This window comes from Cladophialophora psammophila, assembly GCF_000585535.1.
Source record: "Cladophialophora psammophila CBS 110553 chromosome Unknown aczJe-supercont1.4, whole genome shotgun sequence".
Taxonomy (NCBI): domain Eukaryota; kingdom Fungi; phylum Ascomycota; class Eurotiomycetes; order Chaetothyriales; family Herpotrichiellaceae; genus Cladophialophora; species Cladophialophora psammophila.
This window is the reverse complement of record NW_006912925.1, coordinates 193,352-1,069,976: the sequence shown is the minus strand read 5'-3', so window position 1 is coordinate 1,069,976 and position 876,625 is coordinate 193,352. Positions and strand designations below refer to the sequence as shown.

Genomic DNA, 876,625 nt, shown 5'->3' with positions numbered 1-876,625 from the left:
CTGATGCAGAGGCCAGCAGTGAGCCGTCGGACGAGAAGGCCACCGCGCTCACTGAATGAGTGTGTCCTTCCAGCTTCTGCACCTCTTGACCTGTGCTTACGTCCCACAGCCTGACGGTCCGATCGGCTGATGCAGAGGCCAGCAGTGAGCCGTCGGGCGAGAAGGCCACCGCGCTCACAAAATCGGTGTGTCCCTCTAGCTTCCGCACCTCTTGACCTGTGCTCGCGTCCCACAGCCTGACGGTCCGATCGGCTGATGCAGAGGTCAGCAGTGAGCCGTCGGACGAGAAGGCCACCGCGCTCACTGAATGAGTGTGTCCTTCCAGTTTCTGCACCTCTTGACCTGTGCTCACGTCCCACAGCCTGACGGTCCGATCGGCTGATGCAGAGGCCAGCAGTGAGCCGTCGGGCGAGAAGGCCACCGCGCTCACAAAATCAGTGTGTCCCTCTAGCTTCCGCACCTCTTGACCCGTGCTCGCGTCCCACAGCCTGACGGTCTGATCGACTGACGCAGAGGCCAGCAGCGAGCCGTCGGGCGAGAAGGCCACCGCGGTCACCCACTCAGTGTGTCCCTCTAGCTTCTGTAGCTCCGCACTCCACATTACTGGAGTTATCGGACACCTCCGTATCCATATTGGGATCTGTCCACAAATGTTCCTCACAAGACTAGTCTGTGGTGCGAAAATCATCGCAGATGAATGAATCTGAAGGGGAGCAAGGTCGGTGATATATCGGTTCGCAAGGATAACGCGTCGCGCGTCTTCAAGAAACGCTGATAACTGAATTGACTCGTACACCTATTATCTCACTTTAGGGCTAGCCTCTCTTAATTTCCAAGGAGAGGCCACTTACCGACATAAGTGATTGCAAGACGCCCACATGTCCAATGACTTCGGCGATCCTACCTATTAGACTTAGAGCTTCAAGCCAGTGTAGGAAGTGCTTCTGCAAGAACACATGCACTTCATCATCGTCATGAATCGAAATCTTACTATGTTGAACATGATATACCCAGTACCGACATGCATACTGAAAAGCGGGTGGAAGGCGTTCATCGATTATAGTTCGGTTAACCTCTCGTCGTGGCTGACCTGGATATTTAAGCCCACATAAGTTCTCTTGCAGACCGTCAGACCTTGATAGTAATTCTAGACATTTCGTCACCAGCATTCGATGCGTGGCCGGGCCGTCTACTCTGAAAGGTTCATCTTGAAGTTTGTCGCTTAAAAGGAACTCGCGAAAGGACAGATGAAGAGTCCGAATCGGTGTTTCGAGATCATCAGGGATTCGCAGGACAGAATATAATGGGTTTAGGCGGAGCTTCAATGTACCTGGAGATATGTTCAGAAGGGCTGCAAGGGACTTCCTAGAAAGCGGCTCAGCAAGGGTGACAATAGATCCAACAACCATCCGGAACTCTTGATACAGCTTTTCCTTGTCATTTGATTTGGCGAATGTTGCCGATACTTGCGTAAGCACTGGTCGATACGTCTGTTCCATCTGCTCTAAGTGACCCGTCCCAGGAAATTTTAAGATTGTCTCAAGTTGTTCCTTAGGATCATAATTTCTGTCACTCACAAAACGATACACAGTGGCGGCAACGATAAACAGTGGGACAGCTAAGTTAACCAAAGCTTCAAGAACCTTGTCACCTGGCCAGTCACGATCGAGTGGCGTCTCCGAAGGCGGGTCAGCATTGTATTCATTCCGAAATTTCGAAAAGGCGTCTTTCAGAAAGGTTGAGATGTCATGTTGAATTGTCGTTCGGGGGACCGCATCATAGAGAACGATATCCTGATGGACATCCAGAGACATATCTTGATAGGCGTCGACAGACATGCCCTTGAATCCTAGTCGAATGGGCAGCTCCGGTCGGCTCGTTAAAAAGAGCCTTAGACGAATAGTCGAAATCCGACGTATCCGAGACCATAATTCAAGGATGGTTTTAATATCAACCTCTTTCTCACACTCGTCTAGAGCATCAACCACTAAGACCAGAATAGGACAATTATTGGGAGTGACGTTCGCTTTGTATATTGGCTGATACAGCAACTTGTCGAATTGTTCACCCAACGCCTTGTCGAAAATGAGCGGATCAGAGGTAATCACGTCGGCGATAAGATCACCCAGTCCGGGTATCTTTAACACGAGTTGACGGACAACAGTGGAAAAGAATCGTGAAGCGGAACCCCGGTCGCCTTCGCCTCGTTTGAAGAAAAAGCTCGCCCCGAGGTCGACCACTCTAAGATGACCTTGACTATCCAGCCACTCTGCGATGGTCCGAGATATGGTCGACTTGCCCGTGCCCGCCACACCATTGAGCCAGAAGATGCTCTTACTGTCTGGTTGTTGAGCCCAATCCTGGATTTGATGTAGTAGATCGACCCGAGTTGCAGGATGACAGGTAACGTGATCGTCACCATAAGAATTGAACATGGCTCCTTTAGCATATGGCAGCTTGTCCAAGTCGAGCTTAATCTCCAGTCGATTTAGCGATTCCTGAATCTGGCGGAAATATTTGAGCTTCTGGAGTACGGTCCCTAGATCTTCCTGAAGTTTTTCAGTAAGCTCTCGGTCTTGAGCACTCAAGCTGCGGTCAAAATTGCTCGCCTCGATTTCGACCCTCATTCCGAGCTCGTTACACTTGCTTTCAAAGTTCCGGACGTCACTGTCTTCCCAAAACGCTTGAAGTACGCGTTTGAATGTGGAAATCTGATATATCTGGATGGCTTGAGCCAGAAACTGGAGAATGCATGCATATAATTCTGTCGCGGCAGTCTCAAAGTTCGTTCGTGTCAATGTTGTTGGCAGCCTGTGCAAGAACTCCATATACGCCTTCAGTCGGTTCGTCATGTACAGAGCGGCTTCGCACCCAACGAGGAGCGAAGTCATTTGGTTCTCGTCAGAGACGGCGGCCTGTTGAATCAGTACAAGGTATAGTAGCCTCGACTAGACGGCTCTTACCTCGAGCAGTAAGCGAATACCAGCCCACGGCAAGCCAGCATGTATGGGGTCTGCATTGACGGCGACATCGCCCACGGCTTTGACTCGGTTTAGCCAGCGTATCACCTTGTCAGCCTCCTCTTTCAAAGTGACTTTCCGCCCAGCAAATGTAAAGATCCATCTCTTCTCGTTGCAGTATCGTTGTTTCTCCTCAACCGCAGCCAAAGATTGCCGAAGCGCAAAGTCAATGTCGTTGGAAGTCAGAGCGACATATTTTCGAAGGGTTGATCGTTCGGTATCCGAAAGTCGCTTGAGGGCATTGTCCAAGATGTTGTTGCTGGAGGAGGGATGAGTAATTGCCAGCTGCGATGATGAGGAAACAACGCTGGCGTTTGGTGTGTTAGCGGCAAGCAGTTTAGCAGATGGGGGCCTTGACGATGCCAAAGTCTGTGTCGATGGTAAACTTGGTGGCTGTACTACTGATGATGTCAACGCCTGGCTTGAGACCGATGCTGGGGTGGGTGACGAGTTGCGGCTTCTAGGCCCGAAGCGTTGCCGTAGTCGGTCCCGTACGCTAAGCTTTGCGGGCGGAATAAGGGATCCGCTCATACTTGACGATCTTTAACGGGTGTAGTTAATCTAATTCGCTAGAGGGAGTTGTCCTTTCAAGACTCGAATCGATCACAATATCAGCAGTGATAAAAGAAGAAACCGTGGAAGGGGAATTGTTCCGGGTGTAGCCTCGAGGCGCTCGTGTGAGCTGAACAGCCGCCCGATGCCCAAAGGCTGAGTGGCGCGTGTTGCCCCGACCCCTGCGGCACTGCTGCCCCCCGCTGCAGCAAGGTCGCTGGCTTCAGCTACTGTAGGCAAAGCAACGGACTTCAGAATGATTATTGGCGAGAGAGGTACAGCATATATTTTCAGTGAGGGCTACAATATGTTGTCAGGGCCTGAGCAGCCTCCAGTCTTCGTTAAGGTAGCTCGTAGATTGGTTGCGGTGATTGCAGCCAAGCAAAAATTAGGCTTTGTGGAAGGACGACTGCAGGAAGGCACGAATTATTGCCGCGCTAAATAATCTCTCATACTATCCTCTTTAAGTCAAGCGTGTTCGTAACGTACCGTTTGTCAAGAAAGAGGGGCAGAAATACCTTCTATCGATTGGTGACATAGATAAACCACGCTTGTCTCTATCTAGCCTAGGCCAGGCAGCAGCGGGACCAAAAGTGGTCCCTTAATTATTTGGAGTGTGTGTCCGCGCGAAGGAGCAATTGAAAACGCCTGTACAATATGACAAAGATAGATAAAAGATGAATCGAGTACCCAATCCTAAGAGAACCGTGTCATCACGCGGAAATTGTCCAACAGAAATTCCACGCCATCTCTCATCCATCTCAAGAGTTTGTCAAGGGTATCTCCATGTCTTCTCTAACGCGTCCAAGCACGAACGACTAAAGTTGTGCGGGAAAGACCCGAGTTCCTTGTCCTCGATTTGAGAACCACTTAAAGTAGAGCTTACTTCCTGGTGTTAGACCTCATATACATGCAGGCTCCTACAATTAGCCACTCAGAAGATCTTCCAGTCCGCCCTGTGGCTCTGAGTTCGATATCAGTGATTCATCTCCGCACCAAAGCGTTGACAAGGACTCTCTCAAAATTCACGAAGAGACCACGGTATAGTCGGGATTCAGAAGAGTTGTAGCAGCATTCAAGGTCAAACACGCCTGTCTCTGAGTCCAACATTGTGTTGGGCGTATCACCGTTTCAGTGAGAGTTCCCTTATCTGTTCGCTTTGCTGTTTCAGCAATTGCACGAGTTCCTTTTGCTGTTGGTCAGAGTCTTTCCTCTGTTGTTCCAATTGCGCCATTAGCATTGCTCTTTGCTGCTCTGAATCTTGCTTCCGTTGTTCCAATTGTGCCGTTGAGTCTTTCCTCTGTTGTTCCAATTGTGCCGTTAGCATTGCTCTCTGCTGCTCTGACTCGTGCCTTTGTCGTTCTAACTGTGCTATTGAGTCTGCCCTCTGTTGTTCCAACTGCCTTTGCAAATTTTGAATCATGGTCCGTAACTCTACTTGCAACCCACCAACTTTACGTGGCTTTCTGAAGCTTTCGTCCTGGGACTCAGGCGCACTGGCATCGTCTTGCGAACTTAGTACACTGAGGTCGTCAAAACTTGCTGGTTCGAGCGTCTGTGCAATCGGGTCTGGCAACTCATCAATTACAGTTTTGAGTCTTTTGAGCAGAGCCGGGGCGAAAAGTTGACAGACATTGAGTGTAAATTGGTAACATGTCCATTTTTCTCTACCTTTCCCGTCTCTGAAATTGAGCTCTTTGATTGTATTGCGCCAGTAAACCGTGTCGTTACCATCGATCTCGGGATAATGAACGTAGATACGGGCACTGTTATCGTCATGAGAAACCGAAAAACCTAGAGCCCTCCTATGCACGTCTGACGAACGATTCGCTTTCCGATAAAGGTCCACAATACCCCGGAGCGCAATGGTCATGCTGTGAGTATTAGGGCGATCGGCTAAATCGAGTCCTTGCTTGCCACACTTGACTTCGCTGGTCAGGAAGGGGAAATAGATATCTTCACGTGCTGTGTAAAGGGATTGCTCCGTGGGCTCGATATTAAGTTTCCTCCTTTGTGTCTCTGTGAAGTTGGACCACTTGAATCCGTACGTGTGGTCGGGCTGCGGACGTGGTCCATAGAAAGGGATCGCTTTAATCCAGAGGTCATTGTGGCCTTCGATGAGACCTTCAAATTCTTCTCGGCCACTAATATAGAGGTTCTCGGCCGATGGTACAATGAGAGGATGTAGGTCGAGATAGACTCGGGCCTCGGATCGGCCTCGTAAGAGTGAATGAAATTTTTCGAATCGCGCATCATCGAATAATGAGTTGTCAGGTACTGGTTGACTTAGAACGAGAAGTTTCTCCAAAAGTGTCTTATCTTCATCAACAAGCCCGGCCTTCGATGGCCGCATGAAACTCCCTTTCGTCTCCAACACCACCGGATAGTTCACGTCTCGGTATGCGGAATACTTTTTGTCTCTTGAAACTGTGCTCTCTGTACTGTCTCCTGATTGTGATAACCTCCGACTGAGAGTATCGGACGACCGCGATCTTTTCGGTGGTGGTAAACTCATGTCGTCCGCCTCGAAGGGCTCGTTATGTGGCAGATGCGATAGCCACTTCTCGACAGAGGAAAAGGTCTCGGTGGGTTCTGAGCGTGATCTCTTCGCTGGTTGGACGTTTGTTTGGGGGGGATCGAGGGATCTCGCTTTTCGCTTTAAAGAATTAACCTGAGACGACTCGATATGATCCTGAATTACCATAATTAGTATCCTATACAGGTGCGCGCCAACTCTGATACTTACACCGAAAGTCTTAGTTAGCGAAGGCGATGGAAGTTGAATGTGCAATTTAACATGGTGGGCTTGCTGTGCTGAATCTCCGGAAACGCGGCGAGCCTTGTGTGGACGTTCAGAATCGTCACTATACGTGTTCTGTCGTTTGTCTAGGAAGAGTCAGTCAACTGGACAGAAGTCATTGCTGGCGGGCTTACTGTTAAGCCTGGCTCGTTCGTGATCCTGCACGTTCGAAGCCGAAAACTCTGAGAAGCGCATTTACCACGAGAGAGCTAGCTCTCAGGATGAAAGTTGAGAAAGATGCCACAGCGTGTTGAATAATGGTGACAGTGGTAAGTGCGGAGAGGGGCTCGAAGGGAGCTAGGAATTCTAGGCAACCAATGTCACATGCTAGCTAGCCTGGTTCTAATCCCTTACCTAAATCCTTTGATTTTCTATCGGCATACTTTCTGTTTCCGATCTACTTACTAACCTTACCACGTCAATCGCACTCAAGACTTTCATCTTTCCTAGCCCTTTACCGCCAGTCTCGTACCCACCCTCCGAGGGTTAAATACAGTCTCCAAAACTACGCGTACAGTGATGAGCATGAGACATTCAATATGAAATTCGTTGATGCCGCCGAGTGCTGGCACTGGAACGAGGCGACGAACGAAGGTGCTTTCTTGCACACAACCGTCATTGCGACTGGTCAAGACCAGAAATTGTACTTCGCCGAAGTCCACGATCGGCAAACAAATGTCGATTCCGAAAAGGTACAACAGTGGTTCGAGATCCCACTCGAACACATATACCCATCCCTTCCGGCCGATCTGAGCGTGTTCCAAGGAGAACTCAACGAATCGATTTACCAGAAACAGCCACGCTTTTCTGCGTACGATTGCTCTCCTCATTTGGCGGAGTCACTTTTAAGAGAGGCTACAATATATGAGCGCCTACAGCAACACAAGTCTCCTTCCATTGCAAGGTGCCACGGGTGCATAGTGTCGGGCGGCCGTATCGTGGGCATTGCTCTCTCCAAGTACGACCAGACTCTGCATGAACGAATGAGGGAAAGCTTCGAGCACGCTCAGGCTGTCAGATGGCTTGACCAAATACGCCAAGCTCTCGAAGTCCTTCATTCCAAAGGACTCGCTCACAATGACCTGAATCCGTGGAACGTCATGATCAGCGACGAGGACGCTGTTATCATCGATTTCGATTCTTGTTGTCCGTTGGGAGAGGAATTACTCAAATGTGGCACACCTGATTGGGCTGACGAAAGTGCAATTATATCTGCTACAGCAAACGACGAGTACAGTCTGCGGAAAATCGCGGCCGTCCTTGGTATTCTGGAGTAAGACATTCTTCCAAGCCCCCAGACCACACCCTAACTATTTCCTTAGCGCCGAGGCACATAGCTGCTCGAGTACCGACAGTCTTGACTACCACAGTCCGCAGTTTTGACGCGATACGTTGATCCATCGGCCCTCCTCTTGGTGATCCAAGTGCACATGTTGACCGGGTCCTTCCCACCGACCGCAGGACCATCGTTGCGATCGAAAATGACTTCGTGGTTGTCTTCTGTATTGCACATGCTGGATATTGATCAGTACGCATTAAGAATAGGTGCTGTTCTGACCTGCGTTGTTCAATTCTGCCAAATAGAAGTGATAGAAGTGCGAACAGGAGTTTTGATAGCGGACAAAGTAGTACAGCAAATGCTCTTGATCAATGAGGGCGTTATGTGTGGGATAATTGAACGGTTGTTCCGCTTTAGATAGTTTGAGGGTATTTGTACTGCTAGTATACTGGGGATTATGAAAGAACCCACATACCACAGGTTGACCATTGTGGCCAGGTGCAAGGCTGCACCAATTGCAACGAGTGCGTGCAAGAGCCTGAGAGTTGACGAAGGAGGTGGCGACCATGCTGGTCGCACGATGACCTGCGTCCTGACCGGTGAGGCATTACAGGGTTTCAAGTCGTGTTCTAACACCAGCCACCCGTTTACCATTTACACTTCCCCCCTCTCCATTATTAGATCTTTCAGCAGAATGATTGTTTTGGTGGTTGATAGGAACCACCCTCAAGCTTCGCAACGGGGAATGGGGTAGGACTGACCATACATGCAGATGGACAGGGGTGGTCGTCATTGTGGCCATGGCCAATCCTTGTAAACGCATGTGGAAGCGCCACGCCATCTTCCGGACGCCATGCAACCAACCTCGGTCGCCCATTCCCACCCAAATTGCACAAAAAAGGCCCCAATCCCCCCCGAAACGCCCGAGGAATGTCAATTCTTCATTCATAAAATCCTCGCCCACACTTCTCTTCGCAAGCCCACATTCCAATATGATTCCACGAAGAGGGAAATCTTCGAAGAAGAAAACCAAAAAGCGTGATCCAAGAGGGAGACTAGCTCTTTGCCAAACGAGGCTTGATAAGCATGCAGACGCTGTTCGGATCCTAGGTCGATTTGAACCACGGGCAGCGAAACTCGTCGAAGGGGCCCGCAAGCTCCTCCAGGCTGAATCCATGCCAAATCGAGATTCGGAAGTGTATGCCAGAATCCTCGAGGATATCCGACGTCAGACAACACCGGCAATCATGATGCTTTTTGCTGGAACCATTGGGCAGCAACTTGCAAGCCATTTGCCATCTCCCGAACGAACAAGCTTGGTACAATTTGTCACGTCACGCCGTTCCAAGTGGTCTTGCCAGGTCCTGGAGTCGCTTGCTGAAGCATACGAGTTCACTCAATTAAATATCCTCCCATTGGACCATCCACGTATGACAACGACTGAAACCATTGATGAGGTTATGAAGACTTCCGGGAGCACTGCAGTCAGACAAGAACGTAAGAGATAAATCAGTCTTTGACATGGGGCTGAGATAACCAGGAGCAGAAACTTCGGCTCAGCAAGGAGATATTGAAAATCAATCCCACTGGCAAATTCCGGTTCCAGGTACGTTCTCTCAGTATCGCCATCATTCCACCTAACTTGCTTGAAGACACTATGGTCGGTGACGCATATGGCTTATCAATCGAAGAAGCTCGAGGCATCATTATGTCAGATCAAATCCGTGGTAATGTTTGGTTGACGGAAACCTACAATGCACAATCATTCTCGTTCATCACAATCCCAATATCCCAAGAGCTAAGCGATCAGCTTACGTTCCAGCGACCGCGGATATTGTGAACATTCTCAACTCTGGACGATGAACCCAAGTAATAGAGATCCAGCGACCGAATAGTACCATCCATCATTCCATGGTATCAAAATGAGGTTGCCGGCCAATTCTGTTCCAACACCATCAAGATATCTCCTGTTCGACGCCTCAAATATTCGTATCGCTCCTTTGCTCTTCCCACGTAAATCGACTGCAATCATCAGGGTATTTGGAGGGGCGATTTGTCCGCTCCCGCTGGCGGTCGACCACTGGATCCGGCAGTTACTAGACCGAGTCTGCTTGTACGTGGTTAGTCAAAGTTAGACGTAATGTTGGAAAGTTATTGAACCTGAACTTTGCACTCTTCCTCAATTTCCTCATCACTTGAACTATGACTCTTGATTTTGTCAACTTTGGAAGCCATCAACGGAGTAGATTGGACGTTCGAAGAGAGGACAAATGGCGTCGATCTGGCTGACTAGTGAGGAAGTAACAATCGATCTGAGGCTTTCAATTCAGAAACCATATGGTAGGAGAGGGAAGTAGCGATGTTGCGCGAGAAAAAGGGTAGAAAACAACGATGCGCTGCGCCCTGGAGGGGCAGATCATTCACATCTGAATTTGGGCAGCCTCCACGTGACCAGTGAGCTGGCACGGAAACACATCAGCCAGCAGACATTATTGAGACTGTGCCCTAGGTGGAGCGCAAGCCTTTGGACCAGCAGAGGAATTGATAAAAATCACTCTCCTCTGGGCTCTAGACATGAATATGTTTTGCAGCAGAGAAATACAATGAATCTATGGCCTCGATGATTTCAAACCTCCAAATCACGAGCTCTAGGGCTGCGGCCACCATCCTGAGCACTATTGCTTGTGAAGTACAGCCTAGAAGTACAGCCTAGAATCTGTCATTGTTACGACGCGAAATAGAATGGAAGGATCTTGCTGTACTGATACCTATTGGTCTGCTCAAGCGTATTGATGATGCGTGAGCCAGTGAGGGTGGGACAAATGCGGACCAGCAAGCCGTTCCATATCCGGTTTTTCCTCGGCTCGCTCTGTCGGTCTGATCTGGCTGCATTTGGGACACTTGGGGCCCTTTTGGGGCATCTTGGGGCAATTGTGAGGTTATTTGGTTGCGTTTGGTTGCACCTGGGGGGATAGACCATACCAACTGCGAAACATTTTGTGGAAGGCAGATTTGCGAATACAATTTCTCTGCTGTACTTTTGCTTCGGAGTCCTGAATGGACGGTCCACTTGACTTGCATAGTGGATTTTGCTTCTGCATTTCGACTGCAATCATCGCCAGATCGTTGAGAAAGGGGATGCTGGCCAGAGTACGACTACGTGCCAAACGAGCTTGTCAGATGGCAGGAGTAGAAAAGGACTGATGGGTGCTAAAAGGGCCATAGTTCCTTTCAGATGCAAGATCACTGATGCCTTTCTCGACTCCCTCCCAGCTCCACGATTAGCAAAGTCCCCCTGGTGTACTTGTCTTCAGTGTCGAGCAGCTCTTCCAGGTTAGCTTCCCCAATTGTCGCCATTATGTCGGAGCACCAGACAACCCTTCAAAGCAACTCTCCTCAAAACTCCAACTCGAAGACAGACTCTACTCCAGCCGAGACCAATACCAAACCCCATAATTCCATCGGTCAAGTCATGGTCAGAAACAGCCCCAATGCGAGTGTCAGTCGCTCAGACTCTTCCAACGAAGGCATAAAGCCGAACCTTGACAAAGGTTATCTTGCCAGACCAGTGATTTGCAGCCTCGACTGACATGTTCTTAGAACGAACGGAATTCCTTTGGAGCCATGGTATCTAGAGGTTCTTTTGTAAATTGTTTCGACATGGTTGTCCGGTCTTTGGTGCTTGATCTGCGCTGCTCTCGGCTTGCACAGATCGATTCAACTGTTGAAATCTCGATCCAGTAGTTTAAGGCAAAGGAGGGAAGTTGCAAGAACAGGACATTAGCGACGAATGCTAAAACACAAATATTCTCATAATTGCCTGTGGACTGCTAGTCGACAAGGCTGGGTACTATACTTTGTTATTGAAGAGCAATAATCGCGAAATGATGCACTCGGCATACCTTCTCTGACTGTGTTTTTGCATCAGGTGATCGCTAAGCAGATTGTATTGAGTGACCCAAACTCTGATTAGTACCGCTTAGCAGGGATCAACGCCATTCAGCACAGGTGCTGGAAGTTCTAGTTTTATGGGCTTTGCCGTCACGCTCCCAAAACCACCACAAGGGGCTCGGAAGTGCATAATGTAACTGGGAATGTTCGGTACGCTCGTTTGCAAAGTCAAAAAAGAGAAAAGTAGGATGAACATCCGCTTTAATGACTCTCCTCCTCCTGTTGCTCCTCATAAGCTGTCCTGATTATGATCCTTCAAGTTGAAGGTACTTTCGAATCGTCAGTCTTACCAGTAGCCTTTCTATCATCTTCCTTCAGCGAGTATCCATGGACTTCTAGGTCTCGATTTTAAGACCTAGGAGCCTCCTGCATGTTTTAACGGTTGGAAGCTACAAACCGTCAATCTAATATTTGGGATTGAAAGGGACTGGTAAGGACTGACGTGGAATACACTCTTTGCCCCGCTGTCGACAGCGGGTGCAGGGAGTCCCCCGGTCACACTTGGACTTCTGCTGTGCACAAGAAAGACATGATCTTCGATATCTTCCCCGACCTTTGCGCATTGGGGCTTCTCCTGGCCTGTTACACCGAAGCTGATGAACTGAGCAGACATCCCTACTTCTCAATTAGAGTTTTCGGTTTCAAATTGATCTTTCCTCTCACATTCGCTTAAAGGTTCTTGGACAAGACCTGCAAAGAAAAGGCTTTTCGTCAGAATCTGCGTAGTGTTAGTCAAGTAAATCCTTAAATTCAGGGAAAGTCCAACAGACGAGTCTGGAGATGGCGTAGCATGCCTTGCTTTTTGCTGTAAGTTTTTGAACACAAAGGGCAATGGAACCTTTCCTGCCCGGGAGAAGCTGGTTTGGACTGAGGCGCCATAGCCGACTTGTCGACAGTTGGGTGATTCAAGAATCCGACAGAGTTCTGAGTCAGTTGACATTCTCCCACACGGTCGTCGACGAGGACTTCGTCATCTGGCTGGTCTGTCAGAATGTTGGGGTTGAATATCTCAAGGTCTTCGATGATTGTAGTCGGAATATAAAAGGTCTCATCGAGAGAGAGAAGATATGGATCAATGCTCCCATACCATAAACTCTTTAGACCGAAGTCCATTTCGATAAGTCTTCTTTGTGTTCCGTAGCTTCGATGAACGCTATAAAGTCTTACAAGACCATAAGAACTAATATATAATGGCAGTAAATCAGAAAAGGGGGTTTCTTTGGGACGCAAAAAGCTGATCACAGGGTCCACTGCATGACCACCATGCTCAGGGGACCGCGGGAGACAGTTCACGCATCAGCTGATCCACCTTGATCGCAGGGAGTAACAAAGTAGCCCGCGCCACAGAGAGATTGGGAGGCGGCAGGACAGCGTTGTCACACCAACCTTACTAAGACTGAACTTCTGGGCTTGTGAGAAGCAAGTGAATGGGGGTCCAGTCGAGATCCACTCTCCGTTGTCGTGTACTTCGCAATCAGTATTCCACGTTTCGTTTGTTGATGATAAGAAAGGCAATGATCTTCAGGTCCCAAATCTCAGCAAAGAGATATTAACGGCGCAATTAGCAATGACCGATGCAACGATTCGGTTCCCACATGATGTTCAAGCCAGCTGGCTCTCCTGGTCTTTAGAAAAGAAGCTAGCCTGGAACGAGGGCGGCTTCCATATAATACATTGACTAGATTGGCCCTGAGAGTAACTCGGCTTTCATGTCGTTACAAGTCTTCACCGGTTGGACGAGGAATTATAAGATGCCACGCAGCCGTCCATAAAGCGAGAAACCGGGCAGACTGCCCAATTTGCTCGACTTCGTTGTGGCAGATCCTGCCAATGAGCGATCTCCGTGAATACTATAAAGAAAGCCCAAGAGAACAATTTCTAGGATGTTTTTGAAGACCCGCGACAAGTTGATGATTCTTTTTGGGGATTCCATGTTGCTGCCAAGCCCAGCCCCGCGGTCACATGACCTTAATGGCCAGTGGATGGCGCAGCCATGTCGGCATGGGCTTTTCCAACACTCAAACACCTCAGCAATGGCGGGAACAGCACCGGTCAAAAACGACGCCAAATTCTCCGATGCTCTCGAAGACATACGTGAATTTGCCCGTCGAACATCTTTCGAGAATTTCGGTGCAGAAACGCCTGGGCAAGAGCTCCCTGGGGTCAAGATATGCAGTGATAAGCTAGGCCTTCAGCCACTTGCCGATGCGTTCAAACAGAACTTGTCCACTCCATTTCGGCGGGTACGTAGGCCCTCTACATACTGGAGGCAGACTCCAGAAAGCCACTAGGCAGATAGCCCCTGACTCATTCACAGGATGATGAAGAGGGCGAACTTCGGTTTTTGTTACTCGAGTTTGCCCCACCCACCAGTTTACCTCTCCATAACCGTTACGCCGCCGTCTTCCCATTATTTCGCGTCACGCCCATCAATGGCATTTTGGTGGAAACGAACTCACACATCCTCGCCAAAGACTTCTGTTCTATTGGCCCCACCCTGATTGCCAGCAACGAACGTTTCGTTTGCGCTATTTTCATTTGGGAGAAGAAGCCTTGACGAGTTGAGATCATACGCAAGCATGTCTCCATCTGGCGGCTGATAGGTTACAGTCGATATGGCCTGATTCCATAAATTGTTGGATTGGACATGATATGCCACGGTGGTAGCATAGACCGAGGACTGTAAGTAATTGACAACAGCGTTACGCAGGTCTTTCTGACATGCTGCGTATTGTCGCAGACCCTTGTCGTTGAGGATGGTGACCACGGTGTCATGGACCGAACCTGACTTTGGGACATTCTGCTCCCAGCTGAACTTCATTAGTTTCACATCGATAGGATCCTGTGTGAGAAGACTGAACCTACAATTCATTACGCATTTTCAATCCCATTGTCGCGACCGTGCCTTCGCCGAAATCATTTTCCCACACAGCATAACGTGAGCCCCTTTTCAGAACGAGCTCTATCCGTCCTACCAGATCGTTCATACTCACTCGAGGAAGGAATGGCGCTAAAACTCCAGCGATCTCCCCCGCTGACAATCTGAAAGACTTTTGCAGTTGATCCAAGGCTACATAATGACAACGACGCACAATAGTCATCTGGGCATTTGTGTCACCCAATAGCAAACACTGCCAGACTGTTTGGACCACTGGATGAAAGGTTAATGGACGTGGAGAAAAATGGAACGACACGAAATGCTGTGGTTGCATCAACCAAAGCGTTCGATTTGGGTGGTCCGGTTTCAGAAGATCGAGGGACTCATCATCCAGTTCGAATTCGGTTGCAGACAGCCTGTGTGATCTCCTTTGCCGCTTTGGTTGGAGGGTGAAATCGAGCTCCTTCTTGAGAACCTTGTTTTGCTCAATGAGATCGAAAAGATAAGCTAATTGCCAATTCAATTGTTCCGCCGTCAGAGCCATCGCCTTTGTTGTTCTGGTAAGAAAGAAACGCAGGATAAAGGTGAAGATTGTTAGCTGAAAGGGAATTGAGACCTCTCAATCGAATGAATGCTGATCAGTCCCTAAAAACACGGGTCACGCACTAATGACGCTAAAAGAATGCGCATTCTTTTAGCGCCGTCTACCCATGCAGCCACCGACCTTGCTTCCACAAAAATGACCTGTCTAGCCCCGGCCCGTTATGGGTTTTAGCCCGTCGTTAAAGCAGACGTCAGGGCGACAAATCGGTCCCCTACCCTCCTTGCCATCACACCTTTTCTCTAATGTGGTGATCCCTCAACGGTTTGAGCAAGATCTGGATGCATCGACAATGCTGGAGCTTTCATAAAGGGAAAGGGCCACTGACTCACGTCCCATAATGAATAGGATGATAAGGCGACTACACCATATTGAGATCTCTGGCTGGGTTGTTGCGACGGCGACAACCCTAGACTGTCACGGGCAGGCAACCTGCACAAGGATTGCCACTCCCAGCCCTTGGTCTCGGCTCTCCAATCAAACGAAAAGACATGAACCGCATCAGGTTGCGTGGCTTGCCCCCGTTTACGGGAATATTGTTCGGACGCGCCTTCTTATTTGTGTCTCTTGGTCGACTTGGTCGACGTGTGCTCCCAAACTCTATCGGTATTTGGGCTGACCCTATACCTGTGGCGGCTCACACCATCGGCACCCACCTGCATCGTGATCGAGGGATCGGGGAGCATGCGCCAATGTCACCGCAAGGACTGAATCCCGCATAAAAGAGGCGACTTTCCAGTCCAGTTGCCTTGCATCAACCTCTATTCCGTACACCGCTATTCTATCGTGGTTAGTCGTTGCCTTGCATCATCCAAAATGAACCACCTCGAGATTTTGAAAGTTGTCATCATTGGAGAAGAGCAGACTTCTTGGGCATTACATTACCGGGTAAGATGTCATGGCTTCGTTGGGGCAACCGCTCACGCCCTGGCAGTTTACAACCATACGTAACGAAGGGGGAGCCGTCTTCACTCCGCGAGACACGACTCTCCGAACCATTCAAGTTCTGGCGGAAGGCGATAACCCGGAGGAGGTTGTGCTCGAGCTCTTCCAGAGAGGAGATATTGACAACCCCGAGCTGTTGCGGCTGTGTTGCCTGCATGGTGAAGCATTTGTGATCACTTTTAGTATGAATTCGAGACTCTCTTTCGATTCTATCAAGAAATTCATGAACGCGGTTGTGGAGGCTAAGGGTAGGCCTTGTCCTATCGCCCTGGTTGGGATGCAGAAGAAGGGACTATTGGAAGTGACAGCAGATGAAGCCACCAACCGAGCTGCAGAACTTGGGTTGCGTCATTTTCATGTCCAAAGCCAAAACCAAGTCATGGGCCCATTTGCCTACCTTGCTTGGCGTCACATTCAGGCGAGGGGGGAGCGAACTAGGCTGTCCAAGACTATAGCCTGGTATTGCCAGAGCCTGTGGGATCGCGTCGATTTCCGGGTCTGGATCTCATCGTGCTTCAGGAGGCGGCAGTTCCGTGTGGAACGCCTTGAGGATACGAATGCAAGTGAGGCCACCGTCTATGAGTTAGGTAGGCAACCTTTCACCGATTCAAAGCATCACCGGCGAAACTCTTCCACATCGGACGCCTGGACATTAGTCACAACAGACAAGCAGACTCATCGGCACTATCATCTGCTCGAAAACTCAGAAGATCGAGCTGTCCTTCAACATTTTCGTCGACAAATCCCGTGGTCTGTCCTCTGCCCTCCAGACCAGTGCTCTTCTGAAGAGTTTTTACAGCTTGCTCAAACCTGGCCTCCTGACCACCCAAACAAGAAGGGCTCACCAGCTTTATGGGACACGGTCCGCCACATTTTCAAAGACGAACTCCAGCGTATGATTAGCAACTTTCCTGCACACCAGTCTCAGTGTGACAAGTGCCGAGAGAAAGTATGTCCGGACTTGTATCGTCTTATGTACATGCTCTTGCAAGACCAGATCGGATCAACAATACGTGTTCAGCTCGATGACCATGATCTCATTTCTCCGAAAGGTACGACGAATTCTACTTTTCAGCTTACGAAAGTTCAGCCGCAGGAATCATCCATTCTACTCGGTTTCGAAACTCAAACAAATGAAAGAAGCTTAGTAATTGAATGGGACGATGTTTGGAGGTTAAATACGTTTGGGATATACATGGCTTTCCCCGTTGAAATTGCCGATTTTCTCCCTCTGTGGTTCGGAAATCCTCTTTGAGAATGAGACGGACACATCCAGTTCCCCTCGGAAGAAATTTCCACCAGGCTCACGAGAGCAGAATTTGATAGGCCTCACGCTACCTTTGGTGCGGCACTGATTCTCCCCGTCACTCTTCATTCCATTATTTTTCTTGTCTCGACCGACCAGCCAGGAATCTACACACCAATGATGGCCACCATTTTGGCACCGCCCCCCACCTTCATCCCCTTGAAGTTCTCGCCACCGTTCTGTAGGCTTACCCATCACCCATCTTCTCTCCCTAAACTGGCCCGATGGTCTCCCCTCATTCTAGCTATCGTAGACATGATTTTTAAACCTACTCCCGGTCGTAGGGTCGAAGAGGGCGTTGAAGTGGTGGAGATAGCCCCTGCCGTTTCGAGGTTGGTTCACGGAAGAGCGGTATCTTCTCGTCGTAGCCTTGCCGTCAAATGCGCGTACAGTTTGGCTAGATACTGGTAGAGGACGAGGAGTAAGAGAAAAACTCCGCCGAGTATCCCAATAATAGGTCCGATAGAGAGGACCAGAAGCTTGAATATGAATTCGAGGCCTAAGAGGAACATTGCGAGAATATGTTTGAATCGAGGAGAGAGCTCCGCTGAAGGATGAATTCCCGTTTTAAATACCTTTGTCAGGTGTTGAAACGGATTCAACAATCTTGGAATTCTTTGCTGCTCTCCCACTTATGTTGCTGTCACCTTATGTGACTAAATGAGTAATCCCGAGGATGCTCTCTGCTTTGTGAGAGGTCAATTTATGGGTTTTCTCTTCTTGGTTGAGCTTTTGCTTCTCGTCGGGTGACAAGCTGCATCGAACAGCTTTCAAAGTGTCTTTTGTGATATTTTGTTCATGCTCTAGACCTGTGAGTACATGTATCTCTTCCATAGATAAGTCATATTGTATAGGGGCCGCGTCCTCCAACACAGTTTCTAGATCCAAGGCATGACATTGGAGGCGTTTTGCCAGTTTATAAAGGAGTGTCGGCGTAGCAAGAGAGTTTGAGGGTTCGCAGGCACAGAGACTTGGTGTGGCAATATTTGCGAGCTCGACGTTGGTTGTCCAAATCCTAGTCAAACTCTGCTCCATGGTATACTCTAAGATCACTTCGAAGGGTCCGTACTGCTGGCGCACTTCTCGGTTCTTCTTATCATTAGAAATAATTTGACAAGCATCCTGACTGGCAGATGTAGAAGCTGCTACAAGTAGCATGAGGATCCCTGAGGGTGTACCTAAATTGTTGGACTCCTCTCGTACAGATTCATTAACCGTTTGGCATTCCTCAACCGGTTTGTTAGTATGTTCCAAGTCGACACCTGAGCTACCATTGAGTACGTACCACCATGATTGATTGAAGCTGAGAGGGCTGCTCAGCGGCCGGTTGACTAATGGTATCCCGATCTGGGGCGGGATGCTTACAATCTCAATCGCGACACACCTCTACCATAAATACTTAATTAATGACAAAAGCAGCCTTGTTTTATGGTATTCCGCATGGAATCCTAATGTATCGCAGTCATCCCTACCCGACCAGGGTATTTACCTTGGAGGGCTGCTGTTATGTTGCCCAATGCAGGGGTCTGCATTCAGTTGACTCTGCAGGCCTGTCGCATGGGTATAACGCCACCGGAGGCAGACATTCTCTTGTACATTAGGCTGCATGTCTAACAACCCTGGTTCTGTAAACCGTTGAGACTTCACCAGCTTGGCTACTATGCAATAACCTGAACGGTCTGCGCCTCACCACACCGGTTTCACGCATCGTCCACTATTGAGGTTGTCAGCCTGATGTTCATACGTACGACACAAGAGACGCAACGCTCGTAAGATACCTAGATTTTCGAACCCTCGAAGTCTCAAACCACCAAAATCTATAGCCCTTTGAACTGTTGACTACATCAATCATGTCTTCGTCGTTTGGTGACAGAATTCAGGCTGTGGATCCGCGTCAAATTTTCAATTACGGGACCGCGAACGCACAGTACGTAAGAACGGAGTACAGAGTGGTAGCGACGCCCTATTCATCCAGTATCACAAATGCGGAAAATGTTGTGGCGATGCCAAAAGGGAGGGGAGAGGATTGCGGACAGATGAATTTCCAGGATGAATCAGACGAGGGCTTAGGAGAGTATCAAGGGCTGTTTAGACTTGTCTTCGATAATATTCGGTTAAGTAGGCTCGGTAAGGCTAGCGGAAATCTTGTTGAAGGATCACGTAAGCTGGTCAATTCCGTGGAAGCTCTGGGTAAGTCCGATTCCGCCAAGAAGAGGAATAGAGAGTTGATGTGAATGTTATTCAGGTCTACACCTTGACGACGAGAAGATGTACGCAGGCCGTCTACAATTTTGGAAAACTTTCAATACGTGCTGGCAAGCGCTTGGACAAAAACAGAAAGACGTGACTTTGGAGGCTTTTAGAACCGGAAGGAAGCCTGCAGATATGCTTTCGGTGGAGAGAATCAAAGTGTTGATGGATGATCTGGTGGGTATGTGTGATCAACTGCAGCCGTATGGCTTGGTCGACTTCGAGATGGGCATTTGGGAAGAACAAATTATCGACATTTTCATCGAGGGCCTTGATCTACTTTGCCCAAGGGCAGTAGAGACCCAACGAAAAGCCCATGTGTAGGCCAGTCAAAAGGGCGCTGTCAGCGCAAGTTCCGAAAAGTTTCAACGTTAGGAGCAGGCTGATCGACATTGGTATAGGTGAGAGCTTCTGGTACAGCGGCTTCTGGACAAAACACCCAAACGTAAAGGGTGCTGTATACGACCAACTGAGAGTCGCATTAAATCTTTACCCACAGCCCTGGATAATCCTGGTGGCTGCTCCTGACGGAGAATAACTCCTGCCGGGTGGACGTGATTGACAGGTTAACTGCCCTTCCTAAGACGTGCGTGTTCGTTGTTTCGATTGCTTGCCCCGAACAACCTTAATCACATTTTGCCTGCGTGTACCGCTATTCACGGCCACGTACGGCTGGCTCTCCTTGGTGAAGGGTTGGAGGGCTGGCATTATATCATTTCTGAGTCTGAGAGGTGCGTTTTGGATTGTCTTCCGCAAGCTGGAAGTCTGTTTTGGGCACTAAGTTTAGAGAGTCGGTATGGGCTTCCTTGAAGGGGTACGCTCATGGTTCTAACATACTTTTCAGCTTATCTCGCTGAGACAAGATTCGCTTGCAATACGTCAGTCCCACGCACATTAGAAGGGCTTTTCATAACTGAAATTGGTTTGGTGATGTGTGTGACTTTCTTGACTTTAAAGAATAGGACCGAGATAGCAGCAAGGCTCGCTATTCTGCCATCGCGGATAGGCTGAGGGAAATCGATGTCTTGATTGGGTGCGAACAAACCGGTGTCAGGGACATAGCATGGCAATCCATCATTAGAATTGCTCTAACGGCGAAAGTAATCCACTGTTTGAGGACGTAAAATTTAGGGATAAATAACAGTAAAATCGGAGCTAAGGTGAGGTAAGATGAGAACGAGGATAGTAAAGAGCCTGTTGCTTGGAGGATAGAATCTTGCGATACCTCTCTGCGATAATTTCTAGGGTCGTCAGAGACACGCATGTATTTAAGCCTCTCTTGTGTACGTCTCGACGCTTCAACCGAAAACCTTTCCTCCGATGAAGGTTTTCAAACAGCTTTCTGAACCAATCGACTTCGTGACCTAGATGGGATTGAGATCCACTGAACGGACATCCACGTCAAGGAAGAGATCTTCAACCACTTGACGAGAGGGATAGGCATGGTTCTGAGATGCGGAGGCAGCAGCACAAGTCCTTTGCCTCTTCCGAGACCGACCAGGGTTCTGGTCCGCTGGGAAGTGCTTCAGTTGGAGTTTCAGCTGCTTTCCTGATCTCAGAGTAGACAGGCGTTCCTGTTGTGCTAGGTCTCGTGAGACCTTTTTGTCGTACTCGCGGAAGCGATGATCGAGATCCGAATCAGACGCTCCGCCTTCCGGAGGATGCATCCAGCACAGAACAAGGTATTGAGGCCGTTTCGTGTGTAGACGCTTACCCACAACCCTCACCACCGAGGGGTGTACTGGGCACCGCGTTTTCTCGAGCACTGACGGTGTTTCAGGGATTTCGAACGAATCTGCATTGCCTGTAGAAATATGTGGCGCCGGGTCGAATGTTGGTCCTCCCGTAGCAATGTCCTCGGTTCTTAGAGGGCTTGCGGAATGTGCCACGCGACAGGCTTTGTCGGCTGCATCGCTGTGCGCGTCGAGGAGTACTGGATGCTGCATTATCGCTCTTTCAACATCGCTGTCGCTCTCTGAACCACTCTCCGTCCCGACAGCTAGCCTAGTAGCGTCCGAGGATCTACCTGATATTTGCAAGGGTCTATCTCGAAACGCTGACCAACACGGTATGTTTTTGAACGGCGTCCTCCTCGGTGTTCGAGTTACTGGAGAAGTCGTACCTACGATGCGTGTTGTAGAAGGCTCTGATGGCTGTGTAGGCGACGGAGGAGGTTGTGGCGGAGTGATCGCAGAAGATAGGGCTGGGGCCACTAACATTGGAGCAGTGATTATCTCTAGGGCTGGAGATGGGGGTGATGAGAGGCTCGAGTCCTGCAAGAGTTAGATCTCTGGAAATTTTGGAGTTCCTGAGAGCGCCTACCACGTCGTCCTCTACTGTCAGATCGATGATGTCAGGATTTCGTTTCCACTTCCATTCCAAGAGGTCACGAAGCGAAGGAAGGTCATCGTCTTCATCAGTCAGATCATCATCGCTGTGATTCTGATGAAATTCAATGTCTGGTCGGGAAATAAGCTGGGTGTCTCTCAAAAAGAGGGCAAGGTAAGCATAACATCAGTAGTAGTCGCACTGGAAGTCTCATAAATCTCGAGCGCTTCAACCTCGAAAGAACTGGAACCAGATCCGACGGTCGGTGGGATTGAATCGTCGCCGTACATGGCTTCCGACATAATTCTTGGGTCAAAATCCTTGAAGATAAATCCTGAGTGAAACCGATACCTCACACTGTAGGCAAAGCACTCACACGCGATGGCTCTAGCAAGGAAACGAAGACTGGGGCTTCAATGTCGCTGAGATGCAGAGGGAGAAGAGGCAGATTTCGATTGGGAAGGAGCCGGGAGACTCGATCCTTAAATAGCCCTTGACGACCGTCCTGAGAGCCGCGCACACCGGTATCGACTCCATTCTCAGCTGTGCGCTGCAGTGCGCCCAGGACCGCCGAATTCGGCACCAGTCACTTGTTCACCCTGTTCTCCCCTTGTTCGATACACTTGTGCGGTCGGAAGGGCCATCACCCCCGGAACTAGCTGAGTCGACACGCGATCGGGTGGCTGTACGTTGGCAGGTGCCTGAATCCAACAGCAGGTTTCACAAACGCTTCCTCTCTTTTCTCTCACCCGCCCATCCGCCCGCCCCCGATCAACACGAAGTCTCCCTTCTCCGTGCAGTGTATGCAGATATGTCCGTTGCCCTGCTTTTCAATATTTACATCGTCTTAACCATCTGTCAGTCCAACCTAGATGTGTTTTCACAATTCCGCTAGACGGCGCATCGAGACCGTGACCGCGAGTCTAGGATCCTCGCTGTGTGAAGAGAAAGTCGCTACCATCGCTCGATGCCCATTGTACACGTACTCCACCACTTTCCACGAATTTGGCACCCTGGTGAAAGAAAGCCGTCCCCTTTCCCCACTTGCGGTACTTCGTTGACCACTGAGCCTGGTCAGTCTCAGCTGACCTGTCGCGCAAACCCAAAACGACGTGATCGCCGATGGTGAGGCAGAATTTCAGCTTGGCGGCGATTTCGCAGCCAATGCCACCAGAGACGCTGGGTCGCTCGTCGGTGTTCGGGCGCCGCATGTACCGTCGTCGCGTGGTCAATGGTTGTGCGTCTCAGCCAGCCCACCGTTTTGTCCGCATGCAGCTACCTGCTGAGGTATTTCTGCCATTGGATTGCATCGAAGATCAGGCGCCCTCTCGACCCATGGTAGGGTGTATTGGAAGCACAGCTATGCGACGTCGAAACTGTCCTCGATGTTGAGTCCGCCGGCGAGGGTGAACATCGCATTTAGCCGTGGCTCGAAACTAGCTATATAGACGCAGCTATGACAGTCATGAGCACAGAGGCCAGGACATCAAAAAGGCTGGCGTAGACCGATCGGAGGAGAGCGAGCAGAGGCGGCAGTAGGGATTCGTGGGAAGGCGTCAGTCGGACTTGTGTAGGTTGGAGTCATTCTCTCTAAAGAGTGATGACCACATGAGGGCCAATTTTTGTGTTGGACGATCAGGGGAGGCTGAGAGTCGGAGGGCGACGGCGCTGGGATATCTTGGGAACGTGGACTCAAGGTGAAAGCAGCGAGGAGGAATTCTCCCTATTTATCGACGGCACGAGCGTGAGGGAACTCGGCAGAATTGGCCGCTTGGGCGTAAGTGGCAGGCGGTCGGCCGCCCAGTCAGCAGCTCCTTGCCTCTCCAGGCAACGCCGGCCAGTCGAAGCCAACCCAGAAGTGTGCGTCCACCGACGCTGCTTTTGAGGACATCCGCAGTTCTATTGGATGGGCCCTGCGCCATCACGTGTAACATAACGATGGGTCCAAAAAGCCAATCACGGCCGTTTGCAAGGAGGTCCACCGGGGTGAGCAGGGACGAAGTCGCACCAAGGACGCCAAGGCGCCAGGGCTTTTCGCCCCCACGATGGGTGAGTCACAGGTGAGGCCTCCCCCGGCTCGCGCGAGCCGGGGTGAGCACAGGGCGGCATCACCCTCGTCCCAAAGGGGGGTGAGCTGGCCGTGGATTTACCTCATCTTGGCAAGGATTTTTGTGCCAAGCTCACTGCGGGCCACCGAGACGTGGTGGGGGGTGTGCGGGAAGTCAATCATTCAAGCCTGCGGCCATCCGCTGCATCTCTCATTATTCCGAGAAAGCATAGCTGACATCTTTGTCAATGTCTCTTATAGACATTTCTGACTGTTACTAGCCACACTTGCACCCCTTCGTAATAGGGAAGCCGATTGCCAGTCATCCTCGAGACACCTGAACACTGCAAGAGTCAACCCCAAGGAAATCAAAGCTCCTATCCGTGCACGCTGGCGAGCCCCTGGGAAAGATTCTCAGTGCATACCACAAAAACTGGAAGACCTAGAGAGAAATATACTGAAAAGATACCTGGAGAGCACGACACTTGGGAGGAGCGACATTTGGAACTCTTCAAAACACGTGGTAAAGGGGTAGAGTTGAAGGATTGATATTGTCCATTACTCAAGAAGTCCGGCTTTTTGTCAACAAGCAATACAATCAGGCCTGCTCTACTAGGGCGAAATGTTGAGTTGGGTAATATCAACAAGAAGCTGGGGTCTCCAAATTCTGTGGACCCGAGGGACGTTAAGACATGACTTCCAAGAGTGGCGGAGGTGATCAAAAGAACGACATCAATTACGGTAGGTGGGCAACGCATTTTCACTGCACTCTTGCCACTCAAAACGATTCTTCTGGTAAAGACTGGCAACAATGACATCTGATTTGCATTGAGAATCCAACTGCGTGGAAGCTCAGAAAAGGGTGACACGGAGTGACGAAAATCGATAATCTTGGAGCTTACAGCATACACGACTGGGTATTATTACTACTCAACGAGGGTGTTGACATACAGGACTATAAGTACCCCTTGGCTGCATTTCTGCACCTCTGCACCTGGTAAGCGAACCGGCTGGTATTTTGGGCCAAACCTTGCGAGAATGAGCGTTGATGCTCTGCATGTTCGTCTAAACTTTGGCGGGCTCTATGTTGTCCAAGTAGACAAGGGGACTTGAGAGCCATATTGCAACGAGCAATAACCGGATATCGGAAGATTCTTGATCCATATCACCGAGAATGTGAGAAATCTGAAAAGGTTATTATAAGGTGATCTATCTACCCTCAGATGCAAGATATCCCTTGTAATCGAACACTCACCCAACCAAGATCTTTTTTAGCTAAAGAAGCCCCAAAAATTCCGGGGAAGGGACGCTTTCTTCGAGAATCCGCAGGATACTGCGGCGCTTCCCATGGGTGATCAAACTTTGGTGTCTCCTGTCCAATGGTACGGGCAGGAGTCTAAGGATTCAAAGAAAAATCAGCACGTCGTTCACCAGGTCGGTGCCAACGATATTCCTCTCGCAAAGCATCCTGAGACCTCTACTTTCCGTCCGGGCAATATTCCTCCTCAATCTAGAAAGTCGCTGTAAGGCGCTGCTCGCTCGCTGCGCATATCACCACCTGTTGAGTCTTGATCCGTGGAAGACGCCCACCCTCTGGCTTCTGTGGGTTCGGATTGACTAGTGACTTCTCCTCTGGAGCCACTCTTCACCTTAGAGAATGTAGCCACAAGCGATGTCACTGAAGATACGATTAAAGAAGCTGCCGCTTCGTTCTCTCGTGCATATGGCGTTTGGGGACTGCATGCACTCAAAAAGATGGGATCTTTCGCGAAGCTCGGACTGTATCTCGATGTCCTCTCGTGCTGAGGTCAATAAATATCGTAATCGTCGCAACAGGCTGTCGGGTCCGCATGAGTGTCAACCGTCTGCGACAAGAATATTTAACAGACCATGCTGAGAAGTACTTCATTAGAGCTATGGTCGGTAGCAGCCTCATCGGTCATGTTTTCGCCACATGCTGGAACTTCGACGGTCGTCAGGTCTGTTGGATTACGCAGCGTCGCCGGCTGGCTACCAGGGTGAGCGCTCTCCTCCGGTTCCTATATACTATAACAATCTCAACCTTAACCCGCCTAGCTTCTACTTAAGCTCTGAGAGGGTAAGGAGGACTGTGCATTTGGTATTATTCTAAGCTCACCACCCGCCGCCATCCTTGCGGCTCAGGTTAGCCACATTACAAGGAAGAATTTTGCGGACACGCGCCACAGGGAGTCGTTTGCTGTGCCGACACAAGTTTCTGGCTCGACCACATGGAACCGGCTGAAGCCCTTGGCAGCAGTCAAAGCACGAGGACTTGGATGACCTTTTGGGGATCTCCCCGATGGTTGTGAGTTCCTCCTCTTGGTCAAGGCAGCATAGAGGGACTTGCAGAATACTTATGGAGGGGGCCGCCTCGTGGAACAGACAATCCCAGCGGTGGAGAGTAGCCTCAATCTTCTTTTCCCAATGTCATCGTCAGAACTTGAATCGCCGATCTGCCTCTTGTCATGATGTGCACCAGCAGGGTCGAGGTTGTTCCGCTCTTCGACAACGACTACCACAATTTTGAAGGGCTGCTTCCAACTGCCAATCTTTGACGAACTGCGGGCGGGTGATGGGCTTGTCGCTGTCCCCCGCCCCGCCCCGCTGAAAGCAGCCCCAGCGGTGCCACGAGGCTGGTGAGGCAACCGGGGGAAGACCCAATTTGGCCCTATAATTCATTCATGCTGCGTACAGTACAGCGCAAGGCACGCACTTGATAAGAGAGTTATCCGCCGCCAAGTTCAGCAGCTACACAGGCTACTGTCAAACTAAGCGCCTCTGCGTTCATCTTGGAGCGTCTTTACTGATAGCCGGCGCCAAAGTCTGCCAAAAGACATCTTCAAATGAGAGGGTCAGAGGCTAAAAGGTGGTGGCCACTCGGTGCTGGGACAAAAGCGGGACCAAAGATCAAAGCAGCTTGGCGCGTCTACACGCGTTGACAACCCCCCTATTAATTTACTAGCGACACAGTCAAATAAATAGCTCTCAGGAAACTGACTATCCTCTTCAATGACTAGGCTATTATGGATCATAAAGTATATACTCACTGGACTACTCCGCAGCGACAGAGAATACAAACTAGATCTTAAGATGCTAGACTCGGATTACTCACTAGTCCAGGAGGCCACCGAGTCACTCAACGGAGCCTTTTTACGAACATAAACGTACCTATTGTAACTGGCTTTCGAATATCACATAGCGACGACTCTCGACGACTCAAAAACAGTACGACTCGGTCTGAAACACGTGGGCGCAAGAAACAATTAACTGAACGAGATATTCGAATCGCTGAACTCGTTCTATGGCAGAATTACTTCGATGGTCGCGAATTACTTACCCTGGCAAGATCTAGCGCTTGAGGCTGGCCTAGATATCTCTCGTAGAACGCTGCAACGATATCTAAACCAGAAAAAGAAGCCTCGGAAAGAGGACGAAAAGCGTGTTCACGCCTAGGCTGTAATCGGTTTTAACTATAAAAGTTAATTATATTGTAACAGACCACTTCAGGGTTCGGCGTGCACGTGCAATAACGCACAGAGGCCTGTCCAGCAGATCGGGAATCGAGAACGCGTTTCTGGTTGATGCTGACAAGACAACACCACCACCAACACCACCCAGAGGGGCAGCGGCTAGGGCTACGAACACCTAGCACAGCGGCAGCATCGAGGAACAGGACAGAACTGATAAAACACTCAGGAATTAGGTAGACGGCGCCAAAAACCATGGAATTCGTGATACTCTGCTCAAATTGTAAAGAATGGCACTCTGCTAGCACTGTAAACTGTTCCGCACCCCCCCTTTCTGCCAGCCCATTTAGGTCTGACATGTGACTAGACAACTTTTCCTCCCTGCCACCGCTCTACCAGCCCAGCACAGCCCATCACAGCACAGCCACTTTGCCCTGTTACAATACAAGACCTCCGAGCTGGTCAACGGCAGTCTCGAATCGTTGATGGAAATAAACTTCCGCGCTGGGTTCCGGGAACGGAGCCGCAGAGGATAAATCGACCGCGAAGACGTCCAGGCCTGAGTAAGGTTGTTTCAAAGAGGGCAGATAGGTGCTATGGAAGGCAAAGGAATCATGGTCCAGCTCAATAGCTTGCTCACCATGCCTATTTCGCGGCGACCAACATCCTGGTCGCGAAGAAGCCACTGACCAGATTGCAACTGGCCGATGTTCTCTTAATTTGGTTCTAGTGCTCGTGACTCGGGATCAGAATGACGGGCAATCAGGGGAATCGGGAAGAGCGAATCTGGAAGAAGAGGGAAGAGGGAAGAGGGAAGAGGGAAGAGGGAAGAAACAATCCTCGAATGTTTGTCGTGTTTGGAAAAAGATCAGAAGCTCGGTATGTAGTTGATGTCTGGGGGCCTCTGGGGGCCTTCAATTCTTGGTTGGTAGGTTCAAGCAGCCGACAGAATCTCAAAAAGGCTAAAGGGGTTTTCGCCTTTGGTGGCGCGTGGGCCAATCCACTCTTCCCGACTAAAGCTCGCAGGAGATTTTATGCAGCCACGTTTGAAAGCGGCCCTGAATAACCTGTGATTTGGCCAATGCAGGGTCATCAGACCGCTGCGGCTAACGTGTCACCGCATCAGGCATTCCTGGACATCCGTTCACGGTTGGTGGAGGGCTGAACTTTTAGGACGCTAGCTACGGCGAATGTTACACAGCATATGCGGTCTCACATGTTGCAAATGAAGAGCAACATCTATCAGAGCCTCAAATACCAGTACTGTGTCCGGCTCCAAATATGAGTCAAGCGTCAGGATATGTCCATGTGTCTTCTGCGTATAAATTCTGCTAAGATCCCCGCGCTAGTTGGAAGTCACCCACGTTTGTCCCATCCTTCAATACATGTTCCCCATTCCCCCAGTCCTCACTCTCTTTCTTCTTGAGTCTCGTGTGACGCCATGCCAAAGACCACCAGATCACATTCTTCCAAATATGGCCATGGAAAGCATGCTCCACCTCCCCACAGTACTATATCAAATCGTCCCAAGGCTGGCATTCGACGGGAAGCTCCATCATTCTGGCGGTTAAAATACTCCGGTGCTGACTGTCACTAGTGACGATCCACCATCCTATATTAGTGTCAAAAGGGATACCAAAGCTGAGGTGAAGTCAATGTACGAGGTGTTGAACCAAACGAGAGAAATCGATAAGAATGACAAATATACACTCGCTGTGGTCAGTACAGAGGAGTTCGCTTCCCTCCTCGAAAGCAAGTTCGACAAACCATGGTGGAAGAAGCTCATGACAGGTAATATCTCGATATTCTGCCCTTTACAGTAACAACAGTCACTTAAAATCCCTGAAGGAGTGCAACGCCGAGAGGGGTGTCCGGTTACCATCACGACAGCCAAGCGCTTGCAGAAAGCAATTGACCTCGTTGAGAGTTACCTTAAGGCATTTGAGAAAGCGGAAATTTTTATGCTTGTCCATGCAAGCGTGCGCCGCATGTCCTTTCACGTGGCCGGCGACGATGTCGACACGCTCACCATCATGCGTTGGCATGGGGCGTCAGCTTCACGCGAGAATCTCATAATTGACGGCGCATCGACATTCGCGGCCACTAGACTGGATGACTGGCAAGTCAATGACGACAGAAACCTCTACATCGGCAAACATGGAATTAGCATCTGCGTCGACACGACCAAGTCCTCTGTATGGGCAGATGCCGCATCCCGGCCGTGGGGAGAGCTTCCTTCACACAGGCTCGAGGAGTTGAGGAGCGCCTTGCACGAGACGGACGGGTTGTCTTCCGAGACCGACTGGTGGGATAAATGGAAGGGCCCTGCGGCAGCCGTACTTGGCGTCATAGCTGGGACAACTAAAATGGCTGCTGGCCTAAAGGCTGCAGCTGGCGGATTCTACGTCAAGTACGCCGGCACTTTCGCGCTCACCACTCATACGCTCGAAGTCGGTGCTGCTAATGCGAAGATCACGGCAATCGCAACAGCGGCCGGCCCGGCCCTTCTGCTTGGCGCAAGTGTTGCCGCTGCAGTCTACTTCATTCCCTGGAAGAGGTTCTTCAACTGGCTCGGAGGGATTCTCCCCCGGATCTTTGAAGCCTGTCAACAAATCTGGGAATGGTTTGCCAGCTGGTTCGCTCGCTTCACGGAATGGGTGCGGGACACGTTTCAGGAGTCGTCACGATGCCGACCGAGGCAAGCCACATTCTCGGCATAAGGGCAAGGGGACGCGGGTAAAGTTGAGATCAAAATCTACCGGTCGTGCTCTAGAAGCATCGTGACACCGCGAGACTCATGACACGAATTCCCTAGGACAGGAATCTGATAGGCCTTCCTCTGCCCAAGTGCGACTCTAAGGCGCACCTTAGCCTGATCCGAGCATTTTCCAACATACATTTCGAGTTTCTGAGAGAAGGGTTTGGAGAGAGCGTTTCGTAATCTGCGAGAGATCCTCGCTAAATCGAGGGTTTTACGACATTTCGCATAGTGTTTCTCAGTTTTCTCAGTAGAGCATTCCACAGGAGAGCCAGCCCACCGCAAAGCCTAGGCGAGAATCACGTGCCAGGCATCCAGCTTGGTGTCTTCGCCAATCCGAACTCTCTCTTACCTCCCCCTTCCCGTTCACAACAGCGACCAACTTCAGGAACAGATGGCCACTGCACAAATTGGGACCATCAGGGCAAGGTCGATGTAAAGGCTGAGTAGGCAGGTGAGTAGAAGGTGAGAGGAGGGTGGGAGGTGGATGAGTCATGAGGTGATGGTTTTAAAAGTGGCACCGTCGGGGTGATCCCAAAGTGAGCTCCCTGCGCAGATTTTACTCATCTTGGCGCTTGGAGCCACTAGGCTTACTTTGGACAGCGGAGTGGACTCTTCACCGCCAACTTGACCGCCGCGTCTTCTCGCAATGAATCAAACTACGATCTCAAATACGGCCTCGAACAAGTCTGAAGACGGCCAAAGCAGCTGGCAATAGCCGGGTCCAACCATGTCGAGCCACGTTGTGAAGATTCTGACTTCCTTGGTCTGGGTGATCGTGATCTCGATCCTCACTAATATTCTCAAGCAACTGTTCTTCCGGAATTCTCACGCACCACCAGTGGTATGGCATTGGTTCCCCTTGATTGGCAGCACGGTGGATTATGGGCAAGACCCATACAGGTTCTTCTTCAAATGCCGAGAAAAGGTACGCTACTCGTGGGACCTGGTGTTGAGTCTTGTTCTACGCCAGTGACCCGCCGCCCCCACTAATCGGTGTCTAGTATGGCGACTTCTTCACCTTCGGGCTGCTTGGGATGAAAGTCACAGTATTTCTGGGGGCTAAAGGCAACAACTTCATCTTGAATGGGAAGCTGAAGGACCTCAACGCTGAAGTAAGCATGCAACAGACCCCCAATCAGAGCTATGGCAAGCTCACCAGACCTCTAGGAAGTATATGGTCCTTTAACCGTGCCGGTCTTCGGTCGAGGCGTGGTTTACGACGTGGACAATGCAAGGTTCATGGACCAAAAAAGGGTATGGCCAATGACTCCCTGCTTCCCTTCAAGAAACTCAGTCCGGCATGCCCTCGTCGCTAACACTCTTGATTCTGCAGTTATTAAAAGAGGGCTTTACAAGTCAGAACTTGCGCGCATACGTTCCCCAATTTGTCAAAGAAACCGAGCTGTACATCGATACCAATGCTGCCTTCCGAGGTGAGGGCGGGGTGTGCGACATATCTACCGTGCTCTCTGAGATTTCATTGTACGCAGCGGCTGGTTCACTCCAAGGAAAAGAGGTCAGGGATTCTTTCGACTCTTCGTTTGCCACTTACTACCGCCATCTCGACGACGGCTTTGCCCCCGTCAACTTCATGTTCCCGTGGCTGCCCATACCTGTGAATCGGCGACGAGATCGGGCGCAGAAGATGATGGCCAACCTGTACATGGCCATTATCAAGAAGCGACGCTCGACCGGGAATCAAGATGGCAGCCATGACATGCTTTGGGCCCTCATGGACGGCCGCTACAAAGACGGGACTCGACTCTCAGACGAGGAGATAGCTAACCTCATGATTGCCCTCCTCATGGGGGGACAGCACAATACTGCAGCCTCTGGAACTTGGATCATGCTTCATCTAGCTCACCGCCCACAGCTTATTCAAGAGTTGTACCAAGAGCAGCTCAATGTCCTCGGTGGCCAAGCACCAACACACGACACGTTGCAGGACCTCACACTGCATAACAACGTCATCAAGGAAACGCTCCGTCTCCACAGCCCGATACATTCCATAATGCGCAAGGTCAAGCAGCCGATGCAGATCCCCGAGACAGACGTCGTCGTCCCCGCAGGCCACATCTTGCTCGCCGCTCCCGGAGTCCCTTCTCGATGTGAGGAGTTCTTTCCGGACCCGATGGCCTGGAAGCCGCATCGGTGGGACAAGCCCGACGAGGCTCCGGAGCAACAACCGCAACAACAGGGCGAGAAGAGCGAGGACAATGACACAATAGATTATGGGTACGGAGCTGTCTCCTCAAAGGCAGTGAACAGCCCTTATCTGCCCTTCGGCGCCGGCCGACATAGGTGCGTTGGCGAAACTTTTGCTTATGCACAACTGGGAGCTATACTTGCCACGATGGTGAGGCTTTTGCAGTGGGAGCAAGTCGACCCCACTGCGCCTGTGCCAGCAACGGACTATTCTGTAAGTACTCTGCCCATCATTGAGCCTTCGAACCGCCCTAGATGCGGGTTTTTCTCCCCTGATATTCAACGTTTCAAAGCATCAAAATGCTGATTGGTTATGGTCGGGCAGTCCATGTTCTCACGGCCAATGCATCCAGCTACAATCAAGTGGCGGCGTCGGCATTAACGTGTCCCGCCACCTACTAACATGCCATCTTGTCACACTTGAACTGAGCCCCATCCATGCTTGCAGAGCGATCCTACAGAGATGCAGGTTGCGGCATATCTGGCGTTGCTTCGTAACTGATCCTCCCCGCGGGCAGAAAGAACAAGGCCACCAATGCCCCCCCTCTGACTTCGGGATAATGGTGCGTCCCAGGTCCTGGACTCGTCCAGCCTGCACCCTGCCACCCCTGCATGCCCATCAACTCTGCCGTCTCATCCACCAAGATCACGCAGTTGATCTCCCCGTACGGATGCTGATGGTACTGTCCCCGATACACCTCCTTTGAATCCATATACACCGTGGTGATCGAGATGTAGTTGCTCTCTGGCGTGGGCGGGGCGATGCGGCCGCGACGGTACTTGGGCCCGTCGAGTTCGTCGCGCGCCACCCAGCCTTCCTTGAGGCCCAGGCGCATGTAGTGCGCGAAGGACTCGTAGAAGGGCGTTCCCGGGCCGTATTCGCTGTTCAGCCGCGCTTCGAGGTCTTTGCCTGGGGTTCTGGCATGGGGCAAGCAGAGACATGTTAGTAAAAATTTTCGGTGGGAGGTTACAATTGACAGGTGAAAGACGTCCCGCCATGGGGGTTTGGGGGACGGGAAGACGATGAAAGGTGTTTGTCCGGGGGGGAGGCTCTGCATACAAGTTCTTGACCTCTCTGAAGAACTCGTGGCACTTTGACACGAATTCCTTCGCGGTAGGATATGCCTCGAGATCGAGGACCGGGGCATCTGCCATTTTATTTGTACTGTTCCGCGGGTCTGGGCTTTGAAGAGAGAAAGAAAGACAACACGGCTGTTTCGATCAAGCAATCACTTCCCTCCTCTCTGTCTCCCTTGCTTCCTTTTTTAATGCCGCTCGTTCGTTCGCTCCCTGCTTATCCGAGCGAGACGCTTGAAATGCTATCCTCGAGGACGAAGAGGATCGTCGAACGACTGTTAAATAGTCGATAGACCTGATTGTGCAGCCGCCACGCCGATACGTCTTGGCGACCAGTTTTTGTTTCCCGTAATCCTTCCTTCTTCCTGAGGCCCTGTCCTCTAAGCCAGATGGTTGATGATCAATAACTTGGTGATGTGCTGGGCTGTGCTGTATTACCAATTAATGCCTGAGCCTTTGACTTCAGTCCTCTCGCCCCTCAGCGCGGATCGTTAGTCAGTCAGTCAGTCAGACAGTGAACGAACGAACGAAGCGCTTCGTACGTACGTAGTCCGCGAACCAATTCACTTGGTACCCACGTAGGCAGCCCGACGACCCTCGTGTGGAGTTAGCGGCTATTATCTTCGCGAGCGGCTAATGTAAATGTGTAAGCCCAGGTGTTTACTCCAGGAAGTCCCGTAGTGGAGAGGAGGAGAGAAAGAGGAGAAGCGTTCGGGAGGACATGCTCCTCCACGTGCCGCATTGGTGCGTGATAAGCCGAGTTGGATTGCCGATCCGCCATATATGGACAATGAATCTGTGCTACAGGACGTACTCGTACTTACACCATCTACGACATACTAAATTCTACATACTGCGTCTGAGGCTGAGGAGTTAACTTATCAAAGCCTCCTTCACGCCTTACACCGCAGCAGCGGCAGTGATGCGGAGTGCATGTGGAGACAGATGAGGCCTGAATACATTCGCATCTACCGAGTACCTACCGCAGGTATTGAACGCCACGCCTGCCCCCCCCGCCTTTGGCCTAGTGGTATGTACTCCCTCTCGTTCGCATTTCTTTGGCAGGGCGTGGAACTACATAGAAAGAGGGAGTCATCTACGAGCATGTAGAATAAGGTGTGCAAATGACAAACACCCTCGCAGTCCGGGCCGCCTTTTGTCGTGGCAATCTGCCGGCTATGCGCCCCATTAGGCGATCACGGTAAAAAGGGGGAATTATTGCACGAGAGGATATAGACAGGATTGATTCGGTTACTCAATTGCTGATGAATCAGACTTGGACCTGGACCTGGACCAGTTCATTTTCTCCTCTCTTGGGAATGCCACGTATGACCACTGCTCACTCATTTGCCGAACCACTAGCAGAGAACCCGAGCAAAAGCATCCCAAGCATCGTCCTGCGCCGACAATCACTGCCGTGAGTTTTGGAAGTGAGCACAAGCGCGCAGGTTGTTCAAAACCTAGATTTACCACCTGAGACCTTTGATTCCAGAACATGTGGGTGATATGCTCGGTTTGGAGGTCGAACATTGAACTTGATCGACAAACATCACGAAAACACGCTTTGGGCCACTGAGTGCTTCCGGACCAAGCAACCTTCGGTCGTAATGGAGAGCTTCGATCTGGTCGTTGTGGGAGCAGGTGAGTTGATTCGCATCATCAGGTCTGCAGAGGAATGCCACGCTCATCCAAACTATATTCGCAGGATGGCATGGCCTCGCAATGGCAAAGACATATTCCGAGGTCTGTCCAGACTCCAGCATGCTCATCATAGACTCCGCCAAATCCATCGGCGGAACATGGGCCAAAGAACGTTTGTACCCTGGCCTCAAGACAAATAATATAATCGGCTCCTACGAATTTGGCGACTTCCCAATGACACCCGAGAAGTTTGGTGTTAAGCCAGGACAACATATCCCTGGTGCCGTCGTGCATGAATACCTGTGTCAATTTGCGGAGAAATTCGGCCTAGTGTCGCGGATGAGGCTTCAGACGAAAGTTGACACTGCAGAACTCCTGGAAACTGGCGAATGGCTGCTCCAGGTGCGTGGAGAAGACACTGAAAATGATGGACCATCGTCCATGAGGGCTATGCGGCTTGTTGTGGCTACTGGGTTGACGTCCGAGCCATACGTGCCCGACTATGCTGGCAGGGAAAAGTTCACAGGGAACTTCTTCCATTCACGCCAGCTAAGAGATCGTGCACAAGATATCCGGACATCAGAAGAGGTCGTGGTAGTCGGAGCTAACAAGTCGGCATGGGATGTCTGTTATTCCGTGGCAACCTCGGGAGCGCACGTCAGTATGGTCATCAGACCAGAAGGCGGCGGTCCAAGCTGGGTTTGGCCTGTCATATTCTCTCCTTTCAAGCTATCCATTCAAAGAATGGCGACCACCAGATTCTTCACCCTCTTTGAGCCCTGTATCTGGGCCGAGGGCAGCGGCTTCAACTGGGCTCGGAGATTGTTGCACTGTACGTGGCTTGGTCGACAACTGGTAAGGCTGTTCTGGAAGATACTTTCAAATCCTGTGCTCTCGGCGAATGGGTACCACACACACCCGGAGCTGGGAAAACTAAAGCCTTGGGCATCGATGTTCTGGATGGGCAATTCCTTAGGCGTCCACAATTATGAAAGGAACTGGTTCGAATTCGTGAAGCAGGGAAGGATAACTGTCCACGTCGCCGACATAACGTCTCTAGCCGGTAACAAGGTACAACTCTCAAACGGCGAAGTTCTCCTTGCTGACACTTTCGTCTGTTGTACCGGCTGGAGAGTGGTTCCGCCGATCAAGTTCATGCCACCAAATACGGCGGCGCAATTGGGGCTCCCGGGCCAAGACACGGCCGGGATCAAGTATCTTGTCAAAAAAGCAGATGAGGAAATTTATAGAACCGTCCCGGAACTTCGATCAGGGCCCCTGAGGGTTCTGCCAGAGGCATCAGCCCCCGTCAGTGTTTCCGGCAAGACTTTGGCCCACAGACCGTACCGGCTGTACCGTTTCATGGTACCACCAGCAAAGGCATTTCTCGACCAACGTAACATAGCCTTCATCGGCGCTCATCTTGCTCTCAACGCCATCACGGTGGCACAAGCTCAGGCATTGTGGATAACAGCATTCTTCCAGCACGAGATCCCGAAGCTGAAACCTTCATCAATCCCGTATCAAGATATTGAGTATCAAACGATCCTGCAAAGCGAGTACTGTCGACTGAGACATCCTCCTGCTGGCGGAGGCGCAGGAGAAAGATGTCCGGATCTTGTCTTCGACGGGCTACTGTACACTGACTTGCTGCTGCAAGATATCGAGATAGAGAACTTTCGGAAGCGTGGTGTTTGGCAGGAGTTTTTTGATCGGTATTTGCCTAAAGATTATGCTGGAATGACAAGGTTGTTGATTGATCGGATGACGCATAACCAGCGATACACCGTACCTAAGTCAAGATGAGCCTGCTCTCGAAGGACTCCCACACGGTGCTCTGAAAACTCAGTATTCTCCGGCTCTTCTCCAACCCTGCGGTCCGTCACGCACATATTGAGATGCTGAGATGCACGGAACCGGCAAACAGGAGCTCATACGCGCATCTTGACATCGGGATATGATCATCTGCGTCGGCCTCGCCGTAAGTCGGCGCCATCAACGCACATCCAAGTTGTGCTCGAACAACGGGAGAATGATTTCTCCCATCTGTGATTCGGGGAGCATTCATTCCGCTGATGTCCGCTGATGTGCGCAAGTGGGAAGGAGCGGCACTTTGGAGGGCTTGAAGGGAGGAAGGGGAAGGTGGAGTAGAGAGGAATTGGCCCATGGCAAGGAGTGCCTTGATGCAAAGATGTAACACATGAGCAGACGTCCCACGGTCCTTGACTCAGGCAGACCCCAAATGAAGTGGTTGTCGTCAGCCTTATTTCGCTGCAATGCCAGCAGCCTCGGAGCCGCCTAATAACCCCGTGTAAGAGGCTGGGGTAAAGATCTGCCGCGTACGAGTTTGAACCACTCGGATAGAGTTTCGGCCCCTGTAAATGCTTGAGTACTACCGAGTACCTTTGTTTAGTTTTCTTCTGAGACCATATCTCTGGTTAGACATTCGGGCTCTACTAACGTCAGCCTGAAGCCCGATACTCGCCCCAGAGGCGGATTTAGGAGATACAATGAGCACTGGGACTGTTCATCTGTGACTAACTGTTGCCAGCATGGACACGATCATGGAATTAACACTTCAGCCATCGCAGAGTAAAGATGCGAAATTGTATATAAAGTCGTGTGCGTCTAAGCATTGAAGGCTGACAATTCGGCAAATAGCATTGAAAGATAAAAAGCAGGAGAAGAGAACAATGTTTGAGTCAAGCTGCCTTTGCGGTGCCAACCGATTGCGTTGGGAAGCTGAGCCCTTTTTGAGAGTATGTCTGCCACGCTTTTCCAGTTAGTTTAGGTATTGACCCTCGTTCAGATGCGTTGCTGGTGTGTCGATTGCAAGAAGTTCTCGGGGTCAACGAATACCAACAACATCCTGGTACCCCTCCAGGGGATGAGAGTGGTAAAGGGGAACCTTAAGACGTTCACTTTGGATGTCGATACTGGGAACCAGATGACCAGCTTCTTTTGCGACAACTGTGGGTCGACCTTGTACCGCAAGAGCAGCGGAGTCAGTGATGGCGTGGCCGTGATGATTGGTGGTGTGGATGGAGATGAGGTTCTACACGCCAGCAAACCTCAGGTGGAGATTTATACGAGTAATCGTCCGAAATGGGTCGCTCCCATTGAAGGGGCTGACCAGGAGGAAGGGATATGGCATCCAAGACCTGACCAGTTGCTTAAGCGTGGTTGAATTGTGAGCGGCGGGATCTGGGGTTGGTGAGAGCGAAACTGGAGAGACCTCATCTGTGAAAGTGATCAGGAGAGTGTTTAGCAATACATCTGATCCAAGTAGCTTGACCTGGCTGATAGAGCAGAAGGAGGAAAATTGAGAGGAGTTGCAGGCTGGGAGACCAAACACATGCATAGCTTTCCTCACATGGTACCCGGCACGTGACCAACGTTCTTTTGTGATGATCCTGTGACCACGAAATGCAGGAAGCACCTCCTCATTTCCATTTTCCAAAATCCTCTTGTTCTTTCCTCTAGGCTTCCAAACTTGATCTTTATCTATCTTTCACGATGCCCTCTGCCCGGACATGAAGATCTGCCGTTGCACACTGATGAGAAACTGGACGCAGGCATTTGCCATCTCGATGAAGCTTCCAGTGAGCTGTAGCACCCGGCTGTGTGATTCTAACCTTCAAAAGTCAAGATCATTCGATTGTCATCGCCCTTGCTTGCCTGCTTTTTCCTCGGTGAGCCTCCGAGCCACTTCCGACAGTCCATTGGTCACCGCAACCGCTGAATGTGCGTTCTTCAATCACCCTATTCCCGGCTGCTCCTTGCCTGCGCAAGCCGCGGAATTCCTGTGCGCAGGACCTCAAACTTTTACCGGAGCAGAGCGAAACTGTTACGTCGACTTTACGCTATGTGAGCGAAAATTGAGCAAGAGGAGAGACGACATATAGCAAGGTGCCAGTCAGGAGTTTTGATCGAGTAAAAATGGACATGCTATCGAGTAATGGACATTCCTTTGAAGAGCTGGCCGAGGCCGGCGAGCCGGATGTGGCTTAGAACATGCGCAAGGACCCTTATCACAAGCCACCACAAGGGCTTCCGAGTCCCGAATTCCGGCGCATGCAGTCCATCTCTTCATGGGGCAAAGCGCCCTTCCGCAAAGCTCCTGGTTCAGGCACATGTCTCCATTTCCCAACGATAACAGGGCGTACGTCAGCGACTCAGCGCCATCGATGCCCACCATCCCACCAAAATTCAACCTTCAAGTTCCCGCCAGACATCTCCTCTTATCGCTACTCGATATGATCGAGTAACAGATACCGCCCACGCCTCCAGCGTCGGCGCTGATGCCGAATTTTACCAATGGCAAGTCCCAGAACATCCCGGATTCTAGATGTTGGTCGGACTCCTCCGCATGTATCGCTTCACCTCTCCCTCTGTGATATCTTTGGGGATTCACAGCAGGACCTGTCTCCCGACAGTGACTGCGAGTGACCCGAGCTGAAGCGAAGAATGCCCGCGAGGGGCCGTTTGAAGGTGGTATGTCTCTGTTCTGTCTCTGTCCTTTGTTCTATCCACTTTAAATCTCGCCCAAATTCCGTGCTCAAAAAAGGTACCGAGTACTGAGGCGACGGTTGACTTGCGCCTTGCTTATCAACTCGTTCGATAAGAAGTCTGCTTCCCGGTTCACATGCTCAGCATCTCCAATCCACGCCAGCGTGTGCACACAAGCCCTGTGTTGTTGATATCGATCCATTGCAAGCGGTCGGTTCTCTGCCACCTACCTTAACAATGACTAGCTGGACCAGAGCCATCCATCCCTATCCGACACCTCCACGATCTCCCCCGAATGGCTTGTTGGAAGCCGCAGGCGAGTCTCCGATAACCGTCATCGCTTCGTCTCGAGCGGTCCGGTCTGGAAGACTTTCCGCGGCCACAATCGTCATATCCAATGCCACAGGCAAAATCACTGCGACCTTTGATTCGATCGTCCCTGCGTCCGATTTCCCTCCCAATACTCCATATACAGACTACTCACCGCATATACTCCTGCCAGGCTTGGTGGACGCCCATGTCCACCTCAACGAGCCAGGCCGAACAGAATGGGAGGGATTCTACACGGGGACGCAGGCCGCCGCGTTTGGCGGAGTTACGACAGTGGTGGACATGCCATTGAACGCTGTACCGCCCACGACCACAGTGGCAGGGCTGCAGGAAAAGATCAAAGCAGCACAAGGCCAATGCTGGGTTGACGTTGGCTTCTACGGAGGCATCGTCCCTGGCAATGAGCGAGAACTGAAGGCTCTAGTCAGAGAAGGAGTAAGGGGGTTCAAGGGATTCCTCATCGACAGCGGCGTCGAGGAGTTTCCTGCAGTCTCATCCACCGACATTCAAAAGGTCTTCGCTGAATTAGCAGATGAGCCTACGACTGTCATGTTCCATGCAGAGATGATACCGCCCATTGCAGACTCTGTCGGAGACGACGTCCAGATCTCACTTCCTCCTTTGCAGCCCCACGGGCCGCTGAATGCTTACAACACCTTCCTTGAGTCGAGACCGCCCTCCTTTGAGACCTACGCCATCGAAGAGATTCTCTCCTTGGCCCACCTTGCGCCGAACTTACCACTGCATATTGTCCACTTGTCAGCGATGGAAGGAATTCCGCTGTTGAGGAAGGCACGTGCGCAAGGTATCAATATCACAGCCGAAACATGTCCGCATTATTTGTCCCTGGCAGCCGAACAGGTTGTATTGGGTGACACTCGACACAAATGCTGCCCACCGATTCGGACTCAGTCGAATCAAGATAATCTCTGGGAAGAGTTGAAGCAGCATGCGCTTGAAGGCGTGATCAAGACGGTGGTCTCGGATCATTCTCCTTGTACACCTGATCTCAAGATCCTCCCTTCCCACATCCCGGGCCATATCTCTCAACCAAAAGATAGCGTCAGGTCATTACAATTAGAGACCGACCGAGGCGACTTTTTCTCCGCATGGGGAGGGATTTCATCTGTGGGGTTAGGGCTACCCATCCTGTGGACAGAAATGTCTCGCCGCGGCTTGATTGGGCCGGACAGCGCCATCACCGACGTGGTGACTTGGTGCTGCACCAATACTGCTTCACAAGTCGGTCTGGAAAAGCAGAAAGGTGATCTTGCCGCCGGATTTGATGCCGACATCTGTATATTTGACGATACAAAGGAGTGGATTGTTGAGCCTAGCACGATGCTGTTCCGGAACAAATGCTCCCCGTATCAAGGGAAAACCATGATCGGGCAGGTCAAAGAGACGTGGTTAAGGGGGAGACGGGTGTTCGTGAGGGATGGGTCTAACAACGGGTTTGTCGGCAAGGAATGCGAGGGGAAGTTGTTGCTGGAGCCAAGGATGAAAGAGTTGAAGAAGGTGAAGAGTTGGTTCCGCAGGTGGATTTATGATTTCGACGGATGAGCCCTCAAGACGGTCTTCAGAGAGATCCGGACATGATGAAGCTAGACATTCTTCAATCCAACACCATTTCAAGTTTTGACCTTCTCTTGGTCTCTCTGCCATTTCTCTCTTACACGCCTCCTCATCCCGCCATTGATTCCCCTTCCCCATATCTCTTCTTTCTCCATGATCGCATTCACATCGACAGAGACAGGTGTTCCCTTTGCATCCAAAGCTATTCCTCCTGGTGCTTTGCCAGTATACTCTCCCAGCACAATTTTTCTCTCGTGCTTCTTTCTCTCCTTGGCCCTACTCATCTTGACTTTCCGCAAATACGCAGCGTATACACCGACTTCAGCAACTCCCACCACAATCCCGGTGGCTAGTGAGCCGAGTACTCGTAGCCCGTCGTTGGCCCACCACCGCGTCAAGTAAAATATTGCTGCTGCGCAGAGGATTATGCTGAGAAAAATGTTGAGGACAAGTGAAGGGGAAATATCGTCGTCTTCATCATCTTCGCCGAGCTGGATGGAGCTCGAGAGAGAATTGGGCAAGAGAGAAGCGTATTCCCGCTGTTCTTGTTCCCTACGCAGCTTTTCCATGAGAGCGACGTATTCTAGTGACGGCTGAGGTTTTGGCGGTGGCGGCGGGATATAGATGCGGGTTCCCCAGAGGAGGCTGTTGAGGGTCATGGTTTTGGTGAGGCGGGACATTGCGATCAGGGTTGAATGCTCAATTGGTTGGCCGCATGTTGTGGGTAGGTCTGCGGCGGCCAGGGACGAGCGATCATCGGAAGAAAGGGAGGAGATGGCCGAGAGGATGCGAGGTGTCGTTGTAAGGAGGACCATGCTGTCGTGTCTCTTGGGTTACCCTCGTGTATCATACGAGGAACAGGCGGGTCTCAGAGTTCTATGCGGAGTGATGATGGAACTGTCATGAACAAGGCAGCCCTAAATAGTCTGTTAGCTAGCGAGGTCCCCCGCTGGCCCCAGGCGCGCCAGCGCGTAGCTAGTGCTCAAGTTAACCTGTTCCGTGGGGGAAATTCTCTCACTCGCGAGTCGCTATTCACCTTCCAATCCTCCACTCCACAGCTGTTCGGCGATCCGATGTGGCAGCCCGTCAACTTCAAGTCCTCATTTAACGCGCATCTCAATCTTCCCTCACCCGGCGTGGCATCTGTCGGCCGTGAATATTCTCAGAATATGAAGCACTCATTCACATGGTGCTATTATTATGGGTCAGAGTCAAAGTCATGAGTCCGGGTCTTCCTCACTTCACACCCCAGCAGAACCTGATGACCGTAAGTGAAATCCTGTTGACTTATACCGTTGTCGCATTTCAGGCAGAGCGATTGATCGCGCATTCAGAAGAATTTGACATCTCACAAATCCCCGACGACCGAGACGAAACTTCCGGCCCCAAATCCGATGCTGAGCCTGATCGCGATCAGGCGCCTGCTCCCGATGAATCCGCAGACATGCGACAACGTTCTGGTCGCAGATACGCGAGCCAACCCGCGGTGGTGAAACAGAAGACAAATGCGCCACGTAGAGAATCCAAGAAACGCAATCGCAGACGGCGGCGGTCCTCGAACTACACCAGCAATGACGCAGCCAGTGAAGTCTCCAAACGAAAATCTCCTCCTTTCAACCAATATACAAACACAAGCTCAAACTATCGACCGTTGAAAGATACAGAACCAGAGACCTATCACATATATGCGACGTCGGATACGAGTGATGCAGAAGGCGCAGAAGGCCCTGTGCGGAATGGTGGGATTAGTCCATTTTCTGCAGTAGATGGAGCAAGTCGGAAGAACACTGCTCCAGTGTCTGGCGTGGGCGTCGAGAGGCTGCAGGACGACAATCTAGTTCTTGAGCAGGCTGAAGCTCCCCACGAAGACCCCGCACCTGAAATACCTGTCGCAACAGAGACGAAGTCGACAAATGGAGGGACTTGCAGTCCGGTAGCTTCACAGCTACGACAGCCCGAGAACAACGACGAAGACCGGTTTCTATGCCCTTTCGCGGACGTTCACAAATGCAAATTAACTTTTGCGACGAGAAAGTCAGCCATGAGACATTCGAACGTTCACACAACGAGCTTTGTTTGTGTCGTCTGCAAGAAACAGATGAGCCGCAACGATACGTTAGTCAAGCATATGAAGCTGCACAGTGCATTGCAGATCGCGTCCGCGGAAGCTTCCTCAACCCCCATTGAAGACGCACAGCCTGAGGAGCCCGAACAACTCCAACCTCCGCAGCCGAACGTTGGGGCGCACGCCGAGGGCAAGGCAGGAGCGCCGCCAGGAGAGCCCCCGGAAGAATACTCAATAGAAATTACGACTCCAGGAGAGGAGTCGGAGCCTCAGGAGCACGGTCACCACACCGAAGTCGAAACTCGGTCAGAGGGACAGGAAGGGCCGAAGGCCGAGATGAGCGAAGCTACGCCTGATGTCGACTTAGCCGAAGAAGTTTCCGACCAACAGTCAATTTCCCCGTCTAGCCTCTTCGACGAAGCAGCAGGTATCATTGTGAAGGAGACCCCAATGCCCAACGCGGACCTCAAACGCAAACGGAGCTCTGAAGACAGCACTGGACCCCCACGGCCTAGATTGGAAAGAGCTCGAAAACGCAGAAAGGGGTCGCCCAGCTCTCCGCCTACATCTGACCCGCCTGATGAAATGACAATGCCAGATTCTACGAATATGTTAATCCCAACGGACGTACTTCACAGTCGGCAGATGACACACAAGATTGTACCACGACTCCAGAAAAGGCAGGCTAGTATGGACGGCTGGGCCCAGAAATATATACCAGGTTCGGGCCTCAGGCACCCGACTCTGAATCCGGAAGCACCGCCGGCCTCGCGTCCCGCCGCGCAACAGATTGAAGTGGTCATTTCACGATCCAGTCAAGCTGGTCCTTCTAGCATCAAGCCGAAGAAGAAGAAGAAGAAGATCGCGCTGGCACACAGAGTAATGGGTACCGATCATGAAGGATCTGAAGCGAATGCCTTTGAAGGGCTCGGCCAAAAGAAACGTAGAAAAGCTACTTACGCAACACCAAAGGGCAAAAAGCGAGCAGAGGCCGGTGTAGACTACTCGACTCCAACAAAAGATCCGACTAACGGCGAAGTTGATTTATTTGACGCCGTTGGCGACATTGAACCCGTCGACATCGCAACGTCTATTGCCAAAAGGACATTCCCTGCTCGAAGAGGACAAAAACGAGGCGACGGTCAAGAAGACGATGACTCCGATTTCGATGCGGGTCAAAACACCGAGTCCGAGGACGAAGTGACCGGAGCAGAACCAGCTAACAAAGCCACCAAGGTCACTAAAGCTCTGAAGATCAAGGGATCTGGCAATGGAGATTCGTTCGAGTGCGGCAGGTGTCACCGAAGATTTGCAAATCGGGGTTCACTCAACAATCACTTGAGGAAACCTTCCGCGCATGTGGGTCTGCTCAGGTGCCAGAGGTGTTCTGAGGAATTCTGGGCGAGTACTGCGCTGGCCGAACATGAGAAGGACACGGGCCACGGGAAGGGCAACGGCTCACAAGGACGCATTGGCCCCTTCAGTCAAACCGAGGTCGACAAACTGAACAGGTGGAGAGATCAATTTTGCGAGAAACACAATATCAGCCGGGTCCAGTTCAACGATATGATGACTGACACTATGGTACGAGAAAAAGGAAGCAGTTGGATCTGGCCCTTCATCGGGCGAACAGCGTTTCTCAAAGAGTATGTCGATGTACTCCCAAATCGAAACAAAAGGTCGCTGCTTCGCTATCGTGAGCGAAACTTTCAAAATGTGGAGGGGTCGAAGAATTGGACGGCCGAAGATGACAAGGAACTGATTCGATTACACAAAGAACTGGGACCGAAGTGGGCTGAGATCGCAAGGAGGCTAACAAGGACAGTGGATGCAGTCAGTCAAAGGTGGGGGCATAAATTACGGTACGGTGAAGTCGACACTGGTGAATGGTCGAGAGCAGAGGATGACAGGTTTCGCAAGATTTTGGAGGAGCTACAGCACGATTCGGAGGAGAACAAGCTGCAGGATTACCGCATTCCGTGGAATAAGGTCAGTGAGAAAATGGGCACACGGTCTGCGCAACAGTGCTCAAATCATTACCGCGCTCGACATGCAAAAAAGGCACGAGGGACGTGGATTAAAATGGATAACCTGGAGCGGACCTCTGCTTCGAGTAAGGTTTTGCCGCCTTCGAAGATGGAGTTGAGGTTAAGCGGACAGAAATTGAGAACAGGATATTCGAAGAAAGGCCTGTCGGAGGAGTATGTTCTCGACGAGGACGAGGGTAGTGATGAAGGCCGAGACAGGGGCCAGAGAGATCGCAACGCTACCGAGAACGACAAGTCAGCTGAGGATATTCCAGACGAGGATCATGATGATGGCAAGGGTGAAGGCCAGAGAGATCGCAAAGCCACCGAGAACGACAAGTCGGCAGAGCATAGTCCAAACGAGGACACTGGCACCGATCACGAATCTGACTCTGAAGCAGATGTCGAGGTTGAGAGTCAATCGCGCTCGTCCGCCCAAGGTGCATACGAGGCCGACAGCGTTGCTCACACACGGATTCCAGACATCGCAAAAACGCCTGGTAAAACTCTACGTTCGAGCCAATTGTTCGAGCAGACCCAGGCCAACACTTCAGCACTAAAGCCCTCGCAAACAAGCAGTAGGAAGGCAAGACTCCAGGAAAGCCAAGAACGACCGTCGCCGAACATTCCCATCCAGCAACGGCGACTGGAGTCGAAGTCTCCTTTGCAGGAGATTCCGGTGCTGGAGAATGGTGAACTGAGTCTCGAGGAGGTTGAGGAGGAGGATGAAGAGAACGAGAGCAAGAGCGGAGTGAGCGACGCCGAAGAATCCAAAGACTCGGATGCGGCTCAGCAGACAGATGAGGAGCAAGAGACTACCCTCGAGGACGCTACTGATGAAGGCGAAGATGGGCCGGCAGGGCAGCTTGTCGACGATGAGGCGACAGAAACCGAATATAATGATGATGACGATGATCATGGAACTGTAGATACGGGTGAGGATCTGGATGAGGACGACGAAGGAGACACTGATGATAACGCTGACGAAGGAGCACTCGGGGAAGATGGAGAAGATGAAGATGAAGATGAAGTCGTATCCGGTGGGAACACATCAAGTTTCATGGACAGTATCAACGAGTCTGCGAAACGGTCGCGGATACGCAGCAGTCAGAGGCGACTAGTTACTGGTCCAAGGCATCGGGATCCCAAGGAGCGAAAACTGGACGACTTGGACCAGGACGGTAGCGACGAGGAATGAGGGCGAAAGGATAGACCAATGAAGTGATATTGCAGAGCAAGTTGGCCTCGATGCCTTCCCTGTGCGCAGCCTACTCGTTCATTTGAGTGCCCTGAAGCAGAATTTAAATTCGACACAAGCCCCCCCGGGTTAGATTCAGCAGCGAATCCCCATCCGTAGACCGGAAGCCATGTTCAGGTATTTCACGGATTGTCGGGTGGAAATTCAGCACCTGCAAGCAAACCGGAATCGTAGGCACAGAAAGATTACCGTAATTAGAGAAGAAGACGAGGGCGGAGGCAGAAGCAGAAGCGCAAGCGAAAGGAAAGGGAGTGATTGCAGCAGCAGGCGCCCTCGCTCTCGCCTCTCCCATGTCGCCTCTGGTATAGTTAGCTGATACTACTCGGCACCACCACCACCGCCGCCGCCGCTGGCGCCGGTGCCGGTGCATTGTGCTTGCTCCAACTGCAATGTCAAGCGGTACTTCCTCCGGCGCTGGCGCCTCGCGCCGAACGGCCTGAGGAGGATCGCGGTGCCTGCCGCCATGGTGAACCGCGTCTCTTTGTTCACAGGTTGGTGCAAGACCGTCTGCCAGACACAGCGTAGCAAGGCGGAATTCGTGGCTCGCTCGTCGGCGGATGCTGAAGACGTGAGTGTCCGTCCCGGTTGTGGTGCCGCCTTTCGTCCCAATGGCGTAGTACTCTGTTGTCCCGTTCCCGGTCTTGTCCTTGTCTGGCGGGAACGCGGTCCAGGTGACGAAGTCGAGATCTTTCTTGACGTCGTCGAGGTGGTGCTGGATCGCTCGTGCCGCTGCAATCGCCATATCGATGTCTAACCCTGAGAGAGGGTTGCCGCCCCTTGGAAGCTGCTCCTGCTGTTGTTGCGCCGTGTACAATGAGCTTGGATCCCTCAACGTGAGCAGCTTCATGAGGACCGTCGAGCCGGCGTCTTTCACCGGTATGTGGAAAACCTTGCAGAGGCGCGACAGGATCGGCTCCGTCACCAACGGCAGGATCGCGTCGCGGCAGATCCGGAGCAGTAAGGCCGGAACGATTGCGATATGACGCGGGATGTCGGTTGCAGACGGGCTAGACATGTCCGTCGCAAACTTCGCGGCCTCCTCGATGCGCTCTGCAAGAGGAGCGGTTTCCTTCACGTGACCGACATGGTAGCAGCTGAAGCTGACCGTCGACTTTGAGACTTCTGGCTGGCCGTAAAAGGTGGCGTGCAAATCGAGCTGGTTCTCGATGTACGGCAGCAGTGGGCCGTCTAACACAAGACGGTTTGCGTGCCCCGGAAGGCTTGGGGGGATCGCGCACAGCCAAGAGAACCTGCCTTCGACCGTCAGGGCCACCAGGATGTTTTGCAGCGCTTCGTGTTCTGTGTGAGTAATTTGGTACTGTACGGATTTCAGCCGAAGCACTCCACACAGCGCGTAGTATTTGTCGCAAGGCAACGTGGCATCAAGAGAGGTGGCCAGTTGGAGGACGTTGGATGGACAGAGAGTGTAGTTGAAATAATACGCCCTCAGGCGAAAGATCCGTCGACACCAGCTCGCCAGCTCCCCCAACCACTCTTTGTCCGAGTGCGCGCGGAAGAGGAGGGAGGCGATGGTGCCCAGATCTGACAGCTTGATCTCGCCGCCACCACCATCGTTGAGAATGTACTCCTTGCTGAGGAGGATTTCCTGGAAAATCCACGCTCGTTTTCGCCACGCACCGGCGAAGATTGACCGAAGACTTGACAAACAGCTCTCCTCCAGCTCTTCGGTCATCGTGACTGAGGCACAGCTTTGGGTTAGGATGCAGGAGTGGTTGTCGTCGTCAATGTCGCAGCCAAGGAGCGACTCGGCCTTCTGCAGAGGAGCAATGTCGACGCCTCTGAGTAGGAGGACCGTACACCTTGCTTCGGAGTATATCTCGTTCATTCGTGGCACCCAGTAGCTCTTGTCAGCCGCTGAGTCCTGGTCGATGCACTTGCAATCAAGCCAGCAACGTGTAGCATGGCCACTGCAGATCTTCATGAACGTGCTTGCGCCTGGGCCAACGACCGTCAGAAGTCTTTGGCGCAACTCAGGCCAATGGCGAAGATGGTGACCGGCGTCCGGGTCATCGGTCCAATCGCTCCAGACGTATGAAATTGCCACATGCTGTGCTCTTCCAACCTTGTGATGAAAGAGTTCGGTTTGAGGGTCGATCAGGGAAAACCCGGATCGCTTTGAGGCGATGATGCTCCGGGGCAATGTGGTCGTCATACCCGCAAGTCAATGATGATGTCAGTCGGCGATGAGGCATCCTCTAACAGATGGATATAGCCAGCTTCTGACCACGTCTCAATAGGCTTCACGGTGTTGTAAACCCGCTGCGAGGCTGGCGTCCCTGTACGAGCTTCGAGACGTTTTCTCTTGCCATTCTCTGACCGATTCCGACTGTGTGTAATAGTATTTCTTGCCAGGAGGGAAAAGCCATATGCACGAGCAGAAAATGCGTTCAGAGGTTGGTTGCTGACAGAAAATATACAGTTCAAAAGCTCGAAAGCAGTATCTCATAGACGCCCCGCCTTGCAATCTTCTGGCTAGGTGGGCCATCCAGCCTTGCTGAGTAACCGAGGAGATAGCTAATCAACGATAGTCTGCTCATGTGGGCCCCAGGCTAGCTCAGCCTTGCGAGGCAGTCGGATGATTCCCGGCCAAGTCAAAAGTCAACCCATCTCCCTATTTGTACTTGTAGGTTCAACATGGCCCTCCGCATGATTCCGCCTACGTCTGGTAATATGGACTCGAACCACGTTGAGTTTGCCATACTCGGAGTCCCTCGGTCCCTCGCTGTATGGGGAAGAAAGAGGTGGAAAGCCCTTGTTGATATATTATATCACACCACTACGTCAAACCTGCCCGGGCCCAGTTTTCCGACTTGCAGAGTATATATATATATATATAAATCACCTGAGGAGAATCATTCGTGAAGTACTTATAGACACAGAAGGGGATTATTAAAGCCCGCTGAAATCCTAGCGAGAACTAACTTCACCTCTGCTCCCCTCAACATCTCATATCAACTCACTTCTCCATCAACCTGGCTCGTCAAACAAACGACTCCATCCTAGGTCGCCTCTGCCATTCCCTCCCTTTCACGCGTCTTGATCGCAGTCTCGACATGTCTAGCACATCCACACTGGCCCAAGTCATGCGGCGTGCCGCAAAGGCACTACCACCAATCAACTCGACCAGTTTCGGCGAATCTTTCGACTGGCTAGGCCAATCGAAGGTGGTCCTCCTGGGCGACGGTAGCCATGGCACATCAGAATTCTATGCTGCTCGCGCAGAAATCACTAAGCGACTCATCAAGGAGCATGGATTCAAGTGTGTGGCGCTCGAGGCGGATTGGCCTGACGCAGAGGCAATTGATGCTTACGTGCGACGGTGGCCAGGCCAGCATCCTGATCCGGTGCAGGCAGCCAGGGATAAGGAAGCCCCTTTTCAACGGTTCCCAACGTGGATGTGGAGAAATCGCGAAATGCAGGATTTGGTTCATTGGATGAGGGACTATAACGAAGGTTTACCTGCGAAAGACAAGGCTGGCGTGTATGGATTGGATTTATACTCGATGGGATCGAGCATGAGTGCTGTCATTCGGTACCTACAGAACATCGATCCGGAAATGGCTAAAGAGGCCAAAGAACGATATGCTGGACTGCAACGTTGGGTAAACAGGGAACACCAATACGGACGCAAGATGCTCCAGAGCAAATACATGGAGAACTTGAAGTCTTGTGAGGAAGATGTCATCAAAATGCTCCTGGGATTGCTGCGCAAAAGGTTGGATTACTCGGCCAAAACCAACGACGGCGAAAGGTTCCACAGTGCGGAGCAGAATGCTGCGTTGGTCGTGGATGCAGAGGAGTACTATCGCAAGATGTACTACAGCGATGTGGTCAGCTGGAATCTGAGGGATATGCATATGTTCGACTCGTTGAAGCGCTTGCTTGAGTTCCGGAAATCCAAGGCCGTAGTATGGGCTCACAATAGCCATCTCGGAGACGCGCGATTTACCGACATGGGTACGCAGCGGGAAGAACTCAATCTTGGCCAACTCTGCCGCGAAAATCTGTCCGACGTGGTCCTCGTGGGCTGTGGGACACATGACGGCACAGTAGCTGCCGCACACGAGTGGGATGGTGATATGCAAGTTATGAAGGTCAACCCGTCGCGGGACGACAGCTGGGAGTATGTGGCCCACAGCACCAACATACCGAGATTTCTGCTTGATATGCGCAAAGAACACTGCGACGAAGATACTCGCAGAGCCCTCTCTGCTAATCGGCTTGAACGATTCATCGGTGTGATCTACCGACCAAAGACTGAGTTATGGAGCCATTACAGCGGGTCCAGGTTGTCCAAGCAGTTTGACGCATACGTTTTTTTCGATAGGACGCAGGCGGTCGGGGCCTTGGAAACAACACAGCCTGAGACACCCTTGTTGGAGGCGGAAACTTATCCGTTTGGTTTGTGATTGTTGATAACAAGGGCAAAAAAAGGCCGTGCGAGGTGTCTTTCCCGCGGAATTTGATGTTTTTATTTGTGAAGGATGGGCTCGTGGTTTGAATAGGCAATAGGCACAGTCATAGTTTCCGACGTGATCAAGGCAGATGAGTAATTTTGACGGATTTTCCCAAACCTGGGCCGACTGTACTCCGTGGCCTTAGAAGGCTTAAACACTAAATTGGTGTGGACGTGAAAGTCGTAGCTTTCGTATGGTCAACCCCATTTAGAAGTCAGCGTGGTCCGAATCACCCTGTCCTGCCCCAAACTGAATCAGGGTGCTCGCGATCCTGTAACCGACTGAGTGGCTCAATCAGACCAAGCAACCCTGGATGTAGTCTCCTCCAGTCAATGGCCAACATTCTCTTTGCGCGGGCCTCAAGAACGGGTACCATGGCCTTTCTCATGGCCTCACTGGCAGGATTGACGCCGTTCTGTAAGGCATGTTTCGCATAGTTGATGAAAGTTGGAGAGGCGCATCTGACACAATACTCGTAGATGTCGTCGGCAGAGAGTGTATTGAATCCGCCTTCACGCATGATAAGGACTGTGTCAGCAAGGATTGAACGATAGTGGTCTCGGCACCGACGGTCAAAAAACCGAGCTGCCGGCTCTGTCCAAGCATAGGGGATCCAGGGGATGAGCTTGCATAGAGGTTCATCGACAACAACATAGTGCCATCTCAACAACCGCCTTCTGGAAAGAGTATGCAATTCCTTGCCCTGCTCGGTAATAGTCAAGTGGGAGTTGTCGGTCACCTTCTCCAACTTGTCGTTTCGATTGTGAGCAAAGCATTCGTAGCGATGGCACAAAGCCTTGAGTTGTCTACTTCGGTCTGACGGCCGTTCGCAGGTAGAAGGAACCCTTGCGGCAATTATAGGAGTCCAGGAACGAAATAGCCAGAAAACCAAGGCAAAGCCTGGCAGACGAGCAAAATCCGATCCGTGGCGGAGTAGGAGCTGGAACTCACGACGCGAGATTTGCGGAATCGAAATGGATTTGCCCTGAACAGTGAGGCTGGAACCGCCGTAGATAGCAGCCAAAGCTGATGAGGCACCCGCTGGAGCGAGGCGCTTACGCAGCATAGTGCATTCCTCGACGTTTTCCCAAATCTGAGCTATGCCTTGTTTATAGAAATGTTTCAGGGCGGCCGCTCTCCGCCATCGATATCTGAGCCGCTGGAGCAAGGTGATGCGGCCATTCTTTTTGGGCTGAGGAGGGGGGACGAATGGCAGAGGAGGTGGTCGGAGGGACGACAAGTCGTGAGGAGCGCCAGATCCATTCGAGGTGAGAGACTTGATTCGGAGGACGTCGGGATAGATAGGCGTGTCAGTAAAGAAGGCAGGATACAGCTGTTCGAGCCAGGATTTGGGCGTAGAGTGACCCCGCGGTTGCCGCGTAGTAGAAATGGACGAAGTAGTGGAAGAGCTGAAGAAGCTGGAGGTTGAGACCGAAAGTGAGCGGCAGAAGACTCTGCGGAGGGATCGAGCACCGGTCGCGCTGTGGTTGAGAGAAGACAGGAGGCTCATTGACATGCAGAGGACGCTCTGCTAGGAGATTGTCGTGGGTGAAAGGGAGTAGGTATGGAGCAGGGGAGGTTGGATGAGGTTGTGTCCAGGTACGAGTACTCAGTACCCATTGCAATGTGAGGTGGATGTGAGGTGGATGGAGGTGGAGACACGACACAACACACGCGCAGCGCAGTTTCCCCATATTATTACCGACCTCGCCGAGTACTCGGTACAAGAACGCACACGCTGGCCTCCTTCACCACCGCCTTGTAGCCGAGTCATTCACCCAGTTGCTTCTTGCTCCTTGCCTTCCACCGCATGAAACTCTCTTGAGCTGGCTTGCCCACCACCGCTCCTATAGCCTTGAGCCATCTTATGTCTCTCAAGATGCACCACTGAGCAAGGCACTCTCATATTGACACTCCTTTCCACACAGCCTCGTCAGAATGCGGGCATCCAATGTACCTTGGAGATGGCTTCTTCTCCCTCTTTTGTCTTTGGATTCGCTCATGCTCCCTACACAAGCCTCTCCTTCCGTCAATGTCGCCCTACAGACCTCCTTCTCCGCCGGCCCTTACCTCGTCGAGTTGCTGTATATCCATCCTCCCTACCCCTCTTTCGCCAGAGGTGCTAACTTACAATCAGAGAAACGGCCGCCCTTGAGAACTCCTCCTCCTACTTTCCTCTTCTCGATCGCATTGCCGATGGTGCCTTTGCGGATTTGCAAACCGAACAAGAGCTGTATACTAGATTTCTCGACATCTTACAAAATGATGGCCACCTGTCCAGTCCCGAGTCTCTTTCCTCCTTCAAATTCGCCCTCGCCCTTCACGCTGCGGCCCCGAGGGTTGAAGCTCATTTCCAGTACTACAACACTTCCGTCCAACCGCATCTGATGGCCGCGCAAGATGCCGCCTGCCCAGTCTGGGTTTATTTGGACGGCCAGCAATTCTGCTCCCCTGCTCTGGACCGTGCTCAGCAGGCAGTCTCCATTCCAGACAATGCTGATGATCTCCCATTTGATCGGGTCCTCGGTGCCTCCTCTGATGGACCTCCATCCATCCTTTATGCAGACATCACGCATCCCTTGTTCGGTCAGTTCCACAGTGTCGTCAGTCAGACCGCTCGCCAGGGGAAATCCACCTACAGAGTCCGTTACAGACCTTCAGGGTTAGTCTCAAGCAGGCCCATCCACGTTGCAGGCTATGGTGTGGAGCTCGTTCTCAAGCGAACCGACTACATCGTTATTGACGACCGTGATGCCCAAAAGTTGGAAGATACCACGCCGGACCAACTGTCGCTGGACAACGTCCAGGATGGTGAACTCAACGATCTGAAGCCCCTGACCACCTCAGAAGTCGCCAATCTTGGCGTCAATGCTGCCAGCTTCATCGTCTCAAGCTCAAGCCCTCTAGATACTCTCATGCAAGTCACATCGGATTTTCCCAGGTATTCGTCGCTCCTCGCGGCGGCAAATGCCAGCAGAGAGTTCATTCTAGAACACAGAGCAAATCGAGAGCGGTTTCTACCCTCAGGATACAACGTCCTTTGGATCAACGGCGTCCAAATCGAGCCACGCCAGATCAATGCCTATTCGCTCCTCGACCATCTGCGAAGAGAAAGGCGCATTATCGCTGAGCTCAAGGATCTAGGACTGACATCGTCAGAAGCCATCAGCCTCCTTTCCAGTGAGATAATCGCCGAAGCACAAGCCCACGAAACACCTCAGCGGTTCGATTGGCGCGACGATCCTGAGACCGACAAGGTCTTGATGTGGCTGAACGATCTAGAGCAAGATAAGCGTTACGCCGGATGGCCGTCGTCCTTGCGGTCTCTGTTTCAAAGGACATATCCTGGACAGCTCCCCCAAGTAGCCCGTGATATTCATAACCTCGTCGTGCCAATAGACATGAGCAACATCAAGGATATTGAACTGGCTGCCACATCGTTACAGAGTCTGGTCAGGCGACAGGTTCCCATCAGAGTTGCTCTTATCCCCACCGGGGAAGGAGAGACCGCGGACGCTTATTCAAAGGTGGCGTATCATATTTTTGATACATATGGTTTGGCCGCTCTGATGAACTTCTTTGCCGATGTTGTAGCATCCAAAAAGTTGGAGGTAAGCCCGGAGAAAAGCTTCAATGCCGCAATAAAGGGTCGGGCCACCAGACAAGGAAACGAGCCACTATCGTTTCAAGATGTTCTAACCGCTGAAAGCCTGGATCTACGACTGCGGTCTCGAGACGAATACATCAAGCGCTTAGCGCTGGCAGGGCCAAATCCTCCTTTCCTTGTGAACGGGGTGGTCCTACCAAGGGCGGATAATTGGCTTGAGCTTTTGAGTGCGCGGTTGTACTCGGATCTCCAGTTGGTACAGCAAGCAGTATTTCAAGAAGCAATCTTGGAAGATACCTGGGTTCCCGAGTTCTTCCTCGTCCAGGCCGTCAAGCGGCGCAATGAGATGGTCTTCCCTGATGACCCCAAAGATGCCAAGATCGTCGATGTGGGCCACCTAGCCAGTGAGTTCGCTGATGGCTTTGCTCGCGTTCCTCGTGTGCCTGGGGCAGAGGCGACGTTGTTGAGCGACCGTGCTCATCTTCTTGTCGTCGTTAATCTTGAATCCGACCCCGGCCGGTCCTTGCTTTCGGAAGCGCTGTTGTTTCATCAGCGGAATCCTGAAGTAGAGCTCCTGATCGTTCACAATCCTGGTTCTGAATCGCAGACCTCCACATTTGCCCGCGGTCTATACGTGCTATTGCAAGAGGACGGGCGTGACTTAACTGTTGCACGGCTGGAGCAATTGCTCAGAGGCGATCTGAGTCCTTCAGCGGATGATTTGGCCGATCCATCAGCCGAGTTCTGGGGTTCTCAGGCAGATTTAGTCCGGACGTTATCGTTTTCGGAGGGTCAAAATGGACTATGGCTCAATGGTCGTCTCCTGGGTCCCCTCGAACAGCCTTTCACCTGTGTCGACTTTGAGTCCTTGCTGGAATTCGAACGGAGAGACAGGATAGCACCAGTTACAACTGCCATCACCGGACTTGCGCTGGAAGACCGATTCGCTGGTGCCCTCGATCTCGCAAAGGTTACCTCCCTTGTTGCTCGATCTTTGAAGTCTGACCTCCCGGAAGGTTTGAGGGAATCGGCACCCTTGATCAGGATGGAGCGATTCAGAATCTGGAACGGCACTCATACATGCATCAAGATGTCGAACTCGGATGACATCACTATTCAGATCGTGGCCGCAGTTGACCCGGCCTCTGAGCTTGTACAGCAGTGGGTGCCGATTTTGAAGAGTTTGTCGCAGCTTAGCGGAGTGAGCGTGCAGATCTTCTTAAACCCGAAAGACAGATTGACGGAGCTACCTGTCAAACGATTTTTCAGGCAAGTCATCAGTGCAGAGCCCAGTTTCGACACATATGGTTCGCTAGTGGTTCCAAATGCATCATTTAGCGGCATTCCCAAGGATACACTCTTCAATCTTGGAATGATCGTCCCTCCGTCATGGTTGGTGGCACCTAAGCAATCCATTCATGATTTAGACAACATCAGGCTTAACAACCTAGCCGAGGGTGAGAATATCGACGCCATCTACGAGCTTGAGCACATTCTCATCGAAGGTCATGCAAGGGACGTGACTAACGGTCCAGCACCTCGTGGTGTGCAGCTCCTGCTGGGTACTGAGGAAGAGCCACATTATACGGATACCATTATCATGGCCAATCTGGGATACTTTCAATTCAAAGCCAACCCTGGATACTGGCAAATATCATTAAAGCCGGGAAGGTCTTCAAAGATCTTCAACATTGACAGCGTTGGGCCCCATGGCTACTCTGCTCAACCGGGCGATGAGACAACATCGATCGCTTTGCTGTCATTTCAAGGGCTGACTTTATTCCCTCGACTCTCTCGAAAGCCTGGTATGGAGGATGAAGATGTACTACAATCCTCCGGCTTTGGAGGGGCCATGGACTACCTTAGCAAGGGAGCGTCTTTCGCATCTTCGGCGCTTTCCTCGTTGGGCTTCAAGAAAACCTCAACAAACGCCGACATTAATATCTTCTCAGTTGCTTCGGGTCACCTTTACGAAAGGATGTTGAATATCATGATGGTATCGGTAATGAAACACACCAAACATAGCGTGAAGTTCTGGTTCATTGAACAATTCCTATCACCATCATTTAAGAGCACCTTGCCTGTCCTTGCGAGGAACTACGGCTTTGACTATGAGATGGTCACATATAAATGGCCTCATTGGCTCCGAGGACAAAAAGAGAAACAGCGGGAAATTTGGGGCTACAAGATCTTGTTCTTGGACGTGCTTTTCCCGCTGGATTTGGACAAAGTCATCTTCGTGGATGCCGACCAAATCGTCCGCACCGACATGATGGAGTTAAACAAGGTGGACCTGAAAGGAGCTCCCTACGGGTTCACACCCATGTGCGACTCCCGCACAGATATGGAGGGCTTCCGCTTTTGGAAACAAGGATACTGGGAGACCTATCTTCGGGGTAAACCCTACCACATATCCGCTCTCTATGTCGTCGACCTCAAGAGATTCCGGCAACTTGCTGCAGGCGATCGTCTCAGACAACAGTACCAAGCGCTCTCCGCCGACCCTGCCAGTCTCTCAAATCTTGACCAGGATCTGCCAAATCACATGCAACACACTCTGCCCATCCACAGTCTACCTCAGGAATGGTTGTGGTGTGAGACATGGTGCGACGATGCAAGTCTTGCCAGGGCCAAGACGATTGATTTGTGTAATAATCCGCTCACCAAGGAGCCAAAGTTGGACAGGGCGAGGAGGCAGGTTCCCGAATGGACTCTTTACGATGAGGAGATTGCTGGAGTCATTCAGGCGGCGAAGGAGAAGCAGGAATCCATGGTCATACACGATGAGGATCTGGACAAGGCTGGCGGTGACGAGAGCCAGAAGAGGATTAGAGATGAGTTATGATGTTGTATCTATCTTGCTTCGAAATGGGGAAAAAAAGTTGTGGATACTAGACTTATAGAACTGTACAATACAATGAAAAGACATGGAAAGGCTATTTGTGAATCAATTTAATTGTAAAGAGATGATAAAGACTTGTCAGAACAGGCCGTCTCACATACAGCGAGGGTCTGCTGCTGGATTATGGGAACCCCTCACCCACGAGAATTCTCTCAAGGCAGCGAGTTCTAGTCCTAACAGAGAGCGAAACAGATCGTCGAAGCAAAGCGGGAGAAATCCCGTTGAGGTCCAAGTCGATTCGTCTTCTCTACACACTGTGCATGTATTTGAATGTGCATGTATTTCATATGCTGTGTGCTATATATATACCAGCTTCACTTTCACTTTCACTTTCACTGTCCTTTTTTTTTTTTTTTTGTTGACGGCCGTCTTTATCTTTGTCCCCGTCCCTTTCACCGGCCTCGGGATCCAAGTTCAAGTCCATTATGGGGATGCCGATGCCGATGCCGAAGAGGGAGGGGTCCTTCGGATGGGATGGGGGACGGGGTTGATGAATTTAATCATCCATGCCCACGCTCGCTCACCCGCCCTTTCTCGCGCCCTCCCTAAAAGTCGGCTGCGAGAACGGGAAGGTTACTTACTCCCTGATCCGCGCTGCGACTCGGTTGGTCATGTACTTCCCAATATTACCGATGAACAGGCACGCAATGATGGCGCAGCCGCCGAACGAAATGCTCGTCAGCCACACGTACTTGAGCGACTCGGCATATGCCCACCGGGACCCGATGGTGCCGGCCTCGATGATTTTGGCAGTGACGCCGGGGACGCTCGTGAGGTTGGTGGGCGCGGTCAAGTACGTCTCGACAAACTCGGTGGCAGATGAAAGTGGGAGCCCCGCAGCGACGGCGTATTGGCCGATATACTTGGGGAGGTTGGGCGTGAGTTTGTTGATGAATACATTATAGTAGATGGCGTATCCGATGCTCCCGCCCACGGCGCGGATTGTGAGCGAGAGCGCGACGCAAGTGGCGATCGATGTGTCTGGTGTGACTGTGATGGCAACGGTGGCTGCCGGGACAAGAACAGAGCCGACGCCGAAGCCGGTAACTGTTCCTAGCCCGATTGCGAGGCCCTCGCGATCGGGAGTGATGGCCGTCAAGGAACCCCCGAATGCCGCTAAATCGCTAATGTTATTTGAGGTAACGGCCGTACAAATAGATAGATGAAGTGGGGAGAATAAGAACAGCGTCATGTGATAAGGACGGAGAGCGTGGACAAACGACAGGTAACGAATTGGGGACCAGTCCACATACTCATCAGAATACACCCTCCTAGAAGGATCTCTCGGTTATGTCCTTTGAACCAAGACAACGCGGCGTTGGCAATCACGGCGCCGAACGTGGTGGATAACCCGGGAGCGAGACCTCGGAGACCAACATGGACCGGATCAGGATCAAAGACCGTGCTGTACACCAAAGGGAAGAAATTAAGCATGGCATAGAAATTCATGCCTGCAATAGAATAGCCATTATGTCAGTAAAACTAGTGTTTCCCTTTGGATCGTGAAATTGACCCAAGCCCAAGAGAAGTTTTCCTCGCAGGGTAGGATGAGGAAGGGTCAGACAGGAGGGGACTTTCCGTACCTGCGATAAATGCGATTCCATACGCCATACCCACGATTCTTTGTCCCGAAAACATCTCGTGAGGCACCATAGGGTCCTTGCAGAACTTCCATTCCCAAACCACGAAAGCGGCAATGAGGGCGATGCCAATGATCAGTTGGGCAATGACAAAAGCGCTCTTCCAGGGGTGGGAGTAGCCTCCGGCTTGGAGGGCGACCAATCTATGCCCTTCGGTTAGATATGAAAGGGTGGCAGTAGCAGACACAAAGGGAACTTACACAAGAGTCAACCCCATGATGGATAAGACTCCGCCAATGTAGTCGATCCTCTTCAGGATAGCTCTGGCTGCCATGCCCTTTGCTCTTGTCTGAGACTCTGGGAAGTACACGATGAGTAATATTATCCACCAGAAAGCATTCCAGATCCTTTATATGTCAGTACCGTGTCTCTCCGATGTTGCAAGAAGAGTAGAGACTTACAAGCAGATCCACATGCCCCATCGCCAGGTATGGTAAGTCGATAGGAGCTGCGCGTACATCAAATAAGGAGTGAATGGTAGCACAAAGAGTGTAACTAGGGCAAGATATGTTCCTCGCTGGTTAACAGGTACTAGCTCAGAAGTCCTATAAACATCTTTTGTTAGTAGAGCAGGCTCGATTGATGGTTACGATGTCCAGCCTTACCCAGCCAAAGCAGTCAATTCTCCAATTGCGGCGCCAGCGCCAGCAAATGACATGCCGACAATCCCTTGCCCAAATCTATGGGCAGTGCCCAGGATGACACACCCCATCATCAACGAGACCCCGCCACCGAGGGTTATGTTTCGCCGGCCTAGGAGATCTTGTAGATAGCCGCAGAAGGGGGCAACGGCAGAGAGAGCAAGGGCGTAGGACACCGACAACCAGGCGGATGCTTCTGCACCACCGATATCTGCTGCAATGAATGAAAGGGAGCCGCCCACGAAGTAAAGGGGGATCTGGGAGCCGACGTAGAGCCCGCTGAGAGCAACCGTGGCGACGAATGTTTTCAGTGTCCACACGGTCTTGGTTTGATACTCCGGTGTTGTTTCGCTGCTGGGTTCAGAGGAACTTCCGCTTGCTGCGATCAACTCCTCCTTGGTCTGCTTCTTCTCAGCATCAGTGTGAGCATGCTCACGATGCTCCATCATCTCCTTATCATGGCGGAGTTCAGCATCGTGCTGCTTCTCGTGCTCGAGTTTGTCAGTGTTCTCTGGTGGTACAACGCTCATGGTGGCTTTCTCGCTGAGTGCTCAAATTCTCCAAGGGCTGGATTCTCGGGATGGAAGAAGTAAGAGGTGCTGCGAAGAGAGGAGCTGCCTGTGAAAAACCTATCTGCATCAAATACCCAGCTGTTGAGGTACCACGGCTCCCCGCTTCCTGGGTCGAGGCCTTGCATTCAACCCTTTTGAGGATACCGGATACCTCGGTCACCACTGTGGGCCGACCAAGGGTGGAATCTGGGGTTGGAACACTGGGGTTAGTTTAGTCACAACATGGGGGAAGCAGGGTTGATCTGTAGGTCTTTCGATGAGGTGTAATCAGCTTTTCCTCGTTATTGGTAGTTTGGAATTCCTCATGGCCAGCATGTGCCAAACGAGTCAGTGATCCTGAGTAGTACCTGCGAATCGATCTCTGGGGAGCCCTGCAGGCGGCGAAATGGCGTCTCGAGTTAGCCTAGACTAACCTTATATAGACCACGGTACGCTGTGCGCAGTCTGAAGTCAATAGCTCCAGCATCTTGAGGGCGTGAATGACCCACCTAGTATGCAAATGTCGTATCACTTACGAAAAAGAGAAAGGGAACGAGGCGGGAGGCATCCGTCATTTCCCCAGGCTGGGGCCCTATTCGCCCCGCTTCCTGAAGAAACATGGGACCCCAGTTGCCTTCCCCCCGCAAACTCCCATCTCCTATCTCTCGAAAGACATTGGGGTGGGACGCTAGTTAGTGAGCGTTGATCATACCATGTTGAGAAAGGAATGTGTAATATAGCGCCTTTATGTTGAGTAGATAGATGGTCCATTCCTCGGTTAACTCTTTTGGGTGTGAGCCATCAAGCAGTGTTGTCAGCCGCAGTAATTCTGTCTCGGCTTACCCAACGAGCTGTTTTGCACACTTTAGAGAGGGAAAGCACCCGACAGCAAGGGATGGTAAAGGTAATGTTGGCAGGTACCTCGTAGTAGTACCAAATCTCTTCTCGTGAGCAGAATTGTTTGGGGGGTTACCTTCGCTCAAAGCTTTCACATCAATGCTGAGTGAGCTCGGCGAACGGCCTAGGTGGCCGAGGTCTGTAACGAAATCTGGTCTCAACGGAAAGTACTCGTCGACCAATAGAGGGGCATGGTGCAGCCACATAGATATTTGGCCGAATAGATGAACAAGAGCGTTGACACGTCAGTTGACAGTGAGTTTCCCAGGAAAGGTTTGGGAACACGGAATTCATTCCCTTTAGCAGTTGGCATGGTTAGTCCGAGCGCATCTCCTCCTGTCTCTTGTTGCCGCGGATCAAATGCCTTTCTGACACCTCGGTCGAGCCGAGGATATACGGCGTACTCTTCGTGGAAGTCGCTATGAATCAAACTGCACTCCGCGCAGGCCTCGGAAAGTCCAGCTTCACCGTATAAATGTTTGGGAGTGTCTTGGTGCAAGAAAGGGGTGAGAACCCTTGGCTGCTAGTTCTCGGCCTTTCATCAATCAGGACGAACAGGCAGCCTTGTGAAGAATGGATTGTTGTTCATCCGACGCCAAGCTACTTTGGTCGCGCTTTCCCGATCCGGAATCCTATGCTAGGCATTGGTGATGCTTTGCAGATGCAGTGACCGGCGGTGATGTACCTCGAGAACTCCGTCCACAAGGCTCAGTGAGTCCATGAGGCTACTAGAATCCAGGCAGCACCATTCCCTATTTCGTGGGTGGTTCAATGAAGAATCCTTCCCGCACTCTAAGATGGCGCTCACTCGAAGAAACGTGCTCGGTCCAGAAGTGAAGCGACGGAGACCGTTTGCGTGAAACTTGACGGCACAACAACAATCCGTGAGGAAGGCCACGGCCATGAGAACTCGGCTGCACAGTTTCCTGCGCAACTTGCACTATAAAGGCGAGGATTGCCCTCCTTGAATGTTGTGCGACCGGTCGGGAGCAGAACAATCATACTTTGCGTTTCCAAGCCACAAAATGGCGGCATCTTTTGATCTGTCCAAGCCTAACCGCACCATCCACGCCGGAGTGATTCTCATGAATGCGTAAGTGTCAAACTTGGATGCATTGTCCGGTTAGAGCTGAGACCAGGCAACAGAGAAACGGAGATTCTTGATGTGGCTCCAATTGACCTGTTGCATGCAGTGTCGAAGAAGTTCATGCGGACTCTGGAGCAATTTGTTCCAAAGGAGATGGCGGCCCAAGCCCTTGATATTGAATTCCATTGGGTCAATGAGACAGGCAACACTGCCAGATTGACAGGTGGTGTCTCGCTTCAGCCCACCGTGAGTTTGGGCCTCATTCGTCTTGACTCTTCTGAATCATTTCCCTCATCTTTCGACAGGACAAGTTTTCGACGTGCCCGCTCCTTGATATAGTACTCATGGGAGCCCATTTGGAAGGGTATACTCCAAACGAGGCGGAGCTCGACTTCGTACGCAAGAGTTATGAGAACTGTTCAGCGTTCATCACCATCTGCGCAGGATTCCAAACTGCATTCCAGGCCGGGTTGTTCAAGAACAAAACTGTGACGGCGCCGCGATTCATGTTGGAGCAGCTCCGAACAACCGGTTCTGAGACGAACTGGGTCGAAAAGCGGTGGCATCGAGATGGCAAGTTGTGGACGAGTGGCGCTTTGCTTAACGGACTAGAACTCATGCGTGCTTTTGGTACAGAATATTGGGGTGGTGAGGGCACGCTGATGCAATTCGCTCTCGACAGTGGACACTATCCGCAAAGAGACGTCCAATATGAAGACGCTACGTCGAAGCTTTGAACCTGGGTGACTGTTGTGCTGTTTGCATGTGAGGCACTTAGTTCTCCCGGATGCTGGATAGCTCACGCAACTCAAGGTCGTGTACCCAGTAGCTCAAGCAATCAAGATAGCTTCGGAGAAATCCATCTATATGATCCACCGTATTCCTGTACGGCAGAGTATTCAGTCTGCAAGCACGGTGGATATTCAACCAGGAACTCCGTCAGGCTCCGTCTGAGCCGATAACTGTGCATTGACACCTTTCAATCCTCTCCACAGAATGATAGCCTTAGCTCCGTCGCTTACGCAGCGGCATGTTGTTGCTGAAATCTCCGCCCTGGTCAAACCTCTCTACACAGTTCCCCGTCCCTGTACCATCGGGTCTACCTATAAGAGTGCGTGGACGAAACTATGTCTAAAGATCTAGAAGGCAAGTAGTGCTGCTCGGTTCTGACGAGCTGCTTTCGGGAAGCCGGTCAGCCATGGGAAACAACCCGGGTGAAGAAGACGTCTCGGAATGTCTCCTCAGCCAGCACAAGGCGGCAGTGTCGCTGGTATCCGACCGAATCGCCAGCTTCCATGCTCGCCAAATCCCCTTTCGAGTCTTCCATGGCAACACGAACTCAACTCGCCTTAGCGACCGCACACGGGACGCTACTGTCGACATCTCTGCTCTCAGCAATGTCATCGCCGTCTCGCCTTCGAAGCGGACATGTCTGGTGGAGCCTAATGTCCCTATGGATCGTCTTGTCGCCGCCACTCTGCAACACGGGCTGGTACCTCCTGTCGTCCCAGAGTTCCCGGGCATCACAGTTGGAGGTGGCTTTGCTGGGACAGCAGGCGAGAGTAGCAGCTTCAAGTACGGCTTCTTTGACAAGAGCGTGACTTGGTTCGAGGTGGTTCTCGCGGACGGAACAATCGTGAATGCCTCAGAGACTGAGAGGGCAGATTTGTTTCACGGCATGGCGGGAACATTCGGCACGTTAGGAGTCATTACCCTCTTCAAGATGCGCTTGATTCCCGCAAAGGAGTTTGTCGAACTGTCATATATCCGGGTTCGAGGCATTGAACACGCGCAAAAAGTGATCAGGGAGGTCAAAGGACAGGGACAGGCGCACTTCTTGGATGGGATAATGTTCGCTGTTGATAAGGGCGTGATATTGGCAGGCAGATTCGCTGAACGAGACGAGAAGAACAAGAACCTACCCCTCGTGACATTTACCAAGCCTTGGGACCAGTGGTTCTATCTCCACGCCGAAGAAAGAATGAACGGTTCTGATATTACGACTCCGACACTTCCATCTGCGTCACCATTGTCTCCTCCGCGCGACTTAATCCCCTTGACCGACTACCTCTTCCGGTACGACCGCGGCGCCTTCTGGACGGGCCGTTTCGCATATACATACTTCTGCGTTCCCTTTACGCGACCGATCCGTTGGTTGACAGACTATTTCATGCACACGCGCATAATGTACCACGCGCTACACCGCTCCGGCCTATATCAGCGCTTCATAATCCAAGACATGGCCCTACCGAATATAAACATTGCAGAGTTCTCTCGCTGGTTGGACAAAGAATTGCCGCACATTTATCCGCGATGGCTGTGTCCCTTAAAAGACGGCGAGAGCGTGAGCATGAATCCGCATCTCCGCAATCCGGCTCTCTCGACTGTGGAATCAAGTTCAGTCTCGACATCAACGACGGCCTCGGACCCCACTGCCAAGGGCAGTGATGATGATAATGATGATGATTTCGACAACGCGCTTCTGAATATCGGCGTTTGGGGCGAAACGCCGCCCAACACCCTACACGTCACCATCAACCGCCTCATCGAAGCCAAATTGAAATCCCTGGGTGGGATGAAATGGCTGTACGCCCAAGCATTCTACACGGAAGATGAATTCTGGTCCATCTACGACAAGAAATGGTACGACGGCTTGAGAAAGAAATATCAGGCCGACGGATATATACCCAGCGTGTACGAAAAGATCAGAACAAAGGATATCTTTGAGGTTGACGGCGATGGGCGAGTGGTCCGGGATGCGCGCTTGCCCGTTGAAACGGGCGTGTGGAGCATTTGGCCTATCGCGGGGCTTTACGGTGTCTTGAGCGCGTTGAAGGGTGGCGACTATCTGCGCAAGCGGTGAGAAAGGGATGTGGAAATGCGATCATATAGACAATATATGGAGTACTGGTCCGAAATAAGTACCGACGGAATGCAAACTCGGAGAGGTAGATCGATCGGCCATATAGTTCCGAGACTGGTCCCCATAGTTCATAGATATTGTGTTCAATTGACTTGCACTAAGTTTCATTCGATCTACATGAAACGTGAACCTAACAATTGCCATTGTCACTTTTCTTTTCCGCCCTCCGCCAAAGATACCACGATTGAATCGCGTTGGAAGGGGCGGTGAGGTACTGAATCCGCGAGTGCCAACCCTTCCATGCTATGTAACGAGCGTGAGCGGTCAGTGGGGGGGCGTAAGTGCAAGATTGCTTAAGAGTACAGGCCACGCACGAGATCTGGGCTCCGAATCGAGTTCCAGCAACAATCAAGCCTCTTCTGAGCGGAAATGAGAGGCGGAAAAATTAAATAAACCCTCTTTAAAATAAGATTGCATATAACAGGCTGTCCTTGCTTTCCTCTCGGGGCAGAAACAGGACCAAGCGATAATTGTGCAGCAGGATCTCCTGGGCTTTCACGGGTATAAATGCCTACATGGGCGAGGGATGGGACGGCTGTATTGCTGACTGAATTGGTAGCTGGCTCAGAGGTTTGGCGTTTCCTTCTGGGGAGGTAGATCACGGGTATCTGTGCATCGTCCCTGTCGCGGACATTTCGAACGGACCAGATGCCAGAGCAGGGGGAGGCTGCTGCTGCTGCGGCTGCACCTCGTTCTCTGGCGGGGGACTCATGCGCGACTGGCGCTGCAGGAAGGCTTCAATGCCACTTGCCGCCGGCGGTCCGGCCACGGAGTTCGGGCTGCTTGCTCGCATGGACGTGTTCTCTGTGACGATGCCGCTCCCTGCTTGGGGATACTGCGTGTCGTGCACTTGATACGGGCCAGGTGCCGGGACTGGTTGCATCGCAGCACCGAAAATATCGTTGGATGATGTCGGTGGCCACTGAGGGGACGGTTGAGGTTGGCCAGGGCTCGCCATCATGTTCTGCGGCATCTGCTGAGGCGGCGGATAGCCCTGTGGGTAAGGGTACATACCGCCGTTCGGGATTGCGTTGCCGAAAGCATCTGTTGAGGGCGCCGTGGCCACCGACATATGTTTTTGTGTGGGAGACATGTAGCCGTAGTTGTTGGGTGGTATATACGCCGGTGGGTTGTTCATCGGCCCCATGGCGGGAGTAGAGGGGGCTGGTTGACTATCGCCTTCTCCTTTCGACCTAGACCTGCGACCACAGAAGAATAGCAGCGCAGCAGCTCCGACGACGACGGCTGCTCCTCCTGATATTAAGTAAGTACGAGCACCCACGGATCGCGAGAGCTTGAGATTGATTGACTCACCAACTGCGATTCCTGCGATAGCTCCTGTGGACAAGGTTGAATGGCCTGATCCACTTGCTGCGGGGGTCTCGGTGGCTGAGGAAGTCGTTGATGTCGGCGTCGGAGTCACGGTCGAAGTAGTAGATGTCGTTGTGTAAGCCATAGTAGTCGTAGAGGTAGGTGCAGAAGGATCCTCATCGGGCCAACCCTGTCCAGGTAACAGCATATCGGTGGAGTCTGCGGCATATTGTTTTTGGGTTTGTAAAGACTGGCTAGCATTGGGATTGATCACTCCGACCATCTGGTAGTTGATACATGAGCCTTGGGCACCGCAATAATAGAAAATAGGATTGGTGTCGTTGATGAGGAGAGTCCATTTGGGCGGGTCGCTGAGAATGGCGTCGACGGGGTAGAAGCCAGAGAAGAATCCCACTTTATCCGTGCCTTTTCAATCGAATCGTAGTTAGCTCACCGGCCGATTGAATTTGCAAGCTCATGAGAGCAAAGAGCAGCAGCATCTGGCGGTTTTGATGGCGTATTCCCTACCTGTCAACTCGTAAGGTACGCACGGATACAGGTATTCCGCACGGATCACCGAGTGATTTAAAGGATAAAAATCGAATTCTTAACCGTAACATTAGCAATCATATACACACCGTGAAATCAGCTTGCTCAAGGACATACCAACATAGTTCCCAGGCGAAACTTGAACCACATCTGGGACGAAAGTATTCCCACCGTTCCCGACAGCCACCGTTACCGTGATTGGTTGCGAACTTGTGCTGGTGGGAGAGGTACCTTCAGAACTGGTGAAATCTGTAACAGTAGTGGTTGTGTCCTGGGCCAATATCGCAGACAGCAGAGCTGAGAGGGCGAGGAATGGGAGCCTCATGATTGTTAAACAGGTTGAGAGAGAGACAGAGAGAGAGACGAAAAAAACCAGTGAAGTTGCGATAGGAACTCGAGGAGCACAAGGTGTGTACAAAAGTCAAATCAAACACTACCGGGTTTCTGACTCTTGCGAGGTTGAGAGGCACCTACCAAGCAAGGCAATGCACCTTGGGTGCCAACCCAGGGCAGCATAGTGGGCGCTGCAACAGCGAAGAGACGCCATGTCTTCGTATCGATGAAAACAAAGCGATCGTGTGGTCAATGCCAATGCGGCTGCGGTCAAAAGCCAAGGGTTGCTGGTGCCATCCTCAGGGTTTCCGTTTCGACGGGAGCAGTTAGCGAGAGGCGATAGGCACGGCTTGTTCTCGTATTGTGATCTCAACTTCCACCGGTTGGTCTTACCGTGACTCAGGCCTGAGAGCTGGAGCAGACTGGAATAGCCTGGAGCCCCGAGTGTATAGAGAGAAAACACGATTCGGCAAGCAACAAGTGAGTAACCTTGATGAGGGTGTTGTCGAATTGGACCTGACAAAAGCCTCACTGGCCCTTGCATGGGTGTCACTGGGAGCGGTAGGGCTGGACAAACACGGAGACAAAACCTTGATACATACCTTGCAAAAAAGAGGCCGCCTTATGACACAGCCATATGTGTCCAATCGCCTGGAGCGAGAATGGGGCCGAACGAGAAACATCGCTAAGCGAACAGAAGCCAGCATGACCAGCAAAGCCGCCAAAAGTGCAGAAGAAGAATCCAAGAGATCTGGGCAAAAAGGCTAGGTGAAACGCCGTGCATGAAACGATTCGATAGTCTGGTACCTGTAGATCTGTGGAAGGTGTCTTTCTTCTGAAGCCAAGGAGAGCTGAAAAGGAGACTTGAAAGTTAAATGGCAAAGGCTGGGAAACCATCCCGCTTTGACTCTGACCAGGCCAGGCGGCAATCCGAAGCAGGACCCGAAGAAATTTCTCCCTTAAATTGCTTCGACATCAGCCGCCAAGGCCACTTCTAAAGGGGCCAAAAATACCTGGACGGCGATTGTCCTGCCTTACCAATGGCACCGAGCCTCCTGTCCGAGACTGTACGAGTCCCAAGTCTCAAAGCTGACGTTTTGCCATATATATACATGCGCACTTTGATCCCGAATTGGGAGGGTGCCTCGGGTATGAAATCCCAGAAGCACATCTCGACCCTTGGTATGGAGAGCGAAAAGTGTGTTTGAGATCATCCTGCCCAAGATATGATGAACAAGCACTCAGTGTCCACCGCTGGGATGCGAACTGCACCGACAAGGATTGCCACTTCTCTTGGGCGACTTTTTTCGCTCTGCATCAATGGCATTTCACGGATCTTTACTGAAACGGCCATCCTCCAATGGTGATCCTGAACAGCGCCTGGTCCGCCTCGATCTCTGCTTTGCGGGCAATCAACTCCTCGACATCCCAATTGGACCACAGAAATCTTCCCGACTTGAGGAAGTCAGCTTCCGAACTCGCAAGCCAAACCATGAAATTCGCGGGGAGTTCTGGTTCGTCCAATAAGTCGCCAGCTGGAAGCTGGTCAAGATTTCCCATGACTTTCTCGGTCATTTTGGTTGGGATGACACCGGGATGGACCGTAAATACTCGGAGTCTTGGGTTCTCGTCCGCCAGACACTCATCGAGCTTCGCCATGGCTAATTTTGAAGCAAGATACGAAGAGGTTTTGGGAAAGTGCGAGGCCCTCAAATGGCAAGCTGCAGCATTCGTGCCGATGTACGTCGCATTCGGACGGCACTTGGGTAAAAAGTGCTTTGCAAAGTGAGCGGCGAACTTGACATTGATCTCGAATGCTTTCCACCAGTCGTCTTCATCTGCTCCCGCGAGGGTAGTCAAGTCCGGCAAGTACCTATCAGAAAATTGTCAAATGCGGTTCATGTCAAAGCTGTTACCACAATGCTACTGTACCCTGCACAATTTGCGAAGACATCCCAAGCCCCCAACTCGACTCTGATGTGGTGTGCAGCAGTACCAACGCTCTCTGTTCTGGAGATGTCCGCAACGAATACCAGCACTGTTGCATCAGGAAATGCTTGATTAACTGTTGCCTTTGTTTTCTGGAGAGTGTCTTCGGTTCTTCCGACTAAGGCGATTCTCTGGGCTCCTGCTTTTGCAAACGCGAAGGCGACAGCAGTGCCAATGCTTCCTTCGCCTGCGCCCGTCACTATCACAGTCTTGTCCTTTGCTGACAACTCAGGCCTTGAAGGGTCAATGGCCGGGTATGTATTCTTGCGATATATCTTGGTGAAGCAAGGATATGCCATGTTTTGAAGCGACCGGCGAGCTCGAGAATTATAAATGACCAAGCCCAAATACTGGAAATACTTCTCTTGTATATGTTGTTATGAAGCTAGAGGGTGAGCTAGCGAAGCCTTCCAACCTCGCAGAAGAATCAAGACGGCCACTCTGCCTGGGTCAAGCGTCTACTCGAAGCTCAATGCGTACCTCAGTGGTACCAAAACTGGCCACTTTGAAGATGGTATTCCCTCGTGCCCCTGATTGGATGAGTAGGCGAAAGTCGTGCTTCATTACCTGTCAATCTCACAGCCAGATGTTGATAATGGCAGACTTGACGGTGCTTGTACGAGTGCGAGAGCTTGTGAGTGGTGGCGTCCTATTGAGGACGGAGGGGAGGGAGCAAGGAGCAGCAAGGAGCAGCAACGAGGGATAGTGAGGAGTTCAGTCAGAAAGACTCCGCAGTAATACTCCACCGTACTAGTAACTCATACAACCACCCCGCATCGGTCTCGCGGTTATCGCCGGTTAGTGACTACTCCTGCAAATTCACCACCAATGCAACACATCACCTCATTTCTTGAAAAAGTCTCCTGCAATTCGTGTACATGTCCTCAACCGAAGTCTAGGGTTTCCCAAGTTTTAGTCATCTCACTGTATAGCCATGGCCTCAGTCAACGGTGACAGGCTCCACGCCCAAGGCACGCACCAGTCCTCGCTGGAACTCATCGGCCAAACGCCCCTCGTCCGTCTGAACAAGATCCCCCAGTCTCTCGGTGTCGAAGCCACCGTGTACGGCAAATGCGAATTCTTCAATGCTGGAGGCAGTGTCAAAGACAGGATAGCGCTGCGCATGATTGAAGAGGCTGAGAAGTCAGGAAGAATAAAGCCTGGTGACACTCTGATCGAGCCTACCAGCGGCAATACGTAAGAACAACGGTACAGGGCAAACGTGGAGAATGAGATTTAGCTGATATAGAAACCGTCGGATTTTAGTGGCATCGGCCTCGCCCTCGTCGCTGCTCTGAAAGGCTACAGAACCATCATTACCCTCCCCGAGAAGATGTCCGCAGAGAAAGTCGCCGTGCTGAAGGCACTCAACGCAACTATAATCCGCACACCCACACAAGCCGCCTTCGACAGCCCCGAGTCACACATTGGAGTTGCTAAGCGCTTGGAGAAGGAGATCCCCAATGCCCATATATTGGATCAATATGGAAACCCTGATAACCCGCTCGCACATGAACTAGGAACTGCAGAGGAGATATGGCAGCAAACACAAGGCAAAGTGACATGTGTCATTGCCGGCGCCGGCACCGGTGGCACAATCACAGGCCTTGCCCGTGGTCTACACAAACACAACAAATCAATCAAAATCATCGCGGCAGATCCTCAGGGATCGATCCTCGCCCTCCCTTCATCCCTCAACGAGGAATTCGCAAATCAACCTTACAAAGTTGAGGGCATCGGGTATGACTTCGTACCGGATGTGCTTGACCAAAGTGTCGTGGACAAATGGTACAAGACAGACGACGTAGAGTCATTCCACTACGCCCGTCGCCTCATTTCGGAAGAGGGGTTGTTGGTCGGAGGAAGTTCCGGCTCCGCTATTGCCGCGACGATCAAGGCTGCGAGAGACCTCAAGCTCGGAACAGACGACGTGATCGTGGCAATCCTCCCGGACAGCATCCGCTCATACCTGAGTAAATTCGTCGACGACGACTGGCTCGCCGCGAACAACCTTCTGCCTCCAACACCACCCCCTGAACCCTCCTCACCACAACTCTCGAGAACCCAGAGCATTAAACAAGACGACCCATTCCGCGGTGCTCGCGTGCGCCATCTGCGATTAAAACCCGTTCAGACGGTCGCATCGGACAGTCCCTGTTCTAGTGCCATCGAAGTTATGCGCGACAAGGGCTTCGACCAACTCCCCGTATTGGCACCCAAGGGTTCAAAGAAATTAGTCGGCCTCGTCACACTGGGCAATTTACTGTCACGGATCAGTCACGGGCGGGCCACGGGACAGAGCCCGGTGAGCGATGTCATGTTCGATTTCACCAAGATCAGCGAGGTCACCATTGACCACACGGATTTGACAGAGTTGATGACCACGTCGGTGGACGAGGACTCGGAGCCGCAGAAGCCCTCAAGTGACATGAGTGCAAAGCCCAAGAGCAAGAGTAAAAGAAGACACTTTGTGGAGATCACGATGGACACCTCTCTCAACGCATTGAACAAATTCTTCGAGTGGCAGAGTGCAGCTATCGTCACGGAGCGCGAACCAAGTGACAAGAGCGGCACCTTGAAGCCGGTGGCAGTGGTCACCAAAGTAGATCTGCTTACTTGGATGTTGAGCGAACACAAACCGTAACGCTTGCAGGGAATAGAGGGGAAAGTGTACACCGGGCATTTGGAACATATTCAACAGCGTCATTGCTCAAAACATCAGGGTGGATTGTATTACGAGGGTGCAATCTTTGGGGGGAATTCAACAACAGAAGCACACCCCATGGCGGCAAGCGAATTGCATAAGCCGGAGTTGAAGTACTAGAGCAGATCCCAGAAATTATTGAGGAGCGATTAAGATCCATGCATTTAAACAATAAATCTGCATCCGCGAGGACAAGTTACATCTGGCGACATTAGTTCACTTACCTCTCCGACTGTCATGCAGTGCCTTCTACGTGAATCATCATTGGGACTGGGACAGTCCCGCTCAGCGGTACCAATAACATGAACAAGGGGTTATACATCGGATGTGGGAACGAGACAAGGGAAACGAGCCACGACATCGTAACTCAGGACGAGTCAAGAAGCGTGTGCAGGGGAATGAGCGCGTACAATGCCGACAACGTTGTGGTGCTGAACGCGGAACAACGGGTTCGTAGGAGATGGATCGTGCGTTTGAGGCGGAGGGTCAGGGCGCGGGGATTGAGCTGGGAATGCGACGTGGCGAAATTGCGAGAAGGGAAATTACGACGGCGGTGGCGGGGACGAGGAAACGCGAGACCGAGTACGCGGCGCATCGGCGCGGACGGGGGAATAAGGCTGACGACTAGGGCTGCTGTAACGGTTCGAATGGGAATAGGAAAAGTGAGGACGGCGGCACATGCTGTCTAGATAGGTATCGTCCGATTGTCCGTATCGACGTCCGATCGAATACTGCGTACGCTACCGAAGATAACGGTTGACGACCGAGAAGCCGGCTGTTGTACAGGATTGAGCCTGCACCGTTCGCTCGAAGTCGATCTAATCCCATGTCAAGTCAATTTTAACCACCGCTCGCTGCTATGCCTGAGACTCTCAGGTCATGCAAGGACTGCAAATAAATCATCACAGCAACAATGTCAAGGATGAAAAGTCTGAAGGAAACCTAGCACATTCTTGCCCTTTGCAAACACAGCAACTTGCAGTCGTGCCCGGTTGCAGGAAACCTGCTTGCTTGCTCGTTCTTTTGCAGCAACAGCACGCTGGGATTGCAGATCATGCTGTTCCTCATTCCGCGGTATCGAGCTCGTCGTGAGCGGGGGGAGGCGAGTCCAGGGCTGATACGGGTGTCAGCATTTCAAATCCGGACTGCATGGGCATCGATTTCCATCATACCTTTCCGATCGTCACCGTTCGCGGCGGTATCGCGGTCATCGTCGCGGCGGTCTCGATCGTCCTTCATGTCCCGGTCTCGGTCTCGATCACGATCACGGTCGGCAGGGCTGCGGGAGCGGCGACGGTCATCGTATTCTCGGTCTCGATCTCTTTCTCGATCGCGGTCACGATCACGGCGATCGTCTTTGCGGGGAGAATAGTCGCGTCGCCGAGGAGAAGGAGAACGAGCTGATCGGCGTGGAGGAGACCGTTCGCGACGGCCGCGACCAGCTTCGTATCGCCAGGTAGCAGATGGGGGTGTACGAGCCCACTGTTAATATGGTAGTCAGAAAACATGTTCTGGCGACGTGTTGAGCTTCAATGGGGGAACTTTTCACTCCGTACCTCGATCTTCAGGACATCATCACGGCCAATTCGCTTGTTATGCATCTCGTGGTAGGCATCGTCAGCATCGCGGCGGCTCTCGTATTCGACAAAAGCAAAGCTGGTCAGGCGTCAGTCTCTGCGGACAGCAATAGAGGTGGGTGATGCATGACTTACAGACGGCTTGATGCAGTTCTGGGAGCAGGAATGTCGCACCTGACCAGACGACCATAGTGCTCGAACTCATAGGCAAGGTCACGGGCACGGGTGCCATGACCAAAGCCTGTGACATAGAGGGTAGTACCAGATCGAGACATGATTAAGAATGGAATGGCAAGGCGTAAGGGGCCAGGTGGCAAGCGGATATGTCGTGGTCGCTGTCGTTTTGCGCCGGTCACCAAGTGCCTGACTCTAACCACGAATGACTGGTAATACAATCTCTGGTTGGTAGAGCGAATGCAAAAGATGAGTGACAAGGCAGAGCGAGGATTGAATGGATTGAATGGATGGAAACTGGAGGAAAGAAGGAAGAAAACGCCTGGCGAGAGGGAGCAACAGGCAAGCAGCCTTTTGCCTCATTTTTAGACTCGACGGCGCTAAGCCAGAAACAGAGCACAGGCTTGGCACAGCCCAGCAGTTCCCGCCCAGCGGGCCAGTCAATGCCACGGCTAAGTCATCGGAAAAGGCCCCAGAGGCCGCAGTGACAAGCCGCAGTCATCAGTGTGAGACGGCACTTTGGGAAAGGGTCACGCTCGCCTGCGACAAGTCCAGGGAGAGCGAGAACAGACTGTCACGGCCACTACGAGCTATCAATTTGGTGACTCTACCTAAACCTGCCACATGCCCTATTACCACACGCTTCTGCTTCTATTCCTTCATTTCACCTCTTCGCATTCTTGAATCCAGCTTGGTCGACAAACTGCTCCTACCTTGACATCTCCACTCGATCAATTTCCCTTTCCAATTGCGCGATACTCTTGCCCGACTTGTCCCGTATCCGGTTCTCCCATATCGCCCTTCTATTGACCCTATCAGCCCAGGTGGATGTTACAGCAGGCCTGCTTCGTCTGAAGCACCGTCCTTGAATTTCACGCGGAATCTGTCTGTAGCTGGTGGGAAAAGACGCTGGACCTACATACGATGTTCTCTCACACACACCGGTCACCGTGAAGAATTTTCCATGGACGCCACAGCCGCCTTCAACACCAGAATTCTACTTGCTGTGACGCCTGCACACCTGCGACTGTCTCCGCCGGCACCATTTCCCTCACCACCTTCGCCAAGCTCGTGTCAGAGTCATGCGTCTGGGAGAGAAGGACCCTGTTACTGTCAACGGTAACATAGGCCAGAGCTCGACCTCCATACGAGACTTGACAAATTTGCCGCAGGTCAGTGATATTGCAGCAGAAGATCGACTGGGCCCACATCCTAACCCGTATAGAACCCTACCACCATGGCAGCATCCGATTTCCTCCTCCCCGTGCGAGAGTTTCTGTCAACACCTTTCACGGCCGCTTTCTGCGCCGGTGGTGTGGCAGGCGCTGTCTCCCGCACCGTGGTCTCCCCTTTAGAACGTTTAAAGATTCTGTACCAAATACAAAGCGCCGGTCGCAATGAATACAAAATGTCCATTGTCAAAGCTCTGAAGAAGATGTACACCGACGAGGGTTGGAGAGGATTCATGAGAGGAAATGGCACAAATTGCGTACGCATAATACCGTACTCTGCCGTTCAGTTCGGAAGCTACAATGTCTACAAACGCTTCGCCGAACCTTCACCTGGCGCCGAACTCGACCCCATTCGTCGACTCGTCTGCGGTGGCCTTGCTGGTATCACCTCTGTCACCTTCACCTATCCTCTGGACATTGTCCGTACGCGCTTGTCCATCCAGTCAGCTTCTTTTGCCGCGCTTGGAAAACACGAAGGGAAGCTGCCGGGGATGTGGCAGACCATGATTATCATGTACAAAAATGAGGGCGGTATCCTGGGTCTTTACAGGGGCATCATCCCAACAGTGGCTGGCGTTGCCCCCTATGTTGGCCTCAACTTCATGGTATATGAATCAGCCAGAAAATACTTCACGGAACCGGGCGAGAAGAATCCTGTCTGGTATCGAAAGCTTGCCGCTGGCGCCATCTCGGGGGCGGTGGCCCAAACTTGCACTTATCCATTTGATGTTCTCCGGCGGCGCTTTCAAATCAATGCAATGAATGGCATGGGATACCAATACAAGTCGATATGGGATGCGGTCAGAACCATTATCGCACAGGAAGGATTTCTTGGACTTTACAAGGGAATCATGCCTAATCTGCTCAAGGTCGCCCCGAGCATGGCTAGCAGCTGGCTCAGCTTTGAGATCACACGGGATTTCTTAGTTGGCCTCGCTCCGGATAAAGAGAATGGAGACCCCATCTGAGACCGGCAAAGCCGGCACAAAATTCAATTTGGCTCTTTCATCTCACGCGATTCACCAAGGAACCGTTGAAGATCCTTCTACCACACAGACGGAAAGATCGAAATCAATTGAAGCCCCGGAGAAGGCATTGCCTGCGCAGAGGGAAGGAATGGATATTGTGATCAAATGTCTCCATCCTTTACAGAAGAGCTGCGCCGCTTTGCAAGGGCTGCTGTATATTCCACATACAGGGGGGCTCGGCGAAATTTCATGGAGTCAAAGGTCAGAGGAAAAATGGGTTAGAGAGACCTGGAGTGAGGCATTTTCTGGAGTATCAAGACAAGTCTACGACGGACTTGAAGTTTGAGTATTATTTTCCAGAGTAGATCAAGCTGAATATTGAATTGATCGCCCGCGTATTGGTGCCACGAGTGCTTCTAGAGACCCCATCCCTCAAAATTCTCTTCTAATGCTACACCTCCATCACGATGATATTCTCGCGACGGAATATCTCTGTCAAAGGAGCCGTTGATACTGGATCGACAGAAATCAACCTCACGGCGAGCGATAGCTACCATGTCTAGAACGTTGACAATGGCGTTCGTCTGTCTGGTTGTTGTGGTTGAGCCACGTGACTGGCACTAGGTTTTCCAAGCCACATACAGTTTAGCTTTCAGAAATCTTGGCACGCCGCACAGCGTTCGTACCCGCTAGTTTCTCACGTCGACCAAATTTCCAGATTGAACTTCAGAGGACGTCGTCGACCCTTTCTCACTCAACAACATCCACCACAGCCAGCGATCATGGGTATGTAAACTGCCGACTTTGGGTCCTTGCGATGTCCTATAATTGACGCATGTTTGCAGGTATCGACCTCGATCGCCATCACGTCAAGGCGAGCCACCGAAAGGCGCCCAAGAGCGACAATGTCTACCTCAAGCTCTTGGTGAAGCTCTACCGCTTCCTTGCCCGTACGTTCAAAAACACTGTCTGTGAGGTGGATTTAAGAGGAAAGAAAATTGACAAATGACTCTCAGGCCGAACCGATTCAAACTTCAACAAGGTCGTGCTCAAGCGCCTGTTCATGTCCCGCATCAACCGCCCTCCCATGTCCATCTCGCGCATCGCCAGCAAAGTCTCAACCGAGACGGCGCAAAAGGCGTACAAGGACAAGACCATCGCCGTCATTGGCACCGTCACGGACGACAACCGCCTGCTCACCGTGCCTGAACTCCACATCGCCGCACTGCGGTTCACCGCCACTGCCCGCGCCAGGATTGAGAAGGCTGGCGGTGAGTGTCTGACGCTCGACCAGCTCGCCATGAGACACCCGACGGGAAGCAACGTGGTGCTCTTGCGGGGACCCAAGAATGCCAGAGAGGCCGTCAAGCATTTCGGCTTTGGCCCGCACAAACACAAGAAGCCTTATGTCGAGAGCAAGGGGAGGAAATTCGAGAAGGCTCGAGGAAGGAGACGGTCCAAGGGTTTCAAGGTGTAAACGCGACCTCCGTGTTACTCTTCTACTGCTGGTGGTGGTGGTGGTGGTGGTTCACTAGGTGAGGTTTCATGAGCTGGTGGGAGAGGGAAGTTGCAAGCAGCGGGATGCCTCGAGCTCTTGAGCGCACCAAGATGGGGTCCAATCGAGATTTGTGAATCTCTATCTCTCTATGGGAACGGAGAGCGGCAAACGACAATCTCGAGAAGTGAGCTGCTCGAGAGGCTGCCTTGTCTCGATCCGTTCGTCGAAGCGTCCGCTTGAAACGAACAAATGAAAAAATTTTCAGATAACACAACGGTTTCATGCGAGGCGCCTCGGGACTTTCTGCGAGAAGAGAGAAGGGGGCGGGACGCAAAAGACGACCAAAATCAATCCAATGCAATTGATTCAAACAAACTCTTTTCGAGGACAAGGAGGAAGTCGGCTTCAATTCGAATCGGTCCCCTTGTGCCTTTTGTCTTTTTTGTTCTCAGTCCAACTTTTTGGAGTTCATGTTCGTCGTGAAAACTCCGGTGATGCAAAGAGGAACTACTCAATACTGCCCACTTACCACCGCAGAAGTAGCAACGACAACGTCACCACCACCGCCATTCCTTTTTCCCTTCCATCCAACCCCAACCCGCCACCTAGTCCCGTCCGTCAACGCCATCGTGGTCATATCTGCATCTTCTGATGCAGAAACCTCCTCTTCCCTTCCCCTTCGCCGTACTCTCCGGCGCTCTGACCGCGTCCCCTGATCTTGTACTTGTAGATGGCCAACCCTTCCAATCCCACAGGGCCCCTCGAGTGGATCTTGTTCGTGCTGATGCCGACCTCGGTGCCGAAGCCGTACCTCATCCCATCCGCGAACCGGGTCGAGGCGTTCCAATACACGCCGGCCGAGTCGACGGCGGACATGAACTGTTCGGCAGAGGCGGAGGAGCGCGTGACGATGGCGTCGGTGTGGTGCGACGAATTGGTGTTGATGTGCGCGATGGCGCGTAGGAGGGCAGGCTGGTCCGCTTCTTCTTCTTCTTCTTCTTCTTCTTCTCCTTCGCTGGCAGTTGAGGCAGAAGAGTGGCCGTTTGGTAGTAATGTGTCGCCGCTGGTGGTGGCGTTCGAGAGTGGTGGTGTTCCTGGGACCGTTTTGACAGCCATAACCAGGTCTAAGAACTCGGTTGTAAAGTCCTCCTCGGTCGCGTCTTGTAGTAAGGCTGCGTTCGCGGGACTCAGCACTGCCGTCAACGCCGTCTTGCTCGGTTCGTCACACCGTAGACTCACGCCCTTCTTTTGCAGCTCTTCAACCACGCTCGGCAGCACCGTCTTCAGCACGGCCTCGTGCACGAGAAGCGTCTCTGCTGCATTGCACGCGGCAGGGTAATCGCATTTAGAGTCCACAACCACCTTGACCGCCACGTCTTTCTCCGCGTCCTTGTGCAAATACACCGAGCACAGGCCGTCGGCATGTCCCAAGACCGGAATCTTTGTGTGGCTCTTGACGTACCTCACCAGTTCATTCCCGCCTCTCGGGATCACGAGGTCGATATACCGATCAAGGTCCAGTAATTCATCGATGACATCCCTCGTCTTGACCAACTGTATGGCCCCGACAGGGACACGGGTTCTGGCCAGGGCCTCCCCGATGACCTTGGCGATGGCCTCAAAGCTCTCGGAACTTTCCTTGCCGCCTTTCAAAATGGCCGCGTTGCCGGACTTGATGGCCAGGGCTGAGATGTTGGCGATGACCTCGGGGCGGGCCTCGAAGATGATAAGCAAGACGCCGATGGGACAAGACACCCTCTCCAGTTCCAGGCCCTGATCTAACCTCGTGCGCAGATCGACTCTGCCGATCGGGTCGGGCAAGTCCCGCACGTCCAGGATCCCCGTCAACATGTCCTCATACTTGCCCTTTCTGCCCAGGTCGAGACGCTTCAGTACCGACTGGCTTAGCTCGCCCTGTGACGAGGCCCGCTGTGCGCGCGCCATGTCGAGCGCGTTGGCCGCGAGAATGTCAGGCTTGTGCTGCACGAGGGCTGCATGGATTGCCGTCAGTGCGTCGTTACGCGCTGCGAGGGGCAGGATGGTGAGGGTGTGCGAGGCAAGTGAGGCGGATTGCGCACACGAGACGGGGCTCGAGTTTGTGAGGGACATGGTGGTGGCTGTCGACTTCTTCTCTGCTTTCGCGAATCCCTTGGTCTGCCCTGTCCCTCTGGGCGAAATCTTCAACGTCGAGTCACTTCGCCAACACGTCACCTTGGTTCATCCAACAATCAAGCGTGAAGTCGGGAGAGGAGTGAGGGTCGGGAATGGAGGGTGTGTATTGTGCGCATATGTCGTTGTAAAGGCGGCGCTGCTTTTGCTGGTTGGCGCGCCCTTCAAACAGTCAAGAATCAGGAGTCATCGGCTCCGGGTCCATGTACGGAGTCAAAGGTTACCGTCTCGCCGTCCAACTAATTAGCATCTTTTTTGCCACTTTCTTTGCCGCTTGAAACCCCTTGATACTGCGAGACTGGTTATACTAGACGGTGGCAGGGTCCACGTAGCACCCAATGATGATGTCTTGTTTGACTTGCAATATATGGAAGATCTAGCATCTAGGGCATGGGGTTCATTTGATTCTGCCTAGTAGATGTGCTACAGGCTCAATCCGATCTATAAACATATTTACATCCCACTTGGTGTTCTCTTGGAAAGCCCACGAGACTGGGCTTCGAGGAATATTATTCTCCCGCTGTTGATCCAGGGGCTCTGAAATCAGTGGCACTTCTTCTGAGAAACGGACATTCTATTCCTGTGCTTCCGGATTCAATATATCTGCCTTTCGTCTATTGGGATTTTCATGTCTCATCAGCTCATCATGCCTTTTATTGCTACAATGCTCTCAACAACGACCGACAACAACAACAAGCACAACAATAATCGACTGCAAAGGGTGGTCCTTCTGCATCGCGATAAAGATATTGTCCAAGGATAATTTCGTTTCCCGCATAGGTCCACTTACTTCTTGACCAGCAAGCTCGTTCCGCCCATTTCCTCGGGCTGATCGATTCCCATCGCGGCGAGAATTGTTGGTGCGACATCTCCGAGAACGCCGTCCTGTTTCTTCAAGCTCCATCCTTCAGGTGCATTGGCCATGACAAAAGGAACCTTGTTCGTTGTGTGAGACGTCTTGGGCTTGCCCTCCTCGTTCAACATTTCCTCGGCGTTGCCATGATCGGCGGTCACGAAGAGAATATAGCCTTCCTTCTTGCACGTCTCGTACACGGTTCCGATGGCAGCATCTGTGGCGGCCACTCCCTTGATCGCCGCCTCGTAGACCCCCGTGTGCCCAACCATGTCCGGGGGTGCGAAATTGTTCATCAAGAAATCGTACTTTCGATCTGCTATCCTTTCGCTGAGCTTGTCAGCCACCTTCTGAGCGCTCATAGGAGGGTCGAGATCGTATGTTGCCACTTTGGGACTGGGTATCAATTCTCGATCTTCGCCCGCGAATTGTTTCTCAACCCCTCCGTTGAAGAAAAACGTCACGTGGGCATACTTCTCCGTCTCGGCGACGTGACATTGTTTCAGACCTTTCTTGCCCAGCCACTCGGCTAGCACATTGCCCATGTGCTGAGGCGGGAAAGCGACCGGGAAGGTATAGTCGGTTTTGTACTGCGTCATGGTGGTAATTTCAATCCCTTTGGGATAGGGGAAATCGGGCTTAGGAGATCGATCGTAATCACCCAAAAGCTGCGTGACTTCTCTGACCCGATCAGATCGATAGTTGAAGAAGAATAGGGTGTCATTGTCCTTGATCCTCCTCTCGTCGCCACCAACGATAATGGGCTTGAGGAACTCGTCATTCTCGCCCTTTTCATACCGAGCCTTGATCGTGGCAACGGGATCGGATGATTCTTCTCCTTCGCCGAGCACAATGCCCTTCATGCCAATCTCGACGCGGTCCCATCTCTTGTCCCGATCCATGATGTAGTATCGGCCTACTACCGTAGCCAGCTCACCGATGCCAAGTTCGTTGAGCTTGTCGAGCAACTGTTGCATGTAACCAGCGGCACTCTTGGGATCAGTGTCTCGGCCGTCGCCGAAAAAGTGAATGAAAACTTTGGGCACCTTCATTTCTTTGGCGACTTGAAGGAGCGCGAACAAATGGTTGATGTGACTGTGGACGCCTCCATCACTGATCAGGCCAAGGAGATGAAGTCTGCCATTGCCGTCAACCGCTCGCTGGAAGCACTTCCTGATATTGGGAATCTTGTTCATCTCCTGCTTTTTGATCGTCTGATCAATCCTCACAACATCTTGCCACACCACTCTGCCTGCACCAATATTGAGATGGCCGACTTCAGAGTTTCCCATCAAGCCTTCAGGAAGACCAACGGCGAGGGAGGAGGCCTCGAGCTCGGTGTAGCCTTGGGCGGTTTTGGAGCCTTCTCTGGCAAACCCGTCCATGACAGGAGTTTCGGCGGCAGCAATGGCATCGCCTTGTGGAGGAGAGCTTTCGGACGGGATACCCCATCCATCGATGACAACTTAGAACGGCATTAGCAGATTGATCCCACCGCAATAGGAGCTCCGACGTCTTCTTACTCAAAACAGCTTTGTGCTCAACCTTCGTCATGGTGGCAGAGGCTCGAGAAGCTCGTCAACTGGATCTCTGGATATGGGAATGCGAACTCGGTGGGAGAAGAAGATGCAAAGGGCGACCAACGGTGCGTCAAGGTATCCGAACTGCTGCTAATACATTTGACACGGAGTACTGAGGGGAAAATAGGTATGAGGATAAATTTTGTTGACCTGAGAAATGAATGAATTGGAGGGGCTGATTGGGCCATGACGGCAGCTTTGTCGCAGCCAAGCAGCAGCAAGTAGTCAATTGGCGGGGCAGAAGAAAAGCCTGGGCGAAAAAGGGGCACGGAAGTCGGTTGGGGGGGGCGGGAGGGAGGGGCACGAGGGACGGGAGTTAAGTATCATCGGAGAGTGCCTTGGGTTGCTTAGGCGTCGGTAAGCCACCCGAGCCCCTGGGACTTTCCCAATTTCCCAACCGCAGCACCTAGCCTATCTACCCAGTAACCACCTGGGGTCTTAGGTGGCGTTGTTGTTTAGGGGATCGACAAGATCTGCCCATTTGACACCACAACCATCAACTGCAATTACGTCGTTGCCTTCCGCTTCATTCGTTCTCCGTCCTTTTTCGCTTGATCTCTTAGAGGCTCACAGTACCGACGATCGAAACTTTCGTCCCCCATCATCTCAATGTTGTTCCTTTACGCACCACTTCCTTTCTGTTTGACGAGCGTGACGGGCCAGAGTTGGATCTTTGGACCTGCCCTCGACTCTACCCGGCATCGAAGTGCTGTGCGCGTGGTGACCGCAGCAGCTCTTCCGACGACCTCTCGTGGTGAGAATCGTGCGTTGTGAGTATGGTGCGTCTCAATTGTTGTCTCGACGGTGAGTAGAGATGATCTAAGGGAAGGCGAAGTGGGAGCGAAAGAAAAAAGAGCTTAACAGGTCTTTGGCATCACCAGCATTGCCTTTCCCCCCATCGCCTCTGGGTCTTTGATGGATGGCAGCGGCCACCGCAGTAGGGATCGGCTCAGGGCGAGCAGACGAAGCCACAGCCTTCCCTGTTCCATCATTCGCGGACGGCGCCGGAAACATCTTGCGGAACACGCCCAATTGGCCTAGATTCTGCAGATGGTGGACCTTAGCTGCTCCATTTTCCGTCATCATGAGAGGGCTCAAGGGACATGTTGCTCCAAACAGGAGGGAACAATAGCCCTGTCTGCCCTGTTCACTTGAAAGCCATTTTGATCGTCCTTTCGCAAGACGCTAAAGGTTGACCCATCTCGCAATTTTCAAATCCCTACATCTCGAATTCAAAGTCTCGGCAACGTCCACATGATCGCTGTCGGCCCGGCTTGATGCGAGGATCTACCATTAACAATTTACTTCCTTCGCCTCCTATGTTGCTCCATTTACAGGTTAGCCGGCCAAGGCCTTCTCTGTGCTTATAATTCTTGGGCCGTGGTCGGCTCGCGCTCTCTGGAACACAAAAACCTGGGTCATCATGTCGAGTCCCAGGAGGGATCACGCTGGTCCGTCGCAGGGCCAGCGTCGGCGGGGAACTTCTCCTCCCAAGCCACGCTCTTCAAAGAAGAGCATCCCCCCGAAAGTGCGCACTTCACACGCTTGCGACCGTTGTCGCATGATGCGGACAAAGTGTTCCGGAGGCGAACGATGTTCCAAATGCGTCAAAGACAACGCAACCTGTGTTTACGGTGATCGCAAACGGGAGCGCAACAAAAAGTATGAGTGGTGTGGCCATCCCCCAATATATGTCGCTGACTTTGAGCAGAGATCTGGCCGAGAGCCTAGACCGCGTCAGCCTGTTGGAAGAAGAGAATACCAAGTTAGTCGGCGTCCTCCGCTCAGTCACGGAGTGGCCAGGCTTCCGACCAGAGGAACACGGCAATGTCATGGAGGTCTTGTCAAAGGTAGTCATTGGTGTATCTCACACACCCCCGAATTCTTTTAACTCCTAACAAACTTGTCAGTACTCGGAACAAGGTGATGAGGAAGAAGAGGAAGGGGAAGAGCCTGGACACGAGCCAAGCAGCCAGTCGCGGAGCCGGACCGCCCCTTCTAGCTCGCAACTTCCATCGTCTTCGTCGAGCCGACATCGGTTACATAGAAGTGAAGTTTCCGGTGAAGCCAAGGCCGGGTCGAGCGTAGGTTCTCCCCGCAAACAAGGGGAGTTGAACCATATTGTGTCCCTGGATCTCGGAGGCGGCGCCTCTGGCTTCATTGGGAAGATGTCAGAGGTCTCTTGGATTCAGCGTGCGTTTGAGACAGTTCGAGGACAGCAGGCCGCAAAGCCTACTACGTTGCACGCGGCAGAAATGGATGAGCATCCCGCAACAACTACAGACTTTGTCTATTTCATGGATGACACCAATGTGTTGGCCATAGATGAGGATTACGTGGATCCATCTCACTGGCCTCCTGAAAAGTCTGTGGTGATCTTGTCCGAAGCATTCTTTCATTCGATGCAGGGCGCATTCCATTTTGTCCTACGCGAAGAATTTCTGCAACGAGCATTCTCCTTTTCGGGCAAAGGATCGACTCCGTCGTCGTGGACACAACGACGCTGGTTGTCGTTGGCGAACCTCGTGTGGGCTATTGGGTCGAAGTGGCTACAGATAACTGAAATGGCCGACCAGGATAACCACGGAGAACACTTGCTCTACTATGCAAGGGCGCGGGCCCTGGGTCTCGACCACAGGGTCATGTTCGATCATCCTGATATTGAGCGCGTCCAAGGCATTGGCCTTTTGGCTTTCTACCTTTTTGTCAATGGATCCATCACGCGGTACGTTCCTGTGATCTTGTTAGGCTCAAGTATCCTAATCACTCGAACAGAGCCTGGAATACGCTAGGCCATGCTACCCGTCATGCCACGGCACTCGGTCTGCACTTGAGAATAACCGATCCGCGCGTGAGCGAAGCGGACAAGGCACGGCGAGCTCGCACATGGTATTCACTCTACAGCCTCGAGATCTTGATTGCCGAAATTACGGGGCGGCCTAAATCCATATTTTTGTCGGATGTGACCATACCTATAGACCATTTCTGGTCGGTTCCGCGAGAAGTCCAAGAATTCTCCGGACAAGTCGACAATCTCCAGTCGCCGGCTGGCTCGAGGAAGATTTGGCTCGAATACTTGAATGCTTGCCGCAATGCATCCCAGATGACCGGCGGGGTGGTCCCTTGGAAAAGTTTTGCATCGGTAGGACGCAGCATCCCCACTTCGTACTTGCCTCAACGACTATATCTCTGTCGCCTAAGTGACAAGATTGCATCGCAGATGTACAGCGGGACGTCTGAAGATTCGTGGTATGAGGTCCAACGGAAGATGGGCAATTTACAGACGGAGTTGAGAGCCTGGGCCGAGAATCTTCCTCAGGAGTTGGCTCTCCAGGGCCAGGATCCTACGGACACGGATCCTCGAATCAAGATCGAACTAGCCATGTACTACCAGAGCGTGGAGATGATCCTCAACCGCCCATGCCTCTGCGAGGTGATTATTGAGGACGAGTCGATCCATTCGAAAGAATTCAACCGAAGTTCGGCACGCGCCTGCGTGCATGCAGCCATGTCCATGTTGTCTCTGATGCCGGACTATCCCACTGCGCATGAGGCATACCAGCTGCTTCCGTGGTGGACGCTCCTCCATTTTGTGACGCAAGCAGCATCTGTGTTGCTGCTGGAGCTTGCTCTCGGCGCACCCCATTTCAGGGACGAGATACCACAGGTAGTGACATACTTGCGCAAGGCAATGGCATATCTCTGGTGCATGAGCAACAATTCACTGTCGTGTTACCGAGCGTGGAGGATATTCAGGCAACTGCTGACCGAGGTCATGGAGCGGCATGACGATTTGGACATGACCGACGTCCCTTCTGAGGCGCCGCCGCCTGCTACGTGGAATGAAGAGCTCGAAAAGCTGACCGTGAAGTCATTCGCGAATCCAAAGCACGGCTTTGCAGAACCCATGCAGCAATAAGGGAGGGAAAAAAGAGGGCGGGCACGAATTGATCCTAGCCACAACCTCAAGATTGCTCGATGATGTTGATCATGGCCAAACATATACTCCGCACACACAACGGACAATAGCTTTCTACATGATGATTCCTGAACAAGCATGCACGGGGAAACTTGCATTGTGGATTAAACAACAAAGGGGGGGTTAGGGCATACATACCTAGTATACGCATTCGAGCCGGTTGAGTCCGATTCATGCTTCTATCGGTACTGTCATCGCTTGTCTAGATCCCTTTGAGTTGTTTGTTTGTTGGGCTGAAGTTTGTCTTTCTCGTCAAGATTGGCACTGGTCGGAGGCATCTCCTCCCCTCCAGTGGATGGATATTGCGCCACGCCCCATATGTAGATCGTGTTGGTGGTTAGCATCAGAAGTCTTGAACCTCGGGGACATGTTTCTCCCTCTCGGTGATAAATGGGGTCTCTCTGGTAGATTTAATGGGCTCAGCATGTGGCGAGAGGGTGAATGCGACGTGGACTTGGAGTCGGAAGACCTAGGAGCCCTTTGTGGTCGCAGCCTTGGCCTACCAAGACGATGTCGTTCCTGGCACCTGCCAAAGGCTCCTGGGAACTGTTAATTTCCCAGCCCAAACGTCCACCGGTAGTTGTCAAGATCACTAAACGATGGCTTGCTGGCAGGCACCCGTCGGCGAATCTTACGGGAGGATGCCTGCTGGGGAAGAGAAGCACTGTGAGGACTTTTCATACGCGCCTCAATCCATACTCTCGACACCGAAGCACTACTACACAATTTTTACACACAGCCCCCTGTCCTCTCCTCTGTTCTCGTTGCAATCTTCGGGCTGCGAATTTCCACAATTTCTTCTTACACCGAGAGAACATATATCAAATTCCAACTTGCGTTCCATAAGGGGTGACGAATCCGATTCTCTATGCCCTCGCACATTCACTATCAGCCATGAAGCGCCCACACACCGAAGCGTCCCGAGGGAGCGTGCACCAGCCCTTCTTGTCTGAAACGCAGGCACTCGCGTTTCCAGCGCGCCAAAAGCTGCTAGATGACCCCTCAATCCTCGACGAGGTTCATAACACAGCCCAGCAAAGCCCGCTCTGCCCGCAGTGTACGACAGTCGATTTCGAGAAACTCTTTGCCATACCGAGTAGGCGACTTGGTCATGGCGGCCTCGCGGTAACGCATCATGTAAAAGACATCGACTGGGGATGCTCTCTTTGCACTCTTGATTCGCTCTCTCAATCCCTCCGAACTTACTCGGTAGGGAAGACGGCGACCCGGACATCCTCCAAGACGGATACCATCTCAGGGCTTATGCTAGGCTGAAGATCCTGAAAGCTTAACGCAAGGCGAGCAGAGTTAGTTCAAAGCCAAGCGTCGTGCTTGCCGTCGTTCCTGGGAAGCCAAAAAGGGGGCTTAATGGAGACCGGTCGAACAAAGCCATCAGCATGGGGTTGATATGCCCGTTTCAACCGCTTAACCTCAACAGCAACAATGATTACGAGTATTGTGGCAGAAAGGTTCATCGCAATGAAATCAGCTTTGTGCTCGTCCGCTGTTGGATTCAGGAATGCCAATGTGCTCAACGCCCCTCACATCCACGGTGTAATTTTAAGTGGAGAAAGTCCTCATGGGCGAGATCCGGCTAGATGACTATGTAGCTAGTTTAACTAGGGAGCTCGGGTTAGATCCTTCTCGAGGGTGGCTTCCATCCACATTGAGATATCGCCGACAGAGAAGGATTGCCAACTCCAACGCCGAATCGTATCACCCATTATGGACAGCGTCGTCGCCGCTCTACACATCCACAAGGCCCCTCAGGCTCAGCTCCGCCAGCCTTGGCTCTTCAGGCTAATCAGACTGCTACTGTAGAAATTATAGTCCAGGCGCTAGGAAAGTGAGATGTACTGCAAAAGCGGCCTTTCGGCGCGGGTAGACCTACTGGGCACTCCACAACACGCAGTATTACTCCGTCCCCCCGCATTATTGAGATATCGCCTCGGTTCCCTGGACGTCGGTTCTTCCACAGGTACGTAGATCGGCCAGGATATAAAGGAATGCTGACCCCAATACGAGCCACATCTGTATCCTGACATCACCTACGATCTTTCTCGTTGTACTCTCCCCATATCTAAACATGCCGTACCTCGCCCGTAACGGTGTCCGATTGTACTATGAAGTCCACGGGAGCGGGCCTCCTCTTCTGCTGACCCACGGCTACTCATCCACTTCTGCCATGTGGGCCGGTCAAATCGCCGCTCTCTCAAAGAGCTTCAGGCTTATTCTCTGGGACATGCGCGGGCATGGGTCATCTGACTATCCTCCCGACCAATCCATGTACAGCGAAGCCCACACGGTCGAAGACATGGCGGCAATTCTCGACCAAGTCTGCGGTCGCGGCAGTATTGCCATTGTCGGTGGTCTCTCATTGGGCGGATATATGTCGCTGGCATTCTATCGCGTCTACCCCGAGAGAGTGCGTGCGCTGCTCATCATCGACACGGGCCCAGGTTTCAAGAAGGACGCTGCCCGTGAAGAGTGGAACAGGACAGCCCATGCGACGGGGAAGAAATTCGAAAGCGAAGGACTCGGCGTTTTGCAGGGTATGAGTGCCGAGAGAGCCACTGTGAGCCACCGCGACGCGAAAGGGCTGGCGCTTGCCGCGCGCGGTATGCTTGCACAAAGGGATTCGAAAGTCATTGATTCGTTGCCAAATGTCAAGGTGCCTAGTCTGGTGGTCGTGGGCGCCGATGATACTCCCTTTTTGGCGGCGAGTGAGTACATGGCCAAGAAGATACATGGGGCGAGAAAAGTTGTCGTACCCAATGCTGGCCATGCTGTCAATATCGATCAACCCGAGAAGTTCTTGGAGGCTGTAATGCCTTTCCTAGAGGAGGTCAAACACAATAAGAAGCCGAGGGCGTCGCTCTGAGGCAGAGAGAGAACTGGAACGGAGACGACCTGACATGATAGCGGCATTCCCAGCGCGAGCTTGAATGAAACGCCAAATGAACTCTAGCTGCTTTTGTACAGTCTTGTTTTCGTTCGTGCTTTTGGGTTTGTTGTTTGGTTGGGTTTTGTTTTTGGGTTTGCGTTGTTTTGTTTTGGTGTTCCAATTCTGCCGCGCCCTTGTAACTTTTGCACTCTCCGCCCACCTACACACAACAGATTGTAATCCAGTATTCCGAAAATAAATCGCGAAAAAAAGAAGAGAGCGCAAAAAAGGGGGCTTACCTTGTGCGACTTACCTTTCGAACTAAAGACTTACCTGGATACATTATCCTATCCCGCCGCCGCTTCCTAACCAGATCTCGACCAGGTGTCCCTGGACGGTCCTGTCTGGCAGAGGAGGCATTGGAATATTGGGTCTGGTCCCCCTGACGCAGTGTTCCCAAGCGAGGATAGGCGATTGAGCAGCCCTACGTTACAGGGGGGACCGTTTTCAAACACCGCTCGATGGCCCGAGATCGGGCTGTCAATCTTGAAGACATTTCCTGGTTAATGAAATATATCCCCTAGAAATGAGTGGATATCTGGGTATGGTAGATGTCGCCGCTTGGCGGTATTGAAAGGGCGTACGCTGCTAGTGTATCATACACAACGGCGAGCGGAGTTTTCGCAGAATTTTCACAGGGGTTTCATTCTCTTCTCTTCTCGGCTGATTGTTTCCTTGCTCATCCTGCAAATCACAGCCAAGGGTAGTTGGTCTGTCGTCTCAAAATGAATCCAATGCCTTGGCCGAGTAGGGGGTCTTCAGCAAGGGAGTTGCGCACTACCAAGGCCAGGCCAAATCTCAGATGGTGAGTGTTCATCATGACAAGCAATGGCAAATTCGTCCAGGCTGGCAGGTCTCTCGCATCTATTGGCGAATAACGGGTTCCAAGGCGGCGACTTTCTCACCTCGCAAAGGTAGAGTATCGAAGCCCAAGTCTTGTGTCCAAAGGTGTCTGCGGATGGCGGGTCGTCTAGGACAAGTCGCCTACCGCGTTGAATTGCACCAACTCTCAGCTGTTCTCGCTGTTCACCTCTGCGATGAATTATATCCTCCTATCATTATGCGACATGGAGATCAACAGCATCCGACCTCAAGTCAGACTCTTCCTCCGAGAGCGATGCAACCCAGGACACCCTTATGAAGACAACTCTTTCTTGACCGCTTATACAAGCTAGTCCGGCTTGAAGCCCATCGACTCGAAGGTTGATCCATATAATAAAGTGGCGCCAAAGCCATGCATCGGCTTGATGGAGTGATTTGACTACGGGCTCTGCGGCTTTCGCATACAGCGAAGCAAGGCTCTTAATGTGATTCCGGCACTCAGGCTGATGACGGGGACACAGGCTGCGCAGGAAGCGGGTGGAAGGGTCTCTTCTCTTGGGTCGAAATCTCTAGTACCAAAGGGCATTCTCTGCAGTAGATGTATTTCCAGTACATAGAAGAAGGGCTTTCCCCCTTTCGACTCTTCCTTGCCCCTTCATACAAGTTCGTGTGGTGCATGTGATGAGAATTCAAGGCAAGTTAGCCGATACCAAACCACCTCCACCACCTCCAGCGCCTCTTTGCCTTCCTGCCTTGCAACGCATCTTGCCATGAACTGCTTTGACCATAAACTACTCCCTGTATTGAATGCTGGCGTTTCCTTCCTGACTCGTTTCACCTCTTTCTCTTTGCTCTCTTCGGCGGAGCGGGTTCTCAAGATCCGTTCGCTTTTGGCTGTCAGTCATCACAGCCTCAGATGCGCCTGCAAGCACATCGATTCTTCTTTGGCCTCATCCTGCGGTCTCAATGACAGCGATCATCTCCGACCCTGCGAGCGTTTCGACATTGTCAGCCTAGCTTTTGCACACACGCATACTTCAATCTCACCATGAAGACCACCTATTCGCTGATTGGCCTCAGACGGTGGTCATGCAAAAGCAAGGAACTACCTCTTGGACCTACAATCAAGGCTATTCACGTCTACGACTTTGACAACACTCTCTTCAACAGTCCCTTACCTAACCCCCAGATATGGGCGCAACCTACGGTCAGCCTACTTCAGACATACGAGACTCTCGCATATGGAGGATGGTGGCATGACAGCAGCATCCTTGCAGCCACAGGAGACGGGCTTGAGACCGAAGAACCCCGCGCATGGGAGGGTCACTGGAACGAAACTGTGGTCGAACTTGTCGATCTGAGCAGCCAAACCAAGGATGTCCTCACGGTTTTGCTCACCGGGAGAGGAGAGACGTATTTCGCGGATCTGGTCAACAGGATTTGCAACTCGAGGAAACTCGACTTCGACATGGTCGTGCTAAAACCGGAAGTGGGCCCGTCCAGCCAGCAATTCGAGAGCACTATGGCTTTTAAGCAGGAATTCCTCAAAGAGTTGGTCTTTACGTATAAGAATGCGGACGAGATCCGGGTCTACGAGGATCGCGCCAGACACGTCAAAGGGTTTAGGGATTACTTTGAGCGTTTGAACAAATCATTCCTGTCGCACCCAGTCGACCAGCCGCCCCCACCTCGGAAGCCCATCACTGCTGAAGTGATCCACGTCTGTGAGTTGAAGTCTACACTTAACCCAGAGGCCGAAGTCGAGGTCGTCCAGCGATGTGTCGCTCGCCATAATGAGGCAATCTCTAATGGGAGCCCAACTCTGACCAAGACTGTCCGCAAGCACCTGAAGATCGACCAGCAGTTTTGCTACTTTGGCTACATGATCAACCAAACCGACTCTGCTCGCCTCTTGACACTGTTCAATATCTCACCTGGTATGATTGATTCTGGTGAAGTTCGTCTTTTTGCCTCGAGTATCCTCATTACGCCTTATTATCCTCGGAACGACATTCTCAAGAAGGTTGGCGGACGCGGGAAAAAAGTCACTTGGCAGGTTACCGGCATCGCCAAGTTTGAAGACCGTATTTGGGCTGCTCGTGTTGCACCGGTATCAGATACACAAATATACACGCAAGATCCCACACCCCTTGTTGTCCTTGCCGTCCGAAAGGGGTCCAGGCAGATCGACGCGGCGAGAATACCTTCCTGGCAATCCGTCCCTCCGGACAGGGCATTCATGTTCGAAACCACAGTAGCTGACAAGGTCATGTTGAAAATCGAAGACGATCACCCCCGAAGTCAACGATGGCCAGGAGGAAACCGGAGGGGTCATTTTGGCAATGATGCTGAGACTGGACATAAGCGCAAATATGCACCAGACGAACAGAACTCGCGGAACAGAGATTCGTATGCGCGGGTCGCGGCTGGAAGCGACAGAGATGATGGTGGTTACCGAGGAGGGAGGTTTGCACAACGTAACCAGCAAAGTAAGGCTAACTTCAACAATCGCAACAATCCAAACCTACCCGGAGGGAGAGGTAACAATCCAGGCGCAAATGTTGGCACCAGACAGCGTGGTGGCGGCCAAGGTGCGGGTGGGCAAAACAGAGGGCGAAACAGCGGTCCTGCTGGTGGAGGTGGCGGTCGAGGAGCACCGGCATATAAGAGCCTCGACGACTATCCACCAGGAAACTTTGATGGGGCCAACGATCCGAAGACTGGGTCGGGCGAAATGGTCATGAACTATTAGTGCTGGTATTTCCAGGCGATTGTTATTTGTTGCAGGATGCGGCACAAGGGCGGAGTCACTGTCCAGTTTTATGATACGAACCAGGGGCGTTGGCACATTCATCGGTCACGGGGCTTCACCGCACAGCTCGGCGTTGGACTGGAACGTGGTGCACATGGCATCGGTATTGCTCGTATGATGCTCGAGACGGGAATAGGTTTCGGTCGGCCTTATACAACCATCCTGGCCGAAGAAAACTGGTTGCTGGGATAGCATTGCCGCTTTCAAAAGCAACATAGTGTTGTCGAGCGCAGACGGACACGTCAGGGCTACCCTTTTGAATGTAATATCACATCATGCCAGTTTGCTCAAAGGGGACATATATGATTAGAATAGCCAGGAAGAAGAGATGATCTTTTTTGATGCATCTCCCTGGCTTTTGACTTTCCTAGTCGACTAGTCAGTGGGCGAGTAGATATGCATCTCAAGAAATCCTAGTAGATGGGGCCGTCCATCCCCCTCCTTGCTCGCTCTGGCCATAATAGCTCTGTCGCGAAGGTGAAGACGCCTTCTATTTTTTTTTCCTGTTCGTTGGCGCAGTGCACCGTCCACTTTTAGCCATTGTTCAAAAGGACGCTGTGTCTGGACGTTGTGTCTTGGGTTTCTCGGTCTCGTGTCTTGTGTCCTATAGCGGAGGCTGTTTGTGTTCTGACTCTTCCCATGTCCGTGCAGGGCAGTGTAGTCGGTAGGTAGCGAGGTAGATAGGGTCCTTTTCAAAAGCCATCACCCTCATGCCACTCCCTGCCGCACTCCTTCGCCCGGGTCTGTGGATCGAACCCCCTCTTGAGGGCCTGCTCCCTCGCCTCGTCCAAGTCCCTGCCCAACCGGCCGCTCTGATCTTTGAGCTTCTTGAATTTCTTGCTGCCGCCCTTGTCGCCGCCGCGCCACAGGCCCTGCAGTTTCCCGTCCAGGACCTCCTTCGCTCTGAACGAGTCCAGCCACTTACGCAGCCCTTGCTCGCCGCCCTCAAAGCAGATCCCGTATCCGTCGCAGTAGCATCTGTGTTGCGACGGGCACAATTCAAAAACGCCCGCGAATATGTAGTGCCATGCATACTCCAGGATGCGGCCCGAGATTTTGTCGTCGAGCGCCGTCCTCAGCAGCCAGTCGCGGAAGTGCACGTAATCTCTCCGTGGGCGTTGGCGGATGCGCTCGCCCGAGACGGCGAACTGTGCGCAGCACGGTTGCGAGATGGCGCGCGGGATGGCAACGTCGCTCCCAAACAGGTCGTGGAAGAGCGACGAGCTGAGGGCCGGTTCTTCGGGCTTGCGCTGTAGATCGTACCTCCACTTTGGCCGGTCGACGTGCAGCCAGTCTGGGCAGCCCGGGTCCAGGTGGCAGCGCGTGTTGAAGTAGCCCTGCCGCATGACGTGGGCGTCCGAGAGGAGTTTGATGGTGATGGCGGTATCGGCGTCCAGCACGATGTTGTTGTGCCAGCTTTTCTTGGGCGGGTGGAAAAACAGGACAATATCTGGCAGAGAATCATAGTGGTCGATGATGTAGGTCAGATAGGCCATCGCCTCGTTACCTTTGTTGGCTGGCAGACCAGAGTAGTCGGGCGAGTCGACCGTGTATATCTTCCTAGGCAGCTCGGGGAGGTCCTTGTCAAGCCAAGACGCATCTTCAGTCGACAGGCGCGCCATGACAAGGACACGGGTGTAGTTCCCTCCAGCTGGTTTGGCAGTGCCGGAGGAGAAGAGAGATGGGTTATATGATGGTCCATCTTGGCCGTCGACGTATGATTGCTCCGACGAGAAGTTGCCCAAGTTTTTCAGGAGGAGTGTAAAGATAAATGCCGCGAGCACCAGAGACAGTATAGATGATCGGCGAAAGAGGGACATGGTAGAGAAAAATCGAGGGAAATATGAGAAGAGAGATCACCGTCTTCTTTTGCCCTTCATGGTGCTCCACAGGGTGGCAATTCTCCAGACTGGGGTGGGTGGTTTAGAAGGGAAGAATCTTTTTTTCTTCTTCTTTCTAGGACTCCCAAATCAACCAATTCAATATATAATAGCCAAGGTCTTTGGGTCCTTCCCATTTGCGGCTAACTCGAGTGCCAGAAAGACAGGGACAGGGGATGAGAAACGACCAACCGAAGATAAGGTATTAAGGACGAACGGGGAAAGACGTGACATTCTCAATGAGAGTCACGTAGTGGAAGGGATGGTTGTGCCCAAGAATGTATGTTGCGTTTGTTGTCCTCAGCTGTGGAGATGACAAGGAATTCTTGGAACCTTGCCGCGTCTTGACCCCGTCATCAATGCCTTTTGCGGCTTGTGGAAGACAAGCTGGTGGACGAATCCAATTTCTCTTGTGGTTGTGGACGAGGTGAAATCTTGGGGGGGGAGAATGAAATTGCGCCTATCAGGCTGCAGGCACGAGGCTCCGCTAATTCCCCAGCAAGGAGCCAGTTGACATGCCCTCAGTCGAAACAGATCTTTGACCCATTTGCTCTATCATTTGTATATGTATCTGCTGGCCCTCGCACCTTGTGCCATGATCGTACACGTTTGCCCCCAAAATATAGTACCGAGTACTCAGTGCATACCACCATGATGAGAGGAGTTGCGCCGCCGCTAATGCACTGTGTCCAAGATCTTTTCTCCGCCCTCAGCCGTCCTTGCAATGCCGCGTGTTCATACAGTCCAACGTCTTCCTGTAATCCTCCTTCTCGTTGAGTAGTCCCATACCATCGTCAATCGCATCGTCCATCCTTCCACCCATCTTTCCACCTCTGCTTCCAGAGACTGCAGTCGAACTCGGGCTTGCCCAGCTTCACATTCACCGCGTTGTGAGCTTGACACATCCACATACCCAGGTCATCTTGGCCTTTGACCTTGGGTTCGTTCCCGGGCTTTTTCATCCAGTCTCGAAAATCTTCCGCGCAGACCCAGCAAGGATAGAGCATAGAGAAAGTGGAAATGAATTGCTTCATGACCGATTGAGTCTCGGGAGGCGCAGCTTCCGGATATGTAGCGGCAATGCTGTGCAGTAGTGTCCACGTACAGCGCCCGAGCTCCTCGACGTCAGGTGGGCATTCGGTTCGCGGAGGAGGGACTGGAGCCGCAGCTTTTGTTTTTTTGCCGCTCTGCTTCATCATTGCCATCCACGCGGCAGAGGAGGTACAGGTTCGACATCTGTCCCGCAGTCAGTGACAGGGCCGAGCCTCCGGAAAGGAGCAACTCACGGTTTCCCATCCTTGTCCAAGACAACTCCCGGCGCATATTTCTGTGGCTTGTCTTCATGCTCTGCGTCCTTGGAGCCCGATGCTTTACTGACAGGAAACGGGAAAGACATCTGTTCTCTAAGTCTAGCGCACCACACGCCTTCCTCGGATCACCGCAATCGACCCTCACACGCTCTGGCAGGTACACAATGGAATTTGCAACATGATTGCAAATCAGAAATGGAAGCCTCGACTGGCGAGGCGGCAAACACCGATATATCCGATGCGGGCTCGCCTGACCTTCTGCTTACGCCTTACCAAGCAAGGCTAGGAAGGAGACTTGATCAGTACATACCATCACGTGTCTGCGTTGTTTATGCGGGGAAGCCTCGAAGCGATCACAAAACCAAATCCAATGGTCGACGTGGCTGATGCGACCAGTGCGTTTTCCATTGATCCAACCAACCCCTGCGCGCAATTGATCGATCATCTTACTGCCGTTCTTCGCTCTCCAATTGATATACTTCATTTGCATCGGTCAACACAATATGTCCGTGTCCGACTCGGAGCTTTCAGAGGCCTCTAGGACACCCGCGCCGCCGGACCATGAACTCGAGAGAAGTCTGCGACGCGAAGTGGTCAAGGCGCAGAGAGACGGGATAGACTTCTCGACCAACTACATTCGTGAAGCTTCCGAAGCAAAATTGGGGTTGACAAAGGGTTTCTACAAGAATCACCACGAATGGGCAGAGCGAAGTAAAGCCATCATAGCCGAGCAGTCGGTATGTTTGGACGCTTTTGAGTTTTGTGCATCACATTTAGTTAACACTGCTGTTAGGACATCCAGTCACACACACAGAGCTCTCCCGTACAGCCTAAGCCTAGACAGTTGAAGAAGACTCCTGCGAAGCGCAAGTCCTCGGAGAAAGAGTCCGCTCCAAAGAAGAGACAAAAGGCTGTCGCAAAAAGCGACGATGACGCTTCCGTCGACCTGTCTTCACCCTTGAGCGACCTAGACTCGGAAGCACTGCAAGAGAAGCCGAAAACGAGACAACCGAAGGCCCTCCCAAAGCCTCGCCTGACCAAGTCAAAGCCCGCGCATGCCAAAAGAGCAAAGGTCGCAGTGTCTAATGAAGAAGACGAGGACGAGAAGCAGGCGAACGGTGCTGTCGCAGAAGAGTCCTCAAATGAAGGAGAAACCGCAGCCACTGACAACGCTGACGGCGGTTCTGAGAGCGAGATGTCGATCCTCTTAGACGAAGCACCTCAGCAGAAGAAGAACAGGAAGGGGAAAAACTCGGTGGGACAAAGGCCCAAGAAGCCTAGTAGATCCTCCACAAAACCCGGGGCAGGCGCTGATGTCGACCCCGAGCAGGCCGAAATCAAGCGTCTCCAAGGCTGGCTGCTAAAATGCGGTGTCCGCAAGTTGTGGGGTAAAGAGTTAAAACCCTATGAAACGACCAAGGCCAAAATCAAGCATTTGAAAGAAATGTTAGCCGACGTCGGCATGACTGGCCGCTACTCCCTGGAAAAAGCGAATCAGATCAAGGAGGCCAGAGAGTTGGCGGCTGACATTGAGGCTGTCCAAGAAGGAGCAGTCCGGTGGGGTGCTGTCGAGGATGAGGACGGAGCGCGAGGTGAGAAAGAGACAGAAAGTGGTGCGCGGCCCGCGGCAAGGAGGTTGGTGAGAGGGGCGAAGAATTATGACTTTTTGAGCAGCGATGGTGAAGAGACAGATTGAAGACGGAATTCGCACTGCGACACCACGTCATTCAGATGTTGGCTTCAGGCCCGGGCCCTTTCAGTCGAGATTCTTCCTTGATGGATGGCGACACGACAGGCTGTTGCTTTTATTTGATAGCCTTGTTGCCGCTCATGCGTTGTGCTACGAGGCTGAAGACAGCCACGGACGAAATGAACAAGACCAAGTTGTAAAACTAGATCAGGCAGGTTAGAATGAGTGTTCAAGGTTTGTTCATACCGTTGGGATATCAATGAAGCTTACGGCATTGCGGGAGTACTCGTTCTCTTCTGCCTCGGTTCGCGCCTCGACAAAGAGGCGGCGGAGATTTGGCAGAGCCATGTTGATCACCTGGATTAAGGTCTGTGAGGTCCGCTGACTGACGGCGTATATTTGAGTGAATCGGGTCGGTGTCAAGGGGAGACGAAAAGAGAAGAAAGTCGATCTGTCAGTCTTTCGCAGTGCCGGTATTTCTTGGCAGCGACCCGCCAGAGCCTTGTGGTACCTCGTCACAGCCTCGCCAGAACATCGCCGCCTCTCAAAACCATTTCCAAACTCCTTTCTGAAAAGTGCTAGTAATCAGTCCTGCCATTTTTTCCACCCCGGTTGACCGGCTTGAACCAACTTTGGAAGGTTTTCTTCATTCAGAGAATGGCCTCACTTATTGGCTTTGTGTCACTATTCAGACTGAACCTTGGAAAGGGATTTGTGGATGCGAATCATCTTCAGGCCTCCTGTCCCAGCACCACAAAGTTCTTACAAAACATTGGGGTCCTGATCATCTATTGCAAAGTCAGCGGCAACACTTTTTCGTTGTGGGGTACATGTAATCACAGCACCACTTGTGGAAGCTACTTTCAGGCTTCTACCGATCAGCAGAATCGTCGTTTGCTGGTCTTCTACCAATGTCACACCATCCTAATTTCGAGTTCCTTGCGAGGAGGAAGTGGAAGCCTCTCCGGGACTCGATCATCAGCACGTTTCGACACCGCCCTTCGGGACAACCGTAGCGCTTCCTTCACCCATGCTTTGAAATCCTATCCGAAGGTAAGGCGGCTTGAATGCATCAATTCTAGGCCTTGGAGTTGGTCGCCTCAACACTGCTCATACATTAACGTCGTATAAGGCGTCAACGACGCTGATGGCTTGCTTGTTGTCTACTTGCTGACTTTCAGGCCCGTTGTCTCGCCAAGATAGAACGCTTACTTCATTCTCACCACATGTATATAAACAGTCGAAGCTCCTATCATTCCGTACTTCTCTGGGGAGTAACGTTGCTCGGCCTCAACAAACTTTTGTAACCATGGATGGCCATCCACTTGCTCCTATTCCACCCCTTACGCTCCAAGATGGTGTCAATCGCGATGATATCAACGCTGGGGACATTGTTGCCGACTGGCTCGCTGCACTGGAGAAGCGACCTAAGAATGGTCGGTCTACCGACCTCTCAGACCTCTTCATTGACGATTCCTGGTGGCGCGATTTTACTGGCCTTTCATGGGACATAGTGACAAAACACGGCCTCGAGGATGTTGCAGAGTATCTCACCACCTCGACCACGGGATTTGGACAGCTGACCGCCATCAAGGCCGGTGGGCTGCAAGCGAGCTTTGTAGATATGAATGGATTCATTTGGATCCATGGTGGGTTTACTTTCCAGACAGCCGATGGCTCGGGCACCGGTCTTGTCCGATTGATTAATGTGGGCACGTCTCGGTGGAAAGCTTGGATAGTCTTCACTCAACTTGAAAGACTCAACAGCCAAGATGAGCTTGACAAGCAAAGATTACGACAATCCTACACGCAGACAAGGGTCGCCAATGGTGTCAACGGGGAAAAGGATGACTTGCAGGTCTTGGTCATCGGTGCAGGTATGTTGGCTTAAGTTCTCTGGACCTCCACAAGCTGATACATTTCTAGGCCAATCGGGTCTCATGCTCGGTGCACATCTCAAGAACATGGGGGTCAAAGCATTGCTCGTTGACAAGCTCCCTCGACTCGGTGATTTCTGGCACTCCAGGTACGAAACAGTTAGAACACATACACCAATATATACCGACCATTATCCCTTTCTCAAATTCCCAACCAACTGGCCACGATGGCTTGAACAGGACAAGATCGCTGGCTGGATGGAACATTACGGCCAAGTAATGGAGCTCGACTATATGCTCAGCACGACCGTGAATAAGATCGACTATGACGAGCAGAACCGTCGATACACCGTCGAGGTGGAAAATGAAGGCGGCAAGCATGTCTTCCATCCTCGACACCTTGTTCTAGCGACTGGCGTGTTCAGCGGCCACCCTACCGCACCTGAAATCCCAGGCAAAGACTCATTCAAAGGAGAGACATATCACTCGATGTATCACAAAGCCGCACGCCTCACACCTGATCTCGCTAACAAGCGCGTCGCTATCATCGGCTCTGGCACCAGTGCCCACGACATCGCTCAGGATTTTGTCAATTCGGGCGCAAAAGAAGTCTCGATCGTCCAGCGTCACGGAATCTTCTCTGTTTCGGCCAAGGCAATTGAGGACGCCTACTTCTCCCTCTGGCGGACACCCGGCATATCTACCGAGGAGGCAGATGTCATTGCCAACTCATTCCCCACCGCAGTGGCTCGGACATTTAACATCGGCCAAACGCACATGATGGAGCAGCACGACAAGGAACTGATTGAGGGCATGGAGAGGGCCGGTATGAAGTTGAAACGGGCAAAGGAAGTGGGGTATGGCTTCATCGACCACCTCTTGGTTAAGACCGGTCACTTTTACATTGACCAGGGAGCCAGCCAGATGATTGTGGACGGGAGAATCAAGATCCACTCTTGCGAGGAGGGTGTCAAGGAATTTGTTCCGGAGGGTTTCGTCCTGGGAGACGGGAAGAAGGTGCAGGCCGACGTGGTCGTTCTGGCGACCGGGTATCAGCGAAATGTCGTCACTGTCGAGGAGCTCATGGGCAAGAAGGTCGCCGAGAAGGTTGGTGACCTGGGCTACCTCGACGACGAGCAGGAGCGGATCGGGGTAAGTGACTTGCTTTTGCTGCCTTCACCTCCCCCAAGATTTCTCCCGTCCTGTCTTTTACCTATTCGCCAGCCGCGTTTGTTTCGAGCGATTGCTAACCATTGCGTGACACACAGTGGTGGCGACCAACAGGCTTCCCGGGCTTCTGGTACATGACTGGCAGCTTCGTCTGGGCGCGACAATTTTCGCCGGTGCTGGCCTTGCAGATCAGCGCCATTGAACAGGGCCTGAATCCGGGATACTGGGAGCTACGAGAACGGAACAACAAGGGGCTAGGCACGATCGCGCGGAGAGGGTAGGGCGAAAGTTCGCCATGTTGGGCCATTTAAATCCCTTCAAGTTGGTCATCTTCTTGACTTCGCCAGCGTTGCTACGCTCTTGTCTCCCGTTCCGTCTCGTGGTCACACATCGCCGTCAACAATTCATTGTCTGTTGCATCTTCCAACTGAGCCTTGTCACTCTTTGTGCCCTAGTGCCTTTTGTGCTTTTGTTGCTCTGGCATTCAACAACGAACATGTTGTCTGTGTCACTTGACTGTCGTCTTCTTGTCCCCTATTGTGTCGCTTTCACCCATAGTCAAGAGGACAAAGGCCCGTTTGTGTCGGCGCCATTATAGATTGGCTTCTCGGGCTCCCTGTCGGAGTCTCTCGCAAATGATCAATCATCGTTTGAAATTTCATTTGAGAGACAAATACATAATACGATCACACACGGACTATACATGCCGATGCGAAGCAAAGCAAAGATCAACAAATCAAACATCAGACCAAGACCTATCTATCATTTTACTATTCACCATGAAATTCCTCGCCACCACCACCGCCGCCTCCGCAGGAGTGGCCGTCTTCCTGTCCCTCTCCCTCTCCGCGTCTCTAGCCTCAGCAGCAGCTATCGGCGACCCATCCGGCCTATCAGCAATCGCCAACACATTCTCTCTCGGCGCGCGTGGCCTGAAGAAGATGGACGGCAAGTGCACTTCCAGCGGCGGGTGCAAGGTGCCGGGGGGGCTGCACTCGGCGTACCCCTGCTGGAACTCGATCTGTAACGTCACGACCCACAATGCTGGCGCCGTGGGACCCGACAAAGGCAAGAACTGCACCATCGCACCCGGCATGGGCGGCGCGTGGGTCGCAAAGTGTCCGACCAACCTGCTCCCGTATGAGTGGGAGTGGCCGTGGGTGCCGCCCAGGAAGGATGACGGTAAGGGCAAGGGTGATTCTGGGAAGGACTGAGATGGTTGTAAAGGCCAAGTCACGAGCTATTAGGTAGCGAGTTTGGTTTGGGAGATACGGGCACATGCAGAGATGCAGGCTATGCTAGGTGAGGAGGTTCCTGGGAGTTTGGTTCGCACAGAGTATGTAGACAATTCATTAGGCAGACCCAGGTAGGCATGTATGTGGAATGGATGAGAGTGAACTGATCCAGACAATAGACAACCAAAAGAAAGAAAGAAAAAAAACATAAAAATATAAAAACGCAGCTTCGTGTCCAAACGTTAAACACGTTTTCGTAGCCTGCCAGAGGCCATGGTCGCAAAGAACCTTTGTGCTTCACAGATCTATCTACTTCTGGAAAGGCGCAAGACCCTCGACCTTATCTTGGTCCACGTTCCCCACGGTCCCCGTGAAGCCGTTCGCCTTGACGTGGGCGAGATCGTCTTGGTGCGCACCAGCCGAGGAGTGGCGGGAAGATTCTTTCCCGACGACGACGGCCAGGATCCGCGCGATGTCAAGTTTCTCGAGGCCGCCTGCCGGATTCTGGGATGACCGCCAAGCGACGTGGTCGTCGGGCCTGATGAGCACGGCGTCGCGCCCCTCCCAGACCTGTTTCGCGTGAGGCTCGTCGGGCAGGGAGACGGGTCTGAGCGGGACGCCCTGCCTCTTGGCCTCGGGCTCGAAGGCCCTGATGTATCGTGCATCGGGTGTGAAGTCGATCAGGGAGAATTCCCTGCCTTGTCCGAACAGGTCGAATATGCTGGTCTTGCCGTCCTTCAGGAAGACATGGGGCGCCCGCGCACCGGGCCACGTCGAGGGGATGTAGTGCTCCGGGTTCCATTCCGGCTCGGTCGGGCTTTCCTCGTCCGGGACAACGACAGGGGACCCGTTGTACCGGTAGCCCATCTCGATGCCGTGGTCCTTGTTCTCTCCATCGTGCAGGGTGATGTATTCGGCAATCTGTCTGCGCAGGCCGTCGCCTTCGGCCGTCGTCGCGGTGACGGCGTTGCCCGTCTTGTCCACCAATTCCTTGTAGAAGGAGTGCTGTTGCCAGTGCACGCCCGACCGCTCAATGTTCCTGGCCGCCACGGGCCTTCGCTCAACTTCGTAGGATTGCAAGAGCAACGGGCCGCCGTAGCCAGACAGCACGGCCGCGAGCTTCCAGCCTATGTCGAAGCTGTCTCCGACGGCGGTGTTCATGCCGTAGCCGCCGGTCGGAATGTTCTGGTGCGCGGCGTCGCCCGACAGAAAGATGCGGCCGTGCGGAGAGATGTACTTCTCGGCAATGCAAATGTTGGGCCGCCATGTGCTCGTGACGAGGACCTCGTCGATCTTGATGGGCCACGGCTCGGACGAGCCTCCGAGGACACGGTACACGGTTTCCTCAGGGTCGAGCGTCGACACGTCAAAGTCGAGAGGGAGGGGAGTATGTGCTGTCCACGTGTCGACTTCGTCCTGCGAGATGATGACATGTCCGGTGGTGAAAAAAATGTGCCAGAACTGGCCTTGTCGCTGAATCCGACTCAGGTCGCGCGACTTGAAATGAACCAGGTGAAGTTTGGCAGGGCTGGGAGGTGACTGGTTGTGAGCTCAACGAAGCATGAGAAACAGACGAGGTTGATAATACAGAACACTCACACTGGACCTCCTATCAGGTCTACTCCAATGGCTTTTCGTACCCGGCTCCCTGCACCATCGCAGCCAACAACATACTGGGCTCTGACTCTGTGAGTTTCTCCTGCGGTGTCGGTAAAGTCGCACTCGACGCCCGTGTCCGACTCGGACAGCGTCTCGAACTTCCAGCCAAAATGGGACTCGATGAGAGGCTGTTCCTGGATACGTGGTTTCAGCCAGGCCTCGAAGATTGCCTGCGAGCACCGCTGGTATGGTTCTCGAGGCATCGAACCGTCATTGTGCTCTTTGATGTGAGCACGCCACCAGTCTGGCGAAGGAAGGTCCTAGGCCAGAAGGTTAGTCCTTTCATGTAGAAGAAGGGGAGTTTCTCATTCGTTCGGGACGGTGGGACTATTACCCATTTCGCAATGCGTTCACCTCCATCCGAGAGGCCCGAACTGAAATGGACGTCGAACGAGTATTGCTGCGGTACACCTGGATCACCGCTTTGTATAAGCAATCAATCACCCAACTTTTCGCCAACACTCTGTGACGAACCGACTTCTCGGAGACCCTGGTCGATCTTCAGTCGCTTGAACAGCTCCATGCTCCGACAGTTTGTGATGTCCATTTTAGGCCATTTTGTCGTGTCGAGATTGCGCTCGGCGAGCAAGCACTTGGTGCCATTCTCGGCCAGCTGCAGCGCCGCGATCAAGCCTGCAGGTCCAGCTCCCACAACGAGAACCGGTGTTTCGTGCTGGACGACCTGGGGCAAGCAGGGGGTCAGAGATGGGGAAGATACAGGTATGAACTCCTATGATGAACGCACCATTTTCAAGAGACTTGGGGGGGTTTTTTTTTTTGGTTTCCTGGAGGGCCGATGCAATCGAGAAGTAGAGGGAGTAAGTCTGTCGATTATAGATCTCACCGGCAGCATGGCGCCATTTTCAAAAGTAAGTTTAAATATTCGGAGATCTTCCTCCTCTGGCTAGACTGTAAGACTGTGGTCTGTGGTCTGGGGAAGCTGTGGAGGCTAGGGACCTGGAGAGTTTACCCGCCATCGCCCCGTGGAGGCCCTCGGGGCCCTGAGAATCGTTTCGCACAATGGGATGACGATGGATCTGGTGACAGGACTTTGGATTTGTCGATGATGATAAAAGATGACAGCATCCCGCTGCCGAGGCCCCTATGTACCTGGTTCCCCTAGAGGAGTGATAGAATCATCCCAGATAGAGTCGGCGTAGATGTTTGCACCGTCTATGGCCGTTGCTGGGGACCACAAAGTTTCCTGTGGCCGACGGCCGATTGGACCGGCTGAGGAAGGTATCTAGGACATTTTGGTCCAGGCAATCCAGGCCAGGCCATGGAATAGTCAGCTGAAGGCACGCAGAGCGAAACAGGGTCATCATTTCGCACCAGAGGTGTGCACAGATGTCATTTACACGCCACGCCGGCGTTCCAGAGAGGTTACTATTTCCAGAAGAACATTTGAATGCGAGACGAGTAACTGCTAGGCGTACCCAGTACAAATATTTGTGCTATTGGCCAGCCACAGCTTTTGGCCCCGATTTGATCCTTCGCACTACTAAGCTGCCACAGGCACGTTGTACTGAGCTGGTTTCGCTTCTAGCGGGTCGGGAGGCACAGGCATCTCCTTGCCGGCGTCTTCGATTTTGCCCGACAGAAACGCAAGAGGAATATTTGGACCCCAGATGTGTAGTGTATCTGGCGCAGCTGCCTCCCTTCCAAAAGGCGTGTCTTCGTTCACCAGATCCCCATCAGAGTAGTGTTCCACAATGTTTCCAGAGCCGTCGAACCTATCAAGCAATGGTCAGCCACATCGTTGGAATTGCAAGCCAAAAAGAAAAAAAAGCCCGAGGGTTCCATACCAGTAATCGAAGATCTGGCTTCCAAGAACATGTCGCCCAATGCCCCAGCAATTCGTCCAGCCTTTGGATCGGAGCCAATCGTGGCCGAGGGTCTGCGTGTCGAAATCGTTGATTTCATAACTTGAATGGTGAATGAACACAGGGCGGTCCTCGGGACCAGCTGCGACAAAGAAACTCTGTGCACCTGTTAGTGTATAATAACGCAAAGCGAACCGGATTGACCCACATGGTGATCAGTATATTCCGGTCCAAGATCTATGTGGCAAAAACACGTCTCATCTTTGCCAGTCACGGGGTTGAAAACGGCGTCGGTTGGCTTCAAATTCATGAGGTTGGTGTAGAAAGAGAGCGAGCTCTCAAATTTGCTCCCAGGGACGATAAATCCATAGTGTCCTAGCTTGTGTACGGGTGATGCGCCCGGCTTGAATCGACGGAATGTCCCTTTTCTGGGTTTTTGGTGAGCAGTGTTTGCGATCGGTGCGGTTTTTTCCAGAGGAGGCGCAGGGCCGTCGCTATCTCTCAGTTTTTGCCCGAAGACAAAGCCGACCGTGTAGCCGTTAGGATCCCCGAGTGTGACAACCTTTCCACCTCCGGGTGCATCACTGTCTTTGATGGAGGAGCCACCTGGATGGGCAGCGGCCGCTTCCAGATCCTCGAGGCTGTCGACGACCCAGTAGCCCCCGATGAAATGTCTCTTGTTGTCTGGGGATTTTTCGGCGACGTAGACGAATGGTTGTTTCCCGTATCCGCGAAGGTATACCCGGTCTGGTGTTCGGTGCTGCTCCACAAGTCCAAAATCAAGAAGGAAAGAGAGTGCTCTTTCCAGATCTGGGTGCTGATATACCACGTGCGCCAGTCGGACAACACGAATTTGCTTGAGTGCCATCCTGTCTTCTTTCAAGCGCGCAATTGGATCTCTGTGTTGTTACGTGCTATGGGAACAAAGATGTTTTGCACAGGTACAACCTGTACTTCTCAAAGAGCTCCCCAATGCGCAATATATCAGAACTTGCTCAATGACCCCATATCGTCCCGCACCCCCGCCAGTACGGTCAATGACAAATGCATGGCAACAGATTTGCCCCGTAGGCTCTGGCTGCGGTCTTGAGTTATCCGAGACGTGGGTCGAGAATGGACACGGTCATGGACGGTCTCTAGCAAGCACCGATGACCGGCCACGTGACAATGGCCTCGATGGAGTTCATGACCGGTGCGACGTGGCTTCTGGTCATCGACATAATACTAGGAAGGTAAAGTGCGAAGCATCTGGCATGAAGACATTCCGGCCTTCCAGATGGGAGAATTTATCGGCCAGAGAACTTGGGGGCGCTGTCATCGTTTAGAATTACTGAGCCGGGCATGAAATCCATGTCTCGATAGCCACCGAAGAAGTCAGAGAATCCGAATTCGATCTCATTGCCTCCCTCATAAAAATTATGTTGGAGCGAAGGGTAGCTTATAGGATCAAACATGGGAGCTTGGTAGCTGGCTATGTTCGCTTGATCCGTCATGGGTAGCGATGTTGAATACTCTTCTTGCGAGAGTGGCTGCTGTTGCTGCACCTCTACCGGACCAGGATATGAAATATTGTCGCTGATCGTTGAGTTTTTCCTATCTCGCCGGTTGAGGTCGGGAGGAGTATTGCCGCTGAGGCGTGGCATTCGAAAAAACACTGCATATCTTTTGGCTAGCTGCCTTTCCTCGGGTTTGAGCGTGCCTCCTCTTTCGAGGATCTTTGCTAGTTCTATAGAATGGTTAGGCGGAGAGAAGGGGTCAACAAGTGCTCTGTCTTACCTGATACAACGGAACCCAACTTCCATCTCTCGCTGAAGTGTGCCAGAACCAGCTTTCCCAGGTCGTGACTAGAAGCGATTAGAGGCTGGGTTCTCAAAATATCGCCGTCCACATAGTAGGGTGGGAGCATCATGCATGTAAAGAATGGGTGTGCGACTGCAATGTATCTAGAATCCCAAAGACTGATGATTCGTGACAAATCGATGGCGCGTTGCCGGAGGGGTGATGGAGCGCTGGCGCCCACACTCGACACACTCCGGTCGTCATTGTCTGCAGTGGCAATTCCAGAAACCATGAATGATGCGGCCATCAACATGAGATGGGTCCCAATGACCCAATTGCATCGGGCAAAGGTCACGGGAGTGAATGTCAACGTCTCGGCGTCGAGTCGAAGCGAAGCAGGTAATGCTAGTTTGAAGCAGCATATCTCGTTCTCCAACGTCAATTTCTCGTCAGAGGATACATCTTGTTTCTGTTGCAATCGGTCGTGAACCGTGGCCATGAAATGATTGGCAACAAGGAACCATGCCCTCTCGTCTTGGTTGCTACATCCCTGCAAGGACCTCCAGGACTGGCCAGGCAGCATGTTGAGCTGTGCAGAGGACACTTCTATTTCGGCAAACCAAGCTTCGTCCGAAACCGGTAAAGCAACAGCCATCCTTTTTCGATCAATGGAATATGGGTTGCGGGAGACCGTGGATGCAAAAGTATCGAGCTCCCACACAGCCCACCAGGCTCTTCTATATTCCTCCCTTTCAACCGAGTCCATGGGCGTGAGAGGGCTCCAGTCTTCATCGTCAATCTCGGAGAGCCCCAAGTCATAAGCCAGCCTGACGCACACACCAATGAGGATCCAGCCTTGGTGGGTCGGGCCTGACGTGTAAAAGTAGTAGGCCAAAAGGATACAGCCTTGTAGATAAGTCAAGGACGGAGTCCGTATGGAACGGGCTTGGGCATAGCATTCCCGGGCTCGTTGAGCGAAATCGTGTCCTCGCCTGTTTGGGGGAATCCCAGCAAAGACTGGATGGTTGGAAAACCTCGCGGACATGGCAAAGATGCTGTAGAATAAGAGCGATTCGTCGACCGAGAATGCCTTCATGATATCGCCATCGGCCAAAAGTGAACTTTGGTAGTGGGCTAGAAACCGCGGTCGATGGAGGATGGGGACCCATGCCTGGACTTTATCAAAGAAGACCGAGACCAGATCTATGGCGACCGAGCAAGAGATCTCTGCACCGGAGCTCGAAGTCAGTGTCGGAGTCGAGAGGTTGGTGGTGGCTTCGGTTGAAATTGGTGGAGGCGATTGCTCCAAGTCTTGGGCGTCAGCTTCCGGGCCTTCTTCCTCGATATCCTCTGCGTCGGATAGCGCGCCATTCTGGGTGTGCTGCTCGGCGGCGGTGTCCTGGTTTTCGGTAGGGCGGTTCTCTGTCTCCTTGATCTCGGCGAGGAGACCTTTTAGAGAATCTCGAAGCAGGGTCTGGGGGATACCACGCCGGCCCTCTTGCTCGTCGGAACCATCTCCGGCCCGCGAAGCTGCATCGAGCACCTGGACCAACTTTGACAGGCTGTCACTGATCTTTCGCGACTGGGTTTTGAGTTGGGGTTTGCGAGTGGGCTTCTTCCTTTTGGACGGGAAGGTGCAAGAATTGCCGGTACGTAGGCAGAGCCCGCACACGGGACGACGCATATCACATTTTGTCTTTTTGCGGTTGCACTCCTGGCACGCTCGGCGCGGTTCCAGCTGCGGAACGGAGGCTTCAGTCTCGGCCATGCTGGTGGGGACTCAGAGGAGCTACGTAGCTCGGTGATTGAAGTGCACAATCATTGAAGCCGACGCGCGGGGATTGGACATGTCAGTGCCATGAGGTTGAAATTGGAAGAATGAGATGTCTGCTAGCCCGCGAATCTTACTTGGGGGCCCAGCGGGCGAGTCTCCGGCGCTAGACCAGAAAATACAACCCGTTGTAAGAAGACGTGAGAGTGGGTGGCGAGGCGGGCAGGGCGGGGAAGCTGGAAGCTGAAACTGAGGCGACGAGGCTGACTAATTCTGGCCTCGCTAGGTAAAATCTTATATATCCTGTACTGGGCTTGACTGGGTAATGGACCAAGTGTCCCACCGTGCGCTGTGCGCTGTGCGCTGCGCGCTGCATCCTGCTCTACCTCTTGGTGATCAAGGCTTAATAGTAGTATCGCTTGCCATCTTGAGCAATATCACATCACATCACAACAGAGGGACGTTGGTCCGTCAGCTACTCTCCCTCCGCACTTACCGAGACGCCTGAGTAATCATGTGCAGTCTGACCAAAATATGCCGCCTCAAGTTGAGGTAGCAAGGCGAAAGAGTCTTGTCAGACAGTGGCCCTTTTCTCTTCCGACCAGCCCATCACTTTGAGACTCACTGTCGCATAGAAGGATTGAGGCAAGGTTAATAGACGTAGAGTGCTACTTGTACCACCAACGCCCAGAGAGCTAGAAAGTAGATGCAAAGGAGAAAGAAAGTCTGCGGGTCGATCAAGCAGGAAAGGCGTCCTTAGACTGGTCGCACCGACTTCTGCTGTCTCCCGTTGAAGTCCGGTAGCTGATGTTGCAGCCACGGAAAGAAATGAACCATGCGCTGGTCTTGGGATATCAGCAAACATAAACGATTGCACGACATTCAGTCGATGCAATGCCCACCCTTCCGGATTGTCCCACTTGGGTATGCCATCGCCTCACGCTCGCTCAGTGGCATCGTCTAGTGGGGCCTAAAAGGCGTCCAACTGTCCTACCCTTCATCGGGCAGCCTTGCAGATATCAAACGCACATTTCGGGCCTCTTACATATGAAGTCATCAACTGGGGGGGATGATCTACCTGTGTCGAGACATCCACGCACGACAGAACGAGGAGAAGCAGATCATGCCACCACACAAAGAGGCTTGTTCTGTGCAGACCTGAGAGAACCAACCACATCTCTCAAGTCCGTGGCACTGGCTTCCTCTGCGTGAGCGTGAGCGTGAGCGTGAGCCTTGTCACGAGTGGGGAAATCAGCATTGCACACTAATATATGATCCAAGATACCCCGGTCCGAGGTAGTACTGACCTGAATGACCTCGGGAAGCGGCCCTTGAGAACTGACACTCGAGACGCGAGTGTCGATAAAGGCAGCATAGTCAAACGTGAGATTCCGACATGGACACGCTAGAAAATTGTCAAGCGACAAAGTCGACGGCGGCTCTTGGGGGTTCTGACCATTTGCTTTGGTGCCGAAGCATATCTTGGGATGGTGCGCGATGTCGGAGGCCTAAACCGCACCGAGCTACAGCTGCTGCCGTGGGACATGTTTTCCTGCCGTAGCTTGTACGAGGTAAGGAGCCACTTGCATCCACGCGAAGGGGCGTCTAGGCCCCATGTAGGAGCCTAGTCGCCCGAGCCACCGGGCTGGTGGGCTGGAAAACCCAACACATGGGCCCTCCCCGACTGCCCTCCCCCAGGTTTCTGTGCGAGCCCACCAGCCTAACCGCGAAAGAATAAACACTCCCTGCTGCTCCAGCCCAAGCACCACCACAGAAGTTCTCGCATGACCAATAACATGGGCTCATCTCAGGATCGGAGGCTGCAAAGACCTGCCCGGGAAGCTTCGTTCTCGTCTTCCCCCACCCAGCGAAGCCACCGAAGCCACCAAAGCCACCAAAGCCACCAAAGCCACCAACGCTGCCAGGAAAACCCCCACTAGCTAGTACCTCCTTTGTCGACTTTTTCTTTTCCTTTGTCTTCGTATCTCGCAGCCGCCACGCATGGAAAATCGCCTGGGAACTAGTGGTCCGTGACTGGAAGGACTAACAGATTGGCCCTTGATGTCCTCTCTCCTTCCTGAATTAGGTCCGAGCGGCCACGTTCCTTCTCAATCCTCCTTTGTTAGCCACGGAAACTACCAATCATGGCCAAGTGCGCAGCCCTGCTGACCACGATCATGGGCGAGAACAAACCGCGGATTCATAACATGGTCCCCAAGACCAAGAGAAAGGCGAGGCAGACCATCGGACGGGCTAGGTTTCCAACCAACTGAGCCGGTCTTTCTAAAGCCGGGTAATGATCGCCTACGCCCCGGGACAACTGACACACCCACGGGGTACGGAAAATGGTTGCCGCTGAATGAGAACGGGGATTTTTGGTTCATTTGTGCTGCCAGCCAAAGGTTGATGTCAATCTGTACGTACGGCCTGAGTGAACACTTCCTGATCCTGGACAGCTGCCAGAGGGTTCGGGGCTAGTGGGCTGAGAACCAATTAATCCGAGGTCAGCAAGTGTTCTTACACAAAGAACAAGGGTGACTCAGGCCCTCGGCTCTCGCGTAACCTAGACCAGGGGCCTTGGGATGCGTGTCAAGTTTTCTTTGTGTCGCAAACTCTTTTTCTGCTGCTCACTGACTAGGCCCTGCCGCGGTGATCCCAGCTGCATGGCACATGGCGCTTCGGGATTCGGTTCAGCTCTCCGTATAGCCAACTCTGTGATAAGCCCCGTTGAGCCCCCTACTGGTCTGGATGCTGATTAGTCCGAAGTGCCAAAAGTGAAGTCAAAAGATATGGCGCAGCTGACCCACCAACCGTGGCACTCGTGGGTCGCCTTCCCTCTTCAGGTCAACGAAAGGGAAGGAGCAAAAATGGTGTTATATGTCGCGGCAGCTGGTTACCCTCGGCGTGTTTAGTCCTCGACTCTTTCCTCCCCAGAAGGGCGACCTCTACAGTGACCCGGAGACAAACATGATCTACGCTCGTTTACAGGTTGGAAAGCCTACAACAGGCAAGGCTGCGCCTCCTCATCCCGACATCATCGTCGACGGCGCATGCAGCAGAGGCCCTTTTCGAATCAACGGCAGACTCAGTGTTCTCGAAGACTCCATCAAGCGTCATGCATTCGACACGGTGCAATTGTGTCTTAGAGGTAGTGTCGAGATGACAAGATTGTTCTGTGCCTGAAGTCTTACCTAATGCCAGGCGTTATTACATCTTCCGTGGGCTATAGGAATGCCCTCGAGGACATCATTACCTTGACCGATGTCAAGGCGGTATCAGATTTCAGACAATGCACCTGCATCGGCCAGGAGGACACGCGAAAAGGCCGCCATCTGGACTACTATTTCGAATTGCCCACCACAATATCCACCGCCGATAGCAGATTTCGTCCTCTTCCGTTGACGGGCGCATTCACGGGCACCACCACCATTGTGCAAAGCACGGCGCTGAGCGACCACCGTGTCGCCCACGGAGAGTGCGAGGTGTCTTACTGGATCGAGGCCATATTTCGTCTTTCTGGCATGCAAGTCGGTTTCTTGAACCAGCATATCCAAATCTCGTCTCTGTATCCATCCTTGCGAGCGTCGCTGAGGAAAGGGACACCTTTGACCATACGTGCGAAACCTGACATTCTCGCTCGATGTCGGTTTCAGAAATGCCCTGACCTTTCGCTTACCTTGCCCGAAGGGGATATGACAATACAACATGACCCAAAGACCGGCAAGCGGCACATCAGTCTGCCTCTGGCCGTCGCCATGGGGGCCTCTGAAAGCTTTCCCATGGATGCCCGTCAATCGCTGAAATGCTCTGTCGAGGCCAAGTGGGAAGTGAACACGCGCTTCTCAGTCACCCCGGGTCACCCATCTATCGAAAGACTGAGGGCGGGCGAAGCAGTCTATATAACGACCACCGCGTCGACGCACAAAACCACCATTCTATTTCGGCCGCTCCCGCAATACGATGACCAACGAGCCCAGAATGTCAGGACGAACGCCGTTGATCCCTATCTTGCAACATCTCAACTGGACATGCCGGTGCCGGATGCCGTCTCTCAGCCATCGTTGAACTGGAAATACCTGTCAAGAACGTACAGGCTAGACCTCTCTCTGACGTTCCACGGCGGCCAAGGAGCGCCCAAGTACTCCCTGCACACCGGCATTCCACTCTCGATCGCGGCTTACGGGTCGAAGGCGGACGACGCAGCGAAGAATCAGGTCGTCGTGGACGTCTCCGAGGTTGCTTCGGACCGGGAGTCCGACGGGGAGGATGACCTGAGCGATTTGCTCGTCCCTCTGGGTATGAGTGCGATGCAGCGGCCGCAAGGCCAGCGCGCTTCAACGAGGACGCCGCCACCAGCGTACTTTCGATGATTTGAAGCGTCACACTCGGCCGCGCTGTTGCCTTGTACTGTGTGCTCCAAAGTGGGACACTTCCAATACTTGAACAAGGCATTCAGATGTGACGCGCTGAAGCCATGCCCTCTACCTCAACACATGAGCCCTCGTCATTTCGGGCAGATAGTCAATTGGCCCGGCGATATTCTCGGACCGTCTTCGGAGCAACTCGCACCTTAACTTACGCACAGTTATCTCAACATCTCAACCGTTCCTCTCCACGGCGTGTTATCAGTGGAATGAAAAGAGATATCCATCGACAGGGATGCTCGGGATGAGTTGTCGCAAGGCTGCATTTCAGCCTCCCATCCAGCTCCCGGCTTTGTTGAGTTGCTCATGCGCCCACAAACTTTCAGGCAAAACCTTTTCCCACTTGAAGAGATTTGGCCCATCTGCTTGGCGGCGAGTCACGGGTAATGATCAGTCAACTTGCTCGACGGCGCTTCAAACAACTCGCAGGGCAAAATCTGACCCGACTTTGCATCCCACCCGCTGGGATACAAAGAGCCTTGCGATAAGCATCTGAAGGAACACTTCAGTCCTGACACTAGGACTTGGCCGCTGACCACCGGAGCTAGTGGTGATGGTAGGCATCGGCCGGGGGATGTCTATCGTCAATTCAGCCGCCGCTTGCGGCGCTACTTCCAGCACCTCGCGGCTATGTACCTATGTGCCATAAAGAAGAGAAGGGATTCTCCGTCCAGACACGCGAAACGGGATTGCACAGTAATCGAGACCCCACCCCCACCACATTCACCCTCCTTACGTGTGCCAGCCGTGGGGGTCGGGGGATGGGCGATCCTCTCTTTTTACCACCCCGTGCGAACATACCGTCTGCATCCCAGTGGCGTGATCTGCCGTATGCAGTAAACACGTGCGCACTCGCTGGTCAGCCGCTGGACTGGACAGGCGATTTCGCGGAAGGAGAATGAGAACGAGAAGCAGGAGGAGCAGAATTCGTCAACGTCTGGTCAGATCAACCGACAGACAGACAAACAGAAGATGGATGGACAGCGAGGAGGGACAGTGCAACGAGGACCTACCTCTATATCAACCCATGTGACCCGTGACGGGCACTTTTCGATGGTGGAAGAAAGATTGGTGGAATGAGGGGGAGTGAACCCGGGAGAAAGCGTCAAGCCGTCACATTAGATTCCTTGTTGATAGATCTTATGCGTCCACGAGGAAATAACTGGCCAGCTATATAGTGATAGTATAGAGACACTATAGAACGAGACGACTATCCTAAACTCTACCGACGCTGGAATGTGTATACTCTTCTCTCGGTACCTCTATAATATTAAGCGAGCTGATAAGTTGGCTAGCTAGGCGGTGACGGGGAAATCATTTTCGTGTTCTCTCTCTCTCTCTCTCTCTCTCTCTCTGGATGTAAGTGGAGGGCGTTGGCTGATAGTGACATGGCTCGTTCCGTCTCTTCGTGTCTCATCCCATTCCATTTTCGCTGGCCGGTTTGTCCTCGTGTACATCGGCATGTCCATACACGTATATATATATATATATGCCTCGGTATGTCTGCATGTGCGTCTGTCTGCCGGCGCACTCATTCATGTGTCTCTTGTTCCCTCTCGCATCCTCTTCTGTCAAGCTCCCTCTGAGAATAAAAATAACAATACCAATAACAAGCCTTTGGGAAGGAGGCAGACAGGAGAATTTCGACGGTTCCACCCGCCCACTCGCCCACTCACTCTCTCATCCCCCGGCAAAAAAAAAAAAAAAAAAAAAAAAAATTAATAATGAAGAAAATAGAATAAAACGTGGTATAAGCATGCATGCATGCAAACATGCCTTAATGAGGAGAGGAGCAACCAAAGTCCCTACCCTAACAAATGCTCCGTACCAATGTAAATGCTGTGGACACAGCCGAGGCGGGCTGGGATACCCAGTATGCTGTGTTGGTTCGATGACGGGAGGGAGGAGAAAGAAAATCCCCGCTCGCTTGTCGTGCGCCCGGAAACACGGAGCGAGGCATGTACCTCGACATTACGGATGGCATGCACAACGCTCAACCAAGAAACCCCACTTCACTCCCTTGATCACCGATCGAGCGCTTGTTCCTGGCACTGCAACAAACGGGTGTTAGTCTCCGTAGGACAACTTGAATCCAGATAGAGGCGGGGGAAAAGGGACCATAAGGGGAAAAAAAAAAGAACAAAGCTGCAAGTTCTTACATACCATCTGCCAATATGCCCCCCGTCTGCTCAATAACTCCTTGTGCGTGCCTCTTTCCAGGATCCTCGATCCCCGGCCCGCCTCGCTCTCGCCAAACACAAAGATGGTGTCGGCTTTTTGAATGGTCGCCAGTCGATGCGCCACTGCGATCACAGTCATGCTCCTCTGGCCCACCAGGCGCTCGATGGCGCCCTGCACGAGCTTTTCGGATTGTGAATCCAGACTCGAGGTGGCTTCGTCGAGGAGCAACAGGGACGGGTTGCGGAGCAGGGCGCGGGCGAGACACAAGCGCTGCTTCTGACCGCCACTGAGAGAAGTCTGTGTGTTGATCCCCAGTGGAGTGCCGTACCCGTCCGGCAGGGAGGAGATGAAGTCGTGGATTTCGGCGTCTTTGCAGGCTTGCACCATGTCTTCTTCCGCGACATCTCCGTCATCGAGGCCCAGGATCAAGTTCTCGCGAATGGTGCCGTCAAAGAGTTTAGGTTCCTGAGCGACAAGCGACAGGGCACGGCGATAGGACGACATTTCGATGTCTTTCAGGTTTTGGTCGTTGAAGGTGATGATTCCCGAAACAGGGTCGTAGAATCGCTCCAGCAGCGAGATCACCGTGGTCTTGCCGCATCCCGAAGGACCGACAAAGGCCACGAACTGGCCGCTTTCGACCGATAGGTTGAGGTTGCGGTAGATGGGGGTGCCTCGCGTGGGATATTTGAAGACGACGTCCTTGAACTCGATCCTGGCGCCTGCCTTCTTTTCAGTTGGTGGCAGCGGTGCACCCACGCCATTCAACTTTGCGTCTTCATCACCGATGGAGCGCGAACTCAGAATGCGATTGGCTGCCGCGGTGGCTTGAGCAATGTTTGGGGAGACACTCAAGAATTGGCCAGCCCCTTGCGAGCCTTGCACGATTGCGCTGAAGATGAGAAAGAATTGGATAATGTTGTATTCGCGGGTTGCCAGAAGCTGTCCCCCGTACCTAGAAGAACCTTTTGTCAGCTAACGCCGCTTGATCAGGGCCACTTTGCCAAAAAAAAACAAAAAACAAAAAAAAAAACAAAAAACAAAAAAAAAACAAAAAACAAAAAAAAAACAAAAAACAAAAAAAAAACAAAAAACAAAAAAAAAACAAGAGCTCACCAGAACGTCAATGCCATGGCACAGAGTTCGACACTGTCCGAGAGAGCAAATACAAGACAGCCATGTGTCGCTCGTCTGGTTGCATCCCGAATCTGCTCTTGCAAGAGATCCGAGTATTTTTGGAGGATAGAGTCTTCCATGGTCAACGACGTGACGGTTCGAAAGGCACCGACGGCTTCCGTTGCAAATTGCGAGCTGTGGGCGAAAACCTTCGAATTCCACTCTTCGAACTGGACCTCGTATTTGATGCGGACAAAGGCGGCAACAATGACGACCGGCATGGCGGAGAAGAAGGTCACCAAGGTCAACTTCCAGCCGAAGTAGAAGGATATGATAATGCATCCGGTCATGTTGAAGAAAGAGATCAAGGGGAAGGCGCCGTTCAAGCCGAGCAGTTCGCTGAGGAGTTTGAAGTCGGTGGCCAAACGGGCCATCAATGAACCAGAGGAGTTGCCTTCAGTGTCGAAGTATGAGACGGGATTTCGAAGGAGATTCTGAAAGTGTTCGCGCCGATACACGGACGACACGAGCTGTGCTTTCATTAGAACCCGATCGGTAATGCTCTGCTGCAAGTTGGTCCCTCTGACTTACCACGGAGAGGTGATTGGAGAAGAATCCGAGGAGAAAGTATGACACTGCCATACCCAAAGCGAGTATGAAGAACATCAGGGACCAAAAGTCCCCTCTTTCCTTCAGCTTTTGACCGGTAAAGGTGAAAACTTCCATCAGCTGAGCAAAGATCCAACTTTGAAGCGAGAAGGCCGCTGTTTACTCCACCGTTAGCTTACCAGTCATTCGTACGGAATGTCTTGGACTCACAGCCTGCTCCCATGGCTGCAATAATGACCAAAACGTAAAATATCCAATAACTTTGCTGTTCATAAAGAATCCGGCCAACGGACATGAAGAATCCGCGATCCTTGTATTTCGTGGTATTCTCGTCGTGTTGCTCTGCGGAGACGGCCGTGTCCCCCCTCTCGAGATGTTTCAGATCAGATGCCTCGATGTTCTCGTTAGTTGGAGGAGCTGTCTCGGCTTCAAGCTGCTGTGCGTGTACGAGGCCCGCGTAAATCCCGTCGGGGATCGAGAGCAGGGTATCATGGTCGCCTTCTTCCATCTTTCGTCCGTCACGCATAACAATAATACTGTCGGCCTTGCGAATTGTGGAAAGCCGGTGGGCAATCACAATAGTCGTCCGATTTTTGGACACCTGGTCCAGGGCTTTCTGTACAATCCTTTCTCCTCGAACGTCGATCGAACTGGTTGCTTCATCCAGGATCAGAATGGAAGGCTCTCGAATGATGCTGCGGGCGATCGCAAGCCGCTGCCGTTGGCCGCCACTCAGTTTTATCCCGCTCTCTCCAACTCTTGTTTTATATCCCTAACCGCGTCAGTCATCACCAATGCCATGGACAATGTTGCTCACGTCTGGAAGTTGTCGGATAAACTCATCGGCAAAGGCTTCTTGGCAGGCCTTCTCGACTCTTTGCTGCTTTGTCGCATCATCAGCCTTTTCCCACACGGTCCCGTTCAGTCCGAATGCGACATTCTTGAAGATGGTATCGTTGAACAAGAATGGTTCTTGTTGAACAAGGCCTATTTGCGACCTCCACCACTTCAGACTGGTGTCCCTGATGTCATGGCCACCAATTGACACCATGCCCTGGTTTTGGGGTGATCGCTGCTTGTCACTGTCAGGTTGCTCTGTGGTAGATGTGGCCTCATGCTTGTCGACATCATCCCTACCCAGCTCATACCAACGCTCCAGCAACGCTACAATAGTGCTCTTGCCCGATCCTGAAGGGCCTACCAGAGCAGTCGTTTGACCTTTCCTAAATCGAGCATTGAACCCTTTCAAGACCTGAACGTCGGGGCGACTGGGGTAGGTAAAGTCCACATTATCGAATTCAATATCATCATGCGACGACACGTCGGGTTCGGAGGCACCTTCGTACGAGACTCTTGGAGCATCGATCATTGAAAAGAACTCAGTCGAAGCGCTGATGGCTTTCGTTATGGCAATGATTGGGGTGGTAAGGACTCCCAAAATAGCCATGACGATTATGACCGAGAAGAAAACCCTGTTAATAGGTTCAGTGATATTGTGTCCAGCCGTGGAGGGGTGACTTACGTGACGACTGTACCGATGCTAGCAATATGCCCTTCCCGATATTGCTTGAGTCCGAACCAAAAAGACAGTGCAAAGCTCGAGTACATGGCAAAAAACCCGGGCGCCACTTGGACACCGTATAGAATGGACATGGCGAGTCCTTGCCTTTGCGACTCTTCGACGGCTGTAAAGTACTTCTTTGTCAGGCTCTTCTCAGCTCCCAGGGAGAAGACGGCGCGGATCGAACTGAAGATTTCCCCTGCTATTGAAGCAGCTTTGGCGTTGGACTTCTCGACCTGGGCCATCCTTTTAATTAAGAAAGGCGTAGTTATGCTGTATACGATGACGACGAAAAGCATAGAGGAGCTTGATACAAGGGTGAGAAGCGCCGAGTAGCGAAAAGCAATGATGTAGGCGGTGATGATCAAGGTGACGGCCATGAACAACGAATGGAGCTTGTCCGAAATGCTGATCTGGATGATGTTGGACGAAGCCGTGATAGTGTTGGCGACAGTGCCGGCGGATACTTCGTCGAGCTTCTTGATGGGCTGAGCGAAGAGTGACTGGAGGTAGCTGAGTCGCAACCTGGCAGAAATTCGTAGTCCAGTTACGCGAAAACAGAACTATCACGGTCAGGAACGTCCCTCAACGACAGGATACAGGGGTCGTCCTGTCGAAGAGCTCACCGTTGAGATGTAGGTCAGGATAAACCTGCCGATGAACAAATAGACCAGGTATAGCCTGCCAAAGTCAGCCCATGTGTCGCCTGAGACAACCGACCCCCAGCGCGTACGAATTCTGGCTGACAGCTGATTTGAATCTGCTTTCGGTCACGGTGGAATTTGGCAGGAAGTAGCCATTGAAATCTTTAACAAGGTTCCCAAAAACGATGTTCATAAGCGGAAGTGCCTTGCCGTCTATCAGTATCGAGAGCTGAACTCACTCAGGACAAACCCACCGTGCCAGATCCAATAGCGCACAGAGTACTGACTAGAAGGGCGAATCCGTCTCTCCTCGAACGAAAGGACAGTATGCGCTATGCAGCGTCAGCAGACTGCAAAAAAAAAGAACTGGATAAACGCACCCAGTAGTTCGAGAGAGGAGGCGTGGCTGTCTTCTTGGGCTTCTCCTTTTCCTTTTCTTTTTCTTTGACAGTGACGGCCATTTCTTCGACAGCTTCGGGGCTGGGCAATTTGGCGTCGGCGACAGACGCCCGCTCCTCGGCGGCGCTCATTGCGAAGTTTGACTATATTGGAAAGAGGCGCTTCTCCTCAGGCTCTGGCGAGGGGGATTCTTTAATGGTTTGCAGTTCGATATAGTACCCTGGAGATTGGAAGAAATAGTACTCGATGTCCTCATAGCTCAACAATCAAGGTTTCTCAAGGAGCCATGGCAGATTACTCGCCGCATCAGACAGAACCATGGATGCGACGAATGTGATCCATGTGTGGGAGAATGAATCTAGCTGGTTGACCCAATTGGAAAGTCGTGGTTCGCGGCTGCCTGGAAAGTTAGTCCAGCAAAATGGCCGACCTTGACCCTCCAGTCCAGCTTATGGTTATGGGTCCTTAGGAACATCCATGACAGAAAGAAGAGGAGACGTTGAGACATGGTGGAACGGCAGAATTCACGGCTGCCTAGAAAGTTGAAAGCGCGAAAGGAAAATGTATGCATATTCGGCAGAGTTCCCCATCGCGACTGGTCAGGAGAAGCTTGAATACGATCACGGATACGAAGGGAAATTTCACATCTCGGTTAAATGGGCGGCGTGCTTTAGAACACGGAGACGGGGGTTGGACAGGGTTGCCGGGAGCAGCCTTGCAGTCTGCCTGACGTGTTCAGGGGCCCCGTCTACTCGGATAGGCGGGGCAGCTCAACTTGGTGACTCTCTGTAAACGAACATAACTAGTTCTCTTCTGCAGTCAAATCAGAAAATGTATTAGAACGAGCATGCCCTATCAAGGTCCAAGGGATGGATTGCATTCAGCCCGAACCCTCACAGAAAAACCCCCCAAACGAAAAATAGTCCGATTCCCAACAAGAATGCCCCCAAAAAGGCCAACATACACCTTCTTTTCCTCCCCTCCCATAACGAACGTTTGGTTATCAGTCTTGAGCGGCTCCTCTCAGAACCCCATCACCATGATTCGGTCCAGTTGCCAGTCCCCTGGTCGAATTTCAGGACAACATCTGGAACACTTCCGTCATCGATCAGAGAATCCCGGGCATGACGGCGGGAATACTCCATCCCTGCAGGTAAAGATCGCTTTTTATATTGTGCCTGCGAAGAGAATTCCGTCGCAGAATTACCCCGGAGGAGGCCGGCGGCGAAGATGTTGTTGTTGTTTCCATCCTTGAGGGTCCCTGGGCTCGCCCCATTGGCAATCCCGGCATACGAAGGATATAATTGACATTGGGTACTTGCTGTAGGCGCGAACTGCCAGAGCTGGCAGTCCTGGCCGCCGGACGCAAGGAAGGCACTGTGATAGGACTGACAGACTCTTGCACAGTCGTCCGCCGTGGCCGGGGCTGAGGTGAAGCCAAAGATTGGGGTGCCGACAGAATAGGCTGGGATCAGCTGGGTTCCTGACTGCGAGTTCTGGAATGAGGAACCGCAAGACACATACCAGATGTTGTCTCGATTGTTGTTGATCGTCGCCGGCCCTGTACCAGTCAAGCCATTGTAATACACGCCGATGAAGGCCAACTGATAATTGTTGTTGTTGCAGAGACCTAGATCGGCGCCCGGAGCAAGAAGATAGGTTGCGTCGACCACATTTGGAACCGGCTGGCCAGTGAGGAGCCGTGCAGTCCGGACACCGCTACCCACAATCTTAGCTGGGGATTGCCCGCCAGCCAAACCAGACACGCCGCCAGTGTTGACCCTACTGTAGAGATAACATGTTCTGATCTGCGAAGCCCAGTAGGCAACAAGACAAGTGGCCGTTCCAGCTGCGGTACAGGCGCTGATACAGCTCTCGAGAGAGTAATACTGGCCGCTCGCCGTGGTAACCGTCCCACCGGTGGATCCAGAGCTCATCCAGCATTCAATCTCGTAGACCGAATTTGGAGAGTCGGCTATCGCCACCTTTTGATAATTGTAAGCCCCTGTGGCCACGGGTAGTGGCTGACTAGCTACTCCAGGGCTGACGTTGGCCCCTGAGCACAAGGTTCCCGTGACTCCGGCCGCCACTGAAGCAACTGTCACTGATGAGGCCAAGACTGAATAGTTGGGAGCTGCCGGAGGGGAATATACGCTGCTGGTGCTGATAGTGGACAGAGTGGCGGAAGATGCAACTGCGACAGTCGAAGGTGTCGCCGGAGAGGTTGTCAATGCAGTAGTGGTCGTTGAGACTGTTGTGGCCTGGACAGTAGTGGTTGTTGTCGCTGGAGAAGCTGTAGAAGAGGCCGTGGATGTCGCTGATGAGGAACCTACAGAAAAAGCAGTCAGTGAACTTGAGGTGCTGGTGGAAACTGACAATGCACTAGAGACAGTGGTAGTTATAAAAGGAGTGGTAGTACTAATTTGTCCCGTTGAGCTCGTCGTAGAGGCGCTTGACACCGTCGAACTTGAGGCGGTCGAACCGGCGACGCTGCTGACTGTTGAACTTGTTGTGGCAACTGATGTGGTGACTGATGTGGTGACGGTGGTAGCGGTCGAGCCTGTCGAGCTTGTAACAGCAACGGTCGAAGAGAGAGTTGTAAACGCCGCTAGGCTTGTCGTGGAGGCACTAGAGACCGTCGTGCTTGTCGGCGCGGCCGAGGTAGTAGATACCGTTGGCCCCGTCGAGCCTGTTGTAGAAGAACTCGAGGCAGTGCTAGTGGTCACTACAGTGGATGTCCCTGCGGCAGAGGTGGAAGTCGTGGAGCTGGAACCGGGCGAAGGCGTGGCCACTGTGCTCGAGATTGTGGAAGTACTAGGGCCTGTCGAGCTCGTGCTAGGAGGAACCGCTGAGCTCGTAGTCGAACTCGCTACGAAAGAGCTTGTCGATGAGCTATTAATGGTGGTAGTCGGCCCCGAGCTAGCACTCGAGGTTGTGGTGCCAGCCAAACTCGAACTAGTCGGCGAGCCCGTACTGACTGAACTTGTTACTGACGAGCCTGAGGTACCTGTGGAGCTCGCGCTGGCAGAGCTTGATGTCTGACCTCCTGAACTTGCGCTTGATGGGGAGGCGGAGGAAATCGTTGCCGTACTCAGCCCTGTTAACGTTGTCGAAGTCAGCCCTGTGGAACTCGTCGTGGCCGCACTGGGAGAGATCGTTGAACTCGATGTTGGGAGTGAAGAAGGGGACATCGACGTGGTAACTTGGGTGACAGCAGCGGTTGATGTGGTTCCCAGAGAGGCTGCGGTCGTCGCAGAAGATGAGGAAGCTGGATCAGAAGACGAAGTTAGTCACATTGCGGAAGAGGGATTAAGCGAGAAGCAAATCTTCAAGGTACAGTCCTCTCGTGATGTTTACACCTGTGTGATCTGTGGTTGCGGTGAAGTCATTACTTTTGTACCGACTTTGGCAAATACCTGCGAAGTTTTGGTGCCAAACGGATCACGACATATAGATGGTCGACAAGGCAGTGCTTTCCGTAGGCCTCTACAAGAGGATTTGGTATTGAGGGGCCTTGATAGTGCCTCACAGAGCTCTGGCAATCATCACTCCAGACAAGCTGCTGGCACGAATAGAACTCGATGGAGAAAGGGAAAACAAACGTGGGCTGAGAATGATGTGACATACCCAACGATGAGGTGGCTGTAGAGCTGAAAGACGATGGGGCCAAAGTCGACGAGCTCGATTCCGAAGCAGCAGTACTGTGTGAAGTTGAGGCGAGGCTGGTCGAGATTGGCGGTGCTGATGATGTGGCTGTGCTAGCACTAGTTGAAATCGTCACGATCGAGGTGGCAGCAGAACTTGATGTTGTAGCACCTGAAGGACTGCTCAGTATCGTAGAACCAGCGGAGTTTGTGCTCGAAGTTGAAGTCGAAGAAATTGTAGTCGAAGGTATTGCTACCGAGGATGTAGTGACTGAACTGGCAAGATCTGACGAGGTGCCGCTCAAGATAGGGGAGGTCGAAGAGAAGGCCATGCTTGATGCGGTGGCGGCGCCTGTCGAGAGTGCTGTCGTACCACCAGGCACGCTGCTCGAAGTACCCAGGGCTGAGGGGGGACCAGAAGAAAACACAAAAGAACTAGAAGCACTCGTGGAAGAGGCATTGAAAGACGTACCGGAATTTAGAGCAGAGCTAGCACTAGTTGTGCCGCCAATAGCACTGGATGTGGAGACGCTGCTAGGACTAGAAGGGGCTGTAATGGAAGTTTGAGTGGTTGCTTGTCCCGTTGTCGGCACAGCGGTGGTCACCAGGGGACTTGTGGTCGTAGAGCTCGGGCCTAGGGTAGTCGTGGGCGCAGCACTAGTCGTCGTGGGTGAGGAGGTAGCGACTACTGTTGTCGCTGCGCTTGTTGACGATGAAATGCCAGCTGCCAACGCTGAGGACGACGTAGTCGCTGCTATAGAGCTGCTGCCTGGGGACAAGGATGTTGTGCTTGGACTGGGGACAAAAGTGGATGAAGAAGGAGAGGAAGACACTATACCTGCTGAAGTCGTCGAGCCCGGATTGCTCGTATTCTGGGGTGCGCTCGAGGAAGGCGATGCTGATCTGCTCGGGCTTGTACTTTGAATGCCTGGGGACGTAGTGCTTGATCCACTCGCAGGTCCACTGGTAGCCCCAGTTGAGGAAACTGCCGAGGAAAAGGTGGTACCAGCCGGTGTCGTTGAAGCCGCAGCAGACGTGCTGCTGGATTGCGGAAGAACAGCACTCGTGGAGCTTGACTGGGTGGTGACAATACTCGACGAGCTTGACTGTGCAGGGGTTATACTTGTCGAGCTTGATTGTACGGGCGCCACGCTTATCGAGCTTGATTGTGCAGGCCCTGCACTTGTCGAGCTTGACTGTGGAGGGACCACATTTGAAGAGCTTGTCGCTGTCGTCGCAGACGACACAGGCCCAGTAGAGATGGGCGTGGTAGTTACCAGTGGCGCACTCGAAGTCGGGACTACGGTCGGCTGGGTAGTCTGTGGCGTGGAGCTGGTGACGGCTAGTGTTGAGCTCAAGGAAGGAGACGGCGTTGGTGACGATTCCGTCGAGCTTTGATCGCTTGAGGATGCCGGTTCAGCAGTTGTCGTGGTCGACGTAGGACTCTCCGTGGTAGCTGTTGTAGTCACCTCGGAGGTCGTGGTCGCCACATCCGCCGAGGTTGAAGTGCTAGAAGAAATACTTGTTGATGAGATAGTTGCGTCAGGATCCCTATACGGCACCGGGCAAGCGGCGGCCACAATGCCACCCAAAGTGACGTTATAGCAATCAGGCCGCGGGGGACTCGGGAAACCAGCCCAAACTTTGTTATCACCGCAGCGGTAGAAGGTAGCAGCACCTTGATCGGTTGAATCCCAATGTAGTATGCCATCAACAAACGAGAACACCGTGGTGACGTTGTTGGAATCGGGATCAGGGGTCATCAAGGCGTAAGAGTCGGTAGTATTCCGGCCGACCACATCGGTACCATCTGTTAATTGCCCGTGTTGTAGATAATATCTGACGGCAACGTCACATGCACCGCTAGAGCCCCCATCGTTCCCCGAAAGCAGTTCGGATGCCTGGCTTCCCGCAGCCTGTCTCTTCACCTTGGCTCCGCCTACACCACCAAGCGCAACACCAACGATGACGGCGGACGATGCTGGGAGGTCTGTTACAGTTCCAGACGGCAGACCCTCGCCCAGAACAAGCGGTGGCTGCGTAATTGGCACCAAGATTGTGTTCCCTTGCGCGTCGACCGACGTAGAAGTTAGGACCGGTGGTGGAGTTGGTGTTGTAACGGGAGGAGGAATAGGAGTGAATACTGTTGTGGATGTTGTTGAGATGCCCGAAGAAGTCGTGCTTGACGCCGACGTGGGAGTTAAGGAGACGGACGTCGAGGGCGATGAAGCAGAAGTCGCACTTGTAGTGACCGAACTAACACTCGCGCTGCTAGATGGGGCGCTAGATGGGCTCGTAGACGTAGTTGAAGGGACAACACTCGTGACAGTAGAGATGATGGTCGTGGTGATGTATGTGTTTGTAATGTACGTTGTTGGAGCATTTTGAATTGTAACCGTGTCACCGTTGCCAAAGAGGTTCACAATCTGTGAAGCTGACTGGAAAACAGAACTGTAGTATGCTGCTTGTACAACAACAACGCTGGTGACGGATGGCACTGGACAAGGACCGCTGGGTCCGTAGGTGACCGTGGCCAAAGCCTGCGCGTTCGCTGCTGCAAATTGCAGAGCCAGCGAGGGTAAAAGGAGCGACGACGATGGCCACATGGCGGGCCACCCTATTGCTTTCGTTTTATTTTTCCGTACTCTGAACACACAGGACTGAAAACAGGATTGATAAGAATCGGAGGACTGCAGAACTCCAAACCAAACGAGCGACTGTCAATCACGAAAAGGTGAAAGAAGAAGAGCAGCGGTGGTTGGTTTTTGAGGGATCACACCCTAGGAGACGCGAGATCACAACAACACAACCAGAATGCTGCATTCCAACGAGACTCCCCATCGACCACGCTGCACGGACCTCTGTTTGTGGGAAGCGAGCAATCAAGGCATTTCCATGTGGAATGAGCGAGCTCACCCTTGAGAATACGCTGAGATGAGCTTCTCTGGCGCTTTGTTCAGCGAGTGGAGGTGCCGCCACTGGGCCATTCTGGACTGGATGGAATGGCGGGAATTGCTACAAGTCGCGTATTCCCAAGCAGATTCCGATGTCCTCACGGAAACGCCGCGATATTGGCCCAAGAAAAGGCTAGTGCGTGCTCGTCATTTCAGCCCATTCGAGATAAAAAAACTTCAGCACTGATCAACGAACAGGAACGATGAACGGAAGCTGGGACGGGGGACTCGCGAGGGCCATCAAGGAGAAGATATTGGGGGTACTTATCCTGGCAAGACCTCCGCGATATACGGCGCTGTTCTGTTTGGCTGTCTCCAGTTGACATGCTATTTACATGACCATGGGCAGATAGACGGGGCCCAGTCCCATCTTCAGCCCATCTGCAGAGAGGGCATTGTGAAAAGCATGTCTGGACTAATCGAGCAGGGTATGAGTAAGGAGAGAACCCCGGGGGGGGGGGAGCAGTTGCGTCTAGCTCATTGGTACCCAGTATTCCGCTTGATCGAATTAGAGTTGGTGTGCTATACCCTTTTTGGTTTCCTTGGCCATTGACGTCATCTCCTCTTCAATTCCGGATTCTGAGCTTCTCAAGCTTGATGCGATATGCATGCGCGACAATGGCTCGAGGCCCTCCCATCGACGCCCATTAGCGGGCCTCAATTCGAGGCACCTTTCCTTGATTTTCACCTCCTGCTCCTTCTGCGAACTGCCAGATTCAGCAGGAGTCTGTCACTCCTTTCTCGTCGAACAATCCTACGCTCCTAGAGGCACGTCCCTCGTTTCGTTCCTCCTCCGCTGTCTGCGATCGCGTGCTTCTGTTCTGTTGCGGTTATTCTTTTGGGAGGTGCAGGTGGCCAGGGCCTAAGTCGTGCGAACCGAATATTTTCACTGTACTGGGTACAAAACCCACTGTCCGTACAGGCTTCTATAACTGAATTGTTGGCATTGCTAATAACGAAATCCAGCTATCACGGTTAGTGCTGGCCCCGTAGCCATGGCTCTGTGCATCATCCTAGCAACTTCTGTCCTCCTCCTTCAAGCGAGTGCGGTGCCGACCCAAGTTTCTCTGGAAGAACAAGCGTTGATTACACCTGCGCCTTCTCGCACACTTGCAGTATATGGATCATACGCAGGAGCAAGGCGAAACATCATTAGTGATCTGGAGTCGGAGCTAAATTCATACGTGAACTCAGTGTTCAGCGAGCTGGGGACGGCTATTCCCTCATACGTTTCGAATGGACTGCTACCAAATCTACAGAATCTACCCACGGGCAGTGCTGTTATGAGCACAGTGGGAGTGAGGAGCTCGGATCTGGCTGCCACTCCTACGCAGGTATTGAACATCCCGGGTTATGGCAATTGGACTTCCTCTGGTTGGAACCTGCGAATACATGGGAATGTGTTTAAACAACCAAACATTTCCAATGATACGGTGGACCGCCTCGCCAACTTTTTCCTCATCGGCACGAGCGTGGAGGATCTTCCTCCTTCACAGCAGGCCCAGGCCCGCAACCTCACAAGAGAGATCTATGTGGTTCAGCAAGGAAATCAAACGGTCACAATGGACATTCTACCTGGTCCCGAATTTGGTACCAACGGGCAGCCAGGAGGAGGCGGTGGCGTAACCCCAGCCGGCGGAGAGCAGGTCGTAACACTCCCCAACCCAACCACTCCGGAGGGCGACTTTGACGTTTTCGTTCCAATAGACAACAGCTCGTTTGCACTGACTCCGGGGACTGGCGAAATTCCCCCACAAAGATTAAATGTTTACGCACAGGGAACTGATACGGGGAATGCGACATCGTACCTTGTCTCTGACCAAGGCTTAACCATCATCTCCGATATTGATGACATATTGCGCGTCACGAAGATCTACGAGCCCAAGCAAGGATTGCTTAATTCTTTCGCCCGTCCGTTCACCCCGTGGATGAACATGCCAGACATTTATCGGAACTGGTCCGTGAGCCTACCCAACATGCATTTTCATTACCTCACAACCACCCCGGAGCAAGTCACTCGCAATTACATGCAATTCATCTACGACACCTATCCAGGTCCGTAATCTTCTTCCGCGTCCGTTGTTTGTTGTCTGACATGTCAATCTAGGTGGTAGCTTTGATACCCGACCGCTCAACTTCAGCGATGTCTCCGCCACCCTATCCATCAGGAAATATCTCCTCGACAGGATCTTCCAGACCTTCCCAAATCGCAAATTTATCCTAGTTGCTGATACAAGCAACTCTGACGTCATGCGTGATTACCCTGAAATGGCCACTCAATACCCAGGTCAAGTCCAATGCATTTTTCTGCGTAACACGTCCGCCACAGACCCAGGAGATAAATTTCCTTACAACACGGAGGGTTTCAAAAACCTCAGCCAGCAGAGTTATATGTTCTTCAGGGTGCCTGATGACTTGAGGGGGCTTGATATTGTGAATGGACAGTGTCTGAATGCGACGATTCCGCAGAATCTGACGTTTGGGTATCAAGGGTTGCCGTTTGGGCTGTCTACAGGTGATGGACAGAGCGGAGCTAGCCGTCTGCTGGGTGGCGGTACTTTGCTCGAGAGGGTTGGTTCGGTGCTGTTGCTTGTACTCTGTGTGGTTTCTGTTCATGTCCTATGATGCTGATGAGGTGCCGGTTTTGTTGATATGGCATTTTACGATGGAAAGCAACGCTTTTACCTTATGAAAGATCAAATGAGAGGCGCAAGGCTATCTTGACAGCCTGAAAAGCATTTGTAACAGAGGATGCCTGTTTCTTTCTCTCCCCAGCCTACTGTAGCAATTCCACAGCGTCTTGCGATGCGACGTGCGTCGCACAAAGTGGGCCTCATCCTGGTCCAGAATCACCCTGTAAGATTCCCCAGGATAGAATGCATCTTCTACTGAAATTGCGCCCTCGGCTACGGGCTGATGTCGAATCTATGCTCAATCATCCTCCCTGGCTGGGCGCTCTCGTTGCTCTTGTCTCCCAACATTGTCGTCACGCTCTGGGACTCCTGTCGACGCCCATCCTTTGGCTTTTGCGGCTATATACTGGGACTCGAGCTACATGCTTTCACGGTACAAGGATTTGAACCTGCTATATATCGGGGGCGTGGCCGGGCGATCAAAAGATCTGGAGGGGATCATGGAGCTAGAGCTGTCCAATGTAAGTCCAAGAATGGAATCGCTGTCTTGGACGGAGTGGTAATGCGAGATTTATGTCTGACCAGCAGGACTCTTATCGACAATAGCGCGGCAGATACCTCCTTTGAGAAGTGGATGGCAATTGCGTAAGACACAGCTACTTGGACGGACGTCAGCTGTAGCTGGAAAGGTTTGGATTGACCTCGGCATTCTGTAGCACCAAGTTGCAATGTAAATTGATCAAATATGTAGACTGCAGCTGGGCGCTGTACCTTCTAATCCTTCGACACGGGCCAGTTTTCGACTCTCTCTCCCCGCTGCCTAAGGCTGTGTCGGGGTCGACAATGGACTAGTGACTGTTTGGCCTGCGTTTGCAATGAAGAAGAACCTTTAGAAAGACCGATTTGAGCCAAAATGAATGTTCTGTCCCGTTCTTCTTGCTTGAGCTGTTGTACCACTAATGTTGGGATAAACGCAGTGATTTCAGAAAGATGTTATTTATTGCTCTTCTCCAGAGGTCTTCGCCATCCATCACTCCATGGATATAGTAAGTCATGAATGCAGTAAAACCCAGGCGGAAGCTCATGAAGGTCGCAAGACATACACCTGATCGCCCACATCAACCCAGGGGTTGACAAGGCCCATATGCCCCGACTTCGTGACTACAAAATGTTTCCCATCTGTGACAAGAGAGGCATACAGCCCGAGAGTGACCTACTTAGGAGCCGTTCTGGGCATGGCGGTGTGGTAACCAGGTTTACTGACTCTCCTGGTGGATACACTTCGTAGAGTTCGTGAATCTTAGAACCATCTAACTGGCGGTTCCCTATGAGAGCTTTCCGTAGCTCACTTGCAAGGGTTTCCTTGAGACAACGTAATTTGTCAAATCTTTTAACTAGTGAAAGCGGCTTCGGCCATCCAAGATTTCGGTTGTGCCTGGGACTATTCGGTGTATGAACATTCGAGACCTCTTGGACCATTTTCTTCAATGGCATCGACAATAAATCCTCTATTGACCAGTAATCGATTGTGACTAAAGAATCTATAGTCTTCTCCTTCCATCATCGAACCGGATTCACCAGCGTAATACCAGATAAGCCCATTAATCGTTCGATCGGGTACGTCGTCGCTCTAATTTGCAAAATCTAGTACCTAAACAGATGTCCTGTACGGGTCATTGTGAAGATCTATTCCCCGAGGTCTAAGTAATGAGAGAATGGGGAAACTCCTCTCACGTCGTATTGACCATATAGTTGCTTGATGATATATCTCTCGGCAGCTAAGCTCGTAATTAACTTTTAGCTCTTTTGTCCCCAGTCTAAGAGTGCTTGAAAAGACCTAGTAATCCGTAGATACGATCCCTTAGATCTGAAGTCCTCAGCGACCTGCATTGAAAAGTAAGTTTGGTCAGCGATAACCTCTAATTGTTTAATCTCGTAGATTAAAAGCCAATCTGCGCCATCCTCATGTCGGTAAAGAACTCAATATTTTCATAGAAAAGCTTTTGCTTTCTCTGGGAAGATTTGATGTGTGTAACGAATACTCTTGGATGCGTGTCATATCCAAGAAAAAAAGTCCCATAAATGTTTAAACGGACCACATTGAACCTGTATGGATTGCGCAAGACCTCCTATAAGACCCAAAGACGTGTGAACCATGGTAGCGCAAAAAGCTTTCCTAGTGAGCTTGAGATCTCCCCATGTGTAAGATGCTGCATGGTAGGAGAGACTGCTGTAGATGTCTGTGGAGCAGGTCCCACATACTAGGCTATCATTGTCTCTGCCCGGGAAAACAGGTAGAAGACGAATTGACTCACTTTTGATTAGGCAATAGAGAAACATATGGGTCTTGTTGATATGGTGTAGGGTTGATCTGGACTTAGAACTAGCAATTCTGTTCCCTTGGTCGGCTCGCGAGGTCAGTTATTGTTGTCCTGGACTAATATTTAATACCACTAGCACGGGATCACTGAATGAGCCACTGGGCTGTGTGCAGGCGCAGCCCAAGGTCTAGCAAGACCGCGCCTAACAGGTCTGGCGGACAGATGGCAATGCATGTTGAACATGGAAAGGCTGACGACTGCTTTCAGTCCGGTTTATCCTCCAAAGGTAATTGCTTTGTGTCATCCAGAAAGCACATCAAAAGTCTGGCGTAGCATGCGGTGAGCGGTCAGACTCTCGAAATCTGGGAGTAGCCGACCGGGATTTGGGCCACGCAAACGGTAAGTCCCAGGGGCGACCTCAGAGCGGCATCGCCTCCGCCGAATCCGGGTCGAGTACAGAGCCATTTTGCTCATCTTGGCGTTGTATTTGGTTACTCAGCCTTGTGTTGACTTCCTTAGATTTCATCCCTCTAAATATTTGATTCTCTTCGACACGGCTATTTCATAAGAGCGAGAGATCATGAATTGACTACTGTTCTCCGTCATTGCTGTCTTAGCGACCATCGTAACGAGAAAACGCGCTCGCCAAAGCCTGACGCTCATGTTAGGGATGGGACATTATTCCACGTCGCCCTTGTCGTCTCTCGCCCAGCAACTGACTGACCCATTGGCATCCATGAGAGGGCTATCATCAAGCCCCAGAAACAGTGAGCCGGTCTCTAGTTTCAAGTCGCGACCTCCAGAATGCCAGCTAGCCATCCTCTTCACAATCAGGTCTCCTCCGCCCTTCAAACACGCCATGGTATCCCCGTAAACCCGCAGTGGCTGAATACATTCCTCACGTCGCGCGGGCCCAATCCGCCACCGCTTCCAGCCCTTATATCCACGGCCCACTTCCGTATTCTCGCAAGCGACATCACGACGACCGTCGCTCCCACAAACGCTGCAGAAGCTTTCCCCGAAGGAGTTATCGACGTGAATGTCAAAGAACGACGACTCCAAGGCACAGTGATCGCCCAAGTCCTGGACGTTCTAGACGTGGGCAGCAGCAAGTGGAGCCAAGTCGAAGCTATTGAGCGGGTCGAACGGGGCGAGGAGGTGCGCGGACGAGAAGTCATCCGGACCGTGGACAGCACGGGTAACGACAACGAGGACGATGCGGGCGTCAATGGCACTGGTGCACCACCGAGAGGTGCAAGTACAAACGCCACCTTTACGAATTCTTTGTTCGCGAACACGAAACTCAGCGCTGGCCCGCACAAACTCCTTCTCCAAGACGCCCATGGCACGAAAGTGCCGGCCTTCGAGCTGGTGAAGATTGCAAAGATTGGGCTCTCCACTTCTGCATCTGCCACCCTTCCAGCTTCGGCTCGAAACGCCCATGAAGACCCGGGCATGTTCATCGGATGCAAATTGCTTCTGAGGCCCGACACCGTCGTGAGGAGAGGAATGGTCATGTTGACGCCGGATAATTGTGTTGTGCTGGGTGGGAAAGTCGAGGCTTGGGATAAGAAATGGAAGGAGGAGAGAAAGCAGAGGCTGACCGCATTAGTGAGGGAGGAGAATGCTACCGCGGCCGGCTAGAGAAAGTGCGAGCGAGAGAGGAGAAAGTCAAAAGGAAAAGCACTCGAGATGGATCTCACAAAAGGCATTCACGTTGTCTAGGCCAACTGGGCAAGGGCCATACCCTTTAAGACACCGGCATATCAAGTTCGAGCATATCCTCACGAAGCCGCAGCAGCAATCTCCAACCTCCACGGCGCAAGCATCTTCGCCTTAAGAAAATCCTCCGCCCTGCCCGTCCCTTCGTATGCTCTTGCCAAATCCTCCGTGGTCAGATTCCCACCGGGCGGAATCTGTCTTTCAGCATTGAGCACCGCCATCTCCGCAGCATAAGAGCCATCTGCCTCATTGCCGACAGCTTGTGCGAGTTCAAGCCAGCCTTGCGGTTGTCCTGGCGCAAGCATGATCCCATTAAGAGCATCTGCAACCACTGCGCCTTGGTCCACTTGATCGGCGGTCGGTTTTTGAGGCCGACACCCAACAATGCCAGCTAGGACTTTACTGACGCGGATCTTGTCTAGTACTCCGATCTCGTCTCCGCGCCTCAATACTTTCAGATCTTCCTCCACAGCTTCTAGCACGTCCTCATCGTTGTCTAATAGTCCAGTGACGGCGAGCAAAGCGACAGCTTGAACATGTCCTGGGTGGTTCTCAATCACATCAAATAGCTGGGATCTCGCCGCTTCCTTCTCCTCCGCACCACCCTTCGCCCACAGGACCTGGGCCAACATGCAGACAACGTCTGGTTCTCGATCAGATTCCTGCAGCGCCACTTCAAACATTTTAATCGAGTTCTCAATCTGCTTCAGATGACTGTGTGCAAGACCCGCCGTGATATGTGCTGAAAGTCGCCATTTTTGGCGAGCTTCAGCATATTCCGGGCCAAAGTCACCAGGTTCACCGGACAGATCGAGTGCAGTCTCGGCGTTTGAAACTGCTTCTTCATATTCACCGCACCCAAGCTGTGCCCGGGCTAGATCCGCTTTTGCCTGCGCGAACCTGACCAGGGATTCGTTCAATTCAGACTTCTCATACTCGGCTTCTGCGGCATCGCAGACTTCCTGCAGGGCATCGACGCTCGTAGAATAGTCACCCGCTCGCTCCGCAAAGAGAGCCATTAGATGAGTCGCGATCATATCACTCGGCTCTTGGGCATGATATTGTCGCATAGCAAAGAGTGGCTTCAACAAAGCAGTGACTTCCTCGGACCGGGAAGGATCCTTGAGCAGATGGTCAAACGCCGAAAGTGCATAGTGGCATTTTGCAGGAAGGACATAGGAGTCTGCAATCTCGAAAGCATGCATGAACAGACCTCTCGCCTCATTAAGACTTCCAGACAACATCGCCAGCAATCCCTGACCGATCCACGCCTCGGCATATTCTGGATCCTCCGATTGCGCCCGCGTGAAAGCTTCATTGGCAAGCTGATGGTCATTGTTCATCAGGTATAGCACCCCAAGATTCGTCCACGTCCAGGCACTGTTCTCGTTCAAATGCAGACTTCTCACAAACGAATGCTGCGAGACCTTCGGGCTAAGCGTCATAGTCACCACGCCCAGTGCGTTCCAGAAGTCGGAGTTGCTGGCTTCCAGCTCGATGGCTCGTTTGAAGCATGCCATTGATGCTTTGAGCAACCTGCGGGGTTTCTTGTCTTTCAATCTGAGGGATGCGCCGGCCGACACATAAGCTTGGTGTTCTGCCCAGCCGAGATTGTACCACGAAACAGCTTGGGCGAGTTGATCGGACGAGGCAGCGTGGATGGCGCGTTTTTGAGCCAGAATTGCAGCCATGAGATACTTGTCAGCTTTGTCCGAAGGTGTTGTTGGGCCATCATCGCCGGCGGCTGTGAGGAATTCAAGGCTGACTCTGTCGATTTCCCCGAGAGTGTTGAATTCGTCTTGAAGGGATATTTGCAGCAAGTCGGATATCGTCCGAACGTCTGCTGAGGCTGTGTACAATTTGACATGACCAAGGACAGAGCAAGCATCGCCAACAGATTTCCACAAATTGAACACGTCTGTCTCTTGCTCTGCGATCTGGCTTGCCAACTCAATCACAGAGGTAGCCAGTTTTGTTGCCTCGCCAAACATACCCAGCGCAACCTTTGCCCAAGCATTCTCAGATATCGTCTGGAGCAAGGCGATAAGCACTCCAAACTCCCTCGGTTTCAGAAGAAGGATATCCCTGTATGCAGCAATGGCCTCATCAAATAGCCCCATCTCTCGTTGAACATTGGCAAGCATGTACTTTGCGAACCAGGTCTCTGCGGGCGACAGACCATGGTTGATACTCTCAGCTTTGGCAAACGCCCGCGTAGCAGCAACATGCCGCCCTGCGTTGTGATAGCTCTCACCAAGTCCCACCCAAGAGTGGTAATCATCTGGTGTAATCCTCAGTGCATGCTGGAAAGAAACAATCGCCTGCGGATAGTGGTGTTTGTTCATTTGCACCACGCCCAATGCCGTGAATGGCCAACTGTGAGCTTTCTTCTTTGAACCTGGAGCCGGCCTGGCTTTTCCTGAGGTGGCAACACGTTGAGCGACCAGTTCCACAAGATCCCATTCTGCGTTATCGGCAAAGGTCTTTGCAAGTCGGTGGGCGGCTTCGAGTTCCGAGGTGGAGAGCTCAAATGCCTTTTGCAAGGCGACGCGGGCTCGGGATTTGCTTTTGCCGTAGTCTTGGAAGTAGATGCCCAAGAGAGTATATGCGGGTGCGTAATTGGGGTCGGCCTTGATGGAGGCGATGAGAAATTGATAGGGCCCAGACTTGTCCTTCCGTGAAGCTGTGGAAGTGTCGATGTGCCAGTAACAGTAGGCGATTCGGTAGAGCGTGACTGATTTCATGGTCAAGTCCTGTTGCCTTTCCAATTCAATAGCTGATAACGCCTGCTGGAGCCCTTCTAGTCCTTCATGAAGTTGTCCACTGTGAGCCCGGCACCAGGCAAGCTCGATCTTGATCCTGGTATTATCTGAATCGCGTTCAGCTGCTTGGTGGAAGAACTTGACTGCCTCCGCATAATCTTCGTCGTCCTCGTATATCAATCCGGCACCTAGCAAAGCAGCAGTGAGCTTGGGCTTCCGTCGCAGAATGTCTTCAAACAATGCTTTGGCTTCGGGATGATGTCGGGGTGACTGAAATGTGATCAAAGCATTTGCGAGGATGAGATTGACACCGTCGAGACTGTTTTGGAGGTCTATAGCATAACGTCGTTGGGCATCTAAGTGGAGTTTCTGAGCCTTTCGTGCAATATCCACAGTGCTCTCCCACTCTTTTAAGCGGAGGTAGACATATGCCATGATTCGATGGCCAAGCAGAGACTCTGGACAACGTTCAAGGCCTTCATTCATTAGGATGAGCTGGTCTGCTTCGCTCAGCCTCTGGGGCGTCTCTTCCCCCTCCTTCTCTTCAACTGGTAGCTGCGGAAATGGCGAGGCGTCACTGTCGAGAAAGCCACGGAGGACCTTGCTCAAGCCGTCATCTTGAAAATAGCCGATATAATCGCGAAAGATGTTAACGTCCCATTCTTGCAGGTCCTCGGCATCAACCAACTCGAGGGCGACCTTCCAAGCTAAGAGAAAAGGGTGTTTGATGATGACCATGCCGTTTGCCATATTCAAAACCTTGTCCCGCTGGTCTGGCTTGGATCCCTGCGGCAAGACGAGTAAATTATCGAACATACGCTGGAACAATTTCTGCTCGAGGTCATGACGAGTATCATCGTCCCTTGTCCAGTCAATGAGAGCGGCGTACTTTTCCTCGATCTGGAATTTGCTTATCGCCTCGAATTTAACTTGTCGAGTCACCTGGTCAATCTTTGCCCCGAGACGTGTTCTTCTTTCTCCGATCTGCGTGTTGATCCACTCCTTCTCTTCGGCTTCTGCCGACTCCAGAATGCGCTGGTAAGCCAAATTCGGTTGTAGAACACGGCCTTCAAGGGTCGGGTAGAGGCTTGAGGTCGGTAGAATTAGCTCGAGAGCCCGTCGGTACTGTGATCGGCTGCCATGCTTCTTTGCAAACAGCTCGTATTTGTCGACAACATTCTGGCATTGTGCTTTGTCGTCTTTCTGAGCATATATCTCTGCCAACCTGAAGACCGTATCATGATATTGGTCCAATTTGGCCTTCCCTTGCTTCTCGTACAGATTCACTAACCCCTTGTAAGCTTGGATATCATCGGGCTTGACGGCGGCAGCTTTGTGCAAGGCATTTTCCGCAGCCTCTATATCTCCAAGCTTCTCTCTTGCGAATCCGAGGAAGAGGAAGGCGGTGTGGTTCTTGTCATCTTGTTTCAGCAAATCTTCGGCTTGCTCAGCGGCTTTAGCGAACTGACTGGCGTCCAAAGAAGCTTTGACCGCCTTCAAAGCAGCCTTAGACGAAGCCATTGGCAATCATTTAGCGAACCAAGCCTCTTCCCCACGACGGATGAGGAGGAAACAAGTCGTCTCGCCGCAGTTGAGTGCTGGGGGAAGGCTCTGTCCCGGCCAAGGGACCTTGCGCTTGCTCCCTCACCCCAGACTAGATTTCTCTAACACAGCGTTGTCCCTTTCCAATAACATCAACATCACTCCCATATCGCTGAATCAGCCCGAGAGGAGAGCCTTCTTGAAATGATTATCCACAAATGTGATCGAAGAGAAAGGTGAAATCATGGTGATTGTCACGTGTTGAGAGTGACGTCTTTTGAACTGTGCTCCGCCGAAGTCAGCTACGGAGAAGCATTGTCTCAAATATCCTCCGTATTTTGTCCCATCTGGCCCCGTTCCGCCCGTTGACTCTCCCTGCTCTCTTTAAACCAGAGGTCGAATTTCTTGTTAAGTCCAAGTCCCAGGCGTATTTGTCAGAATGTGGCCGCTGCCCAAGCTGCAATCTTTTTTTGAGGCACAAATGATCCTGTTAGGATGGTGCATGAGTGCCGAGTCCACTAAGTGGTCGATGCGAATGACCCTTTCGAGACCACTCAAGGCTTCATAGACTGGGAAAGTCGTCGACCGATGGCCTCTCTGCCCTGTTTTATGGCTTAAATAAGAGTTCTGATACAGCCCGAATTCCTCTCTTCTCGAGCCTCGTCCTTGCATTGTCTACCTGGCCATGAATCAACGGGGACACGTGCACCGGCCGGAACGTTGTCGGTCGATCACCATGAAGATCATTTATTGCCTCTATTCTACTATCTCCAACCGTGTTAATTATCATTTGATATCCAGATGGTAACGAACGACGAGGTACCACCTCGAGATCAGGGGCATCAGCTGGTAGGTAGGAACGACGAGGCAAGTTAGAATCGAGCAATCGGTTCAAAGAATGGGTCTTTGTTTGCTGTTTTCCTCAGTTCACAATTTCAACAGCGTGCCGCAATCAGGCATGGTTGGACTTCTACCTGAGCAGGTTTTCGGAAACATTTGAGATACCTAACCTTTAGGTTAGTAGTCACAATATGAGGTCGGAGAGTTTTCCCATATCTATCCGATCGCTCCTTCGGGAAGTACCTGAAGTCGTCGAGTTGGAGGACATTTAGATTCAGGAGGTATATAAAGATGCCACCGGCTTCTCCCTACACTTAGATGTTCGCGATTCCCCTGGCCATTTTAAGTATCCAGATTCCCGAGCAGTCGCCGAAGTACACACTTCTTTTCCCTCCGTTCTCCCTGCTAAAAGTACAACATGGATCCCGGGCAGTTCGACAAGATGTTTTCTCAAGCTGACTCTATCATGGGCCTATTCGCAGACATGCTCCTTCAGCATGCCAGCTTTCCCCCTTCGGACAAAACCCAACTCATTGTCCTTGACCAGGCGTGCGGAAGCGGTGTCGTCTCCTCCCACATCATGTCGAAGCTCTCCCAAGAAGCGAAGCCCAGCCTTGACCTCACATGCGCCGACATCTCCGATGCAATGATATCAAATGTAGCCAGGCGCATCAATGCCTCGGGCTGGACAAACGTGACCGCGGTAAAAGCCGATGCTATGGTCCGCTATGCCGCTCCTTTAATTATGTTTGTCCAGCACTGACAGAGAGATTGGCAGGACACAAAATTTCCCACATCCAAATTTACGCATATCTTCTTCAACTTCGGCCCACAAATCCTATCCAATCCCCTCGCCGGCATTAAGGAGTGCCACCGCATCCTCCGGCCGGGTGGGACCCTGTGCTTGAGTACCTGGCAAGAAGTCCCATGGTTCAGAGACTACCGTGCAGGAATTGCGAGGGAGCCCTCATTGCCGCCGTTCCCTTCGGATGAGCAACTTCGACACGCATTTACCGATACACCAGAACGGTGGGATAACGTTGAAGACGTCAGGGCACATCTCGAAGAATGTGGATTCCAGGATGTTAAACTTCAAGTCGTGGAGAACACCACGAAGATGGAGGTTGCAGAAGTCGAAGCCATGCTGACGTTCTCGCTGGACATGATGATCGAGAAGTTCTGGAAGAAGGAGGGCTTGGAACAGGTGAAGGGGCCAGCACGGAGGGCGGTCTTGGATTATGTCAAAGAGAAGTATGCGTCCGGCCCGGTTGTGTGGAAGTGGATCGGCATCATTGCCAGCGGACGGAAAGGCTGATGGCCCTCACCTGATATTCCCCAGGACAGTGACTGTATATGTGATGATCAAAGGTGGGAGAGCCTGTGGGTTGAACAACGAAACTTGATATCATTGGAGCGAGACATGGAAGAATCGATGCGGCAACACCTCCTACCATCAGCCATGGGTGCAGCAAGAAGAATAGTCGAGTCCCAAATGAAGGATACTGAGTGACCCTGAAGGAGCTTTGTCTAGTCTGGCACACCCGGACTTTCCTGAGGGGTAAATCGAGTGGGATTTCGAGTTCATTAGTCATTACTCAGTCGCTTCTGTTGCCACTCTCGTTTACCGTGGGGGGAGTGATCAACCGACTGTTCACCTGTCAGTTCCCATTGCACGATGATAGGGTGGCTTGGTCTCCATCGTTGTAGCGTCTTCGGCGTGGTCAGTTCATGTGACAGCTCATCCGTTGCTAGCTGACAGGTATCTGCTAGCAGGCGTTTAGCTCGTTGACAACCGGATCCAACATAGAGTGACGCTGACGAGATTTATCTAGCATACTACCCGAACGCTTCCCAATCGCTTCTCGAAGCCGTTCGAGCGCGTGGGCTTTTCCCTCGCCATCGGCTTTGCCTACAAGCTGGTTTCCATGGGAGCTGAGAAGACCGAGAATGCTTGCCAGTCGAAACATCTGAAAGGTAGACGTAGCATCTTGTAGCTTCCCAGTACCAGCCAAACATCGAGTCGACAGCCTCTGAGAGCTCGGCGCTACTTAACTTGTCGATGCAATCCTTAGTGTTGAATATCTCAGGGCCCTCGGGCCTATCACATTTGCTTGAAGACTGGGGGCCAAGCTGAATGCATTGCTACCTAACATGAGAGCACTGCAGTTTTGGTGTATCCGAGCCTTCAGGGGAAGGGATGGGAAGGAGGAAGGGAGGGAATTGCTCATCTACTCATCTACGAATCGCCGTACCAAGAGTCTGCAAAGACCCCTTGGCGCTGGCGCAGCACTGCGACATGACCTCCCTTCAGGCTGCCAGATTCAGTTTACCAATTGACATATTAGTTGCCTATAAGTCCCAATTCAGCTTTGGCGGACGGCGTTCTTCAAAAGCTCTATATATCTAGCGACATACTCCTCATCCCCCAAAACTGCCCTCACTACGCGGCTACTTACCGCCAATACCAACAGCAGCTTCAGCCTGATCTACTTCCACAGTAACGACATTCCCAGGTATGGGATTCTTTCGCACATCCGGGATGGGGGTGATCAGGAGGTCACATTCCAAGATATGACGAATGCCCGAGGAACCGGCAGAACCGATACCGAGATACCTAGATTTACAGAGGATGCTGCCCGGACACTGACATCACCAAGTTTTGGTGACGCTGGACTCTGTCAGTCACATTCAGCGAAGTTGCCATTATACGAAGGTGCTACCCAAGGGCCAAGTTGCTGTCTGGAGAGATTCCCATTCAAGCGACTCTGGTTCGCTCCTCTTCATGGAGGCGGATGTTTGATGAAGAGCTGCTACAGCAGTTTCATCTTAACCGTTCTGTGCCAGTGATGAATCTCAGCTTAACCCTTGCAATGTCTTGATATTGGATAGGAAAATCTCTTGCTCGACATGATTCCGCATGTTGGCAGCACAGCCGGCACAAGCGTGCCATTATGAGGAGGGCATCATTGTTATAAACACCAAGGATTGTCTATACAAAGAGCAATTAATTGCTCCGTGTCTAGGTACTGTTACAGTGCGGTTGATGCTATGTCAGACAAATTGTACTGTGGGCCCATGGTGAATCCTCCAAGATCCTCCTATACATATTTCGTAGAGGCTTTGACTAAGCTCCGCTCGTGCCTCTCGTTCCTTCAGGGTAGCGACTTTCACGACTGGTATATCTTTACATCATAGACCACGAAGGCGCCGATTCTTGTCTTGCTTGTATTGCCAGTGCTTGCAGAGCAAGGGTTTGCGCCTGCATCAAAAAGAAGTCTCGCCACCTTCGGTAAGTCTCCTTATGCTGAGTGCGTCAGCGCACTCCAGCCGTTTGTGTCCGTTGCTTCAATCTCAATCTCCCCGGTCTCGAGCAAGAAGCGCAGTACCTCTGCATCCTTCTCCTTATTTTGAGACTTGAATTGAGCGTGGAGCACAGTCTCGCCAGTCTTGGTATCGATGAGAAGAATATGCTCACATGTCAGAGAGAGGAAAATGGTACCGTGACCCTATGGTGAATTCTCCGAGATCCTCTTACTCTTCTCTCACCGTAGCGAGCGGCAACTAAGGCAGGGGTACCGTGTCGGTGCCGTGGGGGTGAGTACAGGGCGGCATCACTTGTGACCCAATACGGGGCACGGCGCGAACAACCTCTATTGACCTTTGGCATGCATGACCATCGGCGGATCGTCCTTTATTCCCAATGGAGATGTTCGCTCGGTATGCTACTTGAGAGCCAATTTGGAGTCCAAGGCCACTACTACCTCATCCATCTCAGTCGACTATGAGGCACAACCAAGTCTCTGGAACTCTGTATTGAGTCTCCCGCCTCCGTCGCTGACGCCGTAAACAACCCTCCGTTCAGAACAAATTGACTCTGCCCAGCATCAGTGCTTGCCGCATGCTCCCGCATCACCCTCCCAGCATCACCCTCGCCCTCCAATGACGACCCGTGGACTCTCAATCGACGGGGTTAGATTTCGAGATGCCGCAGGACGCGAGGTGACTTTTCGCGGCATCAACGTCTCTGGAGACTGCAAACTGCCCCGTCACCCGAGTCAACCCTCGCACGAACTTAAAGACTTCTTCGACGCCAAAAATGTCTCCTTCGTGGGACGCCCTTTCACGGAAGAGGAGGCACATATACACTTTGCAAGGATAAAAAGATGGGGCTACAATCTTATTCGGTATATCTTCACGTGGGAAGCCCTGGAGCATGCTGGGCCAGGCCAATACGACGAGGAGTTTGTAGAGCACACCATCAAGCTCCTGCGGATAGCAAAGTCTTATGGTCTCTATGTCTTCATGGATCCTCATCAGGACGTCTGGTCAAGGTTTACCGGCGGCTCCGGCGCACCCCTGTGGACCCTCCATGCCTGTGGGCTGGATCCAGAGACCTTCGTAGCGAACCAAGCTGCTGTTGTTCACAATACCTGGCCGGACCCTGCACAATTCCCCAAGATGCTGTGGCCCACCAACTACACCCGCATGGCTACTGAGACTACATTTACCCTGTTCTATGCTGGTCGGGACTTTGCTCCAAACGCTATCATAGATGGCAAGAACATCCAGGACTACTTGACGGACCATTTCATTTCAGCTTGTGCACATCTGGCTCAGAGAATACACGACGCTGGCGGCCTGGAGGATGATTGTATCATTGGCTGGGAGACGATGAACGAGCCGCATCGAGGATTGATCGGCTGGGAAGACCTGGACGCGCTTCCGGATGAGCTGAAAATGAGGAAAGGAACAATGCCAACTCCATGGCAATCCATTCTCACGGGATCAGGGCGGGCTACAGAAGTCGACGTCTACGAGTTCAGCACTTTCGGGTCATACAAGAGTGGCCGAGAACTAGTGGATCCGGAAGGGGTGTCGGCCTGGCTTTCGCAAGATTTCGATGATACGCAGTATGGCTGGAAGCGAGATCCTGGCTGGAGGCTCGGCGAGTGTCTATGGGCTCAAAACGGCGTCTGGGATCCAAGCCAAGACCAACTTTTGAAGCCGGATTATTTCGCTACGATACCCAAGTCAGGCGAGAGGTTGGACTACCTCAAATACACCAACATATATTACATGCAACATTTCCGAAAGTATAGAGACGCTATCCGCTCGATCCACAAGAATTGCCTGATTCTGGTGCAATCGGCCGTTCTCGAAATACCCCCAAGCATTAAAGGGACCGTCGACGACGATGAGAGATTGGTCTTTTCCACTCATTACTACGATGGGATCACGCTACTCCAGAAACACTGGAACAAATACTACAATGTGGACGTCTTTGGTATACTGCGTCACAAATACTCCAACCCCGTGTTCGCTGTTCGGCTCGGCGAGACCGCTATTCGGAAATGTTTGCGGGACCAGTTAAGGGCGATACGTGAGGAAGGGGTGAATTTTCTAGGAGACCATCCCACGCTTTTCACAGAAATTGGCATTCCTTTCGACATGGATGACAAATACGCCTATAAGACCGGTGACTATTCCAGCCAGATCTCAGCCTTAGATGCCAATCATTTCGCCTTGGAAGGGTCGGGTGCACAGGGCTATACTCTGTGGACCTACGTCGGTCAGGTAAGTAATACTCTAGCCCAGCACGTTCGACTGCTAATGTCGCCAGAACAACCACGAATGGGGCGACTTGTGGAACGGCGAAGATCTCTCTATCGTCTCAGTCGACGATCCGCTCCTTCCCAGCATCTCTACATTATCTGCGCTCCCCTCGGCCAACCCCTCCATAACCTCCCTTGGCCAGCAATCAACCTCCCATTCAAGCGCGACACTGTCTGACTCGACCACAATAAACCCGTCAAACCTCAAAGACGCACTTAAAACCCCGCAGATCAATCAAACGCTTCAAGCTACTCCGAGAACTACGGAGGGGACACCCGGCTTCCGTGCTGCCGAAGCCTGGGTCCGACCTTCCCCAATCGCAACTGTCGGCGACGTTGTGAGTTACGGCTTCGACCTGAAGACCGTCACATTCACATTCTCCTTGACTTCTGACAACCCGACAAAGGAATCCGTTCCCACGGAGATTTTCTTACCCGAGTTTCACTTCCCGCCTGGTAAGACGCAGGTGGAGGTCAGCGGCGGGCGATGGAGAATCGACGTTCTGGATGTGGATGGCGAAGGCATGCAGGTCATGAAATGGTGGCACGGGGCCGGGGAGCAGAGCATGACCGTCAAGGGAATGAAGAGGAAGGCCGGGGCGTTGAACGAGGAGGATGATTCTGAAGCTGGGTATCTGGATACAATGAGGGAGAACTGCTCGGTCATGTGAAATTTTTTTTGGGTCCTGGAAAGGCGGTTTTGTTTGGTCTTCAGGGAACATGGTTTCTGTGTTTGGGCGCTTTTTGAAGAAGGCACTAGATATTCTTGTCTTGTCGGGATAAACTGCATGTAGCTGGGCCGCTGGGATACAAGTTGCTGAACTGTCCATTTTCCATTTTTCCATATCTGGAGCTTGGAAAGGAAAATGTTATCATGAATGAATCGGTACACAACCCCTGACGCAACTAGGCCCAAGTGATGACATTCCTAGGACCACCACATAGTACCGCGGTTCTAATAATAGTACCTAGGTATAACTTCGCTTCTCCACACGCATCCTGACCCATTAAGGGGCTTTTTTTTTTCATGTTGTATCACCCTGGTGTTCACTAGACACATCGTCATTACCACTACCGTCATCAGCGTCATTACCATCGACGTCGTCCTCATCCTCCCCCTGCTCCTCCTCATCCCCCTCAGACTTCCCGTTCTTCTCTCCCTCCACAGCCCCAGCCTCCTCCCTCAGCTTCCCGCCTTTCCTCTTGGGAATGACCCTCAAAAAGGCCTTGCCCCAATCCTCTTCCTCGAGATACCGCAGTAGGATCTCGACGACGTGGTTCGTCGCCAGGACCTTGCGGGACGTCATCTCCAGATACTCACCGATGGGCAATTTCGCCGTCTTGACCCCACGCGACGTGGCCGTCTTGTAGCAGATACCCTTGTGGCGGTTCTTGTCGACCAGGCCGCCGACGATGTAAGTCGAATACGGGGAGAGGGTGTCGAGGGTGTCAGGAGAGTCGGAGGTCAGGTAGATTATTTCGCCTTGAGATAAAGTGGGGTCTGATGGCGAAGAAGAACGGTGAGCTTCCGGTTGAGCGGACTCCGGGTTCTTTGGCGCTGAGGTATCCTGGGCCATGAGAGGGTCACCTGTGTCGGGTTTCCCGACCCCTTCGGCTCGGGGAGCTTCTGCATCTTTCAGATCTTCGCATGCTTCGCCCCTAGCAGGTCCCAGCCCACCAGCGCCAGCAGTCGTACCATGAGCGTACTTCTCAAAGCACGCGACCAACTTCCCACCATGAGGCCGTTTCATGAACTCCTCAGCCTTCTTCGCCGCCGCAACAAAATCCCCGTCCTCAAACGTCACATTCCTCCAATTCAGGTAATGCTTACTGAGCACCGTATCGAATCTCTCCTTCAGTAACCCGCCCCAGGAGCTAATCACAAGATTTGTCTGGTAACGGGAGCGGGAGTTGTCAGAATAAGACCGCGTAAGTTGTGAACCTAGGGATATGCGCTCTTTTTCCATCATGAGGTCGTCGAAGCCGCAGTCTATAATGATGGTCATGGGGACCTGGACCGGACGGCGGAATTTGATCTTGGAGGGCAGGTGTGGTGTATCCGTCTTTGTCCTTTGCACGTCTCCGTTTTCTCCTTCGACAAGGGAGGGTTGTTGTAGTAGTAGCTGGAGACGGTGCTGTTCCTCCTCTTCTCGAGCTGCCCGTTTCCTCGCCTTTCTCTCCTGTGTCTTCTGTTTTCGTTTTGCCTTGCGGTAATCTCGAGCTGCCTCCCACTCTTCTCGCTTGCGCAATTTCTTCAGCTGGTTCTTGGAAAGCGGCTTTGAACCGTCGTCGTCTTGCTGCTGATGTTGCAGTGGCACCTTGTGGAGAAGGTGGTGTTCGGTATCTGGGTCCAACTCCACGCCGTCCGACTCATCTTGGAGGTCTTCTTCTTCTCGTGTCACTGAATGATCTTCATTATTAGCAGCACACCCCTCTAGCTTACTGTTTTGCAACGAGAGAGCATCGACGCTGCCAGTGACCATGCCATGTAATTTTGACAACAAAGGTGTACCTGCATCTTCAGGCGAGCCCATGTCATCGTTCGAGTTGAGCTTCCGAAGCTTTGCAGGACGCTCCTCTGCCTCCATCGCAGGTGCCATTCGCGCTGACGGTCTTGGATTTGCTGGCAAGTGAACGTAGAGCTTTCGAAGTTTTTCTCGCAGCACTTGTGGTCGCTGCGAGATTGTGTACGTGCTGCTTTAAGCTGCATGTCCAAATTAGGCAACCCCGAACTTCGATCGCTCGACCTCTCAATTGACCTCATCTCCGACTCCAAAGCTTCCCTCACACAACCCATTTACCACTACCCGCGCTGTCTATGTAGGTCCAACACCGACAACAAGACCAGTCAAGCCTCGGAGGACCTCTAGACAGATGCCTCAAGATCTCCCGCCAACAGGCGGCTACGAAGCCGTCCAATACAGAGTACGTCTCACAAAGCTTCCTCCCACATCTTTCTTCCTCTTGTTCCTCCCTGCGCATAACCCTCCATTATTTTTCGTTTTCGGGAGCAGCAGCACTAACATTTCCCGCAGCGTAACATCCCCACGCGCGGCCTCAAACCCTTCTGGTACCTCGTCGGCGTCGGCCTGGTGATGGCCTACGGCTGGCGTCAAGTGTTCGTCGGCCAGCGCGAGAAACACGAAATGGCCCGAGAGAAGATGTGGAGCCGGATACACCTGACGCCATTACTGCAGGCGGAGGAGGACAGGGATCAAGTGAGGAGGTATTATGCCGATTTGGCCAGGGAGAAAGAATTGCTGGGCAGTCAGAGCGGGGCTTATAACAGTGATCGGTACGCCTTTCTTTTTCCCTTTTTCTGCATTGTTATTGTTCTCGTCTTGGACTCGGCTGGACTGGATCGGATTGGATGATGTAGAAAGAGGCGGAAAAGGGGGGACACAAGGACTCTAAAGCGACGACGAGGAAGACAACAAGAACGCTTGCTAATAGACCTGACCTGATTCACACAGATTCGTGAGACCGACGTTCACAGCTACACCCAGCAGAACAGTGGAATAGAGAGGACCACGTCGGAGCGTTGTTACTAGCGGAACTCCTTCCTCGACCTGAAATATCCTCCAACGCTGCCTGGCTACTCTTCCCCGGCGCTCGTAAGTCCCCTGGACGGGCGCAATCACTCCCAAAAATGGGAGAGCCTACAACGCCACAATAGCAAGGACCCTCGGGAGGGTTCAGGGTTGGGATGTAGAAAGATCTTCAGCGACCTCGACATGTACATAAACAAAAACTCACGATACAGAAAACAGCATTGGAACAGGAAACCATCATTCCATTACGGATGGTCATCTAGCAAGAAGAGGGCCGACTTCTCACGGCCCCAAGTCATGTTTGAGCTTCACGTGGCCCCTATCCAATCTTCGTTTGAATATCCCAACAAATCTGCTTGCTCTATTTTCCACTGTCGTAGCTTGCCTCTTGCTCCTAGCCAGCGAACATATCGGCCACTCCGGCCAAATCAGCTCCGTCGTCCCCAGCACCGGACCTAATTCTCGACTGCCCCGCTTCTTCAACATCCTGCATGCTCAACATCTCTCTTTGCTTGTACTTCTCCAGTATCTTCGAGTGCTGCTGCCTCGTGTCGATTTTGCCGAGTTCACTGACTCGGACACCTCTCACGCCTTCGAGTAGTGCTAATATGATGGCTCGGAGCCTCTTTGACCGGTTGCCCATCGAAGCTTCCTTGAGAAGCAGTGTGGAAGCATGGGCAACCTTTGCCTCCGTCATACCTGGTAAGCTGAGGATCACGTCTCGGGGAGTCGAGGTCAACGGCGGGCGCTCGTGGGCGGGCACAGTCTCTGTCGCGGGGATGTGGTTCGGTAAACCGTACGAAAGCCAGATTGTGGCTATCAGTTGGGAATAGTATACTTGCTGGTCGGCAAAGTAGCCATCGTTCAAGCATGTAATCGCCGTCTTGAGCATCTCCGTCGAGATGTACTCGCGCACAGCGGCAGCTTCCTGGCCACTAATAAAGCGGTCGGATGCAAACTCTGGAACAAGGCGGTGGGCAGTCATAAGCATCTGGTAGGACGATTTCGTATCCTTGAATGCCAGCGAATGGGTGATGAGGACAAGCAGCTTCTCGAGGATGAGCACATTTGAAAGCAAAAATTCCCGCATCGTTTGTTGAGTGCTGTCCGTCAAGTATTTGCCATTGACAATCGACTTTTTGGTGCTCAGTTCCTGCTCGCGCCTTGGTTGTAACCAGTGCGCAACCAGATTGATCGCTCTATAAGTAGTTTGCCTCAGCACCGAGTCGTCTCTCATTTCGTCGCCGAGATTCTCCTCGTCATGCTTGTTCTGTTTTCGCTGGTTCATCTTCTCCCATTCGCTTGAGAGTTTGCTGTCCATCTGCACGAGGACTGACAGTATGATCGGGGTCAAGAAATGCAGCCGACTCTCCGGTGGACATTCGTCGATCAGCTTCGGCAACATCTGAAGCATGACAGAGAAATGGTGCAGACTCAGGGGAGCTGTAGTATCAATAGCAGCTTGTGCGATCAACTCAGGGAGTTGCTGCAAGCTGTAGAAAGTCGGGCCCAGCCTGCCCAGTGTATGGAGGATGCTGTAGCACTGTTCAAGGTGTCCCCGTATTTTGCCGCGCACTGATGAGGCAAATCCCTCGAGCGTTGACCTGGAGGCTTTGACCCTGCTGTGAAAGTCGCCCATTGAACCTGCCGATATCCCTGACTGCCAGTATCGGTCTCGGAGAACTCGTCGGATGACGCCCTCCAACTCAGGGGGAACATTGGGCCATGATGATGGATCGTGCAACTGATGGTTATAGCTCGTAAGCCGGAGGACGTACTCCAGCATCGTCGGGACCATAGGTGACCACATGTCGCAAATCATTTTCTGGAGCTGAGAACCCTGCTCGAGTCTCTCGGTCGATATGCTCAGAAAAATCCGTGTTGCTCGGAGGGGCAATTTCGCATAAGCGGACGACATTTCGTCCTGGATTTGCAGCCCACGATTGTCGTAGGGTACTGCAGACCAATCCTCAATCTTTCCCGCATCCAAGGATGCCAGGTAGGGTCCGATCTGATCGAATGCTTGAAAATGAGCAAATGACTCAAGGCTGCCCAGAGCCGTTTGAAAGCGTTGATCCGCCCAGGCTGCAGCAATCGGTCGAAGAAATTCTTCGAGCCTAGCCTGACGTTGGGCGTAGCCGACTCCTGTTGCGTGTTGGACGACAGAGAAGAGCGTAGATTTCAAATCAACCTGCAGCCGCTCACTGGCACCGATTTGATCTATCAGATCTGCGAATTTCACCTGCAGCTGGTCGTAGAAGGTGACAAAATAGTCGGCATGTTGCAGCGACAAGCGTCTCAACTCGCTGGTTGCATAGCTGTGAAGGTCCTCGACAGCATCCGCATAAGCAGAGCCTTGTTGCCCAATTATGATGAACGATGACAATATGTGCTCCAGAACTCTAAAGGCGAAGCCGGTGTCCTTCTTTAAGGCTCGATTGGAAACTTCGACTACCGTCTTGATCTGGCGTTGTCTGATTTGCGGGTCTTTAAATTGTCTGGCGCTCATCATTTGCCACGTCCAAGTTTTTATTTCTTCCCGAATTCTTCGTCCGAGCTGTTCTTCTTCCGGACTTGAACTTTCTCGATGCGCCACCTGCCATCGATCGAACCCTTTGAAAGCTGCATCAACCAAGGCAAAGTAGCCATCGGCGCGTAGTAAATGCATTGAGACACGTTCGTACCTCGTGGGATCGAATTGCTGTTCAGCTGCTTCGATCTCATTCAAGAGAGAATCGACTCGGCCCATGACCGCAAAAATCGCCTCTTCCAGTTGTGCGAAACAGATCCATTCAATGACAGCCGAGCAGAGTCTGCGATAGTTCATGTAGAAACCCTGCCGCTCCGGAAAGAGTTCGATCTCTTCATTCACAAAAATCACGACGGGTTCCTGGGCGTCCTCGGGAATCTGATCGTATTGCATGAGTCGTTGTGACGCCACCTCCAGGAGCGGCCCGATACATTGGGAGACGGCAGAAGATGTCCGCCAGCTCGGCACCTCCAGCATCTTGACCCAAGAGTGAACGACTGGGATAGAGACGATCAGGCTTTCATGTTCTGCAACCATGGTCAACAACCGCAAAAAGGGAAAAAAGTCGAGAGTGCCGAAGTCTGGAGGTTTATATTGGCACATGTGATCCGCGAAGAGGGACATCAACTCAGAGAGCTTCTTCGAAATGGCATACTTGCTGCTGTCCATTTCATTCACCGAAACAACAGACCAGCTGTATAGTTGCCTTAGTGTCGCGATGCTGTCCGGCTGAATTATAGGATGCACGAGGGCTTGCACTTCGAGCTCTTCTAATCGCACTCTTCCGTACAACGACAGAAGACTGTCGATGGCAGCCATGATGAGGTCCGGGTCCGCGCGGGTGAGGAACCCACAAGTCACTGCCAAAGCCATCGAGTGTACAATAGCTGGTGTCATTACCCAAGTGAAGACCGAGCGTATAGTCGCAAGAGCCTTAAGGACGACTTCCTTGAGTTGTCCTTCTATGTTAGGGCTTTGGATTGCTCTCTCCAGGAATGTCCTGATTCTAGTGAGCCAACCCTCCTCTCCGTAACGCATGTAGTGGGTGATGTCGCCGATCTTGATGCCTCCTGCAAAGTTGGAGCTCGATGTGAAGATCTCGACAAGCGCCGAATTCAGGTCTCGCCCTCGTAAGATGGCAATGCTATCGTCGCGAACAAAGATGTCTTCGGACAAATTTTCCAGTATGGTGAGGACGAAGTCCTTGCGGACAAGGTCCAGGTCCCACAAGTGCACCAGTCGCCTGTCCAAGTCGAACATATCTAGGGCCCAGAACCGCTTTGCCAATTCGATCCATAGCTCGGCGATTTTGTTGCGAATGAAGACAAGATCTGTGTCCTGAATCGAATGGGCAAGCTCATGAACACATTTCTCAAGCTGATGAGTTTGCTCTTTGGAGAGATGGTGATGCTCATGACGGATAACATGGCTCAGCAGGGAAAGGCCGAAATGTCGTACCAGAACCGGTTGCCCTCTGTCTTCTGCGAGGGCGCAACCGTACTGAAGCGCTTCCCGGCTCAACTTTAGATTTTCCAGGTACGCTGAAGCTTGGGTCCTGACCTCGTTCTTGGTGGCGGGGTTGTGAATGACCTGTAGGGCCTCCAGGATATGGGCGGTATCGTAAGTCTGGTCATGTGCTCCATTTGGGGTGCCGTTTGCCGTAGCTGTGTCTGTCATCTCCAGGTTTGTCGATCTAGATGGTGACAGATTGTGACGTGAGTGGCATGTCGGCCTCTGATGGACTGGGCTCAGGAGTGTCGAGGACGAGATTATAGAGGGTTGCGTAGTGTTGATTTGGTGTTGTTCTTGATGATAAGTGGCAACGGCCTTAGGAATCGTGAGTGTAAGATTTGTTTGTCGGTCTGATGGTTTGGCTGCTTCACAGTCAAGATTTGTCACCCCGGACACCGCCCGTTCTTGTCGCTTTGTCTAGGAGAGCATCGGGTCTCCAAGCCTAAAAACTAAAACGGTAGAGAGCCACAGGGTTGCTGGGTAGCGCTTTCAGGCGATATAGACGAAGGATGGTAGAAGAGCGGAATTGTTTGAGGAAGAGCAGAGGCATGCGACACCCGCCACGACGCCAGCGAGTGAAGTGACGATTTGCTGAGGAAACAAACTGAACAAACGAAACAAACTCCTGCCAACCAAACGGCCATTCTACCTCACTAGCCCAAAAGGGGAAGTTTAACCGGACTGCTATTCATCCCTTGAGCACCGAGTACGAGTATCACCCACCTTGGTAGGTCCTTTTTATATTACTCTTACCAATTGATTGATATACACATGCCGACGGTCAACTGTCAAATCGAGGTGAGAGACCTGTCATTTTTTGTCTACCCCGGGACTTTCTCTCTACTGCTGCACACCCCCACCTCCCATGCCTCTGCCCATCTTCCGGGCCCTCCCCTCACGTCTATTGTGACTTGCTCCTCCCCTTCCTCTGCCTTGCTCCTTTCGCCTCCTGGCGGCCTGGGTCGCTGCGTCGCCGCTGGGGCCTGCCGTACTTCCAACGCCACCGCGGCCACGTCCCCATACGCGACTCCCCCGTATCTGTGCCTGCTCCATCCGTCGCCCGCCACTGCCCGCCTCTCCTTCACTATCCTCAGGGGTGTTGTCTCCCCGCCATCGGGTCGAAGTAAGCGCGGCTTGGCTCCCTCTGAAGCTCTGTGTACCCGAGTACTTCTTTTCTAGGCGATCCTGCAGTTTCGGATCCTTCTTCAGCATGATGGCCCATCCTTCAAGTTGTTCATCACTCATTTCCGTCTCCCGTTTGAGATCCTGTCGAACCTTCAATGCCCGGGTCTTACTGTCGCGTGCGAACAGCTCCTGGCTGTCTTTCCATGCTCGGAACAATCTCTCTTCGTGAGGATTCTGATCAGGGCCTCTTTCCGGTTGCGGCCTAGTGTCAGCGTCTAGAGTGGAATCCACAGTTCCACCCACGTCGGCAATATCGTAAGTGTCGTCCCGCTCATCGTCGTCTGAATCAAACGCCGCCAATGCCGACATGATTGCCGCTTTCCGTTGTGCATGCTCGTGTTCCGTTTCGGTGTGGTCGATCCTCACGTCCTTCCGTCCTCTGTGCAGGCGACCTGCAGATATCCGAAGCTTGTCCAGGCCATCTCCGTCAAATATGTTCTTCCTCTCTGGAAGTAGAGGTGGTGTCGAATGTGGCGCAAGATCATGTGCTGGTACAGCAATGTCAAGCGCAGGTCCTTCAAAAGCGCCTCGATCTCGGAGGTCAGACGGGAGAGAATCAGGCTCTAGGAGTGCAGCAACCACAGCCTCAGTGTCATCGTGAAAATGGTCTAGCAGCTTGAGGATATACTGGTTTGATAGATCCGGAAAGAGCTCATGCACTTGTGATATCTGCGAGGCCTTGTGAACGTGCATCTCTTCATTCACGTTAGCCTTGCCTTTGCCTTTCGCAGATTTCCGTCTTTTTGGGCTGACCGGAGGGTGTAAATGCCTAGTGTTTTGTCGATAGGTGCTGAGTGACTCCAGCAATCCTTGACCTCGCTGACTGGAGGTCACAGAGGAGTCTGATGCGAGGTGTCTTAAAAACGACGTACTGCAAACCAGGCTCGAGGACAACGTCGGCTCATTGGGTTTTGCCTTCATTAGCCGATCGGCCTCGGACTTCATGAAGTAGAGGTGATCTAACAAGAGCGATCCGTGGGAACACCCATCGGACATAAGGCTGCGCAGGGAATAGAACATGTGCTCGGTCAGTAGTCTTTGGAACAAGCCGGCGTCAGGCGACGTCTGCAACCGACCGTAGGTCTCCATCAGCGTCTCGAGGTAGTCCGAGCCCGTCATAAGAATGAGGCCTGCGTCCGGGGAGACTTTGACAAATGCATTCATTTCGCGAAGTCTCGTCAGAAGCGCCCCTGAGCCGGGCTGTATCGAGAGATCTGCTGAGACGGCTTTTTTCCAGTCCTCCACCGCGTGCGTCAATTGGGATTGATCCCTCTTCCAAAGCGTCTTCAGCGTCGCTCTCCAGTCCGGCACGGCTGCATAGTGCAGACTTGCCTGACACAGGAGGTCAACGAGTTTCGCCGCGTCGTAGTCAAAAGGCGTATGCGTAACCAGCAGAAGCCGTCTCAGAAGCAAATACGCCCGCTTCACCAAGATTCTCTCTTTTTGCGAGCTCGACGACGGTGCCGCCGCCGTGCCACCTGCTCGAGTCCAACTGAAGAACGACGCGAGAAAAGGCACACCACTGGCGTCCTGGGCGAAGCTGAACCTGGAGAAGTCCTTGTCCTGTAGCCGCAGGCGGAATTCCAAACTGAACAGCCATGAGTCAAGACATGCTTCCCACTCGGCAGGCGGCAGGCTGACCTGCAGGTTTGGTTCTGGGTAAAGAGCCAATGGAGGGAGGCCGTCTGGCATGCCTGGGACTTGCTCCATTCCAAGCGGACGGTATGTTTAAAATCTGTCTCGGAAATAGGGGAAGCCCCTCACCGGTTCAAGGATTGAGATCTGGGCAGAAAACTGTAGTTTTTCGAACGAGGTCAAACAAGTCAACACTTGATCGTCTTGGTGACTAATAAACTTTTGGAGAGTGTTCCACAACAGGCTTAGTTCTGCGGATCAAGCCGCCGCCAAGATGTCCAACGCACTTTGACCGCAGATGGCATCGCTATTGAAAACATCACAGGACAGTTGAGACTCTTCCCTCGTCTCTTTTCCTCCTCCAGCCTTTCATCACTTTACCGAACCTAGTCGTTCAGGTCTTGACTGGCGCCGACGCTCTTTCCAACCTCTCTAACATCCATCTCACTCCAAAAACACCCACATCACATCCTGCACACAAACGCCACACCTCAAAAATGTCTTTCCAAAAGCCCGAGAAGGATTTCGGCGAAGGCCCAGTGCGTTTCCCATCTCCGCTCCCTCTCTCCCGCCGGCGCCCATGTCTCGAAACCGGGCGGTTATGACTGACTGACTGGTTTGCGTGTGCAGAAAATCCACAAGATCCGCATCACCCTCACCTCGCGCAAAGTGCAGTCTCTGGAGAAAGTGTGCTCGGAGCTGCTCGACCGCGCCAAGACCAAGAACTTGCGCGTCAAGGGCCCCGTCCGCCTGCCCACCAAGACGCTGAAGGTCACCACGCGCAAGACGCCCTGTGGTGAAGGCTCAAAGACCTGGGACATGTACGAGATGAGGATCCACAAGAGGTTGATCGATCTGAATGCCCCGACCGAGGTCGTCAAGCAGATCATCATCAATATTGAGGCCGGCGTCGAGGTAGAGGTTACGATTGCGGCATAGAAAGTGAGAGGAAACGAGACGAGATCCCACGTACGACTGTCGCAGTTCGGCGGAGGAGAGGGTCGGAGACAGGAGACAAGTCAAAAAGGTGCTGATGATTGTGGGCGAGCGAAACGTCGAGAAAGATGTATTGGTCCTGTTCCAATCGTCCCAACGCTAGAGAGGACCAGCATTCATGAGACGAAATTTATGTCAAGGAATCAATGAACAAGAAATTTCGAAGAGGACGCGCGTGTTTTGCGCCGTTGACCCTCTCGTAAGCGTACATGTCCCAATCGACAAAATAGTTATTTCCCAGTGACTGACGCTTTGCCCATTTCTCCATCCATGCCAAACTGTCTGTTTTCGGAACAATGCAATTCGAAATTTCCAGAGCCCTCCAAAGTCGATTGCAGATGCCGATCAAAAGTCGTAAATCCCCCATTCCCTCAAGGGCGGCACCAACGGAATCTTCCCATCCCGAAACTTCCCTTCTTCGAATAGATACCTATAGCGCCCCATAACTTCATCTGTATACTCCTCTTTTGTTCCCTCACAATCCTCAATCTTATCCTCCTTGTTCAACGCCACTACATCCGGCGTGGCTCCCGCATCAGGAAACCAGATTTTTTCCATCCCTTGGCCATCAGGGCGTCGATAGCAGGGTGTGGAGTTGATGTACTCAACGCGTTGGCCGCGGTAGAAGGTGAGGCGACCGGAGACATCCTTTTGAGTGGGTTGGAGAGGGAGGGTCTGTGTGTAGTGCAGGGCGTGGGGAGGTCGGTTGGTGAGCGGATGTGGAATTTTCGAGGTATTTATGATGGGCTTCGCTACTGACGGACCTTGGGACGGGACAGCAGGTGGAGGTATGGTGGAGGGTGCGAAGGGGTTTGCCCGAGATTCTGGACGTGAAGGTGCAGGAGTGGTCGTTTCCATGTTCTCATCTTTGGTCTGGGCTTCGGCAGGTTTAGGAGCAAATGGATTCACTGAGGTAGTTTGGCCGAATCCAGATATCGAACCGGGCCCCAGACTAGTCTGTCCGAATGCGGGAGCAGTGGTCTGGCCAAATCCGGCTGAAGGAGATGCAGCTTGTCCGAATGGTGAGGTAGTAGATGTAGAAGCTTGGCCAAAGCCGGATACAGTCTGCGGTGACTGTCCGAATGTCGATGATGCTTGACCGAATGCGGGTTTGCCGAACGCTGAAGGCTGGCCGAAGGCAGACGCGGGCTGTGATGGTTGCCCAAACGCTGAAGAAGGCTGGCTTGGCTGACCGAATGTCGAAGAAGGCTGAGTGGCCTGTCCAAAAGTCGAGGGGGACTGGCTTGGTTGTCCGAAGGTGGACGTAGGCTGCGAAGGCTGTCCGAATGTTGAGCCGGGCTGAGAGGGTTGGCCAAATGGAGAGGAAGCCTGACCGAAGCCACTTGAGGCCGAGGCTGGCGCAAAAGGATTCTTCTGAGGAGTCGACCCAAAGCCCGATGAACCAAATGCCGGCTGACCAAATGCGGAGGATGGCTGAGACGGTTGGCCGAATGCAGAAGTTGTTGGCGGAGGTTGGCCAAACGTCGATGTTGGCTGGGAGGGTTGTCCGAAGGTAGACGTCGGTTGCGAGGCTTGGCCAAAAGCTGGCTGTCCGAACCCAGGGCTACCAAATGCCGGTTTTGCAAATGGGCTTGATGACGACCCAAACCCACCACCAGTTGAAGGCTGTCCGAACGGACTACTTGTTGAGCCTCCGCTGCCAAAGCCGCTCTGCCCAAACGCTGGTTTTCCGAAAGGAGAAGACCCGAAGGCAGAGGGTTGGGTAGGCTGTCCAAACGACGATGCAGCGGGTTTCGCGAACGGACTTGATGCTGAGCCCTGGCCAAAGCCGCCGCTGGTTCCTCCGCCAAATGGACTCGAACTACTAGACTGCGACTCAATTTCTTTGATAAACTGATCTCGGGATTTCGTTCCATCCATTTGCGTAAAGTCGTCTCTGTTGGGGCGCTTCTTCTCCGCCTCCAGCACAAATTTCTCGACATCACGCGCATTGCTGAGAATCTGGTTGATGCCTTGTTCTGCCTTGTTCCACAGTGCGATGGCTTCTTGGTCGGCTTCAGTTTCCTTGCCTTTGCTCGCAAGGTCATAGAACCTCACACGCACTTCTTCGGAGCTGAATTCATTCTCAACCAACAGCGAGGCCGGAGGGTTTTTCCCTGGCCCGTATGCGGAGAGAATCCATTTTGGTCGACCTTTCCCGGCTCCAAGATCGTGTGGGATATCGTCCGGGTTGAACTGCCAGGCATCCCTCCGGGCTAAGTGGTCAATGGTGTCAGTTGACTCTGCGGCTTACTGAGGCGGAAAATGGACGGAGGATATGTGCGTCTTACGGCTGCCACCGCTTCCACCAGCAAATCGATTGCCTGAGAGAGCGCCAAATCTGTTCTGACTTGCAAAACCACCTCCCCCGGGGTGCTCGTTCCGGCAACTGGCTGAGAAAATTTTGTCAGTCACATCTGGGAAGCGAGGAGGGCGGACAAGGATGTGGTTTAGAATGACGCTGTCGGAGAGAACGTACAACCAAATTTGCAGTTTCCCTGCAGGAAGTATTTGCAGATGACCATGGCGACAGGCTTTTAGCCCTCCGGGGGAGGCTCGGAGAGACTGGGTAGATAGTACAGATAAACTGCAGGATCTCGGCAATCGAGTGATCTTAGTCAATCATTTCATACTATGGTGCCGATCTCCCAGGCGTGATCAAAACTTGAAGCAATGATGACTTCTGGCTAAGTTTCTGGCAGAGTAGCGTCTCAAGCCGAGTGAAAGTTCTGTCAACACGGATTGATGGGCCTCTTGGAACGGAGTAGCTGTCCAGTGTATTGCGAAATAGGCTCACTCCATCGGCGAGATATTATGGTGCAGAAGAGGGGATAAATTGGTTGGTGGATATGACTAAAGGACTTCGCGTTGGTGAAGGGAAACCGGTCGTTGCATCTCCTTGAAGGTGATGCGCCCAGACGCGTCCGAAAAGAGCTTAGCGCAGCGCGAGTTGGTCGAATAGACACTTTTTGCAGTTTCAGCCTCAGCCTTGCATCAACTTGCAGTGTACGAGGTAGAACCAGGAGGGTTCAACCATTTGTCCACTGTGATTTTCTAGGGCTCACTCCGTCACAGACTAAATCACGGTCACGATGAGCACAAACAGACAATCCGAGCCAAAGAAGGTGCCCTCAGTCTGCCGGTTAGCAGCACAAAGGATCATTGCAGTTCTAAGTTTCTATTCATTCTACTTTCATCTCGCGTGCGATTTCTGTTGTCCAGCCACATGTGAGGAGAGACTATCTGCTCAGCTGAGAATCTTCTGTGGTCCCAGAAATTGGTGATATTCTGTTGACCAAGCAGGAAACGGCGTCATGGCCCAGTCTTAGGAATCAGCCTTAGCCACAAGTCTGTTGTCGGATTCCAGGATGGAAAATGATAACAGGTCTGGCCGGAGGACAGTGAGGTTCTGGGATATCCACACAGCCAGAAGGACCCGAGCACGGATATTAACGATCCAAATTCCTCGAAATGATGCAAGAGCTCACAACAAGCGATGGGAAAGATGCCCAAGTTTGAGCTTTTGCGCCTTCCTACTCAAGGAGACGATGCGTAGTAAGTGACCTTCGGTAGCCCTTGGCCCGGCGGCGAGCACGGCTCCAGCGTTGATTACTTAGGTGTGCACAGACTTTTTAAACGCTCGGGCAAGGACGATAAAGGATGCATCCCCGATCCTATCTCCAGGAACGTGCGTTCACCTATGCCTATCGAGATTGTACTGATTGACCCCTTCAGGCTAGAACAGGGATAGTAAGTCTTCGCTTGTCTTCTTGCCACCGACATTGTCAAGTTGCTGTTTAGGAGGCGGTGGCTGCGAAAGGTCCATCGAGGCAAAGCCATTCAAGATGTCACTGTCAGACATGCCCCCAAAAGCAGATGTAGACGACGGAACAGTCGAAGACCCTCCGTTGCCGAACACTCCAAGTAGATCGTCCATGTTGTTGGGAGCAGCAGGTTGCCCGACCGTCGGTGAAGCCACTCTTTGTGGAGTTCCTGCAAGCCCCTCCAGCCCAGAGAGACCGTCCGAGGGTTTCTCAGACGCCGACGCAGGTGCCGCACCATCGAAATCGATGTCGAGTAAGTTTTCGATGTTATTTTGTGCTTCAGGAGCCTTGCCTTGAACAGCGGCAGCCGCTGCGGCTGCGGCCAACGGGTTTTCGCGTGCATTCTGCATTTGTTCCTCGATTGCAGCTTGTTGTACCGCATCGGCTCCAAAGCGACCTTGGCCGACAAACTGCTCTGGCGGCTTGTGATATACCGAAGCTAGCGTCGAAAGCTCGCCAAGCAACCTTTCGAGGAGTGCAGGTGGCAGTGATTGAATCGTGGTGGTTATGGGTGGCTTTTCAGAAAGGATGATGTTCTTAGGGGCGTTTTGGTCGCTGGTGTTGGAGAGAAGTCGCCAGTACACATATGCTCGGTCGCGAATGTCAGGGTTGTCGCTTTCGGCCGTTGCAGCATTGAGAACCTTCTGGACCAGACCTTGGGCAGCTTGCGGTCGCTTCAAGAACAACTTAACCACGGCGGTGAGGATCTGAAGCTGGGTCTAGTTCATCGTCAGAAATCTGTATAGTGAGGGGATCTGGTTGAAGACCCACCTGTGTAAACTCTTCGGCGAAGCCATCCACAAACCCACCGAGTATGTCGCCGGCGTTGCTGATTTTTTCTGCATACTCGCCCACGATCCAAATCAGGGACCCCCGCGCATTTGGTTCATCCAGCTCATCGATACATTTGCATAACGTAGGGATGATGCCTTCATAGCCTGGGTATTTCCGGAAAATATCCTTGATCACGACAATCACCTCTTGTACCACGTAGTTGACCTTTGTGTTAATCAGGTCCAGTAGCGCATTTACGCAACGTTCGCTGGCACTTTCAATCTTGATAGCAACTTGCCCAATGGCCTTGACTGCTCGTCGCACAAAATCCATGTCCACTTCCAAGGCATATTCTTTGAGTTCGGCCAGCAATTGATCAACATTCGCCTCGCTTGCTATCCGCACCATTATTTCAAGCTTCTGGAACTTGACATAAGGCGGATCATTGTATTTGCAGAAGAAGACTCGTATTTCCTTGCTAAGGATATCGGGTTGCTTCTGCAGGAGAAGGTCAATGTTCCGAAGGGCAACATACTGTACTTCCGGCGCCGAAGACACCAGTGTGACCAGCGGAGGTGCCATCTTCTTCAAGTACGACTTTTGCGTTTCTGACGGAAGGTATTTCATATGCAGGAAAACAGCCTTGACCGCAGCGACAACCACGCTCGAGTTAACATGCTGAAATTGGGGTGCCACTCTTTCGCAGATGTGTTCTGCTTCTTTGACATCCTGCGCCTTGTACTCTGCCAGTGTACTCAGGATGGTGACACGACCCCACTCCGTACATTCATTCAGGGCCATGAGGAGCTTCTTCAACGTGTTGGGTGAGATCTGGAGGGCGTTCGTCTCGGGTGCTGATTCGTTTATTTCTGCGAGGGCTTGGACGGAGTTTGCCACCACCATTGGGTTCGGATCACCAATCATCTCCTGGAGCGTTTCCAGGAAGCCGTTTTCAAGACACATGGAAGGGTTGAGATCGAACAGTTTTGCGACGCAGATTGCAGCAGTCTTTCGAACATAGGGCGATTCATCTCGGAGTGTCTTTCGCAGAGGTTCTTCCATATAGTCAATCATTTTGTCAACTCTTATGCACCCCATTGTTCGGATTGCAAGGGCGCGGATGAGGGGATTGGGGTCTTCGGAATCTTGCACAAAGGTGTTGACGGCGAGAATGCAGAGGTCAGGGTGAGATTTTGCGTAGTTCCTACAGCCATCATTAGCATCACAAAGGATTCGGTCGAGTCCCAGCATACTGACATGAGGTACAAGTACACCAGTTTCTTCTGGTCGAGGTCAGAGGTCGCAATGTTTTTGAGGACATCGGGGAAGAGTGCAGAAACGTCTTTGCCCAGGGTCATGGCCATGATGGTCTTCTGAATGGCTTCCTTCCTATAAACAAGACGTGAGACTCTTGTACGGACCACAGCAATTCAACTCGGCTCACCGTTCGTAGGCATATTGGGATCTGAGGATTACTCGGTCAGCTCATCCATTTCGAACGGGATGTCAGAGCACATACACAAGGCCAGCTCGCAATTCAAACGTCTCCCCCTTTTTGGGAGGCGCAAAGGCATTCCTCACCCTGTTCATCGCCATCTTGCCGGGCTCGAATAGGACAAGGGATCCGCGGCGAACTATTGTGAAGGGCCTATGGAGGTCGAGGGGCTACCTTGCCATCTCAGAGGGCTGCTCGATCCATGAATCTGTAAAAGTGGGGGTCTTTAAGGCAGGCCTACAGGTGGTCCAGTGACAAAATATCGACACCTGACACAGTCAACGTCAAGTCAAGTTGTGCGAAGCCAGAATAGACAGCGTCAACAGATGACCTGGCGCATTCACGGAGTCCAGGTCAACCTGTACCGCCGACTGGGGTGCCAAGGCGAAGGTAGCTCAATCCCTTTTGGGATGACGGTGATGCCGCCCTATGCTGGGCCACCACCACCCCCCCCCCCCCAAAAACATCTGACGCCTATTCATACGTAGCCTACCCCTATCTACTCCGTACACGCCCTGTGGGCTACGTTTCTCCTGCTCGCCACGTTCCGCAGAGACGTTGCAGCTAGTTATAGAAAATGCACAGAAGCGGCTCGGCGGGTGATTTCTCGTTCGCATGGAGTTTAAGGGTTCGGTGTTCCATTTTCGCAAGAGCTGTTATCAAGTACTTGTCAACCCCGTTCCTGGCAGATGTATGTGTGTCGAAGACAAGTAAACCTGCTTGCGTCTTACCCAAGGTAGGGAAGACATTGGAGTTGGCGATATGACGTCGTTCATCACCGAGACTCCGATATGAGAGGATTCATTGATGTGCGCTCCGGTGAATAGATTCATATTTCCCGACTTAGCCCTGTATCAGGTTGAGTTCGTGACCGCCTGGGAGAAAGAGGGTCTTGGCAAATCAAGGGCTGCTAAACGTCCCACCTTGAACGCCATGTCACTTAGCCGGGCCATGTGGTCTATGTTTGTTCCAGAAATCCCATGCTCCCTCCCAGACAACCTTTCAACCATGGATCGTCGACTGTCATTCAGCTCGATGGTAAAATAAGCATTGTATACCAAGGAATTGCGCATTCATGTCGGCACGTCCGCATCAACCATGTCTGGCCAGGGGGTTCCGTTTATGTCGCCTGCTGGAAGCAACGGAAGCTGTGGACAAAAGTCCTCGAGAGATGTGGCAAATGCTGCATCGAAATCGGCGCCATTGGCGGCAAATTGATCATTCTCCGCACTGAGGACCGCTTGTGCGATACCGAGGCTGCCAGGTGGTGTGGTATTTGCATTTACAGGTCCGGGAGTGGGTGTCAGTTGACGGGTCCGAGCTGGCCTTCTGGTGCGTCTTTGTCGGACCTTGTGGGCAACACTGAATAAACGAAGTCCACTCTCGATGAGATATCCCAACTCCCAGCATTGCTCTGGGGTCAGGTGCGGTAACCTTCCCTCGCCCTCCAACATTTGCCATTGATCACTTGCCCAAGTTCGCAAATGCGGAAACACAGCTGATGGGAAAGTGACAGTTCCTTGGTGGACGCCACATGGTGGAGATTGCCCAGGATATGTTCTCACATGTATGAGTAGCCACCACGTGGCCCACGGGTTCTGTAGGTCTCCACGGTCCCTTGTCTCATACGCTTCAGCCATCTTCTTCAGATCCTCATACCCAATGTAAGTTCGTGTAGCTCGGTGGAGACCCGGCGTACAAATTGAGGGATTATCAAATCTGTAGACATAGTGATCTTGAGATGTCTGCTGATCTCTGAATTTTAAGCCACACCGGGAACAACCTGAGTGATCTCGCTTTAGATGTCTCCTGTAGGAAGCTCATTAGCACCACCCTTCAGGGACAGATGACCACAAACCAAAGATCGTTGAACAATAAGCCCGCCTTTGCGCAACCAGCAGCATTGCCTGCTGCGCCCGAAGGTACTCTGTCGAAAGGACAATCCCACCGAAGCTGTGCCTCTGAACCGCTTTTGACTCGTTTGGACGGCCCTCCTCCATCATCCCCGCCCTCGTCATTTTCATCCTTTTCAGGGTCGCCACCGTCACCAAGAGGCGTCTTACGTTCATCGCTGCCCGGCGAGCTCTTAGAGGGAATTGACAAATCCGCCGTCGTCCCATTTGAAGGCGCGCCGCCGCTGCTTTCACTGCTACTAGGACATTGCCGGAACACAAGCTCAATACGCAACAAACTGAAAGGGTCATCTGATGCAATTTTCTCAAGCGCATTCAGTGCGAAACGAGCATGGTCATATCCGAAACAAGCAGCAACTTCTTCTATGGTGTTCAGCTCGTTGACGCAGCCACCGTTGTCGATATCTTCAGGACCGACACCACCAGACAATTCCGCTCGATGTGCATATTCCCTCGTGGGCGTGGCATTATGGTGTGTCTCGAGACTTTGCCGCTTGGTAAGGCCTCTTGGTTTCGCAAGATCGTTGAGAAGTTGTCGTCTTCGAGCACTAGCAGCCAAATCAGCGGCCCCTTGATCACTTTGCGGCCTCAAGGGAGCAGGAGATCCGATTCGGATGAACTCGTTCCAAGGAGGAGAGTGCTGATGACTTAAGGGGAAAATAGGATTGCGGGCCTGGGTAATTGGAAGCTCTACGCTTGTAATTTTTTCGCGACCCTGAAGGTCCTTCGGAGTCAATTTAATCTCCCCATTTGCTGCCTCGTAGCGATGAGCAGCTTCCTGCGGAATGGAAGTTGGGGTGGCAGGATAGGCCGTGTCCTGCTTCCGGTCGCCATCGTCTGCTCGTGGCCAGTAACTCGTGCCTTGTTTCATGAATTGCCGACAAGAGCCAACGTCAACATCGAGAGCGTTTGCAAGAAATTGGAACAGTTCATCCGAAAGTTTACCTTGTTCATTTAAACCCCGGTGGACGATGTGCTGCTTCCAGCCAGCAATTGTGGCCGATGGTGTACTTTCCTGGACTTCCCTGTCATGGCCTCGTGGGAATATTTGCCGAGCGGTAGCGGGCAGCTCACTGGAGGTGTTCTCATCGATTCCGAGACAAAGAGCCAAAAACCGAAGCTTGTAGGCCTCGGATGAGGGTCTTCCTCAATCACCTTACGGACAACAGAGAATCTTGGTAGTAACTTGGGCTCCTATGATACGTCAGAAAACTGGTATGAGGAAACAGGGAGACTTTCGAGGCCCACAGAAGACTCTCGAGGACCAGGAGACTTCTCTGGATGACAAGATTGTGTCGAAGATGACGCAGTGGTTGACAAGGCCAAAGACGGCATTGAAGAGGGGGACGAGAATCCTGATGTTCCAGAACCAGAGGATAAAGAGACAAAACGGGTGGCGCCGTATGGCTCCGGGACCATGCGTTTTGCCGATTGACCTTGATGATGCTCTGGGAGCTCTTGTCGATGGCATGGAATATTCTGCAGCAATGCCCAAGGATCATGCCGACGAAAGTCCGAATGGCTGCATATCACATAGTTGCCATGTTCTTTTATAGGATAGTACCTCCTGCCACCCTTGGGTGACGGGAAATTTGGATAAACATCGGGAGCGGAGCGACCAGCTTCAGTTATTCCGATCTTGGATCCGATAGGTATCGATTGCGACTGCGAAAGGATGTCCTTCTCCAGTTCTCTTCCCGAGACCGCCGTCACTGGCAATGTTGGGAGCTGGTGTTTTGGGACATCTTGTGGGAGTCCTTCATGCAACCTCTCTTCGAGAGCCTCCCCTGGTAAGAACGGCGGCATCAAATTGCCATTGCCATTTCTATCCGTCATGCTGCGAGGCGTGTAGTCAGAAATTTGCACGGGAGACCCGCAGGAGCCTGGGAATGGGCCTTTTCTTGGGACCGCCGTATACAAGTGAGGATTTGGATGGAGATTGACTGGAGGCATGGTGAAAATCCCACGATCCCGTGCACGTAAACTTGTGGAAAAGTCCGAAAGAGTGCGGAAAGTTCAGAACAAAGTCGGATTGAACGCATGGGTTGGCCAAGTCACTCGTGTGGCAGGACATTAATTATTGAATAGGATCAAAATATAAGTGAACAACAAGGATGGCCGTGACAAAGCTTGACGGCCGACTACGCCGAGAGCAATGACGACGAGAAGGCAATTCAGAGAGGGAGCTCGCCATGTCTTCTTGACCCGATTCTGACGCAGCTACGCCAGGAGGGCGCAGAGGTGGTGTGCAGGTGCGCATCACGGCCTGCCTACCTCTCCCCGTATTTGGGACGCTGCGCAATTGCGTGAGGCTAGGATTGCGAGGAAAGACCAGCCCTCTCTAGACCCATGCATGATGTCTGGTGAGTTGGTGCCCAAAATATCAGGTTGGGCAAGTCAGCCTAGTGAGTAGTGCCCAGGTTAGCTCGGCCCCTGGCAGAGCTCTTCTGAAAACTGCAATTTGAAGCAAGCGGCCCTCGACCATGCTGTGCAGCAAAACTCTCGACCTTCCCAGCGTTGGCAGATAGGGTGTAAGGATAATGTTGGGGGATGGTGTAGGACGTGGATTCGGGTTTCCACAAATTAGTCAACGACAGTGGTCTGTAACAGACATACCAATGACTCGTGCTCGGTATGCTCGCCAATCGCGACGGTTCGTGGCACCGAGTCCGGGGATGATTCCCTGGCAAAACCTTGCCTACCCAGCACCGTAGATGGATTCAATGGGCGGGTCCAGGCACCCAGGTACCTACCCAGTACAAGTACCCCACATACCTAGTACCGGGGTAGCGAGCTGGATTCAAAAACAAGTGGCACGGTCCGTCACGGAATATGTACCCGGTACCTCAGGAGTGCTCAATACCGTCAAAGCGGCCGCTATATCGAAGGTAGGTAGTAATTGACAGTATCGGATGAATGACAGACGACCACTATTCCTGAAGATAACCAACATACCTTCCGATCTAACAGTGAATCAACTCTACTTTGTCAGGCCCTGCCACTTATTTTTGAAGTTCGGCTCGCTAGGTACCGAGTACTATGTATACCTGTCCATGCCAAGCGTCGAGTGTGTCTCTCCAACTGTTGCGGGACAGATGGTCGCACTGCCTCACGCCAGCGCAGCTGCGTGTCAACCTTCCCACCTCTGCCTGTCCTAATCACAAATGCTCTCCACCGAGTCAGAGCGGGTCATTATATGGGGCCTTCCACAGGCACCGAACCCACCTCGACGATTAAATGGCGCCTCCTTATCCATCGTACCGGGGCCTTCTACCTATACGAGGTATCTCTCCTTGCCACTGATCGTGGCCCCGATGTCGTGGAGAGACTTTTCCGGGGGTACCGGCGCGCCGAGTCTTTGCTGGCGATGTTCGTCCCATTCTTGATACCCACGTTATATATGGCTAAACTGGCTCCGGTAAGTTCTGCTGATTCTTAAGCCTTGTCGACTCTGCTTATACACCTATCCCCTCCAGGTGACTATTGAAACCCTCGCCAGCTTCCCCTGTCTGGTCAATGTCGACACCCAACCCTACTCACACCCGTTAACCACAGCACTCCCGCACCCAACCTATCTTCCAGCAACGCCGCTCTTCTTGCCTTCCTATGCCCGCTTTGCTGTCATCCCCGAGCCTCCTGACAACACCATCTCCCGCGACGCCATCCTGGTAAAAGTACGGCTCAGCAAGCTTGCCCTCCTAGTTTTCCTAACTCTTACTTTCGCCGCATCGGTCATTATCGGTGTCGTCGCCGGGGTCGTGCGACACAGTCTAGATTTAGGGTTCGGGGTTTTCGGTGCCATCGTTACTGTGGTGGGGCTTGTTGAGGGCTATGCAACGTGGAGATTGAGCTGACCTCCGGGACCAGAGAGCCAAGAGAGGAAATAGGAATAGGTAGAGGAGGACTCCTGGATATGATGCTCTTTGGTAGATGGATCAATATGGCTCGGGAATGTGCTCGCGAGTGAGGAGTCATATGCCAGACAAGTTTGACTAGAGCAGTTGAGTTGACATATCTCTATCTCGTTTCTGAATCTGCATTGCTCCCATTCCTGTTTGCCTGAAGTCTTATTTAGGAGAATCAGTCAAGATCTATTCTCGTTCAGTCATTATCAAAGTCTAACACTTGATATACTAGATAGTACGTTCGAAGATGTATTGTGACCCTGAAATACGCGTGACAAGCTGTACCAGCTCTCTTCTGCAAAGCGCGACGCAGAACTCTTATGTATCCGAGGCCTCGCGTCGTATATGGCTCCTCACCCGAAATGGCAGCGCATACTATACATAATACCATTTTCAAACATTCTGGCCCCCGTCGTATCCTCCTCTCTCATGGAAGTCTTCTGCTCAATGTTTTTCTACTTCTCAAACAGGTGCTGTTGGAACTCTTTTCAGGACGACTGGTATCAGAGAGACCTCTTATTATGCCGACCCCCGCCACCATTCTACTGTGACTGGGGATGGGAAAATACGTCTGAGATTTCCCTGGCTCCTCGAGTCCCCCGTTAGATGGCCTGGAAAAAAAAAGTTTCCCACTCTCTGAGAATTTACTCGCCCCCTTGCACAGTCTGTCCGACTATGTCTGTGCCACGCTGCCAGACGAGTCAGGAAGCGCCACCGGTCTCTCGGTAGGGATCGCCCTGCTTTCTAACTCGACCGGCGAATCGGTGTTTAGTGACGGCTTGGTATCCTTCTCTTTCACTGATCCATCAGTCAACAGAGCCTGGGTGTAAGGAGGAACTCGGACTTGTCGCTTTCGTCTTCCAATGAGAAACCCCAAAGCTCCAAATATGATGCTGGCGGCCAGCCCACCAACTATTGCACCGACTATTGCACCAGTGTGGCTTGAATGTTGCTCGGTGTTAGGCGGTGCAGCAGAGCTACCAGTTGATGGGGGAACTAGGCATGAGCATCGAGGTCATAGAGCTCAAACACTCGTCATGGTGGCCGAGGCAGAGGCTGCTGTGGACGGAGGCGTTGCAGAGCTTACCAGTGTCGTGGTGCTGTCTTGTGCCGGATCGCTGTTTGTGCCCACAAGGACCGCGAGGCCCAGCCATGAGGTAGGTGCGGAGCTAGGTAAAGGTTAGCAGTTATCTATTTTATCCGTGCTATTGGCTTATCGACCTTTATGCATAGACCCGTGGGTATCACTGAGATCAATGGGCGATGCCACCAACAGAGCACAATTCCTGGGGTAAGAATCAAGGTCTCGCAATCAGAAGGGTCATAGAGACGGCAAGGACGTACCATGGGCATCCTCGCCGGCGCTGCACATTGCGTACAAGCGCAAAACAGGTAATGTGGATGTAGAGGCTACAACAGGGGGGTGGCAAATAACTCCTTCGAACACATATGCATGGTCACTCTCTGCTGTCGCCACCTCTGTAGCGGACGTGGAATAAAAATGGTTGAAGAGCTGATCATTGTGCAAGCGATAGAAGGGTAGCGGGTCGGGCACCGGGGTCGTGAAGCAATATCCCATGATCTGTTCTAACACCCACCCGCTGTTGCCAGCGACCAGCGCGTCACTCTCTGATGAATTTGTGGCATAGAAATAGCGCCCATAGCCTGCAAGTTGAATGGATAAACGGAGCTGGGGGACAGTGTGGTTCTGGTAAGTTGGAAGTATATAACGCGTTGAATTGATGGCACTAAGGGAGTAGTTTCCGAAATCTCTCACAGCCAGACTCGCCTCTGTCGTGCTGGTGGTCATGAACCAGTCAAACTAAACCGAGACAAGGGAGGCAATGCAAAAGAAAAGCATTTCCAGCATTTCCAGCATCTCGGAGGCATCTCATAGTCGAGGAGCAATGAGATGTTCGCCAATGAAAAAGTGTTTCCGGGATGTTGATGTTCGAGATTGCGAGATTCTACAGGGAAGAAGCTCGTCTGCTTATCTGGAAGACTGCTTTACCTGCAAGGTGCACAATAACTCGGCGGAGCTGGGTTGGTGATTACCACACGGGCCTCGAACTCGTGGTGGTCGGATAGACGGAGAGCAGTAGGGTGGGTTGGAACCGGCATTTCAGCCTTATATACATAACATGTGGAAGTACCAAGGGAGAGTAGCTTCATTTGAAACTAGCATGCTTGCCTAGAGGGGTGCGGCTAAACCTTCGCCTCTGGGCTGGGTAGGGCGAACACGAGGATGAAACCAATGATCGAGGCGACATTGGTGAGGAGCAAAGGTATTAGCACCGGATTTATGGGACAGATTCTACATAATGGCTATTCAAACGCTGTCCAAGGCGCGGCGACAACTCGTTGCGGGTAAAAAGGAAATGAATCGAAGGTTGCCTTGTGAGTGACCGAGAGGGCGATGCAGCATATGGAGGACGATTTGGCCTCGAAAGATCCCTACTATTAAAAGCCATGCAGCCATCTCAATGTAGTTAACTTGATCGATTAAGCTTTAGGCGTACGCCAGGCAGACGTATCCGTAGTGCGGCATCGCTTCAGATGTACCATGTATATGTAGATATATAGGTAGCTTCTATATGCAGCTCAGTAGCATGTTAGACATAGAGCATCCTTCCCCCCTCCTTCTCTACCTCCTTGACACTGTGAAAAGCCTCATCTCCCCCCCAGTTCGCCCTCATAAAAGTTCAATTATCTCCCCCAGCATGTCCCTCACAACGCACGCCGTCAAGATAATCCCGTTCTTCACAACTCCGCACCTCTCCTCGCTTCTCGCCTTCTACAGAATCTACCTTCCAGACTTCACAATCTCAGCGCACCCAGCCGACTCTCCGGAGCCGACGTTCGCGTCCATCGCTGCAGGCCCGGGCGCCGCGGCAAACATCTATATCCTCCAGGACACGGCCCAACAACGCGCCCGGGGAAGCTGCATGCTCATGCTCGACTCGCTGGGCATTCTGGGGGAGTTTCACGCACGCCTTGGAGCAGCGGCCGCTCAGGGAGGCCTGCTGCGGCGGGGTGACGCGGTCGAGGACTGGATCGGAATGCCCAGTGCTGCGCCCGCCACCGACGGGCCACAGATCGCTGTTTTGGGACCGCTCGAGGACAAGCCCTGGGGATATCGCCAGTTCGACCTCGTGGATTTGCACGGCAATATGATTGTATTCTTTGCCTTCTTGGACGAGTGAGAGAGCGATCGGATACTAGTAGTAGGTAGAAGCGGGAGGTTTGTGCTTGGGGGTGAATCGAGAAAGTCAGACGGCGGGGATGGAAAGCTTCAATTCCATATTAGAATTTTATCCTTTGAAACCACCCCCGGGGCTTAATGTCAGCTTGCGAGAGATTCGATCGATTGCAGGTGTGGGCCTGTAGTAGAGAGCAAGTGGTAGGGAAATGGGAGGGAGATTGAATGCAAGATTGGCCAACGTTTAGGAATCAAGGAGTATACAACAGTGAATTAATTCAACCAGAACCGATTTCAATTGCTTTGCCCGCTTTCGTAGTATGGTCTCACCCTCAGTCAAAGCGGTGGCTGTTTAGTCTTCCACTGCTTGATCTGGCCCGAACGTCCTGTCTTAGTTGGCTCCCTCTGCAAATTCTTAGATGATGCCAAACTAATCCAATTTGAATCATCGAGGACAGTGCAAGGAATCATCTCTTCTTCAGGGTACAGATCACACCCTCCTGCTGCACGAACCAGTGGTTGCAGATGTGCCACTCCTTTTCCGGGTACGTCAATTCGACGTGATACTGCCTGAGCAGCTCAGGTATGACTTTGTGGATCTCGATCCACGAGATGTTACGACCGATACACTTGCGGCTCCCTGCCCCGAAATTCAGCTCCCAGATGCTGTCCATTTCCTTCAGCTGAGTCTCAGACGCAGTCAGCCACCGGTCTGGGTTGAATTCCTCCGGTTCCGGACCGAAGACGGCTGAGCGGTTGGTCACCCAAGGATTGATACCCACTATTGTTCCCGCAGGAATGTGGTAGCCCTGGACAGTGAGGCCCTCGGCTGGGACATGCCGCTCCATAAGCAGGCCGACCGAAGGGTGAAGACGCATGGATTCCTTGACAACAGCACCTAGATAAGGAAGGACAGTGGTGGCTTCCTTGAAGGTGATGGGTTGACTGAGCTTCCCCTGTTTGTCCACGTTGTCTATTTCGTTAACCAGACGGTCCATACATTCCGGATGGCGGCAGAGGAAATAGACGATGGCGCGAAGCGCGATGGCTGTCGTGTCTGAGCCGGCGAAGACATTGGTCGACAAGTGGACGACAATGTCGCGGGTGTTCATCTTGAGGGGATCTGAGGATTTGACATACGCCCAGCGGCTGAGCATGTCACGGCCTTCGACGTCGGCATTGATCAGCTCGCCGTCTCGTTTGATGCTTGCCCGCCCATTGATCGCCTTGAGGGTGAAGACGAGCACCTGGTTCCAGGTCTCCATGGCGGGCATGAGTCGGGTAAACAGTGGATTTCCCAGGAGAGCATGGTGCAGTTCGGGAACTTGACCACAGAGTGCTGCATACGCGAGCATGCCTTCGATTGCTTTCATCATTCCCTGGATCGACAATCAGCAGAGCTCCAAGATCACTTTTGATGACACTTACGTCGACATCTTTTCCCTGGTCGAGAAACCCAAGTTTGCTTGCGAAAGTGACCTCGCCAACGACATCAAAGGCAAAGTATTGCAGCCAGGCACCGAGATCCACGGGTTCTCTCTTGGAAGCAAATTCATTGAGGCGATCCATGAACAGGGTGACACAGGAATCAATCGCTGCCTCTGACTGTAACAGGTTCGGCATGCTGTAGGCGGCTCCGATTTTGCGCTTCTCAATACGATGGTACTCTGGGTCACGGGTCGAGAAGAGATTCATCTCAGGCCTTTTCTTCCATGAAATACATTGTATCGGATAAAAGGCGGTTTTTGTGAAGTTCTCCTTGATTCCATAGATGACTGGTATCAACGAAGGGTCGGAGATGGAGACATGGTTAGGTCCAATGCGGACCACGGGGCCGTACTTCTTGTGTAGATTGATGGCGGTGACGTGAGCGTGCCCTTTGTAGACATCGTACAGCCTCCAAAATTTGGTGTAGGCGGCGAGTGGGGGTCCGGGAATGTTTCTGAGCCCAGCCCTGAGCCTGTTGTAGGCCAGCGAGATCACCAACAGACCCAGGACACAGATGAGCGGGTAGGTAACAACGACATGCTTGGTGGAAGAAATGAGATCTGCGAGAGTAAGAGTAGCCATGTTGCGCAGGCGGAGTGTTCGCTCCTAGGGAAAGAGGGACAGAAATGAAGACGCTGGTCCCAATTTTTGCTCATAAGGCTCCATCCTTTTTGTATGGTATCTCGCTTTCTTACTCTCGAGACGCCCCGGATAATGCACGGCTGACAACACGCAACAGGACCGAGAACTCCATGTGTAAAGGTTGTCCGTCCATCAAATCCCAACGTGGTGATTGGCCATTGATGGAAGCTATCCTCCAAGGTTTGCAGCTTCGTGCTGGAACTTGATCAGAGGCAGCCCCTCATTGAACCAGCGATCACTAGGCCCTGGGGCAGGCGAGACCAGGAGAGCCCCTGCTTGGATGAACTATTATTGCGGGTCTGAAAAGGTGTAAACAGTAGACTCGTAGGGTTGAGGTCTCTTGAGGCAAGCACAGAGGGAAATGACCTCCGACGAATGTGGTAGAGACACCAGGGGGGCCAAGCCAGCGCCTCCCGCTTGCCCGAGCCACCAGCAGCCATTGTGCGAAAGGCACGCTCCACTTCGCGTGTCACGATACGCCTCTTGGCACTTAGTTGTCCTCCAGAATGGAATCGAAAGGCCCACTGCCCCGGATCCGAGGCATGGGGTCGCAATAACCGGTCGTCGGAAGGAATATGCCCATGCGGAGAAACAGTTGTGGTGCTAGCTGCTAGATGTCTTTGAGAACCAGCCCAGTCCCTCACTTACATACTAGTAACATCGAGGTTGTGGGATGACGGGTTGAGTCCCAGCTTCAGCATACCTTGACGTTAAGGCCTGGCAAAAAGGATACTACCAACGGCCACAGTATAGGACGATGTGTGGTCTCTCGTCCTGACGTCAATCTATTACCCTCAGACAGTGTGTGCTACTCTTTTCGACTCTCGTAGATGGAAGAATTTGCAGCATCTCTAGCCAGCTTTACGTCCATCTCCCTTATCACGAACCTCTCGTAGTTTTCAATCCCCTGGAAAGGGCCTTTAGCTGTGGACACTCCATATTTGGTCGTCACAACACAATGACGGCAGAAATCAAGCACTGGGAAGGCAGTGGTATCGGGGATATGCCTAGATCTCTCGGTGAAGGTTCCCCCACCCAGCGCCGTAAAGCACAATATCAAAATGAGTCCGCTCAACACCACGTAAACTATGAGAGACGCGAGTCCCACGTCGATCTGGTTTCTGGTCACTGCGAAGAATATTGGGCTGTTGCGTTCGAGACCCTCCGGGAGAATGACGTTGTCGTAGTTAGTGAACAGAATGTTGCTGGGTAGCTCAGGGGCAGCTTGTCGCTCAATGTAGCCAGTTTGACAATAGGAGATGGGGATTGCCAGCAATGCCTGAAGGGCATTGACTCCTCTTGTTTGCAGAGCCGGGTTGTCCTGAGAGAGCTCGGTGATGGAATTTAGCATCGAACCGATCATTGCTGGAAACATGAACTTGCCAGCCCCCAACCCTAGGATTTCCAGAGTGGTGGATGTGGTAAGGTCTGTGGTGTTTCCGAGGCCTAGGAAGTTGTCCCACGCTTGTAACAGATCGGCCGACTTGAGTGGCGCGACCGCTTCTGACATTTTGGTGAACTTATGGGAGATAATTGTGCCATTAAGTCTCGAATATGCGATCATAGCATGGCGGAAAGTAGAGGATAGGCTCGTGGTCCAAGTTGGTGTTGAATTCCATGCAGACTCCTTTCCACAGCTCGCCGAGGTGATGTCGGAATAGCTGCAGCTTGAGATTCCTGAAGAGGTCAGCCAGGGCACACACATCACCTCGCAACGACAATGGTGCTGGCGAGGCCTTGAGGATTGTAGCGTCACTTACTGGCCTGGATTTGATTCGTGGCAACGTTCTTTGCACAAAATCTGAAGGCGCCAAGGGTAGAGGTCAGAGCCTCGGTGTAATATGTTCGGCACTCTGTGCCGTTGTCAAACGTCCAGCTACTAGTATGATCTCCCTCGGTGAAGCGGAGAACATAGCCTTGATGATCTTCAACGAGCCAGGCATCGGCTTGCGGATGTGCATCTGTCGTGACCTGCGCAGCGATTTCCTCCTGCCCTGCAGCCAGGTAAACAGCTCTCTCGCACGTCTGTCCACCGCGCACGTCAGCTCCGAAAGCACATGATCTTCTGCGACTGGCATCTGGCGTGATGTCAACTGCACGACTCGGATCATCCAGAAACTGGCTGAAAGTGGCTCCCAGCAGTATGTCTGTGAACGGGGACAATGTAACTGCGACGCTGGTGTTCAGAGATCCCAACCCGAATCCAAGCGGTGCGACTGTCTGGCCCACCTTGTCGAATCTGAGCACTGTTCCCACCTGACCTGCAGAGAGAGTCAGCAATATTCGACACCCAATCGCCAACCCGGACAGAGATTACTACTAGTAGATTGGCATGTTCGGTAGTCGCCGTAGCAGAAGTGTGGGGACACTCACTCATAATCACGACTCCCAACACCGGCAATAATACCAGAGCAAGGAGTCTGAGGCCTCCCCAGAGCCTTGTCCTAGCCCGGGACTTCGCCCCAACAGTAAGCTGCATCAATCCCAGAATACCGGTTCCCTCCTGAAGGCACAAGAACTCGGTAAATGGTATTCCGCCTGTGCGGACAGTCAAGAGCCACTGCACTAGCTCGAATGCAGAGGCTACTGTAATCGCGAGCAGGAAACCCGTTGCTTCAGACAAGGCCCGGAGAACAAAGATCGCATTGCCCGGGGATGAGTTGATAAAGTCGCTCTTCCACAGATCTGGTCTTATGGCGTACAGTGCTGTCAGTGCTAGTAGGATGACAGCGAGACATGCCGGAACCAATGCAACTGGAATTTGCTTCTTCTTCCTCGCTTTTGTTGTAACGTTACTATTACTAGACAAGGGTGCAGTTCCCGTATTGCGATTTCCTGAACTTGACGCAGGCTCTGTCACTATGTGTCCATGACCCTCCTTCAAGGAGCATTCTGAGATGGTGAGACCGATGATTCTGTCGATGTCCGGATGTTCAACTTTGTTGGATTGTGCCTGACCTGCTGGCGGGGACCCTGGCGTAAGTTGGGCATGGGGCTCGTTCAGGAAAGAAAGATCTCGACCTGAGTGATGAGATCTGGGGTGCTCAGATGCTGCCATGTCTCTGATGCTGCAGTGCTGTAGAGAGCCCAGTCAGAGACATTGGGAATCCACGGTGGGAAATTGTTAGAGGACTTCATGGTCATGGGCGCAGTTTGTCAGGCTGGCCTACATATGTACGAGAATCAGGAGCACAACTCAAACCGGAGGAGATGACTGGCTGCAGAAACACGAGCTTTAGAATTGCCATCAGACCTTATTGATTGATGGTGAAACCTTGTTTGCCCGTGTTCGCTAAACCGTGTCAAAACATGTACCCCTTTAAGGCTGAATGCTTGGCGATAGGGCTGTTCTCGACCGTTCTCGACACGAAATGGCCCAGCCACTCTGAGATAGTTGCACAAACATCTGAAAGTTAATCAAAAGTTCCAGGTCGCATCTCTTGTTTATTTGCTGATTGTTATACGAGCCCGAACTGCACTTGCCCCCTGGATGGCGGCTGCCTACTAATAGCTCGCTCAGCCTTCGTCAAGCACGAGCGATGGTGAATCAACACTCTCTACATCCTCTGCGCAGTTGTTGCTACTACTTACTGCGATCTCGCACCTTAGATACATGAGATTGCTTCTTCTCAGCCTGCCCACAGATATGTGCAAAACCTTGGGACTGCTGCTGATTCTATTTGGGTTCCTCGGTTCAACAGTTGCAATTACCCAGGCTCCCAAGCTTCCTTCCCTCCTCAACCGTCAAGCAGGGGATCTGGCGTCTTGCGAGCTGGTCAACAGCATTGCAGCAGCATGCTCTGCCAGCACAAGTGGCCTTTTTAACCAAGGGTTCAGCGTTGCTGCCTCCTGCCTCTGCTATTCGGGGTCCGTATATCAGCCCTCAATTTATGATGGAGCAATCGGAACATGCCTCTCCTACCTTTCGACAGCCTCACCACCGCTCTATACCTCGCTTGCAGGGAGCGGACAGACAGGGAGTCCCTGCGCATCGGTCGGGGATGTTCGAACCAACACAGTGATTGACTACAATCTCATCTCTTGCTCGTCTTGGTATAGCATGGAAGCCTCTTGCTCCGGCGACAATATAAACTCCTCGCCTCCGCCGTTCTCGGTCCAAGCAAGTTGCCTGTGTTATACGAGTTCGGCCTTTGCACCTACGGTCTTTGACGGCTACTGGGACGGCTGTCTAGAGTACTATAAGACTGCTTCATCGGCATACTTCTACGAAACACTTTCTACGTCAGGGGAGAATCTGAACACACCTTGCGCGAGGGTCGGGGATGTCAGGGCTGCGTCGACAGTGGACAGTTCAAGTTCTGCCACACCAGGCCAAACTGTCTCGACCACAGGTAGCAGTACAAGTAGCAGTGGGCCTATTGAAACGGCGGCTAGCGAGAGCGCAGCGTGTTCTTTGCGTCTACCTAATGCTCGGTGCTTCTTTTTGACAATTTTGTTGTCATTAGCGTTTTCTCCCAGAATTCTCTAATTGCTCTCAAGCTACGATCAGATAATGGGTTCAGGACTACACAGGCTCGAACTGGGGCTGATTAGAGTTGGGTTTGCTTCCGATCGACTGGCTTAGAGATTAGGTTTAGTACAAACATTCTGAATCGATTACTATTGGCTCAATAGTACAGTAATGTATCAGTAAGGAACAAAGTAGGCTGTCCTCGCGCCGTGGTTGGAGAAGCATCTGCCGCTGACTGTTGAATAGTACTAGTAGAATTAATCATTTTATAAACTATTGTACACAACTTGAAGTACTTCGAGCGAGCCCCTTGCAGCTCGCCTTCGTTAATGCCAGGGCAATTATCTCGGAGCTGGTCTCTGAGAATACCTGAGAATGTCTCCGAGACTTCTACAAAGCATGGGATTCTCATCGATTTAAGATCCTATATAGATTGAGAATTCGAGGCAGATGAGAATAATTAACAATTCTAGCTTCAGACAGTACCGTAGTATGTATTAGCCCTCCCGGAATACTATTTAAGAAAGTAATGCGTACAGCGCTAGAGAGATGCAGCTAGGCTAATTTCGTCGAATTTCGTGACACGCTATAATCGGTCTTTTAGGGCGCAGCTTGTTTCAATGCGTCATAAGATAAAGCCTTCCTTCTCCTCGAATGATTCAGTACAGCTAACTCACTCTCATCCTGCGCCCAGCCCGGCAGGAGATTAATCTACAACGAAGCCATCTCCGAGCTTGGCGCTGATGACTCTTAGCTCACTTTATCGTAAACTAACTGTGTCCTAAGCCAGCCCACTACTGCTCGGTGCCAGTCTACTACTAGTACAGCTCACTCAGTCTTAGAGCGGTTGCAGCCTGGTTTTAAACCCAATTCGACTCGACTTCAATTCAGATTCTAATTAAGATTGGTTAAGATCAGTCTAGGATCAATTTAAAATCGGTGTCAGATGGAGCTGAAATCGCTGATCAGGCTAACTCGATTCGACTCGATTTACTACTAAAATACAGTCCTTCCCTCCCGTATAGGTGCTCAATTCTATCTCTAGATAGTCTCGATATAATATAAGAATTAAGACGTCTTAGAGGCATTCTTTATGTAGGTTTTAAATGGTCCAAATATTCTCTAGAGAGAGCTATAGGGTTACCGAAGTAAGCCGGGCCCGGTTTTGGCTAGGTTAGGGTGCGAGCAGGTTACTAAGATATTTCAGAGAGTTCATGGGTACCATATGCTAAGGGATCAATTTATATTCGATTATAGAATAAATCGCAAGATCCAACTGGGCTTTAATTTATTCAGGCCTAATGGGCGATCGATAGACAATCAATCACTATCGGCCGCGTTGTGAAATTAACTCAGAGAGAAATAGAGACTGTTACTACTACTTATAGTACTACTAGTAATATAAACATATAAATCAATTCGACTTAGTTCGGACCGATCTCAAATCGGGGTAAATCAGTCTAGCTCACCAATAAACCCCTTAAATCGAGTCCAGCCCAGGCTAGAATCAGGCTAGAACCAGGCTGGAACCCGGCTGGAACCGGTTTAACACTAGGTGGGCGGGCAATATAGTACTCTATCCCGTCCTTAACTGTTCTATACCACATAAATACAATCTTGAATCTGGTCCTTTAGTCTATCTCTACTCGATACATAGACAGCGAAGACGGAAATTGAGTATCTATACCATGCCCACCTCAACCTGGCCGTCTAAATAAGCTCGCAGTGGAAAAGCTCTACCCACTACTAGGATACAAGTAAGCTGCAATGTCGTGATTGCGACTATATCCGCATTTGTCAGCATTTCGATGATGGGAATGTTCATACACTGCTGATATCCAAGCTATGTTCGCATCAATAAAGACTTGCATGTAGAATAATTCTTAGCATTTCACACCGACACTAAAAATTTCCGAGAACATGGGTGACCACGAAAACCTCGCTGTCCACAGCAGCAAGGACGATGCACCTCGCCAACTCCATCTTACAGCATTTATGCGCCCTGTCTCCCTCCACACTGGTGCATGGCGATACCCTGGCGCGTACCCGGACGCCAACTTCAACCTCTCACACCTTAAATCCTTTATTAAGAAACTGGAAGATGCCAAATTCGACGCGTTCTTCATGGCCGATCATCTTGCCGTTCTGAACATGCCAATTAAGGCACTGAAGCGAAGCCATACGGTCACTTCGTTCGAGCCGTTCACTCTTCTCTCCGCTCTCTCACAGGTCACAGACAAGATCGGTCTGGCGGCGACGGCATCAACAACCTACGACGAGCCGTACCACATTGCACGTCGCTTCGCCTCTCTCGATCACATTAGCAACGGTCGTGCAGCATGGAATATTGTCACAACCGGTAACCCAGAATCAGCAAAGAATTTCGGCCGTGACGAGCACATGGATCACTCGGATCGTTACAAGCGTGCACGAGAATTCTACGATGTGGTTACAGGTTTGTGGGACAGCTTTGCAGATGATGCATTCGCTCGCGACGTTGAGTCCGGCACGTATGTCGATCCAGACAAGATCCACGTCTTGAACCACGTAGGGGACGAGCTGAAGGTCAGAGGACCACTGAACATCGCGCGACCCGTTCAAGGTTGGCCGGTCATTGTGCAAGCCGGTCAGTCCGAGCCTGGAAAGCAGCTTGCCGCAGAAACAGCCGAAGCCGTGTTCTGTTCACCGAAAGACATCGAATCCGCGAAAGCATTATACACTGACATTAAAGGGCGTGCTGTTGCTGCTGGCCGCAATCGCAATCATATCAAGATCTTGCCTGCTGCTTTCATTGTTGTAGGTGACAGTATCCAAGATGCACAAGAGAAGCGACTCAAGCTCGACAGCTTAGTTCACTACGACAGCGGTATTGCTTCATTGTCAATCGCACTCGGCACAGATGCATCCAAGTTCGATCCGGACGGGCCACTACCCGCTGACATTCCTGAGACCAACGCGAGCAAGACCAGTCGTGCAGGGGTTTTGAAAGTCGCTGCGGAGGAAGGCTTGACAGTCCGACAGCTTGCACAGCGACAAGGAGGGTATTCTGGACTTGCATTTGTGGGGACGCCTGAGAGCATTGCGATGGCATGCAGCAGTGGTTGGATGAAGAGGCTTGTGATGGCTTTACCATTGCACTGCCGTTCTTGCCGCAAGGTCTGGACGATGTGACTCAACGGTTGGTGCCAGAATTGCAGCGGCGTGGGATCTTTCGGAAAGATTATGAGGGGACAACGCTTCGGGAGCATCTTGGTCTTCCACGGCCAAAGAACCGTTTCTTCAAGTGAGAATGGCGTGCTGGTGGGGAAGTATGGCACGATCATAATCAGTGCTCGAAGAGGCACATGCTGCCGAGGTCTGCATCTCGCCGCATTTGAGGGGCTGTGATTGATGGAAGAGTAGCGGCTAGCAATGAAGCATGAATTAATTTGTTGAACCAATCTGAGGCCCTCAGTTGACTGACCGATTAAGAGAGAAGAGAGGTTCTGTGACCGAAGAGGCTTGCTTGAATACTACTAGCCCAGCAAGTGCCAAGGTACCGCTGTGCTAAGAGTCCATGTCTGGCTTAATCAGGCTAGTCCAATAAAACAGTTCCCTCTAAAGCAGGCTCTAATATGAAAGATACAACTTGCGAATAAATAGGCGTAGCTACCTGTTGCAAACCTCACAGTTTCCGTATTACTAAACTACTGTACTGGTATCTATGCGAGCTCTGAATCTCACCAGAAGAAAGACCTGATAGTGTGTGGAGAGAAGGGGTTTCAAACGAGAGAAGTCACGGCTGACTGTAAAGAAAAAAAATGCATGCAGCCTAGGTAATTCGATTGAATTACTAAATGCTTCTTACATAGAGCATTCTTCATGTGAATTTCTCATCCAGTCCCAACCGCAGGGTTCCTTGTCCCAGGAATCCTCCAATATGCCTTAGGCATACCCCAGGGTCCAGAAAGTCTCGATGTTGGTGCCAGAGTCCTCGTCGACATACGGCGGCGGCTGGCTCAGCGTGAATTTGTCGCCGTGGATTTCAGCAATCTGCCCCGTTAAAGTAGGGTCAGACAGCAATTGCTGGACTCCCCTTGTGAGAGTCGACATGGGCGTGAGGATCATGGCCTTGAAGAGATCCTTGCTCGGAGCGATATTCGTCTCTGTAATTTGCGTCCTTTGTCAGAATGTCTCCTCGTCTAGATAGTATCTATACGTATCGATTTTTTCTGGACGGGTGATAAAAGATAGTAGCACGCACCCAAAACAGCGGGAGCGAGGGCGTTGATCTGAATGGCTTCCTTTTCGAGCGAGCGCGCCAGTGCCCGGACCAGCCCGATCACCCCGGACTTTGACGCCGCGTAAATGGGTGCTACAGGGAACGGATACAGGCCGGCGTTGGATGCGGTGCAGATGATGCTTCCTCTCAGAGGGTGCTGGGCATTCGGCGCACTGTTTTTCTTGATATAGTGGATCGCCAACTTTACGGCTAGTTATGAGACTAAGGTTAGCCAAAAGCCACCCACCGCTCACGACGAGAAGACACGGGAGGGAAGAAGGAGAGATTTGAATTGTTGGGAGGGAGGGGAGGAAGGAGGTCTCATTTCTTTACTGTATATCGTCCCTATCAGGTTGACGTTTAACGTCCGCAACCCAGGCTTGGACGGGCTCTCTTCATCCATGATCAACTTCTCTTCGCGGGAAATCCCAGCGTTGGCCATTACCACGTCGATCCGGCCGTGGTCTTTGTAGATCTGCCCAAAGGTGCGGGCCAGCTCGTCCCAATTCGAGACGTCAGCGTGCTTGAAGGACAAGGTGCAACCAACCTCGCGATACTCGGCCGATAAAGCCTGCACGATCGCCTCGCCTTGCAGATCAACATCCACAACACAAACTGTTGCTCCTTGCGAGGCAAATGATCGTGTGATGCCGAGTCCGATTCCAGAGGCGCCTCCTAAACACAGCGGGCACGTTCAGTAAGTGAAGGTACGCGTGCGCGTGTGAAGAATTGAGAGGCTCATTTCCCGCCTTTGACGCAAATGATAGCAACATGCAGCTCCAATCATGGCTGAGGTTGAAGATTGGGTACAATTACTTACCCGTCACGATCACGACCGGAGCCATTGTTCTGAGCGAATCGACCTGCTGTCGAGTCTGGACTGACCCCTTTGACTAATGGATGGGATCTCTCTTTTCCTCCTGTGAGACTGCACACAATGCTATTGCCCTGGCGCGAAGGGTATGTGACTACTAGTATACTTAATCGACGTGCTAGACGTACTGCCACTGTCAGTGCAGGAAACGGGCTCCTAAAAGCCTGATGTCTTCGTTGGAGGGGAAAGAGTGACTGAGCGACCCTGCCGGAAAATCCCCCATGTTGTGTCTGCCGTCCAACTAGACAAAATCCTCAGAGCGAAGGTGATTGCATGCTGTGCCGCATTTCTTTGTTCTGCGGTTTCTCTGCCTATCCAGCCCAGATTGCGGCAGCCTGGAAGTCTGCAAATGTCAAAAGTCCCCTTCCGTCGTCCCCCCCACACCCCAATCCGCCCCCTCCCCCGCTCCCGCTCCTTCCCGCCTCCACCATCTGCCCGCACTCGCTCCACTCGGTCCTCCGGAGATGCTATCATTACGGCGCCGTTGGGACTCTCGGGCGAGAGATGTCGCCACCAGCGTGTTGGATCGCTGAATGGATAGGATGCAGGCGATTTGCACTGGACAGCAGAGACGGTGCCTTTCTGAGAACGCGCCTTAACACCTTTGCCGCAATGCAATACCAGCCTAAGGCAAGAGAACCTCCTATCACCCGACTGAAACAGACATCGAAAACTAAAACCTAGACTTACGACACACGGGTGTCGCATCAAAACCCAACAATGCATTAGACGGCGAAGCCTTCCTTGCACAGTGTCTCGTTTGGCGTTACAAAAAAGACATTGTTTCTTGCGTATGTATACCATGTAGTACTACCGAATTCCGGCTTGACTACAGAGTAGAGGAAAAGCGCAGCTAGCCAAAGAGCCAACTAGAGAGCTGCAGGGAGGTAAAAAGCCCCACCATTCAGCTGGACAGCCTCACTGTAAAATCAATCATTCTGGTACGAGATGCGTGATCGTGTCTCGGACGCCTTTCTCCTTGCCCCCTGTCTTACTACTAGTATACCTAGTTACAAAGGCACTTTCCAAGCATCCGCATCGTAAGACTTGGGCCAAATTCCGTTCTTGCCCGGAGCCAAAATGCCCTTGGGATCCAGGGCATTCTTGATGGCTTCGTTCAACTTCATTTGTGCATTGTTGTTGAAGTTGTAGGTCCCGGCGATCTGGTCCATCAGGGCCAGATGGGTCCGGTACTCACCCCAGCCGCGCTTCGCGGCGTCGTCGATGAGGGTACGGATTAATTCGTGGGCGTTGCGGCGCTGCTTGGGGTCCTTCCGGTCAAAGACGATACAGACGATATGGTGGATCTCGCGCATTCCGATGACAAAGTCGCCGATGAAGTCGAAGCCGAACTGCTCGCACCGTGCTCGGCTGACCTTGTACTGAGCCATGGCATCGTCGCCTGTGACTTTGGCAATCGGGCTAAAGAATAAGTGCGCTCCGTTTGGAAGCCAGTCCACCCACTTTAGCTCGTCCATGCTCGGGATGCCCTGCATTGTGTCATGCCGGATCTGCAGAACCTTGCTTTCGGGCACGTCCTCGGGGAAGCAGAATTTAGCTCCAGGAATGACAGAGAACGAGGCCTTCACTATCTGCCACAGCGCATCTCGAATTGGAGCAGGTCCATATAGAGCACCATAGAAGTTCCACCGACCCAGATTGAGCTTCTTGGCGATGGCGTCCATTTCGGCGTCCGTGAGTGGCTTATCGGAGTCACTGTACGCCTTTCGATCTCCCTGAATAACCAAATCCGTTAGTCTTGATTCATCTCTTGACAACAGAGAGTGGAACTGGGACGCTTTACGTACCACAACTGCCGCGTCAAGTAGGATATGCCGAATAGTAGGTACATTTTGCAATACCATGGCTGTCCGCAGTGGTCGGATAATTTCAACCGCTTGATGAAGATCCTCGTCGCGTGGGATGGTGATAAGGTACGATTGATACCCACCCGGGTTAGGCATCAGCCACATGCCCATCTTAACCACAATCCCTATGTTACGGAAGCTCTTAGTGATGGTGGACGTTATTGACAGGAGGGCAGGGGGGCAAGTCTAAGGATTTACCTAGCGACGACTGCGTAAAGATGCCGTCGTTGTACGGTCCAAACCCGTAGTTGAAAAGCTGCCAACACTTGTTCGCCGGTTGTTGGTCGACGGGTAGGCTAGCATCCGCTCCGGGCTCAGGTAGAGCACCCATGCCCGTGCGAAGTAGATTGCCATCCGGGAGGACGACTTCAAGACCGCAATGCATCATCCAGTGATCACCGTAGGGCTGGATCCCAGACCAGGATATGTTAGACATTCACGATCTAGACGATTCGGGGAAGGAGGCAAAGTCAAATGTACCGTATATCCAACGCCCCTTTCAATCGTGTTCCCCAACACTGATCCACCTCCTAGGTCAGGGACGTCGACCCAAAGCTTGTCTCGGAGGTTGTTCTGGACCAAATGATTGTGTAAGTCGGCGAAGGTGACGCCCGGTTCGACTAGGGCATAGGCGCCATCCACATTGACCTCGAGAACTTTGTTCATGTTCTTGCCCATGTCCAGCCCGACGCTCCCAGGCACCCGAGGCGCGGCGCCACCGTAGCCGACATTCCTCCCAATCGAGAACGGCCACAAGGGGACCTCGAACTCGTTGGCAAGCCGTACGATGGCCTGGACGTCCTGGACGTTTCGCGGCGCCACAACGGCTGAGCTGACAAAGTAGTCTTCATCGGCGATGTAGAACATGTCGTGCACCTTGCTGGGGTCGAGATAGCTGTCCTTGCCTAGTTGTTGGGCGTCCTTGATCACATTCACGTCATGTTCGCCAACGATGTCTGTGACCCTCACAATGAAATCCTTGAACGTATGTGAGCTGATACCCGGAGGCAGTACCAGGGGGTCGTCAGCGTTCTTTGATGCCTGCGCATTCGGTCTTCGGCGTGTGTCTGACATGGCGTCGCCACTCACAGAGTGCTTCGTCAGTGATATGCTGTCTAAGGTCTTGACTGCTTTGCGTGTCTTGAAAGTGCGGCAATGTGAAGACTGGTGAGGCTGATCGAGGCTGGCGGAAAATGGAAGATTGCCCTGCTTTTAAGTGAAAGTGAAAGTGAGAAAATATACCACCTCCTCAAGCTCCTAGTAGCTGTCGCACATTGTCCCTTACCCGGTATCTGGAGCTAGCAGCATGGCCTGACATATGTTCCTACCCCCTCGGATGTTACCCCAGCGGAGCAAATGAAGGCGGGAGTTTAGTTGTGGGGGAGGGAGGACTTGCATTTGGTCGACTCGAGCCTGTTTCCACGCTTCTTAACCGAGGCTGGGGAGTTGGTGACACTGCCAACGGAACACTTGGAATGTGAAAGGTCTCTAGAACCCTGGGACTATTCTTTCAGCCTCGCGTGATTGAACACAGTAATGCAGAAATGTGCAGGCACAGGATCCCCTAACCGAGTACAAATGCAATAGCGTTGAAGATTAGATGAAGATTCCACGCTCAGTCTGTTGGCTCAGATGGTGTAATCTCGCATGTGTAACAACATATCGTGGCGTACATTATTCACTCATTCTTAGCGGTTGAAAGCTGGTGATCAAGTCGTTCACCTGATCCATGCTGGTCTCATCAAACTTGGACAGGATCAACGGGACTCCCGTCCCACGAGAGTCTTTACATTCCAAAGGGCTATCCTCAGCCTCGTCCGTTCTTCGAAAGGATTCCACTTTTTCCAGCATGACACGCGCCAGCAACCAATACTCCGAAGCGTTCCTGTAAAACCCAATCCTTTTCCATGGACTGTCAGGTTCCGTCATACATTGAGGGGCCCACAGGTCGTGGGTGCCGTAGCAATCCACGAAGCCAGGCTCGAAACGTAGATTCCACACGATCCTCCAGTTGATTATAGCATTCCTCAACGTCTCGAACTGTGCGTCCGAACCAAAAACTGGGTCAATGTTGAAAAGAAAACTATGAAAGGACGACACAATGGTCCAAAGATTGAGAACACCGCATTGAGAAAGGTACGCTTTGGTGCCTGCGTCGAGGGTCTTCTGTCGCAAACTCCGGACGGCCGCATGGAAGGGAATACTAGCCTTCTTATATAACGGATGCGAAATCCATTTCTGGATTTTGTTGAAGCAGTCGACCGCTGTAGGGGCTTGGAAACAAGGTTCGGGACAAGCCAAATCATTTGTGGCTTCTCGGAGGACCATCCTTGGAGGAAAGTTGTTGAAGATGGTAAAGGCCGTGTCGAGTAGGAAGACATACATGATCGATCGAATCACCTCCTCTTTCACCACGAAGTGCTTCCAGGAGAAAGTGTGCGGATCCAGGCGGTCCAGTCGCGCATGGTTGGCGTAACGCATCAAATCGCGGGCAACCGAGATTACCACGCTGTATCTCTGCCTCCGGATCCTCCCTTTGGCGGCATCCCCGCCCTCCCAGTTCTGATAGAGGCACACTGCGTACGCAGCTTGGAGGGCGCGAAGCCTCGCTTCTAGCTGGTCCGGTAAACAGGGAATGCAGCTCCCTTCGTCGACGTTGTAGGTTCTCTCGTCGTAGAAGACGAGCTTTTCCACGACATCGAACCACAGCTTGGCGCGGGAATGATCATTAGCATATGGAGACAGGGATGCACCAATCAAGGCCATTGCAGCGAGTAATTGATGAGGTGCGGTCGTGGCGTCAAAACTGGGTTTGTGGATTGTTGGGCAGTTCGGATACCAGAGCGTCCAGAAATACTCGTGGAAGCGGTGGAGATTTGCCGGACGGAAAAAGTCCACGCATTCCCGCTCCAAGAATGGTGACCAATCGTCCGCGCCTGTCCTGTTGATGGATTCCATGCCCTGGCCGCTGAGTGACATCTTTTTGATCGCAGTGAAGATCTGGTGTGACTTAATGGCCAAGTGACGGTATCTTGATTCGCAGTCTGTGCTAGATCGCATCAGAGAGTGAGAATCCCTGGTAGAATTGGATCGCAATCCCTCAAAGGACGCATTTTGGACTGTGGGAGGCTCTATCCATTGAGAAGCCGCAAACGATTCGAGGGGAAGTTGGACTGGCCTGCCAGGGTTGGCGGCGGAGACAGTGTCTGCTGGTTGATCCCAACCTCCATGTGGGAAGATTTGCTGCCTCCCTTGCGGCAGATACCGGCTGTTGAATGACAATGAACCAGCATACTCAGCCACTTCGCTCAAGCCATCCGAGTCTTTCTCTGACAAGGACGGCTCTGGCAGAATCTCTCTCAATGCTTCCGTGTCGATTGCAAACGCCCCGCCCATGCCTTCGTCATTTCTCGTAAACCGGACAAGGAAGCTGAAGGACTCCCGAGGGTCGCGTTCTCGTTCAACAAAATCGGTTCCTAGAGCATGAGTGGAGAAGTCATTGTCTGGGGATAACCCGTCCGTGACCGCCCACGACGACTCCATGTCGTCGGATGTCAGATCGAGGGATCCGGGAGGCAGGTAAGTGTGCGTTCTGAAGTCGTCTGGAAGAGATTGTGGCTCTGTTCGATCCCCAGGCCAGGCGGCTTGGAGTGCCGACGTATAGGGAAAAGGAAGCGAAGTGGACAACGTGCTGCAGTCTCTTTCATGTCCTGCTTCAAGTGCATGTTCAAGGTCAATTTCGGGCGTATCATCCTGGAGCCAGGTGTAGGAACAGGTTTCTTTCTTCTCCGCGCAGTTGCTGCAGGGTCTCATCGAATCACACGCTCGCTTCAACCTCGCACAGCGGTCGCAGGCGGTCCGCTTAGCCCTCACCTTTGCGGGAGCACTCCTCGGGTCGTTGCCGTCCCCAGGGTGCGCATGACACATGATTGAATGTCGCCGCAGAACGTCCTTGCGCTTAAACGCTTTACTGCAAGTGCCGCACACGAACGGACGCCAGGGAGCGTGGTTTGCGAGGTGTCGTTGTAAATGATCCAGTCGACTGTACGTCTTCCGACATATCGGACAATAGACTCGGGCACTGGGCGACATGTTGCGTGACGACAGTGCTGAGAAAGGGAGAAGGAGGGACAGCGGGAGGAGCCCATGTTTACCTAACGAGTGTGAAATTTTGCTGAGTAGGTTTCGGTGCCGGTGCGTCTGGGCCCAATTGGCATGGGGAAGCTTCGTTCCTGATCATCCCTCTAATTAACTAGCGGTTGACCCCGTGCCCCGCATCCAGCACCCCCTCTGGAGAGGACAGAAGGGGTTAGTCTTTGTCTCTTGTGGCGAGACTTCCGCTGGCCAGGATAATTGTGGGGCCTGGCTAATTTCTGTGGGGGGATTGTTCGGATCTGGTCCTCAAAGACGCTGCATTACAGTCTTGCCGACGGGAGAAGTTAGAACGCCAGCAAATGGACCGACCGATCGATAGTCCCCATATGTCACTTAAGATCCGGATAGACGACTTAAAACCGTACCTGGAGTGTACTGGAAAGAAAGGTTCGAGAGAACAAGATGGTGTGACGCGGTTACCGCGGAAGCTGGGTCGCTAATTAGAGGAGTATGTACGACTCGGATTGTTGAAGTTCTCTGGCACCGATCTTGCTGATGACTAGAGTACGTTGTCCTCCACCTCTACCCCAGCGCTCTGTTCTCCCCGGCCTCTCCTACAAGTGGCAACGGAGGAAAGTCGATCTGATCATAATTGAGGTAGTCCACGTTAACCTGTTTGGTCTTCTCCTTGACCGTCCAGCCGTTGCCGATCCATCCACATGCATTCTCATTCTCATAGTCGTACAGAAAATCTTCCCACCGAGGATGCGCCAGGGCTTGCATAGCATGCAGAGACGAGCCTATTATTGATATAGTTAGTAAACTTGATGAAGGCGAGATTAGAGATGGATATGAAAGCCACACACCTGGCCAGAGTGCGCTCACTCTCCCATCCGAGGTCCCACCCTTGTACCAGCTGCGGCAGTCGAGACTGAACACCGTCGTCTGGAAGTACAAGTCGCAATACTGGACAAACCCTTCGACAGCACTCGACCGAGGGCTCATGCTCTTGATGTTGTCCCGCTGCATCTTTTGGAGACACAAAACGATATAGTCGATGACTTTCTCGATCAGCAACAAGAGATTGCCTGTCCCCAGCGCCGAGTTCGGACCTAGAGAAATGAAGTAGTTGGGAAAATCATCCGTCGCGAGCGAGAGATACGTCGACGGTACTCCCCTCCATTTCTCGGACAGGCTGAGCCCATTTTTCCCGAGAATAGGGAACCGAGGGCTGAACGTGGTGTCAAACCCAGTGGCGCATATGATGGCATCCACAGGGTGATGTTGGCCGTCGGCGGTGACAATCCCATCCTCCACCACCTGCTTAATTCCCGTAGTGATGACATCGACCTTGGGACTCGCGAGTGCCTCCAAATAACCTGGACCCGGTGTCAACCTGCGACACACGGGAGGAAACGAGGGCAAGAGGGTTTCAAGAAGCTCTGGCTTGCCGGCAAGTCGTCTCTTCATGTTTTCTGTGAACAACTCCACGGCTCCTAGTTGTTCGGGGGATCCTTTGATCGTCACTGAGTGGACAGACTGAAGTTCAAGTTCAATGTCTATTGCCACGGTCAATTTAATATTCAGCAGGTTGGGAACCGGCATACCTTTACGGAACCGTTCGTAAAAGGCGGGATCGTCCTTGAATCGAGCAATGTCCTCCTGGGTGAAGGAGACTGTTTGCCGTATGGTTAGACTTGTTCTCGGGAATCCAGTCGCGCTGTGCGCTTCACGTACAGTTGTCCAGCCCTTTGCCCATCTGATCGACCTTTTCTCGGGCGAATGTTGGGGCCAGCCACGTCCTCCCGCGAACGTAGTGGTCGATATGTACAGATTTCTCGAGCATAGCCGGAACGATCTGAATGCCGCTGGAGCCATTGCCAATGACTGCGAGTCTCTTCCCCTAACCACATGTGGTATTTGAATTTGATTCCGACAAATTGGCCGGGCGTGATTTTCGAACTTACTGTCCAATCAAATTCCTCGTCCCAATCCGCACTGTGGAGCAACTTGCCGCCAAAATCATGCAGCCCAGGGATATCAGGCCACTTCCAGTAATTGAGCGCGCCAGTGCCGGAGATCAGAACATCGCAAGAATCTTCGACGACGGTGTGATCGACGAGGTTTCGGATCTACAACGTATATCAGCACCCCTTTCCATGTCTCTGGACCAGCCAGCTGATACCGATACTCGCCATTTGCCAGTTCGGTCATCCCAAGTCGCTCCATTGACCTCGTGTCTCAGCTTGATGTACTTCCCACAGTCGTATTTTGCCACCACCTTTTTCCAATAGCGATGGATCTCCTGAGAACTGGCATAGAACTGAGACCATTCATGATTCGGTTCGAATGTGGCCTGGTACGTATGGGCGGGGATGTCGCAAGCACAGCCCGGGTAGCGGTTCTCAAACCATGTCCCCCCAACATCGGCGTTCTTCTCGTAGACCTGCAATGAAAGATTGGCGATCTTCTGTGGCAGGCGGATGGATGCCAGAATGCCCGAGATGCCCGCTCCAATGACAATGACACGCAGCGGTCGATACTCGTCGATGCATCGCTCATCGAGCCAATGCTTCGGTGCCTCTCCCATGTTGATGGACAGCTAAGTCGCGGAGAATAAGGCAATTTTTGGGTGAAGGGTCTCGAGGACGGGAGTGTATATAAGTCCATCTTGCTGGCAGATGATTGCTATGAGACAACTGCCGTAGACCTTCGACGAGTCTGGTATCGGAAAGAGGATCCATGTTTCCGTGGCAGCCCCCCATCATATTCGGTGGCATGACAGCCTCTTTGGGTGTGGAGGAGGCCCTGGGGCTCCACGAAGCTCGCGTGGCTAAGTCTTGGCTCCGGCAAAGGGCCAGAGAAAAGATGTTGGTCTCGGGAAAACCCCACATTGAGAATACCCATTCCGAGCTGCCGTCACTATCTGGATCCATCCTGCCCATCCCAAGTCCAAGGCCCTCTGGTTGAGAGACTTCCCGCCTGAGCAGATTTCGACTACAACACTACCGCGACGATCGGCCTCGTCTCCTATGAGAATTGGTTGCCACAATATTGGAATAACTCCAAGGTCGGCCCAAGCAGCCCAAATACCAAAAATCGCAAAGTCATCATGATGGCCATGCCAATATACCTGCGGAAAGCCAGTTCTCCTGGGAAATATTCGGCAGATCTCCACTTCGTCGTCGAGTAAAGACTTTGCTGGTATAGCAGTAGTAATAGGATGCGACAGCATCTAAACAGGCCGGCTCTCTACCTTAATCTGACACCAAAACCCGAACGCCTTTGCTTCCCACTTTCGGGAAGGGCAGGAAAAGTTCATGTACCATCGTGACATCTTCTCTTGTGGTCTCATATAGTTGGAAGTGCACTTCGCGGAAGATTTTGGCGAGGCCAAGGAGCATTTCGGCTCGTGCAAGACTGGAAGGGCGCATAGTCAGCTTTGTCTCGTCAAATGGATGCCTTGGGTACATCCGAGGAAAGAACCCACTTTAACCCGATACATTGTCGGGATCCTTTGCTGAAAGCGACGAGATAGTTTTCGAGTCTTTTACGCTCGTCGAGGTCCATCCATCGCTCTGGAATAAAGTTGTACGAATCTGGGAAGATCTTTTCATTGTGATGCATAAAGACGCTCGTCATACCAACGGCAGTCTATTAAAAAAAATGAATTTGAGTCAGTAACGAATGGGCTTGATGATTGCAGAAATCCTACCCCGGCTGGAATAGTCCATTCTTTGTACTGGAGATCGCGGTCGGGGGCAATCCTCTGCAGTCGAGTGCTCACGCCATACGAAAGTCTGGAGACCGGTGGCACCGATGAGTTAGAAACTAACCGTGACGTGTAGATAGGGTCTTTGTACGTACCTAAGTCCCTCAAGCATCACCGACGTCTGCAGATTACATAGTATCGGGCAAATTAGAATAGCTGACCAATTGGGGCAATCAAGAAGGAAGCTCACCAGATAAGGCATCTTGTCCAAGTCTGCCAACGATGCGGTTCGGGCTGGGTCGAGCCGATCCAACTCCTCTCTCATCTTCTTCAGCTTTTCTGGATTCTCAAGCAGATAGTAGGTTGTCCAGCTCAGCATTTTGGCAACGGTTTCCGCTCCGGCACCTACCACGGTTTGGATCTCTTGTGCCAATCGCTCGGCACTCTTTTCTTCTGGAGGTAGATCGCTGGCTAACACGTCGTGGAAGAAGGTAGGATGGTCAAACTTCTGTTTTTCTTGTCCACTCTTCTGAGACTCGATGACCGAGTCGATGAGGACCCCACAACGGTTCTGGAATGCAAACATCAAGCCCATCCCCGGATTGAGTTTTGTCACCAGACCTTGTGGCAAGGTTTTCAGCAAGGACACAAGCCAAGGGAAAGGCTTGAAAAAGGCACTGCTTTTTGCAATCCCGCTCAAGGTTTCGCTCCACTGGGGGACAAAGTTTGGCTCATCTAGATAATGGAAACCAACGCCCATCGTGTAGTCGGAAATAACGTCGGTGGTGAAGCAGGTGTAGGCGTGCTGGACTGTGATGGGGATGCCTGTATTCTTGAACTCATTTAGTCGATAGCAAAGCTTGTCAACCACGGCTTGGATCTCGGGTTCCAGCGCTCGAATCCGTTGCATGGAGAAGTAGGGATTCATATTGGATCGCAAGAGGCGGTGATGGTTGTGGTCCAAGATGGCGATTGATGCCTTGGGGGTACCAAACATGTTCGCAAAATACTTGTATTTGTTGCGGGGGCTGCTTCGCGAGTAGAGGATCTCATAATAGTCGGGATCGTCGATATGGAGTTCCCAAGGGCTGATCCGGACAATAGGCCCTGGAGGCGAAAGCCAAGCATCATCAGCGGTGTATGGTGCTTAGCTACCAGGCAGCGAGAGGGAAGCCATACCATACTGCTTGTGCATCTTACCAATTTCAAATGTGTACCTTCCATGGCAGATTGCATCGTAGTAAAACTCATACCACGCGGTAGCAGCAGCCAGCTTTGGTCCGGGGAACCGAGCCAGCGGTGATAGATAGAGTCGGTAAACCACAAGGCCCAGGATATACGCTCCCCAGACAAAGGCTATTACCAACAGGGGGTGCGTGAAGGATTGGGCCAGCTCCATTGTCACGCCTGGATGTGCGGGAAAGGAAAGCAAGGTTGAGGAGGGTGCAACAGGGTGCAACAGGGTGCAACAGGGTGCAACAGGGTGCAACAGGGTGGGAAGATATTTCGAGTGAGGTTCAAGCTTGTGCGAAATTGATAATGGGATCCAGGTGAATTGAAGACTCGCACGTGGCTCATTCTGATATGCCAGGTCGGTGCTTCGTTAAGCTTGATCAAGCCCCTCCTTGCCATGCATCCTGCTCTCGCCTGGTGTGCGAGGTATCATGCTCGGTGGGTGTGAGGTCTATGTGACCAATGCAACATGGAACTGCAGGCGGCTGAATTGAAGGATTTTAGGCCACAGGCTGGTTGGTCATTGCTGGTTTAACAGCCGGGGGGAGCTGCGTCGGCTGCGTCTTCCCCGTCACTACCAGCGACCTTATACGAGGTACTTGTACCCCGGTACTTACGGTAGGAAGGAATGGTTGCTTGAGTCGGCATCGTGCCGTTCCACTCGCCCACACAACGCCCACACACACCCACACCTACACACCCACACATAATCCGTCTCTGCAGAAGCGCAGAATGCCCCTTCTATCGACCATCATGACGACAGCATCGCCATCTTCGCCAGCATCACCCCCCAACGTCTTATCGGCAGATGAAAATTCGCAAATCGGGATGGTGTAATAAGCGCCTGCGCCCCTTGGCAAATCACCACTGCGAAGCCCACAATCGTTCCTTTCCCACCCGGCACTGCCTACGACACTGAATGAAGCTCAACCGACTGCCTTTACATCAGTCCCACTCCACTGCCATCATCATGTTCACTCTGGTGCAATTCAAGGCGACGACAAGCACCATCGTCACCGTCGTCGCCTAAGGAGGAATCTAAATTCCCCGCGAGCCGCCTTGTCGCCGCTAAACGGAACATGTCGGCCCCAGCCGCCTCCCAACCCTTGCACGATGAGAATCCACAATCGGATCAAACACAAGCAGCACTTGTCGCTGAAGTCAGTCAGAGCCCCGATCTAATCTCACCACATTCACGCTGAAGATCAACTAGCACGATAGCGCCCTTGGCGGCGACGACGACGACGACGATCTTGCAAGCTTGTAGGCCACCAATCCCACCTGTCATCGCTATCACTATTACATCCGAAATTGTTTCGCTAATAGGAATTTTGCCTGTCCCGGCAAGAGGTGGCCAAAGCTCCACGGCTTCGATAACCTCGACTGTCCTGAATTACAAGTAAGATAGATACTTATGGTTTCTCTGTTTCGAGGGTCGAGAAGGTGCTGATTCATCGCTCAGATACGAGGTCAGGGCGTTTGTGGCAAACAAGAGGCGGAGGCCAAACAGAACTGATATTTGCTGCTGCCAGAATGGACGACGATACCACGCGTACAGGGAAGGAGAATATGTTATCGTGAGACCGTGCATGCCTTGTCTCCTAGGACGAATCATCCTAACTTGCCCATCTCACCAAAGCCTAACGATGAAAGAGAACAAGAGCGTCTTGATATCGTATGCCGAACGATTCTAACGCTCGAGTATCCCTACTGATTCACCATCAGCACCATCACATTTTCAGCCTGGTACTTGGGGGAGAGCTATACTGCGCTCCCATCCCGGAGGGAGTGTCGAGCGTCTTGGATCTCGGGACGGGGACCGGTGTATGGGCAATTGACATGGCAGAGTATGGCTACCATACCTAAGACATGGACTCTCAAGATTTAACCTCGCCACCCAGCAAAATGCCCCAAGCAATTGTTATTGGTGTGTTGAAATTTGACGAGCAATGTCGACAGGACAAGGAGAGCTCACTCGCACCCAGGAATCGACCTAAGTCCGATCCAACCCACATGGTAAGACCGCAGATGGGACATGCATTGTCACGTAACATCAGCTAAAAGATCGCGGTTAAGGGTACCCCCAAATTGCCGGTTTGAGGTTGACGACTTCGAACTCGACTGGAGATACACAACTCCGTTCGACTTCATTCACGCTCGAAACATAGAAGGATCGGTCAAGGACCATAGAAGATTGTTTCGGCAGGCATGGGAAAACTTGATCCCCGGCGGCTGGCTGGAGGCGGCCGATGCCACCGTGGGGGTCTTCTGTGACGACGAGACAATCAAACGAGCACCAAATCTGCTCCAATGGCGTGAACATCTGGTGGAGGCGAGTCGTATATTCGGAAAGCCCATGGGCGTTGCACAACACTACAAGGACTGGCTGATGGAGGCGGGATTTGTAAATGTCAAGGAAGTGATCAAAAAGGTTTGTGCTCCCTTTCGAATCTTCGAAGGAGCGCGAGACGAGGGACCAGGGACTAACTGTACTTCACCCACTCTATGCAGGTGCCCTTCTCGCCTTGGCCAGTGGATCCAAAACTGAAGGAGCTAGGAAGCTATCAACAGATCTTGATGCTGGAAGCTCTCGACGCGTATTCGTTTGCCCTGTTCACGAGAGTCTTAGGGTGGAGTACTCCTCAGATCCAGGTATTACTGGCCGGCGTGAGAAAGGAGCTTCTGGATCGGAAATTCCATGGCTATTCCAAGCTGTACTTTGTGTATGGGCAGAAGGCGCCCTGACACAACCTGAAGGATGCTTAGTTCTTGTTGCAGGTTCCGGGAGCTATCTCGGTGTGTCACCATGCAACTCTGATAGGGCTTGGGCTTCTTAGAAAGTCCCACGGAAAAGCGGCATCTTGAGGACCCCGGCCTAATGATCGGCCGAACTGGGGGAAGTCGCACTTTTCCGTCCTTTGAAAAAGAAATCGTCACCATGGTCACTCACTCCTCATGGAAGTCTCAGGTTTGCACCAAGCAGTCAGTCGAATCCCTTCAGTGTGAGGCTCGTCAGAAGACTTGCAGACCTGTCCTGCTGGTCTCGCCCATGTGGGAAGCCCGAAAGTACTCGAATGTTTTCGTCCTCTCTTAATTGACAACTGCTGCATAGGACTCGAATCAACCTCAATATCATGCTATCCCACTAATGCCGCTGACCAAGGTCCAAGTCCCTGCCGTGGCCTGGATGTCCGAACAATCAGGGACTGAGGCCTCTCAGTCAAGAGGAGTACCCGAAACTCAGAGTCAGAATGATCTGACACCACCTCCAGACGGTGGCTACGGCTGGGTGTGTCTGGCTTGTTGTTTTGCAATCAACTGTTTCACCTGGGGTGCTGTAGCAGTAAGTCACAACCCCCCGTCTCGTACATTGCCATACGGTCGTCTTCCTGGGGAGTCCTTCAATCATTCGGCAAAGCTCGTTAACGAGAGACAGTCTTATGGCGTCTTCTTATCGTATTATCTGACTGTGGATGCCTTTCCCGGGTCTCGACCTCTGGACTACGCTTTCATCGGCAGCTTCAACTTCGGCATTGCTATGCTGGCAGCCCCCTTGATCACCAGCTTAGCTCGCTCCTTCGGCATCAGACTGCCCATACTGGCGGGCGCAGTCATGTTTGGAGGAGGCTTTATTGCGGCGTCTTTCGCAACCCGGATCTGGCATCTCTACCTCTCCCAGGGTGCCCTGGTCGGGCTGGGTGTTGGCTTCGTCTACGTGCCAAGCATTGCTGTTCTCTCCCAGTGGTTTGCGAGGAGAAGGAGTCTTGCCAACGGCATCAGCGCGGCAGGTTCGGGGATTGGTGGCTTGATCTTCTCGTTCGCCATCGGGGCCATGATCGAACGACTTGGAATTGGATGGGCACTGAGGATCACTGGGATTACCGCGCTCCTGGCCAATCTCGTTGCTGCGGTCTTCATCCGCGATCGCAACAGCATCATTCGCCCTAAACAACACCCCTTTGACCTCGACCTGGTGTCGCGCCCCGACGTTCTCTTGCTCCTCCTTTGGGCGTTTCTCAGCATGTTGGGGTATATCGCTTTGCTGTACTCGCTGTCAGACTTCTCGCTCTCCATTGGCCTATCCAGAGAACGGGCGACACAGGTGACTGCATTTCTGAACATGGGGACTGCGCTGGGGCGGCCTTTCATCGGCGTCGCAAGTGACCGCTTCGGTCGCTTTGGAGTTGCGACGAGTCTCACTTTCATCTGCGGTCTTTCGTGCTTGGTTATTTGGATTCCCGCCTCTTCATTTGGAGTCACGGTGTTTTTTGGAATCCTGAGTGGTGCAATCCTGGGAGTGTTCTGGATGGTACGCCGCCTTGCCTTTTCCCACCCGCTGAATCCGAACTTGCTCTCGGTGAATTTATTGACCGATTGCCTGTGTGACTAATTGACTGACTGCCTAGACAATCGGCCCCCTCTGCGTCGAGGTTGCAGGGCTAAAACAGCTCCCCTCGCTCCTCTCACTTTCATGGCTATCAACCGTCCTGCCGACTACATGTGTGTCTTCCCCTTTTCCCCCTCCTCTTCCCCCTTCCCATTTCCAGTCCAGACAACGCTCGCACGGACGTAGGCACATGTGTACTAACCCGTGCCCTCCTTCCACCGACCAAAAAGTCTCCGAAGTCATCGCGCTCTATCTTCGCCGCCCAGGGCACCCCCGTCCGTACCTCTTCACTCAGATATTCTGTGGTGTCAGCTACATCTGCGCGAGCTTCTGTCTCTGGGGCGTGCGCACGCTTTGCACGCGGCGGCAGCAGTCTCAGTCAGAGGGCCGCGTTAGACTTGCAGGGATTGAAGCAAATGTGGAGGCGGAAGAGGGGAAAATGGTAAGCATTGGTCCAGTCGAGGCCCCGACAACAACTATTGCAAAATAAGATAAGGCTCGAGAAAAGTTCTGGGGGCGGGAAAAGTTCATGGGTTGGGTTCGAGCACCCGCCTTTTATGTGGTTCCAGCCCGCCTTGCGTACATATCGGTAGACGATGGTAATGTAAATAAATAGGCCTTTCAAGCAAAAATCTGAGAACGTGTCTCAGCCCCTGGTGCTCAGCTCTCAGCTCTCTTCACAATTATATATAATCCACCCTGCCGCGGGCAAGTCAATTAGACTGCCGGAAGGAAAGTCAGTTAACTCCCCTGCGATCTACAATGGCCACAGAAGGTACAATTATCAGACGCCAAAGGAATATCTCATCGATTTTTTCACCCGCACCACATCCAGGGCTACATCGCCGCTGCCGGCCTCGTCCTTCTCCGCAGCTGCTGGTTTCGAGCTCTCTACGAGAGGAGGTGTGCTGTTGTTTGGTGGTCCATGGTTGGCTTTGCTTCCTCCTCCTCCTTCTCCTCCTCCTCCTCTTGGGTGTTGTTCTCTCCTCGTGCGATGGAGTTTCAGAGCTCTCCGCATTTGTCCAGCAAGCCAGGGGATCTGGTCCTGGCGAAGCAACGATGCAAGTATGGGGGGCGGCGGATCCCGCTGCTGCACGCCGGTCAGATCGAGAGGCTCCCCCGCCAGACCCAGCACAAAGGCCATAGGGCCGAGGATGTTGTAGCCGCCCATGCAGAGGTTCTGACGCTTGCGCTCGTCGCCGCTCAGCGGGATGACGTTGTGTTCTCGCGCGTACTCCCTGCCTGGACTGCATGGATTCGAGTAAGGGTCTCTGCTCGGCGACGGCCACGGATACTCGATGTCGGCTGTGTTGGAGAGCTCGTGGATGGAGCCTGGGTCAGTGCGGTTGCCGAGATGGAACGGGACGGCGGCACAGATCTCGTCGACACCGTGCTGGAGCGTCTCCTCGGCGGCCTTTCTCCACGCCTCGGACTTCGACAGCAGCACGTCGTCTTCCCTCGGCGTGTCGCGGACGGTCTGGTCGGCGCACAGCATCATCTTGACGAGGAGCAGCCGGTAGCTGTTGTACGCGTGCCACACGCCCGCGATCTGGACGGTCGGATAGACGTTGCAAAAGTCGCCGTACAGACCTGCCTTTCTGACCGATTCCGGGATCTCACCTGCCGTCAATCGGAAGGGCGAGTAGAACGAGTACTGCGCGCCGGCCCAGATCTGCAGGCGCTGGTCAATGGCAGCTGCTGTCCTCCTGAACGACGCTATTGTGCTGAGATCCTTTGCTGTCAACACTCTCTGGCCCTTTGCAAACGCGATCTGCAATCTCGTTTTGTATTGTTCAAATAGGGCCTGCAGGTTGGCAAGGTCGATGGCGATCTGGTCGAGATCGCTGGCCGGATTGTACGGCATGGGCCCGTCGTCTTCCCACAGGGCCGGGTCGGTGTGGACTGGTTGGCGTGTCCGAATTGCCTCGGACACCATGGTGCTGCGCACCTCTTGCAGGAGGCGCTTGGAAGCCATGTCGCGGAAGCCCTTGCTCTTTCTGTAGCTGACGACAGCATATGCGCCTCTTTGGTGGCTCCCGTCGACTTTGGCCATCTTGCGATGGGCGATCAGGGCCTCCCGGAACTGCAGAGCGATGATGGCGATCAACGTCGTGTCGGCTTGGCATCCTTGGGGAGTTTTGAGCGTGTCCTTCAAGAGATCGATAGCACGTCCGTAGTACCTTCTCGACAAGATCGAATCGGGTGCCCGGCCGCGCCACATCGAGAGCATGGTGGCCGTGAGCGAAGCAGTGGCGACCGATATGAGAGAGTCAGGCTCGGTTGGTTGATAGTACGGGATCAAATGCTCGAACAACCCCCGCGAAGACTGCACGCCCCTGCCGCTCATCATGTAGTTGTGGAAGAAGAAACACAGCGAGACAAAGTTCTCGTCCTCGCCGAGGTTGGGGACCACGGCGTTGGAATATCCATAGTCGTCGGCGGCGGCGGTTCCTGAGACTTCTTTGTCGTTGGCTCCTGCTCCTCCTTGGAACAGCTGTATCACCGTCTCGGTCTCGTCTCTGAACTGGATGCCGGGTGGATCTGGGACGCCAGGACAAGGCACTCGCCTCTTCAAGCAGTTTTGGCAAAACGGTCGGCTCAGGTCGCATTTGATGCGGCGCTTTTTGCAGGTGCCGCATCCGCGCGACGGGCCGGCGTAGACCATTTTGCAAGGGAGTCTCTTGAGTGTTGTTGTCGGTGCTGTCGTTGTGGCTCTAGCAGGTCAAACCCTTCCAGGCTGCCTGCTTTACTCTGCTAGATATGTCCCGTGACTAAGCCGAGAGCATTGGCGAATTCAGACCAGGCTATGGGCTCAGGAGCGGTGGGCTAGGAGGGGTTGTCGCCAAAGACCTATCCTTGGGACTGATTGGGCTTTAGCATGAATGCCGATCTCCTAGTCTGCCCTGTCAAAACCTGGGCGTTAGGGGCCTAGGGGGCCTTGCACTCTATGTACCCAAAGTATCGAGTTCCCATGCCAGAAATCTGCCTTACCAGCCTGGCTTTAGGTGGTCCTCCCTTGGACCTCCCTCTCCGGGTATGGTCAGAGGCTTGGCGGGTCGCCGCTTTCGACGTCCGTTACAAGAACCTCGTCTCTCATTCCTATCCCTCTACCGTTCAACACACTCTCATCTGTGCACAGCGGGAGCAAAGATGAAACTCCTTGTCTTTTCGTGCTGGAAACTACTTTTCACCGTCGATATAAGTGGCTGTCGTGTAATACTCTCACATTTATCGCACCTCGTCTGGACAGAATGCGCTGACCGACTACCTATCATCCAGAAGTTCTACAGAGCCGAGACAGGCATTGCAAGTCTTTGGGCAAGTCTTCGGCCACAATTGATTTTGAGTCGATCACAGCTTCAAGTCTGGCTTCATTTGTTCCCTGAAGTTCTTCCAGACCTCTTCCATTAGCTCGGACTGGGTAAGCAGACCATAGGCCGTTGCGGCCATGCCCTTCGCGCAGTCAAGAGCACGCTCGAAGGCTGGCCTGGACCCTGCTGCCGCTGCAAACGCCGGGGTATGTGGTTGAACCTCTGCGTCATCTGTACCAATGGTAAAGACACAATGCAAACCAGGCACTTCATAACTGACATTACCCATGTCCGTCGAACCTCCCATGACACGGTCACCCGCATCCTCTACATACTCGCGACCAAAGCCACGCATATGTTTTGTGAATTCTCGCGCGATGGCAAGGCTCGGGCACATGTCTTTGTAGTCATTGTCCCTGCCACTCAAGTCAATGTCATGTCTCGCTCGCAAGAAATGATGCACTTACAGTTGCCAAGCACAATCAACCTGACATCCAGTTGCCAGTGCCCCAGCCTCGAAGCAGGCTTTCGCTTTTTCCGAAAGCTGCTTGACCTCGGCGAAAGTTGAGCCCCGCAGAAAATACTCGAGGCTGGCCGAGTCGGGGATGATATTGGGCTCTGCTCCTCCTTGTCGAATGACACCATGCACACGGACGGTGGGAGCGAGCTGCTGCCGTAGCAACGAGATGTTGACGTACGATGCGACGACGGCGTCGAGCGCATTCTTCCCATTCCAGGGAATGACTCCAGCATGAGCATTCTGACCTTTAAACGTGACCTGGACTTGTCGACGCGCAAGCGACTTGCTGGCAGCGACACCATCTATATTCAATGGCATACAGCCCATAGGGTGGGCCATCAAGCAAGCATCGACCCCTTCATATGCACCTGCTCGGATGAGACGCACTTTCCCGCCACCACCCTCTTCGGCTGGTGTTCCCAGCAGCCGAACTCGTCCATCTCGGCCACTATCCCGGAGTGCCTCAGCTGTCGCAATGAATGCTGCGATAGAACTGGTGGCGATCAGGTTATGTCCGCAGGCATGTCCGATGCCCGGAAGAGCATCGTCTTCCGCGTTGAACACAACTAGGCGCCCTCCATACCCTGTTTCCGCCTCGAAGGAAGGTTCGAGGCCATAAGTGTGTCGCTTGACATGGTACCCGAACCTTTCTAACAAATCGCAGATATTGTCATGCGCGTGGAACTCGCGATAGTTCAACTCTGGATCATCATGAATCTGGACTTGAGGTCGTCAGCAGCAGGCTACTTTGGTGAACCCGAAAGGGAGCGATAAACCTTCTTGCAGATGTCAGCCAGGTGCTCTTCATTTTTGCTGATGTATTCTGAGATGTTCTTGTGCAGGCCCTGTGTCGAGAAGGGCTCGGCGCTGGATGGAGCATTCATGTTCGGAAATGTCTTTCCCAACGCCGAAGATTGGCTTCACTGTTGATCGCTTTCGTGATGGAATGGCCGGCCTTCGCTCATCTTTCACTGGTATCGACGTCCCCCTTTATATCGGCATAAACTCAGCCTGACAGGTGGGAAGCAATGGAGAGCTCCTGGCCGTTCTGCCTAATGCACTCGGCAGGAAATGTCGTGGTTATCTCCAATGGGGACATGCTTGCATCCCACCGGCCCCCGGCCTCGGCAATTCAACCATTCATGAAGTGATAAATGACAATCGTCATTCTCCGCCTAAGCGATATATAGCCGAGTCAGCCACTCAGCTTGCTTCCCTTCATCATTGTCTTCCATCCCAGATTGACCGCTCTCCAGAATTGCCGCTGAATGATAGCAATGACGGGCAGCACTGGATCGGCTAAATGTGGTTCTCGATCGAGAACTGGTACGTATGTCCCTTTGTGATCAAGAATCTTTCCGTTGAAACGCCAACTCGTGGCAGGATGCACAACGTGCCGCACCCGAAAGGTGAAATGCGACGAGATAGCGCCCATCTGCGGACGATGCTCCAAGACTCGCCTGAGATGCGATTGGAACCAACCCGTGAGACGAGCTCGCAGTGGGATCTCGACTGCCAATGTCTCATCAGTCAGGTTGCTTGCACCCGCCGGGGCTACTCATGCGAGTCCAGGTTCGACAGAAAGTGTGGTTAGCGATCGTGCCCGGCCGAGCTTTACATCTTCATCGCCCAGACTGACCCTGGACGTACCATCGCCTGTGAACTTTGTCCCCTCGGCACTACCAACAGCACATATTCCCCTTTCCAACTCCTTACAGCTCACTCTGCAGGATCAGCAATCCTTCATGTACGTCCGGGACTCTGTCATGGTCCTCCGAATTGGCAAGCCATTCCAATGGAGCAGCCTGTCTTACATCTACTTGAATATTGCAAGCAAGTACGCAGGTGTGATGAGAATCTTTATTGCTGGGGCTTCCATGGAGCTACGATCGAAAACCCTCCTCGACCGGCACGATGGGACATTGTCCTCTGACCAATACGAGCGGGCCCGCCGGTTGGAACACTCCGCGAGAAGCCACTATCACCTCGCTCTGAAAGATCTGTCCGCTTTGGTGGATCACATATCCTTCTCGGGGGGTAGCGATGACGACGTCAATGCCCTCTTTGCCATGTGGTTCCTGATCCTCCATTTTGGACTGTATGACTCGCAAAGCATTGGAGCTTCTCACGTACATCTGGAAGGAATTCGATCTTTTCTCCAGCCGTATTTGAAGTCGTGCAGGGAGCAGGACAAGACGACCCTACCCCTAGCGTCTCAGCAATTGTTGTACTACATATCGTAAGTCTGGTAGCCCTCTTCGAGAGGCCGTCCTAACGACCAACCCAAGGTACATGGACATTTATCTCGCATTTAGCAGTATGGCGGGTGGGAGACTGTGGATGGATTTGCTTTCAGAAGACGCGGACTCCCCAGTCTCTTATGATGGGCTTTTCTACAGCGCCAGATCCTGTCTTCCCAAGTTGTGGGGCACCCAGTATCCAATCTCCGAATTACTCGACGACCTGGAGAATTACCGACCTCTTCACTTCTTGCACTTGTGCCAGAAGCCAAAACTCAGCATCCTGAATCTGGCTACCTCTTCAGACATGGGCCGCAGTGACAGGGCCGGCCGGCAACAGCTGTGGAAGGAGCTGACCAAGCTGGGAGACGTACGTGCTGGAGCCACTGGGCAGGTTCTCTACATTACTAACCTCTGGCGATAGGAGTTTGCTGATGTCCTCGCATTGGCCGATAAGGTCGTCGACACCGGCACGAGGAGACTCATATGGACTGTCTACCACGCAAGCCTAGAGTTCTATGCTCTGCAAGTGTTGTACTCCTCCCTGGATCCTGATGATGAGTCTCCACCCTGGCTGGACCGGGTAGTAGCAACTGTCACCAGTATTGGATACAAGGCCGTGAAAGAAGATCCCCGGCAACTGTATCGTCTGGTCTGGCCACTCGCTATTGCGATGATACGGACCAGAGACTTAGTTCATCGCGACTGGCTCAAAGACCAGCTCTTGAGAGCACAAATCCTCCTCCCTAGCTTTGGCCTCCCTGGGTCGGACTGGGACGGTAAAGGCTTGCTCGGCCAGCTTCTTCTCGAAGCAAATCGCACATGCCATACGGTAGCCACGACGGCCGATCAACGGCTACTGAAAGGTTAACAATATGAGGGTAGAAGACATTTTGTCTGTGGCCGCTGTTACTACAGGGTTCTTTGCGCGATCGTATTCCGGAATCACATCTGTCTTCTACCGTCTCTAAGCCGGCCACCTTTTGACTTCTGCTGACTGTGTGATATCCATGGTCTTATCTATGCGAGTGTGAGGATGGTGGTCGTCGTAAGCGAGTTTGGGCTTCTGCCCTGGGTCAAACACTGCTCGGGTACTCTCAGGGATGCACATCGATTCGGCGACGCAGTGCTCCCACTCCGCCTCGTGTGGCGGATAAAGGCCTCTAATTCCTCTAATTTGTAAAAAGCCAGCTAAAGATAAAGAGAGTGTGGAGATGAGTTCCAGTGGTTGCCGATCTGGCCAACCACGGCGCTCGCTGGTTTGCCGACCTGCAGAGCCTTGCCGACATATCAGAGCTTCGAGATCAGCGGGCATATGCCAGTCGAATCGTCCGGACGGTGCAGACATATTTGCCGTCGACATGAGTCGCCAGAAACGACTCTCGAACTCCAGATTGAGGAGAAGACAAGCAAAAGATAACCAGCTCCATCGGGAAATCCTAACCAGCGTCTGAATATAGAAGAAGCCCGTAAGTATAAGTAAAGATCTCAACTTCTCGACATTCGGCTCCGTGGACTCGCTCAGCAACTCCTGCTCCAAGTGCTTCCTAAGTGCATTGCGAAAACTATTCATCGTCTGTTCGCAACTAGAGCACCCATCGCTTAGAGACAGGCTACTTCCTCTTTGTTCTTCTCGATTGAGGGCGGATAATCCCAACACGGCGATGGAAAAAGACAACAACGTCAGTTCTTCTGACGTCAAGCTAGACTACAGAATACGCCTTGGAGAGACACTGGAGGTTCAGGATGGAGACAGCTTGGCCATATCACCATCGGAGTCCAGGGAGGTCTTGAGAAAGATCGATTTCTGGTCAGTGGTCATGAAAAACAAATGCCCTCGGGCTCTCACATGAAGTCCACCCGGCTGACCATACTCGGATATTAGCGTGATTCCATTGATGGGATTCTGCTACCTACTGCAATACATGGACAAATTGGCCCTTAGTTCGGCGACTCTGTTGGGGCTGCTGCGGGATTTGGTGAGAGAGAGGCACTGCCGCCAATTGCGCTCCCATTGAGCAGACCCGTGCATCATATTCCTTCTTGTTCTCAGAGGTTTTGCACGCGCTGACACAGCTCCTTCTATTGCCAGGACCTCCACGGCTCCCAATACTCCTGGTGCTCGGCCATTTTCTATTTCGGCTACCTCACGTGGAGCTGGCCCAGCTCCTACCTCATTGTCCGGTTTCCCACGGGGAAATACATCGCCATGACTGTGTATGAGAAATGTTTTCTGATTCCGAATTGCTGTCTACCTGCCCCATCCGCACCCGGCTCCCAATTATCCGCCTTCTGACCCCCTACATGCAAGTCCCAAGCGAAAGGCAACCGCTGATGCAAATAAATCCACAGGTGTTTATGGGGCGGCGTTCTCATGTGCCACGGTGCAGTTCACGACTTTGGGGGACTCATGGCGGCACGTTTCTTCCTGGGTGTGGGTGAGGCAGCCGTCGCCCCCGGATTTGCCTTGATCACAGGCATGTTTTACACGCGCAAAGAACAACCTCTGCGGTAAGCACCGTCAACTCTGCACTTTCCTCCTGGTCTCTGGAGCTGCGATTCCATTCCATTTGGTCGCTAGTAAAGATTTCTCCCCGTCTAAAGGACTGACGAGATTTTGACACACAGACAAGGTGCTTGGTTTGCAGGAAATTCGCTCGCAAACATTTTTGGTGGCCTGGTCGCATACGGCATCGGTCAGATCCAGACGTCATCCCTTGCGGACTGGCGTCTACTCTTCCTCATCCTCGGTGGTATTACTTCGGCTTACGCTTTCGTTCTATACCTGTTCCTCCCGGATTCGCCAGATAAAGCCGTGTTCCTAGACGAAAAGCAGCAGCAAATTGCTCTGAGGCGCACGATCGAGACCAAGACCGGTCTCCTGGACAACGATAACTTCGTTCCGAACCAGGTTATCGACGCCCTGACCGACCCGCCGCTGTGGCTCTTGGTTCTCTATACTGTCTCGGTCAATCTGGCCAACGGTGGATTAACCAGCGTAAGTCCCATCCTGCCTTGTTCTCCTGTCTTCCATCGTCCTTTCCGCCCCTTTGATGCGCCTTGACCCTATCCAGTGCCACTCACCTCTGGAATTGTGCGCATCCGTCGCGGCCTCTTGACGGAGAATGCTGACGACTGTTTAGTTTGGAGCACTTGTCATCAAAGGATTCGGCTTTTCAGACCTTAAAGCCCTTCTCATTCAGATGCCTATCGGGGTGTCGCAGCTCATTTTTCTCCTCTTGACTTCGAGCTTCGCCACTCTCCTTCCGTCGGCCCGGCTGGTGCTCATGATAATTAACACTCTCACCTCCATGGTAGGCATGACCATGGTATACGAATGCAAAGGTCGCGCGGCGCGTATGGCCGGGTTGTGTCTGGCAAGCGTCTTCGCGGCCAATGTTCCCCTTTCTTTGAGTTTGATCAGTTCCAACGTCGGCGGTTTCACCAAGCGGTCCGTTACGAGCGCAACCTTGTTTGTCGCCTACTGCGTGGGCAACATCGCGGGCCCACAATTCTTCCAGTCCAGCCAGGCTCCTAGATATCCAGTAAGTCCACCCCTTCTCCAGACATACATTTCGTCCCACAACACTCGGGTCATTGAGATATTTGTCTTCCGATTTAGACCGGCCTCAGGGCATCGCTTTCGGGGTTAGCCTTTGGCACCTGGTTTCTTGCTTGTCTTCGTGTGTATTACCTCTGCGAGAACGCACGAAGGAACAAGCGTTACGGACAAAGCCAGAGACTGAGCGTGCATGAGGCACTGCGAGAAGATCTGTCGGGTAAGACGGACCAGCAACTGCCTGATTTCCGATATGTGATTTGATAGCGGGTGGAAAGGGCAGTGGTGATCGTCTCGAACAAGATGGCTTCCTGTTAAGGCAGATGGTGGGGGAGGAGCCTCTTAGTTGCCGTGGTGGAGGATTATAATGTACAGCTTGTGTGTGGAGAGTTCGCCGTAAAAGTACTGTACAGTGTAGACGCCAGGGAGGCAGAAAGATACTTTCATCCCCCACCCAGGGACCTTCACTCCCAACATCCCTGTTGGTAGTCCACAATGCCGATCCCGGTGTAGGATAAACCTCGACGGCTTCGAAAACTATTATTATCGTCTAGAAAGCTACTTTCCCTTCTTGCCTTTTGCTCGAGCGGTCGCCCCCGTCGTTTCTTTTCCTGCAATCTTTTGCAGCAATGAAGCGCACAGGCTGGCACAGGTTTATTCTGCTGCGAGCTGTTGGGACTTCGGCCTTGGGCTTGCGCGGACAACCGATCAGCGCAAGATATGGGGCCGGTGTAACAGCTGGGGGGCGTCAGCGTCCGTACACCAAACCTCCAGTCATATTCGGGACGCAAGCTTTCCGCCAGTTCAGCACAACACCGCAGAAGCCATATACCGATGATGAAGATGCTGGCACGTACAGTGAAGCGGACTACGAACACGCGGTCATCTCAACGTTTGATCTCTTCTCTATCGGCATTGGCCCCTCGTCTTCTCATACCGTCGGACCCATGCGTGCTGGCAACATCTTCGTAGCGGATCTCGTGGAAGCCAATCTACTGCACCGGGTCAACAAAATCCGCGTTTCCATCTACGGTAGTCTGGCCCTGACCGGTGAAGGACATATGACCCCGTCGGCCCTCCTTCTCGGCCTGGAGAGTGCTGACGTTGAGACGGTCGACACTTCATACGTGCCGAAGCGGTTTGTTGAGATTAAGTCAAGCAAGAAGCTCATTCTGGGCCATGGGCTTCCGGGCCACAAGGGCAAAGAGGTTGCCTTTGATTATGAACGGGACTTCATTTGGGAATGGGGAAGGAAGTTGCCCCTACACAGCAATGGTATGCGTCTTATGGTATTCGATGCCGAGGGCGACATGTTGGCGACCAACGATTTCTTTAGTGTTGGTGGCGGCTTTGTCGTCAACGGAGCCCTTTCCAACAATGCGGCTTCCAACCCAGAGGACCCGGACCCGCCAAATAGCTCTTCAGAAGAATCCCACGATCTGGTGGCTCAAGATTCAGGACATCATCCGGCTGATCTAACCGAAAACATGTTTTACAAGGAGATCCGCCGAGCAGATGCCGCTGGAGATCGGAAAACCGGGCCCGAGATCAAACTCCTTGACGGTTCCGGTGTGCCTGAGATTGGTTTGGAGTCGGCTCAAAGCGCTCTGTCTCCCACGTCGGCTGGTCCCACAGACATTCAGACCGAATGCGACCGCACTACTACCTCTCATCAGCCTCGCTACCCTTTCCGCGATGCTGCCAGCTTGTTACATCTGTGTCACAAGCACAACCTGACTATTGCGCAACTGGTGTTTGAGAACGAAAAGAGCCACGGGTATTCTGAGGAAGAAATATATCGGAAACTCCTCCGGATCTGGCGAGTCATGGACGAAAGCATCCTCGAAGGTGTCCAGGCTCCGCTCGACTCAACCCTTCCAGGCTCGCTGAAGCTGCATCGACGAGCCCCTGCATTGTACAAGCGGCTCACGAGAGGTCTCTATCCTTCACACACTCAAGGAACTCAAGATGTCGAACGCGCGGGATCTCCTTCTTCAAAGACGACCAATGTACCCTTACTCCACCCGACAGCCACAGTGGTGACTTCGGCACACAATCGCATCGGCCTGCGACGCGCTCCCCGTGTCCATGGTGCCCTCGATCATCCCATCCCACCGCCTCCCTCGCGCCGCACCACTTTCCCCGCCATGGATTACCTGACCGTTTACGCCATTGCTGTCAACGAGACCAACGCGGCCGGGGGACGAATCGTCACGGCTCCTACAAACGGCGCTGCTGGCATCATCCCTGCCGTGCTCAAATACACAATTGAATTCATCAGCGACGATCCAGAACGCGACGTGCCGACCTTCTTGCTCACAGCCGCGGCCATTGGCATGCTTTACAAGCGGGGCGCGACCATCTCCGCGGCCGAGGGCGGGTGCATGGCAGAAGTAGGGGTCGCCTGTTCAATGGCCGCAGGCGCCTTTGCGGCGTGCATGGGTGCCAGTCCAGAGGCTATCGAACAGGCTGCTGAGATTGGTATCGAGCACAACCTGGGCCTCACGTGTGACCCCATTGGTGGTCTTGTCCAGGCGCCTTGTATAGAACGAAATGCTCTGGGTGCCATCAAGGCCATTTCGAGCGCCAACCTTGCTCTCAGCAGTGAAACCGGCACACAGAAGGTGAGACTAGATGATGCCATCCGGGCCATGCGCCTGACTGCCAGGGGGATGCGGAACGAGTTCAAGGAGACGAGTCTGAGTGGATTGGCCACGAGCGTGCCGCTTCATATCCCAGTCAGCGTCCCTGACTGTTGAGTGGATCCAAAGCTCAAGCTTTCGGGCATTGCTTTGCCGTACTTGTCAACATGTGCACTGTGGTCAAAGCGATAGAAAGAGGTCATTGCTAGGTATGCAATCTCAGATGCGCAAAACTCCTTGCCCCTGCCTGTGGCCTGGCCATAGCCGCCTCAAGACGAGGCGGTATCTCAGGTGGTCTCTGGTCTTGAACCATTGTCCGGACAGGAGTCCACAAAGTCTAGGGTAGCGGCGTCACGAGTAGTAGAATGACATAGACGAGGAAACGTGCGCCATGCCTGGCTTGACGGGCTGCACGATGCCAAAGGACCGCCTTACCACACATGGCCTTGTGCGCCGTCGTAGAGCTCATATCGGCTGAAGCTTCTCTAGCTGGCAGCCGACGTGTGGCCCTGAATCAAAAACAATCGCCGGAAGTTGGCTGAAGATGGGGGCCGTCTGACAGGGACTTTTGCCAACCAGATTTGCCAGTGTAATTGCTGCTTCATATTGTGGCCGATGACCATCGCCGTATCCAACCAAGTATTCTGCGTGGCGGGCATGACCTTCCGAGAAATGCTGTTGATTCGAATGTTTCCTAGTTCCTCCCGCCACAACTTCCGTATGAGCAACTAAATAGAGGATTCTTTCCTGCTGCTACTCGATCCAAGACTGGATCTCGACATGTTCTGGGCTGGGTGGGTGGACACCGTCATGGTAGGTAGCTCCCTTCACACCATCTCGCTGTCACAAGGGAAAAGCCGATCATGCATTATTTGCCGCGAGAAGAAGAAAAAAAGAAATACACCAGAAAAATAATACCCGCGCCAGCCACATGGTGCCGCGCGGGAACAACACAGCGATGTGATTATGCCATCAGGGAAGGGGCTTGTCGTCTGCGGTCCCGAGGAGTGAGAGACCCAGACCCGCACAGGACCCGGGCGAGTCGTCGATCGTCTATAATCTGTTGGGCCTGTCAATCGCGTGAGACGTGAAGGAATTGAATCAACACCATGGCCTGTAGTAATACAACCTTGCCAAGGCCTTATCAAGCCTCGTCGTCATTGCGAAGTTTTGGCAACCCGCTTTTCTGACCTGTTGCCCTTGAATCACCGTCGCATGTTACCCCCTCTGCTCTGGGTACATAGCCTCCTTGTCGACCAAGGGGCTGAATGCCATTTTCAGTTCAATGAAGGAAGTGTCATGAATCAACTGGAATGTGATCTTTCGATTCGAAACTAGAGAAACCGTATGATGGATATGTGTATCAGACGTTAGGGTCAAAGCCAGCAGAACGAGCATCTTCGTAAATGGTAAATCCTAACCCTCTTCGCACGCCATGGCAGTCTCACAACAACCCGCTCTCCATATTACCGAGATCTCTCCCGTGAGAGGCAGTCTGGAGGTGTCTGTGGCTCGCCCTCGTTCTTAAGATCTTTCCGTGGTGTGGGAAAATGCAGCTGGAGTGAGCGGTGCCAAACGCAGGGACGACCGGCCTTGTCACTCGTCGACTCGTGCAACCACCCCCTTCGACCCCCTCCTCAAGCTCTGGCAGGCTTCGGTGGTCCGGACGATTGGCTCCCAGGCCACAGCATCCCCAAACCTGTCCACAGTTAAGCCCGCACGCCCGGGATGTTTGAATCCGGCCTCAAGCTGTTTCTCGTAACTGACGAGCCTCAACCTCTCACTCTCCGCTGGCGTCAGCTTCAAGTATGTCTCCACCCCGATGGCATGGATCGCAAGGCAAAGCCACACCGACATGCCGAACGTCAAGTGGAACGAGGCTGTGACGAACTCGGGACCGAAGCCGTGGACATTGGCTTTGATGATTACAGGTTCACTCGAGTTCGGCGCCGTACACGCGGGATATAAATATGGTGTGGGGTTTCCCGCTCCGGCAGGCGCGCCGTACAGGGTGTATTGCTTCCAGATGTCCTCGCAGGTCTGCACGCCGTACCAGTGGCCCTGTTGGTGTTGGGCGATGAAAGTGTTGGCGGCCATCTGCACCAGACGCACCGAGATGACGCTGCCCGCGTACACCCAGGTGCGGATCATCCACGCGCGGTGTTGGTCGATCTGCAGGCGTTTGATATTGATGTATGCCAGCACCACAGAGACTGTGGTCATCGTTCCCAGGAGGCCAAGGCCGGCTTGAGTGGCCGGTGACCCTCCCCCCGCGATGGGAATGACCATAAAGGCGCCCGCATTACCGGTCAACAACAAAAGAATGATGGCGTAGCCGTTCACTCGGTGGAACAGCAGGAATCTGTGCCTGATCACAGGCACGAACTGGAAGCAGACCAAGAACCCTGCAGGGAGAATGCAGGCGAGGTGCATGATGATTCCGACTCGTTTGGATCCTGATTGATAGTGGATTGCATCTCCGGGGATGGTTTTCTGTATATCATTTGACGTTAGTCTCAAATTAGGAGTTCGCGTAAAGGGCTCTTTTTGAACAGGCACCAGGCCAGGATACCTTCAAGAAGATACCGTCAACGTTCAAGTATTGGAACCGTGCGAGGACAAATCCAATGAGGGCCCCGACGAGGATGGCGAAGAGGACAAAGTTGTACCCCCTTTTGAAGCCAAATGGGTGGTAGATCCGCCGTCCGAACGTGAGGCAGAGGTGGCCAGCTTTGAGCCTGGGGCTGTGCCCTGAGGACTTATGAATATGATTAGACACTGGCATTTTGAATGCTGATGCTGGTTCACAATCTGTGATGGCCGAGGGTAGAAGGGCGGGAGTATATAGTGCGCCAGGGCGAATGATTGCTTCGAGTAAAGTCTCGAACCTGTGAAGTTATGTGTGGACAGGCCGTCGAAACATTCTCTGCTTGGGCATGGCCTTCGCTTTTATAGACGAACAGTTAATACTCAGAAGGTGTTCACTCTGCGTGTTTCGCAAACCCGTCTGAAAACAGAGTGACTCGGTACATGCTGATGCGCAGTCGCGCGTATTCGCGAAGAGCTTTTTGCCCTGCCTAGCACGTGGTCCTAGCAGGATTACATGGCACCTAGACGGGCAGCCTGACGCACTTTCTTCTTAGGAGCATGCAGCATCCGACAAACGAGGGTCGAGAACTGGACATAGCCTGGAGGGCTGCGCATATAGTTCAAAATCTTGACAGCAAAACGGCAAGGCAGCAGAGAGGGCTGGCGTAGGACCATCGACACTAGGCCGTTTCCACTCGAGTTTGCGAAGCGAGTTTCTGCCCAAAAAACACCTAAACTGCTTTCGCTCGACCTTGCGAAACTATGCTCGATCTGGAAGTATCTAAACCGTTGGACAATGAAGCTGTTGTACAGGGAGGTCCTTGAAATCTCGCAGTTGTAGGGTATCACGTTGCAAGTAAATGACCCTATGTCATACGTACATATCCAGAATCCCCCATCTGGCCAACTCTCGTATATAAAAAAAAAGTGGGTGGGTTCGGTCCCACAGAGGAAGTAGATCGTATAGCAAAGTACAAAAGGCCAGACCCATTGTCGCCGTAGCACATAAAAGCTGTTATCATCATACCTGATCCTGCGCTCTTCGCTCCAGCCATGCTCGGCCCCTCGTCATGTGATATGTTGGCGCAGAGACGATGGAAACAGATACCGTTGAACCGCTGCCCTTCAATGCTGAATATTGTTCAAAGGAGGGGTGTGGCGCAGAGGCATCATGGTGAGCCATCGGTCTCATGGTCTCCTCAGCCGGGGGAACGACATGCTTGTCTGCGTCTTGAAAGGAAGACTGTGTTCTGGGATTGTGCATAAAATGGCTATCTTCTGTCCCAGCTGAATTCCAGCCATTCGCAGACGAAAGGGCCCCGACTGTGCTCTGTGATGAAGAAAAAGATGCCATGGTCGGTAAGGGCTTTCGGCGAGGGACTTTATATGGCAGGTGATTTACGGTGGGGCTTGGATGTGCGAGAGGGCTCGACGGGCTAGATATCGTATGGGTTACTCTCGTTGACATCAACTTCAATCTCGAGGCATCAATCTCTTGTCGTTGCGTAACAGGACACTCATCGGTAGATACCGCGGGTTGATCGTCACTGAAAACCTCCGTTGATGTTGAGGATGTTTCACGGTATTCGCCACTGTTGATTATAGACTGGTGCTCCTCCTCGCCTTTCGCGCTTTGCTCCCGGTAGATACAATTCTGTGTTGTCGCGAGGGCAGTTTCGGTGTTGTGTCGCCAGATCTCAGCAGCCTCGACTTCCAAACTTAGTCGACAGTCCAAGCTCTTGTGTAAGTCGGTCAGTGCTTTTCCCGTGGCTGCTTCGCAGTCAAGCGCTCGACCAACCCGTTGTAGATAATCTGTGTGTGACGCATATCCATTGTTGATTGTCCCCAAACTGTTTATCTTGCGCAACTGAACTGTACCTGTCTCCATCGTACGAGGATGCTCAGAGGGCCGAACTTGGAGACGCGGTTCAGCTGCTTGTTTGGATCCGCTATGGACATCCCGCTGATTGTCATTGTCACGACAACCTGACGGTCCACCAAGAGAGTGGGGGCTATGATCTGTCGCAGGACGTCTTCTTCGGTTCAGGAATTCGCTGAGCTCGAAAGATAATTCTGGACTCGGTGATTTACGTTGTTCGCACGTATATAGGGTCTCCATGGCATCATTCAGAGGCCGACTGACAAGTGATAACTGCTGCGAATGATCTGTCGTCCCAGATGAGGCTTTGGTCGACCATTTCAATCGTTGCAGAAGGGATGAATCAGGATTCCATTTTGGGCGAACACCGACACTTTCAAGGGCTGGCTCTGGCAACTTGATGGCAGCAGCGGTGCCGTCTTTTGTGTCCTGGATTGCATTGTCAATGCGATCCTCTTGACAAGCACCCAAGTCGGCAGAGAACAGCTTTTGCAGTCTGGGGTGGAGGGAAACTCGATCATTCGCCTGAAGCACCGCATCAAGATGCACATTAGAGCGTTCAACTGATATACAAACACCAGACTGTGCGACAGATGACCCTATCAGAGACATGTGCGTCGTATCCAAGTTACCGAGATCGGACAGATGAATCACTTCCAGCCTCTCGGCAGATGACACTGCTTCATTTCCGGGTGACCGGGTCAGGGAATCTGCGCAATGCAGGTGTGGCCTGACAACAAATGGTCTTTGATTTGATACTCGTTTCAAATGCACGAACCTTCAGCCACACACCAAATGGTTGCAGTCCGGGAAATTGAGAGAGCCTTGGAGAAGTGCAAAATGGGGAGGAGAATACTCGCACGAGCACTCGCAGGTGAAGCTGTCAGGTCTAGGCCAGCGCTTGGGCTGCGCTGTCATCGCCAATAGTTAAGCGCCCTGTGGACGCTAACCTGGTCGCCTACCTCTTCATGTTACATCGGCAGAATAGCGGGCGTGTCGGAACCATGGGTTTCACGGCTGTGATCATCACGGTCAAGCCTTGCCAGGGTATGTATGTTTGAAAGGGTGGTGGGCCAGCAGTCGACGATCACCTATAGACAGCCAGGTCAATGTCGAAACCGCACCGGCGTCCATCACCGAATTGCGAACTACGGCGCTGGTTCGCTGAACCCCCACGGAGCACCCCGGCACTCGAATGCTTCCCAGCGTGACGAGGCTCACTTGCACTGTCGCTATCTAGGGCGCGGGCGCACTAGCCCATATCCCTAGGATGTTCGCATGTTACCTGCAAGTAGGTACTCCTGCAGTAGTGGAACAAGTAGTCCCGGATTTTCGCGCCGGGGCGGAATGGACGTGCCGTGGAGCGAGGAGAAAGATAGGGCGAACGTTCATCTGACCACAGCCCGACCTCTTCTGTGCAAGCCACATGCAAGCCCCTGCACCACAAGAAATTGCTCTAGAAGACTTCCCCCCTCCCCCCCCCAAAAACCGCGATGGTTAAAACTTGTCATGCCAGCCTAATCGAGGCTCAATCAGGTGTATCGGGGACGCAAGTTGGTGTACTTCCTCGTCCGTCATTTTGTAGAGCCCTGGGAGTACGGCAACCTGTCCTGGTCTATTCTTGGTCGCTCCTCCCCTGTTTCCAGCTTCCCATTGCCACTGGAATGAAGCAGGCTGTGAAAACAACATGATCCCCAAGTCACTGGCTCGTTGCATTATGCCAACAATGCTTTGGAAACGGGCATTCTCCGCCGAGCGAGCCCAGGGCTCGAAAGCGATGCACAACTTTGTCGCAGCAGCAGTGATTCTTCGATCACGCTCTACTCGATAGGCCTCGTCACGCTCTGGCTCTCGCCTTATATAGGCGGATATGACTCGCCAGTGGGCAAATGCTTGTGCAAATCCTATTAATTCCTAGTCAGCCACACCGACTCATCCAAAGACATGATTTCTCTTACCTTGCTTTTCCGGTGCAGTCGACGAAGGTTCCAAAGCTATCATACTTCCGGGTAAAAACGAGTCGCCTGAACCTTTCTCGAAGTCAATCCGCGACAGGATCAGATTGGCAATGCAATGTTTGATCAAACAGGTAGGTCTGCGAGATGTCCTGATGAGATTCGAGACAGAGTCAGGCAGATGACTAGAGTCCAAATTTCGCATCTCCGACTCAGCTGCTCGGCTGATAGACACATTGGTTGCGTCCTGGTAGAAGTTCTCGACGTGCATCTCAATTTGATCTAGGGTGCGACTGGCCATACTGCGGACAGCTTGGTCAGATTCGGACTGTGGAAGGTGCCTTTCCCATGCTCGTGTCTCTGCCACGACCACATCTTCATTGCTGCCGACTGGATCAGAACCCCCTTTTTCAGACCTGCGAGAGGTCCCAAGGTTTCTTCTGTTACGCCTTCGATACATGAGAAACGCGGCCACGCCGACAAGTAGGGCACCTCCGATCCCGCATCCCACTGCTGCTCCTGCCAGATCAGCAGTACTGTAGCCCTTGCTGACGATGGGCGACTTGGTTTGTGTAGGCTGAGCAGACACGGGACTGGTGGCAGAGGATGAAGAGCCTAGAGATGTTGCAAACGAAGCTGGGGAGGTCGACAACGATAGAGAGCTTAAAGATGGGGTTGGCGATGCTGAGGGTTGCTGCGATATAGATTTAGTCGGCCCTGTCAAAGACGCATTCGGAGGAGTGCCAGTAAACGCTGCGCTGACTGTGGCTGGGCTGCCAGGGTTGGGATAAATCGTGAAGTCGCCATTTCCAGTAATGATTCTTGACTCCAGAGGGGCTGCGATTGAGAAGATGGCGGTAAAAGTGACGGTTCCTGGCGGTGAGCTTCCGTAATATGCACTCAATGCGGTCCAAGTGACAAGACTTGTCGTGGTTGGAAGAGAGATTGACCCTGAGACAGTCGCTCCGGCAACGAGTGCCACGTTTGCAGGTACAGACACAGGAGCAGTAAAGGTGATAGCTGCCATGGTCTCTAGAAGAGTCGAGCAACGACTCTAGAAACAATGATTCTCGCACACCAGTATCCAGTGAGTGAAATCGAATAGAAGTAGAGGCCTCAGAAGGGATTGAAAAGGAAGGAAAGCTTCTGTAGTTGCTGATAGGCAGTTACAGCAGATACTCGTGCCTCCCTGGGACGAAACATGGTCGCTGGCCTCCACTAGTAATTGGAGTGGATGGTCCTGGCAAGGCGTATGCACAAGTAGGGCCAAATCTGCCTTGTCGACAAACTAAGGCGAGACTAAGGGAGGAGATGAGCAGAGACCCATGGGCTGAAACAGAACAGGGATCCGTGCAAGGGATTAGGGCGCATAAGGTCTGCCGGCGAGGGTTGGGCCCGTTGATAGTTCCTCGAGCAAACATGGGACGTAGATAAAATTTCTGGCCGCACAGGCGATGTTGATTTTCTTCGTTTATGACCTTCATTGCAACAAGCTCGTCGACGTCTCCAGGCTCGTGCTCCTTCGGAAATGGTGTCCACACCAGATGTCATTGTTGGAATCGATTTTGGAATGACCAGTACAGGGGTCGCCTATTCTGCCGGCCCTGAATGGATGAGGCCAGAGACAATTCAGAATTGGCCTGGAAACCTCAGAGGAGGGATAGCAGACAAGGTCGACTCTAAAATCGCCTATGATCCAAATGGTGATATCGTATCCTGGGGATTCATGGTTGACTCCTGTCGCGTCGGGGACAACGTTCGAGTGGAAGAGCTATTCAAGCTGTATCTGGATCCCGATTTCAAGGATCCATACGAAGGAGCGCCTTCCGTCCAGGAAGCTCAGAGGTGGTTCACAGACTACCTGTCGCGTCTCCATCAAGCGGTAGAGCGCCATCTGCGAGACACCATTCCGCGATATGATTCAAAACGTGTCGAGTTCCGGTTTAGCGTTCCCACAACTTGGAAAAATCCGGCCATGATCGCCGAGACAAAGCAGCTCATTCACAAAGCAGGATTCGGTCGACGCAGTGCGAGAGAAACAGTCGAGGTCAGTTTGACAGAGGCAGAAGCTGCTGCCGTGTATGCATCAAAGCAGCAATATTCTTCTGGGGACGTGTTTCTCGTGTGTGATGCCGGTGGAGGCACATCAGATGTCAACATTTTGAAAGTATTGGCTTCAGGGATAGGAGAGACGGAGCTCGAGCCTCTATCGTGGGTGGAAGGTCGAGCCATCGGGTCAACATTAATCGATTACCGAATGGAAAAGCTGATCATTGAGCGTTTGGAGCCGATTCGGGAGCACCTAGTATTGAAACCGGAGACGGCGGCGTATAGAATGCTAAGGGAAAACTCGAGGTTCGAAAGCTTCAAATGCAATCTCGGTGACGAGGCAATGGATTTGCCGTCATTGAGACTGCCGATACCGGGTTTGCCATACGGCACAAACTTTGAATTTGTCGGTGTTGAGGACTCCCAGATGATAATCATGAAGGAAGAAGTCCAGGCAATTTTCGACGACCAGGTGGAGAAACTTACCAACTTGATCGACGAACAGCTGACGCATCTGCAAACGACGAAGCCTACGGAGCAAGTCGCCTATATGGTGTTGTCTGGTGGGCTTGGAAGTTCGCCGTACCTCCAGAAGAGACTCACAGCTCGATACCAAGGCGGAACGACTCAGTTCCCAAACGCAAAGGATCTGCAAATTCTCCGAGTTCCCAAGCCTCAACTGGCGGTCTGCCACGGACTAGTTCTTGACCGGGTTCAGCAGATCAAAGCAAATCGATCCGTTTACAAGGAAAGATACTGTCGAAACTCATACGGGGTCGTAGTGAGGCGAGAATACGACCCCAAGTGCCACCTTGGGCAACCCGTTATCATCGACCCCAGAGACAACAAAATATGGGTTGAAAAGCAGATAGACTGGTTCGTTGTAAAGGTAGGTCCGGATGAAACTTCCACTAAGATTAAGCGTGGAGGCTTAAGGGTTGAGCAGGGCCAGAAAGTTTCTGTACAAAATGGCGTCAAGCAGCGGTACTCGATGAAAATCCAGCCAGGAAGCGAACGCTTGCCCTGGCAGTCTCAAATTGTCATGTCGAGTCTACCGCCAGATCAACTTCCCAGTAGTTTGAACGACCCTGGAGCACAGCCTGTATGCAAAGTCGAATCTCAGCTGCCTCAAGACATGAAACGGAAGAACCGACACTGGTACAATGTCGGTCCCGAGTACCTTCGTGCGGAATTCGAGATGCAAGTGCTCATTGGGCCGGCTGATCTTAAATTCCAAACTCTGAGTCGAGACGGGGTTATGAGTAGGGATCATGAGAGCATTGACGTGGAATGGGTCTCATCCACCAAGGAGGCGAGTCAACCGTTCATCGCGGAGTTGGAAGGATGCGACAGCCCTCACGTAGCGCGGAAGGGTCAGCGATGGAGTCAGCTTAAACTTGTCAATCGGTGATGGTTTCGAGTCTCGGATGGGATACCTGTGTCTTTGTTAGATATTACCGTGGGTAAAGTCGACCTATCTGCCAACGAAGTCTGATGGACCTTGTGCTTTGAGACCTTTCCGTTTCATGGCCGGAATATCGTGCGGCGAGAAATACACTTCAACCCGCGGGCCGGAGCACGAGGGCAGGCCTCTCCAGGAAAATTTAATGCTAGTCTCCGAGACCACAAAACAGAAGTTACACCAAAGCCAAACCAAGCTTAAACTCAAGGTTTATAAGTGGTTGCACGGAAATCTTTGGCCATGAGTTTTCGTAGATGCGCGCTGAGGTAGGTGAGGAATATCTCAATGAGTATTACCTCGTTTGGTATATTGGTATCACTGGCAGTGACATCCTTGTCGACGGTGGAGCAATCGCCGGACAGCGATGGGGTGCAACATCAGCCCAGAGTGTGACTGATGCTGGCCTCACCGTGTAAATGCCCTCATCTCCAGCATTGGCCCATCGGAGACACCATGTCGTGGGCTACCTGCCGGCGGTGGCGAAGCAAAGGGAGCACAGGCGGAGATGTAAGCCAAGAGTGCTGGTGTATATAGTGCCTTTGTATCCATTCACAATACTAATATTTCCAACTACTAATTCATCTCTTTTGTCGGATACTGCGCAAAGCCCAAGTTCGTGTTATTCGATCCCGCAGGAGACCAAAGGAGAACTTCCACCAACGCTGCAATCACACTGCCAGCCTTTGGAGGTAATGTATTAAATATCTTCCGATTCCGAAGGATAGTTGACCAAACCAATCACTCACTTCGAGTTTGGGCAAAGTGCTCCATTGAGTTATGTGCATCCGCATCATCCTGTGCTCCGCGACTTGATCGGGGCTTAGGCTTCAGCTCTGAATATGCCGCCAGTACATAGTAGCCACGATAATACTTGTCTAACAGGTAAACATCGATCATCCTCCTCCTGCTTGTGCAAGGCATAGCACCATCACAGCGAATGTTCCTATACACAACCTTCCCTACTGGAGCTGACCCGACAAAGCCGCGGAGAGATATTCGCCCACCGGCAGTCCTTAGAAGGAACCCCGTTTCATTGGCCGCGTCATGGTCCCAGGGTTTGTGAGAGAACAATCCAATGTCGTCGAGATTAACAGGGTTGATCTTCTCTCCGCTATTGGCCAAGCCTTGATCATGTCCTCGAGGTATGCCACTCGGGCTGGCGGCTGGAGCTAGCGGGTGTCAATGTTGGTAAGCTAAGCTACATTCATAGGGGAAAAGGGAGGTGGCTTTTGGGAGAGTTAGCCGCTTGTACGTTCTTAGGCATCTCCCCACTTGGCTTGAGCATCCCACTGGCCAGAGAGCCTCGCCACTCATGCCGATATTCTGCGGCAGAATACATTTCGATTCAAAATATGCCCCCCGTACACTGATACTCATAAGCAGAGACAACCCTTCGTTGCAAAGGCCATAGTTGTCATACTCCCCTCTACGACACATCCGAGCTTTTGCTACCCTAACGATTCCTCGGTGTACAGATGGCTGTTTTACAAACTACTCAGCTCGAACGACTAGACGGCAAGGACCCGTCTACAACGTTCGACAAAGTTGTTGAGATCATCCGAAGGGATGGCGGTGTGATAATCAACGGGCTTCTCGAAAAAGAACACGCTGGACGTATTAGTGCAGAACTGAAGCCCGTCTATGAAGCCGACATCCCCGACACCTCTGGGTTTTTCCCGACCACCACTCGACGTGCAACTGGACTGCTAGGGGTGTCCCCCGGGTGTGTCGAACTCGCCACCAACAAACTCTGGATTGATGTTTGCAACGCGGTCCTCACAAGCACTTGTCAACCCTGGTATGGAGAGAAACGGGCAACATGGACTTCGAAGCCGATTCTGGCCGGTACCTTTGGGTTTCAGATCCACCCGGGTTCTCGCCAGCAGGACCTGCACCGTGACGATAGGTATGTATCTCAGACTTTCGCGACCTAAAGCTTTGGTCATACTTTTAGAACCTATACTTATTTACTCTCGGACATATATAAAGTGACTATCATCTCCCGCCCGGAGTAGACTCTTGTATGATGGGATGTCTTGTCGCCACGACCAGATCGACAAAGGAGAATGGCGCGACGATGATCATCCCTCGCTCGCATCTTTGGAGTCTCGATCGTGCGCCGAAGAATATGGAAGCTATACCGGCTGAACTTGATGTGGGCGATGCTTTAATCTTCTCCGGCAATGTGTACCACGGAGGTGGAGCCAACAAGACGAAGTATGCGCACGCCAACAAACCCTTCTTTTTTTTCTCTTCGCTTCTTGCAGTTCCTCGAAACTGATTTGGTGATTCTAGGGATGAAATCCGCGAGGTTGTAGGACTGTTCATGTGCAAGGGGTTCTTACGCCCAGAAGAGAATCACACCTTGGCTGTGCCGCCTGAGCAAGCTAAGAAGCTCTCCCCTCAGGTACAGCGCCTGCTCGGCTATGGGATCAGTCAACCGGCGGTTGGATTCTACAAGTATAAGGACCCAATGCAGATCTTGTTCGGGGTAGAGGACGACGAGACAGTACATCTTTGAGCAGCCGAAATGTAGAGCATCTGAGCAGCTAGTTATAGTACAAGAAACTCAAAATAGTCTTTGGTCCATTTCCGTGCAAAGCTGATCCAATTCCGCTGGCCTTTTTGCGCCCAAAACGCTCTGAGGAAGCAGAGCATCCTTGGCCGGTCGATGGAACAATATAACTGGATGACACGGTTCATGCGATGTTCGACCCAGTGTTGACTTGATACATCATCTATGCTTTCCACTCCCACGACAAATAATGGCCAAGGCTGGTCTTGAGCAAAGGAATCGGGGTTCTGAAAGGCGAGGAGCGCGTCAAGGAGACGACCACGCATGCTGCGGAGGCTATTAGGATCGAATTCGAAGTGAACGAGCGCTCGGTAGCTATATATCTTGGTTGAGTAGAAGTAGGCGTCAATGAGATGCTTCATGTCCTCCGCATGGGAAGTGGGATGAATAACCAACTGTGATCTCAACGCATCGACTGCCGATTTGTGAGCTTGCGTGAGGTTCAGTTGTACTTCTTCGAAAACCCTTCTGAGGTGGAGCTGGTACCCAGGATCATTGACAGTCTCGCAATATTGTCGCTCAATGCGCGTTATCTCTCTGAGAATTGATAGGAATGGCGTGAATACAGACACCGGTCGATGCATTCTTCCTAAGCTCCACTTCCCGTCCAACTCGGAATCATAAATGATGAACGTCGGCTGGGAGTTGAACCTCGTCAGAAGCGGCCAAGTGCTGGCGGTGAAGAGCTCTTCCGTCAGAAAAAAAGCCGTGGCATCATTAAAGGTCGCCAGCTGAACAATTGCTTCCATCCTCAGCGCGCCGTCTAAGTGCATCAGCCACGCACCTGATGTTGGCCAATGTACCTCAAGGTAGGACAGCAATAGAATGCTCGCGATAACGGCCTTCGCACGCAGTTGGTGACTCTCCCTAGAGGGGTCGGAAGAGAGCCGGAGAGCCATGAGATCTTTGGAAAGCAACGCAAAAGCGTGTTCACGATGTGAGGACATGGCTACCAGGTACTCGTCCCTGATCGTTGTCTGGTCATAGAAACGCGATCCTAGATTGCTCGCTGCAACACCAAGGATAACAGACAATAGAGACGGAGAATGTGATGCAAGTGGAACAACCAAGCAGCACCAGGGATTAGACCCATCATCATACCAGGCTAGTTGATGAGACACAACCTTGGTAAAATGATCTAGAAGTGCCCGGTCTCGAGTCGAATAGGTTTCAGATTGGAAAAGGGAGATTGGGTGGCAAGGCTGCGGCCCAAATCCCCGGGCCAGGTTATCTGGCGCAACACCAGTACCGCACTCGGATGGATCGCAGGCAAGTTGTGTGTGCTCTTTGGCTCCAGCCTCATGAGAGACGAATTCGCGACGGTTCGGTCCTTTGCTGACACTGCCACAAATCCACTTGAGAGATCTGCCGTACCCAGGACAGAGGAACCCGCGAGAGCTGCACTTATGGCAACGCGGGCGAGTCTCATCACACCGAATGCGACGACGATTACATTTCTTACACCCTAATCAAGAGGAGCGTCAGATCAAAAGATTGCCCAATCAATATGCTGATCACAACTTGCCAGAACTGCGTCTCATATTGAATTTGGGTTCCATTTTTTGAGACTGGAGGAAAGCAGAAATGATGAAATAGAACGCAGGATGTCTTCGTGTGTGACAATTAGAAGGTGACATCGACATTCACGATAAAGTGTGCGGGGTTTAATGGTCTTTCGAAAATGATAGAGAAGACAGAAGCATGGTGGAGTGGAAGCCGGTTCCTCTTACCTACAAAAGTATCTGCAACATCTAGCCTCCGAATCGCCGACGGAATTCTCCGCGAGCCCTCTACTATGTAATCAGAAGAGCCCAACTGGTGGCCGATACGAATTCTCTGCGGGGACATTAGAAGACCTGTTGCATGAAGAATTCTGCAGTGCCAAGCAAAACATCGGGTAACCTACCATTTAGGGCCAGGCTTTGAACCAGCGAGCAGGCAGCGAACCAGCTCGCCTTTGTGACTTCGGCGCCGAGGAGTCTGACAGCCGCCAGATCCTCGTGAAAGAAACCATGTCCTCCATTGAGTCACACACCTTCTATACTCCTCACTCTCCCACCCCGGCAGTACTACTAGGAGATCCATGTACCCCGTACTCCGCCCTCATATCTATGCTCCCACTATCTGGCCCCGTGAAATGCGGAGCGCCCCGCTGTGGCCGTCAAGGTAGCGTGAAATTCGAGCCATCGACATGATGATGACGATGATGATGAGGTCTTCATCATGGTAGTAGGCTGTTGGAGAGGGCAGCCTGGCAGGATGTCCTCGCATCGGTGACAGCCCGACTAAAAAGGGCAAACAACCGCCCGCCGTTCTCAGCGATTTTCAATCCACTCCCAACTACCAGATCCGTTGAACAACATGAAGGACTTCGTGCGAGCCACCACTGGCGTTGAAGTCGTGACTGAGCTTGCCGATCAAGTCAAGGGCAAGACATGTGAACTCTCCTTCCTCGACTGACCTCAGACCCATCCTTACTGACAATGGGGCAGTTGTCATTACCGGTGCAAGCGACAAAGGTCTCGGTGCAGAGACTGCCATCGCTCTGGCTCAAGCCAATCCCGCACATTTGATTCTCACGGCTCGCGCCCAAGCTCGAGTCGATCCCGTCATCACTCGAATCAAAGATGTCAACTCCTCCATCAATGCCACCTTCGTACCCATTGAGCTGGATGACTTCGACTCTGTTCGATCCGCCGCTGACACTATTAACAACTCAGTCGATAAGATTGATTGCTTGATCAACAATGCTGGGATCATGGCTGTCGACGAGTACAAGACAAACAAGAGCGGTATCGAACTGCAATTCGCGACAAACCACCTGGGCCACTTCCTACTTACTAGACTCTTGATGGCCAAGATTCTTGCGGCTGCTCCTGGTGCACGCATCGTCAATCTGACTAGTCTCTGCTACAAGATTGGTCCCGTCCGTTTTGACGACTACAACTTTACTGACGGCAAGGAGTATGACCCCTGGTCGGGGTATGGTCAAGCAAAGACATCGAATATCTTGTTCTCCCGTGCTCTTGCCGACAAGCTCCGGTCTCGCCAGATTCAAAGCTACGCCGTTCATCCTGGCGCGATTTTGACCACGAACTTGGGAAGGTACATTACAGAAGTCGAAAAGTCTCTGGCAAGCATCGACCCTATCGCCGTCAAGAACACCGGCCGCCATTTCATCATGGCCGAGGACGTTCCCAAACCCATCGAGCAGGGTATCACTACCACACTTATAGCGGCCTTGGACCCTAGAGTCGAAGGGAATAGTGGAGCCTACCTGGCCGACACGAAAGTTGAGCCAACGTACGAGTACGCCGAGGACAGGGGCAATATGGAAAGATTGTGGACATTGAGTGAGGAGCTTGTTGGTGAAAAGTTTGATATCTAGTTGGCGCAAGACAGGATAAGGAAAGTGCTTGGAAAGAATGGAAACACCGCGTGGACGAGGCCTGGTCTATATGCATTGAATATCTATCTTCGAAGTGCAACCCCCACAAAACACATCTTACTGAAACATTTTCTTGATTCCTGAATCAATCTTTTTATCCTTGGAGAGAGGATAAACTGTGAACACCGCAATGGTGAAATCCCAACTAGTGCGCTAAGCGAGGATGTCAATGTCGCAACGTAGATGCCGCGCCTACAATGCGCCTATGTGCGGCTCGAGGATGAGACTGCTGATTTTCCCACAATGAACGAAAGATGTCCTGACACTCCGGGGAGTATTGCATTTTCCATTCAGTATTGATGCAGGTAACTAGTAGCGCTGACAGTCTGGGCCGCTCTTCTCCTCGATCTTAGTCATTGGACGTTCTTCGGGATATTCGCGCGTCCAACCCTGTCTCAACCACAAAGAAAGTGATATGATGTGTTTCCCGTTTAGAGTGTAGATCAAGAGGGAATCATTGCTTCCCATCAACCCCCCCTCCCCCCAACTCTCATCAAGCGTCATCCTTTGCCCTCACTGCTGAACTTTGAAAACTTCCCACCCTCGGAACCCTTGATTAGGCATTTCTCCACACACTAATTAGCTTAGCTTCCCACCGGGACTTTCCGCTTCTGCACTGGTCAGCAATGATTAACCGAGTACGGCAGCAGTATGCGGGGCGCGGAAATTCAAGCCTACCGTAGAACTTTTGAGTACCAAAAGCAAGGAGCTCGGATGGAGATCCTTATATCGACTGACTTCGACCAAGTCATCCAAGGACCTAAGGCTCGCCCAGGCTAACAGAACACGACAGGTTCACAAGCGACAGGATGGTGCGGATCGCGCTGGCTGGTGGCACCGGCAGTAAGTCCACTGGATCCCATAACGCACTTTGCGTTGATACTGATTCGAAGCCAGATGTTGGACGAGAAGTTTTGGATGGGCTAGTGGCGAAGGGATCGCATGAGATCATTGTATTCAGTCGCTCCGTAAGCTGCTCGGATTCTTATTTCGGCGCAAGAAATTCTTTCTGACCCGCCGTTGCATCCTCTAGGATGCTTCCAAGCTCACCCTGCCAGGCGTTGAAACGGCTCAAGTCGACTATAATGACCAAGCGGGCCTCATCAAACATCTACAAGGCGTGGATACGGTGCTCTCTTTCATCGTGAGCCACCTCGACCCAGATGGCACGGCCCAAAAGAATCTCGTGGATGCCAGTATAGCGGCGGGTGTGAGAAGGTTTGCACCCAGTGAATGGGCGCTGTAAGTTTTCGTGTAGTCGTTTTGCTCAAGACACCAAACTTTACTGATCCTGGTCATTGGGCACAGAGGGAGCAACAGCGGCAACCCACTTTATAAAAGTAAAGATCTGGTACACGAATATCTCCAACAGATCAATAAGGACAAGAAAGTATGAAGAATCCTCACCACTAACAAAAATGTGATACTCAAGACAGTTCCTTTAGGTACTAGAATACTGCCTCTTCCAGCCAGGTCTGTTCTTGAATTACTTGGGCTTTCCCCACGCCTCCACCAAGCACGTTCAACTGTTCTGTACTCCGTGGGACTTGGAACATCGGCGCGCGATCATCCCAGCCGACGCCGACTTTCCACTTACTCTCACGACTGTTCAAGACATGGTCAACGTGGTCGTTGCGGCCATCGACTATAAAGGCGTGTGGCCGGAAATAGGTGGAATTAGCGGCAACACGTTCATGAACTCGGAATTCTTGATGCTGGCAGAATCGGTGCGCGGTACGGTAGATGATCCCCTTTGCGCGCCTGCCGCTAATCCCAGCCTTCTTCCGGCCGCAGGCTCCATGAAAGTCGAGGCAGTCCCCAAGGCCCAGCTCAAAGACGCCAGCTTCAATACCTCGTGGCTGCCCCCAGCCGATCATCCCGCCATCGCCCCGGAAATGAGAGTGGCCTTTGCGAAACAGATAGTGGCCGGCGTCTTGCAGGCAGCTTTGAAGGGAGGGTTTGGCGTCAGCGATGAATGGAATCAACTGCTTCCAGGTTTGCGCATGACGAAAGCGGACGATTTCCTGTTGGAGATCTGGTCGGGAAAGCCATGAGATGACAACCACATGAAACATTTCGGGGAAAATCTGGCTTCCCCGAGCCGTGTGAACAGTTGCTAGCCGAACATCAATAGAAGACTCCCAACATGAATGCTAGACAAATTGGCAAACAGGATAGATGTCGCGTGGAATTGGTCAATTCTTTTGTCCGTGGCCCTTAAGTCATTCCATCGTATGGTCATGCTGTCGACCCGCGCCGGTAGACATCGTGATCAACCCCTAATTCAATTTCGAGCAACGAGGATCTTGGGTTCCTTGGGCCCCTAATTCAGGCGCCCTGGTGGCGACTAACCATTAGCTATTTATTTCCCCCGAGATGAAGATGTAAATGATATCTGCAAAGCGTCTCGATATACCGCTTGTTCCTAGACCCCGAAGAGCCGATTCGATGATACATAGAGTGTTTTCCTTCACTTCGGCAGGCGATGCCACCAGGATCTTTTGGAAGCTTGACATAGTTTTGTGCCACAGATTGGAAGCCGGGCTGTAGGAGCCGCTTTCAGTGCGTAACAGACGCAATTCAGGAAGCTGTGTCAAATATTCCATGATCTCGTCGGGGGTTGAATTAACCGGCATTTCAGTTGCGATTATCGTGGAGGGAAGGTAGAGGATGTAGCAATACCAGCAAAGAGCGGCGGAAAACAGTATCCTTGCCGTATGGATGGCGGTAGAGGATCCCAGATTCGTCGAGACGACCAGGTTCTGGAGATACAGGGCGTGAAAAAGAGACCGTTTCGAGCTCAAGGTCGAGATCCATGACCGAACGTATTCGCAGACATCCGGGACGATGCTGTTGCGGCCTTCTCTCCCAACGGCCACTTCGAGAGTGTTTAGATCGACTGTCAAAGATATGAATGTGTAGTGCCACAGTATCCTTAAGGAGGTAGGAAGTTCAGATGGGGTCCCGGATTCTTCGCTTGCTTGAGAGAAAATTCCGGCAGAAGCATACCACTGGACGAGGTCGGCGCCCAGCTTCCTGTTTAGGCCCGATGACAGAAGATCCAAACGTCGAAATTCGCAGATGGAGGCTCCTATGCCAGAAAGGATCGCGTAGGCATTGAGCATGTCTGGCTGGTGACGATGATCGATTTGCAGAGGTCTTTCCGAATCAGAAACTGGTTCCCTGTGCTCTGATGGAAGGTTGTTCCGCCCATCGTTTCGCTTTTGCATTGCCCTGTATTTAGCCGCCCATGCCGCCGCTGTTGGAGCAGCAAATAGTTCCGCCGAGGAAGCGGTGGGCAGGGGCCGGGTGTTGTGGCGAAAATTGGGCTCTTGGTGAAATAAAGCGGCCAATTCGGCGTCTTGAATGTACAGGATAAGTGCGAATCTGAGGATAGAACATGTCAGATCCAATCATGCCCGCGACGAGTCCAATAATTATTACCTTTTCATCTCCTCATCACTCGCCCAAGCTCTCCATGCTCTATCAAGATCTCCTGGGGATAGATCATCAGCAAGGTCAAGAGGAGGCGTGTCATCGAAGAGTTTCAAATGCCGGGCGCTCTAGATCGGAAACGAATCAGCCGCTGTTCTGTGTTCGCCGGTCTGTACTTACGGCGATCATGCCTCCATGAAATGAATTCCCGATCATCCTATGGGCAGGCTCTCCCGATAAAAGAGCAAACGTCTGCCCAATTGCCGCCACCTTGAGGTTACTGCGCGCCTGTTCTAACTGCCTAGATACAATTCTTTCCCAAGGGAGTGTCATGCCCGATTTGTTCACACGTTCGAAAAGCATGCAACCCACTTTGGCAGCGTTGCCCGATTCCATTGTCAAAGTCCCGGCCGAGCATATTGAGAGGACTAATAAGGTGTTGTTTGGAGTTGCTCGGAATGTCGGACCATGGACGAGAGGCAGCATCACATTTATGCGTGTAAAAAAGAGACGGATGCAGACATTCTGCTGACTTATGAGACAGTGTGACCTGATTGACTGTGGGACATCACTTACCAAGAGGTCAATCGATGGCAGAGGCTCGTTGCGGACAGGAGGCAGCAGTGTAGTTGCCATGTCCGCACGATAGGCCTCATCGATGTCGCCCCTAAGATCGGTCACCTGCTTGGATGATGTTGCATTCGCACTCGTCCCAAGATCAATGTCATTTTTTGCTACCGGAACATACCACACATCTCGCAGGTCCCTTATATGTGGGGAAGCATCGCCCTCCCTTGCAAGTTGACCGTCCAGCGGCCCTGATTGGAGGCCTTTAAAGTCGAACAGCTCGAAAAACTCATTCTCCAAAAGCCAGTCCGAAGTATCCAGAGAGTAGTCTGCATCACCTAAACCGCTCGCGCTAGTCAGTGGACTGCAACTGCTATTTTGGTGAGCTTCAGAGAAGACCCCCAGTTCCGGATTCTGTCCCGTAGTGCCTAGAGTTGTTGTAGCCTCCGAGCAGATCGAGCTAGCAAGAGATCTGAAATCAACATTAGTGTTTCCCGCGTCAGTCCCGGAGATGGCTTGGTTCGAGCGTTCCTGGGAGGGCCGAACAGAGGAGGACGCTGGGCCGTCGGTATCAGTACTCAGATTGAAGGTCGTGGTGGAAAAGGCTCGGTGGATGTGGAGTGAGGTTGTGGTGTCTACTAAGTCCACCCCTTCTGAGACATTAGGTACACTTGCTGAGCTTGGGCCATTTGGATATGAAGGGCGTTGGCAAGAACCCTGGACACCTTGATCATTTACAAACGCATGTCGCCATCTTCGTGGGTCCGATTCTCTCTCGTGGATTTTGACGTGGCGTAGCAGAGTGTCTCTGTGTCAGGTCAGCCATCTCCACGACGACCATGCTTTAAAAATCATTCACGATTGTTTACCGGCGAGGGTAGTGATGCCCGCATATATTACAACGAAATGGCTTTTCCTTTGTGTGGGATCGGAGGTGGCGATTGTAGTGGTCGTTTTTTGCAAACTCCTTGAAGCAATAAGGGCATGTTCGTCGCTTTGCCAGGCTATGGGGTGAAGTCTGTCGTTGCATTCTCACACGTTTTGAAGAAGGAGAAAGTCCCGATGGCCTTCTGAGCTGCAGTGATACTCAAAAGAGGCGCGGCGCGAGACCCAGGTCGCATTGTGTTCCGTCGCAAAGCGCTCAGTTCTATAGAAGGCAGTTTTGAGGTCAAAAGAAGCACTTCGAGCCGCGGCAGATCGAGTTTGATTCTCGGCCTTTGTCGGTCAACCTTACGAAGCCGGCTTCAGGTAAGGTTTTCGTCTGACCCGCATTTCGCGGGCCCCTCGTATGGTGCTCACATCCGTGCACGCACTGACTTTGCACCCATGTGGATAACCTTCAGACATGTTTGAAAGTTGATTGTAACATGGCCGGCGGTGAGACGGAAGGCTGAAAGGACTTGATATGTCGTTCATTTTCTCCCGGGCTTGCCTGCCCGCACAGAAGTCCGGAGATGCGAGTCTATCGATCTCGGTTGACGCTCCTTACCCACCTTGGTTTGAAAACGACTGCAGAGTCGATAGCGTCGAGACTAGTCATCGACATAAAGAGGAAGGGGAACTTGTCAGCACGAGACTGCTCCTTTCTGTCCAAGCATGCCTTACATAAATCCTTCCTCATCGAGAGCTGCTTACTCAGCGAGACTCACCATTGCACAGAACAGAGTACCAGGTACAGTAGGATAAGGCTAAGCCTTTAAGTGAAGCCGATTCCAAATGAAGTTAGTTACCTCCGCATCTCGCCCGCATTCTCAGGCGGGGCCTGGGGAAGTCGCGAGACAGAGACGGGGGAAAACTATCGAGACCAGCATGGCCTTGGAGATTTAATGATAAATATTCGCGGACATCAGCCTGCTGTTCGTGCGAGGGTAAGATATCAGCTGGCTTGGTGACCGCCAATTCAAAATATCACTTGTTCTCCATCACCTTAAAACCCATCTCGCAGTATTGCTCAGATGTCAACCCTCAAAGAATACGTCCAAGCTGAGGGCAACCACATTGAGACCGCGTCCGTCGACCACGATCAAGCTCGCCACGAGCTCGCCACGCCAATAAAACCGCAAAATCAAAACATCGCGCTCCAGAGGGCTGCGTTTGAAGGTCGTAAGATCGATGTGCGCACGGCGCTCGGCGCCATCGTGAGTATACTTGGCCATTTTTGGGGCAAACTCTGACACATGATCCTTGGAATTAGGCTCTTGCCTTTACCTACGAGGCATGCATTTTGTCTTTTGCGCTTCCATCGGCCATTCTCCTCACAATCAATGCGGACATTGGGCCTTCGGCTCAGATCGTATGGGGGGCCACAGCCTGGTCACTGGCGGCGGCGGTCCTGCAAACCATCGCCGGTCGGTGCAGTGATATATTCGGGCGAAGGAAATTTATATTGGCTGGCAACGTGTTTGGCTTGGTTGGTGGGTCTCATGTAAAATCCAGCTTTATTCCGTTGTTCCTGCTAAGATTTCCCAGGTTGTATTGTTGCCTGTCGGTTAGTCCTTCGTCTTGCCCTCCGTCGTGTTCAGTGGAGAGCTAATTGTCGAGTCTAGAGCACAAGCAGTCTCAGCTATCATTGCTGGATTTACTCTGACGGTGCGCTGGTGCGAACCACCTTCCGCACTGCCACAACTGACACCTGGTAGGGTGTTGCTGCTGGAGCTCAGCTTCTCGCATTCGCTTGCGCAGGCGAGATCGTTCCCAAAAAGTGGAGAGGGCAGACCCTGGCGGCCATGAACTGCGCAGCACTCCCTGGATCCTGCTTCGGCTCGGTGATAGGTATGTGATGCATGGCCGAGTCCTTTCCATCCGCATAAAGCGACCAAGCAAGCTAGGGAGAATTGACACTGAATCGCTCGCAGCGTACGCCCTCGTGGCCCACATGAACTGGCGTTGGGCCTTTTACGTGGGCATTATGGCCAATTCCATTGCATTAATTCTTTCTGCGGTCTTCTATTGGCCCCCGGGCTTTCTTGGTCTCCACCCAGAGGGCAAGACTCGATGGCAGCAATTCAAAGAAATCGATTTTGTGGGCCTCTTTCTTTTTGGCGGTGGCTTGACCGTCTTTCTGCTTGGGGTCTCTTGGGGGAATAACCCTTATTCCTGGAAGAGTGCACAGGTCTTGACTCCTCTGGTACTGGGAGGTACGCGAGATCCAGCCATAAAAGAAGGGTGAATGACCGCTAATATGACGTCTTTAGCCATCTGTTGCCTTGTGGCCTTGCCACTGTGGGAGGCTTACGGTCCCAACACAGTCGCAAAGCTATTCCCACCCCAGATCTTCAAGAATATTAGGGGATTCTGCATGCCTTTGTTTATTTCTTTTGCCTCGGGCATGCTGGTAGGTGTGCTTTGACTCCTGCGAGCTCCCTAGATCTGACAGCGTCCACTTACACAGTTGATCGGTCTTCCAGTTTTTTGGCCACAGGGTGAGTCTGAGGTGCAGCGCTATCTGTTAGCAACGTAGCACTAACGCTGTTTAAAGAGGTTCAACAGTTGTTCACGACCGTTCCCCAAACGGTGGGATGGTATAGTCTGGCATGGGGCTGTCCGAGCACTGGTAAGTTATGCCTAACCTGTCAAAACTTTGTGGCAACTGAGAAACCATCACGTAGTCGGTTCCGCTCTAGGAGGATATTCGTGGAGTAGATTCAAACACACGAGGTTTCAGTTCACTGCCATGACCGCACTGATGGCGGCTTTCATGGCAACTGTCTCATCGGTAACCCCGTACACACCTGCGCGAGCGGTCGTTCTGTTCGCGTTTTCCGCCGCTTTCGTGGGTGCGACATGCCTGGTCGGGATTCTGGAATTACAATTTGGAGCCGCAGACGGTGACATCGGTATAGCAACAGGGTAATCAGCGGCTTGTTACGCGTGTATTAATGACTCAAGCTAATCATGACACAGCTTGATGGGCACTTCCCGAGCCACGGGCGGGGCAATAGCCATTGCCCTATTTGGCTCAATCATTCGAAACAAAACGGCCGCCAATCTGGCTCCGGAATTGGCGGCTGCCGTAATTGCTGCAGGACTACCCAAATCTCAAGTTGAGGCATTCATCGGTAGGCATCTGAGCTGCAATCTAGACCGTTGGGAGCAGGAGTAATTAACTTGAGCCTCAGCCGCTTTCATCTCCGGCTCCCCCACTGCCTTAGAATCGATCGAAGGCGTCACTCCAGGTGTTCTCGCGGCCGCAGCAACAGCGGCCAAATATGTCTTCGCGGACGCATACAAGCTTCTCTATCTAGTCACATTGTCATTTGGAGGTGAGTCTTCTGATGCCGTGGCGACCTCACTGTTTGCGACAAAACTGGCAGAGACTAATCGATCTCAGTGCCGGCAATTGTTGCTGCGGCGCTTTCCCGAAGCTGTGATGACAAATTGACGAGGTAAGTTTTTCTCGAGAGCAGCGAGATGATACCATCCAGACCAACAATTTTGTCACAGTCAAGTTCCGGTTAGACTCGACGCTCCTCATCTTCTCGGCCAAGGCAAAGGCGAAGCTCTGGTACTGCACAAACTAGAAGAGAAGCCAGAAGCCTAGGGAAAGTGTATACCCAACAAGCGTCGTTCCGCGTGAGAGGAGAGCTCTGACACCCACACTCAGCAGGCACCGGTGGCAGGGCAACCGAATAGCTTTCTTCTAATGGTTTTGATACATCAGCAGCAGAGTCTAGTGTAATCTCTACAGACGGATCGGATCACAGTTGAGACTTACACAGTCACATGGGTTCATCCGTGGATTCCCCCCTTTATATACAGTCTCTTGAGTGTGCCTATCTTGCAAGGTCTGTTGAGGCACGACAACTTTGAGTACATGTATGTAACCACGCAACAAGGAGACATTTTGTTCAAGACTAGGCGTCTCAGTAGATTAGATACCACTCTCATTTATCGCGTGACCACGCATGATTCATGAAGTTGTATCCCTATCCCAGTTTTGAGTGGCTACTGTTTCCCCTGAGAGACGTTGCACCAAGGTACAGTGTGCTTTGACCTTGATGCTTCGGAAGATGATGTCAAGTCGGCAGTAAAGCGCGTTGAATCAGATTCAGGCTAACTGTGAACTTGACTTGTCAACCTCATCCTTCCTCACTCTACGCTGACCGACGTAGATTTCTTCCACTATAGATACTTTCGAGTCGTCTCGACAAGATGCTTAGCCATGCCTTCGGGATGTGAGACGTAGGGAAAATGGTTTCCCGGAAGAGTCTTGATGGGGATGCCCGCTTTAGTTGCGGTAACGACATTGTTGAAGAACTGCCAAGTTGGAGTACCCGCGCCCACGGTCCAGTCTATCGGTCTCTTGTGTAAGTCCTCGTCACTGATGGGTGCGGACTGAGTCAGCTTGGTGATGTAGCCATGCGCCCAGCGAGGATAGTTTTTGCGAAGCCTCTCGTGCACCTCGTCACCAAGCGCATCCCATGCCGCTTCGTTCCCGGAGGCGGCCTTGGAGTGAAGGGCCATAGTTGCCGCGATGGAGTCGGCGTCTTGAGACTGAAGATCGGCGATATGGTTCATGAGCCACGTCGGCGCTTCATGTGGTAATCCATTGCGAACCCGTTGCGGATAGTCAGCACATAGCGCCAGAACAGCCAACGCGCCCGAGCTGCAGCCCCAAAAGGAGGCATATTGAATGTCTAACTGGTCCATCAGACCGATCACCATGGTGGCCAGCTTTTGGGCTGTAACATCCTGGTACGTTTCAGGCGGCGCATTAAATGATCTTGACATTCCAGGCATGTCGAACGTCGTCACAGTGAAACCTTCAGCAGCTATGAGAGACATTGGTTTGTCCATCATCTGACATTCGCCTAGTCCATCTGGGATCAAGACAACATGAGGACCTGATCCCTCCTGTTCGTAGTACCATGTGATTCCATCCTTGGTGGTGACTGTCGACCTTCTGCGCGTAGAGACCATGGTGCCGGTATGTGTATGCATGTGTCAAAAGTGGTCATGAGCAGCATGTTTGACTCGTGCTGGTTTTGGGATTTGCATTTCTAATGGACCGTGATTCACGACAGGAGTAGAAGAGTCCAGCTCATAAAGTGTCTAGTGGAGAAACCGAAAGCGGGAAGGGGGGAAGGCGGGAAGGCGGGAGGTGGGAAGGGTGGGGAGGCGGGGAGATGGGCTGCCAGATCCTGGATGGACCCCAGTTCTCTGACTCAGTATTGGGAACCTCAGGAGAGGCGAGACCTTGATAGCCATTGGACCAATCTGGGGCCCATGAATTGATTGACTGATTGAGAAGGAAGAGAAGTTCTATCTGTGCTTGATCTGTGACAGAAAACGCTGCTGCAGTGCCAAGAGTCCAGATCTTGCCTATTCGGCTAGTTCAACAATAATGGCTATGAAACCAGTGAAAAGAGTGACTGCAAACATAAGGCGAGGTATACAAGGTGAAGTTCTTCAGACAACAACAACTTCAATAGCCAGGGTAGGTAGCCTCGTGGACGACACCGATCCTTGTTTATCACTACTTGCAAGGGGCTGCCACGAATTTAAAACGCCGCCAATAGGACCACGACGGGTTGTTGTTATTCAAATGTTAGAAGCTGTGGCACCACGAGCAGCCTCACGCCGGTCACAGGAAATAAGCCTCTCGGCGTTCTTCTTGTAAGCCATTTCCCTCTCGTCCATAGTTGTGAAGACACCAGGCAGGAACCGTTCCATATTCTCCGCCAGTATTTTGACGTGCTCTGCTGAAGTAAAAGGATAGTCGCTTCCGTAGAGCACCTGTTTCTTGTCAATGAAGGAAAGAAGATTAGGTAGTTGATCGGGCCAAACGGTCCCAGCCATGTCGAAGTAGAAATTTGACTTCAATTTCTCCTTGACAAAGGCCGGAGTGATCGCGCTATCCACCGATATCTTCATCGCACGCGCGGAGACCGAGAATCTTTCTATCAAGGGTGGTAGACAACCCCCGGCGTGAGGAATGATATAGGTGATATTCGGATAGCGAGTAACCGTCCCCGAGTAGAATAAGTTTATCACGGCTCTGGCAGTGTCGAAGAAGAACTCAAAGATAGGGCTTGGGAAATGTGAAAGCGGCATGGCCTTCCGACTTTCTACTGCACCGTCGGCCGTATATTCTCGAACACAGCTAGTCGTCGGGTGCACAAAGACGATAGCGTGTCGACGATCGAGCTCGGCCCACACCGGTTCGAAGTCGCGGTGACCTAGATAGAATCCGTGACTATTGGTCATTACCGCAACCCCGTCCGCTTGCAACTCGTCAAAGGCGTACGTGAGTTCGTGAAGGCTGCCATTCACGTCGGGTAGCGGAAGCGATGCCCAGAACCCAAATCGTTTGGGGAAGCGTCTCTTCGCATCGGCACCCTCTTTATTGCACTCTCGACACAATCTCCGTGCAAGCTCGTTGTCGTTTGGCACGAGGTGAACTCCTGGCGATGAGATGGATAGATATGACTTGGTGATGTTCAGCTGGTTAGCCAACCGTAGATGAGCCTCAATGTCCCATGCCTGTAATGTTAAATCAGGAACGATCCAAACGACAATGAGAGGGAATTAAAGAGCCTACCGGGAAGAAGGGGATTCCGTCAAAGCCACCATGGCTATTTGCCTCACACTCTTGACGATAGACTGACGGTATGTAATGGCAGTGAACGTCTATTTTTTCGGGTATTCCAGTCATTGCCTATGGAGACGAGATGAGAACTGTCGCCTTGGAAATAGGGCTGTGAAAACCGCGATTTGAGGAATCTGTCAATACGATTCTGCAGGCTGTAGATGTTAGAAACCACCTGACATCGCTTGGATGTCTGGCTCGTTTCTTCAAGCCTGGTTGTGTCTTATGGAGAACTATCCGTATGGAAAATCACCTCGATTGACGTTGACAGGCGGAGCTCATGGTACTTATAGAAGCCATCTACCCTTCAACTGACGGGGAAAAGAGACTAAGGAAGCCGCCTTGTCATTCATGCACTACCATGGTACAGATATGAGTCCGATGTTGCCCAGGTATTCTACGCACCTTGAATATAGTCCGCAATCATGTGCGGGCCCATGCGGGCGGCGGCGGGGCATCACGAAAGAAAACTGACCCCTTTTAACCTATTTCATCGAACCGCGGGTGTCTCAATCGCGCCGTCTCCAGCTCGACGGGGGGATATGCCGCCTATACTCGCCTTGGTTACCGTGGATTCCCGAATCGCGAGCATGAGGTCGCCGACGGCGGCCCATCGCGTGTAGACATCTCGTCCCGCCTGATGTCGGACGGGCGAGGCGTGAACGGTGGGCTGCCATCCCACCATACGTTCTCCAAGGTTCGCTCTTGCGGTCAGGGCGGACACTGGACTTCTAATACTACCTAGATTTGCACAGGATATCATGGCCGATAGATGTGCCATGTTTTCCAAATGTTTAGTGACATCAGGCAATTTTCAAAGGTATTTAAGGGTCATCAACAACAATTCCGGACTCGAAATTCTAAACGCTGCACACTTTAACTTGGCCTGAACATATTTGCAATTCGAACGCCATGTCTGACGCGCTGGACGCTGAGAACCTGGTACCAGCGGTAATGTCTCTGAAGTAGTGATTGTTAGTGCAGGCATCTCGGGTATCAATCCCGCCTACCGCCTCTGAACCGAGCTTCCTGGTACAAGGTATACCATTTCCGAGGCTCGCAAAGGGATCGGAGGTATATAAGACTTTTTCAAATATCCGGGGCTGCGTTCCGACTTAGACTTGTTTACCTTTGGATTCTCGTGGCGACCGTGGTCAAGGGGCCATCCTATTGCCAACGCAAAATCGATTCTGGATTATCTGGGAACATCGGTAGCTGCTAAGGAGATCCATGGCGATATTCAGTTCAACAGTCGCGTTCAGAGCGCGAATTGGTCGACCAAATCGCAGACGTGAGAGCTAACGGTGATCTCGCATACTCGAGTTGAACGAGTGGGCACGAAATTCCTCGTTCTCGGGACCGGGTATTATGATTACGAGCAAGCTTTATCACCAGTAGTTCCAAGCCTAAATGCCTTTACTGGCCGTGTTGTCCACCCCCAGTTTTGGCCTGAAGACTTCGACTATACCGCCAAAAAAGGTGGTTTGCATCGAGAGTGGCGCCACCGCGACCACTCTACTACTAGTGCTAGCGTAGAAGGCTACCATCGCCACCATGCGGAAGCACAGTCCGTCACAAATTATGTCGATACCCAACCCAACCTCTTCTTCTTGGTTGTGTTGGCAGATACCAAGGCCTCTAGCGTATTCTCTCGATCGGCTTTGGTTTATGATCGTCCCTATGATCTTCTATATATTCTGTCGTATGTTTCCCACGACTTCGAGTAACTTGATCCGCAGGGGTGCCACTAAATAACTTACCGTTTTCATCTTTGCTGACCTATGTACTACATGTAGCGCCTGGCCGTATTAGGCCATAGGGAAAGAAACCCTCTGAAAGCAGCGGGACTGACAGCCAAATTCGGTGGGAAATGTATCTGCAACCTGTACTCGATCATGACATCAAGCTCGCCGAGGCCTGGCAAAACTGCTCGGCGATTCGGGGTCGGGGGTTTCACCAGGTTGACCAGGCAAGACCAGGTTATCTAGACTCCCTTGGGGTTAGTTTGATGTTTACCCCCGACTCAAGATTTCCGAGTGTAGTATCATCGGGTGGCGGCCGAAATATGAGGGGACGTCCAGGAGGTCAGGCATCGGATTGTTCCCGACACGATTCTACCAGCAGCCATGATTCCAACAACCTGCATTGATAAGACGACGATATGGATATTATATTTTGCAGGGCTGGCATGGCGGATGAGGCGCTGAGTTACACCGCAGCTGTACTTCACCGGGTTGACTGTGCCAATAAGTTGTCAAAGCTGCTCCCTCTCTTGGTGACCGGATATCATAACGCCAATCAATCTTTCCATTGAGGATCAACGGCTGCCCCTGTCTACCTTTCACAGAATGAGCTCATCGTTTGCTCGAAATATACCGAGCCTCAACGTCGTTGACCTCCGTGCAGATTATGCCGCCCGGAGGCTCTCACCGGTCGACGTCGTTCGGCAGGTGTACGAAAAAATATCCTCCTACCATGATCACGATCCGGCCGTCTGGATCTACCTGATTCCCCAATCGGAAGCACTGAACCGCGCGGAGGAACTGGTGGACAAGTATTATCGCTCCGATCTGCCTCTTCCGCCGCTGTTCGGGGTTCCGTTCTCAGTGAAAGATTCGATCGACATCAGTAGCCTCCCGACGACGCTAGCCTGTCAGACGTTCACATATATTGCCACGCAGACGGCACCAGTGATCTCAAGAATCCTCGCAGCTGGGGGAATCATCGTAGGCAAAACCAACCTCGACCAGTTTGCGACGGGTCTAGCAGGCGTACGCTCCCCTTACGGCGCCCCTCGCTGCATCTTTGATGCAGATTACATCTCGGGCGGAAGCTCGTCGGGATCTGCTGTGAGCGTCGCTGCGTCATTGGTCTCCTTTACGGTCTGCACGGACACGGGGGGCAGTACAAGGGTCCCCGCGGCTCTCAATGGAGTCGTAGGTCTGAAACCCACGCTAGGGACCATCAGCACCGAAGGCTTGTTTCCAGCGTGCAAGAATATCGATTGCGTCTGTGTGATGGCCAGAACGGTGGGCGATGTCGAGGAGGTCTGGCAGGTGATAAGGGCATTTGATGAGCGAGACGTATTCGCCCGCCGAGAGCTGCCCACTTGGGGTCCTTGGAAGGATCCAGTGCGGTTTGCCATTCCACCAGATGATCTCCTGCGCAACCTATCACCGGCCTATGCCAGACTGTTCCAAAACTTATGCACAGCTCTAAGGGATCACAGAAAATGGTGCACGGAGGCAGAAGGATTCGATTATATGCCCTTCGCCTTGGCGAATCAGATGTTGTATGACTCGTCGATCGTCTCCCAGCGCCTTCTTGCCTTCGACCCGTACATCAAGGCACATGGACTCGGCTCCTTGCATCCGGCCATCCAGGCGACATTCCAGCAAGCCATGGATAACCGCTTCAGCGCGGAGCGCGCGTACGAGGACATTTTCACCCTCGCGCGGCACAAACGGCAGGCCGAGATCCAGTTCCGGGAGCACGTCGACGTTCTCATTGTCCCAAGCACCGTGGACCACTTCACGGTCACCCAGCTGGAGGAAGAGCCCATGGTGCGGAACAAGGCGATGGGGAGGTTCACCAACTTCGTCAATCTGCTGGACCTGGCCGCCGTCAGCGTGCCGGTGGGTTGGTGGGAGAACGCAAATGGGAACAAACTGCCCTTCGGCGTGACGGTGATCGGACAAGCGGGGAAAGACAAGGAGCTCATGTCCTTTGGGGAAAGACTCATGGCCATAATGTCCCAAGAGTAAGCTAGTGTTCGTCTCGAAGTACAGTCAACTCCGGTACACAGTGAACAAGGAGGTTGGGAATGTTCCATTCCAGTCTGTGGGAAACATTGAGGGAAGGGGATTTGAGAGTCCCATAGATACGGATAGGATTATGGATGTTGAAAGAGGTGAAATGTAACGATGTTGTATTCGTATCTGCTCTGGCTCGCGGCTCTGAATCCAACATACATCGAAAATCTATAGACATGGATATCGACATAGACTCTCCATCCTTCTCACAAAGTGGTCAGCATACGCCGCGCAGGTACCTAAAGGGAGGTCTGGCTGCCTCTATTCTTAACGCAGGGTTGAGTGCTTTGTGTACGGCGCATGTCTCCTCCGCTCAGACCACGCTGCCCACGAAATGAGCATTGACCTGGCTCTCGAATCCCTTCTTTTCACTCTCGCCGTTCTTGCCCTCATTCTCGCTTCGGCCATCATCACCACCGCCGCCAGCGGGCAACATGCCCGTGGTGATCTCGGGATCAAGGCCGTCAATCAAGTAGAGCTTTCCCAGATCTTCATCATTTGTCTTGACAGGGACCGGCGCAGCGGTCGTCAGGGCCACGTACAGGAGGCCCGAGAAGGTGACCACGAGGACGTAGTTCCAGGAATACAGGTTCAGGATGCCTTTATTGGTGATCTTGACCCCCATGGTCTGGAGCATGCCGGGAAGCAAGGGGCTCAGGGCCACGAACCACGCCACAAAGGCCCGCCAGTTGAACCCGTAGTCATACCAGTAGATTCCGTGCGGCTTGAAAAGATGGGAGATGTTGATGCCGTAGCCACGACGGATCCAGAAGTAGTCGGTCATCATAACTCCCGTCGTCGCCCCCAGGAAGAGTGTGTACGCGCCCATGAACGCTAGGAACGTGGTGGCTTTGGCTTGAATCTGCCAGGGACAGATCGCAAATCCGATCACCGCACAGATAAACTGCCCTCGACGGATATTGATATATTTTGGGAATAGGCCCGTTAGATCGTTGGCAAAAGGGATGGAGTTTCCGGTAACGTTGGTCATTATGTTGAAGAAGACGAACATGATTCCGGCAAAGAATTTGCCTCCGCGCGCCTCGAAGTTGTTGATAGTAACGAGTGGGTTCCACTGAACTTCGCCGTAGACCACAGATGAAGCCACGGCCATCGTGCATCCTAGGAGCTCAGTCAACGTGACGAAGACCGGGAGGGCGAAGAGTTGAGTCAAGTAAGCCGCCTTGTCGCTCTTCGAGTGTCGAGATATATCCATGATATTGACGGCAAAAGTGGCGTTGCCAGAGATGGCGGCATTCACGCAGATGCCAAAGAGATACCCGACGGACATGCCATTAGTCGGGATACTGGGTTTCGTCCAGACCTTGGGCCATCCCCCTGCAGCAGTGATCGACCAGGTAAATAACGCGGTCCAGTATAGTGGCACCATAATGCTCTTCACCACGAACAAAAAGCGTAGTGTTCTGATCGGTAGGTAAAGAAACGGTAGCGATATGAGCCAAAAGATGACAAAGCAGAGGAGTTCCTGGGCGGTGATGTTGGCAGATGCTGGAAAGGCATTGACTTTCCAGTGGCGGAAGGAGGGCCAGATAGCTGTAATACACGCCTGAACCGCTTGACCAGCGAGACTCGTTTGGATCCCGTAGTATATCAGGCAAGGGACTGCTCGAACAATCATAGCCCACTTAGATCCCCATAGTCCAAATGAAGCCCGAACAACACCAGGGAAATTCGTCCCCAGTTTACTTCCTAGATATCCAGAGGCCGCGCACGGGATGGAGACGATGATATTGCCCAAGAGACAGGCGACGACACATAATCCTGGATTGAGGCCGAGAGAGAAGGCGGAGCTGGACACCTGTAGTTGGGCAGCATTGAATCCTTCGGCGATCCAGAAGAGACCCATCTGGTACCATTGATATGTGCGGTCTTTTCGCTTGATTGGATCCATGTCTTCGTTGGTATACGCAATAGCATCTGCATCGTTGGCGCCAAAGGAACCAGGCTTCGGTTTCAGCACCACATAATCTTGCCAGAAGTGCTTCAAGGCCATTGTGCCGGAGGTGAGAGTAGGTGGCGGCAACAGTTATCGAATTGATCAGGGGACTTTCAATGGATTTGAAGTTCAGAATGGATCAGTTCCGGGCCGGTCGCCTGGGTGCTCTTTTATATTCATGAGGCGGCCGTGAGAGACGGGCAGTATACAATGGACTCCCTCTCGTAACATAGAGAAGTCTATCGGAACAACTCCGACAATGAGGAGATCGGGAGTGTTGAGCGGGAGCACGCTGTCTGGACGCCATATTTGCAAATTCGTATTGGTATTGGTAGGTAGCTGCTATGTTGATAAGAGAAGTCTTCCTTCAACAGGGCGGATAAGATGATTTCTAGAGTTTAGGGATGTTTGCCAGGCCAGCTGTGAGAGATAAGAAACCCGCAAATCAGAAACCACGAAGAGGCAGACCAATCGCGAAATTCTTGGTCCCTACGCCGAGCTAGGGCGGGATATTAGCTAGGTCCGATGCCAGCCACATCGTAGGAAGAACCCTGTCGGAGCATCTCCGAAAAATGTGAAGAAGGTTTGAACACGACCATTGCTCCTGTCTGGGTCAGGTATGCTGAGAAGTTGACTGGAGATTGTCGGTCTGTGAATGCAGTCTTCGGGCACTGGAGTCTAATCGGGTAACCCCAGGGCCAGGTAAATAGAAACAGCATTGTCGAAGCCTCTAATTCTGGCTTGGAGGGCGCGTCCACCGCCTATATCCGCCTTGAAACTCGCATCTGGCAAGCCCCAATGTCAGCAGTATTGGAACAGCACCCCCCATCCCTGAATCGAGCTCGTGTCTACTCCTGCAATTCGACCCATGTCCCACAAGACTGTCGCAATGGTGTCCAGCACAGTGATACCGGTTTTGGCCTCCCACCTGTCTACCAACTGGGCCGCCTTGAGCCCGGTGCAAAACACACTGACAACTCCGGCTCCTCTCTGTGCCAACGTCCAGAAACCGTCATCAAGCGTTTTCTCAGAGACGTGGGCAAACCCTCGGTTGTCGGATTGGCCCAGGTGATGCTCTACCGAGCAGTCCACGCCAAACCCGCGATAATTCTCTATGATGGCTGATTGCACGTCGTCGGTATATGGTGTCAGCAGCCCCATTTCTCTAACTCCCAGTCGCTTGATGAGGCGGTTGAGCCCGAGGACTGATGTTGTGGCGGGAATGCCAGTCGCGGCCGTAATCTCCTCGCATAGTTTCTCATCCGCGTCGAAGCCGAGCCATCCTGACGAGGTCCCGCTCCAGCCGATCACGTCGACTTTGGCATCCGCAAGCAGGCGGGCGGCCTCGATGATGGCGCTATTGTCGAATTGTGCCAGGGCATCTGGATCCAGGGCAATTTTGAGCACTCGAAAGCGCGAGAAATGAACCGATACATTGCTCAGTTGAGAGACGATTTGTTGTGTAAGAGGTTCTAACACCGTGTTAGAGGAGGGGACAAGAATGCCGAAGCTGATGCGTCTGGGGCTCTGCTTGATCATGGCCACTTGTTAGACGGCGGCAATATTGCTGGGAGTCCAAGGGAGTGTCAGATAGTCTGCACAGCCAAAGCGCACGAGGTTGAGGTGGTAAGAACTTCAACCGATGTGCTGGCCGTGGATCCCTTTTTGTTTTGGATTTGTTAAATCAGAGGAGCCATTGGGACGTAACAGTTCAAGCGATTTGTAACGTAAATCGAGCCAGGATTTTCTGCTTCGGAGTAAGTGAAATCCTCCTTTGTTAAAGGGAGTGAGCAAAGTAGGCTGGCGGGTCGGGAATGGCCGTCGGCCTTGAGCGTGCCAGAAGAAGCTCCATTCCTGGATCATGAACATCTAGCAGAGGGAGGACGCACACAAAACGCCTCAACGAATCAACTGCAAGACTGCGCAATATACTCTGTATCACAACTCCAGGATGCGTGGCGATTCGATCAAGACCGATGGGGTGGTGGATCTCGAGCCCCTGTTACCGCATGCTCTTCTTTTTGGTCGGATCGGGCCCGATCCGACAGTATTTATCACAAGCGAATGGATCCGGAGCTGAAGGATTCGGCTAGGAGGGTGTCCGCTTTGTGGCTCTATCCTGCCCCTCATTTCAGCATTGCGGCGGCGGAAACTGTTCGAAACCGCTCAATTCGCGATTGTAGCCGAGGACCATGCTCCAGACAGAACCAGTATCAGATCAGAAGCCCATACCAGTGCCTCCATTGAACCATCCCAGGCCCTCTTCCGTCAAGAACTCCTCAATTTCTCTAAAGTTCACAGGGTCACACTCGAAATCACTGTCCTGGGTCTGAACGAACTCGGTCATCATCTGCCAGACGTCCAAGCTATCTTTTGTCCAGTTGTCACTACTAGGTCGCTCCATGTCGTCATATGCAGTGGCCGGATGTGGCATCTCAGGTCCCGGGACGGTGTCGCTGGCTGCAGCCGATGCACGAAGCGGTGCCTGGAGACCAACAGATGGCGGTCGTTGTTGGCTGTTCACTTGTGAGCGCCTTGGGCTGAGGACATACTCTGCCGTCTTGCCCGCAATCAGCTCAAATGCATCGCGGTATTTCTTCGCACCTGCGCCCCATTGCTCGGTAATCAAATACAGCACAGTAGAGCAAGCACCCAGGTCAGCCGCCATTTCGGCATCGTAGAGACTTGGGTGGGACCACGCACAGTAGATCATCGAGAACCCAGCCACAAAGACGGAATGTAGATCAAGAAGTGTGAAGGGCACAGATCGTACGCGGTGAAGTCGCCTGTTGAGCTGACAGACTTCGCCTGACGACTTGGCAAAGGAAGAAAACGGGAATGCTTGATTGGGCAATTGGATTTCGGTGAGAATTGTCTGAAGGAGCATTCGGCGAGCTCGGTGATAGTTGAGCAGCAACGCGAGCCGCTGTGCTTCCGGCAAAGCAGGCCGAGACACAGGCGTTTGAACAGGAGTTCTGAGGGTAGACAACATCAAGTCCGTCGACGCATCCCCTCCGGTGGAGTGACCAAATATGGCAGTTTTCCAGTCCTCAAGTTCCTGGAATCGCTTCGCAATCTTTCGCTCGACCTGTGTTCCACGACTGGTCTTCGCGAGACGGGCGAGTGTAAGACGGCTTTTCGCGTTGAGCTGATCTAGCAGAACATTATGAACGTGGAATAAGATGTCGGTTCCTGCTACTGTGGAAGGCACCCCTGGCCCGCTGTGTTGATTCGATACCTGGTGCTCACGGCTTGTCTCTGCTAGCTCTATGATGTCCTCAAAACGGTCGTCTTCAATCTCGTGGGGTAATGGGATGTCGATTTCATCATCGGCAATGGCCAACGGCCTTCCCAGAACTAGGACAATCCTCCGCTCCAGGTGGTAGATGCTCCAGAACAACCTCCTCTTAAATTCGTCAGAGTGGGCCGTGTTCTCATCCTTTTGCAGTTGCCGGTGAAGTCCTAGTTCGACACATTGCCTGATCATCAGACCGCACAAATGCCAAACACTAGATCCTGCAGAAAGAGTTAGAAGATGGATTTGCAAAAGCATTTCACGACGCTCGAGTTCGGAGTCCCACGTGAGAGTGGAGGAAATGAATGCATCCAAACAAACCAGCACAACGAGCTGGACTGGCGAAACCACGACGCACCTGACGGAGAACGCAACGCATAGATGGCCACTAGAAGAATGAGCTGGATATTCTGAACACTTGGCACGTTAAGTTGATCTTGTAATTTTGCCATGGCTGAATGATAAAAGCTTTCTGGCTCCGATTCAGCGATGTGTTCTGACCCCACCAGTTTCAGACAGCGAGAACCAATCGCATACACCAGCTGCAACACAACATGATCATGGCGTCCTTCACTAGTTGTGGAATCGTCCACTTCCTGCCGATTGTGGTGAGCTTTCCATAGTTGATGTTTAGAAAGAAACGGGAAATTAGGGTGAATATAAGATAGATAGGCGGTCACGAAAGACGCTGCCTTCTCCAACGGCGGTGAAGATGCTGCGGCGGTCGAGCCTCTCTGGCTGCTGCCCGAGAATGGACTTTCGACCGTCTCTGAAGGTAAACTCAAGCAGGAAATAGGTCGTGCTTTTTCGTAGACGGCCGTCTCGATCATCAGAGCCAAAGACACCCCAGATGATACTCCAAAGTATTGAGGTTCGGCAGCTGCGTGGAGGGACAATAGCCCAACACTACTCGCCAGGTTTGGAGTGCCCGTGGGGGAAGTTATCCGCCCCTCTGAGCTTGCAGCTGCCTCATTGCCATCGCCGCCGGAGAAGTGCCCCTCCGATCGGGACTGCCGCGAGGGGTCCAGCTGTGCTTCCAGCCATGCAACTCTTGTTTCCAGTGCCTTGACATAGGATGACGGGTACTCGTTCTCGGGAAAGACACAGTTGAGCTTGGCCCTCGCGCAATTGGAACAGGCCGGTAGTTTGTTGTCGCACTAGGACTACTTCAATCTGGCTGTCGCAGTAATATTCTTAGATGGATCAAGGAGAAGCCGTACCTTTTGACGTCTCGTTTTACACCTCAGACATGCGACCACAGCTCGAGGGCGCTTCTTTGGCCTCTGAAAGCACGGGTCGGAGGATGCATCTGCTGGCATTGAGATATTGTCGAGTCCAGCCATGTTGGATTCGAGGGCTCCGCGAGCTGAATGGTCTGACGGTAGTGTTCTGAGGGAACGTGCCTCCGCATGTCAAGGCCTTCAGCTCAGCGTCTTAACTGCCTTCGATCTATCGTTCATCAGTAGAAGGGAGCATGTCTTCTTCATGAAATTGTCCAAAGGGGGATCCGGCAGCCTTATCGCCTGCCAAGCTGCGTCTTATCTACCACCTCGTGATAACATTACTTCGTAATATCGGGTAGCGGTTATTACAGAGTGACCTCGACTAGCCCTTTTTATGCTAGAAATCTGAAAACGGGCTGCCCAAGATTGCCTTAATATATGGGTTGCATGGCTTGCAGCGTTTCATCCTTTGATTCCCGAGCGAGTTCAAGGCGCAGAAGGTCATGGAATTTGTGTGAAGCCATGAACATGCGGTGGCGTTGGGTATCAGCGAAGCACTGCTTCGGCGTGTGTTGGAGCAGATTGCCTGTGGAACCTGTCGTTGATGTGCAGTCCACACTCTTCAGCGTCGAACATGCTATATATGTGTTCATGAAATGAGCCATTTCTGGCTCTCGATCTGCGTCGCTACTGCCGCCGTCTCAAGCTGTCTTGCTGTAGGAGAGTCGAACCTGCTCAGCGTCGCCGCTACCCTGTACGTTACCTTCAACACGTCACCATCAGCACTGGCATCATCTACGAGAAACGCTTCTATCAGCGACTTTCGATTTTGAAGTTCCCAGTCTTTGAGTATCATCTTGATTGGCGAGTGCTCCTCATCAGGTGGGTCATCCGGTACCAAGAGAGTTTCTAGGACGATCTGCGCTTTAGAACCTGGAGCGATGATACCTGCGTTTCCTTCTGGGAGCAACAGATCCACAATGTACGCCTGATCGGTTTCTGCGAGGCGAATAGGGAAGGACGCGGCGACGAGATGGCCCGGCCCGTCCTCGTCCTCGTCGTCTTCAGGTATCTCCATGAAACCAAGTTGGCGTTTTCCGATCCAGGGGACGATACGGCCACCTCGAGGAAATTCTATTGCCAAACCTGGCAGTATAGCTCTGATGCCTTGCTGAGTGACGTGTGCTCTCTGCTCTGAGAGCTCAATGCGCTCGCCCACAAACGTCACGGGCATCCAGCGATAGCCCGGTTGTTGCAGGCGCGGGCGACTACCGAAGAGGATGCCCGTGCTGACATGCTCCATCTTGAGGAACATCAGGCGAATCCGTTCCTCATCTTTGAGGTTGTAGAAAGTTGTCAGATCCATCCCAAGGAGGGTTGCGAGGCATAGGCCCTCATCAGCAATGATACTGGTCTGACGATATGGCAAGACCTTCTCTAAAGAGCTCCATTTCGTTCTGACGTTGTTGAACTGAGCTGCCGGAAGCTGCAAGATGCTGAAGAATCCAAGCACAGCAACCAAGGTCCCAAAGTAAGTCGAGTCCATTGTCAGACCTTCCATTTCGACATCTGAGATCTTTTGATCAAGCGCATCTGCATCGAGTGCCAGCCACATGCCACTTTGCACACCAGGCGGTTGTTGCATCGGAGCATTCCGGTCTTTTAACACGGGCCCAAGATGCATGTCGAGTATGAGTTTTAGCATTGCCATTCCCACACTTTCTGCGCGGAAGTCTCGATCATACCGCACCTGTGCTAGATTGGCAAACCGCTCGAGACGGTAATGCTTCGCCAGCCAAGGTAGGCTGGCAAGTCCATCTTTAAATTGGAAGCCTAACTCTTTAGCGAAAGCCGCTTCTTGAATCGTCCACAGCCGTTCATTCCAGGGGCTGATCTCTATTCGTGTGAGACACTCCCTCGCTGGTGTGTCAAGGCTGATTTGCATTAGAGTAGAATCAAATACCAGAACTCTGTCTGCCTCGCGATATATTCGTTCCATGTCTCGAAGGGCCAACATTTTGACGGGACTGTCATTGAATGGCACGCAGATTGTATCTACCCAAAAAGGTACTTGCCCATCGACGTCAAGGTCGGTAAATAGCTTGATGACAGCATCTTGGAACTTTTGCAGTTGGCAACTTGGCAGAGCGTTTCCTCCAGCATTTCCCGTGCCGTCTGCCCAGACGTGCGATATTGCGACATATCTCTTCGGTGCGCCTGTCTCTAGTTCATGGCTTCGGACCAATTTCCAAGAAGCTCTGCCGTCAGTCCTGGAATGCTCACGCAACAGTAGCGGTGCGTAACCATCTCTGATCCACCTGGCATACTCTGATCCATCGCCGAGATCAAAGGAAACCATGTCACAGTTGCAATCATCACGACAATGTTTCGTCGTGTATGTGCTTTTGTCTATCTGGTTTGCAATGCACCCAAAAAAGCAACAACTGGCATGTCGCTGCGTCGGACCCTTAGAGATGGAGCTCAGGTACACGGGCCTAATGATGGAACCCTCATCTTTAAACTTCCTGAGCCAGACCGGGCACCACCCTGCCAGGTCCATTCTCCGCACGATCGTCACAGGGATGTTCCATTTGAGGTTGAGTTGTCTTTTGTACTTGCGTTCAACAGCGTCGCTAAGAAGCTCCCCAGCGACCCCAATCGACAGTACCAGAGCATGCCCGGGGGACTCAAGTGAATTCGCACCGGAGTACGGTTCATCTGTAAAGAATGTTTGATTTTCTGGCGCATCTTGCAGCCACTCAGTCCACCCTGCACGGTGGTCGTGTCGATGATCATGCTGAGAGTGTACGTGCCTCGGCTGATAATTTTGGGTTTGCACTCGTCGGGGTCGATTCCACTCCCGGCCGGTAAGGAGGTTATAAAACACATTCACTCGCTTCAGGATCACCGACATAGCCAAGAATCGTTCGAGGTTCTCTTGATCAGCATCGATCTGGTCGAGGTTTGGGTGGATGTGGTTCCACAGAAGTATGTTGTAGGGCAGGAGTGCCGAAAAGATTCTGAGCTGTTCAGTCCCGGCATCCCTTTCAGCTTCGGTGACGAATTCGGTGCTTAAGCCGCGCAGGCCGCCAATGTGCATGATTTCAGTAATCATGCCTAGATATGCCCATCTCTGAATAAATGCTGCGGCTTCGAGCCACGTCTTGCCGTGGAAGTTACCTTCGACGATGTGTTGGATATTGAAACCTTCATAGTGAGGATAGAATAGCCATGATTCCAGGCCGCCCGCTGTGTATGTACTGGATGGTGGGCTGAAATAGGGTACAGAGAAGCGCGGGTGAGCTGGGTTGGTGATGGGTGGGATGAAGTCCATGTTCGTGGCCGTTTGACAAGCTGCTGCAAAGGAGGATGTGGAGGGCACAAGGAGGTGAAAGAAAGCGCAAACGTGGTTGTTGTACTTCGGAATACCTAGGTATATACAACATCGCCAGGTTTCGGAGCCTGGGTCTCTGCACCCAGGCTGTGTGACTGTGGTGTGCCTGGTGCCTGATCTCAGCTCGCGAGATGAGGCTGAATGAGGCTCTGAGGCTCAGCGTCACACGTGAGTGTGAGGCGTTCTTGCGTCGCCAAGCTTCGAGCCACGTGATGCAGCGGAGCTGTTGGAGGTTGACTGCATTGAAGCTCCTCGCAGACTGCGACCGTCACCTCCATCTACCTTATATAGTATCGACACTCGATCTGCCTGTGAAGGCTTCTCTCGGGTGCTGCATTGCAAGATGCACACCTGCCAACCCACCACCCTCGCGGTGCGCGCAGCTCGATCCTCATTCAAACCCAAATCCTTCCAACGAGGATACCTCCAAGACATTGCTATCACACGAACGGGCAAACCGATCATAAAACACCCGGGAGGAAGATCATCATTAGGAGGTTATACAGTTACCGTCTTCGGTGCGAATGGATTTCTCGGGAGATACATCGTCCAGCGACTTGCGAAAAGAGGATGCCAAGTTGTGGTCCCTTACAGAGATGATATGGCAAAGAGACATTTGAAACCCACTGGCGACTTGGGCAGAGTTTCCTTTATGGAGTTCGACCTGAGAAATACGCAGTCGATTGAAGAGAGTGTGCGACATTCGGACATTGTGTTCAACCTGATTGGCAAGAACTACCCGACAAAGAACTTCAGTCTGTGGGACGTCAACGTCGAGGGCGTGGAGAGAATAGCCGAAGCTGTTGCTAAATATGATGTTGACCGGTTCATTCACCTCTCGTCGTACAATGCGGACATCGACTCTCCGTCGGAGTTCTTCAGGTCAAAGGTCAGAACATCCAGAATTATAAAGAGGTAGACGGTCATTGACACCCCTCACAGGCCATGGGAGAACAAGTTGCAAGACAACTCTTCCCCGAGACCACCATCGTCCGTCCAGCACCCTGCTTCGGCTTCGAAGACACTCTTCTACATCGCCTGGCCGGCGTGACCAATCTGATCACCGTGAATAACATGCAGGAACGCTTCAACCCGGTTCATGTAAGTCCGCCTTTGTGCTCGCATCCATCCCCAACACTTCTAACCTACGATGCCAGGCCATTGATATCGGGATGGCCCTTGAAAAGATCGGCTACGATGATACCACTGCTGGCGAAACCTTCGAACTATACGGGCCCACGAACTACAGCATGCGCGAAATCGCCGAACTGGTCGACAGGGAAATCCTCAAAGAGCGCCGCCACATTGACGTCCCCAAAGCCCTCCTCAAACCAATCCTTTACTATCTCAACAAAGTTATTTGGTGGCCGATCATGACAGCGGATCAATTGGAACAAGAGTCACTGGATCAGACGGTCGAGAAGGGGGCAAAGACGTTCAAAGACCTGGGCATTGAACCAGCAGAGTTGAAGGATTTGACCTACTTGTATCTGCAAGAATATCGGAGCAGTAGCTACTATGATTTGCCGCCAGCAACGGCAAGGGAGAAGAAGGAAGCAAAGAAGTATTTGCATGTTATTGACGATCAGTAGGTGAGTGGGGGGAGGGAGAGGAGATGGTGTGGAGCAGGTATCGGGGCAGTGCAGAGTGATTTGAATCAAGGCTTATGGTCGAGAGTGGTTGAAATGCATGCTGAAGACCGCTGAGCCTTCTCGACACCCTCCGAGAGATTGTACATACATGGCTAGAGAACGAGGATTTAACCAGCAGAGGGGATTCACCGAGAGCATAGTCTCCTTCCTTTTATATTCCTGCATTGTCGCCTCAACTCTACGTTGGGTATATCATCGTCCCCGACACTACGATGGGATAGGTATAGCTCGGATAGGTAGCTAGTATTGTACTTACACTTGCAAAGGGAGGATATATCTCATCCTACACACCTTCCGAGGCCAACCAATTCGCATGACCGAACTTGGCCAGCAAAAATACCCGCGCTGAACCGCGAAAAGACTAGGAAGCAGTTCGTATAGAAAGAACGAGGGATGGATGTTACAGAAGAGGGCAAAGATAAAATAGAAATCCCCGCCCCCAAAAAGCGAAGTCCACCACCGCATATTAGGGGAATTTAACCAAAAAAAAAACACAAGCGTCAGCGACAGGGTTCGAACCTGTGCCTCCGAAGAGATGTGATATCAGTTCTTGAATGTGAAAACTGAAAACTTTCGCGGTGGGAAAACACCGATCAAGTTCACTGTTGACGGTTCAAGTCACACGCCTTAACCACTCGGCCACACTGACGGCGGATGTGCAAAATGCCCTGGAATGCTCTGAATTTTGGGGAGCAATTTTCAGGGTTGTCTCTGAGTGTTCAATATACAAAGCTTAGAGAAAAATGGGCGGGGCTTGGAGGTGGTTTGGGGATGGAGCCATAATGGAGGGGGACCAACAGGCGGGGCGGACGGTCTCATGCTTAAGCGGTGGAGTCTGAGTTTTCTTTCGAGAGAATGGTAGCAGAGGTTGAAATTGATGCCAGATGCAAACAACGGCTGCTGACTCTCGCCGAGTCAAGTGCAATATCTACAAAGGGACTCTATCCTTGCCTCACTGGTGAACCAGCAGCACTGATCGGCACCAACCACGACGGCGGCCTGGGATCCTCGAACAGCGCCGCGTCGCCGTACCTCTTGGCCCGTGGCACAACGTTTCCAGATAGTACCCCCTAACGTGGACAAAGACAGCTGCCAACGTACGAACATCGAAGGTCTCAAAGGCGTAGGTAAGACTCAGGTGCCTCGAGGGGCGGCTTTTATTTGCCCCCAACATCGAAAATATTCCACCTTCCGGTGGATGTCACCAGTTTTGAGAGTGCATACCGGCGGGGCACATGCTAAACCGCTTGTCAAGAACGCGATTAAACAAGACAGCTGTGGGAATGAACCGGTCAATTGTGGCAGCGCTGACGATGTGGGAGGTGCTATTTAGCACCATGCAACCATGCGAGTGTCTTCCAACCAATCCAACGGGCTTGATTTTGCTCACCACACGAAACCATGAATCCGTTGTGGAGCTAACTCCTCCCCGGGGGACATCGTCACGGCACAGGAATGGGAGTACTGGAATAATATGAAGGTATGCTCGTAATGACGACATCCAGAATTAAAATCCGTCGATATCGCTGTTCAAAGTCAGATTCAAAAGTGCGGCGCAGTCGGTGTGATCATATAATAACCTGACTAGCACTCAGATATTGCAATGCAGTATTGGAATCTGCTGTGGAGATCAGAAATATCGGATATGTCTACACTTCATCGAACAACTCATAGAAAGAGGACTCGTTCGAGATGGGGACAAACGTCCAAGACCTGGGTGAAAGAAGACGGCGAGGCGAGAAATGTCGACGGACCGGCAAATTTGCACAACCATTACCGTGGGGGGATGAGCCTTGCGCCTTGATTTTTCACAACAGGATACTTTTAACCGAAGGATTTGGGTCGAGGTGGCGCTGCAAACGGCGGATTTCCAGGACTCGTTGGCTAATCGGGAAGAGCTTCGAACGTCACAGCGTTGCACCCGTCTTTGCTTGAGGCTGGGGGTGGAAATCTACCACTCTCTCGCCAGGGAAGCTGGCTTTCCTCAGATGAATTTTGCCAGGGGCGTCAAGATCATTGCCACGCTTCTTGAACTCTTCCTTCCAGACCTCCTTCTATGCACCGACCGAAGCCTTTACAGCGGCTTGCAGCATCCACTTCACCCCCATGGAGAACTTCAAAAATGTCTTCGCCCTACTCCTGTCCCCGAACCGGCTCCGTTACAATCGACTCACATCTCAGCTACCCTGTACGCCAGGAAGACCTCTCGGAGGAAGATGAGAGAAAGATGGGATTAATTTGTGAATTCTGCAATGCTAGCTGATCTCAATATGTACACCTCCCCGAGATCAACTGACGACTTCAAGTAACCTTGGCCTTGGCCTCTCGAAGGCTAGTCCCTCCCGTCACCTTCCTCGTGCCTTCCTCCTCCTCGTGACCGCATGAGACGCTGATTCCTATCAGTAAATCGTGCGACGAGCCGTGATAACCATCAGAAAGGTTATTTCCTAGCTTTATACAGTGTAGCTAGATCGAGCACTTCACCAGACTTGCTTGCGACGAACTCATGCGTCATGTGCGTGGAGTTGTGGAACGTGAGTTTACTCCATCCATAGGTCTTATTGAGCGTGTCGAGCCCGAACCGAGAGTAATCCATCAAGGGGTATTGGAGGTTGTCGAGTCCATCATAGTGTCCCGCGGCACCATTGGTAATGTACCAGGGTGCCTTGGGATTGTTCAGACCGGCGGGGTCCATGATACCATTTGCCAGCGGGTTCTGTCTCTCATAAACATGTGCATGGCCTGAGAGAACTAGGTCGACACCGTATTTGATATAGAGGGGCTCGAAGACATCTTTACACGTCCAGCAGATGGTGCCGCTGTCGTTGGCGTTACTCAGATACCAAGGACGGTGGCCGGCAACGATAACCCAGGGGGTCGCAGTGCGATTGACACTGGCAAGGTCCGCCTCGAGCCATTTGGTTTGTGCGTCTATCGTGGTGTTGAAGGGCCCACTGTCTTCGCCCTCGACCCCGCCAGGCTCATCAGGAGCAACAAAGCCGTGGCCAAGGTCAGTCTCGGTATCGACTTGGACGAAGTGGGTCATGCCGTGGTCGAAGGAGTACCAGAAATTGCCTGTGCCGCCAGATTCTGCGCTCGGCATCCGAAAGTGGTTGCGATAGCCCGTAAAGTTTGTCTGGCCAGGGATACAAATGCTCACATCATACGTTATGTTGTGGTACTTGTCGGTATAACCGCCATTATCGCAGTTAGCTTCGTGATTTCCGGGGCCAACCATGTAGGGCTTATAGGCAGTAATCGGGGTAAACTCGTCGTAAAAGTCGTTGAGGATCGACTCGTAAACATGAAATCCTTGGGCGATGGTGGTGTTGGGTAAGAAACCCTGAATTTCCTCTTTTAACCAGTAGTCCGCATAGGCAATGTCACCAGCTAAGGGCATTTCTTTAGTGGTCACACCTGGTTACAGATGGGGAAGACTTACGATGCCAGACAAAATCATAGCCGCCCTTGAATTTCTCCAGAGACTGGATCGTGTTGATTTCGCCCGGGGAGAGGGTGTTATTTTCGGAGACACCCTTTCCAGCATAAGTTGTCAACCCCTGGCTTCCCATGGTGCCCAAGTCAACGACAACTGCGACAGAGAATTCTGCTGGATTTCCAGCCGGTCGACCAGTGATGAAAGTATATGGACAGTGCGAATTCATATGGAGCAGGTGCTCTGGGAGGTAGTAGTAGAGCGTGTCTGGTTTGAGACCCGTGATTTTCACGTGGTTGTTGTACGTTAAAGAGGTCGGGTAAGTGACGGAAACGTTGGACGAGGCGGTCATATTCAAATGGTTTGGGAGCAGACCATAATGAACAGTCGGACGGGCCAATTTCTCGAACGTGTTCCAGCTGACGTACATGCCAGTGTCGCCCGCATAAGCTAGACGAAGCTGCGAGTTGATAGTATTGTTGGTGGCAGCATGGGCCAGCTGAACCACGCCAGCAGCCAGCAGGCCGGCGTACACGAAGCACAGCATCTTCTCCTTTGTCCTTCTCTCGATGGTCCGGTAGTGGGTAAAGAAAGAAAAAGGATGAGAACCACCGAACCACCGAACCACCGGGTCAAAGCTGGCACTCTATAAACAAGATGCTGCCGACCACCTGTCTTTTCTTTTTGTCCTCTGTCATTTTGCTTTTTGCCTAACGTGGCTGCATGCTTGATGAGACCGTGAAAATACTGCCAATAAGGGACTATGCCAGTGCACGTGTTCCGAAAATGCGAGCATAGCAAGGCAGATGAATGTTGATCACCGACAAATCTTGAGGCAAGCGGGGCGACTTGTCATTGAGCTCGGTCATCTTGCGAAGATTTTGCGGAATATTAGTCCAGCTCCAGCAGTGACCAGTGCGCAGGCCATTTTCATCTGGACGGTGGTCTATCTCTGACCATGGCCAGCGAATCTTCAAATCTCTGGCGTCGCAAATGTGCTCCTTTCCCCAGCTCGATACTCGGCAGGACCACTCCCAGTCAGGTGCGGGATCACGCACCTCGAAGCTGGTTCTCACGTGCGGCAAGACCAAGTCTAAGGAGGGTGCGACGCGAAGCCCGCAGGGCACATTGGCCGTGAAGGGGAGAATGGCCGACGCTTAGCTAGGGGACGCGAGGGACCCTGTTTCCAGAACAACGGCTTGACGCTAAGGCAGCGACTTGTGTTGACGGATGCGAGGCACAAAAGGAAGAGGGAGAGAGACAGAGGCTGGTTATTGTCGATATGTCTGGTGGCAGGGGGAGGGGGGGGGTTATGTGGGGGAGGATGGTATTGTGACCACCCGTTGGTACCTATGAATGACTTGTCTTTACAGGTACGGTAATGACCGTCATGGCGGCCAAAAGGGCTCCTAACATTTGCTTCTACAAGACGTCAAGTCCTCACAGGGGCACTTCACACACTTCCTTCCACAGCCATCGCGCCTTAGCCACTCATGTCGGCCAAGAACAGCACCACTTCTATTGCTTCCAAGTACAAGCAAGAACGGATTCGTGACAATCAGCGCCGCAGCCGTGCTCGACGCCAGGAATATCTTGCATCTCTTGAGAGACGGGTTCACGAGTCCTATATTGCCTGTCGTGACGCGGACCTTCAGCGCATTGCTTTTGCCGATCTTAAAGCTGAAAATGCTCGTTTGCGAGACCTATTGAAATCTGTCGGCATCGATCCAGGCCGCAAGCAAATTGACAGTCGAAAAGACGCGCCCCGGAACGCGACTGGTATTGCGCCTGCTTCGTTTCGACAAATAATGCCCAAATTATCGGCACCCAAGACACCAGGTCCCCTGCCTCCCAGACAACAGGAACGCAGAAGTGGGACGTGTTGTTCAACATGCTCGTATTCGTCACGCTGCCCCCCGCAGCCTGCTGCGTCCACTGAAAATATTGGAGTCTTGTATGATCAATGCCTCGACCAGCTCATGACCCTTCCGACAACACCCGCGGCGACACCCGCAATGACAATATCCTCAATGACCAATGCCTCCCCGAACACCACTCTGGATGACGAAACGGCAAACGAGGGTCAAGACAGTGCCTTCATTCGTGATACAATTCATATACCCTCGAACGAGTCTCTACCACATGACGAAGATCGCGTTCAGCGCTCAGTAATCAAAGGGATCGAACATCTCGATACGCCAACCAGTACGAACGACAACACTATCTCGACAGACCTGGATCAAAATGGAAGTCAGGAGGCGGAACAGTTGTACATACAAGTGATGGAGACCAGTTTGAAGGTGTTAGGAGCCGAGCATGTCTCGACGCTCACTATCATGGCCCACCTGGCGTCGACATACAGGAGTCAAAGGCGGTGGAAAGAAGCGGAAGAGCTGGACGCGAGACTATTGGAGGCCAGAATGAGGGTGCTCGGTGCGGAGGGTCTCTGAACAATCTAGAGACTAAATTTGGGAGCCGACGCTGGCAGGACTTGGCTGGGTCAGACTTGGATGAAGCCATTCCAGTGTCACGATGGAGCTACAAGGACGTAGGACAACAAATCTCGGACTTGCAGTACGATGATTAAAATGTACATATATATCATCAATTTGTGATCGCAGACCTAGCCGCTCAACCTTAAGAAACCGCGAAAGCCATTGCATACACGACGTTGAACGTCCAGGTCCGCCAGAAGGGTGCTTGGCTCCTTCACCAAGGCTGCGACCAAGCAAAATCAGGTCTTGGGTAAAGGATCCTGTTCAATCGGACCATGTCTGCGCTTGAGTTGAGAATGCCTCTGGTTGTACCAGCGGGGTTGGGTTGGTATTGGAACTCGGGTCAGACTCGGTCTTTGTTTGGCACGGTTGGGCATGCTACATAGCTGCAAAGACTCATCACGAGTCTGCAGAAGCAGTACTGGTAGACAAAGGTCGGTGTGGGCGAAGATTACTCGTAGTTAACTGAGCTGCCAAAAGATACCTAGGTACTCGGTATGGATCATTACCGTACCACCACGTCAATACTTTCCTCCGCCGCTTAGGACCGCCGCTCCTCCCAAGGCTGAGCTCCCCTGGCTCCTCTTTCGCTGCTAGCGGGATCTTGGCACGGGGATCAAGCGTCTGCCAAGAAAATGCTTACGCGGCAACCTTTGGTAATTGCGACGGTGTAATGGGTTCGGCTTTAATATTTGCTTGCTGGCGTGGCCAAAATGGGCAAGGGATCGGTTCGTCAGAAGCCCTACCGGAAATCTGCCAACATGATTGGAGTCTCCTCACGTGGCCAAATGCCACCGCCTCCGTCGCCATGATACCCCAGTACCGTTTCAGTGATCAGACTCGTGGCCGGTTTTCACCTGGCAAGACCTGGGTAGCTGCGATAAATTAGACCTCGGGGACTCCCAAAGCTTATTTAAATAAGCTCTTCCCATAGGGGAAGGAGGAAGACAAGTTGAGGATTCTTGTTTAACCATGACCGAGGGGTGGGAGGTAACCCGTGGAATCCCTGTTCTTTGCGAGAAGGCCGCTCTGGAACAGACATGCATTGGCGAAGGAGGTTTTCGATTTGCCTCGTTTTCATTCTGATATGCGTTATCCTGTTGCTGTACCTCTATCGCGGTTTACTCCTGAGCTCGGGGGATATTTTAATCAGAGCATTGCAAATCCGTAAGGCTTGCTTTTCTACCCCATGTTAACCCGCCGCACCTATGCGCCTTGGCATGTCAGTCCTAACCTCGCTGTCTGTTTCGTACAGCAATGAATGAACCTGCTACAAAGACACCGCTATTGCATGTCTCAGACATGGGCAATCAGTCGTCGCCGCGAAACGATTCGGCAATTATAGCCCTTGTTCGGACCGAAGAACTAGATGGGATCATATATTCCATGCGTCAGATGGAGCGAAACTTCAACGCCAAATTTGGATATCCATGGATTTTCTTCAATGACAAACCCTTCACTGAAGAGTTTAAGCGGCGGACCAGGTTGGAAACGCGAGCGTCATGTCTTTACGGTAACAGTCCCCGCTTGATATCCAGGCTGTGTGAGTCGTGGCAAAGGATTCTCATAAACGTACCTGCAGAACAGATCCCTTCAGAGCATTGGGATGTACCCAGCTCTGTTGACCCGCACCAATTGACAAAGCACATGGCCGACATGAAATCCCGTGGCGTTAAGCACGCGTCAGACTTGAGCTATCATCAAATGTGTCGGTGGTACTCAGGCTTCTTCTACAAGCATCCTGCCCTTAGTCACCTTCGATATTACTGGCGGGTCGAACCCTGGATCAAGTAAGAAGCTCAATCTTTTATTTTGCTATCTTCTTCTTTTCCCCTCCCCTCTCCCCCCCCCCCGGCCTACCCCCCTCTCCCGGCCCCCAAAGAAGAGTGTTCTGAGTTGTGTTACTGGTCCCGGATTGACTGATCCAACTATTTTCATAGGCTCTTTTGCCCCATTGAGTACGACGTCTTCCAGTACTTATCAGACAATGACAAAGTATACGGATTCACCATTAATATCTATGACGATCCTCTTACTCTCCCCTCGCTATGGCCGGAAACACTCGCCTTCCTCGTGGAGAATTCCCATCACCTTGGCCAGAATAACGCCTGGAAATGGCTGACAGACAATACGCACAGGCCTGATGTCAACCTTCGGGCAAACGGCTTCAGCACATGCCACTTTTGGAGTAATTTCGAGATCGCCGACCTCAACTTCTGGAGAGGTGATGCTTACGATTCTTACTTTCAACATCTGGACCGCTCTAACGGGTTCTTTTACGAGCGCTGGGGAGACGCGCCGGTGCACAGCATAGGTGTGGGGTTATTCGAAAACATCTCTAGAATCCACTGGTATGTTACTATGGCCCCCGAATTAATGGCCCTCTTTAGCCCCACGGAGGTTCTTGGCTGATAATTTCCCCTTAGGTTTCGAGATATTGGCTACCAACATACCGTCTACGCCAACTGCCCCGATTCAGACCGGTGTAACGGCTGTGAACCAAACAAATTTGCCCCCATTGCTTTCTGGCTTAATCAAGAGGACTGCCGTGTCAACTGGCTGGACCAGGTGTGCCAAGGCAGTGCCATGGAACATGGTTATCTGTGCCCGAAACGAAATAGAAATCATTGACGAGATTGCCCTCTATATTAGAAGGGTCTTGCGTCTCAATTTATGGCTTCGCCGAACAGATCCAGACAAACACAATTACATTCCCCTCCCCTCCCCTCACCCCCCCCTCTTTCCATGCCCCCAAAATTGACAGTTGAGGCAGTAAATTCTGCCTGGACGTGCACGAATCGGACGCCGGCCGGACTCCCGGCGGGTCCTGTCATGTTTTCGGTCGTTTTAACTTCAAAATGCACGGCCAAGTGGCAGGGCCAGTCGTGATCCCACTTGCACCAGGCGTCATTCATACGATCTTTGAAGTTGGAGGCGTTTTCGTAGCATCGCCGTCGCTGGTGTGGGCTAAGCGGACCTGTAGGATGAAACCGAGAATCGAACTTCCGGAGCTGGACGGGAGAAGCAGAGTCCTCACATCAATCGATATGACGAATGGAGGCAGAAATGAGAGAGCCTCTCATTATAATAAGCTCACGCATTACGGTTAATTATGGTCAAAACTTAGATAGATGGTACGACCCAGTGCTAGTCTTTCCCCAAAACGTGCTGTAGTAGATCAAAGCACGCTTTGCGAGAGTCAAATCAAGGTTAAGATCTGAAACTTCTAGAAAGATCTATACAAAATCTAAACCAAACCACGGGGGGAGGAAATCACAGTGTCCGCTGGTGGCTTGGAGGCTTTGACACATGACAATCCCGGGTCAAAGTATGGTCCTGCGCCACAAGTGTCTCGATACCGTCTGCGCCCATTTGTCTCGGTTCAAACAGCTGCTTGTTGATGATCCCTCTTCTTTTCTCTCTCCATCCTCCACCGCATGCCATACCTCGACTGTGCCCAGGCCAGCGATGAAAACACGGCCGTGATTCCCGCCAATATCGCAAAGGAAATCTTGGGTCCAACGAGAGACAACAGTGGCTCAGTCACTCCAACGCCCACAGCACCAACAGAACACCGCATCAGATTATTCATGGCCGTTGCACTGGCCGATTTGCCGGGAAAGAGATCAATCACAAGGGCTGAATTGATATTAAAAACGGATGTCGCCGTGGCGGAGACTTTTGGGATCACTTCGTTAGTGACGGACGTCGGAAACGGTCAAGCAAGGCAGGAAGTCGACCCACTGATGAACTGTAGCAGAAATGGCAGATCAATGTCCGTACCGAGACTGAACCCGAATGCGGCGAGAGTCCCAATAAATAGCATGACTACCCACCAAAGATTGCGGAGCCGGGCACGCTCGACTGGAAAGTCGGAAAAGTCTCTTGGGTTGATCTTAGTCGAAGGAGGAAGCTTGCGCCGTTTGCGGTACTCCTTTTCTGTCTTCTTGTAGTCGTGGTCTAGGAGAACTCCTGTTGCAATGCTGCCCACGACGCAGCCAAGTCCTGCCTCCGATTAGCTTGTGCCCGTGCGTCGCGTCCCGCTGGTGTCTTGTAACGAACCACTGGGTACAAAGGCCAAACCCAGCTGCACGTTACTTAGGTTGTAATGTTCTTTGAAAAGTTTGGTGGTACTGGCAGTCATCATGCTCCAGACTGCGTAGACGATGCTCCCAAAAAAGAGCGTGACAAAGACGTCCTTAGCCAACAAGCTCTTCAGAGGTTGAAATACGGCGGCCCAGGAAAAGGCTGCTCGGCCGCCGAGATCCGCTTCCGTTCGGCCTGTTGGCTCATCCACAAGAAGAGGAAGCACTGGTCGATACAGAAAACCTCTTAATCTGACGCTTCCATCTCCGGCAATGGACCGTAGCGTCTCCGGAAGGATCAAGATGATGATCGTAACAACAACCGCTCCGAGGATAAGGAGAAAGTAGAATATGGCACGGAAGCCCAGAAATTGAGTGAGTGTACCTCCAACCACAGGGCCGACGGATTGACCGAGCATACGCACTATACGTAGTTTCATCAGCCTAACGGCCAGGGGAATAAAGGAAAAAGAATCACAGACTTCCACTGAAGACCCCAACGAAGCCACCACGTTCAGCAGGTTCTGCAAGATCACTGATGATACCAGAGCCTGTGACGCATGGCTATTAGTGGCTGTGGGCGCATAGAGTGATTGACCTGACCTATTGCAATTGTGGCCGAGCTCCCGAATGCCTGCAAGCCACGGAATACCATAAGAGCGGAGAAGTTGGGCGTCAACCCAAGCCCAAGATTCGCAATCAAATATGATGTCAATGTGTATATCAGAGTCTGTCTCCGGCCTCTTGAATCCGCAAGCGCCCCCCAAAAAGAGGGTGCCAGCCCCTGTACAACCATGTATACAGTAATGCTTAAGAGGACAGCGCCGACAGTGACATGAAGATCCTAACTCTCTGATTAGAATGGCTCTGGCAGATTGTTTTGAACAGCACATCATACCTTTGCAATCTGATCGACTGCTGGGAGATAGATATTGGACGATAGAGGAGAGAAAAAAGCGGCCATGGATATGAGGTAGACAATGACTCTCTTCTGTCTTTTCTCTAGAACGTGGTACGGTGCAGCCGGCAGGGGTTTTGTGATGGACGGTTCCGAAGACGACTTGCTCGACCCCGTAGGCTCGGAGGATTGGCTCTGATATTCTTCCGTGTTGGCCTTCAATCCCAGACTCTGCCGCTCGCCTTGCAGTAGGCGGTGCGAACGTGCTCGACCATCGGGTTGAGGTGGCACCGGCTCCCGTTTCAAGGCCTCTTTTCCCCCAGGATCTTGGTATTTGGGACCGTATTGCTGAGCAAGTTCCATAGTCATGGCCAACACAAGTCGAAGGAAGAGAAGTAGGGTTGAGCTTTGGAGGAAAACGTAGAAACTGAAGAGATCTGCGGAATTTATACAGAATCAACTTCCGGTCCTTGGCTCTTCTAGGAAAACTCATGGTGCAACAAGGCACGCCGGCAGAGGAGACGAATGTTGGAGAGACATTGAAGCATGTGAAATCCCAGCACTGAAGCCAATAGAGATCAAAAGTATCTGCATGTAACATAGATGTGTTGTCCAGTTTGGCGGACTCCAAAGCATTGGATATTGTACCTCTCCGTGAGCTCTCATGCATGCATGCCGCGCAATCGAGGACGGAAAATAATGTAGGAATAACGCCTGTCAAACACGACTGACTGACTAGTGTGTATCATATTTGTTAAAACCGGACAGGTGGTCGAGAACGGGTAGAAATATCAGACCGTAGAGACGCCAGCCTTGGTCACCGCAAAGGCAATATTCTTGGCTCGACAGTGGACGCCTTGTCAACCAAGCAATGCTTACGCGGCAAGCTTCAGCACATAGCTTCGCTGCCTTATCTGTACCTGAAACTAATTCCAAACGCTTTGGGCGATGAGTGTCCTGTCGATCCGCGACTAATGATCCTTTCTGGACGACTGGGGAACCTCTGGAATAACCGAAAAGGTGTTATTGTTGCTTCCATGGCTTAGTTCAGGCGAGGCGGGGTCTTGGGACGCAACGTCTTCAGAGACTGGGGGGCGTAGGAGAGCATAATAGGCCTAGAGCCCGAAATATTTCCTTCAGACGGGGTCGCTGGCATGAGTTGGCTCTTAGAACAGTCTCACTTCACGGTAAGAGTGAGCGTAGCTGCATACCTGAGCAGTTTCCCCAAGACAGCCCGATGTGTCGATTTGCTCCTAAATCTTCAGAAGGCCATATCAACATGTTACATACTTTCGGTCTCATGTTCTCAGTTCACGTTCTCTGGTTCTGATCGGAGTCTTGTCTCGTATAAGGCCTACTTCTGGTATACGATCACCATGCTTCATGATGTTGGCCTCCGAGTTCGGTAAGGATGCCGGCTAGAAATAATTTTCGTGTGTCAGAGTATATATACTCCCTTCATTCGTATACAAAGACATCGATTCGACCAATCTCTGATGCAGCAAAAGAACCCACTGGTAGAGGGGCCTCATGGTGACGAGAAACTGCAACAAAAGCCCGAGGAATTTTGCCGGCCTTAATTTGTTTTGGATGGTTGGATGCTGCGAGGTGCCAGAATAGGTTCTCCTGAACCACCAGTGTACACCCGGTCTGGAGCTTCTGTTCCTAGATACCGTAATTCGAAGTCGGAATTTACACCATTCTCTTCGTCCCGGGGGCGGTCATTTTCTACCACACCAAAGTCCTTGAGCTTCTCCCTAGGACGCCAGGCGAGTGGACCGTATCCTTGCCGGGCGGGCAGGTGGTATAGCCGAAAGCTTGCCCATCCAATAACTGTCCCTATGATGGCTCCACCAATGATGTCGAATCCCGCATGGTGGAAGTCTGCGTATCTGCTAGAACAGATGAACAGTGCCGCGATGATAGGTGCAAGTGTTGCTCCAGTCAGCCATAGAGGTGGCGCTGCTTGTTTGTCCTTCGCCGAAGCGAGTGCGTTCCAGCTGCTAGTTTCTCGCGGAGTTCTCTTCGAAGTAAGTTCAAGGTAAGGGATTCCTAACGATAAGCGGGCATAGAGCCACAGGCTGAGGTAGACCATACCGGCCGAGGAGAAGGAGGAATGTCCAGAAGGAAAAGCGGCGAAGCTATCGTCAAGGAGCCGTTTATCAGATTGCTGGCAAATGGCAGAGCTAACGAGTGACTCGGCTTCCGAGTTCAGCGAGTTTCCAAATCCGCCGACGATATATTGAGATATGTTTGATAAGTCGGGAGCACACCGTGCGAGGAGATTCGGTCGAGGCTTTCCAACCATGTCCTTCAATCCCGCAGTCACGAAAAGCGTTGCGGCGAGGGCAGTGCAGAGGCCCAGCCAGCCGACATGTGCTTCCCAGACTACCCTGCGCCATGCATCTTTTCTTGTGCGGTCGTGGTTGCGGTTGAAAGCTAGTCCCCCAAAATTCAAGACAGCAATGATGCACGCGGGTGCAAGTAAGGCGACGACCACGACGACCGGTATCGACACAATATCTGGCTTGTTGGGGTAGGCAATGGCGGCGTCAGTAAGCGAAAATGGTCTATGGTAGCCGCTTATATAATTCAGGACGCCTCCGGCAGCTGCAAAGACACTGTTGCGATGGCCACGGTGATTAGACAACTAGAGCTTCCGTAGGTTTGGCGAGGGCGGAAGAAGGGAGACTTACACCACAACGGCCCAGTCAAAGAGATAAGAAAAAATGAGTCGAATAGCGAAGGATGCTGCCATTGTTGAAAGAGAACCAAGGGTAGATTGACGGCCAAACCAGTCCACACTATCTGCCTGACAAGCCTGCTGTTATGATTCTGGGAGGCTCGTTCACTTGATTCGCAATGCCGTCGCAGCGTTGTGTGAAGGGTTCTTGGCAGGGGAGATTTCGAAGTTTGGTGTGTGCGTGTGTGAGAGAGACAGAGAGAGCGCGCGAGAGAGGGAGAGCTCTTGCCACTTCTCAGGGAGGGACGATTAAGTGTAAGATCAGAATATTTAAGACGAGCAGAGGGAGAGGGAGGGCGAGAGGGACGGACCATGTTGTCGGGGCCGGTCCAACAGGCGAGCCAGGCCAACGTCACTCGTCCGGAAATTGTTTATGCCCCTTGATGAGAGCCATTGACGCTCATCTGGAAGCGGATTGATGGTGCACATCATGCCCGGTTGGGTCATTGGGGGGCAGAGGACTTGAAGACGATTTAGAGGGTGGGCTCGTCATGATGCAACGACAAACATGCAGCCCGCCTCGCCATTGGGTGGTCGCGTGACCCATTCCGCCGTGGTGATGGTAGTCGTGGTATGGTGGCTTGCAAGCCGCGTGTCTGGTCTTGGCCGGCGAGCTTGTGTCGAAGCCAATGCTCTGTCGATGCCAAACGCCAAATGAGACGTCAAAGGGAGATGCTTCCCTGTCTTGTCCTGTCCTCACTCGTTTGAGTTGGCGTCAGATGCACTATTACGATAGGGTCTCTGAATGCCGCACAGACGCAGACGTAGCATTCAACCCACCAGAGGAATGCATTTCCTCCTGACCACTGATTAGGCTCCAACTAAAGCCAGTCCTTGCGGACCGTAACATATTCCTCCCGACTTCGTCACGTTCAAAAGCATTCTTCAGACGTGTGGAAGCTCGTTGGCCCCACGACGCAGAGCATAAGCCGCTGTGACCAATCTCATCCCTCGACTCCCCTTCCCAACCAACAGCAGCAACATATTCTGTCCGTCCTGATCGATCCGTGCCGCAGATTCAAGATACCCGTGGACCGGATAGACTAAATATCTTGGTCAACCTCCACTAGGGAGCTGGAGACAGCTAAAGAGACAGCGTTTGCTCAGGAGTGCCCGGTCGCGGCAACCATTTGGTTCCTCATCATCGTTGTTCATGTGGATGATGGAATGCCTTTAGTATTCATGAAGGGACCGTGCACAGTTGCTCACAGACTAATCAAATATGATAGATATATTGTAAGTGGCTACGGGAGAGGGCAAAGATGATCAATAGAGAAAGGGTCTGTGCAATCTGTACAAACAAGCATCCCCATTCCTGGTGGATTCGGAGGGATTCCGAAGAGTAAAGGTGGTAGGCATCGCCCGCTTCCCTGGCTTGTCCATTACGCTCTTTGACAAAAGATTCTCATTTTGTTACATACCATACAAACCATGTCAGATGCCCACTTAAGGTCCACTGTAGGTACTTCGTTCTGGAACGCCAAGTCTCTAGCGCATACTCTAACGAAATGCGGCATCCCGAAAGCCGATTGAGGTGAAAGTGCCAAGCTCAGTCGGCCGAAGCTTCTTCGGGCGAGAAAGCCATAAACCCGAACCGACGACTATGTAACCTAGGTTTCGATGAAGAGGTCTGGTGGTCATGGTAACGTGGGGGTATGGTATTGAGTAAATATACAGAATGACTGTACTGACTGTAAAATGGAAAAAAAAAAATGAAAATCATCAAGGGGCCTAGAGGTTTCACGCCGGGATCCAAAAAGGCAAGTAAGGAAGGCCTCCGCTAGCTTCCACAAGTACAAGAGTGGCGAGGGGGATTACACCCAGTCAAAGCTCTTTTCTTTTCTCCGAGAGGAAGAGTTGCTCTTCCTGGAGACGTGTAATAGTAGTCCGTATTTTTCCAGAGAGAGGACTATATTTTTGAATCTCTGCTGTCGATACCTTGATCATGACGAGGCCCCCCAAGGCCGAGAACGCTTGGGGAAAGCAACTTATATCCCAGGCTGCGCTGGAAATTAAGTGGAGAGGTGCGTCTTTGGCAGGGAAGAGTGAAGAGATTGGCGGTTAGGGTAGCGAGCTCAAAGTATCATGACTTCACTTTAACTCGGGTGCCCGGATGCTCCCGTGGCACATTTTGCCCGATAATAGAGGGAACGACTTCACCCTCCGGCGCATCCTTTATATATAGGCTTGGTTGTCTCTTGACGCTTAGAAGCCGTCACCTCGTAGTTTAATTAGCCGTTTGTTGTGATGTGAGGTCTGCCGATATCAAGACTACGAGTGCTGTTCATGGGAGAAAAGGCGAGAAGGCACTGTCACTCACATGGATCGACTTCTCTGGAAAATCAGACTTTCCCACATAAACTGGGTGAAGCGGATTGACGCCAAACACCGAGGCCGAACTTTGTATATCTGACCTTGGCGCCGAACTCAGTGGTCCATGCCCATTTCGAAATATACCACTTGGACGGAAGGGAACAGGGATTGATGCCAGTTTTGGCTAACTGGGAAGCCTTCAGTTCCTGCACATGTTCCCTTCGAAGGTGCCCTAGTGGTGGTCAGCATTCAATTTAGTAGACGGTCTAGCCAGGAATCAAGTACATCCGACTGAGTACAGGGTGACTGGATTAGGAAAGAAACCAGAAGGTCAAGAAGCACTGTCGCCATTGGCGAGTAGTGGAGCACTCACCCCGCGTATCCCCTCAAGATAAAAGTGCTCAAATGTACTCAAATGCTGGACGATCAAATCCCCCCTCCAGTACTTGCGATGGTGCATTAGTCGTGTCTGAAGGGGACTAGAGTGGAAAGTCAGTCTGGAATAGGTTAGCGTCATTGGTACTGAGGGAAGACCGCTAAAACCGCCAACCGCCTCCAAAAGCGGCGGGAAATTTTCGTGGGGATTGTCACGAGGACTGCAACCGGCGAGGTAGAGCGGTCATCCAGCGGTCGAGGCCCGCGATACCTAGCCCGTGAAAAAGGATGAAGCAGAGAGAAAACACGAAGTAGCTTTTAAAAGAACGGCGTGAGGGGTTGTCGAGTTTGGATTCTGCACTGATCTGGCCTCTATCAGTTCACGTCAATTCATGGATTTCTTTCTTGCAACTGTGGTGGACATGAATGATTCAATCGCCAGGGCAAAACATCTCCCATTTCCCTCTCCATCCAAGCACAACCTTTGGGGATCGCTGTTACTTTCTCGCATGGTTCCTCCGTCTCAGAGAATCCAGGGCCTAAAATCACATTCAGCCTAGACACGCTCATCAGCCTCGGCTCTGTTTGATATCCGCCTTTATCGACTGGTTGTCAGCCCTTTTCTACACATTGTTTCGCACAGCCCGAAAAGTTTGATTCTGCGCCGCGGCGCCCTCCGCACTTGCAAGCGCTGAGTAGACCCGAAATCCGAACTCGTCGTGCTCATCGCATGATCTCATTCCAAATCAACGCCTTCAATTCCTCCTTACTGAGCTGGTCCTTATTTCTATCGAAATCGAAGAACTCTTCTGGAATAGGCTCGGCGGTTGGCTCATCGTCAGGGTCGTGATATGGTTCGAGATACGGATGCTTGAGGGCGTCTTCAACAGTAATGCGCTTGACCGGATTAAACGCTAGCAGCTTCTCCAGCAGGTCCAGTGCCAGATCAGAAGTCTTGGGAAAGAGCGCTTTTAAGGGAATCTTCTTCTTGAAGGGCAAGGAACGAATGTATTCGCGTGCACGTCGGGACTTGATGCCATAATAGTCCTCCATTGTTGGGGTGCCGAGGACATCCAAGATGAGGGTGAGCTGATGGTGATCTAGAAGATTGTCAGCTCGGTCCACAGTCACAAAGGTCGCGATACGCACAGTCTTTGCCAGGGAACAGGGGCTTGCCACTCAACATCTCTGCAAGAATACACCCAACGCTCCATACGTCAATGGCCTTCGTGTATTCCTTGAAGGTGAGCATGATTTCTGGAGCACGGTACCATCTTGTTGCAACATATTCGGTCATGAACCCTGAATTGTCGTCGGTCGAAGCTGCAGATCTAGCCAAGCCGAAGTCGCAGACTTTGAGATCGCAGTTGGCATTGAGTAACAGATTTGATGGCTTCAGGTCTCGATGTAGAACGTTCGCAGAGTGCATGGCCTTGAGAGCGCGGAGAGTCTGATAGATGAAATACTGGCAGTGATCGTCGGAGAGATCTTGGGTTCTAATCACGCGGTGCATGTCTGTTTCCATGAGTTCCTGGAAAAGAAGTGTCAATACTTTGTCTTCTGCTCTTTTTCGTTCCCAAACGAACCTGAATGAGATAGACCTCAGAGAAAGACTCGTAATTTCGTGGCTTCTGGATGTCAAGAATGGAGATGATGTTCTCGTGGTTGAAGTATCGTAGCAGCTTCATTTCTCGTAGCGTGCGCAGGCAGAACATGGAATGATCAAAAGGCGTGATCTTCTTGATTGCCACTTTCTGACCAGATGGCTTGTGCAGGGCAGAGCTTTGAAAAATCAGTTGGCGCACCTTACATTGAGCATGAGAAACTTACCAGACGACGCCATAAGCACCCTCCCCAATGACATCCTGAATGTCGTACTGGTCAGAGACATTGAATGAAATTTTTCTGGAGCCTCCTGACGGCGCAGTTTGTTGCTGTGGTTGTCCCATGTTGCTGGCAAGTCGCAGTGTGTGATCCTCTTGGATCTACAGGTGAGCGATCGGGCACGAATCCCTGCCTTTCAAATCCTATGCGATATCCAAACTAATACAATCACTGTGCTTCGACCGCGGGCAGCTCTCGCCTTGCTGATTTAGTTCAAGGTAATGAGGGTGAGGGTGAGGTTGCGGCCTTTAAGATCGGAAATGAGAGCGAGGGAAAATTCGCTTGCGCTTGGACCCTGGTCGAAGTTGCTTTCCGCCAGTCTGCGCTGTTTCAGAGTGGAAGATGGGGCGTCTGGATGCGAGTCCCGTACTTGAGGCGACGCAGTTGATAGTGCTCGAGATGGTACCCGTCGTCGCTGGCAAGGAGCGATACCCCAGCAGTGTAGTTTGATTGCGCAGCTGGGCAAGTAGAGAGTTGTGGAGGGTGCTGAACGCTGTAGGGTGTCAAATTCCACATTCCTTTTGGCATGCGACAACAAACAAGGCGGAGACAACGTACCAAATTGGTTTCCTGGCTGAGCTTGTCGCGCTGCGAGGTTCAAGTTTTATCTACAGTCTTCAGGGCGGTAAAGGCCTGGTGGGTTTTTGGAGGGTGCGAAGAGGGTGCAATGGCGGGGTTGTGCAGATGAGGCGGTTGCAGGTGACCACCTTGCAGTCGGACAGGGCAAGAAAAAAAGTCTCAACAATGAGCGAAACGAGGAATCAAAGAAGAACGAGACAAAAAGTCTGCAACGAGATGGCGCCGCAAGGTGATCAGAAGGTGAAGGTGCGTATCACGTATCACACACGGTAGGAGAGTGAAGCACCTGGCATTCACACTCAAGGACCGAATCCCCATTCACGCCGCGACCGAATTGAAGGACGTCTCGATGAATAGGCGCCCGCATTGGCTCACTAGGCTGGGCTAGGCTTGGACCTGACCCGGCTAAGCAGAATATAGCGGCCTCGAGAGTCCCAATGGCGGCCTCACTAGCCCCCGGCGGCCGGCTTAACCCCTTCCATCCATGGCCTCAGACGGGGTCGCCCATCCTGTGACAGCCTTTGCAGGCCTCTAACCCACCCATTTGCCTTGTTTGAGCGTGTCGGATCATCGTTTCATCCTATCCCTGTTGCCGCAGGCCATGAGCTGCCCCAAAGCTAGAAATAGCCCATGTCTGGAGCCTCGTCGTCACCCTGATCGCTGACTACCCCATAGGCCACAGCGGAGCGAGCCTTCCTATCTAGCCCAAGTTTATTGTGTACATGCTTTGCCACAAGGACGGAGTATCGAGTGCGTCGTTCAACCTGACCTTGCATACCTTCCATGCACAGATAGCATCCCCCTTTTCTGCTTGATCTCGTGGGCGCTGAACCTCCTGTTGCTGTGGCCACCCAAAGACCCAGCTAGCATCCAAGCGTGGTATTTATTGCATGACCTGCATTAAAAAGGAGTCAACAATCCGCACCCAGCATAGCTGAATGTTCAATCAAGACTGTACCTTTTCGCGCATCATCCCCATCCATTGCTGTAAGCTCACTCCTTGGTCTGCTCGGTCCTCCACGAGCATCGTTTGTGCCCAAAGCCTCAATCCGGGTTCGCCATCCTCTTTCACCACATAGAGATGTGGCACCACGATACTGCCCACCCCTTTGGACTTGTGGTCGCGGCTCTTGGAGACGACTGCTCTCACACGCTCGCTGAAATCATTGTCCAGCTCAGGTAGTCGTTGCTTGCCCACTTTGAGTTGACTCTTGTCAGACAGACCGAAGACGTCGATTATCAGCTGCGGAACAGCATCACGTCCGACCCAAAGGAACTGGGTCTGACCGTCATCAATCAGATACAGTCCATACGGCACGATCCTTTCCGATGATAGATTGATTGGCGGCGGGAGAATGATCTCGCCAGTCTTCTCATCGACTGTCCCTGCATCATCTGGCATGTCGTGAAGGGAAAACATTTTGGGATAGATGTACTGTATCAGCAACGGGAGCGGCAGGGTCGATAGCAAGCACAGAGCGGCTGACCGCATGTCGCTGGGTATTTGTGACGATCTCCTGAGACCTAGGTTCTTGATCAAGGCAAGGAAAAGCACGGGCAGGCCTCGAAGGTTAGCAGGGAATTGAAGCCCACCTCCACCCATACTGCCTCCTGCAAGCTCTTTCTTGTACGTGGCCAGAAGCTCGACCAATTTATTTTGGATCATGTCTCGGGCACTGTCAAGCCCACTGTTAAGGACGCGTTCGACGGCTTTATGGCTGAAATACTCTGTGATAGCTTGCTGGTCGGCCGAGGCGTAGACATCGGCCAATTGCTGGGTCGTGGGTAGCGCGAGGGTCATGACTCGAATTCGTCGTTCGCCGTTGCATGTAGTGTGAAGGACAGCAGTCTGCATACACACTACAGGCTTCGTGATAGTCTCGTCAATCGCCACCTCCACAACGTAGCTCTGATCTCGTGGGAATGCTGGGAACGCACAGAGATCCGAGCTGCGGTTGAAGAAATTGCCATAGAAGGTGCTCATTCGCAATCCGGTCGTGGCTCGAACACGGAGAACGGCCTCCAAACCAATCTCTGCCGACAAGTAGTCAGAGAACTCTTTGGCAAACTTCATGGCGTCTTCTTCTCTCGCGGCATTCCAACCAGGATAAAAGTAAGTCTGTCCACCAGTGTATCTGGGCAAATTGCTCAGAGAAGCCACGTCCTGATACTGTGAGGAGAAGAGGAACATGTCCACCGAGATTTGCTGCTTCGAACATTCAACGGCAAAGCTCTTGTAGAAGCTGTTCCCAGTCTGCAACAGGCTGCTTTCCTTCGATGTGCCGAGTAACTTCTTGTCCTCACGCATTTCCAGTTTGCCATGGCCGATATTAGGAATCGAAGCAGTGACGACCGTCATTTTCCCACCAACTGGTCCAATAAGCTTATGCCCTGCACGAAGGGCAGATCCCATGGCAGATGCGCCGTTCTGGGTATTCTGGAACATCTCTTGAAGTTTATCCAAGAAATTTTCAATGTTTTCGCGGCATTCGGTCAATGTCACGAGTAAATCAGCAGGCGTGGGTAAGAACGCCTCTTCGAGGTCGCTAACCACCAGCATGCTTGTTTGGGCGTTCTCGGTCCCATCACGAGGGATATTGAAGAAGTGTAAACTGGAATCAACCGCAATGAAGCCCAGCCGCGTACGTCGATCTGCATTTGGTATCCGATCCAAGCTCTCTCGGATACATCTTGCCGTCGTCGCAAGGAGCCCACTCGACACCGCCGCATAACTTACGTCGAGCAAGAACAGATACACAAGCGGTTGTGGAGGCCGGACCATATATTCCTGTGGCGCAATGAACTCTACCACTGCGTGATTCAGATCTGGTCTCTGCCATCTGTCGAGACTTTTCTGGGCAGCTGCATCCCAGTCAAAGGCTTGCGGCACATCGTTGGTCAGGTTGCACATGTTACATCTCCATCGATGCCCGTGGTCCAGGAAGGTGACAAAGGGATTGATGTATGACCGACATCTTCTGCAACGGGATATCACCTGGTCCGGCACTACAGGCACAGGATCTTCAACGTCGTGTAGAGAAGTGTACGGTTGGATGACGAGGGCGAATGGAAGTTTTGACTTTTTGAGAAGGGAATGAGTAGTGGGAACAGCGTTCAACGTCGACCGGACGTATTTTGGTGGGCAATTGGCGAAAGGTGAGGGCGTAACACTTGTCTATCAAGATATTTAGCTTCTGACACGGAGAGGGGGAGGGCACATTCGTACATTGGGAGGGAGAATCACTGGTGGGGGTGGAAAGTCCAGCTCTGCGACATTGAATGGCTGATTTGAGAGGTCCGTTGGGTACAGCTGGTTCAAGACCGGAGCACGTTGCGCCTGTTGGGGCGCAGCGGCCACAGGCGGCTTTTGCGAGATGTCCATCTCACCAAACTGTTGAGTCATTCCTGCCACACCACCCGGCGTAGGGTAGGGTGGAGTGGGAGGTTGATAACCCCCTAGCGCAGCAGCTGGCTCCTGACCAGGGTACAGAGGTGTTGCATTCTGTTGCACGGCCGCAGGGTTCTGCTGATAACCTCCCTGCGGATAGCCTGCTGCATCTTGTTGGACGGAATATCCAGAGTATGCGCCGCCAGCTTGTTGTTGTCCTCCCAGGGCAGCATTCGCTCCAGCACCAAACTCATAGGCTTGTCCTGCATAAGCCCGCTTCTTCCGACCACCGTGAGCCAGACCTGGCGCAGGTCCTGTCTGCACTCCTGGCGGAGAGTTGGTTTCGTAGTTTTCATAATTTTGGCCGGCAGGTGGTTGCGCTGGCTGCTGACCGTAACCCTCCTGCACCGGCACGCCTTGCTGCGGATATTGCTGAGGATATTGTTGCGACATGTCGAATCACAGGCCCCGAGTCTCGTGCACGCAATTCTTGGACCAGACTTGAAGACAGCGACAAAGGAGCGAAGGTCCGACTGTGGAGTGGAGGGGACGAGGAGTGCGGAGGGAGGGCACTGAGAGGGAGATTTGCCGACAATGTGCGAGGCTCTTTATTGTCTTGATCGGTGCAGGATGACGTCCATACCGATCTAAAAATGAGCAAAATGTACACACAGCTTGGTCAGAGGGGAAAACAAGGAATGTTTCTAGTTGCGAGGAGTCTGGCGAGGTGGTGCTGGCTGAGCAGACAGCAGACAACTTGTCCTCAGACGTGATGGAAATCTGTTCCCCTGCGGCACTCGGCGCAGTTGCAAGATTGGCCAATCGGCGACAAGTTACAACTTGGTCCCAATGCCCCCTTCAAGGCGCCAGCTAAGCTCGCTCAACTCGCTCTCCTGCACTTTTTCGCGTCCACACGCTATCCTCAAGTCGTTCATGGGGCCATGATAGAAGCAGAGGTCGAGTGAAGGCATTATATCGATATTCTCTCAGGCAAATGAAATACCGAGAGAGTTGCTATCTGCCCAAATGTTCCTGGACACCTTACCATGCGCGCTAAATGACAACCAGACCCCTCGAAAGAACGCTTTTCGTCTTCAAGATGGTTGCAGCTGCTTAAGATGCTTATTGAATCATCCCTTTTCAGACACTCCGTGCCCCCCAATCGTAAGTTACTTTGCCTTCGTGGGCCGGTAGCAGGGTTGCAGGCGCTGTGGTCAACCCAGCCAAGATGAATATGGTGGCAATGATGGCCTCCATGAGAACGCCCATTATGCCATGAACAAGAACGGCAGTCCAATTGAGGCTCCAAGTGCTGAACCATTTGGGCTCGTTGGCAAAGACGCACAGAATGGAGAAGATCATGCGGACCGTCATAAAGGGCAGAGACAAGGCGACGGCAAACAGGAGGCGACGTTCACCTGGCAAGATGTGACTGATCTTCAGGAAACAATGTCCAGTGATGAGGATATTGGCAACGAACACGACCAAGAACAGACAGACAGCCGCCTTGAGTTCGCTGAAGCCGGTCGAGACATCAGTGGTGTTGTCCCCGAAAAGGCTCGTGCTGCCGATTATACTGAGGATGATACCAACAAGACTCGGGAGGTGAAGGAGCTGGAAGACCTGGTGAGGTAGACCGTGTGGTGCCATGCCGTCCTCGACGCGATCCAAGAGAGCCAGTGCGGTGGAAAGGACTGCGGACAAGCCGAAGCTGTTCATGACGTCGTAAGTGATGGTCAAGCCACTTGTTGGATGCTTGACAGCGACAAGAGAGGTAACAGCGCCGATAAGCCGAAACAGACAGATCATGAGGAGAAACCTCCATCCCAGTCGTTTGCGATAGCCGTGCTTATGCACGAGATAACCCGATGCTATCAGAGCAGGGACAAAGAAGAGGAGCTCGATGATATCCAAAATCTCGAACGCTGAGAGGCCCATTTTGCGATATGTTGTTCTAAAGAACGAGTCGAGCCGGCGGTATCCTTTATGCAATGGTTGAGCGAGTGCTGATCAAGTGGCCGTAAAGAAGAAAGGTATCCTTGTGAGAGCTGACGTCTCTCGTGGCCGGTGGGTTGGTGCTGAAGGCCCTGAAGGCCTGAAGCAGCATTGCTATATACCACTGACCTGGATCTGAGGCTGTAAAATAATATTCTCAAGCCACGAGAGGAAAGGCAGGTGTGGTTGGCCAAATCCGAGAGCAGAATGTGACTTCTTGGGCTCAGTGCCTCAGTGCGGCTGTGAATCAAATGCGTGCCCTCGCAGTATTGAACAGAAAAGGTTAGCTCGCGAGCGAATAAGCCAATCGCATTCGTCGCTGTCGTGTACAACTACTGCACATATGCCTCACTAGCCCAACAAGTCAGGTGCTCGCGAGCCTTCCAAAAACCTTGTCCTCGTCTTCCCTTTATAGAAACTCACCAACCTTATGGTATCAAGCTTTCCCACCTCGTGCGTGCAACCTCCCGAAGCTTACCTTGAAATTATCCTAAATACCCACACTGAGATGGAATGCCGCGTCTACTTGGCATCTCTCACCAGCGACCTGTCCATCAAACCTCCAATGTACTCATCCCTAACCAGCTGAAAACAGCCAGCTTCGGGGTGACTGTCTTGTTGAAAAGGTGGGTCAGATGATGTTAAAATATTGAAAGAAGGACTAGATTGAGGGTAAGGGATTTAGATCAATGGCCTGTGTTCGCTCTCGCGATAGTGCAACGGCTGCGAGATCCTAAGCCTGGATAAAGTGCTTGTACCCGTTGGCAGCGGCTTCCTCACAACGTCGCCGAAACTCCAAATTGCTGCCATAGTACCGTATGATTCTCCTTTGCTGCTTCCCGGCTCTATTCGAGTTGACTCCAGTCATCCACGAATCGATCTTGACAGACAGCAGGCCTTCGGTTAACCCGAACACATGCTCCGTCCACTCTTCTTCGCCTTCCTTGTCCGCGTTGATATAGGTGATATTGTTGTCTAGCATATATTGCATGAACCGAGAGACCCACTGTACTGCGTACTCGATAGAGTGCGGAATATTCCCAAGGGCTTGGTGAGGTCCCATGATGTTGAACATATTGGGAAATCCTCGCACCGTCAGCCCCAGGTATGTCCGGGGCCCCTTCTCCCATTTATCCTTCAGAGTCGCCCCGTCCTCACCACGGTAGTCAATCTCCTCATAAGAACCCGTGAGCGCATCAAATCCGGTGGCGTAGATGATCATGTCGAGCTCAATCTCCTCTGAAGTGGTTTTGATTCCGTGTTCCGTGATCTTCGTAATTGGCGTTTCGCGAAGATCTACCAATTTAACGTTCTCTCGATTAAAGAGCTCGTAATACCTGTTTTCGAGGGGCACTCGTCGAAGGCCGAATCCATGGTCCTTGGGGATCAGTTTCTCTGCAACCACAGGATCATGGACTCTTTGCCTGACTTTGTAGGCCATCCACTTGCTGAACTCGTCGTTTGCCTCCTGGTTCATGTAAAGGTCTTTGAAATTGCCCACCCACTTTGCCAGCCCTCTTGTCTGGTAGAGCTCTTCCCAGAATGCCTGCCGCTCCTCCTGGGGGACATCGAATGTATTCCGTGGATCAGGCTGAAACATAAAGCCCATGGGACTCTTTTTACATTTGTTATAAATTTCAGGATAGCTCGCACGGAGTATTTTCATCTCTTCCGGGGTTATGTCATTGTTTCTCATAGGAGCAGTCCAGTTTGCGGTTCGCTGGAAGACATGTAGAGACTTGGCCGTCTTCCCCACCTCTTGAATGGTCTGTATTCCCGTAGCGCCTGTACCGATCACGCCAACTCTCTTGTTCTCAAAGCTCACCGGTTCATGGGGCCAGCGCGACGTGTGGTATGCTAGGCCTTTGTAGTCGTGGACACCAGGGATGTTAGGTAATGTTGGCGTAGTCAATGGACCCAGGGCGTTGATGAGGAATCGTGACGTGTATGTGTGTCCACGCTGGTCGGTTAATAACCACGAATGGGAATCCTCCCTATACTGTGCAGACTTGACTTCTGCGTGAAATTCGACCTGTGGTCGAAGATCAAATTTGTCGGCGATGTAATTGATGTACCTCAAGGTGTCTGGTTGGGCAGAGAAATGTTCTTTCCAATTCCACTCGTCGAGAAGCTCCTTGGAGAAGGTGAATGCATATGTATAGCTCTCAGAATCAAAGCGTGCGCCAGGGTAGCGATTCCAGTACCACACACCGCCAACGTTGGATCCTCTTTCAATAACGCGGGCACGAAGACCCAGTCTCCTCATGCTTATAAGGCTATAGAGACCTGACAGACCCGCTCCGATGATAAGAACGTCGTAGTCAAGGTTCATAGACATGAGCGAGGAAGCCAGGTCGGTTGGGTCGCCCATATTGGATAGGAAGCTCGAGACCACTGCCAACCTTCCGTTGTCAAGCCCTCGGTAAAAAAGCAGGCAAGGTGTTGTGGAAATATAATGCGATTGTTTAGTCAGATAAACAGCCTATTCAAGAATGTTATAAGCTCGATTCTGATAGAGACCGTCCCAGGGGCGAAGTATATAACAGGGGCTTCATTGGAGAAGACCTCGGCCGTTAAAAGTCGTCACCTATGTGCAGTGCGGAGAATACATACCTATTTCGCTTCCACAGCGTTTCGGGGCGGTAGATATACGGTAGGATTTATTCTACGGTAGAAATACCGCGGAATAATAACCACGGAAGATATCCGGCTCGCCGCCCTAAAAAGTAACACTGGCTCCTGGGTAAATACAGAGTACTCGTAGTTGTGTAGGACGAGTCGTTAGAGTCATCGCTTTCACGGAGCTCATTGTGGCAGACCACAAGCAATGGTGGGCGCCCGTGAGACATAATTGCGAAAGGCGCAAGGCTGAAAGCGGCTGTTCGAAAGCCTTTTAGCGTGATACATGCCATGTATACTACGTGGATGTTGTGTAGATATCCGCATGTATGGGCGCGTTGATCGTGAATCAGCCTTGGGCTTTCACTTCCTCCTGCCACCTTTCGCACTAAAGATAGATTGTCAGCCCAGGAGAATTGTGGGTACATACCAAGTACATACCTAGCAAGCCCCAAAACAACGCTCTTGGCCCGTTATTCGATGTGATGAAACCCTTCCTCCTTGCACAGTGACATCCTGTATCTCCTTGTGATCTCCAACTCAAGTAGTGGCAGACGGTGGCGTGGCCCAGCTCTCTGTACCTCGTACATCCTGGCAGTTCACCACTCTATTGTAACCTCGTGTGGGCGACTCGTTCCCCTCATAATAAACTGATGGTCCTACATACCCTCTCAGGTCCCAGGCTACAGGGCTTCTAGCCGCGACAATTCAGCGAAAGGCACGAGAATCATATAAACTTGGATCTCCCAGACGAATACTTATATCGAGAAAGAACAGGCGATTAATAGAGGAGCGCCGCGCAACCAACAACTTCAAACAGCAGCCTGGGTGGCAGCCTTGACCCAAACTTAACAAGAGCCATTCCCGGCATGTCGTGGAAACCGAACACAGTTACTCTGGGCACTGCCACAGGAATAGCATCTTCAGCCATCTTCTAGGGCGCCAATCTCAGCATATCATTTTTGACCGTCCCGGCGCTTCTGCTGCCTTCCCCGTCAGCCTTGCCAGCACCGGCAAATTCTGAAAATACAGCTTCTCCAACATCCGTATCTTCCCAGAGACCAGCGACAAAATCTCCACATCTCGCCCGGCAATGGCAGTACGCTTACAACATAGGAAAGAAGCCAGGCCCATTCTTCGCTCTGCTGGCTAGTGGAAATTGGCTGTACACAGTCAATCACCTGCCAGCAGAAGCCAAACTCCGGCACAGACTGCTCTTGGCTGCAACTGGGCTCTCGACAGCTGTTATACCCTTCACATTTGGAGTGATGAAGCGGACAAATGACGAGTTGCATCGACGAGCAAATGCGGCAACAAGAGATGAAGAGGAGGGCTTTAAAGTAGAAGCTCCGAGGGGGACAGTGGAGAGTTGTGAGACCCACCATCTTATTCAGTGGTGGGCATAGCTCAGTTTTATGTGAGTAGCAGAGACGGGTGAAATGCTGCCTTTATTGACGATACACCTCCCAAGGGAGCTTTGCTTCACGTTGGGGCTATTGCTTGTGCCGCGACGGCTTTGACTTTGTAAAGGCCAAATAGTAATACTGGAAGAAGTCCTCCTCACCATGCAAATCTATCAAATCTCGTAATAAAAATTGATTGCAGCAACTGAGAGGTGTGTGGTACTTGGTGCAAGAATATTGCTTGCAAGGCCCCCTTGGACTTTGCCTCTCAGTCGATCCAACTTTGGAACTTGTGTTTCGTGCTGGGGCTGTTTGGACTTAATTATGCTACCTCGTGCTGATATTCAGAATCCCGAACGGGCTTGGAAAGAATGTCCGTGGTGACCAAAAATGAAGCAAGACTGCCTAGCACATAATAACTGTATGGAATAAGGCGTACCCCATAGTTTGTTGGATGATTGTGTTGGATGAACTTGCTCGGCTGCATCGGCTTGATAAACATGCCAAGACAAATATGTAACTCTTGGCAAGTTTTTCGCCCACAACTTTTCCACGGCCAAATGCAGGTATGAACTTCGAGATTTTGACGAAGTTACCGAACGACAATCTCTCCGCCAGTACACATCAATCCCCGTTCACAAACCCACGATCGTGATTGCTGAGACGAAATTGTCTCGGTATTTGCAATCATGGGCGGCGTTACCGTTCGAGATGTCGATGTGAGTGCGATCTGAAATCCTCGCCGGGAAGGATGTCCAATTAGCCGTTGTGGAAAAAAAGGAGGCACCTCATATATGGAGCTGGGGCTTTGGGACACATATTTCAGGACGGGAAGCTTGGACTGACAGTGTGGATCATGCAGGCACAAAAATTCATCGAGGCATATGCAGCATTTCTGAAGCGACAAGGAAAACTCCGAGTGCCAGGTACGAGTTGACTATTGCTGTTTACCAGTCCTGAATTGGTCGCGTGGAAAAGCGGCGTTTCGCTCTAGGGCACTCCGTGATAATGATACTGATATTGTACTTATTGCAGGTTGGGTTGATACGGTCAAGACCTCACACTCAAACGAACTCCCTCCTCAATCCGCCGACTGGTTCTACGTGAGAGCCGCCTCAGTTGCACGACATGTCTACCTACGAAAGTCCGTTGGTGTTGGCCGTCTCCGAAAAGTCCACGGCAGCACCAAGAATCGGGGTTCCAGACCCTCACACCACGTCAACGCATCTGGCGCAGTTGATCGCAAAGTCATGCAGGCTCTCGAGGAACTAGGCATCTTGGAGAAGGTTGACGATGAAGAAGAGGGCGGAAGCGGAAAGGGCGGACGAAGAATAACTCAGGCTGGTGCACGAGATTTGGACCGTATTGCGCAGACTGCTGTGGAGGGTGAGGAGGAGGAGGAGGACTAAAAGTTTGACGACAGCGTTGGGAACGCACTAGCAGACTCACAAGCCGCACTTTTCTTGCGAAGATGGCAGTCTCCTCATTGAGAGGTAGTCTTACAACCAGACCAATGCCGGTGTCGGGGAGCTGACAAATCAGTGATCAGACTGACTGGTTGCCGACCTGGCCTGCCCAGTTGTTAAATTTCTACGGCATGGGTCAGGACGGATCATATGGGCTCAATGAATTCCTTTCAAAGTTGAGTCGACTTTCTTCAGGTCCGCTGTTCATCGTTGCTTGTATCCGCACGAGGATCTGATGGGACTGAACGCCACATGTGCAGGGTCCTGGTGTAGTTGCACGCCCCGGGGCTGGTGACTGTACCACTTACATCACGGCACGTCGTCCCAATCCTCGCCTATTACCTTATTACGAAGTGTGGCTAGGATGCTCTGGAAGTACCGTCGGTATGACAGAGGCTGAAAACACTGGATCGGACAATAGTTGTTCCGCAAAGCAACGTGGTTGAGTCAGCCTTGCAGGCAGACTGGCACAGCCCTGGCTTGGCAGGGCCAAAATCCGCCTTCTAGAACCTAAGATTGAAAGCTTCCTTCTACCCAATCTACCGTCATTCCCCAAACACGCCTCCCGACTCGCCGTTTTGCTCAGCCCAAAGCTCGCCATCCAAATGTGAGACCAATCATCTCGTAATCCTGAAACAGATGCAGCAGCAATATAGCCTTCTAAAAAGATGCCGTTATACCTACCTCATCACCTTTGAAGTTTAGGACAGGGTGCACAGCCTTTCAAGGCGTAGGAAGGCATAACGCTTCTCTCTCATGATGATTGGCAAGTTTGTTCCCAGCAATGCACATGACAACATCTGAGAACGGCGCAGCTCCACTTGTACTGTGTTACACTCCGCCCACGGGCTTTGTATAGTTTCTCGCTACGACATGGTTAGGCAGTACGCCTTTCATGGGAATGCCACCAATGCCTCCACCGAATGCCGTTCTCCGGCCACCAGGCACACTTGCGACTCATCTCAAGCCGTGTCAATCATAAGGAAGATTCACCTTGAGTACTAACTCATGTGTTTTTAAGCCACCGTTTGACCATCCTCGATGCCCCGTTGTGCGTTTGTCTCCCAAACCTCGTATGGCACTCGCCCCGAACTAGCAAGCCTCCGACTCATTTTCCATGTCGCGGCCTAGGATGGGCTATGCAGCTCCCAACTGACAGTATTCAATGCCTTCAGTGTTCTTAACTTGTTCGATTTTCTTGTTGACCTGCTTCATCATCTATCTATACGCTCCAATGTTACAGAAGACCGCTGAAGCCTCCGGCAATAAGGAGCACACCCAAAAAGACATTTGGGAGGCTTTCAAGGATGTCAAATCTAATCCGCAGCCTACTAGTGCCTGGACAAGACAGAAGATACCATCTGAACTGCAAAGCGTTGAAGACGACTCGAACTTGCCAGAAAAGCTCAAACAAATCCTTGTCTGGTCACTATCTCTCCGTTCGCCTCCCTCACAAAGCAACGCTCGGCCTAACATTCAGCCCCCGGAGGAACCTACTGTTCAAGACTCACCAGAAGCGCATGAGGATAGCGAATTTCATCAGACAAATGCAGAGTCGGCTCGTCGGTCTGTTGCCTCTGAACAGTTTGACAATGATGACACATCCGAATCGCGGAGCACTCAATCCGAGCGCCGTCTCGAAAAAGGTCGATTAAGGCCACGGTACATTGGTGGTAGCGTCCTTGGGTCTACGATCAGCCTTATCACAGCCCTCAAGAACAGGTCGGAGAAGGAATCATCCCAGCCTCATATTAATGCAAAGAAGGCTCCGTCAAAGAAAGCTCCTCAAGTTGAATGTACAAGTTGCTTTGAAGACATCCCCGAGAATGCCACAAGCAAACTTCCTTGCAATCACTCATACTGCAAGCCATGCTTGACGACTCTGATCACAACTGCTCTCCAAACTGAATCTAGCTTCCCGCCCAAGTGCTGCTTGACAGAAATACCGTTGCAGACAGTTTTATTATCGCTCGACTCCAAACAGAGGGAGATATATAAAGAGAAGGCTGCTGAGTATGCAATTGCGCCTCAAGAAAGATGGTACTGCCCAAACACAAAATGCCTGAAATGGATACCACCCTCGAAGCTACAGCGCATCCGCATATTGAACCTGAAATGCCCCCATTGTGCAACCAAGATTTGCAGTGTATGTCGTGGCCTGGCCCACCGAGATTCCGCAGATTGCCCTCAGGACTACGGCCTCGAAGCTACAATTATGCTGGCTGAACTGGAGGGTTGGCGACGTTGCTTCAAATGCCGCACCATGGTTGAGGTAACATTGTATTTCCTCACTCACAGAGACCGGCTAACAGGTATCAGCGAACACAAGGTTGCCGTCATATGACCTGTAAATGTGGTGCGCAGTTCTGCTACTCTTGCGGGGCAAAGTGGCGGAGCTGTTCTTGCACCGAAACGGATGAAGCCAACCGTCAGGCAGAATTGAGACGCCGTAGAGGAGACAGAGCGATTGAAGTGAATGCTGAGGTTGCAGAAATTGATCGAGTAATTGCCCAGGTCGAGGAAATGGAGCGGCGTGAGGCCGAGGAACGTCAAAGAGAAGAGCAAAGACGTGAAGCAGAGCGGCGCAGAGAAGAGGTTGAACTTGCAAGACTCGAGGAGCAGCGCCTGCGTGAGGAGGAAGCTAGGCGATTGGAAGAAGAGCGAATGGCCCAAGAACTACGACGAATCCTCCAACTCTCCGTCGAGGAAACATGTGATGTAATCCAGTCTGCCTGGAATGATCTGCTGCAAACACAGAGAAAGCGCTTGGATGACAGACATTTGCAAGCTGAGCAACAACATGAGCAGGAGCGCGATGAGGCAATGAAACGACAGCAACAAGAGAACGGAGAAAACTTGGCCAAAATGGAATCCAACCTCGGAAAGAGAACTTCCACCATCAAGGAGAGGCACAATACGGATCTGGAAGCCTTTAACACAGAGCAGCAGGACCTGGAAGATGACATGTTCCTAGAAATTCAACTGCACCTCCGTGGCAAGCAGGACAAGGAAGCCCGAGAGCGCCGCCTTCGAGAACGATTCCAGAGACAGCGCGACGAGAAACAACGCGAAATGCTTTCAAAGCATCGATCCGAGTCAGAAGTTCTGCAGGCGAACGCCACAATGGAACTGCAGGGCCTCAAATTGAGCAACGAGAGCAAGTTGGCCAGGCTTGAGCACAGGTACCGAGTGGATTTTGAGATTCTGTTGGCGAACATCGTAGCAGACCGCGCGTGGTTTGGCTTCCTCGCAGAGAAACGGCAAAACATGGTCGACGCGAACCGGCGATTTATGCTTGCAGCTTTAGAAGCTGATCAAGAGCCGGTGGGGTTGACCGAAGAGACGGCCACGACGATCGAACCCTTCTTGACAAGCATGCAGTGTGAAGCACATGGTACTGAATCGGCACCTCACCTCAGCAGCGCAGTCCTTCAGGAACCGGTGCAGGAGCTATGGAGAGAGGTCCTATCTCCATCACCGGCACACAGTGCGTCTCCGGCACGCTCCTTGGTCGAGCTTGCTGCAACGTCCCAGCAGTTGTTAAGCAGTTTGAATGAATCACACATCGCGGCAGAGTCGGACGTCAAGAGTTCACAACCCGGCGCTGTCGCCCACCTCATGTCCAACAGTGCCTTCGCATGGATGACCGGTGGCGCTGAGGACGGTGCGACCTCAAGAATTCATCACGATGTCACTGCGCGCCACTCACCCCCAGCTGGTCGAAGTCAAGGACTCCACCGTCAAACTCGCGCCCACGCTGCGCCATTGAGATTTGCGGCAACATCCAATCCGACTGAGATGATGATGTCGGGAGGACTGCGGCAAACAGGACACTCGGCAGCACCACCCATGGACCGTCTTGAAGTTCCGGTTTTGATTCCCCCACCTCTGCAGACCGGACGACGACAGCTACAGCGATCCACGGAGGGCTTGAGGGGCGCAGAGCGCCACGTGAACGATCCACCTCCGCCGGTGCCCAAAGTGCCCGCCATCTACCTTACGAAGCAGCCAGACACCGAGGCAGAGATCGAACACAACCCATACACGATGCGACAGCCCAGAGGACTGGGTGGCTTAGTGCCGATCGAGGCCAAACGAGACAACAGGCACGGCGGCGCGAGCCACGGCGGGGGACATAAACGTCAATCTTCCTCTTCCTCCTCATGTTCTATCACCAGTTCCAGCTCGCTCTTGACTCCCTCGATAACGACGACCACGACCACGACGACACCGCGGTCCTCTCCGTCTGCGACGCGCACGTCGCGTTCTCAAAGCAGCCGTGAGAACCTCTTCCTGCACAGCTTAATCACGGCGACCACCAACGCGGCCACCGCGGCAGGGCGACCGTCCGAGACCTCGCTGTCGCCGGTCTCGCCCATCTCCCCTGTGGTGCCTGTGGACGTGGCCAAGCAGAAGTCTGGAGGACCGGGGAGCCCACAGATGCGCCCGACGCGGTCAGTGTGGTCGATTCTGGGCTGAGATAACTACAAAGCACTCACCACGGGAGAAAGGACTGGTTGGCTAATTAGTTAGTTGGCTGGTTTTGTTGGTGGGTTCGTTACTAGTTAGTGTACCTCGTATGTGCGGAGTGTTATTATGCAAAAGAGCCGGAAGAGGAAGGCGAGGAAGAGTCCACTGGACCCCATTTAACATGTAGAAAGCATCAATTGAAAACAAAAAAAAAGCGATTTGCTGGCGGCTGTTGACTTGATCGATTTTGCCCCTCGACTTTGTCCGCATTTAGCAAAATAACCCTCAGTCGGCTGGGACGGCCAAGGGACGGCCTTCTCCGTGCTCGTGGTGAGGAGGAGGGGGGGGGGAGCTTGTTGATTGAGATCTAAGATAGATGGGTAGATAGATATATGCACTTGCTTCGCTGAGCATATCCTGTCGCATCGCATCGCATCTGACGAGGTCTGGTGCCCCAAGGAAAAAGGGGCAAAGTGAGGAAACGCCATACAATACTCTCAGTGCCAGGTGCCAACGGAACCATGACGACCGTCGACAGCACACGATTCCTCACAAATGGCGGATATCTTCAGAAGGGGCGGGAAAAGAATCTCCGCCCGGACGATCTGGGGAGGAAGACGTTGAGTTTGGCACCTTCTAGGTACGTCACCGCGGCCACTTCACAATGCCTCCCTGCGCAGGTGTCGGGTCCCTTCTTTGGGCGAACAAAAACCAAAAAAAAAAAAACACTGCAAAGTTGGCACCATCAAAGAGTGCTATTGACGCAGTGCAGATGGTATCGCGACGAGAAAATCTTCCAGCTCGAGAGGCGTGCATTGTTCTCCACGGTATGACTTGTCTTGCTTTTCAAATCCTAGTCTCGCTTAAGCCGGATGACAAGTCTTTTAACGTGGTCGCGAAATTCTGCTGGGACGATGACGTGGCTGACGTCCTTCCTTACCTTAGCTATGGCACGTGGCGAGTTTCATTGCACGGTTTCAGAAAGCAGGAGATTACCTGACACTGGAGGTACGAGCTTTACACCCTCCCAGGCGATATCGTGGTCCCAGCTGAAGTACCTGTGGAGATGTTCGGCTGGAACTTGTTCCTCATCCGCGACAAAGACGGGAACATCAATGCTTTCCACAACATCTGTCGGCACCGAGGACACCCCGTCACTCAGAAGGCCAGTGGATCGAGTACGGTGCTGGCATGTCGGTTTCACGGCTGGTCGTACCTTCCCAACGGAGACCTGCACAAAGCCCGAGAATACAGCCACCTTCCAGACTTTGATCCCAAGCAGCATTCGTTGTTCAAAATTCACACGCATGTGACGGCTCAGGGATTCATATTTGTGAACTTTGATGCAAGGGAGACTCCTGCGGTGAGTTTCGAGGAGCAGTTTGGCGACGACTTCGATCCAGCACCAACGACGAAGACGGGGAGGGAGATTGGTGACGAGTTTGCGTTGTTTCCTAAGGATGGGTGGGAGTATGACCATACGTGGAACAGCTCTGTGGCGGGAACCGAGTTCAATTGGAAAACCTTTGCGGATGGATTCCAGGTTTGCCATTTTGGTGTCGTCCCTTGAACTTCAGTAACATGGCGTCAGGAATGTTACCATTGCCAGACTGGGCATCCCACGACGTTGCCCAAAGACTTTGCGCTGGACCAGTATTACTTGCGTCAGGGGATAGGAGCGTCACGGCACTTCCTGCCTCCCAAAAGAGAAGGGCTGTCGGAAGCGTATATCAGTAAGTTCGTGTTGAGAATTCCTACAACGGGAGAACGGCGATACTGACGTCAAGGTCCGCCTTGTCGGTTTAGCCTGGTTGTACCCCATCGGTGCTGTTATATTCAGTGACAATCTCCTATTCATCGCCCGATATAACGCAGCGGGAGCACTTGAAACATCGTATCAAAGTGAAACGTACCGGAGGTCGAGTATGCAAAAACCCAGCCCGGAATACGACCATTGGATGGAGCATGACATTGGGTATTGGCGATTCGTAGAGATTGAGGACGTTGAGTTGGCCGTCAATGCGCAGAAAGGGTTTAAATCCGGAGTGCTGGGCTTAGGCCGGTTGCACTCGATCGAAGGTATGTGACCAGAGTCTTACCAACCCCGTCGGACAATATATCCAGCAGGCTGACGACGCCCTCCTTCTGGACCACAGAACACGCGGTTAAATGGTATCTCGACAAGGTGAGGGCTGTGTTAGTGGGACACGCCGAGGCGGAGAAAGCGGCAGGTAAAAATATCGATTATTCAGTTCCCCAGGCACAGAGCGAGGCGGCGGAGCAGGATGAACTTTGCAAGTTAGTCGGGCCGGAGTATGAATGGTAGAGGAGCTCGAGCTTCAGTAGAGAGCGGACTCCGCGTCCTGCAAGATAGAGTTGATGTGTGCAAAGGGGCCGAGGGTGATTGGGGGAGTGGCTTGCCTTATCGGAGGCATTGTTTTGGTATGCCCCGACAGCATTGCACATGCATGCATCGAGCCAGTATCGGCGATGTGAGTGGTAGGGATTCAGGTCTACTACCGAGTATTCTGATGGCAATGGCAATGATGCTCGTGTTGATGACGAGGCGGGCGGACATAGTCGTTCGAAGACGAAGTGCAGAATGGTACTGTCGGATGGGAGGAGCCGACAAGGAAGTCTTCACACAGACGGTGCACGAGTATGATTTTGGGGTGGGATTTGAAACAAGGCCGAATCCACTCCTGACTGCAGATCAAACGTGCAAGATGGAGAATTTCTGTGTTGCCACAAGCAGATGGGGATGGATTTTGTGGGATGTCTGCGTCTGTGTAACATGGGGTGGGTGTACGAAGCATCCAAAGGAATTTGTATGAGGAATGGGAGCACGGAGTAGCAGGTAAGTACAGCCAGGGGGGGGGGTAGGGGTAGAGGCGCAGGCTGGTGGGTTGGTGAGCTGGTGGGCTCAGGGGATACTCAGTACCCAGTAAGAGGGTAAGAGAGAGGCAGAGAGGGAGAGGGAGAGACAGACAGTGGTTTTTTCTTTCTGTCAGACCCGCATAAGGGGGTTGCGTGTTGGGATTGGTGGGGAAGTTAATCCACCTGTGACGTCAATTCTTCAACAAGTGAAGTCGGAGTACCTATGAGGTGTCTCTGAATGAAGAGTGAAGAGTGAGAGAGCAAAGAGCCATTCGCTACTAGAAACGGCTTGCGCGTCCAGTCCTCTCAGTTCTTAATTCCAGCGAGAGGTCGTCAAGATGCCGGATGTTGTATCCTGGCTGCATACCGAGTACTGGGTACCTAGAGTCCATCATCACCTCATTCATGCATCATGACTGGCCTGTTGCCGCGCATCATCGAGTCATCGAATCATCATATGGCGCCCTTGATGTGGGTTGTGTTATGCCCACTTGTCTCTGTCTTTTCACACACGGCCGCCGTTGCATGCATATGTGGCCCTGTCGGGCGCCATCCTCTCGGGCGCCATCCTCTCGGGCGCCATCCTCTCGGTGGTTGCACAAGGATCTGCCTCTCATGTCGAACAACTATCTCTAAAAGCTTGACTTCATCGTGGCGCCAACTCTGATGCTGCGAACCAGGCCCTGGCCATCGAATGCAGGGCCCGACCTCATCTCCCCTACCTCCCTTTTCATCGCTGCCTGATCTTTTTTGAAAGGGCAAAAAGGACCGGGGACGAGGACATGGTCAATATGTAGCGATGAGTTTGGATGCGAAGGGCGTCGAGAGGAGCAGACGGATAGGTACTCGGTTCGGTACTCGACTTGTAAAGAGCTGGAGGGTCGAGAACCAGGGCCAGCCTTTGATGGCTTGATTGCTTGATTACGTGCAAATGTTCCACCACCCGCGTCTCGGGCTGCAGCCAATCGTGCATTTGCCCTGGCCACTACTTGCGGCTTGGTTCAGCCGCCATGGCTGGTTTGAGGCGTTGCCGGTGGTTGAAAGGTTGCGTGCTAAGACACATGCGGCTGGGGCAGCAGGGGGGTCCTTGGGGAGTAGCTCGTAGTTTTTTTAGTCTTCTCGCATCTTCAATTGCCATATCCACTTTGCCCCAGAGTGCCCTACTGGCACGCCTACTGGGTACTCAGACAGATGCTAGTACTTGTACTCCGTACCCAGTATTGTCTCTTGTCTTCCTACTGAGTATTCCTACCATCTTTTCTCGCAGTTCCCTCCATTGCGGCCCTTCGTTTTCTTCTCTCTTTGCTTGCCTGCGCTGCACCTAACTGTACTCGGTACGCTGGACTCGGTACTCTGTCCTTTTATCTCGACTCATTCGCTTTGTCGAGTTGGCGGTGCCTACCTGCTACATCCCTCTCTTCCTCTCTGGGCCTATACGGTCGACCTCCAAAAAAAACCCCCCCCCCCTTAACCCGCTCGTTGCTACCCTCGTCCTTTGAACCTTGATGGCAACTTCCCAATCTGCATGACGCCTGTCAATCTTTTGTTCGCTCCACCTACCATTGTCCCCATCTCCTCCGTCTCATCGTCTTCTACCACGACCGCCACGACCGCGACCGCGACCACCACCACCTTTCTCTCCAACTACACGCCTCCTGACCCTCAGTCGCTCATTTAGGCCTGTTTCCATTTTACCATTTCATCGACAACTTCTCTGTCAATTGAAACCGAACTCGTATGACCCGAAGAGTCACCATCACTGGCAGCCGCTCCGAGATGGGCTTGCTCGAAGACTTGCCTGTTGAGCCCGAAACACCTCCCCCAAGTTGGTCCCCCGCCAAACACGACTTCTGGAAGAAGCCGTCAAGATGGCAGATCTGCATGCCCCGGTTACGCATGGTGCTCAAAATCATCGCCACCTTTATCGGCTTCATCCTTCTCATCAAAATCATGAATGCAACGCCTCCACCTCCCCCCCCCGAACCCGCCCCAGAAATCCCAGAAGTCCCCGAAGTGCCTGATACCCCGGACATCATAGACACACCAGACGTTACGGATGTTCCACTGCCTCCACCCACCGAGGATGAGCTGATGGAACTGACGATGGAGAATGCAAAGAAAGAGCAATGGATCTGGAAAGACTTTACAACGTATGTCAACCACCTGCCTTGGCGTGTAATGATGGTCCCTGGCAGCGCCCTAACCGTGTTGATTTGACCAGGCATGACGGTTTGACACGTGGAACGTCACACCTCCGCGCTTGTGAGACCGGCGAAGTCGATTGCAAAAACAGGAGTCCACTCCTCATTCGCTATGATGGCTATCGCGGTTTCCAAGAACCTGTGGAACGCATCGTCTCCTGCGTCGGTCCGCGCGGTGTCCATTTGAATGAGAGCTATGAGGATGCCATCTGGGCCTATCCTGGTCAAGCGAATGGTGAGCGTGCGTGTTTTCGGATGCTTGGACATGTCTGACTTGAATTCTTTAGGTGCCGTTGACCCGACCCTGGGTTCATACAAGGCGTCCGGCTTGGATGGGAGCGTGTCTTTTGACCGTGTTGGTCGCTTCCAAGCCTATGGAATCGATCAATGGGACGCTAATGACGTCGAAGAGATGAAGAAGATGAGCGATGTTGACTGGGACATGGTTGACTGGGGTGAATTGCAGGATGATTGTGCTGTCGCCAACAAGCAGCGCTTTCGACCCTTCAAAGAGCGACCTGCGAGTTCGATCCAGTATTCTAACCTTCGACACAAGCACGACCGGTCCTCATCCAAAGCACTCTCATCCACCCTGGAACCTGGCATGGTCAACAAGGCCAAACGCACGGCGATTCTGATTCGAGTCTGGACCGGCGCAAAGTGGACCGCCGACGCCGTGATGAATATTCGTGCCATGGTTGCGGAGGCTTCCTTGGCCAGCGGAGGGAAGTATCAGGTATTTCTTCTTCTCCATGTCAAGGACGAAAATGTCCCTCTCTTCGTCGGGGAGGATGAGCCGCGGGCAACCATCGAGAAGCATATCCCTCCTGAATTTCGGTCCATGACGGAAGTGTGGAATCACGCTCAGATTCGGGGTCTGTATTCCAACTTGGCCGAACATGCTTTTGTTGGCCGGTCACCCTGGATGATCATCCAATGGTTCGCCCGCAATCATCCCGAGTTCGATTTCTTTTACCAGTGGGAGTTCGACGTGCGGTATACCGGCCACTACCTGGACTTTTTCGAAGCCGTGGAAAATTTTGGACGCAAACAACCGCGAAAAGGCATCTGGGAACGAGCTGGCAGGGTCTACATTCCCTCCGTCCATGGTGATTTTGACTCCGATTTCCGCAATTCAACGAGGGAGGAAGATCCTCACCATATCTGGGGCCCGGTATCCGTGGAAGGCGTCCGACCCCGGGGGCCTAAGCCGCCCAAGGAAGAAGAAGACAATTTTGAATGGGGAGTCGGCGAAGATGCTGACTGGATTGGCTTTCTCCCAAGCTTCAACGTGACTGGTACCGGCTGGTGGTTCCGCAACTATCTCTGGGGTTATGCGCAGGGCACGTCTACTCCGAGAAGGGCCACTCTCATTGCTCAAGGAAGAGTCAGCCGGCGCGTCCTGGAAATCATGAATTATGAAAATGCAGAGAACGGGCATCACATCGACGCAGAGATGTTCCCTCAGACCATGTGTCTCCACCACGGGCTGAAGTCGACCACATTTCCACACCCCATCTTTGCCGATCGATTCTGGCCTCCGGACGTGCTGCAATCGACATTCAATGGCGGGCCGTTCGGCCAGGCTGGAGGCTATTGGAATAGTACCTTCAGCAAATGGAACGAACATGCGTGGTCCAACATGACCTGGTATTACAGCTCTGCTCAGGCCATGCCAATCTTCCAACGCCTTCTCGGGGTCACGGCTCTCGAGAGCGGTGGTCCGGAATGGGAGGATGTTTATGGCAAAACTGTCGTTCGACCAATGCTGCTTCATCCTGTCAAGGGCGCTAAGACCTGGCAATGGACCGAGGATGGATGGCTCCAGACCAAGGCACGAACCTGATCCATTCGGACACCACCGTCGCCGCGCAATCCAACGGATTTCCACCACCACTTTTTGTTTTCGCATCAGCCCTGGCGTTTGGCGTTTGGAGAAACCTGTTCGCGTCAGTCTGACACTGCTCCATCGAACTCGTTGTTAAACCTGATCCGCATCGTTCAGAGGGCGGTCATTGCAGACACCGACCAGAAGACATCCCTTGGAAAGAAAAATCGTACATACCGGCATGACTGTTTATTTCCCATGACGACTAGGGGCGCCATTCCTCCCCCCATGAAAAATGAGACACTGATACATACATGACAGGAAATCCAGAGACAGGACAGCTGGATATGAGCTTTTTTTTTTAATTTTATATCAAGCTATGGAAAGCATGAGCTAAAGCCGAAAAACTCAGTACCCAATAGATAGAGATATGATCGACCATTAGACGGCCGGCATTAATCATAATGTAAATCTTCGCTGGCGAGGGGGCTTTTTTCCTGGATCAATGGTCCGCTTTCTAACTGTAACAAGCCCGTCAGACCCTTGGATGCCAATATTGAACGTGCAAGTAAGCTTTACGGGCAAGTATCTGTGGAATACCGCCGGACGCGAGAAATGCATGGATATGCAACGGCAATCTCGATGCATGAATGGAAATGTGGCTGGCTCACAATCTGACCGGGAGTGTCGTGATGTGTACGAGGAAACCACGAAATCCCGAATTGCGGGCGGGCTGCCACAGTGGTTCCGCATCGCTGCTTATCCAGGCCAGTCCAGTCCAGTCCGACGTCAGTCGGGGACTCGCAAGACCCAAGTTATCCTCGTGTGCAAGCGGTTTTTTTCTCTGTTTCCCCCCAAATCTCGCCTGGTCAACACAGATCAATGAGCGCTCACGCGGATTACATGGCTGTTGAGACCTCATGTCCACAAATCCCTTCCGTAAGAGTAGTTCATTGAAAGGTCCTGGCGGAAGCAGCACTCCCACTCCCACTCCCACTCTCAATCTCACATCGGATCCTCGCGGCACCAGCCCTGGCGCTCTTTCTCTTGATACCAGAGGTATGTGTGTGCCATTAACTTTCAGGCGCTTCTCTGGCCCCTACTGAATCATTCGAGCAGTGCACGGTACAACGCAGAAACATGTAAACTTCGCTTCTCCTCCGGCCATTCCCATCTCGCCGGTCTCATATCCCCCCTCGCCTGAGTCTACGCGACAGGAGTTTCTATCTACGTTCCCCAGCCCGAAATCTCCTTTCCCTGCGCCGACGGACTACAGCCAGGCCCTCGCGAGCGATCCCTTTGCGGCCGAAGCTTCCGACGACGACGACGATAGTGCGATCGAGGAGGCATTGGAGAATGCGAGAGCCAACAATGAGATTACCGCGCCTGGGTCGATCACGACGAAAGCCTCGAGAGAAGATGCAGTGAAAGAGACCCTAGGGCGATTTGCGAGCGCTCCGAGGCGGCCACTTAACAATCAGTCAGCTGCCGGTTCGAAAGACCTCAGCGGGTCCTCGAAATCAACCATGGATGTGGACGCCTTCAAGAGGATGTTGCTGACAGGAGATCGTGGTTCTTCTTCGTCTCGCGATACAGCGGTGCAGAGCTCGCAATCAGGCCCAAATCCTGTAAGTGACAGTGGTTCCAGTGCGGACACGGCATCAATCTCACAGCACTCAATATTTGAGACTGTCCAACCTACGCACGACGAAAGTCCTCGGACTTCAGATGAGCTAGACGGCAGCGAGGTGAATACCTACCGAGCACAACTTGGGACCATCTCAGAAAAAGGGGAGAAGCCCCCTCCGCCCAAGAGCAGGCGCGGAAAACCTCGCAAAGACCCCGGGACCGAGCCAGGTCCCACGGCCAAATTCGACAATTTTATCAACTCGCTGTCGTTGCCCAGCAGCCGAAACGTCAACTCAGAAGTGCCGAGTGCGAGGTCGCCTTCGATTGACGAAAGTCTCACCAGCGACCGATTCACGAGTGTCGGACCTCTCGACGCTCCCAAGAAAGTGCCGCCGGCGCCTCCACTAACTCGCCGGAAAAGCCAGCAAGCACCGAAGAAACCGGTCTTAGCACGAAGCAGTTCCTCTCGATACTCGGTTTTCAGCGAGACGGATGGACCTCCAAGTCCATCCTTTCCTAGCTCTGGATCAAAACCTCCTCCGCCACCCCCAGCGCGGCGGGCCAATAGTACCGGCGACCGTCGCCCTTCACTCGACGTCACCTCCATTCCGGAGAATGCGAACCTGGCAGATACCGAGTTGAGGCCGGGCATACAGTCTACTCCATCCTACTTGAAACGGATGAGTCAGGGACTTGCGCCTCCCGTACCGCCGCCTCGGCGAGGCAGAGGCTCTAGTCGAAGCAGCATGGAGACTACGAGGCCGCCAATGGCGCATCTTGACATGGTGGAAGCTGGAGGGAGTGATATGGGATTTCCCAAGAGTGACCCAAGAGATATTTTGGCGGACCTTGCAGCCTTGCAGCGCGAGGTGGACGCTGCTAGAGCAGGGGCTGGTCAGTGACGAAGAGATGACATTGATTGACGAAGAACAGTATATGTATGATATGGTAATAACCCCAAGAATCATTGGATTGTCCCATACCAGTTGGTCGGTTCTGCCTCGACTCCCGTAATGGAGGCTTTTTATCCTTTCGCAAGGGGCCTAGGGCCGCCAAGGCCGCCAAGGGATATACTGTCACGTGAAAACCGGGGCGCATGACGTAGCCCGGTAGCCAAGCGGAACTTGCCATTCCTGCGACGTGCATGCATACGTTTCTCGTTTCTGGGGAACTTCAGGTCCAACGTCGTTAACCCTAAGGCGTAACTTGCGAATTCCTCCCTAAACTTTGACTCAGGCCCTCGCTTGCACCCTCACTTCAGACTCATCAACATTAATTCTCCTGTGTCTATCACTATAACCAACAAGATCTTCCTCAAGAAGTCCTACAAGCGACACCCTCTGTCGCTCAGCCCCCGCAATCGTACTATTTCACACGCGCCCCCGCTGCTCGTAAAGCCCCTCGACCTCCCCAGGGGTGTCCTTCCAACCCGATCACATCGCCAGCCTATAATGACTGCGTGATATCGTTTCTATCCTCATCTCAACGGCAGCTGTTCCATTCGCTTGCCGTGTTCGCGCGTCGTGGTCTCAAGATTCGACCGCTACGAGCCCCCAAGTCCATCGTCGTCTACCGCAGTTCCATTCTTCCAGTTGAAGGAGAGATCCCTCGCGACCATGCCTAACAGAGGTCCAACCCTGATCAACCGTATGTCGCTGAGCCTTCTGTCATGATACGAACAGTTGGGCAAACACTAATCTGGCGGGCTTACAGTCCCGCCGCCTCCTTCAGATCCTGCCACGCCCAGCGAAATGGGCCCTGGCACCCCCAATTCCACCACCACCTCTCTCTCAACATTGTCCGTCGTCGCTATCAAAGACGGCGCGATCGGCCATGGCGGTAGAGGAGCAGCTGCGTCTGCAAACACTCTTGAGGCCGAACGAGCCGACCGCATCTCCCGCCTTGCCGGCCTAGAGAGAGTTGCGACTTCTCGACCCACCCCTCTGGGACACCTTGCCCCAGGCTCCGGTGCCCTGTACGGTCAAGCCTTCGATAACGCTCCTCAATTTAAGGAGCGAAGTACTGTTGGGAGTGCCAGCGCAACAGGTAGCGTCGGCGGCCGAACCACTTGGGCGAGTGGCAGTGTCGACTACGACGCGGACAAGATGAGCGAGGATCCAGATGACGGAGTCTCGAGCACAGGTGGATTCAGCGACGAGGACAAGGCGAGTCTCGTGGGATTTGGTGAAGGAGCCGGTAGTACAGTCAGTGGCCCTGTTTCCACGCCTTACAATACTCGCGCTTCTATTTCTCGACAAAGCACTAATGTCAACGCACCCTCGACCCCACGAACTGGAACTTTACCGATGTTTGGCTCTGGCCAGAGCACACCCATGAGCGGGATTACCCCTAGTGCTGCTGCAGGAAGCACCGATCCAAAGATGATGGACGGGATGAGTTACGACCAGAATTTCATTGACACGACAATGCAGCCAGCCCCCCCGATCGACGACACCTCCACACGTCCTCAGACAAATCGATTTTCGGGGATGGGAACTGAAATGGCAGAGGAAGTCATGCGAGATCGACTCAGGGATCTGGAGCAGGCGCAACAATCGATGCAGCCAGGGAACGGGCAGACATTAGGCAGATTCCCCTTCGAGAAGGAATAGGCTAATGGCGTCGGCGTTGACTTCCCCTTTGCTGATATAGGGTCAGATCAAGCAAGAGAGCCAGACAAGGGGTTTCCTGGGCAAAATCATTCTTATGGAACATGGAAGGATGAGCTTTGTGAGTGACTGTACGATATCGATAACTTGAGTTTGAAGCGAAAGGTCCTGAGACTTGCCCGATGACGGGTAGTACGCGGCTGGTTTGCTACGCGTTGGGTCTGTTTACCCGCTTTTGGCCGGGATCGCCAGGGACTTGGTAGAAAGAATGACATCCATTACAAAACGTCTGCCAAGGATATTCGAGTCAACTAGGTATGTAATCGGCGGCAGCGCGCTTTGACCAAGCTCCCCCGAAGAAGTTTACCTACGTGGCGAGGTGGACGGCGGAAGCACAGCACGATACCGGCTTTCTGCGGTGACGAACACGGCGCCTATGGAGGGGAGAGACGGCGAATCGTGCAGCTGGCGAGGCTGAAACTCCCTTCAAAGCAGCGGTCTAGCATCAGGGCAAGCTTGAGCCTCGCACTAACACCCTGGCGAGCCAGGCTAGGTCCTGGACTTAAGTAGCCGCAAAGCCATTCTCAGAGGCACCTAAAAGCCACCTAAAAGCCACCTAAAAGGGCAGGCTAACCCGTGCTGGGCTATGACACACCGTTAAACAGAAGTTTTCCAGCACCTGGGCCTGCGCCTGCGCCTAGGCTCTACCACAGTCTACCGCTAGCCTGGCATTCACGAAACTTGGTCCTCTGCTGTTGGACATTTTTTTTTGTCCCTTCTTCCACTCTGCCTCTCCCTCTTTTCCCTCCACCGCCCCTCTCGTCACCCTGTCCAATTTGTTTGTCCCCTCCTGCAATCGCTGATATTAGGTTATCAAGTACGGAAAAGACTCGAATTGTGACAATCTCACCGCCACAGAGGCTGCCGCTATCCGCAAATTTCCTAGTTCGCAGGGCTTTGTTGTTGATAACCTGACACAAGTCTCTCGTTGACCATCGACCGCTTCTTCCTGCCAGACCCACGCTCTCCTACGACAAAGTCTGACTATTTTTGACTGCTCGGAACGCCCAGCCGTGCTCAAGAACCCACGGAACATGGCTCTCACTCAGTTTGCCTGTATGTGTCATCGAGGGCGCAGCCCGCGGCAAAATATGTCCGGGCCTTGTTGCTGACTTCGCATATCACAGTCCGGACTCTGAAGGGGATCGGTGTGATCAACGGTGCACCTAGTTACGAGCCGCTTTCCGGGTTTGAGAGGTTCGTTCTGATGCCTCGCCTGACACCGCTCCATCCGCGTTGCTAACAGTCCGCATGCTAGACCCGAAGGAAATCTGCGATGCTGCTCCTACTCTCCCTGTGGCCGGTACTTTGCATGGGCCTACTCCGAAAAGTATGACCCTGGAACGCTTCCAAAACTCGAGTGAGATACACTGACTCGAGGCAAGGGTCAACATTATCGACGCTGACACAGGTGTCATCATCTCCTCCCTTCCCGCCGAGAACGTTTTCGAACTGGGCTTCTCGCCCAAGGGTACCTACATAATCACGTGGCAACGCCCTTCCAAAGACGACAACGGTGACGCCGTCAAGAATCTCAAGGTGTGGCTGGTCATAGACGAGAAGGCCCTGGCAGAAGGCGTCGACAAGGAACCAGTCGCCAGATTTGTGCAAAAGTCTCAGACTGGGTGGAACTTGCAGTACACCCACGATGAGGCCTTTTGTGCGAGAGTGGTCACCAACGAGGTACAAATCTACGAGAGCCACGATCTGACGACGGTTTGGAATAAAATCCGCGTCGAAGGTGTGACGGACTTTGCGGTGTCGCCGGGGAAGAGCCACACCATTGCCGTCTTCGTGCCAGAGAGAAAGGTAACGCCATAGACCTGCCGCAAGATTACGCTACTGGGATCTAACCGCGGCGATAGGGACAACCAGCTGCTGTCCGAGTTTACAACGTGCCGAATTTCACCGCCCCCGTGTCCCAGAAGAATTTCTTCAAAGGTGACAAGGTGCAGCTGAAGTGGAATGACCATGGCTCTTCTTTGATTGTGCTGGCACAAACCGAAGTCGACAAGACCGGCAAGAGCTACTATGGAGAGACCACACTCTATCTCCTCAGTGCGAACGGAGGCTTTGACTCGCGGATAGATCTAGGTGGGTCACTCGGTCGTTTCTGCCCGATGAATAGGTTGCTAACTCGAATGTCAGACAAGGAGGGCCCCATCCACGACGTCGCATGGTCACCAAAGTCGAACAGCTTTGCCGTGGTCTACGGTTACATGCCGGCCAAGACTGTGATATTCAATGCCAGAGCCCAGCCAGTACACACGTTTCCCCTAGGACCCCGCAATACTGTACTATTCTCCCCCCATGGACGTTTCGTGCTCGTGGCGGGTTTCGGAAATCTTGCTGGGCAGATGGATATCTATGACTTGGAGAAGGACTTCGCCAAGATCTGCACCATCGAGGCGAGTAATGCAAGCGTATGCGAATGGTCACCCGATGGCATTCACATTCTAACGGCAACGACGTCGCCCCGGCTCCGAGTCGACAACGGCGTTCGGATTTGGCATGCTGGTGGTTCTCTAATGTATAACGAGGATATGAACGAGCTTTATCACGTTTGCTGGCGGCCGCAACCGGCGGATGCATATCCTTTGAGTGCTAACCCACTGGCCGATATCCCTTCGGCACATGGCAGTGCGATGGAATATATGGCAGCTCGCAAGACACCCAGTAAACCTGCTGGCGCGTACAGACCCCCAGGGGCTCGTGGACAGGTTACGCCTTTGGCCTTCAAGCGCGAAGACGAAGGCGGTGCGGCCTTTGTTCGCGAGGGCATTTCCTCCTTCTCAAGCAACATCAACGGGTTTGGAAAACCTCGTCAGCGAATTGTTCCAGGTGCTGAACCTGCCGAAGAAAAGACACCACTCCCTCCTGGTGCTGCTCCTGGAGGAGGGGTGAGTTTGACAGGCACCGGGGAAGGAGCGGACGGAGAACCAATGTCCAAAGCGGCCAAGAAGAATGCAAAGAAGAGAGAGGCGAAGAAAGCGGCGGCGGCGGCAGCAGCTCGCGAGCAACAACAAGGAGGTACGGCAGCCAATAATCTCGCGCCAGAGCAACGACAACAAGGCGGAAGGGGGAAAAGTCCGAGTCGCAGCCCGGATGGTCGTGGCCATCAGCGCAGCCGAAGTAGGAATTACGTGCCCGCGCCTGGTCTTGAGCCGCCCACTGGTCCGAAGAAGGAACGAAGCAGGAGCAACAGCCGACGGCAACGTGGTGATACCAACAGTTCGACGTATGATCGCAGTCACGCATTTGCAAATGGCACGCCCAAGGGGCCTGCTCAGGGCACATCCAACGCAAATGCTAATCAGCAGAACAAGACTCCTCGCACCAACGCGCCCACAAATATCAACACGACTATTCCCATGCCAGCACCTCCACCTGTGCCCCAGGCCTCACAAATCCCTCCCGAGCTAGAAGTCACCTCTCCCATGACCCCTGGCGGCAATCCACAGGACAAGAAAATCCGAGGCCTCTTGAAGAAGATTCGAGCGATAGAGGATCTCAAGATGCGCTTTGCAGGTGGTGAAAAGCTGGAGGATACACAGATGAGGAAGATTCAGAGTGAAGAAGGGGTTAGGAAAGAGTTGGCGGCGTTGGGGTATTCTGCGTGAGGCATTGTTTGGGATGATCAGTTGGTCATAATATACTGTCTCATTTTTCAGCATGAGAGGATATCTCACTTGAGGGTTGAACCGGTTGGGCATCAAGGAGAACAGCACATCACTATGCGCAGTGGCTGCGTCTTAGATTGGAGGCGGTGACTTGCCAGAGGTTGTCCTTGAGAAAGCCTCACGCTCGGCAAGGTGTCTGTTATTGGGCAGGCCATGTCCGGTCGGACTGGGCCCTCTCTTTGGGTCGGAGGAGTGTTTCTTGAGTCCTTGACACGGATCTCTCCCCTGCCGTCATCTCGCAAGGCAGCAGTGGCTGTCTGGGCGTCGTGTCGAGCCGAGTTAGCTAGATCCACTTTACGATGGCTACGGGGCGTTTTGTCAAGGGAAGGCTGGACCATGTGTGCGTGTGCGCGTGCGCGTTCTGTTTTGTGTTTTGTGTGTTCTCCCCATTCTTTTGCATAGCGAAGGGGAAATGTCCTGTGGATGAAGAAAGGGGATCACGAGTCGGTGGATGGATGGATCGAGGCAGGCCAAAGGTAGACAGCGAGACAGATAGACATCAAACAGCAACACCGGTGGTCCATGCACAGCGGTGAGTGAAAAAGGCACGACCGCACTGGACGACGATATCATCCATCCATCCATCCATCCATCCATGCATACGTCCAGCCCATCATCAAGCATCCGTCCAAAGGGCCAATTGGCTGTGTGGAAATGGACCACCCAACCCAACCAACCCAAATCGACCGAAACGACGCGAAGCGAAACGCAACTAAACTAAATCAGACAGACTATATATGGAAATCAAAAGTACCAAAAAAAAGCCATACCAAAATAGTACTTAAAACGAATGAAAACATTTCAAAGAGAACAACAGAGTAGGATATTCGTGTGTACGTGTAGTGACGAGACGAGACGTTACCGTGTGTGGTGATGTGATGCGATGCGCAGTGCAGTGCAGTGATATGATATGACATGGTGTAATGCGAGGTGATGAGATGGGATGTAAGCCACCGAGACCAGCCCATTGAGAACCGTAGACTGCAGTTGAACATGCGATTCCCAATGTGACGTTCCGTCCATGTCCCTCCCCCTCGCAAAGGAGAGGCGTAGACCGGGGGGGCCGGGCAGCTCGAGCACCCACCACCCGTTTATCTTGATCCCAGGCGCAAAAAGGCCGGAAGGTAGACGTCAGACAAACGGTGGGGTTTGGAGGGAGTTCTGTGCTTTTTTTTTTGATCTTTCGCGAAGAATACTGAGCCTGGGGGATTGAGTCAAGGTATTGATCTCGCCTTGGGCTCCACCTTGCATCGCGATTGGCAGAGTGGTTGGTTGTGTGTTCATTTAGGACAGGGGAGAGGAGGACAGAAGGAGTGGTGTGGCAGTGCAGCAGCGTATAAGGGGGAACTCAAAGGAAGGAATAGATCAAACAATACGTGAAGGCTGATTTTTGGGTGCGGGGAATACAAGAAGCTGACCGTTACATGTAGAAGATGCCTTCAGGGGAGGTCTTCTTTGCCCATTGTATGTTGTATTTGCCGCGTTCTCAGTACAATGAAAGGCCTGAATAATCATTCGATTGTGTATGATAGAAGGCCGAATTCGAGATTTGGGGTATCGTACAAAGGAATCGTTCAGTTTGCCAACAAAAGAGTCAACTCCAGCCGGGGGACGCAGAGCAGTCATCTAGATGTTTGACCACGATGGCTTGCTTGCATGGGTGCTCACGTGAACAGCCTTCTCTGCGGTACTGCTGGCTCGCCTTCGAGCACTTTTTTCCCATTGGTAATCCTCAATCCCCTGCCTTTCGCTGGTGTCGGGCTCCCCATGTCGATGTCCTCATCTCCATCGTCATCATCAATGCGGAACCCTACACTCTTTGTAAAGAGGTTCATGGGCTTCTTAGTTGCACCTACGCCGCCCATGTCATCAAGAAGGCGGTCCATGCCCTCCACATCCAGATCGCCAGACGCGAGTAGTGTTTGGTCCGACGGGGCAGCTATTGTCTGTGAGGATGGGTCGGCCGCGCTGGAACGTGAAGATAACGGGTTCAGCGAGAGGATGAGGCGGTGAGAGGTTTGGATGAGCAAGTCAGGAGGGGAGAGTGCATTGTCGAAGATGCTGGTGCCAGAGAACATGCTGTTTGAACTTTCTGAGCTAGGAAGGAGGCTGATGGACAATGGTACCTGGCCTCCTAGCCTTGCAGGAGGGAGGCGAATTGGTTTCGACTCACCCTTCCAGAAGGAGAGGATGGAAGGAACGTATATGGTATCATCGGCGTAGCTGATGAGCACGGATTCGTCATGTGCGACACGGTTCGGGAGCCTATCCTCGACGTAGATGGAACCGTAGCATCGTTGGCTGTTCGATTTTAATGCGTTGTTGGTGAGTTTTGAGCCTTGGAATAAGCCCTCGGATCGCACCTTGCGGGTCGACGGAGTCATCGGTGCCAAAGAACCTGATACCGGTTGTGCATCCGCATGAGAAGATTTCTGTTTGGACTCAACGGAAGGTAAGATATGCGACCGGATTGCAAACCGAGTCAAGGAGCCACCTTGAATGCCTGAGATGTTTCCATGCCCACGGAGGAGATTGGCACCAGAGCTGGAAGACGTAGGTCCTACGGCCTCTAGGTCCCAGATCCCCCATTCGCCATCTTCGAGCAAAGTTGCGACGGCACGGCCAGCGATGAGCCATCTCGCATCAAGGACTGCCTTTCGTCTCTGCTGGACAACTTCCATGTTCTCTGGCCTGAAGGACGGGAGCATCGTGATGAGAAATTTCCCTCGATCATTGGTGAGAATCCTTGATGAGCGCGTGCTCGACACAGAATCAGATGTTGCAGTAGATCCTCTACGCTCTCGAGTGCGTGATGGAAAAACTTGGTAGACCTTGACAGTGGAATCTGCGGGAAGGGTAATGAGCAAAGTCGAATGTCGTTCGGCAGGATACGAAGAAGTATTGAATGAGACCCTCGCATTTATCGACGAGGAACGGAGGTAGGTCCTTCTGATTGGGAGAGGATAGTCTGAGTTTGGGGCAAGTTGATTCTTTTGTAGCGGAAGTTGATGCACCAGTAACAGTCCTGCACCAGTACACGAGATTGATGCCACGAGGAGCGACCAATGTACTGACTCGGCCTCTGCAGTCTCCCGCTTAGATTGAGATTGTGAGCGAGTTTGAGGCTTTGCTTGAGTTTGTTCCTCGACGTCCTCTTGTTCCTTCAAAACAACTCCAGTATGAGTGATTGCGATGTCTGAGACGAACTGCTGGTGGGAGTTTGGGCCTTCTATTTTCAATATTTGTACATCCATTCTGGAGATGTCGTGCACTTCTGGAGCGGGAGGATCAAGAGGAGTAGATATGACTCGGATGCTTAGATCGGTGCAAGCGGCAGCAACGATGATGCGATCGTTGTAAATGACAGGCCATGACTCTGGAGGAGCTTGGGCGAGATCCTTTACAATATATGGCACTGCGATCCTGGAGGCTGCGGTTCCTAATGGTATGTCGATGTGCCGTAATACATCTCGGTATGGCGCCGACGGGTCCACTTCCTCCTCATCCTGTTTGAATTCAGCAGGCTTTGTTTCTGTTTCTGTTTCTGTTTCTGCCGGCACTGGCGCGTCCTCGTCCTCGTCGTCAATGTCGATAACCATCGGGCCGGTCTTCGCTATCCCATTTATCTTTGGTGTCGGGAGATCTTTCTTTGGCGGCTCGAATCCCTTGCCAGCGTACCACACAAGACGCAAACCTTGCTCGTGCCCGTAGACCACGACGGTGGAGCCATTCGAAGACTGCCGAGGGTAGACGTGCGATCTGAATGCTTCATGCGGGAGTTCATAGCTGGATGTACAAATTTAGACGATGCCCAGCAACGAAGAAGGTGGACATACCTGAGCTGCCATCGCTCTTTCTGTCTGAGTATTGATCGACGCATCTTTCAAGATTGAATTGTTCCCTGGAAGCAAAGTAGAAGCTCAAAATTATGTGGTTGCATAAACCAGTGGGCGACGAGGTTTAGGGTAGGTGTGAGTTGTGCCACAACTTTTCAATTTCTCCAAATCGCGTCGGGAACGCGTCGCTGTCGCCGCCGTACGTTCGCACTCACTTTGTCTTCACTGCGCCAAAAATGTGACTTCAAGCAGTAATAACATTGAATATACATGGCGCTCCTGCAATAGATATGCTTATTGGATTCAATCCATCACACCTGACCCTCATGTCTGTCGACCTTCCTCCGCCGTTTCATAGCCATGAGTTCAATCCAGTCGCTCGGCCTCCATGAGCCCAGCGCTCTACCCTACCTCGTTGCCGCTTTGATCCTCCCCTCTGATCCTCCCACTTCACTGTATAGATGGTCACTCTCACGGGTGTACGACGAACATGCCTCGATTTTTGTGGAAGAAGAGATTCTCACGACAGAGCACTGTGTGGTGTGGTCCAGGAACGGTGCAATAGAAAGAGCGCTGAACCTCAGTGTCGAGGGGGAGACGATTCTGCATGCTTTTGTCGCTAGGTTTGGTCCTCCTGGAGATTACGAAAAGAACAGCCGACAGCAGCATGAAAACGTCAAGCCATCAGAGCGTGGACTGGTGGTGGTGTTCAAGACTCAAGTTCATATTTTCCTTCTCTCCGGCGACAGCTATGTTTTCCCTCTCTCCTTCGAGGTTGATTCTGCATTTCCTTTACCGTCTGGATTCATTCTACAGCGGAAGCTAGGGGAGATGGAGTCTGGTGGCTACGTTGAGCACGTCCATCACGACCTCAGCACCATCAACGAAACTCTAACTTCTATCGGCGGCAACAGCTCAAGACCGTCGCTCATCTTGCCAGAAAAGCGGCCCTCAGACCTTAGACTGGCGCCCTCCAATGCCAATGGCATGCCCCGGACCTTCTCATTGACTGAGATCATGTCCGAGTTAGGGCTTGTGGTGTGGAGCCCTAATCGGAAAGGTGAAGTCCTTGAACAATGCAGTGCACTTCCTCGCTCTGAGAAGGTGATTTTCATCTCTGCTGGTGACGAATTCGGGTCGGGAAGCGCGAGCGATCGACCTATCTGCATGGCCTTGACCCTCAATGAAAGAAATGCTACATTCACACTCTGGCATGTGAGCGGAGACGTCATGACCGAGCAGCACACACGACAAAGTAAGAAAGAGGCCAACACCAAATCTCGCGCGGCTTTGAGGAAGAGTTCAAACATCTACGGCCGGGACCCTAGCAATCTCAGGGAAAGCCTTTTAGGTTCCCGCCCTCCGCATCCAGAGGGCGGGCCATTCTCGTCCTTGGAAGAACAGAAGTCCTTTCCAGCAAATGACCTTGCCTCTCAACTGGGCCCTGAATTTGGCGATGTCGGGGTGCAAACGCGGTCGGCCCGTAGAGTCAGCTCCATGCTGGCACGAACAGATTTGGCTTCCGCAGCGGATCGAAACACGTTCAACGACCTAGCAATGGGTCACGCAGGCCGACAGAGTCTGAACAGGGCAGGCAGGCGAGGCGAATCAATCGGGAGTTTTAATGATCGGCAGAGCTTTGGTTTTCGACGGAGAAGCTCATTCCCGACAAATACATCTATTTTCAGTACCGGCACCTCGTTCCTAGACATCTCAGCCCGAGGACTGTTAGAAGAATTTGACCCCTTGCGGCAATCTATGCGTCTGGAAGACGATACTTTCGACGGCTCAGAGACCAATCTTCCCAGAGATGTCGGATTCTTCAAAGTCAAAAGTTTTCCGAGACGACAGTCATCTACGGAGCCCGACTCCGCTTTTGACGTGAAGGTTCTACCGCTGAGCACTGGTAGTGCCTTCGTGCAAGACGGTGAGCGAACAAAGGACGTCTACCTTGGCGTAATGGACAAGGGCGCCCAGGAGATGATCATAGTTAGGGTTCTGGTGAAAAAACACATCCACGGCAACGCACGAAAGCCGGCCATCTCCAAATATTCGTTCGAGCTCAAAGTTGCCGAAATTCGCAGATTGGCTGGCATTAAGGATGCATGCACGGTCGTGGACAGATCTATCCAGCGATTAGTCGTCTTAACACAGTCTCGGACGCAAATTACTGGCTTGCAGCTCGAAGCGCCCTGGTCTCCATCCTTCCAAATCGGACTTCCCATACAATACGCAATCTACGATCCGTTTCTGAGCTCCCAGTCATCCAGCCCAAGAAAGGACAAAGACAGAGGAATCAGGAGAGTCATACCGGGAACAGATGTACAAATTCAAGCCCTATTCGATTCAGGAATTCAAGCACAGATTTATGCCATCGACCAAGACAAGCGCCGACATACGTTGGGGATCCGACTTGCTCCTCGAGATCCTCTCGTGCACAAGATTCTCAAAATGTGTGACATGGTGCTTGGGCCGAACCAACAGGAAAGCCTTCTCGTTGCATTTTGGGAGGTCTCGAGGTGGCTGAAAGGCAGGAAACCACCAGTAAACTCTGAATGGACTGCAATGGTGGTAGTGCTCTTCTCCCTGGCAGTGCCTTTCATTAGCAATCAGCATTCACAGTCTACACCCACGCGGCGTCGGACCAAAAATGCTCTTCTTCGCTCCAGCAGTGGAAGTGCCATCGACCTTACGAATTACGAACTCATGCATCATGCAGATAACGAAATGCCCCAGAAATTCGGAGTGCAAGGGCCCGCTTGGAGTTGGATTTTGGAGAAGGCCCTTGAAACGACTATAGTCAAGCCAAAATCAAAACACTCCCGAGCAGCAAGCATGGCATCTTTCCATGAAGTCCCCCCCGATAAAAGAAATGCTTTTTTGATTGCATGTATAGCTCTAGCAACAGAGTATACACAAACTCCGCTAGGAGAAAGTGCTCTTGGACCGGAGGGATACTTGCCGACCTCGATCAACAAGGAACGAGAGCAACGTTGCAATGCTATCCCCAGTATTTTACTCGGTTTGCATCTCCTTTATGAGGAAGACAAACTCAATACAATGTCTAACCCCGGTCGGAGGAGTTCAAGAAGCAGCTTGATGATTGTTCTTGCTCAGCTGGGGCGTTGGCTTGGATGGAAAGACTGGACGTCCTGTAGCAACGCCTACTACGAACACGAATCGGCGGAAGCCACCAATTGTTTATACGACGAGTCGCTCCTTGATGATCTGCGAATTCCAGCACAACCATTTCTGCCGCCGTCAATATACGAACATCTTGAGAAGTGGATAAACGGAATCGCACCTGCTCCGTTTTTGACATTGGCCCGTGTGTCCGGTTTGCCAGAGCTGAGTGACCATGACCATCCATTATGGTGGCAGGCAGCGAACCTGACACCACGAACGTTGGCTCTTCTGTTCTTCATGGATCAAGCAAAGGATCAGCTCAGTCCCCACAGAACAATCGCGGTTCTGCTTCAATCAGGGGTTAGTGAGCGCATTCTGAGCACTCTTCCTGACGGAGTAGCTGCTGCTTTCTATCAAGCAATTGCATCGAACCGCTACAGGGCCGACAAAGTTGGCAACCTTGTAAATCAGCTTATCCTGGGACGAAATGCTGTAGTTCAACAAGGTGATGATTCGTCCCACCATTCATACAAATCACAATTGTTACCGTCGTCACACGAAGCTCTGAAGGACTATCACGCCATCTGCTCATCTGCAGTTGAGGCGGAAACGCTTCAAAGATGGGATGCGTCTTCCGAGGCAGACCGACATGTTATTAGCAAATTGATATTCAACGAAGACCGTCGCTTCGCAGAAGCGTCCAAACTTGTTAATCAGACAAGGCCTCCAGTAATTGAATGCACACCTGAGCCTGGCTGGAGCGATGTCGACTTGTTAGAAGCTCAAAAAGAACTAGCCCAACACGTCACCCGCAGGACGTTATCCGTGGCTGCAGGACGAGGGATGATGCATTTCAACGCTCGTGTCCCCTTGCTGACTGAAAGGGTCCCCATACCTGCTTTCAGTCTGCAATGTATCATGAAACCTCGGGAGGCCAGTGAGGGCGCTCAGCCCATGACTTTCAGCGCCGACAAGGCCACATTTACGGAAGAAAAGGTGTGTTGGGCATTCTTCCACAACGGCGCTTCGATGGGTCTCATGATCTCGAACGATGCTAAAGGAATCGATACCTCATGGATACTGTACAATAAGCCTCCTGAGTTAACGAACCGCCACGCTGGATTTTTGCTTGCTCTGGGTCTGAATGGTCATCTCAAAACACTGGCCAAATGGGTTGCATTCAAGTATCTCACTCCTAAGCACACTATGACATCTGTCGGACTCTTGCTCGGACTCTCAGCCTCTTTTCTGGGAACCATGGACACACTCATAACCCGCTTGCTCTCCGTTCACGTTACTCGTCTACTGCCGTCCGGTGCCGCCGAACTCAATCTGTCCTCATTGACACAAACCACTGGAATTATGGGAATTGGACTCTTGTATTATAATTCTCAACACCGTCGTATGTCGGAAGTTATGCTATCCGAGATCGAAAACGATGATCCAGAAGAAGGTGTTGCATTTGACAACGTCATTCGCGACGAGGGCTACCGACTGGCCGCCGGGTTTTCTCTAGGTCTCATCAATCTCGGACAGGGCAAACGTCTTCATGGTCTTCATGATATGGGCGTTGTCGAACGTCTCCTCACTATCGCCGTAGGCACGAAGAATGTGAATATGGTTCACGTCCTCGACCGCGCGACTGCGGGGGCTGTGATGGCTGTAGCTTTCATTTTTATGAAAACCAACGACGCGGGGATTGCGAAGAAAGTCGACATTCCGGATACATTGCATCAATTTGACTATGTACGACCAGATATTTTCCTACTTCGAACTCTGGCTCGGCATCTGATCATGTGGGACTCGATTCAACCTACGTATGATTTCATCCAAAAGTCGCTTCCTGAGCCCTACAGATCGAGATTTGATTTGAAGACTACGAAATTTCTCAGCACCGAGGACATGCCATTCTTCAACATCGTCGCCGGGATCTGCTTCGCTATTGGGCTGAGGTTCGCAGGCTCTCAACGACACGACGTCCGTGATTTGCTCGTCTCTTACCTGGACCAGTTTCTCCGCTTGAACCGTTTGGCTGCACACAACTACGATTCTCAAGTTACCCTGAACAGTGTGCGCAACTGCCTCGACACCCTTGCCCTAGCTTCAGCCTCCGTTGTGGCCGGTTCGGGTGATTTGCTGGTCATGCGCCGTCTGCGCGCTCTTCATGGACGTACTGATAGAGATACGCCATTCGGAAGCCACCTCGCGGCACACATGGCTCTTGGCGCCTTGTTTCTAGCTGGCGGTACACGGACCTTCGGAACATCAAATCTGGGAATTGCGAGCCTGTGTATAGCTTTCTATCCCATCTTTCCCAACGACGTCCTCGACAATCGCGGTCATCTTCAAGCTTTGCGGCATCTATGGGTTCTTGCTGCCGAGGGGCGGTGTCTCGTCGCAAGGGACGGTGACGCAGGTGGCTCCGTCTCAGGAGGCATGACTGGTCGCATTCGTCTGAAAACCGGTGAGATGCAGACAATCCGCTTGCCTGGCCTGATACCGGAGTTTGACACCATCAAATCCATCGAGGTCAAGGGTGAGGGCTTCTGGGATGGGCATCTCGATTTCGAAGCTGGAGGACAACCGCTCAGAGACAAGATCAAGAGCGAAAATGCGGTGAATGTTGTCCTTCGGCGCCGCACCGCCTACGATGAGCCCCCGAGGAATCTTTTCACGGCGGAATTGCAGGCCAAAGCTTGGGCGATGGGAATCCCTAGCATTGACCCGAACGCTGTTCCTTCGTATACTAGTACTGTTGCCACCAGCTCTACAGCCGGGGCTGGCGTCACAACGAGCTTTGCGAGAACAGCAGCCCGAAATCCATTTGAATGGCTTTTCGAACTCGGGCCTCTCAAGGACTTTGACCACGCAGAACGAGCACTTGTTCTAGGTCCGATACCTTTAGATGGGAAGGAGCTGAGCAGAACCACAGTCGTGGATTCACGGCTCGAGTTTGAGAAGGGCGTTCTCCCTTCAGAAGATCCGGTAGGCCAAAGTGTCGGGGTGGGGAAGGCACAGATGGAGAAAGACAAACTGTGGCAGTTGAGGTTGTTGTTTGCCTGGTTTGATCGATGGGAGAGGGAGGATGCGGAGTTTGAACGAAGAAAACAAACGATCGAGCAACGTGGAGAAGGTGCCAGCAGGGACACCAATGGGGACGAAGATTCAGATAAATGGTTCTCGGATAGTGGAGGAACTTGGCTGAGAAGGGCGGTGATTGAGAAGTTGAGATGGAAGGTATGGAATCTGACCACAGGCGCTACCGATGAGAATGACGACGCCAGGGACGATCACGATCACGTGTCACGTCGATGATATTGAATGAGCGGCGAGGTGGACTCCCATTGCAAGGAGGTATTCATACGTGCTCTGTCCCTCTTTCTGAGACTCGAGGCAAAGGGAAAAGGCGAAGGACATCCTACACAGAGTACAGGAGAAGGTGGCAAGGAGGCTCGCGACATTGCGAGTCACGGTAGAAAAAGGCCAGTAGAAATCGCATATCATTATTTAATTGCGATCCCCTCATTCCCCCGGAGGATCTTTCTCCTGTCTTTTCGTCTATCGGATGGCGTCACCTAGCGCGAAAGAGCGAGCGAGTGTCCAACATATTATCTATGTATATATCTATATAGGTGAGATGTAGACAGCGTTAGTCGATATTACTTGAACTTCTACTCGTCAAAATCGCGCGCGAACACACACACACACAGAGAGAGAGAGAGAGAGATCTCATCCTATCTATGTTAGATATGTGAACATCTCCCTAGACCCAGACCGAGACCCAGCGACGCAGAACGATGCATGTAGTCGTCGCTCGCCCTACAGGAAGGGAAAGCATTTCACCCACCTAGGTAGGGTATGGTTATGGTTCCGTTGGAAGTGAAGTAAAGTGAATTCTAGGCCAGCGAGCAAGCAAGCCAGCCAGCCAGCCAGGTCGGCAGCGGCTCACTGACTCACCACTCACTGTGGCATGAAAGATCGCTGAAAGTAGTATCCAAGACGCCGTGAACCAGGCGAGTTGATTGCACGATTTGAATAGAGTTGCGCCGTCTGTCGCGGTGGCTGCCCGGTCAAGAACATGCATTCTTTGCTGCACTGACTACAGAGGGGTTTGCAGGCTGTTGCATATAGAGTGTTAGCCCAGCGAGGATTTGCGTTCCTCGTGTTAAGCCACCAGGTGAGGCAATCACATATCTCTGTCCAAGTTGCATGCTGCTGGGGTAGTCAGCCATCTCTCGATGATTCATCGTGCATTGCTTGCCGCCCGTGGAGGGGAGCTTCGGCAAAAAAAAACAAAACGCCTCCCTATATCCTTGCTGTCGACGACGGGAGGCCGTCTGTCCAATCGATAGGTCGCGGCGAATAGGAATACCACACTACATGGTGAGATGTTCCTTTCGGAAATGCATTCTCTGAATTACCTGATCCCAATGTTACCGTATCCAGTGGGTTGAAATTGATGTTTGATACGCGACGACGCGCCATTGCCTCTCCAGGATATCATCCCACTAGACTCTAAAACGATCAAGCTATTGTTCCTTGCGCAATTCCCCAAGCCGATCCCCAGGCAGGAGACTTCGTGCGCAACGAGGATGAGCGGAAGGCCATGCAGAAACAGTGGAGTTGGGGCCAATCCCGCCATCTGAGCGACGATGGGAAGAAAGGTGTACTCGTACAGGTCGAAATGGCTCATCTATTCCACCAGAACATGCACAGAGTAGCCGTGACGTCGAGCAATTTTCGAAAACACATGTTGCTCCTCGAACGCCAGGGACACCGCGTCTGAGGCCGACTGACATCATTCTTGGCCGCGAATAGAGAATCTGGCAGAAATATTGGACGGAGGATTTCAGACCCTTACACAGTAGAAGCTCTCCGGCTCCGTTCCCTGCATGTCTCGATCCCAATGTCCGGTAGCATTGTTGTTCAAATTAGGGCAGCTCGATCCCACTTTACCGTGTCTCAGCCGAGCAGAAGAGACCGATCAAGCACCCACAGGTATGTAATCAAGAAGGATCAGAAGTCAAGCTTGATGCGGCTGTAACCGCACAGGTCCCGGATTGCCGAACTCTCAAGTAACGTTAGATCGACGATCGACTTATAATTAGGCTGGGGACCCTGAGTGTACCCTGCTTGTCTGTAGGTTTGTGCCGAGGCACCTCTGGTAGTTCAGCAGCCTCTAGTGATGCCAATGTAAGGTGAGCAAGGGTGAGCCACCAAGACGAGTTCATTTCTTTTCGAGGATGGCATGGTGTGATTTTCCGAAAAACGCAGGGGTTCATTTCGTCGACCCTGTGCCGAGGACATCTCAGCGCTTGTTGGCCATTGTTCGCTCTTGGGGTAGATCTCGAGCTGTTACCAATCAGGCAGCAGTGTTAGGGAAAAATTCCAGATAGAGTTTGCGCGGCAGGATGAGTAAGTAGATTTGAATCCCTTTGATAACTTCGACCAATCTCTGATTAGGATCAGTTGTCCCCGTACATACCTACAAAAGCCACCGCTAAAGGGCTGATCTGTTGGACGTTGACGGCGGCGCCATCTTGGGCCAGAGCTAGCATTTGACAAGAAAACATGAAACGTGCTCGCTGCGTTGTTCCTTCTGTCGGGAGGCAAGTAGGGTCTGACTCGCTTACTTCCTATTGCGGATGTCCACCGTCTGATATCGGATATAACGTTGCGGTCATCAGATTTTCTCCGATTGCTCGTGAAGGCTGGGAGTTGAATGGGCACTGACGTACCGGGCACGACACTTGACTGGTCGAAGGGCAGATTCGCGCTTGGAGGGCATTGTGGGCCGCAGGCCGCTCCCCTTAACCCTTCGTTCTTGTCGATGGGATCGATCTTGGTTGAAAAACATTAATCTCCCAGTCAGACGTCCGATGGGGGACATAACCTCGGGCGAAGTCCGAGTTACTCAGAATGTTGAGAAAACACGCCCAGTTGTTTGTCAGAGAAAGCGACCTCGTTCGAGAATGGAAAGGGTCTCAGGCAAATTGTAACTTTTGGTGACAAAGCAGCTGATAGATTTCACAAGCAGCACTCGCGGGCGGCCGCAGTTTCGTGCTGGAGGAATTCCAGAAGACGTTGGGGAATTGACTGCCAATCAGGAATGAGATAGTTCATTACTTGAAACGGGCGTTTTGATGCCAGAAGAGGAATACTCAGCAGATTCTGATTACGGCCAATGGCTTGTGGGCGGCCAAAAAGCATCAGCGTATTCGGTAGCGGGGTTGAAGATCCCGTGATCATGGAGCCGGGCGTACATTGGCGCAGAAGGGACCTTCGAGGGCCTATTCAAGCTGGCAAAAGGCTCTGATAGGGACTGGTTATGCGGAGAGAGCCCACCACAGGCGCGTACCCTCTGGTGTGCTGCCTGATGAGTCACAAGATGGCGTGCAGATCTCAGATGCAAATGTCTGATTTCTGGCGCTCGTTAAAGGAGCGGGGGAAAACGTCTCAAGTCTCGAACGTCCCTAAGCCTGAAACCTTTCCTTGAAGAGGAAGTCACGAATCCCGAGCAAGGAATCCGCCACGAAACCTGGGTTTGGTGTTGAAGCCCTGGACCTGGATCGGTTGGGGGGGGGGGTCTTGATAGGTGACACGGGCAAGATGTAGCTTCGCAGGTGGAGAATGCTGGCTTGTCCTGTGTGGTCGAAGCGGGAGTACGTCCATAGAACAAATCCGCACCCGAGGAGATTTTGCGAGCCGCTGTGCAACAAACACGAAGGTGTTGACAAAGCTGGCGGCCGGAGAGGGACTAGAATCACCCTCCTGGTGCCGCGAAACCATGACAGAGATTTGGTGAGCATTCTGAGTCAGCGGCAGGCTTGCTCCATCGGCTCGGCCAAGCCAATCAAGCACCCAGCCATTCAAGCTCGAAGAGGGCAAAGCGTGTCTCGGCTGGAAGTTGTTATAGCCAGGCTAGGAACTTTGTTTTGTTTCAGGCAGTGCCATGGGGGCCCAGGGGGGGAAGATCTGCCCTTGTGTGTGATGAGGAATCGAAATGCAGCAGATTGATAGAGGATCATTTGGCACTAGACAACATGATAATACTGTACGGATGGCAGTTGAGAAAGCAGCCGTGACAGCAGATCACACGGATTGATAGCAAAAAGGCTAGCACACAATCTAATGCGAGGACCCTTTCAATGAGGGACGATTTTGGATGTTTGATTACTTTTGCGCTCGTTTCGGCGACCAAGGACGACGCTGCGGCGAGGAGCGAGGAGCGAGGAGCGAGAAACGAGAAGTGAGAGCGGGAGCGAGAAGGGAGAAGAGAACGAAGTGAAAATCGAATGAGAATCGTACGATGTTGACATTTGAAATTGAAATGTCGATACGGAGGTGACCATACCGGATAAACTCTCGGTAAGGCTACCGTAATACCAGCCCTTATACAGCCATGACCATGACCACAACCCCGGCATTTCATTGGCGAACTGGCTTTTATCCCGAACAGGAGTTATGCAGCGAATTATGCCTGAACAAGCTAACCCTCCTTGGGACATACTACCTTGTGCTGCTTGGGTCCAGTTACTGGCCTGAGGAGCTCGGAGTCTTTCTCAGCAACCTGCTCAGCGGAACCTTCCCCCTTTCCCCCTCCCCCCCTCGCCGAGATTAACGAAGAAGGAAGGATTTCTTGAAATGAATTACTCTCACGATTGTACGAGGTGGCGCCCCCCCGGAAATGCTGGGCATAGGGGTCTTGTGCTGGGCATGTCACTGGGGATTCTCCCGTCGCTCTTGGGACGCCAATCCCAGTGAAACATCGTACTCCGTACTCTTGTCCCAATTCTCCAAGAGCACCGCCGCGAACCACGAGGCTTTCCGCGGGGAAAGCATTGGCAGGTTGTTGGCAAGGCGACCCTGGCGATCCTGGCGACCCCGTTGTGCAGCTAGGGATCCCACCTTTGGAAGCCCAAGCGAATACGTGGTCCGAGGGGGAGCTTGAAATATACTTGTAGAAGGGGGCTGTGACCACATTGTATCCCCGAGGCGTCTTGAGCGCCCAGGCTCGACCAATCACATCTCTCCACATGCGCTCGACAAGAACATGCCATGGCTGATTGCTTTGGCTGATGCCTAAGACTGCGGCCTGCCCTGAGTGATGATCTCGCCACCTGCAGCAGCAAGTGCACTGCTGATAGTCCCCGATCGATCTTCTAGAAACCACGGCTCAGGGCAGGTTAGGCCCAGTGTGCTTCAATCCAGCTGCATCTTGCATCCTGTTTGCATGTCCAATAATATGGGTCAAACGTCGGGTCTCGTGCGTTTTTCTCATGGTGTCTGTGTGTCTGTCTCTCTGTCTCTCTTCTCGTCCATTACGTTCGATTGATCGTGCCTGGAGAAAACACAGACTCTGGCGCTTTTCCTCCAGTCGTCACCAGCCACTTGGAAGTGATTTTGACCCTCGAGCTTCGGTGTGAGTTCACACGGCCAAGTGTATACAGGTCCAGAACCGCATCGCCCAACACTAACGGTGGATGGGAGGGCTTCAGGCAAACCAGAAGTCGCCGTGTCTGCTAAGAAGAGGGGAAGTCACAAAATACGGCGCATTTTTGCGACCGCTTCAGCGCTTGTGTGATGGAGGCCGACCAAGGCAGGGTTTCGGATTCGGGTGAAAAGATATCCGACGCCATGTCCATGCGCCTTGCTGGATGTGTACTCGCTTGATTGATTGGATGTTGTGATGGTTTGATCGACACTCACATAAAAGTGTCCCATACAAGCCCTCCAAACCCTCTGCGATGCGCGTGCCTATTCTGTTTCGCAACGGTGAAAAGATGCGAACGTAACAGTTTATTACCCCAAGCGGGCATTTTTGAGGAAAAGGGCTTGTAATGCGATCCGTCCATCAAGACAGCACGGCGAGAACTCGGCTTCCAAGCAGACAACGAGATTGAAGATTGTTCCAAGTCCCCGAACCATCAATCACGGGATCGCAAAGAACATGGTTCAGTCGTACTCCGTACATCAGGGACCACTTCGACCCCGTCGACCATTTCTAACCCTGGCATTCCCTGATCGGGCCACGGATGCCTGTCCGAGTACCTCGTAGTCTCGGCTTTTACTTACGGCCGACGTACCGCAAGTCATCACTATTCGACATATTATTGTCGTCGCCAGCTGAATAAAGCGGCTCCGTGATCTCGCATCTGCCATGATTATTTTCTGGGGGTTTTGAGGCATTTTTTCAATCTAAAATGAAATCCACATTTCGACATGGACTCCTGGAGTGTTGGCACGCGTGATTTTCTCTCCTGGATCCAAGAAGTGGCCAAGTTAGGCCATGCAACCAGCGACGGGGATTATGCGCCTTGTCGTTGGCCCATGGCGTGATTATGCCGTCATAATATGAGATGAATTTGTCAGGGAGAGACTGAAGATTCTATCGCTTATGCTGCCTCGCGCGCAAGTGCTCACCGGGTCAGATTCTCGAATGATAAACCCTTTTTCCGGTCATCTTAGCCACACGTGATCTCAGACCTTCTATGATTAGAAAACTGGTCGAGGAGGGTGGTGTGCAGGAAGCCTTGTCCAGCCTTGCGAGCAGCGCTTAGGCCGCCTGATGTTCCCCCTATGCCTTCCAAGCTTTGTGGACGGTCCTTGCACCCCAAATTTGGCCGCGCTTGAGTATCACTTGGTTCCGCCATTCTGGCACGTTGATCGCATTGATGAAGCGGCTCGCTTCCACGCAGAAACCTGCTCGTGCACCTCTTGCTGGAGTTTGTGCTGTTGCGGCGGCCTTGATATGCTTCCCGGTGTAGAACTGAAAGCAGGGTTCTGTGCTGAAGACGTCCAGGTGCAATTTGGTTGTGGGATGTGATACGCTAATCAGCGGTTTGAGCTGTCTTGGGCGAGTATCCAGAGGGAGATCTGATGTATCCGTGTCGACAACAAAGCAATGGTCAATATCCGGCTCTGTCGCACCCAGGACGAAAGGTTTATTTGCTTCAATGCCCGGGAAATCTTCAATCGCCCCGGTCGGGATCAGCGCGCTGTTCACCACCAGATATTTCGAAGTATGGAGCGTCACCACCGACCCTTCGATGGTGGGTCCATCACTCAGGTTGAAGTAGCTGTTCGGACTGGTGTTAATAGGAGAGCTACCATAAATGGCCGTCCCGGACCAGACTCACCCGTGGTTGGTGATGTTGACGACAGTCTCATCACACTCGTTCCCAGTCAGCTCTACCTCATACTCTGTTTCAAGCACAGTCTTGGTAACTCCACCTTCGTCCTCTGTCCAAGCTATGTACCAAACTCTCAGCTCCACGGTGCCGGGATATCCTTCCTCTCCATCGGGCGACACATATGTGAAGAGAACTGCTTCCTTCCCATTGCGGCTGACGGGTTGCGGACCATTGAACTTCTTCTTACCCCAACCCTTTACGCCTCCATGGATATGGGTAGGCCCTTCGTTTGCTGCTAGCTTGTACAACTTCCCGTTCAGAGTGAACTTGGCGTCCTTGATTCTGTTGGCAACGCGGCCAATGGTCTCACCAAAGAATGGTGAATCGGCATAGGGTTCGGGAGTGGGATACCCAAGCACGATGTTATGACCAGCCACGTTGAACTCCTGGATGATCGCACCTTGCGGGAGGAAAGAGAAGCCGGAGTCTGACGACATGACTGCGACTGACAGCGGCGGCCGACGTGGCACCGGCAGGACAGACTCAGTATTGATCAAGGGAGAGCTATGGTCGTGTTGTCGACAGAGAGTGATGACAAGATAGTTGCATCAGCGTGGATGGGCCTTGGAGTCATGATAGGAATTTTTCAGTACAGTGACCTTCTGTCCAATAAAACAGGCCGGGGGACATACCTGATGCTGGCGCCCATTTACCCGGTTCAGCGTACCATAGGCTGAATTGAGCACGCTCAGCACGCTATGGACCGTTCAAGTGCGGAGGGCTCTCTCTACCACAAGATGGAGAAAAGCTACCTCGACAATCCCAAAGATAAAGCGACATTGAGTTGTGATTGCAGCTACGGAGATGAAGTGCGTGCCACAAGGCTGTTGCGGGGTAGGAGCCGCCGAGGTCGTCATGACGTGTTCTCCTAGGTATGTAATAGGTTGCATCACAATCTATTTTATGACGCCGTTTGCGAGTCTTTTTACTGCTCAACCTGGGGTCTGTGTGCAATGAGATCTGGCATGAAGGGGCCCTCGGAAAGAGCGGTCTGATACGAACAGCTTTCGGCATGTGATGGTTTCGATATTGGAAGAACCAGTGAAGATCATGGTAAAGTAGGGCCGCGCTCCGTGACCGAATCGCAGCCTTGCTTGCATTATTCGTACTCACATGAAGAGATTGCTCTCCGCTCCGTGCATTAGTATATAGAGACGCATGGTGAGATATGCAACGAGGCATGCCAGCCTGCGTTGATCCTGGTCTCGCTTCCCATCACGAGTGCTATGGCCACCCTTTTTCGCCATCGGCAAATGCTCCACAGCTCTGTTCCCGCCCAAAGCAGAAATCTGCCCAGAAAAACATGTCCCGATCGAGATGTGGTATCATCAAAAACTTGCCATGGTACACAACAAAGCCCCCTTGCATGACGTAAAATCGGCTGTGGCTCCCACCCCACTAGCAAGAAGACGTGGCCATCGAGGTCGTCTTCGGTGCCGCCCTGCCCGCCGGATGTCATTTCCGTAAGAACCCCCCTAAATATCCCAAGCGAAGCTGGGAGAACCCCCACAAAAAGCCAAAACCCATTCGCCCGCTTTTGGATGCATTACAGTGCTATGATCGTTAAACAGTCGTGTGCTGGAGAAGGAGCCTCTGAGGGCGGTCATGAAATCATATTGGTATTGAAATACCGCTGAAGATCTTCCTGGCCGGCCCAGTCTTTCATGGTCAGACAGGGGTTGATTGCGGCGGGGACAATATGATCTTGGAACATGGTTGGCGGAAACGAGTTCATGTCGATGGCCGAATCCATGATGGGAGACTCGAATTGGTTGATAAAATCCATGCTGTCATCGAATTCCGAGACGGGCGTGTTCCAGCTGAGATTCGATTGGGCATGTGGATATGAGTGTGATTTGGTCGGGATCGCGCGTGCGTTCTGGGGGAAGGGACTCTGGTTGGGGGGTGTGGGAGGGAACTGGTTGAGGTTGAACGGGTTGGTGAAATTGGGCCGTTGGGCAACGGGCTCGTAGATGGGCGAGGGCGCGCTGCTGTCCGAGTGAGAGTCGTGGGAGGGTTGTCGCTGCATGAAGCCAGCACCGTCGGCAATCAGCTTTTGTTGCAGAACAGAAAGGTCCTCCTCGAAGGCCTCGCTTGTGTGACCATCTTGCTTCAGGGCTCCCAGCCTCTCCAGAATGTCGTGGGTCAAGGGCACGCCGTTCGCCGACTCCTTCAAGGGTGCACCTGTCCAACCTTGCCCGTTTTGAGTTCGCTTGTACAGCTCTTGCAGGCCCGCCACCAGTTGTGCTTGCTGGCTTTCGAGCATCTCTACGTAACTGTAGGAATCCCGCTGTCAGAAGGGCCGCTCTTCCGTCGGTAGAGACCAGGTAGCAGCAATGCGCCAGGAAACTCACCCTTTGGGATAGACCTTGTCATGGGACTTTTTGCGCTCGCCAAAGACACAGATGGCGTTGTCTGCTTTACAGCGACTACAGGGACTAGCACCGTCGCACTGATATTGGGTCAGTATATTGTGGGAAAGACCGGTGAGCCATGGACTGACCTTTGACTTTTTTAGACGGCAGCGATCGCAGGCTTTGCATACCCGCTTGCGAATTCCGCCGTCCATAGGTGATGAAGGTTCCAAGGGAGGGGTCATGATGGTAGCGCCCATTGCTGGTCTAGGTCAAGAGCTTTTAGGGCCGGTGGTATGTCCCAACGACAGATGCTCCGTATAGTATTATAAGAGCGGAAGACGACGCCAGCAAAGGGAGGCCCAACGAGGAGGGAGACCGAGGCACGATAAGGATATTATATGGAAGACAGGACTGTAGTTCCCCAAGAGCGAGGTCGGTCAGCTTATGAAGTCTCGTCGACAATAATATCCGCAGAGGAGTGGGGTTTTCAAGAAAGCACAAGGTGAGAGGGAGGGTAACGAAGCATGAGGCATGAGGCCTTATATCATGGATCACAGCTAGTAGCAGCCATTGCTCAGAGGAGGGCTGGGTTACTAAGAAGACATCAGTTAGCCGGATCCACCATGATGAGCACTGTGGACCGGGGAGTAGCTGTTGGAACCAAAAAAAAAAAAAGGTCAACTCGAGGGAACGAAGGAGAACGGGCAAAAAGTTTGATGCATGTCCACGTCCCATGCCCTTGGTTGCCGTACTCGTACGGAGCAACAACACAAGACAGACAAAGCAGAGAGAGGGCCATGTCGATGGGTGGAGACGAGGCAGGCTAACGACTAGCAAGGGCAACAAGGGGTGTCCAGGGTGGGTGGAGGGTGGAAGATGGTTTGGGTTGGATGATGACATGATGCTGGCGTGGATCGTGACTTGGACACTTGTTGACGCTGCATAGGGATTACGATGACAGCGGCAGTGGGGTTGTTGGCTGTTCGCCGTTCGCCGTTCGGGGCCTTAGTAGCAGCCCAGAGGTCGGCATCCCCTCGACCCTCTAGGCACCGAGCTAGAACCTGGAACCCTGGAGGCCCTTACTCGGTACTGGGTACTGTTTAAAAAAACCAGGTACGACTGGGACCCTGTTCACCCTGTCCCGTGTGAACAACTGGCACACAACACTGCATACCGCTTCACTAACCCATTCAACCCTTCTGCTTCCCGTATCCATTATTCTTTATTCTTTTTGCCTTCATCCAACTTTCTGCCCCCCCCCCCCCTCCCTCTCAGCATAACTTTCTGCTCCTGTTATCCGGTCCTCGGAATGAAAACACCACCAGCGAACAAGACGACAGGAAAAAGAAATGATTGCCCTTCCCGGCACTCGGCAGCCCAAATTCCCCAGCCAGCCAAGTCACAACCCAGGGGCCACGGCCTAACACAGTAACCTTAGGCGCGACAAAAGAGCGAAGAAGCGAGGCCGCCGTTCTGGACACACCACGACTTCCCCTTTAGTCCAAGGATGCGATTATGTGTGCGCGGAACCAATAGCCTCATCTTCTGGGCTGCGCTGAGTCGGCCACACCGCTGCGCACCTTTCATCCAGCTCGTCTCGCAATCGTTGCTTCTTTCTGGAGGGGCACGAACATGGACCAAGTACGTCATTGAGGCCTCACAAAGTACTGGGTGGTACTCGGTATATTCGGTCCTAGACCCCTCTTGCCCCTGATACGGAGAACAGTCCTGCTGCCACTTGGCAAATTGAGCAATCTAGATATATGTGCGAATTTCCTCCGAAATAGTATCACACGGCCGAAAAAGACTTTGGCAAACACCCAAAAAAGACGCAGTTCAGGGAGGGGAAGAAGAGCGCCGCAATAATGCCTCTCCTCTCATGATTAGTTTTGCTAATATACACCGTATGGGCTAGTACTCGCAACGTAACTGTGGTATCGCAGAGTTTTTCCGGTAAGGTAATTGACAATTGCCCGTCACGCCGCTGTCTTTTGATTTAGCTTTGTTTTTGTTTTTTTCCCTTCTCGTCCCAATTCTGCTGTTGTCCTCCTTGTGCCCCCTCGTCCTTCTCATCACTTACTATTATCTTATCTCGCTCCCTCGCCCTTAAGCTTTTGACGGCCCAGAACAAACTGTCTCAGCGATATGCAGCACCTTCAACCAGAGCCAGGATGGTCAAGAACAAGCAATCAAGGGGAGAGGAGGAGGGATCTGCCCGGAGGAACGTTGGACTATTCCTTGGGGTCGTCCTCGGATAATCATTGCTGACCGTGTTTGCAGTGTGCAGCAGGGCGGAATGGTTGTGTGGTTTGGGGTTTGTGCTTTGCTTGAATGATCATGACTAACCCCAGTCCGCTGGTCAAATCATCCATGGCACCACTACCCGTTTTGAGATATTCTTCTTTTCCCGTCTGCTTTAGTACCTAGACCATCAAATGGCCTGCCCCTGGACAACGGTCAATAACAAAGGGACACGAACGAGGCACCCACCGTGCATTCGATTCGACGTCGTCGACCTCGCCCGCCAACCTCCATTTTGGGGAAGAAGCACCATTCTCCTTTCTCACCAGCAAGCACAAAGTCAAGCCACGCTCGTTTATTCTCACCCTGGGATTGCTTTGACCACCATCCTCGTCTCCTGCCTCCCCCGCATACCCGACTAATCTACTGTACTTACTTTGTTTGATAGCTACCCGTCAGATCATGCGCGTCGAAAGGCATCACCACCACGTGGTTTTTAGGCCGGCGCGTATTCTCCCCGTTCGGCTTCGTACCAGTGGTCCAATTCCGCGATTGGAGTTGCTGACTATGCTTGTTCTTCCAGTAGTGTTGCTGGCATCTACTGTGCAGTACTGCCACCTGCGTCATGGCTGGCCCACAGGTACAATGTTGGCCCGCGCCGCTTGCTGCTGCGAAACACTGCTTGCTCCATCTCCATTCTTCCGCAGGAATTCATCTCCCTGCTCTTCAAGCTTTCGCTTTGCGGATATCACCCGGGTTTCCTCTTGCGGCAGGTGTAGGCCCGCAATCTATTGGTCTCTGTGCTGCTTCCCAGCTCCCAGTTGTACTCCTGGCTAGGCTTTCATTCGGTCCCGCACAGTGAACGGAACATCCCAGCTGTGGCTGCCCTGGATGAAGGACCGAGCACCGTCAGCCCCCGCACCACAGTTCCCAGCACCTGAGGTACATATGACGTCGGTGTGGCTCCAGCGTTGGATTCATATCTGATTGAACCTGCAGCGAATACACATGCGGTTGCACCCGATTCTCAAGATCCCAAGATCCCGACCAACATGTAATTTCCACCTTGAAACGTCGGCGGATGTTTTGCACTCCGACCTGAGCAGCAATACCTGTATAGGTTTTGCAAATGAAGTGTGGAGTTCGTCTCCTGTGCTTGAGATAAAACGTTCGTCCGCGGTGTGAGTGCACTGGGTCAGTCGACGCGCTCAATCGGCGATCCATTTCCACTGCATTGCAACGAGCAGCAGTTGGACGGTCAGTCCCTCCACAGAATACCTATAACACAATCCCTTTCAGGACGTGTTCTCAACAGAATTGGCATGGGATGCATCTGGTCGCTGAATTACCAAAGCAAGGTAACCACTGACCTAAGCTGAACTCTGAGCTCCGTGGACTGGATATCGTCCAAGGCATATCGGGAAAATGGGGCGGACTTGTCCCAGCATCAACATGCCATGTCCTCGACTGACGACGATCCTGATACGGCAAAGCCGCCTTGATTGTTAGTTTCGTCACAATTAAGTCGGTTGCACCAGCTACTCCAGTCTGCTGAAGTAATCGGCGTTGGTGATGGCTGTCGGCACTCCATATAGCTAACTTCTTGTAGACCATACCCGGAAGGAGATCATGCAAGTCATGCTTCGAGATCATTGCCGCGTGTCAAGACAGCTCACTCAGCATCGATCGCTCCAGCTACACGCCGGTGATCTGCACAGAATTCGTCGACCAGCAGCGTCTTTGCTCAACCAGAAGACTCTCTATGCTGTCGCTGTGCAACGATCTTCGCTCGGCGTACAAACAATTCTGCTCACTACCCGATAATCCGACATGGCTTGGGCTCAGTCCCAGATTCTCGTCCGACAATCACAGTAGTGAACTGTAACAATTCACCTCCAGATTGCTAGACCCTTCACCTTGGAAATGGCTTCTCGGGTTCCTGGGATCGGAGCTCAAAGTGGTCAATGTACGACAATGAGCCCTGGGCTCTGGTTCGCCACGTAGAGCTCTGGGCTCATGCACCAACATACCACACCTCTACGCCGAGGACTTCAAATCGGCGGCCTTCTTCGCTTAGTGGTTCGTTACCAAACGTAGGGCATGATTCGCTAATGCCGCTGTTCAATTCATCGTCCAACCAGAGGCCATAGTGCCCATCCCCGCCACCAATAGAGAGATAACCAGACTGGCAGTAAATCAGGAAATCATTTATTCCACTGTACGGAAATGCTTTGAACCTTATCCGATCAGGTGTTGAAGCGCCTGAGCGATCAAGAGGTGGCGCTAAAGGTGCGGACAGTTCCTTAGTGTCAGAAGGTTGTGGTAATGAGGTTGTTGATGCCGAGGGTGTTCGCCGCTCGCCTCGAATTGTGGTAAATCGCTGAAGCTTGGTGGTATCAGCACTGGGGGGAGGTGGCAATCCAGCCAAATCCAGCAGATCTTTGGAAGCGGCCTCTGTACCGGGGTGCAGGTTTGTAGACAGGTCCCTTAAGGTGGGCAATATGCTTGCACGCCAGAGGAAACATTCGCCGGTGCCAAAGTAATGAAGAGACGGCTTAGGCGCGTCCGAGAGATACGCACCGAAAACAGATCCATTTGTGGAAGACGCCGATCCATCTCTTACTACCAGGACATAACCTGAGCGCTGAGTGTAGGTTGACACGTGAGCACAGTGTTCATACAAGGTCGCCAATGAGGAGCCATGAGCCTCTAGTGAATATGCCAACGTCCAATGATCAATGAGTTGAAGCCTTGGAGGGAGTAAAAGTCGAATCTCTTCGGCCAGTGGCCGCGTCAAGAGCAATGAGGTCGCGGCTTTCTGGGACAATGAATGCCTCAGTTCAAGAGGAGTGAGGGGTGGAGGTTGGAAGGGAGAAGCAGTTCTTCTTGGAGGAGTGTAAACGCCTGATGATGAGGTCGAAAGGGTAGGGGCGTCGAGAAGCCGGTTGACGGGGTTTTCGGGAGGTTCGGTCATACGACGATAGAGGCTGGACACAACGTGTTTGACCGGATATGCTAAATATGCGGCTGAATTGGGGTGGTAAGGATTGTCGGCCAGAGATGGGCGCGCATTCTTGCGCTGCGAGGAGGAATCTCGCCTCTCTGAGTTTGAAGCGTCTTTTGATGCCATAGGCAAATTAATAGTTTAAGAAGGAGTGAATTTGGAAGATTCAGACGGAGGGTCGTGGTGGTGCTGCAGAGTGTGAAATGTGAATTGTCCTGGAATACGACTCTGCGGAACGGAAGTGCCTGGCGTGACATTGGGGGTCGCAGAGGGCGTTGTTTCAGCCTTGTGCCGCTCTTGTCACTAGTCTCCCATCAGGCTGAGGCTGTGGAGTTTACCTAAGCAGGCCCTGTCGGTTGCCTGGCCGAAACCTTGCCCATGGGTCGTTTGCCTTGATGGGGGGCTCACAGTTGCCTAGGCCAGTTGCGTCATGGCGACAACTCCTCAGTCAAGTCCAGTTTGCCTGCGGAGCTGTTTATCTTGCATCTTTTCTATCCTACCAACAACAATGGATTAAATATTTCAACAACGGTTTGCCTGTCCCTCTTGACGTCTCATAGCCATACTTCAAGATTTTCCCTCACCTTCCTGCCATCATTCCAAACTCATTCGCTTCTGGACCAAAGTCCAGTCGGCTCGTTGCAGCTTAGCTGCCAGACCCCGCCATCATGTTTATGATCAGAAACGGTAAGATACATCCCTACATCCCTGCCTGTTGCCCCCTGATCGCGCCACAAAAACTAACAAATGCCCTTCTGCAGTCAGCAAATATCTTTTCGGAGACGCTTCCAAGGAGGTCATCACAGAAATTCCTCAGGGCCAACTCTACCTCGTCCGTCCTCTCTCCCCTAAAGGTTACTCTGAACTCATCTACAAAGACGCTGTCGCCACCATCAGACGCACGGGGCAAGATCATCAGTACCAGCTCGTTATACAGCGTGCGTATGAGGAGGGCGAGGAAGAACTTGCTGAGGACGACGAGGACGCAGGCGGTGAGGGTCTGGACAAGGACGAGAAGACCTTCCTCCTTGATCAGAGTCTACATTTCAGATCAGAAAGGCGGTCGGGCGGCGAAACGGTCTTAGCTTGGCGCGACCTAAGCGGTGACCCTGGAGATCTTTATGAATTTGTTTGTGACGCTTCAGTCCAGGAAGAAAAGATCCACACTTTTCTTCTAGCTGCGATCGACTGTCAATTCGAAAGAAAATACCGGAGGTCTGCTCAGAAGGCTACAGAGGCTGAACTACAAGAATTCTACTTTGACTCAGACGACGCGATCCCCGCTGCTAGCTCGGTATCTGCGCCTCTCGACCCAAAACCAACATCCAGAGAATCGGCACAGAGAATGGCGAAGGATGTTAGAACACCGAAGACATCAAACCAATCCAAAGCGAGAGACACTGGCGCCACGGAAGCTCCACCAGCGAAATCCGCTCCAAGCTCTGGAGAAGTTCTCACCAAGCAAACCGGAGAGCTCCATCTCTTCGATTTCCCGTCAGGAACTTTCGTCCTCCAAGATCTATCCGTAACTGCTGTTGTGACAGATCTCGGAGGCTGGCAATACTGGCTTCAAATAACGAGTTCTACCGGCAGGGAATGGCTAGGTCAGGCCATTGTGCCCGATATCAATCCAGTCTTCAACTTCGACTATCTGTCTGCAATTTTCAACCACTACACCGACGATGGCTCTGCTTACTCTTGGTTGCTACGATTCAAAGACCAGGCGGTCTTGGAGAACTTTCAAGAGGGCGTCATGCAGGCTTTGTGGGAGCAATTGAACGAGACGAAATGGTCAAAAGTGAAAGATCAGGAACGTGAATACGTCTTGGAAGCCTTCAATGATATGACTATGAATGATGCAAATGAAGAGGAGGGGGCTGAAGAAGATGAGGAAGAAGAAGAGGAAGAGGAAGGAGACCGTCCGCGAAGTGAACGCTATGATGAGGACGAATCTGAGGATGATGTTGAGCTGGACAACCAAGACGGAAACGTCAATTCTCAACTGGCAGTTGGAACTAAACATGATCGATCATTCGTTATTCGCGGCTCCAAGATTGGTGTCTTCAAGCACCTGCCCAACAAACATCTCGAATTCACCACCAATATATCCAAGGTCCAGACTCCCAAGGGCAAGCTCTTCTCACCCACTAAGGTCATGCTGCACCAAGAAGACCAGAACATGGTGCTGCAAGACCCCAACAATCCCCACTCACTCTATCGCATGGACCTCGAATATGGCAAGGTTGTGGATGAGTGGAAGGTCCACGACGACATTGCTGTAAGCAACTTTGCGCCAGAAACAAAGTTCTCTCAGCGGACGTCAGCGCAACCATTCATTGGTCATAGCAAGAATGCCCTCTTCCGCATTGATCCCCGTGTCTCTGGCAACAAGCTGGTAGAAGCACAGCTGAAACAATACCTCTCTAAAAACGACTTTTCCGCGGCTGCAACGACCGAAAAGGGATACATCGCACTGGCATCCAACAAAGGTGATGTCCGACTCTACGACCGTCTCGGTATCAACGCCAAAACCCAGATTCCAGCCCTGGGCGAAGCAATTATCGGTCTCGACGTCAGTGCCGATGGTCGCTGGGTGCTCGGAACCTGCAAAACCTACCTCATCCTGATTGATAGCTTACAAAAGGATGGCAAAAACGAAGGCAAATTAGGCTTTGAGAAACCCTTTGCAAAGGACTCAAAACCTCAGCCCCGCCGCCTCTGCCTGAGCCCGAATCATGCAGCACAGTTCCAACACGAAACAGGCCAAGGCATTTCTTTCACGCGTGCCCACTTCAACACCGGCGTTGACAGCCAAGAAACTAGCATCATCACTTCCACTGGCCCTTTCCTGGTCACCTGGTCCCTAAAGAAGGTTCTCGATGGCAAGAAAGACCCCTATCAGATCAAGCGCTACGCAGCAGAAGTCATGGCGGACAATTTTGAGTTTGGCAGTGACAAGAACGTTATCTTGGCATTGCCTAATGAAGTGGACATGGTGAGTCGGAAGAGCTTCAAGAGGCCTACCAGGGAGAGTATTATGGGCCCAGCAGCGAGGATTTCTGGGGTGGGCATGACGCCGAGGAGATGCGGGAGGCAGAGTCATTTGAGAGACGAAATCGTGAATAGTCCTTACTAGACGACTGCAGAGTAAGGCCGCAACAACTCGAGAGTGACGATGTGTCGTGCAGTGTGCCAGCGATTTTTTAGATGGAATTTTCAGTGGTCCCGGGTTGGACATGGACAGGTCGGGAGGGTGGACTCCTGTACGGATTGCTATGGAAGACCTATTATTCCATTTCGCTTTTATTCTCCCCTGCTTTTTCTTTTTCAGGCCTTCAAGCTACGATCAAGCTACGATCAAGCTACGATCAAGCTACGATCTATATCGGTTGATTACCCCCCCCCCACAAGCAGAAGGCGCGAATTTCAGACAACGGGCAGATGGGCATTGAGGATGACCCATACATAATAAGGGCTTTGGATCGTTCCTTTTCTCTCTATCCACCTAGGTATGTATGTATGTATGCAAGTATGTAGGTAAGGTAGTTGGGCCCTATGTATCTATCGATCTATCCATCACATCGATCGATTCCTATATATCTCTCCACATGTAGCTACGTCGTCTCCCGGCTATCCAAGATAATCGTCACTAGCCAGTCACCTTACATTCATTCACAAGTTGATTTACGATGAAAGATAGAAAGGCGTAGTAAGTACATAGTACGTATGGAGACAGGATAGTCTATTTAGATATTACGTAGATGTCTTTATTCCCCTTGGCCATAGAGATAGATTCTCTGGTCGCGCGAATAATAGACGTAGTTTTGTTTCGTGTCCTCTTCCCCCTCCCTCTCCCCCTTCCCTCCCCCCCCATTCTCTTCCGTCCGTCCCTCTCCGGCGCCGCACTTTATACGTTTTTGTTCTGCTTGGAATCGAGGGTTCAAGCGTGCGGTTGTGCTTAGGTTCTCTCCGGTTTTCACTTCTTCCCTTTCTACGGGGAAAAGGGCTTGCGGGTTCGCGTCTCTCGATGGTGGGGCACAGTCGAGAAGGTAGGTCTGTGGTAACACTTCGACGTGAGGCGCGGTGATGGTGGTGGCATCGGCATCGATGGGGCCTTTTCGTCGGCTGCCATGTTATCGACCAGATTCCCGTCTCCCCATGAACTTCCCATGTTGAGGTTCGTGTTTGACGAGCGAACTTGCTTCGCTATATGTGAGTAGTCGGTCGTCCATTCGTTTCCTTGGGAGTGGCTTCGGTCCTGTGTCCGGGGTTGTTGTGGCAATCGACGCTGCGTGTTGTTGAGTCTGAAGCTGTGACGCACCCAGGCCCTGGAAGGTTATGGCTGGAGCAGCAGACGCTCGTGGAAATGATGGTGGCACCAATCAGACGGGCGACCAGAGTCACTCAACTCACTCAACCCGAGTCGCCTTGCTCGCCTGCTTTCAAATCCTCCTTTGCACTCTGCATGACTTTCGTACATTTGCGTCGCAGCTCTTCGACACCATCGACGCCGTTCCATTTGTCCAGGACTTCCGTAACAGAGCTATACTCCCGCTCAGCGTCTTCCTTTTGTCCCTGATCAATCATTTGTTGCATTCGTACCGGTGCATCTAGAGCCCACCTGACGATCTCCTTTTGTGTCCTCTTCCGCCTTGCTTCCGTCAACTGTGTCGCCCTCTCTCCGCCTCCTCCATCCGGACTGAGCTCCTTCACAACCTTTAACAACCCATCCAACTTGTCTCCCAACCATGCCACTCCGTCAAGCCCAGGAGTTTGCTCACCTTTCTGCCTGCCCAGCACACTTGACCTGACGTCCTGCTCTTTGTCCTTGTGCATCCCTTTCTGCATCTCTGCGATCGTACCCACCGCCTTGATCAGCTTACTGTAATTGTCATAAACCAATGCCTTCCTCTCGCCATCGAGTGTCCTAATTTCGCTGACTAGTGCGCTCTCAGTTTTCAGAATGTCACGTAGACTGGCAGTCTTCAGTAGCTCAGAGACGAAAGTTTCAGTGTCGAAAGTCGGGTCGTCTAGGTGTGCAGTTAGGGACGAGGTCGCGGTCTCCGGGATGGCGGTGGAGGAGGTGACTGTCGTGGAGTCGGAGGCCGTGGATGTTATGCTCGCTGTGCGGCTTATATCTCGGTGCTCATAGACTGCGGTAGAAGGGCCTTTGGATTTGAGATTGTAGTAATCTCGGAGAGCTGCACGGTTGCGTCTTTGCGCGGTCGATGGGGCAGCTGTGAGAGTGGCATTTTGCTGTAGAGCGGGAGAAGAGGAAGCATTGTTCGTGGGAAGATCGACTGAGGGGCGGACCGAAGATGAAGGCGTGCCACCTGGGCTGGGAATTGAAGGAGAGGTTATTCGGTGGACAGGATTCGCTGGGGAGTCACTGCGCACCGGGGCGATAGTGGCCATAATACAGCTCAAGTCTGGAACAAGCACAACTACATGGTGTGGTGGCTTAAGAAAGAGAAATCTACGCGATAATAGAGTGAGTGTTCACCACGGTGGGTTCGATGTTCTCCGGCTAACCTACCCTGTCTACCTTGGAGGAAGGGCTGGTGGGCTCCGGCGCCCCTTGTCCTGCCAGCCTGGCGACCACTTCATGAAGTTGAGGCGCTTGACACTAGCGAAGGGTGTCTGCATCCTGGTTCAAACTGAAGCTGTCGAAGAAGAAAGGTAGTGTGGCAATTGAATATGCACCCCCCTCAGGGACAACACATTTCCGCAATGCTTTTGACGGGCTAGGACGGGACGGAATCAAAAGGACAAGTGTTGTAGAGGTGACAACTGATTGAATGAGGATGCATACTATTTTCGGGCGTTAGATCAGTATGCCGGCCTCTGTGTCCCAATCCCTCTTAGCATAAGACCTATATAGGAGGCGACTAACAGATGGAGATATCTCCGTTCTAAGGTAGAATTGTATGAACTGGATGGGTCTTTATGCGGACTGGTCCAAGAACGACGGAATGCCCGGGTTGATACTTCGGCAGTCCTTAGGACCAAGCAAATTGATTGAAGTAAGGGCCCAGGTGATTCTAGGTATCGATCCTGATTCTTAGACCAAGTAAACCATCGACACGGGCGTATGATCGCTCCGTACGTAGACTAAAAGGGGTAATCAGCCTTGTCTTTCCCCCCTCCATTCTCGCTTGTAATGCCTACCTAGACTCTCGCCTGACTACGAGGTACTTATAGTGTCAAGTCAGACCTGCGACCAACTCCTCCACCGTCTTCATGGGCTTGTCATTGTTCTCGCCAACATCCAGTGGCACGAGAATCCTACTGACCGCGTTGTACCCGGCCACCACGGTGGCCAGCTCCAAGATCTCCCGGTCGTTGAAGTGTGTCTTGAGGTCCTCGAAGGTGGCATCCTGCACCTTGACATCGACCGTGGCTTCGTCCGTGTATCTCAGCACGGCCACCTCTTTCTCATTCAGTGCTGCTGCTGACTTCTCTCCCCCCACCTTCCCTTTCAGTGTGCCGCGGGCGACCTCCAACGCATCCGGCGACAGACCTGCTTTCAGCGCCAGCGCGGCGTGGATGTTCCACTCATAGACGGCGCCGGTGAGGATCGCAACGCGGGAGATGGCAAGCTCGAGAAAGGACTGCGGCACGATGGTCTCGGTTCGTAGCGCACCGACGAAGGCATTGTACCCGTTTGCCACGGGCGGGGAGTGCAGAAGCGTCAGGTCGAGCGGGATGAGAGGGCGCGGTTTCCGCCGCGCAGCGATACGGGCGTATATCTCGGCTACCGACGAGGGCGAGTCGGCAGGCGGGGTTGACGGCGCGTAGGGAAGGCGCATGATGACTAGCTCTAATAGATGTTGCTTGCAGAGTCAGCCAGATAGAGGAAAAGGAGAAAGGTTGAAATCAAGCGCAGAAACGTTGATGTGCTTGCGGGGTTAGAGCGTACATTAAGTAGTTCGTGAATGATTCTCTGTGCGCCCGCACAAGCCGGGATCGGGGATCGTCAGATTGACAGTTACATCTTCGGAATGAAGGATCACAGTTCAGAAACGGGAAAATGCAAAACATTGTCAGATGAGAATGCAGCGTCCCAAGGGGTCATGGGAAGAGTTAAAACGCCCTTTGGGGCACGGAAAGTAAGCTTCAGGGATTGCTAATCAGTCGTGGTGATCATATATGATATTTTCATGTTCAGCATGACTATGAGGCTCCGTCCACAGCGTCGAGGGCGTTCAAAAAACCCGCTCCCTCGTGCCAATCATGCGCATTCAAGAGAAAGACAAACACCAGAACCCCAAGTACAAGTAACCCTCGCGGAAGATGCTTAGAACACGGTATGGACCCAGCCCGCCTTCTGGCCAGGCTTCAGGGGAGGCAGCGTGACGTTGTACTCCAGATCCAGTTCGGCCTTAGGGTCATTGGATGGCTTGAAGTCGAGCAACAGGTCATCCTTGACGGCGCAGACAGAGTCACTGGTCACATAAGGGTCATCCCGGGGATATAGCTGGGTGGTGAGAGATTTGTAGCCGTCGGCGCTGATCATGAGATGGATGTGAGCCGGTCTCATCGGATGGCGGTCCATGAGTTTCAGCAAGACGCCAGCTGGACCATCGGTTGGGAGCGAGTATGCGGTCGGGTGGTAGCAATAGTAGTAGTATTCGCCGTTTTCGTTGGTCCTGAACTTACCGCGCAGGTTGTTGACGGACTGGTTGTCATCCTGGAAATCGTACTTGCCGTTCGCTGAGGCTTGCCAGATGTCCACAATGGCATTGGGAATGGGCTTGCCGGTCTTGTAATCGCTGACCACGCCGTGCATGCGGGTGAGTCTGCCGGTCGGGTATGGGTCTTGAACAATGCTATCACCAAGCTCGCGGAAAGGAGCGTGGGGGCTCCAGAACGGGCCCAGGATTGTGGACGACGTTGGGGTTTCATCACTGTCAAGCATGATTTTGTTGGCTACCTCATCGACCAGTCTAGAATGCAATGGTTAGCTCTCGAGGGTCGACATAGTCAAAGAAGTCTTCACGTACGACTCAATGCCGAGCACATCGCAAATTCGCTGTCCTTCGTTGCGCTTGGAATCGCTGATCTGGCCGATGGCGTTGACAAACTGGACACCTCGCATCCATTCTTCAGGCGAAAGCTCCGTTTCGCGGATGAAGTCGTGGAGATGGCGGATCAAGTTTCCCAGGACAAATCTGGCTCGCTCGGGGGTCTTGGGACCCATGGCCTGGAGGAGGCTGTCGGTGAAGTTGGGATCATATTTGTGAGCTGCCGTTCCATTCGCCGTCCCGTTCATGTTGCCGGTGAAAGGGTGTATATGTGTACGTGGAGAGACTTGAGTGTGTGTCGTATAAGAGAGAAGGAGAGCTCGAAGCACACAGCACCAAGATGAAGACCGCTGGTTACAAGACAAAGGCTGGACAAGGGAGAAGTGAAGTGGACGTAAGCTGAGAGGAGTGAAGTAGGCAAGAAGACTCCTGCTAATTCCAGGGCCATGGCGGCAGCAGTATATATAAGGCAGCGACAGGCGGCTCTTGACGTCGTTCAATTCTCCCCTCGCCTCCGCGATTTTGATCCCGGAGAACCCTTTCGTTCTCGGAATCGAATACTTCCACGCACTGAACCAATTACCAGGGTGCTAAGTCTAAGCAGGACGGCACCCACGGCATGAGGGTCGTTCTCGTGTCGGCAAGTTCGTGCCGCCTCACACTGCGTGCCTGGAAAGTTGCAAAAAGTCGGTAGTTGAAGTGCTGCACGAATCGAGTTCTTCCCGGCAATCAAATTCGGCATCTCCCAATTTCTCGCTTTGCGGGTTGTCCGGGGCTGATTTTGCCACATCAGATCCCCACGTCGATCGACAGGCTTGAAATAGCCATGTGACTTGGCGAGTTGGGTTCTTGAGAATAGGCCACAAAGGTGTTCGGGGTGTCCAAAATGAAACACCATCTGATGATAGGGACATGGACACCGCCGGGCGCGATTTTCACAGTCGAGTTCGACGATGAAGCATGGACCCTGACTTTGGTCAAGAAAACATCCATTCCCGTGGATGAGCCGATATCATGGATGACATTCGATGTGAGTGCAAAGTCCACCAGAGAGATGGCGAGCACAGGCCCCCCTCGAATTTTGCTCTACTGACAACAACACCCCTCGGAGCAGCATGCACGGCAAAACATCTACGGGGCTTCGATGAAGAAATGGTCTTGTCATGCCGTCAAAGCACCAGATAACATCGCGCGTGAGGTTTCGTTTCCGATGAATCATGATCGTAGGTTGGCCAGCTTGCTGCCAGGCTTGATGGTGGGCTGACGACGGGCAGCTCGGGCTCAGAGCGCCGACACCAGGACGAGAGCGATATTTGTGCTGGCAGCCAAGAAGCCGCCCTATTGCGTCTATGGCAATCCATTCTACGAACATGCGGGCTACGGTAACGTCTTCTCCGTCGACGACAAGGGCAAACTCGACAAGAATATCCAAAACTACGAATACTGCGAACAGTCTGCCATCCATGGAATGGTCTTTGACCCGACCGAGACCTATCTGTACTCCGCCGACATGTGGGCCGACAAGATCTGGACGCACAAGAAAGCGAGCGATGGCACCCTCACCCTGGTCGGCAGCGTCGATGCACCCTCGGCAGGCGATCATCCTCGATGGGTGGAGATTCATCCCAGTGGCCACTATCTCTACGTGCTGATGGAAGCCGGGAATCGGCTGGGGGTCTACGTGGTCGACGAGAAGACACACCTCCCCGTCTTCACGCAAAACCTCTTTCCGCTTGTTCCTCCAGGTACGCGCTGGATTCCCGCCGTATCATTCGGGCTAATGAGAAGCAGGTGTTCGGGATCTCAAGAAGATGTACAGATCGGACGTGGTATTTTGTGCGCAGAGTGGGAAGTATCTCTTCGCAACCGCGCGGTCGAACTCATTCAGCGTGACGGGCTATATCAGCGCCTTCAAACTTGGACCGCAGGGCCAGATTGAGAGACAGTTATGTATCAGCCCGACGCCCAATAGCGGAGGTCACTCAAACGCGGTGAGTCCTTGTCCTTGGACGGACGAGTGGTTGGCTTTGACGGATGATCAAGACGGATGGGTGGAAATCTACCGTTGGCACGACGAGTATCTTTCCAGAGTCGCTCATTTGGACATCAAAGAGCCCGGCTTCGGCATGAATGCCATCTGGTACGACTAGCTCGAGGCTTCTCTCTGTAGCATCCTGTACCGCGTACGGCTGTACTGAACGTGTAAACGTGGAAGACTGGTTCACGGTTCTCGCTTCGCGCTCGTGGCGGATAAAAAGTCTTCCGCTCTGGCATCCCACAGCAGCGTTTGATGCCAACGTCTGCCCCGCCGCGGGCATCTTCCGATGCAGTTTGCAGTTGGTTACGTATTACGGAGGACCGTAGGCATCGAAGTTCGGCAAATACTTGGTACACTTCACGCACACTTGCCGTGACCATCTCGAAGATTTTCTCAGATTGTATTGCCTACTTGTAAATGTCCACAGAGGCTCTCTGGAGAAACACTTGAATGTGTCTGTGGTGCCACTTGAATCACGAAAAGGGCCAAGGCAGAGTAAATTACCGCTACATACCCACGGTCTCGCCACGGGCGACGTGGAAGAGACAGTTTCTCACATTGTGTTGGTTCGGTTTCAACTGACAACGGGGCCTTGTGAGTTGCCGTCATGCCCTCCTCAAGCCCCGTTCGCGGGTTGCTGTTCGTGACCATGCAGCCCAAGGAGACATTGTCGCTCGATCTCTTCCATGACTGGTACAACAATGAACATGGACCCAATCGAACCCGCCTGTCGTTCATGCCGAATGGGTTTCGATATCGAGCCACAGACTTGCCAGAGCCCAATGCCGGCACTCGCGCCCATCCCGAGTTCCTGGCCACCTACGATGCCACCGACATGCACCAGTTCACCGAACAGCCATACCAGTATCTGCGAGCACCACCCGGCAAAACGCGGCGAGAAATCGACGTCATGGCCCAGATCTGGGTGGATCGGTTGACGCTGGATTTTGTCGGCGAGCGGGTCAACGACAAGACCTTCGTGAAACTCGAAGCGCCAGAAAATTTCCGGGAGAACGAACAAGGGAATGCCCTGACCACACTCAGATTGCTCCTCGCTCCGGAACAAGTCTCGAGCGTTGGGGACTGGATCCAGACCACTGTCCTCCCAAAGGTGCAAGACATCCCCGGTTGGAGGAGGACGTCGTGGTACCAGACGTCCTATCTTGAACCACGCGAAGACGGACAGGTCGATTTTGTTCTGATCAACGAATTCACGCCGTCCACCGACCCCAAGGCATTACTCCCCACATTCCAAGCGCTACCCGTGGACGTTGCGGACAGCAAGGCACGCACGTATGAACTCTTCTACACCTTTGGAACTGCAGCTCGCCACCTGGCAATCGTGGCACCGTGGACGTCGCCAGACGGAGTCACCAGGACGCTCCCAAACATTTCGCCATATGGCTCAGCGATAGAATCGACAGTCACCACACGTGACGGCGCAGTCCTGCCCTTCCGCCTGGAAGGCAGTTCCGAACCCAACGCCCCGGTCCTGGTGCTGGTCAATTCGGTCCTAACGACCTGGGGCATCTGGGACGCCTTCCTCGTGCACTTTTTTTCTCGCCCACAAAATCAAAGGTACCGCGTCCTCCGGTTCCTAGCCCGTGGGAGGGTCATCCCCAGTGGCACGACCAGCCCCGTGACTGTGGACCTACAGGCGTCCGACATCATCCAGTTGCTGGACGCCCTGCGCGTTCCTCAAGCGGCGGGCCTCGTCGGCGTGTCCATGGGCGGCGTCACCGCGTTAGCAACGGCCCTCCAATACCCGTCGCGGATCAAGGCCTTCGTCGCGTGCGACACGTCCGCGAAATCACCCGCCGGCAACAAAGACACTTGGGGCCAGCGGATCGCCGTGGCCGCGAAAGAGGGCACCACGCTCCGCCTGGCGTCTCTGTTTGGCGACGAGTCCCCGGACGCCAGTCCGCAGGCCGTCGTGGGCGAAGAGCTCGCGGAGATGACGGTGCGGCGGTGGTTCGTGCCCGAATCCTACGACAATCCCGAGCTCGTCCCGGAAATCGCCCGCGTCAAGCGCATGGTCTACACCAACTCGCTACCTGAGTTCCGTCGGGGCGTCGAGACTCTGTTCAACTACGACTACACGGGTCTCCTGGCCGGGTACAAGGGCCGAGGCGCGTTCTTGGTTGGTGCCGGCGACGGCGTGCTGCCAAAGGGCATGGAGAAGCTGTCGAAAGAGCTGGGTTCGGCAGAAGGGAACACGGCTATTTTCAAGCTCGTCGAGGGCGCGGGACATCTACCCATGGTCGAGAAACCGAAGGAGGTGGCTGATTTTGTGGGAGACTTTTTGAACGCTCCGTAACCCACTAACTTAAACTTTAGACCTGACAAAGTTGAATATACGGACCAAAAACATATTCTGGCACATATGCTTTCGCAGATGCAAGTCTTTGGCCACAGTCTACTGTTGATCGGGGATCGACTCGGACATCCCCCGCAACGTGCGTGGATCACGCCGAAGCGCTATCCGATACAATTCTTGAGCAGTTTGACTTGATGTGCAGTTTCGCCAACAGGACGGTTGTGTCAATGGTCTTCGCCCTTTTAGTGCTACTTTTCAAAGTTCACCAGCCGTCAAAACGCCCAAATATCTTGTACAAGATCGCTCTTTTCCAAGATCTTTCGGCGACATACCAGACCCGGTTGGAGTCAATTTTGTGCACTTTCTGGCGGAGAGCGGATGAGGAAGCCGGGCTTGTTTTGGTTTGAGCTGAGCCACTACCTGGCTCCGTATATGGATTAAACAGGTGCCCATATTGCTTGAGAACGAAGGACCTATCTGCCATATACGGTTTTATCCTAGAGGGTGAGCGAAGGCCGCTTTAACCCGAGCTCTAACTGAGCCTTTGGCTGACTATGACTGAGCGCTTCCCGAGCGAAGACGAAATTATCTTCATATTAGGAATAGAGTCTTGAGCGATAAACTAATTAGAGGATTCGTGATCGTCCACAGCACGCGGTAGCATCTTTTCACTAAATACATATAGAATAGGCTATTTACTAGCAGCAGCCACAGCCTCCTTGTCAGCGGCCAATATCTTCTGTATGGCTGGCCTATTCATGCAGCGGTCCCACCAAGCACTCACAGCTTTGCGACTGAGGATGACATCTCCGTACCCGCACGCGAAAAGTCTTTGGATCAGTGGAGTGTAGTAGATATCCGTGAGAGTGAAGGCATTTCCCGCCATATAGTCTTTGTGCTGTAAGAGACGTTCTGCAACATCGAAAAACATCTCGACCGACCGCAGTGCATCTGAAACAACGGCGTCATCGGGAGGCAGCCCCATGAATTTTTTGGCAAATTTCTCAAATGCGATTCTACCTGCAGGCTCTGCGAAGTAGAGCATTTCTGCGGACTGCGCCTGGTCGAACAGCGCTGCAGCCTCGACGTCGGAGTCCGGCGGTAGAAGTGGAAAGGAGTATTTCCTTGCGAGGTATTTGCAGATTGCGCGACTCTCGTAGAGAGTGAACCCTCCGGGGAACGTTATGACGGGTACTTTGCCCCACGGGTGACGTTTCATGTTTTCTTCGGACTGGGTGCAGCGGCGTTAGCGATATACAATTTGCTCACGCAAGGAGAAGCCGCGTCGTCTTCCAGGAGAAACGGTTCACCCACCTTCTGCTCCCTTTTTTGAAGGTTGAGAAGCACGAGTTCGTAATCCGTGAAGCCACCTTCGGCGAGAGTCAGGCGGACACGATCGGTGTTGGTCGAACCGCGAGAGCCATACAGAGTAAAAGCTGGCATTTTCGAGCTGTGCAGTAGTTTCGACACGAATCCAGGGCTGTTGGTGAGGAGCTTCGACATGTGCAAGTACTCATTTCGAGAGAGATCGGGTCAGCCACTCAATATATAAGCCGGTCGAGACAATTGGGCCTCGGAACGCAGCTATGACAATCGCGCCAGTCGCAGGAATGTGGAGCAGTTCATCAAGACCTAGCTGGACGATGGCATCAGTCGCAGGAATACGGAGTGTGCTGGGAGAAGGCTGAAGGATGAAGCCCTTCTGTGAAATAAGCCAGACCACTAGTAATTATGGCCCATCAGAGTAGCCTCCCAGCCCACATAGATTTAGCTAGTTCTAATACACTTTCGTGTCTCATTTCACCCTTCCAGCAGCACGTGCGGTTGGTGGGTTCGCTCTCGCTACCCAATCGAGCTAGCGCTGAAGCCTGCTCCGCAGACCTCGACGACACGCTTGGTGATGAATTAAGTTGCATCATTTGATTCATCTGCTCGGATTTCTTGCTTGCTACGATTCTTCCTCTCGTCTGGAGGGTGTTGAGCGACAAGCGTGAGTGTCCCCCCCGGTCCAACGATGGCCAGAAGCCTTGTCGCTCGCAAACGGAACATCCAATGTAAAACCAAGGTGAAAACTGGTTGTGTAACCTGCAGGTCAGTCCCAAATTCCATCACCGGTCTACACCCCAAGAATGAGAATTTAAACGGGAGGTCAGCTCTCTAGTGACTGTGCTCACTCAACAATAGAAGAAGAAAGGTCAAATGCGACGAGAATAAGCCGTCTTGCCAAAAATGTGTCGACACTGGTCGTACTTGCGATGGCTATGAGTCTCCCTTTAGATTTTTTATCAGTCAGACCATCAACAGCACCCATACTGGCGGCCTCAAGTCAGGGGTTGGCTTACAGGCCATCCGGCCCCCCTTAACTGAGATCCCCCCTCAGGACATCGACCTTCTCAATCGTTACTTCTCAACCAAAACCATGTTCGATGTGAAGCTGGACTGTGATGAAGAAGCCAGGCAGGTCCTCCAAGCCAGCTTGACTGATCCGGCTATACGACACGCAGTCTTGTCTCTCAGAACTCTCCGGGAAGATCGCGAGACGTCCGGAGACGTTCCAGCGTCTGTCGCGCAGCAGACCCCGAGCTATGACTATGGCCTCCGGCAATACTGTATGGCTTTGGGGGGTCTTGCGTCTAACATGTCGTCTCCGAGCTCCAACGGGTTGAAGTCGGCATTACTTTGCTGTCAGGTCTTCATCAGCATTGAGCAAGTGCGGGAGAATTACGCTGCCATGGCCCAGCACATCGTTCGGGGACTCAGGATCATGCACGAGTACCGGGCAAGGCCAAATTTTGTTGCCGCGAATAAATTGGTGCCAGCACACCATGACCAACTACCCTTCCTGGATGTTTTCATCATCAAGCTGTTTGCTGCACCATGCAAGTTCGCGGATCCTCCAGCCACTGCCGATATAGGCGGGACGACGGTGTCTGAATGTTTCATCTCGCCTCGTCAACAGCCTGGTGAATCTCGCACTCTTCGCACGATCGCACCCGACATGCGGACAGAGCTTACGAGGATCGCTGCATCGACGCTTGAATTCCTCGGCAAAGTGTCACAAGTCGAATCGGTGGGAAACGCTCTTCGACTACTATCCGAGAAGGCAGCTTTGCTGGACTCCTTAGAATCGTGGCTTATTGATCTTGAACTCGTTCAGACGCAGATCAGACCTCCTGGCCCCGAGCTTATTTCAGTGTCTTTCATGCGCTTCTTTCACCGGATACTGAAAATCGTTCTCTTGGGGACACTAGACTCCTCACCAGATCTTTATGCCGAGTTTCGGACCGAGAACGAGCGATTGCAGAGCGTAGCGAACAATGTGGGCGAAAGAGTAAAGGCTTATAGAACGTGCAGTGGGACTAGAAGTGGTCGAGGGGAGCGATCTAAAGTGCACTGATGTTCATGGCAAAGTGGCGCAATCTTTGAGAGCCACGCACCTGATTCCTTGTCTCTATTCTCAATCAATGGAATTCGCGAACTACATAGCTAGCAAGTCGAGCAGGGGAAAGCCGGCGGCGCTAACGAACGCTGTTGGACAGAGACTCTGCACACTTCATTCATGTATCACGCTCTTGCACGCTCTCACACCTTCAATTACATCACCTAGCGCATTCCAGGGTGGAAAGAGGAGGAACGAGTCGGTCGGCGTGCGTGCATAAGATTGCATGCGGCTACCATTGAAGTATACAGACCGAACAAACCAATCAGGGACACCCTGTCTCTGAATCGGCCCCCCCCATACCGACCATGGCGGTCAACTTCATAAATGGATGCGCAACCCCGTCGCCCTTTTGTAACGAAGCCTCTTCGTCTCTCCACAAGCTCAAGCAAACGAGGACTCAACGGTACCTTCCATCGTCGAAAGCTATGCATTTCCTCCTCCTCGGCGCGACCGGACGGACCGGCCAGCACGTCGTATCCGAATTACTCTCTCAAGGTCATACAGCGGTAGCCCTCGTACGTACCTCTGGCAGCCTCATCGCCCGTCCTGGCCTCACCGTCGTCATTGGCTCGCCACTATCGAAATCCGACCTGAAAAGCGCCCTCTACGCGGCGCCTTCTCTCACACCTTCTGCAGCGATCATCACATTGAACACAGTCCGCAAGTCCGACAGCCCGTTCGCGCCTCAGGTCTCACCTCCTCGCTTCCTGGCCGACTCGTGCGCCAATGTTTGCGAGGTCCTGGGCCATGCCGCCATTTATCGCATTGTAGTGATGTCGACAGCAGGTGTCGGGGATTCATGGGCTGAACTACCGTGGCTGAGCAAGGCATTCATGGCGTGGACCAACATCAAGTACGCGCTCGAGGATCACGGCCTCGTCGACAAGGAGATTCGGCTGACGAAGATGGATTGGACTCTTGTGAGGGCTTCGAGGCTGCGATTCGACGATCCGATGCAGACGCCGACCGACATGAAGACGGACGTGCAAACGCTGGGCAGCAAGGGTGATGGGATGCGCATGACCGACAGCGTAAGTGTTGCTAGTGTGGCGAGATTCCTGGTCAAGGTTGCGGTCGACGGACTCTTCATCAAAAGCGCAGTGGTTGTGAGGGATTGACGCGGGCCGAGGAAGTCGTGGAATTTGCGGTTCTTGGGGAGTTGCGGCGATGGAAGAAAGCTCCATTTGCTGGCATAGTTGATGAAGGAAGCACAGGTGGGTAGCAAAATTTGAGAGCTTGGAATTCTCCCCGCTACTAGAAAGTGACGAGTGCTAGTGCCAAAGGCTGTCCATATGGAAGCCATCCTCAAACGTTGCTGGCAGGAACGAGGCTGAACGGTTCCAGGCCGAGGACAATGCGCACGGCAATCGACATCTGGCCATCGAGAAAGGCCTCACCTGGTGGAAGTATCCCACTTGTACCTCGCCTTCCGTGGCATTTTGTACTTGTTGCGGTGAAATATGTCGTCTCCCACCGTGCAGAGTTAAAGTACCCTGCTTGTAAGGTGGTGCTTGCAGCTTATGAGGAGAGCTTTCTGTTAAACTAAGGGTTGGGAAGTCACGTGATCCAGCCCAGCCACCCAGTACTGTCTATATAGTCTACCGTAGTCCCCGTACTGAATAACGGAGGACAACCTTTTGATCATTCAACACTTTCCTGTGTCGGATGCAGTAAGCAGATCGTCCAGTTGAACAAGTGGCCGATACTGCAACCCGAGCAGGATTGGCGGATGGAGGGTGAACTCTACAACTACTGAGGAGTCGCCCTCAGATTTTTCAAATGATGGTTATTAACACCCTGTTGGACTTTTTGCTGGCAAAGTTGTATAGCCTCGAAAGAACAACAAAGACCAGCATAACTACGCACTTTGGTCCTTACGGCCGTTACGCGACCGACGCATCCGTCGCTTTTACCCCTTTGCCTTCTCACTCTTCGTTTCCTTCCTTTTTTCCCCTTGCTGGATTGACTTGTGTCCTGGAGTTTAAGGCGGAGCGTCCTGTCATAGTAGCTCGCTATCTGTCTAGCCGCCATTTCAGCGATTTATTTCCTGTTTATATAGACATTTGGCCTGGGTGACGAAAGTAACCCCTGAAGATCCCCCTGAACCGACAGCATGAACGATGGTGTTGATCGTTCTGGCAATGGCTAGTAGAATGGCCATCAAACACGGCTAGTTGGCGATCACGAGGATCGCTGCCACCTTCCGTCTTACCGTAACACGATAGCCGCCGAAGTGAGACCAGGAGACCAGTTCAAGCACATCATGAAGGGGGGTAGATTGGGATCCCCCAGCATCTCAAACAGGTCCCATCGTCTAAAGTTAATAAAAGTTGGTATAGTGATGGAGAAGAAAGAGAGGATGACCCAAAGGCTTAGGAAGACTCCGGGAATGCTCAGTGATCGCTCAGGAAGCAGAAGGTGAGCGGAGGGTGAGCAAAGCGGCGAGCGACTATTACTCAGATTCGGACGAAGGAGGGTACATAGGTTTTTCGCACGAGACTGCCCGAGTACACAATGTCACTGGACTTTGCATACTCTCAGAAAGAGACGTTCACCGTTAGAGTTGGCCCTGACAGGGGCAAAGTTCAACCGCCATGGGACACCCCTGTAAACTCAGCTAGACGTGTTTCATCGAGTCTCGGCCATATCGCTATAGTTCTTGGGCTGCTTTGATCGATCGACATCGGCGGAAAGGGGAAGATGCCACAATCCTACATCTCCATATTCGATTCCTCCTCAAAGGTCTCTAATAGCAAAAATCTCGAAAGAACAAAGAACACAAGATGGTGAGGAAAGGGTAGTCCACGGTCTGTAATGAAATCCGTGCGACACCTCGAAGCGCACAGCGAACACAAAACCTGACGATCGACAAGCCATGGGACAAGGTTGCGACGGGCCAATTTATACTGGATAGGCGTTGCTTGTCCAGGCTTGTCTAACCTACATTTCTGTAACAACGGTTCGAAATGGCAGGTATACTAGTCTTGACTAGTCCTCGTATTCGGGTTTTGCCAATGAGTTGACCTTGTTATTGGTCAACCCCTTGATCACGTCAACGCCCTGCAATATTTGTTAGGTAAGGGACAGTATGAAATACGCTTCATGGGCATTTTGAGTGATATCAATTCTAATGAGTACACCAACATCATCCAGAGGCTCCTAGGCCTTGATGATGGGAGTGTCTTTCCTTGGACTCTGATCCTCGTGCAGCTCTTGCGCGGGATCCTACCTGGGAAATACTGTGTGAGAATGGTGGTTCATATCTCGTCAACATGATCGACCTTAACAATCTAACTGTCGGCTACGTGTCTGGCATCATCGCTGCTGCCATTTTTGTTGGTATGCAGTGTGACGAGCCTCAGTCGCGGATGGCAGACGGCTAATTGCTTGACTCAGTCCAGATATTCGTTCCCACGGCCTTGCCGGTCATTCTTCTTGGGGTCCTCAGGGAAAAGAATTCGGCTGCAACTGCGACGGCAGTTACTTGGTACGTGGAAGCTCTATTTGTCCAAAACGAAGAGTCTCGGTTGATCTCTCTGTTAGGTCTGTTGTCGGTCGGTTCCTGCATTCCTCCTACTGGCCGACGATTCTCTCCGGGGACACTGCAGCGACCTCAAGAGTACCTGTACGTGTCGTGGCCATTGCGACGCTGAAGACTCTCTTCACCATCTTGATCGGTGTTGCTGCCATCGTAACACCACTCGGCCTACACCAAGACATCCTCTCGAGCCAAAGCACAACCCCCTCCACGTTCCATTATGTTGCCGATAAGTCCCAATTTGGTTACGGGACTCCTCCAAGGACCGACCTTCCTTGGAGCCGCATCTGCGGAGCCTTCAGCCCGGTGAATTGTCCAAACTCACCTCAGACTATAACTTATTTCAGTAATGCCACAGGAGAATACTGGTCAGCCGATGACTACGATTCTCATGTACACCAATATGTGATTGATGTGTTCGAAAGCGGCCTTTCAACCATGGACAAATCTGTCGGAAGCATATTTGACATTCAATCAAGATCATACACTTGGTCTCTAATCAACGATAGTCCTAACGCACTAGCACCGGACAACGGATCTTCATACCCTATTACTGCATACCGACAGATTTCGACCATGGTGTTGGAAGACGACTATGTGGCCATTGAAGGCCTAGTGGTGGATATGAAGAATGGTGGAATTGGCTTCAGAAACCATAGTGCACCGCCGATGTCACCATTCGGCAGCACATGGTCTGAAGATCTTCTCTTCGTTGAGCCCGAGTCAATCTGCGTCGATACAAACCTGACCTTGGATTTCACTATCCCCAGTTACGGTTCCTCTACGAATCAAGTCTCAGATCTGGTGCTGACAGATCGAGGGGGCTTTGCCAATCTCATCAAGAAATATCCAGTTTGGGACCGGGGTGATACGCAGAAAAGCCCAGAGCTCTATTTGCGTGCATACAAGGCGGCTTGGATAAACAATGCTTGGTCCATGGCATTCATGAACGTGACGGATTTTGCCAATCAAAGCGAGCCGGGCTCTCATGCCTTTGAATACCTCAACTCACACGTCGGAAAGACATTTCCACTCATGAGCCCCAATTCAACTGGACTCTCGGGAATGTCAAGTTCTCTGGGTCCTGATATCCTCACTACATCAACGCTGTATGGATATTATCTGAATGGTTTGGATCAGGGAACGGGAATCTATGATAACACCAGTTCTCTGTACAACTTTTCCTTGCCATCCGACCTTCCATCAGTCCCACCGCTATATTCAAATCCTTTCGGGATCGATCAGTCAAACTTCTCCAGCGCTGGTAAGTCCAAATCCCTGAGGTTCTTTCTTTTGCTCGCTGAGTAACGGATTGCAGGACTTCTTTGTCAAGGTGCTGGTGGCCAGGATATTGCCAACATCACCAATTTTGCGGCTGCATGTGGACTGCTATATGGAGCGCCACGGCGAAGAGACGGGAGCGAGTCTGTTGTGTTTGAACCTGGCTCGAACTGGACTATCCCGCTTTACTCGTGCATCTCTACCACGAAAGCTTTGATCAAGACTGTTTCCTTTCGTTTCAATGGAAGCGACGACCTCTCAGGATTGAAGGTCACGAACATATCTGACAAGGTATACGTCAACGAGTCTTCCAAGCCTCTGTGGGGGGTTGAGAAGACAGACCAGGTAATCTCGGAAGTTCACATCTTGTGGGGTCTCCTGTCGGGACCCGACCAAGGTAATGTGTCTGTCACCGCGTTGAGAAAAGAATTCCTTTATCTGCCTGGTTATGTTGGTGGAGGGGGCGGAGGTCCGCTGTCCATTGGCTATCAGAACCTGCCTGGTGTCGATTTCCACGCCGATGCTCTTGCGGCCCTCTATAGCATCAGCTCCGCATATTACGGCACCATTATGGACTATTCCGGCAAAACGAATCTGGCCATGTATAGGCTGTGGCAGGATTTGTCTCGCACTCCAGCAACCGCTGCTAAAATATTGAATCTTATTTGGACGGACGTGGCGGCAAATTCGGTCGTTGGGACGAGAAGTTTGCAGCAGCCGCAGCAGCAGCAGGGAAACCTCCAGAAACGCGACGGCAGCTCGGAGCAGGACATCGATGCGAGCTTGTTGGTTCCGGTGACCGTATACCAGCGACGTATCAGGTACCACATGGTGTATGGCATCCCGGCGTTAATGACAGCCTTGGGGACATTTTGCGTCCTCATCGCCGTCCTGGTTGTCTTGTGTCTGGGCCGAGCTGGCACCACAAAGATGCGCAGATATCTTGACCGAACGTCACCAGGGCGCCTCATGACCTCGCAGCCCTACACCAAGTCACCCGAAGCGGAGCCGTCTGGCACAGGCACAGGTAGCTGCCGGTCAACAAAAGAGTGGATTAAAGCTCAAGGCTGGAAACAAATCACTCTTTCCCAGGGCGAAGATGGCTCTATAGTCGTGGAGGATCCGCAGGCCGAGTGTGCACAACAACCCTTGCTGGAAGAAGTCATCACGCAGTATACTGATAAAAGCCCTGTAGTCGAGGCTGTCGAGCCTAAGGACAATAGCTCATAGTATATTTGAGAGTCTAACGAAAGTATATTTTATCGCGGTGTCGGCTTCTTTGCTTCGCTGAAAAACCCCCTGACTTTGACTTGTCTCAATGTCGCCAGAGGCTTGGCGGGTGGCCGCTTTCAACGTCGTCTCCTATCTTAATCCCTCTCTACTTCTCTTCCAACTTATTTTGTTTTTACTTCCTCACCTCTGCGCGCCCTAATATACCTATCGTCCTTTCCTTTAATACCGCCTGTATCTCTCTCCCTAATATACTAGACCCTCTATTCTCGATCCTCGATCTACCTCTAACATCTACCGCGTTATAGGAATCTTCCTCTATCGTATCGAGCTTCCCTCGATTCCCCCTTATGGCTCCGTCAAAGTCTGCCTCGCCTCTTCGCGTGCGCATTGATCACCCTCCCAATCCCCCGACCTTGGCGGCCCCCTCAACACGTTCGAGGAGGACCCTTTTTGGCAAGTTCTAATTGTTCTAAGGCCATTCCTTATCCAACACTTGGCGAGTGTCGGCGACTATTTAACTAGCTGGTATTCCCAAACGCTCGGCAAGGGCAACAAACCCATTCTCATCCTGTTTGATCCGCATGTCCGGAATGTTTTCCTCTCGCAACTCTGGATTTTTTCTTCCAACGGCCTGTCAATATATATTGCATAGAATCCGCACGCTTTGGCACCTTTCAAATCGCTGAGATGCGCGGCCACGAGCCCCACACTCCTCCGGCCTTACGCCCATCTCCTCTGCCGCTCCGAGATATACCTTGGGGTTCGGCTTGAATGATTGGAACATGTCGGAAGTGTAAACATGCTTAAAGGGTATGCTGCTATGCGCGACCAGGGATTCCATCAAGTCGTTATAAGTGTTGCTAAGGGCCACGGTCGAGAATTGCCTATTGAGCAAGTCCAGGCCACGGCAGGTGTCGGGCCAAGGGGGCAGACGGTGCCAGACGAGGCCGAGTTGTTTGAGTTGCGACTCATCCCAGAGCGAACCCTCTTCGATGCGGAGCTCTGAGGTGCTGGCGTCTTTGCGAGGAACGATTAAGCCGAGCTGCGCGAGCAGTTTGTGGAGTGATTCAAAACGATACTTGTCGACGACTCTCCAATCTACGCTGCTGTGTTTTTGCTTTACTGTCGCTAACGAATATCTCCACGTCTTTGTTCCATTCCTGTTCCTGTTAGGGCTTGGATTTGTGGTAATGGTGGTCTAGTTGCCATAACGATCGACTCGAATACATCGACTCTTGCATCGGCTGAGAAACGTGAGCAAGGACGTATGGAAATGAATGTCTGTCTCTCATCTACGACTGGAAGGACAGGACTTTATATGTCGGCACAATCATTCAGCACTGAAGGTTCCTCCAAGTCGTCGCAGCCGCGCACCTCGTTCGGTACAGCTTTCTTCCCATTCCTCCAAATGTGGGCTTTTCAGACACCCTCAAATGGGGCCCCCTTGGTCGAACTCGATGCCGCTCACAATGTACCATTCATTCAACAGTATTGGCCCATCAAGGTCATCGCTCACATTCGCAGCCGGGCACTAGAGGCATTGTTGACAAACGATTGTGCCTGACCGCAGATACTGTGGCTCCTCTAAAACTCTAGGTATGGCTGACGCATGCGGCCCGACATCAGGCAACAGTAGGCAGCAGCAGGCAACTAGGCCCCTTACGGCCCATGCTTGTATAGATGTTTAGGTAGGCTTTGAAATCTAAAACTCCGTAGCATTGTGTTTTCTCTTGTGTGTTGCGAGCCTGAGTGCGGCGGGAAAGGCGATGGAGATTCCGCTCCCATTAGGCTCGGTCAATGCATCGAAATCGACGAGGATTACAGACCCACGCCCGGCTGCGCAACATACACGTCGAGGCTCATACGGCGCGCTTTGGGGGCGTCACGACTCAGTCACAACATGGTACAAGGTCGGGCTTGCGAGACTCCTAAAGCCCATCTCACGCATTGAATGTGCTGGACGTCCTCGAGGTTTGAGAAACGAAATCGAGCGAGGCATGGCTTTTGACCCCGAAAGTCCTATGCGGCACCAGTTGACACACCTCTACTACCCTTCTGATGCTGTAGTGTAGTGGTATCGAAGTACGACAGGACGGCAGTGCTGTTGACATGCGGTCGGTGGCCAGCTTTGCGTCTCGTTTGTGAGAAAAGCCTACGTGTACATGCAGTCTTCACCGGCCCAACTTCCGTCCTCAGTCTATCCCCCTTTGGCCTCGCTTGTCATGGCGTGCGCCTCTACATTTCTTCTATTTCACATTCTCACAAGTCGCTTACAGCGCCAGCGAATGGCTCCCACAGCTGCGATCAGACGCTGACCCTTCAACAGCTTGGACGGATGGGCGTAACGATGAGGCACGGGGTCCTTGCCCGCATAGGCGGACACTCTTGATCGTGATCGTCAGCAAGTAATCCCACGTACCTCCACTCCCGAAAAGAAGGTACATGATCATGTAATACCGCTTGACACGTGACTTCATATCGAGGTTGTATGGCTGCTATCCTGCGCACTTGAGTTTGGCCGCTCATTCTTGGATGATCCCGAAACTTCGCGGAGATTTGCCCTATTCAACTCCCTCGGCGGCAGCAGGAAATGAGATTCTAGGAGCTCATGATGTTCGGCATACATTGCCACATTTTGTTCGTCCATGTGTCTCAAGCCACAAGGCGGGCCGAGCTCAGCAACTTCCGGAAAAGATCTTTTCTCGATGAAAGTATCCAAATCCCGTTGACGAGTGTATTCGACTTCCTGCTTTGCGGTATTCTTTCGCCGCCGCTTTTTCCTGAAGAAGAAAGTGAGCAGTCCATGGGTGGTGAAAGTAAGAAGGATACCTCTTCGTGTTCCTTCTATCACCTGGGTAGGCCACAGCAAGCTCGAGACCGCTTACCACCTTGAGTAAGTCCATCAATAAAAGCTTGGAGATAGATACTTTGGCGGCTCAGTATTGTGGAAACCATCGACAACGACAATGCCTGTAGGTATGGCGACCACCAACAACCGGAGCTTGACTGGCCATCAGATCCGCCGACGACAACAAGAAAGTACCAATTCGCCAGGGTTTGAATTGAATCTTTCAAGTGTGACCAGTTCAAACCCGCTGTCAAGGAATTCAAAGTCGAAGAGGCGGACAAGGGTAGAGATTACCAGCAGTTGTTCAAAATAAGCAATGTTTCTGCCGATGCACGCTCGTGGCCCGGTGCTGAAAGGTAGATGGCACTGAGCCATCTTCTCTCTGTCGCCAGTGGACCAGCGATCGGGGTTGTATTCTGCCGGATTCTCAAAGGCGTCAGGGTTTCGAAGAAGAGTGTACGTTGGTACCTGTACGTTGCAAATGTTAGGAGCTGTCACCGTCGCAAGGTACGGGCGGAAGGGAACCTACGGAGACGGTCACGCCTTCTGATATGAATTCACCGGCCAGAACACGCCCGCCTTGAGGTACAACTCTTGGCAACCCCATGGAACTGGCAGGCCGCAAGCGAAGCGACTCTTCAATGCATGCTCGTAGATAAGGGAGCTTGGCCACAGCTTCATACGACGGGACGACGCCACAGAGGCCCGCAGCATCGAGTTCTTCCCGCAGCTTGGCCAATACTTTGGGGTGTTTGTAGAGGAGATAGATGGTGTTAGTCAGCGCGGCGGTAGTGGTGTCGGTGCCAGCGTTCATCATGACGCCGCATTCTGCCAAAATCTGACCTGGGGAAAGGTTCAGGCCTTCTCCCTTCCCATTTTTGAGCAGCTTTGAGAAGATGTCGCCTTCGGCATCCTTGTTCTGAAGTCTCTTTCTGGTATTGTGGTAGATGATGTTTTCGTAATCGACGCCTGCTTGCTTGTAGGAATGCCACGCAAACAATTTCTTCGAGAGAGGGAGCAAGGTAGCTTCCATTCCAAGAGCTGTGCCGATGATGGTAGCGTTGTGTAGTGTCTTGATGAAAGGGACTTCATAAACCCTGCCAGCAGGAGTCTCTGCTTTGACAACATCATCCCCCCTGTCTAGGCAGCCAAGCGGCTCCCCATAGAGAAGATTTGAAAAGACGTCGATGGTGAAGTAGTTAAGGTAGCGACGCATGTTGATGTCCACACCGCAAGCAGCATGTTTGTCCACCTGCTTCACCAGATTGGTAATGCCCCGAGAAATGACAGGCTCGAGGCCTGCAATGGTCTTTTGCGCGAAGATGTGAGCCAAGGTCTTTCTCTTGAGCTGATGTTCGGACTTCACTCTGGCGTCGGCCATATTCCTATGTTGACCCGCCCCGCCGTCGTAGAAGGCATCTTTCAAGAGATTGGCACCGTGGCCGTAGATTTCGTTCACGGCACAGGGGTCGGAGATGGAAACGTGATTTGGAGCAATCCGAACATGTGTGCCGAGCTTTTCATGTGCCTGGTGAATGGCGAGAAAGTGTCGACAGCGAAGATTGTGAGAGATGCGCCACAAGGACGAGAGAGCGGCATAGGATGGCGCTGGAAATTTCCTGAGACCTTTGAGATCCAGTAGGTAGACTAGTATGGGTTGAATGAAAATAGCCACCGCTACAGTTCCCAAGAGGACTAGGCGATCAAAGTCAGTGGCATTGTCCTAACGATGCTCCACTTGTAGGAAGCCGAGGAAGTACTCACCCTGAACAAGCATGTTGACCTCTGTAATGTCAATCAGGGCAATCAAAGCTTCAGGGCCTAGAAAATATTGATATGCTGGATGGATTCTCCCACATCTGAGTCCTTGGATTCTTCTCACGATATATGTATATGCCCTTACTTTCCCTATTTTCTGCCTTGTTGTATTCCGTAATATGAACGGGTCGCAAACGACGAAAAAGGAATTCCGCACAGCCTTGCCAACAACGAGGCCGGCGGCCCCTTTTTCGTCGGAGCGGTGGTTTCCCAAAACAGTAAGTTTCCGCCTGGATTCATAAAATTCCTACTCGCTTAACAATGTTTGCCGCTGGATGAACGTACGCTTCGCTGCTACATTGGTTAACATTGGTTGACATGGTTCCCCAACCTCCGCGACAGCCCCCCGGGGCAGCTCCAGGCGGAGATGCGCAGGAGCTCTGGAGCATTTGAGGCGAAGTCGATTTGCGGAGTTAGGTCCAAGTTCAAGCGTCCGCTACAATGACCCCTTATTGTAGGGGATGGGCCGACGGACATGGACTATATAACAGCGCTATGGTGTCCCCTTTCTCGACGAATCCATCACATATTGTTTCCTGAACCCCCCAGCCTACTCAATTGCTCCTGCCACAAAACCTCACGGCCTTTCTGCTGCAACATCTCCATCTTCAGGTTTCTAATTTTCGCCATGCCTACAAGCGGTGTCGTCCTTGTTGCACCAGTCGATGTCGATCGTATCGAGGCACCCGTGACGTTCAAGGCCTACTTGATCTGCGCGTTTGCTGCCTTCGGTGGCATCTTCTTTGGTTACGACTCTGGCTATGTCAATGGTGTGATGGGAATGAGATCCTTCATTCACCAGTTTACAGGCATACCGTATCCCGGGCCCGAAGCTTCTGTCCAAGAGATGGGCAATTTTGTCATTCCTGCGTGGAGGCAGTCTCTGATTGTTTCCATATTATCTGCTGGGACGTTTACTGGTGCCGTCGTGGCTGGGGATGTGAGTTTATTTCTCCTTTAAAGGACGTTTCTGTTTTGGTTCTTTTTTGATGAAATCGTTGCCATGCAAACTATTAGCAGCAGAATAGGCTAATAGGTTGGCTAGATTGCGGACTTTGTTGGGCGCCGAAATACCATCATAGCGGGATGTATCATATTTTCCGTTGGCGTTGTCCTTCAAGTGGCTGCTGCCGCTTATGGGCTCCTTGTCGCGGGCCGTCTCATCTCTGGTCTGGGTGTTGGGTTCGTCTCGGCAATCATCATCCTCTACATGTCTGAAATCGCGCCACGGAAGGTCAGAGGAGCCATGGTCAGCGGCTATCAGTTTTGCATCACTGTTGGTATTCTCCTGGCCAGCTGCGTGGTATACGGTACTCAAAATTACACCACTTCTGCATCGTACCGTATCCCAATTGCCATGCAATGGGTATGGGCCCTCATTCTTGGTTAGTACATTTTCACACCAGGAGTCCGGAAATACTGACACTGGCTCATAGGTTTCGGGCTGGCTTTCCTGCCCGAGTCACCTAGGTACTTCGTGAAGCGCGGGAATCTGGAAAAGGCCACAAGGAGCTTGGCAAGACTCCGAGGACAGCCAGAGAGCTCGGAATATATCCAACAAGAACTCGCAGAGATCATCGCAAATCACGAGTACGAGATGAAAACAATCGGAAACACGGACGGATATGTTCAAAGCTGGCTCAACTGCTTCAAAGGCTCGATCCGCAATCCAGGCTCCAATCTCCGCCGTACTCTGCTCGGTACATCGGCTCAAATGATGCAGCAGTGGACTGGTATCAATTTCATCTTTTATTTCGGCACAGTTTTCTTCCAAAGTTTAGGTGTGAATCACCAATTCGCTTCTGCAGAACGACTCAATGACTGATTGGATATAGGCTCAATCAGGAACCCATTCCTCATGTCCCTGATCACCACTCTAGTCAACGTTTGCTCCACACCAATTTCTTTCTGGACAGTTGAGCGGTTTGGACGCCGCCCGCTGTTGATCTGGGGTGCTGCTGGCATGGTCATCTGTCAATTTATCATCGCTATAGTCGGGACTGTTGATGGCGGCAATCAGGCCACCGTCCGAGCCGAGATCGCCTTCATCTGCGTCTATATCTTCTTCTTTGCCTCCACTTGGGGTCCCGGCGCCTGGGTGGTTGTAGGGGAAATGTTCCCACTTCCCATCCGGTCCCGAGGCGTGGCAATGTCAGTGGCGTCCAACTGGTTCTGGAACTGCATCATCGCCGTCATCACACCTTACATGGTCAACCCCGACCAAGGGAATCTGGGCGCCAAGGTGTTCTTCGTCTGGGGTGCGCTCTGCTGCGGCTGCTTTTGGTGGGCATACTTCCTCGTTTACGAGACCAAGGGTACGTTGGACCTTTTCTCTGTGACCCCATCACTATGAACCCTTATCTTGCTGACCGAAAATCCTTGTGTATAACAGGTCTCTCTCTTGAGCAAGTAGACCGCATGCTCGAGGAAACCACGCCTCGGAAATCGTCCAGATGGGTCCCGACCACCACTTTTGCTGCCCAAATGGGTGTCAATGAGAAAGGAGAACTCGCTCAAGAGCTCGTGGAGAATTTTCAACGCAAGGGCTCCATATATTGAGCCCTAGTATCTCAATAATACAAAGTTGACGACGAAGAAGTGCGCACTCATGTCCTGTGTGAGATGTTGCGAGAGGTCCAGTGACGGTTGATAAATGTAGAGCATGGGAATTACAGCTCGCAGGCCCAAGGTTGGGTCCGCCGTATTGTGCTAAAAAGAAGGCGAGTATTTGGTGTATGGTTTGTTAGGTTATAGCTAGAGAAGAGGGTGGCTGATCGTGAGACTTTATAGTGCAACTAGATCATCGAGGCCATGAGGTACATGTCCCATTATGCCGAGCAAGGAGTCCAGAATTTGGTGGTCCCTTCTGTCGATGATGCAGGATGCATTCCGACAATTTCGTCGAGGCTGACAGAAGTCCAGGCATCAGTAATGGCATGGCATGGCAAACCCGAGGTTGCGATGCCCGAGACCGACTATCCCCTTCAGTTCGCAATTAATGCCCGCAAGATGTCCCTAGTTCGCCCCATGGGTCTGTTGGTGAAGGTTTTGGAGTCGAACATTAGGGCTGCGGCAGCAGTGTAGGCTCCAGTAGACTAGCAAGCCAATGTTTTACACGGTTGACTTGAACTTTCTTGGACTGCAAACTGATACTTGATGAGCCCTAGCTATATCATCACTGAGACAAGTCCCAATTTTGTTGCACCAAAAAGGGAACAAAAGCAAAGATATCTGGAATGACAGTCATTTCTGGGTCGTTTCATACTCGTCCTGTATTAACTGCCGCAATTGATGACAATCGGCCAGACCGACTAGACCGCGAACCGCATGAGCTAAAAGCGTTGATATATCTTGGGTCTGATGCAGCCACATCCACTACCAGCGCTGTCTGCACGTTCACGGCGGATGTCGTTTATCTTGAGAGATATTGAGAAGTAGCAGAGTCTTAGGCAGTGCCAACTACAGCGAAGTGATCACTGTAGGTTTGTGGGAAAGGAGAGGTCAAGGTTGCCTTCCAGACATGCGTCGATGACGTCCAAGTCGAATTCTGGATCAAACATCTCAAACGGATCCAGCTCTGGCATTTCGCTGAAGTAGGAGAATCCTGGATCCTGGAAAACGGTTGAATTGGCGTCTAAGACACCATATGTTGGTCTTGATCCTGAGTAGGGATTATTGCCTGCTCCAATAGACTTGTCAGAGAGTGTGACGACGCAATGCTAGACATGGAACAGCCGTGTCTACTAGCATGATGTATTTTGTAGCTCAAGAATTGTATACCATAGCGCTTACCTTGTTTTGCGGTGAAATTCCCATGTCGTTGGCTTTTCCGGAGCTCAGTTCCTGCAACATTCGCATAGACTCTGTCTAGTTCTTTAAGAGTCACATTCCCCATGTCTGCCATGACAGCGGCCGACCAGAATATTTCGCCTAGTGTCTCCAGTATCCGGCAATTCATCTCCAGGGCATTCCGGGCTCGCGAGCGGTACATGGGGATTTTGCTCCGTCGTAGTTCTCGATAATTAACACTCAGGGATAAGGACACCGCATAAGGGACAAACGGGAGCAAAACTAATTGGTCGCGAAACTCGTGTCCAACCATAGCTGTAGCCCGCTCCGCTGACAAGATCTGCCGAGTCCTCGGTGCTGTAGGACCGAAGGCACCATTGTCACCCGGACGGGGACGAAAAGACAATATAGCGACGGCGTGATAAAGAACTTCGATGGTTGCTGAGCGTAGGAATCAGGTCAGAGGGTTTCCCTATCGAGACAACACAGCCCTGAAGCTTTACGTACCTAGCAGGTGTGTAGGAATTTGGGTGGCAGAGCATCTTGTGATAAGATCCTCAAACAGAGCAAAGTCGACTGACGACTCGCTTGGTGTTGCCCTTGGGCGGTATAGTTTGACGACGCCATCAAGCAATTCAATGACATGTAAGAAGAGCCTGAAAGTTGGAGCCTGCTTTGCGAATGACTCTTGAAAACACCGTGCGATGTCCCTCTCATGCATGGCGACCGCACGACCATGAGAAGCAGCATTTAGCCGGTCAAGAGCCCAGACGCAGCAAAACAGAGTTCGGGCATATTCGATATCAGTCTCGCCATCTCGATCGGGAACATGCAGACCGAGCGAATAGACATACTGAACTGCCCGCGCAATCATTAGAGATGAATTTTCGCTACCTTCCGGCCCGTCGACGAAGAGCGACATCAACGCGAGCGCTTGTGTGAGAATGATCTTATCGAGCACGATGCCAATTTCAACTGCCACCCTCATAGCAGCGAGTAGGCGAATCCCGAATTCCTTGAACATTAGCGGAGCACCATCTGCTATGACCAGGTGTCTTCTTGAAGAAAAATCCATCGATGCAGCCAAGCACATACCTTGCCCAAGCAGAATACGGGCTGGGCTGTCGCTGGAGAAGCTTCTATACGTGGCCTCGTCAACGATCGGGAGAATAGGGTGGACTTTTTCGAAATAAAGGGCGCACAATGCGTCGAAGTGTACAGCAGGAGGTAGAATTGATAAACACTCTTCCTCAAGAATGGGCAAGAATATTCTCTGAATACGAGGTGTAAATCCGTGGAGGAGACTCGACGGCGGCGCTTTCAATTTTTCGGGAAGATTTGGCGAATCTCCAAGCTTTGCTGCAAGCCAGACCCCGATATTGCTCCCATTAGGCATCCCTCTCACGTTTTCTGGACTCGTTGCAGCCAGGAAAACTCCCTCGGGATTCATGTCCCCAATGAATCTTGAATCGAGAGGTGGGCCATCGTTCACACTTTCAGCTTCGGTAGGAGGGCCTTGCTCTGCATGATCCGCCGTCAAGTCGTTGATAACTGCATGCTTATCGATTGACGCCGCAGTTCTGGAACCACTGAGTGGCGATTGTCCCCCATCAAGGTGCTGCTGGAATGATTGCTGGGACACACCAAGAACCTCATTCACTGCTCCATAATTCGGACTCAAGGAGAGTTGATCTTGCACGTCTTCTTGCCCGACGTCATGGTTGCACCGTTTTTTCTTCTTCCGGCAAGTAGCACAAGCTCGTGGCAGGTGTTTCCGTTTCCGGCTGAACACATTGGCGTTGGTGGCAACAAACTTGTACATGGTTTGCTTGGCCAGTAATGCATTAAGGGTGGTTAAGTAGAAGAGCTTTGAGAACAGTAGTTAAAACATAGAGCGAGAGGCATCTCGTATGTCACGCCTCCGACTTTGAAAATCAATCTTTGGGAAACCGAGGGTAGGTTGGTAACAGCGATTGAGACCGTTTTGATCGCCAAGTCAAGATCTCGTGACCAGCGAGTCATGTGACAACTAAGCTGGCAAGAAGAAATGGTGCGCCTGGACATTAACACGTAGGCACAAGCACCGGAACAAGAATATAAACGGAGTGAAGAGCAATGCTGCTTCCAAGGGAGTCGTGCTCCTGGTGGTGGGTTCATAAACCAATTTCATGCATGATCGACAACATCGGAGGCACATAGAGAACCCTCTGCAAGTCGGATATGTTGCACTGCTCATTAGGTGATGATAGCACCCAGAATCCAATGACCCTGAGTAGCTGCCGGTTGCTGGGCACCTGAATGCGTGCCTAAACATTTGAGGTCGTTGTTTGATGGTGCCAGCTGATCTTCAAAAGAAAAAGGGGCCGGTGAACGCTGCGGTGTGATACGAAGTAGGAGTGGAACACAAAGCGACGTGAGCACGTGATCTAGATCGTTGACGCGCCTCGTCGATTGCCTGCGGGCGCCGCTCAACTAATAGATTGCCATTTTCAACACGGTGTCTGTCCACTCTTGTCTTCTACAGGTCCTGCACATTCTGGAACCGAATTCGACTCGAGTTCTCATCTTCCCTTCCTCCCGCTTTAGCATCGCCATGTCAAAGAAACACGATCCGGAGGCAATCTCGAATTTCCTTGCAGAACAACGAGATGAAGCACCCACCGAACTTCAACATGTCTTTCTCTCTTTCGAAGATCTCTGGGAACGCAAGCTATGGCATCAACTGACAGACAATCTTTTGGAATACTTCTCGAATCCAGAGAGTACTGCTCAGAGACTACCCATCTACAACACATTCATCATTAGTTTCGCCGACAAGATCAACCAGCTCAAACTCGTCAAATTGGGATTGAGCGCCTCGGCGCAAATCAAGGGTACGTCCCCAGGAGTCGGTACTGAGAACTCAATGCTAAATTACCGTCAGATGACACCGAACGAAGCCAGTTCCTCAAGACTCTCGCCGATCGAGTTGCTAGACCCGATTCCGAAGAAGCGCACGTCTACACCATCACCGAGCTGGCCAGTGTGTATCTGAGGCTAGGAGAGGCAGCAAAGGCGAAGGAACAATTAGAAAAGGCGCAACAGACTTTGGATCAATTTGATTTCGTGGAGAATGTGGTTCACGCTGCCTTCTACCGAGTCAATGCCGACTATTACCAAGCTGAGAGCGACTACACATCCTACTACCGAAACTCGTTACTGTATCTTGCATGCATAGACGAATCAGAGCTAAATGCCGAGCAACGACAGCACAGAGCATACAATCTGGCCATTGCTGCATTGGTGTCGGACCAAATCTATAACTTCGGGGAGTTGCTGCTGCATCCCATTCTGGACGTCCTCAAGCCTCCACACCCTCAGTCATGGCTGCGCGACCTACTGTTTGCCTTCAACCGAGGCGATCTCGCTGCATTCGACCGGATGTCCAATAACCTCAGCAAAGATCCCATCCTCGAGTCGCATCGATTGTTCCTCTGGCAGAAGATCAACTTGGCTGCGTTGACAGAGCTGGTATTCAAGCGGCCTCCACATGACCGTGCAATGACTTTCAAGACCATCAGTCAAGAGACGAATGTCAAGCCCGATGAGATTGAGCACTTGATTATGAAGGCCCTCAGCTTGGGACTTCTGCGAGGAAAGATTGACCAGGTAGCCCAGATTGCGAGGATCAACTGGGTACAGCCCAAAGTACTGGAACGAAGCCAAATCGAGGGCATGAGGCAGCGGCTGAAGGAGTGGGATAATAATGTCAACGATTTGGGCCACTGGATAGAAGGCGTCGGCAAGGATGTTTGGGCGGCATAGTCATCATGATCACAATTGTGTGAGACGGCTAGGGAATGGCGTTTCGAAGCAGCAAAGGAGAGGTAGACGGCCGATGGGAAAGGTTCCCTCGAGAGCGAAAAAGCAAAACATTGTAGGATTAGCCATCGGAGATACAATCCAGTAATGCGCCTTGTTGTCGAATTTCATTCCATGAAAGCAAGACTCGGCTGTGATTTGACTGCCCAGCGCCGCAAGGCTTAAGCGAGGCTGAGCAAGGCTGCCAGCAGCTCCACCGACTGGAGCCCCGAATCCAATGCACGCTAAAATTTTGGACATTGGACATGTTCGAGCATCAAGGAGCTCTTTTGCCATCCGTTCTGCGCCGTACAACCCCAAAAATAATAGCATCGAGGCCGCTGGCTTTCGGTTTCTCCATTGCCATTCCCCCAATGCATCCTCGATCCTCTCTTTGACGCCGGTAAACGCACGAACGCACCCACGCCCGCACGAACGAACGAGCAGACGAACGCAGGAAGGGTCGGTGGTTTCCCAGCCGGCTAGTCATTCAGGGAGTCAGTCATAATGAACCCGTCTTCTGCGACGACGTTCGCGCGTGCCTGTGCCTGCGCCTGCGCCGGTCGGGCAAGACCTACTGCACCGCAGAGCCTGCTGCTCGTCCTGCGGACGCAGTCGACAGCACCGTCACTGGTCGCCAGTCGAGGAACGAATCGCCATCTTTCGTCGCGATGCCGCAAAGTCCCTGTACAGCAGCAGCAGCAGCAGCAACGAACGTTCTCTTCAACATGTCTCCTACACCGAGCACAGCCTATCACTGACCTGCCGCCGCCGGCATCTTCGGAGGGACTCGACGCCTCGATGATCCTGGGCAAATCAAGCGGTGACGGATCAAACATTGCCCCGAGCATACTCTCACGCGCATCGACGGATCCTGACTCGAAAGGATCGTCTTCTACCTCTGTCCCTCAACGCTCATCACAATCACCACCCACTCCACCACCCTCGTTGCAAAATGAGAAAACCACAACCTCGTCATCGTCGTCGTGGGATCCCTCGCTGATCTACCCTTCTTCCTCCTCCTCACACGAAATCGCCGCCCGGGATGCCGCCTTCTTATCTACATCGCCTACGCTGGTGGGGACCGTGTCCAGGGTGGGGACGATGCAAAAGACAGTGCGGGTGACGCGCCAGATCCAGGTGTGGCACGCGCATTTCCAGAAACACTACACGCGCCCGACGCACAGCCTAGTCCACGACCCGCACAACCTGCTCCTGGAGGGGGACGTGATCAGGTTCGGCGCGTTTCCCCCGTCGATGAGGGAAGAGCGCGACCGCCGCGGACAGGTGGTGGTCAAGAGACATCGGCCGCGCGACCGCAACGGGGTGGTCAAGGAACAGGGGGTGCGGTACATTGTGCGCGAGGTCATCAGCCCCTTTGGCGTGCCCCTCGAGCAGAGACAGCCGCGGGCCGTAGGGAGCGACAAGGGCAGATGGCTCGGCACCGAGGGCGAGATGAAGAAGCTGGCATTGAGGCAGAAGGGGAGACGGGATGGCAAAGGCGCCAGCGCCAGCACCACCAGCACCAGCACCAGCAGGACAAGCCGGGCGAAAGCAGGGGCAGTGAAAGGGAGAGGGGGATCGGCAGCGAACCCGGTGCCCGCGTAAGAGAAGGAAAAGAGGGAGAACACCGAGGGTGGCCTCCTAGCATTGTGTGTAGCCACGTAGTTATATAATTCGATAAGACTCGGGGGGAGACCAGGGAGCTATTTCAAAAGAAAATACGAGCGCCATGGTCGTCGACAACAACCCATATAGAGATCTGTATTCGAAAAGTACAAAATGAACCAGAGGTGGTGAAAAAGATGTGCCTTTTGGCTCCATCATAAAATCTGGCGCCCAATCTACAGACGCTATGGTCGACCCTCGGTCGTTTATGGCCTTTGCAAGCATAAATTCTCGTAATCGTGAAATGAGTGCCTATCTATCGTTCCTCGCGCCTTTGCCTGCCTTTCTTTGTTGCTTTGCTCCCTAGACCTGTCTAATAGTAATACTTCGTGACTGTAAGTTATGCAACAGAAAAGCCCAAGTCAAGGGCTCCGCCGCGTGACCTCGTGTGGGTTCGGATTAGATTGGTGGCCGATGTCCCTTTGATTTACAACGTCATCGACTGATTATCTTTCGAAATTCCATCGACATTCCTCGATGCTTGCACGCCATCAATTACAACCTCTGGGCTCGCAGTTGTCACAGGCTGTGACGGAGTTTGTCTCGTTCCTGAATCGCCATCTCTGGCATCAGAAGGCGGCTGCTGAGAAGGTGATTTTATCAGGGAGGCTCGTCGTAACTTCAGCTTCTTCTCGCCTTGTGCGGATATTCTAGTCAACTCGGCCACAAAAGATTGTCCCCAGAACGCACTTGAAACGGTCGTTAGACAAGCCGCCAGAGCAAAGTTTCATGGAGGCGTCAGATGACTCACCTGGTATACTTGAAGACATACTTATGCAGCTTGGCATAGTTAATGGCGCGGTGTTCTGGACTCATAGTCACAGCTTCCTGAATGGCACCTGCCAACTCCTCGGTATTCCAGGGGTTCACCAAGATACTGCCGTTCAAGCTCTGTGCGGCACCGGCAAATTCGGAGAGAATGAGCACCCCTTTTCGTTGTTCCTGCGAGGCTATGTACTCAAAGGAAACCAGATTCATGCCGTCTCGCGTCGAGGAAACGAGACACACGTCTGAGACGGCGTAAAGTGCAATCAACTCATCAAAGTTGACCGATTTGTGCATGAAGTGGATGGGCATGAATTCGATCGTGCCTGGGCTTGTCAGCCAACCAGAGTCTCGAGGAAAGTTGGAAAACGAGGAAGAACTCACCGAATTTGCCGTTGATTCGTCCCACCAATTCATTGACCACCGCACGAAGATTCTGATACTCCTCAACGTCTTGCCTGCTGGGCACGGCGACTTGGACCAAGACAACCTTGCCAATCCATTCCGGGTGATCCGTTAGGAAGACTTCGAGAGCATGAAGCTTCTGAGGAACACCTTTGATGTAGTCAAGACGATCTACGCCGACAATCAACTTGACACCCTTGAACTTCTCCTCCAGCACCGCAATCCGCTTTTGAACCTTCTCCTTCTTCAAGCCTTCGGTGAATTTTTCCGGGTCGATGCCGATCGGGAACGCACCAACCGTGACAATCTTGCCTTCAAACTCGACCCCATTGGGCGTTGTTGTGAGATTTAAGATTCGTGAGCAGCTACTGAGGAAGTGTCGGGCGTAGTCGTAGGTGTGAAAGCCAATCAGATCGCAGTGAAGAACTCCCAACAGGATTTCGTTTCGAACGGGCAGAATCCTGTAGATCTCGCTCGACGGGAAGGGAGTATGTAAGAAGAAGCCGATCTTGACATTGGACTTGGTGGACCCAATCTCTTCGCGGAGCATCTGGGGCAACAGCATCAGGTGATAGTCGTGGACCCAGACCAGATCGCCATCCTCGACTTCACTAGCAATGGCCCGGGCAAAAAGGCGATTGACCTCGGTGTAAGCATTCCAAGCAGACTCGTCGAAGGTGATTTCACCAGGGTGGTAATGAAAGAGGGGCCACATAATGGAATCTAGAGCTGTCAGCTTGAACTGCAAATGGTAACTGGGGATTCTAGAGGCTCGTACTTGAAAAGCCATTGTAGTGTCTATCGGCCAATTCGTCGTCCACGAAAACGGGGATAGCATTGAATTCGTCTTTGAGGCGCTTGACCACATCACCGACCTCTTCTCGAGGGACCTCCAGGCCTGGCCAGCCATACCATTGAAAGGTGGTACTCTTCGCTAGGCCACTGAGACCAGTGACGAGGCCCCCGGACGACATGGAGTAATCATATTTCCCTTCGGGGGAACGCTTGATGGTGATTGGAAGACGGTTCGAGACTAAGAGAAGTCGTGATTCCACCTTGGGAGGGCTGTCGGTGGCGGAAGGCATGTTTGCCGTTGGGATAAATCAAGTGTCTGTTAGAGTCCTAGACGGTGTCCTATCGAGAGCTGACTCAGACCAACCTTGGGGAGATGGTCAGATGGCAAGGGGTGGGCGGAAGGGATGGATACAGAGTCAAAGGAAAGAGGCTGTTGGTGAAGAATAGGTGAAGGCGCGGGGGGGGGGGGGGGCGTTGGTGGCAGCAGCGAACCCACGCGCCTTACAGTGAACCTTGTATTTTTCAAGACTGTAGTCGGTGGTGGGGATGGTGGTGGTGATGGTGGTGGTAGAAAAGAAGCGATGAAGAAGGAAACGATCTGAACTTGACAAGTCGATGGATTGATTTCCTGCGTTTGCTGTCGAGGGGTGAATTCCTGCCCAATGCTTTTCGGGAAGCCAGTCAAAATGCAGTCGCGATGCAGGTGCAGACAGATGAATCGAGGAAGGCGTGATCCGTATCAGCTAGTACGCGGTGATTTGACTGCTCGGTGCGTTTTCTTCAACTTCCACGAGGACGAGACTTGGGGTTTAGTGGAGAGTTGTGTGCAGATGATAATGGTTTCTGGTTTATTCTCTGAGTGGGAGGGTTCAGATGCAAGGTCGTCGAGGGGTGCAGTGCAAAGTTTGAAGTCGTCGAGGAGTTACGGTAGTTGTGCAAGGCGAACAGGGTGACACAAAAGTAACAGTTGCAAGCATGTGAGAGGACACGTTCGGCTTAATTGAGGCCCATCTTCGGCAAAACCAGATGTTGGTAAAGGGTGATGGCGATGGCGATGGCGATGTTTCTGGTGCTTTCCTTGTTCTCAGTTTCCAAGGCCGTTGGATTTCTTGGTGCTGTTAGCTTATAGAAAAAAGAAAAGACCGTTCCGGCTGTGATACTACTACATACAGGCTTGATACGTCAGGCCAGCTTCGGATCAAGGTTCCGTCGGGCAAGTTAGACCCAGCTAGACCCAGCACCAACAAAACACTCGGTGCATAATCGAATCTTCCACTGCCTTGCCTACAACTACTCAATACGGAATGCTTCCCAGCCCCTTGTGCCCGAATAGCTGCCGCCATCACTCTATTGGAATTGGATCGCCCATCAATTCCTGGACTCGGCTATCATAGCTATTGTTTAAAAAAATAAAAAAAACACCTTTGCTACTGGAGAAGCGAAAGAGCTACAAGTGAAAAAAAAAAAACCCATATAGGTACTGAGTACTAGATGCTTTTCTACCCAAACTATCCAGAGGAAAAGAACTTCCTCTTGCACCGTCTCGATTGACGAGTGGATGATACATACCCATTCGTCCCGTCATGTTCGAAATGCCCCATACATCTCATATCTCTCAACACACATGACCATGCTAGTGATAATTGCCGACAGTTTGCCGTGAGGACCTCTTCTCTCTTTTTTTTTCGTTGCGGTCTATGTAAATTGCTTGAGCGGTTGCATTCCCGCCCAATAGCCTCGCCAAATATGATGATTGGTCAAGATGGTGCAGGACATCGCTTTGGAACGCTCATTGCATGCACAGCGCCGTCCTTGTTCATGCTTCCAAATGAAATCCCACAGCCTCTCCCCGCGGCCCTGTTTCCTCTACCCAGTCCTCCTTCCAAAAAAGACCAACCTTTTCGACATAAAAATATATATCTGGGGGGGAAAAAAAAGGAAAGGAAAAAATAGATCAAGGCTAGATTCATGCTAGTGAGTGAGTTCGTCGTCATAACGCCGTGGTCGTTCATCAATCGTCCATCCGGTTCGCGTGAAAAAAAATATCAAGATGCGTCGCATGGTATCGTGGGAGACGTCAAATATCTCGTGAGATCTGCAACGACGGGATTTTCTCATCATAAGCCGTAAATACATCATAGATCTAATTCGCTCGAATCACAAGTTTGGCAAGGAACTTGTTCGACAACGAATCAAAGTCTTTGCGGTCGAACCGTGCGTTAGGTCGACCTCGTAAGTAGTTTTCTGCACCCCGAATCAGTTCTCTGCACGAATAAAAAGCCAAGGGGGCATCCACTCACCATATCTCGTAACATGTTCGCGGACTTCGCTCATGGTGTTGCACACATCCATGTTGGATGCCAGGAGTGCATGGTGCTTGGAGGTGTCCCACTCAAGGAACGACGGGAGCTTTTGAGAGATGGCCTGGAAAAGGCCGACCACGACACCGACGGGAGTAGTTTCCATGTCGTTGCAGAACTTCTCCACGGCCGCGTTGTCCGGTACACGGTAGTGGCAGTCAAACTGCATGCACTCCCACACGGCCAGCAAAACTGATGCGAGGATGAAGATGGTGGGCCAGTTTTTGAGCTTGTCTCCACTGTACACGCTCGAGTACAGACTGGACAATTCTTCCAGAACATCCTTGTGCAATTCACGCCACATGTCGGCCATGGCACACTTGATCTGGAAGTTGATCATGACCGGCGCCATCGTCTTGCCAAAGAATTTGGACGTCTGTTCCTCGATCTTGCCAACAAAAGACTCTTCACTGGGCACACCCTCGACCATGGTAATATGCAGAGTCAGATTGTAGGCTAGCATCAGCTTCAACGCCTTCTTGATGATTTTCGATCCGGTCTTGAAGTAGAAGCGGTACGCCGTCTTGAGCATTTGTGAGAGGAAGGGTGTTCCCTCAAAGTAGTCGTCCACAAACTTCTCAAATGTGCCAGTCCCGTCAATGTGTCGGTCGAGGTAATCACTCAGCATGGTCGTCGAGATGCCTTCCATGCCAGCCGAGAGTTTAGCCGTCGAAACTTCGTAGCCGTCAGGCGCGAATGAGTTGGCCTCGATCCAGTCCATCTTCAGACATGTCTCATCCCTGACGTAGACTTCTCGAGCGGTCACAGGGAGCATATGGCCGTAGCCGTGAGTGATGAACAGCGTCTTTTCCGTGTCGGAGAAACCCTTGATGTTACCCACAGAGAAGCCGAGCGAAATGTGTCTCTCGTAGTCGAACTTCCAATCCTTCAAAAAGTAGCCAATCTCCTTGATGTCGATGCGAGTGCAAGGGACTTGCCACAGGCGGGCGTGTGAGGGTTGGCATCCAGCACAAGGCTCTCCTTTGTCGCACGTCTTCTTCAAGAACTTGCATCTCAAACAGGCCCTCAACTTCCGAATCTCACTGGCTTGTTTTCGTTGCTCAGGACGGAGCGGTCCCTTTCTTCGTCCGACCCTCTTTTCCCCTTCGGCCTTTCCACCGGGTGATGACTTCTTCATGACCTTGTCTGTCGACTTGGCCGCTATCGGACTTTTTCTGGAAGGCTTGCGGCCAGGGGAGCTGCCGGAGCCTTGGGAACCGGGTGATCGTATCGACGGTGCGGATGACTTGGCCGAGGGGATGGGGATGGGACGCACGAGCGCCGACGGGTTGACGCTCATAGACGGAGCTGAACCGTGGTCTATTGACAGGCGGTGAGTATGTCCTGTGTATTCAAAGTCGCTGTCTGACAAAGTGGTCGGGGAGTAGACTGCTTGGGAAGCACCCATGTCGAGATTAGACATGAATGTGCCATGACTTTGCTGCTCAAGATCTGAATATGACGATTCGGACAAAGTCCTATTGTGCACGGTTTGATTGGGATCAACGAAAAATTGTCGTTCATACTCAAAGGAGTTTCGAGGCTCAACCATTGTCCATCCGTGTTCGTCACAAGAGCTGGGTTGCGAGAGGACTTCGAGGTGAGACCCGGTGGGAGAGCTCGTCATGTGCTGATATGGTGAAACGGCAAGCCCGACGTCCGTGGTGGTATAGCTGATCAACTCGCTCTGGAGTTCGGCCCAATTCTGTGGCATGCCTTCAATGCCCGACTCGAGGGGGAGGTAAGAGGCTTCAAGCGACAAGCCGGGTGCTAAAGGAGCCTGCGACACGGGCATCATGGTCATGTGGGAATGATGTAGAGGAATGCCGTGGAACTGGGCATCGTAATGCAAATCGTACTGTTGTTGCTGGTTGGCATAGTCGAGACTGGACTGCTGTGCCTGGGGTTGTTGATGGTGCTGGTGCTGGTGCTGCTGGAACCTCCAAGTATCCATCATGGGATGTTCTGCCATCGTGGTCTGCCGCAGGCCATGACTGTTGGTCTGGATGGGAGAAATGTTCCTCCTGGGATCTGGCCGAGTAGCAGCTACTTGGTCGATTGGTATAGGCCAGGCATGGTCTCGGAAGAAGGAGGCGCCTCTTGAATCGAGATCGTAGGCAAGGTCTTCACTGGTCAGGGCGATGTTGCCCGCCATGTTTGGGAAGATGTGTCAGACGGTCAGCCTCGTGGGATAAGATATGCGGGATCTGGAGGACAAGGCGTCTCGAGGACAGACTGGTTGATTCTCTTTCTCTCTCACGGGCCTTGTGAAGCAAGAGCAGAATGAGCTGTGTCGAGAAAAAGGCAAGGAGGAAGGAAACTGAAGACGAGTTACAGAGTGACCGCTCAAGACGAGGTCGACTTGAGAGGCGGGCGTCAGGTGCGAGGGCGAGAGAGAGCAGGAAGAGGCGGTGAGCAGAGCATGCAGGTTTTTGCGGATCGTCGAATTGGGCGGGGAGCACACGGCAGAAAGTGGGAGGAGACGAGCAGAGTGGCAGCGGGCGATGTGGGTGTTGGTGGGTGTTGGTGGGTGTTGGTGGGTGGTGGCTCGGTGGACTGCGCTTGACTGCGCTTTGTGCGATGCCAGTGGTTCGTAGGATGATGGATCAGTTGGGCCAGTGGTCAGTACCGAGTACTCAGTGGTCAGAACCCAAAGCGAGCCAAAGGTCCGAAAGGTCGCAAAGGCCGCCTGCAGGATGAAAGCCCCAATGCTGAACAGCGACCAAGCGATAAGTATCGTCCGACTTGCCGATGCCGAGTGACTGGCTGATCTGGGTGAGGAGCCAAGATGGATTCGCGGAATCACAGCTCACAGCCCCAATCTTTGTGGCCTAACGGAGTTGGGCGAGAGGATCGGGGGGGGCCAGGGCTGGGTTGGTCTGTGAGCCAACTAGGAGTACTGGGTAGTGTGATGTTGATGGTATCTGGAGTGAGAGAGAGAAAGGTGTCTTGGGTTCTGGCTGTCAGGCAGTCAGTTAGGTTGTCTGTATGAGAGAGGGCGAGTGGGTGGTGAGCGATTGAGTGAGGCAAAGGTGAGGTGATGGAAACACCCGACTCCGTCCCTACTCTTGGGTACGTACGAGGTATTCGGTACGAGGTACCTTTTGTTGAGTTACCCCAAGCCGAGAAAATAGATGGAGGCGAGAACAGTAGCAGTTAGCTGGCTGGTTAGGTGGGTTTCCGGCCGTCCTTGCACCACTGGTTTTCACTTGGCTGTCGCTGATTTGTACAAGGACCAATACTTGGGTACTGGATTAGCTGTAGCGCCGAGGCCCGTCTTTTTCCGTGGATCTCCCAGGAGTAGGTACTCCGTGTTGGAGAGTACTGGGTACTTAGATAGCAGATACTAGGACAGAGAGGAGCAAAAGACAGAATGCAGGAGTCAGGAGGCGGGAAAGAGAAAGACAAAGCGGAGGGCTTCTCTATTTACTGGAAAGAGGTGTGAGGAATTAATTATCACCATTCCTGAACCCATATCCAACATGCTGGGACCTTTGGTGGCTGCGCCCTGTTTGCCATCCATCATCTTGCAACAACTCACTCAACCACTGACAACCGACACGGCACAACAACACGAGAAGGATGCTTGAACGCAATTCCTCAAATGAGATTCTTGATGTCTAGCCCGCGCCTTGTCACCCTTTCTCACACTTTTTTTTTTATTGTAGTATTTGCCGCTCATTTCAATCGCCCGCGCCAGTTTTTCATGTCCTTGATTCCAAACGCAACGCTTTCGTGGCGCTGGCCAACTGTGCGAGATGCCTACTTAGGTCAGGGTCAATCGCCTAGAACGCGCGCAGCTGGTCTCTTGCGCACTGCTGCAAACGGCAAAACCAGTCTTACGGCAACAGCACGAGCACCCGCAGTCGATGGCAGTCCACCATAGAAATGTCGCAATGCCCCAATCAAGCTCACCACTAATGCAAGTAATCGCGGAACGGTGCTGACCACTAGTCCTGCAATGGCAAGTCTTTTCCTCCCAAGCCATCGTCTCTGGCCGTGTGAACCCTTCGCCTGTGAGGGAACGAGATCTGTGCTGCGCCTCGCTGTCCTTGTTGATGAGCTTGTTATTATTCATCTCTGCACCCATGTGTTATTTCACCAGCCAGCCTTGCCGTCGACCTCGCTGCATCTGCAGTTCATGTATCCCCCTGGTACACGGGAACTCCAGAGAACAGCATGTCAAGGGCCGCAAGCTGAACAATGTGAACGAGGGTGTTCCGGTAATTCCCCCCTTCGAAGAGCGGTGTAGACTTCTGAGACCGCCTGCGCCTAGCCACCGGGCCATTGCTGCTCCTGGACGGCAACGCGACTTCCAGCTGGCGATCCCAGACAGCACGAGTTTCCCACAGACATGTCAGTTCCGTTCAAGGGCAATGTTGGTGACAGACCGACGTTTCAGGTCTTGAGACATGGAGGATATCGCTGCCTCAACCCCGCGCGGCACCATCATGGTGACGGTGTACCCACAAAACAGTTTGCGGGAGCATTGTCGGACCATATCTGCGAGACCCAGCCAGTCACCAGCCGTGTCCGCAGCACCCGTGTGCTCTTCCACTGATTGAGCTCCGGGTCATCGGCTCTCAAGGACTGGCCGAGCTGGCATACCCCTGCTGCATTGCTTCACATACTTCCAAAGCGAAAGGAGGATGATTTACAACAGTATGCGCTGTTGTGGCTCCGAATCGATGAACGTTCTTTAACAAGAGATAAAGTAGGTGCCCCAACGTTGGGGCCAGTGGACATATAAATCAAAAATATACCATATATATATATATATATGTACCTACCTAGGTAGGTACTATTTTACACACACACATGTACACATATTGCTCAAATGCGGGCAGGCGCCAAGCACGATCCTCCTCGTAGCCTACTAGGTACTCAGTAGGTAATACTGGGTAGGTACAACTGCTTTTGACTTGGCCTTGACCCTTTGTTAACAATTACCCCGCAATCAAAGCATACGATAATATCTCCATCTCCATCTCTCAATCTCAAGGTGAGATAAAATGACATAAATGAGCCTTTAATGAGGACAAGATCTTCGCCGTATATTAGTATTATCTGTGGTCAACGACGCGTCTCAACTCCAGTTCTGCTGCTCAAGAGCTCAGGCCACTGCGCCGACTGCCGTGACCTGCTCCACATTGCAATAAACGTTCAGGGAATTTGAGAACAATATCAAGATCCAGCGTGACGCCATATCTCTCGCCTGGTATGTGCGCTGAAGGAAACATCTTAACCTCCCACCTCTCCTGAGACAAGTCATTCTACTTTCCACAACTTTGAGCCTGCCTCACACATCAAAATGGCCACCATGGACAATGTCAACTACCGAATACCCGCGTACTTCTGGCAACCACCGCCATTGCTTGATACGTTGGAGACAGAAACATCCACCGTCCAAAAAGAGACTGTCAACGACTGCTTACCACTCCTCAATGGCATCAACGATCCCTGCCGAAGTCCATTCGATTTCAATGAGTTTGGACTGCCTTGCTTAGAAAGAGAGGCGCATATTGGATTCCTACAACAGAGCTTGGATGAATACCCCGCGCCTTTCGTCGGCATCGATGCCAGTCGTCCTTGGATGGTCTACTGGGCGTTGGTGGGTCTTTACATGCTCGGGGAAGACGTCTCCGTATTTCGTGCAAGGTAACAAAACTGCTGCATTTGCTCCCTCACCCTTCTCTAACCTTTCATGCTGTGCCTGTGTGACGATGAGGTGGGGCTGATCATGCTAACAGGGTCGTGAAAACATTTTATTCCATGCAAAACCCCAACGGTGGCATCGGGGGTGGCTTCGGACAAGATGCTCATCAGGCTGGAACATATGCAGCGCTACTGAGTCTTGCCTTGGTCGGTGGCGAAGAGGCTTACTCACTTGTAGATCGCGAAAAGATGTGGCATTGGCTTGGCCGGCTCAAGCAAGCAGATGGAGGCTTTCAGATATGCGAAGGAGGCGAGGAAGACACCCGAGGAGCTCTCTGTGCCCTGATTGCCATTTCTCTCCTCAACCTTCCCCTTTCGCTTCCACCAGATTCTCCAGCTCGGGATGCTGGTATCGAGACTTTCAAGGATGGTCTTGGGGAGTACCTCTCGCGTTGCCAGACCTACGAAGGTGGAGTTGCAGCGTCACCAGGAGGCGAAGCCCACGGGTCCTACGCCTTTTGCGCACTCGCTTGTCTGTGCCTATATGGTCCGCCGCACGAAACAATCCCCAAGTTTTTGGACGTCGACGCCCTGATCTGGTGGCTTTCTTCCCGGCAATATGCTCCAGAAGGTGGGTTTGCCGGCCGGACAAATAAACTGGTGGATGGTTGCTACAGCCATTGGCTGGGAGGTTGTTGGCCTTTGGCGCAAGCGGCGGTGAGCGGCCCTCGAGATTCAGCTGGTGACAAGGCAAGGGACGTGAGCGAGAATTTGTACAGCAGTGAAGGTCTGGCAAGATATATTCTGTGCTGCTGCCAGGCAAAGGGTGGTGGACTTAGGGACAAACCATCAAAGTTAGTCACCCCAGAGTGGCCTCGGGATTTGCTGATTGAACTTCACAGGAGGCCGGACTCGTACCACACTTGCTACAATCTCTCTGGACTAAGTATCGTCGAACATTCCCACTCATACGGAACCTCGGACGGCGACGACTTATTTGGTTCAGCCTTGACCTGGCAATCCTCGAAAGCGGAAATCCCTAGCGAGCGGGATGCTAGTAAAACCTTTGAAACAAGTGCTGGTGTAAGGGAGGTTCATCCAGTCTTTGTCATTCCCCACGAAGCCGCGATGGCCATGCGCGAGTGGTCGTTGGCGCGCCCTCTTGACGTGCAAGGCGCAGAATAACGCAATCCAACAGTGCCGAAGTCAATGCACAGGTACCAAGGGGGAATCCTGGAAGCACACATTCTCTCTGCATTATTGCCTGCCATACCTGTCCCCGATATCCAGTTGTTATTAAACTCTAGTGTGACAGGGGGGCGCCACATGCGGCGAAGCCGTGGAAGCAAGCAACTCAGTCTCAAAACTCGAATCATTCTTTGAATTCTGACCCTCTCCTTCCTCTTCCTACTTCTCCTGCTTCGCAGTTCTCGATTCATTAGTCGACGGAATGTCCAGCATTGGCACTCCAGTCGCGAGACCTTTTGTCAACTATTTGACCATGAACTCATCATCATTGTTGGATGCTTAGCATCATCACTACCACCCAATGCAGGCCCGCCCGCACTGGACAGGCTTTGAGTGGGGGAATAGCTCCGGTTCATGCAGTCAACAAACCAAGTTAGGTCAGCTACGTTTGCTGTTGCAGGACCTGCCTTGCTTGCAGATTCGAGCGAAGCTTCTCCCGACATGTTGGAAACTCTGATGCTGTCTACTCAGGTCCTTTCACATAGGCTCGCCTGGACCGTCCGGACTACCCTTCAGCCGCATCAAAGTCTCTCTGATTGTCCGTCATCGAAACATCTAAGAATTCATCGTCTTATATTCAGGTTGTCGCTCGTTTAAATCAGGGCTTAAAGGCTGGTGCGTCTCCATTGCCCAGATGGTCCGAGAAGACGGTCATGAGACATCATGTCGAGCTCTGATGCGAGTTTGCCCGACAAAAAGTCTGCTCTGCTCTGGCTATCTGGGAACCTGCATTATTACTGACAACGCATTCATGCATAGGAGCTCTGCGAGTTGAGTGCGGTCCATGATCCACTGCAGCACACACTTTCGTCGACTTGCCTAACCATGTTCGCCATCGAGTTGAAACAGGACGCAAGTGTGAATGGCATAAGGGCGAGGTGGTGGCAAGATGCACAGTTTTTGATCAGGTTGATCTAATTGCGCACATCAGAGTTTTGACTTTTCAGCAGAGGAAGATTTTCCGCTCGTGTTGCAACCTTCCCTTGGCGCCTAACCTGCCTATCAAAGATATTGGTACGGAATGTGTATGTACTCGGCTGCTTTGAGCGTTTCGTCAACGATTTTCTGGTGGCTTTTAGTACCCCGGGCAGACGACCCAACCGAAATTAAGGCCCTGCATCGTCAGAGCACCATTCCCCACCTGCCAGCTGTCTCTGCATAACGCTGATTGCGTCAATGGAAGATCTCTAGTGAAGGCCCAGAAGAAAGATCTATTCCTCGGATCCAAGTCGGCTCGCAAAAGCTGTTCTTCTGCAAGCCTCACCGGTCACGCATGTAAGCGGAGAAGCAAGTCAGAGCCGAACGGCCATGACAAGCCACGAGCACCTCTGGTATACGGGCCACTTTTTCATTCGACGGTGTGCGCGGGGAATCGTCAAGGCAGCTTGTCGCCAATCAAGCCCTGTATCTGGATCTGCAGGAGCCCCAGACAAGAGGAATCATGCTAAGAATGGCCCCGACATCAAGGTTCCGTTAACTGGCTGCAAAGCATGCCAACACATCAACACATTACGATGGCAGAAGAGCATGAAAATGTTATCCTCCCTAAGATGGACCAATACCCAGCCGCTCACTCGAGGCCGTTTGGCCACTGTGGAATCTCTTTGCATGCCCCACGCAATGCCGCTGTTTTCGCGCTTGCTTTGCTGTCAGTGCAGGGTTCTCCTGTTATCCAAGCATGAAATATGCGGGAATGCCACCATGGTTCACCTGTAAAAGGCCCAGCAATGTCGATGCCATCAATTTTTGCTGCTACCTGACAACCTTTGCCCTACGAAATCCCGCCGTACCTCAAGCCAGGCGACATCTTTGCGCGAGAGGTGACACTGGTTGATAAGTTCTTGTTCGTTGTCAACCGTCTGACTTGTTTGGTGGTTTTTTCCTTCTTGTTCAACAATTGGCTGCACGGTTTATCGGGCTTCCAAGTACCCAAAGCAACCTCAAATTGAAGCAGACATGCTACACACCGTCTACCTGGCCAGTATGTCTCATTCAACGCCTCGTTCTTCCAGTTTGGTTCCGATACCTGGCTTGCACACTTGTTCCTGGCTTGAGTGCCTCATCATGTTGACCTGTTGAGATTCACTACACGCTCTCTTGGTCGCTCAGGGGTCGGCCAGCCTTGCAGATGTGTCCCAATACACGACCAGTGGAAATTCTCCTGGATTCCTGTTCGATTGTGGACTTCTTGACACTCATCTTTGCTCGACGCTTGCCCATTCTCTTCTGTTCTCAGACACTGACGGCTCTTCCTCAGGTCTATGTCAGCGCCGGCGATGGCCCGAGCCTGCTTACCAAATATCCTATAGTCCCTCTGGGTATCGCTGCGTTGTCAGGGTGAACAACCGCGAATACCAAACTCCTACGCATCATTCTTCGGAGAGTTCGGCCAAAGAGAATGCTGCATTGATTGCCTTCAACATTTGCCGAAACTTCTCTGCCAACGATGGCATGTACCCGACTGGATTTGCCCACGGGGGTGTGATACAGGGCAATCCAGTGCCCGTTGGCTCCGGTCGTCACAGCCGTAGGAGCGGAACGGACACGACTCGAATGGAGTGTCGCTATGGCGACTCTGACAGCGCTGGAAGCCGAAGTGGAGGAAGCAGCCCTGATTGGAGCGAGTCTCGCCTCTCGAGCCCGTTGCGCACGCCTCCATCTCGTCGAGCGGTCTACTCCTCGGACGCCGGCCAATACAGCAGACGAGCCGTGCCACGGTACTAGCCTTCTGCCGACGACCTTGAAAAGTTCACCAGGCCCTGTCTCTCGGATAATGTCCTCAATCAGATCGTTTCAGATGCTGTGTACGAACCTTACGACTCACGAGACCATGACGTTCGGCGGAGGGGCTCAATCGTCCATTATTATTTTTTTTCTCTTTTTTTCCTCTACCTCATGATTCATGATGATGACACGACTATGCATTTTCTGTGACGGTTGGCCGTGGTTAGATAAAGAGTTTAGCAGGCAACTGTGTGGTTCTCTGAGCCTTGTTTTTTTTTTTTTTTTTTTTTTTTTTTGAAGCATAGCGGCTTGAAGAGTCGGGTGGAGTGCTTCTCGAGAACAACATCCCCCCTTGATCCAAATTGTTTAGCCCGGAAGGATGTGTGAATGCTCTTGATGCTAGAATTTAGAATAGCAAATCATTTATCTACTTCTCTCTTCACGAAGGTCCAAAACGTAGGAACTCGACAGGGGTTTCCTGGGGGGTTTTCCTGTTGGGGCTAAGGAGCCCGCTCTTTCGTCTGATCTCGCTAGAGTCGCCGAGGAGTGCTTGCTAGCGAACAGCACAGGGCGGAATGTTGAGGATCGGCGGAAAGGGAAGGAAGACCAGGAGGAGAGCGAGGGGTGAAAGGCGGGAAAGGAGAAAGCGAGCCACCAGCGGCCTCCAAGCGACCAAGTCTGCAAGGGAGCAAGGGAGCAAGCATCAGGTGACTTGTTGCTACCGCCGAGCAGGTCAAACAAGCTTAGCTCAGAACTTGGCGCTTGAAATCTCCAAGTAGTTCACCAGGAGTTGACGAGTTGTTGAGCGAGCTAGGTATTACTAAGTACCGATATCTACTTGGTACCGAGTACTCTGAGCTTTGTTGGTACAGTATGTATACCAAAGCTAGCAGGAGTTGCGGAAGGTATTTCGGGCTAGTAGGCTGCCCGGTGGCTTGGGCAGCCTCCCAGGCGGGTGCCGTGGTGCCTGGTGGGCGATTGCCAATTGGGCCACAACTGTTCCGGCTGTGGCTGACACTTGCGTTCCAAGCTTCAGGAGCCATGACGTCGCCTGCGTTTTTGCCCTGTTGATCATCATGCTGCAATCCTGGGAATCTCGAAGCTGCATTTGTGCTTGTTTCTATCTCGCGAACCAACGGCATCCGTCTTGCGCAATACCACACAACCGGAGCGCACACCAGCAGTCCGTCGATATGGTGGTTTTGCTTCGGTGACCTTTGTAGCCGTTGAGAGAGGCGCCAACAATGCGGGTCGTATTCACCCTTGGGCGACTCGGATCGGTCAAACCATTGACCCATGCCCATCGCGCGCCCAATATTCGACCCTCTGCTTTTTGTCGACCTCAATACCTTACACCCCCGAGACTACCACCCTTGGATCCGGCCGCTTTCGCTTCATATGGCTGCAGAAGCATTTCTCACGAACAGAAGGCAAAAGATCTCAATCAACAGGGGGTCGATGATGCTCTTTCAGAATTTGACAGTGTTCTGGCACACAATGGAGAAAAGCAACAGCGGACACCATGGCATCGTCAAGGAGCGGAAGAGCCTCCTGTGCGACGACAACGCTCTGCAGGGGCCATGACTAAAGGTACATAGTTCTTGGCGGTCGGTCGCAGGAGCTCGCATTAACGAGATTGTAGGGAAGCTGCTCACCACCCCTTCGAGACTGCTCAAACTAGTTCTGCCCTTGACTACGTCCGATCACAATGACGACAGGAAAAATATTGCTCCCCTTGCTCTCCTTGTCCACCCACAACAACCACTATCTTACCTCGAAAGGTTGATCCAAGCCGAATTACCTAGCGTTGAAACTGAAAAGGGAGACAAACGGTTACCGGCGATATCCTTTCGCGCGATGGAGGCTGAAGGCGATGAGATCATGCCCAAGAACCAGACGCTAGAAGAGGAAGAACGGGGTCAACAGAAGAGTGCTCTCGGAGAGGGTGGTGTCCAAAGCTACAGCGGAGCTGGCAGAGAAGGGACGGGCGAAGACTCCGGCGAGTTCGTCAGATGGAGTGCCTCCACCGAGATTGGTGATTTCATCAGGGACGCGGCTAGAGCGAAAGAATTTGAAGTCGAAATTGAAGGCAACCCGAGAACAATCAAAGTTGCCGTGCCGTCTTTCAACGATAGAACTTTCTATCTTCGACAAAGGCTTCGCAGGATCTCGAAGAAGATTGCTGATTTGGCTGCTATCAAGCACGAATGCGATGTGGCCGCCCACAAAAGTGGACAGAGGATCGCCCTCGGCGGATGCGGGGTCTTGATTGGATACTGGTACGTGGTATATCGTTTGACGTTCGAAACGGATCTCGGATGGGATGTAATGGAGCCTGTGACCTATCTCGTCGGAATGGGATCAATTATTGGCGGTTATATGTGGTTTTTATACCATAATCGCGAGGTGTCGTATCGTTCGGCGATGAACCTCACCATCAGTCGTCGGCAGAGCCGTTTGTACGAGCTCAAGGGCTTCGACCCGCAGAAGTGGGAAACTCTGACCGAGGAGGCAAATGCTCTAAGAAGGGAAATCAAGGCGGTGGCTTCTGAGTATGATGTGGAATGGGACGAAAGAAAGGATGAGCACGACGAAGCTGTTGTCAAGGCATTGAGAGAAGAGCGCCAAAACGGGGGCAAGAGCAAGTCGAAGAAGAACAAGGACGATGGAGACGACGAAGATTAAAAACGCCATTAATATATGCCCAACAGCCTGCCATGGAATCAAACAAAGAGTCATACAGAATTACAAGGGTCTTCCCGCCGATCCATCCGTTCAGCGACGCACATATTTGTCTCGGGCAGGATCGAATATTTGCGAATCGTTGGAACTCGAGCTCTGACCTGTATCATCAAAAACGACTCAGCGTCGAGTCCGTCAAGAGAAGGAGGACCGTCCTTACCTCCGCTACTACCTCCTTCACCGGCTCGACGGTTGCGGTTGTTGCGAATATCCCGAGACCGAAAGACGCTGTACAAAAGCCACAAAGTCACCCAATTGGGAGCGTGCTCGCCCGTGGTCGCGCCTTGATCGAAAAGCGTTCGTTGAATGGTGCCAGGTTTTGCTTGTTGCCAGGTGTCAATGATTGCTTGCCGGCGGCGGTCGAGGCGTATGTGGTGCCAAAAGAAAGGAGGCGTTGTAGATGAGTCGTTTCGTTTCTCGTCTATCAGACTCGATCGATCCGAGTTCAGTTTGCTATACACGGCAATTGCCTCATCCTGTCGCCTGATCAGCCGTTGACGCTTTTCTGGCATGGGCTTTTCCCCCGTCCACCTCGAACATACTCTCATAGCCCGATAATACCCTTCGTGGCGAGGATCGGTGGTGCTCAAGCCAAGAGCCCTCATGAAGTCATCCTTGGGAGCTCTCGGTCCTACCGGCTGTCTCTGAGGCATTCTGGCGATGAAGCAAAAGAAGTGATAAAAGAGCCCGAAATATATGTGCAAGATGATGGATGGTACGAGGCCGTGAGTTCAGCAAGCGAGTGTCACAGGATTGACAGCGCGAAGTTGTTTGAGCGCATCATATATATTGCCACTGAGCTCCAAGGTCTAGGCGCCAGAGGAAGGCAAACAGCGGCTTGATCCCCACCTGCCGTTCAATTCAGCAAGACGATAAAAGCCCGGGCTTTTCAGTTGGGCATCTGGCCAAGATGATTTTCAAATTCGGACCCTCCGGCGCGTCAGGAAAAAGTTGATGGATTCGTCCCGCGACGGCTTCATCAAGCCTGAAGTCAAATGTGCTCGTGCATTGCACACAGCAAAGAGGTTAGCCAGTTTGACATGTATGCGTGTTACCGCCTTGAGCAAGGGCTCCTCGTGGTGGGTTATTGTGTGGAACTCTGGCAACGCCAAACCGGACGACGTCCGTCATGCCGCATATTTCCCCATGCGTCGCCTTGTTGCATGGGGTCTGAGTGTTCCAGGCCCGTTGGGAATCCCAATTGTCCCATGTGCATGTACCAAAATTTCAATTCAAAGAGGCGCGGGCAACATGATAGGGCCATCATACCAGGCTTACCGAGACAGGCAATTTGAAACGCCGGCCTGCAGCAAACGCAAAGGCACAAGTCTATACTGTTTCATGCGCTGGCTACGCCCGAGAACATTGGGTACGTGGTATGCTGGTCGCTATACTTCCGGTGTCAGCCAGGGTCCCAAGCGTTGCTCGGAAAGTGACAGTCATTTGCGAATGGTTGGTTCGACCGCTTTCAAGGCCAATATGACAGCTGCCGTGTCACGGACGCTCACCCACAAGACGTCAACAAACCTTGAATCAAGGTTTGCCTTTACGTCTCCCCAGACTGTTTTGGCATTGGGCAGAATAGCGCAGATCCAGGATGCAGATGTTTGCTACCTCGGGGGCTAAATTAAGACATGCATGAGGCAACAAACAAATACGAGACCGATGCTTCTGGGCCCTTCAGAGAGTAGCGATTAAACACATGACGGTTGACGACAGCTCTTCAGCTTGATTGCCTCACTGGCAGTTTTCACGGCTGTCAAAACTGATATCAAGGCCGCCATGGACGCCGTCTGGTCACGTCCTTTCCTATCCGTCTTCTGTTCGAATTATCACCTGGTCCAACCCTGTGTCCCAATCTGGAGCTCGTATGGCTCACAAACCTTCCCTAGAAGTCCTTCCCGCTTCATCTTGCTGGTTTGGCCGTTCGAATGTACTACTTGAAGCTCTGGCTAAGGTGGAAGATTGTTCAAAAAATCGTCCTATCGCCTTGCTCCACCGTGGAAAGAAAGGCAGCCTTCCTGCTGCTGTTGTGCGACCTGTCAATGTTAGTCGGCTGTACGAGGTTTGGGACGTTGTCGTAGCCAGTGAGCCGCCCATTTCTGTTAGCCTGTCCTACCAACGAAAGATTGTATCCCTGGGAGTCAACAACAACGTCACCAGAAGACTCCATGGTCGGTCTGCGGCTGGAAATCTCGCCCGTGGTCAGCAAATGTGTGTCCTGTCGGCTGCCTCTTCGAACTGGTGGAGTCCTTCCTCTGGATTGCTAGATAGGCAGGAGTGTTCTTGCTAGCACGTTCAGAGGCTCATGACATCGATGCCACATTCCAAATGTTCGCAGAAAAATGGATTACTAATTATAGACCTCCTCTACTGCTTGTGTTTGGGCGAATCCATTGAGATACAACGAGAGGGCAAATTCTGGAGTGGACTGACATATCCCAAGCTGTTTGCCAGCGCAGTTGTTGAGGCACTTGCAGAAAGGTCATAACTCACGAGACTTGTCTGAGGAATAGGAGAATTGGCGGAACCGCAAGGCTGCTTGCAGTCTAATAACAATGTTTCCCATGACTCGTACAGAGCAAAGGCATTTTTCGTGCGTGAGCCTCCAAAACTGCTCGCACAAGGCTCACGAGATCGGAAGGGATTCTTGTCCTTTGGGGAATTTGTGTACAGAGTCCAGATGGTTGAATCAGCAAGAGCAGCAACCTTACACCGTTGGCAAGGGAACAAACATCCAGGACATTGACCGTGAGACGGGCTGCTTCGTGTGTGTGAGAGTGTGGTGTACTAGAAACAGACCGGACTCAGCGCGGCAAAACGGAAAGGTAGAGAAATGGTGGGCCGTAGTTACGCTTTTGATGGTCTTGTGCTTTCGAAGAGGAGGAATGAGCAAGGGCTGCGGACTCGGTACATACCAAGAATCAAGGTACGCACGCCCAGATGTCCGCCCAGCATGATTCTAGCTAGCACGACACGGCAATGTTTGCCGATTCTTAGAGAGCCTCGTAAGGCTGCGGCTTTTGTTAGCACATACTTGTACCATACATAGTCCATCCACACCTCTGTCATCCAGGTCTGGGGCCGGCGAGTGCGGGCGGATTGCTTTGATTTCAATTGCAGAAACGGGCTCAGACAAGCTGTTTCGACCTTGCAGCATAGTTGGGTCTAAGAGTCAGCACCGGCAACTGCGGATGACCAGTATGTGGAATCATGTGTCTGCACTGCTGATGCTGAAGCTGTTTTACATTCACACTGTCACTGATGAATTTTGAATCAATTGACGACTGCGCCTCTCCCAGGACTGACTGTCAACCACTTGTCCCTCAGCACAGCCATCTTCTGAAGCTTACGACCTCTTCCCCTCGCCCGATCATCCTCCGTTCACCACCCCTCCTTACTTCATACCCTCTACGTCTCAGAGAGCTCGGCTTGCGGGTTCCGGCTCGGCTCACACGACAAACATGACGAGTCCACTGACCATCCCCACGCTCCTGCTTAAAACGCGGTCTCACCCACATGATGCTTACGAGGAATACTTCGCCGCCTCCTGCAGCAACGGCGGCGGTGGCGATGCTACGGCCTCCACCACCAAGAACACGGATAGTCCTAGTCCCGTCTTCCTGCCCGAGTTCGTGCCCGTGCTAGACCATCGAGCCAACACCCAGAATCTGAGCACACTCGAGGACCTGCTGAAGAGGGGGAGGCTGAGTGCGCAATATGGTGGGATGGTCTTCACTAGTCAGAGGGCGGTCGAGGCGTGGGCCGACGTGGTCAAGAGAGTCGAGCGAGGGGCCGAGCAACAGGGGGGCACGGACGGTGTTGGACAAGGAGGAGTGAGTGCGTACACTCCGGATTTGGACACTGGTATGGTCTGTCCCTCCGGCGCTATTCCCCTATGCACGGGGAAAGGAATTGACTTGTAGGTGTCCCTTGACAGGAGTGACGCAGACGTCCGATCCCACAGCAGACCATGGCGGTGCTGCGAGGGATCTCTTCGACGATGACTTTGCGTTCCCCCTGTACACCGTTGGACCTGCCACCTCGCGGGCATTAAACGCCCTCGTCGCCGAATCTTCGTCCTCAAAGTCTTCGCCCTTCTCTCGCCTGCGGCCTTCCGTGCTGGGCGAATCCACAGGCAACGGTGACAAACTAGCACAATACATCCTCTCGCACTACAACGCCCTGCATTCGCGGAAAATGTATACCTTCTACGACGCGCCGCGACTGCCATTCGCGCCCCTTCTCGGGCCGGCGAGGGGAGAACGGGTCGACAGAGATGACGCGAGACTGCAAAAGAAGCCTTTGCTCTTCCTTGTCGGTGAACAGAGAAGGGATGTCATACCGAAGACTCTGATGGATCACGAAGGTAAGTTGGCGCCGGAGGAGAGGATCCAGGTGGACGAGGTCGAAGTCTACACCACCGTGGTCATGGAATCTTTTCAAGATGACTTTCGAAGGCGGATCAAGTCGTTCAAGGACGACGGGGTCAATGTGGCCGTGGTGGTCGTCTTTAGTCCTCAGGGTTGCGAATCCATGCTTCAATCCCTAGACTATATCGATGAAAGCAAAGCGTTGACCGAACGTGCGAGGACAACAAGGTGGGAGAACTTCAGAAAAAACGATGGCGATGTATCTGCATCAGACGCGCAGACCAGGTACATCATTGTGACCATCGGTCCTACGACGCGCGACCATCTCAGAAACAAGTATAGCTTCGACCCTGACGTGTGTGCTGCCAAACCGAGCCCCGAAGGCGTAGGTCAGGGCCTCGTTCAGTTCTTCAGGGAGAAAGAGTTGAGATAGATAGGAGACAAGATATGGAGTAATTTGTACTCTCCCTCTGTCTTTCTCCTTGCCGAAAAGAAAAGGAAGGGAAGAAAGCCATGAAAACAAAAATAACAGAGTATCGAGAGATCTTGATTAAAAACCCATCCCTCTTGGTAGATATTGTCAACATGCACATGCACACACGCGTTTGGGCTTTTGTTCCTTAAGCTTGCTTGAATTGAACTTGAACTTCACGGCCCTTCTGTCTAGCTCAATAGCGTTGGCCACATACATCTATCCCTCCTTTCGGCGCTATGACGATGACGATAATCATCGTGAGAAACCTCTCTTCCAACACCATATCGTCCAACGTCCAACGTCCCACATTCAGCGTCCAATCCAGCGCTCAAGTCAAGTTCAAAGCGTAGCCTTCTCACTGACCCGCCACCTCCCCTCCTTGGAGCGCACGACCTTGCCGTCGCGCCGCAGCTTCTCGAGCACCATCAGCAGCCCGTTCTCCGCCGGCTGCCATAGGTTCTCTGGGTAGTGCCGGTAGATGACCTTGACCATCTCGATGCTCTCCCACTCCTCGCCCAGCGCGAGCTCGCCTCCACCGACGGTAACGTTGGCAGGGGAAGCGCCTGCGGCTTCGTCGTCGCCGTTGTCGCCGACTCGCGTGATGCTGTCGTGCACGAGCGGCTCCGAGCCGCCTGGCGGCGTCGTGGTGCCGTGCTTGAGTACGTTCAGGGCCTCTTCCTCGCGCATGCGCCGATGCGAGATGTACTCGTCGATCTTGGCCACAGCGTCATCGATCACGGCCCCGTGGCCTGGGAACGCCCTCTTGCTCGTGCTCGTGCTCGTGCTGCCCTTCTGCGCTTGCTGCGCGACGACCGCGTCCGCCACCCGTCTCTTCATCACGTCCAGGCTCTGGAGGTACAGGTGCAGGTCTTCGAACACGGCCGTGCCGTGGCCCAGCACGTTGTCCGCCGTGAACAGCGCGCCCACTTCCGTCGGGTCGGGCGACGACGTGATCTGGAAGACCATGTGGTCCTTGGCGTGGCCGGGGGTGTGGATCGCTTGGATCTCAAACGGCGCTTCCTCTGTTGTTGTCCTGCTCGACGCCGAGTCCTCTGAGGGAGGAACGGAGAAAATCTGCCCGTCTTGGATGTCGTGCACACGCGACGGGTCGATTAAACCGTCCGGGTTCCACGACGGTTGGTTCTTGTAGACCTTCACTTCCCCTCCTCCCTCTTCGGGACTGCTGAGTTCCCGGCAGAGCTTTTCCAGGTCTCTCACCCCGCCTAGGTGGTCGTGGTGCCAGTGCGTCAGCAGGCATGTCGACACGGTAATGGGTCTGCTCTGGGAGGTCAACACGGTGCGTAACGTGTCGATCCACTTCTTCTCGCCCGCCCCCGTGTCGATCAAGATGCGCCGGGACCCTGTGCCGAGGAGATATGTGTTTGTGCCCTGGAGCGTGAACTATTCCCACAAGAAGGTTAGCATAAAGTGTGTAAGGTTTGAGTAGGATATTGAAGCCATCATGTCTTTTCTCTCCGTTGTCTCCCTGTACCCCAGCACCAAATTGCAAAGACGACGCCCGTCTCTCCAGAAGAAGAAGGAGGAATGGTAGATAGAGAGCCCATGACAACAGTAGGGCCCATATTAGACAGACAACGCGAGTGCACACCCACTAACCTTGCTCGGATTCCCGCCCAGGATGCGAACAATGTTCGTGCTGATCTGCTCCCAGTCCGGGAGTTTTGGTAGGTTCTGTGCCATGGCGCGTCTCCGGCCTCGAAAGGTCGAGTTGGTGGTGGTGGTGCTGTGAAAGAGTCTCGGTCCCGTGGAAAGCTGCCGCATATAACAGCCTGACGGGCTGGATGCTTGTAATAGTCCTCAATCTCTCTCTAGATGGTAGCGTGGGTGACTAATCCTTCTTGGGCCGATTTTATATAGAGGCTGAAATGTTGCGAGGTCGGATATGACGAGACAGGTTGAATCGGCGGCTTAAGGTGTGTATGTGCCTTGGCTCGGTGTCAAGGGGATTTGTTTGGTGGAGCAATAATAGCAACGGGTTCTGGGAGGTGTGATAGAAACAATTCGCGTCTTACTTGGTTGTCTGTTGGTGACTCTGTGCATTCACGCCATTTCACACAGCGGATCCCGGCCTTTTCATGCACAGAAGACCCTTCCAAAGAACGCGGTCGCGTATCAAAACCCTTTCGGGGACTGTAGGAACATAATACATAAGAGCCGAGAACGAGGTATCGTCCTTATATATACAAGCTGTGACAGAAGATACAGCGCATATCGCAATCGCCGGCCCGTAATTGTCAATCGGGTATTCCCCCCACATGCCGAGGTTCTCACGGCCTCTCAATGACATCGTCGTGCAGCCTTGTGCTGCTCGGGCTTTCAGACACATAAGCATTATATCCGAGTGCGTGGAAGCTGCTTGGGCTCATGAGAAGAGGATGGAATATAGTGGTGACTTTTGAAAGTTGTTGTGCACTGGTATTCCCGCTACGAAAAATACATAAAAATCATGCTCCCGATCTGCCGCCAGTCCATCTCGACACACGGTTGATATGTGACCTCTACTTCTCACTTTCCGTCCCCGATCTCAATTAACTGAGGGTTTCTTGAGCCGCCTCCGTTGTCCGGCCCCATCCGTCTTCATTCGATTTGCATCCTGTACAATAGTTGCATGTTAACTTGAGACGAACGCGATCCCTTTTCTAACGGCTGCCGTGCATTTTAGCCATGGTGTTCAAGGCACTACCATTCTTGAACCATTCGATTTGACCAGCGTTGAATGTGTGTTGCAACTCGCAGTCCCAGGCCTTGCCATCCTTGGGGTGCACTCTCATAGTCACCGGCTTGCCGGGTGCCAAGTCAGTGATCAACAAGTCGATTTTGTCGTCAGGGTTGATCTTGTCGTAATCTTCGGGGTTAGCGAAGGTCAGGGGCAGCATGCCCTGCTTCTTCAAGTTGGTCTCGTGGATACGAGCAAAGCTTCGGGTGATGATGGCAATACCTCCAAGATGTCTGGGTTCAAGGGCAGCATGCTCACGAGAGGAGCCTTCGCCGTAATTCCAGTCGCCGATCACTACCCACGGAATGCGTTCCTTCTTGTATTGTCGAGCAGTGGCAGGAACCGCATCCCATTCGCCTGTCTTGAAGTTCTTGACCTTATTGGCCTCACCGTTGGCAGCATTGATGGCGCCAATCAGCATATTGTTGGAGATGTTGTCAAGGTGACCGCGATACTTCAACCAGGGACCGGCCATGGAGATGTGATCGGTCGTTGTCTTGCCCTTGGTCTTGATCAGGATAGGAAGGTCGAGGAAATCCTTACCATTCCACGGCTCAAAAGGTTCCAGGATCTGGAGACGGTCGGAAGTAGGAGACACCTTCACATCCATTTGCGCACGCTCCTCAGGCGGGGCTTGATACGTGTCACGGCCCGGGTCGTATCCGTTGCGGGGCAGACCCTCACCAGTAGGTGGCTTGAGCTTGAAGTCGTTGCCATCCTTGTCCTTCAGTGTGTCCGTGAGAGGGTTGAAGTTGAGATTTCCTGCAATGGTCATGGCCACCACCAAGTCTGGGGACGTGACGAATGAGTGGGTAGCAGGGTTTGCGTCGTTCCGGCCGGTGAAGTTTCGGTTGTACGAAGAGATGATCGAGTTGGGCTCGCCCTTCTTGACATCTCGTCGATCCCACTGACCAATGCAAGGACCGCAGGCGTTTGCGAGGATGATGCCCCCAAAGTCCTCAAGAGTCTTCAATTGACCATCTCTCTCGATGGTGGCACGAATTTGTTCGGAACCAGGCGTGACAGTGAACTTCACATCGTCAGCGAACTCTGTCCGGGTAGAAGATCACACCAACACATACCAGAGATTTAGCTTTGATGCCGTGGTCCATAGCATCCTGAGCGATTGATGCAGCCCGGCTCATGTCCTCTACGACCATCTGTTAGCCTTTACTGATCCTGACCAAAACAACCCTAAAAGCCAAACGGTCTTTGGGCGAATGGGAAATCTTACCATACGAGGAGTTTGTGCAGGAGCCGATCAGTCCAACCTTCAACTCCTCAGGCCACTTGTTATCCTTGACTGCTTGTGCGAACTTGGAGATGGGAGTGGCCAAATCTGGCGTGAAGGGGCCGTTGATGTGAGGTTCAAGTTCGGAAAGATTGATCTCAATGAGCTGATCGTACTCGGCACCCTGATCTTCGTGAAGCTCAGCAGCATATGCACGCGCGAAGTCGCCAATGTGCTTGCGCTTGGTGGCAACCAAGTAATCATACATGCGGTCGTTGAAAGGGAATATGGACGTAGTTGCTCCGATCTCGGCACCCATGTTGCACTGTACATGGTTAGCATTCACGTCTAGACGAACGTGGATATTTGGCACTTACTATAGTACCCATGCCGGTGCAGGAGAGGTTATTGGTGCCCGGACCTTCGGAAAAATATTAGCATAATCCCCCATGGTATGATTGCTCCAAAAAAGAAAGGAAAACGCAGTGAGTGATGGGCCAGAACTGAAAAACAGTGGTATGCTAGAAGCCATTCGCCATTGGGTCGGATGGGGCCTTCGTTTGCAATGAGCGTTCCGTCTCCTCATAGGAATAGCGGTGCTCTTGTCGGTTGTCCGTAACTGTCGGCTGTATTCGACACGGCCACGACTTCGACGTTGTCAAGCACTCCGGCTACGTTGGAAGTAGAGTGTATTCGGGTCAAGAACGGTGCCACTTATTTTCGGATTCGGCGCGGCCCGTCCAGGAGAATGTGATGAGGTAGGAGCATCCGAGGACGTATCGAGGTTCAAGAGCATACTCACCATGATATTCAACAATTGCCCTGCAAATATGTTAGAGCCAGTGTCGATATGAGTAGAAGCTTCAGGACAATGGGAACTCACCCCGTGCCACCTTTGACTGTCAAGATGCCCGCGACCTTTAAGATGATATCTATGACGAATCAGTATAATGCAACAACAGTCTGCATAACAGCCAACCCACCCTTCGGAGAAGTCCATCCAGACATTTCACCTGTCAACTTGACACCAATCATCTTGGGTGCCTTCAATTCCCAAGGCAGGTTGGCCATCACGTCGACAGCATCGGCACCACCCACGCCAATCGCAGCCATACCAAGACCACCAGCATTGGGGGTATGGGAGTCGGTTCCGATCATCAAACCACCAGGAAATGCATAATTTTCCAAAATTATTTGGTGTATTACTGTTTTGTGCGAACATCAGTTAGCCTGTATCATTGTTGACCCAACAAAAAGACAGTATTAAGAATAGTTCCAGCATCAACCGAACTGTCTTTCAGAGACGCAAAGCACTTACTGCCCGAGCCAGGACGCCAGAAGCCGATGTTGTATTTCGCACAAGCCGTGGACAAGAAATCGTAGACCTCTTTGTTGATGTCCTTGGCTCTTTCCAAATCCTTGTCCCCACCAACCTGGGCCTCAATCAGATGATCGCAATGGACAGTGGTCGGTGTAGCGACTGAGGGCATGCCAGCGGACATGAATTGCAGGATGGCCATCTGCGCGGTAGCATCTTGACAAGCGACTCGATCAGGTCTGAGTTTGAGGTAGGAAACTCCACGCTCGATATCTTGCCCGTGCGGGTCATCCAAGTGTGAATAGAGAACTTTCTCAGCATAGGTGAGAGGGCGGTTGAGTCTGCTGCGGACAATTGCTAGATTTTCCGACATCTTCCTGCAGGGAGTATCAGTAACGACGTCTTATGGCTATATGAGATTTTCCAAGCCACCACTTTCAGGAGTCGAAACCTCTAAGCTCCAGGTCTGAAAACAGAAGCAATTGGGCCGGATACTCACTTGTAGTTGATGTAATGGCCTTTCTCCCAGTTCGTCATCTCGACCTGTGTTGGGCTGTCAGGAACTCTGAAGAATGCAGATGTGCCAGGTATGACTTATTTTTGCTCAGCGGATCGTCAGAGACAGTGGCATAACCCATTCTGGACATCCGGAAGGGCTGGGGTGGATTGTTAGTGAGCTGGTACTGCTTCCGGAACGAGGTAGATAGATAACTAACAGAACCAACTTTGGCTCCCTAGGTTCAGCACCCATGTCAGCTCGGGGTCGTAGATGAGGGCCAGAAGCAACGCAATGATTAACCCCATGCAGCAACTATGAAGGTTGCGGAAACACCAAGCGAGCAAAGGTATGATGCAAGCCGTTCAGATGACTTACCAGGCGGGAGGCCAGGCGGCCCAAAGGCCTCGAGGACATCATATTGGCGACAAAACTTGATGTCTAGCGGAAGGCGCAGAAAACCCAAGCTCAAGGGAGAGCCGGACAGGATCAAGAGAGAGCGGAGAGGTGAAAAGAAATGAAGAAAGAAGCTGTTGAAGTGTGGAGGGAGAATCGAGATGTGGGTGAATGGAAGGAGTTTGTTGCAAGCTCGCAGGGTGCAGGCTGGAGCACCCACCCAGCACCAATCAGCCTCGGGCAAAGAGACCAAAGCACGATAAGCCTGGAACGACGTCAAGTGCGGAAAAAGAGCAACCACTTCTCCTCCTCATCGACGCAATATTTTCCTGGAAGAGGTTCGTAGAATTCCAACAATCCCTTGGCCCTTGATATATAGCCCATGCTTCCACCAGACCGATCTTGCCGCACAACAACAACTAACCTGAAGCATTCCGCAGCTCCTACCTACTACTCGGTACCTAGGCTAGGAGCTCCACCGCTACCCCATGCCACCCATGTTGCCCATGCTCCCGAGCAAATGCCTCACGCCCTCAATTTTTCTTCTGGCCTGCAGACCGCGGCACTAGCCAATCATGGTGGATGTAATTACGTCGTTGAACCAGATACTCAAAGGTCCTCTATTAGGTCCCAATCTTTTCTTGCCCAGACTGTTTCAAGGTGCCGGGTGTGATTTTGGAGCAGCTGTCCTCTCTCCCAACGCGGTTGACCACCTTTAACAAGAACTCGGGCAGCGCAATATAGCGAGAGTGGAAGAGCAAGGCAGGCAAGTCACGGTTTCCAAGCTGGTGCGGAGAGCCCAGGAGAGGGCAACATAAGGTCCAATGCATTGTCTACTTCTCGATTGGATGGATGAGGCAGCTCGAAAAGAGCCGCTGCATCGACCCAGTCGGCATCCCGCGCTTTTGCTGGCGAGATGCTTGGCACCCACAGTGCTGGGCAAGGACCACCACACCACCAAGCACCGCCAAAAATCATCGGCCCACAAACTCTGCCATTCGCCCTTCCCCCGCCCCCAAAAAAAAGCCTTGCATACCCATGTCTTGATATTTTTCGCCTGTAGACATTCGAGCCGAAAGCCTTGCGGAGATTGCTCCGACAAACATCATGGGCAGTATCAGACGCATCAAGACTAAGCGTCGCACCCGGTCCGTTCAACTGCCCTCAAGACCGTTGTCCTCCTAACATGGCATTACAGCGACCTTGACCAAATCAAAGCCGACCTCAAATCTCCCAGACATCTTGCTCAACACAAGGGTACCAAAGCCGCTGAGGATCTGCCCGGACTAGGTGCTTTCTATTGCACCGAATGCGCCAAATATTTCTCAGACAGCCACAATTTAAACGAGCACAGAAGAGGGAAGAACCATAAGAGACGGTATTTGCGATCCTCCGGCTCCGTGGAGAGACCTGACTTTGGAACTAGTGTTCGAATGCTCAAGGAAGAGGCACACACCCAGAAAGCTGCAGACGCTGCCGTAGGCTTGGGAACAGACAATCGTCGGCCTCGCGTCTCGGAAGATGGTCCCGGCAACGAAGCCATGAAAGATATTGAACGTTGAGCTCTGAGCCGTGTGGATCTATGCAGCATACAACTCTCACAGGTCCTCCCTTGCGGACGGCCTTATTGACGAACTAAAGGCATGCAATCCCGACTCGCTGGGGCGACTCTGCAAAGGCACGATTCGTTGGAAGGAGAAAGCGCCCTGCGCGAGCATTTCGAGTCTCCAAACCTGCCCGTACTCCGTCCGCACCGCCCCATCTAGGTCATGGACCCTCATTGATTGTTCCCTAGGAAGGCCATGATCCTTTCGTATACATACCACTATCCAAGATTAGTAGGACACGGCAATCGAGACACAATAGTGGCCTACCTGGACTGCATTTACGATGAAGGCTCTCAAACTACAGATGCCAACACCGCGATAGAAACCGCCCAATCCGGAGGTTTGCCATATGTCTCGAGCGATGGTCATAGAAGTCTTTGCTTGGTGGGCGGCCACATTGGTCCCGGGAAGAAGCCTTTGGCACTCTGCAGTCGGGGAAGGCTGTGTCTGGAGACGGGTCTTGATAATATCCAGAGGATAGATGGATACCCAAGTGATGACTCCGGCAATGCCCCCGCTGACCAGAACTTCCGTAGCAGTAGGAGAAATGAACGGATCGGCTTGTCTCGAAAGTAGTAATCGCTTGGTTAGCTCGTACGACCAAAAATACCAGCCGTATCCGACGGCGTCTCGAATAGCAGTGATTGTGCCTCCGTAGTAGAGTCCTCGAAGCCCACCCTGCTTCCATATATCCCTAAACACTCCATATGAAGATCCTTGCCCATCGACAATTAGCTGGGCTCTGCATTTGATGAGCTCTGATGGCGCAGAGACGACAAATGTCGCGAACCCTCCGATAGCGCCTGCCACCCAAATTTTGCCAAAGTCCACACCAGCAAGTTTGGTGTAGTCAAATATGCTTGGATCCATCAACTTCAGAGAGCGGTTGAATGTCATGAACAATATTGAGTTCAATGCCCCGTAGCCCAAGACGGGAGCAGCGGCTCCTCTGAACAGTGCTGTAAACCTCCGAAGCCGCGTGCCAGAGTCGACCTGTAGAGTCGATTCTGCAAGAACACCGCTGGTGCTTGCTTGAGCTGCGACCTTCAGGACATCAAGGCGATTGCCCACCAAGATCCCCAACCCGCCAGAGATATAGCTAGCCCAGAAGTCTGCCGACATCTCGAGTCCAGAAGCAAAATCGCAGCCCCCTTCAACCGATTTCGGATGGGTTTCTTTGGGCTAGATCATATTGTGCTGACCAAGGCCTGTAATTGAACCACACTTCGTAGATCGGCTCAATGGTCAGGCATTGTTTAAGGTAAAGTGAGTATTAGAATTTTGACCAGCAGTCTGTCTATATCTTACAATGTGTGTGTGTGTGTGTGTATGTGATGAGTCTTGTGGAGCTGGTACAAACCAAGGATACCTACCTCATCGGGCAAGTGCCAATGGCCCATGAAAGCACGTGAGTACGCGTCACTTCACGACGCGCTTGAGCGTGATTTCCATTTACTGTCACAGTCGCCATCATTGATTTGCATTTCTCACCAGGTCTAATTCAACGCGGCCGAGGTGTTCATTGTTCTGGCGTGTTGTGCCTGCGGAACTATGTATGTATGTGTCGTCCGCAGCATGCTTGTTCTCACCGTGCCTACAGGATACGTACCAAGTCGATCTCAGCCGACCACGACAAGGAAAATATACCACCAACAAAAGCTGGCAGACTCAGTGCCATTTCACCAGCAGCTCTTGATCGTCTTATCAAACCATTCAAATGCCCCGGCTCGGCCAATTCCCGCAAGTCAAATGGCGAGCCCGCCAGAAAGAGAAGAAAAGTCAACTATGCTGAAGTGGACGGCGGGGTTGAAGATACAAGTGGTGGTTTCAAACTGGATGAAGATTCTGCTGTCCTCAAAGATCGATTCCCAGTCTTCAAGGTCAAGGATAAGGAGACGACATTCCGGTCGCGGTTCTCCATTCCCTTGATCAACAAGAATGCTTTCGACCCGTCAAGGCCAGCACCAAGTCTGGGAATGCGCCGAGGAAATGGCTTTGTTAACAAACCTCTACATGATCCTAGTGGAGAATTTGCGATCGTTTTATACGATCCAACCATAGACGAGAAGGCTGAAGAGAAAGCCGAAGACAAGAAAGACGAAGAGAAGCCCAAGCTGGACACACCTCTCATGCACAAAAGCCTGGCCGAAATACTGGGTATCAAGAAACAAGTCGAAGGCGAGAGACCCAAAGTGCCGGTGGTCATCGATCCAAGGCTAGCCAAAGTGCTTCGGCCTCATCAGGTAGAGGGTGTCAAATTCTTGTATAGGTGTACAACAGGGCTGGTGGACGAGAAGGCCAAAGGTTGCATCATGGCCGACGAAATGGGGTTGGGCAAGACTCTACAATGCATCACCCTCATGTGGACATTACTCAAACAATCTCCCGAGGCCGGCAAATCCACGATCCAGAAATGTGTCATTGCATGCCCCGCCAGTTTGGTCAAGAATTGGGCAAATGAGCTTGTCAAATGGCTGGGTGAGGGCGCCATCAACCCCTTCGCCATTGATGGAAAGGCATCTAAAGAAGAGCTCACGATGCAGCTGAAACAATGGGCAATGGCCACGGGCAGAGGTATTGCAAGGCCTGTTCTGATCGTGTCCTATGAATCTCTGAGGCTGAACATTGAGGAGCTCAAAGATATCAAGATCGGGTTGATGCTGTGTGATGAAGGACATCGCTTGAAGAATGCCGAAAGCGAAACATATATGGCATTGACCGGATTGAATGTTGACCGACGGGTCATTCTGTCAGGGACACCCATCCAGAATGATCTCACCGAGTATTACGCCTTGCTGGACTTTGCAAATCCGGGGTACCTAGGAACCAAGGCAGACTTCCGCAAGAAGTTTGAATTGCCAATTCTTCGCGGCCGTGATGCTGCGGGATCAGATGCTGACAAGCAAAAGGGTGAACAAGCCAACGCCGAGCTTGGATCTCTCGTGAAGAAACTCATCATCCGAAGAACGAACGACATCCTGTCCAAATACTTGCCTGTCAAGTATGAGCATGTGGTGTTCTGCAATCTTGCCCCGTTCCAGAAGGATCTTTACAATTACTTCATTCAAAGCCCCGACATCAAGAGTCTGTTGCGGGGCAAGGGTAGCCAGCCACTGAAAGCGATCGGGATCCTAAAGAAGTTATGCAACCATCCCGATCTCTTGGACCTTGAGAAAGATCTGCCCGGAAGTGAGAAGTATTGGCCTGACGACTATGTCCCCAAAGAAGCCCGCGGTCGGGATCGGGATGTCAGATCGTGGCACTCTGGCAAATTTGCCGTTCTCGAACGTATGCTTGCTCGAATCCGTCAAGACACGAACGACAAAATTGTGCTTATCAGCAACTATACTCAGACCTTGGATGTTTTTGAGAAGCTTTGCCGTGCGCGGAGTTACGGATGTCTTCGACTCGACGGCACGATGAACGTCAACAAACGACAGAAACTCGTGGACAAATTCAACGACCCGAACGGCGAAGAATTCGTCTTCTTGTTGAGCAGTAAGGCGGGTGGTTGTGGTATCAACTTAATTGGTGCCAACCGTCTTGTCCTGTTCGATCCCGATTGGAATCCGGCTGCAGACCAGCAGGCTCTTGCCCGAGTGTGGCGTGATGGTCAGAAGAAAGACTGCTTTGTATACAGATTCATGGGAACAGGCACGATCGAAGAAAAGATCTTCCAGCGCCAATCACATAAGCAGGCACTTTCTTCAACCGTGGTGGACTCCGCGGAAGATGTGGAGCGGCATTTTACTCTCGACTCTCTCCGAGAGCTCTTCCAGTTCAAACCGGACACCACCAGCGACACCCATGACACGTTTAAGTGCAAACGGTGCAAACCGGATGGGACGCAACAAACCAAGGCGCCAGCGATGCTTTACGGTGACACGAGCTCTTGGAACCATTTTGTCAACTCTGGGGACACGGGGCCGCTCGGCAAAATCCAGGATCTCCTCCTCCGGCAGGAGGCCTCGGAGAATGCCGTGAGTGCTGTGTTCCAGTATATCAGTCACTAAAGAGTGCTTTACAAGGTCGTTGCTGGCCGCATTAGGATTGCTGAGTGGATTGGTGGAATGTCAGATGTCAGGGTCTGTTAGGCAGCACCATTTGGGGAGATCCCTTTTTTACGATGGGACAGGGGATGTCATGATGATCGATTGGTACACTGGACGAGGGCAGGCGGTTAAGTGTGAGCAAATCAAGTCAGAGACCTAGCCGATAAAGTATACACCGTCCTTGATGCTTGAGGAACAAACGGGCGACCCAGAGACTAGACAGATGAACGTCGATGGCTGTGTGACCGTTGACAGAAGGACAGGCGGCATAATGAATGAACCCTGTGCGAACAAGGATGGCAAACCGACGCAAACCGGTGAGAGTGATTCTGTTAGTTATGTAGTTGAATGTAGATAGCATCGTGGTGTGTGGGCCAATCGAGTCGCTGTGGCGGAAAGAGGGAAGGTGAGTCGTGAGTGGTGACGGTGACGGTGACAGCCCTCATGGTGCTTCGGCCCCTGGACCCTGCACAACGACGCGTTTGTTCATCAACCACAAAGTCCTCACTCCACTCGACCAACATCTCTGAATAGCTATCCAAAGCTGGACAGAGTCTCTCGGTCATCCTTGAGACCCAAATCCTCATCCCAGCGCCCGAAGTTGGCCCTTCAACCACCGACTCTTATTGCCACTGAGGCGTATACCGCCCATTCGATAATGGTCTTGAAAACCTGCGTCACTCCATCGATAGACCGCCATGGATCCCGCAGTCCAACGTCTCCTTACTGACAAACTCTACGACAAAAGAAAGCAGGGGGCACTCGAGTATGACCCCACCCGCTCATCGAGATATTTGTGTCTGTGACTGATTGCCACGAGGCTCGAGCGTTTCATCAGGGAGGCTAGCGCCGCCAAAGAATACGACAAGATCCGGAAGACGATTGATCAACTGTGTCACGACTATGCCTATGCCGTGCACCTTCCGCACGCCCGCAACGGAGGCCTCATTGGTCTAGCAGCTGCTTCCATCGCCTTGGGCTCTGTATGTCTGGTCCGCCAATATGATGCGTGTCGGCCATGGCTGATAACCGGCGCCTCTAGGACGAAGTTGCGCGCTATCTATCCGACATTGTTCCACCTGTTCTTGCGTGCTTTACCGATCAAGATGCCCGCGTACGCTATTATGCCTGCGAGGCCATGTACAACATTGCGAAAGTGGCCAAAGGAGAGATTCTAGTTTTCTTCAACGACATCTTTGATGCATTATGCAAGGCATGACTTGACCTCCGTCCACTCTAGTCCGCTGCTAACCCTGTACCAAACAGCTGGCTGCCGACTCAGAGCTCTCGGTGAAGAACGGTGCTGAGCTCCTCGATCGTCTGATTAAGGATATCGTTTCTGAGTCTGCAGCCTCTTACGTTTCAGTCCTCAATTTCAACGAAGACGGCGAGCAACTCGAGCCCGACAAGGAAAGCGCCGAGCTTCCCACGACCTTCTCCCTCGCAAAGTTCATTCCCCTTCTTGAAGAGCGCATTCATGTCATCAACCCGTTTACTCGCACCTTTTTGGTTTCATGGCTGACGCTCCTGGATACTATTCCGGATTTGGAGCTTGTACACTACTTGCCAGCTTTTCTTGGAGGCCTCTTCAAATTCCTCGGTGATCCAAACCGTGATGTGTATGTCGCAACGCAGGGGCTGCTGGAGCGCTTCCTTAACGAAATCAAGAAAATCGCAAAGATCAAGCGTGGTATCGCTGAAGGTCGTCGACGTCGAGCCGCCAACCGCAGGCATGGGTCTGATGTGGGCAGTGCCACAGCTCGCGGCAGTCAATCAAATGACAATGCCATCGAAGATTCAGAATCGGGAACCGCCCAAGACGAACTCAACGAACTTGGGGAGCGCGACGGTGATTGGATACCTGGACAGGACGTACAGGTGGATTATGCACAAATTCTTGACATCCTGCTAAAGTTTGTCGACGTCTCGTCCAGTAAAGGATCGGCGCCACAGTTACGATTTGAGGGGTTGTCAAAACAAAAGGAAGAAGAGATCGGAATCGTCGCCCTGCGATGGATCGACAGCTTCTTCGAGATCAGCCCGGAAGAAATTCTGCAGTTTGTGCCTCGTCTGTTGTCTCGTGTTTTGCCGGCACTGTCGGCGCAATCGGAGCAAGTCAGAACCACTGCCAGCAAGGTCAACAGGTCGCTGATGGATTATATTGTCACCTTTCAGGATGAGTTGTCGACTGAGGACCAAAGTGCACACGGGTCCAGCACCCTAGCCAGCGTTACGACGCGGGATGGCGAAGGATCCGAAAAAAGACAATCAGCGGGAACGAGCAAGAGTGTGCCTTCTCAGGCAGAGGCTCGAACCGAGACATCTCCAGAGGGCCCCTCTGAGATCGAGCAATCGCCCCCAGCGGTCACTCCTAGGTCTACCGCAGCGCCGTCACCGCAACCTATAGCAGATCTCGACTATGCGGCAGCAGTGAATGCGTTGACGTTACAATTTCTCAACGAGCACGAAGAGACACGCGTCGCGGCGTTGAGCTGGTTGATCATGCTTCATAGAAAGGCGCCCAAGAAAGTCCTTGCCTTCAACGATGGAACCTTCCCGGCGCTGCTCAAGACGCTTTCAGACCCGGCTGAAGCGGTCGTGACACGCGACCTTCAACTCCTTTCCCAGATCTCCAGGAACAGCGAAGACGGATACTTCACATCCTTCATGGTGGCTTTGCTGCAGCTCTTCTCCACAGACCGGAAGCTGCTGGAGATCCGCGGCAACTTGATTATTCGTCAATTGTGCATCAACCTCCAACCTGAACGGATCTATAGGACATTGGCGGACTGCATCGAAAAGGATGAAGACATCGAGTTCGCCAGCATCATGGTCCAGAATCTCAACAACAACCTCATCACAGCACCTGAACTGGCCGAGCTGAGGAAAAGGCTCCGAAACCCGGACAGCAAAGAGGGACAGATGTTCTTTGTGGCACTGTTTCGCGCGTGGTGCCACAATGCCGTGGCTACGTTCTCGCTATGCCTTTTGGCCCAAGCGTACGAACAGGCTTACAATCTCCTACAGATATTCGCGGATTTGGAAATGACGGTCAACATGCTCATCCAAATCGACAAGCTAGTGCAGTTACTAGAAAGCCCAGTCTTCACATGTAAGTTCGACGCATCCCTTTCGCAACCTGTTGTCGGGCGAGGCTCTAACTGACGTGGAAAATTCACCAGATCTGCGGCTCCAACTCCTCGAACCCGACCGCTACCCCTACCTCTATAAATGTCTCTACGGTCTCCTGATGTTGCTCCCCCAATCGTCCGCTTTCGGCGCCCTGAAGAACCGCCTCAACAGTGTCTCCGCCATAGGACTGTTGCATACGCCGCCCTCGATGCCGACTTCAGCTAGACCATCGTACGTTCCATTTCCTCCCCTGTTCTTCGTCCCACGCTTGAACATCGCTCTAACTTGTTTTCGTGACCTCTTAGAGTCGTCTCCGGGATTTCTTCTTCCTCTCTCCCCGCTGCGAGCACTGGCGCCCTAAACAGCACCGTCGCCTCCCGTCTGTCGCGAACGCGTGATGCCACCTCGTCCCTCGGCGCAAACGAGATAAAATGGCCAGAACTTCTTGACAAGTTCAAACAGACCCAAGAACGTGCAAGACGCCGAAACGAGAGGCTTCTCCGGGGAGACCTCGACGCAGAAACACCTGGGTCTGCGATACCGAGCGCAGTTGATGATGTCGGTCGCTCAAGCCGTGCGAGTTTACGAGATGGTGGTATTGGTGGAGCAACAGATGGCGATGCATTCCGAACGGGGCACAAACTGCATAGTGGTAGACCCTTGAGCGGTGTTGGCGCAACCGGGCCCGGGTCAGGGCTGGTCAAGGCGGGCAGTGGGTTGACGGTTACCGTCCCAGGTGGAGGAAGTGCCGCTGGCCCTGGTGCTAGAGCCGCGGGCGCAGGGGAAGAACGAATTGGACCGCATAAGAGAGGTCATAGTCTCGCAGGAGGGTTTGGGAAGTTTGCAAGTGGGATTGCCAGGGCTGGGGGGAATAAGGACAGGGAGAAGAAGAAGTAAGGTCAAGTTGATCACGGTACTGTAGGCGTGAAAGACGTCTCCGCCTTGGAAAATGAGGACATGGGCCGCTTAAAGAGGAGGGAGAGGGGGAGCGCCATGTCATGAGCTGCATAAGAATGCGTGACTGTCGAACGATCTAGTCTTTGGGAAGTGTGTTTTGAAAGCAACCCTCTCCTTGTTGTCTCGGCAATGGAAAAGAGAATGTATGGATGGCCGGCCAGCCAGCCAGCCGGACGGAGTAACGGACTGACTGACGGATGGACTTTGGTATGTGATATTGAATATTTATCGGAGACAAAGTGGATGCGATGCCAGCGGCGTAGGTAAGGCACAGGGGAAGCAGCGTTACATAGCATGGTATAGCATAGCATAGCATAGCACAGCATAGCATAGCATAGCATAGTATTCAGTATCCGAACACGAACACGACGTTACCTAGCAAGTTGACTCACCCCAAGAGAGAGAGTGTGTGTGAGAGAGACTGAGAAGGAGAAGGGGCCGGCGGGCGGTAGTAGTCGCTCGCTCGCTCGCTCAGCCTCGTCCCGGATTTCGATGATTGTGCTTGGAAGTTGTGGGCTCGTACTGGGTATTGGGGCTAGAGCTTGGACTTGGATCGAATGAGGTCGGTGATTGTCGCGTGTTCTATGAGTGGGTGCCGTGGATGGCCGGCGAGCTCGCTGTGGACGTATGTACTGTATGTATGTATGTATGCATGCATGGAGGTATCTCTACGAGTATCTCGTATGTCCCGACGGCATCGGAGGCTTCGAGAGATTGATGGCCATGTTTCTCGGTACGCGCTCGCACGCACGCACGCATCAGATGAACATGGCGGCGGCATCAATGAACATGCCGAGTACCAAGTGTCTACTTGTATGTATCTTTCTTTCTTGGTCTAGTCGTGCTTTGACCGACGAGTATCTCATCTCGCACTGTAGACATATGTTATGTGATGTATGATACCCAGTACCCTGACTCTGGCCGAATGGATGGGCCCGATCCGCCCCCCTTCTGACGGAGACCTCCTCGCACGGTGCTCAATCGCTAACCCTAGCCACCATAACCTAACGTCTAAATCCCAGCCGCTCGTTCTTTCCTTCTCGGATCTTCCCAGTCCAATTCGTGACCCTGCTGCTGCTGCTGCTGCTGCTCATCCGACCCGGACGCTCGAAAACACATACTTCTTGTCAAAAAGATAGACGGGGCATCGACACGGAGAGAGAGAGAGAGAGGGGGAGAAAAAGCCCCTCACAAGACAAACGCCAGTGCTATGCTCAACCCAAGACCAAATCTGGAAAATATTCACATGAAGCAAAAAAGCTGACAGGTTCGCGCATAGGCCAGCTGCAGCGAGCGGCCAGCCCATGTTGCTTGTTGTGTTGTAATCATCTCCGTTGCTCGGGTGGCACCCACATCTGCGACCTCCTCTTGTTACTTGCGGAACTATTGTTGGAATTGCCTGTCGAGTTCGTGGACATGGTCGGACTTCTCGCGTCGGCAGTGCCCGTGTAGAAGTATTCGCCGTCCTGGTATACGGCGCCTGTGGTGAAGGTCGTCCGGTTCTTGCGGCGCGCGTATTTCTGCTCGAGGCGGTAGAGTTCCAGTTCTGTGATGGGAAAAGATCAGTTGAATATTCTATCCGCGATCAATGCGCAACGAGCACAGCTGGCTGCGTAGCGGCCTGCAGGGAAGAGGGCGCTCTTACTTGACTGTAGCTTATCGAAGAGACCCATTTTCTTTGTAGATGGCTTCTTGCAACGTCTGTAAAAGTCGAGGTGTGGTGGTCTTTGTGGGCTTTTCGGAGGCTGAGTGCCTTTGGATAGTAGCGAGCCTTGGTGTAAGCTGATCTACGCCAATGGCCTTTTTTTATATACAGGCAGCGCCCTCTTCCTATTTTCAAAATTTGCCGACCTGGTATGGAGAGGTGTAATCCTCGCGCGCGCGTTCTTTTATAGATCGGAAAGGACAGTCCTCGCTCGTTCAGAGGCTTGCGCCCTTGATATTCGCACCTTGATCGTTCGGATACTTCGGTTCCCAGCGGGGAAAGGTTTCGAGGGTGCAATCGCGGACAGCGGGCCCCAATGATGTCTTATGTACAGTGTTCGCAGCGAGCGCCTGACACGCGTCAGATGAGCCGTTTTCTCGGATTTTCCGGACTTCTTCTCAACGCGAAATCAAACAGGCTGGTGAGCGAGCGGGATATCGTGAGTTCGCCTGAGTTCGCCGGAAGTCTGTGGTATGCAGGGCCTAATGCAAGCTCTTAAATTTCTGAAACGAGCGGAGCGTAGCAAGCATGCAGTAGAATCAAAGGTTATTTTGAGGGCTCCAGAAGGACGGGCTGCAAGCTGAAAGAAATGTGGTTGAAGGAGTGACTGCTGGAGTTGGTCGACGGGGTCTTGAAAGAGAGTGTGTACCGAGTCTGTGTGTAGGATGTCGCTTGCAAGACTGCAATCGTGGTGGGAGCTTCATTTGATTTTATCGAGGACGGAGTACTGTTCTAGGCCGCAATTTGGACGGAGCTGGAAACGGATGGCGAAAGGGAGCCGGCCAGCATTGTGGTATTGGGCATGTGGCCTGCGCAATCTCTCCGGGCTCATGCTTAAAGGCTTTAAGGGCTTTAGTTAAGCGTTAGGGCTGCTTGGCTCGTTAGAGTCGCAATCGGCGGCACCTAGCGGCCCTCTGTTGGAGTCTCCGGCGGGCTTAGCGCCTATTGTTATTGGCGCTCCTATCTAGACGAGCCCAGAATCCATTTCGACGGTTTTGCTAGCCTTGGCCCTTGACATGCATGGAGAAACTTCCATCGAAGGGGTCGAAGACGACTAGCGCAAAAGATGAGCATGAGTTGAATCAGTGCAGAGAGTTGACTGGAGAGATAATTGATTCCTTGATTGGGCGAGTTGCGAGACCGCCGTGAATTTATCGTGAGGTGGTAACTTACTTGTCCTGCCATCGCACCTGTACCCATACCTATCCTCCTCTACCGTTCGTTCCTCGTGGGCTTTCCACAACCGTTTGGCTTCTTTATCCGAGATATCGAACACCGTCGGGAGGGATCGGCACTCGGGGGGCTTCTTGCTAGGCTGCATGCAGCTGTGGGCGCTCTCTACCAAGTGGATCTGATGCCACAATCTCGCGCCACGTGCGAAAAAGAAATTCGTTTCCCCCTTGTCCCCCAGCTGTGTCTATCATCTCGCTTCCCTGGCAACCTGGAAGATAGTGAGGGTCTGCTGAATTCCTCCTCTCGCAATAGTCCATCCCACCTGCGTCTTTTGGGATCATCATGTCTCGCCTGGTGTTCTCGAAGATACTGTCGACGAGGAGCTCTCTTCCAGGGACAGCCGCTCTCCTTTTCTGGCGCCCCCGAACTGTGCGAGACAGAGAATTCTGCGCTCTCTCCACGTGTGAACCCAAGGTGCCACCTCCAGACCCCGCGTCCTGCCGTCCGGTATTGTGGAGGACCGAATACTAACGCGCTCTCCTTTTCAAACCTTATCCAAGACAATGTCATCAAACCAACCGAAATCGATTAGACCAGCTAACTACGGAGTACCTTCAGGGTAGCCACGTTCGGGCACTGTTCCAGTGAAGATCAGGTCTCCTTTTCGTCAGTCTGGCGTTTTTCTTCCAGTGATCGTTCAAGGGTCATGTCTTGTCCGATTGAGACTTCTTGGGCTGCCCAGAGATCAGCATAAAGTCCTTCGCGCGCCAACAGCTGGGCGTGAGTGCCTTGTTCAACAACTTGGCCTTCCTTGAGAACGAAGATGATGTCGCTGTCAAAGATGGTGCGAAGTCGATGCGCAACAAAAACGCTGGTCCGACCCTTCTCCTTCAGAATGCTGTTTATGTTTTGCAACAGCGTCTGTTCTGTATACGTATCAAGCGCCGACGTGGCTTCGTCGAAGAACAAGAGAGGAGGATCTTTCAGAATCAGTCGCGCAACAGCAAGTCGTTGCTTTTCACCGCCAGAAATCATCATGCCCCGTTCGCCAACCATGGTATTCCATCCAGCTGGCAGACGTTCAATGAGGTCGAAGATGTGCGCTCGTTTCGCAGCACCCTTGACGTCATCCAAGGACGCGTCGACGTTGCCATACCGGATGTTGTGCTCGATGGTGTTGTTAAATAGTGGAGTGTCTTGCGGCACGACACCGATGCTTCGTCGTAAGCTATCCAAACTGACATCCCTGATGTTTTGTCCATCAATCAGAATCTTGCCCGAGTCTGCATCATAGAACCGGAATAGCAATCGGAGAATTGTCGATTTCCCACATCCACTGGGTCCGACTATAGCAACCTTTTTCCCCGCTGGTATGGTCATGCTCAAATTTCTGAGAATCAGCCGATCAGCGTGGTAGCCAAACGTAACATTTTCAAACTTAATCTCGCCTCCCCTTGTCAACGCAAGCGGCCTCGGATTCGCAACCTCTTTGACCGTCACGTTGACTTTTTGTAAATTGAACAAGGTCTCCATATCGAGCAGAGACTGTCGAAGTTCTCGATAGACCGAACCCAAGAAGTTCAGCGGCACCGACAATTGAAAAACAAGTTGATTGACCATGACCAAGTCTCCAACCGTCAAGGAGCCACTTGCCACCCCGTTCGCCGCCATATACATCATGGCCGCGAGGGCGCTCGAAAAGATCAAATTCTGACCGGTATTCAAAAAAGCCAACGACGTTGTGACTTTGATAGAAGCATCTTGGTACTTCTTCAAGGCGGCATCGTATCTATTGACTTCGAATTTCTCATTGTTGAAATATTTGACCGCCTCGTAGTTGATCAGCGTGTCAACGGCCACTGTAGCTCCTTGGTTGTCTGCTGCGTTTGCCTGCTTGCGAAATTTGGTCCTCCATGAAGTTGTAGTAATTGTGAATGTAGAGTATGCGACCATTGTGGCTGCCGTAATCGCGGCGAATTGGGCCCCATACTGATATGTCAAGATGCCGCAAACCAAGGAAATCTCCAGCACGGTCGGGAAAATGTGGAATAACATGGACGTTAGCAAAAAACTGATTCCTTTGGTGCCGCGGTCCAAGGCCCTCGTTAATCCACCGGTTTGCCTTGACAGATGAAAATTCAGGTCTAGCCGCAAAAGATGCTGAAAGACGTTGCGTGCCACATTTCGGATAGCCTTCTGAGCGACACTGGCAAAGACAGCATTCCGTAGCTCTTGAAACAACGTTGCGCCAATGCGAGTCGCACCATATGCAACTATCATCGATCCTGCCACTGTCCAGGCGGTGCCCCCGACGGCGAGAAAATCAATGTTCATAGAGTCCACAATGCTTTTGAAATAGAAGGGAACATTAACGTTGAGGATCTTGGCTCCCACCAAAAGGCCCAATGCGGTACCAACCCGTAACTTGGTCCCCCAGTCTCCCTTGGGCCACAGATACTGGACCATTTCCTTCATGATGGCCAGGTCAACTTTTCGTTGCTCCTTGTTGGAGACTACTTTCTCCGAGAGGAGAGTTTCTTTCTTGGCGGACTCTGGTTCAGCCTTGAGAGTTTCATTCTGTTGTATAGACTCTGGCTTGGGGGCCTCCGTGCTGTCCGTCCTGCTTGGAGGTGCTTCCGCAAACTTGGTGGCTTGCACAGCTTTCTTGGAGCCATCCTCGCGCCTCGAGAATGCTGACTGGCTGAATGAGTAAACACGGAGCTGCGGATGAAACCGGTTCCTGTACGAGGGCTTCGTTGCAGGAGGGCCAAAGGCATTGTAGAGCTTGCGCTTCCCGCAGGGGAGAAGAGGTCGTGATAGCATGGTGAGCATCGACTTATCTGCCACACAACAGATATTGAGGCGTTAACTCCGCCCTCCCTCCTCCCCTACTTGGAGCGGTCGCCAGCACCTGTAATCGTATCCAAAAGGGGCCCAAAACCATACATAGATGCAAAAAGCTGAAATCATGCCATGGGCGTGGGATTGAAGAAACAAACGGCCAGCTGATGCTCGAATAAAAGCCTCAAACTCGGGCTGCCCAGACTGCGTTTAGCGTTCATTTGGCCCGCCATATATCTTCGGTGGAACTTTTCCACGGTTGCGTCAGGCTTAATTGCCAGCCTTGCTCCGTCACGGAGCACGTAATACTCTGGGAGAGGCACCTTGGACATAGATATGCAGTACCTCAGAACATCCACGGTCAAACCTGATATCGTCTCCCCACTTCGGGAATCAAATTAGACCTAGTTCCGCAGCACATCAATGAGGCCACTCCGCCAGACATGCCTGCCGTAAGAGCGCCTGCTAACCAACCCGTGTCGAGCAAGCTTGTCCTTCCGGACGTTGTTGTGAAGGCGGACGCGGGGCTTTGCAAAGACCGTCAGCTGCTCTTCACAAACATCGTCTCAGGCCCCGATTTACTGGATGGCCGGTGGGAGACGATTCAATCCGAGCATGTCACTCTGACCCACTGGAAAGCCCATCCGGATAACTATCTGGGTTCTTTCCGGCAATCTGCCAGTGGCTTTTGTGGACTTTGTAATATTCTGGCAAAAGAACTCAACGCCGTTGTTGAAGCTGAATCCATGTCTACCTATGCCATCTTTTTCTAGGGATAGTGCCTCAGAAGTGCGAGTTCAAGGTTGCCATAGGTGCTGCCACCGAATTCGTGGCCCATATCAGCGAATGGAAACATCGACTCAATTCAATTGTTTTCTTCCGGAGAAATGGAAACAAGAACAGTCTGCCCTTCTCCAGCAATCAGCAGGCTGCACGGTACGCTGCACTGCACGTGCTTCCAGATCCAGATCCGGGATCTGGCGCAGCTTTTCAGCGAGCAAAGCAATGGGTCGACGATAGTATGCACAGACACGACAAGTGTGTGGGAGATCCCACTCCTCTTCCGAAACGAGTGGAAGATATTGGAAAGTCAGCCGACGACCTTTCGGGGATCAAGCTGTATGTCACGCAGCGCGAAAAAAATCGCTCCTTATGTGACGATATCCTACAAGTGGGGTGAAGACCACCCATTGAAAACGCGCGATGGCAATTTGGAAGAGAGGCGCAAAGGCATCGCTCTCGAAGCCTTCCTGCAGACGCTGAGGGATGGCGTGGTCATCGCAAAGATCCTCGGTTTCCGCTATATCTGGATTGACTCTCTGTGTATCATTCAGGGAAACAAGCTTGACTGGTTTCAGCAGTCCGAAGAGATGACCGCGATTTACGGAATGTCAACTTTAAACATCTCGGCGAGCAGTTCTGAGTCAAATCGGGCAGGAATACTGAAAACCCGTCCGGAGCAAAACCTTAAGGTCGGAGTTTGGAGCCATTCAAACTCTCATAGCAACTGTGAGACGATTTTCGCTGGTGATGTCAAAGGGACCACCCCCTGGTCTGGGTTACTGTCACACCCGGCGTGTGCAGAAGTTATCCTGATCCAGGGCACTGCGGAGCTTGAATGAAGCACACAGGACACATTGTCACGAATGCCATGATGTGAAATGCCCAACCCTCTCCTCGTCTTTGCCTTGGATGATTCTTCCATCGTCAGATTCTAAGGCCTCCATGAAAAACACTAACTAGTGGACCAAACGGCAAAGCCGTGTGCCCTCCCCCCCCCTTCCTCCTCCTCCTCCGCCACCACTGTCCGCGCGTGATTCCACGCACACGAGCATCCCGGTCGCGAACGAGTCCCGTTGGAGCTTCTCGGCCTGGTCGGGCGGCAGGACGATCGTTGGGTCAGGGACTTTGTGGCAGCGCTAGCTCCGTCTAGGCGAGCGCGTTCTTCACGTGGACCGTGTCGTAGCTGACGTCGTTGAGGTCGTTGAGGTCGTCGAGCACGACGAAGTGCGGAGGCGCCGGCGGTTGTGACAACGGCGTCGGCGGCGTGTCCAGCTCGAACCTGTCGGATCGGATCTCGAAAACTCCCAGCTCGACGATTGAGACCATCCTGTATGGGCCAATTCTTTTTGATCCGGGGCTGGTACAGTGAAAATCGCCAGATGAGAGATCAGCCAAGACAAGCAATCTTTTCGTATCTACAGGAGAAGGAAGATCGGGCAAGAATAAAGGTAGGTATGAAACAAACCCATCCATCAGGCTGAGGCGGGGGAACAAACCGTGCTAGCGCTCTTCTGCCTATTTCGCGAGGCGGAAGGTTGCCTCGAGAGGTGTCGGATCAGAGCACAGTGCTGGAACACTCTCGCGTGAGTTCTCCGGAATGAAAGAGATCCTCTGGGTGGAAAAATGCACTCGTGATGGCGTGAAAACGATACATACAGCGGACAAATCATAGCCGGGGATCAACAAGCACTCACAGTCGTCTATCTGCCCTACTTCCGTTACAGATGCATCAACTTTTTTCTCACATGCCGCGAGGACGCAATAGCCCTGCGACGTCATTACTCCTCCCGGTTCCGCGCCACATCAGCCATGGGCGGGACCTCGACAGCAGCCGTTGACGCTCTCCGCAATATATTCTCATCGTCATCCCGTGGCCGGGGTGAGAAGTAAAACTGGACAACCCCAACTATGGCCACGAGGGCACAACTCCACCAAGCCCCTGCCGAGCCAAGGCTGCTGTAGAATATGCCGACGAGTGGTGGTCCCACTGTTCTAGCAGCCGAGCACGCTGACATGGCCAGCCCGTTCACCTTCCCTAGTACCGACGGCGAGGGCGTCGCGTTCTTCAACAGAATCAAAAAGGTTGGAAAGGAGACGACGCCCGTGAAGCTTTGCAATGCGAGCACAGCGTAAATGCCCGCCCCGGGCTTTGAAAGGAGGGAGACAAATGGCACCAGCGTGTGGATAAAGGGGCTCAGAAGCGTAACGGACAAGACAGCCTTCCAGACACCCAACTTCGCCACGAAAATCGGGAATACAACCGCTTGGAAAAACAACGACATGACGCTGCTGGTGGCGAGGTACGTCCCAACTTCATGCAGGGTCATGCCGAGACCCCCCTTCAGGTCAAGCTGGCGTGGAGGCCTTCTTGGATCGTCGAGGAGGTAAATAGGGAGAACCGAGCCAAAGGCCATTGAGTGATACGACATCACCACGAGAGCAATGGTCCACATAATGACGGGCTTGGTGAAAGCCCTGATCTGCTCCGGCTTTGCGGTCTGCTCGTCGTCTTCGTCTTCAATGACAGCTTCGACTTGTGATCCGACCTTCGCCAGTGCCTTAAGTGAGCCAATAGAAGCCAGAGACGGACGCCGAAGGTCGAAGGTAGGATCAATAGCTACGGGCATGGACTCCGCAACATACGTGAGCCCGCCGGGCCCTGCTGAAAAGGCACTGACCGCCGATTCTCTCCTCTGCCCCGGCCATAGGGGTGTTGTCTCATTGACGATGTCGGCATTGTTGACCGTGCCTAGTGTGCCTGATGATCGTGACACCGGATTCGTCTCTTCGAGGAAGATACAGCCCTGGATGATGGCGATGACAATGATTGCTACCGCAACCAGGTTGGGCAAGAGGTAAGGATACTCGCCGAAGATTCCATCAGGGGAGAAGAGATGTGGATAGAATCGGGCGGGTTGTGCGGTAAAGCCTCCCAGAGCCGAGCCAGCAATGGACCCTAAACTCCACACGAAGGGCTGAACGGCGTATGCTGTCGCTGAAATCCAAACTCAGCTTTAGGGGAAAACTTGTAACGCTTTCGATTTTTCAGCAGACTTACGTTCATGCTCCGGTCTCTTCACCATCTCGGCCACCATAGTCTGCATGACAGCCACGTTCCCATTCAAGAGCCCACCCACGACTCTCGCCAGTAGAGCAACCCAGTAGTTTTTTGCAAACCCAAAAATCAGACTCGACAGCGCCACTCCGCCAAGTCCCAGCAGCACGATGGGTTTTCTCCCATAGCGGTCGGAGATGTGGCCCCAGATCATCGCTGTAGAGGCTTCGGCCATGGCGAACGCAGAGATTAACAGGCCAGCGTAGAATGAGGCGTTTTCTTCGCCTTTGATGTCGACGACCATGACGAAGGTGTAGGCTGTGATTGAGCAGAAGGCAATGGGCTCGGCAAGGCGGCATAATGCTGTTTGTGGTCGTTAGCTCTGGGGTACTGAACACCATATGAGCAGAGGACATGATACTAACCCAAGACAGCGAGTTGCTGGTACGGATATGCATCGTCGTCTCGCTCTGAAGGATTAGTCTGTTGCCGCTGGTATGGCATGTCTCTCTCACTCTCTGCAGAAATGAAACCGATTTGGTCCTGGTGGTGACAACGAAATCCACGAATGCGCACCAATCTTTTCCCCTGCAAAGGAGAGGAAAGGAGAGAAAGGATTAGAATCGAAAAGGAAACAAACCTTCGGGCGGAAAGAAAGTGTCTCCAACTTTCGGTCACGCAGCCCTCTCGCGTCGCAACCAGCGGGTGGCGGTGATCCGCGACCCTCCATTTCAATATGATGGTATGGCGCAAGAGTGAAGTGGAAGTGAGATGCAAGTGAGGGGAGGGGAATCTGCCCCCGAAAGGCGCATCCCACCTGCTAGACCGGTAACCACCTAGGCCGCACTGCTAGGCAGGGCAGATCCCTATTAAGTACTTACGGATCGACCTCCGTTCTGGTAAATCTTGGGCCATTTTGCATCTAATATGTGAGTCAGGGGCGAAGTTGATGCGCAATTATGGAGGGGGATGCAAGGGGGGGAGGACGCACAAGAAGCCTTTTTAGGCTGATCTTCGGTTGAATGCTCACGCGAGGCGAAAACGGGTCAAGATTGTGGACTGGGGGGGTCTGCGGAGTGTCGGAACCGCATACTACTTGTTCACATCGATTGATTGCCTTGGGAGTGGGCACACGGGACACAGAAGGTGGGATATGGAACGAGGCTCCCAGTCGGCAACTGAATCCTTGACCTTCCTGAGTCTGCCTCCAATGAACGCCACTCGTTGAGACAGGGAACCATTGTCTGTGCTCGCCATTCAGCTTCAGCGAATTACACCGCCATCGGAACATACATAGGTAGGCGGGGTGCCATGGATTCGGCCAGTCGATTCACTTCCCGAAGATAAATGCTGATCTTGTGATCCTCATAAATCAGGAAAAAAAGAAAAGGAAAAGGCAAAAGAAGAAAAGTAAATCCGTTAACACTTTCCCGATGCACGCCGCTGGGGTCGTTCTACCTAGAAAAAGGGGTCTTAGTGAGAAGGCATTTGCAGGATAGTAACGAGCGGAACGGTGTCGACTTTGCTCTGGATATGATGGAGTCCTCATGTTGACTATGTACGGCTTGCACAAGACAGCACTAACAAATGTATTAGATCAAAGAAAATGTCGCTGAAAGCTAGCTCGTCTCGCTCAATCAACATCGTCGCCAATCGTCCCCCACCAGACTAATTAGGGTAAATTAAGCCAGGGCCAAAGAGGGTCTTGTTCGCAACGTCGTTGGCATTCATAAACGGTCCGGTCGAATTGACGACCGCCGCAATCGTAAGGCCGTTCATTGAATTCTGACTGAATGGAAAGTTGGCTGAGAAAGTGGTCACACCGTTTTTGGTAGATGCGTTGGTGATCGCTTCAACGATGGGTAGATTTTGTTGGTTGAGGTAGACAAGACCGAGACCTTCGGTCGAATCTCTCTGGATGCTGAAGGTGAGAACCTGGTCGATGGCTTGAATGTTCGTGGTCAAGACGTTCAAAGTTCCGAAGATCGGCACGTCGATGGTATTGTCATTGGGACAGGTGCCAGGCACAATGAAATTCTGCTGAAGCGAAGAGTATGCAAACTCGCGGGTTGATTGGGTCAAGAATGGGAGCTCCGAGGGGACAAGGTCACTGCCTAGTGTGCGATAGATGCCTTGCTGTTCTCCTTCCTGGCCAACCACAGAAACCACGCCGCGGATGACACCCGAGTCGCCGTTTTGGCCGAGGCGGACTGCGACATCTTGAAGGGAACTGATGACGACCGCAGTGAAGTTTGCGGCAATGTCGATGGCGCTTGTGAGGTCGGTCGCGGGAGACTTGAAAATACAAGGCTGAATCTGGGAAACGTTAAAGTGTTGTAGAACACCGCCGGCATTGAGAGCATGCCACTGCTCCTGACCTTGGATGACCGTCAACTTTTCAATGATATCTTGCTTCAATGACAGGTCGTTGATCTCGAAGCCAGGGACGTTGTTTGTGATGTTAAGCAATAATTGGGTGAAGTAATACACTTCGAATGTCTCTTGGATCTGGATAACCTTGAAGCTTCGCAGGTCATCCGCTGCGAAAGAGGGTGGAGGCGGTGCATTCGATACAGAACCATGGGCTTGTACCGTCAATTGCTGGAAAGCTGGAGTGCCTTTTACTATGTTTGGAAATCCATTTGACAGCGGGAACACGACCGGTGCGTTTGGTCCATTTGCGCCGACAGGGAACTGAATGGAGACGGAAGGGGGTGATGCTGGCGCGGAGTGGTTGACCGGAGCGGCTTTGCCTGGCAAGGCAAAGGCCAAATACCCCAAAGCTGGACCCAGGAGTTGTCGAATGTAACGCATATTGATGATGTTGATCGTTTGACGATATCTCAGCCGACTTCCAGTAGCAACCCAGGGTACGAAAGATCTGTAGATGTTTCAAAACGCTTGCAGTGTGCGAGAACCCGCCTTTTATAACATTTCAGTCAGTGGCAAGAGGCGGCAGTACCATCATGGCACACGAAATCGTTAGTATAAGAATAGACTGCAGGAAGGTGTCTCGGGCTTTTGAGCCGCTCGTGCGTGATGTTGAGATGTTGGACCGCCAAGACGATGGGCGGCGTGTGTCGGAGAATAGGCGCTCAGAACTTTATCTAACTTCACTCATATTGCTGAGACTAACAAGTTCTCGTTGTCCACCTACCTGAATGTTTGCGGGTGGCCTGCGCAGATGAATGGAGGCGGGCATTTCTTTCCCTGGGGTGGCGCTCGGTCTAGACAGCCCAATTTACTCCCTCGCAAACGACCCTGAAGTTCACGTCAGGGGTCAGGCATTGATTTTCAGCCTCCTCATAACACAATCGCTCCTTGTAGACCAACCTATAGGTGTTGAGTTCCCAAGGACCTGGAGCACTGATAGGACTGGCCCTGAAAATAGTATGTACTCTAGAGGCGTCAAGGAGGCATTGCTTGGGAAACCATCCGAGGCATCATGCGTAGTCCACCTGCGGCGATGACTGAGCAAGAAATTCCGAACGCCACATGCTTTGGACGCCATATCTCCAGTCTTCAAGCTGTCACTTTATGGGGTATTGGAATCCCAAATCATGTTTCTGTTGCGTCAAGACGCCGAACTTCCCTGTTGCCAAGGCTCAAACATTCGGCGACGCTGCTGAAGGATGGCACAGCCTCGTAGGCCCGGAAGTGCGGATGCAGGAAATTGGCCGCATCTGACTAGATTTTGACTGCTATCAGGGCGATATGTGGAAGGTAGTAAGCATAGAACACGGTCGGCCTTGCTTGGACTTTGAGACTTCTCTTGCGCTAGCGGTCTTGGCAATGAATACGAGGTAACGCAGCTTCAGGCTCACGTGCAAGTTGCCGATGCCATGCCGCTTGTACTCCGTATATCTGCTATGTTTCTCACTTGCACTCGTATTTCTTACTTCATCACGTATAGCACCAACGAGGATCCAAAATTGGTGCAGGGCCGACCCTTCCGTCTTTGACGCCTTTTCGACTTGACAACCAATCCTCTATCCCGGTGGTTTCACGAAAGCTGTTAGCGAAAGGCATAGGCGAAATCCCGAGGACAAGGAGAGCAGATGCATCGCTTGCAAACGCCCGATGCACGCCAACAGACTCCTCAAGACTTTGATTTATTTCACGCAATTCAGTCTTGCCATGTATCAAGTTGTTGCTTGTTCGTCGAGGTGAGCAGATTTCAAGTTTGCTCCTGTTTTTGTGCCCTTTCACTTGGATCGTTCTACGACTCTGTCCACGGTGGAGCTCAAAAATGATGGAAGTGTCTCCTTCATTCCCTTTCCAGCAAGCCCGGCAGCCGTTAGATGAGGTGTTTACTGAAGATTCAATTATCGACACTTAGCTGAAGGACATCCTCTGCTGGAGAAGGCTATAGGTGGCAGAGTACGACTTATCAACCCATGATAGTTCGAATTCTGATCAAGGCGTTCTTATGTTGGCTTGAAAGCCAGGTCGAGACACTCGACTGTGCAACTTGCCACCTCCACGCAGTCAAATACTGACACTGTTTTTGTCTTTCCTACTAGATAGGTCTTCTCGGTTCGTTGCAACATCTGTTGAGCAGTTTGAACTCATCCTGTATATTGCAAGGGAATAGAATTCAGTTGACACCTTGGCTGCTGCATCCCTGCCTTCCTACAAGTAGGTAGTCATACCAAGGTAGCCAGATTAGGCTCCCTACCCCCGGCTTAGCGAGTTGGTGAGGCACGTTCACCGTAGGCTTGGCTTAAAACAACGTTGGACATGCAAACACCCCCTGAAGTGATCGACTCTGTCTGCGCTAATTAGGCATATCTCTAAAGAAGTGCCTGAGATTTCGGTACGGGCGACCCTATTTGCATCTAGGAATGTCATCCCTACAGACAACTCTCTACAGAAGTGGGTGTGTCTGCCATCTTAATGACGGGCTAGGTGTCGAACCTTGAAAAACTAGAACCTGTGTAGATGTGCCTTGGGCGATTACGGAGTTATATTGTGTCAAACTTAATGTTGCACTTCGTACGCAGTTCTTGTAGTGCATTGTATTCTGTCTAACCCGGGCTCGCCCGGGCTCTCAGCCTGGCACCCCCAGAGGGCGCACCGCTTAGCCCAATTCCATCCAGTAGCGGCCAACACCGGGTTCCCACTGCATTATTTGGCCGACCGGAACCAAGTATACGTCCATTCAAACCCCGATAGTCAGATGCAGATCCGACCGTGACAGAGTGCTCAGTCATCATAGATGATAGCCATGGCCCTTGCGATGAATGCCGTTGTTCAAGAAGGGGCCCGGTTTCGCCCTAGACCAGGTCTTCAGAAGATCTTCGACCTCACGTATTATGTGACCAGGCTCAACCTCCTTGCGTTTGTACAAAGGTAGGATTGTTTTTCACAAGCCTTGGCAGCCTCGCAAAGGTTCGAAGCGAATTGTCCATGACATTCAGGTGTTCAAATTGGTGATGCCCGCGCTCAAGTTACTGCCAGTTGAGAAGCAGACTTCAGCCTCCTGATGGGCACAGCTGGGAGAAATTTCGAACTGGGAAACAGGGCTGTCACTGAAGACGAACGCCGGGCAGGCCACATGATAAGCGATTCTTCCCTGACGGAGCTCTTTTTTCTGGATCTAGCTTGTCCAAAGTGTCGATCCAGTTTGGAACATACCGAGAATATGGACGGCGTTGCTAACCTCCTGTCTCTCGGAGGCAGTGAGGAAGGCAATAGATACCTAGAAATATCCATTGAGAAGCGCCTCTCACGCTGGTTCACAACCCCGGTACAAAATTTGTACTCCTAGGGAGAAGTGCGCACAGAGAAGCACAGGAGACTTCTCGTCCCTCAGCGTCGCTCGAGATCACCAGACAGCAAGCATCGCTGCAAACAATACCATTTAAAATCGAAAGATCTCAAATGCTATTCAGAGCCCGAGAGTCGGAGCAACCGAACAATAGTGTTATGCTTTCTACGCGCAGCATGCCATATTGGAGTCCGTCCTCTCGAATCCTGAGAATTCACGTCGACTTCCCCTGTGCTGAGAAGTGATTTCACAACGTCCTCATGTCCATTCCGGGCCGCAGATAAAAGCGGCGTCCTACCGCAATCATCCCCACAGTCGGCGTCAACCTTGTGTGTCTGGAGGAGCAGGTTAACCACGGCGATTCTACCGCACCATGCCGCCCAAAAAAGGGGCGTGCGGTTGTTACTATCCTTGGAATCCGGATCGACTTGGCCCGTGTCCAGCAATAGCTCAGCAATCCGCTCGTTCCCACTTGAGGCAGCATACGACAATGGTGTCCGGCCATAATTACTTTTGGCATCCGCAGCCGCCTTCCCGGTTTCAAGGAGCATTTTGAGGACGACCTCATGGCCGAGCTCGGCAGCAAACGACAACGGTGTCCGACGCTGAGAATTCTCTGAATCAATGTCAAACTTCATCTCCGGCAATCAGAAGTTTAACCACGCCTTCGTGGCCGTACTCGGCGGCCCACGCCAATGCAGTCGCCTTGTACCTATCATCCCTCGAGTTCAAGTCAAGACCGTCCATTTCCAGAAGTAACTCGACCACACATTCAAGCCCACAGAAAGAAGCAATTATGAGTCCATTGAGTCCTTTGGGATAAACCATACGCTCATTCAAACGTTTACTCATCCAATAGCCCTTGACCCAAGATAGCAGAGTGGTTGGATCTTGATGACAAAGTCTGGATGCCATGAAAACCATCGCACGGTTATCATCCATTTGGGCATTGCGGAAATGAGTTACCCAATTTTGGGCAGAATAATCGAGCAAAATATGATTGTTGACACATTCCTTTGAGTCCGCGGCCACGTCGGCAGTGTAGACTGCAACCTCTTTCCAGAGGAGGCGCCACATGCAGACTTCTGCGAGAATTCGGTGAGCCTCTGTCGGCTGGAAGGAAGATTTCCAATGAAGAAACCCTGTCTCGTTGCTGATAATACTATCCGAGTTCCAGGGCATTTTCTGGACTAAGAATTCCTTGGCAGTTTGGTGAAGCAGGTAGATCTTCGAGTCTATAATGGTCACAAAGAGGCCGCAGATCTCTCTAACAGTACTGCGAAATCAGCCCCCTAGTTCGAGGTCGAGGTCACCATATCCCTTGTGATTTTCCCTGATCGCCAGAGCCAGGGCCATCTCTTCCAGAGTCAATGGCCTTACAGCGGCTACGACAATATGCAAAATCCTCTTTGCCTTTGAAGGATTGCGAGTCTTGCATAGAATTTTATCGTAAACAGCCTCGATTGTTGGGGGAAGATTGCGGACAGCTGTGCGTAAAGACTCTTTCGTAATGTCGACGCTATCCTTGATAATTTCAAATATCAGGTGGACCCAGAGATATGTCTGATGCGGAATCCGGTTCAGTTCCTCTTTCAGAGTTTGCTGTTCTTCAGGTAGGAGCTGGAGCCAGGAGCTAAGGTCCTTAATCTTGCTTTCAATAACAACATTGATCTCTCTGGAAATCTTCTCGACCTCGGCCTCACCTTCCCCATTTAAGTGAATGGCAGGTATGAGATTGTTGAAGAAGCTGAACTCGCGTTGAATACGAGTATATGGTCGACTAGTCAGTAGGGATTTCAAGGCAACCTTGCCTGGTCTAGCCCACTCGAGCTTGCGTAAGGCTTCCGCTAATTGACGTTGGCCCCCTACCTTCACACTCATCCAGGGCATCCATGACGCAGACAACCTCACTAGAAGTTTGTTTCGTCGAAATATGAATATCGCCAACATCCTGCTTCACTGTTGCATCGATGAAAATATCCCAGAGGCCACGAAAGGAGCCGATGAGCTGATCACCATCCTCTCCGAACTTGTTGAGAATCTCTTCTGATAGCAGATCAGGTCTTTGGATGAAGATTTGACGCAAGATACAGCAAGGAGCTTTCCAAGGTTCTCTGATCACTGAAGTCGTCTTTGAAGAAAAAATAACAACTAGTTCTCGTATGAGTGCTTGGGAGCACATCATCCACTAGGTATTTTGCCAAAACTGATTTTCCGCATCCTGGGTCTCCAGATACCCAGAGCAAGCACGATGATTTGCTCTCTTTCCAAGTTTGAAATAGTGGATGATGTGTGAACCATTCACATGTTCCTTTCACTCGCCCCGGGTTCCTGTCCTTGCGATCTCTATAGGGAGAAGTATAGAACTTCTGGATCAGTGCCGTTTTCCTCTGTTTTCTGAGCTGATCATTCTCGGCTTGGTCCGACATTTGCTGTCGCCTGTAGATTTGGTTGACCTTGTTATAAGTACTTGCTCCGAGAGCCGCAGCATTGATAATTGCCATGCTATTCAAGGCCTGGCACTTCCGATGGAGGTTTTCAACCGTCTCTCGCGTTCGTTTAGCGAGGAAGGCTCCCTTTAGTCGTTCCCAGTTCACTCGATGAGTTTGACACCGCTTCTTCAAATCCTCAAGCAGAGTTTCTAGCTCGGATCGGCAGGCCGATATGAGAAGAGGAGTGTCCGTTGTGAGAGATGTCTCTCCCGGTGAAAGCAAGGTAGATTGACGGCCCTTGAATGCTTCTACAAACCCTGGATTGTCGACGATATTCTTCTTCGTTTCGGATAGGATAACTTTTAAGAACTTTAAGCTCGGCTATGAAGTTTTTGGTGTCGGCTGGCGCATCATTCCAATCCAATCCAAATTGGACGCCTAGCTGGAGGATCTGGGTCGCGACGCCGATAACGCCCATGATCCCGAATGAGTCCGCCATTGCACCAAATTCCACAGTTTCAACGACTCACTAAAATCATTTCAATGAGGTGGGAGGGATAGAAAGAACACTTCCTCTTGTTCTGAGATCAGGCACGGCGAACTTTACAGCTGATTTATATGATGGGCGAGTGGTTGCCACGTCATTGGTATCGTGCTCTTCCACAGCCAATCAGAAGAAACCCCTTAAAGTTGACTGCAGATGCGTCCATGGTTTCAAAGGAGACAATCGAGTCGGTTTCTGTAGAGTAATAGGTGGTTGATATTTGGAAGAAAATCGGTATTGCTTGTTGGCGCCGAAGACGAGGGATCACAATAATATTACATGGAGGATGATGATCAGGAAAGGCAAGTGGGACGTGGTGGGCCTCAAAGGGAAAAGTGGGACTACGTACTCCGCCGGAGAAAATACGGCAGAATTTTACACTCGGCAGTGAAGCAACACCAACGAAATATATATATATTTTGAAGCAAGTCGAACACTTTGCTCTGGATGCACCACGGATTGAGCCAATTGCTAGGTTCAACCGCCATTCTGTCTTTCTCTTGGTGTTATATATATACATATCCCCTTGGAGCTTAGTGAGCTGCTCTGGGATTGCTCAGTGAGGCTCAATCGATGCTCAGGTTAAACCGGCCTCTGCTCGCTCCCTAGGATCAAGCCGGATTTGGCAAAGGTTTTTCGTTCCCACGAGTATATCTAGGTAATTTTTGATATTAGGCTTTTTGGGGTGTCATCTTTCATGTAATCCGTACTTTTGGCGGAGTCGGGCGGCTGCAATGTCACTCAAGTCATGTATCCTCGACCAACTTACCCAATCTTCCCATTCCCAAATTATGTATGGACGGGTGAAACCCGAGTGCCATGGTTCTCTTTATGCGTATCGCTGCTGTGTTGCAGGCTTGAGCTCCTTTCTCGCCAGTGGCCGTCGAGGCTCGTGCTAGAATTCTGTCCTTACGATACCTCCCGGTGAACTCGGTGTATTTTCCTCGTGTACGCTCTCCGTCGATAATATTGCGCCATCTCAACACTGAGGCAGATTTATCACATGCCATTACCGGCACTCACGAGTAGAGCGTCGGCTCTTGGCTCCTTCTCAGCTTAGGAGGTGTGCGAGTTGCAAACAGGGCCATCTGCGCACTGAAAAATTAAAGTGGGCTTTTCAGGAAGAGAAGGAGCTACAAGACTCGGATGCCAGGAGCAGACTTGCCGTGGGTGCTGCAATTCTACAGACTCTTCGGTGAGTTGGAAACAGCTTAGTGAAGTCGTCTGACTTGTTCTGTAGGGTGCACAACGACATAGGAGAGAGAGATCATGCTGCAATCAAAGATCATGTGTCAGCCACCATGGAGACCACTGTCAACGGAATGCAACAAAAAAAATCGAAAGTCTAGCCGATCCTGCTAGCAATCTGACCGATGAGATGCTGGCAGAAAATAAGCAACAGATACAAGGAATGATGGCCGTCCAATGCTCGATGATTCAAAACCAGAAGCAGACCATCGCGAAAGCGCTGCAGGATACGATTGCATATTCAGCAACCTCCCCGGCAGAACCGAAAAAGCAGCTTCGATATCGTGAGCGCGGAAAGCGATTCTGCAAGGACAAGTCGCAAACCAAACAGAAACTGTCTGCCTCTTCTCATTTTTCGATACCGGGTCTTTTGCTCCAGATGATCTGTCTTCCGAAGTTTGTTGCACATCAACTGCAAACACCTCCATGTCCCATCCCAGAATCGATGTCTCTTGCTGTATGGTAGATGCTAGCCGTGCATTCTGGGCTTTACTATTTACATTGCTCTATGCTAATCCCCAATCACGAAAGCTAGCTAGTCGGTGGTGGATGCAAGTCCAAGCTGACCCAGTCCTTGCATTACTTTGTCCGATGTGTGTTGAATTAGTTCGGCGATGCCTGCTTCATATTCCAAAGCACATCTCACTGTAACCTGACCACAGTATTGCATTTGAGGATGTTCTCGACATCGAAATCCGGGTACCGTGTCTACAGTGCGAGCAGTTTGAGCTCTTTCACGGCTTCCTCGAGTATTACTTTCGACAGAGACCTGGTCTCTGGCGAGTCATGCGCAAGCGATATTGACTGCTTTTAGGCAATGCTCGCGGCCAGGTAATTGAACGCTCGACATCTTCCAAGATGTTCAAACCAAAAGCGCGCGTAACTATGGCTATGTTGTTGGTCTCCTCTCTGAGTCAATGCGCGAAATCCCGTGGAGCGCTCGAGCCATGCAGCAAAGGCCAGGTCCGCTTCTGGTAAGTGGTTAAATTGTTAGTCGTGGGTCCTTTGACTCACCACGCTTGATTTTGCTTGCAGTCAAGAGTATAGTGTCGAAGATTTGACCGCCCACCATCCGAGGCCTCGCTCAATGGAAACAATCGACGATGAGATCGGTCGAACAGAGCAGCTAGATCTACCTCTCCGACATTCCACCCAATCTCACGAAATAGAGATCGCTGCTGCTCTCCTGGAGCAAGCAAGTGACATGACATCGCAGAGCGACACGGGTCAGGCAATTGAGGCACCGATTCAGGAGGCCATTGCCACCAACAATCCCCATAGTAAGAGCGAAGGAAAACGCAACTGATACAGCACATGGATCGAACCCTGCAGCGAAATGGAGGATCGAGTCAGGGCTCGAGCTGGAGTTGAAGCTGTTCAAAAACATGACTATTCGCATTGTTCCCCAAGTTTCTCCTCTTAGACCTTTGTTACCACGAAACAAGGAGGTAGACGATGATCATCTTTCTACAGATACAGGAACCGGCAAACGATGCAAAACTCAATGAGATTCGAGAATGCACAGAAACGACATGCCTTGAATACCTTGAACCCTGCAACTTTGAACTGGTGGAAAGAGCGCGACCTCACATGGCTTTACGGCCCATGGCAGTCGGAATCTCGGGGCCCTGGAGAGGTCAGCAACAGGGGATCTCCAGACGCCTTAAGCTCTTTACCATCAGTTCATAGGAAGCCCATCTGGAAATGGAAGTCCACCTCGGCCGCAATTTTGGGAGGGGTTCAATCACAAATTTCGCTCCTGCAACGCGCAGATGGGCTTCTTAGGGCTCAGTTGGAGACTTCGACCGTCGTGCAGCAAAGAGAATCATCGACCGACCCAACAGCCAACTTTAGCAGCTTCGTGAGATCTGCCACCAGCACACTTCCTGAAGGGCGGAAACGATATTCCTTTGCAAACTCTCAACCACCAACTCCTTGTGAGATCGAGCATGGCCGTTTCAACGACCAAGTTCAGCAAATTGAAAATTCAAGCTGACTTGATCTCGGAGGGGCTCTCCTTCGACAGCGGCCTCAGTTCTGAAAATGGTGACGACAGCGATTCGGATTGTGGACTCCTTATGGGCCCGGTGGCTGGAGCTTCGAGGCGGGCAACAATTGTGCCTTTGCTAAGCATGAGGTTCAGAAACAACGGTGTTGAAGTTCAGTCTCGGAGGGGATTCCTAAGGCCTGATATATCCACTGCAGCAAGGCTGTAACTGGGGCCATGGGGCAATGCAACAAGGAGATACCCAAGGAGCGCAAAGGCGCTCAGGGGAGCCAGACTCTCGTGTCTTTTATTCATGAGTATTGGGTAGTGTTCTACTCATTTTAGTGGAAACATATTCCACCATCCGAAACCCAGGTCTAGCAGGCAGAAAAGTTAGAGTCGTGGCATTCTATTGTTAGAGCTCCAGCCTACCTAACCTGTCAAAAAGTTCCGAATCTGGTCCAGAGAAGAAACTGACATCCAACACTTGCCACGTCTTCAGAGACTGACACTCTCTTGAAAGTACACAGACCCAGCAAGTCCTTTTCATATATCCACCCGGTGGCACCTGCTGGAGCCCACTGACTCTGTTCTCGAGGAGCTGCAGAAACCGGTGAGTTTCGGCACTTTAACATACATAGAAGACCATCTCGGAAGCCCCCTACGACTCGTGAGACACGCGTGATGATTGAACCCCCTCGGGCGAGCCGGGGCTTATGGGTGAGGACTCTGTACCGTGTAAAGGCAAGCATCTCCTCCGTTCCAATCGGATGAGCTGCAAGTAACTCCCGTAGTCTTTGCTCATCTTGGCTTTTCAAGCAGTGTCGAAGCTACTCGAAGCTCAGGCGGGCGCTCATCCATACTGCTAAGGCGCCTCCCATATTGGGCCATCGTACTGGAGCGGCGGATAGGGTCGCCCGAGGTCGTTCCAGATATCTGCCGCGGTATTGTCTCCGACATACGGTGGATAGCACGGGTCCTACTTACACAGTCAGTACTTAAGATGATAGCAGGAAAGATACCACCAGAGTGTTCACACACACTGTCGAAGATCGGCATCTTAGAACCCACTTCCACAAATTCTTGATTCCACTCATCCTCTGGCAGATGTCTCCGTTTACACCACGTGCATCGTGGTCGAGTGTCCGTGGGAACGTAAGCACCACACGGACAGAAGAACTGGCGGATTAGACGTTAGTCCAAGGCAACTTAATCGGTCGAAAACTCGCCGATCTCGGTGTAAAGGCATACCATTATGGGATGCTGGTGGTCAACCATCATTTTCGTTTTGTCCTCGCCATCCTTCCATCGCTGTTCATCCCATTCGTGGGCCGTATTATGGGCATAATGGTCCCGAGTGAAGTACTCTTCTTCCCAGGCGCATTTGTGGCATATCCAGCGTGTGTAGATATCACAGTCACAAAGCTCGTTTAGGAATTCGCCCTGGATTTCCTCAGATTCCGTTTTGGTGTCACAGTCGGGACAGAGACATATTATGTTTTCATTCTGACAAGGGCTGTTGAGATGTGGACGGCGTCTAGGATAGCCTGCTAGTGGAGGCTCGCGCGGATAGTACCGGCATTCCTGATACAACCGGTTTGAGTATGAAGCCACTTTCAGGGTGTTGAGGCTTGATAAGTGAATCGACGCTCTTCAAACTCACCTCGCAGACATTGATGCTACATTTTCGGCATGGCAAAGCGCGTGCACTATCACACTTGGTACCATATAGCTGAATTTCAATAGGCTCGTCTTGCCATATCCTGCGTTTGTTGCCCCAGCAATAGTTCCGATGTTCAAGGCTATATAATCCGAAGAAATCTTGACGCTTAGCGAGGCCGCTGCCGTCGCAGAGACAGTCGCGGCACAGAGCATCAAAAGTAGTCCGCGAGAGTAAAATGTATGAGTAATGGGTTCGGTTGGTACGTGCTAGGTTGAAGAGGTCTATCGTCGACAGGAAAGATGAGAGGTTTTGGAGAACGGGATATCGAGCTATCAGAGCGGTGAGAGGAGCCATGTTGGAGGAGCACCGACTGATAGGAGCACCCCCTGACATCTCGAGTGGTAATTGAGGCGTGTCAATACTGAATAGATATCAACTCCGAAGCATTTCTTGCAAAACCATATCATGCAATTGATAGTGTCTGAATGACTCGAGATTTTGATTTACTTTTGGTTGTTTCCTACACCTTTGCGGCTAAGCCCATCAAGGGGCTAGCTGGTGAGCACAGGGTAGAACCACCTCGGTTCCAAACGGGTGAGCTGCTGCAGTGGCTCTGAAATCGGACCCCGTATTGCGTGGTTCTTACGCCAATCAAACCATGGCTGGCTGAGGGTCTCAGTTGATGATTTGGACAGGGCAAGGAGCGAGATCATACAGGTACTGGTGTTGTAATGTTTACTTGTGTTTACCTAGGTACGTTGGGACAAACGAGGCAGAAGTATTACGAGCTACCGAGTACAGGAACGGGAAAGGCAGTGCCAAGGCGCTAAGGTTTGTCATCAGATAATCCGTACCGGGGAATCTGCCCCAATCAACCCGCTTCTTTGTATATATGTACTAGTACCGAGTACTGGGGCCATGACAGCCACAACAGACCGAGGCTCTCCTGGAACAGCTCGCGGCTAGAGCTATGCTACAATTCCCGATTGGGGAGAGATTCGTCGAGGTTTAAGTGCTGTATGGGAGGATCTTGTTGTGCGCGCATGGCAAGTAGGCAATGAGTTTGAGATATAGGATTGTTTTCTATATTTGCAGTTGTCGTTCAGGTCCCCTCTTCTCATTTTTAACCCGATACTAATTGCTCGACTCCTTATTTTCCACTGCTTGTTGCCGATCTGTCTCTTGTGCAAGGCTTTTGCGCAACCTTTCCTTCCAGTACAGTAGGGCGGAGATGACTGAGAGTAATAATAGGCCAACTGTCCCAAGAACGATACCTGCTATACCTCCTGCGCTTAGTCCACGTGGTTTGCTCACATAGTTGGTGGCCGCAGAATTTTCAGCCGAGACTGAAGCGGAACTCGGTAATGTCACGGTCGTGGTCATTTGCTCCGTGGTTCGTGTCGATGTGTTTGGGCTTGTCGACGTAAATGAAGTTGGTATGCTGGAGGTGGTACTGTTTGTCGAAGTACTAGCTATGATTTGGAACTACGAAGTGCTGTATTGTTCGCCAGATACAGGTTCATAAATGACGAAACAATACATAATGTGGGCATCGAGCTCCGTGGGCGGTGTCCAGAAGGTCTCCTCTCCGCTTCCTACGCCCAACGATTAGTAGAGTTCGCCAGACGAGAGACTGCATACCGTCATCGACAAGATCCCTCCAGGCAACCCCGTTGCCTACATGTTCCAAATACAAATCTATCTAGAAGCAATTTAGCTTTCACACAATGTCGTGGGTTAACTGTCTCACAGGTCCATTGGCGCCCGTCCATGCTATCTTGTAGCTTTTGCCAACCTCTGCTTCAGGAGGGAACGAAGTAAACGCGATTTCGGTTGTGGCGAAGGGTAGTAGCGACAGTGCCGCTACGTATAACTGAACATGTGTCTGTCGTAAGAATCGCATCGCTCCAAGCAGAGGCTCAGCAGCGGAAAGTTTGCAAATGTCAGAGGGGGGCTTAGCCTTGTAAATCGATCAACGCAGGCCTAAAAGCTCCCAATTTTGAGACACAAACTAGAGCCATGCAGGGGTCTATTAAGCGGGCTTTCTCTCGATACTTGTTCGCGTCCTTGCGCCGACCCTTAATGTACCTACAGTACCTGGCACTGCAACGGTGGCTTGCGGTGGCTTGCATTTCTTGGCAGTCCAATCGAGATTACTAGCTAGGTACGAGGTAGTTGGCTGTTCGATGCACATACCCAGTAGGAGGTGAGGAGGTCTCAGAGACTCCTTTCCTAAAGGGGTTTTATGCCTACCATCAATCGATGGTCAAGGGATGGACGGTCTAATATCATCAGTTCAAGTACGAGGTAGAGCCAAGTGGGTTAATATCAATCTGGGCGTTCAATGCTCATGGACACCCATGTTCATCAAGGTGGGTTAAATTTAGCCCGCGACTGGTGAGACGCGGGAGCCGCGGTTGCCGCGGGTGAGCACAGGGCGGCATCACCTATGCCCCAATCTGGAGTAGCCTCGAATATTCATCTTGGCATATTTGTCCAATTTGGAACCCAAGCTTGCAGCTTCTATGTGCATCTTCGAAAACTTGAAAACGATCTTCTGAACGACATAGGCTCCAACAGCCCTATTTCAGGGTCGGATTCCTCGGTCCAAAAATCCACCGCTACCTGGCGCCACAATGCCCCCGATTCCGGCTCAGAGTCTGCGACGTCTGTCCAAGTTCCCTCGGAAATGGGCGTATCCGGCGCATTTGGTCGCTGGACGGAGGGTTGGCGGATACAAGTACATTTCGGTGCAAGCGACGCCAGCAACAGACACCAGCAGAATCAACCTGGCGGGTAGATCATTGACCGCTGCTTCACCCGGTTAGATAAATCTCCTGCTCAGAGGGTGCACCTACTAACTCATTTAGACGCTTCATTCGAAGTCATTGGAAGCCCATACTCGCTGCTTTCGGTCACCCTCTCTCCCTCCCAGGAGCTGTATACTCGTCGCGGAACACTGGTGGCGTTTTCTGGAGATCCCAACGGGACTGTCTCGACCTTGCGAATCCTCAATCCCGTTCGCCGCGCCCTGATCGGTATTCCTTTCCTGTACCAGAAGATCACGTCGACGTCCCCCGCCAATGCTCTTATAGCCACGAGGTCGCCAATGACCACATTCGCTGTTTTGCAGCTGGATGGCACGATGGACTGGAAGCTGGCGCAAAGAAAAGCCCTGTTGGCATGGACTGGCAGCACGCTCTCCGTGAAGCCGAGTATAAGCACGAGATTTTCGCTCGCATACTGGGGGAGTTCTAACGTCACCGGAAGAGGACTCCTGGCGCTCGCAGGTCAAGGCCAGGTTTACTCTGTTGAACTTGCAGAAGGGGAGACGTACATAGTCCATCCTTCCAACATACTCGCTTACAGCTCATCATCACCTTCTCCGGCACCTCTGCCCTTTCGATTCAAGTCATCAAGCGTTCGATTCCAAATACCTCTCCAGCTCGGAAACTTCTTCCCTTCGTCGAAATTCGTCGAGACGTTAAAAACTAGCAACACTTATAAGTTCATGGCCAATATGCTTTACAGAATTCGAACCTGGAGCCGAAGGACTATTTGGGGGGACCGGTTGTTCTTACAGTTTAGCGGCCCGACAACGCTCTTGATTCAGAGCAGAGCTGCGAGGGTAAACGATGTCTTAACCGCCCAAGAGGTGAACGAGATTGCAGATACCCCGGCAGGGACTGTTCAGGAGGCTATTTCCAACGTCCGCTCCACGGGCCCCGAACTGTCCAAGCCCGGTTTTGCCGTGCCTGTCTCGCCAGCTGCCTCGCAGCCGAGATTATCAATGGCAAGCGTCAGCCGTGATGGAAAGGTCACTTTCGATACCGCGCAGAACTTGGATCAGTCCAAAGGATAGACCTAAGTCACTCGAGAACAACATGTACAATACCAAGACACGAAATCGGATATCTGTTTTGCTCAAACCTACCGGTCAGTCCGACCGCCGTGTTTAATGATCTCAGCCAAATCGCTTTTCGAAGCAACCCAATTCATTCTGTGAATTCATTGCCCCTAAAGAATGATTTCGCCCTTCTCGAAATCTTGGACCATCTAAGCGCCGAATTTCCAACTAGCCGGGAAAAGCGGTCTCGAGCGACAAAGCATCGCGGATCCTAGTTAGAGATAGATGGGGTCTGCCATGAAGAACCAAATTCCCAGGCGGCCAGCGGTTGAGTATCTACGCCAACTACGCTGTGTAACATGAAATGTCCATGAGGCCGACTCATTTTCCCAGACCACTCTACTTCCTGATGTTTCTCACAGTCAGCGCGAGCCACCGCGAGGACAAATTTTATCCCTGTAAATTGCGTTCTCTTCTCCTGATGGCATTACGCTCCTCTGCACTGGTCTTCTACGAGACACCAAAACCTTGTTCCAATGGCAATTCTAGCAAAGAGCACCCAATCTGGTAATGACCATCTTGGATAACGACATATCTTTTCTCAAGACCGGGCCTGTCTCAGAATAGTTGACCGTCGAGTGGCTCCATTCAGGTTGTGAAAAGCTATCCTTTCTTCCAACATGGTTTGGTTCCTTGCGATGAAGAGAGCCGTCAATCAATCCGACGGGATTCTCAATATTCAAATTCTCTCCCACCCCCTTTCTTCCTTTCTTTGTTCCTAGGATCCAATGCTTCACCGCTTCCTTGCGTACCACGAGGCCAGAATCTCTGTGGTCATATCTGCGTGGTTGACGTCGAAGTTGTTTTATCTTGCTGGGCGAATTTTCTCACCTTTCCCGCTGTATCCGCCTTCAGCATGCACATGATACTTGCACCCCTGATTGACCGGAGCAAGGGGCTGCGGGCGCTTATCATCGTTATCACCATCAAGAAGACAAAGGGCGTCCCAGACCAGACGTATTAACCGAGAACCCGGTTTTAGAACACAGCGCACCGAACTCTTTGTCGTATTCCTCTGCTCCCTCCCGATTCTCCTGACCCAAAAAGTAATCATATTCATAGGCGAGATCGTGGGTGAATTGATCGATCACCAACTTATAGAGCGGGCTAGATTTACTGACGTTGTCTAGGACCCAAGCAACCTTGGCCGGCCTCACCTGGTCGTCTTGCCAGTGCTCCATCAGATGATCGATAGGTCGGTTTTGCCAGTCCGGCATGCAGAACTTCTCCGCCAAGACCCATGCCTTCATAATGGAAATGGCCTTGTCATCTTCGTCCGAGAAGTCGACCTGATCGGTATAGATGTAGGTGATCAGATGATGGATCATACCGGGGTCGCTGTCATCGGAGAGTTTCACCTCATTTGTGAGTGACTCTTCCGTTCCGGACCCGAGACGTTTGGCACAGAAAGGACATCTGGTAACGAGGAGTTCCTCGTGAACGAGATACGTGTGCTCGCCCGCTGAAATCGTCACAATAGGAGATGCTGTGAAGCTGGCACAGGTCGCCGTTAACCGACAAATGAACTCAAGCGTCGGCGACACTCATTACTATGGTATAGACCTTGATAGAGGGATGTTCTGATCACTTCCCGGACCGGGAGGACTGTCAGGAGCATTTTCCATGTCCGCGGACCACAATGATAGCAAAACGAAACAGGCAGGATTGGATCGCAGAGCAAGGACTAAGTAAGGAAAATGAGATAAAAGCGGACCTGGAAGGCAGGAGTCGATGGGAAGAGAAAGGGGCAAAGCAAAGAAAACGTGTGAGGTGAAGTGAGGTGAGATGGGATGGGACGAGAGTGACGCCCCTTTTGACCTTTGACTTGTATGCATCTCAACTTCAACTAGCCACGCTCTGATCCACTTCACCCCTCGGAGACGGAAGACGGCCGACCTTAGACCACGGTGTGATGGAGATGGCAGAATCCCGAAAGAATCTCGCTTGCAGTCAAAGAAGAAGCCAGCTCATGCGCGTCTTTTCCTATGATGAAGACCCAAAGCCATCGGGTCACACTCACTCACTCACTGCTTCTCCTGCCTCTCCTGCCCACCAGGCTGTCTGGTAATATAACGCAACTTTGCGTTGCATTCTTGCAGCCTGGCAAGCAACAGAACGTAAGGGGTCTCGCTTCATTAGTCCGTTGGTCAGTCGGCCAGGTGCTGTTTGCACAGGCACAGACACAGGCACATGCACTTGTCGTCCGATTCTTTGCCTCGACATCTTTCAGCCAGACATCCATACGGTAGATCAATGCGGCGCTGCCTCTTGCGTTTCAAACTCGCCTTGAGGAAAAGAGGCATATCTGCAACGCATGTAGAGACGAGGAGGATAATTCTATTACTCTCTGTGCTGGGTAGGTCTGTCTGCTGTTTGTTGAATCTGTTTGTCAAACCAATGTCAAGGGAGTCGCCATTGTCCCTACGCAGAACAATCTGTCCGGCATCCAAGAGTGAGCTCGTCTCTTCGTGGTAATACATTCTCAGCAGGCTAGGCAGTCCCCAGAATCCATCATCCACGGAAAGTTGTGCTCTCAATCACAAGATCTCAACCCAGCAAAGCTCTGTTCTACTGTGTCTCTTGTTTTCCCCCCCTTTGGCTTTGACCATCTGATTTCTTGTGTCTCGCTGGTGTCTCGCCTCGGAATATGCGTGCAGTGCTGTCTATGGCATCGTCCCTCCGTGTCCCACACATGCCAGTTCACACCTGCCGGTCTCTGCCCATGGAGAGAGATTTTGGGATGGCGGAGTTGTTCGAGGGTATTCTCTCGCTATCTAACAGGACAGGGAGTCCCTTCGCTATGGACATGGTACTTGCATCCCAGCCGGCTCGCCGGGCTCGGCACCATGCGATCTTCCCTGTTGCAAATCGAGAGAAGCTGGCAGATAAACCTCAAGATGGGAAAGTCATGCATTAAGAGCAACGGTTCAGCCTCTTCGAGCCGGCCCGGCGCTATTTCCAGTTCCCATGCAAACTGGTCGACGGCTAATTTGTAAAGTGCAGTCATGTTGCTGACGTTGTTCAACACCCAAGAGATATCGTGGAATGAGAGACGATAATTCGACCAGTATTCCATGATATTCTTCATAAGTTGATCTTGCCATAATGGGATGCCGAATTTGTCTGCGAAGGCCCAGCATTTCAATGTCCTTATAGAATCGTCGTATTCATAGGGTCGCGTCTCTTCAAGTGGTCGGTAAATCCAAGAGGCAAATTGTTCAAAGACTTCGGGGCAGTCTTCTGGAAAGTACACTTCGTTCGTCTGCGCCTCGATCATGCCAGACACAAACATCTTGGCAAAGAACGTCGAATTTACGACCAATACGTCCTTGTGGATCCGGTAAGTTGCCTTCTCTTGACCGACTGAAATTGTGATGATGGGGGAGGCGGCAAAGCTAAGAATGAGTTAGGGTCTTGAAGGGAAGCCACGGGATTGTGCACTGACTGTGGCAACTTAGCTTCTACCCGATCGGTGACCAATGTGCTGCTTGAAGTCTTCTTCTTCGAGCCAGAGTCTGTGTCTGACTCGTTCGGGTCCATGATGTGGATAGAGGGAGACCACCAGGGTTGAGGGTTGCGCCGAGGCATTCGGTAATGGGTTCAAAAGTGAGGAAGCATGGAGTATTTCACGTGGAAGCAGAGAAGTTGAGAAAAACAAACAACACTCCCAACAGCTCATGAGAATTTGTCGCACGCCAGTTCCATTCTTCACTCACACTGTCGTTCTTGCATCGGGAAGATCACGTGGGGATTCACTACCCAGGCAGACTCTTGTTGGCTCAGTCACACAGTTCAAACCCATTGGGTGTCGCCAATCTCCTAGTATTGTTAGAGAGCGGCGTGTCTGCAGTGTCTTGGACGTGATATATCTGTCATCTGCCAGAAGGAAGAGGCGAAGAGCGAATGGAATGAAATGACTCGAGCAAAGAGCAGCGACATCAACTGTCCGCTGTGGACATCAGAGCCGACAATCGACTGCAGCGAGTCCTTCCCAGGGCGTGGTCTGATGATGCGATCTGGTGGACTTCCAGGTAGAGACGCAGGAGTTGATGTTGATGTTTGGATCGGTGGCCATGATGGCTGAGAAAATTGGCGAGTGACTGGTGGTGGAACATACTGCGGGGTGAATATCTGATCTTGTTGCTGGGGGGAGGATGCTGGGATGGGCGATTGTTGACGAATTTTGATCAGGGCAAAGAGACCGCGGCGTTGAAGAGACGTCGACCGTAGGGAATGAATGATCTGGCAAGTCGGGCTCGTTTGTTGCTACCGATGTTCGTTGTCGTAGCTTCTCAGGGGATCCAGCCTTTGCAGAGGGTTGAGCACGAATGAGTCCGTCATGACTTTGTGAAGCATGTTCTTGTCGTGCAGATGTCCAATCACCCAGGCTATGGACCAAGGGTACAGGATGTGGGACCTCCAATAGTCCGTCGACTCATCGACAAATGGCGTTCTGCAACTTTTCCATGCAGTATTTCTCGGCCGAGATATAGGCCTTCAGACGTGGGAATATTTGATCTTCCTCATCTACTTGAAGTACCTCCAATCGGCAGCCAAGTCAAATCCCTGACAGGGGTATTCTGGGAGGTCAACCACCTTCTGCTGCGCTTCGATCGTACCGTTGTTGGGGCAGACGGCAAAGAATGGGGACTCTCGAGGCAGGAGATCTCGATTGACTCGGTAGCTTGTTTCTTACTCGCCGACAATGATTTCCACAACAGGAGATAGACAAAAACTGTGCGTGAGGATCAGAGTTAGAACCATCCACTCGATGTTGCAAAGGGGTGTTCTACCTTTCAGCCTGGTGATCCATGTCAGAGGCGGAGTCTTCTTGAATTCGATAATTTTCCCGGCCTACCGGTTTCAGGTCCTCATAGCCTGGAGGATGTTGTTCGAGGTAAAGACAAAGCAGTCACGCATGTGCAGGAGCGAATTCGAGTTGCTGCAAAACTTATTTCCACAAGGGTGATTGACGCACGAAATAGGGGGACAAACATGTACAGAGATCCAGATGAATGAGAAAAGCAAATAACAAATAGAATGAACTCAGGTACCTCGTTCGCTTGTGGAATCGTGCCGGGGAAGACGCTGAGTAAGTGACCAGTGCTCCCAGCCTCCAACCAAGCCACCTACCTGCTCTGGCGCCGTTCTGACGTGAACGCTCTGGCAAACTCGTCGGTACGAGGAGAGAAGAGACAGCAGGCCAAATGCACGAAGAATGGGCTGATTCGTCAGGTGGCACCGGACGAGCACCGGGGTTTCCATCAAGTCGATGCTACCTTTCGAAACAGAGCATGTAATTCATGGAAAGTAAACAAAAACAAGCTTGAGATGTTCTGCTGTTTTTGCTGCTCTTTGGCTGGCCCCCTTTTTCAAAGTTGCCCAAGCCCAGCCTCGTCAATTACAGCGTTGTGCCACGGCGCCGCCGAAGGGATCAGAACAGCCGGTGCGATCATATTGTTGCTGAACAGCACCAGGCAGATATTTCGATGTCTCTTGATACCACTTTCACCTTGTTCGAGATCTTATTGGCAGTGATGGACGCGCGTGAAACAAGAACCCCGATTATCGCACTCATTGTTTGCTCTCAAGGTCGTCCAAATTGCAGTTGAAAAGTGCAGCCAAGATTGTTGACCCCGAATAGAACTGGGTAGGGCTTTCCAGCATGGGCAATGACTGCAGGGACAGAGTAGACGGTCACGATTGTGGTTGTAGCGCAGCTCCTGAATCTTCACAATTCAAGATCAGCCAGATGGGCCAGACCCTTGCATATCCTGTCTTCCTGTCATATAGCCTTTTTTGTCAAGGCAGGAGGCTGTTTGTCTATCAGGGCATCCGATATGTTGATTTAGTCCATTTGCCTCATGCCTTGTGTCTTTTGCCGCGCCCTTTTTGAGGTAATGCTGGAGGTTCGACGTCTTTTACGATCGTCAGTCTTCTTCTTTTTTCTGACAGATATCACCTTCTTTGTGAACGTGATAATGACATCCTTCCAGGTCTGATGGCGGAGTGCTATCTCTTTGAAGATTGTTCGTGGCCTAGAACAACCTTGCAGAAATCTCTGTGTAGGTTAGCAAGTCCTTGAGCGCTTTCTCCACGGCAGTCCATGTCATGCTCCGATCTGTACTGACGAGAACGACAATTCACCAAATCGTGAGATAATTGATCCAAATATATTGCTGAAGAGGAATGGTGTCTTGCGTGTTCTCAGCCACCACTGGCAAGAATCGAGGATGTATATATTGATAGCCGCAGAGGGTTCTGAGGTTGTCCAGAAGAGCATGTTGGAGATTTGGGATGCAGTGCTTGTCGGCAAGTATCCAGGCTTGTAAGGCAGACATTGCATCGTCATTATGGTTAAGTTCGAGGATCTCGTGTTTGTAGGTTTATTCTACTACAAATTTAAAGGCTCGACACGGGTCCTCTGGAAGAATGATTTGGTTCTTTCGTTGTTCGATCTGTCGAAAGGCAAGCCCTGAAGAACTCGCTCGCCTCTGTCAAGCGATTCTTGTGAATGAGAAAGACTTGTGCTGGTGATCCGACAATCACCTTGACGACCGGACTTGCATATGCACTGAAAGGTCAGTAGCTTTGCAAGAGTGATCAAAGCAAGGGCTCACCTGTCGACTTCGGAGTCTTCTTCCTGTATCTCATCCTCTTCGCTAGCAGCCGACATCTTCGATCCTTCAAAGACCCGTGGGCATTGATAAGCCTTGGTTTCTCCCGCAATGTGCTGTGCAACAACTTGCTCTTCGCGGGCTCGAAATCGACCGGCGTGTTGGGTGTTGAGTTGTGCTGAACCTGACTGTTGAAGCCATGGTGCCGAAATGAGAGGCAGGCACATCTTTTGGCGACAGAGAAATAGAATAATGTGAAGTAAAAGTAAACTGAAGTGAAAGGGATAAATATATGCAGGTAGGTGATGGCGACGTAAGTCGGTTTCCAACTCAACTGGGTGGGCCATTTCACCTCATATAAAGAGGAAGGTCGGCATAAAACAATCAACATGATGTGGTTCAAAGTCAGCGAGCACCTGAACATTCTGACAAGAGAACATGGTGTGATCCCTGTCTGACATCTCAACGTTGTCCTCTGTTTCCGAAAATGCGCCCATGTTACGCCCTTACACCCTCTTTAATCACTCCCAGTCTTCGATCCAAAAGCTTCTACTGGGTTGGCAGCTCCCACAACGTGCATCTCCTCAGATCGTAAACCTTGTCCTCCTAGATGAAAGGGTTAAATTTTGCACTTAATACAATGAAGGTTCTTCTTCGACAACGACGTCGAAGGACTTTTTGGGACGTACATTATCATCATTTCAAATGTCACCCTGCAAACGCCCTTCCATCCATCCGCTTGAAGTCAAATTTCCCGGAAAAGGCTTCCTGCACATATCCATGTTCGATATACCCACGTCCCGTACGCTGTGGCTCTAGAAAAATTGATTGGATTGGAGCGGTGGAGCCCACAAGACAGGGCCGATGCTTTTGCTCAGGTCGTCTGGCGGGTGGTACCACTGTCCTTGCGCGCCCGCCGAAGGCACAGGACTGAATCCGATCAACTTCTGGTTTCCAGGAATCTGCTGGTAGTTCCGTTTCTGTGATTGATTGTCCAGCTGCTTGAGAGCCAGGCTTTGCGGAATTTTCATGTACTTTGGGATGTCGCTGCCGAATTCTGGGTAGTTGCCAAACATGTCTCTGGCAAAGGTGAAGGATGTCAGGTCGTTGAGGTGACGGCGGAACAAGTCTGATAGTTGATATCTACCAGTCTCTCGGTTATGTACATAACAATCACGGAGATCATATGGCCACACGAAGCGGAAATGTTGCGCCAGTAGCGCCCAGAACTTGTTGGAACAGTATTTGTGATAGTGATAGATGAATCGCTCGCGGATGCCCGGCCTAGCAAAGAAGAGGTCAGACCATCTTGTCCCCTCGAAGAGTATTGCTGGGAAGCCACATACCAAACAAAAAAATCAATAGCGTAGGCATGTTTTTGAGCCAATTGCGACGGCCTACGTGCTGGTCAGCGCTGTTGTTACCACCATCAGACAATGAGAGAGGGCTGTAGTACCTCGCCTTGTACCAAGAAGGCAGCCTCATCATATTCTCCTCCGAAGGGTTGAGGTGGCACTTTATCTGAAGTCAGACACACCTATGGCCATTGATTCGAGTGGCAGCATACCTGGAGTAGTAAATCCATGATGCAAATAACGGCCAGACGATCGACGTCGCGGGAATTGGCCCATACTTTCTGGTCGACATCACGCAAGATGCGCCACGAGGGACCTAAGTTGCTAAGGGTGGGCTCATCCCAGCCCGCGATGACAGCGCGGACGGCAATGTCGTCGTGGATTTCGTCGTCCCTGAGTCGAGAACAGTTGTGAGTCTTCCAATTCTGCAACGTGTCGCTCACAAAATTCCACATCTGTTTGTGAGGGTGGGTGTTGGTGGTGTGGTGAGAGCACGTGCACGAGGACCCACTTTCGGGAAACGAGAGCGGAATGGGCGAAGGCGTGGTGGCTGTGGTGCTGAGAGTGTTACGGTTGTGGGGGCCGGACATTTCATCCAACTCGAGCGGTACCCCCCCTAACCCCATCGGATTGAAGGTTTGCTCATCGAACATGGCATCCGAAAAGTTTAAATTGAGGCTGTCATCGAGGGGGAAGCCGAATTCAGCCTCGCCGTGGACGTTACACACAGGCCCGCGCGGCTGATGGCCAGGTTCGCTGCGGGCATCTACCTGGGGATCGTCCACGACCACCACGGGCGACCTGGGATGGCCGGGCAGCGAAAAGGGCGGAGAGAAGTCGGCGCCTTCTAGCAAGCCTTTGTTAGCCGCCTCAAACAATGCCACAATGTCACCCATTGCAACATACCCTTCTCCGTAGCGTCGTCGTGGCGTGTTGCCTCCGAGTCTTCGTCCAGGTTGATCTGGGCGAGGGAATATATCGTCGCGAGCTTGCGTCTGAGAGAGCGGCATTCGGTGCGGGCGGTCTCGAGCTGCTCCCTCAGCTCTCGGCACACTTCGTTGCCTGACTGGCTTGTTAGATGTGCTACAAGAGACTCCAACTCGGCGATCTTGTTCTTCGTTCGGGCTCGAGCCTGACGTTGACAATGCCGGTCGGCCACCCGTTTCTTGTCGCGTCGTTTGTCGCTGATCTGCTTGGGCTTGCGGCTCGATGGCGGCGGCCCTGTGGCCAACTGGATGGGCAAGAGCACCTCGGAGGCCATGGTCTCCATCATTGATTCAGAGTGTTCAGAAAGTTCTCGTCGACGATGATGCTGTGAAGGTACGGACGACGGGATACTAGATGAAGCTAGGAATTAGCACACGGGGGGAATCCTGGAGAAGTCGGAAGAAGGACAAAGGACGCGGGGGCTGTCAAGGCTTGGCAATTGACTGTTGCCCTCGGCACATGCCGTCACGGCCTAGGGGCCACCGGGGCCACCACCACCACCACCACCACCCTCGCCCTTCTCGCCTTTCCCTCACAAGGCGCCTTGGGGTGCCCTCGGGGTGCCTCAACCTCCTTCAACTGCCAACCATTCCCAAAGCGCCCCTGCAAAACACCCTGGCGAAGCAAGCGAAATTTTTGACGGGGCGAAACATGTCGCTCGACACTTTGGGAATGAGGTGACTAGTTCCTATCAGGGTGGTCAGGTGGTATTAGGCTGTTATGGGAAGGAGTACGACTCGAAGCGACCTACTTGGGGAAGGTACTCCTTGGGGGGCCTTACTTACAAGGGAACGGTTGGGGGTTGTTGGGGCATTGGGGATGCTTTTAGGGAGGGTGGTAATAGGCGTCTAGGCATGCTTATGGGCGGGCTTATAGGTGTCCTTATCGGCATGGCTCTAGGGTACTCGGTGGGGGGGGGGGGAAATCAGGGTACTGACGGGGCTTTCTGACGGGCCTCGTCAACCCAAGTGACAGTCCATTATTCGTCTATTCAACGCCCCCTCGCAGTGACAACGTACCTGGACATCTCTACCTCAGATAATCAATTGTGCTTGTTGCAGCTCCATGCTGTGGTCAATGTGGTCAATGTGGTCAGTGTGGTGTATCCGTGACACAACGATTAGGAATCGTGCCCAGGATCTTCCTCTTCGATGCCTCCTGGTTGCTCCTGGGTGCCTCCAGGCACCTCTGGTTCTCCTACAATTTCTCAATCCGCTCGACATACTCAAACCGTTCTGTTGCAGGCACCCCCCACGCTCTCGCCAATTCATGGTATCTCCTCTTGTACCCGAGATGTTTCGACCTGACCTCAGCCGCAGTCTTCAGCTGATCTCGGCCGACTTGATGCTTGTGGGCAGCGTCTGGCCCGTCGGCGATCCGAGCGAATCTGGCATATGTCCACTGCGAATCCCCATTAGCTCGAGTTGAGACGCTCCTCGCAAAGGGTACCATGAGGGGTTGGGAGTGGGGGAACCACGTATTCTCGATAGGAAGGGGTTCCAGGGGCCTTACAGCTTCTGGGAGGAACGTGTGTTGTGTCAGACCTTGCCCAGCGAACATTTGCATGCACTCATCAACGATCTTGGTCACGCCTAAGGGCACCATGATCTTCGCTTGGGCAATGGCATATCTCCCGGCCACATTGCCCATCAGGTCCATGGTCTCTGCAGCATTCAGAACAACCAGGCGAAGAGCGTCGATCTCCATTCGCATGTCGGCGAGCCGTTCGATGTTGCTGTCGAACTCACCAATCAGTTTGCCCCGGGGCTTCTTTCTCGCATCCGTAGCTCGGATGAGTGCATGCTCATATGCGCGCTCAGCCTGTCCTAGCAGACGCATGCTCCAATACCGTCAGTTCGCAGGATGCGTGCCCTTGAAGACCAACTCACCAATGATGGATTCTCCCTGGACCAAGTCGACCCTGGGCGATTTCAAATGCTCGGCCTTCTCCCAGAATAATGTTTTCCACAGGAATCCTCACATTTTCGTACACATACTCACCATGGCCCTCGGGAGCACAGTCGTAGCCCATGATTGTCATGTATCGAACCGCCTTCAACCCTGGAGTATCCCTGGGCACAATCACGGTCGAGTGCCGCTTCCAAGGATCCGGATTGTCTGGATCAGAGCATCCCATCAGGATGTAGAACTTGATGTCCTCGTTCGCGATCCAATTGCCGTACAACTTCCGGCCGTTGATCACGTACTCGTTTCCTTCACGTCGAATGCGACACGAAATGTTGGTCGCATCGGAAGCCGCAACATCAGGCTCGGTCATTGAGTAGGCTGACAACCAGTCTCCGTCCAGAAGAGGCTGCATCCATTTCTTCTTCTGCTCTTCGGTGCAGTACTTGGCCAGAAGTTCAATGTTACCGGTATCTGGAGCATGGCAGTTGAGGGTCTAGATTCTCCTTCAGTCCATATCTGCACCACTCCAGCGCTTTCTCACCTACCATCGGAGCCCAGTAAACTCGCCCAAGAATTTCACAGCAGCATGAGTACTCCAGGATGGTGAGTCCGGGGCTTTCTTTGAAGTGGTTCGGTAGGAAGAGATTGAACAATCCTTCTGCTTTTGCCTTCTTTCTCAACTCTTTGATGTATGGCGGCATTGCCCACCGGTTCTTCTCCAGTTGAGCCTTGACAATGTGATCTGCCGGAATGCATTCATTTTCGACCCAGTCGTATACTCTCGCAATGATATCGATTGCTTTGGGGCTCAGCTTTGTCCTGTATCCTGGAGGGATCCGGGCCAGAGATGGGTGATCTGGTATGGTGGCCATGGTGTTGATGCCGTCTTGCCGTACCGAGTACGAGTTTTCGTAGTTGTGAGGGTGAGAATCCACATGGAATGAGGCTGTTGTTCGTCGTTTTGAACCAACGCACCAGGCCCACAAATAGCTGGACACCGGTTGCTGCGAGTGCCCAAGAAGGGAAGGCCGAGGTAAACAACCTCGTCAAGTTGCGGAGATGTGGTGGGTGGTCTCCCAGCACGGGCCACCGCAGAATGTCCGCGACTTCGATGCAATCGACGTCGTTTGCTCTGAGGTGGTGTTCTGCACGCATCCTGCAGACAAGCTGTTGTGATCCCACTTGATCCCAGCCATGCTCTGCCATGCTCTGCCATGCTGTGCCATGCTGTGCCATGCTGTGCCATGCTGTCTCGGCTACTGGTTCATCCAAGACGGCAACAGCCCACGCCATGCGGGTCGAGCCAGCTCGCCGGTATGTACCTCTTGATATAGGCCTTCATGCTCGTTTCCAAATGTGTTCGTGCGCTGGAAAACGTGGTGGACGTTGATCCTTGCTTCTTCTTCCCTTCTTTGCGCTGAAGATGCCTTTCCTCTCAAAGATCCCGTCCCTGCCCTTGCAGAAATGCAGCATCCTGGATTTCCTGTTCCCAGCCGATCAACCTGTGTCCGATAAGCCGCTCTGGATCAATGCCGCCGACACGTCGGTCTGGAACTCTCCAAAGAGTGCCTTGGCTTTGGCGAAGCGGTTTGGCCATGGTCTTCAACAGTTAGGCGTTGAAGCAGGAGATCGATGCTTACTCTTCACGCCCAACCATATCATGATTCCGGTGTCATATTTTGGAATTGTCGGCATTGGTGCTGCTTTTTCTGGAGCCAACCCGTCATTCACAGCGAAAGGTAGGTACAGCTTTGGCGAAGCATGGTCCTTGAAGAACTGAACATTGTACTTATGGTTGATGTCCAGAATTGGAATATCAAATTACGGTTTTACAGCCGAAGGTCCTGCTTGTGCATCCAACCTTGATCTCGACGGCAAAGGCTGCCGCCGCCAAAGCAGCTGTGCCGGGTCTGCAACTGTATGTCTTCTCGGACCGTGAGACAGGCACACTTGAAGGTCTTCCAGATTGGCGAGTCATTCTGGGGACACCCGAGCAGGGTGAGCGGTGGCAATGGAAGAAGCTCAGTCCTGATGAGGCAGTGAACACGATTGCCGCCATCAACTTCTCGTCCGGGTACGTGCGCTTGACCCGGTCATGTTTTGTGCGTGAAGCTGACAATCGCTCAGCACCACTGGATTGCCAAAGGGCGTTTGCGTGTCTCATTTCAATGTTGTCTCGAACGTCAAGCAGATCAAATCTCTCTACGACTTCGAACCTTCGGAGAAATGGGCGGGATTCCTGCCTCTCTATCACGCCTATGGACAATGCTATGCCATCCTCATGGCCACCATCAACCATATTCCCATGCTCATTATCAGCAAATTCGAGTTCGTCGAATACCTCCGCATTATCCAGGACCACAAGATCACTCGACTGCAAACCGTTCCCCCGATTCTGATCATGTTGAACAAGAGACCAGAGACAGCCAACTACGACCTGAGCAGCGTCAAGGAGATCCTGTGCGGAGCCGCGCCCGTTTCGAGGGAGCTTGAAGCGAACGTGTCCAAGAAATTCAACGTCCGCATCACACAGGGCTGGGGCATGACTGAGACGACGTGTGCTGTGTCTGGGATTCCCTACTACGAGAAGTCCCGGACTGGCTCCGTGGGAGTCGTCATGCCCAACACTGAGGTGAAGATCATGACAGAAGATGGCAGGGAGGCAAACATAGGCGAGGCTGGAGAACTCTACGTCCGTGGCCCACAGGTCTGTCTGGGATATTGGAGAAATCCACAAGCGACGCGGGACACATTCGACCCTGAGACCGGATGGTTAAAGAGCGGTGATGTGATGGTGATGAGCCATGACGGATGGATGGCGATCGTGGATCGAAAGAAGGTACTGTACCACAACCTCTTCCTGATCTCGTGCACCATCAGCTAACTCAACCGGCGATAGGAATTGATCAAGGTCCAGGCCCTCCAGGTGTCGCCCGCGGAGGTCGAATCGGCCCTGATCGAGCATCCCGACATCGCCGATGCTGGTGTCGTCGGCATTACCTTTGACGACAGCGAATGGCCTAGAGCGTACGTGGCGCTGAAGGAAGAGTCTCGCTGCAAAGTCACCGAGAAGGAGATCCAGGAGTGGCTAAACGCTCGTGTGTCGAAACACAAGCGTCTTGTCGGAGGTGTCGCATTCATCCCCGAGGTGCCTCGCCTGCCCAGCGGCAAGATCCAGAGGAGAGTTATGAAGGAATGGGCGAAGAGGGACGCGGCGACGGTGTTCGGTTCGAGACCGAAGCTCTGATGAGCCATTCCAGAGCTCCCATCCCAAGCACGAGTGCACATAGAGCGTGGTGATGTTTTCTTCCGATCTGGATATTTCACGAGATGCTTAGCTAGCTCAGGGTATTTTATCATGTTGGCCGCGAGCGTCGGCGTCATGCAGTGATGATTTATGCCATACTGCCCAGTTTATAAGGCAAGCCAGAGCTCAACCCACCGTCCACGGCCCATACCTGGCCATTGACATAACTGGCTTCATCGGAGCCCAGGAACAGCGCGACTCTCGCGATTTCATCCGCCACCGCACCGCGCCGGAGTGGACATAGCTGTCCGACTTTATGGAGCGTGCCCCTTTCTCGCGCGGGACCATAAAAGACCGGCTCTGTCATGCCAGAGTGTGTCATTCCTGGTGCGATGGCGTTGCACCGGATATTGCGGCCCGCATATTGATAACAGGCGGTCTGCACGAGGCTAACGACCGCGGCCTTTGCGGCGCTGTAGTCGGTGCTGCCTCCATTTGAGCGAAGACCGGCCGTTGAAGAGGTCGCGATGATGGAGCCGCTGGAGTATGGCTTGTCTTTGCTGGTCACCTGCATTGCCGGGCCAGCATGTTTTATGGCGAGGAAGACACTGTGTCCAGGTTTCGTCATATGTCAGATTGATGGGGCTTGAAGACCTGGAGCGGTTGTTGCTTTTCGCCCCATGGGAGTAGGTTGGTATATGTGCAAAACAAAACCTACCTCGTTAAGTTCGTCCTGATTGTTCGCTCAAACTCGGCGACCTCCATATTCCAGACTTCCTTCCACGTCCCCGAGTTTGCCGCGTTCGCAAAAAACACATCTAACCGTCCATAAGTCTCCAAAGCATGGGCGACAACAGCCTTGACCCCGTCCTCGTCCCCTGCATCGAACTTCCGAGCGTACACGGCCACCTCGGGGTAGAGTTCATTCAGCTCCTCCACGTGGAGATTCAGGTAGTCGTCCATATAGTCACAAATGTAGACTGCGCGGGCACCATTCCTGGCGTACTGGTGAGCCGTTGCCCGGCCCATGCCAAGTGGTGAGTTGCAGCCGGTGATGATGACCACTTTGCCCTGTGCGCGTCTGGCATGGTGATGCCCCTTCTTGTCAGACCCAACTCGTCTTTTCACCAGCAGCTGTATGTACGGGGAGCAACAACTCAGAGAGGTATTGGGGGTCTTCAACTCGGAAAAACTCACTGCCCTACTGAATCTCCAGCCCTTCGGGCAACCCGAGGCATTCCCTTGTATGTCCCGTCATCGATGATGGGAGGCTGCGCAACTTGGCCAGTGAGCTGTTCCAGGCGTCTTTTGGGCGCCGTGACTGTCGACATAGTGGGCACGAGAACTGGAAGACTTACGGTAAACAGGAGGAGCGACAAATCATCCCCAACAACAGCATCAAGCGACCGATGGAACCCCAAGTGTGGCGAGCTGGGATAACCGCTCCCTCGGGTGCGAGGTACCTTGGCGCCTCCTCAGCTTCGTTCGACATTACACGGTCAGGTCTGAGTCATGTACGAGGTACTCGGTACCACGGATTTCGGTCTCCAGGCTTTCCAGCAAGTCCACTTCGGAGGAATCGTGTTTTCTTGGTCCCCGGCGGCCCGAGGGGAGACCAGAGAAATTCAGAGTTCAGAATAGGGGTGGACACGAGGGCACCCCAGATGGCAGATGGGTCTCGCAAATTTCGCATCTGGGCACCCATGTCACGATGCCCGCTCCACAACCAGCCCTAAGCAGGCAAGGTTCTTTGTTCTAACGGTATCAAAGCCTCCAGATTGTCAGGATAAGTCTGCGGAGCACCTACGAAGTCCTCAGAACCTCGTAAAGAGTCCTCTATCTGAGCAAGGACACCCTCCAGCACACTACTAAAATACGGCTATCGCATTAGGAGGGCTGGCAATCCCCCCTGGTGTATTCAGGGGAGCGCTGGTCATGAAGAAGCTCCATCTTTGATGTTTCTCACACTCGGCCGCCAACGCCTCCAAGTCCCACAGCTCCCCCAGCGGCATTCCCCAGAGCGCAAGGGTAAAGTCGTGCAGACCTAAGCAGGAGGACCGGGTGAGTCGGCGGGACAGTGTCAACGCAAGACTAAGCATGGGGAATTGGACTTACACCAAGGCAGTTGCGGTGGCCATGCTTCGAAGCCGATGGCATCACCACCAACGGCAGCAAAGTGAGAATCCCAGATCCACTCGACGACCTCCTGCGACCCGTCCACGCCCACGTATTCCGATCCATTCTTGACTTTGGCCACTCGCTCTTCCGGGCTGTGTGCATTGTACCATTGTATCCAGCCCGAGCGGACGAGCAGGATGTCGCCGGGACGGAAGACGACGTTTTCTTCCCTGGCAATGTCCTTCAACACGTCCAGAGTAATGCGGTGCCGGGTCATGGCGTCATATTTAATGTTGTGGCGAGCTGCGTAGCCAACATAATCAAGGAAGACGCCTCTACCAACGATGCCTCCGCGCTTGCTCCAGTCTGGAGAGGGCGTCAAACACAATGCTGCAAGAGTTTTTTTTTTTTTAAAAAAAAAAAAAAAAACCGGCCTCGAGCATCACTTACGGTCAATCCCGATATGGTCTGTTTTCAAAAGCTCGTCATGGTGTACGCGATTATAGTACAATCCAGTACCACTGTGACCCCAGTGTCCTGGCGAAGAGACATGAGTTGAAAAGACTAGCAATTTGGATTCCTCGGTTGTGTATTACTTAGACCATCCCATTGACTCCCAGACTGAGTGTTGATGCTAATCTCATCGTCGTACGAATACCAAGGAGAGCCTTGGGCCCGCCAGTCGGTGATGTTTATTGTTGGCTTGATGCGGCCAAATCCGGGTTCATGAACGTGGTCAATGGGCCAGCTATTGTATGCATGTCAACGGGGTTATGGTCAGGCTTCAGCCTTATGCCAAGGGTAGAGTACAGAGTTAGGTACAGGTACCCAGTACGTACTTCAGCACGACACTCTTGCCAGTCTGAATCTCTTCTCTCGCCTTGACCACAGTCTCGGGCGTAAGGAGGTTCAACGTGCCTATCTCGTCCCGCACGCCATCCTCGTCAAATAAGCCCCAGGCGCAGCCATGTGGCATGCCCTCTACGGGTGGCAGATCTTTCCACGATGGAAGTTTGACGACAGGCATGACTGGGCAAGACTGGGCTGGGAAACGCGATATGGCCGGGCCGAAAGTCTCACACAGGCTCGCAACTTTTTACACAATCCTTCTCGCCTTCCACGCTCCGCTTATGAGTCCCTGCATGGCCACCAGCTTCTGGGCAGCGAGTCGGGCGTTGGCTCTGTCAAGCAGCGGGGGTGTCAGGAGGGCCCTGACACTGATAACAATCTGCAGCTCGCTCGATTCTCTACGCGCCACTTGTAAGTAGCGGATGATTCTGACTCGCAAAAAGAGAGTAAGACACCTTTAGGCACCTTTTCCCCCACAGGCGCCCGCACCCGCGGATGCATCTAAGGAAGCACCATGCACGCGCCATGCAAGCACCATGTGGGACCGCTAGACCGGGAAGCCCTTCGCCTGGGGAAGCCGCCCGGGTTCATATACAGCTCTAGACCTCGGGCAAACTCTCTCTCAATCTCGAACGACTTTTGTCCAGGACTCCAGTGAACGGGTAGAGCACAGTCCCAGAAGCTGCTCAAAATGCCACACCGCGAGGGCGTCAAGAAGCAAAAGATCAACACATACAATGTGTTGCTGCTGTGTTTTATCGGCCTTGGGTCGCTGACCTACGGCTACACAGCCTCGATCATCGGGACCACCCTGGGTTCGTATCCCTCTCCCGGCTGATGTGACTCCTCACCACCGAGGCTGACACTCTCAATCCAAAACAGGTCAACCATCCTTTATCAAATACTTCGAGCTCGACACCAGAAGCAATGGAACTGACCTGTTAAGTTCCATGAATGGCCTGTTCCAGACTGGCGGCACTATTGGGACCTTGATGCTCCCCTATGTCGCTGATCGATGGGGTCGTAAATGGGCAATCGTCCTGGTAAGTCGAGTTGGTGCTCGTTGGGGTTGACGTTTGTTCAAGCTGACATTTTGGTACAGCCGGCCGTCATTGCTATCATCTCGGGCGCTTTCCTGTGTGGTAGCACCAATGTTGGCGAGTTCTTGCTCTTTCGATTCTTTGCAGGCGCCTCAGCCTTCATGATCCTTGCAGCTGTTCCGGTATGTCCACTGCGCCTTTCTTGATAGCCCATGCTCACCCTTGGCAGATTTGGATGTCAGAAGTCGTGCCGGTCGATTGGAGAGGAGCGCTGGTCGACGTTCATGCCGTCTTTCTTATTCTCGGTTACACCATCCAAGGATGGGTCGGATTCGGCTTCTATTTCTGGAATGGAGGCGAGAATACGTGGCGACCTCCGATAGCTCTTCAATGCGTTTGGCCGCTGCTCCTTCTTTGTGGTATCTACTGGGTTCCCGAATCGGTAGGTTGTCCCGGCCATTTGTGCAAAGGGTCAAGGCTAAGAACACGGGAATATCTAGCCTCGTTGGTTGGTCATGCAGGGCCGCATCGATGAAGCAAAGGAGATTCTCTTCAAGTTGCATTCCGACCCGAACGACCCGGACAACGAGTTTGCAAATGCAGAGTATTACCAGATCCAGAAGCAAATCGCCATCGACAAGACTCTGGGCAACTCGTGGATGCACATGATCAAGAAGCCATCCTACCGAAAACGCTGCCTGCTTGCAATCGGAACGACAGGAATTATCCAGTGCTCTGGCGTGTTAGTTATCAATAGTAAGTCCATCTCGAAAAAATCATTTGGGTCAGACTTGACTGACGTTTGTGCAAGACTACGGACCGACCTTGTATGCCAATCTCGGGTTCAGCCCAATCAAACAGCTGCTCTATCCGGCTGGATGGCTCACCCTGACCCTGGGCATCAACATCATGGCCATGGGCCTGGTCGACCGATTTCCGCGAAATCGATACATGGCATTCGGTGTATTGGGCTGCATGGTCACCCTGATCATCGAAGCGGCATTGGTCGCAGAATTCGTGCCATCCAACAATCAATCCGCCCTCCTGGCGGCTGTGGCCATGTTCTACATCTTCCAGATCTTTTATGGCTTCTGTCTTGACGGTAGGTCTCTTGTCCATGTGGAACATCACACTCGTAGGGAAAGGCTTGGACTAACTGGTATTTTCGCAACTAGGCACCCAATTCAGCTACCTCAACGAGCTGTTCCCCAGCCATATCAGAGCCAAGGGCGTCTGCTTGGGAGTCTCGATGATTTCGCTCATGAATATTATGTGGCTTCAGGCCGCTCCCACTGCTTTCAAGTAAGTTTTATCCCCTGCAGGGTTGCCAATCATTACTCACCCAATGGATAGGACGATTGGGTGGAAGTTCTACCTCTGTTTCATCATCCCTGGCACGATTGGCGGCTTCATCATGCTGTTCTTCTTCCCGGACACCAAGGGCATGCCTCTGGAGGAAATCGCCGCCATTTTCGGCGACGCTGACGAGGTGGCCATCTATCAACGCGAGATTGAGATCGACCACATCACCCACACCGTCATCACCCACGAACATGCCGGCGAAAAGACTACCACCCCCATCGTCACCGAGGATCTCAAGACGGCTTCCGACGCCGTCTAAATCAGCGTGTGGTAGCGAAAGGGCGTGTTGTTTCTCTAATGATACATTACAGAAGTGGTCAAACAAACAACTCTCTCGACGACTATTTTGACTGGCAACGAGACTGCGCAAGGCGTCGGGACTCCGCATGGTCGGTCCTCAAGGTCAAGGTCGTAGCTACATATAGGATGGATGAACATTACAGCTGTTAGGACGTATAATGAATATCGATCTCTGCGCATACATATACCACATACTTACACTTACACACATATGTACATATATGCGTTAGGGTTCTGCGATCCTGGAAAGTCCCCGGCATCCAGCAGCTGCGCTCAATGAAAACAATCTGCAACATCCCCCCTCCCCCCCCGTAACGTCCCTAGATGGCTCGCTTCACATTCTCGCATATCTCCCTAGTGAGGCAGGCCTGCTAAGCTCACATCCGAGGCATTTTCTGTGGGCGGTATCATATAAGTACAGAGGACATGGCTGCCAAGGATCCTAGATGTTCATTCTGTGGTTTGAGATCCATACCGAGTACTACTTATTTATATCTTGAGAAGGCTGGATGAGTCTGTCGATCTTGTTCTTTTCGTTTCTCGGGTCAGTCACGCATGCATGCCTGATTGATTAATTGATAGACTGAGCTTTCTTGTCGCCCATCTTCCTCCCCCCTCCCCGCAAGCGATCGCACGCAACGAGTGAGCAGTCGCTGTCCCCCCGATCGCTCGCGTTCTTCCATCATGACCACATCTGCCACAATGAGACAGCCGATCGACAAAGAGTCTCTGGAACGCTATCTCAATCTGCATGTCCCTGAGATCAAAGTCCCCGTCCAGATACGGCAGGTACGTGGGCCAGGATTTCCATCTTTCCAAAATTCCAACTGTCTGCCCCCCTTTTCTCATATTGCTCGAACGAAGCAAGGACACTCAACTCACACCGTTGTCCAACAAAACGTGAACAGTTTGAGTACGGACAATCGAACCCGACATACCAATTGACCGACAGCAAAGGGCAACACTTCGTGCTCCGCAAGAAACCACCGGGAAAACTGCTCACGACCGCAGCACACCAAGTCGAGCGCGAGTACCGCGTCATCAGTGCCTTGAGTGGCACTGGCATCCCCGTGCCCAAGTCTTACTGCCTCTGCGAGGACAGCAGTGTGGTCGGGACGCCCTTCTACATCATGGAGTTCCTGGACGGGCGGATCTTCGAGGAGGCGTATATCCCTGGGGTATCACCCGAGGAGAGGAGCTTAATGTACGTTTAGTTCCATGGATACTTTACGTTCGTTCCCTCTCCCCTGTGCTTTCACCTCTGTTTGGTCGGCCGTCATACAGCGAAGTGGACATTCGCCACGAGCCGAACTTTTCAAACCCGTCGTGCCGTTCTGATTCTTGAGGGCAAAAAGGTGGAAAGAAGCCGTCAAGACACTGGCGCGACTTCACCGCGTCGACCCGGTTGCGGTCGGGCTCACCAACTTCGGCAAACCGCGCGGGTTCTACACTCGACAGATCCGAACGCTGAAGCGTCTCGACGAGTCGTATTCCAAGGTGATTGACGTCGAGTCTGGGGAGGCTGTGGGCCGAATACCGCACATGGATGAGATGGTGGCCTTCTTCGAAGACGAGAGGCACTGGCCGCAAGATCGCGGCTCCATCACGCACGGCGACTACAAGATCGACAATCTCGTCTACCACAAGACGAAGCCGGAGATTATTGGAATCCTCGAGTGAGTGTTTCCTAACGTACCTGCCGGTCCCGAATGACTACTCCATAATACTTTTCAAGGCCTCTCTCCCCCCATAATCGAAAATTATACCCAGGAATGAAATGAGACAGATAGAGACTGACCAGATCGTCCATCGTGGACACAATCGTTTAGCTGGGAGATCGCAACCGTCGGCCACCCCTTGTCAGACCTGAGCAACATGACCATGCCATGGACGGTGACGCAGAACTTCAAGGAGATAAAAACACACTCGCACCCGGCGTTCGACGTCGGCGCGGGGCCGCCGGGCCTGCCCACCAAGGAACAGTGTCTGGAATGGTACCGCGAGGAGGCAGGCGGCTGGGATCCGACGGGCGAGATCGCGTGGGCCGACGCCTTTGCCATCTTCCGCACGAGCGTCATGATCCAGGGCATCGCTGCCCGCTGGGCCGTGAGGCAGGCCAGCGGCGAGGGTTCGTCGGCTGGGACGTTGGCGCTGGAGAGGTTTCCCTACGCAAGGGCGGCGCTGAAGATGGTCAGGGACTTTAAAAGCGCAGAAGAGAGGGAGAGAAACAACAACAACAGCAGCAGCAGCGGCGGCGGCAGCAAGGCGGCAGCCTCGTCGCGGCTGTAGCTACGAATTTGTATGTACATAGAGAAGGAGAGATGTAGAGAGAGAGAGAGAGAGACCGGGAAAAGGAGAAATAACTCCTATTAGCGTGGTGTCGGGAAGAGAAGACGGATCACCAAGCACTGCCCTATCTAGCAACAACCGCCATCACCGAATATCAAGCTTGAATGAAACGCCATAAAATCTAGAAAAGGCACTGCTCACTGGCACCCGCTCAGATCCCTCTGCCCAAGAGTATGTGACTCGTTCCATCCCTCTCACCGCACATAATATACCACCGCTCAACGTGGTCAACAATCTGTCCTCGATGTGGAAAGACGGCACCCACCTACCCGTGAGCGACATGAGGTCGGTGATCAGGGTCGGCTGCATTTCTTCTCGTCCTCGTGGACGTGGTAGACACAGCCCTTCATCTTGCAAGGTTTTGCTTTCGGACGAAATGCCGGGTCTGCAAAGCGCCACAGCAGCGCCAGCGCCAACTCCTCGTTTTCCATGCACTTCCCCATCTGCGCAGCGTACTTCGGCCCATCAGCGTCTGCTTTGTGTTCCATGTTGTGCTCGTTGTAGCGCGACGGCTTCTTCGATATGTCATAGCAGAAGGCGTCCAAGACCAGTTCGCGCAGCTGGCTTCCCTCCTCCGTGCGCGCCCAAATGTGAGAGACCCATTCGGGAGTGAGGCACCAGTCCTCCATCTGGGATCGAAGCGCGTCGACGAGCGCGTTCTGCAGTTCCGGCATGCAGAATTTGCTGGCCGCGTTGTATGCGGGTATGATTCGGTGCCAGTTGATATCGTCGGGGATCTTCTCGGCGTACAGCCACTTGACAATGATGGCAAAGTCCTCGGGATCATCTTCGGGCAAGATGATGGCCTTTTCTTCCTGTTCTCGCATACCAGAGTGGAGGCACTTGTCGAAGAATGGACATTTCCAGAGGACGCTTTCGTGGATTAGGTGTCGCAACTGCTCCTTGCCAACAGTGACAGTAATGATATCGTCGGAGACAGTAAAGCTGCATGTCCTTGTCAGCAGTCTTATTTTCGAGTCGGCACCACGTCTCTTTGATCTGTGCCTACCTTGTCTTCTTGCTCCTGGCGTCATAGTGGTCCTCACTAGAAAGTCGCTTGAGTGACATGTTGTTTCCCTTGAAAGAGGTGCTGTGTCTGTGGTAGAAGGCAGAGGGTAAGGCAGCGCGGGTCGAGCGACGTGGTAAGGTAAGAGAGACAGTGAAAGCGTCATTCTGAAGTAAATGAAGTGATTTCTTTCACTACCTTCGCTTCTCTTTCCTCTTGTCAACATTTTTGCCAGATGAATTCTGAACCAGATGATGGGAGTGAATTGCTTACTTTGTATGCCAAGCTGATGCTGGAAGAGAGGGTGGCGACGAGGCGCAAGGCGGCTACAGGAATCTTTTGATGATTCAGATAGCTTGGAAGCATCTGATTGTTGGTCTCAAGGACACGTGGACGTCCTGCTCATGTCCATCTTCTCCTTCCTTCTGTTAGTTCTCCCCTTCTTGCTCGATGTTATCACGGCAGCCACGTTCATTCCCTGACTATTTCATGTCGTTGAACAGCTCCCACAAAGCAATGTTGACGAAGCCCGAAAGGTTGATATTGATCCAGCAGCTCCGAGATTATCGGATTCCATTTCCAGCCCTCAGTCAGACAGACATGCCATTTCACAGTCCCTATTTGCATCTCTTTTCCTCTTCATGGACGTGGTATAAGCAGCGAGCGAGCAAAGCTGGGTCGGTAGGAAGTCGGCTAGAGTTTTCTCGCCCATGATCCACAACCTTTCACCGCAGTGCCGTTGCTAATCCTGCGCTTTCCTGAAAAAGCTTCTCCATTGCTGCTGCAAGTGTAGCGATAGTCTGGCTTGTGCCCTGTTCGAATTGATCTGGAAATTTTGTGATCTGAAAATGCAACTGATCCACAAACAGTTTCCGAAGCAGAGATCCTTCTGGCAGCTGGCCCCATGCCCACATTGCATTCCTCGGACTTATAGAGTGTCCCATTCTGTTGAGATCGTCGGCAATCGCATTCTGAAGGCCAGGCATGCAGAACTTGTCTACGAGGATGTATACATTGACGAGGAGACGACCTTTTTTCCAGAGTTCAAGCGACCGGTGTAGATCCATTCAGTGACGACCGCAAAAGCCTTCGGGTCATCGCCAGGGAGGGAAACTGCATTCTCCTGCGATTCTTTCTTGCCGACACCAAGGCATTTGTCGAAAAACGGACATTTGAGATGATGATTTTCTTGTGGATGCGGTATTGGACCTTCTTCTCGCCGACGGTGACTAAGACGATATCTTCGAGGGAGTAGGCGCCCAGGCTGGCACGTCAGCTCTTCAAGACTTTTGACAAATGGAGGCATTTGAAAAGCTCACCTAGAGGGATTTTCTTTGCCATCTCCGATACCGGGATCTTTCTCTGAGGATTCACCAACACCGTCCTTGTATGGGACATTTTCGGTCGAAGATGTGTTGCCCTCTATCTCAGCTTTCGCTGCATCTTCTCCTGATTCTGGCGTTTTCTTGCCGGCTACCATCTTGAGAGTGGCGTATTCTTCGGTTCTTCAACTAAGCACGTGATGAGAATGACCAGAGGATAGATGACTGCTAGCGTTGCTTCCTAAAGATTGATGTTAAGCAAAGCAGGCGCGACGTAGCGAGAACAAGGAAGTGAGGAGGTTGGCACAGGTGAAAAGATGAATCGGACAACATGTGTATTCTCACCAAGATGAGGTCGGTGAGTGAATGGAGGAAGTGAACAGAGGATATGTCTAACTAGCCAGCTGCCTCAAAAGCGAGACACATCGAAGTGAAACTGAAGTGGCTGGCCTCTCTGAAGAATTGAGAAGTATTGTGCGCAACCGGCCCGGCGGGGACGCCGAGTAGAATCTTTGGGTTGGAGAGGGTAGGGAGGCCTCCTTTCATGAATTGCTTAACAGTTCCTGAGATTTGGGTATACCTCCTGGTAAGGCAGCGTGAGAAACTCTGCTCAGATCCAATTTGCCGGAGAGACGCAAGCGATGCTGGCGAGCCCTCTGTCATTGCTGTAAGCATGCCAAGCATCCTTCTTTTCGTATTACAGGACGGTGCTCCGTACTTCAAAAAAACACATACAAAGCCATATACAAACATGGCCCTTTTTTGGTCGTCCGCGAGCTTTTGTAACCCCCTCTCAGCCGTTCACATTCCATGAGAGACTCCAGTATCATGGCGTAAGTTGTGGATCCATTACAGGAAGAACCCTTTAGATCAAATGCTTCGACCTGGACGACAACATTCGTTAGCACTGATCGAAGGCGACGCGCACACTAAATCAAACAAGCACAAACGAAAGATGCGATGAAAGGAATACAAACCTGAAGTAAGCCCTCAAATATACGACCTGCCACGCTCCCAAACCGACTAACATTCCCATAGTCCCAAAGGCAAACCATTTGACCCTTTCATTCGTACTCTCGTTGGTATCCCGCAACTTTTGCTCTCTGATCCTGAGATACTCCAACTCTTGGACGATCTCATCGACCGTCTCCTCTATTCTTCGCAGATCCGCCTCCACAGGTTTCAGCTTTTCGTTGGCTTGGATAGCAGACCAATCCCGGGCGTCAGCCCCGATATCGATGTCGAGTTCGACGTGGCGAGAGGGATTAGGAACAGCCGCTTCAATTAATTGTTAGCATGATAGGGTAGTCCTGCAGCGGCGTTTGGCAGGGGGACTTTGGGCGCTCACATCGTCCAGTCAAAGTATTCTCGAAGCACACGTCGAACGCGGTATCTGCCAAACTCGTGAATGCCATCCTCTTCTCTCCTGCAACATCCTTGGGCCTGCCGTAATCGTTTCCTACGGCGTCCTTAATGTGCATATTAACCATCTGCCCATCGCCCCGACTGCCGCTCACAATCGCCGTGACCACAACTAACGTGTCCTTTGTGACAAAGTTTCGTATACAACGTTCGTTTTTGGCGCTGTGTCCCGGTTGGGCAAGGAGTTCAAATTTCAAGGCAGAGGAGATGAAAGGATATAGGAGGAGAGAGAGGAGGAGTACCGCGAGGCGCTTCATTGCGTTGACTGACAACCACCCAGGCCGTCGATGAAGAACGCAATGAGGTAGAGAAAAGGAAAATAAACGAGAGCCGCGCTGCGGCTCAAGTGCAGAGGAAACAGGGTATTGAAGGGAGGGTAGGAGGAGACGTGTGGGAAGTTTGCTCAAACTGATAGAACTGGCGACTTTGAAATTCAAGTGTTCAGGAGTGGCAGAAACCGTGTACAAAACTTGGGTCACGTGGGCGGTGAGAAGCAGCCCCCTTTTCCGAGCCCCTGGATTTGCAGAGGCACGCGACAACCACGGACTATGGACCTCGTATCTGTCATGGGATGGGACATTCGTATAGTATTAACAATCTCTCAGCGCCCTGGACGTTAATCTACACAGCAGAACAAATTGACCTGGCTGTTTGGCTATCCAGCTCCAGCAGAGAAAAACATCTTTGGCCCATTGTAACATTCCCTTATCCTTTCCTCTACATGGTTTCCAGCTCTGCATCGAATGGCGTCATCTTTTATCACATCCCAGGCACTCAGTGCTCAATCAGATCCCTCTGAATCTTCGTCACATCATCGCTCGCTTTCTTGATCACTTTCTCACACTTCCCCTCCGCTGGAAAAACTTCAGAAATCCTGCCTGATCCTTCTGACCCAAACCCACAAACTTCTGTGGCGGCTTCTCATTCATGCCTAGCGGTGGTCCCGAACTCTTCAGGTACGCAGCTAGATCTGCAGTACCACCGCCATTCAAATTCGTGGTAGCATCTCTCGGTTGAACGCGCATTTTCTGTCTGTTTTTCTCTACATGCGCAGCATGTGTGGTTGTTGTAGGCCTGTATTTGTCCATCTTTGAACCAACTTGTGTGAGGTGAGGAGATTCTGCGCGTGCACCGTTGGTCGGCCTTGTGGTGGTCGTTGCGTCGTTCCCGCTTGCATGCGGGTTATTCTTGGCCGATGAAGCTGAGCCACCAGGTAGAAAATCTTTCAACTTGGAGCTATTCGTTGATTGTCTCACCATGCTTGCAGGATCCGGCTGAGTAGGGTTGGGTATTGCAGCAAGGATTGGCTGCGTCGTCATACCAGGTGGAGGAGCGGTATTTCTTAGGAAATCAACAAGTGATTCCTCGCCAGTTCTTCGCTTCGGCGGATCGTATATCTCTTCCATTTCATCTTCTTCATCGGAATAATCAATCGCGTATGGATCTTTGACTTTCGTTCGAGTCCTCTTTGGCATGCCGTCCGTTTCGGGAATGACGGGCTGTTTCGATATAGCAGTGGCAGAGGGTCCCAACCCATTCGTGAACTTTCCGCCCGCACGATTCGTCGATTCTAGTAAACCAGTGCGCGAATTCATGGATGAAGGCATCGATTTGACCGTCATTGCGCTTTCTTGGGCGCTGCCGTCAGAGTTGCGTCCCTTGGCGTCAAGCTCAGGTGGAGGGGCTAGCGCGTTCAGATCGTCAGAATCCATGGTTGTTCGAAACGGGGCAACGTTCCGATCTATACGATGTTCTCCGGCAGCTCGTGGGGGGCCTTCTCTGATAAAATCAATCAGATCCGAGCTTTCGGCCGTTCGCGGTCCCCTAGCATCTCTGGCCTGGTACTTCAACCGGCTCATAGGCTTCCCAGATGTTGTGCTAGGGCGATTCTCATTGTCCACGCCGAAGACCTTTTCTCTCAGAGACAAATCCGTCCGGCTGGTTTGAGCAGTAGCAGGGCGTGGGCTAAGCAATTTGGGAAGCTGCGTCTCATGTTCTGGGCCGGTAGAACGCGCATAATCAGCGAGATCTCGTGTATTGTTTCGCACCATCCTAGCCTCTCGCGGTTCGCCCAGACGATTCTTCGGCTTGGAGGGTGAGCCGGCAGATTGTTGACCAGGCGTCTGGGGCTGAGACAGCCTGGTAGTAGTTGGAGTAGGAGGGTTCGCTCGGAGACCGTCTTTCGCAGAACGAGACGACTTTGGGCGGACTTCTTCTCCGGGTGGCGCAGTGGTTCTGAAGAAGTCTGCCAATTCCTGAGTCTGGCTTTTGACTTTTACTTTTGCTCCCTATAAAGCATGTCAGCGCCTTGCAAACTAAACGAGAAATATTTGTATACCACAGTGGCAGACGCAGGCGTCAGAGTGTAATGGAGCGTTTCGTCGCTGTCAATCAAAAGATCAAGACTCTTCTTTGCCCTGTCCAAGTCCTCTCGCGGCCTTACTTCCTCATTATCTGACCGCAGCCGAATGTGTTGCCGTCTAACTGTCGTAGAACCTGAGGTGGATGGTCTTCCGTCCTTCGCGCTTCCGCTTCTTGCACGGCCGTTCTGCGTGGCCGAGGCTGAGGTCGCGTATCGTGGGGGTAACTCTTGTGGTTGTTCGGCTGCCTCTTCATGTTCGGATGAATGGTAGGATGACGGCAACTGTTGAGGCAATCGCATCTCAGTTTGCAAATGTTCGGACCTCTGCCGGTCCAACGAGGATCCCCTGTTAGGAATTACCGCTGGCCATGCAGATGTCATGTTGGGTTGTGTGGTAGGTGAATTCGCAACAGGGTCATTAAACCGGGTAGCATTCGGGTCGCTGTGGCCTATACTCGCATCCGGCGTCTGGAAGATCGTCGCATATCCCAAATTCGAATACCTCGAACTGGCGCGGGCGGCGGTTACACTTTCCGCCTGAGCCTCTTCGTAATCATGGTGATTGGATATCGACGGGTCTCCGTCTGGGGCAGCTTCCTGGTCATGCTCATGAACTTCGTTCACAGGGCCAGCAACACTGAATCCAGAGTCCCTGGGATTCGTGTGATCATTTCCGGCCTCACCTCTTCCTTCATCGCTGAAGCTTAAAGCTAGATCTTCCGGGTCACCCAATTCTGCCTGCGCCTCATCAAGGTCAGTTGTTGGCGCTTGCATTGGGATATTCATCCGATCGAGCTCATCGATTGTGCTATTTAACAATCTTTGTTCTCCAGCAGATTCAGGGGAGACTGCTGAAGTCAAATCATAACTCAGTCGTCCTCTTCGGAAAGCTTTGGCTGCTTCTACGTTGAGTGCCCCAGCGATGGTGGCGACAGTGGCGCCAATCGCTGTTGAACGCAAACTAGGTCTGTCTTGCTCCTCATGCTGTCGAACATCATCATTTTCTACTTTCTCCGTGGCGCCTGTTTGCCCCTTAGATCCATGAATGGTAAGAGGGGCGGAAGGTCCTGGCTGTGTCCCCTGCTGTGAACCGGAAAAGGTTTTTGGCGAGGTAGGCACCGATCTTGACCTCCGTCTGCTTGCGGACGGCCTTTCTGAAACATCTTCTGTAGACGCCGAACTTGGGAACTGGCCAGGCATGATTAGCATACTCGTGGGCCTTCGGTCTCCAGGAATAGGGCGTTGCTCCTTGGTCTCGATTTCCTCGAAAGTAGGCGCCAGCCCTGGTACCTCTATCTCATCAACATCACGTTCGGTCATTGGCAGAGGTACATTTGCCGGCGTAACGGATCTGCTTCCTTCTTCCTGGATCGGAGGGATTACTGGAGCGGAGGGGAACTTCCATTCTTGCATGGGAGACTCTGGGCTTATCGGCGACATGATATTGGGTGTCGTAGGACGGGAGGACATGCTGCCACCACTTCGCACACTGCCCTTCCATGACCGCCAGAGTCGGATCAGGGGCCCTTCTTTGCCGATGCCCGACATATCTATCTCTTCCAGGAGCATGCCATCTGGGTCTGGGTGATGCTGGATTGGAATCGCCTCTCGAGCTGGATCTTTGAGGTACATGGCTCGTTTCTTTGCGTGTTGAGCAGCGATACATAGGGCTTGCTCGGCGAGAAACTCAAGGACTGTTGTTAGGAAGATTGCAGAGGGTGGTGAGATTCTTGCAGAGGATCTGTACGCCTCTTTCGCTTGGTTCAAATGGTCCCTCACGTCATCGCCCTCCAGGAAGTCCTCCTCGTCTTCCTCTTCCATGTCTCCCAGTTTAGCATAAACCATACAGCGCAACCTGGTGAGTTTCCAGGCAAGCTCAACATCGAATTCTGCTCTGGGATCAAGGACAGCAGGGTGGGTTTGAATATTCTCCAGCTCGTCTTCTTCCAAATAGTCTTGCAATTCCTCGTCAGCAGCTTTTATTGCTGCACGTCCCAATCTTTGTCTCAATACCAACGGGACTGCAGCTCGGACCGCGCCCAATGCGGTCGACTGCGATTTGGACAAAATGTCGTAGAGTATCTGATCCAGAAAGCCATTGAGCAAGTAGATCGCGCCGTGCGAAATCTTGACTAGACATTCGATCTCTGCGTGTACCAACTTCTCTGCTTCGGGGCCCGAGACATATGAAGGAGGAGCTGTTACGTGAGGGAGCGTGGCTCTTGTAGATTTCGCAGACATGGACAGGACGTCCGTTCCTGACCCCATGCTCCGTAGTTGCGCCATGTTGGTGAAGTGAGGAAGTAGGGAAGGGAGCAGTGAGATAATGGGCGCTGTAGGCAGAGTAAAGGCAGTTGCAATCGAGCAATCAGTAATCCATGCGGCTGCTTGGGTTGATGCGAAACCGAGTTCAAAGTCAAGCTGTCAAGGATCGACTCAACACTCGTTGCAGTTGGTGACTTGACAAAGTCACCGCGGTGAGTTCAATTGAGGCGTCTGCGAGCCCTTTCTTGCGACTGGAAGCGGCGGTCGCAAAAGAGGGACAGAGTGACGATCAGCCGGTTCCGCTCCGCAGTTGAGGGATTGGGGGAAATTTCGAGCGCGAAATAGTCAATTCACCTGCTACCCAAGAGTGAAGGAGAGAGTTGTGCTGTCGCTGGCAGCGGAAGGACGGATTTGACTCTGAGGAACGAAGGAGATCGGGCGCAGTCAAGGTGTCAAGCGGCGACGGTGAGGACGAACTGAGCAGAGCAGAAGCGAGTGACAGTGAGTGATTGCTGGATTGCGTCGAGTGCTGGGCTTTTTCGGGGCTGGTGTTTCAATCGGGACATGGGGTTCCCTTTTTTTTGCTGTTTGACACTCATTGCTGTGGATGCTGCCCATGGGCCATGGCGGACCCAGCGACCCAGTACCGAGTAGTGCCTAGCAGCGAGGACGCGTGCCCAATTGCACATCGGCGGCCCTGGAGTCTGGGCGAGCTTAAGGCCTTACGGGGAAGAGATCGGCGCATGCTACTGGTGGTTGCTAACGGGCTGGGGACAAGCTGCGGCCTAGTGCAGACGTTGGTAGGTGTCCGAGTTTGACTGCTGCTCTTTGACGGCTGGGACGGCTATGCACGACGTGCTTGCTGCCATTGGCCTCCGTCAGCGGGCGGCGGCCTGCACCCCTTGATGTTAACCCGCGCCAGAGCGCCAGTGGACCAGCGCCCGCAGATGCCCATGGATGGGGAATCTAGTTGAACTGTCTCGAACTCTTTACCCGCAGCACTTGCTTACTTACTACTAACAGGTATCTCCGTACTACCCAGTACTTGTTAGGTATGCTCCGGACACAACCTTGTCCTATTTACCATCCACCTCCTACGTACCAGTCGCCCCCTGAAGCATGCATCCAGATTCTTTCAGATGGTATCCAAGCATTCTTCTTACTTGGACATGTTTTTCTGATTTTAACAGTCTATGTACCTTCATCTCCTAGATAGTATTATCCTAGAAAGCAAAGTCCCATCTGCTTCGAGCCCTTTGAACAGATCATACGAAGGACAGAAGTTCGATGTCAATAAAATGCAAGGTGCCCCACCAAAGAGGCGTGGCTTCAGTAGCTTCTGGTAGCCACATGCTACTTACTAACTATGCGTCTTGACCTGAGTGCAAAAAGGTGGAGTCAGAGGTTCGATAACATGAAAAGGAGGATGCATTGCACGTAAGCGAGCAAAGGATTTCTCACAAGCGAAAGTGCGAGTCCCTCTTGCTCGTGAGCGACGCGCTATGCAACGCACCGCCAGCTCTGCCCGGTAGTGCTGGCGGAGCGGGATTGTCGAGAACTGTTTGGCATCCTTCCGTGAGTATGGCTGTTCTGGGTACGGATAAGAGAATGTCGTCAGTTGCGTTATATAACCCTCGCTAGCAGCAGGTGGTGACACTGTATTTTGACATCCCGATGCCTGCTGACGGCTGACAGTTGGCGGAAGTATCCTTGTATCGACAAGCCAGGCTTTGAGAAGATCCGCGGGAGTCTCGGGTAATGCGTCAAGGTTGACAGACCATCACAACAGGATAGAAATGCCAATGGCACACATAGCTTTTACAGCAACAAGGACTTTGCCGGTCACATGAAGCAACGCAAGCGGCCAAGCATCCATCGCTCCTGTCAACTGTCCGGTGAAGCGCAGGGTTCACGGATTCTTGGGCCTCTTGAAGTGGTGTCGGCCTTCGATATGAGCGCCCTCATTTGAGAAGCCCGCCGAGATCTCTTTCCATGTCGGAGACACGTTCCTCCAAGGCCTTTTTCCTAGCCTCTAACTCGCGAATTTCCTCCTCTTCAACCTGGAAATCCTCTTCCAGAAAGCCGAGAGTGTCATTGTGGCCCATAGGGTCTTGCTCTTGATCCTGCTCATCTTCTCTTTCTTCAGAGTTCAATGCCAGATTCCTGCGGTCTAAAAGCGACTGTTGCTTAGAAACTTTCTCCTCGAGCATCGCTATGGAGCCAGCGACTTCTCGGTGACGGTTGCGGAGGACTCGAATCCTGTCTGTTGCTCCTGCGACGGTATATACCTCACAAAGCTTTTCTGCCCCGCGAAGCAGGACTTCAACGTTGACTCCTTCACGAGATCGTGCACTACTGGACTGCCTTATTTCCTGGAGCATCTCTTTGCCCAGCAGCCGTGAGACCGCCGATTGTTTAATGGGATGGGCGGAAGGAAACCCACTCTTGCGACCCTGATGACCGCTTTTAGTGTCGATAGGCACGAAGCCGTTCTGCTGACGATTTCTGCTGAGAGCATTGGGGTCAATTGAAAAGAGGGCACGCTCATGAGGTTCGGTATCGCGAATCAGGGTGGTGATCTCCTGATTGTTGAGCAGAGCATTTGTAAAGATCTTGGGTGGGGGTAGTCTGCGATGTGGTCAGCGATGGACACTGGGTTCCAGGTTAAACACATACTCCAGCTCGGATATAGACTTTGCAGACAGCGAAATCTGCTCCAAATGGTTCGCAAGGAGAGCCATGTTGAAGCGAGATCTGGAAGCACGTGTCCGAATCTTGATCCTCCCACCGGCGCCGTCGCTGGATATGCCGCTACAAACAATTGGTAGCGGCCATGATGCCAACAGCTTTTGGAGAGCTTAAGACGTCCAGGATTTACATTACAGGTTGTCTTGTAATTGTTTCATGGGTTCAACGATGATGTGTTGGTGATTAGTTTGTGGTGTGTGGAGAGAAGCCGAACGCGTCTGTCTGTTGTGCCTGGCGAGCTGCGGCAGCGCAGGGCGAGCCAAAGAAAGAAATCACCATTAGTCACTTCCCATCTCCATCCAAACCTCAACTGCTTCAACCCTGCCCTTCCCTCACCACGAACAGTTTCGAGCGCCCCTGGCTGCTGATCTCAAGAAGAAACTCCATTCTTGACTCTGCATTGCAGTCATATGCCCTAGAAAGTCGATTGCATCAACAGACTTGTGATTGGTGGCGGACAAAGACCTAGAAACTCCGGGCAGGATATGCCAACTGAGTGGCCCGACCTCGTGTTGATATAAATCCTCTTTTTAATACAGAGGAACCTGTCAAAACGAAGGATAAGCCATACGTCTATCCCAGCTTAACCCTGCGCTCTCCAGTAACCTGTTCCCTCTTCCCGAACAACACATCAAGCTCTTGCCGAAGACATGAGCGGCAACAAACACGATCTTAACGGAACCGATCCCACCCGGAATGGCATCAACGGCTCGGACGACGTCGAAATGAAAGATAGTTCAAAGAATTCAAAAAAGATGCCAAAGCAGTCAAAGGAAAAGGATGGTGATGACGAGATGACCGTTGTCGTGCCACCCGCGAAGGGTTCCAGCACCGCGAACCCACCTCATAATGCTACCGACGCAGATCTCACAAATGGGGCAATAGATGACGACGGCGAAAAGGAAGGTGAAGAGGAAGTTGATCCTCAAGAAAAGGCAATCGAGGGTAAGTTGTACATTAGTTCGACTGATGGAGATGCGATATTTACGTCGATCCAGAAATCAAAGCCAACCTTCCGTTACTGGAACGTGCTGTCAGCCAGTTCGATCCTCGATTCAGCTTGAGAGTCCTCCGATCCATACCTTCAATCCGAAAACATCTGTCCCCATATGTTTTAGCCTCTGTTGTTACCGACACATACGCAACCCCGACCGCGACTGCAATGTCCCTACTCAGCGCCGTCAAAGATGATCCATCTTTTCCAACCCAACACGTTGAGGAATGGCACAGCAAGAGGGAGTCTGCGCACCAAAAGAGCTCACACAAAGAGGTTCTCCCCGAAATAGACGTCTACCTGTCGATTTTGGTGCAAGTTCATCTCTACGATAAGAAATCAGTCAACGCAGGCGCCCAGTTTTCAAGCGCCCTGGTTGAACATCTTCGGACGTTGAATCGCCGGACGTTGGATTCACTGTCAGCTCGGGTGTATTTCTACTATGCGCTTTTTTTCGAAGAAATGACGCCCCTGCCGCCCTCGCCTGCAGCTGCGGTGATCTCAATCCGGAAGCCGCTCCTCGATGCTTTACGCACTGCAACATTGAGAAAAGATCAGGACATTCAAGCCGCGGTCACAACTCTGCTTCTGCGGAATTATCTTTCTACATCTCATGTCACCCAGGCAGACCTGTTGATATCCCACACCAAATTCCCTGCCAACGCCGCCAACAACCAGATTGCCAGGTATTTCTACTATCTTGGACGTATTCGAGCAATCCAACTTTCGTACACTGAAGCTCACGAGCACCTAACTGGAGCGGCGCGCAAATCACCGACGTCCTACAAGGCCAGCGGATTCTATCAAGCCTCGACCAAAATGCTCATTGTGGTTGAGCTGTTGATGGGGGACATCCCGGACCGTGCCATCTTCCGCCAGCCGAGTTTAGAGAAAGCATTGCAGCCATATCTTCAGCTTGTTCAAGCCGTCAGCTCGGGAGATGTGATCGGATTTCAGACCTTGGTCCAGCGGTACAACGCCACCTTTAGAAAAGATGACACGTACACGCTTATTTTGAGACTTAGACAGAATGTGATCAGAACCGGCATTCGCATGATGTCTCTTTCATATGCCAGAATCTCTTTGCGTGATATGTGTTTGCGACTGGGCCTAGACAGTGAGGAGTCGGCAGAGTACATTGTGGCAAAGGCAATTCGCGATGGGGTCATTGAAGCCAGCCTGGACCATGAGCGTGGGTACATGAAGAGTAAGGAAGTGGGAGACGTGTACGCCACCAGAGAGCCAGGCGATGCTTTCCATGAGCGTATCCAAGCTTGCTTAGCTTTGCACGATGAAAGCGTCAAGGTATGCTAACTCGAACATTTTCAGTGGGTGCTGGTGCTAACATAACCACAGGCTATGCGTTTCCCCATGAACCAACACCGATTAGAGCTTAAGAATGCTCAAGAGGCTCGTGAGCGCGAACGGGAGCTTGCGAAGGAGATTGTGGACGGAGAAATGGACGAGGATGATGCTCCTGGCGGTGATTTCGACGGGATCTGAGTTAAGGGAAGCATCTTGTGTTACATACAAACGGACCTTTGGGCGAGCAGCAAGCGGGCAACCTTGACAGGACAGGAATCAAGGACAGGATTGATACTCTCGAAAGTTCAATTCAAGTACTTCCGAGCAAAAAAGCCTATGGACCTGGAGTTGTAGGGTCGGCCAGGGTTCGATCGGTCTCAGGGCCTCGCTGATCTCTAGATGGTCGTGTTCTGTGGTGGCGGCTGTTTCTCATAGCTCGGCCACAATGTAATAGTTTCCTGGTATACCTTCATACAGTCGTTTTGATTTTGAAAGAAGATCTGTGTCCCATGAGCGACGTGTGTTTTTCACGTCGCCTTGTTTTTCCGGCCTTGTCAGCCTTGTCAGCCTTGTCAGCCTTGTCAGCCTCGCCCGGAACAATCTGATATTTATTTCTCCGAAAGTGCGTAAAATTTTGAATTGTGATTGGTGGACACAGACACGTCTTCTGAAGTCCAAACTTCGCCCAGTCCCATTGTCTGTACATATTAGATCCAAACACGATGTCAGCTTCCCAAATAGAAGACATCGGCGCAGTGTAAAAGATGTCACAACCTCGCACAGCATCCCAGATGCTAGTCCGAACGAGATCTCCCGCTTCCAGGCCAACTACTCCTCTCCGCCCTTCGTCACGTTCCTCATTCCGTGCTTCTGTCCATCAAAACAATGGGATCTTCACGGGGCCTGGAATGCCGCTCGACTCCCTGGAGCCACAGTTTGCAGAATTGAGCGATTCAATGGCTGACCTGGAGGCGAATTTGATGCACTTGCAACTGATGCATGAAAGTCTCAGTCGGTTTGGAGAGAGTTTTGCGAGCTTTCTGTATGGGTTGAACATGAATGCCTTTGTTGTTGACTTCCCCGAGGTGAGTTGAATGTTTGACACTTCTCTTTGTCGTTGTTGCTCTGTGGCCATTGCTGAGATTTGTTATTGACGGTGACATATCAACCCTAGGCTCCAATCACCGAGTCGATCAAGCGCTGGCAAAAGCGACAGCAGGGAGGTCTGGGAAATCCGGACGAGCAGTCGACAACAATGCAACACAGTCCACCCACTGGTGATAGTCGACTCGGAGATGGTAGTGGAGATGCAACTTTCATGACCACGGCAGATGCAAGTTTCGCAAGCTTGAAGGCAACTCCACGTCGTAAAAGCATGGCCCCGCCGGCGACACCTGGCACTTCGTCGACTATGAAGCAGAGCAATCTATCTACCGGTCGTGGAGGTGCTGCGGCTGGGAGGGGAAATAGAGGCAGTGCTGGAAACCGTGGTTCGAGAGGAAGTGGTCTACCACGGGGTAGAGCGAGGGGAAGCAAATAGGGGACAGCCACTCCACGACATCGTGTCCTTTTATTCTCGCCGTCGAGAGATTCCATTATGACGCCGAGATAATAATGTCTAACGCTCACGCACGAACTTCATGGATGAAATTTGTCCAAGGTTATCATTCTCTCTGCTGTTCTCGTCATGACACACGGCTAGAACAGCAACCATTTCTCTCAGGACTTGTCCTCTTCAGAGGCATGCCGACCATTTCCGCCTGTCCGCAAGACGTCCTCTTCAAGAACACCTTTATCCCCAAGGACAGACCCTTGACAGCGCCACATCAAAAATCACCTGTTTACACGGCCCTAGAAGACGTCGGGCTCCAAAGTCGCATCCACCACACAGCATCCACAGTTTGATCTCCCTCCTCCTCCTCCTCCTCCTCCTCCTCCTCATCATCATCACACTCCTCACACTCCCACCACTCGGCCTGTCTTCTAATTACTGTACTTCAAGAAGATGGTAGGTCTCAAACTAAAGAGCGAGCATGTCGTTGTCCCATCCTTACTAACCACCCTTTTGCTCATTCATTCTCTACAGTAAGTCTGTTAGAGTACGAGTTCGTTATAATGACACGTACAATGACAAATTTGGGAATTTCATTCTCAACATACTTCGTGTCACAGTGTCGGGTTAGACTTTGGGCCGCAAGATCCGCACTCGGGTCACGGGTCTTCTGGAGACGTTGGAGACGGGCAGGACGGACTCTGGAGACTTGGAGGAGGCTCAAAAAGAGGAAGCTGTGCGTAACCCGGCATTGTATGAGGGTTACCGAGAAAAAGCCACTGCGGCATATAACCGGGCACAGTCTATTGTCCGAGGGTGTGCGAGGCTATTCAACTTCATGTCGGCGGTTCAATACACTAATGACTACGGCGATCCCTTGTCGCCACAAAGGCCCGAGCAGTCTTACTCGTGGGCATATAAGCTCATTGAACTGGTCTCGAAGGTTGAAGATGCGATGTGGGATGATGATGAGATCGACGTCACGTTCGAAGACTTCCCCGAGTAGTCTTTTCTTACCCTTGAGGAAGGTAGTCGATCAGTGCACAAAGGTAGTGGAGAGGGAGTTGGCCCCCGATGAAAGACTGGAGGTCGACAGGAGGCTCAGAGCTAGTTAAACAGCGACACTTAACACGGTCTTTTGTATTTTTGGTCGACGTGACATGCAAATTGAACAACCCAAACCGACAGGGAAGACGAAGAATTCCGATGAGATGGGATGGAAGCCATCTCCAGCCACGTCACTGAGTAGATGCTGTGGCAGACGACACCATGGGGAGTTACAAAGGTCTCGAAGGGTGAAAAGGGTCAGAAGGGGTCTAGACCTTGATATGCAAGGCTGCGACACGTGCCAGATGAATCGGCCCACCGTAATTGTAGTGTGGAGCATTAGCTGCGGACAGCGCAAAATTAATCAATTCCAACACGCAAAATGTTGCTTGATTTTCTGCCGCCACCTCAAACCACAATAGCACCAGTCTCTATTGTCCTTGTATTCATGAATGGGAAAATGTTATAATCACTGCTGACAGCCATTGAGGAGTATTCAGGGACAAAGGGCAACCTCGTTGTGGATTGTTTGCCAGTTCAAACATTGCCACTTCTGATTTCTCCTGAACTCGACAAGTCCTGGACAATCCACTTTTATATACACTTTCCTCGTCCACGCGCTGCCAGTTATCCATCTTAACCTTCGAAACGTCTACTCAAGAATCATGGCTCTAGCTCAACGTATGCCCACAGCGGGCTGTGAGCACCTCGACAGTGACGTCGCCGGCAAAATCAGCGCCTTTCGTGACAGCAGCAACAACCACCTTGACCCGGACTTTGCAACATACTCGTGCGTCTCATGCTCTTTCTCAGGCAGCTTCACGATGCTGGACAAGCACTTCTCCAAGTCCCAGCATGGGTTCGCCGTCTCCCACAAGTCTGTCTACTGTGGTCACTGTAACGACCTGGTATACGATCCAGCCTTGTTAGTCAGCAGCGCCAAAAGCAGCGCCATCAGTAGCAGGGTCAACGGGGTGAAACGCAAACTTGCAGAATCCAACGATGGGGAAGACGACTCGTATCTGACAGCAAACACCTCGCAACGACCGTGCGGCAGGACCGGTGTTCGTGGCCTGTTCAACTTGGGGGAGACGTGCTATATGAACGCTGTGCTGCAGATGATGGTGCACAATTCGCTGCTGGCCAGCTATTTCTTGGGAATGGGCCATCCGACGCACACCTGTCCGATCTCCAAAGAGCCCGACAAGAAGGACAAGAACGATTCCGACGACGACGACGATGATGACGGGTCTGCAGTAGGCTCCCAGATCAAGGAGCAGAAGAGTTGCGTCGCCTGTGGCATGACGGAGCTTTTCTCTGATGTTACTATGGTGGATCAGCCTCTTCCTGCTCACGCCGTCAATCTTTTGTTCGCATCATGGAAGAATATTCCGGTACGTTGCTGTCCCTCCTATTTTCCATTACATCCTTTTCCCCCTTTGCTCTTCGGAGAATTTTGATGCTGATTCTACACACAGCAAATGTCTGGCAAAGGCCAGCAAGATGCCCAAGAGTGGTTTATCTGCATCATTGACCGCCTCCATGAGGGAGTCGCTCAATACGTCCCCTCTTCCGAAAACAAATCCCAGGCCGCCAACCAGGCCAACGGGATTGCAACGCTGGACAAACAATGTGTATGTTTTTTCCACAAGGTCTTCTACGGGCGCTACAATAGCCAGATCACTTGTGATACGTGCCACACTGTGTCGAGCAGAGAAGACGAGTTCTCGAGCATTTCACTAGATTTCCAGAAACAGTTGAAGAAAAGGAAGAAGGGGGCGAAGGATGCCGGAGCTGCGAAAGAGGCCGGGGGTGCGAAAGATAAAGAGGCCAGTGGTGCTAGCAACGAGGGGAGCAAAGACGATAAGCAAAATGGCAAGGACGAGAAAGACGCCAGGAAAGGCGACAGCAACAATAGCACCAACACCAACAAGCCGTCGTCCCAAAGGGACAAGGCCGCGGACCTCAAAATCACCATCCCGACCATCCAAGACTGCCTGCGTGCATTCACCGCCCCCGAGCCCCTATCGCCAGAGCAATACAGATGCAACAAATGCAACACGCGGCGGTCGGCCTCAAAGCAGACGCGCATCCGGAAGCTACCCGCCATCCTGTGCGTGCACGTCAAGAGGTTCGGCATGAAGCAGATTGCAAGCGGCGTGTTCGGGCCCGAGAAATACGAAGGCAAGATCGACTTTGGCTTGCACCTTGACATGGCGCCGTACACGACGCGGCCGCCTGCTAGAGATGGTGGAGCCGCAGCCGCCGCGGCTGTAAAGAAAGAGAAGAAGGACGCCGGCGGCGAGGCTGACAAGAAGGAGAAGGAGAAGGAGAGCAGCAAGAATACGTCCGCCTCGGCCTCTACCTCTACTTCCACCAGAGGGGGTGCAAGGAAAGAGAGCGAGTTCATATACGACCTCGACTGCGTGGTGGTGCACCAAGGCGAGCATGCCCAGAACGGCCACTACTTTGCCTTTTGTCGGCAGGACAACAAGTGGTTCCGCTTCGATGACGAGATCGTCAGCGCGACCACCACCGAGGACGTCTTGAGGCAGGAGGCCTACCTCCTGTTCTACAGCTTGCGCAGCCTCGAGAAGGTCTGATTGAGGCGCCGCCCAGCAGCAACGAGGCGTGTGTGTGTGCGCGTGCGCGTGTTTGTGCGTATTTGTGGTTTGTGGTTTGTGGCGTGTGGCGTGCTTGGTTCCGGGCTCACAGACTGGGTTGGGCGTCAGTCGGCTTGGATATGAAACCATGAAGTTAACATAGCAATAAAACAGGGGAGTGTTGTGGTGACCACTTGAATAGAGCCTGTGTAGAATATACATTACAGTTCTGCACCAGCTGTCTCTCTTCATTGAATTTGCGAAACGACAATCGTTGACTTGTCCCTGCCAGTCAGTTAGGGAGTCAATCCGCGTCGAAAGAGCCCGTCAGGGGATGATCGCTATTTCCACGGCCCCTATTTCTCCTTAGCCTCTTTTGGGGACAGATTGTGCATCGAGCCTTGCTGTGGACACACCGCAGCACCACCCTGCCATTGGAAGGGGGAGCTTCGTACATCGCTCGTACTACTTGGACAGTCATTGGAACGATCCCCATATGAGGGGCGTGTTCATGTTTGCTTATTGCCAGCATATTAGGCGAGTACGCCCTTTCGGTGTCAGAGATGCGCCTATACGAGACTCGTGATACGGTCGGGGAGGCTCCCTATGATTCGATAGAATTGCTGCACGGATAAATAGCGGCACTCGTTGCGCTGAAGAGACCATATCTCGATCGTTGTGAGGATATGCTTCTCCACGATAAGGCACCGAGGGACAGACTCCCCTTATCATCATCCAGTATTAATCACGGCATGTTGTGAAGCTGTGAACGGTTGCCTTTGCGACTACAGTTAGGTTCCACGGCATGTTTTGATGCGAATGACTAGAGAAGATCAGCGATCCATGATGTGCATAAAACAATTGTGCAAGGCGGTCAGTCGTAGCGCACAAGCAGGAACCAATGCGGGATCGACATGATGGCGTCCTTGTGACCACTTGCAGGTATAGCCAGGCCACCACACGAGTCAGCGGTGCGATCATGTCCGAGCACGCAGCACCAGCAGGTGGTTTGGACGGAGGGGAAAGGGGCCAGGGTGTCGGGGTGTGAAGAACGGCGTTTCACACATTGATTGACGCTCAGAAAATGTGCTCTAAATGCATTGGATGCACGACAACTGGTTGCCAGCCATGGCCAAGGGATAGTGAGGACGAGCAAGACGAACTAGCGGGTTAGACGGCACTGCAAATCCATACAAGGCTCGGGGCCTCGGGCAGACGAGTCGGCCGAAAAGAAAAGTCGCCATTTCCATTACTTGAAGAGGTGGAGTCTTCCCTCAACCGATCATCGAAGCTTTCTTTGAAGCGCATTGCAGTAGTGAACAAGTGGGTCAAGGTCTTGATTCGATAATGGGGAAGATAGCAGGTCAAACTTTTCCTAGGGTATTTCTTCTGCGACTGGTAAATGCTCGTCCAGGTAGGTAGACTCATTGGTGACCGACTCGGCGAGTTCTAGTCGGTACGTCGAGCTCAGTCCCACAAACGAACAGATTTGATTGAAAACAGAGGATGTTGACAATATCCCGATGCCTCTAAGGAGATAGGCAGACCATTGCCTGGCTTTGGGCGTTTCAGGTTGCTGGATTATCGAACCAAACGACTCCATAGAGCAGATAAATCCCCGGAAGGGAGAGTTATATTTTCTATATCAGGTTAGAGCGGCCGTCTCGATGAGACCGATGACTGGTTAAGGGCAACCATCCAGTTAGGAAGTGGCGTGATAGCAGCGATTGGTTGAGAAGGGTGAAGATGGAGAGGAGAGGAGCGCGGGAGGAAAGGCACGAAAGAATGGGGGCGTCTCATGGAAGTCAGCAGAAAGGGACAGGAACAGGAATGAGAGGCATAAGCGAGAGGAGGGGAGAGAATCCCGATCCGACATTTCCAATCGACGGGGGGGAGGTGTTGGGAAATCCGCGGTCAGCTTTGGTGGGTGTGGGTAGGTCGTGGGTAATGAGAGGAGAGCGGAAAAAGCATTGAACATCATAAGGAAGGCGGAAAGGGCAATGCTAGTACCAAGTACGAGGTAGTGCTGTATAAGTGCAAGCAGACCATGCATGTCAAGGGCAAGGCTGGCTTGCCTGAAATGGCCATGACCAAAGCAGCGGCCGCACAAGGTGGGTTTGGCAAGCAGGGAGGCAGTTCCCTCGTGCCTCGTGCCTCGTATTATTCTCTGGACCAACCCAGGACAATGCTGCGTCTCCAGCCACTGCTTTTCGCACCTGTCAGCTTCCTCGTCTGAGAAGGCCGTCCGTCCACTGAGTCACCGCTCCTCCGCCTGTCACCCATTGCAATCTGTTTGCCGTTTGAGACGAGTATCCAAATCTCACGATCGCGATCTCAGTCCCTCGGTAGACCAGTCATAGACCACATCTCACACCACACTCTCTGACCACTCGCCCGGTTCGCAGTCGGCATCCTCCGTTCCACACCCAAGGTCTCTTCACACCCCACGAATCGAATGAGACCAGTGCCTGACGACGAGACCAGTGTCTCCGTCACCAGATCCTTTGACAAGTACCCAGTACGCAAACTGGGGCCACGGAATGGCTCGGAAGGCGCCTTCATTCACCTCAAAACTCTACCAAGCTACCAAATAAGTGACATCATTTGAAGGAGCACGGACGACCTCGACGACGATGATGCTCGTAAGAGGTTGAAGAGAATGGAGTCTCTGATCAAATATAGACACTGATGAGATCAACGAAAGCGTCATGACAGAATCTCACACGGCAATAGGTTGATCCTGTACCTCGTACTTGCGCACTTGGTACAAGGACCGAGCTTGCGAGTACGACAGGAAAGGATTCTCTCTCCGCCCTGATGGCGGCTCTGGAAACGACTCCGATCCAGTCGCTCTTTTGTCAGCAGGTATCCGTAGGCGCAGACGGCGGAGGCTAAACGGGAAATATGCTTCCTGGTGGGGGTTGCCACCCCAGAACTGAGGCAATTTGAGCTCCTTGGACAATGCTCAGTACTGTGTTGAGTATGGCGTTGCGGAGAGAGAGGGAGAGAGAGAGAGAGAGCACAACAAACAGCCCTATTGTGAGCTTGGACCAGGAGCTCTCTGCTTGGATCTCAGTGGCATGCCCCATAAACGCACTTCTTCGCAGGAGGCTGGGCTCGAGAGTAAGCGAAGTGGTTTCGCGAGCGAGATGATGAGGATGCTCGTGATCTGACGGACCTCTCTGCCTGGCTGCTCGGCAGCTAGGCAGCAACTGCTCTGCCTGAGGATAATAAACAACGAGGCCTGGCTTGGGCCTATTAGCCCTGGTTGGGCGCTTTTGGGCTCTTTTGGGCTCTTTTGGGCTCTTGTGGGCTCTTAATAGCTGCTGTGGCCGTTCCGGGCAGCCGCCAATGGCCACGCCGCTGAGGTCAAGAGCGCCCACTGCCGCCCAGGGCCTTTGGAGCTACTGCACCTGCGGGCCTTGTCAACTCTTGAACGCCTCGTTCGATTTTCCTCCGGCCGGCGATAAGAAAGGGCCAAGAGCAAAAGGTGGGCTGCGAGCTACAATACCCATCACCAGCACCACTCTTTCGCGCATCCGAGAAATCCGGCCACCACTCCCCCAAGATGCGTCCAACTGATGCCAGCAATTGATGCCATGCTCCATGCTGCAGAAGCTTTTGCTCTGCTGACCTATTCGTCCCCGTCCTGGTACGCAAACCTGTGCGCACTGCGCAAGCCCTTTTCCGATGACTCGCTCCAACGTCCCCAAGAAATGCCCTCGTCTCTTTAATAATCTCCCGTGACCGCTGCATGTGGAAGCCTGTGTTTCGATCTCTCTCTATACCGAAGCTCCTGTCGTTTTGTGAACCCTCGCCCTGCCCTTGTGTGTACACTTGATCCCTCTTCGCTCCCCCCTTCAAGACGACCGTCCTCACTGTCCGCTACCTCGCTGTGACACCCTCTTCCGCCTCCGTCGCATTCCGTCCTACCACTCAATTGACCTCTCACCCCGCCCTTCACTTTGTGAACGAACCAAGCTTTGAGCCAGGTGGGCGTCGCTGTAACAGAAGGAGTGTTGAAGAAGACAGCCCGACACAGTGAGCCGAATGGGTCTGTCCAGATGGACCATTGCAGCGGCGCTGCTTCAACTCACCTCACTTACACTGGCTCATGGTCACGATGAGGAGCACCATGACATGGACATGAAGAACCCGGAGGCTCCTCAGAACGATACGGGAGATGCCAATCCGTATGACATGCCCAGCTATGCCGGCCTGGGCCAGCACCAGAACATGATATTGGCGCATGTGGTCCTAATGGTGTTAGCATGGTTTTTCATTCTTCCAGTCGGTGAGTCGGCGACGGCAATGTGCTAGACGGTATAGATCCTAACCGCAGTAGCTTCCATTTTTAGCATCGCTCGATCGAAACTCGCCCTTCCGGTTCAGTTCCTCTTCCTGCTGGTAAACGGTCTGGGACTGTTGTTCGGGATTGTGTACAACATCAACACTCCAGATCTGTACGTGCACAATGCGCACCACAGAATTGGCTGGATCGCAACCTGGATCATGACCGCTCAGGTCATTGCGAGCCTGTTGTTCGCCTACTCTCGGAGAGGCAAGCAAGCCCCAGCTCCGGCCGGTGAGAGGGCGGCGTTCCTCCCAGTGTCGGTTGAGAACATGGCCCAGCATAACGGGCGGCCGCCCTATAATCCTTACCGCTGGTCCGGTGACAGTGGCCAAGGCACCGACACTTCGTCGACTCTGCACAGCCGGGACGTTTCTCCAACGGTTGTGGGCCGACGGGATACCTTTGACGATTTTGAGAAGCCTGAAGCCGTGCCAGAGTCGGAAGATGACGAAGACGTGCAGCTGCCGCAGCAGCCTAGCCAGCAATCCCGCTGGTTGCCCATCAGCTTCATCGACAAATACCTGTCCGCCCGACTCCCCAACCTTGTCTCGGCTCAGATCTTGCGAGTCATCGAGATTGTGTACAATGTGGTTGACAGACTGATTCTGGTCCTCGGTTTCATCGCTTTGGTGACTGGATTCGTCACCTACTGTGGCCTTTTTGTGAGTGTTTCCCTAACTGCGCCTTTTCCCCTGAAGGGCGCAGTTGGCCGTTTGAGAGCCCGACAGCGACTGACCAAGTCTGGATAGAGAGCCAACAACGTCTTCACGGGCCTTGCCCACTTTATCAAGGGAGGAATTTTCTTCTGGTACGGATTGCTCACGCTAGGGCGATGGATGGGTTGCTTCGCCGATCTGGGCTGGGCTTGGAATCTGAAGCCGACCCGCAGCGAAGTCGGCCAATGGAAGGCCAAAATCCCCTCGGCTGAATTCACAGAATCCTTTGTCATTTGGCTGTATGGCGCAACCAATGTCTTCCTGGAGCACCTGGCTGCCTGGGGCGGCCAGTGGACGGCGCAAGATCTGGAGCATGTCTCCATCACTATCATGTTCTTTGGCGGTGGAATGGTGAGTCCCCCGTGTTCCCGACTCCACTGATTTCCCCCCCGGGACGGCCGGCTAAACCATTTCCCCAGTGTGGCATGCTCGTCGAGTCCAGCATCGTGCGACGATGCCTGAATACTGTTGTCGACAACATGCCTGCCCGAACGGAGGTGCATCCCAACGAGGCTCTGGAATTGCGCGAGACGCCCAAGCAATACACCACATCTCTCAACCCTATGCCTGCATTGGTCATCATCCTCCTCGGAGTCATGATGTCCTCGCACCACCAGGACTCGATGGTTTCGACCAAAGTACACTCACAATGGGGCACGCTGCTGGTCGGCTTCGGTGTCGCTCGAATGCTCACATACATAATTATGTTCCTCTCCCCACCTAAGTCAATCTACCCTACCCGTCCCCCCACCGAATTGGTTGCATCCTTCTGCTTGATCAGTGGTGGATTCATCTTCATGGCCAGTGCCCGAGACATCATCCACTACATGGAGACGACAGGTCTGATGGCTATGTTTGTGCTCACCGTCACCTGCGGGTTGACGGCGTTCATCATGGCCTATGAGATTGTGGTGCTATCACTCAAGGGCTGGGCCATGAGGAGGGAAAACAAGGGCGCGGCTCCGAGATTTTGAGGGTCGAATCACGTTCTGTTCGGCGCTTTCTTGGGTTGACTGTGTCAATCGAAGCCGTGCACCGAATTTCGACCCAAACAAAAATATCTCGAAGGAATCGAACAAAGTTCGATCACACACTGCACCGGAACCGCCGATGCATTTACGTTATACAGCTTCTTACGATCCTTAAACCTGCTGGACGGCTCCTCGCATCAAGCACCAGTGGCTTTGCCACGCGGAAGACGATACCCCTGCTATACGATAATTTACGACACCACGGCCCTGATTTTTGGAGGGATACCTAATGAGGAAGACGAAGACGAAGAGGAAAGCAACGCAAGGAGGCAGGAACATCATCATCCTCATTATTATCTGCTTTTTCAAAACGCGACGATACCCCCTTTTTGCAGAGACGCCGCCAACGCCAGTTCACATTCTGCTATCACTACTTTGCAACTGCACTGCAACTGCACTACTGCCATACATAGGCGTCCCGCGCATCCATTCATCATCAAAGTGATACCCCCCAAACCAAACCAAACCAAACTCATAGAATTATTACCACCACAGCTACCTCTCTAGTATATAGCTTAGCTTAGCTGGTTATTGTTCAAAGCGGCAGTGGGGACACCCCTGCCTCGGAAACTAATCAATAAGATATTCGCAACTACAGGTTTTTGAACTGGTGGAATGGAAGAATTCGGCGTCTTTTTCATTTGGTACACTTGGACTGTTTCGTTCGTCCATCCATCAGAGACAACCTTGAACGCCCTTCCAGGGAGCATGACTTACGAAGCAAAGAAACTATACTCATTCCCCAGCAGTTGAGTCATCTGTGCTCGGGAATGACCAAATTCGTGGTCCCTTGTCACTGCCTCTTTTACTACAAGGTTCTCAGTCGAGGTCATCGAGGTTTTTAGCTCGGTTGCGGATTTGCAGGATCGTAGTGCTTTGCAAAGCGCGATTTGCCGCCCCCATTGCGTAGGAGGAGCTTGAGATCCGCCATGTGCACTTGTTGAGGGGTATGTCATGCTCTGCTTGTAGGCTCAAAGGCCGACAATGTGGTGAAATACTTTGAACCGGCTAGACAAAGGGCGCTTTTATCAGTCGGCGACAACCCACTCTTTGCTGGTTCCTATTCTGACGAAAGTTCTTCTCCCAGCTGGTGCACTTACTTTTCTCAACGAAAGTGCGTCGAAAGGGAGGAGCTCGAGAGACAGGGTGAGAGCAGATTGTGGTGGGAGAACACTTGAACTTGTATCGATTTGCAGAGCTGAACATCTTGTCATTTCCTAATGCGGGTCTACATAGCAATTCTTTTTGACGGCGTTGAATTGATTGGCTGCAGGGCGAACACCTGCAATGGAAATCGAGCGCCAGACCCTCAAGTATGAATTTCCGGCTTGAGATTAGTTCGCTGGCGAGGGAGAATCAGGTGTATCGTGCGATTGTAACATGTCAGTATCTCCTACCCGCTTGCCGTTCAGTTCTTTTGTCTCATGCAGCCCCTGACTTAATACCCAGTAGAGCCAACGAACTCGCCAGCACCAAGCACGTCCAGGCCAAGAGGCGTTCTCCGCATGACATCCTTTGTTTATGTTGCGTCCGAGTATTCCCGAATAGGAAATGATGAAAAGGAACAGACAGCCTTGCGCTTGTTGACAGTCCACTCGGGGACTCTCCACTTCTGCTATACTTCATGAGTCGATGCTCCAAGACGTCGCATCTCGATCCATGCCACGGCCTAACATTATAAAGGAAATTCATAAAGGGAAACCCGCACCGGGAAATGGTGACATGGATTAAGCCAACAGACAAGCCACACAGCCATTTTCAGAGGCCTCCTGCTCGAGGGGTATATATCCCTCACTTTCTGAGGCTGCACTTGAGCATGGGATAAATCTGAGGACACCTGAGAATTTCCGAGGCACCCAAGCCGAAACAGCTTTTCTACGGACTTCTGTGAGTGCTGGATGATATGTCCGAGGACACATGGTGACGAGTCTTATGGGACAGACTCAACATGAACAGCAAACCATCAATCAGCCTGTCAAGCGACGCCGACCCTCGATGAACACTTAGCATATATGGGCTCGCAGTTCAAGATGCCCGTGTCTAAGCAAACAAGAGCTTGCTAAACGAAAGACCGGCAAACTCACAATGGAGGCGTTGAAGCCGTGGTCCAACTTAGCACCACACCTCCATATTGGCGCTGATGACATTTGACCATCTGCCTCTGACAAAGTCTCCAGCACAAAGGATTCTCCACATGTACGGATGGGACCTTGGCGTGGTATCAGCAGTGTTGTTGGACTTGACGGGCAATATCACATGAGGGGCTCGTGTTCATCCAAACCATATGGGAATGCTTCTAGCCTGGTCACCGAAAGAACACGGGTTTGAGAGGGCTGAGCAGTAGCAGACGTGGTGATTAAGTGAGGGTGAGGCAGCCAGCTGTAGGTTCAATTTCTGCTTTGAAGCTCAAACATCTTCGGCGTCGTATTGAGTGGGATGGAGATGGCCTACTAGGTATGTAGGGGATAGAGAAATGCGTGGACAGGTCTTCTCCTATTGTACGTGCTGGAGTGCTGGAACCAGAGAAATTGAGACGAAGTATTTGATAAGAGGCCGAGACAAGAGTAAAGGCCTAATGCCCAGTAGCTGCCAGCAGTTGACTAGAGGTCACTAGGCTCTTGTAGTGGCCGCAATGGCCACTAATTTCAGCAGGATCGACCTGCAATTTCTCCGCAGCTGGCGCCCGCTAATCAACCACTTTCACTCTCCAGCAACTCTGGTGACTCCAAAAATCTCCCACACAGATTTGTCGATTGATCCTTTGGCACGAGACACCTCACTTTGCCTAGTCTTACAGTGTATCTCCCAGAGTCATGGCGTACGACAGCAACTGTATCTGTCCTTCTACATGTTGAAGACTTCAAGTTCATACGAACCCCATGCGCTGCACGTCTTCCGTCAAGTCCAGCCTCTGACAAAGCATTGAATTGCCCATCTTCCTCCGCTTCGCGCCAGAATGACCGCACCTCGAGCGATGCCTCGAATAACGACCAACAGTCTCCCTCTCCCAACCCGATTGATCCAGCCATCGCGGATACGATCCTACATTCTACGTCTCCCTCTCTTTACCCGCCTGATCCTCCTCGCCATAGTAGCGTTCTGGCTGCTCGAACTGCAGACCGTGTGGAGTGTGATCAAATGGGGCTCATTGGAACCCAGGGAAATCAACCTCGGTAGCCTGTACAGGCTGAACACCTTTGTCTTGATACACACGGGGTTCTGGCACATGTTGATCAATACCATTTGCCTGATGCCCTTGCTAGAGAGGTTCGAGGCTGAGTTTGGCACGTTGAACAGCATTGCCTTATTTATGGGCCGTAAGTCTCACGTGAATTATGTGAAGGGGATAGAACGCGGATGGCTCGGTTTCGATGAGAAGAGTGGCTACTAATTGATATGACAGCACTGGGACAAATACCTGCAGTATTATATCTATTGTTGGACGGTGTCATCCTCAGAGACAATACGCCAGTCCTTGGGGCGAGGTACGGAAAGCCATACAATGCGGCGAACGAGACAGGCTGACATGGGCGACCAGCATATGGGTATTCCTCCTTCTTGCTGCCGAAGCAATCAAAACCTATCGGACAAATCCATATCTGGAGTACGTCCTTGTCGGGTTCCCTCGTAACACCGGGAAGTGTCCAGTTTTGCCACAAGCTGCTGACCATCTGGCCAACAGGATCGCAGACCAAAAGATCCCGACTTGGATATCGCCACTGGTGATATTGGTTGTTACCTCCATACTGATCCCCAGTGCTTCCTTTCTTGGGCACCTCAGTGGGTGTATAACCGGATATCTATGTGCGTGTTTTTATATCCTTGGACCTTCCCCTTGCTGCCAGAGCGTCAGAGTCTAACTGCTATCGAAATAGGGGGTCTGGGCTATATTCGTTTCCTCGCACCTCCGGAGAAAGTCCTTCGCTGGATCGAAGGCAAACTCAATCTGCTTGGACGATTACCACACTATGTGTCTGTGGATCAAAAGACCTATGGACGCTATGGCGTTCTTCCCACGAGTTCAGCTAGTGGAACGGAAGTTCATATGAGTCCGATAGGACTCGGTTGGATGGGCACTAATAGTGATGGACAAAGGCTTGGGCCATGACCATCTAACAGGTAGTTTTGGACGGGCTCAGCCTCTCGAAAACTGTGTTGGATCAAGCGTGCAGGACCTTGGACGGTTGGATCGATCCTGAATTGGATAAATGGAGGGTCACGTCCATAGACATGTTGCTCGATGTACTAGTAGCCATATTTGCCAATGGTTTAATGAAGACAAGATGTGTACAGAGTATTTCCCTGCCGTCCTGAAAAGTACCCTGTAAGCGTCCTCGGAATTCATTCAGCGGCTAATCTTCGGCATCTTGAGAAGTCGAAAGTGTCCAGATTCCCCTTGAGTAGATTCGTCCTGAGTCTCAATGTGCACGGAGGCCTTGCGGTGAAGCCTTGGATGAGCCGAGCAAGGTCAGAATGGGCCTCATACGTAAGTCTGCCGTCAGGTGTCCAGCAATCCGCAACAAACTAAGAACTGGGTCGCTAGGAAACCTCATCTCCAGTCTCCGCAAGGACGACCCCCGACTACTTCGAATCCCCCCGTATTTGTCGCTGCTCTGTATGCTCGTTGGCATTGCGTGGATTCTGCCCTTACCGTTGCAAGAATACTCTCGGCAAACTTACATCTCAGAAAATGCGCTTCTTCCCGGTCAGGTCCACACTTACTTCGGCGGTAGCGAACAGAATGTTTTTCGCGCATATCGACAAGAGCTGGCTACGGTCCTGGGAGATGCCTCGATATCGGCGGGCAACGAGACGCTGGGAAGAACCGAGCAGAGAACCGGAGAAGATAGGACAAGTGACAAGATCGAAGAACTCTTTCAGAATGCTGGCTTGAGGACCGCAAGGCAACGGTACTCTTACATCTCGTCCGGTCAACTTTACGAAGGCGAGAACGTCTATGCCGTTCTGCACGCCCCTCGCGGAGATGGAACCGAAGCAATCGTGCTTGTTGCACCGCTCAAGAACATCGACCGGGTCCCAAACATCAATGGTGTGCCGCTCCTCATTTCCCTGTCGCGTTATTTCAAGCGCTGGTCACTCTGGTCAAAGGACATTATATTTCTGGTCACCCCGGACAGTACTGCAGGGCCTCAAGCATGGATTGATGCGTACCATTCCACTCATGATCCATACAAGGTGCAAGACCTGTCGTTGAAATCTGGTGCACTTCAGGCCGCTGTTTGCATCGATTACCCCTTTGAACATCGCTTCGAGAACTTTCACATCGCATACGATGGTATCAACGGCGCACTCCCTAATCTCGATCTCTTCAACACCGCCGTGTCTATTGCATCGGGCCAGATGGGTATTAGCACGTCTATCCAATTTCAACACACCTACAGCAAGCACGAGCAATACAGTGCCTACCCTGTGCGCCTTCAAACACTCATCCGTGGAATGTCCTCTCAAGCCCTCGGCCACGCAACCGGTCCCCATTCCACCTTCATGACTTACCATATCGATGCTATCACCTTGACAGCAACGAAAGAAGGCTGGCAGGATGAGATGGCGTTTGGAAGAACCATTGAAAGCATCTGCCGAAGTCTCAATAATCTGCTCGAGAAACTGCATCAGAGCTTCTTCTTCTATCTATTGATGCAGTCAAATCGGTTCGTCAGCATTGGCACTTATCTCCCAGGTGCCATGATCATGGCTGCTGCTTATACGATTATGGCAATCTACCTTTGGGTATTGAGTGGTTACCACGTCGCCGAGAAAGACGAAGGCCCAGCGGTTGGCAAGGTGGAAAATGGGTCAACAGAGAAGACTGGCGTTTCGAGACAGCAAATTCCATTGTCGAAAGGGCCCATGCCAAAGATCGAATTCAAACCAGTCGACAGGCAGCTCGTCCTCCCAATCGCCTTCATAACAGCGCTACACTTAGCGTCTCTCATCCCGCTATACCTCCTTACTTCACTGAGCCTCAAGGCCATGTCCTCGACATTTTTCCTCATAACGATTGCTCTTCTGGTGCTCCCAATAGTTCTGGCATCAGCGCTTGCGGAAATGCCAAACAACACCACGTTACCTGCCCTTTCCGCGCCCACGAACGAGCAATACGTCCTAATCAAGTCGCTCAGCCTTTTATTACTTGGCCTCTTCCTGACAGTCCTAGCGACACTGAATTTCAGTCTCAGCATGTTTCTTGGTATTCTTTGCATACCGTTGGCCTTTGTGGGCAGGACTCGCTCCAGGCCAGGACTGGGATTACTTCAATATCTGATACTTGTCATCATGAGCCCAATGGGCTTAGCAACAGGATTGGGCGCATATGGCGTCTTTGTCTTGGGACGAGATGATGCTCTAGTCGAGTGGCTACAACGGCTTGCTCTAGGTTGGAATATCTGGGGTAGTTGGGGGGTTCCCGTTGGCGTCATGTGTATTTGGCTGCCAGCGTGGGTTGTGGGTGCGACTTTGGTGGCCAGCTCTTGGTTCGCGACAACGGAGACGGCCAAAAGTCCGCAAGACATGAGGAAGAAAGCTTCATCAAAAGGGCTGTCGTGACTCGGCAGGCATCAGAAAAGCAGGTCCAGGCGAAAGGATGCCCAGTTGAAGGAGCCCTGCTCCGAAAGCGACAAAATCTCCGCAATTGCACCTTTCGACATCCACTTCCCCGGCTCATCATGCTCAAGACCTGAAGCTGTCAGGGAATATCAAAAACAGCTGGAGGGCACTCGAAGGCGACTCTTCTTGAGGCCAGTCCCTGTAAGCTACAGTCTCCCCAGCAGAGCAGCTTGGAGCAGGCGGCACCTCGTCTATAAATGTCCCGTCTAACGCTTTCTCAATACCTTGGGCACAGAGTCGAGCGTATGGATCAAGCTGATACAAGGCTGGACGGGTCGACCACCAATCGGTTAAACCGCGCACGACAGCATCCCGAATGTCAGGATTTCCTGACTAATATCGTCTTGCAGTTGGCGATCCTCGAGGCTGATGTGAGGAAATCTCCTCTACGATGCTGCTTCCCATGCTCAAGTTTGGGTTAGCAAGATAATATACCCTTATTGTCGAGTCTAGATACTGTACTTTTAAAAAGACTGGGAATCACCTGTTCTTTACTGTAGGGGGAAGGATATCATTGCAGCATAAGGCTATTTTGAACGCTGTTCATCGTCATTTACTGGTTATTAGACCTGAGCTATCCGAACATCGACAAGTCGACCTTGTCGGCCATTCCAAGGAGGTATTATACTCGTTCTTGGCCGGTTCGCCTCGGTCTCGTTCTTACCCCTACCTCCTCCATTCTCAACAAAGAGCCCTCGTCCCGCGCTGGAATCTGTTTTCCCTCCCAAACTCTCCTCTCTCCACCCGTCAGTCCTTCTCAGGCGCGATGCCGGAGGACAAGTCACAGGCAGACAAGATCGACCACGGACGCTGTCTCTGCGGTGCCGTGACATTCACAGTCGTGGGCGAGCCGATATATAACGTGGTGTGTCATTGCGAGAACTGCAGGTGTGTGTGACCCATTCGAGCACATCTTCCTGCTTGGCTCTTTCGCCATTGTCCTGTCTCTAGCTGGAACGTTGGATTATGTTGCCCGGGATTGGTGCCGAGGCGTTGCTTTCTGTGCTTTCCTTTCGCTGCATCCCAGTTTTTAGAAGAAGGAGTGCGTGTCTTAAGGTTGTTTTCTTCTTTATACGGGTTACTGCAATATATTCGAGCAAAATTCGGCAAGAGGATCAGTGACAGACCTCCAAGGCAAGATACAAAAGGAAAATAAGCGCACCAAAACCCATTGAGGGAATCGAGGCCAATTCCGCCAGAGAACAAGACTGACACTCGGGCACATCTAGACGACAGGGCGGCAGCACATTACACTGCGCAAGCATTTTTCTAAAGAAGGTGAGCTCCTGTTACCCTCCCATCCCGTTTTCCCCTCCCCATTTCTTCATCCTCCTAGTCTTCCCCGAGCACGCTTACATGCCATACATATCCTAACCATATCCTCTCTCCTTGTTTGGGGCTGATAGCAATACACCCTCCACACCGGCTCCGATCGCATAACCACGTACGTGGACCGTGCTACACAGTCGGGCCAGCCATTGTCGCGCGCGTTTTGTAAGATTTGCGGCTCCAAGGTGCACGCTTTGACGCCGCTGAACGAGGCCATCGTCTCCATCCCCGCCGGCGTGCTGGAGCACTCCCCCACAAGCTGGGCGCCGCAGAAGGAGCAGTTCTGCGAGGTAAGGTGTGCGTGGGTGCCGGACTTTGGCGGAGCCGTGACACAGAGGTTCAGCAGGGGTCCGACGCCCGACAAGGTCGAGGGTGTGACGACTCAGTTGTAAGTTGTACAGATGGATGAGGTCACACATGGAGGAAGGGCGTGGTTGGTGGGGGGGGGCAGGGCCAGGTGCGAGTGAGAAGGGATTGAAGCGAGGTTGGAAAAGAATCCACCGTACGTACCTCAGTCACGGGCGGGAACGGGATGGGGCAAGTTCGGGGCGATTGAAGGGACCCAAGGGGGATAGAGGATGTGGAAGAAAGGACGAGGGAAGGATTCATCAGGGCATCAGTTCACGGATAGGCTGGACTTGGACAGATCACTGTATGTGTGTGTGTATGTCCCGAGGCTCGACAAACGGAAATCGTTATTGCATGTTCGTCACATTCATCTGGCTTTTATGATCATTTGGTTTTTTTGTTTTTTTTTTTTTTTTCCCCAATGTGTCTGTTCGCAATCTATTCGCTATCATGCATCAAATTTCCAGCACACCAGTCTCTTATTGAGATATTTGAAGGAACCTCGCAGACTGTCCGAAGGTCACGAGGTTCTCCGTCGGGCCGCTGTGACTGCAGTAGCTGGTGTGAAGGACGCAAAAGTCTGAAACCGCCGCGCCGATGACATTAAGACTCATCTTGATGTCAAGGTCAGCTTTACCCAGTACGACATCGAGCGAGACCAACAAGCCCAGCATAGGTAGTGGGCAAACTTGGCTAGGATCAGAGCTTGCTTCCCCCTTTGGCATCATTCTGCTTCTGAGCTTCCCGGTTCTTCTCGGCCATCTTCAACAGAGCATATAAAGTCTGCATCCTAGGCATCTCATATCCTTTCTCCCGCGCGAGCCGGATTGGGTTGCCCAAGATAACTTCTAGCTCCATCAGCTTGCCGCCTTCCCAGTCGAGCAGCATGCTCGGCTTGCTCCCGCTCGTGTTCTTCCGCGTCGACCGAAGTATTTGTTCGGCGGTGGCGAACCCGGCTGGAAACGGCTTGCCGACCACCTTGGGTGCGGTCGTGAGCACTTCCTCCATCACGCCCTGGAGATGCCTCGATAGCTCCGGGTCGTTGGACATGGCTTCGTTGGTTGATCCACCCGATAGCACCGCGGACGGATTCATCGATGCATTGATGGCGATCTTGTGCCAGCGGACGAGCTGGAGCTTCTCGTGCGTATCGGCGATGGCATCCTTGATGCCTCCCTTCAGGAGCAGGTCGACAAACGTTTGGTTCTGAGCCGTCGGTTTGGCTTTGACTTCGGCGGATGGGCTTGAGTCTGAGAAGTACGGCCCCACGTTTATCCGTGTCCAGCGATTATGTTTGATATGGCCATTAGATGGCTGTGCACAGGAAGCGATCGTCACGGCACTTAGGATCGTTGCTTGGGGGAATCGCTGAGAATACGGTCGCTCAACGCCCAGGCCATTCTGGATCAGTACAACGGCTGTCTTGGGACCAACAAGCCCTTCAAGGAGTTTCGAATCGTCTGAAACGTTGGGCAGTGCTTTGGTGCTGACCACCACGAAGTCCCAATTGACACCACTTTTGCGAGCAGATTCGGGAGAGTTGAATGTCCGAGTCGGTGTCCAATTATAGTCGCCGTATTGAGAAGATGTTATCTGGAAGCCACTGGCTTTGACAGCTGAGTAGTTTGAGCGACAGACGACCGAGACATTGGTGTTGGCATTGCGAGCCACCCGGGAAGCATAAAATGCCCCAATGGCGCCTGCGCCGAAGAATAAGACCTCGAGGGGCATTTCAGCAGAAGAAAGAAAGAGAGCCGAAGAGTTGAAGAAGCCACAGAGACCTCACTGGGATATGCACGAGGTAATATACCGGAGGCTTGAGGTCGAGAAGGCAAGCGAGGAGGATAGCCTTGATGCCGAGGAAGCATGCCGCCTCAATAATTTGCCGGGCAGCTTCAAATGGGCACCAGTCGCGAACACAGCCTTGCACAGCCTCGTCATCAGCCACATATCAAGCCACCCGAAGCCACGTATTTGCGCCACTTCGAGGCTCTCCGCCTTCGTCACGATCACCGTCAGCTTTTACAGGCAGACGGGTTTGGAGACAGCAGCTGAACATTCAGCTTCATATTCACCTCACGCCACGTCCTGAGTCCAGGTCGTGACTTTTCATATACAGTCTTCGGCTTGGAGGGACATGCTAGTCTTTCTTACCTTCCTCTTCATCGTCCTTCTCTATCCAATTCGATCCTTGACCCAGTTCATTCCTCAACTCGACCTTGGCCAGAGTTATCACACTATGGGTGGTGGACACGGCATCCGCTCTGTCGTCTATTACGTGAACTGGGCACCCTATGCACGCAATCACCATCCTCAAGACCTCCCTGCCGAGAATCTCACTCATGTCCTCTATGCCTTTGCCAATGTCAAACCTGACAGCGGCGAGGTCTATTTGACAGACCCTTGGTCTGATACTGACAAGCACTACGAGGGCGATAGTTGGAATGACACGGGGACGAATGTGTATGGGTGCGTGAAGCAATTGTTCCTCCTGAAGAAGAGAAACCGCAACCTCAAAGTACTTTTGAGTATTGGTGGCTGGACTTACTCGGCAAACTTCGCACAGCCGGCCAGCACGTCCAGTGGCAGGAAACACTTTGCAGAGACGGCCGTCAAGCTGCTGGAAGACCTTGGATTCGACGGTATCGACGTCGACTGGGAGTACCCCAAGAACGAACGCGAGGCAGATGACTTTGTCAAGCTGCTTCAGGAAACCCGGCAAGCCCTCGATGCGGCAGCTGCCAAGCGCCACCATGCGAGGTTTTATCTGACCGTGGCTTGTCCTGCTGGATCGTCCAACTTTGACAAGTTGAAGATCGCTGAGATGGACCGACTGCTTGACTTTTGGAACCTGATGGCGTACGACTATGCCGGATCGTGGGATCAGCGAGCGGGACACCAAGCGAATCTATTCCCCTCCCGATCCCATCCTCAGTGTACACCGTTCAGCACGGTAGCTGCCATCGAACATTATACTAGGCAGGGAGTCCATCCTTCAAAGATTGTTCTGGGAATGCCCTTGTATGGTCGCGCCTTCATATCGACTTCTGGACCGGGGCATTCCTTCAATGGTGTGGGTGAAGGCAGCTGGGAGCAAGGTGTATGGGACTACAAAGCTCTTCCAAAGCCCGACAGCACCGAACACCACGATCGTGAGGTTGGGGCCAGCTGGAGTTACTGTCCTTCTTCGAATACCATGATAAGCTATGATACCCCTGACGTGGTAGCTCAAAAGGCAAATTTTGTCCGAGATTACGGCCTAGGCGGTGGCATGTGGTGGGAGAGTTCAGCTGACAAGCCGGTTGGAGAGGGGAGTCTGATAGAGACATTTCTGAGGCAGAGTGGTGGACCGAGTCGACTGGAAGAGGCCAAGAACTGCCTGGAATATCCCGAAAGCAAGTACGACAACTTGCGGAGCAAGTTTGAATGAAGTCAAAAGCATCAGCTACCGTCGTCAGCATGATGATGTTGAAGCGTTGACGAAGAGCGATGGTAGGCACGAGGGCGCAGAGGGCAGCGACAGCTGGGCACGTCACTTTCGCAATGTCGGAGCCATTGTCAAAGGATGGCTTTAATAGTCAATCAGAATCGCTCCATCATGATGCGATCGAGAGGTTCTCGAGCTGCGTCCTGTGGAACCTGGAGGCAAGACTGAAAGCATCCCGCATGTACTGACGATGGATGATGGACCCCGGTCGAGAACAAGGGGAAGCTGTCTGTTAGTGATTGACAAACATGATATTGAAGAACCTACATACTGTACCAGCCACTCCCTGAGAAGATATCTGTACTTGTCATCCAAGTGATGGGGCGTTCCGAGATGTCCTTGGTAGAATCCCGCCCCCTTCCACACTTCGCGCATTCGCCGTGCCAATGATTCTCCACTAGGTGAGGTACGCCACTATGGACTCCATAGTCCGCTGTCAAAACCACAAGACACCTTAATAGTGGCGATAGAAAGACATTGCTCTTACCTAATTCATCCATTGATCCACTAGTTCGTCTACCACCTGATGGCTGCGTTGTTGCAGAGGGCTGTCAGTCAATGCCATGGAGCACTGTAAGTCATCCCCTCTGATGAGCGCTGTTGTCGAGAGTTTCGGCGAACCTTGCCAGGCGAAGTGGATGTCGACCGACATTGATCTGCGAAACTGACATCAAGCGATCGTACTCCGGACAGGCGATCTACATATGTACCGCTTGAGATACAGAGCACTCGTATGTACATACTATGTACATAGCTAGCGAGTCGAGTACTATTGGAATTTTGTCAGGCACTGCCAGATAGTGTGGAGGCCGAGCTGGCGGGTCGACAACGCCATCAATCGAACCCGACTTTTTCCCAGGATGACGGATCCAGACGTGCCGTCTCTTTGCAAGCCACTTTTGTCATGCCAAAAACGTGGTCTCATCTTGACGGTGAAAGGGGGTTTACAAGCCAAAAAGTCCGCCACTGACGACTGTCACTTTTCGTTCGACCAAGGGGCTCAGAACCGTCGGGAAGTTCCCGTTGGGGGAAAAAAAAAAGGATGTCGAGCCCATTCCATCGGGTTGACCTCATTTTGCAATCAATAGGGGACAGAGGGATTTTCACTGTGAGATGATGACGAGAAAACAATTGCTCATGAAATACCTCGTAACAATCGGGCTGTTGCTCTGGCCCCCTCGTGGAGCTTAGAGCGAGCAACATATCTGGACCCAGCGAGCCAGCGGTTGGGATTCTGGGGTCTGGAGGAGGCGAAACGCCCGGGTTTGAGGTGTGCTCCAGAGCAACCTCGAAGCCCATTTGAAACTGGGACTCGAGCACCAAACAAATCTCAAGCCATCTTGACGGGCCCCTGCACATGCTCCACCTTCGCTGGGTCAACCCCTTGTTCGTCGGAGTTGTGAAACCAACAATTAGCGCTGCAAGACACCATACAGATACGAGCTCTCGACTCTCGAGGCCTTGTGCAAAAGGCGTCGGTGGCTGATCTAGACCTGGTGACCGGACAAAGGAGCTGCTGTCGAGAGTTCTTTGGCTAAGAAGATCTCTTTATGGCATGCCATGCCCGGGAGAGCTTGCCATCGAAAGAAATCAAGGGCGAACTCTTTGCCACGAGCTATCTTTCAGTAGTCAGGTACACACGAGGTCCAAGCTTGCGGATACCGAAGCGTCAGTCTTCCTATTGGGTAGTAAGCCTGACGTTGAGCTGCCTCGGCCTTTCTCCTGGCATGCACGAGGTTTTTGACATTTGATGAGCATTTCCGGGAGAGGATATCGAGAGATTAACATGCCGGCCAAACCGAAATGTCCAAATTTGCCAGGCCACCAAGGGCACATTTTTGCGAGAGGACAAAGGAGAGAGAGCGACAAAAGATGTGCAATGGACGAACTGATCGGCAAGGCTCAGCTTCAGGCTATAGATCTGCATCTGATCGTCCATCTACCGGGTACTTTGAATGTACGTCGTACCTCGTATGTAACTTGATGTTGATGTCTCTCTCTGCTACACGAGGGACCTCTCGATGAGCCCAGGAGAGCCATGTCCATTGTATCCCGTAACTTAGCGCTCTTCTTTTGGAAAGCCCCTCAGAATCTGGAAGCAGCCTCGGAAAGTCAAAAGGGAAAAGGATTCTGGGATACGCCATGGCGGTGGTGGCTTTCACGAGCTGACCAGCGACCTTTTCGGGATCTTGGACGGATTAGGCTCGATGGGCGTCGTTGGCGGTTGAGGGCTTCGAAGGGCAGGGACGCCAACCATCATCCGGAGTCAGTTGACTCTCTGATTTACCCCTGAGAGGCAAGGAAGAAGACGAGGTGAAAGCACAGGGAGAGGAGGGATCAGAGCCGAAGCAGCCAAGGCCGGGCAGCCTACTAGCCTAACCACAGCTAGGTAGATAGTTTAGTTAGCGATGCCTAAGCGGGTAGGAGCTAGCAGTTGTGGCAGCTCCCTGCAGCTCCTCTTCCTCCTCCTAAACAGCCCCTCCGCCCTCCTTCAGGCACTCAGCACTGGCATGCTGCCTGTCAAAGCACACCGGAGTCTCCATCACCCACCCAGTACCGACACTGCTGCCTGTCCACACCTGGTCGCCTTTGCTCTCTACTACTAAACAAAAGTTAATTGCCAGATCATAGTCTAAACCACCCCCTCTCTTCTTTTCCTCCTCTTCAGGCATTGAAGCCACCTATAAGGTTAAACTGGCATGCACCCCGGGGCAGGGATTATCAGGGCTCTTCCACTTCCAGGCTTCAACTCCAGTGCCTGAAGAGAACAGAAACCCGCCCTGGTGGCCCTGAGCATCCAATCCCAGAGTCACCCCCCCCTTCTCTCCCTCTCGCTCTTCCCAAGTATCCCGTCTTGCCCGTCGTCTATCCACACCATCCACACCGTCCACACTTCCACACTTCCACCCATCCACCATCCCAAAAAAATAATCCTCCATCAACTCGCCCTGACACCCTGACACCCTTGACACCCTCCTCGACCCTCTCTCCCTCCCTATCATTTCTGGCCATCCAGCTGCCGTCCTCCCACTCCCTTCATTCGTCCGCACGGCTGTTCCTGGTTCCTGACAGACTCCTGTCCAACACCACTCCTTGCCTTACCGTTCGTCGCGGCCACTTCTCTTATCTACATCCCAATCGCCAACCAGCGTCGTCCACGCTTCCCTCAATTCCTCTGCAGTTGCATTCTTCGAGCCGCAATCCTCCATTTACGCCGCCAGTCACATTGCGCCTGCACACCTCAAACTCCACCAGACCTTCTCTTCAACACCCATCTTGAACACCCACCCCCCCGCCAGTTCGTTAACGAGGGCCTCACCTTTCCGCGTTTCACTGTCAAAGGATATCTGTAATCTCTGTCGGGTGGAGCTGTTTGCTTGCGTTTGTTCAAACTCTGCATCTTTGACAGGAGCAGAAGGGAGAAAGAGATTATTTACATTGCTCTCGCGCCGGTCGCATTGGATTTTTCCACCCCCAGTCAAAACTTCAACACAAATAATACTGCAATCTGCCTTTTCCAGTCCTATATTTTCAACCCACCTGCGTCTGCCTCCCGGGAGGAAACGATTGTGCATCACCGATCCCAGATGACCTGCGGCCCGTTCTGAAACACGACCGACGTCACAATATCATACAACCCCCGAGTTGCATACAACATTCATATTCTACTTTGGATTCTGTTGCCCGACACACAAAGAGTAGATGAGCTCTTCACTCCGTTCCGACGTCCCCAGGCGTGTCTCCAGCGCAAAGGACCGCTCAAGGTCGTCGCGTCGATCCAGGCAGGGCGGCGACATGGCGGTCGCAACCATGCTGCAACCAGCTTCACGAGGCTCGACCTCGACCAACTCCTCCTTTGAACCTGTCACCCGCACGAATACCTTCTCAAGCCATGATGGCGCTCGCTCTTTACGACAAAGCAAACGGGTCAGCATGACCGCCCTCTATGCGAGCATGAGCGCAAAGGACAAAGATTTGGAAATCAGCGATGAACTCGCCAAAGCACAGCGCTCGCTAAGAGATTTAAAGGTCAAGATCTCAAATCAATCCAAGAAGAATTTCGTCCTCGAAAAGGATGTCCGCTACCTGGACTCAAGAATTGCTCTGTTGATTCAAAATCGTATGGCCTTGGAAGAGGTAGGTTTGGCACCACAATAGTCTAATCACGAACGTTTTGGCTAATACCACTGCAGCAAAATGAGGTTGCCAGTCACCTTGACGAGGCCGCCGAGCTCCAAGAAGGCTCATTCCCGAACGACGACAAGACCCAGAAATATGGCAACTTATTCTTCATGCTTCAGTCAGAACCCAGGCATATCGCCCATCTATGCCGTCTGGTCACCATGGCCGAAATCGATTCTCTGTTACAGACTGTCATGTTCACAATTTATGGAAATCAATACGAGTCCCGAGAAGAACATCTGCTGCTGACCATGTTTCAATCGGTCTTGACCCATCAGTTCGAGACGACACCTGAATATTCCTCCTTACTGCGTCAGAACACCCCAGTTTCTCGCATGATGACCACCTATACCCGGCGAGGTCCCGGTCAGAGCTTCCTCAAGGAAGTCCTTGCTGAAAAGATAAACTCCTTGACCGAGTTGAGCGACGTGGATCTTGAGATCAACCCCCTAAAAGTCTACGAGGCCATGGTCAAGCAGATCGAGGAGGATACGGGTACTCTCCCGGAGGACCTACCCCGGTCTGTAACTGCCGAATTTGCTGCGGAGAACGCACAAGTGCAGGCCATCATCACACCGCGGCTTAAGATGCTGACTGAGATCGCGGAAGGATTCTTGTCTGCCATCATTGAATGCCTGGAGGATACCCCGTATGGGATCCGCTGGATCTGCAAGCAGATTCGGAACCTGTCCCGACGCAAGTACCCTGACGCCCAGGACCAGGCAATTTGCACCCTGATTGGTGGCTTTTTCTTCTTACGCTTTATCAACCCTGCCATCGTCACCCCAAAATCTTACATGCTGATTGAGAGAGTGCCGGAGGACAAACCCAAAAGGACACTGACCTACATCGCTAAGATGCTGCAGAACCTGGCCAACAAGCCATCCTACGCGAAGGAACCATACATGGCCAAGCTGCAACCATTCATCCAACGGAACAAGGATCGCTGCAACAAGTTCATGTTAGACCTGTGCGAGGTTCAAGATTTCTATGAGAGCCTGGAGATGGACAACTATGTGGCATTGTCCAAGCGCGATCTCGAGCTTCAGATCAGTTTAAACGAAGTTTATGCCACTCATGCATTACTTGAGAAGCATAGCACAGAGCTGGCCAAGGACCCTTCTTCTCACCTGGGAATCCTGCTGCAGGAACTTGGGCCAGCACCACCGCAATTACCTAGGAAAGAGAACAGGGCAATCAACCTGCCTCTCTTCAGCAAATGGGAGGCAACTTTCGACGATCTGACTCACGCCCTCGACATCACTGCGGAAGAGATCCACTTTATGGAGGCAAAGAGCACCTTTGTACAGATCATGCGAAGCTTGCCGCAGAACGCGGTGGTCATGCGACGCCCACTTCGCCTTGACCGGGTTGCCGAAGCGGCGGGGACCCTTAAGAATGACGCCGTCATGGTACGGAAAGGCATCCGGTGCATGGAACTTCTAACGCAACTGTCCGAATGGGGAGTGATAGACCGTGCTGACGACTATGCGGTGCTCCGTGATGAAGTTGAGCAAGAGTTGGCCCACTTGGGCTCGCTGAAGGAGAAGGTGGTGGAGGAGACGAACAAGTTGGAGGATGTTTATAAGACGATTCGCGACCACAACGCATATCTTTTGTCCCAGCTTGACACGTACAAGAATTACTTGCACAATGTGCGAAGCCAGTCTGAGGGCGCGAGAAGAGGCAAAACGGAAAAAGTGCGCGAGCTCGGCCCATACAAATTCACCCACGCACAACTGGAGAAAGATGGCGTGATTACGAGAAGCAATGTTCCTGAGAACCGAAGAGGTAATATCTTCTTCATGTTCCGAAGTCCACTTGCAGGCACTTTCGTCATCAGCCTGCATTACAAAGGTGAGTTTCACAGCCTTTCCCGAGTGGACAGCACTAACATCGTGGCAGGGCGTGCGCGCGGTCTCCTCGAGTTGGATCTGAAACTAGACGATCTTCTCGAGATGCAGAAAGACGGTCAGGACGACCTCGATCTGGAATACGTGCAGTTTGATGTCTCGAAGGTTCTGGCCCTGCTCAACAAACGGTTTGCGAGGAAGAAATAGAACGACGCGACTTTGGGCCAGGGACATTCAGGCCCCATGATGAACTGGAGCACGAAAGCACGAAGAGCGTATTCAGGCAGAAATCTCGGAACACGACGAGGACGAGCAACACGACTGAATTGAACCAAATCACACTCCCAGCGATTGACGAAAAACTAAGCCGGCGAGCTGAGTGGGACATTGCCATATCGATTTGCATTGTGGCCCTTTTCTTTCTACCCTTTTGTTTTACTAGGAAACAAAGCGCACCATCCCATTTTTTGTAACTGTAATATTTTCCATCGGGACCTGTCTCGAGATTGTGGAGGGGCGAGCGAGTGTGGTGATTGTCTGGGTCTGTGTCTGTGTCTGTGTGTCTGTACGACGGAGTGAGCGAGTGTCTGTATTTGTGCTTGCGTTGTAACTGTGTATGGAGGAGTGTAATATATCAAAGGAAGGCCCCGGACCCAGGGCACGCGGGCAGTTTTGAACGAAGCAAAATGAATTATATTGGGAAAAGGGACGGGAAGGAAGTATTACTGAGGACAGCAGGAAATAACCGTTATTGTACTAATAGGACGTGCCCTGTTTTTGCGATTTGATACTACAGAAGATTTCCCTTTTTTTTTTTTTTTGGTCTGTTCTTTCCGCCGAGGATTAGATTTGCTGGTACATATCTACGGAGTATGTCGCTCTCTTGACCTCCTTGTTGTGCTTGTGCTTGTGCTTGTGCTTGTGCTTGTGCCAATGCCACGCCATAACACAATGCGCCTTAAGATCCGCTCCAAGTCATCGAGCCCATCGAGTTCACGCCCACTATAGTAGTCCCTGCATGTGCTTACAACGAATCGAGCATTCCGGCGGGGACTCCTGCTTCCTGTTTGTTCTGGAGTTGCTCCAGGTGTATGGAATGACTCGGTCGCGAATGAAGGTAAGGCTCCGCGCGGCCGGTCACTGATACAAGGGTTGTCCTGTCCTAATTGGAACAGGATACAAAACTGCTGGCAACGGCGAAATCTATAGAAAGCGTCCTGCTCCAATGTTTGCCACAGAATTTTGTGCTCGGGCAACCAATCAATGTTTCCAAGATCTCCCAGTGGCTGGTCTGCTGGGGCGGGCGGCTGCAGTCTTCTCCCGTGAAGCGCTGAAGAAATTGTCGGGGGTCTTCTGTCCACAGAGACCACTGCACGGCAATCACACGGGAAACGCCTAAAGCGCCGAGCTTTTGCAACGCTTGGTCGATCATCGTCCGAGTCTTAAGCGGTCTAAAATAACCGTTCACCAAAACCCCAGCCTCAGAGGCAGGATCTTTGCCAGGCACTAGGCAGAAAACTGTAACGAAATCAAGCCTTGTCCTGGGAGCTCCGTGATGCGTGTTGTCATATGTCCATTTCGACAGGATAATCCCCCAGTTTCTCTCCAAGATTAGTGAGGACACCGACAGGTTGCAAATGATAGTGACCAGGCCAGTCAAGTCGGCCGTGGTGATACCGAAGACGCTCGGGTTTGCTGCAATGATCAGGATGGTATCATTGAACTCACGGAACGATCCGGCCGGGCAATTCAAGCACATCTTCATGTAGTTGATCGTTGCGCGTTGGCATAGTTCTGTTAAGAATAGACGTGAGGATTCTTTAAAATCAATAGACGGCGGGTATCCGACGCATTTGAAGTGCTTGAATGCGTATTCCATCATGTAAGAGGGATGGTATAAATCCACAGAGGGTTCCCAGGAGCTGTGCAGTATTTCCAACAATCCACCGTCCCATGAAGGTAAATATTGTTCCTGTGCTCGAGCCGGATCGGAGCCAGCCGCCACAAGGGTCCGAAAGCATGCGAGCGCAAGCTCTTTGTGTCCTTGCGTCGCAGACCCTATCTTTCTAAATATTTCATCAAACAGATCGTCTAATTCGACAGGAATCGACTCAAGCAGCTCTCGCAGTTGTCGCTTATTTTTGCCTTGATCGATGGTTTTGAGCATCTTTCTGCTGACCAGAACGGCCCACAGGAACACGCCATTGGCTCTCGATATTATTTCGTCTTGGATTGAGAGCAAAAGAGGATCCAAGCGTGCTGGCAGCTCACATTTAACAAAGTGTTTGATGTCCGAGCCGTTATATTGCTCCATGCTCACTTCAACACCATGCGTTGATAACATACTGATCGTGGGATAATGTCGACTGCTCCAGCAGACGCTGAGAGGTGCACATGACTGCCTTGCATTATCAATCGATCTTTCGAATTTGCGGATTATGGCTCGGACCTCATCTTCTTTGCACTCGTCCAAGGCGTCAATTAAGATCTCAATGCCGTGTGATTGCTTCTGGGTGATCATGGAGTGAAATATTGATTCGATTTCTGCTGTCCGCCAAGCGACTTTGCTAGTATCACTGTAAAACTCCTTTTCTAAGAACCTTGGGAGAAACTCGCATTTAAGAATAGGACTCTGGAGCAGTAAGCTGTACATCAAGGCTAAGTACAGCCCGGTTGGCGTCTTTTCGAAAATCGCACCACGAGCGTTGAAGAAGAACTGCAAGAACAGAGTGGAACTAGCGCTGGCCGCTTGCGATCGCCGAGCGCGAAGACCTTTCATCAACGTGCTCTTTCCTGACCCTGGATTACCTTTGATCCACAGGAGGTTGGTGGTTTTTGCGTCCCACGAGCAATAGGCAGCCGTAGAATATATCCATTGACAAGTGTCTCGTAAGGGCTGCTCAATGCTGGCTTCTCTTGCTCCCATTTCGGAGAATGACAATGATCGAAGACATCTTGCGCATGCGTCTTGGTAATTTTGTCTCGATTTGATCTCCAAACTACGTTGGGTTTTTCGTGCCTCTTCTGACCCATCGGCTTGGAGAGAAGCGATCTCCTCAATCTGGTAATTCATGTTGAGTGCCTCCAAGCATTTCTCCACCGCGATCAAACAGCGACCATCATTTCCTAGACCAAAGAGGTCGGAAGCTCGTTTTAGGAGACTCTGAGAACGGGAATGGTCTTCATCGGGGGCAGATGCTTGGGAACTTGTGACAGCAACACCAGCATCGAGGCGGTCAACAGTGATGGCGGTCTGAGGCTCATCAAGCGAAATTGCGTGAGCAGGTAATTTTGATGCTGCTGCCGCTGCTCGGAATATCTCGAATCATGGCCAGAAACCGGTGTTGAATAGACTTGAGAAATGGATCATTTGTTTGTAGGACCTTGAGCAATGACTTATTGGTTGAGATGATAACGCCAAGGGCCTCTGCAGGGATAGAAGCCCAGTCAGCCATCCACCTCCCAGTGTGCGGAGTGCCCATGAAAATGATTCCTTTTGTTGCGGCAAAGACGGCTTTGAGATGTGATTCAGGGTTATTCCTTGAAGCCAAAATCATCTCTTTACAAACGAGACCACCAAGGCTGTGAGCAACAAAAATAAGCGGCCTCCAGAGCGCATCATCAGCTGCCCCATTCGTTGTCAGATCATTCAAAAAATTCGAAGCGTGGTCGGTCAATCTGTTGGATGATGCAACTGTACCTAGTCCGCGGGTGACGTAGGCATCATATCCATAGGTCAGGACGCGTGATCTGCAAAGTCTTGATGGGAGAAGGGCTTGTGACCAAGGCTGAGGCTGTCCTTTGGCGGTCCAGGTCGAGTCACGATTACCGGTCAGGCCATGGACAAAGCAGACGTCGACGGCAGCGTTCGGGAGATCATGAAGAACCTTTATACCGTCCGGAAAAGTATCCGTGCGGCTGGAGCCGGGGATAAGTGATTGTGCGGCTGCAGAAGTGGTAGCGCGGGTGGCGCCAGAAGTCTCTGGGTCAACATCCTGTCTAGACCTATGCCGTAGCTTTGCTGCGAGTTACTTCATCGGACACCGATGGACAGATATTACAGAACAGATTCCAAGAGTGACTGGTATAGAAGGAAAAAGTTACGGAGGCCTGATCTGGAGGTTTGGTGGCTGAGGAAATGGAGGATTGCACGAGGTCAATTCAAGCCAATCAGACATGTTGGCCATTTCGAGACCCAAGACATGTCGCGCTTGCCTGACAGACATTGCCCGTGCCGTGCAGAAGGCAGCAGGGCAGCAGGGCAACAGGGGAGGATTGGACCTGCTCCATGTAAACTTGTACTTGAAAGGAGATGAAGACAAGGAATGTCTCGATGGGAGTCGAGGAGGGACCAAGACATTATATCAAGGTCCGCAAGTGTCACTCATTGACTTCGGATCATCGGTCCCGGTATCGGCATAACAATAATCCGACCGAACACTCCACACCCAGGTTCCGGTCCAATAGGAATCGAACGAGCCGGCTTCCTACCGATATCTCATCCCATGGCAGCATCTCCTGACCCTTAACAATACTGTAAGATTGTTATCTCGACTGCTTCTACATATATCTCTTGTAATCGTCTACGGCTCTCCCTCTTACCAATCCGTCCTTCTACCACTCTTTTGGGTAGATCCCCAATCACCTTGCCAACATGGACATCCTAGAATTGCCTGCTTCCCACACCTCGCTTCTCTAACACGTGTTTTGCCTGTTTTATCCCCCGAAGTTCTTCTTTGCTGGTAGTCTTGGGGCGGACCCATCTCGCCAGTCATGAGGATTGGGAAGAAATCAGCCCAAAGCCCTCAATCAGTATCCCCTAGGATAGCATTGCAGAATGGTGCCCAAGTAGACCAGGCAAGTACCGGACATGAGCATTCGTCACTGCCACCGCTGACACATACTCGTATTACAGCTGGACGGCTTATCCGTAGCTGATGGTTCGGGCATGCTGCCAGTTGACAAGATCTGGCCGCACACAATTGCTGAAGGCGTTCGTGCTATAAAATTGGGGGATCAACCTAGCATTCCCGGCTCAGCAGCAGGATCTAGATCAAGGCCAACAGATGGCATCCTCGAGGTCGTCTCCACACCCGACCGTGGCCTTGCTGTCTTCTCCGCTCGCAAAATCAAAGCCGGGACGCTTGTGCTGGCCGAGCGCCCCCTAATCTCGCTGGACAAGCACGAGGAGAACGATGCCAGCGCGATTGAGCGCGAATTCTCCAAACTCTCTCGCGCCGAACAAAAGGTCTACCTGCGCCTCTTCGATGCACAGAAGTCGCGCATGTCCCAGGTTGTCTCTGTATACTACAGCAACTGCTATAACTGCGAAGGTTTCCGACCCAGCGGCAAAGGCGGCTCCGCGATCGGGGCATTGTCGAGCCGCATCAATCACAGCTGTGTTCCCAACCTGCAATTCTCCTATGACGCGAACAGCAACGAGATGAGGTTTTACGCCATTCGGGATATCTCCAGGGGAAAGGAGATGTGCAGTAACTACGACAAGGTGGTCTTTGAGGTCACGGCGAAGCGGCAGAGAAAGCAGCAAATGTACTATGGTTTCGTGTGTCGCTGCGAGGCGTGTGAGCCGAAGAATGAGTTCTGGGCCAAGAGCGATGAGCGGAGAATGGGCATGTACGACGCCATTCGAGCTGTACAGCGGTGTGAGAAGAATCTGTCTGCGGAGAGCGGGACAGTAATCAGTGAGGAAGAGCAGCAAGCCAGACGGGTTGAACTAGCGGAAGAAGCTTTGAGGTCCTTGGCGAGGCTGGAGGCGCTATTGCTGAAAGAAAGCCTCGTGGGAGCGCCCTTGGCGAACACTTACCGGAGCATGGCGAAGTGGGCCGAGAGAAAAGGCGATAGAGGAGCTGACGAGGCTGTCATATGGAGGATAAAGGAGCTCGAGGTATGCATTACTGCTTTCGGAGAAGATGCTCAGCGGACCAAGGACATTAAGGCCAAGCTGGTCCTACAACAAACTAGCACGCATTTGATGTGACTGAAGGAGGCATCTGGTGCGCTTTAGATCTGTCACACACTAGATACTATAGACCGCATAGAATAGAACAGGAGCAGTCCTGACATGATGATAGACCGAAAATTACACATGATTCCTCGACTCGCCGTCAGGCAGGCAAGCAAGCATGTCTCACCTAAGCCTTCTGCTCTTTCAGTCGATAGAGCGCCTCCTCCAACTCGACGAGCAGGTCCATGCACAACGGGTCACCAGCCGGAATGATCTGATTGAACAGCGTGCCCGCCACACCTCCCTCCCTGTCAACCCACCAGAGCAAGTTCGGCAGGCCGCCCCAGTTGACGGTGCCCCCGCGTCTCCGGCCAGGGACGTCCTCAAGATTGACGGCGCCGGCCAGGCAGTGGCCGCCGGGCACAGACCCTTGCTCCTCCGCCGCCGCTACGGTGGCAGCGGCAGTGGCAGCAGAGGACGGCCTCCACAAGCGGTCTCTGCCGCCTGCTACGATGGAGGCGTGAAATGCTTCGGTGCTCCCCTTGCCAATCTGCGGGCGGAACATCTCGTCCACGCTCTCCTTTTTCAGTAAGGACCCGCCGCCCTGGAGGAGACAGGACAGCAGTTTGATGTAGTCGTTCGCGGTGCCGTAGAGACCAGCGCCGCCGATCGCGTCGCGCGGGGAGATGGGCCAGGGCGACGTGGCGGACTCCGAGTCGAGTGCCTTTGGGGATTCTGCCGAATTGGTGCGTTGGCCTGTCTCGTGCAGTTGCGGCATGGGCTCCGGGTGGAAGTGTTTTGTCGGGTAGAAGGTCGTAGACTTGGCCCCGAGAGGCCCCCAGATGTTTTCTTGCATATACCTGTCGAGATTTTGCTTGGTGAGAGCCTCGACCTGGCAGCAGGCAGAAATAAGTACACGGAAATGATTTCAAGATTCAATCCGGTGTGGCTGAGCTATGGGAGATGGGAAAAACCACAATGCCGAACGTACCACTTGTCCGGCCCAGTCGAGTCCTGGACTGTACATCCATGATTCACCCGGCTGAAAGAGCAGTGGATGTAATGAGCCTTCCTGGAACGTTTGGTGATCAGTTCTAGATCCCTCTGGTCCGAATGAGACGGGCATTCTTACAATCTTCCCACTGAACATGTTGTCTGTACGCCCGGTCGCAGCGGACCACTTCAGAAGCAACGGACTGCCCAAGTCATAGCAAAATCCTGACGTATGGGACATGAGCTGTCTGAAAGCCGTGGATTAGCGATACCTTACCGTCATGGAATTGTCCAGAGATGGGCGAGGGCCAAACCGTAAGGTAATCTTCCCCTTTACGTCCTCCAAGATAGGCTTTCCGCTAGGCTTCATCTTGTCCAAATCCACTCCACCACCTCCTCTGGCAATGGTTTGAGGATCCAGCTCATTCGGTTCGTCGTCACCTTCAAAGCCAACAAGAACTTTCAAATCCTTCAACACCGGCAGGACATCGCGCACATCGTCGTCCAGGCCAATGAGGCCCTTCTCGACTACCTGCATCGCCGCTACCGAAGTCGCAAGCTTGCTCTGGCTGGCGATCCATGTCAGAGTGTCCGGTGTCAACGGATCAGATCTGTCGACAGTCCGACTCCCGAAGGAATTGCGGTAAAGATCATTTCCTTGGAAGTTGTCAATTCCCGTCCACTCGAAGAACGGTAGGGGTTTCTTTGCGAGTTGCAAGGGTATGGATGCTGTCAGGACTGATGTTGACCATACAAGGCTTGCTTACCTGCGCTGTCAACAGCGATGAAGGTCGCGCCATGCACGGAACCTGTTGAAGGATCGGTGTATCTTCGGAGAATCTCGTCAAGGTCAGCCATCGTTGCGGTCTTTGTGATAGACATCTGTTCGCAGACGACGTCAACTTCTAGCAGTGCCAGCAGCTGGGATGCATTATTAATACTTGGTCGCCTTGACAATGTTTTATACTATTCAGGCATCCGGTCGTCGGGACCGGATGCCGAGTTCCCATTGCGCTTGTCTGGTTGTACGATGCCTCTCTCCAACCGTTTTATCTCCACTGGCAAGATCCATTTCTCCATTCCAGGTTGTGGGCTTGGATGTCACCTGCTGACAATACCCACCCACGAGCACAGAACCGAACCTCGGCGCATGGAACCAACCCTACGATTCAGCAAAGACTTGTGTTCGGGACCAAAAAGTCGAACCGAAGAAACGCTAGTCCCGCGGCAGGATCTTGAATTCCATGGCAACCTTGGGTTGAACTGAGCTTGAGAAAAACACTACATAGCTTTACCTCGTACTATACAAAGGATCCTACGCAGCCGACAAGGAATCCGAAAGACAAGCCTGACCAGAGAGTTGTGGCCTTATTTCATTTGCACGGAAATAACGCATTTTTCCTCATCAGCCCCAACATTGGCGTCCTTGCTCACGAAGCAAGGCTGTGGAATAGTGTGGCAATGACCTCAACCCTCTAACAGCGACCTTGAGACTAGCTACATTGTGCCATGGGCCTATAGCTAGCCTATGAATGTGTTCTAGGCCGGGAGCAGTCACAAAGCTGCCGCACCGCTGATGCTACTGTCGGTCTTGGAGTCCTTCATGCAACAATTGTCATGTCCTTGATGAGTCGTCACCTCCTTGCTGTTGTCTCTCAGAGTCCCTTTACCCATAACCTCAGACCGCTAGCCGCGGCACCAATCTCGCAGACTTCGCAGATCCTGCACACCTGTCCTTTAAACTGGCTCTGGTACTTGGCCCCATCGAATGGGCAGGACACGCTCTGCGCTCCAGTATAGATTGGAGTAAAAGAAGCTGCGCAAACGTCGAAATCGGCGAACTGGTCGTACTCGATGTCGGTCTTGTCACTAGACCCAGAACGCTCGGCTTGTTGCTTGATTTTCTTCGCCTACAAAACAAAGTTAGCAAACACGTTGGACAGCTGCTCTCTATAAACTAACCTGTTCAAGCAGTTTGACCGCGCCGCCATTGGCAAGGATTCGATTTGCAAAGGACAGTGCACTCGAATATTGTCTGTTCGAGAAGGCCAACTTCATAGCCGCCATAAGAGCCAACTGCCGATGGGCGACCTCAAGTTTGGGCATGGTGAAGTATGCGGAAAGTTCGAGCTGTCGCTTAAGCTGTGCCTCTGAATCACCACCTGAAGCTGCGAGTTTACGTCTTTCAAGCTCGATATTCATCGCAAGTGTGTATTCCATCGATTTGGTGATAAGTGCTTTGGCTTCTTCGACTTGAGCCTGCGAGCTAACGACATTGACGAGAAGTGATTGCAACAGCGTTCGGAACGTAGCAACACCATTCTCCAGTTTGTTGGTTCTCATAGCCGTGTGCCCTTCCTGAAGGTCAACGTTTGTGAGGGTCTCCAGGTTTCTGGGAATGACGGGCAGGAGTTTTCTGTTGTCCGTCTCATCAGTGGTGCGGCGAACGTAGTTCACAATCGGCGGCAAGCTAGCATTGGCAGGCAGGAATGTTTTGGACGCCTGGTAAATTTCCAGGAACCTGGACTTGAGAGGCTCAAAATGCACTGCGCCAACTTGACGGTTCAGCAGCTGCATGGCACTGTCGAAAGAGCCTGCTGCGACGTGATCCGCAGCTAACGGAGAATTTCGTGACCACATATCTGCTTCTGAGCTGCCCGGACCAGCAGCTTCCGCAGGTGCATCTGGGTTGTCGACATTGACGAAATCAGAATCATTTCCTGTCGTTTCGAGGCCGATGTCGTCACCCATGTCCCAACCTTCGCCAGCATCCGCCTCTTCCTCTGCTGGGAGTCCGCCACCGTCTGCAGCCACCGGCATATCCTCGGTGAGGAGATCAGGGTTTGTTTCGTCTTCAACGGCCACTCCGACTTCTCCGAGGAGAGCTCTCTCGAATGAGGAATGGGATGCTTCCTTGACTGGCCAGTTTGCTTTGTAGGTCGGAATAATGACCTTTGGAGGAGCGAGACCCCCTCCCGAGTCAGGCATTGAGATTTGATCTTCGGTCAACCCGCAAAGTTCGAGTATTGATTGGCATTCTTCTGTCAACCCGTGAGACTTTGCAGTAAGATAAGCCAATGGATATTGATCAATCTCTTTGAACATTTGAATCCGACTTTCCACATCGTTGAGATACAGTGCATTTTGGAATCTCGACACAAAATCTCCCCGATGCTCGGCAATTTTGGCCATTCTAGTGAGTTTCTCCTCGTCACCTGTGCAAAGGTACAAGAATGACAGTTTGTCGAAATTTCGAAGTTTCTGATAGGTCATTTCCACGGTCTGATGGTTGCCATGAATTAACGCTTCGGCGCCTAAGCGTGTCCAAATTTTGGGTCTGTCCAACTCTTTGGCCATTTCTGTGGCAACTTCCAGGTTGCCGCACTCGATGGCGAGTTCAAACCTGGTTTGGGGATCTTGCACAAACTGTAAGGCGATCTCTGGATAGCCTTTCTTTTGCAGGTAAGAGATAATGCTCTGCCCAACCAGGGGTGACGTCCTGATGATCTGAAGCATTTCATCGTAGTTGCGCTTCACAAGCGCCAACTTGAACCGGTATTCCGTGGGGTCAATGCTGAGAACTCGGGGCTTAGCGGATCTGTCGAGGCAGTAGACATTACGGCCTTTGACTTTGACGAGGTAAACCGTCTGGTCGAGCGTCCTAACGATGCCGTTATCACCATTGAGGAGAGTGTATTTGATATGGTTGAGAGTTGAGTAAAGCAAGACACCGGAATCGTCCCAGGCGGCGCTCTTGATTCTGATCGTCTCATGCAGAGTACTGACTTGCTCTAGGGATTTGTTCACGATGGTGACATTGTGCTTACTGAGCAAAGCAGCATACAGACCATCGTTTGACCAAGAGACATATTTGACGCCCGTAACGCTCAGTTCTGCCAGCTGCTTCTTCTGCTGAATATCGTAGAGAACAATATTTGTGGGAGTGATGAGAAGCAGACAGCTAGTGCCACCATATGTGATATCAGTAGTTCCAGCAGGTGCTTTGAAGGACTTGGTCGTCGAATTGCTGAGGTCTTTAATTTCGACTAACTGGGTGGAAGTACTGAAAACGGCAAAGCGATTGCGGGCCACGAAGACTGCCGCGTTGCCTGATCCACGTTTGATATCTGTAGGATCCGTAGCTCCTGTGCCATCTCGTGGAAGTGCAATCAGCTCGTAAGTGCCATTGTCCGTGGGTGATGTGACCAGGATTGATCGTTCTGCAGGGTTGTAAGAGAGTGTGCGAGGAGGGACCCAGTTGCTGCCAAACTTCCTAAGTGACAGGAGTGAAGGGGACTCGACATTTTTGGTGAAGTCATAGGACCGGACGTGCTTGTCCTTTGTGATATAGAATAGTTGGTTCTGGTACACAGAGGATGCAGGGCGCTCTCGTTCGAGTTTGAAGACCATAACTCCGTTATCGTGGCCGGCGGCAAAAAGATTGATCTCAGGATGGGCGGCAATGACCCAAAAACGATCATTCTCCCGCTTAAAGGATTGGACGGAAGTTCTCTTGTTTAAATCCCAGACCCGAATAGTTTTGTCCTCGCCCACGGACAGAATGAGATCTTGATGTGGATGGAACAAGCATGCAGAGACGTTTTGGAAGTGCCCCCGGCAAGTGTCAACCTCCCACGCCTTGGTCTCGCTCATTCTCCACAGTTTAACAAGGCGGTCATCGCCTGCTGAGACGATCAACGGCAAGGTCGGATGGAAAGCCACCCAATTCACGCCTCGATCGTGCCCTTCGAGAACAAACTTGACAACGGCATCGGTGTTACCAAACATATCAGCCTGTTGTTGATTTGCTCGGGCCATCTGATCTTCAAAACTCATCGATGTTGGAGCCGAATGCTTTTTCCGTAGTCCTGAAATATCCCACACTCGAACAGATTGATCAAGGGAGGCGGAAACAATGAGGTCCTCCTTAGGATGGAATTGGGCGCACATGGCGTAGTGGTTGTGGCCCGTCATGGTGCAGACTGTTGTGTGTGTTAGGGAGGGCCAGATCTCGTTTGGAGAAGTACATACTCAGAGACCGATTCTGCCAGTTCCAAATCCTAATCGTCTGGTCGTCCGATGCGGACAAAATCCAAGGCAACTCATGGTGGAAGAAGACTGTTCGAACATAGTCCAGGTGACCATTGAGCGTGAAGAGGCACCTCCTCGTTTGGTAGGACCAGACTTTGATCTTGTAGTCGTCTCCTCCCGAAACGAAGAGTGGTTGTGTCTTGTGAAAGTCGATACCGCGGACAGGTCCATCGTGCTCCTCGAAGCGGTCGATCAATGTTCCCATGCGATAGTCCCATAGTCTGCAGAGAGGTTAGTTTGGATGCCGCAAGAAATGGTGTCAAGGTGCGGTACTGAATGGTACTGCTGTGCAAGCTGACAAGGATCCATGGTCGCTTCGGATGGAAAGCTAAGCCCTTTGCGCGACTGCTTTTGCTCTCAAACTGTACTCAAAGGTTAGAAGACATTGAAAGAGGAGGACAGACGGCCAGGCCATGCCTTTGTGAGCATTGAAGGGGAGGCCATGTTGGCCGTTTTGGAGAAGAGTTCAACTTGCTGAATTTCTCAACGACAGGTTGTAATCATGCTGCACCCCTCCTATGATGCGTCAGTATCAGAACTCCCCGGTGAGAATTGTCGCGGTTGCAGTATTTGGGGCTCAGTTGGAAAGGCATATGTGGCTCTGTATGGGGTTTGGGTGCGGTGCTCAATTCAGTGCCAGACAAATTGTCCGCAGGCTGTCCATGATACGCAAAAAGGAAGGTACGGCGAGGCTGCACAATGTGGGGACTTGGCTAGTTTATCGATTGGGATGGCCAGCCCGTCTTCTTATATCGCTTTCATCCCAAACTTGCCAGAGTGGCTCACTTGTGTTGTAGACTATCACCACTCTGTCCGCGATTATACTCCTTGCTACTCTGATCTTCGGCTGGAACAGATAGGTGGCCTTCTGCTACTATTCTTAAGCCCAGATCGAGTACAGCACTTCCATCTCCCAGACGTTCGCTCACTCAGACCCGTTTCAACCAGCATGTGCTTGTGAGGCATTAGCGACATAGCTGCGATAATGGACCAGGCTCAGTACGACGCGATCAAGGACAATTGGGGGGAGGTTGAGGACAGAGATGGCGTTAGACTCAGTTGGAACGTCATTCCATCGACGCGCATGGTACGAAAGGAAGTCACAGCACAGTTTGAACAAAACTAAAAGCAATTCTTCAGGAAGCAAACAGACTGGTGGTCCCCGTCAGCTGTTTACTCACGCCTCTGAAAGTGAGCCCTCCAAACCCAGAGATATTTCTGGTGCTGACAGTCTGAAAGGAACTCGGCAAACCACCACTCCCCTATGAGCCCGTCACATGCAAAGCGCCTTGCCGGGCGGTCCTCAATCCCTTCGCTAACGTCGATGTGCGGGCTAAACTATGGATCTGCCCCTTCTGTCTCCAACGCAACCCGCTGCCTCGTCACTATGGAGATATCAGTGCCGAGAACATCCCACCAGAGATGCACCCCGCGAACACTACGGTCGAATACAAGCTTGCTCGACCTGCCCCTTCCCCACCAATTTTCGTGTACGTGGTTGATACTGCGATTGAGGAAGATGGCTTGCAAGCCTTAAAAGAAACCTTGGTTATGAGTTTGTCATTACTCCCTGCGAATGCGCTAGTGGGTTTGGTTACGTTCGGAACAAATGTTGCCGTTCATGAAATTGGCTATACCGAGTGCCAGAAGTCGTACGTCTTTAGGGGCAGCAAGGACTATGCAGCAAAGCAGGTTCAAGAGATGCTGGGATTAGCTGCGCCTGGGATGAGACCCAATATACCACCAGTACAAGGCCGGCCGCCTCCGCCGATGGGCCCTGCTGCCCGGTTCCTCCTTCCCGTCCAGCAAGCTGAGTTCCAGATAACCAATGCAATCGAGCAGCTGCAAAAGGACCCTTGGCCTGTCGCGAATGACCGGCGACCACTTCGCTGCACCGGTGTTGCCATGAGTATTGCAGTCGGCTTGCTGGAGACATCTTTCCAGAACGCAGGAGCCAGAATTATGCTATTTGCTGGCGGTCCCGCCACTGAAGGACCCGGCATGGTTGTTGCTCCAGAACTACGTGAGCCGATTCGATCACACCATGATATCGATCGCGACAATGTCAAGTACTTCAAGAAGGCCATCAAATTCTACGACAATCTTGCAAAACGCACTGCCCACAACGGACACATCATCGATCTATATGTTGGTTGTCTCGACCAAGTTGGTTTGCTTGAGATGAAGGGATTGGCGAACTCGACTGGAGGGCATATGGTCTTGACAGACAGTTTCACCTCCTCGCAGTTCAAGCAGTCTTTCGTACGAGTATTTGACAAGGATGAGAGCGACAACCTCCAGATGGGATTCAATGCATCACTCGAGGTCGTTACAACGAAAGAGCTCAAGGTCACCGGTCTCATTGGCCACGCCGTCTCCCAAAATAAGAAGTCTAGCTCTGTCGGCGAGACAGAATGTGGTATTGGAAACACTTGTCTCTGGAAAATGTGCGGCATTGACCCCACATCCAGCTACGGCATTTACTTTGAGGTTGCAAACCAGGGTGGTCCAGCGCCCATGCAGCAAGGCCCACAACGAGGTATGATGCAGTTCTTGACATATTACCAGCATTCTTCCGGACAGTATCACCTACGTGTGACCACCGTTGCTCGCAATTTGAGCGGTCCAACCGGTGACCAAGCACTGGCGCAATCTTTCGACCAGGAAGCTGCTGCCGTGCTCATGGCAAGAATTGCGGTTTTCAAAGCAGAGGTCGACGATGGGCCTGATGTGCTCAGATGGGTCGATCGGATGCTCATCCGGCTCTGCTCGCGCTTCGCAGACTATCGCAAAGACGATCCAACCTCCTTCCGACTTGACAAAAATTTCACCCTCTACCCGCAATTCATGTTCCACCTGCGCAGATCGCAATTCCTTCAGGTGTTCAACAACTCGCCCGACGAGACGGCATTTTATCGACACGTGCTGAACCATGAATACGTGGGGGATTCGCTAATCATGATTCAACCTACCTTGGACTCTTACGGTCTTGACCACGAAGGTGGTCAACCCGTCCTGCTCGACTCCGCCTCCATCCAACCCCAGACCATCCTGCTTCTCGATACTTTCTTCCAGATTTTGATTTTCCATGGCGAAACGATGGCTGAATGGCGTAAAGCTGGCTATCAAGACCAGGAAGGCTACGAGAATTTCCGGGCTGTTCTCGACGCACCAAAGGAAGACGCGCGAGAACTCGTACAGGACCGATTCCCTCTGCCGCGATTTATTATTTGTGATGCTGGAGGCTCGCAGGCCCGTTTCCTCCTATCAAAGTTAAATCCTTCAACTACGCATGCGACTGGAGGTTACGGTGGTGTTTCGCAGTCCGCTCAGACGATTTTCACTGATGATGTGTCATTGCAGACATTCATGGATCATCTGATGAAGTAAGTTGCCCACCCTTGTAACCTTTGACTTACGCTAATCCGATCCAGATTGGCAGTATCTGGCTCCAGCTAGAGCCATACGGTAGAAGCAAGCGTGATGACGGTGCCTATGGGGACTTGGGACTCAATTCTTGTGACGTCGGCTACATATGTTGGACGTATCCCCCGAAGATCCTGTTCAATGGGACGGCCACAATTCGTTTTACAAACAACCAAAAATCAAATTGAACGGCTAGACACCCGTAGAAAATTGGCATGACATAAAATCAGCTGCCAAGAAGAATGTCCCGAGTAGGGAATGCATGTTGGTTTTGCCTCTACTGGTACATAGCTGCATCTGCCCAGGCCCATATCGACCTTTCCGAATTAGGAACAAATTTCACCCACAAGCTGAAATCTTGGCAGCGTCGAAAAAGCTGCTAGTTCTTTAATTTCCAGAATCGCATCCCTGAATTTGTCTCTTCTTCCAGCTCACCATCAACCACCTCAAGAAAGACTGACTACCTTTCGCACTCGCCATGCGTAAGTATCGTCTTCTTGAGCAGCATCAGCTCGGCGGCTAACGCTATGTTTTCACCCTTTCAGCTCCCAAGTTAGATCCCGGTGAGGTGAAGATCATGTATGATACCCCGACAATTTTCCTCATCCCACAAGACCCAATCGGCAAGATACTGACATGGTTACTCTACAGTCACCTCCGCGCCACTGGCGGTGAGGTCGGATCTTCTGCAACTCTAGCCCCTAAGATCGGTCCCCTTGGTCTCTCACCCAAGAAGGTCGGCGAAGATATCGCGAAAGCCACTGGCGACTGGGTGCGTTTATCAACAATCCATATTCACATATTGACAGACTACCTAATATTTTGCGCCTGCAGAAAGGTCTCCGCGTCACCGTCAAGCTGACCATCCAAAACCGACAAGCTGCTGTCAGCGTCGTTCCCTCTGCCTCATCTCTCGTCATTCGAGCCCTGAAAGAGCCCCCTCGAGACCGCAAGAAGGAAAAGAACATTAAACACTCCAAGTCAATCCCTCTTGACGAGGTTTTCGACATTGCCCGAACCATGCGTGATGCAAACAAGTCACTCGCTCGTGAATTGAAGGGTACGGTGTTGGAGATCTTGGGAACTTGCTTCAGTGTGGGTTGTCAGGTAGACGGAAGAAGTCCCAAGGAGATTAGTGATGAGATCAAGGAAGGGTCGATTGAGGGTAAGTTCTAACATTGATTCGGCTTCTTTTTGGTGCCTGTTGCTAACTTGTCCGAAAGTGCCCGATGAATAGATCTAGATGCAGTGCCCGCTGAGGAATCCACAAAGCTCATCCGGCCCCAGCAAGGGGAGCGTGGTGTAGCAGGACCATATCATCCATGAGCAATGTCTCGAAATGTTGTCATGTCCCTCGTCAAAACAATAATGAGGATAACGAGAATGAATTCCCAACCAAGGCATTGGCCATTCCCATTTCTTTTGCTGTCCCAAGCTTCCCTCCACGCCCCCTTTCCACTCCCTCTATTTCACAAGCACAAAGACCTTTGCCAACACTCTGGCCTTTATCCCTTTCCTTTTGGAAAGCTATCACCAGGATAATGTGCCTATTTTGGTGCAAAGAAGATCAAATCTTCACAGAATGACACACTACTCACCACGGCATTCCCGACATCCAAATGGATGCAGTGGTCCATCATCCTTTGTGTCTACAATCCCTAAACCTCACTATGCATATAAGAAGCTGTAGGTCACCGCCTGTTCGAATGGTGCAATGGCATGAAATCGCGTTCTGCTCGACGGTCGCCTGTATTCTACTATGCATGTCTTGTTTCATGATGGAAGGCCTTTGCCTGCCAATTCATCGTTCTTTTGAGGCCATCCCGAGACGGAAGCCGTCGTCCTCAGGCCCTTCAAGTTCCCCCTCGTTGCTTCTCGGCTTGTCCTGTCAAATTGTCCCCCTTGCCTCTATGTCTCACGGGCGGACGGATGAAACATCTCCCCGAAGGCGTTGACACTTGTCATGTCGGCCTTGTCCACAAAATCCAAGTCCCATCTCGCCAGCCTGCCCTGGTTGCATTTCGGGCACATTGGCATCTCTCTCACCCTCCCGTACCAATCACTGTCAAAGCAGACCTGGCAGACGTCCTCCCCGCCACAGTCACACTCTTCCCTGGCCTTCGGCTCAATGGTCGCCTGGCATTCTTCCCTCCGGCATTGTAAGTATTTGGCCCGCAGGCACTTGGTGGTGTAATCCCACATGAATTCTGCGTTCGTTTCCATCAAGAGTTTGAACTTTTTCTCCCTAAACAGACGCATCTCGCTCTTCTGCGCCAGGTACACGGCCCTCATCCTCATCTTTTGCCCCAGAGTCGCTCGGCTTTGGTTTGGGGTGGTGATGTAGAGGTATTCGATTGTCCAGAGGAGCAGATTGCAGCTGAAAAGCTCGCCGGAAGTGGCCAGGACGAATTTCTGGAGAGTAATGGTGGAGAGCGCATCGACGGCATAAAATTCGGCCAGCCAATACATATCAATGTGGAGGAAGAGGCCGTCCGGCCTGTTTTCGGGGGTAAAGGAAGCGGAAGAGGCTCGATCTTCCTCGTCCTCAACAGCGGTGCTGGCTTGCGAACCCGCCGAAGCACTGGTTCCCTCGCCGACGACGGAGTCGACTCTTGACTGCTCGAGGTATCTCCTCCACGCCTGCGGCAAATTTGACTCTTGGTCCGTGTAGGTTTTTATATAGATCGACTGGATCATTCTCAAGACCATCAGCGGATCTTCGACCTCGTTCAAGACCAGGTATCCCATTATGCCCTCTTGAAAGTGTCCTGAGCATACGTTAGCGAAATATCTCGAGCATTCGCTCAGGACGAACCGATGGACCTTGAACGAGTATCCGGGGACGCGAAGCTCGAAATTGACGCCCAAGCCAGCGAGCAGGAGGTTACTTTGAATGTTTGAAGCGAAAAGAGTGAGACCAGAAGACATTGTGGGCGTGTGGGCGGAAGAAGTATGTAGGAAGAAAGGACGGATGGGTGAGGGCACGTGACGCGGCTGAAATACTCAGGGGGTGATATGGCGATCGCCCGACGACAGAATGTGCCGGAACGTGTGCAAAATCGCGACATGTGTTTTGTTTGTCTCGGCGAGAACGAGGCTCTGCAAGGCTGGACCATGGGGGTGCTCGTCAGTGACAAATTCGACAAAGTGCTGTGCTGATATATGGCCTGTTTTTCTTGTCCTCAACCTTAGACATCTAACGGACGAGGCTAGACGATAGGGGTCCTCCTAGGGTTTGTCGGCAAACAGGTCGATCATAAACTCCGTCCACCAAACGCCTTAGGTTTGTGTATTTCTTGTGCACAGCGGTTTCTCAACCTCTCAATGTTTCCCACTCAGGCAACGGCGATTATGGCACGAGAAACAAGTGAGTAAACATCCTCCATCCTCTGGCTGATTTGGGGCACCCATTCCTCGAGCTGCCGGGCAGCCTCGCAAGTCCCGTTACTCCTTCTTATGCATGGCCCCAGGCGGAATGCCTCCACCTTCGACGAATACCAGAAAAAGGTGCTTCCTTGACAAGTCTTTGGGTGAAATCAAAAGCTATTGGTATGTCGAGAGCGCTATTATGGCAGCGGTCTGCTTCTGTCCCAATCCTTGTCCAGGAGCCACGCCATGCCATCCATTGTCGTTTCCTTTACCTCTGGCGAGTGGGCTTCGGGAAACGGCAGCGACGCCCAACCCACATAGCCGTAGCCGTCGAGCACATCGATCTTTGTCTCAGCGACGCCGCCCTCTCTCAGCACCCCTTCATAGATGACCGCGTCGTCACGAAGGATATCCAACTGGCCACCATGCACGTAAACCCGTCGAGGGTGATGTTCTCTTATCTCACGGAGATCCAGGTTGAGGGGGGGGAAACCAAGGTGCGTGGAACTCCATTTTCAGTCGCTTTTCCGAGTTGGCCAGAGACGTGGCGTTGTTGATTGGAGCATTTGCATTCTCCTCACGGAACTGGAACGCAGATGTATTCTTCGCCGGGACAATGTCCCGATGGACGACATGAGGGAGGGACACGAAGATTCCTCGAATGGGAGAGACAAGGCTGCGTAACCCTCGCACCAGCTCCATCTGACCTGCCCGTGCAGGTGAGGCGATGCCAGCAATGACTGCGGAGATGGTTGCGCCAGCACTGCAGCCAGCCAGCACAAAGCCGAGGGAAGCATCCAACTCGACCCCGTCGTCTTTGAGGGGCCCGTTGTTGAGGTCTTGCGGATCAGAGAGCCAGGCTATTACCTCTCATGCACTTTGCATCGGCATCGGAAAAAGGTTCTCCGGCGCCAGCTTGTAGGACGGACAGGCGACGATGGGTCCAAAATACGATGCGAACGCACGGGCCGGGGAAAGTGTGAAGCTTGGCGTGTCAACAGTGAAGCTTCCTCCATGGATGTACACGATGAGGGGACACTTCTCGACAGTCTGGCTGCCTCGATCATTCCAAGACAGGCCAGATGACGATGGTCCGGCTGGCAATCCCATCTGGGATCTGGATGTCGATTGTCGATTCCTTCAAGCCCGGGGGTCAAGAACCGAGAATTTCGAGGGTGGCCTGCTCCAAAGCTTGCATTTCCTTGCGGCGAGCGTCTCTTGCGGCTGGTGAATCTTCATTGGGAATGACCTCGCTGATGTCGAAGGGTGTCGTGGCCATGTTTGGAAGATGAGGAGTCAACTCGCGGTTGATTGTGAAGAATACGGAAGTATCCTGGGGAAAGGACCTGACATTTGTAGAAAAGTTGTGATCCCTAGGAGGCCTCCAGGACCAGGACCTTCACAGCCAAGTTTAACTTGCCGACCTGGCACCATGCCGCAAGCAAATTACAACTACTTGGTACTATTACCGATACATACAGATAATGCCCGATGTGAGAGACTAATACCGTTACAGAAAGCACAGCAGCTTCAAATTACGCACGAACCAATCCCATAATGCGGACCGGATCCACTCGGCCTGGAATCACCCTGCGAACAAAGCCAGGGTATTGAGTACTTCGTACTTCTATAATACTCGGCGATTCGGCTCTTCTTTTGACTCATGAGGAAGCCTTGGAATGTCATGTCGTTTTTGTGAAGGTGTTTTCACCAGGCAAGCATCAAGCACCGTCCGCGGATTTCCAAATACAAGCGATATCGGAAGAGGGAATAGAGAACAGTTCAATCTCCTCGAAAAAACCTCGCATCGGCGCGAGGGGCCAGCACAAGGTCAAAACCGGGTGTCAAAAGCTGCAAAAGTATATGCTTTCCTGCACTGTCTCCTTCCCTGGACTCCACCACGAGCTCTCAATTCTGATCCCAAACCCATAGAATTAGACACAAGAAATCCAATGAGGTCAGGCCCACCTGTTTTCAATGCACCAGCACTGGCCATACAGCGTCTCAATGCTCGTCTGGAATGTTCGATCGAAAGCGTCAAACTCGCTGCCTTTGCCAGCATCCTCTTCATCTACATCGAAGGCATGCAGGGGTACAAAGAGATTCATGCATATTCACCTGCGTGGCGGCCTGACTCTTGCGCGCTGCCTCCAGCACCTGTCCCCCAACATGGGATATCTCGAGTTCACCTTATGGCAGATTCAGGAGCAAGCGGAGCAGATCGAAGCCGTCACAAAGCGAGAAGAAGGATATCCAAAAGGGGGTAGGATCGCTGGAGAACTGGTTGCCCACGTGGTGTTTTCATCCCAGCACGCATTTTTGGCACCGTATGGAGAGCCTGAAGCACCATGTTCCGCAATGCAGCCTGTCTAACATTATTTCTCGAGGCTTAAATGTTGGGAAGACTTGAATGCTCCCCGTGGCGAAGATGGCCGGTCGCCTCTAGCCCAGCCGCTGGACCTACCAGGCTATCCTGAGGCTCCCCACCTCTCGATCAAAGCGGACCAAGCAAATGTCCACAGAGACCGGATCTCTGGTCCCTCCAGGCTTTCCTGCCTGCCTATCTAACTGATATCTTTTCTCTGGGAATATAGCCATCCATGTTTTGTTATTTAGTATTTTTCCGAGCGAGGGGCTGGATAAAAGCAACAAATAATGCCGCAAGAGAGTGATGAGGACGTCGTTTCTCAACAAATATCATTTATTTAGGTCTGCTCCATCCATTGAGTCGACGATCCAATGACGGTGCAGATGCTTTTCCTGGTCTTAAGTTTTCAGTGAATCATAACAAATCCATGGCATTTGTAGCCGGATGGATTGATCTGCTGATTTAGCTATGAAGCGGACATCGACTTAAACCTCCCTGAACGGAACAGTGCGCGGAAATGACATTGACACAGACATAATCGATCCAATCCGCATGGACTATCGTCACGGAGTGACAACTACCAGGTGGTTGACACTTTGGGAAATTCCTGCGACGAGATTCCGAGATCCGTAAAGACAGCATCATCACCTGAGAGAACGTCAGCGACATGCATGAAAGACAGTATATTTCAGTCCCACCTTTCAAGTGCTTGATCCGAATCTCATCTTCGCCCTCCAACTTGTCCATTTCCTCCTCAGGAGCAGCTTTGTTTTCGCGCTCATCCTTGGGCCGCTGCTCAGTGGCTTTGTCGTAATCCTCTCCGATCATCAAAAACTGCGCATGGTCATAATCCAAGAATTTGGGCTCTAATGGCTTCCAACGGAGACCTCGGAATTCATCAATGATGTCTTGCGGGTACTCAGGTCCCGGGGGCACGTTCTGATTGCCAAGAGGCGGTTGCTCAGGGTTCTTGACACTGGTCACGAAACTTCCGCGCTGTTTGAGGCCGAAATCCTTCTGCAGCTCACCAATCTCAGCAGGGATGTTGATGATGTAGGCTAGATGCGATTCGCGTCCTGTAGAAGTGATTGCATAGACTCCCTCCGCAAGTGGAGTGACAGGTGGTGTATGTTTTGTGCCAGCAGTCTTTGTCTCGTATTCTGAGCCAGTCATGAAGGATTCTTTGAGGTTGGCAAAGCTGGTTTTGCACTTCTCGACGAAGGTGACGAATTTGTCCTTGCCACTTTTTGGAAGCACTTTCTTGGGCAGAGCTAGAAGACGACAATTTCCTTCATCGCCAATTGGGCCATCCCCGAGTTTCGCATCAAGGGGAATTGGTCGCATGACCATGTAGGAGCGCGCAACATCGTTGACGTCCTCGGGGTGGTCCACGTTGACCCGAGAGCGGAAGAAAAAGTAGATGACGCCCTTTTCGAGGATAGTGGATGGGACGTCGTCTTCACGCGAACCAGGCTCAACCGCATTGCCATTGGTCTCGGCGGGTTTGACGTCCTCCTTCTTGGACTCTGGGGCTTCAGGTTCAGCGGGTTTGGTCTCATCCTTCTGGGACTCGGCGGGTTCAGTTTCGGCGCCTTTGGCTTCTGCGTCCTTTTCCCTTTCTTTTTCGGTACTTTCCACCTTGTTGGGTATCTTGTCCTCTTTCGCCTCGGGCGCCTCACCATTGACTTTCTCCGTTTGTGTATCTCCAGGCTTTTCTGGCTCTGTCTCGGTCATTTCTTGATCGGCCTTCTCCGGAGCCGGTTGTTCATGAGTTCCACTGGGCATCATGTGTCAGCATAGATCGGACGGGCGGGCTGGAGAGAAAGAAGTACTTCTGTAGCGTCTCGTCCAGCGTCTTCTGTTCCGGCGGCGCATGCTTCTTGCCTCGCTTTGCGCTTGGTGAAGAGCCTGACATCTCATTCTTGCGCTTCCTGCCGGCTGGCGATGACTTTGGGTGTGGAGGGGACGAGGTCTGAGAAGTCTGGGAGCTCTGGCTTTGAGCAGCGATGCGCGCAGAAGAGCGTCTGCCAGTCATCTTCGGAGAGTTATGGGATGTTTAGAGCAATGGATACGTGTGAAGACTGGGAGTGAACAAGGACACTAAGATACTGGCTAAGATGGTGCTTGATGGGGCGAGAGTGGGAAGAATGAGCAGAGATCAAGAAGCCATTGAAGTCGGGTCGGCAGCAGCAAGCATCTTCTTGTCATGGTGCTGGAAGGAGCAGGGGGGAAGTGAAGTGCAGCTAAAGTTAGTGCTCGGCGAGGCCAGAGGCACAATGATGTAAGATCGGAACGAGACCCGTGCGGCGTGGAAGCTTCTATCACCAGCCTGCGGTGCGAACGAACGGTGTGAGACAAGATGGCAGACGGGAGACGGCAGACTGCGCACTGAAGGCTGGTGGGTTGTTGCGTGATGCTCTAAAGTAGTCAGGATTCAGGAACCAGGGTCATGTGCGACCAACCCCCGAACCCCGCCAAATGCCTCAATCCGGCAACTATGGCCCCGCAGTATCCAAACTGCCCTATTGCCAAGTAACAGTACTCCGCATCCACTTGTGTTGGTACTTTCAGATACAGTCTCTCATCCAAGGTCCATGGCATCAAGCTCATCATTGTCAGACCCGGCATTCCTCACTGGCGTCGACGGCGCATTTGCGCCATATGGCGTCCCCGTCGAAGACTCGTCCATGGCTTCCTCGGACCGGTCGGAGCTGTCAGACCAGGCGGCTCTGGACTGCTTCTTCACTCCTTGCTGTCCCGCTGGTGGCTTGCTGGCTCTGTTCTTTCTTTTTTTTGGTGGCGGCTGCTCGGCGTGTCCGTCCACAAGCTCAGATACTTCAATCTCCGTGTGCTTGAGCGAGGCATTTTCCTCCCCGTCATCCATCTCCCTTGACACGCGTTTCCGTCCCCGATCACCATCATCTCGCCGAGTGTGTCGTAAGGAATGAGGATCGCAGAACAACCTCCGCAGTTTGCTGGCCAGTTCATCGTCTGTATCTGGCCATAGCCTCAGGAGTGCCTTGTCATCTTCGAAATCGGATTCAGGTTCCTCATACTGATCGGGCAGAAGAACTTCGATATCCCCATCATAGCCCATGTCATCGGCAGAGATTTCTTCGACTGAATATCCGTCGCTGGACTGTCGCCGAGGCCGTTTCGTCCTATACCTCTGTAACGCCATTGACTCTCCGGATGTTCGGTTATCGGCCATCGAATTTCCTCTCGACCCTCTGATCGAGACAGTATTTTCTGTCATTAGCTTTGCCCGCTGCGGCTCTCCTCATCTCAGAGTTGGTTCAAAAGAAGCTGTACAGCCAATCCGCGGCATCCTCACAGACACAAAAGCAGAAACCCGCTGAATCGGTTTGCCGGTGATATCCTGTCGATGAAGCTAGTTTTGGTCTCGCTGGTCAGGCTTCGTTCAGATGCGGCGGCCGGCGAGGGACTTTCACTTTGCAAGTCCGCACCGGTGACTTGGCCCGAGGTCATCGATATGTACCACCATACCGTCGACACGCCACAAGCATCTGAGACCACTGTTGGGAGCGTAGGAGAATATTCTGACAGGCAGCAAGTGGCTCTCGTGTCACCAGCATCTGGTCTAACTACTTACGTCATTCCATCGGCTTCTATTTGGTGCTACAAACCCACGACGAACTTCCACTCAAGGATGCCACTGCCGCCGCTTTATAGGGAGTCATATGCCCCCAATCAGGGTCCGATCCACCCTCGGATCATCCGAGCCTCCTCAATCAAGACTTGGTCCAAATATCAAATTTAATATTCCACCCATGATGAGGTAGGGTTCCAATCTGCTATAGGGGACCCGCTTACCTGCAAAAGTTTTCAGTCCAGAAATGAGGTGTTGGAAAGCTCGGATCTGCACCAGACATGAATTCTGAGACTACGAGATGACCACGCCGCTTGCGGCTTGCCACTCCAAAGTCTTCTCCCGAGGCTTCAGGTCGAAGTATATGGCTGGCGAACGGACATACTGTCCAAAACCTCTCGACTGAGAGAATCCATTGATGTGGCTCACAAATGCATTGTGCTGGGTAGCCCGAAGGCCATCGTGTCCAGGTTGTCGCAAGTTTTTATTGTATGTGAATATGGAGGAGTTGAGTAGGTACTATGTATGTCCCGAAACCCACTGACATTTGTGATGCATGCCCCAAAAAAATATCGGTTTAAATTTCCTTATTCCGTCTTCCACTGTAACAGCACAGAAAATAGGAAAACAACTCGTTCCCTGGTATATGAAACTCTATAGATGTCCACGTAGCGGTGTTTCGCTTTGATCATCTAGCTGATAATCCGCTACCAGCATATCGCCCACCATTAAACCAACCAGGAACGCTGTTGCTTGACTATGACCACTGCATGACTGCCAGTTCTAAACTTGAAAGGTGATGATTTTGGGGGGCTCAATATGGATATGCACGTACTTGGTCAGCACCTGTAGGACACTGAGGCCACCTATGGGCAGGTTCGACACGCCCAAGACACGGAAGCTAGTATCCACACAAGCCTTGGGGTCACCGGTCTTCCCCATGCTCGCAGTGCTCGACATGTGCCAAGTGCTTGTGGAGTGCTGGCGCCAGAATTCGATAATGTCCTCCTCCGACTCTCTTTAAGGCGCCGATAGAGGTCGTATTGTACCCTTGGCGTAGGCTGGGCTCCGCATGATCCTAGATACCTCACGATACGCCTCAACTGCAACTCTTCGGTCGTATGCACTGGAGAAGGGCTTGGTATCAAATAGAAGAGGGACTCTCGGATCCGATGATTGAAGCTCCACGCGGCCTCGACATTGGGAATCCATCAACAGCATGTAGATTACACTAACTGCTGGTGTGTTTTCGGGGTCGGCGAAGTAGCCAGGCCACGGAGCGTTCAGGGTGATCTCTTAAGACGGAACTGTCGGTCGCAAGAGATGTCGCCTTGTCTCAGAGCGTAAGTCTTTGAACTCGTTGCTGTCGTAAACATTTTTTGATTTGAAAAATCCAATGCCCATGCAGGTTGAAATTCTGGTCAAGGAGCCTGTTCGACTTTCTTCCCACTCACGGCGTGCTGCTTCCTGAGCTTTCTTGTCCCGTAAGTACTGCGGTCGTGTAGTTGCGCCCTCGGTTCGTTGCCAGGCACAACTTATATGGTAATGATCTTGAAGATTCTGCCCAATATATTGGTTATCGACCAGGACTGGAATCCTGTATCGTCGCAATTGATCCGCCGGCCCTACCTCCGAATACAAAAGTATTCTTGAGGCTGGGCTCCCACACAGCAGGAAATCCGATTTTCAAAGGGCCGTGATGGCCGTGGATCTCTGGATTTGGTGCAAGGTACTTGCCAACACCATCGGGAATATCTGGGGTGAAAGGCTGATAGGACTCGAGTCGCTTGTATCTTTGCCGGGCATTTTCCCACTTCCACTCATCGCCACCGACTAGGCGAGCAATTCCATCGTGGTCATCTTTGATGGCGACAGTGTAGCATCCAAAGTTTATCACGCTGCTTCCGCCAGCACCTCTTCCACTGCTGTAGTCAAGTTTGTCGTAAATTCAGGTGTTCTTGTGGTTTAGTCAAGTAATTCCAATTGCCGTCTGGGATCGTATTCTTGTGGTGCCAGCGGTCGGCATCAACACGATTTTGGATGTCTCCATTTGTTCCCCGGGCGTCGACAAGCAACACCGTAGGTCAACACCGTAGGTCGCGCAGCAGATTCGGCCAAACATGCCGCCACCGTCTATAACGAAATCAAATATCTCGCCTGAAGCCATTGGGCGCTGGCTGGTGCAAATGGTTGGAAATACCAAGAATCCATTACAGAGATCTAGACAACGACCACGACATTCAGAATCTCAGAGCAGAAAATTAGTCTTGCCATCAGCCTTGAGTACTATTGGGATATCATACCTTCCGAAAGCCAAAGTGGGTGAACACTGAAGCCAAGTCTGAACCAAGTCAGTCAGGCCGCAGCTCGGGATCTCTCCTGAGAAAAATCTTGTCAGCAAGTCACGACACTACCCTTATACCCAGTACGACTTGATCCATCTCATGGCGCCGACCCACATCCAGCCCTAAGTCTTGTTGAACCGATTCTATGAAAGCTGATTGCTAATTGGCACAATGAGAGTAGGACATGAGAGGTTATTGAGACAAGGAAACAAAGGAGAAGGCCCTATTCAAGGATGGTCTCCACACATTAATGAGGATCGGGCGTCTGCCCTGTGGAGAAAACAGCAGGGCGGCAATTTCCAAAGTGCGCTCATTTCCACCACAGAACGTCAGCAAAGAAGATCGGGGTCTCCCCGAGCTGGAGTGCAGAGCATACCGAGAGATTTTTCAGCTCTTTTGGGAAATGGAGCTGCCCGCAGAGAGTGAGAGCAAGACTCCGTCTGTACGAGGTAAATGAGGTAGAGTCTGTGGGCCCCCATCATTGACCGAGGTAGGTACGTTGAACAAGTTGATTAACCCCTAAGCTTGCCGAGTACGGGACCAGTGTTGTCGATTCTGAGTCGCCTTTCTAAGCTCAAATCAAATGAATTGAAGTACGGTATTATGCTGTCCTTCTGCGTGGTCGACATATTACCTTCAAAGCCAGACTCGGTTGGGAAACCAGCGTTATTGAGGCTAAACTCAGCGAGACACCCAGTACCACACATAACATCAACCCGGCTACGGGCAAGGCAAACGCAGAGGTGCCATTGTCCAGACCCCAGGATGTCGATGATGCCGTGAATGCTGCCCGACGCGCATTCAAGCACTGGGCCAACATTCCCTTTGCGCAGCGACGGGAGGCCGTTCTTGCATTTGCCGGCGCCATCAAGAGCCATCGAGGTGCCTTTGCCAAAGTGTTGACCCAGGAACAAGGAAAAGCAGTAAATACCAGACACCATTTCGCTCATACGAGGACGCAACCTTCAACCACCACAACAGGGACTCGCTCCGGAATCATGAAGTCCATGTTCAGCGTCTATGATGGCTTCCATCACCAATCTGCCCTGCCAGATACTGCTGCCATGTCGGACCGGGGGTTTTTGCTAGGCAATGGCAATGAGCCGCAGCCGTCATTTTTTGAGACCGAGCTACCACCCTTGTTCGACAACGACCTCGCCTTCTTCGGCGCTGAACAACTCTTCTTTGGAAACAGTGACGCCTCTGATTTCTATTTCTGTAGGAGCACAACCGCCCTAGCGGGGATGAACCATTGAATTATACACCAGGTGAAAAATATTCATATTGCAACCCCGAACCGCGCTGATGGCATCCTTTGATGCATACCTGGAAACTATACCTTTTTGCCCTTCAAGCCGCCCAGCTTAAGCCAAAGCAGGGCATAAACGACAAAGCCACCTCCCATCAAAGCGCCGCTAAATCCCTGCATACTCCGGTATCCATCGTTTGAAATCAACTGGCCTCCAATGGGAGATCCGATCAACACCGCCACCGCAACCACGCTGAACAAACACCCCGTCCGCACACCAATCTGGCTGATATGGCTTATCTGCGCCACGCAGCTCGGCAAGATACTGGCCGTTGCCCCAGAGCTGAATCCGAAGATGGCGCAAAAGACGACGGTGGCAGCCGTGCCGGAAGAAGGGACCCAGAGGCAGAGGATTATGAGGAATGAGAGGAGTGACATTGATAGGAACACCGTGAAGCGGCCCAGCCGGTCGGCGAAGAACGGAGGTATTGTACGTCCGAATGTGCTGGCGGCGTTGAGGATCGCGACCAGATATTTGGCGAGAGAGTTCGGGACGCCCCGGGCACGGGCGGCAAGGATGATGAAGGTGAAAGGGAGGAAGAGGCCTGTTGGCAAAGGTTTTCGGTTAACAACCAAGCTTGTTGCAGATAAAATCAATTCCAAAGAAAAATAGAATGGGAAGGCACATACCCAAGAAAGTCAGGAAGCTCCCCAGCGCCAATAATGCAAAATTCCCCTCCATAAACGGTTTGACAAAATCCATGGGCTTGACCGGCCTCGCCATGGGTGGGATGCGACTGACGAGAGTCAGATTGCCCAGGACCATCAGCCCCAGAATCAAAAAGGCGCAGATGCGCATAGTCCAGCCAAATCCCACCTCGGGGATCAATTTTTCAACCATGACAGGGAATATCACACCGCCGATACTCGACCCTGTGGCCGCGATGCCCAATGCAAGGGAGCGGCGGCGGAAAAACCATGTTACAACGCAGGACATGGATGGGTAAAAGATCATCGAGGCCCCCAACGCGGAGCACACGCCTTGGGATAGCAAGAATTGATAGTATTTGTGGGAAATGGAGGCCATCATCAGGCCGAAGACGTGCAAGAATGTGCCGAGGAGAAGGAGGATGCGAGGGCCGTAGTTGTCTGTTACCCACACCGTTAGATCCATATAGACGACAAGCGGAGATGATAATGAGCACGGGACGATGCACGAAGAGACGGAAAGGAGCCGTACCATATACTCTGCCAACCCAGAGGCCACCGACAAACATCATAAACGCCTCGAGAGACGGGATCCATGCTATTTCCTGCGACGAATAGTCTTTGAGTTGGTGCGCTTCATAGTACTCCTGGAAGACACCAATGCCTGTTTGGAGAGTCGCGGTTAGAACGAAGCCATGGCAGCATCCTCGGGCATCGGACTCAGACTCACAATTGATCCAGCCGAAACTGACAAAAATGCCACATGCAGCTCCAAACACGACCGTCCATGCCTTGGGTCCTCCTTCAGGAAACTGCGATGGGTCCATTGGATTGACAGCTTGAGATATAGAGGCGTTGTCACCACCGATTCCGCCAACCTGGTCCTCGCTCCGCACAATCAAGGCATGATTAGAGGTAGAATTGGCCATGGCCTCTGCGGTTTTCTCCAGGTCTTTGTCCATCGTCGGGTCCATCATGCTTGAGCTGCTTGATATCTCTACTGTGGTGTCGTTGGAAGCAATTGCTGTCTCTGGCCTGTGCAATTGACTGGGTGCTTCCGAACTCTTTAGCGAAGGGCTGTAGGCATCCGCGCGAGGATTGGTCATTTAAATGAAACTGCTCGTGATTGGAAGAGAGGAAAGGGAGAAAGATGTTTTGCTTGATATATGGAGGGCAAAGGGTGACTCACAAACAGTCTATGAACTTTTTCTCTTTCCAAAGCCTTACGTAGCAAACGGTCGGGGTGGACCACCGTTGATGAGGTTAGCCTATGTCACAACACAGAGATTGATAATGATGTACAAGAACCGACGAATGAGGCCGGACTGCGTTGAGGCAGTCTGTTGCTTCCTGCTCATGGCCCCTAAAATTGGCACTGCTCGGGGCGAGTTACAGCTCGACAGCCAGGCCGGACATCGTTCTTCGCCCTTCGAACGCAGTTTGAACGAGAACTGGTCGTGCAATCCCTCGTCTTTTGCACCATCTCGAGGCGCGAAAGAGCCCGAAACATCATTGGAAGGTTGACGGACGAAATCGACCGAGTGGGTGCAGCAGCATGTACGAAAGCGCGAACAGCTATCGACTGTACTTGTACTGGAGAGGGGACCATGTCTCGGAGATATGGGAACAGCGAGCGTCCGAGGGGATCGACGAGGCTGAAAAGGGAATGGCGGACACGTTTGACCGGCAAATTGCCTTAAAACACTATCGTACGTGTAGGTACCGCAGCGAGTACGAAGCGCTTAAGCTGTCGCTGCTATACTACTGTCCTACACAGCATATTCTCGGTTGGCGTATGGACTTGAGCTCTGTGGAGCGGACGGTGGGCGAGGTTTGCAAGCCTTGTCAGGCCTTCCATCTCGTGTCCGTGTTGTTGGACAATCTCTACGCACAATGTACCGAATATACGTCTCTGCTCGTTCGCTCTTGTCAAGATAGGCAGTAAGATCTTCGGGGGGAAAACAGGCACAAGTCGCAGAGTTTGACTTCGTTCATCTGAAACTGTCTTCTGCAAACAGCTACCATAATGTCTTGGTTTCCAGGTCGATATACCTCCAGTGCAGAAGTCGGCAAGCAATATCCGCGTCTCGCTACAGATCCGCAGATCACACAGACCATGATATCAACAGGGTCGATCATATGTTTAGGACCTCGCTCTGCCGCTGCGAGCAAGCTGGTCAAACAGTATTGCCTGTCGCAAGTCCCAAAGCCGCCTGCTCGCATCCATCGCCGTCTGTTGAGCACAGGCCAATACGTAAGCAGTCGACATATTGGGCGCCACACCAAGGGTCGAGTGGAAACTCGACGTCGATTGCGAGATTGATCCACGGGAGATTGACCATGGCACCTAACCATCGTTCTCCTCCTCATCGATCAAAAATTCCACAAACGGATCCATCTCAACCAGTTTAAACATCTGGCCCCATCTGGTACGGAAAACTTTTTTCCTGTACAGACTGCTGGTGTTGAGTTTAAAGCTCACCAGCTCGACGCACCAGCCCTTTTCCAAGGCGCGTTCAACCATGCGCAGAAACCCGTCCGAGTACTCAGCCTCGGCAGCATCGCCAGTGGCGAGAACAATGGTGCTAGGTTTCTGTGCGTCGACCAACGACTCGAGGATCTTCAGGTGTAGAATTTCGTCCACGGCCTGTTCGACCCATTTCTCCGGGCCCGAAAAGCTGGGGAGACCTGTGTTCGTTTCAGAACCACTTGTCTCACCTCCGGATCGAGATTGGTATTTCTTCTGACGCGGCGTCAGCTCCTTCGCCTTGTGCACGCGTTCGAGAATGTTGGTTTCGTAGCCGATCGACTTAGCCTGCTGGATTGCGGCGTATTTGTCGGATCCAACGAGGACGCGTTTGGCGCACGGGCGACCACGTTCAAGGATGAGAGAAAAGTTGTGGAATGAGAGAGGGACCCGCTTGAGGCGGGTTTCACGAGACATTCCACGTGCTAATTTCAAGCAGTCGTGGAAGCCGATGGATATGTTCGAAATGTCAACAAAGACATGAATGCCGATGTCAGATGTATTCAGCGGAGTAAAGGCAGGTTCGAGGAGCCCTGAATTCTTCAGATACCTCTTCTCTTCAGGATGCCGGCGGATCAACTCGGTGATCAGCGCTTGTTTTCTAGCTTTGGGCGTCAATCCATCACGAGGAATAATGACGGTGTGCTTCAATGGCGGAGAAAGCGCTGGAGTAGCCCACACAAAGGGGTTAGAGACAGCCAAGTCGCGTTTGGGAGTTCTGATTTCAGCTTTGGGGGGTGATGGAGAGGTTGGAGGTGAACTGTTATCGCGGAGGCCAGGTCGACTGCGACCGAGAATACCGTCAATAACAGCTCTGCGATCCGGGGAGCGGCGTAGCGACTCAAGCTCTTCTCCAGATTCCAGATCAGTGGTGTCGGAAACGGTCTTCTGTTGGGCGACAAGATTTTCTGCCCTTTCCTTGGCTCTGGCTCTTCTTGCAGCACGCTTCTGGTTGCGAATGTACGCGGCCGTGGCCTTGTTATTGGGAAGTTCGACATTGTCTTCTAGATCAGCGCCGTCCACCTCATCGCGCCAGCGCACGCCCTTGTTCAACTGGTTCAGGTCGATCTCGGCAACAGGCTCATCGTTGACCTTGTATTTGACCAGCTCTGCAACTTGCTGCTCATCGGCCGCATGATGACGTCCTAGGAAATCCCACACAAAGGAGAAGTCCCCAAGCGAGCCACCAGAGGTGTCGTTGGCCACTTGATCGTTATTGCTATTGCAGTGAACGATAAGCTCATGGCTCATGGCAGGATCCGGGTTCTTGAGGGCGAGACTATTCAAAAGTTTGATTGCGTCGTTGAGATCCCATAATGGGAGGTCTCCGTCGTCGGGCATGAGCACTTCTGAGAGAGGCGGGCTCTCCAGGTCTTGAGGGAGGGGATGGGTGGTTAGAGAAAGGTAGGTCGGATCGGGAAAGATAGGCGAGGTGCACGGCGTTTCATTTCTCTCAGGACTGTGTGCAGCAGTGGTGTAGATGAGTGGAAGAGGAGGGGGGTAGCTGCGTCAATCGGGGGGAAGAAATAGCGGTTATAGAGAGCGTGGTCATTGTGTGGCTGTGAGCCGATGGTGATTCATTCAGACTCATTCGCACTTGAGCGGCGGGTCATTCGTCTTTTACCTTTGCCATTCAGATCTACGCTAGTCACTTTGGGGCCAGCTCGCTTCACTTTCTATTCTCGCTCACCCCACTCGCTTCACTTTCCGCTTTTTGTCACTCCACTTGTCCCCACGCCCGCTTTTAGCTTCTTCCCACACGTGACTGACGTTCCAATGCAAACTGCATACAAGTACAGTTAATAAGAGGATAACGAACTTACCTAAGTTGTTAGCGCCTCGATGAGATGAAACTGTACAGCTGCAGCCTCTTTTGTGGCAGAGGCCGAGGGCCTGCCTTTGGAGAAATAGGGTTGTTGATGTTGATTCAAGTCTGGTTGGAGCCATTGCCTGCAACATTGACCGAACGGTTAACACCCCAGACATTCAGCTTCAGCCGTGACAAACAATCATCGACCATATAATGTGTCTGCGGCCTCTCTCTTATCTGTCTATGAGAATTGCTTGTGCTTGGCGTCGACCGATCTCAACAGCTCTGATTCGTTTTAAGAATTCGCTGTCGCTTACCTGTGTAAACAAACCTCTGTGTGAGCTAGGCAACCGCTTCTCTTCCAGTTTGCGATTGATTATTGTCATTGAAGAGTGAACAAAGGAGTGACACGATGGGTTCCAGAGTTGTAAGTCTTATATATATCTGTTCGGCTATCCATCCTCTTTCTCGTAGCTGCTTCGATAGTGCTGGCGTTTATCGACGAATTAGTGCAGCCACAATGGCAACACATTACCACTGACGTGATTCAGCCTTTCAAGATCCCACAAGCGGCACATGATGCTTTGTCCTGCCCTGTGTTGCAACGAACTTCTGACATTAGAGGTTCAGGTCCTTGCCACGGTTTCAGACGACGGTCCCCAGTGCTGTAGCGAAGCCACCGACTTCCTCTCCCTCCTCAAAGACCTCTCCCGTGAACAGTTTATGCTGATCTTGGACCGCCTCTCCTATCGGGATCTCGTCTTGCTTGCGTTGCCAGGTAAGAGCATGGCAACCCTCATCCTCAACTGCCCGAGATTCACCGCTGCTGTCACCTCCGAGGAGGCCGACCACGCGGCTCTTGGGCATTACGAGATTGTCACCCGTGTGTTTCCCAGCAGCAAGCAGAACATATGACTCCTTTGGTGTGGCCATTCCACCTGTCCTGTCCATATGCGACGACTGAGGAATTGGGCAAGGAATGTGGGAATGAAAGCGAAGGAGTTGAGCGAGAAGCAGAAGGCGATTGGGCAGGACGAGGAGGAGCATCAGCAGAAGCATGGAAGCAACAGTCTAGAGAACGAGAGCTAATGCGGACGCGGTGCTCGCAGCAGACCAACAGGAGCGCCGCTTTGCTTTGGGTTGCACTGCTTTGCGATCAAGCTGGTTCGCTGGTTGGAGAAGCTGGAAAGAAACCAAACATATGCCAGTTCATGCACATGGTAATGTTGGGGTACGTGGATGCCTCGGATGCTTCCCCATCCGGAGGAGAAATCAAGATACTGTGGTACATATGTAGATCTGCCCCCCTTCTGTGCCCCTCTAAAATGACCCAATTGGAGACATTGCGGTGCTTTGCCGTGGAGTGGCCATGTCTCTGGGTGCGTCACTGCCTTCCAGAGATGCGGTTTCTGTTTATCAAATCCATTGTTTCCCCTCTCCCTCTCGTAAAAATCCTCTGCAGTCTTCCCGCTGGTGCGAAAATCCGAGGCTTGGAGCCCCATTGTGGCGTCAACCTAGCGAGCTCGAGATGCTGCTGCAGTCTCGGAAAATGCCCCTGCCTGGCTGTCTCCGCTTCCATTCCTCCCTGAAAGACGCCAGATATGGTTACTCTTGCCTCATCTTCATCCGCTCTCCGCAGGCGGAGTGAGTTCTGCTTTTTGGGATGCGGGGCGAGCTCGACAGCTGTATGAGCCCCTCAAACCCTATATTTCAAATCCCAGGCATCTGTCTCACCCAGAAGTGAGTTCTGTTTCCCAATCTGTGGGTCATCATCGCTTCTCTTCAACCATGTCTGCTATCCAAGGCCAGCTCGATCGCGGCGCCGTGCCCAATCACGTTTCCAATGTCTGTCCCAAGGGCACCAAGTTTCACATCCTCGAGGTAGGCTGGCTCGAGTGTGATGAAGCATTTGTCGTGCGTGGCGGCAACACCAGTCTGAAGAGCACCGAAAACAAATCCTTTGTCAACAAACGGAGGGAGCTGCCTGTATTCTGCATCCTTATCGAACACCCACATGAAGGTCTCATCTTGTGGGAGACAGGTTGTGGGAAGGATTACCCCGAGATCTGGGGCCCTGTGGTGTCCGATGTGTTTTCTCGCGTGCGCTATGACCCTCAACATGAACTCAAGGTAGCGGTTGAGGCCACAGGAAACAAGCTCGAGGATATCAAGAAGATCATCATCGGTCATCTGCATCTTGACCATGCGGGAGGTTTGGACGAGTTCCTTGACAGAAAGGACGTCGAGATTTGGGTCCACGATAGGGAGCTCAGGGCAGCTTTCTGGTCCGTTGCCACAGGCGCAGACGTGGGCGTCTATCTGGAACATTACCTCAAACTGAGCTTGTATGTTGCTTCCGCTCAAGCCACGAATGTCCATCTTCTGACTCTTTGCAGGAACTGGAAGACTTTCGATGAGCGAACGTTCGATTTCTGCCAGGGCATCACCCTGCATCACCTGCCAGGCCATACTGACGGTGAGAGCCGGCCTGCATGGTTGAAAACAAGGAGGTACTGACTGGTCACAGGATTGATTGGGATGCAGATCAACATGCCGGAGAGTGGCACGTTCTTCTTCATCAGTGACCACTGCCACGTAATTGAAAATGTGAGTATCTTTTCACCCTTCGATTCGCTTGGTACTGATCTATTCCTTCAGTGGCGCGATGGTATCCCACAAGGTTGGCTTGCTAGAGATCATCCGGCGTGGTTCCAGAGCACTCAGCGGTTGAAGCACTTGGAGAGGACGACCAAAGGCCGGGTCGTTCCAGGCCATGACAAAGAAACATATGAGAACTTGATCGCCAATGGCAGGTCATATACCTGAGTCGACCAGTGGCCCGCCTCTGGCAGAGCATGTTGATTCAGGACGGAGCGCGCTAGGTGTCCCCGAAATAAGAGCTGTTGCTGATGCATCCCACCACATGCCATTCAATACAACGCTCCCCTAAATCGTTCGTCCTCTCATACTTTGAAGGTTTCAGTCTATGCACGACGTCCTGCTTTTTAAGCGTTCCTGTGCGTCCGTTGATTGACTGGACCGCAAGCCACAAACGCCTCGCGCGTCTAGAATAGTACGTCTCCCTCGTAGTTGAGGTCATTAGCTGCTCGAAGAGTCCTGATCCGCAATTGTCCACTGGCTATCGGTCAAAGTGGAATTAATCAATTCCGGCGTATCTTCAGACGGCCCACCTCGGTAGTTCTCATCTGAGTCGTCGTTGGCAACAGAAAACCCAACCGATTTGGCGCTCTTATTGTTGGATTTCTTCCCGACGAATACAATATCGCCGTTCCATGGCTGGCACTTATATATGATTTCTCCGCATCGAAGACATGTCCAGCCGCCGCCTTCCTCCGCTTCAATCTTGGTAGCTATGCACACAAAGCAGTAGATACAGCCGCATGGAATGGTTTCGTACGGATTTACAACGTCCGTAGTGGCCGAGCCGATTACGCCTCCTCCAGCGGCTGAATTGGCTCCTAGGATCTCAGCTTCAGACGTCGAGGTTGGGTTCTGGTCCTGATAACAAATGGCGCAAGTCCTTTCTGGTAGGAAAGCCAGCGGTCCGCTTTTTATCTTATCGTTGTCTTCTTCTGATGTTGATTGTGACTTCATGGCGTCCTTTGTTTTCTTCCATACTCTGGCGAGCCATCTCCGCCATCGACTGATGCCGACCAATGGGAGAAGGAATAGGAGAAATTCTGTAAAGGCATGCCAGACCAATTGACGATTCAGATACTCAAACGAGACCTCACGGCTAACTTGATTGGACGGTGACATCAGCCTCAATCTCAGCAGACGGTCTGTGAGAGTTCGGTAGCGGCCATTGACGAGGAACACCAGGAAGGAACAAAACGCGGCGATAGAATGTGTTGTCGAGAGGAAGGAGGTGAACCGCATCAAGCTCTGGACGGTCTCTGAAGGAGCTGTATATCCTCGCTCTTGATCAATCAGCCAATCCTCCCATTTGTCCCATCCATAGCGGCCAAAGACCGTTAACAGACCGTAGAGACTCTTTTGCCATCTGGTTGGTTTCGGAAGGGCCAATCCAGATTTTCTTGCATCGACGTATCGGAGGTTCTGTAGGGCGGCGCCGTAGGAAGCATCGTTGTCCCATATGGATAGTTTGAACAGTATCGCCCTGAGAGCAAGCAGAATTTCTTGCGACCAGTCATCCTGAAGATGTGGCCCGAGGTACTTCAAAGCATCTGCCACTTGTGTCTTCAACAGCCCCAGCAACTCTTCATCGAGGAGTTCCGCATCCACCTGTCCCACTCGAAAGGTTGGGCGTGTGCCCTCGGAATCTAGCAAAGTAATCCAGAATGAAGACAACTTGGGTCGTAGCACCTGAGCGAGTCGCGTCAAAGAGGAGCGGCCACTGCTAGGCTCGGCTTGTTGAGTGAGAGTACGGGCTTCCTGCTGTCGGGCCGTCTGCTGTGCTAGAATGCGTTGCTGAGCAGCGGCAAAGCTGCTGGATGACATGGCGCAGTCATCTGCCAGGTAAAGAGAGGGAAAAGAGGCAGAAGGAGAGTGAGAAGTCTATGTTGGGTTGCAATAATGTGCAGCCGAGGCTGGCTTGTTGGCTTCGGGGAGAGATTAGCCGTCGCCATCCATTGTCGGGTCTGCCCACCAGCCTAGTTAGTGCCCGCGGCCTAGCCTCTTGCCGTTTTAAGCCCTTTTTGATTAGGCCCTTTTCGTTGTTCATCGTGTTGAAGGTACAACGAAAGGCTGGGGCTCCTTTTATGTAAATCTGTTTCATCAGAGCCTTCTCACTCACTCTCAGTCTCATGTTGAAAAGATCGTGTTTGACCCCTCCGAAACCCTCCTCTCACCCAATATTCCATCTTCCCAACAGCATAATGACCATTGTCAATATTTAGGCCTGTGTGCGATAGAAATGCCCTCCTTCACCATTGAGGCGGAGGGGGAAACCAATCCTCTAACCAGGAACGCTGTCATTTCTACTCTCAAAAGTGTCTCACACCCCACAGCTCAGAGCCTAAAGGTAGCTACGCAACAGATTGGAAACTGGGAAAAGTCACCCGGCTACTATGCCCTCCTTCAAGATGTCTACGCCGACTTCTCACTGGACCAAGAGGTCCGTTTCCAAGCCATCATCCAACTCAAGAATGGCATCGACAAACACTGGCGCAAAACCTCTGTAAATCCCATCAGCAAGATTGAGAAGGAACAGATCAGATCCAGATCCATCGAAGCGGGGGTGCGAGAGCCTATATCTGCCCTTGCACTCCAGAATGCCCTGATGCTCGCAAAGATTGTGCGATATGAATTTCCCCATGATTGGCCGGATGTCATCAATGTTGTGATCCAGCACCTTCGAGCAGCCAGTGAGGACCCAAGCGCAACCCTTTACATTTCGAACATTTTAACCATTACCCTGCAAATAATCAAGGAACTGGCGTCGGGACGTCTGCAGCGCACGAAGAAGAGCCTCCAAAATGTGGCATTGGAACTTTTGCAGGTTCTTGGCCGCCTCTATGTTAGTTTGGTGGCCAGATGGCAGTCAGCTGTAGATCAGTCTGACCTTGCCAGCGCAGTCAGCAGTCATTCAGCGTTGAAGACATTGCGGCGTCTTCTCGTTGTTGGCTTCGAGAATCCTCATCGGGAGGAGGCTGTCAAGCAGTTTTGGGATCTCCTGCAGACGCACCAACAGGCCTTTTGGGCAGCTTACAGCCAAGAGGTTCCTGCCGAAGTTCGAAATGTAGTATTGAAGCATCTGCTTCAACTGGCCAAGTTGTATCTCGACATGGCGCGAAATCACCCTGCCTCCTTCGTCCTTCTTGGCTGCATGGACATCTTGAATCACTCTTGGTCGATAATCAGTCAGAGCGGGACCGGCCGGTCAGCCTTGCAGGCCGACTTCGATTGGAAAGTGTATCGCCATGGCGATAGTGCTGAAGAGTCACCAGTGGAGAAGCTTTGCTTGAAAGCTCTCCTCCTTTTCCGTGCTTGCATGAAAATGGTCTTCAATCCCGTCCAAACATTCAAATATGTCACCCCCGAGGACAAGCAAGACAGAAAAGACGCCGTCGACTACGTCAAAAACATAGTTCTTACGCAAGACTTTGTTCTTCGGCTGATGGAACTTTTAGTGACCCAATACTTCGTTCTTCGGCCATCTGACTTGCGCGACTGGGAACAGGAGCCAGACGAGTGGGAACGCCGAGAGGAAGAAATTGCAGATGCATGGGAGTTTTCCATCCGCTCATGTTCGGAAAAGTTGTTCCTAGACCTCGTCATCAACTTCAAAGAGCTACTGGTCCCACGATTACTCCAGGTCTTCTATCAATACGCGACCACTTCCAACACCGATGTGCTTCTGAAAGACAGCCTCTACGCGGCTATCGGCATTGCGGCCGCTTGCTTGGAAGATGTCCTTGATTTCAATACTTTTCTCCGTGAAACATTGGTGCAAGAAGTGCAGATGAACCGACCAAACTACAACCTCCTTCGTCGGCGAACTGCAATTCTACTAGGCCAATGGGTCCCAATCAAACCCGAGGTAGTCGACCGAGTCGCAGTGTATCAGATATTCACACACTTGCTTTCCAACCGGGAGCCCCTCAATGACCATGTCGTTCGCGTGACAGCAGGACGACAGCTACGCCTAGTACTAGAACCTTTTGAATTCAGCTACTCCGATTTCCGCCCCTACGCGACGCCTTTGCTTGAAGGTGTCATGTCTCTTATCACCGAGACAGAACTATCAGAGACAAAAATGGCATTACTTGAGACAGTCAGGGTGGCTGTTACGAGATTGGAAGGCCACATAGAGCCGTACGCGCAGGGCATAATGTCGATGCTCCCGCCATTGTGGACAGAGTCTGGCGAAGAACACTTGATGAAACAAGCAATATTGACCTTGATCACCGCAATCGTCAACAGTCTTGGGCAGAAGAGTCTGGCTTACCATGGTCCCATTCTGCCCTTGATTCATGACTCTGTCCAGCCACAGTCGGAAGCGATCGTGTATCTCCTGGAGGAGGCACTCGAGCTGTGGGTTGCCATTATACAGCAGACCCCAACGGAACGCGCCTCTTCAGACCTGTTGTCCCTGTCTCAATCTCTCCTTCCACTGTTGGATATGGGCAGTGAACTCTTAAGGCAGATCTTTGAACTCACAGAATCTTACACAATATTGTCGCCCACCACGATTCTGTCACCTCAATTTCTGACGCCGCTCTTGACATCGATGAAATCTCTCTTGCCCGCCCTATCGACTAGCCGAGCACGAGATGCGTCATTAGCACCTCATGTACTGGAAAACCTCGTCGCCACAATTTCGATCGAGTCCCAGTCCACTGTGAACCCTCAACAAGCCCTCACACATCTGTTGGAATCAATGATAAGTACCGACTACCTAGCATCTCTGCTGGAGCTCCTCAAGGAAGCATATGAATATCACCAAGATCCTCGTCCGAGTCGCAAGCCACCAGACATAATTGGCCCGGGAGAGACAAGCCTTTTCAGCCTGCTGGCACGAATGGCCCTTCTCTCACCGGACCAATTCACTCAAGCCATCACCGCCACTAACATCACATCCCCCGTGTCGACATCAGCACTAATGTCGTCTTCTCTTCCATCACCAGTCCAGTGGCTTCTGGTAGAATGGTTCCTTCACATCGATACCATAGGCGACATCCTAAGCAAAAAGCTCCAAGTCCTCGCCCTCACAAATTTGCTTACTTGTACTGTTCCACCTCATTTCCCAACAATCATGCTGGAGAATCTTGAGACACTATTCACAATTTGGACCGACATTTGTATGGAACTGGGTCAGGAAGCAGCAGATGAGTCCGAGGGCGACTATTTATGGCATAATCGCCATGGAGATGGTGGAGATGTCCCCGAGTGGCCGGATGCAACGCCAGAGGATGGGCGGAAGAGGGTCATCAGTAACAATGACCCGATCTACACCGTCAACATACGCGAATTCATTGGTTCAAGATTGAGGGAAGCGATAGAGAGGACAGGCGGATTGCAGAGTTTTCAGCAGAAATGGGTGAGTGGAATTGACGAAACGATTGTCAAGAGCTTCGTAAATGTGAATTTGCTGTGACGCGGGGATTGTAATGAGTTATGTGCCCATGGCAGTTGAACATGGTGAGACACGGGGAGGCTTGGTTGATTCTCGTGTCCAGATATTGTTGATGTCATTCTCTCTCGCACGCGAGTGATCGGGGGCCCTCTCGCCAGTCCTCGCCAGCGAGAGACCTATGTTGGTTTTTGACATGAACTTTGACACAGAGCTCTTCAGCCAATTCCTTGCCAGTACGAGCCCACATTTCTACGAGAACTACGAAGGATGGCTGAGATATGTGACTGAAGGTCGACAAGAGAACAGCTTCGGCCGGGAGGATGAGGGGACTAATGAGCACAAAGCACACATCAGGAGGATTTCCATGTGATGCTCGCTTGGGTGAGGGACGGTTGGAATGCTAGCTACATAGCCACCTACAGCCTGCGTAACGATGGCTCAATAAACGTATTCCCACATGGCAAATAGTCGCCCGACCCACAGCAAACCGTGAATGCCAGCGAGGTCCTGTTAGAGCAGCCGCAGCGAAGATTACAGACCCCAGATAGGAAGTGCGAATCCATCTCAAAGGGATCCAAAAAAAAAGGTGAAAGAGCCGCCGGTCCCAAAAACAACCCTGGTCTATGAGTCTATACTAGATTGCACCGACTCCACCCCGGATATCGAACCCTGTCTGGAATCCTTGAAAGTGGGCGCTTTCTTCAAGCCCACATGATAACGCATAAACAATGTGTCGATAAAGTGCTCGTGTTTGATGCCGGGGGGTTTCTCCGCCGCAAACTCCTCTACCGCGTCCTGTGGCCTGTATCCCAGTTTCTCGATCAAATAGCAGCAGATGAAGAAGCCCGTGCGGTTGTAGCCGTAGTGGCAGTGTACGCCAATGGTTTTCCCTTGCACGGTGTGAGGGTCCTCCAGGCGCAGGCGGTCGACCAGGGCGATGAAGTCTGCGACCTCGACGACCGTCGGTGGTACTTTGCTGACGGTAGGGAATTTGTGGTACTGGATGCCGCCGCGCTCGAGCGATTTGGTGTCGTACACGGGAGAGTCGTGGGAGATGTCGATGACAGCGAAGATCTTGTCGCTCCAGTTCTTGACGAACACGGAAGGTGTGTGGATTTCGTCCTGCTCCCTCAGCGTCTTCATGGCCCGAAATATTCCTGATTCTGGAGGGTGGCCTATGGGACCGGATACGGGCATGACTCTTTTCCATTTCTCCAGGTTCTTCACGTCCCATTTGCCCGAGGTGGTAAGTTGTTGTAGTTGCCAGCCGAGGGAGAGTTCAGGCGAGACGTAGCGTGCTAGGAAGTCTTCGATCAAACCAGCCACGGTGCGGTAGGTGGAGTGGTCGTACATTAAAGCGTGGGCCGCCGGAGAAGGGAGGACGGCTGTTTTAACAATCGCCGAGTTTTGGCTGGACATCTCGCTTGTTGAGGGAAGGGTACCGAACTGACGTTCATCTGCTCTTGGTTCGGTTTTGCCAACAGCTGACGTGTCCCCTACCGCTTGTGCCGGGGCAGTGGCGACAGGAGGAAGGGGTTTGCTCCCAGGGTCTCCGTTGATTTCCTCCCCAACCGCGAGCTTTTTTAGGAAGGACACAATTTTTGTAACTTCTGCTGGCTTTGTGACAGCATCTGCCTCACCAGCGATGAGGAACAGAGGTGTACGGATTTTTGCCCACGTGTCTCTTCCCGGTAGACCGCCTATCGCTCTTCCTGAAGGGTCGTAACGCGGCAAGCAGCCCAATGCGGAGCGCTTCCACACTGGTGTCTTGAAGCTTTTGTTAAACGCCAACTGAAGGCGGCGGAGGTCTATTCCGGCAGCCTTTCCAGCCATCCTTTCGACGCTTTTGGAGTTGACTCCCCCTCGTCGGTCCAGAGCTCTTAACATATCGAGCACTGTATCTGGGAGCGATAAGAATCGCCTCGCCGAAGCCGTCTCTGAAGGGGAAGGTGGCGTAGCTCTCGGACAAATACCAACGAACCCTTCTATCCGGATCGGAAATGACGGTGACGTCGCTAATATTGCGGCGATCGAGCAACCCATACTGTGGCAAATGAAAACCACCTTCTTATGCCGATGCAGTTCGCAAATATCTTGAATGGCTCTCTCCCACAGCTCGCAAAATGCTGCAATGGTGTAGGCCTCATAATCCATAGGAGAGAAGGCGGACATGCCATGACCAGGTAGGTCAATACCGAAGCAGGGGGCTATATTGACAAGGCTCCCAAGCAACGGCGCAAATTGAGGTAAAGAGCCACCTAACCCGTGGATGAAAACCAGTAAAGGCAGATCTGCGATAGCTTGGAGCTTTTTGGCATGAGCATGAGGATGGTAAAAGGTTCTTATCGACGGATATTCGGCGTGCTTAGTTTTGTATGACTGGACGCTTGAATGGTTCTTGAGCACGGGATGGTCCTTGTCAGCCGTCGCCGCCTCCTCCTTCGAATCTTGACTCGAGGGCAGATAGGATCTTGCAATATATAGCAACCCAACCCCCAAAATTAAGCTCAGAGCAGTATTAATAGCCAGCATCCACGGCTTCGTAGCCGGCCGACCCCATGACTCTTGGGGTAGCTGGCGGCTCCCCAACAACCGAAAATAATTGAAGCTCATGGTCTGCATTTCATAAGTTCATTCTGGGAGTGCAGATAGGATTATGATTTATGAATGGGCGACCTGGGATGAGAGCGTTATGCGAAATATAAAGGTGAGGAAATAGAGTGTTTCCCTCTGCAAGCACGAGCTCAAGCGGTTGGTGAAGAATGCGATTAGCCGCAGGACGGCAAGGCTAGCAATGCTCGCCGTTTGAAAGACAATTCATGCTTGTTAGACATTTCGACTTTGTCATGCTTCCTGGGCCGGGATGAGATGAAGCTCAAAGCATGTCCTTGGGCTTGAACAAAGAAAACGATTGACGCCTCGATGACGAACGAACCAGTTGATATACCTCATGTCCGGTTGGGGGTGGAATTTTCAGTATTCGGAGAAACTATTTATCCGTGGCAAATGTTCTACGGCGGAGCAAAGCAGCTGCTCTAGCAGGTCGCAGGTGCCGTTTGGTGCGGTCTTCTCGTCCCAGAATTTGATCGCATCATGCGATGATCGATAAACTGTTTAACCATTCGTTTGTTGGATTTCTCCTGCTCGTGCTGGTGCATCGCGAAAGCCTATGCACCAAAGATGGTTGAGATGGACTCGGCAGCTGCTTCCAGTTCGGCCTCTGACAACCAGCGCTCTCTTTAACTTTGCGCCCACGCGCCCAGCTCGATGCAATCTTCAAGCTATCTCTTATGGCTTCTATTCTAGTGTCCCATGGCCGCAACAAGACCACGGCCCCCTTCGCAAGCAGCTAAAAGACGCTGCAAAGGCAATTCGGGCTCTCCCACCAGCTCCGGCTGCCGCTGAGAATCCAGATAGACTCGCCGATTGGGAGTTGACCGTTGGCATTGAAATCCACGCTCAACTCAATGCTTCTCGCAAGCTTTTCTCACGTAAGGTTTCGCCTGATCTCCATTCCTCTCTGTCTAGATACTGATCCTGATGTTTGGGTAGCTGGCATAACTGCGCCGACTACGGTCCCAAACAGTCAAGTGGCTCCCTTCGATATCGCGTTGCCTGGCAGTCTCCCAGTCCTTCAACCGGCTGTTATCCTACCTGCTCTTCGTGCGGCCACCGTTCTAGGTTGTACAATCCAGCAAGTGAGCAACTTTGACCGCAAACATTATTTCTACCATGATCAGTCGGCGGGCTACCAGATTACTCAATATTACCACCCCTTCGCAAAGAACGGCCGCGTGGTGTTAACCGCCGAAGATGGGTTAGACGAGGGTCGCACCGTCACGGTGAACATCAAGCAAGTGCAATTGGAACAGGATACCGCCAGAACTCAAGAGGACGATAGCAATACGGCGTTGATAGACTTCAACCGTTGTGGTCAAGCCTTGGTTGAGATCATATCCTTGCCCAACCTACATTCTCCGCGAGATGCTGCCATCTACGTTAAGAAGATCCAGTCACTTTTATACGCTGTTGACGCCGTCACAACTGGCATGGAACAAGGTGGTCTTCGAGCAGATGTCAATGTCTCTGTCCGTCGCCGGGGTGCCGAGGAGGGGCCATTCGCCTACAGTGGCGTGACGGGTCTCGGCCAGCGTACAGAAATCAAGAATCTCAGCACCTTCAAGGGTATCGAAGATGCAATCAAGGCGGAAAGAGACCGCCAAATCAGGATCCTCGAGTCCGGTGGCCGGGTCCTAGGTGAGACTCGAGGCTGGTCCATGACGAGCCCCAATGAAACAAAGAGACTTCGAGGGAAAGAAGGTGAGGTGGACTACCGATACATGCCTGATGCAGACATCCCTCCACTCTACATCAGTACCGACTTGATTTCTTGGATTAAGAAGACCCTGCCACCCACAGCGAGTGAATTGGTTGAGATCCTGGTCCAGGAGTACTGCCTCAGTTTTACCGACGCGATGGCGTTAGTTTCACTTGACGACGGCGAGCGATTGATATATTTCCAAGAAGTAGTGGATGAGTTGGTGTCCAGCACCCGATTTACTACGACTCCCAAGGATCACGGCAAGACCGTTGGGAATTGGGTGTTGCACGAATTAGGTGCTCTAATTTCCACCGAAGAAAGGCAATGGAGCGACAACCCCGTCTCCCCCAAGTCCATGGCTGAAATTATCTATCGGCTGAAAGACAATCAGATTACGGGGAGTTCTGCCAAACAGATCCTCAAGCTCATCTACAATGGTGACAAAAGAACAATCTCACATATCATCAAACAAGAGGAATTGGGCTTTTCGGAAATGTCGACCGAAACCTACCAAGCAATTGCAAAGGAAATAGTCGAACGATTCCCTCAGCATGTCAAAGACATTGTTGAGAAGGGCAAAGTTGGGAAATTGCAATTCCTCATGGGACAAATGATGAGACACCCACGAAGGGGTGACATGCGTGCCCCTGAGGCCGAAAAAACACTTCGCCAACTGATCTTGGGGAGCCGTGGATGATACTGGAAACGCCATAGAACAATTGATGGTACGTCCGCCCAGGCAAGGGAGATTTCAACCGAGTTCCTGAGAAAGGGAGCAACACAACGTCAGTCAACCTACAATAGGCATCCTTGCATAAATGGAAAATATTTATGCACGCAAACAAAGGGCTCAATGAACGCCCACGGTACGGATAAATGCTCTATGCTCCACACTTGGGCTGACCCAAGTCATCTTCGTTTCTTCCATTCACCAGATGAGAATGGCCGTGGCTTACGGCCCACCTTTAACGAAACACAGCACCTTGTTCGCCTCAAGATACTCCGTACATACACGCGTATGCAGTATGCACACGTCCAGTCGCCTCACAGTAAGCACAAACCGTTGACAGGAGGCCTGACCAAGCCAAATGTTGCTTGGCTTCTTCCGATGAAGCTTGATGACCTTGTCCACCTTTTACTCCGTACCTATCAAAGAGCACCAAAAGCTGGCAACTTGCTGACACAGCAGCTTCTTGCGTTTCGCACCGGGGTGAGCACGAAACAAGAATAGTTAAGGCATGATTCGTGAAGTGCACCGTCTCGAAAAACCAAGTCCACCCTCAGCTGCATTGCACGCGTCCGGGCAGTTTCCTCTGCAGCTACTGCGTTTATCCTGAACGATGTCTTTGTCGATATGGTCGAGTCAGCTTGACTCGAGCACGTCGACATCAGAAAGGTTCGGTCAAACTTCAACGCTTCCCCACATTTCGGTACGGAAGATGGGGTGCAAATGTACGGAGTTCGGAGTACTTGGCCAGGGATCCACTCGAGTTTCTGAGATGGGCTCCATGTTTTCCAAGATGGGCATCGTTACGCCGCTCGCAGGGATACTATCACCTCAGGCCGCCCTCCAACAGATCGATCGCTACACTTGGCTAGGACTCCCATCTCGAAGGAATGGCAAGGATCGGAGGAAGTCGATTCGAAAATGTTTGCTCGGGTTACATGTCCTGCTGCAGGACGCGCGGCAAGATATCCTTAAATACGGCGTCCACCTAGCCCAACGAACTTCATCTCATGCTGTCCTTCATCCTTCTCCTCTTCTGTCTGACATCGCCTGTTTTTCACAATGACGGCAACCTACTTGCCCTTGGTCGTCGCCTCAGCTGGTGTGGCAACACACCTTTTCTTCTTCAAAGTTGGCGAACACTGGTTGTACCCTACCCGCTACATTCAAGCATTCTTTCTTGGGTGCGTTGTCACGATTGTGGCTAGATCGCATTATGGCAATATTCCCGCAAAAGATTCTCTTGCATTTACCGTCAAATATGCATCACTGTATCTAGCTGGCCTTTACACCAGCCTGATCACTTACCGCCTGTTCTTCAATCCGTTGAACAAATTTCCTGGTCCCTACTGGGCGCGGCTGTCAAGATTCGACATGGTCATCCGGTGTGCCGGGAAGAGAAATCTACACCACCACCTGCTCGCCATGCATCAGAAATATGGCAAGTTTGTGCGGCTTGACCCCAACAGCATCTCTGTCACGCATCCTGATGGCGTGGAAGTCACGTCTGGTGTCAAATCCAAATGTACTAAAGGCGACTGGTATGGAGTGGACCTTCCATTCATTTCCATGCACACATGTCGAGATCGGGCGCAGCATGATCGACGTAGAAGGATCTGGAGTCCTGCATTTAGTGACAAGGCACTTCGGGGCTACGAGAATCGCGTGCAGAAGTATAATGATCTGTTGATCAAGAAGTTGGGGGAGTCAAATGGTATTTTGTTCCTTGATACGCACTTTGCATTGAGGGTGCTTTCCGCCCTGATGCAACTAACATCACATCTATAGGGCAACCGATGAATATGGCGAAATGGTTCAATCTATACTCCTTCGATGTAATGGGCGATCTCGCCTTCGGTGACTCATACCAGTGTCTCGAATCCGGGGAGATGCACTGGGCCATCAAGCTGCTCAATGATGGCATGGATATTATCGGCTTCTGGCTGCCAAACTGGTTCTTCCGGCTTCTGCTCTCCATCCCTGGCGCTGCTGCAGATCACTGGCGGTTCATTAATTACTGTTGCGAACAACTTGACAAGCGGATGAAGATTCAAGGGAAGCTCGACAATCAGGACATTTCGCACACGTTGATTGAGCATTTCAACCACTCGGACCCCAAGGCGCAGAAGGCTCAGCTACCCATGTTGCAGGGCGATAGCCGACTCATTATCGTCGCTGGGTCAGACACTACCGCGGCCACCTTGGTGCATTTGTTCTACCATATCGCAACGGAAAAAGGTCTCATCCAGCGACTGAGGGAGGAGCTCGACGAGTTGGTGAAGTCTGACGAGGCCATTGACGCGCAAAAAATTCAGGATGCACCGCTGTTGAACGGATCGATCAATGAAACACTAAGACTGAATCCTCCTGTGCCAAGTGGAGTATTCAGGAAGACGCCCAAGGAAGGAGTGGAAATTGGGGGCGTCTATATCCCGGGAGACACGGTGATCCAGATGCCGCAGTATGCGATGGCGAGAGGTGAGTTTGGGATTTTGTCTTGGTTCTTGCCCTCCTTGGAGGCTTTTGAACTCTGCCCTGGTTTTACTTTGCTTTGCTTCGACATCTGTCCACGTCTAGGCCTCTCAAATTACTCCTTCGTGGATACTAACCAGGTTGATCTTGGAACAGACCCCGATCTCTACCCCTCCCCACTCGAATTCATCCCTGAACGACATTCTTCCCGCCCAGAGCTCATCCTCCACAAAGATGCATTTGCGCCCTTTTCGGCAGGTCCATACAACTGCATCGGCAAGAATCTAGCCTACATGGAGATTCGTCTTTTGACGGCGAATATCATTCGGAAATTCGACGTCAGACTAGCAGAAGGAGAGACTGGGCAGGATCTACTGATGGGGACAAAGGACCATTTCACCCTTGGGCTGGGACCTCTGAGACTGTGCTTCCAACCAAGGAAGTTGTAAAATGGAGCGGCGAGGCACCGAGCCGCAATGGAGCCCACGAGAGTCAGACGGGAACGACAAAGGAGGAAAAAGGTACTGTTACCTACCCGGCCGAAGTGATGTGTCAGTTTAAGCACACGCCGACGGAGGAGGAAGAGTCCGTCAGCAGAGCAATCGATTCGAGGGCTCTAGGGCATGCCTGCAAGGCAACGACAACCATGACCATGCCTACCAGTAACGTTGCATGGACCAATCGTCAGTTTATTTCTTGGGATGCAAATCAACGACTCATTGGCTGATTGCCGTCCATCTTCTTCTGCCTCGCTCGGTGCCGTTGTCGTTGTTGTTGGTCATTGTCGTCGTCCTCCCGAGTAGGTGGTCCTTGTGCCCACCCGAGCTTTGGCGTATATATATAGAAGATGTATCTTTGTGCGGACTTCTCTGTACTCCGCATATGCAGCCGTGCGTCTAGCTTTGAAGACTCTCGACTCACGAGTAGAGTATGCCTTGGCCTCTTGGATGGATCTAAGACTACATGACTACATGACTGACTCAGCACGGATATGCAGTCTTTGGACGAGTTGTAACGCGGCAGGCTCCACCTTGAATGCGGACTTCGTGTCATACGTGCGGAGTTACTCTGTACAGGTACATATGTAGATGTAGATGTAAGCATCGGTGAGAACAATAGCCACATGCACATGCACATGCACAGAGAGAGGTATAGGTGTTGGTATTGGTATCGGTGGAGGCATTTAAGTGAGCTTTTCTTATCCCTTTAGTGATAATAGGTATGTAATCCAAGAAGGCTTTTGGTTTCCCCCTTCTCCATCCCTTCGAAACCCCCTTTTTGCCATTGTTCTGTCGTGTCCAAGAAGGTCATGTAAAGGGTCGTCATCGTACGAGTTGTATCTCAACCCAGAAAGGAACCGAAGGAGACACACAAGAATAAAAAGAGAGCTATAAATATACCGCGTATCACGACACGCGGGAACCCTAGTTCCTCTAGACACGGTTCAAATTCACAGTAGGGTATCGCCCAGCGCACACCGTACAAGACTCACCCCTGCCCTCACGGTTTCGCTTGCCCCGGCCACATCCAGAGAAGGGTTCACCTCGACCAGATCCATGGCCACCAATTGCCCGGTTTCATGGACGCATTCGGCGATGTAATCCCCTTCCCTCAACGTTAAGCCTCCTCTAACAGGCGTTCCGGTGCTGGGGGCCCACATAGGGTCCAAGGCGTCCACATCGAAAGATAGGTGAATGGGAGTGTCCGACCCGATATGCGCGAGGGCCATTTCCACCACTCTTCCAATACCGTGGCGATCGATATCGTGCATGGAGAAAGCCTTGATCCTGTGGTCACGTAGGATTTTCTTTTCACCTCTGTCCACGTCGCGCAGACCGATATACACCAGCTTGGTGGTCGAGAGTTTTTGGTCTTCTTGTAACCAGCCGAAAATATCCTTGTCGTCGGAATGCGCCAGGCCGGTGGCGAACGCAACTGGCATGCCATGGATGTTCCCTGACTCGGACGTCTCGGGCGTGTTGATGTCGGCGTGAGCGTCGACCCAGATGACCGCAATCTCTTTGCGCCCATTGTACCGTTCACGAATGGCCTTGGCTGTGCCCGCGATGGTGCCGATCGCTACAGAGTGATCGCCTCCTAATGTCAAGACCATTCTGCCGTGGCGAGCTTGTTCGTAGACTTGGGTTGCGAGTTTCTCCGTGACAGCGCTGACTGAACGGGGGTTCTTCATTCCTCTGTACGGTTCATCGGAAGAAGGGCGTATTTCGTTGTAATTGCGGACCTCTGTGTCCCCGTGGAGTGTATATCCCAACTCATCCTGGATCTGGTTGAGCAGCCCTGCCCCGACCAACGCCGTGGGAGCGGCATCCACACCTTCTTTGCATTGGCCGCCAGAAAAGCCAACGAGGACCACGCCCAGGTCGGACGGGAAGGGGAGGAACTTTTGACGGATCGTGGAGGGTGAGTCCATGTCCCATTTGCTGTGTGAGGACTTGTGGGAGGATGAGGAGCCGTTTGTATGGCCGTTGGTGTGGTCGTTGGTGGTGGTCGAAGGGGAAGACTTCTCGGGAGCTTTGGGCTGCATTTTGGCAGATTGGTCTTTGGTGGTCAAAGCGTGTGAGGGTGTGAACCGAACAATGGCAAGGAGAGAAACCCCAGAAAACGGGGTCAAGGCACACTGTTTGAGTGGTTCGTCGGGCGAGACCTGGTTTGGTAGCTGCTTCAACGAGGGAAGGGATCGTGTCCGCGCAGCAAAAAGAATCAACTCCGAAGAAATACTTTTTCCGTCTGTATGTACAGCCCTGTCTTTCCGCCTTGCCGTGAGAGAATAAGGGAGCAAAAGAATGTGGGTAGTGAGTAGGGAAAAGGGAGCGAGATGCTGTTTTATGTGGCCCGTGAGAAAGTTTTGTTGGAAGCCACTCACTCACCCATCACTCACCACTCAACCTCGCCTTGCTGCAGCGTCATCATCGTCTCCCATTCCACAACCCTCATCCCTGCTCTTTTGCCCCCGCCCTTTTTCTCTTCCGCTCCGTCTTTCGGAGACTCTGGCTGTTGACTCCCTCCTGCTCCCTCCCGCTCCCTCCCACCGTTTACTTAACCCTTGGATCAAGCACAAGCATGGGCACGAATGAGCATGCCGCCGCCGTGGGGTTGGACATCCGCAACAACGCCGAGGATGCTAAGGATCAGCGGGGTGATATGCTCCGGTGGGTTCGTGTCCCCTAAGTGCAGGATTACGCGCTCGTGTCACACAAGGAAGCGCCCGAGAGAAAGCAGGCTAAGTCGTTAAGTGACAATGCATCCTGCCTTATCATTCCATTTCCCCTAAGTACAGGTCCTCGCGAGGCTGGCATATTCCATTGCTAACAGAAACAACTTCAACCTGACGAAGAAGAGTTTTAGTGCTCAGATGTCCCTGTAAATGCATCACATGGCGAATTTCAGCTCCGCTAGAAGAGCATTTCTATTTGGTAATTGGAATCTTTCAAGGGGCAAAAAATGGGCACATAGACTCGGGCCCCTCGGGCTTCGTTCTATATTGTACCTCCCCACTCGGTCTTCCTGTACATGTTGACCAGCTGACCCTAGGCCCAATGCTGAAGCTCAATATCTTGTGTCATTCATACTCTTTGCGGCAAGATTTCTTCGCACTATCTTTCTTCTGCGGTTTGACATTTCTTTTGTCTTGATGGTTTCCTGTCTAGTTGAAAGCCAGGTCTGGGTAGGTATCTTTCGAGTGTCCACAATCGGGCTTGATATATCTCTGCATGACTTGCATACTGCTGGAGAAGCGGCTGTCCATTTCGCAGTCATGCCTTGCAAACGCGCTCGGAAGGGCTCTCTGAACTCCGCGCTGATTGAGGCGACGGAACCCGCTCGAGGCCCAAGGCGAAGTGCGGACCTGTAATCGGGGGTTGCGCAGTATCCCATGAATTCGGAAATGGCATCAATTCAACGACCAGTAATCTCAGCCCAGGAACTTTTTTAGCGTGTGCTCGAGCTTGGACATAGCCAGCGGCTTCGGGAGGAATGCATCTGTACCTGCTGACATGCAAAGTGCTTGTGCGTCTGGACCGACAACCGCTGTCACCATAATGATGGGCCGCCTGGTTCGAGAGAGTGGCCCCAATAGCTCCTGGTTCTCCATCTCTCGAATCCGCTTTGTTGCCGTTATGCCATCCATACGCGGCATCGACTGATCCATCAGAATGATATCGATGTCCCGGTCATGTGCGACAAGCTTATCAATGGCATCTTGACCGTCATCTGCGATGATAACATCGTACCCGAGCGTGTTCAACATCTTCACCCCCAGCTTTTGATTGATCTTGTTGTCTTCTACCAATAGTACCGTCGAGCCGCTCAGTGTTTTGGTCTCGTGAGGTTGCCCCGAGTTCTCGTTGTCCACCACGTCGACCACAGGGGCGAATCTCACGGATCGATCAATCGATGACCTTCCGGTACGGGCTGCCAAAACTATGTTTTCGACCATGCGATGCCACAGGAATGGTCTTTTAACTGGTATGACGTGTGGCGGAGGGACAGAGCCAAGGGCTTCATCAAGCAATTTCTGCGAGTCATAGGACAAAATGACAAGTTGGTGTCGAAGGCCAAGTACTCGCTCAAGGAGTTTTGGGTGACTTCTCAGAAACATCAAGTCTGTCCAGATATACCCAAAACAGTCGGGTATTTCATCATTCGGATCTGCTCGGGTTAACTCGAAGTCAAATGCCTTCCAAGCTAGTTGGAGTCCTTCCGCAAATCGAGCATTGCAGTCCTGCAGCAAGGCAATCAAACGATTGGGACCTAAGGAGCCTAAGGCATGCGGTGTATCGGTTGAGGGATGGATTGGAATGGTGACGGTGAAGGTGCTGCCGCACTTTTCTGCTCCCACGTTTTCCGCCTGGTGGCATTTGCTTTCCACAGAAATTGTTCCCTCCATTTTCTGCAGTAGCTGCCTAATGATGGCTAGGCCGAGACCAGCCCCTCTCTCGGCGCCTCGGGTTTGGGCCTGTTTAAATGGTTCGAAAAGCTGTGGCAAGAATGACTCAGGTATGCCAAATCCGGAATCTCTAACAGTGATAGCCAAGTCCATGTCCTTGATTTCCACCAGCAGAAGCACATAGCCAGATTGCGTGAACTTGAGAGCATTTGTGAGTAAGTTCATCAAGATCCGTTGTAGGTAAGTCTCATCCAGGAAAAGCGAGGATGGAACGTCGGGCGCCACCACAATCATCAGTTCAGTACCAAAATCCTCGTCCTTGTTCGGCAAAATCGCCAGGATGGACTCACACACTTTGCGGAGATCGAGGCTGGTTGGTCGACAAACAGCTTCTCCCTTTTCTAACCGAGACCAGTCAAGGACGTTAGCCGTGATCATGGAGAGAGATCTCGTCGCTTGCTGTATGGCAAGGAGGAGTAGACGAGCCTCCTCACTCAGTTCCGTTCGCGACAACAAGTCACTGTAGCCTTGCAGCTGATGCAAGGGAGTCCGGATTTCATGACTGGCGCTCGCTATAAACTCGCTCCTTACTGCCGCAGCTGCTTCTGCATTCTCTTTTTGAGCGATTGCGGCCCAGAGTTTCCTCCTAGTATGGACAATTTCAGCCAACTTATTCCGAGCAAGAGTCGCCGAATGCGCGAGAAGACCGTTTGCAAGCAAGCAGGTCAGAATAGCGATGCTAGTGACGGCCACTGCTAGATCCGGAGGATATCCTCGTTCCAACGTTGGCTTGGCCTGAGACCAAAAGGTGGTCGCCCACATTCCAGTAAAATGCATTGCGGCAACCCCTGCTGCGGCTATTACTGAGAAAAGGAGCTGCTGGGACAGGTTGACTTCGATTTGGGGCATCAGTATACAACCCAAGGTGCAGACCAACCAACTGCTCAATGCCGAGAGGAGGACAATGAACGGTTGGAGGGTAACGTGGCCTTTGGGAATTTCCAAGGCCAATATACCAACGTAGTGCATAGTGGTGATTGCCAAGCTCCATATGAAACCCTTGCAAAAGTTCGGCAGTGTTGCTCCATGGTAAAGTAGCTCAGCTGCCCCTAGAAGGGCATTCGTTGTGGTGGTGGTGGTGGTGGTGGTACTCGTAGAGAATTTGAAGCTCATGAAACCAGGAAGACCAAGGCTACTACCGTCGGAGTGGTTTGTCGAAGATGACCGTCGAGATCGCTCCCCTTCCTCCGAGCTCCTTTGGTAGCTTTCAGTGTCGCGAGTAGAATCGTCCTCGAGGGGAGACTCATTTTGGATTAACGGCGGTTGAAGGTGCTGAGGCGACCGAGACGATTCTATGGCGGTACCCCCGGTGAAATGGTCCTCCAAGAGACCAAGCGTCATACTTGCACCGCTGTCACGGGTCGGAGGACTGTGGTCGGCAGGGCCATTGGGATGGTGGGACACTCTGACCTGCTCCTCTTCGACATCCCCTGAGGTCCATGCTCCCAGAAGGGCATCTGAGCTACCATTGACATCCTCCCTTGTTGGTTTCTTCCTTCTTTCTCGCTTGACAGCCTTCAGTTTCTTCTTCTTAACAAGACGTAGATAACGGTCGCGCATCAGGTCTGCGGCCAGCGCCACGAAAGTAAATATGACGGCCAACCCCGCGCTCAGGACCGTTAATGGGACATTCAACCCTATTGGAAACGGCAGTTCACACGCCAGCATGGCAATGAAGTGGAGGCACCAGATGGAACAGAAGCCGAAGGTCAAGCTCCCAAGTATAGTCCAAACCAAGACGCCTGAAAAGTATCGCGACGTCCGCGCTTGACACATCATTTGAGTCGAGGTGAAGGCGCCCAAGAGGGACACAGCAATGGACGCCGCAATCAAGCCTCCATTCCAATGGACCTCGAGGCGGCTCAGGACCGGCTCTTGCTGAAGCTGAGCCATCTTTGTATCTTGCCGTGGATGGGTCAGGGCAGCCGTCACAGAACGGGGATCCTTATCCGAGCACGTCGTATACTTTTCCCTACGCCCAACATAGTGGCCCTGGCTTGCCTGCAACTGCGTATTTCTCTTTCGGGCACTTTCTTGAGTCGCAGGCAGGCCGCTACTTGGGTTTTCGGGGGTCGAGTAATGCTAAGAAAGGGGCAAGAGGACGCGGATCGGTTCGATCCTGGTTCGAGGGCAGCGTTCGGCGAGGGCTCAACTAGCGTTTACAAAGATACAGGACGGAGGCGTGATAAAGATAAATGCCCCCTGCGCCGATTGCAGACCGGGAAGATCGGAGCAGTGGGATAATGCTAGGTGAGATAAGTGACCTAAAGAAGGATTTCAGGGAAAAGGGCGGATGCAGAGTCATGGGAGGCGAGTATCCGGTGCACGTTGTGGACATTTGCCGACTGCGTCGCTGCACATTAAACATGGCCTGATGGAAGTTGGAAGCTTGTTAGTAACCACAGAGGTCGCATTAGGAAATGATGGAGTGGCTTTAGTGGTCAGGAAAGTCGTCCCGGAGAGCCTCCTTAACTAAAACTTACCAGGGTGAAGGAATGGGCATGCCTTGCCCTAGCCCCTGGGCCCTAGAGTGATCAACTGTGGGGTTTTAGCGTGCAGGTTTTCGTTGTGCTTTACTTGGCCTGCCTGCCATCCCAGAATCATGGGCTTGGGGGGGTTTCAGGAGAAAAGAGAGGCACTGAGTACCTCGTACGACTGACAGCATATTTTGTACTGGGTACCTAGGTATTGCTACACGAAAGGAGCTGGATTAGGCTCCCTGCCCTCGGCTTAGAGAGGCTCGGGCAGCTGCTCTGCCACGCTCAAGGTAGGCTTGGAAGCTTAGCCGAAACTAACGCCAGACAAGTAAAGATTTGTCTCAGTGCTCAGACCCGATATCGGGGCTACGCCCTAATTGGCTAGGCTATGAGCTAAAGCGCCGGCCAATCACAAAATTTAAAGAATGTTACGATAAACGAGTCTGAGGCCCGATACGTAAAAATGGCTTAATTTACGTTCGCTACGTAATATTTAAATTACACCCGCCAATTTTATGTATTATAAAGTATTGAAGCAAAGAGATAGTCGTATATATTTTTTTAGTGTTATCTAAAGCTTTCTATCTATCTAATAAGATTCCTTTTTTTTAGATACTATTAAGTAGTCTATTAATATATAAAGAAAATAATCTTAAAACTTTTTAATTCTCTTTAGTATAAGATCTCGAATCTCTTTAAGAAGATTATAAACTACTTATACGATAATTTCTATTGTAGAAGACTAATATAACGTTAATTAAGAAGAAGTACTAAGTATATATAAGTACGTTAGAATAAGAGAGAATTAAGATTACCTTTAATAGATGAGCGCAGCGGCTCCTCCAACCCTATGCGACAGTAGTTCTGACTCAGGAGACTCCGCAAAGTGCGACAAAAATATATCGCCGCAAACACTATTATGGCACCAACTCCGCAAAGCAATGAGCCTGGAGGCGCGCGACATTTCAAACAGCCGCCCATGGCTGCTTCAGGTAGGTGGCTTTTTGGGTTTTATCAAGCATCGGTACGGCCTTGGTGTCAGCGTTGAGTACAAGAGCCGTATTGTTGACCACGAAAGAATGTTTCATTGCTGCTGGCTGCACTATAGTTGACCATCGCGTGATTAATTCAGGAGTGCTGGCGACTCTGGAGACAGTGTCGACCATAAAGCCCGTCGCGACCATGTGCCGCACAGTGTTCAGACGTACGATCTGGGAAGCTCAAGCAATACATAAATGCTGATTCGGGGTCGCACCTGTATAGCATCATCTTTTCTTACCAGCGACAGTAACAGTTTTGAGGACGAACACATTCTTGGAACACCCTCTGACCAACAAGAGCACAATACACCACACGGCAACAACAGCATTGTTACAATCCGAAGTTGTTGATATCAGACTTACGGCAGGCACCAAAACCCCGATTTCCAGCAAGCATGGTTTGGACCAAGTATCTCCTGACTCTGGTCCTGGCCGCCTCAGTCTCGCGGTTGGGAATATCGAGAGCTGTTCACGCAAGCACTCCGTCTTGTGCGGATGAGTTCTGCAGCAATGGCGCATCACACGATCTTCCTTCAGATCTTCTTCCTCGGCTTGACAGGTTCCAAGACCATGATCTCAGTGGCATCACAACTCACTGGTCTCGACGAGAGCACCAGTCGCTCCCAAGAGTTGCGGCTCTTGCTCTCCCCAAAGAGCCCGAGCCGGTAGCGCCCAAGCCAGTTTCGCCAGCGACTGGACCAAGCCACCTGGACGGTCCATCCACAGAACCCGCAAGTAATCCTGCCGCAGGACTTGACCCGACTAAGCCCAAAGTCTCCGAAGAACCAAGCGCGAGCCCGACTTCAGTGCCAAGCCAAACCCCAAGTCCGTCCATTGAACCTGATCCCAACCATAGTGTTCTACAGCCAGTATCTGCTGATGATCCTTTTACTCCTGTGCCGCAGCCCACGACGGTGTCGGATGCCGCTGGATGTGGCCTGAAGCGCTCAGACGGGCCTTGCCCAGGGCCTTCTGACAATATTGGCGATGATGTGCCTGGTCAAGCCCCAGACGCCGTTGCTGCCACACGAGCAGGTCGCCCTGTGGATGATGATGCTGTCGCATATGACTATTTGCTTGAGGTCCAGAGTGAACGCGGCACAGGCTTGGTCAACGACAAGCTGGCAAATTTGCAGAGCAGGATTGCCACTGATGCCCCCGATGATCCGGTACGAACCGACGAGATCAATAACAACTTTGTCTTCGGCTCGACAGTTCCCCTCGTGCCAGTAAAATTAGGCGATGAAGCCCCGCAGCCATTCGAGTTCGATGATGTGTTCAACTTTGCTCTGGACCATGGACAATTTCCACCTTTATTGTCGCAAGCTGGCGTGACGCTAAGTGACACCAGGGGCTTCAGAGAAGCTCTGACATCGAACGGTGCGACACAGCCAACTCTGAAGTGGTCATGGTCAGGAGATCAGAAGGTGGCATTTACAGACTGGAGCTACAAGAAGAAGGACACCAGTGCCATGTCACCGAAAGCACATTACACCGAATTGACGATGGCTCTGTTCAAGGCCAAAGGCGTGGATACTTCAAAGATAGATGCGATCGCCCAAACAAGAATCGCCAACACATCAACTGAGAAGACGATTGACTCGATATTCGAAAGCTTTGGTATGCCGAGGAAGTTCGGAAATCCAAACAACAACGTGGTCGTCCTCCGGCGATCAGACACCGACCCAGCCAAAAAAGAAGCGTTCGATGCCTATTTCAGGACTGCGAATGGGAAAGGGACCGTGAACCTGTTGGCCTTCCATGCCAATGACTGGGGCTCCAGAAGCCCCGACATTCTGTTCTGCAAAGAGCTGGCTTCGGTAGTGCAAGCTATAACTCGGTTGTCACCCTTGCATAGAGGCGCACAGTTCTTGACGTTGGCTAATGTACCGAAACTGGCAGCACGAGCTGGAGGTGAAACGGTAGGGTGGGGGGATCGTTTGCGTAATCTTTTGTCTGTGCTTTATTCGGTTATGAATCCATACTGTCCATATAGTGCGTGAGTGGAACTTCTGTTGGCGTGGGAATACATTAGATCCGAATTGAAATCTCAAAACGCGTGCGCATTTGCTAGAATGAATCATGGCCCTGAAAGTACTCGGCTACGAAGTGCTTTAGAGACTATAGAATTGCTGTACTGTACTGTACTATCTGTCAGGAACGATGGCGAGATGTGAGACTTTTCAAGCTAACTACGTAACTAGGTTGCATTGGTTGCAACTGATCAATTGTGTCTGTCCTCACTCGTTCCGAGCGAGCATCTTCTTATTTATATACAAATTGGGCTGTAACAACAGGACCTCTCCTGAATAGATCTGGGCAGGTCCAGATCTGGCAAGCCTCGCTCTGCAACGTTTCAGGTTGCGATACTGAGATAGCTGCGACACTGTGGACGCAACGAGGCCAGACTAGTGCCTAGCCTAACAGCGAGATCAGCACCGAGGCAGTTGCCACTTGACTGCCTGTCAACACGAGATATCCGAGCGGGTTCGGTGTTGGCAGGTTGACACCAGTTCGAAGTTGCCATACTATAGAGTCAACTAACACCTTCACACCTTCACCCTCAGCTTCGGTAGGTTGAAAGCTTCTAGCAGCTTCTGGATGCTCAGAAATGCATCTCGATTCATGTTGAAATAAGGCCATTGGATCTCGAACGGATCGTGACTGAACTGCTCCGGATAATGCTCCGGCATTGTCAACAACTGCCATGGGAATGGGCGTACTCCTATCTCCAGGAGAAACTCTAGATTACCAGGCCTAAGTCTTTGTAGAGCATTCCACAACGCTCTCTGTGCCATTGTTGGTTGCGGCCCGTCAGTTGAATCCCCTACTTGCTCTAAAATGAGAGGTTCTTTGCGGATAAACTCAGCCATGAGCCCTTCTGCATTTTCTGCCGAAGTGAGTTGAATGAAGAAGCGTGCCGATCCAGGTGAATTCCATTCATAATCGTGCCCAGGAATTCGCCGATATGGTTCTCGATAGCATTCTATTTGGTTGTATGATAGAGTCTGCTCCGTCACCAGTTCCCACGAATATCGATGTTGATTTATAACGACTCCATGATCGAATAAGAAGCGAAAGCAGTCAATATTGCCGCAACGCACGGCAAAGTGCATATATGTTGGTTCGCGGCCACGTACATCGTCGATTCGATCGTCAAAGAGCGGCCCCATCAAGAATTCTTTCAGAAGCGTTACGTCGCCGATTGCACACGAATGCATAATTAGCCAAGTACGTGCTCTCGTAGAAAGAGGGGCGAAATGTCGTGTTAATAAGCGAATGGTCTCTGAGCTACTGCTAGACCGCGGTAGTAAAGTTCGATAATGAGATAAGGCGGTAGTCAGTAAATCGGGGATATTAGGCGTATATTCGAGGAGAGCTTTCAGTACTTCATTACTGCTAGAGAAAATAGCAGCTTGTAGAAGGATATAGTTGCTTTTTGGTGTCTCGAACATTATATTCGGATTCTGTTCCAGTAGACGAGCGACAATGCTCAGTTTCGTAAATCTTATCGCCACTTCCAATAAGTCTTCGAGTTGAGTGTCAATAGAGGGAGTCGCATAGCCTGGCGCCGAAGAAGTCTTAATAGATATAGTCAGTTCGTGCGTATATAGCGCAAATAATTGTAAGTCGCCTAGTACGCATGCACATAAAGCCACCCAAAATATAGCTGGCTGAGCTTGAGAATGCTGAATCCATAAACCGTGTTGGGCGCTAGATAGGAATTGTGTTCCCCATTTAGAAGCCACAGCCGCAGAGAGAATCGCCGTTGGAATATCATTGAATATTGGATTATCGCTGCAGGTCGAGTAAAACTGAGCATTGTTTATATCGAGCTGTCCCGAGGCCTCTACCGCTCGTAGTATCGCTAGAGCTGCTTCCCACTGCGGTAAGGAATGCTGAGTGTAAACAGTATCACCAGGCAATCTTTGCGTAGCAAGTAGACTCTGGAAATTAAAGCGTGCCGCATATAGTTGTCTTCGCCGAGAATCGACATGACGTTGGCAGAATACGTCGTCGCATGGAGGGACGCAATCGAGTGAGTGGCCACCTACTGTGGCTGCAAGTCTCTGTCGTAAGAAGAATGTATAAAGGACAGCTTCATTAAATTGACCTACAAGAGAAGAAGTCGTGTTAGTAGATCCCACGAGTAGATTTCAGTAAACCTTACGATTAACTAGTCTCAGCGATATCTGCCAACCTCTGTATTGTGTTGAATCTATCAGCAAGGCAATGACATCGTGTAGAAAGTGATCTGGGAGTCCGAGGGAACTGGGCATTTTGATATGCTACAAGTGTGAAGATATCGAAGAGTGTCAAGAAGAGGAGGCTTTAAGGAAGAGTGAACGAGGAAGAGAAAAATGTAGATTGTTGTTTCAATAGGCGCCCTTTCTCTCACCTGTCGAGCGACGACTGCAATATGAATAGGGTCAATCGAGGCTGCACAGTTGTCGACCAGGCCAGTCGTGTCGAAGTCGACACGGCCTGGGTGAGTCACGCGCAGTCCTAGCTCCACAGAATTATCGATACTCGATACAAGGAATTCATGCAGCCTCAGCATTGCGCCCTCTTTCACTAACCAAACCCGCTTCTCCCTCGGACCGTGCCTTGTGAGCGCCAAGCTGCTCTATTACTTAGGTGCCATTTAGGTACCAGCGCAGGCAGTCCCCTTATAAGCAGGTCTCCCGGGTACGGGCACTTTGGGTGGCGCGGGGCACTCACCCCTCTGGACTGGGCTGCCGACTCGCCAAACGCCCGCCAATGCCCCTCAATGTCTAGGCGCCCTGCCGAAACATTCTCCAACCAACCACATGGCTTGCTCCTTGCAACACCAAGGTCGACCAAGCATGTCCAGCTGGTGAGATGGACTGACCTCGCCTCATGAATGGACCATGGCGGCTAACTGCTCACTGACCGTCTTCTGCCTTCTTCGTTGCTGATCATGTTCTCTATATAAAGACATCGTCGGCCTCTCAACACGCCGCGGGCAACTGAGACTTCTAACATCTAATGTCCTGACTGACATCCACCATTTAATCGACCTCGTTGGTCACTGTGCAAAAGTTGAGCTTCATCTTGTTCACTATCTAGTTCCGAGTTCTTTGCTCCGTCTTGAGGTTCCCTCAACTGCTTCCAGCAGCCATAGTCATCATGTCCTATTCTCTTCCTAGCCCAGGACAGCCGCAAGGAGGCTATTATCCTCGTTTGAGTCCCTCGCCTATGATCCGGCTTGAGCCGTCACTAACTCGCATCCAGCACCTCCTTCTAATGGCCAACGTACGGCATTGAACAAGATCTCGTCCTTTAGTCTCCGACAAGGCTGATCTCATTTAGCATCATTTCCTCCTCCTCCCCAACAGTCCCCGCCTCCCAGCTTCTTCCCACCACCTCCATCAGGGCCATCTCCTCCGCAGAATCCCTCGTATCCTCCTCCTCCCATATCCCATGCAGTTGGGCAGACCCCTTCCCCCCCTCCCATCCAGCAACCCACCGCCCAACGACCATTCAACTATTCTACTGTCCCTGCCTCGGCGCCTGCCCACAAAACCACCTTCGACCACAGCGCAATTCACAACCGACAACCTTCGTACAATGGCCCTACAACCTCCCTTGACGAAGCCGACGAAAAAGTTGCTTCACCGCGCCTGCAAAAACTTACCCAGGAGATGGCGAACGTGATGAAAGTGCCTCAAGGACCCTCTTTGGTGGGGGTCCCTCAAGGCGGCCAATTCGTCGGTGTCCAAGCCACGACGCAGGACGATGTAGGGACATTCAATGGCGGGTCGTATCGCATCTCTCACCGCGACACGAATTCCATATTGACGATACAGTTGGCGATGGGGTGTCCCATTACAGCCAAACCGGGGGTGATGATCGCAATGAGTCCCTCGGTCATGTTGAAAGGGAATATAAAATTCAGCATGAAGAAATTACTGATTGGTGGAGAGATGGCACATTCGACGTTCACGGGCCCTGGGGAGATTTTGCTCGCGCCCAGCACATTGGGGGATATCTCCATTCTGCGTCTGGCGGGGAACGAGACGTGGAGTGTCGGGCGCGATGCGTTTCTGGCGTGCACGCAGGGAGTGGTGAGAGAATATAAGAGTCAGTCAATCAGCAAGGCCATGTTCTCCGGCGAGGGCCTATTTGTCTACAAGATCTCCGGTATTGGCATATTGTGGATGTCCACCTTTGGAGCGGTGCTGAGGAAAGATGTGAGTGTCCCCATCACAGCCAAGAAGCCCAGGCCACCCTCGCTCAACTCCCTCTGACCTCGTGAAATCTCGTGGTAAAATATTCAATTTCTGACTGGGTGACATATGTGTATATAGCTCGTCGACGGCGAAAAGTACATCATCGACAACGGCCACCTCGTCGCCTGGAACTGCAAGTACGTCCTCGAACGCATCGCCTCCGGGGGCATCATCTCCGGAATCAGCTCGGGCGAAGGCTTGGTATGTAAGTTCACAGGTCCTGGATCGGTCTTCATGCAGACACGAAATACAGCTGCCTTTTCTGCGTTTATGAGCGGGAACGCCCATCGGGAGGTGTGAAAAGGGAAAACCAATGACATTTCTAATACTGGTAGCGATCCTACGTTTACTTTCATGAGCGTTACACCTGTAAATCTCTGTGTGCTCCATATCATCGAGTTCAATTTCCAGTTTAGAGCCTGCCCGTGACTATTTTCACACGGAGTTGTATCTTTTTCACCAACGCCGTGCCCTTTCCCCCCCGACGCGGGTACGTCGGACTGAATCCGGCCCTTTCACGTTTATCCGTTGAGCCTCTTTCTCTTACCCACTTGGGCCGTGAAACCGCTCTTGATTGCCGTCACGGACCGTCTGCTGCCGCAAGACTTGCAGGTAACGAAGTACAGCCGATTCTCACCCTTGCTCAACTCAGTGTTAGGGGATCGGCAGGTCTTGCACGTCACGTATTCGACAATGTATCGTCGCAAGACGTTCTCGATCTGTTTCTGCTGGAATCTGCCCTTGATGACCAGTCTCTTGGACCCGTCGACCGAACCGCTTGTGCCGAGTTCGGCGAACAGGAACTGGGTGACGTGCTCGTCGTTTCGGTTCATCCTTTTGCAGATCTCGGCGATGTTGGCAAAGATCGTCTTCTTGTTGCCTTCCCTTAGACATTGAGGGGGTGGAATCTTGTATGATTTGCTTCCCGAGGACAGAATGTCGGGATTGTGTTCGTTGACAAGATGGAAGAATCGTTTGAGGAGAAGATCGTAGGAGATCGGATTAGTGGCATCATGAGCCCAAATTCCTGTTCCCTGAGTCATATCCCCTGTTTGTTCTTGTGGTGCGCCTTCCTCTCCCTCCTCAGTGGTCGCTTCCGCAAGACCGGCCCGGGCGAGTTTCTCAGCGAAGTCCTCTCCCTCGGCCTTGGGCTTGGTCGTCTTCTTTTTCTTCTTCTTCAAAGCGGAGGCGTCGAAGTCGGCGTCGGCACCAACAGCAGGAGCAGCAGCTTCGCCATCCTCCTTGTCTTCAGTTTTTGATTTGGTCGGTTTCTTCTTTTTCTTGTTTAGGCCGGCGAACATATCCGTCATTTCATCAACGGCTTGGTCATCGGGCGCTGTGGATTCATGAGGTGTCAGTATTAGTTTGCTCTTTGATGATCCCGGAGCGTCCATACGTGATGAATGTTTCTCCGCTGTGACCTTGTCCTCTGAGCTGGACAGAGGCGCTTCTGAGATCTCGCCGTTCTCATCCATGATGGTGCTATCGCCGCTGAATGCGACGGATTTGCGAGGCTTTCGATGAGGAATCGGTTGAGGTTGTTCCTGTAGAAGAGCAGATGATGTGTCAGTCATGTCTGAATTCTTCTTGCTGGTGGGGCAAGGTGCATGCGGTTTCAGAATGGTTTCCCCGACTGGTGAGCCATCTGCGTGCGAGGTGGGGATTTGTGTGGCGTTACGCACAACTTCGGCCATGATTCGTGATGGTTGAATGTGTTGTAGATGAGAAGAGATGCGAATGCCCTGGGTCTCCTTTGTCTGCTCCTTTGTCTGCTCTCTGAATGTGTGCGAGAATGTTCAGGAAGATGTGTGGAATTAAGAAGTGCAAGTCCGGGAATTTTTCCCTTCAAATAATACGAAGGGCGATAATGAGTCAAACTGCTCAAAGATCCCGAGTGACGCATGGCACGTGCCACTTTAATCTGTTGCGGTCTGACAAATCCGCCACGCACATTTGACATGCGAGCCTCGTGGCTCACCTGGTCAGACAACACCCCAGTGACCTGTAGTAGCCTTGTCGACTTTCATTCGTGCATCTAGGTATTACACTTGGACACTACCGACGCAGGCACTCCAGTTCATTGTTTCATCCCGCCCCGGTGTTGGACTGCTGCTATGGTTCTGTCCTAAGCTCCTCTCCCCAGAAGCCTGTCCTTGGCTGAAGGCGATAAAATCTTCCACTGCCAAAGATGTCCGAAACAGATGGCACAGCTGCTTCCTTCATAGAACCTCCCTCCAGCGACGACAACAATGACATCGATTCCCTACCTTCCGAACCGGACTCCGACGAAGTCACTGTGAGCGAAGATGAAGAATATTCAGAGTCAGACGCAGAGAGAGAGTGGAAGGAGAGCTTGCAACAGCTGGAGTTACTGCTGTCTATGGTGATTGTCCCCTACGTCGGGAAATATTTCGGGAGGAAATTCGCCTACTGGGGTATGTGACATATATGCGGGTGGACTGCATTCCCGTGTTGCGCAAGCTTTCTTCTGTCGGGGGGGGGCGCTAATTGAGAAACCACAGGTTGGAAGCAGTTCATGGAATGGAAATATCCGGTCGAGATCGTGGTGACCAGCAAGGCTGCGTTCAAGGGGATTGGTGCTGTAGAGGCTGCGGCTTCTCTGTGAAGGCAAAATAGGACTATATGTCCCTGGAGGAACACCGGAAATGAAGCAGCTGCCAGACGCCGATTTGATGAAGCAGACAATGGACTGGAACTCCGCAGTGGAGTTACAATATTGGATGGTCCAAGTTGCTGCTGCTGCGATGGAGCATGGCAGAAATGCCATGAGGTCCCTGGCGTGGTACAACGTCGGTACATGATCGGAAAAGCGATATTAGTCAAGCTCGAGCTGACACGCACAACGACTTTACTTGGAGAGGGGGACGTCGCCATCGTCAACAGCGACAAAGGGGTTGGACGTATATCGGGAGCTTCGCGGAAGAGAAGGGAATTTTTCAGGCGATTCGCTGACTTCATGGCAAACAATACGGATCCTTGATACCTGTTGTATCGTCGAAGAGTGTCGCGGTTCCTCCACCGAAACATCCTCTGACTTCGTATTAGAAGCGGTCGCCTCCCAAAATGATAATAACTGTTCTCCCTTCACACAGACCTCTTCCCAGAACAGTCCGTTTGATGATTGCTCGTTCGCCTCAGCCTTGCTGCTTTACACGTCCCTCTTCTGCTCCATCTTATTCTCTAGACGAGGAGTCTGTACAAGAAGGTTCCTGGTGCGGGGACTCTTACATTGCCTTCACCAATCCATGACTCCCGGTGTTATTTCAGGTCGTCTCAAGAGCACTGCTCGGTGTGGACGCATCTTCTCTCCATCTACAGCCTGGGAGGCTGGGTCATTCGAAGACTCGGTGGACTGTAATGGGAGTCGATAGGTCCGCTTTAGAACGGCTATTCTCCCATCGGGATCGACCCCTACGAGTAACCCTCGAATAGCGAAGCAGAAGTACCTCCCACTCGTCACAGTCCACATTCCAAGCCACCTTGCAAAAAGCGATTCCATAACAGCGGTGACAGGGCGGGGAAAGCCAGGTAACCAGATCTGATCTGCAGCAAGAATCTCATCTTCATCTGGGCTGAAAAGATGCGTTTCCTCGTTTGGCGGATCGTTCTCTGGTGTGAAAGCTTCGGAGAGTTCGGCAACGCATTGATTGGCAGCTTCTTGCTCATCTTCGGGGACTTCAGTCAAAGTCGCCCGGACGATATTGGGGAGAGCAACTAGGACGAGATAGCCGTGATTCTCACAAGGGAGTCGAAATATCCATTGCCACTCTTTCAGGATGATCTGCACGGCGTCTGTTTCCCACTGTAAGCATATGTTAGTCTGGGTTACTATTGCAGGGTTTCGACCAGAGAACAATGTAATTACGAAGTTGAAGTCCAAAGGCAACCTGAAGGGGGCACTCACGAAAGGCATGAACTCTGGATGGCAATGTCTCTTCTCAAAGTACTCGTCCCCTCGAAAAAATGTACCGTCGACCTCGTGGAAGACTAAATGGAGGGCGACTTCGAGGTTTCCCTGAAATCGTCTGTGAATGATTTGTCGCAAGATTCGCGAAAGGATAAGTGCTGCCACCCGATGCGCTGTTATGGCTTTCTCTGCGACATAAGCGTCCTTCAGTTGTATTGCGAGGTTATCACCACAAAACCAATTCGCAGCAGCAGTCATGTTAAGTGATGGCATGAAGTGCACAATCAACATTAACGGAATGTCATCGCTCTTCCTTGCGGACAGTCTTGGCTAAAGACTATTCCGATATTCTCGATATACAGTCGTCATCTCGGTGTAGTCGCCGGAAATACCACCTATGAGCCGGATGTGCCGGAGAGGAGTAATAAACATCAACCCATCGATCAGGTTTCGAAATCGACGACATACTTGTCTGAGGTATGCAGCGGCGTGGAGAGTGTACGGGCAACCGGCCTGGTACAGATAGATATCGCCCGTGATGAGGTTGGACAGGATCAGATCCACAATCTCATCTGGCAGCCTGGAAAAGACGTCGGTCTCACCACAGAAGCTTGTGTCTCTCCGTCCAACTAATATTTCATCTATATCCTCGGTGATCAAGATACCGAATACCCTTTCCGGCGAAAGTGCCATGTTGAAGAGCCTGTAACAAATGCTTGGATAGTCATTTCCTGTACTCGGTAGCTCCTCAGCATCTCGGGAATGCTGCAGGGACAGCGAGTTGAGCGAGGTCGACGTCGATTTCGTGCAACCGCGACCTTGCTTTGATGTTGGAAGGAAGGTTAGCCGATCACATGACTATCACCGATTGGGCTAAACATCCATGTTCTCCTTGTGATTAGCTGCTCGCCTCTTTGTTCGCCCTCGGCTCCACCATCGGCTCACCTTCTGCTTCTGGAGCAATCCCTGAGCGATCCCTGAGCAGTCCTAACACTAACTTTCGTCGACTTTAGCCGATTGGATCAGTTTGAGATAGATCCCAATCCGGGTCCCTTCTAAAGGACATAGAACGTTTGAAGCGGGAAACTCTTTTGGCTTTCATTCTCGAACTCGAGAGGAGAGATGTGAAAAGAGGAAGGGAGCGTCCTGCCATAGGTATCTGTGACTTATCAAGAGCTAGATAGCCTAACATTGTTTGAGAAGATGCCTTTCATGGTTTGCTTCTCATTTGCTCAACTGATTCGGGGCGGAAATGGGAGCAAACCTCTCTTCCTCGAGCCAATCACTATTCTCCAGGCACCCACCAGTATAACCAACGGACCAATAACGATGTTGATTTTCTAGAACAAAGAATTCAGCGGAACGATCGGGATGCTCGTTAATAAAGAGCGGGTACGAGGTACGCCATGCTTAAATTGGAGGATTGATCACCTGCCGGGCAACACTGTATGAATTCCTCCTCATCTCCCCCCTTCTCACTAGTCCTGTAAGCTCCTGTCCGAAGGATTCTGAGCCATTCGCCTCCAAATGTGATTCTGGGTGATATTCATAGGGCATTCTTCACCGTCAACAGCTGTCAAGTATTGAGAGCATATCTGGAGGATTGGGAGGTCGATACCTGGGAAATGAAGAAACCCGTGCTGGCTGCTGGGGGGGCCTTCAATGCTTCAACATCCACAATTCTGCTTTCCTGTTGGGGCTCTCCTCTTGTGTAGCCATTGAATGAGCTTTTAGTAGTTAATGGTTCAGTTAGCCACAGTCCGGAACATGACAGAGAGTCAGTCTCGTTTCTGATCAATTCTCCATCCGACTATTCCATCGAGGAATAAGATCCACACTGGAGGGTAGCGTGACAGAGCTGCCGGTTTGAAGTCCGACCTAGAAAGTAGTGTCTCTACGAAATCGTAGTTGTGCCGGTCGATGGCTCTGAAGAGGGTATATCCAAAGTATACGTTGACGCCTATGCAGGAGAGAAGGACTTCCACGGCCTTCCACTGACCTTGCTCAACCGCTTTGCAAGAGCCGTTAGTCAATTTTCATCAGGCGTGTTTAAGAAGGACATATCGTGGGGGAGCAGTGGCTTTAGTAGACGATGGAAGACCATGATGAGCCCCGATATGGAGGGGTGCCGAAGAACTGCTCCGTGCCCGATAGAAATGGCGCTTAGTCTTCAGGTCCATTCCGAAGAGACTCTGACACATCGAAAGTTCTTTTGGCATGATATGTCCATCTTCCTGCAGCATACGGGAGCAAAGACAGTAATCGCCATTTGGTTCTCTGGTCTGCTTCATTGGATGATGAGCTCCTCGTTTCTGTCATCAAGTGCCAGATATGACATATTGTGTCGCGTTGTGAACAGTCGCTGACAACTTTGCGTGAAGTATTCTGGCAAGGACGAATGGGCGAGCCGAAGAATTTTGATCTCCTTACCAATTACAACCAGTCCTTGGCACAACTAAACAAGGTATGTTTGCTGAAAGATTCTGTCGAAGTTGAAATTCTTCTCTCCAAACTTGACAGCAAGAGCATGCTGTAATTCATGGATGGTGGTCGGTGTCTGCGCACTGGACAGCCACGTGAGGAATTTTCGACCGCGACGCCGCGAACATCTTCCGGCTGTTGAGTTGAACAAGTCTATCAATCGTCGGGCTCTCTATTTAAGGTAAGCCCCATAGTCCTGCCGACCATTGATGGATCATTCCTAAAATCTGTTCTCTGCATCTACAGTTCGAAATGAGATTCAGGTAATAGTTGTGGTAAATGAAGCCTATTTTCATTATTAGTCGGAATCATTATCATTGTCATGACAGATGTGCGACCCACATGCCGTTCGCTTTCTCCAAAATGCTTCTCATGGTCTTTTCTTTTAACGTGATATCGATGAGCTCACCTATCGCACAGTCATTTAACCTGTGTCTAACTATGCTTCTGATATCATCGCCGCTTGCGCTAACGAAAATGTGACGACTCCAACAAGTTGAGGAATGGGTGATAGTGGACAGAGCCTCTCGACTCGTAATGAGACATCTCGTTCTATGGTCTCTGAGCTCGTCCAAAAGCGCTAGGAAAGAAGCTAAACAGGGCGTCGGGGTCGCACTCATCAAGAGCATGGATAATTACAAACATCGCCCTTCGATTTTGACACAATGCTCGTATGGCTGCGTTTATACTGTCAACATTTGGCGTTCTTCGATGTCGCCAACCCTGAAACAACTCCTCGCATTGTGGAAGCCATTGAGGAAGCTGTTCCACCCCTAATAGTAGCTGCTTTAGGATGCAAGCGATTATCTCGGGAAAGGTCTGTTTGTCGCGCCTTTTGCGTTCGAAGAAAATATAAGCAAGACCGACATCTTTCTCCACGTTCTTGGAGTTCTTCGATGATCAGAGCGCTTAGTAGGAAAATTCCATCAGCAACAACTCATAGAAGCACTAACCATAAATCTTAAAGGTATTGAAAGAGAGGAATAGCAACACAGTGGACATCAGTCCAACTCTGGTCTGACGAACCTGGTCGCTGATGGCATAATAGAGTTCTAGATAGAGTAATCTTCTCCACCGTTGTTGTAGCTAAAGCAAAATACCACCCTCAACATCGGTCAAGGGCTGAAACTCCCTAAATGGCTTACCAAGAACCTTGCCGCGACCATCAAATCTAACTCCCTCGCTCCGAAGCAGTTGAATTTTCTTGGTCGCATATTTCCCATCTTTACCCCAGTCACCATGAAACCCGCCAATACTTCCATCTGCTGCTAAAACGCGGTGGCATGGCACGTCAGGAGCAAAAGGGTTGTTGCGCATCCCGTTTCCCACCGCTCGAGCAGAAGACTTGAGATAGTCGGAGATTGCGGCGTAAGTCGTGTAGCGTCCACGTGGAACAGAAAGAAGTGTGGTATAGAGCTTCTTTCGATATGGAGTCAGTGAAGGATGGGAATGGATACGATCTAGAGTTCGTTTTAGCTCTTCCTTGCCTGCTTGGGTCGCTTTTGCCAATGTTGTCTTGCCCTCCGCAGCAAAGTTCGCAGTGCTGGTCAATTCTGTAGAAGTCTCGGACTGGCGGAATTTGAGCGTTGATTGTTGTTTCCCTGTCTTCCTGCTTTTCACCGTTGTTGACTGAGCAGCAGGACGGTCAACCTCTTCTACGGCCCGTTTTCGACCAGCAATAGTTGACGCTGGTTGATGTCTGTGCGCCACTGTTTTGCTGGGGGTCGTTTTTGCGTACTTTCTTTCGTTCTTGCTTCTGCATCGTAGGCTCGCCTCGTCTAAGCAACAAAGGTCGACTTCTCCAGCTCGAATCTTCTGCCCCAGTGCGATGGCATCCCGCAACTGTTGCTCATTCATGTTCCTAATGGCGGGTTTATGTATTATCGCGTCCCATGGTTGCTGACTGTTGCCTATTACGCTGTCGAGAATGATGCGGGCAAAGCAGTGGTCAAAAGTCACAGGCCATACAGGTTGAGCAGGATCGCCAGATTTGGCCATTTGGGGCAGGATTTCAGAATATAATGTCGTCCATTCTGTCCGCAGAGCTTCAATATCAGACATGACTATTTTTGGGGGACACATAGTGAGGCGCGGAACCGCGCACCGCTACCCACCCGAACGAGATAGAAGTTGATTCCCAGTGATCGAACGATATCGCTAGGGCCTGTTGGAACACAAAGCCTGTGAATATTCGATATAGGTTGGATGTCTCCCAAAGTCGAGGTCCTCATCGCGTATGTGGTGCATGGAAATACGGGGTACCCAAGTAAAGTCTTGGACTTATCCGAACCCCCCACGCTTACTGACGTCACGCGTTCTTCGCGTTCACGCGCGACGCGAGCTAAGTAACGAAAGCCATTCTTTGCCAATGGCATCTTCTCGCGAAAAAACTCAACAAGATATTGACATTGCAACATGCTAGACTCCTAGAACACAACCATCGCGGCGTTGTATAGACCGAAATGGCTTCAGAAACAAGTTCCCCCTCCGCCGCTGGCTCACCCACGAGCGCAACATCAAACATACTGACTCCAACGCGAAAAGTTCGGGCTTTGCTTGCCCAATTCGATGACTCGGATTCTGATACCGCTACTCCTCCTCGGCCTCAGCAAGTCGACAAGAATCCTGTTGCTCAATCCGCCCCCAGGCCGGAGAAGGACAAGCTGGAAAATCCCTCCGATGATTCAGATGATGATGACATCTTAGCACCACGGCGACCCCAGTCTGCGAAGGACATCAACTCTGATCCACCTGCTCCTCCGCAGCACAGTTATGAGCATGTTAACCCTCAACCTAGCTCCCGCGTGGAGTTGAACAAGGAAGACGGAGATTCAGACGATTCAGAGGAGGACAACATCTTCGCAGGACGGCGCACTTCCAACACGAACCCAAAAGGTACGCCTTCACGACGATCACCTTCTCCGCTATTTTTTCCGTCCCCCAAAGAGCAAAAGTCGAAATTTCTTGCCCTCGTCGAGAAGCACAGAAAGCAACGACTCGAAAAGGAAGCAGAAGAAGCCGCCAAGCAAGCGGCCCGTGTTGAAAGCCTGAAATCTCAAGGAGAAGGACAACATAGGATCCGCGGTTCAAGCCCTGCAGATGATACGGACGAGGAGAGTGATTTCTCTGAGGGAGCTGCAGGGAAGAAGCTGTCAAAGCACGCACGTCCCATACGAAAGGCAAGCAAGAAGGCTATTGAAGAAATGAATCGGGAGACCCAAAGGATCAGTCGAAACATGCAACTTGCACATCAAGCCCGGACAAAGAAGAAAATAACCAAGGACAGTCTGTTGGCTCGATTCAATTTTCCGTTCGCAAGTTCGACACTTGAGCGAGAAGCCGACCTCTGTCCTACCAGCAGCTCTAGAGCAGCATCAGACAACGAAGCTGGCAATGCTCGCGAGACGCCTCCTACCAGCCCAATCTCGGAGGAAATCGTCAACGACCAAAAGGAGGTCGCCGTTGAAAGGCCAAACAAGGGCAAAGGAAGGGCGCTTTCTGTGGGACCCATGGGGCAAGAAGTTCAGACCCATTCGGTGACAGCACTCCGGGTCGACGCATCAGACGAGCAGTCACTGAAACCTTCTGTCAAGCCGTTAGACAAATCAGTCCTTTCCAAGATCTCACTAGCTGCGACGACTGGGTCAGAGGATGACGGCTCTGATTCAGATCTCGAAGTGGTCACCTCACACGGCGACATGCGCAAATATGCGGCGTTCGAGCATTTGCCTTCACGAAAAGCTAAAGAGGCTCCGTCATACCTGGCATTGCGTTCGCTTGCAAATCTAATTGGTGAAGATCTCAAGCACTCTATGAACGCAGCCGAAATGGAAGCATCATTACGACGGGCCGCTCGTTCGCAGGCCCGGCAAGAAAGACAACAAAGAATCGAAGAATTAAAGGCCAAAGGAGTCGTTGTGCAGACAGCCGAGGAGCGGGAGCGCGAACAACAGGAGGTGGAAGATCTTTTGGAGCGAGCGCGACAGGAAGCTGTGGAGATCCAGAAACGTGAAAAGGCCCTTGCAAAAAAGGACGGTAGTTACACCAAGGATGAGCTGGATGATGAAGACGAAAGTGACGACGAAGATTTCGCTGAAGATGAGGACGGTGATCTAGATGGGGATTCTGAAGAGGAAGATGGGAGTGATGCCGAGCGCGATGATGGCGATGAAGAGGAGGAAGGGATAGAAGATGTGGAAGGAAATGATGATATGCAGGGCAATCTACTTGACGATCTAGCTGAAGAACAAGATTCCGCCGAATCTTCTTCTTCAGAGGCCGACCCCGATGATGAGAACGAGCATTCCGATGCTGCGGTCAAAGAAGGCGGTTTGCAAACTGACTCCATGCCACGAAAAAGCCGAAGAAATCGAATAGTCAGCGACGACGAAGATGAAGACATATCATCTGCGACGCTACAATCTCCACAGCTTCCTAGGCCTGTAAAGACCCCCCAATCCATGTCTCGTTCAGCGAGAAAGCAGATTCCTGGTCTGCAGATGTCAGACGACCTTCCGATCGGCCTAACCCAGGCCTTTGCCGCTACAATGGCAGATTCGCAAAGTCAGAGTACGGTGAACGCGCAAGAACAAGACAGCCTCACCATGACGGCAGACCTTCCGTCGCCGAACATTGCAATGGTACCAAAACTTTACCGTCTTGATTCGGTCGACATGATCACCGACAGTCAGCCAGCTTCTCAGACGCAACCACTGGATGTCAACCTGTCGTTTTCTGGATCTGAGCCAGTTTCACAGACCCCGGCGAATCATTCGCGTCTTAATAGTGTGGACTTTACTCCTTCACAGGTGCATTTCGAACCAACACAGGACGCGGGATACGAACTGAGTCCTTTCCTGGGGAATCGCTTTGCCACTGACACTCCTCAACAACCAGCACCGCACTCAACTGTGGATACCGTCATACTCCCGAATGATGTGCAAGATAGCCCCATCATGCAAAGAAAGGCTAGGCTTGTGCGCGGGCGTATATCTCTCGATAGGTCGGATGAGGAGTCGACCGAAGCGAATGATCCATCGGCGTTTGACATCATGCAAAGAGCAGCCAAACAAAAGTCTCGTGAAGCATTTGACAAAACAAAGTCACGAGCACGAGAGGCCGTCGATGAAGCGGCAGAAGAATCTGAAGATGAGTATGCTGGCCTCGGTGGAGCAAGCGATGATGAGGTGAACGAGGAAGAAAATGAAGACGACCGCAGAATGATTGATGAAGATACGGAGGTCGGAGTGGGCGATGCAGCCAGACTGGCCAAGCTCTTTGCAGATCGTGAACGTCAGCAAGACGAAGCGGCCGTCTCCAAGCTGCTGAAAGACATCACGACGGGTGCATTACGGCGAAAGCGTGCTAATGACGACCTTGACCTCTCGGACGAAGAAGATGCCGTAATCAGAAGAAGGGAAGCCAAAAGAAGAGAGTTTGCCAAAATGCGCCGAGAACTACTAAAAGATGAAGCTGTCGGCAAGATTGCGGACGACAAGAAGAAGGAAGCATTTCTGCGAAGCATTGAGGACCGGCCAGACAGCGATGACGATGGAGATGACCTCGATCTCTCGGAGACTCCAGTCGAGGGCGATTCTCGGGTAAAGGATAGTCAGAATGCACAGCAGGACGAAGGTATTGATGCTCAGGAAAGAATGAATCAACCCCCATTAACAGGCAGTGCCCGAGCCCTCACAATCACAGCAGGATCAAAGCTGAATCAAGCTGGACGATCAAGTCGTCCCACCCATGTTCTTCACAACAGAAGGCCCGGCACTCTCGCCGAGATTCGAGAATCCGTATCGTTTCTCATCGAGGAGCCAGATTCACAGGCGGGGACTATCGATCTTGGTCTCTCCGATTCGGAAGATGATCCCGAGGCATACGTAGATCTCGACCGACATCTGTATTCGGCTGCAGCGGATGAAAATGCCGAGGAAGGGGACGATCTGGGTGATTTTATTGTCGACGATGATGGGCACGCCAAAGCCGAGGGCACGTTCAAGAAGCCCGCTTTACCTTCCGGCGACAGTCGAGCCCCATTCTCGGAACGACGGACCAAAGAGAGGACAAACGTTGTCAACCGGCTGAGCATGCTCCGTCAAGCATCATCCTCTTCTGGGTCCTCGGGCAGCACCAAGTTGGCGTTCTTGAGCGCAAGCAACTCAATCAGCGGTGCCTTCAACAAGGTGCCCAGTCTGCTTCGCCGCGCAACGACCAACTCAAGCCTGGGGAGCATGGCTGGCCGGGATGAAAATGTATCTGCAACCGGGGTGGTAACGAACAAGACTGAGCGAGGCAATGCCAGCGAAGAAAAGGAGTTTGTAAGGAAAGGCTCTGGTAGTCGAAGAAACGCGGTCAACTACCGACCCACGATCCGCGAGGAGAAGATGAGCCAACGAGCGGGGATTGCAAAGAAGAAGGCGGCCAAGATCAAAAAGAGTGGATTCTTGGGAGGTCTTTTTGGAAGAGATAGTTGGGCCTGAATGATGCCTCGACGAAAAGACTGCGACAATGGCGGCTTCGATCACGTCAATGCCGACGGTGCTTTAATGCGAATGACTAATCGTCTCCTGAGTGTTGCGCTTCTTGGTTCAGCCTCGAAGGCTATCATTACTTTAGAGATCCATCTTTATACATACTCTGTGGTGTCCTGCTTTACTCCTCAATCAGACTACCCATAACATATCAGGGCCACCACTGGTTCTACCCTTCCACGGCAGATGTAACATCAAGCCTTGAACGGCCCAGTGATGTGATGTGTTTGCCTTTCTACCGAGTCCGATGGACGCGGTAGGCAGGCTTCGTAAATACCGTGAAAGCCTGGACAGAATCCGTCAGCTGTGTCCTTCTGTGCCCTCATTCTCTCAAGGCATCGATCGAGACGGCAACCGGCTGTCCGTCCGTTCGTCTGTCTATGCGGCACAACTCTGGATTCCAGCGAGAGGCCGGCCAAGATCTTCCTTCCCCTGACCTGGCCGCCTGGGAGCGACGCCCGGTGCTAGACCTCGTATTGCATGCAGACCCTGAAAAGGAGATGTCTGGACTCGCCGAGCCGCAGCGCTTCAGAGGAGGTAAGAGGCAGGAAGAGAGGATTAAAGTACTAAATTTCCTTGTACGAGTGGGCACGTAGGTGCTCCAGCCCCCAACGCTTGCTTGCTTGCCGACCCCGCGTTTCGGTCTTTGCTCTTTTGCCGACCTCACCGGTTAGCTACTCCTAGCACTTACCCCGTACTCCGCTGTTAAAGGGATAGCCCTTTATATTGGATGGCACGACCTACCTAGACAGCAGCCCAGCGCACACGCGCTCACACAGCCTCGGTAATGACCTCGGTCTACCCACCCCCATCTAGCGAGGCTAACTTAGATAGATAGGGTGACTAAGGTATGTAAAGTAGAGTGCCGAGTAGACAGTAGTTAGTATTCGAAAGACTCGCTCCAATTCAAACTCAGTTCACTGCTCCTCGGGACTTGCTTGGTATATCCATATACTGATACTTACATTCATTGAGACGTGCACATCTTCATTCGAGATAGCCACAACTTGCAAGAATTGCTGGAAAACATAATCACCCGGGATTATCGTTTAAGCTCTCCGAGATAGGACTCAATTGACTGAATTGACGGATCTGAGACTGGTTATCGCTGCCGGTGCCGGTGCCGCTGCCCCTCCCGTTACGCTGCAACAAAGATGCCTCCCAAGATATATTATGCTCCAAGATACTATTCATATCCCAGCGTGGATCTTTTGTCGCTTCTTTTCGGTGAGTGTGGGATCCCTTTTTGGTCGTGGGTTGCGGGTTTTGTTTTGGGTATATAAACCCGGTAAATGCTGATGCGCTGGGAAAATCTAACAAAAGATCCGAATGAATATGCCCTGTCGCAAGAGGATACAAAGGTACATATAGATGCGGCCAACACTGAAAACTATCTCCACAAGTCGCACGCCAGAGTCTTGACCGAGAACTTCGCCCACAGCCTGCGTCACATATACGGTATTGGGTCGTCTGGCCATTCGAAGGACGTCGTGGTGGGCTTCTCCTCTCTGCAGATTTTGCTGCCCGTCGCTTTCTACGGCACCATCGCCGCCGGGGGCATCTTTTCATGTGCAAGCCATGCCTTTACCGCCTCTGAACTTGCCAGACAGATCAAACAGGGCGACGGGAAGCTGCTCATATGCAGCCCCGACCTTGTGAGGGTCGCGATGGATGCCGCGAAAGCTTGCGCCTTGGGCCTCGACCGCGTGCTTGTCCTTGACTCGACCTACCGTGCTTGGAGTCTTAAATCGGTTGACGGCAAGATCGACTGCTGGACGGATAAACGCCTGACCTGGAAAAGAATCACCGATCCACAGGAGTTGGAAGACAGCATCATCAACTTACTCTACTCGTCCGGCACGACCGGCGTTCCGAAAGGTGAGTCAAGCTGGTTGGTTCCCGGGCAGAGCTGATTCTCGCAAAGCTGTGATGCTCTCGCACAAGATGATGGTGTCTCAGATGGTCATCTCTTCACAGGTGGCTCGAGAATGGGCGCTGCCACGAATCCAGTCCGGCGAGCTGACTCCGTCACCACTCCGGACAATCGCTCATCTACCAGCTGCCCATATTGCTGGAGTTGCCGGTTACTTCGTCTCCCCACTGTATGCTGGTGGGGAGTGCTATTGGATGCGTAAATACGAGTGGAAGAAATTCATCGAGTACAACAAACAGCACAAAATCACGGCCTTTTTCACCGTGCCCGCCATCTGGGCTCGGATCGCCAAATCGCCCGATGTCACCGATCATTTTGATTCTTTGGAGGGCGGCCTTGGTGGTGCAGCGCCAATGGATGCGGATCTCTGCAATTCGGCTGGTCAGCGAACAGGGATTCAAATGGGAGGGACATATGGCATGAGTGAGACTACTGGCTCTGTCTGCACACTTCCTCGAGGAACGCCCGATGACACTGGCAGCGTTGGAATAATGCATCCGAACACGACATTCAGACTTGTTGATGACGATGGCAACGACGTCCCTGAGGGTCAACCCGGCGAGCTCTGGGTAAAAGGTCCAATGGTGACCAAGGGCTATTACAGAAACCCGGAAGCTACAACAGCGGCCTTTGTTGACGGTTGGTACTGCACAGGAGACATTCTTCAGCAACGAAGCAATGGACTGTGGTACGTAACCGATAGGAAGAAAGAGTTGATCAAGTACAAGGGCATTCAAGTGGCGCCTGCTGAGATCGAGGGTCTCTTGATCTCTCACCCTTTGATTGAAGATGCGGCTGTGATTGGTGTGCCTGGAGAAGGGACCGAAGTCCCTCGTGCGTACGTTGTGGCCGACAAGAACAAGATCTCAGAGGAAGAGATCAAGGAGTTTGTCAAGAGTAAGACGGCGCCGTACAAGCAGCTGAGAGGTGGCGTGATATATCTCAATCAGATCCCTCGGAACGCGGTCGGCAAGATCTTGCGGAAGGACTTGAGAGACATGGCGAAGGCGGAATTTCGACCTAGACTATAATGGAGTTCTGCCCTTGTAGCGTTCTGCCCCGGCGAGAATGGGTCCCTTGACGGCGTTCTTGGAATTCTCCGAAGCACCTAGCAGAGAAGCACGACACTCGGAAAGAGCAAACGGCTGCAGATCTCGTAGGAGGACCCGTTGCTGGTGGAGATTTGTCTTGCTTCAAGAGAGGAGGAACCAGGCCAAAGTGCGATCAGTCTTTTGCAGAGGAAGTATGTAGACGGCTGAGTCCGAACGACGGTAGCATCACTACCAGTAGAAGACGGGCTGTGAGCACTTGTTCTTGTCGCCAATGGCAGCGACTTCTCAGCTTTCGGATAGCCGCATTCTCCACACCAGCCGCTAACAGACCCGAGATTACGGCCCCTGAAGACAAAGAAAAGCTCAACGTCGTAGACAACGTCCTGTTACCACATCAGCTCACAACCGTGGATGGCATACTCACGTCCTCATGCAGGATATCAGCCCTCGTTATGTCTCCCCTGCAAGACGCATGCAAAGAGGGAGTCCAGTGAGTAGGAGTCTCAAACTTGGTCCCCGGCAATGTTCAGAGCCTTGCCGATCCTCAATGCGCTGCTTCTTTCCAGCCAATACAGACAGCTAGGTAGGTCTCCATTAATGTGCAGATGCGTCCACTGCTAGGCTGTGAGTATATGTCAGTTTGGGCGCATGAACAAAGGGACAATGGGTCGGGCTGTACAACTCTCCTCTCATTCCTCCATCGGCGATGAGGTAGCAAACTGCAGATTTGCCGTTGCTATTGCATGCGCATAATCACCAGAGGGATCAGAAGTGCTTCGAGATAGCATTGTGGTCCGGCAGAGTTGGTTGGTTTGCGTTGTGTTGAGAGCGCAAGACACGTCTCTGCTCCTCTGCGACTCTTTCAACTCGATTCATCTTGGCAGTCACCTCTCTGACTCCCTCTTCCTCCTTCTCTCGACTCAAACACTCAAACCTCCTCACAGTCTTTGACTCTTCTTTCATACCCGACCCCCAGGACCTCGACATCACCCTTCTTCCTCTTCTTCTTCCTCTTCTTCCTCCTCTTCCTCTTCCTCTTCTTCTTCTTCCTCTTCTTCTTTCTCTTCTTCTTCCTCTTCCATCTGCCGCATCATCACCGTCACGACCAAAATGAGCGGCTGGGACTCTGCCGGCGCTGCCAGCGCATGTAAGTAATTCGCTCCTTCCTTCTTCCCATTCTCCTCCCAAACGGTTTACACTATCTTCGACCTCTTGCACACTCGAAGCAAACATGTACAGGTTTCGCAAGAGGATCCTACGTGCAACAAAACCCTGCTACAAGTACCCAGATCTGTGGATGATAGAGGAAATCCCCTCTTCATGTTCGGCTTCCTCACTTGGCGTCTAGTGAGTGTACTGACTGTGGTAGTCGATTCAAACTGGAATGATGATGGTGCCATCACAATGCCTGATGGCTTGGACAACGCCTTCGGAGCGGGCACCCACGGTGATGATATGAATGGTGGTAATGAACGCAAGATGGGTGCTTGTTTCAACTGCGTAAGTGGAATCATCGCATTTTGCTCTCCTCTCACTAATATCTCACAGGGCGAGGAGGGTCATGTAGGTATTCACTCTCCTGTCGCTGAGCTCGCTCACAATGTACCCAGTCCAAGGCCGAGTGCCCTCACCCTCGCAAATTCAAGGGTGAATGCCGCAACTGTGGTCAAGAGGGCCACATGGGTGCTGACTGCCCTACCCGTGTCGTCAAATGCAAGAACTGTCACCAGGAAGGCCACGATGCCCTGAACTGCACCAACCCCAAGTTTGTCGACAATGCGCGGGTTGCTGACAAGTCGGAGAACGAGGCTTGGGACTTGCTCACGCAAGCCAGTAGTGAACGTGATATTGGAGACTTCAAAGAGGCACTTCAAATTCTGTCCAAGGCTGCTCCTCACTACACCTATCCTGAGCTCGAGAAGGAGTTCCGCAAGCGTGACTTCAGCATCTACTTGATTGCCATGGTAAGTTTGCATTCTACAAAACCGTACATAGTCTCCCTGTTGACCCCTCCTGCAGTTGAAGGACCATGGTGACACTTGGACCAATGTCAATCTCCAAGGCGAGACCGGCAAGAAGTACGCTGTGAGCTACTTCACCTCCGACAAACCTCAGCGTCCTACGCTCGTCGACAAATGGCCAGCGTCGACCGAGGAAAACCTTGCTCGTCTTGCTGATGCCGGCGTTCCTCTTGATCGTGGAGTTGACAAGTGCAACAATTGCAATAAGGTTGGTCATATTGCCAAGCGATGCCCTGAGGAAAGAATTGCAAGTGTTCAGCCCACCGTTACCTGCTACTTGTGTGGTGAGGAGGGTCATCGTGTCCGTGACTGTGCCCAGGAGCGTAAGCGTGGTGGTCGCGCCTGCAAGATCTGTGAGTCCGAGGAGCATTTGGCCAAGGTATGTCCTATCACTGCTAACCCCACTACCATACAAGACTGATCCGATTCCACAGGACTGTCCCAACAAGGAGAAGCGAGCTTGTCGTAACTGTGGTGACGAGGACCACATGGCGAGAGATTGTCCCACTCGCGACAAGAGAACTTGCCGCAACTGTGGAGAGGAGGATCATATGGCGAAAGACTGTCCGGCTCGTGAAAAGAGAACTTGCCGTAACTGCGGCGACGAAGATCATGTGGCTCGAGACTGCCCCCAACCACGAAAGATTACCTGCAACATCTGCAGTGAGGAAGGCCACATTGCTCGCGTAAGTCTCTTTCCCCCCCCCCGTTCTCTTACATGTTTGGTCCATCTGAACGTGGTCTTGCAGGAATGTCCCAAGCAAGGTCAAGCTGGTCCCCGTCCACCCCGCGACTGGACTAAGGTTACCTGCAGCATTTGGTAAGTGGCTTTGCTGAGCTTTCAGGTGTCTTTCTTTCTAACGCGAGTCATAGCAATGAGAAAGGTCATGGTCGTTCGCGCTGCCCTCAAGCTCAATCAGCTGAGGTTTTTGGACAGCCTGATCCTGGGAAAGCCCACGGTGCACATGGCGTTGGTGCTGGCTGGGAGACTACCCCGACCACTGGCTCTGCGCCTGCTGACTGGGAAACTCCTCCAACTGGCGAGTCTGCCTGGGGTGGTGCGCAAGCTGTTGCCGGTTCTGGCTGGTAAAGATATCCTGATGGAGACGTGTGGACTGCTCCTGGCTTGGAGTTGCGCCATTTGAGGGACACCAAGGCGTGTGTGAAGCACGACACGGTAACAAGACACGAATGGATTGTCAAGACAGGAGACCGCGAGAGCTGAAACCCGAGAGAGACCAAGTTCCTGTCAACAGCATGACGAAGATGAGGGAACCGCTTCCAATATGAATTGGTACAGAGCCTTGAAAAGATTGAGGCAAGCAATGATTGATCATTAATCTGGCCCAGCCAGTACCTGACAAGACGACATTCCACATTTTCCAAAACACCATGGCTGCAGTAGTTACCAGGTCGTCGGACCTGTCTCACCCTGCCCAGCTGGATGATAGGTAATCCCAGAGTGAGAATACGCGCTCTGTCGAAGGCGCAAGCACTCCATCCATCCGACTAGACAAGAGCAATGCCTTTCAACGGAGACTTTTGCAGACGGTCCAGGCTCTGCATCGTATGAACTTTCGTCCGGTCCTTCGCTTCGGCTGGGGTTGATTGGACCGGACATTGTTTGTCAGCCGGATTAGGAAGGACGGCGAGACGGCCACGGCCTACATCGGTGTGTTGAGGCCGCAACTGACCAGCCACGCAATTCAGGCCCAGACGGGTGATTTGAAATCGACCTTTATGGTTTTGTTCTAACGGCCTGTGATTCTCGCGGGGGGTGGGTGGATGGCTGACTCGAAGTCTTGGGGATCTCGGCCGGCGACAATGCGCACAGACGGGGAAGAGGTTTGGTATATAATGAATGGATCGATGAGTCTCCTCTTGAAACTGTTGGGCGTCCAGCATTCCATAAACCTCTTGCAGCAAAACCACAGCTATCTCGTTGACCAAATCCGCTTGCTCGGAGTCGACACCTTGTCTCGCCCCCCCATTAGGTTCTGAATCAATCGAACAATGACATCCTCCGGGCCCAAGATCATCCTCATCCTCGGCGCCGGCCCGAACATCGGGGCTGCCCTGGCCAAAGCCTTCTCTGCAAAGGGGTACCAAGTCGCCAGCGCTTCTCGCACGCCGCCCAAGAACAACGACGGCGCGGCCCTGCATATCCCTGTCGACCTGACAAAGCCCGACACGGTCCCGGGCGTCTTTGAGAGGGTCAGGAAGGAGCTGGGCGGCGAGGTGGGCGTCGTGGTCTATAATGGTACGTTTCGGACACCTTTGTTTCCGTTGTACTCCTCGGTCTTGCTTGCCGTTGCAAGTGGCGCGAGCTGGGAGTGTCGCTGTCCGGCGGAGGGAGAGCGGCAGGTCGAGAGCTGTATGCGCGACGGGCATCAAAGATTGTTATCAAGCTGGTTCCCGTGGAGCTGGGACAAGGGCGAAGCGATGTAGGCCTCGCAGAAAGGCAGCGGGGTGCCGTGGATTGACCTTGAGAACAAGGAAGCGCTGATGAGTTGCCATGGTCTGAACTTGTCTGCTTGCTTGCCTGTTCGCTCGTCAACTCTCCCGCACAGTGACAGCCTTCCTCTATCAGTCCAAGCTTCTGAGGTCTAGGCTCTTCTCCGGGACTCTCTAGGAACCGTTTACCTCGGGGATGGAAACTGACTCCGTTCTCCCAGCCGCTATGTTCAAGCCAGATCCTGCCGATCCTCTCTCCCTCTTCGCTCCAGAATCCATCCAGACCTACCATGACTCACAATCCGTCAACGCCACTTCCGCCCTGGTCTCCCTTCACGAAGCAGTCAAGTCATTCCGCAACTTGGCCGCCTCGAATGATGCGTCAAAGACATTCATCTTCACGGGCAACATGCTGAACCTCAAGACCTTGAAGGGCATGTTGAATTTCGGGCTAGGCAAGACCAGCACCGCGTATGCCATCAGGTATCTTGTAGAGAACAAGATCTACGCCGCCGAGGGTGTCAGGTAAGTTCTCTCATCAGTCGACTGATCGAGTGTTTGCCTCGCTTGTTGCCTGCCGTCTGTCGCCTGTCAGCACTTACACCTCTATCCCCTTCTTCTTCTTCTTCTTCTTCTTCTTCTTCCTCTTCTCCTTCTCCTCCCTAGGCTCTCTCTCTATCCTCTCTGAGGCAGCCCTCAATAAGCGTAGCCAGACTGACCATTCATACGCCCCCGATAAAAGGTTCTACTACGCCGATGAACGGAATGCAGACGGTTTACCCGTCGGCAACGCGGTCTCCGGCCCTGCCGCGGCAGAGGAGTACTTGAAACTGGCCGAGCAGGAGGAACAAGGGCCGTGGCTGTACACGTTCGTCAAGGGCGAGGGGTACAAGGACTTTGAGACGCACGGTCGCTTGTAAAAATGCCAGATGCTGAGCCAGAGATCTGAGAAGTTCTTGGGGCTGTTGGCAAAGTCGACAGGCGGAAATCGGAGCGTGAGATCCTGATAAAGGGCATGGATGGACGGATGGACGGATAGAAAGAATCAGGGAGGGAAGGATCAGAGGGGGGAAGCAGAAAACGAAGGGAGACGGGGAAAGGGGAAGAAAAGAAACCTGAGAAGAGAAAAAGGGCGAAGGAGGCCGACAGAGGACAAGGGAGAAAGGAGAATAAGAGAAAAGACCAACGGCATATCTACCGACATCTCATCAAGCCCGATAAAAAGGCCATAAAAACAATCGAACCGGCTTCCAACTTCTCTTAACAAGAAGAAGAAGAAGAAGAGGAAGAAGAGGAATAGGAACGAGGCTTCCACAGGAAAGAAAGTATACGTAAGTCCTCGCAAAAGGAAACGCTATACTATCCACAGAAATTTACTACTAGTATTCCAAACGAATACCGGCTCTTCACGTGTCTCTCTATGTGCCCCTCTTTGTATCTATACATCTATATCTAGGCATTCATCTATGTCCTGGCGATCACCCAGCGATTCGTTCGCGAGCTAGCTCTCTATCTCTCTATCGCCCTATCTCCTTCCCTCTCTCTGTTGAAAAGCGCCAGGCCTCCTCTTCACCCATCGTCCATTTCTCGACACTCTTTCACCCCTCTTTCTCTAAAGGGGGCCCTCTGCCTTTGGGTCCTGACTTCAATGGGTAGACGGATACGCTTGCGATGGATCGATTAAATCTTGGAGTTTCTCTCGACCCTACCTACGACTTAGCTAAAGGAACAAGGCCCTAGGCCCCGCAAGACTAGAAAAGGAGGCAAGGACATAGTTAAGTGTATGTGAAGACTAGCTAGTATTGGATCGGGTATCTATCGTTTCTGTCGTCGTGGCTCATCATCATGGTGGTTTGTCATGGTTGAAAAGAAGAAGAAAAGAGAAAAGAGGACAAAAGAAGACAGATAGATATGAACCTTCCATCTGCGCAGATTCCTGGCCACCAGTGAGCAAGAAAACAGACCGACCAGCCAGCCAGCCAAAACAAGTATCATCCATCAGCAGCCAAAAGTCACGAGATTCCATCTTGTTCGAACATTTCCGGAATAGTTACTCTTGCATGGGTTGGAAATGAGACCCGTCAAGAGCCTCGACCCGGTATGGAGCCATCGCCTGGGCTGGAAGGTTGTCATAGACCTGCGCCATTGACGAAGGACCATAAAATGAATCCATGCTCGAGTTTGTTGTGTAGAGAGGGGCCACCATGTTGCTCGTGCTGAAAACCTGGTGCTGGTGTTGCTGATCCGGGTGGTGCGTCGCGTATGCTGGCGGGTCGGGCATCATTCGAGGTGTTGCAAAGTCTGCTTGGAAAGCGAGTCCTTGAAGGGGGCCTTGAGCTGTTGCACTTGTTGGAGAGTGATGGGGCCGCACGTTTCTTCGTGCTATTGGGACTGGATGATTCTGTAAAGCTCTGGCTTTGCTTTTGCGCCTCTGTGCTAGACTCTTGAACCGCTTGGTCCTCTTAGGAAGATAGACTTCCCATATTGGGAAGATATCTTCAGCTTCGTCATCAGACGTTTGCGGAGTCTCTTGTTTGATGTCCTGAGCAATTTGCTCTGCAAAGCTTGGTTGTCCAGAGGGGAAGTATGAGATTTCCTCGGCATGCTCGGGCGGAGTAAGCCCTTCAGACGAGCTGTTGGACCCGTTGCTGTCCTCACTCGCGTGTGTCTCACCTCGCTTAGCCTTGGTATTAGAAATCTGTCTTTTTGCAATCTTTTCCATGTGGAAGCCCCTAAGGTGCTCTGTCAAATGGTCTCGCCTTGTGAATCCTTGACTGCCCTTTCTCTCGCAGTTTCTCTTTGGACAATCAATGTACTTGATGTCGTGTCGAGACTTGTAGTGTCTCGTCACATCGGCTTTGCGGCTGAAGAATTTTCTGGGTCTTCCCTCTTCATCCAAACAATCTCTATGCGGACAGAAAGTCTGCCTGTCGGCGACACAATTGTTAGAATTATTCTTGTCAGAATGACAACACAGGATGACATAGGTGGAAAGGGTGGGGGGTCTGATGAACTCCAATAGCGCAGCAAATTGTCAAGATTTCACGGTATACTTACTTGCTGTTCGACGGATTGGTTTCATCGCCTTCTTGCTTCAGGAAGGGCCCTTGATTGTCCCGAGGCACCGACAACTCTTCCTGGGAATTCAATACAGGCGCCCCTGTATGAGTGTTTTGGTCATCATACGTTGCCCGATACTGACTGCCGGGCTCGACGAAAGAGTAAGGCGACCTCGGCGTCGCCTCCTGACTTGTAACACTGTACTCTGCACTGACTGTGCTTGCTCCGCTACAGCTTCGACCCCTCGCGCAAGCCGAGTGGCCAGTGATGGCATACGCCTCTTCGAGATGATAGCCATGGGTCGGGAGAGAGAGCATGTAACTGGGATGAGGTGCTATCGTTCGGGGAGTGCAGCAAGTGTTGTCGTATGTTGGACCCCCAAGCTGATATGACATGCTAGCCGGCAGGCTGATCGAGAGGCCAGACGAGGCCTCTGAGACGCTCATCGAGAGTGCTTGTTGAGGAAGAAATGCATCCGAACCAAAGTGTTCCCTTAAGAAGTCACGGTGGTCGAAGCTCCCCATGATGGTGCACGAATTTCTCAAGCACAGAGAGAGAAAGAGCCTCCAGAGTTTGAGCAGACGAGAAGTAGGAACACTCGACTTGCAACAGGGACCAGGTGTTTGTTAATGGGACGGATGCAAATAGTCGACCTGAAGTTTCAGCCTTATGCTGGTATTCAGAGCTTAGAATCTCAGATAGCCAGGGAGGGACTCTGTCTCAAGTATACGCGGCCAGCATCCGTTTGGAGACGAGGCAAACTCAAGCTATGCTGTGAAGGGAGGCTGTACCGAATAGTCAACGATGTTGGGACACAAGAAAGAACTGGCAGGGATAGGAACCTGACTCGGTCACCCTTGGACCGATGGGCGATGGCTGCGGGAGTCATCAGGGCTATTAGACCGCTCGGATTGAACCACTCGACAGGAGGACAATGCAGGACTTAGCGCGAAGCGTGCTCCCGGGTTGAAGACAAAACACTCTGGAGTCAATCCACCTGACGCTCTTGTACAAGCCTAGCGGGGAGAAGCGATCAAGTTCGCAGTATGGACGGACTTCCACCCTATGCTTGGAAGACCAATGTGAATATCCCAAGTGGATTTCCTTGCAAAGGAGGCCCAATCAGGTCCGGCTCTCAGAATGTGAGGCTAACCTCCAGGGCTTATCCTTCGAGAAAGCATTCCTTACCTACCCGTGTGCCGAGTGTCGTGAGGATAAGTGCGATTCGCTCGTCAGAAGAGAACTTCCGACCCCTGTCAAGGGCCTGGACCTGCAGTTTGCTGCTATCGTTTGTGAAGCATTCAGCATCATCGGGCATACGGGGACTATGGTAACACTGCCTCGATATTTGAATTTCTTGACGCCGCACTCGTTTTGGAAGGTGACGGCCAGATCGAGGACACTGTGGACATGAGGCAAGGTGGCATAATTAAGCGAGGGAACAAGGAACAGGAAGACCACGACATGGCTGGCCGATGGGCCCAACCGGGTACACTGGAGAACACACCTAGGTACTGCGTACTGCGTACTTCGTGCAGATGTGTCTGGATCGCCCTGTCAAGGCCACAAGCCGCTTCGGGACGTTTCAGAGTTGAGATGTTCAAGATGTTGTGGGCGGCGCGGCAGTGTCCGCTGGAGATCTTCTCTCGAGCCCATGGTTGCCTTTTGCGGACCCAAGCGGCTCTGTACCTTGGTAGGTAGTAGCGAGGGAATGTGGACTAAAGCAGGCAGGGAAAAGAGGCTGAGTACCAAGGCTAGGAAAACAAACATCCTATTGGTGGGGATGTAGACACTAACCCCGAAGTGGACTAGGGGTGGATGCCTTTTCACAGCCTCATTGCATGGACTCGGCTTGACGGCCTTATGTTTGTCTCGATTCATTTGCGGCAAGGCAAACTTGTAACACCGAAAGTGAGGCGGTGGTAGACTAGGCTGCCATCTGCCACATGGACAAACAATCGAAACATGGGTAGCACATATTCCACACCGCGCCTTGAGCGGAGCCTCCCAGTACCGAGCCAGGCAAGGCCACATCCATGTGGCGGGCATGGCATACACAGCATATCTCAGAACAAGGGTTGGAAGTTGCAAAACTGGAGCTTGGTTGACTCTTTGAGAGGTGATCGAAACCCCTCTCCAAAAGAGGGCAAGCTGTATGCATGCAGCGGGCCGACGGCCAGCACGCCGCTGACTGAGCTATCCTACAAATCGTCCTCGAGGAACTTGTAGACAAACTTGAAATCTGCCTTTCGTCGATTCATCCTGCAAGGGGTTAGAATGAGACGTGGTGAGGGCCAAGGATTTGGCATGATGCGTACCATGTACTTTCATAGTCGAAGAATCGATATGTGCCTTGTTCAAACTCCTCGGTGATTTGCTTAGGCTCTTCGTGACGTTGGAACCATGTTTGATACTGCTTGTGGAAGCGCCAACTCTGGTTCTTGAGAGCGCGTGCCGCCAGCCACTGTTGATAGGTATTCTGCCGATAGTAGAATATGTAGAACAGTGTGTCCGTCTCCAGCCTTTGGTTTTCGTACAATGCCGGATCATCAAATATAGGCAGAACATCCTGAGGGTAATGCGCCGGTGTGTTGTACTTGAACGTTGGCCGGTAATGTTGGGGCCGATCGCTATCGGAGGGTTCCGGACATGTCTCCTGAGAAGCCTGCAGCAGTCTCGCTAGTTGTGACGGAGGCTGGGCAGCTCGACTCTTAGTAGTCTCGAATGAGTCTAGTAGATCCTGAAGTCCAGGAGGAAGATGATAGATCGATTCCTCTGCGGCTGAGTCTTCGTGCACATCGCCATTCGTGGTTGGTATCTCGTCTGCAATCATAGGCTCTTGGACAGCCTCGGATTTCTCCATTGCTGGCGTAGGAGGAACGCTGCTGGGAATGCTCGGGGCCCGCGCACTAGTGGAGCTTAAAGTCGGAGACTTTGAGTGATTGGATTGTTCTTGCGATGCTGAGCCATCCATACTTGCAGCGGCAGGTGCTGGCGAGGCAGTTTTCTCCACCGGTTGTGCTGGCAATGAAGCAGGTGATGTCGTTGCCGATGTCTTGACCGGGGCAGGCAATGGATGTGATGTAGGTGCGGTAATTGCTCCAACTGGCGGAGGGAGCGGAGCAATACCCACTCCGCTTTTGTCGCTTGCTGCTGCTGCGGCTGCAGCTGAGGCATACTTCAAGGTCTCTCCTGGAGGTCGATTCGGGATTGGTGCGGGTTTCATTGCCGAGTCCTTGGGTATTGACGGTGGCGGTGGCATCGTGTTCAGAGTTGCCAGTGCTGGCAGAGGAGACTTGAGTTGTGTGGAGGGTCGTCGTGTGGCAGTGTGCGGTTCTGATTTCGTTTTCTTGAGGGCGGTCGACGCATCCATGTCGACGTCTTCCTGAATAGACTGCGCATCTTGAGATGATATTCTGTCTACCTCGTTGTTCAGTCCGAACTGCACCTCTTCGCTGTCCAGATTGCAATCGTCGTAGATACCCTCGTAGGCTTCGGGGTCGAAATCCGGCTCACGGCCTTCCCTCACCACCTCTTCAATGTCGGATTTGATTGATGCCACTAGATCATTCTCGACGTTGCCGTTCTGTAGCGACCGCAGGAGAAGTTGTAGTCGGGATTCATGCCATTTGTATGTCTCGGTCATGGCTTCGATCTCGGCAAGCCGATCAGCCTTGGAGTTATCTTTCTGCTTCTTTTTGAGAGCGGCTTGTAAATTGCCAGCCTCGGGTTCTAATTCCTCGGTCAGAATTCTGTTGATCTCATCCAACTGGTCGGACAGGAAGTCGCAGAGCTCTTCTCTCTCCTTCTCTTTGGGATCCTGCTTGACATTCTGTGATAGCCCTTCTTTGGAGAACGCTTTGGTTTTCATCTCCTTCTCCACTGCTTTGAATATCTCCATGCACTGCGTTGGTGTCAGTCCCCGTCTCGAGAGCATCTGCTGTCCGGAAGCCTCACTTTCTCTATCCGCTTGCGCTGTTCCAGCAGTGCAGACTTGTCCTTGATCTCGTTGCCGGCTGCCCATGTCTTTATCTGGTCGCGGGATCTTTGGAGTTTCTTGATCTCCTTCTTGAGATTGTCCTCCAATTTGTCTTTCTGCGCGGCATTTTGGGACGAGTATATCTTCTCATAGATGCCTTCGAATGCTTGGATACCTTCGTCGACCTTTTTGAAGGTTTTGTCGATTTCTTGCTGTGTTTTCCGTGACGCCATGATTGTGGGACATCAATAGAGGTTGGGAGAAGTGCGGCGAGGATGTGAGGGTCGGGTGGAGGGTCTACTGAGTGCACGGAGGGCGCATGGGCGTGTTTTGTAGTTGGGACTGTCTACGGTAGTGGCAGCCACGCGCTGCGTTGACTGCAGCATCCCAGGCTTGACCAGGCGAGCAGGTTGGACGGAGGTCGCTGGTCACGTGAAGGCTGATTTGAGGCGACGCGGGTCTTGGCATGTCGAATTCAACCGCCGGTTCCCCAGCAATTTGATGCTCTAACTTTTCATCGCCATTTCACACGCTTATTGCCATCAGATTCCTTTTCTTGGCCACCAGACAACACGCCTGGGCCGCAGAGGGGCTTCCTACTGATCTGTATCTGTACTGACAGCCGCCAACACCACGGACTCTCTAGGTCGATGACACTGACCACCCACAAGTCGCGGTGAGATATTCAAGAGTATCTTATTGATGTTTTTGCGCGTTGGTGCTGGCCGTTGGTGAGGTACGAGATCGCGCTTGCTGCGGGAGCCATCCCTCCAAGTCAGCAATATGAAAGCAATACTGCAGCGAGTCCTATCGAGCTCTGTCATGATCAATGGTCAAATTGTCTCGGCGATCGGCCAAGGAGTTCTGGTTCTCGCTGCGATTGGTCCCGATGACACAAAGAAAGATGTCGAAACCATGGCTTCCAAGATTGTCAAGATGAGGCTGTGGCCAGACGAGAATGGCGTGAACTGGAAGAAGAGTGTCCAGGACATCGAGGGAGAGATCTTGTGTGTATCACAATTTACGTTGATGGCCAACACGAGGAAAGGTACCAAGCCGGATTTCCGTGGAGCTGCTAAGCCAGAAGTTGCGAAAGAGCTGTATGACTACTTCGTGACTCGCGTCTGTGACCAGCACGGCTCGGATAGAGTCAAAGATGGTGTCTTCCAAGCCATGATGCAAGTTAGCATTGTCAATGACGGCCCAGTAAGATCTGCTTTCAATACACGCAGTCAACTGGTGAGTGTGCCGGTGCTAAACAATCCAGGTTACCATCGAGATTGATACAAGTCCCCCAAAGAAAGACTCGGCGAGCAGCACCAAAACTAGTACAGGAGCATCGACGCCAGTGCAGGAGGAGACTAGCTGAGGTACTCCAATGAGCTGGACGTCCAATGCGAACTTGTCAGCCACCTCCGCAATTTTGCCAACAACCGTTCACGATTCAGGGGTGGCTTTTGCTGTTCGTCGTGCGCCCCTTTTGCAACACAACCCATCAATCACGTGCCATCGCGCGGAAAAGGAGAAGCCCGCCCGTTTGCGATAAAACACGACACATACTTTGGATGATTCGACAGCAATTGAGAAAGCCATTTTGCGTATCTCATACGTAACTTGAAGCATGTCCAGGCACGCGGGGGAGACCAACGTCCGTTCGTCCAGCATAGCTGCCTTTCCTGGTTTAACCGAGACGCAAGGTTGGAACTATTATTGGGCCTGGAGAACGCTCCTTATCAAGTTCCCACCCAAGCTGTAACGTTATTTCAGCATTTCCATCAAGTCGATGACGGAGGCAGTGGAGGGCATACGCATGCCAACGGACAAGTGCCTATCACTTGCGTGAGGGGTAACTCCTACGCTGATCGGTCATGCCCCGCAAAGCAGTAAACAATTCTTTGATATGAGAACGAGATTCCCAACGGCAACCTGCAAATCCTCTTACAGCCAGACTCAAGCGCAGCTCACAGGCCATCTATTGAAAGAATTCGTCCAAGGCGTTGCCAGTCACCTCACACTCGATTTTTTGTTGCTTGGCATTATGCCTGGCCCAATTAGGACTGCATTGAAAGTTGATCTCGACAAGCCTGCCAAAGACCAACCGTATCTACATGTGAGCACTGAAGCAGTGGGAGAAGGAGCCAGCAACTGACAAGCTCGCTAGAACAGATGGCATCCTGACGGTACGCTGGTGTGAATGTCCGTGTACCCGTTTCTAACTTCCAGCTCTCAGTGCCCTTTTGTGGAACCATCAAGAACGGAGAGACTGTCAAGATCGAATGCTTGGATTGGACTGGTGGACAAATCAAGAACACTGACGATGCTGATGATGTTGTGAATGTCGACCTGACTCAGGTCCATTATCTCTCTGGCCCTTTCGAGATCGAGACCGCCGAGCCTGGAGACGTTCTCCTCGTGGAAATTCAAGACGTGCAGCCCTTCCAGGACCATCCATGGGGTTTCACAGGCGTATTCCACAAGGACAATGGTGGGGGTTTCTTGGATGAGATCTATCCTGAGGCGTAAGGTGTTTCTCAGGCTCCAGCAGGACTACGCTGTCTAACAAGTTACCGTGCAAATAGCGCCAAAGCTATCTGGGACTTCGAAGGCATCTTCTGCTCCTCGCGTCACATCCCGGGTGTCCGTTTTGCGGGTCTCATCCACCCAGGCATTCTAGGCTGCGCGCCATCCCACGAGATCCTCGCAGAGTGGAATAAGCGCGAAGCCGAGCTCATTTCGACGACATCCCTCAAGCGTGTTGTAGCACAACCGCCTGAACCCAGGAGCGTGCATGCCGGCACCGCCGACGAAGAGACGACAGCTCGAGTGGGCAAGGAGGGTGCCAGGACGATTCCAGGACGTCCCGAGCATGGCGGGAATTGTGATATCAAGAATCTTTCACGCGGAAGTAAAGTGTATTTGCCGGTGCATGTCAAGGGTGCAAAATTCTCCGTAGGAGACTTGCACTTCTCCCGTACGTTCCCTCTGGCTCTCCATTCTGTATAGAACGCCGGTATCGCTAACTCTAATTTTCATCATGATCTCAGAGGGCGACGGTGAAATTTCCTTTTGCGGCGCCATTGAAATCGCCGGCATCATCACCATCAAGTTTGATGTGATCAAAGACGGTCAGCGCAAACTCGGCATGGTCGGCGGGAAATCTCCCATCTACATCCCAGGCCCCGTGCAACCACAATTCGGGCCCGGCCGAATGATTTACTTCGAGGGCTTCAGTGTCGACGAACACGGCAAACAACATTACATGGATGCGACTGTCGCATATCGTCAGTCTTGTCTGCGGGTGATTGAGTACCTCAAGAGATACGGGTACAGTGACTATCAGATCTACCTGATGTTGAGTTGTATTCCGATCGAAGGGCACGTGGCGGGGATTGTGGATATTCCCAATGCTTGCACGACCATCGGGCTGCCCATGGACGTTTTCAGCTTTGATATCTCGCCCGGCGCGGAGGCGGTCAAGATGGATCTAGGGAAGTGCGCCATGGCCACCAAGTAAGGGCAGACATCAAGGCAGGAGGGGGCACACACGGAATAACTCATCGGTCAAGAATGAAAGTTATCCTTTGCGAAGGAGCAAGGGAAGTTATTTTGCTCTGGCACCCATTTCTCTTTTTTTTTCAGCTCTAATATGCGGAAGTCATACGTCCAGAATGGTGCCCCAACCCCAGTGAGTATTGAAAACGTTTCAGCTAGGTTAGGTATATTACGAAACGATAACAGAATAAAAAAAAAAGGGACTTTTACTTGATTGCCTCTCTCTTTCCACCCCCTGCTACGCATGCATGTCTGCCGACCTACCTAGCCAAGTATTCTCTGACACCTGGGCAGTTCCGCAATCTGCGAATAGGGAGGTCAGTCAGGCAGTCATACAGGTAGTCAAAAGCGTCTCCCCAGGACTGCCTGCCGCCATACAAGCACTCCGGACGCACGCCAACCGGATCTAAAGTTTGGACAGAGCATGTAGCTCGGGACTGCCCTCGCGACGAGGAGGGGGCCGCCCTACTTACGTGTTGTCTCTTCAAGTATAGCGGTGCTGGCTGTATGGACGAGAACGCCGTGTAGAAGCGGGCACCTCTAAATATCGTAAGAGAGAGAGAGAGAGAACGTTTTCACAAGAGCTGAATACTTAATGGACGCAATCAATCCATATCCTTAGCCCGAGATATCTTCTAATTGAGCGGCTGCCGTCGCGCCTAAGTTCCACGATTCTCGCCTGGCGGCGGCGCTGCGTGTGCGAATACGTTCAACCAGCAGAGACAAGCTCCCAGTATGCAGCAACAACCACATTCTCCAAACCTTGGGATTCGAGGTCGAGAGGCCACCTGGTAGCTCGGCCCTTGATGAGGACCTGCGATCCGGGGCGAAGTTCAGACCAGTCGAAGAAGCTGGAGCTTCTACTTGATTTCTCATGCTGCTGCTCTGGTAGGAGCCACCGTCGAGCTTTCTCATCAGACACCACAACAAAACGTCCACTAGCGTCGTTCTCGACTTCTGCTATCAGGAGAATTTCCTCCGAAAGCGATTCGGCATGGGATTCTTGAGTTGCAATATCCAGGACCCAGCTTCTGACCAGATGCGCACTGCCCCCGAGAATATAGTCCCTCTTGCCTTTGCGGCGCGAGGGCGAGAATATATCCGGTAAAACAGGTCCCCTTCCACCCGATCCATGTGTTTGGTCTTCCGGAACTACTTTAAAAATGGTCCGTGAAACAGGGCTAGGGGGACTAACTCCTTGAGCGATGGGCCTGAAACGGGCAATCTTGCTCGATTCGTTAATCGTCGCTAGCCCTGTACTCCGGCCTAGGTTATCGTCTAGATCGGATTGCGATGAGGGAGAATTGTCGCCAGCTTGGTAACTAACATCCCCAGGGTCGTCATCATCTGGTGAGGAAGAAATAGCAACGGGTTTAATAACGCTAGCTCCAGGGCCAGGGTGGGACACCTTCCGTCGTTTCGTGGCTGGAGCAGACTTCCGAAGTCGATACTGCAGAGGTGATGCTTCACTCTCGACGTGGTCTTGCTCGTGGTCTGCTGCCCGAGCGCCTCGGCTGTATAGCGGCGAGAGAGCGCCGTGATCCACGTCATCATCGAGGTCGATTATATCTCCACGGCTGATGTTAAAGTCATCATTCGACAACAGTGCCGGGTCTGTCCCCTCGTCAAAATTCGCCTGTATATCATCTTTTATCCTTGGAGTTGGTCGTTGAAACCGTGGCGTCGCAGTGAAGGAAGGGGTAGCAAACGGTGGCTGTGTGGAGCGCGAGCTTTGAAATGGGTTCCTGCGCACAGAGGAAAGACCTGTTGATTTTGCAGTAGACGAAGAAGATGGAGGAAGAAATCGTCTAGTTGGCGCAGGTGTCTGGACGTTGTTAATACAGCTGGCCTGACTTACCGGAGCGGGAGCTGTACATTTTCAGGCTCTGGCATGATTCACCAACATCGATTCTGCCCGTTAAATGGATAAACTAAATGGTTGATGGAAGCAGCCTCGGAGCAAAGCATTGAGGTCTTGTGAAAACAACAGTCGCCAATACTCCTCGAAGAGCGCTGGTGGTCACGTGGAGAGTCACGGGGACTACTCTGCGAAGATGTGATGTTCATGAAAGTCGGCCATATGTACACTGTATCCGATGATCTCTCTGTGCTCTCGAATTCCCTTAGCATGGGCTTGGCATGGGTCAACTTATCCACGTGTGTTTCGCTTTCCACTTTACTTCTCCGTAAGTCTCGCTCAAGTATGCATCTAGATCGGTTTCGTAGCGGCCTTTCCTTCTTGACGGATTTGCTGCTTGGGGCACCTGCTTCCTCTTCCCCCAATGCTTCACACCCTCATCATTGAGCCGTTTTCCAGTACCGTGACCGTCGTAGTCCTCACATTGACCGCGGCTGGGGTTGCCCACCAAGTCATTTCTATAGCTCCTTTGAGTGGGCTGAACTTGTGTATTTGCTCGATTACCGCTGACGACACAACTGTTGTTGTTGGTGGCGCCCGGTTCGAAGACAACACTTGCGCCTTGAAAGACACAACGATCCCAGTATGGGTCGGTTCTTGTGATGTGATCCACAGGCCCACCACGCCGTACTGGCCGCAAGAGCTTGGCGGCCGAGGAACATGGCGTACAGTATTTGTGCGCATATCCGAATGTCGGTCGGCTAGGACCAGACAGAGGGTGTAGAACAGAGACACGGCTGAAGAAGCAGGGGCATGTATGCCAATTTATGCGTTTGTAGAGCTTGAGGGATGGTATGGCTAGCGGCTGTGGCTGGGATTGTGTTTGGCGTGTCTCTCTGCGGGAGGACTTGTACGGCCGCTTTGACAGGTAGCAGAAGAAAATCTTTGCGTCCGACGAAGGATTTGAAGGAGCACCTTGAGAGGAAGAATGGCCAGAGGCCGTGACTGAATGGAGAACAAAGGGACAAAGAGGGACCAGAAGATTGCACATGTCCCCAGAGGTAGAATATAAGACAAGGCTGAGATGGCAGAGGGGTAATTTATTATATCTCAAGCAGCTTCATTGAGAGGCACGAGCTGGGGAGAAGACGCTGATATTATCTCACAAGCACCGCTCGAGAGGCTGCGACTTACATGTTTATTTGCCACCGCAGGCAGGCGACAAAGCGCTGAAGGACAAGTGAAGGGCCGAAAGACGGACAAAAGTACTCGAGAGTAGGCCAGTCCTACCATAGCTGATTGGTCCAAGAAGCCAAGCCAAGGCAAACGGATGCCTGACTTTCATCAATAGCATTCATTATTTGACTCATTCGAGGGCCTTGGGTTGCTTGGGTTGCTTTTGAGCCTCAGCCATTGTTGCATGGGCAAGCTATCTTGTGACGGATAGACGGACGTGGCTCTTGTCAGCTGAAAAAGTGGTCTTGGGCATTGATATTGGATGAGATCTGGGCTGATTGAGTCACCGCACCGTTGACCACATTGTGCAAGCCTAAAGGATCAGGCATGGTCAGTCAGCTGGAAGGGACGGAGTTGGAAGAGCTGAGGGACAGGTGGGTTGCTAGATATAGAAGAAGAAGGAAAGAGAAAGGGAAAAGAGCAGTAGAAGTGTCGACGTATGTATGTATTGCAGCATGAAGAAGAGAAGCGTTGAACGTTGAGGCTGGACGGAACACAAGGCGGCCTGTAGGTGCTTCGCTGTGGCTGCAGTGCCTAGGCCTGGACAGCCTGGAGCACCAGGTACTCGTGATGCCCTAGCGAGTACGAGGTACGAAAAGCGTAGCTAAAATGTTCCCGTGGGCATCATCCGGGAGCAGCCGAGACCAACCGACCCTGAATCCTTTTGTCAAGCCAGCCCCCAGAAGGCCCCGGCCGCCCCGGAGGCTTTCGGGGCCAATTCATCTTGCACTTCGCCTTCACCTCCTCCTCACTTCTACCCCAACTTTCCAAGTCTCCTGCAAACCACCTGTGCCTCGTACCGCGGCATGTCTTCTCCTGGCCGTCGCTCCCAATTCCAGCATCACCTCCGCACTGTGTGAGACGAGATTGCATCTTCTCTCATTGACTGTGCAACCAGCCGCCGTCAACGATCGGTTGGTGGCGGCCCTCTTGCATGATGCAGCTCGTATCTGTCGCTAAGCTCGCTAAGATTGCGCACATCTCCCGCCTTCTGCCAATGACCGTCAGTATCAATGGAGCAGGCAAAGCTCCAGGTGCAGCAGGTGTCATCTCGAAAAGACATCTGCTTCCATGGCGCCTCCAGAGAATCTTCCGCTGCCACTGCTCTCCACCTCGTTAGAGCTTATCACCCCACCTGCTCGGCCTCAAGCGATCTCCCCTGGGGGTGTATCCGCTACAGTGTCGATCCCACCAACGACTGCCTCCATGTCTATCCTCAATCTAGAAGCTGTTCAGCGGTCGTCCAATCCTCACTGCCCATGGCATACCCCGGTCCTGAAAGCTACCTTCCAATTCAGCATCTCCCTCCGCCCCAATGCAAGGGCTAGCGACCTAAGGTGGATTCTTGGACGCCCTCGATGCCACCTCAATGCTTGTTTATCTCTCGAGGCTACGTCCAAAGAGGCAGGATAGCACATCAAGCCGATGCTACATGACGTTGTCATACCTCTCTCAATGGGGAAATGGACGCAGAAGGAGCCGCCTTCGCGCCTGCTGCCGTTGTGCCACAACCCAGGTATTTAGATAGGTAGTGGCCGCTGCTGTCTTTGAAAAGAAGGCACAGCCCTCTACCTCGTCGTTCGTTCTCGTGGTCGGTCGCGTGCAGCGTCTTCCAGATTTCCAAGCATGGCCCCTCTCAAACCATCCACCATGCTTACCACAGCATTGTCTCTGTTGAGCTGCTTCCAAGCTTCTCTTGTTGCAGCTGGCCCCGTTACTCGTCGCTCCGACCTTGTCGTCAAGGACTTCCATCCAGCTCCAAAGGCATGGTCAAATCTGGGGCCTGCTCCGGGTGAACATTTAATCAGGTTGACCATCGGCCTCTCTCAAAGTCGCTTCGCTGAGCTCGAACGGCACCTGTATGAAGGTATGAGACGTGATGTTGGAGGCCATCATCACTGGAGCTGACCTGTGTGCAAGTCTCGGACCCATCGCATGCGCGCTACGGCCAGCACCTGTCAGCTGAAGAAGTCCATGACCTTGTGAAACCTTCAGATGAGACTTCCGCAGCCATCCATGAGTGGTTGCAGGAATATGACGTCGACGTTGAGCAACTCACTTACAGCCCAGCCAGGGACTGGATCACTGTGTCCCTGCCCGTCTCGAAGATTGAGGACATGCTGAACACGGCCTACTCGGTCTGGGAACATTCTGACGGATCGACGCTCGTGCGTACCGAAGGATATTCTCTCCCGCACTACGTTCACAAACATATTAGCACCATCCAGCCAACAAACTCGTGGGCCCGACTTGAGGGACACAAGAAACGAACCGAGATCAGGAAGCGCTCTTTAGTCACCAAGCGTGGCTCCCATGTTCTCGAAGCTGCAGACACCTGGTCACCACCCGATTCGATTCCATTGCCCGCAAATTCCACTGTCTATGCCGCATGCAATTTCACCTCTGTGACCCCAGACTGCTTGAGAACCCTCTATGGCACCATTGATTACGAGGTCAAAGCAGCCGGAAAGAACAAGATGGGGCACACAAATTACTTGGAAGAGGCGACCAACCGCTCGGATATTAACATCTTTTTGTCCAAGTATCGACCCGAAGCCGCTGCCTACGCGTACCAGTTCGAGGCCATCTCCATTGCAGGCGGTGTCCTAGACAATGGCACCAATGTTGCGGCAGAGGGCTTGGACAGGGAGGCAGATCTGGACGCTGACTACATGATTGGAATTGGTTATCCAACACCCTTGACTGCATATCACACCGGGGGGCGAAATCCATCGTTCATGCCCGACTTAGTGACTCCCACCAACACCGACGAGCCTTTCCTGGTTTGGGCCAATTACATGGCAGGGCTGCCGGATGACGAGGTGCCCCAAGTCATTTCCACCTCTTATGGAGACGACGAGCAAACTGTCAGTCGGTCTTATGCCCAAGCCGTCTGCAACCAATTCGCACAATTGGGAGCCCGAGGCGTGTCTTTGTTCTTTTCCAGTGGTGATTTTGGTGTCGGAAGTGATGGAGAATGTGTCAGCAACGTGGACAATACAACAGCCATGTTCCTTCCATCTTTTCCAACTGATTGTCCCTACGTCACCACCGTGGGAGCGACAACTGGCTACCCTGAATCTGCTGCTTGGAGGAAGTTGAGTTCTGGAGCCTATTTTACCAGTGGGGCGGGCTTCAGCAACTATTTCGACATGCCCGCCTACCAGGCCGAGACTGTAAACGCATATGTCGATGGTCTCGGAGGGCTCTACGATGGACTTTACAACAAATCAGGTAAGTCCTTAGGTTCTCAAAGATTTGGACCATATTGGTTCGTCTGGCTAATATCATTCCTCCATCTAGGACGCGCCTACCCCGACATTTCCTGCATTGGACAAGTCTTCCCCATTACCTGGAACGGCAGTACACTCAACCTCGTCGGCACATCTGGTTCCTCACCCATCTGCGCGTCTGTGTTCACTCTGTTGAACGACGCATTGATCTCCGAGGGACGCCCTCCCATGGGTTTCCTCAATCCTTGGCTGTACAAGTGGGGTCATACCTTGTTCACGGATGTCACGAACGGCACGTCTGCTGGGTGCAATACGACAGGATTTCCTGCAACCCCTGGGTGGGATGCGGTGACGGGATGGGGAACGCCGTATCTCCCGAAACTGCTCGAGGCTTTTGGCTTGAAGTAAGCGAGCGGTCAATTGGGAGAAGTCTGTACATAGGCACTTACAATAAAAAGAGTTACAGATGTGGTAATGAAGAATGAGCATGCGTCAGCCTCCAGCTACTTGTCGCTGCCCACCCTTCTTTTGGTCTTGGTGGCATCCATGTCCTCGTGTTACATATACCACGATGGAGCCTCAACACGAGCATAAATTTCAGACGAGCTTCAGCATAGCCACTCGCCCCAACTTAAGCCTCGGCGACGATCTCTCGTCGGAGCTGGCCGAAACATTTTCTCCATGGAGACACGCGAACTCATTGCCCATTGCCTCCCATCCCACTGTGGGGTAAGATTTGATAAACAGCGTTGCATTCTCCGCGACCATCAAGAAAAGAAAAGCCGATCGAGACCTTACACGTCGGCGAGAGACGAGAAGGCATGTGTCCCTCACCCAGCAGGAGAAGGACATGATCCTCCCAACGGAGGCCGAATCCTTTTCGCGCTGTGCACCTGGGTTGCCTTCAGTCCTAGCCTCGATTGATATACAACTCCCCACTCAAAGCACTCTCTGGTTTTCCGCCCTCGATTATTTTTGACGACTCTCGCTTCGCATCATGAAGTACAAGCAAGCCATACCCGTCACCGTTTCTCTGCGGGACTTGCAATCCAACTCTGTCCCCTTCAGCGCCCTCCTGAATGCGTTCGGCCCCGACAGCCTGGGCATCCTCGTCGTGACCGACCTCCCCTCCACCTTCCCTTCTCTCCGCCAAAAAGTCCTCACCAATGCCTCGCGACTCGCGCACCTTCCTCCCCAGAAACTCCAGAACCTGACCAAACCCAGCGCCAAGTATCTCGTTGGGTGGAGTCACGGCGTCGAAACCCTGAGACCCGGGGTGGTCGACACCGCGAAAGGGAGTTACTACATCAACTGCGCATTCTACAAGTCCCCGTCACTTCAATCTGCGGATGGTGAAAAGTTCCCGGGCTTTGAGGAGTACACGGCGCCCAATGTCTGGCCCGAGGAGGCGGACGTGCCCGAGTTCAGGAGCGACGCCGAGGAGCTCATCCGTCTGATCATCGACACAGCGGTGTTGGTCGCGAGGGCGTGCGACCGGTTCGCCGAGCACGAGATCGACGGGTACGAGGCCGGATATCTCGAAAAGGTGGTCCAGGGAAGCGAGACCACCAAGGCGAGGCTCTTGCATTATTTCCCCACTGCACAGGAGACGGTGAACGGAAAAAGCGCGAACGTAGATTCAAACGGAAATCTGAACGGAGGGAATAATACGAACGGGCACTATGTCTCTGTCTTGTCAGAGGAGCAGGAAAAGGCGAAGGCGAATGCGAAGGACGAGCCGGAAATCGACGACTCCTGGTGCACCACGCACCTCGACCACGGGTGCCTGACGGGCTTGACATCAGCCATGTTCCTCGACGAATCCTCACCCTCTCCCTCTGCCTCTGCCTCGTCCTCATCAGCATCCGAGTCTGCTCCTCCCGACTCCGAGCACTCGCACTTCCACGAGTACACGGAGCTCCCCTCCTCTTCGGACCCGCAGTCAGGCCTGTACATCCTCTCGCGCTCGGGGCAGATCCACAAGGTCAGCATCCCGCGCGACGCGCTGGCCTTCCAGACCGGCGAGGCGCTCGAGCTCATCACGCGCGGCAGGTTCAAGGCCGTCCCGCACTTTGTCAAGGGCGTGGATCCCAACAACGTAGTCGCCGACAGGACCGACGGGGCGCGCATGAACAGGAATATCGCCAGGAATACTTTGGCCGTGTTCACGCAACCGAATTTGGATGAGCCCGTGGACTTGGAGACGGGTTTGACATTTGGCGAGTTTGCGAGGGGTGTCGTGAAGCGGAATACTGCTGGTTAGGGGCGCGTGGAAACAATGAGAATCAGGCATCAGGGGATAAGGGGGAAAGGGGCATCAAGTTGTGCTAAGATATATGATTCTCTGTAGAGCAAAATCAATACCCACTTTTGGTTCTCGTTGTTAAGTCTGTCTGTTCAGCTTCGGTAATCTGCCTTGCCCGTAGATTAATTTCATACCCGTACCAACTATGTTTGCCTTGGCTCATCTTGTTGGATAATTACCACAACCCATGTTCCCATTCTTGCTCAACAAGTTCAAACTTCCACGCCCGGACCACAAGCACCTCATCCGTGCAGAATCAGTGAAAAAGTCAATACTGGTTGAACTCGCCAAACGCTGGCGACATGGAAGGCCAGTCCAGTCGTCAGAATCCGTCAAAACGCCTTGCTTTAGGATATAACTAAGTTTCCGTGTCTGCCGCAAAATCTATGTATCAAAGCATATTCAGCCGTACTTTTGTTAACCACGCAGAAAAAGCCAAAAGAAAAGCCAGCCGCAACGACATCGAACTCCAGGTTCAACTTGGTATCTCCGGGAATAATAGCGGGGGAAAATGCAAGATTTCTCTGGCAGAAGCGTGGTTTCATCTGGCTGCTTCTGTCTGCGATCTCCGCGCGAACAAAGATAGAGATGCACTGTCACTGGGCACATGGGTGCTGTCGGTTTCTATCCGGTCGAGATGATTGGTTTCGTGGTATGAATCTGCTTGGGACTCAGGCGTAGGAGAGCGTGACATGGTTTCATCCCCCTCGCCCGCTTGCTGAATAGCTCGCAGTGTCTCGGGCTCCAGGTTCCGAATGGCAGTCATGACCAAGTCAATGTCAATCTCATCGTGCCGTTCCAAGGTTTCTTTGAGCCACTGCTCCCATGCCTGGTTGATGGCCGAAGGATCTCCTCTTAGGCGGGATTGCATTGCGTCACGTAGTAGGTCGATGAAGTCCTCTTCTGGTGCTGGTGAAGGAGTGTGCACATCTTTTGCTTTGTGTTCTCCTTTCTCCGGGGTCGCTACCAGTGTCTCGCTGTTCGAAGATGCTTGTTCGACAGAGGCTGGCCGGGAAAGATCTTCGAAGACTGCTCTGGGACCATTTCCGGGCAGTGCCGCAACGACATCATCGGCTGTAGTAGTCCTGACTTCGACACCTGCTTCACGTTCGTATCTTTCCTTGGCCGCCCTTGTTCCTTCCCATTGACATAGATTTAGGATTTCGTCCTCTGTCAATCCCAGTTCGTCGAAGACACGGAAAAGGCGTCTATGCCAGGGGTACCTTGATAGCCGACGGCGGTGAGGGGTGAAACTGTAGTCGAGCCCAGGGTATTGTGCTTCTAGGGTGTCGAGGGCGCCATAGAAGTTCTGTACTTCGACCCGGACTTCACCCACGATATGACGTTGGATATGGGCGTAGAAGGAGACAGGATCGCCTTGCTTCGGTTTGGGGAACGTCCTTTGGTAGATCAACTCTGGAATGGACGGTTTTCTCATGATGCTCTACGGCCTACCCAGATTGGGCCAGTCCACCTGTTCAGCTCAATTTTGCTCAGTCCTATGCAAGAGACCAGACTTGGAACCTCGATATTTGCACCCAGGTCAGGCTGGTTGGAAATGTTTTGGTCTGGTCGCAGGCAACAGAATGGTTTGGTGGGTGGTGAGTAATCGGCTATCGACGTCTATCGGGACCTACGTGGGTGACCTTCAGGATCTTCGGAGCTCTGTTGAATGGCGTGAGCAGGACGGGTCGATTGAGATCGGGAGACTGCGCTGTTTTGTACTTGTAGGGAAAGGCAGGCGGGATTGAGGCAATAGGGTTCGGCGGGAGGTAGTACTGTAGGTAAGGGATGGGAGGTAGCTGCTAGGGAAGTACCGCTGGAGAGCGGGCAGAGTTCGTATTATAATGAGGGGGATTGTTGAGGTTTTGACGCTTCCTGATGGAATTCGAGGGAGTCCGCTAGATTCTTGCTCGGTGGTCTTGTTCCTTTGGGGCCCTGGGGGCGGCAAGGATCTCGGTTTTAGCTTCAGGTACCACCAGTGACCGCTGACCAGACTGCGCAGGCGAACAGGCTTAGCAGGCTCCTTAAACCCCGCCGCTGACAATGCTCACTGAAGAACGGAGTGACCGCCAAATATCTCGGAGTCCAGGCGTCAACTGACACGACCGACTCCCGCTTGGATGTTTCGACTTTCGAAAGTGTCACCGATCCGGCCTACATATATAATCACTCGCCGACAAACGAGCGGTAACCTGTTTGCGGCCACCCCTCTAGTGAAGCGCAGCCAAGGGCAAGAGAAGAAAGAGAATAGGGATTTGAATGCGAATCGACGTTGAATTGGGTCCAGATTTTGCCAGCACTCGGTGCGTTGGCACAAACCGATGCACTGAGACGTCGTTTGGCCTTGATCCTCCCTCCTCCCTCCTGTTTGCTGCTTCCCTTCTCCTTCACCTGAATCAGGTCCGAAGCGACTGGGTCTGCCACATCACCATCGATCCAACCGGGCAGATTTTGGCCTTCCACACCTCGAACCACAGTCACGTCCTCTATCACGACCAAACCCGCTTTTCGCCTTTGGCGGTTTTCCCGTTTGTCAGGTGGCCAGGTCAGCCCGTGCATGACCCTGACGCCTGGGTTCAACATTCGTCAAGTGGACAAATAGGCGGCAAGCTTTTACGCCATTGCCTGTGCGTGGCCACCCTACTGCCAATCCTCTTTTGGCCTGCTTTTCCGATACGACAAGCTACCGGCAGGCCCCTCCCTCGCTCGAAAAGTGCCTGCAGGTCATGACTGCCGTTGGCCAGGATCTCTTCCGGGCAGCCTCTTGACTGGCCACCCTTTGCGAAGTCACCCCACGGATAGGCCCCATCGCCCTGGAACCTCGTCGGAGCCTGTGGGGTAACACCTGGTCAGATCTACAGCCTTGCAGTCGAGGGTATGTGGCGCGAGGGGTGGACTGGTTGGCACTATTCTAGGCGTCATTGGCCAAGATGTCGACGTTCAATGGCCTTGTCAAGGAATTTCCCAGCATCAGAATTGACTACTTCAGACGTCATCCAGGGAGGCCACCGCCTGCTGCGTATTTTCTCAGTCATGTCCACAGCGACCACTTACTCGGGTTAGAGTCGGTCAAGATGCCGTTCGTATATTGCTCGGCCGCAACCAAAGGTATCCTGCTTAATATGGAAAAGTATCCCCATCGCATCAACTTTGCAAAAGGCATCCTTGAAGCACGCAAGCAACACTATCGGCATCTGAAGACTGTCCTTCGAACACTCCCGATGAACACCGCTGTTGAACTCGAGCTCGGTCCAAAATCCACCATTCGAGTGACCTTGCTGGATGCGAACCATTGCCCTGGTGCGGTCATGTTCTTGATCGAAGGCGAGGACAAGGCTATTCTTTACACGGGAGACATCAGAGCTGAATCTTGGTGGGTGAATTCAATTGTGCAGAACCCTGTTTTATTACCATATGCTTGCGGCTTGAGACATCTTGACTGCATCTATCTTGATACCACGTTTGCCACTCGCGATGAACCATACAGCAACTTCCCGAAAAAAGCTGAAGGGTTAAAAGAGCTTCTTGAGAAAGTGAGTCAGTGCTCTCCGGAAACTATATTCTACTTTCGGGCGTGGACTCTAGGCTACGAAAATGTTTGGGTCGCCCTGTCCAATGTTTTGCAATCCCGTGTCCATGTGGACGAATATCAACTGAGGATATATGGCAAGGGGCTCGAGGATACTGGTAACCATGAGAGTGGTGCGCTAACAGGATTCACCATCGGCAACAGTCAGCTTCCAGGTTGTTTCACTCTAGATAACACTGCAAGGATTCATAGCTGCGAACCTGGGTTGAAGTGTCACTCTGAGATCAAACAGATGAAGAACATCAAGTGGATTACTCCAATCATTTCGAGGCTCAAAGATGGAAGCGAGATCAGAGAGCTAGGAGCTGGAGGAGGAGCGAGAGACCTCTATCCGACGTCTGAGTTGAAGCTGGAGGATCGAGCATCCTTTCAACAGCTTTTGGATCTCTTTGCGTCTTCCGGGGACGACATTTCATTGAAGTCAAAGGTGTTCCAGGGCCTTGGTCAATCCGGAATGACACGAGATTGGTCTCTGGCTCTTGAAGAACCTGATGAGCTAAAAGTAGACCAGAATGGTCATATACGACTGGAAGATCTTGTGCCCTTCCTGTCGAGCAGATACAGGGAGACAGACCCTTCGGGTCTACAGCTCACGCACTCCAATCAAGAGTCAAGACCTCAGATGGATACAAACGATACCATACGCTTTCCGTATTCTCGCCATTCCTCATATAATGAGCTTCGTCATTTTGTTGGGCTATTTCGACCAAGGGATATCTGCCCCTGTACTGTCTGCCCGGAAACTTGGTCCGAAGAGCTCAGCATGCAAGCACTTTTCGGAGATCTCTGTGCAGGCCAAAGGTTCTACTTTGATCAAGAGACTCGAGAACTAGTTGAAAAGTTGAAAGAGGAGGAGAGTCTTAGCAGTGCTGCTGGCGGTAAAAGGAAACGAGGAGATGACGATACTCAGCAGACGGAATCCCAGGTTACCAACCATAACGACGGCGTGAGTGTGGCCGAGAACGGGGAGATTCTGCGATGTCCCAAGAAGGCTGCTGAGCTCAGAGATGCCGCGCCAGATCAAGAGGGCTGCAACGACGAACGACGTGAGTTAAGCCCCACCAGTCTTCCCAAACTCGATGCAGCATTCCACCAGCGCGAGGGGAGCGTCGACGGGGATTCTTTGGGAGTGGACGATTCTGACGGCGAGTCCTTGTCCCCTTCGGCGTTTGATGGGCAAGCGGGGGACCAGTTGGTCTTATCTGATGAAGATGTCGAAGAGCAGTCCTCGGGAGTTGCGGGATCTCAGCGAGATGGCCAAGGTGCGCACATATTGGGAAGGCAGCCCCTCGACGCAGAAGATACGCTAAAACGGAGGCAAGAGAGATTGTGGGCGTACAAGGCTGCGATAAAGTGCCTAGTACACAATGACAGCTCGGATTGGGACGCGATGCCCTTGAGGAGCGTCGGCCACATTGGACACGACAGTGAGGAGATTGAGCTGTAACTTGCAAGTTCTATCCCTCGGAGGAATTGGTAAAGCGGTATAAGGAGCACGTAGGAGTATATATGTGTACTCCCTATACTGGGTATGGACTATTTATTTTCAAGCTAGCCCTGTGTTGCCCTGTGTTGCCCTACGCCTGCCCTGGGCTCGGCCTTAACAGACTCGGATGCTGTAAAGACCGAAAGCACGTCAATTGGCTACGCGTGCGAACCACTCCAGCTCGGCGCTCGAAACCCCATTGTTGACGCCATCTCGATTTCCCTCGACGTCTCACAAACCATTGTCTATCTTTCTCTCCCGCTTCTTTTTATCGCCTCATTCACTTCTAAGTCTCCGCGACCATGCTTGCCAGATCAGTCTTGAGGTCCTGTGGGCCTCTTCGCCAGGTACGTGACCTTTTTCATGTCCATTCCCTCGTGGGCAACATCCACAACTTCCTCAATGGACATGGTGCTTCATCTTCAAGCTTACAAATGAACTCACACTTCGTCCCTACACACAGAACTTCCGCACATACGCAACCGAAGCTCAAAAACCGTCCTCCTCGTCGACGCCTTGGATCGTGGGTGCCGCTGCAGTCGGCGCAGGCATCATTGGCTACAACTACCTAGGATCTAGCAGCAAGACTACCAAAACCGACGCTCCCAAGCCCTCCGAGGATGCGAAGAAGACGGACCAGCAGGGCCCCGCGCCTGGGAAGACCTTTACGGGTGGCGAGCAGGGATTCATCGATTTGAAGCTCGCCGAGATCATCCCGTATAACCACAATACCAAAAGGTTCCAGTTTGAGCTTCCGGATAAGGAGCATGTGAGCGGGTTGAACGTTGCTTGTAAGTCGAATGACGTCGAAATGTACACGGTCGATCATGGTCATTGATTGTCTCGAAGCTGCCATCGTCACAAAATTCAAACCAGCCGACCAAGAAAAGCCGGTCATTAGACCATACACGCCCATCAATGATGAAGGTAACAATCCCGTTCCCACCAACTGTCTCCGCTCAACTCACACGCTCCTACAGACGTGAAAGGCTATCTTGAACTGCTGGTTAAGGTCTATCCCAATGGGCCAATGTCCGAACACCTCCACAGCATGAAGCCAGGCGAAACTCTCTCCTTCAAAGGTCCCATCCCGAAGTACCCCTGGGCGCCAAACAAACACGAGCACATCACGCTTATCGCCGGCGGTACGGGTATAACACCAATGTACCAATTGATCCGCACTATCTTCAAGAACCCCGACGACACGACCAAAGTCTCGCTCGTCTTTGGAAACATCAAGGAAGAGGATATCCTGCTCAAGCAGGAGCTGTCGCAGCTGGAGAACGAGTTCCCTCAGCGGTTCCGGTGCTTCTATACCTTGGACAACCCGCCTGAGAGCTGGCCGTACGGCAAAGGGTTCATCACCAAGGAGTTGTTGAAGGAGGTCATTCCAGATCCGAAGAGCGAGAACATCAAGATCTTTGTATGTGGACCTCCGGGTATGTACAAGGCGATCAGTGGTGCGAAAACATCTCCCCAAGACCAGGGCGAGTTGACCGGCATCCTGAAAGAGTTGGGCTACGCCAAGGACCAGGTGTTCAAATTCTAGACTTGGGGGAACGACTAGAGACGAAACGAGGAGAGGAATGGTCGAAGAACTTGACGGCGGGAAAAAGAATAAACAGGCCGCGGGAAAAAGTGTACAACAGTCACCTAAACTCTTGTACATATAGAGGACCACTAAGAAGAGACTTCGCTTAACCAGAGCAGTCAGTCCAACTCTGCACAAACCAATGGAGAAAAAAAAAGCAAAACTCAAGTAGACTGTCAATAAAGAAATTTTTGAGATTATCATGACGAAGTGCAACCCTTATTTACTGTTGCCGTCGTGCCTGCAGAGGTGAGAGTCTTGATTTGGGTATGAATATCCTCCGTAGGACGAGGACTTTCCTGCTTGCCTCCCCAGAGCAACGCTGTCCCGGCGTCTCGTAGGCATAGGTGGGTACTTACCTAGCTACTTGCTTAGGTCCTTGGTTTTAGTTGGTTAGCCAGGTCCACAGGGCCGTCGATAAGTACGGAGTATGGACCTATGCATACCTCGTACATGTAGGGAGAATATATATACTGGGCCCTCTAAGTCCACGCCTCATCTCTCCCCCTTCTCGCCTACTCCTCCCCCTCTAACCGCGGTCTACTAGATCATTGCTGGATCGCTGTGAGGGCGGATGGGTGTAGGTTGGTCGACTTCGCTTTTCTTCTCACGCTCACCCAAGTGGTTCTTTTTCGGGGCGAGGAAGAGGTTTTCCAAACGAACAATTCTGAGGCCTCGGTTTGTTTTGAAATCGTCACTGGTCATTGTGTAGTCCCACGTCTGTGAAGGCAGAAGTTGAATCAGTCACCGACTCATGAAGCGATCGTGTCCTAGTAGGTATTAGCATGAACCTACGGAGTATAGATAAAAAGTGGCAATGATAGTATCAGTGCCATGAAGTGATTGAGTGCTGTTGTCCCAAATGAGCAGGCCCGAAAGCTCAGCCTTGCGCGGGGTCCAAGCTAGTTGCGATCAAGCCTTGTCTGGTAGCCGTTGAATTGAATCCGCCAATGATGCCAATAGCGCAGCGGAGTTTGAGAGGGTGTGTCTCTACCAAAACGCCCAAGTGCTCTCTCGACAGTCGAGTGCGAGCCCCGACATAGAGCAGGCGCGCCAGTTCGTTGAGTAACAGTCCGAGTACTCGAAGAACATATCTGCACGAGTCTGTCAAACAGTCTACTAAGATTGCGGTATCATTGATACATACTAACGAGTTCGTATTATTGAATCGAGTGATACACATGGATCTTATTGAACATGATATAAACCGTTGCTGGTGGAACTGGAAGGAGCTTATCAGGCCTAAGAAATGATGAACACGGGGGGGGAAGAACCCGTGTGACTCTGTGGCTTGATGTTATCTTCATACGAGCCTAAGGTTTTTATTTTGAATGACCATTGAGTTTAAGCTGAAGAGTTTCTTGTTCAGTCAGAACCGTCGCGTGTAGTTGCTTTGATGCAGGCACAATTGGAAACACAGGCTTGCTCTGGAGCAAGGGATTGTTTCATGGAGAAAGGCACTTTGGCGCCTAGGTTAGAGCAGTGTAGGGAAGCCGTTCGAGAACGAAAAGAATTTAGTCGGACTGCGTTTAACGATCTCGAGGTCCAGGCGGCTATGGGCAAAGACTAGGTCAAGGTCTAAGGTCGCCTGGTTTGGCTCCTATCCATTTGTATACCTTGCTCTGGCTATCAGTACGGAGGACAATGGACTTGGTAGCATGCCTGTGATGAGGTGCCCGGAGCAGTGGCACCAGTGCCTCCTCCGCAAACTGTCAACCCGCAGACTGGTCGTGGGAGCGAGGTACTGGAGGGAATGCAAAAGTGCCCTTGCCATTCGGGTGTGATGGAGATTGGAGACAACCACCTGGCAACGCCACGGAGGCCTAGTGAGCCGGAAGTAGAAGGACAAGAGTGCCTGGGGGAGCTGCCGAGGTCGAGCTTCCGGGATGGTGGAAGCCACGACGCAACAGGCATGACCGGGGCTTCGCCAGCGATGATCCGGCTCTGGCGGGTCGTTTGACAGAGTGATGTGCCTGGGACGCCCAAAAGGGACAGCGAACGGCGACCGCTGCCAGGCGCTGATTTGTCGGAGGGGCGCTGATTCTTTGGGGGTTCCAAAGCAACAATCTTCGTGACGGTCAGCATTGCTGTCAACTGAAACTGAGAGAGTCGACTAGGCGCTAACCCGGGGCCTTTCACCCTGAAGCAGGTCAGTCAGACAGGCTCGAAAATTTCCCAGGTAGGCGGCCGCCCAGAAGCGCTTATGCAGCTCCGTGGGGTGCTGATGATCAGAATTGCGAGTCCAAGGCCATGCAGGGTGGTCAGGGTGGTCTGACTGGCAGTTGCTGTGATGCCCTCTTCCAGCGATCCCGGAGCTTGCCAGCTTAAGCTTTGCAGCGGCATTTCAGAGGTACCCATCCATCTTGCTCGGTGGCGTGTTGCCTACCAGTTTCCCTCCACTCTCTGGTGCCAATGCCTGTCATTGTGCTCCCGACAGCAGTGCAGCCGCTCGCTGTGGCCTTTTTGGTTCCATACGGCCGTCTCTTTTTGAGCAACAGGAGAGCCTGGGTTCTGTCTGAGAAGCTGTCCTCGCAGAATCTCTGTCCCGAGCAAACCGGACGGTGAGGCAAGCGAAAAGCATAAGCAACAATTTGCATCTGTCAGACTGGCGCCGAAATGGGCGGATAGAGGGGATGGCAGCGCGCCTGCAGCACAAGGGTTTGGGGAATGGACTGCTTGTAGAGCGTCCCAGACCGATGAGTCGTTTCTGAGAGAAGCTTCGTAACATGCATACCCAGATCACAGACAGGGCAATGGCGCCTCTCTGTTCGGCAGTGAATCGAGGGCTGGGTTCTAAATGCAGCGCACAAGTCCAGCAAGTGAGCCTAGGCTAGGCTGTTTTAGCTTGCAGGAGAAGCAGGGTCAAGCAGGGTCAAGCAGGGTTGGGGGGGGGGGAAACAAGCCCAGGTGTTGCAGCAGGAAAAGCTGCCCTCTGGACCTGGGGGCGAATAACACTGAAGCCTACAAGCTTAAAGCCGGCACAGTGCAGCAGCTTCAACGAGGCAGGTCCCATTAGGAGCCAATTAGACCTTAGGAAGGCACCCTTAGCGGCGCGACAGTGGAGCTCGCAGGACACCGAAACAAGCACTGTACAGAGAGCATCCCGGCATCCTTAGAGGCCGAGCAGAAGGAGAGGGAGGGAGGAGAGGGGGGCTTAAAAAAAAAAAGAGGGGGGGAGCTGCCAGGTGGCCGTGATCAATCCTCCCGCAGCTGCTGTTTTTTTTTTCCCTCTTCCACTTCCTCTGGGTTGATCCAGCGGCAGCCCATGCACCCTCCTCGCCCACTTAAACAGGCCCGCCCCCCAGCTGCCCTCGCCCTACCCCCGTTTTCCTTTCCTTTCTGCATCTCCCAGCTCTCGCACCTCTCGCTTTCTCCCATACACTGGCTTCTGGCTTCACGCTTCAGGCTTCACGTCCCGCCACCCATCCTTTAGTTAAAGCTCAGCCTTGCAACCTCCCATCGCCGTCGCTTATAGGCGCCTGTATTGTCGGTTGCTCATACCCTTAGCAAAGTCTCCAGCTATTTGGGTGCAAGACGCCATGGCAAAAAAGACACACGACCCCGAGTCTGCAACGACCCAGGTCAATATTGCTGATTTTCAGCGAACCCGGGATTCGGTACGTGCGTGGTTTTTTCTGTATATTCGCTTGTTTTGTCTCTCTGCCTCACCACCCACAACACGCGTCCAACCCTCAACCCCGCGACGAGGCTTTGCCCCAACTCGCATTCGACCATAACACCCACCTCGCTGTTGCTCCCCAAGTACACCCACCTCACCGTCGCACACACAATCTCCAAACTTTGTAGCACATCTCCCATGCTTCATGTTTCATTGCCTTTGCCATGCCTTCAAGCTCAGGTCTAGTCAACATCAATGCTGAGCGCATTGAGTTTGGGCATCTGTTGAACCGTGCATCCATCAGATGCGTTGAGGTTCTCACTGAAGATTTGGCGGTCCTCGGCGAGTCGATCCGCGAAGTGCGCAATGATCCCATACCATTTACTCACACATACCCCCAGGTCATTGTTGCTCTTGCAACACTGCAATCCTCGGTTCAAGACCTTTCGCGCGCCTACATTCAACATGCCAACACGGTCCTGACGCCTGGCAAACATGGCCTGAACCCCATTGACGCCAACCTCACCAGCATACTTACCGAATCTGGTCTTTTGAGTGCTCGGCCTGCCGATGCTGCTCCAGCGGCTGCACCCGAACCAGAACTAGATGGGAAGAAGAAGCGCAAGAGGACACCTCATGATCCCAACGCCCCGAAGCGCGCTCTCACCCCGTACTTTCTCTACATGCAAAGTGCTCGCGCCACTATTGCGAAGGAATTGGGCGACTCAGCTAAGCCAAAGGAGGTTGCAGATGAGGGAACCCGCCGGTGGACTGAGATGAGCCCTGCCGAGAAGAGCGTACGTATTCAGCTGATTGTTTCTTGCTGCTGGCATCGACTGACCACCCGCGCAGATATGGGATGACAAATATCAGAAGAACTTGGCCGCATACCGCGTCAAGATGGCAGCCTACAAAGCTGGTCAACCCGTCCCTGACGACGAAACTGCAGCGCGCCTGGTGGAGATGGGCAAAGCTCCTGAGCACATCGCCGGTATGGATGCTGAAGCAGAAACGGAAGAAGAGCCTGTCGAGGAGGAGGAAGAGGAAGAAGAGGAAGAAGTTCCAGCTCCGGAGCCCACCCCTCCCAAGTCTAAGAGACGTAAGACCAAAGATGCCGAACCTACTCCTAGCAAAGCAACCCCCAAGGCCGAGGCCAAGTCTCCAGAGAAGGATAGGAAGTCGAAGAAGAGCCGGAGGGAGGCCGCTGCCCCTGCGTCAACCAAGCCCGAGAAGTCCAAAAAGTCGAAGAAGTAAGCGCACCGAGGAAACAGGGTTCTGCGGGGGTTGTGTGGATATGATCATTCGCTACGGCTTTCGTTTCGGTCTGGGAATTTTGGAATTTAGGGACTCAACTCTCGCTGTCATGAGTTCTGCTGTCATGGAATGTTCATAATGAAAGGCGGTCCCTGGTCGGCGCTGTGCTGAAACAGTTTCGAGCGCTATGCAAAGGGCCGAGTAACTAGTCGATTCAATGCCGTCAAATGCTGAAATATTTTCTGAAGTTGCTCCATCCATGCCTTGCCCTGCCTGCCCCTCCTGATACCTCGTCGCAGCCCTTCTCTGAATGACGCACCAGGCCAAAACAAAGTTCCTGTCTCGGTTCCTTCTCCGCACTGATGCCCCAATGCATGTGGTTAGAAAGCTTGCCACCGTTAAGGCCTGCAAAAGAACCACTCGAAGAGCTCGACGGTATGGACCGGGGTTCACTGCTTATCCAGATGGAACCTGCCTCATGCCACTTCGAGCTCTTCCTTTGCCCCGCATCACCCCTCGACCATGATAGGACGAACGGACATAGATAAATATCATCGCCTTCTCGATGGGACAGTGTCGAATTTCTTCAAAAGCTGAAGTCCTAGCTTGCACCCGCCTCGAGGACGGATCGGTGTCCACGATGCAGCTCGTTCCGAAAGAGGTATGAATGTCAATTTTCCGTGGGCGACCATCGCCTGAGAAAGCCTGGCACTGATTTCGTCTATTCCTGGGACAGCTGGATAAGCTCGTTATATCTCAGCTGGGCTTCCTGGCCCAAAGGAGACTCGCCAGAGGGGTCAAACTGAACCATTCAGAGGCTTGCGTGAGTGACTCGCTGGAAGACAACCTCAGGAATATGGACTGATCTGTGCTGCAGGCTCTGATTGCCAGCAATTTACACGAGGTATCATCAAGAGCTCAAGAACCGTGGTGATATACCCTAATGACCGACTACTCTAGCTGATTCGCGATGGAAACCACACAGTTGCCGACCTGATGTCCATCGGCAAGACCATGCTCGGTCGACGACATGTTCTGCCTTCTGTTGTCTCAACCTTGACCGAGTTGCAAGTCGAGGGTACCTTCAAGACTGGCACATATCTGGTCACTGTCCACCACCCGATCAGTTCCGACGATGGAGACCTTGAAAAGGCGCTTTATGGAAGTTTCCTTCCTGTGCCGTCGAAAGATGCATTCCCACTACCAGAGGCAAGTGAGTATGACAACAAGAAAATGCCCGGTGCCGTCATCCCTGTCAAAGAAGGTAGGATTACGTTGAACGAAGGACGGAAGAGAATTCGATTGAAGATCACTAGCAAGGGTGACAGACCAATACAGGTATTGACTAGCCCCAGCTCTGCTCAGGATATCTCCAAGGCTGACCATCTCACTCCGCAGATCGGGTCTCATTATCATTTTATTGAAACAAATCCACAACTAGAGTTCGACAGAGGCAGAGCCTATGGTTTCCGTCTAGACATTCCAGCGGGTACTTCGGTCCGTTTCGAGCCCGGAGACGCCAAAACAGTCACGCTGGTCGAGATTGCAGGCAACAAAGCGATACATGGCGGAAACAATCTCGCTTCTGGTGCCGTTGATGTATCTCGTGTAGAAGAAATCGTACAGAAGCTTCAACAAGCCGGATTTGCCCACGCACCTGAACCTGCTGGCGACTTGGCCCATATAGACGTGGCCTCCATGACCCGTGCAGACTATGCCGGCATGTTCGGTCCCACAACTGGTGACCTTGTCCGATTGGGAATGACAGATCTCTGGATCAAGGTCGAAAAGGACATGACGGTCTACGGTGACGAATGCAAGTTTGGTGGCGGCAAAACTCTTCGAGAGGGGATGGGGCAAGCATCCGATCGGAAAGATGCCGATGTGCTCGACACGGTCATCACTAACGCCCTCATCGTCGACTGGTCTGGCATATACAAGGCCGATGTTGGAATCAAGGACGGCATCATTGTGGGCATCGGCAAGGCTGGCAACCCGGACGTCATGAACGGTGTCCATCCCAACATGGTTGTGGGCAATGGCACTGATACCATTGCGGGCGAACACAGCATCCTCACTGCAGGAGGTATCGACTCCCATATTCACTTGATCTGTCCTCAACAGGTATATGAATCCGTCGCAGCCGGCATAACCACCTACCTAGGAGGTGGCACCGGCCCCAGTACAGGTACCAACGCGACGACCTGCACGCCCGGAAAATGGCACATGAAACAGATGCTTCAAGCGGTCGACTCACTTCCCATCAACTACGGTATCACGGGTAAAGGAAACGACAGCTCCCCTGTTGCCCTCCGTGAGCAATGCGAAGCCGGTGCTTGCGGTCTCAAATTACATGAAGACTGGGGCACGACTCCCGCCGCGATTGATACCTGTTTATCTGTGTGCGATGAATACGACGTCCAATGTCTCATTCACACCGACACGCTCAACGAGTCTGGCTTCGTGGAATCCTCTGTCGCTGCTTTCAAGGGTCGAACCATTCACACATACCACACCGAGGGTGCCGGCGGCGGACACGCACCCGATATCATCTCCGTTGTTGAACATCCCAATGTTCTCCCTTCGTCGACCAACCCCACAAGACCGTACACGAGGAATACGCTGGACGAGCACCTCGACATGCTGATGGTCTGTCACCACCTCTCCAAGAACATCCCGGAAGATGTCGCCTTCGCCGAATCCCGCATTCGCGCAGAGACCATCGCGGCTGAAGATGTGCTCCACGACCTCGGCGCGATTTCTATGATGTCCTCCGATTCGCAGGCGATGGGCCGCTGCGGCGAAGTGATCCTTCGCACGTGGAACACGGCGAACAAGAATAAACAGCAGCGTGGAACGCTGAAAGAAGACGAGGGCACGGATGCGGACAACTTCCGGGTCAAGAGGTACCTGAGCAAGTATACGATCAATCCGGCGATCGCGCAGGGGATGAGCCACTTATTGGGCAGTGTCGAGGTGGGGAAAGTGGCAGACTTGGTACTCTGGAAGCCGAGCATGTTTGGCACGAAGCCCAGTTTGGTGGTTAAAGGAGGCATGATAAGTTATGCGCAAATGGTAATGTCCCCTCCTTTTCGCCTCACACCCCTATTTTTTGCTGGCCTCAGCCTCGTCCACCAAGCTAACGCCAATTCTCACAAACAGGGCGATCCCAACGCTTCCATCCCCACTGTGCAACCGGTGATCATGCGGCCCATGTTCGCCGCGCACGTGCCTTCTAGGAGCATCACATTCGTGTCACAGCACTCGCTGGCCTCGGGGGTCGTGGCCTCGTACAACCTGTCCAAGCGCGTCGAGGCCGTGAGGGGCTGCCGCACCGTCAGCAAGAAGGACATGAAGTTCAACGACGCCATGCCCAAGATGAAGGTCGACCCCGAGTCGTACAGGGTCGAGGCTGACGGCATGCTCTGCACCGCCGCCCCTGCTGAGGTGGTGCCCTTGGGCCAAACGTACTTTGTTTACTGATTGGTACGTCTGGAGCATAATATTTGTATGTACTACCCTGAACTGTCCGCTTTAAAAGAGAAGGGGGGGCGGGGGGAGAAGAGAAGAGGGCAACGAACGGAGGAAAAGGGCCGAATTAGCTATGGGTATGTAGTTAGGGATGGCTGTGAATGAGTCTCAGCATTGTTGAGCGCCGAGACGCTGGGACGCTCGGGTGCTCGCTTGCTTGCCTGCCTGCGCCAAAGCCATCACGAGAAGAAACCCAGTTCGACCATCTAGTACTCGGTAGCCCGCGTAACAGCCCATTCATTCATTGCTCACGAGTGTCTATTTGCGTAGAGGTCGAGTGAAGCACTGTGCTCGAGCTCCTCAGCCCCCCCCCCCCCCCCCCCTTTCTTTTTCTGTCTCGAAGAAGCCCAACTTAAGCACATATCAACTTTCACCAACATATTAATAATAACTGATATCATAACCGATAACTAACCAACACTTCGTGCGGTGTCCTATGGTTCCCAACTTCGAAGGCCCTTCTCCCCAAGGGAGGGCGGGGCGGGGTTGTTGGCCTGGTAGGGCCTGCGCAGGTTCAATGCCGGACTGAGGGCGCCATATTTTGCGAAGACAAGTACATTTGCATGCACAGTCCGGGCGAGGAGGTATCTCACAAGCGAAATGTGATTGGGACTCATATGAACATGGCTTTGGGGACACGGTCTAGGATCGTCTGTCTTGGATTGACTGCTGATTGGTTTTCAGCTATTCTAGCTATGGGCAAGCTAACCATGTCCAGCTGCGAAGCTATCCAGGTCTCAGTAAAAACAGACCATATATCCAAAGCAAAGAATTACGGCAATCCGTAGACTCTGCAATAGCGCCAGCCCCGCCCCATTTGCGGGCGCGTAACCGCCTTTGCAGGCGGATAGTCAAGTGAAAAGAGATGTTTGCATGCTCATTGTTCGCGAAACAGAATCGTCACCCACCCAAAAACGCCCGCATTCAGCAGGCTAGAGTCTATCCGTTGGTTACCACCCCGTCTTCGTCTCATGATTCGTATGCCATCTTGTCCTCGTCAATCCGAGCAGTCGTTCGTGTTCGTCATGTCATGGTATTTGCGGCCGGTTTAGAGCCATCCGGTCAAGGTCTCAAACCATGGCTGTGAAGTTGCCACGAGCAGTTTGACTCCGTTGGCGCTCAACGGGGCTCATCGGGTCAGCGGTCGGGTATTTTCGCCCTTGCACGCCCGTTACAGTGGCGATCCTTGGAGCCGGTTGCACAGGTCGTCTCTGTCCATTTCCTCGCTCCCAGTCGGAGGAGCGATGTCTATTATCACTTCCACTGCTACTCTCTCGCGTCAGTGGTTCGAAGCTCGCCTGGTCCGGGTAACGAATTGATGGCGCTCGTGGGTCAAACTGCGCCTGTGCATTTTCTGGGATGGGTGTCGCAGGAGTGGAGCTGGGCACCTCATCCCAGAGGGTCTCCCGCCATTGCGGTGGGCGGCCTCCGCCATAAGGCTGTTGAGATGGCGGAGGCGGGGGCTTGATTGCACGAGGTGGGTAGTACTCCGGCCGGGATGGTTGTGAATGTTTGGATCCAGGGCCAGGTGCGCGGTAACCTGCATCTGATGAATGACGGCGTTTGTGTGACGATCTCATGAAGGAGGGCACCCATAAGGAGGAGCGACGACTCTTCCGATCTTCGTCGGATCTACGATGATGCCGACCCATCTGCGAGGTCTCTGAACTTGCTTCGCTGCCTGTGTCTTCGTCCACAGTTGAGGGAGTGCGTGCGGGAGAGCGGTAATGCATGTTGTTGTAACCGGACGATGGCCGTCGTCCGGGCTGCTCGGTCGGGGCAGTCCCCTGTCTCCGATTTGAGGGGCTATTTGATGAGGTCTTATGGTGGCCAGGAGGGGCGGCGGTCGTATGCGACCGCTGGCGCGGTGAAGCTTTTGGCGATGATCTTTGAGCAGAGTGGCTCCGGGTCTTTCTTGCCTCGTGCTGACTTCGCGGATCCCCTCTCTCCCCCGACGGTGAAGGGAAATCTGGCACACTGCTCCGTCTGCAATAGACATCACCCAGAAGATCTTGATCGTCGCGAGAGCTGCTGCGCGAAGGCCTTGTCGGGCGTCCTGTGTGGGCGCCGGAGAAATAGCCTTCTCGTCGATCGTAGGGTTCAAGATGCGGGGATTGATAAGGGGAATTCTTGATGCGCCGCAAATTGTAGTTCTGCTGGTTCAGTTTGCCAGTCACCATCTTGTGCCATCTCTCCATCTCTTCGTCTGGTCTATCTGGGAAAACCTCCTTGGGGATGTATTTTGGGTAGGTGCCGCCATTGGGCATCGGGATGTTCCACAGGTGGACCGCTTTCCGAAGGAAGGCGACGTTTTCCTCGGGACAGAGAAGGAGCTGGATCGTTTGCCAACGAGCAAAGCCAGTAGGCGTCAGGCATGGGATTCGGGGTGTTTCAAAGGGACTTGGAGTCGGCTGCAGAGAGTGAAAGCACCCAAGGGTCTGGTACATGAAGGAGAGGGCGTGATCGGAGGATTTGAGGAACAGCGAGTCATAGTTGCCGCCGACGGTTCTGTAGAAGGTGGCTAGACGTGACGGGGTGAGTTCATTGTCGGGTCCCGGCTCGAGGGTCGCCTGTCCTCCCAATTAGCAGGTTGAATTTGACGAGCCACTGTCTGGGGCTCACCACGACTTTGGCAATCCCCAGGCATAGCTGCTCAAACTGGAGGGTTGCGCTCTTGTCTGGGTTGATGAGATATCTCCAAAACCCAGCAGTGGAACCCGCTGTCTGGTTAGGTTCCATTAGTGTGATGAAGGGTGGTTGATGCTGCGGACCACCACAGCAAGGATCTTCTTGTTTGATATTCCCGGTGAAGACGCTCTCATGGTCAGGCCGCCCACTCACACAATTGTGAGAACAATACTGAGAGCTCGGCGTATAGGTAGGGACGTAGGAGCGGCAAAGAGGACGAGGCTGTGTGGATGGTAGGGTTCGGGGTGCGGTCGCGATGGATCAAATGGCAGAGGTTCGAGTCAATCTGGCTGAAGAAGAGGAGATGGAGTGATTTGAGCGCGGCAGGAGGAGTTGGTGGTCAGTGAAGGGATTCCCAAGAGCTGTGTGAATGGATGTGGATTTGATTCAATAGAGAGAGGATCGTGGGAGAATTCATGCAAGCTCCCGGGTTGTTGGGTTTGTTCACCGCTTGACTTGACTTGTGCCACTGCCACAATGGGGTTTGAATGGTCATCCCCGCGACATTGTCGTAGCCTTCAAGCTTCCGGATTTCTTGGTATGACTGGTCACCAAACAGTTCAACAGATGGATTGTTCCCATCGGCGCCAGCTTGCCAGAACCTGTCTCCGTCTACTGGGTACTGTATTCGCTTCAGTCTCTCCCGCCCACTTCCTCCCACCTCCTCCCACCTCCAAGTCATGTCATCGTGCAGATGATTGATCTGCTGCCTTCCAGGCATTTGGCCCCCTCCCCCCAACGTCCATCTGACTGGTGGGCTTCCCACTTATTCCTTCGTGTTTGGCCCTTTGCTGCCTTCACATTGGATCAACTCTTGACCAATTCTCCCCATTTTGCCTGGGCTCACAGGTATCCCTCCAATTGGTGCCTGATTCCATTCCCATTGCAGTGCCGCTGGTGCTGCGGGCAAGTGCGGGTGCTTAGCCGCGAGGCTTAGGCTCAGACCCTCCAGATCTACCAACGTCCTATGACCCTGTTTTGCCCTGTTGCACTGGACTCTCCCTCGATGCGGCCTTGTGCCCATGAGCACTTGCAATACGAGGGGCTAAAACTACCAGGCAGAGCGCACTTGATGCCCAAGGCACACAGCGCTCCCTTTGGCTAGTCTGCGAGAAATGACACATGCCAGCGCCACTGTGCCGCCGATCTGATCAGAGGGACGTCTCCGTCCTTCATCATTGATCAACACGGAGTTCCAAGATGTCCGCATTTGTGTGTTTGGGCTCCTCTGGTCCCATGCAAGAAATTGAGAGCTCACCAGTCTCGCGAATAGTGGGCCAGCTTGACGCTTCTCTTTATGACTGACGCCTGATTATGAGTCGAAGCGCTTTCATTTGATTAAGCTGCTATGCCTGAGAGGGCGTCATCCCATTGCCTTTCCACTAAGGTAGCACTATTGCGGAAGCGGCACGAGCCCGAAGCTGGTTACTTGCATCGGTGGCACAACCAAAGGAATTGGCCGATTTGAGGAAACAGAGGCACAGCCTTCGACCATGGAACCCTAGCTTCTCGCATAACGACTAGGGACTCACTGTAGTCGGAGGTTGACGATAACTGGAGCTTCAAGGAACAAGACATCCGAATCCATTGAAAATGATCACAAAGAGCCGCTGTGAACATCAGACCTTGGCCAGCTACAAACGCCGTTGAATTTCCAGAGTACATGCATAAATAAATCATCAATCGGCGTGGTTGCAACAGTCTGCACGGTCAAAGGACGAACCCCAGGCTTCCGCTTGAGGCCATAAGCCTGTAGAGGCAACACCCTTCTTTTCACTCTTCAACTTCGAGTGTCAATGAACTGAGCGGGAGCGGAAAATCGACCGCCCTGGACCTACACACTCTGGCCTTATCAGGAGCCACCATATATACAGCCCACGACCAGGTTTTCCGCTTCTCAGTACCCCAGCAGGAAGCAGCCGAGCAAACCCGTCTCGATGACTTGCGTCTCTCATCCGCGCAAATCGCGATGAAGCGGCAATCTCAATACCACTCTGCCCCAACGGCTCAGATCACTCGTCCGGTATGGATACTTTCTCTCGTTTCTATCGCTTCGTCCTGCAGAGCCCTTACTGTGTGAATATTCGTCCTTCGTTAAGAGGTGTTCTCTCTTCGTTCCCTGATCGACAGATGTTGTGGTTATGAGCTTCACCTGCGGCACAGCCGAATAGTCCTCTGTTTGGTCAAGATTCATGAGAACTTCTCTGTTGCTCTCGACCTTTCTTTGACCCAAAGTTAAGCTCGAGCGCTTGCACCATGATCGGCCTACAGAGCTCAGGGAAGAAACAGTGGTTCACTAATTACAGCCCAGGTTTCTATAAGAAGATCCTAAAATTAGCGAAGGGTTTGAAATGCGAGATATGCGTATTTCTTTCCTCTTTCTCGTTGAATCCGGTAGGCCGCAAAGCTGTGAGGTCAGTGATGGCGTATTGACAATTCGTCTCACGGTTCAATCGCCTGAATGTTTCCAGAATATTGGCCAGCCTCGGGGTTAATCCGTCTCCAACAATGACACATAATCAGAGCAAGTGCTGAAGCGGAGGATCTCGAAGGACCCAAATTCTCGATGGTGTTGGAGCATTGGTGGTGAGGATGATGTAGGGCTGACACTGCTGCCGTAACCTAGGACGGTATATGCCCCCGATCCGCCGGAAGACACCACAAGACAACTTAACCACGGAAACTTCATCCAAACCCGATGCTGTGAGTTGTGTTCTAACAAGCAGCCTTTAGGTCCGATGTTTGCAGTCTGGAAGTCTGGAACCCGCCTGATTGTTTTACACGTTGCCGTCCCATCCACCAATGGTGTGCGCCTTATTACTCATCAGGCAACCCGTGAAGTGGACTTCAACATCAAGTCTTATGCTTGTATGTCACTGTTCTGCTAAATACGGCAATGTGTGTTGCGCGTCAGCTATACCCATGAAAATGTTGCTCGGTCTCATACCACGCCTGTCGGATTAAGGGGGATCCGGAAAGACCGTCATCTGTTATCGACTGACGTGCAGAGGTGATGTCGTTGTCTCACAAGTGACGACACTAGAGATCTGGCAGCTCTCAATGCTGACAAACAGCTGCACAAGGCTAGATGGAACGATGGCTTCTATTCGACAGACGACGCATGGAGTTTGTGCGCGACCCCATCTGAGATCTCAACGCCGATGTCAGATGCTACAGTCGACGTCCTCGGAGGGCCCAATACTTTTCAACCGTGGGACCGACCCGTCGTGCTGCGCAGGAGTCGCTTATACGACCATACCGAGTCATGGATCAGGTCAATCGCGCTCCACTGCATAGGCACACGAGGCTATTTCCTTCAGTCAAAGGGCGCATCAGGTAGGCGAGATGTCTTGAACCTTACAGCATTCGTATCCTATGTGCTTTAGGTTCGCTATTGCAGATTTCCACTATACTTGGGTAGTATACGATTAGTTATGTGTGTGCGGTCCAAGCACGCGCCAGGTAGGAGCTCCGACGCAGAGCTTTCCTGAAAGACAGAATGGAAATGGCTATCTGGTTGTCACCCATCCGTCGGACCCATTGCCGGATATAGTGCTCACATCCAGAATGTGGCAATATGTTGGTTTGTTACGGACGAATGACCTTGCTCCGATACAGCTTTGCTGATCCTTGACGCCGAAGGAGAATGTCACGTCTCACTTCTTGTGCCGTGGAACTCCATTTTGAGTCATGCATGGCGAATGCTCTCAAGGTGTCAGCGATTGTCTAGCTTTGCGGCGAACTCGCTGGCATGCAGCGGGTCGCCCATGCGGATATAAAGGTGCGATGATGCCCTCAAAACCGTCAGTGTTTGAGCCGAAAACCGTCAACAGGTACTCCTATCAAGATGGCTAAAGCAACAATCAACCAGAGTCTTACCCTCCTTCTCTTGACTTCAATGGCTGTGGCTGCGCCAGTGATACAGAATAGTACAGCACTTTCTACTTGCACGGCCTCCATGAATGGTGTTCTGCCCAGTCCCATCTCTTCGGATTTTCATTTCAGTGGTCAGATCCGCCGATACTACATCGCCGCTGAGGAAGTCAGTTGGAATTACGTCCCATCCGGCTGGGACAATTGGCTTGGAGTTCCCATACAGGACTCTCCACGAGCAAATTCGACGGGCTACACAGCTCCAGGTTCTCTGGGCCTAACATGGCAAAAAGCACTCTACCGTGGATATACCGACGCTACCTTCACCAAACTTTCGCCTCAGCCTGCATGGCAAGGTATCAATGGCCCGACGCTCAGGGCCGAGGTCGGAGACATGATCGAGATCCTATTCCTAAACCGCCTCTCAAACAACTACGCCACCATGCACTCCATGGGCCTTTCGTACAATAAAGAGAACGATGGAAGTCTGTACGCTGACAGCCCAAGTCCGGGACAAGAAAGCATTTTCTTGCCTGGCGATGCTGTTGCGCCCGGAGAATGCTTCGTCTACAAATGGGTGGTGAATGAGGGATCGGCGCCAACCCAAGGACAAGTCTCTCACATGTGGGCGTATCACTCGTACGTGAGCATGCAAGAGGACCACAACGCAGGTCTGATCGGATCGACCATCGTCTATGCTCCAGGCATGATGAACGACACTATGGCGCGATACCGCGAATTCGTCCTAGTATACATGCAATATGACGAATCGGATTCTTTCATGTCGCAAACGAACCTGGAGCTTCTGACAGGGACCAACATATCAGACTCTGGCACCGATTTATCCTTGCCGGCCCCACAACTCAACCGTGGATACGGAAACTTCTCAATCTGGCATCCACAACAGGTTAACTTGATGTCGTCTGGTCAACTGAGCGCAACGCAGGCCCCGACTTTTTCCACTCTCAATGGATATGTCTACGCGAACAATGCTCCCTTTGAAGTCTGCGTCAACGATCCGACCATCTGGTACGTCTCAGCATTTGGCTCGAATCCCCATGTATTTCACATGCATGGTAATGGGTTCGTGCTCAATGGGAATAATTATGCCGCAATCAGTAAGTCACTCGAGGCGTTTTCCCCACCTCCCCTCGAGTCCTCGTTACGTCCATCATGGCCTCTCTAATTCTAGAATCCAGGCATCAATGACGGCGAGATGAAAACGTTGCATTCCAACATGACCGCCGAAGGCCAGTGGCAATTGATCTGCCACGTGGACAATCATCTGGCGTTTGGCATGGAGGATAACTATATTGTCTACCCGGCCGGCCAATGTCCGTTACCTCCCTTGGCTGGATAATTGTAAGCGTCGATGGAAGGGTGTGTGTTGTGGGAAATAGAGCGCATCTTGGCGAACAGTACGCATCACTCTCGATATAATAAGATATAGGGCATCCTGGATAATAATACGCATCACTCTCAGCAATAAGATAGAGAGCCAGAAAGGTCACCATAGAGTCAGAGCAAAGCTAATGAGGTTCAGGCGAGGCTGAACAAGGCTGCGGATCAACTAAGAGCCGATTCTCGTGATAATACTGGATGGGTTCTTATGCTCCGCTGTTGAAATTGATACTTGGGATCATTGGAGCCGATGGCGCCAAAGCACAAGCACGTCGACCTGGTCGTCCTCACAGCCACCTGCACTGATCGCTCCATTCTTGGTAGGGATATCGAGCATCACCCCAATCCTCTCACCTCACTATCACCTCGCCAAACGCACTGATAGTCCTACAACATGACCAGCTTTCTCAATCTCCCCCCGGAGCTTCGCCAGAATATCTACGACTTCAGTCTGCCCGTACAGCAGCTGAAAGTCCAGGATTTCTATGACCCTGGTTGGCCAGACGCTGAGAAACCGGCCGGCATCCCCAGTCTTTTCTTCGTCAACAAAGCCGTCTCTGAAGAAGCTGCGGCGGCATTCTATTCTCGGGCTGTGCTCAACGTCGCCCCCTTGCGCCCAGCTTCCTATTTATTTGATTCTCTGACCGGCAACGGACCCAAGCTTAACCTAGCCTTTGGGTTGGATGTCAAGTTTTCCTCTTGCCCGCGGCGCCATCTGCAGCGGATAACAACAGCCCGGATTTACAGCGGACAGCATGATGCCATCTCGGCCGAGGCATATGAGGCTCTCCTCCGCTGGCTTGTCGATAACACGGCCGTGCAGATGATTCATTTGTCTCGGCGCCTGATGACGAGATTACGAAGGGCGAGAGCGGATAGCAATGCCACCTTCGATTTGCGTGCAGCTGCCACTAGTCTGTCTTTGTTACGAACGATTTATGTGTACAGTGCTTATAATCGATCGCCCTGGGAGGTGACACGCATGCATGGGCTGGAGCGGGTCTTAGGTGAGACCAGATTGCCTGGAATACAAATCTATGTTCTTGAGAAGGGCGGTGAAAATGATGCACTCCTGGATCCTCGATGGGATGCACGAAGCAGTGATGACAACCAGAGACGAGCCGTGATGCACAACATCTCGGGCTGGTTGGATTCCCTCCTGGCCGGGGACCCTGCCGCTGAACAAAAAGGCCGTGCAGAAGATGAGCCCCGTTTATACCAGGTGTGCTTCGTTTTTCCACACTCCCAGCCAAGCACAGGGTAGAGAGTGTGCTGTCAATCTATTACCTACTTAGAAAGATTGAAGGAACCTCACGATGTGGCCGCGACCTGGGGCCTTGATCATGACCTCGGTGTGCAAGGCTCCGGCAACAGTCTTTCGATCCACCTCCAAATTTTCGTCTTTGCAGACCTGTTCCAAGGCCGGCGCCTGGCCTGGAGGTACAATTTCGTCATTTCCTGCCTCCAAGATCAGCACCCTCAGATTTGGTCGACTCTTTCCGATCTGATGAAGCGCAGTCTTGCTATCCCATGTCGACTGCAGAAATGGCGCCAGATATCGATAAGGGAGAAATTTTTGTGGATAAAGAGCCAAAAGTATGGCCCTCAAATCCACAAACGGGGTCTCCAGGAGGAGCCCTGAAAATCGTTGGAGATTTGCGTTGCCGTGTCTCGATAGATTCGCAAGGCTTACGGTGGCAATCCCTGCACCAATGGACTGCCCCCATACCACAAATCTAGTTCCATCGTGGTTGTAGCGACTTTGAGTCCACTCCAAGGCCGCTTCGGCGTCCAGCTCAATCCCAGACTGGGAAGGACTACCCTTTGATTTCCAGAAACCACGATAAGACAAAGCCACAATGGTGTACCTTCCTCTGTTTTGCTGTTGTGACAAGCTTTTCAAGACGCTTGAAAGGTAAGGAAGCCGAGGTGGTAATGACGAGGCGTTCCTGATACAATTTTAGAGCAGCCGAAAAGTCATGAGGAGCCACTTACCCCTGGAAATACAGAACAACAAGATGGCCATTCACTTCGGACTCGGCAGAGGTTGCAATTGATCCTTCCAAAATCTTTATTGCAGTTCCATCTGCCGCCTTGAGATCATGTTCTACCCATGACACAGGCTTGCACTGCAACGCATAATCGCCGACTTTTTCGGACCTGGAGAACGGCGGGACTGACGGCATATAGATGATTTTGTTCTGGAAGACAATCATCATCAAGCACTTGTACGTCCATAAAGTGACCAGCAATCCCCCGAATACTACAGGCGGCAGGAGAAAAGCCGGTACTGATTCAACACCAAAATAACGTGTCGTGATCAACGGCGAGTGGTGGTTGGGGTTTGGGACGTGCCATCTCTTGAACTGAATGCCGGTATGACGGATCGGAAGTCCTTTCGAAAGGAGGAGCGGCCGCCATGCTCGAGCACATCTCATTGATACGAATGCTTTGTGATTCAGCAATTGCAAGTCAAAATTGTGAACAAGTCCGGACCGTGACGTTTTCACCAAGCTCGACCTGCCAAGGCACTAGACCGAACAGGGGCATATCTCATCCATGATGCTCAGCCTCACCAGCCTTGTGTTGGCTTGTGCTGGGGCCCATATCCAGTCCCCAGCGTGGTTTTGAAGATCAACGCGGCGGCATGATCGATCAGTGGCTGGAATACCCATTGCCTCCATCCTTTGACTCGATGCTTTTCATGAGAACACAACCAGCTGCTGTTTGCCTCGTGGAGTTGCCCCAACTACAGCGAACAGCAACAGTGGCCATCTCTCAACCTCGAGGGCTAATGATGAGTCCCCTTTTCCCTGCTGCGTACTTGTATTCTACTTCGTGGTGGCCTTTCTCACGATGCCGTCCCCCTAAATTCACTTTGCTTCCTTCAATCTACTCCCCTCCTCCCTCCAATCCCCTCAACTCCATTTATCTCTTCGCTCTACTTATATGCTTTCTCTCATCTTCACTTATTCCATCTCTCTTCACTCTATTCATCATCTCTCACCCTCATCGTTGTGTATTTCGTTCGCCCCCGCCATCAATATCCATTGGACCATTCCACTCAATTCATGTTTACCTCCCACCGGTAATACCCCTTCCACCCAATTCATCTTTTGCTCCGACACATATTCGTTCTCCCGCATCTCTAGCAGCGTCTTATATCTCTTTCGAGTTCTGAAGGTTTTGAGTCGCTCTTTTGGTTTAAAGGATTCATCCCGGAGCCCGTCTGACAGGCATATCGGTGCATCCGTCAACCCTCAGCTTTGACAATTCACTCGCCGTTACCAGCTTCAGCTGCAATTTTCAGGAAACTCATCGCATATTCACATTCGCATTTCATTAGCTCATTCCGTTGTTGAACTCATCTCTTTTGCTCATTCTCGATTTAGCATCTCCTCATTCATACCGTTGTGGATGTCTGAGATTTTCATTTGATCGCACTCTTTATTGCCTCAATTGAGCCTAGACCTCGCCATCGCATTCATCTACCCCTCTTATTGTCCAAGATGCGCTTTCCCAGTCGGAGTCCTGACCGTCATCAGCTCCCGGATAAGCTAATAACGGCTGTGCTTGGTGTTGGCTCGGTATCCAATGGACCTCGATCTTATGGTCGTTATGCTCAGCAACGTGTTTCGAGCTGCGGAGAAACCCAGCGTAACTCGGAACAGCGAGGAACAAGAGAAGACAGCCAACCCGTTAGCCGACAGCGCCGGGAGAATCCTTTACGGAGCGAGCAAACCACTAACACTATTCGTGGGGTTCTCACAGGGTTTGCGCTCGAATATCACAATCCGATGCAGTTTCTTGCTGAAGGATTTGCTCGCAGGCGGCGCGAACTTCTTAACGAGGTTACGAGGCAGGAAGTTCTAAGCGACAACAGCAGCCAGCAAGAAGCTGAGTACATTGGCCTGGACCGTATCTATACAAGAGGTGGACGCCGGTTCGAAAGAAGCAAATCTCTGAGGGGATCACCGGGACCTCGCATCAAACAAGAGGAGACTGCAAAGCTCGAAAGAGACATACCACAAGATCCCGACGAAAGCTCGGGACCAAATGCACCAACCGATGAACAACCACACCCAACGATAAAGAGAGAAAGACATGGGTTTCGGCAGCGCAATTCTCCTCCAACATGTCCAAATCCGTCAGCCTCAGATAGGGCAGGTGGACCTCGCCCAATTTGCATTTGTCCCATAGGCTTTGATTGTCCCAACAAGCGTGACGACCAAGTGGATTGCCGCACACTAGTACTCGAGTTCAAAGAATGGCAATGGACCCAGTTACAAACGTGCGCCGAAAAGTAAGTCAATACCAATATTTCCGAGGGATGCACTTTCTATACTAACAGAAAGCTTGGTCAGACTGCCTCCAAATCATCCCGTTGAACAGGAGCCCTTTATCACACTGCAAGAGGTGGTACCGATCGTCAGGCTGTTGGACCAGGTTCATACACGGAAGCGGATGTCAATGGGTATTCGGCACATCTTCGCAAAGATCCAAGAGTGGACCAGGTTGATGTCAAACCACTCCATGACCCAGGAGATTCTCGACGAATCTCGAGTGCTTGACCATTTGAAGAAATTCCTTTCGGACGACAATGCGGCGCTCTGGCGGACGAAAGCTGTCCCAGAGCACATCATTGAAGACCTTACTTACCTGTGTCAAAAATGGGAGTTCGGTGATCTAGGCGTCCTCGCCCGTCGCGGGCTCCGCCTACATGGACTCAATGGCCTGCTGTTTCCAGACCCCGACTGGCCATGGAAGCGCAGTGCCGACTTTTTCGGCCACGGCCATCTCATGAACGGCCAGACCTGGTGCTTCCGCGCTGAAATGATGCACGACGGGGCGCATGCGCCGCCTATCGCGGGAATCTACGGCACAAAGAAAGAAGGGGCGCGAAGCGTTGTCATGGGACTTCATGACGAGGGCAAGGAACATTACTATGCCGACGTCGACAAAGGGAATACTATCTACTACTACGGAACCGCGCTACCTCGATTGCCCGATGATACAGAGCCCACCAACATAAAGGACCTCGTCACGCACCGGGTAGAGAGAATCACGAAGAATTCAAGAGGCCAAGGCCCAACAAACGCGACCATGTCCCTCTTCACGTCGTACAGGACTGGTCGCCCTGTGCGGGTGTTCCGGTCATTTCGACTGGCGAAAATCGTGCCACATCGGCCGATCACGGGATTCAGATACGACGGGCTGTATATCGTCATAGCACCGGAACTGGTCAAAATTGAGCGCCAGATTTACAGATTCAAGATGGAGAGAATGACAACGGGGCAGGGCCCGCTCCGTCACAGCGAAACCCCTCTGCGACCGGAAAATCGGCCCAGCCGAAAACGGAAGCGCGACGGTAGCTAAGAGAAACATGAAGAGAGAGACCCCCAAAAAAACAACAACAAACGAACAGAGAAAGGTACGGCTGATGTGGCTGGCCAAGATTGCGCTCGGACAGGAAATGAGCTGGTGCTGAGCATGAGCGTAGCGAGCAACGGACACGAAAACGACACGCCGCAAAGACGATGCGGGAGAGCACAACACCACCGCACGGCACCGGGACGGCCGCGATCACCAGGGACGCGTCAACCACGAAAGATGCAATGACATGGTAATTCCCCCCAGCTAAACACCCGGTTTCTAGAAATGGCTCGAGACGATCGTCCCGACCGGGCGGGCTGGGGGATATTTGCGACTCAGGAACCAACAAACGGCACAAACACAAAACAAGGCTGGGCTTACAGGCATGCAATTGGCACGTCTTCACACTTTCAACTCTACTTTTCGCGGGGTCATCATACCAGGCACCGACCGGGGCTTTTATCGATTGCAATTCACACCACGACCTATCTGGTGTATGGCCTGATGAAGTCATACGAGTTTTACGAAGTTTTTGCCCATCTTTTCGAATTTACGCACTCGCTCGATGCTTTCTGGGCGGCTGGGGCTAGATCTTTCTCCCCCTCTCTCCTCTCTTGGTGATTCTGATTCGGAGTTCCAACTTGGACTGGACATGAGTCCTGGAACTATTAAAGGGGAAGTTAAAAAAAAAGGGGGGGGGAGGTGGGCATACCTACGAGTAACCACACAGACTACGAGGTTCTGATGGGTGGGAGGTCGCGAGGCTGCGCTGCGAAAAGGGGGCTGGTTGCAACAGTTCCTGAGTACAGTACCCATGGTTCGCCAACGACTCCATTGATGCATGCCCCATCCTTCCCAGACGATGACTGCTGTCAGCGGATCTGGAGGAGGCACGGGCTACGCTCACATGGCAAATGCAAGCTTCTCAGAGGGGTTATTCTCTCCATTTTAGCTATTTATTGTATTGTACAAGATGCGTCTTCTCGGCTGATATCCCCCCGTCTAGCAACCGATTAAACCAACCTGGTTGCCGTCAAATTGTACCCTCCAAGGAGCACTTCACGAGACATGGTGAGGACCTTTACGGCTTCGTCTTATCTGCTCGACTTGCCTGCTCTATCTGCTGCGTGGCTTTGTCCTTCCGCACCTCTTGTGACCGCCCTTAAGTTGCCGAAACTGAGCACATCCCCAATCCTCTCTTTCCCCGTGAAAAGCATGACCAACCTATCAATTCCACACCCCCATCCACCCGTGGGTGGAAGTCCCCATTCCAGTGCATGTAGATAGTCTTCGTCGACTTTCATCACCTCTTCGTCCTCTTCCGCGTCAGCCTGATCAGTCTTCGTGCCGTTATAATTTGAGTTGGGCCTCGCGCTGGGGTTAACATTGGCATACTTCTGTTGTTCCAAGAACTTTCGCCTTTGCTCGAATGGTGAATTTTCCTCCTCGTAACAGTTCACGACCTCCTTCCCTGCAATGAACAACTCTGCACGTGCAGCAACTGGTTGATCATTGGGTGCGGTGGGATGAATGTATGACTTTGCCAAGGGGGACAGGCACTCGGGGATGTTTGTGATCCAGACCGGTTTCTGGGAAGATTGTGGTTCCAGGTAAAGCGAAGAGAGCTTGTCCACGAGCCGGGGAGTGGTGGGATTGCCGGGGAGAGGTAGGTTGTGCGAAAGAAAAATTTCGAGGAGCTGGGAGTGGGCGGAGGATGAGGAGAGATTGGTAAGATTGATTCCCAACGCAGAGTTGAGAGACGGGATGAAGTCAATTTCCTCGTAAGAACCTTGAACAGAATCGAGAAGATATGACGGTGCGTTCGTGTATCGGTCAGGTAGGGCTTTGATGGCCATCGCAATGTCCGTGATGAGCTGCTTCGTCATGTCCATCAGTTGGCGCAGATCGTGCCGAACGGCATAGAACTCGCAAGTCGTGAACTCGGGATTGTGCGTTTTGTCGAGGCCTTCATTCCGAAAAGAAGGTCCAATCTCAAAAATCTTGTCCATGCCACCGACAATGAGCCTTTTCAGCCAGAGTTCGGGTGCAATACGTAGGCTGAGTTTCCGATGAGGAAATTCTGTTGCCTTGGTCTCGAAAGCTTTGGCAGTTGCACCGCCCGCCGCGGTGGATAAGATGGGAGTGCTCACTTCAATAAAGGAGCGTGATTCGAAGAATTGTCGCATTGCTCGGATGAGTGCAGAACGGGCCTTGAACGTCTCTATGATTTGGGGATCTGTCTGCATTTCGACATGTCGAGGTTGGTAGTTGGACTCCACAAATTCGGTTGTTGCAGAACCTCGATGCTCGACAGGGAACCGTTGGAGGCAAGGGGACAGAATAACAGGCAAGGTCGACGCCTGAATGGATAGTTGACCATTCTTGGCCTTGTATGGTCGAAATCCCTTCAATGCTTCGTTCCCACAATCAGCGGGCAATGCTTCATATGATCCGCTTCGAAAGACTTACAAATATAGTCGCCTCTCCTGAGCAGCCGGCAAAAGTGCTTGAAGTCGGCTATGGTTACTCCGGAATCTGCGAATGCCGAGTGAGACAGCATGACCTGTAGCTTCATCTGATCCTCGATGATATCGACGAATGCCAACTTCGAGCCGCTCAGCCGGATGGAAGAGATCCTTCCCGACACTGGTAATTTCGTCAGAACTCTTTGCGTCTTTTTGCCTCCTCAGCTGTTAGTCTTGCCTTCTATCCAGTCCCTAGGAACCGTAAGATCATTTTTGTCGGCATTGTGGTTCACTTGCTCTTCCAGCGACAGGAAGCTTCGCGCTTGAGGAGTATGTTGAAACCGTGGGTAGAGCGGTATAGTGGAACACTGCAGCTCCTGCATCCGCTCCTGGACCTCTTTAGTTGCATGTAGACCTTCAGCTTTGAATGCGCTGTGGGAGCTTAGCCTTGGAGCTCCCACCGCAACGTATGGTCGCGGCGTCCATGGCGGCGTCTGCAAACGAGATTTTCGCCGGCGGAATGCAATTGAGACGGGACTACCAGTAGTAGCTTCAGGGACGCTAAAGGCGCAATGTCAGTGTGTACCTTTCTCTAACAGCGGTATGAAGCATGGACATTTGGAACATTTGGGCCATAGTCAGACAATCGCCGGAGAAGTTTGATCACAGACCAGCAGAAGCTAGCATCACTCGCAGCGGTTCTCTCGTTGTCTCATCATCTGGGTGCGAGAGTGATAGAGGGCAATGATTGAGGCAGACGTACCTTCTTTGCGCCGGCCAACGAGTCGAACGCCATGCTCGCCACGTCGACCTTCCGTACATGAAGCTGCATGAACAGGACTACGACCTGAGGCCTTGAACGAAGAGGACTGGTCGCAGCTGTTGTTTGTTGCGAGAATCCATGGGAAAATTAAATCTTCGCTTAAGCTTCGGGGAAACTTCGCGCCTGCGTCCCTCGTCTCCGAGCTGCGCAACGTTTTGTGCTACATACCAATACATACCTACGTCTCCAGAATAGGCGACATTTATCTACGGCGCGTTTTCTTTAGAACACTCCGCGCGCTCTTTCTCGAAAAGAAGAACTCCTACGGCAAGGCTCACCGTCACCCGCAATGTCCTTCCTCTTTGGCGGTGGTCGACCTCAACCGACCTCCGCAGAAAAGATTGCGGCGGCAGAAAATGAAGTCGAGATGGTCTCGGACATGTTCAATAGGTACGGATGTAGCCTTCTGGCCGATTTGTGTCTCTTTCAACGCTTTTTGAGAGATTCGTAGCCGCCTCACTATGATGGATACTGTGCTGATACCTTCCAGATTAACACAATCCTGCCTCAAGAAATGCATACCGGCCGACTACCGTGAAGCCGATCTCAACAAGGCCGAGAGCGTCTGCCTCGATCGATGTGTGGCGAAATTCTTTGAAGTCAATATGAAAGTGTCAGAAAAGATGCAGGGCGAGGCGGCCATGAGACAAGGGGGTGCTACTGGTGGAGGAGGTATGTTTGGAATGTAAATCGAGGAAGAGATATCAGTTTCTTTCATCATGTCGATGGCCATCATCTGAGCGCATATCAAATGGCCTTGGATCGGCGCCTACATTCGTGTCATTGCATCCACCATGGAAGTGGGCTGTTGGACTGGGATTCCACGGTGGACTTGAAGATTGGAAAACTTGTGTACAGTATTTCGGCCAGATTCGATGTGAGAACTGGCACAGAACAGTCCTGCTTGGTTTGTGTTCGTGCCATGGGTTAAAGAGATGGCACAGTGGAGAAAGAGCATCGAATCTCGATTCTTACAGCCTGAGACCAGACCACTAGAGCTCTATATCCGTTGGTCCAGATCGGCGAGCTTTTACAATGCACAAACGCCTCGCTAATCTGCAGAAAGCATGGCCTTTTCCCTTCAAACTCCCATTATCGTTCCCTCATTTCTTCGTTCCCAAAAGGCTCAGCATCCTGGCAATCCACGACGAACTTGCAGGGGGGCCTTCATTTTCACCATTCAATTCCCTGGCCCGCCCCTCAATAAGCAACACATTTCGTTCAAAGTCATCGACCCCATCCTCCACCTCCTGCAGTCGACTCTGCAGGCTGTCCAGTTCATAATCCAGTTTCGCACCCAGCATTTCCATGCGTCGAAAGCTCTCCGTCAAAGCAGTCTTCTCTTGCGACACAAGATCGGACGAAGTAGCTTGTAGAGTCTGATACTCTTCCAGACGATGATAGTACAGTTCGTTGAGTTCTTCAAGATGTTGATGCGCGACTCGATCCAGGCTCTCCACATGGGCGACTCGGCTTTCTGTGTATGGGACTAGACCTTGTTGAATGCGCTGGATGCGTTTAGCTTTCTTCTGTGCAGAGGCCACTAGGGCGTCTCGTTCAGCCAGTGCATTAGTGAGGTCTCCCTCGATTTTGCCCTTCAAAATGCCCTCCTCCACGATGTCTTTGCCCGTGTCCAGAACTGCGCTTTCCACCACGCTGAAGGAAAGTCGCCGGTTGATTCGGTTCTGGCGGGGACTGTCGATGGTATGGCCGATTAGTTGGACGCTGCTCTGCGTTCGCCGCAGGACCCGGCTGCTGAGGCCTTTATATGGCATCGTAGCAGAGAAATTGCGATAGATATCTGCTTTGAATTCATTCCGTAGGTCGGCCAACTCGGCGTCCACCTTCTTTCTCCTGGGCGAGTCTCCTGGCAAGGCGGGTCGCAGCTGTTCCCGATGGGAAGGTATTCTCTTCTCAGTCGTCGTTTGAGTTCGGCGAAGGGGCTGGCGCCGTTCGCCACGGGGCGAAGCCGGCTCTGTATTGACCAAGCTCATGTCAAACACATGAGGTCCATCTAGTTGAGACATTCCAGTCGCCGCCCTTAGTGTATGATCACGAAGGGTGGACCTGGTCGCGGCGGTTTCGACCCAATCCTGGGTCTCTTCAATGTCTTTCTGATAGCGATGGTTGTAGCTTCTCAGGCCTCCAACGGCTCCTCTCAAACGGTGCCGGCCGGACTTAGAGTCCGATTGATTCGTGTACACCGTATCAGTCCGTTCAAGGGCGTTTATATCTGAGGTGGACTCATGCTGATTGCCGGTCCACAAGAAATTGCCTTGATCGTCTGTGCTGAACACTCTTCCTTTGAGGTCAAGGTCACCAGTCGGCCAGGCGAACGGATCGCCCGACTTGATGGGCTTCCCTTGCCAGAGCCACTTCATCTTAGGACCAGTAACCAGCTGAGCAAAACGTTCAATGTCCATAGTTTCAGCCTCCGAGATGCCCGCCTTATCGCGACCCCCCACTATGCCCATGACCATCTCCCCTCCCTTGCCACTAAGCTCAGCAACGGTGGACTTAACTGCCTTTGGCACTGTCCAACCCTCACCGCTGGCATTTTTGGCTGTGGCCCTGTGGAGACGATCGAGGGTCTCTCGATCGAGTCGTCGAGTCTTCTCCATCTTTTGGCCTTTCTGGAAATGACCAATGGCTCGCTTCATTGACACAGTATCCAAGACGTCCTTTCCAACAGGAGATCCGAAGGCTTTGAGGCGATTGTAAGCTCCAATAAGAAGCCCAAGAAGAGCCGCCACTGTGGTTGGCCCGAGAATACCGTCACTAGGCTCGACATTGTAGAAATAGGTCCCAATATCTGTCCACCAATCGTTGATTGCTCGCTCAGTCACATCGCAAAGCAGGCCGTCAGCGTACGTTGGTTGGAGTTTATCGTACAGGACCAATGCGATCTGGCATGTCCGTACAAGTTCCATGACCGATTGATACAGCGGCACCGTCTCACTTGTCCGATAGAGGTGGTGAAATTTGGCAATGGTGCTCGATTGAGGAGGTTGCAGATTGATGCCAGCTCTCCCCGAACACCCCATTCGTTTGAGGTCCTCGTTGACGATAAAATCATCTCGGTGCTTTCTGACGTCGCCATCCGGAACAGGAATCACGGTAAGGGCTGATGGAAATCCACTCAGGTTGGTGACCATGAGGGCACCCAAAGGAGTGTCCTTCTCCTTCGCATGATATTGAGAGACGGCTTGAAAGTAGACCTGCAATCTTTGAGACCATGTAGTTTCGTCACTGGGCACAGCGAGGACATTCACCAAGATTGAATGTGAAGGGTCGCCCGTGTAGGTGCAAATGATAAATGTAGGATGACTTCTGGAGCAGGCCCATTGCTCTACCACGTACATCTCGTACCCTTCGAGACGCCTCCATCGTTCTATAGCATCGGTTGCAGGATCTTCTTCCAGGTAGCGAAAGGCGACGGGGTCCGCAAATACAAGGCGCTTTCGGTTTTGGCCTGCTCGTCCTTGGGCCCCTCCGCTAGAAGTCGGACTGGAGGTCTCAACGCCATCTGGCTTCTGAGTCTTGTATTCGTCTTTTGGACTAGGTCTATTCGACCTGTCCTTCGGCGAACCGGCAAAGGAATGGGAATGGTGGTAGGGGGTCAAGAAACCGGCTCCCACAAATGACATTGTAGGCTGCAGCTTGCACGGTGCCGTACGAGGTACGCTGTGCTGGTAACACTAGCCAAACATATGGGGCGTTGGATTATCCCAGTTCGCTAAAGAGTTAAGATTGTGCCAAATAATGGTTGAGGCAGGGAATGTATGGCGATGGATCCAGCAGGAGGAAATGTCTTTGGTGCCTCTACCTGGAGAAAGTGTTGGTTGGTGGGCTGCGGATCTTGCCACCCAAAGAGCCACCCGCATTGCCGCCTCGCCGCTTATCAGCCATTTAATACACCTCACGGGAACCTGCCTTGCTCGCCGCCCTCCTTATACGTATTGAAGCTTGTCCGCATGGCACCATCACCTGCACTTCCTCGAACGCCGCATCGCTCGTGACTCTACCTTGCACTTATACGTCCTCCGGTTGCGGTATTCTCCTCCAGTGCCTAGTAGAATTCTGAGATCGAACCGGGGACGATGATACAAGTCAGGCATATGGAATAGCCAAGAGACGCAGACGCCATGGACAACATTCAGAAAGAGCACGAGAAAGTGTGGAATAACAGCAAGCTGACTAGGACGACCGGCCATGTTGACGACATCATAAAAGCCCTTCAGAGGGCGCGGGACGCCATCGCTGAAGATCCCAACTCGAGACAGATTACCCTGGCAAAACTGCAGAATCCAGTCAAGACATCATTCGATGGCATCTTCTCAGGGTTGAAGGACACACATGGACTGCACAATAAATATACAAGAGCGCTAGACAAGGTCTTCAAGGATAAAGTCCCAAGCAGCGAGATCGATGCGCTCTCCTCCCACCCCACGTTAATCAACCGAGCAATCTACTTGCATTTGCTTCGTGAAGGGCTGTTCGATGTAGCGTCGACGCTTCATTCCGAGGCGCTGGAAAGGCAGAAGGGCCAACAGGAGATAGCAGCTCATTTGGGCTTGGATGTGTCCATGGATCATCCCCTGGGACTGGACAAGGACGCGGAAGAGAGCATGCAGGAACAGTTTTCGAACATGTACCACATTCTGAGTAAACTCAAGGACAACCACAACTTACAACCTGCCATCGACTGGGCTAGAAGCAACGCGGCAGCGCTGGAAGCCCGTGGGAGTAATCTAGAGTTTGAACTCTGCAGATTACAGTTTGTCAACCTGTTCCTTGACCGCCGAGATGGAGATCAATACGATTTCGATGCACCGATACGTGCTCTACAATACGCACAAAGGGAATTCCAGTCTTTCCGAGGACGTTATCTAGTCGAGATACAACAACTGATGGGTGCTATACCGTTTTGCTCCAACTTGGAGGAATCACCCTACTGCCTCAGGTTCAACAATTCCACCACTTGGGACGAAGTCGCAACCTCTTTTACACGAGAGTTCTGCTCACTCCTCGAGCTATCGGCAGATTCACCGTTGTACATAGCAGCTACTGCGGGAGCGATCGCCCTACCTATACTTCTCAAATTGCAGACGATTCAGAAACAAAAGCGGACAGAATGGACATCGCAAAACGAACTCCCTGTGGAAACGCCACTACCTCCTTCCTATCAATTTCATTCTATTTTCGTGTGTCCTGTATCGAAGGAACAGACGACCGATCAAAATCCTCCGATGATGCTTCCTTGCTGCCACGTCATTGCGCAAGAATCATTGCAGAAGCTCAGCAAGGGTGCCAAATTCAAATGCCCCTACTGTCCGGTAGAGAGCCATCAAAAAGAGGCAAAGATAGTCATCTTGTGACAGAGCTATGCGTGGTAGCGGCCTGCGAATTTTGATTTATTTCGACGAACCTGATGCTCACTCATACTTACATCTGGGAAGCTGTGGATAGGTCGGCGTTCATCAAAGGGTCGTCGAGGCGCATGACCAAGAAGGGTTCATTTGGGCATTGTGCATAGGTCTAGGTGAGCAAATACTGATGAGCACCACACCTCGGAGATGGGGGCCAGCAATGGCATGCATTACGGAAGGTCCCTCGTCCAGTGTGGTGAGAGAGAGCATGTTCCATTGATATCCTGCGAGCTCATCTTACCGTTGTGTTCGCAACATCTCAACGTGATAGACTAATCAGATCCATCTCTGCTCTGTTTGCTTCACTATGTACAATACCATCACATGTACCTCGTACAGACTTGTATGCTCCACGGGAAGGGATGAGGTCCAGGCTTCTAAGCGACTAATGCAGGGACGCAACAATTGATGAACAAATGACAACTAATACCCAAAGAACCATGTTCAATGCAGAGCCGAAGGGGTTCGGTCTTTTCTCTATTGGGCTACTGCACTGCATGCCGGGGACGACGCTTACCTACTTACACTCGCTACTTGGGTATATCCTTGTGCTTAGGTGTTTCATGTGTTTCTGCCATACTCGACCGATGGACATGGGCCTGTACACCATCTTTATCAACATGTAGCTTGCCCGGTAGAATCCCGTCGTTCACCTCTTTTGAGTCCTTGCTGCCTTCAGACCCGGTTCTTTTTCTTTGATTGCTTGCGGCGATCAGCGAGGCGTCACACAAGAGGGAAAGTGCTTGCTATTATGACTGTTCACCGTTGATCCATCGAATACTGCGGATGTGACTGGTCATACCGGCGCCCGGCACTTGGTGCGCAAGGGGACTAGACTACCACACAGTAACGAGAAGGAGGCACTACAAGCATGAGTTTGCTTCGGCTCGAGACTAGCCCATGGGCCCCCAGGTACATATCCCGGGAACTCAGCCCAGGCATGGGCACTCTGGGAAGACATCAGAAGGGGGGGGGAAGTTAGCGACCATATCGAGTCACATCGAAGGACCCAGCGAGGCCAGTCATACTGCAAGTTCGAAGCCCCGGAAGACCCATCGCGCCCATCCGCGTATAGTGCTTGCATAGGGCGGTCACATGGTTGCGCTCTTCGTTCGTGTAAGTGGATTCCACCTGCGACGCGGCAGACGTGTCAGGCTTCCGACAACTTCATCTAGGCTCGATGCGGCCTGGGACTTTGTTGCAGTGATAAGCTCCCCAGCAGCCTGCCCGTTGAAGGGGGGAGCAACCTGGCCGCCATGTCCAACCCTCAAAACCAGCTTTTCTTCCTGCTGTCAGAATGTCCTTCTCGACTTTCCCTACTCACCCTGACTGATTCCATCAACTTCTAGCAGCTGGGTCCTGGTATCTCTGCCTCTTGCATTCTTTTCATGTCCCAATGCTGTCTTCGATCGTTTTCTTGATATCACTAACATAATATCAATCGCTGCTGCTCCCACCACTGACTCTGCTTTCTACCCGCGGTTTCACCGGATAGCCTGCACAGAGTCTCTGCGCAAGAGCTATTGAACAAGAATGTTCGGCGGCAAGAGAGCTCAACCATCCAACAGCTTCTCCTCTCGATATGGGACAAGCAAAGCTACAAAGCCCCAATCTTCCTTTCGAGAGCAATCCGTCGTCCGGGGCCTTCAGCGCTCCGAGTCAATGAGGTCGCATAGAAGGGAACACAGCACTCATACAAGCCCACCAGTTGGCAGGTAAGTGGCTGACATCCTCCCACATTGAACTTTACTGACTGTCTTCCTGTACCAGTACCCTCACCTCCGCCATCGTCACCATCTGTGTCGGTCCCGAGCAGAGACTCTTTGCCGGTCACGAAGAAGTTCTCTCACGCTCCCCCTTCTTCGAGGCTGCCTGCAAGGGCCAGTTCTTTGAATCCAACGCCCGAAGGATCAATCTGCCTGACGAACAGCCAGAGATCCTGTCTGCTGTTCTCGAATACCTTTACAGGGGAGACTACTATCCTAAGCTGTTGCATAACAAGAAAAAGGACACTTGGGAACTGGAAGACGAAGCCAATGGCTCCAATGTCACAATATACCATCATGCAGCCAAACAGACACTTATGAGGGATACGGTCATCTAGTATGTTATTCCCACCTACCTTCCAATCGCATGCCGATGCTAACAACACTCCCCACAGCTGTTCGGCCGAACTCTACGGGCTTGAAGAGCTCAAACGCCTTGCTCTTCGCAAACAAGGTCTGCGACAAGGAATGCAGATCTCAACCATCCTTGCCTCGGCACGCTATGCCTACAGCCACACTCCTGACTCTGACTCGAAGCTTCGAGCCCAATACCTCACCTTGATCATCCGCAGCCGCAACAACTTCAAGAAGAGCGGCACCATGAAGGTCGAAATGGAGCAAGGTGGTACCTTGTTCTTCGATCTTTTCGTCGCTATGTGTAATCATATGGTATGTCGCACGTGGTGAGCTTCATATCAAAGATTGACATCCGAAATAGGATGATCTCAAAACAGTACGCTCACCCTTCGCATCGCCGTTTTCTCGCTAGAGAACGAACGAGAAAACGATGTGTCCATTGTTTGTGCTCTGCCAGTCCTCTCCACCTAAATTGCCAGCTTCGTGAGCATCTTCGATCCGCCACCAATTGTACCAGCTTGCCGTGGGTTACCAGTGTGTCGGAGTTTATAGGATATTGCTGTCGGCTGGCTGCTATCTGCTATCTGCTACTCTTGTATCACTATTCAACAAAAAACTACACTGACAACCCTGTCCCCCTTTGGAAAGGGATGAGGTCGACGTCATCCCCAAGGGGACATGTACTATCATTTCGGTCTATCTGAAAGAAAGGAATATCAGACAACAAGGGCAAGAGCGGCGGGAAATTGCTCGGTCTTGACTGCTACCAGCTTTGAAACAGCTCAATCACTGTCTCGAACGCAGAGGTCAATGTTTCTTCTAGAGAGAAAACTAACGCAATGGAACTGATTATTTTCACCAACCTGTAGAGACCCTTAATCCTTACTTGGGGGGGACCTGCCTTCTTCGAGTACGTTTGAGCCCCATTCTGCTCGAAGAAAACGCGAATGGAAAGCCTGGACCCTTTCTCCCCTTCTCTCCAGTCGACCGGGCCTCATTGGCCCAATAGATACGGAGTACGGAGTACTGAGTACTAATAATCCGCGCAGCATTCCTTTTCCCGCAGTGGGCACCCGTAGCAAAAAGGGCAACCTGGTTGATAGTACTGTAACTAGCTGTGTCTTTCCGTCCACTGCAGAAGGGAAAAGGGGCCCCGTTGTCTGCGTGCTCCGCCGCCCGTCCCATCCCATCCGATCCATCCATCATCCCTGGTCTCGCTAATACAGGCTGTGGTGCCTAGTTCAAGGCAACGAGCGAGAGGAGAAAGGTGGATTTGAGTTTGGGAGGCTGGACCCTGGAATCTCGTATCACATCACACCAGGACTGTGTAGGTGCAGGACGAGGGTATGGAGGACTTGTGCTCAGTGTGTGTATTGTGTGTTGTAGCGATTGGTGCTCGTAATAAGGGGGCCATTTTTATTCTTTCTTCCCGGGCTTGAGGAAAAGTGGGTCACGCCTCCATACCTACCGCTCCAATACGTGCCCCCGGATGCCCACTTTTGTTCGATCATATCTCTCATCCACACCTTGTTGCCTCACTCACTTAGTTCTGGTGGTTCCGCCTTCCTTCAGTCCCATTATGAGAATTTCTCCCGCTGCGTGGAACGGTAGGCCAGACAACGGGCCATCCTTCCACGTACCAATCAACCTTTCCCTCCTCTTCTCGTTCCAAGAGGTTCCCTCGCTTTCGCTTCCAGCATGATCCGTAGTGGTCTCCCCGGGAAGATGGTGGTGTGGATACCTTTGACAATATTGCTCATCAAGGTTTACAGAGACAGTTCCACAAGCCGTTATTGCTGCAAGCAGCTAGTGCGCTGCCTGGCTGAATTCGATCCCCCTTGCGGAAATGGTGGCTTGATACCTCAGGAACATCGAGAACCAGTCATTCTGTACGCCAAAAGGTCAAAAGGGTGGCCGCGTTGATTTAGAGGCTGCAGGTTAAGAATGTAGCGAGTGTGGCAATTGGACGGTAGTTCCGATTGCATGCTTGCTTCGTTTAGATCGAGGCGGGGCATTTTAGAAGGAAGGCCGTTTGCTATAACTGTAACTTAACCTCGACGCCGTAGTGTATGGTGGTGGCACTTCGGGAGGATTCAACCGTCCCAGTATCGAAACGGCAGGGATGTAGTAGTAATGTGAATTTGCCAGTCGGACATAAACCAGTCTAGTCCGGTACATGAGGGCTTCAAACAGCGAATAAGCGTTGCACTAGCATGTGTACTTCGTGTTCAGACACCTGTACCAGGAAAGGCACCAGCCTTACTGAGTACGACTATGCCTCGGTCGCGAGCAATATAGCCTTTCATCATGTTCTGTGGAAGGGGAACGAATCAGAGACTCCGGGTCAGCATTTTCCTTTCTAGTCGGTGATGGTGTGCGGAACTTTTGAGAGTTGAGTCACATGCATCATGTTGTGCCAGGAATCAGGCCAATCACCAAGGCAGCCGTGGTGTTGGGCAGGCATCTTACACTGAATGTGTCTTTGGTGATAGGTGGATGGAAACGAGAGGGGGTTGGCAAAAGAACATAAAATAGGCAACACGACGCACCTTGTAAATCATGTTGGCCAAGAAACACTCGACCTCGTCCCTTTCGATCAACACATCCGTGTCACCCTTATAACTCACGCGCATTCCAGCCTCAAACTCTTCGATACGGATCCTCGTTCGGCGAATTTTGCCTGTCACTTCTCCAGTCGTTGCATCCTTGGTTTCTTCCCAGCCTGCAGCTAAGAAGACCTTCCGGAACAGGTTGCGCAGGCAGAGGTTGCGGGTGCGCTCAAGAGTGAGATAAATGCGGCGCCTGACTAGTTCTGATTCAGCTGCAGAAAGAGCATCGTCGAAGGCGGCGAGTGAACCGGCGCGAATGGCGATGATTAATGGTGTGAGGATCTTTGACAGGGTTGGATGAGGAGCCAACAGGGCGTTGCTGGGCAGTTGGTGGTGGTTGATGATGTGTGCAGGGACTAGGTAGGTCAGGATCTGCTCTCGATTCTTCAGGGAGTCCTTGTGACAGAGATGCAATGCCTCCGTCAGATTCTGTTCAGCATCAGTGTAGTTTTCCTGCAAGAACTCAATAACTCCGCGGTAGTATTTGAACGTGCATTGGTGAGATTTCGGAAATCGCACTAGATTTGGTATGTCATCTGCTGCGGCTTCTAAAGCACGAATGACATTTTTGGTAAGCGAGACCGAATTGAGTTTGAAATATGTCTTGAAGAGTAAGTTGGTCGTGCTGTAAATGCCCCATCTGCGTGACTCATTCTCCTCGGCTCTGTCGCTCAAGCATATCGTGAACATGCGATTGATGGTCCATGCGGCCTGCTCCAACTTCTCGTTCTTGTTCGTGTCGCCCATGATGTCGTCTGAGAAGCCACTCGCAAAGACATCTCCATTTCCCTCTTTGGCCTTGTTCTCGCTGTCTGCTCTCATCGCTATCATGCGGAGATACTTTCCTGCCACGCTGAGGCAGGGAACAGTCCAGGCCTGGAATCCAAAGTTGGTGTACCCTCTAACCAGGTGATTACACAACTCTCTGTACGAATCAAACGCCTTGGACCAGTCGCCCATGCCAGTGCCTTGCCGGAGCGCAACAAGTTCTTTGACACATTTCCATAGTGCGACAAAGATGTCGACCCAAGCATTAGCTTCGGCTTTGGGCAGTTTTGCAGCATTGCGACCCTGAATGATGTGATAACGCACATCTGCCGAGACCGTCTGATAGTTTGATAGCTGCGCGAATGACTCGAGGCGACGAGAGTCGCGTTCTGTATCGATGGGAGCCAGACAGGATGCAAGGAGCGGACCATGCCCTACCCGCTGGGCTTCATGGAAATCCGCAAAGATGCTCCCCATCAGTGCGACTTGTAGTGAAATTGTCAGGCACACGATGGACAATTTGTAGAAAGGAAGTTTGTTTCGGTTCCTCGACTTACGAAGAAAGTCCGATCGACCAATCACCGAACCAGCTTGGAAGGAGCGCCAAGGAAAACGCAACTCTTGGCACACGAACCTAGATCGAAACTTGAAATCCGAAAGCCTCGCTGCTGCACTTTCTCAGTGATCACAGCATATCGACGACGAGCCACGTTTGAGGTCGATCAAATACAGTCAAGGTATGTAAGAGTCTGTCTATTCAGGTCTAAAGACTAATTAGGCGCAGATGGGTAAGTCTCCGCAATGCAATTCTTTCACCTACGAGCTACATTTTGTCGATTCGAAAAGCGCCCGCGAGGGATTTTCGATTGAGTGTTTTTGCAAAAAGGATTTAGAGAACAATGATGTGGAGGGCTTTGAAGAGGTGCATACATGGAAGCAATGACGAGACTGGTTGAAGTTTCAAAAAAAAAAAAAAAAAAAAAACTGGCGAAAGAGAAGGAAGATCCTCCTCCGTCTTGAGATTTGGACGTCAATGATACCCAAACGCTCATACCAACATTCCCACATTCAAAAGAAAAGCAAACTGACAGATGCAATGTCTCGCCCAGGTCGCCTTCAGGAATACCAGGTCATCGGCCGGTCGCTGCCCACCGATGCGAACCCGACACCTAAACTGTACCGCATGCGCATCTTCGCACCCAACACCGTGGTGGCCAAGTCGCGCTTCTGGTACTTCTTGTCGAAGCTGCGTAAGCTCAAGAAATCCACCGGCGAGGTCGTGTCCCTCAACGTCATCCACGAGAAGCGGCCCTTGAAGGTCAAGAACTTTGGCATCTGGATCCGATACGATTCGCGATCCGGAACCCACAACATGTACAAGGAGTACCGAGAGATGAGCCGCACTGAAGCCGTCGAGGCGCTGTACCAGGACATGGCTGCCAGACATCGTGCCCGATTCAGGAGCATTCATGTACGTCCTTCTCTTCTCCTCTCCACGGTTCCCACGTCTGGTCTTAAATAAAGGCCCAAATTTTCTCGACACCGCCCTACCTTTTTTGTCTGCCGAAAGAAATTACCAGTTTTGCTGACGATGTGAGCCGTTTACAGATCCTCAAAGTCGTCGAAATCGCCAACCCCAGCGACGTCAAGCGACCATACATCAAGCAGCTGATTACACGCAACCTCAAATTCCCGCTCCCGCATCGCAGCAGCCGTCAAAAGAAGCTCTTCACCTCCAAGAGACCTTCGACATTTGCTTAAGAACGACGTTTCCTTGCAAGCCCCCCAAGCGATTGCGAGCGTGACATGGTATTTTTGCGAGACCGAAGGGAGGCGGAAGGTTCACGGTCTAGATTTGCTATCGCATGTGCGTGACACGGAGAAACTTGAGTGGTCAGGTTGGGGAGAGGGGGAGCAAACTGTTCTTGTTCGAGCTATGCATCCGAGGAAGCGATTGGACGGAATGGGATGGGGCCAAACTCGAACGACAACGATGACGACGATGGAGATGGAGACACGGAGCCTGAGCGAGGGGCCTGGGCCTGGTTCATTATTCACTGCATTGCCTGGCTGACCGCGACTGGGGACAAGCCCAAAACAAAGAAAAGAAACGTAAAAGGACATGAATGATCAATCAAATCAATCAATTCAGTCGATTCGGTCGGTCGGTCAGTGTCAGATGAGATATCCCCGTGTCCATATTCATACTCATGCTCGTGGCCATACCCATGCTCAGCCATACGGCTTGCCCCCCGGCGGCGGGAGTGTGTGCAAGCTGTTCTCCTGTGTAGTTGCGCAGACAACGAGAGGCTGCTGCTGCTGCTGCTACTGCTGCTGCTGCTACTCTTTCTCCTATTATGACAACGGGCGGCCTGTTCGTGAGCTCCGCAGTGGCATCTACCTACGGAATTAACACAACAAAACACCAAAATAAGGCTCCCCCAAAGGAAAAGAAAAGAAAAATAAAACCCAAGTAAAGGGAACGTGTCTAGATTGCCAGGCGGACACTAACCAATTACCTAGTACTAAATACCCAACAAGCGAACCAACGGCCTGCGTAGATAACCGACGATCTAACTACTGTACCAGTACGGTATGAATTGCGCAGGTCTAAACTGTGCTCTCTCCGTTCCTATCCTCGTAGCTGACGGCTTGATTCCTTGCTCTGTTCGATATAGCGGTAGTCGGAGATGGGTGATTGGAGGCCTGGGGTCCTGCCCGTGCGCCAGGTCGACAGGATATAGGTTCGGGCCCTCTCCTTCCAGGAGTGGGATTGGAGCCATCTGCCGACCCAACGAACGAGGTGTCTTCTGTCTCCAACGGATGGTGTGCGAATCTTCCACGTCGTGAGTTGGGGAAGGGGGCGGAAAAACTCTCCACAGAACGGATGTTCCTTTGCGCTGCTCGTCGAACTGCCACGGTAGGAGTCGTATCTTCGTTTTTGCGAATTCATGTCTCATCTCGGCTCGAAGAGGCAGAGATTCGATATCGAAAGGAACAGCGGAGAGAAGCCGTTTATCATCCAGAGGTCATGTTATTGTTGTACAATGTACATAGCCAAAGTGTTCGTCGCACTCGAGATTAGAACCACGAGCCGGAAAGTTCCTGCCATGATCATATGTGCAATCCGGCAGCACATCAGCTCAAACCGAACGGCTTACAAGCCGTAACGGTATGCGATATTGGTATCCACCACTCTGTTCTCGTTCTGCTCCTCAGGTGCTCCAAGCGCAGCGAGTGTTCTTGATCGTGCCATATCTTCAAAGTGCGATAATATCGGGTGTTGGAGCAGAAAGACTCGGGTATCCTCCCAACACATGACGGTCGCGGGTTATTGTTCGTTACGGTGAGGTGCTCTGGCCGTGATGATATGAATTTGGTTGTAAAAATGGACATTGGTATCAGCAGCCTGAGCCAGTGCTTCGTTGCAAAGGCGTCTAACGTGATCAGGAGGCCAATTGGAAAACTTGCACAGAGGAGCAAGGCTGATTGCTTCGAGGCCGTAGGCACCTTGTTCGTAGGCACCTCCGCCCTGGGGACCTCCGGCGTTCCCATCTGGACCCATCATCAATTGCCACCATCCTGACATGCGACGCATGTAGTCGTTCTCGTTTTGGCCCCAGTTATTCAACGGAATATGGAATACGACATGTCTAACATCCCGGAAGCCGACGCGGTTCAATGTCTCGTCCACTGTCGGGTCCCAGTGAAGACGGCGACCGGCTGCCTCGTACGTAGCCTTGATGTAGAGTTCCCACCACTCCGTCAGCTTACCCTGCTGTAGCGTGCCATCGTCACATCGGGGCTCAAAGTCGAACTCGACCCATTCGAAGTAACCACCAGGAACGAGGTGGGCCAAAATCTTGTGAAATAGAGACTCCCAGTTCGAAACACTGCCCAGTCCCATCTGAAGGTGGATCAGGTCCCATGACGCCTCCCCCAGAGCCCATGGTCCCTCGTAATCCCACGGGACGGTATAGTCGACCGAGTCACTCGGATTTGGCGGGCCCTGAAATTGTATGTCGACGCCCCTGAACTCAGCCTCCTTGAAGTCCTTCGACATGTCTATTAACCAGATGCCGGTGCCACAACCCAAGTCGAGGACCCGAGGCCGACGTGGTCGCCCGTCCCATCCGTCTGTTTGGATTTTGAGAATTTCATGCGGGACTTCCGTAATTCGTCGGCCCTTGGGTCTGAGGACCTTGAGCATTGTGTGCACAATATCCATCCTTCTCTTTTCTGCTTCATCGTGGGGAAACAAGTATTGTCCACTGGAGGCCACACTTGTGTTAGCCGTTTATACGAGGAAGGAGTCGGGAACACTCACAGTCTGTAAGAGCCATATTCTCGACCATACCGTTGGACCCTTGTCCTCCAAGGAGGAAGTTCGGGAGCCATTGATCCAGTTGTGGAGGAGCGTGGGTGGATTTCGAAGTTTGGAGGGACGAAGAAGTTGGGCGCTTGGGATTGCCCGTCCCCCATTCTTCTTTACTGGAATACACCTCAATGAGTTCGGTCGGAACGGACCAAAAAAGGGTCCCGCACAACTTTTGCGACACAAAGTTCGCGAAACCGACGACGAGGCGTAACGCTCCCTTGGACCCGGGTCTGAAGATGAAGCGGCTAGGTTGAGGGAGAGGGAGGAGTTGCACAACCACTCCCAGAAAACCGGCTGAACTCGATTAGACCGGGCCAGAAAAGACGGATCGTGTCACCCAGCATCAAGGATGTTTTTGGGTTGCTGTCTGTAGCCAATTCGCGTGTGAGATATCCGGCGCACGGAAGAAGTGCCTTGCAACGAAGGGACTGATGGAGAGACAGACAGACAGATGGAGCGAAGAAAGCCTCAGGTAGTCATTTAATCCCGGTACGAGCTTCTAGTTAGACGATCAGCGTAGGCTACCCTCGTAGGGGCCAGATGCGAGGGTGGCGGGCGTGTTGTATTGCCCTGGACTCCTCTCTTGCGCACTAGATTGGCCACTTGTCAGTCGAGATTCGATTTGAAGTTTGACGAAGCTGCGGGTCAGAACTTGTACAGTTCACATTGGAGGGGGTGTGAGAGGGGTGGGTATGGGTATGGGCAAAATCCCACCAGTTCACACGAAGGACGGCCGATTTCGTCAGATGAAGGAGTCGGAGCCCACCACCCAAGCAGCACGAGCACCCACTGGGTAGACATCGGCATTGGGGTGGAGACTGACCAGGACTGACTCGAGCAGCGGGCAGCAGCAGGATGCGCACAACGGACGGGTGGAGTGATGCACGACAGCTCACACAGTCGGGGGGGAATTTTCAGCTGGCGTCTCTTCTCTTTCAGGAAGCCACGGCTGGAGGCTCCGAAACTGGGATGTTCGAGCTAGGGGTGGTGGGTGGTGAGGGCTGTAGAGGACGAGTGAGGAAAAGACTCAAGCAGCCAGACTGCATGTGTGAGAAAGGGGGATTGCAGGAAGCAGCCAGCAATACGGTAGCCAGGCATGGAGTATTACCGAGTAGGTCGCGGGTCGTTGCGCGCACTAAGCAGCCCGACAGCTACAGTAAGTTGTAAGTACGAAGCACGCTGCAATAATAGTGACTGGGGCCAGCAGCCCAAAAGGAGACAAAGAAGAAGGCCGTTACAAGGACTTGGGTATTGCCTAGACAGAGGAGAGGACTCGGTTCCTAGGCAGGCAATAGACAATAGGCATCCCCGCAGTAATTCTTCGCTTTATTATTGTTTGCATGCAGCTGGCAGCTGGGTGTCACCTCAGAATGCCGGTCAAGGCTAATAATACCTAGGTAGGCATTGAACCGGAAGTTGCAAGGTGGGGAACGAGGTACTGGGTAATAACTCTTCGCTAGGGCCTCACTAGGGTTTCCAGATTGCTGGGACCTCATCCTGTGTGTAATAACTGACAGTCGGCGGCGCCGATGGCTGGCAAGACGAGGGGCCTCGGGGGATGCTGTCTTCCAGCGCGAGCCGAAGCGCCGCAACTAACTGCATGCCGTAGGTAGCACCAGTACCCAGTACGAAGGGGGGGGACGAGGGGGTTCCGTGGACATGGTTGACAACCAGTTGGACCACCCATTGAGGGCACCGCAGAGTGGCCCAGGCGTCCAGCACAGGGGGTAGAGGGGGTTGGCTTGAAAAGACCAGGAGTGACTCGCGGCGGCACTAGCCTAAGAGCCTGTGAAAGCCTGTGAAAGCCTGTGAAAAGCCTAGTGAGCCTGGTGCTGCACCTGCGCCATTCTGGGCCTTTGCCTCTCCGTACTCAGTAGGTCTCTCCAAATCTCTCCAAGATCTCTCTCACTATGTACATACCGAGTACCCAGCTCGCCAGTGAATGCGATCGCTGTGGCTGATCTCTTTGGTAAATCGCAAGCCGCCACCTCGCTGCCTCTCCGTGATTCGTCGCCCGTCACCACTAACAACTTCTTCACTGAACTCAAATGTCTTCTACAGGGCCGAGCAATCTTTTTCTTCCATCCTGCACACCGCACACTGCACACCGCCAGTTGTTTTCCCAGCATCCGTGTGAAGGGTCGAGCGGTGCCTTTCACTGCGCTGATCGCCGATTAGCCCGAACTAGGACCCCCGTCCTGCCTTCGACATGCTCCAAATTTATCAACAACTCGCCAGCTGTGCGCCATCCCAGCATGAGGATGTCTACATTTTGGCAATAGCACCCGTTGCGGGCCGTGGGCTTGCCGCCATCAGCTCTGCCGATGAACTCCTCCTTCTCGACAGAAATGACCCGGCCGGATCCAATCCCGTGGGGCTCCAAGGCGTGCCCCGTGGGGTCTCTTCGTTGGCCGTTGAGGACCAGGGTACAGCGGTCATCTGTTCTGGAAACGACGGCACCGTGGCCATTTTTGACATCCGATCCCAATCCAGTGTTGCCCAATTCAAGTTGGGTAAGGCACAGACAAGATCCTTCTTCCAGTGCTACCTAAGCTGACTGACCATCTCTGATGCAAGGCAAACCTGTCATTTCTGTGGCGCCCAGGCTGAATGATGTGGCTATCGGTGGGGAGGCCGTCGTGGCCATCTGGTATGTCCCCATGTGCTTTGTGTCACAATCAGCACGGTCTCCTTGCTGCCCAAACAGATCAACCACTGATCCGGCATGGTAGGGATCGAAGACAAGGGAAACCAAGGTGGCAGAATGCTGAGGTCAACGATGAGATCACGGCGTTGGACTTCCACCCCTTCAGGAATCATCTCCTCCTTAGCGGAGGTGATGACGGTGCAATCTGCGTCTTTGACACTCAAATTCAGGAAGAACAAGACAGTCTGCTTCAAGGTGTCAACCATGGTCCAATTCACAAGGCAGGCTTCTTGGGACCGACAGATCTTTACGCTTTGAGCTCCGACCAGAATCTTGCGCTGCACTCTCTCACCGTTGATGACGGAGATGCTGAAGCAGACCAACCAGCACCCAATCAGTTGGGGGACTTAAGACCAGCCATTCCCTGCGAATACGTGATTGACATTTTACATAGCGGCACGGACCATGTCGTGGCCTGTGGTTCGCACAGGTACGGAGAACCTCCTTCTACGACACGCTGTCTGCTCTCAACCTGACTCTTTCTCCAGTAACTCTCGTGTTGATCTAGTCCGAATGAGCCGAGGAGCCGGGCTCAGTCTCGACCAGCGAATCATCCTCGAAAACGCTCATGGGGGAGAGGTTGTTCGATCGATATTTGCAGATGAGACCGTGGGTCAATTAGCCCCTGTTGGATGCCAACTTGATCGCGCTAACATCCTGCGCAGGATAACACCATCTTTACGGCAGGCGAGGATGGGCGAATTATGGCATTCCGTCCACAGGGAAGCCTGCTACCGACCACCCCTGCCAAAGCAACGAAATCCAAGAAGGCCCCAGGCGCAAGATACAGCCCTTATTGAAGCGGGCCCTGCGTATACCTGAAAATCACGATTCGTGCCTGCCTCGGCTAGAGGGCGGAGCCAAAGACCTAAAATGGGATGCACCTTCCAGCTACGGAGCTTTCGAACATTCCATCTGAGAGCGCTAAAACGTTTGGCTTCACGCTTCCACATCCCATCACGTACCACGTTCCGCTTGACATCCCGTAAAGATGCATCTCCTTGTCATCAGCACTCTTACACTTATCCTAGCTAGCCAATCTCTGAGCGTGAGCTGTCCCTGTGGTTGGCTACTGGACGAGCAGGACGCTGTATATACGCACCGACTTTATGAGAATTTCACCCGGTATCCCGACATTGAGTTACTTCTCAACAACCCAGAGGCTGCCAAGTTCAACCGAGATTGGATGATCTACGATTATTAGCAGCGCGCCGACAATCCAACCATCCGCCTGAACGCCAAATATGACTGGACCAACGTCAAGATCAAGGACAAGCACCTCGTGATGAGGCAGCGCGGCTTTAGCCGGGCAGATCTCAATTCTTACACGACCGTCAGCATTGCTGGTATCCAAAGTCGACGGCTCAACATGCTCCATGGAACCTATCGAACAGTTTTCAAAGTCGAAGGCTCCGACGGTGGCGCCTGTGCGGGATTCTTTTGGTATCATGTGAGCAGCTTTTCACCCTCCTGCCGAACTCGAGACGGGAAGGCTAATTCTACACTATAGGACGACCGATCGGAAATAGACGTAGAAATTGTCACGAAGGGTACTTCGGTGGTGAATAATACGGTCAGCTTCACTTCCCACCCGTCTCGCGCACCAGACGGCTCTCCCATCCCAGGCGCGACGCTCTCGAAGTCCTTGAGCGATCCGAAATTAGCCCCTGACGTTTTCCGCGAATATCGATTTGACAGTCATCCGGACCTCGGGGTCGCGTACTACGTCGATGGCAAGCTCATCCATACCAACACTGATAATGTCCCAGAAAAGGGCGGCAATCTACAACTCAAACTGTGGGCAGACGGGAACAAGTGGTGGAGCGGAACACCCAGCACCAGCGACGTATTTATGATCGTGGAGAGTATTGTGGCTTACTATAACACCTCGATTCTGGAACCTGCTTGGTTGGACAACTGCACGGCTGCTGGAGGTCCAAGCAAAAGCACTATTTGCACTATCTAATAATTCGACTGGCAAGGCCCCAGGGGGCAAAGACGAATGAATATTCCCTTAATTTCCACCCAAGACCCATACCTTTTTGGGCAATTTCTTGTGCATTTATCAACTTTTCCGGTATCCTGGGCTGGGCTCTGCTTCCAACGCCACGAATCCTCGGTTGCTATTCCAAGCACCAAGGTCCACCAAATAGACAGCTACAACCACCTCCCTTCTCACACTCGTATACGGCAGAGAAAGAAAACGGGAAGGAAATGGCACGAAGAAAAAATCAACAGCCCAGATCTCTAAGCGATCTTCTGGCTTAACTTACTAAGTGGACGACACTGCCGATTTCGCCATTCCAACCGCCAATTGCAGGAGCATTATGCTCGGCCCAAAAATGTCTACTTCACATGCGTACACGAGTGCGCATGTTGTAGGTGGAGCCAACTAGCATTAGAACAGTTATCTCTTTAGGTAATAAGCCAGGCTCAGAAATCAGTAGTGAAGTCTGACACGGGATATGTAGCTTGGAATGCGGCTCCTTCTCAAGTCGGCCATCATCATAACAGGCTCTCAGTCTCCTATCACACACAGCACGGCGCTGGCGGATTTCGGGAAACAGCTGACGCAGGATGGCATCTCAGGCACCAAGCATTCTCTTCGTCTTGCCGACCAACCGACCACCTTGGATGTTACATTGAACTGATATGATCGACATGGAGGGTCCGGACCGGGTCAAGTGCCCGCTCAGGCAGCATCTTTCTGGTCAAGCATATATCTGAGCGAAAGCCTCACATTATACAAGATGGCCATGTTGAAGCAGGCGGCCGAATGAGAATGGCTTACCTCGTATCCAACAGTTCAGATGCCCTGTTCGGTCCTGCGTACGAAGGTTCGTTCAGACACTTCGACTTCACAGTCCTCTTCGAAGATACAATTCTCACCGTCCTTCCTGCGACCCTCTTCCTTGTCACCGCCAGTGCGAGGGCAGTATGGTTGACGAGCAAACCGAGAAAGGTCACAACCTCCTTCAGCCGATTGACCAAACTTGTAAGACGCTGTTCCACGATGCTGCGCCCACAGGCAAGCTCACATGTCATAGGTACTCCTGTCTGCATTTGTCACTGTGCAACTGACGGTTCTTCTTACCCGCGCAACCAACTTGGAAGCAGCTACAGAGGCTTCCATCGCTGCTGCCGCTCTTGACTTTGCAGCTGCTTGCGTGCTTTTCGTTCTTTCCTGCTTCGAACATTCACGCTCAGTGACACCCTCCACCATCATTGGACTCTATTTGATCGTTTCATTTCTCTTTGGTGTGGTCCTGCTGCGAACCTTCTATCTGCTCCACGGATATGCTGCCAAAAGCATTGCCAATCTATTGTCCCTGTCCCTGGCGATCAAGCTTGGTGTGCTGGTCACTGAAGCCGTTGAGAAGCGCGGGATACTCCTGGAGCAATATCGCGATCTGCCGCCGGAAGCCACTAGCGGTGTTTACAACAAATCAGTCTTCTGGTGGCTGAATCCTTTATTAAGGCTGGGATTTGGCAAGACATTGGAAGTTGACGATCTCTACAACCTAGACGAAAAGCTAGCATCTGTCAACGTCGCCAGAGGCTTTAGGCGGAAGTGGGCAGATATCAAGGAACATCACCGCTTCAGCCTCCTCTTCGTGTCGGCTTACATTCTGAGATGGCAACTACTAGTCTCAGCTTGTCCTCGCCTTTTCCTCATCGGTGCCAAATTTGCACAACCATTCCTAGTCCAAGAAACGATTCAGTTTGTTGGTAACAACTACGCCCACACAGTGGCCAGTGGGTGGGGACTTGCAGGGGCATGCTTCCTGGTTTACTTTCTCCAAGCTATTTTCACAGCCGCATACCGTCATCTTCTGAATCGATGTGTCACCCAGATACGCGGAGGACTGATTTCTCTGCTCTACCAGAAGACGCTTGAGCTTAGCGTCGCCACTGTCGACCCGTCCGCGTCTTTAACCTTGATGTCGTCTGATGTACAAAGAATCGTTGACCCACTCGGGCTGCTGCATGAGACCTGGGGCAGCATTGTCGAACTTGGCGTCGCCATATATTTGTTGTATCGAAGCCTCGGTGCTGCTTGTTACGCGCCAGCGGTCGTATATGTGATGTCCATGTTAGGCACGTCCTGGGTTGTCCGAGTCATCGGTCGATACCAGAAGCGATGGTTGAACGCAGTCCAGACTCGCGTCTCGTTCACCTCGGTCTTACTGCATTCTATGAGAAATGTTAAACTACTGGGCATGTCTTCGATTATCAAGGACCGCACACAGGGTCTTCGGCTGACAGAGATCAATGAATGCAAAAGGTACCGCATCATCACCAACGTCCAGGTACTCCTTCAAAATGAACACATGGTCTTCGCGCCTTTTGCAACGTTCCTCCTCTACTACATCAGGTCTAGAGAGACGGGAGAAGCGCTCGATCTCGCGACCGCTTTCGGCATATTAACCATATTTAGACTGATTGAATTGCCTATGAACAATTTGTTGTACAGTTGTCCGCAACTGGCGAGCTCCCTTTCATGCTTTGAACGGATTCAGAAATATCTACTATCGAATACCCGAAACGATAATCGGCTCTCGTTGCCCAACGCCTTTGATTCCGGTAGGTACCGGAGGAGCTCTGCTGCGGGTGCAGAGTCAATCGAGATGAGACAATTAGGCGGTGCCAATCGAAGTCCAATGGAGGAGGCTTTGGTTCTGAAGAATTGCTCCTTTGGCTGGAGTGAACAGAGTACGCCAGTTGTGCAGGATGTCGATCTGTCTGTGTATGCTGGTTGGATCGCCATGATCATTGGTCCTGTTGGCTGCGGAAAATCCACTCTGCTCAAGGGTATTCTCGGCGAGACTCCTGTGTCTCGTGGGTTTGTCTATATTCAAAGCCAGTCTGTCGCCTTTGCTGATCAGGAGCCTTGGATTCAAAATGGCGCCGTTAGAGATGCCATTCGCGGCCCGAGCTCAAGAGATATTCCATACGAAGATGACTTCTGGTATCAGGAAGTTGTGGATTGTTGTGGAATGACTGAAGATATCTCATCGTTTGCAAAGGGTGACAAGACTTTGATTGGTTCCAAAGGCATTTCTCTGAGCGGGGGACAAAAACAACGGCTTGCCCTCGCTCGAGCTGTCTACTCGAGGACACCGATCCTTGTGCTCGACGACGTCTTCTCCGGCCTCGACAATGATACGGAAGAGCTGATATTCCAGAAACTTTTCAGTCGCTCTGGACCTCTGAGACGGCAGAAGACGACGGTCATTTTGGTCACTCATGCCGTACACCGGCTTCCCTATGCAGACTTCATTGTTAGCCTGGATGCGAATGGTCGGATTTCTGAGCAAGGTAACTACCTCAATCTGGTGAATCAGAGTGGCTACGTCCACAGCCTTGATGTTCGATTCAGCAAGGAGCACGACTATCCCACTAAGGAAGAAGCCGAGACCTCTGTTGAGATTGAAACAATCTACAAAGCACCTACAGGACCCCAGACAGTTGAAGAAGAGACTGGAAATGTTCAGGATCTCCTGCGGAGGACCGGCGAGTGGGCCACATATAAACACTGGTTCCGATCCTGTGGGTACATCTCAAGCTTACTCTCCGTCGTCTGGGCATTTCTCTTTGTCATCGCCGTCCAGACACCTGGTGTGCTGGTTAAAGCCTTTTCCAGCAACACTCCTTCACAGGCGACCACATTCATTGTCATCTTCGGGATAACATGCATCGTTGCGGCAGTGGCCCTCCTGCTTTACGTGGTTCAGATCCTCCAAGACATGCTACCCAACAGCTCCAGCAACCTCCATCTGAGTCTGCTGGAGGCGGTCCTGAATGCGCCACTGTCCTTCTTCACGCGCACCGATATTGGTAAGATAATCAATATGTTTTCTCAGGATATGGCACTGATCGACACCGACTTGCCATTCTCATACGCGGATTTCGTCTTATCCTTTGTATCTTGTGTCGCAGGACTTGGACTTATGGTTGCCTCTGGCACGGGATATTTCGCTGCCACCATCCCTGTTGTTCTCGCAGCCCTGTACGGGATCCAAAAATACTATCTGCGCACCAGTCGCCAACTGCGTCTTTTAGACCTAGAGGAGAAGGCTCCCCTGTATACGTTGTTTGGAGAGACCGCCGCCGGGCTGGTGAGCGTTCGTGCCTTTGGATGGACAGACAAATTCGGAGCGCGGAATTTGGAGCTCCTGGATCGAAGCCAACGTCCATTCTATCTGATGTACTGTATCCAACAATGGCTCGGAATTGTCCTCGATTTCTTGGTTACAGCTCTTGTGACTATACTGATGGTGATTATTGTGGCGAAGCGGCAGTCCATCGAGCCGGGACTTGTCGGTTTGGCCTTGTTGAGCACCGTCAACCTGAGCAGCAATCTGACAAATCTGGTACGGTGCTGGACGAACATGGAGACCAGCATTGGAGCAATCAGCCGATTGAGGGACTTTGCCAAGAATACTGAATCAGAGCACAAGGCGTGGGAAGCTGAGCCGGTGCCGAACCAATGGCCGGAGAAAGGACAAGTGGGTTTCACGGGCTTTGGCGCCAGTTACTCTACGGACTCTGTGTTAGTTTTGAGGGACATTGACTTGCAGGTGTGGCATGGTGAGAAGTTGGGCATTTGTGGCAGGTCGGGAAGTGGCAAGAGTTCAATGCTGGCCAGTCTCTTCCATCTCCTCGAGTTTCGCAGTGGACAGATTCAGATCGATGGAGTCGACATCTCCCGCGTTTCCCGCGAAACTCTGCGTGCGAAGATCAATGTGATTCCGCAGGAACCTTGGTGGGTGACGACCGCGTCAGTGCGGTTCAACATGGATCCATGGGCGACTGCGAATGCAGAACCCGACGGGCCTGTCGGACGCGGCGAACGCGACGCACTTTTCATATCCTTCCTGACCGAGTGTCAGATCTGGCACGCCATCCGAGAAAGAGGCGGGCTCGACGCAGTAATGACACCCGACTTTTTGAGCCACGGACAACGTCAGCTTTTCTGCTTGGCCCGGGCGATGGTGCGACAGAGTAAAGTCGTGGTACTGGATGAAGTCAGTGCGAATGTTGATGTCAAGACTGACCAGCTCATGCAACGGATCATTCGTGAGCGATTCAAGGACTGCACTGTCATTGCGGTAGCGCATCGACTGAACACGATTGAGGATTCGGATCGGGTCGTGGTCTTGAGCCAGGGGAGGGTGGTGGAGGTTGGAGAGCCGAAAGTGTTGTTGGGGGGCGAAGGGAGTTGGTTCAAGGATCTCTACGAATCATGAGAATGAGATTGATGTGGTTTGATCAAGGAGAAAGAGAGCGTGCTATAGCCAGTACCTCGTATGCCCTCTCGAGCTATGTGTTGATCAACGGCGAGATGGGTAGAGAACGAGGCTCGATGAAACCAAATGCCACGGTCAGACGGTCAGGCTGGACGGTCTTGGCAGTGAAACAAAAGGCCTTTGTACGGTGTATAGACTTGTAGGGCCTGGGCTCAAATCTGACTTTTATTTTCGATGCAGTATTTACTATTTGCTTACCTTTGAGACAGTGGTGCTCTCTCCTTTCTATTTGCTATATATTTATCACAACGGCCGCCACTTCGCCGTGGTTGAATACTCTTCAGCGAGCTGAAGATACGGCGTCCATTCTGTGTCAGACTGTGCCACTTATTTTCCCACTCGGCCACGTGCTACTCCCGATATCGGCGCCGCTCACTTTCTGCTCTGCTGAGCCATTTTGCTAAAGCAGTTCAGCAGGACAAGGAGTATTCACTATTCGGTCGAAAGTGACCTGAAATCATCTCAAGCCGCTACGTGCATAAAAAAGAATCTAAAATGCCTACATTCAACATCGTCGTGTTCGCCGGCGACTATGCAGGCCCTGAGGTATGCTGGTGTCCGAGAGATTGAAGACTTGACGTGACATGGCTGACGGCGAGGATGGCGACAGGTGACCAAGGAGGCTGTAAAGGTCCTCAAGGTGGTCGAGAAGTGCTCAAAAGATGTCAAGTTCAATTTCCAAGACCACCTGCTGGGAGGGGTGAGTGTTGCTTCCGCCATAGTACCCTTGGCCTGTTCTACAGGAAGTCACCCCTTTACCACTGACCTCTGCCTTGCCTCACCAGTGCTCGATTGACGCTCACGGCACCCCTCTGACGGACGACGCCCTCAACGCCGCCAAATCCGCCCATGCCGTCCTTCTCGGCGCAATCGGCGGTCCCAAGTACGGCGTGGGCAAGGTACGTCCTGAGCAAGGGCTCCTCAGACTCCGCAAGGAGATGGGCACGTTTGGCAATCTACGACCCTGTTTCTTCGCCTCTCCCAGCCTCGCCTCCCGCTCGCCGCTCAAGGAAGAGGTCTGCCGGGGCACGGATTTCATGATCGTCCGTGAACTGACGGGTGGCATCTACTTTGGCGAGCGGGTCGAAGGGAACCCGGAAGACGGCGAGAACGAATGGGCCGAGGACCGCGAACCGTACTCGAGACGGGAGATTGAACGCATCACGCGCCTTGCAGCGTACCTCGCGCTGGCAAAGAACCCGCCTTCCAAGGTCTGGAGTCTCGACAAGGCCAACGTGCTCGCCACGTCGCGCCTGTGGCGCCGCGTCTTCACCGAGACGATGGAGAAGGAATTCCCACAGCTGACGTTCGAGCACCAACTGATCGACTCGGCCGCCATGATCATGGTGAAGAACCCGCGCGCCCTGAACGGCGTCATCGTCACCTCAAACCTGTTCGGCGACATCATCTCCGACGAGGCCTCCGTCATCCCCGGTTCTCTCGGCCTGCTCCCCAGCGCCAGTCTCAGCGGCGTGCCCGACGGCAAGGGCCTGTGCAACGGCATCTACGAGCCCATCCACGGCTCCGCGCCAGACATCGCGGGAAAGGGCGTCATTAACCCCGTGGCGGCCATCCTCAGCGTCGCCATGATGTTGCTGTACAGTCTCAACATGGCTAGGGAGAGCGTGCTCGTCGAGCAGGCCGTCAGGGCCGTCATCGACAAGGGCATCGTCACCAGAGACATTGGCGGGGAAAACTCCACCGTCGAAGTCGGCGACGCGGTCGCCAGGGAGTTGGAGAGTCTGTTCAATAGCCAGTGAGAATTGTGGTGAGAGTGTGAGAATGAGAGAGACAGAGAGACGGGGGATGGGTATCTCGCTGACGGGCATGTGCGACGTCAATCTCCTCCATGTCGTAACCTCGAGCACTCGCTTCATGCATGTTCTGCACGGGGAATAGAGAAAGGAAGGCAGTCAGTGATCAGTCACAGGAATAAAAAAAGTTGTTCTTTTTTTTTGTTTTTTTGAAACACAAACTGATAAAAATCCGAATTTAATCTGAGAGTCATTCCATCTCACCAAAGTAGTTACATCATTCCACATAATAGTTTTCCTGTACGGGGGCCCTGGGGCGTCGGGCCCGCTCATCCGTATACACCATTTCATAATAGTAGAGATCCTAAGCTGCTTCAGCCCGTCGACATTCCAACACCATAAGCCCTCTGCAAAGGGGTATCCCAAAGCCAAAAGTACCACCGCGGAACGCCTGTCGCGTCTGTCCATCCATAATGAGAATTCATGGTCATGGGTCCAGTTGTAGAGTCATGTACCTCATCCAAATCATCCGGCAAGTCATGAACCAGTCCCTGTGATATCAAGCCCTGCCATTTGCCCACTCTTGAATCCGTCTCTCTTCTCCCCTTGCCATTTCGCCAGGGAGTCTTGCCGCCTCATCGAGCCCAGCCCGTCGTCGTCTATTTGTCGCTCGTCGTCCTGTTCTTCGTCCTAGGTTTTCACCCTCGGCTGGATCGTGCATGTTGCCTCCTCCTTGGCCGAGCATTTCCAGCATCTGCTGCATCTCCATGGGCATGCCAGGCAACGGATTTTCTCGACCCCTGGCGTAACCATTCAAAAGACCCATGGCGGCTTGCCCTGCGTTTGCATAATTCGCCGCCAAAGCTTCGCGCGCTCGCTGGATGAAGTCCTGGTTCATATGGTGGTTCGCTCCATTCCCCAGTCCAAACATGCGCGGAGCTTGGCCGTCGCCGTCATGGCCCACCCCCATTTGCTGCATGCGTCGAGCTAACTCCTCGTCCCGGTTAACTTGGTCCCGACGCCTGTCCATTTCTTGTTGATACCGCAGAGGATCACCCAAGTGCGCATCAATAGCTTCGTAGTTGAACCAGGGACAGTCACAGGATTTCCACTTCAGACCGCACACCATACAGAACTCGGCGGTGCAGCGGCATGTCATGTGATTGCAGCCTTCCTTCAACTCAACCATGGCGTGACAGCTATAGCACCTTTGCCAGCCCTTCTCCTTGGCTGTTTCAATGAAAGCTTTCGTTTCTGGGTCCTTGGGACATTCGCGTGTAGTGTGCATCTTCTGAGAACACATCGGGCAGACCCTTGTTTTGCATTGTTTGCACCGGCCCACTTTACGCCCATTCTCTATCGTGATATAGTGCGGTTTGATCCAGGCACCACATTTTCGGCCTGGGCAATAGACTCGATTCTTGGTTTTGTATTCTTGAAACTTGCGGTTCCATAGCACCTTGAACTTGTCATCGAACAGTTTCTCGACGTGCTTGAGTGCAATGTGTTGATCGGTACAACAGCGAGGGGGCATGTGCGCAGGATCCTTAACAGACATGGTGAAAACTCGCTTGAGGCATGAATTGCACATGCGATGTTTGCAGGGCAGTAGAGCAGATTGGGCTACTGGGATCTCATCGTCGCCGCACGTGAGACAGGAGACTTTTCTTTGTGGGGCAGGTTTGGGTGGCAGAAGTCCGCTCAACAGACTTGGTCCTTTCTTGGGCGTTCCTGGGCCGTCTGAAGATTTTACAACACCCGCTTCGGTCTTGGGCTTTGCAGTGGTAGCGCTTCTCTTGATTTCGGGCTTTTGTGGTTTCTCGACCAATCCCGACGTCCGACGCAATAGTGGCTGGGACTCGTCTACCGCGCAGAGGGGTCTACGAAATGCGATCAGCCATGTGCGCGATATCAAACGATCAAACTTACTCGTCAAAGACATAGACTTCCTTCCTTCTTGATGGCTCCGTGTATCGTCGCTCCGACGGTCGGCGTGTCGCCTCTATCTTTCTGGGACTTTGTCCTTGGGGGTTTGTTCTCTGGGTGCGAGTTGGTTCCGCTTGCGTTGCGCCTGCGCCTGATACTCGTTCGGACTTGGCATACACGTATTCGTCTTCGCTGTCATCTTGGACTGCGCCTCTTCGATTATCGTCTGAGCGTGTGTTGGAGCGGCGCTCGGGTCGTCGATCATCTCGCACAGAAACTTGCGCTCGTGCAGCCTTGTGTCGCCTCTCCTTCTCTTCATCCCCTTGCGACGTCTTTTGCCGTTTCCAATACTCGTATTTCATGTCCTTTCCTTTTTGTCTTTCCTCGGGAGATTTGGCTAGATATGCGAGTCTAGCGTTTCTAAGGGCATCGATGTCGGCGGGGCTATTAGTGGTAGTGGGCGATTTTGGTGTTGCACTGTCATTCTCGGCCGTCTTGCGGGATTTTGGCATCTCAGTGTCACCATGTTTGTGTCGATGAGTCTTCCTTCTCTTGACCTCGTCCCCAGCCATGGCTGACTCTTTTACTAGGCCAGCTACAGCTTCTTCAGATGACCAGACACCGAGACTTAGTGCGTTTGGGCCGCGATGAAGTGTAAAGAGCCAATCACGGGGTGGCGCAGACAGCATCCACTCTCGTGGAGTGACGAGCAGGTTGGCGAACACGCGGTGCTGTATGCTGACAGGAGCATCATCTTTTGGATTTGCTGGCAGGATGTGTAGCCTTTGCAATGAGGCAGCCAATAGTGGCAAGCCAGCTGGCAGTTGACCTTGGAGGCGGGTTGGGCGGGACACCTTGGATAGCCAAGATGGCCACCGAATCCCCAGTAGCCTAAGCCTCCTCTCGTCTCTAGTCGATTTCGCCGCAGCCTTGGACTAGCAGCTTCTGCAACTATGATTGGCTTCCGCGCATGAATATTTTTCCGGCCCGAAGCCGCACTCCTACCTAGTAGATCGCCGCCGACATTAATAAGAGGTATGTACGTATTGTTTCGACTCTCGATAGAAAATCAGATCATGACGGGAATACTGTAATAGCTAGTTTGCTCTTCGGATGCAGCATCTGCGACCCACTATCGTTCCGAATAGTGGATGGGGATTGCTAGCGGCATTGTTTGCCTCCGAAGCAATGTTATATTTCACGCCCTATCACAACTGCCGAGCGGTAAAATCTAAGAAATATCAACCCAGCAATATGCTAGGAGCATTCAACCTCTCGAGCTACCAGCTGGTGAGATGGCGAACACCATGTCCAAATCATTCATCTATACGAACCCACGGGCGAGCTCATGGACACACACGTACGATACAGACATAAACCTTGCTGAGGCTTTTCACAAGCGCCTTCCAGGGTATAACGAGACTCCCCTGGTGCCTCTGGATGACCTCGCGAAGGAGTTGGGAGTCAAAGCAATCTTTGTCAAAGACGAAAGCAGCCGGCTTGGACTGCCGTCGTTTAAGATCCTGGGAGCTTCATGGGGCACCTTTCGTGCAATCGCCGAGAAGCATGGACTTCCTCTTGACTCGAGCCTTGAAGATATTTCGGATGCTGCAAAGAAATCGAAGACAATACTATTCGCGGCAACAGAAGGAAACCATGGCCGGGCTGTTGCAAGAATGGGCAAGATACTGAAGATTCCGGTTCGGATCTTCATGTCCAAATTTGCCGATCATGAGACCTGTCAAAAGATCGAAAGTGAAGGTGCCAGAGTCACGGCTATCTCTGGCAACTACGATGATGCTGTCTCAATGGCCTTCCAGGAATCCCAGAAGGCGCCAACGGGCCTTCTTATTCAAGACAATGCCTTTGATGGATACGAGCAAATTCCGGCTTGGATCGTTGAAGGCTATTCGACGCTTCTGTTCGAAGTCGAGCAGCAACTCAAAGCACAAACCCAGGAAGCGACCATGATTGTTACTCCTATTGGCGTTGGGTCTCTTGGCCACTCTGTTGCCGCTTATTGCAAGTCTAACGGCAGGCAAATCGGGGTTGTGACAGTGGAGCCCGAAAACGCTGCATGTTTGCACCAAAATCTTAAGGCTGGCAAATGGACTACAATCGAGACGTCGGCAACTATCATGAATGGTATGAATTGTGGGACTGTCTCGCCTATTGCCTGGCCAATTCTTTCGGAAGCGGTCGACATCAGCATCACAATATCAGACTCGGAATGCCATCAATCCGTACAGTACCTGCAGGCCCACGGTGTCAATGCTGGGCCTTGTGGAGCTGCGGCACTTGCTGCAGTGAAGAAGATCGGGTCGACAGATTCTCTGCCCGTAGGCATGCCTAATGACGCTGTCATTGTACTGTTAAGCACCGAGGGTGCCAGAGCCTACGCTCCTCCTTGACATGGCTTCTTAATATCCATTAAGGGTGAGTTGGCTATTTTCAGATGTGATGGACGGTTCTCGGGAATCCGTCGTATGCAGCAAAAGCGTCCTGTTTTAGAGGAAGCCAGTCTCCTGCGTAAAAGACTTCGATACACACAGTCATGTATTCGATTGCATCCGAGCAAGCTGCCCCGATCAGACAATATTATCTCTTATCCCACTGGCTCGTCTGGCGATTTGAATCTGATGAATCAGGTCCCCAACCGTCCAAAGGTCGCCATGCTCCAAACGACGTCATTTAGGGTCTCATTCAATTGAACATGTCAATAGAGTACACTGATCCCACTTGCCCATGGACATTTGCTTACTGGAGTACTTACTTTGAGCGCGTCGTTTTAGCCAAGTCAAACCCTTCTTCATGTTGGCAACGGAATTCGAGGTTTTGAGGGCTGTCGCTTCTTTGGACATGATAATTTTCCCGACTTCCCCGGTTGTTCAGAGTTGTTGCGAAGACCCTTCCATTTGAGATTCGAACTCACTAAATCCACCTGAGATAGGCCATTACAGACAACTGCAACTGCGACGTTGCGCTTTTCCACCACACCTGACGGGTCATCATGCATGAAGCTGCTGCTGACGAAAACTTATGGAAGTTGAGTTCCCGTGAACAGCGAATCCTGGTTGCCTTCCTTAGCAATCTCAAGCCCGGCAATATCGACGTGAGGTCCTTCCTCACTCCCTATCACCGCTGCATGAGGTGATCGATATTTCAACCTTGCTGGCGCGGCAGTTGGTTGTGCGTGAACAGATTATGTCCGTGTGCTGTGACATTAGTTGGACACGGGCACCTGCGCCTTCAGATGCAGGACGGGTTCGGAGAGCCGCCTTCTGCGGAGCTAGTGCTGTTTTCTTTGCCGATCAGCCATCACGATGGCCTTGAGAGCTGTACTCAGCGAGATCCTTAAGGAGAAACAGGGATCAGAACCATTCAGTGGGGCTGATGCCTGAGGTCCACTTAGCCCGCAATATGATGCTCACACATCCCTCTGTTCTCTTCCATTAAGGCCTTCTTTCTGGGTCCATCAAGGAAGCGAAACCAAGGCGGACAGATGTAGCTCTCCTTGACTTGAGGGTGGACAAGGCCCTCTAGGAGGAGATCATATATCCCTAGATGTAGATACCCCGAATGCGGTACCGACCTTGCCGAGTACTAGCTGCCTAGGTATGGTCTCCAAACTCCTCAAGGCGCGACATTCCAAGTCATGAGTATGGACGACGAAATTGGCCTCTGGGTATGTATGAATGGATCCTACGACACTCATTTCCGAGCGGCGAGGATCCCATTTTATCTACCCGCCTGCCTGTCTGTCAACGGCGAGGGCTGATGTTGCGAGGGCTCAATGTGCAAGCTAAATACGGAGAACGGAGCACTGTACGTAGCAAGCAAAGCACCCCTTTATCTCCGCAGCCTCGTCCAAGTTCGAGCCTGGCGTAGTCAGCTGGACGGGTGTAGCTTATTGCAATGAAATAGTTCTCACGTCTTCAAAGTTAGGTAAACTCCTCCTTTGCGCCCTTCCATTTACATACACGATGCGTTTACACCTTGTACCTTAGTATTTATCCATGTAGCCGAAGTGGCCGCTGGATTGTCCGACATACCACGTTGAAGTATTCACTGAAAGAGATTGCCATTGGGTGCCAGTTACTGGTTGGATCTGCAAGAAAATACAGAGAACAAGGCGAAAGGCTGGATTCCGACCCCTTTTTGGTTGTTTATATCGATATTACGTATCTTTTTCCCCCCCGGGAATAGCCGATGCCGCGATTTATGGTATCACATCTCTCAGCCCAGGGGGTAGCTTTGTCGATGCCGCTGAAGTCTGTGTTATCTCGAAGCAAATGCCCAATGTGTGGTCACAACATTGTTAAACTGCCGAGTTCGTGTCTCCAACTCCATTCAGGCAGAACGCTCACACCAAGCACTTTTGTCATGCCGATCGGTCTTGTAAAGACCATCCCGGCTCCACTGTCCAGCAGTGGCAGGAAATACACCAACTCCTGTACGCCTCTCTAATGCATTCATGTCAACCGCTCAAATGGCGCGCTCAAGAAATTTCACTACCATTAAAGACCCAATATAATACTCAGTATGCCCCAGTGGCCTCATCCTCGCTGTCGATCTGGTTTGGGCTGCCTCTGAATCTGGCTCTCTTGATGGCATTCAGATCACCCTTTGAGCCACCTGATCCAGCCAGGGGTCTCGGCCCTGAGGGCTTTCGTGCCTGGCTCTGTGGCGATCTCAATGCTGCCACAGGAGACTAAAACCTGGTAAATATTTCCGATTTTCAAACGTGGAGGCCTGTGAACGTACCTTGTCAAATGCTGGGCTTCCAGCTCTTGCCGCAGCAACATGGTCGACGTAAGTCGGCTGTCTGTTCGAGGGTGTAGGACTCATCATAATCTTGGGCGGACGTTGCGGCACCAATGGTTCGTCATTTGGAATCTTTGGCGGTCGAGGCGGCCCCTGAGAGCTTCCGGATCGAATGCTCCTGTTATCGTGTATTTGGCCAGGCTCTGCAGAGTAGGGCGAGTCAGAAATAGGACTGAGATGTCCTCCATAGGAAATGGTTGCCGCATGGGTAGGGTGCAGCCCCGAGTGGGTCTCCCACTGAGATGAAGTCTGTGAAGTCGGCGAGATTTGTTCGTTGTTGTAGTGTTGTGCTTCCGACTCCAAACGTGACTGGAAGCGACCCGTGGGCCCTTGTCTAGGCTGTGGATGCTGAAGGTTGATGCTGTTCCGGTGAGCTTGATACTTGGGATTGTCAGACAACTGGCTTGGTACTAAAGGAGATGGTGGTCGATTCTCCACGTCCTCGTATTGATCCCGATTGAACGAAGTGTTCGACCTAATACGGTCCTCGCCTTGAGGATCATGCTCGTACTCATATTCTCCGAGGTTGGAACCCGATCGCGAGTGCTCCGAGTAAGGTCTAACTCGTTGTTGACTGGAGCGAAAGTTATCGGCAGAAGATGAAGTAGTCTTGGACCACCGAGAGACCATCTTTGGAATAAAGGAAGATGCAAAAGACTTATGCTTCCTTCCGGATGCGTCACCTGCGGAGAGGTGAGGAGTGTTTTCGTTGCTTAAAGATCCCGCGTTTTGGGCCAGCGTCCGAGGTGGAGTATTCAAGGGAACCGAACCTCCTCTGGCTTGTCGAACTCCGTCGTTCCTTGGTGGCGTGCCCAGTGGCGTGTGGCTGACGACTTGTGCATTCCCGCCTGCAGCGCCGCCGAGATGGTTCCCATAGTCGTCGTACTCTTCATCACCTTCCATGACTGTGCTCACTCGGTTACCAGAATCTCGACGCATGTTGTGGTTGCGATAGTCTGCCTGGCGAGAGGAGTTGTTCGAAAAGTATCCCGAACGATCACCGGTTGATGAGGTCCCTGCCTGACCCTCTGGTTCATATCCTGTGTCTGTAGGAGCACGAGCGTTTTCTGCAGATGTCAAGCTCGTAGATCTAGGCTGATCTCTTGCAATAGCTCTCGGTTGCGAAGCCCTCAATGCCTCAACTTCGTCCAAAAGCCGCATCAGCATTGCCTCAATGTTCTGCAATCCTTGTGAGTTTTGAGCTCCAAGGCCTCTAAGCACACGTTGCAATACATTGCGACGCTTCGATGGCATGTCCTCCTCGGAGGTTGCCGACATTGTCGGGCGAGGAGCAGCGACGGGTTGTGGTCGCGGCCCGCCGATGACCTTTTGCGTTCTTTCATGTTGCCTATCAGCAGTGTCCATGATGAGATCGTCCTGCTCTGCAATGAACTTTTTCATGTCTTCAAAGGAGTTGCGCATCTCTGCAGCGCTGCGAACCAGCGTCACGAGAATTTCCGTATCTCTTGCATTTCGTTGGGCGTCGCGCATTGTAAGATGATCCATGAGAGCCACAATATCCTTTGATTGGATATTATCGCGGCCGCGGCCAGTTGCACTGTCATACATGGGTGACATGCCATGCGAAAGACCACTAACATACTGATCCCGCTGCGCAGTAAAGGGATCCTCTGCAATAGGAGCATTGTCGAGTGGTATGTCCGGTGTGAAGCTGTCGTCTTGAACGCCTCGGCCTTGAGAATAAAGACCTGGCGATGGTACATTTGCTCCAGTTTCATAGCCCTCATCCTTAGCCCCTGGAGGAGTTGATAGAGGCTGGGGTTGTAAATAGAGGTCACGTTTCGGGTCAAAGTCATGATCACGGTTGGTGGACAAGGGTTCAGGGATGAGATCCGCCCCAGCGGAGCCGATGTCGCGACTCACTGGCGGAAGCACCAGGTTAGCTCGAGAGTGTGGAGGTGTTGGATCATAAGGCCAGTGCTCAGTATTGCCCTGTGCGAGGCCGCCAATCGGGCCTCGGATGATAGACGGATTCGTGGTGATGTCTGACTCGGGTGAACGTTCCACTTGACCGCTGGGCACATTACTGGTAGCAAGAGGTGCTGGGTGCGCTGCCTTAGCGGAAGCTTGCTCCAAATGTTCAAGTGAGCGAGCAGGACTCTGGGGTGGCGACGTCATCACAGCCGCTGCTCCTGGAGCGAGCCCGTGTAGGCTCTCGCTATGGTTTGAAAGCTGCCGTTTCAACGGGCTGCCACTGTGCCTCGACATGTAATCCCTCTGGGATAGCAGAGGACTTGCCATCTCATGAGCGCCAAGCGAATCCGTCTGGCTGTGACGGGGTGAATATGTATAGTCGGCGGAGAGGAGAGAAGGTTCGACTAGCGATGCAACAGCGGACTCGACACCTGACGGCTCATCCACGTACTGCGCTGTCGCCCCGATGCCTTTAGCGACAACCTGTTGGCCTGCAGTGACTTTGTCGATATACGGTGAGTCACGATAGCCGTCGTCTTCGTGGTGTTCTCCAAAAGCAACGTGTGGATCCATTTGGCGAGGAGTGCTTTCAAGCGAGCTCACATGTTGAGCCATGACTTCACTCCGGCTCTCCAAACTCATCCCTTGAGGCCGCCTAGAGCGGGCCAGGTCAGTACTGGGCGCTGATGACAAGGAAGAGATGGAGACCTGGTCATCCATTTGAGGATGTTTGCCCGGCGAGTGCAAAGACTCTGAGCTGCGTGCCTGCATCAGGGAGTTGCGATTGGGTTCCGTAGTCGCATAACTGGCAACACTCTGTATCGGACTAAGGCCTCGTCTAATGGGATGCTGCTGATGGAGATTCCTCTCATATTGACGAGCCCTTTCTGGATCTGTTAAAGCCGCAAAACCGTGAGTAGCGAAATCCAGCTCTTCAGGTTCATGTGGTTTGTCAAAAGTATCTTCATCGAACATTTCTTTCTTTGAGGACAAGTCGTGGGTTGACAGATCGTGCTCTGAAAAATTGCCATGGTGGGTACCGAGTCCCCTCTTCAGATCGAGAGCGTTGGCGGTGGGCGTCGTCTGAGATGCTGGCGACGAAAGTTCGAGAGGAGATCCACGTATCACTTCACGCACCTCACGTCGGGTTGGTGTCTCGGCGCGGCCATCATTTGAGGATTTAAGCGAGCTTCGAGTGAGATCGGTACCAATTTCACTGACGAAGGGCATGGGCGGCACTTGATGTTTCTGGAAAGCGTCCTCCTTCTCTGTATAGCTTGCACTGCGGCTGCTATGGCTTTTGCTCCTCCGCCGTCTGCGGTGCTCCGAGTACTCCAGACTCGATGCTGAATCGTGCGATTTCAGAGCGGCAGCGGTCAGGGCTGCACCACCAACGGCCCCAGCGGCGACATCACGGGCACGCCGGCTTTTTGAGTGCCTTCGGGACCTCTTCTCGTCGCCCAAGCTGTCAACAGACTCAGATGGCTCGTAGCTTTGCTCAGATGGTGAATCATAGTCGACCGTCTTGTGACGTCTGTGACGACGAGACGAATCTGAAGGAATTCCACCTTCAGCTTCCCGACTGACTCGACGCTTGGATTTGCTCCCTGATGATCTGCGACGCGCCCTGTCCTCTCGCGATAGGGTACTCGAGGACACATCGGGATTGCTATATTTATCATGCCGGGATCGGTGGGAATGCTTCTGATCTCGGCGCAGTTCATTGAGCTCGGGCAATATAAGCCTTCGGATGGCATCTTCAACGGCGTGAAGTAATTTCGGATTGTTCGTGACTGAGACGTTTGATGTCCCTGAGCGGGCCGATCGTTGGTCCGTGGCCCGCGGGTCTGCAGAGATTTGAGAGCCGCTAACAATACTAGAACCGGTCATGCTTTGCATGGAATCATCGTCGACGTTTTTTGTGACACGAATTCGCGGTTCGGCGGGCGTAGACTCCACTTCTCTGCTGGCGCTGCTCCGACTTCCATTATGGCTACTATGATGACGCTTTCCATTACTCGAAACGCGTGGCTTATTGCTCAACTTTTCGATGACTTTCTGCGTGATCCGCTCGTTGCTCAGATTGCGTTCGGCGGGAATAACAGGTGGTTTTAAAGAGGCCCCTTCAGCAGACATACCTCGGGTGATACTGACACTCTGGCTGGAAGGGGACATGTTGATAGGTGGATTGGGTCCTAGAGAACTCTCTGCTGGCATAGATGAAATGTCGGATTCTGGGATTATGTACCTGGTCTCAGGAAGTGAGCTCAAGACGGACCTGTCGCTGTCTTCGTTTTGTAAGACTTCGATGTCGACAGGGATGGCAGGCCTGAAGTCGTCGCCTGTATCCAAAGAACTGATGCTGCCTTCAATGACGTTCGGCGCAAGAGTCTCGTTTCCTCCAAGTGAAATGCGGTGGCTGAAGGATGGCCGCCTCGCCGTTGGAGACTCGGTGACTAGAATGTGGCGGTCGCCTTTATCTCTGCTCTTCCGAGAGTGAGATGGTGTATAGCGAACTCGTAAGCTGGGCCGTCTCTGCCCAGAATCGGATGCTTTTCCTCCTTCAAATAGCTCGATAAGCAATGAAGTTTGGGATTGTTGACCGGACTTTGCTAGTTTTCCTATGTTGCGCTTCGGGGCAGGGGTAATGGTGATTGGGCTCCCGTCGTCAGGAATGATCTCGGAGGTCTTCTCGCTTCGTCGAGACAGATCGGTCCCAAGGTCCGTACCTTGGCCAGTGTCGTCGGCCGACTCCAGCAAAGAATCTGTAGGCGCAGGCAGAATTGGGCGTCGACTCGAAAAGCCCATCCTGAAACGACCTCACGTATGCCGGGTCATGGAGCACATACGCAGGGGTCGATGCGCATGTGCCCTGAGGGTCTGATGGTTATGTTCTTGCTAATAAATTCGGAGCGATCATGGTTGGTGGAGGTTCGCTGTGAGGTTGATCGATCGGAAGTAAATAGACCAGCGAGGAATTTTGAAACTGTGCCGCAGGTGCCCTTCTCTTGTCAACCGCAAGTTTGATGACGGCGAATGTGATCTTGATCTGAAGGGCAAGCGATTTACCAGGAAGCGAAGGTATGGGCAGGTGATTGTGGTGGTGTTAATGATCGATGGTCGCAGGCGAATAATTGCGAGGCTGGGAGTTTGTGGTTCGGCGACCGCAGGTAACGGTGAGTGGTGGGACAGGACCTCACTGAGACGAGTCAAGTATCAATAACCGTGGATCACAACAAAGCTGGAAATGCCCATGGGTATCATGGCTGTTTGGCAAGACAATAGTCGCTGGAAGAGCAAAGCAAACAACGAGGAAAAGGATGAAGCAAAAGCGGTGGACTTGGGCTGCAGATGTCCGAAGAGGCACCAGAGAGATGCCGCGCAGCCAGCAGGTGCATTGCTACGTACTTGGTTGCAGGTGAGATGGATGGATCGGGGGAGGCGGAGGGCACCAAGGGCCCCCAAGAGCCTAGGGAGCCCAAGAGAGCTCGCCCGTAGGGAGCCTGAGCCCCAGTCAGTTGCCGGACCCTTTTTCACGGGTGTGCCGCTAAAGAAAACAGCGTCCAACAGGCTCATCCTCCACCAGTCAGGGCCAAAAGCACACGCCACCTATGCACTTCGCAGCACTATTGGTTCACCGCCCGAGGCATGGACCTTTCTGACCTCTGAGACTGCACTCCCTTCCGCTTCTCCACCGATATGTGCCTAGCTAAACTGATAAAAATTCCCCGGGAACGAACACCTGGGTCTCATTCACTGGTTCAAGACTGCGTGTTCTCTTCCCACCAGACTATCAAAAAGGAAATCGACAGCCCAAAAAGCCTGCGCCCCCTGCTCTCAGTTATGCACATTATTGCAGCGATTGTCGACCCAAGCCGCCATCTCAGCGCCGAGCTCAGAGCACCGGACAGCGAGAACAGGCCACGGAAGCACCCTTGCACAGATCAACAATGGATCTGTGGGTGTACCCGGTAGGCAGGTGAGTGCCAGGAATATCAGGTTTCTCCTCCGCAGAACGCGCAACTGTTGTAGGCAATAGCCTCCTGTTGCCGGCCTCATTCGCGTTCTCCACTGTCCATTGGCCATTGCTTTGCGCATGCATATCTGCGAGGTCACCTGTTGATGCAGCGACCTCCTGCTGTCTCCTCTACTGAGTGCTTGACCGCCTGAATTTGTCGCCGGAAGTGGAAGCGCAGGTAGGCATACGAAGCACTCTGAAAGAGAAGCAAAAGACATACCTGGTACGAAGTGAGAGGAAAATCCGAGGGAGCGGCTGGCTGGGCAAATGGACAGATGGGCAAATGGATGGGGTCGCAACCCTTCTTGCCCTTCTCACTACTTGGTAAAGGTTACGGGCCTTTGCCGCCGTCGGGTCCACCCACCCGCCACGGCCTGATCCTGGCGATGTTAAATCTTTTGGTTGTACGGGCGACCGCTTGTGACAAGCAGTTTCAGGCTTGCAGCGATTTCCATCCCGCCTCTCCATTCGTCACTCAGCTGTGCGTGGATAGCGACGCCTCTTCAGCTTGCCAACACATCAGCCATCGATCTGCCAATCATATCCTTTGTCTCGCCTAGCATTTACGCTCCTCACCAGCACAAACGACCAAAAATGGGTTGCGCTACGGATAATGGATGTTGTGCTACAATGCCTTCAGCATAGGAATATGGTGAGCTTTGCCACGTGCCCCCAGAACCCTGCTTCTCAATTTCTCGCACAGATATCGCCGCATCTAGGTGCGACAGAAGATGTTGTAGTAACAATGAGGTCGTCACCTACCTACGGTGATATAGTGCCCTGTGAACATTGAGGGTTGTGCTACGTCGCTTGGAACACACCGGAAGTTTTTGACCGCCTTCACGGACAGCTGCTCCTGCATCGCGTATTGGACGACCCCAGACATGCTTGGACCACCGTCTACATCGAGCATACCGAACTGTGCGAGCCTCAAACCTCGTGGTCGTATTGATTCCCACAAGAATCTTCGCCAATTGGATCACCACTGTCTGAATCTATATCTGTGTGCTCTCGGCGAATCCATTTTCTAGGATATCTATCAGTTCATCAAGCCGTCTGATGCTCAGACCCGTATATTCATGCTTTGTTAAGTCTTGGTTTTCGTCTTGCGCCAACAGCACCGTGGCCGCTCCCGCTCTCCAGCCGGCTGCCATGTCGTCAATGCTATCACCGACCATAATCAAGCCCGACCCCAGATACCTCCTGGCCAATTCTAGGGGATCGAATTCACCACCATCGGCCTCAACCGACTCTCGAATTTCACCAATTTCAATCTCCCTATCCAACCCCCAAACCTGAGCAATCATCCACAGCCCATCGGGACTAGGCTTTGGCGACACTCCCTCCGTTTCCCTCGTGATGATCGGCTCAAAGATTTCCTCGGGGAGGTAATTGCTCAACAAATGATGCACAGGGGCAGGGAAGTTCCTCGTGCAGAGTGCCTTTCTCACACCCCGCCGAGAGAGGTAGTCCATGAGTGCCTGCAGGCCAGGTTGCGGGCGCTGTGAGGACATGGCGTGGCGCTCGATGGCCTGGATCTTAGCAACCGCGCGAGCTTGTGGCGATAAGGGTGCCGAGGGGGGAATCATGTCGCTGATGGGAGAGAGTATATCTTCGGATGGGAGCTGAAAGGGGCTCAGTGTCGAGTGAGGTGGCGGCCGTCTTGACACTGAGTCTGGCGCGATGTCGTCACTGCTAGCGCCGTCGGAGTTGTCGGGTTCATTGGACAGCGAGCGGATGTGGTCGAGGATGTCGACCGATCTGGGTATCCCCAACGCCTCACGCATCTCTCGAAACATGTAGTTTTGAGGAAGACTGGTGGAAGAAAGGTAGGGTTAGAGGATTTACGTTCTCCAAAACCACGGATGTGATACATTTAAGTCAAGAAGGCGACATTGTTGATGTCGACAGATAGATTACGCACCACAACGTCCCATCCATGTCGAAGATGATGCCCTGCAATTTAGGAAGATCGTGGCCGGTCTCGGCGTCGGGTTTGAGCGGCGCGAACCGCTTTGGATTTCGCTGCCGAGACCTCGCCGTCGCCGCCTGGACGCGTGCCGCAGACGACGTTGACATTGCTGTTGTCACTCTTGGCCTCGAGATGTGCATTGCGGGAACTTTTGTCGAGAACTGCAGACGACGGCATGCGGAATAATACGCCCTCTGGCCTGGGGATCGGATCGAGGTTGAGATTGACAAGAAGAAGAGATGGTGGCTTGGTGTTTGCCGCCGGTTAGATCGACTGGTGGCAACGGCGACGGGACGGCAAGATGCTGCCTGAGGGCGAAGAAAGTAAAAAGTGCCAACTCTCGGCCACACCAATGTTGAGAGGATATTTGAACTGGGCGTTGCGGTCATGGTATTATCTCATTTAAAACCCCTTGAAGGAAAAGGGGACGCGGCATATGGCATTGTGCGATGATGATGATGTCGCGACGGGAAAATCCGTGCCATGATATTAGCGAGGCAGCCTCGCCTCGCCTCTCACCAAGGTCACATCATCCAGCCCTGGCGGGGAAATATGAATCAATGTCAACGACATCTCCGAGTCGGGCCCGAGTTCACACGCAATTCACCCTAACCACCCCCCTTCTCACCTGCGTACTCACCCCGCAGGTTCATGCCTGGATCTCATCTAATGGTTATAACCCGCGTTTCAGCTTCGTCGAGGAATCCATTTTGAACAGTATCGTTGCTAATTCCATTGCGGTAAAATGCATTGGTGTCTTGTTTGTCTTGTTCGAGAACAAGAGTGACATGTTCATTTAAACGAAGCAACCATAGATCAATTCCCGGAGCTGCCTTTCCGACAAGATCGATGGCATCCGCTGACCATGGGTAGCTGGCTTCATTCCCCCCGGCTGTTCGTAAACCGAGCTTGGGATGCCACGTCTCCGCGTGATGAACGCTCTCTATGCGGACGCCGAGTACAGGGCCCGACGGCTTGATGTAGCCCGAGGCGACCGCCCCCGTAGGGTCCGGGCCCTTTGGCTCACACTTGGCGTCCAGTACCTGTACGAAGCTCGACTAATGCTTCCGGGACGGCCGTTTCGAAATGCTTGTGTCGAAAATTGTTGGCAGACCTGATGCTCCGATCAACTGGTTCAAGAGGCATGCACCATAGGGAATGCGCATCCGGTGGGCCCAAAAGCTATCTTGGATCGGCAGCACTACTTTCATGGTATCAAGTGGAAGATGCCATATTGAAATCTCAACCTACTCAAGTTCTGAAAATGGGATTATCGGGTCGAAATCTTCTGGACTAGTACGCATTCTATGGCTTGAAGCAAAGGCTGACCGAGATTTTGGAAAATCTTCCCAAAGACATACTTTACAGAACCCCCGACTACGACAGTAAGAAACTTTGACGTTGTTCGTCCAACAAGGCTGGCCTTCACTCGTCTTGAAGCTCTGGTCTCATTTTGGGCTTTCCGACTTCACTAAGGATGAGCACGGCCGCACCATGATTCATACCGCCGGTATACCTCAACCTGGTAGACCACGAGGGACGGTCCGGCCTCCACATTGCCGCTGCAAACCGCAACGATTTGGCGTTTCGAGATCTTCTCCAGGCCGGAGCAGACTACAACCTACGCGACAAGCAAGGTCGGCTTCCTGCTTACATCGCAGCCGAACAAGGTCACGGAAATATTTTGTTAAGCTTGTTGGAGTACCTGATTAGCTCCACCGAAGAGGACGTCGAGGGCTGACAGGGTTTGCATTTCTTGGTCATGTGGCATCTAGTGAACTTCGTTGCCAGTGTCTGAAAGTTCTGCGCCTGAAGCTTGATGTGTTTAACAAATAAGGTCGAAATCCCCTACATTACGTGGCTAATTATGGCAATTCTGGAAGGGTGAAAGCCCTTCTTGATGCTGAAGCCGCGCTGAATATTCGAGACGCGGCAGGATTCATCGCTATTCATTATGCTCTAATGGACGGCTCCCCTGTCGAGCGTGCAATCGCTTCTTGATTTCGACCGCGGTCTTCACGCATTAGACAAAGTCGGACGAAATTCTCCACAGCTTGCAGTGGGGAGCGAGAGTTTGGCCCAGGTCAACACTATCCTAACCAAATTCTCGAAGAGCCGAGACCAATTGAAGGTGATGATTCGACACAATGATATCTTTGGGCGCACCGTTCTCCACGGTGTCGCGGGTTGGCGGAACCGCTCAGCACATGTAGAAGGCGGATTTGATGATGAAGACATGGCTTTGGTGGAATTGGAGCTTGACGACGTTTTTATTGGTTCCAAAAACGTCCTCGACTTTGCAAGCATCATTCTTTACCTGTCATTATTTGTTGAACGAGGTGCTGATCCCAACGCTCAGGACAAAGAAGTTCGGACACCGATCCCCGTTGCGATAAAGTGTACCTGCTTTGTTGCTCTCGAAGTCTTCCTGTCAATCCCCGGTGTGGATCTATCCCTCGAGGATGGGAGGGCATGCACAATTTGGGCTCAAGCCGTCAACGATGGGCACCAGGAAGTCGCGGACTGACTCAGATCTTCGAACGCGGAGCACTCGGAGGACTGGCAGTCAAAGATCCGGCCACTTTACAATCCGTGGACGGAGCAAACGGAGGATGAACAGAGCAAAACGGACGATGCAGAGTCTGGGCACCATGAGAAGCGTTTGGTTTGGGTAGCGCGAATATGAGCCCTTCGCGCATATCACATTCTTCGTGCACATCACTCCTCGGTCTTGGGGTAACTCTCCAGCATCGTGAAGCATACCGCCGACAAGGGTGAAATCATATCGATCAGAGGAGACTGGCAAAGTTTTTGAAATATTCTAATTAGCAGACTTTGCACCAAGAAATCACGTTTTTATGGGTCGTTGTGATTCGCCTTTAAACAATCAGAGGCTCTTCTCTTTCCTATGTTTTCTGCACAGACGTCGAAAAGCCGCCCTCTGTCCATACCAGCAACTCAACAACAAACTAAGCAAAGACATGCTGTGCCGTGGGGGTATAAGATGCTAGTAATACAAAGCTCCGACCGATTCGCCAGCTTTTGAAATGCAATTATATATATCGATGCAGACACCAGAGCTCAGGTCTGTGCCACCATTCGTCCCCACATTCAGCGACGTTTTCTTCTCGCCTCTTCTTCATCAAATGCCTCTTGCGCTTCTCTCTCGGCCCGCTCTTGCTCGTCCTCCACGGGTGCCGTAATGAATTCGTGCTGCAGTGCCTCCCTTGCAGTCATTCGTTTCCCAGCATCGAGTTCGAGAAGGCCATACAAGAACGACACTGCCTGAGCCTCTCCCGGCCGGAGATTGTCGTGCTCTTTCTCGCGGCAACTTGCCCAAATGATGATTTTTTCAAAGCTGAAGCCGCGTTCGCCAATGGTCTCGATGTTGGTTTCAAAGAGTTGGCCATGCATTGCCGCGACAGACTGCATCTTCTTTCGGCCAAATATCGAAGCCATTTCAATCATGGCGTCAACATCATCGGCGCTGTTGAAGAATGGAAATCGTCGCGCCAGGAGGGTGAGGAGGATCACCCCGGCTGACCAGACATCAATTTTGGTGGTTTGGGCGGTGCATTTCAATAAAACTTCGGGCGCTCGAAAACCACGGGTTCCTGCTCTGTTTGCCCTTCGAGATGGTCGGCTGTCACTCTTAGGATACCCGGTCGACACCTGCTCGGGCGACGACTGCAGGGCCTGCACTGCATATGAATTGATAAACTTGTCTCTCCTTTTCTCCCTTGATTCTGTACAGAGGCATGGTTGCCAGTCTGTGCCTTGCCGCTCAGCGAGGCCAAAGTCGACCAGAACACCCTGCCTCCTGGAGTGGTCATAGAGGAAATTGGTGGGTTTGATGTCGCGATGTATGATGCCCGCCTTGTGGACGTGGGCCAGGCCATTGAAGAGACAACGGAAGTAATGGCGCATGTCATTGATAAGAAAATCTCGATAGTACAGGCGAAAATCGAGGTGTCTAAAGTATGGGAGCACCGCGACGACTTGATCGAGGTGACGGAAGGCTGTCAATAGTGGACAGATGTATGGTGAGTGGCGTAATTCGTGTAAAAGCTCCAGTTCATTCATGATGCGGTGAGGCGAGGACGTCACATAGATCTTCTTCAATGCGACAAGCATAGGTCTCCTCCGTGATCTGTTGTCCATACGATAGAAACCATTTGTTTTCCGCCGCTTAGTAGGGGGAATGTCCGTAGTGGACTCGCTCGTGGGATCGTCATTCTCCTGGTCCAGCTCGTCCGGCTGAACAAGCTCTTCGGCTTTGTATACGGTAGAGAAGGTGCCTGCCATGTAGAGGTCAGCGAGGAGATAGCAATGTGCTGCAGTTGATATCGATACCTTCACCAATGCGGTTGATAAGTCTGTACTTTTGGGAGATGCCTCTGAAGCTTTCCTCGAGTCTGCGCATGTCATCGACTACGCTCTCGTCGACATCGTCGTCGTCGCTTTCGTCCGAGTCTTCTGAGACAGGATCGTCGAGAGAGTCCTCTTCTTCCAACTCGTGCTGCGCCATGTCCTGTACCTCTCTTTCACCCACACGAGGCTGTTTCTGTGCATCCTCGTGAATGGCAATCGAAGTGTGCCCCATGTTGCCTTGTCCGGGAAGCTCCTTCACTTCCTTCCCTTGAGTCCCTGCTGCGGCCCGCTGTGCCTTCTCTCGATGACGATGACGCGTTGACGCAGACTCAGGTTCGGCTTCCTTCTCAGGCGTATCTCCCAGCCCGGAGTCGCTCAGCAAGACATGATAACGCGACAGCAAGGCCTTTGAGGTCTTTGTTGACTGTAGACTGGTCTGTTTTGGCTGGAGGCTTTGAAGGACACCTCTGGCCGTCTTCGCTAATTTCATGGTGGTGGGTGTTTGTATGTGGGGGCATAACAGGGCATATCCGCCAGCACAGATTAGGAAATTCGTCAATAAATCTAATCACGAACAACAACAGCCGGATGGTCGCCACAGTGGTCGCAGTCAGTCTGTGGTTCTGACCCTGTTGTTGATGAAGGCGGCGAGCTAGCAACTCTTTGATCAGTGAAGGTTGCTGCCACTGTGAATGTCCAACTCCTTTTCTGCCACCACCCGTCAACACAACAAATGCGCCCTCCTGACAACAGAATCTCTACCTCTTGACCATTGACCATAGCGAACATGGATGATCAGGTCGAATTCGATATTAACGAGTCTTTGAAGCTGTACCTCAGCGATGTGACGACCATCACTACTCCTGAGGCGAATCCAGAACTGATCGACGGCGAGAATGACCCAGACAGCCTGACACCCGGGCTGGTGGACAGTGTGTTGGACTCGGTGATAGACTTGATTACGGAAAACCCAGAAGGACTGTTCAGAAGTTCGACATTTGATACTCTACAGTTTCTATTAAAGTGCGCTCGCCACCTCCACTCCCTCCATTACCGACTGTGCTCAATGGCATCGTGCTGAACTACTTCGTGCATCCAGGCATTCATCCGTCCTGTCTACTCAATCTCTGAGTAAGATTCTCAATCTGATCGTTTCCGGACTGTCAACCTCTGCAGATGTTGCAAATCACGACATTGAAAATGACGAACAAGAGACCTTGCCACAGCACAAACGCTTGCTCGAAATGTACGCATTCCTTCTTCAGTGGTCCATCTCCGCCGTCGAAACAAAAGCGCAGGAGAAGTCGAGCACAGGGCCGGCTAGAAGAGGTGGCAAAGGCGCAAAATCAAAGTCGACTGCCAAAGACAATGCTTGGGATTCTTCCAGCCAAATCCAGAATGCAATGGATGTCATGTGTCGAGTGATGAAGCTCAAGCTGAATCGCATCTTCCAGACTACCTCTGATCGGGACACGTTCATCAATCTGTTTACGAGATCCATATACCTGATCATGGAGAGTGAGGCCAGAGTCAAGATTACCGCGGTGCGCATGTTTTGCTTCAAAGTGCTCTGTGTCGCCGTGAAGCATCATGGCCACGCTCTTGGGGCACAGACCTCAATCGTCCAGAATCTCACGTACTTTGAACATTTGTCAGAGCCCATGGCCGAGTTTCTCCACATCCTGTCAGAGCAGTACGACTACCCTCAGCTGTCTGCCGAGATTCTCCGAGAGCTGGCTGCAAAGGAATTCAGTCAGAGTGACACCAAAGGGCCAAAGTCGGTTTCGGCCTTTATAATAAAGCTTTCAGAGCTCCAACCGAGACTCGTGATTAAGGAGATGGGCCTTCTTGCCAAATTTCTTGACAGCGAGGCACACACCTTACGATGTGCAGTGATTGAAGTCTGTGGGAATTTGCTTGTAGATCTAAGCAAACAAGATGAGAAAACCGAAACCACCAAGATACAGATCAATGCTTTCTTCGACACCCTTGAACAGCGATTTCTTGACACAGCCCCATTCTGCAGAGTACGGGCAATGCAAGTTCTCGCCAAGATATGCGACCTGGAGCAGAAGTTTCCTAAGAGGAGACAGAATGCCGCCGAACTTGCCATGCAGAGTCTCCAGGACAAAAGCAGTAATGTTCGACGGAATGCTATCAAGCTTTTGAGGAAGCTGGTTTCTTCACACCCATTTAGCCTCATGCATGGTGGACAACTTTCACACAAAGAGTGGATAGAGAGACTTGAGGCAGTCGAATCACAGTTGGACGCCCTGAAGCCCCCCCCCGACTCACCTGGGCTGGCCCGGACGGCTGCAGGTGAAGAGCGAGTTGACCAAGAACTCCTTGACGATGCAACCCAGGCAGAGGAAGAGCCAAAAGAGCTGACTGAAGAAGAGAAAATTGCTGCGGTGAAGAAGGCGCAAGAAGAGGCAGCAACGTCTGAACTCATAGGCAAACTCCAACTGACCCGCAAATACTATCTCGAGGCTCTCAAATTCATCGAAATCATACATGAGGCCTCTGAAATCGCCGTCCAGCTATTGTCGTCACCCAACAAGACTGAGGTCATCGATGTGATGGACTTCTTTGTCACGATTGACGCGTTCAAGATCGAGACGGCCCGGAAAGGGATCCGTCGAATGCTGCGCTTGATCTGGACGAAAGGAAACAGTGATGAAGGCAAAGGAGTCCAGAACCATCTAATCGACAACTACAAAAGTCTCTTCTTTGATGCCCCTGAGATGTTTAGTACCAATGATGCTGCCAATTTCGTTGCCAGGAATATGATCAGCTTGACATTCGGTGCAACACCTGCAGAGTTGACCTCGCTGGAACAGCTGCTGAGCACTATGTTCAAGGCCGGTCATATTCCCGAGTTAGTGATTACGAAATTGTGGCAGGTATACGGCGTCAACAAGGAAATCTCCAGAGCCCAGAGGAGAGGTGCCATCATCGTCTTGGGAATGATTGCTCTCGCAAGTCCTGAGGTTGTGGTGAAGGAGATTGACACGATGTTGCGAGTCGGTCTCGGACAGCTAGGGCGAAATGACCTCGTGCTCGCCAAGTTCACCTCTGTTGCTCTCCGACGCATGATCCCAACAGCGAAGAAGGTGCAAGAGAAGACTGCTTCTGCGGGTCTCTCGAAGATGTCCAACAACCACGAAGTTCTGCGTATGCTTGCATCCATCCTCCTGACCACCTCGGCAAGCAAGGACTGGTATGGGATGGCAGAACAAGCGATCAGCGCAATCTACGTCCTTTCTGATCATCCAGATGTCCTGTGTTCTGAAGTGCTGAGACAGAAGACTCGGCTTGTCTTTCAACAGACGAAAGACCTGTCGTCGCTATCGAGGACGTCTTCTCCCGAACCCGATGCGATGGACATTGACGGCGAAGAGCTAGTCACAAACCCAGAGACCGAACCACACGAGCTGGAACCTACAGAAACCAAGCAGGAGAAGCCTTCGATTGCGCTCTCACAGCTCTTGTTCACTGTCGGCCACATTGCCATCAAACAAATCGTGCATCTTGAGTTATGTGAACTCGATTTCAAGCGACGGAAACAGGACCAAGAAAAGAACAAGCCAGTGGCCAACCCTTCCCCTGACAAGTCATCAGGTCCCCCGTCGGCTCAACGGAAGAAGACTGCGGCAGAAGAAGTCCTCGTAGAGAAGCAGAAAGAGGAAGAAAAGGATGAGCTTGACTTGATCGGTGGCACGACCGAAGATGACTTCACCGAGGCTATTGCGCATATTCGAGAACGAGAGTTGCTCTACGGTCCACATTCGTTGCTCGCAAATTTCGGCCCTCTGGTAACGGAAATTTGTGCAAACAATACAGCTTACAAAGACCGAAACCTCCAAGCTCAGGCGACATTGTGTCTAGCGAAACTCATGTGCGTGAGCAGTGAGTATTGCGAGAAGAACTTGCCACTCCTGATTACGATTCTAGAGCGGTCCACTGACCCGATTGTCCGGTCAAATGCTGTGATTGCGTTGGGCGACATGGCGGTGTGCTTCAACCATCTCATTGACGAAAACACGGACTTCCTCTACCGCCGGCTTAATGACGCCGACGAAAGTGTGAAACGAACTTGTCTTATGACATTGACCTTCCTCATCTTGGCAGGACAGGTTAAGGTGAAAGGTCAACTGGGAGAAATGGCCAAGTGCCTGGAAGACGGTGATAAGAAGATTGCTGATCTGGCACGCATGTTCTTCACCGAGTTAGCCACCAAGGACAATGCTGTGTACAATCAGTTCGTCGATATGTTCAGTGTGCTCACCCAAGAGGGGCCGTTGGAAGGTGGAGTTATGGAAGAGGAAGCAGTCAAGAGGATTTTGAAGTTCTTGTGTGGATTTATCGAAAAGGTACGCATGCACCGTCACATCTCTTCCGCCTGCAAAATGACAACGCCGCAACGAGACTCTATGCCACTTCCCCTCAAACTAACTGGTGAGCGAAATAGGACAAGCACGCCAAAAATCTGGCCGAAAAACTCGCAGCCCGACTTAATAGGTGTGCTAATAAACGTCAATGGGACGACACAGCATACGCGCTGTCCTTGCTGCAGCATAAGAATGAGGACATTGTGAGGAGGATTCAGGAGGGGTACAGAGTGGTAGAGACGGAGGCGTAACATTCTGTCTTTTGCCATCGAGGAATGTGTCTCGAGAATCTGGGTTGGAGGCGGCGGTGTGTTACTGACACACATGTAGCATGGACAACGAAATGAATTGGACGAGATTATGAAATCAGTGCCGTGTTGTCCTGTGCTTGTTAGACGATGGATGGTTCCCTGGTCTTTCCGTAGAATAGTTCTGGCAAGGGTGCGTGCGGTATAGCTAGCTAGCCTTGCAGTTTGTAACAACAACCACACCAATCTGGATGGATCGATGCATGGATCCCGAAGCAGTTTGGGATGTTTCTCATTGAGGCTTCGTTCGGAGTATGTGGTGCATGCAAGGATATACACGAGTACCAAGGTCAGATCATGGCCAGCAGCGTGTGCTTCCCTAGACTATTTGTGTCTGGTTTGGGTACCTGGTAGCAAGCATGGGACTCACTCTGTCCATCCGTCCATCTGTCTGGCCGTGGTGGACCCTGATCCTCGCACGCATTTCCCCCATCATGCTCGTCCCTTCACCGTCCGCAAACCCTCCATAACTCCGGCCCCCTTTCCGGCAAGGACCAGGACAACAACAACAACAATAATAAAAGGTCCTGGTTTGTACGGGTGCTGGTAACTCCAGCTATTTACCGCATAGAGACAGCACAAAACGCCATACGACAAAACGCCACAGAACACCACTGCCGCTGTCTGCGCTGAATGGGAAAAAGGTCAGGCTCGGTCGCACTTTTCCGGCTTTGATGATGGTGGTGGTGGTGGTGGTGGTGATGGAATAGGTACTCCGTAGTCCATGCTATGTCGGTGCATTTCATTTGGCTTCGCTTTCGTAAGGAGCGAGCGGTGGGACGATTGCTCGTCCTCCCATCTTTGTTCCTTCGATCGGTCGGTCGAGAGATTTGGTTTGAATTTTGAATTCGATCGATTGGTCGAGATACTTGGGTATATAGTTCGGTATGTGGGTGGGCGGGGTGGGTAGCTTGATATTTGGAGATGAAAAAGGTTGCTGGGTCAGATTTAGACACCCATTTGCGCGGTTCTGGCGAGCTGGCTGGCAAGCAAGATGAATCCAACGGACGAGTGCCTCCCCTCCGAGAGCCTCCGGGGGCTCAGAAACTTACCGCCGCAACAAAACATACGCTCCACGAACGACAGAACACACAATTGCTCTCTCTCACTCTCGATCTGTCTCTCACATTTGCCGTTCCAAAACAAGCTGACGCCCCTATGGCGTAATGGCTGGCGAACCCGAGTTCTTGGACTCGGAGTCGCTGCCGGCCTCGTGCGAAAACTGCCCATCAGGTCTGGGCATGTTGGAGCCCGACCTCAACCTGGCGGCCTCGCGCTTGGCCAGCACCTCGTCCCACGCCGCCGGGTCCAGGGCGTGCTGCGACTCCTCGCCCAATGCGGCGGCCGCACCCGTCGCCGTGGCGCTGTGGATCGCCGCGCCGACCGCCCCGCCGCTGGCCGACATGACATGCTCGGCGTCGAGTTCCGGGATGGGCGACTCGACCAGACTGTGCCGGGCCTCGCGCTTGGCGGCGCGGATCTCTTGCTGCGCCGTCAACTCGGCGTGGTGTTTGGCGAACAGCGGGACGTGCTTGTCCAGAAAGTTGGCGGCCGCGGCCAGCGGGTGCGGCGTCGCGATGTGGATGTGGTGGTGGTGATGGCCTTGCGGGTGCCAAGAGGCATCGGCGGGGTTTTGCGACGGCGAGGGCGTCGACGCGATGATGTATGCGGGGCTTGGGTGGACGAAGGCTGACGGCGGGGGGGGCATCGAGATCTTCATGTTGGACTTGGTGGAGGAGCGCGTCGTGGTTGGCGAGAGGGCTTCATCTGAAGTCGGAGAAGACATTTGTGCGTATGTGTGTGTGTGGTGTGATGTTCAGGCGGCCGGTCGATTTTGGCTTCTTTTGGTGTTATATCGTATTAATATAGAACACTCTGCTCGAGTCTTGTGGAAGCGGGATTTTCGGCTTCTCCGCTTTTCTTTGTAAAGGCAGCTTCTCGATCAGAACTCTGTGTTACGCTCAGCCGGGAGATCTAGGGCCGAATCCACTGGAGAGGCACTGTCCGAGGTTCAGCGCGCCTGCTAGTCCGGCGCTGTAGCGGTAATGGATCTGTAATGAGGGCTTTCTGTCTCCCTCTTTCGCGCGTCGAAGGCAAAGCAGTGGATGTGGGTGGTGGAGGGAGAGGAGGCCTGGGGTTCCAAAGGAGAAAAGCACAAGAATAAGGGAGGAAGCGGAAACGCACGTGGCCTTATAAAGGGCAGGGTGGTGTAGAGAGAGTCACTACCGAGAGAGTAGCAGTAGGTAGAAAGGTAGAAAAGTAGAAAGCAGGAAGCAGACAAGACTCGGGCCACGACAAATGCCCTTGGTCCTTACGCAAAACTTAGCAAATCATTCCATCCTCCTGAACATTTCGAGGTCTAGAGTATATACCACACCCTCTTGAGAAGGGGCCGATACCCCGTCGACGGGCATCTTGCCCGTTGTAGCCACTCACGGGCCGTTAGCGAGGGAGGAGGAGCAACAGAGGGGCGACGATGGCCTATAATGGGCCAATGGGTGTCTTGAGCGTTGCTGACGCATCATGCGACGTTATGCATCATCCCAGCATGGCGTCTTGTCGTCCTCTTTGCCCTTTGCCCTTTGCCCCGCCAAGATGGTCCATTGCGGCGCTTGCCCTGTCGGTGAGAGCAGAAAATGGGCAAAAAGGTACAGGGTCAACGGTTGAGGAATGGCATGTGATGTGGTCACCAAGTGCTGGACAGAAGGCGCTCAGGAGATACACTCACTCATGGTCCATGGACGGATGGGGATGCGCATGGGCACCGCATCCAGCCGGGAAAAGGAAAAGGAATGTGTTACTGTCCCGGACAGGCAGTGGACTAAGTTCCACAGCTCGTCTAGTTAGCGGAAAAGAATCTTCCATGCAGGAATGCCCTGCAGGACGCGAGCTGAGGAAAGACGGAGCGATGGGGATTTGGGAAAGGTGCAAAGAGGATCCCACGGTAGAATGGTTTGCCTGGACCAAGAGGTGACAATTGGTATGCCTACTTGTAGAGTGGTGGCCTCCGTACTGCCGGTTGTCTCATTCAGTATCTTCCCCCCCCCTCCACCACTCAACAGAAGAAGATCTACAAGTAGAAGTGCTGTCAAAGCAAAGCATGATGACCAGCTGCATGCATGTTGCCTCCCTCCCCGTCTTGTTTGCCACAGCCTTCCCTCTTCGCTCCCCCTGCCGCTTCTCCCTGACCAGGCTTCAAGCATGTGACATCCAATTCATACGGTACCAAACATCATTCCTAGGGGCTGTCTCTTCCCTCTTCCTATATTATATATCCCCCGTCAACGGTCTGCCTCGCCGCGCGTCCCTGAGGGCCAGGCGTCATGGAGTCATGGACCAAGTTCGGCCCTCTCCGTACTCCTTTGGTGGTGCAGCCTGTCTCCGTTCTGTCCGCTCGGCATCTCAACTCGCTCGTATTCACCAGCTCCTGCTAATTCGGGCCTGTCATCCCGAGATGGTGGTGCTTCCGCCACCACGTGTTGTTGTTGGTTGTCCGAGTATGCAGATGCAGGTTGGGATGCCACCGAGAGGGGCTTTTGCATCGTCTGGTCTCCCTGAAGGAGACCGCTATAACCTGCATCTCCTGGTCCCTCCTTCTCTGCGTTGCGATGACGTCTATTGCGAATCAGGAAGAAGATAAGGACGCCGATTATCACCGCGGCTGCTCCTAAACCAGCTCCCAGCCCTGCTGCAAGGCCCGTGTTGCTCGAGCTTCCGCCCGTAGATGGTGCAGGAGTGTTTGATGTCGCGGATGCTGCCGCTGCCGCTGCCACTCCGTTGGTGGTAGGCGAAGACGTGGGTGTAATAGAACTTGTACTAATACTAGTGGTACTGGAAGTAAGTCCGCCAGATTCGCTTGTGGCGGTGCCATTTGCCACGAGAGGGCTTGTCTGGACAAATGGGGTACTTGTAGATTCTATCCCCGGCCAACTGGTGCTTCCAATGACGGTGACCGTGCTCGGTTGAGCGTCCCCGAGCTTGACGGCATTCTTTCCTGTATCACAACTGCACTCCGAATCTCCCGGACAACAGTACTCCAGGCATCTGTTAGCTCTGTACTGGCCTTTGGTGGAGTAATGATGTGACTTCATGGAAGCTTACCCAATCCTGTGCCGTGTCACATTTGAGTAAGGGTATCGATGAATTGGCATCTGTCAGCACCGCGTCCTCAGCATTCCATGTCACCAGCGAAGACCTTTAGAAACGACGGCAGCCAGTAGAGGGCTCCAGGCACCTACTCTGAGCAAAGCACCATCCGGGGCATAGCTGACTGTCCCACGTCCGATCTGTACATGTCCCCCGGTACCAGAAACTGCTTCCACCTTGCTCAATGTAACATACTCCGTCTGAGAGACATGTCCACCCCGTACCACAACAGGCCGAGTTCTCTTGATCTGGAAAACATGCAGTATCGTCGGGGGCTATTGAGTACGGATCATCTGGGGCCAGCGTGCTGTTTTGCCAATAGCACGTCGCCGAGGCCAGCTGTGGTATGAGAAGCAGGGAAGCGGCGAAGATTAAGGTCGACATGGAGATGAGCACGAAGCTCTCTTCACTTTGACACGCGAGGTGATGTGTCTTGGAGTATAGAAGTCGGCTGTCGCGACGGAAGACGCCCTAAGCGTGCAATTGCTGCGGCGACGCAATCGCCAGACGCAAGTGATGGTCAACAATCAAGAAGACGGTAGTAAACTCAACATTCTGCAGGAAGCAGAGAAGAGACGCTTCGACGACGATGCGAATATGACGAACTGGGTAATTGCGATATTCAGGCACCCTACCGTTCCACCCTTAGTTTGTTTCAACGCGCCTGTGGAGGACTGGTTCCCGAAGTTTGACCCCGTTCGCAATACACAGTTGGAAAAGTGTGTGGATCTGAGCGACTATCTCATAGCCACTGCTGTGGTTCAAAAAGGCTCCCATTGGCCCCCAGGCACAAGGACTAAGAAGCATGAATGCCCATCAACCTTGAATGAAGGTCGATCTCTGGCAGTGAGTGTTCGCTAAGGCGCCCTGTCCAAGATCTTTCCGTCATTAGAGCGGCATGTGAACAGGGATGTGGTGATTTGCGTGGTGGATGCGTCCAGGCGTAATAATGGATCCCTTGATCAGGCTGTGGCTCTCCAGCCTTGTGGCTAAAATGCGAGGCGCTTGTGCCAAGGTGGCTCGCTGGCTTGTTCAGCAAATCTTGTTGTCCACTCTCCCCTTTTCTGATTTCATTGGAAACCACAAAAATGATCTCAAACATCTCAGGCTTCGAAACATCTCTGAATGATCCGAGTGTCTCCTGGTCGAAGATCTACCGCGAAGCCCTCGGATTCCCCAGCAAGCCCTATTTGTTAGTGACCCTCTGGAGGAAGTAAATGCTGCCTTGCACCGACTACACCATGTCCTATGCATTGACCCTGAGAAGCAGGGCCATAAGAGCTACCAGAGAGGGAGGAAGATTGTGGAAATCAACTCACGGGCAGCTTTGAACTGCATGGTCAGTGCCCTACAGATAGCCGAAAGTACGGTCCCTCAACTGAGAGCTGAATGGCATGCTCTAAACTTTCGGTCTGCTCGCACAAACGGTCGAGTTGAAAATGCAATCCGTTGCTCAGTGTGTTGCCACGCCCGATATTGCATCGCTGAAGGGCATCCAAGCTACGTTCTGGAGTCTTGCGACTGAAGAAATAGGCGAAAACAGAATCACCCCGAGAAAACGGCTGTGAGAGGACGGCTAGTCAAGGATTGCTCCTGTGTCGAAGGCTTCAAGGGGTCTTGTCGTGGTTCCATGCTTCGGTTTAGAGGACGATACGGAAACTCCAACATGGCCTGCGGACACTGGCCGTTGGAAAAGCTGATATTAGCACCAAGCCACTCGCCACGGTGAGCATCCATTTCCTATCACTGGATGTCTCCTGGAAGAGGTTTCAAGGTGGTACAATCACCAAGTCAAGCCGTGGGACCGAAAGACATATTTAAGAAGGATGATAACCAGTGGGGCTTGGGTACCAGGGAATGTGAATGTTGCAGATAGGTTCGAGATACATTTCGAGGGAGAGGATCAGGAGCAGCAGCAGCAGCAGCAACTACTACGACAACAAAATGCTGTCTCGGGTCACCATCCGCGAGAATCGTCGAGGAAAGATGAGAGACAGTATCGCACGAACCCGGTACTGAAGACTGTCGCCAAAAACATCGGATAGATTGCAACGGACGCGCCAACGGCCCTGGTGACGGTCCTCTCATCTGGCTGGCAAGCTGTTTGTTGATCCTTTGCCAACGTGCGCTTGGTTTCCATACTGTGACAGGGCTTTGAGTGACGGTTGAACAAAGTCTGAGACGGGCAGGGTGTCTCTGTCCTCAAGGCAAAGGGGGCCCACCTTGGACGGTAATGGCTGTAGTTTCTAGTTGCAGTTCTCGAGGGCTCTGTTGCTGCTTTCTCTTGAAATCTGGCGGCCAACGATGACTATTGCTCACTGTGGACGACCGACTGTGCAAAGGTAAGAACGTGCTCCAGGAGCTCGTCTCTCTGCCCGTTGACCCGATCTGTGGTTCATATAGAATACGAAAGCCCCGATCGCACTGCATGCTGGCCGTCGCCGTCTCGGACTTTGGGTCAGCGCCACTGTGTAGGATTTGGTCTGGCGAGATAGAGTGCACATGGGCTTAGTGCGACGCATATCTCGCTCAAATTTTTTGGTTCAAAACCGCGCCTGTACAAAGAGCAGGAGCAAGATATCCTGCGGGCCGTGGATCCCTCCCCCTTGCTTGCTCTGGAAAGACGTTCAAGGAGTGTGAGAACTCAGGGGCCCATTATCAGAGGCCTGATTTTGCGCGGGATTAACCGAGTTTGAAAAATCTCTCTCTTGTTGCGCTTTTGGAGAAACTTGCGAGGTGTTTGTTTGTTTGAAAGAAAAAGGCCAAACAGTCCTGGATTCAAGAACCCGTCCTCGTTGCCTCTTCCCCTTGTCTCTGCGAAGCGCCAGCCAGACCCATAGCGGCACGCACTGATGATCCGAAACCCCGTGGCGTAATTATGGGGGTGATTTGCTCCAGGGTGTTTGTGTGTTCGTAGGGTGTTGTTGTGATTACCCTAGTTAGGAATAGTATCATGGAGTGCCGTGAGGTCGCCTCGTTTCGAGATGACAGAGATACATGCCTGAGCGAACTCGTATCTCCCTGCCTTTGGCCAGGCGTGGCAGTTCCAGGCCTCCCGCGTCCCGTACCTTGCCAAGTGGAGCGAAGGGGATGATCCCCTGGTCAAAGCAGGAGTACTTATGTTCTCGTACGAGTATGCCCTGGGCAACCCACCTACTCCATACCTGTACCTACAAGTATGCGTTTTACTTTTTTTTTATTCTTTCCAACGTTTCAGATTTGGGGTGCAGCAGTCGAGCAACGACATCGGAGTGGTTGGAGTGGTGTGATCAGTGGTTGATTACGAGGACGCCTTCCGCCGTTAGTCCGCGTTGGCCCAATGCAGGTCGAACGGGAGGATGAGCCCGCTTAAACGAGGTAGGCCACAGGGGGTAGTAGGGAGCGAGCGACAAACAGTACGGAGGAGGAATGGAAAGAAGAAACGAGTTGGCTCGTCTACCTCGTACAGTCGCTGTTGCTGGTGTTGTCACTGGTTGGGATTCAGATTTCGAAGCCTCACTCAGGGCCTTTGGCCCATGGGTGGTCTGTGATCAATAGTTCTGTTTTGGTTTTTGGTCTTTTTGCTTATTCTTCTTGTCTTTTCTTCTGATTGCATGCAGTTTCGTGCGCAGGGGCTGTGCTAGGGCTATCTCAAGGGCGGCTCTACCACCAGTCAAACGACCCTGACATAATCGCCTACTGCGGTCGTTGTGAGAGTGCCAAAGGGCGATGATGACATGGTCCTCGTAGAGAGACATGCATGCATGCATAGGTAATCGAGCTTCTCGAAGAATCATTGTCGCTGGTGGGTGGATTTGGTGTCTCTCATCCCTTCCAAGCCAGGTACATGGTGGCTGAGACGAGGCTCAGCCCCTCAAAATCTCGCGGTGCTCCATCTCTCCATCCCAAATTTAGTAGCAGGCCAGGCACATCCCGTTGGTGGTTGGTCTGCTGCGCTGGCCAGTGCTGTGCTGGGCTCTCTGGCTTGGCCTCCACAAGTCATCCCGGATGCTCGTTCGTTCGCGTCTATCGTCCCCGTTCCTGACCCTAGCTGTCGGCGTTTGATTTCCGATTCACGAAGGTCCAAGGTCCTTTGAACGCGGAGACGCAAATCTCGTTACGAGACCTCTCGTCAATTTTCAACCACGGCAGACGACATTAGAGGGTAGGAGATTGGAGGGAAGACCACACGGCACAAACATACATTTCGGCTTGATAAACTTGTCAAGTAGACCAATTTCGATTGAAGAGTGACTCGCAGAGCATAACTCTGTACAGTGGATACAGTTTGGTCGAAATTTACAAATCTCTCTCGCTTGCTGGAATCTGCCCTGAACGCGCTGTGCTCCTGTGTTTCTTTTTCCTGTTCGCTTCCTGCGACGAGATGCAAAAGTGTGCCCTGTAGGTATGTATGTACGCCGGAGTATGTCATCAGAAACGCAAAAAAAAAAGCCCAGTGTTGTCCGATTCTTTCAAACATGCAAAGTTCATCATGGTCGGGCGCCCTGAACGCCAATCGCCAATTTCCCCCTTCCGCAATGCCGGCCAAAATCCTAGTCCTAGTTCCTCGTAATCCAGATCGACCTCAAATGTGGTATCAAAGGCAAAACAAAAATTCAAATCCTCGTAAAGGTCGTAAAGCATCATGGTCGTGACAGAGAACCAACCAAACAGTTTAGAATGGAAATAGGGAACACACACACACACACCAAAAAAAAACATGTTTTCCCCGTGCTCTAGAAGTGTGACAGTCGACTGCGTCCCTCCACGAGTCGATACAATACCCGATCAGCTTCATTCATGAGGCCGCCCAGGAAGAGCGAGACCTTGTTGAGCCGAATGATTTCGAGAAGACCATGCGTCCGTCCAAACACCTGTGGGTTCAAGCGTAACAAGTCGTCGACTGTTTTGACGTTGGTGTTTTGCAAATATTCTCGCATACTATAGACCGCTTCATGCGAGTCAAGGAGAGCCGGATGCGCCGAAGGCAAGCTGGAGCTTCGTGAAGGATTGGAAGTGGGCTCGCTAGTAGTGGAAGCAGCCCCGGAGCCCTGTCCGCTGTTATCGGCCGTGGTCGATGCAGAAAAGCCATAAGCCCAACAAACTAGCGCAGCCAGGTAGAACGCCCACGGTTCATGGAGCATGTGGGTATCGTAGAATGAAACCGAGAGTTCGGTGTTTGTAGCATCAGAAGTCGAGAACTTTGCCCGACTACGGATCAGTTGAGTGGCGTGCCAGAGCGCCACCCGGCTTTCACGATTCGAGTCGACCCAGACTCTCAGGTTCCGTTTTGCGTCTTGGAATTCAGCTTCGTTCTCAAGCTTCTTCCCGATGATCCAAGACTCGCCGCTTACCACAAGCAGCTGTCGGATCGGTGCGTTCTTTGCCATGTCCCGCGCATGACGATTGAAAAAGAGCCGGGATGCGGATTCGCCAGTCTGGTCCTTTCGCGGGAGGAGTTGATCGAGGGATAGCCCCTGATTGGCAGCCAGGCTCACTTGGATCTGGAAGTAGTCCAGAGTCGAAGAGGACGCTTGATCCTGGCGAGAAGGCTTTGCCTTGCTGAATGAAGGTGATGTTTCAGAGCCGGAGGCCATCTCTACCCACTCCTCGATCGGGCTGGTCTCCCAGAGGTCCTCTGAACAAGGCAGAGAGACATTCAATCGAAGTCCACCGGGGCCTGCTCTTCTTGGTCGTTCGTGATGCACAATGGTGGCCGGTTGTTCGAAGAAGACCACCTGCTGAAGATCCAGAACGGTACATGCTTGCAGAATCCGTCGCCGAGTCTCATGCTCGAGCCAGAACTTGTGGGCTCTCTGAATGTCGTCCGCCGTCCGTTCCTTGGGGAGGGTTCTCAAGACCGCCAAGGGATCCGTTGCAAGAGTTCGTCGCGCCTGATCGAGACTCGCAAACAGTGATCGAAACCTGGCTGACATCTCCACTTCCACCCGCCTCGCACAATACTTGCTCAAAATTTCAAGAAGGAATACGGTTTGCAAGTCTGCTAACCTTGACCGACTCGTGATGTTGTCTCGTCTTCTCAAAAGTTTGGTGGCAATTTCTAACAGGGTCAGGGAGTAGAGTTTTGCGTCTGGTCGGGTGTCGTATTGCGAGCCTATGGCCACCATTGCACTCGCCAAGAGTGGACTTGGTTTTGTTGGCAGGAAGCTAGGCCTGTGAACGAGAGGATAGGACGGGTGGAAGTATTGCCAGTAGAGTTCCAGGCAATCCCACCTTATAGTGTCGGATATACTGGCTGAGGCATTTCTTGACTGAAGTCCAGAGGCATTTGATAGTTCTCGTCGTATGACAGACCATTCGATTCCATCCAGGTCGGAGAGGGGTATTGGTATGGTAGAGTCTGCAGGAGACTGATCAGCTTCAGTATACGCACCAACCCAATAAAAAGGGGTACATACAGGAAGATAAGTCCCATCGTCAAGCATAGTCGAAGGAATAATGCTGGGAGGTCCCGACGAGGGCACCCAAGGACCGGGAATTGTCCCGTTGATCAAGGGAGAGGCCGCGCTGGGATCGAAAGCAGCTACGGAGGAAGAGGAGGAAATACTCTGGCGGTGGGCGTACCGGCCATAATATTCAGAAACAGGAGATTGACTGCTTTCAGGTGTATAAAACATAGAATCGTCCGCAGAGCTGTAGCCGTGGACATAATGCATCGGCTGTCGTGGAAACCCGTTAAATGCTGGTGTTCCCAGACCGTAGCGGTAGTCTTGCTGAGGATGAACAAGAGAACCGATGGAGAGGCCTCCAGAAGATCTTGGAGCACTTCGATCGGCTTGAGGGCTGGTCATGACAGGAGCAGGCATCACAGAAGAAGGTTCTGAAGTGACTGAGACCTGTGCCATCTGGCCCATGTGTGCAGAGGAGGAAGCATCAGCTGCGCTCTCCAGATCACTGTGCAGGAAAAGTTAGGAGCCGGGTCTTTCTCTCTCCTCAATACAGTCAGGGACTTACTGTCTCTCCTGGTGACGTTGAAGAAGATCCATTCGATGGAATGCCTTTCGACATCCAGGACGAGTGCAGGGGAAGAGTGCTTCAGGATTGTGATTGAGTTCATGCCTCCTGTTGACTGTTAGATTGAGGAGGATCTCAAACTGCTGCCGGGAACGAGCGGCCCAGTAGTCGGACTTACCTTCTGTGCTCTGCCCGGGTGAATACCTGAGGATCATAAGTTAGTCCGGTTAGTTCTCTTGGAGGGCCGTTTGGGTCCAATTGCTGGGGCCTGGATTTTGGGGGTCATAACGCCTGATGGGCGAACTCACCTTTCCACACCCGGGAAACTCGCAAGCATGAACACGTTTGCCTTTCTTTGCCTTGCTAATGCGGCCTGTTGGTGTACAAATGGGCACCATGTCGAGAGAAATGGATGATGTCCTCATGGTGGAAGAGCTTTCACGACGAGAAGAGAACCCGTGAGCAGCACCTTCGACCGGTGAGGCAGGCGAGTCGGACACTATAGGTGATCGGCTCAAGGCAATCGTGTCTTGAGAAGGCGACTGAGCAAAAGATATGGGTCGCGGACTTTCTCTCTGTCGGCGACGGCGATCTTTGACTGGTTGGTCTGAAAAGAGTGTAGTCGTGGCCTGCTGTTGGGGAAGGATTGACTCGGAGGAGTTGGCGACGCCAGGTTGTCGAGGAGTTTGGGAGCGCTGTTTTGGGGCCATGATGGAGAAAAAGGATATTGTATAGAAGATATAAGAGTATACGAAGTGACCAAGAGGCCTGCGCCAAATGTTTCACTGTGGAGTCTGAAATGCTTGGAAGCCTCCGCCCCCTTCTGAGCCTCAAGCAAAGATTAAGCTTGTTTGAGGAAATGGAGACGATTGCATGGGTTTCTGGAGGGAGGGTAGGTGTGATGAGGGAAATGACGACTTGATGGTGGAAAGAAGGGGAGAGGCTAGGAGGATTAGAGAGTTTCCAGGACCTATCGGCAGGGCTGAGTTGTGTATGGGAGGCCGGAGGCACGTGGCGGGGCGAGGGCAGGTCGCAGGTGTAGGACAAGATAGGCCGGATGTTATTCTTGTCCCAAGAATGGAGACAAGGCACCTAAGGGAATACTAGAAAATCCAGCAGAAAGTGGTTCCAAAGTGGAAAGCATGGAAATGAATTTGGACGCAGGAGCCAGGGTGAAATTAGCTACCATAACTTTTTCGAGAGGCGGGTGTAAGAGAGGCAAGCGAGGTATAGAGCCTCCTGCTCCAATAGAACGGCCGAGAGCGGAGCGGCTGTGTCCTCTGCATGAGGCTTTTGGGCCAAGCGTGGCCGGTCCCAGTCGAAATATAGAGCGTCTGATCAAGGGACGCTGGAGAAGCGATTGGACAGCGCAACGAAAGCAGGCGGATGACGCTGACTAGTATGGAAGCCTACTCGTACGTGTGGTAAGGGACCGTACTGGTAACCAGGAGGGGAGGGTGTAGTGTCGTTTCTTTGGGGGGTGTGGAGAGGAAAAGGTTCCCATTTCCACGAGGCCGGAGGGCAGTAAGGGCATTCATTTGGGAACTTTTGGAGAGAGGGACCGAGCGTGTGGATGGAGTAACGGTAGGACGGCCGCTAGTAACGAGTCCACCCGCCAGTCATAGCCTCATAAACCCGTCATCCGTGAGGTCTTAGCTCTACTTGGTAGGCGGGTGCAGCAAGTGGTGAGATGGGCCGTCAGATGCTGGTCGATGTTCGCGTGAGAGATGGACAGCAGAATGAGGTGGTACCTGAGGCCAACAAGCGGAGCCGGCTGCTGATTGGGCTTGGGGAAGTCTCCGTCATCCTTGAATAGCACGAGAGACCACACGCTTAGCGGTTTCTATCGCGAGTGCGGCGCAGGCCGATCACACTAAGCCAAATACTAATGTGGTTGCTACTATCTAAAGACCCTGTTATACTACTCTTGGCCTAGCGTGAAACACTGGCCAACCAGATATCGGCCAAGCCACATCCACCAGGATCCACCCCTGAGTGTCTAAGAGTGATCCGCTAGGCCAGCTTAGAATAAGCTTGCTGCTGTTTAGACGAGTCTGCCTTACCTGAGCACTAAAACACCAAACAAGAGAAGCGAAGTCCTCAGTTGACAGTCCTGTTCATCAAGCCGTGCACCCTCCTTCTCCCCATTCATGCTTCCACAAACCACATCCTGTTTAAACACCGAGCGCGAGAAACACGCCGGCAAAGTCTTCTCGTACCTGTATCTTAGGCGATGATCATCTCCATACGTGGCATTTCGAGCTCGGCATATGCTTGGTGGAACTACTTGTTACGACCTTCATAAACCGATCGCATGCCGAATTCTCCGTCTTCCGATCACCTAACCTAGTATTGGTTATGCGGCTCCACCCCGTTGATGCCGTCACTCGGTCACACTAACTGGACGCAGGGGATATCCTGGGGGAGGAGGGTTGAGCGACACCTTCGCGATTCTTGGTAGATGCCATCATACACATTCTGAATGGATGGCCAATTTTGATCAATCTGTCATGGCCAGAGAATAGGTCGCTGTGAGGCGACACAGGCAAGGACGAACCCAGGAGAAAGAACCTCGACAGAGATTTGGTATTGCTTGACAGCTTGCGCCGAGTATGACCAAAGTCGTAACCAGTTCGGGGAATGGGCCTGTTCTGGAACCGGCTCCCGTACGAAGACCACGAGTGATGCGCAAAGCATCTCGCATACCTGGATGAACAAGTGTGCATTCAACAAACAGGATATCCAGGTTCCGGAATGGCATTTCCAGCTGAGAAGATCTACTGCAGGAACGGGGCGCCCCTGATTCTGCTTTCTACAAGCCAACCTTTCTGTGGTCAGCGGCATTCGTCTTTCAGTAAACCCTTGCGAAATTTTTCTCATCCAGGACGCCGAGAAGGTCCGACTTCATGCAGATCACCGGTAGATCGGGTGTGGTCTTTCTCACCCTCTGATCCTTTTCTGTAGCTTACTCGCTTGGTGCGAAGCCGTACAGTAAATGCGGGAAGGATTTGCGCCGCCCGCCGCTCTAAAGAGGTCCTTTCGGGGGCACTCGCCACATTGGAGCGACATAGCCCGGTGTGGCTGGCACCACGAGCCTGGTCATCATCCGATATCTGTGGCTGAACACAGTGGCGCTCTTCAGTCAACAGTTGTTGCTTACCAAAGAGGCACGACAAATCCTTCGATGAAACTCGCTCAGGAATTGAAAGACACCAGATCCTGGTGTGCGGCTGAAGATGGATGGATCAACATGACAACCTGCCTAGCGACCTAGCAACAAAGATGCTCGAGGTTGGTGGATGCTGTCCGGTTGAATTGCGGGACACACTATTTACAAGTACAAAGATTTGCGAGTCTCGCATCATCTCTTTCTCCCGTCTGATCTGCAATTTCCACTTATTCTTTCAGAGGTCCTTTCCTCAATCATCACAGTGACAATCTACTTTCAGCTCTGCCGAGCCCAAGATGGATAATGATCCACTCGCCAACCAGTCCTGGTCTTTGGCGAGATGATGCCTGGCGAAGGCTCCTCGCGCGTCCTCGTAAATCAGTCGCCTAGCGAAAATGGCATCAAAGGGCTCAAGAGTCGTATTCTGCGGGAACTTTTTCCGCCCATTATTACCTCGTAGGTACTGGGTAGAGCTCCTGCATCACGGCGAGCTTGCTTCCTCCATTGTCCATATCCAACGAGCAACACCCCTTTCTTCTGCGTCCAACCGAACATATTTGCTCCCCTCGCCGAGTACCTCGTACCCAGTACAGAAGCTCGTATCAATCCCCGCCCTGCAAATACTGAGTACTCCGTACTACTGACAAATATTTCGTGACTCTCCACAGCCCATCTCAACCTTATTGATCCTCGTAATTCCGGAAACGGCACAGGATGGCGATCTCAGCAATCACGTGCTGGATTTTCCGACGGGAACCCTCCCAATTTTGACGCCAGCGTTTCAGGACAACGCCTCTTTCTCAGCCTTAGCGACAGTTTCAGACAATTGGGCGAGAAAAGCTCTTAGTGCCCGATACCCCCTTCAAAGTTCGAGGGCGCGCCACATCAGTCCACAATGTGTATTCTCCTCCCAAGATCTGCATGGCCCATCTGCCGGAACACGAGAGAGGACGTTCAGAAACACTCCTCGAGGACCTCCGTTTCGCTTCCGCCAATCGATATTTGACACCCCATTACTACAAGGGGAACAGCGGCGGATACCCTGTTGTAACTGCCCATACTGGCTAAATGCAAGCCCCTGACCAGGTACCGCGCAGGTACCTGGCCATGGCCAAGGCCAAGGCGAAGTTGATTGTGACAGTTTCATCGCAGAAAGATGTATTCGCCGTTCTGTTCAAGGCCTAGCTTGGTGCAAAGAAATGTTAGAGCATGGTTCTACGCATTCCAGAAGCTCCCCCCCCCCTTCGAGCAATACAACAACAGCCGGGGTGGTCAGCACCCGTACCGACTCCATACAAGCCAAGGCTTAGATATACCTAGGTACATACTGTATGCAGGAACCGGCGTCTCGCCCACACGGCACGGGAGGAATGAGACGCAGAAAGGAGGTACATGGAAGGCCGGGCGACTCATACTCGCATCCGTCGTATTCGGGTTCGGCTCCTGGGACAAGGGTCTCGCCAGGCCCCTTGCGTGATGCATAACAACCCTCGAAAACAGCGGAAAGTTGCTCAAGGGAATTTCCAGTAAATAGAGGAGACGTGCGGAAGATGACTGCGACCCATCTGAGAGACAGAGCCTGACAAACCAACGCTATCAAATGGTCCAGATTCCTCGGCGCCAATGCAGGATGTAAGTACCGACTATTGGGTAAGAGCAGGTTGACAATCGCCATATCATCTTCCTCCACGCGCTGTCGTCGTTCTCTGTCTCTTTCTGCCCTCCCCATCATTCCTTGCCTTTCCCATTGACGCCACTGACTTTTCAACGCCTTGAGGCGAATACTCTCCCGCCATTACTGCGGTGATCAGCAGCAGAAGACCTTGCTAGTGTTCCCCCCGCCAGACGTCCCCTACAATCAGAGCAGCAAAAGGAGCGCCAGGAGCTCATCTGCATAGCGGGAAGCATGCGGCATGCGCGTCTCCTTCCTGCCTCCTTCATCGAGAAGAATGGCCGAGCCAACACAACATATCACATCACCTCTTGTCGCGGAGACAGCCTCGCGGCCGCGTGTTCCAGGCTGGTAGCCATGGTGGTGACTTTGATCCATGCTCCGTGATTTTGCTATCCGTCTGCGTTTTACCCTTCCCTCCTCTTCTCCTCATGAACCTGGGCTGGGAGGGCTGGAATGGACGCGTAATTAAGGAGTAAGTAGTGAAGAGGGCGTCGGTGGGTAGGTAAGTATTCTACAAACAAAAGCGCAGGCTCTCGCCAAATGATGCTGCTTACAACTTATCCCCGTACAAGAAGATGATCTATCTTTTCATTAAGAATGCTCGCCCAGAGCCCTTAGGGATTTGCGTGAACTTCCCCCCCCCCCCCCCCCCCTCCAAATATCCATAGAGTGCCCCAATCTTGCCCCGGCCATATGTAGTCTCTGGACGGCCTCCCGTCTAATCTTCGCGCATTATTTATCCGTGAGCCTTCCGTGGGAGCATGGGTATGTAGGCTCTTCATGATCCAGCTGTGACTCCCTGACTGCTATGTACACTCTTACGTGTTTCTGTTGATCCAATCGTTGACGATATACTCCCTATCTTCCATCTCTTCTTCCTTTTCAACCTGCTACCCAGATTGACATTGCGACTCCCCACATCCACACTCTATATATCTGCATCAATCCCTGGCTCTGGGACAAAGTCAATCCCATATTCTTTTCTCTCCAGCCCGGACAAGACCTCCTTCCCGTACTGAGTCAACTCCGGCTTCCCACTTGACTCAGTTGGCGCCGTGAAAAACCTCGGCTTGAATTCCACATTCAAGTCTTTCCTCTTTGCTGCCTTATCTCTCTGGGCCTGTTCCAGATCCTGCTTCACCCGTGTGGCGTCCGAGTAGCGCTTTTCATTGATTGCGGTGGTGACCTCAGCCCAGAACGTGCGGGACTCATGCGGGAGTTGTTCGTGATCAGGAGGACACGACTTGGGCACCGGGAAGAGTGGTTGGAGGTCAATGAGAAGCTGTTTCTCTAAGGTAGGCTCAACCTTTGTAGATTCCTTGACCGCCACGCTGTTCGGGATCGTGTAGACGATTTGTTCTTGCCAGCATCCCTCAAGCCTCACGAGAATGTCCTTCTCGGGAACGTCCTTGACGCGCGTGTATTTGTCGTCGGAGGGGTCATACCGGAATATAAGGCCGTGGACCCGGTTCTGCGCTCTACCGAACCAGGATTCTTCCACATATGTAAGGAGGCATTTTAGCCTTGTCTGCGGACAGGTTATGGAACATGTGTCTGCGACCGAGATATACAGGGACCCTCGAAGCAAGCCGCCCAGTGAGGCGGTCGGGTGGGCGAGTTGGTATTCTTCATTCTCCCGCTCGGTGAGGGTGATGAAAATGCCCCGGTTGTGCACACCGGGAACCACGCGAACAGATGTGCCTGTGAATTTGGCAGAGATTTGGTCGTAGCCCCGGGCGTAGATGCCACGAGAAGGGCATTCGTACCAATATGCTGAGACGGGAGGGTGATGTGACGTCTGTTCGGTGAGAAAGGATATTCGGATCGGTTTCTCGTTGGTATTGCCATTGAGTTGCGGCTCTGTGGGGTCGACCGAGGGCTGAGGCGGTGCTTTGGATGGGTTAGATATGGACGGGGCGTCTACACTAACTTCCCAGTGGCACTAGATGGAGAAGTCGTGTTAAATACCTATGTAGGGTATGGGGAGAAAATGAGACGTGTTGAAACATACCCTGAAGAACTCCCCCAGCGTCGAGTTATAAGGCTTGCAAGGCTTGCCCTTCACGTATTTCTGCGCACTCTTTTAGCCGTGACCACCCGGAGACAGCGATGGCCTTTTCACGAACCAGATCTTTGGTGAACCAAAATCGTAATACTTCCAGCATGCGACCGAGAGGCTCATCTGATCTTCCTATACTTCAAGGGTCCTGTCAATACAGTCCTGCAAGATTTAGTGTATCCAGAGCAACGCAGCCTTACCTGACAAATGTCTCCGGTCTATCCAGGTAATGCCAATATTCTGCACATTATCAACGCCTCTGCTCCTGAGTGGCGCTTGCTGCAGCACATACCTAGGTTTGGTATAGGTTCTATTAACTGTGACGGCAATGAAAAGCGAACATTTGCAATATCTGAGACACCGATAAACCTGATTCATCCCAACAAGCGTCAGCACACACATCTTCCAACTTGTAGAGACACCCCTCTCCCCGACCGGAGGCAATATTTTGTTTGTGGCAATGACGTACTTCTTTAATAGGCTCAGGAATGTTCTCAGCTTTGAGCTATCGTCTCGCAGATCATTATCGGCAGGCACAATGCCTCCCGCGGGAGGAGTGGCGGGACTGGGCGTGCCCGGTCTTGTGTTGGGATTAGAGGTTGCAGGCGTAGCAAAAGGTGTATTCGAGGTAGAGGTCATGATATGAGCCTTGGGAATCTTTTTGTTGCAGGCTCCGGGACAGGAACTCGCGTGCGCACTTTGACCGTCGGTGATGCCTTGGGAGGGACTAGAGTTCAAGGAGCGACTGTCTTGTGGTGGAATGGATAAGAATGAGAGGCCAGCTTTTTGGAGGAGGGAGGGCCGGGAGGCTTTGTTTGGGAGAATAATGCCAGCGAGATATCGAAGGGGGTGGATTTTGGGTGGCTGCAAAAAAACCATCCAATCCCAAGCAGGAGATGATGATCGTGGTATGGGAAATCCATGCGGGATGGACGAAGCAGCTCGGTAGAGTCGGTGCCGTTCGTTGGGGCTGGTGGATGACGCGCACCTTTGGACCCTGGACAGTGGACAGTGGACAGTGGACAGTGGACGGAGCAGCTCGAGGGTTCTGGTTGGTACTGTACTTGGTACACAGGCACACCAGCAGTGGGTGGCTCGAGCCTCTGTGGCGGTGCCAAGCTTATCGATACCACATCCCCAGCAGTCCAAAGGGACAGCCTCGCCAGCCTGATCAGGCTCATGGTTGATCCGTCCCGGCTGACAAAAAGCCATCCCCCGTAAGAATTACTGTACCCTGCATACAAGTGGGAAGGTGTTCGATCTGCACACCTAGGTAATCTGCATGTTTCTATTACCTCCTCCTGATGATCCGAGCCGTCCCGTAACGATGGGGATATCTCACACTTTCCACCCTCATTTGCTGGCTGTCAAGACTTTCCCATCCATAAAGGCTTTCAGGGCGATGCAAATGCCCGCTATCAAAGCTGCCCGAAATGCACCACCGGATACACTCCCCGCTCCCAGTGTGAGCAAGTACCATACGGCTCCTATTTTCCGATTACCCTTTCGGTCAAAGTCAGGCTTGAGGAGTCCCATTTTGTTGAACTGTGCCAGCTTGCCGGTCCCCGCAAATGGGGGGTATCTCACGGCCAGCAAACTCTCCATCCAGTTCGGCGTATAGGTGACTGATCTATGGTGCGTAAAGCAGTCGAATGAAGCTTTGCCGCGGTACGCCCCTGTTCCCGAGTCGCCCACACCACCAAAAGGCAAGTTGGGTATGATACCATGGAAGAAGCCATCGTTGATGCTGGCACCACCTGAGCGCGTGCCTGTGAGGATCTTATCAGTCTCGGCCTTAGATCCAAAGGCATATACGCCCAGTGGTGTTTCATGGAGTTCATTGGCAATACTGATAGCTTGATCCAGGTTGTCAACGGGCAAAATGGGGATCAGGGGTCCGAAAGACTCTTCAACCAGCAGCGAGTCCTTAGGGTCGGTGACTTCGATGACAGTCGGCTCGATGAAGAGCTGGTCAGCATCCATAGTTCCGCCAATGACGATTCTACCCGATGTATTGTCCAGCATCTTCTTGATTCGATTGAATGCAGTGAGGTTGACGATCCTGGAGTAGTCGGCACTCTTCTTCGCCCCTTCTGGGAAGAACTCTTTGAGAGCCGCTTTCAGTTCTGCTATCAGAGTCGGGACGACTTCCCTGTCGGCAAGAATGCAGTTTTGGCTGATACAGATCTGGCCTGCATTCATGGTCTTGGACCATAGTAGCCGTCGCGCTACCAAGCGCATGTCTGCCTTCTTGGTCACAATTGCAGGATTCCGTCCACCCAGTTCTAGAGCGACCGGAGTCAGATTCTTCGCTGCTGCCTGGGCGATGATCTTGGCCGTGCGGGCAGAACCGGTAAAGAATATCTTGTCCCACTTCTGCTCCAGCAAGGCTGAAGTTTCAGGGATAGCCCCTTGGACACAAGCATAGCAGTCGGGATCAAGGGCTGTTTCGATGATTTTTTGCATGACAGCGGCGCTGTTGGGTGACTGCTCGGAAGGCTTCAACACAACAGTATTGCCCGCCGCAATGGCTCCAATCATGGGGCCAAAGGACAAATTTACGGGGAAGTTAAAAGCACTAGGAGTATTATCAGTCGCACGTATGATATGCAAGACCCGTCAAGACTTCTTACCCGATCACAAGGACCACACCCAAGGGATCCTTGCGGATTTTAGGGTTGACCAGTCGATTCGAAAGGGCAATGTCGGCCGGTTTTTCATCCTTCATCCATTTCTCCAGGTTCTGAGTCGTGAATACGATATCATTTTGAGTCCAGTTGATCTCTCCAGTATAGGCCTCGAAAGAGCCTTTGCCCAGATCGCGTGATAGTGCCTCTAAGAGCTCTTTCTCGTGGTCGGCGATGGCCCAATAAAGCTTGCGCAGCTGCTTGATCCGGAACTCGGCAGGGCGAGTCTTTTGCGAGAAGAATGTGCTTCGAAGTCGGGAGACGATTGACGGGATCTGCTCGACTGGTGTGGTTGTGAAGGGTGGGATTTGGACGGACGTCATCTTGTTTACTTTGCACGATTGCTGGAAATTCCAAGTTCGTTGTTGTTGTTGTCGTTGTTGTTGAAGAAACCGAGCCAGGCTTCGGATCTTAATGACAAGTCGAGGACTGATGCGACTCAACAAGATAGAAAGGTTTCTGTCTTCGAAGTCAGCGAGGGGAGTAAGATGAGACGTTTTGTACGTCGTATGCAACCACTGAGTTAGAGATGCCTCGGTCCAGCCGCCAGCCGATGTTTACTGGGTTACCTGAGATCCAGGCTGTAGATGGCGAATGTGTGATTTTTGATCTCCCGAATCTTGTTAGTCTTCAAAGCGTATGATGAATAATTGCGCTGGCGATGGTGCCAGTGATGTCTAGTCGCACAGAGGACACTTGAATAGATGTTTTGACGTGACGAGTTCTCGATTACTGTGAGCAGCACATCAGCTGTTTTACCCTCACCCTGAAGCCCCTAGGCGCGAACATGCTTATACTAACCACAACAAGCCTGGCGGCCACACTAGCCTCACGCGCCCTAGGCGCAGCCAAAGTGCATCATCATCATCATCATCATCATCATTGTCAGTCTCGCCCCTCACTGCCCTCAACTAGCTAGCATGGTGGCCAGGCACTCATTCCTCGAAGCCGTGACGCTGCAACTCTCCTTCTCCGCAGTTTCAAACAACCATCGTGTCTCTTCTGCTGCGTTACCGAATCTCTGTGCCTCCATCCTCCTTCACCCCAACTTCATTCGCACTTTGCATTCTTTGTGCAACTGGTTATCCTTCGTTTGATTTGCGGGGCCTCCGCTTTCTCTGTCGTTTTCCCGGACTCAAATGGCGACATGGCAGTGTTCTTCGATCTTGAGGACGATGACTGCTCATCTGGCAGTCGATCGCGCTTTGGCCTGGAACCATCACCCCAGCAAAATCAGCTGAAACATGTTGTCAATGGAGGCTCAGATGCAGTGAGCAGGATTTCCGGCATCAACAATGTACAAATAATGTTGTCGACAACAAACAAACTCGCTGCCGCCTTGACATGCTATCCGTATGCACAAACACAGCGTGTGACCCTCTTCTACGTACTGACCTGATGAATCTCTTAGGATTGCCCTGTCCCTATCCTCCCATCTGGACCTCAATGATCTGCACGCTCTTGCTGCCACTTGTCGAAGTGTCCACGACGGCCTAGCACAATATGCGCATCAACTCAAGTTTCAGTCCTTGCGTTGCAGTCATGATGGGAGACCAGTGCTAGCAGAAGCACTCTTGGCACAAAGAGGCAGGGTACATACTGAAGACTCCTTGGGGAGTGCGGTTCTTTCGCAGGGGCCTGCAATCGCGCAGATGCAGGCAACAGCTGGGGCTATCGGAGGAAGCTGGCCGGCCCAGAACTCGGGAGGTCTGTATGCGTCGATGGGCGTTTCCAGCAAGATCAGCTCTTGTGCTCGAGATTTGGTGGCTCCCTGTCGCCGATGTGGAACGGTAGTGTGTCGTAACTGTGCGGCCAAATCTCCGAGCACTGTGAGACTGAAGGACCGCTTTCGCCGCTTATGCAAGACCTGCCTCGACGCCCCGATCGAAGCGCATCTACAAGCCCTCGGCTCCTCTGAGGATGCCAGCGACGGTCCACCAATTTCCAGTGCGAGTTCGATGCGATCCGAGCGGTCCCTCTCTAGCTCATCCACCCTGGGCTCCACCACAGGCCTGGAGAATCGTGAGTCCGATACTGAATCACACCATTATTTTACTTCCTCGGCCTTTCTTCGAGGTCCATGCACCTGCGAATCTCGAGGAGTGTTTTTGTGTGCCCCTTGCGGCCAGAGTCTGCGGGCCGCTGACACCACCTATAAGAGGGTGTGGACTTGGCGATCTCGGTATTCGACACACATTGGCGACGGACTAGGTACAGGGTTGGGATTGGGAAACCAAGCTCAGAAATGCGGCCGCGGGGAAGATTGCCTGGAAATGAGCGGCAAGGCGATATGCTGGGTGGAGATTGAATGCTCTGAAGGTAAGGCGCACGATGGAACTGATACCGACAGAAATAGCCTCAGCCGGGTAGGTACGCCAGATTCGGCCTATGGCAGTAACAAGCCTGGGTATCTGCAGCAAGAGATCGAGGGCATCGGAGGTGTTGTCAAGAAGAAGGTCAAGAAGCGCGTCAAAGTCGGAGCAGGGGTTTGGGAATGGGAGGATGAGAGGGAGAGTGGCAAATATCTGGAAAGGGAAGCACAAGGGACGGCGCGCAGTTGGTGTGGTTGGTGTGGGCGAGTATGTCCCTCGGAGAAGGACAGGCGTGGGTCTTGCATGGACTTGACAGGAACGGCAGTCTAGGCGTGAGGGAGATATACTCGGCGGAGACATCGAGGAGCTTGACATTGTATTTGTGAGTGGTACATCAGCGAAGATCCCTCGGGTACCAACACATCGCATTTATACACTACGGAGGCAATGTACCAAAGTAGTAAAAAAAAGTATCAATTACACTTAGGTATGTACAAGTACAACGGTCTTGTGTCAGGTGGCAAAGTACCCTCCCCTCTCTGGGGGAATGCCAATGGTACTAGGCTTGTCAATACCCCAGATGCCGGTCTGGGAAGGTACCTACATAGTTCTTTTGATAACATTTCGCCTGAGGTGGTTGGCGGGAATGCTAACTTAGTCGTTGAATGCCCCTGCAGGACACCGGATGCAGCTGCGATGCGGATGGCGAAAGCCGGGGGGGGGGGGGGGGCTGTGGATGAAAGATACAGCAACCGCTGGGGGCGATTGGCTCGCCCCATCCCAGAGAAATGCGGTTACACAAAAGCCTAAGTCAGTAAGCGATGGAGGGGGAGCTCGGCCTGGGGCATATCCATGTAGATATGGGGCTGCTGCCCAGACTGAGAAGTGCAACAAGGCAAGACAAGGCTGAGGCTGATGAAGACGGACAACAAAGCTGGAGGATAAAGGAATACGAGACAATGCATGGATGATGACGGCCCCATCCTTGTTATACGAGGCATTGGCAATCCCGTGTGCAAATGTGCCACCCACGGACTGACATGCCACAGAATTTGGGGGTTTGTGATTTAGTTGATTCAGGCTGGACAAGTGACACGGCAGGGCTTTTGTGGACACGCTGGAGACATTACCCTGGGGCCTGGCACGGACTCCGAAGGCGCCATGAGGCCCCAACGAGGCCCTTAGCATTCCGCCTCTAATGTCTGAAATGTCTCGAACCAGATAACGGCAGCGGCTCGATATCCCAATTCTACTATCGCACCATTATACCCCCACAACCCCCCCCGGTCAAGCTCCACGGCAAGGACGGTCACTAAACAAAGTAGATTAGCAGGCTCGCAGGGCATTGGAGTTTGGAGGCTGGGCCAAAAGCAATTCCTGCATCGATCGTCCGCTCTGAGGGAAATTTTTCAAAGCAACCCTGACTGACTGAAGTCCCACCTGAGACCAATCTCCTGTGTCCCAGTTGTCATCTGGGTTTTCAATCAAGAGGGGGGAAAGAAACAGAACAAAAAAAAGAAGAAGAAGAAGTGGAAGAAAAGAAAGAATCAGTCCAGCCAGCCAGAGAGCAAGCCCGCAAGCCATAAAAATAGTCGATTTCGTTTATTGCATCCACGTTCCACCATCCACCATCCACCACCCACCGCTTGTCCACCTGACCGCGACTGCCCACGCTGGACAACGCGCACTGGCCACGGCTTCCTTTCACTTTCAATTCACTTCAATTTCAAAACGGGCGGGAAACCGACCGACAGCTGAGAGGAGAGAAAGGAAGACAGAGACACATCATCACCGCCCATCAACCACGACCGACCACCTGCAACAAATCCCTCATCCTCACTCTTCTCTTCATCTCTTCGTCTCTCATCCCACACCTCGCACCTCACAATTCAACTCACCCTCCGTCCAGCTGACCTTCTCAACACGTTCCTTATTCTTAGCTACAGTCCTTTGCTGGTCGTGTGCCCTGAAAGACACTGACTCGGGTAGCCCGGATTCAGCGACCTAAATAGCCTGCCCACCTACCTAAGACCATCCTTAACCCCGGGTGCAGCCACCAAACCGCCTACAACCTACCGCCTACAGCCTACCCCAGGCAAGAATTGGAGATTTCAGCGGGTCCGAGCTCTGGAAGTCGACATCATCGCCCCTGTCATCATCGCCCAAAGCCTCCAATCTCTGCCCCTGCCGCCGCCTCCTGGTCTGCAACCTCGTTTTCTGTCCTGGGCAATACCTTGATAATCAACCGAGGGTGAAGACCGACCATCCGGCAGCTTTTTCCACTGCTGTTTTTTTGTAAAGCACACGCACACGCACAAAGAAAAACAAACGCCTTTTGCCCCCTCTTTTTCTTCAACCTCCCAGAACACAAACGACACTTTAAATCTGCTGGTCATGAGCTTGCCGAATGCGACGCACCATCGTCGACGGAGCTCATCTCTCGAGCGTCGGGATCCTTACTCGTCGCCGTCGGTTTACTACGATGAGGAAGCCGTGAGACGTCAACTTCTGGGTTCACGAAACAGAGCTGTCACTTCAGTCTGTGCCCTGGTCCCTCCTTTCCGACCCCTTGCTGACCCGGTCCTGACAGTACATCAAAACCACTCGAGAAAACGCTCTAGAGGCTTTCAAGGGCAACTATCCCGCTCGGAGGACGAGTCATGGTGCGTGCATGCCTGTCCAATGTCGTTCGTGGTCGACAGAGACAGAAAGATGGCTGACACAAGGTCATTTTTAGATGAGCACCATCAACAGCACCAGGAGTTACTGGTGGACGTCAACCGCACCTTGGAGGATCTTTTGGAACGGGAAGACGTGGACAAGAACCAACAAATCACAATAGAGGACAACGGCCCCAAGGTTGGCTCAAGCCTCGCGTTGATGTTGCAGGAGACTAACTACCACGCAGCACATCAATTTGGGCACATTGGCCTCTGCAGGCTACCGATCGGCCGAAGTTCGTGGAAATTACATGATCAGCAATCTCCTACAAGAGTTGACGTTGGCGAAAGATTTGGGCAAGAAGGTGGTCAAGATACACCGGTCGCGTCTGAGTGAAAATCCCGTCGACCGTCTTTCCCGCCGCATTAGGGATGAATTTTGGAACAACCTAACCCGCTGCTTGGACGCTGCCACCATCGAGAAAGCAGGTCGCGATCCCAAAGACTGGACAGCGGATCCTAGGCCTCGCATCTACATTCCCTCGGGATGCCCGGAGCAGTTTGAATACTACACTCAGGTTGCCAAAGACCGCCCCGACATGCGGCTGGATGTGCGCTACCTTCCCGAAGGCCCCATTACTGCAGAATACGTGCGGGGGCTTAACAATGCTCCTGGCATTCTAGCCCTGGCTATGAAGAAAGAAATGGTCAATGGACAAGAGACACTCAAGGGAGAGCCATTCATTGTACCCGGGGGACGTTTCAATGAGCTTTACGGGTGGGACAGCTACATGGAGTCTCTAGGTCTGATTGAGAACGGAAGAGTGGACCTGGGCAAGTCAATGGTCCTGAACTTCGCCTTCTGTATCCAGCATTATGGCAAGATTTTGAACGCCAATCGTTCTTACTACCTGACTCGATCACAACCGCCCTTCCTGACTGATATGGCTCTCAAGGTCTATGACAAGATCAAGCACGAACCTGGCGCCCTTGATTTCTTGCGCCTGGCCATCCGAGCGGCCATCAAGGAATACTACAACGTTTGGATGTCGACACCCCGTTACGATCCGGCCACTGGTTTGTCACGATATCGGCCAGATGGCCTTGGTGTTCCCCCGGAAACCGAGGCGTCTCACTTTGTGCACATTCTGACCCCGTACGCCAAAAAACACGGAATGACATTTTCTGAGTTTGTCGAGGCCTACAACAATGAAAAGGTCCACGAGCCGGAGCTGGATGAATACTTTTTGCATGACCGTGCTGTCCGCGAATCCGGCCACGACACTTCGTACCGTCTGGAGGGCTGTGCGGCGAACTTGGCTACGATCGATCTGAATTCTCTGTTGTACAAATACGAAATCGACATTTCCTGGTGTATCCGGCACTACTTCAAAGATCGACTGAGCATTCCGCGCGAATTTCAGACGGATGCCAACCGAAAAGAAGGGTTCGAAACTTCGGCATCATGGGATCGGCGAGCACGACTGCGTAAGGCCCGCATTGACAAGTATATGTGGAATGAAGCCAAAGGCATGTACTTTGACTACGACACGGTCAACAAGAAGCGCACCAGCTACGAAACTGCGACCACCTTCTGGGCGATGTGGGCGGGATGTGCCTCTCCGAAACAAGCGGCTGGGCTGGTGTTCAACGCGCTGCCCAAGTTTGATTGCTTTGGAGGGCTGGTGTCGGGAACCGAGGAGTCTCGTGGAGAAGTTGGGCTTGATCGACCGAACCGTCAATGGGACTATCCCTTCGGGTGGGCCCCTCAGCAAATGTTGGCATGGGGCGGGCTCATCAAATATGGATACATTGACGAAGCTCAGCGACTGGCGTACAAGTGGCTGTACATGGTTACCAAGGCCTTTGTCGACTTCAACGGTGTGGTGGTGGAAAAATACAACGTGACTCGAGAGCTGGATCCGCACAAGGTCGAGGCCGAGTATGGCAACCAAGGGGCCGACTTCAAGGGTGTTCCCCGAGAAGGGTAAGTCTTTTTTCTGATGTTGATTTGGGCCGCTTTGTCGCTGACGAGATTCAGGTTCGGCTGGGTCAACGCCAGCTACGTGTATGGATTGTCTTTTATTCCGATGCACATGAAGCGCGCTCTGGGCACCCTCACACCATATGAGACGTTTGCTAAGGCAACCGAAATCAAGCTTGGTGCGGTCGAGGATATCATTCAGGAAGGGTCAGACGAATCGAGACAGGACTCGTCGGATGAAGCGGCGGTCAGCTCGAGCCTGGAATCGCTATGAAGAGGCAGTCAGGTCTCGGTCCTGACTTGGCGGATCTGGTTTGTTTTTTTTTTTTTTTTTTGTTTTGAGCACTTGCGGCGAGCCAGCCGGCGGATACGTTTCCAGATGCATGGGCTATTCGATTCGACGGAATAGACTTAGAGGGCATCACGCGAACAAGACGAGCGAGATTGTTTATCGTTAGCGAGCATGAGAGCATCGGGCCTCGAGATGCATTCGGAGGCCGTTCTTGCGTCGTTGTTCTTTTGGCAGGGTTTGTTTTTGTTTTGGGCCGAGACGGGGGGAGGCTGGGGGGGGGGGGGGGGGGGGAGAGAACGGGACTCACCTAGGGAGGAACTGTTTGTATACATAGCTTAGTTTGTTGCAGCTGCGGCAAAAGGAAGGAGCAAGAGCCTGCACTGAGCTGAAGAAGACAAGCAGTGCAAGCGCCTCAAGTATCCAAGACCAAACATCCTGGGGCATACAAGATGCTGGAGGGGCCAATCGGCGTGGTGCGCTTGGGACCTGACGAGGCTTCCCGGGTCTTTTTCTCCGCCAGCAAATGGATGCATTGCCGGGCATTGCGGGCAGCTCCCAAAGTGGAAAGTGGCCGGCAATTCACGTGACAGGAGTTCCAGTTGAGGTCTTGTGCCTCTGTGACATTTTCTGTTGCCGAGGCTCCAGGCAAGCACCACGGCGTCATAACTACATTCATCTCTGGACGTGCAACAACAACCACAGCGACACCTCAACGGGAACATCGAGCAGCACTGACTACAGGTTCAAAGGGATCTTGGTTATCTCCAATCTGGTCACTCTCCCGGCAAATGGCAAACCCCAAACGGCCAGTGGCGGGTGAACGGAATTTCTACGAGTCCAACTAGTCCAACGTCATGCCCACATGCCAATCATCAACTGTGGGGGAATCGTCAGAGTGCCGACCCTGCACCGACACCACCACTCACTATCCTTCTTCGAGCCTTGTATCGACACGCTCTCCGCGCTGTTACTGCTTGCAGCCAATCTCTTTTCGTCCTTGGGCCCGGCCTCAAGCGGCAAAGGCTTAGTCTATGGCGCCTGGACTCCAGGTTTTTTTTTGCCTTCTGAATCATCGGGATCCACGCTTCAATTGCACGATGATGCTCGATGCTCGATGCACCAGTCGAACCACTTCCGAGCCTTGACCCAAGCTTCCCTTTCGCCTGGCGTGTTCTTTTGTACTTAATGCTCCTGCATCGCCCTCTTTTCCTCTCGGTCCTCGACCCTCAAGACCTGGGGTTCCTCTGTATAAGACCTGTCTCTCCCCGCTCTCTGGGCTCTTGTGTCTCTGTACATTGTGCTGACCTGTTGTGAGAGTATCCTTATTGGTACTACTGCTGCTCCTGAAGCTTGCTAGCTCTTTTCTCATCTACACCTATTTATGACGTCTGCCCTCAAAAAGGTTGTTGACACGTTCAAAATGTCGCCTCTCGACCAGGAAGAGCAGCAATACCTGCAGGACGTAGAAGCCGTCAAGAAGTGGTGGACTGACTCTAGATGGCGATATACCAAACGACCCTACACAGCCGAGCAGATTGTGCAGAAGCGAGGCACCATCAAGATCCAATACCCCAGCAATGACCAAGCCAAAAAGCTGTGGAAGATTATTGAGCATCGCTTTGCGGTATGCCATACTTTGTCCATCAACCAGAAACCGTGACTAAACGTGCTTGTACAGACCAAGACCGCCTCCGCCACCTATGGCTGTCTGGAGCCAACCATGCTGACCCAGATGAACAAGTACCTGGACACCGTCTATGTCTCGGGCTGGCAATCCTCATCCACCGCTTCCTCCACCGACGAGCCTTCTCCCGATCTGGCCGATTACCCCATGAACACCGTTCCCAACAAGGTCCAGCACCTGTTCATGGCCCAGCTGTTCCACGACCGCAAGCAACGAGAAGAGCGTCTTACCACACCCAAAGACAAGCGAGGCTCGGTAGCCAACGTGGATTATCTGCGGCCCATCATTGCCGATGCAGACACCGGCCATGGAGGTCTCACGGCCGTCATGAAGCTCACCAAGCTGTTTGTCGAAAAAGGCGCCGCGGGCATACACATCGAGGACCAAGCTCCAGGCACCAAGAAATGCGGCCACATGGCTGGCAAAGTGCTCGTCCCCATCTCCGAGCACATCAATCGTCTCGTGGCCATCCGCGCCCAGGCCGACATTATGGGCGTCGACTTGCTCGCCGTGGCTCGTACCGACTCCGAGGCTGCCACCTTGATCACCACGACAATTGACTACCGTGACCACCCCTTCATCCTGGGATCTACAAACGCCAATCTTCAGCCACTCAACGATCTCATGGTCGCAGCCGAACAAGCCGGCAGGAACGGGGATGAGCTCCAAGCGATCGAAGACAGTTGGATCGCTCAGGCTGGCATCAAGTCGTTTGACGAGGCCGTAATCGACTCCATCAACGCGGGTGTCCACGTGGAAAAGGCAGCTCTCATCGAGAAATACAAGGCCGCCTCCAAGGGCAAATCCAACAGCGAATGCCGCGCCATTGCCAAGGGCTTGACCGGTGTGGATATCTACTGGAACTGGGACTCCCCCCGGACAAGGGAAGGGTTCTATAGGTATCAAGGTGGATGCCAATGCGCGGTGAACAGGGCGATTGCCTATGCGCCGTATGCGGATATGATTTGGATGGAAAGCAAGTTGCCGGATTATGCCCAGGCCAAGGAGTTCGCCGAGGGCGTGCACGCCGTGTGGCCGGAGCAGAAGTAAGTCCAACCTGAATCTCCCTTCCTGGATCTTCTCCCGGCAAGAGTGCAAAGAGACCCATGACTAACTCACTGTCTCTTTTCTAGGCTCGCATACAACCTCTCTCCGTCCTTCAACTGGAAACGCGCCATGTCCTCCTCGGACCAAGAGACATACATCCAGCGCCTTGCCGAACTGGGTTATTGCTGGCAATTCATCACCCTAGCCGGCCTGCACTCGACCGCCCTCATCTCCGACACCTTCGCCAAGGCCTTCGCCAAGCGCGGTATGCGCGCCTACGGCGAGCTCATCCAGGAGCCCGAAATGGAGAACAAGGTCGACGTGGTGACACACCAGAAGTGGAGCGGCGCCAACTACGTCGACAACATGCTCAAGATGGTCACCGGCGGAGTCAGTAGTACTAGTGCCATGGGCAAGGGCGTGACAGAGACGCAGTTCCATTGATTTTGACCTTTTTTTTTTCTCCTTTTGGTTGATTTTCTGCTGGATTGGAACTTCGCAGTCGGGATGTTTGGGTTTCTCTGTCTAGCTATCCTCCCATCTACCTACCTACTACCTATCTCGTCCCGAAGAGGAGAGGGGGACAGGTATTGGATCATGCTGAGAGGGAGCGGGAGATTTGAACAGGGAGGAGGAAGCAATATAAAAGTCTGAAGCAAAAGGCCGAAAATGGGGTATTGGTTTGACGATGATTGACGACCAGGACGGAGAATGAGGAAGGGGGACCATCATAGGGGGAAAAGCCAGAAAGGAGATGATGAGATTCCATTTTGCAGAATCCTTGTAACTCGTATATATATATATATGTATATATGTTATACTCATATGTGTTTCATCCGTCGGCTGTTCGTGTGATGCCATGCTATACCGTCCCAGCTCTTCATACATTTAATGCACCGTGATCGAGTTAATAAAAAAAAAAAGGATAGCTCCTAGTTTCTCGCTAGAGGATTTCGAGATAACTGCGTATTGTGTCGTTGACAGTTGGGCAGTCTCAGTTGGTGGTCGAGGTTGGGTCTTTAATCTGCCTAGACGCTCAGGGTCCAAGGCGTGGTAAATCCACGTCCTCCTCCCGCTTCGTGCCATCACGGACTGAATATGTGGACTCGCTGTTGGAGAAAGTCGGGGAGACGTTGGAAGGGATGGGAGGACTCTTGATCATTATTCCCAAAAACCTTGGGGACCCAGGAGCCCTCGATGGTGGGTCGAGGACAGGTGCGTGATTCGAGTTGGGGCGTGCAGAGTACTTATATAGACATCCATCCATCCAACCACGACTGACTCCCTCTTGCCGCCCGTGAACGTGTGACAATTCAGTCTCCTCGGGATTTGCTTGTTCCATCTGTCTAGACGCCTTCCCGTCGACATTGACGGTTTGCCCCCCCTTCTCGGTGTCATACAAGGCTATGTGACATACGCAATGCCAGCTATCAGAAGGTCCTCGGATTCAACATCCAAGGCGGAATCACCACACTCCGCAGGGAGCTGTCCTCGACGAATCTGTCCTGGCTGTCCAACGGCGGCATCCCAGCCTTTTCGGACCGAGCTGAGCTCGCTTGGGCCTACTTCTAACTCTCCAGAGAGATGGAGAAGGGCTCTTGGCTCAAGCGACGGCTTAGCAAAGCCCCCCTGTTAGAGGTTCCTTCCATATCAACGTCAACACTGCAGTACCGACAAACAGGAAACGAAACGCCGCGGTGCATTTATATGACATTCATTCCGCTCTGTTCCGGCTCGCTATCACCTTGCGCACTTACTTCGGCTGTGTCACCCTTGCCCCATGTCCTTGTACATGGTAAAGGCTAGGCTAGGCTACGTTTGTAACCCCTTCTCCCTTGTAGGGCCCTCACGCCGAAGAGAAAAAAACCCCCCCCCCGTTCATGAGAGAGACTACGGTGTAGAATCAGGAGTCGTCGCCGTTGCCCGTGCCGTGCCCATCCTGGACTTGACGCCCACCCAGTCCGGAAGCCCTCTCAGCAGACTGCCGACCCAGAACTTCTCGGGGACGTAGACACTCCCGCTCCTCCCGCGTAGGACCTGCCTGACCACTCTCGCCGCGACCTCCCACGGCTCCAGGACCGACGCCCGAGACCTGGACAGTTCCCTCTCCCACGACCCGACCAGCGGCGTGCGCGCCCACATGGGGTGCACGATGGATGCTTGGATGCAGTGGCCGCCTTGGTCCTTGTAACGGGTCCCCAGCTCGGCGACGAGGGACTCGTGCATGCCCAGCACGCCGGCCTTTGTGGCGCAGTAGTCGGCGAGGCTCGCGCATCCTGTATAGCTGGCCATCTGTACCTCCAGTGTTAGCCTGTCCGAGCACGCACGGCTCCTGAACTACAAAAACTTTTTTGGAGGTTGGGAGGGCCGGGGGGATTGGGGGAACGCACGCTAGCTATGGACACGATGTGGCCTTTACGCTGCGCCATCATCTTGGGCAAGAGTAGGCGGATCAGCGTAAAGTGGCTAAGGAGGTTGACACGGAAGATCTTCTCGAGCCAGGCGTCGCTGGTGTCGAGGATCGTGTGGGCCTGCGCGATCCCGGCATTGTTGATCAGCACCGTTGGTGTAGCATCGCGACAGATAAGTTCCACGGCCTCGACTATCGAGGATGTCGAGGTCAGGTCGGCTTTATAGTAGGATAAGCGTTGGACTGGAAAAAGACACTGGTTAGTTGTTGGCTAAGGAATTGAATACAGGGGGCGGGGGGTATGATTGATCCTGCTCTCATGTCCTAAGCATAATGGGTTGGCCGCCTTACTGTTCTTCAGATCATCCGGCAACTCCTGAATGTCCAGCACGATGATCTTGGCCTTGGTCTGCTCGGCGAACATCCTGACCATCTCCTTTCCAAATCCCGAACACCCACCCGTGATCAAGATGGTTTCTTTGCCCGCTGTCTGGAAATCCCACGGCACGCCCTGTTTCTGCACGTGCCAGTAGTTCAAGGCCATGCGGCTGAGGATCCGGTTGATGTGCACGAGCAGGCCAAAGGCGAAGAGATATTTCAGCGTCTTTAGCGGTGGCGTGGCTTTGAGATTGACGCTGTTGGGGAGGTTGAATGGCAGTTGGAAGGGTAGTGTCAGGGTCATCGTGCTTGGTGGCCAGGGGAGCGCCTGGAGCACCGATGGGTTGCGTCGGGTGTAGACGAGCAAGGCACCTGTGATGAGAGGGTTGAAGACGGTTTCGGGAATGATTCTCCTGGGTGAGAAGCGGTCGGACAAGGTGGACTGGACTGCCATGATGTTGTCGTTGAAAGATGTATATATATACTCTGTGCCTGTCGACACACACGCTTGATATTGATGTTCTGTCTGGCCTGGTCCTGGTGCTTGGAGCTGCTAGCTCGCTGCCTTGAAAGGTATGTCTTGTGGGCGACACGTCGCTGACGGATATATACTCGGTATATGTCTGTTTTTCGAAATTGAGGACTCCCTAAGGCCCCTCGACGCGTAACCCGAATACTACATGGATGGCATGGGGAATGGACAGAGTACCGAGGCATTGGGTCGTTAAAGACGTGGTGCCACCAGCCGCCAAGGCTAGGTATTTCAGGGGTAAGTTGCTTGTTAACTCCGTCCACGGGTCTTCTTCCCTTTCCTTCCCATCTCACTGCCGCCCATATGGCTGTCTGTTTTATTTGCAGTCTTTCTTTGGGAGCTTGGAGAGTAGCTTGTTTACCGGCCGTAACGCCATCATCCTCTCCGTCGCCACACCCGTCGCCCTCTTTCGCTGCACTCGGCTGATAGATTTTCGACTGATGGCGATCCGCAGGATCCCTCGACGACCAAGTCAGACATGAGAATCGCTAGCCACCCTTTGAGTGAGGCCTGGATTGAAGCCCATGAGGCCGCTTCGCGAGGTTGTATCGGTGCCCATGACATCGAGCAGGGATCTCGCCGTTGCCAAACATCCACAGTCTAGGCACACGAAGACATTTTCGGCGTGTCTATTGAAATCCGCCAACGCGCAGCACTTGAAGATCTCATTTGCTGATATCTTCTTGATTGATCAAGGCCGTGTCGACCGTTACGAGATTGCGGGCTTCATTAGCCTTGTCCTTGACCTGGCCTTGTCAAGAAGATCCCTATTAAGGATGTCGTCGGACAAGAAATCGCCTCTGGTTGACCAAGGTGATCGCCAGGCTGCCGCCACCTCTTCATGCACCCCGCTGGCCGGAATAGTACTGGGCGATACTCTGTGAATGGTGGGTAAGCTGGCATTCCAGCGGTGCTCGACAAGCTCTAGGAAGCTCCCTCAACAGCCCGAGGCTGTCGCCGTGATCCTCCTCGAGGAATCGTGGCGGAAGCCATGCAATACCCTCTTCAACAGTAGTTGCGGAATCGTGCGCTCGTCTCCTGAATGTTTTCATGTCCTTCATATTTCTTTTCCAGCAATCCAGTCTTTTTTGTTAGATCACATCCCACGCGATCCTTTTCCGGGCCTTGCGGATGCGACCGACGAGCAACCAGTGGGCTAGTTGATTAGCGAGGGCTGAAGAGCAGGAAGTCGGCTACTTCTTACTACTCACTACAACTCTGGAAGCAGCTCGACAGAATAGGCCGCGTTTTACGTACAATGCACCTATATCTGTTACCCTTTGGGCAGCGATCCTGCAAGTATGGCGGCCGTCTCTTGCAAGTTCGCCCGAGAGGCCAACGATGCCAGTTCATAGGATGCATTAATGCAAAACTACCCCCCGAGACTAGGATGCATGCGGCCAGAAGCTGCTGCACCTACTAGTCGCCCTTCCTCTCTGGTGGCCGGGACAGCCCAGGTTCCCCGTCAACTACTGCGTACGGAAAAGAAAGCGCCCGTCAGTTGAAGGATTCCTTTCTCTTTTGAGCCAGTCTACTATGTAAGTAAGTACTGCTAACGAAGGAAAGCGTTCAGCCGCACAGAGCAAAGGCGAAGTGCTACCAGCCCCTCCTCCTCCCCCCCCCACGCTCTATCTAAAGTCGAGAATGTCGATAAACGTCAGTACTATGAGCCGTGCGAATTTCCCAGTCAAGGAAATTGAGCCCGAGCCGCACTAGATCTTGCGCGACGGCTTCACTTTGTGCTGCTGCCTTGTCGCTCTGCAACTGTTGTTTGTAGATGCTTCCCATGATACTGCATGCGTCAAAGAAGAAGCCCGCTCTATCCTCCAAATCCTCCAGATGGCTACGCAGAAACCGGCTCCGGTGCCAACAGTTACGCCAGAGAAGACGGCTTTGAAGCCTGACCATCACGGCAAGAAGCCAAATGACCACCAAGGAGCGAACAATACCAACAACATTACCAATTCCAAATCGAAATTCAGATTGCCGCCAAAAGTCAAGGCCTGGGTTATTCTTCTCTCACACCTTGCTGTGTGTACTGCCCTCGCCCTGAGCATTGCCCTTGCTATAAATGGGTATGAAGCTCTCGACGATGATTCTGCCAGCCATGCAACGTACGTTGACGGCAAGTTGATCCTGCGCGTTGCAGATGTCACGACGATAGTCTCGGCTGCTTTGGTCATCGTCAAGCTTCTGGTTGGAGCGTGGTCGACGCTCACGGTATGGGCGTGTGGCCATTTCTTGCTGTCCGCTACTACTTCTGTATCGACGGCTCAAGATCCGAAGATCGCCACCACAACGAAGGCCAAAGAGGTCAGCTGGATGGTGCGATGGAAACTGCCGCCATGGCTTCATCCGCGGCACTTCAACAAGCCGAAGAACCCTCGTCAATGGGTCATCTCTGTCGCACTCCTGATCACTGCCGTCCAAACTTTCATCGCCCCCATCATTACTGGCGCAGTGAACTGGACATCCACCCCAGTACCAACGCCAGACACGAGGGTTTCTGTGGCTGCTGTCGACAGCACGGCTGATTTTGGCGGCTGGAAGTGGTACAACTACCCTTTCGAGCCCTTTGGTCTCGACCGCAAGCCGTACTTGCGCACCGCAGCCGGTTACGCAGGTTTGGTGTGGAGCGATCAGACGACCACGTCGGCAAACGGAACGTCGTTGACTGGCAACGGATGTCGGCATGTCGTACAGAGCCATGACATGGTGGGCCCCAACTCGACCCTCCTCAATGCCACAGTGCCTTGCATCCGAATCCACAGCCTCGAGTGGTACAGGGCTGACTATGAAGTCCCTCGTGCCGAGTGGGTTTATGTCGCGGACTCGAGCAGCCTTAGTATTGTCGATGACCCTCCCTCGTCATACTACCGACCCGGAACGGCGGTGGTCTTTGACGACTTTGTCGGGTGGAACAAGTCACAGGACTGGTACAGCAAGCCGGCGCCGACAATATTCAACAAGGCGCAAACCGTGGGAATGATGGTCAAGCGCGTCGCGAACCAGGATCCGCCTTGTTCTGCGCTCGACCCAACAATCTTTGGGAGCGTGGACCACCTGAGTCGATATCTCCTCAATTGGGGCGACTCGACGAACGGAAACTGCTACTTTATTGGCAGAGTCAACTTCACCGCCGGAGTCACCACCAGCCCGCAAAGCAAGTACGTCTCGAATCGCGTTGTCGAGGACCAAACGCCGCTGGACGAGGTCGTCTTTGAGGAAAACCCATGGGTCCAAGAAGCCGTGTGGCTGCTGCCAGACCTGATGACCATGATTGCTGTCATGAACTCGACCCTCCTGCCCACGTTCGACAACATCGACCACTACGTCGAGCTTCTGATGCGTCAAGCATATCTCGCCGCATGGGACATGTACCACGACTCCTTTGACGAAGACCAGAAAAGCCTGGCCTACACCGCAATCCCCAGCGTGTCGAGACAACTGGCCGAGGTATCCTTTGCCAGGGTTTTTGCGTGGCTCGCGATTTGCGCCCTCATGACCATATTCGGAGCCTTGCTTCTGGTGGCTGTTTTGGGAGGCGACGATCTCACACCCGCGAAGGAGGACCTTCAAGAAGCGAGGGAGGAGTGGCACGACGAAGAAACCGAGGGACTCATTGACGTGGTTTATACCTTGCTGTGTGGTTAGACTTGGTATATTGGTATTGTTGAAGATTAATCAATGCTCTTGCCGCATCGCCATTGCTTCTGCTGGAATGAGATCTTACGGATATAGCTCGCGACTCGAATGCCTGGGGGTGATGGAGTCCTTAAAGCGACGCCAGAACCGACGCGCCGCCTCAACAGGAGAAAAATTTTTCCTGACAAGGATTTTGGAAGAGAACAGTGAATTCCATGGACCTACTAATCGGTCAAGGACCACAGAGAAGCGCATGGCCCGAAACAACGACTATGAATAAGAGGCTGCTCCCGACAAACTAATTGACAGAAATCACCTGGCCCGGGAAGCATCGTCATGATCCAGGGTCACCTTCAATATTCGGGGACCGCGACATTGAAATACACATTCCCTGAAAGACTCCTCGGACGCAGTCAACAACAGTACACCAACGCAAGAATACCTAACAGCATAACCCCTGATCAGACACGACTTGCTCGACACTCTCGAGCGCCGCTTTGAGTTTCGAAAGGACATCTTCGGCCTTCTTCAATATACCTTCCAACCTCGCCGCCACGGTGTAGAGCACTTCATCTGGTGCGGCAAGAAGAGCTTCGGTAAGCCTGCGATGCACATTCAGTGGATGTCTCCAGAGGTACAGGGAGAATTACAAACATACTCCTCCTCCTCCTCCTCGTCGTCAACAAAAGCGCCAATCTGGGCAAGATCCCAGCTAAGTTTGGCGGCATGCTCGAGGTCAATTCCCAGACCTGTGTCCAATGCATCTGTTTGGGTATGAACCACCTCTTCTTCAGTCACCGAGGAAGTATCTTCGGTGGCGTGATCGAACTTATGCTTGCTGCTTCCGGAATGGCAAGTGGAATCCGTCTGTTCACTATTGAGTACAGAGTGCTCTGTGCTGTCATGTTCGACAAAGGTAGTAGCCTTGGTTATGCCTGTCCTTGGTGAAATGACGGTCGGTGCTGTTGGCTCTCCGGAGGTGCTATGTGACAACTTGGGCCTCTTGACAAGTCTTGAAGGCTCCGGCAGCCATGAGGGGCTTTGCTGATATTTCTGATCCTCAGCTGCCGTCTTATGGATGTGAGACTCTGCTTCACTGCTGTCAACAATTTTGATCCCTGGCAAGACAGGCTTGTGTGTTTTCATGATGGCGACTTATGTCGAACTTGGCGTCCCGGCCGGGCACGTATCAAGGACAGAGTGAAGATGGAATAGGGATAGCTTTTTGCAGGGAGAATTGTTGGACCTTTTTTTGCAACGAGATGTATTCTCCGGGGAGTAGTTATACTCCATTGCCAAAGACCAGGCTCGTGTGCAGAGCTGACCGAGTCTGCCCTGGCTTGACATGATTGGACTTGACCATCCTCCATAACAACTTTTGCTCGACTGTCTCTCGACATGGGCAAGACGCATCTTGGGCACGACTCGTCGGCACTCAGCGACAAGGAGAGCCACAGCCTCCCCTCATACCCCAGGCGGTGCATCCGGCGCCCAGTCTTCTCGCATGACGCAGCACATCAGTGGCAAGTCTATTAGACCAGGCGGAACAAGCGTGCAGTACCTTCAGAGAACCCCATGCATCCCCCCATGTCCACTCGCATCTGGTACCTACATACGCAGTCCGGAATCATCAGAACCCTCTAACTGGCCTGAAGCCTTTCTTTTATTACCCTAAATCACTTGGCTAGCCTAAAGCGGAAAGCAGAGGCGTCTGATGGCCTTGGCCCACCTATTTCTGCGCTGGAATTAGCTGAGAGGCAAGGCTGTACATGAAAGTAGGTAGTCAGTACTCTTTCGATGCCTGAAGCCCGCTTTCTACACCTTGATCTCGGCGACACTAGATACGCCCGACAGCGACCTGAAGGCTTATAAGCCCTTGTGATTGGTGTTGGGAGGTCTGGCGGACTGTTGTGCACACGCCATTCACAGGCTCGAGCCTCCGTACAAAACTTCGGACGGCAAACTTGGATTGTCTCATTTGGCAATGCCCACGCTCGATGACTCGTTGTATCAGCTACTGTTCTGGTCCGAATCGTCTCACAGCCCGGATGCGTCCCGCAGCCGTCGGTTCAAGGGTGACCGTGTCAGGTCCCTAGCCCTGCCGATTCTCTATGTATCCCAATATCGTAAACTATCTGGTATAGCCTCCCTTCACTGCATAACTTGAGTTTGCCCGCTAACGGCAGCCGTTGGGTTCCCAAGAACCGTTGTTTCCCGCGAAGAAATCATAGAGCCGACTGAGACCACATCCGATACATATGACTGGCGTTTGGGGCCATATTGAGGACAGGCCCGTTCTTTAAGAATGGTAGCCTGGGGATGGTATGTTCTGCATCTCCGACACCGAGCTGGCTTGCACAGTAATAGAATCCTCTCGGCGTCTGGGAACTGATGGAGACTGTAAGTTTGTGCCGATGGAAAAGCCGAGAACATGTGCAGCCGGATGATTGACAACGGTGACCATACTGATGTCTCGGAGGTGTTGAGAGCTCTGGCTGGGTAGACGTTGAGTTAGCCTTGAAGTCGCCGTCTTGCAGATTGCTATCGATGCCGGACATCCCCTTTACTGTCGAGTTGTTGGATTTCACGTTGACGGCGTGTGCAAAGCTCTGCGCTTGGGCTGCTGGATCAAATCTGTCTGCTGATCATGTCATCCTATATAATGCCGCAAGCGCCAAAACTCCTTGCTGACAGTGCACCCGACTGATAAAGAATTCCAGGCTGGTGACCGTATGATTGCCGCAGCCATTGGCACAGGTCTGGCCAAGCTGGATGCCCGTCGTGCGGCCAGTTTGTTGATAAGAGCTGCTTCCTGGACGAGGTACGAGGCATGTTTCCCAGCAACGACATCCTGGGGTCGAAGACTGATGATCAAGCGGGTGGTATCATACCACCGAATTCAGACAATGAGCTGAAGATCTGGTGCAATATACCCCACAAGAATAGTGTCAACTAGGCTTTAGGTTAATTGATCTCGATGCCCCTAGATAAGCCTGACCATGGGAAGAGGGATATCACGCCGTCCGTGGAAACTGGAGCCAGGCAAGTGGGCGAGAGCATTGTCGGTAAACTGGTTCAAGGCGTAGGGATTGAACAGGAATGGCAAGCCGAGTGTAGACAAGTCAAAGTGAAGAGTTTTTTGACAGCGGAACAGGGAAGCCACAACACTAAACGAGGATTTCGCCATCTGTCTTCATCATCATCGCAAGAACCTTTTCGGCGCCACAGCTGGCTTCCTTCCATGGCTGAAAATCCTTTCCCATCCTCGGTAAACATGTCACTCAGATGCTTGAAGGTAGCCTTGATGAAGACCTGGCCGAGGTCTGGGCCTGGGATCGCGACAATGGCCCATCAGCGCCCACCGTCATGTGGCCAAGGCGAAGTTGAGAGATGCTGCAATGTCAATGCGGCTTTGAAGGCGACACTGCGCCCGGCCAATAACGAGACTTGGACATGTACGTTGGATCGAGGCCCAAGAGTTTTGTCTCTCTTGCAAGCAGCAGAAGCTCATAATCATTCAGCAAAATGTGGTATCTAGTGTCCTAATGAAACGAAAAGACGCCTTCCTGTAGAAGGTCAGCGTGCCAAAAAAACAAGCCATATTACCTGTCGCAAATATCCACACACTCCTTCTCCTCAAGATGTATAACTTCCACCATGATATGCGCCCGCGTAGATCATGTCGCCTCGTGCTGGTATGCTCGTCATCTCATTGTCGCATTTACTCATCTGAACGGCCGCTCGTATGTGCCATCATCATTGCCCACTGCGCTGAGTGGGGGACTGCGGAAATGGCTCAGATCCCCGCTCCCGGTCCTTCGGAGCGCTTGTGTCATCGTTTCAACATTGATCTCACTCCCAGCCGCAAGAGGTGAGCTCTGTCCCGGTAGCGGGCTTCCAGCGCCTCTTGGGGCTCGGTTGGGAGATGTCTCGAATCCTTTGACAGAGGCAGTCACACTTGTAGGTGGTGATGTTCCAAACGCTGCCGAAGAAGTGGGCGATCGAATAGGAGAAGGTGAGCGGGCTGGGACAAGGGACGGGTGCCCCGACAGATGGGTCGAGTCGCGGCGCGTATCTCCAAGCTCCTGTTCACCGTGAACGACATCAGCGAAGGAGATAAAACTCAGGCGCCGCACATCGGTTGAATCCAAGGAGCCGTAATTTGACCCAGTGTCCGCGTCTTGCCGGTGCGTAAAAGCGGGAGGGAAGTCTTCCTGCACCGAAGAAGCCAGAGAATGTTCGGCTCCAAGACCGGAGATTGTCACGGCTGCCGGTTGATGTGTGACATGAGTGACGATTTCCACAGTGTCGGGGTCCAGCTTTTCGTTCGTGATGGCCTCCGCAGATGCGTCCAGAGCGGGCGCAATGTGATTTTCGATTAGGACGTGAGTAGGCAAGTGTGGGGACGTCTCGGGAAGGGCGATTTCTTCCTGGACATTTCGCTCGAAGATCATGGAAGATGCAGGCGAGTGCGGTCTGGGCGACGAGTTACTCACCCCGTACCCGGGGGAGCCCGGCATGCCATAGGGATGAGCCATCGAGCCTCTGTGGGGTGATACTGAGCTCCCGACTGAGTCTGGGGATCTTATGGGTGATGTCGGATTCAATCCAGTAGAAGGGCTCGCAGTAGAGGAAGAGGATTTCGAGGCAGCGGTGGCTTTTCCCTTTGCATGGTGCTTGTCTTCCTCCGGCTTCTTGCCCAACTTCCAAAAGTCTCTCTTCCGCGGCTTTATTGCAGTTTCTTCGAAAGTTGATTCCGAAGTCAGCGCTCCGGTGACTGCACCAGAGGACTCTCTCAGCAACGGAGCGGCCGAGTCCTTTGACTCGGTACTGGGAGCACTGGTTTTGTCATGGACGGATGGCTCTTTCGACGACATGACGGCGGACTGATACGTTGCAGTCAAGTGATGGTGTTATTTGGTATTTCAAGTCGGAATTGACCCAGATCACTAGGCCAAGATAGATGGTAGACCGTCGACAGGTGACTTGGATTTAGAAAAAGCGCTCGAAGCACAACATTTTGTAGACAAGAAATCAGAAAGAGACTCTTAAAATAGATTCCAATGGGAGCTGATTTGGAGTAGCAGTAAACCGCTCGCGCCAGGCCACGCAGTTGCGGCACCGACAGTTGTGGACGAAGATCGGAGAGCAGCGGGCGCCGGAGGGAGGATATACGAGGTGGGAGGCAGACGATGTTGATGGACTGAGCGTCGTTCTCTGGACAACGAGAGGGAGAGTGCAGGGTATTACAACAGAGGGCCTGTGCAACGAAAGTATGTGGGTTGGTGCGGATTGGAGAGGAGGTGAGAGTGAGGATGGCAGTCGATTTGCTTTTGTTGTTGAGAAAGGAAACCTGGGAGGGGACGGCAAGTAGTCACAAGTAGTACATAGCCTGTACACACTAGTTGAGGAATGGAAGTGTTCCTTGGTGAATGTTTCGGAGCACGGGAGGCACCAGAGAGCCACAGTGCGAGACACACCTGTTGACCTAGGAAAGGAAGGGAAGCTCATGATCTGTGTCCATTGTCCAATTGAGCTCGCAAGCCCAGCAGAGCCCAGTGGGAGCCACGGTAGTGTCCATGGTGCCCACCTTAGGGGGGGCACCCACGGGCAATTAGGCCCCCGTTTTTGGCAGCACCTGCAGTTTCAGGGGGGCGCAACATCACCGTCAGTGCATCACCCAGCACCGCCCATGTCTTGTGACAAGTGGAACAACCGATGAGCTAATCCAAACCTGCCAAGCCACCCGACGACTCTCTGCCTGCGCTCCAATGCTACTGGTCAACGCTGGTCAACCTTGATTGCGCGAGCTGCTGATCCTTCAAACCTTCGTTCCGCCCCCCTAAGCACAGCACAATTGAGCATTTCGGCATCTCAACTTTCCCGGTCATCGTCGAGGCCCGGGAGAAGTCCAACTCAATATTCCTACAGTCTCCGGAGTCCCCGTGCGCCATTCGAGATCATGCCTCATCGACGATAGCCTCGACTTGTCAAGCAGTGGGAAAGTTGTTTCTCATTAGAATCATTGACACCAGGCTTCGAGGGGACCAGCTTGAAGAGCGTTAATATCTTTTTGAGCTTGGACATTTGCCGATAGACGGAGCATTTGTCTTTGTCAACATGCAGTCGACGACTCTCTTCCCGGCGCCATCGACCGCATCGTCGCGGTTCTACAAGCTCTGCGCTCAAATTCTCCAACCCTCTTTCCGCCGACATCAATCATCCTACAGACGAACAAGATCCCGACTCAATATTAAGCCAGATCCGGATTTCCTACCTTCCAAGACCGAGCTACACGATCACATCATCTTCAACCCTCCTCCGAGCATGCCCAATGTCTACCACACGCCCAATATCTTCCTTCCTAAGAATGACCGCAGAAAAGTGTTTCCAGACCCCGAAACCCAACACACACTCCTACAATCGGCTCAGCAGCTTCCAGCCATCCCTGGGCAGACGGAAAAAAGATACCACTTGACGGAGAAGGACCTAGCGGAGATGCGGGAATTGAGAAGGACAGACCCTACGCAATGGAGCGTCAGTCGGCTATCGAAGAAGTTTGACTGTTCTCCGGTTTTTACACACTTGGTCGTCGAGGGACTGGCGCCCGAGCAAGGCAAAGAGCAGAAGATGGTGACCGACATAGTCAAATCGAACTGGGGCAAGAAAAGAAGGGAGGCACGTGAGGACAGACAGATCAGAAAGGAACGCTGGTATAGAGATGCCTGAAGCTGTGTACAGATATGAACAAAACGCAGTATTTGCGTGCAGGCGCATTGTCTCTTTCTGCATCAAATTAGAGTACTACCTAGCACCACTGCTAGGGGTGTAATTTTGTACAATTTTCAGACGTGTTTTGCAATGCGGAGATCTCCAAAATCAATACCACCCTCCAAACCGCATCCAGCTCAGTCAAGAGGCAATCAGCCTGCCAACACATGCTCCACACATTCTGCACAGGTCGTACCTCTTCCAAAGGTCCCCATCGACTCTTCAGGACTGTTTCTTCGTCAGGCACTGCATCCCGACCTCATTACCCGCTGCGCACCCTGAGATATCCTTCCAGTACACGAGATTACTACGGCCACATCTCAGACGACAGGATGGCACCGCAGCTGGAGCCCTATTTTAAGAAGTAGGCCACGGGACTCTTCGATTTTGCAGTGTTCTGACAAAGTGTAGGGTGGACGAGCTTGCAGACTCCTTCATTGACCGTATGGACACATTGCAACCTCAATGACTGGCGGGGTATTGATCATCACTCTCTCTAGGACTACGAAAAGCCGTGGCTATCCCCTCCGTCTCAGCAGATGAAGAAAGAAGAAAGGATGTCTTCCGGGTAGGCGACCAAAAGAAGTTGCATTTGCTAGCAAGTGACTGAAAGAATGATAGATGGGTCAATTCCTGGCCTCTGAACTCGAATCCTTAGGGGCAGAGGTGCAACAACGACCGCTAGGAAAACAACCAGGCAAAGAACATCTTGATCTCCCTCCCGTCGTCATCGCTCGCTACGGCAATGACAAGAACAAGCGCACCATTTTGGTCTACGGACACTATGATGTACAACCCGCCCTTGTGGAGGACGGATGGGCCACAAAACCTTTCGAGTTGACCATCGACGACAAGGGACGCATGTACGGTCGTGGCAGCACCGACGACAAAGGCCCTGTGCTGGGCTGGCTGAACGCCATCGAAGCTCACCAGAAGGCCGGCGTCGACTTCCCTGTCAATTTACTCTGCTGTTTCGAGGGCATGGAAGAGTACGGTTCCGAAGGTCTCGACGACTTCATCAACGCCGAAGCCAAGAAGTTCTTCAAGGACGCCGACGCTGTTTGCATCTCTGACAACTACTGGCTCGGAACAGAGAAACCGTGCCTTACCTACGGTTTGCGAGGATGCAATTATTACTCCATCTCCATTTCCGGACCCGGACAGGACCTTCATTCAGGGGTCTTTGGCGGCACTGCCCAGGAGCCCATGACCGACCTGACGCTTCTTCTTAGCAAACTCGTCGATAACGGCGGGAAGATCCTTATCCCTGGCATCAACGAAATGGTCGCTCCGCTCACCGAGGAGGAGAAAGCCCTCTATGGACCTATCGCATTTACCATGGACAACTTGTACGAATCCCTGGGCTCCCAGACCGCCATCTTCTCTGATAAGGAAAACACACTGATGGCCCGCTGGCGATACCCTTCACTCTCGATTCACGGCGTCGAAGGCGCGTTCTCGGCCCCCGGAGCCAAAACGGTCATCCCAGCAAAGGTCATTGGCAAATTCTCCATCCGCACCGTTCCGAACATGGAGTCCTCCAAGGTCAATGAATGCGTCTACAAGTACATCCGCGACGAATTCGCCAAACTCAACTCGAAAAACACCCTCGACGTGTACTGCCAGCACGACGGCAAATGGTGGGTCGCTTCTCCCCAGCATTGGAACTTTGCCGCGGCCGCGAAGGCTGTCAAGGAAGTCTTCGGCGTGGAACCCGACATGACCAGGGAAGGAGGGTCGATTCCCGTGACCATCACATTCGAGCAGGCCACGGGGAAGAACGTCTTGTTGCTGCCGATGGGTAGTTCCACGGACGCGGCGCACAGTATTAATGAAAAGCTGGATCGGAGGAATTACATCGAGGGAACGAAGCTTCTGGGAGCCTACTTGCACTATGTGGCCGAGGAGCCAATGGTAGAGGCAAGGTAAAACAGCGTTATTATTTCAGGTGGATAGAAATTGAAGGTATTGAGAGGCGGAAGTGTAGGGAGCTATTACGTCCCCAGTGGTCGTCGAGCTCTGTTATCGAAGGCCTAAGAAGAACTGAATGGCATGAGAACCTGATGATTGATCCGTATTGATCTCGTGTTAGTCCCGAGCTCTGCGTGACCTGATTATGACACACATTTGAGTCGTGACTCTACAGTACTTAGTACTTGTACTCCGTACTTGTGGACAGGACATTTAAACCACCCTACCGTACCAAACCCAACCTTGCCCAACATAACCCGTGATGTCCATCTGTGACGTGTCCGGAACCCTTATCCGGAAGATTCAGTCATTGCATATTTTTTTTTTTGTTCTTTGTTATACAAGATTCCCCCACGGTAGTAAGGTTTTCGAATCGTGATCCGTAGCAAAATCATACCAGTACATCATCAACAGGCTACCGTCGCCGTACTCGGTTACCGGATAAGCCAATCCCCCGACCTACCGCCTCCACAAGTTGTGCCACCACTTGAGTAGGTTCTGTGATTGTCAAGCCGGGGCGTCCGTCAACGGCACGTATCTGACACCCATGTCTTTTCTCTTGGTGACCTTGCCGTCCTTGTCCTTGTCCACCACCCAGATCCACTGCGCTCCCCAGCCGTCCACGTCTTCCACGGGGATGAACATCCGTCCTGGCTTGTTGAGCTGGTCAATGAGCGTCTGGTGCATTTCAGCCGCGGCGGCACCGACGTGAATGGCGTCGTAGGGACCGCCTTCCGGGTACCCCTTGCGGCCGTCGCCGGTGATGAGCTCGACTTTGCCCGACTCGAGAAGCTGCCGGCCTTCTTGGCTCCGTTGCATGTTTTCCCTCGACATGTCCACCAGTCCCTTTATGTGGTCGATGCCCACAACCTTGCCGTCACCTTTGCCGTCTGACCCACAGACAAGATTCGCCATGACGTGCGTCAGGTATCCACTACCGGACCCTATGTCCAGCACTTTCGCGCCCTTGTTCTCGGGCATGAACGGCAGGAGCGATTCACACGCGGCGGCGTGCATGTGCGGCGCCGAAATGGTGGCAGAGAATCCAATCGGTTGCGGAGAGTCTTCGTACGCGGCATGCGGGGAGTGAGGACAGTAGTGCGCGCGGTCGACCGACTTCATGGCGTCGCGCACTCGAGGCGCCTGGATGACGCCCGCATTGAAGAGGTTCTGTATGAGCTCGGCGTTTGTACGGCCGGAGCAGCGCCACGCCATTCTAGTCATGGCTGTTAGCGAGGAGAGGAACGACGGGACGTGGTAAGTAATGCTAATGCTGGGCAGATCGAAGATTTGCGCGAAGATTGCTAGAGTTAGGACTGCAATGCCCGCACATAGAAGTATGTTGGAAGAAGACAGACGGTGCATACATTTGCAGACAGGTCGACGTGACTGGGAACACGGGAGAAACGGCTTTAATACAGAGGGAGATGGAGGGATGGTGTGGTCACTTGCCTGCAAAGTCAAAGTGTGAGACGACCGAACGGACTGGAAGGCTCGTCGAGAGTGAACAAAAAGTAAGGTGATGGTCATGCACTCCCGAGAATCGTCTGAGCACCAAAACCGTGAATCGTATGACGTTGATTCGCGGGGTGGAGCAGCACGAGGCCATCATTTGACCAGAGCACAAACGAATCCGATCCCGCAGTGCGGGGCAAGGAACGCAGCCTTGCATGCTACAGCCTCGCGCTCCAGGTCAGTGAGAGCATTTCTTTTAGAACGACTTCATAAGGCATTCCCCATTATTCTTCCTTTCTTAATCCAAGAAGGGGCAGGTGACTGAGTTGAACAGCTATGGCCCCCTATTCTCTGACCATACCCTTCGAACCAAGGGAGAAACCCCCTTCTTATACCTTCACGTCCCCTGCTGCTTTCAAAGCCCGCTCTATCTTGCCCGTCAGCTCTGCCGGCTCTTCCAATCCGACGCTCAACCGAACAAGATCCGCCTCCACTCCCCACTGTGCAGTCCAGTCCAGCTCGGTGTAGTGCGCCAAGATCGTGTAAGGACATGCAAGCGTAAAGTTCGTGCCCAAACTTGGGCCTTTTTGAACTTCGAGGGCGTCGAAGAATGCGACCGCTTGCTGGGGATATCGGAATGTCACAGAGAGCAGGCCGCCGTACCCACCGTTCGGCGTACGGCAGGCCTCGTAATTGGCCCGGCTGGGGCTGCATTTCGGATAGTACACCTGCTTGACGAACGGGCAGTTCTGCAATATCGTTGTAATCGCTTCGGCGTTCGTGTTCATCCGTTCACTCCTTGAGATGAAGTCCCGCGAATTGCGTTCCATGAACACTGCATCTTCAGCCCAATAATTGTCCTCGTACTCGCGCGCCATCGTCTGCTTAAGCTCGGCGTACCACTTGCTCTGGGGATTCAGAACCACACTGCCGCCCATGACGTTGCTGTCACCGCTAAAGAGCTTGGTCAGGCTGCTAACCACGACGTCTGCTCGGCTGAGGACATCGATGTTGGTGAAATTGCCGACTGTCTCGTCGACTACAACTGCGAAGTCGTACGTGTCCGCCAACGTGCGGATGCGTTGGAGGTCAGGCGAGTTGAGCAGCGGATTACTCGGGAATTCTGTGAACAGCGCCAGGTATCGCTCGCCGGCCCCGAGACGCCGCTCGAGATCATCTAGACACGCTGAGCTTCCGAGTCCATAGAAGAGGCACCCTGGCCCCCATTTCTCTAGAATTTTGAGAGTGTCAATATAAGGGAAGCCGAAGCAAATACTCTTTCGGAGGGGTTGTCCTTTGGCCTCGGCATTGGCCAAGAGGATTCGGTGCGTGTTGAAGATTGATGACATTCCACAGGGGTAGAGATAGACGTCGTCTTGCGAAAGCCCGATTTGTCTGCTATTGCAATTATTGGGAGATTGGGCCAATGCTTGATCCAGATCTACATCATCTGTGAGACACCCGCTGATTCTGCGACGAATCGCAATCTTCGCCTGCTGGGCCAATTTGACGCTGAGGTTGCGACCAAACCGCTCCTCTACGAATTGAGGATAGTCCTTGTCTCCGCCGTCATTTGTTGTTTCGTTTGCCACAGGTTCGACGGAGGCGGCGCTGTCATGAAACACTCCATTTCGGGAAGTGGGTCGTTGATATCGTCGAGGGCCTTTGGTAAATATATCGTCTGTTTTCGACTTTGATTGTACCGTGTCAGGTTGGAGTATACCATCTTTCAATGCTTTTAAACAGAACTCTCCTCGGCGACTCGATATCCCATCCCCAGTGTGCTGCCAGACTTGCTTCGCGACACCAAAGTAGTCCTTGGGGAAGAAAGCACATGCCAGTCCAGAGAAGGCCGTCTCGTGTCTTCTGTGTTTGTCGACGACCGGCTCCAACTGTAAAATTCGGACGACCCCCGATTCCAACCCCTCGACCCTGTCATAGAAGAACTTCTGGCATCTTTTCGCGGTTGCTGGAGACGGGAAAAGCATGACACTTTCCCCAGATCTGCCGTACAGCCTTAAAATCTCCCTTTGAAGCTCTTGGATCGTCAGATGAATGAAGAACCTTGGGTAGCCAGTCTGCATCTTAGACACCACCCAATCCTGCCCTTCTTCATAGCCCACCGTGGCCGCCCATGAGGGCAGCGAGACACTGACAGCATGAGCGGTATTGGGCACTGGTTGCCCGACTGCTGCAAGCATGGCAGAAGCCTTCGTCACTGAGCTTGTGTGCAAAAGCTTTCTTTTTCTTGCAGACTGTAAGGGAGGAGTCGATTGGGGTTAGGAGTCACCCAGTGGGAGAGATTTTTCTTTCCGACCTCGGAGGTCTTATGATTAGTTTCCTTTTTGGGGGACTTGCGACAACAAGGCCAAGGCAAGCCTTATAGTAGGTCGGCAATCGATTCAATGCAGACAAGTGCGTAGAGAGACCCAGAGGGCTTCTGATTTACGCACATGATAGTATTGCTTCAAATGCTGAAAGGATGTTTCGATTTGTCAAAATGGTTGGAGGCGAAAGAGCTCTAAAAGAAAGCGGCGGCAAATTGGTCCAAAGAGACATTTAGACTCTTGGCAATCAAGGACAAGGAAAAACTGCCCCAAACCTACGTGCGACTTGGTGCGACTCACCCTGACGATGGCTTTTTAATGTCCATTTACCCTCCTCTCTTATCTTTCGCACTCACCCAGCTCATCTTCGCACTTGTCCTTGACCTTGAACTCGAACTCGTCCACCGCGTACGGCGCCAAGAAGAGGATCTGAACTGAGCGGCGTGCTAACCGTTGCCTCTTTACGCCTTTTCGCCTTTGGACCGCTTTCGTCCCCTTTTTGCAACCGTCCATTAACTTCCGCCTCCCTTCTACACGAAGTACTCTTTACAAAAGATCCCTTCCAGCTCTCTCGGGATTCGAGCTTTTCTCCTCCAAAATGCGACCCCCTCGATCAGCGGTCCTACTATCGTCACTATAGCATTAACCAAGCAGACCCCAGTCAATGCACTTGCCACTAAGGGGAGCTAACATAGAACATATCCTACTGAAATGCACAAAGTTGATGATGGAACGATAAGAAATACGAGCGGGCAGCAGACTAATACCCAACCCTAAGAGGGCAGCTCAAACCGCCCAGTAACGGTTAGGGCTGCTAAAATGATGTCGAAGACGGGCCTCCCTAAGTACCTAATAGTTAAGTAGGCTAAGCCTATAAACCTCGAAATTAGTCCTCGATATTCATGCCAAGGATTCTTATGGATTTCCATGATACCACAGCACCGGACTGAGTAGAGTAGATCATACATAGTCGTAGGTGGAAGAGACACCTCCCTGGTTTAAAGGGCCGACAGCGACAACGAGGAGTTCGGTTAGGGTGTAACAGTGCAGCAGAAGAACAGCCTGGATAGATGAATGATGTATCCTATGATTTCTGGTTTATCAACAGCCCCTTGCCCTCACGATCAGACAGTGCTGCAGAGTCCACGGGCTTCAGATCGCGTGCATTCGGGGGAAATACTCCGGGATCGCATTTCCGACACTCTCTTAGCGTAAGATGCTCTGTCATTTGGCTTCTGTTGATCCTTGCTTTCCTCTCTATGAGATCCGGGTTGTTTTAGTTACTAAATGGGGAAGTGATGGCTGTCGAATGCAACAAATGAAATAGGGAGCAGAAGGGTGTGGCGGAGTAGGCTGGGCATACCCTGGTTTACATCGACAAGAATGCCACCATGGACAAGCCTGTAGCCGAGTCATACTTGACTCGGCTGAAACGAAGCTCGCAGTTGCTCTCGGGGGTCTTTTCAGCCATTGTGCCTGAAGGGATACGGTCAAAGACATACCCAAGAAAACCCTTCTTTGGCGAGCGGAGTACCAGGTCTGGGCGCCAGCCAGCAACATAGCCAAGGTTGTGCCAACAATGAAGTACGCAGCGCCCGATGACATCTCAAGTTGCATGCGGCGGCTGATGTTGATCGAAATTTTGGAACGATGGTAGTTGCGCGAGTCTGAAGGGCGCGCCGACGCTAAGCATTTGATATTATGGTTGGTCGTACAAGTAGATAGGGTGAACTCAGATTGGGGAACAAGAAGTTCCTCTCATCGGGTCGCTTTGAAGCATCGAGTGACTTATAGATGTGAGCTTCGTGTCCGATGAGTTCGATGTGCACGAAATCCAGAGCGATATTCCGAATCAGTGACGTGTTAAACTGCGAGCTGCTAAAAATGGAGCACTTCACACAAAGCCCATGAGCGGAATATCGCAGGGCCCATGAGGCCAGAGCCTTAACCAAAAAAAAATTCATTCATGCTGGACCCCAATGCAGAGGCTCATACGGAACGTTGGATACCCAATAGAACCCTCATAGAGCAAGGCAGCCAATGAGAGACAGCCAATGAGATTGATGCATTGGATATGTTTCGGAATATCGCAGCGCTAATTGTCGCTTCAATGCCAAGCTTTTGCGATTGCCCAATGATTCAGACCCTCAGCGACCGACACCCCCCTGTAAATTCGGGCACCAGTCCAAGTTTCGACTCTCTCACACGCACCTCCCATAAACTCACGCGAAGAGAAAGTCGGGCACGAACTTGAGACGCCATGGGATATAAATATTGGTCTACTTCCAGCGCTCTCCATGCTACTTTTCCTTTATACACTATCCCCCCAATCTTATTAGTCCGTAATTGCTGCCTGCCTTTTTCAATATGGATGGCGAGAATGAAAATCAGCTGGAACCCCTACTCCGACAACAAACACCTGAGCATTCTGATCATACCTTGTATACTGCGGGCAGTGCTGCTTCAAATGCGATGCCAGACTCGGGCTGCGACCTTCCCTCAACTTCTGAAGCCATCCTGTGCACCAACGGCTGGAACTTTGATCAATCAGCGGCTGCATTTCAGTACCTGAGCCCCACACAATTCGCCCAGACCAGGATATGGGCAAGTATTCATGCAGACGTATACCATGGTGAGGAAGATTTTTCGAGGCCAGTTGTTCACGATATCGTCGACGAGCTCCCAATCAATACAGCTTTGGTCGGAGCGGCTGCCAACTTTCATCCTCCTCCCCAAGAAGTGACCGAAATACTCAATCACAACGCCTTGTCGGATCCGCGACTTTCCATTTGCATTGATACTCCTCGCGCTCCTCGCATCTCGCAAATCCCCCGAAATCTAGAATCGAGCGATATTTTCCGATTTACGGGAAACCGTGCAGATCCTCTATACCAGCGTCAAAGGAAACGTCGTTGTCTATGTTGTCGGGTCGACAAGGGGAACCGTCCATGCCTGGGATATCCATTGTGCCAGCGATGCAGCATTCTCCCTGGTATACAGGCAACACCTCCTACTTTGACGGATATACCGTATCTTGACTGGAGACTCTGGTTTTTCCTGTGCCGTGACCTGGGCGAAAACATTGCTCCATTCCGGAAGAAGTATCTCAATGCCTCGCCGCTGCCTTTCGGAGCTGTTGCGCCAATTGTACTTGACTTAGTATTCGAGGACAGAATGTCCAGACACTATCTCAGCAGTAACCATCTAGTTGTCTTCCAACCTCGCTTCACGGTGCTATCCTTCGTTGTCGGTTCTGGAACGGATCAGGCTTCACTCCGTGCCCCAGCCATCTGCATGCCCCAACTCGACTTGTTTGTAATAGAATCTATGTGGGGAGAAGCTTACTCTCTTGAGACGTCTCACAAACTTTCTGACGACGAAAATGATCTCTTCTCGACTGCAAGGCTATTCACTGGTTATTTCTGTCTTCTTCACAACCTGGGAAACACCGTAGTCGACAGTGGTTCGGCCCCTGACTTTGGCTCAGCCCAGTTCTTATCCATGGAAATGATCTATACCTTGGCCTTCCGGTTACAGATGCTCTTTTCAGAGTTCGCGACACTTTGCACCAAGATCAGCCAGAAGAGCGCTGGAAAAAAGAACGGCAGAAAGGCGCATGCGGTTGTTGTCCTTTATGCGCTAGAGGTTGTTTATCGCGTCGCAGTGTCGATGAAGACATGCACCTGGGATGTTCCTGCAGACAACCCTTTCCATCCTCTGCTTCGACTATGGACTGGCTTCACAAGACAATCACGCAACATCCTATCGAGGATATTGGCATACGAATGCTACTGCTCCGGGGTTGACAATGAAGGAACCCGGATGACGATACCACCAATTGTCGAATTCGCTCGCTCGGGAAGCTGCAGGAGCCTTCCAAGTCACCTCAGCATTTTCGCGCAAAGACAGTGCCTTATATTCTACATGGACCCGTTCCCATCACTGAATAAAGGTCCCAGTAATCAATACCTGATCAACCTTTTAGCATGTCCCAACAATGACTTTACGCTCAGCGTCATCAATGGGTCTTCTCGGCTTCGCAAACGATTCCCAGAGTACATGGTGGCTCAGGATAACTCGAAAGTCTTCCGTAGTGAGGTTGCTGTGACGTCGAAGGATGACCCTAGGTCCATTCGGTCAACGTCTTCGGTATCCGCGGAGGAAACACTTTCCTCGGAGCGACGGGACGAACCCGAGTTTCTGTTTCATATCTCGGATGGTCCATCCTTGCAGTTTCCTGGAGAGCATGACATGTCATTTTTGCGCAATGATCATCCCCCTTCCGACACGAGCCACATGGACTCGTGCTTGGATTCGTCCAAGGGCGGTGTCAGTCCATTATTTGCTACCCCTGAGTCGTTCAACGATGCTCTCGAAAGACTTCTAGCGTCAAACCAACGACAGAATAATTGGAGACTGCAGCGAAGCCTTGTTGAGACCGACACGACTCCACCCGCTGCGCGTCTGAGAGGTGATTCACAGCTCAAACAGGTTGATATGCCTTTTCGGGGTTTGAAGCGAAAATGGACAGGCCCCAAGTTAGCATTCCGCGACTGAGGTGGTTGTTTGCAGCGACCACGAAGGCTATGACAAAGATCGCATACCCCTATGCTGCTGATCACACGTGTAAGGTGAAATGGAAAGCCATGGATATTATGGTTGGAAGCAAGGCGTGGGCTGCGAGTCCACGCCGAGGCGCTAGGCACTTTCGCTCCCCGTGGCGTGGCCCTCGGCCTACTAGCCTGATCCGGGTTGTCCGGGGTGAGACGCGAGCAGTTTTTATTAATACTCGTCTTGGCAGCCAAAAAAAAGTTTTGGGTGATCGACGACTTGGACATGAACTCCTCATAAATTTCGGTTGTGATCATGATACGAAATCAATCTAGTGAGAACAGGTGAAATTGCGCGGCTGTGATCACTGGCACCCGGTACTCAAAGAGCGATCTCTTGAACATGCTCAGGACACCTTAGAGGCGACAACACCAAACCAGCGGTCGACATGTCTATCGAGAATACGTCGGGGGAACGGCATTCGGCCAAGAGGCGGAAGCTCAGCCATGATTCGCAAGCGGATGGTGTCGACCCTTCCGAAGCCTCTTCCAGTCTCGGTGGCGGTGACAATGTTCCAGACAACCTCCAAAAAAATCGTCTAGCTTCGAGGGGACCTCTCCAGCATAGAGATTCGAAATCCAGTCGGACATCTGCGCTGAAGTCTACTGTGCTACCAACTGGAGGAATTAACAAATCAGCCATTCTCGGGCTCCAAGTTGCTGACCTGAATGCCCAGCTGACACCAAATTATGACAAACTTCGACCCAGATGGATCGCTATCTCGAACGAGCTTGTATCACTCATCAGAGACATTCCGGAAATTTCGCCCGTCAATGCAACGGATGCCGTAAAGTTGCTTCTCAAGCAAGGAATCAAGGTGCCATTTCCGGAACCACGACCATCGAAAGACACAAACTACAAGTTCGGTTTTGTAGCTCCGAAGCAAGTTTTGGTTGGTGGTGCTCTACCATGGGGATTGAGTCTCAAGGATGAGAACGCCATAGAGGTTACAGCTATTATGCCTGATGGTGTCTTACAGGAGAAGGACTATCTCAACAACAGGGCGTGCTACAAGGCTGCATTCTATCTCGCTTGCATTGCTTCAGCAATCAAGAACAGTGAGCAAGGTGATTTCAGTATCTCCTTTACACACAAGCACAATGTCGATCTTTTGCCGGTCATCGACCTCGTGGCCAAGGACGCAAATCTATCAAAGTTCAAGTTCCAGGTTGCTGTGGGATTCCCAAACCAGTCGATACCTCTAGCAAAGACGTCACCTGCAAAGAATTGTCTTAGGCAAGAAACGTTGGCCAGTAAAGAAGAAAGTGACCAGTCAACTCCATTCTACAACAGTGCTATCCGGTACGCAGCATCCTTTCTAGCCTTTGACCACCTAGTCCGCTCAGCACGGAGCCCATCCTTCGATGAAGCATGTCGGATCGGCCAACTCTGGTTACGACAGCGAGGCTTCTCCAGTTCCGTTCGCTTTGGGGGATTCGGCTTCTTGGAGTGGACCTTAGCATGCGCACTGTTGACGCGCGGAGGAGGTCACCGTGGCCACCCATTGTTCTCAAAACAGTACAGCAGCGTCCAATTTTTCAAGGCCATGCTTCAGATCCTTGGCGGGCGCGATCTGCAGGAACCGATGCTTCTCAATAGTGCTAAGTTCGATCTCCCACGCTCGGAGCTGCCAGTTCTTTACGATGGAGAGACGGGTGTCAATATCCTCTACAAGATGTCTCCTTGGTCATATCAATCCCTGCGTCACCACGCTCAAGTGTCGTTGGCTGCAGTCAATTCTCGCAATCAGAATGGTTTTGATGCAACTTTTGTTCTGAATGTCGCGGTACCTTTACTGCAGTACGACGAAATACACTCTGTTAAAATATCTGCTGGCTTGTTGTCGACACCTGCAGATGAACGACAATTTCTGCAGAAAATGCACAGGGTCTTAATGAAAGGATTAGGCGACAGAATAACTTTGATCGACTTCCAAATGCCTAAAGAGTCAGGTTGGCCGGTCAACAAGGACCCATCTCACCGCAAGGAAGATTACGAGTTGCACATTGCATTGGTCACCAATCCAGAGACTGTTGGCCGCCTTGTTGATCGTGGTCCATCCGCAGATGAAAAGGAAGAAGCTACCGAATTTCGGGAGTTCTGGGGCGAAAAGGCAGAGCTGCGCCGCTTCAAAGACGGCAGTATATCTGAAAGTCTAGTGTGGGCAGCAGGCCGCCCGGTTACGTTCCAGATCATTACTCATATTGCAGCCCTGCATTTCAAACTGCCACCGGGCTCAGTCGAAACAAGAGCACGGGATCTAGAGTCCACTGTTCTGGGAGAGGGCAACAGCGCATCAGGGTTTACGCCCAAAGACGCTTTCCGCGTTATCAATTCAACCTTTCAGACCTTGACGTCGAGTTTGCACAATCTCGAAGGTCTTCCGCTACCAATCCGCTCAGTTTCTCCCGCGGATCCAGTCTTACGTTCAAGCTCGACGCTTCATCCATTGCTCCCATCAACTGCATCTCCCATCGATATCACTATCCAGTTTGACTCCTCCACAAGATGGCCAGACTCCCTCCCGGCCATCCAACACACTAAAATCGCATTCCTCCTCAAGCTTTCTGAGCTGCTCAACTCAAATGATCCAAATCTCACTACACGTGTCGGGATTGAGAATACAGAGTCCGCTAGAACGGGCCATCTCAATACCTCGTTCCTTGACATTATCTATCCTTCCCCAGCCCCCGGCATCAGTCCAACCTGCTTCCGTGCCCGCATTTACCATGATCGGGAGGCTCATCTCATCCAGACCGCTTTGGCGGATAAATCTCTGCATGGCACCTCGAGAGACTCCTTTTCGATCGCGCTAGCTACATACAAACGAGACTTCCAGGCAAAACCGATCCACACAACCACGATCCGCAACCTGATCACCCGGTTTCCACCGTTGTCGAGTACAATCCGTCTTTTGAAGAAATGGGTGTCATCCCATCTCCTCCTTCACGAACATATTCCCGAGGAAATTCTCGAACTCGTGGCCGCCCATATCTTCCTCCAGCCTGCACCGTGGAGTGCGCCCGGGTCTGTCACAACCGCATTTCTGCGCTGTCTACATTTCCTCGCAGGATGGGATTGGGCTTATTCGCCGTTAATCATCGATCTGAGTGTCTCGCAAGACTCCTTGACCGCGGCGCAAGCCGTGGAGATCCAAAACCGCTTCGAGGCGTGGAGGAAACTAGATCCACAGATGAATAACGTGGTTTGGTTTGTGGGCACAAATATCGACACGAGTGGGACGGTGTGGACGGTCGATGGGCACCCTCCGCGCGTCGTTGTGGGTCGGTTGAGCGCGTTGGCGCGTGCGGCGCTTGATCTGGTCGAGAGCAACGGTACAGGCATGACAGAAGACCACTGGAGAGGGCTATTTGAGAGTCCGCTGCGCGATTTTGATTTTCTGATCCACTTGAAACCTTCTGTCGCTCGTGGAATCAAGGCCACCAAAGTGAAAGCTATGGCCAAAGTGAACTCTGACGAAACGAACGGGGATGGAGAGTTTAAGAACCTCCAAATAGCCGAGAGCATGGACGTGGACTCGATCGGATACAACCCGGTCGAGCTCTATCTGCGCGATCTTAACCATGCATTCGGGTCGGCGGCGTTGTTCTTCTACGATCAGTACGGTGGACAGGTGATTGCGGGATTGTGGAAGCCCAACGTCCTGGGACGGAAGGAGTGGAGGGTGAGATTGGGGTGGTCGAGTGTGCCCGTCAATTCTGACGGCGATGCAGAAGAAGGGAAGGACATGTGTGTGTTCAACAGGGATGGAGTGCTGGCGGAGATGGCAAGGTTGGGAGAGGGCATCGTCAGGAAGATCAAGGTCAAGGAGTGACAACGTGTTTTGTAGGGTGCGTAATTTGGGTATCATTCATAACGAGAATGGAAAGCCTCAGGTCCATATATTTCTGCAGCCTTGCCGCTTTTCCCCCATTGTGTCGCCACGATCCTCTTGAAAAGCTCGTCAGCAAGGGTCATGGGCCTGCTCCAAATATCTGCTTTCATCTTCTGTTTTGAGAACCACACCCTTGAACTCCTGCATGATACTTCCAAATCACCAGTGCTTTTCCTTGTAAAGAGACCCAAAACTCCCTCATGCTCTATTAAATGTATTTTCTGTCGGGATCTGCGAGGTCTAGAAGCTGCATAGTTTTCTCGTACCTGAGTTGATCACAGTCAGAACGTCTCTCATTTGAATGACCCGTTTCGAGGAGACTCACATCGTAAAGACAATACCACCACTGAGAGTGAGACGACCTAGTCGCGGTAATGCACCAGACCAAAAGGTCAATATGCCTTCATTCTTGTAAATTGTCGCCGCACAGTGAAAAGTGTTCTTGTAAACCTGCCTAGCCTCCAAACTCTGCATTCGCGTTTTGACTGTATCAAGAGGCATTGTCGTGTAAACCGTAACAATGCCAGCGATGCCTCCCAGTGCGAAAGTCGTCAGAGATCCAAGCTTCTCCCCTGGAGCCACATAGCCTTCGGCAAATTGTTTGAGGCTCGTATAGGTACTGAATCGAACCGCGCTGTTGGCGGCTTGTCGCGCTGTTGTCGGGACGAACCCTTGGAAAAAGCCTCTAATCCCTTTCTCTCGAGCGATCACCATGGACCCGTGGATGAAGCCGCGCATTCTTGGTTGCGCCCGCTTCCTGTCGTCTACCAGTTGTGTTTTTATTGACTCTGACGGGGTTACTGCCAGTAGTGATTCGGTGACCCCAGCACCAAACCCCGCGGCAACCGTCCGAGGTCCAGATATCTGACCGTCTTCGTCTGATAACATATGTTTATATGTGTCAAAAGCGAGGAATCGAACGCCTGCCTTGACCGAGTTCCCCACGATCGCCGTTGTGCACCCAGTATACCATTCTTTCGAGGGAAAAGGAGGCCATGGGAGCTTTTTGGAATCTGGTAATCGGCGGTTGAGCTGCGATCTTGTCTTGAGGAGATCGAAAGGATATGTTATAGCAATTTCGACTGCCCCAGCCGTCGAGCCAGCTATTATCGAGCGCAGCGCACTCGGCTGTTGGGCCATAAGTGTTAGATTGTTATTTTCGCCGAGTCGTTGCACGAAGTCTTTCATACCTTGGATTTAGACTTTTCCCCATTGGTGGCCGAAGCTGCTGCCATTCTCCAGAAAGAAGCCGTGGTCACGGCGTCAATTCTGCAAGCTAAAGCTGTGACTGAACACAAAGAGTGAAAATGGGTGCAAGTCTCTGTCGAGGCATGTAGGGCTTTCAAACGCTTTTGCGACATCGGGGAATGATTTCACATCCGGAGTTTAGCCGGCAATGATAACCGCGTGCTCGCCCCCCTCGCCGTAACGCGTCAACGTCAGCCCGCGACCGCGCCTACCATTTTCCACAGGCTGCGACTCCGAAGTTGCCCAGCTTCAACACCCCAAAATCCCTGTGGGTTCTCCCTCCTCGACGAGCCGTTCGATCTCATAAGAAACACCGTAATGGTGCCTCAGAAACGCCTGAGGCTAGCAGGTGGGGACGATGACAGTGAAAGCAGCCTAGAGTCGTCGCCGCCCCGCCGCTCTTCTGTATGGTATTCCCTCAAGGACACGAGGGCTCATGAAGCTAACAAGAGGCTAGAATAAGAGGAGACGAACTACAAGTGACGAGTCGTCCGTCCGTCGTGATATTTCGAGCGATCGCGAGGCCGCCAGTACCCCTCCTTCCGAGATCAGTTCTGATGGTGAGCAGGAAGACGACGAAGAGGCTTTGCTTGCAGCTACCCAAGCCATCGAGGCCAGAAGCAGAGGAGATGGTAATAATGAACCTGCGGAATACGGCATTTTGGAGGCAGTCCAACTCAAGAATTTCATGTGCCACGAGGATATGACTTATGAACTTGGCCCATTGATCAATTTCATCTGCGGCAAAAACGGCAGCGGAAAGAGTGCGATCCTCACTGCCATTGTCTTGTGTCTGGGTGGGAAAGCATCGTCAACGAACCGAGGCGCTCGCCTCCAAGACTTCATCAAAGAAGGAACAGACCACGCCAGCATCATCTGCAGGCTGAAGAATCAGGGTGAAAATGCATACATGCCTGAGGTATACGGGAAGACGATTCAAGTTGAACGCCATATCTCGCGCAATGGCAGTAGTGGCTACAAGCTCAAGTCGGAAAAAGGCCGTGTGGTGTCTACGCGGAAGTCTGACCTTGAAGAAATTTGCGATCATATGATGTTGCAGATCGAAAACCCCATGGCCGTCCTCTCGCAAGATCAGGCGCGCCAATTCATTGCCAGCTCGAGTCCGGTTGAGAAGTATAGATTCTTCATGAAGGGCGTCCAACTCGAACAGCTTGATCAGGATTACCGAATCATCGAAGAGCAACTCGACAATATCAGCGCCAAAATCGCCGCCAGAGCCCCGGATCTCAAGGTTTTAAAGAGCAAGGCGGACAGCGCGGCGAACAAACTTGCACTTTCCGACAGATATGAGGCTATGCGTGACAAATTGCGCGATTATCGCCGACAACTAACATGGGCCCAAGTTGCAATCCAGGAGGGCATTCGAGATGAATATGTCCAAGAGATTCAAGAAGCAAACGACAAGATAGCGGCCACCGAGGCCAAAGCTGAAGAACTCGACGTTGCCTATCAGGAATCCTCTAGAGTTGCGACTACAGCGGCGGAGAGGTATGGTGAAGCAAATACAACTATTCAACGCCTCAAGGATGAAAGAGATGAGCAGCAGGTTCAACAACAAGAAATGAAAAAGAACTATTCGGAAGCAGCAGCTGAGCAACGACAAATCCGTGATGCTTTGGTCAGTGCCGACAGAACAATCACACAGAAGAAAGAGGCCATTGAACAGGAAGTGCAAAGGCTGGCTGAGCTCGATGGAGGAGGTGCTGCTAGCCGCATTAAAGAACTGGAGAAGGCCACAGACGCAGTGAGAAGAGCGGAAGCAGAGTTACAGGATCACCGGGATCAGAGAAAAATCTACCTTGAGGACATTGACAAAATGCAAAAGCTCGAGAACGAAACTGGAGACGTGAAGAAGAACGAGGAACGAAGAGTCACCGACTTGGAGAACAACCTCAAGCGGCTGACGGAGAACCGCAACTCTCAAGATCTTGCTTTCCATCCCAGAATGCAAGAACTCCTACGAGCCTTGCACCAGGAAAGGGGGTTTCAGGAGGCTCCCGTAGGACCCCTAGGAAAGCACGTTAAATTGTTGAAACCAGAATGGTCTTCAATTTTGGAAAAGTCCTTTGGCGGCGCACTTTCAGGATTTATAGTGACCTGCAAGCGGGACGAAAATCTACTGAGCAACCTCATGCGACGCACTCAGTGTAGTTTGCCTATCTTCATCACAAACAATCTGCCACTGAACATCGAGCCACATCTACCCGATCCCCGCTTCGACACTGTCTTGAGTGTCTTGGAGATTGACAACGAGGCGGTCAGGAAACAACTCATCATCTCCAACCAGATTGAGCAGAGCATTCTCATTCCTGACTTGACTGAAGCCTCGAAAGCACTCTACTCGGAGGGTCCGCCCTTGCGCAATGTTAAACGATGCTATTGCTTCAGCCCAGGCAGCAAGGTCAAAGGCGTCGTCTTGTCCTATCGAAACGGTCGCGCAGCTCAAGATCCGGTGCACGAATTTATAGGTACTCCGAGGATGAAAACAGATATTGATGAAGCTATACAACGGCAACAAGAGGTACTGGCTGAGTGCAAGGCCCAACGGCTTCGCGCAGAAAGCGAATTTCGCAGTGCTCAGGACCGGTATGCGAAGGCAAGACAAGCCCTCAAGCGACATGCAAACAGAAACAGAGAACTCGAAATCGCAGTGCAGCGGGCGGAAGACAACGTTGAGCGTTTGAAGGAGGCCATCAAAGATGACAGCGTGGAAAGTGGAAAGCTTGAAGCCTTACGTCAGTCATTAAGTGAGGCTGAGGAGCAAAAGGTCATCCACGAGAGCTCTTTTCAAGACTCTGTCATCGCCCTTGATGAGCAAACAAAGAAGCTTCGGGAGGCAACTCAAAAATGCAAGGAGTTGGATGAGCGCATCAAAGACGCTGAAGCTATGGCTCATAAGGCGCAGTTGGCAGCTCAGAAGGCCGGCAAGAAACGTGCGCATGACTTGCACGAGAAAAATCGGGCCGAGTCTATGATTCAAGACGCCAAAGCAGACCGCGGCTCATTGGAACGGAAGAAGCAGGAAATGGATGAAAAGATTGCAAGTTTCACAGGGCAAGCACGGCAGGTATGTGAACGGGTCAACCTTGATAAAGGGGAAACCTTTGAGAGCTTGAACAAAAAGCACGAGAAGCTCGCTGCAGACTACCGCAAATACCAGACTCAGGTTGGTGATAGGGACCACATTGCCGCTGAGGCGTCAAAGTGGTCCAAGGCGTATAAGGTCGCCGAGAGAGAAATGAGGTCGTTGGAGTCTCTCCAATCACAATTGACAAGGACGCTTGCAGAGCGGAGAAGGCGATGGGTGCTATTTCGGGGTCACATCACTGCTAGAGCAAGGGCTGGCTTTATTCATAAGCTGAGCGAGAGGGGGTTCCGTGGAAGGCTCCATATCGATCACAGGAAGAAGGAGATGGACATTGCCGTCGAGCCTGATATTACGAGACGTGACGGTACCGGGCGAAGCGCAAAGACTCTGTCCGGAGGGGAGAAGTCGTTCTCCCAGATTTGTCTGTTGCTCTCTATCTGGGATGCCATGGGTGTCCCGATTCGATGTCTCGACGAATTTGATGTATTCATGGATGCAGTCAACAGAATGACCAGCGTCAACTTGCTGATCGACGGAGCCAGGCACAGCAGTGGCGGGCAATTCGTTCTCATCAGTCCAGGCACCAAATCTGACATCAAGAGAGCTCCAGATGTCTGCGCCATTGAGTAAGTTGAACGGCGTCGCACCTTGTGCACATCTGCTAACGTATGTAGGGTTGCTCCGCCAGAGAGAGGCCAAACGAGGCTCGTTCTCGCTCCACCATGATTGTCGAATCTTGTTATCGTCCTTGCGAATGAATACAGACGAGTGTCAAGCTTGTTCATCGAACCGCTACGGGACTGGAAGTGATCCCGTCGACTTCCGTGCATAATTGCACTTGTTCGTGTTGATATTGGCACCCAGATGTGGTTAGCGTGTGGGACAGACAAAGAACGTCGTACCGACTTGTGCAGCTATGGACACCATCCAATGTTCACACATGCTCGAATCGGCCGACTGCCATGTGCTTTGAGCCACGACTGCACGTGGGAAGCTGCTTCCATAGGATGCGCTGTAAACAAATGAACACGCAAGGGCCATTATGCGGGTCACATTATTGTTTTGGCTCGCGTCTGAAACCTCGTGGACTCACCTGACTCTGTGTAACCCTCTGCTCTTCACCGAATTTGAGCAACTCGGATTCGTCCGATTCTCGGTCAACAGAGCAAAGTTGTGATTCTGGATAACATGTGCAGGGAGGCGGTTGCCCATCCAAGCTGCACAGACACGAGCCGTGGTGACTCCTGGCAGGGTTGCGATGGAGCATCGTGCGACTGCTGCCTCGATCTTCTGGTTGCAGTTCTCTTTGTCGTGGAAGCCATTGCCCACCGAGTCTCAGCAAGCTGTTTCAGGCGACTATTTATCTGGTGTCGCGCGGCTTTGCAAATTTGTCTGTCTTCCACATGACGATAGATCCTGAGGCAGAACGGCATCACACACACCGGGCTCTCGTTTCAATCCACCAGCAACGCTCAGGATCTAGTCGACAACTGGTTCGGTTGCGAGCATGGACATACATCGCGACAGCAACGATTCGAAGAAGACGGATTTCTCACGGCCACTGCCAGCGTTACGTTACCTTCAGTCCATGAGGGGCCCCAACCTGTCTCGCATGATGACTGTTCTCCCACAACCCAGCAATCTTGAGGCCCTGGATTCCACCAAAAATCCCACAATCAACACTTCAAAGACAAGAAATTGTGGCTGTGTCTTGCCATGTGTAAGAGGAAGGTACGAAGCGAACTGAGCTTTTTGGGGGGACGTGTGGCAATGGCTTACATCGAGCAGCTGTCCTTGCAAAGGGCCGAGGGGCCCAGGAGCTTGTCCATCAAGTTGCACCTGTCTATGTAATTGAAAAATGCGATGATGGTAGAATTTGGAGGATCACCTTGACGGCTAGCAAGGTGTCTGGTGCAGTGAGGCTGAGGCTGAAAGGTGGCATCTGTGGATCCTTTCTGCTGCCTGTCGACAAGCTGGGACAAAAGTGCAGTGTCTGTTAATCTGAGAAGACTGGAGTATTAACGGGGAACCATAGATGGATAGATTTAGTGCCATGACTGATATGATGAATGTGAAATAGGGCGGTAATGGAATGAATGGTCTGTGGAATCAGTGTCGAAAGCAAGTCGAACAAAGCGCGTTGCCTAAAACGGCAAGATTTGGTTTATGCCTTGGTCTTGGCGCTGGCTTGCGATCTGCAGTCGCGGACCAGGCACAAAGAAGTTGCCCTCCCAACTTGACTCTGAACTCGAGCAACTGTACTCACTCACACCTCAACCACTCTACTTGCACAGGGCAAAAGTACTCCCCGACACCGTCTGATCCTCTCAAAGATCCCTCTTCGTCCTCTCGACACAGATTTGAACTCCTTCCTCTGCAAAGAGCGACCAGATCCCAATCCGCCACAATCGTGTCACCCCGCGAACAATCCTACCTCTGCCCTCGGTCTTCTCTCTGTCCTCTCCCAAGCCTTCTCTCCGGGCACCGCTAAATACCTTGTGACTTAAGAGAGATTGTTGTCGATAGACACATCTGCTGCTTAGCAAACCACATCCCATCCCATCCCTCCCTCACTACACAGCCCTCAGACTCCTCCCAAAATGACGGACGCTTTAGCAGCACAGCTCAACAAAGCCTCTTTGACCGATGGCGCAGATGAGGCAAACTGGAAAGACTCGCTCAACCTCCCAGCAAAAGATACCCGACAACAGACTGAAGATGTGACCGCGACAAAAGGCTTGGAATTTGAAGATTTCTACATCAAGCGTGAATTGATGATGGGCATATTCGAAGCGGGATTCGAGAAACCCTCGCCAATCCAAGAAGAAACTATACCCGTGGCTCTCACCGGCCGAGATATCCTGGCCCGAGCAAAGAATGGAACTGGCAAAACCGCAGCCTTCGTTATTCCTACCCTGGAACGAATCAACCCCAAAAATCCAAAAACCCAAGCACTGATCCTTGTACCCACTCGAGAACTCGCTTTACAAACATCTCAGGTCTGCAAGACACTTGGAAAGCACTTAGGCATCAATGTCATGGTCACAACAGGTGGCACTGGACTCAAAGACGATATCATCAGACTAGGGGAGACAGTACATATTATCGTCGGCACCCCTGGCAGGATCCTCGATCTCGCAAGCAAGGGTGTTGCAGATTTGTCCGAATGCCCCATATTTGTTATGGATGAAGCCGACAAGTTGCTCTCCCCGGAATTCACAGTTGTCATTGAGCAGCTCCTTTCCTTCCAACCCAAAGATCGACAAGTCATGCTTTTCAGCGCGACCTTCCCGATGATCGTCAAGGCATTCAAAGACAAACACATGCGAAACCCCTACGAAATCAACCTCATGGACGAGCTGACTTTGCGTGGTATAACCCAATACTATGCTTTTGTCGAGGAGAAGCAGAAGGTCCACTGCCTCAACACATTATTCTCTAAGCTTCAGATCAACCAATCTATCATCTTCTGCAATTCGACAAACCGGGTTGAGCTTCTCGCAAAGAAAATCACAGAACTGGGGTATTCGTGTTTCTACTCTCATGCCAAGATGCTGCAGCAGAATCGCAACAAGGTCTTCCATGACTTCCGTGCCGGTGTCTGTCGGAATTTAGTGTGTTCGGACCTCCTCACCCGTGGTATTGATATACAAGCTGTCAATGTGGTGATCAACTTTGATTTTCCCAAGAATGCGGAAACTTACCTCCACCGTATTGGCCGTTCTGGGCGATTTGGTCACCGTGGTCTGGCTATCAACCTGATCAACTGGGATGACCGTTTCAACCTATACAAGATCGAACAAGAGCTAGGTACGGAGATCCAGCCGATTCCTCCATCCATTGACAAGAGCTTGTATGTATATGACAATCCCGAAACCATTCCTCGCGCAATGCCTCCTCCAGCACAGACTACAAAGATTACTGCGTCCAATGCAACCCCAACGGCAAATACCAATGCCACGAATGCCAATGGTCAATACCAGCAGGCTCGGAGGCCACAAAATCAGTCAAACGGATATGGACAACAATACAATAACCAAGGACGTGGTGGATACCGTGGACGGGGTCGAGGTCAAGGTTCTCGAGGCCGTGGAGGCCATCCTCAGCAGCCGACAGCAGCACCCGTGGGTCAAATCGCTCACTAGTTTGAGATTTGATTTTTGATCTAACGGCGGTTCTTTTCTGTCAATTTTCTGTTTACGGCGTTTTTTCATTTCCATGGTCACGAAGGTCTATGACATGCGACATGCGCAAGCTGGGGAGTTTTCAATAATGGCTGGCTCATGTGGTTTTCCTTGCTATCAGATCTGTACAACAGCGTTGGTACAGTTTCTACTCCTTTCTTGGGATGGGTGTTTTCTGGATCCCTTGCACGGATGGACGGCAGGCTACAAGCTCGTTTCCCGAGCATGCCTCGGTCGGGGATTTATGGCTTATGACATTACATGTCTTGAAAGAGCCACGTTCTGATTGGGGTCGCGGGGACAACTGGCGCAAAAGTTTCGGTGAAGGTCAGTGCAGGTTCTCAGTCGGATGGTAGATCTGCACGGCGTTGCTTGACTATTTGCTTTTCTCTTGTTCAGATCTCGGAAATACCAGCCACACGATGACTCCTCCCATCACAAGCACGATACTCGATACTCACCCTGTTCAACTCTATCCACTTCAACACCAGTCTCATGGAATGACCTGTTCATCAATCATGCCCGGCGCATATCAGCCCTTTGAACATCAGTCTCGGCAAACAGCCGGACCGTTTTCGACCCTCTCACAGACACGATACTTAGATCCAGGGACAACGACGACATACCCAAAAATATCAACGCTCCCATACCCAGTCCCGCTACATTCCTATCTCATATACGCAAACAACACTCTAACCTTAATCCTCCCTCGATGTTTCCTCTCTTCGATAACTTCATGTCACCTAGCGCGGCTCATTGCTAGGACCTGGCATCGATTCTCACAACAAAACACGACAATCGTCTGTCATCGAATCTATTTCAATTCGACAGCGGACAATTCTTTCACATGCTACCCTAGCACCAGAAAAAGAAAAGTACCGCTTGATACATGCAAGCAGACCCAGAAACACTTTCACACAAAAATCAAGAAAAGAAAAAAATAATAGGAGGAAAGCCGATAGCCTGAACATCCTGAATATTCGTGTGATTTGTATGTCTACAGCCTACAAAAATGCCAACGAAACAGAAACAGATCGACGAAAGTTGCGAATGGATTGCACAGTGAATGCATAACCGGGCAAAAAGTCGACCAAAGTCATGAGCCTGCGGTGAGAGAACTGTTGCGATTCTGGTTGCTGGGAGGGTGGAAGTGGCTAGACAAGCTGTCAGGGCAACTCAGCAGAGTCGAGGCGAGGTGAAACTCAAGTATCTGGTCCTTTCAATGCGCACCTCGCTTCATTTAGAATCTGCTCAATGAAAAAGTTGCCCTCTTCCTCTGAAAAAAAAAGAAAAGAAAAGCAAATATGCTTCCAATTTTGAATCCAGGAATTCTTCCTGCCTTTTGTTTGCCTCCTCGATGTTACCCAAATATCCAACTAAATATGTAGCCAGCCGGAGCTATTCAGACGCCAGGCCTCCTGGCCTGCTATGTATGCATGTAATTGGCTGGCTCGCTGGGTGGCATGCACTCTTGAATTAGTCGCTGTTGTTGGTACATGTGCTGTATGTACAGGTATGTGAAGGAGAAACTGAAATCAGGTAGATGGGCTCGATGGGTAGGTAACCCGGTCCAGCACAACACAACACAACACCACACCACGCCACACAACATAGTGTAGACCACCCCTCGGGCTTTGTTAGCTAGATAGTGAGCTGCACACTGTGGCTCTTGCAGAGATCGAAGTCATGCATACAAGCATGCGTGGCCCTACGACCTAAGTATGTATGGGCCATCCTCGGGTTCCATTGTCGATGTCCAAACAAGCCGACGCATGGTTTGGACCCAGTTTGAGACACTGGGGATGATGCTCTCTCTCTCTCTCCTCGTTTCCTCCCCATTCAGCGATCCAGATCTAGCCAACTAGAAAGAAGAGGATCACAAAACGCTGTCCCTGAAATGTGGGGAAAAGGGTCGACTGTGGGCAATGGACCCTTCCTGTCTGATGCTGTCGATCGTGTTTCAGTAGGTCAACAACTTCTGACCGCCGCCAGCACCGCCAGCCTTGTGACTGGGTTTCGTATATGAGCAGAATCGGTCCTTGATGCTCACAACCTCGTAGATCCCTTCGTCGCTGGCTCGAATCATCTTGCTGAATTCATCTGATGTGTCGTGACGCGTCTCAAGAATGCGTGGCTTTCCCTTGCCTTTCTTGAGATTTTCGGTGCGGGTATACCTGGTTCGTGCCGTCGGATGTCAGTTTAATCTTTTCCCTAGCATTACACGGGGCAAATATGAAGGATACTCACGTGAATTCAAAAGGCGGCGTCCCCGTAAATGTAAACAGGATATCCACCTCCCCGCCCTCATGAATATCGCTAACCACTGTCTTCCCCTTCCCAATCTCCACTGTCGGATACGGATGAATGACTTTCCTGATATCCTTCCTTGCACGGCATTTATTATTGCCCATTGCTGAATCACTAACACCCGTAATGATAAATTCTCCTGGTGACTCGGCAAGTCGTCTGAACTCATTACCAGAGACACGCGCTTTTCGTTCACGACCCTGGAAGGTATAGAAGACATCGAAAGGGGCCTGACCACTCAAGGAGAACGAGACGTGCTCGCCGACACAATAATGTTCTTGCGACTCGAGCGGGATGATGGCCGGTGGCGAAGAGACATGGATGCGAACTGCGGATGGATCCGAGTCGAGAATTGTTTCACAGCCGCGGCCGTCTTTGACGGAGCGAATTGAAACGGTATGTGTGCCTAGGTCGAGGGTGGCTCGCGAAAGCGGCCATGAGTAGCTGTGGGTGTGGATGTCTTTCTGACGGATGATTTCAGGGCGAGTCGACACACCATGGTGGACAATGGCAATTTCAACGCTGAATGGGGCTGTGCCTGTGAACGTAATCGGTATGTGTTCAGTCTCGGCCTCTGCGCTGTTTGTGAAGGACGGGTCGTATTTGCAGTAGCCGTAAGTCTTCCCTGCCTGGCCAAACTTCGCTGACGGTAGAGGATACACTTGCTGTGAGAGAAGGATTGGCGCGAATCCCTTCTTGTCGGGAGAATAGCGGGCGTCGCCGAGTTCGTTGAAGACATAAAAGTACTCCCCAGCTTTGCTGGTATCAAGATTTATCTGGGCACTACTACCCGCAAAGGTGGCAGGTTTGTTGCAGACTGCAGAAGGCCCTTTGACCGGCTGAAACCTCTGTTGGTATTTAAGGTGGAAGGGGGGACTGCCGGTGAGCCCGAAGGTCAGGACTGATTCGTCGCCCTGACATACTGCGGGTTTACGGAAACCCCTGGCCCCTTCTTCTTCAATAGATGAATCTCTGATCGATAACTTCGGCCGGGGTATCCAACTGACTTGGAATTTGTTCGCTTTGGAATCAACCACACCTGGGCAATTGTCGTGCACAGAGACAATCTCGTAAGTACCTGGACGGTCAACCGAAATTTCTGCGTTTGCGTCTCTAAATATCTGCTCGAATGAGTCAGACGCGTCGTCTAGATTCTGCAGTCTAACAGCCCATGGCGCGAATCCCTTAAGTCGCAATGGTAGCTTGACAGACTTGCCGTCTAGCGCCAAGACTGACCGTTTGCCATCAATATCGCCGAAAGCTGCTCGTGGTTGCTCTTGTCTGACCTCGATCTTTCGTTCCTCCTGCAACGTCGTGCGACAGCGCGATTTGTCCTGTACTCCTGTTAAAATGACAGAATAGCTCCCTCCTTCGGCCAACGGGGGAAGATTGATCGTGCATAGCTCCTCTTCGGAGTGGATGTGATGCTTCTTTCTTTTGCCGGCATGTGCCAGCTCGTAATCCAGGTCCCATGGTCCTTGACCTGAGAGTCTAACTGGAACAGAGACGGGCGAGCCAAGGCACGCCTTGATCGCACGACTGTCTCCGTGAAAGATCGCAGACGCTGGTGGCTTGATATCTTGTTTAAGGACAAGATTTTGGTCCTTCAGTGAGACGGTGCCATACACTTGGTCTTCGATTTCATGGATTGTGTAGGTATAAGAGCCGGCTGCTCTTTCACGCAATTCCATCTGACCGCGCATACCAGAGAATTCTTGCACTTTTGGATAAGCAGCCCCCTGGTGGCTCGTCGTATACCTAACTTTGAAAGGCGGGGTGCCTGTAAAGTCAAAGTTTACATACATGCCAATTGGGTTACCGGCGCACTTGTCAAAAATGTCTTCAGATTCCATACTGAGATTGGGTTTAGGAGGGTTGACGAGTAAGCATGATGAAGGCTCAACAACCTCCCCATGGCAGTACTGGCTGTCGACAGAATCGAGACTATATCTGCCAGGCGCACTGACCAGAGGCAAGGAACGACGGTTCGCCATCTCATGTGCATGCTCTTCGGAATGAACAACTTCCCCCTCATCATCCGAGACAAAGCTGTACTTCACGTTCAACGGCCAGTCTGACGTGTGCAATGCGTCCACATGTTGGACTCGAATAGGCAGAGTAATCGAGGTTCCTTCGGGGACTCGGAGTAGCCGATCCGAGTTGAGGCCTCCCAGTGTGATTCGAGGTCTGTTATGCACAGTCAAGCTTTGAGTCCGTGGAGCATGGACGTCCTTCGGTTTGCTCGCATCATAGACGACTTTGTTCCCGAGTCCATCTTCCACTTCTTCGATGGTGTAAGAATGGCTTCCATTCTGGTGGAGAGATTCATTGATCTCGAAGGACTCTGTTGTGGATTTTGTCCATCCCATCTGTGGCCGTCTTGGATCGAGGACACCTAAAGACTCGTCGCCAGAGACAATGTCGAGATTCACCTGGGGCTGCACATTTTGCACAATGGAACTGAACTGCTTGTGGTTGATGGTCTTGCTGTATTTGACTTTAAATGGCGGGACACCTGTAACTTGCAGAGAGATGTTGCTTAACTCCCCCGTACACCTGTCCTCGGACTCGGTCGAGATGCTCGCCACCGGGCATTGCACAACTGCCGTATCAAGACTTCGTTTCCGCACTTCCAGCTTTGTGGCGTCAATAACTCGATGTAGTTGGTATAAGCCTGCCTTTGAGACCGGGTAATGCAGGGTCCGAGGCGTGTTTGTATCCGACTTGTGATGACCGCTGTCTGCGTGCTTTTTCAATTGACTAGCTTGTCTGCCGCTAATGATGATCGTCTCGACTTCATCTGTCTCGAGATCAAACCGCTGAAGCTCAATAGAAATAGGCGTCGTCTGGTTGATCCGAATGGGGAGTTCGACCGAAGGTGTAGAGGCATCAATGCAAAATGCCTTCTTCTCGGGGTTCAGAATGGCAGAACCCTCCGGAAGGATGTGTATGATTTGTTTTCCTAAAATGATCGAGGAGTTGTGTAGAATATCGGCTGGCTTCACCCGGTGTTCTGATATTGAAAGTTCACGGTCATAGGCCATCTTCACCAAGGCCCCTAACCATGTCAAGAATGGTATTGGAATCTTGTACATTAAGAAAGCATTTGCAATAGCATGCAGCAACCATAATGTGAAAGTTGTGGGAAACGAGAACTCTAACCAGGGTATCTTAAACGCTGGCAGTGCCACGAAGAACGCGGCATCAATTCCCACCCACTTCAGAAAAAGCCACGTCGAATCCAGATCATTTTCCACGTTGTAGGAGTTGTACAGCCTCCACGCCGTTAGGGCAATATAAAATGCGAAAACGTAAAATCTTTGGGAGGGGACGTCGACGATCTCTGTCGGTATCAATGGCGAGGAGGAGGCCGCCGTCTCGGGAGGAGTCTTGACAGGTCGGGTTATCGGCGATGGTCTCTGAGGAAAGGATGAAGGGGGTGACCCCAAACCTGGGCGACCATTGTTGAAGGTTCGGCGTCGAGGGTCTGTTCTTGGAGTGGTAGGAAAAGCCGACCGCAGTCGCGGTGTTTCGTTCATTGCACCATGCGGCTATTGACGCCTTCTCTAGTCTCGGCTAATAATTCCTGTCCTGCAAACTTGGGATCTGTAGCCCGGCACCGAATCGCTGGATTGCAGTTTCGACGGAAACAGGATGAGGTACGGAGCGCGGATCGTCGTGAAGTTTTTGGGATGGCAGGTCTTGCTTGTTGTTTGCTGCTTGCTGTTAAACAGATACTGCCAATCACCGTAGGCTGCCAGAAGAGCCCATCAAGGCAGACAGGATCCAATGTCCAGAAATTGAGCAATTGAGAGACGTGTCGGTCGCGTTTGCACGCGTCTTGCAAGCAGCACAAGGCAGCACAAGGCTGTGTCCCAAAAAATTGCTTGGCAGCAGCCGTGACGTCAGTGCCTCAGCCTTGCGTATCCGCCTCGCCGCCTCGCCGCACATCCTCACTATCACCTCTTCACGACACCAATCTAGAACCAACTCGAATCCCGCTATACCAACTTCGCCCTCCCCAGAAACTGGTTTCATCCTATGGCCGATCAGACATGAGCGGGCTATACTACTACACCCGATCAAAGCTGGTGTAAAGCTGGGAGAACGTCCATACTTGTCCAGATGGAGATTCCTCTCGTTCAACAAAGCAGACCCTTTTCCAACCGGCCCATACTGTTAGTCCTCCTTCTGTACAGCTGAGAGAACAGGGTAGTCTTTCCAGCCGTTTGTTTTGTGGCAATATTGCCCGCGCAGCCCTAGCCAAACAAGAACAGCCTCCGTTTGTCTCGGCGGCTAAGATTTCTTAAAGATCCATCTTCTCGCTATCCGCAAAACTTGTCTCTCTCAGCCTGGTTCTTGATTCTACTCTGGAAGACAGATGCACATACATTTGGAATTCCTTCTATGATGCCTGCCACCGAAGATATTGCCGTTTCAGGGTCAACCGCCGATGCACTACCTGAAGGAGATCCGAGTCAGCAGAGTTCGAGAGCGACCTCAACCCCCCAGGACACCGCTTCAACGACTACTGAAGATGGTGTGCCGGCCACTCATCAAACGTTTTCGTGGAAAGGATGGGCAGAGATAGAAAATGATCCAGTCATACCTTGCCGCTGCTTGCTGGGGAGTACACGACTAACCGTTATGCAGGTTATCTTCAGCACGTTATTGCGAGAATGGGGTGTGCCAAATGTCCAGGTCAATGAAGTGGTGCCGCTTGACAGCGTCTTTGAGTATCCGCCGTAAGCAATAAGTTCATACCTATGATTTGTACTAAGCAGGATGCAGGCAGAGCATTTATGGCCTAATATTCCTGTCACGATGGGCAGCCCCGGAAACCGAAAACGACCTTGATGAGCCGCCGCCAGGTGTCTGGTTCGCAAACCAGACCCTGTCCAACTCGTGTGCTACGGTTGCTCTAATGAATATCGTCAACAACCACGCGACGATTAATCTGGGCCAAACGCTCAACAATTTTCGAGAAAACACAATGAACATGACGCCCAAGGAACGAGGCCTTGCCCTAGATCGCTTCGACCACGTCCGAGACGTTCACAACTCTTTCGCCACGGAATTCGACAAGATGAACGTCGATCTTCGTCTCAAACAGGACATGGCTACGGCCGAGAAAAAGAAAAAAGCGGCGATGGCAAAGCGCCCACGGAAGAAACTCAAAGCAGAAGACGAATCTGAGGAGGACGAGAGCGGTCTCCATTTCGTCGCGTACGTGCCCGCTGGAGGTGTGGTGTGGAGAATGGATGGGCTAGAGCGGCTTCCACGGAAGCTGGGCACGGTGGACGATGGAGATAGCTGGATTGCGACGGTGCTCCCTGAGCTTCAAGCTCAACTCGAGTCCGCCACGACCAACTCGTTGGAGTATTCGTTATTGTCTTTGACAGCATTGAACGATGCTTGGGGCTTGGAGGCGGACAAAGTGAAAGTGGATAGAGCGCGGGAGGATTGGGGCCCGTTCCTGGCGCAAATGGTTAGAATTCATGCTGAAAAGGGCACGTTGAGACAGGCACTGGGTACTTAGTTTGGAGGGCGTCCTCTTTACCAAACAGTTAGGATGTGTCTTATCATTTCCTTGAAGAATCCATATTCGGGTGGAGATGAACAACGGACGTATTAGCCGTCGGCTGTGCTTTGATTGGCTAGCTCTAGGCGGGCGTCATGACGTGCAAGTTTCTCCGTATTATGTAATATCTCAGTCTCGTCTCCTGTCTCCGTCTCCGGCGCTCTCGCTCTTCCTTCTTCCTCCTCCACCACATATCACCCCCATCACCCACGGAGTACACCACCCACATCAATATTGTCAGATTCACCAGGCCCTCGTATCCTCACTCATGAAGATAACGTGCATGCACACCTGTCTCGTCTCTACCCAACGACATAGTGCGCAATGAGCTCGCCATTTACCCAACTCCCCGACGAGGTTATCCAGGTCGTATTGTCATACTTACCGTTTGACAGCAACATTGCTCTGCAACAAACTTGCCTCCGCTTTGCAAATGCCGCCAATGAACCGCTTCTGTGGAAGAAATACTGTCAGGACTCATTCAGGTGGTGGGACCGACGACATCGCTTTGCGGCGACGCTTCGGGATGGATCCTTTGCCGGCTGGAAGGACCTGTTCGGAAAGCGCCACAGAACTTCCAAGACCACTCGAGAAGCCATTGACAAGATTGTCATCGAAGAGCTCGGCCGAATTGACTCGATGAAGGTCATCCTGGAGGCTGGTTACGACGCCAAGGACGACCTGTTCGATATGTTCTGGAACGCGTCCTCTTCTCCGAACCATCTCGCCCAGAAGTTAGTGTGTATCCGAGCCCGTATTCCGACCATGCTTCTGACCGTTCTACAGGTACTGGAGTCACGCAGCTCTAGGTTGTGTACAGAGACTGGTAGCGATCGAGGAATGGACTGCCATCAGAGCCACAGGGGACTACGAGAACGCCGTTGAACGATCGCTCGCAGCTTACGATATGTTTATCCTCGGAGAACGGCCTGAGGGGGACATCTCAGATGTGAGTGGTTCACCATATCACGTTCTTGCTGCTATCCCACTAAATCCTGTCTCAGATCCTTGCTCGGCTTGACTCCTACGTCGTCTCCGTCCGGGAGGCTCATCCCAACATCGACCAACTGCCGCCGCGGAAGAGGGCGAGCGTCATCGCCGAGCATTTGCTAGAGAACAAATGGGTAGGGATCCAGGATAATCGACACTACCACAGCCTAGATCATATGTTCCTCGGAGTATCTCTGTTTAGCACAAACAGAAACTCGGTCCCCCTCATCTCGGCCGTCATCTTCTGCTACGTCGCGCGGCAGTTCAACCTGCGCGCCGAGCCTTGTAGCTATCCTTTCCACGTCCATGCACTAGTGCAGCCTCCACCAGGGCTCGATCTTGATGGCCATCATCTCCCAGAATCTTCCAGTCCAGTACCGTCTGGCCTGACACACCTGTACATGGACCCATTCAACAGCTCAGAACCCATTCCCCGATCGAAGTTGGAGACACAACTCAAATTCATTAACTCCAGCGCAACAGCAGCCCAGGCTGCCACGTATCTGTCTGCGGCGTCTGCCCGGGACCTCTCAGTTCGAACCGCACACAACATCATATCTTCACCATCTCACGACCCCGACCCACCGCTACATCCTATCAACGCCAACCTGGCTGCCTATGCAGCTTTATTTTCCCTCGTTATCCTCGCACCCCATCCGATCAGGCACCCGGCCCACTTACGCCAACATCTCTCCGTCCTTACCCAGCACTTTCTCGAATATTTTGACCTAGATATCTATCTATACGAAACCTACATCCTACCGCTTGCATATACTCTACCCGACTCCCGTGCTTACCGCAATTTAATCTCCCAACTCAAAGAGTCGGATCAAGAATCACGCCCGCCCAAGTACCGGTCTGATCCTCGCAACTCAGCAGTGAAATACAGCGTGGGGCAGGTCTTCATCCACCGCCGTCGTGGTTATTGGGCCGTGATCTACGGGTGGGATCCTTACTGTCGCATGCAAGAGCAGTGGATCACCATGAACCAAGTCGATCGCTTGCCCAATGGGAGGAATCAACCCTTTTATAATGTACTTGTGGAGGACGAGTCGACGCGCTATGTGGCGGAAGAGAACGTGGTGCTGTTGTCTGCCAGTGACATCACGCAGGACCGTATCAACGCTTTCCCCATCGAGATTGGGAAGTGGTTCAAACGATATGATCCAGAGACGGGGACGTTTGTGAGTAACGTGAGGTATGAGTATCCAGAAGATTGACAGCGAAATGGCAAAGAAGAATGGGAATTTACGAGGGTGGGTGGTATCAAATGTTGCGGCAACAGAAGTATGAGGTAACCGATAGTGTCCAAAGAGACCAATGAGGAGGGAAATTGGCCATCGTTGGTCGTCTTAAGCGGCATTCCGTGCTCATCCATCCACGGTTGGATGAGTTTTTAAGACATCGGGAATATCGGCTTCGTGGGAAAGCCATCAGACGAGGCAATTGATGGAATGATACCGGGAGCTATCATTAACCACACACGTTTATTATTTTGCCGGAGACAAATGGGAGGGTTCGGTGCCTGCTGGCGTCTCGGTTGGAATCTGGGCCTGGGAAAGAGAGCATAGCCAGTAAGTGTGAAGTCTTTCACTGTTGTTCTTGTGGATTGTTATGGCGTAACCCCAAGGTTTCGATTACCCCAGCCGACTATCGGGTATCCGGTCCATTCCTACAGAATACAAACAAAGTGGTCTGCACACCATTTGAATCCCTTTCTTATGGATCATCGACTTTCACCACGACCTTGCCTAGAGAGAACATGGATGATATGTCCTCAAGGTATTGGCAGTCTACCAGGATCCTGTCCACGCGATTGATCCGACCGTTGTTTGGGATGAATTGTCAGCGCTCTCTTGCTTGGGTTTGTGCCCTCATCCGCCAGGGTTCGTCCTGCCTACAATATCCATGCAGCCAAGCCGACTATGGCTCCGACAAAGGAACCGGCAATGAGGTCGTTGTTCTGGAAAGGGGGTCAGCACGGGGTCACGGCTGATGAGGTGCGGAGACTTGCCTTGCCGATGATACCGGCATTGGAGGAGCTGCTGGCTGTTGTGCCTGAGTCGCCGGTCAAGGCAGTAGTAGGCGTGGCACTGGCCGAGGCGGGCGTCGTTTGCGCAGCATTCGCATTGGCGGCAGCAAACTGGTCGAAGCAGGCCGAGGACGTGGCCTGCGCGCAGCACGAGTCGATCCGGGTTTGGTCGAGGCTGGTGCAGAATTGACACACCCCGTCGACCGCCACTTGCTCAAGCTGGGTCGACTCGCTGGGGGAAAGGTTAGTCAGCGCCGGCAGACCGTGGAGATAGTTCGTGCAGATGCTAAAGTAAGGAATGGCGCTGGTGTCGCTCGGGGTGGGCGCAACAGTGGCGCCAATGAACTGAGAGAAGACGGACGAGTCGGCCTGGACGGGTGCGAAGGGCGCCAACACGGCCAGGCAGAGGAGAGCTGCTAAGTAGAAGGCCATGATGAGAGCAGAGGGGAAGTCGAGTCTCGGTTTCTGGGAGGAAAGCTTTCGATGCTTATCACAGCGGTGGGAGAGGCTATCCAAGTTGAAGTTGCCAATGAGATCAGACGAGAACGGACAGCCTCGCCATATATAAAGATGGTCAGGAGTGACATAGGAGGACAAGGGGTGGCCCTCTCTCTCTCTCTCTTTCTCCGCGGGCCGTAGCTATGGCCTGTTCAGACCCATTGCATCGCACAAATGGCCCCCATAAACCTACACATGTCCTTGGCTGTGGTCGGTCGGCTGCAAGCGTCCTCCAATCTCATGGTCTTTGGCTCAGCACAGGATCGACGCGTAGTGTGAAACAGCCACAGCGACGCCACAGGGGCAATAAGCGCAGACGACCACTGGCGACTATGTGCGTAACTGCATGTCGCCAGGACGCGAGAGATCTTGGCATGGCGTGTTTGATATAGGGGGGGAGATAGCTGCTCGTATTCGCAAGTACGAAGTGTCATAGAAATTTCAAAAGGCGAAGTTCTAGAAACCTTCTCCGTCCCCGACGGCCTGGTTGATTGACATGGTGGAGATTGTCTCGAGGCTGTCATTCGGCCCGAACCGTTACTTCTCGAGACTATGCAGGACTTGCCAGAACCTACAAGGTACATACCCAAGTAATAGCTAGGTTCCTCGAGAACGAAAAACCTATTTGCCACTTACGGTTTAATCCTAGAGGGTGAACGAAGGCCGCTTTAGCCTGAGCTTTAACTGAGCCTTTGGCCGAGCATCACTGAGCGCTCCCTGAGCAAACACAGCGGGGGCCTAAACTGGCCCCTTGCGATCGGCTATACTTACCTCTCGGTAAGGCATCAATTTCAGACGGGCGGGAGGGAACCTGGACACTTTCTCTGCCCTTACGCTGCTGCCTAAATTTCCCCGCAACCTTGGGCCCGGCAGTGCGGCAGAGTACGCGGTGAGATCGCATGTCGTAGAGCAAGGAATCTAATCAAGTAAAGTGGTGGTCCAGGCGTAGAGACGCCTGGGGTCTCCGTTAAACTGCGAGCACATACAATAGCGACTCATTACTCCCGCCCCATGATAGCGCCCAATAGTTCCACACTGTCTAAGCTTTTGCTTGGCTCTTATCCCACCTTAGTCTGTAGGAGTCGCTATTCCATCTTGCCGCCGAACTAGGTAGATAAAGTATCGTCTTCAATCTCGCTGAGCATGAAAGGTCTGAATAGATTACAGACTTTGATAAGCAATTCTATATGTGTCAGGGACAAGGGCGAGAAGGGGGCTTCGAGGGGCTTCGAAGGGCTTCGAACGTGTACGAGAGGCTCGAGAGTCCTTGATATTGCTATCTTGATGCACCGTGAAGTACAAGACGAGAGACAAAAGAGCTCGGAAGGGTGATTTGGGCTTGTGCTCGATCTATATAGCCATCGAGGTAAGACATTCCTCCTTGCCTCACTGCTCTTGATCGTTTGAAGGATTCAAAGAGGGTCAAACCTAGTGTAAGGGGCTCGATGATCAGTGGCGTGCGTGAGGCAGGGGAGGCATTGACATACACATCAACGCAAAGTTGCAGAGAAATCTTCCGCCGAATTTGGCGATTGCCGCCGCCGCTTTTGGGGGTAGTTTTGCCTCGATGCCAAGTACGCTGACCCGGTCTTCCCTATCTAGTATCCAGACTGACCTGACTGACTATACTGCGGACTGGAGTCCGTTCGCCACGATGTAGTTTGGGATGTAATTGGCGTAGGATGATGCCGCAGAAGTCGGTTTTTCGGCAGGTTGAGCGCATAGCAACGACATGGGACAAATCGAAACCGCCACCATTGAAGATAAATATTTGGTCCCTCGTCCGCATCAGTGCTCGGACCACGACGGCCATGTTCTAGTATTCACTCTGGGCCAGTCCTAGTCTCTGTATAGCCCAACCTGTTAGCATACATCCAACGGTCATTGCCATGCCGTAATCCCGAGGCGCGGGTAGGTCTCAGCCCGCTGTTCCGGCGTGGGTGTGTCACGCAAGAGCAACTCTGCCACAACATCTCTTATTTTCAGACCATCATCGCATGACTCGAGTTCTTCCATGAGAAATTCAATGTCTCGCTTTCTCACAAAGTGCCTTGAGCGCAGAATAGCTACATCTGACTGGGTGGTCCCATCGATCGACGGTGGCCCGCCATTTATGGCCATGTTTTCACTCTGAAGAACTTGTTTTTCCGTCTGTCTTTCTTGTGCACCACTGTCGTGCTGTTCACCTGCTGCGGTCTTCTGGACTGCTGAGGCCTCTTCATGTGTCGAGTCGTCTTCGTCTTCGTCTTCGTCCTCGTCCTCGTTCTGCTCTCGAGGAAACATTTTCCACTTAAACGATCGCATTGTCACCTTAGCACCTGCCTTTATAAGTGCTATCGCACTTTTCAACTGCTCGTCGTCCGTGCCGTACCCATTCACGCAAAATTCAGCACTCCATCTAACCATCACATCTAGAGGTGTCTCCCCTTGTCCATTTCTCCCATTGACATCCGCACCGTGTTCGAGGAGCAGGCGCACCATATCAGAAGAGCCAAGTACAAGGTGCAGAACCTTAGACGTATATGCTTCAGGATCGTCACGAAACCATTCGAGGTTGTCCGCCAAATAGAAAATGTCGCAATTGGGGTCGCTTCCATTCTCGAGCAGCAGCTTAGCCAGCTGTCCGAAGTACGAGCTGTATGGAACTGGATCAATGGTTGGATCAATTATACGAAACAGCGACTGGAAAACTGTCAGATTTTCGAAAGTGTCGTGGACACTCGCTCCGTGTTGAAGCATCATCTTGGTTACCTGAACCGGATTAAAACACTGGGAGTGGTGAAACTTCTCAACGATACTATGCAGGATTGGGACTTTCCCGCTAGCGGGCGCAGCGCTATTTTGAAGGAGTCTGGATCTCAAATAGATCGGCATGCGCAAGATCGCTGCAAAAGAAAGCCGCGAATCAATCGGCCACCTTCTCGGTCGATAGTCATTCAGAGCTCGATATTCCTCGTCGTCATCATACCTTTGCTGTGAGAAGAAGGACTGGAATTGTGCGTCATCAATGCTGTCTAGCAGTCCAGACTGAGAGAAGCCAGTGGTGCGCTCCGCATTATGAAAAGAATTCGCACACAAGCTAAACAAATTATCCGCTATAATCTTGGTTAGCCAAGGTATGCGGCTGTTGCTGTGTGCTTGTGTAGTCTCGACACTGGATGCGATCAGAGTCAAGCCGAATTTGGCAAAGAACGAATGTCCATTTTCGTACTTCGTAAAATTACGATCAATGCTGAGGGATGCCTTGAATCCCGGCCGTGTAACGAAGTCCTTGACTGTCTGGTGCATGAGTTGAACGATGTACACCGGATCTTTCTCATATGCTTGGATATCGCGGTTTGAATGGCTGAGGTCCTGCGTCAGTAAAGGTCCACTAGATCGCATACAAGGTAAATGTGGTTCCTCGTTCTGCTGGCCGCCCACGGGGCTGTGATGGACCTCTGGTGGATATCCCCTCGCTTGATCCAACCCTTGCTCCAACCCTTGCTCGTGCTCTCTCATTGAGTTTGACCGCTGTGCATGCTGGATGCCATTGATACTTTGACCTGTCCCTAACCTCGCATATGGTCGTGAAGGATGGTATCCACAGTGGGAAGGAGGTACAGTGGACCAGATGGGCGCCGGAAGGCAGTGTCCATGGCCACAAGGGTTGGGAACCAGATTGACTGGTGCTGGAAGGTAGTAGTATCCATGGCCACAAGAGTTGGGAACCAGATTGACTGGTGCCGGAAGGTAGTATCCATGGCCACAAGGGTTGGGAACCAGATTGACTGGTGCTGGAAGGTAGTATCCATGGCCGCAAGGGTTGGGAACCAGATTGACTGGTGCTGGAAGGTAGTATCCATGGCCGCAAGTATTAGGGAGTGTTCCTGTCGAGGCTGAAGCATTGATTGGGAACGAAGCATGAAGAGGAAAGCCATGATTCGGTTCCTTGTTGGGCTCCCCGACCCATTGAACATGCCCCGGAGGACTTAATCCAGAGACCAAGTTCCCAGAAGGTACAGCAGGACAGAACGGATACGTTTGAGAGGGCGGACATGGTGGACCGCCTGAAGATGGAGGAAATGGCGGGCCTAATGGCTTAAATGGCGAGCGGATATGTGCTGCACCGAGATGCTGGAGCGGCTGAGGTGATGCAGGAGGTATTTTAGAGGGTAAATGAGTTATCGATGGCATCAATGCATCTGACTTGGAAGTTGTGGTGCGCACATGGGGTGAGTTGGAAGGCCGAGTACAAGTAGCAAATTCCTTCCGTTTTTCTCCTGTCGCACTGGTGGCTCTAGTTCCTAATGAGTCGTGTGCTAGTACATTGACCTCGGGAGCATTGTATAGCTGATTCCTGCTTGTATTGGTTTCTTGCCGCCGCGCAACAATCTCCACAAGTCCACCACAGTGACTTCTTAGGCGTCGCCGGAATGTGTCAACCTCGGAACTGGACAGTTCTTGGCCGAGCTGCTGGAGTCTCTGCACGCCATGTTCGAGGTTGGAAGCAGTGGCACATCGTAGAATACAGACGAATTGTCTCAGTTCCAAAGGCTCAGGCGACCGGACAAGAATCTCCAACATGGCATATGTCTCCTCGGAGAATCCAGGCTTTTGGATTCTCCCCATCAAAGCCTGGTAGAGATCTTCTAGCTCATGTGGCAGTGAGCGGATTGTTTGACGTAACTCGTCAATGTCAGCGCCTCCGGTCCTTGATTCAAGCAGATCTTGGAGGACGAGTTTCACCCAGATGAACACACCTTGAGCTTGTTGAAGAATCTCAGATATAAGATCATAAATTGGTTGCCTCTCTGCCTGTATTGTTGATTGAAACCAAGGCTTCATAGCCTCGTGAGTAGAAATGGTATCGATGACGTATCGGCGAATATCTGCTTCTGTATGATCTTCCATGTTGAAAGTCTGACAAGATTTGAAGTGATCAGAAAAAACATCCCAAGGTCGGCTGGCACAGCATATACGGATCCTGGTTTGAGAACCTGGAGACCCACGGGCCGTCCTTTTCACGAACATCGCAACCTTTTCGGCAGGACCATCAAATTCGTCCAAGGCGTCAAGAAACAGGATGATGTTGAGTGGCACACACTTTTGCTCAATAAGGCGATCCCAGACACGATCAAGGCTATTCAAAGACCACCTTTGCACATTGTTGACGTTTGGTTCGAACCATTCCGAAAATATCTTTTCTGTCAGTAAGCCTATCTTTGACAGAATTTGGTGCAAGAGACTTCTTAGAAGACCTTCAAAGGACTTCTGTATAATGGAGCCTCGCTGAAAGAAGAAAAACTGTGCAACAACTTCCTGGGGTGTGATCGTGTTTGATGGCGACCTTTGAGATCCTACATGTCGCTGGTATATGTGCTTCATTGCCGTGGATTTACCAGATCCAGGCTTACCGCTTATCCAGAAGATGCCACGTCCCCATTGGAGCCAGTGCATCATCCCCAGGTCTGGCTTGAGGAATATCCAATCAAGGGTCGTCTCATGCGCTTTCTCGACCACGGAATAGCGATATACGGTATCCTCGAGAAATATGCTGTCTAATACGGATTGCACTGCATGCAGGTAAGCGCAGTATGGAAAAGCAAATGGGAAAGGTTGCGTACGAATTCGTTGCTTTTGATCGTGAGCCAAATAATTCGAAGGCATGGCTGTTTCAGAAGCTTGGGCTGTTGCAGGATCGTGTTGCGGAAGCACGTTCACATGCTGGCCAACAGTAATGCCGTCACTACGGCGCTGCAGGGTGTGGTACAGTGATCGCATAAAGAATAGAACAGCACTCAGGTCAGCCTCAGTCTCGTTGAACTTAACAAGGCTAGAATGGTCTTTGTCGACAGGGTATTTATTTTCCGGTCTGGTCCCGCGCTGAATCGCAGAGTCCAATTGGACCAAAATCTCATGAGGACCGTCCTTTTTCCATTGTCCATTGCTCAAAAGCTGCAACTTCATAAGCCAAATCGTAACCAGCTGGAGACGATACCAACCTTTGGTGTGAGAGACTTTTGAGTCTCGTATATGGAGACGATCTCGATATTGCGCATGGAGGATATGCCACAGAATTGTGCATCGAGGCCTTCGAGATAAGGAGATCCTTCAGCAAGAGATTTGACGAGCGGCTCATTTGGCTGATGCTGGACCATGGGAAGCAGGTGCGAAATTTTCATCCCTCGATTCGGAACGCCAAAAAAGATTGCGCACTTGAACTTAGGCATCCAAGTTTCCTCAAGAGACGAGTTGGCAATTTGCGCCAACGCCTCTTTAACCACAATCCCACCGAGACTATGGGCAAGGAAAAGTATGGGCTTTGTAGAGGGCTCTGCTAGGCCGACTGAGCGCAACTTAGCGACAAGACCCAGCGATATGTCTGGTATGGATTGAAACGATGCGCTATTGGGTAGACGAGAGTCATAACCATACATCAACACCCTCATGCGGGGGTATCTTTTCGGTAGAGCATCTCTAGGCCACATAAAGTCCACGCTGCGATCTTGCGCACACCATGATCCGAAAGCATGGCCCGCTAGCCCTGAGATTGCAATGCAACTTTTGACGAGGTGAGTTATTGTGTGCGTTGACTGGAAAGGAGCTGCTGCTCACTCAACTAGGTGGTGATCCACATCCACCTCGTTCAGCACGGTAAATCCTTGGAAGTGTGTATCAATAATGAGATTGTGGGAGAATATTTTGTTTCCGAATGACCATTCTGAACGGCCGGGATCCTTCGCATCGTGGAGTGCCTGCGGCAAATCTTCGAACGCAACGGTAGCGACTTTCGTAGGTGGTGACTCAAACGAGTCAATGCTGGAGGCAAGCGATCTGACCGTAATTCCTTTACGATAATCGAGGACATAACTCAGTATTCTGGCCACTTCGTCAAACTGAGCGCAATGAGCAGGTATCTGGCGGACGCGATATGTTGGTCGTCGGCATCGTGACGCCATAGGTGTCTGACAGCTTCTTGCCAACTTTGTATGGGGGCGATTGATGCTTGTGCTAAGTCTATGACGAGAGATGGAAGCTGTTGTCTAATACCCATGAAATGGAGAAAAGGGTTGCGGATGCTGCCTGGCGGCGGGGCCCTGCCGCCATGAACCATTTTTGGGTGTGCACAGCCGAAAAGGACTGGCTCGGGTATTGCAGGATATTTGGCCAACCCTAGTCGCGTGCCCCGGTTTCCGCCCGCGAGGCATCGCGACAAAAGTCCATCACGCAATCAATCATGTCTCCATGAAGACTGGAATCAACACGATATCGTATACTGACAGCCAAGTTCCAGCATGTAGGATTCTGTTGCATCGGAAGTTAGTTAGAGGATATAAGAAGTGAGCAAGAGCGATGTTTTGCTCCAGAAGCCTGGGACACCGCGACCCTGACGTTATGCTGGAGCCATTACCCAGTACTCGGCTGCCCCCTAGTCTCTGTCCAAGGATTTTGCGTCAGCTAGGGGTGCAAGTTCTTTAGGAAACAACGTTATGCCTCGAGACAGGCAGCACAGTGGTTCATTCGGGCCGCACTTCCGTGCGGTTGATACAGTATGCATCTTGGTAACGCCTAATGCCGTGCCTCCCTAGCCGTAGTGTCCTGCCTTGACATTGACCCACAGGGCTAATAGTGATGCCCTCAAATTCCTGGAGCAAGAAAAACACCGCAGCGGATGGGATCCACGACCGTCTCGCATTTTAGGCCTCTCTCAACCAGCCACGACACTGCCCCTTTTTCCCTTAAACGGCAAATCCACCTTTGGACGTCGGTGGAAAGTTGCTGATGATTGGGTTAGGCCTGGTCTGATTGACCGCGGCTCTCACATTATATATGGTCACGGCTACGGAGGCAGTGACTGCACACAGTGTTGCACCAAAGACAACCGTGAGGCACGAGATTGTGAAGCCATAGGAAACCTGGCTGAACTGCGAGTTGTTCCGCAGCTCTTCCGTTGCGATTCCCAGTTGCAGTGCCCCTAGTACCAGTGTCATGAGTAGACAAGCCACAAGCAACCATCCGAAATGATGGCGGACGAAGTCCTTATAAGATGCGCTGCCATAGAAATACCCGCGGAATAGGTTATGCAGCTTGTACCTAGGGAGGTAGCGGTAGAGCATATTCACACGGCTCAAACGCAGCTCACCGCGTAGGAATCGTGGGCTGGTAGACACGCTGGGGTCCGATAGCAAAGTGCATTTTTCACGCACTAGACGTTGCCATTCGTCCCACGACATTGAGGAGGGCAGGAGGTGGAGCTCTTGTGCAAGGATAAAGTCGGATCGGTACTGTATCAGCCACAGATATGTTTTGCAGAAGCCATAACGCCGGCCTTTCAGAGTCTCGTTGTGATATGTGGTTCTGCGGCAAAAGTCCTCGTCTAGAATCCAAGTCGGCAAAGGCTTGATAAAAATCGTGTCGCCGTGCCACAGTAGGTGAAATTTCATTCGCTCCGTGATGACAACCCTTCGGCCGCGGACTAGCTGGTGGTGAAGAGGTGCAATATTATCAATGCGACCAGCAAGCCAGAGCCAGGGCTCGAGGTCGTCAAGAATGTCGACATCAAGCTCGTTGGACACGAAGGCTTGAAGCTCGAGATGTGGTCGAATAAAGGCTCCTGAAGCTGATTTCACCAGCCAAGGTAGGTCTAGGCGATGTGCCTCTGCTTGGGTAATCATACTGTCGGCTTGATCAGCAGGTCTTGACGTTGCTGCCATAATCTTCAGGGCATCTATTAGCCTAAAGCCTCGGCCAGCTCAATTGATGATATATACCTGCAGCTCCAGAATACAGAGTACAAAAGCCAGTTTTTGATTGTGTCGGTCAAGAAGACTCTACTAAATAGCTAACGTGATCACAAGCTATAGCTCAGAGGCTGAGCTGAAATGCACAGCCAGGCAGAAGGACAACATAGCTCCGACGTCGTACATAGGGTCATGGGACCGTTATGTAGGTGCCTAGGGTTAGCACCGCAGCCAAAGGCGCACTCTCACTTTTGCGTGTGGTGGCACGGAGCATAATTCCACAGCCACCAACAGCCTGCTTGATTGAAAGCTGTCCAGCTGGCCTTATGAGTATTTTACAAGTACTCGCAGCAACGATGACCGAAGAAGAGGGTACGGAACTGGGCCTTCCGAGCTTTGGGAACCCAGGGGTCAGGGCCAATTTGTGGGTTCCTACGCTAGACTCGCGGCTTGTGCTCATGCTCCTCAATCCTGCCTCGGGCACCGCTAAGCCGAGCTCAGGACTGCACAGCCACAGCTCGGGTCAAATAGCGGGGATGCTCAGGTCTGAAAAACGGAAATGGACCTTGGGAAGCACGACGGGGTGCATCGGGAGTTGAGTGAGAGAAATAAGTTGGAAGGGAGGAGGAGAGGAGCAGGACGGGTGACAAGGTTCTTGTGACCAGCCCTCAAAAGCGGCGGCGCGCAGACCCTGAAGCTAGATTTCCCGGCAACGACTTTATAGTAAGAATATTGTATGTGGGCAGGGTGGTCAAAGTCAAGCGGCCTTTTCGGGTCCCCTTTCTTCCCTGGGGCTCTACTTTTGGCTCCTATGTAGAGAAAGACATACCATCGAAATACGAACGGAAGGAGCAGACAAGCTCCCGAAGGCTCCCCTTTACGGAATGAGCCACGACAAAACTCCTTAAACTCCGCCGCCATCTTACGGAGAACCTCTCGAAAGGCTTCATACGGGCAAATAAGTCCGATACCTCCTCCCCAGCCCTCTTTGTTAACAACCCTGGAGGAGGGTTACGATTCTGTGTTGATTACCGAGGATTGAACGCGACTACTCTCAACAATCGCTACCCCTTGCCTTTGATCTCTGAAACTCTAGATCGACTCTCGAAAGTAAGTCCAGCCCGTAACTACTAAGTAGAAGAGGAATATATCGCGAGGGATGGACGGTGTACTTATATTTAAGAGGAATAACACAAGGCCAATCTTCCACCAGGCGTTCGAAGTGGACGGAGATTTATCATTGCCACGTAAGAGAGCAGTATAGGAGGCGCCCAACTAAGTAGTACGAGTACATTAGAGAAGGGGGGCCAGACTGGGATCCCGCAGCATCTTAAATGGGTCCCATCGTCTAACGTTGACGAACGTTAATGTTGGAGATATAGAGGAGAGGGAAGACCAAAAGGCCCAGGCAGAACTCCAGGAGCGCTCCACATTCCCTTCCCCACATCTCCCACAAGCCGATCCATCACAGCCTGAACGGCGTTCCTCCTAAGCGCTAAAATACACTCTACCTTCATCCCCTGATATTTTCCCCCCTATCCACAAAAAAGAAACAGAAGAAAAGGGAATGACCACTACCACTTCCCAAGGGGAAACGCCATGGCACGCCCACTTCCCCGCCCCGCGAGAGACGGACCCCAAAGCCATCACGCGCGAAGACCTGCTGAAGCGCTTTCAGCAGGGTCAGAGCGGAGGGCGGGATTTCCTGCTCGTAGATCTGAGGAGGAATGATCATACGGTATGGACCTCCCTTTCCCTTGCTGCCTTTTTTTCCCCTTGTCTATGCGGTTCTTTGGGACACTTTTGTCCCCGGGAGAGGGAAGAATTTGCGAAGGAAAGAGAATGGGTAGGAAGAAGTGGAATAAGCAGACGAAGCGGAGAGGAATAATCTCGCTCCCAATCTCAGGCCCGCGGAAGAATAGTGGGCGGGTAGGTAGGTGGTTGATTGGGGCGACGGTATATATGTACACGCCACGCACTTGCGCCGCTGCATCGACACGAAATGGGGAGAGACAGAAGTGCACGAGGGAATCCCTCTGATTCTACACATTCATGCTTTCATTCACACTCCTCCCCGTCCTCAGTCACGCCCCCTTAAAAACAAGACACCTCTAACACAAAATCCCCCCACCATTGTGGTACCGCAGGGCGGCACCATCAAACACTCCATCAACCTCCCCGCACAGACGCTCCACCCCTCGCTCGCGACGGTGTACAACCTGTGCACCTCCTCCCAAATCCCGCTGGTGATTTTCTACTGCGGGAGCTCGCGCGGCCGCGGGAGCAGGGCCGCGGGCTGGCTGGCCGATTACATCGCAGACGCAAACGAGAAAGCGCGACCGACAGGGCCAGTACTCGAGAGTGTGATTCTCAAGGGCGGGATTAAGGGGTGGGTGAATGGTGGGGAGGAATATACGCGGTGGATGGACGGGTTTGAGGAGGAGGTGTGGAAGAAAGGAGACGATGCGCAGTGAAGAGAGGGAGGGAGGGAGGGATGGATGGATGAATGGATAGATGGAATATGCAACTACTTCCATGCAATCATATTATATGCAGTCTGTGAGTTGTGTCAAAACTGGACAGAATGGCCCTGCATATCCCTGACAATATCTCGGTTGTGGAAACCCCCTTCGAACTTCCCTCTTATTTGACGTCCGGGGACCCGCCGTTGAGAGTCCTGCGAGCCTGTCTCAGACGCTCACGTTCTCGCTGATGTTCATACGTCTCATTCAGGCTCTGTTCCCTGACGAGGCCGAGGGTCGTACCAATGCTATCGGGCGCCTTCCTCACGAGGATACGATCTCCCTCGATCTCGTCAAGGAAGCCCCTATCCACCCCCACCCGAGCGGCGAACTGTTCAAAATCCACGCTGCCCCTTTCCAAGCCCAGACTGCTCACGTGTCCCTCGCCGATCTCGACGAGCACGGGCTTGCCGAGGATCTCGTCGCGGCAGCTGAGGGTCCATAGATTCTGGAGCAGACTGACGAGCCGCTGCTGGAATTCGCCGAAGGGGTGCTTGTGCGAGAGGCGCTCGAGGCGGAGGAGGCGGGTCTGAGACGAAGACGGAGGAGCGGAAGAAGAAACGATGTCGGCGGCGATGGAAAATTCGTGCAGAGTGTCAATGCGGAGATTCGTCCAGTCCGGGTGCTCGGCATCTGGACCACCGCCCTCCAGCGGTGAGCGGAAGAGGTTGTTGACTATCTCTGCCGTTTCGTCGTCGTAGGGAGCTGGGTGAACATCGTCGTGGAGCGACGTGTCGAGATCGAGATCGATGTATCCCCACGCAAAACAATCCTCGAGCCTGGGGAGACCCTCTGCATCTCCATCTTGGCTTCGCAGTTGCAACGCCTCGAGACTCGCCTGGAGCATGAATTCGCACGCGACGTCCATCCAGATGTCGCTCGGGCCTTGCTTGGTTGCCTCCATAAATCGTGCCGAAATGGCCATAAATCGAGGCAGCAATGACAGGAGTAAAGGTCCTGTTATGTGTCCAGAGGCAGAAGACGCATAGTTCGGACTTTTGCCGGTCCATGCAGTGTATATCTGCTGCTCCAAATCCCAGGACGTAGCAGGCATCTTACCCACTTTCCGGCAATCCCGCTCGCGACTGGCGAGCCATGTTCGACGAGCCCGTAGGTCCCTCTTTGCGTACCCACCGAGCATCGAGGACAAGTCGTCCGCGGGACGATCCGTAGCAATGACTGAAGAGCAGCGGCACAATAGCAGGACGACGAATTCCAGAATCTGTAGCCTGAAACTGAACTCGGGAGACTGCTCGTGAGAGGGATGGCTCTGATTGAAAATCTCTATAAAGGAATCGAAAATGGCAAGCACGCGCTGGAGCCCGTGCATTTTGCCATCATCGTCCTCGAAGCCGCCGGACAAGACGCCCAGGTGAACCTCAACGGCCTGGAAGAGCGTGTACTCCAGAACCATGAGATCCACGTCGAGTTGCAGCTCGGGGTCTGCGCAGCGAGTGTCCATCATTTATCTCGGCCGATAGAGTGCCAATCATTGAATTTATTCTCAGTGATCCTCGAAGTTGGAATCGAGTTGTTACCATGTGCGTGCGAGCTCCCTCAGTCGCTGCAGACGGAGATGCGAGGGACGATCGCTGCGTCATCACCCTGATGCGGCAGCGCGCTTGACCACGGACTGTAATATCGGAGATCGCGAATAGTTCGACGACCCACGCTTCTGTGGACAATAGAAGAGATGAAGACGAGAGTTGAAATATCATGGTGGAAGAGCAGGCCTCATTTCGGCGGCCTGGGTATTTTCCTTCACCGCCACTCACTCGTCAACCGCATAAGTCTCTCCCAGGCACCACCAAACGAAAGAGAAGACGTCGAGTCGGAAAGACTAGATATGGAGCTACAAATAAACAACATCTTAATGTATTCCACTCTCTAGCTCAAAGACGCCGTCGCTATGCAACAAGACCGGGGTATATCTTCTCTAACGTGCAGTCATGGGGAGCCTCGCCAAGAGACACAAACACAAGTCAAGTCATAAACACATCATCATCTCTTCTTTCCCTGTCCCCCCTTGACTCCTTTTACCTGGGCAATCGGCGCGGCATGGTTTTTCTCCTTGATGTGGTTGAATAACCGCGTCTTGGATGGAAACTCGGCCTTGCACACAACACACTGAAACTCTGCCGCAGCCTTGTCAGATTGCTCAGCTGCATTCTGCGCAGCCCTCCTTGCTTTTTTCTGCTTCGCTTTGCCGATTTTTGGCAGTGCTGTCGCCTCAGGGTCGGACGTCAGAGGAGTGCCTGACAGACTGATATCGTCAAATGCTCCAGAGATTTTCTCCATGGGCTCTTCTCCTAGGCGTCGCTCAATGTCCGATCTGGGAGCATAGTCATCATCCTCTGAAGCCTCGGATGTCTCATGGCCTTCCTCCGCTTCTGCTGTTCCATCTGCTTGCAGCTGTACCTCTGCGTTATCTGTCTTGTCTTCAGGAGCATCGGTCTTGCCAGGGGGGGAGTGAGCCCGCTCAACGTGGACTTCGTCTCCATCAGTGACCACATGCTCGTGCTCTGAGGCTCTATGCTCATTCTCCAGATCCAACTCTACGCCTTCCTTGCGCATTTCCTTTTGCAGTTGCTTTAACAGCTTGATATGCTTTTTGCTCTTCTCGTGAGCCTTGAATTGAGCCTCGCTCTTAAAAGTCTTGTCGCAGACCACACAGTCATATTCGTGTTCCTCAATCTCGGACTCGCTTGAGAACCCCCCTTCGTGTTCATCTTTCGCCCTTGACTTGGCCCATTCGGCTATTGCCTCAGCACCGGTGGCCTCAAATTTCGCCTGTTGTGCTGCTCTTGATCGTGCCGATTGTGCCGCGGTAGCATCTCGAAGGGCCTTTTGCCGTTCAGCCTCGGACTTCTGGTTGTTTTGAACGCGAGGGTCACGTTTTCGGACAAAAGCGACCAGAGAGCGGATTGCTTCATTGTATTCCTGTATAGCTTCGTCCCGGATTTTCTTGTTCTCTTTCTCCATCAGTCGTCTTACCCTCCTATCCGGCGCATCCGATAACCTGTATTGGTCTTTCCAAGAGTAGCTCTTCTTGGTGGCAAACCCGTTCCACGCGGCATAGAAAGGGCGGACAACATCCTCATAATCGTCGTCCTTAAACCCAAACTCGGGATAGTCCACTGAATCTTCATTCCCCCATTGACAGGCAACGTCCTCCTCTTTCGCAAGCTGCTTGAAGAAGTCGTTCAGTCCACCATAGAATCCACTAGGGGCATTACTATATTCCAATCGACCATTGAACTTCATCATCAATTTCAACACTTCCTCCGTTGTTGTCATCCGAATGTTGTAGAAGAACTCATCTGCGCCTGGACCAGCTGCCTGGTCTCCGCGTAGGAGGATATCTTTGTGAGAGTCATACCAAGCACGCTCTTGCGGATCGGAGAGGACTTCGTAGGCAGACTGGATCTCGGCGAAAAGTCTCGTAGTCTCTTCGACGTTGCCATAGTTTCGGTCAGGATGTAACTCGAGGGCCCTGCGACGGTATGCCTTCTTGATTTCATCGTCGGTCGCAGTTCTTTCGACGCCGAGGAGATCGTAATAGTCGGCTTTGGCTGGAGCCTGATCTTGGGCAGCGCTGCCAGAGGATTGTCGTTGACCCATGGCTGAGGGAGGGGGAAGGTTCTCCCGTATTCAAAAGAGTGGTTCAATGGACCGAATCCATTCAGAAATCGACAAGCGTCATCCCACGACGCCGGACGCCTCCACAACCACTCGAGCACTTGAGCCGCCGATGACGGAGAAATTTGGGCGGCGAAATTGTGGAATGGATCTCAAGCCTTGTCAGGAACTATGTGCCAGTAGGTCGTACCCAGTACCTAGCGAGCTAGGTCCTGGTGGGTTATTCATGCGCCATTTAACTGTGGCCTTGGCAGCCTCGCTTAAAGTGCGCCTCGCCTGGAAGCGCAAGGCTGGGTCGAAAATGTGTCACGTGTAGATGTTGCTTGGCCAATTGCGCGCCACAACAGTGAAAACTCTGACGTCGATTTTTGGATCCTTGATTTCGCTGGCTGCACGAGGCGCAGAATGCGGCAATCTGCGCAGTCATCTGTCACCTAAGAGCATCCTATGGAACGCAGTGTTTTCTCTTCCCACAGTTCCTTACTTCCGACAAATCCCATATATGGCGCGTGGCAATTTTCCGTCTGGGGTTGCGCCAGCAAAGAGGGTATTAATGTGTCTTCCCCCCCACGAAGTGGGTGCACGTCCGAAGATGGAAAATAAGCACGCGACAACTTCTACCACTTCTTTCGCAGCCTTCATTTCTCATTCACCCAACATCTCCTTTCCGCCACCTTTAGAGAATGTGTCACGATGAAGTTTGGCCAGGACTTTGAAGCGGCCCTCGCTCGCGGCGAGTATCCTCCGGACTGGGTGAACTCGGCCATCTCTTACAAGAAGCTCAAGAAATGCATCAAACGTGTGCAACAGGAACTTCTGAGCCTTGGGCTGGATAAAGACACCCTTGACGCCCTGTGGAAGCACGTTGGCTCCACTGGTTCGGACCTGGACGGCAGTACAACTGATACCTTGCTACAATATACAGTCGAGGACGGTGAAAGGGTCAGCTTCACACCTAAGCTGACAATCCTCGTCGACCCTCGTGATGGCTCTCCTATGGACGCATGGTTGAGTCCCGACACTCGAAGGATCCTACGACGTCTTGCCAGATCCTCAAACCCTCGCATTGATCTCGCTGAGCACCAGGAACAATCTTCGAGTGCACAACCCAGATTACCTGGCGATCATGACCCTGAGCGGACCATTGCGACCGACAAGAATGGAAAATCATTGAACAATGAGCAGCAGCATTTAGACACGGTGGAAGTGCCTTTGACTGCAGATTCTGAGTTCTTTCAAACACTACGTCGGGAATTGACCTGCCTAGATGACCTGCAACAAGCAGAGTACACACGTCTCCGGGGAGAAATCACTCGGCTGGGCAGCGAACTCCGCGCCCTACAAGCAAGCAATTCAAACCGATCTAAAAAGGAGGTCGAAGCATGGCGAAAGATTTTCGAACTCTACTCCGACGCCGAAGTCTTCCTGTCCTCTCACGAGGTCGATGCAGGTGCCCGAGATGCGGCACATGCTCAAAACCAATTTCAACTTTTTAGCCAGTCTCTAGCGGCACAACGGAAGAAGGATGCCGTAAAGCTTGGAAAGGAAGCAGATGGTGCTTTGTCTCGCTTCCTCCAGATCAATGTCAACCTCCTGCGGCTGATCAGGTTCCAAGAAATCAATCGCACTGCTCTTAACAAGATCATGAAGAAATTTGACAAGCGCACGGCTCTACACGCGAAATCCTCGGTGGCACGATCACTTACAAAAACCTCTCCGTTCATGGTCGAAGATTTGGCCAAGGCCACGTGCTTCACCATTTCGGAAGAAGTGTTAAGGATTATCCCACAGCTCAATGATTACCTTTGCCCAATATGTTTCAGCATCTCGTGGAGACCCATCAGATTACGGTGCGGTCACCTATTTTGTATCCGATGTATGATTGTTCTGCAAAGGGAGGAGAAAGATCACTGTCCTCTATGCCGAGAGGAGGTCGTCATGGAGGCCACTGAAAGTAAGTCATTCCTATTCAATTGTGCTACTGTGGAATCTGATCTGACAATTTCCACCAGAAAACATCGACAAAGAAATGGTCAAATTCCTCAAGGCGAATTTCAAAAATGATGTGAAAGAGAAGCAGAAGCAAAACGAGATCGCAGCCGGAATTGATCAGTGGGGGGCCGCGTACGAGCATGCTCAGATGCAGAGATGTGTTGTCATGTGACAGAGGCCTGGTATGATTATGCCACGTCTGGGTCATGCTTCTTGTCTATACCCATCACCAGCCCGCGGTTATGCCTATGAGCGGTTGATAAATAATCATAATGGTTGTATTCGGCGCCAAGACCGCCTTTTGTGAACCTTTCCATCTACCAAGCTACTTTCCTCGCTAGAATATGGCTTCAGCTAAGGCGCGTGTTGAACGGCTTCTGTACAACGCTATCAGCGCCGAGGCGCCCACTGGAGAATGATTTGGCTAATGTGATCGAATAAAGGATGACAATAGCGGTATACTCCCAGTTTATGGAGTATTGAAGTTACTCGGTACATGGCCCCTAGGTTTTCCGGTTCTTGGCGTCAAAGTCGGCCAAACAGGCCCGGAAGTACCGCCGTATCAGGATGATCTCCAATACTATTATCGCCGGTGGAAGTGAAGTGCTTTCAAATTATCATCATTATCATTTCATACCAACTCCTTCCGACCCAGTTCACTGCGTTCGCACAATACTCAAAGCTCTTGATTTCTAAGCAATAGGTCCAATCATCGAGGACAATGTGCAGCATAAGTAGACGTCGTGAGCAGTCTTCTTGGGCGGCGGTTTGTTTCATCCATATTCCGGCAAGTCTTCAGACTTGAATTTAGACTTGAATTTCTTGATTGTCAAAATGCCATCTAAAACAGTCTTCATTACTGGCGCTAACGGCTACATTGGTAGCGCGGTCGCAAGAGCCTTTTCACGGGACGGATGGACAACATACGGCTTGATACGAAGTACTCGGAGCGGCCGAGGCCTCATGCGAGAAGAAGTCATCCCAATTGTTGGCACTGCGACAGATGCATCCGCCATCATCTCAGATCTACCCCCCGTCGACGTGATTATCACCTGTGACGAGGACATCTCCAGCTATGTCCCCCACCACCAAAATAGGCTTTCAATGATCAAACAAATTTGCCGGCATTCAGTGGCTCACGGTAACGTCAAACCTCTCGTGATCTTCAGCAGCGGCTGCAAAGACTACGGCATGACGCCGATGCACGGCGAGGAAGGACTAGAACCGCATACCGAAAATAGTCCTCTCAACCCACCCGACTTACTACGGCCGCGAACAAAAGCTGCAATGGACATGCTCACAACCCACGTAAAGGACTTCGACTGTGTCGTGACTCGGCCGACGACTCTATACGGCTGCTCGGGCAGTTACTACTCCTACTTCTTCTCCCTGGCCGAGCGGGCAAAGAAGGAAAACGGAGGCGTGTTAGAACTCCCTGCAGATCCCAACGTGATCTTACATGGCACCCACGTCGAAGATGTGGCGGCCGCCTACTTGACCCTTGCGACAGCACCGCGTCAGCTCGTGGCGGGGCAGGTATACAACATCTCCGGACATCGGTATGAGACACTGAGCGAGATCGTGCCGGCCATTGAGAAGAGCCACGGGATTCAAGTGCGATTTCGAGACTTCAGGCCTCAGGACGAGGAGACATTTGGGCTGTACGTTCTGTCATTGTTCACGTTTCCACAATGGGTCGGCTCTGAGAAATTACGCAAGGATACGGGCTGGGTGGACAAGATGCCTCTTTTCCACCAGGGATACGAGGTATACCGAGGGGCCTACGAGGCTGCGATGAGCGAGGACCCGGAACAGGTGGAACGCATGTTTGGAAGGAAGGCTCGGGGGACACTACAGGCCAGACAACCTTGAAATAAACCTGTTGAACCAAGCAGGATCCTTGTATGGACATAATCCTGGCTCTTTCTGGCCTGACACTACCCAGCCTGCTCCTTGGACCTTTTGACTCGAGTTTTCATTCTGGGCAAAATGGTAACTATCATTCCACGCCAACAGATCCTCCACAGCCTCGAAGAGGAGAAAACACAACACCAGTTTTGTTGTATTTTAGTGAACTGAGTCAGCTACGCAACAAACCACTCCTCTGTGATGTTTTCCATAATCTACAGAGAAACTTGCAGAAGTAACTGGCCAAAGGCTATCCTACCAATTAAACCCGGTTCACGTTGTAGTCATAAATCACATTTCCTCATTCAAGCTCCCCTCATCCTTCTCACATTATCGCAAACTTGCGATACGCGAAGATTCCTTTCTCGGCGCCTTCAATTGCCTCGCCATCCATTATACCGTGGAGATAACTGGGGCGGATTTAGTAGCTTCCGCATGCGACGAGTGAAAGGTAACCTACCATCCTCCAAGCATCGAATACCTGCCATTGTCCAGCGGCCTAAGAATATAAGGGACGTCACCTCCTAGAAGAACGCACGCGATATCACCTTTCTGTACCGCCAAGTAGGCTAGCCCTATATGTCCTTTTTGCCTCCTAAAAAAGCGTCTGTTGGATAAATGCGACATGGAACCTCCAGAGGCACCAGGACTATCCAGGACTCGAATAAGATGCTCTTCTTGCTCCGGAGTCGCGGGTGGAATTGCTACATCAGGCACGTCCAGTCGAATTTGATCCCGCTCCTTGGCCATCATGCGGAAGTTTGGGTGATAATCGACTAGCTTTTGGTCGATTACGATCGTCCTCCAGAATGCACTGGAAGTCGACTCACCCGTAACGTAAGCTCCTGGGCTTCCTTCGAGACCGAGGCCGAGACGCTTCCACCGATATATAGTATCTTTCACTGACGACTGCAACCCTCGGAATTTGTTGTCTTGCACCGGAGGTGCTGGATCTCCCACAAAATCAAGAACGTCAATGGGCACGCCTTCAAGCACCAGTACTGCATCGTTAGCATTCTGAAGCATAGCCTTGAAACCTTCGATATAGACCTCTCTTACACTACGATTGTAATTAGGTTGCAGTGTCGCGCCATCGTTGACAAGGGCAAGCAGACCGTAAATTTTGTCCCTAGGGTCCGTGACGAGACGGTCGAACGTGATGAGTACCATGTACGAGGGATTGATCTTTCCTGAATTTCTGCGGTCTCGCATGTTCCAGACCAACCGTGCCGTGACAACAATGGATGGTAGGCCTCCCAGTGCTTGACGTCCTGTGTCGGTGCGAGCTATGTGGCGTCGAAAAACTTCAACGATGAGCAGCATTGTGAGGTAATCCGAAAAGAGCACAAATTGTTCCCAGGCTAGATGGTCGCATCCACAATGTGCCTTGGCGAGCTGAGCGGGTGCAACCTCTTGCATCGTCCACACACGACGCCACCAAGGTCTGATGTATAGGGCAACGACACCCAAAGCCCAGCTCTCTGAGTCTGGGCGAGCAAGGAACTCTGTAAACACATCTGCCATAGCCCGGTACTGTTCATGGTCTGACGCATCAACCGGCAACGAGTGTGTCTCAGTGAGAATCCTCCTCTGAATCAGAGCAATTGTTTCCATTCCAAGCTCCGTGTGTTGGTTGTCCTCTCCGAGCCAGATGACTACTTTCTGTGCTGTCGAGTAGACTTTATCCATCAGGGCAACCTGGGAACCACGCTCGGCGACATCTGATTGATTTATACAGATCAGCATGATGTGAGTGAAGAGAGGAGGCAGGTTAAATTGATGCACCGCAGAGGGACATATTGTGGCTGGTGCCAATTCAACAACCCTAAAGTTGGGATAAGCTCGCCAATTGGTCATGGGCGTCTGGAACTTTTTTTGGTGCCGACGATCACATGCTCATTTCTGCATCACGTGGGGGGCTAGGCTTCCATCTTCTCGCCAATATCAGCCTCAAATTCTGAGTGCTCTCTCAACCTCCTTGTCTTATCATTACACCGTTTACAGGTTTCTTGAATAACAAAGCAATTTCTGGGTTAGATTCTTTATGTCAACCTTCCAGTACAGACCATTATCATCAGAGGAGATCAGGGTTCTCAAGCTACTTCCCGGCCAGCTAGAAGACCCATTGAGTTGCGAACTTCAGCACGTTCAGCTGTCGTCTCCACCGACATACGAAGCTCTCTCCTACTGCTGGGGAGATGGCTCGTTGACGCGATCTATTATCTCTGATGGCTCAGAAATGAAGATCACCGAAACGCTATATTCAGCCTTGTGCCGGATGCGACACAAAGATCGCCCCCGTATACTCTGGGCAGATGCTATATGTATCAATCAGGAGGATAAAGATGAGAAAACCTGCCAAGTTGGCTTTATGACCGTCATTTATTCCCACGCAGCACAGGTCAATGTTTGGCTTGGGAGTGATGACGAATGGAGCAAGACTCTCGGGAAGTTCATCCCTCAAGTACACGAGGCACGGAAAAGGCATCTATCTCACCTAAACACGCAAGCCGTTACCGAATCAACCGCTTTACACCTGAGGAAACTTGGCCTTCCAAACCGCTACGACTGGAGATATCTGGCGCTTTCTGCTTTGGTAAACCGTCCTTGGTTTAATCGTGTTTGGATTGTCCAAGAACTTGCCAAATCTGGTAAAGCAGAAGTATACTGCGGAGACTGGATTGTTCCATGGCGCAGTCTTATTGAAGCTGCCAACTGGGTGGACGAAATCGGAATTGGTCATGCTGTCAGACTGTTTGCAAACGAAGGAACGCCTACACAAAACCAACGCTTCCTCCAATTGACCGACTCAAATATTAAAAAGTCGGAGCGTGTTTCTTTGCTCACTCTGTTAATTAGGCATCGGCATTGTCTGTCATCAGATCCTCGTGACAAGATCTTTGCACTTTGCGAACTGGCCTATGATTCTGACATTGTAGAGCTAACCTATCGAAAGAGTACTAAGGAAGTGTACTTAGACACTGCCATCGGTCTTGTTCAACGCTACCGGACATTGGAGGTTGTAACTGCAGCAGGCTTACCCCCAAAGTCTTTCCAGGATGGCATCTCCCTTCCGACCTGGGTTCCAGACTGGACAAGAAATGATGTTTTCATATCCTTGCTGGCGAAGCGCACTGATGGCACTCCAGTCTATCCGGCTAACTCCGCTCCATGGCAAGTGCAAGGATTAGACATCAACAAAGAATGCGGAACACTCACAGTAACCGGCATGCTTTTTGACAGGGTGGACAAGGCTTGCAGTCCTTACAGAGCACGACACCCATTGTCACCAGGATACCAAGAGAGGACCTTCTGGACAATGTGGAGCAATTATATCGACACAGAAGGCTGCTTGATTGAGTGGCAAGAGGTCTTCAAGGTGGATTCCGGCGCCGATTATATTGGTGGAAGTGGAATTCTGGACGCTTTCTGGCAGACTATGTGTGCTGGTAGTCTTCCCTACAAGAACTTCGACGAGGGAAAACGAGCATTCGAGGACTGGGACCGCATGCCTATCCCGGCTCGCATACTGGGAGCATTGGGTCTAAATTACCGCACGAATTACTACAAAGTTTTAGCAATTCCTCTCTCGGTCGCCACAGGCCTTGTTACAAGTGTCTGGCATCTTTTCAGGGGAAGAAAGCCACGAAGTCTGTTATTTCAGCAAATGGCATCTGTTGCTAGTGGCCGACGAATGGTCTCAACGAGTACTGGATATCTCGCCCTTGCGCCATCTGCAACTGAAGTTGGGGATCACGTCGCTTTAATACCCGGATCTGGCCTGCCGTTGTTTCTGCGAGCTGGTGCTAATGAGGGTCGTTTTAGTCTTGTTGGCGAAGGATATGTTCATGGTATAATGAATGGTGAGGGTTTCCGGGAAGAATGCTGTATTCCGCTGTGTTTGGAATAGTCGTCAATGATGTCTTTCACCCAGTGATTTCCCCTTCGAACATGGCGTATCTCAGGGATCTTTTGACGGTGAAAGTTGGAAAATCTTCTGTTGAAGGCCTGCTAAACTTCAGAGATAGCTGGATAAAATGGTATAACGATGTCGACGACCACCAGGAAAGTGTCCATGAAGGCACGATCTTATATTTCTCCATAATAAAGTTTGATAACTGTTGCTCGGGCGCCGCCATATATGTCTCGTGGAGCGCAAATCCCCAAGTCTCGAGAAGGAGTATGCTCATGTTGAACCTGAGACCAATCGCGTTTCAGGAACGTCTCAGGCTAGGCCTGAGCCTGACTAGTGCCAGGAGGCCAATCTACGTGGCAGGCCTCAGGAGAGGGCTTCCAGGACCACAGGGTTTTGTACATAAACGATCAGACACGGCCTGAGACTAGGCACGGACAGATAGACCAATTCATGCCACTTGCTCAGGTGTTGCTAGTCCAACACCTTCCGACCAATAACGATTGCTCGCTTTAGCATTGTCATTGACTGGCCAAGAACTACTCTTTACTATATAGGACTAGATTAGCCGCCTCTGAACCTGCCATGCATAACGTTGACGAAAAGGGAAAGGCTCCTTTTTGTGTGCGGTTGTGCCTCAAAGATCCCATAATCGCATTTCAGCCTAATGTGAATGAAGTCTCCCAGAACTTCTGACTCTCTTCTTATCAAGGCAATAATCTTCGGCTTGTGACATATTATTTTGGTAATAAGGTGGTATCGCGATGGATTTTGGCCAAGAGGAGCGGTCTATTTGGCTTGGGGAAGGTAAGTTAGTTCCGGAATACTAGTGTTTGCTGCGAAGCTGCGGAGCGCAGGCTGATATCAGTAAATCTGATGATAGCATCACGGAGCGTGTGGATTGCCAGCGCCCCTCTGGATCTTTCATACAAGTTGTATATGAAAGCACTCGGGAAATCGCCTTCCGATACGCCAGAAATACCATGGGATGCAAGTGGCGAGTTCGACCTACTACCGAAGATGCCCACCGATTATATCGTCCCACGCCACATGGCACTCTTTGTTATTGACGATGATGTGTACTATGATCCAGAACTTACAATTATGGAGAAACTTCAGGAAGCTGTGTTTTGGGAGCACACTGGGTCGGGAAGCTCAGAATCCGACGGCATGGCTAAGAGGTGGGACGAGGCTGCTATCTTGAAAATCCTGGCAATTGAACCAGTGGGCGACACGAGTCTCTGTAACGAGATCATATCCCAAAGGTGTTGGTACCATCTCCGTGAAGCAGCAGTCCAAGATTGACAAATTTCATAGACTATCAGCCCCTTCGGGCGGGGTGGGAATATCGACCGGTCTGGTGGAATTGTCATGATTTTGCTATCAGACTTGCATATCTCCTAGCTCCAAGCGAATCAGCTTCAATACGCCTTCGGGAACTTGTAAACAATCTCCACGTGGCCAGAATCGAAGATATTATTAGAAGACGGTCGAAAGCAGCCCAAAAGGGATCCCTCAGTTCTTGGAGTGTCGCAGCGCTCAGTCCCATCACTGGGCCGTTGGCTCCTTTCGTCGGTATGGCAGGTTGTGCCATGTTCAGCGTCTGCGTGGTGGGAGAAATGATATATTTAGCGATTGATGATCACGGCTACAGAAGTTGGGCAGCAAATTCAAGAGCCTTAGAGGAGATGTTTCCTGCATTGGCCGCAATTCGTGGATCTTGGCTTTAGAAAGCTTATGTTGGCGGACAAGTCAGAAGAAATATATTCACTTTAATAGGTGACTGATTATTGGACGGAACTTTCTTGTAGCTGTCATTGTGAAGTGCTTGGACGGATTTTCTTATAGCTGTTATTGCGAAGCGCTTGAACATCGTTACATGCAACGGACCACCGGCTGTGATGTATCCGTTTCGAAAGATGGCCCATGCTGCTACGAAGAACAAAAAATGGTGCCAGTGATATCAAAATAAATCTGCACGTTGATGATTTGTCACTGGAGTGGAGCTAGTTATGGTCGAATTTGGGAAAGTGTTTGGCACTGAATTTATTGGCTTTAAGTGAGAATAAGTTTCAAGTCCAACTAGAAATCGCGGTGAATCCCACCGCAGAAAACAAAGGGACTTGAGATAGTACAGCTGAGCACATACGGCGATGTCTTTGATGTCTTTAGAAAAGCGCAAAACAGTCATGTCACGGACCAAGGCCAACCCGACGGCCAGAGACCACCTGGGCCAGGTGGCGCGAGCAACGGCCTCGTTGGCAAGGCTGGCACACGGTCACGCGTGGCCCAGAAGGGAAGGTTGCGCACTGTTGGACTGGTGTACTGGCAACAGTGCAACAGTGCACCGTCACTAGTTTATGACAGCATGAGATGGATATATAGCTACGACCCATCTCCAAGCTAGAGTAGCTTCGTAGTCAGCTTCGTCAACGTTGCGACCCATACCTGTGAGTGCAACACGTTCTACGATCGTATAGCAGCAGGCCGCTATACACCCCTCGGCACCTGGCATACTACGCTTGTGGTACACTCAAGTAAACGTACTAGAACCCGTGACACGTCCTCGTGGAGCGATTCATACCAGGTCATTTGCCAAACCTGACCTCGACCAATGATAGCGATCTGTGCACCATAGTGGGTATAATTGTGTGGCACCTAAACTTTTACACAATACACGAAGCGGAAGCAAGTTTTGCAATCGACTATAGTGATGACTAATGCTGAATTGAACTGTAGCACACAGCTTGGCGGAAGCCCTAGACGCCTTTTCGGGCGTCTCCATCAGGATTTTCCTCAGCAGATTAATTTCAGGCAACAGCGTAGGGGCAGGGTCTTGCAAGGTTCACTGAGTTTTAGCTGAAACTGATGTCTGGCTGAGAGGCAAGTATAGCCGATCGCTGGAGAGCCAGATGTCAGGGGACGGTTCGCCAGCAAACTATCAATGAGTGGATTGCCTATCTATAGGCGCAGGTCGACATCGACTTCCAAGCTGGAGAGTCAAAAAGGAGTAGCCTGCAACCAGCGAGCTATATACATGCGACCCATGAGGGCCTTAGCGCCTTGGCATTCAGACACCAGATTAGGCCCTTTTTCAGGTCAGTGGATGCTCAGTGGGGTGCTCGGCATTTCCCGATCCGAGACCGAGTCAAATCCCTCAGAAAACTGAGGTGTTTGATGCGAGATCGATCAGAATAGATGCAGATGGAACGAACCCGATGAGTAGGTTTTCCAAGTCGAGTTGATGGCAGGCCATTGATTCGCCTACAGAGTGACTCAGGATCGCAATCGGGCTCCTAGTTGTAGAAGATCCCGAACCGGCTCCAAGGAGCCTAAAACTCAAGTGTTTGCAGCATTTGGTTCTGTATTAATCAAGATACATGCAACCGGGAATATGTACGCGAAAGAGCGAGCTAGTATTATTCCAAAAAGTATTGAAAACAATCCATTTCAGGAAAGTCGAAACAGTCATGAAATAATAAGTACCGGTTGACCATCATCTATACCCACAGCAGCCCGAAAACAGCATTGTAGACACTCATTCATTCGCAAAATACAGTGCGCCTTTGATTCCGACCGTTGGTTCGTCTCGAGAGACAGCAACACGCAGCGAAATCGCTCGTCGCCTCTTGCGACAGTGATCGTCTTTCCATGAACAGAATAACACTCGACTTTCTCGGCATTGTGCGCGAATGAGATGACTTTCTTGCACTGTCGGTTCCGACAATTTACCAAGCCTCGAGCTAAGCACGCTTCATCCGCTAGCTTTCCGGGGTCAATATGAACGGATGCGCCTTTTTTATCCTCAAGCTTATAACTGACCCTCAGAGAGCGAACATGCTCTTGGGCAAGCATTGAGATCTCAGTGAAATCTGGTACTTCATCTGTCAAGCCGGTGTAATGTCCATTAGGATGATGCTCTCGATCTGAAACGAAGTCAAATGGCTTTCCATCCCGTTCAATTTTACCAGGCACGACATGCACTCTTCCAGCCAAGTTTCGGTCAAGTGATAACTCCCGAAGCATATCGAGGTAAAAGCAAAGTCCGCCTGTGGAGACTGCAGTGACATCGAGTATATGGCTTAGACCAAAGGTTTCTTGACCTGTGAAGAGTTTCGTCGCATCCAAAAGCCTAGTTTCTGCAATTGAAATATCCGAATCAATATTGCGGGTTGTTGTTTCCAAAACTCGATGTATGTAACCGATGCGTTTCACCTTTTCTAGAAAGTCCTCGTCTGCGTCCGTCCTCATTCGTCGTTGCCTGACGTAAAATCGTTCTAAGCCGGCTCGTGAAGGCAGAATCCCATCCACGATCGATATACCAGCCATCGCCGCAGACATGACCACAATGGATTCAAAAATTGCTGAAAGACAGAATGCCTCATCTTCTGCGGGGCCTCCATCGAAGCATTCGGCACATTTGCATATCTCCTCTATGATGGCGATTTGCTGCTCATGGCGTGTCTGCGCATCGATAAGACTCAACCGTACACCAGATTCCATGTTCTCTTTCGTAACTTCCAACTCTGGGAACCATGCAAGGGTATTCCCGACGAATCCCAAACCACTTGCGGAGTCGAAATAGGACCGCCATTCGCCTAGAATCTCTCGGTCAAAGCTCGGATCGCCACATGTGATCGCTTTGAAGATACGTGCTGCACAACCTATAGCAGTGCCGACGATTTTGGGATTTTTCATAAGTCTCAGGAAATCGCTCCCACATGCTTCAGAGAGGCAATTGTCCCAGCGAAGCCTTCCACTCATGGTTGTCATTTGTAAATCTTCAGATTCCTGATGTAGGAATTCAGCACTGTTTCTTAGGTAATAGGTATTCGTGACCAATTGCATTTCCAGTGGATTTGCGTCGATATCAGAGTCAAAAATGAGCTGGATTTGCGCGTCAGAATGTGTTGAAATGTTCGAGTAGAGTAATTGTCCTTCACAAGAGATGGTCACAGATAAATCGAGAAGCCAAACTGCGACAGCCGCAAGCCAGCCACAGGCCGGCCCTCCCATGATCGATATAGAAGAGATCTCCTTGCAAGAGACTTTACACATGCCTGTCAATACTGCTGCAAGGTCTTTTGGAAAGGGAAAACTTCTACCAGTCACTGCTTGTATATCCATAACATACGTTGTAAAACGTGTCTTGGATGGTCCGAGGGTCATGAATTGCTCAGCTAGCACTGGGAAAGGAGTTGCTGCAAACACTCCCTCGCACGCCTTTATTAGCGCTGACCACTGAAGTCCGGATGGAGTAAGATGTCCTGGGAGTTTGTAAGGCTGAGTCATTTCGAGCAGCACTTCGGCCGCTAGGTTCGTCGGGAAGCATTCTCCTATAGCGCCGCATAATGCTAATAATGCTGTTCCTTCTTGCGAATCCCCCATAGTCCGCACGAGGCTCCTTATGCCGAAGCCAAACCATAAGACATCCCCAAAACTGCTGTACGATCTCAATTTTTCCAACGCTTCTTGTACATTTGCTCTGCCAGCAGGGCCGAGACAGAATCTTTGACTGAGGATTTGGCCGATTAAGATGGTGAGTCCGTCAACATTGGCAGATGATAATCGACCTAGAAGGCATCTAGGCAGAATGTGGAACACTAGGCGCCAGCCTTGGCCGAGACACTTGAGTTCTATGGTTGGCAATTCTTGCTGTTTGACACGGACCACACCAGGGGGGGGGGGGGGTTTCAGCAACCACTCAGGCACGATTCAATAAGCTTGGACGTACGGCTTGAGTGCAATGCACAAAATTAGGCAGCGAAGGAGCAGGGAATCCGCCAGGTCAACATTGGTTATCTGAAACAGATGTCTGCCGACATGCAAGTATAACCGATCCCTTGAGGCCTGATTGGAACCCTTACAGGTCCATGTGATGCCAAGAATAAATTAACCCGTCAGAAAAGAGAGGGTCAAACCTCAGGTTACTGTGGTGGTTCATTGTGGTTCGATAGGAATACAGGCATGCCGCATCCCTTCATGAGCGAAGCCATCAAGTCAACCTCATGCCAGGTGCTCGGGAAGCCTCCCGGATCTCGCATGGCTGCCAGTTCCCTCCGTTCCCTTGTTTTCCAAATCTGCTCCGACCTCTAAAACAGAAATTCACAAAATACTCATCTTTCAAATCACATCTCGGCAATGGCTTTACGTGAATCGCGCCGGGGACTACCTTCACGACTCAACATGTGCGAATCTTCGCTCAATCTAATGCTCCACACGATGGCATGCCAGCATCTCTTCCACTCGCCATTGGTTGGGTTTATCAAGCAGCGAGGTCTTGCTTCCACACTCGCTTTCTCCGCTCCACAGATTGGTTTTGATGCATATGCCGTTGTTAGGTTATTCAGCCCTGATTATATCTTTCAGCCCCGAAACAAAGCCTTCTGAGGTCGTTGTGCCTCTCATGTAGCGCCGTTTTGAAGGAGAGGAAGGCTGGTATGGACGGCGAGGTGAAAGACTGGGGTGAACGAGTACACCTTTCCCCTATGATGCACCTCACCCTTGACCTTATCAATCTTGAGGTCCATGGATGGGTTGGCATATGTCCCTGTGTAGGGCTGATTGATTTGATCCAGAACCTCCTGTCTAGTTTGGACGTCATCAGGGAAGATCCCATACACGATCTTGAGTATTTCTAGCCAGCCCGTCACTAACAACATGTCAGATTTATTCGTGCACCGATATTTGTGGATGTCGAGTACCTGACGGACGTTGTAGGCCAACATTTCGACGATATGCTGAATAAACAGGCTGTTGTCAGGCGTTTTGACGTATTCTCGATGATTGAGGACATATTCTGCCACTTCGTACAGAATCCAAGCACGGGGCTCAAAGGATGGATAACGCCATGCCATTGCGCAGTCGCGCACGAGCATTGGAATGCATGTGAGCATCCTTCTGAAGTAGTACTCTTCAAGTCTGGTTCGAGCCCCGTCGTCGTATTGTGGCATACAGGTCCAGTCTACCCAGATATACGACCATTCTGCGTCCTTCAAGTCTTGAATGAACATTCGAAGGTCCACACCGTCCGGGTCCGGGTGATCCGACGTACGCCAGTAGTGGCTGACGAAAAAGCAGTCTTTGTTATTGACAAAGCCGTAGTCAATCGGAAAAAGAACATATTGATCTAAGTGGCTTGAGCTCCACTTCATCAGTCGCTCCTGCCGCAGGAAGGACTCGCGTGACTGGAAGAACCAATACTCGCGGCCAAGCAGAAGATCATCGATCGAATTTAAGCTGCGCAATTTTTCAGCGTGGCGCTCAGTCGCCGATGCTTTGTCGACTTCGAGGTTGGCGTAGTTTAGTGTTGCCCAAGCCTGGATGCTGCGATCAACCAAAGACGAGAAGGCACTGGAATTTCCCGTGGGTGCTGAGGACAGCTCAGGCTGTTAACAGGGAACGGGAAGAGTACTTAGTAATACAAGAGGTTGATGGCTTACCCGACCTAAATCCTGTTCCTCTTTGACAGGCGGGGACTGAACCAGCCATGGTCGTTCGTAGACGTCGAAAAGGCGATCGTTGTGAAGACAGGCCTCGAAATTGATGAGCCAGATGGGCAAATACCCATATATGTGTTGCTAATGTTCTATGGCTCCTCTTCAGAGCCCCTGCAGCTGTAAGATCAGCCTGGAGAAGGTAACTCACCACGTTACATGCCTCACGATTTTGAGGAGTTGTAAGTAATACAGCGATAGAATTGTGCCTCCTATATTCGTGCGATTAACAGGGATATTACCCGAACATGGAATCGCGATGGGCCAACGACAGGAATTGCACTTCCATTGAGAGGAATTGATTATGGAAGCCGGTTCCAACCGGGTGGGGCAGTAGGTGATACGGCTCAGGGTAGCTGAACTTCACCCAATTTCAGGTGCAACCGGTGAGATGATCATTGGGTATCCATAGGGTGTTATTGTTTCCAGTTCTTTACAAATCCATTAGGTAATCAACGGTCTCTGTAGGCCACCAAGTGCCTGGCCAACTACGCGAGTTTCACAGCTTATAGCTTTAGGAGGGGGAATAAAAAGTGCGTGGACATTAAGCGACTTGTAGACCTCAAGAGGCAACCTGGATTTCTAAGGGTTTTCACTCCGGTTCGACGGGAATATTTGCAAATTAATCTACCCTAGCCAGGAATAATAAGCAGGCCCGGTTTATGGCTGAGATCTTTGGAAGACGATAAGTCGGCAAATTTTCGGCATGCTCTGGTGAGCTTTGCAGCGTTTTGCAATTGCATTGATTGGTCATTCTGTCTATATTGAAGTCCAACACGGGCCGTGCGCTATTTCGAATGACAAATGGACGGATTGGAGGCTGGCAACGGCCGGTGTCAAAGGGGGATGAGGTATGGATCTTGGTTGGTGCGAAGATGCCTCATATCCTACGCCCCATGAGAAACAGGAACTTTCATTTTGTGGGAGAAGCTTACGTGGACGGAATTACGTATGGTGAAATTGCTAAGGATGGGAATCACAGTTTCAAAGGATATCCCTAATTGACACATCGAGAGTAACTGTCTGCCGTAAACGGCTGGCGGGAAAAGGCGGGCCTTCTATAGGCAGCCCCAACCCACACTGATGGCCTTTGCCAAGGGTACAACCGTATTGTACCTACGATGACCAAGGAAAATTTAGGCAGCAGCCTAGGGGTAAGGGTTAGCCAAATTTACAGAGGCTTGCTGAATCAAATGAATGCTGAGGGGTAGGCTTAACCGATCGCTAATGGGCCAGATTAGGCTCTATCGTGATTCTGTGCTTTGCTCAGGGGTGCTAGTATAGGATCGCAATCAGGCTCCTGATTGTAAATTAACCTCCTCGCAATACCGAGGTCTAAACCTTAGGTTTTTGCGGCATTTAGTTCTGGATCGATAGGAATAAATACAAATGGCGTCGATCCACAGTATTCGCGGCTCATGTGCGCTACGGAGCGCTCTGAGGGCACAGAATAGATTCCTGCGGACGCGAAAAACCCTGCAATTGATGAGGATGGGATATTCTGCCTTCTCGTCGCCCCATGTATATGAGAGGGCATCGTAAGACACATTCTGGGTCAGCGGTACTGGGAGAAGTGCGCAACAGATTTTTTCGTCTGGATCGGGGGAGGGCGCAACGACGAGCAGCCGGAACCAGCCGTTCTTGGATATGTTCCCATAGCTGTAGAAGTCCTGAGGACGCTGATTGTTCCACCTGCGAACCTCATCCGGTCGGAAGTTGATTGCTAACATTTGATGGGAGGCCGTGTCGAGAAGGACCTGAAACGAATGGCGTCACAGTAATAATATCATTTGGAGACGGCTTTGTATTGGGCAGGCTACTAAGGCCCATGAGTGATTGTCGAAGTTGAGAAATCTGATCAGGCGTAGAGTACAGCGATTTGCGCTGTATTAATGGAGCCTGGTTCTTGGAAAAAGAACTTCGCCGCGTGACGGTCGCCCGTGTGCTGCTCACCAGCGCACCTACCACAGAGCAACACAGAGCCGCACAGAGCTTGCACAGAGGTAGGTGTCGACTGCCTCCTGGCTAGGCCTGGGCCTTCCCCCCTCCCCCCCCCCCACAACCCAACCCTAGCGCCTTGGCCCACTGGACCCCCGTGCCTGTAGATAGGCGAGATCATCCCCTCTCACAGGAAAACCATGGAGGCTCAATGGGCCGAGGGGGGCCCGCTAGCCTAAGAAATGAGTTTCCCAGAGGCCGTTTGGCAGATGGATAGGCGTGACATCCCCAGTGTCATGAAGAGAGAACTCTGGCCATCTCCGTCCCGGCCAAGACTAAAATTCCTACTGGTCAACCATTGCTTCTCGATTCGACCACTTCGACAATTCCTAGTGAACGCAAACGGTCGCCCGGCTCAAGAGGGAGGAGGTACGACCACTCTGGGTCGCTTGAGATATACATGATCACTGGGCAGGGTCGTTGCTCATGTTGGCGGCCCTGAGCAGCACCTTTCCGTCCTGTAGCTCGTCAAGGGGTGCCGTCACCAGCTCAAAAGTGGCGTCTTCTCCTTCCAAGACTGACGCGGAATACGGGTTTTCGCGCGGCCTCCATTACTTCGTTGTGGTGACAGACTTGGCCTCACCTTTGTTGACGATCGTCTGGGCCTGAGAAAATTAGCATCCTGGCTCTTCAGGCGCGTATATAAATGTACTTCATGGTCACAGAAAGGTCCGTGTCTCACCTAGTAGAGGGATTTGTTCATGAGGGGCCAATCGAGATATGGAAACAATCCTCGCTGAACCACATACAGGCTCCGGCCAACATCAATTGAGGGTGTATGCGGAAATCCTCCTCTTGAACAAACATGGACCAAATATCGAGGACATACGAAGTACGGGGTACATGGCTGTCATCCGCAAGCAAGCCCGGCAAGGGGCATCGGGACTCTAAGCAGCCAGCCATTTCTTCCACCGGGATCTAAACCTCCGGCGAAATCTAGATTAGTTTCCACCGGCTCTACGACGTATGAAGGCTTGACGTCGCCAATCAGGATACCGTATTCCTGCTATCCTTGCTAATCGAACTCAGCTTCCTATTGGTTCTTGCATAAGGTCCATCAGCCTAATTGCAAGGCTCTCGACTCCCCATCACTGATGATTCTGTAACAAGGCAAAGTAGCTGTGCTGGGCTGGTAGGGGGGTAGCAGGGAGGAGAGTTGTCTAGTCACATGTCAAACCAAAATGGGCTGGCAGGGGGAGTGCGGAACAGTTTACAGTGCTGGCAGAGTGCCATTCTTTACAGTCTGAAAAGAGCATCATGAATCCCATGGCTTTTGGTGCCGTCTACCTACTTCCTGAGTGTTTTATCGGTCCTGTCCCAGCTCCTCAATGCCGCCGCCGTGCTAGGCGTTCGTTGCCCTAGCCGCTGCCTCTCTGGGTGGTGTTGGTGGTGGTGTTATCTTGTCAGCGCCAACCACACACGCGTTCTCGATTCCCGACCTGCTAGATAGGCCTCTGTGCGTTGTTGCACGTGTACGCCGAACCCTGAAGTGCTCTGTTACAATACCTGGTCATTTCTTCATGTTGAGTTACTTAAAGCTAAGTCACGACAAACTCTGAGGTCTGGCCCAGCTCTGACCTAATGCTCTCCGCCGTCTCTGAAATGACGCGTACTCGTGACCGAGTGAGACCAGAAGCAACATCATATACGAATCCTTTCTCAAAGCACAATGGCTCGTCCGTTACCACCCGGGCGCTCAATCACCTACCTGTGGCACCGGATTTGGACTGTGTGCCATCGCTTTAGTCAGGGAATGAGACGACCTGGCTCACCATCCTCACCGAACTCATCACCGCCGCTTCGTCCTGTTTCCGGGCCCCTTCCTGTCCGTCATTAGGTATCCAAGTCATCCTTAACAGGTCTCTCTTCGATGTTGTAGAAATTCTACACGACTACCCACCAGTGTAAAGTCGCAGGACCTAGTGTTTGAAAGTGGAACGCCTTGCAAAGATGGTGGATGTAATCTCTCGCACAGACTATAGATTAGGTATAGTTAGTATTGGCAAGCCTTCCGTTGTCCTCAAGGACTCCATACTCTAGCCTCCTCTTGAACCTATGAGGCGATTTCTCTCTTTTTGGCGTTCCATAGAAGAAATGCTCCTGCACCCACACATAAAGCTGCTCCTGCAACAAGCGCGAATAGATTGGTGATGGTGAACCCGTCAGTCAACACTGGCAACAGCGAGCCCGAAGGGGCAATGGTGACATGACCGCCCGTCGTCTTGCTTACCCCAGCACCAACGGCAGTAATGAGAAGGGCTTTGGCTACGTCTCTAAGAGTCTGTGACCGTCAGCGCCCTTCCTTCCATTGTTGCTTGACGAATCCGAGGTGATCGAAGCTTTCAGCAAATGGGTTTGGTAATTCATCCGAGCTTCTACAGAGAGTAAGCAAGGCATCGCACGCCCTACCGGCCTATTAGAAGGAAATCGAAGTCCTATCTATAGGTTCTTAGTATCGAGCGGTGAAATGAAGGTTGGGGGTCTGGAAGCCCGCTAGACGGTCCGTTGGAAGTAGAGTTCGCTTCGGAACGTAAATAGTCTGCGCTAGGAGGCGGGGTGCTTGTTTCCGAGCTCGAAGTGAGTTGTTCAGTTTCAGCCGGAGGAACAGATTTGATATTTTGAGTAGAGGGAGGATTGGCGCCATTTTGTTCTTCAATATGCACCCGCGAAGGACCAGGCCCATCAGCCGTCAACATTCCCGACGGCTCCACTTCACTGAGGATGGAAGAGCTCATCGAAGATGCAGAGAAGAAGTCCCATGGTGGTGGCGGGACTCTTGGGAGTACGGCGTCTATATTTTGCACTGTATCCCGATACACTGCAGGCACGGCGGCCGAGAATCGGACTGCTGATCCCACAACTGGTCGCACATAATTGTTGATTATTCGGGTACGGTGGCTGGGGGGAGGTACAAAAAGGCCCAATCTTCGTCGAATTCCTTCCTGGAACTCGTGACATGCGTACCTCGTCGTATCATAATCGGGCATTTCTCTGGCGTATTCTTGGATAATAGACTTTAGTTCTGTTGCACTGTATTCCTCGCCCAGAGGGTTTCCGATGAGTTGCTTTGTCCAATGATAGCCAGCCCATTCAAAGGTCTGGAATTTCTTGTTCCCAGGCGCATTGGTGAATTCTTTTACGCGCACCTCGCTGAACCCTGTCGAAACCGTTGGTCAATGCCAAATTTTAACCTACGAAGCTCCCTCTTTCTTTGATATGCGGGATAAAGTTCGGGCCGTGGTAATACGTACCGATGTATGGAACTTTCTTTCCGGTCTTGTGATCTGTAAGCTCCGCTCCGAGAAGTTCCAGCATGAAGTAATGGTCACTTCCATTTTCGTCCCTTGCCAGCAACATATTCGCAGAATGGCTCGCCACATCATATTTACTCAAGGGAACCCCTAATCTACGCCGAGCAACGAAGTGATGGTAAAAGGTCATACCACGTGCCTAGAAATCCATGATTGTCATTATGCCGGGTCGGATGTTCGGGACCATACCTACTGCCTCATCAAAGTCTCCCAGAGGTATTTCGACCTCGGGAGGGGTAACCATGTTCGAGGCCGGCAGTGGAGGTTTGTTGTCAGGAACAGCCGCTTGGAGGAAAGTTGCACTATGTGTAGAGCCACAGTTTCAGAGAAAATCATACAAAATTCCCGAGATGAAAACGAAAGTTGGGTTGCTCGTGAAGGCGGCAAGTTGAGCTGGTTGCCTTTTCCACAAGGCGACCAGGTGCTAATGACGTGGCAAGCGGTAACACCCCTGCAGGCACAAGGTGACTGGACGAATTGGCACACTTCATCTCACCATTGTTGCTATCAGCCATTCAATCAGTCTGCGGAAGACATGCAGGCCACCGATTTTGGCGAAATCTGGATGCCCCGTCTTGAGGGAGGCAACTCTAATAAAGCCCTCTGGCTAGACAAGGTGCTCTTCATCAATTCTGTGCTATCGTGACTAGATCTTAACGGAGGGGAATCGAGATATTTATCGAGGCAAGAAAAGAAAGCGTAATGTATCTCGGAAGTTGTTCAATGTTGATGGAGACACGCTGAGACCTTGTTTAACGCCTCGGCGCTAAACAAGGTAGTGGGCGAGTGGGTTACGCGGGGTATTCCGCCAAGCTTCAAGTAACCGTTCTTGGCGCTTTAGCCCACGAGCACTAATAGCGCTGGTGAAATTTCCCGGCTGGGGGACGGGGAGGGAGTGAGAACCAATAAACCACGAGCACTGACAAAGCAATCCAACCCGTTACGTCCAGCGAAGAGCTATTGTGAAGACGCCTTTCGAGGTAGAGGGCATTGAACGATAACCACATCGATGCCCCGGAATTGCCGCACCGAGCCTCTGCCACAATTTGTCATTGTCAACATCTTATTTGGCACCGGTCCAGTTGCTCTCCCTTCCCAAGCAGGAGGCCTCGCTAGCCTGTCGCTGTACTGGGTAGGCCATTTGCCCACAGTTCCTTGTCTAGTATGACGCGGCAATGACAGTCCGAGCCAGTTGGGCGGTGCCACAGATTCACCGGTTAAACGCCTCAATATCACAAGACAGAGTCTCTCGACCCATTGCCTTCCTCGACTCGCGCCTGGTCTCGGTCGAGTGGGTAATGGTTCCCTATTTTAACCATGAGCCTATCTGAAACACCCTATGTTGGGGACGGTATCCTTTCTAGGACCCTATGAACAATATGAAATATTATGTTATCCCGTCTCCCACGAGAGCTCAGCTATCATCCACTCTCCAAGAAAGACATACCCGTTGGATATACAGCAGTCCTCATCTCTGGTCGTTTTGTTTTCACATGAATAATACGGAAATTCAAGATCTACTTAACCTACCGGACCCGGACTCGGCACCCAGGATTGCTATTGCAGTGAACAGTCCGGCCTCCGCTCACGCTGATATCCCTGAAAAGACATCAAGTATTGACGTTTGGAGCCCACTACAGGAGCTCAGTGGGGTGGTGAAGCTCACGAGTAGGGTACCACTTACTATAGAACATATTCAGATTACTTTTGAAGGTACGTACTTAAGGAGCTGTATGCGGGAAGCTCTGATTAACACGTCGAACTACCGCAGGGGAATCCCGAGTTCATACTCAAAGCGTCAGAAAGGATGATCAAAGAAGAACTATAACCCGGAAGTCAACATATAAAGTATGTCAGGGACCGGTGAATATGGGTGTAGTTAATGATCCTCTTCCAGTTTTTGACTCAATCACTTGACCTGGATGACTTTGAAATATCAAACGACACACGCGCGGAAGTTTATGTTTATTCCTCTCCGTTTCGTTTCATCATTTCCAAATGGGCGACACCAAGAAGCGGTAGTGCCCCGAGGCAATGTCTTTCCCTTCCACCGACCTTTCGTCACGGACCTACTTTGACGGATGATGCGGGCGCCACTTCCTACGCTCAACCTCAAATCGAATACAATCTGAAAGTGGTGGCCGCTCTCACCGACTCGCAAGCGACGGAAGGGACGATCAAATTGCGCCAACAACTAGAGATACCCATTCGTCCCGCCCCTGAAGTATTCCCTCCATGCGACACTGGGGACTGGCTCAATGATTTTATCGTCAAGCAAAGCCATCCATTTCGCGCATCAACTTTCAGCTTCCAAAAATACACGATGGTTGTTGCAGCCCAGGAGCCTGCCCCCGTAATGATGGTTGATGATCATCCATTCGGGACCACCGAAGTAACAATTCGGTTCAATGTCACGGCATCCATAAGCAACGCCGATACTCAGGGGCTCGTTGCGCTTCTGCAGAGAATCAGTTTCAGAATCATTCCTGGGCTGCGAGCGAAAACGTTTTATTCTACTCGACCATTCCCGAAGCTCCCTGCACAATCTATTCTGACGGCGAATGACCCGCATCGACTTCATGACCAGGTCTTGAAGTTGGAGCAGGTCAATCGATCCTTGACCTCTTGGCGCCTTATGGAGTCTAATGCTGTGCCATCAAGTGACGAAAGATGCACCCTTGGGTCAACAGTCGGACACAAAACCCGCCCCACAAAGACCCGTCCAACGCAAGAAGTAGTGTGGCAGAGCAGTATCTCCTTCACCGTCAAGGTATCCAGCGACATCACACCGACGTTTTGCAGCGCTATCGCAGCCAGGCAATATAGCCTCATCATCCTGCTGGAAGCCACTGGTATTAGCGTTGGAAAATTTGTTCTGGAAGTGCCAATTCAGCTCGTGTCGGCTCCGACTGCTTCAAACCAGCCTCAGTCCATTGAATTAGGAGATGGGCCTTTCGACGCCTCCGAGCCTGATCATTTCCAGCTCGACGAGGCCACGTGGAAAACAGCCTGGGATGATCCTCCGCCAAAGTATATGTAGTCCAATTCAACGAGAGTGATACAGAACAAAGTTCAAACCATAATCGCGGCAAATCATTGGCTAGCGAAGAGTATAATTTAGTGCCGAGAAAGATCTTTCATGCCCCAACTGGCGTTAAGGGGAGGGAAAGATAGGGCTGTCACGCGGCAACACCTACGGAAGAATCGATCCGTTGATACTGAGACTGAAGAATAGGTCGAAGAGGGTGTGCGGAGGAATTGAATAAGCCAATGGAATCTCATGAGTGACTAAGTGCCAGCCTTTCCCGCTCCAGAGTTCCTCCCCTTTCACGAACGAGTACGATAGCCTACATCATTAACCAACACAAAAGGGGCGCTTGGTGGAATAATGATCAATGAGCCCCACAGGACTGCAGGTTCTGTGCAGAAACACCTAAATTTTTGCCTGGCAGGTCGGCTCTATGCCGTGACGAAGGGGCACACAGTGGCCGTTGCGAGTAGGCAATAGAGCATAAAAAGAAGGCCATCGGTGTCTGTCTGTTCACACCAGCTCTACATCACACCCCTCTTTTACTTTAAGAAAACGACGCCGCTGCAGGAATCGCAATGGCTGACACTGCCAAAGCTTTCTCGCCAACCCTAAGGCCCTTATCGCAGCAAAGCGACCTCCTGCCCTCCGTAGAACAAGCAAATGCCTCTAAAGAAGCTGTACGTGGAAGGCGTCTCGAACTACGCTTGTGTGGTGCGCGGCTGCGCTGATCAGGACGACAGGAGCTAGCCGTCACAACTCACATGGTCTTTGAACGTCAGAAGACGGGAAGCAAAGAGAATGTTCGTGAAAAGGGAGTCATATCTTTACAGAATCTGCCCTCGGTAGGGATCTGACCGGTACTTTACAGCAACATCGGAGAATACAATCGGGGGAAACTACTCGCAGACAAGGCGGTAATTGCACCGAGTGCATTATCTGTTGCTTGTTTTGCGGTCTCTTTGACCACTAGCGTCCTAAGAGTATTCGGTCCGCATCTGCCTGTCTCTCAATAGGCGCTGCCTTTTTCCGGCAGTGGAGGTCGCAGGCATTTTACGTATCTAATTGAGGCAATTTGGAACTGATGGAAGTCCTTGTTCTATCCCTTTCTCCGTCTCGCATAATGGCGTGAAGTATTTAAAGCATCAGTGGTTGGCAAAGAGGTGGAAATATCGCATTAAATCACAAAAAGCACTTGGCAACCATCTGTGGTGCCGTACAACGTCCTCTCCACCGGACGCCGAGATAGTCCTCTCTTGGGACGTTCTCGCTCGCTGCCAACGCTCTGCGGTGCACCTCCTCCGCTTCTTCGTGCTTTTGTTGATCCTGAAGCACCATCGCAAGATTGCTCGCGCAAGTCAGCGTGTCGGGATGACGTGCTCCCAATTCCTCCTCAAATCCTGCCAGGGCTTGCCGGCCAATCCTCTCGGCCTCGACGTACTTGCCTTGGTCTTGAAGCACCGTTGCTAGATTGCTCATGCTCCTTAGGGTGTGAGGGTGATTTGCACCTAGAACCTTCCCATAGCCTGCGAGGGCGCGCCGATTCATCTCCTCTGCCTGATCGTACTTTCCTTGTACTTGGATCACCGCCGCCAGGTTGCTCACGCATGTCAATGTGTCCAATTCATCCGGGCCCACGGCCTTTTCATAGCCTGACAAGGCCTGCCGGCCAATCTCCTCCGCCTCCTCATACTTTCCCTGATCTTGAAGCACCGTGGATAAGTTGATCATCCACATGAGCGTGGCTGTTCATGGTGTAAGTACGGAAAGGACAAAGACGACTGAGTCAGAATAACTTACGCTCAATTCTCTGCTTTCTCTGTCCCTCATCACCCTCGTAAACGTTGTCATGCTGTACACGGGAGCTTCGAGTGTTTGTTTCCATTTTTGTAAGGGTTGAAATGAGTGTTTCGGAGAGCAATAGGAATTCGTTCACAAGCGTTGCGGAAAGCTGAAGGTCAAGGTCTGGGGTGGTAGCCTCGTAGATATAATCACCAAAACTATCTGTGGTCTTCGGTTCCTCGGTTTTGACTCTATAGTTACCTTCGATATCTGCCATTCCTGCCTATGGAAAAGGCACGAGGTTACACAGGTGCCAAGACCCTGTCAGCCACCTGGCCGGTCAGGCAGAATCCCTAGCTGATGCCGCGGCTTTGTTATCCATCCTAAATGATGGTGAGTAGTACGTGCATGTAGACAATCATGCAAGTGGCCGCAACGGGACAGCGACGGATGAAAATAAGAACCAAGTGCTAATGGCTAATCTGGATCAGTTCTCAGCGAATCAAGTGTAGGCAGTGACAAAGACTTAGCCTGCTCTTGGCCTTCGACATTCAACATGCAGGGGCAGCGACTGTGGCGGAGTACGGTATGTTTTGCGATTAACGCGTCTTTGTGTTAATAATGGGACCGCAGCATCGTACCCCGTCTCACAAATATGCGTCAGGGGATCCCGTCCTTTGCTTTAGCGTATGTTCACAGCAAGATCTTTGGAACGGAAGGCGTGACATACTGAAGTGTGGTTATTTTCTTCGTTTTCTTGAAAATGGGCTCACCCGAATCCTTGTTGAACCCTCTGATGGCGGGCGTCTCCTTGAATTCGTGAAAGATAGGGGCGACGTCCTCGTCAAGGGTCATCTGCCTCCTCCCTACGCCCTGTAAGGCAGCAATGGAGATAAGGAGGTCGGAGCATGAAGTTATGAGAACCCTTCTATTTCCTCGTCTATCTTCTGGCGAGAATCTTGAAGCTGCCCACGGCCAAAACTAGGAGGATGCTGAAGAAGTCCGTTTCAAGCTCCTAGGTGGACCCAAGGTATTCCTGAATGGCGGTGAAAGGGCAGGATAACCATGAGGCTGAGCAAGCTCAGGGGGTGGCCGAGCCGGATTTCACTAAACGGATGTCTGACTCGTGAGCAGCGAGCACCCAGTAACTAAAGCAGCAGGTGACTGTGCTGGTCGCTCACTGGTTGTGCCTGGAGTCTGCGTCATTCAACTACCTACTTTGGTTAGTGCAGCCTGGGACGAAATATCTCCGTAGGGAACTTCCCATTTTGGGTGTTGTGACGGGGATGGGGAAGGGTTCAGGGTCCTGGAAACCTGTCCAGGTGAGGATCTTCACACTACCTCTGGACCCTTATTCCTGATCAGCATCTTCCTATGTCATAAGATTATGCAAACACTGTTCTGCCTCAGCTACAGCAAAGATCATGCTCTCCATAGCATGCCTCCGTTGTCTCAGACACTCTTGCTATCAATGTTGCCCATGGAACAGACGCGACGACCTCCCACATGCTGAAACCTTTTCGATGGCACCATGGGTGTGCAAGACATTATCCACTTCGACATAGACGCCTATCGGGCCAAGGTCCGGAACTACGATGATGTAGGGCTGCGGAAGGGGGGGGGGGGTGATCCTGATTCGAACGGCCTACTCTGGTGTGGAGGGGATTGTTAGCGGCACCGTGCTGGCTCCTTCCACAGGAGGTGCTTCGATGATCGGCTGTGTTGCTGCAGGCTGGACAATACACCTTGTCGAACAGAAACTTGAGGTCGTTCGAGCCGAACTGACCAGCCGTGGGCAGCCACTGCACGAGAAGAGGACCAGAGATCACGCATTTCTCATGACCACCAGCAGTGTAGCGGGAGCTATGGGTATAGGTATGGGCATGGAAGGACACATTTTGGGAACAGCTGCCGCTGCAGGGGCCAACCTCGTTGCACTTACCACAGAAAAGCTGGATCGTGTCCAGACAGCGCCCACCCACCCAAGCCCTGAAGCTGCCAACAGCTTCCACCGCCTGAAACGGTCCCTGACTGAGAATGCCACATCACGCTCTCGATCACTGCTACATCCATTTTCCTCCGAAGACAAAGATCTGTTCCGCAAATACGACGACTTGGTCACCCGCAAGAAGTCCCTAGAAGAACGATATCAAAAACTCCGCGAAGTCACACTGGCGGCTGCAGGCGCGAAATGGTACTGGTACGTAGTCTACCACTGCCCTTGTGAACCAGAAACCCTCATAATCTCGACCCATTCAGGCTTGTGGATCGACTCCCTCCGTTGTAGGGACAGCCTCGGTCAATGGGACAAACCTATCCAACGGTGTAATCCCCGCTGGGCCAAGGAGGGTTTGGAACGTTTTCAAAGAGACCTTGACGAGACGGAAAAGCGTTTGGATAAGTGGAACGCGTTGGTTGTCAACGTAAGTGTTCTAGTGTTTTTTCTACGCCTCAACGATATTTCCTAACTCTCTTCAGTGTCTACCACCTGGGCCGATTGCTGTACCTGATGCCAATTCTGAGATGCTTGTGGTTCTGAACCGTGGTATTACAATCTGCCTGCTTCCTCTGCTCTGTTACTGGGTATTGAGACTATCCTGGTTCCGGCTGGCGTACAGACTGCTCGTCATTGTCTTCCTGGGATTTGGTGTTCATGCGCGGTTGTTGTGGGACTATGAGGTGTATCCCTTTCTTCCGGGGGCTGTTGCGAAAACACGACGCACAGTCGTGGACATTGGGGGTTCATCGGCTATGGTTTCTTACCAGGCTTCCTTAGGAGTCGGCCAGACGCAACCTTCGTTTCGCGCTCAATTCGCAACAGACGTACCACTATCGGTCCTTTGCCCTTCGTCATCTGGGTGCAATGGTTCAAATGCATCAAATTTCAGAACATGCTTCTCCGCTAGCACCTCGATTAGCATCAGTGTCAGCAGGTACGTCGTTGCCGACTGTGGCAGCGGTGAAGGTCCCTTCACCCCTGCCGCATGAAACAGGAACCCAGGCTACCAGGCATAGGATGACCGCAATGACCAAGTTGATGGCCATGCCTTTTGCATGAAAGTGTCTATCCGATGATCAAGGAGGGTCAAGAGGGTGTACTGGGTAAAGGAAAGAGAGTCGGAAGGCCTCTAATATTAACCACAAGGAGAGGAGTGCCAAGGCGGCTGCAGGCTAGTCCTGGGATGACTAGTGCTCGGGTGGTAGAGCCACGTGACAACGAAGCCCATGCCCGCGGAGGTGCCTCCTTTGGCTTCTCACTCAAGCTTCATCTTTCTCAGTATGCCGCATTCCACGTCGGAACCACTCATTTGTCCCAAGAAACATCGCTCACGTCGCATCGATGTCCCCCTGACCGCCTGCATTCTATGGACAACCAACGTCTGCACTCTTGGTAGAATGTAACATGTTACGCTGTCGACGACTGTGGAATCCTGACAACATACATTCAACCAAAAGAACTGTTCCAGCAAGGGATCCGGAACTGCCGCGCTAACTCACTGGCCGATAAGATGTTGCTTCGACGGTCCGAGTATAACAGACATCCTTAACCACGGCTGTGGACGGCCTCATCGATATCGATATTTACACTGTGGCTGGCCCAACGTTCAGTATCCCGCCAACCCAACTGGTTTTACTACCAGCGTTACCCCCGTCAACAATTTCGTCTCGGTGCATTTTATACAGACTTGGTAGAGAATCTATTTATAGTGTGAAGAACGATGTCTTTGTGCTGCAATTTGTTGCTGGGATTTGTGGCTGAATGCTGTGTTGCCGGGCTATTCCAATTTCAGCGATAGGGGATATGTATACTGGCGCTTCCATAATCTTCTGAGCAGCATCCTCCGCGAACCAGTCACCTGGATAAGTCAGAAGTCTTGGATAATACCATGAGCTGTGTTGGTGCGAGCGAAGAGGTTCGATTATGCGACAGCTGCAGATCCTTGCATCTGGACACTCGCTTGCTATCTCAAGATTCCGGAGACACAATTCTTCCTGAATCAATCATATTCAGTCCAGATGCATGTTCGCTGTGTTCACTCATAAACAAGTGGCTACTCAGATATCAACCCGCTGCAGGAACGTCCGCTCCCCTGGAGAAAAGCTCGAAAGCGTTGATACCCGACACGGGTGTCGTTTTTCGCAGGGAAAAAGGCAACGGGCACAACGAACTGATTCGCCGCTTCAAGTTATATTTGTCTTGGTCACTTCCACGGGTGCCCATCGCCGAATTCTGGCTTTCTTCATATCCAGTCCCAACAGCTCGCCTGTTTAGCGAGTCTAGCCGCAATGCTGCCTCCTCGTTTCCCTCGGGTCGTCTGATCGAAGATCTCGTGGACGTCTGTCTGTTGCGATGCTGGATGCGGTTTTGCCATGTCCACCACGGGGATGCTTGTGCTCAGCCTCCTTGGATGCTCCAAAATGACAGCATTCCGCCGAATTTTCGACTCATCGACCTGCAAAAAAGATGCGTTGTGAACTCGCCAGCCCATCCCTCGTACTTCGCTCTCAGCTACGTTTGGGCCCCTTCCGAGAACGACCTCCGAGCTACTTCAGCAAATATAGATGATTTGAAGAAACCTTACAGCCTCACTCAGGAGGCACTGCCTCGAACAATCTTTGATGTCATGCAACTCATTCTTGGACTTGGTGGCAGGTATCTCTGGGTGGACAGGCTTTGCATTCTGCAGGATGACGACATGGACAAATCGCTTCAGATACCACGGATGGATTCTGTCTATTCTCTCGCTGAACTGACTGTCATTGCAGCCAGCGGTTCAGGTGCACACGATGGGATCGCAGGACTCTCGGTTCCGCGCAAAGTCCATCAGGACGTTTGCCGTATCTCGCCCACACTGGCCTTGGTCACTTTTCCCACCAAAAATCTGTACGAGAGTTCCGTATACAGCCACCGAGGTTGGACGCTGCAAGAGCGAGTGCTTTCTCGACGCTCACTAATGTTCACCGAGGGTCAAGCATCCTGGTCATGCATTTGTGCGGATTGGACCGAAAGACTATGCCTGGAGCCGGACAGGTCGGCCCAGGGAGCCAATTCATGGACGATCTCGAGAATCCACCTGGGAAGCTATGAGCGTGTGCCTGCGGAGTATTATCGAGATTTCACCCAGAACCACTACAGACATCTCCCCCGATTCTATGCCTTGAAGGAATTCTCGCACGATTCTGATGCCTTGGACGCTATCAGTGGGCTTCTCCGCAGAATCACCCATGTGACCGGAGTCGAGTTCTCCTGGGGTCACCTACTGACCACCTCGTTCGATCAATCCTTGAGCTGGAGAAAAACTACGATGGAGATTAAACGGAGAGATGCAATGTGTCCCCTTCGCTCTTCTGGCAGCTCTTATTCCGTGCATTTTCCAAGCTGGTCCTGGCTTGGTTGGAAGGCGTCCATCAAAGATGTGATGCCCTCGACGGACACAGCTCTGAAGCCAGAGATCGACTTCTTTCGTTTAGACATCGACGGGAAGATCCAGCGTCTCATACCGCCTGTGGCTGGCGGCGGAAACAAGGCAGTTGACCAATCTGCATCTCTGCCCGATGAGGCCTGCAACGGCTGGAAAGGTGAAATCAAAGTCGAAGTAGACCGTCACAACAAAGACCAGCCTTTCAGAGACAGCGGGAAGCTGCTCTTCTGGACAAGTCATGCCGAGCTCTCGATCCAAGCCGAGGAAAGAGTTCGTCTCGGCTGTGTACGCCTAAAGATCTGTTCACCTGTAGGGCAAACCGTGGGACACATCACGGAGTTGACGTCGGCTTGCGACCACGGAAGGGCCTGGCCATTCATCGAATACGACCAGTCGGCGCTACAATCGTTCGTTGTCATATCTCGCAAATATGACCGAGCAATCGGACACCCTTCGGGGACGCTATCGGCAACAGGAACACTGAGGGTGATGTGGATTAAATAGGAAGATGTCGAAAAGAAGACTGCTTCAAGAATTTCGGTTGGCGAGGTAGACGAGCAATCTTGGGTTAATGTCAAGAGGGACTGGAGACTCGTGGTTCTTCAATGATCGTTGAATCCATGGCCGTGACAATGGAATCATGCGCCACGGACGTAAATAACAACCCTGCAAAAGTCGCGAACAAGCAGGACTTTGACTTTTCCCTTTCCACTCGTGCATGGAATCCACCTTGCGTTTTGATCCGCGGTGGCCACACCAAGCTTGGGTTCAAGCCTTGCCCTGGACAGCCTCGACGATATCCTTGACGACAATCTTCTTCATCTTCATGACGGCCTGCATGGTCTTCTTCATTCTCTCTCCCTCGGCCGAAGACATATTGTCCACAACCACCTGGGGCACGACCTGCCAATGCACGCCGAAGCGGTCCTTGAGCCAGCCGCAGACCTGCTTCGTCTCGTCGATCTCCCATCCTTCACCGGCCTCTGTCAACTTGGCCCAGAAGTAGTCCACTTCCTCCTGACCCTGGCAGATGATCTGGAAACTGACCGCCTCGTTCATGGGGATGTCCTTGGGCCGGGAGTTGAGCGCCAGCCACTTCGTGCCGTTGAGCGTGAACTGCCCGCCCCTCCCCCCAATTGGGGAGTTCGGCGTTAGTAGTGCTGGCCTTTGGAACGAATAGGGCAGGGGAGGGCCAAGGATGAGGGGAAGGTGAAGGGAAATGGTTCTTACAAGCACACTCATGACCGAGCCGATGGGCTGCTTGTGGATCTCATGACCTGCGTCGCTGAAGTGGTTGATGGTGTCGATGGACGAATTGGGGAAGACGGACGTGTAGAACTGCGCGGCTTGTTCGGCCTCGGACTCGAAGAAGAGGCACGGATACAGCGAAACGGGTGCGATGGCCATGGCTTTCTTGGTTCTTGGTTCTGTTGCTTTTCTTCTTCTTGATCCTGTTCTTCTTCCCAGGGAACGAGTGCCAGGGGACTTGTAGGTGGATGGAATATTGTGTTTTTGATGGGACGAGTATGTGTCTCTTCCTTTGGGAGAAGAGATGGGTCGAAGAAGTGCTATATGAGAGAGGGACTCTTGCTGATTGAACCAATTCAGTTCAATTTCTTTTTCCTCTTAGTTTGTTCGTTTCGTGTCTCACATTCATGTTCCAGAAGTCCACGGTTCCAATGCGCCCCTTTAAATACCCCAGACATCGAGAGGTAAATGCGTAGGTATACATTGGGAGTCTCCTTTTGCTCGCTGGGGCTCAATACCAATACCTAGAATGCACTATTCCTATTTAGGCCTAGCTAGGCCCCAATTCAGGCAGCAGCGGCGCCAAGGCCACTCGTGATTGGGCCGAGCCGTTCTAATGCCGTAATGCTACTCCGTGGACAAGAGAAGATCCCAAAAGGTTGTGCCGCACCCCGAATGTATATGTGTACTTCCTATGGAGGAGGTCCGAGTACGAGCCATGGCAGGTCTTGGGACCCCGTTCTGCCTGGGTGTGCCTTGCCTTGGTTGCGGCAATCAATCGAATAGCCAGTCAGCTACCCCTGCCCTCCCTCCTCCGGCTGCGAATAATCGAATGTGACATGAATGAACAGGTCGGAAAGAATATCGAGATCAGGACCAAAATCAAAGTCCAGTACTCTATCCCTGGCTAGCAGCTTGGTCACTTCTTCAGCGCCGTCACGCTCGACCCGTCTGGCGTGCCCGTCTTCAATTCCACACCAGCCCGCTTCTCCCACCCCTTCAGCAGCTCCGTGTGATCGGCCGTCGGCTCCAGCATGGCCATGGACTGCTTGAAGTAGCGAATGATCAGCTCGGGCATGTCGGTGTCAAAGTGCATATTTTCAAAGACCTCCTTGGCGATGCCGACGTCTTTGATCAGCAGCGCCAGCTGGAAGCCCGACGCATACCGCCGGGGGAGGGCGTCGGTCTTGTAGCTGTCGGTGGTGGAGAAGTTGCGCCCTGTGCCCACGTTGAGCACATCGATCATCTGCACTGGGTCCAGGCCGAATTTCTGGCCCGTCACCAGCGCGTCCGAGAGCGCCACGATCGACGCCGCGCTGATGTAGTTGTTCAGCGTCTTCATGACGTGCCCGGAACCCAGCTTGCCCATGTGGAACACATACTTGGCCATCGCCTGGAGGACCGGGAGCACTCTGTCCACGGCTTCTTGCGAGTTGGCGCCCACCATCAGCGTGGCGTCCCCCGTGTCAGTGTCGTGCAGATGTGCCTGTGTGACTGGAGAATCGACAAGGACGAACCCGAGCGCGTCGAGATCTTTTCCCAGGCTCTGGGTGTCAAATGGTGACGACGACGATGTATCCACGATTATTGTTCCTAGGGACGTCAACAGGCGTTTTTCACACCACCACGACGATGACGACAACAACAATAACAACAACAATGAAATCAAAACATCGAAGAGAGGGTACAGAAGAAACATACCGGGCTTCAGTCCCTTCGCAATCCCGTCCTCTCCCAAGATCACCTCCCGAACCACCTTACCCTGAGGCAGCATCGTGACAACCACATCACAGTCCTTGAATCCCTCGACGCCCCTCTCAGCCACCGATGTGTTGGGATTCTCCTGGGCGAACTTCTGCTCCCGCTCCGGGTCGGCGTCACGCACAATCAGACGAAAGCCCGCGCGGGGCAAGTTGGACGCCATCGAGGCCCCAGCCTTGCCGAGGCCGATGTACCCGACCGTCTTGACCGGCATGTTGATGGATCCCATGTTCTTTCTGATAGTTAGGCCTACGGGGAGGCCTACGGTATATCGCGAGGAGGAGCAGGCGGCCTCGCCAGGGTCAAGGAGAGAATGATTCGAAAGATGAAATAAAAGGAGAATAACCCGAGGAGTCGTTCTGAGATCCTACGTGTCTGCTATGCGTCACATCGGCTTACCTTTGTCCTCCAACGACGCCTGGCTGTCGCAATTAATTCCGTCTCTCGGATAGGATACGGATAGGGAAGTGACGAGTATGGATGACGCTCGACGATGATTGCCCTTTGCTCTCCTCTGTTCTTGCATCAATCACGCTCACTCGCTCACTCCCTCCCCCGTGGTGTCAAAATGAGGGGCAGGGAATGACCCAATGCCCGCCTTCTCCATTGCCGCCGCGCGTTTTGTACGGAGCATCAGAAAAAAGAACCCGAAACCCCACAAAGGGGCGTCACGAGACTTGGGGAAAAGGCCAGCAATGAAAACGTTACCTAGGTAGCTTGCTTTTATCTGTAACCTTACGAGGTGCCTAGGTGGGTGACTGTGCTGAGGGATCTGCCGCCGGAGGAGATTGAAGAGTTAGTTAAGCTCTCCAGAGCTTCTTCAAGTGGGTTCATCCCGGGGCTGCCCTTGAGACTCCCTTGGACTCCCCAAAAGTGGGACATTCCACCGGCTGGATACGAGCAGGATCTCGGCATGGCCTGGCTAGGCGTCCAGTGGAGCTTCTCGAAAAGAGCCCTCGGCGGTCGCTTGTCGTTGGCATGGACAATTCAACAGGTCGTCAACCGGGGCACTCAGCCAGAAGGGAATCAGTAGTGACACCAATCGCATCACTGACTTATCATACCCTCTACCTTCAACCTATTAACTAGAAAGTCCTTTCCTAGGCATTCAGCGGCCGGCCCCGGCATGTGGCTTGGTCCTCCATCCCGAGAGCCCAGCCTTTTCCTTCCACCTTTGGTTTGCTTTGCGCGCCTGCCTCCCTGCCATGGGCTATCGGGCGCGCTCCAGTCAAGTGGCGGGTTGTGCGTGGTTGGTTTGTGTAAATCTTTTTTCGCCTCCGCCGCTGCGGCGCTGCGCCCAAGGGGAATGGGGTTATTCCCTGGATAGCGGGCTTACCTTGTTGGCTTGATATCATACCATGTTTCCCCAGTGCCTTTTGTCGTTGTCCGTGAGATCCAAGAACCACATTCTTATAAGTTTTCCCTTTATTTCCTGTTGCCCCGTTTTGCGCCTGCGTGGTAAAACAGACGAGGAAATACAAGACGCAAGTGAGGACTCGCAGTCATGGGCTCCTTGGGGGTGGAGCCTCCTTTGAAAGGTACGTACGTAGTTGTTTCTATATGGCGAAGAGAGCCCCAAAAAACAGCACATCATGCGACTTCCCGTCTCATTGGAAATCCACGAGCTCTAGCTAACACGGCCCCCCCCTGGTAAATAACAGTCATTATCGTCGGGGCAGGGCTGGGAGGATGTGCGACCGCTCTGGCCATGCACCACGCGGGCTTTGAAGTGGTCATGTTCGAGAAGGTCCGAGAGTTCCAGCGGCTCGGAGATTCGCTGGGCCTGGGTGAGAATGCGTTCAAGTTGCTCGACCGATGGTCGCCGTTCCTGCGCGACCATCTGATCGAAATCGGGAACAAGTCGGAATTCATGCAGATCCGCCGCTGGCACGATGGCAAGCTGCTCGCACAGCAGCCGCTGATGGACATGGCCGGCTACATTGGCCACCGGGGAGACTACCATCGAGGGTTCTTGGAGGCCGTGGCGGAAAAGGGCATCCCTTTGCACATGGGCAGTGAGGTGGGTTACTTTTTTCACGGGCCATGACCTATTTGTCCCGAGAAAGGTTCTTGACGTGCCTGTGTGATTCAGGTGGTAGAATACGACGACCTCACCCCGTCGGTGACGCTGAAGGACGGAGAGCGACATTTCGCGGACGTCATCATCGCAGTCGACGGTAAGGCTGAAGGAGAAAGCGCCCGCATTTTCCTCCATGTATTGCACTTCTGTGTTCGTCGGTGAGTTAACATCTTGCAGGAATCAAGTCTCGGGCGCGCGAACTGGTGCTCGGGTTCGACGACAAGCCCAAGTCGTCCGGGTACGCGTGCTTCCGGGCATTCTTCAAGGGCGACAAGCTCAAGGGCGACCCATTGACGGCCGAATTCGTGGAAAACGAGTGTGTCAACATCTGGATCGGCAAGGACATGCACGTGGTACAGAACACGCTGCGCGGCGGCGACGAGTTCAACTGGATCATCACGCACAAGGACACGGCCGACATCCAGGAGTCGTGGTCGCAGCCCGGCGACATGGACGAAGTGCGTCGCCTCGTGGCAACGCTGGACCCGCGCATCGCCGCCGCCATCCGCAAGACCGATGAGTGCCTCGACTGGAAGATCTGTTACCGCGACCCCATCCCGACCTGGGTCAGCAAGAACCACAAGGTCGCCCTGGTTGGCGACTGTTGCCATCCGCATCTGCCCACCAGTGCCCAGGGCGCCAGCCAAGCCACCGAGAGCGCTGCCGTGCTTGCTCAGTGCCTGCTCCTCGCCGGGAGGGACAACATTCCGCTGGCGACTCGAGTTTACGAAAAGATCCGCTTTCCGCGTGTGCGTCGCTCGCAGACTAACGGCGAAGACCTCCGCGACCGGTGGCACACAGCGCTGGACCGCATGGCCGACGGCGGCGACGGCGAGATCGACCGCGACTCGCTCCTGATCAAGAACAACGTGCTCTACGATTACGATGCGGAGGCGGACACACGCAAGCGCTGGGCCGAGATGGCCGCGCTGGTGGGCGAGGAGTTGCGCACCGGCAGGATTACGCCGCTATGCTGAGTGATTGATGGATTTTTCCTGGAGTGATTTCCTTTGAGGATTCGTGGTACTGGTTCTTAGTATCCGGTACCAGATTGCTTGGTGTTGGATCCTTGGTACCTTATGCCGGATACTTACAGGATACCTAGTGCTTGGTGCTTGGATCTTGATACCTGATACTGGAGACTCGACGCTTGATACTTGATGATCAAGGTAGACTGTTCACGCGAGGGGGAGAGGCAGGAGGAGGATGACCTGTCTGAAAGCGCGCGCGGGCGAGAGTGTGCGTGTTGTGTGGCTACCAGACTGGACTTGCTTCCTTGTATCTACATACCTCCTTGCTTCTTGCTTCTCACTTCTGGTATGCTTCCTTGCTGCTTGCTCACCCGCTGACTTGCTTTGGCGAATGGTTCCTTTCACATCCTACCTATCATTCGAACATGCAAGCGCGGGAAAGACAAAACAAAGGAGAATCTCTCTATGACACATGCGATCATTCACCGCTTCTACAACTTTGGACTCACCCCGTCCTTCAGCATATTCCTCTGGTCCCCGTCCAAGATCTCCCACCCTTTGCCTCGGAATCTCTTTCCCCATATCCCGTTCCGACCGGGCGCCAGGATCCCATTGGGGTCGAGGGCGTCTTTGATGGTCTCATTGAACCTGCGCAACGCGCCATTGTTCCAGCTGTACGTCTCGGCCACCTGGTCCGCGAACAGGAGATGGGTGCGGTACTCGCCGTAGCCTTCCCTGGCCGCAGCTCGAATCATGTCGCGCATCAGCCCCGTCGCCCTTCTCTTTGCGTCCGAGTCGGACCGATCGTAGACAATGTTGGCGATGTAGTGCATCTCCCTGCCTGCGACACACATGGTGGGGAAGACATCGAAGCCCCATTTCTCATGCAGCTTGGTGATGGTGCTGTGGATGATGCTTGCATCCTTGCCTTTGGTCGGTGAGATGGGGGAGAAGAACAGATGCGCGGCATTGGGGACCCAGTTGAGCCAGTCGAGTTCCTTCAATACAGGCACGCCACTACATACTTGGACTCGCGAATGGAGATAATGATCCGCCGGCACATCCGAAGGCAACATGAATCTGCTGCCCTTGATTTTGCCAAACTCCGCCTTTATGATCTTCAGCTGAGCCTCGATCGAGGTCGGATCACCGTATTGAGTGCCGTAGAACACCCATGAGCAATCGCCACAGGGCAACTTGGAAGCCTTTTCTCGTATCACTTCCCTTGGCATCTGACCCTTGCTGCTGTACCAAAATGATCGAGGTTTACCCATCACGGCCAATTCCTGGATGACATGCCTCAACTGGGGGATATTGCCTAGGATCCGCTTCTGTGCAAGCGGCCGGATGATCTCCACGATCTGCTCAAAGTCATCCTCGCGGGGGAACGTGATCATGTATGATTGATGACCGATCTCCGGCATCAGCCAAAATCCCATCTTGGTGATGATGCCGTAATTGCTCTGACTGAAGATTCCATCGACGTAGGGTCCATAAGCTGCTTGAAAGGATTGCCATGTCGGGTTGTCTGCGCCATCCTTGCCGGGCATTGCGCCCATGCCAGTTCGGAGCAATTCTCCCGTCGGAAGCACTAGTTCCATACCACAATGATTGGCGAAGTGATCACCATAGGGGGTATATCTGCGTTTGGTCAGCTGGCGTTCTCATAGGCACGAAGATGGATTTACCCAACGCCGCGGTCGATGGCATTTCCAAGAACGCTTCCGCCTCCAAGATCCGGACAATCAATCCATAAGGCCAGCCCCCTCTTTTGGATCTCCTCATACAAGGCAAAATACGAGACGCCTGGCTCCACCACACAAGAAGCATTATCCGCGTCCACATTGAGAATCTTATTCATCCTCCGACCTAGATCAACGACAACGGAGCCAGGGATACGGGGAGCTGCCCCTCCATAACCGATATTCCGGCCCATGGAGATTGGGTAGATGGGTATCCTGTGCTTGTTGGCCCATCTTACCACAGTTTGCACTTCGGCTGTGCTGCAAGGATATACCAGGGCGCTGCATATCAGCTCTTCCTGGTCGGCAATATGATATGCGTCGTGGGTATTACTTTATGAGCCATATTAGAAATCGGGGAGCTGCAGCAAAAGGGGAAGAATTTCATACGGATGCTCCATATACCACCCGTCAATGAGTGGCCCATCATTTACCTGAACATTCTCGTCCCCAAGGGCATTCTTTAGCTCCGCAACAGCTTGGTCGAAGCTTTCCCTGCTCACGTCTGGTGGTAGCGCAACTCTCCTTCGGGGGACACTGTCTGGAAGCGTCTTCTGAGAATACAGCCTTGCTTTAGCATCAATGGCTTCCTGAGTGAGTCTTTTTGGCACGCCACTGTATCGGGTTGCGAGATCTGGGATAGACCCCTGGGCGGACGAGGCTGAGTCAGACATGCTGCGATGAAAAGGCTGTGATTAGTCCCTCCGGCAAAGCGGCTATGCTATTGGAAAGGTTCGAAGCGGTTGCATCAACTTCGAGGGAGCTCCCTCGCGGTGAAAGCTCCCGGCAAAGGTACATCAATACTTAAATGGGCAACCGGACTCGCCCCACGACATCCAAGAGGCTGGATGCGTCTTCGGAAGCTGCTCGCTGCCCAGACAAAAATTGCTCCGCGAACCCCTCATTTTCCTAGTCTGGTCGCTGGTCGCCGAGGGCCTTGAATGCGTTCCATCCACATCCGAGAATGTGGAGGATGGGTATTCTCCGCATGGCCTGCCCTTGCCCGCGAAGATTCCCTGTGGCAACACACATGGCAAATGTGCGGGACAATTCCGGTAACCCAGATGTAAGGTGAACTGCCGCGATTTGTGTCCAGCCTTGGGCTAGGAATGAGCAAGTTTCCAGGCTGTCTTTCCTAGCGGTGCAGGCCATGAATATCGATATCGTCCGCATCATTTTCCAATGTCTTTCCCAAGCTCGGGTCCTCACACCCACTCTTTCGCCGGCATCATGGGGCAATGGTGGCGGCGTTGAGAGATGAAATCTCAGGACAGTGAAACCAATCCAGTTCAACGCTTCCACATGTCGTCTTTCGTATATATACAAAAGATCCTTTGAAGATCTGTTGAATTCCATTATATTCAAGTGCCAGCGTCTTGCTGCCATACAATATATCGAGAACAGGCTAGGAAAGACTGTCGGAAAGCACAGCTCAACCTGAAACCAATCCTGCCTTGGAAGGTTGCTTGTCCTTCCCAGTCTTGGTCGCCCTTTACCCAACATGCCAGGGCTTCGTAATGGCAAGTATCGGCGGGACTTCGAGCAATTGTATAGCCGCAGCGAGCTTGGCAAGCCTAAGATCTGACCAGTAATGCCTATGACACCACCGAGACTTAAGAACCCTTCGACATCCAGTACAAGGGTGCTGTGAGGGCTTTGCATTCCTTGCAGTTCCATTGGAACGCCGTTTCATGTGCCAGGGGCGGTGAGTGGCACAGACAGACTGTTGCAAGCACAGGATCAAACGTAAGCAGTAGCAGACAGCCACGACGCCCCATTAGACATCCCAAATGCTTCAAGAATACAGTGGAACAAGGTGGCTGCGCGTTCATGATGGCAATCAATTCTGGAGGATCTTCCTCAAGTGTGCACCTTGACTGTCACAATCCGCTTCGAGGGGCATGAAGTCTAAGCTGGGACTTGCTCCGCTTAGGCCCTTCCCATTTGTGCTTGACTCACTCATCCCATCGTCGCTGGCCCCCGTCTCTTCTTTGACAAACACACCCGTAGAGTGAGAAACGGCCCCGTTTATGCTACTGGAGGCGCTGCTGACGCTTTTCTTGCGTTCAAATTTCAGCACGATCATTCTGACAAGCGTCCAATAGCTGTCGGCGGACGTTTCAAAGCCCATTTCGCTGACGTTTGCGCGGGACAGTTTTGCACGGATATCATCCCACAGAGTCTTCCAGTTTGCAAGGGCAGTCTTCATCGGTTCGTATACAAGATGTGGCTCAGGAGCCAGTGAAGTGGACGATATCCGATTGAGCGGGTTTCCAAAGAGATGCTGCCAACAGTGCGTATACAAGACTTGCGAAACATGTCAGTATAGTCTAGGCGAGACTAGCATCTGCGCAAAAAGGGGTTCCTTCAAGTCCATACCGTGGGTAAGGTAAAGCATATCCCAACAACACAAGCTCTCGTTCCGGTAAGCTGCCTTCAGTTCGCCGGGATGGACGAATAATTTCTGGAAAGCTTCGATCAATTTCATGCGCGGACGGGGAAATGAACCCCGCTGTAACATATCGGCGTAGCTTGACAAGTCGAAATACTCGGGGTGACATGGCAGCTGAAGATCTAGTTCGCAATAGTTGATGCGGGGAGGGACATTGTTGAAGATGCCCATGGCTGAGTCAAGGGCGAGAAGGACATTCATCGTCCTAGAAACCAGCGTCAGAGAGAGAGAGAGAGAGAGACAGAGAGAGAGGATCTTCTAGGCAGACTGCAAGGACGATACTTACCGAATTCGGGCCTCAGTCCGCACCCAGCGTTGAAAAGCGAGATCATCCATTATTGCATCAATATTCGAATGCTGTGCTGCTGGCAAGCCGAAGTATCGAGCAAGCTGGGATCAAGTTAGATATGACTGTGTGAACGGGCAGGGCAGACCAACATTCAGGGCCACAGGGAACCTTTGCCTTCTCGCTCTCCTCCGACCGGCGAGATTCCCCGAGAAATATTGAACGACGACAAACAAGTATGCTCCTTGAAACATTTGAAAGTGGTATTCCAAAGCTTCCTCATCTGGCGCTTGCGAACACCCCAGGGCGCCAAAGAACTCGTCCCTCACTTCTGGCAGCGAGAAGATGTATGTTTCCATGACGTCCAGAAGACTCTTCATCCAGACAACCTTTGCCGGCTCCGAATACATCGCCCCCAAGGCGACACAGCCCAACACAAGAGGAATCGGGGCAATAGTGGGCTGGAAGGTTGGGCGATGGACTATCGGACAGTGCCGGTAGTAGTTATTAAAGAATAGGTTGAGGCAGTGGTCTATTTCGACATGGGTGAGGAGTTCGATGTTTGTTTCCAAGTGCAGGAGCTGAGGACTGTCCGGATATTCCACCGCAAACTTGGCGGCTGCGCCCATCAACAGCTGTCTAATCTGATAGGCGCGAGATTCAAGCGCCATGGCAGAGGCAGATACGATACCTGTCACGCTGGTAATGTGTGATATGTCAGGGTTTAGGGAATACGAGCCAAATGTCAAGTTCTCGAAGCCTCCAAAGAAAGAGTCAAAATTCACTACATCCAGGTCGGCCAGGGTTGCGTCAGCGAAGACGTTGTTGTTTTCGTAGTCCTCGCTCCAATGTGAGGCCTCGGAAGAGTCTTCTGCTTCGGTGACCCTCGCATCGTCCTCCTCACCTCCCAGTCCTGGAGGAGTGTCGCGAATGGGGAATCGGGGAACCAGGTCATCACCATCAGGAGCGTTAAGCAGATGGTGAATCGGGATGGCATCTCGACTTTTAGGTCTTGCGACTTCTTCTGTTCTTTGTGGACTGGACGCTGCTACACACCCAGTTAGAAGGTGTTGAGCTCCAGGGGGGACGGACCACATACGTCGGATGCATTCCTTGCCAAGTTCCTGACAGCGAGTACAGGGGCTTTCTTGGTCACATTTTGTCCTTAGCTTTACACAAGAAAGGCATGAAGACTTCTTTCGGCCTTTAGACTGGCCCTCAGGTACGGGCGCTGAGCCGCGTTCCTTACATCGAAACTGGTGTGCTCGAAGAACATCACTGAGTCAATGTCAGTAGTCCCCTTTGGGCTTTCAGGTGGAGGCCTTGGTGTTACCTCCGCTTGAAGCACTTTGAGCAGAAATTACAGGTGAAAGGTCTCTGGGCGACATCTGCAAAGGCGATCATTAGCACACACAAACCAGGCAAGGCCGGGAAAACAGTAGCCACAGACGTTGCTGTTGATGACGGAGCATATGAGCCTTCCGCACAAAGGACTTGGAACATGATGGACACTGGAACCGGTCCTGCCATTGACGGGACTGATCCATGATAGAGACTGTCATCGGCAGGTGGGATTCAAAATGTCAACCATGAGCTAGGGTTGCACAGTGGACCAATAGGCCAGGGGGTTTTCTGGGCGAAGATCGGTCGATAATATCAATGCCGGACTCCGGGGACATGGATATTTCACTGGAGTCGTTGCAGCATGGCGATCAAGGAGGGCCGCAGGTTGTAGTTCTCTTGAGGCTCGTGTCATGAGAGCTTCATCGATGACTGACCACAGGGCGAAATTGGGGCGAGATGAGACGAGGTTGACAAAACTGGCCAGGGATGTCAATCAGACTAATCCTCCCGCTCCTCCAGACTTGGGATGGCCTGGTCGGGCGGACTTTTATGCCCAAACACTCCGTAGGAGATTGGCGTAGCACTCGGCGGGTGATATATGTACAGGCGGGCCTTGACACGACGTTGACAGAGGTGACTTAGTGACCAGCAGCCGACAAGAAGTGGAGAGGTGAGGAGGTAGAAGAGAGGAGGAGAATGACGACGATGATGATGGGCAGGTAACTCAACCTCGTGTCTGAGACGGTCTGGAAGGGCGGAATTCGCGAGACGAACTAGTTGCGGCACTGGTGAAATAATGGGCGGGGAAAGGCGAGCGAGTTCCAAAAAGGAGTCATGCGAGCGCAGCCCGTATTTTTGGCTCTAACGAGAAAATTTTCGTCAGGGAGGAGTGAGGGAGAGAGTCACGGGTGCCACCCAGTGCCCCCAATGCCCAATACCCAGTGCCCGCTGGTCCCCTCCCCGCAGTTTGGCCCTAGGCTCCTTCTAGGTAAACCCGGGGCTAGACGTCGCCTAAATATACATAAATATACACTTGAGGCGCCTAACGCGTGGTGCCCGGATTGACCTTTGCCCCATCCGCCTTGGCGGGTGTCTCTCTGTTTGTATCCACCTAAAGATCCGGGGAAAAAAGACCGTCGAAAAACATGTGCTCACAATGCTGATACTTGGAGGGTCAAGGTTCACAGACAGACGCGGAGACGCCGTCGTTCGTCTTGTTGCTCTCGGCAGGATTCGTGGCTCCAATTTGGCTCTGCTAACGACCAGACACGCACGCGTATCCTTAATTCCCCCCCCCCCCCCCCGGGAGCCGAAGATCTAGAGCTGCCTTGGCTTCGGTTGGGGGACCATCTCGAGGCTCACCAGGCGTCACCTTCTAGGGTATGTACACACAGGCATGCTCCCCGTGCAATCTTCCCATCCGAGACGCCCTTGTCTCCCTCGCATGTCTCATCGCCCTGACCGCCACTGTGGCAGAACGACTGCAACCTCCAATTGCAGTTCTCACAACTTGATGGAGCCAATCACTTCCTTGTCCAGTCTCTGCGTATTGACCATCTCCGGAACCAGCTCACTAATCCGAGTGGCCCCTGCTAACGCCATATTGCCCTCGAGCTCTTCTCGCAGGATCTGGACCATTCGTCTGAACCCAGCTTCGCCATAACCACCGGTGAGGCTGAACAGGAATGGTCGCCCAAGCCCGACGGCGCGCACCCCCAACGCAAGCGCCTTCAGGATGTCCGTGCCTCTACGAATCTCGCCGTCCAAGAACACCTCCATTCGGCTATTGATCAGGTGTGGGGCATATCGTCTGATCTCTAGCAGGGTGACCATAGGCGCTTGGGCCCTGAACGTGACAATTAGGTCTCCGAAAGATTGATCTTTCCCGCGGCGGAGCAAGGAGATAGGACTCACGTATCTTGGGATCGACCTCCATGATTAGACAAGACAATTCCCTCGACCCCCTTCTCATACGCAAGGAGGGCATCTTCTACGCTCTGAATCCCTTTGAGAACAAGGGGCAATCTCGTAACTTGACGGATCCAAGCAATGTCGTCCCAGGTCAACCTCGGGTTGAGCAGGCCACTGGAAGCCACTTTTGCCACGCCGGGTTGTTGTTCCTCGAGCGTGCCAAATTCGTCTTCTTTGCTAATCTGGATTCGCGTCAGAAGTGCCAATATCTTCCTATCGCGCGACAAAGAAGCCTGTACTTACTTGAGCCTTCAATCGATCGTCCCGCTCCCGCTTCCCAAGAACAGGCGAGTCCACCGTCAACCATATTGCGCTCACACCCAGTTTCTCGACTCGACGGATCAGAGCTTCCGCCTTCTGGAGGTCGCGATTGAAATAGAGCTGAAAAAATACAGGCTGACTCTCGCTGACTCTGGAATTGATGATCTTCTCAATCGGCATGCTGGGACTCGTGGGTATTACCTGTATCAGTCCTTCTTTCCCAGCGCCAGAAGCAAACGCGCATTCTGCATCCGGATGTGCATACTTTCCCAAACCCGAAGGCGAAACGTAGACCGGCATGCTGCTGTTCTTGCCGAGAATGGTAGTTCTTGTATCAATTTGATCCACATTGCGAAGGACCCGGGGACGCAGCACCAGCTTGCAGAATGCACGAGCAGCTTCGTATCTGCTACGTTCATCGTCCGCCCCGGATGAATAGTAGGCCCATCCGGCTGGACTGAGGTATAGCTTTGCAATAGCTTCGAAGTCATTGACACTGATCATCGACCTCAATGGCGGAAAAGGTGCCTTTCGTTTCTGCTGCGGTCTATGTTTTGTTGTCGACTGGGCCTTGGGGATGGTGTCCGAGTCGACAACCCCGCGAAATGAAGTGGATGGAAGTGTCTCTTCCACCAAGTCTGGACTGTGTACACTCTCGTACTCAGCCGTGCCATCTTGGCCTGCGCTCCTCAGAAGGACCTGTTGTCCGCCAGGATGTGCGTCAAGAAAATCTGAGAGATTCGTGTTGATCTCGTGGTCTGAAGCTGGTTCTGATGTACGCACCTGTAATGTCGTAGACTTTGCCATACAAAGCGATCCAGCACGACCGCCTGTTGTTGTGTCTGGCCACTTCCGAGCCCTCCAGTTTCTTCATCCTGATAATAAATTTATCCTTGGATCGAGTTAACTTTGCATCCTAGGGTCCTTAGGAAAGCAACATGAGTTGCCACAATCCATCGACAGCCGTCCAGTGGGAGACGAGAAAGAGTACAGAAGGAATACCAATAACTCGCCCGCGTTAGGGTCATCCAACCCAGACAACCCAAAAGTTTAGATTCCGGTAAATAGGGATGGAGCATTGAACCGGTATCAGGTACTACTAGTCCAGCAACCACTGCGCAATGGGAAGGATGAAGGATTGGCGGCTATTCCCCCACTTGTGAATTGCCCCGAAACCGAGCATGGCCAAGGATGCGTGGGACAATGGTACATCGAGGAGCCCACTTCGGGATCCAAATGATGCAGCTGACAAGGACCTTTTTTCCTGGCCTAGAATTGAACACGATTCGGTGTTCGATCGAGGGTTCTCCGCGCCTCACCCGCGCAATCAGCCACCAGCCGTGTTTGATCATGGCGGCCGCTTACTCATTATTGAACACTTCTCTGCACCTCCACCAACATCATGCTTCCGGCGTCAGACAAGTCATTTATCTTCGAAACGGTGCGGAGTGCCTGGAGAAGACACCCCCACGTCCAAGAGAAACCACAGTCTCGGGTACTGAAAAGTGATAAGCCCGTATCTGTTGTCTTCGAAGGGCGTCAGTCTCGGCAGGCCTGAGCCCAGGACGAATTTAGCAATTTCACAATATCACGACAGGAGAGCAGTGAAATATACCCAGGGGAAAATTTTCCACTTAAGCTTTGCACAACCCGACCCAACACGAGAGCTGCGCATTCAAGTCGACAGTAACTGTGGGAACAAAAGCTTGAACAGTTCAACATGGCGCAGGAAATCAAGGTCATGCTGTATGGGCTTGGCGCGTAGGTGTCGACTCTAGACGCTCCGCAAAGTCCCTGCTGACATGCCAGGATCGGATCGTTCTATGCATTCATCCTGAACCGCACGAAGCGTGTCCGTCTAACTGTGGTGGCACGTTCCAACTATGATGTTGTGAAGAAAGATGTTCGTCTCACCGACCGAATCGAGGCCATTAAGGCTAACGCGCGGTTGCTATTGCAGGGTCTGCATATCATAAGCATGAACCATGGCGATCATATCGTACATCCTGCCAAAGGTGTGGAGTTCTCATCTTTCCTGCTATAAGAGGCTGACAGTTGCATTGCAGTGGTCAGGACGCCAGCGGAAGCAGGGGAAACTTACGATTACATTGTATGCACGAACAAGGCCATCGACCAAGCTTCGACCGCTAAGCAACTGGCTCCTGCTGTTGATGAAAGCAAAACCTGCATTGTGCCGATTCAGAACGGTGTCGGGAACGAAGACCCATTCCGAGAAGCATTCCCGAAGTGCGCCATTCTGAGCTGCGTGGTATGAAAAGTCCTTGATTGTCCTATCTTTGTCGACTAATGATGCTGCAGACGTGGGTGGGTGCCAATCAAAACACTCCTGGGATCGTGAACCACTGGAAGTCAGAGAACACGCAGATAGGAATCTTTCGAAATGAGGCGCTTGATGCGGCCTTCGAGCGAGCCCGACTGAATGAGTTTACGTCACTATTGCGTGAAGGCCAGACACCGTTCTCGGTCGAGGACAACGTCCAGATCCAACGCTGGGAGAAGGTAGTCTGGAACGTGGCGTGGAATTCCCTGACGACTCTCACGATGCTGGACACCCACTCTTGGCTGAAGTCGTCGCCCGACGCCATGCCGATGACGCGAAATCTCATGCGCGAGGTCATCGACGTGGCGAGAAAGTGCAACGTGCCCCTCAAGTACGAGCTGATCGACGAACTTATCGACAAGATCCTGGAGATGCAGCCAATCGGCAGCAGCATGCAAACGGACTGCAAAATGGGAAGACCCATGGAAGTTGATGTTATCTTGGGCACTGCGGTGCGGAAAGGAAGAGAATTAGGAGTCCCCATCCCGATTCTGGAGGTTCTACATACCCTATTGTTGGCGGTGAACTCTCGAATGAAGTCCAGTTCATCGTAGGGTCGTGGAATAGTTTGGATTTTTATCTTTTTTTCATCCTTTACAAGTTCAACATGTAGGAGGGCCGCGGGCGAAAGCTGGTCAAGGGTCTTTGTTGAATATTGATATGATTTTGTTCTAGGTAGACTCGACCGAGACTGATATGGAAGCATGAAAAGAGAGACTTTGGAGATGAAGCTCTATGCACATGATATCGAATATGAGATGGATGCAGATGCCGTTCTCAGCCTCGATTCAACTGTAATATGGAATATTGATTTTCCGAATTGCCTGCCGCGAGGACGCGTTTTACGCGTTGTACTCACAGCCCAAAATAGGTGGCAGTCTGAAGAGAAGCAGCCTTGTCATACAATGTCACCTTTGCTTCGGGCTGAGATTCTCCAGCCTAGAAACAGCCTGTAGCCAACATGGCCCGCTTCCCTCGACCATCCCACCAAGAGTACATCTCCTCTACCTCCCCATCCACCCACCGTCAACAACCAGTATATGACCGGACACGTACGCGCTCGCAGGACTTGCCAACCATACGACAGGGCCCTTGAAGTCCTCCGGGGTGCCCCATCTCCCCATGGGTATGCGCTCGAGAATCTGCCTGGCGCGCGTCTTGTTGTTGATCAAGGTCTCATTCATGTCTGTCTTGATGTACCCGGGGGCAATGGCGTTGACGTTCACCCCTTGGCCCGCCCACTCGTTGCTCAGGGCTTTGGTGAGCTGTGCAATCCCTCCCTTGGCACTGGCATACGCTGGGACGGTGAGCCCACCGGAGAAGCTGACGAGGCTGGCAATATTGACGATGGACCCGCGATGTGGGCCCGGCCGAGTGAGCATGTGCGCCCCAAAGTCTCTGCACATGGTGAAGACGGTGGTCAGGTTGACTTGGAGGACCTCGTCCCAGTCCGAGAGCGGGAACTCGTGCGCCGGGTGGCGGCGCTGGATGCCAGCGCAGGTGACGAGGATCGAGACATCGTGGCCGTCGTCGAGAATCCTTTTAGCCAGACCCGAGACGTCGGATTGCGAAGCCAAGTCGGCCGTGTAGATGGTTGCTTTGCGGGAGAGGGACTCGATTGCCTGTTTTGTGGCAGTGTTGGAGGTATCTCTCTGTTCTGGAAGTGTCAGAATGCACGGTTTGATACCACCACGGTGAGAAACCATTCCAGAGACTTGCCGCCATTTCGTACCTGGATCAAAACAATATCAGCACCTGCTTCTGCAAGAGCAACAGCCATTGCGGCTCCGATGCCTCTCGTTGCTCCTGTGGCAGATCAGTACGGGCCGGACAGCACATGTGAGAATTCATTCTGACCTGTGATGACAGCTGTCCTGTTCTCCAGCGAGAACATGCCAGGAAAAGTAAGAGCCATGATGATGATATATGTTTCACCCGATTTTGCTCAGTCCGGTGACGGACCGTTGTTATGGGCTGTGTGCTTGAGCAGCCCCCGCCTCCTTAGTTCCGTGTCCTGATTTATCGAGTGCTAATATGTCTTTGCAGTGACCTCGTTCCTCCCGAATAGAGCTTCCTTGCGGCAATCCAGAATCTACTTGTCTCTCTCCGTGCGGAAGTTGGCTCTTCTCTCGTGAAAGATCAGCGCCCTCGGGTCCTCCAAACCCAAAGAGCCGCTATTTAGGATCGCCCTCACCGGGAAAAGCCTCTATCTGACTTTCACGAGGAAGAGAGAACAAGATCAATGTCCCAACTGAGAAACCGTGAAACATCAATTACTGAACTAATTTGGTTAGGTAAAGCCTCCAGAGATGGCCAACCTGCCGAGAAATCACACTTACCCCGTCCCAAACGCAATAGATACAGCCCTGATGGTCGGGAGCGAGGGTCTCTTGCTGCCTGTATGTTGACGTCGATGTTCGGATTCCTCTTCGAAAATCGTGAAGGGTTGTCAGTAAGTTGGGAACCCACCAATCGTGCCTGTTGCGCGTCAATCCATTATCCATGCCACTTAGGACGCGAACGAAATGTCGGTCGAGGTTCTACCGAAAGACGGAGTCGTCCGGCGTGAGCTCCGACGCACGGATTTCGCAACATCCTGAACGCCCCCAGATTTCGTGAAAGCATGGGGAAAACAGCGAGCCATCACAGTTGACCCTCGTGGGGTGTGTAGGTGTGGGAGATGTAGGATCTTCACCCCATATACGGAGCAATTATGCAACATGCTAACTACCAAACTAACGGCTATGTAGGTAGGTAGCTGGTGCAGAAGTTCCGAGCCGTCGGAATCTCACATCTCATGCGCACACTGTCTCACCATTCCCGAATCGACCCATCCGGGCCGTAAAACTCCTTGCACTGCCAATGGCCCGTCGACTGACATATCCTGCGCACGACGTCCTCGTCGATTTCGATGCCCAGCCCGGGGCCTTTCAGCGCATCTACATATCCGTCCTTAATCTCGAACACAGACTGGTCGACCAGGTAGGTGTTGAGGTCCTCCTCGCCGGCCTCGACGTTGTAGTGCATGCCGAGGGACATTTCCTGAATCACAAAATTGGGCGTACATAGCGCGACCTGCATGCTGGCGGCTAGGGCGATGGGGCCGAGCGGGCAGTGCGGCGCAATGGCCACATCGTACGCCTCTGCCATGGCGGCGATGCGGCGCGTCTCCGAGATGCCGCCAGCGTGCGCGATGTCCGGCTGGAGGATGTCGATGCTCGCATCTTCCAAAAAGCGCTTGACGTCCCAGCGCGTGTAGAGCCTCTCCCCAAACGCGATTGGGATCGTCGTGCTCTCCGACAACTGCTTTAGGCCCTCGGGGTGCTCGACCAGCAAAGGCTCCTCGATGAACAGCGGCCGGTATGGTTCGAGCGCTTTTGCAAGCTGCTTCGCCATGGGCTTGTGGAGGCGGCCGTGGAAATCGAGCCCGGCGTCGAGGCCCAGGGCCTTGACGATCTTGAGTCGTTCGATTGTGGCGTCCAGAACCGCGGGCGAGTCGAGCCAGTTGACGGCCCCCGTGGCGTTCATCTTGATGCACTTCAGACCCTGCGCGACGCGTGCTTTGGCCGCTCCTTCAACGTCCTTGAACGAGTCGCCGCCGATCCACGCGTAAACTTGGACCTTGTTGCGGACCTTGCCGCCTAGCAGTTGATAGACAGGGACGTTCAATCTCCGACCTGCGAGCTATTGTTAGGGGAATTAAGACTTGGGCAAAATTTCTCTTTTACAGCAAGGTTGTTTTTGCGTGAATAAATTCCCTCGAATTTGCTGCTTACCTTTCAGGTCCCATAGAGCAATATCAATGCCCGATAACGCAGACATGAAGACCGGACCTCCACGGTAGAATCCCAGCCGCCACACTGTCTGCCATATATGTTCGATATCACTGCACCATTTCACCACATCAACCCTCAGCAACCCGATTTATCGAGAGAACGGCACCCAAAAAGGACATGTGCAAAGCCGTACATACTCAGCTTCATAACCGACAATGCGGTCGATAATTTCGTCCAGCGCGCCCTCGACGGCCTTGGTGTGGCCCTCGAGCGTCGCCTCGCCCCAGCCGTGGAAGCCCCGGTCGTCGCAGATCTTGACGAACAGCCACCGCGGCTTGACGCGGAAATACTCTATGCTCTTGATCTTGGCCAGCGGCATATCGGGCACTTGTGGGTGCTGCTGCTGGTCGTTGGTGACGCCCTGCAAGGACCGAAGCTGACTCGTAGCCATCTCTCTTGGGGGGCAAGGGAGGTTCGCTTCGACAGACAAAAAAAAGGGGGTTCAAGAATATTGAATAGTGCTAACAATAACAGGAAAGGAAAGCAAAATTATTTATTCCCATTTGTGTGAAATACAGCAAAACTCTACGAGACCAATAGAAAGAAAATTGGAACCAAGTCATCAGTTAACACACGGGAGCGAATCCCGGGTACACAATCCCATCCCCACGACTGACTGACGAGTGAGTCCGGATGGGCTCCAGTATGTATCAGGCTAACATACCACAGGGACCATGTAAGTTTACCCGCGTTCAATCACCGTCCGTCATAACGATAGGCTACGGCTCTCGGAGTAATAGACACCGCAGGTAGGATGAGGCAAAGGAATACCTTGAAGGGCTTGGACCCATTGATGCGCACACATGAGCTAGCTCGGCGATATATCAACCGGCGGCGACACCAAAGAAACAACGAGATGTGCTGGGGGAGTACGAGCGAGGACCCCCACATCTCCGTGCGGAGGATGAAAATACTCAAGACCTTCGGTAATTGGTGGGCGTGGGGTTTGCCGGCGGTGACTGGCCTGGTGCTTGGTAGCAAAGCGCCTTGTCAGGCCGTCGTGGAGGTGGCGGTGCTTGTGCGGTCAGGAAAATATATATCAGCTTTCTAGGTCACCCCCAGTCTCGACATTTAAAAGACGTATTCGCTATCCATGAGATGGCAGGCAAGTAGGCACGTACTTGTAGGCAGGGAGGCCCTTTACTTACCCTATAGTTTCCCTTCCCTTCCCTTCTCTTCTCTCCGTGACTTTTCAAGGGCGGGAGAGGCAGGCAGGCAGGCCTTCGGCTCTCGATTACAGGTTAAGTTACCTATATCCCATATCCGGAACAATGACTACCTCGTGATCATTGTCGGAAACTCTTTACTCTCCTGGTGCATTGCATGGATCCGAGATGCAACGTGTTTTTGGGTCTGGAAAAAAAAAAGCATGCGTTATCATTTCATGCATGGCGCATGCAGGGTGTCTGCTCGACAACCAGCCTCGTAGAATAGGAACAGTGAGTACGTGGGGACCAAATGAAGTTGGAGTTTGATGCACTTGATTGAGATTAGTCTCGCTGATGAAACGTATACTGACTCTGTACAACAAAAAGACGAACGAACACGGTAAGCCAAAAATCTTCCTGGACTTTTTGGTTCTCTCCCACATCATTGACGAGTAGCGCCGCGGAGCAAGACAATGGCATTGCGAAGAAGATCAGCGGCTTCATGCAACAGTTCCCACCGTGAGTCACGGAATGCCGTCTCCAGGATGGCCAACACTCCAACGACATTGTTCCGACCGTCTTTGATCGACTCAAGCTGCTGCGGCGGCTTCACCGCCCCGACAGTCTGCAGAAACGCATGAGCGTCCTTGACGACGGCTTCGATCTGGAACTCGCTCCCATCGTGCGCCATATTGAGCATCGACTGGTTCGAGCCATGAGACCGGGCAGAGGCAGCCCCGGGCGAAGAGTCGGGTTGCAAAAGACTGGGAAACGGCCTGAGCACTCCATCGAGAGCAAACCCGTACGACCAGACGACGAGGGCGGCAAAGTACAGGGTCCACGGTCTCATCATAAGATAATCGTCGCGGGCGTTGTACAGCCTTCTCGAACCGCCTTTTCCGGGCAGAATCACTGACTTGAGCAGCTGCAGAGCGTGATAGACGGCGACCCTTGCGCTCGGGCCCTTTGCCCAGTCGAAAAGCTTGCACTTGACTCTCTCGTAATCGGCATTGGTCACCATCCTCCCGAAAAGTCGCTTGATGCCCGCAAAGATCTGGCAATCCATGACGTCGGTGTGCATTGCCATGTGGCTCAGGTGGTGAAGTATTTCAGCCGTCTGTGCCATGTCCTCTTCGCCCGATGCACTGTCAATCTTCTGCCAGGGAAGCGTCGCCCTTCGCATGTGTTCAAGGCTCTCATCGAAATCCCTCTTCCAAAAGTCAAACGCTTTCGTCAGCGGTGTCCTCCAGCCGTCCGGCACGCCCATTGTCTGCGATACGCCGAGGCTGGACACTTGGAGGTCCCGTTGGTTCATGTGCCAAGAAACAGACAATAGACCAGCCATGAGGATCATTCTGCCAAAATTGTTGGTCCGCACCTTCCGTCCAGTCAGAGTCTTTTTCAGCCCGTCCAAGAATGTGGTGGGCTTGATCCCATTAGCATGCAAACTAGCTTCAACTCGTCCCACCTCAGCGGCAGAGGTGGCCGACCACAGGGCATCATCACAGGGTAAAGGGAGCCGGATTTCATGGACCACCATCATCGCGGCGTGGCCGAACATTGCCGCATGAACTGCGTCCAAATAGAAAGCGGCATAGGCTGCACGACGGGTCGCTTCTGCTTTGATCCAGCGGCTCCACCATTCTTCGGGAGAAGAAGGCACCCGAGAGGAATCCTGGTTCGCCGTCTCGATAAGAGCTGTTCCACGTCGCATCAAGTTTATCGTGGTGGCATAGTGGATGTGAGATCGCTCGTGCAGCATCCTTGTCGCATTCATTTTTTCGTATATCTCCAGCAACAAGAGTGTCTGGAAGATCCAAAGTTTTGCCGGAGGATGGAAGTCACTATGCATAAATACTTGCCAGCGCAGATGCCATGCGATAAAGGTGGCCAGTCGAGCAGCGGCGTCCGTCACCGCTCGTCCATGGGCTTTGTTGAGAAATGCGGCACCGATAGCCATTACTGCGAGGAGGAGGTATTCGTGGGTGTCGTCGGCGGAGAATGTGGGCTGGTGGAGGATCGGCATCTGGGCGTGGAAATGATACCAGTAAGACCCGATGTAGTGTTGCATAGAACGAATACTGAGAACGTGTTCCTCTGCGTCGGGATTGCCTTGGAATATTTCTTCTCTGAGCTGTCGGACCAACGGATTGTCACCCTCGTGGAAGCGCTCCATTAACCCAATCAGCGAGACGCGCTTTGCATGCGACAGAATAGTGCTATCGGCGGAAAGTTCGGGTGCCTTGGTTGCTAATTCGGCTGGCCGCTGCTGACTGAGGCCAGGATAGGCATTGTCCAGGGCAGGGTCAGCGAAGTAGTTGGAATACATGGCACTGCCAAATATCTCGGTGCCGTTAGCAAAGCCGATGCCTCCTTGCGCACCCATTGAGAACGGAGCAGTATGGAAGCCACCGGCATCTTCAAACAGCCAGGCAGCAAATTCATCCCGCACAGAGACCGGCGAGTCGTTAAATGTCTGATCCCCTAAGTTGGGCATGGTATATGTGGCCGAAGACCTGTCCGACATCTGGGGATCGGTGGCGGTAGGAAGCCTAGAGCTGCTCGAATGTGTCCGCGCCTTGCCTAGGATTGAAGGATCCAGGTTGTCGAATACGTTATCAGGGATGCCCTGAGGTTGTCGGGTGGTTAAGGGCGAATCTGACGACAGGTCCGCCTGAGTAAAGTTCCTAGACTGAACAGGATGATGAAGGATAGCATTGAGATCATGCCGTGTCGGCGCCGGGCGAAAGGTCTGCGAGGTAGCATGCTCGCCCGTCCCATTCCTTTCGTGACCATTCTGCTGGATGATTGCTTGCAGGTCCGTAGGCTTGAGAGCGGGCTCGCCGGAGAAGGATTGCCGTCCTAGAAGAGGTGAATGGGGGTTGTCTGAGGCTGGCTTCGGTGTCGCAAAGATATTCGAGGTAGGAGACGTTGGGCTGATGGCAGCTTCTTCGCTCGCCGAAGACCGCGGAGAGAGAGGCTCTCGTTGAGGGTCTTGCAGTTTTCGCATCAGCCCCCTCACCTCGTGTCTTTCCTGATGGCGGATGCAGAGGTCCTGGCGCACAAAGGTCCTTAGGCATCCTGGATATTCGCATTTGTAGATCTCTTTCGGATTGTCTGGGGGTCAAGTTAGCAGAGGGGGGATCCCATCGAGAGCACCAAGACGTGGGGATCATACGGTTGAGTTGATGGCGATAGAGGTGCTCTGCCCGTGAATAATCGCGACCACAGCCAGCATATGTGCACTTGAACCGGCGTCGACCCTCTGTCTTAGCTGAGCTCGAGCGGCGTCGATGGTCGGCAGAGGCATGCTGATCCGCCACAGGCTGGTCGTTGACGCCTGGGGCAATGGCAGGGTAGTCGAGGCGCGGGCGCTTAGTTTCGGACATGTTGTTTGATGCGTGCCCAGGTCCGATCTTACCTAGGCAATCTTGCCTGGATCGTTGCTGGTAGAGGCCGGGGTGCGACAGGAGCAATGGGCATGCGCAAAGCGTCGGTTGTTGAATCGCGACAAAACATCAAGTGTGCCACGGACGTCGTCCCGATGTTATCGCCACACAAGCTGCGGCATCTTCCTGATCAGAACACTAGCTGGACCCGAAGACGAGGGTGTCAGCAGAAATAGACAACAGCGATGATACGGACAAACGATGAATTGCGACTGGATTGGAAGGAAGAGACCAATCCGCAGAAAGGTGGTGCTTTGGAGATATTTTTTTTGGTCCTCGGCGTCTCCAAAGAACTGTGGTTAGAAAGCTGAGTTACGAGGTGCTAGCGCTAGGTAGGGGAGAGAGTTGGGTGCCCCCAGTGGTGGTTAATGGTAGTGGTCAATTAGTTATTTTGGGGGGAGGGGGGAGGGGAGGGAGGTGCTGGGGCGCCCGGAGCTCTTCTCGCTGCCCTTCTGGGCCTTCCCCGCAATCAGTTGGTGACTTGGCGAATTGGCCTGGCACTGCCCACCATGCCCTCGGCCCTGATCTTCCGGGTGTGGGGCTTACAGGCATCTTGAGCAACCCAAGAGTAACGAAACTGCCCTGGCAAGCACCACAACCGAGGAACATGACCTCGTCAAACTGTGCTAAATCAGAGGGCAAAGTACCTGCTAACTACTTTGCCAACCATCGAGACGCAAAACTTTCCCCTAGTTATCTTGTGTTCATCCGCGCCATTCTCTTCTCACTTCTTCAAGTACAAGGTCTGCGAGTTGCAGTACGACTTCAACCCACCCACCCCGAACTCGGTCCCTATGCCACTCTCCTTGTGCCCGCCAAAGGGTGCTCTTGCATCAAGCTCGAAATGAGTGTTCACCCAGACGTTGCCCGCCTCGAGTTCCTTGGCAATTGCCGCAGCGCGTTCGAGGTTGCTGGACCAGACCGACGCACCAAGGCCGTACATGGTATTGTTAGCCTTCTCAATGGCTTCTTGGTCGGTACTGAAGCTCAAGAGCGGTACAATGGGACCTATTTAGGCTCCTCGTCAGCATCCAGTCCGCGTCATCCGGCAAAGGAGGACACGCCGTGCAATCAGGACTTACCGAACGGTTCTTCCACGACCAGCCTGGAATCCTCCTTGGGACGGTCAATGATTGTCGGCGTCATGAAATAGCCTGGTCCTTCAGGGGTTTTGCCTCCGACAGCAACGTTGTAATGTTCCTTCTCAATGTCATTGAAGAAGCCCTTGACCCGCTCGTATTGCATGGAATTCTGGATGGGGCCAAGGAAGACATCATTCTCGAATCCCTCGCCGAGTTTCAAAGTCTTGGTGTATTCGACCATCTTGTCACGGAATTGGTCAAATATCTTCTCGTGCACAAAGATGCGTTTGAGCGCCAGGCAGATCTTGATGGGAGTCAGCGAGTGGGCTGTCGCAGGGGTGTGCGCGAGAGGAGAGTTATCTCACCTGACCAGAGTTCAGGAAAGCGAGGGTCGCAATCTGGGATAGTTAGTTAGAACCAGTGTCCCCCTACCAGATCAAGAACTTGCCTTGGGAGCAACTTCGTCAACGTTCACGTCATCACAAATGATGGCAGGATCATTGCCGCCCCTGTTGAACTCGTTAAGTCGGGCCAGAAACGGACATCTGGACGAGAGTGACCTACAGCTCCAACGTGACACGCTTGAGTGTCTTGCTTGCGGATTCCATGACTTTCTTGCCAGTGGCGCTGGAGCCTGTGAAGCTGATCTTTGCTGGCCCGGGATGAGAGGTCAACCAGGGACCAAGGTTGTCGTCTCCGCTAAGGGCTTGGAGGACGCCTGGGGGGAAAAACCTCTGCGCCAGTTCCACCACCTTCAGTCCTCCATAAGGAGTGAATGGAGATGGCTTGATGATGATGGGGTTGCCAGTGACGACGCACGGGGCGATCTTGGAGCAGCACAGCAAGACAGGGTAGTTCCACGGAACTATGCCCACAGTCACCCCGAGAGGAGTGTATCGAACAACGATCTTCCGATCAGCTTCGTCGACAATTTCTTCCGTGGGGAGCTCGAGATTTGCCATGGTGCGAATGATCTGAAGGGTGAAGTCCATCTCAAAGTAGGCAAAATGAAGCTGAGTTGGAGACATATCAGTTGCAAGCCTCCTTGCAGAGTCTAGAGCCTGGATGCGTGCGTAGTTTCATCCTTCTTGACTTACTGGCTTCCCCTGCTCCTGTGTCAACATCTTCGCGAAACCGTCCTTCTCTTTCTCCATGGCGTCCGCAAAAGCCAGCATGGCCTTCTGCCTCTCCGCGTACGGTGTTTTGGCCCATGCCTTGAACGCCTTCTTGCCCGCTGCTACAGCCTTATCCACGTCGTCGGGCGTTGAGACTGGGACCTCAGGGTTCGGTTTGCCAGTGGCAGGGTTGATTCCATGGCGAGTCTTCTCGGTGGAGGTGAGCTTGCCGTCAATCACGTTTGAAAAGGTGGTGAAGTCGAGGCTGCCTGAAGATGACGTGGCATCGGCGCCGTTTTCCGTTGCGTGGGGAGCCATAGCTCTTTGTGCGGTAGGTTTGATATAACTCGTATGATGGTTAGATTGCGAGTGCTTCGGGACAGGATGGTGACACGCGGTGCCGTGCCGTGCGGTGTGGTGAGGTTCGGTTCACGGAGAGAGTCAGAGAAGCGCAAGTGAGGAAAGGGACGAGAGCTTCAAGTGACAGCACACTGGCATTTCGCACCACTCTTATACCCTCCTTTTTCCTTTCTTTTCCTTCCTCAGCCGCGTCTTCAACACGAGCTCTAGACTCGGCTCACCCGATACTTCGTGTCGCATCGCGGAGTAACGTTTTCCATGTCGTCCAATCCCGACCGCCCAGAACGCCGCTCAGTCAATCGGAACGTCTTTGCCCGGAGAAACTGACATATGGTCACCAATAGTTCATACCTCCATCCCCCTGACGTATGTCCTGGCACCACTGGCAGCTGGACATCCCAAGTCTTGAGATGGCGGGGTAGAGCACGAATGTGGCATGGCTGCGTTTGAGATGGGCACGGCTGGAACCTGCAGTTCGGAGCCTGGACCGTATGCTACGGCGTTTAAGCTTCGAAGGGCTCTATGGCTGAATGTCTTATGCCTTTGCCTGGTAGATGCGGTGCGAGGACACTGCGGCACAGGGGAGGAAAAACTGGACCAGAAGTCCTGGCACTGAGGGAATCAAGAAACTAATACGAGGGCCTGAGGTGCGTTCGGGCGAGACAACGGTCTGATTGGAGTGGCAGGGCCGACAGGGCTTAGGCCGGTGGACAGCTTTGCTAGGCTTCCAGGTCTTTAGGACTCGCCATCCTGGCCCCATCCATCGCGATTTCTGGGGTTAATACGCGAAGGATGTTCGGAAGTCAGGCGAGTTGAAGCCCAAGCCTGCATAGATCACGTGAGACTGACCTTCGCACTGAGTATTCCCACTCAAGTAGTTAAAACGGGTTAATTGATAGGTTGCTGATTGGCAGCTTCGAGGGCCTTTATGCTTGTTGTTCCACTTTAGCTACGATTCTTTTGAATGAAACATTGCCTCAGTTGCCATCATTGACCTAGATAAAAGCCAAGACCTCTCCAACAACACCTCCTTCTGCAACAATCCAATCTGTTTGGGTCCCAGAGCTTGCCCAGGACAAAGAGGCAGACAACCCGCCCCAAAATTTACACCAGCTTGCGCACATATTCCACAGGTCCGTCATAGACATGCCTAGCCTGGATGTAGTAATGAAGCACCGCAAATATCAAGACACCTCCGTAGATCAAACTGGCCCAATTCATCTGCTCAACGGTTGGTTTCGGGTTGCCGGGGAAAAAGGCGAAGATGAAAGCGAAGACCAGGAAAAGGAGGCTGAATCCGTTCAAAAGCAGACCAACTGGTCGGCTAAAGGTGAACCTGGCCGGGAGCAGAGGCTGGTAGGTCAAGCGCCTCCAAAAGAGGCAGCCAATGGAGAAGATATATGACGACAAGATGGCAACCAGGGAGAGCGACGTAATGTTGTTGAGGGCGATCGTGGAACCGATGTTGATCAGGGCCAGCAGGCAGGAAACGACAAAGGATACCACGATGCTGTTCATCGGGACATCCCACCCTGGCCGCACCTAGTCGAGACAATCAGCTTCGGGACATGCACCAGACAGGAAAAGAAAAACGCCTCGTACATATGCAAACCAAGAAGCACCTGGAATGCCCTGATCACGGGCAAAAGACCACAGCTGCCTCGATGCAGTCGCAGTAATCGACAAGTTACAAAAAATGGCCATGAAGATGACCAGAGCCGAGAGAACCGATGCGCCAGCGAACGACTGGGTGGCATTGTAAAAGACAGCAATATAGGGCTGTCCGGTGGGCGAGTCGATAGCATCATCAAGGCTTCCCAGGGTGAAGCAAAAGGTGATGAGAATGATCCAGCCCATGGCACCGTTAAGGATGGTGGTCCAGATCATGCTTTGAGGAAGCACTTTCGATGCGTCGCGAAGTTCCTCGGACATATGAACGGCGCCGTCTGCGCCGAGTAAGGGGATCATAACGGCGAGAATCCCAACTATTGCCGACAGCCCGTCGCTGCTCCAACCGCCGTAGTTGTTGAAAGTGGTGAAGACATCGCTCGCATTTCCGCGCGGACCAAGGACCCAGAGAGTGATCAGAACGCCAAAGAAGCCAAAGACGTGGATGATGAGCACGATCCCTTCCACCAACGGCAACTTCTTGACGAGAAAGGTGTTGAAGAAAACAGAGAACGAGGCGACGGCGAACGTCAACAACGTGCCATGCCATCTTTCAGGTGTGTAGTCAGGGTAGTTGAGGATCACGAGGCCTTGGATTTGGGTTCCGGCCAGAAACGCTATCGTTTGAATCAACACACATGCCTCCAAAAGAAATGGTCCAGGAACTGCCAGTCGATTCCAAGAGGTATGTCTCACCTGTATTCGCCGCTCCCGTCTGCCAGCCGAGTACGCAAAGCCACCCTGGATTTTTTGTTAGAATGAGGACCTTTTGAAGCTTTCGGTTCTCTTACCAACAATAAAACTCATGAATTTTTGATAGGTCCTCGGTGCAAATTCGCTCACCCAGTGATATTGACCGCCAGATGTCGGAGCCCTAGGTAGAGTATGAGAAAACGTTGAATGTTCCCTTCGCTCAGATTGTCATACATGGACCCCATTTCGGCCATTGATGTGTTGACGGCCAGGAAGCCAATCCAGGCAACCAGGTATAGCCAGATCATTCCCGCTGTTCCCCCGTTGATCAAGCCAATGATGGATGTGCTGTCCAAGCGTCAGTTGGATCGACTGGCACTCCGAGGACGTCATGGACATTGCGCTGACCCTAACATCGTTTCCCAGCTGGCCATTAGAATCATGGAGAAGCCGAAAATCGAGACAAATCGAAAGTTCCGCTAGGCTCGTTAGCCATGGCAGAGTATATTGAGGAACATCGAGGGGTCCCTCACGCGTAGCTCTTGATGTTTGCCCATGCGAAACATATCTTTTTGATCATCGGCGGTCCCTTTCTTTTCAGGCGAGAGGTTTGCATTTGGTGACTCCAGGTCAACCTGGGATGTGACCACCCCAGTCTCCTTGTAATCTGCCATCGGGATAGAAACAATAACTCTCAGAGGACGACAAGGACGAGGAGCTGGTTCAGAATGACAGCAATAGCACTATTAGGATAGCACGTCCTCGATGGCGTTCCTGACAACCTGCAAAGTCAGTTTGTATCCGTAGGTATAAGAGCAAAGGGAAGAGAATCGCGAAGGATCCGGCGAAAGTGGAGGGGGTGAGCACTGGTTGCCATGTGTCAAACAAGGGACAAGGCCCATGTGTTTGCGAGGTGCAGATCTTGACCATCCTTGGGCAGGGCACAGGCAAGAGCAGCACTCACCATCGCCTGTCGCATGTCAATATGCTTATGCATGTCCCAATGCAAGCTAGAGAATCTGAGAGCGAAAGTGGCTTCTCGGCCCTCGCAAAAGTCGCGCTGGCAAAGGCCCCAAGGCTAATCACTAGCACAGGGGATGTGATTGATATGGGATTTCGTCAGTCGAATCATGCTTCAGGATTGTGCAAACTCGGTATGCTCCCAGGGCAGTCCAAAGTCCAAGGCACAGACCGTATCAGGAGGAGAGGTGCTGCGTTTAGTTCGCGAGCTTAAGCAAGCCACAGGGCGCCGAAGGGCAATGATGGTGAGATGCCTTCACATCAACAAGAAATAAGAAGACGCTTGCAGCGGTGGCTGCGGATGAGTTACAAGGGCCCAATAGCACGAGGACCTCTCACGAGTGGAGGAGCATCTGTGAGCAGCGAAACGCAGCGATCAAACGCTAAACTCGAGACACGACATATCGCTGACATGCTGTGGCGCTTCCGAGGGAGTGATCAAGGAGGCCATGTTGTAAGAAGAGGCCTGGTGGCCGCAAGTAGTTCTCTCTCTTGGACGGCTCCTAGAAGGAATCGAGCCATGTAAGGGTGCCTGGAGGTAAGCGAGAAGTCGGCAATGTCGCCCATCTCAAATCCGTTTGCTGTTCAGTGGTTGGAGCTGATGGAGCTGTTGGAGCTTCGTTTCCGTGTTTCATTGTCCATGTCTATCACAGCCGGTGTGCATAGAGAAGGATTCCTATTCTCGCTTGCGATAAGTCGCTTAAGAGTGGCATCCGAAGCAACACAGCGGTTGGAACATGGTGTTGAAGGTTCTCGCCGACGGCAAGAGAAAGGCAGCTTGGATGGTTGATGGTTCGGGGGGAAGCTTCTCCCATCCTTCCCATTGATTCCCGACACTAACGTGTCCACTTAACTGGCCGCGGCAAGAGATGGCGATCACACTTTGCCCGGTCGGGTAGTCTCTTTCTATTCGCATCCCTGTCTTGACAGAACAGCCAATGGTTGTGGATATGATTTCCAACCTGCTGTAGCCGCTGCGAAAAATGCCATCCTCAGGCTTTTTGCTTGTAACCAAGCCGGCTGATACGCGTCCCGTTGTCTCCTGCCACTTCCATTGGCACTTTCACCTCTCGGCAGACCCTCAGCTAGGCCTTTCCAAGACTCATTCAGGGGGGGGGGTTCAAGGCCGACTTGACAGGTGGTGAGGAGGTGGCTCAGGCAAACAGTCCCATGCTCATCACCTGCCCAGGGCTCAGTTGTCCCACTGCAAAACTCTTCTCACCAGTCAGCCCTAATTCACCGCGTCAAGCGAACAAAGAAACGCGCCAATTTCATCCCCGGAAGTTTGCGTAAGTGGCACCCAATTGTCATCTGATTGTGTGTTGTTTGAGATCGATCTGGGCTGTTCAGCCCGTCTTGGAGGCTGCTTCATTATTGAAATCTCTCCTGGGTTATTATCGATGGGCACAAAGGAGACCTCGAGAGGCCTGAATTCACAGGTTTTTCCGAGCTTCTGCGCAAATTTGGCTCGATAAGATACGAACGGCGTCTGTGCTTTGGCTACTGATCTACTGGTACTGTGGGACTCCTGGGGCAGCAGCTTGCCAGGATAACCCTCCGATTTCTCTTGGTTCAAGTGCTCGTCACCTTGGCCTTTGGTTAGTGGGCAGCCTTATTAGCGAGAGGCTAACCACTTCGGCTGGGGTGCCGCGATCCATGTCCAGTTCTGATGCGTACAGAGCATCCGTTCTATTTACCACGGCACTTAGCCAACGTCTATCACCACGACTATTTGCTACCAGGCAGAGTCAGCCGGTCCCAATGCCGAGCACGCACCCATCACACCCGGTCCTTCATGGGTCTCAAACGACAAGAAAAGGACTGTGCACAGTAACCATAAACTCATCCATGGAACCACCCATACGATGGTTGAGGAGCAGGCTTTTGCATGCTCGCCTACCAATCTTGCCCTGCAAGCACCAGTAGTTGCGTCCATCGAAGAAATGATCAGCACGCCAATAAAGGTCAGTTCCCTTGGTATGTGCGCCACTTCTCTCCCTGATACATACCTCTGTGGCAGCCGTTTGCTTATCGCGCTTTTCCCGGTCATGCTTCCCGAACAAACCCCCATGGTGGTCTCCCATATTTCTTTTGACTTATCAAACTTCCAAGGATACGTTCTTGGTCCGCACATTTCAGGTCCTTCTGAAACTGTTTGTGCCGAGTGCGTCGATAAAACCGTGAAGGTCAACTTCCGGTGCATTCAACAGGGGGCCTGTGGATCGCTTAGTGACATACTCAATCACACGTGGAAATGTGGTTTGGTGAAGTTTTCAAGTTTATACAGTTGCAAATCCCACCCTGATTCCCCCGTTGGCATCCCCTGAAACATAACTCCTCACCGACGACGTTCTTGTCCTTCCCTTCAGTCATTTGCATGATGGTGGGGAAAGGCACGTAGATAGTGCAGCCTCGTTCCAGTCTGCCGACGACCATTTCGCTGTCTGTCACTCAAAACGACATCTCTTTCACCACCTCATCCTCCTCTCCGTTATCATCGACAGCAGCATCCCTCATCAACCGGAGCAAGGCAAACATTATGGGGAGCAATCGCTTTTCCCCTATCACTCCAGACGACCATGCTGGGTCTGTCTGGATTGCGACTCTGTTATGTCTGGTCTACTCGGTCGTCACATTGGCCTTGAGGGGTCATCTGCGCCGGAACATGTATGGATTGGACGATTACCTTGCCCTGGCCGCAACTGTAAGGAAAGATTCTGGATGGTGTGGCAGGCCGCACACTGATTGGAGATGCAGGCCGCTCAAGTCGGAGAGGTAGTCGCAGTGATAATTGGACTGGACCATGGATTGGGCAAGACACAAGACCTCCTACGACAGAGTGAACTATCAAAAGCCAGCCGGGTATGCGCCAGTCTCTCGCCGGAGCTCACATGCTCAGTTGCTGACTTGGACAGGCAACCTTTGCTGGCCAACTGCTGTTCATCGTGGCCGCCGCTACGGCAAAAGCTTCCACACTCTGTCTCATGATGAGGCTGTTCAACTTGGTCGGTCCAAGAACAGGACAAAGGTTACAGTCAAAGGTTCTCTACTGGATCAGCCTTGTCGTTTTGGTCGGAGTGTGGCTTTGGGGCATTTTGTCGATTGTCGCCCTGGCGGTCGACTGCTCTATTCCAGGGTTTATTCAGGCCGACACTGGGCGATGCTCTCATCAGGTGCGCGATGGAACCAGATGCTTTGCAAAAACACACGCTAACGGCTCCAGTTTCTTCGTTGGCAGTTGATCACCGCGTTTGACGTGGCGACAGAATGCATTCTGGTCGTGATCACTGTCTTTGTTGTTTGGCCTGTACACCTGGCCTTCGCGATGAAATGCCAGGTTGTGCTTGCATTTGGATTCCGACTACCGTGAGTCTACCATCTCGCTCAAATCAGAGTGCACCCGCTAACAAAGTTACCCTCAGTGTGGCGATGCTCTCTATCCTCCACCTCCATTACGTGGCCGACTATACCAGCTCAGATAATCCGGGTATCGCGATCGTGCCCGTGATTGTGATCCAGCAGGTGCAGCTTTGCTGGTCGCTGATTTCGGCCACCATCCCCAATCTCAAGTCATTCGTGCGGAGCTTCAGCAGTGGGTTTGGCATCCAACTCGATCCTTCTCTCACGCAGGCATACTATGGTTCTGGACGTGGCTCCGGACGGCTGGGCCGCAGCATGAATGCTTACGAGATGGGTTCCGTTAGTGGCAATGGCACCGCCAAATCGAGGTCTGCGGCGAGATCATACAACGACAACACCGCCGAACAATTTCCACCGGTTCCACGGCAAGATCCCAGTGGCAACAAGCTGACTGTCATGAGAGAGAACGACTCAATTGACAGTGGCGGCAGCCAAGACCATATCATTCGCAAGGACGTGCAATGGAACGTTCACTACGAAACAGAAACAGACCAAGGGAGAGTTTGAGGTCGGCGTACGGGGGCAGTTCTGTGCGATACAAGGTCAATCGAGGGATGGTTAGACATCAGGCAGGTTCTGAAGGCGCGGAAGGATATACTACGTCTTCAAAATAGAAGGGTTTTGGTTCTAAAGGCATCATGTGGAATACCATGAAAGCCCATGATCCGTAGCTAGGATCTGTACAACAGCATGATTCTCGAGAGCGGACGAATTCGAGCACCACCCCATTTTTGCTCTTTGTCGGGGAAGGTCTTTTCCGTTCGACATCCGACATTGTCCTTTGCCTTCTCAGTGATTAGTTCCAAACAGTGAAAATAACGCAGAGCTCGACCTTAGCAAAAATCCCGCGCAGGCATCCAGAGATGCTACTCCGCATGGCTGCCTGCCGCCGTCAACACTCGCGCAGCCCAGCCTGGCGGCCAGGGCAGAGACTGAGACTTGTTTCTGACGGGCCTGACTTGCTGACTGTCGCGTGCGTTCCGCGGCGATTGCCTGAGATGATTTCAGGGGGCCGGAAAAGTGTCTGGTCTGCCATGCGGTGTAGCTGCCCAGTTTATGTATCCACACTTGGACCCCTTTGGCTACTCAGGTAGGTACTAGTAGCTCTTTAGTTGGTGATGCCATGAAATCGCACTTCTGGAGCCACATCTTGGCTCAGGGAGAAAGAAGTTCACCAGCTTTGAGCCATGGCATCGTGGTGCTTTGCCGCGCCCATGTCGTTGTCGATTGTCCTTCTGGTGGGGCGGCATCTCCACCCAGCCACAGCGATAAGGAGGTACAGTACTGTACTCAGTATGTAGTGACATCGCTATCGATCCACCGCTGTCACCTGCTAGTTAAGCAGACAAAGGCACCAAAGGTACTTACTAGTATGAGTGTCTGTCGCACCATCGTCGGGGCCGAACAAGGCGACTAACTTGCTGCAGCTTGGACCCCACGGGCACGATAGCTCGCTCAACGGCAAACATCTCCAGCGTATCAATATCATTTCGAGATTTCTCGTTGCTCACGCGGCCCATAGGGCTTAGTTCAGGAGCCTGGTATATATCGAAGGGCTGGCCCCAGCCTCATCGAAACTTATCGTGGTCAAGAAGCTTGACGTCTAGCGAAGGCTCTTTCGTCCAGTCCTGCTAGTTTCGATTGATCCAATCTCACCATCCACGATACTGCGAGCCATTCTACCAGACTTGCGAGACAGACATTTTCCGGCGGGTGGGCGGAGTCTTTCCGGGCAGGCAACGCAGCTACCTACCCAGTACTGTAGTTGTCCCACCTACGGAGCACATAGGCCGTGAACATCGTCTTCTTTGTCTAGCAGTCCGTAATCGTTCTGCTTACTTTTGCTCGCTCGCTCGCTCGCTCGGAACCGCTCGAAAGTCGCAAGGAACAGTCGAAGGATTCTTATACGGCCCAATCACAACAATCTCCGTTGGTCTCGACCTGGGATTCGCATACTGCCACTCTCGATCGCCTGTGGTTCAACCTCCCCACCGTCAGCAACATCCGGGAGCCAGAGCTCCCGCAAGCGAAGAGCGAACAATTGCGGAGATCATCTAGCATTTTGACTTTTCACGCGAGTTGTGGGGAGGTCGAACTCGGCGGCCACATGGGCACTTTGCTCACTACGGGACCGGACCAGTAGAAGTGCTGCCAAACCAAGCAGTCATCATGTCCTCCACTACGCGACCCCTGTCACCCTCATCGTTGCTTGCTCAATCGGCCTTCGATCTCCGAAGGGCACGCTTCTCAGACCTGGCCGCTGCGGCACGCATGTGTTCTCGTGCTTTTGACGACGACGTGCTCTTCGGCCGCCTGATCCATCCTTATCGGAAGTCCTACCCCGGGGATGTCGACAAGTACTGGTATCGCCGGTTCGTCGTCGACTGGTGGGACCCGAGCCATATTTTCCTTGTGACAACGGTGCCTTCTGCGGAGTATGAGGATAATGGGGAGGAAATCGTGACTGGGTTCGCACATTGGAGTCGGATAGCTCCCAGCTGGAGGGACAATTACAAGGCCGGCTGGGGGTGGGCCTGGTGGGATCCGAGTAAGTCGTTCTTCAGGTCTTCATGTTTGCAGTTCCTTTCACCCCCTTTGCATGACCTCACAGAAAACCCGTTGTCAATGGCCTGCTGGGACATGGAGGTATTGAGGACAAGCGCTCTAGGCGCGAAGGCGCAATGCATGGATTCTACTGCATGATCTGCAATTTTGCTGCTCGCCACTGGGAAAAGGGACATGTCTCCCTTTACTCATCCATTCCCTTGAAAGCCCACTAGTGCTAACTGGTTATCCCGCAGGACGTCTACTCCGACCGATATCGAGGCTGTTTGTGAGACTTCTCGCGTGGCTCTCGCCCAATCGTGCAGCGTCGCGGAAGGACGAGTTCATTGTCGAACGATCTTACAACTATCTCGACCATATCTGGACCGGCCAACGTTCCGAGTGCTGGTACCTCGAATGCCTCGCCGTCCATCCTGACTACCAAAAACAGGGCCAGGGCCGTGCGCTCGTCATGATGGGCCTGTGGCAAGCCCAGAGGGAAGGCGTCGCGTGTAGTGTGATCGCCGCAGATGGCAAAGAGAAATTCTACCAGGCCTGCGGGTTTGATGTCGGACCGGTCGGCAGGTCTGGTGAGGGAGAAGGGAATCCGTTGAAAGAAGTTCCAGGTGGATTGGTATTCTTCAAGGATAAAGAAGGTCTGGTGCTCCCCGACAGGCAGTTTGGATCGTGGATGGATGGGCATGGTGTTTTCGACTGGGATGAATGGAAGAAAGGTGTTGAGACCAAGAGTACTGATAACCAGGAGCCTGAGTAACCTCGGAGTCCTTCTTATAACTGCACATGCACGGTCTCAGGTCCCTCGAGGTTGATATCCTTCATCCATCTCCCTTCCTTGCTTGTCCCTCCACTGCGAAGCGCCTACCACGACTGCCCTCGGTGACTTCCCGACTTTCTAGGTCGCCATGTCACCCTATGGACACATTATGGCAAATCCTACAGAGTGAGGTGCCATGGTTCTCGCTCCTGCCTGGATGCTTTCTTCGAATAGATCAAAACGGTTCGCACCTTGTTTGATCTGCTTTCTTTTCTCTCCATGTTCAAAATATTCAGTGCAATATGCCAGATAAAGATATGATTTCATTTAGCTTTTCAGTACTTGCGATTTCTCTCAATTTCAACGTCGATCATGGACATCTAACTAGTTCTAACACCGTCGACTCGCTGCATTCACACTGCTAACGGGTCTACGGTGGGAAACCTCACGGATAAATGACTCAAGTCTCCCTGGCTTTGGTCGAAGTCTGGGCCCTCAACGTGCATTGACGGCACCATTATAGACAACAGGTTTGACCCAGTGTCAAGGAGACGGGACCGTCTAATCAACGCGGGTCGTCACAATGGCAACAGCTCCTGCAATAGCCGCTGCATCGAAGGCGGACACGATGTGAAGGAGGGGAGCTCGCCAGACGGAATTGCAACGGATACTTCGAAACAACCGGGGTGAAATCGACGTGGTTCAGCCCAACAACGAGGTCGCGACCCCACAGGTCCTCGCTCCCAAGAACCACAGAAGCAACTGGATTTTGACTCGGCTCCTTCTTTGGATCGAACCTCCTCTCATACCCACCATGCTCAGCGAGGAATTTAAAGCATCTCATGCCCTCGATAACAACGTCACGACCTCATCCTACAGATGGTATACCCCTGGAAAACCAAAGCCCTCGACCAGTTGGTGGACATCGTCATCAATCCAAGAAACCAGAACACAAACTCTGCACCTCGCGATAGACACAGGGGCTACCATACAAATACGACCACCAGGTCTGCAAAACCACCTAGTGCTAGCAACTAGCAAGGCCATTGGTCGAACGCGAGCAGCCATGCTAAAGTTTGATGATGAGAGGTTTTTCCTGGCTTTCTTCTCTTCAACAATGTCGGTGGGCTTTGTGGGTATCTTCGTCGACAAGTGGTCAGAACTAAAGAGACCCCGGCTGCTCAAAGAAATCTCTGTCTCGGTGGAGAGTCTGGGAGATAGAGAAAGTTGGGCTTTGGGCTTTGGGGAACAGGGTCGATCAAGAGAAATGGTGGAGGATGAAATGCAAGGCCAGCTTGGGTCAAGACCAGCAAACCTCCGCGCGACCAAAGGCCCCCCAAAGCCGTGAGAATATCCGTACGGACCGACAACCCTTGTCGACATGTGCTGATCGAATAAGGGGAGCTGCTCACCTGCATAAACCCTGAGATAAGTTGAAGCCTCAAATCCTCTAACGCTGGTTCTTGAGCACATTCACGCTCTTGTGCAACCAGACAATCTCCTTGGTAACATGTGCGTCTCAGACTATTCCCACCGATCATGGTATCTTTCAAAGCTAAAAATGTAGACCATGGAGAAGCAGAATGCACGCTGCCGAATGCTGATGTTTTCTTTTCATCTTCTCTGGCGGACAGGTCGATAGTTAGAATGAGTGGAACGAGACAGGAAGCTTGACAACGAGGAAAATGTCCCGAATTCTGCGGACGGGACCAACTCTCGCGAGACCTAAGCGACAGGACAATTAGATGCCAAGGCCGCGTCTCTCAAAAGCCGTCAGTCCGACAATGTATTTGTTCCATCGAGGCCAGCGGAGTCGCCCTGTTCAGCCTCGTGGTGGCGCTGTTTTGTATTTGTCCCAGTCCAGCAGGTTTGTTTTTGGGATGGAGCTCGACCCATCCATATTCGCGATCCGCCACGCCTGGCCACATAGAGAGGAAACAGTTGACCCCAACCTGTGGTCGTGGGGAGGGTTTGGTGGAATCGCGCCACCCCCACGACGGACACAAGGCCAGGTGTGCTGTCAACCTGGCAACCTCGACTTCATCATCCCCATAGCACATTTGAAGGCTCATCTACGGCCACCACGGGAGTTTCAACCGGTCATGCCCGTATGCTCCCCGTTGCCGACGGGTCGGTGACGGGCCTCCTGTTGGTCATTCTCGTAGTGCATCCATCCAATTCCCTGCTTTTTCAATTGCCGATCACAGTTGCGGGGTTGTGCACGAGATGCCATCCAACCCTGCAATGGCTTCAGTGCCTCCAATAGCTGTGCGCCCAGCACGCCTCAACCCCAGACAGTCGGTTGGACTACTGCGCTCCGCGCATTTCTCGGTCTTTGCCAGATGTACGGAGTGCATCCAAGGGTAAGTGATGCGCGCCCAGACCCCACACCTTTGATATCGTGCTCCAGATTCAACCTCCAGAATTTCCGACCTCGTTTCCTGCTCCTCATTTAAGCGAGGGGGGTATTTTGGTTGTATAAATACGTTCTTGTCACTTCCTCCATTTGTCTTCTCACCAAGTCACCCCTTGGCCGTCGTGGGATACCAGTACACAACCACCGACGTTCAGAAACATAGTAGTAACCTCGACGTGATGATGGCTTCTCTCGACGACAAAACCGTCCACGAGGCTCACGCCGAAGATGTCGAGTCGGGTCGCCCGTCCAAGGAGATCACTGAGCGTAGAGCCAGTGTGAAGCATGGCGATCGAGCTCTTGCGATCGTTGGAGACCAGCGCGTGGAGCTGACTGACGAAGACGTATGTTGTCGACCCAAGCGGCGGACACGTGGATCCTAACAAGGCTTGAACAGAACAAACGCATCCGACGCAAGACCGACAAGGTCATCCTCGTTATCCTCGTCTGGGTCTACTTCCTCCAGATCCTCGACAAGTCTGTCCTCGGATACGGCGCTCTTTTCGGCCTCACCCAAGATACCCACCTCACCGGCGACCAATATTCCTTTCTTGGATCCATTGCCCCCATCGCACAGCTTGCTTGGCAGCCATTCTCGTCCTTCCTGATCGTCCGGGTACCCCATCGTATTCTCATGCCGGCCCTTTGTCTCGGATGGGGGATTGCCCAAGCTTCAATGGCTGCGTGCCATGATTATAGCTCGCTCCTGGCAGCCCGTTTCTTCCTTGGACTGTTTGAAGCCGGCTGTTTACCACTCTTCAGTGTCATTACCAGCCAGTGGTATCGTCGAGCAGAGCAGCCAATCCGAGTCGCAGCTTGGTACGGCACAAATGGAGTCGCGACAATTGCTGCTTCAGCAATCTCCTACGGCCTGGGCCATATCCCTTCACATGTCCTGCAGGAGTGGCAGATCATCTTCCTTTTCGTTGGTCTTGTCACCATTGTCACTGCACCATTTGTTTGGTATTTCCTCGACAACGACATCCCTTCTGCGCGGTTCCTGACGGAGCACGAAAAGGCCCAAGCCATTGAACGCCTTCGTGCCAACCAAACCGGCACAGGCAACCGCGAGTACAAATGGGACCACATTATCGAACTGGCGCTGGAGCCCAAGACATATCTCTGGATTGGACTTTCTCTCCTGCTCAACGTGGGCGCTGCGGTCACCAACACTTTCGGCCCGCTCATTCTCCAAGGTGTTGGCTTCGACAAATACAAGACCTCGCTGCTCAACATGCCTTTTGGTGCGATGCAGTTGATCGTCATCCTTCTCGCCTCCTACGCTGCTCAAAAGGCCAAGCTCAAGTCTTTCGTCCTCGCAGGTCTCATGCTGCCGGTCATTGCCGGTCTAGCAGTTCTCTACGTTCTCCCGCGTACCTCAGGCTCTACTGCAGGCCTCTTGGTGGCCTATTATCTGCTCGCGTTCCTTTTCGGCGGCAATCCACTCATCGTTTCATGGATTGTTGGCAATACTGGAGGCAGCACGAAGAAATCCGTCATCATGTCCCTCTACAACGCCGGCTCCAGCGCCGGCAACATCATTGGCCCGCTGCTTTTCAACAAGAAAGACGCACCTGCCTATCATCCCGGCCTGCGGAAGATTCTGGCAATCTTCGTGACGATGTTTGTTGTCATCTTCATTCAGTTGGCGAACCTGATCTTCCTGAACAAGCTGCAGTCGAGGAAACGAGTCAAGAACGGCAAGTCGGCCAAGATCAAGGACCATTCGATGGAGGACAAGTACGTTGCTATGGACGAGACTGAGAATGGCCAGCGGCTGGGTGAGAATGCATTTTTGGATCTCACGGATGGTAAGAACGACGAGTTTACGTATCTTTATTGATCGATTTCGGGAGAGGATACTAGTAGGAGTGTGAATCTACAATGCATTGTTTGCTTGACTGCTCTTCCCGCTTCACTGGGTTTTTCGAGTCTACGACACTAGTCCTAGCAGTAGTAAGCTGTAAGCTCTATGCGTCACCCCCATCTCAGACTCCTCGGAGCCAATGTGATGTGAAATTTAGACTGATCCGAACCCGACCTTGACTTGGCATGAGAGAGCACAAGGGGACCCAAAACTTTCCTTACCTCCCCGGCAAGTCCAATGTTGTCGACATTGCCGGTACAGGGAGAATGTCACTGGGTGCACGGAGGCTGCATTGGTTGGAATCGCAGACTCGAGGCTCAATTTACATTCCATCGAGGCGGTAACGAATGCATTACGCAGTTATCCAAGCCAAGAGCGGATTGGAACCCCTCACAGAGAGGGAACGGATTGATATTGAGAACAGCACAAGAGAGATATGCTACAGTGGTGTGCCCATCCATGGGGCCATGGCTTTCCTTCCAAAAACGTTCTTCGCCCTGCTTATTTCTGCGCGCTCACTATAGTCTCCTTGCACAGCTTTGGTATTCTTGGTTTGGCTTCTTGTCCTGTTTCTGGGAGGCTTTGGACAACCTGGAAGAGAAATTTGTCGACTTTCCACATCATAGGCTTCAAGCCCTTGATCAAGATTGACGACCGAAAAACCCGACGGCTCATCCAGGGCGTGGACAAGGGGTTCGGCGGCGACGACATACTAAGCGTCTTCTAGGAGCACCATATTCTTCGTCGAGGAGGAGGTCTAAACGCGTCACGAAATTGACTGAATCAGGCTGCTACATCCGAAGACTTTCTCGCTTGTGGGACAGTCCGTGCGCGGTACGGCGCCGGCAGTAGCTGGCGTCCGGTGGTTGGACCAACACCACTGTAGTAAGTACTGTGAACGCATGAATGAATGCCACCAGTGTCCAATTTGTCCCACTCTTTTTTCCCCCCCAATCAATCTCCTAGGCCTCCTCCTATCGCGCCGTCTTTTTCCACTTCAAAGTTTCCCTGGCATCATTTTGCTCCGGGTCTTGGACCATCATCTGTTTAAAACAGGTGGGTGAATTTTGGCATCACGCCGCTTATCGTTGCGACGATTGATCCCAACATGGTGATCATGAGGATAAGGGGGAACATGGTGGGTTCCTGGTGCGCCTCGAGTGTGTGTGTGCTGAGAGGTGGTAGGTTCTGAGTAATCTCAGTTCTCCAAGAGTCGAGACCTGATACTGTGAACTGTGTGTGAGTGAGATGGGTCTGGCTTGGTTTCAGTACATAGGACTCTGCGCTGGGTCAACGTGTGCTTTTATACACGGTCCGCGGAGGTCAACCTAGTGGCCGAAAAGGTTACCATCAGAAGCTTCGGCAACCAGAGGAATCTGAGGACCGCAGGAGAGGAAACCATGGAAGGGTCTCTGAGGACTTTGAACCAGAGCACGGTGTTGGTGGTGCGAAGGTAATGGAAGAGGCTGCGAGCTCCTGCCAAGCTTTTGCCGCTCATGCACGAAGTAACTGAAGCCTTTTTTGGCCCTCAAGGTCCTCACTCCCACAATAGCGCTCTCTCCTCTCTTCGACTGGTTCTGGTCATCAACACCCTTCATCATATGCGCAACTTGGCCAAAGCCCTGACGGCTTTCGAAGAGCGGCTTTTCCATGGCATCCAAGTACCAGTAACCTTTTTTTTTTTTTAAAAAAAAAAAAAAAGGTATTTCGACCGAGCAAACGCCCGATTTCACCCCCAGAGACATGCATGAACAAAGCGAACCCCTATAGTGACATGGCCAGTCATTACCTTCCCTCCCTCTCCGTGCAATCACTAACCGTACGCTACCACAAAGTTACTCAGACACACGCCGTCAAGGTTTCCTGCCCCAAACACGTCGACTGCCACGGTCAGAATGGTTGGGGGTCGACACTGGTTCAAGAGGACTTACGTATAATGCCATATGTGCAGCCGCCGTTTCTTCAGTTCCTCCCTCACTTTGGCAACATATACTCGGGCTTCATCCGCAGTCCAGGGCTCGGGTGCCCCCCATCTCGTCAACAAAAACATGGCCCATCCTTCCAGACCAGAGCTCCAATGGGCCAGATTGATTCTGCCAGCGTCCTTGAGGAGCGGGTCCTTTGGCCAGGCTCCGATCGGACATTTGTACAGATGTTCTTGGACGTCGACGAATCCGGCAGCTTCGATCTTGGCCTTCATGGTCAACTGCGTATCCAAGGGACGGCCTGCTCGTTGCGCGCAGTCGAGGAAGTTCTGGCCCCACCCAGCTAACAGCGAGTCCGGGTCGAGAGAGCCGTCATCAGACATTACCCGCACGTCCAATTCGATTTGCTCAATATATCCTCCAGATCTCAGGTTATCGAAGCATTTTTTGTAGACTGCGCCCCATTCGGTGTCTGTAAAGGCTCCGAGCATCAGGCGCATGTGGATCAGATCAAATTCTTCCCTCCACGTCCAATCCTGTAGGACATCGTCCACCTGCACCCTGTTAGCTCGCGCCTCACCGATCCGGTCATTCTCAATTCACCTGGAGAAAGCAGTTCGGAGGTACCCATGTTGCTGGCGGAGGAGAAAGGTCAACGCCATACACCGTTGCTGGGTCTGTTTTAGCCTGGTCGATGACGGAGGTTCATTTCATGTTGCCCTACCAGCAGAAAATTGATCGGCAACATCGCTTTGCCACGTGAGAAGGTGTCCACCAAACGAAAGGAGGGGTTTGCCTTACATGGCCCAGGTGCCAGGTCCCGTTCCTATATCGAGGACATACTAATGCGCAAATCAGAAGGAATCCGCCTCTGGTGGTAAAGAATGTTCGCTGAGGGGGCGTACCAGTGGCGACGTTATAGGTGATCGAAACAGTGGATTCGGCTGATTGCTATCCAAGACGAGGTAAAGCACATGGCTAGGAGATCCCTCTCAACACCACGCTCATTCGGCCTTTGAAATACACCTACCCAGCATTGAGTGTTTCGTACTGCTGCTCATCGGAGGGACCCCTGTCAATCTAGTGAGCGCTGTCTACTCGGACGCCAAGGGAAAGCCATACCAATAGTCATCTCGCAGAGACGAGTATCTGCATTCGTCAGCGAAAGGAATGCCCGCACTCAGAATCCCATCAGAAGGGTGGTCAACTTTCTGCCATTTATCATCCGACCGCGATATATCGAGGATGCAACGGAGGTCGTTTCCCTTCCAAAGCCTCGTTCAGCCACTATTCCTAATCCGGCCATTCCTGAAACTCACGAAACGTTATCGCCATCCTCAAAAGCGGAGTCGACGTCTTCATCGACCTAGAGATATTCCGTTATTACCACGAACAAGAGGAGGCTCGGCCGCAGAGAACGCGTACATCGACAATGTCTGCGTGGCGAGACTCTCCCTCTTCGTTAGTAGACCGAGCAGTGGCAGAACTTTGTACGGTACGGGCAGGGTCACGAGAAGCCATCAGCAGGAAAGTTTGATGGAGCAAAAAGGCACGGGATGACAAAGGAAGGGTATCTGTTCTTGTTTTTAACGGAAGGTTGGCCCTATTTTCCAAATTTCGTTCACACGCCCACTGATACACCAAGACATCTCCTCTCATGACCTGTGGCATAGGTTCCGCAGAAAGCTGACTCGTCAAGCCTGCCGTCAACGGTCGGAGGCGGATGTGGTGCAAGCTCGACGGGATACCGGCCTGGCTTTTCGGTCTGGCATTGCTAATTAGGTTTCTCACCGGGCGTCCCACCAGAAAGCCCAGCCTTGACCCAATGATGCCTGACTTTCTGTGGGTTTTGTTTCCAAACTCCAGGTACACCATCCACAGCCCCGTCCACCTAAGGAGCAAGCGACCTCGATTAGCGCGGGGTATTTTTTGTTGACCCGCCCCAGCGCAGAGCTTGAGAGATCCGTCCCGAAAGCTACATCGAAACGAGGAAGCTCGTCCCCCCCGTCGCTAGGCCTGTGTACCTGTCAGAGTCGAACACGTTCAGGATCGCTCTTGCTATTTTCTTCCCAAAGGAACGAAAACCCCTCTCTGGAGGGGCAGCATTGGACTGCAGGTTCCGAGGAATCCTTGTGTCAAATTTGCACAGACTACGAGTACAACTCCCCGGTACAGAATACTACTAGTAGTATCTTCAGACAACTGCACACACACACTCTCTCTACCTTTGCTCGGCTCGCGACGGGATTTGCTGTGTGTTAAGATAGGTCTCGCTTCCCAGGTCACGTCCATGGCGTCTCCTCAGTCCCTGCCCACGAAAGTGGTCGCAGGAGTGACGGTGCCCGATACGCCGCTCATCACGAAAGCTCTAGATTATGTGCGTCAGTACTCGACAGACGACACATACAACCACATTACCCGATCCTTCCTCCTCGGGTTCATCATTGCCGACAAAGTCCTCCCTGACCGAGACCGCGAGGCTCACGCCGTCGCCGCCATCATGCACGATCTGGGCTTCCCCATCGGCCACCCGCCACACTCTGAGATCGTCTCTAAGGACAAGAGATTCGAAGTTGACGGGGCCAATGCCGCGAGAAATTTTCTCAAGAAGGAAGCCCCAGACTGGGACAAGCACAGGTTGCAGCTGGTGTGGGACGCGATAGCTCTGCACACAATTGGATCCATTGTGTTTGAGAAAGAGCCCGAGGTGCAGGCCTGTAGTTATGGCATATGGGCAGACTTCCAGGGACCGGATAGAGTGCCAGGCGGACTGTTGAGCTGGGAGGAGTATAACCCCGTGGTCAAGGTATGCATATCAAAACCAGCCTGCGTTCTGGATGACCGTTGCCAGAAATCGACCGAGAAGATCTTGCTGGCATACTAACTTTTCTTTCCTTGCTCGACACAGGAACATCCCAGACTGGGCCTCATGAAGGGATTGAAAGCCAACATGTGCCATCTTTGCGAGCTGAAGCCCCAGACAACGTATGACAATACGGTGGGTGAGTGGGGGGATCGCTATGTCGAAGGGTATAGTAGGAAAGGCAAATTGACCCAGGATCTCCTCGAGACGTGTAATCTCGATGAGCTGTAAGATCATCTTGAGCAGCAGCAGCGAATGCCAATTTTGTTCACCCTCTTTTCCCCTTGCCCGAAACCATGGCGACTGGCCCTCGAAAGAAATGGTACACTATACGCGCTGTCAACAAAAATTAGAACTCGACCCGGCTGAACTCCTTCCCGGGACAGACTCGCGGCTTGATGGCCCAGGGGATGAATAGCGCCGAGAGGTCCTTGTCCGAGGGCATTGCCTGCGCCTGTGCGCCGTCGAGCCCGTCTGTGTTGATGATGATGATGCGTCGCGGCACTAGCGTGGCGAGAGGTGCACGGCGTCGAGATGCGCCTTGAGATCAGTGTGCCCGGTCACACGGTGATGGTCGTTGTCTTCTTCCTTGACTGCCCGCGCGCGAGACTGCTCCCAGACATGGCGCATTGTGTGATCATTTTTGAACTTCGACGCCGTGATCTTGCGGTGTCTCTGCCCACTCCGACCCGTTCAGGACGACATGTTCTAGCTTTAGTAGAAGGTAGTAAACACCTGGGAAAAGGGCTCGGACATGATAATCCACGTCTTCGCGTCCCTGTTGTAGATCTGCTCCCCGGCGGGGCAGGTAGGCCTATATAGTGTGCAGTTCTGGTTTGGGCATGGGCGGTAGAAGCGCGAATGTCTCACTCCCGCCGACTCCCAACTCTTGACACCGTCTCAGCGCCGGCTGGGGAGGATGAACCATGCATCTCCAAAGGAAACAAGGGGGTTCATGGGAGGGAGGCCGAAGAGGCATGCGGCAATGTAATTCTTGACCGATCTGTAGCACCGAAAGACAGTGAAGAAAATTATAGGGAAAAACAGGAATTTCCAAAAAAAAATAATAAACTTGATTTTTTCCCCCGCCGATAGGTACTATCAAAAGCACCTGCAACCGCCGACCGTGTGTGGCAACTCGAGGACGAGACCACTTTGTATGCTGGACGTTTAACAGTGTGAAAAAGAGCACATGTACGTACTCACGCCGTCCAGCACCCATGGCTCGATGGGACGTGTATATACGTGTGTACACATATATATATTTGCATATGTCGACAAGGCCAAACAGGAAATCCGACTCGCCACGACCTCAACATTCGCCTCTTATTAGTGGAACAGAGCAATTAGACTTCCTGCATCGAATCCAGGGACACAGGGGAGTGCCTCAGGCAGCGAAGGTCTGCTCGTAAGCTCTAATCGAGGAGTGTAGCGGCGAGACGGACGAAAAAGGGGGAAAGGACGACGCTGCAGAGGTTCTGTCCCTCATTTCACCGACGGTGTCGACAAAACGCTGTGCATCGGCCGAATACAGCCTTGTCAACTCAAGCACATATTAATACTCCAGGAAAGCAAGCCACTCGCCAGGGACTCTCGGAATCAGCCAAAGTCTGGCATGACTTTTCAGTCATTCCCGTGTACACCTATCTGTACACGTCGCTCCCGGGCAGTCGTAGAAGGGAAGAGGACAGAGAGGAGGTGAATCGACAGGAAAGCTCCAAGTGATAATAAATAGCCCAGGGAACGGGCACCACGGTCTGGTGTCCTCCAATGCCACGTTCCGAAGAATGAAACAGCCATGACTGTTTAAAGCTGAGATTTAACTGGAATAACATCGTCAACAGAAGTTGGCAGCACATTCGGTATAGCATCTAAGGCCTGCCCGTCTAATGCACGACGGTTCCAGACCACTCTGAACAATCAACCTGCGTGGCCGTGCCAACGGCAAGACCTACGCCGCTATTCCCAAAAAACGCCTCGGAGGCACCGCTGTCACTGCAGAGATCAAAGTTGACGTTGGCCCCGTACTGATTGGTGCCTGATAGACCGTTCTGGGCGCACAGCGGGTTGCCGGCGGCCGGGCAGAGGTTGTTGACCATGACCACGATGGTCGTTCCGACATTGCTGAGGGTGTTGCCGGACGAGTCCGTCTCCCCGACTAGCTTCCAGCATGTGCCACAAGCAGGACCTTGACCCTGGCCAGGTCCAGCGCCGTAGAGGTTTTGAGACACGGCTGCGCTGAAGCCGGGAGAGGTATAGAAGAAGCAGGCGGCCGTATTGGTATTGCAGTTGGGCGAGCCAAAGCTGTCGCCGGAACCGTAGTGAGTGAACGATGCCTTGTAAGTCAGGCCTCCACCGCTGGAGGCCGGGCTGGTGGAAGTTGTTGGCTTGCTAGCACTTGTTGGGCTGCTGGACGGCGACGGGCTAGGCGAGACTGGTTGAACGACTGGTGGTGAAGAAGTTGCCGGTTGAGGAGGAGATGGGGTGTTGCTGGCTTGCAGGCACTGGGAATAATAAGGGTTCTGCTCGATGCAGGTCCAGCCTGATACACAAGTCGTACTACCGGTCCAATTGATACCGCCACCTGATGAGAGTGAGGACGTTAGATTGACGAGGCTTCAGATGTCTACATACATTGTCCCCACGGGGCTTGTGAGGTCGAAGAGCTCGCTGAAGGGCAGGCGAGAAAGATACACGGGAGAAGGAAGGAAGTGACGATTGATTGACGCATTTTCCTTGATTCGCAAATATCGAGGACTCCTTCAAGCTTCTGAAACAGGTGACAGAGAAAGGACACAGCGTGAGAAACCAGAGAAGAAATGAATGGACCTCGATCGACGAGTGTAAAGAACGGCAGGCTGCTGTCAGTTTGAAGAATCCGAGAGCAGAATGGGAGACCAGCATATTATTAAATATGATCCCATCCCTGGTATCGTGTTAAATTATATTATCCAGCCATGCCCCCGCAATAGCCAGGGTCGGGATGTTGTGCTGAAATCTGAAGTTGTTTTGATCCCAAGCGAAGGCGTTGTGGCAGCATGTCTCCCAGATAGTAGCTCGCCTCAGCACCATGGTGGACCATACCAGCAGGGCCCATTGTAATCTGAGCAAGCCTCGTGCCGGCCTCCGAGAGATTGAGGCGGTTGAATTTGAATTTGAAAAGGTGCACTGCTGATCTGTCCTTAAATCTCACGGATGCATAGAATCCCTGTCCCGAAATATTGAACCCCTGTACTACTCCGCGCATCTCGCAGCCCCACGGGCCCAAGGCTGAGATCCCAGATGCGAATTTGGACAGGCGAGATCTGGCAGCCAGATCCACCAATCCCCTGAAGCCACAGTCAAAACTATCCTGAGACTCGATCCTGCCCGCGTCCGAGCTCGACGATAATCTGGGCGATAACCTGGACCACGTCGGGGATAGTCTGGAAGATATCATCAATCGAAGCACAGGGAATGGGAGATATTAGGCGCAGAATTGTAAAGGGAACCCCTCTCCGCATGAAACAAAGTCCCCATGCGCACCCCAATGCTGGTTCTAGTCCACATCAAGACGGTCTGATGAGTCGAGACTCTGCTTTCGCGAGATGGAAGGGCCCGCAGTTGATGTACATGGTGTAAATTTTCTGCCGTTGGTTTCATGAACAGGTTGCTCATTTGCCTTTGACTTCGTATCGATATTTCATGACGGGTGAGTAGCACATTAATCCAAAACCATGGTCGCAACGTCTTCGCTGTATCTTCTTTCCCTCGCAGAGGCGGTCCACCACAAATAGGCCCTCGTCAGCCAACTCCTCAGCAAGAATGTGAACCAGCCACAATCTTTCTGTGTCCCCCAGCCAAAAGCGGCTTCTTCGTAGGCCTTGTCGATATTTGCCCGCCTGACTTTCTGATATGTGCGGAAGACTTCGTCCGGTCCACTATCAAACTTGGATTCCATGGCACGAGCAAACAAGATGGCGTCCTCCAGAGCATACGCTGTACTTTCGCCTTGCGGCGGCATTGCATGTGCGGCATCCCCCAGTAGCACCGTGCGTTTCAAGCACCAATTGCCCCTTGGAGCGAGCTTGTAGACAGGATAGAGAGTCCAATGATCTGTTGCCGCGAGGAGGGGTTCGAGGAATCCGATGGCACTGCCACCAAATCGAGTTTTGACGTCCTGCTTAATCCTCTCTTGTTCAGCGCCGCGGGCCAGCCAACCTTCCCTTGACTCGACATCTTTCTTCTCGGTGATAGCTGCCACGAATTGCTTCTTCCTAGTCGGCTCGTAGTAGGTGGTCATGAGACTGCCGCGCTGTGACTGGCACAATCCTGTGTCTTTCCATGGAACTGTTGCTCCTTCCTGCAGGTCTGCAAACCCGAATACTGCGACTATGCCGGTGTACAGCGGTTTTCTCTCAGGGTCGACGAGGCTGGTTCTGACAAATGAATGAATCCCATCACACCCGAGAACCAAATCCGCGCTTAGTGTTCGACCATCATCCAGAACAACAGTTACCTGGCTGCCAGTTTCGACAATCTGGGCTGGTTTGCAGCCATACTCCAGCCCAACGTTGTCGAGTGCTTTGACGGCCTCAGTGAGTGACTGCACCAGGTCTGCGCGTAGGATTCTGAGTCCCTTGAATGCGGGTTCGCCAACTCCGACACCGTTGTCGCCGGTGAAGTTAATGTCACCGAGTCTGGCGCCCGTGTAAATGGTGAACAGTTCAATCTTATCTATCTCGATCCCCAAGTCCCTTACTCGAATCTGTGGTAGGGCTCCAAGGTGATGCAGGCAGCGCAGGGCATTCGGTGTCAGTCCAACGGCGCCGCCGATTGTTGAGGGCCGTGGGCGAATTTCAATAATGGTAATGTGTGGTTTGTCGGGAAGCCATTTGGTGAGAGCCAACGCTGACGAGAGGCCAGCGATGCCAGCGCCGACAATCACGACGTTCATTGTGGAAGGTCAATACCGATGTGCTGATGCGTAACAATGGATCCTGGGAGGACGCCATGCTTCTGAGGCCTCTAAGGCTTCCTTTATACCCTACCTACCTTACGACAGCTGAAGCTTCAGCTGTTTGCAAATCTAAAGTTCAATGCCATGGCATGGGTGGGTTGGAATTGGACTCCTTCTGAAAATGGCAGGCAGCCGTATTCAAAGCTGCTTGGTTGGCTGGTGTTGCTAATTAATACCGCTGATGCGCTAGGCTTCCGGACTCGGTACATCCAGACCAGCTATCTTCCTCGAGCCCAAACACCACGCAAAGACTCTTGCAGGATACTCTCCACATGCGGGCCGGGTGGACAGACAAAATGAAACAGATTCACCGATACCTGCCAGCACAAGCTTGGACATTGAAATCCAACAGTCGACCAACCGACCAGCAGGTTAGCCTAGCCCAGCCCTTGTGGTCTTCACGACATGCTTAATAGCTTCGAGACTGCCTTTGTTTCCAATGGCGCCCAATCCCACGCCTTCTACCCAGCCCATTTTCTCCAGCATCGCCCGACCCTTATTGTCCGCACCGATCTCTGGCGCAGACGCTCCTACAACGTCCCCGTTCATGTACGTGGCACCAGACGCGGCTCCACCACCCCCTCTCCTGGTTTTCGCGGTGCTAGATCTTGGTGTACCGCGCGCGTCGTAGGCACTGATTCTTGTCCTTGGGAAGAACTTTCTGAGGCTCATCAAAGCGTCGATCTCCCAAACTGTATCAATCGTGTACCGGGGAGTATGCGGCCCCTTGGTCAAGATAGGGTAGCGCCCTATACCGTGGCCATCCTTGCCCTCAGATTTTGACTGCAACTTGAGCGACTTGGCAAGCCGATGGACTGAGGCCCGAGTTGCAGCATCCATAGGCGCCAATTTCAGCGTCGTGACTTCCTCAATCAAAAACTGTCGGATTTCTGCTTTGATGGCGACAGGGTGACTGCGTTCAGATGCTTCTAGAAGAGCAGCCTCGCGCTCCTGTAACTTCTCGCGCTTGCGGGCTGCCTTCTTTTCCCGGTCCTTGTTCCAGGTGTTACGAAGACGCTCAGCAAGTTCCTCATCCTCGACACCGAGGTCGAAGGGCAAGTCCGACTTGCGTCCCTTTTTCTTAGGTCGGAGACTGGGTCGGTCAAAATCCATAATGTCAAAAGCCCCGTATGGATCCTGATCAAGGGCATCAGCGAAAGCCGTTGCAGAGGGGAAACTGTCACGCTCGCGTCTGTTTCTCTTTGACTTGGTGCGGCTGGAAATGTGCTTCTTCGAGGAAAAAGCGATGAACCCATCACCGGCTGCAAACTCGTCACCGTCGTCATCAATCTCGTCAACTTCATCAATTTGGCCGTCGAATAAGAGCAGCTCGTCGCCACCCATACCCAACTCTTCTTGCTTTGCCAATGCTCGGGCAATCTGCTCGTCTGTCATCCGCGCGGTACGATCTAAGATGCGGTCGTTTTCCTCATTTTCGGATTCTATTTCATCATGAAGATCATCCAAAAGTTCGTCCGTGTCTGAGGAATCCGAGTCCGTCGAGTCTCCTGTAGTGTCTTGGATTTTCATGGCCCGTATTTCCTCAAAGATACGGATCTCCTCGACAGCAGAGGCCGAGTTCAGCCTTCCATGTGGGACCCAGCGAGGATCACCAGTGTCTTTGCCAAGTGGGCTCACGAGGTACTGTGGACCGCTCGGACGTGTGCGATATCGTAGAACATGGCTAACTTCAACAACCTCCTCGTCGGTGGTGCTGAAGTCATCGAAATCTTGCAGATCGGTAGAGTTCCAATCGATGGCTTGGTCGACGTCGTTAGATCCTTTTGCAGGGGTCCTGGTTTTGTTGGGTCGCAAATGGACTTTTTGCTCAGTAGCGCCATCAAAGAATCGAAAATGTTCAGTTCTTCTCCCCGTCTTGACCGTGTGGTTATTTTCAGGGATTTTGTCCTCGTCACTGTCATCGTCGTCGTCAACTGCTAGATTTGCAATGTAATCATTAATGATGGCTTCTTCCTCTTCTCTTCTTCGAAGGCTCTCTTGTCGACCTCGAGGACGACCGTGGCGATCGAAAGTTTTGTTCCGACGTGGAGGCAAGATATTGCTGAATTTGTCGAAACCAGACGAGCTGGACTCGCGAGTGGGGGTACCAGCGGTGGGGAGAGAGCTTTGAGGTGGAGGCTTCGCTTTCATAGATCTAGGTTCGGGAGGAATTGTAGGCTCTGAGCTGGGAGGGAAGGCTTTAGTGGGAGGCTTCGGTGCAGGGTTCTGTCGCCCGGTAAAAAGGATCTCTTCAGAGGATTGCGATGAAAGTGAGTCTCTTTTTGCGAGAGGCCTTTGTCCGGTCAATTCGACTAGGGGATCATTATGAATAGATGATTGCTCGCTCTCTGATACACGTGGTTGAGCCTCCTCAACTCCCGCTTGCTTGTCCGATGGCTGTTCAGAGGACGTTGCTTCTTTCTGGGATTGATTGTTCTCTTTTGCCACTGCATCTATGTCTTCTTGCTTTAGATCTCCCGCACTGATAAAAGTGATTCTCTGTTCCCTGAGTCGTGTAGATCCCCACGACATAGCATGACGCTCGGTGTTTCTAGCCGTCTGAGTCATGCTCAACACGGTGTTGTGAGGATAGGGAGAACTTGAGTCTGAGAAGTCTTGCCAGTCCTGCAGAAGACCACGGTGTTGGGCATTGGGCACTGGAAAATCTCGTCAGGACCCGAAGGCAAAGGCAAAGAGTTTCGCTCTCGACCTACCTTTGTTAGAGGAATTCGAATGGCCGTGTCTCCATGGCGAGGGTGAGTGATTCTGCTGCCCCCCATTGCCTTTCCTTCGGGCTTGCGCTCGTTGGCGAGCACCCATGATGGGCGGGGTTGCCCCTCTTCCGACGGCAGACTTGAGGTGAAGATGGTTACCAAAAAAGTGGATAGCGTAGAGCAGGCAGGGTAGAAATACAGTAAAGTGAATATTCACAAGCTATTCAGCAAATGCTGTCGTGAATCATGAATAAAGATGAAGAGTCATGTTTCGATGCTTTGAGAAGAATTGGGGGTGTGCAGGGTGTGCCGGGTGCAGTGCTGGCTTGAGTGACGATCGTAAAACGCACCCGCAAATTCCACCAGTCACGCTTCGCGCACCGCCCTGGTGGCCCTTGGTGGCCCCCAAGGTGCTTGGATAAACGACTCCACCCCCAAATCAAGCCTGGTGATGCCTCCCAGGCAAGGCTAGCAAGGCTGACATCCGCCGGGCTGCCACCACCACCCACCGCCGTTTGCCTGCGCCTTGACTGCGGTGAACGTCACTTCGCTCCTCATTGTATGTTCCTACTCCCACGTCCACGCTACAATCTCAGGCCCTGCTTCGCTATAGCATATACTATCGTTAGTATTGTCCAAGCAAGAAAACGTCCCTTGCAAGAGCTCCCGGCCTAGACCGACGTCGACAACCTGGAACCCCTCAGAGTTCTGTTTGCAACCCGGCACACCTCCAAACCACTAGACTTGTCACTGGTCCTACCTGCGTCTAGGCAGAAGGACGATGACTCTCTGACCCTGGTGCAACTAACGAGCCGGTTTCCTCAAGCGCTCACTCCATTTGGTGCTCTCCTATATGCAATATCCTCTGGCCTTCAGAGCATCCCTCTCCCCACCATCCCTTTCCAGGCCCAAAGCGTCATGAATGGCGTCGATGTTAAGCGCTTTGTGCGCTACTTCTATGACCCTCCACCAAAGTACGATGACATGTCCGGCACCTCTATATGGCTGTTGGGAAAGGAGTATCAGGCCGCACCGCCTAAGCCAGTTACAATTACGGATCACGACGATGTGGTCGAAGTCGAGTCTTCGTCAGATTCGCGTGACCCTTCTGATGCTAGTGCTCTGTCGTCCACGGCAGATGAACCTACACAGCAGCAGCCTTATGAACCTCAAGCACAGAACACAAGTAGTTTTGACGATGCTCAGCATGTGACGGGCGGAAATAACCTTCCTTCCTTATCGAACGACCCTTCCGATCGAGGATGGCCCATTACATTTCTCGACGACTTCGAATCGCGGATATGGATGACCTACCGTTCCAACTTCACGCCCATCCCTCGTTCACAGGAGCCCGGCTCCAACGTATCCTTGTCCCTGTCCGTTCGCCTACGCAATTTTACCGAGAGGGATGGCTTCAGCAGCGACACGGGCTGGGGATGTATGATCCGGTCGGGACAATCTCTTCTGGCAAATGCGCTCGTCATGCTCCATCTAGGGCGGAATTGGCGACGGCCTCACACCTATACCAATCGCACGTCGTCTCCTCCTCCCTCAAGCGATTATTCCCTGAAATTCCCTTCCTCAGCTCAAACACAAAGCGAAGCTTCCATCCTTTCGCTCTTTGCCGACTCCCCACTCGCTCCTTTCTCCATTCACCGCTTCGTCCAACACGGCGCTTCCGCCTGCGGTAAACACCCGGGCCAATGGTTCGGCCCCTCTGCAACAGCTTCCTGCATCAAAGAACTGTCTGCCGAGTGCGCTGCCGCAGGGTTACGAGTCTACGTGACACCATCCGCGAGCGAAGTTTATGAAGATAAGTTTCGCAGCATTGCACGCGCCTCTGCTACGGATTTCACCATCAGACCTACATTGATACTTCTGGGAATAAGACTAGGGCTGGACAGAATTACACCTGTCTACCACGAAGCCCTCAGAAATAGTCTCACATACCCTCAGTCAATTGGCATTGCAGGCGGCCGTCCATCCTCATCACACTACTTTATCGGCTGTCAGGGTGACCTCTTCTTCTACCTCGACCCGCATGAGACCCGCCCTGCCCTGCAACATCACACAGACCCCAACGATTACACCGACGAAGAGATCTCTACATGCCACACGCGCCGTCTCCGTGGGTTGAGGATAAGTGAGATGGATCCATCTATGCTTATCGGCTTTCTCATCAAGGACGAGCAAGATTGGGAGGATTGGAAGAGGAGAATAAAGGAGGTCAAGGGGAAGGCGATTGTGTCGGTTTTTGACAAGGAGCCGCCGGTGCCTGGGGAGACAAAAGAGAGGAAAGAGGCAGTGGACGAGGTGCAGACCTTTGATGACGAGGACGAGGATGATGAGACTGTTACTGTCACGGGCAAGGAGAATGAACAAGCCAACCGTGAGCGCGAGGCAGACGAGGATGGAATCAAAGTCGACCGCGAAGCCGAAGAAGGGGAGAGTAATACAATGCATGTTGGCGGCGATGTTGGGAGGGATCCTCCCTACGTTGACGAGCTTGCGCGAAGGGAAGATACGATCAAGGTTCCCTGACCACAGGAAGATGTGTCTGCGGGACGACGAGTACGATGCTATGCTACGCGTGAGAAGGGTACAACTACTAATACCCAGTACGGCTAACGACTGTCCGGGGAGGGGGGGGGGGCTTTGGAGTTTGTGGATCATTTTTGGCAAGGGGGAATGGGGCAAAGGTCAAAGATTATGCGAGAGACAAGACGGCGAAAGTGTCCTCTTCAGTCTCGTCGTCGGTGTTGCTGGTCGGTATTCGAACCCATTCTGCCATACTCATACTCATACTTGGGAAGGGAAGTAAGTCTGCCCGTATCGGCGAACATTGCCTGGGACTTGAGCTTCTCGCATTTCTGGGAGACGTTGGCAACAGTCCTGTTGTTTATGTTCACGTGGTTCAATGTTCAAATACCTGTGGCACCTCTAGCGCGCAATCCCCCATAGAACGCGTACCAAAACAATCCAGTCCCAGACACAAACCCATAAAAAAAGATTTGGGGCGGCCAAATTACCCCTAACGCAGCGCAAAAAAGGGACCAAAGACGGAACGATTGGTTTCATGCTTTCAATTCGAATGTCTCACAATCCAGTCCATGAAGCTGGAATATCTGAAACTTCATGCTTCAGCGTGGCGAATATTGTACATAGCGCGAAAGCTTCTCTCTGTAGAGACTCGTAAAGCATGATTGCTGTCGGTGAGCAAGCATGACCGTTGACAGCTCATCACATTGTCAATAATCCCCAGTTCCCATGACGCATCGTAATGTGTTGATCAAAAACCCGTGTCAACACCATTGTTCCGTTTGTGCCCACAACCCCATTTGCAGAAAAGACACACGCAAAAGCCAACCAAGAACCAAGTACCCCCACGAATTTATCGAAACCAATTACTTGCTTTGAGAAGAGTACTTGGTGACGGCCTTAGTGCCCTCAGACACAGCATGCTTGGCAAGTTCGCCAGGCAGGATCAGTCTGACGGATGTTTGAATCTCTCGGGAGGAGATTGTGGACTTCTTGTTGTAGGCAGCAAGTTTGGAGGCTTCAGTGGCGACACGCTCGAAGATATCTTAGACCAAAGTTAGAACATAGTACAACTTGAAAGGCACGGTTCAACTTACCATTGACGAAAGAGTTCAAGATGGACATGGCGCGGTTGGAAATACCAGTGTCAGGGTGGACTTGCTTGAGGACTAAAACGCGTCAGTATGAGATGCGAAAAATGGACCCAAAGTTTGAGAAATTGGAATCTTACCTTTGTAGATGTAAGAAGAATAGGTTTCCTTTCGCGTCTTGCCTCGCTTCTTTTTGTCACCAGATGGGGCGGCGGCGGTCTTCTTGCCAGCTTCTTTCTTCTCGGCAGCGGGAGCCTTTCCAGCTGGGGCCTTGCCGCCAGTGGTGGGTTTCTTCTCAGCAGCTTTTGGAGCCATTTCTGGTGGTGAATTTGATTGCGCAAAAAGCGACGATAGATGGAAGTAGTATGCGAGATGGAATTGGTTGATGGAAGAGTATGAGCGTGATGAGTGATGGATGGATGAAGAGGGAAGGAAGGATGGAGGTGTGAAAGGTGGGTGACGGCGACTCTTATACCAGGCGTAAGTGCGAGAGGGAGGGCGCGGGTTGATGCGAAGTGGCAGTCGCAGGCAGCTGCTGGTTCGGGGGTTGATCCAGCACGCCAGGTAACAGATTGCGCGATTTTCCCAGCGTATTGTTATTGTGTCGATTTTGCCAATTTTTGAGCCAGTCACAATGCAGGATCAGTCTTCTTGGCGGAAAGATATGGTAACGCAATGTAATGCAGACCGGTATTGTCAAACTCGTCAGAAAAGTCGTTTTGGATCAGTCGCATCCTCGCGCCGCCATTGGCCGAACCCCGGCAGCGTGATCCAACGCCCTCCTTTGGCGTCGTCTCCCGCTGCCCGCTGCACCCTCTCATCACAACTTTCTCCAAGGTTGATCTGGAGGCGCGACTCAACTGCCCACCACTCCCGTCGCCGCCTATTCTCATGCCTTTATAACTGCCCCTTCCCTCCCACCTTCCATCCCCGTCTCCTTCTCTCCCTCATCCATCGTCAACCCAAGCTTCCATCGCGCATTTGCACCAGCATCCATTCCATCTCACAAACTAATTCCAACTTCCAAATCCAATCTCATTCACCCTCAATCAAAATGACTGGCGGAAAATCTGGTGGCAAAGCCTCTGGCTCCAAGAGCGCTCAATCGTAAGTTGCCATCCTTTTCATCTTTGTGATATCACGTTGGATTCTCATGCCATGCTCATCCATGGCCTGGGCTTGTTCATATCACTCCAAGTCGCTCTTCATATTGAATCATGCTAATTCTGTCGCAGCCGATCCTCAAAGGCGGGCCTTGCGTTCCCCGTCGGTCGTGTTCACCGTCTCCTGCGAAAGGGCAACTACGCTCAGCGTGTTGGTGCCGGTGCTCCCGTCTACCTCGCTGCTGTGCTTGAGTACCTTGCCGCTGAAATCCTCGAACTTGCCGGCAACGCTGCTCGTGACAACAAGAAGACCCGTATCATCCCGCGTCATCTTCAATTGGCCATCCGAAACGATGAGGAGTTGAACAAACTGCTTGGACATGTCACGATCGCCCAAGGTGGTGTTTTGCCCAACATTCACCAGAGTATGTCCATCACCATTGTGCAATATATACATGATGCTGACTGCTACAGACTTGCTGCCAAAGAAGACTGCCAAGGGCAAGAATCCCAGCCAAGAGCTGTAAGCTCATTCTGCGAATTATTTCTGAACTGGGTTTTGGAATGGGAGTTTCACGACAAATGCGATCACAACGCGGGGTTTCAGGGGTTGGGCTGGCCAGGTTTCACAGGCCTTTTTTTCAGAGTTTGTGCTTTATCATCGGATGGTAGGGTTGTGTACATTATGCTCATGGCATGCCTACTATCATCACGAACATGGATAGGAATGCAAGGTGGGGCATGAGATATGCGAAAGGCAAAGCAAATGGCTTTGCGAACGGTGATCATTAGACAGCGAATTCAATGATCCAAACTCATGGCAATTCGTAACTTATTTCTGCTCAGTTTCCTTTCTAAATGAGTGCAGATGGTCGAAAGGCAGACTCGGGGTTGGGTAGCAAGATATTAACATGACAGATGGACGCAGAAATCTCACACAAACTAAACAGAAAGCTGGATGCCAACGGGTCTGAATATTAAGGTCCAGGCCCACGACGAACCGATCTGGAAATCAAGCCTAACAGAGTAATGGCAGCGTGGCCAGCCTACCAAGAAGACTGAATTGGCTGGATTGCACAATGCTTCCAGAGGCTCAGTTCTCAAGAAACGGAGTCAACGCAGATTTCGAGAGATGAGGCTCTCTTGAGCACTCTAGCCCTTCTCGCAAGCCAGTGTCTGCGGAAAACTACTTTCTTCTCCAAATCTTTGTGACAGTATGTACAACTTCCCCCTTGCATCCGTGAAACCTCAAGACCACCTCATAACCTCTTGACGAACTCTCTTGAAGGTGGAGGCAAGTCCGGAGCAGGCAGATTCCGTTCATATTTCGAGCCTGTAAACACGACGGATGAGCGACTGCATTGAATGGGTCTTGTGGAAATTCTCACCTCCCGGAGCAGTTGGTGGTCTGTAAGGGTCGGGATGTTTCCATTTCTCCAGCAGCTTCTCTGTCTCGTTGAAGAGTATCTAGTTTCGCCACAGGTCAACAATGTGCTCCATGTATCCGGCACTAGATCCAGTGTGAATGAAGAAGGTATCAGCGTACTCTTTGTTGCCTCGGGTCTGTAATGTTTTTGTTCGCGTCGAAAAGTGAGCGGATATACACTGCTTGTCCACGCCAGAGGTTTCGTTGTACAGCCCAGTCAAGGGCAAGCTTCAGCGACCGTCGATAGAGACCTCTAATCAGGATTGAATGAGCAAGTTGGCAAACAGTGTGCGGGTTTCTTTTCTTCGAGGCACTTACCGGACAGCCTTGACATGAGGACTGAGCGACGCCATGCTGAACAGCACTAGGATCTTCCCCGACACTCTCTCAATCAAGAAAAGAAAGCCGGTTATCACAGAGCGGTCATGGACATCCAGCTGCTTTACCCAGTTTTCCACCCGCCACTTCTGTGCTTCGGTCGACAGCTAGGCGTCTTGTTGGAGGCTTCGGGTGAATCTGTAATTGAGATGAGTCGATTGGAGTTGCAGTCGCACCTTCGCAGGCTTGGCGTCGAAGCTCTTTGCCGGTTCTCGTTGCTCTCCCGGGACGCAATTCCACTGGCAGAGTGGAGCACCCAACTTGGCCTGCGCGACTTTTGCATCGGACGTCAGTGTCAGTGCGTGTGCCCAGGACAGCCCAATTAGAGCTCTGAAAGAGCTTTCCCTTCCGGTTTACAAACTCAGAAGCCCATCCTCCCGACTCATTCTTTCCGAGGGAACAGCATATAAAAAGAAAGGGCTTTGTTTTTCCACTTCCTCTCATTCTCTTCTGTCCAAACTGGCGGTGCATCCGCCTCGCATGCTACAGCCTTGAGCTCCTTCGCTCTCGGGAGCATCGACTGCCCTCCTTGCCTTGTTGTAGCACGGTCGCCAGACCAAGTTCCAGCATGGCCTCTCTGCGGCTTCGACGGACGCCAGCCTTGGGCTCTGCGCTTGCACTCCCAAAATGCGGCCCGTCTCTACGTACCCGCACCTTCAGCGTTCTAAGATCGAAACCTGCGTCTCGACAACCCTGCATCCCGAGCTTGCGACCGTCTATTGTGCCAACATATGCCTCCCTCTCGAGGTATCAGCAATTCAGTACCTCTCCCACTCACTACGAAACAATTGTGAAAGTGCCTCAGATGGCCGAATCGATTTCCGAAGGTACCCTCAGCAGCTTCTCAAAACAAGTGGGTGATTATGTCGAGCAGGACGAGGAAATTGCGTCCATCGAGACAGACAAGATCGATGTCTCCGTCAATGCACCCGAAGCTGGCACAATAAAAGAATTTCTCGTCAGCGAGGGAGACACTGTAACTGTCGGACAGGAAATTGCAAAGCTTGAACCAAGCAGTGGAGGTGGCGGAGGTGCTAAAGAAGCAAAGGAAGAGCCCAAGGCACCTGCTTCGGAGGAACAGCCCACAAGCTCGCACCCCGAGCCGAAGAAGGAAGAGCCACCTCCACCGCCGAAAAAAGAGGAAAAGCCCGCTCCGCCAAAGGAAGAGAAGAAGCCTCCTCCACCACCTAAAGAGGAAAAGAAACCTGATGAATCCAAAGCCGGAATTGAGTCGCCATTTGGTAAGGGCACGAGGAACGAAAACAGGGTAAAGCGGCTATGGCGATATCTTTCCGACAAAAGCTAACTTTGCCCAGGTCAAAATGAACCGAATGCGTCTGAGAATCGCGGAGCGTCTCAAGCAGTCCCAAAACACCGCGGCATCATTGACCACATTCAATGAGGTGGACATGTCCAACATTATGGAATTCCGGAAGAAGTACAAGGATGAGATTTTGAAGAACACCGGCGTCAAACTTGGCTTCATGAGCGCTTTCGCAAAGGCCAGCATTCTGGCCATGAGGGAAGTGCCCACCGTCAATGCTTCTATCGAAGGTCCAGGTGGTGGCGACACCATAGTGTACCGAGATTTCGTGGATATCAGTGTTGCGGTGGCTACACCTAAGGGCCTGGTGACTCCTGTGGTTCGAAATGCCGAGAGTATGGAGATGGTTGAGATCGAGAAAGCCATTGCGGATTTAGGCAAGAAGGTAAAATGATAATCACCAGGTGGATGAATCTACTGCTAACCCGGCACGCAGGCTCGTGATGGAAAGCTCACCATTGAAGATATGGCGGGAGGTACCTATACCATCAGCAACGGCGGCGTCTTCGGGTCAATGATGGGTACCCCCATCATCAACCTGCCTCAAACCGCTGTCCTCGGCCTGCATGCCATCAAAGAGAGAGCGGTGGTCGTCAACGGCAAAATAGAGATCAGACCAGTGAGTTCAACTTTCGGTGGCGAGCACCAGAGACTGACCTTGCCCAGATGATGTACCTCGCGCTCACGTACGATCATCGTTTGCTTGATGGAAGAGAAGCGGTCACGTTCTTGGTGAAGATTAAGGTGAGCTTGGTGAATTCCATTCGCTTATTGTTGTCTCTCTAACATGGATTGTAGGAATACATAGAAGATCCACGGAAGATGCTTTTGGCATAATCTCCTGGTTGTCGCAAAGTCTTCATTGGGCGGTAGCCTCCATGGGATGGATTGTACAAAACCCGAAAATACAGCACTCTTTGTTTGCCAGATGCATTTGAGCAGGGACGATAGGCACCCGACAGGCACTCAGCGCACCTGTTCCGGATGCGCGGTCAAATCGTCAAATCCATGAGTAACAAAACCTGATTGCTTGTGTTCTTTTGCGCTCGGCTCGTGAAACAAGGCCATACCTCGCAATACGCCTCCCTCGAATAAATACTGTTGCTACACTTTACGACACCCGAGGAAAGGATCCACCAAGCACTCTCGTCCTCCTGCACGGTCGGTCATACCGAGCTCTTCCACTGGCTCATCGCTAGGCAGGAAGACCTGTGGTCCTAGCGACTAATATACTTCACGTTGGGCAAAGGGACTCGTGTCTAAGCTCAAAGTCCAACCAGAGGTGTTTTGCTTCCTCTGCCGTGCATTCTCCGCCAGATTCAACATCCGTGAAGAAGAGACGGACGCTTAAGGAGTGATCTGAGTGACACCGTGATGCTACGTACTTAAGACGCATTCCCTCGGCTGCCCTTGAACAATGAATGTCCTTCTCACAATCCGGAACACTGGGTTCGTGCCCTCCATGTACATATGGCCCGGAAGTCAAGCGCAGATCCCGCACGCCCAGCAGGTATGGAGACGGTGAGTAGCGTGGTAGATAGATCCTCCCAAGGCAGAGAGGCATGGCGACAGCTTTCGGGTTCCCGGGCAGCCTACGAGATTTCCTCAGATATCTTGCCCCGACTACGTACTCCGTAAGGATATCGGTATTGGTCAGTGGAAAACTGCCAGTTCAGGCAGCAACCCTCATCCGCCCTGCTGTTGCGACTTTCCGAGACGAATCGAGTCGACCACACAACCCGCTTCAGGCTCGCCGGGCAATGTTCAACATCTGGTTCGAAGTCTCCTTGTTTGGTTCGTCCACTAGCACATTTCGTGTCATGTGCCTTGTCTCTTTTCAGGAGGCTGTTTGAAAATTCAGACGTGGTTCGCTGCAGGTCTGGTTCCGGATATGCCGGGGGGCACTTCCTTTCATGCATGGCTGGTCAGTGTGCATGCACATGTGTATCCAGTCTTTGAATAAAACATTCCTGGGCCGGACGGAGAGGGATCGTCCAACACCATCTCTTTCGACATACTCTGGATGCCTGTGCACGTGTAGACTGCCATCGCAGGAGCAGTGCAGGCTGAGAGGAGTTTGTGGTGGCTCAATCTACTCGACGGTCGTTAATTTCTATATTTTTTGGGGAGATTATTGTTTTTTTTTTTTGGCCGGAGATATTGAAATAAATTCAACTTTTCACCAGCCCCGAAGTAATTGTCCGCCTTCTCGCCCGGGGAATACCTGTACCGTGGCTGGCTATAGGAGACATGTCAACCTATGTCGACAAAAGTCCAGGGAAACGGAAGAATCCGAAGCTGTGCGACTGATCGAGAAGCATTGTCATTGCCTCCTCCTTCGATGCCCAACTCGCCAACATCAGTGCCCGGCTCAACTTCGGCTCAGCATTGATCAGACTGCACAGACAAGGCTGCGGTTGTTAATGTCATCCTCGCACCTTATACCTTCACCCTGTAGAGCGCGAATAAATTGCTACATTGTTGATGAATAGTGGCGATCATAGACCCATAGTCTTTCTGAGGCGAGGGGGAGGGGCAGTGGAATGATTCAATTTCTCGCTCACTGGTCCTTTCTCTTTCCTCTCCCTGTATGTATGGACAGGTTCTCCCCCAGAGGATTTATGAAAGGTAGAGAGAGATGACACCGAGTGCCAAGGTAGTCAGACTGAGGTGGAAATCACAGAGTCTGCCTCGATTCGAGAATAGACCCAGTTCGAGCATCTCGGATTTATCCAAGGAGCCCACGAGTAGAGTCTCGTCGCCTTTCGTCTGATACCCGGCGCAGAGAAAAATTAAGGGCGTTATGGATTAATTCTGAATGAGCAGAGTTCGCCATACTGCGACATCACAGACGACACCGACGAGGAACGGCTTTCTCCAATTTTCGTCTATTGACAGCACAGCGCTACGCGGGTCATGCCCTGGGGGGAGGCCAAAGTCATGCCTCTGCACGTCGGCCAGGAAGACGTGACCGGTACGGCGGTTCCAGAGGTAGTGACATGGAGTTTGATGAACAACACTGTAGGGCAGTCGAATGGGCCTGGGTTTTGACAGGTCTTGGGGATATGGACACCCCCCCCCTTGCTGCTTCCTCGACGTCAAGACCTACCAAGGAACAGTCTGGCTGTCATGCATATACATATGGGCAAAAAGCGTCTGGAAAATGTGAAGATCGAATGAATAGTTAGCGTCACACTGCAAAGGAACCAACCCTTGTCGAGTACAAGCAATACAACGCCCAACTCGTATTCTGGCTAGGAAGTCTGCATCTTCAGTGCCGCCGCGATAATCCCCAGCCCCGTCTCCGCAGATGTCCTGCATGACCGGTTCAACATGTTATCCTCTTTCCCTTTTCCCCCAATCGAAGTGTCCACCAAGAGCGTCTCCTCCCCGTTCCAGCACATCTTTCTCCTTCCGACATTAAACGATTCCCAGGGCTCAAAACCATGGAGGAAGCCGGTGTACGCCTTGGACATTTTATCCTGCGTCGCACTGATGCGAGAGTGGACTCGTCCCGGAGGTTCACAGAAGGTCAACGGTACCCCAAACGAGTGCCACGAGTACCCATGGAGCGGGCCTGGGAAAGGGTCAACGACCGAGATTTCATAGGCATATACTGTGGTGCCGTGCTTAGCGGCTTCTGAAAGCAGCTCAATTGTGGGGTGGATGAATGTCTCCTCAGTCGCCCACTCAGTGAGAGCCTGTAAAGCGCTTTTGCCATCGGAGCACAGAGCGCCATCCGCGATTTCCGGTGCAAGATCGCGTACATACTCGACAAGGGTTGTATCTGGCAAATTCTGGAACGGGGTAAGAAAGAGTGCTGCCTCATCTTTGGTATGGCCCATGATGATCCTCGAACACCATTTAGGTATGTGGCTCCACGAGACTGCTGACTGGCTTTCACCATGCTGTGATCCATGCTCAAACAAGTTGGGGTCCTCAATAGGCAGTGAGACACTGCCGTCGAACAGTTCAAGAAGTCGATCTGCGGACAAGGCTCGCAAGGTAGCCAGTTTTTCAGTGCTTGTCGCATGTGTTGCTAGACCTGCTAATTTGGCAAGTTGATCAAATGCAGTTTGTGCTTCTCCAAGCGTTCTCAAACGAGGCCTGGGGCTCGACTGAATCAATGCTTGATGAAACAGCTCGTGGCCACCTCTCAAGTGGCAAAAGATCGATGCAGCTCCAGCGGACTCGCCAGACAGGGTGACCTTTGAGGCATCTCCCCCAAAATGATGGATAGACCTTTGGATCCACTCAAGGCCAATGCGTTGGTCATTGAGGCCCTGATTCAGAACCGGAACCTCGTCGAGAGATTTTGCTTCTTCTATAAGCTCTTTCGAGGTCAAAAAGCCGAAAACGTTCAGACGGTAATTGAGAGTCACAACAATGATGGGCATTCCTATATCCATTGACCTTCTCACAAGGTGATTACCATCTAAGTGTCGAAGTTAGCACACAGGTATACTGAGTTGGAGATTCAAGCTACTGGGACGTACTAAATTCGGTCGTGTTGTCCCCGTTATTGAAACCTCCCCCGTGTATCCACGCAAAAACCGGCAATTTTGGGTGACTTGCGGAACCTACACACTGAGGTGGAGCATATATGTTGAGATGCAAGCAAGTGGTCTCTTCGCATCTCTGAGACATTGACAGTTTCTCAAACATGTGATGCATCATTGGGTGAATGTTGTCGGTCTTCTGTGGGCAGCGTGGCCCATATCGTGACGCATCTAGCTGTCCATGGAGGAGACCAAGGTCGGTTCGCCTGGCGGTTCGGAATCGAGCAGGGAATTGGGCGTAGGGAATGCCCAGAAAGTTGGCCACACCTTGTTTCGATATGAAACCATTGATATGTAGATTCTCGACCCAGAAGCCGAAATTCTCTCTGAAGTTGTCAAGTGATATGTTCTCCATGTTTGGCACTTCCTGTCGATAGATGTCCCGAGGGCTGGGGAAGAGAAAAAGAGGGAATCCGCCTCGGATATTGTTCGCATCGACGTAGAACAAGAAGGGCTACAGAAGAAAGAATTCATCACTTGGTGGTTGCGGTACTCACCACAGAGAGTACACACACTCAAATGTATAGTGTACTTGGAATGGTGGACAGTCCGGTAGGACTCTGAATGGGTCGCGGCTCGCCGGCGGTGAACCGCAACCAGGACGGCAGTGTCGCAGGAACTCAACATCACCGGACGCACCACACTCGTGGCAGTCGGTAAAACGACTCGGTTCTGAGAAAGTAATTGTCATTGGTAAACACTCTGCGGTTCGTCGGCGATATACCGTGAGGCTTGAGCTAAGAATCCCAAGATGGTCAAGCGAGCACTTGCCTTCCCATAAAGGGCGTGGCCAAACGGTTAGGATGGGGTAAGAACTGGGGAAGCGGACGGGAGTGGTCAAAATATTGCGGCTCACCGCCGACGAGCCGCAGTCAGTAGGTCTAAATACTCACAATTCTCCTGGTCGATCGATTGCTCGCATAGGTCGCAGCATAAAAGCCGGGGCATCCCCAGACTCGAGAGTTCCACAGAAAATTGGAACGAGTCCGAGTCCTTACCTCAACTTCGACAATGAGCACCACAGAAACCGCAGATGCCATGGCGGCCCCCTCGGGCAGCAGAATCAGGACCATCTTGATATGCTGCTTTGTGATGTGCGGGTCTCTTCTCTTTGGCATCGACTCTGGCGAACTTGGCGGCTTCCAGGCCATGGTCAGGTTAGCGTCTCATGCTCTGTAGGGTGTTGCAGTGCTGACAACAAAAAGCTTCCTGAAGGACTACGGATATTTCGACGAACCCACGAACTCGTACAACATCCGAACGAAAATACAGACCTCGCTGAATGCCGTATTACTTGTCGGAGCCATACTTGCATCCATCTCGGCAGGCGCCATCGGCACGAGATATGGTCGAAGAGTTGGTCTGATATGGATGGGAGTTGTCGCCGTCGTTGGTGTTGTTTTTCAGATCTCGGTCCCTCACGTATGGGGTTTACTCCTTGGCCGTTTCTTTGCCGGAGGTAGGGCTTCCTCTGACCAATTGCGCAAGTTGACTAACATATCTGGACAGCTGGTATTGGCTATGCGTCGAAGTGAGACTTGTTCCCCCTGTTGAGCGCAATTGCCAGGCTTCCCAATTTTACTGAATGTCGCTCTCGACTTTTACCAGCGGACAGCTAATATCTGAGTGTGTATCAGCTTCGTTCCGATTTATCAAGCTGAAGTTGCCCCAACACAAATACGCGGCATGATGATTGCTCTGTACCAGACTGGTATCAACATCGGTCAACTCATAGGGTCTTGTATCAACCAAGGAACTTACAATATGTCAACAAGATGGGCATATAGAATTCCCCTAATCACGCAGCTCGTCTTCCCCACCATCCTGATTGTGTTTGCCGCCTTCTTTCCGGAAAGTCCCCGTAAGTACCTTTGAATTTGCTGGCTGGTGATTTAGCTGACCTCGCATCAGGCTGGCTTCTCTCAGTCGGCAAGGTGGAAGAAAGCGCCAGGTCCATCAGGCGACTTCGTGGAAAGACATATCCGGAGCATCAAATACATGCTGACGTAGACGACATCGCCAAACACATCAGGCTCGAGAAGGAGCTTGAAGGTTCCGGCTCCTTTTTGGATGCCTTCCGAGGCAGTGACAGACGCCGCACCCATATCGCCTGTGGACTACTCTTGTGGCAAGTGTTGTCAGGCATCAGCTTCATCAACGGGTAAGCATATCATGACGGGCCTTGTGTCGTGGAGCAACTAGATGCTTACATGGACATAGGTACGGGACATACTTCTACTCGGTATCGGGCATCTCAAACGCCTTTGTTGTCAGTATCATCTCCCAAGTCTGTCAGCTCGCCGGGATCATTGTCATGTTTCCGTCCGTTCATTTTCTTGGTAGAAGGACCATTCTCCTTTGGGGCGCTGCTGCTGAAACCATATGTATGTTCACTTTCGCGATCGTCGGAACCGTTGCTCCCAACAGTATCGCTGCTGCAAGATGTCTGGTGGCTTTTAGCTGCCTGTATGCCTTCTTTTTCACATGGTCTTGGGGCCCAGTCGCGTGGATCGTTGCATCGGAAACTGGGTCCAACGTGATGCGCTCCCGCACACAGGCTCTGGGCTCTGCAGTTTCATGGGCTGGCACTCTCCTTATAGCCGTGGTACTGCCTTATTTGATTAACCCAACAGCTGCCAACCTTGGTGCAAAGGTGTGCCCACCCCGACATCCTGTATTGTGTTTCCTAACATGGGGCCTAGGTCGGATTCATTTTCGGGGTAACTTGCTTGCTTGGGTTCGTCTGGGCTTTGTTCTTCCTCCCAGAGACCAAAGGTCGTTCTCTTGAACAGCTTGATGAGCTGTTTTTGAATGTGAGTGTCGATGAACGCTTGTGTCTGGTAGTTCACTGACAATACACTAGGGGGTGTCTGTGAAGGAATTTAGCACTTACCAATGCCGTGGCCACGTCGAGTATGCAAGACATGGCGTAATCACCACCGCTGAGCTCAACGAGGACACGAAAGAAGTCGTGGCAATCCATACCGAGGATACCAAAGTCGCTTGAGATGAAGGCCGGTATTGATGCAGGTTAGCCCTATACCACCTTTCAATGTCGCAATAGCCAAAAATCTCAGATAAGCAATGTCTCAGACTCCTGAATCCAGATCACCATGCGGGCTGAGGATAACTCTCTTCGTATTGCATCAGTACGGAATCCCAGTCTGTAGAGTTGAAGAGCACGTTGTTGAGAAATTCTTCACTGTAGAAGACGTCATCTACATCTCGCGGAACGTCCATGGCTTCGGTGTTGTGAATGTCTCCTTGGTCAATTGTTTGAAGACGCATGACGTTCTTCACCTCAACTGGTATATGTCGACGTGGAGAGTCCGTCTGGTGAAGGCGAGCAAGCACGGCTGCAAGTGTATGTCCTTGAGACCAGTGGGCACCCCATGACGTGTCTTTGAGTAGAAAGTTCTTCAACGAGGTGGCCAATGAGACGGCATTCTCCAGCTCTCGGATAAACTCCTTGGAAGAGTTGTGTGTCCTCCGAGCCTCAAGGAGGACATCCACGACAAGCATCAAGGCCCTTGAAGCGCAGTATAGTAGCTGATTGAATCGAGAAGCCATGTCGAGATAAAATTCAATGCTGAACCACGTAAGTGTCTGACAGGCTTCTGGAATAGTTGAAGCTGCTTCTTGTGCCAAAATAAGGGAGAGCTCTTTGGAATGACTTGATGTGTTTGTCAGGGCGGCAAGTCCGAGTACAAAAAGGAGGCGGTTGTTATGGTGTAACATGCAAAGCGCTCGGTATTCGCTTTTAGAGTAGTGGCTTTGTTCAAAACTCAGGTCTGTCCCGTAGCGGTGTATCTGTTGAACGACTTGCTCGCAGTTCTGGATAATGTCTGCATCAATAGGTCTGCTTGCATAGACCGTTCTTAGCAGTGATCGGAGACAGTGAGAAGCCTCCACAGCGTCACCAAAAAATCTGCCTTCTGAGACCCTAGAGTCGCTTTGCACCTTTCCAAGTCTTGCGGACGAGACGGTGATATTGAGAGGCTGTCCCATCATAGCGGAAATGATCGCGTCTTGAAACAGGCATGCTCTCCATAAGGTGTCGTTCAGAATTTCGCCATCAGTTATCACAGCCGAGGTCTTGTCTAGGCCCAAGTCCCTAGCCATCTTGCAGAGGAGTCCAAGTCTTAATCCTATGGACATAATGTCGCCGTGACCCTGTGTGACGAGTTCAAACTTAGTCAACGCGAGCAGAAGAGCTTGCACAGTTTGAATCCTGGGCTGATATCGTTGCCGTGTACTGAAGAGGCTCTTCAGCTCATGGGCAATCACTTTCTGTATGTGGACGTAGTCTCTCCAAGAAGCAATGGCGAGATGATGGCGTGCTGCTATGCCGAGGATAACGCTTTCGAGAAGGGGCGTGACGGGAAAATCTTGTAGACTTGTGTGGGTGACGACAGGGAATACTGGCTGTATGTGCTCGAAGAAGACGAGATAGAGATGCTCCTTGACATTCGGGCTGATGTCCAGTGCTGTAGTCTCATCGGCTGTCGTAATGGCAGTAGACTTGAGGAGATAGCGGGCCTGTAGCATGGCTGGCTCGGGAGGAGGTTCCTTTGGCGTATGTAGGTCCATGGGATGCCCACCGGCATTGCTAGAAGGGCCCCAATACACTTTTCGAGAAAAGCCTTTGGGCGTGGAAGACATGAAAGTGCGCTGAGCCCGTGCTGGCCAAGGAATGCCGTCGAAGTCGCAGCGAAGGCTGTACTGTCTACATCGAGAGCAGCAGAGAGTAAAATATGGAGGATGTTCGAACTGGCATTTCAACCTAAGTCTGGGAAGACGCGTTCAGCACAGTGCTATTTCAAGGTGATTCCACTTGACATACCTGCGGCAGTTGTCGCAAATTTGGTTTGCCATAAGGTCGAGAGCGAGAACTAGTCGCGGTAAGAATCGTGGATGATGCAGCTGGGTACATGTGGAAAGGAAGATGGGATGGAATTAGCAGAGGTTGATGGCGGGTTCACAATGCTCGAAAGGTCAGCTGATGCGGACGGTGATATGTAACGAGTACTTGTACCTGTAAATGCAGTGGCTAATAACCTAGGTACCGAGTACTGAGTACTGTACAGGGCACATGTAGATAAGGAACGCCCCTATGCCTAGTGGCCTGTTCTTGCTTGGGGCTAGTGAGGTTATAGGCAGGCGGGAATTCTGGCAGGGCCCGGGAAGTACAGCCACGCCTACACAGACTTTAATCCCAGAATCCGTTCTGCCCACCACCGCCCACATTGTTCGCCTATTTACGTCGGCGTCGGTGCGCTTGCCATACTAGTATCATGGAGAAAGAACGAGTGAAGCGCTTGAGAACAGGGAGAGCCTGCCAACAATGTCGGGCATCCAAGCGACGGTAAGTTCAGGAAAAGATCAGACGTCGAGGACAGGACTGCTCTCTAACAGAGTCGCAAAGTTGCGAAGGCGGGTTTCCCTGTCGAACCTGCGCATCAAAGGGCTCGGAATGTGTATTTGACCAAGACCAGCAATCAGCCTCAAATCAAGTCATTCGTAATGATCAGGATGGAAGGGAGGTGCCGTGGAAAGTCGACCTTCCTTTGGCGGCTTCAGCCGTTATAGCCACTCTTCTCGACAGGTACGTCCTTATCCAGGAAAAAGTGAAGCTGCTATTATCTGACCGTGTTTCAAAGGTACTTCTCAGTGATTGCGCCTCACTGGCCACTTGTTCTGGAAGAAGATCTCAATCAGGAGCCCTACACTTCTCCGCTTTTGCTCCGGTCAGTGTGTCTTGTATCGGCTCACCTTGCTGGCGCCAGGGCACATACGCTGGTTGAAGATATCGCTCAGTCCATTCATCAGTGCTTTGACGCCTATGAGCTGCTGTCACTCCCTACAGTGTCAACATTGCAATCCATTCTGCTGATGCTGGCCTCGCCGAGATTCTCTCAGCAGTCCATGATGACAGCTTCCGCTTGCCGTATGGCATTGACACTGGGACTTCACCGACCGTACTATCCCAAACCGATACTGTACTGGTCTTGCATCGTGGCTGCGCGTTGGGAGTCCTTGAGATCCGTGAGTACACGCCTGGCCGACCGCGTATGCTTTGATCTTGAAACGACCCCGCCGCACACCGAGCCAGATCCAAAGACGGTATTTGGAGCCTTGTATCATCTGTTAGCCTACGCAGATGAGAACAGGGAGCATACGGGTGATCTGTACCATACCTATCGTTTCCAGAATATATACGCACACGACACAACACCGACCGCCCGGGAAGTTGATGCCTCTGCTCGGATATTGGAAGAAGAGCCGGAGACTATACAGACTCTTATGTACCCGCTTGTGCGGTACCTGTCAGAAGATGGTACGAATGGCAGCGACGCTTCATCAACAATAACGGATGATTCACCTGCATTTGAGCTTAACCCATTCTACTGTTGTACTCGAAGAATTGTTGTCTAAGGATGTACTGATCCGTGAGCCTCCAAAGGTGGCTCAAGACTCGTACACCCAAGAGGAAGTGGTGAGCTACGGTGCAAATGCGTACCCAGGATCCATCGCTATCACAGCTTCCCTTGCAGGATAGACACGACACAGTTGAGACTCTTCGAGAAACCCGACAATTGGTCAGATATTCAGAGAAGCTGGAGCCCTCGAAACGTCAGCGCATGACCAGGTGTCTCGTCTGGGCGCCTTGAAAGAGAAATCACTCTCTTCCTGAGCCTCAATCGGCGACAGATATGGTAAGCCGCCCCCGGCAGTGTCTCTTATCAGGAGTACATCGCTGGCGGTGCGTGTAGAGGGTTGAAATACTAGTACTTTTAGTTGTTGCATGTTGCGGCATGGTATTTCCCGCTATTGCCTTTTCAGCCATGATTTCCTGAAAACGCCTAGCTGTTCTTTGCGGCCAGCGACCAATCAAATGCCGCAGCGTCAGAGTTTGGGGTTAGACTGGTTTGGTTCGGGCGAGGCTTCCCCTTTTTCATGGCCTTTGCTTCTGCATGTACTCCGTACGTACATAGTAGGTAATAATATACTACAGGTAGGTCCAGTGAATGCTCTGGATCGCCCCTGCAATCCTACTAGTACATGGCGAGCATTGTTTCTTGCACGACCTTGCGTCGGCTCGGGAAAGAGGCGTTCATCTCACATGCATTTCCCGCTCCTCTCCCTCTACAGGCCAACTAACCACGAGTTGAACGGTGGGGGTGTCCGTACGATACCTTCTCCCGTGTGTCCTTGTACGTGTTCACGGTAGAAGCCGGGGGCGGTGATTATCGAGCGGTTCGATAGGCAAGGAAGGAAAGTGTCCCTTCACTCGCCTAAACTAACTGCCAGGCACCCCAAGCAGGAATGATTTCAATGACGGAAAGGTGTGCCGCGCTGTGCTGTCGTCTGCTACTTGAAGGGCTATCATGATGTTAAGCTCCACGACCACTTCGAAATTCGTCAACTTATTAAGTCTATGAGTGATCGCCTAGATGGTGAGTCTGGACGTGAGAGGTACCAGGCCACGAGGATACTGTAGCAAGGCGAGGTGGCTGTGCTGTGATGGGCTGTGCTGGGCTGGTAGAGCGGTGGCAGGCAGAGATCTGTCAGGTCACATGTCAAACCTAAATGGGCTGGTAGAGAAGGGGGTGCGGAACAGTTTACAGTGCTGGCAGAGTGCCATTCATTACAGTTTGAGCAGAGTATCATGAATTCAATGGGTTTAATGCCGTCAGTCTATTCTTAAGTGTTTTATCAGTCCTGT

General features: G+C 52.2%; 325 protein-coding genes across 325 annotated transcripts in view; 157 read left to right on the top strand and 168 right to left on the bottom strand.

Moving 5' to 3' along the window:
• The window catches only part of A1O5_03311 (uncharacterized protein), a gene marked incomplete at both ends in the record, with an annotated part of 4,402 nt that extends 851 nt beyond the window's left edge, over positions 1-3,551 (bottom strand). Inside the window, 3 exons of the mRNA XM_007743923.1 lie at positions 33-796; positions 852-2,915; positions 2,964-3,551. Of these exons, the coding sequence (XP_007742113.1) occupies positions 33-796; positions 852-2,915; positions 2,964-3,551 (3,416 nt within the window). The remainder of the gene's footprint in view (positions 1-32; positions 797-851; positions 2,916-2,963) is intronic.
• A 1,144-nt stretch (positions 3,552-4,695) lies between these two features.
• On the bottom strand, positions 4,696-6,276 carry A1O5_03310 (uncharacterized protein; the record flags this gene model as incomplete). Its single annotated transcript, XM_007743922.1, has 1 exon — positions 4,696-6,276. One exon carries the CDS (start codon positions 6,274-6,276, stop codon positions 4,696-4,698), a length of 1,581 nt encoding a protein of 526 aa, XP_007742112.1.
• A 635-nt stretch (positions 6,277-6,911) lies between these two features.
• On the top strand, positions 6,912-7,649 carry A1O5_03309 (uncharacterized protein; the record flags this gene model as incomplete). The annotated part of the gene is made up of 1 exon (XM_007743921.1): positions 6,912-7,649. One exon carries the CDS (start codon positions 6,912-6,914, stop codon positions 7,647-7,649), a length of 738 nt encoding a protein of 245 aa, XP_007742111.1.
• A 994-nt stretch (positions 7,650-8,643) lies between these two features.
• Positions 8,644-9,491, top strand: A1O5_03308 (uncharacterized protein; the record flags this gene model as incomplete). The annotated part of the gene is made up of 2 exons (XM_007743920.1): positions 8,644-9,148; positions 9,184-9,491. 2 exons carry the CDS (start codon positions 8,644-8,646, stop codon positions 9,489-9,491), a joined length of 813 nt encoding a protein of 270 aa, XP_007742110.1.
• Positions 9,492-15,897: 6,406 nt separating this feature from the next.
• On the top strand, positions 15,898-17,281 carry A1O5_03307 (uncharacterized protein; the record flags this gene model as incomplete). The annotated part of the gene is made up of 2 exons (XM_007743919.1): positions 15,898-15,969; positions 16,016-17,281. The coding sequence occupies 2 exons, from the start codon at positions 15,898-15,900 to the stop codon at positions 17,279-17,281; spliced, it is 1,338 nt and encodes a 445-aa protein (XP_007742109.1).
• Positions 17,282-19,368: 2,087 nt separating this feature from the next.
• A1O5_03306 (uncharacterized protein) lies at positions 19,369-19,906 on the top strand (the record flags this gene model as incomplete). Its single annotated transcript, XM_007743918.1, has 2 exons — positions 19,369-19,522; positions 19,578-19,906. The coding sequence occupies 2 exons, from the start codon at positions 19,369-19,371 to the stop codon at positions 19,904-19,906; spliced, it is 483 nt and encodes a 160-aa protein (XP_007742108.1).
• Positions 19,907-20,946: 1,040 nt separating this feature from the next.
• A1O5_03305 (uncharacterized protein) lies at positions 20,947-22,212 on the bottom strand (the record flags this gene model as incomplete). Its single annotated transcript, XM_007743917.1, has 3 exons — positions 20,947-21,855; positions 21,905-22,041; positions 22,113-22,212. 3 exons carry the CDS (start codon positions 22,210-22,212, stop codon positions 20,947-20,949), a joined length of 1,146 nt encoding a protein of 381 aa, XP_007742107.1.
• A 6,888-nt stretch (positions 22,213-29,100) lies between these two features.
• Positions 29,101-30,165, top strand: A1O5_03304 (uncharacterized protein; the record flags this gene model as incomplete). Its single annotated transcript, XM_007743916.1, has 2 exons — positions 29,101-29,236; positions 29,294-30,165. The coding sequence occupies 2 exons, from the start codon at positions 29,101-29,103 to the stop codon at positions 30,163-30,165; spliced, it is 1,008 nt and encodes a 335-aa protein (XP_007742106.1).
• A 768-nt stretch (positions 30,166-30,933) lies between these two features.
• On the top strand, positions 30,934-32,793 carry A1O5_03303 (cytochrome P450, family 51 (sterol 14-demethylase); the record flags this gene model as incomplete). The annotated part of the gene is made up of 5 exons (XM_007743915.1): positions 30,934-31,131; positions 31,208-31,318; positions 31,374-31,460; positions 31,540-32,625; positions 32,737-32,793. 5 exons carry the CDS (start codon positions 30,934-30,936, stop codon positions 32,791-32,793), a joined length of 1,539 nt encoding a protein of 512 aa, XP_007742105.1.
• A 73-nt stretch (positions 32,794-32,866) lies between these two features.
• A1O5_03302 (uncharacterized protein) lies at positions 32,867-33,566 on the bottom strand (the record flags this gene model as incomplete). Its single annotated transcript, XM_007743914.1, has 2 exons — positions 32,867-33,329; positions 33,472-33,566. 2 exons carry the CDS (start codon positions 33,564-33,566, stop codon positions 32,867-32,869), a joined length of 558 nt encoding a protein of 185 aa, XP_007742104.1.
• A 1,644-nt stretch (positions 33,567-35,210) lies between these two features.
• Positions 35,211-36,935, top strand: A1O5_03301 (uncharacterized protein; the record flags this gene model as incomplete). Its single annotated transcript, XM_007743913.1, has 1 exon — positions 35,211-36,935. One exon carries the CDS (start codon positions 35,211-35,213, stop codon positions 36,933-36,935), a length of 1,725 nt encoding a protein of 574 aa, XP_007742103.1.
• A 1,009-nt stretch (positions 36,936-37,944) lies between these two features.
• A1O5_03300 (uncharacterized protein) lies at positions 37,945-38,280 on the top strand (the record flags this gene model as incomplete). The annotated part of the gene is made up of 1 exon (XM_007743912.1): positions 37,945-38,280. A coding segment is annotated over one exon (336 nt), but the record flags the coding sequence as incomplete, so codon positions are not given.
• A 1,595-nt stretch (positions 38,281-39,875) lies between these two features.
• On the top strand, positions 39,876-41,531 carry A1O5_03299 (allantoinase; the record flags this gene model as incomplete). The annotated part of the gene is made up of 1 exon (XM_007743911.1): positions 39,876-41,531. One exon carries the CDS (start codon positions 39,876-39,878, stop codon positions 41,529-41,531), a length of 1,656 nt encoding a protein of 551 aa, XP_007742101.1.
• Positions 41,532-41,599: 68 nt separating this feature from the next.
• On the bottom strand, positions 41,600-42,358 carry A1O5_03298 (uncharacterized protein; the record flags this gene model as incomplete). Its single annotated transcript, XM_007743910.1, has 1 exon — positions 41,600-42,358. The coding sequence occupies one exon, from the start codon at positions 42,356-42,358 to the stop codon at positions 41,600-41,602; it is 759 nt and encodes a 252-aa protein (XP_007742100.1).
• A 404-nt stretch (positions 42,359-42,762) lies between these two features.
• Positions 42,763-46,833, top strand: A1O5_03297 (uncharacterized protein; the record flags this gene model as incomplete). The annotated part of the gene is made up of 1 exon (XM_007743909.1): positions 42,763-46,833. The coding sequence occupies one exon, from the start codon at positions 42,763-42,765 to the stop codon at positions 46,831-46,833; it is 4,071 nt and encodes a 1,356-aa protein (XP_007742099.1).
• Positions 46,834-47,211: 378 nt separating this feature from the next.
• On the bottom strand, positions 47,212-49,066 carry A1O5_03296 (uncharacterized protein; the record flags this gene model as incomplete). Its single annotated transcript, XM_007743908.1, has 2 exons — positions 47,212-47,348; positions 47,383-49,066. 2 exons carry the CDS (start codon positions 49,064-49,066, stop codon positions 47,212-47,214), a joined length of 1,821 nt encoding a protein of 606 aa, XP_007742098.1.
• Positions 49,067-49,967: 901 nt separating this feature from the next.
• A1O5_03295 (uncharacterized protein) lies at positions 49,968-51,323 on the top strand (the record flags this gene model as incomplete). The annotated part of the gene is made up of 1 exon (XM_007743907.1): positions 49,968-51,323. One exon carries the CDS (start codon positions 49,968-49,970, stop codon positions 51,321-51,323), a length of 1,356 nt encoding a protein of 451 aa, XP_007742097.1.
• A 277-nt stretch (positions 51,324-51,600) lies between these two features.
• A1O5_03294 (uncharacterized protein) lies at positions 51,601-52,881 on the bottom strand (the record flags this gene model as incomplete). Its single annotated transcript, XM_007743906.1, has 1 exon — positions 51,601-52,881. One exon carries the CDS (start codon positions 52,879-52,881, stop codon positions 51,601-51,603), a length of 1,281 nt encoding a protein of 426 aa, XP_007742096.1.
• Positions 52,882-53,372: 491 nt separating this feature from the next.
• On the top strand, positions 53,373-57,823 carry A1O5_03293 (uncharacterized protein; the record flags this gene model as incomplete). The annotated part of the gene is made up of 2 exons (XM_007743905.1): positions 53,373-53,455; positions 53,509-57,823. 2 exons carry the CDS (start codon positions 53,373-53,375, stop codon positions 57,821-57,823), a joined length of 4,398 nt encoding a protein of 1,465 aa, XP_007742095.1.
• Positions 57,824-58,457: 634 nt separating this feature from the next.
• Positions 58,458-60,691, bottom strand: A1O5_03292 (uncharacterized protein; the record flags this gene model as incomplete). The annotated part of the gene is made up of 6 exons (XM_007743904.1): positions 58,458-58,996; positions 59,134-59,331; positions 59,464-59,663; positions 59,721-59,867; positions 59,922-60,065; positions 60,126-60,691. 6 exons carry the CDS (start codon positions 60,689-60,691, stop codon positions 58,458-58,460), a joined length of 1,794 nt encoding a protein of 597 aa, XP_007742094.1.
• Positions 60,692-62,634: 1,943 nt separating this feature from the next.
• A1O5_03291 (uncharacterized protein) lies at positions 62,635-63,433 on the top strand (the record flags this gene model as incomplete). The annotated part of the gene is made up of 3 exons (XM_007743903.1): positions 62,635-62,702; positions 62,756-62,942; positions 63,002-63,433. The coding sequence occupies 3 exons, from the start codon at positions 62,635-62,637 to the stop codon at positions 63,431-63,433; spliced, it is 687 nt and encodes a 228-aa protein (XP_007742093.1).
• Positions 63,434-63,894: 461 nt separating this feature from the next.
• On the top strand, positions 63,895-65,559 carry A1O5_03290 (uncharacterized protein; the record flags this gene model as incomplete). The annotated part of the gene is made up of 1 exon (XM_007743902.1): positions 63,895-65,559. The coding sequence occupies one exon, from the start codon at positions 63,895-63,897 to the stop codon at positions 65,557-65,559; it is 1,665 nt and encodes a 554-aa protein (XP_007742092.1).
• Positions 65,560-66,217: 658 nt separating this feature from the next.
• A1O5_03289 (uncharacterized protein) lies at positions 66,218-67,804 on the bottom strand (the record flags this gene model as incomplete). Its single annotated transcript, XM_007743901.1, has 4 exons — positions 66,218-66,873; positions 66,934-67,356; positions 67,459-67,536; positions 67,597-67,804. The coding sequence occupies 4 exons, from the start codon at positions 67,802-67,804 to the stop codon at positions 66,218-66,220; spliced, it is 1,365 nt and encodes a 454-aa protein (XP_007742091.1).
• Positions 67,805-69,150: 1,346 nt separating this feature from the next.
• On the bottom strand, positions 69,151-70,100 carry A1O5_03288 (uncharacterized protein; the record flags this gene model as incomplete). Its single annotated transcript, XM_007743900.1, has 2 exons — positions 69,151-69,685; positions 69,745-70,100. The coding sequence occupies 2 exons, from the start codon at positions 70,098-70,100 to the stop codon at positions 69,151-69,153; spliced, it is 891 nt and encodes a 296-aa protein (XP_007742090.1).
• Positions 70,101-70,735: 635 nt separating this feature from the next.
• On the top strand, positions 70,736-72,445 carry A1O5_03287 (cystathionine beta-synthase; the record flags this gene model as incomplete). Its single annotated transcript, XM_007743899.1, has 2 exons — positions 70,736-70,998; positions 71,068-72,445. The coding sequence occupies 2 exons, from the start codon at positions 70,736-70,738 to the stop codon at positions 72,443-72,445; spliced, it is 1,641 nt and encodes a 546-aa protein (XP_007742089.1).
• A 1,194-nt stretch (positions 72,446-73,639) lies between these two features.
• On the bottom strand, positions 73,640-74,357 carry A1O5_03286 (uncharacterized protein; the record flags this gene model as incomplete). The annotated part of the gene is made up of 3 exons (XM_007743898.1): positions 73,640-73,987; positions 74,062-74,161; positions 74,218-74,357. The coding sequence occupies 3 exons, from the start codon at positions 74,355-74,357 to the stop codon at positions 73,640-73,642; spliced, it is 588 nt and encodes a 195-aa protein (XP_007742088.1).
• Positions 74,358-75,338: 981 nt separating this feature from the next.
• A1O5_03285 (uncharacterized protein) lies at positions 75,339-76,456 on the top strand (the record flags this gene model as incomplete). Its single annotated transcript, XM_007743897.1, has 2 exons — positions 75,339-75,428; positions 75,482-76,456. 2 exons carry the CDS (start codon positions 75,339-75,341, stop codon positions 76,454-76,456), a joined length of 1,065 nt encoding a protein of 354 aa, XP_007742087.1.
• An 835-nt stretch (positions 76,457-77,291) lies between these two features.
• Positions 77,292-77,933, top strand: A1O5_03284 (large subunit ribosomal protein L18e; the record flags this gene model as incomplete). The annotated part of the gene is made up of 2 exons (XM_007743896.1): positions 77,292-77,406; positions 77,473-77,933. The coding sequence occupies 2 exons, from the start codon at positions 77,292-77,294 to the stop codon at positions 77,931-77,933; spliced, it is 576 nt and encodes a 191-aa protein (XP_007742086.1).
• Positions 77,934-78,587: 654 nt separating this feature from the next.
• Positions 78,588-80,063, bottom strand: A1O5_03283 (glutamate-5-semialdehyde dehydrogenase; the record flags this gene model as incomplete). Its single annotated transcript, XM_007743895.1, has 1 exon — positions 78,588-80,063. One exon carries the CDS (start codon positions 80,061-80,063, stop codon positions 78,588-78,590), a length of 1,476 nt encoding a protein of 491 aa, XP_007742085.1.
• An 846-nt stretch (positions 80,064-80,909) lies between these two features.
• On the bottom strand, positions 80,910-82,530 carry A1O5_03282 (2,3-bisphosphoglycerate-independent phosphoglycerate mutase; the record flags this gene model as incomplete). The annotated part of the gene is made up of 2 exons (XM_007743894.1): positions 80,910-82,441; positions 82,500-82,530. The coding sequence occupies 2 exons, from the start codon at positions 82,528-82,530 to the stop codon at positions 80,910-80,912; spliced, it is 1,563 nt and encodes a 520-aa protein (XP_007742084.1).
• A 2,194-nt stretch (positions 82,531-84,724) lies between these two features.
• On the top strand, positions 84,725-86,475 carry A1O5_03281 (uncharacterized protein; the record flags this gene model as incomplete). The annotated part of the gene is made up of 2 exons (XM_007743893.1): positions 84,725-85,281; positions 85,332-86,475. 2 exons carry the CDS (start codon positions 84,725-84,727, stop codon positions 86,473-86,475), a joined length of 1,701 nt encoding a protein of 566 aa, XP_007742083.1.
• A 2,146-nt stretch (positions 86,476-88,621) lies between these two features.
• On the top strand, positions 88,622-89,416 carry A1O5_03280 (uncharacterized protein; the record flags this gene model as incomplete). The annotated part of the gene is made up of 1 exon (XM_007743892.1): positions 88,622-89,416. The coding sequence occupies one exon, from the start codon at positions 88,622-88,624 to the stop codon at positions 89,414-89,416; it is 795 nt and encodes a 264-aa protein (XP_007742082.1).
• Positions 89,417-91,349: 1,933 nt separating this feature from the next.
• On the top strand, positions 91,350-93,053 carry A1O5_03279 (uncharacterized protein; the record flags this gene model as incomplete). The annotated part of the gene is made up of 1 exon (XM_007743891.1): positions 91,350-93,053. The coding sequence occupies one exon, from the start codon at positions 91,350-91,352 to the stop codon at positions 93,051-93,053; it is 1,704 nt and encodes a 567-aa protein (XP_007742081.1).
• A 752-nt stretch (positions 93,054-93,805) lies between these two features.
• Positions 93,806-94,933, bottom strand: A1O5_03278 (uncharacterized protein; the record flags this gene model as incomplete). The annotated part of the gene is made up of 1 exon (XM_007743890.1): positions 93,806-94,933. One exon carries the CDS (start codon positions 94,931-94,933, stop codon positions 93,806-93,808), a length of 1,128 nt encoding a protein of 375 aa, XP_007742080.1.
• Positions 94,934-95,787: 854 nt separating this feature from the next.
• Positions 95,788-96,389, bottom strand: A1O5_03277 (uncharacterized protein; the record flags this gene model as incomplete). The annotated part of the gene is made up of 2 exons (XM_007743889.1): positions 95,788-96,229; positions 96,280-96,389. The coding sequence occupies 2 exons, from the start codon at positions 96,387-96,389 to the stop codon at positions 95,788-95,790; spliced, it is 552 nt and encodes a 183-aa protein (XP_007742079.1).
• A 417-nt stretch (positions 96,390-96,806) lies between these two features.
• Positions 96,807-97,999, top strand: A1O5_03276 (uncharacterized protein; the record flags this gene model as incomplete). Its single annotated transcript, XM_007743888.1, has 2 exons — positions 96,807-97,040; positions 97,097-97,999. The coding sequence occupies 2 exons, from the start codon at positions 96,807-96,809 to the stop codon at positions 97,997-97,999; spliced, it is 1,137 nt and encodes a 378-aa protein (XP_007742078.1).
• A 109-nt stretch (positions 98,000-98,108) lies between these two features.
• On the bottom strand, positions 98,109-98,341 carry A1O5_03275 (uncharacterized protein; the record flags this gene model as incomplete). The annotated part of the gene is made up of 2 exons (XM_007743887.1): positions 98,109-98,195; positions 98,264-98,341. The coding sequence occupies 2 exons, from the start codon at positions 98,339-98,341 to the stop codon at positions 98,109-98,111; spliced, it is 165 nt and encodes a 54-aa protein (XP_007742077.1).
• A 961-nt stretch (positions 98,342-99,302) lies between these two features.
• Positions 99,303-101,321, top strand: A1O5_03274 (uncharacterized protein; the record flags this gene model as incomplete). Its single annotated transcript, XM_007743886.1, has 3 exons — positions 99,303-99,870; positions 99,920-101,022; positions 101,139-101,321. The coding sequence occupies 3 exons, from the start codon at positions 99,303-99,305 to the stop codon at positions 101,319-101,321; spliced, it is 1,854 nt and encodes a 617-aa protein (XP_007742076.1).
• A 498-nt stretch (positions 101,322-101,819) lies between these two features.
• Positions 101,820-102,254, top strand: A1O5_03273 (uncharacterized protein; the record flags this gene model as incomplete). The annotated part of the gene is made up of 1 exon (XM_007743885.1): positions 101,820-102,254. One exon carries the CDS (start codon positions 101,820-101,822, stop codon positions 102,252-102,254), a length of 435 nt encoding a protein of 144 aa, XP_007742075.1.
• Positions 102,255-102,584: 330 nt separating this feature from the next.
• On the bottom strand, positions 102,585-104,682 carry A1O5_03272 (uncharacterized protein; the record flags this gene model as incomplete). The annotated part of the gene is made up of 5 exons (XM_007743884.1): positions 102,585-103,803; positions 103,875-104,194; positions 104,269-104,345; positions 104,409-104,616; positions 104,680-104,682. 5 exons carry the CDS (start codon positions 104,680-104,682, stop codon positions 102,585-102,587), a joined length of 1,827 nt encoding a protein of 608 aa, XP_007742074.1.
• A 753-nt stretch (positions 104,683-105,435) lies between these two features.
• A1O5_03271 (uncharacterized protein) lies at positions 105,436-106,625 on the bottom strand (the record flags this gene model as incomplete). The annotated part of the gene is made up of 3 exons (XM_007743883.1): positions 105,436-105,667; positions 105,740-105,915; positions 105,966-106,625. 3 exons carry the CDS (start codon positions 106,623-106,625, stop codon positions 105,436-105,438), a joined length of 1,068 nt encoding a protein of 355 aa, XP_007742073.1.
• Positions 106,626-107,043: 418 nt separating this feature from the next.
• Positions 107,044-109,304, bottom strand: A1O5_03270 (uncharacterized protein; the record flags this gene model as incomplete). The annotated part of the gene is made up of 2 exons (XM_007743882.1): positions 107,044-107,483; positions 107,534-109,304. 2 exons carry the CDS (start codon positions 109,302-109,304, stop codon positions 107,044-107,046), a joined length of 2,211 nt encoding a protein of 736 aa, XP_007742072.1.
• A 3,197-nt stretch (positions 109,305-112,501) lies between these two features.
• Positions 112,502-113,677, top strand: A1O5_03269 (uncharacterized protein; the record flags this gene model as incomplete). Its single annotated transcript, XM_007743881.1, has 1 exon — positions 112,502-113,677. One exon carries the CDS (start codon positions 112,502-112,504, stop codon positions 113,675-113,677), a length of 1,176 nt encoding a protein of 391 aa, XP_007742071.1.
• A 2,078-nt stretch (positions 113,678-115,755) lies between these two features.
• Positions 115,756-120,372, bottom strand: A1O5_03268 (uncharacterized protein; the record flags this gene model as incomplete). The annotated part of the gene is made up of 12 exons (XM_007743880.1): positions 115,756-115,782; positions 115,895-116,867; positions 117,029-117,558; positions 117,620-117,792; positions 117,848-118,409; positions 118,455-118,691; positions 118,764-119,109; positions 119,160-119,761; positions 119,825-119,879; positions 119,932-120,047; positions 120,097-120,174; positions 120,223-120,372. 12 exons carry the CDS (start codon positions 120,370-120,372, stop codon positions 115,756-115,758), a joined length of 3,849 nt encoding a protein of 1,282 aa, XP_007742070.1.
• A 903-nt stretch (positions 120,373-121,275) lies between these two features.
• Positions 121,276-122,178, bottom strand: A1O5_03267 (uncharacterized protein; the record flags this gene model as incomplete). Its single annotated transcript, XM_007743879.1, has 1 exon — positions 121,276-122,178. The coding sequence occupies one exon, from the start codon at positions 122,176-122,178 to the stop codon at positions 121,276-121,278; it is 903 nt and encodes a 300-aa protein (XP_007742069.1).
• Positions 122,179-122,348: 170 nt separating this feature from the next.
• A1O5_03266 (uncharacterized protein) lies at positions 122,349-123,283 on the top strand (the record flags this gene model as incomplete). Its single annotated transcript, XM_007743878.1, has 2 exons — positions 122,349-122,367; positions 122,412-123,283. 2 exons carry the CDS (start codon positions 122,349-122,351, stop codon positions 123,281-123,283), a joined length of 891 nt encoding a protein of 296 aa, XP_007742068.1.
• A 1,259-nt stretch (positions 123,284-124,542) lies between these two features.
• Positions 124,543-126,491, bottom strand: A1O5_03265 (uncharacterized protein; the record flags this gene model as incomplete). Its single annotated transcript, XM_007743877.1, has 2 exons — positions 124,543-125,286; positions 125,355-126,491. 2 exons carry the CDS (start codon positions 126,489-126,491, stop codon positions 124,543-124,545), a joined length of 1,881 nt encoding a protein of 626 aa, XP_007742067.1.
• Positions 126,492-127,443: 952 nt separating this feature from the next.
• Positions 127,444-129,464, top strand: A1O5_03264 (uncharacterized protein; the record flags this gene model as incomplete). The annotated part of the gene is made up of 3 exons (XM_007743876.1): positions 127,444-127,564; positions 127,806-128,894; positions 128,947-129,464. 3 exons carry the CDS (start codon positions 127,444-127,446, stop codon positions 129,462-129,464), a joined length of 1,728 nt encoding a protein of 575 aa, XP_007742066.1.
• Positions 129,465-132,597: 3,133 nt separating this feature from the next.
• Positions 132,598-133,437, top strand: A1O5_03263 (uncharacterized protein; the record flags this gene model as incomplete). The annotated part of the gene is made up of 1 exon (XM_007743875.1): positions 132,598-133,437. One exon carries the CDS (start codon positions 132,598-132,600, stop codon positions 133,435-133,437), a length of 840 nt encoding a protein of 279 aa, XP_007742065.1.
• Positions 133,438-133,577: 140 nt separating this feature from the next.
• On the bottom strand, positions 133,578-137,798 carry A1O5_03262 (uncharacterized protein; the record flags this gene model as incomplete). The annotated part of the gene is made up of 1 exon (XM_007743874.1): positions 133,578-137,798. One exon carries the CDS (start codon positions 137,796-137,798, stop codon positions 133,578-133,580), a length of 4,221 nt encoding a protein of 1,406 aa, XP_007742064.1.
• Positions 137,799-139,077: 1,279 nt separating this feature from the next.
• On the top strand, positions 139,078-139,974 carry A1O5_03261 (uncharacterized protein; the record flags this gene model as incomplete). Its single annotated transcript, XM_007743873.1, has 2 exons — positions 139,078-139,380; positions 139,438-139,974. The coding sequence occupies 2 exons, from the start codon at positions 139,078-139,080 to the stop codon at positions 139,972-139,974; spliced, it is 840 nt and encodes a 279-aa protein (XP_007742063.1).
• Positions 139,975-142,598: 2,624 nt separating this feature from the next.
• Positions 142,599-144,942, top strand: A1O5_03260 (uncharacterized protein; the record flags this gene model as incomplete). Its single annotated transcript, XM_007743872.1, has 2 exons — positions 142,599-144,233; positions 144,280-144,942. The coding sequence occupies 2 exons, from the start codon at positions 142,599-142,601 to the stop codon at positions 144,940-144,942; spliced, it is 2,298 nt and encodes a 765-aa protein (XP_007742062.1).
• A 354-nt stretch (positions 144,943-145,296) lies between these two features.
• A1O5_03259 (uncharacterized protein) lies at positions 145,297-146,859 on the bottom strand (the record flags this gene model as incomplete). Its single annotated transcript, XM_007743871.1, has 1 exon — positions 145,297-146,859. One exon carries the CDS (start codon positions 146,857-146,859, stop codon positions 145,297-145,299), a length of 1,563 nt encoding a protein of 520 aa, XP_007742061.1.
• A 286-nt stretch (positions 146,860-147,145) lies between these two features.
• Positions 147,146-147,645, top strand: A1O5_03258 (NADH dehydrogenase; the record flags this gene model as incomplete). The annotated part of the gene is made up of 2 exons (XM_007743870.1): positions 147,146-147,196; positions 147,307-147,645. The coding sequence occupies 2 exons, from the start codon at positions 147,146-147,148 to the stop codon at positions 147,643-147,645; spliced, it is 390 nt and encodes a 129-aa protein (XP_007742060.1).
• Positions 147,646-148,216: 571 nt separating this feature from the next.
• On the bottom strand, positions 148,217-152,029 carry A1O5_03257 (uncharacterized protein; the record flags this gene model as incomplete). The annotated part of the gene is made up of 1 exon (XM_007743869.1): positions 148,217-152,029. One exon carries the CDS (start codon positions 152,027-152,029, stop codon positions 148,217-148,219), a length of 3,813 nt encoding a protein of 1,270 aa, XP_007742059.1.
• A 675-nt stretch (positions 152,030-152,704) lies between these two features.
• Positions 152,705-154,741, bottom strand: A1O5_03256 (uncharacterized protein; the record flags this gene model as incomplete). Its single annotated transcript, XM_007743868.1, has 1 exon — positions 152,705-154,741. One exon carries the CDS (start codon positions 154,739-154,741, stop codon positions 152,705-152,707), a length of 2,037 nt encoding a protein of 678 aa, XP_007742058.1.
• Positions 154,742-155,181: 440 nt separating this feature from the next.
• On the top strand, positions 155,182-155,623 carry A1O5_03255 (40S ribosomal protein S20; the record flags this gene model as incomplete). The annotated part of the gene is made up of 2 exons (XM_007743867.1): positions 155,182-155,223; positions 155,315-155,623. The coding sequence occupies 2 exons, from the start codon at positions 155,182-155,184 to the stop codon at positions 155,621-155,623; spliced, it is 351 nt and encodes a 116-aa protein (XP_007742057.1).
• A 402-nt stretch (positions 155,624-156,025) lies between these two features.
• On the bottom strand, positions 156,026-158,205 carry A1O5_03254 (uncharacterized protein; the record flags this gene model as incomplete). The annotated part of the gene is made up of 3 exons (XM_007743866.1): positions 156,026-157,896; positions 157,972-158,073; positions 158,160-158,205. The coding sequence occupies 3 exons, from the start codon at positions 158,203-158,205 to the stop codon at positions 156,026-156,028; spliced, it is 2,019 nt and encodes a 672-aa protein (XP_007742056.1).
• Positions 158,206-159,416: 1,211 nt separating this feature from the next.
• On the bottom strand, positions 159,417-161,642 carry A1O5_03253 (uncharacterized protein; the record flags this gene model as incomplete). The annotated part of the gene is made up of 3 exons (XM_007743865.1): positions 159,417-160,223; positions 160,276-161,482; positions 161,536-161,642. 3 exons carry the CDS (start codon positions 161,640-161,642, stop codon positions 159,417-159,419), a joined length of 2,121 nt encoding a protein of 706 aa, XP_007742055.1.
• Positions 161,643-163,609: 1,967 nt separating this feature from the next.
• A1O5_03252 (uncharacterized protein) lies at positions 163,610-164,557 on the bottom strand (the record flags this gene model as incomplete). The annotated part of the gene is made up of 1 exon (XM_007743864.1): positions 163,610-164,557. The coding sequence occupies one exon, from the start codon at positions 164,555-164,557 to the stop codon at positions 163,610-163,612; it is 948 nt and encodes a 315-aa protein (XP_007742054.1).
• Positions 164,558-166,882: 2,325 nt separating this feature from the next.
• Positions 166,883-167,540, top strand: A1O5_03251 (uncharacterized protein; the record flags this gene model as incomplete). The annotated part of the gene is made up of 2 exons (XM_007743863.1): positions 166,883-167,104; positions 167,163-167,540. The coding sequence occupies 2 exons, from the start codon at positions 166,883-166,885 to the stop codon at positions 167,538-167,540; spliced, it is 600 nt and encodes a 199-aa protein (XP_007742053.1).
• A 724-nt stretch (positions 167,541-168,264) lies between these two features.
• Positions 168,265-169,401, bottom strand: A1O5_03250 (uncharacterized protein; the record flags this gene model as incomplete). The annotated part of the gene is made up of 3 exons (XM_007743862.1): positions 168,265-168,568; positions 168,679-168,760; positions 168,936-169,401. 3 exons carry the CDS (start codon positions 169,399-169,401, stop codon positions 168,265-168,267), a joined length of 852 nt encoding a protein of 283 aa, XP_007742052.1.
• Positions 169,402-170,311: 910 nt separating this feature from the next.
• Positions 170,312-170,794, top strand: A1O5_03249 (uncharacterized protein; the record flags this gene model as incomplete). Its single annotated transcript, XM_007743861.1, has 1 exon — positions 170,312-170,794. One exon carries the CDS (start codon positions 170,312-170,314, stop codon positions 170,792-170,794), a length of 483 nt encoding a protein of 160 aa, XP_007742051.1.
• Positions 170,795-171,257: 463 nt separating this feature from the next.
• On the bottom strand, positions 171,258-172,860 carry A1O5_03248 (cytochrome P450 oxidoreductase; the record flags this gene model as incomplete). Its single annotated transcript, XM_007743860.1, has 2 exons — positions 171,258-172,169; positions 172,219-172,860. 2 exons carry the CDS (start codon positions 172,858-172,860, stop codon positions 171,258-171,260), a joined length of 1,554 nt encoding a protein of 517 aa, XP_007742050.1.
• Positions 172,861-173,728: 868 nt separating this feature from the next.
• Positions 173,729-175,978, bottom strand: A1O5_03247 (uncharacterized protein; the record flags this gene model as incomplete). The annotated part of the gene is made up of 3 exons (XM_007743859.1): positions 173,729-174,597; positions 174,681-175,181; positions 175,294-175,978. 3 exons carry the CDS (start codon positions 175,976-175,978, stop codon positions 173,729-173,731), a joined length of 2,055 nt encoding a protein of 684 aa, XP_007742049.1.
• Positions 175,979-179,311: 3,333 nt separating this feature from the next.
• Positions 179,312-180,562, top strand: A1O5_03246 (alkanesulfonate monooxygenase; the record flags this gene model as incomplete). Its single annotated transcript, XM_007743858.1, has 1 exon — positions 179,312-180,562. One exon carries the CDS (start codon positions 179,312-179,314, stop codon positions 180,560-180,562), a length of 1,251 nt encoding a protein of 416 aa, XP_007742048.1.
• Positions 180,563-181,315: 753 nt separating this feature from the next.
• A1O5_03245 (uncharacterized protein) lies at positions 181,316-182,497 on the bottom strand (the record flags this gene model as incomplete). Its single annotated transcript, XM_007743857.1, has 4 exons — positions 181,316-181,536; positions 181,635-181,862; positions 181,986-182,327; positions 182,473-182,497. The coding sequence occupies 4 exons, from the start codon at positions 182,495-182,497 to the stop codon at positions 181,316-181,318; spliced, it is 816 nt and encodes a 271-aa protein (XP_007742047.1).
• Positions 182,498-183,536: 1,039 nt separating this feature from the next.
• A1O5_03244 (vanillyl-alcohol oxidase) lies at positions 183,537-185,468 on the bottom strand (the record flags this gene model as incomplete). The annotated part of the gene is made up of 4 exons (XM_007743856.1): positions 183,537-184,262; positions 184,335-184,519; positions 184,593-184,800; positions 184,875-185,468. The coding sequence occupies 4 exons, from the start codon at positions 185,466-185,468 to the stop codon at positions 183,537-183,539; spliced, it is 1,713 nt and encodes a 570-aa protein (XP_007742046.1).
• Positions 185,469-186,068: 600 nt separating this feature from the next.
• Positions 186,069-188,486, bottom strand: A1O5_03243 (uncharacterized protein; the record flags this gene model as incomplete). Its single annotated transcript, XM_007743855.1, has 1 exon — positions 186,069-188,486. The coding sequence occupies one exon, from the start codon at positions 188,484-188,486 to the stop codon at positions 186,069-186,071; it is 2,418 nt and encodes an 805-aa protein (XP_007742045.1).
• Positions 188,487-189,071: 585 nt separating this feature from the next.
• A1O5_03242 (uncharacterized protein) lies at positions 189,072-191,079 on the bottom strand (the record flags this gene model as incomplete). Its single annotated transcript, XM_007743854.1, has 6 exons — positions 189,072-189,289; positions 189,356-190,048; positions 190,097-190,165; positions 190,227-190,392; positions 190,457-190,621; positions 190,675-191,079. 6 exons carry the CDS (start codon positions 191,077-191,079, stop codon positions 189,072-189,074), a joined length of 1,716 nt encoding a protein of 571 aa, XP_007742044.1.
• A 667-nt stretch (positions 191,080-191,746) lies between these two features.
• A1O5_03241 (cytochrome P450 oxidoreductase) lies at positions 191,747-193,600 on the bottom strand (the record flags this gene model as incomplete). The annotated part of the gene is made up of 6 exons (XM_007743853.1): positions 191,747-191,909; positions 191,980-192,143; positions 192,205-192,289; positions 192,357-192,382; positions 192,452-193,308; positions 193,381-193,600. 6 exons carry the CDS (start codon positions 193,598-193,600, stop codon positions 191,747-191,749), a joined length of 1,515 nt encoding a protein of 504 aa, XP_007742043.1.
• Positions 193,601-194,513: 913 nt separating this feature from the next.
• A1O5_03240 (uncharacterized protein) lies at positions 194,514-196,179 on the top strand (the record flags this gene model as incomplete). Its single annotated transcript, XM_007743852.1, has 9 exons — positions 194,514-194,594; positions 194,648-194,697; positions 194,783-194,833; positions 194,897-195,011; positions 195,074-195,109; positions 195,160-195,281; positions 195,394-195,450; positions 195,511-195,865; positions 195,946-196,179. The coding sequence occupies 9 exons, from the start codon at positions 194,514-194,516 to the stop codon at positions 196,177-196,179; spliced, it is 1,101 nt and encodes a 366-aa protein (XP_007742042.1).
• A 403-nt stretch (positions 196,180-196,582) lies between these two features.
• On the top strand, positions 196,583-198,311 carry A1O5_03239 (uncharacterized protein; the record flags this gene model as incomplete). The annotated part of the gene is made up of 4 exons (XM_007743851.1): positions 196,583-196,777; positions 196,871-197,743; positions 197,841-197,934; positions 198,052-198,311. The coding sequence occupies 4 exons, from the start codon at positions 196,583-196,585 to the stop codon at positions 198,309-198,311; spliced, it is 1,422 nt and encodes a 473-aa protein (XP_007742041.1).
• Positions 198,312-198,605: 294 nt separating this feature from the next.
• Positions 198,606-200,486, bottom strand: A1O5_03238 (uncharacterized protein; the record flags this gene model as incomplete). Its single annotated transcript, XM_007743850.1, has 1 exon — positions 198,606-200,486. The coding sequence occupies one exon, from the start codon at positions 200,484-200,486 to the stop codon at positions 198,606-198,608; it is 1,881 nt and encodes a 626-aa protein (XP_007742040.1).
• Positions 200,487-201,172: 686 nt separating this feature from the next.
• A1O5_03237 (uncharacterized protein) lies at positions 201,173-202,536 on the bottom strand (the record flags this gene model as incomplete). Its single annotated transcript, XM_007743849.1, has 3 exons — positions 201,173-201,548; positions 201,600-202,369; positions 202,429-202,536. 3 exons carry the CDS (start codon positions 202,534-202,536, stop codon positions 201,173-201,175), a joined length of 1,254 nt encoding a protein of 417 aa, XP_007742039.1.
• Positions 202,537-203,036: 500 nt separating this feature from the next.
• On the top strand, positions 203,037-204,763 carry A1O5_03236 (uncharacterized protein; the record flags this gene model as incomplete). The annotated part of the gene is made up of 4 exons (XM_007743848.1): positions 203,037-203,136; positions 203,225-203,891; positions 203,941-204,262; positions 204,317-204,763. 4 exons carry the CDS (start codon positions 203,037-203,039, stop codon positions 204,761-204,763), a joined length of 1,536 nt encoding a protein of 511 aa, XP_007742038.1.
• Positions 204,764-205,556: 793 nt separating this feature from the next.
• A1O5_03235 (uncharacterized protein) lies at positions 205,557-207,715 on the top strand (the record flags this gene model as incomplete). The annotated part of the gene is made up of 7 exons (XM_007743847.1): positions 205,557-205,702; positions 205,778-205,871; positions 205,985-206,109; positions 206,245-206,403; positions 206,521-206,890; positions 207,036-207,437; positions 207,515-207,715. 7 exons carry the CDS (start codon positions 205,557-205,559, stop codon positions 207,713-207,715), a joined length of 1,497 nt encoding a protein of 498 aa, XP_007742037.1.
• Positions 207,716-208,080: 365 nt separating this feature from the next.
• A1O5_03234 (uncharacterized protein) lies at positions 208,081-210,210 on the top strand (the record flags this gene model as incomplete). Its single annotated transcript, XM_007743846.1, has 1 exon — positions 208,081-210,210. The coding sequence occupies one exon, from the start codon at positions 208,081-208,083 to the stop codon at positions 210,208-210,210; it is 2,130 nt and encodes a 709-aa protein (XP_007742036.1).
• A 1,479-nt stretch (positions 210,211-211,689) lies between these two features.
• On the bottom strand, positions 211,690-212,878 carry A1O5_03233 (uncharacterized protein; the record flags this gene model as incomplete). The annotated part of the gene is made up of 2 exons (XM_007743845.1): positions 211,690-212,586; positions 212,666-212,878. 2 exons carry the CDS (start codon positions 212,876-212,878, stop codon positions 211,690-211,692), a joined length of 1,110 nt encoding a protein of 369 aa, XP_007742035.1.
• Positions 212,879-213,703: 825 nt separating this feature from the next.
• On the bottom strand, positions 213,704-215,173 carry A1O5_03232 (uncharacterized protein; the record flags this gene model as incomplete). The annotated part of the gene is made up of 1 exon (XM_007743844.1): positions 213,704-215,173. One exon carries the CDS (start codon positions 215,171-215,173, stop codon positions 213,704-213,706), a length of 1,470 nt encoding a protein of 489 aa, XP_007742034.1.
• Positions 215,174-216,058: 885 nt separating this feature from the next.
• A1O5_03231 (uncharacterized protein) lies at positions 216,059-217,543 on the bottom strand (the record flags this gene model as incomplete). The annotated part of the gene is made up of 2 exons (XM_007743843.1): positions 216,059-216,465; positions 216,520-217,543. 2 exons carry the CDS (start codon positions 217,541-217,543, stop codon positions 216,059-216,061), a joined length of 1,431 nt encoding a protein of 476 aa, XP_007742033.1.
• A 501-nt stretch (positions 217,544-218,044) lies between these two features.
• A1O5_03230 (uncharacterized protein) lies at positions 218,045-219,976 on the top strand (the record flags this gene model as incomplete). Its single annotated transcript, XM_007743842.1, has 1 exon — positions 218,045-219,976. One exon carries the CDS (start codon positions 218,045-218,047, stop codon positions 219,974-219,976), a length of 1,932 nt encoding a protein of 643 aa, XP_007742032.1.
• Positions 219,977-221,502: 1,526 nt separating this feature from the next.
• On the top strand, positions 221,503-222,548 carry A1O5_03229 (uncharacterized protein; the record flags this gene model as incomplete). The annotated part of the gene is made up of 3 exons (XM_007743841.1): positions 221,503-221,933; positions 222,017-222,244; positions 222,323-222,548. The coding sequence occupies 3 exons, from the start codon at positions 221,503-221,505 to the stop codon at positions 222,546-222,548; spliced, it is 885 nt and encodes a 294-aa protein (XP_007742031.1).
• A 32-nt stretch (positions 222,549-222,580) lies between these two features.
• On the bottom strand, positions 222,581-223,549 carry A1O5_03228 (uncharacterized protein; the record flags this gene model as incomplete). The annotated part of the gene is made up of 1 exon (XM_007743840.1): positions 222,581-223,549. One exon carries the CDS (start codon positions 223,547-223,549, stop codon positions 222,581-222,583), a length of 969 nt encoding a protein of 322 aa, XP_007742030.1.
• Positions 223,550-223,588: 39 nt separating this feature from the next.
• Positions 223,589-224,068, bottom strand: A1O5_03227 (uncharacterized protein). Its single transcript, XM_007743839.1, has one exon. It carries the CDS (start codon positions 224,029-224,031, stop codon positions 223,741-223,743), a length of 291 nt encoding a protein of 96 aa, XP_007742029.1. The 5' UTR covers positions 224,032-224,068; the 3' UTR covers positions 223,589-223,740.
• An 895-nt stretch (positions 224,069-224,963) lies between these two features.
• Positions 224,964-225,990, top strand: A1O5_03226 (uncharacterized protein; the record flags this gene model as incomplete). Its single annotated transcript, XM_007743838.1, has 2 exons — positions 224,964-225,039; positions 225,095-225,990. The coding sequence occupies 2 exons, from the start codon at positions 224,964-224,966 to the stop codon at positions 225,988-225,990; spliced, it is 972 nt and encodes a 323-aa protein (XP_007742028.1).
• An 869-nt stretch (positions 225,991-226,859) lies between these two features.
• Positions 226,860-228,104, top strand: A1O5_03225 (uncharacterized protein; the record flags this gene model as incomplete). The annotated part of the gene is made up of 5 exons (XM_007743837.1): positions 226,860-226,893; positions 226,948-227,018; positions 227,084-227,292; positions 227,359-227,440; positions 227,496-228,104. The coding sequence occupies 5 exons, from the start codon at positions 226,860-226,862 to the stop codon at positions 228,102-228,104; spliced, it is 1,005 nt and encodes a 334-aa protein (XP_007742027.1).
• A 300-nt stretch (positions 228,105-228,404) lies between these two features.
• On the bottom strand, positions 228,405-229,175 carry A1O5_03224 (uncharacterized protein; the record flags this gene model as incomplete). The annotated part of the gene is made up of 1 exon (XM_007743836.1): positions 228,405-229,175. The coding sequence occupies one exon, from the start codon at positions 229,173-229,175 to the stop codon at positions 228,405-228,407; it is 771 nt and encodes a 256-aa protein (XP_007742026.1).
• Positions 229,176-232,007: 2,832 nt separating this feature from the next.
• Positions 232,008-234,592, top strand: A1O5_03223 (uncharacterized protein; the record flags this gene model as incomplete). Its single annotated transcript, XM_007743835.1, has 13 exons — positions 232,008-232,190; positions 232,247-232,466; positions 232,580-232,641; positions 232,692-232,824; positions 232,908-233,189; positions 233,247-233,386; positions 233,444-233,474; positions 233,531-233,605; positions 233,661-233,901; positions 233,956-234,110; positions 234,171-234,314; positions 234,383-234,437; positions 234,496-234,592. 13 exons carry the CDS (start codon positions 232,008-232,010, stop codon positions 234,590-234,592), a joined length of 1,818 nt encoding a protein of 605 aa, XP_007742025.1.
• A 581-nt stretch (positions 234,593-235,173) lies between these two features.
• On the bottom strand, positions 235,174-235,971 carry A1O5_03222 (uncharacterized protein; the record flags this gene model as incomplete). Its single annotated transcript, XM_007743834.1, has 1 exon — positions 235,174-235,971. The coding sequence occupies one exon, from the start codon at positions 235,969-235,971 to the stop codon at positions 235,174-235,176; it is 798 nt and encodes a 265-aa protein (XP_007742024.1).
• A 621-nt stretch (positions 235,972-236,592) lies between these two features.
• Positions 236,593-237,706, bottom strand: A1O5_03221 (uncharacterized protein; the record flags this gene model as incomplete). Its single annotated transcript, XM_007743833.1, has 2 exons — positions 236,593-237,534; positions 237,593-237,706. 2 exons carry the CDS (start codon positions 237,704-237,706, stop codon positions 236,593-236,595), a joined length of 1,056 nt encoding a protein of 351 aa, XP_007742023.1.
• Positions 237,707-239,988: 2,282 nt separating this feature from the next.
• On the top strand, positions 239,989-241,404 carry A1O5_03220 (uncharacterized protein; the record flags this gene model as incomplete). The annotated part of the gene is made up of 1 exon (XM_007743832.1): positions 239,989-241,404. One exon carries the CDS (start codon positions 239,989-239,991, stop codon positions 241,402-241,404), a length of 1,416 nt encoding a protein of 471 aa, XP_007742022.1.
• Positions 241,405-241,765: 361 nt separating this feature from the next.
• On the bottom strand, positions 241,766-243,466 carry A1O5_03219 (uncharacterized protein; the record flags this gene model as incomplete). The annotated part of the gene is made up of 1 exon (XM_007743831.1): positions 241,766-243,466. One exon carries the CDS (start codon positions 243,464-243,466, stop codon positions 241,766-241,768), a length of 1,701 nt encoding a protein of 566 aa, XP_007742021.1.
• Positions 243,467-244,210: 744 nt separating this feature from the next.
• On the bottom strand, positions 244,211-244,948 carry A1O5_03218 (arylmalonate decarboxylase; the record flags this gene model as incomplete). The annotated part of the gene is made up of 1 exon (XM_007743830.1): positions 244,211-244,948. The coding sequence occupies one exon, from the start codon at positions 244,946-244,948 to the stop codon at positions 244,211-244,213; it is 738 nt and encodes a 245-aa protein (XP_007742020.1).
• Positions 244,949-245,627: 679 nt separating this feature from the next.
• A1O5_03217 (uncharacterized protein) lies at positions 245,628-248,047 on the bottom strand (the record flags this gene model as incomplete). Its single annotated transcript, XM_007743829.1, has 3 exons — positions 245,628-246,925; positions 247,063-247,861; positions 247,925-248,047. The coding sequence occupies 3 exons, from the start codon at positions 248,045-248,047 to the stop codon at positions 245,628-245,630; spliced, it is 2,220 nt and encodes a 739-aa protein (XP_007742019.1).
• Positions 248,048-248,576: 529 nt separating this feature from the next.
• On the bottom strand, positions 248,577-251,261 carry A1O5_03216 (uncharacterized protein; the record flags this gene model as incomplete). The annotated part of the gene is made up of 1 exon (XM_007743828.1): positions 248,577-251,261. The coding sequence occupies one exon, from the start codon at positions 251,259-251,261 to the stop codon at positions 248,577-248,579; it is 2,685 nt and encodes an 894-aa protein (XP_007742018.1).
• A 403-nt stretch (positions 251,262-251,664) lies between these two features.
• On the top strand, positions 251,665-252,913 carry A1O5_03215 (NADH dehydrogenase (ubiquinone) 1 alpha subcomplex 9; the record flags this gene model as incomplete). The annotated part of the gene is made up of 3 exons (XM_007743827.1): positions 251,665-252,210; positions 252,264-252,422; positions 252,479-252,913. The coding sequence occupies 3 exons, from the start codon at positions 251,665-251,667 to the stop codon at positions 252,911-252,913; spliced, it is 1,140 nt and encodes a 379-aa protein (XP_007742017.1).
• Positions 252,914-255,413: 2,500 nt separating this feature from the next.
• Positions 255,414-256,956, bottom strand: A1O5_03213 (uncharacterized protein; the record flags this gene model as incomplete). The annotated part of the gene is made up of 2 exons (XM_007743826.1): positions 255,414-256,363; positions 256,416-256,956. 2 exons carry the CDS (start codon positions 256,954-256,956, stop codon positions 255,414-255,416), a joined length of 1,491 nt encoding a protein of 496 aa, XP_007742016.1.
• Positions 256,957-258,424: 1,468 nt separating this feature from the next.
• A1O5_03212 (uncharacterized protein) lies at positions 258,425-258,859 on the top strand (the record flags this gene model as incomplete). Its single annotated transcript, XM_007743825.1, has 1 exon — positions 258,425-258,859. One exon carries the CDS (start codon positions 258,425-258,427, stop codon positions 258,857-258,859), a length of 435 nt encoding a protein of 144 aa, XP_007742015.1.
• Positions 258,860-260,161: 1,302 nt separating this feature from the next.
• Positions 260,162-261,535, top strand: A1O5_03211 (mannosyltransferase; the record flags this gene model as incomplete). Its single annotated transcript, XM_007743824.1, has 4 exons — positions 260,162-260,417; positions 260,487-260,694; positions 260,845-261,255; positions 261,331-261,535. The coding sequence occupies 4 exons, from the start codon at positions 260,162-260,164 to the stop codon at positions 261,533-261,535; spliced, it is 1,080 nt and encodes a 359-aa protein (XP_007742014.1).
• Positions 261,536-262,286: 751 nt separating this feature from the next.
• A1O5_03210 (uncharacterized protein) lies at positions 262,287-264,256 on the bottom strand (the record flags this gene model as incomplete). The annotated part of the gene is made up of 6 exons (XM_007743823.1): positions 262,287-262,582; positions 262,649-262,909; positions 262,967-263,413; positions 263,472-263,540; positions 263,593-263,833; positions 263,888-264,256. 6 exons carry the CDS (start codon positions 264,254-264,256, stop codon positions 262,287-262,289), a joined length of 1,683 nt encoding a protein of 560 aa, XP_007742013.1.
• A 1,207-nt stretch (positions 264,257-265,463) lies between these two features.
• Positions 265,464-266,645, bottom strand: A1O5_03209 (uncharacterized protein; the record flags this gene model as incomplete). Its single annotated transcript, XM_007743822.1, has 2 exons — positions 265,464-266,508; positions 266,584-266,645. The coding sequence occupies 2 exons, from the start codon at positions 266,643-266,645 to the stop codon at positions 265,464-265,466; spliced, it is 1,107 nt and encodes a 368-aa protein (XP_007742012.1).
• Positions 266,646-270,041: 3,396 nt separating this feature from the next.
• A1O5_03208 (CMGC/MAPK protein kinase) lies at positions 270,042-271,267 on the bottom strand (the record flags this gene model as incomplete). The annotated part of the gene is made up of 4 exons (XM_007743821.1): positions 270,042-270,418; positions 270,468-270,849; positions 270,905-271,100; positions 271,149-271,267. The coding sequence occupies 4 exons, from the start codon at positions 271,265-271,267 to the stop codon at positions 270,042-270,044; spliced, it is 1,074 nt and encodes a 357-aa protein (XP_007742011.1).
• A 1,460-nt stretch (positions 271,268-272,727) lies between these two features.
• A1O5_03207 (protein transporter sec24) lies at positions 272,728-275,622 on the bottom strand (the record flags this gene model as incomplete). Its single annotated transcript, XM_007743820.1, has 2 exons — positions 272,728-274,956; positions 275,008-275,622. 2 exons carry the CDS (start codon positions 275,620-275,622, stop codon positions 272,728-272,730), a joined length of 2,844 nt encoding a protein of 947 aa, XP_007742010.1.
• Positions 275,623-276,309: 687 nt separating this feature from the next.
• Positions 276,310-277,107, bottom strand: A1O5_03206 (uncharacterized protein; the record flags this gene model as incomplete). The annotated part of the gene is made up of 1 exon (XM_007743819.1): positions 276,310-277,107. The coding sequence occupies one exon, from the start codon at positions 277,105-277,107 to the stop codon at positions 276,310-276,312; it is 798 nt and encodes a 265-aa protein (XP_007742009.1).
• A 790-nt stretch (positions 277,108-277,897) lies between these two features.
• On the bottom strand, positions 277,898-279,535 carry A1O5_03205 (uncharacterized protein; the record flags this gene model as incomplete). The annotated part of the gene is made up of 1 exon (XM_007743818.1): positions 277,898-279,535. One exon carries the CDS (start codon positions 279,533-279,535, stop codon positions 277,898-277,900), a length of 1,638 nt encoding a protein of 545 aa, XP_007742008.1.
• Positions 279,536-280,721: 1,186 nt separating this feature from the next.
• On the top strand, positions 280,722-281,189 carry A1O5_03204 (uncharacterized protein; the record flags this gene model as incomplete). Its single annotated transcript, XM_007743817.1, has 1 exon — positions 280,722-281,189. A coding segment is annotated over one exon (468 nt), but the record flags the coding sequence as incomplete, so codon positions are not given.
• Positions 281,190-282,042: 853 nt separating this feature from the next.
• Positions 282,043-282,595, top strand: A1O5_03203 (40S ribosomal protein S19; the record flags this gene model as incomplete). Its single annotated transcript, XM_007743816.1, has 2 exons — positions 282,043-282,112; positions 282,222-282,595. The coding sequence occupies 2 exons, from the start codon at positions 282,043-282,045 to the stop codon at positions 282,593-282,595; spliced, it is 444 nt and encodes a 147-aa protein (XP_007742006.1).
• A 1,291-nt stretch (positions 282,596-283,886) lies between these two features.
• Positions 283,887-287,131, top strand: A1O5_03202 (uncharacterized protein; the record flags this gene model as incomplete). Its single annotated transcript, XM_007743815.1, has 2 exons — positions 283,887-284,924; positions 284,972-287,131. 2 exons carry the CDS (start codon positions 283,887-283,889, stop codon positions 287,129-287,131), a joined length of 3,198 nt encoding a protein of 1,065 aa, XP_007742005.1.
• Positions 287,132-288,188: 1,057 nt separating this feature from the next.
• Positions 288,189-289,448, top strand: A1O5_03201 (uncharacterized protein; the record flags this gene model as incomplete). Its single annotated transcript, XM_007743814.1, has 4 exons — positions 288,189-288,665; positions 288,714-288,855; positions 288,929-289,201; positions 289,279-289,448. The coding sequence occupies 4 exons, from the start codon at positions 288,189-288,191 to the stop codon at positions 289,446-289,448; spliced, it is 1,062 nt and encodes a 353-aa protein (XP_007742004.1).
• Positions 289,449-291,775: 2,327 nt separating this feature from the next.
• Positions 291,776-294,046, top strand: A1O5_03200 (uncharacterized protein; the record flags this gene model as incomplete). Its single annotated transcript, XM_007743813.1, has 3 exons — positions 291,776-292,149; positions 292,221-292,435; positions 292,488-294,046. The coding sequence occupies 3 exons, from the start codon at positions 291,776-291,778 to the stop codon at positions 294,044-294,046; spliced, it is 2,148 nt and encodes a 715-aa protein (XP_007742003.1).
• A 902-nt stretch (positions 294,047-294,948) lies between these two features.
• Positions 294,949-296,559, top strand: A1O5_03199 (uncharacterized protein; the record flags this gene model as incomplete). The annotated part of the gene is made up of 2 exons (XM_007743812.1): positions 294,949-295,087; positions 295,148-296,559. 2 exons carry the CDS (start codon positions 294,949-294,951, stop codon positions 296,557-296,559), a joined length of 1,551 nt encoding a protein of 516 aa, XP_007742002.1.
• Positions 296,560-297,273: 714 nt separating this feature from the next.
• Positions 297,274-298,269, top strand: A1O5_03198 (uncharacterized protein; the record flags this gene model as incomplete). Its single annotated transcript, XM_007743811.1, has 2 exons — positions 297,274-297,304; positions 297,371-298,269. 2 exons carry the CDS (start codon positions 297,274-297,276, stop codon positions 298,267-298,269), a joined length of 930 nt encoding a protein of 309 aa, XP_007742001.1.
• Positions 298,270-299,360: 1,091 nt separating this feature from the next.
• On the top strand, positions 299,361-301,946 carry A1O5_03197 (uncharacterized protein; the record flags this gene model as incomplete). The annotated part of the gene is made up of 6 exons (XM_007743810.1): positions 299,361-299,382; positions 299,454-299,523; positions 299,585-299,656; positions 299,712-300,135; positions 300,192-300,420; positions 300,475-301,946. 6 exons carry the CDS (start codon positions 299,361-299,363, stop codon positions 301,944-301,946), a joined length of 2,289 nt encoding a protein of 762 aa, XP_007742000.1.
• A 1,724-nt stretch (positions 301,947-303,670) lies between these two features.
• Positions 303,671-305,886, bottom strand: A1O5_03196 (uncharacterized protein; the record flags this gene model as incomplete). The annotated part of the gene is made up of 2 exons (XM_007743809.1): positions 303,671-305,792; positions 305,843-305,886. 2 exons carry the CDS (start codon positions 305,884-305,886, stop codon positions 303,671-303,673), a joined length of 2,166 nt encoding a protein of 721 aa, XP_007741999.1.
• A 316-nt stretch (positions 305,887-306,202) lies between these two features.
• Positions 306,203-312,283, top strand: A1O5_03195 (uncharacterized protein; the record flags this gene model as incomplete). Its single annotated transcript, XM_007743808.1, has 1 exon — positions 306,203-312,283. The coding sequence occupies one exon, from the start codon at positions 306,203-306,205 to the stop codon at positions 312,281-312,283; it is 6,081 nt and encodes a 2,026-aa protein (XP_007741998.1).
• A 6,262-nt stretch (positions 312,284-318,545) lies between these two features.
• On the bottom strand, positions 318,546-319,598 carry A1O5_03194 (aldose 1-epimerase; the record flags this gene model as incomplete). Its single annotated transcript, XM_007743807.1, has 2 exons — positions 318,546-319,047; positions 319,108-319,598. The coding sequence occupies 2 exons, from the start codon at positions 319,596-319,598 to the stop codon at positions 318,546-318,548; spliced, it is 993 nt and encodes a 330-aa protein (XP_007741997.1).
• Positions 319,599-320,764: 1,166 nt separating this feature from the next.
• Positions 320,765-321,775, bottom strand: A1O5_03193 (uncharacterized protein; the record flags this gene model as incomplete). The annotated part of the gene is made up of 3 exons (XM_007743806.1): positions 320,765-321,437; positions 321,516-321,613; positions 321,665-321,775. 3 exons carry the CDS (start codon positions 321,773-321,775, stop codon positions 320,765-320,767), a joined length of 882 nt encoding a protein of 293 aa, XP_007741996.1.
• A 3,998-nt stretch (positions 321,776-325,773) lies between these two features.
• Positions 325,774-326,889, bottom strand: A1O5_03192 (uncharacterized protein; the record flags this gene model as incomplete). Its single annotated transcript, XM_007743805.1, has 1 exon — positions 325,774-326,889. The coding sequence occupies one exon, from the start codon at positions 326,887-326,889 to the stop codon at positions 325,774-325,776; it is 1,116 nt and encodes a 371-aa protein (XP_007741995.1).
• A 542-nt stretch (positions 326,890-327,431) lies between these two features.
• A1O5_03191 (uncharacterized protein) lies at positions 327,432-329,899 on the top strand (the record flags this gene model as incomplete). The annotated part of the gene is made up of 2 exons (XM_007743804.1): positions 327,432-327,450; positions 327,525-329,899. 2 exons carry the CDS (start codon positions 327,432-327,434, stop codon positions 329,897-329,899), a joined length of 2,394 nt encoding a protein of 797 aa, XP_007741994.1.
• A 1,277-nt stretch (positions 329,900-331,176) lies between these two features.
• On the bottom strand, positions 331,177-332,178 carry A1O5_03190 (uncharacterized protein; the record flags this gene model as incomplete). The annotated part of the gene is made up of 1 exon (XM_007743803.1): positions 331,177-332,178. One exon carries the CDS (start codon positions 332,176-332,178, stop codon positions 331,177-331,179), a length of 1,002 nt encoding a protein of 333 aa, XP_007741993.1.
• Positions 332,179-332,966: 788 nt separating this feature from the next.
• On the bottom strand, positions 332,967-333,572 carry A1O5_03189 (uncharacterized protein; the record flags this gene model as incomplete). The annotated part of the gene is made up of 1 exon (XM_007743802.1): positions 332,967-333,572. One exon carries the CDS (start codon positions 333,570-333,572, stop codon positions 332,967-332,969), a length of 606 nt encoding a protein of 201 aa, XP_007741992.1.
• Positions 333,573-334,060: 488 nt separating this feature from the next.
• On the bottom strand, positions 334,061-335,035 carry A1O5_03188 (uncharacterized protein; the record flags this gene model as incomplete). Its single annotated transcript, XM_007743801.1, has 2 exons — positions 334,061-334,709; positions 334,767-335,035. 2 exons carry the CDS (start codon positions 335,033-335,035, stop codon positions 334,061-334,063), a joined length of 918 nt encoding a protein of 305 aa, XP_007741991.1.
• Positions 335,036-335,673: 638 nt separating this feature from the next.
• A1O5_03187 (carboxy-cis,cis-muconate cyclase) lies at positions 335,674-336,937 on the top strand (the record flags this gene model as incomplete). Its single annotated transcript, XM_007743800.1, has 4 exons — positions 335,674-335,817; positions 335,902-336,010; positions 336,062-336,532; positions 336,579-336,937. 4 exons carry the CDS (start codon positions 335,674-335,676, stop codon positions 336,935-336,937), a joined length of 1,083 nt encoding a protein of 360 aa, XP_007741990.1.
• A 495-nt stretch (positions 336,938-337,432) lies between these two features.
• On the top strand, positions 337,433-339,142 carry A1O5_03186 (uncharacterized protein; the record flags this gene model as incomplete). The annotated part of the gene is made up of 1 exon (XM_007743799.1): positions 337,433-339,142. One exon carries the CDS (start codon positions 337,433-337,435, stop codon positions 339,140-339,142), a length of 1,710 nt encoding a protein of 569 aa, XP_007741989.1.
• A 691-nt stretch (positions 339,143-339,833) lies between these two features.
• On the bottom strand, positions 339,834-340,585 carry A1O5_03185 (uncharacterized protein; the record flags this gene model as incomplete). Its single annotated transcript, XM_007743798.1, has 2 exons — positions 339,834-340,373; positions 340,457-340,585. The coding sequence occupies 2 exons, from the start codon at positions 340,583-340,585 to the stop codon at positions 339,834-339,836; spliced, it is 669 nt and encodes a 222-aa protein (XP_007741988.1).
• A 571-nt stretch (positions 340,586-341,156) lies between these two features.
• Positions 341,157-342,539, top strand: A1O5_03184 (uncharacterized protein; the record flags this gene model as incomplete). The annotated part of the gene is made up of 2 exons (XM_007743797.1): positions 341,157-341,233; positions 341,420-342,539. The coding sequence occupies 2 exons, from the start codon at positions 341,157-341,159 to the stop codon at positions 342,537-342,539; spliced, it is 1,197 nt and encodes a 398-aa protein (XP_007741987.1).
• A 350-nt stretch (positions 342,540-342,889) lies between these two features.
• Positions 342,890-343,702, top strand: A1O5_03183 (uncharacterized protein; the record flags this gene model as incomplete). The annotated part of the gene is made up of 1 exon (XM_007743796.1): positions 342,890-343,702. One exon carries the CDS (start codon positions 342,890-342,892, stop codon positions 343,700-343,702), a length of 813 nt encoding a protein of 270 aa, XP_007741986.1.
• A 2,154-nt stretch (positions 343,703-345,856) lies between these two features.
• On the top strand, positions 345,857-348,633 carry A1O5_03182 (uncharacterized protein; the record flags this gene model as incomplete). Its single annotated transcript, XM_007743795.1, has 4 exons — positions 345,857-345,923; positions 345,981-346,071; positions 346,128-347,386; positions 347,441-348,633. The coding sequence occupies 4 exons, from the start codon at positions 345,857-345,859 to the stop codon at positions 348,631-348,633; spliced, it is 2,610 nt and encodes an 869-aa protein (XP_007741985.1).
• A 526-nt stretch (positions 348,634-349,159) lies between these two features.
• A1O5_03181 (uncharacterized protein) lies at positions 349,160-349,735 on the bottom strand. The gene is made up of 2 exons (XM_007743794.1): positions 349,667-349,735; positions 349,160-349,621 (listed from the first exon to the last, which is right to left on the bottom strand). The coding sequence occupies exon 2, from the start codon at positions 349,475-349,477 to the stop codon at positions 349,271-349,273; it is 207 nt and encodes a 68-aa protein (XP_007741984.1). The 5' UTR covers positions 349,478-349,621; positions 349,667-349,735; the 3' UTR covers positions 349,160-349,270.
• A 1,914-nt stretch (positions 349,736-351,649) lies between these two features.
• A1O5_03180 (uncharacterized protein) lies at positions 351,650-353,261 on the bottom strand (the record flags this gene model as incomplete). Its single annotated transcript, XM_007743793.1, has 3 exons — positions 351,650-351,952; positions 352,014-353,179; positions 353,249-353,261. The coding sequence occupies 3 exons, from the start codon at positions 353,259-353,261 to the stop codon at positions 351,650-351,652; spliced, it is 1,482 nt and encodes a 493-aa protein (XP_007741983.1).
• A 669-nt stretch (positions 353,262-353,930) lies between these two features.
• A1O5_03179 (uncharacterized protein) lies at positions 353,931-355,861 on the top strand (the record flags this gene model as incomplete). The annotated part of the gene is made up of 5 exons (XM_007743792.1): positions 353,931-354,242; positions 354,348-354,687; positions 354,739-355,083; positions 355,138-355,617; positions 355,695-355,861. 5 exons carry the CDS (start codon positions 353,931-353,933, stop codon positions 355,859-355,861), a joined length of 1,644 nt encoding a protein of 547 aa, XP_007741982.1.
• Positions 355,862-356,775: 914 nt separating this feature from the next.
• A1O5_03178 (uncharacterized protein) lies at positions 356,776-358,913 on the bottom strand (the record flags this gene model as incomplete). The annotated part of the gene is made up of 3 exons (XM_007743791.1): positions 356,776-356,981; positions 357,095-357,532; positions 357,599-358,913. The coding sequence occupies 3 exons, from the start codon at positions 358,911-358,913 to the stop codon at positions 356,776-356,778; spliced, it is 1,959 nt and encodes a 652-aa protein (XP_007741981.1).
• Positions 358,914-359,684: 771 nt separating this feature from the next.
• A1O5_03177 (26S proteasome regulatory subunit N9) lies at positions 359,685-360,895 on the top strand (the record flags this gene model as incomplete). The annotated part of the gene is made up of 2 exons (XM_007743790.1): positions 359,685-359,964; positions 360,015-360,895. The coding sequence occupies 2 exons, from the start codon at positions 359,685-359,687 to the stop codon at positions 360,893-360,895; spliced, it is 1,161 nt and encodes a 386-aa protein (XP_007741980.1).
• Positions 360,896-361,438: 543 nt separating this feature from the next.
• On the top strand, positions 361,439-362,539 carry A1O5_03176 (uncharacterized protein; the record flags this gene model as incomplete). Its single annotated transcript, XM_007743789.1, has 1 exon — positions 361,439-362,539. The coding sequence occupies one exon, from the start codon at positions 361,439-361,441 to the stop codon at positions 362,537-362,539; it is 1,101 nt and encodes a 366-aa protein (XP_007741979.1).
• Positions 362,540-363,026: 487 nt separating this feature from the next.
• Positions 363,027-364,854, bottom strand: A1O5_03175 (alpha,alpha-trehalose-phosphate synthase [UDP-forming] 1; the record flags this gene model as incomplete). The annotated part of the gene is made up of 4 exons (XM_007743788.1): positions 363,027-363,288; positions 363,351-363,690; positions 363,749-364,492; positions 364,548-364,854. The coding sequence occupies 4 exons, from the start codon at positions 364,852-364,854 to the stop codon at positions 363,027-363,029; spliced, it is 1,653 nt and encodes a 550-aa protein (XP_007741978.1).
• A 1,853-nt stretch (positions 364,855-366,707) lies between these two features.
• A1O5_03174 (uncharacterized protein) lies at positions 366,708-369,079 on the bottom strand (the record flags this gene model as incomplete). Its single annotated transcript, XM_007743787.1, has 2 exons — positions 366,708-366,808; positions 366,865-369,079. The coding sequence occupies 2 exons, from the start codon at positions 369,077-369,079 to the stop codon at positions 366,708-366,710; spliced, it is 2,316 nt and encodes a 771-aa protein (XP_007741977.1).
• A 3,156-nt stretch (positions 369,080-372,235) lies between these two features.
• A1O5_03173 (protein farnesyltransferase subunit beta) lies at positions 372,236-373,764 on the top strand (the record flags this gene model as incomplete). Its single annotated transcript, XM_007743786.1, has 3 exons — positions 372,236-372,582; positions 372,675-373,433; positions 373,482-373,764. The coding sequence occupies 3 exons, from the start codon at positions 372,236-372,238 to the stop codon at positions 373,762-373,764; spliced, it is 1,389 nt and encodes a 462-aa protein (XP_007741976.1).
• Positions 373,765-376,080: 2,316 nt separating this feature from the next.
• A1O5_03172 (uncharacterized protein) lies at positions 376,081-376,551 on the top strand (the record flags this gene model as incomplete). The annotated part of the gene is made up of 1 exon (XM_007743785.1): positions 376,081-376,551. The coding sequence occupies exon 1, from the start codon at positions 376,279-376,281 to the stop codon at positions 376,549-376,551; it is 273 nt and encodes a 90-aa protein (XP_007741975.1). The 5' UTR covers positions 376,081-376,278.
• Positions 376,552-377,795: 1,244 nt separating this feature from the next.
• A1O5_03171 (uncharacterized protein) lies at positions 377,796-379,236 on the top strand (the record flags this gene model as incomplete). The annotated part of the gene is made up of 2 exons (XM_007743784.1): positions 377,796-378,141; positions 378,194-379,236. 2 exons carry the CDS (start codon positions 377,796-377,798, stop codon positions 379,234-379,236), a joined length of 1,389 nt encoding a protein of 462 aa, XP_007741974.1.
• Positions 379,237-379,326: 90 nt separating this feature from the next.
• A1O5_03170 (uncharacterized protein) lies at positions 379,327-379,946 on the bottom strand (the record flags this gene model as incomplete). Its single annotated transcript, XM_007743783.1, has 3 exons — positions 379,327-379,394; positions 379,454-379,769; positions 379,836-379,946. 3 exons carry the CDS (start codon positions 379,944-379,946, stop codon positions 379,327-379,329), a joined length of 495 nt encoding a protein of 164 aa, XP_007741973.1.
• A 2,811-nt stretch (positions 379,947-382,757) lies between these two features.
• A1O5_03169 (uncharacterized protein) lies at positions 382,758-384,099 on the top strand (the record flags this gene model as incomplete). Its single annotated transcript, XM_007743782.1, has 2 exons — positions 382,758-383,160; positions 383,234-384,099. The coding sequence occupies 2 exons, from the start codon at positions 382,758-382,760 to the stop codon at positions 384,097-384,099; spliced, it is 1,269 nt and encodes a 422-aa protein (XP_007741972.1).
• Positions 384,100-384,480: 381 nt separating this feature from the next.
• Positions 384,481-385,842, bottom strand: A1O5_03168 (uncharacterized protein; the record flags this gene model as incomplete). Its single annotated transcript, XM_007743781.1, has 2 exons — positions 384,481-385,542; positions 385,759-385,842. 2 exons carry the CDS (start codon positions 385,840-385,842, stop codon positions 384,481-384,483), a joined length of 1,146 nt encoding a protein of 381 aa, XP_007741971.1.
• A 959-nt stretch (positions 385,843-386,801) lies between these two features.
• On the bottom strand, positions 386,802-389,800 carry A1O5_03167 (aconitate hydratase, mitochondrial; the record flags this gene model as incomplete). Its single annotated transcript, XM_007743780.1, has 8 exons — positions 386,802-387,908; positions 387,961-388,028; positions 388,113-388,434; positions 388,487-388,530; positions 388,912-388,931; positions 388,993-389,041; positions 389,093-389,314; positions 389,428-389,800. The coding sequence occupies 8 exons, from the start codon at positions 389,798-389,800 to the stop codon at positions 386,802-386,804; spliced, it is 2,205 nt and encodes a 734-aa protein (XP_007741970.1).
• Positions 389,801-391,426: 1,626 nt separating this feature from the next.
• On the top strand, positions 391,427-391,881 carry A1O5_03166 (uncharacterized protein; the record flags this gene model as incomplete). Its single annotated transcript, XM_007743779.1, has 2 exons — positions 391,427-391,467; positions 391,518-391,881. The coding sequence occupies 2 exons, from the start codon at positions 391,427-391,429 to the stop codon at positions 391,879-391,881; spliced, it is 405 nt and encodes a 134-aa protein (XP_007741969.1).
• A 273-nt stretch (positions 391,882-392,154) lies between these two features.
• Positions 392,155-393,048, bottom strand: A1O5_03165 (uncharacterized protein; the record flags this gene model as incomplete). Its single annotated transcript, XM_007743778.1, has 1 exon — positions 392,155-393,048. The coding sequence occupies one exon, from the start codon at positions 393,046-393,048 to the stop codon at positions 392,155-392,157; it is 894 nt and encodes a 297-aa protein (XP_007741968.1).
• Positions 393,049-393,317: 269 nt separating this feature from the next.
• Positions 393,318-395,939, top strand: A1O5_03164 (DNA repair and recombination protein RAD54 and RAD54-like protein; the record flags this gene model as incomplete). Its single annotated transcript, XM_007743777.1, has 2 exons — positions 393,318-393,334; positions 393,527-395,939. The coding sequence occupies 2 exons, from the start codon at positions 393,318-393,320 to the stop codon at positions 395,937-395,939; spliced, it is 2,430 nt and encodes an 809-aa protein (XP_007741967.1).
• A 737-nt stretch (positions 395,940-396,676) lies between these two features.
• A1O5_03163 (DNA repair and recombination protein RAD54 and RAD54-like protein) lies at positions 396,677-400,007 on the top strand (the record flags this gene model as incomplete). The annotated part of the gene is made up of 7 exons (XM_007743776.1): positions 396,677-396,744; positions 396,799-396,961; positions 397,021-397,155; positions 397,245-397,901; positions 397,944-399,090; positions 399,161-399,341; positions 399,416-400,007. 7 exons carry the CDS (start codon positions 396,677-396,679, stop codon positions 400,005-400,007), a joined length of 2,943 nt encoding a protein of 980 aa, XP_007741966.1.
• A 1,385-nt stretch (positions 400,008-401,392) lies between these two features.
• On the bottom strand, positions 401,393-401,740 carry A1O5_03162 (uncharacterized protein; the record flags this gene model as incomplete). Its single annotated transcript, XM_007743775.1, has 2 exons — positions 401,393-401,613; positions 401,713-401,740. 2 exons carry the CDS (start codon positions 401,738-401,740, stop codon positions 401,393-401,395), a joined length of 249 nt encoding a protein of 82 aa, XP_007741965.1.
• A 1,856-nt stretch (positions 401,741-403,596) lies between these two features.
• A1O5_03161 (iron-sulfur clusters transporter atm1, mitochondrial) lies at positions 403,597-405,768 on the bottom strand (the record flags this gene model as incomplete). The annotated part of the gene is made up of 1 exon (XM_007743774.1): positions 403,597-405,768. The coding sequence occupies one exon, from the start codon at positions 405,766-405,768 to the stop codon at positions 403,597-403,599; it is 2,172 nt and encodes a 723-aa protein (XP_007741964.1).
• A 461-nt stretch (positions 405,769-406,229) lies between these two features.
• Positions 406,230-407,408, top strand: A1O5_03160 (uncharacterized protein; the record flags this gene model as incomplete). Its single annotated transcript, XM_007743773.1, has 3 exons — positions 406,230-406,485; positions 406,560-406,875; positions 406,919-407,408. The coding sequence occupies 3 exons, from the start codon at positions 406,230-406,232 to the stop codon at positions 407,406-407,408; spliced, it is 1,062 nt and encodes a 353-aa protein (XP_007741963.1).
• A 939-nt stretch (positions 407,409-408,347) lies between these two features.
• Positions 408,348-410,128, bottom strand: A1O5_03159 (uncharacterized protein; the record flags this gene model as incomplete). The annotated part of the gene is made up of 3 exons (XM_007743772.1): positions 408,348-409,564; positions 409,628-409,987; positions 410,050-410,128. The coding sequence occupies 3 exons, from the start codon at positions 410,126-410,128 to the stop codon at positions 408,348-408,350; spliced, it is 1,656 nt and encodes a 551-aa protein (XP_007741962.1).
• Positions 410,129-411,292: 1,164 nt separating this feature from the next.
• Positions 411,293-412,438, bottom strand: A1O5_03158 (uncharacterized protein; the record flags this gene model as incomplete). The annotated part of the gene is made up of 1 exon (XM_007743771.1): positions 411,293-412,438. One exon carries the CDS (start codon positions 412,436-412,438, stop codon positions 411,293-411,295), a length of 1,146 nt encoding a protein of 381 aa, XP_007741961.1.
• A 3,583-nt stretch (positions 412,439-416,021) lies between these two features.
• Positions 416,022-416,576, bottom strand: A1O5_03157 (uncharacterized protein; the record flags this gene model as incomplete). The annotated part of the gene is made up of 1 exon (XM_007743770.1): positions 416,022-416,576. The coding sequence occupies one exon, from the start codon at positions 416,574-416,576 to the stop codon at positions 416,022-416,024; it is 555 nt and encodes a 184-aa protein (XP_007741960.1).
• A 102-nt stretch (positions 416,577-416,678) lies between these two features.
• On the bottom strand, positions 416,679-417,284 carry A1O5_03156 (uncharacterized protein; the record flags this gene model as incomplete). The annotated part of the gene is made up of 1 exon (XM_007743769.1): positions 416,679-417,284. The coding sequence occupies one exon, from the start codon at positions 417,282-417,284 to the stop codon at positions 416,679-416,681; it is 606 nt and encodes a 201-aa protein (XP_007741959.1).
• Positions 417,285-420,476: 3,192 nt separating this feature from the next.
• A1O5_03155 (uncharacterized protein) lies at positions 420,477-420,924 on the top strand (the record flags this gene model as incomplete). Its single annotated transcript, XM_007743768.1, has 2 exons — positions 420,477-420,592; positions 420,654-420,924. 2 exons carry the CDS (start codon positions 420,477-420,479, stop codon positions 420,922-420,924), a joined length of 387 nt encoding a protein of 128 aa, XP_007741958.1.
• Positions 420,925-421,086: 162 nt separating this feature from the next.
• A1O5_03154 (uncharacterized protein) lies at positions 421,087-421,602 on the top strand (the record flags this gene model as incomplete). The annotated part of the gene is made up of 1 exon (XM_007743767.1): positions 421,087-421,602. A coding segment is annotated over one exon (516 nt), but the record flags the coding sequence as incomplete, so codon positions are not given.
• Positions 421,603-422,470: 868 nt separating this feature from the next.
• A1O5_03153 (uncharacterized protein) lies at positions 422,471-423,622 on the bottom strand (the record flags this gene model as incomplete). Its single annotated transcript, XM_007743766.1, has 4 exons — positions 422,471-422,584; positions 422,647-422,784; positions 422,857-423,189; positions 423,269-423,622. 4 exons carry the CDS (start codon positions 423,620-423,622, stop codon positions 422,471-422,473), a joined length of 939 nt encoding a protein of 312 aa, XP_007741956.1.
• A 2,282-nt stretch (positions 423,623-425,904) lies between these two features.
• A1O5_03152 (uncharacterized protein) lies at positions 425,905-427,130 on the top strand (the record flags this gene model as incomplete). The annotated part of the gene is made up of 2 exons (XM_007743765.1): positions 425,905-426,091; positions 426,139-427,130. The coding sequence occupies 2 exons, from the start codon at positions 425,905-425,907 to the stop codon at positions 427,128-427,130; spliced, it is 1,179 nt and encodes a 392-aa protein (XP_007741955.1).
• A 971-nt stretch (positions 427,131-428,101) lies between these two features.
• Positions 428,102-428,503, bottom strand: A1O5_03151 (uncharacterized protein; the record flags this gene model as incomplete). The annotated part of the gene is made up of 1 exon (XM_007743764.1): positions 428,102-428,503. One exon carries the CDS (start codon positions 428,501-428,503, stop codon positions 428,102-428,104), a length of 402 nt encoding a protein of 133 aa, XP_007741954.1.
• Positions 428,504-429,945: 1,442 nt separating this feature from the next.
• A1O5_03150 (uncharacterized protein) lies at positions 429,946-430,715 on the bottom strand (the record flags this gene model as incomplete). Its single annotated transcript, XM_007743763.1, has 2 exons — positions 429,946-430,570; positions 430,621-430,715. 2 exons carry the CDS (start codon positions 430,713-430,715, stop codon positions 429,946-429,948), a joined length of 720 nt encoding a protein of 239 aa, XP_007741953.1.
• A 2,862-nt stretch (positions 430,716-433,577) lies between these two features.
• On the bottom strand, positions 433,578-433,851 carry A1O5_03149 (uncharacterized protein; the record flags this gene model as incomplete). Its single annotated transcript, XM_007743762.1, has 2 exons — positions 433,578-433,749; positions 433,796-433,851. 2 exons carry the CDS (start codon positions 433,849-433,851, stop codon positions 433,578-433,580), a joined length of 228 nt encoding a protein of 75 aa, XP_007741952.1.
• Positions 433,852-434,607: 756 nt separating this feature from the next.
• On the bottom strand, positions 434,608-436,408 carry A1O5_03148 (uncharacterized protein; the record flags this gene model as incomplete). The annotated part of the gene is made up of 5 exons (XM_007743761.1): positions 434,608-435,076; positions 435,139-435,189; positions 435,249-435,307; positions 435,360-435,994; positions 436,054-436,408. 5 exons carry the CDS (start codon positions 436,406-436,408, stop codon positions 434,608-434,610), a joined length of 1,569 nt encoding a protein of 522 aa, XP_007741951.1.
• Positions 436,409-437,331: 923 nt separating this feature from the next.
• On the bottom strand, positions 437,332-438,914 carry A1O5_03147 (uncharacterized protein; the record flags this gene model as incomplete). The annotated part of the gene is made up of 4 exons (XM_007743760.1): positions 437,332-437,535; positions 437,647-437,974; positions 438,024-438,535; positions 438,588-438,914. 4 exons carry the CDS (start codon positions 438,912-438,914, stop codon positions 437,332-437,334), a joined length of 1,371 nt encoding a protein of 456 aa, XP_007741950.1.
• A 551-nt stretch (positions 438,915-439,465) lies between these two features.
• On the top strand, positions 439,466-441,289 carry A1O5_03146 (uncharacterized protein; the record flags this gene model as incomplete). Its single annotated transcript, XM_007743759.1, has 4 exons — positions 439,466-439,781; positions 439,849-440,116; positions 440,170-440,881; positions 440,942-441,289. 4 exons carry the CDS (start codon positions 439,466-439,468, stop codon positions 441,287-441,289), a joined length of 1,644 nt encoding a protein of 547 aa, XP_007741949.1.
• A 148-nt stretch (positions 441,290-441,437) lies between these two features.
• A1O5_03145 (3-oxoacyl-[acyl-carrier protein] reductase) lies at positions 441,438-442,620 on the bottom strand (the record flags this gene model as incomplete). Its single annotated transcript, XM_007743758.1, has 3 exons — positions 441,438-441,897; positions 442,008-442,423; positions 442,495-442,620. The coding sequence occupies 3 exons, from the start codon at positions 442,618-442,620 to the stop codon at positions 441,438-441,440; spliced, it is 1,002 nt and encodes a 333-aa protein (XP_007741948.1).
• Positions 442,621-443,157: 537 nt separating this feature from the next.
• On the bottom strand, positions 443,158-444,434 carry A1O5_03144 (uncharacterized protein; the record flags this gene model as incomplete). Its single annotated transcript, XM_007743757.1, has 5 exons — positions 443,158-443,333; positions 443,405-443,773; positions 443,858-443,944; positions 444,004-444,155; positions 444,247-444,434. 5 exons carry the CDS (start codon positions 444,432-444,434, stop codon positions 443,158-443,160), a joined length of 972 nt encoding a protein of 323 aa, XP_007741947.1.
• Positions 444,435-444,947: 513 nt separating this feature from the next.
• Positions 444,948-446,917, top strand: A1O5_03143 (uncharacterized protein; the record flags this gene model as incomplete). Its single annotated transcript, XM_007743756.1, has 8 exons — positions 444,948-445,071; positions 445,139-445,299; positions 445,359-445,478; positions 445,526-445,738; positions 445,797-446,052; positions 446,108-446,398; positions 446,472-446,598; positions 446,650-446,917. 8 exons carry the CDS (start codon positions 444,948-444,950, stop codon positions 446,915-446,917), a joined length of 1,560 nt encoding a protein of 519 aa, XP_007741946.1.
• A 725-nt stretch (positions 446,918-447,642) lies between these two features.
• Positions 447,643-449,247, top strand: A1O5_03142 (aminoglycoside phosphotransferase; the record flags this gene model as incomplete). The annotated part of the gene is made up of 4 exons (XM_007743755.1): positions 447,643-447,747; positions 447,867-448,162; positions 448,314-448,634; positions 448,788-449,247. 4 exons carry the CDS (start codon positions 447,643-447,645, stop codon positions 449,245-449,247), a joined length of 1,182 nt encoding a protein of 393 aa, XP_007741945.1.
• Positions 449,248-449,600: 353 nt separating this feature from the next.
• A1O5_03141 (uncharacterized protein) lies at positions 449,601-450,375 on the bottom strand (the record flags this gene model as incomplete). The annotated part of the gene is made up of 2 exons (XM_007743754.1): positions 449,601-450,252; positions 450,317-450,375. 2 exons carry the CDS (start codon positions 450,373-450,375, stop codon positions 449,601-449,603), a joined length of 711 nt encoding a protein of 236 aa, XP_007741944.1.
• Positions 450,376-451,357: 982 nt separating this feature from the next.
• On the bottom strand, positions 451,358-451,793 carry A1O5_03140 (uncharacterized protein; the record flags this gene model as incomplete). Its single annotated transcript, XM_007743753.1, has 2 exons — positions 451,358-451,577; positions 451,633-451,793. 2 exons carry the CDS (start codon positions 451,791-451,793, stop codon positions 451,358-451,360), a joined length of 381 nt encoding a protein of 126 aa, XP_007741943.1.
• A 776-nt stretch (positions 451,794-452,569) lies between these two features.
• On the bottom strand, positions 452,570-453,314 carry A1O5_03139 (endoplasmic reticulum vesicle protein 25; the record flags this gene model as incomplete). The annotated part of the gene is made up of 2 exons (XM_007743752.1): positions 452,570-452,913; positions 452,984-453,314. The coding sequence occupies 2 exons, from the start codon at positions 453,312-453,314 to the stop codon at positions 452,570-452,572; spliced, it is 675 nt and encodes a 224-aa protein (XP_007741942.1).
• A 573-nt stretch (positions 453,315-453,887) lies between these two features.
• A1O5_03138 (uncharacterized protein) lies at positions 453,888-457,705 on the bottom strand (the record flags this gene model as incomplete). The annotated part of the gene is made up of 2 exons (XM_007743751.1): positions 453,888-455,345; positions 455,396-457,705. The coding sequence occupies 2 exons, from the start codon at positions 457,703-457,705 to the stop codon at positions 453,888-453,890; spliced, it is 3,768 nt and encodes a 1,255-aa protein (XP_007741941.1).
• Positions 457,706-459,645: 1,940 nt separating this feature from the next.
• On the bottom strand, positions 459,646-460,425 carry A1O5_03137 (uncharacterized protein; the record flags this gene model as incomplete). Its single annotated transcript, XM_007743750.1, has 2 exons — positions 459,646-460,312; positions 460,361-460,425. 2 exons carry the CDS (start codon positions 460,423-460,425, stop codon positions 459,646-459,648), a joined length of 732 nt encoding a protein of 243 aa, XP_007741940.1.
• A 657-nt stretch (positions 460,426-461,082) lies between these two features.
• Positions 461,083-462,929, top strand: A1O5_03136 (26S proteasome regulatory subunit N3; the record flags this gene model as incomplete). The annotated part of the gene is made up of 3 exons (XM_007743749.1): positions 461,083-461,377; positions 461,431-462,731; positions 462,783-462,929. The coding sequence occupies 3 exons, from the start codon at positions 461,083-461,085 to the stop codon at positions 462,927-462,929; spliced, it is 1,743 nt and encodes a 580-aa protein (XP_007741939.1).
• A 566-nt stretch (positions 462,930-463,495) lies between these two features.
• On the top strand, positions 463,496-464,271 carry A1O5_03135 (DASH complex subunit DAM1; the record flags this gene model as incomplete). Its single annotated transcript, XM_007743748.1, has 2 exons — positions 463,496-463,816; positions 463,906-464,271. The coding sequence occupies 2 exons, from the start codon at positions 463,496-463,498 to the stop codon at positions 464,269-464,271; spliced, it is 687 nt and encodes a 228-aa protein (XP_007741938.1).
• A 1,724-nt stretch (positions 464,272-465,995) lies between these two features.
• A1O5_03134 (uncharacterized protein) lies at positions 465,996-467,933 on the top strand (the record flags this gene model as incomplete). The annotated part of the gene is made up of 2 exons (XM_007743747.1): positions 465,996-466,724; positions 466,809-467,933. The coding sequence occupies 2 exons, from the start codon at positions 465,996-465,998 to the stop codon at positions 467,931-467,933; spliced, it is 1,854 nt and encodes a 617-aa protein (XP_007741937.1).
• Positions 467,934-471,983: 4,050 nt separating this feature from the next.
• A1O5_03133 (uncharacterized protein) lies at positions 471,984-473,977 on the top strand (the record flags this gene model as incomplete). The annotated part of the gene is made up of 4 exons (XM_007743746.1): positions 471,984-472,227; positions 472,279-472,949; positions 473,037-473,354; positions 473,423-473,977. The coding sequence occupies 4 exons, from the start codon at positions 471,984-471,986 to the stop codon at positions 473,975-473,977; spliced, it is 1,788 nt and encodes a 595-aa protein (XP_007741936.1).
• Positions 473,978-476,990: 3,013 nt separating this feature from the next.
• A1O5_03132 (glycosylphosphatidylinositol transamidase) lies at positions 476,991-478,142 on the top strand (the record flags this gene model as incomplete). The annotated part of the gene is made up of 5 exons (XM_007743745.1): positions 476,991-477,351; positions 477,438-477,519; positions 477,573-477,638; positions 477,717-477,838; positions 477,910-478,142. 5 exons carry the CDS (start codon positions 476,991-476,993, stop codon positions 478,140-478,142), a joined length of 864 nt encoding a protein of 287 aa, XP_007741935.1.
• Positions 478,143-478,507: 365 nt separating this feature from the next.
• A1O5_03131 (uncharacterized protein) lies at positions 478,508-480,598 on the top strand (the record flags this gene model as incomplete). The annotated part of the gene is made up of 1 exon (XM_007743744.1): positions 478,508-480,598. The coding sequence occupies one exon, from the start codon at positions 478,508-478,510 to the stop codon at positions 480,596-480,598; it is 2,091 nt and encodes a 696-aa protein (XP_007741934.1).
• An 826-nt stretch (positions 480,599-481,424) lies between these two features.
• On the top strand, positions 481,425-482,379 carry A1O5_03130 (uncharacterized protein; the record flags this gene model as incomplete). Its single annotated transcript, XM_007743743.1, has 2 exons — positions 481,425-481,523; positions 482,065-482,379. 2 exons carry the CDS (start codon positions 481,425-481,427, stop codon positions 482,377-482,379), a joined length of 414 nt encoding a protein of 137 aa, XP_007741933.1.
• A 655-nt stretch (positions 482,380-483,034) lies between these two features.
• Positions 483,035-484,066, bottom strand: A1O5_03129 (2-dehydropantoate 2-reductase; the record flags this gene model as incomplete). Its single annotated transcript, XM_007743742.1, has 1 exon — positions 483,035-484,066. One exon carries the CDS (start codon positions 484,064-484,066, stop codon positions 483,035-483,037), a length of 1,032 nt encoding a protein of 343 aa, XP_007741932.1.
• A 508-nt stretch (positions 484,067-484,574) lies between these two features.
• On the top strand, positions 484,575-485,765 carry A1O5_03128 (chitinase; the record flags this gene model as incomplete). Its single annotated transcript, XM_007743741.1, has 1 exon — positions 484,575-485,765. One exon carries the CDS (start codon positions 484,575-484,577, stop codon positions 485,763-485,765), a length of 1,191 nt encoding a protein of 396 aa, XP_007741931.1.
• Positions 485,766-489,617: 3,852 nt separating this feature from the next.
• Positions 489,618-492,064, top strand: A1O5_03127 (IQ domain-containing protein containing GTPase activating protein; the record flags this gene model as incomplete). Its single annotated transcript, XM_007743740.1, has 3 exons — positions 489,618-489,959; positions 490,016-491,861; positions 491,910-492,064. The coding sequence occupies 3 exons, from the start codon at positions 489,618-489,620 to the stop codon at positions 492,062-492,064; spliced, it is 2,343 nt and encodes a 780-aa protein (XP_007741930.1).
• A 955-nt stretch (positions 492,065-493,019) lies between these two features.
• A1O5_03126 (uncharacterized protein) lies at positions 493,020-494,930 on the bottom strand (the record flags this gene model as incomplete). Its single annotated transcript, XM_007743739.1, has 1 exon — positions 493,020-494,930. The coding sequence occupies one exon, from the start codon at positions 494,928-494,930 to the stop codon at positions 493,020-493,022; it is 1,911 nt and encodes a 636-aa protein (XP_007741929.1).
• Positions 494,931-495,138: 208 nt separating this feature from the next.
• Positions 495,139-495,753, bottom strand: A1O5_03125 (uncharacterized protein; the record flags this gene model as incomplete). The annotated part of the gene is made up of 1 exon (XM_007743738.1): positions 495,139-495,753. A coding segment is annotated over one exon (615 nt), but the record flags the coding sequence as incomplete, so codon positions are not given.
• A 1,052-nt stretch (positions 495,754-496,805) lies between these two features.
• On the top strand, positions 496,806-497,855 carry A1O5_03124 (uncharacterized protein; the record flags this gene model as incomplete). Its single annotated transcript, XM_007743737.1, has 1 exon — positions 496,806-497,855. The coding sequence occupies one exon, from the start codon at positions 496,806-496,808 to the stop codon at positions 497,853-497,855; it is 1,050 nt and encodes a 349-aa protein (XP_007741927.1).
• Positions 497,856-498,009: 154 nt separating this feature from the next.
• Positions 498,010-499,673, bottom strand: A1O5_03123 (beta-lactamase; the record flags this gene model as incomplete). Its single annotated transcript, XM_007743736.1, has 6 exons — positions 498,010-498,714; positions 498,814-498,894; positions 498,955-499,063; positions 499,130-499,199; positions 499,257-499,472; positions 499,583-499,673. 6 exons carry the CDS (start codon positions 499,671-499,673, stop codon positions 498,010-498,012), a joined length of 1,272 nt encoding a protein of 423 aa, XP_007741926.1.
• Positions 499,674-500,470: 797 nt separating this feature from the next.
• On the bottom strand, positions 500,471-504,111 carry A1O5_03122 (coatomer protein complex, subunit alpha (xenin); the record flags this gene model as incomplete). The annotated part of the gene is made up of 3 exons (XM_007743735.1): positions 500,471-500,725; positions 500,778-503,797; positions 503,847-504,111. The coding sequence occupies 3 exons, from the start codon at positions 504,109-504,111 to the stop codon at positions 500,471-500,473; spliced, it is 3,540 nt and encodes a 1,179-aa protein (XP_007741925.1).
• Positions 504,112-504,891: 780 nt separating this feature from the next.
• A1O5_03121 (protein transporter SEC23) lies at positions 504,892-507,296 on the top strand (the record flags this gene model as incomplete). Its single annotated transcript, XM_007743734.1, has 3 exons — positions 504,892-504,993; positions 505,047-505,097; positions 505,146-507,296. The coding sequence occupies 3 exons, from the start codon at positions 504,892-504,894 to the stop codon at positions 507,294-507,296; spliced, it is 2,304 nt and encodes a 767-aa protein (XP_007741924.1).
• Positions 507,297-507,909: 613 nt separating this feature from the next.
• On the top strand, positions 507,910-508,569 carry A1O5_03120 (60S ribosomal protein L12; the record flags this gene model as incomplete). The annotated part of the gene is made up of 3 exons (XM_007743733.1): positions 507,910-508,104; positions 508,167-508,497; positions 508,556-508,569. 3 exons carry the CDS (start codon positions 507,910-507,912, stop codon positions 508,567-508,569), a joined length of 540 nt encoding a protein of 179 aa, XP_007741923.1.
• Positions 508,570-509,240: 671 nt separating this feature from the next.
• A1O5_03119 (uncharacterized protein) lies at positions 509,241-510,260 on the bottom strand (the record flags this gene model as incomplete). The annotated part of the gene is made up of 1 exon (XM_007743732.1): positions 509,241-510,260. One exon carries the CDS (start codon positions 510,258-510,260, stop codon positions 509,241-509,243), a length of 1,020 nt encoding a protein of 339 aa, XP_007741922.1.
• Positions 510,261-511,216: 956 nt separating this feature from the next.
• Positions 511,217-511,498, bottom strand: A1O5_03118 (uncharacterized protein; the record flags this gene model as incomplete). The annotated part of the gene is made up of 1 exon (XM_007743731.1): positions 511,217-511,498. The coding sequence occupies one exon, from the start codon at positions 511,496-511,498 to the stop codon at positions 511,217-511,219; it is 282 nt and encodes a 93-aa protein (XP_007741921.1).
• Positions 511,499-513,646: 2,148 nt separating this feature from the next.
• A1O5_03117 (uncharacterized protein) lies at positions 513,647-514,854 on the bottom strand (the record flags this gene model as incomplete). Its single annotated transcript, XM_007743730.1, has 2 exons — positions 513,647-513,717; positions 513,768-514,854. 2 exons carry the CDS (start codon positions 514,852-514,854, stop codon positions 513,647-513,649), a joined length of 1,158 nt encoding a protein of 385 aa, XP_007741920.1.
• Positions 514,855-515,650: 796 nt separating this feature from the next.
• Positions 515,651-516,250, bottom strand: A1O5_03116 (uncharacterized protein; the record flags this gene model as incomplete). The annotated part of the gene is made up of 1 exon (XM_007743729.1): positions 515,651-516,250. One exon carries the CDS (start codon positions 516,248-516,250, stop codon positions 515,651-515,653), a length of 600 nt encoding a protein of 199 aa, XP_007741919.1.
• Positions 516,251-517,333: 1,083 nt separating this feature from the next.
• Positions 517,334-517,693, bottom strand: A1O5_03115 (uncharacterized protein; the record flags this gene model as incomplete). The annotated part of the gene is made up of 2 exons (XM_007743728.1): positions 517,515-517,693; positions 517,334-517,445 (listed from the first exon to the last, which is right to left on the bottom strand). The coding sequence occupies exons 1-2, from the start codon at positions 517,637-517,639 to the stop codon at positions 517,334-517,336; spliced, it is 237 nt and encodes a 78-aa protein (XP_007741918.1). The 5' UTR covers positions 517,640-517,693.
• A 1,502-nt stretch (positions 517,694-519,195) lies between these two features.
• On the top strand, positions 519,196-520,280 carry A1O5_03114 (uncharacterized protein; the record flags this gene model as incomplete). Its single annotated transcript, XM_007743727.1, has 2 exons — positions 519,196-519,446; positions 519,671-520,280. The coding sequence occupies 2 exons, from the start codon at positions 519,196-519,198 to the stop codon at positions 520,278-520,280; spliced, it is 861 nt and encodes a 286-aa protein (XP_007741917.1).
• A 77-nt stretch (positions 520,281-520,357) lies between these two features.
• A1O5_03113 (uncharacterized protein) lies at positions 520,358-521,955 on the bottom strand (the record flags this gene model as incomplete). Its single annotated transcript, XM_007743726.1, has 4 exons — positions 520,358-520,878; positions 520,964-521,422; positions 521,514-521,645; positions 521,712-521,955. The coding sequence occupies 4 exons, from the start codon at positions 521,953-521,955 to the stop codon at positions 520,358-520,360; spliced, it is 1,356 nt and encodes a 451-aa protein (XP_007741916.1).
• Positions 521,956-523,328: 1,373 nt separating this feature from the next.
• On the bottom strand, positions 523,329-524,849 carry A1O5_03112 (uncharacterized protein; the record flags this gene model as incomplete). Its single annotated transcript, XM_007743725.1, has 1 exon — positions 523,329-524,849. One exon carries the CDS (start codon positions 524,847-524,849, stop codon positions 523,329-523,331), a length of 1,521 nt encoding a protein of 506 aa, XP_007741915.1.
• Positions 524,850-527,106: 2,257 nt separating this feature from the next.
• A1O5_03111 (uncharacterized protein) lies at positions 527,107-528,144 on the top strand (the record flags this gene model as incomplete). The annotated part of the gene is made up of 4 exons (XM_007743724.1): positions 527,107-527,663; positions 527,715-527,794; positions 527,846-527,925; positions 527,977-528,144. 4 exons carry the CDS (start codon positions 527,107-527,109, stop codon positions 528,142-528,144), a joined length of 885 nt encoding a protein of 294 aa, XP_007741914.1.
• Positions 528,145-528,417: 273 nt separating this feature from the next.
• On the bottom strand, positions 528,418-529,800 carry A1O5_03110 (uncharacterized protein; the record flags this gene model as incomplete). The annotated part of the gene is made up of 1 exon (XM_007743723.1): positions 528,418-529,800. The coding sequence occupies one exon, from the start codon at positions 529,798-529,800 to the stop codon at positions 528,418-528,420; it is 1,383 nt and encodes a 460-aa protein (XP_007741913.1).
• A 415-nt stretch (positions 529,801-530,215) lies between these two features.
• Positions 530,216-533,398, top strand: A1O5_03109 (uncharacterized protein; the record flags this gene model as incomplete). The annotated part of the gene is made up of 1 exon (XM_007743722.1): positions 530,216-533,398. One exon carries the CDS (start codon positions 530,216-530,218, stop codon positions 533,396-533,398), a length of 3,183 nt encoding a protein of 1,060 aa, XP_007741912.1.
• A 600-nt stretch (positions 533,399-533,998) lies between these two features.
• A1O5_03108 (uncharacterized protein) lies at positions 533,999-535,990 on the bottom strand (the record flags this gene model as incomplete). The annotated part of the gene is made up of 1 exon (XM_007743721.1): positions 533,999-535,990. The coding sequence occupies one exon, from the start codon at positions 535,988-535,990 to the stop codon at positions 533,999-534,001; it is 1,992 nt and encodes a 663-aa protein (XP_007741911.1).
• A 556-nt stretch (positions 535,991-536,546) lies between these two features.
• Positions 536,547-538,395, top strand: A1O5_03107 (uncharacterized protein; the record flags this gene model as incomplete). The annotated part of the gene is made up of 2 exons (XM_007743720.1): positions 536,547-536,868; positions 536,930-538,395. The coding sequence occupies 2 exons, from the start codon at positions 536,547-536,549 to the stop codon at positions 538,393-538,395; spliced, it is 1,788 nt and encodes a 595-aa protein (XP_007741910.1).
• A 1,092-nt stretch (positions 538,396-539,487) lies between these two features.
• Positions 539,488-541,346, top strand: A1O5_03106 (uncharacterized protein; the record flags this gene model as incomplete). Its single annotated transcript, XM_007743719.1, has 3 exons — positions 539,488-540,139; positions 540,214-540,903; positions 541,054-541,346. The coding sequence occupies 3 exons, from the start codon at positions 539,488-539,490 to the stop codon at positions 541,344-541,346; spliced, it is 1,635 nt and encodes a 544-aa protein (XP_007741909.1).
• Positions 541,347-542,347: 1,001 nt separating this feature from the next.
• On the bottom strand, positions 542,348-543,442 carry A1O5_03105 (arginase; the record flags this gene model as incomplete). The annotated part of the gene is made up of 1 exon (XM_007743718.1): positions 542,348-543,442. The coding sequence occupies one exon, from the start codon at positions 543,440-543,442 to the stop codon at positions 542,348-542,350; it is 1,095 nt and encodes a 364-aa protein (XP_007741908.1).
• A 1,386-nt stretch (positions 543,443-544,828) lies between these two features.
• Positions 544,829-547,756, bottom strand: A1O5_03104 (uncharacterized protein; the record flags this gene model as incomplete). Its single annotated transcript, XM_007743717.1, has 1 exon — positions 544,829-547,756. One exon carries the CDS (start codon positions 547,754-547,756, stop codon positions 544,829-544,831), a length of 2,928 nt encoding a protein of 975 aa, XP_007741907.1.
• Positions 547,757-549,775: 2,019 nt separating this feature from the next.
• On the top strand, positions 549,776-551,383 carry A1O5_03103 (uncharacterized protein; the record flags this gene model as incomplete). The annotated part of the gene is made up of 1 exon (XM_007743716.1): positions 549,776-551,383. One exon carries the CDS (start codon positions 549,776-549,778, stop codon positions 551,381-551,383), a length of 1,608 nt encoding a protein of 535 aa, XP_007741906.1.
• Positions 551,384-555,046: 3,663 nt separating this feature from the next.
• A1O5_03102 (uncharacterized protein) lies at positions 555,047-555,934 on the top strand (the record flags this gene model as incomplete). Its single annotated transcript, XM_007743715.1, has 2 exons — positions 555,047-555,595; positions 555,713-555,934. 2 exons carry the CDS (start codon positions 555,047-555,049, stop codon positions 555,932-555,934), a joined length of 771 nt encoding a protein of 256 aa, XP_007741905.1.
• A 221-nt stretch (positions 555,935-556,155) lies between these two features.
• Positions 556,156-557,328, bottom strand: A1O5_03101 (translation initiation factor 2 subunit 2; the record flags this gene model as incomplete). Its single annotated transcript, XM_007743714.1, has 2 exons — positions 556,156-556,970; positions 557,031-557,328. 2 exons carry the CDS (start codon positions 557,326-557,328, stop codon positions 556,156-556,158), a joined length of 1,113 nt encoding a protein of 370 aa, XP_007741904.1.
• Positions 557,329-557,822: 494 nt separating this feature from the next.
• On the top strand, positions 557,823-558,260 carry A1O5_03100 (uncharacterized protein; the record flags this gene model as incomplete). Its single annotated transcript, XM_007743713.1, has 2 exons — positions 557,823-558,069; positions 558,157-558,260. The coding sequence occupies 2 exons, from the start codon at positions 557,823-557,825 to the stop codon at positions 558,258-558,260; spliced, it is 351 nt and encodes a 116-aa protein (XP_007741903.1).
• Positions 558,261-558,890: 630 nt separating this feature from the next.
• On the bottom strand, positions 558,891-559,820 carry A1O5_03099 (uncharacterized protein; the record flags this gene model as incomplete). The annotated part of the gene is made up of 2 exons (XM_007743712.1): positions 558,891-559,457; positions 559,560-559,820. 2 exons carry the CDS (start codon positions 559,818-559,820, stop codon positions 558,891-558,893), a joined length of 828 nt encoding a protein of 275 aa, XP_007741902.1.
• Positions 559,821-559,892: 72 nt separating this feature from the next.
• On the bottom strand, positions 559,893-560,255 carry A1O5_03098 (uncharacterized protein; the record flags this gene model as incomplete). The annotated part of the gene is made up of 1 exon (XM_007743711.1): positions 559,893-560,255. The coding sequence occupies one exon, from the start codon at positions 560,253-560,255 to the stop codon at positions 559,893-559,895; it is 363 nt and encodes a 120-aa protein (XP_007741901.1).
• Positions 560,256-563,129: 2,874 nt separating this feature from the next.
• Positions 563,130-564,104, bottom strand: A1O5_03097 (uncharacterized protein; the record flags this gene model as incomplete). The annotated part of the gene is made up of 1 exon (XM_007743710.1): positions 563,130-564,104. The coding sequence occupies one exon, from the start codon at positions 564,102-564,104 to the stop codon at positions 563,130-563,132; it is 975 nt and encodes a 324-aa protein (XP_007741900.1).
• A 401-nt stretch (positions 564,105-564,505) lies between these two features.
• On the top strand, positions 564,506-568,528 carry A1O5_03096 (uncharacterized protein; the record flags this gene model as incomplete). The annotated part of the gene is made up of 1 exon (XM_007743709.1): positions 564,506-568,528. The coding sequence occupies one exon, from the start codon at positions 564,506-564,508 to the stop codon at positions 568,526-568,528; it is 4,023 nt and encodes a 1,340-aa protein (XP_007741899.1).
• A 1,205-nt stretch (positions 568,529-569,733) lies between these two features.
• On the top strand, positions 569,734-571,543 carry A1O5_03095 (uncharacterized protein; the record flags this gene model as incomplete). The annotated part of the gene is made up of 3 exons (XM_007743708.1): positions 569,734-569,806; positions 569,903-570,457; positions 570,504-571,543. The coding sequence occupies 3 exons, from the start codon at positions 569,734-569,736 to the stop codon at positions 571,541-571,543; spliced, it is 1,668 nt and encodes a 555-aa protein (XP_007741898.1).
• A 1,425-nt stretch (positions 571,544-572,968) lies between these two features.
• Positions 572,969-574,675, top strand: A1O5_03094 (uncharacterized protein; the record flags this gene model as incomplete). The annotated part of the gene is made up of 7 exons (XM_007743707.1): positions 572,969-573,064; positions 573,113-573,127; positions 573,175-573,528; positions 573,584-573,964; positions 574,020-574,271; positions 574,335-574,405; positions 574,459-574,675. 7 exons carry the CDS (start codon positions 572,969-572,971, stop codon positions 574,673-574,675), a joined length of 1,386 nt encoding a protein of 461 aa, XP_007741897.1.
• Positions 574,676-575,598: 923 nt separating this feature from the next.
• On the top strand, positions 575,599-576,959 carry A1O5_03093 (uncharacterized protein; the record flags this gene model as incomplete). The annotated part of the gene is made up of 3 exons (XM_007743706.1): positions 575,599-575,845; positions 576,261-576,564; positions 576,635-576,959. The coding sequence occupies 3 exons, from the start codon at positions 575,599-575,601 to the stop codon at positions 576,957-576,959; spliced, it is 876 nt and encodes a 291-aa protein (XP_007741896.1).
• Positions 576,960-578,089: 1,130 nt separating this feature from the next.
• Positions 578,090-579,623, bottom strand: A1O5_03092 (uncharacterized protein; the record flags this gene model as incomplete). Its single annotated transcript, XM_007743705.1, has 2 exons — positions 578,090-578,945; positions 579,097-579,623. 2 exons carry the CDS (start codon positions 579,621-579,623, stop codon positions 578,090-578,092), a joined length of 1,383 nt encoding a protein of 460 aa, XP_007741895.1.
• A 1,677-nt stretch (positions 579,624-581,300) lies between these two features.
• Positions 581,301-583,311, bottom strand: A1O5_03091 (uncharacterized protein; the record flags this gene model as incomplete). Its single annotated transcript, XM_007743704.1, has 3 exons — positions 581,301-581,361; positions 581,418-583,003; positions 583,057-583,311. The coding sequence occupies 3 exons, from the start codon at positions 583,309-583,311 to the stop codon at positions 581,301-581,303; spliced, it is 1,902 nt and encodes a 633-aa protein (XP_007741894.1).
• A 550-nt stretch (positions 583,312-583,861) lies between these two features.
• A1O5_03090 (D-tyrosyl-tRNA(Tyr) deacylase) lies at positions 583,862-584,447 on the top strand (the record flags this gene model as incomplete). Its single annotated transcript, XM_007743703.1, has 2 exons — positions 583,862-584,284; positions 584,346-584,447. 2 exons carry the CDS (start codon positions 583,862-583,864, stop codon positions 584,445-584,447), a joined length of 525 nt encoding a protein of 174 aa, XP_007741893.1.
• A 669-nt stretch (positions 584,448-585,116) lies between these two features.
• Positions 585,117-586,592, top strand: A1O5_03089 (formamidase; the record flags this gene model as incomplete). The annotated part of the gene is made up of 5 exons (XM_007743702.1): positions 585,117-585,188; positions 585,240-585,258; positions 585,309-585,597; positions 585,658-586,049; positions 586,123-586,592. The coding sequence occupies 5 exons, from the start codon at positions 585,117-585,119 to the stop codon at positions 586,590-586,592; spliced, it is 1,242 nt and encodes a 413-aa protein (XP_007741892.1).
• A 747-nt stretch (positions 586,593-587,339) lies between these two features.
• A1O5_03088 (uncharacterized protein) lies at positions 587,340-588,523 on the bottom strand (the record flags this gene model as incomplete). The annotated part of the gene is made up of 2 exons (XM_007743701.1): positions 587,340-588,375; positions 588,489-588,523. 2 exons carry the CDS (start codon positions 588,521-588,523, stop codon positions 587,340-587,342), a joined length of 1,071 nt encoding a protein of 356 aa, XP_007741891.1.
• Positions 588,524-591,374: 2,851 nt separating this feature from the next.
• Positions 591,375-593,365, top strand: A1O5_03087 (uncharacterized protein; the record flags this gene model as incomplete). Its single annotated transcript, XM_007743700.1, has 3 exons — positions 591,375-591,591; positions 591,645-592,958; positions 593,028-593,365. 3 exons carry the CDS (start codon positions 591,375-591,377, stop codon positions 593,363-593,365), a joined length of 1,869 nt encoding a protein of 622 aa, XP_007741890.1.
• A 589-nt stretch (positions 593,366-593,954) lies between these two features.
• A1O5_03086 (uncharacterized protein) lies at positions 593,955-595,220 on the top strand (the record flags this gene model as incomplete). The annotated part of the gene is made up of 1 exon (XM_007743699.1): positions 593,955-595,220. One exon carries the CDS (start codon positions 593,955-593,957, stop codon positions 595,218-595,220), a length of 1,266 nt encoding a protein of 421 aa, XP_007741889.1.
• Positions 595,221-595,803: 583 nt separating this feature from the next.
• On the bottom strand, positions 595,804-596,700 carry A1O5_03085 (uncharacterized protein; the record flags this gene model as incomplete). Its single annotated transcript, XM_007743698.1, has 1 exon — positions 595,804-596,700. The coding sequence occupies one exon, from the start codon at positions 596,698-596,700 to the stop codon at positions 595,804-595,806; it is 897 nt and encodes a 298-aa protein (XP_007741888.1).
• Positions 596,701-598,195: 1,495 nt separating this feature from the next.
• A1O5_03084 (uncharacterized protein) lies at positions 598,196-600,301 on the top strand (the record flags this gene model as incomplete). Its single annotated transcript, XM_007743697.1, has 1 exon — positions 598,196-600,301. The coding sequence occupies one exon, from the start codon at positions 598,196-598,198 to the stop codon at positions 600,299-600,301; it is 2,106 nt and encodes a 701-aa protein (XP_007741887.1).
• Positions 600,302-600,642: 341 nt separating this feature from the next.
• On the top strand, positions 600,643-601,889 carry A1O5_03083 (NADH-cytochrome b5 reductase 2; the record flags this gene model as incomplete). Its single annotated transcript, XM_007743696.1, has 4 exons — positions 600,643-600,687; positions 600,768-601,131; positions 601,190-601,267; positions 601,321-601,889. The coding sequence occupies 4 exons, from the start codon at positions 600,643-600,645 to the stop codon at positions 601,887-601,889; spliced, it is 1,056 nt and encodes a 351-aa protein (XP_007741886.1).
• A 3,885-nt stretch (positions 601,890-605,774) lies between these two features.
• On the top strand, positions 605,775-606,804 carry A1O5_03082 (uncharacterized protein; the record flags this gene model as incomplete). The annotated part of the gene is made up of 2 exons (XM_007743695.1): positions 605,775-606,347; positions 606,403-606,804. The coding sequence occupies 2 exons, from the start codon at positions 605,775-605,777 to the stop codon at positions 606,802-606,804; spliced, it is 975 nt and encodes a 324-aa protein (XP_007741885.1).
• Positions 606,805-607,444: 640 nt separating this feature from the next.
• On the top strand, positions 607,445-610,287 carry A1O5_03081 (urease; the record flags this gene model as incomplete). Its single annotated transcript, XM_007743694.1, has 6 exons — positions 607,445-607,465; positions 607,541-607,627; positions 607,682-607,708; positions 607,765-608,142; positions 608,203-609,879; positions 609,967-610,287. The coding sequence occupies 6 exons, from the start codon at positions 607,445-607,447 to the stop codon at positions 610,285-610,287; spliced, it is 2,511 nt and encodes an 836-aa protein (XP_007741884.1).
• A 1,118-nt stretch (positions 610,288-611,405) lies between these two features.
• A1O5_03080 (uncharacterized protein) lies at positions 611,406-613,074 on the bottom strand (the record flags this gene model as incomplete). The annotated part of the gene is made up of 2 exons (XM_007743693.1): positions 611,406-612,905; positions 612,958-613,074. 2 exons carry the CDS (start codon positions 613,072-613,074, stop codon positions 611,406-611,408), a joined length of 1,617 nt encoding a protein of 538 aa, XP_007741883.1.
• Positions 613,075-616,870: 3,796 nt separating this feature from the next.
• A1O5_03079 (uncharacterized protein) lies at positions 616,871-618,256 on the top strand (the record flags this gene model as incomplete). The annotated part of the gene is made up of 2 exons (XM_007743692.1): positions 616,871-618,014; positions 618,096-618,256. 2 exons carry the CDS (start codon positions 616,871-616,873, stop codon positions 618,254-618,256), a joined length of 1,305 nt encoding a protein of 434 aa, XP_007741882.1.
• Positions 618,257-618,691: 435 nt separating this feature from the next.
• A1O5_03078 (uncharacterized protein) lies at positions 618,692-619,561 on the top strand (the record flags this gene model as incomplete). Its single annotated transcript, XM_007743691.1, has 2 exons — positions 618,692-619,211; positions 619,305-619,561. The coding sequence occupies 2 exons, from the start codon at positions 618,692-618,694 to the stop codon at positions 619,559-619,561; spliced, it is 777 nt and encodes a 258-aa protein (XP_007741881.1).
• Positions 619,562-619,588: 27 nt separating this feature from the next.
• On the bottom strand, positions 619,589-620,516 carry A1O5_03077 (uncharacterized protein; the record flags this gene model as incomplete). Its single annotated transcript, XM_007743690.1, has 2 exons — positions 619,589-620,246; positions 620,293-620,516. The coding sequence occupies 2 exons, from the start codon at positions 620,514-620,516 to the stop codon at positions 619,589-619,591; spliced, it is 882 nt and encodes a 293-aa protein (XP_007741880.1).
• A 2,048-nt stretch (positions 620,517-622,564) lies between these two features.
• Positions 622,565-623,673, top strand: A1O5_03076 (uncharacterized protein; the record flags this gene model as incomplete). The annotated part of the gene is made up of 2 exons (XM_007743689.1): positions 622,565-622,600; positions 622,690-623,673. The coding sequence occupies 2 exons, from the start codon at positions 622,565-622,567 to the stop codon at positions 623,671-623,673; spliced, it is 1,020 nt and encodes a 339-aa protein (XP_007741879.1).
• A 1,091-nt stretch (positions 623,674-624,764) lies between these two features.
• On the bottom strand, positions 624,765-626,762 carry A1O5_03075 (uncharacterized protein; the record flags this gene model as incomplete). Its single annotated transcript, XM_007743688.1, has 4 exons — positions 624,765-626,083; positions 626,140-626,344; positions 626,396-626,672; positions 626,722-626,762. The coding sequence occupies 4 exons, from the start codon at positions 626,760-626,762 to the stop codon at positions 624,765-624,767; spliced, it is 1,842 nt and encodes a 613-aa protein (XP_007741878.1).
• A 485-nt stretch (positions 626,763-627,247) lies between these two features.
• Positions 627,248-627,647, top strand: A1O5_03074 (mitochondrial import inner membrane translocase subunit tim10; the record flags this gene model as incomplete). The annotated part of the gene is made up of 2 exons (XM_007743687.1): positions 627,248-627,348; positions 627,449-627,647. 2 exons carry the CDS (start codon positions 627,248-627,250, stop codon positions 627,645-627,647), a joined length of 300 nt encoding a protein of 99 aa, XP_007741877.1.
• Positions 627,648-628,061: 414 nt separating this feature from the next.
• On the bottom strand, positions 628,062-630,605 carry A1O5_03073 (uncharacterized protein; the record flags this gene model as incomplete). The annotated part of the gene is made up of 1 exon (XM_007743686.1): positions 628,062-630,605. One exon carries the CDS (start codon positions 630,603-630,605, stop codon positions 628,062-628,064), a length of 2,544 nt encoding a protein of 847 aa, XP_007741876.1.
• A 498-nt stretch (positions 630,606-631,103) lies between these two features.
• A1O5_03072 (uncharacterized protein) lies at positions 631,104-632,336 on the top strand (the record flags this gene model as incomplete). The annotated part of the gene is made up of 1 exon (XM_007743685.1): positions 631,104-632,336. One exon carries the CDS (start codon positions 631,104-631,106, stop codon positions 632,334-632,336), a length of 1,233 nt encoding a protein of 410 aa, XP_007741875.1.
• A 1,584-nt stretch (positions 632,337-633,920) lies between these two features.
• Positions 633,921-634,840, top strand: A1O5_03071 (uncharacterized protein; the record flags this gene model as incomplete). The annotated part of the gene is made up of 3 exons (XM_007743684.1): positions 633,921-634,102; positions 634,158-634,490; positions 634,549-634,840. The coding sequence occupies 3 exons, from the start codon at positions 633,921-633,923 to the stop codon at positions 634,838-634,840; spliced, it is 807 nt and encodes a 268-aa protein (XP_007741874.1).
• A 2,135-nt stretch (positions 634,841-636,975) lies between these two features.
• A1O5_03070 (uncharacterized protein) lies at positions 636,976-638,364 on the bottom strand (the record flags this gene model as incomplete). The annotated part of the gene is made up of 1 exon (XM_007743683.1): positions 636,976-638,364. One exon carries the CDS (start codon positions 638,362-638,364, stop codon positions 636,976-636,978), a length of 1,389 nt encoding a protein of 462 aa, XP_007741873.1.
• Positions 638,365-638,983: 619 nt separating this feature from the next.
• A1O5_03069 (60S ribosomal protein L20) lies at positions 638,984-639,648 on the top strand (the record flags this gene model as incomplete). Its single annotated transcript, XM_007743682.1, has 2 exons — positions 638,984-639,358; positions 639,496-639,648. The coding sequence occupies 2 exons, from the start codon at positions 638,984-638,986 to the stop codon at positions 639,646-639,648; spliced, it is 528 nt and encodes a 175-aa protein (XP_007741872.1).
• Positions 639,649-641,218: 1,570 nt separating this feature from the next.
• A1O5_03068 (uncharacterized protein) lies at positions 641,219-642,115 on the bottom strand (the record flags this gene model as incomplete). The annotated part of the gene is made up of 2 exons (XM_007743681.1): positions 641,219-641,397; positions 641,449-642,115. 2 exons carry the CDS (start codon positions 642,113-642,115, stop codon positions 641,219-641,221), a joined length of 846 nt encoding a protein of 281 aa, XP_007741871.1.
• A 2,359-nt stretch (positions 642,116-644,474) lies between these two features.
• A1O5_03067 (uncharacterized protein) lies at positions 644,475-645,772 on the top strand (the record flags this gene model as incomplete). The annotated part of the gene is made up of 5 exons (XM_007743680.1): positions 644,475-644,778; positions 644,843-644,915; positions 644,998-645,402; positions 645,461-645,581; positions 645,638-645,772. 5 exons carry the CDS (start codon positions 644,475-644,477, stop codon positions 645,770-645,772), a joined length of 1,038 nt encoding a protein of 345 aa, XP_007741870.1.
• A 191-nt stretch (positions 645,773-645,963) lies between these two features.
• Positions 645,964-646,938, top strand: A1O5_03066 (uncharacterized protein; the record flags this gene model as incomplete). Its single annotated transcript, XM_007743679.1, has 3 exons — positions 645,964-646,020; positions 646,177-646,422; positions 646,483-646,938. 3 exons carry the CDS (start codon positions 645,964-645,966, stop codon positions 646,936-646,938), a joined length of 759 nt encoding a protein of 252 aa, XP_007741869.1.
• Positions 646,939-647,754: 816 nt separating this feature from the next.
• Positions 647,755-652,222, top strand: A1O5_03065 (uncharacterized protein; the record flags this gene model as incomplete). The annotated part of the gene is made up of 2 exons (XM_007743678.1): positions 647,755-647,967; positions 648,020-652,222. 2 exons carry the CDS (start codon positions 647,755-647,757, stop codon positions 652,220-652,222), a joined length of 4,416 nt encoding a protein of 1,471 aa, XP_007741868.1.
• Positions 652,223-652,777: 555 nt separating this feature from the next.
• On the top strand, positions 652,778-654,042 carry A1O5_03064 (3-isopropylmalate dehydrogenase; the record flags this gene model as incomplete). The annotated part of the gene is made up of 3 exons (XM_007743677.1): positions 652,778-652,828; positions 652,893-652,982; positions 653,068-654,042. The coding sequence occupies 3 exons, from the start codon at positions 652,778-652,780 to the stop codon at positions 654,040-654,042; spliced, it is 1,116 nt and encodes a 371-aa protein (XP_007741867.1).
• A 553-nt stretch (positions 654,043-654,595) lies between these two features.
• Positions 654,596-656,534, bottom strand: A1O5_03063 (uncharacterized protein; the record flags this gene model as incomplete). The annotated part of the gene is made up of 2 exons (XM_007743676.1): positions 654,596-655,916; positions 655,966-656,534. 2 exons carry the CDS (start codon positions 656,532-656,534, stop codon positions 654,596-654,598), a joined length of 1,890 nt encoding a protein of 629 aa, XP_007741866.1.
• Positions 656,535-657,269: 735 nt separating this feature from the next.
• Positions 657,270-658,373, top strand: A1O5_03062 (diaminopropionate ammonia-lyase; the record flags this gene model as incomplete). The annotated part of the gene is made up of 1 exon (XM_007743675.1): positions 657,270-658,373. The coding sequence occupies one exon, from the start codon at positions 657,270-657,272 to the stop codon at positions 658,371-658,373; it is 1,104 nt and encodes a 367-aa protein (XP_007741865.1).
• Positions 658,374-660,499: 2,126 nt separating this feature from the next.
• Positions 660,500-665,529, bottom strand: A1O5_03061 (uncharacterized protein; the record flags this gene model as incomplete). The annotated part of the gene is made up of 2 exons (XM_007743674.1): positions 660,500-660,673; positions 660,727-665,529. 2 exons carry the CDS (start codon positions 665,527-665,529, stop codon positions 660,500-660,502), a joined length of 4,977 nt encoding a protein of 1,658 aa, XP_007741864.1.
• Positions 665,530-667,734: 2,205 nt separating this feature from the next.
• On the bottom strand, positions 667,735-668,818 carry A1O5_03060 (uncharacterized protein; the record flags this gene model as incomplete). Its single annotated transcript, XM_007743673.1, has 2 exons — positions 667,735-668,554; positions 668,664-668,818. 2 exons carry the CDS (start codon positions 668,816-668,818, stop codon positions 667,735-667,737), a joined length of 975 nt encoding a protein of 324 aa, XP_007741863.1.
• A 3,004-nt stretch (positions 668,819-671,822) lies between these two features.
• Positions 671,823-673,572, bottom strand: A1O5_03059 (CDC7 protein kinase; the record flags this gene model as incomplete). The annotated part of the gene is made up of 2 exons (XM_007743672.1): positions 671,823-673,009; positions 673,065-673,572. 2 exons carry the CDS (start codon positions 673,570-673,572, stop codon positions 671,823-671,825), a joined length of 1,695 nt encoding a protein of 564 aa, XP_007741862.1.
• Positions 673,573-673,869: 297 nt separating this feature from the next.
• On the top strand, positions 673,870-677,724 carry A1O5_03058 (condensin complex subunit 1; the record flags this gene model as incomplete). The annotated part of the gene is made up of 3 exons (XM_007743671.1): positions 673,870-674,105; positions 674,182-677,455; positions 677,554-677,724. The coding sequence occupies 3 exons, from the start codon at positions 673,870-673,872 to the stop codon at positions 677,722-677,724; spliced, it is 3,681 nt and encodes a 1,226-aa protein (XP_007741861.1).
• A 1,213-nt stretch (positions 677,725-678,937) lies between these two features.
• Positions 678,938-679,567, bottom strand: A1O5_03057 (uncharacterized protein; the record flags this gene model as incomplete). Its single annotated transcript, XM_007743670.1, has 1 exon — positions 678,938-679,567. One exon carries the CDS (start codon positions 679,565-679,567, stop codon positions 678,938-678,940), a length of 630 nt encoding a protein of 209 aa, XP_007741860.1.
• Positions 679,568-681,110: 1,543 nt separating this feature from the next.
• A1O5_03056 (uncharacterized protein) lies at positions 681,111-681,872 on the bottom strand (the record flags this gene model as incomplete). Its single annotated transcript, XM_007743669.1, has 1 exon — positions 681,111-681,872. One exon carries the CDS (start codon positions 681,870-681,872, stop codon positions 681,111-681,113), a length of 762 nt encoding a protein of 253 aa, XP_007741859.1.
• A 4,770-nt stretch (positions 681,873-686,642) lies between these two features.
• On the bottom strand, positions 686,643-689,591 carry A1O5_03055 (uncharacterized protein; the record flags this gene model as incomplete). The annotated part of the gene is made up of 5 exons (XM_007743668.1): positions 686,643-688,277; positions 688,326-688,821; positions 688,882-688,989; positions 689,060-689,085; positions 689,190-689,591. The coding sequence occupies 5 exons, from the start codon at positions 689,589-689,591 to the stop codon at positions 686,643-686,645; spliced, it is 2,667 nt and encodes an 888-aa protein (XP_007741858.1).
• Positions 689,592-694,653: 5,062 nt separating this feature from the next.
• On the bottom strand, positions 694,654-696,423 carry A1O5_03054 (uncharacterized protein; the record flags this gene model as incomplete). The annotated part of the gene is made up of 6 exons (XM_007743667.1): positions 694,654-695,667; positions 695,737-695,796; positions 695,852-695,921; positions 695,985-696,024; positions 696,077-696,153; positions 696,254-696,423. 6 exons carry the CDS (start codon positions 696,421-696,423, stop codon positions 694,654-694,656), a joined length of 1,431 nt encoding a protein of 476 aa, XP_007741857.1.
• A 714-nt stretch (positions 696,424-697,137) lies between these two features.
• On the bottom strand, positions 697,138-698,794 carry A1O5_03053 (aldehyde dehydrogenase (NAD(P)+); the record flags this gene model as incomplete). The annotated part of the gene is made up of 2 exons (XM_007743666.1): positions 697,138-698,362; positions 698,418-698,794. 2 exons carry the CDS (start codon positions 698,792-698,794, stop codon positions 697,138-697,140), a joined length of 1,602 nt encoding a protein of 533 aa, XP_007741856.1.
• Positions 698,795-699,777: 983 nt separating this feature from the next.
• Positions 699,778-701,113, top strand: A1O5_03052 (uncharacterized protein; the record flags this gene model as incomplete). Its single annotated transcript, XM_007743665.1, has 2 exons — positions 699,778-699,824; positions 699,883-701,113. The coding sequence occupies 2 exons, from the start codon at positions 699,778-699,780 to the stop codon at positions 701,111-701,113; spliced, it is 1,278 nt and encodes a 425-aa protein (XP_007741855.1).
• Positions 701,114-703,495: 2,382 nt separating this feature from the next.
• Positions 703,496-705,701, top strand: A1O5_03051 (neutral trehalase; the record flags this gene model as incomplete). Its single annotated transcript, XM_007743664.1, has 3 exons — positions 703,496-703,642; positions 703,692-705,430; positions 705,485-705,701. The coding sequence occupies 3 exons, from the start codon at positions 703,496-703,498 to the stop codon at positions 705,699-705,701; spliced, it is 2,103 nt and encodes a 700-aa protein (XP_007741854.1).
• A 1,438-nt stretch (positions 705,702-707,139) lies between these two features.
• Positions 707,140-708,894, top strand: A1O5_03050 (isocitrate lyase; the record flags this gene model as incomplete). The annotated part of the gene is made up of 3 exons (XM_007743663.1): positions 707,140-707,343; positions 707,398-708,449; positions 708,537-708,894. 3 exons carry the CDS (start codon positions 707,140-707,142, stop codon positions 708,892-708,894), a joined length of 1,614 nt encoding a protein of 537 aa, XP_007741853.1.
• Positions 708,895-710,340: 1,446 nt separating this feature from the next.
• A1O5_03049 (uncharacterized protein) lies at positions 710,341-711,692 on the bottom strand (the record flags this gene model as incomplete). Its single annotated transcript, XM_007743662.1, has 3 exons — positions 710,341-710,742; positions 710,841-711,103; positions 711,212-711,692. The coding sequence occupies 3 exons, from the start codon at positions 711,690-711,692 to the stop codon at positions 710,341-710,343; spliced, it is 1,146 nt and encodes a 381-aa protein (XP_007741852.1).
• Positions 711,693-713,609: 1,917 nt separating this feature from the next.
• On the top strand, positions 713,610-715,424 carry A1O5_03048 (uncharacterized protein; the record flags this gene model as incomplete). The annotated part of the gene is made up of 1 exon (XM_007743661.1): positions 713,610-715,424. One exon carries the CDS (start codon positions 713,610-713,612, stop codon positions 715,422-715,424), a length of 1,815 nt encoding a protein of 604 aa, XP_007741851.1.
• Positions 715,425-715,857: 433 nt separating this feature from the next.
• A1O5_03047 (uncharacterized protein) lies at positions 715,858-716,561 on the bottom strand (the record flags this gene model as incomplete). The annotated part of the gene is made up of 2 exons (XM_007743660.1): positions 715,858-716,017; positions 716,074-716,561. The coding sequence occupies 2 exons, from the start codon at positions 716,559-716,561 to the stop codon at positions 715,858-715,860; spliced, it is 648 nt and encodes a 215-aa protein (XP_007741850.1).
• Positions 716,562-719,140: 2,579 nt separating this feature from the next.
• On the bottom strand, positions 719,141-720,292 carry A1O5_03046 (uncharacterized protein; the record flags this gene model as incomplete). The annotated part of the gene is made up of 1 exon (XM_007743659.1): positions 719,141-720,292. One exon carries the CDS (start codon positions 720,290-720,292, stop codon positions 719,141-719,143), a length of 1,152 nt encoding a protein of 383 aa, XP_007741849.1.
• Positions 720,293-721,535: 1,243 nt separating this feature from the next.
• A1O5_03045 (uncharacterized protein) lies at positions 721,536-722,144 on the top strand (the record flags this gene model as incomplete). The annotated part of the gene is made up of 1 exon (XM_007743658.1): positions 721,536-722,144. One exon carries the CDS (start codon positions 721,536-721,538, stop codon positions 722,142-722,144), a length of 609 nt encoding a protein of 202 aa, XP_007741848.1.
• Positions 722,145-722,518: 374 nt separating this feature from the next.
• A1O5_03044 (cytosolic nonspecific dipeptidase) lies at positions 722,519-724,115 on the top strand (the record flags this gene model as incomplete). The annotated part of the gene is made up of 4 exons (XM_007743657.1): positions 722,519-722,550; positions 722,598-722,629; positions 722,687-722,754; positions 722,808-724,115. The coding sequence occupies 4 exons, from the start codon at positions 722,519-722,521 to the stop codon at positions 724,113-724,115; spliced, it is 1,440 nt and encodes a 479-aa protein (XP_007741847.1).
• Positions 724,116-724,664: 549 nt separating this feature from the next.
• On the bottom strand, positions 724,665-725,381 carry A1O5_03043 (protein-L-isoaspartate O-methyltransferase; the record flags this gene model as incomplete). Its single annotated transcript, XM_007743656.1, has 1 exon — positions 724,665-725,381. The coding sequence occupies one exon, from the start codon at positions 725,379-725,381 to the stop codon at positions 724,665-724,667; it is 717 nt and encodes a 238-aa protein (XP_007741846.1).
• A 620-nt stretch (positions 725,382-726,001) lies between these two features.
• A1O5_03042 (cystathionine gamma-synthase) lies at positions 726,002-727,813 on the bottom strand (the record flags this gene model as incomplete). Its single annotated transcript, XM_007743655.1, has 1 exon — positions 726,002-727,813. One exon carries the CDS (start codon positions 727,811-727,813, stop codon positions 726,002-726,004), a length of 1,812 nt encoding a protein of 603 aa, XP_007741845.1.
• A 2,493-nt stretch (positions 727,814-730,306) lies between these two features.
• On the top strand, positions 730,307-732,496 carry A1O5_03041 (uncharacterized protein; the record flags this gene model as incomplete). The annotated part of the gene is made up of 1 exon (XM_007743654.1): positions 730,307-732,496. The coding sequence occupies one exon, from the start codon at positions 730,307-730,309 to the stop codon at positions 732,494-732,496; it is 2,190 nt and encodes a 729-aa protein (XP_007741844.1).
• Positions 732,497-732,938: 442 nt separating this feature from the next.
• A1O5_03040 (uncharacterized protein) lies at positions 732,939-736,385 on the top strand (the record flags this gene model as incomplete). Its single annotated transcript, XM_007743653.1, has 1 exon — positions 732,939-736,385. One exon carries the CDS (start codon positions 732,939-732,941, stop codon positions 736,383-736,385), a length of 3,447 nt encoding a protein of 1,148 aa, XP_007741843.1.
• Positions 736,386-736,653: 268 nt separating this feature from the next.
• On the bottom strand, positions 736,654-737,585 carry A1O5_03039 (uncharacterized protein; the record flags this gene model as incomplete). The annotated part of the gene is made up of 2 exons (XM_007743652.1): positions 736,654-736,711; positions 736,771-737,585. The coding sequence occupies 2 exons, from the start codon at positions 737,583-737,585 to the stop codon at positions 736,654-736,656; spliced, it is 873 nt and encodes a 290-aa protein (XP_007741842.1).
• A 426-nt stretch (positions 737,586-738,011) lies between these two features.
• A1O5_03038 (uncharacterized protein) lies at positions 738,012-741,528 on the top strand (the record flags this gene model as incomplete). The annotated part of the gene is made up of 3 exons (XM_007743651.1): positions 738,012-738,098; positions 738,151-741,428; positions 741,477-741,528. 3 exons carry the CDS (start codon positions 738,012-738,014, stop codon positions 741,526-741,528), a joined length of 3,417 nt encoding a protein of 1,138 aa, XP_007741841.1.
• Positions 741,529-743,402: 1,874 nt separating this feature from the next.
• A1O5_03037 (ATP-dependent RNA helicase DHH1) lies at positions 743,403-744,947 on the top strand (the record flags this gene model as incomplete). Its single annotated transcript, XM_007743650.1, has 1 exon — positions 743,403-744,947. The coding sequence occupies one exon, from the start codon at positions 743,403-743,405 to the stop codon at positions 744,945-744,947; it is 1,545 nt and encodes a 514-aa protein (XP_007741840.1).
• A 1,999-nt stretch (positions 744,948-746,946) lies between these two features.
• Positions 746,947-750,832, bottom strand: A1O5_03036 (uncharacterized protein; the record flags this gene model as incomplete). Its single annotated transcript, XM_007743649.1, has 2 exons — positions 746,947-747,160; positions 747,234-750,832. 2 exons carry the CDS (start codon positions 750,830-750,832, stop codon positions 746,947-746,949), a joined length of 3,813 nt encoding a protein of 1,270 aa, XP_007741839.1.
• An 871-nt stretch (positions 750,833-751,703) lies between these two features.
• On the top strand, positions 751,704-752,832 carry A1O5_03035 (uncharacterized protein; the record flags this gene model as incomplete). Its single annotated transcript, XM_007743648.1, has 3 exons — positions 751,704-751,895; positions 751,947-752,038; positions 752,085-752,832. The coding sequence occupies 3 exons, from the start codon at positions 751,704-751,706 to the stop codon at positions 752,830-752,832; spliced, it is 1,032 nt and encodes a 343-aa protein (XP_007741838.1).
• A 366-nt stretch (positions 752,833-753,198) lies between these two features.
• Positions 753,199-755,084, top strand: A1O5_03034 (uncharacterized protein; the record flags this gene model as incomplete). The annotated part of the gene is made up of 3 exons (XM_007743647.1): positions 753,199-753,608; positions 753,661-753,823; positions 753,879-755,084. The coding sequence occupies 3 exons, from the start codon at positions 753,199-753,201 to the stop codon at positions 755,082-755,084; spliced, it is 1,779 nt and encodes a 592-aa protein (XP_007741837.1).
• A 755-nt stretch (positions 755,085-755,839) lies between these two features.
• On the bottom strand, positions 755,840-756,328 carry A1O5_03033 (uncharacterized protein; the record flags this gene model as incomplete). The annotated part of the gene is made up of 1 exon (XM_007743646.1): positions 755,840-756,328. The coding sequence occupies one exon, from the start codon at positions 756,326-756,328 to the stop codon at positions 755,840-755,842; it is 489 nt and encodes a 162-aa protein (XP_007741836.1).
• Positions 756,329-758,275: 1,947 nt separating this feature from the next.
• A1O5_03032 (uncharacterized protein) lies at positions 758,276-763,335 on the bottom strand (the record flags this gene model as incomplete). The annotated part of the gene is made up of 3 exons (XM_007743645.1): positions 758,276-762,331; positions 762,379-762,937; positions 762,992-763,335. 3 exons carry the CDS (start codon positions 763,333-763,335, stop codon positions 758,276-758,278), a joined length of 4,959 nt encoding a protein of 1,652 aa, XP_007741835.1.
• A 780-nt stretch (positions 763,336-764,115) lies between these two features.
• Positions 764,116-765,051, bottom strand: A1O5_03031 (uncharacterized protein; the record flags this gene model as incomplete). Its single annotated transcript, XM_007743644.1, has 1 exon — positions 764,116-765,051. The coding sequence occupies one exon, from the start codon at positions 765,049-765,051 to the stop codon at positions 764,116-764,118; it is 936 nt and encodes a 311-aa protein (XP_007741834.1).
• A 2,210-nt stretch (positions 765,052-767,261) lies between these two features.
• Positions 767,262-767,579, top strand: A1O5_03030 (uncharacterized protein; the record flags this gene model as incomplete). The annotated part of the gene is made up of 1 exon (XM_007743643.1): positions 767,262-767,579. A coding segment is annotated over one exon (318 nt), but the record flags the coding sequence as incomplete, so codon positions are not given.
• A 181-nt stretch (positions 767,580-767,760) lies between these two features.
• Positions 767,761-769,101, bottom strand: A1O5_03029 (uncharacterized protein; the record flags this gene model as incomplete). The annotated part of the gene is made up of 1 exon (XM_007743642.1): positions 767,761-769,101. The coding sequence occupies one exon, from the start codon at positions 769,099-769,101 to the stop codon at positions 767,761-767,763; it is 1,341 nt and encodes a 446-aa protein (XP_007741832.1).
• Positions 769,102-769,640: 539 nt separating this feature from the next.
• A1O5_03028 (uncharacterized protein) lies at positions 769,641-771,260 on the bottom strand (the record flags this gene model as incomplete). Its single annotated transcript, XM_007743641.1, has 1 exon — positions 769,641-771,260. One exon carries the CDS (start codon positions 771,258-771,260, stop codon positions 769,641-769,643), a length of 1,620 nt encoding a protein of 539 aa, XP_007741831.1.
• A 711-nt stretch (positions 771,261-771,971) lies between these two features.
• On the top strand, positions 771,972-773,442 carry A1O5_03027 (uncharacterized protein; the record flags this gene model as incomplete). The annotated part of the gene is made up of 2 exons (XM_007743640.1): positions 771,972-773,232; positions 773,291-773,442. 2 exons carry the CDS (start codon positions 771,972-771,974, stop codon positions 773,440-773,442), a joined length of 1,413 nt encoding a protein of 470 aa, XP_007741830.1.
• Positions 773,443-774,104: 662 nt separating this feature from the next.
• On the top strand, positions 774,105-775,142 carry A1O5_03026 (uncharacterized protein; the record flags this gene model as incomplete). The annotated part of the gene is made up of 1 exon (XM_007743639.1): positions 774,105-775,142. One exon carries the CDS (start codon positions 774,105-774,107, stop codon positions 775,140-775,142), a length of 1,038 nt encoding a protein of 345 aa, XP_007741829.1.
• A 492-nt stretch (positions 775,143-775,634) lies between these two features.
• Positions 775,635-776,924, bottom strand: A1O5_03025 (uncharacterized protein; the record flags this gene model as incomplete). Its single annotated transcript, XM_007743638.1, has 1 exon — positions 775,635-776,924. The coding sequence occupies one exon, from the start codon at positions 776,922-776,924 to the stop codon at positions 775,635-775,637; it is 1,290 nt and encodes a 429-aa protein (XP_007741828.1).
• Positions 776,925-777,222: 298 nt separating this feature from the next.
• Positions 777,223-779,088, top strand: A1O5_03024 (uncharacterized protein; the record flags this gene model as incomplete). The annotated part of the gene is made up of 1 exon (XM_007743637.1): positions 777,223-779,088. The coding sequence occupies one exon, from the start codon at positions 777,223-777,225 to the stop codon at positions 779,086-779,088; it is 1,866 nt and encodes a 621-aa protein (XP_007741827.1).
• Positions 779,089-779,855: 767 nt separating this feature from the next.
• A1O5_03023 (uncharacterized protein) lies at positions 779,856-780,396 on the top strand (the record flags this gene model as incomplete). The annotated part of the gene is made up of 2 exons (XM_007743636.1): positions 779,856-779,898; positions 779,975-780,396. 2 exons carry the CDS (start codon positions 779,856-779,858, stop codon positions 780,394-780,396), a joined length of 465 nt encoding a protein of 154 aa, XP_007741826.1.
• A 2,438-nt stretch (positions 780,397-782,834) lies between these two features.
• On the bottom strand, positions 782,835-784,107 carry A1O5_03022 (uncharacterized protein; the record flags this gene model as incomplete). Its single annotated transcript, XM_007743635.1, has 2 exons — positions 782,835-782,852; positions 782,914-784,107. The coding sequence occupies 2 exons, from the start codon at positions 784,105-784,107 to the stop codon at positions 782,835-782,837; spliced, it is 1,212 nt and encodes a 403-aa protein (XP_007741825.1).
• A 1,388-nt stretch (positions 784,108-785,495) lies between these two features.
• A1O5_03021 (uncharacterized protein) lies at positions 785,496-786,582 on the bottom strand (the record flags this gene model as incomplete). The annotated part of the gene is made up of 2 exons (XM_007743634.1): positions 785,496-786,463; positions 786,534-786,582. The coding sequence occupies 2 exons, from the start codon at positions 786,580-786,582 to the stop codon at positions 785,496-785,498; spliced, it is 1,017 nt and encodes a 338-aa protein (XP_007741824.1).
• A 4,884-nt stretch (positions 786,583-791,466) lies between these two features.
• Positions 791,467-791,942, bottom strand: A1O5_03020 (uncharacterized protein; the record flags this gene model as incomplete). Its single annotated transcript, XM_007743633.1, has 3 exons — positions 791,467-791,527; positions 791,550-791,742; positions 791,837-791,942. The coding sequence occupies 3 exons, from the start codon at positions 791,940-791,942 to the stop codon at positions 791,467-791,469; spliced, it is 360 nt and encodes a 119-aa protein (XP_007741823.1).
• A 1,447-nt stretch (positions 791,943-793,389) lies between these two features.
• On the top strand, positions 793,390-794,936 carry A1O5_03019 (uncharacterized protein; the record flags this gene model as incomplete). Its single annotated transcript, XM_007743632.1, has 3 exons — positions 793,390-793,609; positions 793,668-793,744; positions 793,794-794,936. The coding sequence occupies 3 exons, from the start codon at positions 793,390-793,392 to the stop codon at positions 794,934-794,936; spliced, it is 1,440 nt and encodes a 479-aa protein (XP_007741822.1).
• Positions 794,937-795,502: 566 nt separating this feature from the next.
• On the top strand, positions 795,503-795,781 carry A1O5_03018 (uncharacterized protein; the record flags this gene model as incomplete). Its single annotated transcript, XM_007743631.1, has 2 exons — positions 795,503-795,604; positions 795,668-795,781. 2 exons carry the CDS (start codon positions 795,503-795,505, stop codon positions 795,779-795,781), a joined length of 216 nt encoding a protein of 71 aa, XP_007741821.1.
• Positions 795,782-796,106: 325 nt separating this feature from the next.
• A1O5_03017 (uncharacterized protein) lies at positions 796,107-796,983 on the bottom strand (the record flags this gene model as incomplete). Its single annotated transcript, XM_007743630.1, has 2 exons — positions 796,107-796,669; positions 796,725-796,983. The coding sequence occupies 2 exons, from the start codon at positions 796,981-796,983 to the stop codon at positions 796,107-796,109; spliced, it is 822 nt and encodes a 273-aa protein (XP_007741820.1).
• A 1,254-nt stretch (positions 796,984-798,237) lies between these two features.
• Positions 798,238-799,174, top strand: A1O5_03016 (uncharacterized protein; the record flags this gene model as incomplete). Its single annotated transcript, XM_007743629.1, has 2 exons — positions 798,238-798,306; positions 798,368-799,174. The coding sequence occupies 2 exons, from the start codon at positions 798,238-798,240 to the stop codon at positions 799,172-799,174; spliced, it is 876 nt and encodes a 291-aa protein (XP_007741819.1).
• A 1,890-nt stretch (positions 799,175-801,064) lies between these two features.
• A1O5_03015 (uncharacterized protein) lies at positions 801,065-802,633 on the top strand (the record flags this gene model as incomplete). The annotated part of the gene is made up of 1 exon (XM_007743628.1): positions 801,065-802,633. The coding sequence occupies one exon, from the start codon at positions 801,065-801,067 to the stop codon at positions 802,631-802,633; it is 1,569 nt and encodes a 522-aa protein (XP_007741818.1).
• A 264-nt stretch (positions 802,634-802,897) lies between these two features.
• Positions 802,898-803,536, bottom strand: A1O5_03014 (uncharacterized protein; the record flags this gene model as incomplete). Its single annotated transcript, XM_007743627.1, has 2 exons — positions 802,898-803,245; positions 803,360-803,536. The coding sequence occupies 2 exons, from the start codon at positions 803,534-803,536 to the stop codon at positions 802,898-802,900; spliced, it is 525 nt and encodes a 174-aa protein (XP_007741817.1).
• Positions 803,537-804,296: 760 nt separating this feature from the next.
• A1O5_03013 (uncharacterized protein) lies at positions 804,297-805,352 on the bottom strand (the record flags this gene model as incomplete). The annotated part of the gene is made up of 2 exons (XM_007743626.1): positions 804,297-804,970; positions 805,079-805,352. The coding sequence occupies 2 exons, from the start codon at positions 805,350-805,352 to the stop codon at positions 804,297-804,299; spliced, it is 948 nt and encodes a 315-aa protein (XP_007741816.1).
• A 1,494-nt stretch (positions 805,353-806,846) lies between these two features.
• Positions 806,847-808,195, top strand: A1O5_03012 (uncharacterized protein; the record flags this gene model as incomplete). Its single annotated transcript, XM_007743625.1, has 3 exons — positions 806,847-807,158; positions 807,231-807,315; positions 807,396-808,195. 3 exons carry the CDS (start codon positions 806,847-806,849, stop codon positions 808,193-808,195), a joined length of 1,197 nt encoding a protein of 398 aa, XP_007741815.1.
• A 485-nt stretch (positions 808,196-808,680) lies between these two features.
• On the bottom strand, positions 808,681-810,605 carry A1O5_03011 (uncharacterized protein; the record flags this gene model as incomplete). The annotated part of the gene is made up of 3 exons (XM_007743624.1): positions 808,681-809,830; positions 809,878-810,264; positions 810,322-810,605. The coding sequence occupies 3 exons, from the start codon at positions 810,603-810,605 to the stop codon at positions 808,681-808,683; spliced, it is 1,821 nt and encodes a 606-aa protein (XP_007741814.1).
• Positions 810,606-811,771: 1,166 nt separating this feature from the next.
• On the bottom strand, positions 811,772-813,779 carry A1O5_03010 (uncharacterized protein; the record flags this gene model as incomplete). The annotated part of the gene is made up of 5 exons (XM_007743623.1): positions 811,772-812,238; positions 812,311-812,588; positions 812,670-812,773; positions 812,822-813,707; positions 813,769-813,779. The coding sequence occupies 5 exons, from the start codon at positions 813,777-813,779 to the stop codon at positions 811,772-811,774; spliced, it is 1,746 nt and encodes a 581-aa protein (XP_007741813.1).
• A 1,737-nt stretch (positions 813,780-815,516) lies between these two features.
• Positions 815,517-817,119, bottom strand: A1O5_03009 (uncharacterized protein; the record flags this gene model as incomplete). Its single annotated transcript, XM_007743622.1, has 4 exons — positions 815,517-815,859; positions 815,928-816,166; positions 816,210-816,976; positions 817,029-817,119. The coding sequence occupies 4 exons, from the start codon at positions 817,117-817,119 to the stop codon at positions 815,517-815,519; spliced, it is 1,440 nt and encodes a 479-aa protein (XP_007741812.1).
• Positions 817,120-817,965: 846 nt separating this feature from the next.
• On the top strand, positions 817,966-819,140 carry A1O5_03008 (2-dehydropantoate 2-reductase; the record flags this gene model as incomplete). Its single annotated transcript, XM_007743621.1, has 5 exons — positions 817,966-818,006; positions 818,055-818,148; positions 818,206-818,260; positions 818,312-818,514; positions 818,565-819,140. The coding sequence occupies 5 exons, from the start codon at positions 817,966-817,968 to the stop codon at positions 819,138-819,140; spliced, it is 969 nt and encodes a 322-aa protein (XP_007741811.1).
• A 450-nt stretch (positions 819,141-819,590) lies between these two features.
• Positions 819,591-820,501, bottom strand: A1O5_03007 (2-deoxy-D-gluconate 3-dehydrogenase; the record flags this gene model as incomplete). The annotated part of the gene is made up of 3 exons (XM_007743620.1): positions 819,591-820,238; positions 820,319-820,392; positions 820,444-820,501. The coding sequence occupies 3 exons, from the start codon at positions 820,499-820,501 to the stop codon at positions 819,591-819,593; spliced, it is 780 nt and encodes a 259-aa protein (XP_007741810.1).
• An 896-nt stretch (positions 820,502-821,397) lies between these two features.
• On the bottom strand, positions 821,398-822,813 carry A1O5_03006 (galactonate dehydratase; the record flags this gene model as incomplete). The annotated part of the gene is made up of 3 exons (XM_007743619.1): positions 821,398-822,263; positions 822,363-822,472; positions 822,560-822,813. 3 exons carry the CDS (start codon positions 822,811-822,813, stop codon positions 821,398-821,400), a joined length of 1,230 nt encoding a protein of 409 aa, XP_007741809.1.
• A 1,199-nt stretch (positions 822,814-824,012) lies between these two features.
• Positions 824,013-826,959, bottom strand: A1O5_03005 (uncharacterized protein; the record flags this gene model as incomplete). The annotated part of the gene is made up of 2 exons (XM_007743618.1): positions 824,013-826,687; positions 826,749-826,959. The coding sequence occupies 2 exons, from the start codon at positions 826,957-826,959 to the stop codon at positions 824,013-824,015; spliced, it is 2,886 nt and encodes a 961-aa protein (XP_007741808.1).
• Positions 826,960-827,743: 784 nt separating this feature from the next.
• Positions 827,744-829,534, bottom strand: A1O5_03004 (aldehyde dehydrogenase (NAD+); the record flags this gene model as incomplete). The annotated part of the gene is made up of 5 exons (XM_007743617.1): positions 827,744-828,027; positions 828,102-828,428; positions 828,546-828,610; positions 828,666-829,114; positions 829,199-829,534. 5 exons carry the CDS (start codon positions 829,532-829,534, stop codon positions 827,744-827,746), a joined length of 1,461 nt encoding a protein of 486 aa, XP_007741807.1.
• Positions 829,535-830,680: 1,146 nt separating this feature from the next.
• A1O5_03003 (uncharacterized protein) lies at positions 830,681-832,611 on the bottom strand (the record flags this gene model as incomplete). Its single annotated transcript, XM_007743616.1, has 7 exons — positions 830,681-831,118; positions 831,179-831,861; positions 831,941-831,985; positions 832,036-832,118; positions 832,172-832,285; positions 832,346-832,416; positions 832,471-832,611. 7 exons carry the CDS (start codon positions 832,609-832,611, stop codon positions 830,681-830,683), a joined length of 1,575 nt encoding a protein of 524 aa, XP_007741806.1.
• Positions 832,612-835,496: 2,885 nt separating this feature from the next.
• On the top strand, positions 835,497-836,884 carry A1O5_03002 (uncharacterized protein; the record flags this gene model as incomplete). Its single annotated transcript, XM_007743615.1, has 5 exons — positions 835,497-835,661; positions 835,715-835,819; positions 835,873-836,130; positions 836,181-836,323; positions 836,380-836,884. 5 exons carry the CDS (start codon positions 835,497-835,499, stop codon positions 836,882-836,884), a joined length of 1,176 nt encoding a protein of 391 aa, XP_007741805.1.
• Positions 836,885-838,546: 1,662 nt separating this feature from the next.
• Positions 838,547-839,696, top strand: A1O5_03001 (uncharacterized protein; the record flags this gene model as incomplete). Its single annotated transcript, XM_007743614.1, has 2 exons — positions 838,547-838,925; positions 839,179-839,696. 2 exons carry the CDS (start codon positions 838,547-838,549, stop codon positions 839,694-839,696), a joined length of 897 nt encoding a protein of 298 aa, XP_007741804.1.
• Positions 839,697-842,294: 2,598 nt separating this feature from the next.
• Positions 842,295-843,955, top strand: A1O5_03000 (uncharacterized protein; the record flags this gene model as incomplete). The annotated part of the gene is made up of 2 exons (XM_007743613.1): positions 842,295-842,456; positions 842,510-843,955. 2 exons carry the CDS (start codon positions 842,295-842,297, stop codon positions 843,953-843,955), a joined length of 1,608 nt encoding a protein of 535 aa, XP_007741803.1.
• A 1,951-nt stretch (positions 843,956-845,906) lies between these two features.
• A1O5_02999 (uncharacterized protein) lies at positions 845,907-847,425 on the bottom strand (the record flags this gene model as incomplete). Its single annotated transcript, XM_007743612.1, has 9 exons — positions 845,907-846,458; positions 846,508-846,575; positions 846,629-846,654; positions 846,706-846,746; positions 846,810-846,882; positions 846,935-846,976; positions 847,027-847,053; positions 847,224-847,270; positions 847,330-847,425. 9 exons carry the CDS (start codon positions 847,423-847,425, stop codon positions 845,907-845,909), a joined length of 972 nt encoding a protein of 323 aa, XP_007741802.1.
• A 769-nt stretch (positions 847,426-848,194) lies between these two features.
• A1O5_02998 (uncharacterized protein) lies at positions 848,195-848,998 on the top strand (the record flags this gene model as incomplete). The annotated part of the gene is made up of 2 exons (XM_007743611.1): positions 848,195-848,710; positions 848,813-848,998. 2 exons carry the CDS (start codon positions 848,195-848,197, stop codon positions 848,996-848,998), a joined length of 702 nt encoding a protein of 233 aa, XP_007741801.1.
• A 1,655-nt stretch (positions 848,999-850,653) lies between these two features.
• On the bottom strand, positions 850,654-851,498 carry A1O5_02997 (uncharacterized protein; the record flags this gene model as incomplete). The annotated part of the gene is made up of 2 exons (XM_007743610.1): positions 850,654-851,351; positions 851,402-851,498. 2 exons carry the CDS (start codon positions 851,496-851,498, stop codon positions 850,654-850,656), a joined length of 795 nt encoding a protein of 264 aa, XP_007741800.1.
• A 972-nt stretch (positions 851,499-852,470) lies between these two features.
• Positions 852,471-853,703, bottom strand: A1O5_02996 (uncharacterized protein; the record flags this gene model as incomplete). The annotated part of the gene is made up of 1 exon (XM_007743609.1): positions 852,471-853,703. One exon carries the CDS (start codon positions 853,701-853,703, stop codon positions 852,471-852,473), a length of 1,233 nt encoding a protein of 410 aa, XP_007741799.1.
• Positions 853,704-854,138: 435 nt separating this feature from the next.
• On the bottom strand, positions 854,139-856,586 carry A1O5_02995 (uncharacterized protein; the record flags this gene model as incomplete). Its single annotated transcript, XM_007743608.1, has 2 exons — positions 854,139-856,423; positions 856,481-856,586. 2 exons carry the CDS (start codon positions 856,584-856,586, stop codon positions 854,139-854,141), a joined length of 2,391 nt encoding a protein of 796 aa, XP_007741798.1.
• An 812-nt stretch (positions 856,587-857,398) lies between these two features.
• On the top strand, positions 857,399-859,021 carry A1O5_02994 (uncharacterized protein; the record flags this gene model as incomplete). Its single annotated transcript, XM_007743607.1, has 1 exon — positions 857,399-859,021. The coding sequence occupies one exon, from the start codon at positions 857,399-857,401 to the stop codon at positions 859,019-859,021; it is 1,623 nt and encodes a 540-aa protein (XP_007741797.1).
• Positions 859,022-859,884: 863 nt separating this feature from the next.
• A1O5_02993 (histone H2B) lies at positions 859,885-860,424 on the bottom strand (the record flags this gene model as incomplete). The annotated part of the gene is made up of 3 exons (XM_007743606.1): positions 859,885-860,063; positions 860,116-860,187; positions 860,250-860,424. 3 exons carry the CDS (start codon positions 860,422-860,424, stop codon positions 859,885-859,887), a joined length of 426 nt encoding a protein of 141 aa, XP_007741796.1.
• Positions 860,425-861,163: 739 nt separating this feature from the next.
• A1O5_02992 (histone H2A) lies at positions 861,164-861,739 on the top strand (the record flags this gene model as incomplete). The annotated part of the gene is made up of 3 exons (XM_007743605.1): positions 861,164-861,216; positions 861,345-861,637; positions 861,687-861,739. 3 exons carry the CDS (start codon positions 861,164-861,166, stop codon positions 861,737-861,739), a joined length of 399 nt encoding a protein of 132 aa, XP_007741795.1.
• A 732-nt stretch (positions 861,740-862,471) lies between these two features.
• Positions 862,472-862,991, bottom strand: A1O5_02991 (NADH dehydrogenase (ubiquinone) 1 beta subcomplex 9; the record flags this gene model as incomplete). The annotated part of the gene is made up of 4 exons (XM_007743604.1): positions 862,472-862,545; positions 862,601-862,679; positions 862,759-862,891; positions 862,957-862,991. The coding sequence occupies 4 exons, from the start codon at positions 862,989-862,991 to the stop codon at positions 862,472-862,474; spliced, it is 321 nt and encodes a 106-aa protein (XP_007741794.1).
• An 830-nt stretch (positions 862,992-863,821) lies between these two features.
• Positions 863,822-865,177, top strand: A1O5_02990 (dihydrolipoyllysine-residue succinyltransferase, E2 component; the record flags this gene model as incomplete). The annotated part of the gene is made up of 5 exons (XM_007743603.1): positions 863,822-864,283; positions 864,333-864,725; positions 864,777-864,959; positions 865,007-865,084; positions 865,139-865,177. The coding sequence occupies 5 exons, from the start codon at positions 863,822-863,824 to the stop codon at positions 865,175-865,177; spliced, it is 1,155 nt and encodes a 384-aa protein (XP_007741793.1).
• A 2,417-nt stretch (positions 865,178-867,594) lies between these two features.
• On the bottom strand, positions 867,595-869,254 carry A1O5_02989 (uncharacterized protein; the record flags this gene model as incomplete). Its single annotated transcript, XM_007743602.1, has 2 exons — positions 867,595-868,775; positions 868,837-869,254. 2 exons carry the CDS (start codon positions 869,252-869,254, stop codon positions 867,595-867,597), a joined length of 1,599 nt encoding a protein of 532 aa, XP_007741792.1.
• A 656-nt stretch (positions 869,255-869,910) lies between these two features.
• On the top strand, positions 869,911-871,906 carry A1O5_02988 (uncharacterized protein; the record flags this gene model as incomplete). The annotated part of the gene is made up of 8 exons (XM_007743601.1): positions 869,911-870,056; positions 870,105-870,358; positions 870,409-870,430; positions 870,537-870,760; positions 870,811-871,060; positions 871,120-871,552; positions 871,602-871,712; positions 871,763-871,906. The coding sequence occupies 8 exons, from the start codon at positions 869,911-869,913 to the stop codon at positions 871,904-871,906; spliced, it is 1,584 nt and encodes a 527-aa protein (XP_007741791.1).
• Positions 871,907-872,007: 101 nt separating this feature from the next.
• On the bottom strand, positions 872,008-873,489 carry A1O5_02987 (uncharacterized protein; the record flags this gene model as incomplete). The annotated part of the gene is made up of 1 exon (XM_007743600.1): positions 872,008-873,489. One exon carries the CDS (start codon positions 873,487-873,489, stop codon positions 872,008-872,010), a length of 1,482 nt encoding a protein of 493 aa, XP_007741790.1.
• A 754-nt stretch (positions 873,490-874,243) lies between these two features.
• On the top strand, positions 874,244-875,334 carry A1O5_02986 (uncharacterized protein; the record flags this gene model as incomplete). The annotated part of the gene is made up of 3 exons (XM_007743599.1): positions 874,244-874,264; positions 874,395-874,504; positions 874,560-875,334. 3 exons carry the CDS (start codon positions 874,244-874,246, stop codon positions 875,332-875,334), a joined length of 906 nt encoding a protein of 301 aa, XP_007741789.1.
• Positions 875,335-876,625: the final 1,291 nt, after the last annotated feature.

Coding starts and splice junctions, on each gene's coding strand:
- A1O5_03227 (XM_007743839.1), bottom strand. CDS start 224,031: ATGAGACTCGCCCGCGTTGCCATAAGTGCAGCTCTCGCGGGTTCCTCT.
- A1O5_03181 (XM_007743794.1), bottom strand. CDS start 349,477: ATGGAATCCCTGGTCGCGCATAGCAGCATACCCTTTAAGCATGTTTAC.